A 1,074,824-nucleotide genomic window follows, 5' to 3' on the forward strand; every position below is an offset into this window, starting at 1 on the left:
ACGGAGACAGGAGGTGGTATGACGGATAGACAGAGCCAGCCATGGAAAAGGATAGGTATAGAAAACATGGGATTCAAGATGAAACAAAGAAAAAGAGAGACCGAGAAATCAAAAAAATGAAAACAGGAAGACAGAAACAGAGACAGAGGTAGAAATTGGCTGAGGGAATTGATTCAGCTTTCTCCGGGCAGACTTCATTTCGGGGGTAACCTGACCAGCCAGGGAGACCATATGGCCTGCTGGGCTGGCTTTGCCCTAAACTGCAAGGAAGTTCATCCTCTGTCTAACCTTAGGCCTTTGTGCTTATGGGAAGATGGCTTTTGGGGACAAGGACATGGGAATTCCCGTACCCACACAAGTCGACCTGTGAGGGTAGGGGCCTAGATGAAGTCCCCAGAGACTGGGGTGTTGGGAGGGGCCTAAGGGAGGCAGCGCCCGCTCCCTCTGAACCTGGAACTAAGTCCATCTGCACCCAAGCCAGCGTCCGCCAAGGTTGGGGGCCCTCGTGTGGCACCCTGGGGAATAGCAGCCACGGAGCCCCTGACTGCGGGCTCCACCCAGGCCCAAGCTGATGGAACTGCCGGGGAGTGCTCAGGGAGGAGGTGGCAGCCTCGCTTCCCTAAAGTAGTGTGTAGATCATGCCATTATTTGCATGCGTGTGTATGGTATGCATGTCTAGAATAGGCATGTATTTGTCTCTGTATACGTGAGAGGCGGCCATTGTATTCGTTTGCATGTGTACACAGAAACGTGTGTGTGCTATTATGTGTCTGAGTCTCATTGGGTATACATGTATGCGTGTTTCTACGTGTGCGCCATTGCTTACATATCTCCTTGCCACAGCATTGCATGCTATTATGTGTATGTGAGGCTAAGACTAGAAGCGTTTAAATTACATGTATGTCACAGTACGTGTGTATGCACGCCGTTCTCTGACATTTCACAATATGTAATGACACATTCTCATTTCACGATATGTAATGACACACTCTCATGCACTCATGTAAATTGGTGTAATGACAATGACATGATTTTATTTGGATCTATGTATCTAGATAATATATGCCACCATGTATCTACTGTATATCTATAATCATGTATGAATGTGTCAGCCTATGTGTGTATGGAACCAATGTGTTTATTATGTGAATATCACTATGTGTGTATTTGTATGCTCTTCTACGTGTAGCACACATCGGATGTGTTTATGGTGTTACATGTGTGTATATTGCATATGTATGTGTCCTGAGTGTGTGTATATCTGTGTGTCATTATTTGACATGCCAAGCATGTCACATGTATATGTCGCTGTACACGTCTGTTGATAGCATATGTGCTGGGGGGGTCCTTGAGTGGAAATGCACATGCATAATGGTGTGTATGTATATTATATATTAGTATTTGTGCTCTTATTTATGTATGAGATGCTTCATGTGTGTGCCATAGTGTATTTATACCCGATTCTTACACTACCAAGGACCCATGGGACTTCCTTAGATAGAACTGGAGATTGGCCACTTTCAGTTTAGGGGTGTGGAAAGCAAGTGGAGGTCAGGGCAGGGCCACAGCTGGGGAAGAGGGTAGGAGGACCCCTCCTAGCCCTGCCCCTCCATGTCCCGCCCCTTTTCCTGGCTTTTCAGGGAGGTCTCAGCACCCTACCCCACCCCCCACCACCCATCCCCTCCTTCCTTCCCAGGCTGGCCAGGCCCAAAGCTCTCTGCAGGTCTCACAGGCAGAGTCAAACCCAGTTCTCTCAAGAGAGTGATTCTCCCTCCCGACCCCTTGGTGTGCCCACCCCACCCGTGTGCCCGCTAAGCCCATTCAGCACCCCCACCCCAGCAACAGAGTCTCAGACGAAACAGAAGCAGAGTCCATTCTTTATTAGTGTTGGGACCCCTGGCGCCCCCCATCCCCCTCCATCTACCCTCCTTTTCAGCCTCTTCCTCGTCCTGGCATCTGTCCGCTTGTGGCCAGGCCGCACGCTGGGGCCTCTGGGGCCTCTCCAAGGCTGGGGCAAGTCCAGCTGTACAGCCCTCCCAGGCCTCTGGGCGGCAGAGGAGCTCGTGCGGCCTTTCCCGGGCTGGCCAGAACCAGGAGGGACGACGCCTCGAGGGACAGTGGAGGCCTTTCAAGGGTCCGGGCGGGGTGGGGAGGGTGCCTGAGGGGCTCACCTGTCACACACGGTCCTGAGCGTGGAGGAAGATGGCGGCGGCGGCGCGGCGGTGTGGTCTCCGAAGCCCACAGTACACTCATCCATAAAGTAGGAAACACTACACCCTCCAGTGCTGTTAGTAGTGCTTTCTACTTTATGGGTGACTGCACTGTCTGTCTGTCCGTCTGTGAGTATTCTTGAGGCCGCCTGCTCCTCTTCCTGACTCCTGCTTTGAGAGCCCCCCCAGCCCTCCCGGGGGCTCCCTAAGACCCTGCCGCGCTGCCCCATGGTCCCCAGAGGGCCTGCACTGGGCCTGTGGGCGGTGACTCAGCATGGCGCCAGTCTTTGCCTCCCCTTCCTTCCTCCCCCCACTTCCTCTTTGGTTCCCTCTTCCCTTCCCCCTGCGGCTCCACCCCATCCCCCCACCTTTGGAAACACTCAGGTAGAGACCATCGCCACTCTGGTTCTGAACCGGGCGCTGACCCCCTGGGTGACCCCTTCCAACCACACTGCCTGCCCTCCAGAGTCCAACTGAGGCAGCCACAGCTTCCTCCCACCCAGGCCTCCATCCGCAGCCTCACCACCCACGGCCCTGACTCCCTCACCACCCAGCAGCTCCCCCGGCAGAAGCCCAAGGCCATCACAACAGAGATGGTGGCCGTGTTGGGTGGAGGGGCCGTTTAGTGCGTCTCGATGACACTGAGTCCCACTTTTCAGCCACCACCCACTCCCTGCCATCCCCACCCTACTTTCTGGCCTTTGTCCCTTGAAATCCAAGACCCCCGCTTTCTTCATCGGGGCCAGGAACCATTTTACCTTCCTTGTCTAGAGGGACGTCAAGGCCCAGGATTTTGAGTAGCTGTTCCGCCACAAAAGCCGAAAGTCGATAGATCTGAGGGTTATGGCACCTCTTTGCCTAGAGCTTTGCTAGTAAGCCTTGGCATCCAGACTCTCAAAGTTCCTCCCCAAAATATCTCCACCCATGCCTACAAGTCAAACCCAAAGCCAAGAGTTGAAGAGCCCTGGTTGGGGCTGAAGTGAAGGTCCAGATCCTTACCTGATGCTGCAAGGCCCAGAGGAGCAAGCCCCGTGCTCCAGGCTTCCAAGTGGGGTTCCCTTCAGGGCGGGCAGGGCTTATAACCCCGAGGCCACGTGGGCCAGATCTCAGGGCGCCCAACGGTCGTGGAGCCCGCCCCCACACCGCAGTGGAGATTAGCGCGCCCCTCCCCTCCCTGGGGAGGACAGACTGACAGGAAACCAGAGACAAGGCTGGGTATTGGCGGGAGGGGTGCTGAAGAGACCATCTCACACGCCCTGGGCAGGTGGCTTCCGGGACCCCAGGCTTGCCCTTCCCCCATGGCACCAAGTTGGGGGGACTGACTCGGGCCCTGAGGGTGACCCTAGGAGATAAGGGCTCCCTGTCAGGGCCTTCAGTGAGTGCCCAGAACACAGGGTCCCCGATGCAGCACAAGGAAAGCCCCACCCCCGAGAAAACTCTCTTCCTTTTGGGACAGCAGTGACATTCAGACCAAGCCATGTGTTGCCTAGAGAGACCACACATGTACAGATGCACGAAGGGAGGTCCAGGCCGGCATATCATGGTACCCTTCACATAGTTGGAGGCCTCAGCACCCCACAAAGCCATCCCAGCCCCCCACCCAGCCTGTGGAAGACCGGCCTGTGCCCGCAGCACAGTACGGAGGTCACGCTCGGGCCAGGTGGGCCTGTTAGCACTAGACTGGATGCTTATGCTTATGCTTCCTGTGAGGCCTGGAGGGCTAGGAGGGCAGGGCAGAGCAGTGGGGGGACCAGGGTCTAGGGAAGGACAGTGGTGCCATTAGGCTTGGAGGAGTGAAGGGGAAAAGACTCCAAGGGGAGGTTCTGGCAGCCACCGGATGTGGGCACGGGGCCCGCCCACCTGCGTGCCACCCCCGCTTTCCCCATGGGGAAGGCAGGAAGCTGCCCATCCCAGGGCCCCGTGCTGGGGGAGGGGAGCACGGTGTGGGGCTGGGTGGGGGCGGGGATGGGCTAGGTCTGGGCCACACATTTTCCCAAAAGTTCTCCAAGCCTCTCAGCGGGCTCATTTCTGGAACCAAGAGGAATAGTTCAGGGGGATGGGAGGGTGGTATGCATGGACCAGCATCACCCACTGGGACTCCTTCCCAGAAGGCCATGGGCCTCTTCTCTGGGTCCCCCATTCAGAGTCAGGCCCTCACAAAGTTCAGGGGACTCTCGGATTCAAGGTCCCAAAGAGGGTTGGCATGCAGTAGGGGCCAGTGGGGAGGGAGATCATCACATGTTCTTTCCTTCAGGAAAGGCGATCCTCAACCTGAGAATTATTGTCCAGGCCGGGTCCATAAATAGGATGGAGAAAAGGAGAACAAGGCCCTTCATCCACTAGGGTCTGAAGAGACAGCAGTGAGGAGGGCAAGCTGGCCAGAAATGGGACAGTGCTCCTTTAACAGACCACCGCTCTCCAGACCCTGGGTGGAGGGGAAGTGGCTGCCCTCCACGATAAGAGGATAAGAATATCAAAGTTGTGCAGTAACCTGAGTTCCTGGACCCCCACCCTTCGGGGCCCCTCCTCCTGGAGCATCTTGCCGTCCCACCACCAGCCTCGGCCTAGAGTGCTCTTGTAGCTATCACCTCAGAGATATTTTGTCCCAGCAAACAAGAGTCACAGACTGGGAGTCAGGGGCCTGGCTTCAGGGCCCAGCTCTACTATAGACTCTCTCCACATGTGACCTGTGGCAAGACAGAACTGAGTGTCCCTCCCAGGGACCCACAGGTCCCTCAACAGTCTCCAACTCAGCCCCATCGCTTCTCGGCCTTTTGGCTAAGATCAAGTGTAGTATCCAACTCAGCCCCTTTCCCGTCCTGGGCCAGGTGGAGGTGTCTCCGATACTGCTCCCTTGTGACCACAGAGGCTGCTTTCCTTTCATGTGTCCCCAGTGCCCATGGCCAAAGACCACCAGTGATGTTTGGTTGGTTGTTTGTTTTAAGAGAGAGACTAAGGCCCAGTCTCTCCACCCCAGAACTTTTGGAGTCAGGAGGTTTCTGGAGGGGCTGAGGCTTATACTGGTTGCCACTCTCAGGCTAGGGTTGAAGAGGGATGGAGCAGAGGTGAGGCCCAGTGTCCCTGGAGCCTGAACTTCTCCCCCCACCCAGCAATGGCTCCCAGCTCCAATGGCCTCAAACCAGGAGAAACAGGACAGGGCCAAAGACAAAATCAAGGACAAGGGGCATGGTCTGAAATAAGGACATAGAGATAATAAAAGTGCAACAGGTGCACTGGACTGGAAGCCCCACTCCAGGCTGGCATGATCCACATGTGTGTCCTGTATAACTGACCAACAGGTACCTGAGGGAGGATCAGTGGATGCCGATGGGTGCATGTACATACACACACACGCACACATGCACGCACATAAACACACACAAGGACACACATGGCCCAAAGGGCCCAAAAGATTCACAATCTTTCCAGAGAGACAGCAGACATGCCCAGAGCCATGCAGACAGGTGGTGGGTAACAGCCCAGCTCAGGCCTATAGACACACCTTAAGGAAGACCTGCTGCACACCCTGGACACATCTGCCTCCTTCCTGGAAACACCTGGGAAGGTTCACTTGGGAATTTGGAGCCAGCCCTGGGAGGGAACCAGGGAACCAGGGACGGCTTCAGAACACAAGCACCTCTGTACAAGAGGCGTGACTCCCACTCCTGCCCCCAAAGCCCTCTGTTGCCTCAGTTCCCCAGGAGAAATGATGGCTAGTGGCTGAGAATGGAGGCGGTTGAGGAAGGATGCTTCTCTTTGTGGAGGAGAGAGGAGTTCAAGTTGACTCCTCAAACTCCACCCCTTGGCAATAGGTCAGGGCTCCATCAGACACTGACTGGGAAGCCTTGCTCACTTGGACTCTGCTAGGAAGTGTCCTCCATGGTACTTCTAGTTCTGACACTCTTTGTCCAGGGATCATATTTCTGCTCAGAGGTAGCAAAAAGGGAGGAGGACTAGGGACCAGGATAAGAAGTAGTAGAGGCAGAGAAGCTGGCATCAGAAAGAAAGTGGGAAGAGCCCTTCGCCAGGTGACAGGGCTGAGGCCGCTGGGGTCTGGGATCCTGGAGGGCTCCAGGTTCTCAATCGCACACCTCTGCCCCAACCTGACAGCTATCTTTGGGTGCCAAGCTGAGACTGTGGGTCGGTAAAGGTGGGCCTGAGGAGAAAAGGACACAAGACCTGTCTTCAGGGACTCCCACTCTGATAGACAAGACAGATCTCCACACAGGGTGTGAAACTTTTGTGTGTCGGTGTGAGAACAGTTTGTACCAAAGTGGGCACAGAGCTTCAGGTCTGATGTGGACTCCTGGATCCTACTTGAGCAAACACTGAATCTGAGAGGTAAAGTAGAGCCCACATAAGGACCTCCACACATTCCTACATCCTACAAAATGACAGCGATGAGGGCAAATGAGTCCTGGGTGGGGTGGAGGGCCCCACAGGCCTGGAGTGACAGGTGCTACAGTGGCCACCTCAGAGGTACAGGGGGCCCCCAGCAGATAAGGCTTCCTGGAGAAGGCAAGCATGGATGGAAGGGGGTTTGGAAAGAGAGAGAACAGGGCAGGAGCTGGCTGGCAAGGGGGAGAAACAGGGAGAAGAGGCCTAACATTTGCAAAGGGGAGTGGGCGCAGAGAGTGAAGGAAGGGCAAGGGTGCTGTCTGCACACGGAGGCACAGGCCCTCCCTGCAGCTGCACGGGTCTGGGGCCTTTGCTAGGCAACAGACAGAGATGGCAGCCCAGATAACCTGCCTCGTGAGGAGACAACAAGACAGAAGCCACAGGACCTAACCACTCACAAACAGGAAGTCAGAAGGCAGAGGAGGCCCGCCCTCGGGGGAGCAAGGCCTGGGGAGCCCCCAGGCCCCCCCTCTGTGTGACTACAGAGGAGGGAAACTGAACCCCTAGCATCGCAGTATGGGGCTAAGGACAACTGAAGTCAAGAGTCTCAAATGCTGGAACCTTTGGTCACCCTCCCTGGAAGGGCTACTAAAGGAAGCAGGGTCTGAGAAAAGGAAGTGCCTCAAGAACCTAAGACAGTGCATGGCCCTTGCAGACCTGAACCGGGCACCTAAGCAGGTGCCCTGGCTCCTTTCAGAGCCTCGGGGAGCACCAGTGGTGCTGAGAGGCCTCCCGAGGAGCGGAGTTGGCACCTTCTCCCCTCTGCCCCGTCTGCACTGCCCAGGCATCCCACAGGTTCAACTTCACTGTCTCCTGCTCTCCTGGGCTCAGATGCCAGCTCTGCTGGTCTGGTTCAGCTCTCCAGACCACAGTATTCAAGGCCTTTTAAGCAGCAAGATCAGGGTGTAGTAACCTGGCCTGAGTTGGGAAACTGGCCTGCGAGCCCAGAGAGAGGCACAATGCAAGTGAAGGCCAACTTCGGAGTTTTGTCCATAGCATCTGGGAAGAGGCAGGATTGTCTGGCTAGGAAATGGGGTGTGGGTGTGAGGAAGAAAGTCACCCTGACGACTATTGTGGGAGTGAGCATGAAACCAGAAGGCCACTGGGATCTCCCAGGAACACAAGCAGAAAAGGCCCCCCGCCCCTGGCTCTCTCCAACAGAAGTGCTTGTATTAACTTGCTGCTTCTGCTCTAGCTTTAACGGCTATGAATGAACTCTGTGTTTATTGTATGTGCGTGTCCCAAGAGCTGGGACCAGGCAAGGCGTCCCTGCCTGGAACCCGCTATGCCTCTCATCAGTCTAACTCCCTTCCCCAACATCAGGACCACCAAACAGAAGGCAAAACAGGGAGACAGGAGACTAGGGGCCCAGCCCCCACACTGTGGCTTTTTACAGTATAACTTCAGACCGTTCAGAGAATCTGATCCCCAACCCGCAGCTTTTGTTTCTTCACCTATAAAACTGAGGAGGAGGTTGACCAAGGACCCGTTTGTTCTCTCGGAAGTTCCCAAGAGCAAGAGGGCCCAGGAACCTTGGAAGAGGAAGCAGCAAGGTCTGTTTTCCAAGACCTGCCCAGCCAGTAGGTAGCTGATGGATTTCCCCAGCAGGCTCAAGGGCAGGGCTCCCATTACTCAGAGAAGGCAGGTGGCTGGGAAAGGATCTAGAGCAGAATCCTCCCCTTATTTTGTCTGGGAAAACGGGGCGAAAGGCTGGGGGCACTCCTTGGTCTATCTCTCCCCTCCTGCCAGCATCCTGTCCCCCACTGGATTCCTCACATCCCAGGGGCTGCTGGAAGGGGCAGAGGGTGAGGTCTGCCCCATGAACTGCTCTGGGCTCTGTTGCCTCATTCACCCCCATGTTGAGCACACCTAGCTGGGGGGAAGAGCGGCAGCTGAGGCCACTAGAGAACTTTATAAAACACATTCAATCCGAATCTCATTTGATCAGCACGCTGAGCCACTGATGTAAATGACGGGATCCCCATTTCAGAGATGAAGAACTGGAACTCCACGAAGTTCAATTTCACCTTCCTGAAAACAAGCCAACAGTCTGCCTCCTGGTTCTGCCTCACTAAGGAACTCAGTTCAAAGTGCCCCCGAGAAGAACCAGCCCTCCGAGAGGTGACCCACCGGAGGGGGGAGTGGCGGCCTGTGTCTGCTGGCGTACCCAGCTGGGAAAGGGGATTGGAAAAGGCAGTGGGAGGAACTCGAGTGGGCCCCACTCCCCAGGCGTGTGGGGGAGGCAGAGAGCCCTAAAGGATAGCCGAGGGGTCTGCGGAATCTCTCCAGCAGCGATACCTACTCCCTGGCCCTCCCGCCCCTTCCCTCCGAGCCTGGCCGCAGTCAGAGGAGGGAGCCGGCCGCGAGGTCTGAGGGCCCCCAGCGGCCGCAGCAGCAGCTCACGGGTACTGGAGCCGTTAAAAAATGACTCAACCAGAAAGTGCGTTTGAAGCGACGCTTGCCAGGGCCCCAGAGCCAAACCTCAAAAAGACGAAGTGAGAGAGAGGAGGCTGCGGGGCCGGGCTGGGGGCGGAGGCCCGGGCTGGAGCCGGCCTGGCCAAATAAGGGCAAATGCTCCCAGGCTGACCAATGGCGCCCAGGCAGCCACGTCATGGGGCTGTGGCTGGGGGGCAGGGGAGAGGCCTGGGGCCAAATGGGAGCTGGGGACTGGGGCGGGGGGCCCAGGCTCTCCGGGAAGGGTCCAAGGGTGAGTGAGCAGCACGAGGTGTTGAGGCCCTCGTCCCCAAAGACCTTGGTACTGAAGGCAATAGACCCGTGCCCCTGAAAGCCCCACCTACAGGCTGGGGCTCAAGGGGGCAAAAGGAAGAGAAGGAGGGCCCCCTCACCCCGTCCCACTTATGGGCCCCAGATCCCCATCTGCCGTGACAGAAATTGAGGGAAGCCATAAGCTGATGCACCAGTGTAGTTTTGTCTGGCTACTGACTTTGGGTAAGTGGTATAACTGAGACTCAGTTTTCTCATCTGTGAAAGGTGAACAGTACCTCACAGATGGTACTGAGGATGAGATTCAGTGATTGAAAGGGGCCGGTTTTGAACCTGGTAATTGTCATACTGATACAGTAAATTATTAGAAGCCCAAGGACTGCTTCTCACTCATATTCTTGCCTCCCAATTGTTGTGAAAGATCCCTTTGCAAGGACACCATGTGGCTCTCAGTGGTGGGCCCTGTGCCTGTAGCACGGGGGGGAGAGGTGTGGAGGTCTGAGGGGTCCTTCTAATCGAAGCCTAGTCCCTCCTACCACAGAATAGACACACTTTCCTCAGTCTCAGTCACCAGAGATGTGACGTGGCCACCCTGATCACCTCCACCTCATCTTCCCACCGGGTCCTTCTGAGCTCCACACTCTGCCTCCACCTCCCTGCTCCCCTGGAGTGCAGGGCTGAAGAAGTGAGTCTATTCAGCTACCCAGAGACAGTGCCAGTGTCTCAGCTGCCAGCACAGGGTGGGGGCAGCAGCTGGCTTCTCCTAGGGGACCTCTGATCACTCCCTTGCCTCAGGCCTTCCCAGCCCCTGCTGGGACCATAGCCCAGGTGAAATGGCTGCCAGTCTCTTCCTCTCCAGTCCTTCTCTGTCCCAAGCACGGATTTGCATTTCCCCCCTGCCCTCTGCTACCCAAGCCCCCAGGGACAAGGTGACAGTTAAACCCCTTCCTCTGACTAGTGGCCCCAGAGCACTCACTTCCTACCAGGTATTTTTCAGGATGGGGGGAGGGGTTCATACAGTGGCAGTGGCTGGTTGTGGGGAAGAATGAGAGAAGCTGGGGTCCCTACACTCTAGTGTCTGAAGCTGTTGCTTACCGTCCCTCAAGTTCTCTCTGTAGCACAAGAACTCAGTGTGGAGGAAGGAGAATGCACAGGCAGGAAGCAGCACATAGGAGCTCTTAAAATGGGCCTGCCAGGCCTCTGACTTCTTACAGACTCAGGCTTCCATCTGTGGAATGGACTTTCAAGGAAAGCCCAGGGTTCAAGTCCTCTGTCCATGACCCCATAATGCCTGCCTTCCACTCTGGGGGAAGTGTTGAGAATCAGAGTGCCAGAGGTCCTCTGTCACATTTCATAGAGGATCTGGCATGTTGGCACCAGCAGCACAGTTTTCTCTGCCCTCAGTTCCTACTTTCTTAGGGTCTTAAGGCAAAGAGAGTCACAAGCATCTCTAGCAGAAGGCACCAGGCTAGGTAGGGTAGGACGTATAAAGTAGCAGTGGCCCCTTTGGGGTCAGGCTGACCACTGCCTCTGGTGCTGTCTTCTCACCCATAAAGTGGGGAGGTTGGCCTAGGTCATGACTCTCCCAGGCTTCACATTCTCTGTATGATCTGCTGTCACTCTAGAGCCCCAATGCTCTGGTGAAGGACTCTGCACCCCAAAGACCCAGGCAGGCAGCCATGTGCTTTCTTCCTCAGTCTACACCTTATTGGCCCACCCTATAGCACTCTTATAGCTCACCCTATGCTACTGGCTATCTGTTCTCCTGGCTCAAACAAGACTGGAAGGGGGACAGCCACACATGGGGAGAAGTGGCAGGCTAACATGAATCCAAGAGGTAGAAAAATAATCAGTCCCAGAACCATTTCACATGATACAAAAATGGAGGTGTATAACAATGACTTTGAGCCAAGTAAAGGTTAAATCATACCCAGAATTTTGTATCCAAAGAGCAAGGAAATATATGAAAACAAGAGAACAGAGAGATTAAAATAAAAAGCCATGGTACTTAAAAGGAAAATGTGTTGGTTGTGATATATTTATGTATGATGGATGTATTGGAACATCCATTGTCCAACAGTACTACAGGGAGGACATTCTAGCCACACTTACCTAGAACTTATCTAGAGCTGGACAACTTTGGATAAAGATGATTCCTTAGATACACTTAACAGTTTACAGCTCTCAGATTGCTTTTACATAAATTAATGTATATCTCACAACTATCCTAAGATAGGACTACTGTGTCTTTAAGTGTATTTTTAATTTGAAGTTAGCGTACAAACAGAAAAGTGAATTAATCATGAGTATATGGCTCAATACATTTTCAGAAAGTGACCTAATCTATACAACTAGCATCCAGATCAAGAAAGACTCAAGATCCCCTCATAACTCCTCTCACACCCCCACTTGTCATGGGTAACCACTATCCCACTGCTTAAAGCAGAGTTTTGTCAGCTGCATCGTATAGAGAGGAAACTTTTAGAGCAGTCAAGGGACTGGAGGCAGAAGCAATACCTCTAATTGGTTATGTGTGTGTATTTTCATCACAAGTCTCAGTGTTCCAGTGGAGTGTGAAGGTGCCATAATGGGGCTGCAGATGGAGGTGGTAAGTAGGAAAAAAGCAGAAGTTGGGGGTATGGAGCACAGATCAGCAGATACCTAAGAGCTGCTAGAGTAGAAGAGAAGATGCAGGCAGGTGGGAATTGGAGGAGGGCTAGACCTGTTTCCCAATGTCCTGCCTAGGGATCCTTGAGTAAATCCCAAGGATCACCTCCCTGGACCATTTCCCCACATTGCCTCCTCCTGAGGTCATTTTAGACTGAGAGACTAGAGACGTAAGTGGTAGGCGTAGGGTGTTCGGGGGACTCAATATATACAGACATATAACTTTCTATGATAAACCAATGCCTCATGCTGGTTCTGTGGAATACTCATGAAGGGAACAAGCCCACGGCATCCAGGGCAACCTATATGAGAAGAAGTTAACAGCCCTAAATTTGAGTTAAGGCTCTACTTCTTGATCATGGCCAAGTCACTTTAACTTTGACCTTTAGTCTCTTCATCACTATATAAAGATGTTAACGATGACACAGGGGTTTTGTGAGGATCAGGTAAGATAAAGGGACATGAAAGCCCTTTTGTCAACTGAAAATGCCACTTAAATGAAAGGCTTTACTGATAAACATGAACCAGACTTCCAAAGTAAGATACTAATCTGTTCTTCAACATTGCCTACCTCTTTTACACATGCTCACAGGATCAGGTGTCAGGGAGGGAACATGAGAATTGAATAGCGGGCTATGGACAGGCTTGGAGTAAGAAAGTAGTGGCCATGCCCAGAAATGGCCATGCCCAAAAATTAGGCCAAACCTAGAGCTCAGCCTGAGCTTAATCCTCCCCAGCTCATCCCCATTATTTCTCGGAAACAGCTTCCCTCCAAGACAAGAACATTCCTCCCTTCGTTCCATCAGCCATCAATTGCTGCCCAGGGCTGTAGTCTGCATTCAGCAATGAACTGCCACTGAGTATGTTCTTTAACCCCTCAGGCAGTAGTGGGTAGGAAGTAGAGAATGAGGAATAAGTAGATAAGGGGAAGGCAGCCCCATCACTACACTGACTCATGTCTGTCATTGCTGAACTAGGGAGGAGCCTCGCCTTTCTGAAGCAGAGAAACCAAATGACTGAGCAAAAGACCAAGACCCTGGATGGATACGGGACCTCAGTGGTCAGAACGGGACTGAAGCTCTGACAGGCACAGTGAGAAGAGCGCAGCCCTCATTGAGGGCAGCAGCGGGAGCAGCCGAGACCTCCTCTTCCACATAGCCCTGTCCCCTCCGAGGGAGCTGTGAAGAACCAGCAGTCCCTCTTTCAGTTTCTTTGGGCTCCCGGCAGTGGATAGACTCTAGCACCTTCTTGCCTGTCGGGCTGTTGAGCAGCTTCCAGGATCACAAAAAAGCAAGAAAGCGAATTGAGCAGCAGCTTCCAGGCAGAGCCCATTTGACACTAGGTCTGTGAAATCCGGTCCCCACGACTGGCCACCCCTCCCCCACAACCATCAGGCCTGTGTCTTTCGCTTCCTGCAAGGCTAACAGTTAGGGCCTCAGCCTGCTGTAGGGCTGAGGCAGGCAGGCTGAGTGTGGTTATTTGTGCACAGCTCCTCTTGCCTCCCCTCCCCACAACTGTTTCCATTCTCACCGAGCAGCCACGTCCGGGTCAGACACGCAGGACAGCAGCTGGGGATTTCCAAGGGACTTTTTTGAGAGAAGCCAGTGAAAGTTGGGTGTTGGCTGCACAGCCTAGGCACTCTTGCTGAAACCCACTTCTTCCCTCCAGAACATAAGGCTGGCCTGGTGGGGCTACTTCCCAAGGATCCTTTTAGATGGGAATTGAACAGAAACCACCACCCTTGAGCTCTTTCAGTTTGCTGGGCTGGAGAAATCCTTTAAAAATCCAGTTGAAATGGGGGTTAATGGACAATTCCCTCAGAGCTTGAAGGCATCAGCAGAAAACAGTTCTGGTCTGAGGAAGACCCATGAGTGACAGGAGCCGCCTGAGCCACTCCCAGCTTCCTTCCCATGGGCCTATGAGAGGACAAGGACAGGGGTGGGAGGAGGTTCACTGGACAATCAGCACCTCTCCCTCTTTTCCACACACTTCAGGGCCACAGGTAACAAGAGACACTGACTCACTAGCAACACCAGGTGGCTAGAGACACACAGCCTCTGTTCACAAGTCAAGAGCTCATTCTGCAGCCGTGATTCTAGACATTTCTCCCACTATTTGGCTGACTATGCACATACTGCACATATTTAAAAATAGCTAATAAAAAGAGTAAATGAATTTTACCTTTTATAAAACCTAAGTTCTAGAATGTTCACTTTGCTTCATTTTTATAATCATAATACTAAGGTAAACAGGCAGAGTGTTATCACTGTTCTACAGATGAAGAAACCTAGAGAATCAAAATGGGGATATGAAAAGGATTCCCTGTGGAAATTTAATAAGAATGTATGATATTTATCATTCCAAAACAGGTAACTCACCTTGGCCAATATCCTGATATCAAAACCTCCTACTAAGCCAGAAGGGAAAGGGAGGGGCCCAACATCTCCAGAGGCATAAACCAGACCAAGGCCCAGCAGCCACCCGAGGGGCTCCAATTAGAGGAATACATCAGAATATGTGTGGCAGAGGAGGGTCATGGGTACCACTGAGAGGCCTAAGGTATAGCAAAAGCAGTTAAGAAAAAAAAAAGGGGGGGGGGAGCAGGTGAGGGCATTAAACATGGTCAACAGGCAAAGAATACTGAGAAACCTCAGGCTTTCTTTCAAGGGACACTTGCGCCAGGTCTAAAGAGCAAAAGTCGGCAACCCTCACACACCAGGACTACCAGCTTGCCTAGACCCAGGACAGCAGACCTTCCAACAAGACCCAAGGAAGCACACTAGAAAGGCTGCAATCCCAGAAGGGTAAAAGACGGGTAATGGGAAGCAGGACTGCCTCTACTGCTCCGGCAAAGTGCTTACAGGGTTAAGTGAGTTCTTCCTGGGCCCATGTAAAAGAAGAGGGACACAAGGCATCTGTCATGGGCTTAAGAACTTTCCTTAAGAACGTTCACGTTTATTGGCATTTGACCCAGAGTCCTACCCATGGGTCAGGGCACAGACCTGGTCTCCTACCCCCCCATTCATTTCGGTCTCTGTCAGTACACAAGCCCAAACCACCCCACCCCCATCAGAAATCCAAAGGTAAAATGACCCAGGGACACGCTGTGCTCTCTCAACAGTCTGCTGAGTCTCAGAACTGGAGGGTGGGGAGTATCTGAAGTTCTGCTCCTTTAGTTCCAGAACAAAAAATAAGCAGATGCAAGAGGTGAGGAGCAAAGATGCTGGCGGCCACACATCTTGCTAGGTCTTTATAGCTGTGTCTCTGGATTTGTAGGCCACTCCTCGACTTTTCAGCTCTCGCACGATTCCTGCAGCAGGAAAAGAAACAGCTCTGTGAGGGGGGAAGATTCCAAAGGGCTAAGAAAGGTCCTTCTACTATCACTTTGGGTGGGGGAAGGGAGGAAGGAAGGAAGGTGCTCCTCAGCAAACTGGAGTCCTAGACAGCTCATCAACTGATGACTCAGGCACACGTTTGGCCATGACTTGGTAAGAATGAAAAGGAAAAGGGAGCCCCGTTGTAGTCACTGAAACCAAGGGTCCTAGACCCAAAATGCCTGGGTTCAAATTCTAGCTCCTCTCTTACTAGCAGGGTGACCCTGGGCAAGCTATTTAACCTCTGTGCCTCAGTTCTCTCACAGAGTTGGGAGGACTAGTGTGCAGTCACATAAAGGACTTCCAGGGAGCTTGGCGCAGTACGCGAACATCGGCTTGCTGTTCTGATAATTACCTTGGGGAAGGCGGCCAGTGACTGACACTGCATATACACCCGGCTTAAAGTTACCTAGGAGAGAAGAAAAGAGATGGCAGTGAGAGAGAATTAAGTCTAAAAACCAAATGGAGGTTTAAGCTAAAAAACGAAAGGAATGCTGCAACTCTTAAGAGAGGAGCAATCACGTCTTTGGGCTACAGTGTTAAATGACAGGGCACAGGACATTTTCTTCATGTTTCCTACAACCCATCTGTTTCATTTGGAGGCCACTTACCCGCTGATTTAAGACTGCCCCACTAGACCCAAGAGCAACAACACAGCTAGGCCAGGATAAGGAGAAAGGGAGACACTTACTGACTCGCTGCCACTTGGAGACCCAGCTGTCCTCTGGACTCATCATCGCAATGATTCTGGGAAGGGAAAAGAAGCACAGTCAGCTGAGCCTCCCCTACTGGAGAAGAGAGAGATGGAGGAAAATGCCCACTTTACTCTTCCAGCCAGCAAAATAGTTCTAGGAGAGGAAATGCAGGAAAAAGCCAAGTAGTGAGTCTCTACTAGAAAGCAGGGGAAACAGACTACTAAATGCTGGGAAGGGGCTGATCTAAAGTTAGTACTGATGAAGGTTCTTTGCCTGCGAAGCATAGATCAGTCACCATTCCCAAAGGACTAGCTCACCAGGCTCAAAAAACATCGGGAGCCCCAGCCCAGATTCTCTGGGAAACAGGACAGCTTTAAAAATACGTGACTAACTACAGCCAACAGGACCACTAGGGGGCTGGGCCCCAATGCAAACGGCGGGTAAAAGAAAACCATGGGTCCTCCTACCAGAAGTAAGTTAGACTTGGCCAAGCTCTGCCTCTGATGAGCTGTAGAGCCTAACACACATATGGAGACCACTCTCAGAATTTCATGGGATGAAACTCAAAGACTGAGCTAATACAGGAAAAACAGCTAGCACAGAGTAGGTGCTAAATTAGCATTAGCTCTCCTTACTATCCTAATTGTTCTTCCCAGGATAGCTCTGATCCTAGTGCACAAGCAACAGAAAAGCCACTTAAGGGCTAGAAGGCTGCCACTGGAGCTTGACAGGTAAGCATCAGGCACTTTCAGAAGCTACAGAGGTCATTTCTGTCATTCATTCATTCAATCAAATGCTTGCTGACTGCCTTCTGTGACAGGTATGCTCGATACATTTACCTTCTCGATAACCATTCTCTCCTCTCTTGGCAACAATCTTGGATTCTTATTTGGGGAGCCTCCCTCCCCATCCAAATCCTACATACTCAGCCATCTGCTGTGAGTGGAACTGATCCCACTCTCCAGGGTGGTGAAGTAGGGTAACACCTACCCTGGCCTGGCAGTTTAGTAAGTAGTGTGTTTAAGCCCAGTTTGTGTGTAAATCCTTTTTTAAAAAAAGATTTAAAGCACATATACAGGCTGCTCTCTGGACCAACAGTATGTTTTCTTCTGATCTTCATAAGCAACTTGTCTAGCCTTATAGTGCCTGTCACTCAACCTTATGATTTAACCTCAATAGCACCCCCACCATTCTCCAAACATACCCTGATTCTCCCACCCCATGATTTTGCTCAAGTCATTCCCTTCTTCAGTATGCTTTTTCTAAAATGTTCTCTTACCGCAATCTCCTCAGAGCTCCTGTACTTCTTAAAAGAGCCTGATTCACCTGGTATCTCCTCTGCTTCTAGCTGAGTTCATCTGGCCCTCCTCTGATCTCCTTTAGCCCCTGATATACCCATTTTCCAAAATCTAACTTGTGTCAGAATACACAAATAACTCAAATAACTCCTACAACTCAACAATAAAAAAGCCAAATAACCTACTTCCAAAGTGGGAAAAGCATTTGAACAGATATTTTTCTGAAGATATACAAATGGCCAATAAGCACATAAAAAAGATGCTTAACATCACTAATCATCAGGGGAAGGCAATCAAAACCTCAATAATACCACTCAAATCCAATAGGGTAGCTACTATCAAATCCTAAACAAAACACAAAACATAAGTAATAAATGTTGGCAAGGGTGTGGAAAAGCTGGAACCCCTGCACACTGCTGGTGGGAACATAAAGTGGTGCTGCTGCTGTGAAAAACACTATGGCAGTTCCTCTAAATGTTAAACATAGAACAACTCAGCAATTCCACTTCTGGATATATACCCTAAAGAAGTGAAAGCAGGGACTTGATCAGATATTTGTAAACCCATGTTCATAGCAGCATTATTCATGACAGCTACAAGACAGAAGCAACCCAAGTGTGTAACAACAGATGAATGAATAAAATGTGCTATATACATATAATGGGATCACTCAGCTTAAAAAGAAAAGTCGGATGCATGCTAGGATATGGATAAACCTTAAAGATGTGATGCTAAATGAAATAAGTCAAGTACAAAAGGACAAATATTGTATGATTCGACTTACATGAATTATCTACAATATACTTCAAATTCATACAGAAGGAGGGGCATCTGGGTGGCTCAGTTGGTTAATCATCTGTCTTTGACTTGGGTCATGATTCTGGGGTCCTGGGATCCAGTCCCGTGTTGGGCTCCCTGCTCAGTGGAGAGCCTGCTTCTCCCTCTCTCTGTGCTGCTCCCCCTGCTTGTGGTCTCTCACCTCTGTCAAATAAATAAAATCTTAAAAAAAAAAAAAATTCATACAGAGAGAAAGTAGAATGGTAGTTGGCAAGGGCTGTGGAGCAGGGAAAATTAGATGAAAAAAGTTCTGGAGACGGATGGTAGTGACAGGTGCACAATGTGAAGATATTTAATACCACTGAATTCTACACTTAAAAATGGAGTTGAACAAGGGGCTCAATTCCAGGACCCTGGGATCATGACCTGAGCTGAAGGCAGATGCTTAACTGACTGAACCTCTGAGGAGCCTCTCTTTATTCATTTGTTAGCAATTTTGTTACAGTGCTAACAAATCAATGAAGGGACTGGAGTGTCTAACTGTGCATATACATGTGTAGGAAGTAAGGTTCCATGACAACAGCGTTTTTGCCCAATCTTTCATTCTTCCTTAGAGGAAGTCAAAGAAGGAATGGGTGGAGTTGGCCTCACCTTGAAGGAAGTTTAGTAAGTACCGTGTTTGAGCCCAGTTTGTGTAAATCATTTTCTTAAAAAAAGATTTAGAGAGGAGAGAGCATGCAGGCAGTGGAGGGACAGAGGGGAAGGGAGAATCTCAAGCAGACTCCCTCCTCATGGAGCACGTAGCCCAATGTGGGGCTCAATCTCATTACCCTGAGATCATGACCTGAACTGAAATCCAGAAATGGACGCTTAACTGACTGAGCCACTCAGGCATCCCTATGTGTAAATCCTTAATTGGCCTAGAGGCCAAAAGACACTTTATAATATCTTCTTAACCCCCAAAGAATACTGCCTTCTGGCTCCTACCTTAGGGGTAAAATAACCTGCGACCTGGCCACTTATGTTAGACTCATTTCCCCTTTTCCCCATTGGACAATCTCACCAAGGAAAACTTCTTATGGGGGTCTCTTAGATACATCTAAAAGCATCAGCTTTCAGGTAATAATTTACCATTACTGTACCTTAGCTTACCTTCATTTTCAGGTAGTGTCATCATGCATTCAACAAACATTTATTAGCCCTCTGCCACCTTCCAGGCCCTGTGCCAGATCATTTTTTAAATTTTTTTAACTTATATACATATATTTTAGTTTATATACATAAAATATATCTAAACATGTATATATATATAAAGATTTTATTTATTTACTCATGAAAGACACACACGCAGAGAGAGAGAGAGAGAGAGAGAGAAAGAGGCAGAGACACAGGCAAAGGAAGAAGCAGGCTCCACGCAGGGAGCCCAGTGCAGGCGCTAAACCGCTGAGCCACCCAGGGATCCCCCATTTCTTTTTAAAAAGATTTTATTTGTGGGTTGCCTGGGTGGCTCAATGCTTGAGCATCTGCCTTTGGCTCAGGTTGTGATCCCAGGATCCTGGGATCAAGCCCCGCATCAGGTTCCCCACAGGGAGCCTGCTTTTCCCTCTGCCTGTGTCTCTACCTCTCTCTCTGTGTCTCTCATGAATAAATAAAAATATTTTTAAAAACAATAATAATAAAAAAGAAATTATTTTATACTCTTTCCCCTTGTTCTACATCTTGTCAATCTAGTATATATTTTACCGTTAGAGCATACTTGTTTGGACTAGCCACATCCTCAAAATAGCTTTGAGAACAACCAGGATTATAGTCTCAGTAGTCTGCTTCACATTTACTTGGTGGGGTGGGTATAGGAGTAACAAAGAAGCGAATGAAGGAATTTAAAGAAGCTTACCCATCAAAGGAAGAGCTGGTGCAGTCATATACCATCTCCCGGTTACCCTTCATCTGAAGGTATGCATCACAATTGTCACAACCGTCATATTCAAACTGGTCTATAGTCTGGGAGGGAGATAAAACGGGGTAGGGATGAACATAAACAAGGCCAAAAGAAGAAGTAGCTTTCTCCATACTTTTACCTGGTCAAGTAGAAGGCTCCCTATGTTGGTTGGCTCTGTCTCATCAGGTTCCCCACCTACCACTCCCACAGCCCCATTCCTAAAGTTCCACCCTCAAGTCTTCCCTCTCTTGTTCCTAACTGCGTTTTACCTATTCCTTTCCCTAGTCCCCTCAGGGTCAGGCATCCTCTCTGATTACTCTCCTCAGCTGCAGATCCCCACCCTCATCTGACTCCCAGTGGCCTTCGGTTTCAACAGATGTTCACCGAACGTCTGTTAAGGATCAGACCTGTGCTGAGGATTCAAAGGCATGTAAGACTCCCTGCGTTCCTACAGACTTAAACGATGGCCTCCAGCAGCTTCCCACACCCCCTGCCAAACCCGGGGTCCTGGACCTTACTTTTCGCTAACCCCCATCCCCCTTGCACCTTTTCCCCCAACCTGGATCCCCCATCGCCCCTACAACCAGCTCCCCGAAGGACACCTTGACCAGCGAACACAGCAAACAAGCCCGCAGATGCCGCAGGTCCTTCGGCACCGTCTCCAGCGCCATCCTCTCCGACAAAACAACCGCAAAGGACTGGGCCTCGGATTCCTCAGCCGCCGGAAGTAAACATCGAATTACCCAGAATGCCTTCCACTTCCGGTACATCGGACTTCCTCTTCCGGCGTGGGAAGCCGCAAGGCCCAGCCCTCCCCCCCGCCTAAGGAGATGGTTTCTCCCGCCTGGAGGCGGAGCCAGCCGGCAGTCACCTGGGCCGGCGCGCGCACCCGCCACCTGGGCCGGCGCGAGGGCGAGGCCCGCGCGGCCGTTGGGCCCGTGGGCAGGGCCGTGGGGGAGGGGCGGCGCGGCTGGCGCCTGCGCGGGAGCGTGCCGCGGCGCGAGCCGGAAGCCGGCGGCGCGGGCCGTTTGATCCTGGCGGCTGGCGGCTGGCGGCCGGCCGCCGCCGCCGCCCGCCGCTCCCCTTCGGAGGTTCCCGGATGCCAGCCGAGATTCCTTTTTGTCTTCCCGTTTTAAAAGCGTAGGACCGGAGAGTCCGCCGTCTCCCTCTGGGTTCTCTCTGCGGAGCGGGAAAGAAATCGGGGACAGCCCCTCTGCTTCCTGGGAGCAGTGCAGGGTTTCCGCTTGCCGTCGGCGGGAATGCTGGCCTGGGAGCCCAGGGCGCGCAACAGGCGTATTTAATTAATTATCGTTTAATTTTTTTTCGTTTAATTTTTTTAATGTATTTTCCTTGTTCCGGCTGATGATTTAGGCTTTGTGCAGCTTTTAGCATTGAGACAGTTCCTTCACTTGAGAACATCTGTGGGGGATAGCAGATCTTGTGTCTTTCTTTTTTTTTTTTTTTTTTTTTTCATCCTTTAGAAAGCAAGATACTTCTTTGCTCTCTGGTTCAAAGCTGGGCTACGGACAAGGACCGGCGCTGTGAAACCTTTCCAGAAGAAGGGGAAACGTGCTTTGTGAGGCCGGCCGGGAGCAAGGGCCGCCCAGGCTGTGTGGAATTCGTGGCAATTCAGCACCAGCCCTGGATCCTCACAGTCGCCCCACGAGAAGGCGGAGCACAGTGGTGTTTATCAGAGTTGGAGCTCCGGGATATAAATAGATGGTTTCAGACCCTGCTACTCTATCCTCCCAACCAGGCCTCCCAACCGAAACTGGCTTTTTCAAGGGGGCCTGCTGCTGTTCGTGCCCGGGCCGTGCTGTGTTCAGATGGGCTCTGTGATGGGTTAGGATGTCCTCCAGCCCTGGATACTTACTTCCCACCTCCAAACTTGCTTTCAGGCTGGTCTCAGGGGAGCCCTGCAACACCTCTGTGAAGCAGGCCAATTTTATGGGTGGGAAAAGCGAGGGTATTTGCCCAAGGTCACAAAGTCACAGGAGTGTGAAGTAAGAGGTACAATAATAATAATACCGATAATGACTGGACCACAGAATCTAGTCATGCTTCCCTCCACCCTTCCTTGATCTCCCTAACCCATGCTTTTAGGGGCTTACAAGCCAATTCTTGTTACCTAACCCACCACTCTGTTCTGTCCTGTCATAAAATCAGAGCCTGGCCTCAGATACCAGAAATCACGTATTTCTGTCAATGTAAACGATTGAAATTGTTACCCTAAGTGATAGTCATGACAACAAAACCACAAGACCAGACCACATTTATGGATAAATATATTAGCAAATAAATACATTTCTCAACATAGTGCCTGATTCAAGCGTCTTTCTGTCTGGTTCAGATATAAATACCCATGTGGGTGCCTAGGTGCTACTTCCCCCACTGACTTTGAGGGAAGAAGATTCCCAGGTAGGGTCCTGTGCCCACTTTGCTCCCACATTCACATTCCAAATGGGATAATGCCTGAGGAGCCAGCAATGGTCCAGCTGCCCTGGGGTGAATATCACCCTCAGGAGGCCCCTCAGCCCTTGTCCACAGGGTACCAGCTACCCACACCAGAGGTCTTGCATGTACAACCTCTTGCATGCACACCTTGCTGGGTGTCCCTGGCCTCTATGGCTTATAATGGGAAGCTGGGCCTTGGAGCCATCTAAACCCAAATGTCCCAGTTTGCTTTTTCTTTGTTTCCCCCTGTTCCTCATCCCAGCTCTGACAGAAAACTCCCAGAGAACAATCTGTTGTTGTCCTTGTTCAGCTGTAATTCTGTCTTTTCTACCTTCATTCTGTCCTCCCTCCCTCTTCTGGATGAAATCCAGCAGAAGTCCTATTCTTTCCACCTACTTTGGGACTTTGAGATAGGCAATCTCCAGGAAGGAATTATTCCCTCCCCACTACCTCTACTCCCAGCCCCCAGAGGAGCTGGAGCTGCTGGAGTGACAAGGGAGTTTGAGAGTCAGAGGTTTTTCATCCCTGGTTCTTCAAGGTGCTGCACCATTTCAGGGACAGGACTCCACACCCAGCTTCCCAGAGCCTCCCCTCAGACTTAATATAGGGGATCTGACAAAGACAAGAAGGGGAAACCATTCTCCCTGATGCACCAGGACAGGCATTGCCTGGAGAAGCTTCAGAGCCTCTCGTTTTAGGCTCAGGGCTCACCTATGTTCCTAATCCTTTTGCAAAGAAGGAAAATGATAAAAGCCACGGTTGCTGCTGATGCAGCAGCTTTACTGAGGAGTCAACACTGGTGTGCAGGACTCACCCAAGAAAGGAGGTAAGAAGGACCCAGTGGCAGGTATACACATGAAACTTGGGATGAGGAAGACCTGCTGGGCCTGGGGAAAGGAGCAGCACCTTTATAACACCTATCTACCCATACCTAGCTTCCTGCTCCTACAAAACAGCCTTTAAGGGAGCCAGCCCACATAGACAGTAGCTGGTTGCCTGGCTGGACACAGACTTGCTGCAAGGCAGATGTATTCTGCACACAAGGTCCAGAGCTGGGAGCAGGGCATGCCTCCTGCCACCCACCATCACCACTCCTCTTCCAGAGGTTCCAGGAAGTATGGCAAAAAAAAAAAAAAAAAAAGAGGGGGTGTTTTCTGAGGTCCTTTCTTCTCTCAGGAGCAGGACTCTGTGCCAGGTAGGGCCTGAGTCATCCGGAGCATACTCTTGGTTCAAGCTAGGTCTGAGCATCTCACACAGCCTGTTCACACAGCTAGCTCTTCAATCTCCTCCTCTGAGCCTGCATTTAGAGAGAGGGGAGGAAAATGGTAAGTGAGGGTCAGGCAGCCTCTTTCCTGTTCCACCTGCAAGTGAGTATGGCTGGGAGAGAACCATAGAGAGGGAGGAGCAAGGAATGTGTCCAGAAGGGGTAATTAGATTGAAAGCTGGGAGGGGCCCCAGTTGGGATACAGGGGAGGGAGGGAAGCTAAAGAAAGAGAAACATATATAGCAACCAACGTGTTGCAAATACTTACTATTTGCTCATTAATCCAATAAATACTTATTAAGCACTTGTGAATCTGACCTGTTACCATGTGCCACACTGAAGAATAAGCAGGGACTTGATGATCTTGTAGAAGAGAAGATGTGTATGCAAAGGGAAATTATGCAGTGTGACAGGACTGGATCATAAGACCTTTCCTGGGAAGGGGACAGATCATGTTCAAGTGGAGCAATCAGGAAGGGCTTCCTGAAAGTGAAAATAAATGGGCTGGTCCTGCAGAAATAGATAAGAATTGGATTTATGGGGGGTACCTGGGTGGCCCAGTGGTTGAGCATCTGCCTTTGGCTCAGGTCATGATCCAGGGGTCCTGGGATTGAGTCCCACAAGGGGCTCCCCGCAGGGAGCCAGCTTCTCCCTCTGCCTATGTCTCTGCCTTTCTCTCTGTGTCTCTCATGAATTTAAAAACAAAAACAAAAAGAATTGGATTTATGGGAATAGAGAGGCAGCAGAACATTCTGGGTTATAGGGACTACAAGAAGTACTTACTAGGTTTGGCTAAAGCATGGGGCTGGGGAAGAGTGAAAAGGTTGGGGAAGGAAGACGGGCTAGCTGGTGCTAGAGTCTTGAAGGCTAAACAGGCTCAGTTTTTCTTTACTGTGGACAAAATAGAACATTTGGAAATTTCTGGACAGTTTATTTGAGGAAGATGAGACTGGCAGCAGTAGGTGAGCAGGGTAGCTGTGCTGCATGACTCTACGGGACACAATGCTGTATGTGCAGTGCCTAGCCTTCATGGCCCTGTAAGAGGGGAGGGAGGAGCTAAGAGCTCCTGCCTTGATCTTTAGGCTGCATCTAAGACATGGGCAGGGGCCATGAATTCTGAAGGAGAAGGTAAAAAAAACTATCAGGGATAGAGTTAACAGAAACTGGCACTGACTGGATTTGAGGAACACGGAAGAGGGAGGCATTGAAACCAGTTCTAAGTATGGGAGAGAGAGGAGGCAGTGGTCAGGCACCAGCAGCCCTCAAAGCACACACATGATAGGGTCCAAATGGATCACCCACACATGGCCAAAGCTTGCTCTACATGGCTCTAAGGAAGTAATTATTTTCTCTGCTGTGACTGTGTACATGCCCGTGACCCCACAGACCTGTATCTCCTGGTTGACAAGTTCCATGTCCTCAGAGCCTAGCCTGGAACCTAGCACATAGCAAGCATACAATATAGGAAGGAAAAAGGAGGGAAGTAGTGAATGAATGAATGATAACAGCTGTTGGTCTTGACTGTAGGATTCTTAGATTGTGACGCCTTATATTTCAGGACCTCTGGGTTCCCTTTTGGGGTGCCCAGTGATAGCTGTAGGCAAAGAGCTGTGTCATCTACACCATGGGAGATGATGGGGAAAATGGGAAAGTGGAGGGGCTGCTCTGGAGGAGGAAGAGGAGGATTTGAGCAAGAGAAAACTGAGGATTTACATTATCACCATTGGTCATAATACAGTATCAGGGATGCACTTGAGGACCCAGGAAAATGAGGCTGGTCTTATTAACAAGGGTGCTTAGAAGGGAAGCCTTAGTTGTCCTTTACCCCAGGGGAAGAAGAGAAAACCTAAAGACCCACAGGGTTGCTGGGAGCCATCCATGATCTATCTTTCTTTTCTTTTCTTTTTTTCTTTCTTTCCTTTCCTTTCCTTTCCTTTCCTTTCCTTTCCTTTCCTTTCCTTTCCTTTCCTTTCCTTTCTTTCTTTCTTTCTTTCTTCTTTCTTTCTTTCTTTCTTTCTTTCTTTCTTTCTTTCTTTTCTTTCTTTCTTTCTTTCTTTCTTCTTCTCTCTCTTTCTCTTTCTCTCTTCTCTCTTCTTTCTTTCTTTCTTTCTTTCTTTCTTTCTTTCTTTCTTTCTTTCTTTCTTTCTTTCTTTCTTTCTTTCTTTCTTTCTTTCCCTTAATTACATAGCTCTTCTCATATGGCCTACTGTTATGGATATCTGCAGTTATTTCTCCTACAAGACTTCATATTGCCTAGGATTATGGCTATCAGTAATTATTTCTCCATGCTGTACTCAAGAGCAAGGAACACTTCTTGGCCTTCTTTGTAGTTAAAGCCAGAAAATTGGTGGCTCAGTCAGTTATGCATCTGACTCTTGGTTTCGACTTAGGTCATGATCTCAGGGTCATGGCGTGGAGCCCCCAGTTGGACTCTATTATTAGCAGGGAGTCTGCTTGAAGATTCTTTCTCTCTGCCCCTCCCTACTCTCTCATAAATCAATAAATCAATCAATCTTTAAAGCTGATCGTTGAAGTGTGTGCATTGGTACAGCTTTACTAATTATTAAAATATTGAAACACTTACATTTGAGCTGTTGCCCCAAACCCCCCCAAGTGCTTTCTGATATTTCATCTATACTGGCACTTCCCCCTGAGACCTCCCTATGGTCTGGCAACCACAGGAGTAACACCTGGCAGAGTCAGAGTACTTCAGCCAGTATCCTACACTATGCTTGTTGTTCAGTATTTTTAATGTTACCCCATTTGTACCCTTCTCAGCTTCTGTCAACCTGTTATTGGCTGACTTCACCCATTCTACAATAACCTCCAGTTATCCTCTCCCCACCACACCCTCTTCCCCTGAAAACTCACCAGGCTGGGCTGGCGGCACCTGGCAGTGTGGGTAAGGGCATGGCCTGCCCTCTGGGGTGCCAGAACTCCGTTCAGAAGGCCCCTCTCCTGGTGGGTGTGGACCCAGGGACTGGCGTGGAGTCAGACACAACCACACTGGCTGTGAACTTGAGTAACAAGGGCCTGAAGAATCTGGTAGCAGCCTCCTGTCGAGGCCTGGAGGTCCAAAGATCAGTGGGTGGGCCTCTGGGGACCAAGGGTATGCCAGGTTGGTACTGTAATGGGGAAAAATCTGGCAACCTGGGTGTGCAGTCAAGTCCTGGGGCTGAGAGGCTGGTGGGGGCTCTGAGAGGCCCCCCCGCCTTTTCCTCTGTGGGTGTCGAACAGGGAGGCTGGATTTCTGCAAATGTAAGAGGCTGCTGGGACTCGAGTTGGGGGCATCAGCTGGGCCTGGGGCTGCCTCCATGTGGGCCCTGGACCTTTGTGGGTTGGAGAGCTGCCCTGAAGGGGCAGTTGGGTGGGATCTGGCAGCTTGCTGATCAGGGGAAGGTGGCTCTGGCTGGGGCTGTGTCTGAGGAACGGGAGGCCTGGCCTGGGGGGCCCCAGTCTCTGGGCCAGGCTTCCGGCCATGCCATTGGAAGCGTTTTTTGTAGTGGTGATGCCGGTGGCGGTGGTAGTGGACATGGCTGGGAGCCTGGGCTTCCCCTGTGGGCACCACTGAGTCCAAAGAACGGGGCCGACAGGTCACACTAGGCTGAGTCTCCTCCTCCCGCAGCTCCCCCTCCGGGCTGCAGTATACCAAGGGGTCAAAGTCACTGCTCAGGGAGCTGCGGAAGGTAGAACTGCTGCCATGGATGCCCTGAAGACTGATGTCCGTGCAGTTTACCACTGAGTCACTTGAAGAGCCATGGCAGGGCCCTGAACTGGAGTCACTGGCTGGCCCATCTGCCAGGTAGCCACTGCGTTCTGTGCGGTAGCTTTCTCCAGAGCCGCTGCTGTCATGAGGCCTGGCCCGGCGTGGGGGTGCTGGGCAAGCAGAGGGATGCTGTGAGGTACATCGGAGGTGGTTCAGCCCCCAGCCTGGCGCATAGGGGTGCTGGGCCACTGCCAGGCGCTGCTGCTCACCCAGAGCCCTGGGATGTGCAGCTCTGGGGAGGCGATGGTGCCGGGGGGCCGTGCCTGGCTCCTGTGATGTTAGGAAGGGACCAGGTCGTGGGGGCCGAGACACTGTACTCCGGGAAGGGCCCAAGAGGTAGGCAGCAGGTAGGTGGTAGTGGGCATGGCCAGGATGCTGCCGAATGAGGTGGAGTCTGCGGCCTGGTTCCTGGTAAGATCGAGAGGGTCCCAGGGACTGAGAAAACGAATCTCCCTCTGGAAGAAAAAGAACCAAGAGCATAGGTGTTTGCCTCCACAAACCTATGGAGGGTGTATTCAGAAAAGTATGGCTGTAGCACACCTATTGGAGCCCACATAGCCTGTGTGTTCAGTCAGAGTTGGGGAACCAAGCACTTTCCTAATCTGCCTGTGGCCCGAGGCACCCTGGGCTCCTTCCAGACATCCCTCCTGGGGAGCTCCCCTGTGCATGTCCTTCCCTACTCTTCCCACCAGTCCATGTGGGGCTCTTTCACTCAGGGCCCCCACTAGCCCCTGGTGTACCTTTGGGTAAATTAGAAAAAGGCTCTCTCTCCTCAAGATACTTTACTTTCATCTTTTAGGAAATTTTCATAATATCCTGGTTTAGTTAGAATAAGATACTTTATTGCCAGAAAATCAAAATTATAAATATACAAACTACCCAGATTTAGAATCAACAAGGTTGTCATAAAAATACAATTTTGAAAGTAGTAAGTTTACAAGGTGAATGGTGTTCCCCGCCCCCCCCCCCCCCCCCCCCCCCCCGCCCGCCCTTCATCTTAGGTACTCTTGAGCAGTGCACAGCTTAAAGAATGATAAGGGCAGACCTGTTTTCTTCCCAGCCTCAAGGCAGAACCTCTCGTCAAAGGGCTGCCTTGTCCTAGAACCATTTGGCTGAACATACGGGAGTGTTTGGCCCCCCTCCTACCTATGATGTTGAACATGCAGAGAGGGCATGTCCGATGCTGATGTAGCCAGGGGTCCACACACACACGATGGAACTCATGGAGGCAGGAAATGATCCGTAGCTCCTGCAGAACACAAGGGGGTCCAAACCAAAGTTATCTGTCAACAGCAGCAACCAGGATTCCCCTGACTCCCTCTGGCTTCTCCTTCTTGTAAAATACCACATAACAGAATAGAAGCAGTAAGGGCTTTGGTATCAGGTAAACCTGGATTTTGCCACTTAGCTGAATGACCTTGGGCAAGTTCCTTAACAGATAATTTTCTGCTCTAAAAGGAAGATTAAAAAACCTAATCTACCCCCACCCTGCATTGTCATGAGGCTAAAATGAGGTAATGCATCTAAAGTGCCCACTGCAGAGCCTGGCACACATGGTACACACTCAACACACAATAGTTCTCTTTCCCTGGAAGACCAGAAAAATAACCGGACTTCAAGGCTATCCCCTATCTCTACTTCATGCAAGATATATAGGACACAGATGCAACCAGAGCACCCACATCAGCCTTAAGTGCCTCCTCCAGCCTCCTGTGCTACTGCTTCTCTCCCCAGCCTGGTCATAGAGGTCAACCACAAGCCCTGCCTTACCTGGCCCTCAGAGAACTCCTCCAGGCAAATGGCACACACGGGGGCAGAGTTACAGCTGCTACTCGAGTCTGGCCACTCAGCCCGAGCCCTCTTGCAGCTGGCCCGGTACCTCCTGGTGGCCAGCTGGCTGATGGCCCAGGCTGTTCGCTGTTGAAGGGGATCCTGGGAAGATGGGTGGGGTTCAGAAGAGGTAAGGGCTCCTTTTCCCTCACCATGGGATCTCGGGACTTTGGTGTATACTTGGTTCCCAGTCACACAGTTAGATCACATCGTCAATTGACAACCCCTAGGAGTCTGTCCCCTTCAAGCTCATACATGGCTCTGCCAAGTAGGCCAAGCCCTCCCACCCCACTCCCTCATTCTACTATCAAGCTTTCTTTTCCTCGATGACCCAGGAGAGAAATTTTTCATCCAACTGTCTGCTTGACATCTTAACTTAGATATCTAATAGGCCCATTAAACTTAATTCCTAATCCCATTAACTTCCCAACACCACACCCATCCTCTTCGCTTAAAACTTACTACTTCTGCTCAAAACCCTCCAGTAGCTTCCCTTTCACCCAGAGTGAAAAACACAGTCCTGCCCATGGCCTCAAAAGTCCAGTCAACTCCTGTCCTCACCTTCTTCTCTGCCCTCTCACTCACTCTCTTCTGGCCACAGGCCCCCTAGCTGTTCCTCAGACATACTGGGCACACTTCTGCCTCAAGGCCTCTGCCTCTACTGTGCTTCCTGTCTGATCACACTCTCCCCAGATTTCTGCACATACCACCCCCTTCACCCACTTAGGGTCTTTCCTGTAAATGTCATTCTCTCAGTGAAGCCTTCTCTGGCTTTGCTTTTAAAAAATAACCCTGTCCCTTTATATTCCCTCTTCCCTCTTCTATTTTATTTTTCTCCCTGGCACATACCACCATCCAAAATACTACATATTTTATTTATTTTGTTTATTGCTTGTCTTTTCCCAATAGAATTAAAGGTCCCTGAGGGAAGGGATTTTCTGTCTTTTTGTTCACTGTTCCAACACCTGGAACAGTGCCTGACCCATACGAGGAGCTGTCTATATTTGCCGAATAAATAAATGAATAGGTCAGCCTATGTGAAGAAGCTGCTGGAGATCAACAAGTTGGATGCCAGGGTGTTTAGACATAAACTGTTTCAAGAGCATAAGGTACCTTCTTTCTTCCCTTTCCCCTTCCTGCTCTTTATCCTCCCTCACACATGAACATGCCCACTTCCACCAGGGAACCCTCCCTGCTCACCGGCCTGCTGTGTTGAGGGCGGCACCGGATACGCAGCACTGAAGCCAGGATGACCACAAAGATGGTGCCCACCACTGTCAGGAGGATCCACACATCATAATCTGGCTAGGGGAGTGAGCAGAGATGGAAAGAATCATGCTTCTGGAAGGAGCCAATTTGGGAGAAACTCAGGTATCCAGGAGACAGACAGCTAGAGGTCCCCTCAAGTCTTCCAGCAGAGGGGATGAGGTGGGGAGGAGCCTGTAGGTGGGGTTAGGTGGTCCCTCTCTGTCCATGGGCACTCCTGGGAGAGGGTCCTCCAGATGTCAGCTGTGAGAGGTACTATGTGAAGACCTGTATGCTTGGGGGAAAGAGGAAAGGGACCCCTCTGCTTAGTGAGAGCCTCCCAGTGACAAGCTGGGTGAAATTTCTCGCCAGTGGAGAAACACCAGCCAGGTTATCAGACACTGGGGGCAGGACTTCTTTCTGGCTCTGCTACCCTGTGCCACGAAACCACAGAGCTGAAAACAACTTTAGAACTCAGCTGGCCTAACCTATTTGTTCTGCAGCTGAAGCCCAGAGGGAGAAGAAACTCATCCAGAAGTACACAGCTGGGGATGAAGTTGAACTATAGGGTTTCTAAATTCTCTTTAGCTCTAGGAGTCCAAGGACTTCCGATGGGAGTTGCCATGGAACAAGGAGGTAGTGAGAATGGGTGCTAGGGCAGGGTCTGGAGATCTGGCATGCTTACCCAGGTTGGGGATTCCTTCAGTTCAATCCTAACATGAGCCTTTCGGTTCTTGTACACAAACTCCATCAACTTCTCGGCATCGTTACCCCAGATCAATACCACTGGCCAAGTCAGCCCCAGGGGCTGCTGCAGCTGTGGGAAGCAAAGTGACCACAAGGGCTGTTGTGTCCTGACTCGTCTTTCCCCAGGTAACTTTATCTCCCTCCATCCAGCAACCTCTTCAAACATCCCAACGTCCCTGGGTACCTGCTCAGCAGCTGCTCGATCCTCAGTGATGTCAAAAAGGACAGCACTAGCTCCTCGCTCCCCTGCCATCCGGGCCTGCAGGGACACACAGCCAAGGTCCACGGGGGTCAGAGGAGGACACAGCCCATTCATGCACTGGCCTCACCCTCACATGTTCATCCCCTCCTAGGACCATGCACACATGGTATCCCAGCACATTCATATGCAACACATGCAAGGGGGCAGTGGGACTAGGATCCCTGTCCTGCCCTGACTCGCCCAGCTCCCACTGCCTTCAAGGACAGCATCTAATCCTTCCTTTTATAATAGAATAAACCCTTAACAAGTATTTAGTAGGTGCCAGCTAGTGGACTAGGCTCTAGAGCTAAGGACAAATAAGACCTCTCCCTACCCTCAAAGTACCACAAGTCTACCTTCACTAAGGAGTGTGAGAACAGAAAGCAGGGAATGACCAGCACCCCCGGGGAGCAGAGAAGGGTGACCAGTCCCCAGTAGAGAGAGGGAGAAGGGGAGAAAAGACAGGTGGGGAGCTCCTTCAGAATAGAGCTGGGCTTTCCAAGGTTCAACCCTGCCTGACGAGAGAAACCTGCAGGGCATCCCCCAGAGGCCGGGGACCCTGCTGCCCACCAGGGTTTCTCCATGGCAGAGCCCCAGACTCAGCCAATCTCTTGGTGTCTCTCTCTCCCTGACACACTCTAGTTTGCCAACACTTCCTGGCTCCAATTCAAGGCCTTAATGGAGTCCCTGACCAGTGTTTCATCCCTGCATCCCCTCCCTGAGGGTGGCACTGGAGACTCCATGGGGATAGACCTGGACCTGAGGGGCTGTTCGCACAGGGTGCAATTGCGCATGTGTGCGCATGCGTGCTTGCCAAGGCTCCAAGAGCAGACTTGGGGTAGCAGAATCTAGCCAAGCAGGCAGAGCAGAGCAGAGCCAAAAAGAGAGAGAGAGAAAAAAAAAAGCAGGAATCTGGAAGCCCTGGGTGTGGGGTGAGAGAAGGGAGATAGGAGCAGGGGGTGGGGTGGAGGTGCAAGGGCAAAGGAGCAAGATAGATACTGTCCTGCCTTGTGTCAGGCCTCCCTGCCCAGTGTAGCCACTCTCCAGCCTTTCTCCCCAAAGCAAAGGCTCAATTGTCCTGGTATCAGGCTGGGACTTCATGCCTCTGTGGGCCTGCTGAGTCTTTGGGGCTTTGCTGCAGGCAATGAAGGAGTTAACCCCTCTGCTAGCAGTGGTGGCAGGAAGAGGAGTCAGTGCTGGAGCTTACTCACACTCTTAGTGCTTTGATCTCTGCTTTCCTTCACGGGGAAAGCCTGTCTGGGCAGGTCTCCTGCCAAGCAGGCCAGGGGAGCGGCTCCTTGCTCCAGCTCCTCACTCCCCAGGAGGCAGCAGGGGCCAGGGGGCCCCTCACCAACAGTCAGCCTATTGCCTGGAGAGCCCTGGAAGGTGGTGGAGACACTCAAGTGGGGCCCTGTTTTGTCAGGAGGGTAACTTCTCCCCCTTCCTCCTTCCCTCCCTCCCTCTCTGAGTTACTGAGGAGTGGATTGGGCTCTCTACCAGCACCCAGGCCCAGCCCAGGCCCAGGCTCCCCAGCCCAATTGGCTGGAAATTCACAGGACTCCAGAATGGAATTGCTGAAGAAATTGAGAGATCACAGGCTTCCTTGTCCTCCTGCCCATTTACTGCCAGGAAGTCCACCCCAATTAGGTGACCCCAGGCAAAAAGAAGCTCTCCAACTTTCAGAATCCCCCAAGCCAGGGCATGGGAGCAGCCCCAGAGGACGAGGAGAGCGGCTCCTACTGCTAGCGTCACAGTTTAGGACTCGGTCAGGGCATGGGGAGGTCACCCCAGTAGTCAAAGAATTAAGACTGCTGGATCCTGCATGCTGCCAATGCCTCAGTTTTTTCATGCCCAGATTGAGACCCTACACCCAGCCCAGCTTGGAAGAGCATGAGGGAAGGGCACAGTCTTCCTTCTCCAGAGATTTTCTTACCCGCCCCCCCTTTGAAGGATTGGGATAGGAACAGTGGAAAGTAATTACCCTGATGTTCAAACACCCCAGCCCATTACAGCCCATAATTACAAAGTTGTAAAAGAGATCAAAGAAAGAGTACTGGCCAACAGGGGAAACAAACAGGACTTTCAGGCAGTGGGTACCTGTGTCCAGAGTTCTAGGAATCAAAAAAGCAAGACTTGGGGCCAGATGGCAGCCCATTCTGAGGCTGTCCATGCTTCCTTCCAGTCCACCTGCACCCAAGAAAGTGGGAAAGAGGGAGAAAAAGAAGCACTTCTTGGGAGACTGGAATCTGAAAGGCAGAGCGGGTGGGTAGGCCCTCTGCCTGGGAAGACTGGGCTCTAGAAAAACAACCCAGAGATCTCTTTGGGAGCTGCAAAGAGCCAGCCAGAGCCAGTCAGCCCCTTTGCTTGCTGCTCATGGCCTTCAGCAACCAGAACCAGTACCATGTAGGATTTGTACACTACCCTCTACACTTCTCTGGACTATAGGTTTCCTCTCTAGACATAGTAACAGTCTCTGTAACCTCTTCCTCATCAAAGACTGATTGAGTACTTACTGTGCCCAGGGCACCAAGCCAGGGAAGGCCAGGGCCTCTAGAACGACTCATCATCTAGTTATAGAGACAAAGTATGTACAAAAGATAATGCTGATAACATTCTAGATTACAAATTAATAAAATAGACCAGTAGTTCCCAAATCTTTTTTTCTTTTTTCACTGTGGAAAGCCCTTGCCTCCACTCTCCCCACTACACACATTCACACACACACACACACACACACACATACAATCTAACACAAATCTTCAATCACAAAACAGAGAAAAGTGCGCTGAGTTTGAGCTGAAGTTAAGAGCAAGCCTTGGTTTCCCCCTTCCCACAAAGCACCTCCATAAACCTGGTGTGTACAGCATGGATAGAGACCTTGAAAGCATCCCAGAAGAGCTGGATTCCTGCCCCTAATAGACTAGCTGGACTGAACCAGTCAGGAAAGATTCAATAGAAGAGGTGGAATTCATTTGGGCTTGAAAGCAAGGGTTGGAGGAAGTAGAAGAGATATAGCCTTTATTGAGACCTACTCAGCTCACATTGCTCAGGTTTGAGTCCTGGACTTGCTACCGAATATTAGCTGTGAGACTTTGAGCATGTCATGTAATTGCTTTCTTTTCTGTAAACTGGGGATAATAATAGGATCTACTTCACAGGGTTGTTTCGTGGACTGTATAAGTTAATCCATGTAAAGCCCTCTAATAGTACCTAGTACATACATACTCAGTGTCCCTTAAGCATTATTTATTGTCATATCAGCTATTACTACATGCTTTGGGTACCTAATTTCATTTACTCCTCACAACTCTATAAGAGTCATCCAGTTTTAAGTTGAGGAAACTGAGGCTCAGAGAGACGGAACAACTTGCCCAGTGTCACACAGCTAATAAGCAATGGAGGCAGGATTCCCACTCAGGATTTCAGTTTTCCAAGTGCATGGTTTCTAGGTAGTGGTCTCTATGGTAAGAGAGACAGGGGCTCATCTCCAGAGCCAGTTTATTTCACCCAGTAGAAGGCTACTGCTTTAGTCCAGGCATGAGGCAATCAGGACATGGATAATCACAAGGATGGCTGTGGAGTTGCTAATAGAGAAACAGAAACTGGGTGGCTCAGTCAGTTAGGGGCTGCCTTTGGTTCAGGTCATGATGCCCATGTCGGGCTCCCTGCTCATCAGGGAGTCTGCTTCTCCCTCTCCCTCTGCTGCTCCCCCTGCTTATACCCTCTCTTTCTCAAATAAATAAATAAAATCTAAAAAAAAAAAAAAAAGAAAGAAAGAAAGAAACCAATTTGGATGACTAGATAGCAGGAGGAGGTTGGTGGTGGTGACAAGAACAGAAGAGTCCAGAAAAAATTATGGTGAAGGTCTTAGAGAAGATAGAGAGAAGTGACAATGAAAGAAAAAAACCCCAATCTTGTTAACTATAAAAGCATAAGATGATGATGCCAATGATGACAACGGTGATAACTGTAATCATTTATTGAGTGATTCCTATGTGCTTAGCATGGGGCTAAGAGCTTCCATCTGTACTATTTCATTAAATACTTATAACTACTTTATGGTGTAAGTCCCATTATTATTCCCCTTTTACAGATGAGGAAACAAGAGGCCCAGAGAGGTGAGCTCAAATGTCCAGGTCACACTGAGGGGCAGTGGAGATGCCAGGCTTCAGACCCAGGGCTGTCTAACTCAAGAGCCCCAGCTCTGTTGATGGTAATGACACCACTAATGCTAATCGATATACCAGAGCAGAGCTGATTCAAGTTAGCAGTTTTCAAACTTATCATTAAAACCCACCTTTCCCCTATCGCTTCCCCTGAGGGGGAAGTATGTATTCCCCTACCAAAATATATGTATTTTTTATTTTTTAAGCTTTTAAAAAGATTTTATTTATTTGAGAGAGAGAGAGAGAGAGAGAGAGAGAGAAGGTGAGCATGAGCATGGGAGAGGGGCAGAGAGAGAGGGAGAAGCATCCCAGGATCATGACCTGAGCCAAAGGCAGATGTTTAACTGACAGAGCCACCTGGGTGCCCCAAGCCATATATTTTTTTTTATGTTTTTACCAAACTAACTGCATGTATTATGTACAATTCATTTTCCTATGAGAAAACTTGTAATTAAAAGCAACAAATAAATATCTAGTTAAGCTGCGGGACTTAGGAAATATTGGTAGTTCACAGACCTCCTTTGGGCTGGGGATCCCAGGTAGGAGCTGCTTGGTGAGGTCTAAGGATGAGACTTGAGGGAAGCCTTGGACCCCACCAGCTGGAGACCATGGGGCTAGGGCACTCCCACAGAGATGAGGGAGAAGCCTGGTTTGAAGAAGCTGAGGAGTGAGTGGGGGGTGGCGGGGAGGAAGCATGAGCAGTGACCGCAAAGGCTGTGGAAGAAAAACAGGTCCCCAGGCAGCAGCCAAGGTGCTTCTTCTAAACCCCTAAGGGTTTTTTTGTTTCTGTGTTTGTTTTAGCTCAGGCACTATTGGTACTTGACATACATCATTTTTATCCTCGCAGTGATCACTGGGGTAGAAAATAAAAGTCCCATTTTATGGTGGAGGAAACAAAGGCACAATAAGGTTAAGTACCTCAAAGAGCACCAACCACGTGCTCCTTGCTTCCTAGCGTTTGTGCACATGCCTCATTTATCCCCCAGGAGTGTGATTCTCCAGGGAAGAGAAGAAAACCTCCCGGGTGGATGGCGACCTCACAGGTGGCCCAGTGTTCACACGTATGTGACATCATACATTACACTGCTTTAGAAGAACAGTGGAGCTTCTCTGAGCCCCTCCTCCCCCATCTCCCTCTCCCCCCCAACCTCTGCATCTTACACACTCATACACACACACACACACACACACACACTCTGCACTCACATTCATACTACCAAGCACTAGGCACTCATCTACCAAATGAATAAATGAATGGCATTTGCCCCTATTCTGTAAGGCAAGGGAAATCTAATAGCCAAAAGCAGGGTAGCTTCAACCTAACAAAATTCTGTTGCCATTAAGGACCCACACAGTCTTTTTTCCTTTTCTTTTTTTAAAGATTCATTTATTTGGAGGGGGGGGAGGCAGAGAGAGAGAATCTTGACCCAGACTCCCCACTGAGCATAGAGTCTGATATGGGGCTCCATGCAGGGCTCCACACGGGGCTTGATCTCACCACCCTGAGATCATGACCTGAGCCAAAATCAAGAATCGGCCACTTAACCAACTGAGTCACCCAGGTGCCCAAGACCCACCCAGTCTTGTCTAGAAACCACACTCTCCGGCTCTTCCAAGTGTGTCCTGGCCCCTATTTCCCACATCTTCCCGTAGCTCCCTTCTGCATCAGTTATGGCCAGGCTGGGGAGAATATCTTCACCCACCTGTGGGTGCCACATTCACAATCCTGCCCACATTCCTGCCCCCTCCAGGGGTCAGGTAAGAACCCAGGTTGTTTCCTTGAGACTCCTGGCTCAGGAAACAGACCTCAGGAGGATCAGGAAATCCCTAGGGGGACCTAGGTACAAAGAGCAAATGCACTGGTTGGGACTGTCCGCTTCTTCCACCATGTGGGGAGCTGGACCCCTCCCCCCAAGTTGATTTGAGTATGCCACACAGAATCTGACTACACTCTGGCTTATGTCACCATGAGAATCTCCATATACATCCAGGGTTCCCAGCAAGAATGGGAGGCAACAGAGAAGAGAGTAACAGCTCAGGTTTGAGAACTAGACAAGGCTCAGTTCAAATTGTAGCTCCACCCCTTTCTAGCTATGTAACCCTGGCAAGGTCCTTAGTTTTCTTTTCTTTTTTTAAGTTCCTTTATTATTATTATTTTTTTTTTTAGTAATCTCTACACCCAATGTGGGGCTTGAACTCACAACCCTGAGATCAAGAGTCACATGTTGCTCCAACTGAGCCATTTGGGTGCCCCAGTTACTTAAGTTTTCTGGTCCTCACTTCCTCATATGTCAAATGGAGAATAAAAGTGTCTAGCTTTCCTGATTGCTGTGCAAAGTAAATGAGATAATATATAAAGAATCTGTCCCACCTGGCACATGGTCAGCACATGGAAAACAGTCACAAACATTAGAGCAGAGATCACAAATGCAAATGTTCACAGGGCCTTTGCAGTAGCAGGCCAGTGAGGAGCATGGCAAACCAGAGAGCCCAGGAAGCTGGAAAGGTGGTGACTCCCACCAGCTCCAGCCAATGGTGCTCCATAGAAACGTGGAGTCACTGGTTTGCAATCTTGGAGGAAGAATGTGAACTTTTTATGGATAGGGCGATGGCTTCTGTTTCTGCTATTCTTGCATATGTTCGGTTAATATTTCTGAGAGATGGAAAGTCCTTCAACTGGCTCCTCCTTGCTCTGATGCTGGGCAGGGCAAGGGGTTTAGGTACTTCCAGGTGATGTAGGAGGATATGGGTGGGGTGCATGCCCTGGATGACAGCCAGAGGTTCTGCTGGTAGATGATGTTTGGTGGGGAAAGGAGGCCTCAATTTCCACCCCTCTCAGACCAGTCATGAGTTAGGAAAACCTGAGTGAGTTGGGACATCACTCCTAGGCAACAAGGGAACAGAGAACAAAGGGGCCGGGTGAAGTTCAGAGTGTGTGTGGGGTCAAGTGTGAACCTACCTTGCTGGCCAGTGACAAGCAGGGGCGGGGGGCCCGTTGGGGACTCTCCAGCTTGACGATGCTGATGAATCCAGGCTCCAGATTGTCGTCGTCACTGGCATTGCACAGATACAGGGGGTGGGACTGCAGAGAGAGAGGGGGAGAGAGAAAAGGGGAGAGAGAGAGAGAGAGAGTTTAAGGAGGCTCTAGGGAATAGGAGTAAGCTGTAGGAGCGAAGCACTTCCCCACTGTTCCAGGCAGGGACAGGCAAGTTTCCCTGTGCTGTTAAAGAGTGGGTCTTCCTTATACATTACCTCAGAAGAAGTTTGTAATTTCAGGGGTGCCAGGGCCAAGAATATGTGGAGGTGAGGGGTAGGTAGGCATGAGAGGTGTCCTAAAGGGGGACGTCAATGAAGAGTCTGTAGCAAAGCCACTCCGACAACCCTCAAACTGCCCCAGCCTCTTTTACCTCCTACTTCTTCCACCTGCTACAAACACCCGGCTGAGAGCCATATCAGCATCTGCAGGATCTTGCCTTTCCCTCCATGCTCTCCCAGGGTGGTGCTGGGTACAACCAGTACCTGCTGCCTCCTCGGTATGTCCCCTGAGGTCCCCATCTCTCACGTCTTCTTGCTTGGTGCTGCCTTGTTCCTCCTGATATCCCCCTTTGCCCCTGCCTTGCACCCATCCTGAGATGAAGCAGGGCACTGGCAGGAAGAAGACACTTGGGAAGGAGGCTTAACTAATAGCCTTGAACCTCACACTTCCTAGGAGCTCGTCCTGGTCCCAGGGAGTATGCAGTGGAGATGAGCCAGTCCAGCCCATCTGCTCTGAGGGTATGGCAGGGCCAGGCCAAGACCCTAGGCCCCTAGCCCAGTGGGTGCAGAGCAGTGCCTCAGGGGTAAATGGGCCCAATGTGTGCTATCACACCAGAGGATCCCCTCAGCAGATATATACTCACTTGTCACTCAAGGGGAATCAAATGCCCACTTGAATCTAATTTTCCCGGAGTGCTGTGAGAACAAAGTATGATTTATTTGACCCTAGATAATCCTATGGGCTAGAAGTTCCTACGTGGTAGAAACGCAGTGTATCCCGTAAGACAGGGGATTTTGTATGAGGGAGGTGCCCATACTTCCCTCCCTACTGCTGCTGAAGGCAAAAGGACTTTGAGAAAGAACCATCAGAGAAACCAGACAGCATTCTGAATTTATGAAGATGCTTCCAAAGATGACAATGCTGATGATGGATTTAAGAGCACAGTTACTTCTTGAAAGCATTTTCTTTTTTTTTTTTAAAGATTTATTTATTTATTTATCATAGACATAGAGAGAGACAGAGAGAGAGAGAGAGAGAGAGAGGCAGAGACACAGGAGGAGGGAGAAGCAGGCTCCATGCCGGGAGCCCGACGTGGGACTCAATCACAGGACTCCAGGATTGCGTCCTAGGCCAAAGGCAGGCGCTAAACCGCTAAGCCACCCAGGGATCCCCTTGAAAGCATTTTCACATTATTATTTCTTCTCACTGTGTCACTGTAGTCCCTTAAACATAGGGACCACTTTGCTTTGAATTCTATCCTTTCTATCAATTCTATCAAATCTTTGGGCACCTCTATGCCCAGGCATGGAGGCATTGGCATGTGTCTGGAAGGGATTGCAGGCAGTTAGGTCTGGTGTAGAGGGGTGATGAGACTGGAAAAGTCAACAAGCATCAGACCAAGGACCAGAGACCACAGATTTGCGTTTGAGAAAGATCTTCCTGGTGATGACAGAAGACTGTCTGGTATGGTAAGGAGTCAGAAGTCAGCTGTTCCAACAGAACAAGAGATGGGAGATCCTCCTTCAGGAATAACAAATTGCAGCCATAGGAGTCTACTGCTTTGCTTGTTCCCCTACCATGACCCATGGTCAGCTTTCTTCATATAACTCCAACATGCCCCTTACTGACCAGAGGGTCAACTGAGGGGAAAAGTCACCTCAAAGAAGAGCTGTCTTTAGAGAAAGATTTACAAATATTTAACCACTGTTCTGTCCTCAAACCTCCATGAGGGAACCAGCATATACAAAGCAGTGCTATATTGTAGGATAACTCTGATGAGATTCAGGAGAAAAAACTCAGTATGTCAGATTCATAAGACTTCCCCTGTCTGAATGAAAAACTATGGAAGAGGGAAGGGGAGGAAATTAACTATTAGTAAATGCCTCTTGTATGCCAGGCCCTCTAGATGTCATCTCAGTATAAGGTATGTGTGATCATCCCCATCTAAAGAAGAGAATGAAGCTTGAGGCACAGGGAAGTTAAAGTCACACAAGATTAGAACTCAGCTCTATCTGACTCCAGCCTCTGGAGTCATGTAACTCTAAATGGACACATAGTCAACCCTCCATTGTCCACACTAATGATGATGACGATAATGCTAGAAACTATTGTCTCCATTTTATTTTATTTTTATTTTTTCAATCACATTCTTTAGTGTGTGGGTTTTTAAAAAAAAAAAATTTACTTGAAAGAGAGGAGAGAACACAAGCAGGGGGAGGGGCAGAGGCAGAGGGAGAAGCAGACCCCCGCTGAGCAGAGAGCCAGACGATGCAGAGCTTGATCCCAGGACCCCGAGATCACAACCCGAGCTGAAGACAGGTGCCTAACCAACTGAGCCACCCAGGTGCCCCTATTTGTCTCCACTTTATTTATCTTTTTAAAAAAGATTTTATTTATTTATTCATGATAGTCATACACACACAGAGAGAGGCAGAGACACAGGCAGAGGGAGAAGCAGGCTCCATGCAGGGAGCCCGACGCGGGATTCGATCCCGGGTCTCCAGGACCGTGCCCTGGGCCAAAGGCAGGCACTAAACCGCTGCGCCACCCAGGGATCCCTGTCTCCACTTTGAAGATGAGGAAACTGAGGCATTAAGCGGTTAAGTAACCAGCAAGGAAGAAGTCAAACTTTCATTATTTGCATATGACATGATACTATATATAGAAAACTTGAAAGATCACCAAAAAGCTGCTAGAACTGATATATGAATTCAGTAAAGTCATGGAAACAAAATCAATATACAGAAATCTATTCCATTTCTATACACCAATAATGAAGCAGCAGGAAAAAAAATTAAGAAATCAATCCCATCTGGGGTGCCTAGGTGGCTCAGTCATTTGGGTGTCTGCCTTTGTCTCAGGTCATGATCCCAGGGTCCTGGGATGGAGCCCCATGTTGAGCTCCCTCTTCACAAGGAGTCTGCTTCTCTTTCTGTCTCTACTCATGCTCACTCTCTTTCTCTCTCTCAAATAAATAAATCTTTAAAAATAAAAATAGAAATCAATCCCATTTACAATTGCACCAAAAACAATAAGATACCTAAGAATAAACCTAACTAAAGAGTGAAGACTTGTACTCTGAAAACTATAAAATGCTAATTAAGGGAATTGAAGATGATGCAAAGAGATGGAGAGACATTTGCTCATGAACTGGAAGAACAAATATTGCTACAATAGTCTATTACTACCCAAAGAAATCTACAGATTTAATGCAATCCCTATCAAAATACCACCAGCATTTCTCACAGAGCTAGAACAAACAATCCTAAAATTTGTGTGGAACCACAGGAGACCCTGAATAGCCAGAGCAACCTTGAAAAAGCAAAACAAAGCTGGATGCATCACAATTCTGGACTTCAAGTTGTATTACAAAGCTGTAGTCATCAAGATAGTATAGTACTGGCACAAAAACAGACACATAGATCAATGGATCAGAATAGGAAACCCAGAAATAAGCCCATAACTATATGGTCAATTAATCTTTGACAAAGCAGGAAAGAATATCCAATGTGAAAGAATGGCTCTCCAATAAACAGTGTCAGGAAAACTGGACAGCAACATGCAAAAGAGTGAAACTGGACCACTTTCTTACACCATACACAAAAATACATTCAAAATGGACTACAGACCTAAATGTGAGACCTGAAATTATAAAAATTCTAGAAGAGAGCACAGACAGTAACTTCTTTGACATCAGCCATAACAGCTTCTTTCTAGATATGTCTCCTGAGGTAAGGGAAACAAAATAAAAAATAAACTATTGGGACCACATAAAAAAAAAAATTCCACAGTGAAGGAAACAATCAACAAAAGTAAAAAAAGGAAAAAGTAAAAGGGAACTTACAGGATAGGAGAAGGTAATTGCAAATGACAAAGATGATAAAGAGCTAGTATCCAAAATATATGAAGAATTTATATGAGAGAGAGAAAAACCATAAGAGACTCTTAGAGAACTGAAGGTTGATGGAGAGAGGTGGATGGGGGTTGGGCTAGATGTGTGATGGGCATTAAGGAGAGCACTTGTTACGATGAGCGCTGGGTGTTGTGTGTAAGTAATGAATCACTGACAGAATTCTACTCCTGAACCCAATATTGCACCGTGTGTTAACAAACTAGAATTTAAATAAAAATTTGAAGGAAAAAAAGAATTTATACAACTCAACACCAAAAAAATGAATAATCCAATTAAAAAACAGAAGACATGAATAGACATTTTTCCAAAGAAGACATACAGATGGCCAATAGACAAATGAAAAGCTGCTTGTCATCTCTCATCATTGGAGAAATGCAAATCAAAACTATAATGAGATACCACCTCATACCTGTCAGAATGGCTGAAATGAACAACACGAGAAACAACAGGTGTTGGTGAAGATGTGAGGAAAGAGGAAACTTCTTACACTGTTGGTGAGAATGCAAATTGGTACAAGCACTGTGGAAAACAGTATGGAATTTCCTCAGAAAGTTAAAAATAGAACTACCCTACAATCAGCAATCGCACTATTGTATTTACCCAAAGAATACAAAAATATTAATTCAAAAGGATACATATATGCACCCTGATGTTTACAGCAGCATAATCTATAATAGTTAAAGAAACAGCCCAAGTGTCCATTGATTGATGAATGGATAAAGATGTGGTATATGAATAAAATGAGTATCACTCATAAAAAAGGATGAAATCTTGCCATTTGCAATAATGTGGGTGGAGCTAGAGAGTATTATATACTAAATGAAATAGGTCAGAGAAAGACAAATACTATATGATTTCACCCATATGTGGAATTTAAGAAACAAAACAAATGATCAAAGGGGGAAAAAGGAGAGAGAGAGACTCTTAACTATAGAGATGTGATGGTACCCAGGCGGAAGGTGGGTGGGTGGATGAGTTAAATAGGTGATGGGGATAAAGGAGGGCACCTGTTGTAATGAGCATGAGGTGTTGTATGGAGGTGTTGAATTACTAAATTCTACACCTGAAGTTAATATCACACTGTATGTTAACTAGAATTTTTTTAAAAACTTAAAAAAAAAGATTAAGTTACATGCTCAGAATTACATAGCTGAGATCAGAAGAAAAGTAGGATAATGTAAAATAATAGTAAATTAAGAATAATTTCCATTTAACTTTGAAAACCCGAGCCTTCCCCCAACTCATGGCCATTCAAATTTTACATTCCTAAAGAGTCCCTGAAATATTGGTGGTGACTTCTAGGATCCTGTCTTAGGCCTCCTCTCTTTTTACTCTCCATGCACCCCTGGGTAACTCCAGCCAGTGTTCGGCTTTGGTTCCCACACAGAGATCATTGATTACATATGTGTAGCCCAGACCTCTCTTGAGTTCCAGACCCAAAATGTCCAATACGTAGGGCTTGGATGTTTCTGCCTGAAGAACCTTAAGTGAGACATCTCAAACTCAGCATGTTCAAAATTGAACTAATCATTTTATCCCTCAAAACTTTTCCTCCAGTGTTCCCTATTTTAGGGATTGGAACCACTATCCACCTACTACCCAAGCCAGATGTTGTCCTCCTAACCTCCTCTCTCTCCTGCCCCCCTAACCCCACCAGCAACAGCCACCAATCACCAGATTCTAACAATTCTATCTTTCAAACATGTCTCTAATTTATCCTCTTCCCTCCATTCCCACTCTGGCTACTCTAATGCAGGCCACCATCACTGCTGTTCCAATTTACTGAAATATCCTCTTAACTGGGGTCATCTTACCCCTCTCACTGAAGCCAGAGTGATCTAAAATGCTAACTTGAGTGTGTTGCTCTTCCACTTTAAGCTCTCTCTTTTTTTTTTTTTTAAGATTTATTTATTCATGAGAGACACAGAGATATAGGCTGAGAGAGAAGCAGACTCCCTCTGGGGAGCCTGATGTGGGCCTCCGATCCCAGGTCCCCAGGATCAAGACCTGAGCCAAAGGCATTCAATCACTGAGTCATCCAGGTGCCCCCCACTTTAAGCTCTTAAAAGGCTTCTCACAGGGTTCGGGGATCGAGTCCCACATCGGGCTTCCCCGCATGACGCCTGCTTCTCCCTCTGCCTCTCTCCTTGTGTCTTTCATTAATATAAAACATAAAACCTTTTTAAAAAAAGGCTTCTCATAGCTCTTGGAATAAAGTCTGTATTTATAAACACAGCTTCAAAGCTCTGTCTGCTCTGGGCTTACCATTCCCTTCCCATATTTCTTTCCCCCTGGCAACTCGTGGTCCAGAAATAACGTGTTTCATGTCTCCAAACACTTTTGGCATTTGCTGCTCTGTCAGGAGAGGTCAGAAGCCTCTCATTCGGGCCCTCTTAGCTCCCTGAATTCCTCCATCACAGACTCATGCAGTGGTATTTCAGTTGTCGGCTCACTTACCCCTCCCCTCAAGCTATCACTGACCTCCACATCCCCTTCAGTGCTTGCCACACAAAAGATACTTGATCAATATTTTTTAAATCAAATATTAAAGGTCTACAGTCAGATCACTGACAGTCAAACATAAAGGCAATGCAATGCACACCAAAATTCTGATAATAGTGGCTTTGGGAGAGGATTTAGAGAGGAGACCGTGAAAACAGACTGTGTTTTGCTTCGAACATTTCAATCATAGGATGATTTACTGAGATATTAATTTGAATTTTACTATTTTGCTGCTGTGAAAGAACAGAAAAGAATGAGAACTCTTTATATTTTGTTCTCTGTCTTTTCTCTCCTGCCATTCCAAGAAGAGAGCCTCTCCTATTTCCCTGCCTCAGGGGCACTTGCCCAAAACAACTGTTGCTAAAGACCTATCTTCCTGGCTTCTATGAAAGATTGAACTCCTTGAGGAAAATGTGAGTCTCCTAAAGGCAGAAAGGAGTGTGTATGGGGGTGGGGGGAGGCATTAGAATCCCTGGAATCCTAGGGAATGGGAGGAGGAGCCTGGGAGATGCCAAGTTGAGGGAATCTGCAGACTGTGGCCTAGAAGAGGTAGATCCCAGAAGGCTGGACCCTGGCAAAGATGATGTGCCTACATGGATTTCAAGTGAACACTTGTGCTTGAACAATGGGCATATTTGTGGTGACCAGCGTGGACACATATCATCAGAGGGGTCTCTTAGATATGAGACTGTTTTAGCTGCTCTGTGAGGGGAAGCTCTCAAGAAAACATATTTCTTGTATCGTCATATTTGTGGTATGAAAACCATGCTCACTACACTTTTGTGTGGTTTGATTCTTCTACAGTAAGACGTTTTCACGTATTCTCAAATTTAAAATAAAACCAAAAAAGAAAGAGAGAGAGAGAGAGAGGGAGAGAGAAAGAAAGAAAGAAAGAAAGAAAGAAAGAAAGAAAGAAAGAAAGAAAGAAAGAGGAAAAGGAGAAAAAGAAAAAGAAAAAAAGAAAAAGAAAGTCATTCAACCAGGACACTGTTCATTACCTAGCAAAGCAGTTTTAGTCTTCCTTGGGTATAACAGGGGTTGTCTTTGCTCCCTCCTCCAGGGAATTTTCAGCTGGGAAGAGGGCCCCTGAGAAGAAAATAGATCCAAATATACCTGTCTCCTTAGGATACAAGGTCTCCTAATAAGGAGGTGTCACCTGTCCTCTCAGTGACACCAGGAGAGAGCCAAGAGAAATAGACTTGTAGGATTCAGGAAGGGTATGGCTGGGGAGGGCCCCCAAACACTTGATGGATTTAAGGATTGGCTGTGTCTTCCTAAAAGGTCAGACACGGGGACAACCTTGTCCCAGATGCTGCCATGAGGGGCAAATTAAGAGGAGCCTGAACCTGCTCTAAGGGTCCAGACCACTCTGGCCGAGATCTCAGCTTTGCACCTATATTTTATATGCGTATGTAGAGATGTGAATACTGTCCTTTAGTGGTATGTGTTGTATACTTCCTATTCTTGGATCTGTCTTCTTCCTCTATTTGTTCTGACTTTCCCCCTTCCTTCCAAAATAAACCTAATGCTCCAATTCTGACAGTGCGACTTAGCCTTTCTGAGCCTCACATTCTTCACCTACAGAATGGGATGATTATCATGAAGACTGGAGATAATGGATATAAGTGCCTAGCACAGAGCCTGACACTTAGTAGGTGCTCATTAAATGGTAGTTGTTTTATTATTGCATTTGCAACAATAAAATCCCTCCTCATTGCTGGAAGGGACAAAGACCTCTCTGAGTGCTACTGCCTTGGTGATTGTCAACAGTGCCTCTGAATGTCAGTGTTCTACAAGGCGCAGTCTGGGACAGCTCATTATCCATGGTCACTTCTCTCCTCTAAACCCCACTGAACAAGCTCTTCCAGTTCTCAGCCCGCCTCCTTCCCATGAAGGAGGCCATGTGATCTCATTACCTCCTCACAAAGGGCATTCCAGGGCTCAACCAAGCCCCAAACTTAATGCTGGTCTTTCTTTATCCACGGCATCTCCTCATCTTGGGGTGTGTGCTTTTGCAAGCAATTCTTTACTGTCTCTTGTTTCCAGCCACCTCCCTCCCCCTACCTCTGCTGCAATAATTTCTTAGTTCTCTAATTCCACATACAGACCTTTACCCAGGCCTTGGACAGGTAACTTTACTGCCTGCTACAATTTTGCCTTTGTAATCAGGAACATTGGCCAGGCATCAAAGGCACTTTTCTCCCCATTTCCTCTTTTCAGATTTTATAATCAATCTCTCCTGTGCAACCTCCATTACCTGTACTTAGAACTACCTGACTCTTATCTCCAGCAGTAGGACACACCAGCATCATAAAGTCAGGCTCCTGTAGCTCAGGAGTTGGGAAAAACAAATTGGCCTGAAGTTGCTTCTTCCTGCCTGCAACACCAGAATAGCCTCTGAAGCCCAGTTTGGTCATCTTGTCCTTTAGTGAAAGAGGTGAATGCTCATATCCACAGATTAGATCCTAATGGTAATTGATTAGGCTTGGATTTGGAAACCACTAGACCTCATTCTCTTCCTTACCTTAGCCTGCCACTATCTTTGGAATGGCTGAGTTTCCTACTGAATTAAGTTGAGAGACTGGGAGATTGTCAAAAGGAGTTTCCCTTTATCCTGTTAAACATTTTTTTTAAATAAGGAAATGTATTCCTGCTTAATTGTATAATTTTTTAAGGTAAAAAAGAAAATAATATTGGTGGGGCTAGAGAAGCACAACCTTGGGCTCCCTAGCAAGAGTGGACTGGCAGGGAGAGGATGGGTGATAGAGGCCTCCAGTGTTTCTCACTTGATCCAGAAAACCTCCTGGTGGACAGGTGTGTTGGTAAGTAAGAATGCTGACAAGAGAACGGAAATGATGTGCTGGCTTCCAATAAAAAGCAAGGAGACAAAGTCTGAGGGAAGAAATGAGCTCATCAGAAGTCCAGTCTGGGGCTTTGCATTTTGGAGGTCCTTAGTATTTGCTGAAAGAATAAAATTTCATTTGAATCCAGCTGCCATACAGTTTATAAGGAGATCTGAATTGCTAATAGCTGAGCCTGGTTCATGTCTCTAAAGGGCTCTTCAAAACTTCCTTTTTACAAATGAGGAATATGAGACTCAAGTCACAGACTGCCCATAGTTACACAGCTAATTAAAGGAGATGGAGGTCTTCAGAATTCAATCCTAGTACCCTTTCTATCCTGCCATGCCACCTCCAGCATAGGCTCCCAGAGGTATTCTGTGCGGTACAACAAACTTTAGCCAAGTATTGCAATGCATGGGTGGAAGGCAGGACCTCCATTTGTAGAATGTTCAAACTTGAATATTAGCAACAATATAAAGGCAGGGTCTGTTTGCTCATCTTCCCTCTGGCCTAGGCTCTTGCTGCCTAGCAGCCCCAGCTTCCTTTCTCTCTTCTAGGGCTTATCTCATCTCTTCTTCTAGCCACAACAAAGGCAGCCAGATCCAGACACTGCTCAGAGATGCTTTCCCAGTGAAAGCATGTTTGTTTAGGATGAGAAAGGTGTGTCCTGAAATTAGAGGTCACAGAAGCTCAGACCCAGATAATGGTCATTCAGCCAGACTACAGTTTCCCTCACTGTCTTGCTCCACATTAAAGACTTCATTTTAAAATTTATCTATCCTAGTCTCAGATCATGTCCAAGCTCCATGATGTAAATGGACCCCATGACCCTAAAATGTCCCTCATGCTGGGGTTTCCCTGACCCCATACTCTGCTTGGCATCTATGTATGGGTGGTTTACAGGGTCATAAGCAGAGTCATGAGAAGGAAGAAGAAAGGGAGGGGAAAGAAGAAGAGCTAAGTTGCTTTTGAAATAACGGTTATCAGAGAAGAAGCTTATTTGGCAATAATCAGACAGAGAGAAGGAGGAAAATCTCAGCCACCCAAGAGGTAGAGCTTCTGTCCATTCTATTCCCACACATAAAAGGGTTTGTCCTGACTCAGCCCAGAACAACTTCTGGTTACAGAGGCACCAGGAAGCTGCTCCTGAAGTTAGGAGCAAAGGAGAGAGAGCCCACCAAATAACATTTTAGTTACATCAATGTTCTTTAGAAGGAAAGCTATGAAATAGGATGCCAAGGTTCTGGGGCCTGCAAAGGTCAAGACCTTAGAAGACACCCCCAGTCACGCAGTTTGAACTGCTTTCCTCCACCAGGCGAGGATCTCGGGGATCAGACCTCCAAGAATCCTACATTAAGATGTCCTGAAATGTCAGTTGAGTTCTGTCACTCAATGACCACTGTCCCAGAGAGACCCTACCGCCTTCACTGATCTCTATCCTTCAAGAAGCACCACGTGAGGACCCTCATTTACCTATGTCTTGTTAAGAGAGGTCATCTGCAGAAGAGATGAGGTCTTGGCACAGGTATTGCTAGGGCAATACCTACCCTCCCACTTTCAAGATAAGGGTCTAAGGAGGCTTTGGTCAGGGCCCCTCCAGGGGATGGCCTTAACTCTTACTGCAATAAGGTAGTTAACGGCACTCCTACAAGTCCTCCAACCTGATCCAATGTTGACTTGCAGACAGCCCTGACACAGTCTGCTTTACGATTTTGCTCTTCTTGTTGCAGCCAAACTCATGCCCGAGATGGTAGGAATTTGGAAACCTGCTGGGACCTGTTGTAGGTTTAAGCAATTATTTATGTTAGTTAAGATTTTAATGCTGAAAAGGCCAAAGACTAAAACCAGACAGGCTTTGTGAAAAAAGACCAAAGAAATGAAACTTGAGGAAATCAGATTATTCACTTCAATATGCCAGATGCACATCAGGACTACCAGCAGAGCTACTCAAGCATTGCTAAGTTTGGTGAGTTTAACACAAGGGTGTGAAATAGCTAAATTAATCTGGTTATTCCACACATTCCATCTCTTTCAGGCCTAGTCTCCTGCTCAGAGGTTGTAGGGATTTCAAGTTGTCCTGCAGACTCTGTGCCAGTCTTCCACGATCTGCTTGTGGCAGTGCTTATAAGTCCTTTGAGGGCAGATATTATATCCAGATGGGCCAGCTCAACTAAGTCTATGTTCAAGTTTTAATTGTCACATTGTATGTGGGGATGGGAAGCTATGGGATTTGCTTGGCTGACCCCAGTCCCCAGTTCCTGGGCAATAACACACAAGATTGCATTTACATTGGAAAGTGGGGGGAGAAAATGGAGCACGGGCCTGTGCTTTGGTAAAGAAACAATCGAAGGGATATAAGGTAGTTGCACTAAGAAATTACGTTAGGAGAAGGACAAAATTATTCAAGCCACCAGCCAACTCAGATGCCCAGAGCCTCTCCTCAGAAGCCACTGGGGGTTGAGAACAGGCCAAGGAGGCTTCTGTTCCAAAGAGGCAACAGTCAGAAGAGGCTTGTGTTGGAGACAACCCAAAGGCTCCAGCCTGCCTGCTGACAGCCCTTTGACCACAACTCTGAATCCCTGTCCATGGGGTGGCCCTGGGGAAGAGGCCTGCTTTGGGGGGACTGTTTAATGATTTGCCAGTAAAGAACAAGGCAAACAGCCTGCTGGCAGCTGCCTGGATGCAACAGGAGAGTAGACTTTTATTCCCACCCACGGTGTAGCCTTCCAGGCAGGAGATAAAAGAAAAAGTGAAAGATGGTGTTTTGAGAGCCTGGAAGGGATTGCCATTTGGGATCAGCACCTCACTGGGTCTCTGTGGATAGTGCCTGGATATCTTGGCATTGGTGCCAGTTGGTATTTACTTCCTCTGAATATTTTAGTAATTTCTAATAACAGCATCTCTTGGGTTCCTAGGAACTAAAGACTAAGATCTATATGTGGCCTCTTCTGGCAGGATTCTAGGCATTAAAGAGAATGAAACCAGAAAAACACTGTCTTGGCTCTTAAGTAATCTTTTACCAAAAAAATATATGAGCTGGGAAAGTAGCTTTGTTCTCTGCTAAATTCCTTTTACTTTCTTCTCATGGGCCTTTCCCTATCTCCTTGGCTCTACAGAGGGGGGAAAAAAAAGGCACCTCCCGTTCCCCTCTGAGCCAAAGACTCCAAGGTCTAAGTCCTGCAGCTTTCTGCCTCTTTTTGCCCTCAATCTCTTAGCCCAGTCCTTCTATAATCTTCTGATCAGCCTTCAGTCCTCAGAATTAAACATTTTCTACCATTAATCCCTAAAGCGATAGATTCAGAATTCTTAAATGACACTTAGCTCTTACAGTTTATCCATACAGTGCCTAGTTCTTAGATTTCAATAAAATATTAGACCTTTCCTCCTTTCTCTAAAGTAGATCCTGAGCTATTTCAAGTCAGGAACTTGGCCTTATTCATCACTTAGTGTAATGCCAGGCACATAGTAGATGTGAAGAAAAAAAATGCATGCATGCAGAGTTATCTGTTTTAATAAACAGATGTGAGATCAAATACATTTGTGGTTTCTTTGTCATTTCATCAGTAGATGCTTATTTACAGATTTCTGCTTTCTCTTTAAAAACCTTCTGTATACTCCCTGTAAGTTTAGGTTTTAAAGTCAGCTTTACGGTATTTTGACCTCTTAGCAAGGGAGAGTTTGCTTCCTTCCTTTTTATATCATGCCTAAATCTCCTCCAAAACTAAACAAAATTCACTTCTTTCAGGAAAATCTTCCTGCTTAATAATCCATCCCCAGTTACTCTTTTATTGTCTTCCCTCAGTATTAATGTGCTGAGTTGAACAAAATCCCTATGGGAGAGAAACCATCTTCCTGCCAAAAAAGGGTATGGGCTCCTGCTTTCAAAAGACTAAGGCCTAACTATAAATCTATGGCCATGCATACACACAAGCACACACACAAGGGGCGCAAGGCCATTTGTCCAGCAATACACAGGGAATGCAAATTCATAGATCACAGCACATCCACACTGAGACAATGAAGAATGCATGGGCAGACTAACTTATTCTTGTGATATTATTTTGGAAATGGTCTCTTGTCCTTTTGGGCCCTTTTGCCTAATCTCCCAGATCCTTCAGGATAGGAACCAATTAGAGACAATTAAAAACAATTTTATTTATTTTTTTATCCCTACAGCATTGACTCAAACTCTTGCTCCCCCACTGGCCACAGGTCATAGTGTTGGCTGAGGGTCTCTGCTGCACTTTAGTTCCTACAATGACTTTATGAGGACTCAGACCAGTGATCAGCATGGAAAAGGTTGGGAAAAACTCAGAGTTGATTTACTCCCAACAGCACTCTATATTTTTTCTGAGTGGGTCAGATTAACATTAAATGAAATAACTTATTTAAATATCATTTTTCTTACCTTAAGCGGAATGAGAGATGAATTATACTTCTTTTTTCCATCCTTCTACTCTGAAAAGCTGATGTGTCTAAAGCCCAAGTTTTAAAGACTTCAGTTGAGGAGCTACTTGGTATCATTGCCTTTCCTATTTCAGCTTCCTTGCAGTCTGCTTAGCCCTCCATCCCACTCTGGGCCTGAGGATGTAAGCAGGCCATTTCATGCCAGAGGTGGTTGTATTTTCAAATGTTCCAAGCATTCCTTGACTCACTCTTTGTGAACTATGAGTTGTTATTTCCTAATTGCTCAAACCTCTTTATTTTTCTTGCTAAGCACAGATAGTAAGAGATATAAAAAGATAATCAAAGTGCTGATAAATAGAAGAGGAATCTTTTTGGTTATCAAGTTGGCTCTGCTGAACAGAAGTTCCCATTTGCATATGTTAGGACATTCAGAGAGGTGCCATTGCCAGACATAGTAGGTCAGGGAAGTACTTGGAGAGTTAGGAAAGAGCAGAGCCAAATTTCTGGGTTGAGAGTTCACAGGGCAATGAGGATCAATAGCAGCACTTCTGATTTGCACACTGTTATCAAGGTACAAAGCAACACTACCCTTTGTCCTTTTTATTTCTATCCTGCTAATGGAACCCTTCACCCTGAATTAAGACTATTACTTGGCTTTGATGTTGTGTTTTATATTAGCAAAGTACTTTACAATCCTTCATTAGCTATTTATTCTCCCTTAATTAGTACCACCCATTTTACAAATTAGGTTGAAGAGACAGCACAATGCATATTGGGCTTGCAACCAGGAATCCTGAAATCTGAGCATGGGCTTCATGTATTAAATATACGGAGAGGAGATGTGACCGACCATAGGAGGAGTCACAGAGTAAAAGAATAAAGGTGCCAAAATTCTAAAAGCCTTCTTGGGAACTAATACCTCCAATGATTTAGGGCAAGACCTGAAATTTTTACTTTATTTTGCCAGCAGCAAGATTGAGAGTTCTCACTAGCTTAAATTTAAAATGTGATCACCAAACACATCTGTAGTAGGAAAACAGTTCTCCTGGTTGACTAATTTCCTACATAACAGAGTTGAACGCAGAAGGGACAAAGGATGTATGGTACCAGTTGTTGCCTAAGAAAACGGACTGATGCTAAAGCAAAACAAACATCCCGAACCTACTTCTGACTTACTGAATATCTCTTAACACTCTCCCTACTTGCTGTTCTAGTTTTCCCATTGTTTTTTAAGATTTTATTCATTTATTCACGAGAGACAGAGACAGACAGACAGACAGAGACAGAGACACACAGGCAGAAGGCAGGTCTCATGCAAGGAGCCCGACATGGGACCCGATCCCAGGACTCCAGAATCATGCCCCCGGGCCGAAGGCAGGCACCAAACCGCCAAACTACCCAGGGACCCCCTAGTTTTCCCATTTCTGTGTCCCTCATCTGTTGCCTTTGCCTTCCTCTTCTCTGCTTCTGCCTCTCACTTAAATATAAGATTACCTTTCTTTTAAGGTTCTTACTCTAATATCTTCAATACAAATTCCAAAATTTGTCTCCTAACTCAAATTATCCTGCAGTACAAAATGCCTGTTACACATTATTTCTTTGAAGTCTTTCTGGTACCTCAAACTCAAATATACCAAATGTACAAATCATCTTCTTCCTGTATTTCACTCTAAACCAATAACTCCTCTTAACTCATCTGTTTTTGTTATTGGCACTGTCATTTGAGACCTGGGCTGAGCCTCTCAGAGTCATTATGATCCCTCTCTTCCTGCATCCAATCACTCAAACTCCTCTTTGGAAACCTACCTTATGTCCCTGGAGTCTGAACCATTAAAATAGGCCTCTATCTAGTCTCCAGTCTCTCACATTCTAAAGCTCTCTCTATATCTGCAAGAGCAATATTCCTAAATATAGCACCAATCATATCATTGTCCTGTTCAAATACCATCAATGACTCTCTACTGCCTTCTGAATTAAATTCAAACTCCTTAGCCTATCAGATCAAGGCTTCAGTACTCTCTGAACTGGCTTTGGAATGAGACAACCTGGTTTCACATTTCAGATCGGTCACTTGAAAGGTGTGTGTGTGTGTGTGTGTGTGTGAGAGAGAGAGAGAGAGAGAGAGAGAGAGAGAGAGACAGACTTTGGGAACCCTAACCTTGAGTCTTGGTTTATGGGTAAAAAAGTGCAGGTACCAGTAGCCACCCAAGAAGATTATTGCAGAGACTAAATAACATATTTAAAGTACCAGCATTTCCTGCACACAGTAGGCACTTAAAAAGTATCAATTCGGGCAGCCCTGGTGGCGCAGTGGTTTAGCACCGCCTGAAGCCTGGGTTGTGATCCTGGAGATCCAGGATCAAGTCCCACGTCAGGCTTCCTGCGTGGAGCCTGCTTCTCCCTCTGCCTGTGTCTCTGCCTCTCTCTCAATCTCTCTGAATGAATGAATGAATGAATGAATAAATAAATATTTTTTAAAGAAGTATTAATTCCTTTCTCTTCCTTTCTGCTTTTTCAGCTTTATTCCCATTTCTCTCCTAAAGGTATTATACTTGTCCAACTCAAACTGTCTTACTCTTCTCTCATATCCTCTTGGAATGCCTTTACTCCTATTCTGTCACTTTTTAAAATGCTACTTATCATTCAAGGGCATATTTATATACTATCTCTTTCATAAAGAATATCTTCTTCATCTGAAATGTCCCAAATCAACTTGTTTGTATTTATGGTGTGGCACTTTTCACCTTCTGCTTTATATTCTCATATACCAAATTGAGGGCAGGGTTTTCTTTATATCCCACAGAGCACAATGCCTTAATATAACAGGCAACCGATAAATGCATGCTGAATTAATACTGAAAGCTTGTGCTTTTGGTCTCCTGAGAATCCATTTGTTTGTGATTCATACTTCACACTGAGAACTCTTTAGAAACAATCTCTGGCGAGATATCAGAATTTCAAACAACTTTAGCAGAGAAGCTGAGTCAGTGTAGGATTAAGTTTAGTCCTAGTTCCGTCACCAGGAATTGTCTGGACCCTGTTCCTGATTGAGATGTTAGCCATGGAGCTCATTTGAAGAAATTCAGATGAGAACGTAACTGTTTTAGGAATAGGCAAGCAAAAATGCATGATACCTACAAAAAAATCAACCAAGAGGCTGACAATGAGAATGGCTTCACTGGTATAGGAAGAAGTCCCCAAAAGCCATCTGGTTCCATAGGCTCTGACTGTGGCTCAGCTACAAGGTAACTATACCTTACTCTGGCTTTCATCCAATCCATTTCCTCTTGGCCCAGTTAGCAAATGGGTAATTATATGACATCAGCCACCATGAGATGGCTAGAACACAAGGTGGCTTCATGGTGCCATATAATGTGGCACCAAATTTCTGAATCACCAACCACAGGTGCATCGACTATTCCCCACCACCACCACACTCCCACTCCATAAAAATGACCTTATCTGATATTGCTGTTGACACAGTGACTACATTTAGGTTCTGGGCACTTTCCTTTGCTTCTTCATAGTGTTTGCCTGGGTGGGTACTTCCATGTAGCCTATAAACAAGTATTCACAGCACAGGAATAATCACCCAGTCATGAGGCCATGCTTTTGCCTTTAGGTAGGCTTACTTCAGAAAGTAGCAACAAATCTAACTACTCAGTTCACACCTACCTGAAATACTGCAGAGGCTGAACTTCCTTTCTAGCCAAATACCTAACTAGCAGAGTTGCTGTCACTAAGTTTGATTCTTAGCCTGGACACTATCAGGCCTATTTCTGGAGCCATCTTTCTCCCTAAAAGAGCAGTTGCAACAATTTCTTCCCAAATTCTTTGTCACCGGGAAGATCAATAGCTCCCAAATGCACTTTGTCAAGATACAGGGAATCACGTGATGTTGCTATTAGAAGGATGCTGAATGGGTCCACATGAAGATATACCCCATGGGCATATCAGAATAGGCCTGAAATGTGGCCTCTTAGTTGGCAAATGTTTGATGAACATCTATCTTCTTCCCAAAATTATGTTAGACCCAGCCCAGGAGCTGTAGTTTTACTAGGGAGATAACATATGAACACAACTAAATGGTGACATAAAATGGTATACTATCAAGTGCCACATTGTGTCACAGCCAATAGATCCTGTGGGCTTTGTGGAGGAGACAAATTTTAAGCTATCCCCTAAAGAAGACTGAATTAAATAAGAGAAGAATAACCACATATGTAAAAGAAGGGCATACTGATCCACTGGATTTGTCAAATGGATTTGGGAACTTCCCAGCTACAGCCTTGAGAAAAAACATGGGGTCAAAGTGAGAGGGAAAAGGAAGGTTCTTGACCAGTTTCTCTCAAGTCTTCAAAGTACCAGAAGACTTATGTGGCTGGAAAATAGACCTGAAAAGATAGTTTAGATAGCTGAGGTAGGGTCAAGTTGTGAAAGTCACGGAATGCTGAGATAAGAGCTAGACCTTGCTGGCATAGAATAAAGAGGAATCACTCTAAATTCTTAAGCAAGGGGATCTCATGATCAAAACAGTATGTTAAGCACAATTGAGTATCAGAGTAAAAACTATAGTGGAATAAAAAGAAACTGGTGGTAGGAAAACCAGTTAGAGAGCTGTTTCAAAATCTAGCATGGCATCATGAAAGCTTGAACTCTGGTCATAACAGTTAAAAGGTAAAAGGATGAATCACAGAAATATGAAGGAAGTGTTGAAAGTACTTGCTGACAGACTGAACTATAAGAATAAAGGAGTTAAAAGTTCTACACCTGGAGAATTAGCGGGGGAGAGGGCAGGAGTTGCATCAACCCAAAGAATATGGGGAAAAAAGTTAATTTTGAACAGGGAAAATTAATTCATTCTTGGGAATGCAGAATTAGAGACAAATATTTAAATCCTATAGGCAATCTGAAATAAGAATCAGAGTTTGAGTTAAAGGACAGGACTGGAGATACAAATTTGCCAAATACTATTTATGTCTTTAGATATAGTACTGCTGCTATAACATTTTAAATATTAAGTTAGAAAAGGCTGAAATGGCTACATAAGTGAATCCAATTAAAAGCAGAGCTTGTGGTTGTTGGTTCACTCTAATTAGTCCCACTTCAATAAATCCAGAAGGGATGGTGCTGTGTAGCCTGCCTCGTGAGAGTGAAATTCCACTTACCTATAGGTTCTAAAAGCATCTCATGTACAACCTAAAAGATTCTGTGTCTCAGGGAAGTGGAGAGAAGAAAAATGGAGTTCTCATTTGCCTAAAGGCAAGGCAACCTTGGAATCTTCTCTTTGAGGAAAGATACAGAAGCTACTCAAAAGTGTTGGTTTCATTCTCCTTATGTCCTCTTGCTAGTTCTGTAGGCCAGATAGTAGTTTTTTCTAAAAGTTAAGCTCTGACAAGCTACCTGCTGCTTGAAAGAGTCAGTAAAGCTATTTGCCAGGTGCTGATAAATGATCTAGCCTTCAGGCCACTTAGTCTCTGCAAGTAGGACAAATTCTCTCATAACTAAGTGTTCACTTTCAGGTATTAAGGTCACAGTCACTTCAATGCAAGCTGGATGCTGTGGATATCTGTTAATGTCCTCACGGTTATAAAGGAGGCAGTAACCTAGAGCAGTGGGCTTCAAAATTTAGTCCCCAAGACCTAGAAGCATCAGTAACACCTAGGAATTTGTTAGATATGCAAATTTTCAGGCTGCACTTCAGGCATATGGAATCAGAAACTCTGGGGATAGGTCCCAGCAATCTGTGGCTTAATGAACCTTCTTCTTCTTTTTTTTTTTTTTAATGAACCTTCTAAAACTGATTCTGATATACCTTAAAATCTATGAAGCACTGATCTAGAGGGCCCAAAACAATTCTAGGCAGTCGCCCTACTATACACATAAGGAAAACAATGAAGATGAGAAGCCCAAATTCAAGAATAATCACTTCCCCCCAAAAAATAAACATTATATTCAGGTGGAAGAGCATGGACTTTCTCCATTATTTCCTCCTATTAAACCTGTAAATGACCTCAGAATTAACCAGGGCATTAAATTGGGTGGATCAGGTAGCAAGCCACAAAGCTTCCTTGTATAAAGTACCTTATAAATTTTGTATTTCTACAATTCTAGTGTATAAATGTGATTTAACATGTCTTTTCAAATAACCACTCTCTTGTTTACCATGAACAAATAAATAATAATGCTGAGAAAATGGTAAAGAAATGTTTTTTTTTTCTTTAGTGCTTGTTTTCTCCTAAAAGACTTGATTTCTTTTTTTGAGATTGAGTTTTTTTTTCCCTCTATGATTTAGGGGAAAGTATTAGTCATCCTAGAAAACAAGCACTCATCCTCACCAGAGTGGTAAAGCAGAAGCAGAATACAGGATAGAGAACAGGTTGCACATCCTCAAGCCATGCCTTCTCTTTTATTTTATCATATGCTCCCCTAAAGCTACATTAGAATCAGCATAGAAAACTTGGATAGTTAAGTCAGAAGCAGACCCACAAATATGTAAAAGGAATGAAAAAGTGATCCAGAAAGCTGAGCAAAATGGAAAACGAAACAAGGAAAATCAGAGGCACGAGATCAGAGCTTTCTATCTAATTAAGTCATGAGGGCTCCAGTTAAGTTGACCATATGATGCAGTTCCCCCACCACTCAGGCTTTACTCAGGAAGAATGTCTTATGGCTGTAACATTTTCCTTTGAAATAAATGAGGCAAGAGTTAAGATATTGTATTGTAGAGAAAAAGAATCTAGCTGCTTCACACTTGGGATTCTGGTGTAAGGAGCAAAACCTAGGGCTCTGATGCTCCCCTTGAATACAATAAGTATAGGATTTTATTTCTTTTGTTCATCTCAAACCTATGCCCTAATCTAAATTTTGCTCCTGTGCTATGCACAATAAATTGCTTCAGCAATGACAGCCTTAAAACCAATCTCAACATCTTTAAAAATATTTATCAGGAAAGAGTCTTCTGCAATTAAGATGCTTAGAATAAGTTGTGCTTGGTTTTCCTGCACCATCTTTTGGTACCAGAATACCCCACGGGAAGGCAGGTCTCATAACTCTACTTCTGCAAAATTCTATTCATCAGAAAAATTCTAAAAGGGGCTTAATGATACCATTTACTATATGCTTGGAACATTCAATATGTGGCTAGCAGAATTAGCTATTTAATGAAAAAGGCAAGAGAGAATTGATGGGAAATATAAAAGAAACTAGTAAAAAGAAAAGTACTGAAAAAAAAATCTCTCACAAAATTGAGAATTGATGGGAAATATAAAAGAAACTTGTAAAAAGAAAAGTACTGAAAAAAAATCTCTCACAAAATTGAGAAGGAGTTTCCCTAATCACGCTTGTCCATGTAGCTGTGAACTCCCACAGAAACTCACTGTGTGCCTCAGTTGGCACTTGTTATGAACTCTCATGGTGGTAGTTATCTCTAGTATATATCTAGTATTATCTTAAGATCTCAATTAGTAAGCACCTTGAGGGCAGCAGGTCTGTTATCTTATGCTCCTCTGAGCCCTCTCCAGGGCCCAGCATCGTGCCTTGTACTTAGAGCCCAGTAATATTAAAGCTAAGTAGGGACATGGGGTGTATTGAGGGCCAAAGTTGGATTCAACGTGGAGCGAAAGAGCAAAATAAAAACATCAACAATAAGGTTGTAAAGGTGTCAGAACACAAATGTGGGTAGGAAAATTGAGCTGAAAAATGAAATTTCCAATCCCATATGATAATTCTTTCCCCACTATTTATTCCTAGTCAAGGTTCTCTCTCTCTCTCTTCTTCTTCTTCTTTCTTCTTTCTTTTCTTCTTTCTTCTCCTTCTCCTTCTTCTTCTTCTTCTTTTTTTTCCTTCCAGCATCAGCCAGGTGCAGAACAAAAGGAAATTAATGATTTAGTTATTGCTCCAATGCTGAAAGTTTGGAAGTCAGTCAGTCAGAGCCGGCTCCATTGTGTGTCCCTGCATGTCTCAGGCCTTGGTGGCTCCGCACAGAGCACTGTGGTTCCAATCGCCACAGTGGGGGCCAGTGCTGGACGCCTGGCTTCTAAGCAAGAGAGATGAAAGGCTTCTTCTAATGTAATAACTGACGGCCTCTCAGTGCCGTTTGAACTGTTTACAGACTGAGTTAACGATTACAGGCTATGTGTATCTTGGCCAGGTGCCCGAAATTCTTACCCACCCGTCAGATATTATCAAAGAGCCCTTCCATGCCTGGCTGGAGTCCTTCCAAAGCACCTCACAGAGATGCCGACACAAAAGGAGGAGTGTTCAGAATGTGCTCTCTCTCCTGAGGCCCGGACAAGAAAGTTAGAGTATCAGGCATGAATTAGGTGCTGAGAGGACAGAGTTTCCAGGACTGCTCAGGGAAAAGGTCAAGGTCAGCACTGAGGCCAGATTCTGAGGAACCAGATTCCTCTCTAAGCAGTTTAGGAGATATAGGTAAGTAAGAGTCTTCACTGTGGGCAGCTAGAGATGTTTATGAGAGTAGGGAAACGAGAACCTTGAAATGAAGCAGAAATCTGCACTACACATGAAACAGAAGCCCTGAAGACATTAGAGCTGCAAGGCTGGATTTATTATGGGGCAGCATATAGAGGATGGAGGGAAGTATATTGCTTTTTCTGAAAGCAATATACAAGTTGAAAAAGAACATCATCTCAAGACTAAGAAAGAATAAGAGACTTCAAAAATGATAGTAAATAAAGTTAAGAGAAGCAAAGAAGACACCTCTTAATTGAGGTGAGTCTCAAGAGACCAAATGACATCTATTTGGGCATTATCAAAATATTTTTCACACAAATACATGCAATTATTAACCATGAGATATAATGGAAATCTGGCTAGCTTGTAACTAAAATATAGACTTAACACCAAGAATACCAGAAATGTGTTCTGGGGGCAGCATATATTAAAGAGCACTCAAGCCAAGGAACACCACATCTAGTTATTATTTAACTATATGCTAACTTGTGGACTCCAAAGGAAGATAGTAGGGAATTTCTATTATTTCATTATTAAGTATTATTGGCCCCTGAATACATTTGAAAGTGGAATAAATGGCAGCCCCCACAACTAAGCCTTATAAATCTAAAGTCAATATATAAGACAGCTGGAGGGTATTATGCTGGGTGAAGTAAGTCAGTCGGAGAAGGACAAACATTATATGTTCTCATTCATTTGGGGAATATAAATAATAGTGAAAGGGAATATAAGGGAAGGGAGAAGAAATGTGTGGGAAATATCAGAAAGGGAGACAGAACGTAAAGACTGCTAACTCTGGGAAACGAACTAGGGGTGGTAGAAGGGGAGGAGGGCGGGGGGGTGGGAGTGAATGGGTGACGGGCACTGGGGGTTATTCTGTATGTTAGTAAATTGAACACCAATAAAAAATTAAAAAATATATATATATATAAGACAGCTGTTCATTCATTCCAGAACTATTATCATTACTACCCTCAAATGTGAATACCTGTCTCCAAAGGCTAAAGAAGGGTTATATGGCTTTTTTATTTCCATACATGTCCTGATGAATGAATAGACATTATATAATTTATCACTAAATGCTCTCACAGGAAAATTTGGGGGCAATGCATGCAACTCATATTCTTTTATCCATATATGAATATAATCCTTATTACATTGTTTCCTTGAATTTTCTTTGCAGCCGCAACTGGATATGGTTGTTTTATTCTCCTGTCCTAACTTACTGAGCAATGTTGCCATTATGGAGCAGCTGGTGACCTACCCTGTGTAGTGGGGGATAGGCCATCATGTTAGGAGATAATTCTTCTATCTACCTTGAAGGGGAGGTGAACTTGACATTACCATTTTGATTGCAGTATAGATTAGGAATGTATAATCTGATTTTTGAGACACATTGTACTGTTTATATTTTCTACATCAGACCATAACCCATGTGTATTTACTTGCACAAGGCTTGAATAGAAATAATTATATATTGTTGAGTTGCTTCAAAAAAGCACTTCCAACATTCTCTAATCTATTCTCTATATGGTGACACTCTTCTCTCTTAGAGTAAGATTAGACAGAGTTCAGTTTGATTTTTAGAATACAAAAAGAAAAATAATACAAATCAAAATCTTCTTTGCACTGAAATTGTAGAAAGGATATGACTCAGTGGTAAGCTTGAGAGGTAAAATTACAAAAGTAAATCCTATCAGTTGATGTTGAAATTTATGAAGAAATTCTAGATAATCCCATGAATCTGGCCCTATACTCTTCTAGAAAATAGCCTCAAAGAAGGAAGAGAACGTGCATCTAATTTCTCTATATAAGTGGTTATCAATGACTTGATATCAGATAGAATGAAAAAAGTAATGCATTGGATATTGTACAAATGAAAATAATTCAGAAAATCATTAGGGAAACAAGAAGTGTACAAGAACTCAGAGGATGATGCTATTGTAGTTTTTTGTTTTCTTTTAAAGATATTTATTTAGAGCACAATCAAGTGAGGGGAGGAGCAAAGGGAGAGGGGGAGAGAGCGAGAATCCTTAAGCAGAGTCCTCACTGCACAGGGAGCCCAACTTGGAGCTCGATCCCATGACCCGGAGATCAGGACTTGAGCTGAAATCAAGAGTCAGATGCTTAACTGAATGAACCACTCCAGCACCCTTGTTTTGTTTTGTTTTGTTTTGTTTTGTTTTTTATGCAGAAACAAGATAGTTCAACAATCCTCCTCACCTTGGGGGGTTGAGAGTACACCTGCAGTACTTACTATCCACTGCTTACAGCCCTTCCTTTGTAAAAGAGATTAATACACAATAAGTTCAAAGCAGGCCAACAAAAGGACAGAAGGACTTAGGAGATGATTCCCAGGGAAGGGCAAGGGCCACGAAATGAATACGTAAGAGGATACCAAGAAGGCTATAGTGTTATCTCTCTAGTAATTGGACTGCTCCAGATGCATGGATTCCACTGGAACACCAGCTTTGAAGTGTCTTTGAACTTTAGGAGTCTTGGGGGCAAGGATGGTCCTCTTTCATCCTCCCAACTCCTCTAACCTTCAGGGTTGTGAAAATCTATGGAAGCACAATGGTTCAGCTATTTTACAGATATTCCACCTTATCTAGAGAGCTGAAACTCTACCACAGGGTTCTCCAACGTGGGGCATGGTGCTGGGCAGGCAAGTATATCAAGAAGAAAACAAAGTTCCTTATCAGTTTTCCACATAATAGGTTTGCTCTGACAGATTGACAATATATGGAAAATAGATAAGAAATACTGATTTCCTTCTTCACAAGATTACTACTACAGCCTCTCTGCCTTCACTACTTAGTAAAACTGGCAAATATTAAACAGGATCTGAAATTCCTTTGGGGAAAAATATACGGTAATGGCTTTAAGGCAGCCAAATGGTCTGTCATAGCATGATCAACCCATCCAAAGATTATGGAAAGAATATTATCGATATGAGGTGACATAATGTGTTAGTAAGTTCCTTCATTTTAAACATACGCATGACTCAATTATTTCTGATTAGAATCCTGGATCCATGGTAAGATGCATCCAAACCTACTATCATAGCAAGACCATAAAGTTATTCCTTCTTTATGAAAAACAGTTTATTATTGTACACACTTAAACTCCTAGAGGTATTCAGTTCCCTGACAATTACATCTATGATGGCAATGAAATCAGAAAGCCATAAAACACAAAAATCTGAGAAACATTCTTTTGGAAGAAAGATCATGTAACTTAGTCCCTCACCATAAAGATCAAGTATTAAACAAACTAAAAAAAAAAAAAAAATTAGACCGGTTCTGCCGCTTGAGAAAGAAAAGAAATGTGGTTTCTCCAGCTAAAAGTTTTCTAGATGATGCAGGAACTGCTGCTTAGAAACTACTTTCTAAACAAACTGCAAAGGGATGACTATAAACATTTCATCAACATATTATAATAAAATTCTCTAGGAAGCTGCTTTACCATTAATGATAGAGAAAACTAGAGATGCTGTGATTTCAGTTCATCTCTTTCATTTGCTATATTTTGCAATTTTCTCTAAAATCTAAGCTTTCATTTGATAGGGAGGAAAAAAGGATCTTTTTTCTGATGGGAAGATACAGCTGTCAGCATGTAACCTGACGTGCAGTTGCCTGTTCATGCAGCCTGCAGAATACTGTCTCCAGATGAAAATAGCAGCAACACACCAACTTATTCAACACAGTTATGAGTGAACATATACAATGAATCTGGTGCACTATGACATACCAAGGAACAGGCCAGGTCATCAAATCCCAACCTAAATTAGACCAACATAATGTGGAGGGATACAAAAGTGATAGTAAATTTTCATAGTGAGAGGAGACATTTGATTTGACAGCGGGCACATATATTTTTTTAATGACCCCAAAATGAAAATGAGAGAAAAGAAATAGAAGGACCATTATGTAGGTTAAAAAAAAAAAATTAAGTGGTGGGGAGGAGCAGAGGAAGAGGGAGAGAGTGAGAATCTTAAGCAACTACAACCCGAGATCACAACCTGAGCCAAAATCAAGAGTCAGACACTTAACTGACTGAGCTGCCATGGTAAAAATTCTTACGGAGATATCAGTCCACACAACTAGGAAGAGATGAGAAAGTAGAAATTAACAAGAAAGAGAAGAAAGCCAGGTCCAACACAGTGAATCTGAAACAGAGCAAAAGACAACAGTTTGAGGTTAGAATTGATCGCTTTCTGCTAAGTAAGTTTAACTGAAATTATGGGTGGAAGAGCAGGTGTCAGGGAAAAGAACACAGGGAGAATGTACCAAAGTTATTCATTTTGCCTGTGACCATCCTTTCTCTCAATAGGCAAAATTTCAAAAGCTAAATAAGTAATTTGGCTTTAGGTTCGCCAAAGGCAACTATTTTCAGAGTCTGGTCCAAGGTTTGCATAGAGGAAGTAGCTTCCCCTAAAGATGAAAAATAAGTATTTAGAATATGTACATATAGTCTATATTCCACATATATTTCTATATGTAGAATATGAGTTATATATAAAATTTATTTATAAGTATAGCTAATACATATCCATTCTAATCTAAACACTCATTTTCTTTTTTTTTTTAATTTTTTATTTTATTTTATTTGTGATAGGCACACAGTGAGAGAGAGAGAGAGAGAGGCAGAGACACAGGCAGAGGGAGAAGCAGGCTCCATGCACTGGGAGCCCGACGTGGGATTCGATCCTGGGTCTCCAGGATCGCGCCCTGGGCCAAAGGCAGGCGCTAAACCACTGCGCCACCCAGGGATCCCTAAACACTCATTTTCAATCCTTCCTGTGTATATACACACAAACACATATGTTATCATTATCAGTAGTTTCAGGGTGGTTGCTTTTGCATAAAGCTAAACATGATGTTAATTTCAAATAATTTTCTATTAGTGGTTGACATAATGTATACCATCCTCCTATCTAATTTCCTATAAAATCTTTGGAGTTTCCTTTGGTTCTGATGAATATTTTCAATTTATTTTTCTACTTTACATTTTTTTGGTCAAAGCTAAGCTTAGAAGCACAAAAATCTGTGTGCGTAGAAATGCAGAAATTGATGTAGAGATTAAAAAAATAAACTCCACTGAAAAGCTAGTGGGGGAAAATATATGTGTGTATATATAAGCAAACTTTATTGTAGAATAACCATTTAAAATCCAGAACAAATAAACAAGTCATTACCTAGGGTTACCTTTTCTTTTTTTTAATGAAATATATAGCAACCCCACAAACTCAAAATGATGGACCAACAGCATTAAAACAAAATTGAGCACTAATTCTACTTGATTCTTAAATATAGCTGCCAGTCAGGGAAGAGAATATTCTGATTAGCACAAGTCCTTGAATACAGAAGGCACAAAATAAAAGTTTGTGATTTATTTAGCTTGCTAAGGACCAGAAGGAAGTCTTTTAAAATTTAATCTGTACCATAGAAACCCTTTCTAAAATGTATTGGTATACTTCCCTGCCTAAAATACATTACACTGAACATATTTAGACTTTATTTGGTATCTTCGGTATCTTCCAACACTATAAAGATATCATTATGATCATTTTTAGCATGAAATAATTTACATTCTGAAGCATAGGAGGTTGGCTGAACTTATTACGGTGCCCCTAGGAAGTTCTTATATTATTTGTTTTTTAGATCCTTTATATCTGCTTCTTCCTTTTAATTTACCTCTAATTCATAAACACAATACAGATGGATATCCCAGTTTATTTGGTATTTATTCTAGTTGGTAAAAATTTTCGTATGAAACTCTAGTTCTATTGGAAGCTACAGAGTTGAAAATAAAAATTCAAATGATCAGATATTAAATTAAGTTTGTTTAGGGGCGCCTGGGTGGCTCAGCAGTTAGGCATCTGCCTTTGGCTCTGGGTGTGATCCTGGAGTCCCAGGATCAAGTCCGCTTCAGGCTTCCTGCATGGAGCCTGCTTCTCCCTCTGCCTGTTCTCTGCCTCTCTCTCTCTCTCTCTCTCTCTCTCTCTCTGTCTCTGTCTCATGAATAAATAAAGTCTTTAAAAAAAAAAAAAAAGTTTGCCACCAAGATTACCAAACTTGAACAACGGTATCCAAAGACAGAAACCTGAACTATTCACTTTATTTTTAAAAGATTTTTATTTATTTATTTGAGAGAGAGAGCGCGCCTGCGAGAGAGAGCATGAGCAGGAGGAGGGGGGAGGGGCAGAGGGAGAAGCAGACTCTCCACCAAGCCGGAAGCCCAATGCTGGGCTCCAGACCAGAGCCCTGAAATCATGACCCCAGGGAAAGGCAGACATTTAACCAACTGAGCCACACAGGCGCCCCTAAACTATTTAAACACATTTTCAGACATACCCCCCATAGTAATGGAGATTAGCAGTCATTCATTCTTAACACCCTATTACTTAGGATCTCAAGACTTTGTCCACAGTGTCAATAAACGTATAAAGATATCAAGAGGTAAAGGTCAAAAAAGAAATCCTGAACATAAAAAAGGCCGCTGGAAGTGACCCAAAACATCACATGCTGGGCTTTCCTTTTTAATGATAGTGACAATGATATTGAGTGTTTATCCATGCCTTTATTTCAAAGAACTTCAAATACTTTGCAGACATCTCTCACTAATCTTCATTAGGCCTTGGGAAGAAAACAGATTTCCCCAAGAAGTACCTTTAGAGAAGAAGGATGCTTCCCAAAACCAATACAAGGAAAAACATTTGCCCCCTCCATCTTCCCCATACATACTTGTCTCCTGACTCCTACTATGTCACACTGTGGTTGAAATGGATTATAAGACCATGCAAATGTTGAAAGGGTAAAAATGGTAATTCAGTTTTTTTCTAAGAGAGTTATAAACTACGTGTGTTTAATCACAACAAGGAACAGATAAGTAGGAAAGATGAGAAAACCCATAATTACCTTTATCCCATTATTTACTGTTTTGGGGAGAGACTTCAAATTGGTGAAGTTACAGTATGAAATACAGATTTTCCAAACTGCAGAATACGAGTCTCTGAGATGCCTCAAAGGTAATCTTTACCTAAAAATTATTTCTGGGCCACAAATATTGGATAGGTGCTATAACTGAAACTGCTTATTCTCATTTTGATCTAATACTTCTCAGATAGGTAACTGGGAGTCTTGTGGACCTGTGGGGTAATTTCCAAGCAGCCTACAGAAACTTATCTGCTGAGCTTCAAAGAACAACATGTTGAGACCAGAACAGTACAAGCATAATGAACTGGGTAAATTAGTTCCCTTCACAGTCCTGAATGCCTCTCCTTCTGTCCCTTAGAATACAGCTGCAAAGCTACACAGGAAGCTAAGAGCTTCAGCATTCTGAGCAAATGTTTCAGGGCAGCAGCAATTAAAAGAATACTCAAAAATTTCAAAAAGGGAAAATGTAAGAGTGATATGTAATATGCTTCTAGGATCCCTCTAATCTGAGAAGTAAAAACTTAGAAAGTAGCTGTTCTGTGTTGTGTCAGTAATCACCTCATTGATCCTAGAAGGAAGCTCAACAATATAGAACAGCTACATGTACAAAGGTCCAGGACAGGCAAGTGATTCACCATGGCAGAAGCAGGGCAGCAATAGAACTTAAGTTCCTAACCTAGGACCCATATGCCATTAGTCATTCTCTAAGCCATGAAGGCTACCTGTTACTATATCATGGTAACATTTCATCAGCCTTTAGGCCCACAAATGTTTGAATCTAAAGCATTATATTTTTAGCTACATAAAAAATAGAAATAAAAAAATAGAAATAGTCTTATTCTTAGTTATTTTAGGATAATGCCAAATTGAATTCAAATAGGCTAACTGAACTTAAATCAATAACGCTTAATAATATTTCTTAACAGTAATTAGGTGAATGAGAAAGAGTTTAAGTCCAATTACTATTAATACCTTACATTTGCAATTTTCAAAGACAATTCTCATTTCATTTCAGGTTGGAAGACAATTACTATTATCCTTATTTAATTTTAAGTACTTTTATTTTTTTAATATTTATTTATTTGTATCTGGAGTGAAGGGTGAGCCTTAAGAGTGTCCAGTTCAGGGATCCCTGGGTGGCGCAGCGGTTTGGCGCCTGCCTTTGGCCTAGGGCGCGATCCTGGAGACCCAGGATCGATTCCCACATCGGGCTCCCGGTGCATGGAGCCTGCTTCTCTCTGCCTGTGTCTCTGCCTCTCTTTCTCTTTCTGTGACTATCATAAATAAGTAAAAATTTAAAAAAATATTTTTAAAAATATTTATTTATTTATTTGAGAGAGAGCAAGTGTGAGTAGGGGGAGGGACAGAAGGAGAAGGAAAAAGAAAAGGACACAAGTAAGCTCCACACTGAGTGTGGAGGGAAAGAGAAAAGGAGAGAAGTAAGCTCCACACTGAGTATGGTCAATCTCAAGACCCTGAGATCTTGACCTGAGCAGAAACCAAGAGTTGGACACTTAACTGAGCCACCCAGGCATGTATTATCCCTATTTTATTCATGAGGACAGAGACTCAAAGAACTTAAGCAATTTTCCTTAAGGATTAGAGCTGAGATTAAAACACAAGACTACTAGGGTACCTGGATGGCTTAGTTGGTCAAGCTGGACTCTTGGTTTTCAGCTCAGGTGGTAATCTCAGGGTCATGAGATCGAGCCCCACACTAGGCCCACACTGGGAGCTACATTGGGCTCCACACTCAGTGTGGAGCCTCCTTAAGTTTCTCTCTCCCTCTCCCCCTCTGCACCCCATTCTGTGCCCTCCCTAAAATAAATAAATATATATTTACAAAAACCATAACAAAACACGAGTCTACTGATAGCTCTGTTCACTGTAGGATGTTGTCACTCATTTTATTTTATTTTATTTTTTTTGTCACTCATTTTAGAGCACCCTTTATGTCTTATTACTATATCATTATATTTGAATACTGTGCAAAAAGCACTATTTTGTGGGCATATTCCTTTTTTTTTTAAGATTTTATTTATTTATTCATGAGAGACAGAGAAAGGCAGAGACACAGGCAGAGGGAGAAGCAGGCTCCTCGCAGGGAGCCTAATGTGGGACTCTATCATGCCCTGAGCCAAAGGCAAGATGCTCAACCACTGAGCCACCCAGATGCCCCAGTGGGCATATTATTTTCATTCATCTGATTGGTGGCAGAAATTATGTTCTTAGGCCAGAAGGCCTCCAGTTACACATAAAGTTAGAGCACAGTGAAGTAACTACCTTAAGGGAACCCAAGATACACTCTGATAATTCAAAAGGAAAATGTCCTAATCCAGGAAGTTAGTTGGCCTCCAAAACAATTGCCTCATCAAGACAGCATTCAACTGGTGACCCATAGGGTAACTTACATTTCTGGAAATGGAAAAAGAAGCAAGGACAAATGGTTAGCTTCTCCTAGAAAACTACATGGTGTTCTGACTTTGGACATAATGTTCCTGATCTCTTTTAAGTAGATCATATTCTCCTTCATCCTTAGCAGAGGCATAATTGCAGAAGGCAATTTCTAAATAATAAATTACCAAACTGATCCATCATCATTGGTAGATCCTGACAAAAATCTCGAAACCAGTGAACCAGAAAGTTACATTGCTTCCATTTGATAAATAGTAAAATAATCATTGAATATGATGTAAAAGACTATCTCAGAAGTCAACAGAGAACTAGTATGAGTCCTCCTGAAATTAGGACATCCATGTTTTTGGGTGTATGCACCTACTGTTTAGGTGCCAAATACTATAATTTCTGGGTAGAGTTTGGCTACAGGAGAAAATCAGATCTTCTGGCAGCACTTACAAGGCAGGTGCAGTCATAAAGAACTTGACTTTTGATTCCATTGTCTCTGCCAGGACAGGTGGTTTGGTAGAAGTATGGAATCCTGCCAGACAGGCTCCAATTCAAACTTCCCCTTAGAAAACAAAACAATAAAAATGGAAACAAAATGCCAAATCCTGTTCCATACTTTTAAGACTGACATTGGTGGAAAAACTAGGGCATTTCATATAATGTTATTAATTTGGTTCAAGTACACATCAACTCAGGAGAAATAAGATTACAGTAATGAAAGGTTGCAGGTTCAGCTCTTCCCTTTACAGTTCAATTCCCTATTCCCCCTTACAAACGTTTAAAAAGGGATTCTTAAATTTCAGTGAATTTTACCCATACATTCTTAGTGTAAAAAAAAAAACAACAACCCAAACTGTAATTGAATACCTACACAGGAGTAACACGGGCAAGTTAGTTTAACACTGCTGAGTGGAATAAAAACCTCTGGCAAATCTTGCCTATCCCATACATCCTGACTTACCTTCCTAGTACAAACTAATGCACTTAAAATTTTGTGAGAATGAAGTGGATGATACACTGTCTTTCTCTAAAAACCTAGAGCATATTAGTTTAGAACAGAGTAAAAATATAAAGGATTGTTTTTCGTGTCAAAGAAAGACAATTGACATTTTTACCAGGTTTGTCTTCAGGACAAGCCTTTGTGATTGACGATGTAGGTTCCTAACCACAAAGACATAAGAAGGCTCTGAGGAAGAGTGCTCAAAGAATCCTTGTGGCGGGACTAGAGCTGCCACTATTGGAAACTGTGAGCATTTTTGGTGTTCCTGGAATTCTATTTCCAACCACTACTTTGTGGTTGCAATGAAGGGACAGAAGAGATTGGAAGTCTCCTAGACCAAATACTCTCTTCTGTTCATAACCACAGAGCCAAGATTAAAATAACAAGAATGTACTTTGCCCAGGATACAACTCTGCCTAAATCTGTCCTGTCACTTTATTTTTTCTAATTCTTGTTTTTGTTGTTGTTAATCTACTCTAGGAAGCAAAGTCAGATAATCTATAAATGGATTCCAGAAAAGCCTGGAAAAATTCATGGATTCAGAAGATATTTAAAAAGGAGCATAATCTCTTAGAACAACAGCCTTTAAATGTCCTGACTGCAAGAACCAAAATATTAAATTAATCATTGTTCTGATCCAGAAAATAATTTCTTGAAGTTACAATGTTAATTCTCCCTAAACAATAAATGATCTATTCAGGTTCCAGAGATGAGGCTGTGAAGCTAGTACATAACATGGTTGTGCGTCTTTATGCCTGAGTCAATCAAACAGTTTAAATCCAGAAGTAAGTTCCTCCTTCATTTACCTGCCAAGACCTGAGTTCAGGCCCTCAGGGTGCTGAGGTTTTCCTTTGTGAGAGAAATGACATCATCAACACCTCAGAGACAGCAGGGAATGCAGGGAATGTGGCTCCTGACATTGGTGATATCATCAACGACCCTGGGAGAAACCCCAAATTCCCAAAAGTTGAAATACTGAAGGTTAAAAAAGATTTTTTTTTTTTTTTTATCATTTCAAGTTTACCAATAGATCTTCATGTTTCCCAATACCAGGTTTTAAAAGGGCAGGTAGAGTAACGGTAAATTCCAGTAAGAACCTCAAGAACCAAACATACAGGAATTAAGTCCAGATAGAGCTATTCATTTCATTTGTATCTTACTGGAGTACAACCAATCAAGGAGGAGTATACACTCAGTTATATTAGGCTCTCTCTGAGATAAGTATATTCTTTGGGGGACTTGCTAATGTTGCAAGTTTGCATTCAGAATAAATTCTAGGCACTCACATAATCCCCCAGTCTCCTCCAAACTTTCTTTGATGTCCAACAACCAAGGACAAGGATCTTTGATTATAGAACAATTTCTTTGGTTGGAAGAAAATTCTTTGCAGGGCGTGAACAGCAGGAGAAAGAAAAGATTTTTCTGAAGTGCAAACTAGTTGGAAACCCCCTGGGGAAAGAATCAGATTCCCAGTCTTTGAGAGGATGGGGCCTGCCTGTACAGGCTGCCTCTGCTGCAGGCCTGTAAGAAGGAGCTTTTGTGTCTACTGTATGGCCCTCAGCAACAGCATGGCAGCCCCCCCTCCCTTTTTTTTTTGCCAGCGGAAGTTTTCCAGCTCTGGGGGATATTCAATGCAGAAAGTCACGGTTTAAATAACAAGGCATAGTTATTAATCAGATGGCCCCATTTCCACTCTTCCCAGATGCCTCCAGATGCTTACAGACTAGAGCTCTATAACCCAGCCCCATACACAAACACCTATCAGTTGCTCTGAAATCCTAAAGTATAATTATTCAGCTTATCCCTGATAATTCAACTTCACAAAGTATTTTAGAATCAGACACATCATCCTTTTACTACTATGGCCCCGATTGGCTCTAGGTTATCAGTGGCTTTTCCAAGCCTTTTCAAAGGTTCAGATTCACTTAGATGGAGGCTCACGATTGAAATCAGTGTGGTTTGGTCACTGTGATCCTTTGATGAAGAATTTAGAATAAGGGTCCCCAATTCACTACAGATATTTTAAAATATAAATCTACAGAGGAAAACTCATTTTTGCATGAGTTTATTTTGTGAACAAAATATATTCATGAGGGATCCCTGGGTGGCGCAGTGGTTTGGCGCCTGCCTTTGGCCCAGGGCGCGATCCTGGAGACCCGGGATCGAATCCCACATCGGGCTCCCGGTGCATGGAGCCTGCTTCTCCCTCTGACTGTGTCTCTGCCTCTCTCTCTCTCTGTGACTATTATAAATAAATAAAAATTAAAAAAAAAATATATATATATATATTCATGAACCATAACGATAGGACCAGAGGACTGGGAGTGCACCTGAGTCTGATGCTTCATTTTGCTGCCAACTTATTGTGTGGCTTTAAGGAATTTAGTCAGATTTTTTGTACCACCCACCAAATAAATTTTATCTCAGGGGAAAGAAATAAATAAGCAAGTTACATGTCCCCCTAATATAATAAGTCTATTTCTAGGGTAAACATAAACTCCCAATGTTTAGAGTTAGAAAGGATCTTAAAGATTATTTGGTTACCTTATCAACCATACCCCAACAGATAATAGGTTATGTGACTTGCTTTTTATTTTTATTTTTTTTAAAGATTGTATTTATTTATTCATGAGAGACACAGAGAGAGAGAAAGAAAAAAAGGCAGAGACACAGGCAGAGGGAGAAGCAGACTCCATGCAGGGAGCCTGATGTGGGCTCGATCCCAGGTCTCCAGGATCACACCCTGGGCTGAAGGCAGCGCTAAACCGGTGAGCCACCCAGGCTGCCCGTGACTTACTTTTTAAATGGTCATAAGTCACCTATGGACTTTTCATATATCCACAAGAGATAACTAAATTCTACATAATCTCTAATGGTGATAAAATACATGATGCGAAAAACCATACAGTTTACTAACTTCAGAGCTGTTGTTGTCATAGCAGACACATACATTCTTCTAGATTTAGTGTTTATATGCCTCATATTAAAGTCACAACACAATTTAAAGAATTGAAATAACAGATACTGGTGACCACAAACATTTTTTAAAACCTCAGTATTAGAAATAAATTTTGCTAAACAGAGGTTATCTTCAAATACTATTCTCCTTCTACATAGTATTTATTTCTTCTTTTATACAGTCTGTAAACTAAAACTGAGCTAGTGAGATTCTCAATTCAAACAGAACGACTAATATGTTGAATTCTGTTTAAAGTTAAATTTTCTTTTAATTTTACCACAACTAAACAGGAATTTCTCGTACATTTTAGAAAGTTTGTAATTTGAGAAGAAAACCATAATGTTTATTTGAAATTCTAAGGAAAACACTACAGATGAATATTATACATACAGGAATATTTATATAGGCAATATTATAACCTATATTTAACTGATAACAGTGGAAATTAGAAGGTATGACTGTTTGGCTTATAGTTGTCCTCCAGCTTTAAGCTACTTGAAGGTGCCTGGGTTAAAATCTTATGTTTTTTGTTTGTTTTTTCTTCAGTCCTAGAGGACTGTGAAACAGAACTACCACAGTCATTTGAAAGACTCCCAAGAGAATAAAAATTGGTATTCTAAAGCATCCATGCCTGCATTTCTCCTTGGCATTTATCTTATACTGTCTTCTGTTGTTTTCCTCAGTAGGATTAGGGTAGGGTGCTGTTCTTTATATTCCTACAGGACTGCCACAGTGTAGGAGGTCCATCTTATAAGACATTGAGATAATCTAGTGCAGTCCCCAGTCTCAGTAAGGTTCTTGGCCAGATTTCATAAAAATTCTCTACTGCTTTGAGGAAACAATACAGGTCGTCAGGCCATCTGGTGTACAGTGATTCTACAGCAGAATAAATGACATACCCATCATGTAAAATAATGCTAAGTTGTGGTAAGGTATTTGTTCACTTATTATAAAGTATGCCTTCTGGTTGACTAGGATCAAAGAGGAAAGAGAACCTATGGCAGTCTATAATAATATCTTCTTAATGGAATGCTCAGGGGAAAGTCTCTGCCAATATCTGCTTTTAATCGCCCTGCAATGACCCCCCAAAAAAGTTTAAAATAAATAAATAAGGCTTGGTAAAAATGCTGGCTAGTAAGATAAGGCAATAGATTGGCAGCTCTTTGGCAAACTACTAATCTCCCTATTTCTTCATCTGTAAAATGAAATGATTGGATTAGGTGTTTTTTCTAGTTTAAAATTTGATGATTATGTTTTACAAATGGAATAGCCTGCCCTGTATTTTACCCTAGGTAAGGAAAACTGAATAGGATTTAATTCTAGTATAAGACCAATAAAGTCCTCCACAAAGTTTTATAAAAACTTGGCCACAGAATTGTAAAGTCAGATACCAATATGGTTCTAAGCAGAAGATACAAAAATGAAAGAACCTGAAACCTGAATCACATAAAAGATTTCTTTTTTCCTTTTCTCTCTCTCTCTCTCTCTCTCTCTCTTTTTTGAGTGGGTAATTAACAAGACTGTACAAAATGGTTTACAGAAAAAAGAATGGGAATCCATAATCTGTTTTTAGGAAATAACAAGATCAATAGGCATAAAACACAAAGCCTGCAGTCTCATCCAGATTATTCTACAGAAATAACAACAGCAATAGTATTTCCCAATTATCATATATTATATATACATAATAGTACCCTTTTGATATATAAGCATGCATAAAATTGGTAGGCACATGATAACTAAATATGCTACCTAAATTACAGTTGTATTATGGCTGCTTTCCATCATAACAGAAGTATCCTAAACTTTTAAAAAATGAATGGTGGTCTTGAAAATAATTACATTGCCGTCTTAAACAATTACTACTGCCTCAGATTCCAGAGACCAGAATTTCTAAATAATCTAATTTCCTATCTCCAAGAAAAATGTGAGACTGTGTTTATAATTCTCAAAAAAACTCTCTAACTTAAATCACTTTATTTTGGTGTTTCCAAATTTGCATATTAAACACAAATTCTAATATATTAAAAGTATCAAACAAAACAAAACAAAATATATTCATGAACTATAATGTTTAGAACCCAGATAAAAATTAGAGTAGGTAAAGTAGCTTATCTGCTATTTTTAAAAATAAATGAGCAAGCAACAATAAACTTTTTTAAAAAGATAAAAAGTTTTCCATTATAGCAAACAGAAATTTAAGTGCCCAAGGAATTCTATCCCAGGGAAAGCAACAGAGCTCAAAGGATTGAAACCAAAAAAATAGAAAGTAACTAAAGTTAGTTTTATAGCCTATGTTTTTTGAATTTAGTAATCAAACAGACACATATACCCACAAACATTTGGAAAGCACAATTCCTCTACTAAGAAAACATAAGTAGATCCTTGTCATATCAATTTTTACATCTGAGGTCATCTTAGGTCAGGCCATCCATCTTATAACTATATCATAATATAGTTGTCTGTTTGACTTCAAGTAATATATTCACTTTTGCTTTAAAATTTTGTTTATTTTAGAGAGAGAGCGAGCATGTGAAAATGGGGGGGAGGGGCAGGGAGAGGGACAAGCAGACTCTATGCTGAGCACAGAGCCTGACAGGGGCCCAGTCCCACAACTCCAAGACCATGATCTAAAATCAAATCAAGAGTTGGCCACCCAACTGACTGAGCCATCAAGGTACCCCTATACAAATACTTTTTAAATTAAGTAAACTGAGGGTAAATCGGTTTTGCGAATTTGGTATTATTTAAATAATTGGGATTAGTCTAGAATAACAGTCATTGATCTGGAATCCTTAGATCCCTATATCTTTCAATTCACTGAGGTTTTATGAAAAATTATATGTTAAGTACATGTGGTCAGCAACTTTTCTCAAATCCTCAAAGGTGTCTGTGACACCAAAAAAGGATTAAAAATCACTGTGTTAGGGTATCTCAAAACCAGAATTGGGAGCCAAAAGCTTACGACCAAGAAAGTGAAATCCTTTGGATATATGCCAATATTTTATAATTACAGATTTAAAGTCAGCACCCCAATAAATATTTCTTAGAAAATTAGAATTTCTGGGACACCTGGGTGGCTCAGTGGTTGTTCCACTGCCTTCAGCTCAGGTCATGATCTGGAGTCCTGGGATCGAGTCCTGCATCAGGCTCCCTGCAGGGAGCCTGCTTCTCCCTCTACCTGTGTCTCTCATGAATAAACAAATTTTAAAAATCGAAAAAAAATTAAAAAATAAAAAATTAGAATTTCCTAAAAAGCAGAAGTTGGTCTATTAAACCAAATAAATGCTGTGTAAAAACACTGTGGAAAGGAGCACCTCAAACATATTGATTATAGCTATGTTTACAATTTGGAAGCAGCAATCAAGGAGATACTAAGCTGTCTGTAAGTCAGAGGAGTAAAGGAATAAAGCGTGTTATATCAAACCCAAAGCACTCAAAATAATTGGCCTCGTAGTATACTTAGAAATGTGATGACATAAATAAGTCTGCTTCATCCTAAAGTTATCTCCCAGCTACTAGAGTTACTCAGCACCACCATCTTGTTCCTTATATTTATTCAATAAATAATTATTGAGTAACTATTATGTCTAAGGCACTAAGTATATTAAGGCACTACTTTCCAAGAATACAGCTCTGAACTAAGGAGACAAAAGTCCCTACTTCCATAGAACTCATATTCCAATGAGGGGACAGAGACAAGTACAAAAGTAAAATATTATAGTATGTCACATGGCCAAAGCTTATAAAGAAAAACAAAGCAGGGAAGAATATGAGCTCAGGAGGAATGAGGCCTTCCTAGACTTCAGCAATGCTGAAAAAAACAATGAATGCAGATCAGAGCATGGGCTCATTGTTTTTTTTTGAGACATAAAGTTGGCAAACCGTTTCACCCATAGTTTTTTGACTGAGTTATCACACTGAACAGCATAGGCCCAAATAGAGTAGATATCTCAGACTTTGACAATATTTTAGCTTTTTAGAATTCCCATTCCAGAGAACTGATCCCAGAGAAACCCACATCCTTGGATACCTTAAAAATTGGACTATTCATCTATCTCCTGCAAAGAAGACTGGGTCTATCCCTGTGCAGCTTTGTTCTTGGATAATTTATTTGCTTTCTCTCTCCCATTATGTTTCCTTTTCTGTAAAATGGAGTAAATATCACTTGTTCCTATTTGGCTTGCAGGTATTTGTAAATCATTTTAAACTTCTTGGAAGAAAACATAGAAAATCAATGGAACATCATTACCACACTCTTCTCTAACAATACCCTCCCTGCACTACCAATTCTGGTTCCTAACAGGACATTTATAATAGTATAGTGTTCATTTATAACACTTTTTTCCTCAACTGTACTTAGCAATTTGAAGGAAATAAGAGAAAAAAAAGGGCACAAAAAAGTTCCAACACTTTCCAGTGAGTAAAATGCAAAAGCCCATCTATTAAAAACAAAAACAAAAACAGGGGTGCTTGGGTGGCTCAGTCAGTTAAGCATCTGACTCTTGATATCTGCCCAGGTCTTGATCTCAGAGTTGTTGAGTTCAAGCCCTGTGTTGGGCTCCTAGCATGGAGCTACTTAAAAAACAACAAAAACAACAAAAACCAAGAGCCCCAGAAACGTCTTTAATACTATATAAAAAGTAAACTATGGCTGGGGTGCCTGCGTGGTACACTTGGTTAAGCATCTCACTCTTGGTTTCAGCTCAGCTCACAATCTCAGGGTTGTGAGATTAAGCCCTGCGTAGAGCCCCACATCAGGCTCCATGCTGAGCACAGAGTCTGCTTAGGACTCTCCCTTTCCCACTCTACCTACCCCACACTCTCTCTCAAATAAATAAATAATCTTTTTTTTTTTAAGTAAACTATGGCCAATTTTTACATAAAGAAAAAAATTACAGCACACATGCAAACACTTTACTGCAAAAAACAAGGAAATGTCTACCCCCAGAATCAGCTAAACACTAAATAGCCTGATAGGTGTAATAGCCAAAGGTACAGCTCATTTATTGATTCCTATTAACCACAGAGACTTATGAATTTGAATTTACAAAATATTTGCTGGATTTCCACATGAAATAAAGAACTATTATGTATACAAATCTGCTTTATGGGTGCTTATAAAAGAGATACCTTAACTTGAAAAATTATCATTAAAAATATTCTGTAGCTTTCTTCTCTCCTCTGGGTGCCAGGCTTCTAACAACAAAGCCAAATCAAGAGAGGCTCTGAGCTAGGACCGTAGAAGGCAAGTATCTAAGATTGTTAGTAGTGCACACAGCGGAACTGTATCTGATGGGTGTACTTCTGACTCTGTTCCAAAGTCAATTATAAATTAATTGGTTTTTCTGTACCTCCATTAATATAAATAACTGAGAGTTGACTGTGCCTTGAATATTTACTCTTCTTTTAAAGGCTGGTCTCAAAACAAAATCCCAAAACTTTGAAATCTCTACTTCCAAGGGGCTCCAACTTGTGCACTCAGTGCATATGCTATTTTAAAATTTATGATGCCAGGTTCCTGTATTAGATGGTTTACCATGGTCTGTTATAAAATGAAGAGAAAGCTAATGAAAGCTGTTACATGAAAAGGTAGATACTGATTAAATAAACAATCTGATTTACAAATATCTTTGCAAATGAAACACAAATGAGAGAAAGGGAAGGAACAGAGATTATTAGAAATTAGCAGGATATTGGGTATTCTGGGTCAACCTCAGAAACCAGTACTCATCATTTTCATTCCTTTCTAGTCTGGAAATAAATGAATCATTTATATATATAGCCCACACTGGTATTCTGTTCATTTGTAGCATTCTTTGATGCCCAGAATTTTAGAGCTGAAAAACCTTGGGCTCTGGGGTTCACGCTCCCAAGTATGCCACCTACTAGCCACATGACCTTGGCAGATAATAACACTTTGAGTCTCAGTTTCCTTATCTGTCAAATGTGAAGAATAAAAGTTTTGTACTTCTCTCACGAAGTTATTATGAGGATGCAATGAGCTAATAATACATGTAAAATGACTACCACAAGTTTGCAATGCACTATTATATTTGAGTCTCTCATTTTTACAGATGGGGAATCTATAGCCTAGAAAGGTAAAAACCATTTTGTCCCAAAACACCCAACTACTTAGTGACAGAGTCAGAGCTAAAAGTCATGTCCCTTGAGTCACAGTGTAGTCATTTTGTCAACTATAGTTACCTAAAGCATTGTCTCTCTGGCTTTGGCCAGAGCCTTAATCATAAAGATTTCTCTCCCTCCTCAAATTATTCATTTCAGGTTCTGACTACAAATAAAGCAAAAATGCAAAGATAGGATAGCTACATGTTGACTAAAAGGTAAATTAAGGGGCAAGCAGAGACAATGCACAAGGGGGAATTTGTCCAGGAGGTGTTCGCTGCTTGTGGCCAAAAGCTAACCACCACAGTTCCCACTGTAAGTCTGAAGCCTCAGGACAGTACATTCTAATCTTGATCATAACTTTATCCTTGAGTCTAAGAAAATCCAGGACAACCCGCTGAGCAGGAAGAGTATGACAATCAAAGAACGTTGACCTCTCATGCTATGCTAATAGGAATCTCGCTCTTTTGCTTCGAGGAAAAAGATCGATTTTGAGTTGTCCCTCTGTGTGACATTTATAAGTAAGGAGTAAGAATCGAAAAAGAAAATAGGACTATAATCATTTATAGAAGTGGTAGCAACCATGTTACTAGAAATATAGAAACAAATCTTGACAAGAGTAAATAAACCAGAAAACTGGACAGTTAGACAATGCATAAGATCTACCACATTTTCCATCTACAGTGGTATAAACCAGGAAAAAATATATATATATTCAAATGAAAAATAAAAACAGTAAAAAGTTATACTCACCATCATTTAGTCCTTTTTATCAGACACAGACAAGGAATTAGGAGATCTGGAAAGTTTCCCTGACAGGGATTAATTGAACAAAATATAAAGAAATGTCAGGTTTTCTGAAACTCTCTGGGAATTCCAGAAACCACAACAAGGGTACTGTTTTTTTAAATCACAGTTCTTGTATCTTTACATTTCCCAATGCATAGCACCCCCAATTTAACAAGGCCTGACTACATCTTTAGAGACAATCAACCTTAATAGGCACCTAGAATAATTCATAGGCAGAGGATACATAAAATTATCTAAAATTCATAAAAGCCAACAGAGAAGACTGCCTTCAGATTTGTGACACAGGGTACAGCTATCTATCAAGCAAGCTGAAGTGCAGCAAAGCACAGCTCTGAGAGATGCAAACTTCAGTTAAATGGGAGGCTTGGTTAACCACAGTTGAGTAAACCTGAGCTGCAGTGTAATCTGATAAGGAACAAACAGCATGGATTCTACAAGTGTAAACCATGTGTCCCTAACACACTAGAGTTCTTTGAAAGAATTAATCAAATGGCAGGTAAAGAAGAACGGATGCATATCATTCAAAAGGTTTTTGTATTTTTAAAATAAAGTCTCTCAAAAGAGGCTATTAGGAAAACTTAGTAACTATTGTGGATTAAAAATTGACTCAGAGACAATAAACCAGGACCAATATTGATAGTATCCAGTGATTAATATTAGCCTAGTATACAAACTTATTAATGACCTAAAAAAGAGGTTTATGTGAACAGAAAAAGTGAAGAAAGACTAAAAATTGCCAACTATGCAAAACCACCCTCTAATAAAGCATGTAAGGCCTTGCTAAATAATAGATACAATGAAATTCCCCCTTCACTAAGTAAAGAAACAACATTTAAAGTATACTGATATGTTCAAAATTAACAGCTAAAAAAAAGAAAAAATCAGCAGGATTTACCAGAATGAGAAGAAAGGTAGAATAGGAGAAGATGTGATAAAGATTGGTAAAATAATGAATGGTAGAGAGAATCCCAGCTAGTCTCTGTTATACACCTTTTCCTTTATAAATACACAGAGCTTTATAACAGAAGACAACACATTTAAAATAAAAGAGACACTATTTTATGTATCATAATTTTTTTTAAGATTTTTTAAAGATTTTATTTATTTATTCATGAGAGACACAGAAAGAGAGAGAGGCAGAGACATGGGCAGAGGGGGAAACAGGCTCCACGCAGGAAGCCTGATGTGGGACCTGATCCGGGACTCCAGGATCATGCCCTGGGCCAAAAGCAGGCGCTAAACCGCTGAGCCACCCAGGGATCCCCTGCATCATATAATTAACCCATGAACATGCCGCCACAGGACATTAATAAGACACATGGCTTAGTATGGCTCCCAAAGACCTCAGATATATCAAAATATGGTTCTATAGTAAAATTAGAGATAAAAATGAAAATGAGGCACATACGTTATGCTTCAGGATATTAACTAGACAAAGTCAGGAAGAAAATTTCCTTTCCAATTATATTCAAAATGATTTGTAATTTCAATCTGTAAGTATTCCTTTTTTAAAAAAATATTTTATTTATTTATTCATGAGAGAGACAGAGAGGTAGAGACATAAGCAGAGGGAGAAGCAGACTCCCCACAGGGAGCCAGACAGGGGACTCAATTCCAGGACCCCAGGATCATGCTCTGAGGACCTGAGCCGAAGGCAGCCGCCCAACCGCTGAGGTACCCAGACGTCCCTCAACCTATAAATATTCCTAATTCCATCCTAGAGTTTAAATGAATAAATAGGCTCTTGTCCAAAAATTCTTTTGCCATTTTTTCCAGATACATTCTTTATTCTATTTTTCCATTTCATCTAATCCTTCCACTTCATTTATCCCAGTGTCAAAATATTGCCTAAAAAGTGATCTTAAAGAACCACAAAATCATATAATGTAAAATCCCATGTTTGGAAAAGAGAGTTCTATAATTTGTTAAATTTTCTCACCTTCTTTAAGTAGACAACAATTTAAATGCAAACAATACTTTGGTTCTGTTCATATCACAAAATTAAAATCTGAGGCTGGATATTGAAATAAATCATATTTAATAACATTTTAACCTATGTCCAAGAGCTATAGCAAGAGCCGCCCTTTTATAAAATGAATATTAAGCAATAATATTTCATAGTTCTATGGAATAAGACACTAGAATGCCACAGTAAAAAAGTACAGCCCTTTAGGCTCTCTCTTCACCATGGGGAATGAGCAATTAACCTATGAAAATCTATGGCCCCAGTCAGTTCATAAATTTGATACATAAAGAATAGGCTATGAATGAATTATAGGCAAAATTCACAGTGTAAAAGCCTAAGAAACTGTGTCTGAAAAGCTTGGTGGGTGAATAAAGAACAAATGTTGAATTAAAAAGTTTTCAAAATAAAATTATGTGTAGACAAGACCAAAGGAGGCAATTTTACACCTTGTGTCCATTTTGTAACATAGTCCTCTCCATTTTGGGGTTAGCAATAGAGTGCTACACGTGGTATAAAGCCAGCCGTAACATTCAAGCTTGATTGAATTTTAAAAGTGATATGATGATCAAATATGTTCCAAAGACATTCTAGAATCTCAGGGTGCTGCTGACCATTGTAACCTCCTTAAAATTGTATGGCAACAGATGGTAACTAGACTTATTGTGGTGATCACTTTGTAATGTATACAATATCAAATTATTATGTTGTACAGTTGAAATTAATGTTATATACCAATTTTACCTCAATAAAAAAAAATCAACCTCCTCAGTGTTCACTTCAAATTTAAACAGGATATGAAGTCCGATCCTTGGGTCAATTAAATATAAGTCTATATATTTAATCTATCAAAAAATGGGCCCCAGAATACATCACTTGCAAAGAATGGCCTTATTACATGAATCTAAAAAGACAATGTAATATCAGCATTAAAAATAAGCAGATGATCTTCTAAAACATGGAATTTTATATGTTTCTTCTTTAGTATAAATTAAGAATTTGTTTTAGAAGGCCAATAAGGCAATACCCTTAAAAGATAAACAAAACTAAACAGCAGAAGCTCTTGTATTTGATTTGAGAGACAAAAAAGAAGAAAGGCATATTTTGGACAGATGGAAAGTGAAATATAATAAATTATCCTTACCTGCATTAATTTTCCTTCTGCGGGAGTTATTTCAGCAACACCAGCAAAAACACCTTCCAAAGTGAGATTCAGTTTTCCTGTGGGGTCCATTTTCAAGGGGATCACTCTGATAATAGCTTTCTGCTCTGCTGATCTTTCAGACTCCACCGCTGCTGCCAATACCAGTCCTGTGCGTCCAAAGCCTGCCTGCAGGGTAGCCATCAGCAGCCAGGGCCAGAGGGCAGCCAGCTGCAGCTGGTGGCTACCACTCATGCTACCAGCTGCAGCAATGCACTTCGGCCATACATACTGCTTCCACTAGCTAATACCAAATGCAGGTTCTCAGATCCAGACAAATGGGAGGAAAAGACAATTTATGCTTTGGTTTCTGAAAGCCAAGTCGTAGTTTTGGCTCTTCCTTTTTCTAAAATAAATTCCCAAGAACAGGTGGCATTCCTGATCTGTCAGGGAAGAAGAGGGTGTTTTCAGCCCACTTCTGCTGCAGATATGTCATTTTCTCCCATCTTCACTATGATTTGTAAAGATATCACCACTTCTCTTTGGAATTTCCAACTTTGCTTGAAGTTGAATGTCACATCCTGAATTATTATTATGTCAATTCACTTGGTGCTGGTCTTCCATATGCATCAAGTTGCTGAACCGCTAAACCCAATGTTAATGAACAAAACAAGGCAAAGTAAACAACTAAAGCCAAGCATTGCAGAGGAGAATGAAAAAAGCCAGCTTGGAAAATGAAGAGATGGTCCTTCCTAAGCCACAAAATTGTCAATGGTAAAGGAGAGATTTTTTTTTTTTAATGGAGGAGAGGGTACGATACTTCAGGCCACACTTCGAGAGATGTCCAAAGATGCTATGACATGTATTCAAAAGTTTTCACATTAAACTTTTTTTAGTGTAGCCAGAGTTCTAGGCCCATTGAATTTATACTTTTCATGAAGTTAAATATACTATCATTTTAATGTTCTACCTAAATTTGTCTATAAATTAGATGCCAATTTATATGTCTTCACATATTACAGGATAATCCTGAGTATCATTGCCTTTTCCAACTTTCAAAATCATAAGAGTATTTGAAAAAGTTAGCTTTCCAATTATTTTTCCAGTTAAAATTGATATTTCTATCTTTATTTTCCGTTCTATCTTAGGGATTCCAGCTTTTACTCTCCTGCTTGAGAATGCCAAGCACTTTGATTTCCCATGAGATGCTTTTGGAAACTACTTTATTATCCAGATCTTGTAATCTGTAATTTTCTACGTTCTTAGGTAAAACAAAGGACTATTCCTAACACGTTTTCAAATTCTTTGAGGGGGTGGGGAATAAAAGATAGGGGGAGTAGGGAGGTGATTAGTCTACAGGCTCTAAGTAGAACATCCTGAAAAAGTAAAAATAAGCCTGAGTAGAGCAGATCTGTGCTATTTCTAGGCACACTTGAGAATTTAGGTCTTTGTACAAACAAAATCTTAGTTCTAAGATATTAAAATGTGTACCCTTCAGGAAATAAAAATGCACTTCAACCACAAAGCCCACTGTGTTCAGAGGTCAAGTTAAAAAAAAAACAAAAAACTTATAAAGTCTTCGGAATAAGTGGTGAAAAGCCAAGCAATTGAACATGAACCTGTTATATAGATCCTTCTCTTTTGCTGAGGCAGAGGGAGAAAAATAAGAATTTCAAAAGAAATCTGCAAACCTGTTGTGCTGTCGGGCCCACCGGAATCCACGGGGGTGAAACAAATTCAATTATGCTTTTATAGGTCCTGCTCAAAAAAGGTTTCAACTGCTTAACCAAGTACAGCTCATTCTTCCACCTTCTTACTCTGCAACCAGATCAAGGGCCCCACACTGCAGGTAGGTGCCGAGAAATTCCGCAGCCTGAAAAAATAATCCATGCAGGTCAAAGGCAAACATTTACTCCAGGCTTAGAGCTACTGTTCCCAAGAACTCTAAAAGCACTTATAAAGGATCCAAAATCATTTTTGAAATCTCCTTTCTAACAAAAGTTCTTTTTCTCCCCGAACAGCATATAAAATGATCAAATCCTGAGAGAGAAAAGAAGCAAAGTAGCAAATACATCAGCAACAATTCACTACCAGGAACACAGAAAATCCCAGAGGGAGAAAGCAGTGTCTCTGAATCATGGATGGGCTTGGAAAGTTCGGAAAGATTCGAGTGCTTCCCTTCCAGAAAGACAATTCTGGATCAACTCCCTAGAGGAGGAAGCCTGTGGTTTGTAATTGGTGTTCTAGCTCGACTCCCTCCCCTGGGACTGCAATCACGCTCTCTACCTGCTGACACAAAGTGAGGGTGGAGCAGCTAGAGGCAACCACCCGCTCCTCTCCCCAGCCCGCCCCTCCTCCTGGCTGGCTAAGGCGAGGGCTTGAGTGCACGCACACTTACAGAGCCAGACACGTTCTTTTCCTCTCCGCTCTCTCAGCTCCCCTACTCCCTCTATTGAGCCACAGTCAAACTGCATCCAATTCAATGCTCAATCATTTTCTCTGGGTAAGCAAGCTGTTTGATACATGTCAAACAGGTATCTAGGCAGTAGAACACACCCAAGAGAACATAAACGGTGGTATAATGAAATAAAGGGAATGAAATAATAAAAACCCAGAACATGAAAGAGTGGACTCAAGATTTTGCAAATATGAGTTCAGAGGGATTTCTGCTCTTTTTGGATTTTAGCGTCTATGAATGGCACAAAGCTAGAATAAAGTGATCCAGTGCTATAGTACTTATTGCTGTCTCATGTATGCTACCCCGGCAAGAACCCTGTCCATTTTGTACATAGTTTTTCTTCAGCTTTTACTTATTTAAATTCAGGAGCTCTTTTCTAAACTGTGCCTGTATAGAGCAGGTTGATATCAGAGGTCTAGAACCTGTTATTTTCTTCTCATGCCTTTGGAAAGTGAAATAATACTATAGATCACACCTATGTGTGTGATCTTTTAGAGCTTTTAGAGCAGGTTGATATCAGAGGTCTAGAACCTGTTATTTTCTTCTCATGCCTGAAAGTGAAATAATACTATAGATCACACCTATGCCCTCAATGTAAGATTGCAAGTAAGTCTATGTCATTAATACAAGCAAAGGTATAAAATATATATGCTTAATGGGAAGCATGTAGGCAAAAAGGAAACCAATTTTTGGCTAACTACCACAATCATGAACTATAACCCTTTTAGTTACTTTGTCATTAGAATGCAACAGTTTCTAATATATGTTTCTAAAATTTGAATTTTCAAATTTACCAGATTATATTTGACTGTCCATTTCATTTCTGACCTATTGACATCTCTCCAAACTGTACAAATGCACGACAGTGTGAATGTGGTTAACACTACTGAACTGTATACTTAAACTGTTTTTACACTTAAATTTTTAAAATTGTGGTAAGAAGCATGTAAGATTAAAAAATGTTTTATTTATACAAGTGAAAATACACAAACTGATCATCTGTAAAATGTGGATAGCAATAATTGCATTGTAGGTTGGAAACTAAAACTTAACTGACATAATGCCTCCAAAAGCAAAAAAGTATGAGTGCTTTCTTCACCTTGAGCATAAGAAGATATATGGCAATAGTTTTGGCATTTTAGGCCTAATAACTGATATAGAGCAGAAAAATATGCTCTAAAACAAATCTTTAATTTAGCACTTAATTTAGCACTTTCTCTTTACTGGTTGGACCTTAAGAACACGATACAAGTATAGACATTTACAGCTCTTTTCTTTTTTTTTACAGCCCTTTTCAAAAGAATTTTTCTAAATCTTCTATGGTTTTATATTTCTTATTGTATGTATACTGTATAATAGTATAGCATAAATAATGCAAAATATACATTGCCATATATTTGATATATGCAAAAACATTTTTAAACAAAAAGTGACTAAGGGACTTTGCCTCACCTACTCCTGCTTGAAACTTTCAAAGGAGTTGAAAGACCTAAACCTAAGAGTTAATACACACATTCAGTTAGAAGGAAGAAAATGCAGATGCGGTTGCCCTTTCTTGAGGAAACTCCCAAGATCTAGGAATGATGGTAATATGTATCATGAACCTGGGTATCCCGTGAGATCCTCAAGATCAAACCAAACAGCCCTGTGAGGTTTATTTTATTGATATACTGTGCTTACTAGGTCACCAGAATTGACAAGCAAGAGAAATTATTCTCTGGCTTATCCCTCAGGAGTTGATATACCACAGCTTCCACAGAGGTGTCATAAAGATGTCATTACTATGGTAATGAAATGCCCATCTCATTGACATCTACTATCTAATCTTACCCATGAGAAAGATCATCCTTCAAGATCTATTTCCACATCTGATTGACTAAAGTTACTGAAGACTACTCATCCTTTTCCTTAAAAAACAAAAAAACAAAACAAAACAAAAAAACAGGTTTCTATAAACATTGTCCAAGAATTGTCCTTATCCCTAACAGCATTTTAAAGATTCAATCTCTATTCAATTGCCAATGGGAAAAAAAAAGCCAGGACTAACTTTTTTTAAGTTAGATTCTTTGAAAAACAATACATTCTCTTTTAAATTTTGCTATTGGGGATCCCTGGGTGGCTCAGCAGTTTAGCGCCTGCCTTTGGCCCAGGGCGTGATCCTGTAGTCCCGGGATCAAGTCCCAAGTCCCGGGATCAAGTCCCACGTCGGGATCAAGTCCCACGTCAGGCTCCCAGCATGGAGCCTGCTTCTCCCTCTGCCTGTGTCTCTGCCTCTCTCTCTCTCTCTCTCTATGTCTACCATGAATAAATAAATAAAATCTTTAAAAAATAAATTTTGCTATTATTAATAATAGTCATGATGACTGAGGTTTCTATTGATCACCAATAAAACAGTAAAAACAAGCAAGACAAGTTGTTGAAACACTCACTTTATTGTTGACTGATTGAAATTTATCATACTTAAGGTGCTGAAATACTGAGGTGCTAGTCAGAAACCTTGTTAGTAGATGTCAGACCCTACTGGCTAATTCACACAAAGAATTTATTCGATCTTTTGCCATTTTTCCCAAGTCAGTGATGATAGCTTTAGTTGATAGGTAGCAGGCATGTGAGTATAGCAGGAGATCCAGCTCCTTGGTCTGTTGTGTTCATATATAAAAAAGTTTGGAAAGCTGATAAAGGTATTTCATTCATTAAGCCTTAAAACCACTGAAACCAAATCCATGTCAAGGTTTCTGTTTGACACACATTCCTCAAAAGATATTATCTCTTTCAAAATATACAAAGCCAAAAGGCATATTAAGGGAAGGAATGTCACCTACACAGTTTATCAGCTTTGCGACATGACAGAAAAAAGGCGCAATTCCTTCATTTGGAAATTGGGTCTCCTCTTCACATACTCTGTCAAAATACATAGTGTGGCTAAAAGATGGAAGAGTCTTAATAATTTGTTTATCTTTTAAACCTTGCTAATAAAGATGAATAAATGCCCATCACATGGACATCAACTAGTCTAATCAGATGGACCAAACAGGTCACTTTTCAGAACCTATTTTCATATCTGAACTGAGTCACTGTAGACCAATACAGAACTCATTCTTTTCCAAAAAACTACTATCTCTGTAAAACTTCTACAGTTTGACATCATTGGGAAGGCACAATGCAATTTAAGAAATGAATTGTTACACTCACAAAGAGTAGCATAGTATTTATGTCATATCACTAAGTGCCTTTTCTTTTTAGTTTCATATTCCTAGGCTTTCCTTTTGTTTCTGCAATTCTTATTAGAATAATTGAAACAGAATCCAATAAGAAAGTTCTAGCCAGTTTAAAAGACTTTAAAATCATAAAGTTTCTTGCTGTCATTGGATGGGCAAGTAAGGGATCAACCACATAAAGTGGACACCCCAGATACCTCTCCTAAAAACCGGTCCCACAATACTATTTAATTCAGAATCCTATAGAGGGGATAAAATTAAAATGTTATGGTCTATCCCACTATCCAAAATTCTCTCAGAAGCTTAAACCAGACATAAACTATTAAAAATGCCAGAGGTACAGCTTCTGGTAAATGACTACTAATCAGTTTTTCCCAAAATTTGCACACAATATCTCATATAGATGAGAATTTATATGTATTGAATATAAAAATCTAAAGTAAGAAAACAGTGTTAAATCGCTAAATGTTTTTGTTCACACATTTTCCCCTTCAAAATAAGTATTTTACACATGCATCCTTTATCCTTCTATCCTTCAGTATTAATAAAAATATAAAGTTTTAAACCTTTTAAATCTACCAGCATTTATAAATATAATGAACAAATTAAATACTTTTCTTTAGAAGACATTTAAATAAGTGATATATAACAAAACCTTCTTACCATTTATGATAATGTATCATTAAAATTAAAGAAAGATACGAAAATAGAAGAATGCTCCCATTAATATAAAAGAATCAGGGGCTGTTAAGTGTGATGGATGGTCCAAGTCTGGATGCCTTGCTTTTGAAACAGAATGCTGGGTTAGGAAGTAAGAGCATTTCCTGGTTAATCACTTAGAAAATTAGCTCTTTCTGAAGAGTTTCTTCCCTGGAATTCCTGACCCATTTAGATCTGTGATCTTGGTGACCTCACATGCCTTTGTTTCTCACACAATCTTCTCTACAAGGATCACACTGTGACTTGAACCAGAGAGACTGAACTCCCCCTGGAGTTGTGCTGATTACAGTTTGAGAGTGGCAAAATGGCAAATCAGCACACACATACAGATTATTCTTCAGTACCATAGATGCAGCAGTTTTTTTAGATGCTTCTTGACTGTAACAGAAGGCCAGGACTTTTCATTTGAAAGGGATCTGGGCAGCAAAAAAAAAAAAAAAAAAAAAAAGACTGCTAGATGTTTAGTAGTTTGTCAAGGTAAATAATCTGAACTGAACAGCTGCAGCAAATAAAAAAGTCCCAATTCTCAATTAACAAAATTCTCAATTAACAAAACAAAAATACTTTTCCTTAACAGAACTGAAAAAATCCCAACAGTGTGTCATGTGCAAGGCTAATCTGCTTCCAGCTACAGCTAGTGCACAATGTCACATTTGTCATCCATTCCTCACTCTTTTAATTCTTCCTCCTTTGGAAAGTGCTCCTGCTTGCAGGCCACGTCCACCAGCAGATGGAGATCTAAAATGAAAGAAGGTTTGTTTACTCACTCTTAGCCTCTAGGACTATAGAATTCAATAGATAAGTCTTCAGACAAGAAGAACAAGTTGCTCATGTTTAAATGTAGAATTGGTTCTCAAACTATATTATCTCATCAGAGTCTCAGTTTTCGGTCATCCCTGTAACTCTAAAGCACACAGATGCAGGCCAATTGTTAACCGAGTAAGACCAACAAAGTATACAGTTTCTTTCTTTTCAGTGATGTGTCTGAGCCTCTTTTCATTTCAACTACCTTTTATTTTAAATGAAAAATTAAGAAGTGTCAAAGGGATCAAAGTGAAATATACACACATAAATCAAAATTCATTCCTTTGATACTATAAGGATGAGTAGGGTGGGTGGCTTGTGGGAATTGAAAAAGTGGTGCCTTCAGAAATACAATGTTAGGGCAGGACCGGTGGCTCAACGGTTTAGCGCCGCCTTCAGCCCAGGACCTGAGTCTGGAGACCCGGGATCGAGTCCCACATCGGGCTCCTTGCATGGAGCCTGCTTCTCTCTCTGCCTGTGTCTCTGCCTCTCTCTGTGTGTCTCTCATGAATAAATAAATAAAATCTTAAAAAAAAAAAAGAAATACAACATTAAAATGAGTAATCACTATTTTTCCAAAGTTGATTTACTCCATAAAATTTCCACTTACTGAAAACACAGCTGATCTCTTGTAGAAACACCTATCTGAACTGTCTGTAGAAAAGAAACACCCTTCATTGTAGTCAAGAGACAGAGGGTTCACTAAAAATGGAAAGAACTAGGGATGCCTAGGTGGTGTACTTGATTAAGTGTCAGACTCTTGGTTTCAGCTCAGGTTGTGATCTCAGGATCATGACCTCAGGGCTCTACCTCAGGCTCTGAGCTCAGTGCAGTCTGCTTGGGTTTCTCTCTCCCCCTCCCGTTGCCCCTCCCCACCCCAAATAAAAACATAAATCTTAAAAAAAAAAAAAACCCATAAATCTTAGAAAAAAAGAAAAGAATGGAAAGAACTAAAAAGTGAACTCTCAGCTCAGGTACTAGATTTTGCAATACAAAAAACTAAGACCATGTATAGAAGTAGAGCTACGGGGCCTTAGTAACACTGGCAGAAGTAAAAAGATCCTAATGTGGCTTCTAGACTCGAGCTAATTAATTAGTTTTCAACTTCTAGAGCAACATACGTACTTCTAGTTTATAACTTCTAGACCACGGAACCCTTTTCAGTTTGTTTTGCAGTTTACAATTTTGCTGTAGAACCATTTGGGAATTAAACTAAACTATATAGCATGACTCCTTTATTTAATTCTAGTCACAAGACTAGAATCATTACATTTATTTATTTATTTATCATTACATTTCTAGAACACAGCTTCTGTGGGACTGACCCACAGAGTGGGCAAGAGAGCTGATTCAATAAAATAATTCTACCACCACATTTGAGAAAATCCAGAAAGCATACAGAATAATAACTAATTTTTGCATAACTTGTAAGAGGCAGACCAGTCATTAGGGGCAGGTGAACTCATCTGGTGAACTGCACTACAATCTATCCATAAAGAACAAGCAATTTGGATGGCTGGGTGGCTCAGTCAGTTAAGCGCTTATCTGCCTTTGGCTCAAGTCATGATCCCAAGGTCTTGGGACTGAGCCCCACATTGAGCTCCCTATTCAGAGGGGAGCATGCTTCTCCCTGTCCCCCGCACCTCCTGCTCATGCTCTTGCTCTCAAATTAAAAAAAAAAAATCTTAAAAAAAAAAAGAGGGGGGATCTCTGGGTGGCGCAGCGGTTTGGCGCCTGCCTTTGGCCCAGGGCGTGATCCTGGAGACCCGGGATCGAATCCCACGTCGGGCTCCCGGTGCGTGGAGCCTGCTTCTCCCTCTGCCTGTGTCTCTGCCTCTCTCTCTCTCTCTCTCTGTGTGTGACTATCATGAATTTAAAAAAAAAAATAAAAATAAAAAGAGGGGATCCCTGGGTGGTTCAGTGGTTTAGTGCCTGCCTTTGGCCCAGGGCGTGATCCTGGAGTCCCGGGATTGAGTCCAATCCCTGCATGGAGCCTGCTTCTCCCTCTGCCTATGTCTCTGCTTTTCTCTCTCTGTATCTCTAATGAATAAATAAATAAAATCTTCTTAAAAAAGAATAAACAATTTATCCAGATGAGCCTCTTATAGAGGGAAAACATACCATCAATTTATCACTTAAGATTCATTTCTTGTACATCCATGATCATGGCAGCATTATTCACAATGGCCAAAAGATGTAAGCAGTCCAAGTATCCAAGGGCAGATGAATGGATTTAAAAATGTGGTATATACATACACTGAGATATTAGCCTTAAAAAATTACAAAATTAAAAAAAATTACAAAATTTTGACACATGCTACAACATGGTTGAGCCTTGAAGATATGCTAATTGAAATGAGTCAGTCACAAAAAAATAAATACTGTATAATTCCACTTATACAAGTACTTAGAGCAGTCAGATTTATAGAGACAGAAAGTGGGCATAGTGGTTGCCACAGGCTGCAGGCTATTATGGGAATTATTGTATAATGGACACAGTTTCAGTTTAGGAAGATGAGAAAAGTTCTGGAGATGGATGGTGGTGATAATAGTGCAACAATGTGAATGTATTTAATGCCACTGAACTGTACAAAATGGTTAATGTGGTAAATTTTATTATGCATATTTTACCACAAAAGTGCTACTTTATAGTCTATATAATAACAAAATACAGTACTGTCTTATATTTATATAACATTTTTTTCAAGTAAAGTGTATTATTATAAAGTCATTTAATTAATCCTTAGGGATAAAATGATACCAGGAGCAAGAAGCTCTCCTCTAAGCTATATGGTTAATAAGTAAAGCCAGTGGTTTCTAAACCTTGTTGCACACTGGAATCACTGGGGATCTTTTAAAAAATACTGATGCCTAAGGCTCTTACCCTCCAACATTCTGATTTAATTGGTGTGAAGTGCTACCTAGGCATTAGGATCTCTAAAAGCTGACCGAAAGATGTAGGAGAAACACCTAATTATGAACATTCTTCAAATACCTCAGCTCCATATGAGAAGGAAGCACAGGCCATACGGTAATGGAACATGTGAAAGGTAAAGGCTAGTAAAGCCACTACAAATTTCACAAAGGGAGGCAGACTGAAGAATAGTAGCAATGAACTCTCTTTTTTCGGTGAATAAATGTCATTCATCATGCTTATTACGACTTTATCACATCGATATGTTCAAATCACGGACAAGAACACATCACAGACAGGAATGTTTAAAATAGCAATACCCTGCATGGCTCTATAACACCCTCAGAATGAGCTATGTAAAGTAATGTGAGCAACAAACCCTCTTAACCTTAATAGCTGGGCTTTAAATAGCATTTGGCACACAGCTTCTAATAATGAGCATCTAAACATAGTAATTTTATTAAAATGAGCTTCCTTCATTAACAAAGTTGCCAGTTGAGAAGAGTATAGTGACTAGGTGTGTCTGGGTGGCTCAGTTGGTTAAGCACCTGCCTTTGGCTCAGGTCATGATCCCCATCAAGCCCCATGTCAGGCTCTCTGCTGAGGGGGGTGGGGCCTGCTTCTCCCTCTCCCTCTGCCTCTGCCTGCTGCTCAACCTGCTTATGCTCTGTCAAATAAATAAACAAAATCTTTTTAAAAGTGTGGGGGCATAGAGACCAATTAGAATATGCAAAAATATAAACTAGCCTGGTGCTACTAGAGGTTTAGATGACTTCCTTTAGAAGAGAAGCTTGCATACTCATCAGAGAAGGTAAGTATTTGCGGATGACAGATGACGGACGGTAGCTCAGTTGGTTTGAGAGCTGAAAGGCCTTGAGGCCCTTTGCATTGCATCTACTTGTTGGGGAAAGTTCATTCCTATTGAGAGCACCCTCTAGGGCTTCAGAGTGATTATCTTAATGAAATCTCATCCAAAATCCAATAGCTACAAAGTGGGAAGATCGTTCTTTAGGAATGACAACAACTTTGCTTATAAACATTCCATTTCCTTCAACCAGAAAGTAAATATCCCATCAAAACAAGAATATAGATTCACCCTAAGATTAATACTTAAGTAAATGCAGTTTAGGGTGGTATTACAGAAATTGGAGGAGCATAAGTGAATCTAGTTTTCTTTACTTCTTGGTATTTTTGATCTAAACCATATTTCTTTAAGTTAACATGTGCTCAAAAAGCCTACGAACAGCATGGTAGTGACTGTAATTGACAATTTCCTTCTAACTAAATACAATCTATTGAAATCAAAACAGTCTGGATACTTAACTTGAAGTCTCTTATTTGAAAAAAATTCAAAGAGGGATCCCTGGGTGGCGCAGCGGTTTGGCGCCTGCCTTTGGCCCAGGGCGCGATCCTGGAGACCCGGGATCGAATCCCACGTCAGGCTCCCGGTGCATGGAGCCTGCTTCTCCCTCTGCCTGTGTCTCTGCCTCTCTCTCTCTCTCTGTGACTATCATAAATAAATAAAATTAAAAAAAAAAAAAAAAAAAAATTCAAAGAAAGGTTAAAGTGTGAGAAGATGCTCCTACTTAAACAGGGCAGATACATTTTCTTTTTTTTTTCTTTTTTTTCTTTTTTTTTGGGGGGGGCAGATACATTTTCAAAATAATTCAGTTATAGAAGGGCACTGAGAAGTTCTAGAATACAGGATGCCTCTGTTCAACGGGATATTAAACAACATAATGACATTCCAACAGTTAACGTTAGAATCATAGTGTTTTAGATTTTGGAACCAAAGGAGTCTTCAGAGGTGATTTCATGAAATTTCTTTATTTTCTATCATAAATAATGTATTGTAAGAGTTGAAACCTTATTGAGGGGAGATAATCCTAATGATAGTGACATTTGAAATGTAAGGGATACTTTAGGAAGTTTACATTTGGTTCCTATCATTACTACTTCAATCTTGGAGTTCAATATCAAAATAAAAAACATTTGGTCATCTAAACTGAACACTAGTTGATTTTGAGCCCTCCTCACAAGTACCTCCTTACTCTCTTAAAGGTTTCTCTGGTCATCAAGGATCAGAAGCAAAGAACAAGGACTTCCTAACACAGGTGCAATAATAGACTGAATGCTTATCTCCCCGAAGTTCATATGTTGAGACCTAACCCCAGTGTGACGATGTTAGAAAGCAGGAACTTTGGGAGGTCATTAGGTCATGAGAGTGGAACTTTATGAATGATATTAATGTCTTTGTAAAAGAGACCCCAGATGGCTCCCTCATCCATCTGCCATATGAGAGACAGCAAGAAGATGGCCCCCTATGATCAAGAACACAGGCTCTCACCAGACACTGAATTTATTATGCCTTAATCTTGGGCTTCCCAGCCTCCAGAACTGAGAAATAAGTTTCTGTTGTTTATAATAAGCTAGCTGCTCTATAGGATTTGTGGTATAGCAACCTAAACAGAATAAGATACACAGTAGGCAAAATTTTTCTGTAAAGTGCCAGGTAGTAAATATCTTGGGCTTTGTGGTCCATATGGCCTTAACTGCTCAACTTTGCTGTCATAGTGTGAAAGCAGTCACAGACAATATGTCAATGAACGGGTGTGGCTGTGTGTTCCAATTAAAATTTATTATAGACACTGAAATTGGAATTTCATATCATTTTTATGTGTCTGAACTATTCTTCTTTTGATTCCCCACCTCCTACCCCCAGCCATTCAAAATGTAAAAACCACGCTTAGCTTGCAGGCCATATAAAAACAGGAGTGTGCTAGATTGGTTCACAGGCCATAGTTTACTAAGTTGTAGCACTCACTAGGGCTATAATCCAGAGAGATTTAACTAAATTGGAAGATTTCATCAAATAGAATACTGCTATAATAGTTGTAAAAAAATGATCTTTCTCCAAAGAAGATATACAAATGGCCAAGAAGCATATGAAGAGATGTTCAACATCACTAATCATTAGAGAAATGCAATCAAAACAAAAATGAGATACCACTTCATACCTACTAGGATGGCTCTAACAATAATAAAAAGTGAAAAACAACAAGTGCTAATGAGGATATGGAAAAATGGGAACCCTATACATTGCTGTAGGGAATGTAAAATGCTGCAGCTATTATGGAAAATAATTTGGTCAATAGTTAGAATTACCATGTGACCCAGCAACTCCACTCCTAAGTATACACCCAAAAGACTTGTAAACAGATACTCAAATACATGTACACATATGTTCATAGCACTATTCTCAATAACCAAAAGGTAGAAACAGCCCAAACGTCCATCAGCTGATGAATGGATAAATGAAATGTGAAATATATATATGATGTAATATTACTTCACCATAAAAAGAAAACTGATTCAAATTCTACAATGTGGATGAACCTTGAAAAGATTATGCTAAGTGAAATAAGCCAGACACAAAAGGTGATATACTGCATGATTTCATTTCTATGAAATATCCCAGAAGAGGTAAATCCATAGAGATAGAACACAGATTGGTGGCTGCCAAGGGCTTGGGGGAGGAAGCAATAGGAGTAACTGCTTAGTGAATATGGGGTTTTCTTTTAGAGTGATGAAAAATGTTTGGGAACTAGAAAGAGGTAGAGGTTGCACATCACTGTCAATATACTAAAGCCACTGAACTTTGCGCTTTAAAATGGTTAATTTTATGTTTTGTGAATTTTATCTAAAAATGTATATTTTCCTATTAATTTAAAATAATCAGACAAAAAGACAGGGAAAGCAGAAAATGGCTACAAAAAATAAAATTCATAATCAAACATATCTCAGTTTGATTGAATTAAAATATTGTATTTATTTATTCATGAGAGACACAGAGAGAGAGGCAGAGACACAGGCAGAGGGAGAAGCAGGCTCCCTACAGGGAGCCTGATATGGAACTCAATCCCAGGACCCCAGGATCACAACCTGAGCTGAAGGCAGATGCTCAACCACTGAGCCACCCAGGTGCCCCTATATCTCAATTTTAAATGTCAGAGCATAATAACAAGATATGAAATGACATCTTAGCAAGACACACAATTCTAGGTTCCAGAAGAAAAGAACTATAGAAGACACTATTTGTATGTCCCTAGTGTACCCAGCATGGTACCAAGCCCATGGCAGTTGTTCAAATAAGTACTTGTTAAAAGAAACCTGAGGTGTGGTTTGACTCCTCATGTGTTCAAAACTTATCTTTTGGTGGTTAATTAAAAGATTGCTCAGAGAGACAGAAAGTAAAATAGTAGTTTCTAGTGGTGGGATGGGGGGATACGGAGTTATTGTTTAATGAGTACAGAGTTTCAGTTTTGCAAAATGAAAAGAGTTTTGGAGATGAATGGTGGTGATGGGAGCAGCACAATGTGAATGCCAGGGAACAATACACTTAAAAAATGGTAAAGATGGTAAACTGAAGGGCTATGTATATTTTACCATAATTTTTAATTGCTTTTTTCCAAGGATTTTTTTAAAAAGTAGATCAGTAAAAGTGGGGAAAAAGTGATTCATTCACTTAACAAACATTGAAGGCCACAGCTAACCTCTTGGTGTTGAGCTAGTCCTTGCCCTCATCAAGAGACAAGAAAAATAATAAATAGAAAATGCAAACTAGTGATAAGCACTATAAAAGAAAAACAAAAAGAGATAAAGAATAGAGATTGAAGGAGGGTAGGACATGGGGAATAGTGCTATTCAAGATAGCACGGTCAGGAAGATTTCTATGTTGAGCTGGCATCTGAGAAGAGAACTGAATGAAATAAAGGAACAAGCCATGTAAATATCTGGGTGAAGCATATTTCAGGCACAGAGAACAGCAAGTGTGAAGGCGAGAATGTGTTTGGTGTGTTCAAAGACTAGTGAAGAGACTTCTGGGGCTTGAATAGATGAGGAGGACACAAGGTGGTAGATGAGGTCAGAGCAGTTGCCAGGAGCCATATCATTGAGCATCTTGCAGACCACTATAAGGATTTTTAGATTTTATTCTAAATAAGATATAAAACCACTGGAAAAATTTAAACAGGGAAATAATTAATGTTTTAAAAGGATGACTGCTGTGAGAGGAAAAGGCTTTAGGGGCCAACAGTGGAGCAGGAAAACTGGTTAAGAAGCTACTGTAGTCATCTAGGTAAGAGATGGCAGTGCTCAGACCATGGTGATAGAATCCAAGGGTGTTAAGAAATGGTCAGATTCTAGACCTATACTGATTCTAAGCTGATAGAATTTGTTGATGGGGGTTGAATGTGAGAGAACAGAGTCAAGATTTTTGGCTGACTGGAGACTAGAAGTGCTATTTCCTAAAATAAGTAAAATTAGGGAAAGGGTGGAATATACTAAGTTTGGAACATATGGGACATGTCCTATGGAACATCTAAACAAAGATGTAGTATAGGCAATAAGGTATGCAAATCTGGAATTCAGAGAAAATTGAGATTTAAGATATAAATTTAGGAGTCATCACTACACAGATGATAATAAAAGCAATGAGACTGGTTGGGATTACCTAGGAACTGATAGAGAAGAAAAGAGGTACAAGAATGGAGTTCTGGGACTCATCAATAATTAGAAGTCAGGAAAGACAAAAAAAAAAAAGATTAAGTAAAAGAAACTATGGAGTGGCCAGTGAAAGTGAAGGAAAACCAGGAATGGGTGATATTGCAGAAGCCAAGTGAAGAAAGTAGTTCAGGAAAGGTGAAGTGGTCTGTTCAAATGCCACTGAGGTACAGCAAAGTGGGGACTGAGAACCTGGCAATGTGGCAGTCAGTGGAAACCTTGATATGAGTAGTATCAGCTGAGTAACAGGAATGAAAAGTCGAATGAGGAAAGGATATGCTTTCAAGGAGCTTTCCTCTAAAAGAAACACAAAAAATGGAGTAATAGCAGGATGGAGATATGAATGAAGGAAAGGCGAAAGAAATTTCTTTTATCATAGAACCTAAGACGGCATGTTTGTGTGGTGATGGGAATTATCTTACATAAAAGGTAAAAAGCGATTATTGAAGAGTAAAGGGGGATAACTGTAAGTGCTAAGTCCATTAAGTACACAGAAGTAGATGGGATTCTGTACACGAATGGAAGGATGGGCCTTTTTTCATTGTAATAGGAGGAAAGGCAGAGTGTGAGGTTATAACTGGAGATAGAGTGATAGATTTGTTGGTAGGAAAATATGAAAATTCTCTTCTAGTTGCTTCTATGTTCTCAATAAGAAACAAGGTCACAGCTGAGAATGAAAAGAGCAGGGTGTTAGAAGGAGCAGAGAAGATACGGTAGAATGGCTTTGGAAAATGGAGAATATCCTAAGGAAATATAGGATGCTGGTAACACCAGGAACCCACATGAATTTAAAGTGATACCAGTCATCTGAAAAGCATTTAACAGTAATAAACATAATAAGTATTATGAAAATAATTATTGCTAAAATTCCATTGTTACCATGTACTGATTAATTACTATGTACCAGGCACTATACTAGGCTGGTTATAGGTTTTATATCATCATTATCTTCATTTTATAGATGAAGAAACTGAGGCCCAGTAAAGCAAATATATCCAAAATTACCATGGTAAATGCTTCTAGATTTTAATTTAGAACTTTTATTTAATTTAGGTTTTAATTTTAATGTAGCGGGTTTTTTATTACCAAAAGCTTTCTTCCTATCAACTATGCCATATTGCCTATAGTAGATAGTATAAAAATCGTAACACTGACTTTGGTTAAGGTCTTCTAATCCCACAGAACCTTATATACAGCCATGTTTTCACAGACTGTTAGGTTAAGTTCTAACAAGGTAGAATAAATGTATACTTCATGAATTGTATTTCTGCTTACATTCTCATTACAAAAGCTAACTTTTTAGCAAAGAGGTTCTAGCTTAAGCATAAGTCATTTCCTCCTTGCCCTTAATAAAATGGAAATGTGATTAGATGTTCTAATACTGTCAATATGTCACAACTCTTCTATTTCACAGCAGGAAGGCAAGGTCAATTAAGACTTAGCTATCAACACCACTGACCAAAGGATAAGATTTTACTTAGGGGAAAAAAACAACAACATAAAGAATCAAAAAAGATAATTAATATGTTAATTATTTTATCAGTTACATCTTATAACCATAATAGTAAAAGAGATGAAAATATTATTTTAACAGCAGGTACCAGAGTTCCTCTTGAGAAGGTAACTGTATTTGCAGATACTATATCCTTTTTTTTTTTTTCCCAGATACTGTATCTTAACAGGTTGTTTTGGTTGGGGAAGATAAAGCCTCAAAGACATTAGTAAAGAGAAGAAATACCTAACTTCTCTCCTTAAGTAAGAAAAAAAAGACCAGAGAAGAGAGGGTATAGTGCTAGTACAAGGAAAGATGACAACATGGTGAAGGCCATAGTGATTAGTGACACGGAAAGGTGAGAAAGTGGTAAAGTAACTGAAGGCCTTTTAAAAAGAAAGATGGCGAGGTACTGGGTGGCTCAGTCAGTTAAGCATCTGACTCTTGATTTCAGCCCACGTCATGATCTCAGGGTCATGAGACTGAGCTCCACGTTGGACTCTGAACTCAGGGTGGAGTCTGCTTGTCCTTCTCCCTCTGCTCTTTACCGACTTGTGCATGCACATGCGTGCTCTCTCTCTCTCTCAAATAAATAAAATCTTTTTTAAAAAAAGATGGATAACATTCCATTTAAAATTATTTGCAGTATTCTAAATGCAAACCTTCCTACTTCTCCTAATCTTCAGAAAAGTACTGAACACATACAAATGCCTAATGTAAATGCTCAGGGGAGGGTAGAAATCAAAGGAGGAGGGCTAAGTTCTACATCTGGTACAGGATGGAGCAGACAAGAGAGAAGAGCTGTAAAAGGTGAGAAATGGGTTAATTTGGAATTAAACAGAAACTTTAAAACTAAAAGCCACTATAAGCTCTAAAAATTCTATAAAATCTTGGAAAAGCATTTTAGGTGTGAAATAAGGTCAGCTTGAGTCAATCATATATAAACCTCAAAAGTCAAGTTAATAAGTGAGATACAGGGACACGTGGTAGTACAGTAAGTGTAGCATCCGACTCTTGGTTTCAGCTCAGGTCCTGATCTCGAGGTCATGAAATCGAGCCCTACATCAAGCTCCATGCTCAGTGTAGAGTTTGTATAAGTTTCTCTCTCCCTCTGCCCCTCCCCACTGCATGTTCTCACTCTCTCTCAAATAAATAAATCTTTTTAAAAAATAAGTGGGATATAAATATTTTTCCAAAATATTATTTAAGGGGATCCCTGGATGGCTCAGCAGTTTAGCACCTGCCTTCAGCCCAGGGCGTGATCTTGGAGACCCGAGATCAAGTCCCACATCAGGCTCCCTGCATGGAGCCCGCTTCTCCCTCTGCCTGTGTCTCTGCCCCAATCTCTCTCTTTCTGTGTCTCTCATGAATAAATAAAATCTTTAAAAAAATTCTTTAAATTTCCCATTCCTATTATTTTGATGCTTATATACTTATACTACAGGAACACTTTAAAATATTTAAACAATTTTAAATATTTTTAATTATTTTTCAATTTTAAAAATCTAGAAAAAACAAAAAAAGGAGTGAAAATTTCCCATTATCCCACCATTGTGTATATCCATGTGTATGGCAAAATACTTCCTCTCTACACCTCCAATTCTACTTTCCCAGAGGTAATCACTGTTACATGAATCAGTTTCATCATATACTTCCATATTTTTTCTATAATTACATAGTATATACTTTTTTCTTTCTAGAAAGGAAGTTGTCTCAGACATACTGTGCTGCAACTTGTTTCATCAACTTAACATATTATGAACACTTACTATATTTCCAGGTAACAATATATCAAGCTACTTTATACTCTTAAATGGTTGCATAGTATTTAATTTTTTCATAATTTATCTAGGTTCCTCTTGTCAGGCATTTATGCTTTTTCCAAATTTTTGCTATCGTAAATGACACAATAGTGAATTCCGTAAGAGACATTCCTAAGAGTGGAATTCCTAAATTCCCACCTGGGCTGCCCCTCGTTATAGTTTTAATCTAACTTCCCTGATGATTAAATATGTTATATTTCTTCATGTGCTTATTGCCCACTTGTATATCTTTTGTGAAACGTCTTTCATATATTCCTCCCATTTTTTAATTACTTTATAAGAGTTCTTTTTACACTCTAAACATGTCCTTTGTTTTGACATATGTGTTATCAATCTTTTTTATTAGACTATGGCTTGCCTTTTCATTTTCTTAATGGTGTCTTTCAAAGAGCAAAAGTCTTATATTCTGATGAAATCCAATTTATCAATTTTTTCTTTATTAATCATGCTTTTTGTGTTCTAAGACATCTTTGTCCACTCCAAAATAGTAAAACTTTTTTTCTTATTTTTTTCAAGAAGTTTTTTTGGGATGCCTGGGTGGCTTAGCAGTTGAGTGCCTGCCTTTGGCCCAAGGCGTGATCCTGGAGTCCTGGGATTGAGTCTCACTTCGGGCTTCCTGCAGGGAGCCTGCTTCTCTCTTTGCCTGTGCCTCTGGCTCTCTCTTTCTCTCATGAATAAATAAATAAAATCTTAACAATAAAAAAAAGTTTTATATGTTTGGGTTTTATATTTAGGTCTATAATTCATTTTAAGTTAATTTTTATTTATGGAGGTATGGATCAATGCTAATTTTTGTTGTAAAGACTTTCTTTCTCCACTGTGTTGCCTTGGCATCATAGTTGAAAATCAGTTGACCTCATATGTACAGATCTATTTCTGGACTATTTTGTATCATTCATCTATACGTCTATCTTTTCACCAATGTCAAACTATTTTAATTATTGTAGCTTTATGGTAAGTCTTGAAATCAGATAAAATCTCTTCTAACCTTCTGTTTTTGAAAATTGCCTTGGTAACTCTGACTTTTGCATTTTCTTTTAAATCTTAGAATCCGCTTGTAATTTAAAAAAAAAAAAAAGAGTCTACTAGAAGTCTGATTGAGATTGCACTGAGTTTATAGATCAACTTGGAAAAACTGTCACTCTAAAAAATTGGATCTTTTTATCTATGAATATGGCATATCTTTCCTTTTATGTCTTCTTTAATTTCTTTCAGCAAAATTTATAGTTATCAATGTAGAGGTCTTAGATATCTTTTGTTCAACTTATTCTTAGGTAACTTATGATTTTGGTCTTATTGTGTTTGTTTTTTTCTTAATTTCATTTTCCAATTGTGTGCTGCTAGTTTAGAAAAATACAATTGATTTTTGCATATATCAATCTTATGTCTACAACCTTGCTAAATTCATTTATTTGTTCCAGCAGTTGCTTTGTAGATTCCCTAGATCTTTTTACATAAGTTATCATATCATCTACAAATACTTTTACTTCTTCCTTTTCAATCTTTATGACTTTTATTTTTCTTGCTATTACAAAGCCCACCAGTATAATACTGAATACAAGTGGTAAAAGTGGGTATCCTTGCATTGTTCCCAGTCTCTGACACATATAGTCTTTCACCATTAAGTATGATCTTTGTTATATATATTTTAGAGGTGCTATTTATCAGTTTGAGAAATTTTCTACTATTCCTACTTTGTTTGGAGTTTTTACTATGAATAAGTGCTGAATTTTGTCAAGTGCCTTCTCTGTATCTATTTAAGTCATCATGAGGATTCTTAATTTTAAGGAAAGTCTTTGATAACCAATTCAACTTCCTTAATAGATGTAGGACTATTATTCATCTGGCTATTGTATGAATTTTAGTAAGTAGTATTTTTCAAAATATATGTTTATTCCATTTAAGTCGTGTTCATTGATGTAAGACTATTCCCCAGTATTGTTATCCTTTTAATATCCATAAATTCTGAGGTGGTAATCCCTTTTTCATTCTTGATAGTTATGATTTGGGTTCTCTTCTTTTCTTGATCAGTCTAGCTAGAGGTTTCTCAATTTTGTTGATCTTTTCAAAGAGCCAGTTTTATATTTGTTCATTTTCTCAACTGTTTTCTATTTAATTGATTTCTACTCTTATTTTTATCATTTCCTCCCTCATGTTTATTTTGGGTTTACTTTCCTCTTTTTTTTCTAGTTTCTTTTTTTTTTTTAAGATTTTATTTATTTGAGAGAGAGAACATGAGCATGGGAGAGGTAGACTCACTGCAGATCAGGAAGCTTGACGCAAGGACTAGATCCTTAGGACCCTAGGACCACAACCTGGGCTGAAGGCAGACACTTAACCAAGCCACCAGGCGCTCCTTTTTCTAGTTTCCTATAGTGAAACTTCAGGTCACTGATTTTAGGTCTTAGTTCTTTTATAATACTAGCATTTAAAGCTATACATTTTGGGGCACCTGGGTGGATCAGTCAGTTAAGCATCTGGCTCTTTGTTTTGGCTCAGGTCATGATCTCATGGGTTATGATCTCATAGGTCGTGATACTGAGGCCCCACATCTGGCTCCATGCTCAGTAGGGAGTCTGCTTGAAGATTCTCTCCTTCTGCCCCTACCCCCACTCATATACATGTGTGCTCTGTCTTTCTAAAATAAATGAATCTTTAAAAAATAAAAATATGGATGCCTGGGTGGCTTAGTTAAGTGTCTGCCTTTAGCTCAGGTCATAATCCTGGAGCCTAAGATCAGTCCTGCATCAGGCTCCCTGCTCAGCAGGAAGTCTGCTTGTCCCTTGCCCATGCCTGTGCTCTCTCTCAAATTAATAAGATCTTTTAAAAATAATAATAATAAATAAAGTTACACATTTCATGCTAACATTGTTTTAGATGCATCTCACAAACTAACGTATTTTCATTGTCACTCAGTTCCAAATATTTTCTAATTTTTCTTGAGATTTTGTCTTTGAGTTACAAATTATTTAGAAGTATGTCTGTCACTATATTTCCAGATGTTAGAGGTTTTTCTAGCTACTTTATTGCCACTATAAATCTTTTTTTCAATATTTATTTATTCATCTTAGAGCGAGGAAGAGAGCATGAGCAAGAAAGGGAGAGGAGAGACAGAATCTCAAACAGACTCCATGCTAAGTACAGAACCCAACACAGGGCTCAATCTCATGACCCAAAGATCACAACCTGAGCTAAAACCAAGAATCAGATGTTTAACTGACTATGTCACCCAGGCATTCAATTGTTACTGATTGCTAATTTAATTGTTGTATTCAGAGAATACACTTTGTATAATTTTAATGCTTATGAATTTATTGATACTCGTTTTATGGCCCAGTATATGACCTATCTTGGTGAATGTACTACATGCACTTGAAAATAATGCATATTCTCAAATTGTTGGATACAATGTTCTATAAATGCCAATTAGATCAAGGTGGCTGATTATGTTGCTCAGATCTTCTATGTCTTTACTAATATTTTGTGTAGTTACTCTATCAATTACTTAGATAGTATGTTAAAATATTCTACTATAGGGAAACCTGGGTGGCTCAGTTGGTTGAGCTTGGTTTTCGCTCAGGTCACAATCTCATGGGTCATCAGACCAGGCTCCACACTCAGTGGGGAGTCTGCTTGAAGATTCTCTCCTTGTGCTCACTTTGGCAGCACATACACTAAAACTGGAAGATTATCTGCTTTTGCCTCTCCCCCCAAATACACAAGATCCAAAATAAATAAATCTTTTAAAAAATATCCTACTATATTGAGGAATTGTCTGTTTCTCCTTTTGTCAATTCTTGCTTCATATATTTTGAAGCTTTTATTACACAAAAACACATCTATAATAGATACGCTTCCGTCATGAACTGTTCATCATTATGATACAGACCCTCTTAATAATACTGTCTTAAAATCTGTTTTATCTATTTAAAAACAACCATACCAGCCTTCTCATACTTCCTGTTTGCATGTTGTATCTTTTTCCACCCATTTACTTTCAACCTACATAGCCAGCCTATTATAGGAGTTTGCTTTTTCATCCATTCTAGCAATTTCTGCCTTTGAATTAAAGTTTTAAGACCATTTACATATAATCATTGTACTGGCTGAATCTGGATCCACCATTTTTTGTTTTCTCTTTGTGTTCTTTATTTTCCTATCTTTCTTCCTCCTTTCCTGCCTTCTTTTGGATTATTTCTATTGTGTTGGTGATTTCCCTAGAAACTACAGTATGTACTCTTGATTCATCAAAGCCCATATTAATCAATACCTTTACCATAGTTTCCTTCTACCCAAAGAACACCCTGTGCAATTTCCTTTAGTGCTGACCTGCTGTGGCACATCTCTCAATTTTGTGTTTATCTAAAAGTGTTTTCATCACCTTGCCTTCATTCTTTTTTTTTTTAAGATTTTATTTATTTATTCATAGAGACACAGCTAGAGAGAGAGAGGCAGAGACACAGGCAGAGGGAGAAGCAGGCACCATGCAGGGAGCTGATGTGGGACTCGATCCCGGGTCTCCAGGATCACACCCTGGGCTGCAGGCGGCGCTAAACCACTGCGCCACTGGGGCTGCCCATCATTCTTGAAGGATCTTCTTGCTAGGTAGACACTTCTAGGATTGCAGTTTTCTTTCAATATATTAAAAATGTGGGATCCCTGGGTGGTGCAGCGGGTTGGCGCCTGCCCTTGGACCAGGTTGGCGCCTGCCTTTGTGATCCTGGAGACCCGGGATCGAATCCCACGTCGGGCTCCCGGTGTATGGAGCCTGCTTCTTCCTCTGCCTATGTCTCTGCCTCTCTCTCTCTGTGACTATCATAAATAAATAAAAATGTAAAAAAAAGAAGTTTAAAAAAAAATACATTAAAAATGTGATTCTACCCTTTTCTTGTTTCCATTGTTACTGTTCAGAAAAAAAAGCTGTTAGTTTAATTCAGGTGGTGGTAAACTGACCTCTGGGTTAAATTGGGCCCAGCACCTATTTTTTTTTTCCTAGCACCTATTTTTGTAAATAGAGCTTTACTGGAATATCACCACAACCATTCACCTATGTATTCTCTGTTCTACTATAGGGACACCTGTGCATCCAACTCTTGGTTTTGGCTCAGATCACAATCTCATGGGTCATCAGACCAGGCTCCACAACCCAGGCTGGTTTTGTGCGACAAGGCCAGAATTGAGAGGTTAAACAGATCATATGGTACTAGCATACACACAAATAGACCAATGGTCTAGAACAGGGAGACCAGAAGCAAATGCTCACTTATATGGTCCAGATGATCTTCCACTAAGATGCTAACGCCACTCAATGGGGAAAAGACAATCTCTTCAACAAATGGTACTAGGAAAACTGTATATCCACATGCAAAAAAATGAAGTTGGACCCTATCTTACATCATATACAAAAATTAACTCAAAAGGGACTAATGGCCTAGATGTAAGACCTAAACTATAAAACTCCTAGAAGAAAACATAGAGAAAAACTTTGTGACATTGGACTTGGCAATGATTTCTTGGAGAGTACACCAAAAGCACAGGCAACAAAAGCAAAACAAAACAAAACAAAAAAACCTGAAATAACAAAAAACAAAACTACCCAATAAACAAATAAATACATACATACATAAATAAATAAATAAATAAATAAGAAAGACTACGTGAAACTTAAAAGTTTTGTGTATCCAATAATACAATCAACAGAATAACTGTGAGTAGGATACTAAGTACGTTAATTAACGTGTGACCTTATATTTGTGAACAACTTACTTATCCTCTCCCAGCCTAAGTTTCCCAATCTTTAAAGTGATGACAATACCACTTTCCTTGTTTATGGCATAAAAATGGGTATGCATTAAGTATTTAGTTACTGTCCTTTTATAAACCACCTTCAAATTCTATGCCATTGTTTTAAACATTTTCAGTGGTGAGAAATCTTAATCTTTCATCATGATTGGACCATCTATTCAACTAAAAGTGACAGTACAAGATAAGTTTAATAAATGAGTGAGCAAGATAGTTCATCTAAAAGGTGTTTTGCAGCAAGAATCCTATGAGTCTAAGCAAGATCTTGATATCACTATTAGTTTACTTTTTGGAGAAATTCTCACAGAATTTCTCAATATTTTTCCATTTTTTATAATCTAAAATGATTGTCTGACCTGATTAATTCTATCTGGATTGCATGCTTCTGACACATATATAATTTGAGATTATTAAAGTTGGCCACTGTAGACTTTGATGACTTGTTTTTGGATCACATAAAGAAACATGTTTTATTAGATGTTACTATTTTCTTTGAAAATGGTTTTGTCCAATTGCCTTAGAAACAGTAGTACAGGGGCACTTGGGTAGTTCAGTCACCCAAGTGACTGAGTTAAGCATCTGACTCTTGCTTTCAGCTCAGGTCATGGTCTCAGGATCATGAGACTGAAGCCCTGAGCAGGGTTCATGCTGAGTATAGAGCTTACTTAAGATTCTCTCCCTCTGGCATAGTCTATTAAATGTCCGACTCCTGGATTTGGCTCAGGTCGTGATCTAGCGGTGGTGAGGTAGAGCCCCGCATTGGGTTCTGCTTTCAGCATGGAGTCTGTTTAAGATTCTTTCTCCCTCTGGCCCTCCTGCTCATGTGCATGTGCTCTCTCTCTCTCTCTCTCAAATAAATAAATCTTTTAAAAAAAATGTTTTTCTTCCTTTGTCCCTCTCCTCTCCATTTGAGTACACTCCCTCTACTGCCTAAAAAAATTAAAATAAATGAATGAATGAAACAGTAGAACCAACTCTATGTGCTTAAAGCAATCATTAATTCTGGGTTCCCACAAACCACAAGAAAAATGATCCCACTGATACAAAGTCACACTTTATACTATCTTTATAATGTGCTTAGGATAATGTGATTAATGACCATCTAATTCTTTTCTGCCACAATTTAAGCACATTCTCTCTTGCCCTACAGTCTGTTAATAAGAGAACAGGTACATCAATAATTACAAAGTCTTTGGCATCTGAAGCACTTATTAAATCACCCTTAATCCTTGCCTTCTCCAAGTTAAACAACCCAAATTCCTTTGCGTTTACTTAATATGTTTTGTCTCTTTGAAAACTCAAATTTTTACGTGTAATGTTAGGAAAATAACTTTCATATACCTTATAAAGACAACGAAGAAAACATATAGAATTAAAATTACAGTTATGTAAAAAAGCAATGTGATAAGTATAGTACAATTGTGAATAAAAAATGAAGACTCAGAAAAAAACTGTCATTCATTTATTAATTCTACACCATGGTTCTAATTCTAGTATTCTAGAGCACAATAATCCTTACCAGGGGACTTTCCTTGCTGTGAGTTGCTTCTTCGCTCTCTGTATCTGGCTGGAGTGGATAAACCTGCTTCTTTACTAGGCTTGCTAGCAGGCCCCATTTCTGAAATAAGGAATCCCATCTGTTCTGAAGGCAAGATATTCTCAGGTGGATTGGTCTGGCATTTTATACTGGCATCCACCTAAAATATTAAACCCATTCATTATTCTGAATTTACCCCAATATCTACTAAAAGTTATATTTTATCAGAGGAGATCTAGTACAGAAACATGATCCAACAAATATACCTGTAAAAGGCTTTTCATTCTTATGAGTGATACTACCTTTGATTTTGTTGAACTAATCTGAATATTCAGTAGTAAAATATATATTTCCCCATGCATAAACCATTAAAATGTATATGGAGTTAAACATTTACTTATGACCAGAGGAAGATTAACCATGAAGCTTATTATTATTTTTTGTAACATGCACACACACAATTGGTTAAGAACACTATCTTTTTCCACTCTGGTATCCCTTCCATCAGATTTCCAACTTGTTGGTAATATTGAAGTGGTCATTGGCATAATCCTGTTGGGTGAGGTCAGTGGAGCTCAGGACACTTAATTTTACTCATTTTGTATTCTTTGTCTTAAAGAGGCCTTCAAAATTATAGAAGCTTCAGCCTCTATAAAATCTAGGTCTGTTCTGCTTATGAGATAGGAGTTTCTTTCTTGGAGTTCCTAAGTTTTCTTTGGAATGCAAATCCCTTCATCAAGGTGACCAACTTCTGAAACACTCTTATTTCTTTGAATTCATTTTAAATAAAACTATATAATGAAATAAAGCTAAAAGTTAAAAACATGGTTTTAAAAAGCTCTGATGTTGGGACGCCTGGGTGGCTCAGCGGTTTAGTGCCTGCCTTCAGCCCAGGGCGTGATCCTGGGGTCCTGGGATCAAGTCCCGCATTGGGCTCCTTGCATGGAGCCTGCTTCTTCCTCTGCCTGTATCTCTGCCTTTCTCTCTCCTTGTCTCATGAATAAATAAATAAAATCTTAATAAAATAAAATAAAATAAAATAAAATAAAATAAAAAGCTCTGATGTTCAGGGGCACCTAGGGGGCTCAGTAGATTAAGCATCTGCCTTCAGCTCAGGTCATGATCCCAGGGTCCTGGGATTAAGCCCCACATTGGGCTCCCTGCTCAGTTTCTCCCTCTAAGTCCCTCCACAGCCCCCACCTCCACTCCTGCTCGCTCTTGCTCACTCTTTCCAACAAATAAAATCTTTTTAAAAGACTTAAAAAATAAAAGCTCTGATGTTCAAATATATTTTTTAAAGATCTTGAAAGTAATTATGTGAATGCAATTTTAAGGTATGAAATCAAGTATTTTGGATGTGACTATGAAGGAACAAAGACAAATTTTATGTTCTTTTCACAATCATATCTGAAACACAATGGGCCTATCTTTGGTCTGAATTTATAGTATTTATAATATTATTTTAATCATGATATACTAGGTCTTAACAGTTGGTCTTGAAAAAGGATAATGGGTTGATTGATACCCTTAAGACACTTGGATCTAAAATTAGAGCTAAAAAAGAATGCATTAAAAAAACACAACTGTCAGAAAGTTATCTTGGGAATCTAACAGTGATATTTTCAGTTCCATTAGAGTAAAAAACCCCAAAATTAAAAAAAAATATATATATACACACACACATACATATAGAAGCCTAAGATCAAGAAAAAAATAAAAATAGGAAAATCTAACTTAATTCACAAAAAGTGATCTTAATTTAGATGTACTTTTTATTTAGAATCAAACTTTATCCATTTTCTGGTCATAAACCAGCAGCAATAAAGGAATTTGCGTCTACCTTCAGAATATATCTCTCAAACTAGAGTCTGAATTCTGCTTTAAGAATGTAGAGAACAACAAAAATAATGTAGATATTAGTAGTGAAATTCAAACACAGTATGCTCATAAGTCAAAAGAGAATTCAAATAATGCTGTAAGAAAGTATAAAAAGACCTCTAACCATCTCCTTACCTCCAAGCTAGAAATGGCTAGGAAAGTCCTGATATTATTTGCCAGATAAACCATCCTTTCTGAGTAGTGGATTTTTTTTTTAAGATTTTATTTATTTATTCATGAGAGACATAGAAAGAGAGAGGCAGAGACGCAGGCAGAGGGAGAAGCAGGCTCCACGCAGGGAGCCCGACGTGGGACTCGATCCCAGGTCTCCAGGATCATGCCCTGGGCCGAAGGCAGGCACCAAACCGCTGAGCCACCCAGGCTGCCCTGAGTAGTGGATTTTTAATCAGCTAGGCACACCTAGTCCATCCATATTGAGAAAGGAAACAAAACTCGAGGGATGCATTTAACATGAATAAGTTTTATATCAAAATGCTCAGACTGCCTGTCTAGAGGTTGACTTCAGACTGTAACATAGTAAGAAGATGTCTGGGGCTTACGGTTACCTCTTTCTGAATTTTTTGTGCAGAATCACTGGGACATGATCCTTCTAGAAAGCAAAATGGGAGCACCTGGGTAGCTCAGTCAGTTAAGCATCTGACTTTGGCTTAAGGTCATGATGGCAGGGTCCCGGAATCGAGCCCCACGTCAGCTCCATGCTCAGCGTCCCTCTGCGCCCCACCCCACCCCCACCTCGTGCTCATGCTCTCTCTCAAGTAAATAAAGCTTAAAAAAAAAAAGCATAATGAACTGTTAATAAATCCAAATAAAATGTGGACAAACTCTTCACTAAAATGGTCTTTAGCAAGAAGCAGTAGGTACTTTGAGCTTTTAGGACTTTTTCTTTGACTTACCTGATGTGTGCTGAATGGTAGCCCTTCCTGCACAAACACTACTGAAGATGGAGATGGATTATGACTTAGCTGCTCCTTCAGTTTGACATGAGCTTGTTGGATGGCTGCAGATTCCTGCATTGTAGTATTTTCAACAGGCTGAGCTGTGTGGATGGTATAGATGTACTCAGGTGACTGTGGTAGAGAGCAGTTAATTGCTTGTTCTGTTCCGACTACAAAAGATGTAATATCTGAGCCTACAGGAGTAAGTTGCTCCAGCTGGCTAGCCTGACTTGTGGAAGATGCACTGCTGTTGTTTGAATTAGCTAGGATATGTTGGCCTCTGTTAGACTGAGATGTTGGGCACTGATTCTCAACAGGCTCCACCTTCACCATCTCCAATTTAGGGGAGGAATGCAATTCATCTACTATCTGAAAAACAGCCTCTAGGTTTACTTCTGTCTTTTTATTTTCATCAGTAGCACTGCAAGGCCAATTAGAAGGCAGAAATTCAACTGGATAGGAGGATTGCATTGGAGGATTCTGGGAAAAGAGAAAATAGGACTGTTTGGATAGAAAATTGAATATGAGATTAAGGAGGAAAGCAACAAGGTTTAGGCTGACAAATGTTAAACAAATAGATTAAATTTTAACTACAGCTAAGAAAACTTGAACACCAATCAACTATTCAGCAATGGTAGCTTCAATTCTATTGTTAACATTTACTTAGCAACTAATATATGTCAACTACTATCCTAAATTTAATACTGGAAAGGACCAATAATTCTCAGGCTTAAAGTATACAAAATCAAAACACTATAGTACCGAAATGCCTATTTGCTGATGTCTATATACCTAATTCTCCCATAAAAGTTGACAAACAAAAACATCACTTATATCTATCATATGCTATTTTAGGAATGTAGTAAGGAAATTTCAAACACAGGATGCTCACAAGTCCACCAATGCTTCTACAGATTCAGGGGGAGGTACTGATATTCTGTTCCAAATGATCTGGGGAAAAATGGATGGAATATCGAATGTCCTTTGGTTCCTGAGATTGTTTATTTTTAATAATAAAACAACAGATTTTTTAAAAGCTGTCACTTTTAGATGTATTCTTTATATCTTTAAGATGTATTATACATAGTTCTTTGCACAGAGTAGGCATTCAATTACATGTTTGGTGATAATCTCAAGCAATGAACATAAAATACTGAAGAGTAATAATTAAATAAAGCATGTAATGGGTTGATGCTGCCAAATACACTACAAAGAATGTGTCAATTATTTGAAGCACATTATGCCAAATAATGTAAATTTAAATAGTTTAAGCATCAAGCCACTTTACTATAGCCAATAGCACCATTTATTGAGTTCTTACTAAATGCCAAGTACATGCAAAGTACTTTATATATATTATTCCATTTGATCCTCTCAAGAGGTTTATAATGTGATCATCTCCATTTCCAAATGATGAAATTGAAGTTCAGAGAAACTCTGTAATTTACCAAAGTCACAATGAAATAACTGACAGACCCAGGTTTTAAGCACAGGTTGCCTGATTGAAGAGCTCTTGCTCTTAACCATTACACTATAATGATCATTCATGCACACTCTCACCAGTATCTATGATCCAACTAAACCAATTGCATTTATTTCCAGAATGACACCTAAAATATGTTCTATTTTTTTCATTTTAAAAATGCTATGTCTACCTATCTCTATTTTCCTGTAAGAAACATGTATTGTCCTAAATAAGAAAAGGTTCTTTAAAGATATGTTAAATAATTTATTTAAAACATAATCAAGACATAAGCACGTCAGAGTATCTCCAGTATGATCCAAGGAATAGAGTATCTGGATCCCCAAACAAGAGCTTCTAATTTGTGGGACAGATACATCCCTATGGTGAAGATGAACAGATTGGACTATCATGCTTGATGGCACCTGCTATTAAAAATGTCCAACTAAGTCCCTTTGATCTGATTCTACACTCTTCAAACACCAGTTGGATTATAATTTGACTTCCCATGTAATTTTCTCAAAAAAAAAAAAAGGAATATTCCTTTCAGTACTGGAATGCCACTAGTAAGATATTCTCTTAGAAATAGAAGCTATTGGGACACCTGGGTGGCTCAGCGGTTTAGTGCCTGCCTTTGGCCCAGGGCATGATCCTAGAGTCCTGGGATCAAGTCCCACATCAGGCTCCATGCAGGGAGCCACCCAGGGATCCCCCAAAGCATGGAATTTAATCTTATCCTAGAAGTAGCAGTCCAAAACATTTAAATCAACCCACTCACTTCCCAATGAGAAAATAACTGAAGTATAGTATTTACAATATGGGGGCAAAAAGGAATCACCACTTAAATGTCTCATTTTTTATTTCATTTTTTCCTTTCATTAAAAAAAGTAATTATCTGTATCATCTTAGAAGAAACTGTCATTTGGTAACTTATATACTTTTAAAGTTTATCTGATATTCATTTTACCATAGAAGAGCCTAGACCAGCAATGCTCAAACTAACTTTCAGATATGATGAAAATGCTATCTGTGCTGGACAAATTGGTAGCCACTAGCCTGATGAGACTTTGAGCACTCAAATGAATTTTATATCTTATTTTATTTTAACTAATTTAAATAGCCACATGTAGCTAGTGCCTACTGTTTTGGACAGTGCAGGCCTAGAATATTCAGATATAACAACTCCCCCCGCCAAAATTTTTTTTTTTTTTTTAGAACTCAGAAAACTGAAGCCATAATCCACAGCTTACCTCTGGCTACTCATTAAGATAAAATTACACTTTAAAACTGTGCAAGGTCGATAATATTCCACGTGAAGTACAGAGAATGTGTCCATTGTTCCAAGAATCTTACCTGGAAGTAGTTGCAGTGTGCATAGGAAGAGGCAGTGGGAGTGACACAACTACTTAGAGCATCCATGTGGGTAGAAGGAGAACAGCACTGTAGCACAGCTGGGACAAATTCAAACAGAGAAAAATCATCAATCAAAATTAACCTCTAGTAGCATTTAAGGCACTCCCCTCTTTCAACTTGGAAAAATTCCAAAAGTTTTCCTTTGTGGATGCAACAAAATTATATTTAGTACAATTAGTGCTATTATTTGTTGAAAACAACATGGTAATAAACTAATATAAAAATCATTTTAAAGGGTCATGTCTACTTTTCTAAATGATTTCCTTAGCACTAAACATTTTGTTACCTTTTCTAACCATTTATTCTTATTGAAATTTCATTTTTACTGAAAATATCAGAACATATTTGGAATCCCAAAATAACTGTTTCAATTAATTTAATAATAAACATTTGGAGGAGGGTGTGTTTTAAGGATAAGTGAAATACTCTACAAATAGTCCTACCATTATACAATGCATCTAGTAAAAATCCAGACAAAAATGCTTTAACTATCTAAACAAATGGTTAAGAATTTGAATCCAAGAGCCAGACTGTTTGGCTTTGGAGCCCAGCTCCAAAATTTTAATAGCCATACAAACTTGAGCAAGGTTAATCTCTTTGGGCATCAGTTTCTGCATCTTAAAAAAATAGGGGTAATAATAGTACGTGCCCTACTATGTTTGTTGTGAGGAATGAATGAGTTAATATGCATAAAGCACTTAGAATAGTACTGGCATAGAGTAGGCAATCAAAAAACGAATAGCTAATGCTGGTATTATTTTAACTAAAGAAGTTAGTTTCCAAGCTTTCTCTTTATAGTTAGGATACCATGAAAAGATTAACTCTTTGTACTGGGATAGTTATACTTACAGATGCAGTCTTAATAATAGGTTGAGTCTCCTCTTTTCCAGAGAGAGACTCTCCAGAACGAATGAGAATCAGTTATAACACATCACACCTTTGGATTAAACAGAGGATGACATTTATTGAGCACCTACCAGGCACAGTACTAGGTGCTTTACATATATTGCTTCATTTAATCCAAACAACAATTGAATGAGGTATTAACATTACTTTACAAAAATAAGGAAACTAAAGCTCAGAGATGTTAAATAATTTGCTAAAAGTCAAAAAGCTAATAGTGACAGTGACAGCAATCAAACTTTAAAGCACATGCTCTTTAATGTACAATACTTCCCTAACCATCCCTTTTCCTAAAATGTAACATTTTAATTTTACTGGAACACCACTTGATTAATATTTTTAAGTTGTCTTTATCATAAGGTGACAACTTTCTATATCCACATTTTTCATATTTTGTGTATGCTAATAAAATTACTAAACAATCTTAATCTGTAATCTTTGAAAGTAAATTAGCCTAAGAACTGTAAAAATTTATTGCAATGTTTGTCTATTGACTACTGATTTTTAAAATGTCAGTTCACAAAGGTATACTAGAAATAATTTTTTCTAATATGTGCAATTTAAGCCATTAAATTTTGCATATGGAAGTAAAAATTTGAAATAATGGACAGAATTCTACTGTAGATACACATGTAAGGATTGATATTTTCTGACTTACATCATTTTAACAATTCCAGTGATTTAAAAAGCCAGACATTACTAAGACGGCCACAAAGGCTCTTACTACTTCCAAAATAGGTTAGGGTAATAAGCAAGTTTTTACACTTTAGCCTCTGGAGATTTATCCATTCATCTTTCGATGGACACCGAGGCTCCTTCCACAGTTTGGCTATTGTGGACATTGCTGCTATAAACATCGGGGTGCAGGTGTCCCGGTGTTTCATTGTATCTGTATCTTTGGGGTAAATCCCCAACAGTGCAATTGCTGGGTCGTAGGGCAGGTCTATTTTTAACTCTTTGAGTTAAAATTTTCCAGAGTGGCTGCACCAGTTCACATTCCCACCAACAGTGTAAGAGGGTTCCCTTTTCTCTGCATCCTCTCCAACATTTGTGGTTTCCTGCCTTGTTAATTCTCCCCATTCTCACTGGTGTGAGGTGGTATCTCATTGTGGTTTTGATTTGTATTTCCCTGATGGCAAGTGATGCGCAGCATTTTTTCATGTGCGTGTTGGCCATGTCTATGTCTTCCTCTGTGAGATTTCTGTTCATGTCTTTTGCCCATTTCATGATTGGATTGTTTCTTTGGTGTTGAGGTTAATAAGTTCTTTATAGATCTTGGAAACTAGCCCTTTATCTGATACGTCATTTGCAAATATCTTCTCCCATTCTGTAGGTTGTCTTTTAGTTTTGTTGACTGTATCCTTTGCTGTGCAAAAGCTTCTTATCTTGATGAAGTCCCAATAGTTCATTTTTGCTTTTGTTTCTTTTGCCTTCATGGATGTATCTTGCAAGAAGTTACTGTGGCCGAGTTCAAAAAGGGTGTTTGTTGCCTGTGTTCTCCTCTAGGATTTTGATGGAATCTTGTCTCACATTTAGATATTTCATCCATTTTGAGTTTATCTTTGTGTATGGTGAAAGAGAGTGGTCTAGTTTCATTCTTCTGCATGTGGATGTCCAATTTTCCCAGCACCATTTATTGAAGAGACTGTCTTCTAACGGATAGTCTTTCCTCCTTTATCGAATATTAGTTGACCATAAAGTTCAGGGTCCACTTCTGGGTTCTCTATTCTGTTCCATTGATCTATGTGTCTGTTTTCGTGCCAGTACCACACTGTCTTGATGACCACAGCTTTGTAGTACAACCTGAAATCTGGCATTGTGATGCCCCAGATGTGGAAGGAGCCTCGGTGTCCATCGAAAGATGAATGGATAAAGAAGACGTGGTTTATGTATACAATGGAATATTACTCAGCCATTAGAAATGACAAATACCCACCATTTGCTTCAACGTGGATGGAACTGGAGGGTATTATGCTGAGTGAAGTAAGTCAATCGGAGAAGAACAAACATTATACGTTCTCATTCATTTGGGGAATATAAATAATAGTGAAAGGGAATAGAAGGGAAGGAAGAAGAAATGTGTGGGAAATATCAGAAAGGAAGACAGAACATAAAGACTCCTAACTCTGGGAAACGAACTAGGGGTGGTGGAAGGGGAGGAGGGCGGGAGGTGGGGGCGAATGGGTGATGGGCACTAAGGGGGGCACTTGACTGGGATGAGCACTGGGTGTTATTCTGTATGTTGGTAAATTGAACACCAATAAAAAATAAATTTATTAAAAAAAAACCTCTGGAGATTATTCAGATATACAATTTCAGTGTTTTGGATTTGAATTTGATCTCCCAGAATATTTGAAAGCATAAATATCCCGGAAAGAACTTAAACCCAAAAAGGAAAACATCAAGGAGGGGTCTGCTGTGTATGCTCAAACTGAAAAAAAACAGGACATTTTTCTAGTTTTAACAGCTAAGGAAAACCTAGCCCCCTAGTGGCAGGAAAAGATTTCAGTCAGGAGGTGTAGGTTTTCACTCCTCAGGGTACCATGAAATAGTATTTCATTACAAATAAATCAACAAAAAGTGCTAGGTTTATTTTTCTTAATATTGTTCTGATTCCATTGCTTACACATTTTAAATACCTGTAAAAGTGTACTTTAAAGTAAATTTCTTGGATAAAGTAAAATATGCAACAGAGAGTATATTAATATAGCTGACCATACTGGTATCTAAAGAAATAGCAAAATGTGAATATCCTTTTAAGTGTCCAGTAACAAATGGAAAGTGGAATGCTACCTGCAAAGGGGGACATGAATAGATAATCCAAAAAGATTCTTCAATGGCTATTTCCTCACCAGTGCAGCCCTACTTTGTATAGTCAACAAAATAGAACAAAGTAAGATACTAGTAAGTTTGCTAAATATGAAAAACAACTCTAGAAATGCAACTCTGTGCTTTAATACATGACAAAGTATGTATGTGACTATCATAAATAAATACATTTTTTAAAAAAGATTTATTTATTTATTCATGAGAGGCAGAGAGAGAGAGAAGAGAGAGAGAGAGAGGCAAAGACACAGGCAGAGGAAGAAGCAGGCTCCATGCAGGGAGCCCAATGTGGGACTCGATCCTGGGACTCCAGAATCACACCCTGGGCTGAAGGCAGGCGCTGAGCCACCCAGGGATTCCCCTATGTAGGGGAATTCCCCGCTGAGCCACCCAGGGATTCCCCTATGTAGGTCCAATTTAAAGACAGCTTTTTTTTTTTTTAAGGTTTTATTTATTTATTTAGGAGAGCGAGAGAGAGAGAGAGAGAGAGAGAGAGAGAGACGCAGGGACACAGGCAGAGGGAGAAGCAGGCTCCATGCCAGGAGCCCGACGCGGGACTTGATCCCGGGACTTGATCCTGGGACTCCAGGATCATGCCCTGGGCCAAAGGCAGGCGCCAAACCGCTGAGCCACCCAGGGATCCCCTAAAGACAGCTTTTAAAATACTTTATCCTTTCCATGTAAATAGTGTTTTCAATTTTATAAAGCCTATTCACAAACATTAAATTCACTGAATCTCTGACTTGAACTACTATTGCCACTTTATAGGAAGGGAAATTGAGGGGGGAGTGTCATGAAATAATCCACTGAAGAGCACATTGAATGATTAACTAACTACAAAGTGGAGACTAGAATTATTTCATTCCGTTCAATAGACTACTTACTAGGGAATCATTACAGCTGAGCACTACACTAGGTAGAGGGTTATACAGAAATAGAGGCAGCCCCACTCCTCAGAGGCCCAAACCAGACTTCCCACTCTAGCCATGAGAGTACATTCTCACTGCTTGGGTAGGGTGAGTCAACAATCCAGGGTAATCCCACTGCCACCAGTAGAAGGGTGGGTCTCGCAGTCATTTTCTGTTATCTATCCTATCTGGGAGTAACTTACCCTAGGAAGAGACATACCAGGAAAGAGTACCTCAAAAGATAAAACAAAGAGCCCTCTCTGTTATAAGAGGCAGGCAGGTAGCAGAGCACAATGGCCAAAAGAATGGACTCTTCAGTCAATTTGCCTGGGTTCATTCCTCAGCTTTCCTCTGACTAGTCATGTTTCAATTCCCTAATCTATAAAATGAGGATAATTACATTTCTAATCTTGGAAGGTTGTTGTGAGAATTAAATGAATTGATACTTGAGAATTCTCAGAACAATGCTTGGCCATAATGACTGCTACATAATTAACATCAGAGAGGGGAAAAATGAACCCAAGATAAAGCAAGACTAAAAAGAGTCAATCAATACTGGATCTAAAACATGCTGTCTTTAAAGGAGTGGTAAGAGTGGAAAACACGTAGTGTGCTAGGCAAAGAAAATATGCGCTTCAAGAGAGGAATGACAAATGTAAGCAAGGATTCAGAGGAGTCATTTTATGAGTCAATCTCACAACAATTTTCCAGTCTCAATCTTTGGCTTTACTAGAGAAATTAATTTATAAAATATTACATAACATTCAAAATTTACTGGTTAGACTATCTGAAGACCAGATCCAAATTTGCTATCAATATAATTTTTAAATGAAGTCAAGTGCTGCTGTTTACTAGAATTTGATCCAAACCTCCAATTCTCCAAAAGGATTAGATGACCATTATTCCAAAATTAGTTACTTCAATATTACTTTAAAAGCTGGATTTGGGAGTGATTATTATCCTGCCCCTGGGAGTGATACTCCATTTAGCTTTGGAAAAGTCATTTGTAATGTGCTTCATAAACAGATACTTGCTAAATATTGGTTAAATTGCTCATTTTTTGCTTCCTTCACCTAAAATTTGGAACAATCAAATACTTCTACAGTATTTTTATGCCACTTTCTTTTCCAAAGCAAGTCTTTTGTATTTAACAACACAACCTTTTACTTATATAGTACTTCAGAATGTTCAAAGAAGTTTTGGTTATTACAGAATATCATAGACCCACTCTATGTATTTGATAATCATCATGAGATCATGACATTTCTTATTCTTACAACCTCAGAAGTGTTATAGTCATTTCAATTATCTCTATTAAAGACGAAAAAACAAAAATAAAGATAAACATGATTCTATATCACATGCCCTGTAAGCTTTCAAAAGTGTTATAGTCATTTCAATTATCTCTATTAAAGACGAAAAAACAAAAATAAAGATAAACATGATTCTATATCACATGCCCTGTAAGCTTTCAAAACATCAGCAGTACTTATTTGTTCTTTGAATATCTCTTTGCTAGTCCTTACCTTGAACTCTTGGAAACACTTTTTAATTTATAATTTTACATCCAAGCTAACATAAAATATTTTAAAAGTAACATACCCTAAATCATAATAATTAAACAAGTAGTATTTCTATAAATACTACTTGTAGTATTTTCTGGTATGTAATACATAAGTGCTTCTCATAAAATTTAGAACCAAGTGTTTCTAAGAGGATTATCTGGGACTTGAAATACATTTTCCCATAGAAACAACATTACAGAGCAGCCCAGGATGTGGTTCTGGAGACCCAGGATCAAGTCCTGCACTGCGCTCCCTGCATGGAGCTTGCTTCTCCCTCTGCCTGTGTCTGTGCCTCTCTCTCTCTCTCTGTGTGTGCGTGTCTCTCATGAATAAATAAATAAATAAATAAATAAATAAATAAATAAATAAATCTTTAAAAAAAAAAAAACATCATATAGGTTAATTTGGCTCCTAAATCAGATTACAGCTACCTGTACAGCAATAAGTGTACAACTAATACTAATACAGAACCTAACCACCATATTTAATATGTCCGTAGGAAAATGCCTCCAAAATTACAAACTAGAAGGTCAAGCACATTTCTACAACCCTCTTGCTGCAGTCGTTCCAAATTTAAACTCCCCAGAAGCTAAACAAACAAACAAACAAACTCCCCAGAAGCTTGAGTCTAGTTGTTTGAGGAGGGGGTTTTGGAGGAAGTTTAGAAAAGAGAAACACTTACTGGTTAAAGGAAGGGAGATAGGGGTATTATCTTGATGGGCTACAGAATGTAAAGCAAGTATAAGGAAGACACAGACTCTCTCTCTATATGTGTATATACATTCTATGCGTACCTAGAATATAGCTGAAATTATAATCTAGATATTAATGTCTAACCTGTTTATTATAATGTTGAATTAAACTATTCATTAATAAAAATCTGACCTTATTTGTCACTATACATAAGATCTAAAACTTTTTAAAGATTTTATTTATTTATTCATGAGAGACACAGAAAGAGAAAGGCAGACACAGGCAGAGGGAGAAGCAGGCTCCACGCAGGGAGCCCGATGTGAGACTTGATCCTGGGACCCCAGAATCACACCCTGAGCTGAAGGCAGAGGCTTAACCGCTGAGCCACCCAGGCATCCCAAGATCTAAAACTTCTAACATGGGATCCCGGGGTAGCTCAGCGGTTTAGCGCCTGCCTTTGGCCCGGGGCATGATCCTGGAGACCTGGGATCGATCGAGTCCCACGTCGGGCTCCCAGGATGGAGCCTGCTTCTCCCTCTGCCTGTGTCTGTGACTGACTCTCTCTCTCTCTCTCAAGAATAAATAAATAAAAATCTTAAAAAAAAAACTCTTATTATTTTAATATTAAATATTTTGGGAAAATAAAGCAATCCCTTTTACTGCTATATTTAGGTAGAATGCAGTAAGTCAATAAGAGAATACAGTTGGATATTACAGCTAGAAAATAGTGAGTCCTTTTACAAACAAGTTACCAGATTTATAACTTGTAAAAGTCAACACGTTATTTTATTCCCTTATTGAATTTACATTCCTTCCACTTATTTTAGCTTTTAATTTCCTCCTGCCAGGGAGAAATGGTCTAACAAAATACCATTAGAGATAGCTTCCAGATCTACATATTTGAGAAAATTAATATTCCTAGCGTCTTTTTTTTAAGATTTTATTTATTTATTCCTGAGAGACAAACAGAGAGAGAGAGAGAGAGAGGCAGAGACACAGGCAGAAGGAGAAACAGGTTCTATGCAGGGAGCCTGATGTGGGACTTAACCCCTGGTCTCCAGGATCATGCCCTGGGCCAAAGGCAGGCTCTAAACCGCTGAGCCACCCAGGGATCCCCTATTCCTAGGGTCTTAACACAGGAATGCCCTCTTTCTTCTCTCTCTGGTCTTTTCTGAAAGCCTTGACCCTTGTCTTATTTCCATTGCCCCATTTTGTCACTCAGTATTAAAGCACTCTGCATGATGAAACACACCATGACTATATGGTGCTCCTGCAAAATTGAAAATAACATTTGAATGGAAAGCTAAGGCTATTATCTTGCAAAACTGCACCCCTCCCAAAAGACACTCTCTTCCCCCAAGAAGCTAAACAGAGGGTCACTATCATAAGGATTTCTGATCAGTGGCTTGAGATTTACAGTATATCTCCAATGCCCCTTGGCTGAGGTCTAGGTCAATTGTCATGGTCAGGTTCTCTCTGCTACTCCGCAGTTCTGTTGGCTGGGATTAACACTGCAGGGACTGCACTGTCAAAACATACCATCGAGTTTTTACTAAAAGAATATAAATTTTTTAAAGATTTTATTTATTTATTCATAGAGGGGGGTAGGCAGAGACACAAGCAGAGGGAGAAGCAGGCCCAACACGGGACTCGATTCTGGTTCTCCAGGATCATACCCCGGGCTGCAGGCAGTGCTAAACCGCTGCACCACCAGGGCTACCCAAAGAATATAATTTAGTTTTAACAGATATTATGCTTTTTAATTAAACTTCATTACTGGAACACCTCAGTAGCTCAGCGGTTGAGTGTCTGCCTTTGGCTCAGGGCGTAATCCCCGGCCCGGAAATTGAGTCCTACATCGGGCTCCCTGTGAAGAGCCTGCTTCTCCTGCCTATGTCTCTGCCTCTCTGTCTTTCTCTCTGTGTGTCTCTCATGAATAAATAAAATCTTTAAAAAACAAAAAACAAAACAAAAAAAAACTTCATTACTGAGATACTAAAATTTCATTATGATATAATCTCACCTATAACATTAAAAAATACAGTATATACAGTTGACCTTGGAACAACATGAGTTTGAACTATGTGGGTCCACGTTGTTTTGATACAGTACAGTATTATAAATGTATTCTCTCTTTTTTTAAGATTTTATTTATTTATTCATGAGAGACACAGAGAGAGGCAGAGATATAGGCAGAGGGAGAAGCACGCTCCCTCCTGGGAGCCTGATGTGGGACTCAATCTGAGGACCCCGGGATCATGACCTGAGCCAAAGGCAGGTGCTCCACCACTGAGCCACCCAGGCATCCCATAAATGTATTTTCTATTATGATTTTCTTAAAAATCATAATAGAAATCAAAAAAATTTTCTTTTTTCTAGCTTATTGTAAAAATACAGTACTTAATACATATAACATACAAAATATGTGCTAGTCAACTCTTTGTTATCGGAGGTAAGGATTCCAGTCAAGAACAGGCAATTAGTAGTTAAGTTTAGGTGAAAGTCAAAAGTTATACACGGATTTGCAACTGCATGGGGGGTCAGTTCCCCAATTCCACATTGTTCAAGGGTCAACTGTAACATATATATAATTTTTTGTTAAAAGAAATAAAATGCTGCACCAACAGCAAAGTTAAAAACAAGGTCCCAAAGTACTATGTTCTAATTTCATTACTAGGACACATTTCGAAGATACCAAAGTTTCACTAGAAACCATATACTTTTACGTACTCAACAGAATTTTTATAATCCTTAAGAACACAATGAAATTTTATATATCGCTTAAAAATATGCCCTGATGAGAATTCTTTGACCTTTCTTAGGTGAGTATTCCTATTTTTAAGCATGCAGAAATGCATTAAAAATATAAATGTTGGGATCCCTGGGTGGCGCAGCGGTTTGGCGCCTGCCTTTGGCCCAGGGCGCGATCCTGGAGACCCGGGATCGAATCCCACGTCAGGCTCCCGGTGCATGGAGCCTGCTTCTCCCTCTGCCTGTGTCTCTGCCTCTCTCTCTCTCTGTGACTATCATAAATAAATAAAAATTTAAAAAAAAAAAAAAAAAAAAAAAAAAATATAAATGTTTATAATAAAGTACTTTAAGAGAAGCTATTGAACTTGAATTTTTCATACCTGTTGGATAGTAAGCTTGGGAGTACTGCGCTGAGGGTGTGTAGTTATTATATTTTTGGGAGGAGCTGACCATTGTTTGAGGACCTTGCTGAACGTGTACAGATGTGGCACTTGGCTGCAGGGTATAGGTAACCTCAGTTGGAAACCTCTGCAGTACAGGAAATGGAACCCCTTTATCTGAAAAAGTGGGAGACGTTTCCACTTGTCCTGGGTGCATTCCAAGGGAGTTCTGCCATGTTCTAGGAGGAATCGGAGTCCGATCTAAACCTTTCAGAGGGAAAGTACTGTGGTTGTGGGATGAAGTCGATACATAGGAGTAAGGAGACAAACTATCTCTCCGGAATGACCGGTGGAATTGTCCAACAGCCACTGGTCCTGCATAAAAAAAGGAAGAGCATATTTACTAATTTTACATTAGACCACTGAATTAGTAAACCAAAAGTCACAAAATAAGAATATTTTGAATTCTCAGCCATTTTTAACACAACAGAAATTTAGTTCTGGTAAAAACAAGCTGAGAATCCAGAATACAACATTGCACACATACTGCTTTAAAAAGTAATCAAATAAACTTTGGCTTGTTTCTCAGTATTATTGTCATAAGAGACAAAGTAGCCAAACCCTAATACTAAATCAAATGTTAAGTCAAATTCAATATTCAAAGCCTTTTATAGATGATTCAGTCATATTACCTTTTTACCTCAAGTGATTGACCCAGATTTTTCCAACCTGTAAACTACTTCATAGAAGTTTTAGATATTCCAATCTTTCAAATCATTTAGAAATCTTAATAATAGGCACGAAAGTAGACACTCAACAATATACATTCAAGAAATAAGTATCGATCAAATAAGAACTATAATGCAAACCAAAAAGAAAGTTAATGTTCTTTACTCCCTTTAGAATTTTTTTTTTTATGATAATCTTTGCCGAAAAGTCAGGCTTGAAAACTTTGACTCAGTTCTTTTCTTCCTTTCCTAAACTAATCAAAATTTTCCATGGTCTTTTTTTCTTCAGAGTATCTCTAGTAGAGTCCCTTCCTATATATCAGTGACTCTCAAAGATGGACTTACATCTGAAATCACCTGGAGAGTTTGTTAAAAATCCACATACCCAGTCCTAGGGATTCTGATACTTGCTTTCTCTCACCTAGTAAAGTAGAAAGGAATTAAAAAGTGAAGGTGATGAAGAGAGAGAAAGGGCAATTCTATATAATGAGGAAAAAGAAAATATACACGTGGCAAACTGAACTTATTTTTCAGACTGTAATTCTTGAACATAAAGCTAAGCTAATTTATTCCCAGGAAGGGTGTTGTGTATTAAATTATGTGGTTCACAAATTCCTTTCAATTTATTTCATTAAATCAATCTATAAAACAGGGAAAGTCTAATTTATGTACTGCTCATCTGTTAAACTACATGGTAAAAGATGACACTCAAAGACCTACTTTACCAAATATTTAAATTGTAAGCCCATTCAATGTATTATGCATCTTTCATTCTATTTCTATGGTGTTTAATTTCCTCTAAAGAATAACGCAAGAGGTGGTATCTGTGTGGCTCAGTTGGTTAAGCATTTGACTCTTGATTCTGGCTCAGGTCATGATCTCAAGGTCATGAGATCAAGCCCCACCTCGGGCTCTGCACTGGGTGTGGAGCCTCCTTAAGCTTCTCTCTCCCTCTGCCCCTTAGGCTCTCTGTCTCTCTCTCTCTCTTTCTCGAAAAGAAAGGAAAGGAAAGGAAAGGAAAGGAAAGGAAAGGAAAGGAAAGGAAAGGAAAGGAAAGGAAAGGAAAGGAAGAAGGAAAGAAAAGAAAAAGAAACAAGAAAAAAAAATAAAGCATTAGGAGCACTCTTAACCACTTCTGGTTTGGCACTGTTTGAGTCAAGTCAATTTTCATAAAACACACTCTTAGAAATGATAAAATTTTTTAAAGGAATAAATTCTGGTTTGGCACTGTTTGAGTCAAGTCAATTTTCATAAAACACACTCTTAGAAATGATAAAATTTTTTAAAGGAATAAAGCAGGGCAGCTCTGGTGGCTCAGCGGTTTAGCGCCGCCTTCAGCCCAGGGTGTGATCCTGGAGACCCAGGATTGAGTCCCATGTCGGGCTCCCTGCATGGAGCCTGCTTCCCTCTCTGCCTGTGTCTCTGCCTCTCTCTCTCCCCGTGTCTCTCATGAATAAATAAATTAAATATTTTTTAAAAATAAAAAATAAAATAAAGGAATAAAGCATTAATGTCAAAAACAAGACAAATACATATATATATACAAACAAATCTAAAGCCCTGGAAATCAAGAGGTCTAAATCTAATGGAGAAAAACAATCTTAGTTCAGAAGACTGTATTCAAATCATATATACTCCCTAAAAACTGCGTTTCTTCTTTTCCTCTGAAGTACAAAAGATAGTTTTTATAGTATTTGACTAGCAATTCCATACATATACACACTTTGAACTACCAGTGCAATCTTTTAAGACCTAAAGAAATATTTTCTGCTCTTTAAAACAGATATTTCTGAAGTCTAAAACTACCCACCACTTGATTCTTCCTTGGATCCTTCACATGTTAAAACTACATACTGGTACACTGTGTAATAGCTAACCCTTCTTCTACCTTCTTTAGAGTTAAGCTATTAATGAATCTGCAGACTGTCAATAATTTAAGCAGCTACTTAAAGAATTCTCTTTGAATTCTCAAATTAAAATATAAATTCAACTTCTGTCACAATCTCTGAGTGACAGCCAAATATTTATAGATTTTTAGATGCTGCTAACATAAGAACACTGATAGCATTACAAGGGTATTCCTTTACATTTGTTTTTTAAAATTAAGAACTAGGGATCCCTGGGTGGCTCAGCGGTTTAGCACCTGCCTTTGGCCCAGGGCATGATCCTGAAGTCCCGGGATCAAGTCCTGCATCAGGCTCCCTGCATGGAGCCTGCTTCTCCTTCTGCCTGTGTCTCTGCCTCTCTCTGTGTCTCTCATGAATTAATAAATAAAATCTTTTTAAAAAATAAAATAAAGAACTAAAACATTTTCAGCTCTTATTGTTAAGGGTTATCTCATAGGGCTCTATTCTGATCAACTTCACAGACTATCACCTATATGTTTTCACAACATCTTTAGGATATATTTGGCAAAGTTTAAATCCATAATTGCAAGGCACAATGGATTTGTTTTTAAAAATCCTATTCCTTCTATATAAATCAATCTGAGGGGCGCCTGGGTGGCTCAGCGGTTGAGCGTCTGCCTTTGGCTCAGGTTGTGATCCAGGGTCCTAGGATCGATCGAGTTCCCCATCAAGCTTCCCAAGGGAGCCTACTTCTCCCTCAGCTTCTCCATCAGGTTTTCCAAGGGAGCCTACTTCTCCCTATGTCTCTGCTTTCTCTGTGTATCTCATGAAATAAAATCTTTAGAATGAATGAATGAATGAATGAATCTGAGCTAATCAATTCCCAGGAAAAAACCTGCATCTTGCCCAAAACTTGACTCTTGAGAGCTTGTTATCCCCAGGCTAAAACAGATTATGTACTATTGCTCAGACTTGTTACTTAGTTTAGAAAGTTTCAACAAATATTGTAAAATAAATTGCCACTTAAGAACAAAATAACAAAAGTGGACTTAAAAAAAAGGGAAAAACATGTGATCTTCATATTTCTTATCAAGTACATTCCTGAAAGGTGAACAAGACAGCTAGTTCAATGGATCTAGATAAGAGAAGTAGGTACTAAAACAAAGGATTCTATTATTAAAAAAAAAAAAGTATTCAAACCATAAGCTGAAGTAGAACACAGTAAACACAAGTGGAAACTAAGAAGCAGCAGTATAATCAGGTTTACTAATGAAAGATTCAAGTAGAATAAAAATTATATAAAGAGAAATAAAGAGCCAAGGGCTTAGAACATAGAATTAAAGCAAAGCTGGCCCAGTATTCTTGAACATAGAATTATATCCTGCCCACACCAGTAAGACAATTCCCTAGTGAACCAAGCCTATGGTGTAGACAATCCATAAATGACATACCTTCTGCACTAACTGACAGAACAGAAAAGAAAAGAAAAAAGTAAATACATGAAAACTACAATAATCTAGCTATATGTGGATTGGTGTATTACCAATACTGCAAAAGTATGAATTAAATTTACGTTATTCAACAAATAATCTTTAAAATGCTGACCAAATGAACTATAAGTGAAGAAAATCAGACCATAGGCAGCCCCTGTATTTCTTTAATTAAAATGGACTCTATGGGAGGTGCCTGTGTAGCTCAGTCTGCCTTCAGCTCTGGCCAGGATCTCTGGGGCCTGGGAGCTGCCAGCTGTCAGCTCAGCAGGGAATCTGCTTCTTCCTCTTCCTCTGCCACTCCCCCTGCTTGTGCTCTCTCTCAAATAAATAAAAATCTTTTAAATAAATAAAAATAAAATAGACTCTATCCTTAGAATACAACTCGGTTTAACATAGGTGAGGAGAAAGAAAGTCGGAGAAATGAAAAAAGTGAGCAAGACCTTATTTTTATGTATTCACATATATATGTTTCTCTGAAGTGGTTATCCTATTTCTCCCAAGAACACACTTCCCAGTCTTTTCTCCTTATGCCCACCAGATACACAACCTGAAAAACAAATATCCATGTCAGAGATTCTGCCAAATGGATGCCATGTTATTATCTCCATTGCCTTTCCCCATTTAATTCCCCACCAAAATCAATGGCCATCACATGGAAGTAGCTTAATATTCCTTTAGAATTCCTTTAGAACATTCCTATGCCACTGCTATTTTTCCAAGTTGTTGCTAGAACTCTAACCTAATCCCTTATCTTCTAAACTCCACAGACACACAAGCTTATGATCTCTTATCTTCTAAATTCCAAATGAACAAAATGCTTCCTCATTCATAACCCTGGGCCTCGGTTAAACTGAACAAAGCGTTACTTTTATTTGTATATTTTTAAAGTTTCCCATATCTGAAAAATAATCCTTACATATTATGTTAAATCCAAATTAACATGGTGAAAATGTTTCTACTGAAGGCAAAGAATGAATTCTCATTATTATATCCAGTTGCTGTCTTGGAATACTGCCTCATATCATGGGCTCTAAACAGAGGGAAGGAATGTGGCCACCCTCACCTTCCTGGAAGAGTTCGGGGAAGAGCATCAGTAATCAAGTTTGTAAAACAATTTTCTATCACAGAGAATTTTTGAGCTTTTAGTAAATACGCATTCATACAAAGTTATTTCAATACTGAAAAGTGTAGAGTGAAAGATTCAAAGACTGCAAATGTGAACTTTCTACAATTCTCTTAAACTACACTTGACAGTAATGAGAACCATTTTTGCCTAGTGTTTGCCTAACCATAACACCTTAGGTAAACATCGGCTCTAATTAGTTACAATGAAAGAAACGTTTAGCCAGTTCATTGTAAGCACGAACGATATCTTATAAACAATTAAATATATTACTATGTTTTCACTCTTAGGATACGTAAACAATGTCGGCCTTTCCATACATTCCTTGGAACCTACCAGTACTGTCAAGGACATCTCTAATAAGATTTCTCGGATGTGTCAGTGAGTCATGTGTCAGGAGGATGGCCTGTCTCTTCAAGGACATGCTTCCACTCAAGGTGGTTGGTAGACACGTCCTAAGTTTTCCTGGCCGTGACTTGGTTCCTTCCCACCTTGGCCGTCATACTCTTACCCTCTACTGTAACTCTGCTTCATTTCCCATTAGTGCAAAGGAGACCCTTTTTCCCAACCTAATGCTTCGACAAAGGGCTACTTATTCATTCTAGATGTTCAAGGTAAGGCCGGGGTCTCGGGAAAGTAAGTGGTTATGGAGGCTTGGAGTTCAGGAGGGGCCGGGAACAGCAGAAAGCCTTCAGCAGAGGTCCCTTCGGCCACCAGCGGACAAGTAACCAGAAGGGGCCGGAAGCCCACGGCCTCTTTCCCGGGGCGGTAGTGGCGGGAAGCGGGGTGCTGGAAACCGCGGAGGTGCCGTGGCCTACCTCTCGGGAAGCACGGCAGCAAGGGGCTGGCTGTGCGAGATGCCCTCCGAGGTGGCGGTTGCTCCCTGACGCCCCATGTGCCCCTGCCACAGGTAAGGAGGACTCACCGTGCGGCTCGGGCCGGGGCCCCGCGGGCGGCGGTGGCTCCTGGTGCTGCAGCGGGGAGGTGGAGGCGGAGGCGGAGGCGGAGGCCGAGGCCGAGGCCGACGTGATGAGGAGCCTCTGGAAGCGGTTGGGCGGCCGGCAGGGCACCTCCAGGCCGGCCGCCAGCTTGGCCTTGTTGGCGCTGGTGAGCCTCTTGAGGTGTACGAGCAGCTGTGGCTGGTCGCGGCGGAAGTGCGGGCTGTGGAAGTGGTGGAGCGGCCCGTCGCCAGCCGGCCCACCGCCCCCTGGTCCCGGCCCGGGCCCCGCCGCGCCCGGCCCGCCCAGCACCACCTTGCGGAAGCCGTAGAGGTTGAGCTGGCGGATGAAGCTGGTGAAGTTGGTGGTCTTGAAGAGCTCGGGCTCGGCCCCGGCCCCGGCACCCCCAACGCCGCCCCCGCCGCCGCCGCCGCCCCCGCCGCCGCCGCCCCCCGCCCCTGCCCCGGGCGGGCTGAGCAGCTCGGCCTCGAAGAGCGGCTGGTCGATGAGCAGCCCCTCGCCACGACCGTCCCAGCGGATCGAGCGGTACCGGGGACTGTTCACCAACCGCCACAGCTTGGCGGGGAAGTTGTTGGGATTGATGGGGGTGGAGAGCAGCGCCTCCTCCATCGCCCCCACCCGGGCTCTGGGCCTCGCCCCGCCAAGCCTGGCTCTCCCACCCCGTTCTCGATCCCCCCCTCCCCCTTCGCCAGGCCTTCGCTGCGCCCTGCCCCCTCCGGCCTGTGCCCGGCCGCCGCGGACCCTGGGACCGTTGGCGCACGAGCGCCCCGCCGCGCCTTGCAGCGCGGCCAATGGGGCCTCGAGTTCTCGCCGCGCGGCCGGACGCGGCACGAGCCGGCCCGCCCCCTGGACGCCGCGCCGCAGGGCACGCCCGACGCCGCGTCGAGCCCCGCCGCGTGCAGCAGCGTGAGGCGCTGCCGCGGCCGCTCGCCTTCCCTCGCCGCCGTCCCCAAACCGCCGGGCTTGGGAGGAGCCGCTGCCCTCCACGTCGCGTTCAGTCCTGCGAAGAGATAAGCCCGATTATCCGGCCAGGAATACCAAGACTCCTGTTTATCACTTCAGCCAGCGTGTGGGGGATTTAGAATTCCCAAAGTGTGCACTTCGCGATTCAAAGTTGGCCATTCTGGAGAACAAAGGGCCCAACTCTCTAATCTGAGTAGCTATAAACTAAGTGTAAACTAACAGTTAAACTGTTTGTTTCTCCAAAATAAAAATGGCGATGGGGCTATGGTATCCTCCGGAAACAAATTCACCTTTTACATAGTAACATTTTATGTGTTTTTAAATAGACCCTCTTAGGGCAATAATTTGGCTCAGTACAGGTTTACTCGAGGCAGGATGAGAACGGAGAGGCCTATGAGGAGGGAATCCGAAGACTGAATACAATCCTGTGTGCCTGGTCAACCAGCTGGTGCCACCTTAGACATTAAACAGAAACAAACCTCACATGAGATGGGACAGAATTCTATAGTATCCATAAGGATAAACCCCTGTCCGATCAATAAATAATGTAGCAGGAGCTGTTAAAAATGAAAGAGGGGCAGCCCCAGTGGCTCAGCGGTTTAACGCTGCCTTTGGCCCAGGGCCTGATCCTGGAGACCTGGGATCGAGTCCCACGTCGGGTTCCCTGCATGGAGCCTGCTTCTCCCTCTGCCTGTGTCTCTGCTTCACTCTCTGTCTCTCATAAATAAAAAAATAATTTTTTAAAATGGAAAGGGCTGGGAGGAAGGAGTACGTTTTAATCAAAGAAAAATGATTAAGTTTTCTTAGAAATTAAAATGAATAAAAAGACCCAACAAAGCAGCACTAATATAGAGATTTTATTTAAATTGTATTGAGTTTTTACAGCACATTGCATGTTTGTCACAACGCAACTGCACAGTTTGGATTTTTGGCCACATCATGTCACTTACACCCACAAGAGCTCTGAAAGGAGTATTTGATGAATACCTCTGAGCCACGAGCCCAGAGTCTCTCTCCAAGGCCATGCAGTATGTTTACTGATGGGACAGTCCCTCAAAACAGCCACACAAAGTAGACAAGATACAGTCTCCTCAAATGTTACCAATCCTACTCCCCCTGAAAATGGGCAGAGTGAGGTGCAATGAAAGTCAAGTTAATTAAAAAGCCACTCGAAACTGGCAGTAAATTTTAATGATTGAGAAAATGCTTAGGAGAATTTTATGTATCAGAGACAAGGAATAGTTTGTTACTTTTTCAATGATCTCAGGAATTTCCCAGACACAAATCTCCATTATTCAACTCCATTTAAACAAAAAAAAAAAAAAAAAAGTTCTGCTAGGCTGACCTAAATACGCCAAAACTTTTTAGGTTACATCCATGACAAGTATAAAAGCACAGATGCTTCTCTGTAGGACTGAAGGAAAGGTCAGGACAAGTAACAATTCTTGTTCTAAATGCAGATCCTCTTTATTTTCAAATGAATTTTTTTTTTCTAGGAAGCAACATTAAAGTAGCAGTTAGACAGACAGCTACCATAGTTTTAAAACAGGATAAGCCTAAGTGTAATTTACCTTTTATACACCAATGGATTAAGGAAAATGTATAAAGGAAATACTAGTGGTTTCATTACAGGTCAAGGAGACTATATCTGTCCCAACCACAGTACATGGCTATATCACTGTATCTTTTGGTTAAGTGCCACTGGTACATATTAAGATGAAACAAAACAAAGAAAAACAATGTTTGGTCCAAATGGACACATCTTCTCCCCCAATTTTGGTATCAAGGCTTTATTCTCTTCTGTTTGGGTTCCATTGTTAAGTGCACAGAAATAGACAGCAGCATTTGTACTGAAACCCTCACATACCAAACAGCATATTCTAGGAGGTAAAAACCAAATGCTAAATTCTACCCTTGAGGTGTCAAGTGTTCAGGATAAGAAGCAGTGTGACCCAGAGGAGGCAGCAGCCAAGGGAAAGACAACATGAGGGAAGTGGGCCGTGGAACAATAACAACAAAAAAACCATTGTTTTATTTTCATGCCAGGAGAGGATCAAGGTGTAACTCCTGTGTTAGCACCAGGACAACTAGGAAAAGTCAGGCGCAAAGAGCAGGGCACAATCAGAAAATATTTGACAAGGATCATTTCTGCTTTTCCCTTCTCATTTCTCACAGTGCATACCTCAAGAGCTGCCACTGAGTAACCACGACTACTGCCTTCACAGCTCAAAATAACTGATTTTTGCCCGGACTGAACATAAGCAGAGTTTTCCTCTGCTCCCAAAAGTGTCTCACTCCTTAGGAACTGTCCCTCTAAACTGAATATTCACTGATGCTGGCTAATGAGCCAAGTGAAAAATACAGCAAAACCTCCACTTACTGAACCAATCTTTAACCCAAACTCCACAGAAAGACAGAACTACTGCAACTAGAGGGAGTGCCTCTAAAGACTGAGCCTTCATGCACAGATACAGAGCACAGAGGAACAGGATATAGTTCATTTCAAATAGGATAGGAATTCCTATCTTATATACTAGAATCTGCTTTTTTTCAAGGTGGAAGAGAGATGGATCTGTTTATCACTTGGAGTTTGGTTATACATATGCCTTTCTATTGCTGTTTGGGGCACACATCATCAGGCAGTATTTATGAAATCATCATCTTGTGACACACATACCCCCCACCCCATCCCCCCCCCAGGAGAAAAGCGGGAGTCACCAACTCAAATGAAGCTTCCAGACTCTGGGTCTGGATCCAGGACCATTACCCCAAGGTGAGGGTCTCACCAGTTAAGACCTCCTGCCAAATTGGAATTCCTCTGCTCCAGTCTCATGGTACCAAGGAGGATTTCTCAAGACGGTATCTTTGAGCTCTGTGATTTCATGAGCCACCACACCAAGGAACCTTCAAAACTACACCTGAAGCAGATCCTCCCTTCAAACCTGCTAAAATTGGACAGGTCATCTCCTCTGGCATTCAGCTGGAAGCTGTAGCAATGGGTTTCTTCAGATGTTGGCTCATGAGTTCCCTGGCACGAGATACTTGGATGTGTTCGTAACATGAGTTACAGACGAGAACTGGGTCATAGAGTTGTTGATCAGGAATGGGCAACTTCAGGTGGCAGCAGCCAGCACAAAACACATTCCCACAATTTCTGCCAAAGCACAAAGAAGAGTTCATCAGAAATGCCTGTGTACTGAGAAGAAATAACACTTGCAAAGGCCTTACATGAATAATAAAGAGAAAAGTTGGACGAAAACAAAAAAATTATCCTGATAAAGATATATCCGTTTTCAGATTAACTCAGTTTAGCTTACATACGTGTATGTCACTGCTTTATGAGCCATACAGAATCATACAGAACATCTTACCTGCAGTGGTGTCTTCGTTTGGCCAACCAGAATTCACAGTCACAGTTATAGCAATGTGATGCCATATGGTCTGGAACCCAGCGAGTCACCTAACAGAAGGCACAAGGAAAAATTCCAGGTCCTTGTCAACCAAGTGGAAGCGCAACACTGCAGCAAGGAAAGCATCCCAGGAGACATCAACAAGATCTGTCTTTCTACTTGGCCACTACTTGTCTAAAAAGACATTCATCTAGGAGAGAGCTTCATCTATAGCGTGCCACTCGTCTCTGAGAAATATGAGGACTCGATGCTTCATGTAAGTATGCATTCGCCTGCACATACCTCAGTCTCTTTCTTATCAACAGGTTCCCAGCTTGCTTCAGAAAGGCAGTCCTCACTGTGATCAGAGCCAAAATCTTCAATATCACTGCCATCTGACTCCTTCAAACATGTCTGAAGAAAAGGCAAAGATCTCAGCACCATCTTCACCATCACTAACATTTACTGTTTACTGTGCATCAGGTACTATTCTAAGTACATTACATGCATGAACTTTAATTCGTCCCAAGAATCTTATGATGTGTACTATTATTATCATCCCTATTTTACAAATAAGGAAACTAAGCCCTGAGAAAGTCAAGAGATAGTAATAAGCCTGAAATTTAAACCTAGTACAGTTGATCCTTGAACAACACAGGTTTGAATTGCATGGGTCCACTTGGGTGCAGATACTTTTCAAGAAATACAGTACATTACTATGGATTTTTTTCTTTCTTATAATTTTCTTAATAACATTTTCTTTTTTCCAGCTTACTTTACTATAAGAATACTGCATACAATATATCTAACATACAAAATATATGTTAATTGACTGTATTATCAGTAATGCTTCTGGTCAACAGTAGGCTACCTGTGGTTAAGTTAAAGTTATATGTGGATTTTTGACTACACAAGAGGTCAGCACCTTAACCCCTGAGTTGTTCAAGGGTCGACTTGAACTTTGCCTTCAGATCCATGCTCTTAACCAATATACTTTATCACAGTGTGGCGATATTTCTCATTACATTCTAAACCAGGGTTCACAAACTATGGCCCACAGGCCAAATCTAGCCCACTGCCTTTTTTGTAATCAAGGTATATTGGAAGACAACCACACTTATTTACTGATGTATGTTTTTGGCTACTTTTATACTGTAACAGCAGAGTCAAACAGGTGGGACAGAGACTGTATGTCCAACAAAGTCTAAAGTATTTAATATATGGCCCCTTATCAAAGAGAGTTCACTGACTCCTGTTTTAAACCATTACCCCTGAATAGTAAGTTGTTAGCCCTGACCATCTCATCCCAGCAAGTGAGCGGCAGGCAAGTGGGAATGTCTTAACAGGAGGAAGGGAAGTATCTGTGTTGATGATAGGATATTGTGGCCAAGAAGGTGACTCCTAGAAGCTCCCCAAGAATTCTGTGCCCAAACTGTAGGGCTCCCAACACAGTGAAGCCTAGACAGTCCTCATCATTTCTCACTTGGATTATTCCAAAACATTTTAACCAGCCTCCCAACCTAGGTTTCAACTGCCTTATCCACTTGACACATTATTGCTAGGGGAGTATTATTAAAATACAATTCTGATCATGATAGTGGCCAAAAATTCTGCTGCCTTGAGGGTAGAACAAGAAGGGATCTCAAGCTGACCTTTCCAATCCCTGTCTACTTCTCCAATATAAGCTCCTGCCTCACTACCCAACTCCCTCCCTAATGGTCCCAGCACATCTGTACATGCACGTGTACACACACACACACACACACACACACACACACACACACAAACCCCTACCCCTTCGTCCAAGCCATCCCATTGGAGTACTTATTGCCTCCATGCTTTTGAGAATCGTATTTCCTTTTCACTGTCTACCTAGTGAAAAATAACAAATTCTTCAGCACTCAACTCAAACTTTTCTTCTCAGGAAAGCCTTCACTCCACCCCAGCCCCCAATACCTGATACTTACTTCCATGGTAACACCTAAGAACATCATTCTAGTTGTCTGCTTATCTCTCCCAATACACTGTGAGCTCCTTGAAAGCAGAGACTATGTCCTTCATCCTATAGCCCGACCACCTAACACAGTGCCACATAGCAAGTACCCAATGAATAAATGTTGAGTGGATGGAAGGCTGGATAAATAAACAAATGGATGGACAGCAGTAGTGAATACTTACAAAATCATCCTCATAGTCCATAGGGGGCTCTGCTGGAGGGGCACAGCAGTGACGGATATCCAGCCTCATCTGAAGCTCACGCACTTGTCGACGTAGCTGCTCCACCTCTTGCTTGTACCCTGCTTCAATTTGCCGTAATCTATGCTGGATCACATCCGTGGGAAAGGGGAGTCCATCATCATCCAGGTAAAGAGGAGGCACTGGAGAAGGGCAGCTCAGTGGAACAGGCTTTGTGCCGGAGACCTGCTTTGGATGACTGGAAAACCACATCCGGTTGTTTTTTCCTCCTGGACCAGTACAGTGTCCATTGGAATGACTAGAACAGACTGGTGACTTCACCCCTTCTCTCTGAGCCCACTGGCCCCCAAAGCAGGGCCCTGTTGCCCGCACTTGCTTGTTGTTTGACCTCTTGCTACAACAGCCATAGGAAAGCAGCCGCCGAGGAGTGGTCTCCCCACTTGGGAATGAAGTCACCATCCCTTGGAAGCTGTCCCAGTTGGATCCTAAAAAAGAGAACTCACTGATCTGGCTCTGAGAAATTGGCTTTCGGGTCAATTCCAATGGCACTTTGCCAAAGCGAGGATTTTCCAATAACTGCCCATTCCTATTATTCCCTCTTTTGCCAGTGTATTCCTCCCTATGAATCAGCTCTGGCACAGAACTAGGCTGTTCCTGGTGGGAGATACTTGCCACAGACCCTGGGGGATCCTGGCTGAGGAAGTCAGTGCTTGGCTCTGGAGGAGTTTGGCAGGTAGCACTCAGTGGGCTGCAAAGGGTGCCCAGACTGTGATCTGGAACGCATCTGAAGGGCACACCTAGCATGGAATCTAGCAAGGCCCGCTGGGGGGCACCAGTAAGGGAGTCCTGGGAAGACTCGGGAAAATCACAAACTCCATTACATTTGTTGGAAACAACTTCAGAGAGTGTACTGACAGCTTCTTTTTCAGGACAATGTTCAGGTGGCTCCTCCGTGCCATCTAAAGTCCTACTCAGCTCATTGGAGGCAGGAGGGTCTGGAGCTGGTTCCTTAGTCTCTTCTAGGACTTTGATCTCAGGATCAGAGACGTTACTCTTCATTCCCTGGGGCACTGCAGTACTAAGCAGTTTGTAACTTGGAGAACAGCTTCCATGACTCTTGAAAGGTTTATTGCTCAAGTAGTCTTTCTGGCTGCTGGGCAGAGAGGAAGGAAGACCTATTTCTCCTACGGTCTGCTGAGGACCTCCTATCCCAGATTCCACAAAGGTCTCTGATCCCTCAGGATTGCTATGCCAGGGCTCCAGGCCTACTCTGGTCTCCTGACAGTGGTTATTGAGGTTAGGGTCACTGGACGTGCGGGTCAGGGGGCTGCTTGTGTCACAGGCAGAAAGCAGATCATCCATAGATCTGGTTTTAGGTAATCTGGAATGACAAACACAACATCTCCAGGTCAGTAAATGGGAGCCATCTCCAATATATAGAATCAGACCACCAAAGCAACATCAAAGCCAGAGTTCATAAGAAATCACATTTTAGATTACAAAGAACCAATGTTCACTGCAACAAGTTTACTGTGCAAAAAGCGAAGGACATGAGCTCTGTCCTCCAGAACCCAGGATCCATCCCCAGCTTTTATCAGTCCTCACCCTACACAATCTCCCTGGACAATCTCAACCACTCCCATTATTTCAATGCCCTCTATATCTGCAATACCAACCAGGACTACACCTGAATCATAAATCTCACAACCAACTGCCTCTGTCACACACAGTAGGAAGGAAAAGTTTTGGAGCTAGATGATATTGGTTCTGATACTGATTAGCCGTACAGCTACAGGTAAATTATTTAACCTTCTAGACGTGATTTCCTCCCCTATAAAATGATTATCATAAATTATACCTTATAGAGATGCTATGAGGATTCAAACTACAGGCGGCCTACAACCAACTTACTAAGACTACACTCACAACTTGTCATTTTTACTCCTTTCTTTATTATAAATGATCCCTTCCTCACAGTAGTAACCAAGACAGCCTTTTACAACCAACTTAGCAGCAGTGTATGTTTGGAGTCCTAAGTCACCATGGAAACTTCCCCTAGGATAAAGCACTCAGGAGTTCTAGAGGCATTCATGCACACCAAACGGGTAACAGACATTTTCAAGAATGTCTGATTTTTAACACATTTCAAAAGTCCTTAGAACAATGAATGCTTCAGGGAAACTTGCCAGGTAACAGTGGAGACTTAACTAGACTCCTATTTCCAGATGCTTTGGTCAGTTCCACCCATACAGAAAAATCCCTCAAAGTTTGAGTTAAAATACAGCTGATTTTTTAAGTGTTTGGCTTTTGAAACTTAATATGTTTTTTAAATATTTTTATGAGTGATTTTACTTTTGGGATCAATTTTGATTATTTATTTGTTTGTTTGTTTTGTATGAAATTCCAGGAAGGCAATAGCAATGGTGCTGATTATAGTCTCTGGAGTCCCATAGCCCGGGCTCAAATCCCAGCCTGGCAAATTTTTAACTATGCAACCTTAACTTCTCTAAGCCTAGTTCCCTCAGGTAATGGTACCTACCTCTTAAAGCCATCGTGAAGATTAAACAAAATAATCCACTGCAAAGCACATTGCTCAGTACTTCCCATATTGTTGTACTTCCTGTTTACTTGTTTATCTCCTGCTATGAAAGTGCCTTGAGGGCAGCTCTGTCTCTGATTTGAATCCCTAGCACCAATCAAACAATTTTTTTTTAAAGATTTTATTTATTTATTCATGAGAGACACAGGCAGAGGGAGAAGCAGGCTCCATGCAGGGAGCCCAATGTGGGACTTGATCCTGGGACTCCAGGATCATGCCCTGGGCCGAAGACAGGCACTAAACTGCTGAGCCACCCAGGGATCCCCCCAAACAATTTGAGAAATGAATAAACGAGCTTAAAATCTAACATCAAGTGTCCACTGCTAGGTATCAACTGAATGAAACAGATCAGTAGGGTTCAATGTTTGGTATACATTAGGGGCTCCTATAAGTCTTCTAGATCTACAAACAATCAGGCCCATCTAAGACCTGTGAATAAGAATGGTGAAGAGTGAGAACCAGATATCTGTATATTTAAAAAGTACCCACAGCTAACTTGGGTTTTTGTTTTACTTTTTTATTATGGAAACTTTCAGACATACAAAAGTAGAAAAATATAAAGACTTCCCATGTATTCTTGACCCAAATTCAACAATATCAACAACCTGCCATCCTCCACAGCTGATTCCTACCTGCACAAAAAAATTAATCAATAATTCTGGCAGAGGGGCACTTGGGTGGCTCAGTTGGTTAAGCAACTGACTCTTGGTTTAGGTTTAGGTCACGATCCCAGGGTCATGGGTTGGAGCCCTCTGTTGGGCTCCACAATAAGTGCAGAGTCGGCCTGAGATTCTCTCTCTCCCTCTGCCCATCCCTCTGCTCACATATGTTCTCTCTCCCTCTCTCTAAAATAAATAAATAAAATCTTTTAAAATAATAATAATAATAATAATGCTGGTAGAGAAAATAATGCCTGAGGAGATTAGAACAAAGACAACCCATCCAGCTAGGATGGTCAGGGAAGGCTACATAGAGAGAGTAGGATTTGAGCTGAGGATAGCAGACTGTGTTGGGACTTCTTTTTGTGTGTGTGTGTGTGTGTGTGTGTGTGTTGGGACTTCAATGGAAAAATTAAAAAGGGCAGGACATTTTTGATCTAGGGAAAGAGAGAACCAAAGGTTAAGTCAGGTGAGCTGTTAAAGCTTTTTTTTATTTTGCATACTACTTGGTCCCCCAAATCTATCTCCATCCAACTCTCCAAAGGCCTATAGCCTTTGATAATATATCAATCGCAACCTGCCTGTATCTTCTCCTCCTGCCCAAACTGACTTGTCTTCTCAACTTCCCAATGTCTTTCAGTTGGTACTAATATCCACCTAGTTTCTAAACTCAGAGACTTAGGACCTGTCTTTGACAGGCACCCTCTACTCTACACTTCTACACTCCTCCCACATTCAGTCACTCCTAATCTGCTAATGCCTTCTCTATAAAGTCTCCGATTTTAATCCTTTCTCTTTTCCAAACTCTTCTATCTAAATTACAACAGTGTTGGCTGATCTCTGTGCTTCCAACTACCCATCTCACTGACTCATTCTCCAGAAATCCCATTGTCACCAGGTCACAATGACTTCCTACAGTGCATTACTATTGACAAGTGAATCAAAATAAACTCAGGGTAATATTTAAGCCTTCAATGAACTATCCTGTATTCATTTCTATTCCTCAAAATGGCCCCTTTCTAGTCCCTCCCAGCTCTGGAGAGGTACTTTTGCTCTTAAAACTATCTTTCGGGATCCCCGGGTGGCGCAGCGGTTTGGCGCCTGCCTTTGGCCCAGGGCGCGATCCCGGAGGCCCGGGATCGAGTCCCACAGCGGGCTCCCAGTGCATGGAGCCTGCTTCTCCCTCTGCCTGTGTCTCTGTCTCTCTCTCTCTCTCTCTGTGACTATCATAAATAAGTAAAAATTAAAAAAAAAAACTATCTTTCATGCAACCAATTGTTTTGTTTTGTTTTAAAGATTTTTTAATTTATTTTGAGAGAGAAAGAGAGTGCACGAGTGGGGGGCAGAAGGAAAGGGAGAAGCAGACTCCCCGCGGAGCAGGAAGTCTGATGTGGGGCTCCATCCCAGGATCAAGACTTGAGCTGAAGGCAGATGGTTAATTGACTGAGCCACCAGGTGCCCCTATCAAATTCCTTTGGACCCCTCTCCACTACCTTGTTACCAAGCTCACAACTCCCTTCATTCCATTCGTTTGTTCATTTAAGCATTTATTTACTAAAGCACCTATTATGTGCCAGGCCCTGAGCCAGATGCTAAAGACACAAGTAGCCAAGGCTCCTGCCAGGTCTTCCATGAAAACTTCTCTAAGTGGGCAGCTCGGGTGGCTCAGCGGTTTAGCGCCACCTTCAGCCCAAGGTGTGATCCTGGAGACCTGGGATCGAGTCCCACATGAGGTTCCCTGCATGGAGACTCCTTCTCCCTCTGCCTTGTGTCTCTGCCTCTCTTTCTGTGTGTGTGTGTGTCATGAATAAATAAATAAAATCTTAAAAAAAAAAAGAAAGAAAGAAAGAAAACTTCTCTAAGTAAACAGTCACCAAATGACCTCCTTCTAAATTCTCATTTCTCCCAATAGCTTTGAACTACACATATTCTTATTTGCTTAGATGCTTAGAACTGATCTCTAGTTGTCCTATATCTGTCTTATTACAGCTTTTTAAAAGTATCCTATATAGGGCAGCCCGGGTGGCTCTGCGGCTTAGCACCGCCTTTGGCCCAGGGTGTGACCCTGGAGACCCGGGGTAGAGTCCCACGTCGGGCTCTACAGCCCTCTGCCTGTGTCTCCACCTCTCTCTCTCTCTGTGTCTCTCATGAATAAATAAAATCTTAAAAAAAAAAAGTATCCTAAATAGGATCAATATCTTCTATTTCTTTGGTATCGCCCACAAACTTGTACAGTATTAGGCAACTAATAGGTATTAAAGAAACATTTACTGAATTGAAATATTAGATATTAGGGGCACCTGGGTGGCTCAGTCGGTTAAGTATCTGACTTCAGCTTGACTGTGGTCCTAGGATCAAGTCCCACATTGGACTCCCTGCTGTGCTGTGCTTCTCCCTCTCCCAATGCCCCTTGCCTGGCTCATGCTCTCTCTCTCCCTCTTAAATAAATAAATAAAATATTTTTTTTAAATGGGAAAAATTAGATACTAATTTAAGGGAGTGATTTTTAAATACGTGATAGAATGTACTGAGAATTTGATAAGTTCTGGACCCTCTCCCTGGAAAAGTAAACTTACGAACCTGTACCCAAATTCTGCATAGTTTAGGAAAGAAGAAAATCACAGAATTCCTGAAGCCTATCCGTGAGCCCTTGACCATGGACTCAACATTCTAAAACCAATAATTTAGAGGGGTGGGTTTTTGTTATCCTTTATAATATTTAACCAACAAATTTTGTTTAAGATTTATTTATTTATTTATTCGTCATAGACACACACAGAGAGAGAGGCAGAGACACAGGAGGAGGGAGAAGCAGGCTCCATGCCGGGAGCCCGATGCGGGACTCGATCCCGGGACTCCAGGATCGCACTCTGGGCCAAAGGCAGGCACTAAACCACTGAGCCACCCAGGGATCCCCTTAACTAACAATTTAAGTTATATTTTAACTTTAAGAATCTTCCACCAATAAACAAAGATCGAAATTTGAAATGTACCTATCCCTTTAACTTTCATTTCTAGGAATTTATCTGGCAAAAGTATTAACACAGGGATCCCTGGGTGGCGCAGCGGTTTGGCTCCCGGTGCATGGAGCCTGCTTCTCCCTCTGCCTGTGTTTCTGCCTCTCTCTCTCTCTGTGACTATCATAAGTAAATAAAAATTAAAAAAAAAAAAAGTATTAACACAAATGCAAAGATACACATATAAGGTAATACTAGTGAACTATATACTTAAAAATGGTTCAGATAGTAAATATTATATGTATTTTACCACAATTGTTTTTAAGAACATACATATAATTAAGGATGTTAATTATAGCATTCCCAATAATGATATTTGTAAAAAGCCAGAAATCACCTAAATTAGCAATAGGAAACTGGTTACATAAATTATGCTACACTCTGATTTTAGACTGTTAAATGCAGCCACTAAAGCAATAAAACAGGTTTATATGTGCTTTAGGGGGTGACAGCCTATTACAACATGGGAAAAACAACTTGCAGAACAGTATGCAAAATATGATTGTTTTTGTATCTTACAAATGTTTCTTTTTTTAAGATTTATCTATTTATTTGAGAGAGAGAGAGAATGAGCAAGCATGGAGGGAAGGGGCAGAAGGAGAGAGAAAGAGAATCTCAAGCAGACTTCCTACTGAATACAGAGCCCAATGCAGGGCTCGACCCCATGACCCTGAGATTATGACCTGAGCTGAAATCAAGAGTCGGAAGTTCAACCAACAGAGCCACCCAGATGCCCCAAAAATGCTTCTACACGAGAGTGTGACAGTGTGGCTATATCTATGTAGCGATAAACATCTAGAAGGACAGGCACCAAAATGTTAGCAATGGATGCCTATGGGGACAAGGATTTGAGAGGGAGGGCTTTCATTTTCTTTGGTTTTGTGGGTTTTTTTTTTTTTTAAGATTTTATTTATTTATTCATGAGAGATACAGAGAAAGAGGCAGAGACATAGGTAGAGGGAGCAGCAGGCTCCCTACAGGGAGCCTGATATGGGACTCAATCTCAGGACCTCAGGACCTGAGCCAAAGGCATATGCTCAACCACTCAGCCACCCAAGCACCCCAGACTTTCATTTTCTACTTTTACATTGTTCAGCCTTTTTAAAAATAGGAACATGCATTACTCTTTAACCAATACTCATTCTAATACCCCCAAATATTAGTCAGAAGATTAATTTTTATGTCTGCCTTTCAATTCTGGTGTTTTTCTGAGGGAGAATATGAAGGCCACCCCCTTCTGGGAACCCACTTCCCTGAGAATCAGATGCTTCTGGAAGCTATTGGTGCACATAGCAAAGGTCACTACTAAGATAGTCAAGTACCCCAATGTCTTCTATCAGTATACCTAAATCAAACCTTCCCACAAACCTTCCTGAAATAGTCCTTTCTATTTTGTTCTCCTCTCCCCTGCTGGCTATGACACATAGGATAGCAGCTCCAGAAAAGAAGGTAACCAATCTTATCTTAAGAGAGGACCTTGAAAACACACAGAGTGCACAAGTCCTGAGCCAAGTTTCTCCTTCAACTGAGGCAAGAAGTTGCTTTTAAATATCTGATAAAAGGGGATCCCTGGGTGGCTCAGCAGTTCAGCACCTGCTGCCTTTGGCTCAGGACATGATCCTGGAGTCCCGGGATCGAATCCCGTGTCGGGCTCCCGGCATGGAGCCTGCTTCTCCCTCTGCCTGTGTCTCTGCCTCTCTCTCTCTCCCTCTCTCCCTCTCTCTCTCTCTCTCTCTCTCTATATATATATATATATATCTGTCATGAATAAATAAACAAAATCTAAAAAAAAAAAAAGTCTTTAAATATCTCATAAAAGATGGAGAATATTAGGTTAGGCACAAAGCAACCATTGCCTTCCTGGTGGAGAGGAGGAGAGAGCAAGAAGGACTCTTCTTACCTGTCCAGAGAGCGACCAGAAAACTCCTGGCTCTGAGCCACCGGGGAAAGGTAAAGATCCATGGTCTCCTCCCCAAGTGTACATGGAGATGATGCTGGCAAATAAACAGCTGTCCAGAGGTGCAGGGCCCGGACGTGACACACAGGATGCAGGACCTAGGGAAGCAGCCCCGTGCTAGTGTCTTGTGAGCTGTTCCAGGTCCCTCTTCCTTCTCTAAGCCTGCCTTCTCTCCCACTGATTCAGCCCATTCTCCCTGCAGGTCTCCAAGCAGCACCTACAGGACAAGACTTACCATGTCTGAGCCTGGTGTGTAGAGGAAGTTATGAAAGTTCTTATTGCCAGCTCGCAGGAGAGCCCACACAGAGCAGGTCCGCTTATAGATGTTGCGCTTCTCTCGTTCACAGGGGTTGTTGGCCAAGAATGTGCCATAGAGGCAGGAGTATGTGTGCTGCACCAGTTTTACCTAGAGGGCCAAGACAGTTTGCACCTGGGAGCCTGGGCCGCCTTCCTCCGCCCCCACCCCGACCCTGGTCACAGGCTTCAGAACTCACCAGGAATGCTTCATTAAACTCAAACAGGCAGGGAAACTGCTTGAGCAACTGATGAACAGAATCAAGCCACTGCAAGAACACAGGGCATTGCTCATTTTGGTCCTCTGCATTCTCCTGGTGGCCGCAGCGATCTCCAAACTTGTGACCAAAATCCAGCCAGTCAGACTCTACTAAAACTTGGAAGCCCTGCAGAAAAGGGGATAAGTATAGGGCCTTTCTGGAAAGGCTAGCGTGCTACTCCCTAGGGGATGCCCAAAGCAGAGAGCTGGTAGCTTCAGAGGAGGGCAGAACTGATGCTAGAAGACTCAAAGCCACCAATGTCCCCTACTGAAAGATCCCCAAGACCGATTCTGAGGGCCCAACACCTTCCCCACCTCCTTTCCCTCTGTTCTTTCCCACCCAACTCCATTCAATACCTCCAGCGTCCTGTAGTATGGGTCCAGCAATATTTTGGCCAGGGCAACGATTTGTGGCGTCCGGTCCCAGCCGTCAGAGCAGTGCACGAGCACAGGCCGGCCTTCCCGGTCTACGGTATTAGCCACAAGCACAGCTGCCTTGAGCATCACCGACAAGTGCTGCAGCCATTTGGTGCTCTCCAGGGCCGACAACCAGCTACACGAGAGCAGAAATTGAGTCTGTCCCCAAGGGCGCTAAGGCTCCAATGGTCTCTCTACCACCCACAGCCAGCCTCTCCTAATGATGTCCCTAGTGAGGGCTGAAGCCAGGAGGTCCAGCCATGGCCTTTCTGCCAGGAGATATCTGGCAGGAAGGTAAAGAAGACAAGACCTGAGGCACTCAAGAGACTGAGGACTGAGCGAGGAATGGGAAGCATCGCATGTACATTGAGCCATCCTTTCTTTCCCCAGTTCTCTGTGTTCTTTAGGTAGGACAAACCAAAGAAACTCAGTGTACTGTGGCTATTCCAAAGTGCTGGCTGAGAAGCAGAAGAAGTGCTCTTAGAACTGGCCCACTGCAACAGGCCCTCAGGTCTCCTGTACCTCCACACTTCCCATCTCCCTATCTCCTCTTGTAAGAACTAGAAGAACTGCGTGAAGACAAGACGAGTGAAGATGGAACTGGGGGCAGGTAGGGACCACCTTACTTGCTGGGATCAGGCATCTGGCTACACACAGCCCGGAGGTACTGGAAGCTGTTCCGGATGGCATGGATGTTGGCCATTCCCATGAACACGACCTCACAATTCGGGTAGTATTCTGTAGACATACAGAGGAGGGTACAGCGTAAGAACATGTCCTAGAAACAAGCATCCAGGACAAGAGTGGTCCCTGTGAGCCAGGCTTCCCAAGCAGGGCAGACCACTTTGCTCTGGATGCTCAGGTGCCATACACTAACAATAATAAGGATATTACTGACAAATGATAGTCACGGTACTACCAGTAATGAGGACATATAGTAAGCTCTCAATATATAGTAGCTGCGCTATGCCCATAATTTTTATTATCATCCCCATTCTACAGATAAGACAATAATATTTGGACAGATCAAGCAAAGGAGTCATCAATAGTTAAGTGGCAGAGTCCTGATTCTAAGCCAAGTTTGTTTGGCTCTTTCCACTATGCAAATTGCCCCCGGGCCCTTCCTCACTCAAGCTACCGAGAGCACAGACAGGTTACAGACACTGGGCTAATGGCGATACCTTCGCACTCACAGCCTCCACCCTTGGCCCGGTTGGCCACTGCCGCTGTGTAGGATCGAGCATCCAGGATCAGCAACTTCTGGGTGGCTGCTGTGCTATCCACTCCAGAACATGCAGTCAAGGAGGAATCTAAACACACAGCAGGGAATAGACCCTGGGTCAGCCAGCCCAGCCTCACCCTGCCCTGGAACATTCTCTTTCTAAAGAAAAGAACTTACAACTGGAGATCCTCGTCCCCCCACAGCCTCCCAAAGGGCAGAGACACTGGCACCCTAAGTCATCTTCTTCCCATCCTCTCACTGGGGGCTCTCTGAAAGCCAATGAGGCCAAGGAGGGAACCTGCTCTCCAGGGGGCCCGCACCACCCTCAATACCTTACCGAAGTCAGTGTCACATGCCTCACTGGCATCACTATTCCCAGTGCTGAGGGGGCCCCCAGTGGCCCTTGTCCCCGGGTCCAGAGCACAGGCTTTAGCGATGGACGTGACCAGGTACTCATCATCAGCATTGCGCCAGCCCCACCAGCTGATCTCAGGTTGGCTGCAGCGGGCGATTGCAGCTCCATTGCGTAGGTGTCTGACAAAATGGAAGAAACCATCATGCCCTCGCCATTTGCAGCCCCCTCCACCCCACCCCACCCCCGCCCCAGGCCTACTACCAAGGCCTCAGGAGGCCAGACCAAGATCTCCAGAGCCAACAGGGGCTACCAGCTCACCCAGGTCACAATAATAACAACCAAAAGCCCTTGACATATCTAGAGGGCTTTATAGTTTACAAAGTTCTGTCTTTGTAAACAAAGTTTACAAAGTTTATAGTTTACACATTTCTCAAATGATCTCTGTGTTGCCAAGGTGACCCTGACTTCTTAAATCTGCACAACACCTGCTCCAGGTACAGACACCCAGCAGGAGAACAAGCCTTAGCCCAGGGCAGAACAGCTCCAAACCCCGTAGCTACTGTCTGTCTCACACTATTTTAGCTACAATGTTCTAGTGCAGGGGATTGGCAAGCTTTTTCAGTAAAGAAACAAACAATTAATGTTCAGCTTCACATGTCACTGTCACACATTCTTCTTTCTTCTTGGTTTAAAAACAAAAACCAAAAAACTAACCCTTTAAAAATGTAAAAACCAGGCAGCCCGGGTGGCTCAGTGGTTTAGTGCCACCTTCAGCCCAGGGCCTAATCCTGGAGACCCAGGATCGAGTCCCGTGTCAGGCTCCCTGCATGGAGCCTGCTTCTCCCTCTCTGCCTGTATCTCTGCCTCTCTCTCTCTCTCATGAATAAATAAAAATCTTTAAAAAAAATTAATTAATTAAATTAATTAAATTTTTTAAAATGTAAAAACCATTCATAGCACTAGGCGCTGTACATAAAACAGGCTGGATTTGGTTCACAGGCAATCGTTTGCCAATCCTTGCTCTAATGCAACAATTTACACACACAACATTGTACACACGTTAATGCAACATTTTACACACACACACACACACACACATTCTCCAAAAAAAAGTAAAGTGATCTCCCAAAGCCTCATCTTTAAAAGAAAAAAGCTGTGGCAGTTTTTGATTTGAAATTATTTCATTTCCTGCAGGATGTCAATTCCCAGTCAACCAGGCAAAATCTCCACTTCTGACTATTATTGCATAAAAAGTGTCCTCCCTACTTCCTATCCCCTACCCCTCACCTATACACAACCACAGGGATCCGCTTCCAGGAGCGGAAGGTAGCTACGTTCTCCAGCTCTTTGTCTGTGATCCACACAGGAACCAGCAGCTTCTGGGGGTAACTGGGGCACAATCTGCGGAGAAACCAGATGGGGTCACCAAGTGTGATCCAAGACTTGTAATAACAAGATCCCCAGGGATGGCTTTGTGGGAAGAGAGACCAGGAATCCTATCTTACAGAACCAGGGCCTATGCCCCGCAAGGTCTAAGTCTGGATTGGTATTTTGGTTCTCCACCCCCTGCCCTCTCACTTGTAGTTGCTGTTGATGTGGGAGACTCTCCAGACATTCTGCAGATCAAAGCCCATCCTCGTGAGCTCAGCCTCCTGCCGACATCGTATGTGCTCTCCTGCAACACAGTCCCCATGCCTGCCTGTCAGCATCCAAGTGCACCATGTCCATGGGTGGAAGAGGGTTAAGAACCAAGAGAGATGAAGTCTCCCAAATAAAACAGCCTGGCCTTACCTGGCTGACACAGGTGGGTATGCTGGTCCTCCTCAGTCAGGCCCAGGCACCAGGCATGGTAGGCGAAGGCAAAGAGGTCTTCAGGCTTGGCAGGTCTTGCCGTGGCCCGGCTTAGCCGTGAGAGCCACTCTTGGCACTGCTTGAAGGTAGAGAAGTGGCACCTGCCAGGCAAGAAGCCACAGAGTGAGACAAGAGGCAGGTTTCCATTGGGGCCATGAGGGTCAAAAACAAGGCCACAAGAAGGCTGCGGGGAGAGGCTTGCTTTAAAACAGGAGGTAAGAAAAAATAATAATAAAAAATAAATAAATAAAACAGGAGGTAAGGCATGGAGTCCCTGGGGAGGGCCAGGGACACTGGCCAACACCCAAGAGAACTTACCTTTGGACAACTGTTTTCCCAAGAACTCTAGTCCTTGGGACATACTTGTCCCTTCTAAAGGGGCACTACCATTTCTTATATCAGATCTAAACTCTGCTACACATCCCTGAATGTCTGCTACTCCATGTTTTCTCATGACTCCTGCTTCAGGCAGGAAGTCCTTTTCACACCATTCCGGACTCCCTATTTTTTCACTCCACTTGATAACGCCTCCTCTGGGCCAAACCACATCCTACTGATACTCTGAACCGCCTCTTCCTTGAAGCCTTCCCAGCCCACTCCATTTTACAGACCCCTTCCTCCCTGATTCTTAATATGCTTAGAGCATTAAACTAAGTTTTTCCATAGCAAATTGTCACTGTTGAATCTTCCTTTAGCAACCAGACCTCAACCTCCTTGAAGGGAAGACCAGTGCGATTCTCCTTCTGAATCCCTACAGACCCAAGTACATGACAGACTCTAAGGTGGACACTCTTTTAATGTTCTTTGGAGTCATTCCAGACTCTTCTTTCTCTCATATCCAATCTGTCAGCAAATCCTGTCATCTCTACCTTCAAAAATCTAAACACTTCCACCAATCTGAACCCTAGCCAGGCCACCGTGTTCTCTCACTTGGCTAACTACAATAGCTTCTTAACTATTCCTTCTGCTTTTGCCCTTGTCTTTGCGCCTGAACCCCTTGTATCTATTCTCAATATAGCAGCCAGAGGGATTCTATAAAACATTAATCAGATCATATCTCTCCTTTGCTGAAAACCCTGCAGTGGTTTCTCATTTCCCTCAAAGTAAAATCCTGTCATTATGACACCCTGACATCCCCCTTACCTCTCAGATCTTATAACCTACCTGCACTCCACTCCAGCTACACTAGCCACTTTGCTATTCTTCTAATACACTAGGCATAACACCTACCTCAGGGCCTTTGCACTCACTATTCTTTCTGTCTGGCACCCTCTTCACTCAAATACCACATGGTCACTTCAGGTCTTTTTTTTTTTTTTTTTTTTTTTTAAATTTTTTTTTTAATTTTTTTTTTTTATTTATTTATGATAGTCACAGAGAGAGAGAGAGAGAGAGGCAGAGACACAGGCAGAGGGAGAAGCAGGCTCCATGCACCGGGAGCCTGATGTGGGATTCGATCCTGGGTCTCCAGGATCGCGCCCTGGGCCAAAGGCAGGCGCTAAACCGCTGCGCCACCCAGGGATCCCTCACTTCAGGTCTTGACTCAAATGTCAGTGCAATCTTCTCTGATACTATTGTTTAGAGCTACAACCTTTACCCCCATAGCACTCCATATCCCCCTTCCTGCTTTATTTTTCACCTTTACACTTACTATCATTTAACATATTTTACTCATTATTTACTGCTGCCATCTACCCATTGGAATATAAGCTCCATGAAGACAGGAAATTTTTCTATTAGTTCTTGCTGTATCCCCAGTGCCTATAACAGTCTGCCATAGAGTAGACTGCTCAATAAATGTTAAGTGAATTAATAAATGAACCAACAATAATGTGAGTGCTCTATGCCAATCCTAGGTGCATTCACATTCATTATCCAATTTAAGCCCTATGATAACTCCACGAGCTCTGCTTTATCCGCATTTACTCAGGTCAAGATACTGTGGGTTAGTAAAATTGACCTCCCAACCTAGACAGGGCTTCTATATTTTCTCCCAAATTGGGAAAGGGAAGCAGTATTTTTTCTTCTTGCTCCAGAAAAACCCTATATCAGAGAGGTCCGGGTAAGACTAGGGCCAGAGGATGTGAGTCCATCCACACTATTCTCACCTCACCACTTTGGAGTCCTTGCAGGCAATGTGCAACTGGAACATATCACGGCTCTCGACGCTGTCAATCATCCGGAGGGGGACCTTCAGAGGAAAGGCAAACTAAAGCTCAGATCCCCACTCTCATCACTCATGCCCACCTCAGCCTAGATGCTGATGCAGCAATATGAGGAAGGAAACCAACATTTACTGAGGGCCAGTTAAGCGCCTGATAACTGTGCTGGGTCCTCTACATATGCGACCTTAAATAATAATCATGAGAAACCTGCAGAGCAGATATTTTCACACCAAATTATGAGGGAGGAAATAGAGCCTCAGTTGGGTGACCGAACCAAGGTCACACAGTTGGGAACTGGCACTCTTCCAACAATGCCGCTATACCCCTTACAAGGGTGAGCAACAGAGTGAGGGAAAGAGAGAAGAGGAGAAGGAAGAATAAGAGAGGCAGAAAGACCTATAGCTAGGAGAAGGAAGCAGGAAAATGAAAAGTTATTGAAAAGAAGGGCACCCCAACTTTTTGGAGACATGATCAAGTCCAGCACTGGAGCACTCACACTTGTGAACCAGGCAGGGATTCTGCCTTGGGTGTGGGAGAACAAGACGGGAACTCACGTTGATGACAGAATCTTTGAACTTGATATGCAGCCGGTAGTTGGAGATGGCAATTAGGGCATCGGCTGCCCGGCCCAGGAACTCCACTCCCTCACCCTGCAGCACTGCAAAGGGCACCTGTCGAGGGGCAGAGGGACCTTCAGTCCAGAAGTAAGTCACCCCTCCATCCCCCTCCCCAACCTTGACCTGTGGGATGCCCACTGGAAAAGTTGGGCCAAGGAAAAACAGAAGAGTCCTCTCCACGGTAGCGGCACCAGGCAACAGCCGTACAGGAAAGCTGCCTTTCCTTCCCTGGGGCCAAAGGCTCCATAATGCACATACACAGATTCCCCTCCCTCTAGAGACCCGGAAACAGGAAGCCAAAGCCCCAGTACTAGATCCCTTGGAGATGTTGTTTGAAGGGAGGGAGGGAAAGGTGTTTTTAACTGAGCAGAGAGCTCCACCCACCCTGGGCCCCCAACTCCTCCTTACCTGCAGATTCTCCTCCTCTTTCACTAGTTCCTTGGGGGGGAACAGATCCTTGGCTTGGATGTACTCCAGGCTGGGGGGCCCCTCCTCACCCTGTGGGGAAGGCTTCAGGCCTAAGTCATCAGGCTCCACTTGGCCCATTAGACCTCATTCTGCTCCCCTCCCCTCAATAAACCTACATACACACCACACACACTTATAAAGGTTTGGTCACCAAAGGATGGACAAGAGGCCAGGCTTGGTAGGAGGGTGAGGTGGAGGGGGTACTGAAGCCTATTAAGCCAAAGAGGAACTGGGAATCTGTATTCGTCAAACAGCAGCAGAACTAAATAGACCCAAAATTTCCCAAATGGAGGAAGAGAGAAAACTAAGAAAAAGAAAAAAAAAAAAAAAAGTGAGGGTAAGACAGAAGTGGGAATAGGAAGTGCTGCCCTGAGAAAAAGGAACCAGGTATAGATGTTGCTTATAGACAGGAGGGAAAGCAGGCACCGAAGGCCACAGACACTCCAATCGGATAGGTGAAGGAGACAAAGAGGAGTGGGTTGGGGGATTCAGTCCCATGCCTCTAGAGGGCCTTCATGGATGCTTTCAAAAGGAGGATGTGTTTTGGAACCCGAGCTTATCCTCCAGTTAGGTTCACACTGCTAAAGAGCCCCTATCACCTGCCAAGCAACCTGCCCTGCCTGCTGATGAGAGGGGAATTCCTAAGGAATACCCATAGCAAGCAGAAGTAACTCCTCTCCCAACCACCAGGAAGGGGTGAAGAGGGGATCTACGGGCCTGGGAGAAGCCAGGAGACCCAAGGAAGGCCAGGGGAGAGAGAGGAGGCCTGGCAGCCAGCTACGGGGGTGGTGAGGGTGGGGTAAGGAGGGAGGGGTGGGAACAGGAGAGGACAGATGGGGGAAGCTGGGAAGGAGCACGAAGCCAGAGGGGGGAGGAGGGGAGGGCTGGGAATGATGCAGAGGTACGGAGCCCTGCAGAGGCAGGGAAGATGGAGAAGAGAGGCTGTCTGGGGGACAGTCAAGGAGAAAAGACTGGCGTGTCAGGTGAGGTATGGAGTGCTGGAAGGGGGAGGGGACTGGAGCCAGGGAAACAGCTCAGACATCCCGTGCTAGCCAGCTGGCCCCCTAACATCCCTGAGCAGCCACATCCCACATCCCCCAGCAAGGATGCGGCGGGTGGGACCAAGATGGAGAGGCGGAGGGAAAGGGATGTACCCCTGCAGGGCGGGGCCTGGAGATCTGCAGTCAAGGGCAGCGGCGGCGGGGCCAAGATGGGTCACAGAATTTCCACCCCGGGCTTTCCATCATCCCCGGCACCCGAAGATGAAAGCAAGTTCAAGAAAGAAAAGGGAATTCCCCCTCGGCTGCCTGGCAGGGGCAATGGGAAGGGGGATGGGCTAAAATTCGGAATCGCAAGGGCTGGCCCTGGGCGGGGCTGCGGGTGCAGCAAGCACTGGGACCCCCCGGGGCCCCCGCCGGCCAGGCCAACACTTACGAAGCAGCTGAGCATGGAGCAGGAGACGCGGGCGGTCAGGCTCATGGTCGCGGGCGGTCTGGGCCAGCGCACATGTCCCCGGAGCCGCTGCGCTGCCGGCCAGTGCCGGGCGCCCGCCGCATCCCGGCTGCGGGGCCCGCCAGGTGCAGCCGCGGCGGCCAGGAGTCGAGATCCCTGGCTGCGGGGCCTCGGCGCGACTCCCGCGCGCCTCTCCCCTCCTCTCCACAATGGAGCGAGCCCGGCTCCGCCCTCAGGCACGAGCGCGGAAGGGAGGGGAGCCAGGCGAGGGGAGCGCCCCAGGCCGCACGGGGAGGGCGGGGGTGTGGGGCGGATCTCGCGGCCCCGCCCACGGCTCCAGACTCCTCCCTCCTCGCGGCCCCTCCACCCGGTGCGAGGGCGTCCTCCGGGGACGCTGTGGGACTGCCCCCAGACCGCGTGAGAGGGTAAGGCAAGACCTCCTACATCTTTTCATTTCCCATATTTCCCGGGTGAGCCATCCCACAACTCCCTTTTCACACCCTGTCCCCATGCCCTCCCCACTCTGAGTTCCCCCAGTACCTGTTCCGAATTCCCAAGGTAAAGCTCACCTACAGTTTCAAGGCTTCCTCCCTTCCCTACAAAACCACCACCCACCATACCCCTGTCCATCAGTGTCCTTATCCTCCAACCCCTTGACGTCACTAAATTCACTCCTTTTTTTGCCCCGTAGATCGGACACTGGTCTTTGCCAGCTTGGTCGCTCCACACTCCTGAAAGGGGAGTTCTCTGAGTGTTTTTATTCCAAGGCCCCCACCCAACCCTACTCCGTCAGCTCCATCTTCCCCTTGTTTCACATCCTCTGATGTCTGGGTAAGAACATCTTTCTTGGAGAATAATTTTTTTAGGCTGAGAAAGAGAAAACTAAAACTATGGAGCTATGCAAAAACAAAACCCGAAACCCAAGAGTAGGGTATAGAGGGGGTACGGTAGAGGGCCAAGGAATAAGGAGCAGTGAGGCTCAAAGTGTCACCAAGAGTCACAGAAGGAACTGGTTGGAACCCCATGCTTCGTATGCCTGGAAACTTTCAGAAACCAGGGCTTTGGGGGACAAGGGGATATAGGAGAAAACCTGACTTTGTATTAAGCATCTACTATGAGCCAGACATGTTTCAAACATTACATCACTAAAATCTTTCAACTCCCCAAGAATTAAGCTTTATCCTTTTTTGCTGGTGAAAGGTCAGGCACAGAAAGAAAATATACAATTTACCTAAGCTATTTAAGCGGTGATGCGAGGATTCAAAATTAGAGTAGGCTAACAAGGAAGCCCATGGTCTTTTTGGAGTGTCGCAGAGGAGAAAAAGGAAAGCGGCCACCAGTTGGTGGGGACCAAGACCAGGAGGCTTTCTAGGACAAGACCAGAACCACATCCCCACATGCCTATGGAAGGAAGGAGAGAGTCCTCTCACCAACTGAATTCCTTAACCTGCACAAGCGACACATGAAGAAACGGAAAAGATACAGCCAGAGCAAGGGCCTGGTATGGGCCAGGGCCTGCAACTCTCCACTCTCTTTTTCTCTCACTGCTTCCTCCTCCTAGTTCTCGGGGGTTAAGTAAGGAGTTCCCTGAATTCACCTGAGGTGACAGAATGGTATTTCAGAAGGTGGACAGAATCATTATCCCCCTCATTCCCATCCCCTGTACCAACCCAGTTGATATTCTGGGCACCTTGAGGCTGCTATCCTGCTATATATCCAGTGAGGTATTGAGTGCAGTAGCTTAAAAGAAGCGGTATCTTAGAGCTGGAGAAGCCTCACTGTTTTGGTGGAGTCACTCCTGATACAGCACCAACAACATTCAAGAAGCCCACTGGGAAGTAGGAAAATCTTGAGATAAAGGAGGCCTGGTTTTCCAGACCAGAGCAGAGAGCTTCCACCAGGGACCCCCCAAAAAAAGCAAGAGAAGGGCCATTATGAAAGGTTAAGAGAGCCAGTGGGAGTATCAGGAAGGTATGGCATACATAGCACGTGCAAGAAAAGACTTCCAGAGGCTTCCTGTCCCAATGCTGTATACTGGTTGGTGTTTTGCAATCTAAAGAAACCCTAATTTATTTCCAGGACAGATGAACTTATTTAGAGGCTGAACAGAGTAGCATGGAGCTCAAGGTCCAGGAGGGGCAGGGCAGCTTCACAGAGAAAGAAAGATTACAGAAATCACAAGGGTCTGAAGAAAGAGAATACTCACCATTCTACTGTGGTGAGGGTCCTGGCTGCCTGCTTCTTACTATAAGAAAACAGAGAAACATAAGATTAAAGAGCACCATTAACATTACCTTAGAATCAGCAAAGGACACACATCTACTCCTAACCTCTACAGAGAATTTCACAGAGAATCCAGCCTCTCCACAAGTCCCCATGCCAGACAGAGGCAATGTGAGCTACATGGGAAGAAGGCAACAAGTAATTCTGCAGGGCATGGAGTCGGCCACAAAGTTCTGGGGCAGGAATGAGTGTCATCCAAGATTATTCAGAACTCAAAGAGTCCTGATTTCCAGACCAGAAAGAGAAGAACACTCCAAACACTGTTTTTTTGGGGAAAGCAAGACTGCCAACTCTGAAAAGAGAGGCTGCCCAACCAGGACTTACTTCTGGCCTTGGAGGGACATGAATCCACAGGAATGCTCTGCCAGCCTCTAAGTCTGGGAGTAGCACCCACCTGACCTGTTTACTGGGGGCAGAGTCCAGAGCAGAGGACAAGAGGGAGGGAACCACAACCTGTGAGCAGAATGCCTTTGGGCAGCAGGACTGAATAGGTCCTGTTGAACGTATATGACACCAAGTGGGAAGCAGGTATGTGGGAGGAGGCCACACTACAGTGACAGTATCAGGCCAGCCCAGGCCTCAGAACAATACCTGTCAGTTGGGCCCAAGCAACAGAAATTCAGGATAGGCCTCCTTGGCCCACTTAGGAAGCCAGGCCCAGGTTTTACTGACACTTTCCCTCATGCCCGCTATCCGAGCTCAGGAACGGTCCAGCAGCGCCCTGCAGAAGGCTGCGGGGATAAAAGCTTCCATCTGTGGTCCTGCCGGCCTTCCTGCCTTCCTGATCACAGCCCACCCTTCCTCGCGGGGGAGCCAGCAAAAAGCAGACCAAAGGTGCTACCTCACCGCCCACTGGCACGCAGCCTCAGGGAAATGGAAAGAGGGAAGGAGGGACAAGGACCAGGCCTGGGATGCCCAGGGCTCCCGGACCAAGGGGATCTGGTCCCGGGGGGCGGGCCAGGCTGGCAGGAGAGCCCAGGTGTCCAGGTTCTAGAGGCGGAGCCTAAAGATTCGGAGGCGGGGCCCCGAATGACAGAGGGCGGGGCCCATGTAAGCCGGAGGGGCTGAGGAGGGGCGGGGCAAGATGCGGTCGTTGCGGTTCCCAGACTGGCAGTGCACGGGGCACGGTGACTCACCCAGGCGGCGTCCGCCCGACCCTCCGAGGCCGCGCTCTCACCACTTCCGTCTCCCCAGCTGCCGAGGCCGCGCAGCTTCGACCCCACCACAGTGCCTCTTTCCCCAACCAATCGTATCTCTGGTCTGTGCCCGCCCTGGCCAATAGCCACACCAAGTCCCTCCCTGCCCCCGCCACGCAGCCGCCGCCCTCACTCTTCACTCCGCTCATTGGTCCAGTTGGGCAGACGCCCTCCCAGCCTTTAGCCTATCGGGTGACGGAAGACAAGACAGTACCTGGAAGGAGGAGGCACGGCCCGGAGAGGAGGCTCGACCAATGGGAAATCACAGCGCGTCCCTGCGGCAGCCAATGAGAGAGCAGCAAAAGGGGGGTTGCTGGATGAAGTTCCAGGGGCCGGAAGTGGGGGTGGCTGTCGCCTACTGGTAGCGCAGTTAGAGGCGGGGCCTTGCAGGGGCACAGGCCTCACAGCCACTTCCGGCGACGACCACGCCTGGGGTGTAGTTCTCAAAAAGGTCCCCGGTGGCACCTGTTTATCCATTTCCAGTTTTGGTTTCGCTGCGACCATCTCGTCCCAAACCCGGAGAGAAAGGACCCCGCAGGCTGAGAAGGAGGGAGGCCTGGGCGCGAGGCTGTGTCTTCGGTCTTCGATCTTCGACTGGAGACGGGAGGGCGTCCTCTCTTCTGCGTCGTGACGGGTTCTTCCAACCCTTACTTCGCATCAGCGAACCGACCCTGCTGTCCTTCAGGACCTGCGTGGTGCCGTCAGCCCTAATCTGGGCCTCAGATTACCACTAGCCAGCTGCCACCTCTTAGTCGGTAAAGAGAGTGGGAACAGGACTCCGCTCTTCGCTCCTCCCTTCCTCTCTCCCCTCTGGGGAACCAGAGCGGGCAGCATGGCGGACGGTGGCCGCTGGAGGTCGCCGTGGCCTTGCGATACCACCAACGCGGCAGCAATGGAGAACCGTTGAATCGCTAGCGTGGAACAGCTAGCTTCACTTGGGGAGCTGGCCTGAAGGCTTTGAATACCAAGCCCCGGGGCCAGGATGTCTTCACGTGTCTGTTTACTGAACATTGGAACTTTTACTACAGCTGGGAAATTCCAGCAAAACAGGAACTTTGCCCGTGTTCACAGCTTTGACTCCAGCAACCTCGCAGATGCTTTATATTTGTTACAGGAATATTGAGCTCTTCCAGGCAGCGATTGTACTTTGCTCATTTCCAACACTTACTATAGTGTTGGATGATCACAAAGGTTTCACTATTTGTTCAGGGCTCTCTATTACAGGCTTCCTAGAATGCAGAGCTTAATTCTGTATATACCCTTCCCCAAATCAGGGGAAATAGGAAGTCAGGAAGCTGCATGTAGGTAATACCATGTTTTACCAAGAGCAGATATTAGATCCAAAGCTTCTATAGAATTGAAAATTCTGTATATGGAAAAGATGGGAGAGAGGATCGGGCCCCAGATAAGAGGGGCAGGATAGATGTGGTCAGTACCATGGAGAGGCCAGGTTGGATCCTAGGCAGAGACTGAACCCTGGCATAGAAGAGGAAAAGTTTCCCCTTTTCCCCCTTTCCTACTTAAAAGCCAGACACCAGCACCCTCCTTCAGCACCCTTTCAAAAGTGGGTCCTAGGATATTCTTGGTCCCCAGGAGGTGGTAAAGATACAGTGACACCAGAAGGCAGCTATAGATTTCTTAAACTTTATTTCCTCTGAGTCTCTGGGGAGGCAGCAGGGATGTAAGGCGAAGTGGCAGTAGCTGCAGGGGACTGAGCAGAGCTGGTGCTGGGAGGGGCCGGCATTGGGCAGGACAAAGAGGAGATTTAAATATCCAGGATTGAAAACTAATGGGTCTCCTTCATCTGTCTTTGGATTTTGTGCAGCATCTCCTGCATCCGCCGCAGCTGGAACAGGCACACATAGCAAAATGGGGCCTTTTAGAGAGTCCTACAGTGTTAGGGGAGTGCCCCCAAACTCTTATCCCTTAGCCTGGGCATGGGCATGGTAGTCCAGATATGTGATGGAGACCCAGGTAGAACAATCAATCCACCAATCCAGGACCCAGGAAGGTACCAGGGCCAGGGATCTTCCTATTCCCAAACCAAGAAATACTGAACGTTTATAATTAAGCAGGGACCCTCCATACTGTCAATCCCTACCACCCCATACTGCTCTCACCTCCTCATCTTTCTCTCGGATCAGCCTCTCTGTTTCTGGATCTGTCCCTGGTGGGACAGCAGGGATGGGGAAGTCAGTACCACTCTCTCGAGTCAGTTTGCTAAAGGGAATGGGAAAGGGGGCTTGGTAAGGCTAGGGGGACCCTGGCACCTGCTTGGATTGAGTCCAGGGCCTGTAGAAGAACAAAGGAAGGGCTTTCTCTCATCCAAGGCTGTGCTTGGGACCCCCTCCCGGCCAGCTCTGTCCTGGCTGCTAGCCATACTTGCGATTCCTTTCTTTCACCACCAGGCGAGTCATGCTCTGGATGCACTGTGCCCGATAGTTCTCATAATGTGTCTCCCGCGTCACATCCTTCAGGTCCTGCATATGAGTACGCACCAGCATTGTCCTCAGCTTCACAAAGTCGCAGTGTCCTGGGTTTTCCACTGCATGGCAAGGCTAGGGGTCAGCCAGAAGCATGGGGAGAGCCACTGAGGGCAAGGAGACTCCCTGGTCGCAAGCTCAGTGCTTTACCTTCCACGATGCCCCAGGGGTAGAGCCGGCCCCGAACACGCCGCCCTCTGGCCTCTACCACAGTGTTGCTGCCAATTACAGCAAATGGGATGCTTTCCTGGAAGAAGTGGGGGGAGGGCCTGTCAGTACCCCCCATTCTTACCTGTTCCTTTCCATCTTTATTTTCTCTGCTTCACTCTAGGAAACCAGGTTCCTCTCCCACCCCTTAAATCGAATTCGACTTCCCTCTTCTGCCCAGAAGAAACAAAATGGAAAAGGGATGCCCTGGGCTGGCCCCACCTTTAGGGCTTGGTCCTGTAATTTGAAGTCCTCATCCTCATCAGAGTCACAGTCGGGGAACTGATAGACCTTGATTCCAAACCGCTCAATCTCCTCTCGGATCTGACAAACACATGAGGGGCCCACAGTTTTGGCGACCCCATCCTTTCCAGAAGCCCACCTGCTCCCCTCCCCCCACCAGCTTCCCTCACTTTGCGTTTCTTGCGCTCTACTTCAGGAGGTGTCAGTGTGTCCGCCTTAGCCAAGATAGGCACGATGTTAACCCGCTGATGCAGGGCCTTCATGAATTCAACATCCAGTGGCCGGAGCCTGGGGAACAGGAATCTGTGACCACCTGCTGGTGGCAGCCCTGCCCTGGTGCTCTCAGCCTGTTCCCTTTGCAGCACCTGGTGGTGTCAGGAGCCTCAGGCTCGGACCATACCCGTGGCCGAAGGGTGAGATGAAGTACAGGCAGCAGTGCACCCTGTTGTCTTGGATGTTCTTGCGGTTCAGGCCACTCTCGTCTCGGAAATACTGCTCAAACTGCTGGTCGATGTATTCTGCCACAGGCTTCCAGCTGCGGCAGGGACAGAAAAGCAGAGAAACTGTGGGAGTGGGGGCTGCCTCATGAGCTCTGGGGCTACAGAGTAGCCCACGCCCTAAGCAGTGTTCCCAAGACTTTGTTATTCCCTGGCTTGCTTTACTACATCTGCAGGGTGGTACCTGGGTGGGACGGGTGTATCTCACTTGCCCCACTAGAAAATCAGACTGAGCACAAAGTTCAATAAATACTAGTTTGATGAGAGGAAAAGGCCTAGGTGACCAAACAAACCAATAAGAATAAGGTACCTGCAAGTGAACACCAACTGGAAGCCAGGGCAGCCCTTAGTCAGGTTCATAGTCCAGCCTCAGAACCTTTGTTCATGGGTCCTACCCTCTGCTCCACCCCTCTGAACCACCCTATCCTCCTCAAGGCCATATCTAAGAACTATCTCTTCACTCCTTCCAGTGTACATCAATATACACTGACTGCTCTCCCCTTCTCTCCACCACACAGTCAAATCGTGTACATATATATTCAAGAACTCCCAATTTTCAAGTCTTTTTGCTTTTCTGTTACTTAGTTTCATCCTCACTGATAGGTGCCCTGATAGGTGGACACATAAGCATCATCACTTTCACTTCATACACGAAGGAACTAAATCTATAGCATCTAGGAGACAATCCATATCATTTTAGCGAGCTAATTCTCCCCACTCAAGCCCTTGGCCTCTGACTCTTCAACATGCTTGCTGCTACATTACCTGACCTATTTACTAACTTAAGTTGATTGACCCACATGTAAGAGAACTGCTGCCCCCACTCCTCCTACCCCTACTACTAGACCATAAGCCTCTCAGTGACAAGGATGATTCATACTTATTCTGTGTCCCTTAAAATGCCCAGCACTGGCTGGACACCTAGTATATGCTCAATAAACTCCTACTGGTTACTAAATAAGCATATGTAGAGGTGCACTGTGTACTGTGAAATGCCAAGCAAATATTATTATTAGGGAAGGGAAGAGGAGGTAAGTAGATTGACTGAAGGAGGGGATGATACTTGCTACAGTAGAAACCAGGTGTTGGTTGGGGTAGAGTTTCATGGCAAGCCCAGGGTGCTGAGACATACTTAGCAATGATGACACAGAGGCCACCTCAATCCACCAGGAATATTTCCATCAGGAGACCACCATGTGGGAAATATCAGTGAGGGTGACAGAACATGAGAGACACCTAACTCTGGGAAACGAACAAGGGGTGGTGGAAAGGGAGGTGGGCGGGGGGTGGGGGTGACTGGGTGACGGGCACTGAGGGAGGCACTTGATGGAATAAGCACTGGGTATAATGCTATATGTTGGCAAATCAAACTCCAATAAAAAAATATACAAAAAAAAAAAAAAAAAAAGGAGACCACCATGTGCCAGAACAGTGCCAGGGCAATAATATAAGAAGAAATGGCGCTCCACTCAAGGCTAAGACCCTGATGTTGAAGATGAATCCATGTGCTAGGCCAATAAAACAAACAAACACACATACAGAAAGGTCTGTAAGAGTCTAATGCATCTGTGAGGCAATTACCCAAGGGTCAGCTTTCTGGGCGTGCCACATGCAGTCAGCATGGGGCCCTGATCTCAAAAGGGCCCATGCTTGGTTTGCTTCTCTTCTGTGGCCATCTTGAAATTCATAACTTTCAACAAGGGGTCCCACACTGGTGCTGCAATTATAATCTTAAAACCCATTAGTGTAACGTAAACAGCTCTTTACTTTCATTTTTAATGCACATTCTCATGCACCATTTGGGGTGATTTTCAGATCACCTGGGCAAGGTGATATGACCGGTATGTTCCAGCTAAAGAAACAGTAATGCAGTCATTTGCTCAAGTCCACACAGTTACTAAATGCTGAATCAAGATCTGAATTCAGTCTAGTGGTCTTAGCACCCCTTGCCTAACTTCATCAAAGGCACCACCTTTTCTCCTGTCTTTATCACTCATTCTCCTTCTCATCTACTCACTTAGGTCTGACAATTATCTAAGCATCCCTCCAGTTCCTGAAAAAAAAAAAAAAAAAAGCCAAGAATGATGGTGTACGGATAAAGCTGCCTTTTCTAGCAGTTAGCCTAGAGGGTGCCTGGAGTTTAAACCAAGCTCAACCCATTTGTTTCCCCTTTGCTTCTTCTTTCCCCTCCTCAGCCCTCCCTCAATGCACTCTCATCCCTTTAAAAAAAAAAAAAAAAAAGAAAAAGTTTGTGGCACCTAAAGTGTTGCTGGTAAAAGAAAAGGAAGGAGGGTAGGTGATATTTATTGAGCACCTACTGGATGTCAGGCCTTGTGCTACGTGTTTTCATGTGTTTGTTTTTCTGAGGCTCTTCTTTCTTATCTTGTACCTTCACCCCATTATAGAATTGGGGTCAGAGTCAGAAAGGACATCAAAGAACATCTAATCCAACTCCTTCCCTCTCACTTTCCAGAGGAGACAGCTACCCACTAAGGGCACAAACTTTCTTCTTATCTTGTACCTTCACCCCATTATAGAATTGGGGTCAGAGTCAGAAAGGACATCAAAGAACATCTAATCCAACTCCTTCCCTCTCACTTTCCAGAGGAGACAGCTACCCACTAAGGGCACAAACTTTCTTCCTGACAATTCTGGTTATGTCTGTGCCTATGTGTCCACTCGTGTGTGTGTGTGTGTGTGTGTGTGAGAGAGAGAGAGAGAGAGAGAGAGAGAGTGTAATGGAAGGGGGCAGCTGGGGCTGTGCTTGGTCAGACATACCACTCTGTGTTGTTGACTGCATCCCCAAAACCCGGTGTGTCCACAATGGTGAGCCGCAGCCTCACACCCTTCTCTTCTATGTCCACTGCATGTTTAGTGATCTCCACAGTTTGCATGATCCGCTCTGGAGAAGGGGGAAACTGAGGCCAGGGCAAGGGCAAGGACCTGCCCAGTCAGGACAAACAGCCCACCCCAACCAGCTCTGCTGCCCAGACTGCCTCATCCACACTGCCCCCCTTCCCACCCCAGGCTGCCTGGGGGCCTGTTCTCTGGGAACCAGCAAGGAGCACATTTCCCAACACAGGAAATGCCGGTGGCTGTTGGCTCTGGCCCCAGCCTCTTCTCTGCTGCAGGCTCTTTTCTTGGATTCCTGGAATCCTTTGGGGGTCAGAGACTCACTCAGAGAGGAGGATTCTGGTCCCTGCCCTACTCCAGCACCCAAATCTTTAGGGAGCTGGCTGGTGGGCTGCCAGGCTAGATAGGCCTATGGAGAGATGCCGCCAATCCCTCTAGAAAGCCACGGTTTCCCATCTGCTGGGGAAGGCCCCAGCCCCCAGGCTCTGGCACGAGTCTTGATTTCCAGTGCCTCTCTTCAAGCCCTGCTTCTTTCCTCACCTTCTGCACTGAGAAGTTTCCGGTCCCGATACAGATCAGTGAGGAAGAGGCTATTGACAAGAGTGGATTTCCCCAGGCCAGACTCTCCTGATGGGGGAGAGAGAGCAGAAGATACGGGCTTTAGCCAAGAGGCAACCCCACTAGAACAAGGTGTGGTGGGAGCTGCTTTCTTATCTAACTGGGAAGAGACAAGTGAACCACAGCATTCTAGAGCTGGAAGGAAGCAGAGAGAACAGCTTGTTCAGCCTTCTTATTTGAATGAGGCCCAGCGAGGGAAAGAGATTGCCCAAGGTCACATAGAAAAAGGCAAATATTAGAAAACTGTTGGTTAAGTGTTCTTTATACCATTTCAACACTCCCCACCCCCTACATATACACGTTTGGCCACTCATGGTTCATGGCTATTTTGCAAAAAGATACCGCCACTGGCTGCTTTTCCCTTCCTAACCCACCCCACCCCTCCCCATATATATACCATCCCTACTGGAGACACCACCTCCCCAGCCCAGCCCTTCCCCTGCTCTACCTGCCACCATGAGGGTAAAGTCAAAGCCCTTCTTCACGGACTTTCGGTGAACTTGATTGGGGAGGGTCGCAAAGCCCACATACTCCTTGTCATCCTAATGGACAGGAAGACAGAGTGCATTAGCGAGAGGCTGGAGGGGCCCCAGGACCTAACACCAGCCTTCTGTCTCCCTCCTAGGTCTTTGCCCCAGCCCTAGAGGAACGTTGGCAGACTCCTCAGAGGACCCATCCGGGGCCACCAGCTAGGCTCCTGATCCTAATAGTTTCCAATGCACATGGGGGTCAACACCATAGAGCTGGGGCTGACACAAGACAGAGAGGCTCCAGCTCAACATGCATGCATGCGTGTACACTCACCTATACACACACACAGGACATACATGCACATACACTCAGGATCTCTCTGCTCCCTCCCTGGGTCTTCCTGCACCAGCCCACTGAAAGGCAAAGGCAGGGCTGGAGGCTCTACCTCAGAGGAGTCATAGGGATCAAGCTTGCCCCACGGGCTGCGGGGCCGGGCTGAGGGGCTGAGAGGGGCCGAGGCAGAGAAGTACTGCTGGCTGTCAGAGGGCTGGGGCCATGAGGGGGGTCTGAACTCCAGGTCATCCTGGCAGAGGTCCGAGGCCTGGGGCTTTGGCTCCAGGACTTGGGGCCTGGACACCCAGGTCTTGGCCTCTGGTTGGTGGCAGCTCTCGCTTCCTGGGAAATCCTTCACAAACTTGTTCAGTTCTGCATCATCCGTGTCCTCCAGAAAGCGCTTGATCTGAGGGTCGGAGGGTGGGGTGGGGCAGGTAGGTAGGTGCCATGAAGGGAAGAATGAAGGAGGAAGACCAAAGAAGGCAAAAGGGAGAGAGAGGAAAGCACTTGTGGTTAGAAGGGAAAGAAACTGCAGTAGCAGCCAAGCCTGAGGAAGTGCTCACCATCCCTCCCTCACCTGCGCCTGTGCCTCCCCAGCTGAGATGCCAGGAAAGACCCCAGGATCCAGGAGCAGCCCTGGGCAGCCCCCAGAGTCCTTGCAACTGCTGTTGGGATCTGAGTAGCTCCAGTCCTGATGCTCCCTCTCAACAAGGTGCTCACCGCCCTGCCCTTCCTGGGGGTCTGGCCAAGTCAGGGGCCAGGGACTGCTCAAAAGGCCAGGAAGTCAGACTAAATAAGGGGGAGCAATAGAGGCGTTAGAGCTGAGAGGAGGACGTGGTCCAGGATTCAAGGGGAGTGCAGACAGTCAAGTCAGAATGGGGCAGGGGCAGGAGGGAAGAAGGGAGGGTTGAAGGGAGCTGCTAGCCCAGGTAAATCAAAAGCCAGCAGGGGGCTCTGTGCCCGCTGTCACTGCAGGTCTGTGAGCTCTAGGACCAAGGTACAGACTCTACTGGAGGTGCTCCCTTCCCAGGGCTCACTGCAAAGAGCTCAGTACAGCTGATCTGACACCCCCCTTATTCCAGACACTGTGCCACATCAGAATCTGTGCTGCGGCCTGAGGACAGAAGGGCAAACCTGACAGTGGAGGCTGAGTGCAAGGTGGAAGGGAGCCAGGAGGGACCCAGTGAGGGAGGACAGGAGGACACTAGGCTGCTGGCAGCCCCTAACTGTGAGGGAGAGATAAGAGGAAGCACCCATCAGTTGTCTCTTGCCACCTCTGCCTGGAGTAAGCTTCAGCCAGCAGTGCCAGGGGGAATGTGGACTAAACCGAGAACCACAGGGGTTGGTGGGCAAAGAATGGCTGGCTGCTCTGTAGACACCTGTCCCCGCTCCCCCATCTCCAACTTGGAAGAGAGGCTGCTTCCCCTCACTCCTGCCATCAACTCTAGACCCTAAAACTTTCCCTCTCCTTTAGGAGCCAGCTTCCTTTGTGGAGTGCCTGGCACTGCTGGGCTCAGCTCTGCCTCACAATACCCACATGCCACCTCCAGACAATGGACAAGGGCCGGCTTCAGAGGCTGACTCACTCTCTGGGGATTGGCCAAGCCAGTGGGGGCTATCCCAGACCACTGTGGAGTCCCGGCGAGGGCCAGGAGAGAGAAGATGGCCACAGTCTTCTGCAGGTCCCCATTTTACAAAGGGAAGAATTGAGGGAGGCAGACATGCCCATTGCCAGGTTTATGCCAGAGGGAAGGGACTGAGATAGAGAGGCTGTGGGGAAGTCTCTTAAGAACTACCTCCAGGCTGTCACCTCAAAGTCCCCACACCTGCTTGTAGCCATAGTCTCCAGGGCCCACCTGGACAGAGGGAAGGAGAGAAGCCCTTTAGCCTGAAACTAGAACCAGCATGTGGAAGTTTAGGGACCAAGCCTAACAGGCTTTTCTCATCCATAATATTTGGGGGGGGTCCAGTACAGTAACTATACATCTTAGTTTGTTGTCCTAGCATAACGATTAGTTGTGCCCCTTCCTTTTCACTCTCAAAAGTGTCCCAGCTTGGACAATTAACTGTATGGCAACAGAGAAGAGATGGGGCTGGGCGGGGGGGGGGGGGGGGGGGGGGGGGGGGGGGTGCCGCAGGTCTTGTTTTCTGGCAGCTAAAGTCTGGGGAATTCCAGGAAATCCTGCCTCTCTGAATAACCCCACAGTGACCCAGCACTTGGTCTTGGTGAAAGAGGGAAGACGACTGTGCTCCACCTGGTTTCCCCAAGGGCACTGAGCACAGGGGCAACAGTTAAAGGAGGAAGGAAGGCATTGATGGGGACCCTACCATCCCCAGTCTGCCAATAGTCACCAGGAACCCAGCATTCCTGGGTTCCCTGCCAGTCCTGGCTGCTCATCAGCAGAAAGGAGCCCACAGGGGCTCTAGACAAGGAGTCAGGACACTAGGGTCTTCACCTTCTATCTGTCCCTCCCCACCCTCAGCTCTGACACTGACCAAATTATTTTTTGACTTTGAGCCCCAATCCCAGTCAAGGAAGGAGGAAGACAGGTCAGGTCCCCCCATCTCCCAGAGTAGTACCTTACCCCAGCTTCATTCCTGTCCTCAGGGACAGAACTGCCTTGCCATCCCAGTGAACGGTCCATGTCCCACGCTTCGGACACCCTGGCGGCAAGCTCTAGGTCTAATTTTATCTCCCAGGCAAAGTTCCTCACACACAGAAACAGCCTGGTCTCGATGTTCTTGTAATCCAGCTTCCCGGCTTGCTCCTTTCCCTTTCTCTTTGACCCCCCCCCCCCTCTCTGTCAGGGGCCAAAAAAGCCTGTGGAATGTCATTCCCCACCCCCTCCTCCTCCCTTTCCCTTGGCTCCCACCCTCCAAGGACAGCTCAGCTGCAGCAGGATCACTCTGTTTCTCTGCAGTCCCCTCCTACTCTGATTGGCTATCCCATGACGCCTGCCCGCTGCCTACCCCGGTGGGCACAGCACCAGCCTCCCAAGTCTGTCTGCAGCACAGGCTCTTAATCAACCTGGCCTCTCCTATGAACCCCCAAGGACACCGAGGCCTGCCAGAGGGTCATGAGCTGTCCCCAAGGTGACCTGGCCCATCAGTACCTGGGAACACCCACCCATGAGACTCCACACCCAAAGGAATCCAATCTCTTTCACCTTAACTAAAGTTAAGCAGTGCTGAAGTAGGGTAGGAGGTCTTATAATCCCCTGGAAATATGTTCTCATGGGAACAGCCCTGCTTTTCTTCCCTTGTCCTTTTGTGTTTTCCCAGCAGAGAACCTTACTGTCTTCAGAAATCTGCCCCTATATTCCCTTGCACAGTCCCAACCACAGAGGGACTCCTCCCACCATAGGATACCTGACCTCTGACTCATGGGGACCTATATCACTTCCATCACCCCACTGCTTCCAGAGAATCAGTGGAGGAGCTATTAGCACTTGGTCTCTGAGGGGCAGGAGTTCCGGCCAAAGGGAGGCTGGCATCCCAGAGGTTTCAGAAGTGCCAATTAGGTGGGAGACAAGCACAAGCTGAGGGATCTGGCTGGGAGTATGCACATGGAGTCAGAAGGCCAGTATTTCTGGTTTGGTGAGAAACATCCTCTGTGATTTTGAATATTGTCTTAATTTTAGGGCCTCAATGTCCAATTGTGAATGGCCCTGCCTTGCCTCCCAGGAAGGCTGGGGAGAGATACCTCAAGCTGTTTTGAACCTGAGGAGAGAAGGTACATTTCAAGTCACAGGACTATTATTAATGTTGACCTGTTATTCCTTTCCCATGTAAACCCCACTGTGCTCCTGGGCTGGGGAGCCCTCCCCACTGTACCCACCGACCTCCAAAGTAGCTGGGACACTGATCTCTTTTCAGAAAGAGACCCCTTCTAGAGGAGTCTGGCTGGACATGAACCAGTCAGCCTAAGAACTAGGCCTAAAGGGCCTACAGCTAAGGACTCTAGCAATAGTGGGGTGTCTTTAATTAGAAGGGAACAGGGTGGCTTCAGCCAAGTTGAAAGCACCATGACCTCAGCTGAACTGAACTTAGTGTGTGGCAGAAAAAGCCCCTCTTGGTCCCTGCTGGGCTTGGCACTATGCTCCTTCAGGCTTCTATCACTGGAACAATCAGTGTATCCATACCCATGTGGGGAGAAGCAGGGCAGGGATAAAGACAAGCACCACTTGGCCTCTCCCAGGAACCCCCCTCTGGAGAAGGTCACAAGGTCACCAAGACTTCCTAGCCAAGGCTTGGGCCTCATCCTGGACACAGCTTGAAAGACAAAAGCCCAAAAGGTTGGCCTTTCCAGACCTGGAAGCTTCTGATTCCAGTGGGCCCAGGGAGTTTCCTTCTGGAGGCTGCCCACAGCCAATATCCTGCCCCACAGGATGGTCATGGATTTTCTCCTTCTGTAAACAGCCTGTGCCTCCCAATGTGAAGGGCAAGGGTTGGGGGGCTTCCAAACTGGGAGGAGAGGCTGGCATGGCGCCTGGAGGCCCTGACATCCAGCATAATGTGTTTGTGGCAGGCTCTGGCAAGGATGGCAGGAGAAGAGCTGGAACCCTTACAGTCAGACATCAAAACTTCCTACCTGGGGGCCTCCGGAGGCTGGCTGGGGTTACTATTTCTCCTCCAGACAGGTGGCAGGGATGAGTTCCCCCACCCCCCACTACTGCAGAGGAACCTGGTTTGGGAGCAGGGTAGTGTAGGATGCAGCAGAAGGAAGCTTCCCCATGGTTCCTGTCTCAGAGGCAGAGGGATATACCTGATCCCACGGGTAGGATGGTGAACTGGGCTGCCCTCTCAGGGGTCCCCAAGCAGAGGGCACAGTGGGAAGAGCCTAGGAACTGCTCTTTGCCAGGCTGCAGGAAGGAGGGCCCAAGCGTCTCACCATCCCTCTTGGGGAAAAAGGCAGTGTTTGCAGGCCTTCTCTGCGTTTTCCAAAGGAGTTGATACTGGCCCCTGAACCCAGGGTAGGTGGGTGAGGAGGGGTCATCCAGGTAACAGCTGACCCAGGTAAGGGTGGGGGAACCTCACCTCCGCCTGTCGCTGACGCGCCCTCCCCAGCCCAACATGCGCGTCTCTGCTGGCCGGGGTGGGGCGGGGGGGTGGCCCCCCTCCGCTCACCAACCCACCCCTCCGTCCAAGAACACCCGCAGCACCCCGGGGCCCGGGCCCGCTTAGTCGCTGCTCGGATCAGAGGGAGAAACTTGGAAGCGGCGACGCGGCGCCGTCCGTCAGCAGTGCCCGCCTGTACCCGCAGCCGGAGAAAGCGCCTCCCGCCCCGCACAGCCCGGGCCGCGGCGCCGCCGGTCCCCGCGGAGCCGCCGGGAGCAGCGGGCCCTGCGCGCCCCGGCCCTGCCCCGCGCCCGCCTGCCCCGCGCCCCGCGCCCGCCCCGCGCCCCGCGCCCCCGCGCCTTACCATGGCTGCAGCCCGGGCCGGGCCAGCTCCTCCTGGACAGCGCCCGAGCGACCCGCGGCGGGAGCTGCGAGCCGACCTCGCCGGACCGCCGGCCCCCGCCCGCCGCCCAGAGTGCGGACCGGCCGGGGGCGGGGCCTGGCGGCGGGGGCGGGACGAGTCGGCCCTGGGGCGGGGCCTGCCCTCAGATCGCTGGCGCCTGCTGGGGTGCGGGCGGCCCGCGGTGGGTGGTGGGTGGTGGGTGGCGGGTCCGGGTGGATCTAGCGGCCCGAGACTCCGGGAAGCGCAGGGTGTGCAGAGGCGCTGAGGACAGCGCCAGTCACCTGGCTCTTCCTTACTCAGCCCCTAAGAGTGGTCTCTTCAGGCAGTACATCACAGTGGGTGTTTGAGCAAATTCCCAAAAAGGAAAGGCCCACCTGGCATCCCTAGGAGAAAATGTCTTTGGAAGGAGAGGGGGTTTGCCCCACGAGTTGGGAGAGAAACCCTTAGTTACCCAAGGTTTTCCAGAAATGACCCGAGCTGATGTCCAAGTTAACGGACTGTCCCTCCCCACTCCACACCTCCTAAGGTAGAACGTCAGATGTTCTCTACCTTTACCCAAGCTATGAAGATGAGACAAGAGGTTCCCTTCCTGCTGCACCCTAGATTAAAGATTAAAGAGGATTTGCTGCATAAATTATCCAGGGATCATCAGCTGGAAGGGTAGAAGGAAAGAGGCCTAGTGGCCTTTATGGAGCTAAGAAAAGTGGGGGGGGGGGGGGGGGGGCCTCTGGAGAGGCCAGCCCAAGCCTGAGCCAGTCTATGCTGGACAAGCAGGTGAGATGCTGTGGGGACAGATGCTCCAGCAGCTTTAGAGGCATTAGAGGCTCAGGAGTGTCATCAGCAGTGAGGGAGAAGTAGATGCTTAGAGAGTTGGTAGGGATTTCCTGAGCTAATACTGGTCTGAGCTGGTCAAGTTTCTGCGGACATTTCCAGAAGCATACCTCTCCCTGACTCCCAAGAGCCTTCCCCCAGGGCAGGCTGACTGGGCTGAATGCACTTTAGACAAAACTGAGGCCCACAACATAACCCTCTCCTCTTGGTAGAAGAGCCAGAAGGCTGCCTATCCTATTTCAGTCTGATCTGTGACTAATGGTTATGGTTGGGATCAAGTTAGAACTTAGCAGAGGGAGGGAAAGTGGCCTAGGTATGCAGATGAAAACAGGCTCAGAAAACATGGCATGGCTATTGGAGATGTTCTTGAATATCTGGCACTGGTGGACTGAAGGATGGAAGGCGGGGTACAATTGCTTAAAGAAATCAAGGGAATTCATAAGCTAGCACGTTGAAGAGAAACCCTCCTAGCTGGGTGAGCTTGGACAGCTCATTTTACCACTCTAAACCTCAGTTCCCACACCAGAAAATGAGCAGATTAAACTAGGATAGGAGCCAGCAGCTTGGCTCAGACAAGAGAAAACCTCTGAAGGTATAAAGAGGTTCCTAGAAAAGGCCTGGGCTAGACCAAGAGATCTGAAACTATACTCAGGAAAAGAAAGACATGAGTTTCTTAAGAGAAAAACCAATGGCACTGGAAGGCTGCAGAAGTAGCAGCAGATGCTGCCATCAGATCCAAACATCAAACAAAGCCCCACTGTTGAGAACTAGCTGTAGGCTACTAGTACTCATGTATGCACTCATAAGACTGCCTCCTGGGTGCTTCCACTGGCATTCTACATGGCTTGGGCTGGGGGTGCTGGGCCAAGGGAAGAAAGCCTGTCAAGGAAGACAGGCCCCATCACAAAGCCTTGTTTTCCATAATTGTAACCACCTCCTCTCCCTACCCCCCTAGTCCTGGCTGTAGTCCAAGTGTGGACACAGACACATCTCAGAAAGCAACTCGGCTAGCTCATCCTCAGCTGCAGTTGGAATCCCAGCTCTGCTCTGGCACCTGCTGCCCAGGCCCCAGTGAGCCCTGTGTGCCGTGAGGCATGCTGGTGCCAGTTTATTTGAGGGAAGTGAGCCCCTATGAGAGGCCCGGGACCATGGAACTTATCTCTAAACCCCAGACTCTTAGGGTCTTGATGCTCACAGTACCTTTGTAATCACTGCATCAGGCCCAGCAGAAGCCATGCTGGGCAAAATAAAAGCTAAAGGCAGACTTTGAGGGATCCCTGGGTGGCGCAGCGGTTTGGCGCCTGCCTTTGGCCCAGGGCGCGATCCTGGAGACCCGGGATCGAATCCCACATCGGGCTCTCGGTACATGGAGCCTGCTTCTCCCTCTGCCTATGTCTCTGCCTCTCCCTCTTTCTCTCTCTGTGACTATCATAAATAAATTTTAAAAAATTAAAAAAAAAAAAAAAGGCAGACTTTGAGTCTTTACACCTGCACAAACCTCCCATGCTAACCCTGCCACACTCTGGATTTATGAGAGAACTTGGCCTACGCTTAGGACCCCATGCCAGCTTTGGTGATTATCTCACTCCTGAATATCCCTTCCCCTCCCTGGGTCTCTGCTTCCCCCATTGAAAGATAGGACTGGACTCCTCACCACTCCAGTTCTTGTGATCTGTGTCTGTGCAAAGAGAGTCTGACACCTACTCAGAAGCAGGGGCAAGATATGGCAGCCCTTGTGTGAGTCACAGACCACTGAGTGCTCCTCCCCAACTCCAGTTAGCACGTGGCCTGGCCAACCTTTCCTGAGTGTCCCTGCAGCTCTTGGAACTCTGGACTCTTCCTTAGAAATCACAACCCCACTGGAAATTGACATCTTTGACTAGAGTACAATTTCCCAGGCACTCCGAGAGTAGGGTATTCAGGCCAAGAGTCTGGGGAGTAGACACTTGGTTTGGCACAAAACAGGACTCTTCTGAGACACTCAGATGAGCACACACCTCCAGCCTGCTACCCAAGTCTCCCTCTGCTTAAGTCAGGCCAACATGGTCTGTGTGAAAAAACTCCTGGTCCTCTCCATTGGATCTTTCCTGCCATGAGTAAAGGTTGTGTGGCACCAAACTAAACCAGGATGCTGCACTTGGGCCAAGCCAAGCCCAGGTACAAAAGCCAAGAATAAATAGTGATTACCACAGGAAATCAGGATTTCAGTCTGTATGACTAGCAAAGGCCACTTTTGCCTCTCAGTAGCAGACTTTCTCTTAAGTGGTACAAGAACTAATTGTACCTCCTTCCTCCAGAGGTGATAAGTCACTGATGATATAGTCAGAGGGCCCTAGTGGGGTCAAAGGGCTAGCACTGGGTTGTGTTTGTCAAGGAAACTTAGCCAGTGTCCAGAAAGGTCTGTGGCAAGAAACCAAAATATCCTAAGCCCCTCCCCTGCCCATAATCCTAGGGCAGGCATGAAACATGGGCGGCAAGGCCAGAGAGCACTGTGTTTCCTGCACCTGCTATATGGCTGTGGCGAGGGGCAGCAGCAAAGTGCTAGAAGCCAGCCAGAGGGCCTTTCCAACACCTTTTCTGCAGTAGGGCAGGGCGTGGGAGAGATGGAAGGGACTTACACATGCACTGGAGTATGACTCCCCCTTCAAGAGCCCCCACCTTACCTCCCGCTTCTTCTTAAATACTTCCCATGGCTAAAAACTCACTGACTCAACTCCACTGCCCTTCAATCTTTGGGTAGTAAGTTATCAAAGGTCTTAATTATTCAGAGTCAAAATTTGTGTCTCCCTGGACTTCACTCTCCAGGTGTTTCCATGCTAGAAGCTTTGCTAATTCATTTCACTGGACTTTATTTTGTTCTTTGATGTCCACACCCTTTCAAGTGACATGCCTGTATACTTTTCTCTCCCAAACTAACCACAGGCCCCTCAAAGACAGGGAGTATGTCTTCTATTTTAATTTCTACTCGTTTTAATTCAGTGAACATGTGACATAATGTCCTCCTGGATGACCAGGCCTTTGCCCCCAGGAGGTGTCTGATCAATATTAATTGACTGAAAGGATTCATTGATTAGTTTTCCATTCTGATTTTGGAGCACAGACAAGCCTTGAGGCTCTGGGCTTCACTGACCCATAATTTGCCCTTCATTCTGGCTGCTTACCAGCTCATACTCACCCCCCAGCCTCATAGTTCACATGCAAAGACACAAATGTCCTTCCCTTTATAATTTGTGATATCCGAAGGTACTGCTCAAATATTTAGAAGTTACTTTCCAGGAAGATGTGGCTATGGAAAAAGGGTTTCTACACCATGTGTGAATCCCTGGGGCAGGATGCTCCCTAAAGTGCTCTCAGTTTTGAGAAGCCAGTTCTGAGCCTCAGTTTCTTCATCTGTGAAATAGGGAGGAAAAATCCACCTCATATAAGGTTGCTATAAAGATTCACTACAGTAACATACTTACAATGGTGTAGCCACTAAAATGAGTGCCAGGTATTATTTTGGCTAATGAGAAAATTATCAACACCAAATCAATATTGTCAACTGTGATAATTTCAAATGCTTTCCCTCCCCCCCAAAAAAAAAATTAGGAATGTGCATGTGCATGGGTGTAGAGGTATGGGAAAAGAGCCTTAGACTAAAGTGACACTGGAACGACCATGCTGCCACCAACTGTAGAGTCACCTTCTCTAGCTAAACAGCACTCCACCTCTAGAAAACAGGTCTTGATTTCAGATTTACTGAGCCAAATTCCCAAAAAAACAGCCATTTTGGAGATTACTCAAGTTAAATGACTTTGCCTGTAGTGGATGTGTCAAGGAAGTGACTTTGGCCAGCCTTGTCCTCCCACCTTCAGTGTCAGAGCCTGAACTTCTCTCAGGAACCGCCTCACATTCTGTCCCCTTCCTTCAGCCGTTCATTCAGCCCCTAAGATGCAGCTGTCTCTTGCCTCTCCCCTCATGGCAGCTGGGCCAAAGGCAGCTGAGCAGAGAAGGGTAAAGGGACATGGTCATTTCTGTCACTCAGGATAACCTTCCTGTGGCTGAGCAGCTGTCAGGGTGGCTTCTGTTTTAGATTTTCTTCTTCACCCAAGTATGCTCCCTGCCCTCTGAAGTCAAGCTCCCTAATCTACCCAGACCTACTATTTCTTCTCTTACTTGAAAAACCCACCATCTCAAACACCACCAAACTACTCTGACAGCAAGATACAATGTGGGAGATGGGTTCCAGGCAGGAAACCAAGGAGCTTCTGGAAATACACGCGAGTCCAAAATAAATGTGGCAGATTCTTCCATATGTAGGATCATTCTGAGAAGAACAAAAAACCAAGGGATTCTGGCCTCTGTTCTGCCACCAAGCCCAAGGGAGAGACATAGGAGTTTTTGTCCCCATTTCATAGGCAGAGAGAGCAATCTGCTCAGGGCTCACAGTGAAGGCAGGATATCATTCCCCTGCCCTATGCTTCCAGTGGCTCTTGCTGAGGTAGTCTGCACCATAGCCTGTCCTAGGGTCAGGTCACCCTTTGTTCTAGTTTCCCCAGATCTGGTAGGGGTCCCAGGACACAGGATGCTAAAACCAGGAACATCCCAGGCAAACCCTGATGAGTTAGTTGGTCAACCTAGCCTGTCCCCAAAATAGCAATTGTGGGTCAGAAGTTACCAGCCTCCCATCCAGCTCTGGACTTCACTGCCCATGGTAGCTGAAAATGAACAAGGCACCATCTGACAAGAAAAGAAGCTGGGTGGCAGGGGTCGGGCTGCTATGAAAAGCCTCCCGAGGTGCCCTGTCCCATTTTCAGCAGCTCTGCTGCATTCTTTCAATTCCCCTCTCTTTTCAATTATAAGCCTCTGTACAAAGCAAGAGAAAATGAGGGGAGTGGGAAAGATGGTTCTAGGATTCCTTTCAAACAGCCCATTTTCTGTTAACATTCCCATGAATGCAGAGCACTCCTGAATAGCTCCTAGACTCTGGATTTTTCTCTGTCAAGGAAGTCTACTGGAGCACAACTTCCCCAAGGCTCAAGAGCCAATAGGAAGCTGGCCATACTATCCTCAGAGGCTAAATGACATGTCACTTTAGACACCGAAGTCTGCCTTAGGTATCACTGAGCTGACCTCTCTTAGTTCCTGGCCTGTTTTTCAGAGTTGGTTTCTTGCATAATTGATAGAGATAGAAGGGAGTAAACCACCTTGTCTGCTGACAGCCCAAGAAGTCATTTTCAAGGGCAAGTAGGTCAGGTGCCTTAAGGACAAGGATCTCAGGGCCAAGGCAGTCCCATCCATCAGGGGCGTTGTAGCCCTTCCCATCAAGAGCTGCTTTATTCCAAGGAATTCCCCAGGGCCGTGTGAGAAGACAGCCCGAGTTGACACCATAGGGCAGGACTTTCCTGTTGAGCTTCTGCTAGTTCTGATATCAAAAACAAAACCATTAGGAATGCATCCCTCAGCCCAGCATAACCTTCTCTGGGGAGATTCCAGCCCCTAATGTACCCATCCAAGGATGAGAAGCATCTGTAAGCCCTGTCCCTTAGACAAAAGGGCCTTGAGGAGCCACTTGGGAGGAGACTGACACTTAAGAGAGAAATGGTTGAATCAGGCTCTGTCCCCAGCTGTGGACCCAAAGGGGCTTGTGAAGCTCAACAAGAAACATGCTGCCATCCATGAGCCAGGAGCTGTGGCTGGCCACCAGAGAATTCCTGCCAGGAATGGAATCTGGTACAGACTCTGCAGTCAACCATTCCCAGATCAGAGGAACCAGAGGCCTTCAACACCAGCACCACAGATTCTCAATTGTGGGATGGCTGTGGGCCATGCAGCCTGGAAGACAGGCTGGGGAAGGCCTAGCACTATCATGCTTTGTGAGGAGTCCCTGGCTCTCCTCCATGCTATCCCACTTCCAAAGAGCCAGAGAAGACCAACAGCCCCAGCTAGTCCCTCCTCAGTTCCTCTTCCCAGCTTCTGAGGAGCAGCCCTGCTGCTGAACAGGGCTGGAGAGCTGCAATTATCGAGACAGGATAAGAGCTATTTTGGGGAAGGAGCTGTCCTGCTGCCAAGGCTTTTGACTTCCTAAACTAAAACAAGATGCACCAAGAAAGGGGGTGAAGGTGGGGGAGAACAGGGAGCAACTCACTCAGTCAAAATCATCAGATCCTGAATGAGGGAACACACTAACCCCTTCCCAAAGGTATATATGTGTATCAAAGGAGTGAGCAAGGGGCTAGCTGTTAAGATACTCCTGGCTTTGAGAAGGAGGGGGTAACTTGGCCACCCCCCCACACACACATCCCCTGATGACTCCCTCTCCTAAGATCCTGCAAGAGCACATATTCAGTATGCTGTATTTATTTGGACATTTGAGCACAAACTATTTCATGTTGTTGTTTAAATGTTTCCTGTCCATGTCTTATCTTCCCAACCAGATGGTAAGTTTCTCATGGCCAAAGAATGTGTATGCTCTGAGGTTTCAATGCTTTCCCCAGTAGTGCCTAGCAGAGTGCTAGCCATCTGAATGAAATTTTTTATGGAAGTAAGGGATAGAGGGAGGAAGGAAGGGAGGAAGGGAAGAGGGAGAAAAGGTTTACAGTCTTGCATGGAGGTAATCTCCAGAAGTAGTTGTTCCCACCCACAGTTGAGCTCAAGGCACAGGACTAAATTAGAAGCCCAAGGCAGAGGGGGTGACAGCCACATTTCTGGCACCTCTCCTTCAGCTGTTTCGTTATCTGAGCTCAGACTGTGCTGCCCCCACCTCCCTTCTTTGTTTTCTATCTGTAATTAACTGTCCATCCTGGGCTAGCCCATGGAAGGGACCCATTAGAAGCCATTCTAGGCTTTGGGTAAGGAAGAGATAGGGTGAAAGAAAGAATAGAGTCAGGAAAAGCTCAGACTATCTTACGAAACATGGGCCAAGAAGAACGAAAGAACTTATAGGAACAATGCACTGTGAAATCAGGACACTCTGCCAAATTCAGGACACAGGGCTGCCGAAAGCAGAGTTTACCTTGTGCCTTTCCAAGTTGAGGACTCAAAAAGTGTGTAACCCAGAAAAGTGTTCCTTTTCTGGAGTGCCCTAGGGTGGAGAGAGGAAAGCCAAGTAGAGACTGATCCAATGTATGGCTTCCCAGACAGCCTTCTCACAGAGCACTTGGCAGGATTTATCATCTCTCCAGGGCTGCAACTAGCTAATATAGTGCCTTCGTGCAAATCTTGCTCTGTGGAGATGCAGCTGCACAGGTGCATAGTGTGGCAAGAGGAACACAGGCTAGATTTTAGCCCCCACGTGCCCTCTCTGTTAGGTCCCTTGTGCAGTGAACAACTTGCCCAACCATAGGAAGCAGTTCTGTCTGTCTCCCTCCATTCCTACTTCCATGAGAGTTTAAGAGAGGGACTTGGATAAGGGACTTGGAGCACGGGAATAATGGAAGTAAATTCCCAGGGGTGTTCTTACCTCTTCATCTGTCATAATGGAGATGTAGTAGTCAGGCATTCCCAGGGAGCAGCAAATGGAATTCAGAGAGTACCAACAGGAGGGGAAGAGAATTTTACTAAAGATGTTCAGTGGACTTTGGCATAACCTAGCCCAACATCCTTCCTAGTGCAAGTGGTAGCAAAAGCTATCATTTACTGAGGGCTCACTCAGTACCCCTAAGAGGTAGCCACTGATCTCATTAACAGGGAAACTAATTATTGGAAAGATAAAATAACTTAACCAAGGTCACTGTGAGAAAATAGTACAGGGCTCAAACCCAATACCGTTAACTCCAGAGTCCATATTCTATTAAACCCCAACTTTATAGAGCTTTGCTCCCTCTGAGGGGCAGGGATGCCCTTCTCTGCTCTTTGATGCCCGTCACTCAAAAGGGCTTATGCTGGTTGGGACTGGATTGCATTTTCAGGGCTCTCTCCTCCCCAGGAACTTCCTAATCCAGAACCCTGGCCCCTCTCACGCTCATAGACTAAAGCATATTTGGGGCTACAACATTCAAAGCAGGAACTCTTTGATACTAAGATTCACTAAACTGAAAGGCATGGGCTTAAATTGTTCTCCATTCCAGAAGTGACTACTTCCCATTGAAAGAAGACTCTTGAAAATGAGGAAGGTTCCAAATCCCAAAGGAATGACTCTAATGGTGGAATTATTGGCCAGGTAAGAAGTACCTCTGCTCCTTCAAGTCAAACCCCCAGTATAGACGGTCCTGATAGTCCTAGCTCTATAGATACAAAGAAGTCACCTTCCCACCTGTCCTCCTGCCTCCCAAAACCTCCTGCCTCCCAAAACAATGGACCCATAGGAGGGAAGAGCACAGACCTTTTAGCCACCAGATGACACGATTGTACATTTCCTCAGAGACATCTGAAAGTAAGAGATTGTTCCTTTTTGTCACTCTGTGGGATGTATATCCCTCCCCCCATGACTTAACCTCTCCTTTTCTAGCTCCACATTTCTCCCCCAGGACGTGCCCTCAGCCCCTGACCCTCTCCAAGAAGCCCCTGCAGTCTAGGACTAACCTCCTCCCTCCCTTTTCTCCACCCTCTTTGTGCCACTATTAATGCATTTCCCCTCTTCAAAGTCTGGATCCTAGCGTATCTATGCCCACCGTCTCTCCACTTTGTCATCAAAATATTTACTTGAAAATTTTCTTTTCTTTACTTGTCCTTACCAGCCCTCACCCCAGCTCAGTTCTTCATCTCCATTCTTGGGAAGCACTTCCCACCCTGCAAACCACTCTCTACTACCTTCCATTGAAAGGTTAAGCAGCGTTGCCTGAAGAGTCAATGCCTGATGCTGGCCCAAGCATCGTCACCGATGTCATTAGCTTGGAGCTCAGAGAAGCTGGCAGGGAAGGAATGACCAATGGGCTCAGGGATGGGACTAGCTTTAGCACTGGCAGGAGGGCAGCTCTGAGGCCCGGAATGAAGAAGGGGCCTTTTCTGCCCACCCCAATGTCCCACCTCACTTTAAATTGGGACTGCACCTGGGCAGTCTGCTTCTTCACATACCCAAGAAGAAAGCACTAAACCTTTGAATGGGTTGTTTGGAGGTGCACTTGAGGGCCTGTGGTGCTTCCCTCAATGGGGCCCTGTTTGGAGACTCCTTTGGCGATGACCGTGGTGGCGGTGTTGCTGGTGCTAGTGGTGGTGATGGACTTGCTTTCTCTCTCTGGAACATCATTTCCTCACAGAAAGGACTCAAGTCCATTTCAAAACAGGACAATAAAGGATCTGAGGGAGGAGGAGACTTAGACTCAAAATCAGGTGTTGTTGGCCGGCTTTGGGGTGTTTCAACTTCAGGATTGAGTAAGGTCCACCATGAGGAATCAGGCCCATACCTAGGTAAGGACCGAGGGGGTAAGGGCCGAGGGGTCAGTTCCAATTCTGCATGGACAGAAGGCTTTTGGGAGGGTTCTGGATACCTGAGTGCAGGTCCTGGGGACATGGAGACACATTCTGAAGGCTTTTGGGGGTGCTGCTTATAGCTGTGCTCTGGAGTGACAAATATAGATTTTTGGGGGCTCTCAGACGCTGTTCGAGATGTCACATGGGAAGCTGAGTGTATTAACTGTCCCTCTGGGGAGATGGTGACCCTACGGCCAACCTCGCTGTCTCCTCGGGTTGAGGACTTCATGTTGGACTCTACTTCTGATGATATTAAGATCTTTGGGGAGGGCTTGGTGTCAGTGTAGACAGAATGCTTGTGGATAGATTCAGGATCTGGATGCAGAGAAACTCGGTGTCCACCATCTAAATCCTTAAGGACAGAGAGTCTGAGGGATGATTCCAAGTTCATATTCCTATGCAAAGCCTTGGGTTCTGTATAGATTGAGCTGAGACGATTCATTTCATACTCTTGGCCAGGGATCCTTCTCTGGGCTGTCCGAGAGTCTGCTCTGACACGGCCACTGCTATGCTCTGGGCTAGAGGGTCTCTTTGGAGATCTGATCTCGGTAGCAGTCAAAATCTTTCGGATGGGCTCAGTTTGGACTGCTTGATCCTTTGGGCAAGCCAAAGTCCTACGGGGAACTCTGACTCCTTGTGGGTACTGGACCTTGGAGGGTGGGTCTTCTTCTTGTAAGATTTGTAAGTTATCCTTCTGGTCTACAAAACTCAACCGGCGAGAGGATTTGGCATCTGGGGTCAATGAATAGCGATTACTGATGTCACGCCCTGGCTTGCTCTCACCCCCTTTTCGTGTTGATTCCTCTCTGCATGGACTAATGTTCCTTTGCATCTGGACAGTATGGTAAGCTGATGTCTGAGTTTGCTGGGTCTTTCGATGAGGAGAGGGATGGCGGTATGTTTCTAATTTTGATCGAGTCTCACTTCCTCGAGGGATGGATGTTCCAGCAAGACCAGGCCCTGACTGGGGGGAGACAGATCGAGGATAGTCTGATGTTGGATAGAAAGTGGTGAGATGCCCAGCTTCTGATCTTCGATGTGGTGGAGGGCTTACCGGGGCTGCAGCACTTCGTGAGCTCGAGGCAAGAAAGTACTCTTGTCCCTGCTGATGAGTTGTGTTAGTATCTTCAGACCCTTTTGGTGCTGAAACTGCTATGTTGGACCCAGTTTTATTAGTCCTGACCGTCCGATACACTGAGCTTCTCTGGGTAGATCCCATGATTTACTGGCTGGCTATATTGAGAGTCCTAATGAAGTCTGAATATTTACGCTCAGTTTTAAAAGCTGCTGTTCTTATACTCCCACGAAAGTGACTGTTAATCTAAGAGTGTCTCAAATAGTCCCCTTAGCTACCTGCCTTGTGATGTCATAGAGGAAGGAGCTTCCTACTAAATATCCTGGCATACAGTCACAATTTTTTAAGTAGGCTCCATGCCCAGTGTGGGGCTTAAAATCACAACCTTGAGATCAAGAGTTGCATGCTCTACTGACTGAGCCTACCAGTCACCCCTTCAGCCACAAGTCTTCAGAGAAACTCAAGCAGTAACTGCAAGGAAACTGAGGATTTGTCTTTGGAGTTGATACCACCAAGTCTTGGACCAAGTTCTTAGCAAAACCAGATTTTCCTAGATGGAGAAGGCTCCAGACTTTCCCTTATTCTCCCCAGATTCTAGGAATTCCCAGATTCATCCAGAGGAGGAATCAGCCTGAATATCCTACTAAGGCATGGCTACTCAACTCAATCACTCTGTTAGTTCCAGTTTTAATAAAAAGTACAAAGTTGCCCCCAAGTTAGTTTGGAACTGCACCTGGAAACACTTCCAGGTTTCAGAGGTGGTTTGGTTGACTCTGAGGTAAAAAAATCCAGATTGCTCAAATAATAAATTTTTACATTCTTGGCCCACGAGTGAGTGTAGGATTGTAGGAAGGATTTGGAGTTAGTCACTGGTTTCGGTCATAAATGACTAGTTGTACACCTTAAACAAGTTACTTGATTTTTCTGAGCTTTGGTTTCTTCATCTGAAAACCAAGTCTGGTAGGTATAACAAATGTTAATGTCCTTTCTCATAATCCTCTCCTCTCAGCTATTCTAATTAGATGGACTCTGGTTCTTTCTTGATTTGAAGGTGCCTTTGCATCTTGGATGACCATTTTGGATGAGAGACACTATCATCTTTCTCTCTCTTTCACAGGTTTCTCTCCACCGTATCCACATCCCACTATTGACTCTGAAGGGTCATCGTGGTTATATGATGGTCAGATTCATTGTTTCTGAATCTTTAAATTCATCTTGATTAAAAAGACAACGTTTAAACCAAAACCAATACATTTTTAGGTAACAAGAATCTTAATAGACTGAGAAACCTCAAGCTACTGACATAAGTTTTAGATTGTAAAACACTTGGCTAGCCGTTGTATCTTGTTTTACAGAAAAAGATAAAAGTAGAAGAATATTACATGTCAAACATCTTGAAGGTAAACCAGATTGAAGTGAAGAGGTTTCCTATTTACACTTAGTTGATATCTTATTGTTATAAAATTGAGACTGGCTGACTTGGATAAAGCTTTCCTATGAGATTCTACTTTCTTTTGTTTTTTTAGACAGGGAGGGAGGGCCAGAGAGATGCTTAAGCAGGCTCCAATTCCAGTGTGGAGCCTGATGGAGCCTGACACAGAGCCTGATGGGAGTGCTTGATTTCACAACCCTGAGATCATGACCTGATCCAAAATCAGGAGCTGAGATATTTAACCAACTGAGCCATTCAGGCACCTCTGAGTTTCTACTTTCAATACAATAACTTATTGATATATAATCTTTAACCATGAGACTTATAATGCTTATTTGTTTGTCTGGGAAGATTATATTTCTTTTTATAAATTTCGGAGAGCGAATTTTAATTTCCCCATTAATATGTAACATTAAGTCTGTTTATCACTTTTTTGATCTTATTAAAATCAGCCTAGTTGTTTGAATAATTGTATTCTCTTAATATTGGGGAAAATATACATTTTCCTTTCAGTCTTCAGTTTCAGAAAAAGCAAGCACAGAAGGATAATTTTTTGCAAAAAAAACACAATCTTGATATTTTCCTCATCATAAATAGTCTAACTTGAAACAGTCTATGCCTGAGTCTAACTTGAAACAATCTATGCCTGAGTCACAGGTGGGTTCTTTGAGGATGATCTTCCCTCAATTCTCTTGCTTTTCCTACAGGCAGGTGTATGATGAAGACAAAATGTGATGACAGGTGTAAAAGCGATATGAAACTGTTTTATTTTGAATGGAAGGCATATAGCAAGGGACAGGATTGCCAGAGATGGTCCCTTGGTTGATGGGCTCTGTGGTAGTCTGTCTCCAAGATGACCCCCAATGATTCTCACCTCCTAGTAGTCATATCTTTGTGTAGTCCCCTCTCCTTCTGAGTCAGGGCTTGCCCTCTGTAACCAACAGAATATAGCAAAAATGATGGTATGTGATTTTTTTTTAAAAGATTTATCTATTTAGGGGTGCCTGGGTGGCTCAGCCAGTTGAGCATCCGACTTTTGTCTTCAGCTAGGGTCATGATTTGGGGGTCCTGGGATTGAGCCCTGCATTGGCTCTGTGCTCAGCAGGGAGTCTGCTTGAGGATTCTCTCCCTGCCAGCTAGCACTCCTCTCTCTCTCTCTCTCTCTCTCTCTCAAATAGCACAAGCAGGAGGGACAAAGGGAGAGGGAGGGAGAATCCCAAGCAAACTCTGCACCAAGTGCTGAGCCCAATGCAGGGCTCGGTCTCAAGACACTGAGATCACAACCTGAGCCCAAACAAAGAGTAGGACACTTAACCGACTGTGTCACCCAAGTGCCCCAACGGTATGTGACTTTTGAAGCTAGATCATAATGACATTGTACCTTTTGCCTTGGTCTCTTGAATTGCTCACTCTGGAGAAAACCAGCTGCCATGTAGTGAGGACACACAATGGGAGACCCAGGTAGAAAGGAACTGAGGTCTTTAGTCAACAGCCAAGACCAATTTGCCAGTAATGTGAGTGAGCCAAATTGGAAATGCATCAAACTGCAACCTCAGAAGAGACCCTCAGCAACAACTGCCCAGTCGAGCCACTTCTGAATTCCTGACATATAGAAAACCGTTAAAGGGATGCCTGGGTGGCTCAGTGGTTGAGCGTCTGCCTTCGGCTTAGGGCGTGATCCCCAGATCAAGTGCCATATCGGGCTCCCCGCAGGAAGCCTGCTTCTCCCTCTGCCTATGTCTCTGCCATTCTCTCTGTGTTTCTCATGAATAAATAAAATCTCTAAAAAGTAATAAAAATAAAAATAAACTGTTAGAGGCAATAATTCGTTATTGCTGAGGCACCTGGGTGGGTCAGTCGTTAAGCATCTGCCTTCAGTTCATGTCGTGATCCTGGGGTTCTGGGATTGAGCCCTGAGTAGGGCTCCCCGCTTAGCAGAGAGTCTGCTTCTCCTTCTGCCACTCCTGCTCATGTTTGCTCCCTCTCACTCTCATTCAATAAATAAAATAAAATAGTTACTGCTCTTTCAAGTCACTAAGTTTTGGAGGTGACTTTTTATGTAGCAATAGATTATGTAGAATCAATCTTTCTAATGTTGACTCTCAATCAACTGTTGAGCTGATTGGAAAGCCAGGTCATTCTCTCCCTATATATAGACAGATCAACTTCAAGAGGAGGAAAAGTTGCTTAGTGAACATGGAATTGGATCAAGAAGTTAGTATTATGATCCACAAGAGGGCAACACCTGTCACAAGCACTAGACATACCTGGTGCACCCCTCATACAGCCACCCACAATGCTTTAGCTGAGCATCCAACCCGTGTCTGGCTTCTAAAACTTCATTTTCCTATGCTTTACACTAACCACTCCTTTCTGTTAAGCAGTTTTTCTTCAAGTAAGTCCTAATAAAATTGACTACATTTATGATTACTTAAGTATAAAGACATTACAGTCTTGCCTCCAACTAACTTAAGTATTCCTACACCCTTCTATTCTCCAAACTGAAAATAGCTTAAATTATAAAAAGTTGAAATCACCTGAAATGACCATTTTACTACTTTCATAAGCATCTTTCTAGATATGTATGCATTTATCACATATAGACATTTATTAATATAATTTTCATGGGGTCGTAATGTACCTACTAGCATAAGTCAATAATATGTCATGGACACATTTCTGTATCAGTAAGACTGTATGACACAATTTCTAATTAGCCCACTTAGTTTGTTCCATAATTTATAAAAATTGTTATGTTACATAACATTTACCATCTTAACTATTCTGAAGTGTATAGTTAGTTCAGTGGTATTAAATACATTCACACCATTATGCAAACATCATCACCATCTATCCCCCCTTTTCATCTTGTAAATTTACCATTTTAGCCATTTTTAAATGTACAATGCATTGGCATTAAGTACATTAACGATGTTGTGGAACCAACACCACTATCCATTTCCAGAACCTTTTCATCATCCCAAATACTCTATACCTGTTAAATAGTAACTCCCTATTCTCCCCTCACCCTAGCCCTGACAACCACCACTACTATACTTTGTCTTTAGCATTTGGACTAAGTAACTCATATAAGTGGAATCATATGGTATTTTCTTTTTGTGATTGGCTTATTTCACTTAGCATAATGTCCTCAAGGTTCACCTATGTTATACATATTACAGAATTTCTTTCCTTTTTAAAGCTGAACAATATTCCATTGTACTTACATTTTGCTTACCCCTTCATCCTTTTATGGAACCTGTTGGTTCCACATTTTAGCTATAATGCTGCTTTGAACATTTGTGTAGGAAGATCTGCTGAGAGACTCTTCTTTCAATTGTTTTGGGTACATACTCAGAAGTGGAATATATTGCTGGATCATATGGTAATTCTATTTTTAATTTTTTGAGGAACCACCATACGGCTTTACACAATAACTATACCATCTTACATTCCCATCAATAGTGCCACAGGGGTTCTAATTTGAAAACATTCCAGCCAATACTTGTTTTCTGTTTTTTCCATAATAGCCATCTTAAAGAACATGAGGTGGTATCTCATTGTAGTTTCCCTAATAATAAGTGATGTTGAGCATCTTTTCAGGTGTTTATTGACTATTCACATATCTTCTTTGGAGAAATGTCTAATCAAGTCCTTTGTCCAATTTTGAATTGGATTATTTTTTGTTGTTGCATTTTAGTTATATCTATATATTCTGGATATAAATTCTTATCAGATATGTGATTTACTTCTTCCATTCTAAGGGTTGCCTTTTTACTCTGTGGATAGTGAAATTTTAAATTTTCATTAAGTCCAACATGTCTACTTTTTATATTGTTGCCTGTACCTTTGATGTCATATCTAAGAAATCATTGCCAAATCAAATGCTATAAAATTTTTGTCCTATATTTTCTTCTAAGAGTTTTGTTTTCGGCCTTAGGTTTAGGTCTTTGATCTATTTTAAGTTAAATTCTTTATATGGTGTTAGATAAATGTTAGATAAGAATCTCATTCTTTTGCATGTATATATGCAATTTTCCCAAACATCATTTCTTTAAAGAGACTATCCTTTCTCCATGGTCTTGGCATTCTTGTCAAAAATCATTTGACCATATGTGCAAAGTTTTACTTATGGGCTCTCTCTTCTAGTCCATTGATCTATATGTTTGTCTTTACACTAGTACCACAGTGTTTTGGTTACTGTAGCTTTCTAAGTTTTTAAATCAGGAAGTGCGAGTCCTCTAATTTTGTTGTTCTTTTGCAGGATTGCTTTGGCTATTTAGGGTCCACTGAGATTTCATATGAATTTCAGGATGGGTTTTCCTATTTCTGCAAAAAATAAGTCATTGGGATTTTGAAAAGAGATTGCACTGGATCTATAGATTGCTTTTGGTATTTTTGACATCTTAACAATATAAAGTCTTCCATGACATGAACATGGGGTGTGTTTCTATTTATGTCTTCTTTTATTTCTTTCAGCAATGTTTTATAGTTTTCATAGTACAAGTGTTTCACCTCCTGGTTAATTCCTAAGTATTAAAAAAATAATAATTCCTAAGTATTTTACTGTTTTTGATGCTACTGTAAATTAAATGTTTTTGTATTTCCCTTTCAGATTTTTCCTTGTTCATGTATGGAAATGCAATGGAATCTTGTACATTGCCTCGGTATCCTGCCACTTTGCTGAATTCATTTATTCTAACAGTTTTTTGGTGAAATCTTTAAGGTTTTCTACATAATAAATTCATATCATCTGCATTTGCATCATACTGTATTTACTTTTTTCTTTACAATTAGGATACTTTTTATTTCTTTTTCTTGCCTAAATGCTCTGGCTAGAACTTCCCAGTACTGTTAAGTAGAAGTGGTGAAAGCAGGCATCCTCTCTAGTTTCTGATTTTGGAGGAAAAACTTTCAGGCTTTTAATACCACTGAGTATATTTGCCATAGGTTTTTTACACGTGGCTTTAATCATGAGATTGTTTCCTTTTCTTTCCTAGTTTGTAGAGTGTTTTTGTCACAAAAGGGTGATTTTGTCATGTTTTTTCTGCATCAAATTAAAATGATGATACTTTCCTCCCTCTTCATTCTATTGATGTGGCATGTCACATATTACATTGTAGCATATCAAAACAGGACATATTAGGATTTTCATACTTTGAGCCATCCTTCCATTCCAGAAAAAATCCCACTTGGATATGATGTATATTCTTTTCACTATGCTGCTGAATTCTGTTTGCTAGCATTTTGTTGAGAATCTTTGTATCAATGTTCCTTTTTTTTTTTTTTATTTATGATAGTCACAGAGAGAGAGAGAGAGAGAGAGAGAGAGAGGGGGGCAGAGACACAGGCAGAGGGAGAAGCAGGCTCCATGCACCGGGAGCCTGACGTGGGATTCGATCCCGGGTCTCCAGGATCGCGCCCTGGGCCAAAGGCAGGCGCCAAACCACTGCGCCACCCAGGGATCCCTGTATCAATGTTCCTAAGGGAAACTGATCTGTAGTTTTCTTGTGATTGTCTTTGTCTGGTATCAGAGTAATGCCAGTCTCAGAATGAGTTAGAAAGTGTTTCTTGGGATCCCTGGGTGGCGCAGCGGTTTGGCGCCTGCCTTTGGCCCAGGGCGCGATCCTGGAGAACCGGGATCGAGTCCCACATCGGGCTCCCGGTGCATGGAGCCTGCTTCTCCCTCTGCTTGTGTCTCTGCCTCTCTCTCTCTCTCTCTCTCTCTGTGACTATCATAAATAAATAAATAAAGAAGAAAGAAAGAAAGAAAGAAAGAAAGAAAGAAAGAAAGAAAGAAAGAAAGAAAGAAAGAAAGAAAGAAAGAAAGAAAGGTAAGTTTCTTTGGGCAGCCCCGGTGGCGCAGCAGTTTAGCGCCGCTTGCAGCCTGGGGTTTGATCCTGGGGACTCTGGATCGAGTCCCACGTCCGGCTCCCTGCATGGAGCCTGCTTCTCCCTCTGCCTGTGCCTCTGCCTTTCTCTCTCTCTCTCTCTCTGTGTGTCCCTATGAATAAATAAATAAAATCTTAAAAAAAAAAAAGTGTTTCTTTGGGGCACCTTGGTGGCTCAGTCAGTTAAATGTCTGTCTTTGGCTCAGGTCATGATCCCATGGTCCTGAGATCAAGCCCTGCATTGGGCTCCCTGTTCAGTGAGGAGCCTGCTTCTCCCTCTCCCACTCACCCTGCTTTTACTCTCTTTCTCTCCCTGTCAAATTAAATATTTTAGGTGTTTCTTTTTCAATTTTTTGGAAAAGTTTCAGAAGGATTGGTATTAGTTCCTCTTGAGATGTTTGGTAGAACTCAGCAGTGAAGCCATCAGGCCCAGGCTTTTCTTTCTTGAGAGATTTTTTATTACTGATTCAATTTCCTTACTAATTAAAGGTCTATTCAGATTTTTTCTTCATGTTAAGTCTTGCAGGTTTTGTGTTTCTAGGAACTTGTACATTTCATCCAATGTTATCCAATATATTAGCATACAATTGTTGAGAGCACTCCCTTACAATCCTTTTTCTGTAGAATCAGTATACTTTTTAATTTTTTTAAAGATTTTATTTATTCATCAGAGACAGATAGGCAAACACACACACAGGCAGAGGCAGAAGTAGGCTCCCTGTGGAGCCTGATATGGGACTCGATCCCAGGACCCTGGGATCACGACCTGAGCTAAAGGCAGATGTTCAACCACTGAGCCACCCAGGCATCCCAGAATCAGTATTAATATCTCCATTTTCTTTTTTTTTTAAGATTTTAGAGAGAAGGTGTGTAGTGGGGAGGGCCAGAAAAAGAAGGAGAATCTCAAGCAGACTCTGTGCTAAGCGTGGAGCCAATGTGGGGCTCAATCTCACAACCCTGAGATCATCACACCTGAGCTGAAACCAAGAGTTAGACACTTAACCAACTATGCCACCCAGGCATCCCCCTCTACTTTATTTTCTGATTTTAGTAATTTGAGTATTCCCCTTTTCTTTAGCCTATCTAGCTACTGGTTTGTCAGTTTTGGTGATCTTTCTGAAGAATTAATTTTTTGTTTCATTGATTTTCTCTATTTTTATAAACTCTATTTCATTTAACTCTGCTCTAATCTTTATTATTTCCTTCCTCTGCTAGCTTTGGGCTTAGTTTGGTTTTTATTTATTATTATTTTTTTTAGTTCCCTAAGGTGTAAAGTTAAGTTATTTGAGATCTTTATTTTTTAATGTGTTTATACTTATAAATTTCCCTCTTAGCACAGCTTTAACTGCATCCCTAAGTTTTGGTACATTGTGTTTTTGTCTTCATTCATCTCTAAGTATTTTCTAATTTTCTTGTGATTTTTCTTAGCCCTTGGTTGTTTTAAAAGTGTGTCATTTAGGGGCACATGCATGGCTCAGTTGGTTAAGTGTTCAACTCTTGGTTTTGGTTCAGGTCATGATCTATGGGTCTTGGGATTGAGCCCCACATCTGGCTCCACATTCAGCAGGGAATGTGCTTAAAGATTTTCTCCCTCTGACCTTCCCCTTACTAACGTTTTCTCTCTTGTTCTCTCTCAAATAAATAGATAAATCTTTAAAGCACCCTGGAGTAAAATAATTATCTTCCTTTAAAAAAAAAAAAAAAAAAAGGGCAGCCTGGGTGGCTCAGCAGTTTAGCACTGCCTTCAGCCCAGGGCCTGATCCTGGAGACCTTGGATCGAGTCCCACATCAGGCTCCCTGCATAGAGCCTGCTTCTCCCTTTGCCTGTGTCTCTGCCTCTCTCTCTCTCATGAATAAATAAATATATATTTTAAAAAGCATGGGAGTGCCTGGGTGGTTCAGTTGGTTCAGATCAAGCATCTGACTCTTGATTTTCACTCAGGTCATGATCTCAGGGTCGTGGCATCCAGCCTCATATTGGGCTCTGTGCTTAGCATGGAGTCTGCTTGTCCCTCTTCTTCTGCTCTTCCCCTCCTGCACTCACTGACTCCATCTCTCTCTAAAATAATCTTTCTTTTTAAGTGTGTTAATTTCCATAATTTTACAATTTTTCTAGTTTTCCATTTATTGTTAATTTCTAACTTCATCCTGTTGTGGTCAAAGAAGATACCCTGTTATGATATCTATTTTTTGAAATCTATTGAGACTCAAATGGCCTAAGATACAGTCTATCCTAAAAAATATCCCATGTATACCTTGAGAAGAATATGTATTCTGTTGCTGTTGAGTACAGAGTTTGTGTATGTCTGTAAGATCTAGTTGGTTTGTGTTAACTCCTCTATTTCCTTAATTCTCTTCTGTCTGGTTGTTCTACCAATTATTTTAAGTGGATTTTTGAAGTCTCCAATTGTTATTACAAAATTGCCTATTTCTCCCTTCAAATTTGCCCATTTTTGCTTCCTATATTTTAGTGGTCTGTCATTAAGTACATACATATAATTGTTATATATTCTTTCCTTATTGAACCTTTTATTAATATATAATCCTTACCTCTTATAACCTTTTTTGATTTAAAGTCTACTTTGATACTAGTATAGCCACTCTTGCTCTCTTTTAGATACTAGTTGCATGGAATATCTTTGTCCATCCTTTCACTTTGAATCTGTGCCTTTGGATCTCAAGTGAGTCTCTCATAGACAGCATATAATTATATTATGTCTTTTTATCCATTCTGCCAATCTCTGTCTTTGGATTGGAGAATTTGATTCATTTATGCTTAAACTAATTACTGATAAGAAGGCCTTACCTTCTTTCATTATCCTATTTGGTTTTTTTTTTTTAATTTTTATTTATTTATGATAGTCACAGAGAGAGAGAGAGAGAGAGAGAGAGGCAGAGACACAGGCAGAGGGAGAAGCAGGCTCCATGCAGGGAGCCCGATGCGGGACTCGATACCAGAAATCCAGGATCATGCCCTGAACCGACGGCAGACGCTCAACTGCTGAGCCACCCAGGCATCCCACCACAAACATAATAATTCTTTAACATCAGAAACTTTGAAGGCCAGAAGACAGTGGGCCAATATATTCAAAGTGCTAAAAGAGAAAAACTTCATCAACCAAGAATCCTATATCCAGCAAAGCTGTCCTTCAAATGGGAGGAATAAGTTAAGAGAGTCCCAGATAAACAAAAGCTGAAGGAGTTTGTGACCCCTAGGATCTACTCTGAAAGAAATGCTCAAGGGGGAAAAAAAAAAAAAAAAGAAATGCTCAAGAGTCTTGCAAGTTGAAATAAAAGGACACCAGACAATAACTCAAAGCTATATGGAAAAATAAGGATCTTAATAAAGAGATTTTGGTACATGGACAATTTTGGTTACAACAGTTACAATGGTTTTTAACTATACTTTTTGCTTTCTATATGATTTAAGAGATGAATACATTTAAAGAAAGCAAATAGTTATTAGTATAAAAGCTAGTGTTACTGTAACTTTGGTTTGTAACTCCAAATTTTGGTGTTTTTTTAACATAATTTAAGAGACTAATACATTTAAAAAATTATTAGTTTATGTTTTGGGTCACATTTTTATAACAATGCAATTTCATAATATTGGCAACAAAAAGGGATGGGGATGGAGCTATAAAGGAACAGGTTTCCATTTTTTTTTTTTTAAGATTTTATTTATTTATTCATGAGAGTACACAGAGAGAGAGAGAGGCGGAGACACAGGCAGAGGGAGAAGCAGGCTCCATGCAGGGAGCCTGATGTGGGACTCGATCCTGGGACTCCAGGATCGCGCCCCAGGCCGAAGACAGGCGCTAAACCACTGAGCCACCCAGGGATCCCCCAGGTTTCCATTTTGATGTGAATACCATATTCTGTTAATTATTGCAGCTTTATACTATGCCTTTGTATCTGGTAGGATACACCCTCCTCCTTACTGTACTTTTTCAGGTTATTTCCACATATCTGTTAGGTCACACATTTTTAGAAGGTCCTTTAATTTTACTCCACTATATAATTAATCATATTCAGTAGGAGAGTGAATTTTACTTATATAACTACCAGAAGACCAACGTATTTCTAAGCTCATGGGAGACACCTCACTAAAATCCACTTCTCTTATTTATTTTTATTTTTTTAAAGATTTTATTAATTTATTCATGAGAGACACAGAGAGGCAGAGACATAGGCAGAGGGAGAAGCAGGCTCCATGCAGGGAGCCCGACGCGGGACTCAATCCCGGGACTCTAAGATCACACCCTGGGCCCAAAGGCAGGCACTAAACCGCTGAGCCACCCAAGCATCCCCCACTTCTTCTTTTAAAGTTTATTTATGGGGATCCCTGGGTGGCGCAGCGGTTTAGCGCCTGCCTTTGGCCCAGGGCGCGATCCTGGAGACCCGGGATCGAATCTCACGTCGGGCTCCCGGTGCATGGAGCCTGCTTCTCCCTCTGCCTGTGTCTCTGCCTCTCTCTCTCTGTGTGTGTGTGACTATAATAAATAAATAAAAATTAAAAAAAATAAAAAATAAAGTTTATTTATGTAAGTAATCTCAGCACCCAATGTGGGGCTCAAACTCAGGACCCTGAGTTCAAGAGTTGTGTTCTCTTCTGACTGATCCAGCCTGGTGCCACTGAAACCCACTTCTAATAGCAACACATACAACAGTACAATTAGCATTCATAAAAAGGCCAAAGGTAGTGTACTTGAAAAAAAACTGAAATATGATCTAGAAATTTCTAATAATCCAATTTTCCAAGGTAACATTTCACTCAATAGTGAACCAACATTAACCATCTACTATGTGTCTGGAACTGTTTACATATTTATTCTCTGCTTCTGCATACTGAGGAAAAGTAAAGGACTCAGTATACTCCAAAAACTCAGCACCAAACCCAAAGAACAGATGTGAGGATGGGAACTAAGTTCATAAAGGATATATGACCATCAGTTTTAACCTAAAGTTAGCTCTTGGTGGGACACCTGGGTGGCTCGGTGGTTGAGCATCTGCCTTTGGCTTGAGGCATGATCCTGGGGTCCTTGGATCGAGTCCCGCATCAGGCTCCCCACAGGAAGCCTGCTTCTCCCTCTGCCTGTGTTTCTGCCTCTCTTTGTCTCTCATGAATAAATAAATATTTAAAAATCTAAAAAATAAAGTTAGCTCTTGGCTCACCTCCACAATCCTTATACTTTGCTCAGGGCACTCTTTAACTACAATCTCAGGGAAAGCTATGTTTTACTGTAAGTATACAAATATGTTTGCTCCAGTATGATCTTGGGTAGGTCATGGAACCCTGGCACCTAACCGTTGCTAGTTGTAAACATTATCTACCAACATTATTATTGTTAATGTTGGCCAGTATTACAGTCACTGGCCAGCTATTAGAGTCTATTCTACTAGCATTGTAGACAAAATATTACAAATCATATCAGTGGGAGTTTATGTAGGGTTGTAGCCTTTATGAATACTAACAGATAATGCTGTAATATCACAACTCACTATTTATCATGATATGTCTGCTATCAGTCCTTATATTTTTATGTATATTGGCTTTGTCTCACCAATTAAAGGTTTTTGAGAGGAGGGACTAAATATATCATAAGTCTCTGTATTCTCCAAGTTTCTTAAAGTTTTATTTATAAAGTAATTTGGTTTTCCTCTGGTTACAGTGACAAGCAACTGTTTTTTGCTTCAAAATGGTCAAATAGATTTGTACCTTCCTACTTTATTTGTATGGGGTAAAATTCTGTGGTGCTATTAAGAATAGTATGAATATGACCATCCTCAACAGGAATGATTCAGTTTTCACAAACAAAAGACCTATTATTTATTCGCTAAGAATAAAATGTTAACTGGCTCGTACTGCACAAGAGCACACAGCTTCCAAGAATAGGTTTTTATTCATATGTGAAGGCTCAAATTTGAGAGCGATGAAGGTATCAATCCTCTAAAAACCAGGCTAGACACCTGGTTCTATGCATTGTACCTGGTGTATGCATCTGGCCAGTAGTCAGTAGAGGCTAAATTAGAAAAAAAGGTTGTGATCTTCATCTTATCACAATTTCATTCCTCTAACGCACTAATGATGTGAGATATACAACGTGAAATATACAGAAATGATGTTCACCCTAAAGAGTTTAAAATATCTTGGGCTTTTATTCCTGCCTATATTATCATTATGTAAGTTAATTCTCGCTGGAATGGGAATATGGCAATCCTGGTCCAGAGGAGGTCAGTATTTCTGTTGTAAAATACAAATGAATGGTGCCGGTTTATATTAGAGGTGGTAGCAGCAGCTGCTTATTTGTCAAACTTTAAACAGAAATTGAAGCCCCTAGAGGTGGCAGTTCCTTTCCCAATAACTGAAACACAGAAATATCTCTTACACAGCTAAAACCTAAATGGTATTAAAAGTAAACATTTTATTATATAACAAGAGTTAAAGTTTTCAAAAATCTGAATCAACAAAACCAAAAGCCATTCTGGAAACATTGAGAAAGTTTACAACAAAAGCTACCTTTCACTTTTCAGAAATCTGAACTAAAAACAAATTGTTAAATGTGCTACAAACAGGACCAGTGGTTCTGTCTATTGTGGCAGCTGAACAAAGCATGAGCTACAGAATCACTGCCCTGATGGTGACTGAAGTAGATGAGGAGAGACAGGAGCTCACAAGCAGGATGCTCAAACTCTGGCCAGGAGTCCACCTATGATCCAATTCCCATCAATCTGACAAGTCACTCTGATCCAGCACGATTATCCTGTGTGTGTATATTTAAACAACAACAAAAAAAGGAGTACATGTTGGTGTACATGTTTTTTAAAGATAACAAACAGCAGTTTCTTTATATTCAACTGAATTCAAGGGAAAGGGATTTTGATCTTTATAGTCAAAGGAGATAATAGTGTATCACAGAAACGCACAGTGACTGCAAAAAAATTGATAGGAGCATCTTGTCCTCCCTCTGTCTAAAACTGCTCTTGTGCTAACTCTATTGACTACTTCATCAAAATTAGAATGAATTTCACCTTATATTTTAAATAACTTTAAACATTAACATAAAAAATTGAGTCATCATTTCAATAACTTTATCAATAACTTTATCATTACTGTTTGTTTAGATGCTGGTAAATGTTTAAAGCCTGTTCATGTGGTCTACTGACAGTGAACTCTGACCTACAAGCATACGCCAACTCATTACCTGGATGGTTCAGACCAACCCAGTCGCTTCCAAAAACAGGGTTTTAGTTCCTCTTGATGAAATATAGAAAGAAGAAAACACAACTGGATTACTTTCTGGGTAAAAGGGTACCAGTATTTAGAAGTCACATTAGTGATCTCTCTCTAGTTTAGGATAGACTGTTTTACCAACAGTTTTCTTATACAGAGAGAGACTCTTTCTAAAATCACATTTAATAGGCTTCCCCTCCTAACATTCTACAGCTCCCAGTCACAGCAATGGACACTAATGATGCTAATTCACAAAGTCCCTGCATTATGTTCTCAGTGAATTCAACACTAGCTAAATGTTCACACATTCTGGGCCCTGTGCCAATCAGGGTCCCAGAAGAAATCAAATGCACTTCCCTTTAACACAGTGGCTACTTACATAGGTATAGTTAAGGGAGTTAAGGAAGCCAACAAAGGATGGCAAGGCATCAAGTGACTAGCAGCAGTGGGAAGCCATTATCACTCCTAAGTCTAAAGGGACTGGGGTGGCAGTAGCGTAGAACAGTTACTGGAACCCAGTAAGAGCTGTGCTTCTGGAGGTATACCACTACTATGCAGAGATGAGGTGTTGAAGCATGCAGGCAGGGGAAATATTACTCCAACTACTCTTCTGCCTTCTTTTCACTGACAAATGGAAAGACTGCCGGCCAGGAAGCCCAAGAGATACAGTCCACAAAGCATAATACAGGGCAAAGAAAATAGCAGAATGAGAATGAACCAGGGAAGAAATGCAAGGGATACCAGATATTCTGAAAGAGCTAATATTTCTAACTTTCTAAGTAGGGGGAATTTAAATATAGGGGGTATCTTTTGTGAATGATGCCTAAAGCTCTGTCGAAATAGTTTTGAAATAAGATTACACCTTTCACATTACTTGTAGACTCTACTTAAATTCCAAAGTTTAGGATTTCTTATCAGATTCTACAGCCTCTGTGTGAGCTAAATTTGGAACTCTTTTGAAGACACTAGACAATTAGAAGCAAAATATCTTTCCAGACAGTGTGCAAGATGATGAAGCTGGCCAAAGGCTTGCTTTGCAAATAGAACTGGATGTTTTTACAGGGTTTTTTTTTAAGATTTTATTTATTCAGGAGAGACACAGAGAGAGAGGCAGAGGGAGAAGCAGGCTCCATGTAGGGAGCCCAACGTGGGACTCGATCCTGGGTCTCCAGGATCAGGCCCTGGGCTGAAGGCAGCGCTAAACCGCTGAGCCACTCAGGCGTCCCTTTTTTTTTTTTTTTTAAATATTTTATTTATTTATTCATGAGAGAGAGAGAGAGAGAGAGAGAGAAGCAGAGACACAGGCAGAGGGAGAAGCAGGCTCCATGCAGGGAGCCCGACATGGGACTTGATCCCAGGTCTCCAGGATCAGGCCCTGGGCCGAAGGCAGGGGCTAAACCGCTGAGCCACCCAGGCTGCCCTTTTTACAGTTTTGTGATGAAGACATGATTGGCAATTAACAGAAAACCTGGACTGAGCTACAGGAGAAAAGCATAGAAGGATTATGTATGGTATCTGGGAAATAATTCTAAATAACTCTGATGCTCATCACAGTCCAAGGACTCCAGGCTACATTATAAACAATCATTCATTCATACCTTCTTCAGAAGTTCCTAAAAAGCTGTCTGACTTCCCTCTCTCTGATTTGATCTTTTCTTCCCCTTTTCTCTTCTTTTCACCAGCTTCTTGATCCTTGATATTTGCCTCCCTTCAATGAAAATGATTTTGAGCAAATCAAACCATATGCGCAATGGCCAGGAGAACAGGACTGCTCCAAAAGAATCATAATAGGTAGCACTAATAGCCAGGCATTGGCTTGTGTGCTACAATGTGCATTAACTCATTTAATCCTTATTACAACCATATGAGGTAGTTACCTTTACCATTACCATCCCCACTAAGTGATAAGGAAACTGAAGCACAGAGAGGTTAAGTTATAGGCCTTGTAAATCCTAGAATTGGGATCTGACCCAAGCAGTCTGTCTCAGACTCTGCTCTCAACCTTCAGGCTATATTATCCACCCTTGCCAACAAAGCATTTCACTTATGTTCTAATTGGTGTCCTTTTTATAACCACCACTTATTTTATTACCTTATTTTATTTCCTGAAACTCTCTCTGAAGTACCTCTAATTGAAGTATCTAATGATTTAAGACCATGTTTGCCAAACTGGTAAGCAGAAAGCATCTCCCCCACTAAACTGTAAGCTCCTTAAGGGAAGAAACATCCTATCCCTTGTTTTTCCAGCATAGCACTTGGCTCACGGTCAGCGCTCAACAGATTCTGGCTCAACCAATTTGACACTGTTTAGAGATTTTTCTTGTTTTCATTTGCTAAATATTCAAAACAAAATATGTAAAACAAGAGAGAAAATAAAGCCAGCTAGAGCAAAAACAACTTTTTTCCTCCTAACCTCTCATCATTAATAGAATCATAGGCTCTAGAATTAAAGGAAGCCTTCAGGGTCTCTTCCACCTCCAACCAAATGCCCAGGCCCAGTGATGTCTAGCCTGTGCTTGAGTGGGAGGAATTATTAGTCAAGTAAGCATAAAGACAGCTATTTTCTCTATCAGATAGCTATGGCTCTTAGAAAGCATGTGCTTTACTGAATAAAAATACCTAGCTCTATGGTTTCTAGTTACCCGCTTTGTTCTTTGGGGCAGAAGAAAGTAAGCAGACTCTCTTCACTTTACAATATATCAGGTATTTGAATGCAGCTATCAAATTCTCCACCCCATCTGTGCTTTTCGGGCTGAGCCTCTCCAGCTCTTTCAGCTGTTCTCATAAGACAGGGTTTCCAGACCTCTGATTGTTCTATGGCCACCCTCTTCTGTTTGTCAACACCTCTTTAAAAATATGGCACCCATTAAGACACCTCACACTGTCCTAGGAGTCCTCTCTCTAGTGTGAGACTCACCTTGCCCTGAACAATACGTCTCTGTTCAGCATTAATGCTGCATTGACCTTTTTATTAGCAACTGCATCAGACTGAGACCTCATGGAGTTGCTATTTATGCCCTCTTCAAGAAAAATTTCTTAAATTCTTAGCATGCCTCAAAATGCATACTAAATGCTAAGCATCTAAGAATAAGACATACTTCCTCCCTTCAACAAAACTACAGTAAGGAGGAGCTTCCAATCAAAAATTCTCCATTAGGTCAGATCCCTCCCATTCTACACATCTAAATGTTTACTTTCATCTTTTAGAGGACTCTAACATTTCTACCTGTCAAGACCATTTGAATCCACAGTCTATCACCTATCACATTAGCATTCATTCTTAGATTTGTGTTATCTAAAAATTTGATAAGCATGCCTTTCCTGATTTAGTTCTAATGGCTAATGAAAATGTTGAAGGTGACAGGGCCAAGGTACAGCAATCTTAGAGGCCTCTCTGTATACTGATATCAATCTGCTAATCAATATCTTGACCACTGTTGGTGGTTGGAGAAGAGAGGCAGACAGAAGTTAAGGCTGGCTTAACAACAGCAATTAAATGACATCACCAGACACTCATTCTTCAAGAAGTTGAGGTGTTTTTTAAATCTGAAATCTAGCCCTCCCTCCTGAAAAAGAAGAAAATGATCCCCCGATGGGAGAACAATAACCTTGTAGAGCCTGTGGGGAGATCTTGTAGCTCCTTGCTGTCCTCAGGTGGCTGTAGCCATCTTTCTAGGTCCTCATCGAGAGTAGAGTGAGCTCTGTCCAAGGGCAAGCAAAGAGAATTGAGACAATTTTTGTCCCATGACAAGAAGGCACAGTATTTGGAGTCAGAAAGGCCCTTCAAACTCGTGCTTTCACTATACACATGAGAAAATGAGAGCTCGGTGAGATCATATCTAGAGTAGCAGAGGTCACCTAGATCTGATTTAAATGCACATCAAAACTCTTCTTTAGCTCCTTGACAAGAAGCCTCAGCACCCATGAGAATAGCTACCTCCCAAAATTCAATGCTAGACTCCATCTCAATTCTAGGTCATTAAGTCAATTTCCAACTGAGGCTAGAACTATACACTCATTCCTTCAACTTTTTTGGATGAAGAACTGCCTCTGAGGCTAAGGGATGCAGAGAATGTTTTTAGAAAGCCTGAAAAGTCTCACTGTGGGCATCTATCTGTGCCCCTCACAGCCAGCCCTTTTGGAAAACAGTAATAATAGCTCACTTTTGATCACAAACAAAGTACTTTATACACCCAAATTCAACTTGGCCTCCTTGAGCTAAGCTTCTTTTGCTTGAATAATGGTGTACATTTTTCCTGAAGGTGTTTTGGGGAAATGGAAGGGCTGGAGTTACATCATACATTATAGAAAAAAGATTTCTAAAACTTTAAAAAGTAGTTATCTTCCTCTCCCTTTGCCTCTTTGTCTTTTCTGTCTCCCCAGGACCTTCCTTGCAGGTCCCAGGGCCCCAGTCTCCTCATCCCCTTCCCAAACCTTCCTTTCCAGGTCTCTTTCTTTTCCTTCTTCATAGAAAATAATTTAGCACTTGAAGAGTGTGACAGAAAGTGGATTCACTACCTAAAAGTTATGCATAGCACTCTTCTCCCTTGCCCTCCTCTTCTACAGCAGGTAAAAACCTACAAACTCAACTTCTGGTCTCCCTTGCAACTGAGGGTGGTCATGCATCACATTTGGCCAGTGAGATATAAGTGGGAATTGGTGGGGAAATTTCTGGGAAAGTTTCTGCTTTCCAGATAAAAAGGGGCAGAGTCCGAATACTCCTTTGCCCCACCCTTTTATTTCTGCCTGGTGTGTGGATAGCAAGCCATCTTGCAACCAGGAGCTGATAATTCTGGAAATAAAGGCCAACATATTAAATAAGGTGGCAAAGTAGGAATATCCAAAGAGTCTAAGTCCCTGGTCGCATCACTGAGTTGCTACACCAGGCATGCCCTGCCAACCAGTGGACTGCCTCTTGATGTGTGAGACAAATTCATCTAAGTACAATAGGGGAGTTTTCTATCGTTATGCAGCTGAAAGAATTCTGCAGGCTACCCTAAGGATCCACAGGACTGGGATTAGGATAAAGTAAGTGGTACAAGGGCAGATGCAGGTCCTCTTTCTCCTCAAAATTTAGAGATTTTGTTCATTGTGGATTTTTTGGCATCAATTTTCATTTTTTAAAATATTGCATTAAAATAATTTATCTTAGGATGCCTGAGTGGCTCAGTGGTTGAGCATCTGCCTTTGGCTCAGGGTGTGATCCCGGAGTCCCGGGATCGAGTCCTGCATCGGGCTTCCTGCATGGAGCCTGCTTCTCCTTCTGCCTATGTCTCTGCCTCTCTGTCTCTCTCATGAATAAATAAATAAAATCTTTACCAAAAAAATTTATCTTGACTCCTGTGTTTTTTGGTGCCTCCTTCAATTTTGTGCCCAAGGAGTGTGTGCATCTCATTCACCTCATACCAGTCCTGGCCCCGAATGACAGTTAGGACAAGGCAAGAGAAGTCAGAAGATACAGGAGGTGAGCTGAAGTGGTTTATCTTATAGCACAAGTCAAAGGAGAGTTCTGAGTCAGGAAGAGAATTGGGTTTCTTGAGGCAAACTTGCATTTTTAGACTCAACTGTCTGGATGATTGCCCCCATTTTTTTAAATTTGGCTACAAATATCTAAAAATTCTCTTCCAAGGCCTTTAATTGAAACATTTTTAAAAGAAGCTGAAACCTATGTTTGCCTCACAAAATGAAGTAAAAACAAACAAAAACAAAAAACTTAGGAAAAATATCCTATTAAAAATGGGCAAAGGACTTGAATAGTTATTTCTCTAAAGAAAATATACAAACGGCCATAGACATATGAAAAGGCGCTCAACATCACTTATCACTGGGGAAATGCAAGTTAAAACCTCAATGAGATATTACCTCATATTCATTCTTTTAGAGTGGCTACTATAAAAAAAAAAAAAAAAAAAAAAAACAGAAAATACCAAGTATTGGCAAGGATATAAAGAAACTGGAGCCTGTGTGCACTGTTGGTAGGAATGTAAAATGGTGCAGCTGCTGTGGAAAACAGTATGGTATTTCCTCAAAAAATTAAAAATAGATTTACCATGTGATCCAGCAATACCACTTCAGGGTACATATCCAAAATAATTTAAAGCAAGATGTCCAGAAGAGATATTTGTATAGAAGCATTATTCACAATAGGAAAAAGGTGGAGTCAACTTAGTGTCTACCACAAAATGAATGAATTGATAAACAAAATGTCACACACACAGGCATGAGCTGGAATTCAGTCTTAAAAAAGAAGGAAATTCTGACATGTTCCATGGATGAACCTCAAGGATATTATGCTAAGTGAAATAAACCAATTACAAAAAGAAAAATACTGTATGACTTCACTTATATGAGGTAACAAGAGGAGTCAAACTCATAGAAACAGAAAGTAGAATAGTGGTTGCTAGGAACTGAGGAAAGGGGGGAATGGGCAGTTGGGGTTTTTCTAATTTTTTTTAAAGATTTTATTTATTTATTAATGAGAGAGAGAGAGAGAGAGAGAGCGTGGCAGAGGGAGAAGCAGGCTCCATGCAGGGAGCCTGACGTGAGACTCTTATCTTGGGTCTCCAGGATCAGGCCCTGGGCTGAAGGCAGCACTAAACCGCTGAGCCACCTGGGCTGCCCATGGGCAGTTGGTTTTTAATGAATATAGAACTTCAGTTTTGTAAGATGAAAAAGTCAGGAGATTGATTGTACAATAATTGAATATACTTAACACTACGGAACTGTACACTGGAAAATTTTATGTTATTATGTATCTTATCACAATTACAATTAAAAAATCTTTTAGGAATAGGGGCTGTTAGGATAATATGAAGAGAGACCTTTTTCCCATCTATTTTGTCAATATCAGAAGAGAAACTAATACAAACTAATACAGTATATTAAATACTTTTAGAAGTCTAGCTTTTTTTTTTTTTTTTTTTTTTTTTTTTGAAGTCTAGCTTTTTTATGTTACCTTTCTGTGTCCTCTCCTAGATCCTGAGTTTCTCTGGTCCAAAGCATACTACTATCTTCTTTTTTACTGTTAGCTTCTTGGTCTTCTAAATGCCTTTCATCTAAAAACAGTTGAAAGCCTTAACTTTATTAGAACAACATCAAAAAACAATTGAGAAAGCCTGCCTTAAAATGGAGTGCAAAAATTAACACTAATCAGTAGTCCCTGAAGTATGCATTGTACTACTTCTTCCCAGGAGAGCCAGGGATCAGGTGGCAGTCTCAGGGTTCTTGCATTCACAGCAGCTGCTTGTGGGGTCTTGGGAGCTCTCTGGTGCCAGGTGACAGGAAACCTGACCTGTGCCAAGACTCAAGAGAGACAGAGGAAGCAAAGGAAAGAAAGGGCACATAAAAGAGAAAGCAGGAGACCCTTGAAACAAATTGTACAGGTTTACTTTGGGGGATTACCCTGTTCTCACTTGTTAGAATTTCTAGGTTGGAGCCCCAAGGAAGGAATTTGGGTGGGGAAGGGTAGTACCCTTTAATGTATACCAGGCATTTCATAATGCTATCTCATTTCATCCTGCCAGCAGTCCTATGAAGGGAAGGTCTATTCAATATCTTACAATGTACCAGGCACTGTACACAGAGCTACTGCATACATCAGGAGTTAGGAATTATCCCCATTTTACAGATGAGGATGACTGAGGCTCAGAGACATTAAACAATACAAAAGTGGCAACTGAGGTGGAATTGGGCCTGACTTTAAGGTCCATAGTCCCCTAAATATACCAATGTGCTGCCAAGGACAGTGTTACAGCAAGGACCTGATGAAAAAGATCTGGGTAGTTGGCTTACCATTTGCAGTGATGCCCAGATGACTTGCTGTGTTCTCCCCCAACATTGTGGATGTGGCCTGCTGCTTCAAGTGCTCTGTCACAATAACACAAAAGCAAAAGGCAACTTACTCTTCCTTTACATGTCACACCATTCTCTAGGGCAGTGGTTCTCAAAGAGTAGCCCTTGGATCAGCAACCTCAGTATACTCAGTTATACTCAGATATGCAAATTCTCAGGCCTCATCCCAGACTTATTGAGTCAGAAACTCTGGGGGGAGGGTCCAGCACTCATATTTTACAAGCTCTCCAGGTGACTCTGACAGCTGATAAAGTTTTGAGAACCCTTGGTCCTATGGCGCCAATTCAATCCCCTCCAACTCTAAAAATAAAAATAAAAATGATAACAATGATAGGTCACATTTGCAGAGCCCTAAGTGGCAGGTACTGTTTTTAACTTACACACATTCATTCAAGATTCATGTTTGCAATCTTCACAACAACCTTATAAGATTGATCATATGATTGCCTTTCCTGTTTAGCAGATGAAGAAATGAAGGTAAAGAAAGGTTGAGGACCTTGCCTGGAATCCCACAGAGTCAGATGCAGAACTGGGATTTGAACTCGGGTGGTCCAGCTCTAAGATCTATGCTCTTCCTCTTTATTTTATACTCTCTCAAAAAGTGTGGAATAACATCAAAACAACCTCCAATTTTCCCCATCTCTGTGGTCCATATTTCGTATTTTTTTACCTAGTTTATAAAAAGGCAGAAGCCAAAGAATATCTATAATTTCCAGGTCTTAAAGAATTGACCAAGGGACTAAGACAAGCATCTGCTAAAACCCGCATACTGCTTTGCATTTGTTAGCTGCACAGTATGCTTCAAGTGCTCCCCACAGCAGAGCAGGGAGACAACTGGAAGGCAACGCACACAGGGACCCAGGGTTCCTTGGTGCAGTCCTGCTGTGCACAGGCACAGGGCTCCCTCCTCCTGCAGGCCAGGAAGCAAGCCCTTCCTAGTAGCTCCTGGGCATCATGAGGCCCTATATATTTCAAATAATTTGAAATTTAAAAATCCATTTTTATCCTTGTTAAAAGTAGTCCCTTGTTGATCTCAAAGTATCACCTATATCCTAGGGTTCTAAAGAATCTTTCCCTTTAGGCCCTTTTCAGAAGCCTAGACCTTTGGATGTGGGCCCTCCAAAACAGTAGGTGTCAGCACCAGGTCACTCCCTAAAACTCTCTTGAGGTAGAACAACAGAATGACAACATACAGGAATTATGTGGCAGTGCCCATTATTAGGAGAAACTACCCAAGTGCCATCTCACTTTTGTCTTTCTAGGAAACTACTGACCCATGTCAAAGTACAGACATCACCTAGAAACTTGGTCCAGATAATTCCCATAAGTAAAATGAGGGAGGGTTTCTGCAGTGTGCTGGGATACAGCTGTGCCAGGAGGCTGGAGCCCAGGAGGAAGACTGCTAACAAATGGGGGATCCATATGGTGACAGAGAGACAAGACAGCAGGATCTGGAGGAAGTGTATCACTAAGGTCAAACTTCAAAGGAGCCTACAAATACTGCCTTACATCATGACCAAGGAACAAATGACCCTAAGAATTTACCTGAGCTGGATATGTGTGGGTGACCTCTACTCTCATAAGCAGCAGTTCTCTTGCCGATACTAAGAAGTGCAACTGGAGAGGAGGAATTTGTAAAGACTCCCTGGGGAGTTTTAGAGAAGGAGAGCCAGTTTCAGGATGGGAGCCCTAAGAGTTTAAACCAACAACCCTGTGCCACTGGGGGAGAGGTGTGATGAGGTAAAAAGGACCTATGAGTAAAGAAAAAGAAACTAGGAAGGTTCTGGCAGCTCTGACTGGCTCCACCCTAGTCCTTCAGTCCAACATACAGGGGCTCAGGGTTGTAATAGCTCCATTGAGTCAGATCACATAAATCTTCATTTACCTCCCTCTTCCTGAGGAGACATTAAACGTCAGAGACCCTGAAAACCAGTTGGTGCGTCTCAGGAAATTCTCTAGAGGCCCATACCAAGAACTGATGGAATGATCTGATAAGATGCGTCCTCTCAGGGTAAGGGACTGGTCAGCAGAGAAGAAGAGAACAAGAAGTACAATCAGGTCTTTCCTGGATAAGGGAAACTACCTGGCCCAATGCTTCCATTTACTTCCAGCATTGGCTCTGCTGGGCAGGGCCAGCCAATGCAGCTACAACTAAAACTGAGCTGGTATAGCTGGGTCTCTGCCTGAAATAGAAAATTCTGGTCTCATTAGGTCATGTGCCACTGACATCTCTGCCCCTGGGAAAGTGATTTGTCCATGACGCCAACACCTTTAAAACGTCCTGCTAATGGCTAAAGTGAAACTACAGGATGTCTTGACCTCAGAAGCCAGACTTTAGGCCCCCAAGATGTGGCTGGTTTGGTTCAAAAAGGAAGTGAAATTTTCCTTTAATAAAAAAATTTCATCATAATAAACCACTCAAATGTTGTTATTTATCTTAGAATCATTACCATAGACCCTTTAAGTAACAAAACGACAACAGGGCAGCCCGGGTGGCTCAGCGGTTGAGCGTCTGCCTTCAGCCCAGGGCCTGATCCTGTAGACCCGGGATTGAGTCCCGCATTGGGCTCCCTGCATGGAGCCTGCTTCTCCCTCTGCCTGTGTCTCTGCCTCTCTCTCTGTGTCTCTCATGAATAAATAAATTCTTAAAAAAAAAAAAAAAGACAACAGACATAAGCTTATTATCCTGGCCAGGTTTCAGTAATAGCATGAGGCCCATTTTATTAGAAAGCTGCTCCTTCCTGATTATGTACATTCATTCAGACCTTCTGAGGGCCTTCTGTACTAGCGCTTACACCTGAGACAAAGAACCATACTGTGGTCAGTAACCATAACTATCAAGGCCATGGAGTGCATTCAGTGTTGAACATCCCTTACCAATCTCGTCAAGCAGCTCCTGAGATGGTGGTGGTAGCTCATCAATGTGACGCTGTGAAATGGCTTCTACTAGTGCTTAAAAAAGATAAAGGGGGAAATGACTTAACACCTTACTGGCCCTGAAATGGATTTTTGCGGCTTCCACATGGGACTTGACTTGGGACTTCTCAACAATAAAACAAACTAAGGCAGGGAGACAGCCTCTCACATTAGCAGTCCTAGTTGAGACGTCCTAACATGTGAATGGTTTTACTCCCCGTTTTACTCTGAACCCTTTGCTACTTTGCCCCTTACCTCAGTGCTGCTTGATCCGTGTCCCTCCCTCCCCAAGAAGATTGGGGTAGGTGAGGTACAAATTCTTACTAAGAGGCTGGGAGCCCAATCTGGACCCGGGCTCCTGGAGGGATACAGAGGCTCCGAACCAGTCAAAATGAAAACAAACAAACCATAAAGTGGAAGGTCTTTCTCTATATAGATTCTCAGGCCAGGGAAATCCAGAAGCAACCATTCTTTGGACCTTCCCCTAAGTGCTCAGTTATAACACCAACCAAAACCCCTCAGCATAATTCATAAAATCTAAGAACTGCACCAAAACATAAGGCATTAAGATTAATATAGCAAAGGCAATATGCCTCAAGAGCTGTTAATATTCTCACACCCTTTGATTTGAAAACCATCTCCTAAGAATCTATCCTAAGAAAGGGATCAGAGCTACAGATAAAGATTCTTATACCAAAAAAAAAAAAAATTCTTATACCAAGAGCAAAAATTAGAAAACAATATAAATTTTCAACATAAGCAACATGGTTAAGCAACATATGTAGAATGGAGTATTATGAAGCCATTACATCTATTTACAATAACTTCCACTAAGAAGAAATCCTCAAAATATAGCATCAAAGAAAAAAAAAAAAGGCCAGAGCTGACACACAGTTATGATCTCAACTATGTTAAAAATATATACATTTTTGTATATTTCTAGAAATATGAAAGAGAGAGGTGCCTGGCTGGTTTAGTCGGTAGAGCATGCAACTCTTAATCTCAGGGTCATGAGTCTGAGCTCCACATTGGGCAGAGTTTACTTTAAAAAAATGAAAAAGATACATACCAAAATAGTACAAGAAGTTAAAAACTGGTGGTGGAATTAAAGGGTAGTTTTTTAAAAAGCTCTTTTTAATTTTCCAAGTTTAATGAGTATGTTTCACTTTTATAATTAGAGGGAAAACAGCATTTTTGTTTGAATCTAATGTAGCATCAAACTTGGCTATTATTTTTTTTTAAGATTTTATTTATTTACTTGAGAGAGAATGAGGGGGTGGGGGTGGTGGGCAAAGGAAGAGACAGAGAGAGAACCAGACTACCTGCTGAGCAGGAAACCCTATGCAGAACTCCATCCCGGACTCCAAGATCATGACCTGAGTCAAAGGCAGACACTTAACCGACTGAGCCACCCAGGCACCCCAGCTTACTATTATTTTGTATTTTGGTTGTATTTTGATATTAGACACAGAGTACCTTTAGGCAAGCTCCTCTGGGTGGCATGGGATGATGTGTCAGGTAACTTAGCAATGCTGGAGGAACTGGCCCCAGTAAATGCAGACCATCTTTTCTACAAGTAATACATAAACATGGTAATTAACACATGTTTTGAGCTCAAAAAGCCCATGCAGTTCAATCATTTCCAAGAGTAAGCCTGTATTTCACTTATGGAAGAGGCCACTTGTTTTGTTGATTGAGGTAAACTCATTCAAATGTCCTCTCCTCTGCAATCCCTTCTCACTCCTCTGCCTCTGCAGTCCCCAGTACTTACTTCTGTGTTGGATCACACCAGCCTCTCTCACTAGATGGGTAGATCCTCTGGGGCAGGGTCTAGGTCTATGTTATTCCTATTTGGATGCCTGGAAGAGGGCCTAGCAGGCTACCTGGCACTTAGAACCTGCCCAATTAACAGATGGTTGAATAAAGCATCTTTATCTCCCTACTTCAAGTAGACCTTCTATAAGTCATATGCCCAAGGAAGATGACAGTTGATTTTTAAGTGAGGGCCAAAGCAAGTAATCAATTTGCCTATAAAATGGTCAACATATTTTTTTTTTGAAAGGTCAACAGATTTTTAATGAGGAGTGTCAAGTAAGCAATTTGTAGTTTTCTTGAAGAGACTATACTATATGAAATATGAGGGAGAGAGGAGAGAAAAAAAGGAGGACAGCAGGGGGAGAAAAAAGAGGAGAGGAGAAGGTAATATGCAAATATGTGTTTTTATCATAGACTATTAGTTCAGGAGTTCAGAGAAGGTGGAGATCCATCAAAACTCTCATGGATTGAAGCAGAGGAGGCATCAAAAAGGAAGCAGAACTCAAGCCTCCTCTAGTAAGCAAATTATGTGTAGACTAAAAGTACAGTGCAGGCGAAGGTAGCATTATAAGCTGTGGTAGTTTGGCTCTTTAAAGAAACTGCCAGACATTGATTGGGTGGGGGGGAGCAGGCATAAAAACCCAAGATCTATCCTACAATATACAGACTCATAGAGACACACCAGGGAGGCCTAGGGAAGATCTAACTTATTTTTTGCTTTCTTTAGAAAATGGATTTGGAGAAATCTTGGCACTTGGGATCCCCAAGGTTTTGGGGCTGACTCCAATAGTATGGAAAGCGGGGTTGATATACTTACAAGACTGGTCAATTTTGAAGGGATAGTTTCAGAGGAAGTAAGAAAGGAATCTAGGCTCTTTGCTTTCTCTCGAACAGTTGTAAATCTATCAGACGAAGTTTGAACAGATTCCTGACTGTTCCAGCATGAGGTAGACCCTGTTTTAATCTGAAATGTGATATTTTCAAGGCAGTCTTTATACCCACTGGCAGGTGAAGAACTTGACCCTGTTGCAGAAAAGAGGGCAATTAGTGTCCAAATTCTTTACGTTATTTAAAAACAAAAACACAGAACTCTGTCTATACCAAGAATTCTCCAAATTGTTAATAACCAAAATAACCGCTGATATGAGACATAGCTCCTCAATATAAAAAAAATGATAGTCTCTAAACTTGGCCATCAAAATAAAAGGAAATTATTTGAACCACAAATATACGAGAACTAAGGACACCAGAGAGAGGCTATTTGATGCTGGCTGTTGGGGTTGCAGGACTGAAAACTATGTATCCTTAAGCACAATAGGTTTTAAGTTACAAACTAGAAAATCCAACATATTTGCACTAAATTCAGTAGCGCTAGAGTATAAAGTAGTTTGTATTTGTGTGTCTCTACCACCAAAGTCAAAAATCTACCTATAGCTGCTTAATAACCACCACCACCAACAACCCCTACTTGGCCCCTCATGGGATTATCTTCATCAGCTCTGGTGCTAAAGAGACAACTCTGTACTATGAAGAAACACCTGCCAGTCTGTTCTCACGGTCTGATTTCCCAAAAGTCAATGGGATAGGAACTGTTCTCTCCAAACACTCCTCCCTGTAGTGATTACCTGGGCTGAGCGGAGTGCTGACACTGGTAGGTGCATGGTTTACTTTGGGTGTTTTACATGAGACTTTCTTAAAAGAACTATCTTGTTCACAGGAGATACTAGACAGGTCTTGAATGTCTGTCAGTGATCTAAGAAATTAAAAACACAAAGTAATTAGGAGATGTCTAGAAAAATCAAACAATATATTCCTGATGGGTGCTTTTAAAGGATGTTCTTGACAACAATCTTTATTTGGCAGTAGGCCAGAATTAAAGACTATCTTAGAATATTTTACGTATCTTAAAGAGAATATTAGAGAATATCCTAAAAAAAGAGATACTAACTTGAAACACAGCAGCTAAAAATAACTATTTCCATGGATGAAAGTATATTTATGTGGAAAACAGATCTCATCTACTTCAAGTTTACACTTATTAATATCATCATCATTACCACTATATTTCCTTGATTACAAGATGCTATTAATTTAGATCACATCATCATAACAGCTTTTTGGTGAAAGAAGAAACAGGCTCACTTTAAATGTATACATAAAAATGGGAAGAAATTATTCTCTTACAAATAAGGAAATACTATTCTCCTAAAACCAAGACTTTACACAACATCCTCAGGCAACCCTTTGGTGGCCCTACATGTCTTTGTCTTTCAGCTCCTTTGGTGATTCCTTTAATGTCTCCTCTTGTTCACCTTCAGTACTGTAAGAGAGAAAGTGAAAAAATTACATGAATCCCCTGTTAGCAGAGTGCACTAATCTAGTACAAGAGACCGGGTAATCAGCCCAGTGTGAGAAGCAGCAGGAAGGGTACTTCCTGAAGCTCAGAAATGTAAAGTAAGGGGATGCTTGGGTGGCTCAGTGGCTAAGCATCTGCCTTTGGCTCAGATCATGATCCCTGGGATTCAGTCCTACATTGGGCTCCCTGCGGAGAGCCTGCTTCTCCCTCTGCCTGTTTCTACCTTGCTCTCTGTGTCTCTCATGAATAATTTATTTTTTTTTAAGATTTTTATTTATTCATGAGAGACTCAGAGAGAGAGGCAGAGACACAGGCAGAGGGAGAAGCAGGCTCCATGCAGGAAGCCCGATGTGGGACTCGATCCCAGGTCTCCAGGATCATACCCTGGGCTGAAGGCAGCACTAAACCACTGGGCCACCAGGGCTGCCCTCTCATGAATAATTTTTTTAAAAAATGGAGAGTAGGGATCCCTGGGTGGCGCAGCGGTTTGGCGCCTGCCTTTGGCCCAGGGCGCGATCCTGGAGACCCGGGATCGAATCCCACGTCGGGCTCCCGGTGCATGGAGCCTGCTTCTCCCTCTGCCTGTGTCTCTGCCCCTCTCTCTCTCTCTGTGTGACTATCATAAATAAATGAAAAAAAAAATTAAAAAAAAAAAATGGAGAGTAGGTTCTGGTCCTGGCTCTGCTAATGACTAGCCACGTATTCTCAGGCATGTCTGGGCCTGGCTCTGGGCCTCAGATTCTTTTCCAGAGATTGAATAAATACCCTCTAAGGGTCAGCCCATCTGAAATCAGCCGGTGATACTATATGACAGTGAGCAAGTTCCTGAGGAAATCAACAGAGCACAGGAAATCTGCCGGAGATGGAGGCTGGGGCAAAGGGCAGAGCCATGGGGCTTTACTACCTGTGAGACAGCTTCCTGCATGGATAATCAGGCAAGGCCAAGAGAGACTTATGCCAAAAAATGAGCAGAAAAGAATACTGAAAACAAACTTGACCTGTTTATATTCTAACCACTATCTAGGATTCAATTTCAATATCTGTTAAATACAAACTACAAGCCAGATCCTATGCTAAATTCTTCCATATGTTTTCATGTTTTTAAGCTTTACAACAATCCTATGAGACCAACGGTACAAAAGGAAGAGCATGGATTTTAGATAGAGTTGTAACTTTATTAATTCTGTTCACTAGAGTATTTGTTTCTCTTCTAAGCATACAGTAGGAGAGCATTTTTTTTTTGGCTCTCCTGGTTTATATAAATGGTTGCATGACTTGTTTTAACTAGTGAAATATAAATGAAAGTGATGTGAGTCACTTTTGGGCAGAAACCTTAAGGACAGTCCACAATTCATGCTCCCTTTTTCCTGCCTCAGCAACCAAGTACAAGGATGGAGTCTCCCTCAGCCTGGCTCTTGGACAGAAGGTAATATAGCACAGAACACTTCTAGCGAACCAACGATGGACATGGAGTCTGAGCAAAAAAAATAATAAATTTTTGCTGTTTTAAGCCACTAAAATCTGGAAGTTGTTATACAGCATAGCCTAGGCTATCCTGACTGACACAGCCACTTACTAACTGCAGCCTTAGAAAAAAATGCTTAACAAAAACAGACACATAGATCAATGGAACAGAATAGAGAACCCAGAAGTGGACCCTGAACTTTATGGTCAACTAATATTCGATAAAGGAGGAAAGACTATCCCCTGGAAGAAAGACAGTCTCTTCTATAAATGGTGCTGGGAAAATTGGACATCCACATGCAGAAGAATGAAACTAGACCACTCTCTTTCACCATATACAAAGATAAACTCAAAATGGATGAAAGATCTAAATGTGAGACAAGATTCCATCAAATTCTAGAGGAGAACACAGGCAACACCCTTTTTGAACTCGGCTACAGTAACTTCTTGCAAGATACATCCACGAAGGCAAAAGAAACAAAAGCAAAAATGAACCATTGGGACTTCATCAAGATAAGAAGCTTTTGCACAGCAAAGGATACAGTCAACAAAACTAAAAGACAACCTACAGAATGGGAGAAGATATTTGCAAATGACGTATCAGATAAAGGGCTAGTTTCCAAGATCTATAAAGAACTTATTAACCTCAACACCAAAGAAACAAACAATCCAATCATGAAATGGGCAAAAGACATGAAGAGAAATCTCACAGAGGAAGACATAGACATGGCCAACACGCACATGAAAAAATGCTGCGCATCACTTGCCATCAGGGAAATACAAATCAAAACCACAATGAGATACCACCTCACACCAGTGAGAATGGGGAGAATTAACAAGGCAGGAAACCACAAATGTTGGAGAGGATGCAGAGAAAAGGGAACCCTCTTACACTGTTGGTGGGAATGTGAACTGGTGCAGCCACTCTGGAGGCTCCACCTCTGTGTGGAGGTTCCTCAAAGAGTTGAAAATAGACCTGCCCTACCACCCAGCAATTGCACTGTTGGGGATTTACCCCAAAGATACAGAGGCAATGAAACGCCAGGACACCTGCACCCCAATGTTTATAGCAGCAATGTCCACAATAGCCAAACTGTGGAAGGAGCCTTGGTGTCCATTGAAAGATGAATGGATAAAGAAGATGTGGTTTATGTATACAATGGAATATTACTCAGCCATTAGAAACGACAAATACCCACCATTTGCTTCAACGTGGATGGAACTGGAGGGTATTATGCTGAATGAAGTAAGTCAATCGGAGAAGGACAAACATTATATGTTCTCATTCATTTGGGGAATATAAATAATAGTGAAAGGGAATATAAGGGAAGGGAGAAGAAATGTGTGGGAAATATCAGAAAGGGAGACAGAACATAAAGACTCCTAACTCTGGGAAACGAACTAGGGGTGGTAGAAGGGGAGGAGGGCGGGGGGGTGGGGGTGAATGGGTGACGGGCATTGAGGGGGGCACTTGACGGGATGAGCACTGGGTGTTATTCTGTATGTTGGTAAATTGAACACCAATAAAAAATAAATTTATTTAAAAAAATGCTTAAACTGTCTGAACTTCACTTGCCTTATTCGCAAGATGGAGATAACAGTATATACCTCAGAGGACTGTTACGTGAATTAAATCTGAGAAAACTGAGTACCTGGTATATGGTAGCTGTTCAGGAAATAGTAGCTATAATTATTATAGATAAAGAAGCTGAGGCCTAGAAAGAGGGAAAGTAAATTGAATGTTATTGTACCAGGCACTTTACATTATAGGGTTTTTTTTAAAGATTGATTGATTGATTTGAGAGAAAGGGAGAGAGAGTGCAAGCAAGTACACAGAGGAAGAGGGAAAAGGAGAAACACTCCCCTCTGATCTTGGGGCCCAAAGAAGCAGGGCTCAATTCCAGGACCCTGAGATCATGACCTGACCCGAAGGCAGACTCTTAACCAAGTGAGCCACCCAGGCACCCCTACTACTAGTTTTTTAAATCAGACTTTTTATTTTGAAGTCACTGCATATTCACATCAAGTTTAAAGAAACATACTTTACCCATGTTTCTCTGAATGGTAACATCTTACAAATCTTTTTTTTTTTTTTAAGATTTTATTTATTTATTCTTGAGAGACAGAGAGAGAGGCAGAGACACAGGCAGAGAAAGAAGCAGGCTCCATGCGGGGAGCCTGATGTGGGACTTGATCCCGGGACTCTAGGATCACGCCCTGGGCTGAAGGCAGGCACTCAACCGCTAAATCACCCAGGCGTCCCACATCTTGCAAATCTATAGAACAATATCACAACCAAGATATCAACATTGATACAGTCAAGATACAAAACATTTCCACCACCACAGGGATCCCTCATGCTGCCCTTTTATAGGCATATCTACTTCTCTCCTACTGCGTACCTCTTCCTTATCCCCTGGAAATCACTCATTTGTTCTTAATTTCTATAATTTCATAATTTTAAGAATGTTATATAAATGAAATCATATAGTAAATAACTGGGGGATTGCTCATTCCACCCAGCACAATTCTCTGGAGATTTATCCAGGTTGTTGCATGTATCAATAATAGTGCATTCTTTTTCATTGCTGAGAAGTATTGCACAGTATGGATGTACCAGTCTGTTAAATCACTGACTCGTTTGATGACATTTGGGTTTCCAATTTCTGGTTATTACAAATAAAGTTGCAAAACTAAAATAAATAAATAAAGTTGCTATAAACATTCATGTATTTGGGTTTTTTTTTTTTTTAAAGATTTATTTATTTATTTATTTGAGAGAGAGTGAGAGAAAGCTTGAGCACAAGCAGGAGAGGCAAAGGGACAGGGAGAGAGAATTCCCAGCAGACTCCAAGCTGAGCGTGGAGCCTGACCAGGGACTCGATCTCAAGATCCTCACAACCTGAGTGGAAAGCAAGAGTCAGATGCTCAATCAACTGCACCACCTAGGTGCCCCTATATATGTGGTTTATATGAACATTTCTCTGCATTAAATGCCAGGAGTTATGTTATTACTTTCAATTTCTATGTCAGCACTCTCTGTAAGTATTCTTGTTCCTGGAATCTTACAAATGGAGAAACAGAAGAGAGGGGTTGAGAAACCTGACCAAGGTTACAGAGATGGAAAGGCAGAGTCAAGATCTGAATACAGATAATGACTCCTTTTCACAATCCTTCACAATCTTGCTGAACAAATCCTAAGAAAGCTATGCTGCCCAAAGCTCATTTTTATGACATGGTAGCTAAGACATTTGAGGACAAGCAATATATAAATATAGGATATTATCATCATTTAACATTACTTCTGTGAGGCTGAAACTACAAATAAAATACTAGCACATACCTTTGTATAGGTTGGAATTGAGACCTAGTCAAAATCTCAGCATTCCTTCCAAGGTTTTTTCTCATTTGGAAATTTTCTTCACCTTAAACAATAAAGTAAATACATTTTTTAACTGAATTTTTGCCAACCCAGATTATTACTTTCATTTCCTAGAATTTCCCTTGGTCTGGTCCAGAATAAGAAATAATCTAGATAAACAAAGTACTTCCTAATTAGGTTTGGATTGAGTGCTGAAGGAGATTGCTCTGAAAGTTTATTTTCCTTGCTCAGAAGGGGTAACTATATTCTGACTCTCAGAATACAATCAAGCCATTTACTGGCTTTTCAGTCATAACCACTCGGTTATTTCTGGAGACAAATGTTGTTTTGTCTTTTCAGGAAGGCAAACTGACCTGGTTCCTGTCAACAGACACCAGGGGGCGTTGAAACCAAGAACTGTTTGTTCATTAAAGATCCAAATAGAAAAGACCATTAGCTGGGCATTCCCAGGATGTTAACTGTGCCTCTTGGCTAACAGACTCCACTTAAGGGGGGCGGGGGGGGGGGCTATTTCAACTATGCTCTGTTTCCCCTGACATCAAGTGTCTGAAGATATTCCCCACCAGTTCTCAGTAAGATACTTTGCAGACCTTCGGGCAGACAGAGCCACTATCCATTTTCCTTCCCACCACTATACTGCTCTGGTTTATAGAGAAGGGGACAGATAGAGCAGCCTGGCTTCTTGGCAAATGCACATGATCCCTCTGCCATTCCTTAGGAACACATAGTCTGGTGGGCAAAGGGGAGGCCCACCAAAGCAATGTCATCTTTAGCAGGTACCAAGAACATCTGAAACCCCAACAGTAGAGAAAAATTGGGGTTCTTCTTTTCATGACTTTCTTTCAAATATCTAGAAAGCATAAAGGAATTCCTAATAAGCACAATTAGAGCTGGAGGAAAACTTAGAGATTTTAGAGTCTCTCTCCTTTATTTTATACAAAGGAAGAGCAGGGCTCTGGGGTGAAATGACTTGCCCAAGGTAATGCAAGGGAGGTGCGGGAAATCAGTGGCAGAACTGGGTTTGAACCCAGCATGGGTCCAATTGGTACCTGTGGCAACACCTGGTATTGAAGGAGTATATGTTAGAGCCCTAATGGAAAAGGGGGAAAAAGGCTCAAAGCAGGAAATGAGTAAATCAGAGGCTTCTTCATGTATTTCGGATATCTGTATCAAACTTAGCCCTAGGTTTTTTACCTATCTGCCCCATAACTTCTCTATCCTACTCTACCCTCTTCCAAACAGAAGTGAAATGGCTATACATAGGCCAGGTTCACACAGAAAATGATCATGGGCAGAGGTTCCACAGAAGGAAGTGGATAACCTAAGACCCAGGTCTGGGGACTTTTAATACATGTTGTCCTGAGAATTTAACTGTTCATCTAAAAGCTTATTGCTTCTTAAAATGCTCTTGACTGTGACAGGGGCATGAATCAAGTTAGAGGTGGAAGACAGAGCATCCAGCAGGAGGAAGGGAATAAAGTTCAGAACTCAAGCCCACTATGCCTGGGTTCAGAATGCTGAGACATGAAAACAGACAGCTACATGGCTCAATAAGTGGGTAACTCTGGCTTTAAAATAGATGGTTGTATACCTTAAAAGAGTAAAAGTGTACAATTTTTAAAATGTCTATATCAGAACCAGTGGTTCACTTCTATCTTATCTTATGCCACACCCGGGCTATTGATCCAAAGTTAATTTCTGGGCAGCCCTGGTGGCGCAGCAGTTTGGCGCTGCCTGCAGCCTGGGGTGTGATCCTGGAGACCTGGGATCGAGTCCCACGTCGGGTTCCCTGCATGGAGCCTGCTTCTCCCTCTGCCTGTGTCTCTGCCTCTCTCTCTGTGTGTGTGTGTGTGTGTGTGTGTGTGTGTGTGTGTCTCTCATGAATAAATAAATAAAATATTTTTAAAAAAAGTTAATTTCTCATGTAACAGAAAGCAGCTGCTGTGTTATATAGAACCCAAGACCTCCCAAGGGAAGGATGTTATGTTGACTATGCTCTATCGGCTGTTATTAACTCTTTGACAAGATGCTAAGCAAGCAAAGGAAAATGCCTTTTGGAGTAGAAAAGGACATGAAGAGCAAGTTCCAGTTTTTGTTGTGCCAATAACCAGTCGTATGGCCTGAGCAAATCCTTCAATTCAGCTCAGTGAAGATAACCAAGCATCTGCTATGTGCCACAAAGGGGTGAGAAATCTAACGAAAGACTAGAGGGAAGAGCAGCCTGGGTGGCTCAGAGGTTCAGCACCACCTTCAGCCCAGGGCCTGATCTGGAGACCCGGGATCAAGTCCCACATCGGGCTCTCTGCAAGGAGCCTGCTTCTCCCTCTGCCTGTGTCTCTGCCTCTCTCTGTGTGTGTCTCTCATGAATAAATAAATAAAATATTTTTTAAAAAGACTAGAGGGGGGAAAAAAAAGAGGAGGAGAGAAAGAAGTGGGAGAGGAGGAGCAGCAGCAGCAACCACTAAACATATGCTCTAAGAATGCAAGGCAAGGGCAGCCTGGGTGGTTCAGCGGTTTTGCGCTGCTTTTAGCCTGGGGCGTGATCTTGGAGACCCGGGATCGAGTCCCACGTCGGGCTCCCTGCATGGAGCCTGTTTCTGTCTCTGCCTCTGTGTGTGTGTGTGTCTCATGAATAAATAAATAAAATCTTAAAAAAAAAAAAAAAAGAATGCAAGGCAAGTACAGATAACATGATATGTGGATGTCAGGAGGCTGGTGAGGGGCAGGAGATTCATTCTAATGAGGGGAAATCCCTGAGCCCTCATCTGTAAAAATCAAAGCCCTGGAGGAGGTTATCTCTAAGGACTGTTCCAGCTCTAAAGATCTGTCATCCAATAGAAAGTGAAAGCAAGTAAAAAGGAATCTGCCTTAAGAGTTTATTACCAGGGCAGCCCGGGTGGCTCGGTGGTTTAGTGCCGGCTTCGGCCCAGGGCGTGATCCTGGAGACCCAGGATCGAGTCCCATGTCAGACTCCCTGCATGGAGCCTGCTTCTCCCTCTGCCTGTGTCTCTGCCCCTCTCTCTCTGTGTCTCTCATGAATAAATAAAAGAAAAAAGCTTGAATTATCTTAAAAAAAAAAAAAAGAAAGAGCTTATTACCAGAGCCTGGAGGTTGGGCAAATACATCTTGTATTCCTTCAAAGTCCTCTTCTATGGGACTGGAGGTCTACATAAGAATAAAAGAGCAAAGAAAGCAGGGTCACTGGAGGCTGACATATAATCAGAAGGTAGAAGGAGAATCTCTTGATGTTCTTAAACCTTGAAAATCCTTGTAAGGTTCTTGCATCTTTTATAGAAAAAGAATAAACCTGTTTCAAAGACACTAAGTACTCATTTGTACTTTATGTTCCTCCTCAACATGGCTTCCCCTGCCTCCCACTGTGAGGAGGAACTATGTGACTTTTCCCTCCTTTATTTCATTATCCCTTCCTCTCCAACCTTCCAACAAAGATGTTTTGATTCCTAGGACCTTCATCAGAAAAGCAAAAAAAGGTTGGGGGGCACTTTGATGGCTCAGTTGTTTACATCTGCCTTCAGCTCAGGTCATGGTCTCAGTGTCCTAGAATCCAGCCCCACATGGAGCTCCCTACTCAGCGGTGAGTCTGCTTCTCCCTCTCCCTTTGCCCCTCCCCCTCTGTGCTCTCCCTTCCTCTCGCTCAAATAAATGAATAAAATCATTAAATAAATTAATTAATTAAATAAGGGGAAAAAAAGAAAAAGAAAAGCCAAAGAAGTTTGGAAAAATGGCCCAGACTGCAAAGTTACTTTCTGGGGTGAGAATTCAAAACACTGGTTCATTTGAGAGGGTGCAGTGACTGGGAGGAGGAGGCCTAGGAGGTCTTCTGGAGGACAGATGACATTCTGCTTCTTGATCTTGGTGCTAGTTACATGAACATGTTCAATCTGTGCAAGTCCATGAGCTGCACACTTAAGAGCTGTGTACTTTTCTCTATGTTACATTTTATATATGTATATATATACATATACATATGTACATAGTATGTGTGTGTATGTGTGTGTGTATATATATATATATACATATACTTTTATCTTTTTATTAAAGATTTTCTTAACATTCCAGTCTGCTCACAGTAAAATCAAGAATAGTTGAAAGATTAATAATGAAAAACTGCTCTGAGTTATCAGAAGTACAGAATAGTGGAAATGATGCTTCTGTTGTATCACTGAATTCTTGTCAGTCAAATGTTGTGTTTGAGACATATAACCCTCCTCCCTTTCCTCCACCCCATCTTCCGTATTGGTAAAAGGTCCAAAAAAGGTGGCAGGTTAGCAGGAAGGTGAGGTAGAAATTCTATAAATAAGGAAATCCAAGCAGCTTCATTTTATAACTGAAAATACTCTGTACAAATAGGTGATTGTCAAAGCTAGGCCAGTTCCTGAGAAAGCCCCATGCACTGCTCAACCTCACAATCATGCTGAGCCCTGGCCTCTGATGCTGGCTCTCCTGCTATTGACGCTTGGCAGGCCAGGGCTAATTCCCTACCACTTCTTCACACAGAGGAATAACAGCAGGCCTTCTTCTCTTCTCCAAAGGAACGATATGTGAATTAGGTAGCATGAAGAAAAGTGTTTTGAAAAAAAGTACAAAGTCCTGTACAAATGCAGGAACCGCAGTGTTGGGAGAAACTGCATATGACCTTCCATTTTCAAAACTCTTTATTTTTCAGATGTCTTTTCAAAACACATGAAAACACTGCTAAGTCAATATTATACACTTAAGCTATTTTAAAAGGAGTAAGGCAATAGAGAAAGCTGAAAAATACTTTACCCTACACTGTGGTTTTTACCTCTAGAGCTAAGTTTTCTTCAGCAGTCGAGGAATAAAAATATTCATGTTCTGGAGTTAAAAATTCATCTGTTATGTCCTCAGAAGACTCTGGTGAACAAGTTGATCGCATGGACTGATCCTATTAACAATGCAGGAAATCACTTTTAGGTTGGTGTTCATTGTAAACAAATCCCTTTATAGTTGGATACAGTGTTAATAATGGGGTTATCTAAAATTACCCAGTAGTAAGAGTGATACTCTCTGAGCTGGCCCTTCTTGCCTGCTCAAACATTTGCCTCTGACTTCCTTCCCCAGTGAGCTGTGAAACCTCTGCAGCAAGTGAGGCAAATGACAGTCCTGGGACTCATCATCTTCATCTGCACAGTGGAGGGGGAGGGAGTTGGGTGACCTTTCTGTTCCGAAATACTAAGAAAGGCCCTAGACAACTCAAGCTGGGATGGAGCTTGAACACCCACAGATGCTTTGTCCTCCAGATGAGGAAGCTGAGATCTCTAGCAACTGAAGAGTTCCCTGGGTGCTATAGTTTAAAAGCAAGCGAAGGAACATGATGTTAAAAATAGCAACACAAGGCGCCTGGGTGGCTCAGTCAGTTAGGTATCTGCCTTCAGCTTGGGTCATGATCCCAAGTCCCTGAGATGGAGCTTGCTTCTTCAGGATCTGAGCTCACTGTGGGTATCTGCTAGAGGATTCTCTCTCTCCTTCTCCCCCCCAGCTCATGTCTGCACTCTCCCTCTCTCTCAAGTAAATTTAAAAAAAAGCTTTAAAATAAAAATAACAATGCAATCTCAATAATAAAAATAAAATTTGAAAATTCAAAAGTACCAATTATTTCTTCAACATCTCTGTTCCACCTCTTCCTTTTCTGCTGATTTTTCCACATGCAGGCACTGATTACCACATGGGCAGGCAACTAACTCCTCTTTATACCTTCAGTCATCTCTTTGCAGAGGTTTCGTGATTTATTTCCTTGGATGCTGCTTTTGCAACAAGCCTCCTCTTCCTATGCACTTGGCAGCTGCTCCCTTTTACCTCTCATATCAAATTGAAACTTCTCAGGTAAGCCTGGCCTCACATACTCTCCCCACTCTCCTGACAGACTTGCTTCTCCAGTCAAGCCAGTATACTTAACATGGCCTATCCTTCCAGGTCTCATGTGAGAAAAAGAAAAATGTTACTACAATTGTATTTTTATATTATTTCATTTTCAGTTGCTGTTTATATTCTTTAAGTGACTGTGTCCTCATATCATAATATTGAAAAATTCTGGTCCCTCAGCCTGGCTGGACTGTAGCCCAACTGCATGCTTTAAGGACATGTTAAATCCCTAAAACAGGGCAGCCCTGGTGGCCCAGTGGTTTAGCGCTGCCTTCGGCCCAGGGTGTGATCCTGGGGACCCAGGATCCAGTCCTGAGTCGGGCTCCCCTCATGGAGCCTTCTTCTCCCTCTGCCTGTGTCTCTGCCTCTCTCTGTGTGTCTCTCATGAATAAATAAATAAAATCTTAAAAAAAAAAAAAACCCTAAAACAGGGTTAGAACCTCAATACACTGATCCTGCTGAGGTGCAGTCATCAGGCATGAACACATTCTTTCTGCTGAGAGCTGAATTTGGGTCTTAGAGGACATTCTAGGCAAAGGCACTCTCATCACAACCCTGGCCTTGTTCTTCCTACTCCAATCAAACCTCAGTCACCTGTTGGGCTACAAGCTTTGATACTTGACCTCACACTGGGCTTCCAGAGTTGGTCTCATCTATCCAACCAGACAGGAAGCTCAAGGGCTTCCTGAATCTGACACTTGTCTGTGTTCTGCACAAGCTCCAAGATACACAATGCTCTAAGTTGAATTGACTCAAAAAGTATTTAGGCGGGGAAGAAAAACTTCCTCATTTGTGTCAGACACGTGAGAACACATACTCCCAACAAAAAAGAACTACTATAGACAATATTTCACTGTCGTAGTATATAACAACTCAGTTCTACTTTGTCAGATTCAACCTGGCTCTGCAGGCCATATTACTTACACTGTAAGATTTCTCAATGACCACAGACGCATCAGAACTTGCTTGAAAGACTTCACTATGCTCTGGCTGCTCATTTTTTCTGAGAGACAGGTGCCTGTTACCTAATGATTTTAACACAACCAGGGCCGTAGTCATTCAGTGATATTTAGATGGCATGGAAGGAGAGAAGAGTGGTGTGAGAGAAGAGATGTGGGAATATTCTGCCAAGGGTGGCCATGTCCCATCTGTCAAGTTCAGTCCAGAAAGTGATTTGGCCTGGCCCCAATACATAGTCTTGTATCATCAATCCTTTTGCCCACACATTCTAAAGCAATGCTTAATAAGGAACAGATTCTAAATACTGAAAGAGCCCAAGCCACTAGATTGTCTACCTAAGTGATAATTTTAGATGCATCTTTCTTTGACTGGTAAACAACTATGAAATAATATTCCATGCCCTACTTTCAAACAAATAAACAGGTGGAACCACATGGCTTTCAGTTTAAACCTATAAATTCTATAAAGTGATGACAGTCAATGCCTTTTGTCTCTAGGTTCTTCTGGCATAGAATCTCTGGGAGCCAGTGGAGTTTTTCTGGCTTAAAATGCAATGCAAGGAAATGGGCAGTAGGGAATGGCCATCTATCTACCACTGCACTCAAGTAAGAAAGATTCATTTCCCTGCCAGGTCAGATCCAGGGACAGGATCATTGTATAGAGATTATTCTGCTTCCTTTGAGCAAACAGATCTGCTCCAGTAACAGAAAAACTCACAAATCTTTGGATTTCTTTACCTTCTGGAAGGACAGTAGAATCAAAAGGGTACGCTGCTTTCCCAGGTAATTCAGGGTTCCCAGAGAAAAGGAGAAAAGACCAAGCAAAGGAAATATGCCAGGAGGCTTACTAACAACTTGATAGAGTTCACCTATCCCAATGCCTCCAACTGAACTTACTGATGTAGCTTTGAGGCCCAGGCTGTCTGCCATGCTGATCCCTGTCACAGTCACCGTTGTCCATTTTGTCACATTTGCCATTTCCTCCTGGCTCATCATTTTTCCTGGGATACTCTACAGTGCACTGCCAGCCCAATTTCTCAGGGTCCCTCATCGGGAGCTGTAGCAGGGAATCAGGCTCATTTTTAGCCTCACCCTCTAGAGTCATACTACTCTGAGGATGCCATGGTGGTACCATCAGCTGCCCAGTAGCTGCTCTCTCTGCCATTTCTTTCACCTCCACTGGAGAGAAGAGAAAGCAGCATTTAACATAGAACTGTGAGCACTGGAAACAAAAGCTTTTGCTTCCTAAAGAGCTGCCTTATACTTTTATATTTTATAGCTCATATTGTAAAAAGAATTGCCTTTTTAGAATTGCATCAACCTTAGCTTGGCCCTGTTTGGCTTGAAGGGGAGAAGAGAATTGGTAACAGAGGGAAGGAAAGAATTTCAGTTCATTTCTGAATTCTGGTAATGGAAAGTAGCAGAAAACTTGTAGATAGACATTCTTGCTGTGAAAATTTTATAATAAAATAACATCTATAGCCCCCAGTCTGTAGAGACTAGTGGAAAGGATTCTCTCTGAGTTTGTCTAGCCTCTCTAGACTACAAAGAGCTCATATTTTGGGAGTGTGTGTGTGTATGTGTGTATATGTGTGTGTGTATTTTTTTAATGTGTGTCTGCATGAGCACATCTTCATTCCAAATGTTCTAAACTTTTGTTATTGTTATTTAACACATTAGTATTAAAAAACACAGATACCATATCCTTTTAAACTTATAAGATAAAACTGTTACAAAAGGAAATGCCCACAGGATATGCAAAAGTGACACTGCATGCTCTCTACTTTCATAATGAATGTTACACATTAAATTTCTATACTGTGTATTGTTTTGCTACACTTGTTATATAATATGCATCAACACATATATAATGGAAATGTTTCCTATAAAGTCCAAAAATGAAAAAAGTTTTTCCCAGAAAAATAAATCACTAAACAGAACAGTATACATAGTGGTGGGCTTGACAATCTCTTTTCTTTAGGCTAATAACACAAAACGTATTCATTTAAACAATGTTTAAAAAACTCATCTTAATAAAAGCTTATTTTTCCTGACTAGGTGGTAAACAAAAAAGGAGGAGGAGGAGGAGGAGGAGGAGGAGCAAGAAAAAAGCACTTCCTTTCTGCAATTTATAATCAAAAAGGCCTTGCTTTTAAACTAAAATGATCCAATAGAAGAAAAGAAATGTGGGAGGCTGGTGCAATACGAGCTGTGTACTTAGAGATAAAAACCAGATTAGAAATATACTTTAAATTTCATTGGCCCAACAAAATCTATGACTTTTTACTCACTTTTCCATTTTAAGTGTACATTTCCATCATCTTCATTATTTCTTAACCTCACATTACAGATTTCAGAAGATACAGATTCCAGACTCATCCTAAATTGGGGGAAGGGTGGACACAAATATGCCAGTTTGCTCAAGTTTCTGACACAACCCTGAACCCACAAGCCCACCCAGAGGACAGTCCCCCTACTCTCAGAGCCATTCCTGAAGCTGAATGACTACCACCAGAGAGCGCCAGACTCAATGTTCAGATCACAAAACTCCTTACCTCATAGAGCCCTGGTCAGGGATAGCCAACAGGAGAGGTCCCTTGGGGTGGCTTGACACAGTGACAAGTGCGCTATTAAACTGAGTCAGCCTGGTTCGGGCACTGGACTCTTTAGGCCTTCCATGGCTAAGAAATGAAAGGACTAGGTTAGAAGATCTCTGAAGATTTTTTTCAGTTTCCAAGTTCAGATTTCATGATTCTAAAAGCACTCCTGAGAAATTTTCAGAGGGAGAAGAAATCCACAATTGAAACCCAGTTTCACCAGACAGACTTCTGAGCCCTAGCAGAGCCCCCTAACAATGCCACAGAACACAGGTGATGATACAATTAACTGTTCCTTACCCTTCCATCAGAATCTCCAGTAACAAGCCCACCTGCGTATCAGTGAGAGCACAATAATTAACATTTGCAAAAATGGCCACAAGGCACCAAGGAGTCTAAAGAACATTCAGAGATCTTCAGCCTACTCTCACTAAGTTCAAGACACTACCTGCCACTCACCAGATGCCTGCCTGTGGCATACTTTAACCTTTCAGGACCAAGGTTTCCTCATCTGAAAATTAAGGGAATCTTTCTTCCTCTACATATCCATGATTACATATACATCTCATCGCCTACCAAAGTAACTCCTTGAAAATATGTGACCTGTGGCATATGTATGAATTCCTTGTCATCGTGAATGCCCTACTTCCCTGCTGGATCAGGGAAGACACAGAGACACTGCTGAACTGGAAAGGGCAGATCTGGCTGGCTCCTTTAAAGAGCAATTTGGCAGCAGCTATCAAGAATCTTTAAAATGTTTAAATCCTTTGACCTAGTAACTCTACTTCCATCAATCCATCAAGGACATAACCCAAAGTGTAGAAAAAGCTGCACTACAAGTCACTGCAGCCCTATTCAAAATGGATAAAAGCATGAAACATGCTATAATTCAACAATGGGGGGGGGGATCCAACAAGTTTGAATTTATAGGATGTTTTCTTTTTTTAATCTTTATTTACTTAAGTAAACCCTATATCCAACATGGGGCTCAAATTCACAGAATTTAGGTTGATGAGAGAGATCAAGAGTTGCACACTCTTCCAACTGAGCCAGTCAGGCACCCCCAGCATGTTTTTTAATAATGTGGGATAATGCTCTTGTTCTAATGTTCTAATGTTAAGATGAAAAATCAGGATATGAAAGTACCTATATGGGGGGATCTGGGTGGCCCAATTGGTTAAGCATCTGACTCTTGATCTCAGCTCAGGTCTTTATATCAGGGTTGTGGTTCAAGCCCTGCATTGGGCTCCACACTGGGTGTGGAGCTTACTTAAAAATGAATGAATGAGTGAATAAATAAATAAATGTAACTGTATATAATTACAATTTAAACTTTTAGGGCAGCCCTGGTGGCGCAGCGGTTTAGCGCTGCCTGAAGCCCAGGGTGTGATCCTGGAGACCCTGGATCGAGTCCCACGTCAGGCTCTCTGCATGGAGCCTGCTTCTCCCTCTGCCTGTGTCTCTGCCTCTCATTCTCTCTGTGTTTCTATGAATAAATAAATAAATAAATCTTAAAAAAAAAAAGATTAAACTTTTAAAAGCATACAAAAAAACTAGGTGAATTGGTAGCAAAATGTCAAACTTTCTTTTGTCTGTTTTTTGTTCTTTTGGGGGAACAGGGTGAATGGAGGTAGGGGAGGCCACAACTATGGCTTTGCTTTGTCATCTAATGGCCATACTGTCACCACACCTGCTTCTCTCAATGATGTGAGCTCTAACCCCTTTGAGGCCAGTTAGTTGGTTCTACAGTAATTCCCTTTGTAAAGGTAAAGTACATTGAACTAAAATTTCTGGGCATTTTCCTTGATTCTCCTTTAGTGGGCACATTTACCAATGTGAAGGGAACAGAAAACTCTTGTCATTAGTCTCAGTTACCACTGGGAGAGAAACAAAAAGTTACTTTTTTCCAGGAGAACTGACTTCAAAGCCATGGATTAAAGCTACCATTTAACAACAGAAAAAGGAAAACTAAAATTGATAGACAGTCTTTCTTGAAACACATTTACTGGCCCTTTAATAATTGCCCCTATGCAAAATAAAATTTGTTTTACCTAAATTCTGAAAAACTCAGGGTACACATATGCTCTCCTTCCTAGAATTTGTACTGAAGCTGACTGATTTCATTGATTTGGCTGAAAATCAAAGGCTGCATGGTAACAGTTATACTGGTCAACCCCTCCTCTGGAGTCAGGGATGCTTATTTTGAACAACCCCAGTTTCCAAATAGTTTGGTCTCTGGGGCACTGACAGCTGGAATATTTGGCATTTCTTTTAATAAGAAAAATAATCTGGGAAGCTTTGGAAAGGAAAGGTGCTTTGCTTTTTGACAAATGATGATTTCTGCCTGATTAGCCTGCCAGTTCCTTTACCTTGGATGTTTTCTCCTACAGGTTTCCATTATATGGCTCATCCTACCCACTTGAAATAGAAAACCTGCCAAGATCTATTTCTGTTAGTATTCTTCATCACCCAATCTCTTTGTCACAAGACACATGAAGATCATTTAGTGGTTTTGGGACCACATGGGTGTCTAAAGGCCTGGTGACACAAAGAATAAAATGTTACCCCACCTGCTGGTATTTGGGCTCCTGTTTCTTTCCAAACTGTGCTTGGCTCCTTGAGTGGGCTGTGATTGTTCACAAGGGCTCTGTTTTCCAGGTCCACAAAAAGTTGGCAGCTTAAAAAGTAGTAAATGTGTTTCAGTACTTTGATAAAAGAAATTCCTCTTCACTCTCACATTCTATTTTTCAAGTCATTCTTGCTAAATATACAAAAATAACCAGACTTACGAAGATTATTTCCCTTTGCATGTTTCATATCTAGTAACTCATCTTTTGGCTGGAGGTCCTTATACAGAAATGCTGGCCCCCAGGAAGCCAGTCCAGACTGGGAGCAAGTGAAGAATGAGCAGATAAAACAGACTTCAAAAATCGAGTAACTTTCCCTTATACTATTACTAAGTCAGCAAGCTTTGTGGCAGGAGCTTTGGGTCCTGGGTTCTAGTCTAATCCTTCCTCAGAATAATCTAAGAGAGTCTTCTGCTTCAGCTTTGTCATCAATATAATACAGAAAGTAGTAACCTGAATTCACCAGTTGGGGATGCTATGAAAATAGGACACAGTAAAATAAAAGCTACAATACTTTGGAAATAGAAGTAAATTAAAGCCTGTATATTTTATCCCAAAGAGAAAATTCTGGATCTGCTTATTACAATTTTCACAAACTTAGTTCATCATATTTTCTAACCTGAAGCAAGTTAAGGTAGCAAATGTGGTGCACTGGGATAGCAGCATGATGTCCAAAGGTGAGAGGATGCATAAAAATGGTCATAAGCTCCCTGAAGTATGAGCTCCAGAGGATTTTGCATGGGGGCAAAGATTCCTTAGCAGGAGCTGAAGGCAACAACTTTATCATGGAGCAACAAATAACACATGTCCTAAAAAATGTCAGTCACCAAAGAAAGATTAGAAAATATTGAGAATATATTCAGAATAGGATTTAGGATAACAGGAAGTTTGTAATGTTTCATTTGGCATGATTAAATATTTAATAACTGAGAAATTAAAGGAATGAATTTCAATTATCTGAAAAATCCATTTAGTTGGAAATGCCATATTCCTTTATTATAGTAGAAAGGGCAGACTTTTTAAAGAAAAACTCAATGTGGTATAATTGTTTTATATATAATCAGATGTACTAGTAGATAGTTTTCAATGACACCTGCCATCAATTCCTTCCCTTCTTGTCCACACTGCCACAAAATAGCTGGAATCGACTTCCCTCCCCTTGAATCTGAGTTAGCTTTGTGACTTTGACCTACGGAAAAAAGCAGAAGTGATATTGTCCCCAGGGCTGGGACTAGTTTTTAAGAGGTTTGGCAGCTTCTGCTTTCACTTGGGAAGCCAGCTGTCATGCTATAGAGAAGATGGGGTGAGACTATTTATTGAATGATGAGAAAGTCAAGTGCAGAGAGATGCCACTAGGAGGAGCCCAGTACACTAGGCATATAAATGAGGCCTTGGACCTTCTTGCCCAGCCCAGCCTCCAGCTGAATACAGTCAAGAGAGTGATCCTAGCCGAAGCTACATGGCGTAAAAGAATCACCTGGGTTAGCCCCAACATGGAATTCTGAAAAATAATAAATCAGTTATTTTAAGTCACTAAGTTTCGTTTTTGGTTGTTGTTGTTACTATACAGCAAGAGATAACCAAAACATAATATACAAGAAAAGTTATTTCCAACAATTTTCTAGCAAATCTGAATTTTCAACAGAAATAGAAGTATTAGAGTCTAAGTAAATTCTTTCTGCCTTCTCTTTACACAAAAAACAAATGCCAATGCTTTTCCAAACGTTTTAAGTGAGGACTGGAGTCTCACTGAAATTCAGCAGGGTACAGTGAAAGAACACCAGACTAGGAGTAAAGAAACCAGCCCCTAATCCCCTGTGGGCCTTGGCAGTGGTGCAGTAGGAGGGTGGGGTGAGGGTGGGGGCCATTTGCCTGGTGCAGGGAATAAAGGGATGCACTATAGGTGGAGAATTTTCAAAGTATAATAAAACCCACTAAAAGCTGACCAGCCTTTTATCTCTATAGACCAGCAATTATAAAAAACTTTAGTAATAAAATCCTTCTTCCAATGGGGATGACTTCTCCTACCCCAACACCATCTCTATAACACCTGGACTTTATGAAGTTTAAGTCACTGATCTTGAGCTTCACACTCTCTAAAATGATATGGCTAACCCATCTCTAAAATTCTGATTCCAGGCGTGCCTGGGTGGCTCAGTTGATTAAACATCTGTCTTTGGCTCAGGTCATGATTTCAGGTCCTAGGATCAAGCTTGCGGGCTCCCTGCTGAGCAGGGAGCCTGCTTCTCCCTCTCCCTTTGCCATTCTGCTTGCTTGTGTACTTGCTCTCTCTCTGTGTGTATCAGATAAATAAAATATTTCAAAAATTAATAAAATAAAATTGTGATTCAAGAGGCAGACAGCTTTCTATGTGTGAACTTATTCAAATTAATTCATTTATTCATTCCCTCAATGACCATCTATCAAGTACCTTCTACATGCCAAGTACCCTTGCTAGGGCACAGAATGAGTAAGACCCAGGCTCTGCCCTTAAGGAGTTCATGGAGGAGCCACTCGGCAACCTCACTAAGCCTCAAGATACATCTCCTAGGCCAGTCCCCATGGTGTTTTCTCAGCTCCTTTAAGCTGTCTTCTTTGATGACCAGGCCCCTCTGTCCCACACTGGAACTACTCCTAAGCAGAGCCTGTGGTTCAATCATCATCATATCCCAGGGTCTAATGTACAGCCTCTAGCTCTATAAATGTTTACTGAATGAATGAGTGAATGAATAAACAATTTAGAATGGGGATTAATACCTGACCAAGATACCATATTTAGTAACTCAATCATGTAAAATTGTCAATACTTGAATATTTTGACCTATAGAACATGCTGCCCTATCTCCCACTTCTTAGCTGTACCTGATGGCTCTTCTCTGACTGATCCCCAGTGCTTTCTTCAGAGACTTGGGTGACAGGTTTCCAGCCACAGTCACTTTTTTTCCTGGACTTTTTGCCAAAATGTCCCCCTTGGAAGTCTCTCACTATAGAAGGCCTTGTCAGTGTTAGGCAATTGCCACTGGTGCCCAGCCACTGGCCTCCTGACAGCTGCATGACAGGAGGTACATAGCTGGATGCTGGGGGGCCCACAGCTGAAGGAAAGTCATAGATGTTTGCAAACTCTCTTGAAGAAGCCCACAAAGACCTGCACTCCTCCTGCTCCTTCTGTATCATCTCAAGCTTATCGATTTTCTGTTGGATATTCCTGAGCAAATGGGCATTCTGATGCATTACTGTTTGTGAAATCTTTAGGTTCAGCACACACTTACTGATGTACTCCTCAGTCAAGCGCCTATTGCCCACACTGCCTGTGGCTGCCTCAAGCAGGCTGGGTGAGCTAAGGGAATCATTTTGCCAATCCCAGTCCTCAAAGGAGAGCTCTGTGCCAGCTTCTGAAGAGCTCTCATCCTCATCACAGAAGCAGCATGCCTCTCTCTCCATCTTTTCCAACTCTTCTTCCATGGACTTCAGTTCATCTGCCTGGCTTGGTCCAGCATCCTCAAAAGATGAACCATCTCCTGGGGGTTCCTCCTCTTTGTCATTCCCCCTGTCCAGGCAGCCTGAGTAGATTTCATTGATTTCAAAGCTACAGAGGCTGGTCTGCCCTGGGCTGGGGCTCCTAGCTTCTTCCACCACAGAGCAGGCAGGAGAAGCAGTGTCTTGGTTCTGAGTCTCCTTAGCCATCATACTTGGACCTAGGACCCGAGGATCTGGTGCTGCTTTCCCAGTGGGAGAAGAAGGACCCCTGGGTGACTGAAGCCGACTGCCTGTTGGAAAGAATGGCAACAAGCAACTAATTAAAGTGATCACATGCCGCTAAGTGGCCTTGCCATGCAGCTCGAATGGTGTGAGAATAGAGAAAGCAGCTTTTTATTTTCCCATTCCCTTCATAGGTGTGGAAGACTATCAGATACCCTCACAAAGGGTGAGAGGGTATTTCTAACAAATGAAAATTTCCATTTAGACGTGAGTTGAGTAGAAAATTGGGGAGAGATCAAACCCTGGGGAAAATGTTCTAAGCTTACATCATAGTGTATTTAAAATACACATAACTAAAAAAAAAATACACATAACTGTCAGGACTAGCAGATTACAGACCCCTGAATCCTAAGGACTAAATTCATAGCTTTTTCTTATACACACAGGAGTCTGAATATTCATGTCGGTTAAAGTTATGCTCTTGGTGAGCATCTGATAAAAGTACCAAAACACTGCCGAGAAGACCCTGCATCATGGGAAGGATCAATTCAAAAAATAACACCAGAACTGACCACCCATCACCCCGGTTGATGGTGTACAGCTTGCAGAGAAGAGGATGAAGGAGCTAAAGTAATGAGCTTGGGGGGTCATTCTGGAGGCTTCCAACCCTGTCCAAAGAGAGGCAGAGATAATGGTCATTTGGCCTGGATTCCAGCTCTATTATAAGCCCTGGAGTCCTAAGCAAGCCACAACTTCTCTAGCCCTTAGCTTTTTCATCTGGAATATAAGGATACTAAGCTGGATAGATTGCAAGGTCCTTTTCAGCTCTGAATTCTAAGATTTCTAAATGTTCTAAAAAGCTGTAAGGCTACAGGAAAAGGATGGAGGAAAATATCAAAATATTAATAAATTATTTCTAAGTAGCAGAATTACAATGGTAAGTAACTTTCTTCTCTGTATGATTTCAAGTTTTCTGTAATGAACAGATAATAGTATTGAATTTAAAAACCATTTTTATTTGTGAATTAAATAAATTCCTAAGAATAATCATGCCAGAAATAAACTGGTTGTTACTGCTTAGTGCTGGATCCAGCCAAAGTGTTTATGAAGCCAAAAAAATTTAGCTTAGTAATTTCAAGCATCTTGATTTTTCCCTAAGGCATCACCTTTTCCCAGTGTACAGTTTGGAGGAGTTGATTAGTTGTAGCCAGCAACTCTCATAATACATTCGTATCAAATAATACTTATGTGGGTTAAGGCCATACCCATTTCCTTCAGCTCTTTTATTTCCAAGTTAGGGGTCTCTTTCAGATGTTCTGATGTCAGTCCTAGATAGACATTGACATCAGGATGGAGTTCATATCTCTGCACTTTGGGGCTCTCAGTTGGCTGAGTTCTTTGTGTTCCAAGAAAATCCTATAACAAGAGAAATATCATCAAGGACACATCTATAATCATCTCAATGTCACCGGTTTCTTTTTAAGTTTTATTTCTTTAAGTAATCTCTATACTCAATGTGGTGCTCAAACTCACAATCCTGAGATCAAGAACCTCACACTCTTCCAACTGAGCCAGCCAGGCGTTCCTTCACTAGTGGTTCTGAAACAGATCTAGGTATCAAATAAACTCCCTCAAAAAAAAAACAAAAAAAAAAAAACAAAAAAAAAACTCCCCTACCTCCTGTCAGACTATAATCCAAATTAGCTAATTCATTGTTATTACTAGTATTTTTTAAATAATAACAATAGTTCCCAGTCACTGAATCGCATTATGTGCCGAGCTTCCCCAGCCTCCCTCATCAATTCCCTGCTGCCCTCACCAAGTGAAGCAGCAGTAGCTCCTTTTCTTGGGAGCCCAGAAAAGGTGTGATGAGATCCAAAGCTTCTTACAACTTGATCTCTAGCTTCTTCCTGGTCTCTAACCCCCTACACTGCTGTAATTAGTAAGCAGAAATAAACTAACAGCTTCAGAGCTTACCTTTAAGTCATTCTTCAGAATGTACCGGATATCTTGAAGGTTCATAGTTCGGTCTTTCTGCTTGACCTGGATGCCTGACTTAACGATATCATAGTAAGGTTTTGGAAGCCTGACATCGGCTTCTAAATATTTTCCCAAGACTATGGCTTCTTTAATAACTGAGCCATCTAAGCCATTCCAGGGTATGTTATCTGTTAAGGAAAAAGCCATAGGAATGAGTAGCATTTAAAAATCATGTTTAGGGATCCCTGGGTGGCGCAGCGGTTTGGCGCCTGCCTTTGGCCCAGGGCGCGATCCTGGAGACCCGGGATCGAATCCCACGTCGGGTTCCCGGTGCATGGAGCCTGCTTCTCCCTCTGCCTGTGTCTCTGCCTCTCTCTCTCTCTCTGTGACTATCATAAATAAATAAAAATTTAAAAAAAAAAAATAAATAAAAATAAAAATAAAAATCATGTTTAAAAAAAAAAAAAAAAGAGGAGGGGCACCTAGGTGGCTCAGTTAGTTAAGAGTCTGGCTTCTGTTCAGGTACGTGATCCTGGGGTTCTGGGATCAAGCTCTGCATTGGGCTCTCTGCTCAGGGGGGAGCCTACTTCTCCATCTCCATCTGCCTACCATTCTGCCTAGTTTGTGTGCGCGCTCTCTCTCTCTCTCACATAAATAAAATCCTAAAAAAAAAAAGAAATCAGGTAAAATTGGGTAATGTTAGTCAAGTCACTCATCCCCTTTAAACATTCATTTCTGGGGTGCTTGGGTGGTTCAGTGGTTGGCTGAGTGTCTACTTTTGGCTCAGGTCATGATCTCAAGGTTCTGGGATGGAGTCCCAATCAGGCTCCCCCCCAAGAAGCCTGCGTCTCCCTCTGCCTATGTCCCTGCTTCTCTCTGTGTGTCTCTCATGAATAAATAAATAAAATCTTTAAAAATAAACATTAATTTATCTTTATAGAAAAAACTACCAATCATAAACAAAACACTGCTTTACCCATTTACCAGAGAAATTCCTGCTACAGAGACAGAAAAAAGTAGTGATGGAATCATGTGCATGTGGGCTCCCTGCTTGCAGGCCTAGACACCACAGGGAATGTTTCATGGCATCAGGATGGGTAGCCCAATGCATTCCTCTCATGGAAGGTGTGGTTTTGCCTCTTAGAAGGTAAACACTGCTAAATAGGAGGGGACTCTCACCCCTCCACTGAATGTGGTTTTACTGTATGTGTGTTCCCCTCTCCTGAAAGATTCCTGTGTCTTCAGATATGTGATCACTTCTTTCACATTAGGGTCTTGCAAGTTTGGAAAAGCTTCCATGTCTTTCACTGAACCCTAGGTGTGTTTGATTTCATAGTTTACTTCTCCAAAGCCAGCCTTTTCCCCTCATTTACAAGTTCTTTTTTTTTTTTTAATTTTTGAAGATTTTGAGAGTGAGTTTTATAAAATTTGAGATTTTATTTGAGTGCGCCCACACACACACACAAGCAGGGGGTGGGGCAGCGAGAGAGGAAAAGGTAGAAGCAGATGCCCCGCTGAACAGGGAGTCTGTTGATTTAGGGCTTGATCCCAGGACTCCAGGATCATGACCTAAGCTGAACCAACTGAGCCACCCAAGCACCCCTCATTTACAAGTTCTTTTTTTTTTTTTTTAATTTACAAGTTCTTAAGGGGCATCTCATAGAGACCCCTAAGCATTGACAGCAATATTCAGTTTAAAAACTTTGTTTAGGTTAAATGCATTACCACTAATAGGATGATAGGTGGGCTTTGCTGAGTCTCAAAGAACAGGTCAAAAGAGAAAGATTTCTGGGAAATCATTTCATATCTTTCATAAGCACAAAGAAGTCTCCTTGAAGAAATTTCTTTTTCTATGTCCTGCATTTTCATAAAACCAACTCCTGGGGGAGCAGAAATCCAATTAGAGACTCTGGTCACAATGAGCTATTAGATCTACCTGTTAAAATCTCCTGTATGATCATAGAAAAGCTGTAAATGTCTGACTTCGCTGTAGCTGCCTTCTGTAAGATCACCTCTGGGGCAGCCCAGTTGTACAGCTGGATCGGGAGGGGCACTCGAGTCAGGTCCCTGTGTATACGTCCATCCTGGCTACAGAAGGAAACACAAGGTCAGGTTCATATCTTAAAAGATCATCATGAGGGGATCCCTGGGTGGCTCAGCGGTTTAGCGCCTGCCTTTGGCCCAGGGCGTGATCTTGGAGTCCCAGGATCGAGTCCCATGTCAGGTTCCCTGTATGAAGCCTGCTTCTCCCTCTGCTGTGTCTCTGCCTCTACCTCCCTCTCTCTGTGTATCTCATGAATAAATAAATAAAATCTAAAAAAATAAAAAATAAAAGATCATCATGACTGTCATATGGTACATTTGTGAAACATCTGCCTCTAAAGATCGGCAACTCCTTGAGTTTCTAGAAACCCAGCTAGATCCTGAGAGCTAACCCTCTCTGCCTGCTGTTCTCATCTACCTGACTGTGCCCTGCCCACCCTCCTACTGCATCTGACTGTTCTCTCTTGTTCATTCACTCAAGTCATGGGTGGCTCTCTTTGAGTTTCTCCAGTACATCACCTCTTCAGGTCTTTGTAATGCAAACTGGCTTCTTCTGCCTGCTATGCTCTACCCAGAGATCCCAATGTGACTGGATGCTTTTTGTAACAAAGGTATTAGCTCAAAAATTACCTCCTCAGAGAGGCTTTTCCTGACCACCTACAGCCCTATTTCACTGGCTTCAGAGCACTTATTAACTGCTTATTATTATTTCATTGGCTTCAGAACACTTATTTACTGCTTATTATCTTCTCCCCTCTTCTAGAGTCTGCTCCATGAGAAGAGACACCTATTTTTTATAGCATATATATCTAAATTTACACAAGGGCCTCAAAGCCTACTTTTGAATACATGAATCTAAGACTCCTTCAAGATCCCCCTCAAGCCCCATCTGCTTTATCAAAGCCTTGTGGTACTCCTCCAACTCCTTGTGATTGCTTCTCTTCTGAACTCTGGCCTCTTGGGAACAAGTCCTCTCAGTTCAGCACTCAAAGGTTCACTGGCTTAAAAAACTCAACTTCCCAACTAGACTCTTTGAGAACGAAGTCAAAGCATCTTAAATGTCTCGAGTTAACAAGAATCCTCAGGGTGAGGTCAGCACTGACTTTTGTCTACAGCTGTCATGAGCATTTAGTGAAAACTTGCGTGTGGTAACACTCTGAGCTATAACCCACTATACAAGTAACTTATTAATATGAATGTTATGTTAGACATTTGATAAAGACTGAATGCTAGTAGATAATTAATTTTAATTTTTTAAAGATTTATTTTGGAGAGAAAGCACATGCATGGCGGGGAAGGGGGGGGGTGCAGAGGGAAAGGGAGAGAGAATCCCAAGCAGACTCCCTGCTAAGTGTGGAGCCTGACATGGGGTGCGATCTCATGACCATGAGATCATAACTTGAGCTGAAATCGTATGTCAGACACTTAACCGACTGAGCCACCCTGGCACACCAATAACTAAGTTTTTAAAAAGCAAGTAACCAGAAATTCTTTGCTGATCTGGCAAAACATAGATTTGAGGATGGGATGGGCTTTTCAGACTTTGAGCAAACTTCCCTAAATAATACCTCTTCCAGTAGAGTTTTGGGAAGATGGCAATGAGTTCAGGAAGCCATCAAGTTAGAAAAGTCAGTATTGATTTTGTGGTTGTATTGCTGAATAGTTAGGTGTGGTCTGGTATAGTATGAACAGCATAGAGGTATACCAAAATCATATTAGTATCACAGGAAAAGCAATGGAGTGTTTTACCATCAGCGATATACTCTGAGGACCTAGCATGCTTGGCTCTTCACTTTATGGGGTGATTCTTCAAGGGAAACACTCACCTACCTTCTCAGGCCTCTCAGGCTTATCTAAGGCCCTGGTAAGGGACAGGTCACCTACAAATAGCATTTACTTCCACTCACCTTCTTCTTTCACAATCCCCCTTCCTTCTCTATTAAAACTAGCTGTGGGAAGCTTCTTTTCTGGCTGTCATTCTGGGGCAGTTATTTTTCTAGGCTTCAGTTCTGACATTATTAAAATTACATTTGGCTACAGCTATGCAATACCAGTTGCAAAGTCAATTCCAGTTCTAAAGATTCCATTAATAAGGATTTGAAGAATAAGAAAAATGGCTATATCATTTTTATACCACGAGATGGGAGTGTTACCCTTGGCAATAACATTCAACAAACAAACTAGCTCAAATAGGGTGTTACCAAAAATAAATGTGGAATTGAAAGTTAGTCTGGATTCTTAGATCTCAGCTCATGTTATCAGTTTCCAAAGAAGGTATGCTAGGGGATCCCAGGGTGGCTCAGTGGTTTAACGTCTGCCTTTGTCCCAGGGCGTGATCCTGGAGACCTGGGATCGAATCCTACATCAGGCTCCCTGCATGGAGCCTGCTTCTCCCTCTGCCTGTGTCTCTGCCTCTCTCTCTCTCTCTGTCTTTCATGAATAAATAAATAAAATCCTTTAAACACACACACACACACACACACACACACACACACACACACAGAAGGTATGCTGTTGTGGCTGTAATTGCTTGCTGACTGACATTTCTGCCTGAAGTTCCATTCTGAGGTCAACAAACCCAAAAGAAAACACACACCACCTTACCTTCCTACTCAGTTACCTCCCAGCCCCTCACTTGACCAATCTGTGGATCCCAGTTCCTCAATGCATCTCACATTTTTCACTTCTATTCTAATTCCTTGGTCACCATCAGGCCCCACACTGTGGCCTCCTGCCTGGGCTTCCTATCTTCAACCTCCAATCCATTCTGCTCCCAGAGCCAGGGAACATTCTCCTACCACTTGGTTCTAGCCACAGCCAGGTAACTTGAGACCATCTTTTCCCCGCTCTGGGCCTGTTTCCTCACCTGTAAAAGATAAGGCTGGGCTAAGCCATCTCCAAAGTTCTTCTTCACTCTAGGATTCATATTTCTCTTGGAGAGCTCAGGAAGAAGAAACGGTCATGCCTCCATGTCAACAACAGATGGCACTCTATACCCAGCAAATACCTTGGACTCTGCCACAGTTTTCCTGAAAAGCCTGTCTGCTGTTACCAAAGGCAAAAATGCCCAAATTCTTTAGTTTCTCCTGCTTCTGCACACAGCCCAAGTGGTCAATCCCATTCTGAACCATTTTAAGTTTTCCCATCATCTGGACTCGTCTGTTCACTTAATCGACATTCAAACATCTAGACTCTGTTCCCTCATCTGCTCACATTCAATCGAGCACTTACTATGTGGCAGGTCCTGAGCTGAAAATGAACATGCACGGACCCTGCCCTCTCAGAGGTCACCATCTGGTGGGGCAGACACACTAGGCTGCGGAGGAATGTAATACACAAAGTGCTCAGGGACCAGGGCTTCATTATAGGCTTCATGAGTGTGGTGGGACTGTACCTGAGTTTAAGAGGATAAACAGATGAGTACCAACTATTCTAGGTATGGGGAGCAGCACCCAGAAACAGCTTAGACTGAAAGCAGTTTCAGATGCCAGGTAGGGAGCGGGAAGCAATGAGGCTGGCACTGGAGGGGGGGCCCAACCTTAAAGGCTTCCACACCCTGCCAGGTGTCTGGACTTAGTCTTCTAGGTACTGGGGAGACACTGGAAGGTTCAAACTGGAACTGAGAATGGACCAGATCCCAGGCTGAACAGCTTGCCTGGAGACAGTTGTCTGGCCTCTACCAGTACTCACAGGGAAAACTGCTGCCGTCACACCCTAACTGCTCCTCTACCCCTCTCATCCCCTTCTTCACATGTAGAAGCCAGAGTGACCTTTTTAGCCTACCAATCATCCACAACACCATTTTGCTTATTAAAAAAGAAAGAAAGAAAGAAGAGAAAAAGCCCTTCATTACACCCTGGTGTTCTTAGGATAAGAATAATTCAAACTCTTCATGAAGGCCCTTGGAGCCAAATGAGCCAAGCCCCCGACTCTCCTCTGCAGGAAGAAAGGCTAGGGGCACCCATGGTCTGGGAAGTAAGTCTTTCTGTTTCATTCATTTGAAAACATATGCTGAGTACCTACCATGTGAAGGCCTGTTCTATGCATTTGAGATACAGCAGTGGATAAAACAGAAATCCCTGCCCTCACAGAGCTTTTCACATCATGAGAAAAACCTATTACAGAGTATGTGAGAAGCAATGACCAGAGAGACTCTGAAACAAAGCCTCAGTAACCGGACAGTAGGTGGGGACAAAGATTTAACCAAGGTAGGCAGGACTGAGCAAGGCTGAAGCTTCACAGCAGAGCAGAACCAACAATGGGCTGAAGGCTCAGAGCTACGGAAGGCAGCAAGAAGTGCAGGGATCCTCTGCCTAGGGACAAGAGATGGCACATATCCCCCAACTCTCAGGACTTTGACTCCTGCCAAATGGGAAATAAAGCACACCCACCATCCCTTGAATGAGGAGGTTGTTTTTGTCTCTGTCCCCTCACTTCACTGAGCCCCTCAGAGGCAGGGAATGCCCTTAGTGCCCACCTAGCCAAGCACCTGGCCCAGAAGTAGTGCATGTGACCCACTGTGATGCTCATCAGCACCCATCACCTTCTCTCTCCTTCCAGGATTCACAGCTCTGACACTTCCCAGCCTCCCTGCAGCAAGGAAGGAACCACGAAGCAGAAAGCAATGACACAGCCACTTCAGGCTGCCCCCTAAATACCATTTGCCCCTCTATGCCCTCTCTTCACTGATCAGCAATGCAGAGAACAAAGTGGGAGATTGAGGCCTGGGGACAGCAGAACTACAGATGGGAGGAACTTGGAACACAGTGGGTGCTCCCCCTTCAACATACACACTAGGCTGTAATGTACACATCTCGATTGTGTTAAGCCACTGAAAATTTTGAAGTGGATAGTTAGAGCATTTACATATATTGGCTAATATGGGCCCTTGTTTGTTAAATGTTTATTAAAATGAGAATGTCCTGAACAGAAGTAAGTAACCTGAAGTCCCACTAACCTTGGCAGACAGGGCAAGGCATTTAGGAAACCGCTTTCCCCAATGATGAACAGTTTGGCCCACCAACGAGGAAGAGGCCCACCCAGATCAGGCTCTTTCTCTACAGCACCCACCTTTCCATCATGTACTCCAGGTTGGTTAGCCTTGCTTCCCCTGTGGAGATGATGTGGATGGCGTAGGAGCTGAGGGAGCGGTGGATGAAGCCTCGGGAGTGCAAGTATCTCAGGGCATCAGAGATCTGGAGCAGTAGGTGCACAATCACCTCCATGTGCAGCACGGGGAACTGGGACCGCTGGAATTAAGGGATAAAATGGCCAGGAACAAGAGGGACTGGGCTCTAGATGCTGCAGAATGCTTTGCAGTTTCTAAAGTTTTTTCAATTGATCCTCACAGCTACCTAGAGTCCCCATTTTACAAAAGGGGAACCTAAAGCTCAGGGAAATTAGGTGACTGGCCTAAAGTCCCACTGACCTAGTACCCCCTTCCAATCCACCTGGCTCCAAAGATTGACTTTTCCCTAAACGGAGCTGCTTCACACCACAAAAAAACCAAAATGTTCTCAAAGCCTGGTATTCGGGGTGGGCTCACCACCACCACACCACTACCAACAGAGCCAGTCCTGCATCCCCTCACCTAAGCCTGTATTGCTGGAAGAACCCAGATGCTTAAAGGACAGGCCCACCCCTGCCCCAGTCAGATGACTGATCCTAAGAGGAAAGGAATTCATTCACACTAATGTCCCTAGCTGACTAAAGTCTCTCCTCAGAGAAATGGCATTCTTTAAAAAAAAAAAAAATTATTATTGAAGTATGATTGACATACAATGTTGTATTAGTGTCAGATATACAACACAGTAATTCAGTAATTCTATACATTACACAATACCACGATAAGTGTAGTCATCACCTGTCACCACACTTTATTACAGTATTATTTTTTTAATATAACTCTTTTTTTTAAGATTTTATTTATTTATTCATGAGAGACACGGGGAGAGAGAGAGGCAGAGACACAGGCAGAGAGAGAGAGAGGCAGACACCTCTGTGTCTTTCATGAATAAATAAATGAAATCTTTAAAAAAAAGAGAAAAAAGAAACCTCTCTACTATTTTCTGCAATGGATGCACCAATTTATATGCTCATCAACAATGCACAAGGGTTCCTTCTCCACAGTCTCGCCAATATTTGTTTTTTCTTGTCTTTCTAAGTCTAGCCATTCTGACTGGTGTTTTGATTTGCATTTCCCTAATGATGAGTGATGCTGAATATCTTCTCATATGTCTGTTTGCCATCTGCAGGTCTTCTTTGGAAAAATGTTTATCTAGGTCCTCTGCCCATTTTAATGGGATTATTTGGCTTTGTGTGTGTGTGTGTGTGTGTGTGTGTGTGTGTGTGGTTGTAGTCAGTTGAATAACTTCTTTATGTATTTTGGATATCATCTTCCATTTAGTCGGATGCCTTTTTGTTTTTTGTTTTTTTGTTTTTTTTTTTTTTGCCTTTTTGTTTTGTTGATGGTTTTTGCTGTTTGTGCAAAAGCTTTTAATTTTGGTGTAGTTCCAATTGTTTACTCTTGCTTTTGCTTCCCTTGCCTGAGGAAACATATTCTTAAATATGTCTTTAAGGTCCATTTCCAAGAGATTACTATGATTTGTTTCAGCAGTTTGTTTGAGGGCTCACATTTAGATCTGTAATCCATTTTATTTTTGTGTATGGTGTAACAAAGTGGTCCAGTTTCATTCTGCTTGTAGCTACCCAGTTTTCCTGAAAACATTTGATAAAGAGATTGTCTTTTCCCCATTATATGTTCTTGCCTCCTTTGCTGCATGTTACCTAACCACATAAGTGTGGGTTTATTTCTGGGCTCTCTATCCTGTTCCCCAGAGAAATGGCATTTTAAGGTAATGCCTTCATCAGATGACAGAAGAGGAAAGGGGAGGGGAAGAGAAATAACACTAATAGGAAGTCCTCAGGCAGGAGGAATGGCTAGCCATTTTGGGGAAGGGCCCTTCCTGGAGGGTCTCTTCTCATTCCTGCCCAGGGTCTTTAGAACAAAGTCATGGAGAAAGAAAAGCAAATGCTTCAGGACCTCTCTAAAGCCACATCTTAGCCCAAAGCACACTTTCTAGGGAGTCTGTGGGCCCTGGAAGATGTTCCCACAAGGAAATTTGCAAAGTGAGAGGGAGTGGTGATACAGGTCTGTATGTAAACAAACCTCTTTCTACAGCAAAGGCCCTGAAAGGCACAAGTGAAAATACAGGTAATTAAAGCCAAGGGCTGTTTGATTATAGTTAGCTAGAAATGCATCTGTGTGTTTCCTGGGTCTGTTGAACTTAGAGGTCTGATGAAGAAACAGGACAACCAGCAATAAAATCACACTAGTTCCAACCAGGTGCGTTATTAGCCTTAAATGGTGCATATATAGTTATAGAAAGTAAAGAATTAGGAGGTTTATCTTCCCCACATACACAGATGGGAACTTCACTGCTGGGGTAGGGAGAAGAGGGCAGTGGGGAGGGCAGCAAGACAAAATATACAGAAACAGCCATTTACCCGTTCATGGAGGACACTGAACAGTGTACCGACAGTGATGCGCTCATACACAAGACGGGTCTTCTCTAGGTCCTGGGATAGGCACACAGCCATCAGCTGCAGCAGGTGGGGGTGCCGGAGCTTGCTACAAAACAAAAGAAGCTTCAAATGAGGAAGAAGGAAGGAAGACGTGAGGAAAAAACTGGGTGCTTTCCTTCCTTCTAGGCCCCTTGAACATACTCTAAACAAATACCATCTGTACACAATGTCTTTCTAAGAAAACAGGATAGGTGGAGAGATAGGAGTATGGGAATCTACGGCCTCTCACTGAAGCCTGAGAGCTTAGAGTCATTAGTAACAACAATTACAATGTCACCAAGAGCTACTGATAAAGACATTTTGTATAAGTCATCTACATCCTAACAACCACTTATAAGAAATATATCATTATACTCATTTTCAAGATAAGGAAACCAAGGTCTGGGAGATGTCAGGAACCTGCCCAAGGTCACACACTCTCAGTCTCATGTCAAAGTCCACACTGTGTATATGCATCCTTCCAGCCTCCTTGGATCCCCTTAGGCTGACTTCCCCAGAAGGAAGAGTCTGGCCTCTGACATAACTCTTGCAGGGGTTGAGTGGCCTGAGTAGAAACCTGATCCATTCACTCAGCACTCCTAGAGTAAAATTCTGAACTAAGATCCTGTCTCAGCAAGACCTGAAGGACTAACCCTGAAAACCTAAGGTATTAAGGTACACTCATGGGCATGTCCTCACAGAGACTCAGCTCCTCAGTTGTGTGAATCTCATGCACAGCCATGAAGATAGGACTATGCATGGCTGTCTTGATGGGCATAAGGCCAAAAAGGGGGAGGCTTCAGGGAAATGGCTGGACTGGAGGCTGGAACACCAGAAACAAGAGTAATGGGAAGTCAATCAGCTAACAGAATTAAGCCCCTCACCACCACCATTCCCACCACTCAGGCTATCCATTAATCCCTCCTTCTCTCTCGGTAGCCCTTGGAAGTCAAATGAACCCACTTCAACAGTCAGGAAATGCTGAGGTTGAGGGGAGCTTGTCTCCACACCCCAGAGACAGCACTGTTTAGCTCTGAACCTGGGTCTATAAAGAGATCTGGACTATAAGATACCAGGCCACTGGACTTCCTTCTTACCTGCTGTGCTCCTGCTCTGCAATTAACAAATCAGCCAGCCTAAGCCTGCTGCAGTGAGGGTGGGTGGGGAGATTCAGCTCCTTCACTGTGACCCTGCTCCCGTTCCACACCAGGCTACAAGGGCAGGAAAAAGTGTCAGCAGCAGGGAATGAGCAGCTCTCCCAGCCAAAGACTAGAGAAGTAACATTACACAGAATCTACAAAGAGCCCCCAACCCTGCACCCTTGAGTCCTCCCTCTTCCTCTTCTTCCCTTCTCCTTCCTCCTCTTCCTCCCTCTATCCCCATATCCTAAAGCACCCTAGGGAACTTTTTTTTCCCCTACGGAACTTATTATAGGTGGCAAGAAGTCACTGAAGTATTCAAGGGAGGGAGTGACTCGATCAGGCACTGATCGCCACCCAGCAGGGACGCCTGGGTGGCTCAGTGGTTGAGCGTCTGCCTTTGGTTCAGGGCATGATTCCAGAGTCCCAGGATCAAGTCCCACATCGGGCTCCCTGCATGGAGCCTGCTTCTCCTTCTGCCTAGGTCTCTGCCTCTCTCTCTCTCTCTATCTCTCATGAATAAATTAATAAAATCTTTAAAAAAAAAAAAGTAGAAAGGCAACAGCATCAGTAGTGTGGGCACTGGTAGGGAGGGGGGTGTCAGGAAAATATAGTCAGAGAATGGGAGGTCGGATAGGAGGCCAGGCTGGGTGAAAGGTACTGATGACTTGGATAAAGACCACAAATCTGTGGCATAGGCAGGAAACAGGGGGTATATCTGTAGGGGACAGAAGGCCTCAGGAGGCTGGTAGAGGCCTTTTTGGAAGGGTGTTTCTAGGCAGGGAAGAAGCATTCAGGTTCAAGAAGAGTAAGAGACCGTGGCCAGGACAATTCTCAGGACCCTGCAGGGGTCAGGTCCCTGGGGACTGAGAACACCCCAGGGACTTCTGTCATAGCCAAATCCCGTTACTGCCACCCCTGCTGAGAGCTGTAGCTGATACTTGTTCTGGTTTCCACTGAGGCCCCAGTCAATACCCTCTGGACTCTCTCAGAAGCCAGACAGTAAGTTGCCTCAAACTCTCCAGAAAACAGAGAAGTTAGAACACCATCATGAGTAATCTTTTAGAGGAGTTGTTCTCAATGGGGTGGGGGAGGAGGGGCTGGAATCTGGCAATGTCTGTAGACACTCTGGTTGTCACAGTCATAACTGTGGGGGAAGGAGGGGAACAGAAACTCTACTGGAATCTAGTGAGTAGTAACCAGAGATGTTCTTAAAATCCTACAATACACAGGACAGCCCCCAACAACAAAGGATACCAGCCCAAATCAACAATGGTGTCCAGGCTGAGAAACTGATTTAGACATATGTTCTTCAGCGTTTCCCTATGTTTGAAGAGAAAGCCTCCACACATAAGGGAGTCACATGAAGCCCACCCTTCCTGCAAGACTACATCAGACCTCCCACAGGCCAGCTTCTACTTACTTGGTCATGACCATGTAGGGGCCACTGAAGAAAGAGAAAGTAGGCTCATCATCAGCTTGAATCACTTCCTTTTCTCCAATTACTGGGAGAGATCCTAGATAGGCCAGCTGCGCTCCCCCCATCAGATAAAACTGAAAGGAGAGCACAGCTTCAAATCAAGGGGAGAAAAGAGGAAAAGTAAAATGCCCCAAGAATCCTGTCAGCGAGCTAAAATAACGATAGCTATACTAACTTGCTGAGCTTGCCTATGCTCTGGACATTTTTAATTTGTATGATTTTTAATCTGCCTAGAAACCCTGCAAGGTTGTAATACTCTTTCCCTTCCAAGCTCATGAAAAGCTCATGAAAAGAGGTCAGATGCCTGCCTGAAGTACCAGGCTCATGAAAAGAGGTCAGATGCCTGCCTGAAGTACCAGGCTGTGGCTCAGAGGCCTCTTATGGCACCCACAGAACCCAGACCCACATGTGGCCAGAGCTGACATTCCTGACCACCCCTCCTCCACAAGGCTGCCTCAGCACAACCAACATACTGCAGGCCTGGAGTCTAAACTATCAGCAAGCAGCAACCAGACACCCAGCTACATTCCCAAATGTCCCTCTTTGATGGGCAGAACCAAGAACCCGAAAGATACTATTTTACCTCAAAATGTTTCTCATTTCAAAATCTCAATTCCTTAAAGGCATTTCAACAAAAATTTATAGAGGGCAAGTCAATCGCAAGTAAGACCCAAGGAAGTGTGGGCGGCCTGGAAGGCTCAGTCAGAGGAGCCTATGACTCTTCATGTCAGGATCCTGAATTCAAGCCCCTGGGTGTAGAGACTACTTAAATAAATACATAAATAAACTTCAAACACACACACACACACACACACACACACACACACACACACACACGACTCCAGGGGTCAGTGTAGCTCTGCTTCTCTTCAAGGAGACAAGTCTGGGACCCTCACAGGGAATTAATTAAAGGATCATTTTCTAAACTCCCCAAACGTAGCCCAAGGTCATTCAAGGAAACCTTCCAGGGCTTTATCCATTTTTCAGTAAGGACAGGAGCACTGAGGGGTCTCTGTCTGGCAGAAGTAGTAAAAGAAGAGAACTACTTCTCTGGAGACGACAAGGAAGAATTGGATAAAGTTGGGGGTAGGAGGCCAGAGTCAGGGCCAGGTGGCTCTCCAGTTGGCCCTGAAAAATGCATGGTGTCAGCAACAACCTCTTACCTTCCCAAAGCCAAAGCTGTAGATATTTTGTGCAGAAATGACTCCAGCTTTAAGCAGTCGGTTAGGAGAGCCATTAGGGTTTCTAGAAATATTTTTAAAAGGGAGAAAAGTAAGAATTAACCACCCATATCCAAAGGAACAATGCTGAGCCAAGCTATGAGAATGTGTAGTTCATTTTGTCATTACTACTTGACTTCTTATCATAGAACTACAGATGACATAATTGGCAGCCTATGAGAGGGCCCTATGATTTCTACCTCCTGGTAATAATCCTGCCTTTGTGAAACCCCTAACAGGTCACAGGGCAGACTTGTTAGCCCAACTGGACACTGAAGCAATGGAGTGGCTGAATTCCAAGGCTAGATCCACCAGGGCTTCCGTTCTGATAACGCTCTGATTACTTGCTTTGAAGGAGGCCAGCTGCCATGTTGTGAGAACACTCTAGTAGCCCTACGGAGAGGCCTAACACCTTGTTCCAAGATGTGAGTATGCCATCTTGGAACTGGATCCTCCAGTCCCAGTCAAACCTTCAGATGATAAAGCCCCACCTGACATCTTGACTACACCTTCATAAGAAACCCTGAACCAGGTCCATACAGCTAAGCCTTTCCCTGAGTCTTGACCCACAGAAATCGTGTGAGACACAAATGTTTATTGCTATTTGAAAGTGCTAAGGTTGGGGGGCTGGGGGTTGGTGTGGATTCATTACGCAGCAATAAATAATGAATTCAAATGGGTCAAAGTTGGAAAGAATCAAAACATATCTTATTCAACTTTTATTTTTATAGATGGGACAAATGAAGCCCAGAGACGAGAAACCTGCTGGCCTAGGGTCATAGAGCAGCAGGAGGGACCAGACCCTGATGCTGCTCATTCCACCACTGCTTTCCCTACATATCCACCCAAACCACCACCTGCACACTGAGACCCTCATTAACAGCAGGTATCTTGAAAGGAGCGGTTTATATTTCTTTCGGTCCCAGAGGCTGACACAGTGCCATGCATACAGGAGGTACTCGGTTAATGCTTTCTGATTGAGTAGTTTAGGCTCAAATTGAAAGACAAAACATTCTGCTACTGCTGGAGCCCTGTTCCCTTCCTTAGCAAGTGGCAAAGGAGTGGCAGGTGTCAGCATGTACTCATCCTCACCTCATGTCAGCTCTGTGAGTCTCTGTATGCTCACTTTTCATGAACAGAGGTAAATTCTTTACTTCTGCTTCTGGAAGTACTTTTAGGCTCTATCTCCTTGGCAACTCAGACCAGGCCGTCCCTTCCTCTCTTTAAGCTTTAAACAGGGGACAGCAACTGTTTCCTGGGTAAGGGAACAGATTTTGAAGTGGCAGCAATGGCAGGCTTCCCCACTGACTCCACTGATAAGGCTCCCCCTTCCCATCTGGGGCCTTCTGGCTGTGTGAGTGGCTCTTCAGAGGATAGAGCTGTTTCAGCAGCAGAACTAGCGGTTCTCCAGCAGGGACCTGGGCAACAATTGCAATAAGACCAACACTTCTTGCTCTTTTACCTCAATTTCTCAGGCCATGTCTATGTAAGTAAACTTAGCTGGGTGGAAGGAAGAAAATGGACTCCAGCTATCTACAACCATAAAGCCATATGTTCTTCTCAATTCAGTGCTTTTATTTTCTTCCCCCCAACCAGGATCTGTGTAAATATGTATCTATGAGGAATCTTATCTGAACATGGCCCCATTCACAGATCTGAGAAGCCAATTCTTATCTCAAGGGTCCATGTGGTTTCTTTCTATTAAAAAAAGGGGATATGTGTACTTCCACTGTACTTCCCATTAAGCACTCTGTGGCCCAACCCATAAAAAAATAATGTTTCATCTAACTATAAAATAAATGCTACATCTAGATTAGTAACTGACTTTTTTAAAGTTTCTCAACACTTCACTTTGATTTTCCTTGAGGCTGGCCCATGTAGCTCCTCACCTTGAACTCAGCCCTACTGCACGACAAACTGTGAAGGGCTGGCAATAAGTGAGACAGTCACAGGCCCTGCCCTCTTGGCACTGTGGAATTATATAAAATTTCTGGACATGAGCAGCCCTGGTGGCTCAGCGGTTTGGAGCTGCCTTCAGCCCAGGGTGTGATCCTGGACACCCCGGATTGAGTCCCACATCGGGCTCCCTGAATGGAGCCTGCTTCTCCCTCTGCCTGTGTCTCTGCCTCTCTCTCTCTGTGTGTCTCTCATGAATAAATAAAATTTTTTAAAAAAATTTCTGGATGTGAGAGATTCCATTTTGAAGCTCCATCTTCCTTTCTAACTAATAAACTCCTGAACTGGGCCTGAAGCAGCAACAGTTTTCCATGTAGTTGCCCATAAAATTCAACAGAACACATGGCATTCACACCATAAAACTTGGTAGGAACGTTAAGACAGAAAAGTTAACTAATGCCTACCAAGAATAGTTTCATTTGATAGCACCAATGTAATAGAGAGTAACCAAAACAACTCAAGCAGTTAACACCAGTTAGCAGAGGTTTTTTTCCCTCTTTTCTTTTTTATCTAAGTTATATAATTACCTCCTCCTTCTTTCTCATAAAAAAAGGCTCACTTTCTCCACTTTTCTGCTTGCTACCAGATTCTGTGCTCTCTGAGTTGCAATTCTGAGACCTCAAAAAAGGCTTTTTTGTCTCTTGTTCAATTTTGCCTCCTTTTCTCAGTTGGCAGTGTTTGGTCTTATTAGAAACAGGCAAGAACACATATAAATATAATCACTACAAACTGGGGCAAGTCTCTCCAAACTCTGAATGAGGGAGCTCCACACAAGGGGAGCTGCAGGGGGAAGCAAGGAGGTGGCGGAGTTGAGCCCAGCAGGGCCTCCAACATGAGATGAGGGATTTGGAAGTTTGTTCTGATAGCTATGGGAAATGCCCTAAAGGGTTTTTAGCAGAGAGTGGCACAACTTGATTTCCATTTTTAAATGGTTGTTCTTTTTTTTTTAATATTTTATTTATTATTCATGAGCGAGACAGACAGAGAGACAGAGACACAGGCAGAAGCAGGCCCCATGCAGGGAGTCTGATGTGGGACTTGATCCCTGGTCTCCAGGATCAGGCCCTGGGCTGAAGGCGGCGCTAAACCGCTGAGCCACCCGGGCTGCCCTAAAAGATTGTTCTAAGGGCCCTCAGTTGGTTAAGCATCTGCCTTCCGCTCTGGTCATGAGCTCAGGGTCCTGGGATGGAGCCCTGAGTCTATGGCTCCCTGCTCAGCGAGGAGCCTGCTTCTTCCCCTCCCTCTGCCTGCCATTCTCCCTGCTTGTGTGCACTCTCTTTCTCTGTCAAATAAATATATAAAATCTTTTAAAAAAATAAATAAAAGGTTGCTTTAGATGCTGACTGGCAAGAGTGGCAGCAGCGGGGGTGGCAGTTAGGAGTAACTAGTCTTCAAGGGAATTAACTCATCTTTCCTGAGAAGCTAGTAGTATCCAGCTTATCAGAAGAGAACCAGGACTTGCTCAGGGAAGGACTGGAAGAGGGAGCCTATGAGAGTGTGACAAGTCTATCAACCCTGATTACAGAAAGTGACACCATCACCATCAGCAGAAAGGATTCTCTGCGTACAAACCCTAAGTCAATAAAGCCCTAAGAGCTAGGTAGTTGAGCATGAAAAGAAGCCTAAGGCCCACCTCCCACAGCTGTGATGGGGTTGCGGAAGGTGGGGGTGGGGGAGCTGCCCACCTAGCTAGCAGCAGATCTCTCACACTAAGTTAAAACAGCTTGAGAAAGTTAACTTAAGCATTTGTGTTCTTTTGCAATCCTAGGAATAAAAGAAGATTCTTTCCATAGTTTGGGAGATGAAAAAAAAAAAGCCAGCTAGCTGTTCTGCTGAGGACTTTTCTGCTGGGCTCCTCAGACCTGAAAAGTTCGTTCTTTGTCAACCACAGGGTGGCTCCCACTAGAGCCCGGAACTTATTTCTCTTGTGTGTTCCTGTATGCAGGGTGGCCAAAGGTGCTCCTCTGGCCACTTCTGCAGCAGTCACATCCTGTCAGCATTCACCAACTTAGAGTAGGCCAGATGCTGGACAGGACCAATGTGGAGGGAACCTTGGTGGACCACACTGTAGGGCTCATACAAGGAAGGCTGGAGTGACACCAAATATCACATTCTACCCAAGGCAGCACTCACCCCTGTATGAGACCGCCAAACCGGGGTAGGCTGCAGATGAGCCGCTGAGGGGAATCAATCTTCTTCAGGAGGTCATACGAGAAACCCTGTATGATGGCCTGCATGTGTGAGGCACAGCGCTGCATGAACTCCACCATCTGCAACACATGGTAAGAAGCGTTCAGTGCTGGGGTGAACTAAGGGCTATGCTGGCCTCCAGCCCAACTGCAACAGCTTGACACGAATGATCTGAGGAGCCAGGAAGCCCTGACAGGGAAATCTCTGGAAAGGGTAGGGCCCAGGTGATTTTTTACAGGTATGGAATGTTTCTAGGGAGATGATTTGGCAATAATTTCCTCCAACTTCCTGATTCCTCAGAAAGTTGAAAATAGAGCTACGACCCAACTATTGCACTACTGGGTATTTACCCCAAAGACATAAAGGTAGTGATCCAAAGGGGCACCTCCATCCCAATGTTTATAGCAGCAATGTCACAATAGCCAAGCTATGGAAAGAGTCCAGATGTCCACTGACAGATGAATGGATGAAGAAAATGCAGTACACACACACACACACACACACACACACACACACACACACAGTGGAATACTATTCAGCCATCAAAAATAATGAAATCTTGCCATTTGCAACAATGTAGATGGAACTAGAGGGTATTATGCTAAGCGAAATAAGTCAATCAGAGAAAGAGTTATCATAAGATTTCACTCATATGTGGAATTTAAGAAACAAAACAGAGAAGGATCATAGGGGAAGGGAGGGAAAAATAAAACAAGACAAAATCAGAGAGGGAGACAATAGGATAACCACAGGATACAAACTGAGGATTGCTAAAAGGGAGGGGGTAGCAGGATGAGGTGACTGGGTAATGGGCATTAAGGAGGGCATGTGATGTAATGAGCACTGAGTATTGGACACAACTGATGAATCACTAAATTGTACCCCTGAAACTAATAATACACTATATGTTAATTGAATTCAAATAATTTTTTTAAAAAGAAAAAAAATTTCCTCCAACTCTCTCCTTCAGCAGATGAGGAAATTAAGGCAGAAGGAGCAAAATTAGTTGTCCAAGACCAACAGCTAAAGAGGTGGGGAACCAGAGGGAGGGAACAGAACACTCTGCCCACTTCCCTTTTTCCTACATGTGCCCAGTATTGTGCCTGCATGATATTTGTTATGTTATTTAGACCTCATTCAAACAGGTCACATCTGCCAGTGTACAGCCTCAGCAAGTTATAAAATGTCAATTGGCCTCAGTTTCTGCATCTGTAAAATGAGGACAATTATCAGTACCTATATGATAGAGTTGTGAAGATTACATAACTTAACATTTAATGAATTTAATTCAGAACATCTGATGCATAGTAAGTGCTAGTTAATGGTCAAAGTGGCAACTGTTCTCCCTCCTCACTGAATAGATGATCAGAAAGGTTCACCAGACTTGCCTCAAGTTTAATAGCTGGTTAACTTGCTTCAACTCAGGCCTGTGTGTCCAGGGCCAATGTCAAGGCCACTGCAAGCCCTGTGCTGTGCCCAGGATCAGCCCCTACCCCCTGGCTCCTGACTTTCAGCTCAGTGCTCTTGCTTTGGCTGTGGCTACAGAGTGGGCCCACCTTACCGCAGTGCTGTGTTCCTTCCCTGCTGTCAGGGCCCAGGTCTGCGGATTTCGACCCCTCTCGTCATGCAGTCGAAGGTCACCCCCTGCATCCAGCAGTTTGCTGAGAATCCACTGATTGCCTGAAAATGCTGCTGCATGAACAGGAGTGCTTCCATCAAAGCAGCGGCTGGAGGGGGAGGTGTTAGTATCAGTGTCCATAACACTCTTCCCTTCCACAGAGTGAGGTGGGGGGATTCAATGGGTGACATAAGGCTCCCTTTCTACAAAGGCAACCTTTGAGAGGAGGATTATAATACCATTTGTGAGGCTGTGCCAACAGAAGCCTTTTTTTTTTTTTTTTTTTAAGATTTTATCTACTTATTCATGAGAGACACATAGAGAGAGGGAGAAACATAGGCAGAGGGAGAAGCAGGCTCTTCACGGGGAGCCTGAGGCGGGACTCAGTCCCAGGATGGCAGGTTCACACCCTGAGCCGAAGGCAGACACTCAACTGCTGAGCCACCCAGGTGTCCCCCAACAGAAGCTTTATACACATCCTCTTTTTCCACCTGTACTTCCCACCCTTCAAGATGGTATCATGTTCAATTTATCGATGAGGAAACAAAAGGGCAAAGCTGAGATTCAGAGCCAGGTATGAGTCTAGTTCCAAATCTCTGCTCCTTTTCCCATTGTCCCCGGATAGTGGCTGTTTTAAAATAATTTCTTCATGTCTGTAGTGTCCTGGGGTCAGGGTGGTGAAGCACAGCCTAACTAGAGACCATCTCTATCATGTGAGAATATCTTTATCTCCCAAATCCTACAATAGAGACCTGCAAAACCTTGGCATCAGCATCTACAAGTCAGGGGCTCAGAGAGTTAAGCAGCTGCCTTCAGCTCAGGTCATGATCCCAGGGTCCTGAGATGGAGCCCTGAGTCAGGCTCCCCGCCGAGAGGTTCTCCCTCTGCCCCTTCCTCGGCTCATGCATGCTCACTCACTCTCTCTCTTTCTCTCACTCTTAAACAAACAAACAAACAAACAAACAAACAAACAAACAAATGAAATCTTAAAAGAGAAAAAAGAAGAATCTACAACTCAGGGAGGCCTGGCTGGCTCAGATAATAGAGCATGTGACTCTTGATCTCCAAGTTGTGAGCCGAGCCCCAAGTTGAAATGTAGAGATTACTTAAAAAATAAAGCTTTGGGATCCCTGGGTGGATCAGTGGTTTAGTGCCTGCCTTTGGCCCAGGGCGCGATCCTGGAGACCCGGGATCGAATCCCACGTCGGGCTCCCAGTGCCTGGAGCCTGCTTCTCCCTCTGCCTATGTCTCTGCCTCTCTCTCTGTGTGACTATCATAAATAAATAAAAATTAAAAAAAAAAATAAATAAAATAAAATCTTTTAAGAAAAGTCTCCCAGGGATGCTTGGGTGGCTCGGTGGTTGAGCCTTTGGCTCAGGGAGTGATCCTGGAGTCCTGGGATTGAGTCCCATACATTGGGCTCCCCGCATGAAGCCTGCGTCTCCCTCTGCCTATGTCTCTCTGCCTCTGTCTCTCATAAATTAATTAATTAATTAATTGATTTTTTAAAAAGTCTCCCAGTTCCAGACCCCCGGTTCTCTTGGTCAAAGGCAACTACTGTTACATATTTTTGTACGCTTTCAGAAATGTTCTCTGTGTATACGTGTAGGAATAAGAATATGCTATATAGGGACAGCTGGGTGGCTCAGCGGTTGAGCGTCTGCCTTCAGCTCAGGGTGTGATCCTAGAGTCCCAGGATCGAGTCCCACATCAGGCTCCCTGCATGGAGTCTGCTTCTCCCTCTATGTCTCTGCCCCAACATCCCATCTCTCATGAATAAATAAAAATCTTCTTAAAAAAAGAGAGAATATGCTATATAAATTTTTCTGCATTTACATTTTTCCACTTAGTATATCTTGGAGAAATTTCCACAAGACAACATATAAGCCATCGCCATTGTTTTTAACAGCTGTATAGTATTCAAATGTATGTACCATAATTTAGCTAATGAGCCACTGGAATATTTGTCAAAAATACAGACTGTAAGAGTATACCCCAGACTAAATAGAATTGCAAGCATGAGGCCCAGGAATGCGTGCTTTTTACAAGTTCTCCAGGTAATGCCAACAAGGCTGGCCTACACCCTCTTGACATCTCATTGTGAGCTCTGTCCTATTGCTAGGTCAGTCTCCTATCACACACTGCACTATATGAGCCAAAATATCCTCCTAGAAGTTAAAACTAGAGGCCTGCAGAGTGCTTTGGCAACCCAGAGACATGTTTCATTTGGTCTACACAGTGTTTTAAAAAGGAATTTAAAATAATGGACATGAAGCACCTGCATGGCTCAATAGGTTAAGCGTCCAACTCTTGATCTCAGCTTAGATCTTGATCTCAGGGTTGTGAGTTCAAGCCCTGTGTTGGGTTCCATGCTAGATGTGGAGCCTACTTAAAAATAAATAAACAATAAATTAATAACGGATAATATTTAACATTTGGAAGGTTTCACATTAAAAATTGGGATTTTCAGCCTCTTGGAAATTTAGAAGACCTAGCCTTACTGGCTCCCTTTCCTACCCAAGAGCGACAGCCTAACCCTTCTTAGAGCCTGTGCCCATTGACTCCACTTGGTCCTGCAGGCATCTGACTTTGTGAGTTCAACAGGTCCCTGCTGTCACAGAATCTCCTCTGAGCACTTAGTAATACAACCTCCCCCCAGAAATTTCCCTTCATCTTGATCAGAAGATATTTTTTAAGTCACATGAAAATGGTCATTTCACAAAATACAAAACCAAGGGGTTTGCCTTCCTCCCTTTGACAATATCCTTTCATACCACCCCCTGGCATCATTAGGACTTCTAAAAAAAGGTAAATCAAACTGAGTTCTTAAGGCCTGGCTCCTGGTCTCAGCTCTAATCAGTAACGCACCATTATAGACCAGTCACTTAAATTTTCTGGGCCTCGGCTCCCTAACCTGGAATATTAAATGTTTGAATGATTTGACCTTTAAAGAATCCAGCTCTAAGCCTCTACAAAATAGACCTAATTGCAAATGACTAGAAAATACTGTATTTTTTTAAGATTTTATTTATTCATAGAGACACAGAGAGAGAGAGGGGTGGGGGGCAGAGGCACAGGCAGAGGCAGAAGCAGGCTCCACGCAGGGAGCCCGATGTGGGACTCGATCCAGGGTCCCCAGGATCAAACCCCGGGCTGCAGGTGGCGCTAAACCGCTGCGCCACCAGGGCTGCCCGAAAATACTGTATTTTTGCTGAGAATTCCAGGGATTCCCAATGTGGCCTCCTACAACACTGTTACCTACAAACAAGGGTGAGACAACCCTTTCTTTCTGAGCTTTGAAATTAAACATTAATACAGGACAGGAGAGTGTGAGTCTAGAATAAAACAGCAAAATGTTCACTGCATTAATTTATGTCTGGGTTACAGAATTCTAATACCATTTGGTGTTTTTTCTTTATACTTTTGCGAGCTTAAATGTTTCTTCCACTAAGCAAACAACCTTAAAAAAAAAAAACCTCCAAAATCTTCTGACATTAATACTTTTTCTTTTTTAATTTTCTTTTTTAATTTTTATTTATTTGACAGGGAGAGAGAGAGTACACAAGTAAGCAGAGTGGCAGGCAAAGGGAGGAGAAGCAGGCTCCCTGCTGAGCAGAAAGCCCTGGATCCCAGGATCCTGTTGAAGGCAGATGCTTAGCCAACTGAGCCACCCAGGCACCCCAATACCTTTTCTTTTTAAAGTACATTAACAGGGCCTCCTCATGTAAGATGAGAATGCTATTTTATGATTGTATTCTGGAATTCCTGTGAAAATCAGCTAGAATCATGTAAATGTTCAAAACCTATTTCTGGCTCTGTCCAATAGGAACTGTAAAAATATCTGCTCTCCCCTCCTCCAGGAGGTGCTTTTGAGGATCAAGTGAGCTGGTGCCTGGAAAAGCCCTAGGAAAAGCAAAAGTGTTACAGTGTTCCATACTAAAAGTTGGGCCAACTGTTAAACAGATTCTTTTGGACCACAATTACAAGAGCAAGGCAAGTCATCCTCTTTTTTTTTTTTTTTTTAAGATTTTATTTATTTATTTGAGAGTGAGACAGAGAATGAGAGGGCACAATCAGGGGGAGTGGCAGGGGGAGGGGAGAAGCAAGCTCCCTACTGAGCAGGGAGCCCTCCCCCCAATCTCAGGATTATGATCTGAGCCAAAGGCTTAATTTAACGGATTGAGCCACACACAGACCCCAAAGAAAGTCATCCTGAAAAAGTGATGCCCAGTATATTAATGAACTTGGTTGGTGGTTATGTTAAACTGCTTAAGTGAACATGCAAATCATAACTTGGCGTGGAAATATGCAAACTGTACTATTTAAAAAGTAACCAATTAATTAAGCTCCACTTATTACCACTGGGCCTAGTAAAACTCCTCAGAAAACTTTATTAGCAGTTAAAAGTACGTTTCAACATAGCTATGCAACTAGTATTTCATTAAAATAAGTTAGTAAAGGCTCTTTTAATATCTTCTCAAATTATTTTCCAAATGACCCAACTCATTTTAAAAGCAGCATTCTCTAGATACCGATATTATACTTACTGATTTGGATCTGATCCATAATCCACCAGAACATCAACTAATTTCGAAAGGCCTAATAATGCTGCAACAAAAAGTGCAGTCTGGCCCAGGGAATTAACCGCATCAACATAGATTCCTGCAAAACAAATGCAAGAATCAATACGAATATCAAAAGACTTACTGAAAACTAGATAAATTCATATCATAATACAAACTAAAATTCCTACATGCTTAGTACTATAAGCTTTTCCTAAAGGCCTAAAGAACACCTTAGTTAACCCCCAAAAGCATAAACAAGCTGCCGTACAAGCGGGACACAATAACCAACCTTAGTATCTTAAAATGCGAGTACGTTAACCCACCAACAATCCCACCGCACGTCCTGAGAAATTTAAAATACCTCCTCTCCCCTTCAAACTGTTTTTGGGAACGAAGAAAAAGAAGAAACCACTCAGACTGCGTTCTCTCCCTCTTACTCCTCCAATGGAAGAGAAGAACGATCATCAATTGCAATTGGCAGTTGCATAAGCAACACCAAAAGCAGGCTTCACGCTCAGAAGAGAACACTGCGCCTCCTCCTCGTGGTTTCGGGTACCCTACACGTTCAGAGAAACTTCTCTAGTAACAAACTATAGAAATGATCCCTGAAAGTATAGTCTTAACCACACACGCCCCGACTTTCCGAAGTGGAAGAAACTCACACACATTATACTAATGGTGATTTTTCCTAACATCACTAACTTCCCTAAATGTAAATTAGCAAGTGTTTTCCAAAAAAATTGTTCCGTTACCAAAGTTGGACAAAGCGTTTTTTAATATGCTGCGTTTCAAAAGACATTTCAAGTTATCACTTTAATTAACATACTCCTGATAAGCCGCCAATCGCAGGGCATTTTCCCACTCACCCCTCCCACCCTGTTGCCGGGTAGTTCCGCCTCCTCAGGTTTACGTAGACCCTGACGACTACAAAACGCGCCGGAACTTCAGCACAAGCCTCAGTTTAGACCGACGGTGAAAGTGAGGAGTCCTTTCGCGGAAGAAACGTAAGTGGATGATGAAACCGATGACCCAAAGCCAAAGACTTAGATTCACAAAGCACTCCTGGTTTTTAAACTTAATCCCGTGATCTAAATACCAGATTTTTTTAACAAATCAAAGAATTATTTAATAAGTATGTTTAAATAAGCAGAATACATAATTCTGCTTAAAGCTTCAGGAGCCCTCAGCTCTTGGGATAAAGACAAAACTCCCTGTTGGGCTGGCTGAGAGACAGGGGCCCCCAAAATGGCGGACGTCTCAAATTGGGTCAAGATGGCTGACCTTCCCGCCAAAGCAGCCATGACCAGCACGTCATCTCCAGTAAATCGAAGCCTAGATGGGAAACCGAAACTTTCCATCTGGGACTTTCCAGCCAGGGACCACCCCCATCGTCTCGGCCACCTCTCCGAGTCACCTCCGAGTCACGAGTCACGTAACCTCGCCCGGGAGCGCTCCCCATTAAAGCACTCTCGGGCCTACTGCCTGGCCCTGCCGTTTTTATCATCTCTCCCCCGTTCATTTGGGAAAAAAACCTAACACTCCCCATAGCTTACCGGGACGTCCATGGTGTGACCCACACACCTGATAGCTCTCCAGCCTTCTTTTGCACCAAATTCCCTCTCACTTCAGCCATACTGAACTTCCAGCCCTTTTACTCACCACATTCCCTTCTGTCTCAGAGCCTTTGCACAAGCTGTTCCCTTGGCCAGGAATTCTCTCTCAATCCCTTCTCCAACTTAACTTCCACTTCATCATTTTGACATTTGTCCAAGTGTCATTGTCTCAGAGAACCCTTCTCTTACCTTAACCAGATACTCTTCTCTGTGATTATTTGATTAATGCCTGCTCTTTGCATGAGACTAAATCTCGGAAGGGCAGAGACTATGAAATTACCTTGTATACCCACAATATCCCAAACACGTGGTACTAAATGAATGAATCTCCTGTCTTCTGCCTGCCTCCATACACCTGAAGCAAGCTAATTTGTAAAATCGCAGATTATTCATTCTTGACATGAACACCATTTAGGGAAGTTGACTGGTTAATCCCTGGGGCTCACAAAGTAAAAAATTAAGGACTTCCCAAGGCTTAAGGAAACACTTAGGGGGGCAATAAGCAGTAATTTAGAAGATACAGATGGCTGCAGAGAAATTGGTTGAAAAACCCTGTCCCCACAATTTACATAACAGCCTTTCGGTGATTTCCTAGTAGAAAACATTTATTCATTAATTTACTCATTCAAAAAATACTTATTTCAGGGCAGCCCATGGTAGTCATATTGTGACTGATATAAAGGTTATCAATATAAGTCCCCCAAGAAGTGACATAGTACAAAAACTGACTTAAACATAAAGAGGGGATCCCTGGGTGGCTCAGCGGTTTAGCACCTGACTTTGATGCAGAGCGTGGTCCTGGAGTCCTGGGATCAAGTCTCACATCGGGCTCCCTGCATGGAGCCTGCTTCTCCCTCTGCCTGTGTCTCTGCCTATCTCATGAATAAATAAAATCTTAAAAAAAAAAAAAAAAAGTAAAGAGATCAGGGTTCAAGTGTGGAAGTCCTAATAATAACCCTTTTTAGCCTGGAGCCTTCAGATGAGTCAATCACCTAATCTCTAGGTCTCTTAGGAAGCAAGACCTGGTATCGATAATGACGTGTGCCAGGCACTGTTCTAACTTAATCCTCACAACAGTATAGTACAATAGGAGGAAGATACTATTATCACTGTTTTATGGATAGAAAAACCAAGGTGTAGAGAGGATAAGCAATTTGCCAGAGATCACACAACAATCTGGCTCCAGAGTCCCTGCACTACAACAGACTGTCACTGTCTCCCTCTAATACTAATTCCTCAGTCTTGCTGCTCAGAATTGCAGAAGGCTTTAGTAATTAAATAATGCTGTCCACAGCATTAAACACAAAGGGGAGATAAAGTATTAATTTCTGAGAGCAGGAAACCTAGATAGCTGTGGAAGTGGAATGATGGGATGTAAAGGGAATGAGAGGGTAAAACAAATAATGTGTGTTTAGGAAGGATGGGTATTTCACCCTACTCTGCAATATTCAATAAACCAACATAAAATAGTGCCTAAGTTGAAATTGTGGAAAAACATAAACTTGCTTTGAAGCTTGAAAAACAATAAAAAATGAGAAAACACTCAGAGCTGGAGAAGAGGTGGAAAAACAGACACTTTCCTAAATGCAGTTAGGACTGTGAAGTGTTATAATGCTTTTGGAAAGCGATATGGCAATATCTATGAAAAGCTGGACCCAGAAACCCTACTTTGAATATTAAAAACCCATTATGTAGGGGCACCTGGGTGGCTCAGTTGGTTAAGCATCTGTCTCTAGCTCAGGTCATGATCTCAGGTTCCTGGGATCGAGCTCGGCATGGGGCTCCCTGTTCATCGGGAATTGGACTAGAGATGAATAGGATGCACTGTTAAAAAGGAAAAGTAAGAATGTATATAGTAAAGCAGATTTTGTAAAGATAGATTAGTTGTATCTATCCATCTATTTATCTTTGATTCCTCTGGTTAAAATAACCTCATATTACTTTTGTAATAAAACATTTTTAAGTGAGGGATGCAGTCAGCTAAGCAATGACTCTTGGTTTTGGCTCAAGTCGTGGTCTCAGGGTCATGAGATCAGCAGGGAATTTGCTTAAGATTCTCTCTCCGCCCCTCCCCTTCTCTAAAAATAAATATTTTTTTAAAAACACATTTAAAAAATAAAAAAATTTTAAGGGAAAAAATATATTTTAAAGGTCACTCAAAGGAAGCATGTTCTACACATTTCCTGAGACAAAAGGAGTTTCCAGTGTCTTCTAAAAGTCCTGAACTCAGGTGGAACAGTGAGACTAGAAAAGTGATAATCCGGGGCACCTGGATGGCTCAGCTAAGTGTCTGCTTCAGCTCAGGTCATGATCCCAGGATCCTGGGATGGAGCCCTATGTTGGGCTCCCTGCTCAGTGGGGAATCTGTCCCTTTCCCTCTGCCCCTTCCCCTGTTTTGTGCTCTTGCTCTCCCTCTCAAATAAATAAAATAGATTTTTAAAGATTTTATTTATTCATGAGACAGAGAGACAGAGACACAGGCAGAGGGAGAAACAGGCTCCATGCAGGCAGCCCGATGTGAGACTCGATCCCGGAACTTCAGGATCACACCCTGAGCCAAAGGCAGACGCTCAACCGCTGAGCCACCCAGGTGTCCCTCAAATAAATAAAATCTTAAGAAAAAAAGGGTTATAATGCAAATTTTAAGAACAGAGCTGGGCTACTGACAAGTGAAACTGAAAAGAGAAAACAGTGGTTTTACTCGCTGGCATCAGAACTGATGTACAGAATATAATGAAGCAGCAGCATTATACACTAATAATGAAACTAGCCACATCTGTCAGAATGGCTAAAATCAACACAAGAAACAACAGGTGTTGGCAAAGGATGTGGAGAAGGAACCCTTCTGCACTGTTGGTGTTAATGCAAACTGGTGCAGCCACTCTGGAAAATAGTACGGAAGTTCCTCAAAAAGTTTATAAAGGAGCTACTCTACAACCCAGCAATCCCACAACTGGGTATCTACCTAAAGAATACAAAAACATGGGCAGCCTGGGTGGCTCAGCGATTTAGCGCCGCCTTCAGCCCAGAGGATTGAGTCCCATGTCAGGCTCCCTGCATGGAGCCTGCTTCTCCCTCAGCCTGTGTCTTGTCTCTCTCTCTGTGGCTCATGAATGAATAAATAAATACTTAAAAAAAAAAGAATACAAAAACACTAATTAAAAGGGATACATGCACCCCTGTTTATTGCAGCATTAGTTACAATAGCCAAGACATGGAAGCAGCCCAGGTATCCAATGATTGATGAATGGATAAAGAAGATGTGGGGTGTGTGCATATATATATATATGAAATATTATTCATTCATAAAGAAGAATGAAATCTAGAATGCCTGTGGCTGTCGATTAAGTGTCTGCCTTTGGCTCTGGTCATAATCCCAGGGTCCTAGGATCAAGTCCGGAGTCAGGCTCCCTGCTCAGTGGGGAGTCTGCTTTTCCCTTTGCCCCTCCCCCCTGGTTGTGACGTCTCTCTCAAATAAGTAAATAAAATATTTAATTAAAAAAAAAAGGAAATCTTGCCATTTACAACAACTTGGAGTATAATGTTAAGCTAAATAAGCCAGTCAGAAAAATACTAATACCCTATGATTTCACTCACATGCAGGTCCTAGGAAACAAAACAAGTTGGGACCCTGGGCGGCTCAGTAGTTGAGCGTCTGCCTTCAGCTCAGGTCGTGATCCAGGGGTCCTGGGATTGAGTCCTGCATCAGATTCCCCACAGGGAGCCTGCTTCTCCCTCTGCCTCTATGTCTCTACCTCTCTCTCTTTCATGAATAAATAAAAAAACTACAAAGGGGAAAAAAAAAGAGACAAAGAAACAGACTCTTAACTATAGAGAACACACTGATGATCACCAGAAGGGAGGTGGAGGGGGGAATGGTGAAATAGGAGATGGGGATTAAAGAGTGCACTTGTGATGAGCACAGGAGTGAATGGAGTTCTCCGTATCAGTACTGTACTGTACTACTGAAACTAATATGACAATGTATGCTAACTGGAATTAAAATAAATACATTTAAAAAGATATCCTAATTCAGTGCTTAAAGTGAGGAAGCTTACAAGGTAGTAACATGAGAATTTTTTTTCCCATGAAACAAAGAGTGGTGCAAAGCAATAAGCAATAAAATGATCAGTTAAACTATAGAATACACTGCCTAAAGTTTTGGCAATAAAAAAAATTTTATGAAATTTTCAAGGACTTAGAAACATGAGTGTCCTGGTATGCCTGGGTGGCTCAGTGGTTGAGCGTCTTCTGGCTTTGGCTCAGGTCATGAGATTGAGTCCTGCATCAGGGTCCCCACAGGGAGCCTGCTTCTCTCTCTGCCTATGTCTCTGCCTCTCTCTATGTCTCTCATGAATAGATAAATCTTTAAAAAAAACAGCATGAGTGTCCAAGTTCAAAGACCCCACTAGTACACATCACAATAGAGGTAAACAGATTTATGCTGAAGTAATCCCGTGACATTTCAGAAGACCAGGGATAAAGAGAAGAACATTAAATTCTCCAGAGTGAGAAGAAGACCACTTCACATAGAAAAATCAACAATCCTAATAGCATCAGGGTTCTCAATAACAAGATTAAAGCTAAAATACAACAATGATAGGATAGCTTCAAATCCTGGGGGAAATTTATTTCATTTTTTTTTTAATTTTTATTTATTTATGATAGTCACACAGAGAGAGAGAGAGAGAGGCGCAGAGACACAGGCAGAGGGAGAAGCAGGCTCCATGCAACGGGAGCCCGACGTGGGATTCGATCCTGGGTCTTCAGGATCGCGCCCTGGGCCAAAGGCAGGCGCCAAACCGCTGCGCCACCCAGGGATCCCGGGAAAATTTATTTCAACCTAGAATTTTGTGCCTTCCAAATTACCAAGCAGGTATGAGGATGGGGGGGAAAACACTTCAGATTTTCATTTTTTTTTTCATATTTCAAAGTAATTACCTTCAGTGCACCCTTTTTCTTTGTTTCAGTAAAATGTAAGAATGGACTAAGAGGAGTGGAATCTAGAAAAGACGAGTTGCAACCCAAGCTAAGGGAATTCCCAAAATGGTGGCTAAGAGAAAATCATGAGCTCAAGTTGTTTTGGAAAGAGAGGTTCAGCTTGGAGCAGAAGAGTAGAGAAATGGCTTCAATAAAATATCAAAACAAAGAGATTATAAATTTGATACTAAAAAAATGAAAGTGTTCTAAAGAATTATTAGAATGGCAAGAGTTCATTGATTTACATAAAACTAAAAAAGTGTCCATTTTATTTTTTTAGGATATTTTATTTATTTTAAGATTTTATTTATTTATTCATTAGAGACACAGAGAGAGAGAGACAGAGACACAGGCAGAGGGAGAAGCAGGCTCCATGCAGGAAGCCCCACGTGGGACTCGATTCCAGGTCTCCAGGATCACACCCTGGGCTGAAGGCGGCACTAAACCGCTGAGCCACCTGGGCTGCCCAAGGTGTCCATTTTAACTCCAGGTAGTCTGAAACTAGATTTGCCAACTTTGCAGCTCCTGCCAGAAGTCTGTTTCTTAAAGGAGAGATTTTTCAGACTTTGAGCCCAAGACTTTGAGCTCCCAGGGACTGTGGATACCTTTTTCATCTCTAAAGGCAGTAGGTACTCCTGGGTCCTTTCATAGCTGTTAACAGTGGAGGTGCTGCACCAAAGCTTTCAGCTCTCTCCCATAGGGTCTGTAAGCATGAGAACCCTGGATCTGTGGACAAAGTCCAGTGCAATAATGCTGAGATTGGTTGTAAATCATTTTACCTGGAAATAACCAAATTACTTAAGTGGGTATGTGATTATACTCAGATTCATCTGGGCATTCTGTGGAAAGTATAAAAATAAAGATGGAAAAGGAATGGAAATACTGTCAGGAGGAAGACATCTTTAATTCTCATCCCTCCCTTCTTTCATTCATTCAATAACAGAAAAACAACAATGCTGGGAGCACCTGGGTGGCTTATATGGTTAAGGGTCTGCCTTCTGCACAGGTGATGATCTCCAGGTCCTGGGATCCAGCCTAGCAGGGAGCCTGCTTCTCCATCTCCCTCATTCTCTCCCCCTGCTTGTGCTCTCTCAAATGAATAAAAACAAAACAAAACTCTGGGGTGCCTGAGGCCCAGTTGGTTAAGCAAACCAACCCTTGATTTCAGCTCAGGTCTTGAGATAGAGCCCCTCATGTGGAGTCCACTTAAGATTCTCTCCCTACCCTCCTTTAAAAAAAAAAAAAAAAAAAAAAAAAAGCAACTCAAGATTATATCCCATTGCTCAAGATAAACTGAAGAAGGCCCAAACAAGGGCAGTCCCGGTGGCACGGCGGTTTGGTGCCACCTGCAGCCTGGAGTGTGATCCTGGAGACCCTGGATCGAGTCCCACATCAGGCTCTCTGCATGGCGCCTTTTCCCTCTGCCTGTGTCTCTGCCCCTCTCTCTGTGCCAATAAATAAATAAAATCTTAAAAAAAAAAAAAAAAAAAAGGCCCAAACAAGACACAGGGAGTTCCTTGAAGAAAAGAAGAGGGACACCCTGGGTGGCTCAGTGGTTGAGCATCCACCTTTGGCTCAGGTTGTGATCCCGGGGTTCCGGGATCGTGTCCGGCATCCAGCTCCCCACAGGGAGCCTGCTTGTGTCTCTGCCTCTTTCTATCTGTGTGTCTCACGAATAAATAAATGAAATCTTGAAAAGAAAAGAAAAAAGAAAAGAAAAAGCTTCACATGCCAAAAGAAAAAAGGAACAACTATTTTTTAAAAATATTTTTTATTTATTCATAGAGACAGAGAGAGAGGCAGAGACACAGGCAGAAGGAGAAGCAGGCATCATACAGAGAGCCTGATGTGGGACTCGATCCAGGGTCTCCAGGATCACGCCCTGGGCTGCAGGCAGCGCTAAACCACTGCACCACCGGGGCTGCCCAGGAACAACTATTTTTAAAAAGATGTTATTTATTCATGAGAGACACAGAGAGAAAGAGGCAGGCAGAGCTACTTACAGAGCAAGGTTAATAAAATGCCTTCAATTAAACCAAGGGAAAACACAAGCCCCTCAGACAGTGTGTCTCTCTTGTCCCTTAATCCCCCAAAGAGGAAAAGAACTCTCATCAAGGGGAAATGAGCAGCTAGCTTCTCTTCCTCATGGTTTTGGGTACTCAACACATTCAGAGATACTTCTCTAGTAATAAACTATATAGACATGATCCCTGAAAGTATAGTCTACTTTGAACTTGCAGCTTCCGTTGGCAGCCAGAGTCTTTACTAATGAATGGCAAGATAGTTGCCCTATTTCTGATTCTACTGGAAAAAGAGAGAGGTTTTATAATACAATCTTTCAAATACTATCACTTAAAAACACATTATAGTGTTTTAAGTGGAAATTCAAGATTTTAAAAAAATTTATAGTCATGCTCAATTAACATAATACTGAATGACAGCCAATCATAGCCTACATCTTTATTTTTTTTTAATCTCATTAGATTTATTTTTTCAAACAATACTGAATGTAATTTATTTTTTTTTAATTTATTTTTTATTGGTGTTCAATTTACTAACATACAGAATAACCCCCAGTGCCCGTCACCCATTCACCCCCACCCCCCGCCCTCCTCCCCTTCCACCACCCCTAGTTCGTTTCCCAGAGTTAGCAGTCTTTACGTTCTGTCTCCCTTTCTGATATTTCCCACACATTTCTTCTCCCTTCCCTTATATTCCCTTTCACTATTATTTATATTCCCCAAATGAATGAGAACATATAATGTTTGTCCTTCTCCGACTGACTTACTTCACTCAGCAGCCTACATCTTTAAAGTCTAGGAGACATTCCCTCCACAGTTCTAGTAAAGCAGCCTCACCCCTGAAAGCAAAAGGAAGTGACAGGCCTTGGCCTTTGCTAGTGAGAAGCAAGCTGATTCAAGTGATTAATAAACATTAGCAGTTGTGTGAAATGGCTGTCCTAAGAGTTTGGCTTTCAAATGCTGGTAGGGACAGGGCATCATGACTATGGCAGGGAGAGGATCTGGGTGGCTGAGAACCAATGCCTGAAAACAAAGCCTTTGGGATTCTTACCATACTTTTGCAATACCTGTTCACATTTTTTTGAGTAGGTATGTATGTGTGTGTGTGTGTGTGTGTGTGTGTGTATTTTTGAAAGCTCTATGGCCAATGTGGGGCTTGAAACTTGCAACCCTGAGATTAAGAGTTGCATGCTTTACAGACTGAGCCAGCCAGGTACCTCACCTTTCAAGTTTTTTTTTTTTTTTTAAGACTTTATTTATTTATTCATTCATAGAGATGCAGAGAGAGAGAGTAGCAGAGACACAGGCAGAGGGAGAAGCAGGCTCCACGCAGAGAGCCCGACGCGGGACTCGATCCAGGGTCTCCAGGATCACGCCCCGGGCTGCAGGCGGCGCTAAACCACTGCGCCACAGGGGCTGCCCATCTTTCAAGTTTTTAAAATAAAACTAGTTGTTCGGTGAAGTTGACATTATTTTGAAAGAGGATTTTGCCTGCCTCCATTTTGACCTCAAACTTTTTTTTTCTAAGATTTTAAAGATTTTAAGTAATCTCTCCACCCAATATGAGGCTCAAACTTACAACCTAGAGATCAAGAATCACATGCTCTGACTGAGCCAGCCACGCACCCATGACCTCAAAGTTCTTTTTTTTTTTTTTTTTTTTAATTTTTATTTATTTATGATAGAGAGGGAGAGAGAGGCAGAGACACAGGCAGAGGGAGAAGCAGGCTCCATGCACGGGAGCCCGACGTGGGATTCGATCCCGGGTCTCCAGGATCACGCCCTGGGCCAAAGGCAGGCGCCAAACCGCTGCGCCACCCAGGGATCCCTCTTTTTTTTTTTTTTTGTAGATTTTATTTATTTATTCATGAGAGACAGAGAGAGAGGCAGAGACACAGGCAAAGGGAAAAAAGCAGGCTCCCTGTGAGGAGCCCGATGGCGAGACTCGATCCCAGGACCCCAGGATCACAACCAGAGCCAAAGGCAGACGCTCAACCACTGAGCCACCCAGGCACCGTGACCTGAAACTTTTTAATTAGGTTTTTTGTTTCGGTTTATCTCTTAACTCAGGCAAAAGACCCTGCAGAAAAACATATACCCTGTTGGGAATCAAAACTACTTCCTCAAGCAACAAGGATTGCCCTGAGCCAGTAAGACCCCACCCAGGATTGATTCCACAACAATAATCCATTTAACCTTCACTGCCTACCTGCATGTACCCACCCACCTTTGCCCTCCATTTTCCTTATATAAACCTGGAAGTATTGGGGGCATTTTGGAGATCTTAGACAAGTCTTAGACACTAGTTTGCTGTCTTCCCAGTGTTGGCCTCACTTAAATTCCTTTCTTGTTCTACTACCACTTGTTTCTCTGCCTTTGGGTTTTGTCAGTGACAAGTGGCTGAACCAGGGTCTGTTTGGGACCCCTCACAGCCAGATGTTCTTGCACCCCTCATATCCCTGTGTACTAACTACAACTTGAGTGCCAACTCAACAATATTTACTATTTATTGAGGGCTTGCCAGGTACCAGGTGTTATTCTAAATGTTATTCTAAATTAGATAAGTGCAATTGTTAATCATCCCAGTTTTATGGATGGAGAAACTAAGAGACAGAAAGATTAGGTAACTTGCCAAAGGTCATAAAGCTGTTAGATTGGGACGCCTGGGTGGCTCAGTGGTTGGGCATCTGCCTTTGGCTCAGGGCATGATCCCAGAGTCCTGGGATCGAGTCCCACATCAGGCTTCCTGCATGGAGCTTGCTTCTCCCTCTGCCTATGTCTCTGCCTCTCTCTGTGTGTGTCTCTCATGAATAAACAAATAAAATCTTAAAAAAAAAAAAAAGTTAGATAGCAGAGCTGGTTGGTTACTTAACCATTATCCTACTTCATCCCACTTTGCTATGTTTGCTATTATCCCACTTTGCTATGTACTAGGTACTGGGCATACAGAGGTATGAGGTGAGTAAAGGTCCCCACTCTCACACTGAGCTTACATTCTAGTGAGGGAGAAATATGACAGCAACAAATACTTAAGAGCCAGATAATGAGGCATGCCAAGGACATGTTGAAACAGAGTGAGATTGATGGCTACTTTAGATTTGGGTGGTCAAAGAAGGCCTCTCTTTTGAGATTACATTTTACACAGAGAAAGCTAATGCAAGGGCAGCCCCAGTGGTGCAGTGGTTTAGCGCCGCCTGCAGCCCAGGGTGTGATCCTGGAGACCCGGGATCGAGTCCCACGTCCGGCTCCCTGCTTGGAGCCTGCTACTCCCTCTGCCTGTGTCTCTGCCTCTGTCTCTATGAATAAATTAAAAATCTAAAAAAAAAAAAAAAAACCTAATGCAAATACTTAAAGCAGGGAACAAAGTAGTATGTTCTGGCAACTTGGAGATAGCTGGAGAGTATAAGGGTCTGAGGAAGAAGGGAGGTATAGACAGGGGCCAGATATCTGCGAGTTTTCTAAGCAAGGATGAGGGCAAAGGAGTCTGGATTTTAAGTGTGAAGGGAAGCCACTGAGAGGTTTAAAGCTATGGAAACCAGTTTTGAGGCCACTGCCTTAGGTGTCTGTGGGAGAGATTATGGTGGCTTGCATTGGGTATATGTAGCAAGGAAGAAGGAGAAATTGGGTTATTCTGGAAGTCGAGTCAATAGGTCACACTGATGGACTTGCTGAGGGTGGGTGACGGAAAGAGGTTTCAAAGGTGTTAAGTTGGTTTGTGCCTGGAACAACTCGGTGGACAGTGCTGCTAACAGAAGACTGAAGAAGAAACAGGGATTTCACATCTAAGGGAAGGGCTTTTTCAGAATAGGGAAAGGGAGCATTCAACCACTCTTCTTGTTTTATCTAATTTAACCCTTGCAATAATCCCATGTGTTGATGCTATTCTTTTTTTTTTTAAAGATTTATTTATTATTTATGATAGACATGGAGGGGGGGCAGAGACAGGAGGAGGGAGAAGCAGGCTCCATGCCGGGAGCCTGAGGTGGGACTCGATCCCGGGACTCCAGGATTGTGCCCTGGGCCAAAGGCAGGCGCTAAACCGCTGAGCCACCCAGGGATCCCTGTTGATGTTATTCTTACTACATCTACCTATGTTAGAGGGACAGACTTAGTTAAGAAATGTCCCCAGAACCCACAGCTAGTAAATAGCAAACCAATGAGTCAACTCCAGAGCATACACTTACCTTACAGCCCCCAACCTTTAAAGATGACCAAAAACTAATTTAGGTCTCAAAGTGAAAACCTGGGCAATGTAGATCCAAAAGGAGAAAATCAAGGAAGAAATACATGGTACGTGGTAGCTAGAGTAGAAGAAAGAGAAATTAACTGTGATCTGGGGAGGTACTTCCAAGACCAGGAAGTAATCTCAAGGCTTCAACAGCAGGAAAGGAAAAGAGGGCACACTTTCAAGGGGTGACTTTCTTCTTTCCTTCTCAATTTATTTTCTTTTAGCTTTTATTTATTTAAGCAATCTCTACATCCACTGTGGGCATTCAACTCACAATCCCAAGATCAAGAGCCACATGCTTTTCCGACTGAGCCAGCCAGGCACCCTTTTTAAAATTATTTTTAAATAATCTCTAGACTCACAACCTTGAGATTGACGGACGTATGCTCTACCAACTTAGCCATAGTGGCACCGCTCTTTCCTTCTTTATTCTCATCTCTCCTACCTTTCCTCACCAGCCTCCGTCAGCAATGATTTTGCCTCACACTTGGCACAGAACTAGAAGCTATCAGTTGAAAAACCCTCACTATGGTCTCATTACATGGATGAACTGTCTGCATCTGCACTCTACATCAACTCTGGCAGACTCAAAGACCTGCCCCTGGTGCTGCTCTCTGCTAAATCCCAATTTCCTCTGCTCTACCCAGTCCTTCCATCTGCACTCAGACTTGTTCTCCTATCTTTAATTCTCCCATCTTCCTATCTACATCCCACACCCTCACTCCCTCCCCCAACTCCTCAAATGAATATCTGACTCTATTGTTCATGACAGCTTGATCTTCTGGGAGCTCTTTCCACCCAGTGGCAAGCCCTCATATCCTTTCATTGATCAGCCCAACCCAAACCAGTTTCTGTCTCTACCACAAGACCAATAAAGTTGGGGCTGCGTGGGTGGCTGCATCGGTTGGGCGTTTGCCTTTGGCTCGGGTTGTGGTCCCAGGGTCCCGGGGGGCCTGGGATGAGGCCCCACATTGGGCTCCCTGCTCGGTGGGGAGCCTGATTCTCCTTGTCCCTCTGCAACTCCCCCTTCTTGTGCTCACTCGTTCTCTCAAATAAATAAATAAAATAAAAATTTTAAAAAGACCAATAGGGATCCCTGGGTGGCGCAGTGGTTTGGCGCCTGCCTTTGGCCCAGGGCGCGATCCTGGAGACCCGGGATCGAATCCCACATCAGGCTCCTGGTGCATGGAGCCTGCTTCTCCCTCTGCCTGTGTCTCTGCCTCTCTCTCTCTCTCTGTGACTATCATAAATAAATAAAAAAAAAAAGGAGAATTATTTAAAAAAAAAAAAAAAAGACCAATAAAGTCATCACTAAATGCTGTGGATACCTATCTGCATCTTAATCTCTCATATGCTTTTTATACATCTCTCCGTCCCACTTTCCTTCCTTGGCTTTGATCAAGCACATTCCTCTGGTTTCCCTCGTACCTGTCTGGCTGCTGCTTCTCAGTCTGCTTTGGGAATTGCAACTCCTTTTGCCATTCATCCATTAAAGTTCTGAAATCTTTCCTAAATCTGCCCTAAACTGAACTCTACCATCACTTCCCACCCTATTGCCCTACCTAATTCAGTTACTCCTCCATTCTCCCCATTTTAACAAAGGGAACCATTTGCTCAAGTCATAAAATCTGACAATTAGCCTTCAGATAGCCGCTCTCACTCATACCTGTATTGAATCAATCCCCCAAGTCCTGCCAATATTATCTTTCAGATCTAATCAACTTCTCTTTCTCCATCATCACCACCACCTTCCTCCTACCTAGATTAAAGCAGTTGGTGCCTAACCAGGCCTCACATTTTGACACTTCAACCCCTGACCCAATCTAATTGCCACCACAGAGCACATCAAGCCATTCTTTTAGTAATTAGCTTTAGAGTAACAAAAACAAAACACAACACCTATCTCCAGTTCTCTATCCGAGTGTTATGACTTCCAGTTATTTAACATTCTATAAAACTAAATGTAAAGTGTGCTATATTCCCTTCCCTGAGTTAAATACAGAGAAGAAAATCTATAAAATAAAGTGGCTTACGTGTATTGGGGGAAAAAAATGACAAAACTTTAAAGGCGCCCAAACAGACCAAACACTTCCGCATTGAACTGAAATATTTCTCCCCAACCCAAATGAATAGACCGCCGATACAGATCTGCTTTTATACACCGTCAAAGACCCGACAAAATAAGAACACTGGGGATCCCTGGGTGGCGCAGCGGTTTGGCGCCTGCCTTTGACCCAGGGCGCGATCCTGGAGACCGGGAATCGAATCCCGCGTCGGGCTCCCGGTGCAAAGAAAAAGGTTAAAGAAAAAAAAAGTAAGAGCACTAAAATAGCAGCCAAAACTTCTTTTAAAAAGGTGTAGTAGGGTAGGCCCTGTGGGGCAGTGGTTTAGCGCCGCCTGCAGCCCAGGATTGAGTCCCTATGTCAGATTTTCCGCATGGAATCAGTTCCTCCCTATACCTGTATTATCTCTACCAACAAGTAAATACAGAGCTTTAAAAATATTTTTTAAAAAAGCATAGTAAATAAAGACCCACACAACACAGTAATAATCCCCACAGCAATCTATCTTTAGGAACGTAGACATATAGAAGCCACTCAGATGGCATCCCTTCCTTCTTGTTCCTCCAAAGGAGAAAAAAGAACGATCATCAAGGACAAAAGGCAGACACCAAAGTGACGCCCAAAGCCAGTTTCACGCTCAGGAAGGAACGCTGCACCTCGTCCTCGTGGTTTCTGGTACCCTACACGTTCAGAGAAACTTCTCTAGTAGCAAACTATAGAAATGATCCCTGAAAGTATAGTCTTGACCTCGATTTTCGAGCCTCCGTTAGGCCTGTAGCAGCCACACACTTTTTGCTAGTGGCGACATCCCCCCCCCATGTTCTTCCCCTTTCAGAAATGTCACATAAACATATTTTCAAAGTGCTATTTTATACACCACCTTTTAAAACATTATGGGTACTCTTAAGAGTCTTTGTCTTTTAGAAATTAAGTCTTCTAGTTCTTAATTAGCCTGTTAAGGACCGACAGCCAATCAGAAGCTCTTGTCGTTCTAACACTTCCGGACTAGTGTAACGGTGTAACGGTGCGCAGAGGGGCGCCAACTAGTGCCCGCATCTCTTGTATTATACGCCCCATCTAAGGGTGGAGTTTTTTTTTTTTTTTTTTTTAGTTTTTTTTTTGAGGTTTTTTTTTAAACCTCTAAGATTCTGAATTTCGAAAGCTAATTTAACACTTACTTTGAGACCGGCTGCTGGTTACTTACTTGTGTGGGAACCTAAGGGACACATATTGGATTCACCTGGGTGGCTTTTCAAAACAATGTATCCAGGCCAGTCTTTTTTTTTTTTTTTTTAAGATTTTATTTATTTACTCCTGAGAGACACAGAGAGGCAGAGAGACCGGCAGAAGGAGAAGCAGGCTCTTCGCAGGGAGCCCGATGCCGTACTCGATCCCGAGAACCTCAATCAGGCCCTGAGCCAAAGGCAGATGCTCAACCTCTGAGCCACCCAGGAATCCCATCCAGGCCAGTCTTAAACGGGGAAATGTGGACGTTTTATTTTGAAAAACGATTTTTGGGGCGCCTGGGTGGCTCAGTTGTTTAGGGGTCTGTGTTTGGCTTAGGTCATGATCCCGCACTTCCAGGATCCAGTCCCACATCTGGCTCCCTGCTCCACCAGGCGTCTGCTTCTCTCTGTCCTCCACTCATGCTCTCAGCTTTCCCAAATTAATAAGATAAAAAAAAAAAAAAGAAAAACGATTTTCCCCTGCATTTTTTAAAAAGGATTTTATTTGAAGCGTGCACACAAGCAGGGGGAGGAGCAGAGGGAGAGGTAGAAGCAGACTCCCCATTGAGCAGGGAACCCCAAGACCCTTAGATCATGACTCCCCCTGAAGGCAGATGCTTAACTACTGAGCCACTAAGGCACCCCCACTTACTCTTTTTAATTGGAAAAAGTAACAACTGTAGGGTTGGGGGGGTCTGCTTTAATAGGTAATCATGTATATTTTCGTATTGTTTGTAATTTTTAAATCTTAAATTGTATCACCTTTATATTATTATTTTTTTAAAGATTTATTTATTTATTCATGAGAAACACACACACACTCAGAGGCAGAGACACAGGCAGAGGGAGAAGCAGGCTCCATGCAAGGAGCCGGATGTGGGACCTGATCCCAGGTCTCCAGGATCACATCCTGGGCTGCAGGTGGCATTAAACCGCTACACCACCGGGGCTGCCCATCACCTTTATTTTAAATATCATGAGGCCTATCTAGACAAAGATCAGGATTTTTTTAGTTTTCTTCTCAGTGCTGCTCTGTATTAAATAAAATTCAATCTAAATAAGTCTTATATTATTATTTTTTTTAATAACTTGCCAGGTGAGTCTGACCAGCTGTGCACTTCTACCCTAACCCCCCAAAATACTCGGGACTTAAATGTGATTTCTCTTGTTCATTAAAAGAGAGGCAAAACAAAAAAACAGAAATAAAACCAAAATCCCTATTATTTCTCCAGTACTTTAATATGTTCCAGGCCTTCTACTAAACCCTTTACATAGATCATCCCATTTAATCTTGGAACTAACTAACCCTAAGAGTTTAAGGAAATGAAAACTCAGAATGTTAAGTAGCTCACTCCACAAGGCCACAAGGCCACAAGGCCACAAGGCTGTGTCCTGCCATCTTGAGCACTGACATTACACCTTTCTGTATCTTCTAAGTCCTTATCTCCTTCCATGTAACCTACAGAAAAGGCTCTTTGTGTTTTGCCTAAGTCTAGAACTAGGTAAAACTTAATAAACTGACCTGACTAAAGTAAACCCATAAGGAAAGAAATAGGCAGTAGATGTACTGGTGGCGGCTGGTGGGGGGGAGGGAGAGTGGTGCAGAAGTTGCAAAGGGAGAAAAGGGAATCTGAAGTGTATGGACTGAGGAGCCAAGAGACATCATTTAGGCATTTCTTACAAAGGCTAAGGCGTCAAATCATAGGGCTGCCATTCCTGAGAAAAGATGGCTGGTGATGAACTACTTATTGTTTTGAGTCGGCTTAGCAATCAGAGGTGCTATGAAGAGGAAAAGGCTAAGAATATAGCCTGTATCCTGACTGGAAAGCCCTCTGGCCATTTCTTGACAGACAACAGCCATGTATTTGCCCAATGAACAGCATTCAGCAGACCAAAAAGAAAATCAAAACTCCTGTCCTCAAGATTACTAAAGGAAAAAAAAAACAAACAAACAAACAAAAAAAAAAGATTACTAAAGGAGCAAGTCACCAACTGGGTATTAAGTGACAAGCTAGGCCTCCCTGAAGGAACCTGAGACTTCGCCCTGCATATCTCACACCCATGTGATGTACACACACATAGAAACACCCTACTTCTGATCAGCAAAAAGAGAATGGGGTAAGGGGGAGGGGAGAGAAACATGATCCTTAATTATAAAATACTGAAATAAGGAATTGGACTAAATAATCTGCTTTGAAAGTCCCTTCTAGGGACGCCTGAGTGGCTCAGCGGTTAAGCATCTGCCTTCAGCCCAGGGCGTGATCCTGGAGTCCTGGATGGAATCCCACATCTGGCTCCTGGCATGGAACCTGCTTCTCCCTCTGCCTGTGTCTCTGCCTCTCAATCTCTGTGTCTCTCATGAATAAATAAATAAAATCTTTTTTTAAAAAAAGTCCCTTCTAGTTTGGATATCTCAAATGACCTTATTCAATATTCATAACACTTCTATGAGGGAGGTTATTATTATTCCTGTTTTACAAAGAAATGGAGGCATAGAGAACTTACACTTCTTTGATCAGAGACAATGCCAAACCAGGTTTCAATCCAATGTCTGATGCTAGCTTGCAGCACATAACAGATGCCAGACCTCAGCTACAAATATGCCTACCTTACATCTAGTTGACTGGTATCTTTTTTTTTTTTTTTTTTTTTAAGATTTATTTATTTATGAGAGAGAGAGGCAGAGACACAGGCAGAGGAAGGAACAGGATCCATGCAGGGAGCCCGACATGGGACTCGATCCGGGGTCTCCAGGATCACGCCCCGGGCCAAAGGCTGGTGCTAAACCGCTGAGCCACACAGGCTGCCCCTAGTTGACTGGTATCTTGAATTGAATATCTCAAAACCACTTTAACTCAACATGTCCAAGCTACTCTTGCCTGCTCCCTAAAACTAGGCTTCTCCCGGTTTCCTACCTCAGTGATGGTACCACTGTCCACCTGTCCAGGAGCACAAACCAGAAAACAAGGGTCATCTCTGACACCTTCCTTCACACCAACCTGTCATAAGTCTGATGATTTATCTCCCACACACCTCTCAAATTCCTCCACCTTCACCTCTACTATCTTCCTGGCTGGTCAAGTGATCATCTTTCAGCTGGACAGAACTTAGCCTTCACTCACCAATGCCCTTCTCCAATTCATTTCCCAAGCTGTAGCCAGGTTCCCTCTCAAACTTTTTTTTTTTTAGATTTTATTTAAGTAATCTAAAAAAAAAAAAAAAAAAGTAATCTCTATACTCACACGGGGCTCAAACTCACAATCAAGAGTTGCCTACTCCTCCAGCTGACCAGCCAGGTGTCCCAGGAAGGGTTCTTTCCTGGTAATTTTTTTAAAAGTAATTTCCACACCCAACATGGGGCTCAAACTCATGACCCTGAGATTGTAAGTCATATGCTCTTCTGACTGAGCCAGCTAGGTACCCTCCACCCTTTCAAACTTTAAATAATTCAATCCATGTCATTTTTGAGAGGCAATTCTCCATAGATCTCACATTTCTGCACATCAGCCCAGAGCATCTTTTCAAGCATGTTTGTATCATAAACAGACTTGAGAGCTAGAGACAGTGTCTCCCTCCAGAGCAAAGAGCAGGTTTGTTTTCTATTCAATATAATAAAGAATATGTCTCCCTCTCGGGAAAATGTCAGGCAGGTGTATGCCCATTAAAAAAGACACAGTTTCCCTGCACTTGGGTTTCTGAAGCCCCTCTTCTGTCACGCAGCGCACTTGTATGCAGGCATCACTCGGCTTTCTTTGCATCACCATCTGGGAACTGGGGCTCCAGTGCAAAAATTACAATACTTTAGCTACTGCTATTGCTGGGAATAATAAACTGTCCTTTATCTCTGACCCAGGAATCTATAATCTTGTGCCAGCATCCACAAAACAGTGAGAGGCTAACTCGGCTTAGGACTGGAGCAATGGCACTCTGGTCTCACACCCCAGCAAAAAATCAAGAGTCCTGTGCTTAACCGACTGAATGTTAATTGTACTTTTTTTTTTTTTAAGATTTATTTATTTATTTATGCTAGGCAGAGAGAGAGAGAGAGAGAGAGAGAGGCAGAGACACAGGCAGAGGGAGAAGCAGGCTCCATGCAACGGGAGCCTGATGTGGGATTCGATCCCGGATCTCCAGGATCACGCCCTGGGCCAAAGGCGCCGACCGCTACACCTCCCAGGGATCCCTAATTTTTCTTTTTGAAGATTTATTTATTCATTCATGTCGAGCCACCCAGAGATTTCAACCAATTACCTCATGGCAGGTGAAAGCTACTAGAGAAACTTCCAAAAATAAAGGTGTAAGAGAAAACACTACCTCCCCAGGGAAAGAAATAAGAGACGCATGAGCCTAACTAACACGTCTAATCTTAACTCAGATCACTCAAGAAACCACTCAGACGGTATCCCTTCCCTCTAATTCCCCCCGAAGGAGAAAAAAGAACGATCATCAAGAACAATGGGCAACAACAAAGTGATGCCCAAAGCCAGTTTCACGCTCAGGAAGGGATACTACACCTCCTCCTCGTGGTTTCGGGTACCCTACACATTCAGAGAAACTTCTCTAGTAACAAACTATAGAAATGATCCCTGAAAGTATAGTCTTAATCTCGTCCTTGATACCTCTGAAAGGTCTAGGGCAGCCATACACTTTGTACTCATGGCGAAATTTTTATCAATTCATCTGCCTATTCATATACATTTTATTTTATATTTCACAACAATTCGGTCAAATGGCAAAATTTAAAACATTTTTCGCCTGTAACTCTTCCAGCGATACATAAATCATGAACAAGCATTATTAACATGCGGCTTCCTAGCAGCCAATCACACGCTGCATGCCTGACTCCAACTCGAAGGGACCTGTATTGCCCCGCCCACCGCAGCAGGCAACACTTGGGTCCCGGTGGGGTTGCGCCGCCCCACTACAGGCTAAGAAAACGCTGTTCACGCCACTGGTCAGCGTTGGACTGCTTCTGGCTTGCTACAGAAGTCCGCTGACTTGAAGAGACCAAGTTTCCTTTGTCTTAAAAGAGAGGCGGGAGGTGGAGGCAGAGAAGAGACAGATAGGTAACAAGTGGTATTCTTCTAATACCACATAACAATCATCATAGCCGTGATGATTTATTGAATATGCACTTGATGGCAGGCATTTTACTCCGTTTCATTTAATCCTCTAAGCAACTGAAGAAGGGTATCATTACTTCCTCATTCTCACAGATGCAGGCTATAACATCACACAGCTGGGGAAACCACTGTTGGAACCTAGGTATGCCTGGTACTAAATCAAGTCCAGATTCTTTTTTTTTTTTTAAGATTATTTATTTATTTATTCATGAGAGACACACAGAGAGGCAGAGACACAGGCAGAGGGAGAAGCAGGCTCCCTGCAGGGAGCCCGATGTGGGACTCAATCCCCCCAGGCCCTGGGATCACACCCTGAGCAGAAGGTAGATGCTCAACTGCTGAGCCACCCAGACATCCCAAGTCCAAATTCTTTTTGGTAAGCCAAAGTGTCAGGAGGTCTAGTCTCCAAATTAAGTTCTCTAATAAAGCACTAAATAAATATATCATCACTCAAAGTTCAGTCCTGAATGTTTCACCTTCCTGGCTTGTACATCTCAGAAGCAGTCTACTTATTTACCTGTAGCAAAGTTAATCCCGGTTTCTCCTTAAAGAAACATGCATGTGGTTTTCTGAATCAAACACATTTTTCAGTGTTAATACAACCATCAGGTTCATCTCATCTAACCACTTCTAATGCAATCTCCTCAGAGACAGTCAAATGTTCTGTACTTAAATTCCATCAGAAAGGGACAGCGTTTGGGGAGCTTTGGTGGCTCAGTTGGTTAAGCGTCTGCCTTCAGCTCATGTCATTAACGCAGGGTCCTGGGATTCAGGTCAGGTCATTAACCCAGGTTACTGGGATCCAGCCCTGCATCAGGCTACCTGCTCAGCGAGGAGCCTGCTTCTCCCTCTCCTGCCCTCCCCTCCCCCCGCCGCTTGTGTTTTCTGTGAAATAAATAAAATCTTAAGAGGAAAAAAAAAAAGGAAGAAAGAAAAAGAGACAGTGTTTGGGCAATCTGCCCAGGTCTGAGACACATCCCCTGGTGTCAGAGCAGCTCCTAATATCTTGAAGTTATAAAGTGCCTTCCAGGGCAGCCCCGGTGGCACAGCGGTTTAGCGCCGCCTGGAGACCCGGGATCCAGTCCCAACGTTGGGCTCCCTGCATGGAGCCTGCTTCTCCCTCTGCCTGTGTCTCTGCCTCTCTCTCTCTCTCTCTCTGAATAAATAAATAAGTAAATCTTTAAAAAATTAAAAAAAATAATAAAGTGCCTTCCAATCACTTTTACCCAAGAGCCTGGCTGTGGTCTGGATTCTTAACACTTTTCCATTCTCCATTCCTCCAACGTTTCTAGGAACTCCTCAATATCCATGCCATACTGTGCATGTAGACAGACTCTCCAAATGCATGTAATTCTATCACTCCAGCACATCCTGTTTTTGTTTTTTCAATATTTTATTAAGTAATCTCTACACCCAATGTGGGGCTCAAACTCACAACCCTGAGTCACATGCTACACCGAGTAAATCAGCCAGGCGCCCCCAACTCAACTTTTTCTTTGTTAAGGTCCTGACCTAAATATACCTTCCTCTAACAGGTTTCCCTTGATTACTCCCCAGACAAGGAGGCTGAGATGTACCTGCTGTACTTCTTTGCCTCCCACCCTTCTCAGTACTTTAATTACTAACTCATGTCTGCTGCTTCTGCTGGATTACTCTCCTGGAAGGCAAGGACACATCTGTTCTTGGTGTCCCAACCCCAAGACTCAATTAATATATATGTAATAAAAAAATGAATAAAGTCTGGGTTGAGGCTCTGGAACTCAGGAACCCACCTTTAGTTTTAGAATTCATATAATTTATATAACTGGTCTTCTGAATGGGCTGAACCAAGTAGATACAATCAAGAAACATTTCTTCCCTTTTTACTGCCCTCAAGTACACTCTTTTGATTACCTTACCTTTTCCCTCCCTGGAGAGGCATCTCAGGCAGATTCCATAGTATTTAAGTCATTTTGAGGCCCTCAAGCACAGTCATTTCAGGTAATAAATTGTCCAGTCCTGTTAAATCAAAACCTCTCTCTGCTCTTCCAGTTCCCTGACTTCAAGGTTGTTTCTGACAACTCCAGAGCTGGAGGGGAAGGACCAATGAGATAAACAAGGGGCAAGGCCTTCAAACTTAGCTGATCCTCTTTGTAGCTTTTGGCCTCTTCCTAATGTCTGCTCTTCTGTAGGAGAGGTTAGTGGGTCCTTCAGGTATCTCCACTCCATTTCACAGCACTCTAATGCAGGCCAGTGCCCTCTCCTTCTGACCTCTTGCTGTATCTCTAGCCTCTCTGTTGGGATTCTTCCTGCCTTCATAGGTGAGATCCTTTAGATGGCTCAGCTACCTTCTACAGACTCTACCTACCCCAATAACTGGTGGGGGTGTAGCTAATCCAACTGCTGGTCTCTCACATTTACCAAGTCATCAAGAGCTGCTCTAGGAAGGAGGCAGACAGCACTCTTTCCAACCTCTAAATTCCAGGTAACATCCCAGGTTATCTTCACACCACACTGGTGGCAGCTGGTGTAGGCTGACATTTCTACTATTTGGCAGACTGAGACATAGGCTCCCAACTATCCTGATTGCAAATGCTACAATTATCTCCGTGGGTTCACCTGAAGGACCTCTTATTTGGCTTTAAGATGGGAATGTCCTATGAATGTCTTTTAAAGAATCTTTTCCAGGGCTCCTGGGTGGCTCAGTTGGTTAAGTGTGCCCTCAGCTCAGGTTGTGATCCCAGGGTCCTAGGATCAAGTCCCTCCTGCTCAGGAGGGAGTCTGCTTCTCCCTCTCCCTCTGTGTGCTCTCTCAAATAAATAAATCTTTGGGATGTCTGGGTGGCTCAGTGGTTGAGCGTCTGCCTTTGGCTCAGAGCATGACCTCAGGTCTGGGGATCGATTCCTGCATTAGGCTCCCTGCAAGGAGCCTGCTTCTCCCTCTGTCTGTGTCTCTGTCTCTGTATGTCTCTCATGAATAAATAAATAAAATCTTTAAAATAAATAAATCTTTAAAAAAATAATCTTTCCACTGACACCCTCACCACTACTCCACTGCCTTCTCCTAGATAGGCTTGAGGTGGGTGATGGACTTGAAGGTCCAAGGACCATTTTAGCCATCTCCTACTAAGCCCTGCTTTAGACTGTGGGGAAACTTGTCACCCCTTGTTCTCCACTCTGAGGCTTTTGATGAAATTCCCAGACACGGACAAAATCCTGCTTTGAGATCTAGTTACACCTGTCAAGCTCTTCCCTGCTCTAGCTTAGTAGACAGAATTTGAAGATGCAGAACATTCAGATCTCTAAGATATAATAAATATTTGAATACTCTGCTTTTCACACTGGAGAGTTTGAATAGACAGACACTAGAAGTTGTAGCATACCTACTGTAAACATCCATTTTTATGTTAACCCACATATGAATGTGTTATGGAATAAAATGCAAAGTTTTGAGGGTGAAAAAAACCAACAGGATCTTTCAAATAAACTATTGAACTCACTGTCAACTACTTCATCTATAGACTCTAGGAGTAGTACATGGAAACACTTGAGAACTTTCTGAATGAATTATTTTGTGGGATAGTTGGATCCTGCAAAATTGGAATTACCTTTCTGAAGCAAATGGAGAAACACTGCAGATAAATTAGGTCACCCTGACTGTTTCACAAACAGCTGAGAAAAGTTTCATAAACCTCTCCCTCTATACTAAGAAGGGAGAGGGGAAATTCAGCAGGACTTCCAGTTATTCTAAAAAAAAAAAAAAAAAAAAAAAAAAAAAAAAAGCAGGTATGGATCTGCACATCAAGGGTTAAATACCAGCAGAGGTTTTGTCCATGTATGGTTTAGTGTTTGTTCTTTTGAAGATTGCCTAAGCTACATTTGCTATTTCCATCTGCCTTGTAGGCTGAGCTGCCTGTAACATCCAGCAAAAAAAACCCTGGAAACAAAAGCACCAAGTCCCTGGGAGGAGCAAAGGGGAAAGCCATGAAAGCTGGTCTCCTCAATCCACCACAGGCTTCAGAAGACTCAGCAGATGGTGTAGATTAAAGGAGAAACAGGAATCAGGCAGAATTAAGTGGGTGGCTGGGGCCTGTGGAGAAATTTTAGGCGCCTAACAGTTGGAAGACCTTATGGTTCCCTAGCACAAAACAAAACAGTCTCCAAACAACAATTTAAGCCTTTAATGAGCAATGACTGCATTGGTAGGGAACATCTCATCTCTAAATTTAACTTTTAATTTCCCCAAGAACTCATACCTTTATGATGTACCTGATTTTCCTTCCAACACTATTCAGAAATGCAAACCAAGTCACATCTGCAATTTTTAAGTGTTTACCTTTCTTGAGAATCTTCTTCACTTTCACATAGTTCCCTTGTTTGACATATTCATGAAGCTGAGCTTCCAAGGAGTCATTTCTTAAGGAACCAAGCTGAACAGGACACGGGACTGGAAGATGAACAGCCCGAGACATCCTGTTTCAAAAGAAAGCAACATTCTTATTTTAACTCAATCAGAAATGCTATGAAGCAACTTAGATTCTTTCATATTTCTTTCTCTTCCTGTCCACTTTTATTTCTAATGAACAGGATTAGGGGAATAATTACTGAAACTCTACAAGATTAATTTTTGGTTTATTTTTAATATTACTGGTGAAATTGAAAAACTAATAGCATTAATTCTCAGGACTAAAAAGTTATGGCTCCTGGGAAGTAAAATTAGAAATATACATATTAGTTGTATCATTAGGATAACTAGGTACCTATTAGTTTTGAAAGGTTAGTACATAAATGTAGTTACTACATGGTGATATAGACAGTATAGCATAATGGGTGAGGTTCAGTTTAGACTCTGGTCCTGGCCCTATCACCTCTGTAACTGTGACCTTGGAGAAATTTTTTAACCTTGATAGGCCTCAATTTCTTCATCTGTAAATGGAGATAACAATAACCAATAATGAGAGGCTTGAATGAGCTAGTATGTGTAAAGTGCTTAGAACTGTGCCCAGCACCAAGCCAGCTCTGTTAGTATGCACAATCAAATCCATGCAGAGAAATTTTAACTTTTCACATGTGGCATTCATACGTGACCATCACAGAGTCAAGTCAAATGTTTGTGGTATACCTACCATGTGTCCTCAAATGTGACAGGTATTGTTTAAGACACCTAAAATTGGATCCCCGCCATCACAATGGTTGGTCTAGCAGGACAGACAAGAGGTACCATGCCAGTGCTCCACAGACAGGTGATAAGAGAGGGAAGCCCCATCCACATGAATCAACAAACATACAGATCAGGGACATAACTGTTACATGGAGAGAAGAGTGTGAAAAGGGGTGAAGCAAAAGAAAAAGGCAAGAAGGTTAACACATTTAGTAAGTCTTCACCAGCCAGGAAGCTTATGTCAGAATTTCTTTCCTTTTTAAGGATGAGTAATATTTCATTTAAGGTATATACATTTTGCTTATCTATTCATCAATGGACACTTGGGTGGATTCTACCTTTGACTGTTGTAAATAATGCTGCTATGGACATTTTGGTGTACAGTCTCTTCAAATACCTGTTTTCAATTCTTTTGGCTATATACCCAAGAAGCAGGATTCCTGGATCACATGGTAATTCTTTTTTCTTTCTGTTTTTGACAGGGAAGGGCAGAGGGAGAGAGGGAGGGAGAATCCCAAGCAGGCTCCACTCTCTTTGTGGAGCCTGATGCAGGACTTGATCCCACAACCCTGAGATCATGACCTGAGCTGAAACCAAGGTTTGGGTGCTTAACCAACTGAGCTACCCAGGCACCCCTCACATGATAATTCTGTTTAATTTTTTGAGGAATTGCCATACTGTTTTCTGTACTGGCTATACCATTTTGCATTCCCACCACAAGTACACAAGAGTTCCAGTTTTTCCAGATCCTCACCAACACTCATTATTTCCTGTGTTTTTTTGTTTTGTTTTGTTTTTAAGATTTGTTTGAGAGAGAGAGAGAGAGCACCAGTGGGAGGGGTAGAGGGAGAGAGAGAGAGAATCTCAAGGCTCAATCCTGCGACCTGAGATCATGACCTGAGCTGAAACCAAGAGTGGACACTCAACCAACTGCACCACCCAGGTACCCCTGTTTTTTCCCTTAATAATATAGCCTTCTTAATGATTCTTGATCTCTTTATTTTTACTTAATTGTATTTACACAGGGAGACCTGGGTGGCTCAGTGATTGAGCATCTGCCTTCTGCTCAGGTCGTGATCCTGGGGTCCTGGGATCAAGTCCTGAATCAGGCTCCCCGCCAGGAGTGTGCTTCTCCCTCTGCCTATGTCTCTGCTTCTCTCTGTGTGTCTCTCATAAATAAATGAATGAATGAATGAATGAAATCTTAAAAAAAAAAAAAGTTCAAATAAAGCCAATAAAACCCTGAGACCCACTTAGTGTTTACATGATTACTTTTTCCTAAAGCTCCAGAATACACACATCTCTTGAGGATTGAAGCATAGCTTGTGTTCATTATTTACACATTAATATTCACTCCCTTAGTATTTCTAGTTGTCCTTCTTTTTTCTCAATAATCATCAGAACTTAATTCTTTTTGTTTGTTTAAGATGTTATTTATTCATTTGAGAGATAGAGCATGAGCAGGAGAGGGAGAGGGAGAAACAGATTCCCCTGCTGAGCAGGGAGCCCAATGATGGGCTCCATCCCTACCCGGAGACCATGACCTGAACAGAAAGCAGACACATAATCGCTTAATGGACTAAGCCATCCAGGTGCCCCAATTCTAAGAAACTAATCTTTAAGGAGTAGTGGGCCTCAAAATGTTATCCAGGGTTCACAATCAACACTGCAGAGCAGGGTAAAACAGTTTTTTGTTTTGTTTTGTTTTTAAGATTTTATTTATTTGAGAGAGGGAAGGAGAGAACAGGAGGGCGCACAAGGAGGGGGAGAGGAAGAGGGAGGACCAGTGGACTCCAGTGAGCCAGGAACGGGGGTGGGGTGGGGTGGAGGGGTTGGATGTTGCAGCTAGATCCCAGGACCAGGAGATTATGATCATAGCCAAAGTAGTCTACACTACTGAGCCACCCAGGTGCCCTTAGGTAAAAATATTTAAAACAATCCTTGAGCAGGATCCCTGGGTGGCTCAGCGGTTTAGTGCCTGCCTTCAGCCCAGGGCGTGATCCAGGAGTTCCACATCTGGCTCCCTGCATGGAGCCTACTTCTCTCTCTGCACCCCACCTGACCTCCCTCCCTCCCTCCCTCCCTCCCTCCCTCATAAATAAACAAAACGTTAAAAAAATCTTTGACTTTGCAGCCTCTCTGGAAAATTCTAAATACAAACACATTTCACTAACTTACATGCAGTCCTTTACTCCTCAGTAGAACATTAGTGCCCCAAAAACTAAAAGCTCAATTATCACTCAATTACTTTTACTTTATTAAAAGTTATTTATTTATTCATGAGAGACAGAAAAAAGAGACACAGGCAAGGGAGAAGCAAGCTCCGCATAGGAAGCCCGATGTGGGACACAATCCCTCGACCCTGGGATCAAAGACAGACGTATGATAAGGTGAATATAAGAACACAAAGTAAAACCACAGAAACTACCGCAGAAAAGAACAAGAGACAGCTCTGCCTTTTAGCACAATTAACAGGGGAAAGCGCGAACGCAGTCCCCCACTACCACAAATTATGCAGTCGAGTTTCCCACATTTGGGGAAATCGCAGGGGTCAGCACATCCGGAGTGCAATGGATGAGCCTCGCCCTGGGAAAACCACCTTCGTGATCATGGTATCTCCCCTGCCAGGTAAGTATGAGTTGGGAAGCTTGCCTGGTACTTCACCCTCATCTTCAACACACTATACAGTAACGGTCAATTATATTCCTGAGTCCTTTAGGCCTTTGGTTCCAAACTGCAAGGTTATTCAGATGACACTGACCAGGGCACACCAGTGGATATGTAGAGGAAATTCTGCCTCATGAAAAATGAACTCGAACACGCAGTCACCGCGCCCTTCATCTCCATATGCCCGCCCCTTGTCACTCGTCATCATTCTTGACGTCACTTTGTTGGAGAAGGATAAATTCGTTCTAGCTATGCCTCGCAACGATTCAAAAGATGATGCCGGGGGGAAAAAAAAAAAAGATGATGCCGAACAAGTGTAGCTGGGGAGTTTTTTTAATTCTTTGCTTACCCCAGCGTGGGCAAGTTTGCATTATACAAGTCTGGGAGGCAGTGGCCTGCGGCCAGCGGAGGACGACTACACAGCCTCCATTCCCCTAAATTGTAAAGAAACAATATTGTTTGCCTACCTCACAAGGCTTCTGTGAGGACGGAATAAGAGAATGCAGGTGAAATGCAGGCTCGAGCCCCTCCACTCACAGCCCGGCCACGCTCCAGGACAGGAGTGAGTCTGCAGTTTTTGGCACAAAGGGAAATGGCCTGGATTTGATTACAAACTGAGTGCCCCTCCCTTTTTTTTGGACAACAAAACCAGAGGACACTATTTTCCTTTCTGCCCCTTGCTGGCCAGGTGCTCTAGGCAAAACGACTGTGTGTGCAGCAACTGTAGTATCAAAGGTTTTGATGGTGTAGAGGCAAAATTTTACCTCTGCCCTGTTAGCATCTCTGGCTGGACCTAAGAATTAATTTGGCATCGACAGTGTAGCAGTCTAAAAGGATTAAAAAAAACTTTTTTTTAACAGAAATTTACCTAACACAGAAGCTCTTGAAATGAAGACCTAAAGAAATGGCAAAACTTATGAAAAGCTTTTGTATTAGGTTGAACAAAGAGAGGCAATCGTGTTTTCTTTTTTGTTTTTTGAGGAAATTGTGGAAAAGTAACATATATAATTCATAGACATGAATTCTTTTTAAAAAGGTATGTACAGAATTCTCTCAGGTTTGAATCCCCTTCTCTGTGAACATTTCTTTTCCCCTGTTATAAGGAGGACATCTTCTACATGGGAGTTTTATCTCTTGATCTCAGGAAGAAGAGGGGAGGTCAGAACCTACCCTTATATCTGCTGTTTTTCAAGTGATTTTAGCTCAAAAGAATCCTTATGTCAAAGTGGCCTATTTTGGGGTGGCATATTCTGCTACCCTTCATTGGTATTTCCCTCAGTAATTAGTATATGTGATTTTTTTTTCTTTAGGTCATCTCTGTGCACAACATGGGACTTGAACTCATATCCTCAAAACCACAGTTGCATGATCTACCTACCAACTGAGCCAGCCAGGTACCCAGCACATGTGATTAAAAAAAACAAACTTTGCTTTATTTAAATTTTTGAGGATATTTTAAATTACAATATTAATATTGTATATTACAATATTACAATAGTGATAAATGTCCCTTGCAGATAATTTGGAAAAGGCAGAAAAATATTTTTTTTTGAAAATATTTTTAAAACATTAAACCACAATCCTCTACAAAATTACCACTCCACTGTTAATACTTTGATATTCAACATGGTAATTTCAATATGAATATATATTTTAATAGGATTAAACCTCACACTATGTTTTCTATTCCTTTTGGTATATACATTGGATCACAGATAACTATAATCAATATTATATTGCTTCTATTTTATTGCCACTGTTCATATATATGAACAACCTTGTTGATTTATCTTTGTAAGTAACTGATGATTTCTTGGGGTTACTTTTATTTATTTAAATTTTTTTTAATGTGTGGGTTTTTTTTTTTTTTTAAGATTTGATTTATTTACTCATGAGAGACATAGAGAAAGAGAGGCAGAGACACAGACACAGGCAGAGCGAGAAGCAGTTTCCAGTGGGGAGTCCGATGAGAGAATCTATCCTGACTGTGGCATCATGGAAGGCAGACACTCAACCACTGAGCCACCAAGGCATCCCTAAAAAAAAAACGTGGTTTTATTTTTAAAGATTTTATTTATTTATTACTGAGAGACACAGAGAGAGAGGCAGAGACACAGGCAGAGGGAGAAGCAGGCTCCATGCAGGGAGCCTGATGCGGGCCTTGATCCAGGAACCCTGGGATCATACCCTGAGCTGAAGGGAGATGCTCAACTGCTGAACCACCCAGGCATCCCTAAAAAAATGTTTTTAAGTAAACTGTACACCAATATGGAGCTCCAGCTCACAACCCCGAGGATCAAGAATTGCATGCTCTAATGACTGAGTCTGCTAGGCATCCCTCTTGGGTAATTTCTAGTAATTTTTTCCCTATAATTTTACAATCATCTTAAGAAGTGCCTTAAGTTATTATGTGTGAGTGGGGGCAGAGTAGAGGTGACATATGATACATATTTTCAAATTATTTAAAAACAATTTTTCCCTGATTTATCTTTCAACATCTAGATCTCTAATTTTAGGGTTCATAGTTAATTATAAAAGTAACTTCAAGTTTGTTAAGAATGAGAGGGAAGCCTAAATTGTATAATGTACCATGCCATAAAACCAGCATACAAACTTGAATATATAGTATGATTAAAACTATTTCTGGGACACCTGGTTGGCTCAGTGGTTGAGCGCCTGCCTTTGACTTAGGGTGTGATCCCAGGGCTCCAGGATGGAGGCCTGCATCAGGCTCCCTGCATGGAGCCTGCTTCTCCGTCTGCCTGTGTGTCTCTGCCTCTCTGTGTCTCTCATGAATAAATAAAATCTTAAAAAATAATAATAAAAATTGCGTGACTACATTGATAAGATGAATACATTATTATATGACATTTTCTTTTTTAAAAAAGCAAACTCTGGGACGCCTGAGTGGCTCAGCAGTTAAGCATCTGCCTTTGGCCCAGGGTGTGATCCCGGGATCCAGGATGGAGTCCCACATCAGGTTCCTTTCAGGGAGCCTGCTTCTCCTTCAGCCTGTGTCTCTCTGCCTCTTTCGCGCGCTGTGTCTCTCATGAATAAATAAAAATCTTTAAAAATAAATAAAAATAAAAAGCAGACTCTGCTCCCAACATGGGGCTCTGAACTCTTGAACCCAAGACCCAAAGCTGCATATACTTTGAGCCAGCCAAGCACCCCCTAAGTGACATTTTCTTCCACCTAAAAATTCACTTTTTCTTTGATTTTAAAAATGTTTTAGGTGCCCTACCTACAGTACCTACATGTTTAAGTCAATCCTGAATTCATTGGTAGTTTGCGACACCAGGTGGCTTCACAAAAGAAAATTAAATGTTGAAGTATGCACTCTCCAACTCGGTGAAGAAAAAGCAGTCATTGCAGAAGAATGAGCATGTGAGTTTATGTACGTTAACACAGCAAGGTCTTCGAGGAGCTTAAAAGAACAGGAGAAGCTGGGCAGCCTGGGTGGCTCAGCGGTTTGGCACTGCCTTCGGCCCAGGGTGTGATCCTAGAGACCCAGGATTGAGTCCCACGTCGGGCTCTCTGCATGAAGCCTGCTTCTCCCTCTGCCTGTGTCTCTGCCTCTCTCTCTCTGTCTCTCTCATGAATAAATAAATGAAATCTTAAAAAAGAAAAAGAAAAAAAAGAAAAAAAAGAACAAGAGCAGCTTTCCAAAAAATCAAAGCGACGGACACCTGGGTAGAGGCGACTGGGTGGCTCAGTGGTTGAGCAGACTTCTGCCTTCATTCAGCTCAGGGCATGATCCCAGGGTCCTGGGATCAAGTCCCCACACTGGGCTCCCTGCAGGAAGCTTGCTTCTTCCTCTGCCTATGTCTCTGCGTCTTTCTTTCTGTGTCTCTCAAGAATAAATAAAATCTTTAAAAAATAAAAAACAGGGGATCCCTGGGTGGCTCAGCGGTTTGGCGCCTGCCTCTGGCCCAGAGCGTGATGCTTGAGTCCCAGGATCGAGTCCCACGTCGGGCTCCCTGCATGGAGCCTACTTCTCCATCTGCCGGGGTCTCTGCCTCTCTCTCTCACTCTCGCTCATAAATAAATAAATAAACAAACTTAAAAAAATAAAAAATAAAAAACATAAAGCGAATAAAGTTAGAAAGTGACAAAATGAGATACAAGACAATTTTGGTAACAAGATCTACTTATCCCAAGATGTGCTCTATGTATACAATGGCATATTACTCAGCCATTAGAAATGACAAATATCCACCATTTGCTTCAACGTGGATGGAACTGGAGGGTATTATGCTGAGTGAAGTAAGTCAATCAGAGAAGGACAAACACTATGTGGTCTCATTCATTTGGGGAATATAAAAAATAGTGGAAGGGAATAAAGGGGAAAGAAGAGAAAATGAGTGAAAACATCAGTGAGGGTGACAGAACATGAGAGACTCCTAATTGGGAAACGAACAAGGGGTGGTGGAAGGGGAGGTGGGCAAGGGGTTGGGGTGACTGGGTGATGGGCACTGAGGGGGGGCACTTGACGGGATGAGCACTGGGTGTTATACTATATATGTTGGCAAATTGAACTCCAATAAAAAAAAAAGAAAGGGGGGATCCCTGGGTGGCGCAGCGGTTTGGCGCCTGCCTTTGGCCCAGGGCGCGATCCTGGAGACCCGGGATCGAATCCCACCATCGGGCTCCCGGTGCATGGAGCCTGCTTCTCCCTCTGCCTGTGTCTCTGCCTCTCTCTCTCTCTGTGACTATCATGAATGAATAAATAAATAAATAAATAAATAAATAAATAAATAAATAAATAAAATCTTAAAAAAAAAAAAGAAAGGGAAGGAAGGAGAGAGGGAAAGAAGGAAGGAAGGAGGGAAGGAAGGTAGGTTCAAATGACTTACAAAAGAATGGGCTGAATATGTCGTATTCGAGTATAGAATGTTGAAAATGACTACAAAGATGTAAAATATGAGGACGCCTGGGTGGCTCAGTGGTTGAGCGCCTGCCTTCGACTGAGGGCATAATCCTGGAGCCCCTGGATAGGATCGAGTCCCACATCGGGCTCCCCACGGTGAGCCTGCTTCTCTCTGTCTCTCTCATAAATAAAATCTTAAAAAAAAAAAATCTACTTATCCCCAAACAACCAAAGTATTAACAAATCATAACCTGGTGGAGGGGGGGAGTCAGAGCCTGCTTGAGGGCAGCCCAGGTGGCTCAGCAGCTTAGCGCTGCCTTCAGCCCAGAGCCTGATCCTGGAGACCTTTGGATTGAGTCCCAATGCCGGGCTCCCTGCACGGAGCCTGCTTCTCCCTCTGCCTGTGTCTCTGCGTCTATGAATAAATGAATAAAATCTTTATTTTATTTATTTATTTTTCTTTTTTAGTTATTTACGATAGTCAGAAAAAGAGAGAGAGAGAGAGAGAGAGGGAGGCAGGCAGGCAGAGACACAGGCAGAAGGAGAAGCAGGCTCCGTGCACCGGGAGCCCAATGTGGGATTCGATCCTAGGTCTCCAGGATCGCGCCCTGGGCCAAAGGCAGGTGGCCAAACCGCTATGCCACCCAGAGATCCCTGAATAAAATTTCTAGCTTAAAAAAAAATAAAACAGATGCTGCGTCATACAATCCCTTATCTACTCCGAAAAAACAAATTACCAAATTTCTGCTGGTTCAACAACTTATACAGGGGAGAGCGCGAACGCAGTCCCCACTACCACAAATTATGCAGTCGAGTTTCCCACATTTGGGGAAATCGCAGGGGTCAGCACATCCGGAGTGCAATGGATGAGCCTCGCCCTGGGAAAACCACCTTCGTGATCATGGTATCTCCCCTGCCAGGTAAGTATGAGGTGAGAAAGAACACAGCAATACCCGCTCCTGCGCACACCACTCTAAGGTTGGGGTCACTCCCGAAACGACTTTAATTGGCCTTTATCTACAAGTACTGACATGAAAAACGAGATTTTTGTACTATATATCTTACTATTGGTAACAGCAGATAATCATACACATTTTTCCAGTAAACACGACCTCAAAGGCTCCTTGTCTTAAATCTGCATACTCCACCTCCCGGCATTACATCACGTGCGCTCGACCCGGCAGAGCCGGCAGCTGCTCTCTTTTTTGAGGCTGCCTTCGCAGACCAGTTCCTTCCCTTTGCCCCAACCTAATTTTCCTGACGGAAATCCATCCCTCTCCCAACTTTTGGCGTAGCTGAAAGTTTTCAGATCTCCCTGCCTGAAGTACTCTTTGGCAAACGGACACGAATAGCTTCCAACCGCAAGCCAGCTTAGCTTCAGGCTTTCCAGAAATACCAATGCTCCACACCAAACCGGCACCATTTTCTCCTATTGCAGCAGGTGGAGGAGGAAGAGCGTGGAGGAGCAAATGTGGCTACGTGTTAACAGGGTATATTGCAGAGTAAGGCTTTGGGAATTCAAGATTTCTTTCTTTTTTTTTTTAAGGATTTTATTTATTTATTCATGAAAGACGCACACACAGAGAGGCAGAGGCACAGGCAGAGGGAGAAGCAGGCTCCATGCAGGGAGCCCGATGTGGGACTTGATCCCAGGTCTCCAGGATCACACCCTGGTTCGAAGGCAACGCTAAACCGCTGAGCCACCCAGGCTGCCCCATATATGATTCCATTTTATATGAAATTTCTAGACAGGGCAAATCTATAAGAGATAGAAAGATCAGTTGTTGCCTATGGCTAGGGTTGAGGCATGGGAACCAGGAATAACTGCAAATGGGCACAAGAGAATTTGGGGGGGTTTCATAAAAATGTTTTAAAACTGGATTGTGGTATTGGATGGGCAACTATATAAAATACTAATCATTAAACCAAGTAATGAGTGACTGTTATCTGTATATTACACTTCAATAAAGTGGCTAATAATGTCAAGAAAAAGAGCCATTATCTTTAGAGATACATACTGAAATAATCATGGCTGAAATACAAGGATATATGGGATTTACTTCAAAAGAGGTTTGGGGGTTTAGGATGTGAAGGTATAGATGAATCAAGATTGGCCTTGCATCGATCATTGCTGAAGCCTAGTATGGTATGGCTAGCTGGGAGAATACTATGTTTATCTCTTTTAGTTTACATGAGAAGTTTTTCATAATAAAAAAAAATACATTTTTCATAATATAAAGAAGGAAACCATCTTTTCCCTCATGATTTTGAGTACCTTGAGATGTTAATACCCTAGCCTTCCCATCTGTGAATAACAATGGATGGAGAAAAGGAGGAGGTACAGCCTCCTGGATTCTACATTTAATAGGTAAAAAAAAAAAAAAAAGAAGGTACAGGTCAGATCTAGAGGTCATGTTTTTCTCCTTTCTTTCCCCTTATATCACACATTCAATCCACAGTAAGTCTTTATCATTTTTCTTAAGAAATAAGAATCTGATCGGGATCCCTGGGTGGCGCAGCGGTTTAGTGCCTGCCTTTGGCCCAGGGCGCGATCCTGGAGACCTGGGATCGAATCCCACGTCGGGCTCCCGGTGCATGGAGCCTGCTTCTCCCTCTGCCTGTGTCTCTGCCTCTCTCTCTCTGAGTGTGTGACTATCATAAATAAATAAAAATTAAATTAAAAAAAGAAATAAGAATCTGATCCCTTCTCACTATTTCTAGTGCTACCACTTTGGTACAAGCCATTTCAATTGTATTTCTATGTACCAGCAATGAACACTTAGAAAACGAGAATTTTAAGTTAGGTAAAGAAAGACAAATCCTGTGTGACTTCACTTATATGTAGAATCTACAAGACAAAACTTAGATTCACCAATAGAGAAAAGAGATGGATGGTTGATTTTCAGAGGGTACGGGGGGTAGGGGGCATACTGGATGAAGGAAATTAAGAAGTACAAACTTCTAGCTATAAAATAAATAAGTCATGGGGATGTAACGTTCAGTATGGGGAATTTGGCCAATAATATTGTATTAACTTTGTAAAGCGAGAGATTGTAACTAGACCTATTGGTGACTTTTTCACAATGTATACAAATGTCCAATCCCTATGTTGTACACCTGAAATATAACATTGTATGTCAATTATACCTGAATAAATAAAATAAAAAGAAAATGAAATTTTCTTCAGTGCCAGATACTTCATATTTTCCTACCACTTACATTTCCTCCTGCCTTTTCTTCTATTACTCTACATAGTCTACAATAATATGATTAATAAATTATTTCTTTTTATGATTGGAAGAGGCAAATCATAACATTTTCCTTTTTATTTTAGGTTTTTAAAAAAATTTTATTTATTTATTCATGAGAGATACAGAGAGAGGAGCAGAGACATAGGTAGAGGAAGAAGCAGGCTCCCCACAGGGAACCTGATGCAGAACTTGATCCCAGAACCCTGGCATCATGAGCCGGGGTTCTGGGATCGTGAGCCACCCAGGTGCCCCATTTTTTAATTTATTTTTTTATTTTATTTTATTTTATTTATTTATTTATTTTTTTAAATTTTTATTTATTTATGATAGTCACACATACATTGAGAGAGAGAGAGAGAGGCAGAGACACAGGCAGAGGGAGAAGCAGGCTCCACGCACCGGGAGCCCGATGTGGGATTCGATCCCGGGTCTCCAGGATCGCGCCCTGGGCCAAAGGCAGGCGCCAAACCGCTGCGCCACCCAGGATCCCTAATTTATTTTTTTAAAGACTATTTATTTATTGTGTGTGTGAGAGAGAGAGAGATCATAAGCAGGGGGAGGGGCAGAGGGAGAAGACAACTGCACTGAGCAGGGAGCCTCATATGGGGATCGATCAACCCCTGAACCCTGGGATCATGACCTGAGCTGAAGGCAGAGGCTCAACTGACTGAGGCACTCAAGTGTCCTCATAACATTTTCTTTTAAAACCCCAAAGCCAGGACTCCTGGGTGGCTCAATGGTTGAGCATCTGCCTTGGCTCAGGGCGTGATCCTGGATCCGGGGATCGAGTCCCATATCGGGCTCCTCACAGGAAGCCTGCTTCTCCCTCTGCCTATGTCTCTGCCTCTCTGTGTCTCTCATGAATAAATTAAAATCTTTTTTTAAAAAAAACAACCTCAACCCAAACCCTTGCTAATATCCTTATCTTTCCAAGTGAGGAGTTAACAAGTAATAAAGAGATGTGATTTAAAATTACCAAGGGGGGCAGCCCTGGTGGCTCAGCAGTTTAGCGTCGCCTTCAGCCCAGGGCCTGATCCTGGAGACCCAGGACAGAGTCTCACATCAGGCTCCCTGTATGGAGCCTGCTTCTCCCTCTGCCTGTGTCTCTGCCTCTCTCTCTCTCTCTCTGTGTCTCTCATGAATAAATAAGTAAAATCTTAAAAAAAAAAAAAATTACCAAGGGGGCACCTGGATGGCTCAGTTGGTTAAACATCCAACTCTTGGTTTCCGTTCAGGTCATGATCTTGGCTTGAGATCATGGGATTGAGCCCTGTGTTGAGTTCCCCAATCAGCAGGGAGTCTGCTCGAGTTACTTTCCCTCTGCCCCTACTCATGCTCGCTCTCTTTTTCTATCTCTATAATAAATAAATAAATCTGTAAATAAAATAAAATTACCAAGGGAACTGACTGAAGAACTGAAAATTGTTCCCTAAATAAAAGGACAGAGGAAGGAGGGTACTGTTTGGGGGGGGGAATATCAGCCAAATCCTCAGTATAAACAGCAGCACAAACATTATTTACTGAGGTAACCATGATGGAACAGCTATACAAGTTTTACAAGTAGTAGGTCTCCTGGCTGGCTCAGTAGGTAAAGCATGCTAGTCTTCATCTGGACTTGTGAGGTCAAGCCCCATGTTGGGCTTAGAGCTTACTTTAAAAAAAAGAAAGAAAAGAAAAAGAAAAAGCAGTGCTCTGGGGGAGGAATGGATGTGAGAAAGGGTGGATCAGGGGAGTGTTACTCAGGTTGAATCTTTCTGTATGATGCTTTCACATGCATAATGTTATTTTAATAAAATTGGGGGTAAAAATCAAGATCCAGGAGAAAATATAAAACACTTTCACGGGATCCCTGGGTGGCGCAGCGGTTTGGCGCCTGCCTTTGGCCCAGGGCGCGATCCTGGAGACCTGGGATCGAATCCCACATCGGGCTCCAGGTGCATGGAGCCTGCTTCTCCCTCTGCCTATGTCTCTGCCTCTCTCTCTCTCTGTGTGACTATCATAAATAAATAAAAAAATTAAAAAAAAAATAAAACACTTTCACTAGCAGAGATTGTACTGTAGTCTAGTTTTTCATTTTCGGGAAAATCTAACAATACAGCTCATGAGACATACCTGAAAAGGAGTGAACCCTTAGGCAGCCCGGGGGGCTCAGCGGTTTAGCGCCGCCTTCAGCCCAGGGCGTGATTCTGGAGACCCAGGATGGAGTCCCATGTTGGGCTCCCTGCATGGAGCCTGCTGCTCCCTCTGCCTGTGCCTCTGCCTTCCCCCCGCCCCCCTCTCTCTCTGTGTGTGTCTCTCATGAATAAATAAATAAAAATCTTAAAAATAAAAATCCTTAAAAAAAAAGGAGTGAACCCCCCCCCCCAATTTTAACTACTCATTTAAGTGGTAAATAAACACCCAGGCTTCTTCAAAGTAATCTATCATTTCACACTCTTAATTAACAAAGTGAAGACAATCCCTTATTTACTCCCTTTATCCTCCTCCCTTGGTGCATTTCTAGGTGCTTAGTCACCCAGACACTTCCTTCTATTCTTTTATTGTACACTGCTAAGGAACAACCAAGTGGAAAAACAGCTGCAGATAGCTTAAGGTAGTGAGAAGTGAGCCCTCTAGTGGTTAGCAGAAGAGTACACTCCATTCGGCAAGGAACTGGTACCAAGCGAACGGCCGCGCAAGCAATAATGGCCGCACACATCGGTATACTAACGTAGATAATAGAATTACAAACAGCCACATTGAGGAACTAAAACCCAAGCAGCAAGCCAATCATATGTTTTTTCAAAGTGCAAGTTACTAGTGGCGAGTACAGATGCAGTCCCCCTCTACCAAAAATCATGCCCTCCAGTTTTCCATATTTGAGGAAATTACCGGTCAGCACACCCAAAGTGCAATGACAGACAAATGTATGTACAATGTAAACAGATCAGCAGATACTGCTCATTTACATAGCCTTAGCACCTTTTGGTGACACTGCTCTATTACTACTGGTTTCCTTGATGTGGGAGGCTAAATAATAGCCCACCAAAAATGTCCACCTTAATCCCAAGAACCTGTGAAAGTATGCCTTTAATTTGCATGATTACACAGGTGTGACCAATGATTCTAGGATGGGAAAAACAACTTACAATTATTCTTGTATGTCTAATATGTATATATTAGATCTTATTTATTCATGAGAGACATACAGAGAGGCAGACACAGGTGTCCCTTTTATGCCTAACAACAAAAGGGTTACAGAAAATCAGGAAGGTAGAAAAGGGGCGGCGCCTGGGTAGCTCGGTGGTTGAGCATCTGCCTTTGGCTCAGGTCTCAAGTCCAACCATCTAGGTCCCCTTCAGGGAGCCTGCTTCTCTTCTCCCTCAGCTTCTCTCTCATGAATAAGTAAAACCTTAGCTAAAAAGAAAAAAAAAAAGTAGTAAAAATACATGAAGTTTAAACCCTTGAAGTCCTATTATAAGTGGATATCGGGCAGCCCCGGTGGCGCAGCTGTTTAGCGCCGCCTGCAGCCCGGGGTGTGATCCTAGAAACCTAGGATCGAGTCCCGCGTCGGGCTTCCTGCATGGAGCCTGCTTCTCTCTCGCTCTCTGAATGAATAAATAAATCTTAAAAAAAAAAAAAAACTGGCTATCACCGAGGAACGTGTAGCTCCTCATAACCACAAATAACTTGAAAATTAAGCAAGCTGTACTTACTTAAAATACAGCCTGCCTCTAGCCTTCCAAAGCCACTAATCACATAAAAGCCAATCCTTTTCTTGAACGACAAAACCAGGGGAAAGCGCGAACGCAGTCCCCCACTACCACAAATTATGCAGTCGAGTTTCCCACATTTGGGGAAATCGCAGGGGTCAGCACATCCGGAGTGCAATGGATAAGCCTCGCCCTGGGAAAACCACCTTCGTGATCATGGTATCTCCCCTGCCAGGTAAGTATGAGTTGCTGTACTTGCCCGGCACCTCACGCTCAGATGGAAGTCACTCTAAACATAGGATTACTTTTCTCATGCATTCTATCGACGCCATTGCTCTGAAATAAAGAGTCTTCAAACTATAGTTACTATGCAGCAATATTTTATATATCTGGATATTGCCAAAAATCTTGGAACTATAAGCCCAGTGTAAGCATGACCAGCAGTCATTGCGCTTATCTACATATTCCACACCCCTTTTGCTGATCTCATTTAGCGTATCGTATATTCCTAGCTACTGGTGCTGTTCAAATACAACTCAAAGGTAAAGATGCTCTACAGATTTAAAGATAAATGACATAAATTAGTTCCTTCTTTCAAGGTTTGGGAGCTAATGATGTCACTGATGTCTGGCGCAGATCAGCAAGCCCCTAGCCACGTAATTGAAAGACCAAGACTAAAAAGATTAAATTTGGGAAAACTACATATGAAAATCCAATTCGGGGATCCCTGGGTGGCTCAGCGGTTTAGCGCCTGCCTTTGGCCCAGGGCGCGATCCTGGAGTCCCGGGATCGAGTCCCGCGATCGAGTCCCGCGTCGGGCTCCCGGCATGGAGCCTGCTTCTCCCCCATCCTGTGTCTCTGCCTCTCTCTCTCTCTCTCTCTCTCTCTCTCTCTGTGTCTATCATAAACAAATAAACAAACTTTAAAAAAGACAAAGAAAATCCAATTCGTGTATTGCTAAAAATAGGTTGTTCAAGGCTTCAAGCACAAGCACAAAATATGCTCTCTTTCAAATACACAGCAAATGATCACCCTTACTTGAAAAAGCAGTTGTATAAACACTAGTTCTAATTCTGAGGCAAGCTAACTAGGGAAAAGCTCACAGCACCCCCTTCCTATACACACATTTGGGGAAGTCCCAGGGGTGTGCAGAGCTGGAGTGTGATGATGGATTGTGATGATGGTCCACACCATTGGAAGCCCCCTGTCTGACCAGAATGTCTCCCTTCCCAAGCATCAATAAATTGTGTTTCTAAGTATCCTTAGCCCTGCCGGGTGCCAACTCCTCTGTGTTCTATTATACAAGCTGTCATCCGTCATCATTTTCTTTTTCATGGGTGTCTCCGAAATCCAGAACAAGACTACTGAAGACTCCATCCCAGAAGAAACTGCCCAGCCCTCCTTGATTCTTATTAAGATTTTATTTTATTTATTCATGAGAGAAACAGAGAGGCAGAGATACAGGCAGAGGGAGAAGCAGGCTCCCTGTGAGGATCCCAATGTGGAACTCGATCCCAGGACCCTAGAATCATGCCCTGAGCCAAAGGCAGATGCTCAACCACTGAGCCACCCAGGTGCCCTCCTTGACTCATATTAGACTCTTCAATAAGAGCAAATCCTATCTCAGGTAATGGTTAATAATTCCAATACCATATCCACATATAAATATTATTAGTCTTAATCCTATCCTTCCTCCTTCACTGTAAATTAAAATTGGAGTTTCCAAGTTCCAACTGTTCAATTGTCTCTCCATGATCACACCAGAATCAATTTTACAGGACTCCTCTGGTGTTCTCTGCCAAAATGAATTTTTTTTCAAAGATTTTATTTATTAATTCATTAGAGACACACATAGAGAGATAGGCAGAGACACAGGCAGAGGGGGAAGGAGGCTCCATGCAGGGAGCCCCACATGGGACCTGATCCTGGGAGTCCAGGACCACGCCCTGGGCTGAAGGCAGGCACTAAACCGCTGAGCCACCCAGGGATCCCTCAAAATGAATTTTTATTTTTTTTTCAGAGTTTTACATCTTTAGAACTGGAAGAAATAACGCTGATTTTAAACAATCTTATTAAAGTACAGATGGAGAGAGAATAAATATTGGGGCAGAGTGGAGGCAGAGACTCTGATGGGAGCTGCAACTATTCCTCAAATCTGACCTTTTGACTCTTTATTTCAAAAAAATCACCAGTTTGATTTTTATAGATTTTCTCCCCCCAAAGAACTATATAATATATATGCATATATATCCATAGACACATATACATAAACATATATATATGCATATACAACCTAATCTACAAATAAAATATCTATGTTTTGTGAAATTAAAGTTAAGAGATCTTGAAATCTGGCAGGAACCACTCATGTAAGGGAAAAAGGTGGTATCTATGAACTAGACTACTGTTACCACTAAACAACTCTTAAATTCAAACTGCCATTTTCAGGGATGCCTAGGTGGCTCAGTGGTTGAGTGTCTACCTTTGGCTCAGGTCATGATCCTGGGGTCCTGGGATCAAGTCCCATCGGACTCCCTGAGGGAGCCTGCTTCTCCCTCTGCCTATGTCTCTACCTCTCTCTCTGTGCCTCTCACGAATTAATAAATAACATCTTTAAAAAAAAAAAAGAAAAAAAAGTTTTTTTAAAAAACTGCCATTTTTATTTTTTTTTATTTATTTATTTTTATTTTTTATTTATTTATGATAGTCACAGAGAGAGAGAGAGAGGCAGAGACACAGGCAGAGGGAGAAGCAGGCTCCATGCACCGGGAGCCTGATGTGGGATTCCATCCCGGGTCTCCAGGATCGCGCCCTGGGCCAAAGGCAGGCGCCAAACCGCTGCGCCACCCAGGGATCCCAAAAAACTGCCATTTTTAGATGTGTGACTAGCAGTGCTTTTTTTCTTCTTTTTTAAAAAGATTTTATTTATTTGAGAGACAAAGTGAGAAAGCACAAATAGGGGGTTGGAACAGAGGGAGAAGCAGAATTCCTGCTGAGCATGGAGCCCCAGGTGGGGCTTGCTCTGTGGCAGAGCTGACTGAGCCACCCACACCTCCCAGCAGTGCTTTCTTAAACAAGTAACACACAGCTCTTAAACAGCCCCTACTCTTCACAAGGCTAGTTTCAATATTTCACAAGAACTTCATTGTTATTGCCTTACTTATCAAAACATTCATCTGAGACAGTATGCCTTAGGGCAAAAAGGTGACTTTCCCTCACTTTCTTGTAGCTCAAGCAGGTTAAGAAAGACATTAGAGCTATAATCCTCACAGAAGCCCTGCAAACCTTAGTACCTTGAGGAGAGCCACATTTCTTTGATTGGAAAAATACACGGACATACATGTGTTTGTTAAATAATAACAAGTTAACACAGAAAAAAGTAAAGTTTTTTAGTTCCTTTTACAAAGCTTGAAAAACTATTGCCAAAGCCAAAGTAGATGTAATAATCTCACAGATTAATCTCACAAACAAAAAGACAAACTGTTAGCTAAATCTTTTTTTTTTTAAGATTTTATTTATTTATTCATAGAGATAGAGAGAGAGGCAGAGACACAGGCAGAGGGAGAAGCAGGCATCATACAGAGAGCATGACGTGGGACTCGATCCAGGGTCTCCAGGATCACGCCCTGGGCTGCAGGCAGTGCTAAACCGCTGTACCACCAGGGCTGCCCTGTTAGCTAAATCTATAACAGCTTTACGAACTGGATCTAATAGGGTACTAAAATAACATACACAATAACTAAATAGGTTTTATGACAGGAATATAGGACCTAAGTACATAAGAGTATATGATAGAAATAGCATGTCCTATAGGTGAGGACAAAAATTAATTACCTCCTAAAGAGTGCTTAGAAAATTGGTTCACCACTGAAAAAAAATTACTTTCTATTTTATATTTTATTTTATTTTATTTTTTTTTTAAATTTTTATTTATTTATGATAGTCACAGAGAGAGAGAGAGAGAGGCAGAGACACAGGCAGAGGGAGAAGCAGGCTCCATGCACCGGGAGCCCGACGTGGGATTCGATCCTGGGTCTCCAGGATCGCGCCCTGGGCCAAAGGCAGGCACCAAACCACTGCACCACCCAGGGATCCCCTCTATTTTATATTTTAAAAATCAATAGGTTAAAATGTCCAAATTAAGTCATAAACCTCATGTAGAAAAATACAGGTATTTTTATGATTTTGAAGAAAAGTATTTAAAATGTTTTTTCTTGTTTATTTAAGTAAGTGATTTCTGCACCCAAAAAGGGGCTCAAACTCATGATCCTGGGATCAAGAGTCACATGCTCTTCTAATTGAGAGCCTGCCAGTTGGAAAAGACTTTCTAATTTCTAAGCATGTTACCAAAGTCAGAATTAAATACAAACTTCAACTAAATCTGCATACAACAAAAGTCAACAAAGTAAAAAATATCCAATTTTAAATACAAATGACAAAGTGGGAAGATATTTGCAATATACAGATTAGGCAAACAGCCTATATAATATGCGTATCAGAGAGGATAAGCAGCATATGGAATAAAAGCATGGGTTTTGATGTCAAAGCTGAGCAGAATATGTGGCCTATAGTAAGCACAATAAATATTAGTTGTTTCTGATAATAAAAAAATAGACATGTTACAAATATATATTTTAAATTAAAATATGTCAGTTATAAAGTGGGAAAGAATGTACTGATGTTCATAGCACCATTATTCACAATAGCCAAGAGTGCAAGAAACCCCCATGTCTATCCACAGATGAATGGATAAACAAAATGTGATATAAAAGTAAAATCATATATTACTCAGACTTCAAAGGGAAGGAAACTCTGACATATGCTACAATATGGATAAACTTTCAGGACATTATGTTAATGTTATGGTTATGAAATAAACCAGTCACAAAAAGACAAATACTACACGATTCCACTTCTGTAAAGTATTAAGAGTATTAATTAATTAATAAGTATTAATTAATAGAAACAAAGTAGAATGGTGGTAGCCAGTGGCTGAGGGAAGGGGGAATGAGAAGCTGTTGTTTAATGGGTATACAGTTTCAAGTCCGCAAGATAAAAAAGCTCTGGAGATCAGTTTCACAACATTGTGAAGATAATTAACACTATTGAACTGTACATTTAAAAATGATTAAGATGATAAATTTTATGTTATCTTACCATTTTACAAATTAAAAGTGGGCAAGGGATATAAATGAGTTATAATAAGATATATTTGCCCAATAAAACCATATAAAATTTTTAACTTAATAATAAAAGATAATAACCAGTTAAAATCAATTATACCTCAATAACAAAGGAAAAAATTAATTATTTATTTATTTATTTATTTATTTATTTATTTATTTATTTCCCAAAGGAAAAAATATTTAAAGACTCAAAGGCCAGTGTTCGGGTGGAGGTAGGAAAATTAGCCCTCAAATGCTGTTAGTAGGAGTGTAAGTGGTACAAACATTTGGCAATATGATTCAAAATGAAAATGTGCGTACTCTCTGACCCAAGAATTCTACTTCTAGAAAATACTGAGAGAGAGAGAAAGAGAGAGAGAGACTATGCTATTTTATCATAGCAAATAAACGTAATAATTAAACTGTATAGTGATAGGCCACTTATTAGAAACATGGGCCTCAGGAACGTATGCAACCCTTAAGTTTAATTTTCAAATAATTTGTAATTACATGGGAGAAAGCTTCTGACAAAATACTAAGTGAAAAAATATATACACGTTTATTTACAATTTGACCATAAATATGTAAAATAAATACATTATATGAACTTGTAGAAAGATTAAAATAACCCAAAATGTTAACATTACCTATGAGTTAAATAGAAAATGTGAGTTTTAGTTTCTTCTTTATATTTTCTAGATCTTGTCTTCTACAAGTATATGCTTACTACAAATTTATATTTTTCACCATATTTATGTTTTTTAAGATTTCTTCCATTTATCTGAGAGAACATAAGAGAGAGATATCACAAGCAGGGGCAGGAGCAGAGGGAGAAGAGACTCCTTGCTGAGCAGGGAACCCAACCAGGCACTACCACCATATTTAAAGTACAAATAGAAAAATATAGGGAGAGGGACACCTGAGTGGCTCAGTGGTTGGGCATCTGCCTTTGGCTCAGGTCATGATCCTGGAGTCCTGGGATCGAGTCCAGAATCGGGCTCCCTGCGGGAAGTCTGCTTCTCCCTCTGCCTGTCTCTCTCTTTCTCAGATCTCTTATGAATAAATAAATAAAATCTTTTTAAAAAAGAAAAATATATGGAGAAAGGTACAGATCAATCATCTAACCATCCTTTTTTTTTTTTTTTTTTTTTTTAAACACATATCTACTTAGCACCTACTAAAACCATACACTGGGTTAGGGGCTCTAGGAAAACAATAGGAAGTAAAATCCACATGGTCTCACTCTACTTAAGTTTTCAATCTAGTTAGGGAGACAGACATGTTAAGTAAATGATGACACAGAGGCACTTGGTACCGTGAGAATCTTAAAAGGGAGATTTGAGTCTTACTAAGAAATTTGGTCTGTATCCTAGGAGCAAAATAGGAAGTGACATGAGCTGAAATGTAGAACTGTACTGTAGAAAGAACATTCTGGTTGCAGTATTAGAGAACAGACGGGGGGAGGAGATGACAAGATGTACAGAGACTAGCTAGGATCTTGAGTACCTATAAGCAAAATGATGGGAGCTTGGCCTGGAGGAAGAGGCATGAACAGAATCAAGATATGTTAAAGAGAGGGATCCCTGGGTGGCGCAGCGGTTTGGCGCCTGCCTTTGGCCCGGGGCACGATCCTGGAGACCCAGGATCGAATCCCACGTCGGGCTCCCGGTGCCTGGAGCCTGCTTCTCCCTCTGCCTGTGTCTCTGCCTCTCTGTCTCTCTCTGTGTGACTATCATGAATAAATAAATAAAATCTTTAAAAAAAAAAAAAAAAAAAAAAAAAAAAAAAAAAAAAAAAAAAAAAAAAAAAAAAAAAAAGATATGTTAAAGAGAAACTTAATAGAATCTGTATAATGCATTGAACTGGGGAATGAAAGGGAAGGAGGTGTTGAGAATATTTCTAGGTTTCTAGTATGTACACATGGAAGGATGGATATTCAATTCATGGAGGTAGGGAATGCAGCAAGAGACAGGTTTTGGCAGTGGGCTGAGGAAGATAATGAGATAGGTTTAAGATGGCCTGAGTTGGGACCCCTGGGTGGGTCAGCGGTTTGGCGCCTGCCTTTGGCCCAGGGCGCAATCCTGGAGTCCCAGATCGAGTCCCGCGTCCGGCTCCTGGCATGGCGTCTGCTTATGCTTCTGCCTGTGTCTCTGCCTCTCTCTCTCTCTCTCTCTATCATAAAAAAAAAAAAAAGAAAAAAAAAAAGAAAAAAAAGACGGCCTGAGTTAGAGGGGCACGTGAATGGCTCAGTTGGTTAAGAGTTTGCTTTCAACTCAGGTTGTGATGCTAGAGTCCTGGAATCAAGTGCAAGTCTGGCAATTGTGGGGAGTCTGTTTCCCCCTCTACTATTACCCCACACTCATATGCATGCTAATAAAATCTAAAAAAAAAAAAAAAAGCTGAGTCGAAGACCTTTGCACTGTCCAGTAGGCAATCAGATACTTGCATGTGGAGGTGAGAAAACAGGGCAGGGCTAGAAATATAAATTTTTTAAGAATTGGGGTGCCTAGGTGGCTCAGTGAGTTAAATGTATGACTTCTGCTGAAGTCATAATCTCTCATGATCTCAGGGTCCTGGGATCATACCCTGCATTGAGGTCTTGCCCTGCATTGGGCTTTACTCTAAGTGAGGAATCTGCTTGTCCCTCTCCCTCTCCTTCTGCCCCTCTCCCCAGTGGGGCACGTGCTTTCTCTCTCTCTCAAATAAATAAATAAATAAATAAATAAACAAACAAACAAACAAATAAAATATTTTTTAAAATTTATTTTTAAAGATTTTATTTATTCATGAGAGACAGAGAGAGAGAGAGGGAGGGAGAGAGAGGCGCAGAGACAGGCAGAGGGAGAAGCAGCAGACTCCATGCAGGGAGCCCAATAAGGGACTTGATCCCGGGACTCCAGGATCCCTCCCTGGGCTGAAGGCAGGTGCTAAACCGCTGAGCCACCCAGGGATCCCAGATAAATAAAATCTTTAAAAAAGAATTATTGGCATATAGTCATTGAACTGTCAATGTGAATAAGATAGAGAATTCGAATGAGAGCGAGAGCAGAACAGAATAGTCAGCAAAAGGTCTGCTATAGGTCTTAAAAGACCTGTCACATTTCAGGGCCAGATTATGGAAGATGAGCTTCCAAGGGAGACAGAAAAGCCAGATAGATAAGGAAGAAAATCTGAAGTGTGGCATCACAAATGAGGTTTCAAGAGTTTGTGGACAACAAACAAATATTGAGCTCCTACTATGTATAAGGCTTTGTATAATTGATATTGATACTCCAAATATATGTGTCTGAGGCTTTAAGTTTTATCATAACCACCTTTAAAGCTAAGCCTTAATTCAAAGTTTTTCTCGGTCAGAACAGCATTCATTTCTCTTTCCATTCCCAAATCCACTTGAACATTCAAGGTCACCATTTTTAGAAGTTCTGTATTTTTAAAGAAAATAAATCTCTCCTGAGCTATAAAACAAAAATTCAGATTGCTCCTCTACTATATGTCTAGAAAATAGCCCAGTTAGCATGAAAATATCTCACCTGAATACTTAGATTAACTATAGATATTGGCAATAATAGGTCATTCCCACCCTTAGTATCCTATCTAGATAACAATGAAAGCCAGAAATACTCAATAATGATCCTGACTGATGATATGCTCAAGAGCAGAAATTGTCACTTGCCATATCTCCATGCACATATTAGCACTTTATAAATATTTAATCTTGCTTAAATGAGCCAATCTTCTAATTTTAAATAGTAATCCAAGTAAACTGTTCACAAGATAATTGAAAGCATCAAGTTAAATAAAATGTGTAAAAGAACTTTTCTTTGGTACTTTATAACTATAGGCACTTGGGATCCCTGGGTGGCGCAGCGGTTTGGCGCCTGCCTTTGGCCCAGGGCGCGATCCTGGAGACCCGGGATCGAATCCCACGTCGGGCTCCCGGTGCATGGAGCCTGCTTCTCCCTCTGCCTGTGTCTCTGCCTCTCTCTCTCTCTGTGACTATCATAAATAAATAAAAATTAAAAAAAAAAACAAAACTATAGGCACTTAAAAAATGTCTCAGGATTAGCACTCTGCTGAGCTAGGTGTTTATTTATTTATTTTATTTTATTTTATTTATTTATTTATTTATTTATGATAGTCACAGAGAGAGAGAGAGAGAGAGAGAGGCAGAGACACAGGCAGAGGGAGAAGCAGGCTCCATGCACTGGGAGCCCGATGTGGGATTCAATCCCTAGTTTCCAGGATCACGCCCTGGGCCAAAGGCAGGCGCTAAACCGCTGTGCCACCCAGGGATCCCCAAGCTGGTGTTTAATAAAGCTTTAATCAACTGAAGAAAGATGTACAGTATTTTAAAATGGAGAAAGAAACTAAAATTTATTACGGACCTTTTCTGTGCTAAACATTTTATATTTGTTAATGTGATCTTTCCAATAATCCCACTAATTATTACCTTTTACTTGCATGTGAGGAAACTGATAACTTGCTGCAAGGCTCACAGTTGGTAATTTCAGAGATGTGTTACAAATCCAAATTCGTATGACTCCAAGGTTCATGCTCATTTGTGCACAGCAGTGCCTCTCAAACTTTCTCATCAAGTAATGCCAAATTGCAATGGAAAAAAAGACATATGACATATTCCTAGGAGGCTTTGGGAGACTACTGAGGTATCTAGTTTTTTTTTTTTTTTTTTTTTTAAGATTTTATTTATTCATGAGAGACACACACAGAGAGGCAGAGACAGGCAGAGACACAGAGGGAGAGAAGCAGACCCCATGCAGGGAGCCCGGGTCTCCAGGATCACGCCCTGGGCTGAAGGCGGCACTAAACCGCTGGGCCACCCGGGCTGCCCAGGTATCCAGTTTAAACTGGATCTTCCAAGTTTTATGTTTATTCAAAAATTTATTTTATGTTTACATTTTACTTTACAATACATTAAAATTTATTTAATATAAAATATTTTAAAGGGCTTACCAGTTAAAATTCAATTCTTCTCTCTCTTAAAAAAAAAATTGAGAGAATCTGACACCACAGGAGTATTTTCCATAAAAATCCCATAGCTTTGTTTAGTTCCCGGTACCTGGCCTCATAAACCTGAATCCTAGTTTGAAAGCCTTACTAGAGCAAAATGCATTAAAGAACTGTGAAGAATGATGCGAAAACAATAATTATTGGCAACTCAAGGCTCAGAATAAGATATTAATAACACATAACTATATGACTACAGATAGAGTCGACTACTTTAACTCGCCACTGCCAGTGAAACAAAGTCCTAAACATGACTGATTCCACTCAGTTTGCGCAAACTTAACTGAAGCACTATCCTTAAATAGGTTAACACCATCTCTTCACCCAAGACCCTGGTAGCTTTACATGCATGAATTCTCCTCGCGAACATTTACGTAATGTCCACGGTGTGCGCAGGTGGGACTCATACCAGTAGTTAAGCACAGCACCAAGTGACAATCCACATTTTGACCAGTTCTACCAGATTTTCCCTGTCTTCCCAAATGGGGGACAGACACTTCTCGAATTCTACCCACAAAGCCCCCACCCTAAAGCAGCTCACAATTTGGAGGTAGGTCAGGGTAGAAGAAAGGGTACTAGGTTTTTTATTTTGGCTTGAAGAAAACTATGCTCTAAGCTTCTGTGTCCTTGTTTTCCTCATGGTTACGGTTGTGAGCATTTGAAATGTGTGGGATTTGCTAAAGTGCTCAACATATGTTTCCTTCCTTAGATCTTACGTACTTAAAGGACTCTGATTTGCAATACTTAGGGAGTTCCTTTAAGCTGGGGAAAAAATTTTTAAAAAAACAATCTTACATATGTAGTGAACGACTTACTCCCCTAAAGAAATCACATTCACTTACGCAAAGAGAGACTTCGTAAACCACCTTCCAAACCGCCTCAATTCCCTCAAAGTTCTCTATTTTAGAAGGGGATCCCTTCTCAACTCTGTACCAGAGCAGGAGCTCCTGCGTAGCCCAATTACTCCCTCTCAGGAAAGAGGAGCCCATGCCCACCCCGCTACTGAGACATTACTTGCTTACTTTTCCAGCTACTTCTTAAGCTAGGCAGGCCGTGAACCAACGGTCTCAGAAACCACCATGCTTCAGACCAGACTCGCGGGGAAGGCGTCAGTGGGTGCGGGGATTGGACGCCTAGGGCTCCTCGTGGCGTGGCGGTGGGGGGCTGGCCCACAATCCCTCGCGCGGGCGAGGGCGAGGGCGAGGGCGAGGGCGGGAACGGCGAAGGGGGAAGGCAAGGGGGAGACCCGACGTGAGAAGACATGAAACTGGAACCGTGTAATGGAGACGCCGATTAATCCTTATGTGGCCATTTCACATCCCAAACCGGTAACTGGCCAGTGTGTGCGTTATCCCCATTCGGTCACATCATTCCTATTAATAACCTTGAGGTTCCACCCAACGGCCCGGGGCTGAGTGCTGGAAATGAGGTGTGTAGGGCCTGGTTCTCCATCTTGCGGTCTCCACCCATCTTTTTACTGTCAGGATGTATGTTTGATGGGGAAACTGTAAATGGGATTTGTAAGAATCACGACAGAAACAGTGCGCCTACGAGAAAATACAGCACTCTTCTCAGAGCGGACAAGCCTAAGGCCGCCTGCAGTCAGGCCCAAGACCCCGCCCTTTCCGCCTTACGTCTGACGTCACGTGGCGCGCGCGCGGGCGTGCGGAGTGGAGGCTGCAGTTTAGCAACCGTGGGTGCGCGCGGATTGCGCGCGTAGGCGCCGGGTTTTGAAATGCAGCGGGATTTAGTGAGTTTCCCGCTGTCCCCAGCGGTGCGGGTGAAGCTGGTGTCCGCAGGTTTCCAAACTGCTGAGGAACTCCTAGAGGTGAAACCATGTGAACTCAGCAAAGGTAACGACTTCCGACGGCAAGCTCAGGCACACGGCACCTGACACGGTCGGTGTCGCCTCCATCGCGGTTCTTCCGCCTTCAGGCTTCCGCCCAGTCTCCGCCAGATTCCTCCTCCTAAGGCTGCGTTTGCAAGGTGAAACCTCGCCTTGACTCCAGTTAAACATGGTGTAAATGGGTTAGAGATATGGTCTTAAAAACATTTACTAATTGTTTTCTCTACCTGTGCCTGCCGAATCCTGAGGATTATCTAATTGATTACTCAAAGGACCCTGTTAACGTGGATTATTATGTCCAATATACTGATGAAGGAACAGATGCTTGGGGAGGTTAAGTAACTTTTCATGATGCCTAGGATAGGAAATTGTCGGGCCAGAATTGGTCCCCAGACAGCTTGTCTAGTTTCAGCTGTTCCAAAGTCCGAGGGGCAAGGGATTATATTTAAGAAATGAAAGATTTGCGATAGGACTGGAGACACTAAGCGAGAAAGGGAGCAGAATCCCCAGCAGCTGGAGAAAGCAATGGAAAAAAGACATTGCTTCTCTTTTGTAATTCACTAGAAAAACAAAACCAGGGATCCCTGGGTGGCGCAGCGGTTTGGCGCCTGCCTTTGGCCCAGGGCGCGATCCTGGAGACTGAGGATCGAATCCCACGTCGGGCTCCCGGTGCATGGAGCCTGCTTCTCGCTCTGCCTGTGTCTCTGCCTCTCTCTCTCTCTCTGTGACTATCATAAATAAATAAAAAATTAAAAAAAAAAAAAAAAGAAAAACAAAACCAGAAACCCCAAACCTCTCATTCCAGAACACTGTAGATTATACATTGGAGGGAACCACCGTATCATGAGGTAAACAAAAATGACGCTGTATTGCCCTCATTCTCACTGTACATGTTACACTAAGGTGTGCTCAGAACTGCTCTTAAGATAGAACAAAATTTTAAGCCCTTGCCCTTATTAATAGAACATACGGAGGTTTTAACTCGCTACTCAAGAATCAATGTTGTAGACTCAATGTTAGCGATTTGTTTTAAAGCTTATACTGCACAGTTTCCCAAAGTTTGATGGGCTCTTTCACTTTTTTTTCCCAAAAAGTTGGTTATACAGAAAAAAAAAAAAAAGAATCTGCATGATAATGATAGCAAACAATTATGGAGCTTTCTGGATGGCCTCGGTATTCTAACGAGCTTTTCTTTCTTTCTTTTTTTTTTTTTTTTTTTAAAGATTTTATTTATTTATTCATGGGAGACAAAGAGGGAGGGAGCCAGAGAAATAGGCAGAGAGAGAAGCAGGCTCCCTGCAGGGAGCCGGATGTGGGACTTCATCCCAGGACCCCGGGATTACGCCCTGAGCCAAAAGGCAGACACTCAACCCCTGAGCCACCCAGGGATCCCTCTACTGAGCTTTTCAACATGTATTATCTTCAGTTTTACAGTAGAAAAGAATCTGAGGCAAAAAAAGTTAACTTGTCCATACTAAGTACCTACATAGTAAGTGGTTCGTTCAGTCAGGGTTTACAAGCCCAAGAAACTGACTCCAGAGTTGAGGATTTTATTTTATTATTATTATTTTTAAATTCATTTATTTATTCATGAGAGACACACACACAGAGAGAGAGAGAGAGGTAGAGACACAGGCAGAGAGAGAAGCAGGCTCCATGCAGGGTGCCTGACATGGGACATGATCGGGTCTCTTATCTGATTCCATGTACATCAATTATCAACCAGTTGATAAATTGGATCCCAGTTACTTTAGTTTCAGCCATATCAATGCAAATGTCCGGTCTCAATGGAAGTCAATGGTTCTCATTGTAAATTTGTATGTTATTGTGATTTTTATATATCAGTTTCTTTTTTAAAAAAATATTTTATTTATTTATTCGTGAGAGACATACAGAGAGAGAGAGAGAGGCAGGCAGAGACACAGGCAGAGGGAGAAGTAGGCTCCATGCAGGGAGCCCGACACGGACTTGGTCCCAGGTCTCCAGGATCACGCCCTGGGCCAAAGGCGGAGCTGAACCGTGGAGCCACCCAGGCTGCCCCCAGAATTGAGGATTTTAATTGGATAGGTTTTCATTTCCGTATCACCTTTATTGTCCTTTATTAGCACCAAATTTATGTTCAAATCCCAACCAAATCAGGCACTGACCTATCAAACTCATAAGTGATGTCATCTTAACCATAATTTCTTTCATTAGCAGTTTGTTTTGTAACTGCCATTTTCTTTTTCAAGCCATATTGTCTGATAGGAATGAAATTGTATAGTTGAGGAAGCATAAATGCATTGTTTAAAGTATTGTTCATCAAATAATTGTTCTCATTAAATAAGTTGGACTGGTATGGGAATATTTCATGGCAATGTTTCCATGAAAAGTTTTTATTATGAATGATACATGCACATGTACTTCTTAAAGTTAAATCTTGTTTTAGGCAGTTAGAGACCATTTTCATTCTCTTCTGAAAAATAAATACCTTATTAGATTAAGATAACTGTGACTTCATAAGACCAAAGGGATAATAATTATTATTATTTTTAAAGATTTTATTTATTTATTCATGAGACACACACACACACACACACACACAGAGAGAGAGAGGAACAGACACAGGCTGAGGGAGAAGCAGGCTCCATGCTGGAGCCCGACATGGGACTTGATCCTGCGTCTCCAGGATCACGCCCTGGGTTGAAGGCGGTACCAAACTGCTGAGCCACCTGGGCTGCCCCAAAAGGGATAATTAAATTTTTTTTTTTCCAAAGGGGATAATTAAAGGACAGACTGCCAGTACATTTTTATTGATAGTCTTGTAGGTACTCAAATGCTTTAGAGGTTTAGGTTTCTGAATTCTGTTTTTGAGGTAATAAATCTTTTAAGTGTGTAGAGACTAAGAAAATATAGATGAATGCCTTTATTAGCTTGATAAATTCAATAGTTAATGGAATGTTTCATTTTTATGTTTCTTTACTCTTGGCATCACTCTTACTATCTAAAAATTAAAATTAATGAAGACAACCCCATAGTTAAGACTTCAATTTCTAAAATCAGGGTTTAGATTTTTCTTTTTTTCTTTTACTTTCAGAAGTTGGGATATCTAAAGAGGAAGCCTTAGAAACTCTGCAAATTATAAGAAGAGAATGTCTCACAAATAAACCAAGATATGCTGCTACAGCTGAGTCAGGCAAGAAGTGTACAGCACTGGAACTTCTTGAGCAGGAGCATACCCAGAGCTTCATAATTACCTTCTGTTCAGCACTAGATAATATTCTTGGGGGTGGAATACCCTTAACCAAAACAACAGAAATTTGTGGTGTACCGGGTGTTGGAAAAACACAGTTATGGTAAAGTAAAATGTTCCCCTCTTAAGGGTAGGCTTAATAGCATTTTATGTAAGTAATAGAATATGGTGCTCTGGGTCTACATTCAGGAGACCAAAAAAGGCATGTATCTGCTCTTGATTTTTTTGTAGGGTGTATGTGTGCATATGAAACAAAAATCAGTTTACCATTTGTGTTATTTCAGTACCCCATCTTGATAAACTGATGTAATTATTTTGGTATCCAAAAATGTTTCTTTTGCAACATTGTAAAGTGATTTTAGGGTAAACCAGTAGTCTTCTATTTTATTATATAGTTAATTCCTGGGAATATATTCAGAGATAGATTTAGTATAAGAAGGGATTTTATCTCTTGAGGCCTAAAAACCACTAAGAAGTCCTTAATCATGGCTTTATGGGTAAGCCTTCCCCTAATCCACATATCAGTTGGTTCACATATATTTGGAGCAGAAAGTTAGCCATCTCTGTTGCCTAATGGTGTTACCTAGTGGGTGGTGATGTAAAGTTTGAAAAACACGGCCTTAGATGATTATGATAATGAATTTGGTCATTCAACTTTCTCTTGACAGTATGCAGTTGGCAGTAGATGTGCAGATACCAGAATGTTTTGGAGGAGTGGAGGGCGAAGCAGTTTTTATTGATACTGAAGGAAGTTTTATGGTTGATAGAGTTGTAGACCTTGCTACTGCCTGCATTCAACACCTTCACCTTATTGCAGGAAGACATATGGGAGAGGGTAAGTTATCAAGTGATCTGTTTTCTTTTTTTCTGTATGATAAAAGTAATTTGCATTTGTACCTCTCAAGCCTCAGCAAGAGACCATTTGGAACATGAAGCTTAAATGACTTGACAGTGTCCTATTGTTATAGACTTAGAAATGCCACAGCCTAGACTGGCCTTTTATTCTTTTATGGTCCTCAGTTCTTTTTTTTTTTTTTTTTTTTAAAGATTTTATCTATTTGAGATAGAACTGAGAGAGAGTGAGCATGAGTGGGGGGAGGGGCAAAGGGAGAGGGAGAAGCAGACTCTTAGCTGAGCAGGAGCCTAGATGTGTGGGGCCTTGATCTCTGGACCCTGGGATCATGACCTGAGCTGAAGGCAGATGCCCAACTGACTGAGCCACCTAGGTGCCCTACCCTCACTTCTTAATGCAGAAGCTCTGGGCCAAAACTTGTGTGTATATTTCACTGTATCACTTCAGATCATCATGCTCTGACCTGCCAGGTGTAAACTGATATTAGACAACTTAATGTAAGTAAATGTTGTTTCAATGCATTCAGTGATTCATTGCATTTAGTTTATATTGACTTCCATACTGGTTTTTCAAAGAACCAAAGGTAGCTTTTTTTTTTTAAAGATTTTATGTATTTTTTATGTATTTATTTGAGAGAGAGGGAAGGGGCAAAGGGAAAAGCAGAATCCTCGCTGAGCAAGGAGCCCCACTTGGGACTCGATCCCAGGACCCTAATATGACCTGAGCTGAAAGCAGCCACTTAACCATCTGAGCCACCCAGGCACCCCACCAAAGTTAGCTCTGAAAAACCATGTTAGAAATGTTTGGAACATTACTGAATGACCTTATGGGACTCTGAGTAGAATGTAATGGACTTCATGACTGTGTTAATTGTATTAAAGTGTTTGGGAAGTTTTTTTGATCTTGTCATGTAGAAATATTATTTGATTTTTTTAAGAAAACATATGGGTAATTTTTTTCTTTTTGGGGGGTAATTTTAATTTAAATGATTTAAATACTTAAAGGTATTCAAGTTCTTGTCATTTTAATTACTTAGGAAATTAACTGGTTTCTGCTTTGACTGTTCTAGTTTATTTTTTGGATGTGCAGTCCTCATTCTTTAATAATTTTAAAAAACAATACTTTTCATAGGATTCTTGTATTCCCTTTAAATGAGTGTAATAGCTGGCTATTTTAATTTTCATATGCGTACTAGGTGTCTTTTTTAACTAATGACCAATATGTCTACTGAAAGTCCTTAAAGCTACCCATGACACAATGTGTATTTGTAATAGTGCCTTTTTTCTTTAAGATTTTATTTATTTATTCATGAGAGACACAGAAAGAGACAGAGACATAGGGAGAGGGAGAAGCAGGCTCCTTGTGGGGAGTCCAATGCAAGGCTCAATCCCAGGACCCCAGGATCACTACGGGCAGACGTTCAACTACTGAGCCACCCAGGTGCCCCTGAAATAGTGTCTTAAAATCTTATTGTAGGGGCACCTGGGTGGCTCATTCAGTTAAACATCTGCCTTTGGCTCAGGTCAAGATCCCAGGGTCCTGGGATTAGGCTCCCTTCTCTGTAAGGAGCCTGCTTCTCACTCTCCCTCTGCCTACCGCTCCCCTGCTTGCACTTACGGACATGCTGTCTCTCTGTCAAATAAATTATTTAAAAAGAAACCACAACCTTACTGTAGATATTATAGGTATAGCATTGGGATATAAAGTTTTTAATGATTGCTATGTGATTAAGCTGTTATTTTTTTTGGTTAGAGGTGAACTTTTATATTTGCAAAAGTCACTGCTTTCTGAAATTTAATTTCATGTGTATTTTTTCAATGTTAAAACAAGTATGAAACAAGTTAAAACAAGTATGAAAAAAAGGTGAAGTATGTTTTAAAGTACAGTAATTTTTAACTGGTTTATCTCAGAAATATGTATAAAACCAAACCGTTGTTTGTTTTTTGTTTTATTTTGTTTTTAAAGATTTTATTTATTTTTTCATGAGAGACACACAGAGAGAGAAAGAGAGGCAGAGACACAGGCAGAGGGAGAAGCAGGCTCCATGCAGGTAGCCTGACGTGGGACTTGGTCCCGTATCGCCAGGATCAGGCCCTGGGCTGAAGGTGGTGCTAAACCGCTGAGCCACCTGGGCTGCCTCTGTTTTTTGTTTTTTTTTTTTAAGATTTATTTATTTGAAAGTGCATAAGCAGGGGGGAGGGGCAGTGGGAGAGAATCTCAAGCAGATGTCCTGCTAAGTGCAGAGCTGGATGCAGGACTCAGTCTTACCATCCTGAGATCAAGACCTGAGCTTAACCAACTGAGCCACCCAGGTACCCTCCTAAAACTGCTTTTTATTTTTATTTTTTTTAAGATTTTATTTATTTATTCATGAGAGAGAGAGAGAGAGAGAGGCAGAGACACAGGCAGAGGGAGAAGCAGGCTCCATGCAGGGAGCCTGACATGGGACTTGATCCTGGTTCTCCAGGATCAGGCCCTGGGCTGAAGGCAGCACTAAACCGCTAAGCCACCCGGGCTGCCCCCTAAAACTGCTTTTTTAAAAAAATATATAATCTAAGAAGAATTTTATATTGTTTCTACTTAAATATAAAAGTATGCTAAAGAAATAATGGAAAAAAGTTACCAAAAGGGAAAAAGATGCTTCTTTTTTTATTGTTTTTTTTTTTTTAATTTTTATTTATTTATGATAGTCACAGAGAGAGAGAGAGAGAGAGAGAGAGAGAGGCAGAGACGCAGGCAGAGGGAGAAGCAGGCTCCATGCTCCGGGAGCCCGACGTGGGATTTGATCCCGGGTCTCCAGGATCGCGCCCTGGGCCAAAGGCAGGCGCCAAACCGCTGCGCCACCCAGGGATCCCTCTTTTTTTTATTGTTAACCTAATTTGCATCCTATGAAAAAAAACAAGAAAGGAGAAATTCCATTATGTTACTTCTATTCAGTGGAAACCAATAATAGAAATATGAAAAGTCAGGTATTAAACCTCTAATTGTATATGTGTATAAAGAATTTCTAGATAGTTTAGTGTTTAAGGAACTAGTGGAAAAGGTGAAAATAAGAGGTCAGGAATTATGCAATGGTAGTTTATAGCAAATTTGTTATAATTTTGTTATCTTTCAATTAAAGTGAAGAGTTGTATTCACAGTGAAGCATTTTATTATTAAAAGGTATTTTCTTCCTATAATATATACTCAAAACAAGTAAAACTAAATTAAGATTGTTTTGTTTATTTTAGAGCACTCAAAAGCTTTGGAGGATTTCACTCTTGAAAATATTCTTTCCCATATTTACTATTTTCGTTGTCGTGACTACACAGAACTATTGGCACAAGTTTATCTCCTGCCAGACTTTCTTTCGGAACATTCAAAGGTATGGCTCAAACGATTGAAATACAGCTAACCTTTGGAATATCTTTGGAGGTGTTTGATTAGCATGAAAAATAAGTAAATTGTATAGTGGCATAAGCCTGTTCAAAAATCTCTTCCTTCCTTGTCCTACAATTTATTTATACTTACAGATATTTAACATATATGCATATATATTTTATGCCCAAAGTATGAAATTGAAATAATATAGGAAGAGGTTCTTCCTCCAGTAATAGTGGAATAGCTTCTAACAAACAAATTCTATAGAAGGTTATATGTGAAAAATAAAACTTCCGTTCTACTGCATCCTAGTACCTCTCCCTAAAGTTGACTACTATTGTTTCTTGTGTGTCTTCTCAAAAAAATTTTTATGCATGTTGCAATATCTGTCTACCCATTTTTTTCTTTTTTTTTTAATTCATGAAAGATGCAGAGACAGGCAGAGGGAGAAGTAGGCTCCCTGGTGGAGAGCCCAATGCGGACTCAATCTGAGGACCCCCAGGATCACACGCTGAGCCAAAGGCAGACACTAAACCACTGAGCCACCCAGGTGGTCCTGTCTACCCATTTTTAATATTTTTAGTGGGGTAATACTGTAACATGATTCTGATTTTTTTTTTTGCTTGGTGTTTTGCGTATCTTTCTATATCACCACATGTGGATAAACCTTTTTATTCAGCTGCATATTATTTCATTTTAAGAAGGTGTTTTTACTGTTGGTATGAATGTAAAATGGTACAGTTGCCTCAGAAAACAGTATGGCGCTCCTCGAAAAATTGAAAATAGAATTATCATATGACCCAGCAATTCCACTTTTGTGTATATTACCAGAAGAATTGAAAGCAGGATTTTGAAGAGATATTTGTAAGCCTGTGTTCATAACAGCATTATTTGTATTACCTAAAACATGGAAGCAACATTCATTGATGAATGAATAAATAAGCAAAATGTGGTATACACATACAATGTAATATTATTCATACTTAGAAAGGAAAGAAATTCTGACATATGCTACAACTTGGATGAATCTTGAGGACATTATGTTAAGTGGAATAAACCAGTCAAAAAAAGACATGCTGTATGATTCCACTTATATGAGATGTGAAGAGTAGTCAGACTCAGAGACATAAAGTAGAATAGTGGTTATGAGGGCTTGTGGGGAAAGGGGAAAATGGGAAATTATTGTTTAATGGGAATAGAATTTCATTTTACAAGATGAATGTTCTGCGTATTCTACTACATAAAAAAAAATTGGGAAAACTGCCTCAATTTATTTAACCAATCCTCTTATTGGTGGTCTTTTAGATGGTATTATTAACAATGGTTTGAGGATAATCCTTACATATATCATCTTAGGGTAAATTTCAAGTATGTTTCTGGGTAAATTTTTTTTTTAAGATTTTATTTATTTATTTGAGAGAGAGAGAAAGAAAGCATGAGCTGGAGATGGGGTAGAGGGAGAAGGAAAAGTGGGCTCCCCACTGAGTTCAGAGCCCCAGGACCTAAGATCATGACCTTAGTCAGATGCTTAACCAGCTGAGCCACCCAGGTACCCCTGTTTATGGAATAAATTCTAAGTATTAGAATTATGTTAAAGAATATGTACATTTTTTTTTAAAGATTTTATTTATTCATTCATGAGAGACACACACAAAGGGAGAGAGAGAGAGAGAGAGAGAGGCAGAGACACAGGCAAAGGGAGAGGCAGGCTCCATGCAGGGAGCCCGATGTGGGACTCAATCCCAGGACTCCAGGATCACGCCCTGGGCCAAAGACAGGCGCCAAACCACTGAGCCACCCACGGATCCCCAAATATGGACATTTTAAATTTTGATAAATATTACACATGACAGAGACTCTTTGATCAAACTTTACTCAGCCTCCTCTGAGCCTTTTTGAATTGGCCTCAACCTTCACCCACATCCAGTCTTTGGCCTTTCATACTGTAAGTAATGCTGCTGTGAACACAGGGGTACAATAGTATCCTGTAAATTAGTTTAGAAAGAATCTCCCACCCTTAAAATCTGATCACCCTTGACATCTCAAGTTCCTTATTCCCCACTTTAAATGTTATGTCATTGACCTGCCTGTAGCAAGAATTCTGCTAGGTCATGTTAGCAAGAATCCTACCCTTGATGTCTTCTCCTAATAATTTTTCTTTTTTTCTTTTTTTTTCTTTTTCTTTCTTTATTTTTTCTCCTAATAATTTTTCATTCACTGACACCCTGCTTCTTGGGTATAAATCCCCATGTGTCCTTGTATTTGGGGTTAAGACCAATCTCTTTCCCTATTGCAAAACCCTTATTGCTATCTTCTTGAATAAAGTCTTCCTTACTATTTTAACGGGTGTCAGAATAACTTTTTTTTTAAAGATTTCATTCATTCATTCATTCATTCATTCATTCAACAGAGAGCACAAGCAGGGAGAGTGGCAGGCAGAGGGAATGGGAGAAGCAGGCTCCCCACTCAGCAAGGAGCCCAGTGTGGGCCTTGATCCCAGGTCCCTGGGATCATGACCTGAGCCAAAGATTAATCAACTGAGCCACCCAGGTGTCCTTTTTTTAAATATATATAAGAGAGAGTGAGCGTCATGAGTGCAAAGGGACAAAGGGAGAAAGAAAATCTTAAACAGGCTCCACGGCCAGTGCTCAGAACGTAATTCTGCTGTTTTTGGATGAAGTAGTCTATAGATACCCATTATATCTAGTTGATTGATGGTGTTATTGAGTTCATCTCTGTTCTTAATGGTTTTGTCTACTGGATCTGTTCATTTTTATTAGCTGCTAAAGACTCCAAATATAGTGAAGTCATCTATTTCTCCTTGCAGTTTTGCCTCATATAGTTAGATGCTCTTTTGTCAGGACATACATGTTAGGAACTATTATGTCTTTTTGGGGAACTGACCTTTTAATCATTATGTAATGTCCCTCTTTATCCCTGATAATTTCCTTAGTCTGACATCTGCTTTCTAAAATAAATATAGCTATTCTTGGTTTCTTTTGGTTAGTGTTACCATGGTATAGCATGGTAGATACTTCTCTAATCATTTACTTTTAGTCTACAGGTATCTATATATCTAAAGTGGGTTTTTTTTTTTTTAAGATCTTTTTTTTTTTTCAGATCTTATTTTTTTAAAGTAGTCTTTAAGACTACTTTAAAGTAGTCTTAAAGACTTAGGCTTAAGTAGACTTAAAGACTACACCTAAAAAAAAAAAAGACTATACCTAAGTAGCTCATTTAGTTGAGTGTCTGATTCTTGATTTTGAATCAGATCATAATCTCAGGGTTGTGAGATTGAGCCCCATGTCTGGTTCTGCACTGGGCATGGAGCCTGCTTAAGATTCTCTCTTTCCGGGGATCCCTGGGTGGCTCAGTGGTTTAGCACCTGCCTTCTGCCCAGGGCGTGATCCTGGAGTCCTGGGATCGAGTCCCGCATCGGGCTCCCTGCATGGAGCCTGCTTCTCCCTCTGCCTGTGTCTCTCATGAATAAATAAATAAAATCCTTAAAAATAAAATAAAATAATAAAATAAAATAAAACTGCATGAAAAAAAAAAAAGATTCTCTCTTTCCCTCTCTGACCCTCTCCTGCTTGCACATGTGCTCTCTTTAAAAACAACAACAGCAAAAAAAACCACACATTGCCAAATCCAAGATCATGAAAATTTATTTTTAAGAGTTTGTAGGAGAGGAAAAAGTTTTCTTCAGCCCTATTAGGATCCCAAGCTGGGACTGAAAATTAAACTAACAAAGGCAGAATAACAGGAGAAAAGCACACACATTTTACTGCATTTTTATGTGTACATGGAAGCCTTCTATAAGACAATAAAACCCACAAGGCCCAGAACAGGAAACTTTTATGCCTTTTAGCCAAAAACAGTAAATTTGTGAAGAATTGATGAGACAAAGGGGTTTGGGCTAGAGGTGGAAAATTACGAAGTAATTTGGAAGATAAGAATTAGTTTAACAAGGTTTGTTTATATGCCTTCTCAGTCCTAAATTCCCTGTCTCTGGTGATAAGAGTGTCTCATTTTATCCTGATACAGGGAGGGTACCTTTCACCCAGGAGATTTCTCTTCTTTCCAGGAAGAAGAGAGAGAATAAGAGATGAAAGTTGCTTCTCTGCTTCTGTTGTTTTCTGACTTCTGCTTAAGATATACGGTATGCTAAAGGCATCTGGGTGGCTCAGTTGATTAGGCGTCCAACTCTTGATTTTGGGTTATGGTCTCAGGGTTGTAGGATGGAGCCCTGTGTCCAGTCCCTTGTCAGGCTCCATGTTCATTGGGGAATCTGCCTGCTTTTCTCTCTCTTCCTCTGCTCCTTTCCCCATGCAAAAAAATAAATAGATTTTTTTCTCTCTCAAATAAATACATATTATTTATTTATTTATTCATGAGAGGCAGAGAGAGAAAGAGTGAGAGAGAGAGAGGCAGAGACACAGGAATAAATATTTTTTAAAAAAGATATTCAGTATGCCAGGGTGCCAGATTTGGAGTAGCATGTCCTGAACTCCACCCAGTTTAATAGCTTTAGTTTTTTTATTTGGGACTTTTATCCATTTTGAGTTAATTTTTTTATACATAGTCTGGAGTAAGTGTCCAACTTCATTTTGTATGCAGACATCTAGTTATTGCAGCACCATTTGTTGAAAAGACTTTTTTCCCCATTGAACGGGCTTGGCATCCTTGTTGAAAATCAGTTCACCAGGGCAGCCCCGGTGGCTCAGTGGTTTAGTGCTGCCTTCAGCCCAGGGTGTGATCCTGGGGTCCCGGGATCGAATCCCATGTCTGGCTCCCTGCATGGAGCCTGCTTCTCCCTCTGCCTGTGTGTCTGCCTCTCTCTCTCTCTCTCTCTCTCTCTCTCTCTCTGTGTGTCTCTCATGAGTAAATAAATAAAATCTTTAAAAAAAAAATCAGTTGATCATAGATGTACGGGTTAATTTTCTGGACTCTATTTTATTGATGTGTGTGTTGTTTGTACTAATCAAAACCAGTACCACATGGTTTTGATTAGTGGCTTCATAGTATGTTTTGAAATTGGGACATGTGAGTCCTCCACTTTTTTATTTTCAAGATTGTTTTGGCTATTCAGGGCCCTTGCAATTCCATATGATTTTGATCCACGTGAATAGAGTCTTGTTTATTTCTGCAGAAATGCAGTTGGAATTTTAATACAGATTATATTGAATCTGTGTATTGAATATATTGCCATCTTTTTTTTTTTCTTTAAGTAAATGTTACCTGTAATGTGGGGCTCAAACTTGCTATTCTAAGATCAAGAATTTCATGCTCCACCAACTGAGCCAGCCAGGCACCCCAAAGTATATTGTTATCTAAACAGTATTAAATCTTCTAATCCACGAGCACAGTATATCTTTCTACCTATTTAGGTCTTTTTTAACTTCAACAATGTTTTGTAGGTTTTAGTGTGCAAATATTCCTCATCTTTTATTCTTTTTTGATGTTCTATCCCACCACCCCAAAATCATGACCTGAGCCAAAACCAAGAGTTGGCTGCTCAACTGACTATGCCACCCAGGTGCTCTGCGAATGGAAATTTTATATCTTCCTTTCCAGTTTGCCTGCCTTTTATTTCTTATGTAATTGTTCTTGGTAGAACTCTTGGTACAGTGTTGAATAACTGATAAAAGTGGGCATTTTTGTCTTACTAAGATCAGGGAGAAAGCTTTCAGTCTATCACCTGTAAGTACAGTTGATCCGCATTATTTGCAGGTTCTCTAGCTGCAAATTTACGACTTGCTAAAATTTTTGGTAATCCCAAAATCTATGCTTTTGTAATCATTTGTGAATATATTATGCTGAATAATATAAACTGGTTGTCTTTAAGAAATTTATTTTTTCACTATTCTAGAGGCTGGAAGTCTTGAGATTAAGGTTCCAGTTGATTCTGTGTCTGGCAAGTGCTCTCTTCCTGACATACAGAAGGCTGCCTTCTTATAGTGTCCTCACATAGCAGAGCAACAGAGAATGAGCTCTTTGATTACTCTTCTTTTAAGGACACTAATCCTGTCAGATCAGGGCCCCACCATTATGATCTCATTTAATCTTTATTACTTCCCTAGAGGCCCTATATCAAAATATAATTATATTGGCGGTTAGGGCATAGTAGTATAGTGGACAAATGTAAGTGGCCAAAAACTTGAGTCTCCCAACACATTTGTTCCCAGGTGAGGTTGAACAAGGTATTCTCTGCCTTCTTATTTCAGCTTTCATATTGTTTTTTTTTTTTTAATTTTTTTAAATTTATTTATGATAGTCACACAGAGAGAGAGAGAGAGAGGCAGAGACATAGACAGAGGGAGAAGCAGGCTCCATGCACCAGGAGCCCGACGTGGGATTCGATCCCGGGTCTCCAGGATCGCGCCCTGGGCCAAAGGCAGGCACTAAACTGCTGCGCCACCCAGGGATCCCCCTCAGCTTTCATATTGTTAACAAGTATCCTCTTCATGGTTTATTTAATGCCATGTTTTTGCTGAGGATTTTTGCATCTGTAATGTCTGTGGTTTTCTTTACTGGGGATGTTTTTTTTATTTATTTATTTATTTATTTATTATTTATTTATTATTTATTTATTTATTTTATGATAGGCACACAGAGAGAGAGGAGAGAGGCAGAGACACAGGCAGAGGGAGAAGCAGGCTCCATGCACCGGGAGCCTGATGTGGGATTCGATCCCGGGTCTCCAGGATCGCGCCCTGGGCCAAAGGCAGGCGCCAAACCGCTGCGCCACCCAGGGATCCCCCTACTGGGGATGTTTTTATCTGGCTTTGGTATCAGTATGATACTGGCTTCGTAGAATGAATGAGGAAGTGTTCCCTCTATTTTTGGGAAAAGTTTGAGAAGGATTGGTGTAAATTATTTATTTTTTTTTAAGATTTTATTTATATGAGAGAGATTGAGCAAGAGAGAGCACAAGCAAGGTATGTGGAGGGTGAGAGTGAGAAGCAGACTCCCTGTGGAGCAAGGGGGCTCAATCCCAGAATCCCAAGGTCATGATCTGAGCTGAAGGCAGATGCATAACCGACTGCCATCCAGGCGTCCCAGTGTAAATTCTTTAACCATTTTATAAAATTCACCAGTGAAGCATCTGGCTGGCTCTGTCAGTATGGCATGTGACTCTTGATCTCAGGGTCATGAGTTTGGGCCCCACACTGGGGATATAGTTTACTTAAAAAAAAAATTCACTAGTGAAGTTCTTTGGTCCTGGTCTTTTTTTGTTATTGAAGGCTTTTGATCACTGATTCAATCTTTCAGATTTTCTGTTTCTTCTTCTTCTTTTTTTTTTTAAAAGATTTTATTTATTTATTCATGAGAGACAGAGAGAGAGAGAAGCAGAGACATAGGCAGAGGGAGAAGCAGGCTCCATGCAGGGAGCCTGATGTGGGTACTCCATCCTGGGTCTCCAGGATCACGGCCTGGGCTGAAGGCTGCGCTAAACCGCTGAGCCACCCAGGCTGCCCTCTATTTCTTCTTAAGTCAGTTTAAAAAAAAAAAAAATTTTTTTTTAAAGATTTTATTTATTTATTCATGAGAGATGGAGAGAGAGAGAGAGGCAGAGACATAGGCAGAGGGAGAAACAGGCTCCCTGTGGGGAGCCCGATGGGGGGGCCTCAATCCCAGGATTCTGGGATCACGCCCTGAGACAAAGGTAGGTACTTAACCACTGAGCAACCCAGGTGCCCTTCATCTAATTTTTATTACTTCTTTTGTTTTGCCTTCTTTGGGTTTAGTTTGTTCTTTTTTCTAGTTTCCTAAGGTATAAGTTTTTTTTTTTTTTCCCTAAGGTATAAGTTTTGATTATTGATTTGAGATCTTTTCTTCCTTTATTTTTTTTAAAAGATAGTTGTTTAGAGCTCTACATTTACTATGGAGCACTACTTTCACTGTATCTTTTAACTTGGTATATTGTGGAACACCAGGGTGGCTCAGTGGTTGAGCATCTGTCTGCCTTTGGCTCAGGGCATGATCCCAGGATCTGGGATCGAGTCCCACATCTGGCTCCTTGCCGGGAGCCTGCTTCTCCTCCCCCTGCCTGTGTCTCTGACTCTCTCTCTGTGTCTCATGAATAAATAAATCTTTAAAAAAATAATAATAACTTGGTATACTGTGCTTTTATATTCATTCATCTTTAAGTATTTCCCTTTTAATGCCTTCTTTAACTCATTCCTTATTTAAGAGTGTATTGCTTAGGGTTGCCTGACTAACTCAGTTGATAGAACATGTGACTCTTAATCTCAGGGTTGTGAGTTTTTTGTTATTGTTGTTTTGGGTTTGTTTTTTTAAGTTTATTTAAATAATCTCTATATCCAACATGGTACTTGAACTCATGACCCCGAGATCAAAAGTTTCATGCATCTCCATCTGAGCCACCAGGCACCCATGGGGGTCATGAGTTTGAGCCCCATATTGGGTATAGAGATTACTTTAAAAAAAAAAAAAAAGAGGTGTTGTTTAATTTGTGAGTTTTCCAAATTTCCTTCTGATGCTGGCTTCTAATTCCATTCCATTCTGGTCAGAGAAGATACTTTATATATGATCCATCCCATCTTTATACATTTATTTTGTGACTTATTTTGTGACCCAACCTCTAGATCTATCCAGGAGAATGTTCTCTGTGCACTTGAGAAGAATATGTATTCTGCTCTTGAGTGGAGCATTTTATATCTATTTATGTATCTGTTTCTGGCTTTTTCTTTTTAATAGGTCAGCCTTTATTGGTGAGCAGGCAATTGAATTGCTGTCCAATTCAAAAGAAGTTGCTTACCTCATGATGAACAAGTACATTTTAACATGAATGCTGGTTGATAGTTTTGTTTATGTCAACAAGTGTGATGAAAGTGAAACAACGGGTATTTTTTTAAATTGAATTATAATTGATGTACTATATCCTGTTAGTTTCAGGTGTACATCATAGTGATTTGATATTTTTATACATTATGAAACCTCACAATATGTCCAGTTACAGTGTATCACCATACACAAAAATATGTGTATATGTCCTTTATGTGGGCTGTCTTTCCCTCCTATAGGTTTTTATTGAGGACTCAGATCTATTGCCTCCCTTTTCATTGACACCTTCCTTTACATCTAGTCTAAGTTAGCCTCCCTCTACTTTATCACCTACTTATTCATCATTATTTCACCCAGTTTAGTTTTTTCATAACTCCATCATTATCAGAAATTACTCATGTATTTTTTTGCATGTTAATTGCCCTTTACTCCACTAGAACATAAACTCCATAAATTCTTGTTCCTGGAACAAGTACTGCCTGGAACAGTTACTAACATAGTAGGTGCTGAATGAAGGAATGAATACTCTAGAAGATTCACAAATGGATTACTTAGACATGGCGTCATCAAATCCTCTTCTTTAGTCTAAACCTTACAAGAAAAATATATAATCTTAACGGGATTTTTAAATTTGGATTCATTTCCAGATTCTGTTTGTTCTTAGATATGAGGTTCATATATTACTCTGACTTCACTGAAGGAGGCATTATTTGGATTATATTAGAAATGCAATTGTCATGAAAATGTTTATCATCTATAAGTGAGCCTTCTTCATTAGAATTCAAGACAAACCTGCCTCATGCTGAATTCTCCATTATAACAGATACTGCAATGATTAGCTGCCTTATAGTATATTTAAAATTAAGGAGGAAAAGTATACCAAGAATTAAGTTTTTGTTTTTAATTTTTATTTATTTTTTTTAAGATTTTATTTTTATTTATTCATGATAGACATAGGGGGAGAAAGAGGAAGAGACACAGGCAGAGGGAGAAACAGGCTCCATGCAGGGAGCCTGACGTGGGACTTGATCCTGGGACTCCAGGATCGTACCCTGGGCCAAAGGCAGGCGCTAAACCACTGAGCCACCCAGGGATCCCCAAGAATTAAGTTTTTGAAGAAGGTATAATAATTTACTAATTGAAGAGTTTTTTTTAAACATAAAAAATCTTGAAGGTAATTTGAAATATTGAAGAATTTATTTTACTAAGATGTCAGAAGTGCTTTTTTATCAGTGTAAAATGCCTCTGTAAAGATTGTGTAAAGTATACGAAAATTGTAATTGCTTTTTTTATGTTGAATTACTTTTTCAAGTTGATAAATTATCAAACCAGAGTATATTTTAATTTTTGTTGAAAACATTGGGTGAATGGATTTATCTTGGAGAGTTAGAAATAGAACTCTGGATTTTAAGGATTTTTTTTACCTGCAGTGAACATGCTTTTGGGATGCCATTTTTAAAATTTTATTTTATTTTAATTTTAAAATTTTTATTTATTTATGATTGTCACACAGAGAGAGAGAGAGAGAGAGGCAGAGACATAGGCAGAGGGAGAAGCAGACTCCATGCCCCGGGAGCGCGACGTGGGATTCGATCTCGGGTCTCCAGGATCACGCCCTGGGCCAAATGCAGGCACTAAACTGCTGCGCCACCCAGGGATCCCTAAAATTTTATTTTTAAACTTTTTTATTATTATTTTTTTTTAACTTTTATTTATTTATGATAGTCACACAGAGAGAGAGGCAGAGACACAGGCAGAGGGAGAAGCAGGCTCCATGCACCGGGAGCCTGACGTGGGATTCGATCCCGGGTCTCTAGGATCGTGCCCTGGGCCAAAGGCAGGCACCAAACTGCTGCGCCACCCAGGGATCCCCTAAAATTTTATTTTTAATACCAAACCTAATATCATGATCTCTTCTGTGTTTAGGTTCGATTAGTGATAGTGGATGGTATTGCTTTTCCTTTTCGTCATGACCTAGATGATCTATCCCTTCGGACTCGATTACTAAATGGCCTAGCCCAGCAAATGATCAGCCTTGCAAATAACCACAGATTAGCTGTAAGTATTATTAGCCAAGAGAATTTTATCATAAAGTCAAGCTAAAATATTAATGTCTAGAAATAGCTAAATAGAATTTGACTCAAACACATAATAGAGACACAGTTTTAAATGTAGTTTTTGTTTAATTTGTAGAAAAAATTAATTCTAGTCTTGCGTTGTATATCAGTTTTCCTAGAAAATAACAAGCATAATCAAGATGCCATATTTTAAAATGGACTTGTTTGATAAAGAAATGCTGCCTTTGGTAATTGCAACCTTGGGGTTTTTTTGTCTAAATATACTTGATGTTTTTCAGGTAAACTCTTCTAATATCCCCATTTTTCTTTTACTCTGAGTCTTTTATTATTACATGTTGTATAATTACAGATTCAGATAGGAAAATTACTTAGTGTGGACAACCTAGATGTTTGGAGGTAGAGCTAACTCTTCTAGATTTGAAATGTGAAGTTAGATATAAAGATCGGAAGTGACAAGACAGAAAGGAGTGAGGTAACAACTTTTTTTTTTAACTGTCTAATTGCCATCAGTTTCCATACTGCCACCTGTCACACCAATACACACACTTGTCCAGGAGGGAGATGGGAAAAGGTCAAGTCACTTAACTTGATATTCTTGTATTTACCCTGATTGGAGATTTTTTAGCACATATCTATAATATAGCATAAGTAGGTAAAGAACTTCTTGATAAAATCATTTCAAAACCAACCTTCCTTCCTTCCTTCCTTCCTTCCTTCCTTCCTTCCTTCCTTCCTTCCTTCCTTCCTTCCTTCCTTCCTTTCTTTTTGATTTTATTTTTTCATGAGAGACACAGAGACAGAGGCAGAGACAAAGGCAGAGGGAAAAGCAGGCTCCACGCAGGAAGCCTGACCTGGGACTTGATCCCGGGTCTCCAGGACCATGCCTTGGGCTAAAGGCAGCGCCAAACTACTGAGCCACATGGGCTGCCCTCAAAACACACTTTTCTTTTGAGTTTTTAGATTTTTTTTTTTTTTTTTTGGCCATATACTGAAAAGTCTGGTATCCTGTGTTTGAATTATTTCTTGTATTAATTTGTAATTTAGCATTCTATTAATCAGTGAAGATCCCCCAGTAGGGGGCACTCAAGACTAATGGGTTGTATAGTTCCTTAGGTTTTGTTTTGTTTGTTGAACAGAAATAGCTTTATTGGGGATCCCTGGGTGGCCCAGGGCGTGATCCTGGAGTCTCAGGATCGAGTCCCACATCAGGCTCCCTGCATGGAGCCTGCTTCTCCCTCTGCCTGTGTCTCTGCTCCTCTCTCTCTCTCTCTCTCTTTCTCTGTGTGTGTGTGTGTCTCTCTCAAGAATAAATAAAAATCTTAAAAAAAAAAAAAAAGAAATAGCTTTATTTTTTCCAATTAAAAAAGTAATCTAAACAGTAACATGGAATACTATGCAGTGTTTAAGAAGAGTAATGTAAATATATACATACTAACACACAGCAAGATGTATCCAGACATATAATTAAGTGAAAAGATTAGTCACATGACTTTATGTTATGTGGGGCACTTGGGTGGCTCAGTCAGTTAAGCATCTGCCTTCAGCTCAGGTCATGATCCAAGGTCTTGGAATTGAGCCCCACTTCAGGCTCTCTGCTCAGCAGGGAACCTGCTTCTCTCTCTCCCTCTGCTTGCTGCTTCACCTACCTGTGCACTCCCTCTCTCTCTGTCAAATAAATAAATAAAATCTTTAAAAAACTTAACAACATGGCAGCCTGGGTGGCTCAGCGGTTTAGCACTGCCTTCAGCCCAGGGCATGACCCCGGGGTCCTGGGATCAAGTCCCACATCGGGCTCCCGGTGCATGCAGCCTGCTTCTCCCTCTGCCTGTGTCTCTGCCTCTCTCTCTCTCTCTCTCTCTCTCTTTGTGACTATCATAAATAAATAAATTAATTAATTTAAAAAAAAATCATGTACCCATTAGTCATCATTCCTCATTGCACCCTCTTGTCAGTCCCTAAGAACTATTAGTCTGCTTTCTATTTGTATGTATCTTGTCTTTTCTGGGTACTTTATATAAATAAAATAATTCAGTATATGAACTTTTATTTCTGGCTTCTTTCACTTAGCATATTTGCAAGATTCATCCATGTTGTAGCATGTATCAGTATCCTTTTAATGACTGATTAACTTTGCATTTTCTTAGTATATCACATTTTGTTTATTCATCAATTGAAGGACATTTGGGTAACAAGTATTTTTAAAGCAGCGAACTTCATAATTCAAAGTGATTGCTGCTGCGCTATTTTAAAGATTCATTCTTTAGTATCATGGTAAACCCAACATTTTTTTCAGAGGTTATGTAATTCTTTTATAAGTAATTGCTAAAGGTGCAAATTCTGATTTTGGGTTGTTTAACAGTTGGCAAGCCAGTGCATCTATTTACATTTTCCTCAAGAGATGTAGTGGGTAAATTAAATCCAGGTTTCCCTCACTATCCAAAAGTAGAGCATTCTAATAAAAACCTTTGGTAAGCCAAAAGGTATAAAGCAAAGAAGCAGTTAGTTAATCAGTAATTTATATGGAAAATTGTTTTAGCATTCCCAGACTCAAAAAATAATTTTTCTGATACCTTAGGACAGATGTTGCTAATGAATACACAAAGTAAATCAAGATAAAGCACAGATGCTCACCCACATAGTTCAAAGCTATGGCAGCTTGATGCTAAGATGCTGAGTATCATTCCTTGGGGAAGGAGCTTGGTGATGGTGCTTTCCCTGCCTGGGTGCACTCTGCTTTTATAAGAGTTTTTTTTTCAAATGCTGAATACTATATTTGCTTTTCACTTTTTTTTCTTTTATTTTTTGTAAAAGTGAAAATCCTCTTTGGATTCTTTTGGTTAGCAAAAACAGGTACTAATATAGGTCTTTCATAAAAGTGAAGTGGCATAACAGGAGCTTTTGAAAAGCAGGGGATACCTGTACTCTATAAACCAGTGCTGTCTGAGAGGACTTTTTGGGAAGATGAAAATGCTTAGTCTAATACAGCAGTTGCATGGCTATTGAACACTTGAAAATGGTTAGTGTTACTGGTTAACTGAATGTCTAATTTTAATTTAATTTTAAAGAGCTATATGTGTGCCTAATGGCTGCAGGATTGGATAGTACACCTGTAATCAAAAAGTGTTGGTATAAATAAATATCCCAGTTGCTAGAGCTTAAACACTTGGTAGTCTGTAAAGGGAATTATTCTGCATGTTGGAGATGTCAGTCACCAATTTAAATTGCTGCTTAGCTTTTTCTAAGACACCTGATGTGAGGTAATACATGAGGAAGCTTCTGTGACACTTAAGGAACGAGAAACTAGAAGTCGTGTTATCCAGGTGGTGCCTAATTGAAATCTAGTGGAACACAGATTTCTCCCTTATAGACAAACAAAAATTTTAGGGTGTTAACCAGTACAGTGAGAATAGCCAAATGCCTTTTATTTCTCGGTTTTCTTATGGAACTGATGACTTTTTCAAAGTAGGTACCTTTTCTCATTGCTTTTCATAGAAGTTCTTAACACTGTCAGCTTTCAGTAGTATCTGTCATATTTCTAGAGGGAAAATCTGTATTGGAAGAATATTTAACTCTTTCTGGAGAAGTTGGAGCTGGGAGATGCCAATCTTTTACTGTATTCAGTCAGTCTTTTTTTTTTTTTTAAGATTTTATTTATTCATTCATGAGAGACACAGAGAGAGGCAGAGACACAGGCAAAGGGAGAAGCAGGCTCCATGCAGGGAACCTGACGTGGGACTCAATCCCGGGTCTCCAGGATCATGCCTTGGGCTGAAGGCTGCGCTAAATCTCTGAGCCATGGGTCTGCCCGTATTCAGTCAGTCTTAAACACCCTTTTTCTCTACTTTAAAATTACTGTTCTTCATTTTGAGGCAAGAGAAACAAAAGCAAAAATAAATTATTGGGACTACATCCAAATAAAAAGCTTCTGCATAACAAAGGAAACAGTCAACAAAACTAAAAGACAACCTACTGAATGGGGAAAGATACTTGTAAATGATGATATAAGATAAGTGGTTAGTATCCAAAATGTATAAAGAATTTATACGGGGATCCCTGGGTGGCGCAGCGGTTTAGCGCCTGCCTTTGGCCCAGGGCGCGATCCTGGAGACCCGGGATCGAATCCCACGTCGGGCTCTCGGTGCATGGAGCCTGCTTCTCCCTCTGCCTATGTCTCTGCCTCTCTCTCTCTCTCTGTGACTATCATAAATAAATAAAAATTAAAAAAAAAAAAAAGAATTTATACAACGCAGTATTTACAGGGCAGAATAAATGTCTTGGCTTTAGAGCAGTATAAAAAAAAACCCCAAATTTACACAGCTCAGTACCCAAAAAACAAATAATCTAACTAAAAATAGCCAGAAGACATGAACACACATTTCTCCAAAGAAGATGTGCATATGGCCAACAGACACATGAAAAGATGCTCAGCATCACTCATCATCAGGGAAACCAAATCAAAACCACAGTGAGATATCACCTTACACCTGTCAGAATGGCTAAAATATAAAACACAAGAAATACACATGGTGGTGAGTATGTGGAGAAAAAGGAACCCTCATGCACCGTTGGTGGGCATGCAAACTGTTGTGGCCAGTGTGGAAAACAGTATAGAGGTTCCTCAAAAAAACTAAAAATAGAAATAGCATATGATCTAGTAATCACACTACTGGGTGTTTGCCCAAAGAATAAGAAAACACTAATTTAAAAGAATATACGAAAAAAATTAAAAAATAAATAAAAATATAAATAAATAAATAAATAAATAAATAAATAAATAAAGAAAGAAAGAAAGAAAGAAAGAAAGAAAGAAAGAAAGAAAGAAAGAAAGAAAATAAATATGTACCCCCATGTTTATGGCAGATTATAATAGCTAAGATATGGAAGCAGCCCAAGTGTCCATTGACAGATGAATGGATGGAGAAGATGTGATATACACACATGCACACTGGAATATTATTGAGCCATAAACAAATGAAATTTTGGCATTTGCAACAACATGGATGAATCTAGAGAGTACAGTGCTAAGCAAAATAAGCCAGTCAGAAAAAGACAAATACCGTATGATTCGTTCATATGTGGAATTCACGAAAAATGAATAAAGGAAGAATAAAGAGACAAACCAGGGGCTCCTGGTTGGTTCAGGAGGTTGAGCAGCCAATTCTTGGTTTTGGCTTGGGTCATGATCTTAGGGTCTTGGAATTGAGTCCCATATCAGCTTCCACCTTCAATGGGGAGTCTGCTTGAGATTCTCTCTTTCGCTTTGCCTCTGCCCCTCACCCCACACTTGTGCATTCTCTCTCCCCCTCAAATAAATAAATCTTAAAAAAAAAAAAAAAAAAGAACAGAGACAAACCAAAAATCAGACTGCTGGGCATGGAGCCCAACACGGGCTTGAATTCATGACCCTGATATAAAGACCTAATCTGAGGGAATCCCTGGGTGGCTCAGCGGTTTGGTGCCTGCCTTTGGCCCAGGGCGCGATCCTGGAGTCCCGGGATCGAGTCCCGCATTGGGCTCCCGGCATGGAGCCTGCTTCTCCCTCTGCCTGTGTCTCTGCCTCTCTCTCTCTCTATGATCAATCAATCAATCAATCAATCTTTAAAAAAAGAAAAAAAGACCTAATCTGAGACAAGAGTTTTTCACTTAACCAACTAAGCCACTAGGCACCCCCAGATTCTTAACTATAGAAAACAAACAGATGGTTGCCAGAGAGGAGGTGGGTGGGGAAATGGGCGAAATAAGCAAAAGGATTAAGAGTACACTTATCTTGGGGCACCTGGGTGGCTCAGTAGGTTCTGTGTCCAACTCTTGGTTTCAGCTCAGGTCTCAGGGTCTTCGGGTGGAGCTGCACATCAGGTTCTGAGCTCAGTGGGGAGTCTGCTCAAGGATTCTCCTCACTTTCTGCCCTCCCCCCGCCCTTGTTCACTCTTTCTCTAAAATAAATCTTTAGAGAGTACAGTTAATGCTTACAGAGATCTTGAGTCACTATATTGTTATACCTGAAACTAATATAATACTTTGTTAACTGAACTGGAATTAAAATTTAAAAATAAAAAAAAATACTGTTTTTAAAACATGGACTCTTTTCTATAGGTCATTATTTAGCCCAAAAGAATTATTATTTTTAGCTGTGAGGGCCGTTTATGAGTAAAGCAACAGCTATATCTATTATCAGCAGACTAGTATAGTTATAATTTGGAGTCATTTGACCTGAACACCTATTTTTTGCCACTTCTTCTATATTTTCTTTATGATTTTAAGTCTTTTCTCATAATTTTTGCCTCAATTTCTTTTTTTCCCCCTGTAAAACCAGAAATGGTAGTAGTGTATTTGTCTCTTTTGTAAAGATATAAACAGTGAGTTATTTATGAAGTATCTCACACTCTTTTAATTAAATATATTCTGGAAAGGCAACAGTGATAACAAAACAAAAAACAAAAAACAAAAAAAAAAGCCAGACTCAATCTTTTTTTTTTTTTTTTTTTAGACTCAATCTTTCTAAGCTTCTGATTTCTCGTGTGTTAAACTGAAATAATATCAAAAACTAATAATACCTCATTCATGGAGTAGTTGTGAAGGCTAGATAAGGTAATGAAGGTAAAGCACTTAGCATAGTTTCTGGCATGTTTTAAGTACTCAGTAAATGTTTATTACCACTACTGAGATTGCTGCTATTGGTCTGGTGGTTTCTATTGGCTTATCCAAAACTTAAATTTTAAAAGTGAGGTTTTTCCGATAACTCCCAGTTATGAACTTTTTTTTTTAAGATTTTATTTATTTATTTATGAGAGACACAGAGAGGCAGAGACACAGGCAGAGGGAGAAGCAGGCTTCTTGCAGGGAGCCTGACATGTGACTCGATCCCAGGCCTCTGGGATCACACTCTAAGCCGAAGGCAGATGCTCAACCTCTGAACCACCCAGGTGTCCCAGTTATGAACTTTTTATATGTAGTCTCTTTACACTTTTATGTATTAGCTGTTATATTTTTATTCTTCCATTTTCACAATTGTTCTTATCTATTAAAATGTTTATGTTCAATAGAATCATGTTTTCAGATAATTTTTATGGGCAAATTTTAAAAATTTATCAGAAAAGTTCTCATTACCGAAATATATTTTTCTTCAAATTGTATTCAGAATACTAAAATTACAGAACTACTTCCTTGATAATTTTGAGGAGAGATTCACCTAATTTTCTCACTTTTTTTTAGGTACTTTTAACAAATCAGATGACAACAAAGATTGATAGAAATCAGGCCTTGCTGGTTCCTGCATTGGGTGGGTAATTAATCATATAAGCATTTTTTTAAAGTTTTGTATTTATTTAAGTAATCTCTATAACCATCATAGGGCTTGAACTCACAACCTCAAGGTTAAGGGTCACATGTTCTTCTGAGAGCCAACCAGGTGCCCCCAGATAAGCATTTTAAATTTAACACATTTTTTTTCTCCCCCTTTCATGTGATGCTTATTGAGTACTATCAGCTCCACAAAAGCAGAGAATGTATCAGTCTTATTCACTAATAAGTCTCAGTGTGGGGAAGCCCGGGTGGCTCAGCGGTTTAGTGCCGCCTTCAGCCCAGGGTGTGATCCTGGAGACCTGGGATCAGGTCCCACATCAGGTTCCCTGCATGGCGCCTGCTTCTCCCTCTGCTTATGTCTCTCATGAATAAATAAAATCTTAAAAGAAAAAGAAATGCTTTCTAAAAAATAAAGAAAAAGTAAGTATTAGTGTGGAGCACAATACCTTTAGATATTGACTCATTGTTTTAGTTATTTAATAAACATTTATTGAGCATTTACTGTTTGGCAACTATTGTGTTAGATACTGAGCATATAAATATTCATAAGATGACTCTTGCCTTTAGAAAGTCTTAGACAGGAGGAATGGTGAATTCATTAAAATTCACATACAGTGAATAGACTTATGGCTCTTCCTAACCTCAGTCATGGTTTTGTTAGGATACAGTCCTTCGAGATTTTTCTTTTACTAAATTCTTTAAGAATATTTTGTCAGAGTTTTGCTTTCCTTCCAGTAGCCAGAAATATGTTGTTAGTAGTTCTGATAATGGAAGATTGACAAAATGTTGACTCAAACTATAAAGTTTTCTGAAAGCAAAAACAAAGGATAATGATCTATTTCTAAAGATAGGTAAAAATTTATTAATCTCAGGATGTTACCCATGTGTACAGGGGTTTTAAAAGTATAAGTATATTCTTGTGTTAAATTAGGTAAAGTAAAACTGTTTTGGTCAGAGGCATTCTGAGAGACTTACAGCCTTGTCAGTAAGGCAGTTTACAGTTGTTTTGTTCTTGTTCCCACCAGGGGAAAGTTGGGGACATGCTGCTACAATACGGCTAATTTTTCACTGGGACCAAAAGCAAAGGTCAGTATAGAAACAGGTTAATAATTCTGAATATTGGGTTAATTACACTGAACAGTTATATTTTCTTAGATCTACAACAGTGGATGACATCTATAGTGCCTCATGAATGAGAGTTTTTGTTGCCTTGTCCTTCATAACCTAGAGAAAATATAGAAACATGTTGTTAAACTGCACATTGAGCTAACAGGAAGTTCTTTGGAATATTTAAATGATGGGGCGCACCTGAAATGAGTAGGTGGCCAAAGAATGCTACCTTCTATAGCTCTTTGAAATCAAGTACCATTTATTAGCCTTGCAAAAGGAGGTAGGTACTCTATGTTCCTAGAAAGGATTGAAAAAAGAATAAAATCAGGACAAAAGGAAAACTTTTGAGGTTAGCTTTTGGACTAATTTATGTGGAAAATAGGATGGTTTTTCCTAGTTGCTTAATATATTTCTTGTATGAAATTGTGTCTATTTTTGTTTTCTTTTGTATTTTGCTATCCTACTTCTGTTACCCAGTTACTTACCTGCCTTTCACAAGTATTGTTCTTTAAAATAAAACTATGACAGCATGAAACCTTTGTATTTGTTTTTAAAGCTGCTGAGCAAGTGAACAAACCAGCTTTCATTTTCTTTAAAATAGGCAAATGAAAGCTGTGGAGTTTTTTTATTCTACACTTCTAGAAATGTTAGATTTATGCCACCCCCTGTGCTTTGAGGTTAATTTGTATAATTGAAAGAACTTGGTTTGGAAATACTGTTGATGAAAGGAAGAAATTGAGAAAGCATGTGGACAAAGATGGAAAAAAGGGTTGCTTAAATATATATCAGGTCTGGTCAGTGATACTGTCTTAGTTCTTTACCAATATTTCTTTGTTCTTTTCCTAACTAAAAAAAATCATGCCTGACCAAATTAGGTCTTACTTACTCTGAGTTCATAGCAGAATATATTACACTTACGTACATGTTTTGAAACTAATGCATGTGGTTTGTGTCTCTTTTAAAAATGTCATTTCCAAAAAAATAAAAATAAAAATGTCATTTCCTGGGGGTTCCCTGGGTGGCTCAGTGGTTTACTGCCTGCCTTCACACCCAGGGCGTGATCTTGGAGACCCGGGATCAAGTCCCACATTGGGCTTCCTACATGGAGTCTGCCTGTCTCTTTCTGTGTCTCTCATGAATAAATAAATAAAATAAAAAATAAAAATGTCATTTCCAAAGAGCTCAGGTACCTCGTCCCCCCCCCCCCCCCCCCCCGCCCATAAAACATAATGCTTTACAATTGACTTCTATCCCCCAGTTCTGTAAATAAGGCATTGTATTCTGGATCACAAAAGGAATTCTTTCCTCAACAACAAACCCTATTGTAAATATTTGGCAACAGTTCTCCAGAACATATTGAACATACTGCTTATACTTTCCCAGATTCAGGTTTTCTTTCTTTTCTTTTCTTTTCTTTTTTTTTAATCATTTGTTTGTTTGTTTGTTTGTTTATTCGTGAGAGACAGAGGCAGAAACACAGGCAGAGGGAGAAGCACGCTCCATGCAGGGAGCCCAATGTGGGACTTGATCTCGGGACTCCAGGATCAGACCCTGGGCCCAAGGCAGGCACCCAACCACTGAGCCACCCAGGGTTCCCCTCTTTCTTTTTTTTAATATTTTTTTATTTATTTTTGAGAGAGAGAGTGAGTGCATGAGCAAAAAAGAGTGTGTGTACATATACTCATGAGCACGGGGAGGGACAGAGGGAAAAGCAAATTCTCCACTGAGCAGGGAGTCCAGTGCAGGACTATATTCCAGGCCCTGGGATCATGACCTGAGCTGAAGGCAGATGTTTAACTGACTGAGCAACCAGGCTCCCCAGATTGAGGTTTTCTGTAAAGTGCATCCCACTGTTCAAATGTTTTTAGGAATTCTCCTTGAACTAGTATATAGTGGTGGTCGTCTACTCTTATTCTACTATTAAATATTCACTAATAGAATACATCTAAAAAATAAAAATAATATAAGCAAAGCAAGATTGTTTAATCTTTTAATGCACTCATCAGAAGATGTTTGCCTTCTTTGTCAAATTCTAGAAGTTAGCATTGGTTGGGTATCCATGAGATCAGAAAATTATGCTTACTCTTTAAGAGTTAGCCATTTTGTGACTTTCAGCTTCTCACTCATCCTTTCCAAGAAATTGGAGAATGGTGTTGAAGACTGACATTGAATTATATAGATGTAGGGGAAATCTGTTCCATAAGTTTTTTCTATATCCCAGACTATGATTTTAGTGACTGCTTGCTTATGCTAGGTACTTAACTGGGCAGTTAATATACATTTCATAAATTCCCTTCAATAACTCTGAAGGATCTATATGTACATAGAGGTGAGAAGACCAAGGCTGCCCAGACAGATTAACTAAGAGTAATTAATAACCACCATTGTTTTGAATATTTATTAACTGTCCTTTATTGTGCTAAAAAGCATTATATATGTGTGTGTGCATATATATATATAGTATTTCATTTTATTTTCCAAATAACTATGAAATTAGTAGTAGTATCCACGTTTTATAGCTGACTATATAATAGAGTCTGTTTCTTTTCCTAAAACTGCTGTTTCTACAATGTAATTAAAGTATTGTGTTGATTGCCAGCAAATCTGAAAGTATAGCTCTTATTCTCATTTTTAGATAAAATCCCTTTTCTCCAAACTGTTTCCCGCCCCCCGCCCCCCCCCCCCCCCCCCGGCTGGGGATATATGATAAGTAATGTGCATACTTTATTATAATTAAAATAAGTTGACCTCATTTATTAGAATTAAAATAGTTTTGTTCTTGTTTGAAACCAGTCATCTTAAAAAAAAGAGACAGACCAGTTATTATTAAGTCATTAAAGTTGCATGAAATCTTGTATGTATTTTAAAATTTAGTTTATCTTGAAAGGACAAAAATAGAAATTCACACTGGGAAAATAGTTATAAAAATGAACACTTCCAGTTTAAGCAGAAAACTAAAAACCTTAAGTAGCCAAATTTATATTGAGAGTTGAACCTTAGTGTCCCATTTATGTTCCAGTCCCCCTCTTTCACTGGAAACACCTGAGTTTTACCTTTTGACTAACAATGAAATGACACTCCAACGGTTATTCAAATAAGTACTTTTGTCTCTGTCCTGTATATTGTGTGGGGTTTTCCTCCAATTTGCATATTCATGATAACATGAGACTGAGATTGTTCAAAATTATATCACTTTTTGCCAAGAAGATCTGGTGGTAGAATGGAGTAATATATCAACACCCCCACACAGTGTTTCATATGTGTGCTCAGCTTTAGAGCACAAATTGTGCTTCTGTCTTATTTCTTCCTGACCCAAACTGTAGTTCAGCCATATGTTAGTAAGCTTCATCTCAGCTGAGGCCATGAGCCAAGTGATTCTTTGGTTCAATTTGTTTAAAAAGATCTCTTGAAATGCAGATATGAAATATAAAATCTTATTTTTACCTAGGAATTTGAGGAAGTTTTTCACCCTGAATATTTAGTGCCCACTTGACTTTAGGATTTTTAATAAATATGTAAAAGCTTCTTAAAAGCTTATTTACTTTTTAAATAATTTTCTCAGAAAATTCAGATGTGAGACACCGGGTGGCTCAGTTGGTTAAGCGTCTGCCTTTGGCTCAGGTCATGATATCCGAGTCCTGGGATTGAGCCCCACATTGGGCTTTCCGCTCAGCAAGAAGCCTACTTATCCCTCTCCCTCTGCCTACTGCTGCTCCTGCTTTTTCTCTCTCTCTGTCAGATAAAAGAAAATTCAAATGTATTGTATCTTTTTTGGACATATGGTAATATGAGGTGATTTAGATACTAATTTTTCAGAATAAGTTTAGCTAATTTTTGTTTTATTCAATCAAAATGATTTTTTAAATAAGGCATATTAAAATACACCATGTCTCTGTTTTTCTTATATATATGCATATATATATATATAACTTTTACTTATTTATTTTTAATTTTTTAAAGTAATCTCTGTGCCCAAACTGGGGTTGCAGCTTACAACTTGGAGGTCAAGAGTCACATGCTCTACCAACTGAGCCAGCCAGGCACCCTAATTTTTCTGTTATATTTTGTATTAAAGTTAGAATTATCAACCCAGGGGCACCTGGGTGGGTCATAAGTTGAGCGTCTGCCCTTGGCTCAGGTCATGATCCTGGGGTCCTGGGATTGAGTCCTGTAGCAGGCTCCTCACAAGGAGCCTGTCTCTGCCTCTCTCTGTGTGTCTCTCGTAAATAAATAAATAAAATCTTAAAAAAAACCCAAAACTGGGGCAGCCCGGGTGGCTCAGCGGTTTAGCGCTGCCTTCGGCCCAGGGCCTGATCCTGGAGACCCAGGATCGAGTCCCATGTCAGGCTCCCTGCATGGAGCCTGCTTCTCCCTCTGCCACCACCCCCTCTCTGTCTCTGTCTCTCATGAATAAATAAATAAAATCTTAAAAAAAATGTTTAAAAAACAAAACAAAACAGCAAGACAGATGAGAGAAACCAATTGTTTACTATCCAAGCCACACTCAAGCCTTCTTGGTAGCCTATAACCAAGTGCCTTGAACCAAGTAAAAATTAAACACCAAGCAGCCAGTAAAAAAGGAAGTCAATATTATATGTAAATAAATGACCCTTTTAACTCTGAGAGTTTATGATTTTTCTCTAAGGTAGAATCTGCATTTTGTGCAGTTATATCAGTTTTTTAAAACTGGTAAATTGTGGGGCACCTGGCTGGCGCAGTTGGTAGATTATGCAACTTTTGATCTTGGGGTTGTGAGTTCAAGCCCCATGTTGGGTAGTGGGCCACTTAAAAATTTATTTTTTTAATTAAATTGTGGTAAATTGTATATATCATAAAATGTATCAGTTTAATCGTTTAAGTGTACAGTTTAGTGGCATGAAGTACATTCACATTATTGTGCAGTCATGACCACCATCCATCTCCAGAACGTTTTCATCTTCCCCAACTGAAACTGTTCCCATGTAACACGAGCTCCCTATTCTCCCCTCCCCCAGCCTGTAGCAACAGTATTCTACCTTCTGTCTATGAATTTCACTACCGTGGGCACCTCATTTAAGTGGAATGATACAATATTTGTCCTATTGTGTCTGGCCTTTTTTTCACTTAGCATAGTTTTCAATATTCATTGTTACATGTGACAAGAATTTCTTTCCTTTTCAAGACTAATTAATATGCCATTATATGTATAAACTACATTATTAAAAAAGATTTTATTTATTCATGAGAGAGAGAGAGAGAGGCAGAGACACAGGCAGATGGAGAAGCAGGCTCCATGCAGGGAGCCCGATGTGGGACTCGATCCTGGGTCTCCAGCATCACACCCCAGGCTGAAGGTGGCACTAAGCCACCGGGGCTGCCCTATAAACTACATTTAATTTATTGATCCATCTGTCAGACACTTGGGTTGCTTCTATCTTTGCCTATTATGAATAAATTATATCAGTTTTAAAGTAATTTTTTAAAAGGTTTTATTTATTCATGAGAGAGAGAGAGAGAGAGAGAGGCAGAGACATAGGCAGAGGGAGAAGCAGGCTTCATGCAGGGAGCCTGATATGGGGCTTGATCCTGGGACTCCAGGATCATACCCTGAGCCAAAAGCAGACGCTCAACCACTGAGCCACTCAGGCATCCCAGTTTTAAAGTTATTTTGAAAGATAGTTTAAAAGTTTTTGTTTAGGAGGCACCTGAATGGCTCAATTGATGAAGCATCCAACTCTTGGTTAATCTCAGGGTTGTGAGATTGAGCCCCATGTCTGGCTCTGTGCTTAGTGTGGAGTTTCTTAAGATTCTCTCCTTCTCCTTCTACCCTCCTCCCCACTCTCTCTTTCTCAAATAAGATAATATTAATAATAAGATAATATTAATAAATAAAATATTAAAGAAAAATTTGGAGTGGCTCAGTCACATCTGGGTGGCTCAGTCACATCTGCCTTTGGCTCAGGTCATGATCCTGGAGTCCCAGGATCAAGCCCCACATTGGGCTCCCTGCTCAGTGGGGAGTCTGCCTCTCCCTCTGCCCATCACTCCGCTCCTGCTCTCTCTTTCTTGCTTTCTTTCTCAAATAAATAAATAAATAAAATCTTTAAAAAAACGTTTTTGCTTAGGCCACCTTGCTAGCTCAGTCTGTAGAGTATGTGCCTCTTGATCTTGGGGTCAGAAGTTCAAGCCCCACATTGGGCATAGAGATTACTCAATTAAAAATTTGTTTTAATAATTTAATAAAAGTTTTTGCTTTATTTATTTATTTATTTTTAAAAGATTCATTCATTTATTCATGAAAGACACAGACTGAGATAGAGAAACAGAGACATAGGCAGAGGGAGAAGCAGGCTCTTCGCAGGGAGCTCGATGCAGGACTCAATCCTGGATCCCAGGATAACGATCTGAGCCAAAGGCAGGCACCCAATCACTGAGCCACCCAGGCGTCCCACTTATATTTATTATTACAATATTTGAGCAAAGTTCATAAGAGCTCAGAATTTTATTTTTATTTTTTTAAAGATTTTATTTATTTACTCATGAGAGAGAGAGGCAGAGATACAGGCAGAGGGAGAAGGAGGCTCCGATGTGGGACTCAATCCCGGGTCTCCAGGATCACACCTTGAGCCAAAGGCAGATGCTCAACTGCTGGGCCATCTAGGCGTCCCAGAGTTTAGAATTTTAAATCTGGGAAGCCCGGTGGCTCAGTGGTTTAGCACCACCTTCAGCCCAGGATATGACCCTGGAGACCCGGGATCGAGTCCCACGTCAGGCTCCCTGCATGGAGCCTGCTTCTCCCTCTGCCTGTGTCTCTGCCTCTCTCTTTCTCTCTGTGTCTCTCATGAATAAATAAATAAAATATTAAAAAAAAAAGAATTTAAAATCTAAGTACTTTCAGCTTTCAGTTTTATATTACTTTGTGGACTATATAATAAGAATATACCTAAACAGACTTTGTTCTGTCATGACAGAATCTGACAGTGATTCTTTTGGACATAATAATTTTTAAGAATATATCTTCTTGATTATGATATGAGTATGTGTTCTTCATTTATATCCCAAGGAATTGTCTTAATACTTGTATCATAACACACAAAAAGTACACAGTTACTGCAGAAAGTTGGAAAAACAAACAAAAAAGCAACCTTTATCTTGTAATAACAACTTAACTTTTTTTTTTTTAATTTATTTATGATAGTCACACAGAGAGAGAGAGAGAGAGGCAGAGACACAGGCAGAGGGAGGAGCAGGCTCCATGCACCGGGAGCCCGACGTGGGATTCGATCCCGCGTCTCCAGGATTGTGCCCTGGGCCAAAGGCAGGCGCCAAACCTCTGCGCCACCCAGGGATCCCACAACTTAACTTTTTAATTGTAGTCTTTTCGTTTGTTTAATTTAAAGATTTTATGACATGGCAGAGGGAGAGGCAGGCTTCCCACTGGGAGCCTGATGTGGGACTCAATCCCGGAACTCCAGGATCACGACCTAAGCCAAAAGCAGACACTCAACCACTGAGCCACCCAGGCATCCCTTGATTGTAGTCTTGTAGTATTTTTTCTATACATGTTTACTCATAAATGTGGGCTCATACAGCGTAACTTTTACTTAAAATATATTAATATATACTTACTTAATATATTAATATAAATATAATATAGAAATTTATTTGAATTGGTTATTGGACAGTTAGGTTGCTTTATTTATTTTTTATTTTTTGTTTGTTTTTTTGGCTGCTTTAAAATTCCATTTATGTAGGGATGCCTGGATACCTCAGTCAGTAAACTGTCTTTGGCTCACATTTTCAATTTCTCAAGGTCCTAGGATTGATCCCTGCATCAGGCTCTCTGCTCACCTGGGAGTCTGCTTCTCCCTTCCCTCTGTATGCGCTTGCTCTCTCTCTCAAAATAAAAATAAAATCTTTTAAAAAGTAAAATAAAATTCCACTTATGTAAACAACTTTGTTATTATATGTAATACTTATACACACACATTACAGCTATTGATTAAAGGAGTCTTTTAGATATTTCTTCGCTTTCTGTGTCCTTCGGGAACAAAACAATAGAATTGTAGTGAAAAAAACTATAAATTTAAATTATTAAATCAGTCATCTGAACTAATTAAGATCATGTGTTTGTGTATATTTATTTTTTTTCTCTAAGCAGGTTGGCAACATTGTACAAATCACCAAGCCAGAAGGAATCTACAGTACTGTTTCAAATCACAGTCAGTATTATTTGATTAGAGTGGGATTTTGGTGTTGGTGGGCAGTAATTATCTGAAGAGAGTATTTACAAATTGCTTCTGTTAACTTCTGTAGGCAGCAAGCATATTTGAGGACAGCTTTTGATGCTTAGAACATTATCCCCAAAATAGTATATATACAGAATATTCTAGTCACAACTGGACTGAAATTTATTCTTAAGAACAGAGGAAATACTTATTTGTAGGCTAGTGTGTTCCATGCCATATGCAATGTCAGGATATTAAAAATTTTTAAAGTGAACGTTGTTAAAGATTTTCCAAGAAAAAAATACTAACATTACTCTTAAGTAATTTTAGTCTGTAGATATTATAGATCTATCATAGCCACCAAATATATCCTGCCATAAAATGTTAATTTCCCTATAATTTAAAATCATAGAACACACTCTTTTGGCTGAAAAATGCATATTTATCAGTAGTGTTGAGTCATAAGTCATAAGTCTTGGCATCTTATTTTTTAAGGACAAAAACAGAAATAGAAAGATTCTCAAACTGAATTATCAACTTAGTCTTTGTACTGCTTAGGTGCATTTAAAGTATCCTAATGGGAAAGCTTTAGAGTATTTAATTGTGAAAATAAAGTTGTAAAGCACCTAAGTAATTAGTACATGTTACCTCTTTTTACATCTTCAGTAGAGCCACCATAAAGTTTGTCAAGATTTTTGGGGCATGTGCATGGCTCAGTTGGTTAAGTGTCTGCGTTCGGCTCAAGTCATGATCCTGGGTTTGAGTCCCACATTGGGCCGGAGATCCCTGCTTGGCGGAGAGCCTGCTTCTCCAGCCATTGCCCCTCCCCCCATGCATGCATAGGTTCTCCCTCTCTCAAATAAATAAAATCTTAAAAAACTATTTTCTTTTAGAGTACACTTTTATAATGCACTGTTATTTCTCTGTGTGTATGTGTAAGTAAATATACAAGTAAATAAATATACAGATACAAGATACTCTAGATATAAAATACACTAGTTACAGTGCTGGCTTGGACACCTATTTCTGAGGTTTAACCTGTTCATTCACAGTAGTTAATAACTTCTGTCTCAAAAATAAAGTAGCTCTTTTATCAGTTACTTAAAAATATTTGGAAAACCAATTGTTATTTATTTATTTTTAAAGATTTTATTCATTTATTCATGAGAGACACAGAGAGAGAGAGAGGCAGAGACCTAGGCAGAGGGAGAAGCAGGCTCCCTATGAGGAGCCTGATGCAGGACTCCATCCCAGGACCCCAGTATCATACCCTGAGCTGAAGGCAGACACTCAACCAGTGAGCCCCCCAGGTGTCTTCCAATTGTTATTTTAGATGTTCTTAAATCATACTTACATATTTTTTTTTATCTTCCAGCCTCAAGGATTTAGAGATGCTGTTGTTGTTACTGCATGTTCTTTGCAAACAGAAGGTTCATTGAATTCCCGGAAACGGTCGCGAGAATCAGAGGAAGAACAGGAATCCAAAGACTAGTCTTAAAGTATACATATGTGTTGATTCTGTGAGATGTAATATATACAAGTAGTAGATTCTTTACTTTGAAATAAAAACACACAGTATGGCTTATATGAATCAAGAGCATATGAAGTGAGTGTGAAAAACAATGAGTATAATTTTCTAAATTTTTCTAAAGCAGTTCTCCAATTATATTTTGCCTGGTTTTCATTTTAGTAGCAGTCAGCAGAGATGATACAGGTATTGTGTTTTTGCAAATGTGGAAAGCTGATCTCATGTCACCAATCTGAAGTTATCATTAGGACTGTTTTTTCCTCTTTTCTCTGTTAATTACCTAGAAAATCCTAAAAAGAAAAATTTATTTTCACATTCCTGATGTGTTCTCCTCCTTAAATATAGTTTTGATAATTCTTTTTTTTTTAAAGATTTTATTTATTTATTCATGAGAGATACACAGAGAGAGAGAGTGAGAGAGGCAGAGACACGGGCAGAGGGAGAAGCAGGCTTCATGCAGGGAGCCTGACATGGGACTCGATCCCAGGTCTCCAGGATCACGCCCTGGGCTGCAGGTGGCGCTAAACCTCTGCCACCAGGGCTGCCCAGTTTTGATAATTCTTTTTTTTTTTTTTTTATGACAGTCACACAGAGAGAGAGAGAGAGAGACAGAGACACAGGCAGAGGGAGAAGCAGGCTCCATGCACCGGGAGTCCGACGTGGGATTCGATCCCGGGTCTCTAGGATCGTGCCCTGGGCTAAAGGCAGGCGCCAAACCGCTGCGCCACCCAGGGATCCCAGTTTTGATAATTCTTAAAAATGCCCTGTTTTTGAGCTGTCTCTTCCTTCGTATCATGGCTCCCTGCAGACCTCTGGTGAAGGCCAAGACCCTTAAAAAGAGGACCAAGAAGTTCATCCAGCATTGGTCAGGCCAATATGTCAAAATTAAGCACAACTGGCAGAAACCCAGAGGCGTTGACAGTAGAGTGCACAGAAGATTCAAGGGCCAGATCTTGATGCCCAGCATTGGTTACAGGAGCAGCAAAAGAATAGAACACATGCTGCCTAGTGCATTTTGGAAGTTCCTAGTCCAAAACGTCAGGGAATGAAGTGCTGCTGATGTGCAACATATCTTACTGTGCAGAGATTGCTCACAACATCTCCAAGAATCACACAGCCACTGTAGAAAGAGCAGACCAGCTGGCTATCACAGTCACCAATCCCAATGCCAGGCTGCACAGCAAAGAAAATGAATAGACAGCTTATGTGCACATCATATTTATGTTAATAAAACCATAAAACTATAAAAAAAGAAAAAGGCTTGTTTTTATTATTATAAAGAGAAGCCAGCACGTGAGTCAGCATATTGTATTCGTTTTTAATGGTAGGATACAAATTTTAGATGACCAATCTGATTTTTTTTTTTAAGATTTTATTTATTTACTCATGAGAGACAGACAGAGGCAGAGGGAGAAGCAGGCTCCATGCAGGGAGTCTGACGCAGGGACCCGATCCCGGGTCTCCAGGATCACGCCCTGGGCTGAAGGCAACGCTAAACCGCTGAGCCACTGAGGCTGCCCGACCAATCTGATTTTAGTGACTCCAGTCTAAAAATCAAAGTTATTTGTTTAATTTTTATGTTACTTTAAAGGAAGGACTTTGGAACTGTTACCCTATCTGGAAATTGTCTAGAACATTCATCTTCCAGAATAGTCAAGTTGATAAACTGACATTTATTTCAACATTTTTGAAACATGGTGTGATCCATTCTAGAATTCTAGATGTATTGACATTTTCTTTTGAATAATCTTAACACTGTTTGAATAAATTAAAATTTTGAATTCTTGAGTGCTTTTAAAATCATCTAAACATGTTTTGGCACCTGATTCTTCTTAGTACTTCTCAATTCATTCACAAAATTTACTTTGGTTTCCAGTATTTAAATAATTGAATGTTATATACTGTGACAACCATATTCTCCAGATATTAGTGACAATTGGTTATTTCCTGTCCCAGATGGAACACTAAATTTATGAAATTTTAAAAATACAATTATTCTTGGGCACCTGGGTGCTCAGTCAGGTCAGTTAAGCATTTACCTTTGGCTTAGGTTATGATCCCGGGATCCTGGGATGGAGCCCTGCATCCGGTTCTCTGCTCAGCAGGGAGTCTGGTTCTCCCTCTCTCTCTCTCTCTGTACACCCTCCCCCCACCACCACCAAGCTCATGCTTGCTCTCTCTTACTCTATCTCAAATAAATGAAATCTTTAGAAACACCTGGGTGGCTTAGTGGTTGAGCATCTGCCTTCAGCCCAGGGTGTGATCCTAGAGACCTGGGACCAAGTCCCACGTCGGGCTCCCTGCATGGAGCCTGCTTCTCCCTCTGCCTGTGTCTCTGCCTCTTCCTCTCTCTGTGGTCTCTCACGAATAAATAAATAAAATCTTTAAAAAGAACTTTAAAAAATTATTCTGTAATTGGTTATATATAGAATAACCATAGTTTGCCAGGACTTTTTTTTTTTTTTTAAGATTTTATTTATTCATTCGTGAGAGACCCACAGAGAGAGAGAGAGGCAGAGACACAGGCAGAGGGAGAAGCAGGCTCCATGCAGGGAGCCCGACGTGGGACTTGGTCCCAGGTCTCCAGGATCACACCCTGGGCTGAAGGTGGCACTAAACCACTGAGCCACCGGGGCTGCCCATTGCCAGGACTTTTTTTTTTTTTTTAATTTATTTATGATAGTCACACAGAGAGAGAGAGAGGCAGAGACATAGGCAGAGGGAGAAGCAGGCTCCATGCACGGGGAGCCCGACGTAGGATTCGATCGCGGGTCTCCAGGATCGTGCCCTGGGCCAAAGGCAGGTGCTAAACCGCTGCGCCACCCAGGGATCCCGCCAGGACTTTTTTGAGAGTAAAAGTAGACACTGCTAACAATTAACACCACGACAGTGGATGTAAATCAGGACCATCCCAGGCAAATGAGGCATATGGCCATCCAATTATATGAGACTAATTTTAAATGACTAGGATGGTTGATTGTAATTATTTTTGAGGTCCTTAGGCATATATTTTTATTAATGCAGTCATAAAAAAATTAACCATTTTGTATTTTCTCTGCTCAAATCATAAGATCAAGAGAGTGAGGGGGTTATAAGTGATAAATATCAGTGTTACTAGGCATCAGAACTGTAGGAATCTTATAAAAGCATCATAACAGTATACTTTAAAGAACTATAGGACCTGGAATATAGATAAAGCTAAGTGTATTTCTTTTTTTTTTTTTTTTAAGATTTTATTTATTTATTCATGAGAGACACAGAGGCAGGCTCCATGCAGGGAGCCTGATGTGGGACTCAATCCCAGGACTCCAGGATCATGCCGAGCTGAAGGAAGATGCTCAACTGCTGAGCCACAAGACGTCCCAAGTGTATTTCTTTTTGTTTGCAACTCTTTAGATAAACTTTATGTAAAATAGCCTTTCAAAATTGTTGCTATTGCTAAAAAGATAATTATTTTCCTAGTTATAATATACACTTAAATCTTCATCTGCTTGGCCTGGAATAACAAAATACCATAAACTTAACAGAATTTTCTCACAGTATTAGAGACTAGAAGTCAAAGATCAGTGTGCCTGCATGGTGTAGTTCTGGTGAAATTTGTAGACAGCTACCTACTTAACTGAGTGCTCACAAGGCCCTTCCTTGAACATGCATGAAGAGATATATCTTTCTTCATCTTACAAAGCCACCAGTCCTATCAGATTAGGACTTCACCTTTATTACCTCATTTAGCATTATTTACCCTCCAAAAACTTTATCTCCAAATATAAACACACTGGAGTTTAGGGCTTCAACATGAATTTTAGAAAGAATTCAGTTTGTAGAAATATGGAAATTTAAAATAACAGCAGGGCAGCCCCGGTGGCTCAGCGGTTTAGCCCCACCTTCAGCCCAGGGTGTGATCCTGGAGACCTGGGATCAAGTCCCACGTCGGGCTCCCTGCATGGGCCTGCTTCTCCCTCTGCCCATGTCTCTGCTTCTCTCTCTGTCTCTCATGAATAAATAAAATCTTTAAAAAAATAAAAAAACATAGAAAATAAAATACATAAAAAATTTCAAAATTATATGGTTACCTGTTTAAAGAGCCTACTGTATCCTCTTGTGCTCCATATAATTTTTCTGTGATAGTTTTTAATGGTTGTGCATAATTTTAAACTTTTTTGGAGTTTTAGTTATTACTGTATTTTTAGTGTTATAAACAATGCTGCTAATAAGCATACAAATTCTTTTTTTAAGGAAATTCAAATTATGATTTGTATTGCTGTAAAAAATTACCACAGATTTAGCAGCTTAAAAGAATACAGACTTATTATCTTACATTTCTGGAGTCTGAAATCAGTTTTGTAGGGCTAAAAACAAGGTGTCAGCAAGCCTGTATTCCTTTTGGAGAGTGCAGGGAAAATCCATTTTCTGGCCTTTTCTAGCTTCTAGAGGCTGCCTGCATTCTTTGGCTCATAGCCCATCTTCAGAGACAGCAGTGTAGCATCTTCCAATCTCTCTCTCCAGTTTTTTTCAATTGCCATTTTCCAACTGTCTCCTACCTTCCTTTTATAGGACTCTTGTGATTACACTTAGGGCTCAGATAACCCAGGATAATATTTCTATCTCAAGGCCCTTATTCATATCTGCAAAGTGCCTTTGGCGTGTAAATTAACATTCACAAATTCCAGAATTAGGTTGTAAATGTTTTGGGGGAGCCCTAATTCAGCCCCTTCAATTTATATGGTAACATGATTTAAGAAATAATGATCCTTAGGTGATAAATATACACATTAAAGTTTGGAAAGCACTGGGACAGACATGTTGCCATTTTTAACCGTATTCATAGATGGTCATTCCCATTTATGAGAGTGAAAGGGTAAAAGATACAAAAAGAAATGATAGTTCCTTAGTTTTTTGAAAGTTTTATTTTTCAAGGACTATTATTCTTTCTTAATTATAAAATGTATGTAAGTATAAATTTTTCCCCAGTCTCTTCTGTTTTAACTTACACTGTGATGGAATATCCATCATTACAGGATTTATACATTTGCCACCTACTACAACCAGTAAGTCAGTTAAAGGCCTCACCTCCTGGTTAACCAATGATTGCATCCATTTTTCATTTTGTGGTTGGGCAGTGTGGTAAATCCAAAAGATGTATATTGGCTTTTACTCCTTTTCATGCCACTGCTATCATCCTTTCTGGTAATTCATTTATACACATAGATGTATTTGCACACACAAAAAAACCATTTATTTCCACCATATTATATCAATTCCATGTTTTGCAATGCCCTGGCCACAATTAGTACAACACAGGCACAGGCCATTAATAGTCTACTTTAAAAACTACTCGGGATCCCTGGGTGGCGCAGCGGTTTGGCGCCTGCCTTTGGCCCAGGGCGCGATCCTGGAAACCCGGGATCGAATCCCACGTCGGGCTCCCGGTGCATGGAGCCTGCTTCTCCCTCTGCCTGTGTCTCTGCCTCTCTCTCTCTCTCTCTCTCTGTGACTATCATAAATAAATAAAAAAAATTAAAAAAAAAAACTACTCATTCTTGGGACACCTAGGTAGCTCAGCAGTTGAACATCTGCCTTCCACTCAGGGCGAGGTCCTGGAGTCCCCGGATCGAGTACCAGCATCTGGCTCCCTGTGAGGAGCCTGCTTCTCCTTCTGCCTGTGTCTCTGAGTCTCTTGTGAATAAATAAAATCTTAAAAAAAATTTTTTTATTCATTTGACAGCACAAGCAAGGGGAGCAACAAGCAGAGGAAGAGGGAGAAGCAGGCTCTCAACCCAGCAGAGAGCCTGATGTGGGGCTCGATCCCAGGACCCAGGACCCTGGGATCATGACTTGAGCCTAAGGCGGATGCTTAACCGACTGAACCAACCAGGCACCCCTCATTTTGGGAAGAGTAAACAAAAACTAGCAATTCAGAATTGCTCTGCTTTGGGAAGCCTTTTCCACATTAATGCACTTGGAAAATAAAGTTTGAGAGCAGCCCGCGTGGCTCAGCGGTGTAGCACCGCCTTCAGCCCAGGGCGTGATGCTGAAGATCTGGGATCAAGTCCCATTTCAGGCTCCATGCGTGGAGCCTGCTTCTCCCTCTGCCTGTGTCTCTGCCTCTCTTTCTCTCTGTGTCTCTCATGAATAAATAAATAAAATCTTAAAAAGAAAGTTTGATTTCAAAAAAGTTATTAAAGGTATAAAATATAATAAGGTATAGAATTAAAAGCTCCGACAACTTAACTCAGGAATTTGTTTTTTTGTTTTATTTTTCAGGATAGAAGCTTAATACTTCAAAGCAATGATTATAGATTTTTATTGCTAGAGGAAACCTTAGAGATAATTCCACCACTATCTTTAATGCATAAATCTATAATTTTTCAAACACATGGGTAGTCTTTATTAACTAATTCTCTCCTGGTTTTACAAACAATTTACCCTTTTTAAAAGTATTTTTCCTCCCAGAGCATTATAACTTTAGCTTGAATTTGGGGGGGGGGGATATGTAACAAAGTATATAATGCCTTATGATTTTCAAACACTTTTACATTATTTAATTTGATCCTTCTGTAAGGTAGATGGGATAGGCTGGTCTGTCTATATTCATTCCTTCTATCCATCTATCCATCTAAAGCCTAACATACAAACATTTAATAACTACTTGTTGAATGAATGTTTCAAATAAGATTTAGAATAAATTCTGTTTCTCCAAAGGTCAGATAAGAATACAACTTGTCATGCATAGGTTAATGTTTCTGAGGATTTTTTATTTATTTTTATTTTTTATTTTTTAATTTTAATTTTAATTTTTATTAATTTTTATTTATTTATTCATGAGAGACACAGAGAGAGAGAGAGGAGCAGAGACATAGGCAGAGAGAGAGAGAAACAGGCTCCATGCAGGGAGCCCGATGTGGGATTTGATCTGGGATTCCAGGATCATGCCCTGTGCTGAAGGCAGGCACTCAACCGCTGAGCCACCCAGGCATCCCTATTTAAGAATATAACTTAATAGTGGTATTGAAATTTTTGTTTGACTTTTTTATTGCTATTATTATTTTTTTTTAAAATAAGCCCTGGGCAGCCCCGGTGGTGCAGCAGTTTAGCGCCGCCTGCAGCCCAGGGCGTGATCTGGAGACCCTGGATCTAGTCCCATGTCAGGCTCTCTGCATGGAGCCTGCTCCCTCTGCCTGTGTCTCTGCCTCTCTCTCTCTCTCTCTCTCTCTCTCTGCATCTCTATGAATAAATAAATAAAATCTTAAAAAAATAAAAATAAAAGAATAAATAAAAAATAAGCCCTATGCCCAATGTGAGGCTTGAACTCATGTCCCTGAGACATGTGCTCTGCTGACTGAGCCAGCCAGGTGCCCCAAAATATTTTTTTAACTTTTTAAAATTGTGATAAAATATATATAAAATTTGCTATTTTAACCTTTTTTAAGTGTGCGATTCAGTGGCATTAACTACATGCACAGTGTTGTATATTTATCACCAGTTTCTAAAACTTTCATCACCCAAACAAATTCTGTACACTTGAAGCAAAATTTTCCATTCTGTGCATTGCTCCCCCCACAAGCTCCTGGTAATCTCTGATCTACTCTCTATGAAATTGCCTACTGTATGTATTTTATATAAGTGGAATCATGCAATATTTTTCCTTTTGTGCCTGGTTTATTTTACTTAGCATGCTTTCAAGGTTCATCCATGGTGTAGCATGTATAAGAACTTCATTTTTTATGGCTGAACAGTATTCTATTACAAGTATATTCCACATTTAAAAAATTCACTTAAAATGTTTAACTTCTTGAACATTTGGCGTTTTGGTGGTTTTTTTTTTTTTTTTTATTTGAAAAAGAGAGAGAAAGAGGGCACGCAAGGGGAGGGGCAGAGGAAGAGAAGCATACTCCACTGAGTTCAATTCCATGACCTGAGCCGAAATTAAGAGTTGGATGCTCAACTGAGCCACCCAGGTGCCCCTCATTTTGGGTTGTTTCCAATATTATTTTGCTTATAAATTCATATGAGCAACAGTTTGGTTTCTGAAACTTTTATTGACTTTTATTGCTTATCAAGTTTGGGACAGTTGATTTGACTTTGAAATATTTTCTAACTATTCCTACTAGCTTAAATTTTAACCCTAATAAATTTACTTTCATTTCTTATATCCGCTATTTTTATTTTCTAAACTTTTTTTGATGTTGTTAATAATGTTCCTAGTAAAAAGTTTACATCTAGTTATCACCTTATAATGTGGTAGAAAAAACATACGACTAGAGCCAGAAGACCTGCATTCTAATTTCAGCTGAGACATTAGTAAGCCATGTCAATTTTGGCACCCTTATTTTCCCATGACCTTTTCTTATTTATAAAACAATATAGGACTAAATGATTGCTAAATTCACTGTTGGATATTTTGTGGTTTCTCTTACTGTAAAGGCATTATTAAATATTCAGTTTAAATGAGCAATACTAAAAAATGTGGAAAAGTGACATTTACATTTTTTAATTTTCAAAATCAATAATACTAGTGGTTTTATTCCAATACATTACATTTCAGTTTTGAGACATAATGTCGAAATGTTCTATTGCTTTTAAAAAAACCATTGAGTTACAGAAGAGAGGCTGGCTGTTCATAATATGTATTTTTAGTTAACGTCAGTGCCTAAATTTACTGTTACTGTTAAAAATTTACAGAACATTTTGCTCCCTCAGAACTGATTTTGGCATAAAACATGTTGACAAGATTCCGTGTATATTCAACCACAGTTAATCCTTTGTCTGTTTTCAGATTTAGTTCATCATTGACATTGGCCTTTCTGTGCTTCAACTATCCATTTGAATCTCACTACCCATTTGGCTTTCCTTATGTGCAGTAAGTGTGAATTTTTAAATACACCATTACTCTGAGAATAATTTTATGTGTAGCCTGTTTTATGAGAACATAAAAGTTGGGTTCTCAGACCGGCTTGAGAATTCATGAAAACATGTTTTACCTATTTCAAAATTTAAAGATTAATACAGATAAAAGACCAAAGCAGGGCAGCCGGGGTGGCTCAGCGGTTTAGCGCCGCCTTCAGCCCAGGGAGTGATCCTAGAGACCTGGGATGGAGTCCCATGTCTGGCTCCCTGCATGGAGCCTGCTTTTCCCTCTGTGTCTTTGCCTCTCTCTGTCTCTGTCCCTCATGAGTAAATAAATAAAATCTTAAAAAAAGACAAAAGCAAAGCAGCATATAGAATTCATGTTAAGAGGTCATGTAGGGATGCTTGGGTGGCTCAGCGGTTGAACGTTGCCTTTGGCTCAGGGCATGATCCTGGGGTCTGGGATCGAGTTCCGCCTCAGGCTCCTTGCAGGGAGCCTGCTTCTCCCTCTGCTTGTATCTCTGCCTTTGTGTCTGTGTGTCTCTCATGAATAAATAAATAAAATCTTTAAAGAAAAAAAAGAAGTCATATAAACCGGGGCACCTGGCAGGCACAGTTGGCTAAGCATCTGACTTCAGCTTAGGTCATGATCTCAGGGTCCTGGGATTGAGACCCACATTGGCCTTCCTGCTCAGTTGGAAGTCAGCTTCTCCTTCTCTGTCTGCTTCCCCCCCTCTGCTCATGCTTTGTCCCTCAGTTTTCTCTCTCAAATAAATTTAAAAAATTTGTGTTTTTATTTTTAAAAAGTCATATAAACCAAGGTGAGGAGGAAGGCATAATTGGTTATGTTACTTTTGGTCTAATGGTAAGTATACCAGTTTTTCAAGAGAAAAAACATTTTTCTGGTCTTTTTTATTTTTTTTTTTCTGGGTAGCCCGGGTGGCTCAGCGGTTTAAGCTCTGCCTTCAGTCCAGGGCATGATCATGGAGACCCGGGATCGAGTCCCATGTTGGGCTCCCTGCATGGAGCCTGCTTCTCCCTCTGCCTGTGTCTCTGCCTCTCTCTCTGTGTCTCTCATGAATAAATAATCTTTTTAAAAAATTTTAAAAAAATTTTCTGATTGCATTTTTAAAAAAGATTTTATTCATTTATTTGAGAGAGAGCAAACGAGAGAAAACACAAGTGAGGGGGGAGGGGCAGAAGGAGAGGAAGGAGCTGACGACTCTACGCTTAGCAGGGAACCCAATGTGGGGCTCCTGGGGCTCCATCCCAGAACCCTGGGATCATGACCTGAGCTGAAGGCAGATGCTTAACCGACTGAGTCACCCAGGCACCCCTGTTTTTCAATTAATTTTTTATTTTTTAAATTTTATTTATTTATTTTTTAAAGATTTTATTTATTCATGAGAGACACAGAGAGAGAGAGAGAGAGAGAGAGAGAAAGGCAGAGACACAGAGAGATGGAGAAGCAGGCTCCATGGAGGGAGCCTGACATGGAACTCGATCCTGGATCTCCAAGATCAGGCCCTGGGCTGAAAGTGTCACTAAACTGCTGAGCCACTCCAGCTGCCCCAATTAATTTTTTTAAAGTAATATTTGCACTAGCTTTTTTTTTTTTTTTTTTAAGATTTTGTTTATTTGGGCAGCCAATTGGCTTTCAAATATTTAATGAAAATGGAAGTCCAACATTTACAGATTTGGCCGGTCTTTTTCTTTTTCCTTTTCTTTCTTTTCTTTTCTTTTTTTCTTTTCTTTTCTTTTCTTTTCTTTTCTTTTCTTTTTTCTTTTCTTTTCTTTCTTTTCTTTTCTTCTTTTCTTTTCTTTTTCCTTTCTTTCTTTCTTTCTTTCTTTCTTTCTTTCTTTCTTTCTTTCTTTCTTTTCTTTCTTTCTTTCATTTATTCATTCATGAGAGACATAGAGAAAGAGAGGCAGAGACACAGGCAGAGGGAGAAGCAGGCTTTCTGCAAGGAGCCCGATGTGGGATTCAATCCCAGATCCCGGATCATGCCTTGAGCTGAAGGCAGATGCCCAACTGCTGAGCCACCCAGGTTCCCTTGGCTATGCTTTCAAGGCTGCCTTGAGTTGCTCAATTTAGATAAAGTACACTGATACTATGGAGGAAGAAGCACTTTATGAACTTACTAAAAACTGGACCTCTCATCATTCCTTTCTTTTTCTAACTTGGCTTTTATATTTGCTTGTTCACTATTCTACCAAAATTGTATTCTCCAAAGTTCAATAAAAAAATGTTAAGGTTTTTAGTTATTTGAGAGGGAGAGATAGAAAGCAAGCACAAGCAGGGGGAGAGGCAGGACCCTGGGATCATGACCTGAGCTGAAGGCAGATGCTTAACTGATCCAGCCATGCAGGCGCCCCATAAAGTTCAATAAAATTGATGGAGTTGCAGGCCTCTTCCCCTTAGAATTCTCATCCTTGAAGCAACATTTGGCACTTTGAAACTCTGTCCCCTTGGGAACTTTGATATAAGACCATCTTGCTCTTTTGCCTGAATTGGAGACCCCTTTAATGTACATGCATAGGGTGTTTTTTGATAATCAACATACATGTCCCCTTCTTAATATATGTGCTGCTGAAGCAAGCACATATCTCCTTTTTTCTTTTTAAAAAATATTTATTTATTTATTCATGAGAGACACAGAGAGAAAGAGAGGCAGAGACACAGGCAGAGGGAGAAGCAGGCTCCATGCAGGGAGCCCGACATGGGAGTCGATCCCGAGTCTCCAGGTTCATGCCCTGGGCTGAAGGCGGCGCTAAACCGCTGAGCCACCTGGGCTGCCCCACATGTCCTCTTCTTAATAGCTCCCTGTTTTCCTTTTGTAAGTTGTGTTTCCCATTCTTTAATTTATAAAGTCTTAGTGGGACTGTAATTTCTGGTGTCTTGCCCCCTCATTAGTGAGGGGTAGGCCAGGAGCTCAGGCAGAGTCAATGATGCTCCTGCCCCTACACTTGAAACTTGAGTGGAAGACCCAGGACTGGAGAAAAGTGATTGAAATATATTTATTTCAGCAGCAATGACTGGATAAGATAGTTGAAGTGACTCTATTTCTCCTACTTTATTCTTTCCCATAAATGGTTTCTTTGTTAAATCAGCACCAATTGGCTTCTGTTTATAATGAAAGAATACCTTAAGATGTCCACTTTCTCTCCAGCCTTGGAAGAATTACCTTAGTTTCTTATTTCAGTTGTCATGTTAATCCTTTTTTGTGTCCCAAATCAAGTCTTAATCACCCATGCTCCAAACCCTTGCAGTCCATCTTCTGTGAACAATGTCATAATTCTATCAAATATTTAACGAATATAAAACCAACCCTGGGCGCCTGGCGACTCAGTCAGTGGAGCATTCGACTCTTGATCTCAGGGTTGTAAGTTTGAGCCTCACACTGGGTGTAGAGGTTACTGAAAAAAAAAATCTTAGAAAAAAACAACAATGCTATTTCAATCCCCAAACTGGTTTTCTTTTTTCTACTTCATTTCTCTTTTTAAAAAATTTCATCTCATTTTAGGGGGCCTGGGTAGCTCAGTTAGTTAAGCTTCTAACTTTGGCTTAGGTCATAATCTTGGGGTCCTGGGATCAAGACCCACAGTGGCTCTGTGCTCAGTGGGGTGTCTGACTGTTCCTCTCCCTTCACCCCTCTCCCCATTTGTGCTTGCTCTCTCTCTAGCAAATAAACAAAATCTTTAAATTTTTAAAATTTCATTTTAATTCTAGTATAGTTAATATACAGTGTTATATTACTTTCATATATATAATATGGTGATTCAACAATTGCATATATCATCCAGTGCTCATCAGACAAGTGCACTCCTTAATCCCCATCACCTATTTCACCCATCCATCACCCACCTCCCCTCTGGAAACCACCAGCTTGTTCTGTATTTCACTTTTCTTAATATTGGAATCTTTCTCAAGACTTACTCTCATAATGACTACATGTCTTATCTGCTGCCAAATTATTAATTCTATAATTAATTCTATACACTCAAGTGTCAGCAAGTCCCACTAAGACTCTAAGAATTTACAATTTAGAGAAATAACTTTGCTCTCAGAATTAAACTATGAAATCTTCAAGACTCTTACTAATAGTAGCTAACATTTATTGTCTGATTGCCACACGTCAGGGACTATGCTAAGTACTTTACATGTATTATTGTAAAATAGCCCATTCAGTAACTTTGTTAAGGGTAGGTATTTTTATCCTCAGATAAGTTGCATCTATTAGGATTCTTCAATTGTAAATAATGGAAACTTACTGGAAATTTAAGGCAAAAGAACTTATTGGAAAGACATAAAAAAAACTTACAGAAATGATAGGAAGGCAGAAGAAACCAGCTCAGAAATGCATGACCTAGTTAATTTCAGAGCACTAGACAACAAGGACCATGAGATTGGTCTCATGGTAGGAACCCACTGATGAATGAACTATCACCCTTCTTCTTATCGCTCTCTCTTTTTAAAAAAGATTTATTTATCTATGAGAGACACAGAAGAGAGAGAGGCAGACAGGCAGAGGGAGAAGCAGGTTTCTCACAGGGAGCTCGATGCGGAACTCGATTCCAGATCCTGGGATCTCAACCTGAGCTGAAGGCAGGCGCCCAACCGCTAAGCCACCCAGGCATCCCCTATCTATACTTCTTGCTCAACATTCAAAGTCTGGGGAGAGAGTATTCTGTTGACCTTAGATCAGTGTCTGACCCCAGAATGTGATAGAATCTGGGAGAAATCACTAGAATTATCTTTGGTTTATGTAAGAGGAGGCCAGGAATACTATCCAAATTACATAAAATGGAGGAGAGATAACTCCCTCAAAGAGAGTGAGATACTGCTAGGAAAGTGGTATAGCTGCTGGGTAACCAAAAAAAGGAATGTACATTGTAAATTATAACTTGCTCAAGGTCATACCATTGGGAAATAGCCTATCAGAAATTCAAAAGAAGTCTAACTTCTTGCTCTTAATTATATTAATGAAGTGGTACTCGAGGTGGGATGATTTTTGTCTCCCAGGGGACATTTGGCAGTGTGGAGATATTCTGGTCATCACAACTGTAGGGATAGGTGCCATTGGCATTTGGTGGGTAAAGGTCAGGTATGCTGCTAAACATCATAAAATATACATTATAGTCTTCCAACAAAGAATTATTTGGCCCAAAACATCAATAATGCTGAGGTTGGAAACTCTAAGTTGAGAAAATATGGCATGGGGGAATATTCTTAAAAATGTGTCAATCAAAAGGTGGCTTGGTAAATACAATATGGTAGAAAAGGGAGGGTCGAAATGGAGCAAGCTTTTACATAACTACCCAAGCCCTGTTCAAAGGGTTGAGGGTCCTTGTGAGATTGGTCTTGATACCTGATCCTTATTTTAAAAATGATTGCATCAGGCTATCTCAGTTTGATGCTATTAAATATTTGAGTCATAGTGAACTCTTATCTGATTCCATGTACATCAATTATCAACCTGTTGATAAATTGGATCCCAGTTACTTTAGTTTCAGCCATATCAATGCAAATGTCCGGTCTCAATGGAAGTTAATGGTTCTCATTGTAAATTTGTATGTTATTGTGATTTTTATATATCAGTTTCTTTTTTTAAAAAATATTTTATTTATTTATTCGTGAGAGACATACAGAGAGAGAGAGAGAGAGAGAGAGAGAGGCAGAGACACAGACACAGGGAGAGGGAGAAGCAGGCTCCATGCAGGGAGCCTGACACGGGACTTGGTCCCAGGTCTCCAGGATCACGCCCTGGGCCAAAGGCGGTGCTAAACTGCTGAGCCACCCAGGCTGCCCAGTTTCTTTTGAGATTTGTTAGTTAACATCCTTCTGTGTAATTAAGGTTGGAACAATCACACTTCTGAACCTCCAAGTTCAAGTGGCTATACTTTGTCATAAATTCATGCAGGTAATTGTCACTATGGTAGTTTTAGAATATTCTTTGATACTCTTCTCATCAGGAGGTGGGATATATTTTGTCCCTTTGTCTTGAATCTGAATGGGCCTATTACTGCTTTGACCAATAGTGTACCACTGAAGTGATGTTATTAACTTATGACACCAGGTTATAAAAGTCTATGCACTTTCTGTCATGTTTACTGAATACTCACTCTTGGAACACTGAGCCACCATGTAAGAAATTTGACTACTCTAAGGCTATCATGTTGGAGATGTTATGTGCAGGCATTAAAATTGATAGGCCCAGCTGAAGACCCAGTTTATAGCCAGCTTCAACTCTTGGTTTGGCAACACAGTCAAATGAGTATCTAGAAAACAATGTACATATTAGCCATTTTTCACTCAGTTTTTTCAATATAATGAAAAAAGTAAAATCTAAGCGAGTTCTCTTGGACATCTAGCTCATTTGAATCTTCAGATGACTTTATCTCCTATTAACTTCTATCTGATTGGAACCTCATGAGACCTACAGATGAGAACCACCTGGCTGACCCAGTCAACTTACAAATACTGTGAAATACTATAAAATGGTTTTTGTTTTAGCCACTAAGTTTTGAGGTAGTTATGCAGCAACAGACATCCAGAACAGCTTCTTGAGAGCCTCCCTGGGTAGGTTATGTCTTCAGGTGAAACCGTAGAATTTCAGATTTTCCTGTACAGTGTCTTTTAGCTTCTCTTTATTTTCATTTTCATTCCCAATGAATCATTCTCTTCTGTGTTCTCATTCTCTCCCACTGCCCAACTGATCTTTCAGCCTTCAGTGTCTCTTCTTCAATCTACCCTGCACTCATCTGAAAGAATGTTTATATATCAAATTTTCTTAGAACAATTTTTATCATGTTTCTTTCAAATTCAGTATTTTTGTCAAACCTGGGAGCAATTACAATTACTGTAATTCCATCTCCCAGTACACCTTAGTTGACCTTTTGCCTATCCCATAGGTTTTATACCAATAATTTCATGTATTGGCATATATTTCCAGAGATACAAAATTCCAAAATTTTATATGATAATTTAAAAAGATATTTGAAAAATAATTTTATACATGAAGGACCCAAATTTATTTTGCTAAATATTTTGATTAGCTGCCTTTGTTCAAATAACTGCAATGTATTGTACTGTTATTTAGGTATATGGAGGTTTATCAAATCTTAATTGTCCTCAACTTGCAGGATTAACTAGAAACCACGTGTGCTACATTGGTGCCAGATATGTCATTTATAGATCACTCTTTCATAAGGCAACAAACGGCTTCATATGCCCAAAATCATTTCCTTTTTGGAGAAGATACATTGTGTCAGCATGGTTGCCATGTGTGGTAATTGATAATGTCTGTGCCACATGGCTTACCTCTACCCTTGTCCAACACAGCTATTCTACCTCCTATGATTACCATATGTTACAGCACTCTAGGTTAATGGAATCATTTCCATCTTCCCTTCTAGTCACAAATGTCATTGTGGCTCAATTCCATTAGATTCACACTCAATAAAGAATAAGGTGTTAAGAACTCTCAGAGCATAGAAGACACCTTTATGAAGTTTTCATATTTAGTTGCCTATTTCATTTTTATTTTAAAAAGCAGTTGGATTTTTTGATGAATGCTCCAGAGTGGTAATGGGCATTTGGTGATTAAAATAGAACATGACCAATATCAGTCTCAATTCTTGCAGTGTAATTACTGTAAGTAAATATATACAGGGAAATGATTATATAGATTTTTACCACCATAAAGCACTTTTTAGTTTCTATAAAGTGGAAACCAGTAGCAAAATATTGAAGTACATTTTTTAATAGAGTCAATTCATTTTAGAAGAACCATTAATTACAGAAGGCATATACCACATATTAGCCGTTTATAGTGCCTTCATCAGAAATTACCACGGACCCCTGCCCGCTTCCTCTTTCATAAGCATGTTGTAATAAGTTCACAATTTTGGTTCCTCAAAGAACTATGCTAGATAAAAACAAAGATTGTTATCAGTAGTGATTAAAACAGTAAGAAAAAAGAGGCTGTTTGGGGGACTTCTTTGCTTGTTAAAACCAATGAAATAGTGCATGTAGGCCTGTTATTGCCTGACATGAATTTTAATTTTGACAGCTTTGGACTGTTGCTGCAATATGACCAATTAGCTAGCAATAGAAAGGGAATAAAAATTAATATAGCAGTCATATTTTTGGCAGCAAATGGAGATTATTTTAAAGTTATTGATTTAGAATGGAAAATATGTAGCTAGGGTATATTGAGGAGAAAGGAGGAAGAAATTCTTATTTGAAAACACTTCTATGTGCTCAGTTTTTTCAGTTGTCAAGTATTCTATTGCTCCCTACTGGTCAGTTTGACAACACAACTGATTTAATATTTTTTTTTTTTTTTAAGATTTTTATTTATGTATTCTTGAGAGACAGAGAGAGAGAGAGAGAGGGGCAGGCAGAGACACAGGCAGAGGGAGAAGCAGGCTTCACGTGGGGAGCCTGATGCGGGCCTTGATTCTAGGACCCCGGGTATCATGCCCTGAGCCAAAGGCAGATGCCCAGCCACTGAGCCACCCAGGTGTCCCCTGATTTAATATCTTAATAAGTACTTACACATTAGTCATCCTTCCATTCAATTTTTAAAATATGAGTGAAAAATTACACATCCTTATATTTACATTTTAACATTCATCATTAGGCCTGGCCTTAAACATTTTCCTAGGCACTAGACCTAAGATTATATATTTTATTATTACTACACTTTTTCAAAAATATAAAAACATTTGTTTTGTCATTTGAGATATGGCATCAATTTCAAGTTGATAGCTTTTTATAATTGGCAATAATAAAATTGAGGGTTTTTTGGAAATAGTATTTCTATTTTTTATAAAGAGATAAGGCATATTTTAGAATAGTGTACAAAAGAGTGAAGATAAACTAAGAAATAGATTTTTCTTAGTTACAAGTACCAGTTATTTACCACGTGTCAAATATTTTACCTTTTTAAAATTAATAGACTTTATTTTTTGGAGCAGTTTTAGATTTACCAAAAAAGGAGGAGAAAGGATGGAGAGTTCTCATATATATGTCTTCTCTCCCATTCCCAGTTTCCCCAGTTATTTAACATCTTACATTAGTTAGGTACATTTGTTATAATTGAGCCAATAATTGAATCAATTCATTATTAACTAAAGTACACAGTTCACATTTGGGTTCACTATGTTATATATCCTGTGGGCCTTCGTAAATGTCTAATGATATGTGTCCACCATTATAGTATCATACAGAATAGTTTTTGCTGCCCTGAAAATCCTGTGTGCTATCTATTCATCCTTTCCCACTTCCCTTGAACCACTGGCAACCTATCATAAGTTTTAATTCTAGGAAATCATTTACTGCTAACTTCAAGTAAGCTCAATGTTTCAGAAGCAACTTTGAAGATCTAAACTTGCTTTAATGTCTGCTTAATCCCTTTGTACTTATTTTATATATATATAATCCATTTTATGGTTCTTTAAAGTTGTATTTGTTATTGCATCAGTTGAGATCCAGTTAAGAAATCAAGGAATAGAATACAGGAAATTTGTTATACAAGTGATAGAAGAGCTGAAAAGTCAAAAGGGAAGGTGAGACAGTCTTGTTTGGGCAGCTATAACAAAAATATCATAAGCTGGGTGGCTTATAATCAACAAACATGTATTTCTCATGGTTCTGGAGGCTGGAAGGTCTAAGATCAGGGTTCTGGCAGATTTAGTGTCTGGTTACAGAAAGCCATCTTTTTACTCTGTCTTCATGTGGTAGAAAGGGAGAAGGGTCTTTCTTGAGCCTCTTTTTTAAGAACACTAATCCTATGACCAAACCTTCATGACCTAATTACCTTCCAAAGGCTCCACCTACTAATACTGTCACCTTGGGTGTTAGGATTTCAACATAAGAATTTTGGGAGAACACAAATATTGAGTCCATAGCAGGCAAGATTAGGAAGCTAGAAGCCACTATCATCTGTAGGCTGATGGACAAATGGAAGAAGATGTTTCTGGAATTCAGAGACTGGTATCGTAGGCAAAAGCTGGAATTTCAATAGACATGTTCAGGAGGAGCAAAGTTACCAAGGAGATGCAGCAGGCATTAGAACTGAGATAGGGGACAGGGAATAAATATCCTGGTTTTCACCTTTCCTGCCACCTTCCAATTTCCTGCCAATGCAAATTTCAGCTGGAAGTCAACTGTCAAGGAACCTTGTGACTATAGCCTGAAAGTTTCAGCCTCCCTACAATACAGAGCAAAGGGGGAGAAGGAATGGATATAAGAGCAAAAAGGACAAGGACTAACACATTAATCAATTCTGTTTAACTTTTAAAATCAACTTTTTAAAAAATATTTTATTTATTTATTCATGAGAGACACGGAGTGAGAGAGAGAGAGAGAGAGAGGCTGAAACAGAGGCAGAGGGCAGAGCAGGCTGCATGCAGGGAACCTGACACGGGACTCAACCCCAGGTCTCCAGGATCATGCCCTGGATTGAAGGTGGCACCAAACCGCTGAGCCACCGGGGCTGCCCTAAAATCAACTTTATTGAGGTATAATTTACTTACAATACTGTTACATAAAAATGTACATTTTAATGTATATTTATTTTATTTTATTAAAAATTTTTTTTATTAAGTAGGCCCCAGGCTAGGCTTGAACTCATGACCCTGAGATTAAGACTTGAACTGAGATCAAGAGTCAGACACTTGGGGTGGCTAAATCAGTTAAGCCTCTGACTCTTTTTTTTTTTTTTTTTTTAGCCTCTGACTCTTGATTTCAGCTCAGGTCATGATCTTAGGGCCCTGGGATCAAGCCCTGCATCAGGCTCCAGTGCTCAGTGGGGAGTTTGCTTAAAGATTCTCTCTCTCCCTCTGCAACCCCCTCAACTCAAGTGCTCTCTCTCTTAAATACATACATAAATAAATAAATAAATAAATAAATAAATAAATAAATAAAAAATATTTTTTTAAAAAAGAGATGCTGAGCCACCCAGATGCCCCACTTTAATTATTTTGACAAATGAATATATATATGTGACCAGTCAAGATATAGAATATTTTATTTTATTTTTATTTATTTTTTTAAAGATATAGAATATTTTAATCTCCCACCCCCTCCAATATCTTCTTACTCCTTTCTCATCAATCTCCCACCCCACCTCAGTTGCAGGCAACCACCATAGATTAGTTTTGCCCGTTCTGTCACCATAGATTACTATGGTGCCTGTTCTAGAATTTCATGTAGGTTTTTTTTTTTTTTGGCTTTTTTGTTTTTTCTTTTTTTAAAAAATATTTTATTTATTTATATATGAGAGAGACACAGAGAGAGAGAGGCAGAGACACAGGCAGAGGGAGAAGCAGGCTCCATGCAGAGAGCCTGATGTGGGACTCGATCCCAGGACTCCAGGATCACGCCTTGGGCCGAAGGCAGGCGCTAAACCGCTGAGCCACCCAAGGATCCCTGTCTGTTTTTTTCACAGAGAGAGCACAAGCAGGGAGAACAGCAGAGGGATAGGGACAAGCAGGTTCCGGGCACCGCAGGGACTCGATTCCAGCACTTCAGAATCACGACCTGAGCTGAAGGCAGATGCTTAACCGACTGAGCCACCCAGGTGCTCCTACAATTTCATGTAAATGGAATCAGATAGTATGTACTCTTTTGTGCCTGGATTTTTTTTTCACTCAGCATGTTTTTGGGATTCATCTACATTGTGTTTCTCAGTAATTTCGTTTTACCACTGAGTAGTAGACTATTGTATGAATACACCACAATTTGTTTATTCACTCACCTATTAATGAATATCTGGGTTATTTCCAAGTTTGAGCTATTTAAATAAAACTATTGTGAACAGTTTTTACAAGTTTTTTTTTTTGTGTGTGTGTATGTGGTGTGTACGTGTATTTGGTGAACATGTTTTCATTTCTTGTGGGTAAATATCTGGGAGAGGAATCGCTGGGTTATCTGATAAGAAACTGCCAAACTCAACAATTCTTTTTAATTTTATAGATATCATCATTACTCTGAATGTCCATGAAAGGACATTGTGCATTTCCTCTAAAGAGCTAAGGGTTAGAAGGAGAGCAAATCTTAGGAAGACCAAAACAAAACAAAACACCCTCAAAAAATTTAAATACCCTCGATACACGTGGTTTTATAGCTCAATATTTTAGATAGTAAGAAAGGGGATTAGGAAAGTGTAGGAGGGGGATCCCTGGGTGGCGCAGTGGTTTGGCGCCTGCCTTTGGCCCAGGTCGCGGTCCTGGAGACCTGGGATCGAATCCCACATCGGGCTCCCGGTGCATGGAGCCTGCTTCTCCCTCTGCCTGTGTCTCTGCCCCCCCCCCCTCTCTATCATAAATAAATTAAAAAAAATTTAAAAAAATTGCTTTAAAAAAAAAAAAAGGAAAGTGTAGGAGAAGAGGAACTGAAAAGGAAAGTAAAGCAATGGAAAATAATGACTAAAAAGATTTCTTGACAATGGCAAAATCATCCTACACAGCTGCTCTGAGATCCCAGCACTGCTGTCAGCAGCCTTCTGGTAAAGGTACTCTGTCAAATGAATGCAATAGGATCCATATTTGTGAAGAAATATCTTTATTAATATAAGCAAACACACCTCTCATTTATAGCAATATAGAGGTGCGGGCTTTTCTTTTACTTTTAGTAGTAATGTTTCCCAACATATAACACTTCCCTTTGATATGTGAGTTGAGTCATAAATTAATGTCACAAATAAATGTCATCTAGATGAGGGAGGTAACTACATTACAAAGTAGGAAGGTGTAGTTTGGTATAAATTGTTATAGTTGACAGCTATGCCACTTGAACTAAATGACATGTCAAATTCTGAGATTTTAAACAGTTATGTTGTTGGAAGGTAAAGCTGTGGACATTTAGGTTTGAGTCTTAAAAGTTTTGTCAATCTTTTCTAGACACACTGAAATGTAAATTAACAGGTGGATTGAAAACAGACAAATGAGAAGTTTAAAGGCTTTCTTGGCATCTCAGAAAAGTTCTAAACTGGCGATTTTTTAAACAAAATATGTATAAATATATTTAGCTTGTCTGGAAACAGATTTATTTATTGGGTCTTTCTATTTACCTTTGAGACAAAAATAAATAGTTATAGAGGACTCATGCATTACTCACTATACACTTTCTATCATGTATTATTTAATCTCGAACTAGGAGAAAGAATGGATGTCTATTTTACATGATGCCATAATGTACATTAGTGAGCTCAACCCACTTAATCTTAAAATAACAGTATCAGGTCAGGGATTTAGAATACAGTATTATATGAAAACAGTTGGCACAGAGACTCCTTCTTCCATTAATAACCAACTAGAAACAGTATTTCAGACCCTACATCTAACTGAAACAATAAATGGAGAGGATGGGGTGGATAATTTGTGAACATGTTTTTCCAAGTAGAGAAAGAATCACTATGTTTTTGCTGAATTATATGTTGCCATGGACATGGCAGTATGCAGTAATGATGCTATCATCTATACAGCTGTATAACAACACAGCTTCTCCCTCTCCCACCCCCCTCAGTAAGGCTTGAAAATAATAGGTTTGTGTGTAGTTTGGTAAGAAAATTAGGATCATTTAAAGTTGTTTCAGTTTCAACCTAAGAAAGAAAGAAAAGAAGCTCGAGGGATGGGGAAGAAGAGCAAAGAAAATGTACAAACAGGACATATTATGTATAAGGTATAATATGTATTATGCAGAGACTACGGAGGGGTGTCTTGGAATGCTAGAAAACGAATGGCTTTGCAGTAAAAAGACTTGAATTTTAGTCTTTGTTGCATCATTTGTGTGTGACCTTGAGCAAAGTCACCATGTCTTTATGGCACAGTTTTCACATCTATAAAATGGAATCATAATGATAATGATGTCTTCTACCTTGAGGTGTTATTGTAAGAATTAAAGGTATAAAAACAACTTGTAAACTATAAAGCCCTAAAAACAAGTCTTTATAGACATATTGCAGTGTTGAGTCTCGAGAAACAACGAAGAGTAAAGGAAAAAGGTTCTAGAATGCTTTGAAGGCTGACAATCTGGGTTCTAATTACCATGACACAGCTAGTAGCTTTGAAACCTTGAAGTAGGTAAAGTACTTAATATTAATTTTGTTTCCTATTTTTGAAAAATGAGGATAGGGATGCCTGGGTGGCTCAACGGTTGAGTGTCTGCCTTCTGCCCAGGGCGTGATCCTGGGGCCCCGGGATCGAGTCCCGCGTGGGGCTCCCTGCATGGAACCTGCTTCTCCCTCTGCCTGTGTCTCTGACTCTCTCTCTCTCTCTCTATCTCTCATGAATAAATAAATAAAATCTTAAAAAAAAAAGAAAAATAAGGATAACAGCACTTTCTTCATTTTATCAAATGAGAGAATATATGCAAAGGAACCTACTACTTGACAGGTGTTTGATGTCCCCTTTCCCCCAAACTACTTATTAGAGTCATCAACAACAAAAGGTGTTTGAACAGATACCTACGCAAAGGCAAGGCAGGGATAGATAAGGAAAACTGAGGTAAATCCAATCCAAATGAGAACCAACAGCTAGACTTGGAGATGTCTTAGTTCACTCTTACCCACTTGAGGCTAGGGTATCCATACAAAAAAGATATGCAGAGTTGGAGAGCGGGCGAGTCGAGTGTCCTTTCGACTCCGCGGGCTCGACGGGAGGGACCCTGAAATTCTTAATTAGAGCCGGTTGCCATGGCGACAGTCTCTAGGCAGCGTGGGCTGAGCTCTGCGGAGGGCTGGCGGGTGGGCCGCCGCTGGACCCTGCGCGCGCGCCCGCCACCAACTTTCCCTCCAGACCAGAGGGGGGCGGCGCGCTCCGCCCCCGCCCCCGGGCCGCGCACGTCCGCGCTCGGCGGCGCGCACGCCTGCGGGAGCCCTCTCCAGGCAACCTAGTGCTGATCGCTCGTGCCGGTGCGGCCGTTCACAGCCTTTGCGGGAGCTCGAGGCTCGAGAGCAGCCCCCTCCCCTTCCTGGACTTCCCCCCCACCCACTTCCCGGTCGGCCCTGGGGCATGAGCAACGATGGCCGGCTGCAGCCCTGAGGAGAAAACTTACCGGCGCTTTCTGGAGCTATTTCTGGGCGAGTTTCGCGGACCGTGCGGTGGCGGCGAGCCCGAGCCGGAACCCGAACCCGAGTCGGAGCCCGAGCCCGAACTGGTCGCGGCTGAGGCGGCCGAGGCTTCGGTCGAGGACCCCGGGGAGGAGGCGGCCACCGTAGCCGCGACAGAGGAGGGGGAGCAAGAGCACGAACAAGACCCCGAGCCCGAGGAGGAGGCGGTGGAGGAAGAGGCGGCGGCGGCGGCGGAGGGCGAGGAGGAGGAGGAGGCGGCGGCAGCCCGGGGTCAGTCGGCCGTGCCGCCGGCGCCGCCGCAGCCCCAGCTGCCGCCGCTGCCCCCGCTCCCGCGGCCGCTGTCGGAGCGCATCACCCGCGAGGAGGTGGAGGGCGAGAGCCTGGACCTGTGCCTGCAGCAGCTCTACAAATAGTTAAGTAGCGGGGCTTGGCTGGGGGTGGGCCCGCGGCTCTCTCGGCCCCTCAACCGCTCTCTTTCCCTCTCTTCACCCCCTCACCCGCGCCTCGCGCCTTCGGAAGCGCCCCAGCTGCTCCGACTCCGGCGGTCGCTGCGAGCAGCCCACGCCCGCCTCGGCCCCCGCGCCTCCTGCCTGACCGGGGAGCCGCCCCCGGCGCCCTCCCGCCGGCCCGGCCCCTTCGTGCCGCTGCACCTCCGTCACCCACTTCTTGCCTCACTTGACAAATACCCTTTTCCCTTCGTGCTTCGGAAGGTCCTTTCTTCCAGTCTTACGGGCTCGCTCTTCTTGCCAGCTCCTTTCTTTCTCTTGGAGGTTTTCCTCCCACCCGGGTCTGTCTTTTCCCAGCCTGAGTCCCCTGTTGTCTAGCGGCGGAGGGACGCGGCTCCTTTCTAGGCTGAGCTGCGAGGTGCCTCCTGCGTAACCGCAACCACAGTGATGGTAATACCGGCCTAATAGCCACAGGAGGAGACACAGGAGTAGATTTTCCTTCAGCTTATCCATGGATGGCTTAATCCACGGAAGCCGAGTATCTTAAAGACATTTGATAACTCATAATTGAGGGAGGTCGGAAGGAATTGAGAAGGAAGGGTAATAAGCACATTTTTTACGAGCGAGTCTTCAGGTGAAAGACAGTCCTAATTCGTTAAAGTGGAAAAGTCAGGCTGGTTTGATAAAATTGCAATTAGGTGCAGTATTTTCAGTCCATTAAGTAGATGGGGTAGGGGAGAGAAAGCAGATGGCTTAGCTACACAGATGAAAGTCTAAAATAGAAAGGTCAAGGCTTTGCCTTTCATTCCAGTTCGGGTTTTTATGGGCTTGAAATAGAAACGGTTTACAATTGCTTTTCTTTCTAAATGGAATTGTTCTGAAATGACAGGAGAATACTGACAAGTCTCTCAAAACATTGGTAAACCTGAGTCTCCTGACATTTTGCTAGTAGTTGCATTGAAAGATGTTACTCTGGCCCCCTCGCACCCCAAAAGTTTACTGCTGCAAGACTCACTGCAATTAAGTTCAAAGTCTAAAACTTAAAAGAAGGGCCTAGAAAGTAAATGTCAGGTCTTCATCCAACCTAACAGGCACCTGATCAAATCATTCTTCCTGTTAAAGCAGAAGCTTATCAATAGGGGAAAGGCATTTGACCTAACTGCTGGAGAGGTGGATTGTGTTGATGTTGTACACTTTATAAGCTATTTAAAATTTAATTTTGAAATATTATCCGATTACCAAAGTAATAATGCTTTCTGGGAAATACAAAATAAATAAAATGGCGTGTAATACCACCACCAGGGATAAACAGTATTAACATTTTCAAGTTATTTCTTCCTGGTGTTTGTAAACTGTCAGAGAAAAGGGCATATGAAACGTCATTTTTAAACACTAAATAAAGACACTTAAAACTTCCTGCTTAAAATAAATTGGAAATACTTGCCAAAGTGGAGGAATTTATCTCAGCCTCAGACTAATTCTATTTTGGCAGTTCTTACCTTTACAAATGCAGTGTCAGTATTAAAGAAATACATTTAAACATTAGAGAAGGTCCCTCAAAAAGAGAGTCATTAGATTAGAACAGCAACGGTCATTTGCCATTCAAGCAGTTTTTTTTTTTTTAATGAAATCTATATGAAGATGATAAGATGGTAAGTAGATATGTTTTTCCATATGGAAAGAAAGCAAGATTAATTTCAGTATGCATAAAATTAGAAAAATTATTCAAATGATAAAATGGCCATTTGAGAACAGAAGTTTGGATTTGAAGTAAAACTAGCAAAGTTAGAAAATATTATTTCACCATAAATCAGAGATTTCATCATTTTTACTGTGTTTTGTGCAAAAAGCTATTAACCTATTTTTATTCAGATATAAAATGGCTGGCTTGTTTATATAAAGTATCTTCAAGATCCTTTACAGATTAAGAAAAGCAAAAAAAGCCCCTCATTGTGTAAAAGATATACTTTTAAATTAACAATTATTTTTTATTTATAAAAGAAAATCATATCAGTCACAGTCCATATTGGAAGACACTGTAGAGGTAGATCAGTTTTCTGTCTAAGCACTTTATTTTACAGATGATAAAAGTGGTTCTAAATTTAGAAATGACAATTTTTATACAAGTAATTCTGACATTTCTCAAAATAATCTCTGAACTGCAAACCCCTATATATTTGAAATTGTGGTTCCTCAAATTTCTTAGGAAATATTTTGAAGTAATTCTGATTAGATATATGTTGAAATTGCTTGTTTGGGGAAAGTGATTTTTTTTTTCCCAAAATATTTTCTCAAATACCAATCATTATTTTGGGAATTTGTAATATACTTTGAAAGCTCTGTCATGCTTGTCAAATGTTGCTGAAATTCTTAAATAGAGCTACCTGAACTATATATTCACCAATTTGGTAGTTGGGATTAGGATAAGAAGAAAATAAGACTGCATTTAATACCAGTTTTATAAGTCTCTAGTGTGTGTTTTCTGTCAGGATTTTAGAAATATATTTAGCTGCTAAACAGACTGAGATTCTCTGAAGTAAAGAAATAAAGGTGCTTATCTTCTCATTGTTTTATGTATACACTGAAAATTAAAACATAGTGAATGGTTTTCTCAATATGTTGCTTCTCAAGAATTTTAGAATAGGAACAGCAGATGTATTTAACATTCTTCATTTTGGTAAACTCAAAGTTGAGACTAACTTGGGATAAGCAATTACTTAAGTAAAGGATCAAGGTTTCAGTAGACAAAATATAGTTATAATTAGCAACTTAACAATTTTTCAGAGTAGTAATTGGGATAAAATTTTTGCCTTCAAAATGGGGAATACTTAGATATTTCTCTACCAGATAAAAGCAACATGTAACATTTTGAAAGAATAAGAACAACAATTTGAAAATAGCAAAAATCTCATTAGTTGAGAAGGACTTCAGTTATGGGTTATAAATACCTTCTTAAGGATCATTAAAATTTTTTTTTCAGTTTATCGAACCCTAAGAATCAATAATAAACACATATAATATTTTAGAACTGTTTTTACTGGTCTGTTGTCAATTAAAAAGTCCAATGGTTTAGAACCTTTAGCTGCTAGTATAAAAGTATCTGTTTTACTTTATGCTTAAATGTCCCCCAAGAGATTAAAATAAATATTTTCTAGTGACATAGTATTAGGATTTCTGAGGTTAATAAGAGAATGTCTTTGAAAAGGTGGAAATGAGATATTTTATAGCTTTGAAATAATTTGCAAATAAAAGCTTCTAACTGATCTTATAGCAGATGTGACTTTTAGGCTACATGGCATAGGTTACATGGGTCAATACTGTGTATTTTGTCTACACTATATTGGGGATAAATCTACTTGTTTTAATCCAGAAGAAACACATACTTTTTCTTTACTAGTCTTTACTAGAGCTATATGTCATTACATTTTTAGAATAATTGTTTCCTCAGTTATTCATTTAGTCTTGGTTGGACTTCTTTTTTTTTTTTAAGATTTATTTATTCATGAGAGACAGACTGAGAGAGAGGCAGAGACAGGCAGAGGGAGAAAGAGGCTCCTCTCAGGGAGCCTGATGCGGGACTTGATCTTGGATCCTGGGATTACAGCCTGAGCCGAAGGCAGGCACCCAACCGCTGAGCCACCCAGGAGTCCCTTGGTTGGACTTGTTGATGGGGAGCCAGATATTCCAGCAGCCTGGTGAAGTTAAATAGTTCCAGATAATAATGAGGGGTGGGAGGCACTTTTAAAATATCTTGGAAAAGAAAATCTTTAGTTTTAGACACTAATAATTCAGTTATATTGAATTACGTGAATCATAAATTTGAGATAGGCCAGAAAAGAATTACAACTTTATCTCATTTTTACATATATAAATAGAAAAATAAATGGATGCAAGTTTTATATAAAACTACACCTTTTTTCTTGTTAAGAAGTAGTGTTCACTATAAGAAGTGGAGAAAGTTTTCATGAGCAAAAAGAAAAATTTCAAGCATTCATTGTTAACCATAGTTTTCAGGTTTTATTCCTGTCTCTCAGGCTGCTGCTTTTCTGTGAGTTCTGACTATACTTTAATATTGTTGTTTGGTCCTTAGCCTTTTCAACTCTGGTGACTTGCTTGTAGTCAATATCAATTTCTCCTATGAGTTTGGTTATTTGTTATAATGCTAATGGTTCCCACTGCTGTCTCTGTCTCAGGTTTGACTGCTAGTGGAACAGTTCTACCTAAATATCTAAAAGGCTTCTCAAACTGTTCAATACCTAATTCAATCCTCTGTCTCCCCCAAAATAAAACTAAAACCTGATTCTTTTTCTGGTGGATCCATTCCTGATTTCTCTTTGTCTCACCCCTCATGTTCTATCAATTTTGCCTTGTAATTATCTCATAGATAGCTCTCTCTCAATTCCTGCTGTCATTGTCATCTTTTGCCAGTCTTACTCTTCTCCAATATATTCTTCCCAGTATAGCCAAAGTGATTCCTCCAGAATCTAGATTATGTGGATTGTCTAATTGTCACCTACTGCTTAAACATTTTTACTCTTTTCCCAAAGTTAGCCAAACTGCGAGGCTAAAGGCACAGTCCTGCAGACTACCAAGTCTGTCCAAGACTTCTGATCCCAGCTGCAAGGAGTTAGGGTCCAACTACAAAGAGGGAAGAGTCCACACAAGACCACCCTCACTTCTGACATCAACTGTAAGTTTAGGAGTATCTCAAAACCACCCTCAGATTTGATAATTCACTAGAAAGACTCACAGAAATCCCTGAAGACTTCTACTAATGGATATTGTTCATTATAGGGAAAAGATACAAATTTGAACCAGCCAAAAAGATGACCTGCATGGGCACAGTTTAGGGAGTTCAAATGTTCTTTCATTGTCTTCAGCATTGAAGATGATACTCTCCTCCCCAGGATTGATGTGTGGTAATACACATAGAGTATTCCAGCGCAAGAAGCTCACCTGAGCTTCAGTGTCCAGAGTTTTTATTGAGACTTATTGATTGATTGGCTGAACTGGAGGTCAGGCTGATACCATGTGGTCCAAGGGGCTCACTATAAATAACAATGACATACCTATCACTCCAGAAATTCCAGGGTTTAGAGGTTACCTCCCAGAAGCCAAGAACAAAGACCAGACTTTTCTTTGAGCAAGGCCAAATTCTTTATTATATACCTTCATTTCTTACTCTCCATTGCCCTTCAGATAAAATCCAAAGAAGGCTTTATAATCTTACCCGTCCATCATCTCTGAATCACTGAGTACCTATTTCTTTTTTCTTTTCTTTTCTTTTCTTTTTTTTCCTTTCTTTTCTTTTCTTTTCTTTTCTTTTGTTTCTTTTCTTTCTTTCCTTTTTACTGAGCACCTATTTCATTCTACCTCTATAGCTCTAGAAACTACACTTTAGCTATTTTAGATTGCTAATATACTAGTTTGAATGTGCTGTTTGATTTTACCTCTGCATCTTTGCATATGACAACAGTATTCCTTCTGCTTAGAATACCATGCTCCCTTACCCTAGTGTGCTTGATCTAGTCCCTTACCCATTCTTTAGGTCTTCATTTAACAACACTTTGTTCACCATACCCGCAGTCATGAGTTAAATCTTTCTTCCATTTGCCTCTCTAGAATACCCAGTGATTATTCTTTTTGTAGCATGTCTTTTACTAGAGCAGTGGTCTTCAAAATGAGGTATACCCAAAATAATCCATTGGAGAGAAAGAATAAAATATTAAATCTATTTGCATACAAAATATATATAATATGAAATTGTATACAGATTATGAAATTAAGTGTTATTAGTGTATGTTGTATTGATTGAGGTTGGCAGTTCTGTGTGACAACTGATTTCATGTCAAGCATGGTAAATGAGGTATACTGATGAAATATAAGTTTCACAGGTTAGAAGAGTCAACAGTGTGCCCTCCCTCCAATTTTCAGAACATTATGATGTATTGCAGTTTACCTGCACTGATTATACGGACTTCTTGATTATATTTCCTGGTTTTAATAAGATGGGTATTTGGCTTTAAAAATTCTTGCAAAGAAATCTTGGGTTGACTATAATACTTAGAAGCATAAGAAACAGCAACACTTGAGAGCCTATGTTTGTCCCATACTTAGTTACATTAAATTTTTTTATTTTTTATTTTTTGTTTTTTCCCCACCTCTACATTAGACTTAAAAAAAATTTATTTATTCATGAGAGACACAGAGAGAGAGGCAGAGACACAGGCAGAGGGAGAAGCAGGCTCCATGCAGGGAGCCCCACACGGGACTCGATCCCGGGTCCCCAGCATCACACCCCAGGCTGAAGGTGGCGCTAAACCACTGAGCCACCGGGCTGCCCCTACATTAGACTTTTTAAAAAAGATAATACAATTCTATCTGATTAGAAATCAACAAAAATGGGTTTATTAAGTAGACTATGTGAAATAGTGAAATGCAGATTACTCAAAGAAATACCAAAATATTACTGATGAGGGGTGCCTGGCTGGCTCAGTCAGTAGAGCATGCGACTCTTAATCTCAGGGTCATGAATCTCAGGGTCATGAGTTCAAGTCCTATGTTGGACATGGAGCTTATTTTTTAAAAAAAGAAAATAGAAAAAAAAAGAAAGATTACTTCTGAGAGTTGAGTGTGTGCAAATGTGCAGATATGTATGCATGAGTGTGTACGTATGTAATTTATCTGTGTGCATATACATACATACATGCATGTGTATGTGTGTGTATATATGCATGCCTGGTGCTCCAAATATTTTGGTAGGGTGCCTGAGCAAGTGTTTGGAGGCAGTTGGGTTATTAGCTACATGTTAGATTATTAGCTACATGTTTGCCATCATATTCCTAAGTTGATAATGAGAGGTACCATATATGACACAAAGAGTATTTGCTGATCCAATGAATGAGCTGAGATTTTAAAAAAGATGGTTCTAAAAATAAATACATATATAAATATAGTTCTTAGTATTTTAAACTGCTTTTAAAAAGTTAGCAAAAATTTTTTTTAAACTTAGTGAATTTTACTATGTTAAAACTTTTTATTATAGAGAAAACTTTTTAAAAAGATTTTATTTATTTGACACAGAGAGTGCACAAGGTGGGTGGGGGGAGCTGTAGGCAGAGGGAGAGGGAGAAGTAGGCTTGATCCCACTACTTTGGGATCATAACCTGAGCTGAAGGCAGAGATGCTTAACTCACTGAACCACCCAGGCACCCTATTACAGAAAAGTTAAAGTATATAAAAAAATAAAATAGTCCACTTATCATCCAGCCTTAGCAATGATCAATGTGTGGCCATCTTGTTTCATCCTTACCTCCAGACATCTCACCCTACCTCCCATTATATCCTATGTAATTTAAAAATGAATACTCAGTAATTTAATCACAATTCTGTTGGACATTCTAGGTGTTACCAGTTTTGGGTTACTCTAAGAATAGTGTGATGTTGATAATTTGAGCATACCTTTATTTTCCTTAGAGTATGTATTTCTGGTGTTGGGACTATGTTAAAAGATATTTAAGTATTTAAGGCTTTTGATACATAATTTTAAAATGTCCTCTAACAAGTTAATTTACCCTCTAAGCAGATGTATACATAAAAAAGATTTTTGGGGACAGCCCGGGTGGCTCAGTGCCGCCTTCAGCCCAGGGTGTGATCCTGGAGACTTGGGATCAAGTCACATGTTGGGCTCCCTGCATGGAGCCTGCTTCTCCCTCTGCCTGTATCTTTCTCTCTCTCTCTCTCTCTCTCTCTCTGTCTCTCATGAATAAATAAATAAAAATCTTTAAAAAAAAGATTTTTGGTATTATGAAATAATTTAAACATTTACAAAATAAAATAATAAAGCAAAATATCCATATACTCATTATCCAGTTTCTTTTTTTAATTTTTAAAATTTTATTTATTTCATTATCCAGTTTCAACAAATTATGGTTATTAGGAATATTTTAAGGAAATAAAAAATTTTGTATGGAATTGAAAACTTTGTTTTCGCTCTCTTCTCTGAACCCATTCCCTTTTTCTTCCGTCTGGGAATTCTTGGAATGTATCCTCTGTTCTGTATTTTTGTATTTTTGCTCCATGCATTTGTATGTCTGAATATATGGTGGGCTTTTTAACTTGTTTTTGGTTTTGTAACTAGCTATCTTGAAAATTTTCATGTTGATACAGAGATCTAGTTTTTTTTTTCTTTTTTTTCATTTTAGGTACTATGTAGCATTCCATTGTCCGATTGTACTATGACTTATTTATCCAATCTATTGACAGACGTGGGTTATTTCTAATATTTGTGTATTATACACTATATTAGTTTAATGCTGGCTGCTCAAATGGGTAAATCCTGAAATCTCAAAGCTTCACACGGTGTTAATTTCTTGCTCACAGAGTAACTTTCAGTGGAGAAGAAAGGACTGCGTTCTAGAGTGATTAAGGGACCCCGGCTAATAGAGGGTATGTCACCTTCAACCTGTGGTTTCCAAGGTTGCTTTATGCATCAACATCCATCCAGCAAAAGAGTGGAGAATGGTATTGGAGTTTTTTAGGAGCCAGTCTTGAGAAGGGGCAAATATAATTCTTTTCACTTTCCATTCACTAGAGTGTAACTCACGTTGGCACCATCTCAGGTCCACATTTCACAGCAAACAGGACCGAGAACAACTCTATACTTATGGAAAAAAGAACACAAAACTTTGGTGGAGAAGCTGGCATTGTCTGCCCTTCAAATAATTCTATAATTTGGATATGTCTCCTTGTGCATATTCATAGAATTCTTGGGTACATACCTAAAAGGGGAATTGTCAGATTGAAATTACATACACTTTTACTTTGTTAGATATTGCCAAATTACTTTGTCCAACTGCTTTGTATGAGATGTTTGGTTTGTCCGTATTTTCACTCTTTGAACAGCCATAGTAGTCATCTGTGTGCCATTAATGTCACTGAAGTATGATAGAAAGATACTACTTATAGTTGATTGGGATCTTGATATAGGGCATTTTGGAAGAGGACACCTGCCTAAAAGTCTAGACCAATGCTTTCCAGTAATAACTGAACCACATATATAATTGAAAATTTTCTGTTAAACACATGTTAAAAATTGAAGAGATAGGTGAATTTAGTTTGAGTAATTTATTTAACCCGATATATCCAAATATTATATATTGAAATATATTACTATTTAAACATGTAATCAATATTAAAATATTATTGAGTTATTTTAATTTTTTATACCAAGTTTTCAAAATCTTATGTATCTTTTATACTTATAGTACATCTCACTATGGAATATCACACTTCAAATACTTTAGTGGCCACGTGAGTCTCGTGGCCACTATATTGAATGGTGCACATTTGGATGTAATAACAAAAACTAATTCTTGGGATGCCTAGGTGGCTCAGTGGTTGAGCATCTGCCTTTGGCTCAGGGTGTGATCCCAAGGTCTGGGGATCAAGTCTCACTTCAGGCTCCCTGCGTGGAGCCTGCTTCTCCCTCTGCCTATGTCTCTGCCTCTCTCTCTCTGTGTCTCTCATGAATAAATAAATAAAATCTTTAAAAAACAAAAACTAATTCTATTACATGTATCTGACATTGAATTTCAAAGTCATATTTAAATGGGTTCTCTAATCATCAAACACATCTTTATTTAGTCTTTGGAAGAATAACAAGCTGAACTTATTTTTCCTGCATTTCTTTCTATGACGAGAATAATTTGGTTTAGATTTAAATTATCAAATTGTTAAGTTGTCACAGAGTATACAGGGTAATAGTTTTCTATTAGTTTTCTGTTGTTGTGTAATGTGTTACCAAAACTCAGTGGTTTAAAACCACTATAGTGGTTTAAAACACCTATTATTATCTTAACAGTTCTGTAGATCATAAGTCCAGGAATATTCAGCTAGGTTCTCTGCTTAAGGTCTCAAGTCAAGACCAAAGTGTTGGCCAGACTGCAATTATCTGGAGGCTCAGGGGAGACTCCACTTCCCAAGACTGTATAGATTGTTAACAGAATCTAGATCCTCATAAAACATCTGAGGTTCTTATGTCCTTGCTGGGTGTCAGGTGATTACTATTACTATTATTACATAATCAGCTGTCAGGGCTGATTATTATTCTTAGAAGCCATCCATATTCCTTCTCACATGGCCCTCTTCATCTTCAAACCACTAATGGCATATCAAGTCCTTCTTATGCTTCAAACTTCCCTGGCTTCTCTTGCTGCCAGCCAGAGAAAATTCTCTGCTTTTTAGGATCAGGTCCACTGAAATAATCTCCCCCCTTTTTTTTTAAATAAGATTTTATTTATTTATTCGTGAGAGACAGAGAGAGAGGCAGAGACATAGGCAGAGGGAGGAAACAGGCTCCCCGCAAGGAGCCTGATGTGGGACTTGATCCTGGGACTCTGGGATCACACCAAGTCGACCACACTCAACCGCTGATCCACCCAGGCGTCCCAGTCTCCCTATTTTAAGATCAACTTGTCGTATAACACAATCACAGCAGTGATATTTCATTAGTATCCACAGATTTTAACAGTTAGAGTGGGGCATCTTGGGTATCTTTGGGGGACTGTTTTAGATGGGGGACTGCATTTTAATTATTTCATTTAATGGCCTTTTAAATCTTCTAAATGAAAGCAAAATACTTGACCAATTTCTTTTTGTCTCCATTTGGACAGGCCTGGTTAAGTTTTCATCAGCTCTTCCTTAGCTGGCTGGAGCATTACTCTAAACTGCTATTTCTCCTTCCACATTTCCCTCCTCCCTCTGATAGTTTTCCATACAGCAATTGTCTGGCCTCATCTTGACTCACATCTGCTTGTACTCAGTTATTATGTTTCAATCACAGTGGTCTTAATTTAGTTCCAGAATCTGCCATACTCTGTCTTAAGGACCTTTGTACTTTTGGTTTTTTGCCCAGGAAACTTTTCTCCTTCTCTCCCAACTATCCAACTCAACCAGTAGGCTTAAAGTATCTCTTCCTCATAGAGCTGTTTCCTTACCTGTGGTCTAAATTAAGTCTTACTTTTGGTTTTCATAACATCCTTTACTTTTTCTTCATATCTGTTTACTACTACAATTTAATCCCATATGTATGCATGCATTAGTTATTTAATGTGTCTTCTCCAGACTGAGGGCAACAGATAAAGAATGTTTTATTGCTCTTTGTGTATTCAGCATCTAGTGCAAGTCTTGGCCCATGGTAGGCAGTTATTTGTTGAATAAATAAATGAATGGTCAACGTTTTCTCTGCTTAATCTACCAGATCATTTCCTTTCCAGATTTGTATAGTCCTATTCTCATTCCCTTCTTTCTCTTTGCTATTATTTTCTTTGTCTCTCCTTTGAATTACAGAAGAGTTTGGCTTCATAATTTGTTATTTTTGGTATATTTGTTAACATTTTCAACTAGCTGCAGAAATATATTTACAGTTCTCATTAACATTCCACAACTTTGTAAATGAGTGTTTTCAGGGACTAGGGGTACCTGGGTGGCTAAATTGGTTAAGTGTCTGCCTTGGGTTCAGGTCATAATCCTGGAATCCTGGGATCTATCCCCACATTGGGCTCCCTGCTCAGCAGGGCGTCTGCTTTTCCCTCTGCCCCTCACCCATTCAGGTTCTTTCTCTCTCTCTCTCTCTCTCTCTCTCTCTCTCAGATAAATAAAATCTTTAAAAAAATTCAGGGATTTAAAGGAGTTTTCACATCAGTTATTTGAGAATATTGTAAACAATGACAAGTTTGAAGAAGAATACTGTATAGAGAGTAATGAGCCAGTTAAAAGATTGATAGTATTCTTAATTCCTTGTGTATATCTTCACTGAAGACTTAACCTTCTGGTATATAGGTCTGAGGAAGACCAGGCCCATTACTTCTTATCTTCATTTAAGTCATCAAAGAAAAAGAAAGACCAATCTGCTGGTTAGAAAATATCAAACATAATTTTTTTCCTGGTGACTTGATGCCATAATGATGTATAAAATTCCCAGAGAAATATATTTTTTTTTAATTTTTTATTTATTTATGATAGTCACAGAGAGAGAGAGAGAGAGAGGCAGAGACACAGGCAGAGGGAGAAGCAGGCTCCATGCACCGGGAGCCTGACGTGGGATTCGATCCTGGGTCTCCAGGATCGCGCCCTGGGCCAAAGGCAGGCGCTAAACCACTGCGCCACCCAGGGATCCCATAATTCCCAGAGAAATATTATAGTTCTTGTCTGGTATGGATTTGAAGTATTTGTGTATTATATATATATATATATATATATATATATATGTAGTTTTTATAAAATTGTGTTTGAAGTATGTAATACATAAAATTATTTCTTAGGCCAAATTTCTAGAGGACAAGAATCATGTGAACATATTCTTATTGAACCTAGCAAGTTATTACATAAATATGGAGGGACAGTTGTTCAATCAGGCTATTACTGATTTTGCAATAGAAATGACTTCTGAAGGTTTTAGATTTGATTTCTGGCAATTGTGAATATTTATCAGTTCATAGAGCCTTTGGTTAAGGCAGCTTATAAATATAGTCTTATCTATTACTTGCATTTGTCATATTCACAATCTTCATATATACAATTAGAAGAATAAAAATATCTTCCAACTTCTCAAGGTCATGGAAAGTTAACTGTGCATTTAGAAACAATTTTCAGTGTTTTAAAAAAGATAAATGTGAATTTGCATTTAAATGCTCTTTATCAGGATATTTTCTAATCTTGGGTTGATAAATCTAAATATCTTTCTATAAGACTTATCTAATAATGTAAAACTGCAGAGAATCACCATTGCCTGCACTTGAAATAATTGTGAAACTAGTAGCAGTTATAAGCTGCTCCTGTTTATTTTGTTGCTACTACATTTTATTGAGAGCTTGTCCAAACAGTTTTATTTGATATTAGGTTCTGTTCCACCATTAGGATTATCACTAGGACATGAATCAGACTGACATGAGAGGTTAAAGCTTTGAAGTTCATTTTATGATTTTCATGCTCATTCTATAGGGAAGAATTTTAATGAAGATACACAATACAGTTGCTTGAATTTTGACCACTGCTGTTGCTTAGTTCAGGCTTTTCTTTTCTTTTCTTTTTTTTTCTTTTCTTCCCCCTTTTTTTTTTTTGTGGGTTACTCATGTGCTATACATTTCTTTTTTTTTTTTTTTTTTTTTTTTATTGGTGTTCAATTTACTAACATACAGAATAACACCCAGTGCCCTTTTTTAAAGAGAGAACAAGAGCCTAGGGATATGGAGAGGAGGATGGGTGAAGAGAGGATTTTAAGCAGGCCTCATGCTCAGTGCAGAGCCTGAAGTGGGCTTGATCTCACAACCTCAAGATCATGACCTGAGCTGAAATCAGGAGTCCAATGCTTAAGTGATTGAGCCACCTAGGCACATCTTAGTTCAGGCTCTTATCACTTCTTGCCTTGATTACTATAGTGGCATCCCGTCTCTTCCCTCTAGCCTTACTGGGTTTTCTAGCATAAGTGAATTCACTGCATTTCTCTAAAGATATCGTGTTATTTCTTGCCTGTCTGTGTTGCAGGTGCTGTTTATCCTTCACAGGACATCTACTTTCCTAGCTAACTATAACCTCCCTTTTGAAGGAGAGGGGGTAGTTAGATTTTTATTTATTATACCTGAAAAGTCCATCTTGCTAAGATTTTACCTATAAATAGAGGGCTGTCTAAATCTTTGCATTTAATATTTTCCTGAACTCTTACTTCTAATGAAAGAAAAGACTGGGATCCCTGGGTGGCGCAGCGGTTTGGCGCCTGCCTTTGGCCCAGGGCGCGATCCTGGAGACCCGGGATCGAATCCCACATCAGGCTCCCGGTGCATGGAGCCTGCTTCTCCCTCTGCCTGTGTCTCTGCCTCTCTCTCTCTCTCTCTCTCTGTGACTATCATAAATAAATTTAAAAAAATTAAAAAAAAAGTATTTAAAAAAAAAGAAAGAAAAGACTAACAATTAGTGGTGCTTATTAAAAATATAGCTTAGTGTATAGTATAATAATGGCAAACAGACATATCACTATTCACTCACTAAGAAGCCTAGAGTTATTTTTTTCCATTTTGTCCTTGACTAATCCTGCAATCTTTTCAGATCTTTTAACTTCAATATTAATTATTGAAGTAGCTAAAGGCACCTATTTTCTATACAGTTTTGATGCCTAATGTAGGAGTCATCCACTCAATGTAGTATTTCTTTTGGAAAGAAATCTTTAAAAAAAGTTTTTTTTTCATTAAGAAGAAATGCTTTTGGTCAGTTTGAAGACTGTATTAATGTCTTATTCAGTACATGATCTTGTGGCAGCCAGTGAACTATATAGTAATCATTAATAAGTAGTGGATTATAAACTAACAGCAATGATCACTTGTATTCTAGAAGTGTCATGGATTACAGTTCCATGGATCCATATGCTGTAACATGGTTTTAGAATCATTATCATTGTAATCATTATTCTTTTGCATAATGCATTTAAAAATGGCTCAAAGTAAAGCTCGTCCTTCAGAATCAGAACACCATGTTATATATTAAAATATCAGCTTATATTCATATAATACTAAAGTAAAATTATCCTTGACCATCAAGGAAAGGAGAAGGAAGTAGGACAAGTGATACCAGCTTCTAGTATAGTTCTGTAAAAATGTATTGAAGTTAAAATATATTAGAGATCAAAAATAAAAGAATTTTCTCAGAAGGAGGCCTCATAAATACTCTTATTAAAACCAACTAATTAAACATTAGATGGAAAAGTCCATCTTTTAACTCCAGTTAATATTACATTAACTAATTAGTATATTTTTATATCCTTACATAGGTTAAAATTACCAAACCATGAAACTGAGTTTCTTTTCATTTCCCTAAGGGAGATTTTAATTAAGCTTTGCTATGTTAAGAATTTCCTTGGTTTTAAAAAGCTATTTATTTTACTATAACTTAAGTGACTATCTGAATGAAGATAGCCTTACGTGTGGCTTGGTAATTTTGTGCTTAATATATGCCAAAAAGGTATAGGTATTTAGTTCCTGAGGCATATATGACCAGCAATATTCAAGCAAGATATTGAATCACTTGGTAGTTTATGATATAAATAAGTAACAGTAAATCTTAAAAACAATATGATTAGAATTAAAGACAATATCCTTTTTTGAAACTGATATTAATGGAGTTTATTTTCTTATTCACTTGTTTTCCACCTCATTACAGAAGGGATTTCAAGTGGCAAATTAATTTTACTAAAATGAGAGTAATATTTATTTAGTCATCAAAAACATTAAGTACCTACCATATGCCAAGCACTGTGCTAAATGCTGCTTATACAGAAATAAAATATATGTTCCTTTCCGCAAGAAGTGTGTGGTTTAGAGGAAAGTCAAGCAAGTACAATACAATGTAAGTATCATAAAAATTGTTAATTCTGTATGTATGAGGTGATATACATAGCACATTATATGCTATTTTCTATTTTTAAAACAAAAAATTAATGTTTAGATAACTCCTCCAACATCACATAGTAAGTGGTAGAATCAGAATTCGAGGTCAGGGGGATCCCTGGGTGGCGCAGCGGTTTGGCACCTGCCTTTGGCCCAGGGCGCGATCCTGGAGACCTGGGATCGAATCCCACGTCGGGCTCCTGGTGCATGGAGCCTGCTTCTCCCTCTGCCTGTGTCTCTGCCTCTCTCTCTCTCTCTGTGTGACTATCATAAATAAATAAAAATTAAAAAAAAAAAAAAGAATTCGAGGTCAGGTATGTTTGACTCCAAAGCTTGTTATTTTGCTGCTTCTGTATACTGATAAGAGTTAAGACACAATGATGCAGAGGATTTTATGGGGACACTGAGGCATGTGTGCTAATGTAGGACATTAGATTGTGGAAGGGGATGTTCACATTTTTAGAATTTAGAAGACTAAATAGGAATTAACCAGGAGGAGGAGGGAGCTGAAAAGCATTCCAACAGAGAGATTACATGTACAAAGACATGGAGATGAGAAAGCATAGCCCATTTGGGACTTGTCTGGCTGACTCTTATTTCTGTGAATCGAGAAAGGTAAACTTGAAGAAAGAGCAGAGAAATAACCCAAAAGTCATTCACTCATTCATTTATTCAGTCAATATTGGGCGCTGTAGACTCTATCACTGCATCTTTGGGAAGATACTGGAATTATTAAAACTACAAGTCATAGAAATGCCACTAATGTTAAAGAAATGTCCCATAATCAGGTAACAGAAGAGCCTTATGCTCTTTCTTCTGCCCTGTAATTTGTTTTATTTGGCTTTTAGAACAATGGCTTCTAAATTGTAAAATCTCTCTCTCTCTTTCTTTCTTTCTTTCTTTTTTGTTTTTGTTTTTGTTTCTGATCATATCCTCTCGTCGTGCTACCTGATGCCAACCTGTGTGGAGATTTTAGAACTGAAGACTGCCTAAAGTGTTCTCATTTCAACCATGCTTAAACTCTATTTTCTTCCTAAAGATTTATGAAAGGATAAGTATGTTTCTCTGTATCAGTATCTACTGTGTAAACTTAATCGTTCAGAGGATAAATAAATACTAAAAGTACTCAAACAGATCCTATCAGAGACATGTTTAGAGAGATAGAAACACATCAAGCTGCTGGATGGATATACAGGACAACACAAGACCATAACCCAGATTAGAAATATAAAATTTAGGAAGTAGGGAATGGTTTTTCTGATTCAGAAGGAATGATGTTTATTATTAGACGTGTTTATCATTCAGTGAGAGAATTATCAATTTTTGTCTTTACAGTCTAAAGACATAGCTAGCCTTCAACACCGATTTCAAATTCAATGTTATCTCCAACTAGGATTTCCCAGAGGTCAGGTGGGAGTAATTATTCCCTTCCCTGAATTCCCCAGTTTTTTATCTGTTATCTTTTTAGAAGACATTCAATAATTCCTTCCTTTTATATGTCATTTATATGCATGTCTTATCTCCTTTGTTAAACTATATATACCTTCCTTAAAGCAAGATTCATGTTTGATCCATAGCACTAAGCTTTGTACATATAAGGGACTGAACCAATATTTAATGGATTAAAGCACAGCATCCATATCATAAATGAAACTATTGGAGCAGTGTTTCTTATAGTGTTGGACATGAATTACCTACTTCAGAATCATCTGGAATGTTTTAAAGATGCAGGTCTTGTGCTCCTGCTCACACCCATTGAATGAAAATTTCTTTGGGTTCTAGAAGTCTTGTTTTCAATAAAAACCTTAGATAATTATGATGTACATCAAAGTTTGAGAATCTACTACATTAGGGAGAATGTAAAAATCCAAATTAAAATCAAGGTTACATGAGGGGCACCTGGCTTGCTCAGTTGGTAGAGCATGTGACTCTTGATCTCAGGGTCATGAGTTCAAGCCCCACATTGGGTGTGGAGCCTACTTAAAAAATAAATAAGAATAGAATAAAATTGAGGTTACATTAAAATGCAAATATGCCAAATGTTAAAAATAATAAACATTTCACACAAAGCAGAGCATTAAATATAAGAAGAAAAAAAATGGACAGGAAGATATTTTCAATTCAGTTTTTCTGTGTCAGTAAAGATCAGTGTTCTGTTTTAGAACTTTGTTTTAAAAATGCATATTTAGATGTGAATAATTTTGAATAATAATGACCATGTTTTGTGAATACATTTGAAGTAAAGCACCATGGTTTTATAACTAAAGACTAAGAAAAGATGCATTGAATTTTGTAATCTGCACATTCTTGTGTTGCTGTATACATAGAAGTTTGTAGGGTATGACTTCATATAGTTTGGGACTAATAGTTTTATTGTAAGAAATAGTGTGGTTTAGATAGACTTTAACAATATATACCTTTTCTTTCTTTAACAACACATTGTGTTTTAGATTTACTTGTCAGTGAATGTTTTTATCAGTGGTTTTTAAAAATCTGGAATTGTTGATTGAATGCCAGTTATCTTGGCATATGCATTGTTGAAGTTGATAAAGTCTGGGACAAGTTGTAGGATGGAAGTTTAATACACATTTTTATCCAAGTAGTTATTTTCTTTCTATTGTGATGTACAATAGTTTTATAAACTTAAGCCATTTCTATAATAGTAGTAAAGATAAAGATACTTAAGTAATGCTTGCAATGTAGAACACTGGTCCAGGTATTTTGTATTTAATAATTCACTTAATTCTCACAACAACCAAATGGAAGTAGGCACTGTTATCAACCACACATTCATTACAGGTAAGGTAACTGAGGCACTGAGTAAGAAACTTGTCCAAGTTCACACATCTGGTAAGTGGCTAAAATATGAATCCATATGGTGTAGCTTCATAGTTAACACCCAACCACTTTTACAATAATGTTATTTTTTTAAACTAACTAGTCAAATTAATTTGACTTTGTCTTAGTCATTATCAGGAGCATTTTATAGAAATAAGATGACAAATATTTCCAAGCAAAAATTTTAAACAAATTTAGCCTATATATAACATTATCTTTTAAAAATTGTCTTAATGCTATTCTTGTTTTTACTTGGTTAAATGTAGTAGCACTGAGGTTTCTTTATTTAAAGTTAGTTGGATGTCAAAAGTTTCTTTTAGCTTGTCATTTTGGTGTTTGTGATTATAGTAGATCATTTGTAGATATAAAAAAAAATTAGTGTGTGGGAATACTTAATTTCAGCACTGATTGACCCAAATTAAAGTCTAGTAATCTTAATTTTTGGAAGCTATTGGAACACTTAACAGATTTTTATGAAATAAAAAAGCTAGATAAATTTGTGTAGTGATGATTTAAAATTTATATATGAAAGATGTTTAATATACTTTCTGATAAAGGTTTCTATAAAGTTTTTCTCTACAAAAAGTGCACTTTTATTGATGTTTCTGTGGTACACATGAATAAAATATTTATTCTTGATCTGTGTGATTTCCTTATTTTTAATTGTATAAATTGGTCATCTCAGGTGTCTTTAATTGCTTTGTTTCAATAAATGCTGAGGGTGATTTAACCAACTTATAAAAGTAACTTATGAATGCTATATATTAGGCTGTGTTTTAACATGTTAATTTGTGTTTAAAAAACACTAACTTGTATAGAAGGTTAAAGTGAATACCACCAACCTCTGTTAAAATCAGGACAGCTCAAAAGAAGAGGAGACCTAAATTAGAGTGAAACACAGAATGGAAAAATAAAGATGTTTTTTACCCTTAAGAATAAAGGCTTCTAAAAAGAGGAGGTGGGCTATAGGAATCTTGAATAAGAAGATCATGGGGTATGCTCGATTACATGGCTCTTAATAATATAATTAAGATATTTTTTCAGTGTAAGTTTTTATTTTTATTTTTTTAAAGACTTTATTTATTGAGACAGAGAGAGTGAGAGAGAGGCAGAAACATAGGCAGAGGGAGAAGCAGGCTCCATGCAGAGAACCCTACGTGGGACCCAATCCCGGATCTCCAGGATCACACCCCGGGCTGCAGGCGGCGCTAAACCGCTGAGCCACCGGGGCTGCCCCAGTGTAAAATTTTAATCTAGTTAGTTGAAAAGCAGTACGAACTTTGAATTATCTGTGGAACTCTTAAAGGAAGGGTCACTAATTTTACATGGGAAAATATGTACTCTCATCTTTTGATCTATATTTTGTTATTAGTGGAGAAAGAACGGACTTTTTTTAATGAACAAGATGTTTTTCTTGTCTCAATTTGACACGATTATGAAACTTACACGATTATGAAGCTTATTCTAAATATATATATTTTTAATAGTTTTTTTTTTTTTTTTAATTTGGGCGAGAGCACAAGCAACGAACTGGGGGAGGAAGGGAGAGGCTGGGGGTGGGGAGGAAGGACAGGCAGACTCACCCCTGGCAGGGAGCCCAAAGCAGGGCTTAATCCCAGGGTCCCAGGATCATGACCTGAGCTAATAATGACCGATGTGTAACTGAGCCACCCTGGTGCCCCAATATTTAAGTCTTTTTAAAAAGATTTTATTTATTCATGAGAGACACAGAAGCAGAGTTATAGGCACAGGAAGAAGCAGGCACCCTGTGGGGAACCCGATCTGGGACTTGATCCCAGAGCCCAGGGACCATACCCTGAGCTGAAGGCAGACACTCAACCACTGGGCCACCCAGGCGTCCTCCAATATTTAAGTTTTTAAAAAAAAAGTAAATCAGAGATTTTATTGTGCTACTAGAGTACCATTTTACTTGATGGCTAGGGAGGAGCTAAGCAAGTTAAGAGGAGTGCCTAATAAGTACTTTTAGAAGAATACATAAGAGATTTAATAACTGTTGAAAGAATGATAATGTCCTATTTCTCAAGTAGAATTTTAATATACAAGGAAGTTAATTCTATATATACTTACTCTGTATAGAGTTCCCTACTGGTATATAAGCTCCATGGAGGTACAGACTTTGTTTTGTTCACTATCCTATCCTTAATACCTAGAATACTGAATTCTTAGTACATGGTAGATTTTCCATAAGTACTTGATGAATAAATGAATGTATGCTTACACATTTTAAGTATTGTGGTAAAACATATAACAATATGTTTTGAAAAGCGTTTTTTTCTGGTTAGATAAGACACATGCTTATGTAAGAATTTTTGAAATGGTATAAAAAAACTAGAAAATTACTTATATTTTGCCACTTAAAATAGGCATCTATTTTTTAAAAATATTTTATTTATTCATGAGATGCACACAGAGAGAGAGAGACAGAGGCAGAGACACAGGCAGAGGGAGAAGCAGGCTCCATGCAGGGAACCTGATGTGGGACTCGATCCTGGGTCTCCAGGATCATGCTCTGGGCTGAAGGCGGTGCTAAACCGCTGAGCCACCCAGGCTGCCTAAAATAGCCATTTTTTAAAAAAAGATTTATTTGAGAGAAAGAGAGCAAGAGCACAAGCAGGCGGAGGGGCAGAGGGAGAGGGAGAAAGAGACTCACTGCTAAGCAGGGTGCCAGATGCAGGGCTCAATCCCAGGACCCTGGGATCATGACCTGAGTCAAAGTCAGACACTCAGCCCACTGAGCCACCTAGGTGCCCTAAAATAGCCATTCTTTAAGAATATATTTCTCTATTCCTTTTTAATGTAAATATATTTATAACTAACTTGAGATCATATGTACATGGTATATATGGTTTTGTGCCTTTTTTCTTTTAACACTTTCAAGTGAGCATTTTCATTAAATGTTCCTTTAAAACAATCTTAAAAGATTACTGAGGGTCTAAGTGTTTTGCTCAAAACTCCACAGTAGTAAATACATTTGCCTTGTGATTAAATCTATACTGGGATGCATGGGTGACTCAATGGTTGAGCGTCTGCCTTTGGCTCAGGTCATGGTCCTGGGACTGAGTCCCACATCAGGCTCCCCATGAGTAGCCTGCTTCTCCCTGTGCCTATGTCTCTGCCTCTCTGTGTCTCTCATGAATAAATACATAAAATCTCAAAAAAAGACTGTACATAAACATTTTATTGTATTAAAATTGTAAAGCAGCAGTTACTAATGCTATGCATTCTGATTTTTTGTATTTTATTTTTTGAAATATACTTGTCACATTCTTCCCACATTCTTCCCTCCTGATTTTTGCCTTTCAGTAATGAGGTGCAGCCTGGAGTTGGAAAAGTACTGTTCTTTTATATGAATATTCTGTAATTTAGTAATGCCCCTTTTATTTTGACAAATTTTGTTTTCTCCAATTTTTGGCCAGTTAGGTATAAGTATTTAAAAGTGTGTGAGAACATATTTACCAAGTAATTCACGCTGGTTGTGATAAATTATTACTAAAGTGATACAATATAAAAGTCTTCTTTATTGGGATGCCTGGGTGGCTCAGCAATTAAAGCGTCTGCCTTTGGCTCAGTTCATGATCCCTGAGTCCCGGGATTGAGTCCTGCATTGGGTTCCCTGTATGGAGCCTACTTCTCCCTCTGCCTATGTCTCTGCCTCTCTTTCTCTGTCTTTCTCATGAATAAATGGGTAAAATCTTAAAAAGTTTTCTTGATCGGTTTGATATATATCCTTTCAGATTTTCTTCTCCATGCAAAGATGAGATACATTTTTAAATTATTGCAGTTATTTTTATGGACACTACTAAGTTTAATAACTTTTCTTACATTGGTCCTGGACATTTTGTGTTTTTGTTAATATTTCCCCCAGCTTTACTGAGATATAACTGACACAATATTGTATAAGTTTTGGGTGTACAACATGTTGATTTGGTACGTTTATATGTTGCAAAATGACTTTAAAATTTTTATGTGTGCATTCATTCATGATCACATAGTAAGTCTGGTTACCCTCTGGTACCACACAAAATCAGTACAATATTATTGACTATATTCCCCATGCTGTGCATAACATATCCATGCAGTGGCCATTCTTCTACCTATATCTTTGTGCACATCTGTATATATTGTAGAATAAATTCCTGGAATTAAGATTGTTGGAATATGGGGTATGCACATTTAAAACGTCATTTAATTCTTCAAATTACCCTTCAGAAAGTTTATTTCAGTTTGTACTACCTCTAATAGTAGATGAGGGAAAAGATTTCTCCATGCTGTTAACACTGGATGTTTTCTTTTTCATTTAAGTAGCATAGTTGACATACAATATTATATTCATTTCAGGTGTATAACATAGTGATTTGCCATTTATATACATTGCAAAATGATTACTACATTAAGTCTAGTTACCATTTGCCACATGCATAGTTATTACAATATCATTGATATACCTCCTATACTCTATATCCCTAGGATTTACTTATTTTATAACTGAAAGTTTTGCCTCTTAATCCCCTTCACTTGTTTCATCCATTGTCCCACCCCTTCCCTCTGGCATCCTCCTGTTCTCTGTATTTACAAATCTCTTTTCTCTTTGTTCATTTCACATGTAAGTGAGATCATTTGACATTTTTTTTTCTTTGACTTACTTTACTTAGCATAGTATCTTCTAGGTCTATCCATGGTATGAATGGTAAGATTTCATTTTTTGTGGCTGAATAATATTCCATTGTGTATATACATACATATATGTGTGTGTATCTTTATCCATTCATTTATCTATGGACGCTTAGATTGCTTCCATTTTTTTGGCTATTGTAAATAATTCTGCAGTGAACATAGGGATGCATATATCTTTTCAAATAGTGGTTTTTGTGTGTGTGTGGGGGGTAAATACTCAGGTGGAATTCCTGGATCATATGGTAGTTGTATTTTTACTTTTTTGAGGATCCCCTATTTTCTATAGTTGCTGCACCAGTTTACATTCTCACTAACAGTGTATGAGGGTTCCCTTTTCTCCAATATCCTTGTCAATACTTGTGATTTTTTTTCTCTTTTAGCCATTCTGACAGATAGGAGGTGATATCTCATCGTGGTTTTGATTTGCGTTTCCCTGATGATTAGTGATGTTAAGCATCTTTTCATGTTTCTGTAGGCCATATGTATGTCTTCTTTGGAAAATGTCAGTTCATTTCCTCTGCCCATTTTTAAATTGGCTTATGTTTTTTTTTCCTTTTACTTTTTGGTATTAAGTTGTAGGAGTTCTTTATATATTTTGAATATTAACCCCTTACTAACATCATTTACAAATATCTCCTCCCATTCACTAGGTTGCCTATTAATTTTGTTGTTGGTAACATGGATATTTTCAACCTCAGTTCTTGCCAGTCTGATGATGAAAACATATCTGTTCAATTTGAATGTATGGGTTTGGCATCTTTTCATATGCTTATTGGTGATTTGTATTTCTTCTATGAATGCTATTTATATCCTTTTGCATTTTTGTATTTATCTTTATTATTGATTTGTAGGAAATCTTTATGTATAATGGATATTAGTCTCTTGAGTGTTATGTGTTGCAAATGGCTTCTCCCAGTCTATAAATTATCTTTTGAGGCTTTATTCTTATTTTTATTTATTTTTTAAGATTTTATTTGACAGAAAAGAGAGAGAGAGCACAAGCAGGGAGAGTGGCAGGCAGAGCGAGAGAGAAGAGCTGATCAAGGAGCCCTTGTTGGTTCAAACCCAGGATCTTGGGGTCATGACCTGAGCTGAAGACAGACACTTAACTGCTGAGCCACCCAGGTGCCCTGAAACTTAATTTTTTAAAAAAAATTTGAGAGCACATGTGTGCTGGGGGGAGGGGCAGAAGAATAGGGAGAGAGTCTTAACCAGCCTCTACACTGAGCAGAGTCTGAGGCTTGATCTCATGACCCAGAGATCTCGATGACCTGAGCCGAAACCAATAGTTGGACACTTAACCAGCTTATGGAATCCTTTTCTGCGTAGAAGTTTACGGTTTTGTACTTGATCAAATCACCCTTTTTTTTTTCTTTATAGGATCTGGGATTTGAGTCATGTTTAAAAGGGTATAATTAACCTTGCCCACCTATCTTCTTAGGTTTTCCTCAGAATATAACTTTTTATGTTTATTCTTTGAGAATTTTTGTATTGGATATATTCCATTTGCTACTTAAAATTGATATACTTAATCATACTTCTGATAACTAAGCAACTCATAATTAGCAAGATTAGTGGGTTTCTGATGGGATTCTAATTTTTAAAATGCTTGCATTGATGGTAAATATAGTTGGCTATAGCCTGGCCATAAGATTCTATAAGTTGGAGTAAAGGTAGATGTAGTTGGCTATAGCATGGCCATAAAATTCTATAAGTTCGAGTAAAGGTAGATGTTTTTTGGGTGGGAAAACATTTAAACAAAAGTGAAGATTTCTCAGAAGACTTCATGGCCAACCCACTTCATTTGAAACATAGTAGTAGGTTTTGACAAATTCTTGCCTTGTTGACATTTTCTCTTTTAGAATGTAAGGGGGAAATATATATGTGTTTGAGGAAAAAATCTTGAAGAATATACATTGAATTACTAGCAGTGCTTTTCTTTGGATGCTGAGATTTCAGATAGATTTAAAATTTTTTCTATTTATAGTGTTTAGTTTATTTTTATTTTTAAAGATTTTATTTGAGAGGCAGGGAGAGAGAGAGCACAAGCCGTGGGGAGGGAGAAGCAGATTCCCTGCTGAGTAGGGAGCCCAATGTGGGATTTGATCCTAGGACCTGGGGTCATGACCTCAGCTGAAAGCAGACACTTAACTGACTGAGCCACCCAGGGGCCCAATGTTTTAATTTCTTTTTAATAAAAAAATATTTGCTTAGTAAAAATAACTTAGGGGGAGGTAAAGGATACAATGAAGGATACTGCTGCCCTGCACCTATTTATAGCCTATGAGGAAGAATTGCTTGGTGGGTAGAATGAAAGAAACTTTTGGGGACAAAGGGACTCTATCATTATGGAGTTTGTTATAGGTAGGGTGGAGAATTCTAGAATTAGCCACATATCTACATAATCTAGATTGTAGGAAGAAGACTTTTTAAAAGGTGAACAAGGGATTCCTGGGGACTCAGCAGTTGAGCATCTGCCTTCGGTTCAGGGTGTGATCCCAGTTTGGGGATCGAGTCCTGCATCAGGCTCCCTGCAAGGAGCCTGCTTCTCCCTCTTTATGTCTCTGCCTTTCTTTCTCTCTCTCTCTCATGAATAAATAACAAATCTTAACCAAAAAAAAAAAGGTGAACAAAAAGTAATCATGATGTTATGACCCAAGACTAGACCACTGAGGAACACTCAATTGTGAAGTTATACAATTACAGATTTTAGTAATGAATTTTTTAAAAAAGATTTTATTTATTCATGAGAGACACACAGAGAGGCAGAGACATAGGCAGAGGGGGAAGCAGGCTCCATGCAAGGAGCCCAATGTGGGACTCCATCCCAGACCCCAGGATCACATCCTGAGCTGAGGGCAGATGTTCAACTGTTGAGCCACCCACGGGTTCCAGTAATGAATTTTTAAAAAGGCAAAAGCTACTAAAACTCCTTTGACTCCACTTGGAGGGATCTTTATTCAGGTTTTTTTTTTTTTTATGTAAGCTTTTTTTTTTTTTTTTAAAGATTTTATTTATTCATGAGAGACACAGAGAGAGAGAGAGAGAGGCAGAGACACAGGCAGAGGGAGAAGCAGGTTCCATGCAGGGAGCCTGACGTGGGACTTGATCCTGGGTCTCCAGGATCAGGCCCTGGGCTAAAGGCGGCGCTAAACCGCTGAGCCACCGGGCTGCCCTTTATTCAGGTTTTAAAGGATATTTATAGAAGATGGATATACATAAGTGACATAAACATTTAAGTGTCAGAACAGCTAAAATTCAGAATTTACAGCTATGAAGAATAAAGATAATCGCAAGGTATTACAATTCTATTCAGAAACAAGAGTACGGAAGATAGATGCCTACTTAATATTAACAACTCCCACTTTGTTTCCATATTTTCTGCCAAGGAGAACACTATGCTGTAATAAATAACTTTGTAAAGGAGAACTCCGCATAGATGAAATTAAGAAAGCATCTAATTGTTCAATATGACTTTGTTTCTTAACCTGAATTAATTATATCTGAGGATTTGGTGAGAATTTGTAGGTGAGAAAGCTAAACTTTGAGGAGTTATTGAGATTACAAAGAATGGAAGTGGGCAGTAAGGACATTGAAAACATATTAATCAAATTCAGAAATGACACAAAGCTTGATTTTTATGCAAGCAGTGAATATAATCTGGAAGTCTGTAGCAGCAGGGACTTAATAGATTGGTTTAGATAAGAAAATTAGTATAACTTGGGATGCCTGGGTGGCTTAGCGGTTGAGCGTCTGCCTTCAGCTCAGGGCGTGATCCTGGTGTCCCAGGATTGAGTCCCACATCAAGCTCTTTGCATGGAGCCTTCTTCCTTTGCCTGTATCTCTGCCTCCTCTCTCTCTATGTCTCTCATGAATAAATAAATAAAATATTTAATAAAAAAGAAATTTAGCATAACTAAATATATAATCCTGCATCTGGGTTGATAGAGTTTTATGCAAGCATTGGATATAATTTGAGACCTGTAGCAGCAAGGATTTAATAGATTGGTTTAGATAAGAAATTTAGTATAAATATATAAGCCTACATTTGGGTTGAAAAATCAGTTGAAAAAACTGATGAAACAATCTAATGGGAACATTTATGACAGAGAGAATGTTACTGTTGGTAAACTTAATCTGAATCAAAAGCATGATTTCCCTGCCAAAATTTGATTATCACAGTTTTTTTTAAAACAGCAAAGGTTTGTTAGGGCACGCCTGGCCTGTATCCAGATTTAGGTACCCCATTGGGGAAATTGGCATATGTCTGAATGACAGTGGTACCAGCTTTTTGTCACATAGTAAAAGGATTAGACTTAATCTGAGCCATAAAGTAGCTCTGGGACCAAAGATTATAGATGGAAGGATGAATTTTCTAGTGTCTACCAAATAACAGGCTGCCCCCAGAGGCAGTAGTTTGTGTGTGTAGTATTCGAACAAAGCTAATTTACCGCCTTGGTATGGAGGCTATAGAGAGGTTTGTTTTTTTTTTTTAAGATTTTTTTAAAATTTTTATTTATTTATGACGGTCACACACAGAGAGAGAGAGAGGCAGAGACACAGGCAGAGGGAGAAGCAGGCTCAATGCACCGGGAGCCCGACGTGGGATTCGATCCCGGGTCTCCAGGATCGCGCCCTGGGCCAAAGACAGGCGCTAAACCGCTGCGCCACCCAGGGATCCCTAAGATTTTATTTATATATTTAGAATACAGGAGCAGGGAGAGGGGCAGAAGGAGAGGAAGAGAGAGAATCTCAAGCCGAATTGGCACTGAACATAGATCCTGATGCAGGCTCAGCCTTGTGACCTTGAGATCCTGATGTGAGCTGAAATCAAGAATGGGACACTTAACTGACTGAGCCACCCAGCTGCCCCACTACTGAGAGTTTTTAGTTCAAATCAGTTCTGAATGTTTTGGGTTTTTCATCTTTCCATATATTTATTGGCCATTTATATATCTTCATTGGAGAAGTAGTTATTCAAATCCTTTATCATGTTTTACTTGGGTCAGTTGTCTTTTATTATTGAGTTGTAAGAAATCTTTATTTTGGACACAAATATGTTTTTTTTTTAAGTTTGTTTATTTATAATTTTTTTTTTCAGTAATCTCTGCACCCAACATGGGGCTAAAACACATGACTCTGAGATAAAGGCTCATGCTCTTCCGAGTGCCCCTGGATACAAATCTCTTAATCAGATGACCTGCAAATATTTTCTCCTATTCTGTGGGTTGTTTCCACTTTATTCATGGTATGACTGCAGCATAAAAGTTTTAAATGTTTATATAGTCCAATTGATATATTTTTTTCTTTTCTTACTTGTGGTTTTGATATTGTCTAACTCAGGGTCATGAGGATTTACTCCTATGTTTTCTCCTAAGGGTTTTATAGTTTTAGCCCTTGTATTTAGGTAGTCCTATAGTCCATTCTGAGTTAATTTTCATGTATGATGGGACAAGGGTCCAACTTTATTCTTTCACATGTGGCTATTCGGTTGTCCTAGCACCATTTATTGAAAAAGATAGTATAATGTATATTTTTAAGAAAAAATGTAAAATCTATGGAAAATGGAGAAAGTAATGCATAATTCTCCCATTCTTATACAACTTCACTAAATTATATATTCCCTTTTAGTCACCCTTCCATAAAATGCAAATTTTGTAGAATTACACTCATAGTATACTAATTATTTTATCTTTTTCACTTAATATATGAGCATATGATATATACTTTCCATATTGCTATGTAGATTATAGATTTCCAAATTATTATTTTTTAAAGATTTTATTTATTTTGGAGAGAAGAGGTGTGTAGTGAGGAGCAGAGGGAAAGGGATAAGTAGACTTCTTGCTGAGTGTGGAGCCCAGCCCAGCCTCAATCCTAGGAGGCTGAGATCATGCCCTGAGCCAAAATCAAGTCAGATGCTTACTGAACTGAGTTACCCAGGCTCAAATTATTATTTTTTTTTAAGATTTATTTATTTGAGAGAGAGTGCACAAGAGAGCACAAGTAAGAGAGAGAATCTCAAGCAGATTCCTTGCCCAGTGTGGTGCCTGACACAGGGCTCTATCTCATGAACCTGAGATCACGACTTGAGCCAAAACCAGGAATTGGACACTCAACTGACGGCACCCCCAGGTACCCCTTCAAAATTATTTTTTTGATGTTTCTTAATGTTCTGTCTATAGGCTGTATTTAATCAGTCCCTTATTTTGAATATTTTGGTTTACCCTATTTAAGTAGCACCACATTTATAATCTTTGTACATAAAACTATTAGCCTTTTGTTGGCTAGTCTCCTTAGATAAATTTCTGGAAAGGTTCTTCATATACTGAAAATCAACTTTAGAGATTAGTTATATAATTTTGATTTGGGGAATTCTGGTGTGTGTGTGGGGGGGTGTTGCTGTTGGCACATTGAATATAACAATACACCTCTGACTGTGGGTCAGGAAATATGCCAAATAATTTGTGTGCATAGTTGTATTTAATTCTACAAATTCTATTACATAAGAGATTCAAGGCTCCAAAAAGTTTGGTAACTTGCCTAAAGTCATATAACTAATAAATGACAGAGAGGGCATATACGGTTGTGGCTCCCAGATTAGGCATAAGCAATTATAATGGGAAAATTTCTTCAGTAGTAAACTGTATTAGGTTAGGTGTTTTGTGCAGACGTTCTCTGAATACATGAGTTGTTAAGTCCAAATGCACTTTTGGCCCAAAATATGTTTTTTAAAAAACAGAAATCTAAAGACTGGAGTTTTCCCTGCAGATTTAATAATTATCCTTGGAACCCTTGAACTAATCATTTTATATTATTTTGTGTAGCTTTGCTATTCCTAAGTATTTAGAGAGCATTCATAATCGATACAGAAATTGTTTCGCTCAGACACCTGGGTGGCTTAGTTGGTTAATCATCCGGCTCTTGATTATGGCTCAGGTCATGACATCAGGGTCCTGAGATTGAGCCCCGTCTGTGCTCGGCAGGGAGTCTGCTTCTATCTCTAGACCCCTCTCCCTCTGCCCCTGCCCCCACTTGGGTGCACGCGCGTGTTCTCTCTCACTCTCTCAATATAAATCCTTTTTTTTTTTTAAGATTTTATTTATTTATTCATGAGAGACATAGGCAGAGGGAGGCTCTATGCAGGAAGCCCTATGTGGGACTTGATCCCCCAACCGGGATCACATCCTGAGCCAAAAGGCAGATGCTCAACCACTGAACCACCCAGGCGTCCCTCTAAATATAAATCTTTAAAAAAAAAATTGTCGAACAAATGCTCAATGAACAAGTGCTTTAATAAGAAAGAAAATGGAAAATGAATTAGAAATCTTTAATATTTAAATGTAAACCAAAGTTTCTTGATATTATAAAGATAAATTTTAGTATTTTGGGGAGAATATATGGAGTAGCATTTCTGATCAAGACAGCAAAGTCCTGCATAATATATATTAAATAGTGTTTAGCTGTTACAGTTATTTCACTTGTAGAATCATGAAATGTGTTTAGTATTTGAAATAATTATCCACAACTCCTAAATATTGCTATAGCCTAAAATATAGAGGAAAATCACAATTATAAGAATAAAATGATACCTAAAAAGAAACAGTAATTTTGAAATGCTACTAGTCTGAAAAAAAAATGGCTTCTGTCACATTCAGAGATAGCGGTTTTCTTTAAAGCATGAAAATGCCAGTTCTTTATACAAACTCATTCCTGGTTTCTATTTTTGCAGTCTTTCAGCACATCACTGCATAAAGTCTTTCTTTCCTTGATTTTCATCCAAAGAGATTATTTTCTCAAGATTAACAAGGCAACTAGAGCTACTTGTATGCCCTAGACAGAAGAATGAGCCTCTTCAATCTGGTAGAATAGTATTCTTTCATCAAGGTGTAGCTTCAAGAGGAATTTATATGTAATTGTGAAGGAATATGGTACATTTACTTAGCAGAAGCGGTCCATTTCACCAAACACCAATTCCCTTAATTGCATCTTCTTAACTAGAGTTAGTTGATCAGTTTTCAGGTTCTTCATTACATTTAAAAGAATCTTCAATTTGTTTTTACTCTAGTTCTTTGCTAGTGTTGAATATTTTTATATTCAAGAATATAACTGCAACAAATGCATTATCAGGGAGACTTTGAAACCTTAAGTCTGATTCTTCCCTTCTCTGCCTCTCAGTATCTGGTGACAGTAGTGGGGAATTAGGGAAAGCAAATTGAACATTCCTTTATATACTACTATGAAGGCAAATGTTATCAACTAAAGAGTTAAGTGAATTCAGCCAATTGACCTTTAGATAAAATTATTTTTGGTAAATTTACTCATGCCCCATGACCCAGAGCTCACCCAACCAGCCAGATTAGTTGAATTAATCCTAACAATGAGGTGGCAGATGCTTTAGTTATGTTGCTTTTGTATCCTCATTGGGATTTTCTTGACAACAGACCACAAAATGGACTGTCAAACCTATCATATAAAATGTACCTCTGTTTTGGGCTGAAAGATTGCCTGGTAAAAGCAGTTAAATGGCTTTCTATCTCTTATGACTATAGACTTTTACATTTCTAACCTCATATTCTCACTAGAGCTCAAGCCTATTATTTCTACAAGAATATAGGAGACATACTCGCTTTTCATTTCAGTTTATCCAAATCAAGATTCTGTCTCTTTCCTCATCAAATAGCACCCCTTTAGAATTTCTCATAATTCTTTCATTCTTTTCCATCCTCACTTCTATTCAATTATTCCCCACTTTCATTCTGTCACTTTTTGAAATAGATTCTTTCCATTCTTATTGCAACCACCTTAGTTCAGTTCTTTACTCTGCCTTCTGGTTGTTTTCTTACATTCTTCTCAATAGTTTAAATTTACACTGCTTTCACCATGTATTTCTCTGAGGTAATCCTAGGAACTCTGCAAAATTCTCTAGCTAACCTCTGTCTCACTGTATGATGTATCAAAAAAGAATCAGCTATGATCCTATAGTGTCTCCCTAGCCTCACCTCTGGAAACCACTAGTCTGTTCTCTGTCTTTTTGATTTTTTTCAGATTATATATATAAGTGAGATCACACAGTATTTGTCTTTATCTGGCTTATTTTACTTAACACAGTGACCTTTGTGGACTCGATCCCGGGTCTCCAGGATAACACCCTGGGCTGCAGGCGGCGCTAAACCGCTGTGCCACTGGGGCTGCCCTAAATAAAAAAAATTTTAAAGACAAGTAACAAGGGTTGGTAAGGATGTGGAGAAAAAAGTAACTTTTGTGCACTTTACATTCTCAGTGGGAATGGAAATCGGTGCAACCACTACAAAAAACAGGTTGAAGTTTCCTCAAAATATTAAAACTACCATCTGACCCAGCAATTGCACTTCTGGGTATTTATCCTAAGGAAACAAAAACACTAACTTAAAAAGATATCTGCACCCCCATGTTCTTTGCAGCATGATTTACTGATTATGATAGCCAGAACACTGCAGCAACGTAAGTACCCACTGATAGATGAACAGATAAAGAAAATATGGTGTGTGTACACACACACACCAGAATATTATTCAGCCATAAAACAGAAATCTTGCCATTTGCAGTAATATGGGTAGATGGCTCAGTGGTTTAGCGCCACCTCCAGCCCAGGGCGTGATCCTTGAGACCCGGATCAAGTCCCATGTCAGGCTCCCTGCATGGAGCCTGCTTCTCCCTCTGCCTGTGTCTCTGCCTCTCTCTCTCGCTCTCTCTGAATGAATAAATAAATAAATCTTTAAACAAATATTTTTTTTATTTAAATTCAATTAACATATAATGTGTTACTGGTTTCAGAGATAGAGGTCAGTGATTGATCAGTTTTACATGATACCAAAGTGCTCATTATATCACATGCCCTCCTTAATGTTCATCACCCAGTTACCTTTTCCCCATCCAGTGACCCTCAGTTTGTTTCCTGTTTCTTATAGTTTGTCTCCCTCTCTGATTTAATCTTGTTTTATTTTTTTTCCTCTCTTCCCCTATAATCCTGTTTTGTTTCTTAAATTCTACATATGAGTGAGATCATATGATAATTGTTTTTCTCTGATTGACTTATTTCACTTAGCATAATACCCTGTAGTTCCATTTGTGTCATTGCAAAAGGCAAGATTTTGTTCTTTTTTTTTATTTTGTTCTTTTTAATGGCTGAATAGTATTCCGCTGTGTGTGTGTGTACACACACCACATCTTCTTTATCCGTTCATTTGTCAATGGACATCTGGGTTCTTTCCATAGTTTGGCTATTTTTAAAATTTTTATTATTTTTCATAGTTTGACTACTGTGGACATTGCTGCTATAAACATTGGGGTGCAGGTGTCCCTTCGGATCACTACCTTTGTATCTTTGGGGTAAATACCCAGTAGTGCAATTGCTGAGTCATAGAGTAGCTCTCTTTTTAACTTTTTTTTTTCTTTTTAACTTTTTGAGGAACCTCCATACTGTTTTCCAGAGTGACTGCACCAACTTGCATTCCCACCTACAGTGTACAAGGGTTCCCCTTTCTCTGCATCCTCATCTACATCTGTCATTTCCCAACTTGTTAATTTTTGCCATTCTGACTGGTGTGAGGTGGTATCTCATTGTGGTTTTGATACGTATTTCCCTGATGCTGAGTGATGTAGAGCATTTTTTTCATGTGTCTGTTGGCCATTTGTATGTCTACTTTGGAGAAATATCTGTTCATGTCTTCTGCCCATTTCTTGATTGGATTATTCTTTGGGTGTTGAGTTTGATGAGTTCTTTATAGATTTTTGGTTACTGGCCCTTTATCTGATGTGTCATTTGCAAATATCTTCTCCCATTCTGTAGGTTGCCTTTTGGTTTTGTGGACTGTTTCCTTTGCTGTGCAAATGCTTTTTATCTTGAAGTCCCAACAGTTCATTTTTGCCTTTGTTTTCCCTTGCCTTTGGAGGCGTGTCTAGCAAGAAGTTGCTGTGGCCAAGGTCAAAGAGGTTGAGGTTGCTGCCTGTGTTCTCCTCCTAGCATTTTGATGGATTCCTGTCTCACAGTTAGGTCTTTCATCCATTTTGAGTCTATTTTTGTGTATGGTGTGAGGAAGTTCATTTTCATTCTTCTGCTTGTGGCTGTCCCAATTTTCCCGACACCATTTGTTGAAGAGACTGTCTTTTTCCCTTTGGATATTCTTTCCTGCTTTGTTGAAGATTAGTTGACCATAGAATTGAGGGTCCATTTATGGGTTCTCTATTCTGTTCTACTGCTCTGTGTGTCTGTTTTTGTGCCAGTACCATACTGTTATGATAATTGTTACTTGTCTTTTTGATAATAGCCTTTCTAGCAAATGTGAAGTGATATCTTGGCACAAGGTTTGATGTACCTGTTGGCCATCTATGTCTTCTTTGGAAATATGTCTGTTCAGATCCTCTACTCATTTTTACTATTTTATTTTATTTATTTTATTTTTTATTTTATTTATTTTATTTTATTTTATTTTATATTTTATTTTATTTTATTTATTTTATTTTATTTATTTTATTTTAAGGATTTTATTTATTTCTGAGAAAGTGTGAGCACAAGCAGGGGAGGGGCAGAGGAAGCGGGAGAAGCAGACTCCCTAGTGAGCAGGGAGCCTGATGCAGGGCTTGATCTCAGGCCCTGGGATCATGACTTGAGCTAAGACCAAGAGTTGAATACTTAACCAACTGAGCTACCAAGCATCCCAAAGACAGTCTTTTTTTTTTTCTTCCTTAAGCAAGCTTCACACCCAGCATGGAGCCCATCATAGGACTTGAACTCATAACTCTGAGACCAAGACCTGAGCTGAGAACAGGAGTTGAATGCTTAGCTGACTGAATTAGCTAGGCATCCCTCTCTGCCCATTTTTTATTTGGATTTTTTTTTTTTTTTTTTTTTTTTTTTTTTTTTTTTTTTGCTGATGGGTTGTAAGAGTTCTTTATATACTTTGGGTTAGTTGTAAGAGTTCTTTATATACTTGGGGTATTAACCCCTTACTAGATATATGATTTGCAAATATTTTCTCTTATTCTGAAAGGTTGCCTTTTTGTTGATGGTTTCCTTTGTAATGCAGAAGCTTTTTAGTTTGATGTAGCCTTACTTGTTTATTTTTGCTTTTCTTGCTTTCGTCAAATCCAGAATATTATCTTCAAGACCTATGTCAAGGAGCTAACCACCTGTGTTTTCTTCTAGGCGTTTTGTGGTTTCAGGTCTTCCATTCAAGTCCAACCTGTTTTAAGCTAACTTTTGTTTGTGGTAAGATAGTGGTCTAGTTTTGCATGTTTGTTTGTTTTTAAGATTTTATTTATTCATGAGAGACACACAGAGAGAGGCAGAGACATAGGAAAAGGGAGTAGAAGCAGGCTCCATGCAGAGACCCTGATGAGGAACTGGATCCTGGGACTCTAGGATCACGCCCTGAGCCAAAGGCAGATGCTGAGCCACCCAGGCATCCCTGTTTGTTTTGTTTTTGCTACCAGAAAGTAAATTTCTTAATGGTGGGCACTACAGAATTTTCATTCTAGTATAATGTATGGTGGTTCTTGGGTACTTGTAAATTTTTATTGAAGAAATGAAATACTCAGCAAACACTTACTGAGAGTTTACTATGTGCCATACACAGTGTTGAAAAAGGCAGATAGGCTTCCTGCTTTAAAAGAGGTCGGAAAGGCAGATACTAAACGGTCAATTATGGTAGTCTATGGTAGACACCACCAATTCCTTCCAAGGTAGAGTCTAATTCTCTTTTTGAATCTGTGCTGTCCTTAATACCTTGACCAAAAGAATGTGGCAGAAGTGATGCTTTGGAACTTTTGAGGCCAAATCTTTTTTTTTTAAATTTTTATTTATTTATGATAGTCACACACACAGAGAGAGAGGCAGAGACATAGGCAGAAGGAGAAGCAGGCTCCATGTACCGGGAGCCCGATGTGGGATTCGATCCCGGGTCTCCAGGATCGCACCCCGGGCCAAAGGCAGGCGCCAAACTGCTGTGCCACCCAGGGATCCCGAGGCCAAATCTTAAGAAGCTCTACAGCTTTCACTTGTATCTTAGAATATTTACTCTTGGAATGATCCCTCTCAAAACCCAACCACTATATTTGGAGAAACTTAAGCCATATGGAGATGTCTTGTTGAGGTACTGCATAGCCCCAGCTGAGTTTTGATAGCATCAACTGGCCTTGTGAGTGAGACATTTTGAACATCCAGGCCAGTTGAGCCTTTTGATAACTTCATCCTCCAGTACCATCTGACTGCAAGCACATGTGAGAAGATAAAGTAAGAACTATACAGCTGGCTATTGCCAACCCAAGTGGGGGTGGAGAGAGAGAGAGAAAATATGAATTGGTTTAAGCTGCTACATTTAGGAGTGGGTTAGTAGATAGAACAGAAAGTATCACAGATTATCAGATTATGATAAATGCTATGAACATGAATAGGAATGAAGGGAAAACCTAATTTAGGTGATCAGAGAAGCCAGCTTATAATTGTTTAATAATGTTTTGTCTTTCCTGCTCAACTATACATTTCATGAAGGCAGAGACTCTGCCGTGTTCTTAGCTATTTATTTCCCGTACATGGTGTATGTGCTTTGTATCTGCTGCAGTCAGGATGAATAATTTTTATTAGATTCTTGAAGACGTTTTTAACTCATAAAGGTTAACAATTAGTAGCAGAAAAACATTCCACCTTATATAGGAATATTTCATTCTGTTTAAGCACAAAATTCCAGATTTTCTGAGTTGGTGTAATATGTACACTCAGTACCTATGTGAATGGGGCAGCATTTTCTTTCCAGAGGTCACAGGTAAGCACTAAGCCTTTGAGTTTGGGAACTTAATCATAATGGGCCACATCACATACATAAAGGTTAGGCAGGTGATGAGAGGGACTGATGCTAAGGAACGCAGAGGTGGGCCTATTCACTGAAAGAAAACTACAGCTCATATGAAATCTGTTGTCAATATCCTTTGTCATCCTTACCCATTTTATTTTCCTTTACTCCCCACGTGAATTTTCTGCCTACTTTCATTTTAATGTAGTCCAGGAAATAATTCTCTACTCTGGTCATACCTAACAGTTTTCTTTTTTTGCCTGCTTCTTCCCCACACATCATTTTTATCTATTTTTTTGCATGTGCCTTTCCCTTTTCCTTACGTTAGCCTTCCCTCTCCTTTCTACATGGGTTTTTTTTTGGGGGGGGGGCCATCTTAAGACCAATCCCTCTCTGAAATGTTCTGGAAGATTCCAATTTATGTATCTTTCTCTCCTTGAGCTTATATTTTGCTTTTTTCATTTGAGGACATGACACTATATCCTACTTTATACCACAATTGATTGTTTACAATTTTTCAAGCCTTTCGTATGTATTAGAGTTATAAATACCTTCAGCAGGGATCATTTTACTGTACATGAATTTTACTACCTTTTTAGTGGCTGTTTACTAATTATAGTGGCTTTGCAGATACTCTTTGTTCTTTTTTTTATTATTCCATTTGAACTTGGTTCTCTTATTTCTTCTGCTTGTACTTTCCTGATTTAATTCCCTATTCTTACTATTCTCTCCTTATTTGCTGATTCCTATGATTGATTTCTCTTAATAGGTAGATAGAGATATAAATATAGTAGGTACATATGTGTATACCATTGCATATAATACACTAACATCTCTTATTTTTTTTAACATCTCACATTTTTAAATGTATTTTATTTTTTTATTATTTAATTTATTTAAAAAAATGTTACCTATCCATTCATGAGAGACACAGAGAGAGAGAGGCAGAGACATAGGCAGAGGGAGAAGCAAGCTCCATACAGGAAGCCCAATGTGGGACTCGATTCCGGGACTCCAGGATTATGCCCCGAGCCGAAGGCAGGTTCTCAACCACTGAGCCACCCAGACGTCCCTTAAAATGTATTTTAAATACTTTGGTGAGATACAGTGTTTAATTTTCTAGAATAATAAAGTTAAGCAAACTACACCTGAGATCTGGAGTATAAATTTTATGTCAAATACATTACAGTATTATTTGCTTATATATGTACAGTTCTACAATTACAAGGTCTCAGTATCCATTTTGTCCACATAAACTATATACTACATTTTAAATGTAAACAAGGTTTTTTGTCTTGTTATAATACCTTGGATTATCACAGTTGAAATATGAACTATTATCACTTGGGTTGATAATAAAATGTTATTTTTTCTTTTTTTTTTTCTTTTTTAGAGAGAGCGAGCAAGCATGTGAGTTGGGGAGGGGCAGAGGGAGAGTGAGAGAAAATCTTAATCAGATTCCATGCTCCCTAACTCAGGGCTCAGTCTCATGACCCTAAGATCATGACTTGAGCTGAAATCAAGAGTCAGATGCTTAACTGACAGAGCAACTCAGAGGCCCCCAAAATGTTATTTTTCAACATGGTTATTCTTGAGTTTGGTATTCTATATTTATGGTATAAATACTTTTTACAAATGTCACTGAAGGCTGAAGTCTAGATCAGTTTTAAATTGGGCAGATATAGTCATTTAGCTGTGTTAAAGTTTGGAATATTTAAAATGTTCAAGGATTGAATATTTTTCAGTAGCTTACATTTTGAGTTTTTGTAGTATGTAAATTTGACATTGACTTTATCTTTTGATTCAATATTGTTTTTTTTCCTACAACATATATACAATTTTCCAAAAAGAGTCAAAGGAATTGAACAGTGAACACTCACAACTGATTTCTACAATTAATGTTTTACTGTATTTGCTTTTTCACATGTTTTATCCATTTATGATCTTTCTATTCATTGTATTTTGATTGCATTTTGTTTATACATTTTTAAAGACTTTATGTATTAGAGCAAGCACGAACGGGGGGTGGGGGGACAAGCAAAAGCAAACTCACATCTGAGTGGGGCTCAATACCAGGACCCTGAGATCATGATCTGAGCTGAAGTCAGATGCTTAACTGACTGAGCCACCCAGGCATCTCTTGATTGCATTTTAAAGTAAGTTGCAGATCTTGACCCTAAATATATAAGCAAATAATTTACTACAGTTCAGTATTTTTTGTAAAGTAAAATTTACATACAATGTAATGTGTAAATCTTAATTGTACCATTTGATGATTTTTGCAAATTCGTATACTTGGTGACTCAAAACCCCTATCAGGATTAGAACATTACTGATTCTAGATTTCCTCATGTCTTTTCTCAGTCAGTCCCCACCCACATCTTTCAGAGGAACCACTGTGTTTTCCTGCACAGATTTAATTTTGCCTGTTCTAAAATATCATGTAAAAGGAACCATACAGGGATGCCTGGGTGGCTCAGCGGTTGAGTCTCTGCCTTCAGCTCGGGGCATGATCCTGGGTTCCTAGGATTGAGTTTTGCATCAGGCTTCCCATGGGAGCCTGTTTCTCCCTCTGCCTGTGTCTCTGCCTCCCTCTCTGTATCTCTCATGAATAAATAAATAAAATCTTTAAAAAAGAAAAAAGGAGCCATACAATACATACTTTTTTGAGAGCACCTGGCTGGCTCAGTTGCAACTCTTGATCTTGGTGGTGTGAGTTTGATCCCCACATTGGGAGAGATTACTTAAAAAAAAAAAAAAATCTTTTGTGTAATGTTTTTTCAGTCAGCATGTTACTGAGATTCACCCATTTTGTTAAGTAATAATAGTTTCTTTTTATTACTGAGTGGTATTCCATTCCATGAAAGTACCACATTTTTTCATTTATTCTCTTGTTGATGCGACATCTGAGCTATTTCCAGTTTTTGGCTATTATGCATAAAGCTACTATGACCATTCTTGTAGAAGACTTTTTGGAGATATATGGTACAGAAAGCATTTATTTCTCTTCGGTAAATCCCCAGGAATAGAAATGCTGAGTCATTAGGTAGGTTTACATTTAGTTTTTAAGAAACTGCCTGATGTTTTCCCAAGTTGTCATACAATTTTATATGGCCACCAAAAATATGAGTTCCAGTTGCTCCATCTCTTCACTAACATTTGAAGTTATGTTTGAAATGAAATAGACAAATTCCTTGAAAAAAACATTTGATGTTGTCAGTCTTTAATTTTGGCTATTTTATTCATGTGTAATAGTATCTTGTGGTTTTAATTGCATTTTTCTGATGACTTACAATATTGAGGATCTTTTCATGTGCTTATTAGTCATTAATATTTCTTTTGTGAAGTACCCATTCAACTAGTTTGCCTATTTTAAAATTGTATTGTCTGTTTTTTTTGTTATTGAGTTGTGTGAATTCTTTATTATGGACCAGTATTTGTTGGGTATGTGTTTTGCAAATATTTTCTTCTGTTGTTTGAATTGTCTTTTTTATTTATTTATTTTTTAAGATTTATTTTTATTTATTTATGATAGAGAGAGAGAGAGAGAGAGGCAGGAGGAGGGAGAAGCAGGCTCCATGCCGGGAGCCTGATGTGGGACTCAATCCCGGGACTCCAGGATCGCGCCCTGGGCCAAAGGCAGGCGCTAAACCGCTGAGCCACCCAGGGATCCCCTGAATTGTCTTTTTTAAATGGCATTCTGAATGAACGGAATTTAAAAGATTTGATGTCAGCTTCTTGTTATTGCTTTCCTGCTATAAGAAATCTTTGCCTATCCCTATGTTGCAATGATATTCCCTGTGTTTTCTTTTTTCTTTTTCTTTTTTTAAAAAAATATTTATTTGACAGAGAGTGAGAGAGAGTACAAGCAGGAGGAGCAGCAGAGGGAGAGGGAGAAGCAGACTCTCCACTGAGCAGAGAGCCCAATTCAAGGCTCCATCCCAGGACCCTGGGATCATGACCTGAGCAGAAGGCAGACCTTAAATGACTGAGCCACCCAGGTGCTCCTAAACTTTTAAAGTAGATTCCACACTCAGCTTGGGCCTGAACTCGTAATCCCTAAGGTTGAGTCACATGCTCTACTGACTGAGACAGCCAGGTTTTTTTTGATAAAAAATCCAATTTCTTTAATAGATATAGGGCTATCAGATTTTCTTTTTCATCTTATGTAAGTTCTGATGAGTGGTTTTTTTCAAGGAATTTGTCTATTTCATCTATATTGTCAAATTTATTGGCATAAAATTATAACATTCCTTTAGTGTCCTTTTTTTTTTAATGTCTGTAGGATTTAGGGTGGTATCCTCTTTTATTTTACATACTTGTGTTCTCTATTTTCTTGATGGTCCATCTAGGATCTTACAGATTTTGTTGATTTTTATCGATTTTGTCGATCTTTTCAAAGAACCAATTTTTATTTTTTCTGTTTACCTAATTTCCACTAGATTGATTGCAGTTATTTCTTTGCTTGTATTTATTCTGAATGTACTCTGCTTTTCTTTTTCTAGATTTTTAAGGTTCAACCTTAGGCTATTAATTTTATTGTTTTTTAATATAGGCATTTATTTTTATTTAATATTTTATTTATTTATTCACGAGAGACACAGAGAGGCAGAGACACAGGCAGAGTGAGAAGCAGGCTCCATGTGGGGAGCCTAATGTGGGACTTGATCCCAGGACTCTGGGATCATGCCCTGAGCCAAAAGCAGAGGCTCAATTGCTGAGCCACTCAGGAATCCCAATATAGGCATTTATTTATTTATTTATTTTCCAATATAGGCATTTAAAGCTCTAAATTGTCTTCTTAAATACTGCCTTACCTACATCAATTTTGATATGTTGTATTTTCATTACCATTTAGTTTATAATTATTTCTCTTCATCTTTTTTTTTTTTTTTTTACCTGTGGGTTATTTAAAAAAATGTTTAGTTTCCAAATAATTAAGAATTGTTTTTGTTTATCTTACTGATTTCTAATTTAATTCCATCATGGTCAGAAAGCATACCCTGTATGATTTTAATCCTTGTATTTTAAATCACTGTAGAAAATTGTTTAGAGGTTCCTCTAAAATTAGAAGTACCATATGATCTGGTAATTCCACTACTAGATATTTACCTAAAGACAATGAAAACACTAATTTGAAAGGATATTTTGAACCCATATATTTATTGCAGCATTGTTTAAAATAACCAACATACAGAAGCAACCTGAGTATCCATTGATAGATGAATGGATAAAGAAGATGTGTATATAATGTGATATTACTTAGCCATAAGAAAGAATGAGATTTTGCCATTTGCAACAATATGGATGGACCTAGAGGGTATTAAGTGAAGTAAGTCAAAGACAAACAACATATGATTTCACTTACATGTAGAATCTAAAAAGTAAATGGACACACAATAGAAACGGAATCATAAATACAAAGAACAAACTAGTGTTGCCAGAGGAGAGATAGTTGGGGGATGGGCAAAAAAGGTGAAGGGAGTAAAGAGGTAGAAGCTTCCAGTTATAAAAGAAATAGGGGTGCCTGGGTGGCTCAGTTGGTTAAGGTTAGCTCTTGATTTTGGCTCAGGTCATAATCTCAGGGTCCTGGGATCGAGCACTTCTTTGGGATCCACGCTCAGCAGAGAATTTGGGGATTCTCTCTCTCCCTTTTTCTTTGCTGCTCTCCCTGCTCTTGTGCTCACATGCTCTCCCTCTCTCCCAAATAAATAAATAAATCTTTAAAAAATAAATAAAATTAAAAAATAAAGTAAGTCAACGGGGGTGAAAAGTATAGTATGGCAAATATAGTCAATATTGTAATAAATAATATTATTGTATAGTGACAGATGGTAGCTACACTTATTCTGGTGAGTATAGCTTAATGTTTAGAATTTTTGAATCAGGGATCCCTGGGTGGCGCAGCGGTTTGGCGCCTGCCTTTGGCCCAGGGCGCGATCCTGGAGACCCCGGATCGAATCCCACGTCAGGCTCCCGGTGCATGGAGCCTGCTTCTCCCTCTGCCTGTGTCTCTGCCTCTCTCTCTCTCTCTATGTGACTATCATAAATAAATAAAATTAAAAAAAAAAAAAAAAAAAAAAAAAAAAAAAAAAAAAGAATTTTTGAATCACTGTTTGATACCTGAAACTAATATAATATTGTATGTCAATTGTGCTTCAATTAAAAAAAACCCTATTTTATATCATATTGTATGGTATGTCTTGATAAATATGCTATGTACACTTGATAAGAATGTGTATTCTGTACCTTTGGATATAATGATCTATATATGTCAGGTCAAGGTGGTTGATAGTGTTTTTCTGATCTTATATGTTTTTATTGAAACTTTGCAAAGTGAGAAAAAGGTGTTAAAATTGCCACCTATTGTCATGATTTTTGTATATTTCTCCCTTTAATTCTGCAGATTTGCTTCATGTATCTTGAAGCTCCTTATTAGATACCTACACATTTATGATTTTTGCTTGTTCCTTATGAATTGCTTATTTTATCTTTGAGATGTCATTAAAAAAAAAATCTCTGGTAAGAGGTTGCCTGGGTGGTTGCCTGGGTGGCTCAGTTGGTTAAGTGTCTGTCTGCAGCTTAGGTCATGATCCCAGGGGCCTGGGATTGAGCCTTTCATAAGGCTCCCTGCAGAGAGTTTCTCTCTCCCTCTGCCTCTCCCCCTACTTGTGCTTGGCACTCACTCTCTCAAATAAATAAAATATTTTTAAAAAATAAAATAAATCTCTGGTAATATTCTGGCTTCAGGACTATTTTATTTAGTGTTAGTATAGCCACTCTTGTTTTTTTATACTTGACAATATTTTCCATCCATTTATCTGTGTTTGTGTCTTTAAATTATGTCTCTTATAGACAGCATGTGGTTATCTTCTGCTTTTTAAAGATATATTCTGATATTGGTGGCCTTTTTATTTGGTGTAGTCAACTTACATTTAATTATTTAAATGGGTGGGTTTAGTTCTTCTATTTTACTTTTTCTTCTTCGTGTTTCCTCTGCTCATTGTTCCTTATTTCCTGCCTTCCTTTGTATTAATGGAATATTTATTTTTAGAATTCCATTTTAATTTATGTATTAGCTTTTAAATCTGTATCTATTTGCATTATTTATTTAGTATTGGATCAGTGGATTACAACTATATCCCTAATTTTTCATAGTTTACTTAAAGCTAATATTCTATTACATTGTGTTAAATATAAGAACTTAGCAATATAAGGTCCATTTACCCCTACTATCTTTTTTTTTTTTTTTTTTTTTTTTTAAGTGAACTCTACCTCCAACATGGGGCATGAACTCACCTCCCTGATAATCAAGAGTAGCGTGCTCTACTGACTGAGCCAGCCAGGCACCTCCCTCATTGTCCTTTATGATCTAGTCCTGTGTATTATATTTCATGCATATTATGAACTACTGTAAAATTTGCTTTCAGCAGTGATTTGTATCTAAAGAAATTAAAATTTTTATTATTATTATTTGAGAGAGAGAGAGAGAGAGAGAGATAGCAAGAGTGGGGAGGACAGAAAGAAGCAGGCTCCTTGCTCAGCAGGCAGGCTCCTGGGGTTCTATCCCAGGACCTGGGGATCATGAGCTGAGCTGAAGGCAGACGCTTAACTGACTGAGCCACCCAGGAGTGCCCTAAAGAAACTTTTTTTTTTTTTTTTCAAAGGAAAAAGGTTTAAATTTTTTTTTTAAGGTATTTATTTATTTATTTGTGATAGTCACAGAGAGAGAGAGAGGCAGAGACACAGGCAGAGGGAGAAGCAGGCTCCATGCACCGGGAGCCCGACGTGGGATTTGATCCCGGGTCTCCAGGATCGCGCCCTGGGCCAAAGGCAGGCGCCAAACCGCTGCGCCATCCAGGGATCCCGGAAAAAGGTTTAATATACAGAATGAAGATTCACATCATGATAAAGGATATAAAGTTGAATACCTTCTTGTAATAAAAGTTCAACTTTTGCATCTTTTCCTACTATATTGTTTCTTTTTTTCCTGTGCTTTTCTATTGCTTTCACCCCACCTCTTCCTGTTAAAGAAACTTTATACTTGGGCTCCCTGGGTGGCTCAGCGGTTTAGCACCTGCCTTAGGCCCAGGGCTTGATCCTGGAGACCCGGAATCAAGTCCCACATCAGGCTCCCTCCATGGAGCCTGCTTCTCCCTCTGCCTGTGTCTCTGCCTATCTCTCTCTCTCTCTCTCTCTCTCTCTCTCTCTCTCTCTCTTTCTCTCTCATGAATAAATAAATAAAATTTTTATTAAAAAAAAGAAACTTTATATTTAAGCAATAGTTATCATTCTAATGCTCATGATTTCTTCCAGAAGTTCCAAAGTTTCTTTTTCCTTTAGCCTGGAGGACTACCTTTCGCAGTTCTTATAATGCTACAGCAACAAATTCTCTTAATTTTGATTTATTTAAATTTTCTTTTTTTTTTAAAAAAGATTTTATTTATTCATGAGAGACACACAGAAGCAGAGACATAGGCAGAGGGAAAAGCAGGCTTCCTGAGAGGAGTCTGATATTGGACTACCTCCCAGGACCCTGGGATCATGACCTGAGCCAAAGGCAGATGCTCAACCACTGAGCCACCCAGGTGCCCCTTTTTATTTAAAATTTCTCTAGTTCTTTTGTCATTCTTGAGAGATATTTCCCCTGGATATTAATTATGGATTAATAGGGTTGTTTTTTTTTCCTCTTTAAAGATATCGTTTCATTGACTTCCTTTGTTTTCGATAAGTCATCGATCACCTGGATTGTGTAATTTTTTTTTTTTCTGGAAGGTTTTAAGAGTTTCTCATTATACTTGATTTTCATCAGTTTGACTATGATATGCCAAGATATGGTTATCTATGTTATTTCTCCTGCTTGGGATTTATAAAGTTTTTGAATCTGAAATTATGTCTATCACCAATTTGGGGGAATTTTTAGACATTATTTCTTTAAATATTTATTTGCCCCATCTTTCTGCTCCTCCTTTTGGTTCACTAATTAGGTAGTTTTATACCTTTTGCTGTTAGCCCACCAGTCACAGAGGATATGCCCTCTGCCTTCCTGTTTTATTTTTCTTCTTACCAAAACTTTTATCTCTAGGTTTAATTGTCAACTAAACAAGTTTTAGTGAATTATATGTATAGTTTCTCAATAGTAAGAGAAGGAGGAGGGCATTTCAAGTGCATAAAAGTAAGTTTTGACTTTATAAGTTGTGATTCACTTAAGTTTCATTAGTATTATAATTAATTTGATCTTTTGAAGCTAGCCTATCTACATTTTACATTTTACAAATATCAGGGATAATAATTCTATGATACTCAAAAATTCATTGAGAAAATATTAAAATACACTCTGTTATGGATTCTTCTTGTCATTGCTCTAGAATGGTGCCATCCATAAATACACAGATCTAGTTGTATTAATACAGTTTTGTTCCAGATATTTTGTGATAATATGTGACTTTATCAAAAATACCTCTGAAAGGAAGGAAGGAAAGTTAATTTACTAGTAGCATTATAGATAATGGAAAACAATGTACAGTCACGTTTTCTGATCCTTGGGGATCTGGAAATATTTTTTTCTTTTAATATAAAGAAAGCAAATATTCAGGATGCCTGGGTGGCTCAGCAGTTGAGCCTTAGACTCAGGGCGTGATCCTGGGATCTGGGATTGAGTCCCATCCTGGGCTCCCTGTGGGGAGCCTGCTTCTTCCTCTGCCTATGTCTCTGTCTCTCTGTGTGTCTCTCATGAATAAATAAGTAAATCTTTAAAAAAAAAGCAAATATCCTTGTGTTTATGTGAAATCATTGCACTTATATTTAAGAATAGGTAACCTAGGGACACTTGGGTGGCTCAGTCAGTTAAGCATCTGCCTTTGGCTCAGGTCATGATCCCAGAGTCCCAAGATGTCAGGCTTCCTGCTTGGTGGGAAGCCTGCTTCTCCCTCTCTCTCTGCTCTTCCCCCCAACTCAGACTCACTCTCTCTTAAATAAAATCTAAAAAAAAAAAAAAAATAGAAACCTAAAGAAATATGACTTATTTAAATATGTGTCCAAACCAGTTCAGGTAACTTTTTAGGATGAGACTCAGATTCACCTTAATTGTCTTCTCAAATAAATTAACATATTGATCTTGACCATAGTCATCTTGTAAAAACAAGTTCAAATTGTCAAATGAGAGGTGTGCAACTCATATATCATTTATTAAAGAAGTATGCCACAGCTATGAGACTGACTAAACATTAAAAAGATTGATTTTTCTTTTCAATATCATAGTACCTAGATTTCTACATAATAATGCATGATTTGGACTCTGCAAATGCAAAAGCATAGGTATGAAGAGTCATTTTATACAGCAGTCCCCCCTATTTGCAGTTTTGCTTTCCATGCTTTCAGTTACCAGCAGTCAACCACAGTCCAGAAGCAGGTGATCTTCCTCCTGATGTATTGTCAGGTCGGTTGTAGCCTAATGATATATCAAAGTGCCTGTGGTCATTCACCTCATGACCTCTTATCACATAGGCATTTTTCATCTCACATCCTCATGTAAATTAGGGTGAGTACGGTACAATAAATTATTTAGAGAGAGATTACATTCACATAAATTTGTTACAGTATATTATTCTACTTTATTATTGTTACTTACTGTGCCTGATTTACAAATTAAAATTTATTATAGGTATATATGATTAGGAAAAACATATATAAGATTCAGTAGTATCCACAGTTTGAGGTATCCACTTGGGGGCTTGTAATATATCCCTCAGAATAAGGGAGGAACTACTGCAGTTTATTAGGATGGGAACTGGTAATTGATTCTTTAAATATATTACCTATGATTTTCAAAGAATGAATTGAATTCAGATACTTAGTACTTATACTTTTACATTTCTTTCTTTGTTAACTTATTTCATTCTAGCTTGTCTTCCCATCTATGAAAAATACAACAGGACCAAAATCATGGTTTCAAGAAGGAAAATGCTAAATAAAAGTATAATATGAGCAAAATACATGTCATTATTAGTGTTAAGTCCCCTTTTCTGGCAGGTATGTAAAGAAAAAGCTATACAAAATGTACAATTTTATATGTATTTCTTCATTCATTTGTGGATGGACGGTTGGGTTGCTTCCATATCTTGGCTATTATAAATAATGCTGCAAGAAACATAAGGGTCCATATGTCTTTTCAAATTAGTGGGTTTTTTTCTTTTTTCTTTTTTTTTTCTTCAAATTAGTGTTTTCAGTTTTCTTTGGTTAAATACCCACTAGTGGAATGACTGGATCATATGATATTTCTATTCTGTTCCATTAATCAATGTGTCTATTTTTGTGCTAGTATCATACTATTTTGATTACTGTAGCTTTGTGTAGTATATCTTGACATCTGGGATTATGATACCTCCAGTTTTGTTGTTCTTCCTCAAGATTGCATTGGCTATTCAGGATCCTTTGTGATTTCATACAAATTTTAGTAGTTATGTGTCCTAGTTCTGTGAAAAAAAAAATGTAGGGTGAGGGGAAGGAGAGGCAGAGGGAGAGAGAGAATCTTAAGCAGTCTCCATACCCATTGCAGAGCCCAATGCAAGGCTTTGTCTCACAACCTTGAGATCTGAGCCAAAATCAAGAGTTGGATGCTTAATTGACTGAACCACCCAGGTGCCCCTGTATTTGGTGTTTTTATGGGGATTGCATTAAATCTGTAGATTGCTTTTGGTAGTATAGATATTTAATAATATTGCTTCTTCTAGTCCATGAGCATGGAATATCTTTCCATTTTTGTCATCTTGAATTTCTTTCATCAGTGATGATCAGTTTTCTAGAGTGACTGTACCAGCTTGCATTCCCATCAACAGTGTAGGAGGATTCCCCTTTCTCTGCATCCTCACCAACATATGTCATTTCCTGACTTGTTTATTTTAGCCATTCCAACTGGTGTGAGATGGTATCTCATTCAGTTTTAATTTGAATTTCCCTGATGCTGAGTGATGTTGAGCATTATTTTCAAGCGTCTTTTGGCCATGTGCATGTTGTCTTTGGAGAAATGTCTGTTTATGTGTATATGGCAAAGCTTTAAAAATTTTTTTCTATAGTCCTATCTTTTTTAAAAAAAGGTTTTTATTCATTTATTTGAGAGAGAGAGTGAGCATGAGAGAGTGTGAGCAGGGGGAAGAGCAGAGGGAAACAAAGAAGTAGACTCCCTCCTGAGCAGGGAGCCTGACTCCTAGGACTCCGGGATCATGATCTGAGCCAAAGGCAGACCCTTAACCTACTGAGCTACCCAGGTATCGACACAGTTTTTAAAATAGGTTGAATTTTGCTTTATGGCCTACTATATGGTTGTCTTTCAAAAACATTTCACATGTGCTTGAACAGCACACCAGTTGTTGGGTGCATGCTCTAAATAATGATCATAAAATAAAAATTATATTCAGGTTTAAAATTTTTAATCTCTTTATTGCTATGTCTATTAGTTACTGAGAAAGAGGAATTAATTTCTTCCATTATGATAGTGGATTCATTGATTTATTCCCTTAATTCTATTGATATATGCTTTATTCTGGAGTTCTGCTATTAGGTACATACAAGTTCAAAATTTTTATGTCTTCCTGGTGAACTGAACCTTTCATCATTATGTAGTGATCATTATGTATTTCATCATTATGTATTTACCTTAGTAAGACTTTTACATAAAAGTTTATCTTGTTAATATTTCTAACTAGTTCTTTTAGTTAGTTTTATCTGATACAACTTTTCTCTCTCCCTCCTTCCCTCCCTTCTTCAATTTTATCTTTAAGCAGTCTCTACACCCATAGTGGGACTCAGACTCATGACCCTGAGATCAAGAGCTGCATGCTCTACCAACTGAGCTAGCCATGTGTCCCTGTCTGGTATAGATTTACTCATCTTTTTGTTCTCAATCTTTTTTCTTATAATTTAGATAAGTCTTTTGGGAACACATACAGTTGGATTTTAGTTTTAAAACATCTGGACTGATAAACTTTTTAGTTGTAGATAATTTATAGTTTGTTACTACTGATATAGCAGGTATATTTTTATCTTTTACGTTTTTCATTGTCATACTTACTCTGCTTGTTGTTATACTTGTATTTTCTGTGGTTCTTTTCCTGTTCTACCTTTTCCTCCCTCCTTCATTTTCTTTTTCTTGTCCTTTGGAAGTTACACACTCTGCTTTTTTTTATTGATTATTCTAAAAATGTTAACATGCATATTTAACCTAAAATCCAAAGTTAATTAATAATATTTATCCAACTAATTTATGTAAGGACTTTTTTTTAAGTTTATGTATTTATTTTTAGTGATCTCTACATCCAGTGTAGGGCTCAAACTCCTGATCCTGAGATCAAAAGTTGCATGCTCTCCTGACTGAGCCAGCCAGGTGCCCCTGAGAAGGACTTCTAAATGTTTAAACTTGGATGATCTTCTTTTAGGTTGAGTGTTTGTAGTCTGATATTTTACTTCTGTTTTTAATTTAGTTCCACAAATTAGATATCATTGTTATCATTTTATATGACTAATGTTTGTTTAGGTTTATTCATGTTTATATATATATATTTTTTATGATAGTCACACAGAGAGAGAGAGAGAGAGAGGCAGAGGGAGAAGCAGGCTCCATGCACCGAGAGCTGGATGTGGGATTCGAACCAGGGTCTCCAGGATCGCGCCCTGGGCCAAAGGCAGGTGCTAAACCGCTGCGCCACCCAGGGTTCCCATGTTTATATTTTTTTAAAAGGATTCCAGCATCTCAAGATAGATCTTCTAAGTTTCCTTCTTTCCTGAAGTACATACTTACTTATTTTTTTAAAAGATTTTATTTATTTGATAGAGGGAGAGAGAGGGAGAGAGAGAGAGAATAAGCAGGGGGAGTAGCAGGCAGAGGGATAGGAAAAAGCAGGCTCCCTGTGGAGTAGGGGGCCTGAAGCAGGGCTGGATCCCAGGACCCTGGGATCATGACCTGAGTCTGAGGCATACGCTTAATCAACTGAGCCACCCAGGAGCCCCTGAAGTACATACTTTAGAAGTATATTTATTTCTATTTATTTTTTAATATTTTATTTATTTATTCATGAGAGACAGAGAGAGGCAGAGACACAGGAGGAGGGAGAAGCAGGCTCCCAGCATGGAGCCGGATGCGGGACTCCAGGATCGCGCCCTGGGCCGCAGGCGCTAAACCGCTGAGCCACCCCAGGGTTCCCCTCCAGGAGTATATTTAAACGACTTTTCTTAGTAATTAATATCAGTTTTTGTTTGTTTATTATTTTTATTAATTTACGACAGTCACACACACACACACACACACAGAGAGAGAGAGGTAGAGACATAGGCAGAGGGAGAAACAGGCTCCATGCAGCGGGAGCCGCGGGAGCCCGATGTGGGATTTGATCCTGGGTCTCCAGGATCGCGCCCTGAGCCAAAGGCAGGCGCCAAACCGCTGCGCCACCCAGGGATCCCAAGTTTTTGTTTGTTTAAACATGTCATTACTTGCTCTTGCACATATTAAGATAATTTTCCTATGTATTGCAACTCTAGGTTGATTATTTTTAGCTTTTTAAAAATTATTCTTCTGTCTTCTGAGTTTTATCGTTGCTATTGAGGAATCAGTTGTCAGTCTTTTTATCAGGTATCTGCCTTTTTGCTCTTGTGAACTCTAAAATATGTTCTGTGTCTTTGGGGTTTTCTAGTTTCACTGTAATCTATATAGGGTAGTCTTTTTTGTCATGCTTCTGATTTGTTAGGGTACCTGCATCTGAGAAACGATGGTTTTCATCAATCTTGAAAAAATTTTAGCCATTATTTATTCAAATACTGCTCCATTCTGTTTTATTTTTCTGGAATTCTTTTTTTTTTTTTTTAAAGATTTTATTTATTTATTCATGAGACACACAGAGACATAGGCTGAGGCAAAAGCAGGCTCCTCTTAGGGAGCCTGATGTGGGACTCAATCCCAGGACCCCGGAAAATGCCCTGAGGAGACGCTCAACCACTGAGCCACCCAGGCATCCCTATTTTTCTGGAATTCTAATTAGATGTGTTAGGCATTATTACTCTTTTTTCCTTGTGTCTTAATTTCACTTTTGTTTATGTCTCCATTTTGTATTTGAGTAAATTCTTTACATTTCTCTTCCAGTTCAAACTGTAAATTCTTACTTCAGGTTCAGCTACCCTGCTGTTTAACCTGTCTGCCAGGTTTCTTAACTTTAATTATTATATGTTTAATTTCTAGAAATTCTATTTTGTTTCCTTTCAAATCTACTCATTTAATAGGGTCTTGTTCCTTAGTCATATTTTTATATCCTTTCTTGTTTCATTAAATGTTACTCTGTAACCAGTAATTCCACTGTCTTTGTGGGTTAGAGTATCAAGTATCACATTTATCATTTCTGCTGACCTCTGTTTTTTTTTTTTTTTTTTTCCAGGGTAGTGTTCTATTTGCCTGAAGTGGAAGGTTGGAAGTTTATTAGCTAATCAATTGGGGAAAAAAATAGGAAAAATAATGTATCTATAGCAACATAAATTAGGACTTTGCCTTTTGAAATAGAAATTTTAGAATTTATTCTTTGCATTGTCATGTCAAAAGTGAATCTCCATGGCAATCAAATAGCTTTACATCTTCAAAATCTGTTATTGCTTTTTATACATTGTTCAATCAGAGTACAATTAATAGGAAAAAATGGAGACTTTTTTTAAACTATGGGCATCTGTGAAGTGTCCCTTCTGTAAATGAGGTGTGTTTGTAAGATATTACTTTATTGATTAGCCAGTATATGGTGAATGGATTTATGCTGTTTCTGTTATGGTATAATTTTGTTTTTGTGGTTCATGTCATTAGCTGGAAAAGAAGAAAAATAAGGTCTTACTAATTAACATTAACTTATTTTGTCATTAAAAGTTGAGGAACTAAAGATAAAAGGCAGGACAGATGTTACAGAAATCCATTTTATTTTTTTAATGTCTAAATTCCCCAAGAATGAGAATTTCTAATATTGTCTGTTTAGTGTGTTTATGATGCTGAATTCCTAGCAAAAGATACATTCCGTATTAGTTTTACATTTTGTTGTAAGAAATGGTAGAAGATTGAAGTTTCATTGTTTTTGTCTGCATGTAATATGCTAATCTCAGGTGATTTATTTTCTTTCCTCCGTGTTTGAGGGATAAATAGCACATATTGTTTTACTCTGAAGGTTTCCTCAATTCACCAAAAACAAAAAATAATCTCTCTTTATTCCCTTCAATTTCTGTGGCTCAATCTTAAGGACTAAATAATGTTGCCTTTTTTTTTAGGGTAGTAGTTATAATAATTTGTGATGTAGCAGTGAGATGAAATAAATACTTTGAATCACTACCTGTAAGCTACAATGTTCATTAGTATTCTTGTTATTTCCTGTGTTTATTTTTTCCTTCCCCAAAGGAAACTCAAGCTTTTTATAGCAGAGACTGTCTTCTATTTTGTTTATATCCATCAGTCCTCTTTTTGTCAGACTTCAGGTCTATATAAATCTCCAGCTTATTTGAAATACTTTTGTCTTTGCTAGCTTGTAAATGGGATCGTTTTAGCCCATTTCTCATTAAGACTTCATACCTTGGCATTCTCTTTATCATAGAAAAATTGTGTACACGATAGAGAAAAGCTTGTAAATGGGATCGTTTTAGCCCATTTCTCATTAAGACTTCATACCTTGGCATTCTCTTTATCATAGAAAAATTGTGTACACGATTGAGAAAAGTCAATTTAACTTGACTTATTGAAACCTCCATATTTGTGGAAAAACCCTAAGATGTCTTTCAGGACTGTTTACTTTTTGATAAATCCATGTTGTTCCTTATTCCAATGAAAACTGATATAGACTATATTGTAATTAGCTAATCCTATCATTCTTGCCAGCATAGTAGGGACTGTTCATTGTGAACACATTCTGCTGCCAGCAGCTGAGTTGGAACATTGTGTTTATTTGTGAGAGGATTTGAGCAGTTTGGTCTAATGATTAAATGAGGGAATGATTCTGTTGACAAACCTGATGAAATCATTAATCTTAATAAATTATAGGGAGGAATTCACATTTAAAGTATTGAATATCATACTGAACATTGTAACAATTTGAAAATACTGTATTTCATTTGCAAGAATTTTCTAGCTTTCCTCTTGCTTTTTTTGAGCAGTGGACAGATATACTAGAGGCAACCTAGTTTGGTGTGATAAGCAACAGATTGGAACATAGATCAGACTAGGTGAACAAGGTCATGGAGTCCAATGTATATTCACCATGTACAAAGAACTTTGATAGACACTCTATGTAGGACGGGAGATCGAGGTGGATATAAGAATGACTAAATAATCATTGTCTTAAAGATTTATTTATTTTAGAGCAGGGGGAAGGAGTTGAGGGAGAGAGTCTCCGTGCTGGATGCCGAGCCTGATGCAGAGCTCAATTTCATGACCTTGAGATCATGACCTGAGCTGAAACCAAGAGTCAGAACACTTAACCGACTGCACTGTCCAGGTGCCCCAAGATCATTTCTTAAAACATGTAAAATCCAGAAGGAGAAATAGATCAGTGAGTAATTGAAAGTAGAATGAAACAAATGTTAAAGTGTTTGCAAGTAACATGTGATAGGTTAATGTAGGAAAGAGCAGTGAAGATTGATTAGAGACTCAGAGAAAGTGTCCCTAAGAATGTGACATTTAAGTTGATTCTAGACAAAGAGTAGTATTTAGACAGATGGAGTATGTTGAGAATAGGAATGTGAGGATCACATTTTGAGAGATTGGTAATTATGGAGGCATGCATGGCTAAAACCCTAGTTTTGTGGAAGGTTAAAGGAGAATATAAGGCCAAACTCAATGAGGGTTTAATTTTGACTCTAATAATATTAATAACAACTAATATTTTTATGCACTTCTCTGAAACTTAACAATAACAGCTGTAGGAGGTATTACTAATATTCCCATGTGTATATGGTCTTGTGTGACTTACTGGGAGGACCTTGATCTGAAAGTTGACTTTGTCACTTAAGAGCTGTATGACCTTAGATATATACTTGGTGTCACTGAGTATTAGTTTTCTCATCTATCAAATATGAATAGTTTCTTCAGTAACTTGTTTCAGGGCTGTTGCATTGGCTATGCATTTGTACACTACATGCATTTGTACACTATACTACACTAACTGCACTACATTATTCCAGGGGTGGCATTTGTACAGGCCAAGGACTTTTTTAAAAAGATTTTATTTATTAGAGAAAGCATGAAAGCAAGCGGGAGGAGGGTGGGGGACAAGCTGACTTGATGCTGAGCGCAGAGCCTAATGAGGACTCCCATCTCCCAACCCTTAGATTATGACATGAACTGAAATCAAGACTCAGATGCTCAACGAACTGATCCCACCCAGCAGCCCCTAGTGATATTTTTTTGTAGAGGGCCAGATGGTAAAATTTTAGGCTTTGCAGGTCATAAGGTATGTCATAACCTCCCAACCCTGTTGTTATAATAAACAGCTATAGACAATATGTAAACAAATGGGTGTGACTATATTCTAATAAAATTTCTTTCTTTTTTTTTTTTAAATAAAATTTCACTTACAAAAAAAAAAAATGTTGGACCAGACTTGATTCCACAGACCAAAATTTGCTTACCTCTGACATAGACCGGGATGTGAATGGTATACTCTTGAGTTGTGTAATTATGTGGCATAGGTATTTTAAATAATAAATTACATGAACTATAAGAAATATTTATTTGAAAAAAAAAAGAAATATTTATTTGTAGGTAGGTGCAGAAATATTTTTAGCTTAGTGCATATGGATGCTCAATGATAAAAGTCCATTCCTTTTCCTCTCTTCCTATCTATATATCTATTTATTTATTTAAAGATCTCTACACTGAGCATGGACCTTGAACTCACAACAGTCCTATGTTCTACCAGCTGAGACAGCTCTCCCCTTTTAAAGTTCTTACCATTGATTGATTGGATAAACCACTTAAACCTTTGCCCTCAACTTCAGAATTTTCAGTAGGAAAATAAAAACCCTTCTACCAAATCTATAATTAGGTCTGTGAGTTAGAGTGAAAATCTATATTGTTTTGAATTCTTTAAAATCAGTATTAACTCGAAATTATGGCTGAGACATTGTTTTAACTGAGCATCACTGTATTCAGGGGTCTTAAACACAATGTCATAGGGGCTTGACTCTGGAAAATAGTGTGGAGGTTCCTCAAGATGTTAAAAATAGAATTACCCCATGACCCAGCAATTGCACTACTAGGTATTTACCCAAAGAATACAAAAATACTGATTTGGAGAGACACTTGTACCCCAATATTTGTAGCAGCATTATCAACAATAGCCAAGTTATGGAAAGAACCCAAATGTCTATCAACTGATAAATGGATAAAGAAGATGTGGGATATATACACTGGAATATTACTCAGCCATCAAAAGAATTAACTCTTGTTATTTGCAATGATATGGATAGAGCTAGAACGTATTATGCTAAGCTAAACAAGTCAGAGAAAGACAAATACCATTTGATATCACTCATGTAGAATTTAAGAAAAAAAAAACATATGAACATAGGGGAAGGGGGAAAAAAGAGGGAGGCAAACCATAAGAGACTTAACTATAGAGAACAGAGTTGATAGGAGAAGAGGTGAATGGGAATGGGCTAAATGGTAATGGGTATTGAGGAGGTGTTATATGTATGTGATGAATCACTAAATTCTACTCCTGAAACCGATATTATACTATATGTCAACTAACTGGAATTTAAATAAGAACTTGGAAAAAAAAAAAAAAGATAGGGGGCTTGAAGCCTAAATTGATGGTCCTGATTCAGCATCTTATGTGATTTGTGTTCTTTTCTATAAACTAGAATTTTTACCTGGAGAATATATACTGCTTTAACTTATAGAAATAGTACTGTCCTGATTTTGGTCCTCATCACATAGGTTTTGTCAGACTGCCAGTATATCATTCCTTTTTATCTTTAAGATTTTATTTGAGAGAGAGAGAGAAAACATTAGTGGAGGGAGGGTCAGAAGGAGAAGACGACTCCCCTCTGAGCAGGGAACCCAACAAGGGGCTTGATCCCAGGACCCTGAGATCATAACCTGAGCTGAAGTCAGACGCTTAACTGACTGAGCCACCCAGGGCCCCTGCCAGTGTATCATTCCTGAAGTAAAGTTAATAGTTGAGAACAACCATATGTTCTTCTAGAGATACCTGGGAGCAGGAAAGTACGGGTTTTCTCTTGCTCTTACTTAATTGTAGCTTTGTTAATGTTATTATCAAAGTATTTTTTGAGGGTTTTTTTTTCTTAGTGCTTTGAAGAGTTTTTTTTTATCAGATTATGTAAATCAAATGTTGATTATCTACTAGGGCTGATTTTGACATTGCATTTGGGTCTCAGTTTAAGGATAACAAGTGTATTGTATATTAATCATTGTTGCAAGAAGATAATGATGTTGAATTGCCATACATAACTTTGTTCTCCCATTCTCAATGTTAAAAAACATTTTTGGGAGGCACCAGGGTGGCTCAGTCAGTTAAGTGTCTGCCTTTGGTTCAGTTCATGATTCCTGGGGTCCTGGGATCAAGCCTTGAGTCCAGCTCCCTGCTGGGCAGGGAGACTGTGTCTCCCTCTCCCTCTGCTGCTCCCCCTGCTTGTGCACGCACTCTCTCCTCAAATAAATGAAATCTTTTATTTACTTATTATTTGTTTTTATTTTTATTTATTCATGAGAGACACAGAGAGAGTGGCAGAGACAGAGGGAGAAGCAGGCTCCCCATGGGGAGCCTGATTTGGGACTCGATCACAAGACCCCAGGATCACAACCTGAGCCAAGGGCAGATGCTCAACCACTGAGCCACCCAGGTGCCCCTAAATAAAATCTTAAAAAAAAAAAAAAGATCTTTCTTATAGTTATTATTTTAACTACGGAATAAACCATTTTCTATTTCTACATTTGAAAATATTTCCTTCTCAAAAAAAAAAGAAAAAGTATTTCCTTCTCTTTACTCTTTTTTTTTTTTAAAGATTTATTTTTATTTATTTATGATAGACATAGAGAGAGAGAGAGAGAGAGGCAGAGACACAGGCAGAGGGAGAAGCAGGCTCCATGCCAGGAGCCTGACGTGGGACTCGATCCCAGGACTCCAGGATTGCGCCCTGGGCCAAAGGCAGGAGCAAAACCGCTGAGCCACCCAGGGATCCCCGTCTTTACTCTTTATAATAATATTATATACATTCTAGCTGCATTATTTTTTAACTTTTTTATATGACATAACATTTATCATTTTAATTATTTTTAAGTGTATAATTCAGTGGCATGAAATACATTTATAATGTTGTATAACTATCACCTATCTCTGGAACTTCTTTACCATCCGAAACAGAAACTCCATACCCATTGAACAATAACTATCCATTTCCCCTCTTTCACCCTGCCCCTTGTAACTTCTGTTGTGCTTTCCATGTTTCTGAATTTGCCTGTTCTGGGTACCAACTTCATATAAGTGGAATCACACAATATGTGTTTTTGTGTCTGTTTTATTTCACTTAATGTTTTGAATTATTCATGCTCTTCTGGGGTATCACTCTCATTTAAAAAAAAGATTTAATTAATTTATTTGGCAGAGAGTGTGCACTCACAAGCAGGGGGACACCAGGCAGAGGGAGAGGGAAAAGCAGGCTCCCTGCTGAGCTAGGAGCCTGGTGTGTGGCTTGATCCAGGACCCTGGGATCATGACCTGAGCAGAAGGCAGACACTTAACCGACTGAGCCACCCAGGCACCCCTGGACTCTCCTTTTTTAATGGCTGAAATACTCCATTGTATATATATGTGTCACATTTTATTTATCCATTCATCTGTTAATGGACACTTGCACTGTTTCCACCTTTTGCTGCTATGAACCTTGGTGTACAAATTATTTCTTTGAGTCTCTGCTTTCAGTCCTTCAGGATGTACACCTAGGATTGGAATTGCTGGATCATATGGTTATTCTGTGTTTAATTTTGTGAGGAACCACCAGACTTTTTCACAGTGACATACCACGTATTCTGCTTTAACAGATAGTTTTGGAAGGCTTTTTATTACCTTATTTTGAAAATGCTTATTATTTTCATTTTAACATATGAAAGTTCCTTGGAATTTTACAAGTGTATTATCATTTGGGGGCAATTACATTTGTAGACTTTCCTATTTAGTATTTTTCTCTTTTTTATTTTTCTAAATTTGAAGTATTAAATACTGATTTCTTTGTCCTACATTCACTGAGAAGCTAGAAAGTTTCTTACATTCAAGCAAGCAAAACATGCTATAAATAAATCATGCCACATCTCAAACTGGTTAATAACACTAAGGATTCCCAAGCACTCTAAAACTTGTATGATAATAAAACACTCTATTTTATTTATCTCTTAGAAAATACTTGAGTTTCCTAAGAAGAATAAGCTCTATTCTTTTTCTAAAATAGGGACGCCTGGGTGACTCAGCAGTTGAGCGTCTGCCTTTGGCTCAGGACATGATCCTGGAGTTCCTGGATTGAGTCCTGCATCAGGCTCCTACATGGAGTCTGCTTCTCCTCCCTCTGCCTGTGTCTCTGCCTCTCTCTGTATCTCTCATGAATAAATAAATAAATAAATAAATTTTAAAAATATCTATTCATTTATTTATTCAGAGAGAGCGAGAGAGAGGCAGAGACACAGGCAGAGGGAGAAGCAGGCTCCATGCAGGAAGCCTGATGCGGGACTCGATCCTGGGACTCCAGGATCACACCCTGGGCTTCAGGCAGCGCCAAACCGCTGCGCCACCGGGGCTGCCCTAAATAAATAAAATTAAAAAAATAAAGTTAAATTGGTACTGGATCTAGTCTATTATCAGTACCTTACTTAAAAAGTAAATAATATTAAACAGGAAAAAAAACCTTAACACTTGAGATTTTTCTTTAAAGATTTTATTTATTCATGAGAGACTTCCATGCAGGAAGCCCAATGTGGAACTCGATCCTGGGACCCCGGGATCATGCCCAAGCCAAAGGCAGACGCTCAACCACTGAGGCACCCAGGCGTCCCATTGAGTTTTATTAAGAACCTGAACACATTCTCTAACCCTCACAACAACTGTATGGGGTATAGGAATTCTTATTATTTTTATTTTTCAGATGAGAAGCTTGAGGTACATAGAGAGGTTATAAAAATTGCCTAAAGTCACACAGGTAACAAGTACTATATTCATAATTAATTCAGAACATCTTTACCTAAAAGCATATATATTTTTTAAGATTTTATTTATTTATTCATGATAGTCACACAGAGAGAGACAGAGAGGCAGAGACACAGGCAGAGGGAGAAGCAGGCTCCATGCACCGGGAGCCCGACGTGGGACTCGATAGAGCGCCAAACCGCTGCGCCACCCAGGGATCCCTAAAAGCATATTTTATTTTATTTTTTTTTTTAAATTGTAATTTTTTTATTGGAAAACAAATATACAACTTGGAATGGATTTGAGGCAAATTGTGCCATAAGCAGATTTTCTTTAAGTGGCTAAAACAAAGTTTAAAAAGCAAGTAACAATAAAAGAAAATGTTTCTGGTACAGGACCAGCAGTACAAAAAAATAGTGTACGAGTACCTGGATAATACACCCGTTTTGCAGTAGTGCAACTTTTAAGTACATATTGTTGACTGTCCATAGTCCACGCAGAGTTACAACTCCACACTTCAACAACAACATGCTGACAGTTCCTAAAGAAAACTACTTAAAAAAAAGGCATAACCCAGATGTTCCCTCATTTGACCAACTCCATCTAAGTTTAGATGTGCAGAAGGGCTTAGATATATCCAGAGTAAGCCACATGCAACATGTTACCTGATCAATTTTCTAAAATAAGGTTTCAGGACAATGACAGTAAGATAAGGGAAGAAAACATGGAGGAATGAAGTCCTAATTACTATACATGCATATTTTTTGACAGCAGGGGGAAACCTTTTACAGATAAGTTACAAACAAAGAAAAGGCAAATAAACAATTTTGTACAAGAAATTTAACACATTCTGTACAATGTCTTCACTTTGCTGTCATCATTTGTACAAACTCTTCATAGTTTACTTGACCATCACCATCAATATCTGGTTCCCTGATCATTTCATCAACCTCTTCATCTGTTAACTTCTCTCCCAGGTTTGTCATCACATGGCGAAGCTCTGCTGCACTAATATAGCCATTGCCATCCTTATCAAACACACGGAATGCTTCTCTAATTTCTTCTTCACTGTCTGTGTCTTTCATTTTTCTTGCCATCATTGTCAGAAATTCCGGGAAGTCAATTGTGCCATTTCCATCAGCATCTACTTCATTAATCATGTCCTGTAACTTTGCTTCTGTGGGATTCTGCCCAAGAGACCTCATTACAGTTCCCAATTCCTTTGTTGTTATAGTTCCATCACCATCCTTGTCAAATAGTGAAAAGGCTTCTTTGAATTCTGCAATCTGCTCCTCAGTCAGTTGGTCAGCCATGCTGCAAGCGCTACCGGTCTCCGAGAAGCGGCCACACAACCCTAAAAGCATATTTTAATGACTACTTGTTGGTGCTGAGAAAGATAATAAATACATCTTCATTTCTGTCTTACAGAGTTTATTAAAAACGATGAGCCCAAACCACTTAACGTAGTAGGGATGCAGAGGAAAAAGATAATTGGATTTTAATTACAGAAATTTAAAGGCTACCTATTTCCATATACAGTCTTTAATTAGTGTAAGCTTTTAATATAGTCCCCAAGTTCACTATTTTCTTGCTGTTTCATGCACTGGCAACCCACATATGAATTCATAATTAGGCCACCTAGATCCTAGGTAGAATTTATACTGATGGTTACCATCTCCATTTTGCACTTTGTCATTTTGTAGTGGCTTTCTTCTACTTCCCTTGAAACTTTCTTTCTTCCTGGAAAGACCTCTTATCTAACTAAGCACTGTAAGGACAGGAATCTTTGAGCATTGCCTTATACATAAATGTTCATTAAATCTTTGGTAAATAAATATGTAAAAATCTGTTTTCTTTATAAATCCTTATCAAATAAGGTGGTAGAATCTTATAACAATTGTTATGGTTACTGATCTTTGCCCCCCAATTTTCCATAGCCATTCTTACATACTTCTGTTTTTTTCTGGAATATGTGAGACACAATATAACACAGTGATAAAGGGCATGAATTTTGGTATCAGACTTGGAATTAATTCTGGCTCCACTTAGTAGTTATGTGAACTTGAGTAAATTCCTTAACCTCTCAAACCTCAAGTTTCTCATCAGGAAAATGGGGTTTAGATAATAGTGCCTACACCACAGGATTGCTGGGAGGGTTAAAGAAGATAGTACATGTGATGTGCTAAACTAAGCACAGGACCTGTTTTAACATAGGCTAAGTGTTCTTTTTCTGTGTCCTATTACTTGGGATTCAACAGTACAAGACATGATCAGTATCCTAAAGGAATGTACCTATTAGGCTACAATAGGAAATATGTATATACATGACTCTAAAATACTGACAAAATACCTGAAGTCAGAATGAGTAAAATAGAGACTACACATTCGTGACTTTAAAAAAACTATTTTGACAAATAAAAATTGTATATATTTAAAGTATACATCATGTTTTGATATATGTATACATTGTAAAATAATTACTATGATCAAGCTAGTTAACAAATCTATCACCTCCCATATTTATGACTTTTGTGTATAGTGAGAACACTGGAGATTTACTGTCATCAAATTACAGGCATACAATACATTATCATTAACAGTAGTCAGTCTGCTGTACAGTAGGTCTCCAGAATTTATTCTTCTTATAACTGAAAGCTTGGACCTTTTGATCAGTGTCTTCCCCTTGCCCCTACCCCCAGCCTCTGGTAACTACCATTCTACTCTCTGTTACTCTGACATCAACTTTTTTTCCTTATATTTTACTTAGTGTAATCTCCTCCAAGTTCATCTATGTTGTTACAAATGGCAAGAATTCCTGCTTTTTAGAGGCAGAATAATATTCCGTGTGTGTGTACATTTTCTTTATCCATTCATCTATCCATGGATGCTTAGATTGTTTGAATATTTTTGCTGCCATGAATAATGCTACAGTGAGCATGGGAGTGCAGATAACTATTCAGGATAGTGATTTTATTTCCTTTGGATGTATCCCCAGAAGTAAGACTGCTGGATGATATGGTAGTTCTTTGTTGGGGAGGTTGGGGGTGGGGAGAGAGAGAGAGAGAGAGAGAGAGAGAGAGAGAGAGAGAATATCTTTTTTTTTTTTTTAAAATTTTTATTTATTTATGATAGTCACAGAGAGAGAAAGAGAGAGAGGCAGAGACATAGGCAGAGGGAGAAGCAGGCTCCATGCACCGGAAGCCCGATGTGGGATTCGATCCCAGGTCTCCAGGATCGCGCCCTGGGCCAAAGGCAGGCGCTAAACCACTGCGCCACCCAGGGATCCCCAAGAGAGAGAATATCTTAAGCAGCCTCCATGCCCAGTGCAGAGTCTGATGTGGGATCTCACAATCCTGAGATCATGACCTCAGTCAAAATCAAGAGTCAGACACTTAGCTGAGCGAGCCACCCAGGTGCCCCTGGTAGTTTTATTTTAAATTTAAAAAAAATTTAAATTGAGGTATAATTGCCATATAACATGTTGGTTTTAGGTGGACAGTGTAGTGATTCAGTATTCATATGTATTGTAGTGATTTTTTAATTTTTTTAAGATTTTATTTATTCATAGAGATGCAGAGAGAGAGAGAGAGAGAGAGAGAGAGGGAGGCAGAGACACAGGCAGAGGGAGAAGCAGGCTCCATGCAGAGAGCCCGACGTGGGACTCCATCCCGGTACTCCAGGATCATGCCCTGGGCTGCAGGCGGCGCTAAACCGCTGCGCCACCGGGGCTGCCCCGTTGTAGTGATTCAATATTCATATGCATAACAAGAATAAATCTGGTTATCATCTGTCATCATACGAAGTTAGCTTTTAGAATTTACTTTCTTGGCAACTTTCAAGTATGCTTTACAATATTATTGGCTAGAGTCACCAGCTGTACTTTACATACCTATGATTTATTTTATAGCTGGAAATTTGTACTCCTTGACATCCTTCCCCTGTTTTGCCCACTTTCCAGTCCTCTTCTCCTCTGGCAACCACCATTCTGTTCTCTGTTTTTAATTTTTCAATTTAATTTTTAATATATATATATATATATATATTTAAGATTTATTTATTTATTCGTGAGAGAGACAGAGAGGCACACATAGGTAGAAGAAGAAGCAGGCTCCCAATAGGGAGCCTGATGTGGGACTCGATCCCAGAATGCTGGGATCATGGTCTGAGCCGAAGGCAGATGCTCAACCACTGAGCCACCCAGGCATCCCCATCATTCAGCTCTCTATAACGATGATTTTTTGTTTTCTTCATTTGTTTTTTAGATTCCATATATAAGTGAAATCATAGATATTTGTCTTTCTCTGAATGACTTTTTTTTTTCTGAATGACTTTTTGCTTAGCATAATTCCCTTGAGATCTATCCATGTTGTTACAAAATGGCAAGATTTTATTCTTTTTTATGGCTGAGTAGCCATACACATGCATATGTACACCATGCTTTTATTCATTCATTGTTGGACACTTAGGTTGTTTCCATATCTTGGCTATTGTGAATAATGCTTTGATGAACATAAGGGTGCATATCTTTTCATTTTCTTCAGGTAAATACCCAGAAGTGGAATTGGTAGATTATATGGTAGTTCCATTTTTAATATTTTGAGGAACCTCCATATTGTATTCCATAGCAGCTGTACCAATTTACAATCCTACCAACAGTGCATAGTGGTCTACTTTTCTCTACATCCTTGCCAGCACTTGTTTTTCTTGTCTTTTTGATACTAAGCCATTCTGACTGGTATGAGGCCGTAATCTCATTGTAGTTTTGATTTACATTTCTCTGATGATTAGTGATGTTGAACATCTTTTCATGTGCCTATCGATCACCTATTTGTTTTCTTTGGAAAAATGTCTATTCAGATCCTCTGCCCATTTAAAAAAATATTTTATTTATTTGACAGAACACAGGCAAAGGGAGAGGGAGAAACAGACTCCCTGCTGAGCAAGGAGTCTGATGCAGGGCTTGGTCCCAGGACCCTGGGATCATGACCCGAGCCAAAGGTGGACGCATAACTCACTGAGCCATCCAGCTCCTCCTCCCATTTTCTAATTGCACTGTTTGTTTTTTTGCTGTTGAGTTATATAATATTAATATATTTTGGATATTAAGCCCTTACTGGATAGATGATTTGCAAATATTGTTTCCCACGTATTATCTTTTCATTTTGTTGATAGTTTCCTTTGCTATACAAAAGCTTTTTAGTTTGATAAAGTCCCACTTGTTTCTTCTTTCTTATTTTAAAAGACTTTATTTATTTATTCATTTTAGAGAGAAAGCACGTATGAGCAAGGGGTGGGGGTAGAGAGGGAAGGAAAGGGAGAGAATCTCAAGAAGACTCCCTGCTGCACAGGGAGCCCATTGCAGGGTTCCATATCTTGTGCCTGAGATCATGATCTGAGCTGAAACCAAGAGTTGGATGTTTAATGGGTTGAGCCAGCCAGATGCCCCTAGTCCCCCCTTTTTTTTGTTTTGCTTTTGCTGCCTTTGCTTTTGGAGTCAGATCCAAAAATGAATTTTATTTATTCATGAGAGACACACAGAGAGAGAGGCAGGCTCCATGCAGGAAGCCTGATGTGGGACTCAATTCCGGGATTCCAGGATCATGCCTTGGGCCAAAGGCAGATGCTCAACCACTGAGCCACCCAGTATCTCTCCCCATATGTATTTTTAATCCTCTTGATTTATTGTATTTTGTAACTGGAAGTTTATACCTCTTAATCTCCTTCACCTATCTCCTCTCCCCTCCTCTCTGGTAAATACCAGTTTGTTTTCTGTATTAGTCTGTTTTTGTTTTTTGTGTGTTTTGTTTTTTAGATTCCACATGTAAGTGAAATATGGTATTATTCTTTTTTTTCTTTTTTAAGATTTTATTTATTTAAGAGAGAAAGCACGAGTGGGAGGGGCAGAGGGAGAGAGAGAGAATCCCAACCAGACTCCATGCTGCGGTCTCGATCTCATGACCCTGATATCTAGAGCCTGGGCTGAAACCAAGAATAGGATGCTCAACCAACTGCACCACCCAGATGCCCTGATATTAGTCTTTCTTTGACTTAATTTCACTTAGTGTTATAACTTCTAGGTTCGTCTCATGTTATCATGAATGGCAAGATTTCTTTTTTGGGAGTGGGGACTGAGTAATCAGATCCTGTTCAGGATGTCTACCCAGTTTTTAATTAAATTATTTGGGTTTTGTTATTTTTGAGTGGTGTTGAGTTGTAGGAGTTCTTTATGTTTTGGATATCTATCTCTTATCATATATATCATTTGCAAATATCTTCTCCTATTTACTAGGTTGCCTTTTCATTTTGTTGATGGTTTCTTTCACTATGCAAAGCTTGGTAGTCTGATGTAGTCCCAGTAATTTCATTTTGCTTCTGTTTTCCTTGCCTGATGAAACAGATCCAGAAAAATATTGCTAAGGCCATTGTCTAAGAGATTACTGCCTGTGTTTTCTTTCTTTTTTTTTTTTTTCTTAATGATAGGCACGCAGTGAGAGAGAGAGAGAGAGGCAGAGACACAGGCAGAGGGAGAAGCAGGCTCCATGCACCGGGAGCCTGACGTGGGATTCGATCCCGGGTCTCCAGGATCGCGCCCTGGGCCAAAAGCAGGCGCCAAACTGCTGCGCCACCCAGGGATCCCTGCCTGTGTTTTCTTTAAGATATGTTATGGTTTCAGGTCTTACATTTAGGTCTTTAATACATTTTGAGTTTATATTTGTGCATAGTATAAGAAAATGGTCCAGTTTCATTGTTTTGCATGTAGCCGTCTAGTTTTCTCAGCACCATTTATTGAAGAGATTTCCTTTCCTCATTGTATATTTTTCATTTTTGTAGATTAATTGACCGTATATGTGTGGGTTTATTTCTGTTCCATTGATCTATGTGTCTGTATTTTTGTCAGTACCACACTATTTTGATTACTATGACTTTTAGTATAGTTTGAAATCTGGGATTGTGATACCTCCAGTTTTGTTCTTTCTCAAGATTGCTTTGGCTATTCAGGGTCTTTTGTTTCATACAAATTTTATTATTATTTGTTCTAGTTTTGTGAAAAATATTATTGGTATTTTGATAGGGATCTGCATTAAAGCTGTAGATTGCTTTGAGTAACATGGCCATTTTAGCAATATTAATTATTTCAATCCATGAGTATTGTATATCTTTCCATTTATTTGTATTGTATTCAACTTATTTCATCAATGTCTTACAGTTTTCATAGTATAGCTCTTTTACCACCTTGATTAAATTTATTCCTATGTATTTTACTTTTTGTTACAATTGTAAATGGGATTATTTTCTTAATTTTTCTTTCTGCTAGCTCACTGTTACTGTATAGAAACACAACAGATTTCTGTATGTTGACTTTGTATCCTACAACTTTACTGAATTCATTTATCAGCTCTAATAAATTTTTTGGTCGAGTCTTAGGGTTTTCTGTATATAGAATCATGTCATATGCACTTAGTGATAGTTTTACTTTTTCCTTACCAATTTGGTAACTTTTTATACCTTTTTCTTATTTTTTTTAAAGATTTTATTCACTCATGACAGACAGAGAGGCAGAGACACAGAGAGAGAAGCAGGCTTCATGCACGGAGCCCAATGTGGGACTCGATCCTGGGACTCCAGGATCATGCCCTGGGCCGAAGGCAGGTGCTAAACCACTGAGCCACCCAGGGATCCCCATACCTTTTTCTTACAGTTAGGACTTCTACTACTACTACCTATAACTACTTTAACAGGATGAACGTTGAATAGAAGTGATGAGAGTGAAATCCTTGTCTTGTTCCTTATTTTAAAGAAGAAATGTTCAGCTTTTTACCATTGAATATGATGTTAGCCATGGGCTTGTCATTTATGGCCTTTCTTATGCTGAGGTATGTTCTCTCTATACACACTTAGTTGAGTTTTTATCATGAATGGATATGTATTTTGTCAGATGCCTTTTCTGTATCTATTGAGATGATCGTAGGATTTTTATCCTTCATTTTTTAATATGGTATATTACATTGATTTACAGATAGTGAACCATTCTTGCATCCCTGAAATAAATCCCACTTGATTGTGGTGAATGATCTTTTTAATATGTTGTTGAATTTGGTTTGCTAATATTTTGTTGAGGATTTTTGCTTCTTGGTTCGGCATGGATATTGGCCTTTAATTTTCTTTTTCTTTTTCTTTTTTTTTTTTTATGGTCCTGTCGATTTTTCATACAAGCCTGGTGCTGGCCTCTTAAAATGAGTTGGAAGTGTTCCATCTTCTTCCATTTTTTTTTTTCCAGGAAAGTTTGAGAAGGATTGATTTTATATATTCTTTGAATATTAGTAGAATTCACTTAGTGAAGCTATTTGGTCCTGAACTTTGTTCGTTAGGAGGTTTTTGATTATTGAGACTTTGTTCGTTAGGAGGTTTTTGATTATTGATTCAATTTCCTTACTAGTAATCTACTTAGATTTTCTATTTCTGTTTCAGTCTTGGAAGGACCATATGATTCTAAGAATTTATCCATCTCTTCTAGTTTGTCCAGCTTGTTGGCATGTAATTGTTCATATGATATGTCTCTTATGATCATTTGTATTTCTGTAATACCAATTGTAACTTCTCTTTTATTTATGATTTTATTTATTTGAGCCCCCCTCTATTTTTTGGTTATTCTAGCCAAAAGTTGTCAGTCTTGTTTATTTTTTCAAAGAACCAGCTCTTACTTTCATTGATTTTTTTTGTTTGTTTCTAACTCAGTTATTCCCTCTTTAATCTTTATTATTTTTTCTTTCACTATGGGCTTCCTTTATTCTATTTCTAGTTTCTTTAGGTGTAAAGTTAGATAATTTATTTGAGGTTTTTCTCACTTCTTGAGGTAGGCCTATATTGCTATGAACCTCCCTCTTAGAACTGGTTTTGTTGCATCCAGTCGGTTTTGATATGTCATATTTACATTTTTATTTGTCTGTGGGTGTTTTATTTCTCCTTTGATTTTCTTTTTGTTGTTGACCCAGTGGTTCAGTTCTGTTGTTTAATCTTCATATATTTGGAGTTTTTGTCCAGTTTTCTTCTGGAAAGAAAGATATCTTTCTTTCTGTTTTTTTTTTTTAGAGAGAAAGAGAGAGCTAGCGGTGGGGGGTTGAGGAGGAGGAGAGGGAAAGAGGGAAAGAGAAAAATATTAAGCAGGCTCCACACCCAGTGGAGCCTCTCACAATGCTGAGATCATGACCTGAGCTGGAATCAAGAGTCTAATGCTTAACCAACTGAGCCACTCAGGCACCCCACTTCTTGATTTCTATTTTCATACTGTTGTGATTAGGAAGGATGTTTGATATAGATTCAGTCTTAAATGTATTCAGACTTGTTTTATGGCCTAACATGTGATCTGTCCTGGAAAATATTCCATGTGCACTTGAGAAGAATGTGCATCCTGCTACTTTTGGGTGGAATGTTCTGTATATACCTATATATCCATTTGGTCTAATGTATTGTTTAAGGCCAATATTTCCTTATTGATTTTCTGTCTGGTTAACTTATCTATTGATGTTAAAATTTCCTTACTATTATTGTATTGCTGTCCATTTCTCCCTTAAGTTTGCTAATATTTGCTTCATATATTTTGGTACTCCTATGTTTGCTGTGTATAAATTTACAAATATTATAACATCTTGTTGAGTTGACTTCTTTATAATTATGTAATGCCCTTCTTTGTCTTTTATTACAGTCTCTTTTTAAAAGATCTTATTTATTTGTTTGAGAGAGAGAGCATGACCAGCAGGGAGGAGCACAGAAAGAAGAGGGAAAGAGAAACTCTGTCAAGCAGACTCCCCACTGAAGGCAGAGCCAGATGCAGGGTCAATCTCACAACCCTGAGATCATGATCAAGCTAAAACCAAGAGTTAGATGCTCAACTGCCACCTACAGTCTTTGTTTTAAAGTTTATTTTGTCTGATAGGAATATAGTTACACCAACTTTCTTTTCATTTCTATTTGCATGAAATATCTTTTTGCATCCCTCACTTTCAGTCTGTGGGTCCTTAACGTCTGAAGCAAGTCTCTCTTTTTTTTTAATAATAAATTTATTTTTTATCGGTGTTCAATTTACCAACATACAGAATAACACCCAGTGCTCATCCCGCCAAGTGCCCCCCTCAGTGCCCGTCACCCATTCACCCCCACCCCCCACCCTCCCCCCCTTCCACCACCCCTAGTTCGTTTCCCAGAGTTAGGAGTCTTTATGTTCTGTCTCCCTTTCTGATATTTCCCACACATTTCTTCTCCCTTCCCTTATATTCCCTTTCACTATTATTTATATTCCCCAAATGAATGAGAACATATAATGTTTGTCCTTCTCCCATTGACTTACTTTACTCAGCGTAATACCCTCCAGTTCCATCCACGTTGAAGCAAATGGTGGGTATTTGTCGTTTCTAATGGCTGAGTAATATTCCATTGTATACATAAACCACATCTTCTTTATCCATTCATCTTTCGATGGACACCGAGGCTCCTTCCACAGTTTGACTATTGTGGACATTGCTGCTATAAACATCGGGGTGCAGGTGTCCCGGCATTTCATTGCATCTGCATCTTTGGGGTAAATCCCCAACAGTGCAATTGCTGGGTCGTAGGGCAGGTCTATTTTTAACTCTTTGAGGAACCTCCACACAGTTTTCCAGAGTGGCTGCACCAGTTCACATTCCCACCAACAGTGTAAGAGGGTTCCCTTTTCTCCACATCCTCTCCAACATTTGTTGTTTCCTGCCTTGTTAATTTGCCCCATTCTCACTGGTGTGAGGTAGTATCTCATTGTGGTTTTGATTTGTATTTCCCTGATGGCAAGTGATGCAGAGCATTTTCTCATATGCATGTTGGCCACGTCTATGTCTTCCTCTGTGAGATTTCTGTTCATGTCTCTTGCCCATTTCATGATTGGATTGTTTGTTTCTTTGGTGTTGAGTTTAATAAGTTCCTTATAGATCTTGGAAACTAGCCCTTTATCTGATATGTCATTTGCAAATATCTTCTCCCATTCTGTAGGTTGTCTTTTAGTTGTTTTTTTTTTTTTTTTTTGTCTTTTAGTTTTGTTGACTGTATCCTTTGCTGTGCAAAAGCTTCTTATCTTGATGAAGTCCCAATAGTTCATTTTTGCTTTTGTTTCTTTTGCCTTCATGGATGTATCTTGCAAGAAGTTACTGTGGCCGAGTTCAAAAAGGGTGTTGCCTGTGTTCTTCTCTAGGATTTTGATGGAATCTTGTCTCACATTTAGATCTTTCATCCATTTTGAGTTTATCTTTGTGTATGGTGAAAGAGAGTGGACTAGTTTCATTCTTCTGCATGTGGATGTCCAATTTTCCCAGCACCATTTATTGAAGAGACTGTCTTTCTTCCAATGGATAGTCTTTCCTCCTTTATCGAATATTAGTTGACCATAAAGTTCAGGGTCCACTTCTGGGTTCTCTATTCTGTTCCACTGATCTATGTGTCTGTTTTCGTGCCAGTACCACACTGTCTTGATGACCACAGCTTTGTAGTACAACCTGAAATCTGGCATTGTGATGCCCCCAGATATGGTTTTCTTTTTTAAAATTCCTCTGGCTGGGATCCCTGGGTGGCGCAGCAGTTTGGCGCCTGCCTTTGGCCCAGGGCGCGATCCTGGAGACCCAGGATCGAATCCCACGTCGGGCTCCCAGTGCATGGAGCCTGCTTCTCCCTCTGCCTGTGTCTCTGCCTCTCTCTCTCTCTCTCTGTGACTATCATAAATAAATAAAAATTAAAAAAAATTTTAAAAAAAGTTGTTTAAAATTCCTCTGGCTATTCGGGGTCTTTTCTGATTCCACACAAATCTTAAAATAATTTGTTCTAACTCTGAAGAAAGTCCATGGTATTTTGATAGGGATTGCATTAAACGTGTATATTGCCCTGGGTAACATTGACATTTTCACAATATTAATTCTGCCAATCCATGAGCATGGAATATTTTTCCATCTCTTTGTGTCTTCCTCAATTTCTTTCAGAAGTGTTCTATAGTTTTGAGGGTATAGATCCTTTACATCTTTGGTTAGGTTTATTCCTAGGTATCTTATGCTTTTGGGTGCAATTGTAAATGGGATTGACTCCTTAATTTCTCTTTCTTCAGTCTCATTGTTAGTGTATAGAAATGCCACTGATTTCTGGGCATTGATTTTGTATCCTGCCACGCTACCAAATTGCTGTATGAGTTCTAGCAATCTTGGGGTGGAGACTTTTGGGTTTTCTATGTAGAGTATCATGTCATCAGCGAAGAGGGAGAATTTGACTTCTTCTTTGCCAATTTGAATGCCTTTAATGTCTTTTTGTTGTCTGATTGCTGAGGCTAGGACTTCCAGTACTATGTTGAATAGCAGTGGTGAGAGTGGACATCCCTGTCTTGTTCCTGATCTTAGGAGAAAGGCTCCCAGTGCTTTCCCATTGAGAATGATATTTGCTGTGGGGTTTTCATAGATGGCTTTTAAGATGTCGAGGAATGTTCCCTCTATCCCTACACTCTGAAGAGTTTTGATCAGAAATGGATGCTGTATTTTGTCAAATGCTTTCTCTGCATCTAATGAGAGGATCATATGGTTCTTGGTTTTTCTTTTGCTGATATGATGAATCACATTGATTGTTTTACGGGTGTTGAACCAGCCTTGTGTCCCAGGGATAAATCCTACTTGGTCATGGTGAATAATTTTCTTAATGTACTGTTGGATCCTATTGGCCAGTATCTTGTTGAGAATTTTTGCATCCATGTTCATCAGGGATATTGGTCTGTAATTCTCCTTTTTGGTGGGGTCTTTGTCTGGTTTTGGAATTAAGGTGATGCTGGCCTCATAGAACGAATTTGGAAGTACTCCATCTCTTTCTATCTTTCCAAACAGCTTTAGGAGAATAGGTATGGTTTCTTCTTTAAACGTTTGATAAAATTCCCCTGGGAAGCCATCTGGCCCTGGACTCTTGTGTCTTGGGAGGTTTTTGATGACTGCTTCAATTTCCTCCCTGGTTGTTGGCCTGTTCAGGTTTTCTATTTCTTCCTGTTCCAGTTTTGGTAGTTTGTGGCTTTCCAGGAATGTGTCCATTTCTTCTAGATTGCCTAATTTATTGGCGTATAGCTGTTCATAATATGTTTTTAAAATCGTTTGTATTTCCTTGGTGTTGGTAGTGATCTCTCCTTTCTCATTCATGATTTTATTAATTTGAGTCTTCTCTCTCTTCTTTTTAATAAGGCTGGCTAATGGTTTATCTATCTTATTAATTCTTTCAAAGAACCAACTCCTGGTTCTGTTGATCTGTTCCACAGTTCTTCTGGTCTCGATTTCGTTGAGTTCTGCTCGAATCTTTATTAACTCCCTTCTTCTCTTGGGTGTAGGATCTATCTGCTGTTTTTTCTCTAGCTCCTTTATGTGTAAGGTTAGCTTTTGTATTTGAGTTCTTTCCAGTTTTTGAATGGATGCTTGTATTGCGATGTATTTCCCCCTTAGGACTGCTTTTGCTGCATCCCAAAGATTTTGGATGGTTGTATCTTCATTCTCATTTAGTTTCCATGAATCTTTTTAATTCTTCCTTAATTTCCTGGTTGACCCTTTCATCTTTTAGCAGGATGGTCCTTAACCTCCACGTGTTTGAGGTCCTTCCAAACTTCTTGTTGTGATTTAGTTCTAATTTCAAGGCATTATGATCTGAGAATATGCAGGGGACGATCCCAATCTTTTGGTATCGGTTCAGACCCGATTTGTGACCCAATATGTGGTCTATTCTGGAGAAAGTTCCATGTGCACTTGAGAAGAATGTGTATTCAGTTGAGTTTGGATGTAAAGTTCTGTAGATATCTGTGAAATCCATCTGGTCCAGTGTATCATTTAAAGCTCTCGTTTCTTTGGAGATGTTGTGCTTAGAAGACCTATCGAGTATAGAAAGAGCTAGATTGAAGTCACCAAGTATAAGTGTATTATTATCTAAGTATTTCTTCACTTTGGTTAATAATTGATTGATATATTTGGCAGCTCCCACATTCGGGGCATATATATTGAGGATTGTTAAGTCCTCTTGTTGAATAGATCCTTTAAGTATGATATAGTGTCCCTTTTCATCTCTCACTACAGTCTTTGGGGTAAATTTTAGTTTATCTGATATAAGGATGGCTACCCCTGCTTTCTTTTGAGGACCATTCGAATGGTAAATGGTTCTCCAACCTTTTATTTTCAGGCTGTAGGTGTCCTTCTGTCTAAAATGAGTCTCTTGTAGACAGCAAATAGATGGGTCCTGCTTTTTTATCCAGTCTGAAACCCTGCGCCTTTTGATGGGGTCATTAAGCCCGTTCACATTCAGAGTTACTATTGAGAGATATGAATTTAGTGTCATCATGATAACTATTCAGTCCTTGTTTTTGTGGAATGTTCCACTGAACCTCTTCTTAAAGGGGAATTTTAAGAGTCCCCCTTTAAATTTCTTGCAGAGCTGGTTTGGAGGTCACATATTCTTTCAGTTCCTGCCTGTCTTGGAAGCTCTTTATCTCTCCTTCCATTTTGAATGAGAGCCTTGCTGGATAAAGTATTCTTGGTTGCATGTTCTTCTCATTTAGGACCCTGACTATATCCTGCCAGCCCTTTCTGGCCTGCCAGGTCTCTGTGGAGAGGTCTGCTGTTACCCTAATACTCCTCCCCATAAAAGTCAGGGATTTCTTGTCTCTTGCTGCTTTAAGGATCTTCTCTTTATCTTTGGAATTTGCAAGCTTCACTGTTAAATGTCGAGGTGTTGAACTGTTTTTATTGATTTTAGGGGGGGATTTCTCTATTTCCTGGATCTGAATGCCTGTTTCCCTTCCCAGATTAGGAAAGTTTTCAGCTATGATTTGTTCAAATACATATTCTGGCCCTCTGGCCCTTTCGGCACCCTCGGGAACACCAATTAAACGTAGGTTTTTCTTCCTCAGGTTGTCGTTTATTTCCCTTAATCTATCTTCATGGTCTTTTAATTGTTTGTCTCTTTTTTCCTCAGTTTCCCTCTTTGCTATCAACTTGTCTTCTATGTCACTCACTCGTTCTTCCACCTCGTTAACCCTCGTCGTTAGGACTTCTAGTTTGGATTGCATCTCATTCAATTGATTTTTAATTTCTGCCTGATTAGCTCTAAATTCTGCAGTCATGAAGTCTCTTGAGTCCTTTACGCTTTTTTCTAGAGCCACCAGTAGCTGTATAATAGTGCTTCTGAATTGGCTTTCTGACATTGAATTGTAATCCAGATTTTGTAACTCTGTGGGAGAGAGGACTGTTTCTGATTCTTTCTTTTGAGGTGAGGTTTTCCTTCTAGTCATTTTGCTCAGTGCAGAGTGGCCAAAAGCAAGTTGTATTGGGAAAAGGAGAAAAAGAGAGGAGAGAAAGAAGGAAAGAAAAGAGAAAGAAAAAAAAGGAAGAAAAAAAAAACGAAAAAAAAAAAAAGAAGAAAAATAGAAAAAGAAAGAAAGGAGAAAAAAGGGGGGTGGGGAAAGGAAACAAATCAAAAAGCAAAACAAAACAAAAACAAAAAAACAAAAAAACAAAAAAAGAACCACGGGGGAGTATCTTCTGATTCTGTGTACTTTAATTCCCTTGGCTCCCCCTGGAAGTTGTCAGTCAGTCTAGCTGGTCTTCTGGGGGAGGGGCCTGCTGTGCTGATTTTCAGGTGTTAGCAGTTGGGGGAGCTGCTGTGCCCCTGCCTGGTGCATGGCTCAGTGGGGGTTGTTTACCCCATGAGGCCCCAGGAGCAACAGCCCCAGTGGCGGGGCCAGCTCTAGAGCCCTGGATTCAGCCCCCGCAGTACCTCCGGAGCTCTCCGTCTGCAGGGCCTGGAGGCTCCGGGGCGGGGCCGCTGATCTGCTCAGCTCGGGGCAGGAGTGTCCTTGCTGTCCTGGGCCCTCCCGGCCTCTGCCTGTCCCGGGGGAGGCGGGATCCTGGGCTGTGTCCCGGCGCCCTGTGCTCTGGAGCCTGCGCTGTTGGATTCGCGCTCCCGGACCAAGCAACCCCCTCCGCGGAGCCGCCGCCGGAGCCCCCCCGAGCTGCTCCTGGAACCGCGCAGCCCCCTCCGCACGGAGCCTCTTCCTCTGCCCGAGCCCCTCTGAGCTGCTCCCGGGGCCATGCAGCCCCCTTCGCGGAGCCGCCGCCCGAGCCCCTCCGAGCTGCTCCGGGTCCCGCCGTGCGCGCTGCAGCCCTTAGGGAGCTCGGCGCACTCTCCCGGGGCGCAGGTGTCTGTTACTGTTCCAGGGAACCCGAGGGCATCCCCGCCCTCCTGGGTCCTGCTCCAACTCCCTGCGAGCCCCTTTCCCCCGGGAAGGTCGGTGCAGCTCCTGCTTCTCCGGGACGGGGCTCTCCTGTCCTGGGGACACTCGCCCCGGCCTCAGCCCGGCTCCTCGCGGGGCCCCTCCCCCTTGGACGCCTTTCGTTTCTTTATTTCTTTTTCCCCGTCTTCCTACCTTGATAGAAGCGCGAACTCTTCTCACTGTGGCATTCCAGCTGTTCTCTCTTTAATTCTCAGGCCGAATTCATAGATTTTCAGGATAATTTGAAGGTTTTCTAGGTAACTTGGTGGAGACAGGTGATTTGGAGACCCTACTCTTCCGCCATCTTGCCCCTCCTCCAATGCCTCTGTTTTTGAAGAGAGTGCCATTTGTCCCCTGCCCTTCTAGGAGATGTGTTAAGATTAGCAAATGAGGGATGCCTGGCTGGCTCAGTCCGTAGAGCATGTGAATCTTGATCTCAGGGTTGTAAGTTTGAGCCCCACATTGGATGTAAAGATTACTTAAAAATAAAATCTCATGAATAAATAAATAAATAGGGACGCCTGGGTGGCTCACCGGTTGAGCATCTGCCTTTGGCTCAGGGCAGTGATCCCGGTGTCCTGGGTTCGAGTCCCATATCAGGCTTCCCACATGAAGCCTGCTTCTCCCTCTGCCTATGTCTCTGCCTCTCTCTCTTTGTGTCTCTCATGAATAAAATAAATAAAATCTTTTTAAAAGAATTTTAAAAATTAGCAAATTAATCTCCTTCACATATAGTGTAGGTGCTTTTCAAACTGCTGCTTTTGTGCTGGGTGCTGGAGTGAGTACAGTCACAAAGGAGCCCTTTAAAAAGAGAATCTCAGTTCCCTACAGCTCTTTGGGTTCCTTAGATGTAAGCCCAGTTGATTTTCTAAGCTAGACATTTTTGGGGCTTGTCTCTTGCAGGTCCCAAGAGTTAGAGTATCTGATGTGAGGTACACATTTCTTGCCCCTCTTGGAGAAGCTGCAGACTTCTGAAATGCCACCCTATTGTAGGTTATCTGGTAGGATTTTTGGTGAGATTGTGTCTCTGCCTCTCCTACCTGTCATCGTCGCTGTTGTCTTCTTCTTTTTAAAGATTTATTTATTTGAGAGAGAGAGGGTGAGCATGAGCAAGGGGAGGGGGTGAGGGAGAGAAAGAATCTTAAGCAGACTCCCTGCTGAGTCTGCTATCCCCACACTGCTTGATCCCAGGACCCAAGCCAAAATCTAGAGTCAGAGGCTCAACTGACTGAGTTACCCAGATGGCCCTGCCTCTTGTATCTGTCTTGATGTGATTCTTTTATCCTTTGTTGTGGTAGAGCAGCTTGGCTAGTTTTCAGTTCTTTTTGAGAGAGAATTATCCCATAGATAGCTGTAGATTTGTAGATGTGCCCATGGGAGGAGGGCCCAACACAGGGCCTGAACTCATAACCCTGAGATCATGACCTAAGCCAAAATTAAAATTGCACACTTAACCACCTGAGCCATTCAGGTGCTCCCATGTTCTGCTAATTTTAGATAAACAGATTATGGTGCTGTGCAAACAACAAGCTATGAAGACTGAATAGATACCAAATTTGGTTATAATAAAATAAAGCATAACTTACTCTGAAACATTTAACATTGCTTAATTCTAATTGTAAGGCATGATGTTTAAAGTATAAATGTTAAGCAATTCATATAAATGATTAGATTATATAATTAATGTTAGGGTCCTTTAGCTAAATTTTGTATTTTTATGCTCAGGAATAAGGAGTTCATTAGAACAAGAAGCTGTTAAATTTATGTTTTTTTAATTGAAGAATAATTGATATACAATATTATTTTTGTTTTGGGTATACAGTGTAGTGATTCCATGTTCAAAATGGTCACTACAAGAGTCTAGTTACTATCTGTTACCACACAAACTTGTTACGGTATTATTGACTATATTCCCTATGCTGTATGTTATATCTCCCTGTCTTATTTATTTTGTAACTGGAAGATTGCACCTCTTAATACTTTTCACCTATTTTATCCATCTTCCTACCCCACTCCCCCTCTGACAAACATTAGTTCTCTGCATTTGAATCTATTTCTATCTTGTTTAGTTTGTTTTTTCAGATTTCACATTTAAGTAAGAAAGAACACAGTATTTGTCTTTCTGTATCTAATTCCTACATTTAAATCACACCTAACTCTGGGAAACAAACAAGGGGTAGTGGAAAGGGAGGTGGGCAGGGGGTTGGAGTGACTGGGTGACAGGCAGAGGGTGGGGGGGACTTGATGGGATGAGCACTGGGTGATATGCTATATGTTGGCAAATTGAACTCCGATAAAAAATAATTAATTAAAAAAATCCCTTCTGAAACCTCTATTCAAGACTTAGGTACCTTTTACTATGAACTAGCATTTCTAATAACTACCTGAAATGCATCAAGGTAATGAGATTTTGAAAGGAGGTTAAGGGAAAAGTAAGAATTTTAAAGCATTTAATACAGCATAAGTTGTTGATGAAGGCAAGGAAGGCTTTAAGGGAGAGTTGAAATTGGCAGTGTTAGGGAGAGTCCGGCAGGCAGAAGACAAAGCCCAAATAGAGATGAGGGTTACTAAAAAGAGAGATGGAAAGAAAAATATAATAATGGAAATGAATCAGTAACAACAGCAAAAGAAAGTGAAAAACTGATCGAAGAAAGGAGACACTGAAACATGGCACTGAATAAGATAAATAAGTACGTGAATATGAGCAAGCATTATAAAACATGAGCAGTGGTGTGGATTGTTTAGTTAGAAGTATAATTTCTAAATCTGATTTTTTTGGAAAGAGTCCCAAATCTACCTATCTGTCTGTCTCTCTCTCTCTTCAAAGCAAGGGAGACTATGAGCCTACTTCTTATTTTGTTATGGGTTTAGCTGATAATTATGGTTAGAACAACTTATAGGTGGGACGCCTGGGTGGTTCGGTGGTTGAGCATCTGCCTTCGGCTCATCTGCCTTCGGCTCATCTGCCTTTGGCTCAGAGCAGAATCCCAGCAAGAGTCCTGGGATTGAGTCCCACATCGGGTTCCCCACAGGGAGCCTCCTTCTCCTCTGCTATATCTCTGCCTCTCTCTCGAATAAATAATAAAATCTTTAAAAAAAAAGAAAGAAAAAAGAACAACTTATAGGTATTTGCTGTATTGTTAGCAGGTAGGAAGAATATCAAAGTTGGAGCCTGTTTTCTATTCCCCAAAGACTGTGTGTTCATGTTCCTAAAGATGTAGCCCATAGCCATTTGTAAAATTAATTTTTGATTAAGATAATTCATATTTTAGCACTGGTCATGAATAGAAAGTATGATAATTTGGATCTAACCCTAACCCGAACCCAATAAATTGGTTCTTTTCTGGAGTATAGTGTGCTTTTTTTCTGTAGGGAAATTCTATCAAGCATAAGTTTAAGCCTCTGGTTGATAATCAAAACTATACTAGGTAGACCTGCCATAGTACCAGGACTTGCTGTTGGAAAATATAGATTGTAATTGATTGTGTTGTTCAGAGTCTGTAACAACTGCAGGCTGTCAAAGTCAGTTGCCCTACTGTTTCCTCTTTGTCACTTACAAAATGCTGAGTCATCAGAGTGTTGTGAAAAAGGTATGTTAGGAAAGCTGAGTTCTGATTATTCTTGCTCTTCTTTCTGACGTAGGGCAAACCCTTCTAGCCGATTTTTTTCTGATTTTCAAATTGAGAATGATTCTTTTACCTATGTTAAAACATTTGTGCATCAGATAATGTGTATGTGAGCTTTATTTATTTATTTATTTAGATTTTATTTATTCATTCATGAGACAGAGAGAGAGTGGCAGAGACACAGGCAGAAGGAGAAGCAGGCTCCATGCAGGGAGCCCGACATGGGACTCGATTCCGGGTCTCCAGGATCAGGCCTTGGGCTGAAGGCGGCGCTAAACCGCTGAGCCACCCGGGCTGCCCAGCATTTTTTAAACTATAGGGCAAAACATAAAAATAAAGTCATCCTCATTTCTGTTACCCAAGGAGAATTATTTATGATGGAAGACAAACTGAAATGGGCATATTCCTGCCCCATAAGCACTTCTGATAAATTGTTCAAGAAATGGAATGAGCAGGAAAGGAACTATGAAAGTAATGAGAAAATAATCATGAGAGTACTTGCAAAAGAAGGCAGTCTTACAAGTTCTAGGCACAAGAATGGTTTTTTAGGACTGCGATTATGCTATTCTCTGAATGATTTAGATGAAAGGGAGAATACCTCATTTAATAATTATATGTACCTTATAACAAAATACAACCATAATGAATATAGGAGAATGATTCTTTTTTTTTTTTTTTAAGATTTTATTTATTTATTCATGAGAGACACAGAGACACAGGCAGGGGGAGAAGCTCCCTGCAGGAGCCCGATATGGGATTCCATCCATTCTAGGATCATACCCCAGGCCGAAGGCAGGTGCTAAACTGCTAAGCCACCCAGGGATCCCAGAAGAATGGTTCTTATGTGTTCGTAGTTATCTTTTGAAATTTGGAAATAATATTGCCACTACTATTTGGATTGCCTGTTGTTTGGGTCTTGATTTTTTTTCCCCTTAGGAAATTAGATTTTGCGTGTTGTTTCAAATGACTATGAAACAAATTATTGTACAATTAAACATAGACTAGACTAAATAAAGACAAGATATGAAATTTAATTTTCATACAAATTAATAGACTATCCCAAAATGCACTGGTGCATAAGATACACATATATGCTTTTAAAACATATGAAATATAGTTGGGGAAAGAGGTTTGAAAGAGGATGAGCAACTAGATGAAAAATCTCAATCTAGGGAAGAAAATGTTTGTAACAGTTCAATAAATTTATTTACACATAATTTAAAACTTCTTTCATGTATATAAAAACTATAGGTTGTTCTAAATATAGCAATCTTAATCTTGAGTGATCTGTTGAGCCAACACTTTCTGAGACTCTAATATGGGTACAGATCCTACCTAAGAGGCTTCTAGTCAACTGCTACATGCTGCAGAATAAACTTTTTATTTTTAAATCCTCAAAAACTTGGGACACTTGGGTGGCTCAGCAGTTGAGCATCTGCCTTTAGCTCAGGATGTGATCCTGGGGTCTGGGGTCAAGTTCCACGTCGGGCTCCTTGCAGGGAGCCTGCTTCTCCCTCTTCCTGTGTCTCTGCCCCTCTCTCTGTGTCTCCCATAAATAAATAAATAAAATCTTTAGAAAAAAATAAATCCTCAAAAACTCATACCAGTCAAGACAGGCATTTCTCCAGTCTAATTATTATTAGTCATTTTAATAGAACAAATACATTAACTTAAAAAAAGAAAGGATTCTGTTGTAAAATAATTGTTCTACTTTTAATGAATTTAGGTTTTCTTAGCTGCTGATAAATGCTAGTGTTTACTTTTTTGTGTATTGTTTGTATTTTTAATTATAGAGAGAAGAAATGTATTTTAAAATAAGCATATTTTAATTTAGAAAATGGTTGACAAAAAAAAAAGAAAATGACAGTTTAGAAAGCTTTGTGTTGACATTGGTATGACATTTCCTGACATTCTTCAGGAAAGAATGGAATGAAAATGCAATAATTTTCCTTCTTGACTTACTCTATATAATTTATAGTAAATTTCTATATTTAAAGTATAAAAATGTTTTACTTTTAATGGTCCTGACATTTTTCTTAAGTTTATTCAGAGCAAGTGAAAACTGCTTTAGTGTCTTATAAAATAAATTTAGCTGGACAGATACAGCTGTTGCGTTTATAAATAGCTACAGATGTCTGCAGCAATAAAGGGTTTACTCAGGTTGTTATGGCAACTAAAATGCAGCAGAACCTCAAAGATAGCTATTTTGAAGGAGGGGAATACATTAAAGGTACATTTAATCCAATTATATGATAAAAATTATTGCTTACTGTCTATCGTTTTAGATTACAAGAGAGAAATTAGTTTCAGTTTGTCAGTGTAACTTTCTTTAATGTACAAAGATTCTGTTACTATTGTCTATTTTATATACTTTTAAGGAGATTCTCTTGTAGTAGTGACGGTTTGTGCTGACCCATTTAAATTCTCTGTCTTGGTGCTCTTTTGATAAGTTGAATGTTTATTTAATCCTGCAGGCTAGGATTTGAGGGTACATTTTTGAGTCCACAGAATGTAGCAAAGCCTGCATTGGGCTTCAAGTCCATGATTTTAAATTAATGCTTTATTCTCCTCTGAAATAACCAGTTTAAATCTTTTAAGACCACTGAAATAAATAGATCTTTTCAGAGATTGTTACACAGTAAGTCTTGGGGTAGAACATGAGAATCTGTAGATTTTTAAAATGTTTATTTTTGTTCAGTGTAGTACATAGACAAACATGTTTTGGGTGAGGTGAAGTAGAATACTATTTTATATATAAAGCTTATAATAAAAAGAACCATCTCTTATCCTATTCTCTATACCCAAATCCTCCTCGAAACAATTATTTTTAGTCATTGCTTCTGGAATTTCCCTGTCTAAAGAATAGCTCTATTGCTGTTTCTTGCTTTTTTCAGTTTTAGGCATTAACTCTGTTTTCTACTCTAGAAAGTGAAGATTTAATAACTTCATATAATTACTGTTACCACTTACCTCCTCTCCCTTGATTCCCAATACAATTGTGCCACAACTTTAGGTTATAGGTTGAGGGTTAAATCTACTATGCAAATAAAGAAAATACAATTCTTTAAAACTTTTATTTTCAAGTGCCTGGGTCACTTAGTTGGTTAAGTATCCAACTCTTGATTTTGGCTCAGCTCATGATCTCAGGATTGTAAGATCCAGTTTCATATAAGGCTCTGTGCTGGGCATTGAGCATGCTTAAGATTTTCTCTCCCCCTCTGCCCCTCCTTTACATGTGCACATCTGTATGTATGCTCTTTCTCTCAAGAAAAGAATAAAATAAAACATTTTATTTTGAAATAATTTTAGACTCACATAGAAGTTGCAAAAATAGGGGCACCTGGATGGCACATTTTGGTGAGCATCCAACTCTTGGTTTCTGCTGGAGTTATGATCTCAAAGGTTGTGGGATCTAGCCCCACGTCAGGCTCCATGCTTAGTGCAGAGTTTGCGTAAGACTCTCTCTCTCCCTTTGCCCCTCCCCCATGTGCTCTCTCATTCTCTAAAATAAATAAATAAAAATTTGTAAAAATAGTACAGAGAATTCACAGGTACTCTTTATCTACCTTCCTCTAATGACAACAGATTAGATGTCATCAGTACAGGTGTGGAAAAAAGGCAAGTTTTCTGCTAAGCCTACATTTGAACAAAGAAATGCAAATAAGGGAATAAAAAGTCCAAAGTCAAATTCATAGGAGTGCAAATGGATGCAAATTTATTATTACCTGCATCTGTGTTTATACATTTTGTTAAGATACTGAAAGAGAAAACTATGGGCTAAATAAACTGTAACCATAGTATAATTACCAGAATAAAAACCAGTATAAAACCCAGAAAACAGACATTGGCACAACGCTATGAACTAAACTTATTAACTAAACTATAGACTTTATTTGGATTTCATTAAATTTTACACATATTCTCTTTTTTTTTTTTTTTGAGAGGAGGAGAGAGTGTGCCTAGTGCAGAGCCTGATGCAGGCTTGATTTCATGACCCTGAGATAATGATTTGAGCCGAAACCAAGAGTTGGACACTTAACCAACTGAGCCACCCAGGTGCTCCATTACATATACTCCTTTAAAAAATTTTTTTCCTGCTGTATAGTTCTATGAAATTTTATCATATGTATAAATTCATATAACCAACATAACAATTAGCTTACAGAAATTCCCAAAGAAACTTCCACGTTCTGTCCCTTTATAGGCATATCCCAGTTATAACCCCTGACAACCACTCTTCTCTGTTTTCTATCATTTTAAGACTGTTGTATAAATGGGATCATGTAGTATGTGACCTTTGGGATTGTTGTTTTGTTTTGTTTAGTTTTAGTTTCAGGGGTAGAAGTTAGTGATTTATCAGTTGCATATAACACCCAGTGCTCATTACATCTAGTGCCCTTCTTAATGCCCATCACCCAGTTATGCCTCCCCCACCAACCACCTCCCCTCCAGCAACCCTGTTTGTCCTAGAGTTCAGCATCTCTTACGGTTTGCCTCTCACTTTCATCTTATTTCATTTTTCCTTCCCTCTCCCTATGTTCATCTGTTTTGTTTCTTAAATTCCACATATGAGTGAAATCATATGGTATTTGTTTTAGGATTTTTTTTTTAAAATAAGAATGAGCCCTTAAGGTCCTGCTATACTGTTAATGTGTACCAATAGTTCATTTATTTTTATTGCTGTATAGTATTCCATTGTAGGAATTTACCATAGCTTGTTAATCCATTCATCCTCTGAAGGTTATTTGGGTTGTTTCCAACTTTTGACTATTACAAATAAAGCTGCTACGAAAATTCATGTACAGGTTTCTGTGTGAGCATAAGTTCTTAATTCTGTAGGGTAAATATCCAGAAGTGTAGTTGCTGAGTTGTGTCATATTTGTTTAACTTGATGAAAAACTGCCAAACAATTTTTAAGAGTGATGGTACCATTTTACATTCCCACAAGTAATTCCCACAAGTAATGCATGAAAGATCCTATTGCTCCATGTCTTTATTTTTTATCAATTTTTAAAAAGATGTTATTATTTATTTGAGAGAGAAAGAGAGAATGCATAAGTGGGAGGGGAGGAGAGGGGCAGAGGGAAAGGGAGAAGCAGGGAATGATGCAGGGCTCAATCCAAGGATCCTGAGATCATGACCTAAATTGAAGGCAGACATTTAAGGGACTGAGCCACCCAAGCTCCCCTTGTTCCATATTTCTAACTGGTATTTAGTATTTGTATTTGTTTCATAGGGCTGCCATAACAAATTACTACAAACTGGGTGCTAATTTTTTTCCCCATAGTTACGTAGGCTAGAAATAAGAATTTAAGAGATTGATGAGGCCATGCTCTGAGGAAGAAACCATCCCATGATTTGTTCTAGCTTCTGGTAGTTGTTGGAAATGCTTGGTATTCCTTGTGTTGTGGTAGCCTAACTCCAATCTCTGCCTCTGTTTTCATATGCCCATCTTCCTTTGTGTGTGTCTGCTCTGTGTTTCTATGTGTTCATATGATCTTATACGGACACCAATTATTGTATTTAGGGCCCACTGTAATCCACTATAGCCTCATCTTAATTATTTACATCTGCAAAGATTCTCTAAATATGATCACATTTTAAGGTTCCAGATAGACATGAATTTTCAGAGGACACAACTGAACCCAGTACAGTATTGTCTGCATTTTTTATTCTAGCTGTTCTAATAGGTATATAGTGGTATCTCATGGTGGCTTAAATTTGCATTTCTTTGATAGCTAATGTTCTTGAATATCTTTTCATGTGCCTATTTGCCATGCATGTATTGTTGGTATAGCTTTTGCCTATTTTCTAATTGGGTTGTTTATTTACTGTTGAATGTATAGAGTTCTTAAATGTTGTGAATGTAAATACTTTGTCAAACATGTAATTTGCAAATATTTCCTCCTGTCATGGTATCTTTCAGAGAGCAAAAATGTTTAATCTTCATGAAGTCCTTTTTTTCTCTTATGGATTCTACTTTTGGTGTCATGTATAAGAACTTCTTACTTAAACTTAGGTCATGAAGAGTTTCTCCTGTATTTTCTTCTAGAAGTTTCGTAGTGTTTAGATCAAAGATCCTTTTTCAGTTAATTTTTGTATAAATTGTGAGCTTTAGATCAAGGTTCAGTTTATTGTCTGTAAATGACTAATTATCCTAACACCATTACAGAATACTTCATTCAGTTGCCTTTATGCTTTCGTCAAAAATGAGTCTATTTCTGGATTCTTTATTCTGTTTTATTGATTTCTATGTCTATCTATCTTCCAATACTATTGTCTTCCATTATTTAATATATGTAGTCTTTTTTTTAACAAATATTTTATTTATTTATTTATGACAGACACGGGGGGGGGTGGGCAGACACACAGGCAGAGGGAGAAGCAGGCTCCATGCAGGGAGCCTGACGTGGGACTCAATCCCAGGTCTCCAGGATCACACCCCGGGCTGAGGGCAGTGCTAAACCACTGGGCCACCGGGGCTGCTCAACTTCAGGTTCTTGTATAATTTTTAGCACATGGAAATACACAAATTTGAAATTACAGTTAAGTATGTTAAGAACTACACTAGTAGATTTGTTTTAGAAAACTACTCCCTTCCATGGAAACTAATGAGAATGAAGATACAACCATTCAAAATCTTTGATATACAGCAAAAGCAGTCCTGAGAGGGAAATACATCACAATACAAGCGTCTCTCAAAAAACTGGAAAAAAGTCAAATACACAAGCTAACCTTGAACCTAAAGGAACTGGAGAAAGAACAGCAAATATAAAACCTACACCCAGCAGAAGAAGAGAGTTAATAAAGATTCGACCAGAACTCAATGAAATAGAGACTAGAACTGTAGAACAGATCAACAAAATCAGGAGTTGGTTCTTTGAAAGAATTAATAAGATAGATAAACCATTAGCCAGCCTTATTAAAAATAAGAGAAAAATTCTAATTAATAAAATCATGAATGAAAAAGGAGAGATCACAACCAATACCAAGGAAATACAAACAATTTTAAAAACATATGAGCAGCTATACGCCAATAAATTAGGCAATCTAGAAGAAATGGATGCATTTCTGGAAAACCACAAACTACCAAAACTGGAACAGGAAGAAATAGAAAACCTGAACAGGCTGATAACCAGGGAAGGAAATTGAAGCAGTCATCAAAAACCTCCCACGACACAAAAGTCCAGGGCCAGATGGCTTCCCAGGGGAATTCTATCAAACGTTTAAAGAAAAAACAATACCTGTTCTTCTAAAGCTGTTCCGAAAGATAGAAAGGGATGGAATACTTCCAAACTCGTTCTATGAGGCCAGCATCACCTTAATTCCAAAACCAGACAAAGACACCACCAAAAAGGAGAATTATGGACCAATATTCCAGATGAACACAGTTGCAAAAATTCTCAACAAGATACTAGCCAATAGGATCCAACAGTACATTAATAAGATTATTCATCATGACCAAGTGGGATTTATCCCCAGGATGCAAGGCTGGTTCAACACTCATAAAGCAATCAACATGATAGATCATATCAACAAGAGAAAAAACAAGAACCATGTGATCCTCTCAATAGATGCAGAGAAAGCATTTGACAAATACAGCATCCATTCCTGTTCAAAACTTTTCAGAGTGTAGGGATAGAGGGAACATTCCTCAGCATCTTAAAAGCCATTTACGAAAAGCCCACAGCAAATATCATTCTCAATGGGGAAACCCTGGGAGCCTTTCCCCTAAGATCAGGAACACGACAGGGATGTCCACTCACCACTGCTATTTAACATAGTACTAGGAGTCCTAGCCACAGCAATCAGGCAACAAAAAGAAATAAAAGGCATTCATATTGGCAAAGAAGAAGTCAAACTCTCCCTCTTTGCAGATGACATGATACTGTACATAGAGAACCCAAAAGACTTCACCTCAAGATTGCTAGAACTCATACAGCAATTCGGCAGTGTGGCAGGATACAAAATCAATGCCCAGAAATCAGTGGCATTTCTATACACTAACAATGAGACTGAAGAAAGAAATTAAGGAGTCGATCTCATTTACAATTGCACCCAAAAGCATAAGATACCTAGGAATAAACCTAACCAAAGAGGTAAAGGATCTATACCCTATAAACTACAGAATACTTCTGAAAGAAATTGAGGAAAAATATTCCATGCTCATGGATTGGAAGAAATAATATTGTGAAAATGTCAATGCTACCCAGGACAATTTACACGTTTAATGCAATCCCTATCAAAATACCATAGACTTTCTTCAGAGAGTTGGAACAAATCATCTTAAGATTTGTGTGGAATCAGAAAAGATCCCAAATAGCCAGGGGAATATTAAAAAAGAAAACCAGAGCCGGGGGCATCACAATGCCAGATTTCAGGTTGTACTACAAAGCTGTGATCGTCAAGACAGTGTGGTACTGGCACAAAAACAGACACATAGATCAATGGAACAGAATAGAGAATCCAGAAATTGGCCCTCAACTCTATGGTCAACTAATATTCGACAAAGCAGGAAAGACTATCCACTGGAAAAAGGGCAGTCTTCAATAAATGGTGTTGGGAAAATTGGACAGCCACGTGCAGAAAAATGAAACTAGACCATTCTCCTACACCATACACAAAGATAAACTCAAAATGGATGAAAGATCTAATTTTAGTATATGTGCTGCCGAAGCGAGCACTGGATGAAAAATCTAAATGTGAGACAAGAATCCATCATAAATCCTAGAGAAGAACACAGGCAACACCCTTTTTGAACTTGGCCACAGCAACTTTTTACAAGATACATCTATGAAGGCAAGGAAAACAAAAGCAAAAATGAATTATTGGGACTTAATCAGGATAAAAAACTTCTGCACAGCAAAAGAAACAGTCAACAAAACTAAAAGACAACCTGCAGAATGGGAGAAGATAGTTGCAAATGACCTATCAGATAAAGGGCTAGTATCCAAGATCTATAAAGAACCTATTAAACTCAACAGCAAAACAACAAGCAATCCAATCATGAAATGGGCAAAAGACATGAACAGAAAATTCACAGAGGAAGACATAGACATGGCCAACAAGCACATGAGGAAATGCTCCGCATCACTTGCCATCAGGGAAATACAAATCAAAACCACAATGAGATACCACCTCACACCAGTGAGAATGGGGAAAATTAACAAGACGGGAAACAACAACTGTTGGAGAGGATGTGGAGAAAGGGCAACCCTCTTGCACTGTTGGTGGGAATGTGAACTCGTACAGCCACTCTTGAAAAATGTGTGGAGGTTCCTCAGAGTTAAAAATAGAGCTGCCCTACAACCCAGCAATTGCACTGCTGGGGATTTACCCCAAAGATACAGATGCAGTGAAATGACAGGACACCCATGCCCCAATGTTTATAGCAGCAATGTCCACAATAGCCAAACTGTGTAAGAAGCCTTGGTGTCCATCGAAAGATGAATGGATAAAGAAGATGTGGTCTATGTATACAATGTAATATTACTCAGCCATTAGAAACGACAAATACCCAACATTTGCTTCAATGTGGATGGAACTGGAGGGTATTATGCTGAGTGAAGTAAGTCAATTGGAGAAGGACAAACATTATATGGTCTCATTCATTCGGGGAATATAAAAGATAGTGAAAAAGAATAAAGGGGAAAGGAGAGAAAATGAATGGGAAATATCAGTGAGGGTGGCAGAACATGGGAGACACCTAACTCTGGGAAACTAGCAAGGGGTAATGGAAGGGGAGGTGGGTGGAGGGATGGGGTGTTGGGTGACGGGCACTGAGGGTGGCACTTGGCGGGATGAGCACTGGGTATTATGCTATATGTTGGCAAATTGAACTCCAATAAAAAAGATTAAAAAAAAAAAAAAAGGAAAAAGAAAACTACTCCCTGGTAAAGACAGATGCTTTCAGTGGAAGGCACTTCTTACACAATTCCTCCATTGTCTATAATGTTTTGTTTTCTAAAATTTTTCAACATTATTTTTTATTGTTCATCAACAAATTTAGTCAGTTCCTAAGTTGAAATATTCATCACTAAAGTGTAATAGCTATATACTAGCTAGTCTGTATTATAAATTAGTGAAAGTTAGATGAATTTGATAGTGATGGAACCATAATCCATATATTTTTTTACTTTAAATATCATCAAATCAATCATATCCCTTAGTCGCCTGAGTACTCAATAATTCACTGGGGCTTTTAGGTTTTTACATTTATCATTTTAGGAAAAACTGGTCTTGGAGGTTACTAGACAAATGATTAGAAATTCCATTACCAGTATAACCCCAAGAGCTTTGGATAAGGGGTTGTGTGACCATTATTCAGTTTCTAGAATAGTGTCTGCATTTAGTGCACGGCATAAACCAAACAAGAAGCTTGGAGTATTCTTGCATTAGGAAGCTGGACAGGGCAGCCCGGGGGCTCAGCGGTTTAACGCCGCCTTCAGCCTGGGGCACGATCCTGGAGACCCAGGATGGAGTCCCACATCGGGCTCCCTGCATGGAGCCTGCTGCTCCCTCTGCCTGTGTCTCTGTCTCTGTCTCTCATGAATAAATAAAATCGTTAAAAAAACCCTCTCATATAATAGTGGTATCTCAAAATATTCTTTAAAAAATCTTTAACATTTTAATATATAGTTTAACAAACACTCTACATTGTCATATGTATATCTTGTAGTATGCTTATCTGTTTAATTTAAAAGTAGAAGTGTGGGGCAGCCCCAGTGGCGCAGCGGTTTAGTGCCGCCTGCAGCCCAGGGTGTGATCCTGGAGACTCGGGATCGAGTCCCATGTCGGGCTCCCTGCATGGAGCCTGCTTCTCCCTCTGCCTGTGTCTCTGCCTCTCTCTCTCTCTCTCTCTCTGTGTGTCTCTCATGAATAAATGAAATCTTTAAAAAATAAAAAAATAAATAAAAGTAGAAGTGTTAGAGATAGCTTCCAAAGTATTGCAAAGTTGTGAGAAAGTGCTGACCTTATCTGAACTCATGTTTGAACTAAAACATATAATTCTCATTCCTCATGATAAAGACAGTAGGGAGACCCAGTCTTGGTGGCCACAAGATTCCCTCACAATCACTTGCTTTCAGCTCATACTTCCCATCTAATATGCTCATACATTCTGACCCTACTTAGTCTCAAAAGAAATTAAAAACATTTCAGTGATTTTTTTTTCCCTCTAGCTCCTCATGAATGTTGCAATTACTTCAAATTTAGGCAACCTGTAGCTCTAAGCTCTAACTCTTCAACCACCTTTCTGGGAAATGAACTATTTTTTCTTGCTTTAAACACACAGAATCCAAAAACAGGTACCAACTGCATAAAGGCAATATAAAGGAATGGCATATCATTTCTTAAATGTTTTGATATTTACTTGAACAGCTTGTTTTAACATCCTGTTGATAGGCAAGCACTTTTATATAAAATGCTCTTTTCCTGGGTTGTTATATAATATCTGTATAGATTTTAGAAAATGTCTCCAAATACTTCACTAAACATAAATAAATAATCTTTATAGTAAGTTGCTCCAGTGGGATTTAAATTGCTCTTAATATCCTGCTGATGACTGTAGTAGCATCCTTTAATTCTATTAAAAGAGTGACTTGCAGATGATTTACCACACCTGAAATACGGGATTTTTTTTTTTTTTTTTTTTTTTTTTTTTTTGTGAAGACATAAAATCCAATGCCTAGAACTTAGACATTCAAAAAACATTTGACTTGTTGTTTGGCATTACTTTAATTCCACCTTACTTCTTTAGTTTATTTGTTCTAAAAATATTCCTTACATACCTGATATATGTCATGTCTTGTTAGGCACTGGTGATAGAAGAGTAAACAAGGCAGACATAATCCCTACCCTCAGAAAACTTCTAGTGGGAGAGGCAGACAATAGACAAAATAGATAATTATAGCTGATGATAAGTATTTTTTCAAAGATTTTATTATTTATTCATGAAAGACACAGAAAGAGGCAGAGACCTAGGCAGAGGGGGAAGCAGGCTCCCTGCAGGGGGCCTCATGTGGGACTCGATTTTAGGACTCCGGGATCAAGACCTGAGCTAAAGGCAGATGCTCAGCCACTGAGCCACCCAGGTGCGCCCTGATGATAAGTATTTTGAGCAAAAGCAAAAGTAATAGTCACTGGGGGTAGAGCTACTTTAACTTGAGTAACAGGAAAGGTGTTTCTATGGAGATGGCATTTAAGAAGGAGTCAGCTATGTAAATATTGGGGGAAAGAGCATTCTAAGCTGAAGGAACTAAAGTGCAAAGGGAATAAGCTAGGTGAATTCAAGAGGCAGAAATAAGATTTGTATGACTGGAGCTTAGCAAATGAAGGGGAGAGTGGTAGGAGAGGGGCAGATAAATTAACAGTTGTACATCATGGGAAGACAGTTTCTACAGAAGTCCAGACAACAGTAATAACCACAGGAGGAAAAAATAAGAGTTCAAAATTTATAATTGTCACAAAATAGTACTTAAAATGTCTAGTTTGGGGGGCATCTGGGTGGCTCAGTTGGTTAAGTGTCTGCCTTCAGCTCAGGTCACCAATCAATAGAAATGAACTCAGATGTTGTATTTTAGTAGATAAAGATTTTAAAACCACTATTATAAATATACCCAAATAATTAAATCATTAAACAAATAGAAAGTAACTAAAAGAATCAAATGGACATTCTGGATTTGAAGATTACAGTAACTGAAATGAGTTCAGTAGATAGGCTAAGAGAGCATTTGAGATTGCAGAATGAATTGGTGAATTGAAATAAAGATCAAGACAAATTATCTAGTCCACTGAACAGAGAACAAAAGACTGAAGAACAATGAACAGTCTTAGCAACCTGTGAGACAATATCAAGTGTATGCCCATACAAGTGTAATAGTCCCATAAGGAGAGAAGAACAAGTGTTTAAAGACATAATAGCTGAACACTTCTTAAATATGAGGAAAAACATTAGTCTGCAAATCTAAGGAACTCAGTAAACCCCCAAGCCCCAGATAAGATAAACAGAGAAATCCATAACTAGATGCTTCATAGTCAAACTACTAAGAGACAAAGACAAAATCTTGAAAGCAACACGAGAAAAATGACTCCTAGACAAAGGAACAACAAAATATATAATAGCTGACTTCTCAGAAATGGTAGAGGTCAGAATGGCATAAAGAAGGGGCACCTGGGTGGCTCAGTCGTTTAAGTGTCTACCTTCAGCTCAGGTCATGATCTCAGGGTTCTGAATAAAGCCTTGTGTCAGGTTCCCTGCTCTGCGGGGAAATTTGCTTCTCTCTCTCTTTCTCTCTCTCTCTCTCTCTCTCTCTCTGAAATAAATAAATAAAATCTTGAAAAGAAGAAGAAGAAAATACTCAAAATTATAGTTTAAAAATCTGATAAAATGGTATATTAAACTAACATAAGAGAAGGTGGCAACAGAGGGACAGAATTAAAAAGCTGTAAGACATTTAGAAAACAGATAGCAAACGTAAATCCAGCCATTTCAGTAATTACATTAAATGTGAATAGACCAAACTCTGAAATTTAGAAGGTAGATGTTTTTTGTTTTTGTTTTTGTTTTTAAATAAAAGTCATTCAAATACCCTGGAATAGGTATTCCTGGATTACAGTCCTTTAAATATTAACTGCCCTTAGAGCATGAATCCATGTTTCTCATAATAGGGAATGAGGAGAATGTGCTATATAGGTATATGAATAGAACAGTTCATTAGGCAGTACTGTCTTGTAAGTTATAGGATTTTAGCATCCCTGAATTCTGCCTATAAATACCAGTGACACCCCACCCCCACCCCAGCTGGATTTTAGTAACAAAAAGTACCCCTCCACATAGACATTTTCAAATGCCACTTGTGGGAGCATACCACCACCCCTGTTACCATCCAGTTTAACACCCAGCCTTATTGAAAAGCAACAGAGCAGATTTAAATAAACCATCTTACTGTACACTGAAGTATTTTTTTTAATATTTAACTTATTTATTCATGAGAGACACAGAAGGAGAGAGGCAGAGACTTAGGCAGAAGGAGAAGCAGGCTCCAAGCACGAGCCGGATGTAGGACTCGATCTGGAACTCCAGGATTGTGCCCTGAGCCAAAGGCAGATTCTCAGCTGCTGAGCCACTCAGGCATCCCACACTAAAGTGTTTTATTTTATTTTTTAAGATTTTATTTATTTATTCATGAGATACAGAGAGGCAGAGACACAGGCAGAGAGAGAAGCAGGCTCCATTCAGGGAGCCTGACGCAGAACTCGATCCAGGGACTCTGGGATCACACCCTGGGCGGAAGGCAGACACTCAACCGCTGAACTACCCAGGCGTCCCCACACTAAAGTATTTTAAAGTAAATTATAGACAGTAAAACAAGGGGAAAAGAACATATGTAAAGGTCCTTAGAACAAAATAACTTGTCAGGTTTGAGGACCTGAAAGGGGACTGATAGGACTAGGATATTAGCGGGTTAAGACGAAGGTAACACGTGGTAAGACTGAAGAGAGAGGGAGAGTTCAGACTATATAGGACCTTTCTGCCCATGATAAGGTTAGATTTTATTTTATTACTATTATTATCATTTGGGGGGCTGGGTACAGTATACTTTATTAATGGTACATCACAAGGTAGGGCTCCCCAAGCCCCTCCCCTTCTTCAGGGGGTCTGAGATGGAAATAGGAAGTTGGGAGATTCTCAGGGGATAAGTTGGGGCAGGGACTCCCCAGCAGCTGCCTCTCTCTTCCTCTTGCTCTATCTGGGGCTGGTGGTTCAGGGGGCTCTTATTGGAGGCCATGTGGACCATAAGGTCTACCACCCGGTTGCTGTACCCAAATTCATTGTCATACCAGGAAATGGGCTTGACAAAGTGGTCATTGAGAGCAATGCCAGTCCCAGCATCAAAAGTGAAAGAGTAGGAGACACTGTTAAAGTTGCAGGAGACAAAAGAGTCTTCAGTGTACCCCAAGATACCATTGAGGGGGCTCTCTGATGCCTGTTTCACCACCTTCTTGACGTTGTCATATTTAGCAATTTTTTTCAGGCAGCAGATAAGATCCAAGACTGACATGTTGGGAGGAGGCCATGCTGGTGAGCTTCTTGTTCATCTCAGCAATGACCTTGCCTACAGCCTTGGTGGTGCCAGTGGAAGCAGGGACTGGAAGCAGGGATGATGTTCTGGGCAGCCCCTAGACTGTCATGCCACAGCTTCCCAGAGTGGCTGTCCACAGTCTTCTAGGTGGCAGTGATGGCATGGACAGTGCTCATGAGTCCCTCCATGATGCCAAAGTTGTTGTAGATGACCTTGGTCAGAGGAGCCAAGCAGTTGGTGATACAGGAGTCATTGCTGACAATCTTGAGGGAGTTGTCATATTTTTCATGGTTCACACCTATCACAAACATGGGGGCATTAGCAGGAGCAGAGATGATGCCCCTCTTGGCCCCACCCTTCAAGTGAGCCCCAGCCTTCTCCATGGTGGTGAAGACCCCAGTGGACTCCACAACATACTTAGCACCAGCATCACTCCATTTGATGTTGGCGGATCTCACTCCTGGAAGATGGAGATGGACTTTCCATTGATGGCAAGTTTCCCGTTCTCAGCCTTGCCCATGCCATGGAATTTGCCATGGATAGAATTATACTGGAACACGTACACCATGTATTTGAAGTCAATGAAGGGATCATTGATGGCAACAATATCCATTTTGCCAGAGTTAAAAGCAGCCCTCGTGACCAGGTGCCCGATATGGCCAAATACATTCACTCCGACATTCACCATCATGTCTCGGGGCACTGCACCAGAGGATGTGGCTGTCTGTGAAACAGGGAGGAGCAGAGAGCCAGGTTAGATTTTAAGTGGATTCGGAAGTCACAAGGATTTTAGGTGTGTGGGTGACATGATTTAATTATTGCTTACGTAGACATATATAGCAACGGCTTTTAATATATTTTTTGAACTTTAATCCACAGTAAGTGATATAGTATGGCTTAGTACATACACATGTATGTATGCATGCACACACACAAATACAATGGAAATCAAAGTTTTATGAACCTGGGACACCTGGGTGGCCCAGTGGTTGAGCGTCTGTCTGCCTTTGGCTCAGGGCATGATTCCAGGGTGCCAGGTTCGAGTCCTACATCAGGCTCCACTCAGGGAGCCTGCTTCTCCTTCTGCCTATCTCTCTATGTCTCTCATGAATAAATAAATAAAATCTTTAAAAAAAAACCCCAAGGGATCCCTGGGTGGCACAGCGGTTTGGCGCCTGCCTTTGGCCCAGGGCACGATCCTGGAGACCCGGGATCGAATCCCACGTCGGGCTCCCGGTGCATGGAGCCTGCTTCTCCCTCTGCCTGTGTCTCTGCCTCTCTCTCTCTCTCTTTGTGACTATCATGAATAAATAAAAGTTAAAAAAAAAAAAAAAAAAAAAAAAAAAAAAACCCAAAACCAAAGTTTTATGAAACTTAATATATGTGATGACCTTTGACATTAATTTTTTAAAAACATTGTTCACATAAGCACCAGTGTTTTATAGAAGTATTGAATCTCTATATTGTACACCTAAAATGTTACAATGTATGTTAACTAATTGGAGTAAAAAAAACTTAAAGTAAGGTGGACCTAATTGTGGGGACCCCCAAGACCAGACTAGAAATGACTAATAATAAAGCAGAGGAGTCTGCTGTCAAGCAGAAAACAAAATGAAACTTTGTGGAGAACCTGAGTCCTCTGCCATCTAAAGAGAAGGCAGAGCACGGCACTGCTGTCAGTGAAACAGGAAGGAGAGGGAGGAACGCATTCCTGGGGCTCAGCCATGTCCTTGAAGATGATGACCCCAGAGTCACAGCAGTGTGTTGGGAGAAGTACCAGATAAACTGCCAATACCAATGCAATCAACACTGAAATAAAACATCAATTAAAGAGGGAAATTTGAGTGGTTGCCTGGGTGGCAAAGTGGGGTAGGCATCCAACTCTTGATTTTGGCTTGGGTCATGATCTCAGGGTGGTGAGATCCAGCCCCACCATACGCTCTGTGCCGGGACATGGAGCCTACTTAAAATTCTCCTTCTCTCTTTCAAAAAAATTTTTAAAAAAGAAAAGAAATTTGACATTTTGGACAAAAATATGAAAGAGTCATCAAATTGCTCGAAGGAGTACAAGGACTCCCGGATTGTGGGAAAAAATTATCCTATTGGATGCTTGGGTGGCTCAGTGGCTGAGTGTCTGCCTTTGGCTCAGGGCATGATCCCAGGGTCCAGGGATCAAGTCCCCACACTGGGCTCCCTGCAGGAAGCTTGCTTCTTCCTCTGCCTATGTCTCTGCGTCTTTCTTTCTGTGTCTCTCAAGAATAAATAAAATCTTTAAAAAATAAAAAACAGGGGATCCCTGGGTGGCTCAGCGGTTTGGCGCCTGCCTTTGGCTCAGGGCCTGATCTTGGAGACCCGGGATCGAGTCCCATGTTGGGCTCCCTGCATGGAGCCTGCTTCTCTCTCTGCCTGTGTCTCTGCCTCTCTCTCTGTGTCTCTCATGAATAAATAAAAATAAAATCTTAAAAAAATTATCGTATATGCCATGAAGGAAGCAGCAAGTTTTAAAAGATAAGACCTAACAAGACACCTTGAAAGGGTACTAGAAAAACTAGAATCTGACCACTTTCTCAACAAAGATAGTCACGCTGCCAATTTATAATCCCATTATTGAAATGATAAATGAAAAACCAGAACCAATTTGCTGTCCTATAATGCAACCAGATAATGTTGATGCCTCTTAGCATGTGTTAGTTAATAAAATTGTCTTCTTTTTTTTTTAATTTTTATTTATTTATGATAGTCACAGAGAGAGAGAGAGAGGCAGAGACATAGGCAGAGGGAGAAGCAGGCTCCATGCACCGGGAGCCCGACGTGGGATTCGATCCCTGGTCTCCAGGATCGCGCCCTGGGCCAAAGGCAGGCGCCAAACCGCTGAGCCACCCAGGGATCCCTAAAATTGTCTTCTTTTTTTTGAGAGAGAGAGAATGTGGAGGGGAGGGGCACAGGGAGAGGGAAAGAGAAGAGAGAGAATCATAAGGCAGATGCCTTTGGCTCAGATCGTGATCCTGAGGTCCTGAGATTGAGTCCTGCTTACCCTTGTGGAGGGCCTGCTTCTCCCTCTGCCTATGTCTCTGCCTCTCTCTGTGTGTCTCTCATGAATAAATAACACCTTTTTTAAAAAAGTGCAACAGATTTCTGTACCTTGATTTTATATCCTACAACTTTGCTGAATTCATTTATATTCTAGTAGTTTTTTGGTGGGCTCTTTTGGATTTTCTATATATAGCTTCATGTCATCCACAAATAGTGAAAGTTTTACTTCTTCCTTGCTGATTTGGACCCTTTTCTTTCTCTTTATTGTTTGATTGCTGGGGCTAGGACTATGTTGAATAAAGTGGTGAGAGTGGACATTCTTGTCTTATTCCTGACCTTAGGGAAAACTCTCTTATGTTTTCCCCCATTGAGTATGATGTTCACTGTCGACTTTTCATATAAAGCCTTTATTATGTTGAAGTGTGTTGTGGGAGAGCAGAACCTCAGTGGGTAAAAGAAACAACAGGGACACACATAAATGGCAACAGCTCTATGCATGTGGCAAAAGCCAATTATTCTGCCATTGGTCTGTACTGAAAATAGTACATGCTGAAAATAGCAATGATGGTGGATAAGATAGCCAGGCCATAATATCTTTCTGTGTTGGATAAGATAGTCAGTTCTCCTATCCCCCATAGCCCCTTAGTTAATGCTCCTCTGAGACCCGTGCAAAGTTTTGTATGCAGTTCCCGGCTGCCCCTCACATGATTGGTTTCTTGAGTTGTTTTTCCTTGTTTTCACACACTTTACATTCTACGATAATAAAATTGAGAGCCAGCTTGGACTTGGGACTCAGTACCTGCCCTTCTTGGCAGTGCCTGGCAGTGCAGCCCCTTTGGGCCTCTCCTTGTTCCGAGATGTCAGACTCTGAATAATCATTTCGTCTCTCATTGGACCATGCCACATGGCAGTATGTTCCCTCTAAACATACTGAGGGAATGGTTTATGTTGTATGTTATAGGTTACTGTTTTTGAGGATCTTCATCATGAATAGATACTGTACTTAGTCAAGTGCTTTTTCTGCATGTATTGAAGTGATTATATGTTTTTTTTAATCCTTTTTCTTATTGATGGATATATCAATGTTGATTGATTTGCAAATTCTGAATCACTCTTACAACCCAGGAAAAAATCCCACTTCATCATGATTGTAAAGTGATTTTCTTAATGTATTGCTGGATTCAATTTGCTAGTATTTTGTTGAAGATTTTTGCGTCTGTGTTCATCAGAATTATTGCCCTATAGTCTTTCTTTCTGGTGTCTTTATCTTGTTTTGGTATTAGGGTAATTCTGGTTTCATAGAATAAATTTGAAAGTTTTCTTTCCTCTTCCATTTTTTGGGATAGTCTGAGAAGACTAGGTATTAACTCTTTTTTAAATGTTTTGTAGAATTTGCCTGTGAAGCCATCTGGTCCTGGACTTTTTTTTGTTGGGATATTTTTTATTTTATTGCTGGTAATCAGTCTGTTCAAATTTTCTGTTTCTTCCTATTTCAGTTTTAGTAAGTTATATGTTTCTGGAAATTTATCCATTTCTTCCAGGTTACCCAATTTGTTGGTATATAATTTTTCATAATATTCTCTTAAAATTGTATTCCTGTGGTGTTGGTTGTTATTACTTCTCTTTCATTTGTGATTTTGTTTGAGTCATCTCTGTGTGTGTGTCCTGTCTGTTTTGATGAGTCCTGCTAAAGGTTTATCAATTTTATCTTTTTCAAAGAACCAGCTCCTAGTTTCATTGATCTGTTCTATTGTTTTTTTACTTTCTATACATTTCCTTCTTAAAAAAAAAAAAGATTTTATATATTCATGGGAGACACACAGAGTGAGGCAGAGACATAGACAGAGGGAGAAGCAGGCTCCCTGCAGGGAACCTGATATGAGACTTGATCCTAAGACCCTGGGATCACACCCTGAGCCAAATGCTGACACTCAACCACTGAGCCACTGAGGCGCCCTATACATTTATTTCTGCTCTAATTTTTATTATTTCCTTCCTATTACTGGTTTTAGGTTTTGTTTGTTCCTTTTCTATCTCCTTTAGGTGTAAGGTTAGGTGGTTTGAGATTTTCATTGCTTCTTGAGATAGGCCTGTATTGTTATAAATTTCCTTCTTAGAACTGCTTTTATTATATCCCAAAGATTTTGGAATGTTGTGTTTTCATTTTTATTTGTTTCCATGTAATTTTTTATTTCTTCTCTGATTTCTTGATTGATCCTTCATTGTTTTGTAGTGTGTTATTTAACTTCCATGTATTTGTGTTTTTTCCAGATTTTTTTCATGTAGCTGATTTCTAGTCTCATAACATTGTGCCCAGAAAAGATGCTTGGTATGACTTTGATATTCTTGAATCTGTTGAGATTTGTTTTGTGGCCCAATGTGTGAACTATTCTGGAGAATATTCCATGTGCACTTGAAAAGTGTGTGTCCTGATATTTTAGGATGGAATGTTCTGAATATATCTGTTAAAATCCATCTGGTAAAGTGTCATTCAAAGCCACTGTTTCCTGCTTGATTTCCTGTTTGGATGATTTGTCCCTTGATGAAGTGGGGTGTTAAAATCCCCTACTGTTACTGTATGCCTATTGATTAGATACTTTATGTTTGTTATTAACTATTTTATGTATTTGAGTGCTCCCATATTGGGTGCATATATACTTAAAATTGTTATATCTTCTTGTTGAATCGTCCCCTTTATTATTATATAGTATCCTTTTCGTCTCTTGTTACAGTCTTTGTTTTAAACTCCATTTTGTCCAATGTAAGTATTGCTACCCTGGCTTTCATTTGATATTCATTTGTGTGAGAACTGCTTCTCCATCCCCTCACTTTTAATCTGTAGATGTCTTTAGGTCTGAAATGCATCTTTTGTAGGCAGCATATAGATGGATCTTGTTTTTTCATTAAACACTTTTTAAATTTAAGTATTGGTAGGATATAATATTCTTTCTGAGTATCAGTTTCTATAACTGTGACTACCAAAGAACTGATTCTTCTCACACAACTGTATATTAAATATTTAGGATTAGACCTAAAGGAGTTCAGAAGGATCTGGCCACATGAAATGTGGGGTCCAGATAGAAGGGTAAAAAGCTCTGAGGTAATAGAGAAGTGATACAGTGGTTGAAGCTTTGTAGGTAAGGAAGAGGAGAACCAGATACAAAGCTGGAGAAGTTAGGCAGGGGTCAAGTCAGACCGTCATAGGGCCTTTGTGATTACTATAAGGAATTTGAGATTTTTTTTAAAGCAAGGAAGTAACATGATCTGATTTACAATATAAGAGGACAACTCTGGCTGCTATATGAAGAAAGAACTATAATTCTAGCAACAAGTTATAAGAACTGCTTATAAATTAGGACCTTCAAATTCAAATTGTAAACTATACAGGTGAATAGCTGGCTTCTACTCTGAAGCTCTTTAGTAAAATTCCCTCAAATAGTACATAGTAGATGTTTTCAAAAAAAGATAAATAAAAATTTAAAATAATGTCAGCACATCATTCAATTCTCTGGCCACTTGTGGTTTAAAAATCAATTTATAAAACTTCAGTTATTTTAATAATTTCTGGAAGCTCCACTATCATAGCAAATAATTTATGGTAAGACTTCATCAGATGTGTTTAGTATAAATGCTATTTTCTACGTATTATATTTTGTACCTCTAACAAATATTTTGAAATTGTTTTCATTCTTTCCTCAGGTATATAGATAATGTCACACAAAAAAATTGAGAACATTTTGTCATTTTAAAAAATGTCCTTAAGAGCCTTCATTATTACTAAATCCAAAAGATGTGATTGGGAATTTTATGCTCTAAATTCCTCTTCTTAACCTTTCTTATAAAACCATTATTTTTTTTTACATTAATTATGCCATTGTAGAAGTAAACCCACATTTTATCCAAAACAATTGCAATTTGTTACAGATACATTTCCATAACTCTTTATAGGTTGGTCTGCTTTCTCTTCAGTATCAACAAAATTTAACAATCACTTTCTGCATTTTCTGCAGATATATTTGTAGATTGAGCACAGATATTTTACTGCACTATTTAGTTCTAATTTATATCATTAGTATCACTCTTTTTCTAAAATATAGTATAGTCTTTTCTTTGGTTGTTGTTTTCACAGTTCCAAAGAAACTATCCCAATTTGAGGATAGAAATAAATATTAAACATTAAAGGAGAATACAAAAATTGTCTTCCAGATGATGGAAAACATTTATCTATCAAAAGCAGTAAATTGGTATTGGTATACTGACTGACAAACAGAACAATAACTAAGGTAGAAACAGCTAGACTGAGGTGTGACTTGTTTGGCTTAGAATAAAATGCTCATAGTGTTAGTTTTTTGTTTGTTTTTGCACAATTTTTACACTACCATGGAAATAAAAATCACCCAAAATGAGAACAGACAGGCTATGTATTCAGAGTTTGCAAAAACAAGAAAGTCAGTTGCTGTTATTCATTGTATTTGGCAGATTCAGAGGGGATTGGGAAAGTTTTATGGTGAAAAAGGGAGACTGATTGGAGATTGTAGGCAGAGAAAGTTAAATAGCATGGACTAAGTAGAAGCCAGGCATCTTACATGATTGGTTTGGGGAACATATTTGTCTTTCACTGGTTGGTCCCCAAGTTGAAATCATGTGGGGTTGATGTGTGGGCTGAAGACAAAAAGAAAGAGAAAAAAGAAAGAAAGAAAAAGAAAAAAAAGAGTGGGGTAAGGGTTGCTGGCAGTCCTTAACAAAATCCTAACTGTTCTAGGCTGATTACCGCAGAAGTTGTGATTGGTTTTTCAGCCTGGTTGTTGAAAAGATTGTGGGACAGAGTTCCGTGATTATATATGGTCTGGTCATTGTCCATTTGTTTTTTGTTTGTTTTTTTAAAGAATTTTATTTTTTTATTTTTTTATTTATGATAGTCACACAGAGAGAGAGAGAGAGAGAGGCAGCGACACAGGCAGAGGGAGAAGCAGGCTCCATGCACCGGGAGCCCGACGAGGGATTCGATCCTGGGTCTCCGGGATCGCGCCCTGGGCCAAAGGCAGGTGCTAAACTGCTGCGCCACCCAGGGATCCCTCATTGTCCATTTGTATACTTAGTCTCTCATTACTGAAGAACAAATTTATGTTTTATAATTTTATGGCTGAATATATAGCTTTGAGAGTTCTATTAAGATTCTAATAGTTCTAGAAATCTTCCCAGATAAAAATAATAATGTCTGAGAGTTTAAGATGAATTATGCCAAAGTGTTCATCTGGAAGACATTTATATGAAGATGTCATTATATAGGTAGAAGTGGATTCTGGACCTCAGAGATACCAGTTACAATAATATATCTTTTGAAAAATTAGAACCTGATTTGTACTACCTGAAAGAATCTTGGGACATTTTCTTAGTGACTTACTGCATAATTGGGATTTTTAAAAATGTAGAGGAAAAAATAACTGGCCTTTCACTATTGGAAACTCTGTACATTGTGATTTTTTATACAGTCTACGTAGAGGAGATTAGATGGCTATGATAAGGAATATATTTTGAGTTCCTACTTTTTAAAAAAATATTTATTTTATTATTTTTTTTAAAGATTTTATTTATTTATTCATAAGAGACACACACACAGAGAGAGAGACAGAGACACAGGCAGAGGGAGAAGTAGGCTCCATGTAGGGAGCCTGACGTGGGACTTGATTCCAGGTCTCCAGGATCACACCCTGGGCTGGAGGCAGCACTAAACCGCTGCGCCACTGGGGCTGCCCAGATTTATTTATTTTAGAGAGAAAAAGAGAAAGAGAGAGCCTGCATGGTGGGGAGGGACAAAGGAAGAAGCCAGGAGAGAATCTCAAGCAGACTCCTCACTGAGTGCAGAGCCCAACACTGGGCTTGATCTCACAATCCTGAGATCATGACCTGAGCCAAAATCAAGAGTTGGATGCTTAACCGACTGAGCCACCCAGGCACACACCCCCAACATCTTTTTAAATTAAATTTTTATTTTGGGACATTTCAGATTTTAAGTTTTTTATGGGGCACCAGGAAAGACTGCTCTGTAGATTTTTTTAGATTAGTAAATTAACATAGCGAGATGAATTTGAGAAACAACATTTTTCACCAAGTAGCTCAATAACTGCATAGCCTTATTGTGTTAAATGACATATGTTCTTGGGGCACCTCGATAGCTCAGTTGGTTAAGTGTCCTACTTTTGATTTTGGCTCAGGTCATGATCTTAGGGTTATGAAATTGAGCCCCACATTGGGCTCTTTGCTCATCAGGGAGTCTGCTTGAGATTCTCTCTCTCTCTCTCTCTCCCCCTCTTCCTCTAAAATAAATAAATGAATCTTGAAAAATAATATATGCTCTTTGTATCAATATTAATTTGTCTAATTAGCAGCAGGCAACTTTAAAAAGTTGGGGAAAAGAACCTATGTAAGAAAGTAGGCTTTAGTTCTACACAGCAAAGGAAACAATCAACAAAACTAAAAGGCAGCCTACAAAACACAAGATATTTGCAAATGACATATCTGATAAAGATTTAGTATCCCAATATATAAAGAATTTATAATACTCAATGCCCAAAAAACCAAATCATCCAATTAAAAAATGAGCATAAGACATGAACACACATTTCTCCAAAGAAGATATCCAGATGGACAATAAACACATGAAAGGATCCTCAACATTACTCATCATCAGGGAAATGCAGATCAAAAACACAGTGAGGAAAAAAAAAACACACAATAAGATATCACCTCATAAATCAAAAACATAAGAAACAAGTGTTGGCAAGGATGTGGAGAAAAAAAGCCCTCTTGTATTGTTGGTGGGAATGCAAACTGGTACAGCCACTCTGGAAAACAGTCTGGACTTTCCTCAGAAAGTTAAAAATAGAATTACCATATGATCCAGTAATCACATTACTGGGTATTTACCTCTCAAAATACAAAAACACCAATTCAAAGGGATACATGCAGCTCAGTGCTTATAGCAGCATTATTTACAATAGCCAAATTATGGAAGCAGCCCATATGTCCATTGATACATGAATTGATAAAGAAGATGTGGTGTATATATACAATGAAATCTTGTCATTTGCAGTGACATGGATGGAGCTAGAGTATAATGCTAACTGAAGTCACTCAGTGAAAGACAAATACCATATGATTTCACTCAAATGTGGAATTTAAGAAAACAAAGGGAAAAAACAGAGAGGTAAACCAAGAAACTCACAACTATGGAGAACAAACTGATGGTTACTAGAATGGAGATAAGTGGGGGAATGGGTGAAATAGGTGATGGGAATTAAGGAACACATTTTGATAAGCACTGGGTGATACATGGAATTGTTGAATCACTATATTATATGCCTGAAACTAATGTTAACACTGTATTTTGACTCTAATGGAATTAAAATTTAAAAAAGAAAATAAGCTTTAAGTTGACCAAGTAGCCCAGTAACTAAAGAGCAATATCTCAATAGCTAAATACACATTGAGAGGGTTTTCCTCTCCTACTCTTGGCTGAACCTATAGTTACATCTCACAAGTTTACTTTGATCTTGCTTTCTTCCCTTCTAATAGAAGCAGTTATTTTTCATTGTTTCAAAAGGAACAGGTACTGTGTAACTATACTTGTTAATCACAGTGTTTCAGGTATTGCCATTTTGAGACCCAGGTGGAAGAAGAGAGTTCATTTTGCTAAAATTATAATCAATTTTCTAAATATAAATTGTCTTATAAATACAAATATATATATATAAAAGCTTAGGTCCTAGAATGTAATTTAATAGAATCCTCTGCATCTTGTTTTAAACACTCTTGTGATTTTCATGGACGATCACAGTTGACTGAACAAGAACTATATTTAGGACCTTATTTGAAAGTTACTGTAATTAAGTCTTTTTTAGTTCTAATCATTACTAACACCATGGATAGTACAAGGAGGAAGGAAAATGCGGCTCATCAAAGAAGAGACCCATGAGATAAGATACAGCTAGATGAATCCTAATGAAAATTCCAAGGATGTCAGACATCTGCACTGTCATTAATGAGAGCTGTTGTACAAAGGCCTTATCTGAAGAGAGTGACTCCATGGAGTACCCAGGACTTTACATCTCTTCAAAGAGTGAAAAGAATTGATATTTTTCAGTTGTTGAGATGTTATATCTTGTTAAACTGACTGCATAATGAGCACCATAGTTTGTGACTTAAATGTGTTACTGCCTTTCTGCACTACCCAGAGAGGAGTCCACATAGTGTTGTTCTGGGTTCTATGCATGACTTCAAGGGAAGCTTTCACAATGTTTGGCGCCTTTGATGTCCTGCAAGTGAAGGAAAATATTCTCAAATTCCTTTCAGCAGGAACCCACTTAGGTGGCACAAACCTCCACTTCAAAATGGAACAATTTTTTTTTTTAAGATTTTATTTATTTAGGGGCTGAAGGGGAGGAAGAGGGGGGCAGGGAAGAATCTCAAGCTTACTTTGAGTGGAATCTGATACAGGAATCAGTCCCATGACCCTGAGATCATGAGCTGAGCCAAAAGCAAGAGTTGATTGTTAAACTGTCTGAGCCACTCACATGCCTCCCTTTTTGCTCATTGTTAATGAAAAAGATGAGATTTTCCTAAAGAAAAAGAAAAATAGAAAATCAAGATATTGCTTTTAAATTCTCTTGTTTAATTTATGTTTTTACAAAGAATATCTAGTTCATACATTACATTTCTAAACTTATCACTTCCCCACCAAAGAGATAAATATATCTTCACAATGCTTTATAGACTACTAGGAGTCTCTCATCTACATTATAGGAAAACTTCAATTTTGAACAAATTATATTTTAAAAGTTTGTTTTGAAATTTATTTTAGGATTTTCAATGCACTTTTTCCTAGAAAGTGTAAGTAGTAGCATTTCTGGATACAGTGAAAAGAACTTTAGAAACTCATTATTTCTAATTTTTTTGTCAAAACTCCCAATTTTCTTTGCTAATACAAGTTCTATTCTTAGGGATAAAGGTTTACAAACAGAACAGTGGAGGGAGATTTCGTTTTTAGGAGTTAGGTGATAGTTGAAAGATTATGGTAAGTAGATCCATAAAATGAGATATGTGAATTATATCTTAGTGAAGCTGTTACTAGTAACTTTACACTCAATGTGGGGCTCGAACACACAACTCTGAGATCAAGAGTTGTGCACTCTACTGGCTGAGCCAGCCAGGTGCCCCTGTGAAGCTGTTATCAAAAAAAGTAAAATAAGAAATCAAAGTTTGAAAGGGGAATCACTTCTTGTGGCCAATTTCTAAATAAGGAAAGAATGATTACTTAGTGGTTTCTACTTGTTATGATAGATATGCCAAGCAAACCATCAATTTACTAAAATTCAGTAAAAGACCTTAATCTGCTACTTAGGGAAAAAAAGACCCAAATGGCAAATACAGAATAGGCAATTATTTATTTATTTTTTTTTTTATTTTTTTTTTAAATTTATTTATGATAGTCACAGAGAGAGAGAGAGAGAGAGACAGAGACATAGGCAGAGGGAGAAGCAGGCTCCATGCACTGGGAGCCCGACGTGGGATTCGATCCCGGGTCTCCAGGATCGTGCCCTGGGCCAAAGGCAGGTGCCAAACTGCTGCGCCACCCACGGATCCCAATAGGCAATTATTTAGAAGCTAAGAATATTTTATGAGTTTATTTTTTTAAAGACTTTACTTATTTATTCATGAGAGACACAGAAGCAGAGACAGATGCAGAGGGAGAAGCAGGCTTCCTGCAGGAAGCCTGATGCAAGACTCAATCCAAGGACCCTGGGATCACAACCTGAGCCAAAGGCAGACGCTCAACCACTGAGCCACCCAGGTGCCCCTGTGAGTTTAAAGATTAGTTTAGAGAGTCATAAAGTATAGCTTAGAAAATATTTATGAAAACTGACTTTTGCTATTCAAATTTGGGGAACAAAGTAATAGACAATATTTGATTCATTTCTTCTTTTTAGTAATTCAGTTGAATATTTTTACTAGATATTAAGAATCAGTTGTCCAAAAAAAGGTGCCAAAGTAGAATGATTTTACTTTCTTAATCTTTCAACATCTTTTTTCCTTTAAGACTCTTGCTAGAGTGACAGCAGAATGTTCCTGCAATAATCCAGACTCTGGAATTTGGCAGCTAAGTGCTAAAATGCCTTTTTTTTTTTTAAAGATTTATTTATTTATGATAGACATAGAGAAGGAGAGAGAGGCAGAGACACAGGAGGAGGGAGAAGCAGGCTCCATGCCAGGAGCCTGACGCAGGACTCGATCCCGGGGCTCCAGGATCACGCCCTGGGCCAAAGGCAGGCGCTAAACCGCTGAGCCACCCAGGGATCCCCTAAAATGCCTTTTGATTACTCTTTGTACTAATAGATTTTTTAGTGGGATATCTTAAATTGAGTATTCTATTTATATGCAAAATGTGCATCCAAGGATTTGCTCACAGAATTAGAAACACACTTTGAAAATATATTTTTTAAGATTTTATTTATTTAGGATAAGGGGTCACAAGTTGGGGGCAGGGCAGAGGAAGAGGGAGAGAAAGAATCTCAAGCAAACTGCCAAGAGCTGCCCAGGTGCCCCCACACTTTTAAAATATTTTAAATGTACTTATTTTTAATCTTTGAAAAAAATGCTACTTGTAATGCTTTGCTGTTACCTCTAATTTTTGACCATTTGGTTAAAATCCAAAATTAGGAAAATTATTTAGGAAAACAAGGTTAAGTACTAAAATAAACTTTTTAAAAGATGTGGGCTTCAACTTTATCCCTTCACACATTTTCTATACTCTTGGACTTAAATGGAAGGTTACTGTTTTCTTAATTAACAGGATCAGGAATATGAAGGTTCCTGCAGAATATTAGACCAAAGAAATGTAAACATAAGAACTTTGCCAGAATGAGAGTCTGTGATAATCTTTTTTTTAAGATTATCTATCTATCTATCTATCTATCTATCTATCTATCTATCTATCTATCTATCTATCATCTACCTCTAGTCACTGGTTTATAAGAGAGAAAGTGTGCACACGTGAGCAGGGGGAAGTTTATATTAGTTTCAAGTGTACAAATGTAATATATGAAGACATTTTCATTGTAAAAAGAATTTTAGGAAAAAAGAATTTTAGGGGTGCCTGGGTGGCTCAGTCAGTTAAGCTTTTGCCTTTGGATCAGATCATGATCCCAGGGTCCTGGGATCAAGCCCCACATCAGGCTCCCTGCTCAGTGGGAAGCCTACATTTCCCTCTCCTCCCCACTTGTACTCTATCTCTGTCTCTCAAATAAATAAAATCTTTAAAAAAAATTTTTAATGGAAATATATCCAATAAAAAGCACAATGTTCCCTTTCCTTTTTCCCCTGAACTCACTCCCCTACCTAGAAATCACCATTTTGGTATGTTTCATTCCAAACCTTTTAGATAGATAGATAGATGATAGATAGATAGATAGATAGATAGATAGATAGATAGATATAGATATAGATATAGATATAGATATAGATATGGAGGATTTTAAGATTATATTTTTAAGTAATCTCTATACCTACTGTGGAATTCAAATCCCACAACCCAAAGATTAAGAGTCACATGCTCCACCAACTGAGCCAGCCAGATGTCCTACGTACTGTTTTATATATAGAAGCTTATGGTAGGTATGTATTCCGCCCCCCCCCCCCCCATTTTATATAAATGGGGTCATACTGACTGGTTTTTAGCAGCTTACATTATTTTTCAATTAATGATTCATTATGGAGCTCTTTCCAGAGTAGTACTACCATAACCATTTCATATTGTTCCTTAGAGGTTTAACAATACTATATTGATTGGACATTCAGGGATTTTGTTTGTCAACAAAATTTTCAGATTTTTAAAAAGATTTTATCTATCTATCTATCTATCTATTTATTTATTTATTTATTTATTTATTTATTTATTTATGAGAGACACAGAGAAGGAGGCAGAGACATACAGAGAAGGAGAAGCAGGCCCCCAGAAGGGAGCTCAATGCAGAACTTGATCCCTGAACCAGGATCACACCCTGAGCTGAAGGCAGACACTCAACTGCTGAGCCACCCAGGTGTCCCAAATTTTCAGATTTTTATTTCCGTCTATTTTCTTTCTCTTCTTTTCTCTCAGCTAAGGTTGAGAATTTCTTCAACTTTACCCCCCTATTAGATTCTAAATTTTGCTCTAACATTTTTAATTTATAAGAGTGTTTTTTGTATTTCTTTTTTATTATTGAGATTCAATTGACATATGGCATTATATTAGTTAAGAAACAAAACAGGTGAACATACAGGAAGGAGTGGAAAGGAGAGAGGGAAACAATCCATAAGAGACTCTTAGTGATAGAGAACAAACTGAGTGTTGATGAAGGAAAGTGGGTAAGGGATGGGCTAAATGAGTGATGGGTATTAAGTTGGGCACTTATTATGATGAGCACTGGGTGTTATTATGTAAGTGAAGATCATTAAATTCTACTCTGAAACCAATATTACATTATATGTTAACTAACTAGAATTTAAATAAAAATTTGAAAAAAAAACAAAATATCATATTAGTTTTAAGTGTAGAACATAATAATTTGGTATTTGTATATTTTCAAAATGATCACCACAATAAACCTAGCTAATATCCATTACCATACATAGTTACAAATTTCTTTTCTTGTGATGAGAACCTTTTTTTTTTAAGATTTTATTTATTTATTCGTGGGAGACACAGAGAGAGAGGGGTAGAGACACAGGCAGAGGGAGAAGCAGGCTCCATGCAGGGAGCCTGACATGGGACTCGATCCCAGGTCTCCAGGATCATGCCCTGGGCTGAAGGCAGGCGCCAAACCGCTGAGCCACCCAGGGATCCTCAGTGATGAGAACTTTTAATTAAGATTTATTCTCCTGGCAACTTTTAAATATGTAATACAGTATTATTAACTATAGTCACCATACTATACATTACATTGCCACAACTTACTTGTTTTATAACTAGATGTTTGTACCTTCTGACCATCTTCATTCATTATGCTCACCCCCTGCCTCTGGCAACCACTGATCTGTTCTCTGTATCTTTGAGTTAGGATTTTTGGGGAGTACAGGGGTAGCTAGATACCACATATAAGTGAGATTATATGGTATTTGTTTTTCTCTAACTTATGTGACTTATGCACAATACCCTGAAAGTCCATCTGTGTTGTTGCAATAAAGATTTCCTTGGGTTTTTTTTTTTTTGGTTGAATAATATTTCACTCTGTGTATGTGTATCTGTGTGTATCACATCTTTATTCATTGATCCATCAGTGCACACTTAAGTTGCTTCGATGTCTTGACTATTATAAATAATGCTGCAATGCATATGGGGGTGCACATATCTTTTTTGAGTTAGTGTTTTTGTTTCCTTTGGATAAATACCCAGAAGTGTAATTGCTGGATAATATGGTAGTTCTATTTTTAATATTTTGGAGAACCTCCATACTGTTTTCTGTAGTGATTGCACCAATTTTCATTCCCACCAATAATGCACAAAGGTTCCCTTTTCTCAACATCCTTGTGAATATTTGTTATTTCTTGTCGTTTTAATAATAGTCATTCTGACAGCTGTGAGATTATATTTCATTGTGGTTTTAATTTGCATTTCCCTGATGATTAGTGATGTTGAGCACCTTTTTGTTTACCTATTTGACATCTGTATGTGTTCCTTGGAAAAATATCTATTCAAAACCTTGTCTCATTCTTAAAATTGGATTTATTTTTATTTATTTTTTTGCTGTTGTATATATGAGTTCTTTTTTTTTTTTTTAAGATTTTATTTATCCATTCATGAGACACACAGAGAGAGGCAGAGACACAGGCTGAGAGAGAAGAAGGCTCCATGCAGGGAGCCCAATGTGGGACTTGATCCTGGGACTCCAGGATCACGTCCTGAGCCAAAGGCGGGTGCCCAACCGCTGAGCCACCCAGACACCCCTATACGAATTCTTTATATTGGGTATCAACCCCTTATCAGATATATGATTTGCAAATATTTTCTTCTATTCAATAGGTTGCCTTTTCTTTTTGTTGATGATTTCCCTTATAAGGAACTCCTTATAGTGCAGAAGCTTTTTAGTTTGATGTAGTCCAACTTGTTTGTTTTTGCTTTTGTTGCCTTTGTTTTTGGTATCAAATCCAAAAAATTATCACTAAGACTGATGTCAAAGAACTTACTGCCTATATTTTCTTCTAGGAATTTTATGGTTTTAGGTCTTACATTCAAGTCTTTAATCCATTTTTAGTTAGTTTTATGTATGGTGTAAGATGGTATCCAGTTTCATTCTTTTGCATGTGGCTGTCCAATTGTCTCAACACCATTTATTGAAGAGACAGTTCTTTCTCTATTGTATATTCTTGGCTTCTTTGTTGTAAATTAATTGGCCAATACGTGTGGGCTTATTTCTGGTCTATCTGGTTTTATTGATCTCTGTCTGTTTTTATGTCAGTACCATACTGTTTTGATTACGATAATGCTGTGTTATAGTTTGATATCAGAGCACATGATGCCTTCAGCTTTGTTCTTCTTTATCAAGCTTGCTGTGGCTATTTGGGCTCTTTCATGGTTCCATACAAATGTTGTAATTATTCTATTTCTGTGAAAAATGTCATTGGAATTTTGATAAGGATTGCATTGAATCTATAGATTGCTTTGAGTAGTATGGACATTTTAACAATATTAATCCAGTCCATGAGGGTGGAAATTTTTCCACTTATTTGTGTTTTCTTTAACATCTTTCATCAGTATCTTATAGTTTTTAGTGTACAGGTTTTTCATCTCCTTGGTTAAATTTATTTCTGTGTATTTTATTCTTTTTGATCCTCGTGTAAAAGGTTTCTCTGATAGTTCATTGTTAGTATATAAAAAATCAATAGATTTTTGTGTATTGATTTTGTACTTTGCAACTTTACTGAATTCATTATTAGGTCTAACGTTTTTTTGTTTTTGTTTTTGTTTTTTTGTTTGTTTGTTTGTTTTTATGATAGGCACACAGTGAGAGAGAGAGAGGCAGAGACATAGGCAGAGGGAGAAGCAGGCTCCGTGCACCGGGAGCCCGACGTGGGATTCGATCCCAGGTCTCCAGGATCACGCCCTGGGCCAAAGGCAGGCGCCAAACTGCTGCGCCACCCAGGGATCCCCCGTTTTTGTTTTTTTTTTAATGGAATCTTTAAGGTTTCCTACATATAAGATCATATCATCTGCAAACAAATTATTTTTTTTTAATTTGGGTACTTTTTCTTTTTCTTTTTTTCTTAACTGCTCTGACTCAAACTCAGTATTATGATGAATAAAAAACAGGGCACCTGACTGGCTCAGTTGGTGGAGGGTACAACTCTTGATCTCAGCGTTGTGGGTTCAAGGCCCATGTTGGTGTAGCAATTACTTTTAAAAAAATCCTTAAAAAAAATGGTGAAGAGACTGAGGCCTGGAAAGAATTAGTGAGTTAAATTAATGCATCAGGACCAGGATCCTAAATGAGGTTGGTTGACCCTAAGTCCCATGCTGTTTCTGCTACTGCATGCTACTAAAGGGCCCCTTATAAGGATTGCAAAGCCCTTGATGTACATGACCTCTACCAGGGTCAGGTAGGAAGATGGTGCACTTAGTCAACCTTTATACCATATCATGCATAGTACTTTTGCCTACTTTATGTTATTAGAGCCTGCAGGTAACCCCTCACTTGTGAAAGCTGGCATACTTTTCTTCCTGATCTTAACAGAAAAGTTTGCACTAGTCTTTCACTGCTGAGTATAATGTTAATTGTGGGCTTGTCATATATGGCCTTCATTATGTTTAGTATGTTCCTTCTATATCCACTTTATTGAGAAGTTTTATCATAAATGGATGTTGAATTTTGTCAGATGCTTTTTCTGCATCTATTGAGATGATCATATAATTTTTTTAAAAGATTTATTTATTTTTTCAGAGAGAGAGAGAGAGAGAGAGAGGCAGAGACATAGGCAGAAGAAGAAGCAGGCTCCATGCAGGAAGCCCGACGTGGGACTCCATCCCAGGTCTCCAGGATCACACCCTGGGCTGCAGGTGGCGCTAAACTGCTGCGCCACCGGGGCTGCCCTGATCATATAATTTTTATCCTTTATTTTGTTAATATGGTGTATCATATTGATTGATTTGCAAATGTTGAATCATCCCTCCATCCCTGGAATAAATCCCACTTGATCATGGTGTATGAATCTTTAATGTATTGTTGAATTTGGTTTGCCAATACTGTGTTTAAAATTTTTTTTTTTTTATTTTATTTACTCATTCATGAAAGACACACAGAGAGAGGCAGAGACAGAGGCAGAGGGAGAAGCAGGCTTTATGCAGGGAGCCCACTGTGGAACTCCGCCCGGAACTGAGAGACCATGACCCGAGCTGAAGGCAGACACTCAACCAGTGAGCCACCCAGCCATCCTTTTTTTTTTTTTTTTTTTTTGCCAATATTGTGTTGAGGACTTTTGCATCTATGTTCTTCAGGGATATTGGCCTGTAGTTTTCTTTTCTTGTGGTTTCATTGTCTGGTTTTGGTATCAAGATAACACTAACCTTGTAAAATGAGTTTAGAAGTGTTCCTTTCTCTTTTTATGTTTCCTTTTTTTTTTATTTTTAAAAGATTCTGTTTATTCAGAAGAGACACACAAAGGTAGAGACATAGGCAGAGGGAGAAGCAGGCTTCCTTTGGGGAGCCTCATGCGGGACTCAATCCCAGGACCCTGGGATCACGACCCAAACCATCGGCAGATGCTCAACCACTGAGCCACCCAGGCGTCCGTTTTTTTATGTTTCTCTTAAAATTTTATTTAAGTATCTCTTGGAAATATTTTTTTCTTTAAGTTTTCTTTACATGGTTTCTTTCTACCAGACTGCTTTGTATTCTTTTGGTCTCTGTCTTCCACATACATGTTTCTTTTTGGTATCTGATCGTTTTAGCTGTTTGTTTTGAGGTGTCTAAAAGCTGACTGCAAAGCCTAAGCACATAAATAGGACTTGTCAAATCTGAGTTTTATTGTAGGATAATTTGGTTGGGCCATTTAAAATTTTTTTTAATTTTAATTTTTTAAAGATTTTATTTATTATTCATGAGAGAGACAGAGAGAGAGAGGCAGAGACATAGGCAGAGGGGGAAGCAGACTTACCGCAGGGAGCATGATGCAGTACTCAATCCCAGGACCCAGTATCATGACCTCAGCTGAAGGCAGATGCTCAACCACTGAGCCATCTAGGCGCTCTGATGATTCCATTTATTTTCAATTAAAAACTTTAATTTATGTTTATGGCTTTTTAAAATTTAAATTCAATTGATTAACATATAATGTATTACTGGTTTCAGAGATAGAGGTCAGTGATTCATCAGTCTTTTTTATTTTTTTTTTTTGATTCATCAGTCTTACATAATACCCAAGTGCTCATTATATTACATTCCCTCTTCAATGTTCACCACCCAGTTACCACCCTTTCTCCATCCAGTGACCCTCAGTTTGTTTTCTATGGTTAAGAATCTATTATAGTTTGTCTCCCTCTCTGATTTCATCTTATTTTTTCCTCTCTTCCCCTATGATCCTCTGTTTTGTTTCTTAAATTCCACATATGAGTGAGATCATATGATAATTGTCTTTCTCTGTCTGGCTTATTTTACTTAGCATAATACCCTGTAGTTCCATTCATGTCATTGCAAATGGCAAGATTTTGTTCTTTTTGACAGCTGAATAGTATTCCATTTGTGTGTGTGTGTATGTGTGTGTGTGTGTTTGTATATACCACATCTTTATCCATTCATCTGTCAATGGACATCTGGGTTCTTTCCATAGTTTGGCTATTGTGGACATTGCTGCTATAAACATTGGGGTGCAGGTGCCCCTTCAGATCACTACCTTTGTATCTTTGGAGTAAATACCCAGTAGTGCAGTTGTTGAGTCATAGGGTAGCTCTCTTTTTAACTTTTTGAGGAACCTCCATACTGTTTTCCAGAGTGGCTGCACCAACTTGCATTCCCACCAACAGGGAATGTACAAGGGTTCCCCTTTCTCTGCATCCTCATCCACATTTGTCGTTTCCCGACTTGTTAATTTTTGCCATTCTGACTGGTATGAGGTTGTATATCATTGTGGTTTTCATATGTATTTCCCTGATGCTGAGGGATGTTGAGCATTTTTTCATGTGTCTGTTGGCCATTTGTATGTCTACTTTGGAGAAATATCTGTTCATGTCTTCTGCCCATTTCTTGATTGGATTATTTATTCTTTGGGTGTTGAGTTTGATAAGTTCTTTATAGATTTTGGATACTGGCCCTTTATCTGATGTGTCATTGCAAATATCTTCTCCCATTCTGTAGGTTGCCTTTTTTTAAAAATATTTTTAAAAAGATTTATTTATTTATTTAAAATTAATTAATTAATTAATTAATTAATTCATTTATTTATTTATGATAGACATATGTATATATAGAGAGAGGCAGAGACACAGGAGGAGGGAGAAGCGATCCCGGGACTCCAGGCTCGTGCCCCAGGCCAAAGGCAGGTCCAAACCGCTGAGCCACCCAGGGATCCCCTGCCTTTTGGTTTTGTTGACTGTTTCCTTTGCTGTGCAGATGCTTTTTATCTTGATGAAGTCCCAACAGTTCATTTTTGCCTTTGTTTTCCCTTGTCTTTGGAGGTGTGTCTAGCAAGAAGTTGCTGTGGCCAAGGTCAAAGAGGTTGAGGTTGCTGCCTGTGTTCTCCTCCTAGCATTTTGATGGATTCCTGTCTCACAGTTAGGTCTTTCATCCATTTTGAGTCTATTTTTGTGTATGGTGTGAGGAAGTTCATTTTCATTCTTCTGCTTGTGGCTGTCCCAATTTTCCCGACACCATTTGTTGAAGAGACTGTCTTTTTCCCTTTGGATATTCTTTCCTGCTTTGTTGAAGATTAGTTGACCATAGAATTGAGGGTCCATTTATGGGTTCTCTATTCTGTTCTACTGCTCTGTGTGTCTGTTTTTGTGCCAGTACCATACTGTTATGATAATTGTTAATTGTCTTTTTGTTAATAGCCTTTCTAGCAAATGTGAAGTGATATCTTGGCACAAGGTTTGATGTACCTGTTGGCCATCTATGTCTTCTTTGGAAATATGTCTGTTCAGATCCTCTACTCATTTTTACTTTTTTATTTTATTTTAAGGATTTTATTTATTTCTGAGAAAGAGTGAGCACAAGCAGGGGAGGGGCAGAGGAAGCGGGAGAAGCAGACTCCCTAGTGAGCAGGGAGCCTGATGCAGGGCTTGATCTCAGGCCCTGGGATCATGACTTGAGCTAAGATCAAGAGTTGAATACTTAACCAACTGAGCTACCAAGCATCCCAAAAGACAGTCTTTTTTTTTTCTTCCTTAAGCAAGCTTCACACCCAGCATGGAGTCCATCATAGGACTTGAACTCATAACCCTGAGACCAAGACCTGAGCTGAGAACAGGAGTTGAATGCTTAGCTGACTGAATTAGCTACTGAATTGAGGGTTCATTTATGGGTTCTGTATTTTGTTCTACTGTTCTCTGTGTCTGTTTTTTGTGCCAGTACCATACTGTCTTGATGATTACTGCTCTGTAATAGAGCTTAAAGTCCAGGATTGAGATGCTGCCAGTTTTGGTTTTATTTTTTAACATTTCTTTGGCTGTTTGGGGTCTTTTTTTGTTCCATACAAATGTTAGGATTATTTGTTTCAACTCTATGAAATAAGTTGATGGTATGTTGATAGGGATTGCAATGAATGTATAGATTGCTCTAGGTAGCATAGACATTTTAATAATATTTGTTCTTCCAATCCATGAGAATGAAACATATTTCCATTTCTTTGTGTCTTCCTCAATTTGTTTCATGAGTGTTCTATAGTTTTCTGAGTACAGATCCTTTGCCTCTTTGTTTAGGCTTATTCCTAGGTATCTTACAGTTTGGGTGCAACTGTAAATGAGATTGACTCCTTAATTTTTCTTTCTTCTGTGTCACTGTTAGTGTATAGAAATGCAGCTGATTTCTGTGCATTGATTTTATATCTTGCCACTTTGCTGAATTCCTGTATGAGTTCTAGAAATCTTTTGGTGGAGTCTTTTGGGTTTTCCATATAGAGTATTATATCATTTGCAAAGAGAGAGAGTTTGACGACTTCTTTGCCATTTCAGATGTCTTTTATTTCTTTTTCTTCTCTGATTGCTGAGGCTGGGACTTCTAGTAGTATGCTAAAGAGCAGTGGTCATAGTGGACATCCCTGTCATGTTCCTGAACTTAGAGGAAAAACTCTCAGTTTTTCCCCCATTGAGAAGGATATTCACTATTGGCTTTTCATATATGGCTTTTATGATATTGAGGTATATTCCCTCTATCCCTACACTGTGAGGAGTTTTAATCAAGAAAGGAGGCTGTACTTTGTCAAATGCTTTTTCTCCATCTATTGAGAGGATTATATGATTCTTGTTCTTTCTTTTATTAATGCAGTGTACCACATTGCCTGATTTGTGGATGTTGAGCCACCCTTGCAGCCCAGAAATAAATCCAGTTTAATTGTGGTGAATGAATAATCCTTTTAATGTACTGTTGGATCCTATTGGCTAGTATTTTGGTGAGAATTTTTGCATTCGTGTTCATCAGGGATATTGATCTGTGATTCTCCTTTTTGGTGGGGTCTTTGTCTGATTTTGGGATCAAGGTAATGCTGGCTTCATTGAATTAGTTTGGTAGTTTTCCTTCCATTTCTATTTTTTGGAATAGTTTCAGAAGAATAGGTATTAATTCTTCTTTAAATGTTTGGTAGAATTGCCCCTGGGAAGCCATTGGACCTGGGCTCCTATTTGTTGGGAGATTTTTTTATTACTGCTTCAGTTTCCTTGGTGGCTGTGTTTCTGTTCAGGTTTTCTCTTTCTTCCTGTTTCAGTTTTGGTAGTTTATACATCTCTAGGAATGCATCCATTTCTTCCAGATTGCCTAATTTGTTGGCATATAGTTTGCTCATAATATCTTCTTAGAATTGTATTTCTTTGGTGTTAGTTGTGATCTCTCCTTTTTCATTCGTGATTTCATTTATTTGGGTCCTTTCTCTTTTGTTTTTGATAAGTCTGACCAGGAGTTTGCCAATTTTATTAATTTCAAAGAACCAGCTCTTAGTTTCATTAATCAGTTATATTCTTTTTGGTTCTATTTCATTGATTTCTGCTCCAATCCTTATTAATTCTCTTCTTCTGCTGGGTTTAGGCTTTATTTGCTGTTCTTTCTCCAGCACCTGCAGAAAGGTAGGTTGTTTATTTGAGACCTTTCTTGTTTCTTGAGAAAGGTTTGTACTGCTATACACTTCTCTCTTAGGACCACCTTTGCTGCATCCTGAAGATTTTGAACAGCTCTGTTTTAATTTTCATTTATTTCCATAAATTTAAAAAAAAATTTTAAGATTATATTTATTTACTCATAAGAGAGAGAGAGAGAGGCAGAGACATAGGCAGAGAGAGAAGCAGACTCCATGCAAGGGAGCCTGATGTGGGACTCGATCCTAGGACTCTAGGATCATGCCCTGGGCCGCAGGCAGGTACTTAACCGCTAAGCCATCCAGCCATCCCATTTTTTCTAATTCTTTAGTTTCCTGTTGACCCATTCATTCTTAGTAGGTTGCTCTTTAGCCTCCATGTATTTGAGTTCTTTCTAAATTTCTTCTTATGATTCAATTCCAGTTTCAAAGCATTGTGGTCCAAAAATATGGGGAATGATCCCAGTCTTTTGGTACCAATTGAGACCTGATTTGTGACCCAGTATGTGATGTATTCTGGAGAATGTTCCATGTGCACTTGAGAAGAATGTGTATTCTATTCCTTTAGGATGGAATGTTCTAAATATATCTGTGAAGTCCATCTGGTCCAGTGTGTCACTCAAAGCCCTAGTTTCCTTGTTGATCTGCTTAGATGGTCTGTCCATTGTATGAGTGGGGTGTTAAAGTCCCCTGATATACTGTATTATCAATGTGTTTCTTTAATTTTGTTATTAATTGGCTTATATAATTGACTACTCCCATGTTAGGGGTGTACATATTTACAATTGTTAGATCTTGTTGGATAGACCCTTTAATTATGATATACTGTCCTTCCTCAACTTTTATTACGGTCTTAGGTTTAAAATCTAATTTGTCTGATATAAGGATTGCCACCCCAGCTTTCTTTTGATGTCCATTAGCATGATAGTTTTCCACCACCTCACTTTAAATCTGGAGGTGTCTGGATCTAACATAAGTCTCTTATGAAGAGAATGAGTTTTGCTTTTTTATCCTATCTGATACCCTATGTCTTTTGATTGGGGTAGTTAGCCCATTTACATTCAGAGTAACTATTGAAAGATATGAATTTAGTGCCATTGTATTACCTGTAAAGTCACTGTTTCTGTATGTTGTCTCTGTTCCTTTCTGGTCTATGTTATTTTTGGGCTCTTTCTTTGCTTAAAGGATCCCTTTTAATATTTTTTTGTAGGGCTGGTTTGGTGATCATAAGTTCTTTTAGTTTGTTTGTCCTGGAAACTCTTTGTCTGTACTTCTATTTTGAATGACATTCTAGCTGGATGAAGTATTCTTGGCTGCATATTTTTCTCATTTAGCACCCTGAATGTATCATGCCAGTCCTTTCTTGCAGGTCTCTGCTAGTCTAATAGGTTGGCTGCTAATCTAATGTTTCTACCCTTGTAGGTTACAGACTTCTTGTCCTGAGCTGCTTTCGGCATTTTCTCTTTGTGTCTAAAATTTGCAAGTCTCACTATTATATGTCAGGATGTTGACCTATTTTTATTGATTTTTGAGGAATGTTCTCTATACATCCTGAATTTAAATGCCCATTTGCTTCCCTGGATTAGGGCAGTTCTCCACTATAATTTGCTCCAATATACCTTCTGCCCCCACCTCTTTCTCTTCTTATTCTGGGATCCCAATATAATGTTAGAATATTCTAACATTGTTTTGCTTTATGGTATCACTTATCTCTTGAATTCTCTCCTGTGAACAGTAGTTGTTTCTCTTTTTCTCTATTCTCCATCATTTTGTCTTCTTTTTTTTAATTTCCCTTTTTAAAAATTTTTATTTATCTATTCGGGGGGGGGGGGGCAAAGACAGGCAGAGGGTGAAGCAGGCTTCATGCAGGGAGCCTGATGTGGGACTCCATCCTGGGACTCCAGGATCATGCCCTGGGTCGAAGGCAGGTGATAAACTGCTGAGCCACTTAGGGATCCCCATTTTGTCTTCTATATCACTAATTCTTTCCTGCTTTATTTATCCTAGCAATTAGAGCTTCCTTTTTTTTTTTTTTTTTTCTTTTTGCATCTCAGTAATAGCCTTTTTTTATTTTGAGTTGATTAGATTTTAATTCTTTTATTTCTCCTGAAAGGAATTCTTTAGTGCCTTTTACGGTTTTTTCAAGCCCAGCTAGTATCATTATAATTGTTATTCTGAACTCTAGTTCCAAGGTCTTTATGTCTGTACTGAATAGGTCCCTGGCAGTCAGTACTGCCTCTTGTTCTCTTTTTTGAGGTGAGTTTTTCCATCTTGTCATTCTGTCCAGATAAGAACAGATGAATGAGAGAACAAAATACTAAAATGGCAAAATGGGGATCCCTGGGTGGCTCAGCAGTTTGGCACCTGCCTTTGGCCCAGGGCGTGATCCTGGAGTCCTGGGATTGAGTCCCATATCCGGCTTCCTTCATGGAGCCTGCTTCTCCCTCTGCCTGTGTCTCTGCCTCTCTCTCTCTCTCTCTCTCTGTCTCTCATGAATAAATAAAATCTTAAAAATAAAATAAAATAAAATGGCAAAATGGCCTAAGAAATATACACTAAACAAATCAGAAGAGCTCCCTCCCCCCAACAAAAAAAAGAATAAGACAGTTGAACAGAATAGAGGTATACACTGGATCCTATGTGTATTTTGGTCCTTTTGGTAGAAAACTAGATCCCAAAATTGTAACAAAAGAAAGATTTATATATGTACAAAAAATTAAATGAAAGGACAAAATATAACTATAAAAATGAAAATTAAAAGACACCCTCCCCCCAAAAAAGAAGGAATATAAACAGGTGAACAAACAGAACAATACACTATATCCTGAGTGTATTTTGGCCAGTTTGTTAGAAGAAACTAAATTTAAAAATTATAAAGAAAGAAAAATGTATATACACAAAAATAAAATTAAATATATTGACAGGACAGAATGTAGTTGTAAAGATGAAAATTCTAAAAAGACCAACAAAACCAAAGAAACAAAAATAAAAGAAAGAAAAAGAAAAAAGAAAAAAAGCCAATATGATCAGACAGGTAAAGAGAACAGAGCCATACACTAGATTATTTTTTTTTAGATTATTTATTTACTTATTCATGAGAGACATAGAGATGCAGAGACATAGGCAAAGGGAGAAGCAGGTTCCCTGGAGGGAGCCCAGTGTGGAACTGGATCTCAGAACCTCCAGATCACACTCTGAGTGGACGGCAAATGCTTAACCGCTGAGCACTCACTCAGGCATCCCCATACACTAGAGCCTGAGTGTATTTTGGTCTGGTAGAAGAAACTGCATCCTAAAAGTGTAAAAAGAAGTAAAAACTATATATATTATATATATCATATATATACAAAAATAAAATTAAATACAATGAAAGGATAACAAGTAACCATAAAATGAAAATTAAAGATTTTTAATGGGACGCCTGGGTGGCTCAGTGGTTGAACGTCTGCCTTTGGCTCAGGGCGTGATCCTGGAGTCCTGGGATCGAGTCCGCATCTGGCTTACCGCAGGAAGCCTGCTTCTCCATGTCTCTGCCTCTGTGTGTGTGTGTGTCTGTCATGAATAAAGAAATAAAATCTTTGAAAATAAAATAAAAAATATTTTTAAAAAAGAGTTGATAAAATAATAAATTGGTTGAAAAGGGAAAGAAAAAAATTAAAATGGCAAGACTAAAGAATCATGGAGGGGGGGTATCCCATGAATTCTATATGCTATATTCCCCTAGCGCTGGAGTTTTGTAGATCTCAGTGATGGGTAAACTTGGCTTTGGCTGGATGTTCTTGCTGTTTTTCTGGGGGAGGGGCTCATTGCATTGATTCTCAATGTCTCTGCCTCTGGCAGAATTGCACTGCCCTTACCAGGTGACCAGGCTAAGTAATCTGCTTCATTGCTCTAGATGGCTTTTGTTTCCTGAAGGTACCCTCAGGGAAAAGCAGTCAATCACTCTGGTCTCCCTGGTCTCCCTCCGCACTCCGTGCTCACCCAGCCTATGACTGAGCATTTCTATTTCAGGCCTGCAACTGTGTCTCATAACCCTGCAGACTCCTCCACGGCTCCTCCTGGGGGAGGAAGGGAAGTTTTGCCAGTTCTGCCGTTTGTTGGACCCCTGCTCGGAGAGCAGTCATGCTGACCTGGCGCAGTTTGTGGTTTGGGGAACCTGGAGCTGAGAGCCCACTCCTGGGCTTGCTGATTGTAGCTGGCTTCCCTGCTCCAATGCGTGGGAACTCTGCTGTATACTCAGGCACTCAGTCTTCCTGTGACCTTGAGACAGACCACACTGTCTCACCTAGAATTCCACCCCTGCTTCGCTGCCTTGGTGCTTTTCAGGCAAGGATATCTCTCACCGGAGCAGACTTCTAAAAGTTCTGATTCTGGGCAGCCCTAGTGGTGCAGCGGTTTAGCGCCACCTGCAGCCTAGGGCGTGATCCTGGAGACCCTGTATCGAGTCCCACGTCGGGCTCCCAGCATGGAGCCTGCTTCTCCCTCTGCCTATGTCTCTGCCTGCCTCTCTCTCTCTCTCTCTCTCTCTCTCTCTCTGTCTCTGTCTCTATGAATAAATAAAAAATCTTTAAAAAATAAAAAAAGTTTGGATTCTGCACTCTGCTGCTACATCACTCTGGTGCGGGCTTACAGAGGATCCCATCCCCCCAAGGTTTATTTTCCCATACATCAACTGGGATTTACTTCTTCGCACTTCCTACCTTGTAGAAAGTGGTCGATTTCTATTTGTAGAGTTGCAGCTGCTATTTTCTTAGATCTCAGCTGCATTCCTGGGACCACACGAAACTAAGGTCTCCTACTCCTCCTCCATCTTGGACTCTCCTCTGGTTGGGCCATTTGTTAGGGAAACTTCTGATTCATAAATGAAGAGTTTTCTAATCTGTCTGGTTCAACAAAATGGGGGAAGAGACCTGCTTTTATATAGATATATAGTGCGAGTAGGGGGAGGCACAGAGGAAGAGAGAGAATCTCCAGCCGACTCTGCTGATCAATCTCATGACCCTGAGATCACAACCGGAGTCGAGATCAAGTCAGTCGTTTAACCAACTGAGTCACACAGGTACCCAAGACTTGCTAATATTTGAATTCAGCATTCACCTATGCATAAAATCACATAATCCCCTTGTTTTTTTTACCGTGGTATTTATGCCTTCAACAGTGCCTGGTGTCTTCTAATCAAGAGACCCCTGTTTTAACCTCTCTAGGGAATAAAGTGTAGGCTTCTGCCATAATTGGGAAGTTAGGGAAAGGTAGCCGCCTCAGGATGTGAAATGGAGGGAGGGGATCTAGGGATCCATCAGCTTCTTAAATAGCTTTCACCCAGTTTTTCTTATCTCATCCATCTCATCTGCTATTCACCCCCAGTTCTACAGGTACTAACTAGTGTTGCAAGTTTTTGTTCATTTAAAAATTTTTTTGGTATATATTGGATTTGTTCTCAGGTTTCCTCACTGTCAGTTTAGGACTTGGCTTTCTCTGTCCTGCTAAGTCACTTGCCACTCCATCATCTATTTTGGTTGCTGTTTTTCTTCCTGTCTTTCAGTTATGTATTTTTTTAAATTCCCTTTACCATTGTTAGTGGGGTTTCTAGAAGGAGCAGATTGTGTTCAATTTATTTCTTATTTCATATTTTTTTCTTAGGCAGTAGTATGTAGTTAGGTATATGAGTTATGCCACCAGACTGTTTGGGTTTGAACTTTGGGACTGCCACTTATTAAATGATCTATATTCCTAATTTTCCTCATCTTTAGAATAGAGATAAAAAATTTAATATTTATTTATTTATTTATTTATTTATTTATTTATTTATTTATTTATGATAGAGAGAGAGGCAGAGACATAGTCTGAGGGAGAAGCAGACTTCCTGCAAGAAGCCTGATGTGGGACTTGATTCTGGATCCCAGGATCCATACCTGGGTGGCTCAGGCGCTCAACCGCTGAGCCATCCAGGCATCTCTAATATAGAGATAATAATAATAATACCTATGCCATACAATGACTAGATAGTTAATTAAAATTATTTAAAGCACTTAAAGCAGTGCCTACCACAAATAGCATGCCCTTAAAAAGTATTTGCTGTTACTATTTTCTTTCCTTTTTTCTGGCCTCTTTTCCTGCAACTCCTGTTGGTCAAAAGTTAATCTCACTTGACTGATACTTGAACTATCTTACCTTTTCTTTCATATTTTCCATTTCATGTTTCCTGGGGATTTTTTTCAGCCATCATTTTATTTATTTATTTATTTATTTTTATTTATTTTTTTAAAGATTTTATTTATTCAGAGAGAGAGAGAGAGAGGCAGAGACACAGGCAGAGGGAGAAGCAGGCTCCATGCAGAGAGCCCAACGTGGGACTCCATCCCGGGTCTCCAGGATCACACCCCAGGCTGCAGGTGGCGCTAAACCGCTGCGCCACCGGGGCTGCCCTCAGCCATCATTTTATTTTATTTTATTTTATTTTAATTTATTTTTTTATTTTTTATTTATGATAGGCACACAGAGAGAGAGAGAGAGAGAGGCAGAGACACAGGCAGAGGGAGAAGCAGGCTCCATGCACCGGGAGCCCGACGTGGGATTCGATCCTGGGTCTCCAGGATCGCGCCCTGGGCCAAAGGCAGGCGCTAAACCGCTGCGCCACCCAGGGATCCCATCAGCCATCATTTTAAATACCAAATAGCTCTTTTAATATGTGCTTTTGGGACACCTTGGTGGCTTAGTGGTTGAGCATCTACCTTCAGCTCAGGGTGTGATCCTGGGTTCCTGGGATGGAGTCCCACATCAGGCTCCCTGCAGGGAGCCTGCTTTTCCCTCTGCCTATGTCTCTGCCTTTCTCTGTGTGTCTCTCATGAATGAATAAATAAAATCTTTTTAAAAAATCTGCCTTTAATCTTTCATGATTTCCTCAGATGTCAATGGCCCTTGGTGGTCTATGTAGATTTTAAACTGATTAAAAGCTCTTTAGAAATAAGAAGGCTTATTTTAGGTAAGGCTTGCTTTTGGATGTTAGGATAGAGACATGGTTAGGTGTCACTACGAGGAGGACTTCTCTCTGGGATTGTTAATTTCCTCCAAAAAAGACCTTTCCAATGTTTTCCTGGGCAGTTAAATGCAAGTGTTCTCAGGTGGTATTTGAGTAGAGTAATGGTTAGAGGAATTAAAATCCTGTCCTTTGGTGTTTCAATAAATGCCTTTCTTTTCAGTTCATATCACTTCTAATTTCTGTGCTGCCTAGTGTCTCCAAGTCTTTAGAATTTGTTTTTTCAAGGTCTCTAGAGGATAAATCTCCATTTTCCCACCAGGGCTGGAGTCTGTGCACTTAGCAACTGGCATTCTATGTGCAGGACTGGGAAGGGCAATCAACAGTTCACATACATAGACTTTTCATCCTATTGTTTCACTTTGTGCTTCCCCTCCACTCATTTAGTACTTCCAAAATGTGAGCCTTTCCCAGGTTCTCTGTGGGTAAAATTGACTCTTGTCTCAGTATCCCACCGAGGTTATAGCTTCTTTCACCCTGATAAATCAAGCACCACTCCTCTATTTGCTCTCCCTTTTCTATAAATGTGTTAAAATATTTTATCCATTGTTGCCTTCTCTTCTGTTTGCTTTTTCCTTGTAGATTTAAACCTTTTATTTTGCTGTCATTTCATAAAGGAAGAAGTAAATGCTTATATCTAATCTGCATTTTTTAAATTAGAAATAATCAGATGAATGTTATTTTTAAAATATTTTATAGTTGCTTTTAGCTTAATTATATAATGTATCAATAACCTCTAACCCATCTTGGGAACAAGAAGACCAGTTTTCCTTAAATGTAGGCTGCTATAGACCATACTCTCTTCTTTATAAGCAAGTGGTAGTGAACAAACTCAGGCTATAGGATCTAGTGGAAAGAGTTTGAATTCCCACAGCCAGGGCAAGTTTTTTTTTTACCTATGATAATTCACTGGTGCTTGACTTTTCCATTTCTGTTAGGAAAGATTTTACTGAACTACAATTCTTTTTCCTTTTATTCTCCTCTTCCTCTTACCAGCTCTAATTACTGACATTTATTGAGGACTCTCTTCTGATGCAAGAAAGCCAGGGTCTTACCTGGGTACACTCTAAAAAATAGGTGGTATATCCATGTAATGGAATACTGTTTTGCCGTAATATAGAAAATGGTATGTTCGTACAATAGAATACTATCCAGTGATAAAAAAGGAACAAACTATTTATACATGCTTCAAACATGGAACATCTTCAAAAACATTATACCAGGTGAAAGAAGCTGGATGCAAAAGGTTAGTTATATAGTTGTGATTCTATTTATATTTAATATCCAGAAAAGGCAAATCTATAAGGAAAGTTAGTCATTTTCTGGGTTGAGAATGGCTGATAGTGGGGGAGGCTGTGCATACATAGTAGCAAAGGGTATAGGGAGCTTTTATACTTTCCATTCAGTTTTTTTTTTTTAAGATTTTATTTATTTATTCATGTGAGACACAGAGAGAGAGAGAGAGAGAGATTGAGAGAGAGAGAGAGAGAGAGAGAGGCAGAGACAGACAGAGGGAGAAGCAGGCTCCACACAGGGAGCCCGATGTGGGACTCCATCCCAGGTCTCCAGGATCACGCCCTGGGCCGAAGGCAGATGCCCAACCGCTGAGCCACCCAGGCGTCCCTCCACTCAGTTTTTGTTGTTATCTTTTGTTCAAGATTGACTGATTGATGGATTGATTGACTGGAGAGAGAGAGAACTAGCAGGGGAAGGGGTACAGGGAGAGGGAGAAGCAGGCTTTCACTGAGCAGGCAGCCCAATGTGGGTTCCCATCCCAGGACCCTGAGCCAAACTAAGAGTCCAGTGGTTAACCAATTGAGCCACTCAGGTGCCCACTTGCCACTCAGTTTTGCTGTGAACCTAAAAGTGCTCTAAAAAGTTATCTGTTAATGGGATGCCTGGGTGGCTCAGCGGTTGGGCATCTGCCTTCAGCCCAAGGCGTGATCCTGGAGTCCCGGGATCAAGTCCCACATCAGGCTCCCTGCATGGAGCCTGTTTCTCTCTCTGTGTCTCTGCCTCTCTCTCTGTGTCTCTCATAAATAAATAAATAAAATCTAAAAAAAAAAAGAATCTCTTAAAAAAATTTGTCTATTAAAAATGTAAATAAAAAAGGCCTTAAAAGAGGAATTACTCTTTAAATCATAGAAATATAACCATCATATGTAAAGCTCTTTGTATACTAGTGAGCAAAATTTTTTTTATTCAAGTATAAAGTACAGTGTTATATTAGTTTCAGGTGTACAATATAATGACTAACTCTATACATTCTTCAGTGCTTGTCAAGATGAGTGTACTGTTTATCTCTTTTATCTGTTTCACCCATCCTCCTATATAGCTCACCTCTGAAAAACTCCAGTTTGTCTATTTTTTCCTGTTTTTTTTGTTTCTTAAATTTCATATATGAGTGAAATCATATGGTATTTGTCTTTCTCTGACTTATTTCACTTAGCATAATACCCTCCATGTCCATCCATGTTATCACAAATGGTACAAATTCATCCTTTTTTATGGCTGTGGTAATATTCCTGTGTGTGTTTGTGTGTGTGTGTGTGTGTGTGTGTACATTTATCTTACTTATCCTTTCCTTATTTATTTGTCTATTGATGGACACTTTGTTGCTTCCATATGTTGGCTATTGTAAATATTTGCTACAATAAACATAGGGGTGCATATATCCTTCTCAATTAGTGTTTTCATTTTCTTTGGGTAAATACCCAGTAGTGGATTACTGGATCATATGGTAAATCTAGTTTTAATTTCTTGGGGGAACCTCCATACTATTTTCTACAGGGGCTGTACCAATTTGCATTCCCACCAACAGTGGTTTCCTTTTTTCCACAACCTTGCTAATGCTTGTTATTTCTTGGGTTTTTTATTTTAGCCATTCTGACAGGTATGAGGTGATATCTCATTGTGGTTTGATTTGCATTTCCCTGATGAAGAGTGATATTGGACATCTTTTTTTAGAATTTTTATTTATTTATGATAGTCACAGAGAGAGAGAGAGAGAGAGAGAGAGAGAGGCAGAGACACAGGCAGAGGGAGAAGCAGGCTTCATGCACTGGGAGCCCGATGTGGGATTCGATCTCGGGTCTCCAGGATCACACCCTGGGCCAAAGGCAGGCACCAAACCGCTGCGCCACCCAGGGATCCCTGAACATCTTTTTAAGTGTGTTTTAGCCATCTGTATATCTTCTTTGGTGAATTGTCTATTTGGTCTTAGGTCCATTTGTTAGTTGGGTTATTACTTTTTTTTTTTTTTTCAGTGTTGAGTGTAGAAGTTCTTTATATAGCTTGGATATTAACCCCTTATTGGCTATATAATTTACAAATATCTTCTCTCATTCAGTAGGTTGCCTTTTCATTTTGCTGATGGTTTCCTTCATTGTGCAAAAGCTTTTTATTTTGGGCACGTTGGTAGCTCAGTGGTTGAGCATCTGCCTTTGGTTCAGGTTGTGATCCCTAGGTCCTGGGATCGAATCCCAAATTGGGCTCCCTGCGAGGAGCCTGCTTCTCCCTCTGCCTAAGTCTCTGCCTTTCTCTGTGTCTCTCATGAATAAATAAATAAAATCTTTAAAAAAAAAAAGCTTTTTATTTTGGTATAGGCCAAATAATTTATTTTTGCTTTTGTTTCCCATGTCTGCAGAGATATATCTAGAAAAATGTTTCTACAACTGATGTCAAAGAAATTACTGCCTATGTTTTCTTCTAGGAATTTTATGGTTTCAGGTCTCACATTTAGGTCTTTAATCCATTTTAGTTTATTTTTGTGTATGGTGTAAGAAAGTGGTCCAGTTTCATTCTTTTGCATGTAGCTGTTCAGTTTTCCCATCACCCATTTGTTGAAGAAACTGTCTCTTTTCCATTGTATATTCTTGCCTTCTTTCTTATGGAATAATTGTCCATATAAGTCTGGGTTTATATATGGACTTTCTTCTATTCTGTTGACTTATGTGTCTGTTTTTGTGCTAGTGCCAAAGTGGCTGCCATACTAGGTAGCAAATTTAGGTATAATTATTACAGCATTAAATTATCAGTTTTTAGATTAACATGCAGGGTTTCAGATTTATTGATTGACCTTTAAGTGAGACCTTTTAAAATAATTATTTGGATTCATTTCACTCACTCATTAATTCATCAAATGTTTACTGAGTACCTTTTCTGTGCCAGGTAACTATTCTAAATCCTAAGGATACAGTAGTAAACAAAAAGAAGACCTCTTCTTTCAAATAAATTAAATTCATTTTTTTTTTTAAATTTTAGAGAGAGCAAGAGAGAGCACATGGGAGCATGGGGAGAGGCAGAGGGAGAGAAGCAGACTCCCTGCTGAGCATGAAGCCCAGCACAGGCCTTCATCCCCCAACTCTGAGATCATGACCTGAGCCAAAATCAAGAATTGGACGCTTAACCAACTGATCCACCCAGGCGCCCTGGAAATTAAGTTCATTCTTACAGGTGAAGACAGAAAATAAACACTAAATCTATTAGTCAGTGGCTTTGATAACTGTTGTGAAAAAAAATAAAGCAGAATAAGGGACTAGAAAATGATGAGGTAAGAATGCAAAAGGAGTTTGCTGTTTTTTATGAGGTGATCAGGGAAGGCATCTCTGATAAGGTTAAATAGAAATCTGAAATAAGTAAAGGAGTGAATGATATACCTGGGTAAAAAGCTTTCTATTTCTAGCCAGAGGAATTAAAAAGTACAGAGATGGGGGCATTTGGGTAGCTTAATCAGTTGAGCATCTGACTCTTGATCTTAGATCAGGTCTTGATCTTAGAGTCATGAGTTCAAGGCCCATGTTGGCTCCACACGTGGGGCCTAGTTAAAAAATAAATAAATAAATAAAGATGGTGAGGTGAGAGAAATAGAGAGATTTGTGTGACATAGAGTAAGGTGAAAGAAGGAAAGTATAAGAAGACAGAGTCAGAGAGGTGGCAGAGAATTAAATCAAATAGGGATTTATAAGTGATGGTCAGGATTTTGACTTTGTCCCTGAATGAGAGGGGAATGTAACAGAGGGTTATGAACAGAGGAAGGACCTGATCTGATTCACATTTTTAACAGATCACTCCAGGTGCTATGTAGAAACTAGAGTATGTAGAAAAAAGGAAAGCAGTTAATAGACTAATGCGATTGTCCAAGTGAGAAATAATGCTGGCTTAGACCAAGGAGGTAATCTTGGAAGCAGTAAGAAGTGGTTAGGTTCCAGATATACTTCAAAGGAAGAAACAATAGGATTTTTAAAATGTGGTTTATGAGAAAGAAAAAGAGTCAAGGATAAATCCAAGATTTGTGGCTTAAGCAGTTAGAAGAATGGAATTGTCATTGACTAAGTGGAGAAGGCTTGGGGAAGCTTAAAGGGAAAATCAAGAAGTTGGTTTTGGACAAATTAAGATGATGGCACTTATTGAAGTGGAAATACTGAGTATATGTGGTTGGATATAAGAACCTGAAGCTAGCTCAGCTCAGGGGGTGCCTGGGTGGTACAGTCAGTTAAGTGACCAACTTTGGTTTCATCTCAGGTCATGATCTTACAGTCCTGAGATTGAGCTCTGTGTCAGGTTCCAAGCTCAGTAGGAGTCTGCTTGAGTTTCTCTCTCTCTCTTTCTGCCTCCCTCACTCCCCCCACCCAACACAAACTTTCCCTTTCTCTTAAATAAATAAATAAATATTTAGAAAATAATCTGAAGTTTGGAAGCGTGGTATGACTGAAGATACAAATTTCAACATTACCTATAAATAAATGACATCAATGGAATTGGCTTTGTAATTATATACTATCTGTATATGCAATGAAAACTTAAACAATGATTTTCATCCTCATTCCTTTCCTCTGTTTTTTATTAGAATTTGAAATGATAAGAAGACTTTTATCTATTAGCATTGTCAGTCTCAACAGCTTCTGAAAACTATCTTCCCAAACTACAAATGGATATTTAAGATGCGCAATATGTAACTCTTTTGTTAGACCACTAAGTATAATTTAAGAGGTGCAGGCCATTCAGTGAAGATGGAAAAGGTGACATTATGAACTTAAAGCATAACATTTTAGACAGATAAGGATTTATGGTATCATTCTTAGTCATGACTTTAGTATCTTTATGTTCTTTTAGGTACTTTTTAGTTTTTCATTTTCTCTATTCTAGTGAAAGGAAATGTAAAATTTTGGAGTTATATTCTTCAAAAGTTATTGGAATCATTATTAAAGGAAATTATAATCTTAAAAAAATCTTGGGATGCCTGGGTGGCTCAGTCAGTTTGGTGTCTGACTCTTGATTTTGGCTCAGGTCATGATCTCAGGGTCGTGGGATTGAGCCACATGTAGGGTTCCTCACTCAGAGGGGAGTTTGCTGGAGATTCTCTCCCTCGCCCTCTGCCTCACTCTCTTTCCCTTTCAAATAAATCTTTTCTAAAAAGTCTTTATAAACTACTAAGTACTATACTTTGCTTAAGATTAACTTTATAGCAACATGACTGCTTAGGGATATTACTTGCTTCCCCCAATCCCTGCCCCTGGCTCACTAAAATGAGCTAATCTGTGTGCACAATCTTCCATGTTTTTTGCTCATTGGAATCATGTTAATTTGGGAGATTAACAGTTCAATTCTATTAACTGAGAAAACCTTTAAAAATTATTTTTGAGTTTTTTCTTCTGCACACTTTCCATCATACTGCTTTTGCGATTATCCATAATAATGCCTTGTAGAAATAACTACATCAGTAAAATTATGCCACATCTGCTTCTGTAAATCTCTACTCCATCTCTTAAGTGGTTACAAGTATATTAGCTATCTGAAGTGAGGTCTTTTTTGCCTTACTAGAAACCTCAAAATACTTCATAATACCATGCTATTTAAAGTCTTTAAAGACTGTAAGTATGCATAATAAGCTATCAGTTATCTTCATTACAGTTGATTATTCATTACTTATTCAAGACAAGGTACTATGCTGTATATAATCAAAATACTCGTGGTTCCTATAAATAAATCTTATTCAAAGGAACATTTTGTTAACTAGTGAATACACACACATATGCACACACAGTTGAATCAAACACAGTTGATTCTCATTCACAGTGGTTATGTTCCATAAAGTCATCATAAACTTTGAATTAATGAGTACTGAACTATTTTTCCTAGGGGAAATACAGAGTTAGATTCCTGTGAGTCTTTGGTTACAAAATTTTTGTTAATCAGTGAGTACAACCTTGTTATTTATATGTGTTTCTGCTTAAAGGTCCTTATTTGATATATAGTTAATTCATTTTTTAAAAAGATTTTATTTATTTATTCATGGGAGACACATAGAGAGAGAGAGGCAGAGACACAGGCAGAGGGAGAAGCAAGGAGCCTGATGTGGGACTTGATTCTGGGACTCCAGGATCACGCCCTGAGGCAAAGGCAGACAGACGCTCAACTGCTGAGCCACCCAGGCGTCCTTGTAGCTAATTCATTAACATTGAATGCACAACACTATATAACTCATGCCTGAATGAAGGGTATTAAATGCATGTATTTTCTCCATAAGGTACACCACAGCCTTCATGTGCTTAGGAACACTAGATAGCACTATTTTTAGGGACCATTTTAAACAGCAAAATCAGCCACAAAAAGCACAAAAAAATGAGAAAAATGTAGCACTAAATAGACTGAAAAGTGCTAAATAGATGGCACTAAATAGATTGCAAACATTTCATAATGTTTACATTATGAAAGCTCAAACAAGAAGGCAGAGTGAGTGTTACCTTATTTGACCTCAGCTGGGAACATGTGCTTCAGGTAACTTTTTTTTTTTTTTTTAAAGATTTTTATTTTACTTATTCATAGAGACAGAGAGACAGGCAGAGACACAGGCAGAGGGAGAAGCAGGCATCATATAGAAAGCCTAACATGGGACTCAATCCAGGGTCTCCAGGATCACGCCCTGGGCTGCAGGCAGCACTAAACCGCTGCGCCACCAGGGCTGCCCATGCTTCAGGTAACTTAAATTGTTCATCATTCTGTGTATGTCCATGAATGACTGCTAAAAGACTGACTTTAGGGTTAACAAGTAAATTTTAGTGAGTAGGTGGTTTACCCATACAGACTCAGTGAATAATGAGGAGACCAACTGTCTACATATTTTTTAATTCCTGCCTGAAACACATTTTCTTCTATCTATTGACCTCAAATGTTACCGTATCTCTGAAATCTTTCCCAGCAATCTTAAACAGAATTAGCATTCTCTCCAGTACTCACTGAGTGATCTCATATCACTTTGTATATTCCTTTTTTATAGCATGTATCACATTTTATGTCAGTTCTTTGTTGGGATTCTTTAGACTGTGAGCTTTTTAAGAACAAGGTCCTTTTTTCATCCATTTCTGTATCCTTAATACTTAACACATGGTCCGTCATTGACTGAGACACCCAGGCATCCCACATAGTTAAATTTAAATAAATTTTAAATGAATGAATCAATTAGCCTCCCTGCAAATGGATTTATGTGTATTATCTTAATGAATCTGTCTTAATTAAAAATTGTAGGGGCGCCTGGGTGGCTTAGTCAGTTAAGCATCTGCCTTCGGCTCAGGTCATGATCCCAGGGTCCTGGGATAGAGTCTCCCCTTTCCTGCAGGGCTGCTCAGCAAGGAGCCTGCTTGTTCCTTCTCTTCTGCCCCCCACGCGCCCTGCTCGTGCTCTCTAATGAATCTTTAAAAAAATAAATAAAAATTGTGAGGCTATATGAAGTGGAAATAGTACACATTTTATACCAGTGAACATCTCTTGCTATCTCTATTTTTGTTGATTCTTTTTTCATTTGGATGAAGCTGCTTTATATGGAAAGGAATGAATGAAGAACCAGATAATTTTTCCATTACCTTTAAAATTTCCTATGCAAAGACTTACTGAGCACAGTAGTGCACTAGACTCTGTATCAAGTTATCCTGATTCTAAACTGCAGAGGAAAAAATTTATATTCAGGTAAAAATTAGGATACATGTTTATACTAGATTTTGATTTTGAAATATTCCAAAAATATAGACTGGTATTGAAGAAATAACAAAGCAAACACTCAAATATCCATGACCCTATTTGTCATATTTAATGTTTGGCCAAATTTATTTAAAGATTAAAAAAAGCAAAACAGCATTCTTGATCCAAGCTGAAGCCCCTCCCCTCACATACCTTTCGTTAATCTTGTGTCTACCTGTTCCCTTCCATTGTAGCCACTTCCCTGAATTTGGTATTTATCTTTCCCAGATAAGCCTTAAATATGGGCGGATTTAAGGATGCTGGGAATCCTTCAGTGGTTTGTTTGTTTTAATAAAATACCATTCATTTAGCTTAGCATGTGGGATGTGAAGTGTTTCTGAAAGGAGTCATCAGTCTCTGTCTATGTCTAGGTCTTTCTAGGGAACACTTAATAAGATTGCTTTTCTCTCCCACTCCTTCAGATGTTTTGTTTGCAGTCCCTGAATCCAAATTGTACATTTATCTTTCAATATTTCAATATCTTTCAATATTTTACTTCTTATGATGATGAACTTCTAATTGACAACCACAGTCAGTTCTGCCCGTAAAGCCATCATTGTTTTGCTTCCAAAGAAAAACTTTATATTTCAAAATGTAACCAATTCAATCATTCTGCTATAGGGGTTATGAAGTACAAAGAATAATGAACAATGAAAAATATATATTGAAATATATTAGAAACATACAGATCCATATTGTATTTAGTTGAATAACATACTATAAATTCATATATGCAAGGAATATATAATGATTTTATTTCTCATAAATTAAATTTGACTTTGAATTGCCCAAACTGGTAGGATGGAGATTCATATCAGTCATTTTGAGAGCACATAGAGAAGAATGATGTTTCTTTCCTTTATTTCTCCTGCCCAATTCAAGAATTTGAGTCTGTCAAAAGAAAAACAAAGTGTGGGGTGGGCCTACTTCTCTGCAGTTTATCATGGTCATGACTAATATCTGTATTAAATAAACCCATGTGGGCAGCCCGGGAGGCTCAGTGGTTTAGCACCACCTTCAGCCCAGGGTGTGATCCTGGGGACCCGGGATGGAGTCCTGTGTTGGGCTCCCTGCATGGAACCTGCTTCTCCCTCTGCCTGTGTCTCTGCCTCTCTCTCTGTGTCTCTCATGAAATAAATAAATGAAATATTTTAAATAAATAAATAAAATAAATAAGCCCACGTGTTCCTTATAATAAGATGATGTAACTTATTTTTGGCCAAGCTTGTTCACAAGAGTCTTTGAGACTTTGAGCCCCAGAACCTAGCTAGCATATAACCTCCCAAGGTACTCCATGTAGCCATTTTTCTCTGTGGTCTTATCATTTCCTTGAAGCACAACCCAGATATAGAATTCAGATCTCTGCTGTTCCTAATACTGCTGAATTTTTTCTGTCCTTTGAGTTTAGGAATCTCTTTCCCACTCTCTGACAGCCCTTAAAGACTTTGCCTTTAACTCAAACTTCAAAAAAAAAAATTTAGAAGGCAGATTATTCATGAGTAACTTTTGCTTTCCACTCAGTAGCTCAGATCTTCCATAAATAATGGAGCCCAAAGACTAGGTTACCTCTTTAGAATGGGGGAAGGGAAAAAAGAGTGGAGAATAAAATGCAAATTAAAATCTTAATAAATCACCCTGCAACTCTTCCATGTATATCCATAGACATACACATGCTACTCCATATTTATGCCTAGGGCTACCTGTAAGTTGTTCAGTTTTATTGAGCACTAGTAGGAAGAGGCTCAAGATTATAATAGATGGATCTATATTTATGAATAATTGAAATATGAAAATATGACTAATAAAATGAGCAACTTGGATATTTATCTCTTATTTGCTAAAAATCAGAATAAAGCATCCTGTTGCATAGATGCTTTTTCCCCTCAATTACTTAAAGGTAATCATATCTCCCAAATAAAATATATCATTATTATGTATTTTCAAGAGACATTAAGGAATAGCAAAGTACTAAAGACCTATAATGACTCCTAAGAACCAGATCTGATAGTATTAGGATGATTTTTACTTGAATTTAAATCATTTCAAGTACATATAACAATAATCATTATTGAGATCCATACTACTCTGAGAGCTGAGATAGAGAATAAAATTGAATATGCTATATCTTTACCCTCAAGAATCTTGAAGAGTAATGGAAAATATATGAGTAAATCAATAATTATGGTATAATAAATGAAAAAGATGCTATGAAAGTATGCAAATGGAAGGAAAGAAGTCAAAGAAGTCTTCTTGAAGGTAATGAAATTTTAAATGAGATTTTAGAGCCCACAAAGGGTTGTTGACTAAATAAAGAAGAAAAGAAGAGTAATTCAAGGTGAGGAAATGGCCATCTGTGAATTAGTGTTAGTCTAAAACAATAGAACACATCATTATGTGTATACCTCTACTATGTAAGTGGTTCCATATGGCTGGAGCAATGGGTGCATGAGAGGAATTGGTTGAAGGCAGAAAGACAGCATGGGCCAGATATGCTAACTTAAGGTAATTGGGGCCTTTTGCCTTCTGCTCCAATAATTTTACCACCAAAGACCTCCTTAGAGAAATAAAAGCTGGGAGAAATTTATTATAATGCCTTCCTTTACTATTTTGTTAAATTTACCTTGACTCTTAAATAGCTAATTGTAGGTTCCTTATAGTGTTATCACATGGTGGAATTATTTCTTAGCACCATAGTGACTCAAGAGCCACCTTGATATTTTATTTCCTTGTTGCTAATTTAACTATTACTTTTTATTATACATAATTTTATCAAACTACTGACAAGTGTGTTATAAAGTAAAGTCATGGTGTTGTTAGTCAATAAATGGAATACATTGAGAGGAAAAAAGTGAAGAAAAGCAGTTAAAAGGATGATTTTTTTTATTAAATAGATCATTTATAAACTATACTATGAGACTACACTACAAAATTTATGTGAATACTTGAAAGTTATTTTGAATAATCAATCTTTCTACTTAAGCATTTGTTCACCATTCATATGTTAGATAATGTAGCATTCTACAACTAAACAAATGCCAAAAATAACTTGGGTGCTGTAGAATATTTGAAACAACATGTAAATATATATATAGAGATGATTTCTTGATACTCAGGAGCAATTTTTTAAACAAAATCTCAAGATAGCAGAAATGATTTTATATTAGATTTTTTCAGTAAGTTTCTGTGAGAACTGAAAAATAGACTTTTTTCATAGTCGATGGTGTTAATAAAAAGATATCAGATTATTTTAGCTTTCCAGATTGAGTACCAAGCAGAGAGAAATCAATAATGTTCTCTTGACTTTCTTGAAGTGCTTTCAGATAGTTGTTAATCAACAGAGAAGCTTATTATAAGAATAGTAGAATATACCTTTTGCTTTCCACTCCAGCAAAAATAGCAGTAGCACAGAAAACCTTAAACAGAGGAAAATGAACACAAAGGGAATCCTTTACCATCTATCTCAGTGAGTTAGGAGAAATTGTGTGTAAAAAAAAAGAAAGAAAAAAGAAATTGTGTAGATAATATATCTCTAATGTTTTGAAACTGCACATGCTTCTATCCTACCTCCTGCTGATGTCTGCTCTTTTGTTTTCTTCTAAATATTATGCACATTTCCCCCAGACTTGATTATTTTAAAGATAGCCACCCTAGCATCCAGGTACAGTCAAATGTCATATGATAAAAGTCAGTTACAACTAGGAAGTACTTTAGAACTTAAGCCACTGGAAAAGCTGGTATAATTTTGTCTACCAAGAAGGCTGATAATTAGCCTTTGTTCTTGTCCAAAACAAGCAGGGTTAATGTCTTTACCTTAGTTAACTAACAAATAGTGTGCCTACTCTTCTCACTGTAGTTAGTGGGAAGGTCAGGGAGACCATAGCTATGATGCTTAAACTAGATAAAATGATAAACAATTCAGATACAGTGAGAAACTATTAAAATCACTAGGAACAGAGTAAAAATTGATAGCTCAACTAAATTTCAAAAAAATTATGTTGATTTTACATTTTGTATGTCTTATCTATGTGATTTTATGTTAGAACAACAGCTAGAGTTTTATTCTTACACTTATGATTTTTATAATGAGCATATTAATGCTGTTATAACCAAAACAATGAAGATGGCAGTTTAAAACTGACATAAAACCTTTTTCTTCTTTTCAGTTCCATATATAAACCAAAACTTTAAAATTGTTGAAGTACAGTAAGATAATTTGAGATTGAGACATTTCTCACTTGTTCAGCAAGTAGATATAAAATTTGCACTGCCAAAAATCCTAGCGCCTCTTCTTTGAAATGGTACTGGTTGTGATGAATTGTTAGCCAGCAAACACCTTTTGCCACATGTTAAGGAGCAAATAGTAATGATCACTTAAACTTTTACAGTGCTTGTGGTACATCAAGTATAACTTAGTTTGTTTTTATTATTACATATATCAAACTGGAAGGGATGATTATCAACTTTTAATTATTATACTCTGAGGAAAAATGTTATGCAGGTAACTTTAGTTCTTATATAATGGGATGACTTTATTCCTACCCCCCTTTTTAAAATATTTTATTTTTTTTAAGATTTTATTTATTTATTCATGAGAGAGAGAGGGAGGGAGTGAGAGGGAGGGGCAGACACAGGCAGAGCTCCATGCAGGGAGCCCGACGTGGGATTCGATCCCGGGTCTCCAGGACCAGGCCCTGGGTCGAAGGCGGCGCTAAACCGCTGAGCCACCTGGGCTGCCCTAAAAGATTTTATTTCTAAATAATCTCTATACCCTATGTGGGGCTCAAAATCACAACCTTGAGATCAAGAGTCACATGCTCCACTGACTGAGCCAGCCAGGCTCCACTCTTTCCCCTTTTTGCATCATCTACTATTATATCATTTGCATGGTATTAACTGGTCTGATATATATTTATAGATCAATTTGAATTTGCTTCTGTTGGAAGGTAATTCCTTAACAATCCTTAACATATGAATTTGCCTTCTATTACTCGCATGAAAAATAGCAGTTTAGCTGTTATTGAGCAAAGATCATCTTAGCTTCAGTTCTTACCATTTTCCATCTCTCAGCTGTCAGAGTATTACCTCTGCCCCCAAATCTTGTCATTACCAGTAATTGTCCTGCCTCCAAAATTACTAATTCATACATCTCATTCATTAGCCACACCCTTCCATTCTCCAAATACATTTGTTCAGGTACACTATTGCAGTCATTCTTTGATTTCATTAATACCTGCATTCTGTTGATTTTCTTTTACTTTTACTTACAAATTTATGCAACCTAGATTTTACCATTCTTCCTTACAGTCATGCTCTTGTAAATACCATCAGGTCATTTGCCCTTCTCTCTATACCATCTGCTTAGCAAAACCCTAGGCCCCTCACTTTCTCAGGGACCACATACAAACAATTGAGCATCACTAAAAAAAATCCCATAACAGGTTTGTAGAATCACTATAAAATCATGATAAACAACCTCAAATGAGTAGTCACTAACATTTTCTTTAGTAAGTTCACTCTCCTTCATTCCATGATTTCAACTTTATTTGCTCAGACCTTCTGATGTTCTCTCCTCCTTCCTTACTGCAGCTTGCTTTATAGTTCATAGAGAATATAAGGAGCTATCAAATGAAAATTTCTTCTTTTATAAGCTCACCTGATCTGCATCCATCTTCTACTGTTCTCTCAAAGACTGGCCCCCCTACATATGACCTAAATTTCAACATTTTCTGCTTTCTTTTTTTTTTTTCTTTTTTCTTTCTTTCTTTCTTTTTTTTTTTTTTTCATTTTCTGCTTTCTTAGAGAACTAATTCTTTTGGTTAGTGTCTCTTCCGCATCTTTACTTTTTCTTCATCTTTTTTTTTTTTTTTTTACTGAATCTTTACTGTCAGCATTAAAAGTATCTCTCTAGTGTCTCCCATCTTAAAAATACTATCTCTCTAGTGTCTCCCATCTCTCCCAAATAGTATCCATCACACATTATTCTCCTTTATAGGCAAACTTCTAAAATATTTAACAAAGATGTGTCTCCAAATCTTCATTTCTGTCTCTTTAATTTTTAAAAAATAATTTTGAGAGTTTTATCTTGGGGGTGCTTGGGTATCGCAGTTGGTTGAGTATCCAACTCTTGGTTTCAGCTCAGGTCATAATCTCAGGGTCATGATATCCAGCCCCAAGAGTCAGGTTCCACTCTCAGCAAGTAGTCTGCTTGAGATTCTCTCCCTCTCCCTCTCTGCACCACCCCCACCAGTGCTCATGCACACTCTCTCTCAAATAAATAAATAAAATCTTTTTTTAAAAAAAGTTTTATTTTGATGAACAAAAATTTTTAGCTTTGATAGAGTCAAATGTGTCAATAGTTTCCTTGAAGGTTAGAGGTTTTTTTTTTTTTTTTTTTTAAGATTGTATTTATTCAGGAGAGACACACAGAGGGAGAGAGAGAGGCAGAGACACAGGCAGAGGGAGAAGCAGGCTCTATGCAGCGAGCCTGACATGGGACTCGATCCTGGGTCTCCAGGATCAGGCCCTGGGCTAAAGTCGGTGATAAACCGGCCTGCCCGAAGGTTAGAGTTTTGCGTCCTGTTTAGGAAAATTTTGCTACTCCAGGGTCATGAAAATTGATTTTCTAATTTAATTTTTTTTTATTTTTAAAAAAGATTTATTTATTTTAGAGAGAGAGGTAAAGAGTACTCAAGTGTGGGGGAGGACCAGAGGGAGATGAAAGGGGAAGCCGACTCTGGGCTGAGCATGGAGTCCAACACCAAGCCGGATCTCATGACCCTGATATCATGACCTGATCCAAAACCAAGAGTCAGACACTTAACCAGCTGAGCTACCCAAGCACTCTGATTTTCCAAATTTAAATTAATAATTGTGTCTTGGAATAATTTTAACTTAGTTGTGGTGTATCATTTAGTTTGCTAATATTGTCTTTTGGGTTTTTATATCTATGTTAATTAGTGAGGAAAGCTTGTATTTTCTTTTAATGTCTTAATTTTGTTGCATTTTGGTTTCTAAGTTATGCTTTATAAAGGGAATTGAGACCTATTTCCTCTTTTTTCTATTCTCTAAAAAGTTTGTATAAGATTGGTGTTCTTTTTTTCTTAAATATTACTTAATTGTTAAAGCCACCTGGCCTGGCCTTTTTTTTGTAGGAAGACATTTAGTTATGGATTCAATTTCTATTTTTCTATTTTTTTTAAAGATTTTATTTACTCATGAGAGAGAGAGGGAGAAAGAGAGAGAGAGAGAGAGAGGCAGGCAGAGACAGAGGCAGAGGGAGAAGCAGGCTCCCTGTGGGGAACCTGATGCAGAACTTGATCCCAGGACCCCGGGATCATGCCCTGAGCAGAAGGCAGATGCTCAACTGCTGAGCTACCCAGGCGTCCCTATTTTTCTATCTTTTTAAAAATTTTATTTACTTATTTTAAAAGTGAACTCTAGGGATGCCTGGGGGGCTCAGCGGTTGAATGTCTGCCTTTGGCTCAGGGTGTGATCCCAGAGTCCTGGAATCGAGTGCCACATTGGGCTTCCTGCATGGAGTCTGCTTCTCCCTCTGCCTCTGTCTCTGCCTCTCTCTCTCTCTCTCTCTCTCTGTGTGTCTCTCATGAATAAATAAAATCTTTAAATAAATAAATACATACATTCGTACTCTACCACCAACATGGGGCCTGACCTTATGACTTCAAGATCAAGACATGCTCTATGGACTGAGCCAGTCAGGCACCCTATGGATTCTATTTCTTTAACAAATAAGGTCTTACTCAGAATTTCTTTTTTTTTTTTTTTAAGATTTATTTATTTATTCATGAGAGACACAGAGAGAGAGAAGCAGAGACACAGGCAGAGGGAAAAGCAGTCTCCTTGCAGGGAGCCTGACATTGGACTCGATCCTGGATCCTGGGATCACACCCTGAGCCAAAGGCAGACGCTCAACCACTGAGCACCCAGGCGTCCATTACTCAGAATTTCTATTCTATATCTTCTTATAGACAATTTGATATATTTTTCTAACAGTATGTTATCAATTTTTATTTTTTTAAAAAGATTTTTATTTTTTTATTCATGAGAGATACAGAGAAAGAGGAGGAGAGACACAGGCAGAGGAAGAAGCAGGCTCCATGCAAGGAGCCCGATGTGGGACTCGATCCCGGGACCCCAGGATCATGCCCTGGGCTGAAGGCAGGCACTAAACCGTTGAGCCACCCAGGGATCCCCTGTTATCAATTTTTAAAGTTATTGGCAAAGGTTTTTCTTAGAATCCTGTTGGATATTTTTGAATCGATATGATTTGTAATGCTGTACCATTTTTTATTCCTGATATTGATGATTTATGCTTTCTCTTTTTTCCACACCAGAGTTCGTAAAACTTATTAGTCTTTATTAGTCTATTCATAGTCTGTTGATCTTTTTTGTTGTATATTTAGTTTTTTAAATTTTTCTTTATTATTTCCTTCTACCTTTTTAGGTTTAATTTTCTGTTCTTTATCTTCTTTTTTAAAAATTTTATCTATTTGTATGACAGAGGGAGAGTGAGAGAGACCACAAGCAGGAGGAGCAGTAGGCAGAGGGAGAGGGAGAAGTAGGCTCCCCGCTGAGCAGGGAGCCCTATGCGGGACTCGATCCCAGGACCCTGGGATCACAACCTGAGCCAAAAGCAGATGCTTAACCGACTGAGCTACCCAGGCACCCTTATTCTTTATCTTCTTGAGATAAATGCTTAGAACATTGATTTTTTTTTAGCCTTTCTTCTTTTCCAATATATTTAGAACTATGTATTTCTTTTAGTATGTTAATTAATATAGCTTTTTTTTTTTTCTTAAATAATCTCTACATCCAACATGGGGGCTCAGTTTTACAGCACTGGGATCAGGAGTTGCTGCTCTATGGGCTGAGACCACCAGGTGCCCAGTATGTACTGTTTTAGTTATCATTAGTCAAAACTATTTTCTATTTTCTGCTATAATTACATTTTGAGCCATGGGTCATTTGGAAGCAAATTATATAATTTTCAAACAAATGGTGATTTTCTAGTTATCTCCTAAATATTGATTTTTGGCATAAGTTCATACTGTGGTATGAGAACATACTCTGTGTGATTTCCAACAGTTGAAGCATGATTGAGGTAAGAATATCCATATGAGGGGCAGTTTGATGCCGGGTATTGAGGGTATCTGCATTGACAAGTATCCATGTAGAAAGGTGACCCAAATAGAGTAAGGAGAACATCTGTGTAGAACGGTAGCCTGAGGGGCACCTGGGTGGCTCAGTTGGTTAAGCGTCTGCCTTTGGCCCAGGTCATGATCCCAGGGTCCTGGGCTGGAGCCCCAATTTGGGCTCCCTGCTCAGCAGGGAGTCTGTTTCTCCGTCTTCCTCTACTTCTCCCCCTGCTTGTACTCTGCTCCCCCTGCTTATATTTTCTCATGCTCTCAGTCGCTCAAATTAATAAATAAAATCTTTAAAAAAAATGGAAAAGAAGAGTAGCCTGGCATGGGGGAAAGATACTTGTGTAAGATCATAGAAGCAATAGCTCTATTTTGTTGTGGGATGTCAGAGCCCCAACAGGGAGAGAGGTGTCCACATGGGGAACATCTTGGCATAGGTTGTGAGGGAGGGCATTCTGTCATTGATTGTCAGAGCCTGAGTAGAGTAAGGAGGGTGTCTAAAGGTGGCAGGGTCTGGTGGGGAACCTGAGTGTGGTGAGGAGGGAATCCATGTGGGAAGGTGGTAGTATTGTCACATTATAGATGTTAGAGGCTAAACTAGGGTAGGGAGAGTATTATAGAGGGTGGAAGCTGTACTGGTCAAGTGAGGTATATTAGGGTCTAATCAGGGTGAGAAGAGTACTGGTGCAGAGTGGGGTGGGATGATGGTTTTGGGGTATTCATTATGTATAGGAGGATTGTTCAAATAGGTAAATATTAAGGATAACAGGAGCCAGGCTTCTTAACTTTTGGAATAAAAGATAAGGAAAGGAAGAAACCTAGAATGGCTTTCTAGTTACTGGGATGAGAGATATCAGTGTGAACACATAGTTTTCTATATCTAAAGAAATACAGGGGTACCTGAGTGGCTCAATGGCTGAGTGTCTGCCTTTGGCTCAGGTAATAATCCCTGGGTCCTGGGATCAAGTCTCACATCAGGCTCCTTGCAGGGAGGAGTCTCTCTCTCTGCCTCTCATGAATAAATAAATAAAATCTTTTTATTTATTTTTATATTTTTTAAAGATTTTGAGTTTGCTTCTATTGGGTATTCTAGTGATATTACCAGTCTAGGACAACTTTCAACTAAATTCTTTTTTTTTCCAATTATTTTATTTATTTATTAGAGAAAGAGAGCACAAGCAGGGAGAGTGGCAATCAGAGGGAGAGGGAGAAGCAGGCTCCCTGCCAAGCAAGGAGCCCCATGCAGGGCTTGATCCCAAGACTTTAGGACCGAGACCTGAGCCAAAGGCAGATGCTTAACCAACTGAGCCATCCAGGCGCTCCTCAGTTAAACTCTTAGCATAAAGTTTTTCAGACTACAGATGATATGAATTGCAATCCATTGTATAAGCCACATTGAGATTATGAATCCACAGTGGGATTTTTATTTTTTGAAATTTAACATGACACATATTAGAAATATATTAGGGTACAGGACACCTAAGTGCTTTAGTTCGTTGAGTGACCAACTCTTATTTTGGCTCATGTCATGGCCTCAGAGTCATGGGATCAAAGCCTGCATTGCGTTCCACACTCAGCATGGAGTCTACGTGAGATTCTTTCGTTCCCTCTCCTTCTGTTCCTTCCCTAATGCTCACTTGCTCACTCTCAAATACATATTTTTAAAAAGAAATAAGAGTGTGTGTATCTTTTAGAATTAGTGTTTTTGTATCCATTGGGTAAACACCCAGTAGTGGAATTACTGGTTCATATGGTAATTCTACTTTTAATATTTTGAGGAACCTTCATACTGTTTTTCCACAGTGACTGCACCAGGGTCTTCACATGAGCAGTGCCCAAGGGTTCCTTTTTCTCCACATCCTCACCAGCACATGTTTCTTGTGTTTTTGATATTAACCATTCTGACAGGTTTGAGGTGATAGCTCATTGTGGCTTTTTTTTTTTTTCATTGTGGCTTTTGATTTGTATTTCCCTGATGATGATATTGAGCATCTCTTCAATGTGTCTGTTGTTGGCCATCTAGATATCGTCTTTGAAAAAATGTGTGTTCATGTCTTCTGCCTATTTTTAATTAGATTATTTGTTTTTTGTTATATGTTGAGTTGTATAAGTTCTTTATATATTTTGGATACTAACCTCTTATTGGATATATCATTTGCAAATATCTTTTCCCATTCAGAGTAAGTTGTCTTTTTAAAATTTATTTTATTTTGATGTAGTCCCAGTAGTTTATTTTTGCTTTTGTTTCCCTTGCTTTAGGAGGCAGATCTAGAAAAATGTTGCTGCTGCTGTCAGAGAAATTACTGCCAGTGCACTCTTTTAGGATTTTTTCAAATGCCCAATTTTAAATCATGTGATCTTTTGGCAAGTTACTTATATTTTCTGTGCTTCAGTTTCCTCAACTGTAGTAGTATCTATCTCATAGAATTGTTTTGAAGATTATATGAGTCATAAAATGTGAAGCACTAAAAATGGTGTCAACTGTTAGTTGAACATTTACTAGAATATTGTAAAAGTTTAATGAATGTTAGTTGGCTTTTTTTTTTTTTGCCCTGAAGGGAAAGAGAAAGCTGAACTGAAGAAGCAAAGCAAAACATATTTTAAAGAGCTAATAGATATCACCTCTTAGAGGAAACTTTCTTTCTTTCTTTTTTTTTTTTTTTTTTAGAGGAAACTTTCTTAGCTATCTTTGGTATTTCTATTATACCCAGCATATGTCTATCTTACATTTTATCTGTTTAACTAGTGTATCCTCCTCAAGAGACTAACATTCTCAAGAGGTGAAACCTTATTTATATATAGTATATATATATTATTATATGATGTGTAGGGAGCCTGTCATAAGGCTTGATCCCAGGATCTGGGGATCACAGCCTGGCTGAAGGCAGATGCTTAATCAACAGAGCCACCTAGGTGCCCCATACAATATTATATTAGTGTCAGATGTATAACATATTGACTCAACGGTTCTGTACATTACTCAGTACTCACCACAAATAGCGTAGTTGCCATCTGTCACCATACAGCATTATTATAATATTATCAACTATATTCCTTATGCTGAACTTTTCATCTTTGTGACTTTTTTTATAACTAGAAGCCAATGCTTTTACATTTTTATTTTTTATTTTTTTAAAGATTTTATTTATTTGTGTAAGACACATAGAGAGGCAAAGACATGGGCAGAGGGAGAAGCAGGCTCCCTGCAGGGAGCCCAGTGTGGGATTTGATCTCAGGACTCTGGGATCACGACCCAAGCCAAAGGCAGACTCTCAACCACTGAGCCACCCAGACATCCCAGAAGCCAATGCTTTTAATCATGATATAAGAGCTGGTAAATTCTCCTAGACAAGCAGCTGATTTGGGAGAAAGTTGGTAGTATGGCTATGAGAGAAATCTTTTGGATTTGGGGCAGAACTAAGTCTGTTGAAGATTAAGCCTATAAAGCAAATTCAAAGTGCAAAAATACGAGCCAGTGGAGACAAAAGTTACTGGTCTTGCTAGGAGTAATTTCTCCCTCCTCCAATTTCCTATAGATTAGAACTCTACTGTTCTGCCACTTGCTCTGTATAATTGAGCAAGATTCTCAGCCTCTTTCAACTAAAAATTTCTTTAAAAAAAAAGATTTTATTTATTTATTCATGAGAGACAGAGAGAGAGGCAGAGAGACATAGGCAGAGGGAAAAGCAGGCTCCATGCAGGAAGCCTGATGTGGGACTTGATCCCTGGACCAGGATCATGCCCTGAGCCAAAGGCAGACACACTCAACCACTGAGCCACCCAGGAGTCCCTCAACTAAAAATTTCTTATCTAGTAAATAGAGATAGTAACACCTGCCAAACCTGATCAAGCAAAATACTATATATAACTTGAAAATCGGAGTAGTGTTTTTTTTTTTTAATTTTTTTTTCATTTATTTATGATAGTCACACAGAGAGTGAGAGGCAGAGACACAGGCAGAGGGAGAAGCAGGCTCCATGCACCGGGAGCCCGATGTGGGATTCGACCCCGGGTCTCCAGGATCGCGCCCTGGGCCAAAGGCAGGCGCCAAACCGCTGCGCCACCCAGGGATCCCCGGAGTAGTGTTTTAATTATTTAATGGACATACTACTTGAGGGTGGCCACTGGGTTATATATCTTTCTGTGCCCCACAATACAAAAAGGGATCATCCTGTGGTGTGTGTTTGCAGGCCCTTAGTAAATATTAGTTGAGTAAATGAATGACATTTATCAGGCTTTTTAGCTATTATAATGACCTGCAGCAGGGAATGCCTGGGTGGCTCAGTGGTTGAGCATCTGCCTTTGGCTCTGAGCGTGATCCTGGGGTCCTGGAATTGAGTCCCACATCGGGCCCCCTGCAGAAGGCCTGCTTCTTTCTGCCTCCCTCTCTGTGTCTTTCATGAATGAATGAATGAATGAATAAAACTTAAAAAAAAAAAAAAACCTGCCGCAAGAACATATAAATTGGCACAGCTCTGTTAGTAATTCCAGTTATCTTGATAGTTTTTAGTTCACCTGAGCTGTACTGTGTATCTTGGATTTCAGTTGTAATAAAATCATTTTTTGCTTCTGAGAACCCATTTTATTTCATTTTTAGCAACTTGTCTGGTGCTTAAAAGAGTTTGATAGTGAGTGGGAATGTGATATATTGGAAGCATTTGGCTTGCTGAAGCAAGAATACTTTGAGTTTGTGATGCTTAGCTGTAGGTAAAGATGAGATACCATGCCAGATGCTGTACAGTATTTCTTAGAATTCCTAGATTTTAGTATGACCATCAGAATTAAAAACTAGCTTTTAGGCTTTGGTCTTCCAAGTTAAAATCTAAAATTAAAGAATATGTTTTGGCACCATTATTGTTTGAGTAACATATGCTACTGAACCTGAGAAATTAGTTTTAGATATAGAACTCTCCATATTTAAAAATATCACTGTTTTAAAGTTGTTTGTTTGAGAGTGTCATCTCTATAATTCACATATCTAAAAAAGAAGCTTTACTATCCTGCTTTGGCCCTGATCATATAAACTTTTTCTACATTTCTTCCCTCTATTTTCATTGAAACACAGGAATTAGGGGATAATCTTTAACTACCTTCCTGGGTACTATAGAATAGTGTAGGCCTTACTAAAGAATGGAGTGGGCATTAGGACCAGATGGAATAATAATCCACACATGATTTCAAGGGGTGGTTTGAGGGCTGTTCTGTTGTATTTTTAAGTACTTCTATTAGTTAATAATGCTATTTAAAATTACAACCCCAGAGGTTCATTCTTTTGGTTTAAAGTTTTGTTCTTTTTTTTTTTTTTTTTAAGATTTTATTTATTTATTCATGAGAGACAGAGAGAGAGAGAGAGGCAGAAACACAGGCAGAGGGAGAAGCGGGCGCCATACAGGGAGCCTGACATGGGACTTGATCCCGGGTCTCCAGGATCAGGCCCTGTGCTGAAGGCGGCGCTAAACCGCTGAGCCACCTGGGCTGCCCTAAGGTTTTGTTCTTGTTAAGCTGCAGACATCCCTGAAGGATTTTATTTTATTTTATCTTAGTTTTTGTTTTATTTTATTTTATTTTATTTTATTTTATTTTATTTTATTTGAGAGAGAGAATGAGAGCATGAGCAGGGAGGGGTAGGGGAAGAAGGAGTGAGAGAAGCAGACTCCCCACTGAGCAGGGAGCCAAACATGGAGCTCCATCCCGCAGGACCCAGGACCTGAGCCAAAGGCACACACTTAACTGACTGAGCCACCTAGGTGCCCCTGAAGGATTTTAAAAATCTGTTTTTAATATGAAGTCATCCATTCATTTAACAAATACTTACTGAGTGCCTGCTGTATACCAGGTGCTGTTCTAGGTGTGGAGATAAAGCAGTGAACAAAATTGTACCTCTGTGGAGGACAAGAGGGAGATACACAGTATATTCACAAATAAGTTATAAGAAAGATGATGAGCAGCTATTTTTATACAGAGTGGGTAAGAAAATTCTAATAATACATTTGGCAGAGACTTGAAAGAAGTGGGTATGAGCCAAAGGGTCTGATGTGATGGCATGATTGGTGTGTTTGAGGACTTAACAAGGAGGCCAGTATGGCTGGAGTGGATTGAAGAAATGTAGAATTGTAGCAGCTGGTCAGTAAGGTAATGAATAGCCTTGAGCAGATTTTTAAAAAATATATATTCCTTTGTTTTGAATAATTTTTGATACACAGGAAGCTGCTAAGATAATGTTCCCATCTACCTCTTTCCCAGTTTCCCCTAATATTAACATCACCATGATAAAAACTAAGAAACCAGCTTTAATTACTGTTTATTAAATTACTGTTAATTAAACTTCAGACTTAATTTGGATTTCATAGTTTTCTCACTGATGTCTTTTTCCTGTTGCAGGATGGCATACTATATTTAATGATATGTCTCCTTAGTCTATTTTTGGTTTGTGACAGTTGCTTACTCTTTCATTGTTTCCTATGACTTTGACGGCCTTAAGGAGCTCTGGTTAGGTGTTTTATAGAATGTTCTCCAAATGACTACACTGGGCCTATAAGTTTTTAAAATACCCTGAAGTTCAGTGCTCTCTTCCAGGAGATGAAGTGAACTCCATCTTTGTCTTGAAGGCTGACTCACTTCCAAATTAAAGAGTATAGAGAAACCTGGCAAATGTTGTTTTAACCCGGTGTTAAGATTAATATTACCAGTGGTAAGCTATGTTGATATGATGTGATGAGTTGAGCAGATTTTGATATAGAGATATGTGAGCAAGATGTGATTTTTGTAAAAGCTTTGTCCACTATGATTTTCCATAGACTATACTTACTAATAAGTATACATAATCTGTGGTAAAGTTCATTTAAATTTAGATTTTTCACATTTTTCCTTATCTTCCACAGTTATTCACTGGCGTCAAAGATTTGTCTGCTTATGCCTGTTTTTGTAGAAACCCTTAAGTATGTCAGTAGTTGGAATGACCAAACACTACATAGATTCATGTAGGTCAGTAGTTTGTTTATTTGTAAAAGTTCTGAATTCCATATTTTTTTAAACTCTCATTCAACTCAGAGTTGGCTGTATTAAACACTATTATTATATCCCAAATAGTTTTATTTTTGTTGCAAATTTAAGGGACTTTAAAAATATTTCTTTTAAAATGCATTGTAGCTTACCTACTTTGCATTGTGGAATGGAATTATTATTTTTTCTTTGAATAAATAATTTTCACTCCTTTATTTAGGTGTGGTAAACCCCAAAAAATAAATGTTGGACTTTATTTTTTAATTTTTTTAATAATAAATTTATTTTTTATTGGTATTCAATTTGCCAACATACAGCATAACACCCAGTGCTCATCCCGTCAAGTGCCCCCCTCAGTGCCCATCACCCATTCAACCCCCCTCCCACCCTCCTCCCCTTCCACCACCCCTAGTTCGTTTCCCAGACTTAGGAGTCTTCCATGTTCTGTCTCCCTTTCTGATATTTCCCACACATTTCTTCTCCCTTCCCTTCTATTCCCTTTCACTATTATTTATATTGCCCAAATGAATGAGACCATATAATGTTTGTCCTTCTCCAATTGACTTATTTCAATTGACTTATGGGTATTTGTCATCTCTAATGGCTGAGTAATATTCCATTGTATACATAAACCACATCCTCTTTATCCATTCATCTTTCGATGGACACCGAGGCTCCTTCCACAGTTTGGCTATTGTGGACATTGCTGCTATAAACATCTGGGTGCAGGTGTCCCGGCGTTTCATTGCATCTGCATCTTTGGGGTAAATCCCCAACAGTGCAATTGCTGGGTCATAGGGCAGGTCTATTTTTAACTCTTTGAGGAACCTCCACACAGTTTTCCAGAGTGGCTGCACCAGTTCACATTCCCACCAACAGTGTAAGAGGGTTCCCTTTTCTCCGCATCCTCTCCAACATTTGTGGTTTCCTGCCTTGTTAATTTTCCCCATTCTCACTAGTGTGAGGTAGTATCTCATTGTGGTTTTGATTTGTATTTCCCTGATGGCAAGTGATGCAGAGCATTTTCTCATATGCATGTTGGCCATGTCTATGTCTTCCTCTGTGAGATTTCTGTTCATGTCTTTTGCCCATTTCATGATTGGATTGTTTGTTTCTTTGGTGTTGAGTTTAATAAGTTCCTTATAGATCTTGGAAACTAGCCCTTTGTCTGATACGTCACTTGCAAATATCTTCTCCCATTCTGTAGGTTGTCTTTTAGTTTTGTTGACTGTATCCTTTGCTGTGCAAAAACTTCTTATCTTGATGAAGTCCCAATAGTTCATTTTTGCTTTTGTTTCTTTTGCCTTTGTGGATGTATCTTGCAAGAAGTTACTGTGGCCGAGTTCAAAAAGGGTGTTGCCTGTGTTCTCTAGGATTTTGATGGAATCTTGTCTCACATTTAGATCTTTCATCCATTTTGAGTTTATCTTTGTGTATGGTGAAAGAGAGTGGACTAGTTTCATTCTTCTGCATGTGGATGTCCAATTTTCCCAGCACCATTTACTGAAGAGACTGTCTTTCTTCCAGTGGATAGTCTTTCCTCCTTTATCAAATATTAGTTGACCATAAAGTTGAGGGTCCACTTCTGGATTCTCTATTCTGTTCCATTGATTTATGTGTCTATTTTTGTGCCTGCCGGTACCACACTGTCTTGATGACCACAGCTTTGTGTAGTACAACCTAAAATCTGGCATTGTGATGCCCCCAGCTATGGTTTTCTTTTTTAAAATTCCCCTGGCTATTCGGGGTCTTTTCTGATTCCACACAAATCTTAAAATAATTTGTTCTAACTGGAATGGAATTAATTTTGGATGAAAAGACTGAAGGTGTGTGTTCTTAGTCCTGCCCCATTACTTCCCAAGTAGGACTAGTTGATTTAACTCATTTTTCACATTTATAGAATGAGAATAATCATATCTTTAGCCATGTCTTCTACTTAACATGGACTCTCAGAGGTGCTTCATATAAATAAAATTTAAAGGTCATTAAATAATTTGAGAAAAGTTTTAAGTAAAATATTCCAATTAAGCATCTGGCGCAACTTAGTTTAACATTGTTTTAAGGATTAAATGAGATCATGTACATAAAGACAGTACCTGACACATATTAAATTCTCAATAAACAGGGCAGCCTGGATGGCTCAGCAGTTTAGCGCCGCCTTCAGCCCAGGGCCTGATCCTGGAGACCCAGGATCGAGTCCCACGTCGAGTTCCCTGCATGGAGCCTGCTTCTCCCTCTGCTTGTATCTCTGCCTCTCTCTCTCTCTCTCTCTCTCTCTTTCTCTTTTTCTCTCTAACCCCAACCTTCTTGTGAATAAGTAAAGAAATCTTAAAAAAAATAAATTCTCAATAAACAAAATAGCTGATAGAGGTAAAATTTTCTATTGCTCCATTTTCCTGATCTTATTTAAGAAAACACTCAATTTTGTTTATTCTTCATAAGCCTTTGATAATTTTCTATTGCTAAAGAAATTATAACAGAAGCTAACTAATCAGATGTCAGGGATACTATAGAGAGAATCCCTACCTGCAAACTGAAGTGTTGACTAGGTGAATTCTGTAGTTCCTTTCAATTCTATGATTTCTTTTTAATTAATCTCTGTGCCTAATGGGGGGCTCAAACTCATAACCCTGAGATCAGGAGTTGAATGCTCTACCAACTGAGCCAGCCAGGTGCCCCTATGATTTTATGTTTTAAAATCTATTATACTTATCTCACAGGGTTTGATAAGGGTAACCAAAATAAAATATGTGAAAACCCTCTGTAAACATAAAGTACTGTACAAATACGTAATATTTATATGCTACTAATTAGCTAGTTAACAGAGATTCATTCAGTAACTATAAGAACTGTATTCACTGGAAATTATTATTTATTTTATTTATTCTTTTTTTATTCACTGGAAATTAAAAGGTACACCTGATGTGTTGAAATTTTTTTGCTGATAAGACACCTAGAGTTTACTATTATTATAATTATTACTATTGTTGCATCTATTTGTTTGTTTGTTTTCCTAGCTGGACAATTATAGTACTTTTTTATTTAGCATCCCTTCTCCTATTTCTTTCAGTCCATTTACTTCTTGACAGTTTTTCCTAAGGCGATGCCCAGAGATTTTGCTATGGTTAAGGATATAATTCAGCAGTTCCATGAAGGAGATGCCTTTCCAAAAACCATTTAAAAATAGACAGTAGCTCTCTGCAATCAGATTCACTCAGCTTGATGCTACTACTCTTGGTTTAACTTCAGCAGCAGAACCAATTTTATGGTGACTTTAAAAGAGAAGCTAGAGCTGGAAAGTAAAATTATTTTGAAACCTGCTATAGTGTCTACTGTCAATTATTTTTTCTCATTATGAGAATAATACATTCTTTATACTATTCTGCTGCAAAAATGTTTTAACACTCATCTTTTTGTTTTGTTTGCTTTACATTTTTTTCAGTTTCATTTACTGATCCCTACCAGATCATTTCAAAGTCAAATTGTAATTTTATTTTCTGGTTCCCTAAGGGGTAGCATTTAAAGAAAATTGCAGCAAATTACTCTATCCATAATCTGAGTTTCATTTTACCACTATGAACAAAGCATTTTCCTGGATATTTTTCATATAACTCCTAAAAATAGTTTCTCAGCTCTTTCCCAGTATCAAAAGCCAGGCTGAGAGTCTCATTTTGTCCCTGGTTGCTGTATTTTGTTAGTTACCCTGACAAGCAATCCTCTTTCTTTTCTTTCTTTTTTTCCTTTTTCCCTAGTTTATTTCCTGAATATAACAGTGGGGAATCCATTTGACTGTGCACACAGCAGGTAATAAGTACTATGGTAGTCACTGGATTGGTTTCTTTGGATGTTAGTTAAAAGAATGAGAGGATAATTAAGTTTTTCTGGAGCTGCCAACTGTATTGGGGGTTTAGTGCATTTTTAAGGCTTATTTAAAAATAGTTTCTTCAGAAATTGAACTATTTAACCAGTAGAATTCCTGAGGGCATATTCCTTTATCTGATAGAGATTCCTTAGATGACTGGGATTTGTATCAAGTAAAAGAAAACCCTTTTTTATGTAAGGCTAGAATTAATATTATATTATCTCATTCTGAATTACAATATTAAATTCATGTTTTTTTTTTAGTGGAGTGTTTTTTTTATTCCCTAAAAAATACATACTTTAAAAAAATACAGGCTTCTAAAAAAAATGAAGAAATATTTATTCAGATATTTTTAAATATTCAGATTCAACCATGATCTTTGCTTCTTGAACCCCAAATCTAAATCTAGATAAAATATAAAAAAGACATTGTTTTTATGAGCTATAGTTATGATGTCTAAAATTTATCTAAGTAAACTGGGATATTGTTATCTCTAAGACCTAAGCCTTCTAACTGAACCATAAAGGAGAGACAGCAGAGCTATAACCACTTCTAGTCAACATAATACTGACATTCTAGTCACAACAGTTAACTGAACAGATGAAATGAGTTTATATTTAGAAAACCCTAAAGATCCCACAAAAAAACTGTTAGAACTAATACATGAGTTCCACAAAGTAGCGGGATACAAAGTGAACACACAAAAATCAGTTGCATTATTATATACAAACATTGAACAATATGAAAGGGAAATTACAAAAATTATTCTACTTGTAATAACATCAAAAGGAATAAAATATTTAGGAATTAACCAAGAGGTGAAAGACTTGTATAATGAAAGAAATTAAAGATATTAAATTAAAGACATTAAATGGGAAGACATCCCATGTTCATGGATTGGAATACATAATATGGTCAAGATATCAATACTACCTAAGGTGAAGTACATATTCAGTGCAATCCCTATCAGAATCCCGATGATGTTTTTGCAGAAATAGAAAAATCGGGATCCCTGGGTGGCGCAGCGGTTTGGCGCCTGCCTTTGGCCCGGGGCACGATCCTGGGGACCCGGGATCGAATCCCACGTCGGGCTCCCGGTGCATGGAGCCTGCTTCTCCCTCTGCCTGTGTCTCTGCCTCTCTCTCTCTCTCCCTGTGACTATCATAAATAAATAAAAATTAAAAAAAATAAATAAATAAAAAAAAGAAATAGAAAAATCTATCATAGGGCAGCCTGGATGGCTCAGCGGTTTAGTGCCACCTCCAGCCCAGGGCCTGATCCTGGAGACCCGGGATCGAGTCCCGCATCGGGCTTCCTGCATGGAGCCTGCTTCTCCCTCTCCCTGTGTCTCTGCCTCTCTCTCTCTCTCTCTCTCTCTCTCTCTCTGTATGTCTCTCACGAATAAATAAATAAAATCTTAAAAAAAAAGAAAAACCTATCATAAAATCAATAAGGAATTTCAGGGACCCCAAATAGCCAAAACAATCTCAAAAAAGAAGAACAAAAGTAGAAGACTTGCACTTCCTGATTTAAAAGCTTACCATAGTGCTACAGTAATCAAAACAGTGTGTTACTGGCATAAAGACAGATATATAGGGGTGCCTGGGTGTCTCAGTTGATTAAGCATCTGCCTTTAGCTCAGGTCTCTGGGGTCCTGGGATGGAGCCCTGCATTGGGTTCCCTAGTCAGTGGGACTCAGTGGGAAGCCTGGTTTTCCCTCTCCCTCTGCCTGCCACACCCCCCTGCTTGTGTGTTCTCTCTCCCTCTTACAAATAAATAAATAAATCCTTAAAAAAAAAAAAAAAGATATATAGACTAGGGAATAGAGAGCTCAGAAGTAAACCCTTGTATGTATGGTCAAATTATTTTTTACAAGGTTGCCAAGACCATTCAATAGGCAAAGGACAGTCTGCTGGGAAAACTGGATATCCATATACAAAAGAATGAAGTTGGACCCATACCTAACAGCATATATAAAAGTTCATTCAAAGTGGATCAAAGACCTAAATGTAAGACCTACGACAGTAAAAGTTCTAAAAAAAAAAAAAAAAACCCAAAAAACAAAAAACCTAGGGCAAAAGCGTCATGACATTGGGTTTTACAGTGATTTCTTAGGTATGACACCAACAACATAGGCAAGAAAAGGAAAAATAGACAAATTGGACTTCGTGACAATGAAAAACTTTGTGCATCAAAATACACTAGTAGGGACGCCTGGGTGGCTCACTAGTTGAGTGTCTACCTTTGGCTCAGGGTGTGATCCTGGGGTCCTGGGATCGAGTCCTGCATTGGGCTCCCTGCAGGGGGCCTGCTTCTCCCTCTGCCTGTGTCTCTGCCTCTCTCTGTGCCTCTCATGAATAAATAAATAAAATCTTAAAAAAATATATATACTAGTAACAGATTAAAACCTAACCCACAGAATGGAAGGATTTGTAAATCCTATATCTCATAAGGGATTAATATCTAGAATATATTTGAGAACCCCTAAAATTCAACAAAAATCATACAGTTCAAAAATAGGCAAAGACTTGAATAAGTGTTTCTTCAAAGAAGATATTACAAATGGTGAATGAGCACATGAAAAGATGCTCAACATCATCAGGGAAATACAAATCAAAACCACAATGAGATACTACCTCACACTGGTCAAAATAGCTAAAATTAATTCAGGAAACAACAGATGTTGGTGAGGATATGGAGAACCCCTTACGCTGTTGGTAGGAATGTAAACTGGAATAGAGTGCAGACACTCTGAAAAATCATATGGAGGTTCCTCAAAAAGTTAAATATAGAACTACTGGGTTGCCTGGGTGGCTCAGCAGTTGAGTATCTGCCTTCAGTTCAGGGTGTGATCCTGGAGTCCTGGGATTGAGTCCCGCATCAGGCTCCCTGCATGGAGCCTGCTTCTCCCTCTGCCTATGTCTCTGCCTCTCTCTGTCTCTCTGTGTGTTTCTTATGAATAAATAAATAAAATCTTAAAATAAATAAATATAGAACTACCCTACAACTAGCAATTTATTTATCCAAAGCATACAAACATAGTGATTCAAAGGGGCACATGCACCCCAGTGTTTATAGCAGCAATGTCCACAATTAGCCAAACTATGAAAAGAGTCCAAATGTCCATCAACAGATGAATGGATAAAGAGGGCATGGTATATATATGCAATGGAATGTTACTCAGCCATCAAATCTTACCATTTGCAACAACATGAATGGAACTAGAAGGTATTATGCTAAGTGAAATAAGTCAATCAGATAATGACAGATAACATGATTTTGCTCATATCTGGAATTTAAGAAACATAGGTGAACATAGGGAAAGGGAAGGAGAAATAAAATAAGATGAAAACAGAGAGGAAGGCAAAGTATAAGAGACAACTCTAGGAAACAAACTGAAGGTTGCTGGAGGGGAGGTAGGTGGGGGAATGGTTTAATTAGGTGATGGGCATTAAGGAGGGCACTTGTTAACACTGGGTATTATATCAATGATGAATCACTGAATTCTTTCCCTGAAACGTATAACACAGAATATATTAACTAGATTGAATTTAAATTAAAAAATTTAAAATATTCAGCATCATTAGTCATTAGGGAAATGTAAATAATAACTACATAAGATACCACTTCACATTCATTCTACTGCCAAAAAAGAAACAGAAAATAACAAGTATTGGTTGAGGATATAGAGAAATTGGAAACCTATGCCTTGTTTATGGGAATGCAATATGGTACGCTTGTTGAAAACAGTGTAGCAAAAAAACAAACAAACAAACAAACAAAAAACAGTGTAGCATTTCCTCAAAAGAATTAAAAATAGAATTACCAATATGAACCAGCAATTCCACCTCTGGGTATATACCCAAAATAATTAAAAGCAAAATCTCAAAAGAGATATTTGTACACCTATGTTCCATTTTTCATGTGGAAGTAACCCAAGTGTCCATTGACAAATGAATGGATAAGCAAAATGTGGTATATTCATACACTGGAACATTGCTCAACCTTAAAAATGAATGAAAAAAAAATGAATGAAATTCTGACACATGCTACAACATTTGTGAACCTTGAGGAAATCATGCTAAGTGAAATAAGCTAGTTGCAAAGAGACAAATACTGTATGACTTCTCTTATATGAGAAGACAGGAAGTAGAATGGTGGTTGCCAAGGACTAGGGGAGAAGGAAGTTATTGTTTAATGTTTAATGAGTACAGAGTTTCAGTTTTACAAGGTGAGGAGAATCCTGGAGATGGATGGTGGTGATGTATTTAACACCACTGGTTTACTTAAATGAGTAAGATGGTAAATTTTATGTTGTGTGTTTTTACCATGATAAAAAAAATATTTTTTAAAGAGACAGTGGGAGTAGTGAAAATAGAGGCTCCAAGAACATTGCTCTTTAAGTTTGGTTGTAATCAACAGCAGAGAAATGGGATGTTGGCTGGGGAGGTGAGATGTTGGTCAAGAAACTTATATTTTAACATTGGATAATTTTATACTGTTGGGAATGACTCAAAGTGGGAAAGTTGATAATGTGAGAGAGAAGACAATTTCAAGAGTAATATCCTTGGTTGTTAATAGGGGGTACAATCTAACTAGGTAAGTGGAAGAAATGGGCTTAGGAGCATGGACAGTTTTTACCATTGTAATGGAAGAGTTTATGGCTACAGGTACACATGGTTTAGCATATTTGGTGGTGGGAGCTTATTTGAGTTCTAATCATTTGTTTTCTCAAAAATGAGAGGGAAGGAGGAAAGAGGGATTGATTAAGAAAAAAAATATGGTAGGATGTCTGGGTGGCTCAGTGGTTGAGCATCTGCCTTCAGCCCAGGGCGTGATCCTGGAGTCCCAGGATTGAGTTCCACATCGAGCTCCCTGCATGGAGCCTGCTTCTCTCTCTGTCCATGTCTGCCATTCTCTCTCTGTGTCTCTCATGAATAAATAAATACAATCATATATATATATTTATTTATATTTATATATAAATATATAGTATATTTATAAATATAAGTACTAATATATATTTATATATACTAACATAAATATAGTATATTTATATATAAATATGCTATATATATATTTATATATATATATAAATAGTAAGTTGTTAACACTAAGGCCCTCTTAAAGTTAGTGGTCATGAATTAAAGGCAGACAAGTCAGTACGTTTGAATTATATTTTGGTCATGTTCAGCTGTTTGGATGATGGCTGCAGTAATGAGAGTATTGGAGTTAACCAGGATTTTACAAAGTAAGTTTGGCAGAAGAATAAGAGATTTGAGAGTTTGATTATAATGATGGGCCAGGGGAAAGTAGTGGAGAGTGTAGGGAAAATGGATTGAAGGTCCTGGTGGAGTTAAGATTGTTGAAGTCCATGTCCTATATGGAGTGATTTGGAAAGATAGGAAGTGGTAGGTAGAGAGTAAGATGATTGAAATGGATATTATAAAGGTTTAGTTATTAGTAATGACATGGCCTAGGAGATGGTCATGGGACTGAGTTGAAGACAAGGACAAGATCATTGGTGGTGAGGAGGTCAAGAAACTGTGATGTCTAAGTGTTGGAAGGATCATCTGTGTTTATATTGAAATCACTAAAAATGTATAAGCATTGTGGCGGAAAGAGTGACAGTAAGATATGTGCTAAAATATTCAAATAATGAGGCCATGTGATGGAGAGGTCTACTGAAAACTAATGGTAGTGGCTAGTGAATGAAATAGCCTGATAACGTAAATAATAAAGGGTTTTTAGGGAGAAGGTAGGTGGCAATAAGGAACAAAGAAGACAACCTGTTTCTTTTTTTTTTTTTTTAAGATTTTATTTATTTATTCATGAGAGACACAAAGAGGGAGAGACACAGGCAGAAGGAGAAGTAGGCTCCCTGCGGAGAGAACCTGATGCAGGATTCGATCCCAGGACCCTGGGATCATGACCTGAGCCGAAGGCAGATGCTCAACCACTGAGCCACCCAGGTGTCCCTTAACCTATTTCAAGGCCAGATTATTTGAGGGATTGAAGAAAAAACTGGCACTGCCTAAGAGGGCTCCAGGGAAAACAATATCTTCAAGGGAGTCAGGTTTGGGTTAGTGTAAAAAGGTGAAAAGAACAGAATGCTCAGGGAAGAGACTGAAGATAGGACATTTGTTGATGACATACCTTGAGTTCCAAAGAGTACAGTGGAAGGCTGGGGAAATTGAAGAGGGAGGGATGTGAGTCTGGTTCATTTTAAGGGACTCTAGAGTTTAATGGAGATGAGAGATTGTGATACAAGGGATTATATGAGAAATGTTGGCTTGTGGTGACTGAGCTATAGGATATGATTGGATTGATTCTTTTTTTTCAAGATTTTATTTTTATTTTATATTTATTTTGAGAGAGAGAGAGAGTACACTTTTGTGGGCGCAACCAGCGGGAGGAGCAGAAGCAGAGGGAGAGAGAGAATCTCATCTAGACTCCATGCTGAGTGAGGAGCCTGAAGTGGCACTTGATCTCACCACCCAAGACCACAACCTGATCTGAAATCCAAAATACGTTCAACCAGCTGAGCCACTCAGGTGCCCTGATTGGATTGATTCTTAAAGCAGATGATTCTTAACCCTAGCCACATGGTTATCTAGAATTTCTAAATAGCTCCTATAATAAAAGCTGTCAGGTTTCCGGGTTATGCCATTGATTGATTTTATTTATAAAAGTAATACTATGTTATAATTAAAAATCAAACTATAGAGAACGTGAAAAGTGTAAAGTCCCCTAAATTTTCATTCCTGCTAACCAAAAGTAATGGTCCACTTACTTAGAACTATGTGTGGAAAAAAAAAAAAAAAAAAAAGAACCGTGTGTGTGTGTGTGTGTGTGTGTGTGTGTGTGTTAACATCTAGATCCCTTTTTAAAATTCTAATACCAGGGGCAGCCTGGGTGGCTCAGCAGTTTAGCGCCACCTTCGGCCCAGGGTGTGATCCTGGAGACCTGGGATTGAGTCCCACATCGGGCTCCCTGCATGGAGCCTGCTTCTCCCTCTGCCTGTCTCTGCCTGTCTCCCTCCCTCCCTCTCTCTCTCTCTCTGTCTCTGTCTCTCATGAATAAATAAATAAAATCTTTAAAAAAAAAAAATTCTAATACCAGGGGCGCCTGGGTGGCTCAGAGGTTGAGCGTTTGCCTTTGGCTCAGGTTGTGATCCTAGGGTCTGTTACTGTTTACATATCATTTGGAAATTGGATTGTCTTCAATACAACATGACACAAACAAAATAGAGAAAAACAACTAGATGTTAAGGCTGATAAAGACTGCAATACTACCTACAACTTCAGATCTAAAGTGTTTACCCTTAATTAAAACAACCTCATTTTCTAGTACAATTGACTTTATAATATATAAATGTTATCAACTCAAATGTATAAAATGTACATACTTTTTTTTAAAAGACTTTATTTATTTATTCATAGAGACCCACAGAGAGAGAGAGAGAGAGACAGAGAGACAGAGACACAGGCAGAGGGAGAAACAGGTACCATGCAGAGCCTGACGTGGGACTTGATCCAGGGTCTCCAGGATCACGCCCTGGGCTGCAGGCGGCGCTAAACCACTGCACCACTGGGGCTGCCCTAAAATGTATATATTTAAAAGCAAGTTATTTTACTTATAACATGAATAAGAAACTCTTGATTTTAAAAATGTTGATTAAGGGATCCCTGGGTGGCGCAGCGGTTTGGCGCCTGCCTTTGGCCCAGGGCGCGATCCTGGAGACCCGGGATCGAATCCCACGTCGGGCTCCCGGTGCATGGAGCCTGCTTCTCCCTCTGCCTGTGTCTCTGCCTCTCTCTCTCTCTGTGACTATCATAAATAAATAAAAATTAAAAAATAAAAAATAAAAAAAATAAAAATGTTGATTAACATTGAATTCGATTTTTGTGCTTTCTTTTTGAGGTCTTAAGTCACAATTTAGTTTTCTTTGTTGTTTGTTTTTTAAAGATTTTATTTATTCATGAGAGAGAGAGAGAGAGAGGCAGAGACACACAGGCAGAGGGAGAAGCAGGCTCCATGCAGGGAGCCCAACGTGGGACTTGGTCCTGGGACTTCAGGATCACGCCCTGGGCTGAAGGCAGGTGCCAAACCCCTGAGCCACCTAGGCGTCCCCACAATTTAGTTTTTTTAACCTGATCTAGATTTGTCAGAATTTATGGACTTGTAATAAATAGCTTTGCTTTCAAATATATTTATTTTTATACTATAGAGATGTTTTACTTGCTTTTAAACCAGCTATACAGTATTTTCAGTCTTTTGGCCTCCTGTAGCTACTTTACAAAAATAGTTAAGTAATGGAGTCTACGGTGAAGTTTTTGAATTGCGGTTTCTTCACTGTTCTTAGTTTCCCAGAATAGATAAATCAAGTGCCTTTGTTACTATAACATTGCCACCTCAAGTAAATTCATTTACTTCTTGGCTTAACATTGAATAATACTTTTTTCTCTATCTTTAGAAGTCTTTCATGTATCTCATTTATCAAAGTTATATTTTGAAGGATCATTTTATAGGTGGATGATAAATAGCTAAGGCTAAAAGTATAGAACAGAGATATATAGATGCTAGAAAGGAATGGTAAGGGTACCATAATTCCATACTTCATTGGATGTATAAGTGAAGTACAGTATGATTAAAAGACCTGTTCTCTTGAGTCATAGGTCACTATTCTTTCTAATCTGAATAATTCCTACTTTCATATTGCTTTCTTGCTAGAGCTGCCATTTAAATTAGCAAAGGCCAGGATCTTAAATTAATCTGAAACTAAAAGAAAAAAGTGCGATAAATACAGATTTTAATATGAAAATATTTACACCATTAGTGTTTTACTGTATTTAGTTTTCCAAGGCTACTATAACCAAGTATCACAGATTTGGTGGGTCAATTAATGGAAATTTATTTTCTCATAGTTCTGTAGGCTAGAAGTCCAAGATGTCAGCAGAATTGGTTTTTATGAGACCTTCCTCCTTGGTTTGTATAGGTGGCCATCATCTCTCTGTGTCTTCTCATTGTGTTCTCTCTGTACCTGTATGTATCCAAATGTCCTTTCTTATAAGGACACAAGCCATAATGGATCAGGTCCACTTTAAGTTAAAGGGAAGTCATTACCTTTTTTTTTTTTTTCTTAAAGATTTTATTTATTCATGAGAGACACACAGAGAGAGTCCGAGACTTAGGCAGAGAGAGAAGTAGGCTCCCCATGGGGACTCTATCCCATGACCCCAGGATCACAACCTGAGCTAAAGGCAGATGTTCAAATACTGAACCACTCAGGTGCCCTAAGTCATTACCTCCTTAAAGACCCTATTGCCAAATACAGTCACATTATAAGCTACTGGCAGTTAGGATTTTAATATACAAATTTTGGGGCAACGCAGTTCAGGCCATAACATGTACTACTACTGATACTAATTTTTTTTTTTTTAAAGATTTTATTCATCCATTCATGAAAGACACAGAGAGAGAGGCAGAGTCACAGGCAGAGGGAGAAGCAGGCTCCATGCAGGGAGCCTGATGTGGGGCTCGACCCGGGTCTCCCGGATCATGCCCCGTTCCGAAGGCAGGTGCTAAACCGCTGAGCCACCTGGGTTGCCCGATACTAATTCTTTAATTAGGTAAAATTTGGAGACCCACATTTTTCTTTGTTTTATTTTTAAGCTATTATGTAGTCCTTGCTGTGCTCAGGGAACTAAAAGTGTAAATTTCTAAGGGTGTATTGGGGCTGTTTGCATTGATTTACCATGAATACAACCTTGTAGAAAATGTTTTAAAGAATAGCCTGTGTTTGTTAAAAATAAAAAAGATTATCTTTTACTAGAAGGTCATATAAAGTATGCTGTCTTTGTAAAGCTATGGTGATAAAAATATTACATCTTTTTGGTGGAAACAGTTTTAGGTATTTACACTTTTTAAGTTCACTTACCTTTATAACTTTTCCTTTACTACATCTTTAGTCTGATAATGAATTTACTAATTCAGTAGTTTATATAGATTGCAATTCTATAACATTTCTTGACACATACTGCTGTTGCTAAGTTCCATGATCAAACACTTTCCTTGTTTATGTCATATTTTCCCCTCATATGACCACCTCAAGCATTTTGTTTTCATGAAATGATATCCTCTATTCTCTTTTCTGTTTTCTATCCTTAGCATCTATTCATGACTTAAATGACTGTTTAATCCTGAGATTATTAGGGTATTGAGTGTCAATGTATTATCAGGGTTATCAGATATTAATTACTTAATGTGTGACATTTGTTTTTCTGCTTACTTGGAAATATTAAATTTGTAGGACCATGTCCATTAATATAGGTGTAATAAAAGATTGTCCATTAACTATGTTTTTGCTTTTTAAAGTAGAATTGCAGGGATCCCTGGGTGGCTCAGTGGTTTAGGCGCCTGCCTTCAGGCCAGGGCGTGATCCTGAAGCCCCGGGATCGAGTCCCACATTGGGCTCTCTGCATGGAGCCTGCTTCTCCCTCTGCCTGTGTCTCTGCCTCTCTATGTGTGTGTCTCTCATGAATAAATAAATAAAATCTTTTAAAAATAAATAAAGTAGAACAGCTTTAGGGTGCCTGGGTGGCTTGATTGGTTAAGCGTTGCCTTCGGCTCAGGTCATGAGCCCAGGGTCCTGGGATGGAGCCCCGTGTTGGGCTCCCTGCTCAGTGGGGAGTCTGTTTCTCCCTCCTGCCCCCACCCCCTAGCTTGTGTGCTCTCTCTCTCAAATAAATAAAATCCTTAAGAAAAAAAGTAAGATAGGGGATCCCTGGGTGGCTCAGCGGTTTGGAGCCTGCCTTTGGCCCAGGGCGCAATCCTGGAGTCCCGGGATCGAGTCCCATGTCGGGCTCCCGGCATGGAGCCTGCTTCTCCCTCCTCCTGTGTCTCTGCCTCTCTCTTTCTCTCTGTGTCTATCATAAATAAAAATAAATAAATAAATCTTAAAAAAAAAGGTAAGATAGAATTGCTTTGCTTGGCAAAAACAAACATAATAATAATAAATATAATTTCTCTCAAATGTCACAAAGTCCTGATAAGAGTATCAGAATGCTGATTATGTATTATTATTTATTATATTAAGTCTTAAAAAAGGATTTGATTGCAAAGTAAAATCTAAAGATACCACTACATAGGCATCAGAATTACTAAAATTAAAAGAACTGACAACACTAAATGTTGATGAAGATGTGGAACAACTAGAACTCTATACATTGTCAGTGGGCATATAAAAATGGTACAATCACTTTGGGAAAAGGTCTATAGTTCTTATAAAACTAAACATACACCTACCCTATGACCTAGCAATTCCACTTCTTTTTAGGTGTTTACCAAGAGAAGTGAAAACATATGTCTACAAAATGACTCACACAAGAATGTTTATAGCAGCTTTATTCATCATAGCCCAAAACTGGATACAGCCCATATGTCCAGCAACAGGAGAATAAATAAACTGTAGTATATTAACACAATGGAAAGCACTCAGTAATAAAAAAGGAATGGATTCTTGATGTACAGGAATATGGCTGAATTGCAAAAACATTTTGCTGAGTGAAAGAGCCTTTGAAGAGGGGTGCCTGGGTGGCTTAGTGATTGTCAGCCTTTGGTTCAGGTCGTGTTACCTGGGGTCCTGGGATCAAGTCCCATGGGGAGCCTGCTTCTCCCTCTGCCTATGTCTCTGCCTCTCTCTATGTGTCTCTCATGAATAAGTAAATAATTTTTTAAAAGCCTTAGAAGAGCATATGCTATATGAATCTGTTTATATGATGTTCAAGAAGAAGTACAACTAATCTATGGTAGAAAAAGGTAAGAACAAAAAAAAAAAAAAGGTAAGAACAGTGGAAGGCTAGGAGTGCTAATTGACTAGAAAGGAATGAAGGAACTATCTTGGTGATAAAGGATGGTATCCTTTATCTTGATAGGGTCTTGTCAAAATTCAGTGCAAGTGGGACGCCTGGGTGGCTCAGTGGTTGAGCATCTTCCTTTGGAGTTCCGGGATTGAGTCCCACATCCGGCTCCCTGCAAGAAGCCTGCTTCTCCCTCTGCCTATGTCTCTGCCTTCTCTCTGTGTCTCTCATGAATAAATAATTAAAATCTTTAAAAAAAGAAATTCAGTGAAAGTACATATAAGATTTGTATATGTTATTACATGTGAATTTTACTAAAACTTGTAAATATTGAATTCTAGTTAATTATATGCATACTGAAGTGTTTATTTTTTTTTAATTTTTATTTATTTATGATAGTCACAGAGAGAGAGAGAGGCAGAGACATAGGCAGAGGGAGAAGCAGGCTCCATGCACCGGGAGCCCGATGTGGGATTCGATCCCGGGCCTCCAGGATCGCGCCCTGGGCCAAAGGCAGGCGCCAAACCGCTGTGCCACCCAGGGATCCCTGAAGTGTTTAAAGGGAAGTATACTGATATCTGTATGTTGCTTTATTTTATTATTATTTTTTTAAGATTTTATTCATGAGAGACACAGAGAGAGAGAGAGAGAGAGGCAGAGACACAGGCAGAGGGAGAAGCAGGCTCCATGCAGGGAGCCTGATGTGGGACTAGATCCCAGGACTCCAGGATCCCACCCTGAGCTGAAGGCAGATGCTTAATTGCTGAGCCACCCAGGCATCCCTGTCATTATTTTCAATATCATTTTTCCTTCTATTTGTGTCCTGAGAATTTACTTGAGGTTTTATCACAGTTTATAAAAAACAAGTATCATTTGTCAGAATTTCTATATAATCATCACGTATGATTAAAGTAGGAGAGGGGTGCCTGGCTGGTTCAGTTGGTAGAGCGCTCAGCTCTTAATCTTGGGGTCATGAGTACCCACCCCACTTTGGGTGTATAGATTACATTAAAAAAATAATAAAGTAGGAAAATAAATCACAAATTTTTCTTCTCAGCAACTTATTTACATTTTGGCAAATGCAGTTGGTTTTGCACATACGTTACGTTTATAGACTAGAAAGGGCTCTACAACCTGCTGTATATTTTGCATGGCTTAAATTTTCCTTAGGCTTATTGGAATAATTTGGAGGCTGGGGAGGTGAACTATACACACTTCATAAATTTTTGGTTGAATTGATATTAACTCAAAATTACTTAGTTGTTATAAATGTAAATAGGATTTCTAAATTCTACCCAAAATACAATGCTACAAAGATTTTAAGTTTACAGAGAACAATCTGAGGGCAAAATGCCTAATACAGGGTCATAGTATAAATAGCATAGAATCTGAGTTTAGAATGGATTTCTCACACATCAGTTTTTCTGCTGGAATCACTTTTTTCCTTAATTTATTATGCTTCATAGTTGAATGTATTTGATTCAGCTCATTGAATATGCACTCCTTCAACAAAGTATCATTTTATCTTGTTTACTCAAGAATTAAGAGAGGGTTAATGCATGTGTCTCTGTATTAGGAGAGTAATTGTCATGCTTTCTGAAAAGCAGTGCAATCCCTATTAAAAAAAAATAAGGGCTCACTAAAGAGTTTTAAATAGTAGAATAATGACATTGTCTACTTCTCTCAAAAATCACCAGGGGAAAAAAGGAGGATGAAGATAGAATAATGCAAACTCCATCTTAGTAAGAGTAGGAAATATTTCTAACACCAAATCATAAAACTGAGTAAGAGCTGTCAAATGTGACAAAGGCCAAATGAGTTTGAGAAAATGATGAAATAGGTTGCCTAAATTTATTTGCAGATCTCCATAAAAGCCAAAAGAATATATGTTCCAAAGAAAGTAGTGTGCCCTAAGGAGCAAAAATAAACAATTTTGGAAAAATTCATAGGCTGCCAGCAGGAAGTTCTCAATACCTAGTTTGGTACCACAAAAAGAGGAGAGGAGAAACTGAGTGAGGAATTGGAAATATACTGTTTTTTTAAATGTGAAGAAAAAGCAATGTGAGGAAAGAGACCCTGCATTATTAGCAACTTGTGGTTGCGAATCTGTTGGCTGGGGGAAGACGTTAAGAATAAAATACAGGCATACCATAGAGAAATTGTGGGTTTGGATCCACACCACCACAATAAAGCATGAATCACAATAAAGTAAAAATTTTTTTGATTCCCAGTGCATATAAAATTATGTTTACAATAAATATACTGTACTCTGTTAAGTGTGTAATAGCATTATGTCTAAAAGACCACCTAGGTATATACCCTAATAAAAATACTTTATTGCTAAAAATACTAACCATCATCTGAATTTTCAGCAAGTTGTCATCTTTTTGCTGGTGGAAGGTCTTGCCTTGATGTTGATGTCTGTTGACTGATTAGGGTGTGGTTGTTGAGGGTTGGAGTGGCTGTGGAAATTTCTTAAAATAAGACAACAATGAAGTTTGCCATATTAGTTGACTCTTCCTTTCACAAATGACTTCTTTATAGCATGTGATACTGTTTAATAGCATTTTACCCACAGTATACTGGAAACAGCAAAAAGTAGAATATACACTTCTGGAAAACATAGTAAGATCCGATCTGGAATTGTGATGCTTCCAGCTTTGCTTTTGTTTTTCAAGATTGCTCTGGCTATTCGGGGTCTTTTGTGGTTCCAAATTTTAGTATTGTTTGTTCTAGCTCTGTGAAAAATGCTGGTGGTATTTTGATAGGGATCGTATTGAATGTGTAGTTTGCTTTGGGTAGTATAGATATTTTAACAATATTTATTCTTCCAATCCATGAGCATGGAATGTTTTTCCATTTCTTTGTGTCTTCTTCAATTTCTTACATAAGTGTTCTACAGTTGTCAGAGTACAGATCTTTCACCTCTTTGATTAGGTTCATTCCAAAGTATCTTAGGTTTTTGGTTCAATTGTAAATGGGATAGATGCCTTAATTTCTCTTTTTGTTGCTTCATTATTGGTATATAGAAATGCAACCGATTTCTGTATATTGATTTTATATCCTGTCACTTTGCTGAATTCATGAATCAGTTCTAGCATTTTTTGGTGGAGCTTTTGTGTTTTCTACACAGAGTATCATGTTGTCTGTGAAGAGTTAATGTTTGACTTCTTCCTTGCTGATTTGGATGCCTTTTATTTCTTTTTGTTGTTTGCTGAGGCTAGGACTTCCAGTACTGTGTTGAAAAACAGTGGTGACAGTGGACATCCCTGTCATGTTCCTGACTTAGAAGAAAAGCTCTCAGTTTTTCCTCATTGAGGACAATATTAGCTGTGGGTCTTTCATATATGGCCTTTATGATGTTGAGGTATGTTCCTTCTAGCCCTACTTCCTTGAGGGTTGTTTTTTTTTTTTTTTTAATCAAGAAAGGATGTTGTATTTGTCACATGCTTTTTCTGCATCTATTGAGAAGATCATACGGTTCTTATCCTTTTTAAAAAATTATTAACGTGGTTGATTGGCAAATAATGAATCACCCACCCCTGCAGTCCAGGAATAAATCCTACTGTTAATACTGAATAATCCTTTAATGTACTGTTGGATTCGGTTAGCTAGTATTTTGTGGCAAATTTTTGCATTGATGTTCACCAGGAATATTGGTCTATAATTCTCCTTTTTAGTGGGGTCTTTGTCTGGTTTTGGAATCATAGAATGAGTTTGGAAGTTTTTCTTCCATTTCTATTTTTTGGAACAGCTTCAGAAGAATAGGTATTCATTATTTAAATGTTTGGTAGAGGGATGCCTGGGTGGCTCAGTGGTTGAGCGTCTGCCTTTGGCTCAGTACTGGGATCAAGTCCCACATTGGGTTTCCTGCACGGAGCCTGCTTCTCCCTCAGCCTGTGTCTCTGCCTCTCTTTCTGTCTTTCATCAATCAATAAATAAAATCTTAAAAAAAAAAAGAGATTTAAATATTTGGTTGAATTATCCTGGGAAGCCATCCAGCCCTGGACTCTTGTTTGTTGGGAGATTTTTGATTACTGATTCAATTTCTTTGCTGGTTATCTGTCTGTTCAGATTTTCTATTTCTTCCTGTTTCAGTTTCAGTAGTTTATATGTTTCTAGAAATGTATCTATTTCTTCCAAATTGCCCAGTTTTTAAGCATATAATTGCTCATAGTATTCTTTTAATTGTTTGTATTTCTGCTGTGTTGGTTGTGATCTTTCTTCTTTCATAAGTCTGACTTATCAGAGATTTATCAGTTTTGTTAATTCTTTCAAAGAACCAGCTCCTAGTTTCATTGATCTTTTCTACTGTTTTTTGATTTCTATATGATTTATTTCTGCTCTAATCTTAATTATTTTCCTTCTTCTGCTGGTTGTAGGCTTTACTTCCTTTCTTTTTTCAGCTTGTTTAGGTGTAAGGGTAGGTTGTGTATTTGCGACTTTTCTTGCTTCTTAAGTTAGGCCTATATTGCTATGACTTCCCTCTTGTGACCACCTTTGCTGTATGCCAAAGGTTTTAGACTGTCATGTTTTCATTTTCATTTGCTCCCATGTATGTTTTAATTTCTTCTTTAATTTCCTGGTTAACCCATTCATTCTTTAGTAGGATGTTCTGTAACCTCCATGTATTTATGGTCTTTCCAAATTTTTTTTTTTTTGTGGTTGACTTCAAGTTTCATAATGTTGTGGTCTGAAAATATGCATGGAATATGATCTTTCTGTAGTGATTGAGACCTGATTTATGACACAGTATGTAATCTATTCTGGAGAATGTTCTGGGTGCACTCAGAATATACACTCTGCTTTAGGATGAAGTGGATTATGATCAGTGAGTTTTTTAAGTTTGTTATTAATTGATTTATATATTTGGCTGCTCCCAAGTTGAGCACATAAATATTTATAACTGTTAGATCTTGTTAGATAGACTCCTTTATTATGATACAGTGCCCTTCTTCATCTCTTATTATGGTCTTTGGTTTAAAATCTAGTTTGTCTTGGGGTACTTGAGTGGCTCAGTTGGTTAAGCATCTACTTTTGGCTCAGGCTGTGATCCTGGGGTCCTGGGATCGAGTTTGGTGTCAGGCTCCCTGCTCAGTGGGGAGTCTGCTTCTCCTTCTCCTTCTGTCCCTCCCCCTGCTCATTCTCTCTCTCTCTCTCTCTTTCTCATATGCATTCTCTCTCAAACAAATAAATAAAATCCTTAAAATAAATAAAATCTAGTTTGTCTGGTATAAGTATGGCTACTTCAGCTTGCTTTTGATGTTCACTAGCATAATAGATAGTTCTCCACCCCTCATTTTTAATCTGGAAATGTCTTTAGGTCTAAAATGAGTTTCTTGTTTTTGTTTTTTAAGATTTTATTTATTTATTTGACAGAGAACATGGGTAGGTGGAGTGGAATGGCAGAGGGAGAAGGAGAAGCAGCCTCCCTGCTGAGCAGAGAACCCAACATGGGGCTGGATTCCAAGCTGGGATTGTGACCTGAGCTGAAGGCAGATGCTTAACCGACCCAGCCACCCGGGTGCCCCTAAAATGAGTCTCTTGTAAGCAGCATATCAGTGGGTTTGTTTTGTTTTGTTTTTTAATCCATCCTGTTACCTGATGCCTTTTGATTGGAACATTTAGTCCATTTACATTCAGAGCAATTATTTGATAAATATGAATTTAGTGCCATTGTATTATCTGTAAAGTTGCTGTTCCTGCAGATTGTCTCTGTTCCTTTCTAGTCTTTGTTACTTTTGGATTCTCACCCACTAAAAGGGTCCTCTTTAACATTTCTTGTAGAGGTGGTTTAGTGTTCACAAACTCCTTTAGTTTTGGCTTGTCTTGGAAACTCTATCTCTCTTTCTATTCTGAATGACAGCCTTGCTGGGTAGAGTATTCTTGGCTGCATATTTTTGCATGTTGAATGTATCATGCCATTCTCTTCTGGCCTGCCAAGTTTCTGTGGACAGATCTGCTGCTGACTGTATGTGTCTGCCCTTGTAGGTTAAGGATCTTTTGTCCCTAGCTACTTTGAGAATTCTCTCTTTACCTTTGTATTTTGCAAGTTTCACTGTGGTATGTCTGGGTGTTAATGTGTTTTGTGTTGATTTTAAGGGGGAGTTCTCTGTGCCTGTTGGACTTGAATGCCTGTTTCCTTCCCCAGATAAGGGAAGTTCTCAGCCAAAATTTGTTCAAATAAACCTTCTCCTTCTTGTTCCTGCTCTTCTTCTAGGACTCCTGTGATATGGGTTTTATTGCACTTTGTAGAATTGCTGAGTTCCCTAAGTCTATATCCACGATCTAAGAGGTTTTTTTTTGTGTCTTCTTTTCAGCTTCATTATTTTCCATAATTTTATCTTCTATTATCACCTATTTGATTCTCTGCTTCTTCCACCCTTGTGATTATATCCATTTGGCTTTGCATTTCAATTTAATATCATTTTTTATTTTGGCCTGACTAGTTTTTAGGTCTTTTATCTCTGCAGCCAGAGTTTCTCTGGTGTCTTCTTTGCTTCCTTCAAACCCAACTAATATTTTTATGACTGTTGTTCTAAAATCTTGTTCAGATATATTGTTTTTATCTGTTTTGAGCAAATCTCTGGGTTTGATTTCTATTTGATCTTCTTTTGGGGAAAATTCCTCCATCTTGCCATTATGTCTAGGTTTCTGTCTTTTGCTTTTATGAAAGCTTGTTATGTTTCCTGCTCCTGAGAGTAATACTATATTAGGGAGGGGTCATACACTCTCCAGGGCCTGGCACTTTTTTTTTTTTTTTTTTTAGATTTATTTATTTATGATAGACCTAGAGAGAAAGAGAGGCAGAGACACAGGAGGAGGGAGAAGCAGGCTCCAAGCCAGGAGCCCGACACGGGACTCGGTCCCGGGATCCCAGGATCGCAAGCTGGGCCAAAGGCAGGTACTAAACCGCTGAGCCACCCAGGGATCCCCGGGCCTGGCACTTCTGGAAGTGTTTCTGGTGTATGCTCTCTGCACTCTGCTGTTGTGTTTTGGTTGCCCTTTACCACAGGTCAGTCCTCTACAGAGTTCTTCCTTGCTTGCAGTGGGAGGGTTTGGACCTTTTACCAGGTGCACTTTGATGGATTTGTTAAGCCTGATTTAAAAAAAAGAAAAAAAGCAGAAAAGAAACAAAGCCTGATCCAGTAAAAAAGAAAAAGGAACAAAAAAGCAAACAAACAAAAAACTATAAGCCTAATTCCAAAGAAAAAGAAAGAAGGAAAAAAGAAAAGAAGAAGGAAAAAAAGAAGCCTGATCCAAAAAATGAGAAAAGGAACAAACCAAAAAATGAACAAAAAACTATAAGCCTGATTCCAAATTAAAGGGAAAAAAATACAAATACACACACACACACACACACACACACACAAAGTAAAAAAATAAAAATAAAAAATAAAAAAAGAAAGCCTGGTCTTATTTCCACCAGAACTGGAGCTGACACTTTTGGAGCACTCTATGATCAGTAGACTTGGTACATTCAGGGGCCTGTGTTGGTTTTCTGAGGGAAAGGCCTGCTATGGTGGCTCACAGTCAGAACTGCACTAGTAAAGCGGCCTTGCTTCGCACTGGGGGCGGGTGGTGTTTGGTGTAAATGACTCCAGCATTTACTGAAGGCGCTGTGTTTCTCTCTGAAGTCTGATCCATACTGAGGGGGCAGGGAAGTGGAAGGTGGTGTCACCTTGCCTTCTCGTCCTGGTCAGGGGAACTTGGGGCCCTCAAGAAAAGCAAACAGTCTCCCCTCCTCTGGCCCAGGCTTCCATCAGATCCTGCCCCCAACCTGTCTGTGCTCAGCCATGGGCATGCCCGGCACCACAGTTCTGTGTTTTATCTCTGGCTGTGGGCTGGGATTCAAAACTCTAAATCCGGACAGCCCTGGTGGCATAGCGGTTTGGTACCGCCTGCAGCTCAGGGTGTGATCCTGGAGACCGGGGATTGAGTCCCACATCGGGCTCCCTGCATGGGGCCTGCTTCTCCCTCTGCCTGTGCTCTGCTTCTCTCTCTCGCATGAATAAATTTAAATTTTTTAAAAAAAATCTAAAAAACAAACAAACAAAAAAACCCTCTAAATCTTATTAAAGGGCCTGGCAAGGTGTGTACCTGCCCCCATCCCCCAGGCGAGACCCCTGCAGTGCTGCACCTGGCTCTGTTTTGTCCCAGAAAATTGGATGGCACGTGCATGGTGGCTGGAGTCTATGATGAAGCGCAGAGAAAGCTGTTACTTGCCCTGTGTGCTCACCTCTATCTCTTGCTGTTGAACAGCTGTTCAGTGATGCCCAGTGTGCCTTTTGTCCATGGAGAGGCAAAATACCCTCTTCCAAATGTACTGCAGGAAGGAGTGCATTCTCTCCCAGTGCGACCCAGGACATTCCCCCCACCACAGCGTTTTATGCACTATTATCTCCCACTCTCTCCCTGACTTCTCTCTAGGAAAAGGGCTTCCTCCTCTCTGCAGCACTGGCACCATGTCTTTTCTCTCCCCCAATTTATGCCTCCCAACCTCACATCTACCACATTCTTTTCCTCCAAATATGCAGGTTGTTTTCTTAATCCTCAGATCAATTTCCCAGTTCAGAATGACTTGATGTTGATCTGTGTTTGAGGGACAAGGCAAGCCCAGAGTCCCCCTGGTATTCCCAGCTTTCCTAAGACTGGTCAGTTTCAAACTATTAAATTCCTATTAAAAAGCCATACATACTTCTGAGGGATGCCTGGGTGGCTCAGCCATTGAGCATCTGCCTTTGGCTCAGGGCCTGACCCCAGTCAGGGGATCGAGTCCCACATCAGGCTCCCTGCAAGGGCCTACTACTCCCTCTGCCTCTTTCTCTGTGTCTCTCATAAATAAGTAAAATCTTAAGAAAAAAAAAAAGCCATATATAATTTTCTTTTGTTTTTAAAGATTTTATTTATTCATGAGAGACATAGGCAGAGACATACACAGAGGGAGAAGAACTTTTGAAATTTAAATACATTATCTCTTAGTGAGAGGGACAAAAGTCTAATGTAAGTGAGGTGTCCGCATAAACCATTTGAGTTGACAACAAAAGTGTAAACATAACCGTGATTTCTTTTGCCAATGGTTATCACCTGTTTACTGATACTAGGCCATTTTATAGTCTACATGTAAGACCTCATTGTTTTTTTATTTTTTTTTTAATTTTATTTATTTATTCACGAGATACACAGAGAGGGAGAGAGAGGCAGAGACAAAGGCAGAGGGAGAAGCAGGCTCCATGCAGGGAGTCCGACGTGGGACTCGATCCCTGGACTCCAGGATCACGCCCTGGGCCGGAGGCAGGCGCCAAACCACTGAGCCACCCAGGGATCCCCAGACCTCAACATTGTTATGTGGAATACTCTTTCATAAATCTATTGACTTTTTACTATTAAGGAACATTCTTTTTTTTTTTTTTAAGATTTCATTTATTTGTTCACGAGAGACACAGACAGAGGCAGAGATAGAGGCAGAAGGAGAAGCAGGCTCCCTGCAAGGAGCCTGATACAGGACTGGATCCTGGATCCCGTGATCACACCCTGAGCTGAAGGCAGATGCTCAACCACTGAGCCACCCAGGTGTCCCAAGGAACATTCATTTTAAGGAGTTAGGGAATGGTTTAAAGATATAGACATCAGAAAAACAGAAATTTATTCATTCAGCAAATATTGATCACTGTGTGCCAGGCACTGTTCTGGGCATGAGACATCAATCACCATGGGAAAAGGAATGGAGACACGAACATGTAGTGTACTAGAAAAGTATAAAGTCTATGCAAAAAGGAAAATATTTACAATAGTGAGAGGAATTACAAGTGCAGGAAGGAGAGGAAGAGAGTGTAATGATCTAGAAGCCTAGAGAAGAATGTGTGTTAAAGTGGAGAATGATGAATGGTCAGCAGCAGTCACTTAGGTCCTAAATGAGTCAGATCCAAGAGGAGACTAGGTTTTAGCAACAGGAAGGTCACATTGGAGATACAAATTTTAGTAAATTTGTGCTGCTTAATTCCTTTTGGTCATGCAGGAAGGATGACAAGAAAGATAGTTATGCTAAACTCTCTTCTTTTTGTGGTCTTGTGGCCCTAGTAGTATTTTGACCTTAGGTAAGTGTGTTGCCTCTAGACTGCTAGTCACAGAAAACTTAGGATACTATTGTTTTTGCTTGAATGTTAACCAATGGTGTGAACCAACTGGTTATGAAGATTACACTGAGAGCGGTGATAGGGAATGAGATTTCTGTTGTCAGAACCACAAACTCAGTACTGTAGGAACTAGTCATTTGATAGGTAACATTATTCAGATTCAGAAGAGCTAACTAACAAAATCTGTGATGTGTGGGCATTAAAATCTGATGACTCCAGGTGGCATCCCTAGAGGTTGCTATAGAAAGAAAATAGCTTAAAGCAGAAAATATGTAGCCCTGATTTTTTAAAAAAGGTTTTATTTACTTGAGAGAGAGAGAGATCATGCTCCAGAGAGCACAAGTAGGGGGAGCAGCAGAGGGAGAGGGTGAGGAGCTCCATGTGGGGCTTGATTCCAGAACCCTGGGATCATGACCTGAACCAAGGCAGATACTCCACCAACTGAGCCACCGAGGCGCCCTCTAGCTCTGATTTTAACTCTGTTTAGTCTACTGAGAAAAAGTATATCAAGTCAGGTGGAGACTTTGCCTTTTTCATTTTTAGTTTAATGTGTTATTCTAGGTTTAAAATACATATGATTAACTTCTTGTGGGGGGATTGGTGATCAGAAATTCAACACTTAAGTGGCTGTCACCCTAGCAAGGGTGTACTAAGTAGACAGAATCATCATAACGTGGGCTGAGATGAGGTTGCTATAGACGAATCTCTCAAAGTTAATTGATAGAAACTTCCCACCTTTAAAAATTTTTATTACCTCAGCAGTGCTCTGCCAAGACTGCTGAAACACAGCTGTGGATGCTTTGCCAACGCCCACATTGCCAGTGTCAGGAAGGATGTACTTTTAAACCTCTAATTTATCTAATAATGTCTTTAGTGATTTGTGTAGGTTTGGCATTGTGATGAAAATGCTTCCTAGCCTGGTTTATAATGAGAATTCAGTTTGCCGCCTTAAAATGTATATTGTCTTAATATGCATGTGGAAGATACTAACAGGTCAGCTTAGAAAAAGATGACTATCTAAAGTATTATGTCCATCTAACAGGACTTACCTGATATTTATGACATTTGAAAATGAATGCAAAGTAAATGTTTTTATGCCAGAATAATTTATTGTGGTTTCTGTTCTATATCAAGATGGCAATCTACAGTACTAGAAGAAAGCTGCCTTTCAGATTCAATTCCAATCTGACTCCTTTTCTCTATTGGAAACTGTAGACTGGACTCTTATCAACCTATAGAATGGAGTTATAATAATAACCTCTTGTAAATACTTTTTAAGAGGTAGGAGATAGTGTTCTCTTGTTTGAAATATTAAGCTTTGGGGCAACCCGGGTGGCTCAGCGGTTTAGCACCACCTTCAGCCCAGGGCGTGATCCTGGGGACCTGGGATCGAGTCCCACATCAGGCTCCGCATGGAGCCTGCTTCTCCCTCTGCCTCTGTCTGTGCCTCTCTCTCTCTCTGTTTCTCTCATGAATAAATAAATAAAAATTCTAAAAAATGAAATATTAAGCTTCATAACCAGTTGGTGACAATGTTATGTTTATGGTATAGGTGTATCTCTCTAAGAAAACAAGCTATACCAAATCTGAAGGATTCTTTCCTAGCTAGTGGATTCACTACAAGGATTCAATTTATGAAGCTTGATTGAGTACAGATTTCTGCTCTACAATATATAACATTGAGAAAGTCCGTATACACAGAAGTTCAAGTATGCATCCATTAACAAATAACTTTAATGAAGTGGCATGATTCAATTATGTGACTAAACTTAAAATTAAAACTAAATGGCTCCCTAATTAACGATAGTTCAACATTGTATAAAGGCTATGCATATAGTTTATATATGGCTTAGATACAAACTAGACAAAGATTTATTTTTATCTATGAATATATAAAGTCTGTACTTTGATGCCTAAACAAACAAGAAAGTAATAAATTGGCATGTATGAAAATACATTTCCTTTTGTTCTCAGGATGTGAATTGCTTGAAGATAGGAATGGTAAGCACTTCAGAAATATCTGTTAATATATATAAATAGCAAAGGATCTTTCTTGGACTATATCTGAGGGCCCTGACATGATTAATTTGACTTTATTTATTTATTTTTAATTTTTTTTAATTGGAGTTCAATTTGCCAACATATAGCATAACACCCAGTGCTCATCCCACCAAGTGCCCCCCTCAGTGCCCATCACCCAGTCACCCCAACCCCCCACCCACTTCCCCTTCCACTACCCCTTGTTCATTTCCCAGAGTTAGGTGTCTCTCACGTTGTCACCCTCACTGATATTTTCACTCCTTTTCTCTCCTTTCCTTTTATTCCCTTTCACTAATTTTTATATTCCCCAAATGAATGAGACCATATAATGTTTGTCCTTTTCAGATTGACTTATTTCACTCAGCATAATACCCTCCAGGTCCCTCCATGTCAAAGCAAATAGTGGGTATTTGTCGTTTCTTATGGCTGAGTAATATTCCATTTATACATATACCACATCTTTATCCATTCATCTTTTGGTGGACACTGAGACTCCTTCCACAGTTTGGCTATTGTGGACATTGCTGCTATAAACATTGGGGTACAGGTGTCTCGGCGTTTCACCTCATCTGTATCATTGGGGTAAATCCCCAGCAGTGCAATTGCTCGGTCGTAGGGCAGATCTATTTTTAACTCTCTGAGGAACCTCCACACAGTTTTCCAGAGTGGCTGCACCAGTTCACATTCCCACCAACAGTGTAAGAGGGTTCCCCTTTCTCCACATTCTCTCCAACATTTGTTGTTTCCTATATTGTTAATTTTCCCCATTCTCACTGGTGTGAGGTGGTATCTCACTGTGGTTTTGATTTGTATTTCCCTGATGGCAAGTGATGTGGAGCATTTTCTCATGTGCTTTTTGGCCATGTCTATGTCTTCTGTGAAATTTCTTTTCATGTCTTTTGCCCATTTCATGATTGGGATTAATTTGACTTTAAAAGATCCAGTCTCCCAAAATGATACACTCTGCAAAAGTTTAAAAATTCGGAATCCCACTCTACTTCAGCAGTGTTCTCAAGATAATAACATTTGTAACCTCGATCTCCAAACTGCCATGAGTTTTTGGCCATCCTCTGTTATTTGCTCTGCAGTACATCTGCCAAACTTCTGGACTTTCTATATCAGCACTGTAAATACTTCTGTCCAGGGTTGTATGAGAAATGATGACGGAAAGCAGTTTGGTATGTTGTTATCATGTTAATCATCCCTGGTAATTCTCTTAAAAATGACAAGCTCTAATGATAAGCTTTTATTTGACTTGTATCAAATATTCTCTGATGTGACTATGTTTTAAAATATATTTGCAATTCTGATTTTTCAGAAATGATCATTTTACTTTCAGAGTCAAAATTATAAGAACTAATTCATGCTAAGTGTTGTAGCTTTCTGACAGGTAGAGATAGCTCATGTGGGTGAAACGTCTAGCTTGATGTTTTATATCTAGCTATTAGTCAGCTAATCCTCCTCCCTACTTCACTGAAAATATTTTCATTCTGTCTGACAAAAAGTAAAAAATTACATTAACTGTGACTAAAAATGTATCACAGATGACACACTAATTAGATTAATGGTTCTTGCCTTATTCTCTGAAGTTTTCATGTTCTTACCTTTCGTGAGCCATTAGATCCTAGATATTTTAATAATCACACTAAAGATATCTTTTTTCTTGGTGGGTAGAGGAATTCTAGGGAATAAGCTTACAATAAAGGGTTTAGGTAATTTTAATATAAATTTTGAAACAGGGGCAGCCCAGGTGGCCCAGTGGTTTAGCGCCTGCCTTTGGCCTGGGGCATGATCCTGGAGACCCGGGATCGAGTCCCATGTCGGGCTCCCTGCATGGAGCCTGCTTCTCCCTCTGCCTGTGTCTCTGCCTCTCTCTCTCTGTGTCTCTCATGAATGGATAAATAAAATCTTTAAAAAAATAATAAATTTTGAAACAAAGAACCAAGTAAATTTTGTAATTATATACTAAAAGTCCACTTATGCAAAATATTTGGATATGTCCTGCTAGCCAAAGTAAAACATGATAGAAAGGTAAAGACAAGCAATGTTGACAAAGAGTTTATTTAGGTATATGATGAAAAATTTTGACTTTTCAGGAAAAACTCCGTTAACTTAGCATGAAAAGAGAAATGGTAATATTGCTTATAAAGCATTTGGATTTCAAGGGATGCTGTCAGTTTATTTCAAAATTGTTAAATGGCAGTGGCTTTCAAAATTTTTTCTATCACAATCAGGATTCAGTATATATATACTTATGTGTGTATTCAGAATACTTAGCCTTCAGGAGAAATAGAAACTAAAAGAATTTGTGATAACCACACCAGCCCTACAAGAAATATTAAAAGGGATCCTTTAAGTGAAGAGAGAGCCCAAAAGTAACATAGACCAAAAGGAACAGAGACAATATACAGAAACAGAGACTTTACAGGTAATACGACGGCACTGAATTCATATCTTTCAGTAGTTACTCTGAATGTAAATGGGCTAACTGCCCCAATCAGAAGACACAGGGTGTCAGATTGGATAAAAAAGTAAGACCCATCAATATGCTGTCTGCAAGAGCCTCATTTCAGACCTAAAGGCACCTCTAGATTTAAAGTGAGGTGGTGGAAAAGTATCGTGCTAATGGACATCAAAAGAAAGCTGGGGTGGGATGCCTGGGTGGCTTCGTGGTTGAGCATCTGCCTTCAGCTCAGGGCATGATCCTGGGGTCCTGGGATCAAGTCCCTCATTGGGCTCCCCAGAGGGAGGCTGCTTCTCCCTCTGCCTATGTCTCTGTCTCTCCCTCTGTGTTTCTGATGAATAAAAAAATAAAATCTTTAAAAAAAATTTTTTTTAAGTGATGGGGTGGAAAACCATTTATCATGCTAATGGACATCAAAAGAAAGCTGGGGGTGGAGATCCTTATATTCAACAAATTCGATTTTATTTATTTTTTAAAGATTTTATTTATTTATTCATGAGAGACACAGAGAAGGAGAAGCAGAGGGAGAGGGAGAGGGAAAAGCAGGCTCCATGCAGAGAGCCTGATGCGGGACTCAATCCTAGGACCCAGGGATCACAACCTGAGCTGAAGGCAGACACTCAACCACTGAGCCACCCAGGAGTCCCTCTGAGCCACCCAAGTGTCCCGACAAATTAAATTTTAGACCAAAGACACTAATAAGAGCTGAGGAAGGACACTATATAATAATTTAAGGGTCCATCCAACAGAATACTTAGCCTTACTACATGTACCTTATTTCCTTTTTAGTTATTTTTTATTTTTATTTTTTTAAATATTTTATTTATTCAGGAGAGACACAGAGAGAGAGAGAGCGAGAGGGAGGCAGAGACACAGGCAGAAGGGGAAGCAGGCTCCATGCAGGGAGCCTAACGTGGGACTGATCCCAGGTCTCTAGGATCACACCCTGGGCTGAAGGCGGGGCTAAACCGCTGAGCCACCCAGGCTGCCCCTTATTTCCTTTTTTAAAAAATGCTGGTCAGGGACTCTCTGGTGGCTCAGCTGATTAAGCATCTGCCTTCAGGTCAGGTCATGATTCTGGGGTCCTGGGATCGAGCCCTGCATCGGGCTCCCTGCTCAGTGGGGAGCCAGCTTCTCCCTCTCTTTTTACCCCTCTCCCTCCTCACTTGGGCTCACTTTCTCAAGTAAGTAAATCTCTAAAAAAGAATGCTGGTCACAATTCATATATTCATTAAACTATAATGGATCATAACCTACAAATACTGATGAATGATAATAAAGATAATTTTCTTTTTTTTTCTCTTGAGGACCTCGAATGTAAACATTGCTATTTTATGTTTCTAAACCACTAAACTACTCACTTTCTTGGTCTCACCTAAACCTTATCACAGATACTGCACTGGCTCTAAAATCTTATATACAAGCATCCTGTTCTCAGACTACAATATTTTGTCCTAGTTTATGTGACCAAGTACTCCTACTACAGTTCTTTAATTACATTTAGACCACACTGATTTACCATTCATGCCTATTCTTTCTTAGCCAATGTAAAGTCCATGGTCTAACATTGTAATCAGATTCTTAAAAAGATATTAAATTTAGATGTCTCTTCTTCACTTAATGTTCACCTTGTAAAATCCCAAATCTTGATGAACTAGACAATTCTTTTTACTACAGATGAACATAGATGCATGGATGCACATGAACACAGATGGAGAAAATCGTACAACCAGAAAGACTGGTTTTATTTAAAAATTTTCTCAAATTTCCAACAATCTCTTAGGACTGACAGTCCTACTCTCTGATATGACTATTTCATACTTACTTTCTCTTCATCCCTCCTGCCCAACATACTTTCTACCCTCAACACCCAGTTGATAACCTAACCCAATGGCTTTCAAAGTGTGGTCCCTAGATCAGCAGCATGAACCTCATCTGGGAACTTGTTAGAAATGAAAATTCTCAAGTCCTACTTCAGACCTACTGAGTCAAAAACTCTGGAGATGGAACCCAGCAATGTGTGTTTTAATAAGCCTTGAAAAGCGATTCTGATGCCTGCAAAAGTTTAAGAACTACTGATCTAGGGATGCCGGGGTGGCTCAGCAGTTTGGTGCCTGCCTTCAGCCTAGGGCATGATCCTGGGGTTCCGGGATAGAGTCCTGCATCAGGCTCCCTGCATGGAGCCTGCTTCTCCCTCTGCCTGTGTCTCTGCCTCTCTCTCTGTCTCTCATGAATAAATTAAAAAAAAAAAAAAAACTACTGATCTAACCCCATACTTCACTGAGAAGCCATTCTCTAGAATGTAAGCTCCAGAGACAGAGGTTATTTTTGTTTTTGCTTTAAGTATAGTTGACATACCATGTTAGTTTCAGATAAATCACACAGTGAGTCAACAATTATACATTATGAAATGCTCACTATATATATATATAGTAACCATCTGTCACTTTACAAATTTATTACAGTATTATTGATTGTATTCCCTATGCTGTACTTTTTCATTCCCATGGCTTATTTTATAACTGGGAGTTTGTACCTCTTAATCACCTTCACCTATTTTCCCCACCTCCCTCTCCACTGGCAACTACTAGTTTCTTTGTATTTATGAGTCTATTTCTGTTGTTTGTTCATTTGTTTTTGGATTCCACGTATAAGTGAAATCATGTGGTCCTTTTTCTGACTTACTTGACATAGGTCCATCCAAGTTATCATGAATGGCAAGATTTCATTCTTTTTTAAAGCTAATATTCCATTGTATATAAACCACATCTTTATCCATTCATCTGTGGATGGACATTAGATTGTTTCCTTATCTTGGCTGTCATAAACAGTGCTGCAACAAACATAAAGGTGCACATATCCTTTTGAATTAGTGTTTTTGTTTTCTTTGGGTAAATACCCAGAGGTGAAATTACTAGGTTGTATGCTATCTCTATTTTAATTTTTTGAGGAACCTCCATGCTGTATTCTGTAGTGGCTGCACCAATTTACATTCTCATCAACAGTGTATGAGGGTTCCAAAGGCAGGAGTTTTTGTCTTTTTTGGTCATTTATATCCTAAGTACCAGAACAAGGCCTGGAACACTGTAACTCAATAGGTTATTGTTGACTCAAAACTTTAGATGGGAACTCTCTTACTTTCCTACTAGGAAATCTAGAAATCTATTTGCATCTGTACCTATTTTCTTCCTTTCCCAACTGGTGAAATGTGCCTCATGCTATCAAAGGTCAGCAGTTTCCACATATGGATTGGATCTCATCTCTTGCCTTCTCAGGAACTTTTCTCCTTTGGTCATCCCGTCTCCTGCATTATCTATCAATCTTTCTCTACTAGATTATTTCATTTAATATACAGTCAGATTCTACACCATTCTAAAATAAGAACTGTCCCTGTCCTCAAATGCCCTTTCAGTTACTGCCCATTTCTGTGTCTGCCACACCCTCTTGCCTCCCACTTACCCATTCTAATCTTACTTTCATCTCCTCTATTCAATGGTTTAAACATCTTTATTGAGATATAATTCACATAGCATAAAAGTTACTCCTTTAAAAGTGTACAATTTGTTGCTTTTAGTACATTTATAATTGTTTAACCATCACTGCAATCCAAGATTTAGGTTTTCATCACTCCAAAAAGCAGCCTCCTACCCATCAACAGTTACTCTCTATTCACCTCACCCCTCTGCCTAGGCTACTGCTGCTGTACTCTCGGTTTCTGAGATTTGCCTATTCTGGACTTTTATATAAATGGAATCAAAAAGTATGTGGTCTTTTGTAACTGACTTCTATATCACCATAATGTTTTCAAGATTTATCCATATTGTAGCATATATCAATACTTTACTCCTTTTATGGCTGAATAATATTCCATTGCATGAATACATTGCCTTTTATTTATCCATAATCAGTTTATGGACAGTTGGTTGTTTCTACTTTTTGGCTATTATGAATAATGCTTCTATGAACATTCATGTACACATTTTTGCGTCGATGTATGCTTTTAATTTCTCTTGGATATATACCTATAAGTGGAATTGCTGGGCTATAGAATAACTTCACCATTTTACGGAACTGCCAAAGCAGCTATACCAGCTACCAGAAATATTGTTGTGGTCTGTTTTAGAAAAACAACCTGCCATGTCTGTTCTGGCCCCACAGGTCACATCCTTCACACGTGCAAAATATACTCACTCCCCCACCCCACCCCATAAAGTTTCCCAAAGTTCCATCCCTTAATGGCATCAGGCTCAGGTCATAGCTTTAGGAACTCAGTGAGGTCAGGTGCAGGTGAGATTCCTTGGGTACAATTTCTTGATGAAAGCTGCTTGATGTAAAACATGGTGACTAAAGAAGCAAACTATCTACACCTTTCCCATAACTCCTCAACATGCAATGGTGAGGCATGAGATAACTTTCCTATTTTGAAAGGGTTTGGAAAATATGAGGCAATTCTCTTTTTATAATTTCTTCCTATGTATTCTTTTTTCCATAGTTTTAAATATCATCCATACATTAATGACTTCCAAATTTTCTAACCTCTCTGAGCTCCACAGTAGAGTATCTAATAACTTTCACTTCATTTGATACCTTCACTAGGATATCTCACAGATACTTCCAATTTAATATGCTAAAATTAATTCTTGTTTTCTTTTTTACCCTTTGCTTCCACAAACTTGTCCTTTTCTTGGTTTCTCAATCTAGGTGAATGATGCCACCATTCACCTAGTTGCTCAAAGCAAAACTCAGCCTTAACTCGCTTCTCTCATCTCTATATAATAATAATCAGTAAGTTCTGTATTTTCTTTCTCTAGAACATTCTTACTTTTTCTTCAGTCTCACCTGGTTTACAACAAACTCTTTATTGACCACCCTCCTTCATTCTTGCTCTTTTCTGATTTCCTTTGGCACAGCAAAGTCATATTTTAATTCATATGTCTGGTTATGGCATGCTCTTGCTCAGAATATATATATATACACATATATATAATATATATATAATATATATACATATACATACATATATATATTTATATATTTGAGGTAGAGCTAGAAAGAGGGAACATGAGTGGGAGGAGGGGCAGAAGGAGAGGGAGAAGCAGACTCCCCACTGAGAAGAGAGCCTGACACAGGGCTCCATCCCAGGGCCCTGGGATCATGACCTGAGCCACCCATGCGCCCCTCTTGCTCAGAATCGTCAATGACTTCCCACTGCACTTTGTGTTAGATCCAAATTCCCTTCTGTGATCTAAAAGGTACATATAACTGACTATTGCCTGTCCCTCTGACCTTATTCTCTGCCATCTTTCTTCGTTATCCACTATACTTCATCTTTTCTGAGCTTTTTTCAGTTCCTCACACATACCAAGCTCTCAGAAAGGATCTTTACACATGCTGTTTTCTCTGTCTGGAATACTGTCTCCCAACTTCCCACCCCCACAGAACCAAATCTTCTTATCCTTCAAGATATGGATTCCTGACCCTTCTAAGTAGGTACCCCCCTCTGTTATTCTTTCATTTTATCCTGTTTGTTTCTTTTATAAAACTTATCCCAATTTTAAATAGTATCCTGTTTACTTATTTATTGTCTTTCTCCTTAGCTAGATTATAAGCCTTATTGGGTCAGAAGCCATGTTTGTGTTATTCCTCAGTGTGAACCCAGTCACAAGGCAGAGTGCATAGCATATACTATGCACTCAATAAATATGTGTTGAATAGTGTTTAAAAACTTTTTTTTTGGAGACAGATATGTTAATAATTAGTAATGTTAAATTTATCACTTCCTAATTCTTACTGAAGTAGCCCTTTTTCTTTCAGTAATTGCCCTTCCTTTCTGGCTGCTGCTTTAGCCAGAGCCACATCAGATGAAGTCCTTCAGAGTGATCTTTCTGCACATTATATCCCAAAGGAAACAGATGGCACAGAAGGGACTGTGGGTGAGTACCTTTCTACATTATTTGTTTAAAAATATTAAAATCTTCTCATGTGTAGTAATCCACAGAAAGTGTATACGCAATATAAAGCCTAATTATGTTTACCCACTTACTGATTTTGTAGTGGTAGTAAGAGAAAAAATGCAAAAAAAAAAAAAGTATATATATGTATATTTCAAACTATCAATAAAAGGAGGGATAAAGGAAAAAATACAGGTATATTTTAAAAACGTGATAATAACTGGAGCAAGAGATTATCATAACAGAATATTACCATAGATAATGCCTAGATAAGTGGAAAGAGTAAAGTGAGAAGTGTGGAGACACAACAGAAAAGATGAGTGAGGGAAGAGTTTGAGCAAGGCCTATTTAAAATATTTAGCTTACCTATAAGAATCCAAGTAAAAAAAAAAAAGAATCCAAGTAAAAAATGATATAAAAATTCAAGAAATCAGTTGTAACAAAACTTCTCATTAATTATATTAAATTTTATTCTACCAATATATAAGTAGAGTTCTCCATAACAACTATGTAAATGTGATTTAATTGCATGATCACTGTGTATCTTTTTTCTAGGCAAATTATTTATTAATGAAGGCATATTGATTAACATATTAGGCTTATAAAAACATATTAGGCTTATACATATTTGACAGGCTCTGAAGAAATACCAATTTTTGTAAAAATTAGGAATTACAATTCAAAATTATTAAGGAATTTTAATATTTCACTTTGTTCTATTTTAAGCATTTGCCTTTAAACACAGTGCATAAAGAACAAAGCCTATATTAATGAATCAGAGTAGCTAGATCCCAGAGAACTTGAAGCAGATATAAAAGTAAACATTTCTGTTATTCCTTTATCTCTCTAGATCATTTCTGACAGAAAATTGGCAAGAAAGGAATTCCTCCTTTTGTTTTTACTGAGAGTAATTGATTCACTTGGAACCAAATTGTTCCAGAGTCAACTTGGATGGAATTCCTGCTACACAGCACTGGTCTTTCCTCTGGTACTGATGCATGAAGTCAAAGCCTTGTAACGAAAAGATGAGGGATATTGAATTCTGCTTCATTGCAGCCTGGGTGGCGGCTGACTCAGCTCCAGCTCAGTACAGTGACATTAACGACTAATGAGTAATTTACAGCTGCGAGGGGGCGGATTGCTACTTGGGACAATTTTCTCTTTTTCACACCGTTTTTATTTTATTTTTCCATTTCAAGCAGCAATTATTTATATACTGATGTTCTACACTCCCTGCAGAAGGAGAATACTTAACGTAGCAAGACTGAAGTGTTGCCCTGCATGCCTGTTTTGGAAGCATTTTCTGAACCCCCATAAGATAGCAGACTGAAATGAAGGGGTCTTTGTCTTTTGGTGGTATCACTGGTCATTCTGATTTTGTATTTTTTCAAGAGATTACCTAGTAGTGTCTCCTTGCTAAGGCTGTGATTCAGAAAGATCTATTGTAATTCTAACTATTTGCAAGTCCTTAATCTATTTAACCCAAGTCACTCAGTATGAATTGCCGTGAGGAGAATCTCTACAGGGTATATTGTGTTTATCCATACATCAGAGTGTAAAATGAGCTTACAGAATAAGGCCTGCTGTCACTGGCTTAAAGGCACTTAGATCCCCACTGAAATGCCTTTGTGTCTCCTCTTAGTTGTTTCCAAAAACAGACTAAAAAAAAAAAAATCATTAACCTAAAGCTCTTTCCATGTTTCTGTCATCTCTACCAGAATGTTTGCTAAACGACCTTGTGTATCTGTTGTTACACATTTAGTTTGGCAGATATAACTCCTGTCCAGACAACCTAAAATAAATTTGAAATATCCCAGTGTAAAAATTAAAAAGAAGGGGAAAATTAACACTAACACTGAAGAAATTATGAAAGCTTTGTGTATACAAATGAATCTGAAAACCTGGGTGTTTTCTAGCAAAATACAAATTAATAAGCTTTACCTAAGAAGAAGAGATTAAGATTGTCAAGGAGCTATTTTCTAAAAAGAACAAAAAATAGGTGATTCTACAGGGGGACATTTTCAAATGAGCAAAGACAGACAATTCCAATGTTTTGTAAAATGAAATCTCCAATAGCATAAGGAAGGACATTTGCAAAGCATAACACTGATACCAAAACCTGCCTGAAACAAAAGTAAAAAAGGAAATGAGATATCAGTTTTAGTAGTCAATGTAAAAAAAATCTTAAGTAAAATATTTGTATATTGAGTACAACAGTTCATTCATTCATTCATTCAATGTAAAAAAATCTTAAGTAAAATATTTGTATATTGAGTACAACAGTTCATTCATTCATTCAGTTCATTTATGAACAAACAAAAATTATAGGAAGTCTATTAGCATATTTTATATATTAATAGGTCAAAAGAAAAACACCAGAATCTCAAAAGATGCCCAAAGAAGCATCTGATAAAATTCAATTATCCATTCCTAACTTTATTTAAGAAATTTTTTTTTAAAGATTTCATCTATCTATTAGAGAGAGCACGCACAAGCAGAGGGAGTGACAGGCAGAGGGGAGAGGGAGAAGCAGGCTCCCTTCTGAGATGTAGGGCTCAATTCTAGGACCCTGAGATCATGATCTGAGCTTAAGGTAGACGCTTAACTGACTGAGCCACCCAGGCACCCCTCCATTCATAATTTAAAAATAAACTTAATAAAGTAGAACTGTATGATACATCATGGACTTTGTAGGACAAAATTTGGCTCAGACCAAAATCTAGCATTTACGCATAATATATACTTAAGAATTTTTTTTGGTTACAAGTGACCACGAACACAACTCAAACTGCTTCAGCAAAACAGAATAGATTGGCTACGCTTCAACATATGAGCTACACAGCTAGATTCAAGGCTTCATATGATTCTTCCCAACCTGGCATTTCTCCAAATCTCAGCTGTATTCTTCTTCTTTTCTTTTCTCTTTTTTCTTTCCTTCTTTCCTTCCTTCCTTCCCTCCCTCCTTCCTTCCTCCTTTCCTTTTTTTTCCCTTTCCTTTCCTTTTTTCTTTTTCTTTCTCTTCTTTCTTTCATAGGCTCCACATCCAATATGGGGCTTGGACCCATGATGCTCTACCAACTGAGCCAGCCAGGCACCCCACTTTAATTTTTATTTTATTCTCAGGCTCCATGTGGTGGCAAGATGATTGCTAGAAGCACAAGGTCTTTCATCTGCCCAGGTTCATTCAAATCAAGCAGGAAAGTAGCAGTAACTTTACTCAGTTGCTCTTACATAAATTACAGGATTCACTCTAACCAGCCCAACTTGGGTTATTTCCAATTCCTGAGCCAATCACTATGGCCAGAAGAATGTGTATCTAATCAGCTGGAAATGAATGTTTCTCTACTCTCAGTTCATGTGCATCTAGGGGTGAAACCTGGATGCAAATGAACTAAGAGCAGAGAAGGAAATGTCTCTGGGAGAAAGAGGAATGTTTGTGAAGTAGCCAATAACACAGTAAAACAAAGTTCTGACTCAAAATAGGAAATAAAGTAAAATAACTGAAATAAATTTTTTAAGAAATATGAAGATCTTGGGGCACCTGGCTGACTCAGTTGTAGGAGCCTGTAACTCTTTATCTCTGGGTTGTGATTTAGAGCCAGCCCCACATTGGGAGTAGAGATTACTTAAAAAAAAGAAAAGATTGTAGATCCCATATTAAAACCTTGTTGAGTAACATAAAGAGGATTTCAATTAATGAAACAATACAGCCAAAAAAAAAAAAAAACAAAAAAACAATACAGCCTATTCCCGGATAAGACTTGCTATGCAAAAGACATCAATTTTTTTTGCAAATTACCCTATAAATTCAGGGTGACCCCAAACGCAGTGGCAACAGATTTCTCCCCTCAAACTTGGCAAAATAATTAGAAAATTCATTGAGAATAATAAACATGTCAAACTACCAAATGACATCTTTTAAAAGTTATATTAGGTAGGATAACTAATCCTCCTGATACAAAAACATGTTATAAAGTTATAGTAATTCTAAAATAATGGCACCACTGTAGAAATAGATGGAGAGATCAGTAAAGCAGAATAGACATTCAAAAAACATAATTTTTTAGTAACTTAATATAACCTTGCATATTCATTTATTTAATAAACATCTAATGAGTCCCTGTTATCTGCTAGGTACTGTACTATGACTAATCAAGTACAAATAAGACACAATCTGCATCTGCAGTATTATTTGGGAAATGTAGATCATGGATGTCAGAGTCAGATAGACCTGTGATAGAAAATGGTTTTACTTGTTTGTGTAATGTTCCAGAAACAGAGGATATAACCAACACTTAAGAATATTGTTACAAAATGTAGCAAGAGCTATAGTAAATGGTGTAATGGGAACATCAGGGAAGAAGGAACTGGGAGAGGATAGGAACAGATCTACTGGTTTACTAATTAGAGGAAGCTGGTATTGCCCACCTCCCCTAAACAATGTAATCTAACCAGTGCTGCCCAATAGCATGATGATGGAAATGTTTTTTAATTGCATTGTCCAGTGTAGTAGCCAGTGGCTAAATGTACTTACTGGGCATTTGAAATATAGCCAATGTGACCCAAAAACTGACTTTTAGTTAAATGGCCATATTTAATTAGTAAGCAGCCTTACTGGATGGTGCAAATCTATATAATAAGAATAATATACAAGCCAAAGAATGATATAATGGTTTCTATTATTTGGGAACCTGGGAACTATCCTGATAGTATGTTATTTGTTTCATCCCACTCCATGTTTCCAAATTCACTTACTGTTTTGCAATCCACTGTTGTGAGTCAAACTCACACCTATGCTGCTGCAAAGACCAGATGTGTTGGAGTGATACAAATAGGTAATTGCTGGCAGAAAGAGATAGTCTCTGGCAACTGGTACTTAAAAAAAAAAATTGGAGTTTGTCAAAACACTGGCTAGTCTATCAGCTTCAGTTCCTCTCTAAGCCATACAGCCATATCAGGCTGTACTTGTTCTCTGAATTTCCTTTCTCTTTCAAACATACCCTTATTTTCAGTTATATAAAAACATCAAGGGGCGACATAGTCAAAAAACATTGTTTACCACCCTGTACTATGTTAATGAGGGGGAAAAAGGCAATGCAAATCTTGAGATAAGCTTTCTGAATATAGTCATTGTTGAAAGGATTTTGAATAAGAAAAACAGGTAAATGTACTTGCAGATTAAAGTAAGGCAGGGAAAGGAATAGAAAAATGGAGCCTGAGTTCCTAGGCCATGCTAGAACACAGTCTCTCTCCTGTGGGATCTGTGTTCTAGATCAGAGGAGTCACGTGCAACCATTGCCCATCTGGTACACATTTTCTCAGGCTGTCAAGCTATATCTGATTTAGTAAAGTAAAAAATAATTTTTGGAGAATTCTAAATGTTTTTACCTAAGATGTAGGAATCTCTAAAATACTGGCTTGAGGAAACTTAATTTCCCCTTAGTTATTTAATAACTGCAGCATGAATAGAGGACAACTGGAGCTGGGATGATGTGAGATACAATCTCTTCAGTACTATTCTATATTGCCTAAAATGTTTACACATCTATCTGTCCATTGAGGGATGCAAATCAGCCTCCAAAGTGAGGTTATCTACTCCACTTGACAGGTCAAGTAATAGACTTAACAGTCTAGTGTGAAGAATCCTCAGGTTGCTATCTCTGCTATGGGTTATATACACGGAGTTTAAAAACTTTTTTCCTTATAGACTTTTTTTAAAGAATTTATTTATTTATTCATGAGACACAGAGAGAGAGATTGAGGCAGAGACACAGGCAGAGGGAGAAGCAGGCTCCATGCAGGGAATCTGATGTGGGACTCCATCCTGGGAGTCCAGGATCAGGCTCTGGGCGGAAGGCAGGCGCTAAACCGCTGAATCACTCGGGGATCCCCCTCCTTATAGACTTTTAAAACTTCTACCTCATTTAATTTTTTAGCTAAACTATTTAAGCTATTGCCAAAAACTTTAATTAAAAAATTCATCAGATAAGAAAAATGTGTAATTTAGTTCCAAATTATGATCAGTTATAGGAGAGAAGTTAAGGAACTGGAGGGAGGTAAAAGGAAGAGGTCAGGAAAAAAAGACAAAGACAAATAAATGGTAATCAAAGTAAACTCTCATTCCTGTGGTTGGTAAATAGATGATGTTTTCATGGGCATTTCATATTCCAATCAGCTGGATAACTACTGTTCATATTTCAGTCATTCTTCTAAGCATGGGGAGCTTGGCTCTCCAGATAATAACTGTGGCAACCAACCAAAAGGGAACGAACCAGTGCTCTGAACTTGATAGCAGTGGCCAGAGCACTTTGAGGGTTGGAAGAAATCCAGTCTAGGAATAGATCCAATCTTGATCAGAGGTTTTCTCATAAGAATTTCATAGTGGCAGCTGCTGGCTGATGATTTTCTACTAGATTGGTTGTCATTTTTTCTCTTCAGAAGCAACATTTCATTTTTCTTGAGGAATTTCTTCTATTAAGGAAGAGCCTGACGAAGGTGACCTACTTCTGTCTTTACCAAGTGGGCAAGTGAAAAGCAGCTTTACAAGGCTCTTCATTGGGAGTGTCTGTGTTTCTTTCAGAGATTGAGACAATGAAATTGGCCCGTTCGGTCTTCAGCAAACTACACGAGATTTGCTGCAGCTGGGTGAAAGACTTCCCTCTCCGCAGGAGACCCCAGCTTTATTATGAGACATCAATCCATGCCATCAAAAACATGCGCAGGAAAATGGAAGACAAACATGTCTGCATTCCTGACTTTAATATGCTCTTCAATCTTGAGGTAAAGGGCCCTTCTCAACAATCAATGAAATTTTAAAAACAAAACAAACACCTTCATGGTCCTATTTTTCTAAAAGGAGAACTGCTAATATACTGATAGTATCTCTGATGGGTCGGAGTAGGATGAAAGGCAGAATGGCACAAATTTGCTTGTATTAGACAGCAGAAACAAAACTGTTTTATGTTATTTTGGTTTATTTTTAAGTAAGCTTTATGTTCAATGTGGGGCTTGAACTCATACCCCAAAATGAAGAGTCACATGCTCTACCAACTGAGCCAGCGAGGCACCCAATTTTATATTATTTGAATAGGTAATGCATTCACATGGTTCAGAATTCAAAAACAAAAATCTCTCTCTTGTCTCTCAGATGCTCAATTCCCCTCCATGAAGGCAAGGGAAGTTACCAATTTTTTGGTGGGATAAACTTCCAGAGCTATTCTATAAACATACAAATGTGAAAGAAAACTGCCATATCTCAATAAAGCTGTTTAAAAGGAAACTACAGTAAAATCAGATGATGTTTATTAAGTTCCCACATTACTATGTTGATGAAGCAACATAAAAGGGTGAATTTGAAACCGAGACTGTTTTCTGATTTCCTGTGATTTCCTTTTCTAAATCTTGGTTTCTGAGATGGGAAAGTAGATGGGAATTACATTTCATGAATCTCTGTGACTGACAAATTGGATCATATGAGCTTTGTCAGCTTAATAACCATTTTCTTGTTATCTTCCTCTTCTTTTCCTATTAAATATGTTAGTGCCAATAGAGGTAAGTTTCCTCTGCCTGTCACTTGCCTCTTTTCTTCACTCAAGTTCGTAACTTAAAAATTACCATGTAGTAATTTATACAAAGCACAATATTTCCTTTATTTAGCCGCTAAATTTAAATTTTAGCTGACTGTCAAGGTCTGATGAGCAGTGATAGTAGGTTGGTAATTGGTGCTTATGTTACAAAGATAGATCAGCTTTGTTTCCAGATATCTTTAGAATATTTGAATATCCTTGTTTCCAAATGTTACCATGCCCATGCAAATGTAACCTTAAATATTTACTTTTTAAAAAGATTTTATTTATTTATTCATGAGACACCCAGAGAGAGAGGCAGAGACACAGGCAGAGAGAGAAGCAGGCTCCCTGTGGGGAACCTGATGCAGGACTAGATCCGAGGACCCTGGGATCACGCCCTGAGCTGAAGGCAGACACCCAACCACTGAGCCACCCAGGGGTTCCTTAAATATTAACTTTAATGTGATAAATGATCCTTCTATCATTACACCCACTTGAAGATTATACCCAGGTCTGACGGCATTGTTGCTATTTGTTGACCTGGTTGGTTTTCAATTTTGCCTCAAAATCAGCCCAAAAGCCTACCTCAGAAAGGAACACTTTGCTATAGAGAAATGTTTTTTTTTTTTTTTAATAAAGATTTTATTTATTCATGAGAGACACAGAGAGAGAGGGGCAGAGACCAGGCAGAGAGAGCAGCAGGCTCCATGCAGGGAGCTGATGTGGGACTTGATCCCAGGACTCCAGGACCACGTCCTGGGCCAAAGGCAGATGCTCAACCGCTGAGCCATCCAGGGACCCCCTAGAGAAATGTTTTTGAAGGCAGTTTGGCAACACATGCTTAGAACCTTGTATATTTTCACTATCTTTGATCTGGTAATTTCACTTTTAATTTTATAAGGACACAAATACAGGAAATTCTTACATTAATGTTTTGTTTGACATAAATGTCTTACACATAACATTTTCAGTAATAAACTAGAAATGATCAAGGTCATATATAGGGAGTAACTATGATATGCTCATGAGATGTATAGCACATATCCATTTCAAGTGTCTTTCATTAATACTTAATGACAGGGGAAATACTAATCTTATTGTCATATGATAAATGACAAAAAGCAGGATATAAAATTTTATGTATAGTATCCTAATTGTATCCAAAAAATTTATATAGAAGAAAGACTGGTTATCTGTGAATGGTGGGATAATATAGATTTCTTTCTTTATACTTCTTTATTAGTCCAAATAAATACTACATCATCTTTATAACAGGGAAAAAATATTTTTTGAAAAATAGTTTTTAAATTTAAAATGGTATACTAATTTTAAGAGATCCAGTTGGGTCTCTTCTATTTCTTTAGATGCTATATTGTTTAAGAATCTCCTGCCAATCTCACATTGTTTAAAGATATACTCTAATGGCCTCAAAAAGGCTATTGTCCCCTCCCTCTTTGTGATGATGATCCCACATCAGCTCACTCATCATTTAACGACTGCTTGGATATGCTATTTCTTCAATTTTACTCTTATCTTCCCAACTGAGTTGTTTAAAAATGAGTACTGCTTTAGTATGGGTAGAAAGTCTATAGTCTGGACATTTTTTTTCAAGATAGTTCTGTTTAATCAGTTAATTTTCAGTGGCATTATAGATGGTATTATTAAATTAACTAGTTGTAATGTCTGTATTAGGTATTGATTTCATAATATTTGTGTGTTTTTACTCTATGGACATTTAAGTTTGGTACTTTTGTAAATGTAGTATGCCCTTTAAAAATAATTTTCTTCTTTCTTTTAAACATTTTATTTGAGAGAGAGAGGAATAGAGGAAGAAGGACAAGCAGACACTGTGCGGAGTGCAGAGCCTAACACAGAACTCAATCTCAAGACCCTGAGATCATGACCTGAGCTGAATCAATAGTCAGACACTTAACCAACTGAGCCACCCAGGTTCCCCTAAAAAGAATTTTTTCAAAACACCTGTGATATACCTGTGGTTTTAATAGTTCTTCCAAATCCCCATGAAATAGCAACTCATCTCTACCTAACAGATGAGAAAATAAGCACGAGAAAATGATATGATTTACTTTGTATGTTAGATTTCCTTTAAATGAAGGGGGTTGGACTCATCTGAGTTCCTAGAGCCTAAAAGATTAAGTCAAAGCTTGCACATGAAAATGATTATTACTGTCTAAGCGGAGCCAAAGAGGACTCAAGTGAGAGTTCAGTCAGTTCAGCTCTCTACTAAGAGAGCTAGATCTGAGATGTAAACACTGGAGTTGAAGATAAAGAAGCAAACTACTTATTGGCTTAAATGTAGTATTATGATTATAGGTTTCCTTTGTTAAGAAAAAGCATTGGTTTAGATGAAGTTCCTCTGGCAGTTGCCTTAGTGCCTCAAGCAGTGGATGGGCCAGGAAGGGTGAAGCTAAATCTTGGTTAGGGGACAAGGCAAAAATGGTTACAGGGCATTTGGACATCTGATGTGGTTTAAGTCTGGCTAACCAGTCTTAGAGACTCTTGTTATTTATGGGAAGTATTCAATAGGACTATGATTTATGAAGATGTTGTAGTTTATTTTTTTAATATTTTACTTATTCGAGAGAGAGAGAGAGAGAGAGAGAGAGAGAGAGAGGTAGAGACACACCCAGAAGGAGAAGCAGGCTCCATGCAGGGAGCCTGATGTGGGACTCAAACCTGGGACTCCAGGATCACACCCTGGGCCGAAGGCAGGCGTCAAACCGCTGAGCCACCCAGGGATCCCCTGATATTATAGAAGTATATGTATGCTTTCATTATCTCTGTATTTTAAACAACCTAATTGGCCTTGTGCTTGCTGAAAGCCAATTATTTCCTATTGTTCTCAATTTCCAATTATATTAGGATACTTTCATTTTGAAAAAAAAAAAAAAAAAAAAAAAAACTCAATCCAGAACAGCTTTTGCTCAGTTCCTCCTTATACTTTCTCTTTCCTCCTCCTTCCCACAACTTGTAACAGCAGTTTTGAAGCAACTGCATGTGGGCGGTTTCCATGGTATAAGACAACAACTTTCACTGAGAGGGCATTTCAGCCTGAGCTTATTGGCCAGCATGTGTTCCAGCGTTCTGTGTGTAAATACAGATGCCCTAATAGTGCAGGTATTTTAGCAGTCGATCAGGCATATCAAAAAGAGAAACATTTAGTCTTACTGTCTAGGTGACAAATGCTGCAGAGGAGAATGGGTTTGTTGATTTGAGTCATGCTGTACCTAACTTCCCTGTGTCTGTTCTTCTACTGACAGGACCAAGAAGAACAAGCTTACTTTGCAGTGTTTGATGGCCATGGGGGAGTGGATGCTGCTATTTATGCCTCCATTCACCTGCATGTTAATTTAGTACGCCAGGAGATGTTCCCCCATGATCCTGCTGAGGCTCTGTGCCGAGCTTTTCGGGTCACTGATGAACGGTTTGTGCAGAAAGCAGCCAGGGAGGTATGCCATTTTCTCTTAATTCCAGCCTTGAATGCACTAGCTGAGCTCAACTAGGCCTGCAGTTCAAGGGCTATTTTGGGTTTTTTCTTTTGGGGCAGGCATTAAAGTTCTTTCCACCTGTATTTTTGACCCACATTATTGGATTCTGCTGTAGTTCTAATTCTCTCATTGGGGTTGTAATAGGGTGATATGATGTACTATAGAGAAACTCCTAAGCTATAATTTTCTAGAAAGCTGGATTTAGCAGGTGAGTTTCATCTGTTATTTACCAGTGCCTGTCAGCTTCACACTAGGACCAAGCAGACTTTTGCTGACAAGATCTGGATACCGTAATTAAAACAATGGACGAAAAAGGAAACAGAAGCTGGATTACTCCCATACATTTGGTTCTAAATGGGTTGGCAGTGCTTTACTGTGTAATGCTTGAGGGAAAATTTACTTGGAGAGAGCAAATCCTTAGATGATTCTTGAACGGATTTTCTCTTACAGGAAAAAAAATCAGAGCTCATGTCCTAATTTCTTAAGGTTAAACAGACCTAAGGTTTTTCCTCCAAATGAATGATAGGGGCTCTATATTAAGATCTAAAAGTTAAAATTAAAAAATAAATGTAAAAATTTTAATCTAATTATCATTCTGGGTATTGGTATATGAATACAGTACTCTATATTCATTTCTAACTGGGGGCCAACAGTAAGATAATAGTTTTTAATTTTTAAAAGTAATTACAGAATTACTATACATATAAAAAATAAGACTCCTGCCCTATGAATGAAACATTAACTGTTTTTAGAAAAGGACTTGGAAAGAGTAGGGTCATCATTTACTCCATTTCTTTGATCTCACTGTTACGCTACACATCAATAGTGGTATTTGGATCAATGAAACAATAATTCAGAACTATTTGGTATTAAACAAGGAAAACGTTCTGTATTTCCCAACCTATACCCCAAGTTTAGATTACTATGTGAATCCAACAACAGTGACCACTAGGGTCTACATATAGAGGTGGGGCTAGAAAACAAAATACAGTTGTCAACATCAGAACATCCCAGAGTCTCAAAGGCTGGCACTGCTCAGGTCTGCCTACCTTGGAGCTACTGGCTGTCATCACCTTGGCTGAGGACAAGACCTGGCCCCTGAGAGGTGATCTGTAATTGCCAAGGTGAAACTAAGAGAATCACTTTGTTCTCTTTTTCTGTTCTGTCCTTTTTCCTCTGTGTCCTCAAAATTGTTTTTTTTTTCCTTCTGACCCTGTTCACCTCATTTGCTTTGCCAGTGATCCTAGTGTCTCTCAGTCTTGCCAGTAGTTCTTTTGAATAATTTAGGTTTGTCTCAGCAGTTACTTTTCTCCTTCTCCTGCTTCCTTCCATGTGCTGCTAACTGCTGGAAAGAAAGTAGCTATTCCTGTTGCTGAAGCAGCCCTACCTCCTGTTCTCTCCAGGGCATATGCACTGAAGTGTCTTTATCATGTGTTCCAGGGGGCTGAGTCTTTGAACATTCTGTGTGGGAAGACATTTTATTGGTGGGTGAGGATTTGTAACAAACTTTCCCTATATAGGGAAAATGAGAAGTTGTTTTTCTCATTGGATACAAGGGGCCTTTTACCACCCTTGACGCATTGGTTCTAATTTAGGCCAAGTCCTTGGTAACAGAAAGTCATGCTTATTTAGTGGTGACTCATGTCAAATGGAGATGTCATTTTCATGTAGTAGTATCAGGAGCATTAAGTACAATGGTACTGAGCTATTGCAGTGAAATTTCAAGCTCTTCTTTATGCAGTGTTCCAAAAGCAGAGGCCCCTAAAATGATTGCAGGTTTGTTTGTTGTTTTTTTAAAGTATAAGCAACTTAGCATGCCAGGGAATATATGTTATCTCTTGGTTCCTATCTTAATATTTAGAGTATGGGAGCATTTGTACCAATCAGATACTTTGTTGGGACCCTCCCCCTGCACATACTGTATAGGTCAATAACAAAACAGAAACCAGCATATGGAAACCTTTAAGGGTTGCTGTAGTGGATTGAGCCCTGGACTGGGAGGAAGAAGAATTTCAGTTGTTTTGTGTACTAATGAGTTACCCACTCTTGAAAAGGTCACATAACCTGCCATAGTTTTCGTACCTGTACATAAAATGAAATGAAAAATCATCCTGCCTTGCATATCGTAGATAAAATCAATGTGTGCACATACATTCATGCCTATAAAAATGCACTGAGAAACAGGAATTGCTGTTTATTGTGAAATCAAGTTATTAATAGTCTAGCCCCCAACTAAAAGTTTGTGTTAACTATATAAATTGCTTCTCAATGAGAATCTGAAGTCTATTTATTTTTACTGACTCTAGTTTTATTTAAATTACTTTCAGAGTTTAAGATGTGGGACTACAGGAGTGGTGACTTTCATCAGAGGGAACATGCTTCATGTGGCCTGGGTTGGGGATTCCCAGGTCATGCTTGTGAGAAAAGGTCAAGCTGTTGAGCTAATGAAGCCGCACAAACCGGACAGGGAGGTAAGTGTGCTCTGTTCTGGGAGGGCACATGCCAGAGGCAGGTTTCTAGCTTAATTAAGATTTACTTGCTTATTATGACTACCACCATTATCGGAGCAACCATGCCCATCTTACATAGGAGTAATAAAGAGAACCTTTCCAGGAAGCTGATGAGTATTATATCTGTTGTTTACTGTTAAGGTAGATAAGTACATCCTGAATCCAATATTTGCTTCTTTCTATTGCATTGCTCTTTAGGATGAAAAGCAGCGAATTGAGGCTCTTGGAGGTTGTGTAGTCTGGTTTGGTGCCTGGAGGGTGAATGGAAGTCTGTCGGTCTCCAGAGCTATTGGTAGGAAAAACCGATTCCTTTTTGTTTCTCCAAACTGTCCTCTTCTAGCTCATTGTCTCATATTAATTCTGCTACAATAAGGGAACCTGAAACGGTGATTTATATTATCAGAGTGATTATTATTGTTTAAAGTAACAATTAGATAATGCCTTTTAATTAATTATCCTATTCATTTATATACTTAAATTCCATTACTGAAAGGGAACTATATTAAGAAATGTAGAACTTAGTATAGTTTTTTGTTTGTTTGTTTGTTTGTTTTTTTTGATGGAAGCCTTTGGTCTTTGGGACAGAAATCTGCTTAAAACTACAGTGATCCTCATTTCATTACAATTTGGGTCATATTTAGCTTAACTCAGTATCTCCAAGAGAATGGATGGCTTCCCTCCCTATATTTTTACCTTGCTTATATCTTATTTTCACTGAATTATAAAAGGACATAAACATTGTACTTTTTAGATGAAAACAATTTTTTTGTGTGTGGAATATAGTGATTTGCCAGATAACCCTAGGGCTTCAAAGAATCTGTCTCCCTGGGAACCTTAATTCTTCAAGAGAAGGAAAGTCACTGAAACGGTCTAAAACTTAGAGAGTAAACAGCTAAAACTGATTGGACAAAATGCAAGGATGTAAGTTCAAAGACAGTCCTGTTGCTATTTTTGTTTCATTTTGGCGCCTGGGTTTATTATATTTTAGGCTTCATGGTGTAGCTTTTTAAGAAGAATACATCAGTATCTGTGTGTCTTTATGGGTGATAGGCATGGATACTGCAGTTCTTCATTCCTGCCTCCTAAAGAAATTAAATGAGGTAGTTTAACATAGGGATAATATGGATAAATGGAATTCACATGTAATCCGCCAATTTTGCTTATCATTACCAAAACATTCCAGAACATTGACAAAATCTCAAAGGACTGATTCAGTTTCACCAGTGATATATGAGTTCCTCCCACTCTTTGGGAAGGTGCTGGCAAGCTGTGAAGTGGCCTAAATGTGAGCAGCAGAAGGCTGAGAGAGAAAGCAAAAGCTGAAAGATCCTGCAAGTACTTCTGAAAAAATGAGGGTTAGTTTTTATCTCAGATTGAGAGAGTTATTAGGAACTCTGAAATAAGACCCCAGAGGGGAAATTTCTCATTTCTGAAACACATCCCCATGTAGAATTATTTCTGACAATTCCCCTTGATCTTATGGTCTTTGTCAGAGTATTGAAAGGTATCTTTAATGCTTGTCATAGAACCAACTTTACTAGAGAATACCTGTCTTCTCTTGCTACTAAAAATATAATAGAAGGGGAAACTAAAAGCAAAGGAAGAATGTCCTTGAATAAGAGACGGTCTGAGAGAAGAAGGCAGACTCCATTAGAGGAAGTGACTTTTAAGTTAGATGTGGAGGACAGTGTGTAGGGAAGGAAATTCCAGGGGGAGGGGAGTAAGAAATACAGGAGCATCTGAAAGAGCCTGCCATGTTTTAGGAACAGCAGTATGTACAAGAGGCTAAGACAGAGGGTAGGAATGAGATAAAAATAAGTGTTGGTGCCAGATTGTGAAGGGGCGGGCGTATATGCCAGGCTAAGTAATCTAGACTCTTACCAGGTGAATAAGCAGAGAGGCCACATGATCAGGCTTATAAGGTATTTGTGATGACGGTATGGAAGACAGACTAGAGCGCCTAGATGAGATCATTCAGGGGCTGTTGGTTCAGTTTGTTACAGAGATGAGGGCAGCTCAAAAGGGGTAACAGGAGGTAGAAATTGGACATAAGTGACAGCTTGTGGGGGTGGAGGAAAGCTAACTTCCAGGTTTTTGACTTGTGTGACTGAGATGATAAAGCATTTGTAAAAGAAAAAAGAAAAAAACAAAGCAGCAGCAGTTTGTGGGGTGGGGAGGAGGGCAGATAATTAGTTCATTTTGGACATATTCTATATTCTAGATACCTATGTGATATTTTAGGAGAAAGAATTGATAGTCAGAAATGCAGATCTGGAGCTGAGTTCCAGATAGAGATGCAGGAACTCATCTCATTTTGGAAATAATATTAGCAATCTGTTAAGTAATATTTTTTATGTTAGTTGAAACTATAGGCATGGATGGCATTGCCTGCCCAGGAAGAACTGGTAGAGATGAGAGACCAAGGATAAAGACTTCTTACTTAAGGTAGACTAACACAATGAAGTCATGCTCTCTAGGCTTGTATCTTCACTCTGTCACTTTACAAACTGTGGGCCTTGGGAAGTTAACTTTTGTGTTTATTTATTCCTGGGTAAAAGTAGGAATAGTAACAGTAAATGGCTCACGGAGTTTTTGTATTAAATGATATAATAAATGCACCATACATAGAGCCCTGCCTGGCACAGTTTTAGCACCAAATGATTAGTGCTATTATTAAGGAGCTGCTGAAGAAAATCAAGAAGGGATCAGGGATATACAAGTGAGCTAGCTATGACAGATACTAGAAGGGGATTTCTAGGAATAAGTAGTCACAGGGTCAAGTGCTACAGAAGTCAAATGAGAATGTGGATTAAAAAAAACATGGGGCTCCTGGTTGGCTTAGTGGTTGAGTTATTGCCTTTGGCTCAGGTTGTGATCCTGGGGTCCTGGGATCGAGTCCCATTATCAGGCTCCCCATGGGGAGCCTACTTCTCCCTCTGCCTATGTCTTTGCCCCTCTCTCTGTCTCTCTCATGAATAAATAAAATCTTAAAAAAAAAACCAAACATGGAATTTTGAAAATAGGAACTAATTGCTACCATATGAGAGCAATGTTTTGGATTAGTAGATGGAAAAAAAACTAGAAAATCAGGTGAGGGGAAAATGAGCAATAACAAAAAGAACATGTGTAGATTTAGTTTCTTGGGCAATTTAGTGATAAAGGAAATAGTGTGGTGGCTTGAGGGAAAACTGATCTGGGAAAGAGTTGCTTTTATTGTTTTTGTTTTTAGGAAAAGGAGTTTAGATCAGAGTATGTTTGTAGGTTAAAAGATGAAAGCAAGTAGAAGAGAAATTGAAAATGAGAGTGAGAGAAGCCAGAGTCTTAAGAGAGTTAGATCCCAGAGCATAGGTTAGCTTTGAGAAGGAAGTGGAGCCCTCTTCTCCTGGCACAATGGTGTAGCTGGTGCAGTCGGTGAGTCTCTCTAGATTAAAACAAAAGGGCGGAGGGTAGGAATTGAGGGAATTCAGGCTTGATAAACTTAATTTTCTTTGAAGTAGGAAACTAGGCCATCTACCAAAAATCCAGTAGCTTAACTGGAAGAGAGAGGTGAAGAATGTGAGAATAAAATCAGGGGCTAAGCAGGGACAAGAAAAAGGACTCCTAAGCAGAGTTCAACTCTACTTAGAAAATAAGTGACACTTAAAGCTTTAAAAATGAAAAGCTTAAAAAAAAAAAAAAAAAAAGAAAAAAAAGAAAAGCTTTTCAACTGTTTCTCTTCGTGAACCCTTCAGATTTATGATCCAGAGTTGACAGAGGCATGATATGTTTCTCCTAGCATATGGAGAGAGGAGGTTGAAGATAAAAGGATGTTGCCATTTCTACCATGAAATGGATAATAATCATGCCCTCCTACCAAATTTGGGGGCAAAATGTCATGAATTTGACATCCAACAGTAGAGCAGGTGAAAAGCCAGAATTTTGGCAGCATCTTCCCTGTGCAAATCTTTGTATGTTCTGTTCCAAACTAACAGTTGCAGTAGCCTTTTAATTGAAGCACTAAAACAAGATTTTTGGGAACAGTATGACTCAGATCACATTTATTTTTAGAGCTGGAATTCAGAAAATAATAATGATGATAATAATAATCAGGTGGAGTAGGGGACAGGGAAATTTAGTAAAGTGGATTGATTGGTGAAGAACACTAAATCCCATGATTGGAAGTTTTGATTAGCTCTCACAGGCTACAGGGAGACATCATATAGTATAAAAGTGAAATTGATGGAGTCAAAACCATGTTTGAGGGAAGATAGTTCTGGCAACTGTATGAAAAAGACTAGTTTCTTATCTAGTAGTATCTGTTGTTCAGGGTGCCCCAATCATTAAACCTGCTGGATAGGGAACGTGGCCCATACTGGTTCTAGCAGTTATCTCTAGGGTTCCTATTGAGCTTTCTGGGCCTATTTGAGGATTAAACAGGGATGTGAAATGTTGGAGAGAATCTTATTTGGATAGGAGAGAACCTAGAACAGATACCAGAAACAGTGATTATATGGCCAGATAACTTATATGTAATTATCTTCATTTTTTAGTTCCATAGAAAGGACAGTAACTGATGTGGGTGTGCAAGTAACAAATGCTAGGATCTGGATTCAGGTATCTGACTCCAGGGCTGGCATCCTTAACCACTAAGCTACATGCTGTTACTTTACAAATGACAAAACATTTTATACATTTTAACTACTGTTTCCAAAAAAAAAAAAAATAATAATAATAATAACTACTGTTTCCCAAGTATGAGATCCTAATCTAGGAATTATTGCTAAATACACTATTTTCTATGTAAAGAAGTAATAAACGAGTTGTACTAATAAACTATGGTGACTTAATAGGTTAAGTACCCTCTGGCAAGGCTCTCTACAAATACACAGAGGAAAACAATGAATGTAGAATGAATGGATCTGGAAGTGTTCTAGATCTGAAAGATCCAGAATGGACTGCATATGATTTCCTCGGTAGTCTGGTGATAGATACCCTGGAGACCTTGGGCCTACATTAGGCTAGGTTTCTGTCTCCACTCCCAAGCACCCCATATGTAAACAGTTGCCTCTGTGTCTTTGCTTATGCTATTCCTTCAACTGAGAGCCCTTCTCTACCTGGTGATAACTAACTTAACCTTCAAGGCCCAGCTCAAATGTCATTCTGTAAGTGGATGAAATAAACAGAAGAGGGATCCCTGGGTGGCGCAGCGGTTTGGCGCCTGCCTTTGGCCCAGGGCGCGATCCTGGAGACCCGGGATCGAATCCCACATCGGGCTCCCGGTGCATGGAGCCTGCTTCTCCCTCTGCCTGTGTCTCTGCCTCTCTCTCTCTCTGTGACTATCATTAAAAAAATAAAAAATAAAAATAAACAGAAGAGAAACAATGCCCCAGTAGGGCTTTGGGGGTTCTCACCATTGTTCGTAAGTGAAGAATGAACAACAGCAATAAAGACGGCGGGGGAAGCAGAGGTTGGATCAGAGACAAATGAAGAAGGCAAGAATATGGTAGTCCCTGAAGGTGAGAGAAATGTGGTCATACATTTTCCAGTTGTTCTCTAGAAGTTACAAGTAAAGCAGCATTAAAAAGTAGAAAGCAAACTGGACTGGGAACCAAGAGACTTACATTCTAGTTCTCGTTTGAATCTTGGGATGACTTTTGTTGGACTTGATTTTTTAAAATCCCTTGTAACTCAAACCTTTCTCTGTGCTAGCAGCATAAAGCTACTAATTTGAAAACAAGGACAGAAAAGTAAGTATTTAATGAAAAGAATGACCACAACTTGGGTTTTTTTTTTCAATGTGGACTTGTTCTCAAATCTCAATTAAATCAAACTTAACTACTAATAAAAAAGTATACCTGTTAATCAGACATTTCCCATATAACACTGAATTTTTCAATGCAGCAAAAAATTTAGATTCGACATTTGCTGCCATGCTTAGCTAAACCTAAATCATAGCTAGAGGCACAAGATTCAGAGTGTAAGCAATTACTTAGTTGAGAGTAAGGCGTGAGCAGCAGGTGAATAACAAAGAATTCAAGTATTTTACCTGACACTAGTTTATAAATTCTTTCGATAAATTCAGATCACAACCCAGTAAATTGTGATCAAAGCACTGGCCATAAACATTCTTTCGTGCAAGGTAAACCAAAATCTGACCTACTTTCTAATTCCCACAGGAGACGCTGAACATAAGCCATATATCTGTGGGGATGCAGATTCTGCCTCTACTGTTTTGGATGGAACTGAAGACTACCTCATTCTGGCCTGTGATGGCTTCTATGACACCGTGAACCCTGATGAGGCAGTGAAAGTTGTGTCTGACCATCTGAAGGAGAATAATGGAGACAGTAGCATGGTTGCCCACAAATTAGTTGCATCAGCTCGTGATGCTGGGTCAAGTGATAACATCACTGTTATTGTGGTATTCCTGAGGGACATGAACAAAGCTGTAAATGTTAGTGAGGAATCAGATTGGACAGAGAACTCTTTTCAAGGAGGGCAAGAAGATGGTGGGGATGATAAGGAGAATCATGGAGAGTGCAAACGCCCTTGGCCTCAGCACCAGTGCTCAGCACCAGCCGATCTAGGCTATGATGGGCGCGTGGATTCATTCACTGATAGAACTAGCCTGAGCCCAGGGTCCCAAATCAACGTGCTGGAAGACCCGGGCTACCTAGATCTCACACAAATAGAAGCAAGCAAACCTCACAGTGCCCAGTTTTTGTCACCAATTGAGATGTTTGGTCCTGGTGCACCAAAGAAAGCAAATCCTATTAATGAGCTAATAATGGAGAAAAAATCAGTTCAATCATCATTGCCTGAACAGAGTGGTGGTGCTGGAGAGTTTCCCTCTTTTAATTTGGGTTCAACAGGGCAGCAGATGTACAGAATGGAGAGCTTGTCTCCTGTCTGTCCTAGGTTGGAAGATGAACAGTTCAAATTCCTGGGAAAGAGAGTTTCCAGATTGTCTCATTTACGCTATCATTATTCAAAGAGATGGCATGGATTCAGGTTTAATCCAAAGCTGTATTCATTTATGTCTGGTCAAGAGCCTTCCCACAAAATAGGCACTAGTCTGTCCTCACTTATTCGGAGTGGGAAGAGAAACAGAATGTTCAGAAGTTTTCTGCCATGGAGGCAAAATATTTGGAAAGGATACAGTACAAACATGATGAGGAAGCTCAGAAAGAGTAATGACATTCCAGACCCAGGTCTCCCCTGGAGCTATAAAATATAATACTTCCTCTTTAAAGTAGGCTAGCTAGCTCTCCCCAATAAAGATACCACTATCAGAGTAGGAACAAGGTAGATGTTTCTGAAACATACGTGCTTCATTATGAAACCATGGGTGGCTCAATTCTTAAATGTAAATAGATCTCTAGAAAACTCAAAGTAGTGTTTTCAATCAAAAAAAAAAAAGTATTGGCGGTTTCACTAGCGAAATTATACAACTGGTCCCTGTGATGTGTCTCCACACCTACATATGACCCCCAGTTTATTATCCCTTCACATCACTAGTGGAAGTTTGTGAATTAGTTGTTTTAGTCAGGATATCTAGTGTTGAAATCTCAATGCAGGTGAAATCTGGTTCGATGTGCCTACTGTATCTATGGAAAACTTAATACAGAATCAGATTTAGTTGGGGGATGTTCCCCAAAAGCCTGGGGGAATATGTGGGAAACCCTCCCCTCTTTTTTTGGTTGATAAGACTAAAAGCCATATGGGTTTTAATTAGTTATGATGAAAGTGGAAAACTAGTATAATAAGCGTGTCATTATTTTCTGACTTGTGAGGTGGTACATAGTCAAAAAGATTTACGGATTTTTTTTCCTGTAACAAAAACGATTATGAAAATTTTCTGAATTAAAAAGTACTTCCTAGGGCTGTGTAGCTATTTGGGAGTTTCATAACCTGTTATGGTGCTTTTAGCGGGATTTTTTATTATTTGTCATTTTAGAAGACCGCTGTCAACTGGTTTTAACCTATGATGCTATGATATTTTTCAGTGTACCTTCATCTCAGGAATAAACTGGTTTAATGGAGATGATGTTAGGTACAAATATACTAGAATCAAGTTGCCATTTAAAAAAGAATATTTCTATTTTTTCTGCCTTTTTTTCTGTAAGTTCACAGCAAAGGCATATACTACTACAAAATAAAAAGTGGCTTTGGAGAATGAGAATGAAAAATACTGGTTTAAACTTCCCTAAAATTGTTTCCCCTAAGGGAATGAACCAGTGTGAAAGAGATTGAAAGTACTGCCTAAAGCGAGCCCAGAGGCCAAGTGCAAAGGAGAAGGCAGGTAAAGGGAGAGTGAGGTCTATTTAATTATGAATGGAGAACACTCCTGAGTCCTGCTACATGTAACTTCAGACTGCAAAGAGGACATCTTTCTCATTTTAAGACTTATAATTTGAAATTGTCTGCTTTTTGCCATTTCTGTAGTTTTAAGCTAGAAACGTATCTTCAACTAAAGACAGCAAATAAACTAATAATCAGATTCATTCAATGAAGCAGCCTCTGATTCTCTTAAGAATCATGAATATCACCACATGACCTTTTTACCATCCCCTAGTCAACTGTGGACCAGCCATGCCAAGAACTAGGAGCTGCCCACTCATCCCACCGGGAGGCACCAAAAGCTCTTGCTAAAAAATGTCCACAGCTTATGTTTTTACATAATACAATTATGTTCCCCAGACCCATAGTGAAAACTCAAATTCGTAGATTTTAAAAACAAGGGACTGTAGCATATTTTGGGTGCCAGTATAGCTGTATCAAATACATAGAAACTTCACTTTAGCAATGATCAGATTGTTCATCTATAGATTTTATTTTTTAAGAATTTGGATGCAGTAGAGATTATCAGTATTTCTCTTCATTTTGAAGAAATTTATTTTTTCTCGTCTTGTGACACATGGCTGAGAAGGAGGGAGTAAACATGGCTCCAGCTATAGTACCAGAATCTTTTCACCAACCTGATGTTTGACCCCATTACACGGACCTCACTCACATCTGTCATTTTCTGAAGCCTAGATCTTGTTAACAACCCATCAGGTCAGTATCAGTTTCAAATCAAATTATCTAAGGAAACAAGAAAAGAGGCAGCAGAATATTGGTACACATTATAATCCAAAGCACTTACCTAAATTAAAATTTTCTAAGATTTTCTATAGTTGTCCATTGCTACTATTTTGGATCAAAATTAAGAAGGTGAAAGGAAAGAAGATATAAATGAAAGGTTTTTTTTAGTGGGGAAAAATGGTTGGATGAAACTCAGATGAACACAGACCACATCCTTAAGGGTCTGAATTTTGTAGATCTAACTATATAAGCAGTGTTAATTCCATTTTTCATACCAGTAGCCCTCTAGAAAATAAAGTAGTTCTAGTGTGGTCAAGTTATAAACCAATATTGTGAAAAATAGCAACTATTCATTTGTTCACAACATGCATATTTAGAGTAGTTAGGTACCATTTGTAAGGTAAGTCCTTTACAATTCTGTAATATTAAAGTAGTGGTTATTGGTATGATATATGCTGCTCTTGGTTCTATAAACTAGGTAAAAAGCAGTGCTTTGTGAAATACAGTGTTATATCTTAATGCCACTGGTGATAGAAAGTAGTTCCCCCTCAGTTCAAATCCTGTGCCCTTATTTGCTGCTTGCTAATGTAAGCAATAAGTACCCCTCTAACTAATGGTATCTACACATTCTGTAACTTGTATTTAATGATGGTGTATCTGGTGATTGTAAAAATATTAGACAGTATAAAAGTATATATTATATATATTAACTGTTAATGCTGAGGTAATAGTCTGTGAATTATGTGTTTTGTACTTTTACTAACTGTGTAATTTAGTGGTGGTGAAAATTCTACACTCAATCCTTAAGAGTGACGGTATCCCTTTTCCAATTTAACATGATCTGCATCAATTTGTTTGCCTGCTAAAGTGTTAGAATAGGAAATAGTAAAACAAATATAAACAAGAAAGTGTAGTACTCCTTAGGGAAACAGACTTCAAGTTACCAAATGAAGTCATTACAAACTCCTTGTACATTCACTGTGAGTTTCAAAGGGAATCAGTCCCTAACTTAACGGTTTCCTTTGTTCACTTTCTAGATGTGTACTTTTGAGGGTTATCTGAGGTTTAGCAACATTACAGCACCAAACTCTGGGGCCATTAATCCCACTTAAATCTGTGCTAAAGATGGTGGAAACATATATGTATATATATACCTTTTCTTTACCTAGAAGTGCCATCCACTGTCCTTGAATTAGTAAGATTATAAAGTTTCTGTTGCATTTAACTAGGAGGATCCTTGAAAGTAACACCTTTTCCAAGGACAGTGTCAACAATGTCAATGTCAACACTGAGTCTGATTCTGACCACATTTACAGTGGTATATAGTGTCACGCCACATCTTTATGACAACCATACTCCATTGTTGGAACACTGTGCCAGTAAGAAGTGCAACATCCAATGGGCAGATAAAAATGATGCATAAAGAAATTCAGTGTTTACAGATAAAACCACTGTAGTTCAAGTATTTCCTTCCCCCATCAAAGGCTTGCCAAGGCTGTGAGAAAGTGGTTTGTAAATTACTTAAGTGTTTAAACATAATTTATTCACTTGATGACCATTCTCGCCTATGTAAGGCCATAAAGGGGGATACTATAGCTTTGGTCACATAATTTTGGACAGTTTTTCTTTGAGTCACAAATTAGCAAAAAGAACACTTTTTTCACCTTTTAAAATCATGTCATATTAAAGGACAAATTACCCACTCTTCTGTTCTAACCTGTGAATAGCTTAAATGTTTTTCTTCAAAGTAAGATACCACCAGTATTATCACATGACTATTTTCCAGACAAATGGTACTGTGTTGAAAAATAATTGTTATTTCATCTAACAGCATTTTATCTTCTATTTTGAAAACTATTTATTGTACTAATTAGAAAAAAGGAAATAACACAGGGAACTCCAGAGTGACACAGCAGTTGTTCTGGAAAAGGAAATACTCTAATAAACTCTGATGTATTAGATAATCCACAGATACATCATTGTTAACTCTAACTCTAGGTGCTCTTTGGTGAGAGAAGGCTTTGTTCCCTTGTTCATGACATTTCTTTGCAAAGAATTCTCTATGGAGTGAAGCGAATGAAGTGAATCATTTCTTACTAAGTAAATGTATCAATTTACAAACCTGCTCTACAGCTCACTTTTGAGTTCAGTTGTAATCATGAGTGATCCTTCATATTTTATTTATTAAAACTGTTCATTCAGGTAAGATGTATGTTGAAATTTTGCCAATACCTTAATAAAATCCAGCAATTTAAAACCACTAGTCATTTGTCTTTTTATTCAAAGGAAAGAGAATTTGGTGCTAAGGTTAATCATAGCAATGATGAACCTCAAACCAAGCACAACACCTGAGATTAATTCAGACTCTGCAATACAAGTCTGAATTAAGAAAAAGGAAACAAGGAGAAAAAGCCTGCCCATTTTCAGGTGTAAAAACAATTCACCAAATGATCCACTGCTCTACATAAGATGTGTCACTTTCAACAAAATATACAGAGCCATATGAAAACAAACAATGTGTTCTGGAGTGAAGAAATCATCAGAACCAGACTCCGACCCTTAATAACCAAAGCAATCTTAAGAAAGAACAAGGCTGGAAGTATCATGATCCCAAATTTCAAAATATTCTCTAAAGCTGTAGTAATCAAAACAATATGGTACTGGCACAAAAGCAGACCTAGTGATCCAGTGGAACAGAACAGAGAGAGCCCAGAAACCCAAGGTCAATCTAGGGTAAAGGAGGTATAAATACACAAGAGGGAGAAGTCAGTCTCTTCAATAAATGGTGGTAGGAAAAGAAAAGTTGGATCACAATCTTTACATGATACACAGAAATATACTCAAAGTGGATGAAATACCCAAATGTGAGACCTGAAACCAAAAATTATATATGGAATCTAAACAAAAAGAAACCCAAAATACAGAGAACTGTTGCCAGAGGAGAGGTAGTGGGCATGGATGAAGGGGAATGGGAGATACCAGCTTCTAGTTAAGGAGTAAGTCACAGGGATAAAAGGTACAGCATAAGGAATACAATCAGATTGTAATAGTGTTTTATGGTGATAGACAGTAGCTGTCATTTGTGAGCACAGCATAATGTATACAGATGTTCAATCACTATGTTGTATAGCAACTATAAATAAAAAAGTACACAACTCTGGAAAAAACAACAAAAGAACCAGACTCTGTTACAACAAAGATCTGAGGACCAAAAATTTAAAATAACTATGGTTAATATGTTATGGAAATGGTGGACAACATATGCAAGATCTTATGGGTGACTTCAGTAAAGTGACAGAAACTATAAATAGGAATGCCAGAAATGAAAAGTAACAGATGATGAATGCTTTGGATTCGCTAATCACTGAACTGCACATCGCTGAGGAGAGAACTGGTAAACTTAGACATAAATCAACAGAAATTACCCTAAATGAAAAACACGGGTATGCGCGCATGTATGCGCGCGCACACAGACGCATGGAGTGAAAGGAAAACGAAAACATAATCAACTCAGAACAGAACATGTAAGAGCTGTGGGACAGTATCAGTCTAATATATGCATAATTGGAATCCTAGAAGCAGAAGAGAAAGGTAACAGGCAGGTGACATATCTGAATGGCTGAGAATTTCTGAAAATTTAATGATTACTACAGATCTAGGAACCTCAGATAATACCAAGCAGAAGTACCAAAAACACACACTTAGGAAAAAAGAAATCTCTTCCAGAAGGTTTCTCCAGTAAATGCTACCAAATATTTAAAGAATAAATAACACCGATTCTATACATTCTCTTCAGAAAAGATTTTGTAAGGTCAGCATTACTCTGATACTAAATCAGGTGAAGTTAGAAAAACTACAGATCAATAACCCTCATGAATACAGATGAAGAAATCCTCAGCAAAATATTGGCAAAACCAGTATCGCTTATTAGAATGACTAAAATAGAAGTGTTGACAGTACCAAGTCTATAGGATGCAACTAGAACCCTCATATGTTGCTCTTGGTAACATAAAATGACAGTGCCACTTCTGAAAAGTTCAGCAGTTTCTTATACAGTTAAGCAGTACTTACCACACAACTCACTGAGATGTGTTCTAACATCAACTACCTGGAGTTAAGGCCACATTTCGGTTAAAGGGTAAAGTCATCATCTCGCTTCAAACACCAGCTGCCAAGTTTGGAGGTTCTCACCATCCCTCCATTGGTTTGAAAATTTGCTGAAACAACTCACAGAACTCAGGAAAATACTTTACTTACAATTACAGTTTTATTATACAAAAGGACACACATCAAAACCATGCAAAAGATAAAACAGAGTGTGGTCTAGGAGAGTACCCGTGCAAAGGTTCCTTGTGATCAGAGCATTTTATTCTCCGGAAACCTCAATGGATGGTAATACAGGATACTGCCTACCAGGGAAGCTCATCTGGGCTTCATTATCTAGAGGCTTTAGTGGAGTTTCACAAGGTAAGCGTGACTGACTCCCTGGCAATGAGGCTGAACTATTCAGGCTGATGTGAAGTGACTGTAGCCCCAATCCTCTAATCGCATGATTACTCTTTCTAGCATGCCAGCCCTGGCCATAGGCCTGAGTTATATCTCATTAGCATAAACTTTCAGGACCCACCATAATAACAAAGACACTTCTATCATTCCAGAAATTCCAAGGACTAAGAGGCTATATCCCAGGAACCAGAGACAAAGGCTGGCCAGATTCTTTATTACACACCCAGCAATCTCATTCCAAGGCATACATTCCTCTAGAGAATGAAAACTCATGTTCACACAAAAATCTAGACACAAATGCTTAGAAGATTCATAATCACCCTAAACTAGAAATAACCCAAATGTCTTTCAAAGGGTATACTGTGGTACACCCATAGAGTAAAATAATCCTCAGCAATAAAATAGTGAAGTACTGATTCACACAAGATGGATGAAATTTGCATGTTAAGTGAAAGGTTACGTACAGATTCTATTCACAGGACACTCTGGAAAAAGGAAAACTAAAAGGACAGAGAACAGATCTTGGTTGCCAGCAGTTATGGGGGACACTGGAAGGTATTCACCTAGCATGAGGTAATTTTGAGGGTGACTGAATTATTCTATGTAGTATTGTGGTGGTAGATACACGACTCTATTTGGCAAAACCCACAGAAACTGCATTATACTTCAAAGACTGAATTTTAATGTATGTAAATTTAAAGATCAACCAGGATATGTGGGGAGGACAAAATGCAGATTGTAACAGATGAATCTTACTTTTTTACAAATGAATCATACAATGACACTGAAGAGGATGGTGCAGAAAGAACTAATGGAATTCTGAATCCTAGGACCTAGCTAACTTTAGGGAAGTATTTGACATGATACTGAAGGCAAAAAAAAAAAAAAAAAAAAAAAGACAAAAAAACCCCCAAAACCAAACCCCAAAAAACTATACCAACACTGTGTTGTAGTTGGTAGATTTGTTCCTTACAAGGGTATATAGGTCAACAGTTCTGAAACTCCTTGGTTTGTATATTACAGTTGAACAAGTAAGAGAGCCTACGAGCCAGGCTGTTAGATTAAGATATAATAAAGGGGAAGGCTTAAAATGAATGCTGTGAAAATGAACTACTGGGACTTTATCAAGATAAGAAGCTTTTGCACAGCAAAGGATACAGTCAACAAAACTAAAAGACAACCTACAGAATGGGAGAAGATATTTGCAAATGACGTTATCAGATAAAGGGCTAGTTTCCAAGATCTATAAAGAACTTATTAAACTCAACACCAAAGAAACAAACAATCCAATCATGAAATGGGCAAAAGACATGAACAGAAATCTCACAGAGGAAGACATAGACATGGCCAACACGCACATGAGAAAATGCTGCACATCACTTGCCATCAGGGAAATACAAATCAAAACCACAATGAGATACCACCTCACACCAGTGAGAATGGGGAAAATTAACAAGGCAGGAAACCACAAATGTTGGAGAGGATGCGGAGAAAGGGGAACCCTCTTGCACTGTTGGTGGGAATGTGAACTGGTGCAGCCACTCTGGAAAACCGTGTGGAGGTTCCTCAAAGAGTTAAAAATAGATCTGCCTTATGACCCAGCAATTGCACTGCTGGGGATTTACCCCAAAGATACAGATGCAATGAAACGCCGGGACACCTGCACCCCGATGTTTATAGCAGCGATGTCCACAATAGCCAAACTGTGGAAGGAGCCTCGGTGTCCATCGAAAGATGAGTGGATAAAGAAGATGTGGTCTATGTATACAACGGACTATTACTCAGCCACTAGAATCGACAAATACCCACCATTTGCTTCGACGTGGATGGAACTGGAGGGTATTATGCTGAGTGAAATAAGTCAATCAGAGAAGGACAAACATTATATGGCCTCATTCATTTGGGGAATATAAATAGTGAAAGGGAATAGAGGGGAAGGGAGAAGAAATTGGTAGGAAATATCAGAAAGGGAGACAGAACATGGAAGACTCCTAACTCTGGGAAACGAACTAGAGGTGGTGGAAGGGGAGGAGGGCGGGGGGTGGGGGTGACTGGGTGGCAGGCATTGAGTGGGGGCACTTGACGGGATGAGCACTGGGTGTTATTCTGTATGTTGGCAAATTGAACACCAATAAAAAATTTATTATTAAAAAAAATGAATGCTGTGGAGTTGGGACTGGTATTGTAGGCATCAATATATAGATTCATGGTTTGTCTCCTTTAAACATATTTACATATACATACATACAAAGATATACAGAGAAGTGTTTGCATGAGTAAGTATGTGGTTTTCGATTCTATCCATGGAGAGGGGCTAAGAAGCAGTGACACTCTAGCAACAATATGCCCACCTTTACACTCCAATCCTTTCTAAATACCACTGTCCCCAAAAAAGGGTGAGAGAAAAGACAAGGTAAGCCTGGAATACCTGATGAGGGGATAGGAAGGAAAGAAGGAGGGAGAGTAGAGAGAAGAATGGAACATACCAGAAAGAAACAAAAGCTGACCTGAAAAAATTTCCTATAGCCAACACTCGAACAAACTGAATGTAAAATAATACTGGATCATAAAGAATAAAAAATAAATATCTACAAGTCCACACTGATATAAATTAGTTGAATAAAGAACTAAGTGGGGGAAGAAGGGACTTTTCCTTATAGAATTCTAATAACATGTAAAAGAAACTAGGGAAATAGAAAACCTTAAGAACACTGCAGTAATAACTGTCATGGGCGAGATCCACGAGTGGGTGCTAAAGTTAGTAAGAGATAAAGGAGGAACAGAGTATTTGCATAATCTCAAAGTATTAGCTCAGAATATTTAGTAACTACAAAGGGAAAAATCATAAATAGTGGGAACCCTGGCAGATATCACCTTGACCAACTAATCAAGATTAACATTATCAATAATAAATATCTGCATTATATAGCCCCTGATAAAATTAAATGCACTGAGAAGGGCATATCTATCTCTGTGGTGGCCTCTCCAATAATGCTTAATCTTAGTTAAATATGAGAAAATATCAAATCCAAATAGGGCAACATTCTATAAAATTAGTCCTCTTTAAAAATGTTAAGGTTGGGCACCCAGGGGGCTCAACTCAACCACCTGCCTTTGGTTCAGATCATGATCTCAGGGTCCTGGGATTGAGCCCCACATGGGGCTCTCTGCTCAGCAGGGAGTCAGCTTCTTCCTCTCCCCTCCCTCCCTGCTGATGCTGTCACACATGCATGCTCTCTCTCTCAAATGAATAATTACAATCTTAAATAAACAAAAAAATAAAAATAAAAGCAAAAACGTCAAGGTCATGAAAGACAAGGAATGACTTGAGGAACTGTAACTGATGGGAGGATACTAGGGAAACGTGACAACCAAATGCATTGTGGGATGCTAGACTAGACCCTGGATCAGAAAAAGGACATTAATGAAATAGCTGGTAAAATCTGTAAACAAGAGTAATTTCCTCGTTTTGATTACTGTTCTACAGTTACACAAAGCATTAACAAAAGCAGAAGCTGAGTAAGCTGGGTAATGGGTATACAGGATCTCAAGATTTTTGTCTCTCTCGTAACTCTAAAATTATCTCAAAATTAAAGTTAAAAAAAATAGGACAATCTTTAGCTTTTTAATTATTAGGTATTAAAAATGCTGGGTCTGGTTCAAATGTGATGAATTGAAAGAAGTACTAAACCAGCAATTCATCCCATCCTTTCCAGTGGTGTTAAACCTTGAGAAAATCACCTACCCTCCTTGAACTGCATGTTTCTCTGCCGAATGGGTACAACACATCATAGACCTCAAAATTTACTTACGGATTCAATGACAAAGATGTCCAGAAACAATGTTTGTGCACAATATAAGCATTAACTACTATATCCTTAGGTCTAAGAGAATACCTTAAGAAGAAATTTTCCAGGGGTGCCTGAGTGGCTCAGTCAGTTAAGCGTCTATCTTTAACTCAGGTCATGATCTCTGGGTCCTGGAATGGAGCCCCAGAGTCCCACACTGGGCTCTCTGCTCAGTGGGGAGTCTGCCCCTCCCCACCCCTTGTGCTCTGCCTTGCTCTCTCTGAAATAAAATCTTAAAAAAGAAATTTTCCAGGAACAAATGTGAGATAAAACTACTAATACTGGGGGCACCTGGCTGGCTCAGTCAGTAGGTCATGTGACTCCTGATCTCAAGGTCATGAGTTCAAACCTATGTTGGTGGCTGAGTTTATTTAAAGAAACAAAAACTGAATACTGAAACAAGGTAATGGTGGAAGAAAAGACTGACAACTACTATGCTCTTCAGCAAAAAGGGGGAAAGAAAAAAAAAAGATGGGGACTGTACACAAAGTGCTAGAAAGTAGGACAAGCAGAATAGAGGAACTCATGACTTGCAGAGACTGCAGGTGATGACAGAACCGGGAGGGTGAGGGGGATCGAAATCTCTTGTAGACCAGATCATGAACCAGCAATGGGGAGAGGAAAAAGGAATTGGTACCTTCTCTTATGCCTTGTTCCCTCACTCATAGCTGCCGAAAATCTAGCATAGCCAAAGCAGGCACACCAAATCAAGAAAGAGGAAAACATGAGGCTTCCTGGCACCAAATGAGGAATTTGGTACAGACTTTATATTTAACATGGCTAGAAACTGGGAAAGGAATTCTATTTTTCAAAGATCCCGCTCCTAAAACCTAACAGATCCTTTATTTTTGAAGAAAACTTTTGGTCTTTCAGGCTTCTTATGATTCTATAACGGGACAGCAGCTGCTCATCACCCCATACAATAAAACTAAGCACAAAAGAACTAATCAAATGTTTTATCTTTTTGTTAAAAATCATGCTTTTTAAAGCCTAAACTTTCTACACTAAAAACACACAAAGTTTCCATTAATATCAATAGGGAAGAAGCCAGCAAAATTTTATCTGTAAAGAGTGTGAGAGAAATATTTCAGGCTCTGGGGCCAATAGATTTCCTTAGCCCTATTTGTAGGGCACAAGCAACAAGAGAATGGATGTTAACTGTGCTTCAATACTACTTTGTTTGGGATCCCTGGGTGGCTCGGCGGTTTGGCGCCTGCCTTCGGCCCAGGGTGTGGTCCTGGAGTCCCCAGATCCAGTCCCACATCGGGCTCCCTGCATGGAGCCTGCTTCTCCCTCTGACTGTATCTCTCCCTCTCCCTCTCTCTGTGTCTCTCATGAATGAGTAGATTTAAAAACAAAACAAAACAAAACTACTTTGTTTACAAAACTATAAGAGCCGCAGGGATTTGGCTCAAGGACAGTAGTTTGTCTTCCTAGTGAGAATGCCAGGCACTTGTTAATTGAATCCCAAAGGTCTTCCTCAATGGATTGTGAGAATTTATATTTCTTTTTTTAAAAATTTTATTTATTCATGAGAGACACAGAGAGGGACAGAGACACACATGAGAGACACAGAGAGGGACAGAGACACAGGCAGAGGGAGAAGTAGGCTCCATGCAGGAAGAACGATGTGGGACTTGATCCCGGGATTCCAGGATCACATCCTGGGCCGAAGGCAGATGCTTTAACTGCTGAGCCACCCAGGCATCCCACAATTTATATTTCTTACTATTTTATAATTTTCAAACCTTACTTGCAGTGAGCTGGTGCCCAGCAAAATAGATACGATTTTCTTCACAGAGTAGAACTGTTTCTGAGTATTCATTCTGTCCCTTTAGCTACCTACCAGTTTTTGATTTTTGGTAAAATCTGTTGTCACTTTTAATTACAAAATAGAGGATTTTATACCAGTAGGGCAGGTTCACTATCATTTCTTTAGAACCTTGCATTTTTTTGCTTTTCAAGAGATAGACTTTATTCTTAAATCTGGAATGAGAATATGGTAGACAGGTTACATTTCTAATACACAAGAATATACCAATTAAGCTCAAATTATTTTCCCTCCAAAGTTTTTGTGCAAGTATAAAGAACTAAATCCCTTCAAATTTTCCTATAGCTGTAACAACCAAAAATAGTCTTGCTGACATAGTGAATTCAAATTCTACCAAATTAAAAGAGTCTCAACCAGTTCTCAATTCATCTAAAAATAAGGGGAGCACACTGATTGTTTTTATATATAACCTGAAAGCATAAGAAAAGCCAGAAAAACACTCAAGATCCAAATGTACCACAATCTAAGTATCACCATGCCATTCTAGGGAATCCACTGACTAAAAAAACCTCAAGATCATAAAAATTAAGAGCAAAGGTTAAGAACATTCGTGCTTTTAGAAAGTATACCTCCTCCTAAAAAAGGGCAAAGGGATACCTCAAAATGCTACTATGTATGTAGATTAATGACCCAAGAGACTCATGATTAAATCACCCATGCTAAAAGCCTTTACAAGTAAATTTCCCCAAATGAATAGTCTTTTCTCAGGCTTTTCTTAGTTTTCCATACTTTAAAGATAAACAATTATAAAGATACACAGGGAACCAGTGAGTTCTGTTGGGCTAAGAGACAGGGGCACCCAAAATGGCGGACATCTCAAATTGGGTCAAAATGGCTGATCTTCCCGCCAAAGCAGCCATGACCACCACATCATCTCCAGTAAATCAAAGCCTAGACAGGAAACCGAAACTTTCCATCCAGGGACCACCCCCATCGTCTGTACTATCCCCACCCCCAGCCAATCACCTAGGGACACGGGACCCACCCAGATCCAATAAGGCTTAAAAACCCCCACACTCCCCAACCCCGGCGCGACTTCCCTGGCGCCCCTGGCGTGACTTCCCTGACTCGGGCCACCTCTCCGAGTCACGGAATCTCGCCTGGGAGTGCTCCCCATTAAAAGCACTCTCGAACCTACTGCCTGGCTCTGTTTTTTTTTTTTTTGTTTTTGTTTTTTTTTCATTTCTCCCCGTTCACTTTGGAAAAAACCTAACAAGTTCTATATCAAATACAAGTTAAAGAGCTGGCAATAGTGAGAGATTCAAAGTAGTCAATCATATTTGTGTTTGTGGATTCCAAATGAGGAGTCTTATTAAAAAAACAAAAAACAAGACAAACTACCAACCAATCCTTAAAATGGTTTGCCCTCAACACTAAAGGTGTAAAATTCTTATGTTGTATCTTCATCTATTAACAACGGAGTATAGAGGTAAGAGAAAGTGGGACTAAAAAAACATGATCTCAACAAAACACAATGAACAGAAATAAATACATTTCCATCTAACAGACATGGAAATGTGTTAAAGAACATATTAGTAATGCCTTAGAGTACTGCATGATAAACGACCTGTAACTACACAAAAGCATGCCAACACTTACCATGTTAGTAAGCGAATGCTAAATTTTTACTTCTCATGTGATTACATGGCTTAAGTATTTCCAACTAACTTTTAAGGAGAAAAAGTAACCATAGATACCAAGACTATAAGTAAGTCTCTTAATTTCCCCATGCATTACTAATAGTATACATACCTTAACAGCCTCTATCATACACAGGAAATGTGAATAGAAAAAAAAAAACCCTTGGGGCTTCCTGTCCCACTTTTAATAAATTGCAGAGGCATAATATTTTCTCAAGTTCATTTTATTAACAAAGAGTGCGAACTGTTTTGAACAAAAGGAAACCATGAATCATAGCATTTGGCAAGACATCAGACATGGAAAATAAGTAAAATAGAAGTAGATGAGGCGCCTCTCATGTATTATATTCTTGCTTCTTCAATAGTTTTATCAACTTTCAGTGTAATTTTCAGAAGAGTATAGCAGCTCAAACACAAATGCAGGAGCACAGTGGAAAGTCTGGCAATTATTTTGGGCCAATTGAGTATGAAAGTAAATATACCACAGTTTCATGTTAACCACTGTGCAATATGTATGAATCTTTAAATGTACAGACACTGAAACCAATGTCCAACTAATGAAAATAAAGGAGAAAAGAGGGCTTTAAAACACTTGTTGCACTACAGATGTTTAGTAAAAGGCAGGGAAAAAAATAACTTTAAATTATCTTCCATGTGTTCATATGACTGGGAACATAACCAATTCACATGAATGTCATTCGTTTAAAATTCTATTTGTAAAAGTCATTACATCAGAGAGATTATGTGCCATTAACCAGTGTGCCTGCACTTGAACAAACAAGAAAAGGTAAATAAATGAACTTTAGTCAGCCAACATACTCCAGAGAGATTCAGTCTAGTTTTGCTTTAGTTTTTCATATAAAGTATCTACAGGGCAGAATCTAAACATAAGTAATTTTTCTGTTCTCTTAATTTACAGGCATTAATGAAGCTATAAACTATGACCAAAACCTGAAATATAAAGTTGGTCATATAAACACAACTGAGCGTCTAGCCACAGACAGAAGGACACCAACACCGAGGCTGAGTAGGTTGCCAAGTGCATGCATGGTCTCTAATGAACTGTGTGGCAGTTAATCACCTTTTTATTGTAGTAGACAAACTGCCTTTTATAAATATACTAATTTGCTGAATTGAGGACTACATTGTTAATTCATTACATTACACAGAATTCTTCCCATGCTGTTTTTTCCTGTATACTAATGTCATATACTACAGTTGTGCTTTCTAAAGTTTCAGAATTTCTATTTTGGGTAGAGATGATTAAAAAAAAAAAAAAAAAACAAATCTGATTATCTGACTGATGACAAATTTGAGCACCAACTACAGCAAATCTCAGGGTCAGAGTCAAGGTAGCTTGCAAGTCAGTTCTCTTGATTTGAAAATTACCTTCCGCTGTTTCCATCAGTATTAAAGCTGAGGTCTTCAGGGTCTATTTGTTCACCATCAGGAAAACTGGAATGCGTATCTAAGACAAAAATTTAAAAGCAGATAACAGTTTTTAAAGACCAGTATTTTCTTTTCTTTGTCTGTAAATGATCTTACCAAGCATATTACTTAACTGGTAAAGATGTACTAGGTTATAGAAAAACCTGTCTTCACGGAATTTGTGATCTGATTCAAGTATAAGCAAGCACAAAGGAAAAATGAGAAAAAGTAAAATGTGAAATATCCACAATTAGAAGAGGAAAGACACTGCCTAACTTTGTCCTCCTGGGGACACTGTGGGAGCAGCTGAAGAAGGGAAGAGGAAATGAGGCTGTATATACTCTGTGAAGACTAACTCTATAAACATAAAATGTGTTTTAAAGCAAATTAAACTGCACATGCAAATATCACTACAAACCCATCAGCACTCAAAATAACTTGCCCCAAATTTGGCTGCTTCTAACAGAGAGAAAATTACTAAAAGTGTCATATACTTAAAAATCGTCCAATGCTTAGCTCTATTTTGAAAAAGACACTAAAGCATCAGGGAAATCTGTAAATTATATAGCTGACAACTAGCATAAGCCTGACAATGTTATCATTCCAGAAAATCTTGCAGAGGAATGCTTAGACTGATCATTAAAGTCTCTGGATAAAATACTGATAATGGGTGATGGAAGTTAGCTAAACTTCTTGTGCTAATCATTTCACAATGTATACATAATATCAAATCATCATGTTGTACTCCAAAAACAAAGCAAAACTATTAACAATGACTTTCTTTCAGTGAGTTTTATTCCTAAAACTATTTTGGGAGGAAAAAGAAACTTAAAAAAACAATGCTTCCATAAACTAAATGTATTTCTAAGAAATCAGGAATAATCTTTTTAAAAGTTACCTTATCAGCTAGGCTAATAACATCTAAACCCTCCCCAGGGGTTGGCAACCATTTTCTATACAAGGGCACATAGTAAATATTTAGGCATTATAGGCCACAAATTGCCTCTGCCGAAAAGCCTTCTCAGTTTTGTTTTTGTTCTAAACAACTGTACAACCTAAAAGCTATTCTCCAGTCACAGGCTGTACTAAAGCAGGTTGCTAACCTCTGCTCCACCAAGTAGCATCCAGCAGGTGTCTGACCAGCCAAAGAGTACTCAGCAAATTCTTTCAGTACTCACCATTTAGTTTACCCCATAGAATGTTGTCTCACAAATGATAGGAATTAAAAAAGAAAAAGAAGCAGAAACAGCAGAGAAGAAGCAGAAGCAGAAGCAAAAGAAGCAGTAGCAGCAACAGCAGCAGCAGCAGCAGAGCTAATTTTATGAATCTCTGTAAAAGAGCACCATGTGCTGCACCTTCGTCTGGGGGCTGCGCCATGAAAGAGTCATCAAATCCTCCCATGCTGGTGTGCTCTTCCTGCTCCTCATTCTCAGTGTCACATTCAATATCACTGTCACTACTCATTCCTGGCAGGAAAGAAGGGGAGAACATGTTTTTGACAAGAAACCATTGCAAGTGATAGGAAAAAGAAATCTCATGTACTAACCTGAGATTCCTAGTGAATTTTACACTGGATCTCAGGACAATATAAGACACCAAACAAAGAAATAACCACACAAACCTCAGTTCTCTTTAGTTATTTAGAGCAGTGGTTTTATTTTTGTTCTCAAAGATTAAAACTGCCCTTTCCAAAATATCTACAAGTAGTAATTTGAGAGACCAGTATTAATTTCATTATACAGAGAATATTTTTTCCAAAGCATACAGTTTTTTTCTAGAGACTTTTAATCCTGATTCAATATAAATGTAATTGTTCCTAGCCTAAAACATATATAAACAAGTCACATAAATACACACTTACATGTATGTGTGTGTATAAAAAATTCCAGTAATTCTAGCAATAAATGAGGTACTATCCCATTTGGGCCACCAATTTTGTTCTCATGTCTATCAGTTGATTTTTAAAAGAAAAAAATCTATAGAAGTACTTCTGTTTCAACAAGACAGTGATCAAGAAATTCTGAAAATCTTTTTGCTACAAACCCTTTTAAATGCTAGAGAAAGTATTAACTTAAAATATTAATTTAACGAAGAGACACATTTAAAGAAAACAAGAAAAAACACAGGTGCCAAAACAAAGATAAGGAAAACCAATGAATCAGATGCTACAGTAGCCCTGGAGAATTTGATGTATCTTTAATATTCCCTTGGACCCTCACAGAAAGGGAGTTGAGTGACTAAATCTTTACCCCCTGCATAAAGATAAAATTTTTATTGAAAAACCATACTAGGGGATCCCTGGGTGGCTCAGCGGTTTCGCGCCTGCCTTGGGTCCGGGGCGTGATCCTGGAGTCCCGGGATCGAGTCCCGTGTCGGGCTCCCGGCATGGAGCGTGCTTCTCCCTCTGCCTGTGTCTCTGCCTCTCTCTCTCTCTATGTCTATCATAGATAAATAAATAAATCTTCAAAAAAAAAGAAAAGAAAAGAAAAGAAAAGAAAAGAAAAGAAAAGAAAAGAAAAGAAAAGAAAAGAAAAGAAAAACCATACTAGAAAGAGTTTGCCTGCTGAGTATAGTCTCTTGTCTGTTTCTGCTGGGCTCAGCTCATCTCAGAATTCAAACTAAGGCCTCTGAGCCTAATTTAGATTTAGGCTTCAAAGTTGAGGTTCAAATCTCAGGAAATGATCATAAAAATTAGTCAGGAGCTAGCATTATTTAAATAAAGCAAATGTAAAATCCCCTGGAGGGAACATTCTGGGCAAGATGGAATAAGCACATTCCATCCCATCTTTCCCACTGAACAAAGCTATGAAACCTGGATAGAATGCATGAAGTAGCTATTTAATTTTAATGTCTTTTTTTTTTAAGGTTTGAGAGAGCAAGCACGTGCACACTCAAACATCAAGTAGGGGGAGAGGCAGAGGAAGAGACTCCTCAAGCAGGCTTCACGCCCAGTACAGAGCCCCACACAGAGGCTTGATTGCATGACCTCAAGATATGACCTAAGCTGAAATTAAGACTCAGATGCTTAACCAACCAAGCCACCCAGGTACTCCATGAAGCAGTTATTTAAGGACTCTGAAAAGTAAACAGGAACAGGAATATTTGGTGTAGACCAGAACTTGAAGTACCACCAAACTGACAGATTTAAATAAAACCCAGAGTCTCATAATATCATATTAAAAATATTCAGGATACAATCCCAAATTACTTCAGCATATGAAGACCCAGGAAAAGACAATCAACAAATGTCAACCGGTGAACACTCTTGAAGCATATTAAAAAAACCAAACACCTCCTCTCTGGAAGGAAGCTTCCACAATCCTTATGGTAACTCATAAGAATTATCACCGGGGGCGGGGGGAGGATTTTTTTAGGGGTGGGGGTAGGTGGGACAGAAAAAAAAATCTCAGAAAGGTGTGTTCCAATCAAAATTTACAAAAAACAAACAAGGTGGATAATCTACCTGAAATAAGAGTCAAACAGATACACAAATAGAAGTATAACATCATGAATTTTTCACAAATTGAGTAACTTGTTTAATGTGAAAAAGGGAAGGATAAAATTTTTAAAAATTACCACAGACTTTTTAGAAATGAAAGACATAGTCATTAAAATTATAGTATTAATAGATGGATTTAAGCACAGTTGAAAAAGAAGCTAACAAATTTAAATACAGAACCAAGGATATTAAACAGAATATTAAAGAAATAGGAGATGAAAATCCTAAGAAAGCAGTGAAAATATAAAGGGATAAATGGTAATAGTTCCAATTGTGTCAACAGACTGCCACAGAGACAGTAAAAATAACAAAGACGAGACAATACATTAAGAGAAAATGGTTGAGAATTTTCCAGAATTTATGAAACATACTCTGAATTGAATAAAAATATAACATCAAAATTTGGAAGATGTGACTATATAGTTCTTAAAAATAAATTTATTAAATGCTTACATTAGAAAAATAAGTCTCAATGATCTAAGCATCTACTTTAAGAAACTAGAAAAGGGCAAGTAAACTCAAAGCAAATAAAAGGAATAAAGAACAAATAAAGTCAGCAGGAAAACAACACAAAAAGAATCACGGACACAAGAAGGTAGTTCTTTAAAAAGATAAACAAAATTGAAAAACTTCTAGGGAGACTAAGGAAAAAGAGATCAAAATTACTAATATCATGAATGAAAGAGGGGACATCATAACAGATTCTACAGACATTTAAATGATAAGGGAACAGTATAAACAACTTTATGCTCATAAAATCAAGAACATAGATGAGATGAACAAGTTCTCTGATAGATACAAACAACTAAAGGTCACTCAGGTAAAAATAGATGTGAATAGGTATTTTAACTACTAAAGAAGTAGAACCTGTAGTTAAAAGAACTTCTAACAAAGAAAACTGTAGCCCCAGATGGTTTTTTGGACGAATTCTTCCTCTTCTGTTTTCAAGAAGTGTTTGTGTAGTACTAATTCTCCCTTAAATATTTAATAGAGGCTGAAACCTCCTTGTTTGTTCACCCACGCACCCAACCACCAACCAAACTCCCCCCACTTTCCTGCTGTCAAAAGCTAAATGTGGTACTTCTAGTTTAGAGTACACCAGCTACTTCTGTGAAGCACCATCTCCACCTTGTGGTCTGTCATGGAACTGTTGCTAAAAATACAAAAATCCACTTGAACTGAAATTTCTAGGAACAGGCTGCAGTGCTTCTGAATTCCTGACACATTCACAAACAAAGAAATGGAATTCTCTGGATGCTCAAAAACTCCCAAAATCTTAAGTTATTCTTTAAATTCACTTACAAACTCTTTACTCATTATAGGTCTTTAAAAACTTATTTAATTTCTAGTATTTAAAAGAACTGCAGCCTGCAGTGAATATTCAAACACTAGAAAATGCTGTGAACATTACTGGGTGGTATTCAAATAACGTAGTATTAAGAACTCTTAGCAAGGTTTATAGCACTACATACAATCACATGTTGAAAATGTCAATTTAGGGGCAGCCCGGGTGGCTCAGCGGTTTAGCGCTGCCTTCAGCCCAGGGCGTGATCCTGGAGACCTGGGATCGAGTCCCACATCCGGCTCCCTGCATGGAGCCTGCTTCTCCCTCTGGCTGTGTCTCTGCCTCTCTGTGTGTGTGTGTGTGTCTCTCATGAATAAATAAAATCTTAAAAAAAAAAAAAAGAAAGAAAAGAAAATGTCAATTTCGGAATTATTTTGCTTCCCAAACCTATTTCTTAGAATGCCACTCATATACTATAAACTGATTTACACAGTAGCAGAAAGGGCCATGAACACATATTTAGAGAAGTTCCCTAGCATTGTGAATGTAATGAGAAAGAAAAATTAGTCTCCTCAGCTCTACCTTAATACCAACTATTAGTTGGCCTACTGAGTCAACAGGTTCTGCACAACCCACTGCCTTCATTAAGTGAGAGGAAGCAAATACAGCATAAGTATCTGAAATGAAACTAGTCGATGTAAATCAACAGACCACAGTAATTTGCTGTGCCTTACTCCATATATTGCAATGTCTCCTCACTACATTAACTGATACCTAAAACAAACTAGTGATATTTTACCAACTCCAAGAAGCCTGAATATAGGATCTTAATCTCACCAGAGGGTGTCAGTAGGTTTTCATATAACTGGCTATCATTGATAAAAATTATAAGATATTATTAAATATAAGATTCCACAGAGATGTTAATGTGGAAAACAAATCTGCACCATACAGCAAAAGTTGAACTAGGGTATTTCTACATCAATCATCTACCACATTTTTTGAGCATCCACTATATGCTAGGTACTGTTAATACTGTACTTATTTCTAATTCCCTTATTCACAAGTGCTCAGATTTCAGATGCTTGGGAAATACATGAACCACTGGTGCAGCAGACACTACTATTTCACCTGCATTACTCCTTTATAATATGGAAACTCAATACTCTTCAACTATGTCCCCTTTTCCATGTGGCCATGTGAAATGGGTCAAGGAGTGGAACCAAAAGTTTAGACTGCCAAGTTTCCTTTTTTTTTTTTTTTTTGCCAGTGATTAATGAGATACTAAGAGGATGTTAGAAGTTGTTAAGGTGCTCTGATAAAATGGTTTTCCTTGTTGACAGAAGATATATAGAATAAAATAATCCTCTTGTATTCCCAGAATTTTATTTTGACTCTATATGAAGTTTGAAATTGCAGCAACCATCTTGCCAGTTCACTGAGAATGGCAGTGTGAAAGATGGGGGGGAAGGAGGAGTTCTTGAGGACATTAAGCAGCTGTTTTCCAACCCCGAAAGTACCCTATAAGAGTTATGTGAGACTTCATGTTAATACAAGAGTGTAAATTATCTTTTTTGGTTAAGCCAGCTGATTTCAGTTTTTGTAACTTACATTAAAATCTTTCTTTTTTTTGGAGGAGGGAGAGAGACAGACACATACATCCACTAGCATCCCTGAGAACTACACCTTGTACCCATGTGAAACTGTGATCTACCCTGGAAAGTGATTCTTAGAGAATGCTCATCCCTGGTTGAGTCATTCATCTCAACCAGTGGTTCTCAATTGGGGATGATTTTGCCTCCCAGGGGACATTTTTGGTTACCGTAACTCAGAGGAAGTACTGTTGGCACCTAGTGGTTAAAAGCCAAGGATGCTGCTAAACATCTTACAATGCACAGGGCAGCCCTCTACCACAAAGAAATCATCTGGCCCAAAATGTCAATGGTGCTAGTTAAAGAAATCCTGAAGTAAACAATAAGCTCAGGAATTACTTTTTAATCAGCATCAAGTACAATGACAGGGAAATTAGAAGCATTTCCTAAATGCGTGAATTTTTTATATGCTATAAAATTTAAGCCACTACAATTTATAATCAATATATACAAATAAATCAAAACTAGCTAATCAATCCCTACAGGTCATTTCCTTAGAGATTTTTTTTCTTTAAAGATTCTTAATCAAAATATTTAATTTTTAATAAAAAATATTAGTGTTTTAACAATTGACACTTCACTTTAAAAATCCTTTTCATTTAATCTCTTCTACTGAAGTAATGCTAGCTGCCACAGGCACACCTACATAGAGGGAGTGTTTAGTATTCTTTAACTGAAAAACCTGAAAATGCTACCACCCACATACTCTCTTACAGGGCAGCCAGAGGTAGATGGTGGCACCTGCATATTTGCTTTGAACTACAATTCATCAATCACTGAAATTCAAATGAGTGCAGAGGTGGAAGGCTGCAGTTTCAGAGAAATGGGGAAAAAATTTCAATGCCAAATATCATTAACAAAGTTGACTTCCTTTTCTGCTAACATATAAATGACACAACAGTGGCAAAACACATAGCCTTATTTCAAAACACCTTCTGGGACACCTGAGTGGCTCAGTTGGTTAAGCATCTGACTCTTGATTTCGGCTCAGGTCATGATCTCAGGGTCCTGAGATTGAGATTGAGCCCTGTGTTAAGGCCCTGCACTCAGCACTGAGTTGGCTTGTCTCTCTTCCCTCTGTTCCCTCTTGCTCCCCGCTCTCACAAACATGCGCTCTCTCAAAAAACAACAACAACAACAAAACAACCAACATCTTCTGTTACTCAAAATTACAAAATGTCTTCTGGAAGAACACATGGACGAATACTGGAAATGTAATGGAGAATGAACTGGTAGAGTTGAAGTCAGTTACCATAAAGGCTTTTTAATTTATTTTTTAAGATTTTACTTATTTGCCTGAGAGAGAGAGAGAGAGAGAGAGGGAGGGAGAGAAAGGCAAAGAGCCCAACGTAGGACTGGATCCTAGGACCCTCGGACCATGACCTGAGCCACCCAGGCATCCCATAAGGGATTTTTTTTAAATGATTAAAGTTTGGAATACTTCCATATGAATGAAGCAATTTACAAACATTAATCAAGACTGACTTTAGGGTGCCTGGGTGGTTCAGTCAGTAAAACATCTGACTTCGGCTCAGATCATGATCTCAGGGTGCTAGGATCGAGCTCAGTGGGGAGTCTACTTGTCCCTCTCCCTCTGTCCCCCCCATGCTCTCTCTCTCTCTCAAATAAATAAATAAATAAATCTTTAAAAAAAGGCAACTGACTTTAAAAGACACAGTACTAAACACTTAAAAGTCTATGAACGTATCTAATCTTATCTTTGCATACCTAACAAAATTCAATACCTATCATACAGGTGACAACACATTTACTGAATGAGTAGATGAACTATCTGTGGATTACTCCCAACCCCTGTAAACCTCCCTTCTAAGCAAGACATGTCCTTTTATGTAGTCAATTATCCATTTTGCTTTCCTTTGTGCTCAATGTCTTAAGTAACTCCAGTGGCACAATAAATGCTATATTCTGATCAAGAATGTTGGACAGTAATGTCTCAATTACTTTTTTAACTACTCCCAACACCAACACAAAAAGATCATTATTCCCACTTCCCACCAAATTATGACTTTATCATTCCATACCTTCCTCAGGAGCAGCTGAAGCTCCTTCAGGTAGCACAGGCTGTAATTCCCCAGTTTCAGAATTATTTTCCAAATCAGTCCTTTGCATTCCTTCCAGACGGCCTCCTTTAGCATTAGCCCTCAAAGAAGGGAGAAAACACCTGATATTTTTGTATAACTAGTCAGTGATACAATAATCCATATTTTCTTCTTGTCCTGAAACTGAGGTTGAAACCAAATAGGGTATATGGCATTGATGTTTAATACTAAATTTCAAGTACTTTTTTTTAACTTCACTACAAGAGACTAACAATAAAAGGTTAGAAAATGATGGACTGTATCAATGTCAATATCCTGGCTACAATATTGTTATCAGTTTTGCAAAATGTCATCATTAGGAGAAACTGGATAAGGTGCAAAAGATCTCTCTGTATTATTTCTTAGAACTGCACGTGAACATGTAATTATTGCAATAAAAATTCTGATTAAAAGACAAAAATAGAAGTCCTAAATAATTAATGTTCTCATTAATATGGAAAGACTTCAGGGATATTACTGAGAAAACAGGGTGTACTTTTTGTATTAAAAAAGCTATATAGTCAGTTGCCTAAATATGCATAAAAACTGAGATGACATAACATATATAAAAAATTAAACAGCAGAAATGTGTGTGGCAGGAAGTTGGAAAATTAAGCAGATGGGAGACAAAACTGGGGAAATTTTACTTAATATTATTTTTTTACTTCCATTTTTGAGCCTCTTATTATTAGTACTTAAAGTTTTTGCTTACAAACTACTTTAAATCAGGCAAGGAAAAAAAGACACAAGTTAGAAAACACCACATAAGCCAGGCTGGCAATACAATTAACTGTAAAATGAAGGTTATCGCTAAGAGCTGCAGATTTTTACAGAGGATTTTACAGTCTAGAAAAAATAGTCTGTTCATATACATTTAATTGTTATGACTGAAGACAGATATAAATATATCCATAAAGAAAATGTAAAAGCTAGTTGTAGTTTCAACCTAAGAGGAATATGTATAAAATTAGGGTTGGTTATGGGAAGGGTAAGACAATTTCTAATGATTCTAACACCTTTCCACCGCTTAAACTAGAGCTAAAACAGAAAACTAAGCCATACCAGCTTAAAAATTGTATAAAATTGTATTAAATTAGGTAAACTTAAGGGATGTTAATCTCTAAATTTAATTCAAAGTTCTTTCCAAAGTCTCCAAGGTAGAACTATGCCGTTGTTGAAATTTAGAAATGTATCTAATATCCATAAAATAGATCAGCACATTCACAGACAACATATTCCATAATCATTCTTTTTAATGAATGGCAGTTTAATGGACTTTGACGGTATCTGAGTTTTTGTTTCCTGGGCGAAAGATAGAGGCATTGACTACCATATAGTAGAAGTCTTTTGAGAAATTGAGTTTTGAAGACATTTGCATATGGAGGAAAAAAGTGAGATAAAAGTACAACAGCAGTGTTAAAATGGCCAGAAGTGCTTTGTTCCATACAAAATATGTGTAAAAGACCTATGATATGACATAATATAGCCCAGCACAAAGGTCTCTGAAAAAATGTGGAGGAAATTAAAAAAAAAAAAAAAGTTGACACATACATCAAAAACTCACAAGGCAGAATTCACACAAGGTTACACACACTTCAGTAAAAATGATCTCTAACATAATAACTTCTCTCATTTCATTTCATTAAGAAAAAAAAGGTCTCTGATACTTTAGTTAAATTTTAATACAACAAATACTTTGCTAAAAAACGAACAATGTGGAAATTTATTCATTACGATGTAGAATTTAAAAAGCTCAAACAAGGGCAGCCCTGGTGGCTCAGCGGTTTAGTGCCGCCTTCAGCCCAGGGCGTGATCCTGGAGACCTGGGATCGAGTCTCACGTCAGGCTCCCTGCATGGAGCCTGCTTCTCCCTCTGCCTGGGTCTCTGCCCCTCTCTCTCTCTCTCTCTCTGTCTCTCTGTCTCTCATCAGTAAATAAATAAAATCTAAAAAAAAAAAAAAAAAATTCAAACAAAGCTATTAGCTATTATTCCATTATATAAACAAAAGGACTTACCCCAAGGTGACCATTTTCCTCCTTTTCTCAACAGCAGGTAAACCACTGAAAACAGCAACGACAACAGCATCTGAATCCAAAGCTTGACACTGCCGGTCTTCGGATTTTGGCAGAATATCACTGATACTTCCATGTGATAAGGCTCTGGGAGAACTGTGCCTGCTCCCAGACTGGGAGCTTCCTGAGGAGCCTATAGAAAAGAAAGGGGGGATATTCAGAAAGAAGGCAAACAAAAGCTCTCTAGTCTCCACTTTAGAGTATCTCCTACATACACATTTTTAAACTGCAGGAAAACTCAGAACCAATTTAAAAATATATACTAAGTTTTTTCATGCCAAATACGAATCCAGAATATGCAGTCTAATGGCTGCATTTTCTTACTGATGGGCCTCTTCTCTTGTGAGATCAAGGAACTTTCAAATCAAGTTTCAGCATTTTGGTGTCTTTAAAGATCTAAATCTATGTGCACCCTAAGATCAATTTTAAATAACAGACATCTACCCACCAAAATTAAATTCTAAACTCTCCAAATTTACCTTCAGATGGAGTTTGACAGTCTCCCTTTGAACGGCTATTTTCCCCAGAGTCTATTGCTCTTCGAAGTGAGAGACTACCTGCTATACTGGACCGAGGAGGCTTAGGCGAATTACTCTTCTTATTTGTGGCTGCAAAGACATTTAAAAATATTTCTGAATAAGATAAAATAGCATAAAACTCACTACACATAGGTAGTCAGAAGGAGGCTAATCTTACAGAATGTTTTCTATCTATTGCATCCAAAAAACCCAAGACACTCTGGTCCCAAATGGTTTATTTGGGGTTTTATGTGAAAAGTATTCCTACTTTGCTACTTGTGGAACAGTCTTAACCTGAAAAATATCAGTAAACTCCAAAAGAAAAATCCTACCAGATATGAACTCCAATTTCAATGCCAAAGTATTAACAAACACTCGAAAATGATAAATTATTGGATTATCAAGAAAATCACTGAATTAGAAACAAATCACAAATATAATGCTTCAAGATATTTAGAGCTAAAACAATAATTGGGAAAAAGATGTATAGCCTTATAATGAATTAGAAAAAATATGAAGTGGGCTAATGCATGCACAGACTTAAGGAGCTAGAAAAAGAATAAAGAGAAAGCAGAAGACATGCATTTAAATATAACAAACAGGATTAGGAGGTAGGACACTAGACCAAGAACTGATTTTATATACATACATATATACATATATATATATTTTTTTCTTTTAATTTTTATTTATTTATTCATGAGAGAGAGGCAGAGGGAGAAGCAGGCTTTCTGCGGGGAGCCTGATGTGGCACTCAATCCCAGGACCCTGGGATCATGAACTGAGCCAAAGGTAGAGGCTCAATGACTGAGCCACCCATCCGTCCACTGATTATCTTTTTATAGACCAGCAAAGCACAATCAAAAAATGAAATTAAGTAAAAAATGCCATTTACAAAAGCATCAAATAGAATAAAATACTTAAAAAAATTTAAGACTTAACATTGAAAACTATCACACACTGCTGAAATAAAGAAATTTTTTAATCCTTCCAATAAATGCTTAATAAAAAATAAATGAGAAAAATACTGTGTTTACTGATCAGAAGGCCTGATATTGTTAACATGGCGATACTCCCAAAATTTATCTACAAGTTCAAAACAATCCATATAAAAAGTCCAACTATCTTTTAAATTTTATTAACTTTTTTAAAGAGATAAAGAAAGCAAGAGAGGCAGGGCAGAGGGAGAAGGAAAGAGACTCTTCCAGGAGACTCCCAGATGAGTGAGTGAGGAGCCCAGTGTGGGGCTCATCTCCATGACCCTGAGATCATGACCCTGAACCAAAATCAAGAAGTCAGATGCTTTACTGACTGAACCACCCAAAACCCCAATGGTCTTTATAATTGCAGAAAGTGATATGCTGATTCTAAAATTCATATGAAAAGATCCAGATACCCAAAAACATCTTCCAATGGAAGACTCACACTTCTGATTTTAAAAACTTGCTGTAAAACTATTAGCCAAGATTGTATGGCATACTAGTGTAAAGACAAAAATATAGATCAATGGAACAGAATTGAGTGAGAGTCCAGAAACAAACCCTTACATTTATGGTCAATTAATTTTTGACAAGGAGGCCAAGACAATTCAATGGACAAAGGAAAAAAAAAAGATGGACAAGTGTTGGCAAAGATATGGAGAAACTGGAACCCTCAACTGGGTTCTAATTAGGAATTGGATGGGAAAGCAAAATGTTACAGCTCTACTGGAAATAGTTATGGATGGCCATACCTCAAGAAGTTCTCCTATAACCTCGCAACTCTTCTTCTAAGCATATGCCCAAGATAAATACAGAAACATGTACATGAATGTTCATAGCAGCATTGTCCATAATAGCCAAAAAGCAAAAAAAAACACTACATAATGCCTACCAAATGATGTGTAGGTCAACAGAACGTGGTACACATATACAATGAAGTAATGATTCAGCCATAAAAAGGAATGAAATAATACATGCTACAACCTGAATGACCCTTGAAAATGTTATGCTAAATGAAAGAAGCCAGACATAAAGGCCTCATAGTACATGATTCTACTTACATGAGACATGCAGAAGTAGTAAAACCATACAGAGAAAATAGACTAGAGGTGACCAGGAGCTAGGGAGGAGGGAAAAATGGAGAGTGACTGTTCATGGGTATGGAGTTTTTGGATAGAAGATGATGAAAATGTTCTAGACAGTGTTCTATTCTAGATAATGGTGATCATCACACTACTTTGTGAACATATTAATAACTGCTGAACTGTACACTTGAAAAAAAAAGATGTGAGAAAAAATTAAGAGCAATTTTTCCACTGCAACATATATATAAATAATATGGTCATTCACCAATAATACATTCTGCTAATATATCATTAAATTAAAATAGAAACAAAGGCAGAATTTAATGTAATAAAAAGAAGAGAGTAGATAAAATAAATCCAAGAAATAGGTCTTTGAAGAGATGAATTAAATGGACAAGTCTCCAGCAAGTCAAATTAAAGGACAAAACAAGAAACCACTTATAAGCAAAATAAGAGAAAAATTAATAGCCCATATTCAGAGGCCTTTTTTTTTAATTTTAAGATTTTATTTATTTATTCGTAAGAGACAGAGAGAGAAGTAGAGACATAGGCAGAGGGAGAAGCAGGCTCCCTATGGACAGCCTGATGTAGGACTTGATCTCAGAACCTGGGATCACGAACTGAGCCAAAGGCAGATGCTCAACCAACCAGTGAACCACCCAGGTGCTCCTCAGAGGACTTTTTAAAATTTAAGAAACCAGAATAAATGGCTTTATATCAATACATTTAAATATCTAATAAAACGAGTAATTTTCAAGGAAAATTAATTATGGCAATTGGTTTAAGGGGAAATCTGAGACCAAGAAACACAAAGAAATTAAACAGTTTGTTAAAGTTCTGTCCCTGAAAGAACTACTAAATGGCTTTATGAATGAGTTTCATTAAACTTTAAATTTTTTTTTAAATTTTTATTTATGTATGATAGTCACACAGAGAGAGAGAGAGAGAGAGAGAGAGAGAGAGAGAGAGGCAGAGACATAGGCAGAGGGAGAAGCATGCTCCATGCACCGGGAGCCCGACGTGGGATTCGATCCCGGGTCTCCAGGATCGCGCCCTGGGCCAAAGGCAGGCGCCAAACTGCTGCGCCACCCAGGGATCCCCGAGTTTCATTAAACTTTAAAGGAACAGATGGAATCCCTGGGTGGCTCAGAGGTTTAGCACCTGTCTTCGGCCCAGGGCGTGATCCTGGAGTCCTGAGATTGAGTCCCATGTCAGGTTCCCTGCATGGAGCCTGCTTCTCCCTCGCCTGTGTCTCTGTCTCTGCCTCTCTTTCTCTCTGTCTCTCATGAATAAATAAACATTTTAAATATATATATATATATATACACACATAAATAAAGGAACAGATAAGATTTTAAATAATTTCACATCACAGAATAGGATAAAAGCTTCTGAATTTATTCCATAAGGCTGGCATAAAATTGGAATTCAAATAGATTAAGGATAACGTAACAAAAATATGTTTCAATTTTACTTATGACTACAACAGTCAAGAATACTAAGTAAAATGTTAGCAACCCGAATATGGCAATATATTAAAAAAAATTACACTTCTACTCTCAAATAAATAAATTTTTAAAAATTTTTAAAGGGGGGTGCTGGGTGGCTCAGTCAGTTAAGTGCCTGACTTTGGCTCATGTTATGATCCTAGGGTCCTGGGATCAAGCCCTGTACTGGGCTCCCTGCTCAGTGGGGAGTCCTGCTTGTTCCTCTCCCTGGGCCTCTCTCTCTGCTGGTGCTTGGTTGTTCTCTCCTGTTTACTCTCCCCAGCCCTCAAACAAATAAATGAAAAAAAAATTTTTTTAAATTACAAATTACCAAAACCAAATAGAATTCATTCTATTTTGAAAATGGTCAACATTAAAAAATATAATTCTCGGGCAGCCTGGGTGGCTCAGCAGTTTAGTGCTGCCTTCAGCCCAGGGTGTGATCCTGGAGACCTGGGATTAAGTTCCATGTCAGATTCCCAGGATGCAGCCTGCTTCTCCCTCTGCCTGTGTCTCTGCCTCTCTCGAATAAATAAATTTAAGAATATATATATATATATATATATATATATATATATATATATATATATATATATATATATATAAAATTCTCTAAGTTAAAATAATCAGACAAAATAATGATCATTTTGATAGATGCCAAAAAGCACAATTCTGTACAACTTTTTTTTTCTGAAGATTTTATTTATTTATTTGACAGCACACAAGCAGGGAGAGCAGCAAAGGGAGAGGGAGAGGGAGAAGAAACAGGCTCTCTGCTGAGCAGGAAGCCCAACATGGGGCTCGATCCCAGGACCCTGGAATCATGACCTGAGCTAAAGGCAGATGCTTAAACCAACTGAGCCACCCAGGTGCCCCAATTCTGCACAACTTCTTCAAAAAACAAACAACAACCTCTTAGTAAGTAGAAAGAGGTAGTTTGGTATGATGGTGAAAGCCACAGGCTCTGTGGTTCAAGGTCTTGGCTCTGTCAACTACCACGGTGAAACTCTGAGAATGCTGTTTAATGCTCTGTGCCTCCATTTACCTATCTATAAACTGGGGATAAAAACTTGTCTCAGAGTTGCTGGGAGTAAGTGAGTTAATGCACTGTGACTTAGAAAGATATCCCACACAAAGTAAACAGTAGCAATTGTTGCACACAGTAATTATTAGCAATAGAAGGATATATCTTTTAACTATCTACATATAGCAGGGGCGCCTAGGTGGTACAGTTGGTTGTGTGTCCAACTCGGTTTCGGCTCAAGTCGAGATTTCAGGATCATGAGATGGAGCCCCACCTCAGGCTTTTGCGCTCTGCACAATGTCTGGTTTGAGATTCTTTCTCTGTTTCCTCCTTCTGCACCTCCTGCTCATAAGCTCACACTCCCTTCTCTCTCTCTAAAATAAATAAATAAATCTTGAAAAAATATATAGCAAATTTTGTACTTGAGAAAAAAAACTGAAAGAACCCCTAAACAATGAAAAATGAAAAGTAAATAAGAAAGGAAACAACAAACCATGATTATTTGCTGATTGATCATCTACTTAAAAATTCAAGATAATTAACTGAAAAATAGAATTTAGAAATTTCACCGAATGGGCTGAACACAAGACAAACATGTAAAAACCAACAGTCTTCCACTAGTGACAAATAATTAGAAAATATTATGGGGGTGGGGGAAGAAATCCCATTCACAATAGCAACCTAAGTTATAATCTATCCAGAAATGAATATAACAAGACATATACAGAACTTTTATGAAGATAACTAAAACTGTGAAGTATAAATGAGAGGAGCAGGAAAAAAAAAAAAAAGCAAGTGACAACAGAAGGGAGGTACCTGCAAAAATAGGTAACAAAAGCTTTTTGCAAAAGTCCATCCAAAGAGCAATATTTTTTTTGTTTTAGATTGTCATTTCCTTGATAACTAGATGAAGTTGAGTAACCTTTGAGATGTATACTGTTCATTTGTATTTCCTCTTACATTGATTACCTAATCATAACCTTTACTCCATTTTCTACTGAACTGTCAGGCTTATTTTAGAACTCTATGTATTTGGCAATCATCCCCTCCTCCATTCATCTCTACTGGATTACTACACCAGTATCAAGCATTAATATATCCAATGCTAATAAACACACACGGTTCAGAAATAAATGTTTACCTATATGTTCAAATTATTTCTTTTTTTTTTTTTTAAAGTAATCTCTATCTCCAACATGGGGCTCGAATTCACAACCCTCAGATTGAAGAGTCACACACTCTACTGACTGAGCCAGCCAGGAATCCCTTTAATGATTTTTAACAAGGGTATCAAGTTCATTCAATGATGAGAGGAAAAATCTTCTCAACAAATGGTGCCAGGAAAGCTGATATCCACAAAGAAATGAAGTTGGGCCTAACACAATATACAAAATTAACTAAAAACAGATCCAGGACATTTATAAATACATGAATCTAAAGCTATAAAACTCTTGGGACGCCTGGGTGGTGAAGTTGGTTAAGCATCAGACTCTTGATTTTGGCTCAGGTCATGATCTCATGGTCATGAGATCAAGCCCTGCACTGTGAGATTGAGCCCTGTATAGGGCTCTTGGCTCAGTGGGGAGACTGCTTGAGATTCTCTTTCTCTCCTTCTCCCTTTTGCCCCTTCCACCACATGTATGTGTGCGCACTCTCTCTCCTTCAAATAAATATATCCTTAAAAAAAATCCCTTATCAAATATATGATTTGCAAATACTTTTTCCTATTCTGTGGGTTGCCTTTTCACTCTGTTGATGCTATCTTTTGATGGTAAAAGTTTCTGTTTGATTTCAGGGTTGTAAGTTAAAGCCCCACATTTAAAAAAATAAAATCTCGGGGGGGGGCACCCCATTTCAAAAATGGGCAAAGGACCTGAATGGACATTTCTCCAATGAAATGGAAATATATACGAATGTCTGATGAACACTATAAAATGTTCAACATCACTGATAAATGTGAATCAAAAGCACAATAAGATAGTTAAGATACCACTTCACACTCGTTGGTATGGCTTTTATCAAAAACAAAACCAGGGATCCCTGGGTGGCACAGCGGTTTGGCACCTGCCTTTGGCCCAGGGCGCGATCCTGGAGACCCGGGATCGAATCCCACATCGGGCTCCTGGTGCATGGAGCCTGCTTCTCCCTCGGCCTGTGTCTCTGTCTCTCTCTCTCTCTCTCTCTCTCTGTGACTATCATAAATAAATAAAAAAAATTGAAAAAAAATACTTTAAAAAAAATAAAAAAAAAACAAAAACAAAACCAAACCGTAAAATTGTAAGTGATGAGGAAGATGTGGACAAACTGGAACCCTTGTGCACTATTAGGTAGGAATGTAAAATGGTGCAATCTCTATAGAAAACAGTATGGCAGTTCCTAAAAAACTTAAAAAATGAATTAACATATGATCCAGCAACTCTTTTACGTATGTCCAGAAAAATGGAAAGCAAGGTCTTGAAGAGATGAACACCCATCTTCACAGCTGCATTATTCACAACAGCCAAAAAGTGGTGACAATCTAGTGTCCATCAAAGGATGAATGGATAAACAGAAAGTGGTATATATACCAACACACTACGGAGTACTATCTAGCCACAAAAAGGAAGAGAATTCTGACACATGCTACAACATGGATGAACCCTGAGGACATTACAGTAAGTGAAATAAGCCAGACACAAAAGTGTGTTTCCACTTATACAGGGTACCTAGAGTAATAAAATTTAGAGACAAGAAGTAAATAGTGGCTCCCAGGCCTGGAAGGAGGAACAGTAGAGAGTTAGTTATTGTTTAACAGATACAGAGAGTCAGTTGTGCAAGATAAAAAGAGTTCAGCAGATGGTAGTGATGGCAGCACAATGTGCATATATACTCAATGCCACTGAACAGTACTACTTAAAGAGGTTAAGACAGTAGATTTTGTTTAACAGATTGTGGTAAATTTTCTTTTAAAAATTGAACACAGAGTGGTGCCTGGGTGTCTCAGTCAGTTAAGTGTCTGACTTTGGGGTCCTGGGATTGAGCCCCATGTCAGGCTCCCTGCCAAGCTTCTCCCTCTCCCTTCCACTCTCCTTCTGTGTCAGATAAATCAATAAAATCTTAAAAAAAAAATTGAGGATAGAATTATCCTATGATTCAGCAATACCATTTTGGGTATATACCCAAAAGAACTGAAAGTAGAGACTCTCACAGGTATTCATAACAGCATTAGTCACAATAGCCAAAAGATGGAACCAACCCAAATGTCCATCAATGTATGAATGGATAGATGAAATGTGGTATATACATGCAATGGAGCCTTAAAAAGAAATGAATTTCTGACACATAATACAATATGGATAAACCTTGAAAACATTATGTGAAAAAAAATAAGCCAGACACTAAAAGACAAATACTGTATGGTTCCACTTATGTGAGATATCTAGAAGTCAAGTTCATAGAAACAGAATGTGGAACAGTGGTTGACAGGGGTGGGGGTGGAATTATTACTTAAAGCGTACAGAATATCAGTTTTACAAGATGAAAAAAGTTCTGTGAATGGACAGTGGCTACTGAATTTAAAAATATCTAAAATTCTTAAAGGAGCCACCTACACTTCAACTTGACACCTCTCAATGGCATGACCACTGTTCCTTTCTGGAGATATTGTCCCTTATAGTTTTTTCTAATTAATTAGTGGTTTTTTTTTTTTTAAGATTTTACTTATTTATTCATGAGAAACACAGAGAAAGAGAGGCAGAGACACAGCAGAAGGAATAGCAGGCTCCATGCAGGGGAGCCCAACGCGGGACTCGATCCCAGGTCTCCAGGATCAGGCCCTGGGTTGAAGGTGGCACTAAACCGCTGAGCCACCCGGGCTGCCCCAGTCCCTGATTTTAAACAGCATCTGATACTGTTGATTTCCATCCATCCATCCATCTATCTATCTATCTATCTATCAATCAAGATTTTATTTATTCGAGAGAGAGAGAGGCAGAGACACAGGCAGAGGGAGAAGCAGGGTCCATGCAGGGAGCCCGACATGGGACTTGATCCCAGTCTCTAGGATCATACCCTGGGCTGAAGGCAGCGCTAAACCGCTGAGCCACCCAGGCTGCCCCCACTATTTATATCCAGCTGTGACCTCCTAAGGTTCAGATTTATGTACCATTCACCTGCCTAGAAGATATTTTTACCAGAATAACTAGGAGACATCTTAAACCTAATAACCTAAGATATTTCAACAAGAAATCCTAATTTCTTGCCCCCACCCCTCCCAAACCCCACACTAGCCTTTTCCTTATTTGATTTGCATCCAAATTAATGATAGTACCAGTCACTAAGTTGCTGGAACAAAAACTTAAACATCAGTCTTATTTTTTTTCTTGCCCTACACAACACTATCTAGCCTTTCTTGCCAGGGTTGTGGGAAAGAACTGAACCCTCTTGGTCTAAAATATTGGTTTTGAGTAATGAACCAACTTCTCTCCCATGTATCTAAAATAGTAATAGTTATATACCATCCTTGAGGGAATTAACAAAGATGGGAACCTCAGTCAAGAAGGGCTGCTAGACTATGAGCAAGTCTATCTACTCACTGTAGTAACTCTAGAATAGGGCACCATATTTCACACACGCTATTGTTATAGGCTGTTTTACAACTCCTCCTCAACCCCTTTCAGACCCTTCTCCATATAACAAGTAATCTTTGTAAACGGTAAATCAAATCATAAATGCCCCCTACCCTCATTTTCATTCTCTAGAGACTTCATCCTAAAATCAGAATAAAACTCAAACTCCTTATCTAGGTCTTACAAGTCCATACCTGATAGAGACTCTGCCTCCTCTATGACTTATCTCCTAGCAGTCTCCCCTCTGTGATTCAGTCAGTTTTGAGTGGGAGAAAAGGCTGTATATATTTGTAGTCTTAATTTGTTGTATGAAAGACAAATAATATTATTCCAAAAATAACCCATTCTCTAGCTTCCTAAATGACACAGGGAAAATGACACTAATAATAGGATCTTTACCACTTACAGTTTCGTAAGTAACAACCAGCAACTGATGACTTTGCCAAGAGCTCCATTCCCAAATCCTGTAATCTGCTGGAGTTTTCGGTTCCACATGCAGCTAGAGCTGCCTGGTCAGCAGAAAAAAGGCCTGCTTGCATGTCTCCAGAAGCAGCATTGCTTTTGATTTCTGAAAGTGTATTCTTTACATCAGTTTTCACACATCGAACTTCAGCCATTTGAGTTTTGAGTCTTTTCAGCATCTTTAAATCAGAGGGAACTCTCCACATTGCCTGCTGTTTCCTTTGGTCTTTATCTTTTCGAGAATATGATGCTTTAGAGACAAAGTTACAAGTTATGTTAATACAGGCTTAAAAAAATTTTTTTTAAAAATACAGCCTTTAACATTCATGAAATCATTCTATACTGTCAATATATACAAATGATGTGTAAAAAAAACTAAGGTATTGGGCAGCCCCGGTGGCACAGCAGTTTAGCGCCGCCTGCAGCCCGGGCTGTGATCCTGGAGACCCGGGATCGAGTCCCACGTCGGGCTCCCTGCACGGAGCCTGCTTCTCCCTCTGCCTGTGTCTCTGCCTCTCTCTCTCTCTCTCTCTGAATAAATAAATCTTAAAAAAAAAAAAAAACTAAGGTATTAATAATAAAAGCATACATTAAATTCCATTAATGAAAATAAAGATTTAAGTATCCTAACTATTCAGATCTTCAAAGTTAGAATCTGGGTCACATTATAACCACTCAAATCTGAGTTATTTAATTATAAAAGTCTAAAAAAGCTGCCCTACTGCCTGTGCTTTCTTCTTTATACTTCTCCATTTTTCTCAAATTCCTACACTGAGCTTTCATCTTCATAATTGAAAAAATGAAGAAAAAAAAAAAAACCCTAGAAGCCAAACAGTCAAATCTGCTATACATAGTATATACAAATACATACATTCCAACTAACTTTAAAAAGTTGTGAAATGTAGTTACTATTAAGTGCCATGGAACATCATGAAGGAATAGTTCCTTGTCACTGAGTCTCTGTAGTCTCTTCCCAGAGAAAGATTTTTCAACTCACCCACCCACCCTGCAAACATTAAAAGGAGAGGCAGATTTTGAAAATCAAAGAACGTTATGATGGACTCAAAGCAAAAAGAAACCAAGCACTATCCCCCAAAAAACAAAAAACGGGGAACTAATACGCATTAATTAGACAAAGAACAAGTCCTCATTAGCAGGAATGACACCTAAACCTGCCTACACATTGCAGCAACCTTCTACCACAGAAGAGGAAGTAGAGGAAAAAGTAGACCTTGTCTACAGCCATCTCCCAACTTCTGCCTTTTCAAAAGGACTCAGACTGTGTTTGGGTATCAGGCGGTCAGGTGCTCAAGTAGGTGAGCTCCCTCCTTTGGCCCCAGGGCATATGGGTTCAGGAATGGTTTAGTAAGTTCATTCCTCTGACAGTGTTTAATTTTTTTTTTTAAAGACTTTATTTATTCATAGAGACACACAGAAAAAGAGAGGCAGAGACACAGGCAGAGGGGGCAGAGGGAGCAGCAGGCACCATGCAGGGAGCCTGACGTGGGACTTGATCTAGGGTCTCCAGGATCACGACCTGGGCTGTGGGCAGCGCTAAACCACTGCGCCACCGGGTCTGACAGTGTTTAAAGTGGATTCATGACTCACTTTCAGCCAAAAGTCTTCTGGGCAAGATTCTTCTATCTTGATAGGAAGATTTTACTGCCTTTGTTTATTTAAGAAACATCCAGAACTTACTGAATGTCAGATTATCTCATTTAATTCTCTCATATTAGTTCTCTGAGATAACTAAATTCTATTTTTATCTTCATTTCATTTTATTTATTCTGTGGTAGGGGAGAGGCAGAGGGAGAATCTTAAGCAGGCTCCACACTCAGCACGCAGCCCAACATGGGGCCTGATCCCACAACCCTGAGATCATGACCTGAGCCAAAATTAAGAGTTGGATGCTTAAACAGCCATGCACCCAGACACCCCTAGAAAGAATTTTTATAAATGAAGTAAGGAGAGATTTTAGAAACCCAGGATTTGGTCTCAGATCTACCATTTTGTTGCTGTAACTTTATAGAAACCTGCCAACTTCTGAGTCCATTATTTATTTGGAAAATGGAGATAATAATATATACCTAACAGGGCTGTCATGAGGCTCATAAACATTGAGAAGACTCAATGTTTATGAAAAGCATTCTGGGACGCCTAGGTGCCTCAGCAGCTGAGTGCCTCCCTTTGGCCAGGGTGTGATCCTGGAGTCCCAGGATCAAGTCCCACATTGGGCTCCCTGCCTCTCTCTGTCTCTCATGAATTAAAAAATAAATTAAAAAAAAGCATTCTGTGGTATAGTCCCCATCCAAACTCTTTCCACCAAGATGTCAGAAATTGTTTTCTAAAACACTAATCAGATATTACTTTCCTGCTTACAATCATTCGTGAGAGCACCAGCCTCGCATCTGAGGCCCATTATCTCATTTTTAGTGGCTTTATCTTCTGCCTCTACCCCAAACATATCCCAATGTTTTGATATTACTTGAAACTCTGTAATCCACAGGCAATGCTATATCCCACTTCTATACTTTACACATGTCTTATTTCCTTTGCTTTCTCTGTTAACCCACACTCATCAGAGGACATCTGAAATGTCTACTCCTTTAGGCACTTAAACCACCAACTGCCTTCTCTTCTTTCAAATCAATTCTTACCTAATTTTCTATAGTACTTGGAATATACTTCCATTGCAGCACTTGTCACCTTACAGTAAGAAAGACAAACATACAGACTGTGAACAACTTAAGGGTGCCGATTACATCTTAGTGATCTTTGTATTCCAGGCTAACCTATGGCATAAAATATTCAAAATGTTTCGCTAAATAAAGTCTTTACTGATTAAATCTTGCACCCCACATCTACATGGACTTAAATCTGTATTAAGTCACATGGTTCAGTTTATTACTAGAAACTGACAAGGATTTTAAAAAGTGAAAATCCCAAATGGGAAAATACAAAAAAAAAAAATTTTTAGACAAACCTCCTTCATTTGATAATCAGACAACCAAGCCTGTTTCAAATGTTAGGCACTGTGCTGGTCAGGGAATACGACAGTGAACAAGATGAAACCTCAGTCTTTGTCCTCACAAAGCTCACAATCCAACTGGAAAAATGAAAAATAATTTCAGTACCATACGATAACTGCCAAGACAGGAAAGCGTAATGGGATCTTCTACCACAGGAACTTGACAATTTAAAGAAACTGAAAATACAAAACCTTCCTGAATGTGACAGGTTATGAAGTTAATTAGAATTGCCTGGGTGGCTCAGTTGGTTGAGCATCTGCCTTTGGCTCAGGTCATGGTCCCAGGGTCCTGGGATTGAGCTCTGCATCAGGCTCCCTGCTCAGCAGGGAGATTGCTTCTCCCTCTGCCCCTAATGCTCACTCTCTTGCTCTCTCCCTCTCTCTCAAAAGAAAAAAAAGGAGTGAGTTTCATCTGTAATAATTCTTTCCTGTCATTCAGTTATAGCCTTCAAGACTGACAATTCTCTAAAACTTCTCCTCTAGACTTCAATATCTATCAATGCTACTACCATCCTGGTCACCTAAACTTCTTCAGAGTCCTCTATACCATATTCTACCTGGTTGCCAAACCCTATAACTCCAACTTCACGAGATTCCACATATTACTATTGCCATGCTACAATTAAAATCTTAATTATATATAAAGCAGATTAGTGTATACCTTAGAGGTTAAGTAGAACTTTTATAATGTCAGATGAGGGGATCCCTGGGTGGCTCGGCAGTTTGGCGCCGGCCTTTGGCCCAGGGCGCGATCCTGGAGTCTCAGGATCGAGTCCCGCGTCGGGCTCCCGGCATGGAGCCTGCTTCTCCCTCTGCCTGTGTCTCTGCCTCTCTCTCTCTCTCTCTATGTCTATCATGAATAAATAAATCGTATAATGTCAGATGATTCTGAAGACCTTACCTCAAAATCCATATATTTTTAGAGCATATAATGATTGAGAAAATAGCCAGAAATGTATTAATTTGCCCTCTCATAGTAGGAACCACTGAAATAAATTTCTACAATAGTACTACCCTTATTTAACTTCCATTTCTGATAGTTTTCTGGGCACTGGCAGCATTCTAAAAGCATCCTGAATCAAACTACTCCTAAACTGCAACAATGATTCCCCAATGCCCACTATGCATCATTTCTTAGGCTAGCATGCAACACCTTTCACAAAATAACCCCACCTAACTTTCTATTTACCATTACATGTACCATAAAACTTGATTCAATTATATTATCTATCATTCATACCCCAATGCCTCTTAAAATGCTCCTTTTATAGTATAGTGGTTAAGAACATGAACTTGCAGTGAGTCTGATACATAATAGGTTCACTCAATACGTACTAAAAGAAAGAATAAGAAAATAAAGGGAACTATGAACAACTCTAGGCCAATAAATTTTTGACAACCTAGATGTAATGGACCAATACCTTGAAAGACAATCTACCTGGAAAGAACAGAAAACCCAGAAATGGACCCTCAACTCAATGGTGAACTAATTTTTGACAAAACAGGAAGAATATCCAATGGAAAAAAAGACAGTCTCTTCAACCAATGGGAAAATTGGACAACCACGTAGAGAAGAATGAAACGGGACAATTTCTTCACTCCATATACAAAAATAGACTCAAAATGGATGAAAGACCTAACTATCAGACAGGAATCCATCAAAATCCTAGAGAACCCGGGGCAGCAACCTCTGTGACCCCGACTGCAGCAACTTCTTGCTACACACATCTCCAAAGGCAATAGTAACAAAGGCAAAAATGAACTACTGGGACTTCTTCAAGATAGAAAGCTTTAGCACAGCAAAGGAAACAGTCAACAAAAGCAAAAGACAACATACAGAATGGGAGAAGATAAAGGACTAGTATCTAAAATCTATACTTATCAAAGAACTTATCAAACTCAACACCCAAAGAAAAAAAATCCAGTCAAGAAATGGGCAGATGACATGAACAGACGTTTCTCCAAAGATGATATACAAATGGCCGACACATGAAAAAATACTCAACATCACTCAGCATCAGAGAAATATATATCAAAACCACAATGATTTAATATTGGACCCTCACACCACCTCACACCATCAGAATGGTTAAAATTAACAAGTTAGGAAACAACAAATGTTGGTAGGGATGCAGAGAAAGGGGGAACCTTTGTATATTTAGTGGGAATGCAAGCTGGTACAGCCACTCTGGAAAACAGTATGGAGGTTCCTCAAAAAGTTGAAAACAGAGCTATCCTATGACTCAGCAACTGAACTACCAGGGATTTACCCCAAAGATACAACAGTAGTGGTCCAAAGGGACATCTGCATCCCAATGTTTATAGCAGCAATTCCTACAATAGTCAAACTATGGAAAGAGCCCAGATGTCCAGTGACAGATGAATGGATAGAGAAGATGTGGGGTGTGTGTGTGTGTGTGTGTATACACACATTGGAAATCTTGCTATTTGCAATGACGTAGATGGAACTAGAGGGTACTATGCTAAGTGAACTAAGCCAATCAGAGAAAGACAATTATCGTATGATTTCACCCATATGTGGAATTTAAGAAACAAAACAGAGGAGCAGAGTGGAAAGGAGGGAAAAATAAAACAAGATGAAATAAGAGGGGGAGACAAACCATAAGAGACTCTTAATCATAGGAAACAAACTGAGGGTTGCTGGAGGGCAAGGAGTGATGAGGTCATTGGGTAATGAACATTAAGGAGGGCATGTGACATAATGAGCACTTGGGTATTATGAAAGACTGATGAATCACTGACCTCTACCTCTGAAGCCAAAAATATATCATATGTTAATTAACTGAATATAAATTTTAAAAAATTAAAAAAATAAGAAGTCAATCTGCCAAAAATCGAAGAAATAGACAATATGAAGAGGTCTATATCTACTTTCCATTATCACCAAGAACAGAAGTAGAAGGAATACTTCAAACTCAATCTATGAGATACTGCTGTCATATCAAAACCAAAGACAACACAAGAAAACTACAGACCACTATCTCTCCTGAACAGAAATACAAGAACCTCCCACAAAATATTAGCAAATTGAATGTAACAGTGTATAAAAAGAATTATAAACCACGACTAAGTGGGATTTATCCCAGGTATGCAAGGCTGGTTTGACATTTGAAAATCAATAAATATAATCCTCACATGGTATCAACAGATGCAGAAAAAGCATTTGACAAAATCCAATATCTATTCATGAATTAAAAAACAAACAAAACAAACAGCTCTTAGTAAACTAGGAATAGAGGAAAACATCCTCAACTTGATCGAGAATAGCTTTGAAAAACCTACAGGTAACATCATACTTAATGGTGAAAAGCCTGAAACTTTCCCACCAAGATCAGAAAAGGCAAATATGTCCCCTTTCACCAATCCTTCTCAACACTGTACTGGAAGTCTTAGCTAATGCAGTAAGATAAGAAAAAGAGCATGCAGTAAGAAAGAAAAAAAGAGAATTTCTTTCTCAATACAGATTGAGAAGAATAAGCAAAGAACCAAAATGAACATTGAAATCCAAGTAAATATTTTAATAAAAAGGCTGGATCTTTCTGCAACATTAGCTTCTAATATCCTCTGGTTATCTTCAACTGGTTTTCATGACTCCATTTCCTTGGTTTCTCTCCCTTCCAAAGGCTCTTTGATCTTGTTCATCTTCTACACACACAATAAAAAGATGTTCACCAAAATCATATCCCTAGCCCTTTTCTTGTTAAAATTTTCTTAAAACTCTCTTTTGCCTCACTCCCTAGGCAAATAATTGCCTATATTCCAGTTTTTAATTTTTAGCTGTCTATTAAGCATCTCTTCTTTGATATCCCACTGGCATGTCAAACTCAAGATGTTTATAAAGTCTTGCTCTTCCTCTCTACTACCCTCTTCCTTGTGTTCAGCATTCTGAACACTTGAATTTGAAACTCAGGTCACTTCATTTATATTAATTTTACACAGAAAACTAATTTTTAGATAACTGAGATCTTATTCTGTAAACAGTTTGCATTTATTTTTCTAATGACATTGAATATTTTTCAAAAACATGATTTTGCCTGTCTATAAAAATATACATGGCTAAACTAGAATTTTTCAAACTTAAGCGTATTGTTGGATATTTTCAAACAACTCTGTTTTCTCTTTGGGATACAGTCCTAGAAGTGAAGTTATAGGATTAAAGGATAGAGATGTTTTAAACCTAATGCAAAAATTTCCTTTGGGGCGCTTCAGTAGCTCCGTTGGTTAAGTGTTGACTTTTTTTTTTTGAAAGATTTTATTTATTTATTCATGAGAGACACATTGAGAAAGAAGAGAGAGAGAGAGAGAGAGAGAGAGAGAGAGACAGGCAGAGACACAAGCAGAGGGAGAAGCAGGTTCCATGCAGGGAGCCTGACGTGGGACTCGATCCCGGATCTCCAGGATCAGGCCCTGGGCTGAAGCGCTAAACCGCTGAGCCACCTGGGCTGCCCTGATTTTTATTTTCTTTGTAATTTTCTTTACTTTCCAATTTTTATAATAAAAATACCACAGAAAAATAATATAAAATTATATACAGTGTGATAAATTTTTACAAAAGCACAATATAAAATGTACTTGGATCACAGAGAAAAGGCAAGTATTTCATAACATGATTGAAGACAGTATTTCAAATTAAAGACTCAGACTTCCAGGAAGTATACGTTAGAAAGAAGCCTAAATAGTTCAGGCTCTAAGATAACCCCCAACCCCAACTAGAGCAGCTCTGTTTTCTACACTGAAGCTCTGTCTCAGACTTTGAAAACTGAGTTTTGCTGGTTTTTTTTTTTTTTTGAGTTTTGCTGCTTTAAAGCAGCATCAAGATCACTGTATTAAATCACTGATATCTGATTTGTGTAACACTATTGTTTAAGAGAGTAGGAAAATATGGAGTATATTTTAGAAAGCTTAAAAAATGGTTTTTAAAATGTGGCATTTAAAGATAAATTCTTAGCTGTTCAAAATGACTATGCCTAAGAGTTTCAAAAAAGTCCAGGTTTGACTAAACATCGTGTGTGTGTGTGCATCACATTACAGTGACACAGATGTAATTTCTCTTTAATAACCTTTGCAGATACAACACTGATGCTAACTGGTATACATTTTTAGGCTACGGAACATCAAAGCATGAAATCATATTTTTTTATATTCAGTTTAGACACAGTTCCACTTAGAAGTCAGGGTATTCATGAGTCCTGCAAAACTTCACAAAGAGGGCAACAGTACTTTATATAAATCAAACTGTCAATCAGGTACAATCTCAATGCCAAATCATATACAAACATTCTAATAGGCATTATGACATTATTGTACCAAACGTCATTTAACAATAGCAACCAAAAAATTAATTTGATTGATATATCATTTTTATGACATATAATGAAAAATCATTTTACTATAGAAAGATACTGTGTTCCAAGACTTAAATGAGACACTTGGATTAAAATCAAGAGTTTTTTTCAAGAATCACAGAAAAAGGAGAAATTATTGTTAATACTTTACCTGTGGGCTGCAAAAGTGAAGCAGGTGGGCGACGCTGTAAGCCCCACAAATTCTCCATACTACTTCGGTCCTTAAGGTCCAACAAATGTATTAAAATTAATGGATCAATGTCTAATAAACTACTGGTAGCAGCAGAACATAAATGTGCTCTTCTTGACATTCTGCTACTGGCACCCACATAGCCATGATTACTACCTGCAAAAGAAACAGAGATGTAGAAAAATGCATGCAATGAATTTGCACAAATTTAGTTATACTTAAGGGAAAAGTAAATCAATTAGTGTGTTTGAATACTTGTCTATGGACCTATCTTTTAGGAGTTGGTGTAACAACATGATGAGATGCGGAAAGGAGAAGCCAGATTGCCAGAGAGGTGAACATAAGCACAGTGACTAAGCACTGGACTCATTACTATCCAGAATTTAGGAAGAACCTTCAATCCCATCCTCAGCCCTAGAAATAGAAAGGTGGTAGCATATACAATATGTATAATCAGGGGGATGAGGGTGAAGGAAAGAGAGTATGTCCTATAATCCGGTGGTCTTAAAAGACATATATCTCCACAGTATCACAGATTCCAAGGAACTAGACACCAAAACAGTAATCTTCTCAAGTTTTCAGACTGATGCACAGTATTGACACCTGTGAGCAGTGTCCTATCTCCATCACCTATATTGCACTAAGCTCCTTAAGCTAAAGAAGCCACTTGATTTTTCTCTAGTGCCTAATACAATAACTAGCAAATATTAGGTATGGAAATGGTGGTTAAACTGACCTCCTTCAAGAAAACTATTTAAATGTATTCTAAAGAAACTCAAAATTTTAAAATATTACATGTAACGTCTTAAAATAAGTAATATAAAAATAACACAAAATAATCAGGTCCTAACTATTCATGAGTATTTCTCCGAGAGATCTGGAACGAAGTAACTCAGGAGAAAAATTCCAATCATTCCGAAGCTTCAAGCCAATTATTTATTTCTATGTGTTTCATCGATATTCACATCCTCACCTTTTCCAACTTCCTCTTCTGAGGATATCATCCCACTGCAAATTTTTCTTCCCAGACTTGGTACCCCCTGAAAGTCCTATTAAAATATAGCAGAAAACTCCTCTTTCCCTCAACCTCTACAAAGGTGCTCAGTGCATCCAAGAAAGGCCACACTGGAGTGAGGCTCTCACTTCATCTGGGGACTAGCACCACGTCTGACAGTGCCACTCAGCATTCACGTGCACCACAGCCTCCAACCCAGGAGCTCACCAGCACCTTGGCCCTCATTCTGCAACAATGATGAAGTGACATCCATGGAGGATAAGATCAATGTCCTCATTAAAGGATCTGGTATGGGAATCCCTGTGTGGCTCAGCGGTTTAGCGCCTGCTTCGGCCCAGGGCGTGATCCTGGATTCCTGGGATCGAGTCCCATGTCGGGCTCCCTGCATGGAGCCCGCTTCTCCCTCTGCCACTCTCTCTCTTTCTCTCTCTCTCTCTCTCATGAATAAATAAATAAAATCTTTAAAATAAATAAATACAAAAAATAAAGGATCTGGTATAAACGTTGAACCTTTCTGGCCAGTGTTGTTTGCAAAGGCCCTGGCCTATGTCAACATCAGGAGCCTCTTTTGAAATGCAGAGGCTGGTGGATACTAGGACACCAGGAGGTCGTGGCCCCTCTATTACTGCTGCCCTGGCTGAGGAAAAGAAAGTGGAAGCAAGGAACTGGAACAAGCGCGCACGCGCGCGCGCACACACACACATACACACACACACACCCCTATTCACAACAGGAATAAAATATAATTGTGGACAGAAGGCGAAAAAAGAAAGTGGAAGCAAAGAAAGAAGAATCAGATGAATCTGATGATGACATGCGCTTTGGTCTTTTTTGATTACCTTTGTAATGTGCTCAAGAAAAAGCTGAACTCTTTAAAAAAAAAAAAAAAAAGAACACTATCCCCTCTCCACCTTGAAACTGTATCTTAACCCTTTTCCTTTACTAGGAAGTTTCCAAATCAAACTGCATTTGGGAGGAGTTTTTAAAATTACAGACTGCTAGCTCCACCACAAATGTCTGAGAAATATGCTGGAGTGGGATTGAGAATTTTTTTCTAAAAAGCTGCCCAGGCGGTTCCGACTGGATAATAGTTATTCAGTGGCCCTGTGTATTGTAGCTACTGCCCTGGTATCTGGTTCTTCTTTAAAAATTAAAAGTTGCTCATTTTTCCACATTACATGGACCCATTTAACACTAGCACATTCCTGTTTCTCAATACTCTTCCAAGGCCTTCATCAATGATCAAAAACTCCTTTCTTTCGTGGTTTATGCCCTTTGGCTATTCCCTCCATCCCATCTTCCCATCCTTTCTACTCACTATCCACAGGCATCAAAGACTTGAGCATCTATTTCAGTTTCCCTTTCTCAGAGCTGATACTGCCATCGTTCTGGATGTTGTATATATAGGTCTGTCTCAATACAAAGTATACAGCCTAATAAATGTTCACAAAGTACCAGTGACCCCCAAATCCCATGTCTCCTAAAATTGCTAACTTTCCTCTCCAAAGGTAACCATCCTGAATTAAATACCATAGAAAAATTTTGCCTGGTTTTGAACTTTATATAAATGAAATGATAGTATGTACTCTAATATCCTGCTTGTTTGTTCAACATTATATTCATGAGATTCATCTATACTGCTGTATGTAGCAGTTTATTCATTTACATTATTGCTGGGTGGCATCCCATATATTAATATATCCCAATTTCCTTCTTTATTCTATATGTGAAGAATCTGGGTTGCTTCCAGTCTTTGGCTGCTAAGAATAAAGCTACTGAATTTCTCAGTAGATAAACTGCTCTTGAAGGTCACATGAAAAAAATATAAAACTCATAAAAAAGTAAATGTATCAATGACAGGTCCCCCACCTCTTGAGCTATGCCCTTGCTAAAATGTCACACTGATCTACTGAAGTTCCTCATTTTATCATAGTGCCTGTGTGCAGGAGCATGACATTCAAGGTCCTACACAGTCTAGTTCTAAACCAGCTTTCTCACATCCTTTACTTGGTTATAAACTGCATTTCTTTTTCTTTTTTAAAGATTTTATTTATTTATTCATGAGAGACAGAGGCAGAGACACAGGCAGAGTGAGAAGGCTCCCCACAAGAAGCCCAATGCAGGACCCAATCCCAGACCCCAGGATCATACCTGGAGCCAAAGGCAGACACTCAACCGCTGAGCTACCCAGGCATCCCTATATTTATTTTTCTTAAGTTAAAAAACATACACATAGAGACACAATGACAATACCTAAAAAAGAATGATGCTGCCCTAAATACTCTTATAAAAAATCTACTCACTAGCCTTGGCTCACACAAAGGTATGTGTATGTTCATCTTAAACACATATTGCCCAACAGTTTTCCAAAGTTGTGGTATCAATTTTCATTCCTACTGGCAAGATATGAGAGTTTTCGTCTCTCTACATGTTTTCAACATTTAGTATTGCCAGTTTAAAAAATATTTTTATATATTAGCTGCTACAGTGTGTGTGCAATGGTATCTTATTGGGCTTTTATTTGGCACTTACCAAAAAAAATAAAGAAAAATGAAGAGTCTCCGAGATCTGTGGGATCTCATCAAATGTACCAACATATATATAATGGGAGTCACAGAAGAGCAAAGAGAAAGAACATGAATGAAAGAAAAATGATTGAAAATTTCCACCATATGATGAGAAAAATATTAATCTAACACATCCAAGAAGCTTAGCTCAACAAACTCTATTTAAGATAAATAAACTTGAGAGGTCCACAGTGGGACACATCATCAATTTGTATTTCTCTGATGAAAGAGGCTAAGTACTTTTTAAAATGTGCACTGGCCATGTGGACAGCCTCCTCAATGAAGTGTTTATTCCAGTCTTTTGTCCTTTTTTTCCTAGAAGGTAGTCTTATCTTTTTCCTGTTGATTTACAGAAGTTCTTTATATACTACAGAAAGTCTTTTGTGAATTTTTTATTTATTCTGATTAATAAGACATGTTGTTTGGAAAAAAAAAATCAATGTATCTTTCTAGACCAGACTACATACCTGAGATCTTCTAATTAGTCCTACAGGTTTCTTGCAATCAACACAGATCAAACTGAATAAATTATGTTCTGTTCCTGGACTATCTTCTGTAAGAGCCCAGCCTAACCCAGAAGCCTTAAGGAATCATCCCCACACACCCACCAAATCCATCCCATCCAGTCAGACTCCTAAGTCCTACAAATTCTACTATTTAATATCTTTGACGTTCTGCTACTGGCACCCACATACCCATGGTTACTACCTGCAAAAGAAATCGAAATGTAGAAAAATGCATCCTATAAATTTGCACAAATTTAATTATACTTAAAGGAAAAGTTAATCAGTTAGTGTTGTTTGAATACTAGCTAATGTTATAGATTAAGAATGATATTTTTAGAATACTTTTTATTCAGAATGATACTTTTTCAACACATGATTTTAAGTGTTCTCTTGTAACTAAATGAAAATAACTCAATAAACTAAAAGCAATTCTTGAAGAGGCACCTGAGTCATTAAATAATTACTTCAAGCTATATAGCCTTATTTAATATAACCTATATATTGAAATTAAATAAATATTACTTTACTGCAGGGACACCTGGGTAGTCAGTGGTTGAGCATCTGCCTTCACTTCGGCTAGGTCGTGATCCTGGGGTCCTGGGATCGAGTCCCACATCAGGCTCCCTGCAGGGAACCTGCTTTTCCCTCCGCCTATGTCTCTGTCTCTCTCTCTCATGAATAAATAAAATCTTAAAAATATATGTATTATTTTACTTCATACCTAGCTTCTGTATAAGAGAAATTTTCTACATAATGGACAACTAAATATCTTCATTGACATAATTCTTTAGATGATAGTGTGGTTGTGAAATATAAACCACAACAGGCTTGAAATGGACCCTCTCTAATTTACATGTAATAATTCATTCCACACTCAGCCCAACTTCACCCTTAATTTAGCTTTTATCATCTTTTTTATATATTAAAACTTTTCATTTTATAGTAGTTTTAGGTTTCTACAAAAGGTGCAAAGATAATCCAGAGCATGCCTGTAAATTCCACGACACACTTTCTGCACAGTCAACAGCTTTCATCACTATGGTACATTTATCATAACTAATGAACTAATACTGATATATTAACTAATAAATTCTGTACTTAATTCAGATTTCATTCATCTTTCCCTAATGTATTTCTTATGTCCCAGGGTGGCATCCAGAACATCAAATTATATCTAGATGATCATTTCTCTTTAGGTTCGTCTGGTCTGGGGCAGTTCCTCAGAATTCTCTTGCTTGTAATGATACTGACAGTTTTAAAAAGTATTAGTGACATATTTTGTAAAATGTCCTACAACTAGGGTTCACGTGGTGTTTTTCTCATGGTTAGACTGTGTTTATGGGTTTTGGGGAGGACAACATCACAGGTGTAAAGTACCATCCTCAACAAATCATAACAAGGGTACATGCTATCAACATGACAACATGGATGATGTTAAATATGACAACAATGGCTAAAATAAAGTTTGCCAGATTTCTCTGGTATAAAGTTACTTTTTCCCTTTCTGGACTATTATCATGAAAGCAAGTCACTAAGCACAGCCCACATTTAAGGGTAGGGAGTTATGTTCCACCTCCTGAAGAGGCAGTATCTAAAGAAATTTGCAATTCTTTTGTATGTGTACTGTCTTACACCTTTTAGCAATGTGTTCGTGTATTTATTCACGGGTAGATTATAAATTACTTAAGTCTTTTTCATTGTATTTTCCAGAAATCTTGATATAGGGAAGGCATTCAAGAAATGTCTACCAAATATTTAAAATTCCCAAAAGCACAAAATAAAAATTAACTGGGTATATTTCACTATTATATCCTCAGCACCCACAACTTAGCATCTGGATTATAACAGGTCTTTAAAACTATTTATTGGATTAATAATTTCAGAATTGCAGAACATAAGTGTAACAGAGATGTCTTCCAGATAGTAAAACAGGACACAGTTCCAGGTAAGTATCCAATAAATGTCTGGTGGATGAATGAATAAATTAAAATATAAACTTTTATTTACCCATTACCCAGTATGTGTAAAAATGTTTCAAATTTCCCTATAATATGGTTTGAGAGGAAATGATAGATTTAACTAAGAAAAAACACCCTGCAAGGTTGAAAAATATTCAGTAACCTTGACTCAGTCCACCCATCTTCATTTTATACCAAGAGAGCTTCTGAATTTTTCTATACATTTCAAACTTTGAAAATTACACTTAGCACTTAGTAAAACAAAGTGTATTCACTCAATATTTATCTGAAAAATATTAAATGATCCGTTACCATATTGTGTTAAATGTCAGGATACAAAATTAAGATGTACATTATTTCTTGGCCCAGAGCTTCATGAAGCTCAGAGATAAAGGGGAAAATAGGTAGCTAAATAAGCAATTATAATATTGTTTAATATTTATTCTAATAGGTTAATTTGAGAGAGCAGAAAAAGAGAGCAAGGACACACAGCTGAGGAGGGCTTCCAGGAATAAATGCAAGCTAAAATGAAAAAGGAATAGGAGTTGACTATGCCTGGTATGAGAAGATAGAAGGAACATGTTGGGAAGCACATTTGAGAAGATTAAAGAAGTTCCTTTGGGCTGAAAAGTGATACAGGAAAGTATGAGAGAGGTAAGGCTAAAGAAGTGAGTAGGAGCCATCATATGAAAGGCCTTCTGTACCATTAGCAAACTTGGCTTTATCCTGTAAGTTAATGGAATCCAATAAAGGGTTTTAAAGTAGAGAAGTGACATGATCAGATATAAATTTGAAGGGAAAAAACAACTCATTCTGAACTCATGCTATGGGAAAACAGAATGGAAAGGAACAATACAAGGAACCCAGAGGGGAGGCTGTTTTGAAAGAAAGTGGCCTAGAGTAGGAACAGCAAAGGAATGGGAAGTAATAAACGAATTCATGTACTGTTGAGGAGGCAGGATCAACAGATCTGGGTAATGTATTAAAGGCAGAGTTTGAGCTAGAGGAAAATATGAAGAATAATTAACATGATCAATCACTAAGATGATGAGCTATTACTGACAGGCAGGCAGACAGATAAAAAGATAATGATTTCTGTTTGCAAGATGCTGAGTCTGGTAACATCAAAACCAGACTGGTACATGGGTCTGGAAGTCATGTGAAAAATAAAGGCTAGAGATAGAACTTGAAGAGTAATCAGTATATAGACAGAACTGAAATACAGGTATAAGTGAGATCACCTAGAATAAAGTGAGAAGTAGGAAGAATAAAAAGCATGGGTGGAAGTTGAAATGCTGAGGCCTTCAGTGATCCAAACATGTTATAAATATGCCAGTGTTTGTACCAAGGGCAACATCAATAAAGCAGAAGCAGTACAAAGCATCTTATATTCTTCTACTCAAGATTTGCACGCTTAATTAAACAGGTCTAAGAACACACACAAAAAAAACAAGCAGTATTTGAGTCACTTCATCCCAAGAGGAGCAGTGTGGACTAGCAAAAAATGGAGTCCAAGAAAAAGATGATGTGAAGTTCTAGTCTGGTTCTACCAACAACTATTTATATGATCTAGGCAATTAAACCCCAAGTTTTTCCATGAATAAGATGAGCTCTCAAAAGGTCCTTTGTGAGGTGCCTGGGTGATTTAGTTAAGTGTCTGAAACATGGTTTAGGCTTAGGATCATGATCTCAGGATCATGGTATCGAGCCCTATGTCAGTCTCGGTGCTTGGTGGAGAGTCCGCTTGGGATTCTCTCCCTCTAACTACCCCTTCCCCCGTGTGTGTGTGTGTGCACACACTGTCAAATAAATAAATAAATCTTAAAAAAAAAAAAAAGGTCCTTTGTAAGCCACATTCCATGAATCTATTCATATTATTCTACAGTCAAATTAGATATACAAACAGGACTTATACATCATAAAAGGGATAGTATATCATTGTAGAGAAAACCATGAGCCTTGGATTCAGACAAACCCAAAACACTAATACCTCTTTTTGATTTACTAAATTGTGAATGACAGCAAATTGCTTAAATTTCTCTACATATCAGTTTGTATAGCTATAAAAAGCAGAAAATATTAAAATCTATCTCACAGAATGTTTTAAGTTAATGAGATAAGGTATACATGAAGTGTTCTTGCACAATGCCTGGTACATAAGAACACTTACCAAATGTTTGCTGTTATTACAGGTTTCAAATATACTCTAACATATATATATTTATAATATAGCACTTCCAATACCACTAGCCATGTAGACCAGTGGCTGACATATATTAAAATATGAGACAATCAGAGAAGAAAAAAGAGAAGACAGAACAGCTTGTGCATCTTCCTTGGCCTCTGTACCTGATGGTCCTGCAGCAGCTGCATCTTCCATAAGTTCTCCCTCTTCTAATTCCATGTTGTTGTATTCCACATCATTTTCTCCAGACCTAAGAATATACAAAATTCATTATTCCTACAGAGTAGGGACAATTAACATTATTTGTCACACCTGAACGAATGTCATAACAGTAGTGCATAGCTTTCTTTCTCCTGTAAACTAGGATATAATTCTCAATACAAAAATGAGGAAAGAGGCTTTTGTCATTATCATACGTATTGGTAGTGTTAATGTTCAGACTACTTTTTAAAAATACCAAGACGCGTTGGCAACATTTAATTTTTAAAATAGAAAATCTGAGAATCATTGTTAGCAGAAGAAACTATAGCTTCAAAGAACTATAGCTTCAAACTATTAATACAAATCTAAGTCGTAAGAAATTGGGCTTAAAATGACATTTTAAGGTTCAAAAAGAAAAGATGATCAAATTATTATATACGATTAAATACTATTTTCTTGGGGCACCTGGGAAGCTCAGTTAGTTAAGTGTCTGCCTTGGACTCAAGTCATGATCTCAGGGTCCCAGGATGGAGCAAGTTAGGATCGCTGCCCAGCAGGGAGTCTTCTTCCTCTCTCTCTGACCACCCCTGCTTGCACTCACTTTATTGCAAATGAATAAATAAAACCTTAAAAAAAAAGACCCTACTATTATCTTAAAATGTTATTTCAGAAAGAGGGTGTTGCTTCCTACCAAAGTCTTCACAAAGTCTCTCCTATCAAAAAACACTATTACCTTCTTTAATTTTTAATTTAAAAAGTTTTTATTTACTTATTTATTTAAAGTAAGTTCTACGCCCATTGTGGAGCTTGAACTCACAACCCCAAGATCAAGAGTCACATGCTCTACCAACTGACCCAGTCAGACATCCACTATTACCTTATTGTAATGACAAAGTACTATTATGGAAGAGCTCTAATGAGTGCTAGTTTGGGGTATATAAAGAAGTCACAAGATCAACTCCCAGCTTAATGAGCTCTGCAGACCTGCTCCACTGACATTGGTAAAAGTTATTTTTACAACAATCATCTACAGACTCTGGAAATGGTTCTAAGAGCACATAGAAAATGAAAAAACTCATCAAGAAAATGTGTTAAAATCTGGTAAAAAAAAAAAAAAGTTGAGTTTGAGGTACTTAACAAAAGGACCACTTGCTCCTTCCCCTCTCAATTCTGTATCCAATTTCTGGATATAGAAATTCTACTCCAGACTAGTGCAGCCAAGAACACAGGCCTTCCAATAGAAGGCTACATTCCCAGGAGGGGTAAAACACAAGCATTTCTCATCCTCCCCCTCGCTAACAGTTGCTGAGACTAAAGTGGATAAATGTGGTCAAGTATGGGGATACTTTTCTTCCAATCAGATCCAAGGCCCCACCTTGAGCGCAGCATAATAAGAATAGTGGGGCCTGAATCATTATGTCCCAAGTCATTCATAAACAGAGGTTCTAGGTATGAGAAGACAAGCTAAAAAGATCTCAGGGTATATCCCTAACTCGTCCACCCCTACTGGTTCTCTACTAAAACAGGAGAAATCATCACACTTTTGTCCTCACTCTAGGTTTAGAGCTCTGAGATATTTCCCTGGGGGAGGAAAAAGGCTGAAAAATAGCCACAGAGAAATATACAGCATAAAAAAAAAAATACTTTCAAACAAAATCCAGAAAAAAGATAAAAAGAATTACACATCATTGCAGAATGGGATTTACTTCAGGAATGCAAAGTTGGATTAAAATCCAAAAATCAGTTAAATATCATACTAACAGAATAAAAAAAAATTATAATCATCTGAATAGATAACACAAAAAGAATTTGACAAAATCTAACAAATCACCATAAAAGCATTCAACAAACAAGGAATAGAAGGGAACTCCTCAACCAGATGAAGAGCATCTATAAAAAACTCACATCTAACAGCATACTTAATGGTGTAGTTTCCCTCTAAGATCAGGAATAAGATAAGGATGTCCACTCTCACTAGTTCTATTCAACATTCTATTGGACACTCCAGCCAGTGAACTTAGACAAGATATATAAAGCACCCAGTAAGGGGTGCTTAATGGCTCAGTTCGTTAAGCATCCGAATCTTCATTTCAGCTCAGGTCATGATCTCTCTGATCATAGGAAACAGAATCAAGAGACAGAGCTCCAGGTTGACTCATTGAGTCCTATATCTGGCTCCATGATGGGTGTACAGCTTGCTTAAGATTCTCTCTCTCTGCTCCCTCACCCTGTCTCGCTCTTTCTTAAAACAAAACAAAGACTGTCAAAAAGACAAAGAAGAACAGTTATAGTAATAAAAGGGACAAGCCAACGAGCAAAGAACTATTAATGAATATTTGTGCACCCAACATAAGAGCACCTAAACATATGAAACAGTTAATAAACAGAAATAAAGGAACTAATCGATAATAATACCAGAACAGTAGAGGACTTTAACATCCCACTTACATCAATGGAAAAATCATCCAAACAGAATATCAACAAGGAAACAATGGCCTTGAATGACACACTGGATGAGAGGAATTTAACAGATATATTCAGAACATTCCATCCTAAAACAGAATACACATTCTTTTTAAGTCCACATTCTCCAGAATAGATCACATACTAGACTACAAAACAAGCCTCAACAAATTCCAAAAGATCAGTCACAGCAAGCATCTTTTCTGACCAAAACACTATGAAACTTGAAGTCAACCCCCCCAAAAAATCTGGAAAGAGCACAAATACATGGAGGTTAAATAACATGCTACTAAACAATGAATGGATCAACCAGGAAATAAGAGAAGAAATTATAGAAACAAATGAACATGAAAACACAATAGTTCAAAACTTCTGGGACATAGCAAAAGCAGTTCTAAGAAGGAAGTTTATAGCACTTCAGATCTACCTCAAAAGCAAGGAAAATCTTTTTTTTTTTTAATTTTTTTATTTATTTATGATAGTCACACAGAGAGAGAAAGAGAGGCAGAGACATAGGCAGAGGGAGAAGCAGGCTCCATGCACCGGGAGCCCTATGTGGGATTCGATCCCGGGTCTCCAGGATCGCGCCCTGGGCCAAAGGCAGGCGCCAAACCGCTGCGCCACCCAGGGATCCCAAAAGCAAGGAAAATCTTAAATGAACAACCTAACCTTACACCTAAAGGGGTCAGAAAAAGAACAACAAACAAAACTTAAACCAGCAGAGGAAAGGAAATAATAAAAACTAAGAGCAGAAATAAATTATGTAGAAACTAAAAATTAATAGAACAGAGCAATGAAATGAGGAGCGGATTCTCTGAAAAAAAAAAAAATCAGTAAAACTGATAAACCTATAGTCAGATTTATCAAGAAAATAAGAGAAAATATCCCAAATAAAATCACAAAGGCCACCTGGCTGGCTGAGTCAGTAGTGAATGCGACTATTGAGCCCATGCAAGGGTTGTGAGTTCAAGTCCCAGCTTGGGTGTAGAACCAACTTAAAATAAATACATACATAAAATAAAATCAGAAATGAGAGAAGAGAAATAACAATAAAGGTGACATAAATACAATTTTTGGAGAGTATTATAAAAAAAATCACATGTCAACAAATTGAGCAACCAAGAAGAAATGGATAAATTCCTAGAAACATATAACCTTCCAAAATTGAAACAAGAAGAAACAGAAAATTTGAACAGACTGATTACCGGGCAAAGAAATTGAATCCATAATCAAAAAACTCCTAACCAGGATGCCTGGGTGGCTCAACAGTTAAGCGTCTGCCTTTGGCTCAGGGTATGATCTCAAATTCCTGGGATCGAGTCCTACATTGGGCTTCCTGCATGGAGCCTGCTTCTCCCTCTGCCTGTGTCTCTGCCTCTCTGTCTCTCATGAATAAATAAATAAATATTTTTATAAAACCAAAAACACAAAACTCCCAACAAACAAAAGTGCAGGACCAAATGGCTTCACAACTGAATTATACCACCTTTTTTTAATACTAAACACTTAAGAAAGAGTTAATACATCTATTCTTCTCAAACTATTCCAAAAACAGAAAGGAAGAAAACTTCCAAATTCATTAGGAAGCTATGATTACCCTGATATCAAAACCAGATGAAGACACCACAAAAAAAAAAAAAAAAAAAAAAAGAACCACATGGGCTGTCTGGGTGGCTCATTCAGTTAAGCGTGTAACTGTAATGGTTTCAACTCCAACCATGATCTCAGGGGTCCTACGATGGAGCTCCTTGTTGGGCTCTGCACTCAGGAAGTCTGCTTAAAAATTCTCTCCCTCTGTCCCTCTTCCCCCACTGCACTCTCTCTAAAATAAAAGAAATAAATCTTAAAAGAGAGAGAGAGAACCACAGGCTAGTATTTATAATGAACATAGATGTAAAAATCCTCAACAAAATACTAGCAAACTGAACCCAACAATACATTAAAAAATCATTTACCACAATCACGTGGGATTTTTCCCCCCACTGGGCTGTTAGGGTGTTTCAATATTCCCAAGTCAATCAACATGATACATCATATCAATAAGAAAAAGGATAAAAACACAATCATTTCAACAGACAGAAAAAAACACTGGACAAGTACAACATGGTAAAAAAATCCCTCAAGTTATATTCAAAGTTCAAGTTATATTACAAAGCTATAGTAATAAAGAGTATGGTACTTGCATAAAAATAGACACACAGATCAATGTAATAGAATAGAAAATCCAGAAATAAACCCACAATTATATGGTCAATTAATCTGCAACAAAGCAGGAAAGAATATCCCAACAGGAAAAAGTCTATTCAACAAATGGTGCTGTTAGGAAAACTGGATAGCAACATTCAAAAGAATGAAATTGGACCACTTTCTTATACCATACACAAAAAACTAAATTCAAAATGGATTAAAGCCCTAAATGTGAGACCTGAAACCATGAGAATCCTAGAAGAGAACACAGTAACTTCTTTGACATCAGCCATAGCAACTTTTTTCTAGATATATCTCCTGAGGCAAGAGAAACAAAAGCAAAGATAAACTACTGGGACTATTGCAAAATAAAAAGCTTCTGGAAGAAACAGCAAAGCAAACAACAAAACTAAAAGAAAACTGATGGAATGGGAGAAGATATTTGCAAATGATATATCTGATAAAGGGCTAGTACCCAGAATCCATAGAGAACTCATCAAAATTAACACCCAAAAGATAAATAATCCCATTAAAAAAACAAGCAGAAGACATGAACACATATTTCTCCAAGAAGACATACACATGGCCAAGAGACACATGGAAAGATACTCAACATCACTCATCAGGGAAATGGAAATCAAAACCACAATGAGAGATCACATCACTTCACACCTGTCAGAATGGCTAAAATCAAAACCCAAGAAACAGCAGATACTGGTGAGGATGTAAGGAAAGGGGAATCCTCATACATTGTTGGTAGGAATGCAAACTGGTGCAGCCACTGTGGAAAACAGTATGGAGGTTCTTCAAAAAGTTATTAGTAGAACTACCCTATGATCCAGCAGCAACTGCGCTACTGGGTATTTACCCAAAGAATACAAAAATTCGAAAGGATACATGCATCCCTATGTTTATAGCAGCATTATTTATAATAGCCAAGATATGGAAGCAGCCCAAGTGCCCACTGATTGATGAACAGATAAAGATGATGTGGTGTGTGTGTATGTATATATTACGTATACAATGGATATTATTAAGTCATTAAAAAATAATGAAATTTTGTAATTTTGAACAACATGGTTGGAGGTAGAGAGAACAATGCTAAGTCCGTCAGAAAGACAAATATATGATTTCACTCATATATTGAATTTAAGAAACAAAACAAATGAGCAAAGGGAAAAAGTGAAAAAGACAACCCAAGAAACAGACTCTTAACTACAAAGAACTGATGGTTACCAGAAAGGGTTCAGGTGGGGGGAATTGGGGGATGGGTGAAATAGGTGATGGGAGGGAGATATTTACAGTCTCAAAATAAGTTCCCACAAGATATTTGTTAATTACAAAGGCAAAAATTAGTAATTTTAGAGTGGAAAAAACCTGGTAGATATCAGCTTAATTATAATGGGACAGATAAAAGACGTGTCTTTCCACCATTTCCTCTATGATACTCTAAAAAGGCTCTAACATCACTTCTCTACTACTCCTGCCTAAAGTGCATAATTCAGTTTCATTGTGAGGAAACATACAGAGGACTCCCAAATTGAGGGACTTGCTACAACATTAACTGCTCTTTCTCAGAAATGTCAAAGTCATATGGGACACCTGGGTTGAGTGTCTGCCTTCAGCTCAGGGCGTGATCCTGGGATCCGGGACCAAGTCCCATACTGGGCTCCTTGCAGGAAGCCTAGCTTCTCCCTCTGTGTCTCTGCCACTCTCTCTCTCTCTCGGTCTCTCATGAAAAAATAAATAAAAATCTTCAAAAAAGAAATGTAAAAGTCATAAACAAAAAATTAAAGAAAGATTAAGTGGCCCAGATTAAAGACTAAAGAAACTTAACTAAAAGCAACATACGATACCAGATTGGATCCTAGACTAGACAAAGGACATCAATGGCAGATGTTTAAATGGTCACAGATTATAGTATTACATCAATGTTAATCCTGATTTTGGATTACTGCAGTTACATAAGAAACCCAGTTGTTTTTAGGAAGCATAATGAAAAATATATTCACCTAATCTTGAAAATCACACCAAAAAAAAAAAAAAAGAAAAAACAACAGAATAGAGGAACACAGCAAAATATTAACATTGGGGAATTAATTTGGGAAAAGGGAACAAGGGAACTGTCATTTAATATTTTTGTGACTTTTCTTAAATATGAAAAAGTTACAAAATCAAAAATAAAATGAAAAATTAAATCTCATTTTGGAACCCAGAGATGAGAGGGAGGAAACTGATTATCTTTCCTTCAAGCTCCTTCTTTATCTAAGATACTCTATAGTATGTAAAAATGTTGTATATTCCCACTTTTAGGCCTAAATTAGTTAACATGTTTCTAAGAGTTACCACTTAGATGCTTTATTGGTAGTTAATGTGAGAGACTCACATAGTTTCTTCATCAATATCATTTTCTTCTGTGTTACTTGTTGCTGTGGAACTGGCAGAGGAACTGCTGCCATCAAGGTGATTCACTTCATCTTCCCCAACAAGATCCAGATCCAGATCTCCATCAGAAAGTTCATGCTAGATCAAGACAAAGAAATAAGACTTCTATTTCAAATGTTTTTACTCAGTTGATCATCTGATCCAGCCAACTGACCAAGCACCAAAGAAGAATGCATCATCAGAATTCTCTGCTTCTGTGCAGAGGCAGCTGAGCCCTTTATAGAAAAACTGCACAACCACATTATCTGGTTCCACTAATAACTTATTGCCACCATTTTCAGCTAGACCTTCAATGCCTCTGGAAATGCTTCATATACTTCATGTCAACTGCCAGTAAAGCTCTTTACAGGGTAACATTTCAAATCATCACTTCTCTAGTTTTACCTAACCTCTGATATCAAGGGCTTCATAAAACCATCACCTATCTGCACCAAAAAATACACTGGTCATTAAGTGTAAATATCCCCAAATTTAAACTGCCCAACCTGCAAATCCCACCATTTCCTTAACCTCATCCTATCAAAAGTTAACTGCTTCATTTGAGTGCTACACTCCACTCTTATGTCCTTAAATAGTTTGTCTTGTCAGTACCTTAACCTTACCTCTTTTACCACTGGCTCCTTCATTTTAACACATATTTGAAGTCTCCCATCTTAAAAATAACAGTTACAAAAAAACCCCAAAAAACCTTGTCTCTGCATCACTGTCTCACTTTAAACAGTAACAATTACTATTTAAATTCTTATTCTGATTGTGGTTTAGCTGGGATAAAACCTGGCTATCTCCCAAAACATAAATCATTCTACCTACATATGCAAAAATAAGGTACTTTACTAGTTTTAGTGAGTGAAAATAGAATGCATTTTTTATTTCCACAATTTATAGTTTCTAGTGCATTAGTTTGTTTTGTAAAATGTACAGTTTTCTACAATAAATTTTAGAACTTTGCAACATTTTGATTCAACAACTTCTGACTTATTAATATTTACAGATGGGCATACACTAGTAATGAAAATAAATAGACAAGACTTTTATATAGATTCTCTATATTGGAAACCATAATCTTATTTCTCTTATAAAACACAAAATGAATCTAAAACAAGTCTAATTCTTACATGATAATCTTTTTTAAAACTTAAGAGTTTATCTATTTTTACAGAGAGACAGAGAGCATGGGGGGGGTGTGTGTGTAATAAATATCAAGCAGACTCCCTGCTGAGCACAGACCTGGCCATGGGGCTCTACCTCATGCCCTGAGATCATGACCTGAGCCCAAATCAAGAGTTAGACACTTAGCCAACTGAGACATCCAGGTGCCCCTTACATGATAATCTTCATTCTGAATCTTCTCCTCTTCTTCTTCATCCTCTTTGACCTCTCTTACTGAAGCCGTAGTAGAACCATCCTGGAGAAGCATATCGGTGCATGATACAGACTTCTTAGCACGTATCTCAGAAGTGTCATCATTTTGGGGGCTAAGATGATTATCTGGTGGTGACAAATCTCTTGATTTCTGAGTTCTAGATAACTCAATAGTAAGTCTCTTTTAAAACAATAATAGCACAAATAAACATGAGTCACAACCAGTACTTCACTGGTACAGCAAAAAAAAATTTATCCAAATGTTCTAAAACCATTTTTTTGAACCATCTCTCTCTCTCTCTCTCCCTCTCTCTCTCCCCTGTTTTTGCTTATAGAAAAATCCATGGCAAAAAAACCCCTCCTGCCCTCTTTAGTCTCATTCTTCTCATATCCAACCCAAGTTACATAAATAATTAGCAAACTGTATAGTAAATACAAATGGTTTTTTAAAATTATTTTTATTTTTTAAAGATTTATTTATTTATTCATGAGAAACACACACAGAGAGACAGAGACACAGGCAAAGGGAGAAGCAGGCTCCTCACAGGGAGCCAATGTGGGACTTGATCCCGGATCCCAGGATCACAAGCTGAGCCAAAAGCAGGCGCTCAACCGCTGAGCTACCCAGGCATCCCAATACAAGTGGGTTTTTTTTTTTTTTTAAAGATTTATTTATTTATGATAGACAGAGAGAGAGAGAGAGAGAGAGAGAGAGAGAGGGGCAGAGACACAGGCAGTGGGAGAAGCAGGCTCCATGCCGGGAGCCCAACGCGGGACTCGATCCCGGGACTCCAGGATCACTCCCTGGGCCAAAGGCAGGCGCTAAACCGCTAAGCCACCCAGGGATCCCCAATACAAGTGGTTTTAAATAGTACACTTAACATGAAAGTCTCTCCACATATGTATTCATTCATACTTTCCTCCCTCATCTATTAACCATTCTCAGCACTTCAATCCTTTCACCCCATCTCAACTTCCACTGGCTGAAAGAAACATTCCTCATACAATTTAGTTTATACCACTATAAAATAAAAATTCCTTAAATGATCCTTCCCACGGCTCAATTCAGAAATAGTGAAAATTCAAGATGGGGCAATTTTCAATTATTCTATAGCTTAGAATACTTAGAATTCTATAGCTTAGTACTTAGTATACTGAGAGTACTCAGCAATAGTGAAAATTCAAGATGGGCAATTTTCAATTATTCTATAGCTACTCTATAGCTTGAATACTTAAATTCAAGATAGCACGGAAAAGAAAAAGAACTCACTAAGAGAAACACAAAAAGTTTACCTCAAATGAGAGCAGCACTGTCCAATACAGTTTTATATAATAAAAATGTTCTATATCAGCAATGTCCAATACAAGTACTTGAAATATGGCTAATGCAAATGAAGAACTAAATTTTTAATTTTAATGAAGTTCACACAGCCGTATGTTGCTAGTGGCTAACGAACTAAGAGGCAAAATTTGAGACTCAAAGGTGTTAAGTAGATGGAGGATAAGAATATTGGACTTTTCTATAAAATTACAAAAGAGCAATATACAAAATCTAATTGCAAATGTAACAGGCCAGTAAAACTATGAATATGAAACACTAAACCCAAAATATGTTTTTTTCTTACCTCTTTAAGGTTATTTATTTGTTGGATATAGCTAGTTTGTGCAGCTTCCAATTGAGTAATATACCAATGCTGGTCCCGGCATTTTTGAAAGAAAGTTGGTGAACGAACCTGAAACCTTAAAAGAAGAGCTGCTCATGAAACAGGATCCAAATAGTAAAATATTATCAACCAAGCCTTGAATTTGTAACTATAAATTCTATAATTTAAGATTATTTGATTACATTTCTAGGTAAAATTCAAAATGAATTCAAGAGGTGCTGGCATTAACCATTTATATGTGTAGTTTACAAATTATAATGACATAACATTCTGAAAATTTATCTTCACGTCAGTTGTCTAAACTCAAACTATACTTTTCTAAAGCAATTACATTATGCATCAAGGTTAAGCTCCCAAACTACTAAAGTATATTTATTATAATAATCTAGATCAAATACAATGCTGATCACGAGTTGGGAAGAAGACCATGCAATGCAGGAAAAGCGGAAGCTAATGCTTTCTTCTCTTCCCTTTCTTGCTTAGGTCAGACCTTATAAAAACAAGCAAAGCTTGTTTTAGACACTGCCCTTTTTCTTTCTCCTTTTCATCTCATGTTCTTGTATTTCTTACTCCTCAGTAAAAAATTCCCTTAAAGGGTCAACTACTTGGGACTGCTTTACTGTCCCCAAAGAACTGCATGCTCTAAGTAACCAATATTCCTAACTCCTCCAGAGAGCTGCTTAAAACCAACTCCATATATCACAATATGGCATATTTCAGGTAAGGTTAGGAAAAAAAACAAGTATATTAAAGGATTTTAATGGATAAATTACAGGATCTCAATCTACTCAGTTAACTATACTTTTAAAACGCTAATACTTACTAATGCAAAAAACCTCTACTATACCAAGTAAGTGAACCTGAACCTATTTATGGTGAAAAAAAACCTATAGCAATATGTAAAGAGTGGAAGAGTCCCAAGAGGCAAGACTAACTTGGGAGCCTTTAAATCACCCTTCCAGTCTTGATACCCTTATGTTAAATACTATTCCATTTTTCGTAGGATTTTACAGCTAGTATAGGAATCCACTGACCATCTAAGAGTTATCTGCAGCAGGTAATGGTTTTCAGGCAGCATGCTCATGCTTTAGAGGATAGAGATTTATTCACTCAATCATTATCCTAAATGGACACTGCCCAGTCAGTATACCTTGGTAAGACTTTCAAAAGGGTACTATCATCTTTGAAGTACTAATAAACTATACTCAATCCTGAATGTTATCAGGTGGTATGTCATTAAGCAGCAGGTAAAATTCTTTAAGTTTCTCAATTAACAAAAGGAGAATAAAATACATACTTATTCATATGTAGTTATAGAAAAACTTTAAATAACTTTTTTTAAAGTAGGCTCCACACCCAGTGTGGAGCCCAACTCAAGGGTTGAACTTCTGATCTTAGGATGGAGACTTGAGCTGAAATCAAGAATCTGACACTTAACTGACTGAGACACCAAGGTGCCCCTTAACTAACTTTCTAATGAGTACATATAAAATTCCATCAGAATCTTGAACTGAGGCTTACATTTTCAGCAATCTCTCATTAAGTAAATATTATGAGTAATAAGATAATTCAAAGCCTACTCCCCACAATTCCTACGGCAATCTGTTTTATACTGCTATTATAGCACTATCTTATAGAATAAACTGCTTTTATCTGTCCATTTCACCTTGAATTTCAAGAACAAAATCCATGTCTTATTCTTCTTAATATTATTAACCAGGCACAGACTCAGTAAATGTTGCTGAATAAATGATACAAAATATCAAAACAGAAATCTGAGAAAAAGTTTACATGAATGGCTTAAATAAAGACTAAAAGTTGGGCTACAATACATTAAAAAAAGGAAACTCTATCACACAGATTACCACCAGAAGATTCAACATTACTATGACTCTAATAAGGAGAGGAAAAAGGCTTTTGTAGGTTGGTCAAATTGATGGTTGAGTAATTTTGCAATCCTCTGTATGGCTAAAGTGTGGAATAACAACAAATTAGTTCTTTTGGCAAATAATTTTTAAAAATACAAAACCCCTGAAAGGTTATAAAATGGAGTTAAAATAATTTCCCCAAAAGATGACAAAAACAGTAATCTTTTTTCCTATGCTGAAAATCCAATAACCCCTTTTCACTACTTCATTCTCCCAAGAACGTTATGAAGAACACATACTAGTAAAGGTTAATAGAACATCAAATCACATAGCATCCTCTAGAACAAAAAGCTCAGAGTAAGAGAAATTTAAGAGTCTACCAAATCACTTCCAAGAATAGCTTTGAAAATTGTTTTAATGGAACCTTCTTAAACTGTTAGACACTGTTCAAACCATTAATTGAATCTACTTTTTTAATACTCAAGTTCTAATTTTCATCATCAAATTAAAACATCATGTAATGACGCTCCAAAATGTTGACTTGTAAAGCATACCCCAACATTAAATAAGGCCACCACTGTGGTTTTATAGTGTTTACACTGTCCTTTCTTGCAAATAACACACCAATTACTTAGTTTTCATCAATTTTCATCTCTATTCCCTTACTTTTAATTTGCTATTGTCAAGAAGAAACTGAAAATTATTTTGTGAATTTAAGCTTGTAAAATCAGTCACCCAAATGTAAGTGAACAAAATAAGCAGTTGATCTGTCACTATTTTTGTATTTTTCTTTTTTTTTTTATAAATTTTAAAAAAAATTTTATTTATTTATTCATGAAAGACATAGAGAGGCAGAGGGAGAAGCAGTCTCCCTGCAGGGAGCCCGACACAGGACCCGATCCCGAACTCCCAGGATCATGCCTTGAGCCAAAGGCAGACCCTCAACCATTGAGCCACCCAGGGGTCCCTATTTTTGTATTTCCAAATGGTGAGGTTGCAAAAAGTTCCCTAGGTAAATAAATGTTTCATTATTTATTGGAAGTAGTAGTTTTCTTTTTAGGGAATTGCTAACTAGATCTCAAAACATTTTTTTTTTTTAAGATTTACTTATTCATGAGAGAGGCAGAGACACAGGAAGAGGGAGAAGCAGGCTCCATGCGGGAGCCTGATGCCTGGAACTCCAGGATCACGACCCGAGCCAAAGGCAGACGCTCAACTGCTGAGCCACCCAGTCGTCCCTCAAACACATTTCTAAGTTACATTACTCACTACACAGGACTTTTGGAATAAAACAGTTAAAAACATAAGATCATAGTATGAATTTCAATATTCATCTTTGTTAAATGAATAAACTTTTTTTTTTGAAAGATTGTGGACACATATGCAAGTGGTGGGGGAGGGGCAGAAGAGGGAGAAAATCCTAAACAGGCTCCACGTTGTGCAAGCTTGATCTCACGACCCTGAGATTATGACCTGAGCCAAAAATCAAGAGTTGGACGCTTAACCGAGCCCTAAGTAAATGAACTCTAAAATAAAGGCACCCCAAATAAATGAACTCTAAAATAAAGTTCTGATAACATTATTCCCTCATGATAAAAACAACAATATTAAAATGTTTCCTATTACCTTAAAATCACTGTATCATTTTGTCGATTCAAGTATCCTTCATTTGCAAGTAAATCCAAACGGAAAAATCTATTATAACCCCAGCATTCTCCAACTTCAAAGTCAGATGCAAATTCTCGAATGATATTCTTGGTAGGATCATTGCAGGACTGATGAACCATCTCTACACGATACTCATATCTAAAATTGAAGAGCAAACTATTAATACAGAGTTAATAAACAAGAAGAGAAGACAGACATATCAAAACATTAAGTAGGTCATGAAGTTATTACCTGTGAAGAAACTGGCATGTATAGTTACATTTCTTTCAGAAATGACTGCATCATTTATAAAGGCCCTAGTTTTGGGAATGGGCTACCACAACATGATTGGCACTATGTTCTTTTTACCTCTTAAAAATGTTTACCAATATAGCAGGTATAAAATAGCATCAGAAAACAAATTCTGCATAAAACAGTACTTTCAAAGTTACTTTTGTTTTAGCAAAGCTATATATTTTTCCATATACTCATTACTTATATTTCTTCACATATAAAGATTCTGCCATTTCCACTGAGGTTCATAACCATTAAATTATAAATAATAAATTTTTAAATACTGTATTTTTCCAATTCAAGTTTGAATAAATTGTGTATTCAGAAATTCAAGCCTACAAAATTTTCTGAAAATAAGTATACATTAAAAAATCTAATACACTCAGACTTCCATAACTTATACTAAACGCCAAAGTCTTCAAACTCATTTTTACTAGAAAAATACTGTTTTTTAAAGACAGAAAAGTGAAAAAATAAAGATAACCAGAAGGAACACTCAACAGTAGCCATAAAGTTTCCCTTCCTGGTGGAGATACATTTTAAAAAGAAAAACAGAATTGCTTACAACCTGCTATTTTTGCTGGCAAAAGCAAGGGGAAAAGATTGTAGCTCTTTACCTACAAATATCAGATGTAAAAATTTAAGAATTGTTAAATGGTTTTTATATTCGTATCATTCAAAATACATTATGAATATTGGTGGTACAAAGAACTAATCAATATGTAAGCTGTGATATTTTGTCCACTTCGATTTTAAGTAATGAAGCCAAGCTGTATAGTATAAAAGATACCATTAAATGTCCAGAAATAAACCCAAATATCCATGCACATTTTTCTAACAAGGGTCCCAAGATCATTCAATGGGGAAGACAAAGTCTCTTCAACAAAAATGGTGCTGAGAAAAGTGAATAGATACCTGCAAAAGAGTGAAGCTGGACCTTTAACTAATTCCATATATAAAAATTAACTCAAAATGGAGCAATGACCTAAATATAAGGGCTTAAAACTATAAAACTCTTAAAAGAAAACACAGGGATAAATCTTCATGAATCGACTAAATTTAGCAATACATTCTTAGATTTGATTTTAAAAGTATGAGCAACAAAAGGAAAAACAGTTAACTTGAACTTCACAAAATTTAAAATGTTGTACATCAAAAGACATCATCAAGAAAGCAGAAGTGTTAGAGATCAATTGGACACTTAGGTAGTCAGGGCTAGGGTCCTCAAAAACCAAAACAAACAAACAAACAAAAACAGGAAGCCAGGACTGCTAAGAGAAAACCGCACTAGCATCCTGTTTTATGGCTTAGACAAGGCCATAATAGAATCCTGTCTTGCAGCCTCTGTAGAAGTGATTTTTGCAAAACATCCTGAAACAAAAACAATTAACCATAAAACACTGGTCTCCATCACAAGTTGAGGCAGTTAGTCTTCAGATGTCAGCCCAAATACCCAACCACTACACATGAACAGTAACCTGATAGGTAGACAGGTGCATGATGCAAGCCCTGACTGGCACCCCTTAGTGGCCAATCTACAGGGGCCCACACTCAAAAGTGTTCCTCAAAAGAGCTTATAAAAACCCCTAAATTTGAATGCCAAAATGGCAACCCTCTTGGGTTTCCTTCCTCTCTGGGAACTTTGTACTATCACTCAATAAACTTGCTTTGCTGCCCATCACTCTTCATCTGGCCTACCTCTTCATTCTTCGAAAAGGCAGGACCAAGAGCCAAGGGCCAAGGGCACACCAATCATGTAACAAAAGGACAAACCTACAGAACGGGAGAAACTGCTGTCAAATCATGCAAATAATCTGATAAGGGGCATTCAAAATATATAAAGAATTCCTATAACTCAACAACAAAAAGCAAGCACCCCATTTAATAATAGGCAAGGTGGAGGGGCGCCTGGGTGGCTCAGTTGGTTCAGTGTCTGCCTTCAAGCTGGGTCATGAAAAAAAAAAAAAAAAAAAAGCTGGGTCATGATCCCAGGGGGCTCAGGATAGTCTGCTTCTCTCTGTCCCTCCGTCCCACTTATGGCATGTGCTCACTCGCTCTTTCAAATAAATAAATAAATAAAATCTTTAAAAAAATAAAAATAGGCAATGGACTTGAATAGACATTTCTCCAGACATACATAATGGTCAACAAGCACATGAAAAGATGTTCAACTTCACTGGTCATTAAGGAAATGCAAATCAAAATCACAATGAGATAGTACTTCATACTCACTGGGATGTCTCTAAAACATAATTAAAAATGGAAAATTATTTGGGACGCTTGGGTGGCTCGCAGTTGGGCATCTGCCTTTGGCTCAGGGTGTGATCCCAGGATCCAGGATCAAGTCCCACATGGGGCTCCCTACAGGGAGCCTGCTTCTCCCTCTGCCTATGTCTCTGCCTCTCTCTCTCTGTGCCTCTCATAAATAAATAAATAAATCTTTTAAAAAATGGAAAATTATTAAGAGTTGATGAGGATGTGAAGATATATGAACTCTCGTGCAGCCACTATGGAAGAGCTTGGCAATTCCCCAAAAATATTATAAACACAGAATTACCATTTACCTCAGCAATTCCACAAATAGGTATCTATTCAAAAGTAACAATATTATGTCCCATATGAAACCTGTACACGAATATCTCAACAGGATTATTCATAATAACCAAAAGTTGGATACAACCCAAATAAATGTCCATCTACAGATGAATGGGTAAACATATTGAAGTGTGTGTGTGTGTGTGTGTGTGTGTAAATAAAATGGGATAAATAAATAAAATGGGATAATATTTAGTCATATAAAGGAATGAAGTTCTGATATGCTTCAACATGGGAGAACCTTGAAAACACCAAACACAAAAGTATAGAAGCCAAACATAAAAGTCCCATTAAGGATCTTTTATATGAAAAATCTAGAACAGGCAAATACACAGAGAAAAAGAAGAGTTGTAGTTATCCACAAACAGAGGAAGAAAGGAATAGGGAGCATTTACTTAATGGGTATGGTGTGTTCTGGGGTGATGAAAACATTCTGAAATTAGAGGTGGTGATGGCTGTGCATGTAATGAAAATGTACTAAATTCCACTGAACTATATATTTTATTTTTAAAAAGATTTTGAGACATACACGTGTGTGTGTATATATATTATGTATATATACATATATACTTATATATGTGTGTACACACACACACACACACACACACAAAACACAAGCGGGTTTGGAGGGAGGGCAGAGGGAGCAGGCTCTCCACTGAATAAGTAGCCTGATGGAGGGTTCGATCCCAGGACCCTGGGATCATGACCTGAGCCCAAGGCAGAACACTTAACTGACTGAGCCACACAGGTGCCCCTGAACTGTTATGTTTTAAAATGGTTAGCTATGTATTACATGAATTTCACCTCTAAAAAAATGAAATTTCTACTTCTATTTTTAAAATTAGTGAAACACACAGAGAAACAATCAAGGATATTGAAAATCTGGGAGTGGCAGGGGAACATTAATGCAGATGGTCAAATGTATCCAGGATCAAAATAGATTAAAGTTTAAAATCAATATAAAAAAGTGAAAACTCTGTATGAAAAACCATATGTTTGAAAAAAAATCTTTCTTTTACTAGCATGACTTTTTTAGAATCATGGGATACAGATCTGTGTTTTTAATAAATGTGGGAATTAATCCAAGTTAAATTACTTACAAAGCATCTCAACCTTAAATTTGAATATTTTAACAAATTCTTTCCTTCTATCAAACTGAAGATCCAAATAAGTATGACAGCTGCTAACTTAAAAATTTTAGTATTACTACATTTACTCTCCCAGGGAAAATTCAACTCTTTTCTTAAGCAACTCAAAGAAATTCCTTTCTCTAAAACAAGGCACTATATTAAAAGTCAATTCCAGGATGTCATTCATATGCAAATCTCTCCAAAAGCCTATACTTGTGTATGTTTAACACACATCTGTAGAGAGATTCTTAAACATAATGAAATTATGAAAGTATCTCTGCAGTGTCCCAGGTGATACTAAAATCTACTAGATAATGATACAATGATTTAAGATCTTAGTCTGTATTTTGGCAGTTAAACTACTGTTCAACTCTGAATTCCATAATTGAATGATATCTTAATATTAATGATAAGTATTCAAAACACTTGTCTAGGCTTACTGAAGTGTTAAGAGAATCAACAGGTAATAAGATATCATTTTATCAGAATAGAAAGGTCTCACTGAAGTATTTAGATAATCTCTAACAGCTATAGAAATCCTAATCTTTTTTCAACCTTAGTATCCAGAGTAATATTTCATTTTCACTGATAACACTATGCTGTTTGTAACATAATGTGAACTTTAAATTCCTTAAGTGTATATGGTCAACAATAAAAGCACAGAGATGAAATCAGTACCACAGGCAATAGAAATGTCACAAAATCTACCTATCAGTGAGAGAAAAAGGAGAAACTTCTCAAGTCAAGAAACAGAGGTAGATCAAGAAATACCTTACTCAAGAGACAAAGAGAGGCCCAAGATTTCATGGTATGAGCTGCTTATGATTCTGCCCACAATTAACCACGTTCCCACCAAAATGGCTGATTTCAGAGAATCAAACAGAACCTGGTAGTTAAGAACAAACCAGAGACAACCCCCCCCCCCGAATAAAAGTCTGTTTTAAAACAGATTGCTGTTAAACAATGCTGATCTTGAGTGAATAATTTACCTAAGCCATCACTGTATTACCAACTGCGAAATAGGACTAATAATATAACCTACAGTTCATAAGATGGTAGTAAAGCAAATGGGTTATGTAAAGCACAGTGCTTGGCGCAAAGTATATATTTAGGAGTTAGCTGTTCTAGTAACAATACAGGTGAGTCCATGGTTTCAGATCACACAGGACATTTGGAGCTGAGCTGTAACTAAAACATACTTACAATTCAAAGACCAGAATCCTTTCCATATTACTAACATTATTCATAGTTTAACTCACCAGTAGTAACAAGAATATTCTGCATTAAGGTCAGTCTGTGTCGTCCTTGTTAAAGTATAGTCTGTGTGTCCCTGGGGGTCAGTCCCCATATGATTCTTTTAGGGATCCAAAATGTCAAAACTATTATCATAATATTGTTTGCCTCTTTCAAGTGGACACATGCACTAATGGTACAGAAGAATGGTAGTTAAAAATATACCAGTAGTCATTATATTACTTGGTGCCACACACTTTCAGACAGGGAAAAAAAAATACCAGTATCTCTTAGGAACTCTGATGAAGTAGTAAAATTGTTAACTGTTATTAAACCTTAACTCTTGTTAACACAATATGGGAAACACATACATAATGTACTTGTGCTGCAAAGTGATGTACAATAGTTGTCTTGGAAAAATAACTTTAACTGAGTTGCAAGTTCATTAGCCACATTTTTCGGTCAAACATCAAATGAAAAAACAACAAACAATGATTAATCAGTTGTAGATACCCGGCAGACATTTTCTGAACCAAGTCAACTAAGGAAAAAATTGCCAGGATTGGTTGCCAATGACAAAACACAAGGATTCAAATAAAAATAAGTAAGTAAGTAAGTAAGTAAGTAAGTAAGTAAGGGATGCCAGGGTGGTTCAGGTGGTAGAAGCATCTGCCTTTGGCTCAGGATCTCGGAGTCCTCAGATTGACTACCACATCAGGCTCCCTGCAGGGAGTCTGCTTTTCCCTCTGCCTGTCTCTGCTTCTCTGTGTCTCTCATGAATAAATAAAATCTTTTAAAATAATAATAATAAAGTTCTGGAAAATCTGTATGTGCTATGTGAGCTTAAAAGCTTTCTGATAGGGCAGCCCCGGTGGCGCAGCAGTTTAGCGCTGCCTGCAGCCCAGGGCTTGATCCTGGAGACCCCGGATCGAGTCCCACGTCGGGCTCTCTGCATGGAGCCTGCTTCTCCCTCTGCCTGTGTCTCTGCCTCTCTCTCTCTCTGCATCTCTATGAATAAATAAATAAAATCTTAAAAAAAAAAAAGCTTTCTGATACTTCAAGACTCTCTTGATGAAAATGGTAGTATATCTGCATTGTTACTACAGATTAGTCTGCATTTTTCTAGAGTTTTACCTAGGTGGACTCATATACATAGCTCTTTTTCTGTCTATTCTTTCATGAATAATCAATTTAAAAGGCATTCATGTTGCTGCAGGTATCAACAGTCCATTGGTTTTTATTGCTGAGTCGTATTCCACTATATGGACACACCAAAATGTATTTATTCATTCACCTGTTGATGAAATTAGGTTGATTCTATTTGGCTATTACAAACAAAGATGCTATGAATATTTGTGTAAAAGTCTTTGTATGGACATATAGTTCCTTTTCTCTTGGGTAAATGTCTAGGAGTAGTTTAGCTGAGTCATATAGTAAGCTTATGTTTAACTTGTTAACAAATCACTAAATTTTACAAAAGTGGTTTTTATCATTTTACATTTCCAGGAGGAATGCACAAGAACTCAAATTTGTATATATTCTTATCAAAACTTGGTAGGAGCTTTTAATTTTAGCCATTCCAATGGGATATAGAGGTATCTATATTATGTTTCCAGTTCCCTAATAAAAAATGCAAGAGGATATACTGATATCAGATTGCTTGTAAATTTCCATTTCCCTAATGACTAATGCTATTAATCATCCTAAATAGGCTTATTTTGCTATCAATATATCTTACTTAGTGAGGTATATAACAAATGTTTTGACCACATGAGGAAGGGAGCTTGTTTATTTTTATTGTTGAGTTTTGAGAGTTCCTTATATATTCTGGCTAAAAGTCTGTGCAATTTGAAGAGAACTTCATGGTTTTCATGAAGTCTAATAAATGTGTTCTTTTATAGATTGTGCTTTTGGTTTATAACTAAAATATCATTGCCTAACCCAAAGTCACAGATGTTCTCCTATAAGTTTTATTGTTTTAGAATTTAAATCTAGGATTGTAGTCAATTTTCAGTTAGTTTATGTATGTAGTATGAGGTATGGATACAAGTTTATGTTTTTTGCATAGAGATATCCAAGCATCAGATTATGCACCCTCCAGAGCATAGCCTTTGCATCTTTATCAAAAACCTGCTCTTATGAATGTAGGTTTATTTCTGGACTCGAAGTATATTCCACTGATTAATTTTTCTATCCTTATGCTGATACTATGCTATATTAAGTTAGTAATGTAGCTTTATTATAAGTCTTACAATGATATAAGTTTAGTCATCAAATTTAGATTTTTTTTTTAAGATTTTATTTATTTATTCATGATAGGCAGAGAGAGAGTGAGCAAGCAGGGGGTGGGGGCAGAAACACATGCAGAGGGAGAAGCAGGTTCCCTGTAGGGAGCCCGTCGTGAGACTCGATCCCAGGTCTCCAGGATTATGCCGTGGGCTGAAGGTAGCGCTAAACCACTGAACCACCCAGACTGCCCTTTTGTTTTGATTTCAGTGATTTTCTCTATTGCTCTTTCAATTTTTATTTCATTGCTTTGTTCTTTATTATTTCTTTTTTCCAGCTTACTTTCCATTTAACTTGTTTTCTCTAGTTTTTTTTTTTTTTTTAAGAGGAAGGTAGAAAATCTTAAGCAGACTCCATACCCAGAGCACAAGCCCGAAGTGAGCCTTGATCTTACAACCCTGAAATTATGACCTGAGCTTAAATCAAGTTGGACACCTAACTGACTGAGGCACCCAAGCACCTCTTTTCTTTAATTTTTTAAGGTAGATCACTGATTTGAGACCTTTCTGTTTCTCATTTAACAGCTGATCCTCGAACAGTACAGGGGTTAGGGACACTGTTCCCCACATAGTCAAAACTGTTTAATGCAGGCAATAGTAGGTGAACTATGACTTCTGATTCCCTGAAAACGTAATAGACCATCGTCGATGAGAGGTCTTACCAATAACATTAAGTTGATTTACATGTATTTGGTATGTTAACTACTATAGTCTTACAATAAATAGAGAAAAAAATGGTAAAATCATAAGGAAAAGAAAATACATTTATAGTAATATACTGTATTTATAAAAAAAATCTGCATATAAATGAACCTGCACTTCAAATCCATGTTGTGCAAGGGTCACAGTATATTGGCATATATTGCTATAAGTTTCCCTCTACTTATTGCTTTAGCAGCATACTACATATTCTAATGTTTTCATTTTCATTCAGTTCAAAATATCTTTTAAAAATCCCTTATGATTTTTCTTTTTTTTTTAAAAGAGTTTATTTATCTATTCATGAGAGACACAGAGAGAGGCAGAGACACAGGCAGAGGGAGAAGCAGGCTCCCTGCAGGGAGCCTGATGAGGGGCTCAATCCCAGGACCCTGGGATCATGCCCTGAGCCAAAGGCAGATGCTCAACCCGTAAGCCATCCAGGCATCCCTTGTTGATTGCCTCTTTGATCTAGTTATTTAGAAATGTTTTACTTAACTTCCACATATTTCAGATTTTCAAAATATGTTAATATCTAAATTGATTCCACAATGGCAAGAGAACATAATTTGAATGTGTTGAATCCTTTTGAATTTACAGAGATACGTTTTATATCTCAGAATATGGTCTATCTTGATAAATAATCTGTGTGCACTTCTGCTACTGTTTGGACAGTCTATAATTGTCAAACAGGACAGGGTGGGTGATACTGTTCACATGCACATTCCTGATGATTTTCTGCCCACTTATAATACTGAATAAGAGAAAAGCTTTTGTCTATTTCCCCTTGTATTTTTTAAATTTTTTTAAAATTTATTTATTTTATTTTAAATATTAATTTATTTTAAAATTTATTATCCCACCCAGGGATCCCTCCCCTTGTATTTCTATTAGGTTTTGCTCCATGTATTTTGAAGATCTGTTTCTGGGGCATAATTACATAAGTAAATGTTAAGAATTTTTATATGTCTTCTTCATTAACTGAACTTTATATCACTATGAAATAAACCTCCTTATCTCTGGTAATATTTGCTTTGAAATCTAATCTATGTTTGACTAGTACTAGTACGATATATCTTTATATTTAAAGTGTGTTTCTTGTGGGTAACATAAACTTGAGTTTTGCTTTTTTAGCCTATAGGAGAATCTCTACCTTTTAACTGGGTGTTTAGACCATTTACATGAATACATTTTGGTATTCGCCCCATCTGTTCTTTTATTACCTATTAACTTTTTCTGTCTTCTTTAAGTATTTGTTTATAATTCCATTTTATCCTCTTTGTTGCTTTATTAGTTATATGTCTTTGCATTTTAGTAGTGACTTTACAGTTTATAGTTGTGGTAGGCTGAATATTAACCTCCACCCCAAGACAGTCACATCCTAATCACTGGAATGTGCTGTTGTTACCTTTTATAACAAAAAAAAAAAAGGGGAGCATGAAGCTGTGATTAAGCTAAGGATCTGCAGGTAACGGAACTACTCTAGATAATCCATATGGACTCTATATGTAATCATGAGTGTCATCTTAAAAGGAAAGCAGAGAAAGACCTGAGAGAAAAAAAAAAAAAAAAAAGAAAGGAGAAAGAGAGGGAGAAGGGAGAGAGAAAGACAGGGAGAGAGGGAGAGAGAGAAGGCATTGTGATCAAATGCAAAAATGGAAGTGATATGGTCACAAGCCAAAGAATGCTGGCAACCCCAGAAACTAAGTCAAGGAATGGATTTTCCCCTCATGTCTCTGGAACTACTACAACAGTACTGAAAACCTGATTTGGAGCTAACAATAGGTTTTAGATTTCTGGCCTCCAGAAGAATGATGGAAAACAATGTCTATTATTTTAAGTTGCCATGTTTGTGCTAATTTATTGCACAACAGTATATATCTTTGGGACACCTGGGTGGCTCAGTAGTTGAGCATTTGCCTTTGGCTGTCGTGATCTCAGAGACCTGGGATCAAGTCCTGAACTGGGCTCTCCATGGGGAGCCTGCTTCATCCTCTGCCTGTATCTCTGCCTCTCTCATAAATAAATAAAATCTTAAAAAAAAAATAGTATATATCTTTAAAATAATCAGAATCTAGATTTGTTACTGTATCACTTCACATAGAATGTCAGAAACTTCTATTTCCATTCTCTATTCTTTTGGCCTTTATACTTCTGTTATGTACTTCTACATATGTTATAGATTTCAAAATACAATGTTATCCATGTTTAAACAGCCAATTGTCATTTAAAGTTATTTTCATAATGGACATATTTTAATTTACCCATGCAATTTCCAATTCTGGTAGTCTTTATTCCTTTGTTTAGATTCAGAAGTCCCAACTGGTATTATTTTTACTTCTATCTAAAGCATGTGCTTTAATATTTCATATAGTCTAGGGTAGCCTGGGTGGCCCAGCGGTTTAGCGCCACCTTTGGCCCAGGGCCTGATCCTGGAGACCTGGGATTGAGTTCCGCGTCGGGCTCCCTGCATGGAGCCTACTTCTCCCTCTGCCTGTGTCTCTGCCTCTCTCTCTTTCTGTCGCTCATGAATAAAAAATATATACAAAAAATATTTCATATAGTCTAGGCATGAAAATGCCTTTATTTCACCTTTATTTTTAAAAAGATATTTTTGCTGAATACAGAATTCTAGGTTGAGATTTTTCCTTTAACTCTTTCAAGATGTTGCTCTATCATTTCACTTGTATTCTTTCCAGTGACAAATCGAATTTCATCCTTATCTTTGTACCTCTATATATTTTTTTCACTATCAGTTTAAGATTCTTTGTTTATCTTTGGTTTTGAGCAGTTTGAATATGATGTGCTTTGGTGTTTTCTTCATGTTTCATGTACTTGTAGTTGACTGAGCTTCCTGAGCATGTTCAAGTATTCATGAAGTTTGGGAAACTAGGATGCCTGGGTGGCTCAGCAGTTAGTCTGCCTTTGGCTCAAGGCATGATCCCAGGATCTGGGATTGAGTCCCACATCGGGCTCCCCGTGGGGAGCTTGCTTCTCCCTCTGCCTGCCTCTGTGTCTCATGAATAAATAAATCTTAAAAAAGAATAAAAGTTTGGGAAACTTTCACCATTGTTTTCTTCCCATCCCCTTGTTTGAGGACTTTTCATTATCTACACATTAAGCTGCTTTAAGATGTTCTATTGTTTTAAAATTCATTTCGGACAGTTTCTACTGCTGTGCCTTCAAGCTCATTAATCTTTTCTTTTGCAATACGTAATTTATGGTTCATGTTACCCAGTGTTCTTTTTATCTCAGATATTTTCAAGAAGTTCAATCTGAATCTTTTACATCTTTCTTTTTTTTAAGATTTATTTATTTATTCAGAGAGAGAGAGAGAGAGAGAAAGAGAGCGCGAGAGGTAGAGACACAGGCAGAGGGAGAAGCAGGCTCCATGCAGGGAGCCCGACGTGGAACTCGATCCTGGGTCTCCAGGATTAGGCCCTGGGCTGAAGGCGGTGCTAAACCGCTGAGCCACTGGGGCTGCCCTCTTTTACATCTTTCATATCTCTACTCAACTTTTGAAAAAATGGAAAAATTATAAAAATTGTCTTAAATGGTTTTTCTCCTAAGAATATAATTGTCTTTTTTAAGACCTACAGACTTCAAAAAATGCAAAACAGGGATCCCTGGGTGGCACAGTGGTTTAGCGCCTGCCTTTGGCCCAGGGCGCGATTCTGGAGAGCCGGGATCGAATCCCACGTTGGGCTCCCGGTGCATGGAGCCTGCTTCTCCCTCTGCCTGTCTCTGCCTCTCTCTCTCTCTCTGTGACTATCATTAAAAAAAAAAAAAAAAAAAAAAAAAGCAAAACAATACAAGTTTTCTCATCAATTATTTTGCTTTAGAATAAAATATATTAAAAGGTTTATTTTTAAGGGAACTAATAAAAATTAATTTGCTTTAATTTCTAATTCATAAAACATCAATAGAAATAACCCAAATGAAGAAAAATAGTTCTTGCTCAATTTTGAATAATTATTCTCCCCATTATTATTATGTTTTCCTGTCTCTTTACATGTCCATTAATCCTTGACTGAAAAGGTATTGTAAATCTGATTTTGATGGATGCAGGATAAATTTTGACCTTATAAATTTTCTTGAGCTTTGCTCTGGGATGCAGATTCGTTACCTGGAAACAATCTGATCCTTTCAGGTCCTTCTTTTATTCTTTTATCTGTTAATGGGTTGGGAGCACTGCTCAGTCTAGGACTAATTGTTCTCCACTACTGAAGCAAAAATTTCCTGAATACTTTACTTAGTGCCCCATGAATTATAAGTTTCTCCACTACAGTAGTGAGAACAACATAGTTATTGCCCTTTATGAGCACCAGGCACCACTCCCTTTAATCTTTCAGATGGTTCTTTCCCCAACCTCAGGGAGTTTCCTCACACATATGCTCTGATCAGTACTCTGTGAATACTTAAGGGAATCCTCCACACATCTCTGGAGTTCTCTGTGCAGATCTCTTTCTGGAATTCTATCCAATACATTCTAGTTGCACTAGTATTCCTGGACACTCAGCACTACCTCCTCAAACTCAGGGAATCTGTCGGAATCTACCTCAGTTCTCCCTCCCTATGTTATGGCCTAATAAAAACTCTTTCAAGGTGGTAAGCTGAGGCAATCACACAGCTTATTTGTCTATTTCTTATCGCTAAGTAACTTTCATCTGTTGCCTAACGTCCATTATCTAGAAAATGTTGCTTTTCTTCTTTATTTGGTTGTTGCAGCAGAAAGGGTTATCTTTCATTACACTCTATTATAGCTAGAAACAGACATCTCATACCAAACCAACACATTTTAGTGCAATAGAGTAAAATAAAATTCACTGACATGACTCTAGATTCCACATTACAAATTACACTTAATGAATACAATTTGTTCAACTTCTGTGTAATATCAAAAATAATTCACAATTATCTAAAACTGCTTTTCTAAATGTTCCTTTAGCAAAAAGTAGATTATAAAGGTTTCCAAGAACTGGGGAGAAGGGGAAATGGGATGTGACGGCTAATGGGTCTCTTCATGGAGTGATGAAAATGTTCTGAAATTAAGTATCAGTGTTAGTTATAGCACTCACTGGATATACTAAAATCTACTGAATTATGCACTTTTTTGTTTTTTTTCTTTAAAGATTTTATTTATTTATTCATAGAGATGCAGAGAGAGAGAGAGAGAGAGAGAGGGACAGAGACACAGGCAGAGGGAGAAGCAGGCTCCACGCAGAGAGCCCGACGTGGGACCCGATCCAGGGTCTCCAGGATCACGCCCTTGGCTGCAGGTGGCGCTAAACTGCTGCGCCACCAGGGCTGCTCTATGCACTTATTTGTAAGGTTAATATTATAGTATATGAATTGTACCTCATCAAAAAACCGCTTTTCCCAACTAACTACCCATGATATTCAAAATCTGTGAGGCTAGATTTTAAACATTTGCTGCAACCAAAATAACTTATTGCAACAAAAATGAATAGAAGCCAATGTGAGGATCCAGTTGTCTTTCTTAATGCCATACATTTTCTTGCCAAGTATTATTTTGCTTTAGAAAAATAGGTATCTTTCACAAGAATGTTATTTATGTTAGTATGCAATAGGTTATTATTTTTAAGTGAACATATAAAATTTTTTAAAGTCAAAAAAATTTTTAAGTTTTCTCAGTTTGAATCTCTAACTCAGAAAATATCAACAGATAGAATCTGTTAAAACATGCACACATGCACGCGCGCGCGCGCGCACACACACACACACACACACACACACCCCTCTTTGGGGTTTACATTAAAATTTAAGAGTATCAAGAGTCCTTAAAGGCATAGAGTTTGAGAACTGCCAGGGGTTCAATATCAGTACACATCTTAACAGACATACAATAATTAACAATAGTTAATAAAAAATCCTAAGAGGAATGTATGTAAAGACACACTTAAGACTGTTATTTATTACATGTCTTACTTGGAAGTTTCAGGTAAGCCAGCTGACAGTTCCAGAAACACAGACAAGTAGTAACCACGAACAACTCCATTTCCATCCTTAAAAAAAGGAAAGAGTCAACTATACTTCAATAAATAAAAAAAGAGAGAGATGTTACACAGATACAAATTCTAGATCAACTTAAACGTAAAAAACTAAGCCACAATGAAACAAACACAGATTAATATCTCATATTTGGACTGGGAAATACTTCTAAGCTTAAAAGCAGTGACAGAGATAATAAAAAAACAAAACAGATTTGAGTCTATAACAATTTAAATATTTTCAACATTAAAAAACCCACAAAAATATTAGGGCATTTCAAAGGAAACTGTCAACAACTATGATAAGAGTTAAGAGTTCTAACATACGGGCAGCCCTGGTGGCTCAGCAGTTTAGCGCCACCTTCAGCCCAGGGCCTGAGCCTGGAGACCCAGGATCAAGTCCCACATCAGGCTCCCTGCATGGAGCCTGCTTCTCCCTCTGCCTGTGTCTCTGCCTCTCTCTCTGTGTGTCTCTCATGAATAAATAAATAAAATCTTAAAAAAAAAAAAAAGAGTTCTAACATATACAAAACTCTTCAATACAGCCTCCAAGAAAAGTGAAACACCAAAGAAAAATACGGAAAAAAAAACCCCTACGAGGTAGGAGACAAAAAACAATATTTAAGATAAAAAATGAGTAAAACAGAAGAAAGGTAACACTTGATGTTGAAAGTAATCTAATTTCTATATAACGTCTCTATGTTAGGATTCCATATAAAAAGTCTGTATGAAGATTAAGTTGTGTAAATTTATATTACAGAGATGTTTAGAAAGACACTAACTCCCTTCTCTGTTTCTCCAGTACTTTGCCCACTTCTACCTTTTTTAATGACTATCATCATTGTAACTACATATATAAACATTTGTTTCACCAACCAGACTGTAAGGACTGAGGAAAGGATTCTTATTATTTATCTCCAGTATCTCTTGGGATATGACTTATTAACCCCTTCATTTCTAGGCTACTTTGCTCCAAAAAGTCTTGAGGAAGCTTTCAGGGTTAGACAAGGTAATTCTTCAATACTAAAAAATAAATGAATCATCAAATGACATAAAAAATTACACATTGCACACAATGACCCCATTATATGTTCTGGAAAAGCAAAACTATACTGACAGAGGGGCTAGGAAGAGAGAAAGAAGGGATTAGTTTAAAAGACAAATCAGATAACATTTGGGAGTAATAAAAACCTGACTGTGGTAATCATCATATGACTGTTTGTCAAAACTTGCTAAAATTAGTAAATTTTATGGAATATAATTTATATCACAAATTATGCTCATTTTAAAAATCAGTAAAAAAAAAAGTTGTTATAATTTGGGGTGCCTGGGTGGCTCAGTTCAGCATCTGAAGTTCAGATTTGTAAGTTCAAGTCCATGCTGGGTGTGGAGCCTACTTATAAATAAATAAATAAATAAATAAATAAATAAATAAATAAATAAATAAATAAATAAAAATTGATATCCTTGTTCTAATGACTGAACTTTTTTCTTCTAAATTATATTACTAGAACAATTCCCCTGGAATAAAGAAAAAGGAATAAACATTTTTACTCCTTATCTTTATCAGCTCATATTAGAAATTTCTTTTTTATTGATCATAATTTTAAGGAAAATGTTTTACTATCTTATGTACATGCCAGCTCCAACAACAAAAAACTAGCTTTAAGATTTTTCATAAGGCAGAGGATTTAAAAAATATTGCAGCAATGGCAACATAGTTTACATAACTCTCTAAATCCAAACAGAAAACACAAAAACAAAAGTAATTGGACAGAAAACCCAAAAGCTCACCAAGAACATTTATAACAAACCAGATGATAGATTATCTCTACAATTCCCAAAATACAAGCAGATAAAGATACATCAATTACAATCATTAAGACTAGTATGATATAAACATCTGCATGGGAGAAAGGACCTCTCCTTTCTTAATGCTACGGTGCATTTAATGAACCAGATAACAGGAAAACCACAAAATGGCAGTTAGCCACCGAAAGCCTCCCAAACCAAATACAATAGCTGAAAATGGAATGGGCTGCTCAATGGATTACCGATGGGAGTACAAGGAGGCCTTACATTAAAAACTCTGAGAATTAAATGCAGTCAGGTCACTCTAAACTCTTGTAAATGAATACACAAGCACCTTTAAAGACAGGTCTCAAATTATGAATAAAGTGCTAAAAGTGAAATAAAAAGTAAATAGCAGAGAAATAATAAAAGCAAAGAAGGGCAAAGCTAGGACATCTCTCAGAAAATAAGGCACAGTAGTTATTTTTGATTGCCTTATCACACTGGATAGATAGCTCCATGCAAACGAAATTGGGTCCCTAGTTCATGTACAAAATTAACTCAAAATGGATCAAAGATCTAAATGTAAGTCCTAAAACTATAAAGCTTTTAAAAGAAAACAGAAACTTTAGGACATTAAATTTGATAAGGAGGGGATGCCTGGGTGGCTCAGCAGTTGAGCGTCTGCCTTTGGCTCAGGGTGTGATCCCAGATTCTTGGGATTGAGTCCCGCATCGGGCTCCTTGCATCGGGATCCTGCTTCTCCTCCCTCTGCCCGTGTCTCTGCCTCTCTTTCTATGTCTCTCATGAATAAACAAAATCTTAATTAGATAAGGATTTCCTGGCTATGAAGCCAAAACCAGACAAATTGAACTACATCAAAATTTAAAACTTCTGTGCATCAAATGTCAAAAGGAACCTACGAAATGGGAGAAAATATATGTAACTCATGTATCTAATAAGGGGTCAATATTCAGAATATATAAAGAACTTCCACAACTCAACAACAACTAAATTTTCAAATGGGCAAAGGACTGGAGTATACATTTCTCCAAACAGGATATACAAATGGTCAACAAGCATATGAAAAGATGCTCAATATTACTAATCAATAGGGAAGCATAAATCAAAACCAAATTATCATCTCATGCCCATCAGAATGACTACTATCAAAGAAACAGAGAACAGGAACGCCTGGGAAGCTCAGCAGTTGAGGTCTGCCTTTGGCTCAGGGCGTGATCCCGGAGTCCCAGGATCGAATCCCACATCAGGCTCCCTGCATGGAGCCTGCTTCTCTCACTGTCTGTTCACAGCAGCACTATTCACTATGGCTAAGAGGTAGAAGCAACACAAGTGTCAATCAACAGATGAAGGGATAAACAAAGTGTAGTATATGATCAAACTGACAGTAGAATTAAGAGTTCCTATCCTGAGATATTTGTGTCTGTCAGGTAAAATAAAGCAAATGAGTAACTGATATGAGCGGATATGAGATATTCTAATTCTGTAACTTCCAAAAGATTAAAGAAGTAGGATTTCTAGAGTGGAAGGAAACACAGGTGTAATAGGAGATTAGGTAAAAAAAAAACCAAAAAACTATAATCCTGAATTTTTTTTTTGTTTTTGTTTTTTTAAAGATTTATTTATTTATTCATGAGAGACAGAGATTGAGAGAGAGAGAGGGAGAGGCAGAGACATAGGCAGAAGGAGAAGCAGGCTCCATGCAAGGAGCCCAAGGTGGGACTCAATCCTGGGTCTCCAGGACCACGCCCTGGGCTGAAGGTGGCGTTAAACTGCTGAGCCACGGGGGCTGCCTTTATCACTCAATTTGATGTTTAACTTAAAACTGCTCTAAGAAATAAAAGTATATTAAATAAATTTAAGATAAATAAATGCAGATATCCCTGTTTACAAATACTCACATATATTTATCTATGTATTTCCTACCTCTGTCCACTAAGGAGGCCTAGAAACTGTCACCAACTTGGTATAAATAAGCATCCCTCGTAGTTTGGTTTTGAAATACCATTTCCCCACTGAAAGGAATCAGGACTCTTTGAATAAAATGGCCAATTCCAGATATGGAGTAGGAAATGTATGAGATGAGCCTAGAGCATCTTGCCATGTTAGAGTAAAAGGAAACTACTAGAGTCACCATTAGGGACTTTAAGGGTCAGAGCAAAGTAACAAAGTAGTCAACTTAAAGAGCTTATATATGTATAAATCTCTGAGTTCATAATGACATTTTTAAAAAAAACCCAGTTGATCACTTCCAGAAAATAATAAGGAAAATTGGTAAATAACAGGAACAAATCCTGTTTCTTCTTTATGAACTATAATAGTAGGTAACCAAATAATAGATAATGGGAAGCTTCTCCTAGAAAAATATCTTTAGGGATCCCTGGGTGGCGCAGCGGTTTGGCGCCTGCCTTTGGCCCAGGGTGCGATTCTGGAGACCCGGGATCGAGTCCCACATCGGGCTCCCGGTGCATGGAGCCTGCTTCTCCCTCTGCCTATGTCTCTGCCTCTCTTTCTCTCTCTCTATCATTAATAAATAAAAATTAAAAAAAAAAGAAAAATATCTTTATAAAAGTATTACAATAAATGAAAAACAATAAAATGGGAATATCTCTATTTTACAACACATGTAGGCAATGAGCATTGATAATGGCCAGTATCACAAAAAAAGAGAAGGAACTAGACATGATGGGTTAAAAATACTCTTGTCATCAGAATCAATTATACATCTCATCATGCCACTGCATCTAGCTCCTACTTTACAGAAAATACCTAGGTCAAAGAAACATAATGAAATGCACCGTAAGTATGCAATGCACAACATGTATTTTTTCATAGCTTTCTGTATCTATATTTTTATTTTAAAAAAAGATTTTTAAAATAAGTATTTTAAACATCTTCTAAAGAGAAGTATCTTCCTAGAAGCAAGAAATAGAACTCAGTAAGTTCAAGATTCATACTGTTCACATTTAACTCATTTTTTTGGTTACCCTTAGTAATTAATAAATATGTCTTAAAAAAAAATAATGTCATTAACTTCCGTTACTCCACTAAAAAAGTGAACCAAGAAGCATCTCTCTTCTGCTATATGGAATACTGCCTAATTCATGAATTGCTTAAAAAAAACCACATAGATGTTCAAATTAAAAAAAAAAAAGTGGGGGCTCCAGCGTGGCTCATTCAGTTAAGCATTCAACTCTTGATTTTGGCTCAGGTCATGAGACCAAGCCCTACGTTGGGCTCTGAGGTGGGTGTGGAGCCTGCTTGAGATTCTTTCTCTCCCTCTGCCCCTCAACCCTTGCTTGCTCTCTCTCTCAAAAAAAAAAAAAAAGGGGGGGGGGGAACCAGCATGCTACAGAACTCTGAAAGACCTTGGTTTCAAAATTTATTAGAAATATGAAAAACTTACTGGGTAAACTTTTAACCTCCAACAAAGTCCTGAAACTTGAAGAGGTGGACTGTAAACAGGGTCTGCTCTCTGACGCAAAGTGCTGAAGTAAAAGAAAACCAACCAAATCCCAAGATCAAAACGGTTGTGAAAAAACAGCAGGCAAAACCAAACTCCAAGCACATTTTTTAACTTATTTGTAGCCTTAAACAAGTAAATGAAGGTCAATGAACAAATCGAGATTCTGCCGTATAAATTTATATATACTTACATTCTGAAACAAAAGAAAATGTAATGATACTGAAATATTCAGCAGTATCTTCAGTTTCAGGTTTAAAAAAAATTCTCAAAACTGTAACATTCAAGGGGCACCTAGGTGGCTCAGTTAGTTAAGTGTCTGACTTCAGCTCAGGTCATGATCTCAGGGTTCTGGATAAAGACTTGTGTCAGGTTCCCTGCTCTGTGGAGAAATTTGCTTCTCTCTCTCTCTCTCTTTGAGATCGAGTCCCACTTTGGGCTTCATGCTCAGCAGGGAGTGTGCTTGTCCCTTTCCCTCTCCCTTTGCACCTTCCAGTTTGTGTGCACTCTCTAACAAAATCCTTAAAAAAAATAAATAAATAAAACTGCGGCATTCAAAGGAAAAGGAGAATATAAAAATAAAACCAAGTGTCCTGAATTTAATTACCACCTCAACAAGCAATCTTTCACCATTAAAGAAAAGAAAAAAACATGTCTCTTCTTCATATCCCTATAGTACAATTATCCTTTTCTTATATGGAAAAACTTAAGAAATGTGCTAACTCTTAATATATGTGGAGATATCCTCAGAAAGTTTATATATTTTAGTCACAAAATTATCCCATAAGACAAATGGGAAGTGGTAATAGTCTCACAGTTTGGCCTTATATTGATGGTTATCATCATCTGGAATTTCTCTCCCCAAGGAAAAGTGTTTTATTTCTTGGTTCTCCATTTCCATGCAAGGAGCCCAAGGTGGGACTCAAAGCGGTCTTTGAAGATAGGTCCCTTAAGATCTTTGTGTTCTAAGATCCTTGCTTCTAATCTTAGAGAAAATGCAGTAAACGCTAACAAAATAACTTGCAAGTTACAATGCCTACAAATTTCTTACAACAATGTCCTCTCATCCATAATATCTCACTTTCAGCTAAGATAAATGGGCTCCTTCCCACCCCTCTTATTTCTGAGGATGGGTGGTAGGGCTCAACGACTTTAATAATCCCTTTTGCCCCACCTTAGCAAAGGCTAAGTGGATCCTCAGCTTTAAAGAAATGGTTCCTTTTCCCAGACCAGAGAAGCAATATGTCCTGAAGGTATAATACAATTCAGACAAATGACCTATATGTTTCTAACATGAAACTTTTTCTTCTAAGATTACATATGGAGTGACACAGTTCATTAGGTTTGCATCCTACCCGGGAATGATACCCTTCCTGTATAAAACTTGAGTTGTCAAAAAAACTCTTACCTGAAATTTTCTAGAACAAAAGTTGCTGAATCATAAGATGGTACTAATTCACTAAAAAGCAAAAAGGAAAAAAATTATTTGGCTTATTAAGTTTAAAGTTTTACTTAGTTAAAAACCAAAGTTAAGTCCCTTGGTAAGATCTTTATAATGGTGTTAAACTAAGTCCCTAAGAAACAGTGTTAAATCCTTAAACCATTAAATCAGTGGAATTCATAAACCATCAAAAGCTGACATCAAAAGTTCACAATTAGAGACTCAACAAATACTTTATAAAATAGTTGGTTTTTTTTAGAAACAATATATGACTAAATATTAAAAAAGCATATGAAGCTTTCAAAAGTATTCAAGGAAACAGGGAAAGGAAAAAATGAGTGCCTAGGCTGGAAACCTAAAATATGAAACAGATATAAACAGGTTTAAAAAAAGTCAAAAGAAACACAATAAATCTGAAAACTTCCTTCTCTAGAACAAATTATGAGGAATATTGACATTCTTAAATATTTTAAGTCCTTACTATATTAAAAATATTTACTAGCAAATAAATCTATACGATTTTGTAGAGTAAGAATACATAATCACATGGGGGCAAACAGAGTGGATAAGCACATTAACAGTTTCTTGACACGGCAAGATTACCGCAGGCAACTTTAAGCTCCATACAGTCTTCTCCGAAGAGAACTGAGCTACACAAAACCACAGGATATACCCTTAGATCATGTGAATAGTTTTTTCTCAAATTGTCATTTGAACACCTCAAAAGTTAGAGTCAGTAAAACATTTATGATAAAAACACTATTGTAGATAATATACATAGTATTATATATTTAGTAAATAGAATTATAAATTTACCAAAAAGATCTACTGTAAGCCATCTCACTACATCTTCAGATATATCTTCTAAAGTTTAATTCATGAAAATTTATTACCAAAATAAGATATAACATCTATAGCATTTTCATACTGTGACAGTGCCTAAAAAAAAAATCAGTGATTTGCCAGAAAAACACAGCACAGATTTAAAAATATATTACTTGTGGGGGAGGGAGGGCACTGCCTAAGTGGCTCAGTCGGTTGAGCGTCCACCTCTTATTTTCAGCCCAAGTCATGATCTCAAGGCCATGTGAAGTTGTCTCTCTCTCCCTTTGTCCCTACCCCTGGTCCTGGTCCTATAAGCGTGCTTCTCTCTCTCTCACAAAGAAATAAAATTTTTAAAAATACATAATGTTTATTTCATGGTAAGTATGTACAGATAAATAGCTTGTATCTTTTTCATAGTAAGTAGATGAAGTTTATCCTGCAAGAGTTAACTATATAGCTACTATCCTACTGTCAAGCACCTCTTGGGGATCCCTGGGTGGCTCAGCGGTTTAGCACCTGCCTTCAGCCCAGGGCATGATCCTGGAGTTCCAGGATCCAGTCCCAGGAGCATTAAACAGGATGCATTATACAGCTGACCCTTGAACAACGTAAGTTTGAATTGTATAGGCTCACTCATAATCAGATATTTTTCAATATAACATGGTACAGCAAATGTATTTTCTCTTATGATTTTCTTTTCTCTAGCTTACTTTATAGTAAGAATATAGTATATAATACATACACCATGCAAAATATGTCTTAATCAACTTTATGTTATCGATAAGGCTTCTGGTCAGCAGTAAGCTATCAGCAGTTAATTTTTTGGAGAATCAAAAGTATGTGTTGGGATGCCTGGGTGGCTCAGTTGTTGGGCATATGCCTTCAGTTCAGGGCGTGATTCTGGAGTCCTGGGATCACGTCCCACATCGGGCTCCCTACATGGAGCCTGCTTTTCCGCCTTCTGCCTATGTCTCTGCCTGTTTCTCTCTTGCGAATAAATAAATAAAATCGTTAAAAAAAAAAGTTGTATGTGGATTTTTGTATGCTCAGGAACCAGCATTCCTACATTGTTCAAAGGTCAACTGTAATCGATTAACAAATATTGGATTTTTAAATACAACTCTCCACTATTTAATATGTTATGAATTTAATTACATATTAATATGTAATGTATATGCAGTAAGATTATTAGTTCTTCCTCTGTGTCCCCTGTGTAGCACCTACAACAGTGCTGAACATGTAGATGGTCTTAAGTAAATAACAGTGTACTTGTTCAGTGACTTTTATTCTCCATAATGGAACTTAAGGGAATCCAGGACCACAAACCTTAGGAACATTCACCACTGCCTTTGCACAACTAATATTTGATCCGTAAATTAATGTCAATAAATGTTGGCCTTTCTTATTTGGATCTCTACTATGCTGATACAAGGCATCAACAGATGAACACCTGCTTCCTGTATTTTGCAATCCATAAACTGAGTTTCTTTAACAACTACAGTTAAGTTACAAGCCAAACTCTCCAGTAAGGCAGTAATAAGCATTACTGGGGAGAGAGAGAGTCTTAAGGTGAACTTTATCCATGAAAAGCTCCTTAATTGTCATACATTTTTGTTTTTTAAATTTTTGGTGGGGGATCCCTGGGTGGCGCACTGGTTTAGCGCCTGCCTTTGGCCCAGGGCGCGATCCTGGAGACCCGGGATCGAATCCCACGTCAGGCTCCCGGTGCATGGAGCCTGCTTCTCCCTCTGCCTGTGTCTCTGCCTCTCTCTCTCTCTCTCTCTCTCTCTGTGACTATCATAAATAAATAAAAATTAAAAAAAAAAATTTAAATTTTTGGTGGTTTCCTCTTTATTGATGTTCCTCCTACTTTCCTCCCTTGCTCCCTGCCTCCCCAATTTCAGTCCATTCCATCTACACCCAAAAAAGAAGGTAATGAAAAGGAAGGGACTTGCTGGGGTTCTGAGCCACGTGGGCAGTTAGGAACAGAAAGCAAAACAATTAGAGGATATAAGAGTGATTGACAAGAAGTCTAATGCAGAAGTGCCTGCCTAATGAGCTGCTGCAAGCAGCATCAGCATAGGAGTTTATCTCTATCTACAGTTCCCGAACTTTAGCACAGAATTACTCAGGATGCCCAAGATTCATTTTTCAGACATCATCATCAAAGATGATCAAGGAAGAGGCCTACGAATTTGTATTTCGACAAACACCACGGGTGGTTCTGAAATAAGTGATCTATGCACCATACTTTGATATGAAAAACATTTATCTTTATGTATGGTATTTATGTCAAAACTTATATTTCATTCCACTAGTGATGGAATGGTTGAGAAAAGGTATTTTTTAAAACTGAAATGACTGACCGTGTTATCAAAGAGGCAGCCTTGAGATACTGGTGAACATCCTTAGTTCACCCAAATCTACTTAACAATAGTAAATACCAAGTCCTTTTAATAACATTTAGTACTTGATTAAAATAGGAGTATTATACCTGGTTTGTTAATTCAGAGAGAAATGAAGACTTACTGGTCAGTGAGAACTACCTGAGTTCTGGTTGTCAAAAGAAATTTCCCTTCTGCTTATAGGACTGTGGGTGGTCCAGTTACATCAGTGATTCTAAACCAGGGGCAGTTTTGCTCCTAGGAAGCATTTGGCAATGTCTGGAACTATTTTTGTCACAACTGTAAAGGAAAAGGTGCTACTGGGATACTGATAAACACCCTACAAGAAACAACAAAGTTTCCTCAACCCCACAAAGAATTATCCTGATCAACAATGCCAAGGTTGAAGAACCCTGGTTTGCACTATACCGTCTAGTAACATCAATGCCCATCGGAGGAGATCACATATTAAAGAAAAAAGAAAAAGCAGTTAAACACATATACCTTTTTAAAACAAAGGCTATTTCCTAAAGGTAACACAGCTCTCAACATGCTAGAAAGACGTGGCAATATTCCATAAACCATCTTTAAAGTCTAAGATGGACTAAAATCTGTTGTACTGATTTCTTCTGAGACAGTGGTTTATTAACCTTTCATCTTAGGAAATATGGAGATTTTAAAAAGAACAAAATACAAATGCCTTACTGTACCAAATGTTATGGACTGAATTTTGTCCCCCAAAATTTGTGTATTAAGGCTCTAACCCCCAACATATTTGGAGACAGGACTTTTAGGGCGGCAATTAAAGTTAACGGAAGTTATAAGGGTGGGAGGGAGCCTAACTCAATAAAGTTCATGTCCTTAGAAGAGGAAAAGACACCAGACACTAATCTCTGTGCTTGAAAGAAAAGGTCTTATGAGGATGCAGGGAGAAGGTGGCTGTCTGCAAGCCAGCAAGAGGCCTCATCAGAAATCTAATTTCTGAGCACCTTCATCTTGGGACTTCTTGCCTCCAGAATTGTGAGAGAATAAACTTATGCAGTAGAAACCATCCAGTCTGTGGTATTTTTGTTATGGCAGTCCAAACAGATTAATCCATCCAGGGATTTTATTTCAAGCAACCTGAGAGGTATGAGCTAGCACTTAAAATTTTCAAAAGAATCCAACTTAATCTAACATACTACATCTAATGTGAGGAACAACTGCTCTAACACCACATGCTTGAAAGAATGTGCTGTTCAAGAGAATTCTAAGACTGCTCAAAATAAAAACTAAAACTATGCATAGGATGCAACCAAGTATTTCCTCCCACTACCTTTTATGATCTGAAGGTAACATCATGTCCCCTTCAGAATCTTTTGGCATTTCATCCATTTTCTGAGTTTTGTTTCTGGCAACATACATGTAAAACAAGGTGTTACAGAGACAGAAGTAATCTCAAGAGGTAAATAAAAGAATGAACATACTACATCACGGATGGGCCTTGAGAGTACTATGCTAAGTAAAATAAGTAAGAGAAAGACAAATACCATATGATCTCACTTATATGTGTTATCTAAAAAAGGGGACAGGAGGTATAAACTTCCAGTTATTCTATAAATCACAGGAACACAGTGTACAGCATGGTGACTATAGTAAATAACACTGTACTGCATATCCAAAAGTTGCTAAGAAAAAAAAAAAAAAACCCCACAAAGGTTGCTAAGAGAGTACATCTTAAAAGTTCTCATTCCAAAAAAAAATTTTATAACTGTTTATAGTGAGAGATGTTATCTAGACTTAATGTCGTGATCATTTTGCAATATTTACAAAGATCAAATCATTATGTTGTACACTTGGAACTAATATGAGGTTACTGCCAATTTTATCTCAATTTAAAAGAATGAACAGATACTGATAAAACTGAATTGGGATCAATTACTTTTTCTATAGAAGGTGACACTCTGGGAAGAACGAACTCCTAATTCAAGATCTGCTCTTTGTAATCAAAAGCTAAGTCCACCAGAATTATTTTTAACCAGATTTACATGCATAACTAAAGTTCACCAGATGACATCATTTTAAGTAACACCCTGAAAACCATGGAGTTAAGAAAAATAATATTGTTTTGAAACAAGTATATGTATTTGCACATGAACTTCAAATGAAATAACTGTCATACCTGGTAAAGTCTGGTGGAACAGGAGTGGTAACAAAGGAAGCCATGGGCTTTCGATGAACTTGCTGAAACATCATGAGGATCTCTGAGCTCTTAGATATCAACTCACTCTTACTACAAGACCGCAGCTGTGTGAGAAAAAAAACTGAATAAACAAAATTAATATTTAATGGCATCTCAAATCCTTAATAAAGAATAAAAACAAATTATTTTGGTTAGTAGGGACTGAGTGGCTCTGCTGGTTAGGCAGCTGACTCTCGATTTTGACTCAGGTCATAATCTCAAGGTCTTGGGATGGAGCCTTGAATCAGTCAGCAGAGAGTGCTTTGTGCTCAGCAGAGAGTCTGCTTGAGGACTCTCTCCCCCTCTCCCTCTGTCTCTCCTCCTCTCACATGTGCTCTTTCTCTCTCTAAAATAAAATGAATCTTGGGATGCCTGGGTGGCTCAGCGGTTTAATGCCTGCCTTCAGCCCAGCAAGGATCCTGGAGTCCTGGGATCGAGTCCCACATCAGGTTCCCTGCGTGGAGCCTGCTTCTCCCTCTGCCTGCGTCTCTGCCTCTCTCTCCGTGTCTCTCTCATAAATAAATAAATAAAATCTTTAAAAATAATAAATCTTAAAAAATTATTTGGTCTATATATTGAAAAAATGAGATAAAGAAAAACAGAATGACTTTCAAAGTGGTTTTGAGAGTTAAGAATCTACACAGAATCTAGGTTATTTCCATTCTAATAATAAAGTCATTGAACAAGCATATTTGATTTTAATGCATTTTTTTCTCCTTACATATTAGCATAAATCCAACTTTCAGCAACCACAAATATATTTTAGCCTGGCATAGTAAAGCTATTATATATATTAATGAGAAAACCTCTATAAGTCAAGAGCCCTCAAACAAGGATTTCTCAAACTGCATTCCAGGAGAGAAAGAGATGTTAAGATGTCCCACAGATGTGGGACGCCCAGGTGGCTCAGCGGTTAAGCATCTGACTTTGGCTAAGGTCGTGATCCTGGAGTTCCAGGATCAAGTCCCACATTGGGCTCCTTACAGGGAGCCTGCTTCTCCCTCTGCCTGTATCTCTGCCTCTCTCTCTGTGTGTCTCATGAATAAATAATTTTTTTTTTTTAAAGTAACAGACACAAAGAAGTCTTAACCCATATCAATTTGGAAAACACTACTTTATCTAGTGCCAAACATAAAAACTGAGAAATTCAATTTTAGTAAAATAAACATGGTCGCTAAAAAGACTTTCAATTCAAGACAATCAATTTGAAGTCCTAATTCTGCCAAGCACTCATTATACGACTTTCAGAGTCTGTTTATCTGTAAAACTGGAATAGTATCTACTGCTGCTTGCTTCACTGGGATTGTTATAACAATCACAAAGACATTTGTGAGAAAGCTTTATGAACTGTTAAAGATTAAACTGTGTCTCCATCAAACTCCTATGTTAGGTCCTAACCCCTAATAGCTCAGAGTGTAACTATTTTTGGAGATAAGGTCTTCAGAGAAGGACAGAGAAAATAGCCATCTGCAAGAGACATCGCAGGGTAAAGCAAACCTGATGTCACTGATCTTGGACTTCCAGCCTCCAGAACCGTAAGAAAATAAATCTGTTGTTTAAGCCTCCTAGTCTGTGGTATTTTGTTATGGATGCCCTACCAAATTAATACACTATCAAATCTCATATAGATGATATTCATCCCACGACACTATAACTAGGCTTATATCTTTAAAATGATAGTTGCATATAGCTCATGAAGAATGATATGACCAGTATATTAAAAATATCAAAACTTATAGCTTTTGTTCAAATATTTATTGAATGCATATTATGAATATCCTTCCTTGATCCCACTTTCTCCAAAGGTAATTCATTCAACTGAAGTTAATTATTGCTATTCACGTGTTTCCACATGTATTGTTTAGCGATGTTCTGAATGTTTCTAAACTTTACATAAATACTATCAAGATATGTTAGTACGTAGCCTACATCTTCTATTTACTAGTGTTTCTGGGATTTGTTTATTGATATTTAAGCAGTTTTAACTCATTTCAGCAGTTTTAAAGAACATCATTGCATGAATATAGTATAAGTTATTTTTCTCTATCAACGGACATATGGGTTGCTTCCCATTCTTCACTATTAAAAGTAACTCTGGGGACACCTGGGTGGGTCAGCAGTTGAGCACCTGCCTTCGGCCCAGGGCGTAATCCTGAAATCCCAGGACTGAGTCTCATATTGGGCTCCCTGCATGGAGCCTGCTTCTCTCTCTGCTTATGTCTCTGCCTCTCTGTCTCTCATGAATAAATAAATAAAATATTTAATAATAAATAAATATATGTATGTATGGGTATATATATATATGTATGTAACTCTGGAGCGAAGACCCTTGTGCATAGTTCCTTGTACACATATGCAACTTTCTCACATTATGTCTTGATATAGGACAAGAAACACAACTTTTTTTTTTTTTTAATTCAGGAGTATGTTGGCTATTTGGGGGCCCTTTGCTCTTTTCATTTTATTTTATTTATTTATTTTTTTTAGTTTTTATCTATTTATGATAGTCACACAGAGAGAGAGAGAGAGAGAGAGAGAGAAAGGCAGAGACACAGGCAGAGGGAGAAGCAGGCTCCATGCACCGGGAGCCCGACGTGGGACTCGATCCCGGGTCTCCAGGATCGCGCCCTGGGCCAAAGGCAGGCGCCAAACCGCTGTGCCACCCAGGGATCCCTGCTCTTTTCATTTTAATATGGGAATTTTACCAAATTCTGAGAAAATTCATGTTGAAATAAAGACTGAACTGCACTTATAAGATTCAAGAGTCTAGTACATTTGTAATACTGAATTTTCCTCTAGATGAATATATTGTAGTCCATAAAATATAACAGACCATAGATCATTAAACATAACTGTTTGATATGCCTGCCATTAAGGAAAAAAAAAGTCAATTATGGCTGTGCTGTATCTACTGTTAAAACACATCTCATTTCAGAGATAGTATAACATACAACTGAGAACCAATGAAATATAGAATATTTCTTCACTCAATTCTTTCTTGTTTTATAATAGTGTCTACAAAGGTCTTCAACATCTTTTATTAAACTTATTCAAAATTCTTAGTTTTTGTTACTATGAGAGAGATTTTTTTTTTGAAAGATTTTTTTCAATTTTCTGATTATTCCTGATATACAAAAACACTACTGATTTTTATGTCTTAAATATACATCCAGCAACCAAGATAAACTCACTAAAAAGGTGTAAGTTATATACTTTCTACATAGATAACCACATCCTCTGCAAATAACAAATTTTATCTCTTCCTTTCAATATATTTATACTCCACTTACACTACATTTATACTTAATACAGAGGACCAGAGCCTGGGTGGCTCAGTCAGTTAAACGTCCGACTCATTGTTTGGGCTCAGGTCATGATCTCAGGGTCATGGGATTGAGCCCATGTCAGGCTCCGAGCTCAGTGAGTAGTCTGCTTGAGATTCTCTCTCTAAAGTAAGTAAATAAATCTTAAAAAAAAAAAAAAAAATACACAGGACCAGCACACTCAGAAGTGAAGCAACGAAAAGGAGACAAACCTGGATTCTATATCAGAGAGCTTCTCATATTTTACACCATTTAGATTATTTCCTATAGACCTTTAAAATAAAGTTAATGTAGTTCCCTTTTATTCCTAGTTTGCTAAGTAATTTGGCCATGAATGAGGGTCAAATATAATAATGTTGCTTTAAAAATTAATATTATCCCCCCAAAATTTAATATTACCCTATTCATTTCTACCCATATACTCATATATATATATATAAAGGTTTTGCCCTTTATTTATTTATTTTTTTTAAGATTTTATTTATTTATGGGGGGGGGGCAGAGGGAGAAGCAGGCTCCATGCAGGGACCCTGACATGGGACTTGATCTCGAGCCTCCAGGTCAGGCCCTGGGCTAAGGTGGCGCTAAGCCACTGAGCCACCCGGGCTGCCCCGGTTTTACCCTTTAAATTTTTATTTATTTATGATAGTCACACAGAGAGAGAGAGAGAGGCAGAGACACAGGCAGAGGGAGAAGCAGGCTCCATGCACCGGGAGCCTGACGCGGGACTTGATCCTGGGTCTCCAGGATCGCGCCCTGGGCCAAAGGCAGGCGCTAAACCGCTGTGCCACCCAGGGATCCCCTGGTTTTTCCCTTTAATCTCAAGTTATAATCAGGAAGATTTTTCTGATAATGAAACATTCCTTTGATTAACCCTGCCTGGTCTTGCTTTTTTTTTTTTTTTTTTTTTAAGATTTTATTTTTAAGTAATCTTTATACCTAACATAGGACTTGAACTCACAACCCTAAGATTAAGAGTCACTTCACCAACTGAACCAGCCAGGCACCCTGTTCTTGCTTGTTTTCATAAATAGTCTACTGATTTGTCTGATAGTATATATTTAAGATTTTGGCATTTATGTTTACAATAAAATTGAGCTTCAATTTCCTTATATTGTTCTTATAACAACTGATTTTTTTTTAAAGATTTTATTTATTTATTCATGGAAGACACAGAGAGAGAGAGAGAGAGAGAGAGAGAGGCAGAGACACAGGCAGAGGGAGAAGCAGGCTCCCTGAAAGGAGCCTGACGTGGGACTCGATCCTGGGTCTCCAGGATCACATCCTGGGCTGAAGGCAGCGCTAAACTGCTGAGCCACCCAGGCTGCCCATAACAACTGATTATTAATGTTACATCATCTCAAAGAATGATAGGTAGTACTTCTGTGTTTGCTAAAAAAAAAAAAATTACTTAAGGCAGGAGACTGATATTTAAAGATCTGATAAAAAAATTTTACCTTAGTCTGAATTTAATGCCTTTTGAAGAAGACTTATTACCAATAAAATTTACTTCATGTTTCTTGTTTAAATTATATACTTTCTATGGGTGCCTGTGTAGCTCATTCAGTTAAGTGTCTCTCAATCTCAGCTCAGGTTTTGACATCAGGGCCATTAGTTCAAGTCCTGTATTAGGCTTCACACAGGGCATGGAGCCAAATAAATAAATAAATATTTTTTCCTTAAAATTATCCTCTTCATATAGATTCTACTTCAATAAAGTTGCTCATATTTGTGTTTTACATATATATATATATAAACACAATGTAAACATTTACTTTTAAAAATTAAATTTCAAAAAAAATTTAAATTTCTACTATATTGGACACCTGGGTGGCTCAACAGTTGAGTGCCTCCCTTCAGCCCAGGATGTGATCCTAGAGTCCCGGGATCAAGTCCCACATTGGGCTCCCTGCATGGAGCCTACTTCTCTCTCTGCCTGTGTCTCTGTCTCTGTCTCTCTCATGAATAAATAAAAATCTTTTTAAAAATAAAAAATAAAAATAAGAAAAATAAATTTCTTCTGTATTTATACTCCAATTCTTCCTCCCAATATTAGACACTTACTTCATTTTTCTTGATAACCTTGCTAGAATATCATCTATTTATGTTTTTCAAAGATCCAATATTGGGTATACTGATACTTCCAACTATTTCATGGCACTCTCTTTTGTGAATTTCATCAGTATCTTCACAATTTCTTTTCCATTTTATGCCTCTACACTATTGTTCTTTTATAAAGGCTTCTTTAGTTGAATACTTAACCTCATTTATTCATAATTTTCTTAAACTGAATTTTAGTCTAAAATTCTCCTCCTAAATATCCCTTAGCTATGACTGGTATTTTTATAATTTATCATTTCAATTGCAATGTCCTCCTTAGTTCGGTAACTATGTGTATATTTAACTGAGTGCATACTTACATAAATTTTTTTTTTGTTTTTTTTTCCCCACATAAAATTTTTTAAATAATGTTTTCATTTTTGATGTCTACCTTAACTATATTGTGGTCACAGAACATGTTCTTTATACAAATTTGTGAAATTTCTTCAGATTTCTTTTTTTTTTAAGATTTATTTATTTATTTATGATAGAGAAAGAGAGAGAGAGAGAGAGAGAGAGGCAGAGACACAGGCAGAGGAACAAGCAGGCTCCATGCCAGGAGCCCGACGTGGGACTCGATCCCGGGACTCCAGGATCGCGCCCTGGGCCAAAGGCAGGCGCCAAACCGCTGAGCCACCCAGGGATCCCAATTTCTTCAGATTTCTAAATACCTTAGTACACAATCAAGTGTTGAAATGGTTTCATATGAACTGAAAAAGAATATGTATTCTCCATTCCAGGTTTCAGAGTTCCACACATAACTTTTAGATAAAACATCTTAATTTTTTTTCAAATATCCTCTATTCTTACATCTTGTTAGTTGGTGCGATCATTTTGTTAAATATTTAATCACTAGAGTGATTTTATCAGAACCTTATAATTCTGTCAGCATCTGCTTTTGGTATTCTGATTTTATCCTAGAATAGAAAATCATAACTGTCCTATCTTCTTTTTTTTTTTTTAAAGATTTTATTTATTTATTCATAGAGATGCAGAGAAAGAGAGAGGCAGAGACACAGGCAGAGGGAGAAGCAGGCTCCATGCAGAGAGCCTGACATGGGACTTGATCCAGGGTCTCCAGATCACGCCCTGGGCTGCAGGTGGCGCTAAACTGCTGCGCCACCGGGGCTGCCCCTGTCCTATCTTCTTAATCTTAAGGTAGACTGTTCCCTTTTTGTCAGTGTTCCTTTTCATCACTAGTAATGTTTTTCCCCCCACTTTAAATTCCTCATCATTCTCTAGATCTATGTATTATCAAGTAGATCACTGTGGGGTATCTTTATAAGTTCAAATTAATCTGCTTATTATTGATAGCAGTGTCATTCATTGACAATAATACTCAAAATTAAAAAAAAATACTCAATTCAAAAATAACCAGAACAGTAACAAGAAACTGATGGGACAAAGAGAATACAAACAGCAAGATGTTAGACTCAAACTTCACTATATCAGTAAATACAACGCATTTACAAGTAAAATATTGTCCAACCAGATTTGAAAGACCAGATCCAATTATATGCTATCTACAAGACACAGATTTTGAATATTTAGAAACAAATGCATTAAAAATAAAATAACAAAATAAGATATGTCACAGTAACACTAGTTAAAGATGAAGTGGCTCTGTGAAACCAAATAAATTTCAAAACAAAAAATGTTATAAGGATAAAGAAGGTCTTTTCACAGTGAACAGTAAATCAAGAGAACACAATTCTAGATGTTTAGGACCCAAACAGTATGACTTCAAAATACATGAAGCAAAAACTGATAGAACTGACAAAAGAAAAGACAATTATGTTGAAAATGTCAACAGCCCTCTCTCAATAATAAAACAGGTAGACAGAAAATTTACAACGTAGTAGACCTATACAGCATTACCACAAAACTGGACTTCATATTACATATTATTAGAAAAACTTCCTATCATGCAGAAACTAGGTAACATTTCTGAAGGACTCATGTTGAAAGGATATCACAAAGGAAAAAAAGCACTTTGAACACAATTTCTCAAATCAATAATGCCAGCTTCTGTGTTAAGATTTTAGAAAAAGAAGAGCAAAATAAATTCAAACTTAAGCAAAACAATGAGATCGAAACAAAAATCAATGAAATAAAAAAACAAAAACAACTGAGAAAAGCCAAAAGCTAAGTCTTTGAAAACATCAACAAAAATAGATATCCTCTAGCCAACTGATCAGGAGAAAAAGACACAAATTATCAATATAGGAAAGAAAGAGATGATAACACTGCATTCTACAAATTTTGAAAGAGTAGGAAGAGAATATCATAAATTTTGCACCAATATTTTTGTCAAATTCAAATGAAATGAAAAAATTCCCTGGAAGACACCAACTACCAAAGCTCACCCAGTTAAGCAATCAACCCTTGATTTTTGGCTCAGGTCATGATCTCAGAGTTGTGAGACTGAGCCCTGCATTGGGCTCCACACCAGATATGGAACCTGTTTAGGATTCTCTCTTCCTCTCCCTATGCCCCTACCCATGGCACTTGCTCACTCTAAAAAAATTAAATGAAATAAAAAATAAGAATATATCAATTAGGGGATCCCTGGGTGGCTCAGCGGTTTGGCGCCTGCCTTTGGCCCAGGGCGCGATCCTGGAGTCCCAAGATCGAGTCTCGCGTCCGGCTCCTGGCATGGAGCCTGCTTTTCCCTCCTCCTGTGTCTCTGCCTCGCTCTCTCTCTGTGTCTATCGTAAACAAACAAATAAATCTTAAAAAAAAAAAAAAAAAAAAGAATATATCAATTAAAGAAATTGAATTTGTAGTTGAAAATCATTCCACAAAGAAAACAAGGCCCCAATGTCTTCACTGGTAAATTCTATCAAACATCTAAAGAAATAATATCAATCCTACTCAACTTCTTCCAGAAAACTGAAGAGGGCATACTTTACAATTCTTTGAGGCCATCATTATTCTAATAACAAAGCCAGACAAAGATACTTCGAGAAAAATAAACTACCATCTAATATACCTCAGGTACAAAAATGCAAAAAGTCTAAACAAAATCTGATTTAATCAAATCCAATAATGCGTTAAAAGGACAATACATTGACCAAACCACTGTTTTTATCCCAGAAGTACAAAGTTGGTATAATATTTTTAAAAAAAGTTAATTCATTTAAAGAATGAAAAAAGAAAGCCATACGATAATCTCAAAACTTGCAGAAAAAAAAATGACAATATCCAACACTTCTTCCTGATGAAAAATCCCATTATATGGGAATAAAATTTCTAAACCTGATGAAGAATATCTATAAGAGAGCCGGCCTGGGTTGCTCAGTCAGTTGAACAACTCTTGATCTCAGCTCAGGTCTCAATCTCACAGTAGTGGCTTTGAGCCCCACCACAGGCTCCATGCTGGGCATGGAGCCTACTTAAAAAAAAAGAAAGAGAGAGAGAGAGAGAGAGAATATCTACAATAAACCCACTGCTATCATCATAAATTGACATTATACTAGAAGTTCTGGTCAGCAAAACCTGACAGGAAACTAAATAAAAAGCAAAAAGAAAACTGTCTGTATTCAAAGATAGCATGACTATCTGCAGGCAATTCCAGAAATCTACAAAATAGCTACTAGAACTAATAAATTTAGCAAGATTGAAGGATACAAGATCAAAATACAAAAATTAATTATAGGAGCACCTGGTAGCTCAGTGCTTGAGCATCTGCCTTTGACTCAGGTTGTGATCACAGGTCTGGGAAGTAAGTCCCACATCCAGCTCCCTGCAGGGAGCCTGCTTCTCCCTCTGCCTATGTCTCTGCCTCACTCTCTCTCTATCATAAATAAATAAAAATTAAAATAATAAATAAATAAATAAATAAATAAATAAATAAATAATAAATAAATAAATAATAAATAAATACACCAAAGGAATACTACCCACAAGTAAAACAATTGATATATGAAGGAGTTGCAAAAAATTTTTGCTGGAAGAAGCCCAACATAAATTAAGTACATAATATATATAATTCCAATTAAATACAATTCTAGAAAATGCAAATTTATCTATGATAGAAAGCAGATGAGGGGGTTGCCTGGGGAAGGAACTGTGGGGAAAAGCAGGAGAAAAACTTACAAAGAGGCACAAAGAAATTTCGAGGGATGATGAATATGCTTACTATCTTGATTACAGTGACAGTTTTATAGCTATATACTTTATCAAAATTTGTCAAGTTATATATTTTAAATACATGCCAATTATTTTTGTCAATTATTCTTCCATAAAGCTGTTAAAATAAAAGCACATAGATCCCCAGATCTCTGCCCCCACTCTACCACAGATGATTTAAATTTGTTCCAACACTTAGCAGAAACGTGCTAGTTTATTCTCTGGAGGGGAAAAAAATAGTCTCTGGACTAGAGACACACGCACAATTAAGAATGGGAATACTAAAGAGAAAAACAAGAGTCTTTCAATAAATATTTATGTACCAAATTTTATTAAACTGTCAATCAAGTATAAAAACTGAATAAAAAAAACTGAATAAAAATACTTTCAGACATCCAGTCTTAAAAAATTTATTCTGAAGGGCCACCTGGGTGGCTCCATCAGTGAAACATCTGACTCTTGATTTCGGCTCAGGTCAGGAACTCAGGGTTGTGAGTCTGAGCCCAGCATCAGAATCACTGTTAGGCAGGAGCCTGCTTAGGATTGTCTTGTTCCCTCTGCTCCCTCCTCCCCATGCTCCTCATTTGTGCTGTCTCTCTGTCGAGTGGCTCAGTGGTTTAGCACTGCCTTCGGTCCAGGGCCTGGTCCTGGAGACCCGGGATCGAGTCCGATATCAGGCTCCGTGCATGCAGCCTGCTTCTCCCTCTGCCTCTGTCTCTGACTTTCTCTCTCTCTGCCTCTCATGAATAAATAAAATCTTAAAAAAAAAAAAAAAGAAAAAAAAGGAAAGGGAAAGGGAGAGGGAGTGGCAAAGGCAAAGATTGATCAATCCTAATTAACCTTTCAGGAAAGCTAAGGATGATATGTGATACTAAAACAAGTAAAGCAAGAGAGTAGAAGCCATGGAAATCAGGAAATATGGACTTTAACCCAAGAAAGAAGTAAAAAGGGGTGTCCAGGTGGCTTAGCCAGTTAAGCATCTACCTTTGGCTCGGGTCATGATCTCAGGGTCCTGGAATTGGCCCTCGGTCAGGCTCCCTGCTCAGTGGGGAGTCTGCTTCTCCCTCTGCTCCCTCCTCCTCCCCATATCATGCTAATAAAGAAATAAAATCTTTTTTAAAAAATGCAAAGTAGTAAATGGAATCCCCAGGATGATAATTAAGAGAATAATCTGAGGAAACATCTATGTATCAGGCACTCAGAGGAATTCAAGAATTCCAAAACCGAATATAACACAGACTAATATATCAAATATGTAACACTATGCACTTTATTCATTCATCTTCAACATTTTTGCCATTTTGTCCACTGCTATGTTCTGAACATCTTTAAAAAATGCCTGTTACCTATTTGATACTTAATAAAAATTTCCTTAACAGGGAGGCCTGGGTGGCTTAGTGGTTGAACATCTGCCTTTGGCTCAGGTTGTGATCCAGGGGTTCTGGGATTGAGTTCTGCATTAGGGGAGCCTGCTTGTCCCTTTGCTTATGTCTCTGCCTTTCTATCTCTCATGAATAAATAAATAAAATCTTTTAAAAAAATTTCGTTAATAAATAAAAATGTTAATTTTACCATAAGAATTACTACATATAATTGGCAACATTTTATCTCAAAATCACCACTTAAGTCACAATGTCAGAAGATTTTCATCTTTTATAGATTCACAGATTTCTACAGGCTATTCCCTACAAAAATAATAGCGTTCTTACAAAACAGAATAAATCTTATTAAATAAATTTATTAAGTTTATTAAATAAATAACATAATATAATTTATAATATAGTTTATGTTACATATATTATATATATTATAAAATATAATAATAAATAAATAAATCCCAAACACGATGGAGAAACTTGAGAAGAATCTGCTGATTCCTAATTCATAAAAATGCCTAATATAGAACATAGATCTCCCAATCTTTTGGTCTCACACAATCCTGCCCCTCCCCAAATTTTTTTAAGCCTGTTGATAAACTTTTATTTCATTACATTTATTATTTCATTACCTGGTGCTCTACCTCCTGAAGTAAGGATTCCAAGAGCTCTGTTTCCTGTGTTAGAGATGTCTTCTGACCTATTTAAAAGACAGCAAAACACCAACACTCAGCCTCATTACTGGTTTAAAAATGAAATTAACTTTCACTGAACATAGTCAATAACAAGGAATTGATTTCAAGTAAATAAAAGGTCACTAAAGCTACCCTAAAAAATTTCCCCAGAGCTTTAAAAGGCCTAATCTAATATTGCAGTAGCTTTGACAAGGGGATTTCAGAATCAACCTTAACTACAGTTTTAGACAAATTGCAATTCAGATCTATTAAGTTCATCTAGGAATACACAATGACAATATATTCTCTAAGGAAACTGTTACTGCTTTTTCTAAAAGAATACAAACATATATAAAAGAGTACATTTTTTACTCAAATCAACTCTTCTGAAGTACTTCTTTCCCAGAATTTAAATGTGGCTTAAAAAGAAATACAGTAAGTTGGCCAAATGTTACACTACATGTCAACAAATGGTATGTTCTTTAAACATAAGAATCTGTATAAAAAAAAAAAAAGGCAAAGACAAAAACAAAACAAAAAGCCCAAACAGGAATAGTCTCAAGAAACTAGAAACACACAAGAATAAAGAACATAATAATAATTTATTATTACTATAGAGAATTCTGTATTACTAGTAATTCTGTATTACTGTACAGAATTACTATAGAGAAGGAAGAAACTGCTTTAGATGTTGGGAGAAAAAAAAAAAAAAAAAGATGATGACAAGGAAGCCATGGCTGCTGAACCAGGCCATTTTCATTGTAAATCACTAGCCTAAAGAACTAGAAGCATACATATCCATGGGGTTAATGGGAGTTATATTAATTATGTGTAACGTTATTTGATTCAGAGGGACATTTAACAGGTGGAACTTTTACTTTCAAAGGCCATCTTTTCCTAGCCTATAACAACTCACCAACCTTTACCCTTTCAAGATGGAACTTCAAGGAGGCTCAAAGCACCACATATTACAACAGCATAGAAAAACACTCACCCATTAGTGTTATGAGCTTATTCTTTAGCTGTGTGTCTAATCGTGCAATCATCATCTCCACTGCATTCCTAATTTCCCGAACACGCTCATCTTTTGCATTTCTAACAGCTTCTACATTTCGTTCCTAGAAGATAAACAGGTAAAAAAAAAATTGAATTTTTAAAACAGAAGCAGACATAACACAATCACTGCAATTATTCTTAAAGTAAGCTGATTTCCTCTTTAAAAATTGTAATACAATCATACTTTTAAATTGTTTATATATCATAGGCAACTCACTGCTTTAAAAAATCGTGCACTGAAATGAAGCAGGAACAAAATTCTTAAAAGTAAACAAAACAATAAAGTACAGGCTCTTTTAACAGTGAAAGATATGTAATTACAAAATTCTGGTTCAAATACCATATACAAAACAAATACTCAAAGCCCCAATCATATCTGATAAAAAAACCACTATTCAAAAAGAAAAAAGTATACTGATGCCAGGTTCACATCATGTAAAACTAAAACAAATGAAAAATTTCAAACACTGTATGTACTCTAGTTTACAAAGTTTAAAACATTTTTTAGAACAGAGAAAGAAAAAAAAAAAAAAAACCAGGATTTTCAAAGATTACAGAACACATTGCAGACTCTTAAAGCATACCACTAAAAATAAAAAGTAATCTTTCCTATGCTTATTAGAAATATAAGCAGTGAGAATTTCAAAGTTAGGACATGCTCCCTAAAGATCAAATTAAGTTGCCAAGAGAAAATAACAGTAAAAAAAGAGGAGTTAGATGAAGTCCAAAGAGAAGACATTCAAGTTATTTATATTCCAAGATTACTTTGTAGGTAGCATATATGCAACTCAGAAACTTTTTGTATAAAAAAAAATGTTATAAAATAATGCTTTGAATCTTGATTCCTGAAAGGGTTAAGTAAAGATATCTTAAATCAGAAAAGGCCCCAAACCTCACTAGCTACAACTGGCATTCCAGCAATTCCAAAAGTATATTCAGGGGACGCCTGGGTGGCTCAGTGGCTGAGCATCTGCCTTCGACTCAGGGCATGATCCCCCATCCAGCGATCTAGTCCTGCCTTGGGCTCCATGTAGGGAACCTGCTACGCCCTTTGCCTATGTCTCTGCCTCTCTGTCTCTCATGAATAAATGAATAAAATCTTAAAAGAAAGAAAAAAAAAAGTATATTCAGTACTTAAATGTTTGAAACTTGTGTCACATTTCCCCATATAAATAATAAGTGGTAAATAACTCAACCAAATCTGTTTGACCTATAAAGTATCTGAAGAGTAGTGTTAAATATCACTCTTGCAATTCTGTAGAGTTCTAATTCAAGACATCAGAAATAGTTCATTCATTGGTAGCAGAAACTCTCCCAAAAGCTGAGGGTCCAAAGAATGACTCAATGACTTTGTAAAAGTCAATACTATTTACAAGTCGATTATGGACTATATCAAACAGGCTTATTTAACTCATTCACAGATTTTCTGTTTCTGCATAAGAAAAGGCAATTATCTGGTTCCAAATGTGGAACAGGCCAGGGGTTTGGATGCAAATTCCTCAGCTAGTTTGAAGTTGGTGAAACTGACTATAAATATATCTTCTCAAATTTTTAAATCTCGATAATCTCGATTATCGATCGAGATTAATCTCGATTAATTTATTGTATTGTAAAAATACATATATTACATAAGATAGACTATACAATGGATAATGATCTTTCAGTCGTAGTCTTACCACTTCTTGAACTAAGCTGATCAGTTCCATGAGACGCCGACGAAGTTTAGCCACTTCTTCATTCACTTTAGTAACATGCTGTTCATAAATTTCTGCCAAAGGTTTAAAGGTATGTCCACCATGCTATTTAAATTAAGAATAGTTTTAGAACATTTTTTTTTACCTCAACCACTCATACTTCTTTATTAACACTTCGTGGATACTAAGAAACTAGTAAATATTTTCAAATGAATTTTTTTTTGGCTGTCTACTTTGTTAAAATCCACAAGAGCTTTCTCAAGATCACTTGGCCCATATAGGAAATCCTTAATGATTACAGATAAAGAATTTCAGGAAAACATTTACACTCATCTAGAAATCTGTATTCCTTAGAAAGAACCAAAATCTTTAACCATGGCTCAAACCATCTGACACAACTTTATTTGCCACTCTCTTCTTGGTCAGCACTAACTACCCTTTTTCATGTTTTCAAATTTCTTTTCACTAGGCCTTTGCAAAATTAACTCCTTCTGTCTAGGTAGCTCAGTTGTTTGAGTGTCCAACTCTTGATTTCTGCACAGATCATGATCTTGGGGTCACGAGATTGAGCCCCACACTGGGTTCTGTGCTCAGCGTGGGGTCTGCCTGGGATTGTCTCTCCCACTCCCTCTGCCCTTCCCACTTGTGCCCACTCTCTCTAAAATGAATAAAGCCTAAAACAAAAAAAACCACAACACCTTACTATTAACAGGTAAGTTCTTAGCATTGTCTTGTTTAACAAAAGCACCCAACCATGGTCTCTAAAATAAAAAAGATGTAGATTTTTGTATGTCCACTTAACATATAGAAAAGAATGTTCCCATTGCTTCTTACTAAATCCACATATTTAATTAAGTACTAAATTGTAAGAATTCAGTTTTTTCTACTCAGAACATTAGTACTCAAATCCTAGCAGAAAACTCTCTAAAATGAGCTCTACTGAACCATGTTGCCTGTCATTCTCTCCCTGAAATATGCTGATACCCAAAAAATGATCAATTCTTTTCTTTTTTTAAGTAGGTTCCAACTCAGTCTGAACTCATGACCTGAGCTAAGATCAGAAATCTGACACTTAACCAACTGAGCCACCCAGGTACCCCAAGAATGATCAATTCTTATTGCTAACAGCTATGTCTAGTTGTCTAGCAACTTCTGCTCCCACTACAACTAACTCTCCCCACCAAAAACCTATTGGGTTTGTTCTCAAGCCTATTTACATGAATTGCACCTAGTACATAGGTATACAATTTAAATATTAATTAAACAGTGAAACTGTGAAACAAAGGCTGTTTACAGGAAAACTGACTTGAGTGTTTTAGACTTGATAAAAGGTACAATGCCTTAAAAACTACTTTTGAATTAAACTGGAAAAAAGAAAAAAAAAACCCATAAGATCAAGATGTTTGCGTTCATATTGTTTCACAAATATCTAAAATTGTTTCATTTGAAACTGAATCTGGAAATTGTGGCCAGGACATCAGATCAACTGTCCTTTAATCAGAAATAAGACTTTGATCCTACAATAAAAGATTTACAAATATACATTTTCTATTTTTCCAACTAAAATAATGTATTTATGTAAGCAATGCACATTCCAAATCTATATCTCCCACAAAAGAAGTTTATGGTGTATGTGATACCTTCTGCTACAAATCAGATGCATTTAAATTTCAATCTATAAGCAGAGTAAAATAATATTTTCTATCTAAATCTAACAAGTATTTTGGTGCTTTCCAGTCTCTAGCTAAAAGTAATATGCTAAATTTTTTCTGCTCACCATTCCTCCCCAAAGTGCACACTGATGGCAGATACACTTCTTACAAGTCCAGCAAAATACACTAAGCTTTTCATGGTGATTTTCACATCTATATATTATGAAAAGAAAATATAGCTTAAATTAATTAAAATTATATGATAATTACTGAATAAATTCCTAAGTTTAGAAAACAAGTTAATTTTAAACAGATTATAACTCAGGAAACAATATAAAATGCATTCCATGCTTCTATAAGCTAAAAAAAATCATATGTGAACACAAAATCTTTTAAACTATTGTTTTCATTAATTTATAAAGACTCTATACAATTGTGACAAATGCAGATTAATTTTTTTTATTTTTTAAAATATTTATTCATGACAGATACAGAGAGAGAGAGAGAGAGAGAGGCAGAGACACAGGCAGAGGGAGAAGCAGGTTCCATGCAGGGAGGCCAACGTGGGACTCGATCCCAGGTCTCCAGGATCACACCTCGGGCCAAAGGCGGTGCTAAACCGCTGGGCCACTGGGGCTGCCCAGATTAATTTCTAAATAAAGTGTAAATATAGCATCATTTCCTAGCATCACTGTAAGTTCTATCTTATAAACAAATCACGAGTCCATACCTACATGAACACATATACATATAAAAATATTTGTCCCACATGTGGCCAATGCTAACAATCAAGACACACACATAATATCATACTCCCATGAGAAATGAGCACTTCAATTTTAAAAAATGAATTTCCCCTTAAAATGGATATCCACGTGTAAAACATTAATTTGGACCTGGTTATAAACTGAATTGCATCCTCTCCAAATTCCTATGTTGAAGCCCAATATAAATGTACTTGGAGAAAAAAAAAAAAAAAATGTACTTGGAGATAGGGTCTTTAAGGAGGTAAAGAAGGTTAAATGAGGTCCTAAAGGTGGAATCCTAACCGAACAAAACTGGTATCAGTCCGAGAAGAGGAAGATACCAGAAGTTTCACACACAGAGAAGAGGCCCTGTGAAGACACAGCAAGGAGGAACCCCACAATGTCAAAGAAAAAGGCCTCACCAGAAACCAAGTCGTTAATACCTTGACCTTAAACTTCCAGGCCCAATATTATGAGAAAATAAATGTATTCTGTAAGCCACCCAGTCTGTGATATTGTTATGGCAGCCCTAGCAGACAAAAACCATTAGCTTTTAACATGCAATATTTAACTTAAAATAGATAAAAGACCTAAAACTATGTAGCTCTTAGAAGAAAACATAGAGGAAAAGCTTTATGATACTGAATTTCAAAATTACTTCTTACTGACACCAAAAGCACCTGCAAGAGAGACAAAAATAAATAAAGTGAACTACATCAAAATTTAAAACTGAGGGTGCCTGGGTGGCACGGTCAGTTAAGCATCCAACTCTTGGTTTCAGCTCAGTTTGGGATCTCATTGTCATGAGATCCAGCACAATGCTGGAGTGTGAAGTCTGTATAAGAGTGAGTCTGTCTGTCTGTCTCATCTGCCTCCCCTCACTTGTGCACTCTCTCTAAAATACAGATCTTTTTACAAAATTAAAACTTCTGAGGGGATCCCTGGGTGGCTCAGCGGTTTAGCGCCTGCCTTTGGCCCAGGGCATGATCCTGGAGTCCTGGGATCGAGTCCTGCATCAGGCTCCCTGCATGGAGCCTGCTTCCCCTTCTGCCTGTCTCTGCCTTTCTGTGTGTCTCTCATGAATAAATAAATAAAATCTTAAAAAAAAATTAAAACTTCTGTACATCAAAGGACACAATAAACAGATTGGAAGGGCAATCTATGGAATAAGACTGTATTTGCAAAAAAAAAAAAAAAAAAGACTTATTTGCAAAGCATGTATCGATAAAGAGTTAATATCCAAAATAAAGAACTCTTACAACTCAACAAAAGAAAAAAAAAACTTGATTAAAATACAGGCAAATTGGGATGCCTGGATGGCTCAGTGGTTGAGCGTGGACTTCAGCTCAGGGCGCGATCCCAGTCTGGGGATAGAGTCTTGCATTGGGCTCCCTGCGAGGAACCTACTTCTCCCTCTATGTCTCTGCTTATCTGTGTCTCTCATGAATAAGTAAATAAAATCTTTTAAAAAATATATGGGCAAATGACTTAACATTTTTCCCCAAAGATGTGCATATAATCAATAAGCATTACAAAGAGATGTTCAACATCCTAATCATCAGATAAATGTAAATCAAAACCACAAGATATTTCCTCATACTCATTAGGATGGCTACCTAGGGCAAAGATGGAGAAATTGGAATCCTGTACACTGTTGGTGGGAATGTAACATGATGCAGTTGCCATGGAAAACAGTATGGAAGTTCTTCAAAATATTAAAAACAGAATTCCATATAATTCAGCAATATCACTGCTGGTTGTATTTCCAAAAAAATGGATGCCTGGCTGGCTTAACCAATAGAGCAGAGCGTACAAGTCTTGATCTTGAGCCCCATGTTGTGGTGTAGAGATCACTTAAAAATCTTAAAAAGAAAAAATTGAAGGCAAGGTCTAGAAAAGATGAATACCTATGGTCACAGTAGCATTATTTACAATAGCCCAAAAGTGGAAGCAATCCAAATGTCCATGAATAGATGAACAGATAAACAAAATGTGATACACATACACAATGGAATATTAATTATCCTTTAAAAGGAATAAAATTCTAATATAAACTACATTATGCAAAATCAAGGAATAGTAGCAAAAAGACAAACACTGTACGATTTCACTTGTATGAGTAATCTAGAGCAGTCAAACTTCTAGAAGAAGCAGGAAATAAAATGGTGGCTGCCAAGGTTGGTAGAAGGAGAAATGGGTAATTATTTTTTTTTTTAATTTTTATTTATTTATGATAGTCACAGAGAGAGAGAGAGAGGCAGAGACACAGGCAGAGGGAGAAGCAGGCTCCATGCACCGGGAGCCCGACGTGGGATTCGATCCCGGGTCTTCAGGATCGCGCCCTGGGCCAAAGGCAGGCGCCAAACCGCTGCGCCACCCAGGGATCCCGAGAAATGGGTAATTATTGTTTAATGGGTAGAGAGTTTCAGATTTGCAAGATGAAAAAGTTCTGGAGATTGGTATACAATATGAATATATTTAACACTACTAAAGTGTATCCTTACAAATGGTTAAGAAGTAAATTTTATATAAAGCGTATTTTACTATAGTTAAAAATTTTTTAAGTTTTTGGTTGCCTATTAAAGAGACACACTGTTGCATTTCTTTAAAAAATATATATTTGATTTACTTACTCATGAGAGACACAGAGAGAGACAGAGACACAAGCAAAGGGTGAAGCAGGCTCCCTAGGGAGCCTGATGTGGGACTTGATCCCGGGATCACGCCCTGAGCCAAAGGCAGACACTAAACCACTGAGCCACGCAGGCTTCCCCATAGTTGCATTTCCTAAAAAGCTTTTCACTAGGGGCACCTCTGGCTCAGTTGGTTGAGCATCTGACTCTTGATTTTGGCTCAGGTCATGATCTCAGGGGTGAGAGATTGAGCCCCATGTCAGGCTCCACACTTATCAGGGAGTCTGCTTCTCTGTTTTTCCCTCTCCCTCTGCTGTTCCTCCTGCATGCTCCCTCTATCCCAAATAAATAATCATAAAACAAAAGCTTCTCACTAATAAAGTACCCTGAACTTAAATGCATCAATAGGTCTACATTTTATATTTTTCATTTGCAAGTAATCTGAATACCAAATGGAAATAAAAGTGTAAAAAAATCAGCATGTTAGATACTATCTGGAAGCTCAATTAGCATGATTCCACACTACCAAATTTAGAACACCCCTTTTATAATATAGGAAATTTATCGGAACAATTCTTTATCAATGGCATATATGCACCTTCAGCAAACCAAGGAAAAAGGGACCAAGAGGTAACAAGACAAAGAGAGGGACGCCTGGGTGGCTCAGCAGTTGAGCTTCTACTAGGATCAAGTCCCACATCGGGCTCCCTACTGGGAGCCTGCTTCTCCCTCTGCCTATGTCCCTGCCTATGTCTCTTATGAATAATAAAATTCTTAAAAAAAAAAAAAAAAAAAAAGAGCAAAGAGAGATTAGCAAACATTAGCAGTTTCACTCCTTTTATGAGAGGCTCTCATAAAAGCAGCCAATCAAGAATTAGAAGCGTCTTTCAAAACAGTGATACCCATACCATGCCAGAAGAAAAATACTTAAATGTTCATCTATAAACTGAAAAAGAAACTTTCAATAGTATCATTAAAGTAACATATGGCAATATCTATGAAATATTTGAACAAAAAAACTGAGGGCATACTTGTCCTTTTCATTTTCTTCATGTTTGGTGAGACTGCAGAGTTGAAGAGTATCAAGTTGCTGTGTTACTTCTTCTGCCCAACGACAGTTCACTAGTTCTCTTAGCTGGAGTGGAGCACTGGAGAAAAAATATGTATATATATTCTAATTCAGAAATTTAAGACTATTTTTTAACATAAACATATTCCAAAGGTAATCATGTGAGATGATGAATGTGTTAATTAACTCAATGGAATCTTTTCACAATACATACATATGTCTATCATCACACTGTACACTTCAAGTATCTTACAATTTTATTTGCCAACTATACCCCAAAATATTAAAAACACAATTACCATATAATCCAACAATATCATTTCCAAGGTATATATTCAAAAAAACTGAAGGCAGGTCTAGAAGAGATGCACACCCATGATCATAGAAACATTATGCATAGTAAGCCCCAAAGTGGAAGCAATCCAAATGTCCATCAACAGATGTACAAATAAACAAAATGTGATACATATACGTGATGGAATATAAATCAGCTTTAAGAAGGAATTAAACTCTGACATATGCTACAACATGCATAAAACTTGAGGACACTATAGAGTGAAGGAAGATAGTTGCAAAAAAAAAAGAAATTATCAAATAAACACATTCCTCAAAACCGAGCTCACAATCATATTCATATCATATTACTATTAAAATAATAAGTCAATGAAAAGTATGGTTTGCAATTTATTCTTACCTTAATGTCATTACAAAAAGAATTCACATTATAGACTGAATTCTCAATTCCTCAGTCTAAAGTTACACTGTCCAAAATGATAGCCACCAGTCACATGTGACTATGTAAAATTCGAATTAAAATTAAATAAGAAAATTTCATTACATAGTCACTAGACAAATTTCAAGTGCTCAACTGCCACATACCTAGTGGAACTAGATAGCAAAGCTATGGAATATCTCATCAATACAGAAAGTTCTATGTGATAGTGGTTTTCTTAAAAGTTAATTAAAAAAAATAATACAAAGTGAAAATGGACAATCAAATAAGATGAAGAGGTAGTGTGAACAAAAGTGAAATATAAGTAGCTAAATATGTTTCAAAAGATGCTCAGTTTCAATTATTTATTTATTTATTTATTTATTATTTATTTATTTATTTATTTATTTATTTATTTATTCAGAGAGAGCAAGAGAGAGGCAGAGACACAGGCAGAGGGAGAAGCAGGCTCCATGCAGAAAGCCCGATGCGGGACTCGATCCCAGGTCTCCAGGATCACACCCCGGGCTGCAGGCGGCGCCAAACCGGCGCCAAACCGCTGAGCCACAGAGGCTGCCCTCAATCATTTTTTCAAAAGTGTATTAAAGGGATGCCTGGGTGGCTCAGCCGTTAAGCGCTTGCCTTTGGCCCTGGGCGTGATTTTGGAGTCCAGGGATCAAGTCCCACATCGGGCTCCGTGCATGAAGCCTGCTTCTCTCTTTGCCTGTGTCTGCCTCTCTCTCTCTCTCTCTCTCTCTCTTCTGTGTGTCTCTCATGAATGAATAAAATCTTAAAAAAAAAAGTGTATTAAAAACAAGATGTTTTTCATTTAATGGAATGACAAACAATAGATTGGTAATAATCAGTATTGGCAAGACTTTTGTATCTATTATTAGGAAGGTAAAATGGTAAAAATCTTTCTTTCAATGTAATCTGGCATCATTCTATGAAAAAACCAAAACTGGAAACAACCTAAATGTCTGAATATAAGCATAAATAAATCAACATATAGTCACACAATGGATTATTATTCATACTCTTTAAAAAATGACATATATGTTCACATTATCAAGGAAGGTCCTACCATATTTTATATTAAAAAAACCAAAATAGTATATCATTGGTTATATTTCTAGAAAAAAACTGTATGTATCAGTATACTCCTAGAAAAATGTCTAGAAAAATAGATATGAAATCTAAACATTTCTTTTGAAAGTGTTATTTAATGAAAAGATCAGACATGAAGTATCTGAAATAGAAGGTCTTTTCATTTTATCTGTATTAATTAGAAAACTTTTCAATTTTAGGGGTGACTGGGTGGCTCAGTTGGTTAAGCGTCCAACTCTTGATGTTGGTTAAGGTCATGATATCAGGATCATGGTTTGAGCCCCATGTTGGGCTCACACTGGGCTTGAAGCCTGCTTAAGATTCTCTCTGCCTCTCCCTGTGCCCCTCCCCACCCACGCAGGTTCAGGCTCTTTCAAATAAATCTTTAAAAAAAAAAAAAAAAAAAGATTCTCTCTCCCTCTCCTCTTGCTCATCCTCTTCCCTCTCTCTTAAAAAAACAAAAACCAAATCAAAAAAAAAAAAAAAACCATTTTAAACTCTAAAAAGTTACAGAATGAGTCTCTAAAAGAAGGTAAACAAAGTATCTTATAAAATTCTGAGTCAGATAAATTAGTTTGCATTTCTTTATCTGGACAGATTGCTTACTGTATTCACAAAGAGAAGAAATGTACCAGTTTGCAGAAAAACTGATTATTAGGGCATACTCTAACCCTATCGCTTTACTATTTTCCAGTCACAAATAATCATAGCAAAACCCTTACCGGCAATGAGGACATTGAGCTCTCTGCTCCGTCAGCCAGCGCTAAGGAGGCAAAAAATTAGATTTTGATTTTAGAAACATCATTACTTTAATTTGTACATACTGAATACTTACATACCAAATTTAATGAGTGTAACTCTCTAGTGCCTGTATTAATTATAAGGAACTTATAGAAATAGCAGGCAATCAATCTACTATCTCCTTCTCATTATCATCATGACGGGGACAAATTTTCAAAGGGACAGAACTCATTCCAAAGTTAAGAAGCTATTCTCCATAGGAAAGAAGTGATTCTAAGGCTATCTGGATCTCACAAGGAAGATGTTGATAATCTTGACAAAAACAATGATACAGTGACCATCACTGTAAAACCGGTTTTCTAAAAACAAACCAGTGATGATATACTAACCTCTCATAAAATATCTGAAAAAGTCTAAGGTACTATTAAATTCCTTTCTGAAAAGTGAACTTATTTTGAAGAATATAATATGGATATATAAATTAGACCTAAAATATGAATAAGAATACAAAGCTTTATATCTTAAAAGTTTTATAGTTCAGTAGTGGAATATTTGCATTGTTTGGTTTCTTTACAATTATAAAATGCTTTTATAAGAACAATATTTCTACAAAACTTCAAATTTTATTAATTTAATCCCTTTATTACTAGATAGGGAACAGCTGTAGATCATATAAAAAGGAGATGCTAAGGTTTTCTGAATACCCTTCCAAAAACAATAGCTTCACAGTTAAATATTAAATGTTTTAATTGAGCAGTAAACGTTTCAAGGCAAGTAACTATAATCCCATACCTATGTACTCCCTATAGCTGTTATTTCTATTTCTACAAAAGAAGATAAGCTTTAAAAGTCAAATAATTGACTCAGAAATGAAACTTCCAAGGAAACCTTAAAGATTAACAAAAGATAAAATAAGGAAAAGGGTACCTCACAGCAAAAAATATAAAGCTGGAAGAAAAAAGAGACACAAAAGGATTCCTCTGTTCTTAATAACCTTGAAGATCATTTCTTTGGTCCCTCTGCAAATGTAAGATTTGGGTCAGTATTCTTCCTCTCCAACAATGCTCTGCTAAATTCATAGCACTCTTGTAGGGCTGCCTTTAGCCCACATCTCTCTAGTCTCATTTTCTATGTCACTCTAAGGAACCCAACAAGGTTAAATCTTTAGGCATATTTCCTCTTTGCCCAGGATATTCTTTTAGAGAGAGAGAGAGAGAAACAAGTGGGGGGGGGGGGGCAAGAGAGAGGGAGCAACAGACTCCCCACTGAGCAGTGAGTCTTGATCAATTTGGGTCTTGCTTTCAAGACTCTAGATCATGACCTGAAGCTTAACCCACTGAGTCACCCAAGGTACCCCAAACCCAGGATATTCTTCAACTATATTATTCCTACTCATCCTTTAGATTTGTTTATATGTCACTTCCTCCTGAAAGCTTACCCTGATTCTCTACAGACTACCATAGGAACCTGTACTTCTACTTCATTGTGCCTGTAATACTTTATTTCACTGACTTAGTTGTTGGTGTTCTCTGCCCTGCTAGACTATAAGCACTATATGAAACAAGACACATGGGTGGCTGCAGGTTAGGGATCCAACTCTTGATTTCAGCTCAGGTTATGATCTCAAGGTTGTGAAATGGAGCCCCATGTCAGGTTCTGCGCTCAGCATGGAGTCTGCTTGAGTTTCTGCCCTCCTCATCCCTCCTCCTTGCTTATTTGTGAACTCTCTAAAATAAATAAAAACCTTACCAAAAAAAAAAAAAAGAGACAATGGCAGATACTGAACTGCAAAGCCACCCTGGCATCACTGAATTCAAGAGTATATTAAAAAGACTAGGGACGCCTAGGTGGCTCAGCGGTTTGGCACCTGCCTTCAGCCCACAGCAGTGATCCTGGAGACCCAGGATCGAATCCCACATCAGGTTCCCTGCATGGAGCCTGCTTCTCTCTCTGAGCCTCTCTCTCTGCCTATGTCTCTGCCTCTATCTCTCATGAATGAATAAATAAAATCTTAAGAAAAAAAAAGACTAGGCAGGGACGCCAGAGTGGCACAGCAGTTCAGCATCTCTCTTGGACTCAGGGCACATGATCCCAGAGTCCCGGGATCAAGTCCCACATTGGGCTCCTCATGGAGAGCCTGCTTCTCCCTCTGCCTATGTCCCTGCCCCTCTGTGTCTCTCACGAATAAAGAAATAAAATCTTTAAAAAAAAAAAAAAAAAAAAGGACTAGACAGCATGACCAAGTGAGAGTTACTTCTGGAATACAAGGAAAGTTAACATAAAAAATCATTCAATACAATACATCACATTCTTAAAATGAGGGAAGAAACCCACACGATCATCTCAACTGATACAAAAAAAGACCTGACAAAATCCAATATCCTTTCATGATAAAAACACTCAAAACATGAAAAAGAGAATTTCCTCACTTAAGTCCATACATAAAAAAAAATCCAGAGTGAATATCATACTCAGTGGTGAATAATAACTTTTTTCTTAAGATCAGGAAAAAGACAAGGATGCTCATTTCACCACTTCTTTCTAACATAGTACTGAAAATTTCACAAGTGCGATTAAGCCATTAGAAGAAATGGAAAGCATCCCAACTAGAAAAGTAAGTCTTTGCTTGCAATGAATGACATAATCTTGTCAGTAGAAAACTCTAAAGATTCCACCAAAAACTGTTAAACCTAATAAGCAGATTCTCTAAAACTGCAGAACACAATTCTTAAAAACACTTACATTTCTATATGTTAGCAATGAAGAATTCAAATAATTAAGAAAATATATCTGTAACATTAAAAAAAAAAAAAAAGGTAAAATACCTAGGAACAAATTTAACCAAAGAGCTGGAAAATTTATATATGGAAAACACCAACAAAAGAAATGAAAGCAGCCCTAAATAAATGGAAAGACATCCCATGTTCATGGATTGAAGATATACTATTACTAAAATGACAATATCATCCAAAGCAAACTATAAGGGCATCTGGGTAGCTTAATCGTTGAGCATCTGCCTTTGCCTCAGGTCACGATCCTGGGGTCCTGGGATCGAGTCCTGCATCAGGCTCCCCACAGGGAGCCTGCTTCTCCCTCTGCCTATGTCTCTGCCTTTGTGTGTCTTTCATGAATAAATAAAATCTTAAAAAGAAAAAAAGCAATTTACAGAATCAATAGATGTCTTATCAAAATCCCAATGGTGGGGATCCCTGGGTGGCGCAGTGATTTGGCGCCTGCCTTTGGCCCAGGGCGTGATCCTGGAGACCCGGGATTGAATCCCACGTCGGGCTCCCGGTGCATGGAGCCTGCTTCTCCCTCTGCCTGTGTCTCTGCCTCTCTCTCTCTCTCTCTCTCTCTCTGTGACTATCATAAATAAATAAAAATTAAAAAAAAAATGGTGCTTTTTACAGAAGAAGAGAAACCCATTCTAAAATTCAAAAAGAAACTTAAGGGACCCCCAAATAGCCAAAACTATCCCAAAAAAGTTCATGTACACTTAAAACATGTTTTATGTCAGTTATATCTCAATTTAAAAAAAGGACTCATTTCCTACTTTGAAAATTTATTACAAAGCTACAGTAATCAAAATAGTTTGTTACTGGGGTGCTTGAGTGGCTCAGTCAATTGAGCATCTGACTCTTTCCAGATCATGATTTTGGGTCATGAGATCCAACCCCACATCACACTCCATGCTCAGCAGGAAGTATGTTTGAGATTCTGTTTCTCCTTCTCCCTTTCACCCCACTCACTCACACACCCTCTATTAAAAGTCAATTTAAAAAAAAGTTCATAGCACTTTTCTATATAAATAACAAAAATTATCAGCAACCCCTATATCCACCAACAGGTGACTGGATAAACAAATTATGGCATACACATACAATGGGATACTACTACTCAGCAACAAGAAGGAATACTATTGATCCACACAACATACATATATTTCTAAATAATTTTGCTGAGTGAAAAAAGCCAGACATGAGAGAACATAACATTCCATTTGTATAAGAGTCCAAAAAAATGCAAACTTATCTACAGTGACAGCAGTTTAGTGGTTTCCTGGGAACAAGACAAGTGGAGGGAGGGAATGAATACCAAGAGGCACAAAGAAACATTGGGGGATTGTAGATATGTTCACCACCTTGATTGTAGTGATGGTTTCTCAAGTATATACATTTGTCAAAATTTACCAAACTGTACACTTTAAATATGTGCAGTTTACTACATGTTAATTTTACCTAATTTTTAAAAACTGCAAAGTTAAAAAAAAAAACAAGAATCAGTAATTATAGGCAATCATAAAATGCTACCGATGCTGAAAATCAAGAGTCAAAACAACAACAACAACAAATACTGGGTAAGAAAAATGGAAGCAAAAAAATGGGAGAAAATACAAAAATAAGAACAAATAATGACAGAATCAACTGAGAGTAGCTGCAAGAATGAAGGAGACCTAGCCTGAAAATACAGCCAATGTTCCCATCATTTGGTTCCCATCATTGTGTACGGAGGCACTAGACAGTCATGGGTAGAGCAATGGCCTGGGAGTGAGTCCAGTCTTGGTATGTCAACAGCTACCATGGGACTTTGGACAAGTCTATTCATGGGTTTACACCACTTTGTTTTATCCAATGACACAAGTATCTGGCCTGTCACAGACAGTTAAATTTCCATAGTCAACAGAAATGGGATGGAAGAGAAAGAAAAGGCATACAATAAACAATATTACCATTTGGTTGGGGGAGTGCCCAATCACAAGAACTTTGCTCCTGTTTATTACCACCCCCCTCTTCCCACTCATCTCTCCAGCATCCTTGTTTTCTCTTTACTGGTTCAATCCCAATGAGACATAAACCTTCTCAACCCACCGCCTTTTTTTTCCCTTTACAACAAAATTCTGAGAATTTTTATACTTGCTGTCTCATTTGCCTCCATTCACTACCATCAAGTTTTTGTCTGCATTGTTCCACTGAAACTACTCAAGATTACCAATGACCTACACATTCTCAAATACAAGAGTCAATTCCCAGGCCAGAACCACAAGATACAGTTAACCTACTCCTCTCTGAAACATGATTTTCGCTTGAACTCTACGATGCCTCTCTTGTGGCTCCTTTTTGTTATTCATTGCTGAATCCTCCTCCTCCTCCTGATCTCTAAATGTTGACTGCCCCAGAGTTCAGACCTAAAAAATCTTCACCCATGAGGTAATCTGGTGATCTCATCAAGTGCCTTAAATACAGGCAGCCCAGGTGGCTCAGCGGTTTAGCACCACCTTCAGCCCAGGGCCTGATCCTGGAGACCTGGGATCAAGTCCCAAATTGGGCTCCCTGCATGGAGTCTGCTTCTCCCTCTGCCTGTGTCTCTGCCTCTCTCTCTCTCTCTCTCTCTCATGAATAAATAAATAAATAGTCTTTAAAAAAAAAGTGTCTTAAATACTATCTACATGCTGGGTACCTGGGTGGCACAGTGGGTGAGTGTCTGCCTTTGGCTCAGGGTGTGATCCCAGGATCCTAGGATCGAGTCCCACATCAGGCTCCCTATGGGGACCCTGCCTCTCCCTCTGCCTATGTCTCTGCCTCTGTGTGTGTCTCCCATGAATAAATACAATCTTAAAAAAAAAAAAAAACTATCTACATACTAGTAATTGTCTCTAAATCCCCTTTCTCCACTCCAGATTCATATTTCCAACTGCCTACATCTCCAGTTAGATGTATAATAAAAATCTAAAAACACAAAAACAAAAAACAACCCTCAAACCTGACATAACTTGGGAGTGACTGGTGGTTCAGTTGTTAAGTATGTAACCTTCAGCTCAGGTCATGATCCTAGGGTCCTGTGATCCAGCCCCATGTCAGGCTTCCTGCTGAGCAGGGAGTCTGCTTCTTCTCCCTCTGCCCTTCCCCTCTGCACATACTTTCTTCTCCTTCAAATAAAATCTTAAAAAAAAAAAAAAAATTGTACATCTATAGCCTACCCAACTTGTTCTTCCCCAAATTTCTTCTATCTCAGAATATTAGAAAACCATTAATTCATCCAAATGCCGTATAAAGGGGATCCCTGGGTGGCTCAGCGGTTTAGCACCTGCCTTTGGCCCAGGGCGCGATCCTGGAGTCCCAGGATCAAGTCCCACATCGGGCTCCCGGCATGGAGCCTGCTTCTCCCTCCTCCTGTGTCTCTGCCTCTTTCTCTCTCTCTCTCTGTCTATCATAAATAAATAAATAAATCTTAAAAAAAAAAATAAAGTCCTAAAGCCTATAATTAAAACAAAAACAAAACAAACAAAAATGCCATATAAAACTTTCCTCACATCCCTTCAATAAGCAAATCCACTGCCTCTACCTTCAAAACATATCCAGAATAGCTCTATTTTTCACCACCTCCACTGTTACACTCTAGTCTAAACCACCATTCACATCCCAACTGGTCTCCTCACTTCCTCTCCCACCTGCCTACAGTCCAGTTTCTACATAGCAAAGTAATAAACAAAATCTTAAAAAAAAAAAAAAAAAAAAAAAAAAGGAACCTCTTTATTTATGAGAGAGACAGAGAGAGACAGGCAGAAGAAGCAGACTCCCCAGAGCAGGGAGTCAGATGCAGTACTCAATCCCAGAACTCAGGGATCGCGACCTGAGCTGAAGGCAGATGTTTAACCAAATGGATCACCCAGGCACCCCAAGTGATAGTTTTTAAACATTAATTACTTCATATCATTCCAAAGCTTTCAATGGTTACCATCACAGTTAAAATTCAAAGTCTTTACCAAGGCTCCACATTATATCTCCAAACTTATCTCCTTTCCCTCTCTCCCTTTGTCCACTCTGCTCCAGCCACGTTGGCTTCTTTGCTATTTCTCACAGGGACTTTGCCCCTTCTGATTTCTCTGCCTGGGACTTTCTTCCCCTAGATATTCACATCATCCCCACATTTTATTCTGGTCTCTGCTCAAATGTCATCTCTTCAGAGATCTTTCCAAGACCATTCATCTAAAATAACTAACAACCTGCCCGTACCCTCCTCCAAGTCCCCAGGCTATACCTTACTCAGTTGCATTTTTCTTCACAGCACTTACTGGTATCTAACATATGTCTATTTACCTTTTTTGTCTATAAACCAATTATTAAATAAGTCAACTCCCTGGGAAGTCAACACTTAACTCCAAGTAGGCATGTACTTAGTATCTGTTGAATGAACAAACACGTGAGTGAACATTCAGGAACCAAGACAGCTTTAGAAAGAAAGATTAGAACCAGATTGTCCAATTTATTAGCATAAAGCTAATATTCTAAGGGATTAAGGCAATGAATCTGAGGCTTCTGAGAAGGAAAAAAAAAAAAATTACTGAAAAACACCAATATGGCAGCAGGATATAAAATGAAGCAAAGAAAAGACTCAACATAGATCAGTTAAAAGATAACTAATTATCTAAGCATGAGATAATAGATGTCTATATTTCTCTCCTAAGATGGCAATTACAGAAATAGGTAGGACAGACAGAAGTGACAGCAGGAGACAGTAACTGAAAACACTTAAAAATCATTGGTGTAAAAGGTTTCATTCAAGTTTGGCAAAACAGAAGAAAAAGAAGTCAAAAAGCCCATTTGAAAAACTAAAATCTGATCTGGAACAACATTCAAGATGCTAAGTCAATGCTGAAAGAATAGATTTAAAAGCCATATACACAGAGATCATAGTTAAATCTGCAAGAGTAAACCAAATTTCCCAAAGTAGATGAAATTTTCCCAAACATTTCTAACTATAGGATGCTAGCAGCAATATATTTTAAATGTATTGCTTTAAGGAGCAGGAGGAAGTAACAGTGGAGAAATAAAGGCTCAACAAGATTTAAAGAAATCCCACAGGTCATCTGTATGCTGGACCTTCACCACTGAGTTCAGACACAGACTCTACCACTTAATTAACTACAGTGATAGAAGACAATTACCTAATTTCTCTAGCTTCAGTTTCCCGGTCTATGAAACATAGTTAATTAGCTGCTATTTTAACAGTAAAATATTAATACAAGTGGATAGTACTCTGCAGTTTCTAAATCACCTTTTAACTTATCTCACTTAAAGCCACCATCATCCTATCCTGTAAGGCAAATCTTGCTATCTCATTCTATGGCTGGAGAAACAAAACTATCAAATAAAGACTGAGTTTCTCAGTTTATGAGTGGAAGAACTAGGATGATATGTAAACCTAGGTCGTCTGCACATGTGTAGTGTCAAAGACAAGCTTCAAAGCCAGACTTCCTGGATTCAAATCCAGCTCTATTATTTGCTAGCTGTGTGATTAGAAGCAAATGATTTAAGTGTTCCAGATATTACTCCCAAAAAGGGATATTTATTTTCCTTAGGCAGGAATGAAGAACCACAGAAAAATTTTTAGGTGAAAATCATGTTGGATGGCTTTGATTTTCTTGTAAAGGATATAATCTACTAGGACTAATGTGAGCAGGGCAATTTTCAACTATGATCTGGCAGATGCTGCTACTGAATCACCACACACACACCAAAATAAATTCTTCTGTTTCACATCTTAGGCTTCCTCACAACTTTGAGGGGCTCACCTACATTCAAGTTTTAAAGCCAATGGATCATATTACTCTCTCAAATCTCTTGTACATGTAAGATTATATGATTTTAATCTTAGCCTCTGGGGGCACCTGGGTGGTTCAGGGGTTTAGCATCTGCCTTTGGCTCAGGTCATAGCCCCAAGGTCCTGGGATCCAGTCCCATATAGGGCTCCCCCATGGGGAGCCTGCCTCTCCCTCTGCCTATGTCTCCGCCTCTCTTTCATGAATAAATGAATCTTAAAATAATAATAATAATCTTAGCCTCTGAACCTATTACTAGCTTTTTCTCATCCAACAGTAATAAGCTCTCCCTCGAGTCTCACAGCACTGTTACTGCCTCTTCATGACACTATACATTCTTCTATATAAACAGAGTCCATTCTCTCAGCATGCACTCCTTCAGGGCAAGCACTTCACCATTTATCTTAGAATTCCTCAAGCCTAAACACTATGCAGGCAGCCACTTTATAAGTATTAGTTAAATGATTTAATAACATAAATAAACTAAAATTATAGCGGGTTTTGATTTCTAGACATCTCCTGGCAGTTATCACTGGACTATTCACCTCCATAGTACTAAGCAGTATACTGATGAATGGTCTATTAAGGAACGTTTTACACAAAATATAGAATTTTTTAAAAAATAGTTAATTTTAGGGATGCCTGGGTGGCTCAGCGGTTGAGTGTCTGCCTTCGGCCCAGGGCGTGATCCTGGAGTCCTGGGATCGAGTCCCACCTCAGGCTCCCCGCATGGGGCCTGCTTCTCCCTCTGCCTAGGTCTCTGCCTGCATCTCTCTGTCTCTCTCATGAATAAATAAATAAAATCTTAAAAAAAATAAAAATAAAAATAAAAAATAGTTAATTTTTACAACATCTCCTATATCCACTAAGAGCATGTAAAAAGAAATACAACTTACTCTGATACAGCTGAAACAACAAAGCTTAGAGCAATGAGGACACAGGCGTGCATCCCGCAATTTCTCCATACAAATGAAACATCGGAAAACTTCGGCAATGCTCTGAAAAATAAAAGATCTTGTAAGGTCCACCAGGATTAGACTACTGAATCAAAAGTAAAAAGCATATTTAAAGTAATTCACTCAACATTTACATTTATTTTGAAATGATATGTTTTAATAAATTTCACATCAGTACTGGTTGGTCAAGGTCCAGTGTGCCTCAGAACATCTGGAAAAAGTGCATTTTTTCTAAGCTTCACAATGGTTCTATTCTAAGGAAAGGACACGAAATGCAAACACAGACTTATGCATGAATATTTTTACTAAAACATAAATTATAATGGCAAGAATGTTTCAATTATAAAAGTTGTAACAGCTGACAAAAAAAATTATGACGACACAGATTATGAGTCCCTAGAAATACTTCTTGAATTATGAAATTGAAAAATGCTTATGATGTATAACATTAAGAAAAAAACGCAGACTGTATGACAGAGAATAAAAACTTTTCCTGCTATTTCCACAACGGGGGCGGGGGTAGTTGGATTGCTTTACAATAAAAAAAAAAAAAATTAGAAAAGATATATATCCTAATGGCAGTATACTCTGACCAAAAAAGAAACTAAAACAGATTCCAGAGATCCAAGTTTCTGCCCTGATGCTCCAACCAATTAGCTTGAGCCTGAGCTGCTCCTACTGAGAATTTTAATGTTAGCTCCATGAAGGCTTTGCAAAAAAAGAAAAAATTAGATAAATACAAAAAACAGTGTTCTTTGCAAGCCCCAGGTGAATCGATTTAGGAAATAACTGACAAGAAAACAGAATTAAACGCAGGTTGTTGTATATTTCAAGTTTATTTTTACAGTACTCACATTTATTTATACTGCCTCCCAAGAGAATTAAACGCTCCTAAACCAAGAAAACGTTACAAAACCTTGTAACACTTTCGCATGGGGAATTAAGGAGAAAATTGTTCTTGAGTCTAATCATGACTCTGCAGAACAAGAACGAACCTGTGACATGCAGACGCCGGCCGGGAATGGACATTAAGACCACTGGGTGAACTACTTTCAAGTGAAGCGCCCAGTAATAGAGTTGCCGCTTACTAAGAAGAATTTAGTATTAAGATTCAAAATTTGACAACTACTAAATAATTATGTTCAATAAGCCATCTTTTTTTTTTCCTGGCCTTTACGTAAATATCCCAAACATCTGAAATCAGAACTCACAAGAGCAGATGTAAAATAATAGGTTGTTCTGGAAAATCACAAATAAAATCATAAAAGCCTATCTTCCTTCTATTTAGTAAGGGCAGAAGTCTTCAAAACGTACCGGTGGGAGGGAATGATTCCATTTGGAGGGAGTTTGGGATCCGCGCATGAACTCGCAAGAACTGGTAGCGAGTGCACGGCATGTCTAATGAATTTGCAGTTTTGCTCTACCCAGTTTGCAAAAACCCTCTGGGAAATAAGTACCGGTGCCAACACATCCAGAAAACGTCAGGATACGCACCACCTGACTTCGGGAACGGTCAGAACACAAGGCACCTGGAGGGCTGCAGACCGAGCACGACGTGCTTCGCATCGGGCCAGCCTTCACCACAGCGGCAGCGTCCGGGTGGGGGTGCCCTACTAAGAGGGAGGACTGGAGCAGGGCGCCCCAAATAAAGAACGCTCAGCGGGTGGCGGGGGGAAACTAACCACCACCCTGCTCAACCCCCTCACCTCCACGCTCTGTTCATCCATTGCCTCCGGTTCTCGGCGGGGCCCTCGGCGACCCGCGGAGTCCGTGGTCTGACCTACTGGGCGCCGGCCCGAGGTCGCCAGGTCAAGTCGCCGACGAGAACAGCCCGGCGTCCAAGTCAGGGAGCTCTGACGGCCGCCCCACCTGCGCGCCCCATCGCGTCGGGTTCGGCGCCAGCTACCCCCACTTCGCCATATTTATCCGCGCACCCGCCCTAGAGCGCAGTGGGAGGGCGAGCGGTGACCGCAGCTCCTTCCTCACGGCTCAGCCGCCCGCCAGCAACCGCGAGGCAGCCACGCGCCACGTGATGCGAGCGCGCGCGTACGGAACTGCTGCTAGAGCCCGGCGGCGCCGGTCTCCAGCTCAGAAGGTGCCGCAGGGAATTCGCAAACACTAACGGTAACCAGGGCAGCCGAAGGCGCGGCGGTGAGGGAAGGCGCGCTGCGCATGCGCGCAGGACGCTGCGTTAGGGGAGCGGAGTGGAGAGGCGGGCGACTAAGTTCCCGCGGTGCGGGGGCGCACACGAGATTTGGCTGCTAGCGAGCGCAGCGCTGCGTGCCTTTGGCGCCGGCCTAACGCAGGCGGCTGAGAACTTGGCGCTTGTTTCTGCGCAGCCTCTTCAGCCCCGCTGCCCGGGAAGAGCGGCGCTCCACCGGTCTCAAACGTTAGCGCGCCAAAGACCGGAACCACCTGGAGTGCTGTGGGAAACTTACTCCGAAGCCACACCCCTAGGTATTCAGACTGTGATTCTCGGGTGCGGCTCCACGAAATCAACGTCCTCGACAGCCGCGGTCGCTGATTTGGCTGCAGGTGGCCTGTGTGGCCCGCACCTTTGAGAAACCATGATGTATAGGATTCGTGGCTAGTAGTTCTTGCCCCGGAAAGAAGGCCAGAGTCTCGGGTATTGAGACTTCCGCCCCGGCTACTCCAGCAAAGCTCCAGATTTTGAAGCCTAGGGTTAGGAGAATGGGACCAGACTGTAGAGATCAGATCCACACCACTCCACACTGCATCTCTTGCCGCCTGAGGTGAGCTGTCGCACTGGGACTACGGAAAATGCAAGTGTCGCCTCTGTTCAGCTTTCCTATGTTTCTTCATGCAATTTTCTGCCAATGTAGGTCTAAGATTGCAGGAATTGAAGGTGTGAGACAAAGGGCTTACATCAAATTCTTAATTTGAATTTAAATTTTCCTCTGAAATACTGCGAACTATTTACACTTATCCCAATCTAGAGTGCACATGTAAAGAATCAGCAATATTCTTGAAAGAAGTTCTTAAGTATCAAGAGATTTGGACGATCTTGTAATGGGCAACAATTTTTTTTAAAAAGATTTTATTTATTTATTCATGAGAGACACAGAGAGAGAGAGGCAGAGACACAGGCAGAGGGAGAAGCAGGCTCCATGCAGGGAGCGATGCGGGACTCCATCTGGGGACTCCAGGATCACGCCCTGGGCCAAAGGCAGGGCCAAACCACTGAGCCACCCAGGGATCCCCAACGATTTCCTTTTTACTAGGTAAGCCATGGACAGGGATATAATTTAGTAGGATTAATTTGTGACTGAAAAGTTCTTTAGAAATTTTTTATGGTTGTGGTGTTTGCACATCACCATTTGTACTAAAATACCCTCAATTGTACACTTTAATAATGGTTTTACTTAATTTTGGTACGTGAATTTCACCTCAATTAAATTATTTGTGGAACACAGTATTGTACTTGGGATTCAAAGAGTAATGAGAAGTGAAAAAAATAAGACAAATTACTACATATAAATATTAAATTCTTGTACTAACATATATTTGCCCAAGAATCCAAAAATGTTTAAAGATTTATTGGAGTAGTTCGTTAATAGTGAAAAATTGGAAAACCTATACAATTAGTTAGGGGTCATTAGTTGCAACCACAAAGTCAGATTCTGGCTAACTTAAGCAAAAAAGTAGTTGGCAAGATGCTAAGCTACGGCATGGGAGTTGGGAAATCTGTGATATGCCTCCTTCGAATCCCTCTTAAAGGCCAGGATGCCTGGGTGACTGAGTGATTAAGGGTCTGCCTTTGGCTCAGGCCCTGATCCCTGGGTCCTGGGATTGAGTCCAGCCTGGGGCTCCCTGCTCAGCAACAGTGTGCCTCCCCATCTGCCTCTTTCCCCCTGCTTGAGCTCATTCTCTCAAACGAATAACTAAAATCTTAAAAAAAAAAAAAAAAAAAATTCCTTCAGGGCAGAACTTGGCTGCCTTTCCCCAACCCCGCAAATCTAACCTCTCTATTATAGTCTTATCAATGCGCATCAATAAGGAACTGGAAGAATCCTGATATATCCATATATTACAGCTGTTCAAAAGAATAGATGCGTGGCATGAAAATATCCACAATATATTTACAATGAAAAAAAAACTGCAGCTAGAGTAGGTATAGTATCATCTTATTTTTGTAAAAAAATTATTTTTAATTTTCATATATGTAGAAACATCTGAAGAGATTGCAGATCAATTCTGGAGAGTAGGAGTACTTATATTTTTAACTACCTAACATTAAATTTGTATTAAGGTATAAATTAAAATTAATTTGTATTACTTATAACTTAAGACGTAAAAACACTATAGTCCCATAGAAAATAATTACGATGAGAAGTAAAGGATCTAAGGGTAGTAAGAGTGAAGATAAAGTGGAGGTTGGATACTATGAATATTTCAGAAAGATTTTATTAGCTAAAGATCTAGGGATGCAAACTTTTTTTTTAATAAATTAATTTTTTATTGGTGTTCAATTTACCAACATACAGAATAACACCCAGTGCTCATCCTGTCAAGTGTCCCCCTCAGTGCCCGTCACCCATTCACCCCCACCCTCTCCTCTCCTTCCACCACCCCTAGTTCGTTTCCCAGAGTGAGGAGTCTATGTTCTGTCTCCCTTTCTGATATTTCCCACACATTTCTTCTCCCTTCTCTTATATTCCCTTTCACTATTATTTATATTCCCCAAATGAATGAGAACATACACTGTTTGTCCTTCTCCGATTGACTTACTTCACTCAGCATAATACCCTCCAGTTCCATCCACGTTGAAGCAAATTGTGGGTATTTGTCGTTTCTAATGGCTGAGGAATATTCCATTGTATACATAAACCACATCTTCTCTATCCATTCATCTTTCGATGGACACCGAGGCTCCTTCCACAGTTTGGCTATTGTGGATGCAAACTTTTAATTCCAGTAACAGAACAGTGGTCATTGACAAAATATATCAGTAAGTACTCTGGACATGATCAGTGTGAATATTCTAAATCTAATGGAAGAAGTTATATTTGGGAATTTGACAGAATCAATAAACGAAGCTTGGGAAACAAAAGAATATATAGAGAAGTGCACAGATAACAATTTTAAAGGGGCTGAGGGAAAGAACCAACATTTAGAAGATACCTGTATAGGAAGTTACAGAGGAAAAATTCCAGAAACTGGTTGTGACTTCTTTATGATGCTACATTTTTCAATTCTACCAATCAATATCACATCCCAGAGCCATTCCATGACAAAAACTTCCCCTTAATATTAACTGAGTACTGAAGAAAATGTTATTGAAGTATGACTTATTTCTAATTTTAAAAAGAGGGTTTTCTGTTCTTCAAATATTCAAACTACACCGCACAATTTTAACTGAAGCTACTCTCCCAGCCACTTGTCATGTATTACAGATTTGTTAATGGAAAGTAAGATGTTCATAACAAATTTTTAATTATATGAAAATATAATTCTATAACCTGCAGAACTAATATTTGATGCATTTTTCCTAGTCTTTTCAATGCTTCATTTTTACTATACACAGAAATATTCACTGAAGGATAACTAATTATCAAACTCAAACACTTTACCATCTCATTGTGCTTCCAGCCATCGTGACACCCAGAAGTTAAGTGATTTGCTCAGGATCACATAGCTAGAATTTAAAAACTGCTATTTACATCTCAGACTCCAAAGCCCAATCTTTTTTTTTTTTTTAAGATTGTATTTATTTATTCATGAGAGACACAGAGAAAGAGGCAGAGACATAGGTAAAGGGAGAAGCAGGCTCACCACTAGGAGCCCAATGTGTGACTCGATCCCAAACCTTAGGATCATGCCCTGAGCCAAAGGCAGACACTCACTGCTGAGCCACTAGCACAATCTTAATTATAAAACTGCAATCTCTGCTTTCCCCTCCCCCATTTAATATAGCTTCAGCATTTCCCAGAACATTAATAGTAATAAGTTACTGGGGCAGCTTGACTTCTTAATATATGGATACACCATGATTTATTTTCCTGTTTACCTACCATTAGCCAGGTATGTGTGTGTATTGCTAGTATAAATAATCCTGTGATTGACATCTTTGTATCCAGATCTATCCCTATGATGACCTTAATACCAATAGTTATTTAAAAATAGAGAAATTTAAAAACAAAAAACAAAAAACAAACAAAAAAAAAAATAGAGAAATTTGGGATCCCTGGGTGGCGCAGCAGTTTAGCGCCTGCCTTTGGCCCAGGGAGCGATCCTGGAGACCCGGGATCGAATCCCACGTCAGGCTCCCGGTGCATGGAGCCTGCTTCTCCCTCTGCCTATGTCTCTGCCTCTCTCTCTCTCTCTCTCTCTCTCTGTGTGTGACTATCATAAATAAATTTAAAAAAAAAATAGAGAAATTCACACACAAACACATATATACACAAACTGGCAAGTAGTAGTTGCCAGTGATCCTCTGATTTCAGTTTCTTAGCTTTCATACAGAATGAACAATTACAGTTAATACAGGCTGAAGGAGAACAAAGGTACTTTGATACACAACAGGGACAATCTCAAACAACATTTGAAAGCAGAGTTCACATTGCTTAACATTAGCAGGCAGAAGGAATAGGGAAAAAAAAAGTGAGGATGTCACAGAAAATCCAATTTATTATTACTAAAGTTAGCTTTTGTGGAGGTCTAGAGATCACATATTAGCAGTCTCATCAATAAAGTGACTATTATCTATAATCAGAATTTTCAAATATAAAATCATACACATAATGTAATACAAATATTTTTTCTATCCTTTAATTTCCAAAGCATGCTAATTCACATCTGACTGACTGATGGTACATAAATATCCTTTCATGATAGGCCAGGACATCAGTGTTATCCCAATTACACAAAAACAGATGCAAAACAGTGTTATGTGACTTCCTTGCCTGAAATTATAAGACTAAGTTTGTGTGCATATATATTTTTAAATCCCTTTATTCCTATTCCATCCTTTTGGCTGAACTTTATTCATATATTATCTGCCCTTGTGATAGTCCCTCTCTTACGAAAGGCATCATTATCCAATCACCCCAGACAAATCTTCTTCACCATCCCCCAATCAAGTGCTAACAAGACATCTTCTTAAATCTTTCTGGAATTAATCTCTTCTCCATTGGAATTCCCATTTGAAGTCAATTTCTTCATAAGTCTGACATGAAAGATTTTAATTGCTCTGTTGCAGTTTTTTCTTCTTTAGTCAGTGGTGACAGCTAGAAAACAAATGACAAAAATCTTTATTTCAAAATCTCTAAAATCTGTTTCATTTAATTAACTTCTTTTTTAGGTTTCCATAAACTCATACTATGCCTACGATCACAAATTTAGGAAGGCAGGAAAAAGATAAATTTTTGGCTGTCTATACATACTGGGTATTTTTAACGTTTGAGCTTTCAAAGAACTTGGAATTAAGTTGAAGAAACACGACCAATAAATCAAACAGTTTAAGGACTGTAATTTAACAAAACTAAAGAAGTCACGTTTGAATGCCATATTCTAAAAGCATTTTGAAAAAAATATGAACAAAATAGTCTGGAAGATTCCTCAGAAGTAGAGATGTGACTAAATTTTGAAGGATAATTGAGATGTTTTTAGCTGCAAGTAACAGGAACACATTTCAAAATGGATAAATAACAAAACATTATCATTGCACATTAAATACAAAAAAAGGGCAGACAGACTTCAGGTCTGGTTTATTCAGCTCAACGTAAGATTTGGTTTCTTTCACCTTCTCTAATAACCCTGCTGGTGGCTTTATCCTCAGAATGATAGGAAAAAATGGCCTGAGCAGTACTAGGCATCACATCTATACACAATGTTTAGGAGAAGTTTTCTCTTCCCAGGAGTCTCTCAGCAGTGAAAAAACTCAATTTCCTACTTCCAAACGTTTCCTCCTCACATGTCATATGGGTTACAAACCCATTCCTGAACTAATGTTAGTTAAAGGAAAATCCATTCCACTTGCCAATCAGATACAACCCCAGTAAGCTGAGGAAAGCACCAACTTTGCCTCAGGCACAAGTGAGGGATGGAACATGTCTCAAGAAAATCAGTATTCTATTAGGCAGCAAGGGAGAGAACAGAAGCTGAGAAAACCACCCAGCAAACAGTATCCACCAAGAGCAGGTAGGAACAAAAGCAAAGGGATGAAGAAAAGACAAAGGGAAGTTTATAAAGGACTTCCACAGAGTACTAACCAACAGGCTAGCTAAAACAAAGGATTAATGGGGAAATTATAGGAGGTACAGCATGAAGAATCAAATAGTTCTAACTATATAGGTCATCTCTAGAGACTACCAAATCTGGAAAACACCATACCTACAGAATAATCTCTAGGGCAGTGCTGTCTGATAGAACTTTCTGTGGTGCTGAAAATATCCTATATCTGTGCTATCCAATCAATCAGTAGATGAAAAACTGAATTTTTAAATTTAATTTCTTTACATTTTAATTTACATAGCCACATGTGGGGATTGGGCTACCTAGTTGGTTTGGCTGATCAACATTTACCAAAAATATTCACATGGCCTAAAAAGAAAAACAATCATATGCCTTAGTTCAATCCAAATAATTACAGAATTTTCTTCTTCTATCTCAAAAATAGAAATGGTTCTGGAGAGACTTTTTTCTCTGTGAGTCCATGTTTCTCTTTGTGATAACTATTCAAGAGATTTCAGACCACCTATTTCATAAACTTTCAAATAATTTGTCCAGGAATTAACCAATCCAAAACTCGTAGACAATTTTGTTCCTTAACACAAATGTTTCAGTAAAATACCACACACTCTGGGTTTTTAGGTTTTGTGTTTTTCTTTTTTTTTTTTTTTTAGAGAGTGTGTACAAAAGAGCAAGGTGGGCAGAAGGAGAGAGAGAGAGAATCTTAAGCAGGCCTCAGGCCTAATGCAGAGCCCAATGTGAGGGAGGGGGCTCAATCTCATGACCCCGAGATTACAACCTGAGCCTAAGCTAAGAGCTGGACACTAAACTGACTACACCACCCAGGTGCTCCATTCTATTTTTAATACCTTTTGAATTATATTTGTTTTGGGGGTTTGTTTTGCTAATTTTTATTTTGGAATAAATCTAGTCTTTTTTTTTTTTTTTTTGGATCTTTTGGTGGTCACCTTTATAATTAAGTGTATTTAAATCTTAATATCTTGGGGCACCTGCTTGGCTCAGTCAGTTAAGCATCCAACTCTTGGTTTTGACTCAGGTCATGATCTGTAGGTGGGGAGACAGGGCCCTACTTGGGTCTCCCCACTCAGCAGGGAATCGGCTTTCTCTCTGCTTCTCTCCCTGCTCACCTACTTTCTTTCTAAAATAAATAATCTTTTAAAAAAAAAAAAAAACCTTTAACATCTTCATATTAACTAAACAGATGAAGAAATTTATATATTCCCTTCCTTTCACCTCATTTTCTGTCCTCACTTCCCTATTTGTTTTTTAGTATTATCAATCCATGTGCTTTTTTTTTTAGTATTATCAATTCAAATATATTTTCTGTCCTTGCAAATGAAAAACTATGCATCTTGATAGATTATAGCAAAATAATATATGAACAGTTTTACTATCTGTTTTCTGTTGTCTATACATAAACAGAGCACTATTTGCCCTAAGTAGGCTTATCCCTTTCTTGTTTTTCATGTTCCCAAAATAATTTTAAAGGCCCTTTCGGTGATTTTAGAATATTTCAGAAGCCTGGACTTAATTTGACTTTCTTAAGTATCCTCACAGTACTGTCCCTATGAGTGATATGCTCCCCCCCTTTTAAATATTTTATTTCTTTGAGACAGAGAGAGAGTGCATGCTCATGCATGGACACACAAGTAGGGTGGTGTCAAAGAGAGAGGGAGAAGCAGGCTCCCTGCTCAGCGATGCAGGGCTTGATCCCAGGACCCGAAGATAATGAACTAAGCCAAAGGCAGATACTTAACTGACTGAGCCACCCAGGCACCCCTGATATACCTCTTTTAATATTTCCTTTATGAGGTCTACCTTACATGTCCTTTAAACGCTGGGCTCATAGAACTATTTCTGGTTTTATAACTCTCTACAGATGTCATCCTTTTCTTCACATTTTGATCATGAAAATTTTCTCTAAACTTTCTACTATCTCATTTTTAAAGTAGTAGATACAAGATCCACTATATCCAACATATTGCAATATGGCCATCATTGAATCTAAAATATGATCTCTTTTTTTCAAGGTTTATAACCAACCTTTCAGTCATTTCTCCTTATTTGTAATTATATGATTCAAAGTAAAAGCTCCCTATGCTAAGGTAGAAAGCTATCTACCTTCAATATAATTATTGTTCATTGCAGATACTACTTTTAACTGAATGAAGACCGTTATAGATGTTTAGATGATTAAAAATCATTATAACTATTTTCTGCACCATTTTTAAATCTCAGTCAGAAATATAGCAACTATTTATTGTATCCAATGGGGAAAATTTTTAGTTAATATCCAAAATATCACTTTTCTGGGACGCCTGGGTGGCTCAGCAGTTAGGTGTCTGCCTTCAGCTCAGGGCATGATCCTGGAGTCCTGGGATCGAGTCCCACATTGGGCTCCCTGCATGGAGTCTGCTTCTCTCTGCCTATGGCTCTGCCTCTCTCTGTGTCTCTCATGAATAAATAAAATCTTTTAAAAAACAAAACAAAATATCACTTTTCTCTTTTTTTCACTCACCTAAATTTATCCTGTGCTTCAATAAATTTATGGATTTCTATACTTATATGTTGATACGTACATCCAGAACTATATATACCTAATCTCTTCTCAAGATTTGTTTCCTTAGAACAAGTTTATGTGCCTCTATTTTCAAGTCCTTTTTTATTTTTTTCTAATAAAGATCTTATTTATTTATTCATTCATGAGAGAAACAGAAAGAGAGAAAGAGAGAGAGAGAGGCAGAGAAACAGGCAGAAGGAGAAGCAGGCTCCATGCAGGGAGCCTGACATGGGACTCGATCCCAGGTCTCCAGGATCACACCCTGGGCTGAAGGCGGCACTAAACCGCTGAGCCATCTGCGCTGCCCTATTTTCAAGTTCTGATTGCATACTATGAAGAGTATGCAACTTGAGTCATATTTATAACAGTTATATACATATTTTTTTGCATTATTAGTATATGTCACCACCTTTAATGTTTTAAGTTTCCTACTTCCTATTCCCTGTGCCCTTTTTAATTGCTCTTTCCTCCTCTACTATTCATCTCCCAATGATGTAATATATGAAGCATATAACATCTGAGATACATCTAAGATCATTTTATAATTTTAATCAAGTATTGTTCTCTTTTCTGCCATTTGTAATATTAAAGAATTATTGACCAAATTAACCTCGGTAATCAACCTTTGAGATTTCTCTCACTACAAGCCCATAATTCAAATATCTTAAACCAAATATAGCTCATGGTTGGCAAAACAAACAAACAAACATGTATGCTGCCCCTAGCTGCATGCCCACAGCAGATAGCTTTTGTGCAATGCCCAGACACAGTTCCTCAATTCAGCCCTCTAAATAGCTATTACCAGTTAATGATTACAGTTGAGGGCAGCCTGGGTGGCTCAGCGCTTTAGCGCCGCCTTCAGCCCAGGGTGCGATCCTGGAGATGGAGGATCGAGTCCCATGTCGGGCTCTCTGCATGGAGCCTGCTTCTCCCTAGGGCTGTGTCTATGCCTCTCTCTCTCTCTCTCTGTGTCTCTCATGAATAAATAAATAAAATCTTTAAAAAAAATGATTACAGTTGACACCAGATATAAAAATCTGTTGGCCATCTTTTGTCCATATCATTAAGTTCTGCTTTATGATTCCAACTACATACAGGCTATCTTTTCTTTTGAAAGCCCTCAACTTTGCCTTAATAATAAATGAAAATTTACAAATCCTTCAGTCAGCTATTTGAGATATAGTGCCTATGTCAGCAGCTCATATTGTTTTTTTTTTTACTCCATTATATCTGAAGAGTTTTACACAATCAGTGATAGAAGTTGATAATTTCAAGGATATTCACATGAAATCAGAAGAGTATAGGGAATGAAGGGAGAGAATGAAGGTCCATCTTACTAAGCTCACCAACCCAATTTAAGAAAAGGAGAATTTGAAAAGTCACTGGTATAGATGCTTTCCACATTTCTCAGTTTCACTAGTTCTTACAGGAACTACAAAATTGGTAGATTTAATAAGTATTAGCAAGTTTTCTCTTCTAACATGGCTATATAATTCAAGATAGCACACTTCTTTATTAACCACGTCAAGTCCATGTGCTTATTTTTTTATTTTTTAAGATTTTATTTATTTATTCATGAGAGATAGAGAGAGAGAGGCAGAGACATAGGCAGAGGGAGAAGCAGGCTCCCTGCACAGAGCCTGATGCAGGACTCAAGCCCGGACCCTGGGATCACGCCCTGAGTCAAAGGCAGACACTCAACCACTGAGCCAGCCAGTCATCCCTGCTTATTTTTTTTAAATCTTTTAAAAAAGATTTTATTTATTTATTAAAGAGAGCACGAGCAGGCTCCCTGCTCAGCAGGGCTCTCTACAGGGTTCGATCCCAGGACCCTGAGATCATGACCTGAGCAGATGCTTAACAGACTAAGCCACTCAGGTGCCCAGACATGCTTATTTTAAAACAAAAGAGCTATTTTATACTTCAGGAATCAAAAAAATCTCATTTTTATCAACAGTTAAACTAAGACTCCAGAATCTCAAAATGAAAGTTAACAGGGATTTATCTTTCAAAAAGACACTCAGAATTAAAAGTCTACAAATCCAACTTGTCAATTGAAAGCATTACCTCCAGGTCTGTTTGCTTTTGTAGTTCTTGTATCATGATCATAGTCTTATTGACAGTAGCACAAATGCGGTTCTTAGTTTCTTTCTGCTCTGCAGCTATTGGTTTAAAGCGTGCATGCAAAGTTTGATATCGAGACTTTACTGCTGACAATTCCTTTAAGAGTGTAACTGGATTTTTCTACATCAGGAAGAAAGTAATATATATATTAAATCATGAAAAGGAAAAATTAAGCTTCTTTTAAGGATTAAAATATATACAACACCATCCATTTAATTCTACCATCAATTTAATTGAACAGTATATAATTAATTATGTAACTATGTAACAAAGGATGGGAGGAGGGGAAAAAAAAAGCATAAGACCTAGATCCTATTCTCAAGGAAATTAAAGCTTAGGTACAGAAATAACCTACACATGCACACAAAATAGGAATATTAAAATAAGCAAATAAGTGACATTAAAAAAAAACTCCCATAAGATATATAACATTTAATACATATTTCACGATAATTACATGGTATTTTAACAATACAATAATAAATACTATTCAGAAGGTGACTAAAGGAACTATTTTGATTTGTTCTTAAACAATAAGAGAATTTAAAAATAAAACCACTTATAAAATTCTTAAACATCTATCATGGGGTTAAAGTATGTATTAAGTAACAACTGACCTCACCATACAAAATCATGCCAACTCAAGCAATTATATTTATAGGTTACATTGGTTTTTCAAATTCATTTTAGAATGTAAACACCATTCCATAAAAGACCTTTGTAAAAGGTCCTTTCCACCACTTGGTAATTTTCATTCCCTGATGGTTCCTTAGCAAGCCCTATAATATTCACTATTCTAAACTTTCTCCACTTCCTCCAATTCCCATGCACTCCCTTCTTGGCACATGACCTCACCAACTACTACACCAAGAAAACAGAAAACATTAGTAGAAGTTCCATCTTCCAAAAAAAAAAAAGAAGTTCCATCTTCCTGCCTTTTCATCCAAAAAGGAAAACATAAGGGGAATCCCTGGGTGGCTCAGTGGTTTAGCGCCTGCCTTCGGCCCAGGGCGTGATCCTGGCATCCCGGGATCGAGTCCCGTATCAGGCTCCTGCATGGAGCTGGCTTCTCCCTCTGCTTGTGTCTCTGCCTCTCTCTCTGTGTGTGTCGCTCATGAATAAATAAATGAAATCTTTAAAAAAAAAGGAAAACATCTATGGACATTCTCATCCCTGCTCAGCCTGTCACACTGCCAGTATTACTGTTGTTTGCTACCCAAATCCTCCAGAGCCTTTAATTTCCTATATTTCTATGACTTATCAATATCTCTCTACTTTTTGTTTTGTTTTGAAGTTTTTGTTTATTTATTTATTTTTTTAGTAATCCCTACATCTGGGATGTCTGGGTGGCTCAGCAGCTGAGCATCTGCCTTTGGCTCAGAGTATGATCCCGGTCCCGGGATCGAGTCTCACATCGGGCTTCCTGCAAGGAGCCTGCTTCTCCCTCTGTCTATGTCTCTGCCTCTCTCTGTGTCTCATGAATAAATAAATAAAATCTTTGAAAGAAAAAAAAAAAATCCCTACATTCAATGTGGGGCTCAAACTCACAACTGACTCATGTGCTCCTCTGACTGAGCCAGCCAGGTGCCCCGCATTATCTCCCTTTGTACACACTCCAAGTATGTATAGATCTTCCCTATTCTAAAACGAAATTCAGGGCAGCCCCGGTGGCGCGGCGGTTTAGCGCCACCTGCAGCCTGGGGTGTGATCCTGGTGACCCGGGATCGAGTCCCACCTCAGGTTTCCTGTAGGGGACCTGCTTCTCCTTCTGCGTGTGTCTTTGCCTCTCTCTCTCTCTCTCTGTGTCTCTATGAATAAATAAAATTAAAAAATAAGTAAATAAAACAAAATTCACTCCTTCTCTTGACTCTATTGTTGCTTCAAAACCAGTTTCAGAGACGCCTGGGTGGTTCAGCAGTTGAGTGTCTGCCTTAGGCTCAAGGCATTATCTTGGGGTCCCAGGATCAAGTCCCACATTGGGCTACTTGCATGGAGCCGGCTTCTCTCTCTGCCTCTCTCTGTCTCTGTGTCTCTCATGAATAAATAAATATAATATTTAAAAAAAAAAACTAATCTGATTCTTCTCATTCCGTTTCCACCAATCTTGTAGGTCTAATACACTTCCCCAATTTAACATCCCATAGACTAGTATCCTTTGCCAAATTATTGTAAACAATCAAAAGTTAGGTTTGCCCAATATCATATAATTTTGATACCCTTTCTTAGGCCTTATTTCCTTCTTGTTCCTACCTTAAAATGAAGTCTTGATTTTTATAAAACTATACTACCTTTGTTAGTTTCCTACTCTACAGATATTTCCTTCAGGGACCCTATCTCATGGCTATGGCAGAGACTCATTTTATGGCCCTGTATTCTCTATTTCCTTAGAGATGTTTCTGTTTTTAATGATGGAAATAGTAAATAAAGATGATTCTCATAGGAAGGGAAAAGAAGAGAAAATCTAACTTAAAGACTATTAAAATATTTCTGCAAGGACGCCTGGTGGCTCAGTGGTTGAGCGTCTGCCTTCTGCTCAGGGCGTGATCCCGGGATCCGGGATCAAGTCCCACATGGGGCTCTTTGAGGAGAGCCTGCTTCTCCCTCTGCCTATGTCTCTGCCTCTATGTGTCTCTCATAAATAAATAAATAAAATATTTTTAAAAGATTTTAAAATAAAATATTTCTGCAAGGAGTGATCAAGACCTATGGTATAAGAAATAGAAATAGGAAACGGACAACATAGAGACCTCATGAAAACATTTAAGAGATCTTAGTGGTATGTTTGTTAGGAACAAAGGAATAATAGATGACATCAAATGCATCATCTGGTATATAAAGGAATGTGTATATTAAGATGCCTTTTTGGGAATCTACTCAGTGTATACCCCAATAATATTGAGATCTGTCCTCTGACCCTCAGAGGTATTATTTCCCATCATGTTTCTAGATGGTAGAGACTGCAGTGGATCAAAGAAATACAGTAGAAAAACTGGAAAATACAGTTCAAAAAACTACTAAAAGATAGGAAAGAAACAATTAGAAAAATGGAGAATAGATCCAGGATGTTCAGTAAATCACTGATGGGATAAAGCATAAAAGAGGTTTTTCTGTGAAGTCTTTTCTTATGAATACAATAGCTAAGTAAAGTTATGAGATTTCAAATGCATGTGTTTTTACATGTAAAGGGCCCCACCAAATGATAGCACAATTAATGAGAAGGCCTATCCATAACCATAAAATGACCAAAAAAATTTTTAGAGTATGGATAAAATATTCTGAAAGTTCCAAGAGAAAAGGGTTAAGGAAGGGGGAGGGTAAAAAAAGGAGGAAGACACAATTAGTATGGCATGAGTTTCTCAGCAACAACACTGGAAGCTAAAATAACACAATTATGTTAAGAGAAAATAATCTCCAGTCTAGTATTTCCTATTCAACCAACTATCCATCATCTAAAGGATTAAATAAAGATTAAATAAAGACATTTCCAAACAGTCAACTTCTCGGAAAGTTGGCCTTTTATGTACTCTTCCTCAGGAAACTTCTAAAGGATATGCTTCACCTGATCAAGGAAATGAACCAAGAAAGAATGAGATGTATAATTCAAACCAGAAATAAAGCAAAAAGAATTACTGAAATGATGGTAAAGAAATCCCAGAAACAGGGATGCCTGGGTGGCTCAGTGATTGGGTGCCTGCCTTTGGCTAGGGGCATGATCCCGGAGCCCTGGGATCAAGTCCCACATTGGGCTCCCTGCATGGAGCCTGCTTCTCCCTCTGCCTGTGTCTCTGCCTCTCTCTTTGTGTCTCTCATGAATAAATAAATAGAAATAAAATCTTTTTAAAAATTTTTTAAAAAATAAATAAAAGAAGTCCCAGAAACAGGTACACAGGAGGTCTATACAGCAGGAGGATAGATAGCACTGGGAGGGATGTGGAAAAAAATGAAACTTAGGAATCATGTGATGTGTCTGACAATGTCAACAAGAGTTTTACCGTTCTGATAGAACCATCTGAGGCTAGGGTGCCTGGATGGCTCAGTCAGTTAAGTGTCCAACTCTTTTGACTTTGGCTCAGGTAATGATCTCAAGGTCATGAGATTAAGCCCCGAGGCAGGCTCACAGAGCCTGCTTGAGATTCTCCCTTTCTCCCTCTGCCCCACCCCTGGCTAGCTCGCTCTTTCTTCAATAAATAAATCTGGGATGACTGAGTGGCTCAGCTCAGGGCATGATCCTGGGTCCAGGGATCGAGTACTGCATCAGGCTCTCTATGAGGAGCCTGCTTCTCCCTCTGTCTATGTCTCTACCTCTCTCTCTGTGTGTGCCTCATGAATAAATAAAATCTTTTAAATAAATAAATAAATCTTTAAAAAGTCTGACTGAAATAATGATACATGCATAGAAAAATTAGGTAAATTGAAGGGAAAAAAGAAAATTATTAGCTCCAGAAAAAAAAAAAAACAACTAAAAAAAGCTCCAGGAAAAGCAGACATAGTATATTACATGACTGATAAAAGCAGTATTTGCAGAGTCCTAATGGCTATGGTCTGAATGTCTCTCCAAAATTCACTTGTTTATTTCTTTTGTTTTAGGGTTTTTTTTTGTGGTTGGTTGTTTGTTTTTTAGTAATCTCTATACCCAACATGGGGCTTAAATTCAAGACATTGAGATCAAGAGTCATATGCTCTTCTGACTGAGCCAACCAAGTACCCCTCAAAATTCATTCAAGTACCTAACCCCCAAGGTGATGTAATTTGGAGGTGAGTTATTTGGGAGGTGATAACTTCATGAGAGGAGAGCCACCATAAATGAGATTAGTACTCTGATGGAAGAGGCCCCAAGAGATCATCCCCTCTGCTCTGAGCATACAACCAAAAGTCTGTGACCCAAAAGAGGGCCCTAACTTATCTATGCTGGCACCTTGATCACAGACTTCCACCTCCAGAACTGTGAAACTAACTTTCTGTTGTATATAAGGTCCTAAGTCTGTGGTATTTTGTTGCAGCAGCCCAAGTGGAAGTGAATATGGATAGAGCAAGAAATTATAAAGTATTTAATCTTTATCTTCCATAACAAGAAGTTATTATTAATAACAGCAGCTAAGATATAGTGCATACTCTGGACTAAACTGTTCTAAATACATTATATATATTACTTATTTTATCCTCTCTCAACCTATGAGCAGATAGTAATATCCCCATTTTATAGACAAGGTAAGTAAGTTCACAGAAGTTAACTGATTTGCATAAATCACAGTACAGATCTTGGATTTTAACAAGAATAGCCTATATCCAGGAAATCAATTTCAGATTGGGGGAAAAAAATGGCAACACAAGCATATTATTTAGAAATAAGGAGGTAGGGACACCTGGGTGGCTCAGGGGTTGAGCGTCTATCTGCCTTTGGCTCAGGGTGTGATCCTGGAGTACCAGGATCGAGTCCTATATTGGATTCCCTGCATTGAGCCTGCTTCTCCTCCCTCTGCCTATGTCTCTGCTTCTCTCTGTGTGTTTCTTATGAATAAATAAATAAAATTAAAAAAAAGAGAGAAAGAAAAAGGTAAATACAAGAAGATGCTGAAATAAAGTGGTGACATGCTTGAGGGTGGTAAAGTATGAAACAAGGAATTACTGTTTGTACTTATATGCTTTGTGCTTCTGTGACTTTTCAAATTATTTACAAAACCTAATTTGATAAGAATAAAAGTTTAAAGTTAGGAGAAAAATTGGTATGAGGGTAGAGGAGATCAAATGTGAGATGATAGTGGATTATATAAATATGAATGATCTTTAGGTAACTAGAAATGGAGCTCAGTTGTGAATTTCCCAGAGACCTGTTCATATAAATCAGAAGAATGATAAATTCTCCAAACATAAATTCACGGAAAAAAGAAATGTGACAAGAACTAAACTCATAGAGGGAAAAATGTGGCCAGTATACTAATCCTTGATGACCCACCAATCCAGGTAAAGAATTGGTGAACAAGGCATCAAGATACGTAGATTTTTAAAACTTAGCACCATACAACAGAGGAAAAAAAGTATTGTGCACATAGCCTATTTTGTTGGAGTGATTAGCTTCTTGGGAGCCACTGTGTTCTTCTTTAGTGTTTATAAACTAGTTGCACTTTATTTAATTTTGTGCCTGTAACACTTCAATTCCTTTGGGCTCTTGTTTATTTTAAGTGGGTGATCATTTATGACAGGTCATAGAAGTATACAAGATGTGCTCAGGGGTACCTAGATGGCTCAGTCAGTTAAGTGTCTGCCTTTGGCTCAAGTCATAGTCCCAGGGTACTGGGATCAAGCCCCACATTCAGATCTCTGCTCAGCGAGGAGCCTGCTTTTCCCTCTCCCAGCCCCCTGCTCTAGCTCTCTCTTGCTCTCTCTCTCTCTCAAATAAATCCTTAAAAAACAAAAAAACCAAAAACAAGATGTGCTAGGTAATGATCCTGCTAGTGACGAGGGAAAAGAAAATCCAATAAGCAAAAAGCTCAACACATTAAGTCTTTTAAAAGAATCGAAAGGAAATACGCCATTAGTTGTATTACAAATTTAAAAGACTTACAGGTAAAATGCTCATAAAAGAAAACAAAATTACCTTTCTTGAACAAATACAGGTTAAAAACATTATAATAGAAGCTTGTAGTTTATTGTATCTTTATATCTAAGTAGATTCTGTTTAAAAATGTTGACTTTAAAAAAAAAAAAATGTTGACTTTGGGACACCTGGGGGGCTCAGCTGTTGAGCGTCTCCAGCTCAGGTCATGATCCCAGAGTTCTGTGATTAAGTCCCACATCAGGCTCCATGCAGGGAGCCGGCTTCTCCCTCTGTCTATGTCTCTGCTTCTCTCTCTGCGTCTCTCATGAATAAATAAATAAATAAATAAAATCTTTTAAATAAATATGTTGACTTTTATGCAGAATTATTAAGACTCCAAATCATAGTAGAATAGAATAAAGATAAAGCATCTAAACAAAATTTTATGTATGTATGTGAGTATGAACATACACAAACAGACACATCATAGTGGTTGGTACATAGTAATGTTCAATGAAAATGTATTGCCTCTATCACAATGTAGAGCTATTAGAAGTTAGTGTAACTGGTTCTTTATTTTCCTGTTCCTTGGTATATATATAATCATTAGAACTAATGTCAGTGAAATCTATGAACATTAAGATCATAGTTTTCTTCCCAAATGTAACACAAAAAAGGGTGAGTTAGGGCGCCTGGGTGGCTCAGGTGGTTAAGCATCTGCCTTCGGCTCAGGTCATGATCCCAGGGTCCTGGGATCAAGCCCCGCATCAGCTCCCTGCTCAGAGGGGAGTCTGCTTCTCCCTCTCCCTCTGCCCATCCCCCCCACCACCTTGTTCATGCTTGCTCTGTCACTCTCTCAAATAAATAAATAAAATCTTTTTAAAAAAAAGGGGGAGGTGGAGTTACTGGATAAATATGATAAGTGTTTGAAGTTATAGTTCCTCAAAACTTGGCAGAGAATTACCATATGATCAGCAATTCCACCGTTAGGGGGGTGTGTGCGCGTGTGTGTGGACAAAAGAGTTAAAAACAAGGACTCAAAAAGATATATGTATACCCAGATACATAGCAGCATAATACCCAAAAGATGAAAGCAATCCAGTGTTCAATGACAAATAAATGGATTTTTTAAATGACGTATATAGGAACACCTGAGTGGCTCTGTGGTTAGTGTCTGCCTTCAGCTTGTGCCGTGATCCTGGAGTCCCGGGACCAAGTCCCGCATCTGGCTCCCTGCATGGACCCTGCTTCTCCCTCTGCCTATGTCTCTGCCTCTCTCTCTCTCTCTCTGTGTCTCTCATGAATAAATAAATAATAAAATCTTTAAAAATAAATAAATAAATATGAGGTGTATATATATATATATGTGTGTGTATATATATATATATATTATGGAATATTAGTCAGCCTTAAAAAGGAAAATATTATACATGCTACACTGTGGATGAACACTGACATTACACTAAGTGAGATAATAAATAACCTAGCCACGAAAGCATAGATATATGGCTCCACTTACATGAAGTACCTACCTAGACTTAAATTCATAGAAAAGAGAGTAGAATGATGGTTGCCAGGGATTGAAAGAAGTTGGGAATGGAAGGCTATTGTTTAATAGGTACAGAATTTCAGTTTGGACAGATGATGACATCTTCAGTTCTGGAGATGGTGATGATGGTTGCATAACAATGCAAATGTAATTAATTGAACTGAACTGTACACTCAAAAATGGTTACAATGATAAATTTTATGTTACATGTATTTTACCACAATGAAAAAAAAACTAAGAATGTAATATGGAAAAAAAAAAGAATGTAAAATGGTACAACTGCTTTGGAAAACAATTAGGCAGTTTCTTAAAATATTAAACATAGAGTTACTATATGGCCACCAATTCCGCTCTTAGGTATAAACCCAAGAGAAATGAAAGGAAATGTCCACACAGAAACTTGTACATGAATGTTTATAGTAGCATTATCAAAATAGCCAAAGGAAAAAACAACCAAACTATTAACTGATGAATGAATAAGAAAATGTGATACAGCCATACAATATTTTTCAGCTCTACAAAGGAATGAAGTAGGGTGCCTGAGTGGCTCAGTTAGTTAAGTGTCTGACTCTTGATCTCAGCTCAGGTGTTGATCTGAGGGTCATGAATTCAGGCCCCGTGTTGGGCTCCACACTGGGCATGTATCTACTCTAAAAAAAAAAAAAAAAAAGGAATGAAGTACTGATTCATGCTAGAACATGAGTAAACCTTTAAAACATTCTAAGTAAGTAAGTAAGTAAATAAATAAATAAATAAATAAAACATTCTAAGTGAAAAAACCAAGACATAAAAGGCCACATATTGTGATTCCATTTATATGACACGTTCAGACAGCCAATCCATTGAGACTATACAGACAGAAAGTAGATTATCATTATAGCTGCAAAACTCTGAATCTAAAAACCACTGAACTGTACATTTTTAAAGGGTGAATTTTATGGTATGTGAATTATAGCTCAAGAAAGCAGCTTTTTAAGAAAATATTAATGAGGGTAGCCCCGGTGGCGCAGCACGGTTAAGCGCTGCCTGCAGCCCAAGGTGTGATCCTGGAGACTGGGATCGAGTCCCACATCAGGCTCCCTGCATGGAGCCTGCTTCTCTCTCTGCCTGTGTCTCTGCCTGCCTCTCTCTCTCTCTCTCTCTCTCTCTCTGAATAAATAAGTAAAATCTTAAAAAAAAAAAAAACATTAATGAAAGAAATTGAAGATAACACAAAGAAATGTGAATATATTCCATGCTCATGGATTGGAAGAATTAATATTGTTAAAATGTCCATACTACCCAAAGCAATCTATAGATTCAATGCAATCCCTATCAAAATGCCATTTTCACAGAACTAGAACAAAATAATCCTAAAATTTGTATGGAACCACAAAGACTCCAAATAGCCAAAGCAATCTTGAGAAAGAACAAAGCTGAAGGAATCATGACTCCAGATTTCAAGATATACTACAAAGCTTTAGTAAAACAGTATGGTACTGGCACAAAAATAAACATACAGATAAATAGTAAAAAAATAGGGAAGCCCAGGTGGCTCAATGGTTTGGCACTGCCTTCAGCCCAGGGCCTGATCCTGGAGACCCGGGATCGAGTCCCACATCAGGCTCCCTGCATGGAGCCTGCTTCTCCCTCTGCCTGTGTCTCTGACTCTCTCTCTCTCTCTCTGTGTCTCTCGTGAATAAATAAATAAATAATCTTTTTAAAAAATAGCCCAGAAATAAATCCATACTTATATGGTCAGTTAATCCAAGACAGAGGACTCAAGAATATACAATGGGGAAAAGACAGTGTCTTCAATAAATGGTGCCAGGAAAACTGAACAGCCACATACAAACGAATGAAAGTGGACCACTTTTTTATACCATAGACAAAAATGAACTCAAAATGGGTTAAAGACCTAAATGTGAACCCCAAAACCATAAAACTCCTAGAAGAAAGTATAGGCTGTAATTTCTTTGACACTGACTGTAGAAATATTTTTCTTGTGATGTCTCCTCAGACAGGGAAGCTAAAGTAAAAATAAACTACTGGGACTACACCCAATTGCATGGTGAAGGAAACTGTCAACAAAATGAAAAGGCAATCTACTCAATGGGAGAAGATATTTGCATAGGATACATCCAATAAGGGGTTAATACCCAAAATATAAAAAGAACTCATACAACTCCACACCAAAAAACCCCCACAAATAATCCAATTTTAAAATGGGCAATGAACCTAAATAGACAGTTTTCCAAAGAAGACATACAAATGGCCAATAGACACATGAAAAGATGCTCAATATCACTAATCATCAGGGAAATGCAAATCAAAACTGCAACAAGACAACACCTTATACCTGTCAAATTGGCTAGTATCAAAAAGACAAGAGGGGCACTGGGTGGCTCAGTTGGTTAAGTGTCTGGTTTTAGCTCAAGTCATGATCCCAGAGTCCTAGGATTGAGCCGCACATCAGACTCCCTGCTCAGTGGGGAGCCTGCTTCTTCCTCTCCTGCCCCTCCTCCCACCTGTGCTCACTCTCTCTCTAATAAATAAATAAGATCTTAAAAAAAAGGAAAAAAAAACCCAGACAGGTAACAAGTATTGGTGAGGAAGTAGAGAAAAAGGAACCTTCATGCATTATTGGTAGAAATGTAAATTGGTGCGGCCACTATGGAAAACAGTATGGAGATTCCTCAAAAAATTGAAAATCGGGATCCCTGGGTGGCGCAGCGGTTTGGCGCCTGCCTTTGGCCCAGGGCACGATCCTGGAGACCCAGGATCGAATCCCATGTCGGGCTCCCGGTGCATGGAGCCTGCTTCTCCCTCTGCCTGTGTCTCTGCCTCTCTCTCTCTGTGTGACTATCATAAATAAAAATAAAAATTTAAAAAAAAAAAAAATTGAAAATAGAGGGCAGCCCGCATGGCTCAGTGGTTTAGTGCTGCCTTGGCCCGAGGCGTGATCCTAGAGTCCCAAGATGGAGTCCCATGTCGGGCTCCCTGCATGGGGCCTGCTTCTCCCTCTGCCAGTGTCTCTGCCTCTCTCTCTCAATCTCCCTCTCTCTGTGTGTGTCTCATGAATAAATAAATAAAGTCTAAAAAAAACTGAAAATAGAAATGCCATTATGATCCAGTAATTTCACTACTACTGTGCATTGACCCAAAGAAAACAAACACATACACATACAAAAGAAAACACTCTTTGAAAAGGTATATGCATACCTATGCTTATTACAGCATTACTTACATTATTATAGCCATGATATAGAAGCAAACTAAATGTCCATTGATAAATGAATGGATAAAGAAAATGTGATATATATGTACAATGGAATGTTACTCAATCAAAAAAAAGAATGAAATCTTGTCATTTGGAACAACATGGATAGACCTAGAGAGTAACTAAGTCAGACACACAAAGACAAAGTCAGACACATGGTTTTGCTCAGACGTAGAACCTAAAAAACAAAACAAATGAACAAACAAAGCAGAAACAGAATGAGAACAAACTGGTAGTTGCCAGAGAGCAGGGGTATGAGGGGATGAGCAAAATGGATGAGGGGGTACATGGTATAGGCTTCTATTTATGGAATGAAAATATCATGGGATGAAATGTACAGCATAGGGAATACAGTCAATTGTATTGTTATAGTGTTTTAGGGTGAGAGATGGTAGTAGCTATTGCTGTAGTGAGCATAGCATAATGTATAGAGTTGTCCAATCACTATGTTGTATACCTGAAACTAATATAACAGTGTGTATCAACTATACTTCAATTAAAAGAGGATGTTCTCTTCAATTAAAAGAGGATGGGGATGTGAGGGGGGGGGGAACATTATTTTAATTTGTACTTCTACCAATCCAAAATAATTCTTAATTATATGAAAATTTTTTCAAACTATATGGTATTTCTTATCTGCTAGCAAATGCTGTCAAAAATAAACATTAATGACATTAAGTAGTCAATTAATGTTAACAGACAATGCTTAAAAATTGTTTGCTTAAAAAAATTGTTGGGGAGCCTGGGTGGCTCAGTCAGTTAAGCACCTGACTCTTGATTTTGGTTAGTCATGTTCTTGGGGTCATGAGATCAAGCCCCATGTGGGACTCTGTGCTCAGCAAGGAGTCTGCATATGGTTCTCTCTCCTCTCCCTCTCCCTCTCCCCCTTCCCCAGCTCTCTCTCTCTCTCTCAAATAAACAAAGAAATCGGTAAAAAAAAAAATTGTCTTTACCTCCATGGGCATCTGTACATGTAGTTATAATTTTATGGAATATAAATGGAGTTAATATTTCTAATCAATCTAAAGTTAGAAAAACTAAGTATATAATTTTATACAAAAATCACAGTTCATATAACAAATTTATAGTATATCATCATCTTCCTCAGAGAGTATCATGACTGCCATGGTTTCTCCCTCCTTATTTAACAACTGCTCTACAGTTATCTATATTCTCATTCAGAATTTCAGAGTTTTCCAGTGATTTGTACCTTTGGGTTCAATAATTCCTGATTAAGTGTTAAAAAAAAAGGTGGTCACAAATTTCCTTGACTATGGGTATAATCTCTCTAGCATGCTGTGACCAAGCTTCCAAACAAAAAGATTTTAAGATTCCATAATTTAGTACTTAATAATTTAACTCATAATATACTATTAGAAATACTATCAGAAAATCTTTTAATAAAATAATTTGTTAAAAATATATTTCTTTTGCAGATTACCTTGCTTGCTGTATCAGGATGATTAGTCTTGATTTCATATTCCAGCCTGTATTGAATGTAATCCAGATCAGAGTCAGCTTTCTGGAACTAAAGATCAGCACAAATAACATTTTGTGAACAAAAGATATATTAATAAACATGATGTACTGTTAATTATTCTTTCTTTTCTCCTTATATTTTTTAGTATTTTGATCACATGAAGTACACAAATTTTGGAAATATGGAAATAGAAAAGCATATAAAACCTCCATCATCTATAATACCCATGCTCTATTAAAAATTTAAAAACTAGTTAACATTTTAAAAGTTGTTTCTCTATACATCTCTCTTAGATTTAGAGCCAAAATTAAGAGTTCTACTTTGTGGGATGCCTGGGTGGCTCAGCAGTTTAGCGCCTGCCTTTCACCCAGGGTGTGATCCTGGAATCCCCCCATCTGGCTCCCTGCATGGAGCCTGCTTCTACCTCTGCCTGTGTCTCTGCCTCTCTCTCTGTGTGTCTCTCATGAATAAATAAATAAAATCGTTTTTTAAAAAAAGTACTTAAAAACAAAATAAAACAAAAAATGGCACTTAAAATGTCTTTCAGAAAGGGGCACCTGAGTGGCTCAGTTAGTTGAGCATTTGACTCCTGGTTTTGGCACAGATCATGATCTCAGGGAATCCAGCCCTGCATGGGGCTCTCCGAATTTGGCATTTATTTTCTCCCTCTCCCTCTGCTCCTCTCCTTCCCAATAAAATAAATAAATAAAATCTTTTTAAAAAAATGTTTTTCAAAAATGAAGTCTTTATATTTACTTATATAATTGTTAGATTAAATGCTATGATTAAATTATCCAATAATCAGACTTTGTTAAGCAGACTAATAATTACTACACATGTATATGTACGTATATAAAGAAAATTCCTGGGGTACCTGGCTGGCTCAGTCAATAGAGCATGCCACTCTTGATCTCAGGATTCATGCCACATTGGGCACGAATTAAAAAAAAATTTTTTTTAATTAAAAAAAAAGAAAGAAAAAATTCCTATTGGCTTAATTTCCCATATTGGAATATGCTCAGGGACAACATTTCTTTTACATTAAAAAAAACGTACTAACCTATATAACATTTGGATGGAGAGTATGAGGAAAGGGACAAGGGAGAGGGCAAACCAAATTAAACAAATTAAACAAAGACTACACATTCAAGACCTAATTTGTTTAATTATTGAAAAAGACTACAGTTCCACAGCTTTATATATAATTGATGATATTACTTAACAATCTAAGCATAATTTTTTTTTTAATTTTTTATTTACTTATGATAGTCACACAGAGAGAGAGAGAGAGAGAGAGGCAGAGACATAGGCAGAGGGAGAAGCAGGCTCCATGCACCGGGAGCCCGACGTGGGATTCGATCCCGGGTCTCCAGGATCACGCCCCGGGCCAAAGGCAGGCACTAAACCGCTGCGCCACCCAGGGATCCCCTAAGCATAATTTTTTAAGTAACTTCTATTATAATAAGATACCAAAGAGTGTGCTCTCAATCAATGATATGATGGAGTCAGCTAAATTTTCAAAAACGTTTGTAAACCAGTTGTTAAACACAGGCATAACTAAAAATTAAATTATAGGGATTTAATTTAATGGGTCCAGAGTTTGAGTTTGGAAAGATGAAGAAGTTCTGGAAATGGGTGGTGGTTGTAGTTGTACAACAATGTGAATGTACTTAATACCTCTAAACTATAAACTTAAAATGGTAAATTTTGTTAAATATATTTTACCACAATTAAAAATTTTAAAAAACAATGTGAGAAAAACAGCTTGGAAGTAGAATGTAATCCTGTGAAGAACTGAACAGAACATTTCATGATAAATACAAAGGGAAGTTTTTACTTATTAGTGAAGTCAATGGGCTAGGGAATAAGCAGGGGGGAAAAAGATAAAAGGATACAAATGTGATGCTGAAAATTAGAAAAACAAGATTTTCTGCTTTGAACCCTTCATTTTCATATAAACAAAGAAACTAAGTGATTTGCCTCTAGTTCTATTTTCATTACTATGTTTTTTATGCAGTTAGACCAAAGTCTATACACAATATACATGACATTAAAGCCAGTAAGAGTCTCAGAGATGGGGAAGGGGGGCAGTGTTAAGACTTTACCAAAGGTTTTTTTGTTTTTAAGTTTCAAACCTAATATCACAAGTTAGTCCTTTAAAAAATTCCCTCTGAGCATAACCTGGTAATATAGTCCAGAAAAAAGAAAGTAAAAGAACTGAGATATAATATATGGTAGAAGTTCTAGCCCTGGTATCACTAACAAGCTATGTGGCCTTAGGTTAGTCTTCCATCTCTCTGGGTCTCTTCTATTAAATAAAAGAGTTGGAAATCTAAGGTCCCTTCCAACACTAATATTCTTTTATTTCATAATACTAAAAATAAATCCAAGTTTAATTTATCAAAATATTAGAATTTAGAAAAGACGAATTTCCTTCTTCTAAGATATTAAAACTTGACATTTGAGTTTCAGATTTTAATGTTTATAGTTAAGATTTAGCTTCTACTATCTGTTTTCTTCCAAAACAAAGTTGACTGTCATTTCAGTTTCAACTATATAATTTCTGCAACCTGCCCATCGTTCTTCCCAAACACCAAAACCCTATAAGCAATATTGCACTACTCAGAGCTATTTACACAGCAGAGACAATATCGATAGGGTTCTAGGATCTGGTCATAAACAGAAAATTTTTTAGTCACATGGTAGGAAATTTGCTGACCAAATATTATTAGTCTCCAAAATTCATTAGTGGTCTAAGGGAACAAACTAATGCTGATAAACATTATTCACAGCCCTCCTCAGTTATAAATTAGCCTCTTTACGCCTTGTTAACAGTGAGGTTGCTCTTTAATTAACTTTAGCTACCTATCTTATTTTTAGTATTAGAATACTTAAAATTAGTGAAATTGGGGGGCAGAAATGCTGAGGGAGAGGGAGAGAAAGAATCTTAAGTAGGTTCCACGCACAGTGTGGAACCCAACATGGCTCTTGATCTCACAACTCTGAGATCAAGATCTGAGCCAACATTAAGAATCAGATGCTTAACCAGCTGAGTCACCCAGGCACCCCCAAAATTGGTGAATTTTTTAAAACCCAAGACATTCATATTTCAGAAACCAGTTTTCTTCTAAATCAGTAATAAAAATAAATGGAAACTTTTATACCCATCTTATGAGTGATAAATTAAATATGCAATTTAGCTGGGTGAAGTCCATTGAAATCAACATTAAAGCCCCCAAAACAGCCAAATTACATTCTGCCAATTGAACACTCCCCCTCCTTTTTAAGGATTTTATTTATTTATTTGACAGAGAAAGAAAGTGAGAGAGCACAAGCCAGGGGAGAGGCAGAGGGAGAAGCAGACTCCCCACTGAGCAGGGAGCCCAATGCAAGTCTCAATCCCAGGACCCTGGGAACATGACCTGAGCCTAAAGCAGATGCTTAACTGACTTAGCAACCCAGGTGCCCGCCAATTGGACATCACTGGAAACAGACTGGGACTGTAAGGAAGATACTATATAAACAGGAAAAGGGGGATCCCTGGGTGGTGCAGTGGTTTGGCGCCTGCCTTTGGCCCAGGGCGCGATCCTGAAGACCCGGGATCGAATCCCACATCAGGCTCCCGGTGCATGGAGCCTGCTTCTCCCTCTGCCTGAGTCTCTGCCTCTCTCTCTCTCTCTGTGACTATCATAAATAAATAAAAAAATTAAAAAAAAAAACAGGAAAAGGAATAGTTTAGGTAATAATTTTGAGTTTTAGAATATGCTACATATTTTCAAAACATATACTAGAATTATATAATTAGCTTAACACTTTAAGTAAATGGCAAAAGATATTAAACTCCATTCAAGGGGCACCTAGGTGACTCAGTGGTTGAACATCTGCCTTTGTTTGGCTCAGGGCGTGATCCTGGAGTCCAGGGATTGAGTCTGGCATCAGGCTTCTCGCATAGAGCCTGCTTCTCTGCCTATGTCTCTGCCTCCCTCTGTGGCTCTCATTAATAAATAAATAAAATCTTTTAAAAAATTTTTTAAAATTAAAAAGTTTATAAAAAAATAATAAACTCCACTCAACTATTTGGCAGCAAGGAGAAAAGAACTCCAGACCAATTTAAAACATGAGATGAGAGAAGTTGGTAGAGGTACATTCTAGACTCAGTAATTAGGCTTAGAAATACATTTTCCATAGAAACATCATTCTAAGAGAGAATTAGGCATTTTAATACTTCCAGATCTAGGTTAGCAGTAGTATCAAACAAAGAAACTAGTATTTAATAAACACACTCCTTTCTTTTCATTCCCCTCTCTCCAGTGCAGATTTTTTTTTCCCAGTGCAGATTTTAAAACACCTTTATCTCTTTCTCTAAAATAAGTAAATAAATCTTTTTTTTTTTAAAGATTTATTCATAGAAACACAGAGAGAGAATGAGAGGCAGAGACATAGGCAGAGGGAGAAGCAGGCTCCATGCAGAGAGCCCGACATGGAACTCGATCCAGAGTCTCCAGGATCACACCCTGGGCTGCAGGCGGCGCTAAACTGCTGCGCCACCGGGGCTGCCCTAGTAAATAAATCTTTAAAAAAAAAGTTAAATACATACCTGCAAAAAAATAAAAAATCTACAACATAGGCTTAATACTCATAAAATTGTAGGGTTTTATTTCATTTTGCCTGTCTTCTAATTAAATTACAATGAATATGCATTACATGTATAACTATTTAAAGTACATTTTTTAAGCATAAGTACATTCTATATACTAAGTCACTCTTAAAGATCATTGAGGTTTGGGCACCTGGCTGGCTCAGTCAGCGGGATATGTGTCTTTTGATCTCCGGGCTATAGTTTCAGGACTCATGCTGGTTATAGCGTACTTAAAAATAAAATCTTTATTAAAAAAAATTTTTTAAAGATCACTGGGGTTCCCCAATACCTATAGAATTAATTCCAACTCTTAGTATAATTCTTCACAAGATGACATTAACATACTCCCCACCAAGCTTCACATTTTATACCTCAGCCAGTGAATTTCACTGTTCCAAATATGCGAGGCTAATTTTTAAAATCACTGATCTCTGATAGTGCCTAGCAAACAGCACAGTTCAAATACTATATCGTGTAATACAGAGAATATTGTGAAATCGATAATATTTATAATGTGTGTATAAAATACTCATGATAAATCATCTTAAAATTATAAAGTTAGAATATGTCATCAATATGACAACACAGGTACATTCCCAAACTATAGAACACAAATAGTGGACATACTTGAAACAAAAACTTAGTATAAACTTGAGGGAGTACATGTTTGGCAGCAATTCTTACTTATGTATATATACTGAAAAAGAAGTATTAATTTCAAATACTTTCAACCTCTAAATAGCGAATATTCTTTCTTTTTTCTTTTTAAGATTTATTTTAGAGAGAGAGAGAGAGAGAGAGAGCACGAGTGGAAGGAGCAGAGGGAGAGAAAACTCAAGCAAGCTTCAGGCCAAGTAGGGACCCCAACACAGGGTTCAAGCGTAGGACCCTGAGATGGAACCAACAGTTGAATGCTTAACCAACTGTGTGACCCAGGTGCCCCTGGATAGCATAGTCTTAAGGGGCCTCTGATCCCATGGGGGCAAAGGTATACAAATCCCTGCTTACTAGTTAGCAAGCTAATGTATCTCTGTAAATTTTTCTGGTGAGGTGGAGGTCCACTAAGGATCTATGGCACAAAGGAAAAAAAAAAAAAAAGATTAAAAACCATCACTTTAAGAGAAATGTAGCTTCTGTCTTAGTGTCAATGACAAGCTAATGAACATTGGCAAATGAAATGAATGTCTGTACTCCTAGATGGAGCAGGGGGAAAAAAATGGAAAGTACAATAAGTACCAAGAGACAGTCTGATTTTTTTGTCATCCAAAAAAAAAAGTGTGATTGATTTGAAACCCAAATGCTAAGCATATCGCTAGGTACAAAAAAGGCAGACACTGTTATTATTTATTTATTTATTTATTTATTTTTATTTATTTATTTATCCTCTAGTGCCAGCCTGCTCTAGTAACACTGAAAGTTTGAAGTGCTGTCATTTACAATTAGGCAGATTGAATGGGGAAAGGAAGAATTTATAAAGTTACACATTTCCTAAGAAAAATAAATTGTTCTATAAAGTTAAATGTATTTTACAATCACTGTCACTACATGAAAATCTTAGTCAAAACTTAGATTTCCTCAATTATAAAATGAGAACAAAAACACTGAATCAAAGAATCAAGGATGGACTTTCTCAAACTTTTAAAATGTTATATATTGAGATAAAATAGAAGTAAAACCTGTTAAAGTCTGAGAATAGATTTTATCAGAGATATTCCTGGGGCCCCTTAGTGGCTCAGTCAGTTAAGCATCTGCCTTCAGCTGGGGTCATGATCCCAAGGTCCCTGAGTGGGCTTCTGCCTCTCTCCCTGCCCCTCTCCCCTACTCATGCTTTTGTGCTCTTTCTCTCTCTCTCTCTCTCAAATAAATAAATAAAATATTTTAAAAATAAGAGGGATTCTTAATATTGAAACTTTGTACTATATATTTATATATTTTTTAAAGATTTTATTTATTCATGAGAGACACAGAGAGAGGCAGAGACACAGGCAGAGGGAAAAGCAGGCTCCATGCGGGGAGCCTGATGCGGGGACTCAATCCGGGGACTCCAGGATCACACCCTCGGCTGAAGGCAGGTGCTAAGCCAGTGAGCCACCTACCTGGGTGTCCCTACTTTGTACTATATTTGCGTAACAAAGGAAAGATATTTTTTGTTTCAAAACCTAAAATTTCCCAATTGACTTTAAATGAATTCAAATGTATGGTCTTTCATGTACTATTATTGAAATTGAAGATGTGTTCATATCAAAATACAGTTCAAGGCAGAAGAAACCTTCCTTCTCCTCACCATCTGGTACATTTTTTTTTTTATTCTTATTCTACTAATATATAATCTTTTACCCAGAAAACTTAATGGTTGTAAAGCTCTGGATAGAAAGAAGACTCAAGGGGATCCCTGGGTGGCGCAGCAGTTTGGCGCCTGCCTTTGGCCCAGGGCGTGATCCTGGAGACCCGGGATCAAATCCCACGTCGGGCTCCCTGTGCATGGAGCCTGATTCTCCCTCTGCCTCTGTCTCTGCCTCTCTCTCTCTCTCTGTATGACTATCATAAATAAGTAAAAAAATTAAAAAAAAAAAAAAAAAGAAAGAAGACTCAAGTGATATATCTAAAAAGAAATGCATTACATTGTTAACAATTCACCTTTTTTTTTTAAGTGACTCCATGCCCAATGTGGGGCTTGAACTCAGGACCTAAGATCAAAAGTCTCATGCTGGGGCAGCCTGGGCCTGATCCTGGAGACCCACCCACTCCCTGCATGGGGCCTGCTTCTCCCTCTGCCTGTGTCTCTGCCTCTCTATATGGGTCTCTCACGAATAAATAAATAAATCTTAAAAAAAAAAAAAAAAAAAAAAGTTGCATGCTATACTGACTAAGCCAGCCAGGTGCCCCTCAATTCACTTCTTTAAAGAAATGAGGTCCTCAAATTAAGCAGTTTTCTTCCCTCAGTCCCTCACCATGTAATATCCTATATTATTAAAAAACACAAAATTCTACCCAAGTGCTTAAATAGCCCAAGAGAGAATGGTAGGAAATTAAAAGTCAAAGAGGAAAACAGCCACATTTAAGCTAAGAGAGATAACTCAGAATGTCTTTATATATAAAATTTGGGAACAAAATGGTTTTCTCCCAAGCAGTCATGTTCTTCATTCCCTACCAAATGATGTCCTTGAGTCCATGCCTAATATCTCAGATCCTTTTTTCCTTCTGGTATCCATTCTCCTGGCTTTTAAGGACATTTGCTTAACAAATAGCTTACTTTTTTTTAAATTTCTGTAATTTATTTAGAATATAACAGTTCTTGCTCTACTGTTAAGATATAGAGCAGAAATAGAAATCACACTAAGCAGGTTATGAAAAATTTATAAACAAGACCTATACACTAAAAACTACAAAACACTATTGAAAGGAACTTTAAAAGACCTAACAAATCGGGATCCCTGGGTGGTGCAGCGGTTTGACGCCTGCCTTTGGCCCAGGGCGCGATCCTGGAGACCCGGGATCGAATCCCACGTCGGGCTCCCGGTGCATGGAGCCTGCTTCTCCCTCTGCCTGTGTCTCTGCCTCTCTCTCTCTCACTGTGTGCCTATCATAAAAAAAAAAAAAAAAAAAAAGACCTAACAAATGGAGAGATAACGTTCAAGCATTAGAAAACTCATTATTATTAAACTATCAATTCCCCAAATTATTCTCTAGATTCAACATCAATCCCACCCAAAATCTCAAAAGGCTTTTTTTTTTTTTTTTGGTAGAAATTGACCAAAACCAAAACCAAAACCTTATTTGGAAATGCAAAATGTTAAAAAAAATAAAATAAAATAAAAAATAATAAAAAATAAATAAAATTAAAAAATTAAAAAAATTTAAAAAGGAAATGCAAAATAATTTAAAAGTTTCAGAAAACAAGGGCAAAGTTTGAGGCCTTACACTAGATGATTTCAAGACTTACCATACAAAGACAAACCATAAGAGACTCTTAACTTTAGTAAACAGATTCAGGGTTGCTGGAGGGGATGGATATCCAGTTATCATCCGTAATTGGATGATGGGCATTAAGAAGGGCACTTAGTAAAATGAACACTGAGTGTTATATGCAACTGATGAATCAGTTCTACCTCTGAAGCCAATAATTAAAAAAAAAAAAAAAAAAAAAGACTTACTCTAAAGCAACAGCAACCATGACAGTGTATATGACATAATGGAATAAAACTGAGCTCAGGGATCCCTGGGTGGCGCAGCGGTTTGGCGCCTGCCTTTGGCCCAGGGCGCGATCCTGGAGACCCGGGATCGAATCCCACATCAGGCTCCCGGTGCATGGAGCCTGCTTCTCCCTCTGCCTGTGTCTCTGCCTCCCTCTCTCTCTCTGTGTGACTATCATAAATAAATAAAAATTTAAAAAAATAAAAAAATAAAAAAAAATAAAACTGAGCTCAAAACTCAGTAGAGCATGTGACTTTTGATCTCAGGGTCCTGATTCAAGCCCCACATGGGGCATGGAGTCACTTAAAAAAAGGGTTAATTGTTAACAATGTAATGCATTTCTTCTTATTTATTTTTATTTATTTTATTTTTTTAAGGGGGCTGTAAGAAATAATCACTTTATTCAATATTATAGTTGTGGAAATGGGAGTATATTTTCTTTAAGAAATGAAAAACTAAGAAGAAAATGCCACTAAACATCATTGGTGTGTCAGTACAGGCCAGCAGGAGAAATACTGTGAGAAGTTTGTCTCTTTGATACCAAGAAGACATTCTAGTTCAAGCTTTAATATGATTCCTATTTCTCACGAGATGCTTCTTTTCTGCTGCTTCACTCTTTTTCCATATTTCACATCAGAGGATTGGTACAGCCTTTAAAACTTCATTAACAGGAGCAAATCCAATATCCACAGATTTCTTGTCAAAAGGCATTTTTTAACCCATCAGGTAGCCCGGCAGTTTCATTCTCATGAATACTCTAGCCATGAAAAAACTCAATAGGACACAGACGAATCCAATGAATAGAAGAAGAAATCTATTGAGTTTTGGAATATTTGGTGCATTCGATCGGTCCAGGATTATGAAACCTAAACCTCCCATTGTAAACAGGAAGCTGGATGCAAGTCCTTCCATAATATATTGTCCATTTACTCTGGAGGCCAAGAAAGCTACTGGTCTCTGATGTCCATGTTCATCAGTCATAGTACCAACACTTGGAGGTTCAACAATAACATCATAAATTATTCCTCCGGTGATGAGGAAGTAAGACACCACCACCACAGCATACACCGTCATGGCCGACCGCATGTGCACCCAGGGCGGCTTCTTCAGCTTCAGGTTGGGGCATTCGAGCACTAGGAACGCAACGCGGTACAAGATCTCCATGTTGGTGGCGGCAGGGCTGCATTTCTTTTTAGATATATCATTGAGTTTTCTTTCAATCCAGAGCTTTACAACCATTAAGTTTTCTGGGTAAAAGATTATGCATTAGTAGAATAAGAATAAAAAAATGTATCAGATGGTGAGGAGAAGGAAGGGTGTCTGGGTGGCTCGGCTGGTTCTTGATTTCAGGTCAGATCACAATCTCAGGGTTGTCAGCACAGTCTGCTTGAGGTTCTTTCTCCCTCTTTCTCTACCTACCCCTCCCCCCACACACATTTTCATGCTCCCTCTTTCTCTCTTTTTCAAATAAATAAAATCTTTAAACAAACAAACCACCCCATACATACATGTTCAAATGATTTGTTACAAAGGAACTAAGGGGGTATGCCTGGGTGGCTCAGCAGCTGAGTGCCTGCCTTCCGCCCAAGGGCATGATCCTGGAGTCCCAGGATTAAGTCCCACATCTGGCTCCCTGCATGGAGCCTGCTTCTCTGCCTGTGTCTCTGCCTCTCTCTCGGTCTCTCATGAATATATAAATAAAATCTTAAAAGAAGAAAAAAAGGAGTTAAGGGTAATTCAACAGGAAAATGATAGTCTTTTCAACAAATGGTACCAGAAAAAAGGAATATCCATATGCAAAACAAATAAATAAATAAAAAGACTTTCTACCCTCACTTATACCACATACAAAAATTACCTCTAAATGGACAGAGATAGGGCATCTGGGGAGGCTCAGTGCTTGAGCGTCTGCCTTCAGACTCGGGTCATGATCCCAGGGTCCAGTTCCACACTGAGATCCTCATAGGGAGCCACTGCCTATGTCTCTGCCTCTCTCTCTGTGTCTCTCATGAATAAATAAAATCTTTAAATAAATGAATAGAGATATAAATGTAAAAAATAGGGTGTGTGGTGGCTGAGTTGGTTAGATGCCCAACTCTTGGAGTCAGCTCAGGCCAGAATCTTGGGGTCCTGGGATTAAGCTCCATGTTAGGTTCCACACTCAGCAGGGAGTCTTCTTCTCCTGTCCCTCTCCCTCACACTGCTCATCCAATCTCTCTCTAAAATAAATAAATAATTTTTTATAATAAATGTAAAAACTAAAACTATAAACCTTCTAGAAGAAAACATTTGTGGACCTTGAGTTAGGCAAAGATTTCTGAGATAAAACACAAAAAGCATAATCCATAGCAGAATAGATGTATAAATTAGACTTCATCCAAATTTTTTATGTGAGAGGGCAAATAACAGAAAAAATTAAAAGACTTTTGTAATAGTTAAAAAGACAAACATTTCAATTTAAAAATAGGCAAAAGATTTCAACAGATATCTTACTAAAGAAGATATTCCAACAGCAAATAAGCACATGAAAAGATATTCAATATCATTAACCACTAAAGAAATGCAAATTCAAACTATAAGGAGATATCACTATACAACTATTAGAATAGTTAAAATGAAGTCTGACGTGACTGAGTGACTCTTGATTTGGCTCAAGTCATGATCTCATGAGTCATGGGATCAAATCCCACATTGGGCTTTATACTTGCTGTGGAGTCTGCTTGGGATTCTCTGTCTCTCCCTCTCCCTCTGCCCATCCCACTGGTGCTCAATCTCCCTAAGATAAATTAATTTAAAAAAAAAAAAAAAAAAAGGGATGCCTGGGTTGCTCAACAGTTTGGCGCCTGCCTTCAGCCCAGGGCGTGATCCTGGAGTCCTGGGATCAAGTCCCACATCTAGCTTCCTGTATGGGGCGTGCTTCTCCTTCTGCCTGTGTCTCTGCCTCTCTCTCTCTCTCTTTATGTCTCTCATGAATAAATAGACAAAATCTTAAAAAAAAAAAAAAAAGACTGACAATACTAAGATACAGAATGTTGGTAAGAATGTGGAGAAACTGGAACTCTAAATCATAGCTTTGGTAAAGATTTTAGTGATTTTTTATGAGATGAAACACGTATTTTTATCACACTAACCAAGAGAAACAAAAACATTATGTCCAAACAAACAGAATACAATGTTTATAACAACTTTATTCATACTAGGTAAAACCTGGAAACAACCCAAAGTCCATAATCTGGTAAATAGATAGTTTGTAATAGTCTATACCAATGAAATACCACTCAGCAATACAAATGGTCCAACTAGTAATATGCACAACAATGTGGGTGAATCTCAGAAGCCCTGTACTAAGTGCAGGAAGCCAGGCATAAAAAACTGTAAGCCATAAATGAACCCATTTACCTTAACTTCTAGAAATGGCAAAACTAGAGATCAATGACTGTTAGGGAGTTTGGGAAAAGGAGGTTGACTACAAAGGGGTACAGGGGACTTTAGGTGATAGAAATGTTCTATCATTGGTGGTTACATCACTGCCCACATTTGTCAAAATTCATCAAATCGTGCAACTAAAATTGTTGTAATTTTATTTTAAGTAATTGTAAGTTTATTGTATGTAAATTATATCTCAAAACTGATTACAAAAAAAGTAACGGATTCACATTTTATTCTGTTTCATTATTACAAAAAAAGAACTTTAAAACAAACATTCTTAGTTTGAAATTCAAGGATGAACTATATTGTACACAAAATTAACACCAATTAGGATTTGGAGCAATTTATCTTATGAAATATACAGCAGAGATTGTTTTCATTACTTACTAATTCATCTTAAAACTCAAAAAAAACTCAAGATTTGCCAGAATCTATCCAGATCTATTACAGAAAGAAGAAAAATACAACTACTCATTTAAACAAGGCATAACAACTTCAACTATAAAAATTGTTATTTTAATGCATTTCAGCATTAATTACGATAGTGAGTTTTTAACTAGTTAAAAGAAAAAAAAAGGTTTTGTTTTTGTTTTTGTTTTTAAATTAGGACTTCCTAAAACATATACTTTGGGTAATAAAATTATATACTTTTCAGCAACAAGGATTATCATAAATTACTCACAGATACTGAAGAAAGATGTAAAGCAAGAATCAAAATTCTGGTGTGCATTCTGCTTTCAGATGCTTTGACAATACTATTGCACTGCTAGCTGTAAAGTACAGTAGTGCAATAAAGTCAGAGCATTCGTTAGCAGAAATTGGTAGGAAAGGAACACAAAAGCATCTTGCATCAGTTGAAGCTTCAATGTGAAAAGAATTTAAAGAAGGGTTGCCATTTTGGACAGAAGACATCCAAAACCTAAGAACATGTATATCAATGTTAAAAAGAAAGAACTGAACTTAAATATCAAAATAATAGTTTTCTGATGACTAACTTATGATTAATATTCAACAGAAACATAGAGAAAGGAATTTTGTAAATACGTCCTAAGCTTTGGAAGTTATTAACATGGGTATTGTTACTACCTTAAGACTAGTATTAACAAAACCGGTTATAATTACTACTAAGGCAAAGTCGTGAAAACTACGTTTTGCTGAAATGTGTTGTTCAGCTCCCCCATTGAAACTGACTGATTAAGTAAGCATATCAGAGAAAACAAATGAAAAGCAAAATAAGTTTCCTCAATCTCTAAATAATCTATCTTTCTGGAATCTAAACTACAATAAACTAAAAAGCTCTTAACCATCTTATGGCTTCTTACCTCAAAAGTTTACAGACTCCCAGGAAATTAATGTCCTAAATAAGACGCTACCTAAGGGAATACTATGGAAGGGGATTTTAAGATTTCAATTAACCCCTAAAGATCTGAAATATAGGAAGAAATCATCTCTATTTCCTCATATGTACAAAAATCACGGAAGAAATAATAATGGTACAGAGGGAGGTTCTGAGATTTATGAATAAGGTTTTCTTGGATTCAAGCCAACTATCATTATCCTAACCTTTTAACTGGTAAGAAACCATTTAAATGTCAGATATAAACCCAGAAATAGAAATAGTATCACAGTATCCCACTGTACTTTTGTGCACTATCACTAGTGGTACCTTAAAAGAACACTAGGCAAATACCACTTGAACCAGTAAGTGAACGGAAAAAAAGACAACAAAGATTACACTAAAATGAGCTTATTCCTCCCTTAATAATGTTGATTGATGCAAAAATACTCTCCATTACTTTCACTAAACTAAATAGTCTAGTTCAGCTACTTAGATTCAACCCCCTAAAAAATAAACTCAAATTAAGGATAGCTGGAACATGAGTAAGTGACTTGACCTCAAATCCTAGGCCACATAACTCAGGTATTAGAATAGTTCAATTCTACTAGCCAAGGATCAGGTTTTAAAGACAAGTGCTTCAGAGACAAATGTTTAATTTTCTGGACTAGAAGTTAATTCAAACAAGAAAAATATGAAATATTTTAAAAATGAGAACCAGGCTGACTACAAAATTAGAATAAGTACTTTCTTTTCAAAGTTAAATAGTATCCACTCTCTTTCATTTATTAAACTTTTAACATTAGTTCTTCAACAAATCCTTTATTCGAGTAATGTAGAACCAAAACTCAGTGAAGTGTATAGTAAATCATTTCTTTCCAATCTTACAAACTAAACCATAAACCAGTTCATAGATAAGACATTTTAAAGCACATGGCAAATCTGAAGATGAGACATACCATCTTTTACTATCCAGTCAAGAGAAAGCAGTAACAACAAACTATAATAGTTCAAATACATTTTTTAAACTCCGATGATTATGGAAACAAACTAATAACTTTAAGGGGGGGGGGGAAGGCTACCATTAGGTTACCTGCAAATAATTTAAGACTTGCTTTCTTCTCATCTCTTAAAAAGAATTTTTAAAACTACCCCATTATTCAAACACCTAAAAGCTTAAGAATCTGGCTATCTTATAATTTTCTAGAACTTTTTTTCAGGATGTACACTCAATCATTTTCTTCTTAAATTAAAATGTGTTCAATCTAAAAAAAAAAAAAAAAAGTACCGTGAGAATACTGACTTTCATGCAAAGTCCAAAAAACTCTTAATTGGTACCTCAAAAATAAACAGCCAACTTGAAGGGGGGCGAAAAACTGTAACTGAATTACTACCATTTACCATCTTACAATTAGGCAGAAATATCCATCCAAAGGGAGGAATTCAGAATGGGGAAAGGAGCAAGACACTTAAACATTTATGCCTGTTGACAGAATCAAACTAGGATACTTGACATGTTTTTGGTTCTTTTGTTTCTTTGTTTAAAGACAGTTAATTATAAAAAATAATAATAATAATAACAAAACTTTAAGCTAAAAGTTCATTATTACAGGTTTGGAAAAGGGCAAAAAATTCTTCCTTCTTCACTGCCATCCCCGCCTCCATGCCATCCCCCACAGACTCTCACAAAGAAAATTAAAACTCAAAATTGTTATAATCAACCGAAAGCCTTCAAATCAAATTTATATATGATAGGCACTACAATTCATGAATACATCAGAAGAAAATAACATATATATCAAGCTCTCACATTTTCTAGAGGTGGGAATGGGGGTGAGTGTGATACTCAATTTCTTCCAGGATCACAAGTGTGGAGGTTAAAGTGACCCAAGGTTCAGCCTGGAGAGAACAGCACTGGCCACAAATGATACCTAAGCTGTAATGCCAGGGGGTAGGTAGGGGGGTAGCGGATTACGATGGAGGAGAAAGATTTGGGCTTTTTTTACTTAACTTTGTTATTTTTAACAACAACAAAACAAAACAAAACAAAACAAAACAAAAAACCCCGACAGGTGTTCAATGATGGGCGCGTCCTCCAAATTCCACATTTTAAAGAAAGCCAGCCCAATCCAAACGTAATGCAAGGGGCAAAGGGCTGAAGATAGAACAAGGGGAACTAAGAAGAAAAAAAGCGCGGGCGATCAAGCTGGTAGTCTAAGAATGGGAGGAAGGGAATAAAGAGGACAAGTAACGGAAGGATCCATAGAAGAAAACTAGGACAGCCTTCAGCTTGGCGCCCCCAAGCAGGCCTAGAAGCAGCGGGAGTCCTTTCCAATTATTCGCCTCCGCCCCCTACTTTCATAAATGAATGAAATTCGACAACTCAAAGGTAGGATGCCTTCCATGTCCCAATTCCTCCCATGCTTCAAGAAAGGAGCCTGAGGTTCATTCAGGTCCCCGTCGCTCACATCTCTCCCCCACCCAAGGAATGCCACCTTCAAGCCGAACAGAAATTGGTCTTGGGGCTTCTTTGGCCGCTAGGAAGTTATGCACTCAAGTCTAGAACCTTTCTCAGACTTTCTCAGCCCGCCTTGGAGAACGTGAACCGCTCTGCCCTAATGGGATTTCTCTCCGCCCCCCTCCGTTGATTCCCCACCCCACCCTCCATCCCCCTTCCTCGGAGTGTGAACCTCTCCCCTTCTAGGAGCGCACGGGGATCATTCCAGTCACGTCTTTTTTGGGGGGGAGGGGGGAATGCATAGAACACTGCCTGCACGAGCCACAGCTCCTTGACGCGCGGAAAGGTAAGAACAAGGAACAAGGAATTCCAAAGGCCCGGCTACCTCAGCATCTCCCGCCATTTCCCTCACGAGTTTCCCGGATGTAACCCCTTCCCCCGCGGCGGTTAAAAGAGACCGAGCAACGGTGACTCCCTTTGATACAGGAGGAAAGAACTTGAATATGGTCCAGCTTCTGCAGCCCACGGTTTCCGGCGACGCAAAATTGCCTCCCACCTTGGAGGCCATCGGGAGAAATAAACTACCCAGTAGATCTCCTTCACTTTCCACTCACCATCAGTTCCAGCTTATCGACCTCCGCCTCCATGTTGAATAGTTGACATTCCTCAGACCGCGGCGGTGCTTAAGCCGCAAACCGTACTAGCACTGAGGGTCCCTATTGGACAGCTGTCACTCAACGTCTCGCACTCATTGGTTCCTCTGCTTCACTGGCGCCCGCCCATTGGCGACTGGGTAACGCCCCTCCACATGAAACACCTTCTCCAGTTGGGCAGAGACACAAAACGCTGCAGGAGGATTGGCTGCTGTATACTTTTTCTTTTCCATTGGCTGCACCCTCATCTCCACTTTCAATTTCATAGTTAGGGCTCCGCAGAGAAGAGCTTCCGATTGGTACAACCGGAAGAAGAGCCAACCAATGACACAGAAGCTTCCACAGGCAGCATAGGGGACGTGACACACCTTCTTAGGTCTCCTGCTTCCCCTCCCCTTCGCTCCCGCCTTCCACTTATTCATACAAGAAGCGCCTCAGCTTTCATTGGCCAGTGCCCGGTGACCTCTTAGCCAATCAGAAACCAGGCTGTGCCCCTACTCTACCCAGAGAGCGAATCGTGGAGAGACGTCTGCTACCATTGGTCCCTCCGTGATAAGGTTTTAATTTTGAATCTTTCTTTACGGCGAAGGAGAGGCCACTACCCGGACTCCATCTAATCCCGGGCTCTTAGACTTGTAAGTGCAGGGAGATCTCCCTTTGTTATCTGGACTCGCATCTTCAGTAGCTCGGCCTGTTGCTGCTTGTGTTCTTAACATTTAACGGAGGTGGGGGCTTTGGCTGGACTCGGCAAGATAGAATTGGGAAGAGGAGGCTTGAGGTTGGGTAAGAAGTGCTCGGCCTGCCTCCACCCTAACCATACTTGTATTTAATTAACACTCTGCAAAATATGTTCTGGAGTGAAGCATCTAACTTCTTTTGCACATTCCTTTTTATCTTTGCTATTCGGCGTTGTCCGGGGACCAGCAGCATCTGCATCACTTGGGCACTTATTAACGATGCAAATTATCGGGCTCCACCCAGACCCACTGAATCATAATATAAATTTTAACAAGAGCCCCCACCCCCATAATTCTTATGCACGCTAAAGTTTGCGAATATACGTTTCTTGACATGCAATATTATTATATTCCTTGATATGCTTTTAATATCGGCTGACGTTTTACAAGAGTGTCAAATAGTGTGCCCTGTTTACTTATGCCTAATACTGTGCTGGACTACGTTTTAGGGAGCTGCAATCTATTTAGAGAATAAGACAGGAACTAAAAAAGCAATGTTGCACAGCGTAGAACAAAAGCAAATATAATCAATTTCCAGAAATAGTCTATGAATGTTCAAGAGTAATGAATTGAACTAGTAATGGAAATTGATTAATTGACTGGAAGCTGTTTATGGGAAAGTGTAAGAAACCTACATAAAAATGTGTTTTACAAGAGGGTAATGAAATGCAATTGTCATTTTCATTGCTGTCACGGTTTTGAAAATATTCCCTGACCAAAAGCACTTTTATCACAGAGAGGAGTTTTAATAGAAGCAGCAGTGCCAACTCCTGCAGAAGACTGTAATTATTATTACTCTATTATTTATTGCATTTTCCTAGAGGACATAGTTTTGGAGCCATCCTTTAACCATGTGAAGGTGCAGTATGATTTGAAGAACTAAAAACCTCCCTCACTAAGAGATTTTTCCAAAATGTACTTGTAGTAAAGCATATTCCTTAGGAGACCACTTGCTAGCTAACACTTAGCAAGAATGATTTTTTCATTAATTTATTGAAAGAAATTTATTTAGTGCCTGCTACACTCTTGGCCCCAAGGAAACAAAGATGAATAAAATTTATCCTAATCTTGAAAAGTCCCCAGTCCAGCTGGGTGACAAACATGCAAAAAAAATTGCAATGCAATGCAATAAATGTTATAATTAGAGTATGTATAAAGTGCTATAGAGGCCTAATCTTGAAAAGCCCCCAGTCCAGCTGGGTGACAAACATGCAAAAAATTGCAATGCAATGCAATAAATGTTATAATTAGAGTATGTATAAAGTGCTATAGAGGCACAAAAGGAATGACATTTTCAACCAGTATAAATTCCATAAGAACAGAGACTATGTTGGCCTTGTTTAGAATTGTATTCCAAAACCTATCACCTCTACCTATCATGGTGGATGATCAGCCCTCAACAAATACCTGTGAGAAAAAGTAACAGCATCTTGGAGCTATATAAGTTGACCTGAACGAGGATACCCCAAGCAGAGGGAAAGGCTGATAGATAACTATACAAGAGAATGTTTTTGGTGGGGGCGCCTGGGTGGCTTAGCCAGGTAGGTGTCTGCCTTTGGCTGGGGTATATCAAGCTCCACATTGGGCTCCCTGCTCAGCAGGGAGCTGGCTTCTCCCTCTCTGCTTGTGCTCTCTCTGTCAAAGAAATAAATAAAATCTGAAAGACAGAAAGAGAAAGAAATAATTAATTTGGTGTTTGGTATATCTCAAGTATAAACCGCAATCGCTAGAAAGGATGAAACTGCAAAGAGCCATCAGACTAAATTGTGACAATCTATGAAATGTATGGTAAGGAATTTAGTTTATCCAGGGCATAAAAAGGAATCTTCAAATATTATTAAGCAAGGGAATATCAGGATCTTTTTCTTTTTTTTAACTAACAGCTGTGTAGAAAATGACTGGCAAGGAGAAAGACTGAAGGCAAGAGGATCATTAGAGGAATATTCAGAAAAACACAAACTAAGGAACATTTTCCAAAACAACTGGTCTGGAGTTTTCAAAAATATAAATAGGAAGGAAGGCAGATACTTACATGAAGAGACTAGGGAACTGTTGTGAATTAAAGGAGAACAAAAAGACACAACAGTTAAATGCTGTGTGGAAAGGGAAAGGGAGTAGCTGTAAAAGATATTATTGAGATTATTGAGGTAATTATGGACTGCTTATTAGACAATATCAAGGTTAAATTTCCTGACTGTGATTGTGGCTTTGTAGGAGAATGTCCATGTCCATATCCATCTTAGGAAACTTAAGTATCTAGACGTGAAGTATGATGTCTGCAACTAACTCTGCTCAGACAAAAACTAAAAACTATTATCATGTATGTGTATATATGTATGTTATATATATAAATGCATGTATATCTATCATATTTTTTTATTCTGAAGAATTTCAAACTTTGTGAAAATTTACAAAAATAGTGTAACTGATACTCCTATTATTTACCTAGATTCATCAATTGCTGTCTTTCTATTCAGGGGTGTGTATGCGTGTGTAATATATAATATATGTATAATATATAAAATTATATAAAATATTAGTTTATATATTACATATACTTATACAGATAACATATAGTGTATAATACATATACACTCCTCCCTGGGAGGAGCCTGATGCGGGACTCAATCCTAGGACTCTGCGATCACAACCTGAGCCAAAGGCAGATGCTCAATCACTGAGCCACCAGGCCCCCTATTTGTTTTTTCTTGAAGTATAGTTGGCACACAATGCTACATTTGTTTCAGATGCTGATATATGAGTGTTAATTATACTAATATAAATTTTCTCAAAGTTTGAAATTTTTAAAAATTGGGACGCCTGGGTGGTTCAGGGTCTGATCCCCAGATTGAGTTCCCACATCAGGCTCTCTGCAGGGAGCCTGCTTCTCCCTCTGCCTATGTCTCTGCCTCTCTCTTTCTCTGTCTCTCATGAATAAATAAATAAATCTTTAAAAAAAAAACAAAAAACAATGGGATAAATAGACTATAGCAAAACTAAAAAGGGGGAAAGATGGCAAAGGCAACTGAATTTAGGAGAGAAAGGGGAGGGATGGTGAGAAGAGATAGGGTGAATTAATCAGATAAATATTTCTAATTCATGTATATGAATATATATATATATAAGTGGAATATATATAATATATATTTTATATTCTATAATGGAGTATCCTAATTTCCTCACCTACCTTTTTTTGGGTGTGGTAGTACAGATCGTTTTTAATTGGCTTTAAATTCCTTTCAAAACAAGGCAGGTACAAAGGAAGGAAAAGTACTTTTCAATTAAAAAAAAAGGAAAAATGCTTTGAGTAATCATGAAAGAAAAGGGGCACCTACGTGGCTCAGTTGGTTGAGCATTGACTCTTGTATTTGATTCAGGTTCTGATCTCATGGCTTATGGGATGGAGCCCCGCATCTGGCTCAGTGCTCAGCTGGAGTCTGCTTGGATATTCTCTCCTTCTGCCCTGACCCCTCTCGTGCCTTCTCTCTCTCTCTCTTTTTCAAATAAATTAATTAATCTTTAAATTAAAAAAAGAAAACATGAAAAAAAGAGCTTCTATCTAGTGCTAATAGTAGGAATCCCACCTAGCCCAGCAAAAAGAATGTGTATGTCTCATTACTCTTACGGAAAGGGGACAAGGATATGTGTTTTAACCTTGAGGAAGACTGCTATATATCCTTTCAGAGAATCATCCTCTGTGTAATATTTAATGATTTTAATAAAACAGTGATAATAGGGCAGCCCGGGTGGCTCAGCGGTTTAGCACTGCCTTCAGCCTGATGCTGGAGACCCAGGACCAAGTCCCGCGTCAGGCTCCCTGCATGGAGCCTGCTTCTCCCTCTGCCTGTGTTTCTGCCTCTCTCTCTCTCTGTGTCTCTCATGAATAAATAAATAAAATCTTAAAATAAAACCCAACAGTGATAATAAAACAGACTTTAGCTTGTTGAGTGGAACACTAATCTAAGAATTATCTCAGGTTGCACCTTTTTACCCTTATAGATTTGACATGTTCTATCAATTCTCTGCCTGTGCCAATTACTGTATTTAATTAGAAGTTTAGTAGAGTAACAATGACCCAGAGTCAAGGACACACACACACATTTACACACGGAGAGAAGAGAAATGAAAAAATATGATTTAGTTCTTTTTTTTCATTGAAAAATAATCTCCAAAATGACATACATCAACTTGTGTGTAGGACTCTTTAGAAATTCGAATGCATGGGCATGTCCAGGAAAGGGATAGAAAGAGAAGGCCCAGTTTCAGAATGACAGTATTCTGTTTTTCTAGCTAATAATATATACCAGAGTTTATATATATATATATAAAGAAAAATATATATATAAATATATATATATAAAGAAAAAAATATATATATATATAATTGGTGGCCTGTGTTCTGGGACTGAGCTGAGGAAAGGGATTGAGAAGTCTTACTTTTCAGTTCAGGATCATCCCCTATCTTCCGAATGATGATACAAATATGACCCTGCTATTGCTATGCCTGATGGCCTACAATTCAGCACCTCTATGGTTTGACTTATCCATCTTTACTGGAGAAGACATGATTGCCAGGAGCTGCCTGGCTAAGGACTGGAAGACAGACTCAAGAGGCCTATCTAATCCTTATAACGATTTAATTAGGGGCAGCCCGGGTGGCTCAGCGGTTTAGCACCGCCTTCAGTCCAGGGCGATGCTGGAGACCTGAGATTGAGTCCCGCCTCGGGCTCCCTGCATGGAGCCTGCTTCTCCCTCTGCCTGTGTCTCTGCCTCTGTGTGTGTGTGTGTCTCATGAATAAATAAATAAAATCTTAAAATAAGATTTAATTAATCCTATTTTTACCCCACCCCAAACTTTGAAAGGTACTAAGTGCTTTCAAGTCCAGAATCTTAAGATTCTAAAAATTGTCTTGCTTCCAGTTGATTGCCTATAGGCAGTCAAACCTCTGCTTTCTTCTTCTCTGCCAAGTCATTTACTACTCATCCACGTTCCATTTTCCATAACTTATTCTAAATTCATCATCTCCTATGTCTACTCCCGTTCTTTGTTTTATGGGTTTATGATTTTTTTATTCCTTTACTGACCTACCTTTCTTTCCTTCTTTCTGCCTTCCCTTCTTCCTTCCTTTCTTCTTTCTTCCTTTTTTTCCTTCCTTCCTTCCTTTACTTCTTTCTCTCTTTCTTTCTTTCTTCCTTCCTTCTTTTGTAGGCTCCATGTTCAGCAAGGAGTCCAGTGCAGGGCTTGAATTGAACCTGGGGTTAAGAGTTAGATACTTAACCAACTGAGCCACACAGGCGCCCCCACCTTTTTAAATTTAATTGAAGTGGAGCTGACACACAAAGTTACCTTAGCTTCAGGTATACTACATAGTGATTCAACAACTCTATACATTATGCTATATTCACCACTCCTTGGGACACCTGGCTGGCTCAGTCAGTAGAGTGTATGACACTTGATCTTGGGGTTATAAATTCAGGCCCAACTTGGGTGTAGAGATTACTTTAAAAAAAGTAAAAACTGGGGATCCCTGGGTGGCGCAGCGGTTTAGCGCCTGCCTTTGGCCCAGGGCGCGATCCTGGAGACCCGGTATCGAATCCCACATCAGGCTCCCGGTGCATGGAGCCTGCTTCTCCCTCTGCCTTTGTTTCTGGCTCTCTCTGTCTCTCAGTCTTTCATGAATAAATAAATAAATAAAATCTTAAAAAAAAAAAAAGTAAAAACTGGGCAGCCCGGGTGGCTCGGCGGTTTAGCGCCGCCTTCGGCCCGGGATCCTGGAGACCCGGAATCGAGTCCCACAGTCGGGCTCCCTGCATGGAGCCTGCTTCTCCCTCTGCCTGTGTCTCTGCCTCTCTCTCTCTGTGTGTCTCTCATGAATAAATAAATAAAATCTTAACAAAAAAAAAGTAAAACTGTTTAAAAATAAAGAAAAATATACTCACCACTCCTTGACTGTCTTTTTTTTTTTTAAGATTTTTATTTTTTTAAATTGGAGTTCAATTTGCCAACATATAACATAACACCCAGTGCTCATCCCACCAAGTGCCCCCCTCAGTGCCTATCACACTGTTGACTGTCTTTTTTTGTGATGTTCCAGAAGGGATTGGACTAATATGTGCTAATAAATGTTTAGTAGATATATATGCATAATTTTATTATAAATTAACTGCTATCTAGTAATGATACATTTATTATAAACAATAATAAAATATATACTGTTTTTTTTTTAAGACTTTATTCATGAGAGACACGGGGTGGGGGGGGGGGTGCGATGGGGGGGCGGCAGAGACACAGGGAGAGGGAGAAGCAGGTTCCATGCAGGGAGCCTGACGGGGACTCGATCCTGGGACTCCAGGATCACGCCTTGGGCCAAAGGCAGGAGCTAAACCACTGAACCACCCAGGGATCCCCTATACTGTTCTTTTTTATTAAGTAAGTTCTATACCCAACGTGGGATTTGAACTCACAATCCTGAGATCAAGCATCACATGCTCTACCGACTGAGCCAGCCAGGCACTCCTATAATGTTCTTTCTTATAAATTTCATAAACAGTTGATTCTTAAAGAGTACTATTGTTGATTTTTACAGACTTCTCGTATCTGTAGCCAAGCTACGGTTCCATTTTTTTTTTTTTTAAGATTCTATTTATTTATTTTAAAGAAAGAGAGCAAGTAAGGGGAGGAGCAGAGAAAAAGGGAGAGAATCTCAAGCAAACTCAGAGCTGGGCATGGAACCCACTTGGGGCTTGATCTCAGAACCCAGAGATAATGACCTAAGCTGAAACCAAGAATTGTACGCTTAATCGACTGAACCACCCAGATGCCCTGCTATGGTTCCAATTTATAAATAAGTATAGTTCTAATAGGAATGTCAGTTGATCTTTTCATTTACTCTATGGAATAAGATAAAGTGAAAAATTCCAATAAAGATTTTTATTGGAACTTCAGTTATGTAAGAATAAGCAACTTCTTTGGTGAATAAAACAATTGTTTTCAAATACTGGAATAGTGGGACACCTGGGTGGCTCAGTGATTGAGCGTCTGCCTTCAGCTCAGAAGCTGGGATGGAATCCCACATCGGACTTCCCTGTGAGGAGACTGCTCCCTCTACCTATGTCTCTGCCCCTCTCTCTCTGTGTCTCTCATGAGTAAATAAATAAATCTTAAAAAAAAAAATACTGGAATAGTTCTCAATTTTTTTATGCTTTCACAATGTAACAACTACAAACAAGATACTTTTTTAAAAGATTTTATTTATTTGTTTGAGAGAGATCCTGTGCACAAGCAAGGGGGAGGGGCAGAGGGAGAGGGAGAAGCATACTCCCTCCTTAGCAGGGAGCAGGTCTTGGGGATTGATCCCAGTACCCTAGGATCAAGACCTGAGCCGAAGGCTGATGCTTAACTGACTGGGCCACCCAAAATATGCTTTTTAATCTGCATCATTAACATTTTTTTTATCAGTCACTCAACAATCAACAATGTAATGAATCAAGCTCTGATTTGTAGTGTGTTGTAATATCCAAGGTGTAAATACTCCCATCATAGACAATTTCAAGTTTTTAATGTGAAGTCACTGAATGTGGAATTGGAAAAAAATGAGCATTTTATAGCATTTTCACTATATAGATACAATAAGATAACCTCAAGAGCATAGATAATAGTAAAATAATTAGGAAGTGATGAGTTTTGTATCATATTTATTACCACTTTAAATATAAATTATCTAATTATAAGTTTACATAATTTAATGGTGGATGTGTTTAACAACTTAACTCACAGACTTCCTGAAAATGTAACAGTTGGTGCCAACCCCAATACACCATTGGAGTAGAGACAAAGGTATAGCCAAACTACCAAGTGCCAACCCCAATACACCATTGGAGTAGAGACAAAAGTATAGCCAATCTACCAAGTTTAAACTGGAATGTCCAGCTCTTTTCTAAAATCTATTTTTATAACTGAAGGGTTGGTGAATATAAAGAAAAAAGCAGGAGGCCAGTTCTCTGTGTCAGTTTGATGTCTAACAAAAGATATCAAAAGGGAAAGAGGGAACAGAAGTGGGGAGGGCTGCAGAGGGGCAGATGGAAGACAAGGAAAAGGAGGTTACCATGGAAGTCTCAAATTCTGGGGATTTCAGCCAGTGAACTCTGGACCCTGGATAGAGGTTCTTAATGATATTTCTCCATAGAAAGTCATTGGCATGGATGTGGTGAGGTTTAATCATGTTTTAGGCAATGACAGGATTGCTGTCTTCCTCTGAGGTTTTCCTAAACATCTTCATTCAGAGTTTTTTTTTAAAGAAATGTCTTTTTTTTTTTTTAAGATTTTATTTATTTATTCATGAGAGACACAGAGAGAGGCGGAGACACAAGCAGAGAGAGAAGCAGACTCCATGCAGGGAGCCTGATGTGTAGGACTAGATCCCCAGGACTCCAGGATCTCACCCTGGGTGGAAGGGAGGCGCTCAACCACTGAGCCACCCAGGCTTCCCAAGAGTATTATTGTTTTGTGTTAAGTTTGTTTAAAAAAAAAAAAAATCAATCCTTTAGACATCCTTTGTATTTAATAATCCCTGCTTAGCCTTCTTTCATTATTTCATCAGGAAAGACAAGTGATATAATAAAAGTGAAGTCTGCTCCAAGTCTCTAAGAACAATTAAGAAAAACATTGTTAGTTTGAGACTTGGCATCAGTTCAATAAGATGCTATCAAGAACCTCTCCTTCTAGAAGGGCTGTTAATATATGCACTGTCACCCATTGCCATTAGGGGTGCCCTCTGCAAGACCAAAAGTCTTGGAACCACAGGCACTTCTGAATTTTTACAACCACAGTGAGTAAAAGGAGGTTCTTCAGCCAGTACCATCTGAGAGCTGAGCAAGCATAGAGCTGCATACCAAGTATTGAAAGGTTACTGGGTGAACAAAAATGGAATGAGTGTGAATTTTAAAGGCCAATTGTTCCTATTCAAATCAAAGTTTGAAGTGAAGGAGGCCCAGCCCTTGAGACCATTTTTAGTTCTGCTACTTGAATAACATCTTTGTTGCTCAGGTAGCAACAGCTGAGACCAGCAAAGCCCTTCTGTATATCAAACTAGCTCTGACTTAATTTTCTTCAGAAAAAGATCTACACTAAACTCTAAATACACTAGACAGGGTTTTTAAAAGCTTTAAAACTAATGTTTTGAAACATCCATGTCTTAGATTTGGGGTAACTGTTATTACCTTGTATATCACCTATTTAATTAACTGTTGCACCACAGAGTGTTAGAAAGAACTGGTCTTTGAAGACTTATTTATTTACTGAATTACATTGGGCAAACCATACTCTTTCTATGTCCCAGTTTATGCTTATGTAAAAATGGAAATAAAAATCCTCTTCTTCAGGGATAAAATCTTGCAAGGTGGTGAGGATTCACTGAGAAAATGTATTTGAAATTGCCTAAAAGCAAATGGACATTTAGTGGTTAAATTTGTTTCTTCCACTACCGACTCCACCTATCACAGTGGGTGCCCAGTAAATGTTACTGAAAAAAAATTTTTTTTTTAATTTCTTTTAATAACTAACCATAACCCAACTATAGCCATTTTTTCTGTTAGAAAAAAGGGAAATACACTTGACTTAATGAAGAAAAGCAAGACAAAAAGCAAAACAAAATTAGAGATAATGTAATGCCAAAGCAAGTCTCTCTAAAGATACTTTAAATCTGGGTTTAGGGGGAATCACTGGGTGGCACAGCAGTTTGGCGCCTGCCTTTGGCCCAGGGCGCAATTATGGAGTCCTGGGATCGAGTCCCACGTCAGGCTCCCGGCATGGAGCCTGCTTCTCCCTCTGCCTGCGTCTCTGCCTCTCTCTCTTTCTCTATGTCTGTCATGAATAAATAAATAAATAAATCTTTAAAAAAATAATACAAATAAAAATAAAAAATAAATCTGGGTTTAGGGATCCCTGGGTGGCGCAGCGGGTTAGCGCCTGCCTTTGGCCCAGGGCGCGATCCTGGATACCCCGGATCGAATCCCACGTCGGGCTCCCGGTGCATGGAGCCTGCTTCTCCCTCTGCCTCTCTCTTTCTCACTCTGTGTGTGACTATCATTAAATAAATAAATAAATAAATAAAAATCTGGGTTTAAATTTTTCTTTACTTAAGGGTACTTCTGGGATGCTGGCAGCAACCTATTTCCTAACCAAAGCAGTAGGTATAAGGGTGTGCTCACTTTGTGATGATTCATTGAACTGTATAGTTAAGATTTTTGCATTTTCTATATGTACATATTATTCTAAAATAAAAATGTAAAAAAAAGTTTTTTCTACAGAAATCATGCCCAAGTTCAAGCAACGGAGAAGAAAGCTAAAAGCCAAAGCAAAAAGATTATTCAAAAAAAAAGAAGCCTCTAACTCTCAGCCCAAGCTAATTATACCTCCTCCTCCACCACCCTCACCAGAAAGGTAAGGTGAAAGTGTGGAAAGACAAAATATTGAAAATCTGATCCATTAAGGATAGGGTTACCAGATTTCGCAAATAAAAATACAGAATGCCCAATTAAATTTAAATTTCAGATTTAAAAAATGAACATTTTTTTAATTGTAACATTTATAATATACTAAAAATTATTCATCCTTCATCAGAAATTAAATTTTGACTGGGCATTCTAAATTTTATGTAGTGACCATAGTTCAAGAGTTTAAATGAAGTAAAAATCACAAGAAATTGTACTGGAGATGCACAGTAATTATTTTCTCCTTCCCTAGTCAATTTAATTGTATAAATCTGGGAACTAAGTGATGAAAGAAGGGCATAGGATTGGAATTTCAGTTTTAGTTTTGGTAAGTTTGGTCAGTTATTCTCTGGGATGCAGGTTTAAACAAGTTACTGAAAGAGACTCTAAGTTATAGGAATCCCTAGGATACTGGTTCACGATGACATACTTTATACTTTTTGTAATTATAGCTCTCTTTACAGAAAAAAAATTTAAAATAAACAGGGCCTCAAAAAGCATTAACCATGATATTATCCTTAATGCTTCTCTGTCTTGAATATTGGAAATGGCCCCTGACTGGTCTTCCTTCTTCTGCTTTTGCCAACCTCTGCAGTGTATTTCAGTGCAATAGTCAGAGTGAGCCAGCTAAAAATCATGTCATATTGCCCCTCTGTTTAAAACTTTCCAATGTCTTTTCTAGGGTACCTGACTGGCTCAGCTGGAAGAGTGTGTGACTCTTGATCTCAGGGTCGTGAGTTTGAACTCCATGTTGGGTGAAGAGATTATATAAAAATAAATAAAAACTCTCCATGGCATCCTCTCTCAGAGTCAAAATTAAAATCCTTTGTACAACCCCACAGTCTGACTTGACATTATCTCATAATCCTCTATCCTTCAGTTTCTCCACCCTAATCATCCTGGCCCCCTTGCTATTCCCTAGACACTTCAGACAAGCTGCTATCTCAGGGCCTTTGCACTTACTATTACTGTTGCCTGAAATGCTCTTCTCCCAGATATTTGTATTGCTGGCTTCTTCACTTTTTATCTTTTTTTTTTTAAGTAGGTTCCACACCCAACCAGGGGCTTGAATTCATGACTGTTGATCAAGAGTCACATGTTCTACTGACTGAGCCAGCCAGGCATCCCTGTATTGCTAGCTTCTTTACTTTGTTTCGGTTTCTTTTCTCAAAAGTTGCCTTCTCAGTGAGACTTCCCTAGCTACTCTACCTAAAATTTCACCTCCACCCAACATTTCTTTCCTGCTGTATCCTTTTCCTCATAGTATTTATTCACTATCTAACAATCCATATATGTTACTTATTTGCTTACTTTTACCTTTCTCCCAAGACATGTAAGTTCAATGAGGGCAGGGTTTTTCTGTATTTTGTTCATTACTGAATCCCTGATGCCTCTTTATATTCCAATTTACTTACTCTAAAAAAAATAAACTGTTGCATAAGTACATCACGGAACTCTAGAATTTAATGAAGAATTTGGCATTATGTAGTCTCTGCTCCTGAGTCATACTATAAAACTAGCTTGTTTTTTTTTTTTTTTTTTTTTTTAAGATTTATTTATTTGAGAGAGAGACAGAGCGAGGAGAGGGGCAGAGGGAGAAAAAGAATCCAAAGCAGACTGCTGCCGAGCATGGAGCCTGACTCAGTACTCATTCTCATGACCCTGAGATCATGAGTTGATGCTCAACCAACTGAGCAACCCAGGCACCCCACAACTAGCTTGTTTTTAAATACAGGCTATTATTCCAACTCAGGAGTTTTTTATTTGTTTGGTTTTGTTTTTCCTACAGAGTGATTATTCTTTCAGCAGATACAGCCCTTAGCAGAAGCTTGCTTAGATCATCCTGGAATTTCAGATTTCCCAATATCAAAGATACAGTAAAACTTTGGACAAATAGAGTGTGGTCTATATACAAGTGGTGCCAGAACTGTATGGCCCAGGTATGTGTTTTACATACTGGCATGTGTTTGACATACTTGTTTTCAGCAATATGGTTTATCTACATACTTGGTATGTATGTTCACGTGTGTGTGCTCAGGTCAGCAGAACACTCAGGCTAAGCTCAGGTAAGAAGAAATTATGGAGTTATGTATGCCTTTGCTTCTGTAAAACATACATCAAATCACTTTCTTCTCTCTTTTTTCCTTGTCCTTATTGTGTTGCTTATAGAATTAAGGCTTGTTTATTTTTGAATTTCAGAGTTTAGAAGTATTGAAAGATACCATCTTTCCATCCCATTTCTGCCACCGAGAACTTCACAATCTAAGACAACAGTTTTGCATTTTGGAAAGTGAATTACACAAGCTCCAAGAAACAATGAAGGTTAGTATTGTTAAATAAAAAAAGAAATCCAGAATTAGGGAAGGAGAGGTACAGGCCAAGTGCTAGTCTGGGGCCTGTTTGCCCTCAGATCTGTTCCTTTGGCTTCAAGGCTCTGCTCTGTACTGTACTGGGGCTAACCCATGAAGGCTGTATGTCCCAAGCTCCATATCACCTGGTTCTGGTTGTACTTGGTTAATGGGAGTTGCTGATGAGAGACTGTCAGGGGTGTGGAGGGAGTGTGTTTTTCCTCTTTGTTCTCTCCATTGAGCAATTTCTCCAGGATGGTTGTTGTCTCCCTCACTCCAGCTCCCTCCAAGTAAATCTACCATTTTTCTTGATTCTCTGAGTTAACCCACCTCTAGAGATCTGGTTTACTGCTCTTCCCTTTTCCTTCCAGCCTCAAGGTATTCATGGCTTTCTGCAGTTGCTAATCTCTGGGCTCCTTCAATGTCCCCTGTGTCCTTTTCAGCTCTTTCATCATTAAAGTAACCAACTCCCTACGTTACATTCCACCTCTTTTAAATACTCAAGATGATTTCTATTTTTTTGGCCTGATAGAGGGAGAAAAAAGCTATAAATATCAACTCTTTCTAAACTCCCATAAGCGGGATGCCTGGGTGGCTCAGCAGGTGAGCATCTGCCTTCAGCTCTGGGTGTGATCCCAGGATCTGGCTTCGAGTCCCACATTGGGCTTCTCCCAGGGAGCCTCCTTCTCCCTCTGCCTGTGTCTCTGCCTCTCTCTCTGTGTCTCTCATGAATAAATAAATAAAATCTTTTAATAAATAAATAAATCTCAAAAAATAAACATTGTAGTGAAGCTTTTGGTATTACAACCCTTTTCCCAGAATTTGTACCTCAAGGTGAATTAGATGGGAAGAAAGGCAAATCACCTAATTCGTTAGGTCTGAGTTTCCACATCTAAAAATGAGGATGATACCATCTGTGGTGAGCTGAATCAGTTGCCTCCAAAAGATATCTCCAAGTCCTAATCCCTAGAACCTGTAAATATTATTTAATATTATTATTAAAGTGGGGATCCCTGGGTGGCGCAGCGGTTTGGCGCCTGCCTTTGGCCCAGGGCACGATCCTGGAGACCCGGGATTGAATCCCACGTCGGGCTCCCGGTGCATGGAGCCTGCTTCTCCCTCTGCCTGTGTCTCTGCCTCTCTCTCTGTGTGTGTGACCATCATAAATAAATAAAAAATTTTTAAAAATATGTTATTATTAAAGTAATCTCTACACCCAAAATGGGGCTTAAACTTACTACCCCAAGATCAAGTATTGTATACTCTACTAACTGAGCCAGCCAGGCCCCCCTTAAGTTAAGGATTTTAAGATGAGGAGATAATACTCTATTATCTGGGTGAACCCTAAATCCAATGACAAATGTCCTTATAAAAGAGATACAGAGGGATGCCTGGGTGGCTCAGCAGTTGAGCTCCTGCCTTTAGCCAGGGCGTGATCCTGAAATCCTGGGATTGAGTCCCACATTGGGCTCCCTGCATGGAGCCTGCTTCTCTCTCTGCCTATGTCTCTGCCTCTCTCTGTGTGTCTCTCATGAATAATAAAAAATAAAATAAATAAAATAAATAAAATAAATAAAATAAAATAAAATAAAATAAAATAAAATAAAATAAAATAAAATAAAAATAGGGCAGCCTCGGTGGCACAGCGGTTTAGCGCCACCTGTAGCCTGGGGTGTGATCCTGGAGACCGGGGATCAAGTCCCAAGTCAGGCTTCCTGTATGGAGCCTGCTTCTCCCTCTGCCTGTGTCTCTGCCTCTCTCTCTGTGTCTCTATGAATAAATAAAATCTTAAAAAAAAAAAAATGTCAGATCTATGAGAAAAAAACAATGCAGAAAAAAATAAAATACATAAATAAAATAAAATAAAATAAAATAAAATAAAATAAAATAAAATAAAATAAAAAAATAAAAGAGATACAGAGCAGAGCGCCTGGATGACTCAGTGGTTAAGCATCTGCCTTAGGCTTGGTAACAATCCCAGGGTCCTGGGATCGAGTCCCCCATTGGGCTCCCTGCTCAGTCTGCTTCTCCCTCTGCCCCTCCCCCCTGCTTATGCATACATTCTCTCTCTCATAAATAATCTTTAAAAAAAAAAGAGAGAGAGAAAAAGAGAGATACAGAGCAGAACATGAACAGAGGAAAAGAGGAGCAGTGGAACTACAGGCAGAGACTGGAGTGACGGAGCCTCAAACCTAGGAATGCCCTAGCTATCAAAAAGGAAAAGGCAAGGGTTAGAGCATTGGAAGGTAACTGTCAACGTGATTTTAGACTTCTAGCCTCCAGCACTGTGAAAAAATGAATTTCAATTGTTTTAAACCATCAAATTTGTGATAATTCGAGACTGCAGCCATAGGAAACGAATACACTACCTTACTTCATAGGGTTATTTTTCATTTCCTAGGGCTGCCATCATGAAGTAGCATGGACTGGATGGTTTATATAACAGAAATTTATTTCCCACAGTTCTAGAGACTAGAAGACTAAGATCAAGGTGTTGGCAGAATTAGTTTCTTCTTAGGCCTATCTCCTTTGGCTTGTCTTCTCACTGTGTTCTCAAACGGTCTTTTCTCTGTGCATACACATCCCTGATGTTCCTCCTGTAGGTTCAAATTCCTTCTTTTTATAGGAATTGTGGGGGAGGGTTTGAGGGGGGACACAATTAAACCCATAACATTTCTTATTCCTTTTTATCAGTACTTGAATATACTACTACATTCTTGGCTGCATTAAATTTTTTTCCTCTGTCAGGAACTTTCTTTCCCTATACCTTATCTCCCTTTCTCTCTTGAGATCTGATCAGTTGCAATTCATCTTTGAGATTATGGCTAAGTATCACTCCCCAGGGCATCTGGACAGCTCAGGCAGTTAAGAGTCTGGCTTCAGCTTAGGTCATGATCTCCAGATTCTGGGAACAAGCCCCACATCGGGCTCCCTGCTCAGCAAGGAATCTGCTTCTCTCTCTCTTTCTCCTGCTGCCCTCCCCACCACTCATTTTCTCTCTCTCTCTCAAATAAACAAATAAAATCTTTAATAAATAAATAAATATCACCCTCCAGTTTTCTCACTATTCATGCTCACAGCACACTTTATCATTTTCACTGAAGCATTTTTTTGTTTTGTTCTGCATGTGTGTGTATGTGTGTGTGTTTAATGTCTGTCTGCCTTCCTTACCAGACTGATGTAATAGACAAGGTTCACATTGTACCTATAGTGCTGGCATATTGCACACACAAAACAAATATATGAATGAATGAACTAACTTGTGATAAATGAGAAAATATTATAAAATGCATTGTATACTGAGAAAGCATTCAATACATGGTAGCTATTATCTTGATGACTCTGAGCCACAAGAACCAAATTAATCTGTTATTCATTTGCTAAATGTAATGTTTTCTTACAGGCTGTCTTAGAAAATTCTTCCTGCCCAAGCTGTGGTCAAATGTGTCACATAAGTGGTAAACTTACAAATGTGCCTGCCTGTGTTCTGACCACCCCTGGAGAATCTCAAGCTGTACTTCCTCCCTCGCTGCCACAGTCAGCCACCCATCTTCCTCCTCTTCCACCTCCGCCTCCACCCCCTCCACCTCCTCCTCTGCCTCCACCTCCACTACCTAGGGCACCTTTGCTGCTCAGAAAATTCGATCACACTAAAGCACTTCAGGTAGGAAAAAAATCTAGTAATGATGTGTTTTGGTCAGTGTATAATGGCATAGTAAAGTAAGGTGGCCTTTTAAGACTAGGCTAAGGGCTTTGAGAGGAAAGCTGCATTTTTTTCTGATTCCATATCTTAATTATGTCAATTTTTATGTTTTTAAAACTCAAGCTTTAGGAACTCACAAAAACTGGATTTAGAAATAAAAGTGATTTTTTTTTTTTTTTTTTTTTTTTTTTTTTTTTTTATGGGCAGCCCGGTGGCGCAGCGGTTTAGCGCCGCCTGCAGCCCAGGGCGTGAACCTGGAGACCGTGGATCGAGTCCCACGTCAGGCTCTCTGCATGGAGCCTGCTTCTACCTCTGCCTGTGTCTCTGCCTCTCTCTCTGTGTCTCTATGAATAAATAAAATCTTTTTAAAAATACTTTAAAAAAAGAAATAAAAGTGATTTTTTAAAAGGATAAATGAATGAAAGCCAGTAGATTGGAATATTCTTAATGGCTTCCCAGTATATCTTTTACCAAAAGAAAAGCCTCCCTGGGAAACCAAATTAAGAACAGAAGATGGCTTAGTGAGTAAAGTCAAAATAAAAAGAGTTGGGATGCCTGGGTGGCTTAGCAGTTGAGCTCCTGCCTTTGACCCAGGATGTGATCCTGGAGTCCCAGGATCAGAGTCCCACATTGGGCTCCCTGCAGGGAGCCTGCTTCTCTCTCTGCCTATGTCTCTGCCTCTCTCTCTCTGTCAATCATGAATAAATAAATAAAATCTTTAAAAAAAAAAAGAAAAAAAGAGTTGGTGGATACTAAAGTATAATGTCATTAAGCTAGAGGACCACTCTCTATTAATTCCTTATCTACCAAGGAGATCAGAATGTTTGTGAATCACTAAGGTAAGCATGACTCTCTTTAAAAATCTGCTGAATTTTCACTCCAGATACATTTGGTTTAAAATGACTGAATTAATTCCAGAATCTATTATGTTTGCCATAATGCATACTTCTCTGGCTATACATTCTTGTTGTACGGGAACTGAGGCAATTTTTAGGTTAATTGAAGCAAAAGTTCACCTTGATTTGAGGAACTCCTTCAACTTTTGTCTTATTATAATGACTCCTTAGGAAAATGCATAGTTGCAGGGAACTAGCCTATCTCACATTTACTTTCAAAGCCTTACATTTTGATGAATACTTTGCAATAGCATTAGCATCCATGGGTACTGAAAACAGAATCATTCTTGGTTAAATGAAAAGGATTTGACAGGTTCCCAGGGTAAATAAGAGTTAGTTTTTAAGTGAGTCTTTAAAAACTATATCTGGATTTGCATTTGACTAGATATCCTGGTTACAATTTGAATTCTAACCTCTCCATGTATTTTAAGGCTGGATCATTAAAAAAAGATGGACCCATGCAGATAACAGTTGAAGATCTACTCACTGTGAAATTAAAGAAGACACAGTGTTTTGACGAAAAGAAGAAGGTAAGATGTTACCGACCCTACACATGGTCTTTCAGCTTTTAACCTGGTCGTCCCTTCCTGGAAAACAAGCATGAGTCTTATGTACAGAAGCCATACTGAAGTATTTGATGTTTTATTTGTGTAGTTTTGGATCTCCTCAACAAAATATGTAGATCCCAAAATTATTTAATTAGGCAATTGTATCCACCAACCATTAGTCTAAAGAGGTAGAGACATACTTTGAAGCTCTGGAATAAAACTTGAGTAGTGGATATATCTTATACTTTAAAATACTCATTGTTTCAGCATGTTTACATTTTGAGTGATATTTTTAAGTGTGTCTTTTGATACTTTCTCATTTTGTGATTAAAGTTTGCGCCATCACCAAAAGCACGGTATCCACTAGTTACTGTCTCTGACCTCCAGCGCGTCACCCTGAAGCCCAACTCCAAAATGCTATCAACTCGAGTTACAAATGTCTTAATGTAAGGGACTGCACCGTATTATGCTCTACTGTTACTTAAAAGAATTTTTTTTTTGATTATCTCTAACTTTGAAAGTTATATATGCTCATTGTAGAAAACTGGAAATCCACAGAAAAATTTAAAGAAAACAGGGGCACGTGGGTGGCACAGTCAGTTAAGCATCTGACTTGGCTCAGGTCATGATCTTGGGGTCCTGGGATTGAGCCCCATGTCTGGCTCCTCACTCAGCAGGGAGTCTGCTTGTCCCTCTGTCCCTCCTCTCGGTGTTTCTCGTGAATAAATAAAATAAAATATTAAAAAAATTTTTTTTTAAAACCTAACATATCTTGGAATTGATGAAATTTGTGTGTGTATAGCATGTGTGTGCATGTATACATGTTTGTGTACCTGTATATGATCATATTGTACACATACATAGTTAAGGCTTTTCCAATTTAATGTGTCAAGACCTTTCCCCATCTTATCAAAAATCAGTGTAAAGCATCATTTTGACTTCTTCAGTATATACAGTTCATTACACGTAAACTTCATAAACTCCTGTTTTGAGACATTTAGGTTGTTTATGATCTTTTATTTCTAACTCTTCAGTGCACACCCTTGTCCATCATCTATGTGCATACTGAGTTTTTGTGCATAAGATGAATTCTTATATGGATAATTACTGAGTCAAGAAGTATTACTTATTAGGATGATTATATCACCTTATGCTCCTATCCGGATCTACTGCTTTTTTTTTTATTTTAAGTACGCTCCACACAAAAGTGGGGCTTGAACTCATGATCCTGAGATCAAGAGTCATATCTCTACTGACTGAGCCAGCCAGGCACCCCTCTGCTGCTATTTTTTAATGTAACAAATAGAACTAATTTCAAGGGCATTGCCTTTAGAAATGACTACTTTGCTTGGGGAAAAATGATAAAATCTGGCAAGTTCTAACTTTTATATCTTTATTTCATCAGTACCCCTGGTAAAAGCCAGATAGATCTGCGGAAACTACTTAGAAAAGTTGATGTAGAGAGGTAATACACTTTATCTCTATGCTTTCTAAATCCATTTGAAAAGTTGGCATAAAACACAGCTTCTGATATTGCCAATACCTTTGTAGGAGCCCAGGTGGAACCCCCCTCACCAATAAAGAAAATATGGAAACAGGAACTGGGCTGACTCCAGTAATGACCCGGGCCTTGAGAAGAAAGTTTCAGGTAAGCTTGGGAGGGGGAGGGGAGAGGTAGGTTCTTTTTCTTCAAAATCATTTATTTAGATGATTTTTTTTTTTAAGATTTTATTTATTTACTTACTTACTTATTTTAGAGAGAGTGTACAAGCAGGGACAGAAGGAGGTTGAGGGACAGAAGGAAAGGGAGAGGGAGAAGCAGACTCCCTGCTCAGCAGGGAGTCTAACCCAGGGCTTGATCCCAGGACCTGGAGATCATGATCTGAGCTGAAGGCAGATGCTTAACTGCCTAAGCCACCCTCTTATAATAAATGGTACCTTATGCTTTATAAAACACTTTCATATTTAGGCTTTATAAAATTCTGTGACATAGCTAGCATTATCATCTCTAACTATGAATGTCTAGTTTTATTAATTCCTTTAGTAAGTATTTATTAAGCATTTCCTAAATGCCAGGCACTGTGCTGGAGTACCAGGGATATGGTGGTAAGCAAAAACAGACCTAGCTTTATTGTCATAGAGCTTTCAGCCTAGTGGGAAAAATAGACATTAGTCAAATAATCACATATTGGTATTCTACACTGAGGTAAGTACTATAAAGGAAAGGGACAGAGTCTGTGGGAACCCACAGAGGAACTTCATCTAGCCTGGGTGATTTAGGAAGGATTCCCTTAGGAAGTAATGAAGTGAGACTTGAAGAATGAATAGGCATTAACTGGGAAGCATACCTGTGGGATAAGGGGGTGGACCCACCATGGCTGTCAGGGCAGAAAGAGCTCCAGGCAAAAAAAAAAAAAAAGAGTATATGCAAGGGTCTTGTGATGTAGGGATCAGATCATGCACACTTGATAGGAAAAGGTCCTGGCAGCTTTCTTCTTTGTCACCTGCATGTAGGATCCATACACCAAAATCTTGTTTATCAGTGGGGCCTGATGTGATTTCTTCCAAACTCTGTCATCATCTCCCTATTCACCTCTATTACTGAATCTGTGGGGAGTAGCGATCCTTCTGCCACTCCTACTAGAGTGCTGGGACGCAAGGCTCCTGGACTCTTCTCCATCTCCCTCTGGCAGTAGAGACACACCAGAGACTTCACTGCTGACACTTTGCCACCCCAACACGGTCCTCCATTTGTTTGCTCATTAAGAATCAGTACCTTTTACAGACAGCTTGGTATCCCTCTTGCCAATCAACTTGGTCCTCCTGGACATTATACCACCTTCTTTGGAAGTATGGCCACATTCCTCTTTCCTCCTTTTGGAACATCCAGTAGGAGTCTACCCCTAGATCACATTCTTTGGTCATATCACAAATTATGAAGGTCAAGGACAGAAGGCCGAGGCCTCACTAAAGGACTAAGCCCCTTCCTTTCTTTGCTCAGCTCTGGGATTCTTTTTTGTTCCTGTCCTACCCCATAATTACTGTAATGAGTTGAGTAACATGGAAATAAATGAAAATATGATCAATAATAAGCAGACATATTGAGCTACAACATCAAAAATCACAGAAAAGATCTCTGTCATATGAGGTATTTGCCAAAATCCACTTAGTAGGAGGAAGTTTTTTATTTTTATTTATTTATTTTTTTAAGATTTTATTTATTTATTCATGAGAGACACACAGAGAAAAAGAGAGGCAGAGACACAGGCAGAGGGAGAAGCAGGCTCCATGCAAGGAGCCCGATGTGGGACTCGATCCAGGGTCTCCAGGATCACACCCTGAGCTGTAGGTGGCGCAAAACCGCTGCGCCACCTGGGCTGCCTGAGGAAGTTTTTTAAAAACTGTTGTTAGGATAGCCTGGGTGGCGGCTCAGCAGTTTTGCACGCCTTCAGCTCAGGTTGTGATCCTGGAGTCCCCCGGGATTGGGATCGAATCCCACATCAGGCTCCCTGTGGGGAGCCTGCTTCTCCCTCTGCCTATGTCTCTGCCAGTTTCTCTGTGTCTTTCATGAATTAATAAACAAAAATTAAAAAAAAAAAAAAAACTGTCGTTAGACATAGAATGACCCTTCCTACTTAGCCCTTAGGTTTCCTTTTTCCTTTAAGTCTGAAACAATTGTATTAGTTAGGTTTTGCATTTGGTAACAAAATTTGGTTTTGCATTAGGTAATAAAAATCTGACCACCATGGCTTAACCAAGTAGGGGCTTACTTTTCTTACCTGCATATTCCCTTGGGAAGTAGGTAGGCCATAACTGGTATAGCAGCTTCATCAAGTCCTCAGTGTTCTTTCATCCTTAATGTGTGGCTTTTATCTTCCTGGTAAAGAATGCCTACACCTCCTAAAGCCTGGTGTCCACATTCTAGGCAAGATAAGGAAAAAGGCAAAGTGCAAAAGGATATCATAGCTAAGCTACCCCTCATCTCTTAAAACAGGTACTATCTAGGAACTTCTGATTATATCAGAGAAACTGGGAAAGTGGTTTTTAGTGGTCTGGCTGCATTACTGCCCTACACAAAATATGGATTCTGTTAGTGAGGAAGGAGATCTGTGTTGGCCATAGGAACATAATTCATATTATAACTGGGACCCTTTTTTTTTTTTCATAGATGGCTCACCCTAGAAGCCCAACTCAAACTCTGCCACTTTCTACAAGTAGCTTTGATGAACAAAACTGATGCCAAGCTTGCCTGACTCCATGTGATGATCCATAAAATATACAGATAAAACCACCCCAACCCTTTTTTAATATAGTAGGGTATGTATAAATAATTATGCTAATATATATAATTTCATTTGAAGAATTAAAGTATTGCAACCCCCCATACATACTGTGATATAAAGTGGGTATTGGGTATTTTTTAGTTGGCATGATCAATAAGAAAACAGATGGGAAAATGCAATCCCCAGAGTGATGTTTATCCTGGAATTACCCAATTTAGGTTCGAAAGCTTGTTCAAATTTAACTAGATAACAAATTTGTATTCAATAGGTACACTTAAGATATTAAGAAAATAACCTGATTTCCTTAAAAGTAAAATAAAATAAAATAACCTGATTTCCATTCTTGCATATTCTCAGGTAATTAAAAAGAAAAGTATTTCAGCCTGTCAAGCTAATACATTCACTAAGTACTGTAGACTTGGGATGCCTGGGTGACTTAGCGGTTGAGCATCTGCCTTTGGCTCAGGGCGTGATCCCCGGTGCGGGGATCAAGTCCCGCAGTGGGCTCCTCATAGATAGCCTGCTTCTCCCTCTGCCTATGTCTCTGCCTCTCTATGTCTATCATGAATAAATAAATGAAATCTTACAAAAAAAAAAAAGTACTGTAGATTTGATCAGTAAAAATGGTCCTCTAGATTTGATTTGTTTACTGTAAACAGTTAAAAGATAAGACCCTCCCCCATCCCAACCCAATTATTTTCCAGATGGATTTGAAGTAAAATATCCAATTTAACCATAAAAATTAGAATGTATCATGTCTAGCAGCTAGAAATGATATCCAGGTAGTCATATCTGGCTCTCTGAAGTCTGATATATTTTTTTCTTTGATATTTGCTGTCCACATTTGTGCAGCTAACTATGAATTTTATGGAATCTCAACATGAAGCTTGAATTCCCACAGTGGTCTGCCAGGTATTCAGATAATTCTGAAGTCCATAGCAAATCCTCTATGAGACCTAATTCCTATCCTCAACAGCCTGTAGCTTCAATCACTGTAATAATGCATACCTCACTGAATTTTTGTTCTTTGTTCTTTCCTGCCAGTCCAGACTTGCCAGATTTAGCAATTATAAACATATGATGATCAAATTTGAATTTCAGATAAAAAACAAATAACTTTTAAATATAAATATGTCCTATTAAACAACAGATAAAAAAAAAAAAACAGATAGGGTTTTTTTAGTATAAGTATGTCCCAAATATTGCATGGGAGTTATATATTTATACTAAAAAATTATTTATCTAAAATTCAAATTTAACAGGACATCCTATATTTTGGCTGGTTACCCTATCAGTCAGTCCTCTACAAAGTTGCCAAGTATTTATGGGAACTCCCAGCTTGTCAGACATGTCTACTTAGTGGTAGACACAATTATAGCTTCAGTCAGGATCTCCATTACTAATGTGTTAAGTATCATAGAGGAAGGGGAACTCTGATTAGGGTGAGTTCCTGTAACTGGAGGTGCAGTATTAGCTTTGATTCCCTGCAGTTCCAAGAATAAGGATCACAGATGCACATAGATAGGAAATAAGGTGTTTCAGATTGTCACTGAACTTCCTAGCCTGATAGGAAGCAGCTACACAGATGACATCCTTGAAATAGCATCATTTTAGCATAAGCTAAAAAAGATATTTTAGTAATTTCCCAGAAGTGCCTATATCTCCACAGATACATATTGCTTTGAGATGCCAAATAGAGTGTTGTGGAAAGTGAGCAGACTGGAAAGCAGACCTGGGGACCATGTTTTGTTTTATGAGACCCACATTTATATTTATAGACACATTTATGCATGCAAATTATAGGTAATAAAGTTAAGAAACATACCTGCTTCTAGTTAAAAAAAAAAAAAAAAAAAACCTTCCTAGCTACATTTATATTATATAAGGATAAAGAAGAAAAAAAAAAAAAAAGAATAAAGGGAATGATCACTGAAAATAAAACATTTGAGTATTTGTAACAATGTTTTATGGGACATTTATAATGCTTATTATATTAATAAACCACCATGTATTGTCTCAATTTAAATGATTTGATGATTTGATCATTGAAAAGTTCATTAAAAAATGCTCTAGAAATCCTATATATAAACATTTATAAAGCTGCTATTGCCATTGTACCAGTATTAAAATGTTTTTTATCTTGTGTCTTTTACTAATTTTTATGACAGGTTTTATACTGTACCCATTTGAGAATCCTGTAAATGTTATGGCTTCATTTAACTGTTGTTAATTATAAACTTCCAATGTTTATTTTCAGACTGAATAACAACCAGGCAATATAAACACCAAAGTACATCTGGTTATGTTTTTAAATAAAGCAATAAAAAACCTTTGATTTTTCCTCATTTAATTTTTTTCTAGAAACGTAACACAGAAAAGTACATAATACATAAATTAATAAATCATAAAGCAAATGCTTATGTAACCACCAAGAAAGAAAGAGACATTATAAATGTCTTTAGAAGCCCTATCTCCCTAACTATCTAACACGAGTAACTACTGATTTGCTTGTTATAGTAAATATTTCCTTGCTTTTATTCTCTAAGTATACATCCCTAAATGCTATGGCTTATTTTGCTTGCTTTTGACCTATATAAATAGAATCATATATTATATACCTTACTTCTGCCTTCTTTCAATCAACATTTATTTTTAAGATTTAACCATGTTATTGTGTAGCGCCACAGATCACTTACTTTTTATTGGATGAATATAGTTACCATTCATTCCATTGTTAATGGAACTTAGGGTTGTTTATAGTTTTTGGCTTTTATAAATCATGCATGCCATTATGAACACTCTAGATACTATTTTCTAGAAACTGTCAAACTGGTTTTCCAAGTAGTTATACCAATCCGTAGTCCCTTCAACAAAGTATGAGAGTTCTTGTTGCTCCTGTTTTCTTCAAGAGAGTCTTTTCTATTTGATTTTTCAACATTTTATTTGGGAAATCTGTACAATGTTTATCGTTAATATACACTTTTTTGCCTGGATTTATAAATCAAAGAATTGTTAAGATGATTTTATATCGGCAAAGTCACATACTAAACATAGCAAATTGGGGCACCTGGGTGGTTCAGGGGTTGAGCATCTGCCTTCAGCTCAGGGCGTGATCCTGGTGTCCAGGATCGAGTCCTGCATTGGGCTTCCCACAGGGAGCCTACTTCTCCTTTTGCCTATGTCTCTGCCTCTCTCTGTGTCTCTCATGAATAAATAAAAAAATCTTTTTAAAAAATTAAAAATAAAAATAAACATATCAAATAGTATACATGGTGAGGATCACAATATAATTTATATTGATAAACATGTAGAATTTCTCATTTTATTTTTTTTAATATTTAATTTATTTATTCATGAGAGACACAGGCTGAGAGAGGCAGAGACATGGGCAGAGGGAGAAGCAGGCTCCTTGCAGGGAGCCCAATACGGGACTGGATTTCGGATTCTGGGATTACGACCTGAGCTGAAGGCAGGCGCTCAACTGCTGAGCCACCTAGGCATCCCAAGAATTCCTCATTTAAGTTGGATTTTCAAAAAAAAACTAGGATCTGAACACATAAAGCAGAGAAGGGAACAAGTAAAAAGCAAATAGACAAAATTTTTTAAAATATGTTTAAAAACCTATTGCAACTCCTTTCTGAATTCTTGTTAGTAACTAAGAGTTGGTTGAGAAGCCAAATATAGCTTAATTTATTAAAAATATCACCACCATGACTTAGGGCTCCATCCTTCCTTTGAGAATTATATGAAATGACTCTTTCCCCCCTACATTTTTATTGAGACATAATTAACATATAACATTGTATTGGTTTAAGGCAAACATAATGATTTGATAAATGTATATGCTGAAAAACTATTTCTACAATAAATTTAGTTAATATCCATTATCGTGTATAGTTATAATTTTTTGTGATGAGAACTTTTTTTTAAGTAAACTCTACCCCAAATGTGGTGCTCAAATTCACCATCCTTTTTTTTTTTTTTTAAGATTTTATTTATTCATGAGAGACAGAGAGAGAGGCAGAGACATAGGCAGACAGAGAAGCAGGCTCCCCACAGGTAGCCTGATGCAGGACTTGATCCCAGGACCCCAGGATCACAACCTGAGCCAAAGGCAGACAACCACTGGGCCTCCTACGTGTTCCTCAAACTCACCATCCTGAGATCAAGAGTGCCATGCTCTACCATCTGAGCCAGCCACGTGCCCCGATGAGAACTTTTAAGATGTATTCTCTTAGCAACTATTTTTTCTGAGGAGGGGCAGAGAGAGACTTAAGCAGGCTCCATGCCCAGCAAAGAGCCCAATGTGGGGCTCAGTCTCACAACCCTGAGATCATGACCTAAGCCAAAATCAAGAGTCCATCACTCAACTGAGCCACCCAGGCGCCTCTCTTAGCAACTTTGAAATATACAAGACAGTATTAATATGTATAGTCACCATGCTATACCTGAATACTGGAACTTAATACTGGAAATATGGACCTTTTGACCACCTTCACCCATATCTGTACCTCTACCCCCTGGCCCAGCAACCACCACCAGGCTTTTCTCCATTTCTATGACCTAGGTTCTTTTAGATACCACATATAAGTAAGATCATACCTAAATGAGACAATTCTTGATACGGATTTAACACAGAGCCAAACTTACAAAGTAAATTATCTGTATTTATTATTATTTTGTCATTATTTGATATCCCAAGTAAGAACTCATTAAAAATAAATTATCTAATTCCATTTCTATCTTAAAAAAAAATTTTTTTAAATTTTTATTTATTTATGATAGTCACACACACAGAGAGAGAGAGAGAGGCAGAGACGTAGGCAGAGGGAGAAGCAGGCTCCATGCACCGGGAGCCCAACGTGGGATTCGATCCCGGGTCTCCAGGATCGCTCCCTGGGCCAAAGGCAGGCGCTAAACCGCTGCGCCACCCAGGGATCCCCGAAAAAAAAAAAAGATTTTATTTATTTATTCCTGAGAAACAGAGAGAGAGGCAGACATAGGCAGACAGAGAAGCAGCCTCCTTGCCAGGAGCCCAATGTGGGACTCGATCCCAGGACCCCAGGATCGTGACCTGAACCAAAAGCAGACGCTCAACCACTGAGCCACCCAGGCACCCCTACTCCATTTCTATCTTAAAGCCAAAAGTATTTAAAAATAAAATCTAACCATTCAAAACTCCAATCAACTAAACCAAATATTGAGTTAAGGCTTTCCACATTTCAAGAAAGAATTGTTCAATATTAGAAATTGGAGAAAGTGTTCATTGCAGAAAAATTAGAAAATAGATGAAAATAAAAGATATTGAAAAGTACAGCATAGGAAAGACAATCAATAATGTTGTAATAGGGACACCTGAGTGGCTCAGTGGTTGAAGTAGTGATCCCGAGGTCCTAAGATAGAGTCTCACATCGGGCTCCTGGAGGAGAGCCTGCCTCTCTCTCTTCCTGTATCTCTGTCTCTCTGTGTCTCTCATGAATAAATAAATATAATCTTTAAAAAAATAATAATGTTGGGGATCCCTGGGTGGCTCAGCGGTTTGGCACCTGCCTTCAGCCGAGGATCAAGTCCCACATCAGGCTCCCTGCATGGAGCCTGCTTCTCCTCTGTCTGTGTCTCTGCCTCTCTATCTGTGTCTCCCATGAATAAATAAATAAAATAAAATTTAAAAATAATGTAATAACTATGGTGACAGATGGTAACTAGTTATTATGGTGAGCATTTCATAAAGTATACAATTTTTTAATCACTATGGTGGACACCTGAAACTAATGTAATGTTGTATGTCAACTCTATTTCAATAAAATAAATTTTAAAAAATAATAAAGAGGGATGTCTGGGTGGCTCAGCGGTTGAGGGTCCGCCTTCAGCTCAGGGTGTGATCCCGGGGCCCTGGATAGAGTCCCACATTGGGCTCCATGCGTGAAGCCTGCTTCTCCCACTGCCTGTGTCTCTGCCTCTCTCTCTCTGTCATGAATAAATAAAATCTTTAAAAATAATAATAAAAAAGAGGACATCTACCACAAAACCTGCATACAGATGTTTGTAGCAGCTTTATTAATAATTTCCAATACTTGAAAGCAACTAAGATGTATTCTAGTAGGCAAATGGGTAAATAAACCATGGTGCATCTAGATAACAGAATATTCTTCAACACTAAAAAGAAATGAGCTATCAAAGCATGAAAAGATAGATAAAACTTAAATGCATATTACTAAGTGAAGAAGCCAACCTGAAAAAGCTATGTACTGTATGAGTCCAACCATAGGATAGTGTGGAAAAGGCAAAAATATGGAGATAGTAAAAAGATGGGTGGTTGCAGGAGGTTGGAGATAATGATGTATTAATGTAGGTTCATAGATTGCAACAAATATACCATTCTACTACAGGATATAGCGATGGGGGGCGGGGAGAATGTGCTCGTGTGTGGAGCAGAGGTTACCGTGGAACTTTCTGCACAACTAAACCTAAAACTTTTTAACCTAAAATAAACCTAAAACTTTAAAAATAAAAGTCTACTGAAATAGAAAACGAAAAAAAAAAAAAAAAAAAGAGGAAAAAGAAATAAAAGTGAATAAATTCTAAAACGTTTTAAACATTGTAATATATATTTTAACATTTTGGTATATAGTCTTCCGAGACTGAGAAATTATGTTTTTAAAGCTTGTACTCCATAAACTTTCCAAAACCACTGGCTTGCTTTCCCACTGATGTGAGTGAATGAAATCTTTTATGGAAAGTACACAAGAAAGGAAATCCGTTCGCCTACCTTGCTTTGCCAGATTATCTCTTGAGCTGTGTTTCTCAAACTGAACTGTGTACATTAGGATTTAGTTGAAATGCAGGCAGTGATTCAGTAGGTGTAGGTTAGGGCCCGAGATCCTGCATTTCTAAGTAGCTCCCACGTGGACCTGCAGACTACACATTCTGTAGCGAGGTTCCAGAGTTTAAACTGAACCACTATTCTGTTTTTCCAAGAGTTTGACCAGCTTCCTTTGCAGTGTTTTTGCATTCCTTGAACTGCAAACTAGCTGTTTCCAATTGTCTCTTTGATCTCTCAATTCCTACAGTCACCGGCTAAGGAGAAACCTAAACAAGGGGCGGTATCGCCGTAGGGAACCCGCGGAAAATTAGGAGGAGCGGGAGGCGGAACCTAAAGTGAAAGCAACCAGGAACTGAAGAAGCGGAGGAGGGATTTCGAAATTGGACGAAAGCCGGTTGGGTTTTCTGGGCGGACCGGAAAGAGTCTAGAGAAGTCTCTGCACCATGGCGGGTCCTGTCAGCTTGCGAGAGCTTCTAATGGGAGCTTCATCCTGGACCGGCTCTGAAAGTCCGGAGGGAACCCCTACAGAGGGCGGAGGGAGCGTGGCTGGCGGACCGGAGCCTCCTTGGCGAGAGGATGAGATCTGCGTGGTGGGAATCTTCGGCAAGACCGCCCTGCGCCTGAATTCCGAGAAGTTCTCACTAGTGAACACGGTTTGCGACCGACAGGTCTTTCCCCTCTTTCGCCACCAAGATCCTGGGGACACAGGGCCTGGAATCAAGACCGAGGCTGGAGCCGTGGGGGAGGCTGGTGGAGCCGGAGACGCTGGGGCGGGGACCGGGGAGTCGGTTCGGGGAGCTGTAGCGGGCGCTGAAGGTAACCGAACTGAGCCGGGCTCCCAGGACTACAGCCTTCTGCAGGCCTATTACAATCAGGAAAGCAAAGTTCTTTATCTTCTTCTCACTTCCATCTGTGACAATTCGCAGCTTCTGCGGGCTTGTCGTGCCCTTCAGAGCGGGGAAGCTGGAGGTGGCCTCTCGTTACCTCATGCAGAAGCCCACGAGTTCTGGAAGCATCAGGAAAAACTGCAGTGTCTCAGTCTCCTTTACCTTTTCTCCGTCTGCCACATCCTGCTTCTGGTCCATCCCACTTGTTCCTTTGACATCACTTATGATCGAGTATTCAGAGCCCTGGATGGACTGAGACAGAAAGTACTGCCCCTCCTGAAAACGGCCATTAAGGATTGCCCAGTTGGCAAAGACTGGAAGCTAAATTGCCGACCTTGCCCACCTAGACTCCTTTTCCTTTTTCAACTCAATGGAGCCCTCAAGGTGGAACCCCCTCGGAGCCAAGACCCAGCTCATCCAGACAAGCCCAAGAAGCATTCTCCTAAAAGGAGACTGCAGCATGCCCTGGAGGACCAGATCTATAGAATCTTTAGGAAGAGTCGTGTCTTGACTAATCAGAGTATCAATTGCCTCTTTACTGTGCCTGCCAACCAGGCTTTTGTGTACATAGTTCCGGGAAGCCAAGAGGAGGACCCAGTAGGCATGTTGCTGGACCAACTTAGGAGTCATTGTACTGTCAAGGACCCAGAATCTTTGCTGGTGCCTGCACCCCTTTCTGGGCCCAGGCGATACCAGGTGATGAGGCAACATAGCCGACAACAGCTTTCTTTCCACATTGACAGCAGCAGTTCCAGTTCTTCCGGGCAGCTAGTGGATTTCACTCTTCGGGAATTTCTGTGGCAGCATGTGGAGCTAGTCCTAAGCAAGAAAGGTTTTGATGACAGTGTGGGCAGGAACCCACAGCCTTCCCATTTTGAACTTCCCACTTATCAGAAGTGGATCTCAGCAGCTTCAAAACTGTATGAAGTAGCTATTGATGGGAAAGAGGAAGACCCAGGGTCTCCCACTGGGGAGCTAACATCTAAGATTTTAAGCAGTATTAAAGTCTTGGAAGGGTTTTTGGATATTGACACCAAATTCTCAGAAAACCGGTGCCAAAAAGCTTTACCCATGGCCCATAGTGCCTATCAGTCAAATTTGCCTCATAATTACACAATGACTGTCCATAAGAATCAGCTTGCTCAGGCTCTTCGAGTGTACAGTCAACATGCTAGGGGTCCAGCCTTTCACAAATATGCCATGCAGTTACATGAGGACTGCTACAAGTTTTGGAGCAATGGCCATCAGCTCTGTGAGGAGAGGAGTTTAACTGATCAGCACTGTGTACATAAATTTCACTCCTTACCTAAATCAGGTAGCTAAAATTTTCTCAGCATTTTGAAATCAGAATTAAGCTGTGTTTCTATTCTTGTGGGTTTTTTAAATTATTATTTTTGAGTAATCTCTTTGCCCAAAAAGGCACTCAAACTCATAACCCTGAGATCAAGAGTTGCATACATCACTGGTTGAGCCAGCCAGGCAACCCTTTATTTTTGTTTTAAGAGAGGCTGTTCACTATGTATTGATATTTTTTAAAGAGCCCTACAGAAATTCAGTTGCATCAAATTTAAGTTTTCTCTCTTGCTGTAAAAAGAAAATAACAGCTATGACTACTAATTATTTTCTTGTATTTAAAGGATGAACCATAGGAAATTGGTAAGTGAAAACTGTTAACATAAAGTTCAGAAATTACATATTCACATTTTTACCTTGGAGTTTTTGTTGAACTAAAAAGAAAATACAATGAAATGCAAGGTCACCATAATGAAAATAAAATTTACTTAGAAAGCCTAAGACTTTAGGTTGAAAATATATATCATTTTATGTATTTTCAGTTGCTTCTTGTGTGTGTGTATTTAGGCAAGGTTTTGTGTTTTTTTTTTTTTTTTTTATTATGGTTTTGTGTTTTTGATGGGTTTTTTTTTCCCTTTTCCCTTCCAAAGAACTGTTTGGAAAATTTGGGGGGTTAGATGTATAGAATGTAAAATAAATTTGACTCTGTGTTGTGTGTATGAAATTGTATTTTCCAGGAGAAAAACCAGAGGCCGATAGAAATCCTCCGGTGTTGTATCACAATAGCCGAGCTCGATCTACTGGTGCTTGTAACTGTGGAAGGAAACAAGCACCTCGAGATGATCCCTTTGATATCAAGGCAGCTAACTATGACTTCTATCAGGTAGTCTCTACATTTTTTTCTTCCTCTTTTTCCTCCTCCCACCCCCCCCCCTTTTTTTTTTGTTAACTACAATTTAAGTAAAAATACATATTTTCAGATGCAAAATATGTAGAAAAGTAAATGAGACTGGAATGTGATATATAGATAAGGGAAGGTTCTTTATATATATTTACTTACCCATTCATTGTTAACCTTGCTTTTTAGAGTGAAGAGTGTGTTATTTTAAATGAAAAGTTCACAAGTTTGTTTACTTTGTTTTTTTCCTGTATAGCTTCTGGAAGAAAAATGTTGTGGAAAACTGGATCATATCAATTTCCCAGTATTTGAACCAAGTACTCCAGATCCTGCTCCTGCCAAAAATGAATCTTCTCCTGCCCCTCCAGATGCAGATGCTGATAAACTTAAAGAAAAAGAACCTCAAACCCAAGGAGAGAGCACAAGTCTGAGTTTAGCTTTGAGTTTAGGCCAATCCACAGATAGTTTAGGTACCTATCCAGCTGATCCACAAGCAGGAGGAGATAATCCAGAAGTTCATGGTCAAGGAGAAGTAAAAACTGAGAAGAGACCAAATTTGGTTGATAGACAGGCATCTACAGTTGAGTATCTCCCAGGCATGCTGCATTCAAATTGCCCTAAAGGTCTCCTACCCAAATTCTCCAGCTGGTCATTGGTTAAATTAGGCCCTGCTAAGTCTTATAACTTTCATACAGGTTTAGACCAACAGGGCTTCATTCCAGGAACAAATTATCTTATGCCTTGGGACATTGTCATCAGGACTAGAGCCGAAGATGAAGGAGACTTAGACACAAATTCTTGGCCTGCTCCAAATAAAGCTATTCCTGGAAAGAGAAGTGCAGTTGTAACAGGAAGAGGAAGACGGAGAGATGACATAGCTCGAGCATTTGTGGGCTTTGAATATGAGGACTCTAGAGGTCGAAGGTTTATGTGCTCAGGGCCTGACAAAGTAATGAAAGTAATGGGAAGTGGGCCAAAGGAGTCTGCTTTGAAAGCCCTGAATAGTGATATGCCCTTATATATTCTGTCATCATCTCAGGGTAGAGGGCTAAAACCACATTATGCTCAACTTATGAGGCTTTTTGTTGTAGTTCCCGATGCTCCTTTGCAGATAATACTAATGCCTCAGGTAAGAAATACAGCCTTTTCCATCCTTAAACAAAAATGCTGATGCTTGTTTTGATTGTTTTTTAAAAGTACAATATAATATCAAAATAATTATTTCATTAAACAGGCCTAAAATTTAAATATCTTGTATGTCTAATATTCTAGTTCTTTGAAAATAAATCATGTGTTTACTAGTTTACACCATCAATTCATGTTGTTTAGTTCAAAGGCAGAATTTGAAGTTAAAAATCTGTAGAAAAGCAGGATACTGTTTGAGGCTACATAATGTAATACTGAGTATTCATTAGAGTTAAGAGTATACATTACCTTCTTAATCTTATATGGTCTTTGAACCTATTGCTTGTTTAGGCATTTATCTTTTAGGTGTTTCTTACTGAAAAATGTAAAAATAAGTACATTATCTTTATTTTTCAGGTTCAACCAGGCCCACCACCTTGTCCAGTATTCTACCCAGAAAAACAAGAAATCACTCTTCCACCGGATGGCCTCTGGGTTTTGAGATTTCCTTATGCATATGTAACTGAGAGAGGACCTTGTTTCCCTCCTAAGGAAAACGTGCAGTTAATGAGTTACAAGGTGCTCCGTGGAGTTCTTAAAGCAGTAACCCAATGAGTGTTTTACAGCCAGTTCAATCTTAAAGCTGGTGTTTGGTTTTGGTGTGTATGGGTTTGTTTTTGTTTTGGTATATGTATGCTGTGTTTTCTTGAATCCAAAATGTGTTTTGGTTACAGGAGTTCAGTATTAGGACAGTAGTTGTTCCATTATTTCATGATATTATTGATATTTATTGTAAATGGGCCTACAGTTTGCTAATAAACATTGGTTCTTCTAGAAAAGGACATAAAATGCCTGGTTGATACCTGTATTTTGTTTCTGTTTCACTGTCCATGATAAAACATGTTTCTATCATAACTGAATGTTCCATAATCATGTTGAGCCAAAACTTTGTTTTGGTTAAAATGATATTTTAGCTGGGATTTTCCTTAAGATGCCACTTCTGAAATTATCTTCAAAATAAGATCATCCAGTGGATTATCTGGTAATGGTATGAGGATGTAATTGCAAAAAAAACCCTATTGTTTGGCTCACAATTCTGGTACCTAAGTTAGACTGTTTTGTTCTTACTATTTTATTCCTGGACTGATGAGATATCATGTTTTATTTTTTTAATTTAATTTTATTTCATTTTTTAAATTTGAGAGATACCATATTTTGAATGAATGCTATCTGAACTAAAACTTTTTAAAAAATTTTTTTTTAAGATTTTTTTTTTTTAAGATTTTATTTATTGATTCATGAGAGATACAGAGAGAGAGGCAGAGACATAGGCAGAGGGAGAAGCAGGTTCCCTACAGGGAGCCTGATGTGGGACTCGATCCCAGGACCCTGGGATCATGACCTGAGCCATAGGCAGATGCTCAACCCCTGAGCCACCTGGGTGCCCCTATTTTTAAGTAATCTCTATACCCAACGTGGGACTCCAATTCTGGAAATTAACCTATGTTCTTGCATCCCATCCTTATTTTTCATCCTTTTTAATTTTTCATTCCTTGTATATCATTTTTTAACAATCACAGTTAACTTTTTGTACTAAGCATGGTTCTTAGTTTGTTTTATCAAGTATTGCACTGCATTTGGAAAATACAACTAGATTGCTCTGTAGGACATATATTAATAGTTGATTGTTCTTTTCCTTTTAAAGACTAACTTATTTATTTTAGGGAGGTGGTAGGGGCAGAGGGAGCCTGAGAAGGAGAGCAGACTGTTTAGGGTTTTTAAAAAAGATTTATTTATTTATTTTAGGGAGAGGAGGAAGGGGCAGAGGGAGTCAGAGAGGAAGACAAGCTGACTCCTTGCTGAGCCCAGAGCTTGATTTGGGGCTTGATCTTATGACCCTGAGATTGTGTTCTGAGCTGAAACTAAGAGTCGACCACTGGCCACTTAACTGGCTGAGATACTTAGGTACCCTTGTTTTGCTTTGTTAATAGCCTATAAGACTTGAATAAGGGTTGGGTAAACCCTTATTACAACCCTTGTTACAAGTTAAAGGAACTGTAACAAAGTAGTTTGTAAGAACAGATAAGGTGTTGAAAGAGAAAACTTGTGACTTTTTTTTGTTTCTTTTTTGATGTCATTCTTACATGGAACAATTTTACATTCCTGCTAAAATGAGAATGTGATTTTCCTTCATTACTTTTATTGACAGAAGCCATCCTAATTTGAACTTCTGTAGTTTTCAAATACAAAGTTTTACGCTATTTGTATTTATAGCCTGCTTAAAAGACAATTGCAGAACTTCATGTTTTTATTCATAAATTGGTTTATAGAGTGTTGCATTGGAGAAATATGGACTATACAATTTGTATTGCTTACTGCCTTTCACATCAGTAATATAAACCTTATTCAGCCAATTTCAAAAGTGATTTTATTAAAGAAGTTATATTTGTTCTGTAGCAGCACTTGCATTGCCTTTGCTTAGCAGATGCTTCTCTTTTTGTTGAGATATAGGCAGATGATTCAAAATGATTTTTTTTAAAGAATCACTAGGTCAGAAGGGACTTCACAGCATATCCTTTAGTCTGTTGGTAAGTCTGTTGTAACTATGAAAAGTTGTATAGAATTTTAGGAAGTGAATTATATCTTATTCAAGGAGTGCTTATTATTTAAAGGACTAATATGATAAATCTTTCTGTCATGTAAATTACATTATTCTGATTTTTTAAAATGGCTTCACATGTTGGTTTAAAATCATGTTGCCCTATACTACTTAAACAGGGAATCTGTATCTTAGTAGAAAAACAAACAAACAAAATCTTCCAAGAAACAGTTAAACAAAGAAAGTAGGAAAATGGGGCTGGGAAATACTGATTCACAAAAATAATAGCTACCCTTTATTGAATAGCATAGGATAATAATAGCTATTTCATGAATGTCCACTTGTTATGTACTTTACTAAACATTTTGGATACATTGCCTCAAATCTTCAAAACATTTCAAGATAAATCTATTTTGTAGATCAAGAAATTAAAGTTTCAAGTGGTTAAATCATTTGTCCAAGGCTGCATAGAGAGGGAATAGCAAAGTCGTAATTTAAATTGAGTACTCTGATTTTATTTTATTTTTTTAAAGATTTATTTATTTATTTATGATAGACATAGAGAGAGAGAGAGAGGCAGAGACACAGGGGGGAGGGAGAAGCAAGCTCCATGCCGGGAGCCCGACGCTGGACTCAATCCCGGGACTCGATCCCGGGACTCCAGGATCAAGCCCTGGGCCAAAGGCAGGCGCCAAACCGCTGAGCCACCCAGGGATCCCCTAGTACTCTGATTTTAAAGCTGTACTCTTCCTATGTCCTGCCTTCTTAAAAAATATAAAATTGAAAATTGCATGTCAGTTCCTTCAACTGCGTATTTGACTCTGATCTAAAACATGTGAATGGGTGAGTTTTTAATGTCAGAAAAATTGGGCATGATACCCCAAAAAGTATTAGTTTCTTTTAAGTCTTAGTTTCTTAATTGTCTCCAAACTGTATTGAATCTTTATATTATACCATCTCTCATTCCAGATTTTCTCCGGTGTAAAATAATACTATCATAGATTGAAGCCAAAAAAAAAAAAAAAAAAGATTCTATTTGCTTAAGAAACCTGGACAAGTCAGCAAGTCAGGTGGCTCAGTCCGTTGAGCATACAAACTCTTGGTTTTGGCTCAGGTCATGAACTGATGGGTTGTTAGGATCCAGCCCCAGGTCAGGCTCTATGGTTGTCAGGGAGAGTTGGCTTGAGGATTTTTCCTCTGTCCATACCCTCTCCTACTCACTGTCTCTCTCAAATAAATAAATCTTTTTAAAAAAGAAAAAGAAACCTGGATAATTTACTTAATTCTTGAATATTATTTTCTCTAAAATGGCAATGGTTAAGTAAATGAATGAATAAATTAATAAAATAGTAATGATAATCGCTATTTATCACAAAGGGTGTTTGTAAGGAGTAAAGGAGTATATATATAGGGGCACCTGGGTGGCTCAGTTAGTTAAGCATTTGCCTTTGGCTCAGGTCATGATCCCAGGGTTCTAGGATGGAGCCCCATGTTGGGCTCCCTGCTTAGCAGAGAGCCTGCTTTTCCCTCTCCCTCCAACCTGCTGCTCCCTCCTGCTTGTGCTCTCTCTCTCACTATCAAATAATTAAAATCTTTTTTAAAAAGTATATATATAAAGCTCCTAACAGACACATAAATAAGTTATTGAGAATAATTACAATTTATCTTGAATTTTCTTATTTATTTTACCTTTAAGGTATCCCATAAGTCTAATAGTTTTGGAGATGGTGAATAAATTTTGGTTTTAGTCCTATCTTTTATAATCAGGTAAACAGTACCTAGTATATGCAAAATCCTGTGGTAAATAAAACACCATGACATGTAGCTGTTTTATAGACTTGAATTTGTACCTTTACTCTTGTATCTTTGGTCTTTTAAACCTGATTTAATTTTTGTTAGTTTGTTTATGATTCAGATATGATAGCCTCTTAAATCCTTTGGCCATTTCTGTCTCCTTTCTGTCTCCTACAAGTTTGTGCCTGTCCTAAGATGCAGCAAACAGAATTGTACTCAGTTTTTGGAATGCTGCACAGTTGTGCACAGAGGCCAGCTAGTAGTTTATGTTTAATTTTCAATACTCTGAATTATTTTTATTGGCCTAAGTTGGCACAGCAGCTCACTGGTTTAGTGTTTTAAGGAACCAATTTACTGCATTTCCAAATATTGGATACCATCTAAAGCTTTAGTTTATTGGTCTTGTAAAATGAGGATAATAACTCTCTTATCTACCTCAAAAGATAACCTTGGTTCAAACTCTTAGTCTTGTTAATTGAAGTCCTTTACAAACTCTTATAAATAGAAGGGATACTTATTATTCTTTGTCTGTTTGTAACAGAACTTAGATCCTATCATATTCTAAATACAATGTAACTATTTTCCCCAAATCTTTCTATGCTAAAAATAGTCCTGCCCGTAGATATAGCAATAGAAATAATTTTTCTTTCTTTCTTTCTTTCTTTCTTTCTTTCTTTCTTTCTTTCTTTCTTTCTTTCTTTCTTTCTTTTTCTCTTTCTTTCCTTCCTTCCTTCCTTCCTCCCTCCCTCCCTCCCTTCCTTCCTTCCTTCCCTCCTTCTTGCTTTCTTGCTTTCTTGCTTTCTTTAGATTTATTTATTTATTTGAGAGAGAGTACATGTGTGGCAGGTGGGGTAGAGGGAGAGAATCTTCAAGCAGACTCTTCACTGAGTGCGGAGCCTGTTTCTGTGCAGGACTTGATTCCACAACCCATGAGATCATGACTTGAGCCAAAACCAAGAGTTGGAAGCTCAACCAACTAAGCCACCCAGGTGCCCCTAGAAATCATTTTCTATTTGAATAGAAATAAGACAAATTTCTAAAGTATAAATTATATATTGTGGTTCCCTTTTATTACACTCTTCTTAGAGGACTGTCTTATAACAGTTGATTATTACTTCCTTTCTCCTACTGAGTTATATGTACTTGAATTTCCAGTGATTTTTATTTTTGATTTTATCCTAGGTGTTTTCTCAATATAAATATGAGTACCCAGTTTAGAATCCCACTTAAAATCCCATTGTTTTTGTTTTTGAACATACCTGTGTTGTTTTTGTAAAACCAGTGTGTAGTCACTATATCTGTTATTAAGAATTTGTTTTAGTGGAGGGGTGCCTTGGTAGTACAGTCTGTCAAGCGGCTGACTTGGTTTCAGTTCAGGTTGTGATTTCAGGGTCCTGGGATCTAGCCCTGAGTAGTGTTCTGCACTCAGGCAGAGTGCTTAGGTTTCTCTCTTTTCCCCCTCCCTCTGACCCTACCCTTGTTCACTTGCATCCAAGCACTTTCTCAAATAAATTAATCTTAAAAACTTTTTTAAGATAAATTACCTGATAATCCACTGCTTTCCCAATACTCTGCTTGCAACATTTTAGTGAATATCCTTCTAGACATCTCTATGCATATATACACATGAAGATATGTTCTCAATTTTACATAATTGCAATCATAGAATACAAGAATATGAAAATACACTTGTTTTATACTGTACTTTTTTTTCCCTCAACATGTAGTAGACATTTTTCCTGTCAGTAAACAGAAGTCTGTTATTAATGGCTGCATCATTTTCCCGTATGATTTACACAGTCTTTGTTTGATATTTAGGTTCTTTCCAATTTAGGGCTCCTACAATGATGAAACACCATGATATATACATATGTCTTTTTTTTTAAGAATTTTTTAAAAGATTTAAAAAATTTATCTGAGACAGCGAACACAAGCAGGGGTAGGGGCCAAGGGAAAGGGACAGATAGACTCCGTACTGAGTGCGAAGCCCTATATGGGGCTTGATCCCATGACCCTGAGATCATGACCTGAGCCCAAGTCAGACGTTTAGCCAACTGAGACATCTAGGTTCCGCACATACATATATGTCTTTTATTAATACTTATGAAGTTTTCTTTGCAGGATAAACTGTTAGACTTTGGATTGACAGGACAAGGGATATATGCATTTTGTGTTTTGATACATATTGCTAAATTGCCCTACAGAAAGTTGAACCATGCTCTAGCCTAGTATCAGATTCCCATTATCATAGTTGGGAATCCTGATGGCAGTCCAATCCAATCAGCACTAGTTTTCTTATTTCGAATAGTATCTCAATTTAATTTGTGAGTTCCTTCAGAACTCTTGGGTAAATATTTTCTGATCCCAATGATATATGTTCCTAGGCAATTGCATCTGTTATTAGAGCACCTATGATTTGGGCAATGCAATTGTGGATGGGATTTAAATGACAGCCTAAGGAATCATTAATCTTTTATTTTTTAGAAGATCAATACTATCTTCTCCAACCAACACCTTGAACTGAATTGAGATTGGTGACTTGGTTATAACATCAGCTACTAGCTTAGTGGTCTTGGGTAAACTACTTAACTTCTACAGACATCAGTTTTTTTTTTTAATTTTTTTTAATTTTTTATTTATTTATGATAGTCACAGAGAGAGAGAGAGAGAGAGAGAGGCAGAGACACAGGCAGAGGGAGAAGCAGGCTCCATGCACCGGGAGCCCGATGTAGGACTCGATCCCGGGTCTCCGGGATCACGCCCTGGGCCAAAGGCAGGCGCCAAACCGCTGCGCCACCCAGGGATCCCCAGTTTTTTTTCTTTACAGTGAAACAAGCCAGTGATTTCTGATCCACTTTCTTTTTAACATTTTTCCCCTATGATACTTGATTGTACTAAGTTCCATTCTTGGTTTAAATAATGTCTTATTGGGATCCCTGGGTGGCGCAGCGGTTTGGCGCCTGCCTTTGGCCCAGGGCGCGATCCTGGAGACCTGGGATCGAATCCCACGTCGGGCTCCCGGTGCATGGAGCCTGCTTCTCCCTCTGCCTATGTCTCTGCCTCTCTCTCTCTCTCTCTCTCTCTCTGTGACTATCATAAATAAATAAAAAATTAAAAAAATATATTAAATAAAATAAAATAAATAAATAATGTCTTATTAACTTTGGTGACTCTTGTAAATTTGACTCCATCCTGGAAGACATCTCTGGTCATATTGGTATAATTTTTAAAAAAAACTACTTTTCTATTATCATTGCTTGCCTATTCTTTCATTAGTTTTAATTTTCTTGGGCCTCCAATAAGGTATATGTGGTCCTGCTTGGTTATTTGTATTCATAATTATGTATACTTTTCCCAAATTTGTTGCTGATATTTTAGAGAAAAAAATTTTTTAAAGATTTATTTATTGAGAGACACAAAGAGAGAGAGGCAGAGACATAGGCCAAGGGAGAAACAGGCTCCCTGCTGAGTAGGGAGCCCAATGTGGAACTTGATCTGGATCCCAGAGTTCTGGGATCACACCCTGAGTTAAAGGCAAATGCTCAACCACTGAGCCACCCAGGTGGCCTAAGAAAAATATTTTAACTTCTGACAAAATGCTTTACTTATATAGGATATTTTTAATGCTTTCATTTTACTTCATTAGATCCTCAAAATGCCCCATGAAATTAGTTACTATTATCTTCATTTTATAGAATGTAGAAACTGAGGCTTAAACTAAATAATATGCCCAGTCACTTAGGTTGTAAATGGCCTATGTCTATGGGTTCGAAGTTCAGAACTCTATCTACTAAACCAGATACCTCTATATAGGAGGGTTAAATATTCTTAGTTACATAGATTCCGCCCCCCCAGGTGATATTTAGCATATGCATGTGTGTATTCCAATCATAAATAGTAGTCATTGAATTTAGAGAAAAGTTGCTATCAGGTTAGATTTTGGTAAAGGGAAGCAGAATCATGCATATCAGCTGATCTATAGGATATGATCTGACAGCCCTAAACAGATACTTTCCTTAGTTCCTAATAAGGCAATATTCTTCAACTTATGAGTTGCTTTAAAATGTTTTGATTAGGGCAGCCTGGGTGGCTCAGCGGTTTAGTGCCACCTTCATCCCAGGGTGTGATCCTGGAGATCCAGGATCGAGTCCTACATCAGGCTCCTTGCATGCAGCCTGCTTCTCCCTCTGCCTGTGTCTCTGCCTCTCTCTCTCTCTCTCTCATAAATAAATAAATAAAATCTTTTAAAAAATGTTTTGGTTAAGGGACGCCTGAATGGCACAGTGGTTGAGCATCTGCCTTTGGCTCACATCGTGAACCCAGGGTCCTAGGATCGAGTCCCCCATCAGGGTCCTCACAGGGAGCCTGCTCCTCCCTCTGCCTCTTTCTCTGTGTCTCTAATGAATAAATAAAAATTTAAAAATATTTTAGTTTAATAAATGTCATATTTGGAATTTTTATTCTTAGAGCTTTTTTCTATAAAGGATTTACCATTTCTTTGGGTATTTTGATACTAGATCAAGAAATAGACTTACTATGGTGGTAAATTGATGCAAAAGTCTTTTTCGGCTACCTTTTATTTTAAAGATTTTATTTGTTTTTATTTTAGAGAGACAGCACACAAGCAGGGGGAGGAGCAGAAGGAGAGACAAGAGGGGAAAGAATCCCAAGTGCTGGGCTCTGTTCCACTCCCCTGAGATCATGACCTGAGCTAAAACTAAGAGTCTGACATTCAGTGGACCCAGGAGCCCCTTTTACAGCTACTTTTTAAATTTTAATGTAGGCCACTGTTTTCTAGAATCTTCTAAATTTGCAAGGACTTCAACTATCTCTATTTTTGACCTCAAACTTTCTAATTAAGTCCTTCTTCCAGCTTATCTCTTAACTCAGGCAAAGGATCCTGCAGGCAAAGCATAACCCAATGGGAACTGAAACTACTCCCTCAAGCAATAAGGACTGCCCTGAGCCAGCAATGCCCCACCCATGATTTACTCTAAGATAGTGATCAGCTTGACTTTCACTGCCCTCCTCCTAAATGTAGCCACCTTTGTCCCATATTTTCTTTTTATAAACCTGGAAGTATGGATGAAAGGAAAACTAGTTGGGTCTTCTGGGATTCAGTTTCCTATCTAAGACTTTTCAGTAATAACCTATAACCTTGCGAATGTTTTCTTATTTTAAGTAGACTTGCAAGTCAACAAATATATCTTGACTGCCTATCCTGTATAAAGCGTGGGGATTGCATTATCACAGTGGAATGAGAGAAGAATGCCTCAAATTTTGGCTGATAAATTAGGACCCCTTATGGTATGTGTAATGATAGGGAAAACTCCATTTTCATCAAATGGATGAGTTTACTATTTGTTTTAGCAAGCTTTAACTACTCCATTAGTAACAGTTCTTTGCAACTTGCTAGAGTCAGGGCTAAGATGTGCCCTGGAATCTTTTTTTTTTTTTTTTTTTTTTTTAAGATTTTATTTATTCATGAAAGAGAGGCAGAGACCAAGGCAGAGGGAGAGGCAGGCTCTCTGCAGGGAGCCTCATGCGGACTGGATCCTAGGGGCCCTGGGATCCCGACCTGAGCCAAAGGCAGACCATCAACCACTGAGCCACTCAGGGACCCTGGAATCTCCATTTTTGATGAGGATTTTCTAATTGTCAGGCCTTCCCTGAAGGCTATCTTGGAGCAGCCTTTTCTGCCTGAGTGATGGCGAAAACACTGGCAGGTTTCCAAGCTTTCGCCTGTTTGGAGATTTTCAGAGAAGCTGCGGGTTCTACCCCAGAGCTAGATGACAAATGCTCACTACCGGACCTCTGCAGGTTCCTACCCAGCAGCCAGAGCGCGCCTGCGTACCGCAGCTCCTTTGTTGCTCAGACGCCTGGGGTCTGCTGCGCCTGCGTGGAGGGCTGGCGCCGACAAGTGCGCTGCACCGCTGGCACCGGCTGGGGGCGAGCAGACCTCGAGCAGCTGCAGCTGCCGCCGCCGCCGCCGCCGCCGCCGCCGCAGCCGCCGCAGCCGTTGCGACCGCCGCAGCGGAGTTCAGAGGGCCCGGAGGTGGGAGACTTCCCACACGGTGGCTGAGATGTCGTCCACCGCGGCTTTTTACCTTCTCTCCACCCTGGGAGGGTACTTGGTGACTTCATTCTTGTTGCTCAAATACCCAACCTTGTTGCACCCGAGAAAGAAGCAGCGATTCCTCAGTAAACACATCTCTCACCGCGGAGGTGAGAGGGGGGTCCCCAGATCTCGTTGGCGGAGGTGGGGGAGGCTTCCCCCTCCAACTAGAGCTGAGCGCCCTTTAGAGCTCCGCAAAAGGCTGGCGGGTGGAAATGCTTGAGAGTTTGAGGAAGAATGGGGTGTGCGAAAGAGGGCTCCCTGGAGGTGAAGGCGATGTGAAGGGGAGGTCTCTTGAAGGGAGGAGGTAAGGGATCTTGAGACCGAGCCATGGTGGGGGGAATCTCTCAAGTGCAGCGGTGTCAGAGGTTCTCTGAAGGAGGGTGTGAGAATTAAGGGTAGATGGAGCGTTTCTCGGCAGATGGAAGGATGATTGCAAGGGGGGTGGGGGGGGAGCGCCGAGCAGAGCCAGGGTACCCCGCCGGGGAACCGGAACCGACTGTCCGGAGTGGAGCCGGTGGCTGAGCTTGTAGGAAGATCTGGGGCGACGAGCTTCGAGGGTTGAGGAACTGCGTGAACCTGGAGCGTGATGCAGCCTGGTTGTCTGCAGTCCCTGGGGGCTGGCGCCCCACCCCCAGCCTCCCCTTCTGAGCACTGATGATTAAGAGGAGATGGAAACCTAGTCCCTGACTTGGGGACACTTCCCAAGGTCACAATTAGAGCTTAGGTGGGACTGGGACAGAAATTAGAGCGTTCTCGTTCCCAAGGGAGCAAACCTTACACCTGCTTTGGTTTTTTTTTTTTTTTAGCCCCACCCAGCACCTGAGCAATGACACCTGGATTTCCTAAAGACAAAAAGATGATGTAGTTTATGACAGGACTATATTGTTTAAAGAAAACAAAGAAGGTGTTTCTTGGGAAAGTATCTTACTAAAAGGAGCCTAGATAGTCCATCCTGTAATTTCCCAAACAGCAGACCAAATCTTTGCCTCTTCATATCGCAAAATAATGAGTCTTTATTTCAAGTATGATGTGTAAAATGTTGTGAAATCTGATTTAGTCGATCAATTTTAACTGTTCTTTAGAGGTGAATGTTAAATTAGGTTAAAACTGCTTGGAATTTACAGGCCAATCCTTGAAATGGATTTAGTACTGTATTTTCTAACAAGAATTGGCCAGGAATACAGTTTTAAATATGACAGAAATACTTTGGCATTCTTCTGTATAACCTGTACAATTTTATGTTAAGCATAGTTCTGAAGAGTGACTTCAATAGTTATGCTAGTCCCTCTACTCATGAAAAGCATCAAGGGGTCACCAGCTAAATGCCCTGTTATTGCTTATTTGGTTTAATTAGATACATAGTTAAAGCGTAGGATGACATGACTGCTAATATGCCTTCAACTATTAAAACCCCAATCCAACTTTTAGTGTTTAAATTGTTGCTGTAGAAGCAATTTTCGATGGTAGTAGTCCTGTTATTCTGGAGATAGGCAGTATACATACTACAGTTGTGTTTACCTACTTTATTTTTTTAAAGACTTACTTGTTGTTGTTGTTGTTGTTTATGTAAGTAACTTCTACACCCAGTGGGGTCTGAACTCACAACCCTGAAATCAAGAGTTGCACATTCTTCTGACTGAGCAGCCAGGTGCTCTGTGTTTAATGATTAAACAAAAAAAAAGAAAAGAAAAATGTTCTTACTAAAAACCCAAACCAAAACAAAACTAGATTCTCTAAAAAGCTATCTAAACTGTCATTGTAGATAATCTAAATTTTATTTTAGAAAAAATGCATGTTAATTTTTTGAATTTTTGCGATGCACTACAGGTGAAAAAACAGAACTCCATAGAGGTTAGAAAAATATGTGCTAGATCAATTTAGTCAGTATTAAAACCAGGATAAGCTAGATCTACAATTCTTATTTACTATTGGAAATACTTTAAAAATATTTTTCCCTAGATATAAAGTCATTTTCAGTTGTTTCAGTTTCACCCCTTACATAAAAATTTCCATTCATTATTTGCAAATATGGGATCAGTATTTGTATATTCAAAGATATATAACTGAAACTGTCATGATAATCTTGTTAAATATCTGCAGATTTGAATCTATTTACTTATATGATGGTCCTAATGCACTGTAGTAAGTCCCTATGTTGTTAGTGCTTAATATGCTTTTGTTGAGTATGTGCTCCAAATAATACAATTGAATCCAGAGTGATAGAGGAGCTATTTACTAAAAAAAATACTTTGTAACTCAAGATACCAAGTTTCTGGAAAATAATAGTTGAGGAAGGAGTCACTTCCTTGCTACTTTTTATTTTTGTCTTGGACACTGCCAACAACAATCACTAGTCTCTCTGTGCTTATTACTAACATTTGGGCTGATTCTCTATTGCCCAAACTTCAAATACCTGCTATTTCATGTAAATTCAGATCTATGACCGTTCCAAGACTGAAACATTGATCAATATATCTTATAAAGTATATACCAGAATCGCTATAACTCGAAACCCTTAATGTGTACTATATTGTGTCTGTATTATCACCCGGGTCAGATTCTAGACCACTAGTTAGCCTTGGGAAGAAGACTTAGTTTCCTTATTTGTAAATGGGGACTCTTTGCCTTGTTTCTCTTTGGGTTGAGAGGATTAGGTATATAAAATGGACTTTGAAGACTGTAAAATTGTTTTTGAAATATAAGCATGGATATAGGGATCCATATATGTATTATGTATTAGAACTTTGAATTGAATGAGAAAGAATAAGATCAACCTATACTTATGTTTTCAAAATTTTAATGAACATATTGCCTTTTACTGAGATTATCCTTGAAAGAGGAAATTAATGTTTAAAAAATTATTATTATTAATTTTTAAAGATTTTATCTATTTATTTATTCATGAGAGGCACAGAGAGAAGGCAGAGACATAGGCAGAGGTAGAAGCAGGCTCCATGCAGAGAGCCCGATGTGGAACTTGATTCCAGAACTCCAGGATCACGCCCTGAGCTGAAGGCAGATGCTCAACCTCTGAGCCACCCAGGCATCCTAATGTTTCAAAAATTAAATTCTGTAGGTTTATTTTGTTCTTGCCTCTTTAGAGCATATACATTGTATTACATTATATTGTAATGGGCTATGTTAATACATCTGCCTCCCTTACTAGACTGTGAGTTCCTCAAGGGCAGGTTTCAGCTTTTATTAATGCTTCTGTCTCTAGCTTCTAGTGCAGATCCTAATATAATTAAAATAATAAATTATTATTACTACTATTTTAGATTTTATTTATTTGACACAGAGAGAGGGAGCACACAAGCAAGGGGAATAGGAAAGGGAGAAGCAAGTTCCCCATTGAGCATGGAGTCCGATGTGGGGCTTGATCCCAGGACCCTGGGATCGTGACCTGAGCCAAAGGCAGATGCTTAACCTGGGCCACCCAGGTGCCCTTAAAATAATAAATTATTGTCTTCTAATTATCTACTGCATGCTAGATCCCTCCTATGTGTCTCCTAAATTTATTTGACCAAAGAACACCTTTTATGACTACAGTGTACTGATGAAACACCAATAAGATCAAAGATACACCTTTTAGGGATCCCTGGGTGGCGCAGCGGTTTGGCGCCTGCCTTTGGCCCGGGGCGTGATCCTGGAGACCCGGGATCGAATCCCACGTCAGGCTCCCTGCATGGAGCCTGCTTCTCCCTCTACCTGTGTCTCTGCCTCTCTGTCTCTCTCTGTGTGACTATCATGAATAAATAAATAAAATCTTTAAAAAAAAAAAAAAAAAAAAAAAAAGATCAAAGATACACCTTTTGGATCAACTGGAGAGCAAGCAATACTCTCAAAGCCTATTTTCTTAATTTCTCTATGAAAGTATATCCATATATAATCCCTATTAACATTTTGAAGTATATCCTTTAAATACATATTTTCTGATACTTGTAATCATACTGTATATACATTTTTTTTTTCAGATTCCAATTGAGCTGGTTAGAGGTATGATTGCAGGGAGATAGGGAAATAACTTAGTCTAAGATTCCTCTATCTATCTCTATAAGCCAGTTGAATTAAGCAACAGACTTTTTTTTTTTTTTAAGATTTTATTTAGTTATTCATGAGAGACACAGAGAGAGAGGCAGAGATATAGGCAGAGGGAGAAGCAGGCTCCATGCAGGGAGCCCGATATGGGACTCGATCCAGGGATCACGCCCTGAGCCAAAGGCAGAGGCTCAACCAGTGAGCCACCAGGCATCTGCCAGGTGTCCGGCAACAGGCTTTTTTTTTTTTTTAAGTCTATGTATTAAGGGTTCAGTGGCCAAAGAATTAAAAAAAAAAAATCACCTTCCCTCTTAATCTTTTACCCTTGATCTTGAGAAAGAGTATTGTCACAATCTGGGTATCCTGCCACAGAATGATTTGGCCAGTGATAAGTTTGAGGGTAAGTTTACTATTGGACGCTGGCTGCTTCTGGGTTCCAAACTTTAATTGGACTTCCAAGGAAGAAATTGAAAAATCAATTTGAGTCTCAAAAGTATCACTGGAAGTGGTATTCTGTAGTTGCATCCTGAAACACATCCCATGTAGGGTATCAATTCTTTCTCTTCTTGTTCCCTCATTTCTATTTTCAGGGAACTCTTACTCACTTTTCAATGAGGACTTTTTTTTTTTCCTTTTATTTTTTAGTAATCCCTGCACCCAACATGAGGCTCAAACTCACAACCCTGAGATCAAGAGTCGCATGCTCTTCCAGCTGAGCCAGCCAAGTGCCCTTTCAACAAGGACTTTTCCTCATTCATTTCCTCAACTGGCTCACTCCTACTGATACCTTATTAGCAATGAAGTTGTTTATCATTTATTTAATGATAAGTTAATATCATTTCCTGCTCAAGAAAGCAAACTAAAATGTACTTATTTTCAGGAATGGCTGAAATATATATGTCTTAAATTGTATATAAATTTAGAAAAATTAAATATAAAAATATCATTATAGAAAATACTGAAATGACAATTTTTATAGAGAAATTATTGAAATAATTACAGGATACATAACAAAAACCACTTATCACTGAAGAGAGCATACATGTGGTAGTTGGTAAATGCTGCCTGTGTATCAATATAAAGTTTGAGTATCAGTATACAGTTTGCATATTCTTCTGTACTATTGATGTGTTTAGTTTATTTATACCTATAAATACAGATTTCACCAGTTTTTTGGTTTTTTTCCCCTTGACATAGAGAAACAAGTCTGCAGTGTTCCAGGGAACCCATATTGAGAAATGCTCTTAGAGCAGCCTGGGTGGCTCAGCGGTTTAGCGCTGCCTTCAGCCCAGGATGTGATCCTGGAGACTCGGGATCGAGTCCCAAGTCAGGTTCCCTGCATGGAGCCTGCTTCTCCCTCTGCCTGTGTCTCTGCCTCTCTCTGTGTCTCTCATGAATAAATAAGTAAAATCTTTAAAAAAAAAAATAAATAAATAAATAATTTAAAAAACTAAAAAAAGAGAAATGCTCTTAGTATACACCATCTTTACTCCTTACAAGCTCTTTATTCTCTTAGGTAAATCATATATACTATTTCCAAGGCATGCTATAAATATTGAACGAACAAATGAATTTAGAAATGAAGAAGGGATGCACTTGAGTGTCTCAGTTGGTTAAATGCCTGACTCTCTTGATTTCAGCTCGGGTCATTATCTCAGGGTCATGAGATCAAGCCCCATGTAGGGCCTCATGCTGGCTTGGAGCCTGCTTAAGATTCTCTCTCCCTCTCCCACTGTGCCCCCCAACCCCCGCTTTCATGCTCCCACTCTCACACAAAAGAAAGAAAGGAAAGGAAAAAAATGAAGAAGGAACTTAACTTTTTTGCTTGACTTATTGAATAATTTCATTTTGAGTTGAGATAGGATCATGTCTCAAACATTAGGATATGTTTCATTTATACTAAGCTATCTTTTCCAATATCAGAAAATATTTCATTTTGGAGGGCTTTTTGTTGTTTTTTATGTGTGTCTGATGCACATGGTTATATTTGTCATTGCTTTTGCAAACATCACACACACATATAATGTATACAAAGATGTTAATAATAGTGGTTGGAAATAACTAAAACAACTCTACAATGTTTATTGGTTTATAAAACATTTAGAGGTAAAAAGAAAACTGAACAGTTATTTCTTTACTTCACAGCATCTAAATCTAATTAAAGATACAGAAGAGAATGTTTCCTTTACTTTATCTGTCCTATCAGAAATTAACTGATCACGGGGTACCTGGGTGACACAGTTGGTTAAGTATCTGGTTCTTGGTTTCAGCTCAGGTTGTGATCTCAGAGTCGTGTGATTGAGCACCCTGTCAGGCTCTGTGCTCAGCACAGTGTCTGCTTGAAACTCTCCCTTTGCCACCCCCCCCCCCGCTCTCTCTCTAAAATAAATAAATAAATCTTAAAAAAAGAAAGAATTAACTGATCACAAAGTAATTATGAAGCACTATATATAAGAGGCTCAATGGTGAGCGTCTGCTTTTGGCTCAGGGCGTGATCCTGGAGTCCTGGGATCGAGTCCCATGTTGGGCTCATTGCATGGAGCCTGCTTCTCCCTCTGCCTGTGTCTCTGCCTCTCTCTCTCTCTCTCTCTCTCTCTCTCTCTCTGTGTGTGACTATCATAAAAAAAAAAAAAAGAAAACTTGGGAAGTATATAGTGAAGCTATGAATAAAGTGAATTGGGACTTTTCAGAGAAGATTTTCTCAATGAAGTGAAAAATGTGAACTGGTAGAGGGAGGCAGTATGATGTAAGCAGAAGAATTATAAACATATTAGGGCACCATGTAAAATCTGTGACATTCATTCTCTTCCCCATTTCATAATTTAATAACTAATTAAAATTTAAACATTTGTTTATATATATCAGATGGTGATTTGCAAAGCCAGGCATTCTTTAAACTGATTATTGAAGGAAAAGAAAAATTGGTGGCAAGTGTGCTTCTATAAGTGATATGATAACTGGAAAAAAAAGGAATTCAATAGGTCATGATCCTGGGGTCCTGGAATTGAGTCCCCTTGGGGAGCCTGCTCCTCCTTTGGCCTATGTCTCTGCCTCTCTGTGTCTCTCATGAATAAATAAATAAGTAATCTTAAAAACAAAAAAAGAAAAGGTATTCAAATAATTTCGTGAGACAAGAGCTACATACCAATAAATAATTCCTTGGAGAGGAATGGCATACTTTTTAATTAGTCCCTTAGTTACTCTCCAGGCTTTCACCATATGTATCTAACAAGTAATTTATATTATCATTATGGACTTTATCTTCAAGCTTTAGAAACAAATAGAAGAATATGGGAATAGGGACCAATATGTATAGATATAAAACTGAAATAAAGGCATTCCATGAGTGACAGCATAAAAGCTGCTACATAGTGATGGAAAAGATGGGATCTGAAATCATATAGCTTATTCGTGAATCATAGTTCCCCTTGTTAGCTATGTGGCTGTACCCATTTTTTTTTTCTGATTGTGAGTCTTTCTTTCTTCTTTCTTTCTTTCTTTCTTTCTTTCTTTCTTTCTTTCTTTCTTTCTTTCTTTCTTTCTTTCTTGTTCATGAGAGACACAGAGAAAGAGGCAGAGACATAGGCGGAGGGAGAAGCAGGCTCCCCATGAGGAGCCTGATGTGGGACTCAATCTCAGGACCCCAGGATCACAAGCTGAGTGAAAGGCAGATGCTCAACCACTGAGCCACCCAGGTGCCCCTGGTTATGGGAGTTTTAATAAAATGATATGTAAATTACTAAGTACAGTGTATAGCTTCTATTAATTTTTTAATATTTCAATTATCTTTTCATTGTTTTATTTAATACTATTAATTTCATAAACTTATAAAATCAAAGATCTTAAGTAATAATGTTTTCATGCTTAAGTTGTTAGGCTTAAAGATTATTTATATATTTATTTATTTATTTGAGAGAGAGAGAGATAGCACAAATGGGAGGGGCAAAAGGAGAAGTAGAGAATGTCAAGCGGACTCCATGCTGAGCATGGAGCTTGATGTGGTGCTTGATCCCAGGACCCTGAGATCATGACTTGAGCAAAAACCAAGTCAGATGCTTAACTGACTGCGCCACTCAGGTGCCCCAAGCTGTTAGGTTTAAATGAATAATAATTAAAATCAATATGGAAAGCAGACATAAAAAACAGATATGCACACTTGGAATGTAAATATTAGTGAAAATTGTATTAACTATGGGAGTTTATTTCAGAGTACTGAATCTCTGTCCTATTTTTGCCTAACTCAATTTCCCCAAGCCAAAAGATCATTTCAATTCAAATATATGCAAAAGTATTAAGACTCCATGAACCCATCACCTGGATACAAACATTGACCATCATGCACTCACAGTTTTTTTTTAAAAGGCAGTTTCACTTAAGAATATATTTGATGTATTAATAAAAATTATTTAATTTCAACCCTTGAGTACACATAACTTTTTTTTTAAGTAGATGTCTTTTTAAAATTTTTATTTTAAATAAGCTTTATTCCCATCATGGGGCTTGAACTCATGGTCCTGAGATCAAGAGTTACATACTCTACAAACTGAGCCAGCCAGGCACCCTGAGTACACATACCTTTTAATATTTTGTGTGACAAAATTGGAAGTGCATACAAAATATTTTTGTTGCATATCAGAGTACAATGGTGGTTGTCTTGAGGAAAAGCACTTGTGCAATCATTTGAATGGTGAGCTGAATTAGCCTTTATTTTTTTTTCTCACTGAACACCATTTTTACTTAAAAAAAAAAAATCTAGACTATTCAGCAGATATATTCTTGAAAATTATGTCTGTCATTAGAAGAAAAATAAGGTAGCTGCCTTCTATTAAGGCAGTACCAATGGTTACATTTGAATTTTCAAGCAAAAATTAGAAATTTGGAAAACTTATATCCTCCACTGTGAGCTTGATAGCTTTCTAAAGATTTTCCTGATGAGGTAAGGTATTAACAAATGTGACTTTATTTTGTTGTTGTTGTTGTTTGTAAAGATTTTATTTATTTATTCATGAGAGATACAGAGAGAGAGAGGCAGAGACACAGGCAGAGGGAGAAGCAGGCTCCATGGAGGAAGCCCGATGTGGGACTCAATCCCGGGACTCCAGGATCACGCCCTGAGCCAAAGACAGACGTTCAACCACTGAGCCACCCAGACATTCCCATATATGACTTTAAAAAATATTGTATAATGAGGGACACCTGAGTGGCTCAGTGGTTGAATGTCCGCCTTTGGCTCAGGGTGTGGTCCCAGGGTCCTGGGATCAAATCCCGCATCAGGCTTCCTGTGAGGAGGGAGCCTGCTTCTCCCTTTGCCTGTGTCTCTGCCTCTCTCTTTGTGCCTTTCATGAATAAATAAATAAAATATTTTTTAAAAAATTAAATAAAAAATATTTTATAATGAAATGTGTCAACATTTAGAAGATCCACATGATTCAGTGAATTAGTATTTTCTAAAAGAACAATGCGTGGTATAAAACCATGTATGACTGAAAGATCCATTCAAAGTTTAAGATGGACTTAGGGGTGCCTTGGTGGCTCAGTCGGTTGAGAACTGGACTCTTGATTTCAGGGTTGTGAGTTCAAGTCCTGTTGGGCATGGAGCCTGCTTAAACAAACAAACTACATTCAAGATGATTTTCATGTAATAGAGTATGAAAAAGTCATTCGTATGATTCAGATTCTACAGCGAAACTAACTTTTAAGAAACTACTACTTGTTAAAATTTGGTGCAGTATCAAAAAAGAATCTTTCTTTTCCAACTACCTATCTGAGGGTTGATATACATGTATGAAGCAGATATAAGAATCTAGCTACCTTCTATAAAGCAGTAAAGTGACTTGCAAAATGTAAAATAATGCCACTTTTTATTAAATAGTTTGGGAAGATAGTTAATTATTTTCATAAAATGATATGTTAACAAAAGTTATGTTAACATGTAATGGGTTTATTACTGCTATTTCAAATAAATAAATTAAAAATTTTGGGGATGCCTGGATGGCTCAGTGGTTGAGTATCTGCCTTTGGCTCAGGTCCTGATCCCAGAATCCGGGATCAAGTCCCACATGGGATCCTTGCAGGGGAACCTGCTTCTCCCTCTGCCTATGTCTCTGCCTCTCTCTGTTTCTGTCTCTCGTGAATAAAATATAAAATCTTTTATAAATAAATAAATACGTAAACAAACAAACATTTTTAATATTGGGGGTCCCTGGCTGGCTCAGTCAGTGGAACATACAACTCTTTTTTTTTTTTTTAATTTTTATTTATTCATGATAGGCACACAGTGAGAGAGAGAGAGGCAGAGACACAGGCAGAGGGAGAGGCAGGCTCCATGCACCGGGAGCCTGACGTGGGATTCGATCCCGGATCTCCAGGATCGCGCCCTGGGCCAAAGGCAGGCGCCAAACCGCTGCGCCACCCAGGGATCCCTGGAACATACAACTCTTGTTCTCAGGGTTATGAATTTGAGTTCCATGTTGGGCCTAGAGATTACTTAAAATTAAAAAAAAAATTTTTTTTAAATATTGAATTTTTTAAAAGATTTTATTTATTCATGAGAGACATAGAGAGAGAGACAGACATAGGCAGAGGGAGAAGTAGGCTCCCTGTGGGGAGCCCAATGAGGGACTCAATCCCAGGACCCCAGGATCATGATCTGAGCCAAAGACAGATGCTGAACCACTGAGCCACCCAGGTTCCCCAATATTCAATATGTAATTATTAATGATATAACCCACATAATCAAGGGGATCCTGGGTGACTCAGTCAGTTAAGCATCTTGATTTCAGCTCAGGTCATAATCTCAGGGTGTGCCCCACTTTCTGCTCCATGCTCATCGTGGAGTCCACTTGTCTTTCTCCCTCTGCTCCTCCCCCTGCTCATGCACATGTGCTCTCTCAAATAAATAAATAAATAAATCTTTAACCCACATCAAAAGCTCTTTGAGTACTCAGAAAAAGAATCCTGAGACCAAAATGGCTGGGAACTGGGGCACCTGGGTAGCTCAGTCAGTTAAGTGTCTGCCTTCCTCTTGGGTCATGATCCCAAGGTCTTGAGATCAAGCCCTGCATCAGTTTCCTTGCTCAACGGGAGCCTGCTTTTCCCCATCCCTCTGCCTGCCATTCCCCCTCCTTGTACTCTGTCAAACAAATAAATAAAATCTTTAAATAAAATAGTTGGGAACTAAAGTTTAAAGCATTGACTGTGAAAAGAATTGTAATCTAAAGTGATAAGAAAGTATTTCATGGAGGAGATGAGAATTGAATTCATTCTGGTGTTAAGATTAAAAAATATTGGGAGGCTGTGGTGAAGAGAACGTTGCAGGCATATGCCATGTTTTGATTTTGATTCTCCTCTCTATCTTAAAAATAGTGCATATTTATTGTAGAGGGTTTGTAAGATATAGAAGAATGCGTATTAGAAATAATTTGTATTTCAGCCACCTGGAGATAACTGCTATTTATTTGACTTATTAAGTTAAACTACTGACTGCTTTATTATGTCAAAAAAGCAAAGAAAATGGAAAGACACAAAAGTCAGCTTGAAGGAGCTATGATATTTATTGACTTTGGTCTCTTGGTGAAGGTGGAAGGTAGTATCTGCCAGGCTTTTTTATTTTGAAGCTACTTTTTTTTTTTTTTTAAGATTTATTTATTCATGAGAGACACACAGAGAGTCAGAGACACAGTCAGAGGGAGAAGCAGCCTCCTCCTTGATCCCGGATTCCAGGATCACGCCCTGAGCCAAAGGCAGATGCTCAACCGCTGAGCCACCCAGGCATCCCTGAAGCTACTCTTTACTTTGTAATGAATAATTACTTTTTTTTTTTTTTGAATAATTACTTTTGTAAGGAGGTGTTTGGGGCTTTTTTTTTTTTAAAGATTTATTTATTTATTCATGAGAGACACAGAGAGGCAGAGACATAGGCAGAGGGAGAAGCAGGCTCCCCATGGAGAGCCTGATATGGGACTCAATCCCAGGACCCCGAGATCAGGACCCAGGTGCCCTGTAGGGAGGTTTTTTGAAACTACATAAATATCCCATTCCTCATCAATCTTTCAGTCCATTTATTAAAATGGACTCAATATTTTCTTTCTTTTTGGGAGCAGGGGAGTCAACATTTTCTGTTTTATTTGAAAATGGTAAAAAAAAAGAAAAAAAAAAGAAAAATGGTTTAAAATCTATTACTGTTGGGGCGCCTGGGTAACTCAGTCAGTTAAGTGTCTGCCTTCAGCTCAGGTCATGATCTTGGGGTCCTGGGATCTAGCCACATTGGGCTCCCTGCTCAGTGGGGAGTCTGCTTATGCCTCTCCCTCTGCCCCTTCCCCCCCCCCCCGAACTTGTGCATGCTCTCTCTCTCTCAAATAAATAAATAAAATCTTCTTTTTTTTTTTTTTTTTAAGTGGATAAGCCAGGCAGCGCAGATGGCTCAGCGGTTTAGCACCACCTTTAGCCCAGGGCTTGATCCTGGAGACCCAGGATGAGTCCTACATCAGGCTTCCCTGCAGGGAGCCTGCTTCTCTCTCTGCCTGTCTCTGTCTCTTTCTCTCTGTGTGTCTCTCATGAATAAATAAAATCTTTTTTTTAAAACAGTGGATAAGCCAAACTAAAAAACAATCCGTTACTGTTATTATTTTGATGCTAACATTTTCCCAGGTTTGGCCAGTGAGAGCTTATTTAAAATGGCTTCTGTATCCTTTTGATTTCCTTGCTTTTTGGCACAACAGTCAGTAGCTTAACTTATTTAACCTGCTAATAACCATTTTTGTAGCACTCTTGTCTTTTTTGGTCATATTCCAGAGTGTTTTGTTCTTGAATATTGATTATTTGAATATAACATGTTTCTATAGTTTTTGACTAAAACAAATACCAACTAGATTTTTTATTATTATTATTATTATTTAGAGAGGGAGAAAGAGAGAGAGAAGGAAAGAGAGAGGAGGGGCAGAAGGAGAGGGAGAGAGACTCTTAAGCAGGCTCCATGCCCAGGGTGGAGCCCAACATGGGACTTGATCTCACCACCCTGAGATCATGACCTGAGCCAAAGTCAAAGGTTTAACCAACTGAGCCTCCCAGGGGCCCCAACACCAACTAGCTTTTTAAAAGTCATTTAACATATAAAAAAATTATTTAACCTCAAAGGAGCACTTACTTTTGACAAAAACTATAGTCTTCATATTTACTTCATCTGATTTCTATTGGGCATCAACTCTAGTAACTAAAGTAAACCTAAAATCAAAGTAGCCTTTTTCACATGGGTATTCCACTCTCTCTGCTAAACTATGGAACTCTAGAACATTCAGTTAATATATTCATTTCTTTATGCTTTGTGTTTTTTTTTTTTTTTTAAGATTTTATTTATTTACTCGTGAGAGAGACACAGAGAGAGAGGCAGAGACACAGGCAGAGGGAGAAGCAGGCTCCATGCAGGGAGCCTGTTGTGGGGCTTGATCCCAGGACTCCAGGATCACGCCATGGGCCGAAGGCAGGCACTAAACCACTGAGCCACCCAGGGATCCCCATGTTTTGTGTTTCTATTGATTATTAAGTTGCCATAAAAGCACAATCTAACAATATAAAAGAAGAAGAAAATTTTAATACCCTCACAAATATGTCAAGATGGTATTGTATGTGAAACATTTTAATGCTAATACTTGAACAGTACCACAAACTTGAAGTGTTTCTTTTTCTTAAAAGAAATTGGCTATTTTTCTGAAGTATTTGGAATAATATTTCCTAAGTGTTTTTCCTGTGCCTTCCATTAATTTTTGTAATACTGAAATCTTTCAGTTTTAAAATATTTTAAAACTTATAGCTAGCATGTTATGTTAATTGATTCAACCAGTGTATATAATATTTTTTAAAAGATTTTATTTATTTATTCATGACAGACACAGAGAGAGAGAGAGAGAGAGGCAGAGGCACAAGCAGAGGGAGAAGCAGGCTCCATGAAGGAGCCTGACTTGGGACTCAATCTGGGACTCCAGGATCACGCCCTGGGCTGAAGGCAGGCGTTACACTGCTGAGCCACATAGGCATCCCTATATAATATTAGATACTTTTTATCTGTGTCATTTTTGTCATTGCAGTATTATTCTATTACTCATTCATCAGTCAGTGGACTGTCACCAAGCACCAGTTACCATAATAGTGGCAATATGATAATAATAGCAATAATCCTTTACTTTTACTGAATATTCATTATTTCATTGAATTTAATGCTGTAGTTATAAAATGCACATTTTTTTCTTTTTTGCGGTGGGGAAGGGATAGAAGGAGAGAGAATTTTAAGCAGACTCCATGCTCAGTGTAGAACCCAATGCAAGGCTCAATCTCGGGCCTCAATCTCATGACCTTGAGATCATGATCAGGGCCAAAAGCAAAGAGTTAGATGTTTAACTGACTAAGCCACCCAGGCACCACTAAAATGCACATATTTAATATGCTGATAAGAGAGAGCACATCTTGCCCAAATAAACTATTACACACCATCTGTTGTAAAATGCACACTAACTTATAAGATGTTAAAAAGGGAAAAACTATCATTTTTTGAATTGATGACATAAGGCACCTGACATGTGAATCCATTTAATTACATCAGTCCTGTGAGATAGGTGTTATCATCATCCTCATTCTTTTTTTTTCTTTTTAAAGATTTTATTTGGGGGGTGGGGGAGTACCTGGCTGACTCGGTCAGTAGAACATGTCGCTCTTGATCTCAGGGTCATGAGTTTGAGCCCCACGTTGGGGGTAAAGTTTACTTAACAACAATAAAAAATTTTTAAAGATTTTATTTATTCATGAAAGAGAAAGAGAGAGAGAGAGAGAGGCAGAGACATAAGGCAGAGGGAGAAGCAGGATCGATGCAGGAAGCCTGATGTGGGACTCAATCCTGGGACTCTGAGATCATGCCCTGGGCCAAAGGCAGACGCTCAACCACTGAGCCACCCAGGCACCCCCCCCCAATTAAAAAAATAATAATCTCTATCTCCCCCCCCAATCCGCCCCCCCCCCACCTCCCCCACCACCAGTGTGGGCCTGGAACTCACAACCCGGAGATCTAGAGTCTCACGCTCCATTGACTGAGCCAGCCAGGTATCTCTCATTCTTATAGATAAGGAAGCTCAGTCCCAGAGAGGTTATGTAACTTTCCTTAAGGTCATGCAAGTATCAGATAGATTTGAGAGCAAAGATCCTAACTCCACCTTCAACTACTACACTATACTGCCTTCGGCCAAGGTGATTAAAGGATTCACTTTTTTTTTAGTAATTTATAGGAAAAGGAGGAGTCAGTTTAATAACTTATGATATGATAAATGCCTTATTAGAGAGATGTATAAGAGAGTATGGGGATGTAGAGGAGATGGTTTAACAGTTTCTGAGAAGGTGTGTATGTACCAAGTCCTCTTCTTTCTTTCCTATGACAGGCTGATATTGTAGCTTTTCTTTTTTTATTTTTAAGATTTTATTTCTTTATTCATGGGAGACACAGAGAGGCAGAGACATAGGCAGAGGGAGAAGCAGCTCCCTGTGGTAAGCCCGACTGGGGACTGGATCCCAGGACCCCAGGATCACGACCTGAACCAAAGGCAGATGCTCAACCATTGAGCCACCTAGGTACCTCCCTGCTATTGTAGCTTTATTTATTTATTTTTAAAGATTTTATTTATTTATTCATGAGAGACACAGAGAGAGGTAGAGACACAGAGGGAGAAGCAGACTCCCTGCGAGGAACCCGATATGAGACTCCATCTCGGGCCTGGGATCATGCCCTGAGCCGAAGGCAGACATTCAACTGCTGAGGTACCCAGGCGTCCCAATATTGTAGCTTTATAGAAATGTTTAGGTTCTAACCTTTCTGTGTTGCTGTGGCTTTGTTGTCATCTTTAATTCTTACTGGTGCAGCCAAAAAGCAATTCAAAATACCATTACATTCTTTAAAACACTTGTAATGTCTACATGCCATATAAACATCAAGATTCACTAGATATATCTTTTTTTTTTTTAAGATTTATTTATTTATTCATGAGAGACACAGCGACAGAGAGAGAGAGGCAGAGACACAGGCAGACAGAGAAGCAAGCTCCATACAGGTAGCCCGACGTGGGATTCGATTCCGGGACTCCAGGATCATGCCCTGGGCCGAAGGCAGGTGCTAAACCACTGAGCCACCCAGGGATTCCCACTAGATGTATCTGATTAAAGTGAATTTCTGGAAAAATTAAAAAATTCACATTAGGGGTGCCTGGGTGGCTAAGTCAGGTAAGCTTCTCTGCCTTTGGTTCAGATCATGATCCCTGGGGTCCTGAGATCGAGCCCTGCTCAGCGGGAAGCCTGCTTCTCCCTCTCCCTCTGCCCCCGTCCCCCTGCTTGTGCTTACACACTCTTTAAAATAAATTTTAAAAAAATTTTTTTAAGATTTTATTTATTTATTCATGAGAGACACAGAGAGAGGCAGAGACACAGGTAGAGGGAGAAACAGTCTCCCTGCAGGGAGCCTGACTCGGGACTGGAACCCAGGTCTCCAGGATCATGCCCTGGTCCCAAGGCAGGTGCCAAACCGCTAAGCCACCCAAGTGTACTTAAAATAAATAAAATATTTAAACAAAATTAAAAATTTAAGAAGTTCAAATTAGCCAAGTAAATGAAGTTTAAATTTAATGTTTTCACAGGTGCTGGAGAAAATTTGGAGAATACAATGGCAGCCTTTAAACAGTAAGTATACAAAAAGGTATTCTTTATAGTTTATCTATGATGTGATGATGATTCACAAAGTGAGGATAGCATACGTGTCACATCCACTTGTGATAATTGTTTCTATTTTATTAAAATCACTTTTTTTATTTTTTATTTTTTAGCTAGTCTGAAGTGTTACAAAGACTGGCTTCTGCATAACTGAAAAACTAGATCAGAGTTGTGGGTAATCAAAAGATACTATAGTTCTAAAGCTGAAAGAAGGCATTTGTAACAAGGAACACACTGTGTGTAATGCTAATTAGTCTTGGAGAGAAAGAGAAAAGGAGAAAATGAAACAACTGTTAACATTGGTTGCTGTTTATGAATAGGATTATGTGTCTGCCCTGTAATTCTTCTACAGACCTGAAACTGTGATCTGGTCTTTCTTGTTTGAAGCCTTATGAGTATTAATCTTTTTTTTTTTTTTTGAATAAGGTAAATTAGATTTTCTCTAATGTTTCAATTATTCACATTTCATATAGATCTCTATTAGAATACCTCACAGAAAAGCAGCAGGAGAGACAGAAATGAAAGCTGACTGATACTTTGTTCTCTGTCTTAGAGTAAATGATCATCATTAGTCTGTGGTAATGGTGAGAACACTGTTTTCTTTTCCCTGAAAAATAAAGCAGAGAATATGAAAAGTTAAACCCCATGGAAGACCTTACCTTTCCATATTTAGTAAGAAAGGTATTTTCTTATATATTTGTTGAGCCATTTTTATGCATACAATTGGGGCTGAGAAATCAGAAGTTGGCTTGAGTTTTTGTTCTGTTTCTCATCATTCAAAGACACCTTAAAATTTAGGGGGCACCTGGCTGGTTCAGTTGGTAGAGCATGTGACCCTTGATCTTGGGGTTATTTTTTTTTTTAATTTTTATTTATTTATGATAGTCACACACAGAGAGAGAGAGGTAGAGACACAGGCAGAGGGAGAAGCAGGCTCCATGCACCAGGAGCCCGACGTGGGATTCGATCCTGAGTCTCCAGGATCGCACCCTGGGCCAAAGGCAGGCGCCAAACCGCTGCACCACCCAGGGATCCCTGATCTTGGGGTTATAAGATCGAGCCCCATGTTGGGCATGGAGAGTACTTAAAAATAACAAAGACACCTGAGAGTTTATTTTTCCTGTTATCGGGTCCAAATGTACTGTTTCTCCATATTCTAGTTTCATCTAAATCCTATTCTACTGTGCTCATCATTGCTCACTCTTCCTGTTCTATAATACAATGCCTTTGAGGCGCCTGGATGGCTCAGTCGGTTAAACGCCTGCCTTTGGATCAGGTCATGATCCCAGGGTCCTGGCATCAAGCCCTGCATGGGGCTCCCCACTGAGCAGGGAGCCTGCTTCTCCCTCTCCTGCTCTCCCTGCTTGTGCCCTTTCTCAAATAAATAAATAAAATCTTTAAAAAAAAAATGTCTTTGACTATAATATCCAAATTCTCTTATAGCCCTAAAAATGCAAAACTTTCCTCCTGTCTGTGGAAAGAACTTTACAGATTCTGAAACAAAATATTTTAAATTAAGTCAAAATAAGATAAAGTACGTTACTTTAAATTATCTTCTCTGGGTAGCCCTGGTGGCTCAGTGGTTTGGCACCGCCTTCAGCCCAGGGCTTGATCCTGGAGACCCAGGATCGAGTCCCACGTCAGGCTCCCTGCATGGAGCCTGCTTCTCCCTCTGCCTGTGTCTCTGCCTCTCTGTGTGTGTGTGTCTCTCATGAATAAATAAATAAAATCTTTAAAAAATATATAAATAAATAAATAATCTTCTCTGAGATCATATATATAACATTTCTTTCTCTCTCTATATATATTATATATTACATAAAGTATAAACCTAGATAATATAACTAGATATATATAACATACATAATGCATATATATAAAATTTATTTGTACAGTTTACACTGAGACACACACATACACATATGTCACCTACTACCACTGCCATATACTAGATTTATCAAATATTTGTTGCCTGGGATATAGTGATATATATTACCTGGGAAAAAATGCATATAATTTTGATTTTAGCATTCTTTATACTTAAGATCTATTATTTTGTAAGTTTTTCCCCATATTTTTTGTTAAATTTTTATCAACCACCTTTATTTATGAAATTAAAATACACGATTATATAATAAACTGTTTCTAAGGATGGTACATTTGTATAATAAATTATTTCTAAGGATGGTATGTAAATATTTTTATCTTTATTTTTTTTAAGAGATGGCATATACGTCGCCCTGTAAAGCTCTTGTTTTTCTTTAAAGATTTATTTATTTATTCATGAGAGACAGAGAGAGGCAGAGAGATGCAGGCAGAGGGAGAAACAGGATCCCTGCAGGAGCCTCATGCAGGAATCAATTCTGGAGCTCCAGGATCACATCCTGAGCTGAAGGCAGACACTCAACTGCTTAGCCACCCAGGCATCCCAATATTTTTATCTTTATAAAGTTTTCATTTATTTATTTGAGAGGAAGAGAGAGAAGGAGCAGGGGGAGGAACAGATGGAGAAGCAGACTCCCCACTGAGCAGGGAGCTCAATGTGGGGCTCTATCCCAGGACTCTGGGATCATGACCTGAGCCAAAGGCAGATGCTTAACTGACAGATACTGTGCTTAAGTATGATGTATCTTTGATAGGAAGAGTAGATGAGGGAGAGATAGTAAAAATATAATGAGCAGCTAAAAACTTAGATCTTATTTATGTGCATGTGTAGAGATATACTTCACAAAGCATACATATTATGAAATGGGGGTGAAGACAAGAGGATATTAGAAAATGCATAAATAGGTGGTGGCAGAAGCCTGGTTAAGATTAACCAGAAAATTGAAAAGCTACCAGGACTAGAAGAGTTATCATTTGGTATGGAGGAAGAAGCTATTTTTATTTTTATTTTAAAAATTATTTTAAGATTTCATTTATTTATTTGAGAGAGAAAAAGAAAGAGTGAACATAAGTTGGGGGAAGAGGTAGAGGGAAAGAGAGAAACAGACTCAATTCCGCGTCTCCAGGATCACACCCTGGGCCGAAGGCAGCGCTATAGGCAGAGCAGGGAGCCTGCAGCAGGGCTATATCCCAGAGCCTCCAGATCCTGACCCAAGCCAAAGGCTGATGCATAATGACTGGGCCATCTAGGCACACCAAGAAACTATTTTTAAAATGTGAAATGTTTGAGGTGCCTGGCTGGTTCAGTCTGCATAGCATGCAATTCTTGATCTTGGGGTTGTGAGTTCAATCACTATGTTGGGTGTAGAGATTACTAAAAAAAAAAAAAAAAGGAAAAGAACATGAAATGTCTGAGATTAAGATGTAAGGGTATGTAGATGAGATATGTCTAGGAAACTGAAAGGACTTTAGGAATGTGTGGAAAATTAATTCATTATGGCAGGGCTAAAGAACTAATTAGGAGTGACAAAAAATAATTGTATATCACAATTTCTTCCTTTTATTCTCTCTCTTCTTTCTTCTTTCTTTCTTTCTGTGATTCCTCTGAGAGTAAGAATCCTTCCATATTGGTCTCTCAATCCCTAATACCTAGCTCTGATGCTAATAGACTCTCACTAGTTACTTATGGAAGGAGAAATGGAATGGGCACTCAAGAACAAAGCAGGGGCACCTGGGTGGCTCAGCGGTTGAGCGTCTGCCTTCGGCTCAGGGCATAATCCTGGGGTCCTGGGATCGAGTCCCATATCCAGCTCCTTGTGGGGAGCCTGCTTCTCCCTCTGCCCGTGTCTCTGCCTCTCTCTCTGTGTCTCTATGAGTAAATAAATAAAATCTTTTTTTTTAAAAAAAAGAACAAATCAGAATATCAACAGAAAACAAATGGAGGAGACCGAACTCCATCCATAAAAAGCATAGAACCAAAGACTAAGGAATTGAACTACACACACACACACACACACACACACACACACACACAGAGTCCCTAAGCCCTTGAGTATGTAAAATCTGGCTCTTAAGAGCTAATAAAACTAGGTTATTAAACCAGGCCGCCTTTGTAAATACCCACAGGACAATTTGATCCCCGTGGTATTAATATGAATGGTAAAAGAAACAAATTGTTTTAGCAATAGCTGGAAGTATAAGTTGGCAGACAGTCAAAGTAATTAATCAGTGACCTGGTTCTCATGATACATTTTTCAGAATATCTAATTAATAGAATACTAATTTCTCATCTATGAAATGGGACTAATAATAAACCCAAGTAATGCAAGGAATAAGTGAGATTCAAATAAATTCCTTAATATAGGGTATGATATTTATTTATTTTTGGACTTACTATTTTTATTTTATTTTTTCCAAATTTTTATTTAAATTCTAGTTAGTTAACATATAGTGTATAGAGTCTCTTTAAAATTATTATATATTGTTTCTGTGGAATTCAAGTAATTTCACATCTTTTAGAGCTAGAGTTTTTATTTCTTCTTCTGGTAATATCAAAGCTTTGGTTCCTTTTTTCTGTTTGTAATCAACTTGTCAGAAAGTCAGCTATATTGGGGCATGTGAGTGGCTCAGTTGGTTAAGGCTGAGACTCTTGATTTCTACTCAGGTCATGATCTCAGGGTTATGAGATAGAGGCCAGCAGGCTCTGTACTCAGCAATCTGCTTGAGATTCTCTCTCTCTCTCTCTTTCCCTCCTCTAACCTCCCCCCACATGTACTGTGCTTGCTCCTTCTCTCTAAAATAAATAAATAGGGATACCTGGGTGGCTCAGCGGTTAAGCATCTGCCTTCGGCTCAGGGCGTGATCACAGGGTCCTGGGATTGAGTCACACATGGGGCTCCCTGCGGGGAGGCTGCTTCTCCCTCTGCCTGTGTGTCTCTGTCTCTCATGAATAAATAAATAAAATCTTTTTAAAAAATCTTTAAAAATTCAGCTATATTAAAAAAATTCAGCTATAAAATATCTGGTGCTTCAATTGAATTAGATGCATATTGTTATTTATGGAAAATTTTGAAAGCCAAAGTGATTTTAAAAATTCCCTTTTTCTAGCTATTTGTGTATCAAATTTGGGATAATTTTACTGGGATAATTTACAAATTGTCCTGGATGTACTTACCCTTGCTTTAATTTTTTATTAGCTTGATAAGAGATACACAATAAATAGAAAGTATTTTTTATATAGTTACTAAACATTTCTAAAAATAGCCAACATTTCAGCTGAGGCAAACTTCAAACTTAGATTTCTTAGGTAAAATGTATAATTTTTTATTTTTTTAAATTGATTAAAAAAATTTTTAAAGATTTTATTTATTCATGAGAGACACACACAGAAAGAGAGGCAGAGACACAAGGCAGAGGGAGAAGCAGGCTTCATGCAGGGAGCCCGACGCGGGACTCGATTCCGCGTCTCCAGGATCACACCCTGGGCCGCAGGCAGCGCTAAACCACTGAGCCACCTGGGCTGACCTATTTGTTTATTATTTTGGGTAGGCTCCATGCCCAATGTGGAACCCAAAGCAGAATTTTTTTAAAGATTTTATTTATTTATTCATGAGAGATACACAGAGAGATGCAGAGACATAGGAAGAGGGAGGAGAAGCAGGCTCCATGCAGGAAGCCCAATGCGGGACTTGATCTTGAGACTCTGGGATCACGCCCTGAGCCAAAAGTAGACCTCAACCGCTGAGCCACCCAGGTGTCCCAGAGTTGTGGGTTTTTTTGTTTTTTTTTAATACAGGACAATATAGATAACCCTTACTCTTACCTTCCATTCATATACTTATGTAAAAAAAAAAAACAAAAGAAAAAGAAAGTAAAATATGCACATGACCAAAAATCAGTATTACTGGGGTGCCTAGGTGGCTGAGCCCTGTATCAGGTTCCCTGCTTAGCCAGAAGTCTGCTTCTTCCTTTCCCTCTGCTGCTCTTCTTGCTTGTACTCTCTCACTCTGTCAAGTAAATAAATAAAATCATTTAAAAAAAAGAAAAGAAATCAGTAGTACCAAATTTTTTTTTAGCTATATGAAGGATTTTAGGATTTTATTTCAAAACTGTTTACTGGCTACATATATTGCTTACAGTTTCTACATTTCTTCTTTTTTAAAAAATTGAACACAATACTGTTTTCAACAACAATATTTACAGAAATTTAAAAATATGGAAAATATGGAAATATGGAAAAGTAATTCTACTAACCTAAAAACTTTTTATTTGCTTCTTGTTTTTTAAGATTTTATTTATGTGAGAGAGAGAGCAAGTGAGAGAGAAGAGAGAGAGAGGATGCTAGAACAGACTCCCCACTGAGATTGGAGCTAGACATAGCCAGATCCCAGGACCCTGAGATCATGACCCGAGCTGAAACTAAGAGCTGGCCACTTAACTAACTGAGCCACCCAGGCACCCACCAAATTAAAATTATATTTAAACTTTATTTTACATCAGTGGGATCATACCACACCTACTTTTTTCATTTAGATATACTTCAAAAATGTCATTCCATGTGACTATTTTATTATTGTAAGTATAGTACTTACTATGCCTGTAGATCATCATTTATGATCATTTAGGTGCTAGCTGGATAATAATTAAAATTTAAAATGTGAATAGAAAAAAAATAAAATGTGAATAGATATCTAATAGATAAGTAAAACATGGCTTCATTCCAGTCATTTAGAAATGTTTGATACCTACAATATGCCCAACATTATGAACATTAGAAAGCATGGAGCAGACATAGGCCTTTCTTCTCTAGGAATTTAATATCTAGTTATAGAGACCTGACTTGATAAAAAAAAAAACCACTGGTAAACAATTTAAGTGCATGGGAATATATTGCACAAACATAATTTATCTACTTTTGTATCGTCTCATCCTACTCGGCTCAACACAGCTCTTACTCTTTCCATTCTTGAATTTTAAAAAGAAAAAATATTTCTTTGTAAAACTTTCTCCCTGCTTCATCCATGTTTACTTTTTCTTCATCTTGAAATGTAACCATGGTGATTAGTGCATAAAGTGCTATGTGGGCATTTTACATATACAGAGTTTTTTTTAAAACAAATACTTAATGGAGTACCAGCTGTTCAAGGTCCTATGCCTAGGCACTAGAAATACAACAATAAACAAGACATAGTCCACAAAACTTTTACTCAAAGAGCTACTGTCTCATTTGGGCAGGGAGGAGATAAATGGATAAATTCAAAACAGTGTTAGTAAATACTATGACAGTAAACCTGAGGTGCTTCAGGAAATCCTGGCAATTTAACAGTATATAAACTGGTGACCTAATCTAATCTGTGGGGATTGGGTTTCTTCAGAAACCACCCGAAATTGTGGTTTCTAAGCTCAGAACTGAAGGGTGACTAAGAGTTAGCAGATAAGGAGAAAAATAAAAACTTAATAAAATATGTATATAATATACATTCCATAAAATGCACAAAGTGTATAGCTCAGTGAATTTTAACATATATATGTGTGTGTGTATTTATATATATACACATATATACCTTTGTAACCACCATCCAGTTAAAGATATAGAACATTTCTAGCACCCTTGAAGCTGTCCTTGCCACCTTTCCCAGCCCAGACCTTTCCCTGTCCACACTACTTGTCCCTAGATAGCCATTATTCTAATTTCTATTATAAATTGATTTTGCTTATTCCCAATAACATAAATGTAATCGTACAGTATTTACACTTTGTTTTTGGCTTTTCTTTCTTCGGTTTATATCTGTAAGATTCATCCATGATGTGTGAAATAACGTTATCTGTTTTTTAATAGCCAAATGCATTCATCCCTCTCTGATAGATACTTAGCAGAAATGGAATTGCAGAATCATAGAGTAGGTCTACATTTATACCTTCCAAAGTGATTATACCAATTGACACTCAAACCAGCAATGTAGAGTTCCAATGCTCCACTGTCTTGCTAATTTGTTGTCAGTCCTTTTAATTTAGCCAGTATAATGGATATGTAGTGCTATCTCATTATGGTTTTAACTTACATTTCCCTGTTGAATTTTTATGTTAAACATCTATCCATACACTTTTTTTTAAAGATTTTATTTATTTATTCATGAGAGACACAGAGAGAGAGAGAGGCAGAGACACAGGCAGAAGGAGAAGCAGGCTCCATGCAGGGAGACTGACGTGGGACTGGATCCCAGGACTCCAGGATCACGCCCCAGGCCAAAGGCAGGCGTTAAACTGCTGTGCCACCCAGGGATCCCTCTATCCATACACTTATTGGTCTTCTGGAAATCTTTTTTTTTTTAATATTTTATTTATTTATTCATGAGAGACACAACAGAGAGAGGCAGAGACATAGGAAGAGGGAGGAGAAGCAGGCTCCATTTCAGAGAGCCCAATGTGGGACTCGATCCTGGGACCACAGGATCACGCCCTGAGCCAAAGGCAGATGCTCAACCACCAGCTACCCAGGCGTCCCTGGTCTTTTGGAACTCTTCATCTAAAAAAAAAAAAAAAGGAACTCTTCATCTGTGATGTGCCTGTTCAAATTTGTGTTTATTATTTTATTGTATATTGTTTTTCTGCGAAAGACATTTAAGGCTAAGAGAGTATTGAAAGACCGTGGAGCTATTTGGAGTGTAAGGTGCAAGGTGGAGAGGAGGTATAGAGAGCTAATATTATCATCACTGCTTTGCAAATAAGGAAACTGAAGCATAAAGAAGCTAAATAATTTGCCCAAGTAAGTAATCTATGCTTTTTCCCTCAACTTTATTGAGGTGTAATTGGCAAATTATATTTCAACTTTACACTGTGATGATTTGATATATGTATACATTGTGAAAGGATTCTTACCATCAAGTTAATTAACACATCCATCACCTCATGTTTACCTTTTTTTTTTTAGCAGTGTTTGTGCTCCTAACCTCTGTGATATTCCCTTTGTAAAAGTCATAGGTTCTTGAATGTGAAAGGAACCTTAGAGATTGTCTCATCGATCTAATCCTTTCAATTTTTCCTTTTTTTAATTTAAAAACATTTATTTTATCATGGTAAAATACACATAACATTAAAGTTAACATTTTAACTATTTTTTTTTTTTTTACACTTTAACTATTTTTAAGTGCGCAGTTCAGTGTCATTAAATATATTCATATTGCTATGCAACTATCACCACTATTCGTCGCCAGAACTTTTTCATCTTTCTGTACCAAAACTCTGGATCTATTCCCTAACCACTTCTCCCCAGACCACCATTCTACTTTCTATTTCTATTAATTTGACTATTTTAGGTACCTTTATATAAGTAGAATCATTAAATGTTTGTATTTTTGTTTTCGCCTCTTTTCATCTTGCATAATATCTTAAAGATTCATTCATTTATGTTATGGCATATATCAAAATTCCCTTCCTTTTTTTTAAAGATTTTATTTATTTATTTGAGAGAGAGAGTCAGAGAGCCAGAGCACAAATGGGAAAGGGAAAAAGCAAGGGAGCCCGATGCAGGGCCCGATACCAGGATCCTGGGATCATGACCTGAGCTGAAGGCAGACACTTAACTGACTGAGCCCCCGGGGTGCCTCAAGATTTTTTTATTTTTAAGTAATCTCTCCACCGAACGTAGACCTCGAACTTACAGCCCTGAGATCAAGAGTCACATACTCTTACCAACTGAGCCATGTAGGCTCCCCAGAATTCCCTTCCTTTTTAAGACTGAATAATATTTGTAGGTATATGCCACATTTTATTTATCCATTCATTAATTGATAGGCAATTAAGTTGCTTCTACTTTTGACTGTTATAAATAATGCTTCTATGAACATTCTTGTGTACATGTTTCTTTAAGTCTCTGCATTCGGATCTTTTCTGTGTGTACCCAGAAATGGAATTGCTGGGTCATATGGTAAATCTATGTTTAATTTTATTTTTATTTTTTTAAGGTTTTATTTATTTATTCATGAGAGAGAGACACACACACACACACAGAGGCAGAGACACAGGCAGAGGGAGAAACAGGCTCCACGCAGAGAGCCCGACATGGGACTTGATCCCGGGTCTCCAGGATCACACACCCTGAGCTGAAGGCGGCACTAAACCGCTGAGCCACCCGGGCTGCCCTCTTTTTTTTTTTTTTTTTTTTAAGATTATATTTATTTATTCATGAGAGACACACACAGAGGCAGAGACATAGGCAGAGACGTAGGCAGACTCCTCAGGGAGCCTGATATAGGACTCCATCCCAGGCCCCTGGGATCACACCCTGAGCCAAAGGCAGATGCTCAACCACTGAGCCACCCAGGTGCCCCATATATTTAATTTTCTTGAGGAACTGCCATTTTATATTCCTGCCAACAATACACAAGTGTTCCAGTATCTCCACATTCTGGCCAATACTTTTTCTTTTTCTCTTTTCTTTCCTTCTTCTTCTTCTTCTTTTTGTTTTTTTTAGAATAATCACCCCAATGAGTATGAAATAGTGTCTTCTGTGGTTTTCTTTGTTTGTTTACTTATTTATTTTTATTTGTTTAAGATGTATATATTTATTTATTTATAAAGATTTTATTTATTCATTCATGAAAGACATACAGAGGGAGAGAGAGGCAGACACACAGGCAGAGGGAGGAGCAGGCTCCATGCAGGGAGCCCAACGTGGGACCTGATCCCGGGTCTCCAGGATCATGCCCTGGACCGAAGGTGGCACTAAACCGCTGAGCCACCAGGGCTGCCCAGATTTTTATTTATTTATTCATGAGAGACAGAGAGAGAGAGAGAGAGAGAGAGAGAGGCAGAGGGAGAAGTAGACTCCATGCAGGGAGCCTGATGTGAGACTCGATCCCAGGTCTCCAGGATCAGGCCCTGGGCTGAAGGCAGCGCCAAACCACTGAGCCACCCGGGCTGCCATTTGTTTGTTTGTTTGTTTGTTTGTTTGTTTATTTATTTATTTATTTATTGTAGTCTCTATATCCAGTGTAGGGCTCAGACTCACAACCCCAAGATCAAGAGTCACACACATCTCTTCCAGCTGAGCAGTCAGGTGCCCCTCTTACTGTGTTTGACTGGATTTCCCTAATGATTAGTGATATTGATCATCTTTCCATGTGCTTCTTGTCATGTCTTCTTCGGAGAAACATCTATTCAAGTCCTTTCCTTATTTTGTTGTTTGTTTCCTTATTTTGTTGTCAGATTATTTTGTTGTTAAGTTTTAGGGGTTCTTTATATACTGTGGATATTAATCCTTTATCACATGATGATTTGCATGTATTTTCTCCCGTTCTGTGGATTGCCTTTTTACTTTGTTAATGTCCCTTGATGCACAAAAGCTTTTAATTTTGATGAAATACAATTTGTCTTTTTTTTCTTTTGTTGCCTGTGTTTTTGGTGTCATAGCCAAGAAATAATTGCCAAATCCAGTGTGATGAAGCTTCTCTCATATGTTGCCTTCTAAGAGTTTTTTTTCAGTTTAGATGTTATGGTTAGGTCTTTGATCAATTTTTAGTTTATTTTTTGATATGGTGTTAGGTAAGAATCCAACTTAATTCGTCTACATCTGGATATCTGGTTTCCTCAGCACCATTTGTTGAAAAGATTGTCCTTTCCCCATTGAATGGTTGAAAATCATTTGACATAGTATATGAGAGGGTTTATTTCTGGATTCTCTATTCTATTTCATTGATTTATATTCTATTTCATTGATTTATATTCTATTTCATTGATTTATATGTCTGTCTTTATGCCAACACCATATTTCTTTGATTGTGGTAGCTTTATAGTAAGTATTGAAATTAGGAAGTATGAATCTTCCTACTTAGTTGTTCTTTTTCAAGATTGTTTTGACTCTTCGGGTTTCCTTAAGATTTCACATACATTTTATAGTTTTTTTTTTTTTTTTAGTAATCTCTATACCCAATATGGGGCTCAAACTCACAAACCCAAATTCAAGTCACATGGTCTTCTGAATGAGCCAGCCAACTGCCCTTCAGGCATTTTAGGATGGAATTTTCTTTTTCTTTTCTTATTTAGTTATTTATTTATTTTTAAAGATTTTATTTATTTATTCATGAGAGACACAGAGAGGGAGAGAGAGAGAGGCAGAGACACAGGCAGAGGGAGAAGCAGGCTCCTCACAGGGAGCCCAATGTGGGACTCGATCCCAGGACCCTGGGATCACACCCTGAGCCAAAGGCAGATGCTCAACCGCTGAGCCACCCAGACATTCCTAGGATGGAATTTTCTATTTTTGTAAAAAACATTTTGCAAAATCATTGGGATTTTGATAAGAATTGCATTGAATGTGTAGATCAGTGTAGCTTAATAATATTAAGTGTTGTAAGCCATGAACATGGGACCATTTATGTATGTCTCCTTTAATTTCTTTCATCAATGTTCTATAGTTTTCATTGTACAGGTTTGTTACTTCCTTGGCTAAGTTAATTCCTAAGTTATTTTGTTTTTGTTTTTGTTTTTGTTTTAGGGAGGGGAGGGGCAGAGGAAGCTTGATCTCACCACCCTGGGATCATGACCTGAACCAAAATCAAAAGTCAGACACTTGACTGACTGAACCATACAGGCACCCAATTTTTTATTCTTTTTGATGCTATTATAAGTGGATTGTTTTATGATTTTATTATTTCCCTTTTTACATCATTCATTGGTAATATATAGAATTGTAACTGATTTATGTGTGTTGACTTTTTTAAGATTTTATTTGAGAAAGAAAGAGCACAAGCAGGGTAGAGAGACAGGGAGAAGCAGACTCCCCACTGAACAGGTAGTCCAATTCAGGGCTTGAACCCAGGACCCCGAAACCATGAACCCAGCTCAGCCAACTGAGCCATCCAGGTGCCCCTCTGTGTTGATTTTTTATATTCTGCTGCTTTAGTGAGTTTATTAGTTCTTGCAGGTTTTTTTTTTATTTTTATTTATTTATGATAGTCACACAGAGAGAGAGAGGCAGAGACACAGGCAGAGGGAGAAGCAGGCTCCATGCACCGGGAGCCTGACGTGGGACTTGATCCCGGGTCTCCAGGATCGCGCCCTGAGCCAAAGGCAGGCGCCAAACCGCTGAGCCACCCAGGGATCCCAGTTCTTGCAGTTTTATTTGTGGGTAGAGTCTTTAAGATTTCTACATACAAGATCATGTCATCTGTGAACAGAGATAATTTTACTTCTTCTTTTCCAATTTGGATTCCCAGCTCCCTTTTTTTCTTGCTTAACTGCTCTGGCTGGAATTTCTAATCCTATGTTGAATTAAAGTGACAAAGATTGGCACCATTTTCTTGTTCTTTAATCCTACCATTTTTTAGATGTGAAAATGTGGGCCTAGAGAAAGACATTTACTTGCCCATAGTTACACAGTAAGTTCATAGCAAAGTGGGAATTGGTATCCAGACCTTTTTTAAATTCTGATCCAGTATTTTTTCTATTATATTGGGTTGACAGAAATATGGATAGCTGGTTATGGAAAGGGGCAACATGATTCTCTTATTCTGTTTAGAATATTTTCACATCAATATATTATAATAGATGACAGTATAGAGAAGTATCAGTGTTATGAGATTTTTTGCTATTTGTAACTCCTGATTTTTACATTTAACGCATATAATGTAAATTAAGTTTACTTAACTTTCAGAATGTCATTATTCTTCTTGCATTTCTTCAGTGCAGTTACAATTGGAACTGATATGCTGGAACTGGACTGCCATATCACAAAAGATGAACAAGTTGTAGTGTCACATGATGAGAATCTAAAGAGATCAACTGGGGTCAATGTAAACATCTCTGATCTAAAGTACTGTGTAAGTAAAAATGTATAATAAACTAATATCTAGTACATATTTGGGCCTATAAGATTTTTAAAAATAATGAATGCCAAAGAAAATTTTAAAAACTATTCTAACTTTCAGTGAGGATTTATACTCACTACAGAAATCTGTGGATACATCTTTGGAGACTTACTTTTATAAATATTTTAACAAAATTACCAAAGTCTTCAAATATAAAATGACTGGAGTTCAACTTGCTTCCTGTTTGATGTATGCTACAATTTATTTGATTCAGATTAAATATATGAATTAATTTTAGTCTTTAAGTATAGGAAACCTGATTTTAGTAGTTTACATGCCATTATAGTAAAGACTGGTAAATGGATGGAAAATAATGCTTTACTTTACCACCTAAAGAAAAGCTATGTTAACAGAATTCTATCTTTATGTGTACCCTGTATGTTTTTTGCATAGTTGTGATCCTACTCGATATTATATATATATTGTTTTTGAACACTTTAACATTATGGCATGATACACATTTTTCCATGCTTTTTTTTTTTTTAAAGATTTATTTATTTTTGAGAGAGACAGTGAGAGAGAGCATACAAGAGAGAGAGCATGCAAGAGACAGTGAGAGAGCAGAAAGGGAGAGAGAGAGAAAATCCTCAAGGAGACTCCCTGTAGAGCCCAATGTGGGGCTTGATCCCAGGACCCTGAGATCATGACCTGTGCTGAAACCATGCATCAGACCCTTGACCAACTGAGCCACCCAGGTGCCCCTGCTTTTAATTTTTTTAATAGACTTCAACTTTTAGAGTGGTTACTAGGTCATAGCAAAGTTGAGCAGAAAGTATAGAGTTCCACATAGCTTCTGACCCTCCACAGGTACAGCCGCCCCCTCCCCCACCAACATCCTGCACCTGAGGGGTGCATTTGATAAAATCTGTGAACCTATATTGACACATCATTATCACCTCAAAATCCATAGCTGATATTAGAATTTATTCTTAATGTTGTACATTCTATGGGCTTGAACATATAATGGCATGTTGTTTTTAATGTATAATGATGAAAAAAAATGTATAATGAGGTATCAGCTGTCATAGTGTTGTGCATAATAGGTTCACTGCCTAAAAACCCTCCGTGTTCTGCCTTTTCATCCTTGCTGCCCTCCAGCCCCTGGCAACCACTGATCTTTTTATTTTCTCCACGCTTTTACTTTTTCCAGAATGTCTATAGTTGGAATTGTATGAGATTTAGCCTTTTCAGATTCCATGCTTATTTTTCTTTTCTTTTCTTTTTTAAAGATTTTATTTATTTATTCACGAGAAACACACAAGAGAGAGAGGCAGAGACACAGGCAGACGGAGAAGCAGGCTCCATGCAGGAAGCCAGATGGGGTACTCGATCCCGGGACTCCAGGATCACGCCCTGGGCCAAAGGCAGGCGCTAAACCGCGGAGCCACCCAGGGATCCCCCCCAGGCATTGCCCCCCTGGCATCCCCACCCCCGGGCATCCCTTATATAGAGTTTTTAAAAGATATAAGCATATGGATCCCTGGGTGGCGCAGCGGTTTGGCGCCTGCCTTTGGCCCAGGGCGCGATCCTGGAGACCCGGGATCAAATCCCACGTCGGGCTCCCGGTGCATGGAGCCTGCTTCTCCCTCTGCCTGTGTCTCTGCCTCTCTCTCTCACTGTGTGCCTATCATAAATAAAAAAAAAGATATAAGCATATATTTATGAAGACACGCATATAAATATATTTATTAAAAGTATCTAATAAGGTTATCTCATAGTTTAGTATATATATGTAACCAAAGCAAGCAAGTTATCTCTGTTTTTAAAATTATTTCCCTAAGTAAACCCCCATCAGGGAAATTATTTGGTAAAAGATTAGGAGTATGATAGCATCTTAATATACATTGAAAGTTGTAATTGCCAGCTTGCTTTCTAAAAGTGTTTAAGAGTTCTAAAACTCTGGGGCATCTGGCTGGCTCAGTAGGTAGAACATGTGACTCTTTTCATTTTTTTATTTTATTTTATTTTATTTTTTTTAGCATGTGACTCTTGATCTCAGGGTTATGAGTTCAAGCCCCATGTTGCTCACAGAGATTATTAAAAAATAAAATATAGTAAAATTTTTTTTAATTCTAAAATGTGATATTTGAGGAATTCCCATTTTGCCATACCCTTACCATTATTGGGTATTAAAACAAAAATTCCCTAAATTTAAATTTTAGTTAGCATTTATTTGATTATTTGTGAGTTTAAAGATTTTTTTCTGGATGATTGTTAGTCATTTTTAGAAATTGTCTATTCTTGATGCTTGTCTATGGAAGTATTTATATATTATTATTAGAAAGGTCCATATTAGTGCAAATTTTTTTTTCTTGTAAGATGTGAAAGTAGTTATATAATTAATTTGCTGTTTGGGATGTTCTGCCAAAGAGTGCCCTATGCAAACATAGGTAATCATAGTTAATGTTTTTATTCTTTTGTTTTTTGAAGAAGCATATCTTTGTCTTACTGTAAGACACTAAAATGCTTTTAAATTTTGGGGAGTTAACTTTTTTCAATCATATCTTTTAAAGGAACTTCCACCTTACCTTGGCAAACTGGATGTCACATTTCAAAGAGGTAATATTTCCCATTTGCAGCTTATACATTTACATTAAAGTGTATTCATTTACACTGAGAATTAGATATACATGTGTGTTTTTATGTGATAGGAAGTTCCAGCTAAAAGTACTGCCCTCAATACTTACTCTCGCAGACCTACAAATCTGAAATCTTGACCCTGAGATGAAGGCTAGAGATTTAACTGGCTCATTCTATTTAAATTTATGTACAGTTAATTTAAGCCTAAATACTAATTACAAGAAACCTAGACATTATTGGGGCTACTTTGCATTTCTAAAGCTTCAAATTCTAGAAGATTACTATAACTTGTAGTAAAATCCATCATAAGTAAAATAAATGAAAAGACATTAGAAGGACACCTTTCAGATCCTTACTGATTCTATAACACGTGAGTTTATATCATTTCACTGTTCCCTATCTTAAATTATTAGAGAGAATTCTGTTACTCAGATGAACCACCCATTTCCTGGTCATTGTCACTTTTTAATCACTAGCATAGCAGTTTTCTCCCTTTTGAGGGAATATTTCTCACAAAGGAACGTGTTCCTTGGCCCCATTTGTTAGCTTTGTTACAATGGAACATGGTGATAAAGGTTGCTGAGCCAGTATAGGGTCCCACAATCACAATTCAGCCTCATGTTTTGAATCATCCAAACGTAGCCCAGTAGAACTACAAGATGCTACATGGTGTGGTCCTTGATGTGGTATGGTTTGCATATAGTTAAAACCTTAGTTAAATGTCAAGGATCTAAAGAACTGTAACTGCTCTGTGAACTAGACTTAAAATCGGCCAATATAATTTCTCCTTGACTGGAAGACTTAAGAAAGCCAAATAAAAATCAGAAAATTGTTTAAATTAGCTATTTCTAAAGGATGTTTAGATCTGAAGTTTTCTTGATTTTACTTTCCAGGTAAGTATCATTAAGCTGTATTGGTTTGCAGAAACATTTTTTTCATTTTTTATGATTAACAGGATTATATTTGCCAAGCTATTATAATATTTGTGTCAATTGCAGATTTGTGAAGATTAAAAATATTTCATTTCATAAGTGAAGGGTTTTTTGTTGTTGTTGTTCTTTGGGGGTTTTATTTTTTTGTTGTTGTTCTTGTTTAATTTTTCCTCTTGTAGAGCAAAGCCAAAGCCTCACAAAAAAATAAAAGATCCTTGGAGGAATAAAATGTTTTCATTTTTTTCTAAGGTTTATACCTTCCTTTCTTTTTTAAAAATTTATTTAATTTCTTTTATTTTTATTTATTTATTCATGAGAGACACAGACTGAGAGAGAGGCAGAGACATAGGCAGAGGGAGAAGCAGGCTCCTCACAGGGAGTTCGATGCGGGACTTGATCCCAGATCCTGGGATCAAGACCTGAGCCGAAGGCAGACACCCAACCACTGAGCCACCCAGGGGTCACCCTTTTTTTTTTTTTTTTTAAGTTTTTATTTATATACCTTTGTCATAAAGCCATAAAACTTTTGAATAGGCAGTGACCTTTGAGGCCATGTAATTCCATATCTCCTTGTGTTTTAGATAAGGAAACTGAGGCCTAGGGATGTAAATTAACTTTCTTTTAAAAAGATTTTATTTATTTATTTGAGAGAGAGAAATAGAGTGTATACACAAGACAGAGCACAAGCAGTGGGGAAGGGCAGAGGGAAGGAAGAAGCAGATTCCCTGCTGTGCAGGGAGCCCAACACAGGGCTTGATCCCAAGACCCTCAGATTGTGACCTAAGCTGAAGGCAGACACTAACCCACTGAACCACCCATTTTACACCCAGATGTAAATTAACTTGATTAAGGTCATACAACAAATAAATGACAGAGCTAGGACTTGAAACTAGGTCTCCTTCTAACCAGGCCAATGTTCAGCTGTACCTTACTGCCTCTCCATCTAAAGAGTCTCTCTCTCTTTTTTTTAATTAAGTAGGATCCATGCCCAACATGGGACTAGAAGTCATGACCCTGGGATCAAGAGTCTCATGCTCTCCCGACTGAGCTATCCAGGCACCCCTAACAAGCCTCTCCAAATGCCTTAACAGCAATGCCATGTACTCTCAAGTTTCAGACACCTAGAAAAATAATTTTTGTTCATATTGCATTCAGGTTTTTTTTTTAATATTTTATTTATTTATTCATGAGAGACAGAGAGAGAGAGGCAGAGACACAGGCAGAGGAAGAAGCAGGCTCCATGCAGGGAACCTTATGTGGGACTTGATCCGGGGTCTCCAGGATCGCACCCTGGGCTGCAGGCGGCGCTAAACCGCTGCACCACAGGGGCTGCCCATAGGTGTTTTTTGTTTGTTTGTTTGTTTTTTAAGATTTTATTTATTTATTCAGGAGAGACACAGAGGGAAAGGCAGAGACATAGGCAGAGGGAGAAGCAGACTTCTATAGGGAGCCTGATGCAGGACTCCATACCAGGACAGCGAGATTACAACCAGAGCCAAAGGCAGACGGTCAACCACTGAGCCACCTAGGTGCCACTGTGTTCAGTTTATATCACAATTAACTTGAGACTCTGCCTCAAATGTGAAGTTTACCTTAAATGTGAAGTTTATAGGCTAATATATAGTACTATAAAAACTTGACTCAGATTAGGCCCATAGTTGTTCCTTTCTTTTTTTTTGGGGGGGGGGTGTCCAATTCCCCTGCTCAGAACTCATGCTTACTTTTCTTTAAATGCTAGAGAAAGACAGACTACCAACTTTCAGGGGAATACAGATTTTAGCCCTCTTGCTTTTTATTTATTCATGAGAGACACACACACACAGAGAGGCAGAGACACAGGCAGAGGGAGAAGCAGGCTCCATGCTGGGAACCCAATGTGGGACTCAGTCCCAGGACTCCAGGATCATACCCTGGGCTGAAGGCTGCGCTAAACCGCTGAGCCACCGGGGCTGCCCCTTCTTGCTTTATGGTTCATAATTTTACTGAAATAATTGTTTTTTTTTAAGGTGCTTTGATGTGCCACAAGCTACATTAAAAAATAAATATAAAGAAATAATATAAAAATTTATTAACCAAAGGGTTATTATCTATCCTGCTTACTTAAAAGTAGCCTTTAAATGGAAAATACATAATCTGATAATCTAAAGTTGATCAGAATGATCAGTTTTCAAGTTCTAGCACATTTATAGAGGTAACTTCACTCATTCTATTACCTAACACATCCTCTGGCATACTCCTTGCCTGTCACTCTTGTTTTCCTATTTCCGTTTTTGTAGTATTTCACAGGTGGTTAACTTCTGCCCAGAACAATACTGGGGACAAACTTCTTTCCTCAACTGATTTTCTATATTCTATGCTGGCTGAGGCATCTAATGTAAATATCTTCACATTACTTTAGCATGCTTTTTTTCTTAGTTATTAGTATAACTTTAATTTCCTTGTTTGTCCCACTATTAGATGCAGTATTATCCTTATTGTATAATGCTCCAAAGTTAGTTTTATCTGTTTGACTTTTTTCTAAGTTGATTTTTGCAAACATTTTACCTGAGTGTGAGTAATTCTTTGTCTGTAGCAATTCTTTTGACTGCCAAATTATTTTTTCCACACTTAACAAGCTAACAATTTTTTTTACTTAACTAAAATAGCACTGTTTAAATGAAGTGTAGTGCTAGAAATGTTCTGTATTTGCACTGTCAGTTACAATAGCCAATAACCACATGTGACTGTTGAACACTTAGAAAATGTGCCTCGTCCAACTCAGGGACTGAATTTTTAGTCTTATTTAATTTGAATTTTAATAGCTCTATGTGGCTAGTGGCTACCATATTAAACTGTGCAGAACTAGAATATCATGTTCAGACTTTTTAGATTGTAACAGAAACTAGTTTATACTAGCTTAAGAGGAAAAAAAACCACAACAGATTTATTTTATCATGAACTGTCTATAATAGTGGTGGATCTGTGGTTAAACATTATTAGATCCAGGGGCACAAAAGGGACTCTTTTTTATTCATTCCATAGTTCTGCTTCTTTTGGGTCTTACCCTCTTCCAGTGTAGATGGATTTTGTCCTTATGGCAGGGAACATGATCACTGACAACTCATTCATATCCTGCCTGCACATTGACCCAAAGGTAAAAAAAAAGAAAAAAAAAAAAAAAAAAAAGCAATCTTCCCTTTAAGCTTCAAGGGAAAGTTCTAGATAAAGACACTGATTGGCCCAGCATGGGTCATGTGTCCATCCTTGAGCTATTCCCTGTGGACAAAGAGATGGGCTATTATAATGGGCCAGACCTAGGGCATATACCTCCCCATGAGAATAAAGGGGAAATGGGTCCTGTTTTTGAGAACCCAGTCAGAACAATGTAAAATAAGGGAGATGCAGTCTTCCAAGGGAAGAAAGAGTGCTGGATGGGTAAAAACAAGTTAAATTTTTAGATATTTACATAATTTTTACTGTTCAATTCAGTAGTCTACAATAAGTCTAAACTCAGTTATAAGTGCTAGAAATCCATCTCAAGATAGTTAAAAAAATTTTTTTAGATACTTTGGTTCTTAAAAAAAAAAAAAGAATTTGGTTCTTCTAACAAAAAAGTCTAGAGATTCTAGGTCTTCAGACATGACTAATTTCAGTTGCTTACACCGTAATTAGTCTCTATCTCTTTTTCTTGGTCCAGTTTCATTTATGTTAGCTCTGTTCTCAGACACACCTTCTACACATAAACAACATCTGACAACATCAAAGTACACCATCCATTCAGCTGAAGATTTCAGGAGACCTCTCCTCATGTTCACAGTGTTATGGTCCATGTGCTGTGGCCAAGGAGACAGAGCCAAATGATTGAGAGTCAGTCAAAATGATCCAGAGCTCCATCCGAGTTACAAGAAGCAGTAAAAAGGCAATAGGAATGGAACACAGAACAGACAAAACAGTAATACTTTTTTCCTTTTTTTTTCTTTTCTCATTTATATGCTGTCTTTACATATAAGTCTGTATTATAAATATTTTTTAACATGGCTTTAATTTACTGTGTTGATACACTTTGTATAATAAAGATGAAATAAGGGATCTTTTACTATTTTTTATTCACATAGTAGTGGGATTGAAGTTTCAGATGGGAGAGAGAATTTTATGATACTTATGCAGTGTGTACAGCATACTATGTAAATGATTCAAGGCAAAAGAGATTAGGAAAAATAAAAAATTAACCCTCAGGAAAGGTAAAAAATGATGAAAAGTCCTCATCTAATTTTTTTATGACTCTAATTTCTACTAAATTTTGCCTAGGAAAAGAATAAAAAAAGTTTTCTTTGAGTAGCTGTATTGATACAATTCTTTAACACACTCCTGAATTAGCATGTATTTCCCTTGCCTGAACATATATATTCTCAATCTCCAAAAATTTCAATGGTGATATCATAGCAAAACTTTCCAAACAACCAGTATCAACTAGTAGAGTATAGGGTTATTGTTTTTTTCCTTCTACCTCCTGGTTCTCAGGAAGGATCTGTAACAAAAGAGAGACTACCAAGAGAAAAACAAACAGAAGTTTATTAATTTATATGTGTCATTGGAGAAACTCAAGGATGAGTAACTCAAAGGCTGGTGAGAACTTGAGTTTATCTAGCATCTTAACAAACAAAGAAAATCCAATACATTTTCAGAGAAGTAACAAGACAAATAAAAAGGATTTTGAGGGGGTGGGGCAAAAAAAAGGATTTTGAGTTTCTAGGGTGGCAAATTGTGGGAACTTAAGTAGATGGGTGAATAATGGAAAATAAAGGCTAGTCAGTACTTTGTTGTGCAGAGTTCTGTGGTACTATCTGTAGATCTAAATTGTCAGTGATACGTTTCGTATGAATTTAAGTCTTGTTTCTAGGCAGATGGAAAAGGACAGAACACTTTTCTTATATCTGCCTCATCTCAGTTGCCTTCAGTTCAAAATAATCCTTATGCCAAAGTGGCATACTGTGGAATGGCAAACTCTGTTACCTTTCGGGGGAATGGTTAAATTAAAATAATGAAGTTGTTGCATAGCTACTCAATGGAGCATTTTAAAACCATTTAAAATAATAATTATATAATAAGTTTTTTTTAAAGATTTTATTTGTTTATTCATGAGAGACACACACACACAGAGAGAGAGAGAGAGAGAGAGAGAGAGAGAGAGAGGGAGGCAGAGACCTAGGCAGAGGGAGAAGCAGGCTCCATGCAGGAAGCTCGAAGTGGGACTCAATCCCAGGACTCTGGGATCATGCCCTGCACCAAAGGCAGACGCTCAACCACTGAGCCACCCAGGCATCCCCATAATTCTAAATTCTAAGTGTTTTAACATGCAACATTTATTTTTTACTTATGTAAAAAGATCAGGTTAAGGTCTGTAGGTACACTATATTCTAACTACTAAATTATGCCTAGGAAAAGAGTAGAGCAAGTATACTAAATGGTCACAATGGTTAAATCTAAGTTGTTGGATTTTAGATGAATTTCCTTTTCTTTATACTTTTCTTAATTTTGCTAATGTCCTATATGAATACATACTATTGTGAAAACAATAACTTTATCAATTTTTTTCTCCCTGATCATCAAAAAAGTAAAAGTTATCTTTTAAAAATACCTTCAAAAATCTTGCTTCCTCAGCATGCCAGTGTGAAGGAAAAGATAACCGAATTCCATTACTGAAGGAAGTTTTCGAGGCCTTTCCTAACACTCCTATTAACATCGATATCAAGGTCAACAACAACGTGCTGATAAAGAAGGTAGGCAGGCAGTGCCTCTTCTGGGTGTGCTGTGTCAGATTTCACAAACTAAATAAGGCCAGAGTAGGTGACTTCATAGATTGATAATGTTCAAGGAAATGTGATACTCTAAGGATCAGTATTGTCTTAAATAATGCCCTGGTAGAAGAGATCACTCTACTTACAGAAAAGCCTATTTTCAGAGTAAGTTGTCTTGTCTCAATCGTGGATAGAAAGTGAGCTCCTGTGAACCAATTGTTATGGCATCGATACAATTAGCCTCTTCAAATTCACTTGTTTCATTTGTAGTTAGCTTACATCAAGTGACTGGGCAGTCATATTCTATTAGATAAATCATAGAATGGCAAAATATAAGTAATTGCTTATGTTTTATAACTAATCTGAATTCACATATTGGTTCTTCCCAAAGTTTATACTATTTACTGGCAGAAAGTCAGTGGTAATCCATTTTTAAACTGAAGTAATGTAAGTGGATTTACAAATGTGCACATACATAAACTTTTGCATTTTCACACGTAGGTTTCAGAGTTGGTGAAGCAGTACAGACGAGAACACATAACGGTTTGGGGTAATGCCAGTTATGAAATTGTAGAAAAGTGCTACAGAGAGGTAAGCTTCAGAAATGACACAGAATGATCTTTCTTGCTGTTGTGTATCTATAAATGTTATCACAGTAATAACTTTTAAAAATTCTTATTTCAAAGCCTTGATACAAAGACAGATGGTAGAAGCACCTAACCAGAGGTTTACTGATAGAGGTAATGGATTTAATAGAAATAATATACTTGGGCTGGCTCATAGAATTCTTATTTTTACATGCTAATGTTAGTTGTTTGCCAACATTTTATTATGTACATTATGAAACAAAATATGATTCTTGTCTTTTTATATCTGTTCTTTTTGTTAGGTTATTGAAATTATTTGTGTAATTTTGAATTGAGGAAAGTATTCAGTCCTTCACTTCTTTAGTTGAAGCTTCTTGGTTCCCTACCTCCCAGGAAGAACTAATCAAATTAATCCGGGATCCTAATTATCAGGTGGTATATAAAAGTATGGCCATCTGAAATTTTTCTGTTTGAAGAAAATATATCTATAAAAAGTTAATTTGATATATTTTGACATGCTATGCTATACCTCTATAAGCAAGTTTTGCTATATACTATAGGTATTCTAAATATAGCATCTATACTTATATACTATAGCAGATATAGCTAGGAGAATATGAAATTTAAAATGTTAAAAAACCTTAAGCATTGAAGACGCTTTCAGAATACAAGTGATAGTGCAGAATAAATACTGCAACACAAGTAGCAATTCAAAATACAAGATTTCTTTTGGGAAGGTCTACCTTTCCTATCAAAGAAGGCAAAAACATAGATCTAGAATTGGCACCATTATAATTAAAAGTAGAGTTGTACATTAACTAGTACATCAAAGTACCTTAAAGCAAGTAAGTTTTGGGCATCCCTGGGTGGCTTAGCGGTTTGGCGCCTGCCTTTGGCCCAGGGCGTGATCCTGGAGTCCTGGGATCAGGTCTCGCATCGGGCTCCCTGCATGGAGCCTGCTTTTCCCTCTGCCTGTGTCTCTGCCTCTCTCTCTGTCATGAATAAATAAATAAAATCTTAAAAAAAAAAAAAAAGCAAGTAAGTTTTATTTATATGCCACAGGCTCTTTGAGATTCCAAGGTAGCTTGTGTACCAAAGGAGAAAACAGTAATCATTGGGATGAATGGCTTCAGATTGCTAAGAATTTAGGGCTGACTTTTCTAAAACTAATCATAGTTGTCTAATGGTATTTTCACATGTCATTAAAAGTGACTGTAATAGGATGCCTCACAACCTGCTAGCGGTTTTGGGTTTTTGTTTTTGTTTTTGTTTTTTTACATCATTCAAATACTTTTAAAAGTTAAAAAAAAAAAATAGCTGGCGCCTGGGTGGCTCAGTGGTTGAGCATCTGCTTTGGCTCCAGGGTCCTAGGATTGAGTCCCTCATCAGGCTCCCTGTAGAGAACCTGCTTCTCCCTCTGCCTATGTCTCTGTCTCTCTCTGTGTGTCTCTCATGAATAAATAAAATATTTTTTAAACTAAAATAAAAAATAGTGATAACAGTAAATACTGGAGAAGCTAGATCTCTCCTATATAGCAGGTGGGAATGTAAAGTAGTACAGCCACTCTCTTCATTAGTTGGTTAGTTTCTTATCAAGCTAAACATACACTTACCATATTAACCAGCAATCTTGCTCTTGGGCATTTATCTTAGAAAAATGAATTATGTTCATAAAATGAAACGAACTTATGCTCATAAAAACCTGTGTATTAATATTTATAGCAGCTTTATTTATAATAGCAAAATACTGGAAACCAACCAAAATGCCCTTCAGTGGGTAGATGACTGAATAAACTGATACATCCACATGATATAATACTATTCAGCCATGAAAGGAAATGAACTACTGATACTGTCCTCATCCTCAAAGACATTTTGCTTAGTGAAAAAAATTAACCGCAAAAGGTTACATCCTGGAATCACTATATTGTATCCCTGAAACTAATATAATACTGTATGTTAATTAACTGAATTTAAAAGAAACTTAAAGGAACCAAAAATAAAACAAAACAAATAGATTACATACTGTATGATTCCATTTATGTAATGTTCTCAAATTCTATTCTTCTATAGACATGAAGAGTAGGTAAGTGGCTGCCAGGGGACAGAGAGGGGGGTGGGGTAGAGTGCAGGAAAATACAAAGATTTAACAGGAAAGAGTTATGTGTGCTGGAACTGTCCTGTAGCTTGATGGTGGTGGAGGTTACATGAACTGATACATTGTTAAAACTGCACTAAACCAAACACATGCACAAATGAATACAGATTTTAAAAGTGATGACAACTGAATAAGGTGATAACAGTGATATACCGGCCCAGGAGGGAGGGAGGGAGGGAGGGAGGGAGGGAAGGAGGAAGGGAGGGAGGGAGGGAGGGAGGGAAGGAGGAAGGGAGGGAGGGAGGGAGGGAGGGAGAGAGGGAGGGAGGGAGGGAAGGAAGGAAGGAAGGAAGGAAGGAAGGAAGGAAGGAAGGAAGGAAGGAAGGAAGGAAGGAAGGAAGGAAGGAAGGAATATACCAGTATCAAGTCTTGGTTTTTATATTGTTCTAGAGTTACATAAAATATTACTATTTGGGGAAGCTAAATTAAGGGTACATGGGACTCTGTTTTTACAACTTTTTGTGAATCTAATTGTTTCAAAATAAAAGGTCCACTTTTGACCCAGAATTGCAGAACTTTTCCCTTGATTCACATATTTTTCTAGAAGCCTCTGGCTTTCTGTTATTTTAGAACTTAAAAGGTCCAAAACTTCCAGCAGTCATTTTCAAACATCATAGTAAAAATGTCTCAATAATAATTGTTGGTCATAGGGCAACCCCGGTGGTGGAGTGGTTTGGCACCGCCTGCAGCCTGGGGTGTGATCCTGGAGACCTGGAGCCTGCTTCTCCCTCTCCCTCTGCCTGTGTCTCTGCCTCTCTCTCTCTGTGTCTATGAATAAATAAATAAAATCTTTTAAAAAAATAATTGTTGGTCATATAATGAACATGTCATATAATTAAGTCAAGTATCTTTTATTCTTCAAATATGATTTATGAGAATTCTACATTAGCCCTTTAATTCTCAAATGCTAGAAACTAAGAATATAAAAGAAAAATGGGGCACACAGTGTAGAGGGGCAAACATGGCACTTATTCCCACTGAATGACTTTTAATTCATTCTTACTGCAGTGGTTCTTAAACTTGGCTGTATGTTGAAATTACCTGAAAAGTCTCAAAAAAACACTAATGCCTGGATCCCATTCCATAAATTCTATTTATTTTACTCAAGTATAATTGAACACAATGTTTTTTTTTAAAATTTTTATTTATTTATGATAGTCACACAGAGAGAGAGAGAGAGGCGGAGACATAGGCAGAGAGAGAAGCAGGCTCCATGCACCAGGAGCCCGATATGGGATTCGATCCTGGGTCTCCAGGATCGCTCCCTGGGCCAAAGGCAGGCGCTAAACCGCTGCGCCACCCAGGGATTCCTTGAACACAATGTTATATTAGTGACTCCACAAATCTGTACATTGTGCTATGCTCAGCACAAGTGTAGCTACCGTCTGTCAACCATACAACAGCATTACAATACTATTGACTATATTCCCTATGCTGTGCCTTTTATCCCCATGACCTATTCATTCCATAACTGGAAGCCTGTGTCTCTCCCTCCCCTCCTCTCTGGTAACCATCATTCTTTGTATTTATGGGTCTGTTTCTGCTTTTTGTTTATTCATTTTGTTTTTAAATTCCACATATAAGAGAAATCATATGGTCTTTGTCTTTCTCTGTCTGACTAATTTCCTTAGCATAACACCCTCTCAGTCCAACCATGTTGCAGATGGCAAGATTTCCAGATGTTCTAATTTAGAAGATACAGAGTGGCACCAGCCAGTCTGTAGGTCAGTGGTGTGCCAATATACCAAACTTTGCCCTCCCACCAGGGGCAGCCTTGCATGGTTTTCCAGAAGAACCAGTTATTGTTTTTAGTTCTCTGGGTCTAAAGTTGTGTGAGTTTTGAGGTTCAGTCCCAAGCCTATTTTTCCCATAAGCTCTATTATTCTTAGTGTATGAATTTGCAGAAATTAAATTTTTCAGGGGCTTGTACACTGTGTTATAGCTGAAACACTTGTATATGAATAAGCCTAAAATATTACAAAGTGGCATGTGAACATAGGGTCAAGAGAAATCCTCAAACTTATTTACTCAATTTTTTTTAGATAAAGAAGTGGGTAATTTAGACATGCTATTTAAAATAAATTACTTTTTGGCATGAAATTTTTATCTTTATTTTATTATTTTTTAAAGATTTTATTTATTTATTCATGAGAGACACAGAGAGAGAAAGAGAGGCAGAGACATAGGCAGAGGGAGAAGCAGGGTCCATGCAGGGAACCCGATGTAGGACTCGATCCTGGGACTCCAGGATCACACCCTGGGCCAAAGACAGGTGCTGAACTGCTGAGCACCCAGGGATCCCATTAATTTTTAAATATATTATAATTTTTAATATATTATTTTAAATATATAATATAATTCTTTAATTATATTATATATTTTTAATATTTTGTATGGAAAAAATCAAATTTACTGTAATTTCTGTTTATTTTAAAGACAAATATAGGAGGAACTAGGGAGATGGGGATATGAGGGGCTGTTTACTGAGCATAGAATTTCAGTTTTACAAAATGAAAAGAGTTCATATATATATATATATATATATATATATATATGAAGCTTGCATTTTAAGGGTTTTGGGATCTTGAACACATTTTCCAATAGAAACCCAAAATGGTGGCTAGATCCTTCGACTAGCTTATGAAATCCTATTTATATTTGATGCATAACATATCTGACAGGTGACATATTTGCAACAGTGTTTATATTTCATCTATAGTTGTATCAATATTACATTCTGTGTAACTATATATAGATAGGAACACATATATCTATATATGGATATATATGAATATATATTGATCTTTAGTTATATATTTTTAAGTGGGTATAAGGTTACTGAATATTTCATATCTTTATTTTTTTATCTTGTTCCATCAGGTTTAGTATTTTTAATCTCTAGTGATAAACACTATTACCAACAGACAGAAATGATATTGTAAAAGCAGAGAGTAAGAAATAGAGAAAGTTAAATATCATCAATTAACAGCTTAGGGCTCCATGATGGAACCTGACCCATTTGGCAAGGACTAGCCATTTTTAAGTGTGGTGTGTTTGGGGATAGATATTGATAATTCAGTACTTTTAACAAATGTCCACATACAGTCTTGGAAATTTTGAGGATGTGAAATAATCCTCATTATTTGACCAGTTGTAAAGTAATATAATATTGCTTGTGTCTTTTAGAATTCAGATATTCCTATACTCTTCAGTCTGCAACGTGTTCTGCTCATTCTTGGCCTTTTCTTCACTGGCCTCTTGCCCTTTGTGCCTATTCGAGAACAGTTTTTTGAAATCCCAATGCCTTCTATCATATTGAAGTAAGTGGTTGCTCTGTTTTCATCAGTTATCATTATAGGGGGACCAAGATCAAGGCTCCTTAATATCAATACCAATAATAAAGAATAGATTGCTATAGAGGCGGCTGGCTGGCTTGGTTGGTAGAGCATGTGACTCTTGATCTCAGGGTTGTAAGTTTGAGCCCCACATTGGGTATAGAGATTACTTAAAAAAAAATCTTAAAAAAAAATAGACTGTTGAAGTTATTTACATGTTGGATTAACTACCTATATTAATAATGCTTTTTGATATAATTAAGACATATTTTTCTAAAATGAATAATATAGGATTATAAATATTTCATCTTGACCCATTTCAGGTAACAGTGACTTTCTGTGCCCGTGTACTCAGAAGTCAGGTACAAAGAATTGAGCTTACTGTTGAAGCTTAATAATTCTTTTATTCTAACATGTAATAGCAATTGCTTTCCAACTTCCTTAACTTATTTATACTTCAATCACAATATGCAGCTGAAATTCCATTAAACTCCAAATTCATGGAGCACCTGGCTGGCTCAGTCAGAAAAGCATATGACTTGATCTGGGTAGGGGGGCTATTTTGAGTTTGAGCCCCATGTTGGGTATAGAGATTACTTAAAACAAAACAAAACAAAACAAACAACAACAACAACAAAAAACCACCTCCAAATTCACCAAAAGTAGTAATACATTGAGGAAGAAAAACAACTACTACCACCATAACAACAACCAGAAAAAAGCTTTGGGAGAATAGGAAAAAGAAAGGGATATTGTTAGTTTATTTAAATAAGATACTTCTATATTGATGTAACTTCTCTCCGGAGTACAAAGCCTTGCTTTTCACACACTACTTTACTACAAACATAAAAATATAAAACACTTACCACTGCCTGGCAGATAATAGGCAGTTAATAAATGAGAGCTTTTATTGTTCAATTATCTTTATCATCATTATTAGAAAAAGTTTCATCTCACAATCCTGCACTCTTAGAATGTGATTTCTAGCTGTGAACTTCTAATAATCGGTCATGACAAAGGAATTTGGAACTCCAAGGGAGATCATTTATTATTTTCCTTTATTTAAAAGATTTTATTTATTAATGAGAGAGAGAGAGACAGAGACAGAGACAGAGAGAGAGAGGAAGAGACACAGGCAGAGGGAGAAGCAGGCTCCATGCAGGGATCCCGATGTGGGACTCTATCCCAGATCTCCAGGATCACACCCTGGGCTGAAGGCGGCGCTAAACCGCTCAGCCACTTGGGCTGCCCAAGGGAGATCATTTAAATGTGATTTCACCTAGGGGCACCTGGCTAGCTCAGTTGGTAGAGCATGCAATTCTTGATCTCAGGGTTGCGATTTCGAGCCCTACATTGGGTGTAGAGATTGTAGAGATTATGTTAAAAAAATTAAATGGGATCTCACCTACATAGAAACTTTTTTCATCCCAAAACAGAACTTTATTTTTTTTTAAAGATTTTATTTATTCATGCTAGTCACACAGAGAGAAAGAGGCAGAGACACAGGCAGAGGGAGAAGCAGGCTCCATGCAGGGAGCCCGACGTGGGATTCGATCCCAGGTCTCCAGGATCGCGCCCTGGGCCAAAGGCAGGTGCTGAACCGCTGCGCCACCCAGGGATCCCCCAAAACAGAACTTTAAAAGATCAAGCTGAACATTAGAAGTAATTAGGAAATATTGGTAAGAAAAACAATTTGGTCGGTACCCTAGTATTCAGCATTTATGTTTCATGCTTGTTTTCCAATTTGAGTTTCTTTGTGATGAACATGTTTATTTTAACTATTCCCAATTATATTTATGGATAGTCTTTGTAGCTATTTCTTAGACAAAACAGAAATTACTTCTTGCCTATGAAGAAACTATTTATTCATGAGAGACAGAGAGCGGGGAGGGGGGGAAGGGGCAGAGACACAGGCAGAGGGAGAAGCAGGCTCCATGCAGGGAGCCTGAAGTGGGACTTGATCCCAGGTCTCCAGGATCATGCCCTGGGCTGAAGGCGGCGCTAAACTGCTGAGCCACCCAGGCTGCCCACTGATAGCATTTTTCACAGAGCTAGAACAAACAATCTTAAATTTTGTGTGGAACCACAAAGACCCCAAATAGCCAAAGCAATCTTGAAAAAAAAAAAAAAAAGAAAGAAAGAAAAACCCACAGCTGGAGGCATCACAATTCTGGACTTCAAGTTCAAGTTATATTATAAATCTGTAGTCATCAAAACAGCGTGGTACTGGCACAAAAATAGACACAGAGATTAATGGCACAGAATAGAAAATCCAGAAGTGAACCAACAGCTATATAGTCAACTAATCTTTGACAAAGTAGGAAAGAATATCCAATGGGAAAAAGAATGTCTCTTCAACAAATGGTGTTGGAAGAATTGGACAGCAACATGCAAAAGAATGAAATTGGACCACTTTCTAACACCATACACAGAAATAGATTCAAAATGGATTAAGGGGCAGCCCTGGTGGCTCAGTGGTTTAGCGCCACCTTCAGTCCAGGGCGTGATCCTGGGGACCAGGGATTGAGTCCCATGGCGGGCTTCCCGCATGGAGCCTGCTTCTCCCTCTGCCTGTGTCTCTGCCTCTCTCTCTCTCTCTCTCTCTGTGTCTCATGAATAAATAAATAAAATATTTTTTTAAAAAATGGATTAAGGACCTAAATGTGAGACCTGAAACCATAAAAATGCTTAAAGAGAACACAAGCAATAACTTCTTTGACATCAGCCTCAGCAACTTCTTTCTAGATATGTCTTCTGAGGCAAGGGGAACAAAATACAAAATAAACTATTGGGACTACATCAAAATAAAAACTTCCTCACAGGGCAGCCTGGGTGGCTCAGCGGTTTAGCGCTGCCTTCACCCCAGGGCCTGATCCTGGAGACCCGGGATCCAGTCCCATGTCAGGCTCCCTGCATGGAGTCTGCCACTGTCTCTCTCTGTATCTCTCAGGAATAAATAAATAAAATCTTAAAAAAAAAACACACAACAACAACAACAAAACTTCCTCACAGTAAAGGAAACAATCAGCAAAACTAAAAGGCAACCTGTAAAATGGGAGATGATAGTTGCAAATGACATACATATCTGTTAAAGGATTAATATCCAAAAAATATAAAGAACCTATAAAACTCAATACCCCCAACATGAATAATCTTTTTTTCACATAAAAACGTGATGTTTTGCCATTTGCAATGACATGGATGAGCTAGAGAGTACTATGCTAAGCAAAATAAGCCAAAGAAAGACATACTGCATGATTTCACTCATATGTGGAATTCCAGAAAGAAAACAAATGAGCAAAGGACAAAAAGGAGAGGCAAACCAAGAAACACACTCAACTATAGAGAGCAAACTGTTGATTACCAGGGAGGAAGAAGGTAGGGGGGATGGGAGAGAGAGGAGATGGGGATTAAGGAGTACACTTGCTTGATGAGCACTGGGTAATGTATGGAAGTGTTGAATCACTATATTGTACACCTGAAACTAATATTACACTGTATATTAACTAACTGGAATTTAAATAAAAACTAAAAAAAAAAAAAAAAGAAGAAGAAAGAATAGGGTCCACATCTTGAAATATTGAAAGGGGAAGAAAAAACACATGCTTTTAGCTTTTTTTTTTTAAGGGTTTTTTAAGTCACATTTTTACCCCATATATCTTTTAATTTGTAGTAAAATTTGGTTGTGTTTAAATGTACTGTATACCAGTGTTCACTTCAGCAGCACATATACTAAGTCTACTATATACTAAGTTATAGCAGACAAAGCAAGAGAAAGAGGCTTCCCCCCAGAAAAAGAGACATGAGCCCCAGTCACCCAGGGTCTGGAAAGATAACTTTCATTATTTTTTTTTTTTACCTTTCAGTAGTGGTAGCAAAAGGTTAGCTCAAAATCAATAGAAACAGAGAACCCAAATGGGCTTTATTTTAATTTGCTTTTGTGTTTTTTTACAAATATTTTGAGCACATACTAAGTGCAAAGAAACTGTTTTTGGTTTGAGGTTCATTTTATTTTATCACACTGATAATTTCCTGTGTTTCTAATTTATGATTCAAATTTTATTTTGCCTCAGGCTAAAAGAACCACACACTATGTCCAGAAGCCAAAAGTTTCTCATCTGGCTTTCTGATACGTAAGAATTTTAGTTTTTTTTTATATATGAGTTATTATTTTACCTGTATCTATTAAGTACTATGTTTATAATTTAGAGCAAGCTTCCTATATGTGATTTGTAACAAGGACATGTTGAGCACCTACTATGTTGGTAGTTGTATATGAATCATTTAGAACTACTTTAATTACTAGTCACAAACCTGAAGAGGAATCTTGAGAGATAATCTCATCCAGCTTCAGGATAAAACTGAGTGCCCTCCTACCTAAAGGTAAATGATTGACTTAGGGTTATCTAGCTAGTTAATAGCTGAGGTGGTATATAAAACCATTCCCTTCTACCTATTTGCTGTTTTCATGATGGAAAGAAGTGTGTATGGCATATAGCATATGTAAAAGTGTGTATTGACTAGCAGCACATTTCTCTGAAAAATCTGCACCAAAAAAAAAAAAAAAAAAAAAATCTGCACCAAGACTTAATAGCAGACAGGAAGCCCCACCTTTAGGATGGGCATCTACTTTAAAGAAAATACTTTAATTTGAGTTTAATTTTAGGTAAATACTACAATGTTACTGTGCTATATTTTGCTTTAAAATGGAACCCGGAATGCTTACATGATAGTCTTAATTACAACCTTTTAAGTTACTTAGCTCCTCTTTCAAAGAGTTGGAAAACTAGTTTTATCTTTTCTCTGTGCCACAGGGTTTATTCTTTTTTGTTTTATTCCTGATTTAATTTCTAGTTTCCAGGGATACTTTTTTTTGGTGTTACATGCATATGATTTTTAGTTTCTATTAATCATTTTAATAGACATAAACAAAATAGAAATAATATGTATAACTTTCCAGTACAGTTCATTCCCATTGTGCTCAAATGATTTGTATTCTAAGAGTTCACTTTTAGGTCAATTATTTAGAACTTTTAAAAATGCAGTTTTCCTATTTATAGTGTAGTTAAAGGACATTAGGTTTCTAAGACAGCACATGAAAGACTAACACATTAGGTAAATGAACTATGATATTATAGAACTTGACCCAAGTCCACTACCTTATTTTAACTTGGAAAGTTAGAGACAGGCTTCTCAGCTCTCTCTCACTTGTCAGAGTGTCAACAGGGAAAGTGAGGAAGCCTCTTGTCATCCATCAAGTGGCTTCAGTAAGAATGGGTCTCTTGAGGACCTCGTTACAGAAGGAATAGAAAAGAGGTGCTGGTCTTCCAGCAAGCAGCCAGCAGTGAAAGGAGAACCCAGCACTCAGAACATGAATGCATCCATAGCAGTCATTCCTTGAAGTCATTGTTTTATTGCTAAGGCATTAGGATTAAATTCAACTAGGAATAATAAACTCTAAATGGGCTAAATTAGGACTAAGGACTAACTTTAGTCCCTCGTTAGAGCCAAGAAGTATCTAAATTTGTTCTTCTCTTTTTCTAGCTTACTAATGAGAAAAGCCTTGTTTGACCACCTCACTGCCAGAGGCATTCAGGTAAGTTTCTGGAATGATGCATTTTGGGAACAGTATAGCTCACCAGTTTAACACTAGTATAAAGGGCAGGAACTTAATTTGGTCCCAGTTCTGATGCTGCTGCTTTACTGGTTCACAAATGAAGATATTAAGTTTTGCCTTACATTTAACAAGAAAGCATTGGCATTTTAGTAACTGGAGTCCACTTGTGTAGGTGAGAGTACCTAAAGCCAGAGAGTGGGACAGTGTATATTTAATGAATAAACTAAAATCTCTTTAAAGGGTTCAGTGATTTCTTAACATTACAGGTTTAAAAGGCTGTTTCTAGGTATGCTGAGATTGTAGTATATAAACGCTATTATAAAAATTATTTTCGCCAGCCCGGGTGGCACAGCGGTTTAGCGCCATCTGCAGCCCAGGGCGTGATCCTGGAGACCCTGGATCAAGTCCCACATCAGGCTCTCTGCATGATGCCTGTTTCTCCCTCTGCCTGTGTCTCTGCCTCCCTCTCTCTCTGTGTGTCTCTATGAATAAATAAATAAAGTATTTTAAAAAATTATTTTCTATTTTAACATTTCTTCTTATATTTCTAATGCTTCTAATTTTCAGGTGTATATTTGGGTATTGAATGAAGAACAAGAATACAAACGAGCTTTTGATTTGGGAGCAACTGGGGTGATGACAGACTATCCAACAAAGCTTAAGGATTTTTTACATAATTTTTCAGCATAGAAAAGGAGATACTCAGAAGCACTCAAAGAAAACATGAAAAGACCTAAGGAAAAAAAAAAACCACAACAAGTTTGCCATCATTTTCCTAAGCCATTTCCAGAATGGTAAAGGTTTAATCATTTAAGTTTTTATTACCTCATTTTTAAGCTTGTCTGAGAATGTAGAGACTATATATTGTATATTTATTTTAAACAATATTGCATATTTTACATTTCTAAATAGTTTGTTTAGAAAGATAACTGGTTATGAGAAGTAGATTATTGATCAAGAGTTCTGTATATGATGCAGTATTCTAAGTAATTGTAAAATCAAAGACTCTTGGATAAATTTGACATTTGCCTTCACTAGAATAAGATCAACTAATTAGTAAAGCAAAATTGTTGAAGGCCACTACAGCTATTCTGAGTTGCCTTGTTATTTCAGTACATGTTAGTTTAAAAGGAAATAAAATACAGTGAGAGGAGATCTTAGAAATCAGTGATATAGTTATCTGACAAGCTGTACCTTGTTAACAGAAGGGAAGACTCAAAAAAACTGAAACTTTATTACTTGATCAGAAATTAAAACTGTAGACATTTAGATTTCTTGGTTGCTGTTGTTAATGGGGACATTCTATTTGGAATCTTCTTCAGGTGTAACAGTGTTACCATGTCCTTTCTTTTTCATAAACATTAAAATTGGAACTATTAAATGTGAATTAAGACAAGATCCAAATAGTCATATATTTGTTTCCTCTAAAGACATGTAAATTTTCCACTTTTGGCAATGAATAACTGGGCCTATAACTAGATTTTAAATAACGTCTTGAATCCTAGTAATCATATGAAACTGACGAAAGTACATATCATTGTTTCTAATACTCACACTATAAACCGCCTGTTCCTGACCTGTAAGGATTAATTCTTCTGAATATTAAGTGGAAGCAGAATTGCTCAAAGCATTAGGTATCACTTTCTCAGCTTTTCTGATGTGACTCCCTGTAAATCTGTTTCTAATCTTTTTCACTAATTTTCATTATCTCTTTGGGAAGTCAATCTACTCTGGAACAAGGCTCTCTTACCTAGATTACATCTCTCACTTGGAATTTGCCAGCTAGCAACTATGAAGGATGATCATACTCCCACCTGTCCCTTGACGACATAAATAACATTTGCTTTTTTGTTTCAATTGAAATAAAGTTTTACAAGAACAAAATAAGTGTTCTTCATTGCTTTTTTGCAATTGTAATTCCAGAAATGCTTTATAGATTTTGGGGGGTGAAGAATTTAATGAGGTGATAAATTGATAACAGGAGTAAGCACACCTGAGATTTTTCTCTCGAGTAAGGAAAACAAAAAAATGTGAAACACTCTTATGGTAACAGAAGTTGCTTCTTGGCATTTGAACAAATAACTTGGGCAGGTAACCCATTAAATCAGTCATTTTTAATTTCACTTACTAAAATTTATTATACCGTTGCTATGGATTATTTTGATCACTTTGATATGACTCTTTTATTTTTTCTTTTTGACTTTTATTTTGTTATTATTCAGAGCAGCTCATATTACAGGGTCAGCATATTTTTTCTGTCAGTCAGTAGAAGATAAAGTGACCAATATGGTAAAGATGTTTAGAAAGTCATGTTTTAAAAGTTTGCTAATTTTGGGGTGCCTAGCTGGCTTAGTTGGAAAAGCATAGAATTCCTGATGTCAGGGTCATTAATTTGAGCCCCATGCTGGGAATAGTTTACTTAAAAAAAAAAAAAAAAAAAAAAAGATTTGTCAATTTTATATAGTCAAAGTAACTTTAATTCACTTAATATAAATATATAGTATTTTCAATAGGAGAGTTGATATTCATGATCAGATAACATCTCAATACTGGTTTTCTGATTGGAGCATCACATTTTTTCTATTTATTTAAAGTAATCTCTATGCCCAATGTGGGGCTCCAACTCCAAGATCCCAAGATCAAGAGTCACATACTCTACCGAGTCAGCCAGGTGCCGCCAGAACATCATTTTTTTTAAAAGATTTTATTTATGAAAGAGAGTGTGCACGTGCACACAGGAGCGGGACAGGGCAGAGCAGGAGGGAGAAGCTGACTCCCTGCTGAGCAGGGAGCCCAATGTGGGACTTAATCCCAGGACCCTGGGATCATGACCTGGGACAAAGGCAGATGTTTAACTGACTGAGCCATCCAGGCACCCCTGGAGCATCACATTTAAAAGAGCTTAAATACTTTTTCATTTTGAGATAGCTATTGCTAGGCATAGTGAACAGCATGGTGGGAAAGGTAGAGAAGTGGTCACAAGATGTGATTAGACCCTTATACTGGGTGAGGCTGGCGCTAAATGTGACAGGCCCAGCTATAAGTCTAATCCAGCATGCCAATAGTGGCCCAAGTGTATGGCAATAGGCAACAGTTGCCAGGCATTTTAGTAAGCAATTGGCATGAGGGAGGTTTTTTTTTTATTATTATTCATGAGAGACACAGAGAGGAGCAGAGACACAGGCAGAGAGAGAAGCAGGCTCCTCATGGGGAACCTGACGTGGGATGTGGGACTCAATCCCAGGACTCCAGGATCATGCCCTGGGCCGAAGGCAGGCACTCAACCGTAGGGCCGCCCAGGCATTCCTGAAGGAGTTTTAATATTGAAAGGGAAGTGAGAGCTTCCCTGTTGGACTAAAGTCCTGGACATGTAATAGAACTGAAGAGCGGAGTGATAACACTGGACTAATTAATTATAGGAGTAAGTTGGCACTGAGTTTCAGAACTATTAACCCTCTCATTTCTGGCCAGAACTAGTTCTAGAAATGGAAGTGGGGTCCTGACAACAGGTGAGCATCCAGAAGCCACAGCTGTGAAGAAAGAATGGCTACAATGGGTTGGGGGAAAACATAAAACTTAAATTGTGGTAGGTTGTAGTATGGGAAACCATTAACTTAGAATGATTCATAACAAATGATTCTGCTTAGAGTTGTGCTAAAAAGGTGCATTTAAAAATATATAGTGAATTTGCTGTAGATAAAAGCTCCAATTGAGGGCACCTGGGTGGCTTAGTCAGTTAAAGCATCTGCCTTTGGCTCAGGTCATGATCCCAGAGTCCTGGGATTGAGCCCCATATCAGGCTCAGCCAGCGACTAGAGCTTAAAAGGAGAAGGGAAAGTCGGCACTCATCTCAAAGCTGCAAGAAATGGGGAACTTGAAGAGGGGAAACCGTTTGGTGATAAAAATGATGACTGTGTTGTGCTCTTTAAAATGACAGAAGATTTGAAATAACAGATATTTGAGTGGCTGTGCTTTAAGTATGTTACTAGCCCTTGGAGGAAAGGATAGTTGGAGAAATAGATTTAGGAGTTTTATATGCTTAATAGGTATGATTTTGCAAAGCTAGTACTTTAGAGGCGGTGTTAGTTCCTTCTCAGTATTCTGCTTGCAATTTGAATAGGTTGCTCTGCCACCAAGTGCCTATGAGTAGCCATACGTTGGTCTTGCTTGTCCAGTAGTTTTAAAAAATTTAGATTTTATTATAAGATAACAGGATGGGGCCTGGACAGCTTCCGCTGGGTGAATGGGGATGATTATGCTAAGAGGAAGCTGAGCAGGTATAGCTTTGTATTACCCATTCCCAATTTGACCAGAACGGCTTTACTTTTTTATTTCACATGGGAATTCCACATAAGATTTGATTTAAAATAGGAGTTTCCTGCGAAAACAAAATTGGCCTTTATAATCTTTGATCTAAGATCTTTTTCCCTTTCAGGCTTGAGTAGAACCTCTTTCCTTCTTCCCTCCCTCCCTTACTTCCTAAATCACTCTAAGTCTTTTTCATTGAAAAAAAATTTTATATATATATATAAATATATATATTTATATATATATATTATATATTTTTATATATATATTATATATATTTATATATATATATATATAATATTTATTTGAGGGTCACCTGGTTGGCTCAGCAGTTGAGCAGATGTCTGCCTTGGGCTCAGGGTGTGATTCCAGGTCTAGGGATTGAGTCCCACATCAGGCTCCCTGTGAGGAACCTGCTTCTCCCTCTGCCTATATCTCTGCCTCTCTTTCTCTGTCTCTCATGAATGAGTAAATTTTTAAAAACTCTTTTTTAAAAAAGGATTTTAGGGCAGCCCGGGTGGCTCAGCGGTTTAGCGCCGCCTTCAGCCCAGGGCGTGATCCTGGAGACCCGGGGTCGAGTCCCACGTCGGGCTCCCTGCACGGAGCCTGCTTCTCTCTCTGCCTCTCTATCTCTCTCTCTCTCTCTCTCCCTCCCTCCCTCCCTCTCTCTGTCTCTCATGAATAAATAAATAAAATCTCAAAAAAAAAAAAAGATTTTATTTGAGAAAGAGAGAATATGTGTAAGGACAGGGTGGGGGGGCAGGGGAAGCAGGGCAGAGGGAGAGAATCTTCAAGTAGGCTCCACACTAAGCCGAAATCTGTTTGTTTGTTTTTTTTTAAGATTTTATTTGAGAGAATGTGAATATGGGCACAGGAGCAAGGGGTTAGGGGTGAAGGTGGGAGGGGAAGGGCAGAAGGAAAGGGAGAAGCAGACTCCCCACTGAGCAGGGAGCCCTACTTGGGGCTCAATTTCAGGACCTGAGATCATGACCTGAGCCGAAGGCAGACGCTTAATGGACCGAGCCACCCAGGTGCTGCAATGGTCCTTCTTCCTGGTCAAAAACTTCTCAAGGAAAATCAATGGGTGGGGGAGAAGCACAGGGCATGAACAGGTAACCCACAAATGTAAACAGTCAACAAACAAAAAATGTCTAATCTCCCTAGTCGTCAAGAACTATCAATTAAAACAACATTGAGTGAAATACCAATTCCCAACTCTTAGATGGGCAAGAGTGAAAGGCATGGAGAAACAGGCACTCATGAGTTGTTGGTGGGAATATAAATTGACAGAACACTTTGATTGACTTGACACTATCATTAAATACATCCTTTCATTCAGAAATTCCAGTGCTAGGATTAACATCCTAAGAAAATAATAGGATAGGGATGCCTGGGTGGCTCAGCGGTGAAGCGCTTGCCTTTGGCCCAGGGCGTGATCCTGGAGTCCCGGGATCGAGTCCCTAATCGGGCTTCCTGCGTGGAGCCTGCTTCTCACTCTGCCTGTGTCTCTGCCTCTCTCTATCTGTGTCTCTCATGAATAAATAAATAAAATATTTAAAAAAAGAAAATAATAAGATAAATGCTCCAAAGGTAACTATGCAGAGTAAAAAACTGGAAACAATCTAAATATGCAACATTAAGGAACTAGTTAAATTATAGATGCATACAATGATCTCATATTACTTTCATTACAGTAATATGAGATATTAATAAAAGATATTAAGTGAAAAGACTAAGTCATAAAGCTATATACTATGTGCACAAAAATATATACATTCATTTTAAAACAAATGATATCAAGTTTTCAGTTGTGGTTTTTATGATGATTGGATTATGAGTGACTTATTTTTACTTGTCTACAATGAATAGACATCAATTTTAATTAATCAAAATTAATGAAAAATCACTTAAAAATAAACACCTGGGGACACCTGGGTGGCTCAATGGTTGGGTGTCTGCCTTCAGCTTAAGGTGTGATCTCAGGATCCAGTATCGTGTCCCACATCGGGCTCCCTGTGGAGAATCTACTTCTCCTTCTGCCTGTGTCTCTTCCTCTCTCTCTGTGTGTCTCTCATGGATAAATAAATAAGTCTTTAAAAATAAATAAACAAATTAAATAAATAAATAAATAAATAAATAAATAAATAAATAAATAAACACCTGTCCAGCTACTATAGAATTGTGTGTGTCCAGGGTCTTAGCAGGTGACTCTTCTCCAAATCTGGGGTTCTTTCTTAAGGAAAGAAACCTTTGAGCAGACAGCCTGTCTACTGCCCTGCCCACCACTCCCTCATGATAAATTCAATAAACTTCTATCTCCTTTGGAAAAAAGAAAAAAGAAACTAGCCTTTAACTGCCAACTTGGAGTTAATCGAAGAATCCAGGTTTCCTGTTTAGTCAGCAAAGCAGGAAAGAGGAATTATGGCTTTTCTTTGGATGTGATCCAGAGATTGGAAATTCATAATTCCACAACTCAAAGAGATTTACTTGTTATTAATTTTTTGCTCTATTCCATTATTTTTCATAGTATATGGTTTTTGAGGTTTTAACATGGTTATGACATTATATAAATACTTTCACATCATGTTTTTTCCCATTTAACATGAACAGTTTCCCATTTTTAAAAAAGATTTTATTTATTTATTTTTGAGAGACATACAGAGAGAGGCAGAGACATAGGCAGAGTGAGAAGCAGGCTCCTTCTGGGGATCCTGACGCGGGACTCAATCCCGGATCCTGGGATCACACCCTGGGCCAAAGGCAGACGCTCAACCGCTGAGCCACCCAGGCGTCTCCCATCTTATATTCTTTTAAAAATATGGAATGCTGGAGGTGTCTGAGTGGCTCAGCTGGTTGGGCATCTGACTTTTTTTTTTTTTAATATTTTATTTATTTATTTATGAGAGACCGAGAGAGAAAGGCAGAGACATAGGCAGAGAGAGAAGCAAGCTCCCTGCAGGGAACCAGACGCAGGACTAGATCCCAGGAACCCAGGATCACGACCTGAGTCAAAGGTAGATGCTCAGCCACTGAGCCACCCAGGTGTCCCTGATAGCTGACTCTTGATTTAGGCTCAGGTCGTGATCTCATGGGTCGTGGGATGGAGCCTTCAGTCTAGTTGGGCTCTGAGCTCAGTGGGGAGTCTGTTTGAAGATTCTCTTCCTCTGCCCTTCCCCACACACTGTGCCTCAGGCACAAGAGTGCATGCTCTCTCTGTAAAATGAATAAATCTTTTAAAAAATATGGAATACTATTTAATCAAGTAGATGTGCCATGATTTACTTATTACCCTGTCATTAAAAATTTAAGTTGTTTCTAATTGTTTATTAGTATAAATAATGCTGTGATGGACATTCTTAGGTACACCTTATTCCCTCACACCAAATCATGAAATCCTAGATATTGAATATATTTACTTCTTTCCAACCCCACTCCTACCATCCTAGTACAAGCCACCATCATCTCTAGACTGAAACAGTACAACTGCTTTCTTCTTTCTAATTTTAATGTAATTTATTTTTGAAAAAGTAATATAGTTACTGGTTCATAGAGTACAAAAAGGGTAGACAGTGACATCTTTCTTTCTTTCTATCCTCCAATCACTGAATTCCCTCTCTGGAGGAAATAGGAAATCGATGTTATCATTCATTTATTCAGTCAATATTTATTGAGCACCTCCTGTAAATTAGTCACTTATTAGATCTGGAGGTATGGTATAATGGTAAGCAAGAGAGACATGGTATATAAGCTCTTGGATCTTACATTCCATTTGAGAATACAAACAAAAAGAATTGACAAATATGATAACTTCAAGTTGAAGCAAATATTCTGAAGGACATAAATAGGGGATTGAGAGAAAAAATAATAAAGTTAAGCTTATTTCAGGTAAATAGTCAAGGTAGGCCTGTTTGAGGAGGTGGCATTTACACAGATCTAAAGCAAGAGGAAAGAAACATGCAAAGAAAATGAGGAAACGTGCTTTAAGCCTCTGGAAGAGCTTGTGCAAAGGCCCTAAGGCAGGAAAGAGCTTGGAAGATACTAAGACTAAAACAAAGAGGAGAGAGAGAACACAAGTGGAGATATTTGCTTTCCATGGAAGAAGGACTTTTCCTCTATTGTAAATGAAAAGAATCAAGGTACAAATAAAAGCAGGGCTTATGGGTCTGCCTTCATCTGCCTTTAGCTCAGGTCATGACCCTAGATTCCTGGGATGGAGCCCTGCATCAGACTTCCTGTTCAATGAGGAGCCTGCTTCTCCCTATCCCTCTGCCTGCCACTCCTCCTGCTGTGCTCTCTCTGTGTGTCAAATAAATATATAAAATTGTTTTTAAAAATTCATTTGAATGATATTTAGAGTGCACCTATTTTGTGTCAGTCATGGGATAAGCACAAGAGATGGAAAGTTTTCATTTCTGTCTTTTTTTTAAAAAGTAAACTCTGCACTCAACATGGGGCTTGACCTCATGACCCTGAGATCAAGAGTCATGCTCTACCCACTGCTCCCCTCATTTCTGATTTCTGTTTTTAAAAACTTTATAATGATTTCAGTAGAAGGATAGTTCTATAAATAAGGAAGAGCAGTAACATAGTAGAGCTGCCTCCACAAATAGCCATGAAAGGAGGAAGTAAAAAAAAAAAAAAAAAAGGACAGAAGAGCTAAAGGTGGTATAGTGGTATATTAGTCTTCTCAGGCTTCCATGACAAAAATACCAGAGACTGCGTGGTTTAATAGCAGGGATTTATTTTCTAAGTTCTGGATGCTGGAAGTCTGAGATCAAGATGTCAGCAGGATGGGTGTCTGATGAGATCTCTCTTCCTGGCTTGCAGATGGCACCTTCTTGCTGTATCCTCACACTTACTGTATCCTCACATGGCCTTTTCTCTGTAGGCATGCACAGAGAGGGTTTTGTTTTGTTTTGTTTTTATAAGTAGGCTCCACACCCAACACAGGGTTTGAACTCTCGACCCTGAGATCAAGAGGATCAAGAGTCAGATGCTTAACTGAGTGAGCCCCCCAGGTGCCCTAAGAAAGGTCTCTTATTAAAAGGACATCAGTCCTATCAGAGTAGGGCCCTAACTTTAGGGCCCCATTTAACCTTAATTATTTCCTTACAGGCTCTACTGCCAAGTATAGTCACACTGAGGATTAGGGCTTCAACATATGAATATTGGAGGTACATTTCAGTCCCCCTAAAATTCAGAGGAGTCCATAACGTGGGGATGGGGAAAAGTGAAAGAGCTGGAGATTGATTATGTGTGGGACAAAGTAGAGATGAGAAGGATAAATGGAGGAAATCTGAGAGGTTTAGAGAAGGAAACACTATGGCCACCCATGGTGGGGCTAGGTTAGACAGAAAATCTAGTATGGCCCGGAATTATCAGAAAGAAGCTGACGTTAGGACACCTGGGTGGCTCAGCAGTTGAGCGTCTGCTTTGGCTCAGGGTGTGATCCTGTGGTCCTGAGATGGGAGTCCCACATTGAGCTCTCTTCGTGGAGCCTGCTTCTCCCTCTGCCTACATCTCTGCCTCTCTCTGTGTCTCTCATGAATAAATAAATAAAATTAAAAAAAAAAAGAAGCTGACATTTATTTATTTTTTTTAAATTTTTTTTAGAAGCTGACATTTTAAAAAAAAATGGTGTTATTGTTTTCTCTAGCAGTCTATGGGCTTGTTTGGTATCAGCTGTTTGTAAATCTCCAACTAGTTATCCTAGAAAACTAAGAAATAAACATCAGCTTGCTTTCTTTCTTTCTTTCTTTCTTTCTTTCTCTTTCTTTCTTTTTCTTTTCCTTCCTTCCTTCCTTCCTTCCTTCCTTCCTTCCTTCCTTCCTTCCTTCCTTCCTTCCTTTCTTTCTTTCTTTCTTTCTTTCTTTCTTTCTTTCTTTCTTTCTTTCTTTCTTTCTTCTTTCTCCTTCTTTCTTTCCCCTAAGTTTGAAAGTTTGGGTATTGCTGAATAATAGCAATAAATTACATTTATATAAGAATTTAGATTTTGTTCATTTTTACATATGTTCTCATGTATTTTTTACAACGACCTGTAGAGTAGGTTGATAACAACATTCTAATTTTTTAGATGAAACTGAGATTAGGGAATTGACATGGTCACCTGGCTAGAACTGGTATGGCTGGGTCTTCTTACCTTCCCACTCACTCTGTTATTTCTAATTTGTCTTCAACTCACCATTCAATACTATGAAAAATGAACTTTCTAAATAAAAGCTACAAAGGAGAAAATCTCCACATGTCAAATGCATTACTATTCTCTGACATGGCTTCAACAATATCGGTAGCACCATGGAGATGGAAATTAATGGTTGATATTCCCATCAGTAACTAAAACTATCGACAGTGAGAACAGGTGGAAAACATAACACTGCTTTGTTGGGAATGAAGGAATCTCAGATAAAAATGAAAAGTAAATTAAACATTTCTAAGTCTACCATCCAGAACTGACAACTATTAATATATTATTATATGATCCTTGGTTTTTTTCTCTTTAAGATTTTATTTTTACTTTTTAAATTAAAAAAAAGCTTTTATTTATTATTAGAGAGAGTGAGAGAGAGAGCATGAACTTGGGGGGGAGGGGTAATGGGAGAGAAAGAGGTAGACTCCCTGCCGAGCAGGGAGCCTGATATGGGGCTTGATTCCAGGACCCTGGGATCATGACCTGAACCCAAGGCAGACACTCAACTGACTGAGCCACCCAGGTGCCCCAAGATTTTATTTAAGTAATCTCTACACCCAGCCTGGGGCTCCAACTTATAACCCTAAGATCAAGAGTCACATATTCCACCAATGAAACCAGCCAGGCACCCTGAGCCTTTGTTTTCTCTAATGGAAAAAACTAAAATCCTACAGACAAATGTTATCTAAGTCCTATCACCAGTCCTATTCTCCTTCCAGTTTGGCTAATGGGGACCCTAGTATGAGATCAGAAAGAGGGAGAAGAGCGAGATTGGTATTGATTCTCTCTATAAAACTAAGTTCCAACTTAGTTCCAACTAAGTTCCTTGATTGAAAGGCAAGCTTATTTCAAGTTGGCTGTATTTCCAGGACTCTCTTTTAGGTTCCAGTAACAGCTCCCAGTCTTTCTACATTTTGTGAGTTGAAGAGTTGAAGAGTCTTGGCCATTTTACTATCCTTGTTTCCTCATACCTTTATAAATAATCTCTTATTAAGCAATATTCAAATTATTCTAATTTGAGTGTGCATCTGTTTCCTGCTTGTTCCTTGACCGATTCACATAGGAAGCTAGCCAAAATACAAATTTTTATTTTTTTTTAATTTTTATTTATTTATGATAGTCACAGAGAGAGAAAGAGAGAGAGGCAGAGACACAGGCAGAGGGAGAAGCAGGCTCCATGTACCAGGAGCCCGACGTGGGATTAGATCCCGGGTCTTCAGGATCGTGCCCTGGGCCAAAGACAGGCGCTAAACCGCTGCGCCACCCAGGGATCCCTTTTTTTTTTTTTTAATTTATCAAAATACAAATTTTTAAACCTTTTTTTCCCCAAATTAATTCACTTAATTATTCATTCATTCATTTAACAAATATTTCAAAAAAACCCATAAGTATTTGAATGCCCCAAGTGCCAGGCACTGGGCAAGGTGCTATGGTGGCTAAGTCAGTTGAGTGACTGACTCTTGATTTCTGCTGAGGTCATGATCTCAGGGTCCTGGGATCAAGCCCTGTGTTGGGATCTGTGCTCAGCAGGGAGCCTGCTTGAGATTCTCTCTCTCTCCCTCTGCACACTCATGCTTTCTCTCTCTCTCTCTCTCTGAAAGAAAGAAAGAAAGAAAGAAAGAAAGAAAGAAAGAAAGAAAGAAAGAAAGAAAGAAAGAAAAAGAAAAAGAAAAAGATAGATACAGTTCCTGTGTTTGGAAGAAGACTTACAATAAAAAAGCAACTTACATATGGCTAGTTATGATATAATAGAGGGTTAAGGGGGCAGCAGCAATTTTAGATTAAGTGGCCAGGGAAGGCCTCTCTGAGGTGATATTTCAGCCTAAAGTATGAGATAAAACATGAGGGAAGAGTGATTAAGGCAGAAGAAGTGCAATCAGTGGGAAAGTGCTTGATGTTTTCAAGGAGCGGAAGGGAAACCAGAGCAAAGTGAGCTGGGGATGCAGTGTAAGACTAGAGACCTAGGTAGGAATGAGATGTGTAGGGCTTTCCCCATAGGTCCTGGTAAAAAAATTTGCATTTTATTCTAAATGCAATCAGGAGCCACTGAAGGATTTTAAGCAGAGGAGTGATGTAGTACATTTGTAAAGATTATTCTTACTTCTGAGTAGAAATATACTGGAAAAGAAGCAGAAATACAGCAGTGGGAGTGGAGATGGTGAGATGTGGCTGGATTTCAGATCTATTTTGGAGGTAGAACCAATAGCGGAGAAAAGGGAAAAACTCTAGGTTGATTGGTAAGCTTTGCTTATATAACTGGAATAGTTGGATGGCAGAGCTGTTTACTAAAATGGGAAAGAAACATATTTCTGGAGGGAATATGAAAAGTTCTGTGACTTTTTGAAGTAAAAAGTAAATGACTTTGAAAAACACTATCCAAAGCCCAGGTATGGCACCCTTTAAGTTATACAACATAGCTAGACACCTCTGACCCCCCTTTGGAAAAAGGAATGAAGTGAACATTTATCCAGTATATTTCACACCTATCATCTTATTTATTCTTTACCACAGTCCTGTGAAGTAAGTGATACCATTTTTGATTTATAAATGAGGAAATTGAACCTCTGATGGGTTGAGTGGCTCACATAAGATTGCACAGCTAGTGAAGTGAAAGAACAAATCTGATATGCAAACCTAGTTCTTAAGAGACGAGGTTCAAAGCTCTTCAGAGGCTGGCTCTTTCTCCCTAACCATAAGTCACTGAATTTCTTAAATATGACCATAGGAAGAGTGTGGTAAAATGAACCTAATTAGGGGCACTTGGCTGGCTCATTCAGTAGAGCATGTAATTCTTGATCTCAGAGTTGTAAGTCTGAGCCCTATGTTGCATGTGGAGCCTACTTAAAAACAAAAACAAAACCAAAAAAAATCAAATTGGCTCTCATGTAACTGCTTTCCTTTATCTTCCAAGCAGAGGTTTGATTAAACAAATTAATATACGTCAGTGCTGGGCCTCTCCCAACTGTTGCATAGTGTTACACAGAGGGTATTTTTTCAATAGCTCATTCTTTTATTATTTTTCCTAGAGAGCACACATGCTTGTGGGCAGGGTGGGGAAGGACAGAGGGTAAGAGAGAATTTTTTTAAAAGATTTATTTATGTATTTATTCAGAGAGAGAGAGAGGCAGAGACACAGGCAGAGGGAAAAGCAGGCTCCATGCAAGGAGCCCGACGTGGGACTCCATCCCAGGTCTCCAGGATCACACCGGATCACACCCGGGGCTGCCCGGTGAGAGAGAATCTTAAGCAGGCTCCACACCCAGTGTGGAACCCAACACTGGGCTCCACCCAGGGCTCAATCTCACGACCCTGAGATCATGACCTGAGCAGAAATCAAGAGTCAGATGCTTAACCAATGGCACTACCCAGGTGCTCCAGGAATTTGTTTTAAGAAATCCAGGAGCTTCTGGGATCCCTGGGTGGCGGAGGAGGGATCCCTGGGTGGCGCAGCGGTTTGGCGCCTGCCTTTGGCCCAGGGCGCGATCCTGGAGACCCGGGATCGAATCCCACGTCGGGCTCCCGGTGCATGGAGCCTGCTTCTCCCTCTGCCTGTGTCTCTGCCTCTCTCTCTCTCTCTGTGACTATCATAAAAAATAAAAAATAAATAAATAAAAAAGAAATCCAGGAACTTCACCTTTCCTGTCCTCTTTGGTCTCTGAGCTCAAATATTAAAATGATAAAGCTATAATTTTGTGTATTTAAGTAAAATTCAGATGAACTATATAACACTTCACAAGTTCTTTCCTAGCCAATCCCTTCTCTGTGACTGATTCATTTCCTTTTTTCTTGGGTATATTCCTAAAGTCATCATTTTTAGGTCATGTGATTATGAAATAAGAAACATGTAGGCGGCTTTGCAAAATGAAACAGGATACACCTGGCCCTATTAATCACTTAGTGCAATCCGAATTTAACTTATCCAAAACTAGATAAATGATATCATCTTGGAAGAAAAATACCTCTTGGCTCAAGTGGGAAAGAAAGCTGAGAAGAAATACAGCAACATTTTTTCTTAGGAAAAAAGAGGTCTTTTTCCAAAGTCATTGGTTTTTGGAATAACTTCTCCCAAATAATTTGTTTTTAAAAGTTATAAGAACAGGGGCACTTGGGTGGCTCAGTCGGTTAAGCATCTGCCTTTGGCTCAGGTCATGATCCCAGAGTCCTGGGATCAAGTTCCGCACCTGGTTCCCTGCAGGGAGCCTGCTTCCCCCTCTGCCTATGTCTCTGCCTTTCTCTGTGTGTCTCTCATGAATAAGTAAATACAATATTTTTAAAAATTGAAGCAGGTTTTAAAGCAACATGTACACAATCTCATTTTGGTAAAAATGTATATATCTATATATCTCACCAAAGAAAAATATCTCAAAGGAATATACAGTAAGATAATCTTTGGTTATATTGGTATGTTTCTATATTTTCTAATTTTCTACAATGTCCACAAACTGGTTTTGTAATACGAAAGCTATTATTTTGTTTAGAAATAAAAACTAATTTCTAGAAAAATACAAATTTGAATTAAGCTCATTAAAAAAATGGTATTTCGGGCATCCCGGGTGGCTCAGTGGTTTAGCACCGTCCTCAGCCCAGGGCCTGACCCTGGAGACCTGGGATCGAGTCCCATGTCGGGCTCCCTGCATGGAGCCTGCTTCTCCCTCTGCCTGTGTCTCTGCCTCTCTCTCTCTGTGTGTCTCTCATGAATACATAAATAAAATCTTAAAAAAAAAAAAAAAGATGGTATTTCAAACCAATTAGAAAATGGGATCATGAGACGACTAGGTGGCTCAGTGGTTGAGTGTCTGCCTTTGGTTCAGGTCGTGATCCCAGGGTCCTGGGATCGACTGCCGCATCAGGTTCCCCGCAGGGAGCCTGCTTCTCCCTCTGCCTGTGTCTCTGCTTCTCTCTGTGTTGTTTATGAATAAATAAATAAAAATCTTTTAAATAAAGGAAAATGGGATTATGCATATGGTATTGTGATATCTGCTAATTATCTATGAAATAAAAAATAAGAAAGAATCCCACATACCTTTTTACAGAATAAATTCAAAGTGAAGTAAAGATTTAAATGTAAAAAAATGAAACCATAAATTTTTTTTTTGTAAAAATAGGTTAAATTGGGGCACCTAGGTGGCTGAGTTAAACATCTGCCTTGATGAAGCAGTTGAGCATCTGCTTTAGGCTCAGGGTGCGATCCCAGAGTCCCACAACAGGCTCCTCATGGGGAGCCTGCATCTTCTTCTGCCTGTGTCTCTGCCTCTCTCTCTGTGTCTCTCATGAATAAATAATATCTTTAAAAAACAACAATAACAGAAAACATTTGCCTTCAACTCAGCTCATGATTCATGTTCTCCCTCTCCCTTTGCCCCTTTCCTCTACCCCACCACTTGTGCTCTCTCAAATAAGTAAAATTTTTGGGAAAAAAAAAAAAGGCTAAATTAATGTTACATTGTAAAAGCCTTTCTTCTTCTTCTTTTCTAGATTTATTTATTTCTGACAGACACGGAGAGAGAAGCAGAGACACAGGCAGAGGGAGAAGCAGGCTCCATGCACCGGGAGCCTGATGTGGGACTCGATCCCGGGTCTACAGGATCGCGCCCTGGGCCAAAGGCAGGCGCTAAACCACTGCGCCACCCAGGGATCCCTAGCTGATGTTTCTATAGTAAAATATTCCTTCAATCAAAATTAAGCATCTTCTATGTACCAGGCACTGTCCTAGATGTTGCAGGTTTAATAAGGAATAAGATACAGTCCCTACTCTCAAGAGATCGATGGGAATATAACTGAGGCGCAAGGGTGTAAGAAAGAGCACCTGGCTCCTGGGATCCCAAACAGATCAGGTGTGGCCACTTGCTACGGATAAAATCCAAAAGCAAAGAAACAAGTGGTAGTGAAACAAGAAAGGAATTTATTTCTGTGAGGGCAACACTGGGAAGACAGCAGACAAGGGTCTCAAGGACTGTCTCCAAAGTGCCCTGCTTATATGAGGAAAATGTGGGACCAAAGGCCAGCGGGTACGAGCAGGTGGGCATTAAAGGTCAGGTCATCGCTGTCTTGGGATCAGTCACATGAGATCTTGGTGTTTCGGGGCAGTCTTTATTGCTTGAGGGGTAGATTCAGTTTCAATCATGGGATGCTTTGCCCCCAAGGGCAAAGAGATAAGAGATAAACTGGAAAGGAGAACTTAATTAGAAAGTATAGATTGAGGTCAAAATGGAGGTAGTTGAAGTCCTCTTTTAGGAACTTCTAACTTATAAGGCATTATTATTATTATTTTTTTAAATTTTTTATTTATTTATGATAGTCACACAGAGAGAGAGAGAGAGAGAGAGAGAGGCAGAGACATAGGCAGAAGGAGAAGCAGGCTCCATGCACCGGGAGCCCGACGTGGGATTCGATCCCGGGTCTCCAGGATCGCGCCCTGGGCCAAAGGCAGGCGCCAAACCGCTGCGCCACCCAGGGATCCCGAAGGCATTTTTATATATATTTCCTTCCTTGATTTTTATAAAAGTTCTGTGAAGTAGTCATGAAGAAACAGAAGCTCAGTGAGTTCTAAGAATTGCCCAAGGTTGACGATCAAGTAAATCAGAGTATCCAAACAGGTTTTCTCATGGAAGAGTTCATGATATATACAAGGATTAATATTTAGTATCTGAATTTGGAGAAAACCTAGAGATCTGACTTAATTCTCTGTATTTTCTTTCTTTTTTCTGGTAGGCAAAAGGAAATTTTCATTCTTAGCCAATGAACACATTTGTACTTAATATTTTAGAGAACCATTCATGTTCTGGCTATTTATCTCTTGAGACTACTTAAGCAATAATCTTTAAAAGATCTTAAATGATAGTGTGGAGGCCGAGGAAAATTAAGGCCATCCCACCTAAAGTTTAGCATTAGCACAAGTACAACCATCTTAGGCCCCTGTGAATAAGAGCTGAACTTTACCGGGGAAAACTGCAGAATGTCCTCAATGTCCTTGGCAGGGAATCCCATATCAGAAAGACAACAGAGCCCATGCCCCTGGTAGAAATTCCCATATTAGAATGAGAACTGAGCTCAATACCCTTGAAAGCCCCATATCAGAATGTAAACAGAACTTGAGAAATTCCCTCCACCCCTTCTGAAAATCCCCTAGACCAGCCTATAAAAAACCCAGCTGTAACCCACTTCGGGGTCCAAGTTCCTGCTCCACTGTGTCGGGTATACTTGGACCCAAGCTCGAGTTTGCAAATAAACCCTCGTGTGCTTGCATTGGTGTCGGCTCCTTGGTGGTTTCTCGGATTCGCAGTCTTGGGCATAACAATAGATAACAACTCCAAAGTGCTCTTGTAGGAATTTTTGTTTTTGTCATAAAATTAAATTTCCAGTAGAGCAGAGATTTCTTATATTTTTCTTTTTGTCTGCAATGTGTACTGTAGTTAAGTTTCACTTTCCCTTCGGGTGTTACAGTCATGTATAAAAAGCTTTTATTACATTTAGATTCTGTTGTGTAGGAAGCTCATTTTATTCACCTCTGCTCTTACCCCCTTTCCCATCTTGGCAAAATGCATATGAGGTACATGATAGATCTTCATTAAAACTTCAAGTTGAAAAGAGCAAGAAAAGACAAACTGAATTATGAAAATTCTTTTTGTATGGATTGCAACATTCTTCAGGGTTCATATTTTAGATATTGCAATATTGCAATTCATATTTGCAATTAGAAAAACCAGCTAAGGGACCTATGTACTTTTTTCAGTATTTAGCGAATGAAGATAACATAGCTTTCTTTGTGTAAAAGCATTCTGGTTTAGCTTTTGTTTTGTTTGGGTCAGCATTTTCTTCTCATGTAATCAGTAGCCTGAAAAACACTTGAAGGAGAAAAAAAGTTTTGACTGCAGGAAGAGGTGATCTGGACATTGAGCAAGATTGTAAACATTGGCTCTGCTTTTACTGTCTGATGTTGGCCAACCTGAGAGAGGACTTCAACCGCCTCCATTTTGACCTCAAACTCTCCAACTGATTAAAATTTTCCTTCCTATGTATCTCTTATTTTAGGCAAAAGACCCTGCAGGCCAAGCATCTTTTACCCCCCTCAAGCTGCCCTGAGCCAGCAAGATCTCCCCCATGATTGAGCTCATGATAATGATGACCTGACCTTTACTGCCCACCTGGATGTACCCACCGACCTTTGTCTCACATTTTCCTTATATAAACCTGGGAGTATTTTTGGCACTTTAGAGACAGTCTTTGAGATGCTAGTTCTCTGTCTTCCCGGTATGGGCCGCATTGAAATAAATCCCTTTCTTGTTTCCCTATAACCTGTCTCATGGCCTTTGGATTTTGTCAGTGGTAAGTGGTCACACCTAGTCTGTTTGGGATCCCAGGAGCCAGATACTCTTGCATCCCCATGCCCTGGCTACAATACCACAAAATCCTGTTCAATACCACAGCTTAAAGAAAATATGAGATACAGTAGCCAATTTTGTTCCTAAGTGTGTGTAGAGAGTTTATTATGATGTATTCATTCAACAAATATTTGAGCAGACTGTGGAGACTACAAGGACACAGTAGAGAAAAACGCATGCAGGTCTCTGTTCTGAAAATCCATTCTGAAAGGTTTAATCCAAATGCTTGTGGGTTGACTGAATCACCATTGTGTACTATCTGATTTTAAGCAGACTTTTCTCTCTTCCTAACTCTCCATGGAATAGAACAATCTATATGCAGGAAACATGAATAGCATCTGGTTCTAGCTGATTAAAGGGATTAGTATCCCTTTCCTTTCATGGAAAATCGTTATTCTTCCTACTGCCTGGAAAAAAGGAACACCAAATACTGCGGGTAAAGGCGATATATAATCAACATTAACCAGTTTTGTTTCTGTGCTTTGCCATCTCCAAGATGTGTCCTCAATTGCATTTTGGAAATATAAGTTCCTTCAACTGTTATTTCTATCTTTTACACTTCTATGTGATATCAAGCAGGGAGTTGAAAACATTGGGAAGGAATAGACAGTAAATATTTTAGGCTTTTCAGACTATGGGGTCTCTGTCACAACTACTCACGTCAGCTGTTAGAATGCAAAAGCAATCATAGATTCTACCTAAATTGTTTAAGTGGAACTATGTTCCAATAAAAATTTATTTATGGACACTGAAATTTGCATTTCACATAATTTTCACATATCACAATATGTTCTTCTTCATCTCCTTTTTTCCCCCAACCATCTAAAAATGTAAAAAGATTCTTAGCTTGTGGGCCATAAAGAAGTGAGATTTGGCCCATGAATCATAGTTGGCCAATCCTTCATATGAAGGACTGGTTAGTGCAGTTAATTAGGACCTGGTGATGCGGCCAGGTTGTAGATTTAATTTTCACATGAATAATTACATCAGTTTTGCATTAATGAACCTGTTTCAATTTTAACGTCCACCTTTAGTCCTGGCCAGTAGCTGAAGATGTGGGCCATTAGGAGAAACCAGTTGAAAAACATTACTTCCTTATGCTTTCGTTTCTAGCATAGATTATTCACGCTTTTTCTGTCACTTGAAAGTTTCTGAATTCCACTTTTTCAAAGTAAGGTGACACAAATTGTTGTGTGTTCTTCCTCTCTAAATAAGGCAGAAAAGGCAGAAATCTATCTTGTTTTCATGTAGAAAAACTGACTTGTTGGCTAATTCTCTGAGAAAGCAAAAAACAGTTGTGTTGAGTATATTTAATATTAATGTTGGGGATCCCTGGGTGGCTCAGCGGTTTAGCACCTGCCTTTGGCCCAGGGCGCAATCCTGGAGTCCCAGGATTGGACTCCAGGCTCCCGGCATGGACCCTGCTTCTCACTCCTCCTGTGTCTCTGCCTCTCTCTCTCTCTCTGTCTATGATAAATAAATAAATAAATCTTTAAAAAAATATTAATCTTGAACTTTTTATTGACCAGGATCATTTCATTCTGTGAATGAAGCAACACCCTTAGGAATTCCCTAAGCCATTCTGCTTTTGTATTGGGAAATAAGAGTATTTTGGGGCACCTGGGAGGCTCAGTCAGTTAAGCGTCTGCATTTGGCTCAGGTCATGATCCCAGGGTCCTGGAATTGAGCCCCAGTCGGGCTCCCTGCTCAGCAGGGAGTCTGCTTTTCCCTCTCCCTTTTCCGTTCCCCTTGCTTATACTCTCCTGTTCTCTCTCTCAAATAAATAAATAAAATCTTTTTTAAAAAAGTATTCTTGCTTCATGCTTAGGTCATTTCTAACACTTTTGCAAGACCTAGAGCTCTGTTGACCTTAACTAAGCATTCCAGATAGCTTTGTGCTATTTTCTTATGAGAAGACATTAGTTTTCCTAACCTAGATTCTCTTGCCTCTTTCACATCTCTTAATTCTCTGCTTTTAAAATGGCTTTGTTTTTGAGGTGAAGCAACTGGCCATGGTGCATTTGCAAAGTGTGTAGAGCCCTTGGAGGAAATTTATAAACGAAGCCAATCTTTGTCAGTTAAAATTATAAACTGGCTTAAATTCTTTCAGTAAGAATGATTTCTTGATTACAATATAACTAGGTTCAAGGCTATTCTAGCAAAGCTTTGTCACGTGGACTACTTCTTAAACCTGATATTACATTGAGGTTTGAAGGAGTGATTCCTGCTGGATTCTCTGTGTGATCAATCATACCAAAAACTTTGTACAAAAGACCTGGGTTCTGGATGCCTGGGTGGCTCAGTCGGTTAAGCTTGCCTTTGGCTCAGGTCATGATTGTGGGGTCCTAGGATGGAGCCCCACGTCAGGCTCTCTATTCAGCAGGGAGCCTGGTTCTCCCTCTCCCTCTATCTGCCACTCTGCCTAATTGTACTCTCTCTCTCTCTCATTCTCTATCAGATAAAGTCTTAAAAAAAAAAAAAAGGAACTGGGTTCAATCCCATCTTCATTAAGTCTGAAAACCTGGAATCATGCTTGATACTCTCTTTCTTGTATCCCAATCCCATCCAAGAACCCTATCATGTCTAATTCAAAACATATCCAGGATTGAATTCCTTCTTATTTCTTCCTACGATGCTACAACCCTGACCCAAGCCCAAACCATCTAGCTCCTGGATTACTGCAAAAGCTCTCCCTGCTTCTCCCTGTTTGCTTCTTCCCTTGCTCTTCCTCAGTCTATTCTTAACAAAGCAGCCAAAGTGGTCCAGTTAAAAACTTAAGTTAGATGACATCTGTCCTCTTCTTAAAACCCTCCAATGATTTCTTCTCTATTGCTTCATAAATCCAAAGGCCTTAAGATGGCTTACTTTATCCCCCCCAGTCCCCATATCTCTTACCTATTGTGTTATCTCTTATCTATTATCTCCTATTACTCTATCCATTGCTTACTCAGTACCAGCACTCCCCTCTTTACTTCCCAGACAACACACTTCTGCCTTGAATCCTTTGTACTGCTCTTCCAGAGGCGAAATATTCCAAGCAGAGCATACTTGTTCAGGTCTGTGCTTAAAATCACTAAACAAGCACAAAAAATGGATAAGATGAAAAAGACTGACGCAGTTAAGTGTTAGCAGGGCTGTAGAGGAGTTTGAACGCCCATACTTTGCTGGCAGGAGTGTAAAATGGTTCCATCACTGTTCATCATTAATTACTAAAGCTAAACATATACCTACTACATGACTCAGCAATTCTACTCCTAGGCAGATACTCAAGAGAAACGAGTGCATACCTATCAGAAGACATATACAAGAATATTCTGTTGTGCCCAAGATTGCGAATCCGAGAAACCACCAAGGAGCCGACACCAATGCAAGCGCACAAGGGTTTCTTAGCAAGCTCGCTTGGGTCCAAGTATGCCCGACACAGCAGAGCAGGGACTTGGACCCCGAAGTGGGTTACAGCTGGGTTTTTTACAGGCTGGTCTAGAGGATTTTCAGAAGGTGTGGAGGAATTTCTCAAGTTCTGTTTACAATCTGATACGAGGCTTAAGGGCATTGAGCTCTGTTCTCGTCCTTGAGAACAGCGTGTGGATCAGCTGGTCGGACGTGGGTGTAGTGGACCCAGGGGGTAATCCTGCCGACCTTGAGAGCAGTGGGAGCGGTCAGGATCATGGCTGGTCCTCCCCTGCCAACAGGATATCAAATGAGGGTCCTCATTTGGTGTTGGGCTTCATGCACAGCGGGGAGTCCGCTTCTCCCTCTCTGCCCCTCCCCCTGTTTGTGTGGTCTCTCCCTCTCTCTTTCTCTCTCTCTCTCAAATAAACAAATAAGTCTTTTTTAAAAAGAGGACAATGGTTAAATTGTGATATAATCTATGAAATGGAATACTACATAGCAATAAAGAGGATAGCTACTTTTATATGTAACAATATGGATTAATCTTACAGACATTATGTTGAGTGGAAGAAGCCAGATACAAATGGATACATACCTTAGGATCCCATTTATTTGAAGTTTAAGAACAGGTAAAACTCATCAATGGTGACAGAAGTTAGAACAGTAGTTTGCTCTTGGTGGACATTGACTGGGAAGGGGCACAAGGGAACCTTCTGGGATACTGTAAATGCTGTGTTTCTCAACCTGGGCAGTGGTTATATGAATGTGTGTAAAAATTCATCAAGTTGTGCACAGGTGTGTGGTTTACATGCTTTAGAGTATGTTTATTAGATAGTTAAAAAAAGAAAAAGCAAATTCACCTATCTCAAACAGCCTTTTCTACCTTCTCATCACTTCTCACTCTTATTCTATTTTTATATACAGCACATATCACCAGCTGATATATTTTGTATAATTAATATATTGGCTTATTTATTATCTTTCTCCCCCACCAGGATGTAAGCTCCACGAGAGGGAGAAGAGGGTTTCATTTACTGCTGTCTCTTAGAGCTTAGAACAATGCTTGGAACATAGGAGATCTCAGTAAAGATCTGTTAAATAAATGAATTGCTGTATTTTAGCTTTAGCTCTAGATGTACTTACAAATCAATTTTTCCCTGGAGCATGAGATACTCTTCTTTCCCTATAATCAGCACAATGACTCATTTACAAACTGCTTACAGATTGTGAAATGGACTTGGGGACGATGACGTCAATCTTTGGGCTGAGTTGCAGGTTTTTTTTTTGACAAAGATGTAAGTCGATTGACTTCTGGGCCCAAAGCTAAGAAGGCAAAAGAGTGGGGGATATCGGTTCATATTTCTCACTCTCCCAAGATTATTGACTTGCTCGGTATTATTTTCTCAGAAGCCAGAAAAGGAAAATAAATAAGCCATTGTCTCCCTAAGAAAATTGCTTGTGGGCATAGTCAAGATTTTTGACCCTGGAATCAGGTAGGAAAAATTAGCCAAGCAAATCTTAAGAAATGTAATACAGTGAAAATGGTCAGGGTGGTGGAGCTAGTCCCTCCAGATCTGGAATGCTCTTGTTGATTTGAAATGTAAAATTCAGGGAGAGGATGAGGAACATATAACAAAAAGATATTTGTTTTAGGGTAGAAGTGCAAGAATGTAGATATGAGAAATGAAATGAGTAGAGGATTTTGAGAAGTACAGGAGCATGGAAATAGTAATAAATGTGCAAACTTTTCAACTATAAGCTTAATCATAAAGGTAGAAACTGGCATGGTTAGAAATACATTTATTGAATATTTATAATGTGTTTAACATTTAATAGGTTTTTTTCACTTAGTCCTCACAACAGGTATTTAGGTAGATCTTTTTAGCTTTGTTATTTTATTAGAGGTCAGGAAATTGAGGTTCAAAGAGCTACAGAATTTGTTCACAGATGATGAGTGAAGGAACTCTGACTTCTGACACAAGATCATTTTCTTATGTGGTGATAATTCCCTCCTCTACCCACAATTATTACTATCTGTGCCATTCATCATCATAGCATATTTTACCACTTTATTATTTATTTGATCTCATAATTCCATTGCTAACAGGTTCAGCTACCTATGGCTTGTAACACCCTTCACAATCTGACTCCCCACTGTCTTTCCTGTCTTCTTTCTTCCCATTCCAAGCCATCCTTGGTGACAGAATAATTTTTGGTGAAAGCTATTTCTGATCAAAACTCCTTCAAGGGACACCTGGGTGGCTCAGTGGTTGAGCATCTGCCTTCAGCCTAGGGCATGATCCCAGAGTGCCGGGATTGAGTCCCATATCGGGCTCCTTGCTTGGAGCTTGCTTCTGTCTCTGCCTCTCTCTCTCTCTCTCTCTCTCCTTCTGTGTCTTTCATGAATAAATAACTAAAATCTTAAAAAAAAAAAAAAAACTCCTTCAAAACCTTTCTTACCCTGTTACTTTTCTGATAAAGTTCAAACTCCTTAACATATTTTCTTGCTTGCCTGCTTTTGTTTTTATTATTAAGATTTTACTTATTTATTCATGAGAGATGCAGAGACATCGGCAGAGGAAGCAGCGAGACTTGATCTCAGAACCTGAGCCAAAGGCAGACATCAACCACTGAGCTACCCAGCTGCCCCACATAGTATGTTTCTACCTACCATTCCAGAATCCACCCCCATTCCAAATAGCCAAAACTTCAGCTACACCAAACAAATGCACTGTTCTCCGTGCAAGCAGCAGTATTCAGCACCTCCCCAGCAATACCCATTTGCCTTCCCTCAACCCTTCCCCAGCAATCCCATTTCCCATACCTTTACACAAGTTCTTTCTGCTCCTTAGAATCCACTTTCTCCTTTCTTTGCCTGGTGAACTTTGTTTACACGGCATCAATTTTTGTTTACACGGCATCAATATTTGTTTACACAGCATGACAAATATTACCTCCTTGATGGAGCTTTCCCTGAGGTGTTATACTGCTTTGCTTTATATTTTTTGACCATCTATTTATTTTCCCAAGAGTCTTTCAGCTTCCCAAGGAAACACATAATTCATCCATATCTTCAGAGCCTGGCATAAGCATATGCTCAATAGATGTTGTGATGGGTGAAATTAACAATTCTTCCACAAGACTAGTACATCTCTCTACTAGATAACATGCTTTGTGCTTACTAAGAATAAATGGAGACGGATGCCTGGGTGGCGCAGCGGTTTGGCGCCTGCCTTTGGCCCAGGGCGCGATCCTGGGGACCCGGGATCGAATCCCACGTCGGGCTCCCGGTGCATGGAGCCTGCTTCTCCCTCTGCCTGTGTCTCTGCCTCTCTCTCTCTCTCTCTCTCTGTGACTATCATAAATAAATAAAAATTAAAAAAAAAGAATAAGTGGAGAAATAAACCATATATTTCCAAAGGAGAATACTAATTAGTATAAAGATATTATATCATCAAATAAATTCTTTTTTTTTCATCAAATAAATTCTTAGTGTGGACTAGTTTCCATCAAATCCTCAAAAGTTTTTTTTTTAATTTGTTTTTGTTTTTATTTGAGTTTTGAGACCAATTTTTGAAAAGTTCATCTGGAGGGGTTCCTGTCTGGCTCAGTTGGTGGAGCATACAACTCTCGCTCTTCGGGATCAGGAGTTTGAGCCCCATATTGGGTGTAGAACTTACTTCTTAAAAAGAAAAGTTTATGTGGAGTGTTTATTGTACAATTATTTAAACTTTTCTTTATATTCATAAATTTTCATAATTGTAGGGAAAAAAGAGTTTATTTGGGAGGATGAGCAGGCCTACCAGCAAGGAAGTGTTACAGAAGAATTGTGGATGTGGGTAAACGAGGTGCCTGGCTGGCTCAGTTGCTAGAGCATGCAGCTCTTGGTCTCAAGGTCTTGAGTTCAAGCCCCACGTTGGGCATAGAGATTACTTAAAAATAAATAAATAAAATAAAATGCTTTGCCAATAATCAAAATTAGAATGGAAACAAAGACAAATCAATGGAATACAAACAGATATCCTTGAAACAGATCTTAGGATAGATAACTCTATGACACTTTCATTGTATTTATTAAACAAACATTTATACAAAGCTTACTATGTGCCAAGCACTGTTCTAGATTCTTTACAAATATTGACTTATTTATACTTTAACTAAGAATGAGTCTCTGGAGCCATACTACCTATGTTCAGAGTCTATCTCTGCCATTCACTAGCTGTGTGACCTTAGAAAGATTACTAAAGTTCTCTGTGTCTGTTTCCTTAGTTATAAAATGTGGATAATAAGTTATTTATAAAGTTTTTAAGAGATTAAATGAGTTACTATTTTATAAAGGGTGCATCACAACAGATAAGAAATAATATCATCGGGGATCCCTGGGTGGCTTAGCGGTTTAGCACCTTCCTTCAGCCCAGGGCGTGATCCTGGAGTCCCAGGATCGAGTCCCACATCAGGCTTCTGCATGGAGCTGGCTTCTCCCTCTGCCTGTGTCTCTGCTTCTCTCTGTGTCTCTTATGAATAAATAAAAATCTTTAAAAAAAGAAATAATATCAATAATCTGAAGAAACTGGATATAAATATCTAGTTGGAGTTTTGCCTCAGACCATATATTGAAAATAAATTCCAGAATTTAAAGAAGTATATCTAAAAAAATGAAAATTGATGACTTTCTAAATATAAAGGGGAAAAGAAACAATAAACTTTAATATATCAATAAAAATTAAAAGTTAAAAAAGATAAGTTAACAAAAGAAAAAGATTTAGAAATAGATAATTGGGATAGATGACAGGTGAATACACTTTTGTATCAACTTTTATGAATCAGTAAAGTATTATAGAAAAAAGGAAAATTACATAAGCAATTTACAGAAGAAAAATACAAATAGCCTAAGAAGAAAAATACAAATAGAGAGGTATAAGCATGTGGAAAAAATGTTCAATCTCACAAATGCAGGTCGTTTAAACCAATGATGTATCATTTTAAACAAATGAATTGGTTAGGATTTTAAACAGAATGCTTAATGCTGATAAATGAATCATAAGATAGGCTCTCCTATAAATAATAAATTTGGTATGATCTTTTGAAGAGCATTTTTGTTTATTTATTACTTTAAAATTTTATTTATTTGACAGAGAGAGAGAGAGAGAGAGAAAGAAAGAGACAGAGCACAAGCAGGGGGAGCGGCAGGCAGAGAGCCCCGAGCGGGACTCAACTCCAGGACCCTGGGATCATGACCTTAACCAAAGGCAGATGCCTAACCAACTAAGCCAGATGGGCAACCATATTTTATTTATTTATTTATTTATTTATTTATTTATTTACTTATTTATTTATTTATTTGTTTGTTTGTTTTTAAGATTATTTGTTTATATGAGAGAGAGAGAGAATGGCTGGGGGTGGTGAAGGGAGAATCTCAAGCAGACATCCTGCTTAGCAGAGAGCCTGATGTGGGCTCCATGTGGGGCTGGATCTCATGACCCTGAGATCATGACCTGAGTCAAAATCCAGAGTTAGATGTTTAACTGACTGAGCCACCCAGATGCCCCTTGAAGAGCATTTTAGAAAAATGTACTGAGTTTGAAACTGTTTATATATGTTGATCTTGTGATCTATTTTTTTTTTAAGATTTTATTTATTTATTCATGAGTGACACAAGAGAGAGTGGCAGAGACACAGGCAGAGGGAGAAGCAGGCTCCATGCAAGGAGCATGATGGGGACTTGATCCCAGGACTCTGGAATCAGGCCCTGAGCTGAAGGCACGCTCAACCACTGAGCCACTACTTTGCAGTAGTTTGTTATGGCAGCCCTAGGAAAGTAATACGCTCTTTTGGGGGAATAATTAATATGAAAAAAATAAATGTTCAAGGATACTTATTGAATTATTTTTTAAATTTTATTTTATTTAAATTCAATTAATTAACATATAGTGTATTATTAGTTTCAGTAGAGTTCAGTGATTCATCAGCTGCAAATAACACACAGTGCTCCTTACATCCAAGTGCCCTTCTTAATGGCTGCCATCCAGTTATTCCATCCTGTCACTCACCTCCTTTTGATTTTAATTATGAAAATTTAGAAGTGACCACAATGTATAAACAATAGTGGAATCATTAAATGAAATATATTTATAAGGTGCCAATAAAAATAATATTTTTGAAAATCTAGGTAAATATTACACAATATAATAGAAAAGGCAGGAAATAACACTGTATATTCCATGATTCAAATTTCATTTTAAAAATAATAAATTACATATCTATAGAAAAAACTGGTGGCAAACACTCTAAAAGGCTAATAGCGGTTAGATTATTTTCCTATAATTTTCTACAGTTATAGCAAAGTATAGATGTTAGAAATGTCAGAAAAAAGAGATAGCATATATAAATTTGATGGTCTCAAGGACAGACAACAAAGACAAAAAGAAAAGAAAGAAGCTGCACCTATCCAATTTATACTATTTCATTATTACGTGTATCCAATTTATACTAGTCATTTCTCCACACAGCTGGGACTTGTTTTACTCTGGAAATACAGACTACTAGCATAGAAGGTGGCAAAGACTTTCAGGCCCAAGCCTTTGTTTCTTAATGCAGAACCAAAAGTAGAGGCTATCAATTTGACTCTTACGTTTTATTTTCTTTGTATTCTAGTTTACGCAACTGACGAGAAAGCACTTAGAAGATTCTAATGAGGGGCACCTGGCTGGCTCAATCAGTTAAGCTTCTGCCTTTGGCTTGGGTCATGATCTTAGTGTCCTGGGATTGAGCCCTGCCTTCCTCTTGTTCCTCTACCTGCAGTTCCCCCCCGCTTGTGTTCTTTCTCTCTGTCAAATAAATAGATAGATGGATAGATAGATAGATAGATAGATAGATAGATAGATAGATAGATAGATAGATAGATGATAGATACATAAATAAATTCTTTAAAAATTTTTTATATTGGAGTTCAATTTGCTAACATATAGCATAACACCCAGTACTCATCCTGCCAAGTGCCCCCCTCATTGCCCATCACCCAGTCACCCCAACCCCCTGCCCATTTCCCCTTCCACTACCCCTTGTTCATTTCCCAGAGTTAGGTGTCTCTCATGTTGTCACCCTCACTGATATTTTCACTCATTTTCTCTCCTTTCCCTTTATTCCCTTTCACTAATTTTTATATTACCCAAATGAATGAGACCATATAATGTTTGTCCTTTTCCGATTGACTTATTTCACTCAGCATAATACCCTCCAGGTACCTCCAGGTCAAAGCAAATAGTGGGTATTTGTCGTTTCTAATGGCTGAGTAATATTCCATTGTATACATAGACCACATCTTCTTTATCCATTCATCTTTCTTTTTTTTTAATTTTTATTTATTTATGATAGTCAGAGAGAGAGAGAGAGAGAGAGGCAGAGACACAGGCAGAGGGAGAAGCAGGCTCCATGCACCGGGAGCCCGACGTGGGATTTGATCCGGGGTCTCCAGGATCACGCCCTGGGCCAAAGGCAGGCGCTAAACCGCTGCGCCACTCAGGGATCCCCCATTCATCTTTCGATGGACACCGAGGCTCCTTCCACAGTTTGGCTATTGTGGACATCGCTGCTATAAATATTGGGGCGCAGGTGTCTCGGCGTTTCACTGCATCTGTTTCTTTGGGGTAAATCCCCAGCAGGGCAATTGCTGGGTCGTAGGGCAGATCAATTTTTAACTATTTGAGGAACCTCCTCACAGTTTTCCAGAGTGGCTGCACCAGTTCCCATTCCCACGAACAGTGCAAGAGGGTTCCCCTTTCTCCACATCCTCTCCAACAGTTGTTGTTTCCCGTGTGTGATGGTTTCCTGGTGTGAGGTGGTATCTCATTGTGGTTTTGATTTGTATTTCCCTGATGGCCAGTGATGCGGAGCATTTTCTCATGTGCTTGTTGGCCATGTCTATGTCTTCCTCTGTGAAATTTCATGTCTTTTGCCCATTTCATGATTGGATTGTTTGTTTCTTTGCTGTTGAGTTTACTGAGTTCTTTATAGATCTTGGATACTAGCCCTTTATCTGATAACGTCATTTGCAAATATCTTCTCCCATTCTGTAGGTTGTCTTTTAGTTTTGTTGACTGTTTCTTTTGCTGTGCAGAAGCTTCTTATCTTGAAGTCCCAATAATTCATTTTTGCTTTTGTTTCTCTTGCCTTCATGGATGTATCTTGCAAGAAGTTGCTGTGGCCAAGTTCAAAAAGGGTGTTGCCTGTGTTCTCCTCCAGGATTTTGATGGAATCTTGTCTCACATTTAGTTCTTTCATCCATTTTGAGTTAGATAAATACATAAATAAATTCTTAAAAAAAAAAAAAGGTACATTCCTTCACTGCGACTTCTCTGAGGAGTGATGAAATCCAAGGCCTTTCTCGCTTTCTTCCCTATACACACTTTTTCCTGGTTAAAGTGATCCCAAAACATTCTTTACCTATAGATTTACATTTTTAGGAAGATAATTTACCATGAAAGCGACATAACCTAATAGAAACTTATTCCTGGGGCACTTGGGTGGCTCAGTGGGTTAAGCATTTGACTATCGATTGCAGCTGAGGTCATGATCTCAGGGTGGAGAGATGAAGCCCTGCTTGGGCTCCACGTTCAATGGAAAGTCTTTCCGTTTGCCCCTCCCCTGACTCACACATGCTTTCTCTCTCTCCCTAGAATAAATACATAAATCTTTACAAAAAATGAAAATAAAAAGTTATTTCTAGTAATTAGGCTAACCTTAAAATGACTTGGGGAGTTGTAGTAAATGGTCACTTTTTTTAATGGTCATGTTTTGTATTGCCTGTGGTATTGGAAACTGGTAGTCTTTTAGAAAAACAACATGACAATAAATTTTTTTATGACAATAAATATTAAGAGCCTTAAGGAAAACAGAAAAAAGAAACAGAATAACAACAGTAATTTCTCTATTTACCATGATCTATACAATGTATTTGGCATACACAATTTCGTTTCATCATTATTACCACAGTCTCCAGAGGATCAGAGAGCTTAAGTAAATCATTCAAGTCACATAGGTGGTAATGGACAGAACTGAGTTTGGAACCCAGGCTGCTTAATTCCAAATTCTGTGTTCTTACCCATTCTGTGTTGCCATATACTGTTTACATTTTTTTACCCTGAGAATTGGACTCCTAGAAAGATATCTTTAAGAAATACTTTAAAGAAAAACACTATTGCAATGTTAGAAAAGAGAATGATTTGAAACAATATAATTGTCTAACAATAGAAGAATGACTATAGAATATTTTTCCTTCAAAATGGATTATCAGACTTTAGAAAAGCTAATGGAGACTCTAAGGATATGAAAAAATATTTCAGATACAATATTCAGTAAAAAAGTGGAATATGATAAGTTATATTTATTGTGCAAACATGAAAAAATATATATGTACAGGAGGGCAATTGAAAGTAGTAGATTGTGGTTGTAATAGACTGGATGTAATTTTTTCCCTCAAAATCTAGTTTATTTGTTATTATTTATTTATTTATTTATTATTTTGAGAGAGAGAGAAATCGCATGTGTGTGCAGGCAGAGGGGAGGGGCTGAGAGAGAAACTTTAGCAGACTCCATACTAAGTATGGAGCCCAAAGCAGGGCTTAGTCTCACAATCCTGAGATCAAGACCTGAGCAGAAACCAAGAGTCGGATATGCCACCCAGGTGCCCCCAAAATTTAGTTTTTAAAAAATTATATGAAATGAAGAGTTTTATCACATAATCATCTCAAATCTGGCCCCAGGCCAGTTTCTTTCTCCACTATACTTCTGCTCAGAACAGCATTTATCGTTTGTTTCTGTTCAGTTCCACAGCATGAGCTCTTGCCACTCGTATTCATGTGAACAAGGTTGACCCAAATAGAAATTGCACGTTCTCAGAAGTCACTTGTGACAGTGTTAAGCTGCACATTTTATTGGAGAATCTGTTTTCATAAAACAGGGTCTCCCCCCACCCCATTATAACATACTCCTTTGAACACAGCTACAACCTTATACACCTGTACACTCCCCTAACCACAGGGCTTCTCGACCTCAGCATCCTTGGCTTCTTATTACTAGTTGTCAGTAGCATCTCCTCCAAAAAGTGTGACAACTAAAGACATCTCCAGGTATTGTCAAATGCTCCCAAGGGCTGGGGTGGGGCGGGTGGCGAGGGAGTGGGCAAAATTCTGGTTGAGAAACACTGAATTGAAAGAATGTCAGTGGTCTAAGGTGAGAAATGTGTAGTTGGCCAGCTATGTCCTTGATTAACCACGAGAGGTCTCCCTAGACCTCATTATTGTTTTATTTATTTATTTATTTATTTATTTATTTTAAAACTAGGATTTTTTAAAAGTTTTTATTTATTTATGATAGTCACACACACACACACACACACACACACAGAGGTAGAGACATAGGCAGAGGGAGAAGCAGGCTCCATGCACCGGGAGTCCGACGTGGGATTTGATCCCAGGTCTCCAGGATCGTGCCCTGGGCCAAAGGCAGGTGCCAAACCACTGCGCCACCCAGGAATCCCCTCATTATTGTTTTAATCTGGAAAATATGGGGCTATGGCCACCACCAAATAATTAATTGTCTTGATTAGGTGGTAACAGCAAAAGATTTACAAAGAAGAGATCAATCTCCCATGCAGAATAATTCTACATAAATTATGTAGATATTCCATTCTATAGAGCAGGTGTGTAAATTCCAAAATTGTGCTGTATGCAGTGACTTCCCGCCAAAGAATGCAGTATGAAAGGGGAGTGGGAGTAACAATAGTGGAGAAACCTGACAAACAGGACCTCAGCCAGGTGTTCAAGGTCAACATCAACATTGATAAATCATATTAATAGATATGCCCTTGATATGATGTGATAAAAATGACACTTTACCTCCATGATCCTCCCCAAACTCCATGCTCTCAGTCTGATTATGAAAAAAATATCAGACAAATTCCAGTTCAGGGGCATCCTACAAATACCTGACCAGAACTCAAAGCTGTCAAGGTCATTAAAATAAGGAAAGTCTGCTCCACATTGGGCTCCCTGTATGGAGCCTGCTTCTCCATCTGCCTGTGTCTCTGCCTCTCTCTGTGTCTCTCATGAATAAATAAATAAAATCTTAAAAGAAAAGAAAAGAAAAAGGACATCAGGTAAATATTAAGGAAATCTGAATAACTATGAACTTAAATTAATCAAAAACATCAATACTGGCTCATTAAATTATAACAATATACCACACTAATATGAAATATTAATAAAGGGAAACTGTACAGGGGCAGGGTTATATGAGAACTCTGTACTCAGCTTAATTCTTCCATAAATCTAACACTGCTCAAAATTAAGTCTTTCATTTTTTCTTTTCTAAAGTTTACATTAATTTTTTCTTTAATTCTAATTCAATTTGCCAACATACAGTATAGCATCCAGTGCTCATCACATCACATGCCCTGCTTAATGCCCGTCACCCTGTTACACCCCCTCCACCTCTCCTTCAATAATCCCCAGTTTGTTTCCCAGAGGTTTTCTTTTCTTTCTTTTTTTTTTTTTTTTTTAAGATATTCATGAGAGGTATATATAGAGAGAGGCAGAGACAGAGACAGAGGGAGAAGCAAGCTCCATGCAGGAAGCCCGATGTGGGACTTGATCCCGGGACTCCAGGATCACACTCTGAGCCAAAGGCAGATGCTCAACCACTGAGCCACCCAGGCATCCCTGTTTCCCAGAGTTAAGAGTCTCCCATGGTTTGTCTTCCCCTCTAATTTTTCCTCATTCAGTTTCCCCTCTTTCCCTTATGGTCCCTTTCAATATTTCCTGTATTCCACATATGAGTGACCGCATATGATAATTGTCTTTCAAAAAAAAAAAAATTGTCTTTCTCCGATTGACTTCTTTCACTCAGCATAATACCCTCCAGTTCCATCTATGTTGATGTAAATGGTAGGTATTCATCTTTTCAGATGGCTGAGTAATATTCCATTGTGTGTGTGTATATATATATACATATATATATATATATATATATATATATATATATATATCCATTCATCTGTTGAAGGACATCGTGGTTCCTTCCACAGTTTGGCTATTGTGGATATTGCTGTTATAGACATTGGAGTATTGGAGTGCAGGTGTCCCATCGTTTCACTACATCTGTAACTTTGGGATAAATATCCAGTATTTCAATTGCTGGGTCACAGGATCGCTCTCTTTCCTTCATTCTATAAGAATGAAGGAGACCCAAATTCCTGTTTCTGTTGTTAATCTGCATCATATTAGAAAGAAGGAACTTCTTTTTTTTTAATATTTTATTTATTTATTCATGAGAGACAGAGAGAGGCAGAGACACAGGCAGAGGGAGAAGCAGGCTCCATGCAGGGAGCCCGATGTGGGACTCAATCCCAGGTCTCCAGGATCACACCCTGGGCTGAAGGCAGAGCTCAACCACTCAGCCACCCAGGCGTCCCTCTATTTTTACTTCTTAAGGAACCTCCATATTGTTTTTCAGAGTGGCTGTACCAGCTTGCATTCCCACCAACAGTATAAGAGGGTTCTCCTTTCTCTGCATCCTCGTCAACATTTTTTGTTTCCTGTCTTGTTAATGTTAGTTGTTCTTGATGGTGTAAAATAGTATCTCATGGTGGGTTTGATTTCTATTTCCTTGATGACAAGAGATGCGGAACATTTTTTCATGTGCCTATTGGCCATGTGTAGGTCTCTGTTCAAGTCTACTGCCCATTTCTTGACTGGGTTGGTTTTTTTGGGGGGGGTGTTGAGTTTGATAAGTTATTTTTTTTTAAGATTTTATTTATTTATTCATGAGAGACAGAAAGAGAGAGAGAAGCAGAGACACAGGGAGAGGGAGAAGCAGGCTCCATGCAGGGAGCCCGACGTGGGACTGGATCCCGGGTCTCCATGATCACGCCCTGGGCTGGAAGCGACGCTAAACCACTGAGCCACCCGGGCTCCCCCGATAAGTTCTTTATAGATCTTGTATACTAGCCATTTATCTGATATATTATTTGCAAATATCTTTTCCCATCCTGTAGATTGCCTTTTAGTTTTGTGGACTGTTTTATTTGCTGTGCAGAAGCTTCTTATCTTGATGAAGTCTCAATAGTTCATTTTTGCTTTTGTTTCCTTTGCCTTTAGAGACATGTCTTGAAGAAGTTGCTGCAGCCAAGGTCAAAAAGGTTGCTACCTGTGTTAAAATTAAGTCTTTTAATTAAAATTTTTTTAAGATTAAAAAAATTTATTTATTCATAAGAGACACAGAGAGAGGCACAGACATAAGCAGAGGGAGGAGAAGCAGGCTCCATGCAGAAGCCTGATGTGGAACTCGATCCCGGAACTCCAGGATCACATCCAGAGCCGAAGGCAGACGCCCAACCCCTGAACCACCCAGGTATCCCAAGTCTTTTTATTTTTTAAAAAGCATCTGATCAAGCATTGTCTTGGAAAAATAAATGAAAAAGTTTTGAAAATGGTGGATTTGCTAGGATTATGATTTCTGACCTAAAAGGAATCATTTGGTGACTATAATTAGAAATGTCACCATCATGAACCAGTCAAACCCCTCACTTTATGCAGTGTTAGGTAAGAAAAGCAAAAATTGATCCTGAAGACAATTTAATAGAATAAAGGAGCCCAAGTACTTAAAAAAAATCTTTGGAGATTATTTCTATACTAACAAACAAGTAAATGTGGCACAATCATCTAATCAGAATATCAACTATTATATCTCACTGATACCCCCTTAAGTTGGTACTATATTCCAGTACTATATTCAGATGAGAAAGATTGTCTCAGAGATTATATATTTAAGATCATGAAGCTAGTACGTAGCAAAACTAAAATTCAGATTTTTACATCTGACTTTAAAGTCTTTGCTTTTGACTCCTGTGTATTATTTTCTGGCTATATTTGGCAGCCAAGGTTATTAACCTCCACTGTAGGGGTAAGTATTGCATAATTAAAAGAGTGCTGAGCAAAAAACAGAAGTCTGGAACCTTAGTCAGCTCAGGATGTTAATTTCCTTACCAGAAAATTGTGGATAATAATACCTGTCCTGCTTACCTCATTGGGTTATTTTAGGAGTCAAATGAAAGAATATGTGAGAAAATGTCTTGCAACCTGTTAAGTGTGGCATTGTATCATTAACACGTTTTTACTTTAGCAGCTTTTTGCAAACATGTCTGTGAGCTAATTGCAAAATGGAATGTGAGCGGATGATTGAGGGGAACTTCAGAGCAGAAGGCTTACAAGAGAATTGTGTCAGCTTCAAATCCTTCTTTTGAATGTAAGATCTCAAGTCTGTGGTCTTCATCACTGACTGCACTTATCACCTGGGGAGCTTTCAAAGGCATCCATGCCTAGGTTGCTCAACCCCAGGCCAATTAAATTACAATTGCTAGGAGTAGGGCATGGTCAGCACTCTGTTAAAAAGGCTCTCCCGGTGATTCTAATATGCAACGAAGGCTGAGAACTTCCATCTTAATTGATCTAACGTCAGCCCAATTCCATGGGACCCACAAGACCCTTCTTGCATAGGCTGCTCCTCACTCCTGGAAATCGCTGGAATCGGAATATTAGCATGAGGCAATGAGGCTAAAATAAAAGTCTGGTCAGCCAAGCTGCTAGGACAGCTGATGATACTGTCATTTGACTAAAGGAAATGGATCATTTCAGTTTCATTCAAAGAAGGAAGAGTCCAGTCATGGGAGGGAGAATGCTACAGCGGCCAGCTATACAATTATTTAGCACTCTGCCACAATCACCAGCGAGGCTAGCAGAGAGGTTGCCCCAGGTCTTTGTAAACTTGGTTCTGCAGGTAAGTTTATCTTGTCTATCATGCTTTCTGAAGAGTCTTTGTTGGGATCCTTGGCCTTGGTGCCTGACAGACCAAAGCAGCAATCAGCTTATAAATTAGTGAATTAATACTGTTCAAAGCCTGGGGCCATAGAAGAAAAAGCTGTTGAGCAAGAATAACTTTAGGTGTGCTACAGAATTCATGTAACGCAGAGCTAGAAACCCCCTTCTTTTAGAAACAGGCCCAGTTTCCTAACTGTATTGTTCTTCAGGATTTTTTGGTGAAAGAATTTAGGTTACTGGCAACCACTGCCAAGAAAGAGTAACGAGATGGAGAGGTCATCTGGAGGAACTGAGGGTCACCATTGTGAGGGTCTCGGTATCACCTTGACAAACCCAGGAACTTATTATGTCATAACACTTAGAGGTGAGCAGTCTTTTGGGGATAAACCCACATTAACCAAGCTCACGAGAAGTCCAAAACTGAATTACACAATGACCAGACAGTAATACCAGATGGTACATCCTCTACTTGTAAGAAAGACAACATTGGGAGCCACATTTGAGCCATAAATTATAATTGAAAATCAAGGATATGATTGAGAAATTAGTTGGGTGATCACAAAAGATGGTACCATCAAGTTATAGTAGCGGGATTCATTCAGTCTCTCTCTGTAAGAGTGACCAGTTAAGTAAAATGAAATACCCCAGACTCTGGCTGAAGCACCTTCTGTCTGGATCATGTTGAAGAGTCACTGATGAATTCTTGCTCTACAGTGGTCATTTTTTCTTTCTTTTTAAAAAAATATTATTTATTTATTTATTTGAGAGAGAGTGAGAGAGAAAGAGAGCACGAACAAGGTGAGGGGCAGAGAGAGAAGCAGACTCCCCACTGATCAGAAAGCCCAATGAGGGGCTTGATCCCAGGACTGGATCATGACCTGAGCCGAAGGCAGAAGCTTAACCGACTGAGCCACCCAGATGCCCCAGGGGTCACTTTTTTGAACCAGAGAGCTCCAAACTTCTTTTCTGATTGTGTGTTCCTAACAGGAAAAAAAAAATGTAAGCCATTTTTCAAATAATTTGTAGATAATTTTAATTTTTTGGTATCATCTTCTTGTCAGAGCTGACAAGAAGAATATTAGCTGACAGCTAATATTAAAGGTAAGAGAAATGTCAGCCCTACCATTTTATTGTTTGCTTGTGCTGTAATTATTAGTATTATATTTAATTTGTGGTTTCTTTGCAGAAATTTTGTTAAGCCTTTGTCCATTTTGTGAGAGCCAATTAAGTGAAAACTGAATACTATAACATTATATAATCTGCAAATCTGTTGAACGGGGCTTGGTAAACTGCAAGGTGCCACAAGCTGTGCTGACAGGCAAGCACTGAGTAAGGTCGCCATTGTCAACCCTCCCGTTGTGGAATTCCCATTCTGGGATACATCAGTAATGAAGAAGGCTATTCTTCAGATGATTATAATACACTGCATTCACTCAGAGCCTAGAATATTTTATAGGTTTAGATACAATAGCAATATACTGTAGTTCTTAGAACAATACTTTTAACAATAGTTCTAGAAATTATGCCCTAATCCTGAATTGGATATGGCCACTCTTATTTTTTTTAATATTTTATTTATTTATTCATGAGAGAGAGAGAGGCAGAGACACAGGCAGAGGGAGAAGCAGGCTCCCTGTAGGGAACCTGATGAGGGACTCAATCCTAGAACCCCCAAGATCACGACCTGAGCCAAAGGCAGATGCTCAACCACTGAGCCACCCAGGTGCCCTGTACACAGTTTTATTTAAACTAGGAAGCAAAACAGGTGAACAGAGAGTTAATTTGGTTGAAAGAATCAGGATGAACTAGTTTTGCACCTCTCTCTTCAGAGACTTCACCTACAGGGCTTCCCAGGAACGGGAAGCCCTCTACAGAGTTTGAAAATTATAGCTCTAGAACATTAAAAAATTGGTTGAGATGGAATTTTGCTATAACTAGTGCTGTGTTATAATTAAGTCTTCAGGAACTAGAGACAAAGGAGATTCCATGTACAATTTGCATTGAATTAAGAACAACAGAATTCTGATCCATGTTTTATCCTAAAGTTATCATAGTACAGAGTTTTAGAATTTGGACTCTATAGTCAGACAGCATTGGGTTGTTCTTTTAATTTCCTCCACAGAGAATTAATTAATTAATTAATTAATTTATTTATTTACTTTTTCCTTTTTTTTTTTTTTTTAACACAGGTCTCATGGCCCTGAGATCAAGAGTTGGATGCTTAACCAACTGAGCCACCCAGGCACCCCCTCCACAGAGAATTTTATTTTATTTTTTAGTAGGTAATGCATACATATGATACAAAATGGTAAGATTCCCTCTCCTTCCTCAGCTCCCCTCCCTTAGTTCTTCTCCCTAGAAGCAACCAGAGTTACAAACTTCCTGTGTATTTTCCTAAAGGTAGTAAAGGCATATCAAAGCATACCTGTATATATATATATATATATACATATATACACTCTTTTAAAATATGTATTTACGTTTTATGTATATATATATATTTAAAAGTGTTTATATATACAGGTATATATATATTATATATTTAAAAGTGTTTATATATATATATAAAACGTAAATACATATTTTAAAACAAACAGTGGCAAAATTTATACCATTGTTTTGCACCATGCTTTTTTAAAAAACTGAATTCTTGGAATTTGTTCATTCTTTTTTCACTATATATTTATGGAGCACTGTGATAGATTGTAATATTGTTCTCTACTTCTCATGATAGGGTTATACATCTTACTTTGACTTTGGAGACTCTTCTAGTTAAGGAAGGTATAATATACTTTTCTCTCTTGTCTTTGGGTTTGGTAATATTTTCTTTGGCCAATGGATTGTGGGTAGAAGTGACAGTGTGAAATTCTAAGTAGAAGCTCTAAGGGCCATCCTATGTTTTCATGTACTTTTTGTACATCAGTGGTCCCTAAATGAGAAGATACTAGAAGCCAGTCTAAACCTAACCTGTGACCCTCAGCCTAGAGCAGTGCTCTACATGTCAATTAGGGAAAAAAATGTTTTGGGGTCACTTGTTACCACAGCCAGAAGTAAATTAATGCTACTATGTGCTCAGACACTTTTCTAGGTATTTAAGTTCATTAGGGAACCAAAGATCCTCACCCTCATAGAGTATCTACATATAGACCTGCCTCTTTTTTAATGGCTACATAGTATTCCTTTGTATAGAGGCATTGTGATGTATTTAATCTTTTATTGATGGATTTAGATTATCTCAAAGCATCAATCTCAAAAGATGAAAAGCATATTTCTAATATCAATGCATAGAAAGCACATATTCAAGTTTTATTTAACTTACAATGAATAACCCACCAGGATGACAAAGTTGGTTTAAAGGAGAATGTGTGGGGTTCCTGAATGGTTCAGTCAGTTCAGAGTCAGACTCTTGATTTTGGCTCAAGTCATGATCTCAGGGTTGAGAGATTGAGCCCTTAGTCGGGCTCATGCTGGGCATGATGGAACCTGCTGAAGATTCTCTCCCACTAGCCTCTGCCCGATCCCTCACATGTACTCTCTCTTTCAAAAAAAAAAAAAAAGAAAGAAAGAAAAAAGAAAAAGAAAAGAGAGGCTGAAAATTGAAAATTATAGTCAGAGGATAAAAATAAATTCTGAAAACAATTGTTAATTTTTTAAAAATATTTTATTTGACACACACACAGAGAGAGCACAAGCAGGGGGAGTGGCAGGCAAAGGTGGAGAGAGAAGCAGGCTCCCTGCTCAGCAGGGAGCCCAATACAGGCCTCCATCCCAGGACTCTGAGATCATGACCTGAGCTGAAGGCAGACACTTAACCAACTAAGCTACCCAGGTGCCTCTAAAATTGTTAATTTTTTAAAAAAGATTTATTTTATTTTAGAGAGAAAGAGAGAGAGAGCAAGCAGAGGGAGGGCATAGGGAGAGAATCCTTGAACAGACTCTTCATTGAGTAGGAAGCCCAAAGTGGGGCTTCATCCCACTGAGATCATGACCTGAGCTGAAATCAAGAGTCAGATGCTTAACAGAACAACTCAGATGCCCCTAAAATTGTTAATTTTGATACAAAATTGGATAATGGACTACAGGGTAAAAATAATTTTTGAGGTTTCCTTCTATGGTACAAAAGAAATAATCATCCCCCATTATCAGTTTTAGAGAGTTGTAAAATATCTGGGCTTTCATCAACTGCAAAGTTACATTCCCCAAAGAGAGTTTTGGCTAACACTAACCATGCTACAAAAACCTTTTATATTCATTTTTTTGTGCACATGTGTGAGTGTATCTTAAGAATAAGTTCCTCGAAGTGAAATTTCTGAGTATATTAATTTCTACTTTTGAGAGTTTACCAATTGCCCTTCATTGAAATCATACCAATTTACCTCACTGTGAACAACATACGAATGGCTGTTTCTTCATATCTTCTTCAACACAATGTTATCAAACGTTTTACTAACTCACAATCTGATAGGATAAAAATAACACCTCATCATAATTTAGATTTAAATGTATTCTTGTTATTTTATGATTGATTGAATATATTCTTTATATCTTTACAAGTTATTTCTTTTTCCTCTATCATGAATTGTTACTTCATATCTTTGACTTCAGAAAATGAGCCTTTACCTATCATATGTGTTCCAAATTTTGTTTTCATAGTTTTAGAAAGATTTTTAATCCTAGTTCTGATTACTAGCTGCATGACCTTGGGCAAATTAATTAACATCTCTGAGCTTAAGTTTATTCATCTGTTACATAGGGATAATAACATAGTCCTCAATCCCATATTTGAAACCCTGAGATAGAGATGTTTTAAATTCTAGGACTTTCAGTGCATATACTGTATATCACATAAAACGCTAGGGAGCGTGAGCTCTTTAAGCATTAGTATTCTCATGAGAAACATATGAATATACTAGATGGGATTAATAAAGCCAACGAATGACCTCATGTCAGTTGAAGTTTGCCATCAAATGAGCTGCATCAATTTTTTCTTGGAAGGTGGAGCATGGGAAAGTCTTCCATGGTTTATTATATTAGTTCGTTGAAAGTTAAAAATTGTGCAGAAGAGAGACATCCTCAATAACATTGCAACAGATTGGGAGATATAACCTATTGATTAGACAAATATTGAGATTAGCTCACGTGGGAAGGACTGGGAATGAAAAAGAGCTCCGTGAGAGTGCGATTAGTAGCTTGTGAAAATAAAGGAAGAAAAATACAATTGCTTGTATCCTGTCACGTTTTTTTACGCTACAGATTTTACATATTGAATACTACCGCTCTTTTATTGTTCCATATGAGCTGTGTCAAACTCACTTTTGATTTTCAGAGCTTTTTGGATTTTGAACTGTGCTTAGGGGACGTAGAACTATGGTATCTTTTGGGCACGTGGGTGGCTGTTAGTTAAGCATCTGCCTTTAGCTCAGATCAGGATTTCGGGGTCCTGGGATGGCGCCCCACGTCAGACTCTCTGCTCAGCCAGGAGTCTGCTTCTCCCTCTCCTTCAGTGCCTGCTCTCTCTCAAATCAATATCCCCCCCACCCCCGCGCCAAAGGGCAGCCCCGGGGGGGGGGGGGGGGGGCGCTTAGCGGTTTAGCGCCGCCTTCAGCCCAGGCTGTGATCTTGGAGACGCAGGATCGCAGGATCGCAGGATCTCAGGATCGAGTCCCACCATCAGGCTCCCTGCATGGAGCCTGCCTGTATCTCTGCCTCTCTCTCCTCTCTGTGTTTCTCATGAATAAATAAATAAAATCTTAAAAAAAAAAAAAAAAAAAAGACCTGTAGCATCTTTCTCCATAAGGTTCTTGTGAAGATTAGATTAAATGAAACAATGCATGCAAAGTGTCTATACCAGGTCCTAGAACATAGGAGGAGCAAGATAAATATTATTGTTATTTTCAAGGTTGGAAGTGTTAAGCCCTTACAACTCTTGTTTCCAGACCCTTTAGCTTGACATAGAGTTTGGCTTCGTGTGGTAATTTGATGTTCAGATGCCTTTCCTTGTAAAGGTGACTGAAATATTTGAAGAGAACAGGAGAGAAGCATTTTTATTCTTTGGTAGCATAGAAGAAAGAAAGTGAATGGACTTTGAAGCCATATAGATCAGGGTTCAAATTTCAAATTCTATAAGATCAGCTTTTTAAGAAAAAAAAAAAAGAGAAAATTACCTATCTTCCAGGTTGCTTTGCGGATTAAATATAACTAGATATAATATAAACTGCTCTGTGCACAATATGTACACAATAAATGATGGTGGCTGTTTTGTTGAGAGTATGTTTAGAAAGGCTTAGGTGCAACACTTACCCATTTACAGTCTGAAAAGCATATAATCAGCCACTTTCATGACTGAAAATGAGGGACTTGGACAAGGATCAGAGAAGGCATTTATTGTACATAAAGAAACAAAGCACTGTTACCATGATCTGTCCAGGGGAAGATGGCACCAGGCCCTCTTCCGTGATGTAATGTCATGGGACTTCACTTGTTGGGGGAGGAGGGGGAAAATTAAGCCTGGGAGGAGCAATTTCCCCTCCCCACACAGGCAGAAGGGAATATTTTCCCAGGTGATGATAGTGGCCTTTAGCCTCCAGGAACTTTCTATTGTACTGTGATTTTAAAATGGAGGTTTTATTATAGAATGTCCTTGAAGTTTCAGGTTTAAAGTTGTCATACTACAAAGTAAGATTGCTATCTTGATCAGTATACTCTGAGGACAGGCCCTATCCATTCTTACTTGGATCCCTACTGGATTCAATTCAGATATAAACCTTGAGAGAGGGCCTACCATGTGTCAGTGCTGAAAACACAAAGAACATCTGATAAGGTCCTAGCCTAGGAGGGACTGGCAGAAGGATGGATAACTGACAACTCCTGACGGGGAGTGCAGAGTGTGGAGTGAAATAACAGTGCTATGAATAAAGGGCTATGAGGGTACTGAGGAGAAAAATTAATTTTTCTAGGGAGATTAAGGGGAACTCCTCTGGAGAAGTGACATTTGATCTCATCTTTGGCCTGAGTCATTAAGCAAAAGGCTTTGAGATGAGAGGGAAAAAAGTAGAGGGAGGAGGAGAGGGGTGAAGGAGAGAATAACATTCCAACTGAAGGAAACTGTGGGTCAAGGTTGTGAGGCAGTGGGCATATTCATTCATTTGTTCACTCATTTATTGAACAAACAAACATTGGTTGAGGGGCAGATACTCTTCTTAGCATGAGGAAAACAATAGGAAGAAAGACAGACAAGGTCCTTGGTTCTTTTATGGAGTTGACACTTTAGAGAGTTGGATGGGGCAGACACAGAAAACAAGTAAATACGTGAACAAGGTAATTTCAGAGAGTGATATGTGGTATGAAGAATATGAGGTGAGAGAAGATATGACAGAGGGTACACTGGCAGGGAGGCATGAAGATTGGGTGGTCAGGGAGGCTTCTCGCAAGGAGGCATTTGACTTGGAGACCAAGTGGCAAGGAGGCAGCCTTCTGGGGCAAAGTGTTTCAGGTGGAGGGAACAGCAAATAAAAATACTATAACAGTCTAGGTAGGCCTGGTGCATTTGAGGAAAATAAAGGCAGCCAGCTTGACTGGAGCAGCACGAGCAAAGCGGCGATAGGCGAAGACCAGAGAGGTTGGCAAACTTGGTTAACAGTGCCTTATGGGCCATTGTAAGGAGTTTGTTTTGAAAAAGTACCATTTGGTGTGATGAGCACTGGGTATTATACTATATATTCGCAAATTCAATTTAAATAAGAAAAGAAAAAGAAAGAGTATCATTTGGTGTCGTGTAGAGAACAGATTGGAAGCCATAAGATCAGTTGGGAGGCCATGCTTCCTCTAGGCAAGAGATGTTGGTGGCTCCAATTAGCAGACAGACGTGTCTGGAACAAATATACAAATATACATTTTTGAAGTAGACCTGACATGACCTGCTGATGGATTAGTGTGGGGGTGAGGGAAAGGAAGGTGTAAACATATCAAATGTGGATGTAGCAACAGTGGGAACATGGGATCAGAGAAAAGATGCTGGGAGAGAATGGCTGTTAAGGCTTTGGAAATGAATGTTTGGCCTCACAGACAGACAATGGTACCAGGCCATTAACAAAGCCAAGCTGATGACCTGTGAGGCCAGGAACCTCTCAAACTTTTACTGCCAAGCCTCTTACTTTTACTGGCAGTAAGTGTTGTTTTTTAGAACTCTTTGGCTAAACTTGAACAAATTTGTGTCTTTCCCTACATTCTCTCCATCTCATTTTTTGCCCTACAGGATAAATATCTATTCTTATACACTCTCTATTGGTCCCAGTTTCTCTCGTCTGTAGATTCTTCAGAATAGTATCATCCGAGTCAAGCAGGAAGCTCTGTTCGTAATAGGGACTGAGTTTATATGTACCTAGGGGCAATGAGAGGTGCTTGCTTTCAGAGAGGGACAGAAGTTGCTTCTACTACTTTGTTCCACTTTTACCTTCACGCTTAGCAACTCACCATAGTTGGCGCTTTTGACTGGAGGAGGCATAATCAGTCTTAATAAATATTTTTTTGTTGTCCTTTGGCTGGCTGGTTGGTTCTATTGTCTCCTGGTCCTACCGACCTGTTCCCTTCTCCTGTCCCCGGCATACACACTGCAGGCCTGCAGGGGTCCTCAGATCTCCCTCTGAGCCACTGCACCAGGCTTGTCCTCCTTAGCTAACGTTATCTCTTATTTAAACAGAAACAGTAGCCACCAATCTTGTTACATAACATCCAAGTATCCTAGGTGTTAAACTAATGCAGCATCTACTGTCAGGGAATGTTGATCTGGCAACACAAATATTCACCGGGAGAATATTGCTGAAACGTTGTAGCAAGTTTGATTTCCTGGCCTTACTTAGAATTTTGGAGGCGAAGGGACTTTAGAAATCATGCTATCTCAATCTTCTTTGTTTTCCACTGTGAAATTTGCCCAGAAGGCACATCAGGGTTAGAAATCAGCCTCATGGTAATCTAAAGAGCCCATCACATTTTAGATAAAGGATTGTTAAACCTTTCTTGTTCATGATTCTTTCTTATCTGAAGAGCTTCCCCGCCCCCCCCCCCCCAGCTTTAGACTTTCCAAGTTTGTCAAATGTGAACAGTGACAGTGACATGGTGCTCCTGCTTACACCCAAACTGCAAATTTGAGATTGATATGTATGTATGATACTCATGATTTTTTGTTGTTTTTACGAACATTTTACTGACATTAGGACTGGATTCACATCCAACCATGCAACGTCTATCAACTGAACACAACATGAATGCGATGTATAGTAACTGTATAAGATCTATTTAAAGACAGCTGGATAGACTTGCAGGTGAAGTTAGAGTCACCTGGGGATCTACTACCCCAGTAACAATTCTCAGCTTCTGTGCAAACCAGTATATGGAAGGAGGTGGAGTCAGCTGCACCTCCAGGTGCATCTCACATCCTGAGAGCTGCTCAATAAAACATGGGGTTTCCTACAGCTCTCTGAGGAACTGCAGAACCTTGGTGGTGATGTGAAAAGGCCGGGCCCCTCTCTTCCCCTCACCCCTGCGGGCATTCTTTCTCATCTCAAACTGACCTGTTTTACTACAGGGACACTGCCCACTCCACCCACCTGGTGCCTTCCTGGATTTCCTGACTACCTGGGCTTATTTTTTAACCTTCTCTTTCTTGAAAAGCACTGATCCAGAACGTGGGCTTCTCCCTTCTGGTCACTGACCATCCTACTTTTGTAGGCTAACCATCCACATTTCCCTTCAGAAAACTTGGAAAACCAGCAGCAATAGGAGGCTGGGCGCCTTCCAGTTCCCCTACTACATCTTTCCTACTTTTAACTGGTTGGAATTACTGGCAGAACAGAGGGAAGTGGAGATATGCCTTGCTTCTGACTAGGGCCTGGGCTCGTTCGGCATTATCTTGCTAAATTCAACTGGCCCGGGTCCTGGGGACCTCTTCAGGTAACTTAGGCTCTGAGTCAGGAATGGCTAAGGTGCAAGGAGGCAGTTACTGTCCTGGCCCTACAAGTACTAGGCAGTCTCCCCACTCCTAACCCTAGGTTCTAGGAATCCCGGCCTTGACCTGGGGACAAAACCCAAGCGCAAATAAACGGTCTCCTTCCAGGCACTGAAAGCCAACCGTCCCCATCCGTCTCTCTGCTCCTCGGCCAGTGGCCCAGCTTAGCCTGGCACGGCAGGAGGAGCACGAGCCGCGGCGGGCCAGACCCGGCGCTCGCCGCACTCCCCGCACCCCAGCCGGGCCGGGGCAGAGGGGTGGGGGGTGGGAGGCTGGGGAAGCGGGGGGCGGAGTTCCGTCCTTCGCTGATTGGCTCGGGGCGGATGGGCTGCGGCCGTGCCGAGCCAACCCGCGACGTGTTGCTAGGTGCCGAGGCGAGGGGATAGGCGCGGGGGCGCGTCCGTCACCTGGCAGCCCCCGGCCCCGACCCGGAGGGATGCGGAGTGGCGGCGGCGGCCGCGGCGGAGACTGTGGCTTTAAGAGCGCGCCCGGAGCCCGGGAGCCAGCCGGGCGGTCCGCTGCTGCTGCGCACCCCGGCGGAGCCGAGCCCTGCACTGGCCGGACGGGGCCGCCTGCGGCCGGGTAAGCGAACCCGGAGCGCGGCGCGGGCCGGGCGCGCGTGGGCGTGGGGCGCGCTGTCAGCGCGGGCGCCGGGCACGGGTCCCGGAGTCGCCCCGGCCCGGCGCCCGCGGAGCCCGCGGAGCCCGCGGAGCGCGCGGAGCGCGCGGCGCCCTGTGCCCTGCGCGGCCGAGGCGGGGCCCGGCGCGGGGTCCCCGCGGGGGCTGCGGGCGCTAGGGGGCGGGCGGCGGGCCGCGGAGCCACGTGACCGGTTTGTTTACAAACACTGCCGGGCCCGGCGGCTCCTGCAAAAAACACCCGGGGTGCTGTGGGTCCCCGGGTCGCGGCCCGGGCGAGTCTAGGGCGCGTGGCTTGGCGGATGGGACTCGGACACCCGGTGGCTGTGGCTCCTCAGCATAGTTTCTGCGGGTTCGGGCTCCGTCGGGGCCCGGGGGCGGGGGGGGCGGGGGGGCGGCGGCGGAGTTGCTTCGGACGCTCTCTGTCCTCGGTGACGCTGGGTCCCGGGGCGCCGCCCTCGGGGCCCCCGCCTGTGGAGGGGGGGTGCTGGCAGCCCTCGAAACTCCCAGCGGCGGTTGGCCGGCCCAGGGCCGAGGTAACCGCAGCCGAGTTCCTGCCTGGCCGCTTCCCGGAGCCTCCGGCTGTCCTTGCCAAGGGGGTGGGCGCCGACTCTCTCCTGCCCGACGGGACCGAGGGGCCTCCCCAGCGGGCACCTCCCAGGACCTGGCGCCAAGGGGCAGCCCCGACCTCCCACTGCTTCAAGTCCACCCTCCTTGGCCGCTGACCTCCTGGGTGTCTTGACTCAAGTGGTGGCTCTTCCCCCGTTGGGGTAACCACCTGTTCTTTTGGACGAAGCCCAGGAGACTGCCACTTCTGACTTCACTCTCAGCTTACAACCGCCTAAAAAGCCAAGTGAGTGAGTGTCCTCCGTTTTTCTCTGCTGCATGTAGCAGACCCTCCCACAGCCCCACCGGTGTGAATGGCACACAAAACTGCTCCTAGCTTTGCTGGAGGTTTTGCTTTCTGGCCGCCTTGTCAATTTGCTGTCTTGGGGTCCTGAGGATCTTTTAAGCGAGTCCTTGCTTCTGGTGAATCTAAAGGCTAATGAGACCTCTAGCTATTTATCTTTTCTTTGCCCTTCCTCTCTTGTTCCTCTCTTCTGGTCCAGTAAGGTGGGCTCCTCTGTCCTAGCGCATTGGGCAATCAGGGTAATTGCTTCCCTGTATCTCATTCAGTAACAGAACATGGGGAGAGCAAGGAGTTAGGAAGTTTAGAAGTTAAGTGACTTGCCCAAGGTAACTCCTGTCACTGGCTCTGGGGAGGGAGATGACCTCACATGTTTGTTCTTCAGTACTCTCCTGGTTATGAAAACTCCAGGCCTTGTAGTCAGTAGGGTCAGATGACCACTCCCTGGCTTTGCTTTGACTTTGTCATTGCCACAGGATGCAAAGGTGGGCCGAATCTTGAGTTCTGTTTCTCTCCTCATTTCCTTAGCACTTATGCTAAGGCTAAATCTTGTCCCTGATGTGGAACATTTTAATTCCTCTGGGCTGTGATATGAATGGCTATAAGTTCTTTACTGAGAAACTGGTCTGGCCTGAGGAGAGTTGTGCAAACTTCCTTTTGGCACCATCCCTTATTCCCAGCTCCATGGTAAGGGTCTCAGGCAAGAGTGGGGGCCTTGGGCTCCTACCCCTCGAGTTATTTGCGTTATTGGTTTAGGATTTGGTAATAGAATTTCTGGGACCTGTCTTGGTATCTGGTCTTGAATTAAAATAAAACTTGCTGTTAGGGATGGAAAATGGAAAATAAACATCATGCACAAGAGTACTGTTTTCCTTCTTCCCTCTAGGAGAGTGGTTTTCAAACTTTGAGTGGGATCCAAAGTAAGGAATACCTTTTATATCACTGCACTGAGGTTCACAACTGTGATAAGTTCCAGGAAACAATTACCCTTGTTACCTGCTGTGTGCTCTCTAGTTTTTTCTTAATTAAAACAACAACAACAAACCAACTGCTGGTCATGGGCTGCTAATTTGATTTATTGACCAAATGGGTGAATGGGTGATGGCCCACAGTTCAAGAAACGTTGCTCTAGGGCAGAGGTCCTCAAACTTAAATGTGTACAAAGATGACCTGAATAGTGTTGAGAATTGCGGTCTGTCAGTCCACTCTGGAGATGTTTATTCTCAATGGGGTGCATTTTTAATAAGTGGACTATGAGGTTGTGATGCAGGTGGTCAATAAGAAACCCTGGTCTAATGGGAATTTGGACAATGAACAATGAAAGGCATTAACTGGATATGAAGCATGCAAAGCCTTAGTCATGTATGTGACCCACTCTATGCAAATCCAAGATCATTCATCTGCTAGTCACACTAGCCTAGACTTTGATAGGTCTAAGGGTATAGCATTGTTTGCTTTCAGCTGCTGTGAAGCGTTGGCTTATAAGACCCCCATCCCTCCCATACCACCGTGCCCAATCCATTTGAGGGCTGCTGTTCAGTGTTCTGTATGGCTGGATGTTTTTAGGTGCGTGGGGTTGGGGTTGTGAGTAGTGTTGATGAGTCTGCTGTACTATTCATAGATTATGTGAATTTTCATGGTTTTAATGAATTTAATAGTTTTGAGGCAGTGACATAGTTATTATGCCTGGGGTATTAACAGTTGGTCAGCAGAAAATGTTGATGTTGTTGAATAGCTGAGTATTCCAAGCCATGTGGCCTGGGGGAAGGGCAGGCAAGCTGGTGATTTTTCTTGGAGGATGGGGGAGTCAGGGTTTGTCAACAGTTTAGTAAGAAGAGGCACAAGCTCACCTGACCTTGCCTACCTCAGGCCTGGTTCTTATGATACCATGGCTCCTGTGTGCAGGTGAATCTTGTAAGTTACCTCTATCTTTACCTTCAAGTACAAACATACAACACCTGATGCATCCACATGTTAGATGTTTCCCTCTCACTGTGTCTAAACATGTTGGTAGAAGAAATTTCCTTATTAATCAAAACTGCATTTAGCTTCAAATAGAACTCTATCCAAATTCAAATTAAACTATGGTCCTTCCTGCCAAAAGTATGCTTTATATGGGAACACTAACTGTAGGATTGTTTAATGTTCAGTTTGGTCAGCTGCTTACATTTAGGATGTTTAGTGTTTTGAGCCTACAATAAAAAAGAAAGCAACAAATGGATGGCAAAGGATAGGATATCCTAGTATAGAAAAGCAGAGGGAAGAGATGTCTAGATGGGACTGAAATGGAGGATCAGGATCAGTTTCCTTGGTAAATTATCTTGGCATTTCTCTAGGGTCCATCAACAAACCAGTAGGTGAGGGATTCCTAGGTTGAGCAGCGGTTTGGCGCCTGCCTTTGGCCCAGGGCGCGCGATCCTGGAGACCAGGGATCAAATCCCACGTTGGGCTCCCGGTGCATGGAGCCCGCTTTCTCCCTCTGCCTGTGTCTCTGCCTCTCTCTCTCTCTCTCTCTCTCTCTCTCTGTGTGTGTGTGTGTGACTATCATAAAAAAAAAAAAAAAAAAAAAAAAAAAAAAGGATTATTTAAAAAAAAAAAAAAAAACAAACAGGGATCCCTGGGTGGCGCAGCGGTTTGGCGCCTGCCTTTGGCCCAGGGCGCGATCCTGGAGACCCGGGATCGAATCCCACGTCGGGCTCCCGGTGCATGGAGCCTGCTTCTCCCTCTGCCTGTGTCTCTGCCTCTCTCTCTCTCTCTCTCTCTCTCTGTGTGACTATCATAAATTAAAAATAATAAATAAATAAATAATAAATAAATAAATAAATAAACAAACAAACAGTAGGTGCCCTGACAATTGCATTCCCTTAGCATGAAGGGGTATAAAGTTCTGGAAAGGGAATCATCTTATAAAATTGTAGCCTCCCATTATGGAAAGCCAGAGCCTGCAGGCTGAAGGTATTTTGTTAGAGTAGATAGTTTTCAGTGATCTATTCCTTAACAAGAGATGTGACTTGTATCTTTTAAGGACCACACCTATTTGAATTTCCCTGGGATTTGTGAATATAGCCCCGAGTTTTTAAAATAAATCGGATTATGCTACTCCCCTGTTTAAAGTTTTCCTGTGGCTTCCTATTGCCCTTTAGACATAATCCACCTTGGTTCCCTGTAGGCACTGCACAGCCTATCCCTTTCCCCCAACTTCTCTTGCCCGGTTTCCTACAGGTCCTTACCTGGTCCATTTTGCTTCAGTCTGCTCTACCTGCACCAGCTTTCCTCAGGTTTCTATAACGTTGAAGGTTTGTGTTTGTTTTTGTCATTGAGCCTTTCTATTGGTAGTTACCCTTTGCAGAATGCCATTCTCCAGACGTTTACATGATGGCATCTCACTTGGGTCTCAGAGAGCCCCTCTGGAACAAGTCTTCCCTTCTCTGCCCCTCAGCCTCTCTTAATCCCTTCAAGTCACGTTAATACCATCTGGAAATACATTGTCTATTCGATGGCCCATGGAAGCTTGGGAGCTTCTGTCTCGCTCACTGCTGACAGTCCCTGGCACGGGTAGCACTGGATAAATATCTACCCGTTGGTGGAATGAATGAATGACTAGAGAGCCAAGATTTTGAGTCTCTAAGAGTAGGAAATAATAACTTTTATTTTCAGGAAGAGAAGAGGAAAAGAATTTTACTCTCCCTTTTCCTGGAGTGTGACAGAGTTCCCTTGGAATTTATTTCAGGATTTCTGCTTTTCACAATATTTTTCACCCTTTCATACTTTTTTTAAAGATTTTATTTATTTTTTCATGAGAGGCACAGAGAAGGCAAAGACATAGGCAGAGGGAGAAACAGGCTCCTCACAGGGAGTCTGATGTGGAACTCGATCCCAGAATTCCGGGATCACCCCTGAGCCAAAGGCAGATGCTCAACCACTGAGCCACCCAGGTGCCTCAGCCTTTTATACTTTTTAATAGATTTCTAAAAGCTCCTTTGTCATTTTGTTATGGTTGTCAGTAAACAACTCTCGCAATCCCAGTAGCTTTATTTTGTTTTCACTGTTCTGACAAGCATTTCTATCAGTAATCACATTTTTTTAAAAGATTTTATTTGTTTATTCACAAGAGACAGAGAGAGAGAGGGGAGAGAGAGAGAGGCAGGCTCCATGCAGGGAGCCTGATGTGGGACTTGATCCTGGGACTCCAGGATCACGCCCTGGGCCGAAGGCAGGCTAAACCGCTGAGCCACCCAGGGATCCCTCACACTATAAGTAAAGGCTGAGAGCCTGGGCTAGGAACCAGAAAGGTCTGGATAGTTAGCTCTGTGACCTTGGCAATTTGCTAAAATTTTCTCTAATCTCTGTTCCTTATTTGTAAAATAGGGCTAATAGTTACTATCACACAGAATTGATGGGAAGAGTAAATGACAGGATGTATAGGAATGCAAGCACAGAGCCTGACACAAGTACTTGCTGTTAGCTTTTATTTGTTTTATTTTTAAAAGATTTTATTTGTTTATTTACTTACTTGAGAGAGAGAGGGCGCGCGCGCGAGCTGGGATGGGGGGGGCAGAGGGAGAGAATCTCAAGGACACTTGGCCAAGGGGCTGAGGCTTAGCCTGACATGGGGCTCGATCTCCCAATCCTGAGATCATGACCTGAGCGGAAACCAAGAGTCCCATACTTAACAGATTGAGCCCCCCAGGCTCCCTGCTGTTAGCTTTTAATAACAACAACACTCATAGTAATAGATTTCCCTCCTCTCTTTGGCAGGAATTCCCGATCTGTTGATTTGGGAGTGTGTGGTAAGAGGAAGATCTTAAATCAGTGCCAGTAAATGAAGACCAAACATGTCACTTATATCTATCAGAACTAGAAAGGAAGTTAGAAATCATCAAATCAGGGGCGCCTGGGTGGCTCAGTGGGTTAAGCCTCTGACTCTTGATTTAATCTCAGGTCATGATCTCAAAGTCGTGAGATCTAGCCTAACATGTGGCTCCATGCTCAGCATAGAATCTGCTTGAGATTCTCTCCCTCTCCCTCTCCCCCTCTCTCCTCCTCCTCTGCCTTTCCCCCATACTTTCTGTCTCTCTAAAATAAATAAATAAAAAACCCCAGAAATCATCTAATCACAAATTGATGCCTAACTTTTACTAACACCTCTGTGGAAGAAGTCATGGAAATTTTTGGAAGGATATGTTGTCTGGCTGTTCCTCAGGCCATTCTTAGTTTTATCCTTGGATTAAGCTGGGCTGACTGGAAGCTGCATCTTTGGGCCATATTACCTCAGCCCCTCCAGGATTATTTTCACTGAGATGAACTTTGGTGTCCTGCCCTTTGCTTTCATGGAGGGGCACAGTCTGAAACAGCTTTAAAACTCTACTACATTTCTCATAAGGGTTGATGATGTTGAGGCCTTAAGCTACAATTTCACTTAGTGTCCCCTTTAAGTGGTTAATAGGAGAAATTGCTTTCAGGAGCGAATGCCAGAAAAAGCTTTGCCTCTCTGAGGAACCAGTATGATATTTCTTTGTAGACAATTGGAAATGGATAACTGATCATGTTTCTCTTTGCTTTGCATGCCAGGAAGCACAGAGCCAAATCCCTCATCCTCATTTTTTTCCTTGTAATTTCTATTTTTTTCTAATTTCAGGTTAATGATTTATAATTCTTTTAAAATTAGGTATATGCTTATTTGGGTATTAAACTCATTTCAGATTTTACATTTTGGAGATACAAACACTGAGTCTTGAATAGGCAAAAAGGACCTGCTTAAGACAGCTAATTAAGTCAAAACAGAGACTATAAACCATACCTTTTGTTTCCAGGCTCTCTGGAAGTAGGAGTACAAAGTCAATATTCTGGAAGAATGTCGACTCATGAATAAAACCCCAAATAACCTGTAATGTCTTGATCCTAGGCAAAGCCTGCCTCCTCTGTGATGAGGCACAGGAACATTCTGCCAGTGAGGTAAACACTGCCACTCGCATTCCTGGTTGGGTCAGCAGCACTATGCTCTCCTGTTTCCTGAGCTATGGCTTTCTCCTGTGGTCTTGAGAATGTGGTATGTCCAGATTTAGTGGTTTTGATCTGAAACTAGATTGCCAGCTCAGAATGAAATTAGTCTCTGTTGTTGGAGTTCTCTTGTCTATATTTCTTGTTAGAAGGGGAAGGTTTGGTATCCAGATGGCAGATAGGTGCTACTGAGGCTCAAACAAGGTCTTCTGGCTGGGTGTGAACAGTAGCTCAGTTTGGTTCTACTGAAGAAAATGGCATCATTTTATCTGATAAGAAATTTAATCATAGGAAATATTGACTTTCCTAATGATTTGTTTTGTTTTCCCATGCTGTTTTGGTTGTGAGTACCTGGGGCAAGAGAGGATAGACTTGGATGGAGCACATCCTGCCTGAGTCAGTAAAATTTTGATTCCTATTTTGAGCTACAGAAGAGGAACCTCTGCCCTACGGCTGAAAATGAACCTTTGGTTTTGCTTTATTTTCCTGGCTAATAATAATTCAACAGATAATATATAAGACCTTTGGGAGATAAAGATGGATTAAGATAGGGCCCCTGCCCCTATGCATATACTCAAATAAGAGTGATTAAGGCATATGTGTCAATAACCAGAGCATAAGGTACAAAGAGTTTATAGTCCTTATGGAGATACAGAAAGAAGGGTAGGCATTTTGGAGATGTGGCTGTGAAGAATGATGAGGATTTAAACATGCAGAAATGCTCCAGGGGGAACAGTGTGTGCAAGGGCTGAAAGTGTGAACCTAAGTGGTACTGTATGGGGAATGTTCAGTAGGCACGTGAGATATTGGAAGAGAACATTGGGATTTTGCTTGGGCTACTATTGCTACAATTATTTTTTTCCAAAACTTTGTTTTTTAAACAATCTCTACATCCAACATAGGGCTTGTACTCATGACCCCAGGATCAAGAGTTGCATGCTCTTTTGAGCCAGCCAGGCACCCCACTATTGCTACAGTTTAGAGTAATTCCATGGAAATGTACTGTTGCTTCCATTCACAGAACTCTGAAACAGATAATAGGCAGTCTCAAACCTGGCTCCTATGCATAAGAACTTCTAGTCCAGCCAAAGGCCTACAATATCAGAATGTTCAGGATAGGGAATCTAATAAAAGAAAGCAAATAATAATCCCCCCTCCCCCCAAAAAAATTCCCAAGTTTTTCTGATGTAGCCCACCCATACATGTCTGAGGTCTGGAAATCCCTGAGGTTGATCGCCTTAGCAGAAACCAACTACTAAGCATCTTTGACCTTTGGCCTCCTTTCCCTCACTGTATTTTTGCCACTTCCTTTTCTTCTCTTGTTTGTATCGCTCCTGCATATGTCATCCATTATATTTGCCTCCTGTTTATCTCTTCTTTTGCTACTTTGGCCTTTTGTCCGTTGGGGGTCCCTCCCTAAATTCTAAATTGATTCTTGGCCAAATGGACCATAAAGTAGAAATGAATTCTTTCAGTATTTGTTGTATTAATGGTATAAACATGTTTATTATTTATAAATGCAAATTAAATAGGGCTTTTGGTTAGTTTTACTTATGGCTTAGTTTGTTTCCTGTAGAATTTGAGGGAAAAATTAATATGACTGCAGCCTTAAAGCTAAAAACCTCTTAGCAGGAAGATGCGACAGGAACTGAAAACTAGCTTTTTCTTGTGCCAAATGTGTTGTCCTATCTTCTGGTTGAGGTTATTCCCTTCTTTCATTTTTGTTTTCTCGTGTTTCTATAATTAAAAGTTGAAGTAGTGAACTTACCCTGAGAGTTTGTGAAGATGTTTTATGAGAATTTGACACTTTTGTTTGTTGACTTAGTCTTCCTCTGGAAGATAATCTGCTTGTTGCTTTAAAGGGCTCAAGGACCAAGGATGCCCATCTTCAGACTCTTCTCAGGCTCATCTGGGTTGAGGGATCCATGGTGGGTAGAAGGTTGTCCCAGGATTCAAATGCTGGTTCGGGTACTTTCTAGCGGAGTGATCTTGGGCAAATTGTTTAGCTTCTTGTGCTTTCTCCTCATCTTTCAAATAAGGGTAATCATAATAATGCCTGCCTCCCTGGGTTGTTATGAGGATTAATTGAGATAATGCGTGTCAAGTACTTGGTCCCTCATGGGACCATAATAGGAAATTAATAAACTGTAGAGTTCTGAAGGCTTACTGACAGTTTGCTGCAGGGCCTCAGATGACTCCTCCCTACCTCCTTCCCCCACCTTCTGCATTTCTTCAACCAACCTTCCTGAGCTCTTACAGCAAGCTGGGCTTTGCCCTGGGTATGAAGGATGATTAACCAGATGTGGTCTTTGGTCAAGAATGGCTTACAATCTAGTGGGAAGACTGACCCATAAACAACTAGCTTTGTGGATGTTTCTTAAATTATATGAAAAAGCTGCACTGGCAACGTGCATGATGCCCCTTGATGTGTGTGCCATGCCTAAAAGGAATAGAAGCTATAATTTTCACTAAAATCCCATAGCAGGAGAAGTCCAGAAATCTGCTCTAGAACCAGTCTTTCTCTCCCACCCTACTCCTTTTCTTCTTAATGAGATGGCAATACTAGGTGATAGTTTAATAATTGTCAGGACAAAATACATCCATCTTCGAGCTGGTTGGGACTTGGGACTTTAGACATGCAGGCATCCTTTTGAAAGAGCTTCTGCCCTTTTTTTTCTCTTCAGTTTTAAGTTCAATTTCCAACTTCCAATTGTGAAAAGGTGGGGAGCCCAGCCACAGATGTCAGAGTCTAGAGTTTTGGATTTATTTGAATCAGGAGATTAAAGTGAGGATGCCAAAGGCATGCTGACAGCTGAACAACAGAATTGTATTGGCAGATTTGGGATGGATGGTTTGTAACTAATTGGGACCCCAGCTGTGCCCTGAGGGAGCAGCAGTTAAAGAGAAATCAAGGTCACACAATGCCCAGGGTCCAAAGACATTAGTTTATTCAGTAAATAATATTTGATCTTTGAGAGAGTGTGAGATACAGATGACAATCAAATAATCTCAGCAAAAGTACAATTGCAGCTGTGAAGAATGCTCTGCATGCCTGTGGAAGAGGAACCATTGGTGGAGGCTAAGGGGAGGGTTCCCTGGTGAAGTAACTTCTAAAGATGGGCTGCATTGCTTACCCTACTTTCCAAAATGTTGTTTTCTTGATAGATCTTCTAAATGACTGTTTTACATTGTAGTTCAAGAGTAGCCCGGTCTGGGGGACAGACAAATGGAGCAAGTCCCTCTTTGGATTCCAGATCATGAGAAAAATGTATTTGTTTGGTTTTAACCAGGATTATCTTCTCTGAGCATGGCCAAACACAAAACAAAGTACTGATCCTGAGGGCGGCAGCTCTGGGGGCTGGAGGAAAAGAGCAAATGTGGCTTTTTACATGTGGAATAGAGAGGCAGCATCGAGGCACCCCTTTCCTTGCTGGCCGGAACCAAATCTGACACTTCATTTTTCTCATACTCAGACTGCCCTGGGGGTCTGAGGGCAGGGTCCCACCCTGGGAGAAAGAAGCTTCCTGGGTTGGAAGTCTGAGGGTTTCTCCAGGAGTCAGAAGTCAGTGCCAGTCTGGGGTCTCGTGGGAGGAGGCTACCCTGGGTGGCACACAGATGGTGTGAAGGGCAGGGGAGGTGGAATGGGAAATGTCTCTGCCATCAGACAGCACCCAAGTAAAAACCACCAGAGGATCTTGTTGTGTGTCTTCTCAGAGCTTTGGCTCTACGGTACCGAGTGAGTACTGTGCTCCATTTGCCAGCCCAAGCGAGTTAACGTCACAAGAGTTTGCTGGCTTTTTAACTTTGTGGAGCATTAATGGTGTGTGAGTCCCACATAGTCGCCAGAATTAGATATTTTAAATGTACTGGATAGTGTTTAAGATTAAAAATATCAGCTTTATAGGGTGCACAGTTTCACTGAAGGTCACTCATTTTACTCAGTTAATTACCATTTATCAAGACTCTGGAGGGATTTAAAAAAAAAAAAAAAAGACTGATGTGCCCAAGACTGGGAGTGCTGGGGAAGCCAAGGAGTGTTAAAGACTGGACTTGAGCTGCAGGAAGCTCCCAGTGTGGGAGACAGATGTGTGAACAATGTGATGGAGCACCATTCAGGAGAAAATAATTTCTTGCATGCTGGAAAAAGGGGGCTCCCACCTCTTCTTAGGGTCTTATTTGGTTATTAAGGGATGAGCAGGCATTTACCAGGCAGTGAAGATAGGTTAAGGCTTTGCAGGAGGCTGAACCAACTTGGGAAAAGGTAGTGAGTGAACGAGGTCGGTCTACTGGGGAAACAGGTTTAGAGTGAGCTGGGAAGGTGATGGTGAAGATAAGGAGAATCAGCCCCGTTTCTTGGTGCCATCTGAGGGGTTGGACCTTTTCCTATAGGCTGCTAAGAAACCACTAGAGGGGGAACCCTGGGTGGTGCGGCGGTTTAGCGCCTGCCTTTGGCCCAGGGCGCGATCCTGCAGACCTGGGATCAAATCCCACGTGGGGGCTCCCGGTGCATGGACCCTGCTCCCTCTGCCTGTGTCTCTGCCTCTCTCTCTCTGTGTGACTATCATAAAATGAATAAAAAAAAAAAAAATTAAAAAAAAAAAAGAAACCACTAGAGGTTTTGAAACATGAGAGATGTGATCAGAGTATTGTATAAATAGAATTCTAGAATGGGCTGGAGAGGTAAAAGCTGAGTCAGGGAGACCAGTTTAGGAAGTTGTCAAGTGAATTCAGGATGAGGGAGGGTAGGGCTTACACACATCCAGGTGTGAAGATGGATATGGGAGACTGGATTACAGAGCCAGAACCAACCGTCTAGGGCACTGATGCAGTGTGACATAGAAGGGAGAGAGAATAAAGGGTCGTTCCTGCTTTGGCAACTGGGCCTTTAGGAGAAAGGAACAGAATTAGAGTATAGGTGGTAGGAGCCAGGGGAAGGGGAAAGATGGTGCTGGCTTTGGATGCATTTGGTGTGAAGTGCCTTCCTAGAAGCCAGTTAGAGACATCTTTTAGAAAGGGATCCAGGTTTCAGGAGCAGGAGGCAGAGGTTTAGAAGACTTGGGTGTGGATGGGAATGTGCTCATCATGGGGAACAGGCGGTCAGGCACATGGTAGAAGCACTTCAAAGGAGAGGGAGGAAGGAAGAGCAGCCAGGGAGATTGAGGCTCAGAGAGAGAGAAGAGGCAGGAGAGGCTTGAAGAGGCAGAAGGGGAGTGTTTAACAGAAAAAGCAGGCTGAAGCAGCCACAAGAGAGCTAACTGAATACAACACCAAGGCCAAATTCAAAAGTATTAGTATTGGGACTTGGCATGTTGGAGGCTGCCCATGTTTTTGTAACTTAAAAGCCTGGTTGTGATAAATGATATTCGTGGAGCTTTGCCAGAAGGTTCTGTAGCTCTTCCATTCCTCTGGAGAATCTATATCACTGGATAAAGCCAGATCATCAGAAAGTCATGGTCTTGGGTTGCCTTGATTTGATTCCCATGTAGAATCCCTTTTACTGAATTGCCCTTTGGTGTTAACTGTTATGCCGTGCATTTTCATGGAGGGATCTCTAAGAAACAGACTTGTAAGAGTTTTATGGTAGGAATTATTGGTGTGTGCTGAAGGTCTTGTCTATTGGGTTCACTGCTCATCATCTCCTCTGCAATCATGCATAGGAGAAATGTATTAGAAAATCTGTAGCTTGAATAACCAAGATTTATAGGAATTATGAACCTTATAACTACTGATATTTTCTTTTCTGCTTTGCTTACTGGGGAGCTCAAAGCCAAAGATGCAATAGAAATTCGATTAATATTTCGCAACTTAAAGCATGCATTTCTCTGTCCTGACTCTCTTTGTGTTCTTACATTTTTCTTACCCTAATTTCTTTATTTTAAGGTATCATTTATGTTTTTGTAAGTTGCCTTAAGTTCTCTTTGGAGTTGGGAGTTGTATCAAAAACAGAAGGAAGTCATTGATGAACTTTAGCCAAGCGTCCTTGGTAATGAATCTTCAGACAGATCATTTGTGCTTTTTACCTGTTTTTTTTATGGAAATGTAGAAACAACCCAAAGTAATATCTGATCTCTACAGAGCCAGCTAGTAACAGTTACGTCTGATATCTAGTGAATTACATGCAAGTGTCAGGATGTTAAGGGGAAGAACCTCTTCTATGCAGATGTTCTAACAGATGCAGTCCTCATGTGGGACCTCCCCAGGCAGAGTGCTGAACTAAGGTCCATGTGGTAATCTATTGCTCTGCTAACAGATGTTGCAAAGGCACCGTCCAGCAGCCATTTCTGAGTGGACTCTGCACGACTGACATGTTCTGTGACCTCGCTGAAACCAAGGTCTTACCACAATGAAGGATGTTGGATGGATACTGTACTCTGGGGCAGGATTCGGCTGGCAGAGACATCATTACAACATGGAATCAGGATTTTAAGGTCCGAAGGAATCCTAGCGATCATGTAGGATTATCATCTGATAGATAATCCCTGTGAAATCAAGACTAGGCCCTGTGTCCAGGGTAGAGATGAATGGTTGGCTTTGTTTATGAAAGACCGTGGTTCCTTGAATATCCAAGCTGGCTTTTATTATCTGGATGAATTTGAAGTACCACCTGGGTCCGGTGCTATACACAGTAGGTAACTATGAAATGATGACCCTGATCTTGTGTGTCTTGATGGTCAGCTCCAGAGTAGTTATTTCAGTTATTTCAGGGGTATTTCAGTGAAGTTTTAGTGGTGGCCCCATACTGGGAGGAGTTGAGTCAGTGTGGGCTGCAGAGGTAACTTTTCTACTGTGTTACATGATGGCGTGGTTCATTGTTTGGAATGATATAGCAATAATTTCAGATCCCCAGCTAAGCTTAAACCAGTGTACCTTTAAGTGGATCACTGTAGGCCCTAACCACCATGAGTCAACGAGGGAGATAGGAACACTGCTCTTTTGAGTCCTGTGAATAGGAACAGTTCCCGTGCTTTTTTTCCCTTGCTGGTAAGGACAATTATAGCTAATCAAGGTTCTTGAATGTTAACTCAGGTGCCAGGTGCTATGCTGAATGCTTCACTTGCAGTATCTCATTTGAGTCCTTTATCTCCTCCATGAGGTAGGCACTATTGTTATTCCTTTTCGGGTAACTTGCCCAGTGGTGATGCAGCCAGTGAGAGAAAACGAGACTAGATCCAAGTCCATTGGCCTCTAAACCCTATAATCGCTCAGCAGTGGACTACACTTCCAGCCACTTATTTGATGGTCCAGGGAAACTGGGTTTCTCCACTCTTGGGTCTGGGTTCAGGATTCTGGTGAGATTAGGAGTTGGGAAGGAGGACCTTCCTTCTGGGATAGAAGCCTTCTATCCCACAGTTTATTTTTTCTGTTTCCCAGTCCTAGAAATGGCGCACCTGGTCCTTTTCCACTGCCACCTTTTATTGCCTCCAACTAGAACTTCTGTCTTTCTCGATACATGTATATATTTAACCTAGCCTCCCCACAAAGGCAAAGAATGGACCTGGAGGTCAATGACAGGCCTCTGATTAATACCCAGGACTTAGAAATCTCCTATAGCCCAGAAGAACCATAGTTCTTAGCATCTCTGCACAGGATCTAAATGGGGGCTGTCAGAGAATAATATTTCATGGGCCCTGGGGACCCAGAGTAACTTTGTTTCCTACCTCATTACTTGGAGGGGGAAGGGAAGGTCTTCAGTCACGTCTGCTACCACATGGGTTGGTGAACTGGTCTAGTCAGCAGCCTGACGGGAGGCAGAGGGAGGCAGTAATGGCTGCTACTGTGTGTTCTGTGCTGCTGAGTCCAGGCAGTACAAGAATGTGGTCCCTACTCTTGGAGCTTACCTCCAGTAGAGGATCCAGAGTCAGAAAAGGATAATTTTAGTTTCGATAGGATAAGTGTTAAGATAGTGAGCCCAGGGGAAGGACTAGTAAGCCCCATGTTAAAGGGCATTTGAGTGGAGCCTTTTTTTCTTTTTTTAAAAGATTTTATTTCTTTACTTGACAGAGAGAACAAGCTGGGGAAGTGACAGGAAGAGGGAGAGGGAGAAGCAGGCTCCTGGCTGAGTAGGGAGCCCGATGTGCGGCTCTATCCAAGGACCTGATCAAAGGCAGATGCCACCCAGGCATCCCTGAGCTAATGGGCAAGTTTAAGGGCCTAGTGAGGACAGGTAGGAAGAATGCATCAGGCCGAGGGAATGATATCAACAAAACTGTGGAAGGGTGAAATATAAGCATGGTCTTTTAGGGGATACTAAAGGAGTTTGGTTGCCAAATCTGAGCGCTTAGAGTCCCTGACACAAGGTAGACCCTTTAGTGTCAGTTTAAAAGATAGGAGTATAGAGAATGAAGTGGTAAAGATGAGTCTGAAGCAATTCGTGAGTGTCAGTGGTAGATGGTTGTCAGTGGTAGTACACACCTGGAACTTACTGTGTACTTACTATATGCAGGTGCACATGTGGGTATTAGCTTAGCTAATCCTCACAGAGCCTTATGAGGTTGATATTATTATTTTCTAATGAGGAAATCATGGTCCAGAGAGGTTAAGTAAACTTGCCTGTGGTCACACAGCTTGTATAGGATAAAACTGACATTTGAAACCCTTGAATAAGATTCTAGAACCCATCTTCTAAACCACTACCCACTATTGTCTTTCTGAAGGCCATCAGAGTGGTCATGGTTAAATCTGCTTTTTTAATAGGTAACTGGTTGAACTGCAGAGGGTGGATTTAAGGGGGGAAAGAGGCTCAGAAGAAGCCTGATAGGGCTGTGTAAATCAGAGATGTGTTCTTTGTACTTCTTTAGGGCCTGTAGGGAGTATGGCCACTGAGGAAGCCACCTCTTAGAAGGACCTCAATAGCAATTATGGAAACACTCCTATGGTTCCTCCAGTGTCATCATCTCTTTGTCTCATCTTGAGATGAGAAGTCTAGGTTTGGAGAGCCCTCACCCCAATAGTACCATCTCCTTTGGTGCCCGAGGACAAGCTAGAGTGTCCTCATGGAAGTGACAATGTAACTCAGGCCTCCTCTTCTTTTTTTAAGCAGCAGCATCTTTTTTTTTTTTTTAATTGATCACTAAGAGTAATAATAACTATAATTCTCATGTGTGTTGCATGCCAGCATGTATGTACTCTGACATAATCTCATTTGCTGTTTATAACCCTGTGTGTGTTGGTATCAGTTGGGGGAGCTGAGGGTCCAGTGGTTGAGCAACTTGCCAGAGGTCACTGAGCTAGAATGGAGTCGAGGTGGTTTGTGATTCCATGGGCCACTTCTTTTCCAAGCAGTCTTGGCCCATCCTCTACCAAAACACCTGATAAAAACAACAATGGGATGGTCCCCTCCTGTGGCTGGAGGTGTTACTTCCTCTAGTGAGTTCCCCTTCTGAGTTCTACCTTCCCTCATTCATTGAGTCCCTTCATGGCTTACCTGGAGAATCTGTACCTCCTAACCCTCCATCCTGGGGACACTCAGAACTTTCTCTTTTAAATTTCAGCTGCCTTTACAGCTCTTTGTGGAAAAGGTCCATCAGGTGGGACAGCCAGGTTTGCTGTGTGCTTCCTATGCCTTTGGCTCTCAAAGTAAGATATCTGAGGCCTTTGTTTTTAATCATAATAGTTCACATCTTTTCTTTCAATGTTGATCAGCAGGAGCCAGCTGGGGGTGGTAGCAAATCTTCCTTTAATTTCCACTGATGGATTATTGCTTCACTTAAAATGGTGTTTAATTTGTACGTATGCCCCGAGGCTTTCTAAATATCAAGTTTGTTTGATTATTGTTGGAAATCAATTTGGACTCCACAGTTTGTTGGACTCTATGGGTTGTACTTATGAAGCCCCATGGAGCTATGGCCCTATTATAAGTACCAAGGTCCAAAAATCAAAATGTGGTGAGTTCTGCAGCCCCATACCCTTAATTTTTTCTTTTAAAGAAAATTCAGGGCACCTGAGTGGCTCAGTCGGTTAAGCATCTGACTTCTTCAGCTCAGGTCTTCATTTCAGGGTCTGCTCAGCAGGGAGTCTGCTTGTCCCTCTCCCCCTGCTTCTCCCCCTGCTTCTCCCCCTGCTCATGAGCTTCCTCTCTCAAATCTTTAAAAAAATTTAGAAAGAAAGAAAAGAAAGAAAGAAAGAAACCATCGATTTTTACCCTCTTTCTGAGAATTGACCCAAAGAAGCAGCTTTTAAAATTTTCCCTCAGGAGGGAAGAAGACAATAATAGGTGATTATATTTCAGATCTAGCTGTTACCTCTTTTCTGTGACAACCTACTCTCTCTCTCTCAGGCACAAGGGCCCTCTCTTGATTCTGCTTCAGCGTGCTTTCTATTTACTCCTCTCACTGCTTCCAGCTTGCCCTGTAGCAGTTGGATGAGATGCATATTTCAACAAGCCACTTGTTCTTTCCTTGCTTTTTTGGAAAAGAGTCACCTTTTGGATGCCTGTAAATTCCTGTTAAAGAGGGAGAAGAGCAGAGTGATCCTGAAACAGCAAAGTCTTATGCGGCTCCTTAGGCACTATGAGGTTTCTCTAGTACCAAGGAGCCTGGGACATTGCTTATGGGGTCAATTTTTCTCTTGTCTAAAGTTCAGACCTATGGTGTGTGATAAATGTGTACATGGGTACGTATTTGTGTGTGACATGTTCACATTTAGTACAGACTATAAATGCTTATTCCTCAGAAGGTAGCTTTGAACAAGTTTTGGAATTTGGATTTGAAGCTGAGCATAACCAGAAACCCCTGCCAGCCTGCAAACTTCTTTTTCCCGCCCCTACAGAAGAGAAGTGAGAGAAGAAATAATTCTACTCTGGGGAAATGCATAATTTAGAAGCTGTCTGCATGTATAAGAAAACAGACTCTGTGGCTATTCTGTAAACCCAGACTGGCAGCCAGGGCTCGTTGTTTCCTTTTCTTTCTTCAGTGTTTGTATAAGACTGATGGGACCCGTGCTCTGAGTGCTCCCCACTGGGCAGCTAAAGCTGTGTGGACTTCAGAAGCTGGCCTGAGGCAAGCCTCCAGCTCATTTTGCTGCCTGTCTTTCCTAGTCCTTACCCTGACCTACCACCCCTTCCTTTCCTGGAGATATTGCCCTTCCTGAGAGCAAAACAGGGGTATTGGAAAGTTCAAGGGTATTTCAGGAAACCTCAAGCAGGATACTTGGCTCTTTCTACCACCTTAACACCTCAACACCCTGAACACCCAACACCATTGATTGACCATGGGTTTTTGTTTTGACCGCATTCATCTTACCTACTATCAGAGGATGTCCAGGGTGAGAAGGAGGGGCTCTGGATCTAAGGGGTCATGTGTCTTCCTTCCTCATCTCCTGTTATGGTCAGGCCTAACTCCCAGGAAAAGCTGGGGAAACTAATTCTCACCTCCATATTCTTCCAAGTACTTCTGTAATGTTCAGTTTCACCTGATTTCACATCTTTAAAAATAGTGGTGGGTGGATCAAGTAGGGAAGACACTGTGCCTGGGCTCTTGTCTGAATCCCTTTAGCAGTTGGACATCTTATGTGTAATTGGTCACCCTGAGTGTGGAGTGCTCTGTGGCTCAGGACTGCACAGAGGGACATGCAGTGTAAGAGTAGTGTGACCACTGTTGTCCTTCAGTCTAGAGCTGGCCAGTGCTGTTGGCAACTCAGGAAGATGTACAGAGACCCAGGGATACAGTACTTTCAGTGACTGCTATGGTGGGAAAGATGTCAGCATCCGTTTGGGAAAATTTGGTTAGTAAGGTTTAGAGGAAAAAGAGAACTATGATTTGCAGCTTTCTCTAACCATCCAGATGGATCCCAGACATAATCCAGCAAGGAAGATCTGATTTTGTTGGTCTTCCTCCCCCATCTCTCTAAATAATTTTATCTTCAAAGCATGATGCAGGCATTAATTAACAGTGTGACTCTCCTGGGAGGTAGGCAAGTGGGAACACCATCCCTATTAGTGAAGCCCAGGGAATAGGCAGGCCCAGAAGCTTCAGGCAGGGGAGCCAGAGAAGCAGAGTGTGTACTGGACCTTGGGGCTTTGCCCTCAGACCTTTATTTGGACATAGTCTGGAAACCACCCACTTTCTCAGTGCCCTGGTGCCCAATAGAATAAAATTACTGAGGCAATGGCAGGAGAGCTGTTTGGTGCTATGGGATGACTAATGGAAACTTTGAGGATTGAGGAGAAATTCTGGTAAAATTCACTGTCCTTGTGAATTTTGGTTGCAGAAGTCTGAGTATGCCATTTGTTTCATTCATTTGCTTGCTTTCTTTTTTTTTTTTTTTTTTTTTTTTTTATTTTTTTTATTTTTATTTTTTTTAAGGTTTGAAATAATACTTTTATTTTTTTTTTTATTGGTGTTCAATTTACTAACATACAGAATAACACCCAGTGCCCGTCACCCATTCACTCCCACCCCCCGCCCTCCTCCCCTTCTACTACCCCTAGTTCGTTTCCCAGAGTTAGCAGTCTTTACGTTCTGTCTCCCTTTCTGATATTTCCCACACATTTCTTCTCCCTTCCCTTATTTTCCCTTTCACTATTATTTATATTCCCCAAATGAATGAGAACATATAATGTTTGTCCTTCTCCGACTGACTTACTTCACTCAGCATAATACCCTCCAGTTCCATCCACGTTGAAGCAAATGGTGGGTATTTGTCATTTCTAATGGCTGAGTAATATTCCATTGTATACATAAACCACATCTTCTTTATCCATTCATCTTTCGTTGGACACCGAGGCTCCTTCCACAGTTTGGCTATAGTGGCCATTGCTGCTAGAAACATCGGGGTGCAGGTGTCCCGGCGTTTCATTGCATTTGTATCTTTGGGGTAAATCCCCAACAGTGCAATTGCTGGGTCGTAGGGCAGGTATATTTTTAACTGTTTGAGGAACCTCCACACAGTTTTCCAGAGTGGCTGCACCAGTTCACATTCCCACCAACAGTGTAAGAGGGTTCCCTTTTCTCCGCATCCTCTCCAACATTTGTTGTTTCCTGCCTTGTTAATTTTCCCCATTCTCACTGGTGTGAGGTGGTATCTCATTGTAGTTTTGATTTGTATTTCCCTGATGGCAAGTGATGCAGAGCATTTTCTCATGTGCATGTTGGCCATGTCTATGTCTTCCTCTGTGAGATTTCTGTTCATGTCTTTTGCCCATTTCATGATTGGATTGTTTGTTTCTTTGGTGTTGAGTTTAAGAAGTTCTTTATAGATCTTGGAAACTAGCCCTTTATCTGATATGTCATTTGCAAATATCTTCTCCCATTCTGTAGGTTGTCTTTGAGTTTTGTTGACTGTATCCTTTGCTGTGCAAAAGCTTCTTATCTTGATGAAGTCCCAATAGTTCATTTTTGCTTTTGTTTCTTTTGCCTTCGTGGATGTATCTTGCAAGAAGTTACTATGGCCGAGTTCAAAAAGGGTGTTGCCTGTGTTCTTCTCTAGGATTTTGATGGAATCTTGTCTCACATTTAGATCTTTCATCCATTTTGAGTTTATCTTTGTGTATGGTGAAAGAGAGTGGTCTAGTTTCATTCTTCTGCATGTGGATGTCCAATTTTCCCAGCACCATTTATTGAAGAGACTGTCTTTCTTCCAATGGATAGTCTTTCCTCCTTTATCGAATATTAGTTGCCCATAAAGTTCAGGGTCCACTTCTGGATTCTCTATTCTGTTCCACTGATCTATGTGTCTGTTTTTGTGCCAGTACCACACTGTCTTGATGACCACAGCTTTGTAGTACAACCTGAAATCTGGCATTGTGATGCCCCCAGATATGGTTTTCTTTTTTAAAATTCCCCTGGCTATTCGGGGTCTTTTCTGACTCCACACAAATCTTAAAATAATTTGTTCTAACTCTCTGAAGAAAGTCCATGGTATTTTGATAGGGATTGCATTACATGTGTAAATTGCCCTGGGTAACATTGACATTTTCAAAATATTAATTCTGCCAATCCATGAGCATGGAATATTTTTCCATCTCTTTGTGTCTTCCTCAATTTCTTTCAGAAGTGTTCTATAGTTTTGAGGGTATAGATCCTTTACATCTTTGGTGAGGTTTATTCCTAGGTATCTTATGCTTTTGGGTGCAATTGTAAATGGGATTGACTCCTTAATTTCTCTTTCTTCAGTCTCATTGTTAGTGTATAGAAATGCCACTGACTTCTGGGCATTGATTTTGTATCCTGCCACGCTACCGAATTGCTGTATGAGTTCTAGCAATCTTGGGGTGGAGACTCTTGGGTTTTCTAGGTAGAGTATCATGTCATCGGCGAAGAGGGAGAGTTTGACTTCTTCTTTGCCAATTTGAATGCCTTTAATGTCTTTTTGTTGTCTGATTGCTGAGGCTAGGACTTCCAGTACTACATTTGCTTGCTTTCTTTTCAAACAAAAAAGTACTAAGCATCTATTTCTGGGCAAGGTATGGCAAAGGAAATAATGAGCTTAAAAGAGCTTGCTAGCTGTGAGGGTCCTTGCTGGTTGGGAACCTTTGTATCATGCTTAGTCTCAAGCAAAGGGTAGTGTGAGGTTTGTGGCCTCTGTAGGTGGTGGTTTTAAGTGTTGGAAGACTCCTGGCATCTGGAGATTGATTAGAAATACATGCCTGTTGATATAATGATTTTGTAGAGGCTAAACTTTTCCTTTTCATTTAGTCCCTTTTCTTGGTTGGCTCAGAAGAAGAGGCTTCTTAGGAATCTTCTCTCTGGGGCTACAGGTGGCATATCCTTAATCCTGGCCTTTTCTAGGGTTCCCTAAGAATAGTGATCATGCCAGTTTCGAAATGTTGGTTGAGGGTACCTAGGGTAACTGCTGAGAACCTTGGGTTGATATTGAACCTCCAACTCTAGAAAAGCAGCAACACTGGGATCTTCAGTAGTTTCATTCTCATAATTGGACATCTTGGCAATGATGGTAAGAAACAGAGAAGGAGTCATTTCTTCCTGTAAATGTTGCCGTCTCTGTTGAGTGGTAGTTGGACTCTACTTGCTTTGCAGGAAGTCCTGTTCCATCAACTAATGATATTCCCCTTATCTTGGTACTGCAGGCTGCTGAGAACCAGCCCTAGACCTCTGCTTGAGGGTCCTTCCTCTGAAGACATCACCAGTGTGTGGAGCCTGCCCCACACCTACCCCCTGCCAAACCACGGCCTTTACCTGTGTCTTTCGGTGTTTCCCCTGCGATCCATCCTGTGGGAGTGCCTCGTGGGCCACTCCAGAGTTCACCCCACGATCAGCGGCGCCAATGGTGAAGATGACAAGATCCAAGACTTTCCAGGCATATCTGCCCTCCTGCCACCGGACCTACAGCTGCATTCACTGCAGAGCCCACTTGGCCAATCATGATGAGCTCATTTCTAAGGTATATGTTCTCTGTAGGCCTTCCTTGCCCTCCTCTAGGGTGGGGGGACACTTCTGGTTCATAAGGTTGTACAGGTTTATAGTTCTCCCAAAGAACCTGGGATATTTGTATTCTGGTTTTTTTTTTTTTGGTACAGGGAGGGCTAACCTGCATGGCTTTCTCACTCAACTGAGAGATAACTAAGTTGGAGGGATGATGTACTAGTTTAAAATTACAAACTAGTACTAGTTTGTAATTTTGGAAATTAGATGTCATCCCTTTTGGAGGCTGGGGGGCTGGTGGCTCATAGGCTGGAGGGGAGAGGGACTGAGGAGTGATTGGAACCTCTCACTTGGCTGGCTTAGCTAAGTTTGCAGCTAAATGCTATGTAGAGTGCTGCCTGCCTGGAAAATGAACTCTAAGAAAGGTGGTAGGGGCAGGGTATCTTGTAGGAGGGGCTTTTTTAGCTGAGATGAGAGGATTGCCTTCCAAGCTCCCTGGGAAGGTTATAAGACGGTTAGTTGAATTACTAAAATGAGTGGCCTTTGGGGAGGACCAAAAGTGGCTTGGTAAAGAGCTGACCCATTGACCTCAGGGATCTTTAGGGGTTCTACACTGTATTTTACCTCATGTAACACTTGGTCATAATCAGAAGAATAGAACCCTATCTTCCTGGAAAAGCTTTAGCGACTGTTTCCTACAATTGGGTTGGGGGGATTATGAATCAATAAACCCAACATCCCGGTGGGCAGTCCAGGAAGTGGCTCCTTCAAGGCAGTATTTTCAAGGGAACTCCCTCCTGGCCCTAAATTCCCATGGGAGGAGAAGTGGGTTTTACTAGGCTGCACAAAAAAGAGAAAGATTATGAGGACCTTTTCTCTTTAAAAAGCATCCTTCCTTAGAACTTGGGACTTCATAACATAAAAAAAACAAAACAAAACAAAAAACAACTTTATACATACCTAGACTAAATAAAAAATCGTGTTCTTGATCTGCTTTCAAGAGCTGTTAGAAAAGGTGGCATCATTTTCTCAGCCTCTGGCTTGGTACTACCAGCCAGAGAGGTATGAAAGATCAGTAGTTCTAGAACAGTCCTATCCGGCTGGCTGATTTGATAGGAAGTAAAGGAGGCTGTTTGAATAACTATGTCTGTGGTTGTGGGGCTTCTCAAATCAGAACTGAGGACAGAAGTCCTCCTCTTATGTCCATTCCAAGATCCAGGGTTACCACAGAGCTTGAACCCTAGAGCCCTCAGAATCTTAGCCTCTGGACCACTTTCACTTCTCTAGGTTTCTGCTAATTACTCTCTTTTATGCCATTTATGTTCCAGCCACCCTATAGCTTCCTTCTCTGTCGGCCTCATCTTGTCTCAGGTTCTTCTTGAATCTTTTGGGAGCGCCTTAAGTCTGGAATTTGTTGTTGTTTTTTTTTTTAATTTTTATTTATGATAGTCACAGAGAGAGAGAGAGAGAGAGAGGCAGAGACACAGGCAGAGGAAGAAGCAGGCTCCATGCACCGGGAGCCCGACATGGGATTCGATCCCGGGTCTCCAGGATCGCGCCCTGGGCCAAAGGCAGGCGCCAAACCGCTGCACCACCCAGGGATCCCAAGTCTGGAATTTGGATGTGGGGAGGCTGTGTCAGTGAGGGAAGAGAAGAGTCAGTCCCCCTTGCCTTGGAAGGGGGCCGGCAAGCTTGCAGGGAAAATGTAAGCTGTCCTATTTCTGGAACTCTCCAGAGAAAATAGAAGCCAAGACATCTTTTTAATACCAGGAGAAAGTGCTATGTATCATAAGAAACTGAGGTAACAATAAAATAAATGTATTTTAGCACCTTCTATGTACTAAAAACTGCTAGTTGACACTTTAAACTGTTATCTCACTTAACCCTCATAAGAAAACTTTAAGGGAGGTGATGTTAATCTTATTTTACGGATGGAGAAGTTGAGACTCCTACAGGCTGTCCAAGAATGCAAATTAGAGGCCCAAAGAAGAGAGAGCAGTTACTTTGAGCACTTCAGGAAGGATTTCTGGAAAAGGTGGTGTTTAAGCTGGGCCTTGTTAGATGGACAGAACATGTGGAGATGGTAGTGGCCTTCTACACTGAGATTTGAGATTTGAAGCTGGTATTCCGGGCCTCGGACAATCTGGCCTTTTTTGAATGAAGTTTCTTGCCAGTTCCTTGCTTTATGTTCCAACCACTTGGAACTAAACAACGTCCCTGAATATGCAGATGGAGGTATTTTAGGCCTCTGCACTTCAGCCAACAGCAGCCAGTTTTCCTTCACCTCTTTCCTCTCTCCCAGGAGCCTTTGTATGTTCTCTCTCACCTGGGACCTTGTCTACTAGTTTTGCATCTCTGGGTCAGAACCTGACCCATGGCAAGAGCTCAGGAAATTATCAAATAAACAGATGGGTGGAGCTTGAGCCTTGGGAGAAGACAAGTGATGAGCAAAAAAAGTCTTTGTTGGCCTCATGTCCTCCTTCCTGCCCCTTCTGGGGCAGAAAGGCTCATTCACAAGTCCAAGCCAAAGTCAGCACAGGCTTCAGTTTCATTGGCTACAACCGGCACACAGATGGGGTGCATTAGAGCTTGATGATTTAAAGAGTTGGGTTAAATGCCTGGCTGTGGGGAGGGAATGAGAGAACTGTGGCTGGCATCGCACAAAGATTCCTTTATTTCACTCCACAGCCACCCCCAGCGTTAAATAATCTATAGATTCTTATGCAGGTCCCCTTAACGGAAAGATTGTTGCCCCAGCCCCCTCCTTGAAAAATAGGCCTTTCTTTTCATTTTGTTTCTCTCTCCCATTTAAGAAAGTTCAGGGATAGAATGTTTCTCCTGTTCTCCCCTCCTGACACAATCTCCTATGCGGTTTTAGAATCTGCCCAGTGGGAGTTAGAAGCTGGAAAGCAGATAACTGGAGCAGCAGTGTAATTAAATGATACTTTGTACTTGTAACAGAGCCTTTCATCTGGAAGCTTGACATTCCGTTGTTTGGTTTAAAAAAAAAAAAAAAAAAAAAAGTGTGTCTGACTTCATTATGGAGATGGCAACACAAAGGTCCAGAGAGCTAAAACTCTATTCGGCTAGTAGAGAACTGGGAACAAAATCAGGACTTTGGGCTCCCATGGAAATGTGTGATTGTAATGTTTTGAACTATTAGGATCTATCCTAATAGGGTGCAAAGAATCCTCCACTAGTTTTTCTGCCTTCCCAGCTTGCTATAAGCCCCAGAGGCCTCATTGCTTGGAATCAACTGTCCAACCTCAAGTCTCAGTTTCTCACTAAAAAAATGAGTGAAGTAATATTTGCTGCTGTATGTAATGCCTAGTAGCTAGCACTCACTGTGTGCTTACTATGTGCCATCTCCATAACAGTCCTATGAGGTAGGCATACCTTATTTGAAGGTAGAGTGAGGAGGTTTACCTCACTGGGTTTTTATGAGACTGGATGAGATCATGGGTGTGTGGGTGGTTGGCAAATCACAAAGCTCCTATGCAGATAGAAAGTAGTCCCTTTGCTTGTCTTGGTTTGCTGTCCAAAGGAGGTTTGGAGGGGGTGGAGGGGATTGTTCTTGCCTGACACCAAGCAAATTTGGTCTAGCCAAGATAGTTTCACTTTAGAATGTAGAGCCCAGGAGTTGGATTTCTCAAAAGGCCATAGAAGCAAAGTTGTATGTGTCTGCAAAAAGGTAACAGAGCATTTTCTCTGTAGGATGGGGATAGGGGGCCTTTTTGAGTTGATGATGGAACTATCTAGGGAATGTGCTGAGACATCCTACATTTTCTTTCTTAGGGGGGTGTTGTGGTCTAAATACTGGAGTGTTTGCAGGCAGAGGTATTTTAAGTTGGCATGAGGAATTGCTCATATTGTTTTTTCTCACTTAATGGTGCAAGCCCCATTATGAAAATATACTTGGGTTATAAAATAATAATAGTTTCAGTTGGACCAGCTAGTTGCCCCAAGCAAGAAAAATCTAATGTTCATTTCAGTGGGAACTGGCTGTTAAAGAAAGCTGGATCGTCATAAGCTTTTCTGTGAAAATTTTCTGTCTGTGATCCTTCCTTTGCTTCCCTCCTGCTGACCCCATCACCCTTTGATGGCTTTGTGAAATAGGCTATTTGGGAATGGTGAATTGGATTAATCTCTCACAAACTCACTTTGGGAATGGTGGCTTCATTCCAAGACACAGTTTGCTCTAGTGTTCTAGGTGCAGTGGTGTCCAGTCCAGAGGTGAGGCAGAAATCTCTTCACCATCCAAAGCTATATAAATTACTATATCAAATATTCAAGTCAGATTATCGCCTGGTGACAAGTACAGAATTCCCAGAACTATGGGTCATCTAGTCTAGCCTCTTTTCCTGAGGAAAGAGGCCACAGACAATTCAGTGACTGGCCTGAGGTTCCACAGCCTTAATGCCAGACATCTCTATCTCACACCCCCTCAGCTGTGCTCTGTGTGAGGAGCACTGGCTGTTTTTCAAGCCCTGGGCCTCCCTCTGAGGTTGGGCACTTTTAGGAGGACAGTTCTTTTTGTTTCCTCTTGGGTTCCATCGGGTTTACAGTAGTAGCATTTTGGATTTACCTGCCTGCCTAGATGTAAGATGCAGCATTGCTTTGAGAAAAGTGGCAGAGAGGAAGATGTTCTGAAGCCATGTATTGGTCTTCTGGCTACCGAGAAGTCCACCCTGCCTGCTGTTTCCTACCTCTGCTTCTGAGACCTAGTGTTCCACACCAGTGATTCTCAAGAAGACCTATACCCCTAACACAGTGGCCTAGAGGTATTAGACTTGGAGGGGTGCTGGTATGGAGGTACAGAGATCTGTTCCATCCTTTCCGTTCTACTTATCGGGGATTTGTTTCTCTTAATTTACACTGTCCACCAGCTTGTCTTTAATGTCTAATAAATATCCTAGAAAATTGATGTAAAGAATACATACAAGAATAGGATTTCTAAAAATCCACTAATTTCTTTTAAGTGTCTTGAAAAATTATAGTGAACTTTGGATTGTATGTAGTAGTGTTGATGGCTGCTGTGTCACATCAAGTAGCATAATTCATGAAGAATATGTACAATAAGATATGTCTCTTGAAGATAATTCTGAGCTTTTCTAACTTGCAAAAAATATATGAATTCTAATTTTATTAATTGAAAGATTTTTGGTATCTAGTAGATATGTGAGAATGCCTTTTACAAAAACTATAATTCAATAAAATTAGTATTTCTATTCCAGCAGGAGGAAAAAACCTTAGATTGTATATAAACATATAAATGTCCATATCATAGAAAGTGAAAATTTTGTTTCTACAATACTGGGATCTATAATTGTACCAGAGTGACTGATTTAAGAAAAATGAGGTTGAGAAAAACCATGTTGGTAGGACCTACACCATAGTGGGTACCTTTACTTCCTTTGTAATGTTGATAAAACATCATTGAACATTTGTTGATTTCCTAAAGACCATTTCTGAGGTACAGCAAAGGCAGAAATGATAAATTATGAGAAGAGTTCCAGAGTAAGCCAATAAGCTCTGTTTAAAAACACATTCAATTAGTAGGCTCCATGCCCAGTGTGGAGCCCAATGTGGGGCTTGAACTCAGGACCCTGAGATCATGAGATCAAGAGTCGGACATTTAACCTACAGAACCATCCAGGCACCCCCACTTTCAATTTAGCTTTTGTAAAGAAAATTACGTATTTAATCTAAAGTTACTGACTTCTTTTCCCCAACTATCTGACATTTAAAGCCCTAATCTTCTAATGAAGTATTATTTCTGGAGGAGGGCAAAAATCTGTTGATCCCTCAGGAAGGGGTGACAGGTAAACCAAGTCTATACAGAAAATCTCCAAAGGGATATAGTTAAATGACAGTGTTCCTTGGTGAAAAGAAACCATTTGGAGCTTGTAAGATGTAATATTTTATGCTATCTTCTCTCCATAGGGAGGGAGATTGAATTACTTCAGGTGAGATAAAACATAAATTAGTCTGGGATAATTTGTTTGTATAGCATGATTGCTCAAATAGGGAACCACCTTACCTGGATCCAGAAGCCTCTGACATATGTGGGTAATGGCAGTGGGGACTGTGCCTATACTTGCTGTTTTGTCTCATTGGTTCTGTTCTGTCATTACACATTCACTAAATCTGTACTATGTGTGTATGTAGCACTCTAGTAGTATTAGAATATTACCCTCAGGGGTTTTATCTTCAAGGAACTTGGACTCTAGTTAAGAGATAATAGGTTCATAAGTTATTCTTTTTTGAAGTTTGTATTTCATCTTATGTTTATCTTAGAGCAGTTATCACAGTGTAACAGTGCATGTCTCCATTAGCTTGTGAACTGCTTGAGGAGATAATTGTGATACCATCTTTGTTTCTCTAGCACTCCACACAGCTCCTAAAGACTGGTAGATTTTCAGTAAATATACGAATGAATGACTGTCAGTACTCTGAAATAGAGACAGACATAGATGATCTTAACTTGGGATCCATGGACTGGCTTTAAGGGATCCCTGAAATTGTATGTTTAATTCTGTGTGCATGTCTGTTTTTCAAGGGAGGGTTCCATAGCTTTCTTCAGGTTCTCAAAAGGTTGTTGACAAAACAAAAACAAAAACAAAAAAACCCCTTAAGGTCCATCTGTCTAGAAATTGAAGTTCTGGGAAGACTTGGTAGAAGAAATGACATTGAGATGTGCTTTGAAGCAAGAATGTAGACACTTGGAAATGGGTGGGGAGGGGCCAGTAAAAAGAGCAGCATGAACAAAGAAGTGGAGGCAGGAAGCATGTGGGGAGCTTTAGGTCAGATACTGAAGAGCTATGAAAAGAGATCCAAGGAGTAGGTTGAAGCCAGATTGTTGGAAGAATAGAAGTCCTGATTTTATACTGCTGGCGTTTGGGTGCCATTGAAACTTTTGAGCAAGTAGTGACACGACCAGAGCTTTGCAGATGTTGTGGTGTGGTAGGTGAACTGCTAAAGAGGAGTTTGGAGATGGAGGAACTAGTGTGTATGCATTGCAGTGGTCTCTGGCTGTTTGGGGCACATGATAGTTATTCAGTGAAGATTTGTTGAGCATTGCTTGAGAAAGAAATACAAGCGTTCTAGGATTTTAAAAAACCTGCCATTTATAGTCACAAATAAGAGGGATTAAGTTCAGGAAGTCACACTCTTTGGATGGGAGGCAGACCTGTCCCATCGTCATGTCTGCTCCCTCTGAAAATGATATAGACACAAGTAGAATTGCTTACCGATTTATTATCAAAGGAGCTGCTAGGGACTAAGTCTGGTGAATCATCTGTGTTTTTTGCTGCGGACTGCAGGCAGCTGGAACATGAATCTGCTCAGATGTGATCCTTTCTATGTGGTTGCTTTAAATACCAAAAGGAAATGTTGACTTGAGCTATGAGGCGTACCCTGAAAACTCTGTGGTTTGCAAATGCCTGTAAGGTTCCAATCCTAAGATTGGTTTGTACATTAATGCCTTGGCATTCAGTAAGGATGCCGATGATTGCAAGCTTGTGTACTTAGTCAAAATCCAAAGAAACTCTTTTCAACAGAATGCCTTCTCTGGGAAACAAGAAGTAGGTGCAGGACCCTACCCCTATGTTTTTATTTGAATGCTGGCACTCGGTCTGTCTCTGGAATAGTAAAGCTGCACCATTGCTGGTTCTGCTGTTTTCTTTTTGGGGCCTGAACAGAATCCACCGTCATATTCTGATTGTTCAGTTTTTATTTCAAACAACATGCCAGGCTTTATGCTGGGTATTGGGGATAGGGATGAAGTCAGTGTGATTCCTGTACTTAGCCTATTATCTTTAGGGTACAAAGGAATGTGAGGCTCACTGTGGAGGGCAGAAGAATGTTTACATATGTGGTTGTGTTGTTGCCCTAAAAAACACAGGATGAAAAATGTACATTGCTGCTTAACTACTATTTATTGAACATATACTATGTTCCAGGGACTCCTTTAGACATTTTTCTTATTACTCCATCCCTTACTTTACAACAGCCCTTCACGGTGGGAATTAGGTGACTTGCCTAAGGACATAGGTTACCAAGAAGCTGTGTGTTGTGAGATCTAGATAGGTCTGTGCCCTCTTTACCATAGCTTGATAGTCATGGCCTTGGGTAGCTTTTTGGCATCAATTATTTTTCTTCTTTTTTTTTTTTTTCTTCTTCTTCTTCTTCTTCTTTTTTTTTTCTTCTTCTTTTTCTTCTTCTTCTTCCTCCTCCTCCTCCTCCTCTTCCCCCTCCCCCTCCTTTTTTTTGTTTTTTTGTTTTTAGGATTTATTTATTTGAGAAAGGGAGAGAGCACTCGTGCGTGCACACCCAGAGTGGGGAGGGGCAGAGGGAGAGGGAGAGAGAATCCAAGCAGACTTTGTGCTCAGCACAGAACCTGATACAAAACTTGATCTCAGGAGCATGAGATCATGACCTGAGTAGAAACCAAGAGTTGGACACTTAACTGACTGCACTACCCAGGTGCCTCAACATCACCTATTTTCTGGTCTCTCAGTAGTGTTGGTGGTAAACCCTACTCTACTGTGTTTCCCCTCCTGCCATTTCCCTTGCCTGAAGAGTCCTTCCTTCTCCCTCTTTCTTTTTTTTCTCTCTCTCTCATTCCTTCCTTCCTTCTCTTCTTTCCCTTCCTTCCCTTCCTTTTTCACTTTCTACCCATTCCTGAAGACTAGTTTAAGTATTTTCTAGGATGTCTTGCTGGACTAGAGGATCCTTTCCCTATGTTGAACTCCTAAGTTCACTGCAATTAATAATGACTGTCTTATAATAATATGGTCTGTGTTATTGTGGTTATATGCACTTTTTACATATAATTGTCTTCCTAATAAGACTCTAAATGACCTAGAGTCAAAGGCTCTTCAGAACGTTAGAGCTAGAGAGGCCTTTGAACCTGGATTTTTTATTTCAGCTCCTCATTTTATAGATTAGGAAACCAAAGCCCAGAGAAACTGAGTACTTCTTGACTTTGTACTTTGCCACCTCCTCTCTGCCACACCACCTACAGCCATGTACATAACTGGTGCTTGTAAATGCTAGAGGAAGGCCTGGAGGAGAAGGCTGACAGGGGCAAAGCAAAAGTATCAAGCTGTATGATCTTGGGCAAGACTGTTCCCTTTGGCCTTCTATTTTCTTCAGTCATCCAAATGAGGCATTAGATGAGACTGTCATTAAAGTGTCCCTCCCCTCCTCCCCCCATCTTCTGATTCTAATATATAGCAGCAACAGATGATACAAGGCAACGTAACTTAGTGGTTAACAATATTAATCTCTGAGCCAGACTGCCTGGGTTCAAAGCCTGACTTCACATAGTAGTTATGCAAAGCAAGTCACCTCTTTGTGTCTTAATGCTGTCATTGGGAAAATGAGAATAATATTAATATTAGATACCTAAAATATTTCTTTTTTTAAAAGATTTTATTTATTTATTCATGAGACACACACACACAGGCAGAGACACAGGCAGAGGGAGAAGCAGGCTCCATGCAGGGAGCCCGACGTGGGACTCGATCCCGGGTCTCCAGGATCATACTCCAGGCTGAAGGCGGTGCCAAACCTCTGGGCCATCAGGGCTGCCCTAGATACCTAAGATATTTCTGAGGAAATTAGGGGAGGTCATCAATATAAAGTATTTCTCACAGTGCTTGACATAATAGGAAATGCTCCATAAAGATTGGTAGTTGTTACCTTTGTATATTCACTAAGTAAAACTAAAGTGGCAAACATAACCAGATGCTGGCACCCCTAACTGTCCTGGTATATTGGCCCTTACTTCTTTCTGAGTCTCAGCTATTACCTATTGGCTATACCCTTGCCAGTGGTCTTCTGAGACCTCTATAATCGCCGAATTTCTTGTTCCTTGTAATTCCGAAGGGATGAGCAGGTCTCTGAAGATAAATAACAGCAGCAGCCTCTACTCTCTGACAGCGGTGGGGTTTGGCTTCCCTGCAGGCAGCCATGAGGGCACTCTAGAATTTAAATGGAAAAAACTGCCCCTGCCCCTTTCCCTTCTAGTCTGTCAGGTGGTGATTTTTCCTCCGACTCACACTGCAACCAATCTGAGACCTTAAACTGCTCTAACAGCAGCCTGGATTTGACTTCATAGCCAAGAATTGCTTGTCAGTTTGGTTCACCCTGTGATGCTTCCTGGTATGGATGGAGTAAGGTTCTTTGAAAGAAGCCATTTTCATTATTTTTAAAAAACAAGGCCCTAAAAGAATCTCTGATATCTTTGTTTCCAAAGCAGTGGGCCAGCTCCTGAGGGGAGGGTTTGACCTGGTGACCCAGAGTATTGTCTCTGGGGTCAGGGCTGCCAAGCCAAGGAGAGCTTTAGCTCTCTGCTTCCCTCCCCTCCCTTGCCTGTTGCTAGTGTCTGGACTGTGACTCAGGGGCAGAAGGGGGAGGAGTGGAAGAGAGGAGGAGACAGCTCCACCAGCTGCTGCTAAAAACAACAACATCTAATCAGTCCATGAACTCCCTCCCCTCCAGACCACAGTGATGTCAAGAGGCGGAACAGATGGCACTGGCTCTCCCCTCCTCAACACCTTTGGGCCTTTGAAAGGACAACTTACATTGTCAAAACGAAAATAATTTAGTCTGGGGGACCAGGAGACTCCTTTTCCTCCCTGTTAGGGCTGGTCCCACCAATAGCATTTGCTTTAACTTTAACTCTCCAACAGATTGATGAGGGGATAGAAAAATTTTTCCTTGCCAAAACAAAAGATCCCAGAATGAAACTCCCTGCACTAAATCCTACCATTTATTCCTCTCTCTTTCTCTCTCTGTCTCTTTCTTTTCATGTATTCAACATTTAGTAAACTCCTCTTACATGTTAGATATTGGGAATATAGTTGCAAACAGATGTATGCTTTGTCCTCACCCAGCTTGTGCCCAGTACCTTTTGGTCACTGGAAAGCCCATCATCTGCAGAAGCAGCTGGTGGCAGAAGTAGGGATTCCCATCCTGAACTTGGTACCCAGGGTTGTCTGGGGCAGCTGAGAAACCAGCATTTCCATATTGCTTTCCATCCAATTTGCCTGATTTCATGAGGATGCCCACCTACGCACGGCTCTTTCCCTGACTGTCCCAGTCCTCCATTGCAGTGTCAGCCTCGGCTCTCCCAGCCCAGTAAAAACTGCCAGCTAGGCTCTTGAAGTTTGAGGTGGCCAGTGGATTAGACCCCCTGTTCTCTGATGTGGCTTTGGAGGAATGTCTGTTCTCAGGAACAGGCCTTCAACCATTGGGTGGTAGTTGTTTTGTTTACTTCTGAAAACTGTACAGTTCTACCCTAAGTCCCTCCCCCTTTAGATGCAGAATGTTCCAAATGACAGGTAGAGCTCTGGAGAGCCCTTTAAAGTTTTCCCTAGACAAATTTACCCAGGTAACCAAAGGAGAGAGGAAGCAGGAGAAACCAGACTTACTGGAGCTTGTTAAGCTCCAAGTCCCCATATTTCTTGATCCTCACTTCAGCAGGAGAAAGAAAAGGCAAAGTATATTTGTGGGGGAGGAAAGCTCCTCCCTGTCTGTCTCCTTCTCTGTAAAAACAACAGGCCAGTCTGCCCTGGGCACTGTGGGGGCAGGTGCTGGGTAAATACACAAGGAAGGAAAGCCGATAAGATAAGGTCTGACAAATCTAGGTCACCAGGCTGCTGCCAGGCACCTGTGTGACTGGTCACCTTGAAGCTGACAGGAGGGAGGATGGACTTTTGTTCGGGGCACAGGCTGACTTCCCATGCCTTTGTTTGTTTATTTAATAAACATTTGTTGAACACCATTATATGCCAGGCTATATGCTAAGTATTTCAGGCCCCTGTATGTCTCTGTCAGGCAAAATCTCCTTCTGGATCCCAGGCCTGTAAACAGTGCTAAAAAAAAAGAAATGACATCATGCAAAATCCAGTCGGTCCACTAACTTCCAGGGTGGGGGCAACTAGTCTCTTGGTAGAAGGGAGGGCTCTTTGGAGTCCTTATTCCGTCTTTCTTCAGCTAAACCAAGGGTCAGGCAAAATTTTCTGTGAAGGCTGGATAGTAAATATTTTAGGCTTTGCCGGCCATGTGGTCTCAACTGCCCAACTCTGCAGCCATAGAGAATATATAAACAAATGAGAAGGGCTGTGTTCCAGTTAAATACTTATGAAGCAGGTGAGAGGCTCAATTTGTCCCTTGTGCATCATTAGCTGATTCCTAGGCTATAAAACAAGAATTAGTGTTGTGAAGCGAATGTTGGAGAAATGGGTTTATGTGATTTCAGGAGGACTCTAAAACCAACATGGTGGTTACATTTGGTACGGATAATGTAGGAGCTGATGCAGTGTGCTCATTGACTAGTCCTGTTTGATATTCTGTGGTGTCAGCTACACAGGCCAAACTTTAGCCTCAGCCATCAAGCACCCCCAGATTTCCACTGAAGGTTACAGAGTGACTAAGCCAGACAGTGCACAAAGTTTTACACAATCTCATCACTCTCATGGGAAAACAATGTGGGGCCCTGCAGACACAGAGTCCGTGGCATCATTTTAAAAGCCCTGAATGCAGGGTTAAGATGCCTCTGCTCTAGACCTGGCTTTGCCACTAACCAGTGTGACACTGAGTAAATCATGTAACCTCTCTGACCATTCAGCATATATCGAATACTACTGTATGAGGCATTGGGGAAACAGCAGTGGACACATGAAAATGTTTGCCCTTAAATAACTTATGGTCTAGTGGGGAAGACAAATGGATAAATTATTATGAGATGTAGTGAAACACAGTCTTTGAGGAGGTGATTGTTCAGGATGCTATAGGGGCAAAGAGCAGGATGAGTTTTTTCTAAGAGAATGGGAAAGGGAGAGAGGTTCATTCTGAGCAGAGGCAGAGAAATGCCCTAGAGGAGATCATGCCTAAGGAATCACAGAAAGAGATGGAGAGGGTGAGAGGGGGAAGCAGGAGGTCAAAAAGAGTGCATTGCACTAGGTCCAGAAGGCTCAGCTAAGAAATTTAGATTCAGTTTTGTATGCTCTGGGAAGCCATGAAGAACACTTTAAGCAAGAGATGTTAATGTTTGATTGAGATTAGAATATTATACCATGGCCTATTTCACAAAATCAACGTATCCAGCTTCTAAAAACTGTATATCCATGAACTTTGTGTGGACAGGGATGTTGATATTGTATAAAGTTAATCAACACCGATAATTAAGCCAGTGCTATAATTCTCTGGTAATGCCTTCAGCTAAACAGCAGCCAGGTCAATCATCAGCAAACACCAAGCACCCATAACTTGGATGGGTTTTCAGAGGAAGGCCTTTCAGAGTTCCCTGCTTTGCTGGGCCAGGTATTCCCTTTTGCTTGGCCCTCTTGGCTGGCTTCTTGAAGCTCACTTAGTCATCATTAGGTGGCAATTGCAACCCCACGTTTATGAGTTTTTCTATTACATTAAAGTGAGAACTGAGTTGCAGAATTCACATGGCTTTTGGTGTAGTCATGGGGCTTGGGACAGTGAAAAGTGAAGGGAAGAAGTAGATGGCTTCTGCACTCTTCCCAAGAGTTCCCACTCTTCCCACTACTATGTCTGAACGTAGTGGAAGCCAGCCTTAGAAAATGGGGATTCTTGGCAGAGATTCTCAAATCTACAACACATCAGAATAATCTGAGACAAAAAAGCCTATCTTCAGGACCTACCTCCATAAATTCCTATTCTGTAGCTCTAAATGTGACTGGGAATGAAAGCCGTGCCAGGGGAAGGAAATAAGTCACTTTAGCCGCAGGATTTAAGGAGGCATCCACTCTTAGGGCTGTACAGGTGCAGGGGCAGCACCTCCTAGCGAGGCCCTCCTTAAATGCCATGTGCTAGCTTCCTGGCTTGCCTCACCCAAGTCCCAGCTTCCTCAGCACTTTGAAAGTAGCCAGGGCTTGCTGGCCCTACTGTTCCCTGTATGCCTTCTAGCCTTTTCCACTCCCTGAAGGTACAAAAGGGTTTTTTTGTTGTTGTTGTTGTCATTGTTTTAGATTTATTTATTTGAAAGATAGCACAAGTGAGATGGGGTAGGAGAGACCAGAGAGAGTGAGTCTCAAGCAGATTCCCTGCCAAGTCCTGAACCATACACCCTAATTGGGCCACCGAGCTACCTAGGCACCCCACAAAGGGTGGTTTTGACTAACATTTGTTTGAGAAAAGAAAGAGTTCTTTGGAGACCTTCTTCTAATAATGATGATAATAGTCCTCATTTTACTGAGTGCTAACTATATACCAGCACAAGTGCTGGGCACTATTTGTGTGACTCACATCTTTTGTCCTACCGACCAAGGGAGAGATGTACTACCATTGTTATCAGTTGGGGATGAAGAAAACGAGGCTTAGCCAAATTGAATTGGCCAAAGGGACTCAGTTAGGAAATGGTAGAACCAGAATTGGAATTCAGTTTGTGACCTCCAGTTCATACCCCTAAATGCTATGCCACTCTATTTCTTGTTTTTTTTTTTTTTTTTTTTTTTAAGGATGTTATTTATTTATTCATGAGAGACACAGAGAGAGGCAGAGACATAGGCAGAGAGAGAAGTAGGCTCCCTGCAGCAGCCCAATGTAGGACTCAATCCCAGGACCCTGAGCAGATGCTCAACCACTGAGCCACCCAGGTGCTCCTCTTGTTCTAAATTAGTAGGCTGGGCTGGGTTTCTCTGCTGTCTTAGCGCTTCCCAGGCTGTCTGCCTGGCTCTGAAATCTTTAGGTAACCCCCTGGGGTCTTGAACTTGCACCAAACATGGTACCCTATGGTCTATGTTTTCTTGTTTTTTAAAAAATAGGGTTTTTTGACCCATAGAGCCTTGGCAGACAGGGGAAGGGTTGAAGGAAGAGCATAGGTGATTCTCAGCAGAGGCAGAATAAGTTATTCTTAAGCTGTTTACTAATTAGCTCCTTTTGCTCCTGAAACCAGAAAGAAGAGGAACTCAAGAGTCAGCAGGGCTCGGAAGCCCTAATTAATTTGTGGTCCAACTGGGTCAGGGAGAGTGACCCTATGCAGTGGCTTTTTTTTTTTTTTTTTAATTCCCCTCAGGGACATGTGTGCCTCAGCTCACTAGAGCAGAGTTCCACAGCACTGAGGGGAGGGATTCCACTCTGGGAGTTAGATCTCCTGTGAAACACATGTCTGCCTATTCAGTCCCTTCCTCCCTAACCTTCTGGCTGGGTTCCTGCTGGTGTTAAATTGCCCCAAATACTCAGTCTCTTATTTCACATCGTCAGGCAAAGATCCCACAGCCAAGGTGCCCTTTCAGCTTAGCTTTCCCATTGGCTGCTGCTCTCTGACAGATAAGCTTCTCAGAGAGGGAGGAGGGAAGATGGAGAGGTGGGTAAAAACTGGAGCAGACCCCTTTGTCCCTTTGTCATGCGGTGCAATGGGTCCTGCAGCTCCCCAGGATTGTATTTGACGGGGCAGGCTCTGGGGTGGTGGCTAAACTTCCAGCCCTTCTTTTATTGACAGATGGAACCTCACTTGGCTGAGGCACTATTATACATATGTTTAGACTTTACCTTAGGGTCGAAATTGGAGGCTGAAAAATTTTAACTGTCAAGAGACAAGGAAACTTTGTTCAATGTGTGGGCTGGGAAGAATGCAGGGGCTCCTGAGCCAGGCTCTGTTTCTGCATAATCTGCTATGGCTGTGCCTGACTCCCTGTCTGTTCAAACCTTGAAATGTTTCATTCCTTGGGCTGGGTGGAATGGAGACATGAATGCTACTGCTAGTCAGGAGGGGGAAGAAGCCAGTGGACAAAATGTTCCTGTGCCTGGATGACCAGCCACAGCACAGGCTGAGTCCCTAGGAATTGAGATGAAACCTTGCCTCTTTCTTTAGCCAACCCATATCTTGAGTAACAGATGAGTTACTGCCAGATGAACTGGTTTTAATTTACCTTTTTGAAGAGATAGATACACTTAAAAATGAGCATGGGGTTTGCAGGGTTAGCTTGCCTGTCTCACTGCTGTGTGGAATGAACATGTACTCCTGGATTTACACATCTTCTCTCTTCCCTGTCATTTGCAACCAAAACAAGTCCCTGGAATCTAGTTATAGAAATTATCATGTTATGTGGAGTTAGTTGATATTTCAGTCAGGAAATTTCCTCAAGACAAGGTTCTCAACCATGGCCTCTAAACACAACCTTGAAGGTAGGTGATATCATGATAGAACCCAAGAACTGGGCATGTATGTATAAGTTGATCTTGAGTATCCAGAGACCATTTTAAATGTGTACAGAAAGGTAGCAATTAAATGTTTGTCTTGGAATAAGCCTGGCCTCTGCATTCTCCCAGGAGCCCTCTCCTAGGGAAGATGATTAAAAATAGATCTGAGTAGCACTTCCTGCTTGGCAGATGGCTGATAGCAAATGCTAGGGCTTGCAGCTGACCTTTCCTTTCTGAAATCTGCTCTATGTTTCCATGATGCTAATTGAGTCCCTCTCCAGACCTAATCAAAGAGCTGGCTGCAAAAAAAACAAGGTTTGCTGTCCTGGCTGGGCTCAGTTCATGGAGCAACTTGAAAGTGCTGGAATTTGCATGGAAACACCCACTCTGTGGTCCAACTGGCTGGTCCTTGTTTAAAAACTAACAAGTTCTGCTTTCAGATTTGCTGCCTGGTGCTGTTAAGGATTCCACACCCTCTCCACCCCCATCAATAAGAAAAAAATTAGTGGAAAGAGGAGTGGTAAGAATTCCCTGTGTTAGATGTGTACACAATAGACAATGCTTACACTCATCCAAAAAAGAGGCAGAGATTTCTTGAGATTTGGCTTCCAGGAGTGGTTCTGTCCCTATCAGCTGTTGTATTTCCTCACTTATAAAACACTGATAATACTTGAGACAATGCCCTGAGGTGGTATCCAAATACGGAAAACACAAGATATGGTTGCAAGCATCTGTGGATCGCTGCTGAGTTCTCATGGAGTTATTCACCTCTCCTGGAAGGGAGATGGGGAGGTAGATGGGTCTTGCTGAGACTGTGCTAAGTGCTCTTGTGTCTTCAGTGGCAAAGCACCCCCACTGTATCCACCCTTTGAGAATGTTCTCATCCTCTTCAGTTCCATTCTCAAAAACTCTTAATGTTCATAATGTGTCACAATGATATACATTGTTTGGTACACATTTTTTGTATTTTTGTCCTGTTTTCTAGTTAGCTAGAGATTACAAGCACCTTCAGAACAGAGCTGACTTTCTGTATTGTTCTTGATGCCTGGCAAGGTCTGGGACATAGCTCCTCATTAGATACTTGTTGATTTATAATTATGGAGGTACGGTATTCCTCATTATGATATATCACAAGATTTTAAGTAGACCCTTATTACTTACTATTAATATTTAGATTTCTCCCCAGTTTTTTAAATCATAGACTATATTCATGTGACACAAAACTGTTTTCCTTGGGAAATGATTTTCCAATGCCTGATATTTCACAATGTGCCTGGGGCTTTTGTGTTGGCCAGGGAAGAATGTTGAGCACCAGAATATGTGAAAAGAGTTTAAGTCTCTGTCTTGAGGATGAGAGCCCTAAAATAGGAATTGTTGGATAAGATAGGCCAGCTGATGAACAGAAAAGGCTTTTTATGCAGATAAACAGGAAGTTTAAAAACATGAGAGAAGAGGTCTAACTCTGAGTCAGAAATGCTCATCTAATGTGTGAGACGTTTACTCTCTTGAGAACGTGGACTCACAGAATGTTTACCCTCGGAAGAGACCTTACTCAACCCCCTCATTTCACAGATGATGCAACTCCCAGTTCAGAGGATCAGGATCTTGCCCAAGGACATCATGCAATTGGAAGCAGGCGATCTAGCCTTGCCTGGCAGGGGTGGGAGTGAGTTGGCTGGTTGTTCTGACCCAGTCATGTTCTGTTTCTAGAAGGAGTACCCTGAATCACCGGTGCCCAGCTTTTACACTTTGGCAAGCACCTTATCCTCATTTATAAGAACCCTTGGGCTGTGATTTCATCAGGCCCCACCAGGGCACTTTTAATTAAATAACATTGGCTCTTCCTTCATAACTATTTCTTATAACTCTATCCCTTAATCCAGTCCTTTGGGTTGTGGAGGTATATGAATCTAGGGGTTAAATGTAGATGTATACTACTATGTTCACTGGAAACATCAGGAAAACCTGATGCTTGACAGCTGCCACAGTGGCGGGGAACGCATTAGTCAACCTACTGTAGCGTGTGCAACCTGAAGTCCAATTGTTAAGGCCCTGTGCTATGATTAGCATTTCCAGGAGAGCAAAGTGTTGAAGGTGTTAGGGAACACCAAATAAGAAATGAAAAATGAGGTTTAGAAGATAGTGGTAAACTTGGTAAGGGTAAAACCATGCTATATACAGAAATTTGAAGGAACTGGTGGAAGGAAGGGTGCTGCCATTAAAAAAATTTTTATTGTTTATTTGACAGAGCGTGTGCGTAAGCACACAATTAGGGAAAGCTGCAGAGGGAGAGGGAGAAGCGGGCTCCCCGCTGAGCAGGGATTCTGACTTGGGGCTTGATCCCAGGATCCTGGGATCATGACCTGAGCCAACGGCAGATGCCCAACCAGCTGAGCCACCTCAACACCCTAAGTCCTGGCATTTATGAAAGGCTGTTATATGCCAGTGACTTTACTTTCTGCGAGGTGGGTATTGTCATCCTATTTGGCAGATGAGGAACTTGAAACCAGAAAGGTGAACATATCCAAGAACACATGGTAGAGAAAGTGCCACAACTGGGAATTGAATCTAGTTCATACAACTATATAATTCTTCCACTATACCAAGCTACTAAACCGGGAGAAATTCACCCAGTACAAGGAAACCTTGATGTGAGCAACATAACAGCTTGAAAGCTATCACTCGGAGTTTTATTTGGCACCAGAGAAAATAATGATGGGGCATCCAGGAAGCTCTCAGGAGGCGGAGTTCAGCCTATATGAGGAATTTGGTAGCATTGGAGTGACCAGCAGTAGAATGGGCCTCCTGCGGAGGTAGTGAGTTCCCTCTCCCTTAGAAGAGGTTTGGTAGGAATGTGGATAAAAGCCATGTATCAGATGATCTTTGGAGATCCTTCAAATCCCGGTGGCTTATGAAATTAAAACTGGACAAAGTCATATGCATATTGTTCTGAGATCCTCTACTATAACCAAACTATAGTCTACTGCATGAGATTCCTGCAGACTGCAATTAGTTAAGTCTTTCTTTTCTTTTCTTTTCTTTTTTTTTAGCTATCTCCCCAAACATTTTTCTGGGTTCTCTGCTCATTCTTTGCCATGGTGCCCAGGTGCCAAAGAAGAGATTTTAAGTGATTTCTTTTAATTTTTTTCCGCTTGTTGTGAAATGAGAATCATTCATTCAGTTGTGAACTGGGAAGGCTGTTTTCAGGCTGGGTTGCAGAGAACATTCCTACGGTGGTCCTCAATCAGCCTTAAACATTGTAGGCTTACAAATTTAATTTTACCTATTCACTCAAGAGTGGCCAAACTCTGGTGAAACAATTCACCTAGCACAGCTCACAGGAATCTAATTGATAAACCAGGTTTCTAATTCATTAATTTATAGTGGAACAGGTAATCCTGAAAGCTCAGACTGTGTGTTGCCTTCCTTGAAAGTAAACCCACTTGAGTGAGAAAATTAAATTTAGGCAGTTGCTAAATAAATATGGAATCAGAGCAGAGGAAGCTGAATAGCCTAAGAGATTTTCATCAATGCTGACAGCTTGATCCATCCTTCTTCATCAAAGAGACAGAATTTCCAGGTGAACACTCTCTAGAAAAATCTTGGGACTTTGAATCAAAAGCCAAGGATTTGTGTTCTGACCTTGACTTATAAACTATATGAAACTGGGAAAGTCACTGGAACAGCTCTGGGTTTCAGTTTCCTCTGCTGTGTAGAGAATGAATCATTTAATGTATGTGCAAGTGTTTTGTATAGTCTGATGTCCTGTATACATGTCAGTATTAGTCTAATTGTGTTAGGCTCCTTTTAGGGAGTCACTTGGGACAACACCATTGTTTTCCATCTTTATTCTCCCTTAGACTTTGGAGCCTACTGCCTGAGTTGTTGTCATCTGTTTGTTGTTTGACCATGGGCATAACCTTAAGACCCTGGTTTTAATCTCTCTCTGCCTTAATTTTCTCATCTTAATGGGAACAATGATCGTCCTACTTCATCAGATTGTTAGAGGATTAAATTACTTGGTTTATATAAAACAATTTGAATCTTGCCTGGCATATAGTAAGCAATATTTACATGGTAAGCACTATATACAACTGTACTGTTGTTATCTCAGTTTCCAGTTTAATGAGCCAACTTAATCTCATCTGTAAACTCTCCGATTTCACTATAGTGATTGGTTGTTAAAAATATTTTAAAGGGCACCTGGGTGGCTCAGTCAGTTAAGTGTCCCAACTCTTCATTTCAGCTTAGGTCATGATCTTGGGGTTGTGAGATGGACCCCTGCTTCAGGCTTCGTGCTGGGCATAGAGCCTCTTAAGACTCTTCTCTCTCCCTCTGCACCACCTACCCCCCAAATATTTTATTTTTTAAGAGATTTATTTATTTATTCATGAGAGAGAGGCAGAGACATAGGCAGAGAGAGAAGCAGGCTCCCTACAGGGAGCCTGATGTGGGACTCAATCCCCAGACCCAGGATCACACCCTGAGCCAAAGGGAGATGGCTCAACCGCTGAGCCACCCAGGCATCCTCCCCCCTGCCACCAAATATTTTAAAAGCAACCTCCTCTATAGTGCATGGTTTCAGTTTGGAAGCCTTTTCTGGCCTTTTTTTCTTTTTTTCTTTTTTTTTTTTTTTTGGCCTAGATTGGTTGCAGGGGAAGATTTACCTTGAGAGTCTGTAGGTTTTGCCCCCTGACATCAGATATCTTTTGTAGTGTAAAGATGTTTTATCTGCCAGTGTTGAGTTGGCTTTGGAAACAGAACTATAGATTAAAACAGAAATCCATGAAATTGTTATTTGTTCTTTCGTATATTAACTTGTGTTATCTTTTTACTTTTAGCAGTTTGTAGTGAATTATTTTAAAGGCCCGATGGTTTTGAGAGAAATTTGAGTTCCATTATTTCAGCTCCCTTAAAGTTTTAGTTTTATATTTGAACTGCAAAGGGCCCCAGTATTAATCACTGCCTGCCATTACATTCTGATTCTACTACCTCTGCTCTCTTTACTTAGAAGCCAGTCTCCCTGAACAGACCTAGATAGGGTGATCTGTGCAGCTTTCTTATGTAGAGGTTGGGCCTTGTCTGATTATGGGAATCCTCCACCCCTTTTCTTCCTGAAAAATGCCTATTTTCTGTGCCTTTTCAATGGAGAGCAAGGAGTGAATGCAGGATGTTGAGAGCTGGCAGCATTTGTTTTCCCACTGGCTGCATGTTTACATTGGCATCTACTGTCCTAACCCTTTGCCATCAACTAGGGTGTCTTATCTGCTCATGATTCAACAGAGAACAAACCCACGGCCCCAAACCACATCTGAGGCCCTTAGAACAGCTGGGAGAGGTGTGGGAGAGGAGTTGTGGGGATCTGTGGCAGGAGATTTGGAAGAGAGTCTGGGGAAGCTCTGGTAAGACAGTCCAGAGTAGTCTCACAACTCCCATTTTAAATCCGGAAGGACCGTGGTGGTGAAAGGAAACAGACATTTACTAAGTGTTGTTTCATGAGCCAGGACACTGTGCTTTATGTACGGGCATTTGTTTAAACAACATCCCTTTAGAATAGGGCTTTATGGAATAGGTGTTATGTTTCTCTCTTTTGTAGATGGGGCCCTGCGGCTCAGAAGGATGCAGTGACTTGCTTAAGGTGACACAGCTTGTTCCAAAACCTGCATCCTTTACACTGAACATCCAGCAGACATGGTAGTGAGAGGGAACAGACTCTCCAGCCTCTTTCTCTACTCCATCTTCCAGTTTCCTTTCCGTGTCTCTAGTTTAGGTTCATTCCTAAAAGCAGCCTGTTTCATGTAGGTCTACAGGAAGGTGAATTTGAATGGTCTGATCTTTAAGTGACTTAGATCCCAGAATATCCCCTTTAAGCAATAAAATGTGGCACCCAGATTGCTCAGCACCTTTTGTTTTTGCCATTCATTCCTTGCATCATTTGCATCATGTATGCTCCCATGCCCTTGGAATTTTATGACTCCACACAGCAGATATTTCCTCCTTGAGCCAGTCCCTTCCCAACCCCTCCCTTCATCTGGTTAGGGAATATGAGGGTGAACTGGAACCTTCCAAAGCTCAAAGCCAGGGGAGGAGGGCTCTGAGAGGCTATGCTTTTGTCCCAGGCAGCACACGTGGCTTCCTACCCCATCTCAAAGTTTCTAGACAGATAATGTGAAAGCTTTTTGTAAACCATAAACAAGTGTAAAAGACTTTGTTCTTTCCTCATCTTTCTTAGTGACCCATGTCCTCGTGTGGAAGTCCTACAGAGTCAGGAAATCCTTCCCTTATAATTAACCCAGGTCTCTCTTATTTCCATTTATGTCCATTTCCTCCTCCTCCTATTGCAGAGAAAATGGAAGAAATCTCCTTTAATCTTCTTTTCCTCTTAGCTAAAGACTCACTGTCCCTTTAAGTTGCACTTGGGTTCTAATTCTGGAAGTTTTTCATCATTTTCATTGTTCTGTATTATCACCCTTCCCACTTTTTTTTTTAAAGATTTTATTTATTCATTAGAGACACACACACAGAGAGAGAGAGAGAGAGAGAGAGAGAGAGAGAGAGAGAGGCAGAGACACAGGCTGAGGGAGAAACAGGCTCCATGCAGAGAGTCTGATATGGGACTCAACAAGATCAGGCTGTGAGCTGGAGGCAGGCGCTAAACTGCTGAGCCACCCAGGCATCCCCTTCCCACTTTCTCCATATGCTTCCTCAAGGGTGAAATCCAAACAGAATCCAGTATTACTTTGCATGGGTTTCAGCCCTTTGGAATGGAGCCTGTGGCTTACCCTGACCCTAAATGGGAAACTCTACTGGGCCTGACCATGGATGGAGAAAAGAATGAGAAAGGAAAAAAGACTGGGCCCTCCCCAGCAGAATGTCAGACCTGCTGAGGCAGGATGTTTAGCCAGCACTCCAAGGACAAGGGTTTTGCTAATCTTCCTTTATATATCTTACTAATACTCCTACTGTCTTCTTGCTGAAATGATGTATAGCATGGTATATGGTGCCTTCAGCAAACACCTGGAGACAGTAGATTTGTGGATGCCAGGAGCTGCAGCAGGGGACATGGAAGGTGACAGTGGCATGAGATTTTGGAGAGTGGAAGTGAATTGGTGATGATGATTGCACAACCTTATGAATATATCAAGAGCCACTGAATTGTATACTTTAAGAGGATGACTTTTATGGTAAAATGTATTACATTTCAGTTAAAAAGAACTCAACTTTACATTTGTACTAAGTTCTTCTATAGCTATCTAATAAGAAATTGTAACAATGATAGAAATATATAAAGCCTTGAAGTGTATGAAGTGCCTTCTTGCATACACAATATCTCATTTATTTCTCATAGAAAGCTGGTATGAGTGTGAGTACTGTTTTACTGTACCCATTTTGCAGATTAGGAAATCAAGTCTGAGAGTAGTTAATTGGCTTGCTCAAGTTAGTAGCATAGCTGGTACATAGCAAAGCCACAACTCAAACTCTGGCAGTTTGCCTCTTTGAAGCCCATGTAATTCACACTGCCTGTGGATGGTAGGTCAGAGAAGCAAGCACTGAGTGCTTTAAAGGATTCACGGTATATGACTGGAAAGGATCATGGGGAGTGTCAGTCTCCTGTCCATTTTTATGGAGACCTTGAGTTGCAAAGAGTAGAACACTTGCCCTTTGTGGTAATAGTAGAGAAAAGGGAAGATCAAAGTCACTAAAGAAAAGGATTTTGAAAATCCAAGTAGATTAGAATCAGCCTTTTCATCTCTTTCTTTTCTAGGCTCCTGAAAAGGTCAAAGAGGAAAGAAGGAACTGACCTTCCTTTTACTCTGGACTTCATTTACCTTGTTTTACTTATTATCTTTAAAACCCCTATAAAATAGGTGTGGTTTCCATCTACAGATGTAAAAGATGTCAAAGCTGAGAGAGGCTGAATATTTTCTCCAAGGTCAAGGAGCTAATAAGTTGTAAACCATGATTTCATCCTGATTTTCTGATACCAAGGCTAGATCATCTTAGTGTATGCAGATAGGCACTGAGCTCCCAGATACTGCAGCCAGATAGGCAGGTGACATCTGTTTTCCTTCTCTCTCTGTTCACCTCTTGAGGCACATGCTTCATTAAAAATGGTTGACCTTTGTTAGGGTGTCTGAGGGACTCAGTCAATTAAGTGTCAGACTCTTGGTTTCAGCTCAGGTCATGATCTTGGGGTTGTGAGATTGAGCCCTGCTTTAGGTTCTGTGCTGAGTGTGGAGCCTGGTTGGGATTCTCTCCCTTGCCCTCTGTCTGCCCCCCCCCCAACCCCCAATCCTTCTGCCTCACCTAAAAAAAAGAAAAAGAAAATGGTTAACCTTCCCAGTGAGAAGAGAGAGTGCAAGTTGGAGAGGTTCTGCTTCATGCTATGCTAGGAGGACTTCTTGCCTGACTCAGCTCAAGGGTGAGGACCTGTACCTTATAACCAGGGGAAGGAACCCATATGTTTGCTCTTGCCACCTCCCCCCAAAAAAGTATTCATTTTCCAGGGTCCTCCTACTTTTTTTTTTAAACATTTTTATTTATTTATGATAGTCACAGAGAGAGAGAGAGAAAGAGGCAGGGACATAGGCAGAGGGAGAAGCAGGCTCCATGCACCGAGAGCCCGACGTGGGATTCGATCCCGGGTCTCCAGGATCGCGCCCTGGGCCAAAGGCAGGCGCCAAACCGCTGCGCCACCCAGGGATCCCCTCCTCCTACTTTTAAACAGAATTGCTGCCTTCAGACTTTCAAAGGGGCCAGAAATCAGTGGTTTTGGATACTAAACAGGAAACTCAAAGCCTTTTCCGTTCCTTTGAGCTGGCTGGAAGGGCTGGGCCTGGAACTATTACTTTCCTTTAAAGGACAGAAGAAAAATATTGTGTAATTTAAAAAAAAAAAAAACAACAAAAAAAATAAACCCTTTCCTGGAGTCCTGAACACCAGCCTTGGTTGATACACAACATGGAAAAGAGCTGTCTTGTTGCCTGGCAGTAATGACAGCAAACAAATGTGTCTGACAGTCTGTTTGGGATCTCCTGGTCTGAAATTCTGTTTGCTTCATTCTAATTGCTTCCTTAACTTCCTTTCAGTCTCCCCACCTTTGGTACCACCCTCACTCAAGGGAGTGCCAGGCTGTGCCTGGTTATGCCAGGCTGGGCTGGGCCCCACAGGATACAGTGACCCAGCCGGGGCTATTCTTGTCTGTGTCTATTTGCAAGATGCCTGTTGTTTTCAGTGGCTGTTTTTCCCATCATAAATGTTGACTTGGCGGAGGCCCAGAGTGGAAGCCATGGTGGAAGAGCTTTCAGAGTTCTTCCCAGGAAATTCAGCTGGTCCTGAGTGCCAGGCTGAGCAGACAGTTTCATGGTCACCCAGGAGGGTACCTCAGTGGATACTGCCTCCAACACACCCCTTTGCAGAGTGTGGGTATTGGCCAGGGCACTTTTGTAGAACAGGCCTGGAAGAACCATAGTGGCCCTGGGCAGCACCTCTGGGCCTGGCTGGCATTTCTCTTCTCTGCCATGTGTCCTCCCCATCCCCTACTCTCTAGGAATCCTAGGCTATGCCAGACTAGAGGAAATTACTTGTAGGCCCTGTCCTGAAGCAGACAGAAACCCCCAGAGTGGTCTCCAAACCTAAAATCGCATATGCCTATTAGTAAAAAGTTCGAGTATATACTCCTAATATATGGATACTTATATGTGGTATGCACATACTGCTATGTAATATATACATTATAAACATATATTCAAAGAAATTCTTCATTATTTAAAAGGAAGAAAAAAGTTATAAATTGGTTTTCAAATCTTATTGAAGGTATGTGATTTAATATGTTCTTTTAAAAAATTATTGGTCTATCACTTTCTGATATAGTAATTCTAAGGTATGTCCTAATGAGGGTATATTTCAGTACTTTGACAATTTCCCTTGCTGAAAAGCTCTTACAAAGAGAGGTAGGTTCAAATGCAACGTTGGCATGTTTGTACTTATGAAAATCATGATCCCCACGATCTAACCCATTTACCCAGTTACACAAAGGTTTCTGCAGAAATTTGCAGTTGCTCTTTGTTTGTTTTTAAGATTGATTGATTGATTGATTTGACAGAGAGAGAACTCAAGCAGAGAGGAGTGGAAGAGGAAGAGAAGCAGACACCCGCCACCCCCTGGCCCCCTGCTGAGCAGGGAGCCTGACATGGGCTGGATCCAGAACTCTGGGATCATGACCTGGGCTGAAGGCAGAGACTTAACCAACTGAGCCACCCAGGCGCCCCTACAGTTGCTCTTTGTTTGGAATACTTTTAAGTAGATTATGAAATTGTTTCCTAATTGTCCAAATACAGCGTACAGATGGGAGGTTGTAGAGATGGCTTATTTTAAACATTTTTATTGGATTTAAAATTTTTTGATTTTATAAAGTAACATTCACTCTTTGATATACAACCCTATGAGTTTTGATAAATACTTGGTTTTATAACTACTGCCATAATGAAAATAACAATTCTGTCTCCCCTGTTATGCCTTGTGGTCAAACTCTCCCCTTAGCAATGACCTTTGTTACCTACTTATCTTAGCCTGATGCATTTCAGATTCATCCATGATGGTATGTGTATCAACAGGTTGTTCCTTTTTTTATTACAGAGTACTGTAATATGTGAGGTATCAGTTTATCTACTCACCAACTGAGAGACATTTAGGCTGTGTCCAGTTTTGGACAATTATGAATAAAGCCGCTCTAAAACCATTGTCCTGCAGGTTTTTACATGAACATAAGTTTTCTTTTAACTTCGATAAATGAAACCATCAACTCTTGTCCAAAGTGGCTGTGCTATTTTGCAATGTATGAGAGAGTTCCAGTTGCTACACATTCTTGACAGCACTTGGTTTTGTCAGCATACAAAAATTCAACCATTTAACCACAACCATAGGTGTGTAGTGGTATCTCACTGTAGTTTCTGTTTGTTTGTTTATTTGTTTGTTTGTTTTACTTATGATGACCCTTTTATTACAAAGGATACAACTCAAACAGGCAAAGGGTAGAGATACATAGAGCAAAGGATGAGAGTAGAGGGGATGGTGGAGATTTCATGCCCTTTCAGGATACATCACTCACTGAACACTTTGAATTTTTAAAAAGTATTTACTTATTTATTTTTAAGATTTTATTTATTTATTCATGAGAGACACATACAGAGAGAGGCAGAGACGCAGGCAGAGGGACAAGCAGGCTCCCCCCAAGTAGCCCAATGTGGGACTCGATCCTAGATCCCAGCATCACGCCCGAGCCAGAGGCAGATGCTCAACCGTTGAGCCACTCAAGCGCCCCTTAAAGCTTTTATTTATTCATTTGATAAAGAGAGAGAGCACAAGCAAGGGGGGTGGCAGAGGAAGAGGGAGAAGCAGGCTCCCCACTGAGCATGGAGCCTGATGTGGGGCTTGATCTTGGCCCCCAGGATCATGAGCTGAAGACAGATACCTAATTGACTGAGCCACCCAGATGCCCTACTCACTGAGCACTTTGATGTGTTCACCAACCTGGAAGTTCTTAGAATGTGATTGTTCCAGATTTTTTAAAACATTTTTATTTAAAGTCAATTAAACATTTGGTGTATGATTAGCTTCAGAGGTAGACTTCAGTGATTCATCAGTCTTATATAAAATTACATCACATGCCCTCCTTAATGTCCATCACCCAGTTACCCCATCCCTCAAGCCCCCTCCCCTCCTGCAACCCTCAGTTTTTTTCCTATGATTAAGAGTATCTTGTGGTTTGTCTCCTTCTCTGAGTTCATCTTCGTTTTATTTTTCCCTCCCTTCCCCTATGATCCTCTGTTTTGTTTCTTAAACTACACATATGAATGAGATTGTATGATTGTTGTCTTTCTCTGATTAATTTCTCTTGGCATAATACCCTCTAGTTCCATCCATGTTGTTGCAAATGGCAAGATTTCATTGTCTTTGATGGCTGAGTAGTATTCCATTGTATATAGATATACCACATCTTCTTTATCCACTCATCTGTCGATGGACATCTGGGCTCTTTGTGGACATTGCTGTCATAAACATTGGGGTGCAGGTGCCCATTTGGGTCACTACACTTGTATCTTTGGGGTACATACCTAGTAGTGCAATTGCTAGTTCATAGGGTAGCTCTATTTTCAACTTTCTGAGGAACGTCCATATTGTTTTCCAGAGTGGCTGCACCAGTTTACACCTGCACCTACTAACAGTGTAAGAGGGTTCTCCTTTCTCCCCATCCATCATTTCCTGACTTGTTAATCTGAGCCTTTCTGACCAGCATGAGGTAGTATCTTATTGTGGTTTTGATATCATTGTGTTTTTAATTTGCATTTACCCCAGTGACTAGTGATGCTGAACATCTTTTCATGTGACTGTTTACCATCTGTTTATCTTTGGTGAAGTCTGTTCAGATCTTTTGCTTATTTTATTTTTTATTTAAACATTTTTTAAGGTTTTTTTTTGGCTGGGTACAGTACATTTTATGATACATGATAAGGTAGGGCTCCCTGAACCCCTCCTCTTCTTTAGGGGGTCTAGGATTGAAACTGTCTGGAGGTCAGGGGATTCTCAGTGTATTGAGGGATGCGTTGGGGCAAAGACTCCTCAGCAATTGAGGGCATCTCTCTTCCTCTTGCTCTCCCTGTTGCTGGTGGTCCAGGGGTCTCCTACTCCTTGAAAGCCATAAGATCACCACCTGGTTGCTGTAACCAAATTCATTGTCATAACAGGAAATAAGTTTGACACAGTGGTCATTGAGGGCAATGCCAGCCCCAGCATCAAAGGTGTAAGAGTGAGTATTACTGTTAAAGTTACAGGAGACAGCTTGGTTCTAACTGTATCCCAGAATGTCCTTGAGGGGGCCCTCTGATGGCTGCTTCATCATCTTCTTAATGTCATCGTTTTTGGCAGCTTTCTCCAGGCAGCAGGTCACATCCATGACTGACGTGTTGCAAGGTGGGGACAGGAAGTCCGTGCCAATGAGTTGCCCATTCAGCTCAGGAATGACCTTGTCTATAGCCTTGATGGTGCCAGTAGAAGCAGGAGTGATATTCTGGGAAGCCCCTTAGCCCTCACACCACAGCTTCCCAGAGAGGTCATCCACAGTCTTTGAGTGGCAGTGATAGCATGGACTGTGGTCATGAGTCCCTCCACAATGCCACGTTATCATGGATGACCTTGACCAGAGGGGCCAAGCAGTTGGTAGTGCAAGAGCCATTGCTGACAATCTTGAGGGGGTTGTCATACTTCTCATTGTTCATGCCCATCAGAAACATGAGGCATCCTTAGAAAGGAGCAGAGATAATGGCCCTCTTGGCCCCAGCCTTCAAATGAGCTCCAGCCTTCTTGATGGTAGCAAGGACCCCAGTGGACTCCACCACATACTCAACACTAGCATCACTCCATTTGATGTTGGTGGGATCTTGTTCTTAGAAGATTGAGATGAGCTTTCAATTCATGACAAGTTTCCTATTCTGAGCCTTGAATGTACTATTGAATTTGTCATGGGTGGAATGATACTGGAACATGTAGACCAAGTAGTTGAGTTCAGTGAAGGGGTCAATGATGGTGACAGTATCTACTTTGCCAGAGTTGAAAGCAGCCCTGGTGATTAGGTGCTCAGTACAGCCAAATCTATTTACTCTGACCTTCACCATCGTGTCTCGGGATGTGGCTGGCATTATACCAGAAGATGTGGCTGTCTGTCAAATGGGGAGGAACAGAGAGCCTCTTTGCTCATTTTAAAATTGGAGTTTTTGTTCCTTGTTGTTTGAGTTTTGACAGTTCTGTATGTATTTCAGGTACAAGTGCTTTGTTATATATGTGATTTCCAGATATTTTCTCCCAGTCTCTGGCTTACCTTTTCTCTTTGTTTTTTCAGAGAAAAATCTTGAAATTTTGATTAAGTTCACGTTAGCAGTCTTTTTCTTTTATAAATTGTTTCTGGGACAGGATCTAAGAAATCTTTTCTAACAGATTTCCACCTGCATTTTCTTCTCTCATTCATCTTAAGTCATTTTTTTATACAGTCCTATCCATTCCAAACTACAAAGATCATATAAAATGAACACATTGCTAGATACCAGTTCTCTCCATAGCCCAAGTTCCTTTTGAAAAAAAGTTATATTCTCATTCCCTGTTAAAACGTCACCTTTACTTTGAAGGGAGATTTAGTGGGCTTATTCTTTGGAAAATATTGCAGAATAAGAGTACCATACTACTGTCAGCTCCCTTTTACAGCAAAGGCCAAATACTTTGGAATGCTCATCTTTTTGCAAAAGAAAAAATTTAACTTCTGTACATTTTTAAGTACTTTGATGTAAATGAACTTCTTTGTGGTGTGCTATCCTATACAAAAAATTGCAAGGATCCTACTGTTTGAATATCCTGTTTTTTAATAATTTATTCATTTGAGAGAGAGAGAGGGAGGGAGAGAAAGAGAATGAGCAAGGGGAGAGGGAGAAGGAGAGGGAGAGAGGAAAGGAGAGAAAGGGAGAGAATCCTCAAGCAGACTCCCAGCTGAGCACAAAGCCCAGTGCAGAGACCAATGCAGGACTCAATCTCATGACCCAAAGATCATGATCTGAGTTGAAACCAAGAGTCGGAAGCTTAACTGATTGCCACTCAGGCACCTCAGGGAATGAGCTTTTGATAAAATACAAAATTCATCTGTGTTGAATCTTGAAAGAATTATGCCATGTGAGAGAAGCCAGACAAAAAGCACTACATACTGTGTGATTTCATTTATTAAAAAGCAGAAAATACAAGTGATAGTGACAGCAGTGGCTGCCTTTGGGTGAGTGGAAAGGAAATGAGGGAAGGCTATAAGATGGAGGAGGGACAGGAGGAGACTTTCAGGGGTGATAATCATGATTGTGGTGATGTTTTCATAGGTAGATACAAATAATGCACTTCAAATATGTAGAGTTTATTACATCAGTTATACACCAGTAAAGCCACTTAAAGAAAGAAAAAGAAATAAGAGGCAGTTCACCTCTGGAATAAATATTTACTAAATGCCTACAGATGCCAGATTCATGGGCTCTGTGCGAGGGGGTCAGAGAGAGTGAGGACTTGGCCCACACTTTCTGGGAGCTCACCATTGAGTAAGGGAGTTAGAAAATAAACCTATAACTTAGATCCAGTATGTGTTAAGTGCTAAGAAAGAAGAACAAATGGGGAACAGGAGGAGTCGAGAACATGAGTGCCAGTGGGTGCCTTTTCTGGGGGAGGTCAAGGAAGACCTAGGAAAGAGGAAGCTGAGCCGAGGCCTAGCATTGGTCAGGTGGATGAGCCTCCCCATCTGGGGGAACATCAGTGGCAAATTGGTGAAATGCAAGTTCCAGGAATTGCATGTGGTTTGTCCTGATTAGAGCAAAGGACACTATAGCAAGAGAAGAGATGGCAGAGGTTGGGGCCAGACCATGGAGCTTTTGCTTTCATGGCAGTGCCTGGGTGCATTTGTGCTCCAGGCTTGAACTAACAGGTTGTCCAGATCTCTGGTCTGTATCACAGGGACACTGTCTCTGCCAAACACTTGGCACAGACCTCCAGGCTTTTGAGGCTGGGACACTCATATTCATGCTTAGCTCTAGTCTGAGAGGTCTTATGTTCCTCAGGAATGTTTCAAAAGCCAAAGGAAACAAGCTGGTTTAGGTCTGAGCAGCAGCTGGGGAACATCTGCTTGCTTCTTACAGCTATACCTGGGAGCAAAGGTCTTTGGTGCATTTGTATGTTGGAGGTAACCAACAATCCAGCTGCCCCAAAAGCAGTTTTTCCACAAGTCAAGAATTTTGCCTTTCTTTCTGGCTGGCAGCACTGATCCCTAAAGTCCTGTATTTCTGACAATGGCTGTCTGGGGTGCAGTGATCTGTGTCCTGTTTGGTTCTCTCCTACCCTCTGGTCATCTGTTAACCAGTCACCACTGGATTTCTCCAGCCACTGAATAATAGAGGTCATGAGAGAGTCCCTAATTTATTTGTTTATTTTTAGAGTGGGTTTTTAGAGGAGACTAGGATGTTTGATTCAGAGTATGATTGTGATTGTCAGACCACATTAAAAATTCAGGCAGCAGTACAGAACATGGATAGCTCATGTCAGCCAGACATTTCAGTGTAACCAGAGGAGGAAAACACAGCGAGGGCCCATGTTAATGGAAGTAGATGCCAAACTGCATGGCAAGCACTGGCTCACCTTTCTCCTGTTACCTGCCACCCTTCAGCCGGAAGAAAGCAGCTCATATTTAAGCTAGAATTTAAAATGGGATTGCTGCTTAATGAGCATTCCTGTGATCTCAAGATCAAGTTGCTTATGCTTCAAAAGGAGAGCTCCTGTCCTTCCATTTAGGATTGTTACTGATATGGCAGTTAGGATCTACAAGAAGCGAGAAGCATAGGTGTGGTGGTTTATCTTTTTTCCTTGGGGAATTTGTGCCATCTTCTGCAGGGTTGGACCAAGAGGACGAGCAAAGGTGCTCACACTGATTTCCCTAACCAACTCGAGGAAAGCTGTGGCCACACAGATGCCTGAGATCAAGTGGGTCCAGCAAAGGCCAATGTGGATGATCTTGGGTGGATTAGTAAAACAGATGGTGTCAGGAGGGGAGAAGTTTTCAATGATATTGTGGACTTTGGTTTTTGTATCTTCTCACCTGGGCTGGAGAAAACAGTCCACATGTGGGCTGGCCTAAACTCTTTAACTCTGTTTATCCTGCCCTCCTGTCCTCTCCCATGCTATCTACCATCTGGACTGTTAAATGGCTGAGTCCCTTTTTTTTTTTTTTTTTTACTGTGTCAATCCTGGAAGGTCATGATTGTTGTGATTTGGGGCTGGTTTCTTGAATGGGTGGGTGAAATGGATATCTAACTATTGATTTGTTTTCTTGCATTTCAGTCGTTCCAAGGAAGTCAAGGACGAGCATACCTCTTTAACTCAGTGTGAGTATCTCTGAATGGTACACCCATGATTTGGTGCAAGTCTTGTCAAGTGGGGGGAAAAGCAGCAGTCAGTGATAATTAAACAATGGACCCTGTCCCCTCGGCGCCAATAAAAACCCTGCAAAGCATTGCTCTCCACGGTAGGTAGTCGATTATCTTTAGGGATTTTTTTTTTTTTTTTTTTTGCTGAATCTTTGGCTAAAAATAATACATTTACTACCCACAGTAGGGACATCAGAGGGCTATAGACTCATAGGGAAGAAGTTGAAGTGCTTCTGAGAGCCTCATCAGGAGGCTTCAGAACCAGGTATGAGATGAGTCATCAGGGAATAGAGGAGGTCAAACCAAAGACCTGGAGCTCTGCTGCAGGAGCGGAGACTGGAGGAAAGTCCTGGTTAGTGAGAAGCCTCCCCTCCCCCACTGCAGTTGTAGCCCGATAGGGCTCTGCATCACTGCTGGGAGCATCCCTGGGTGCCTGTAACCTGGAAAAGGAAGGTGAAGTTCACACAAGTATGATGAACTGTGAGAGTGGCAATCTAGCATGTTCAGCTTGATACGATACAGGGCTTGTTCATCCTTGTAATTAGGGCACGCCTGTGCCAATGTCATGTTTGACATCTTCAGCTGCATCCAGTCCTCAGTAAGCTCATGGTTGTGGTCTTCACAGTGTAGCCATCACTTAGTCCCCTTAGCTCACAAGATGAGGAGCATCAATCAGAAACATTCCAAGGAAAATTTCAAACCATAAAGACTGTATCAGTAGACTCACTGAATCAGAATTTGCAGATCTCAAATGCATTTCAATGGAGATGTTTCCATGTAGCTGCCTTTTTTAGGGGCTGTTAACACTTTTGGTCATAAACAACGCCCTTCTCAGTGTTGGCTTCCCTTGTGGCATCCATGCTCAGTTATTTTCTCACTGCAAGCTCAGCTTGAAAGACCAATGATGAGTGTGTGACTAACTACCCGTTCTCTCTGTCCCTTGGCACAGAGTTAATGTGGGCTGCGGGCCTGCAGAAGAGCGAGTGTTGCTAACAGGACTCCATGCAGTTGCAGACATTTACTGTGAAAACTGCAAAACCACTCTGGGCTGGAAATATGTGAGTACTAAGGAGTCTGGTTGGTGGCAAGAGGGCTGTGAAGGCAGTAGTTGAGAGAGCCTTCTGCTAGAGGATTGCTTTCTTCCACTGGCTTCTTCTGGCCCTGTGCGATTATCTTAGTTCAAGAACAGGCAGTTGAACCCAAAGAGCACTTCCTGGCACACTCCTGACTGCCATACTCATTCTTCCTTTTTCTCCTACTCATTCCTTCAGAGTTGCCCCTGAAACAGACAGATACACACATCTGCTTTTCAGCTTAATTAATAACAATAATAGCACATAATATTTCCTGATAGCCTACTGTGTTCCAGGCATATATTATCTTATTTACTCTTCACAGGGTCCCTAAGAGGTTAGGTCATATTTTAATCCCTATTTTATGGATGAGGAAACTGAGGCTAAGTGGGGTTAATCGTATTTCCAATCTTATCTAGCTGTTGTCTGGCCAAACCAGGACAGAGACGTCCAGGAGCCTAACTGCAGAGCCCATGCTCTTTGCTCCAGTAAATGTCCCCGGAACATCTCTCAGGTCCTAGGTCCTGTGCTAGGCATCATCAAACATATTAATGTCCACTGTTAGATACAGTCATGGCTGGACTCTCCGTATTGGATGTTCATTCCTTTGCTCTTTAACTCAACAAATAATTTTAACCTCTTCTTGACACCTGGAGTGAGCAGTTCTTTGCTAGGGTGAGATGAGGTATGGATGTTCAGTGAAAACAAACTTTTGTTGTTGTTATTGGCAGATATATTTATGACGGGCAGATATTTTCACGGGCTTTATCCTGCCCGTCATTGTGAGAATAATGGAAAATGAGTCTTCCGGTCTCTGGGAGGACAATTTCTTCCATGTAAATGCCACAAATTCCATGTCCTGTCAGTTGTACAGGGTGAGTGTGGGGCTGGCTCATATGACCTGTGGTTAGTTAGCTGTTAGTTAGCTTCGGAAGAGCCTGGAGGAGTAGTCAAAACTGCCTGCCGAGTGATAATGATGTGTCAGTGTAAGCTTGTTGATTGTGACAAACACACCACTCTGCAGAACTCCGGTAATGGGGGAGGCTGTGCGTTATGTGGGAGCAGGGAGTACAGGGGAAACCTTGCCTTCTGCTCTTTTTTTTCTGTGAACCTAAAACTGCTCTAAAAATATGAAGTCTATTTCAATAAAAATGATGCTGAATAAAAAAGCCCAGCATAAAAACATGATTCCGTTTAACCAAAGTTAAAAACATGCAAAACATAACTACCATAGGTGGAGTCTGCAATGGAGCAGCATTGCCTTTAGATTCCATCTTTCACATCTACTTTGAGATATTCATCTACCTAGATGGCATGTTTCATGATGCCAAGATGGTCACAGATCCCTATGGATGCCTTGATTGCTTCTAGTGGGAAAAACTATCCTTGGATATTCTGTTTCCTCTGTATGGCCAGTGCCCCCCGACCCCAGGTGATCTGGGGGCCACAGTTCTGGGTTTGATTATTCAGAAATGTTCTCCTCCTGTTCTTCCAACTTCTTGGTCATCTTGTTCCAATGAAGATGTACAGGATTACAGATAGAAGATAAATGTGAATTTATTGGTTTTGCTCCTTGAGGTAAAAATGAATCACTCCTTTGACTCAGGTTTATTAAAAGCCTTTGTGTTGGATACAAAAGTAAATGAGATCTAATACTTGCCCTTAGTTGGGTGTTTACAGTCATGTTATCAGGGAGGAAAGCTACAGGTAAACAGATAAAACAGCTTGACAAGCATACTGATATGTACACGACAGTAGAGAAACATCCATCTCCCCAAATATTTATTGATTACCTCTCATGTCCCAGGTCAGGACTCCAATCCTTCATTCCATTATTTCTTCAGACCTTCACAGTAATCCTGTGAAGTACTTTTAATTATCCCAGTTTTGTAAATGGAAAGTTGCAATTGTAAACAAAAGTGGTTAAGTGATGCTTCTGGTGCCAGGAAGCAAAAGCAGGCTTCAGTCTGGGGTGTTTCTGTAGACTCTAGATCTAGTGTTCTGTCCACTAGAGTCCAGTTAATGACATTTTTCAAGTGGCTTGGGGGCTGTTGAATTTTTTTTTTCTTTTGGCTTTTTTGCTTGTTTAATACAGATATACTCTTACTTTCCTAGTTTTCTTTTTATTTACCTCCCCCCCATCCTGAGCACACTGCCACAGAACAATAGGTCTTATTCTCGAACCACATTCCTTTGTTGTGTACACATCACACAACACACACACACACACACACACACACACACTGAGCTGAGGAATAATGAAGTGTCAGGGAAATTACTGCTGAGTCCACAGCTCTTGTGTGTGTGTGTGATGTGTTTGCACATTCTCTCTCAGTGCCCTTCCCCTCGCCTCTCCCCTTTCCCCTCTCCGCTTTGTGGAATGATTTGTCTCTCAACACAAGACTCAACTCTGAACTCTTGTCCCGAGACCCAAACCTCTGGAGCTTGGGAACAGAAGATACAGTTCATACAAATGCCTCCCAGAACCTATGGCCAGTAGGGTTGAGTTACTAAGTTGGAAGACTCCGAAAAAGAGTTGTTGTCCACTGCTTCTGCACATTGGACTCAGCCATCTAATGACTGTGATAACACATGTTTGTTTGTGTGTGTGTTTTAAGATTTTATTTCTTTACTCGTGAGAGACAGAGAGAGGGAGGCAGAGACCTAGGCAGAGGGAGATGCAGGCTTCCTATAGGGAGCCCAATGCAGGACCCATCCCAGGACCCCAGGATCATGCCCTGAGCTGAAGGCAGACGCTGAACCACTGAGCCACCCAGGTGCCCCTGACCTGTGTTTTTCATATAATACACCAGATGTTTTTATACCTCTATGCCTGGGAATACAATATCCGTTTGAGCCTATACCTATGCAGGGCTCTTTTTCTATGGGGCTTCTTAGCCTGCAAGCCCACACACAGCGTTATAAATTTAGGATGGTAATCTATCAGGTGATTTATATTGAGTTTTCTCTCTGGAGGCCTGGCAGCTGGGTGGGGCTTGAGGGCTGCCAGGTTCTTCAGCCTGGAGTTCACGTAGCTCTGATCTCCCTGGAGAAAGGCAGTGAAGGAAAAACAGACTTAATACACTTGACATAGAAATAGCAAGATAAATAAAAAAGAGACCTATTTGGCCTCACAATACTTTCTCTCCCTGAGTGTTTTTTCTCTAGGTGTAATAAAGTACAGTTGAGGATTATGACATAGAAACTTCATGGATACATCCACAGAGCACATTTCTGGTCAACGTCAGAAACCAAGTTCCCCTGATTTTACATGTGCATGTGCATGTGCCCACCCGCACACAGACACACATTCACTTATCAGTTATTTATTGAAGACCTATTAAGTGGCAGGCAGTCCTCTATGAAGTGAACAAAATGAATGGAAACTTCTGCCTGTCATGAAATTTGTCTTAGTAGTGAAAGACGATATGTAGAACAGATATGCAGCTTGTACTGTGTATTTGAAAATAAATGCTGTGGAGAAGAATGAAGCAGGTAGAGAGGGGAAAGGGAGTTCTGGGGTGGAAGTCATGCTATTTAAAGTAGAATAGGAAAGACCTTACTAAGATGGTGACATTTGGGCAAAGACTTAAAAGCAGAGATCCTGAAGAAATTCTGTTGTAAATATTGAGAAAATTTTTAGAATATTTAAATTGCAAAGTGTTTAAACTCTGTTGTAAATATTGAGAAAGTCTTGGTGCTGCCTCAGCACTGGAGCTCAGTGAAGAGGACGTAGCATGTTCGAGTGGTAGGAATTCTCTCAGGCTGGGCAAAGCTGGTCCTGATCCCTATCATTGGCCTGCCTTTGCTCCTGTGCTACAGAAGTCACCTATTTGTCTTTGGTCATTTGGTGTCTTTTCCTTTCTGTCTCCTAGGAACATGCCTTTGAAAGCAGCCAGAAGTATAAAGAAGGCAAATACATCATTGAACTAGCACACATGATCAAGGACAATGGCTGGGACTGATCGGAGGGTATCCACCTAACCCAGTGTCTACATGAACACCATCCAACCGAACATTCTACCCAAGCGTGAGAGAGTGACTGAACACTTGGTTCCATCCATTTAGGGGCCTTGCCATCTGGGGCATTCTCCCACCCTGACGCCGCCTTTCTGGTGACCGGCCTCTAAATTGCTGTCTCTCTGTCTCTTTGCTTTGTATCTGTTTGTGAGTTGATCCTGGCTTCTCTCTCTGTTCTCGTGTTGGCTGAAAACAAAACAACAAAAGGAACAGATGCTTGACCTCATGGCAGCAGCCCACCTTGATAAGGGCCCTAGGGCCCATGTAAGCGCTGCCCGATGGCCTCTTGTCAGGAGAGCAGTGGCACAGCACAGGGGTGTGCGGAAGAGGGAAAGGGGGAGCCTTTGAGGATCCCGGGGGTGGGCAGGGGATGGGACGTGAGAGGTAGGAACAAAATTGTGCTGCTCCTGGAGTCCTGGTAACTTAGGCTTGAAATAATCGACTTGTCTCAAAGGACAAAGAGAAAAAAAAATACCTCATGACTGCATTTCTCTCTGATCGGAAGTTTCTGTTCCTGACACCAACTGTGCCAGGTTAGCATGTGAGCGCAAGAACTGGTCCTAACTCTAGTGGGGGCAGGGGACTGGTTCTCCTGGGTTGAGTTGGGAGTGTCCTGAAAAGAGAGAATGAAAAGCCCAGGTGGTTTTGATAACTCTGATGCCTCACTGCTCCTTCTGGTCATCTTCACCTCTTCAGCCACTGTAGGTGAGAGGAGGGGGGTATTTGTAATGGGTGCAAGATCCAAACATCCCAAAGACCTTGGCCACCAACCAATTAAAATCAGTAATTGAGGACGACAGGGAACAAAGGGGACTGTAGTTTGGGAGCTCCTGTAGAGATGGCTCAGATATTGGGCCAGAAAAAATAAAAAGTAGAACCAGCTAGCAATTCTGATTGTCTAACCTTTTTTTTCCTGACCCCTAATAAGAGCATTATGGCAAAGAAGGGGGCGGGGTGGGACAATGCTGGGAATAGTTTAGAGTTGAACCGTTACAGGTTAGTGCATCTTCCCCTTTGGTATGCAATGGCTTCAGAGAGATCAGCAATTCTTTGTACATAGTTTTGGGTGTTTTTCTCCAGTTCTATCATTGTAGAGTGTGGAAAACAAAGTCCCAAGGCTTTGAGCTTAGAAGTAACCTGGCCAGTAGATTCCTCATACCCCTAGCTATTCTTGGATTTGAATGCGTTGTGTGGAGAGAAATTGTCAGAGTGGTCCAGCAGTAGGGAGGGCTTAGATATGATTGTCAAACATCAAGTTAAAAATTCCAATATTAGCCCCTGCCTCCCATCTCCCAAAACAAACCGAAGTTCATTATATTAGGGAAGCGGAGAACAAATCCTTAATAAAGCTCATGAGAGAGAAGAGTTTGTTACAGTTAACCAACAATGTGAAGTGTATTATACCAACAGTTCAGCCAGTCCACGGTGCATAACCGAAACTCATTTAACTGAGTTAATTTTATGGCTTAGACCGAAAATGTAATTATTAAGGTATGTGCAGGTTATATTAGGTAATTCTCAGCATCTCCTTCTCTAAGTAGGCTGATTCTGTAGGAAAATTCACTGTAAAGTCACAAAAGAGTGAGTTTGTAGAAGCAACAATCTGTAAAATTGAATCAAGATTTAAGCAGCCAACCCGGGACATTTCCAGAATTTGAATTTTCATAGGGAGTAGATCATGGTAGAAATGCCTTTTCATGTCTCTGTGCACTGATTGCATAAAGGGGACCTGAGCTAGGTGTGGTCCTGCCCTGGAGGTGATGGACAGCAGGACTGACAGGAAGCCAGGTGGCTCTAGGTTTAGCAATAGACCGCTTCTTTAACACAAAAGGATTCTTAGAAATTGAATCTTATTCCCAAAGGCTTTTTACCCACATCTTCTGGTACTTCAGCAACCCTGGAAGATTAAGTTCTCCCCACATTACTAAAAATCAGACTGAGGTTCAGAAGAAGCTTTTCATTTCTGCTCCCAGAGAAAGAGTTCTTCTGGCTTCCAGGGCCAAGATCTCAATAAAAAAGCATTTTCAACTTTCACATTCCTAAGCTGGCTTGCTGGCACAAAAATCATAGATCCCCCTTTCTGTCTGCCCCGAAGTAGTGGCTGTCACTTAGAGATTTTGATTAGCACCTTAGCTCAGGGAATGTCCTGGCTGTTGATGCTCCTTTCCATAGAAAGAAAATGGGGGTTAAACACAGGTAGGTGTTTTGTCTTTGAGACTAAAAATTGAGTGTGGTGACAGAGAAACCAGACACGGGGTGCCCTAAAATTTTCGAGGGGCAGAGGAGACCAATGTGCCACTGTTCTTCCTTGGGGATGAGGCCTCTGACTGCCGCATGGATCAGAACAGGCTTCAGTTAGACCCAGGTTCTAGTTTTTGGTTTGTGTTTTTTTTTTTGTTTTTTGTTTTTTTTTCCAGTTAACCGATTGAGCATCCAATGGGTGCGTGGCACCATACTTGGTGCAAAAGATCTGAGTAGAATGTTGGTTTTTCCACAACTACAGGGGAAAAAGAAAACAACTCATTAGGCTTTCCCTTTGTGTCAATGAAACCAAAAGTGCTTCTTATAACTTTAGCTCCATTCATGGCTTGTCTACCTAACGTCTAGCAGTATTGGATTGACCGCAGCTGAGTGATGAAGACACATCAACTCATGGCCTCAGTCAGTTCATTCTTTAATTTCTTCACCAAATTATTGACTCAGAGTATAACCAAAGACCTCATCTATTCACCCCTGACAGGTTCAGGGAATTGGAGTTGGATGGTAAAACCTAGGCAGGATGCAGGGAGGAGGGCAGGGGGAAAAGGAGAAGCAAGAAAGGGAAAGGCATGACGTTCTATACCTCAACCAGCAGCTGCCTTCATGTGCAACTGAAGTCCGGCTGGCAGACTCTCTAGGTCCATCTTCCCTGTGCTGTCTTAGGTCATGTGGCCTCAGTGGCCCTGGATTACACCCAGATCCCCGAATGCTAACCTTAGGCTGCTGATGGGTTGATTTGACATGAATCAAATACAGCCAGACTTGATGCCCACAGAATGTCAACTGGGCCTGATAGAATGCTGCCCCCACTCCAATGACAGCAAGACCATGGAGATAGGATGAGCAAATCTTTACTGGTGGGTCAGTGTGTGAAAAAGAGGTGTCCCCTTTATAAAAATATCTTCAAGTGGATATATATATATATATATATATATATTAAAAAAGTTGCTTGTGAAATATTCTTTTGTAAATAATATTTAATTTTTTAAATAATATATTTGGTGCTGTTTTCTCAGATCCCCTGAGAGCACTTTTTATTTTCATTTTTAAATTCTATGGTTTATTCTGCATTTCTTGAAGTATATTTTAAGGGAAACAGTGATCACCAATATAGTCTTCCTTAAAAAAAAAAAAATCTGTATCCCTTTAGTTTGGACAGAGGCAATAAGGCAATGCCTCTCTGCATTTTTTTTTCCCTGATGGAACAGACTCTGCAGTGCATTACCAGGTTGAGAACTGAAATATTTTCTTGCACCAATATTGACTAGAAAATAAAATAAATAAAATCAGATTTAGTAACAAATTAGCGATTCCTCTTGTTGGAAGAATTTCCAACAATTTGGAATCTTGTTTTTAATTTTTGTGCGTACGTGTGTGTGTAAAGCACTTTGTGTTGTGCCTCCTGTTTTCTTCTTTACTGAGGACACTATACAGTTTACACCTTGGGCACATAAGGCTTTCTTCTCTTTCTCTCGGCTGGTCTTGTTTCGAGTGGACCAATAGCACAAACCATGAGGATTTTGTTTTTCTGAGCATGGAGCTATTGCCAGTTTGCTCCTTTTTCTTTGTGTGCTCAACTTTCACAGATCGTAAAGGAAATCTGTTTGTGAAGATTAAGCAGAGTCAAATCTGTGTATTTCTGAGATGTGAGTGTACTCCTTACATACCCCAGGTTTCCACTTGTGGAAGCCACATCATTAACTGGTTTGGGTTGAAAGGACATCAGTAAAATAATTCACATACCTTGTAGGTAAAACAGTTTTATTTTAAGTTCAGATTGCCTCAGGTTCAGGAAGAGGCTGGGAAATCAAATCTTGAATGCAATCAAGTTACATATTTTAACAGAGTCTGCCTCGAATGAGAAAACACGCTAGTGGTCAAGGTAGAGGAAAGAGATGTTTAATTTTCTTAAGCAAAATACGGTCATGAAATCTGCCAGCAGTGAAAGGTAAAGCCAAGAAGAAACAAGCTATTCCCATTACCAAATTTAATCTGCCTGTATATTTTTATGTAACATTTTGGTGAAAGTGAGAGTCGGTTCCCTTTTCCAACCTGCAGAGACGATCTTTCAATACAGAATCTGTCTATGCTTGTGTTTACAAACTGTATTTGTTGGGTTTGGGTTTTATTATATTCCCTATTTTTTTTTTGTGGCATTTTTCAGGTCACTTTGCTTCAATAACAAAGATAATTATTTTCAAATAATTTGTCTTCACCTTTTCCTGTATTTGTACATAGTGATTCAGTATTAGAGAAAAGTGCATTGTTTCTGTCATATTTCCAATCTGTGTTGGTGCTCATTTGAGAAAATAAAGTTTTCAAATATTCTTTGGAGGGCTCATCTGTCTTAATTGACCCAGCATGTTTTATCTTGACTTTAACGTTTAAAGTAACCGAAAAGCCTGTAGGAGGTCATCTGTCTAACCCCATTCACCAAGCTGTCAACTGAGACCCTGCAGGATTGTTTTCTCCAAGGACAGTTGGCCAATTAATGAATAAAAATCAGGTCTCCTGCTTATCTGCAAATGCTTCTCTTATCTTTAGATATCAGAAATGCATGAGTGACCTTTAGGATTTTGGTCTACTAAACCCCATATTTTTAAACTGCAAACTTTTCTGTTTACACCAGTTGCTTTGGGGAAAATTGGATTGCATTAGGCAGAGAAATAAAAGAATCATAAAATAACAAAATTCAGTCACAAAGAGGCAGCATTATCTCTGAGTAATTAGCTAACGAAGGGAAAGAAGTATTCACAGTTATAGTATATGGAAAATCAGGTCTTCTCACTCACTAAACAAATATTTATTAAACAACTGTTAGGTTCTAGGCTCTGGGTGAGGCAGTTCGACCATTCTAATAAATCAGCTGTTTTTCCTCCAGTATCCTCCATATGCATAGCCTTGCATACATAGTTTTGTATTCTGGTGCCTTCATTTAACAGACTAAATATTTTTGCCTAGACATCAATTTATACCATAACTTTTTCAAAAGCTTGCCCCCACAACTTACAGGGTTCTCACCTTGTATAGGCAACTTTAGTGAAGACAGAGGATATTAAAACTGCACAAATGCGTGTGTGTATGTGTGTGTTTTCACACTGGTTAAAGTATTTTTAAAAGCCTGTTCTCTATAAAACAAATACCTTATCTTCTTCCCATGAATTTTCACCTATCCATTCTGGGCTGCAGTTGACTTTTATTTGTCCTTGAGCATATTATCTTATTCCTGTGACCTGTTTTGCTTCAGTGGATGTGTCTGTTATCATTTCCCTCTTGTTTGCCTTTGGCATACCAGGGGGAGAGAAAAGATAATATGTGCGGGAGACAACCAGTTCCAATCCAGCAATCCTTGGGTCCTCCTTTCCAAGCTCTTACAGCCTACTGGCTGTCCAGGAGATCAGGCCAGATCCTGGGTAGGGTCCGTTGCCTACGTGACCCCTCTTAAGATCCTGGCAATGAGGCATTATCTCACGTCATCCCAGGAGTCCTCACCACCCCAAGGGAAAGCGATGACAGATGCCGATTATACCCATTTTGTAGATGATGAGGTCAGGAAGGTTTCATGGGGATGACAGGGTCAGGAATCCTAGCCTGACTTTGCAGCCGTGTTTCCCTGCACTGTGTCCCAGATGTCAGCCTCTCTCTTCCTCTAGCCTTCTTAATTCTTCTGTGGCTTCATAGGACACTTTCTCAGTCTTCCCATCATGACTGCTTAAAAAGTAAGGATTCGGGATGTGAATCAGCAAATTATTGTAGGCAGAGCCACAAAGGTCACTGCTACCTGAAAAGTATTATGTATTTCATAGTTGAATGTAAGCAAGGCTTTGTTGGTTTTTAATACTTTGTAGTAGATCACATGTGTAATCCTTGGCCCCTTCGTTAATAGTAGGTACCTAACAACTGCTTGGTCAACATTGAATTGATGTGGATAGTGGAGAACTAACTGCTTTTCAAAATCCGTTTAATATGTTAGTATCCCTAAGAGGAGAAGAGAGGAGAATTAATCCGTTTAATATGTTAGTATCCCTAAGAGGAAACATTGAATGTTTCCTGCACAAGATAAATGGTTACATCAGGAACAGTTTACTATTTGCATTTATTTATTTGACAAGTGTGTATATATATATAAAATATGTAAGTATATATAATTATATATAATATGTACATATATAATTATGTAAGTGTATATATACTGTATATATTATATATACAGTATATATATACAGTATATACTATATTATATATACTATATATAATATATACTATATAATTATAATTATATACATAACTATATAACTATATATGTATATTTTTTGAACATCTATTATGTGCCTAGTCTAGTCAGGAAACTAACCCCAGGGAGCAGAAAATCAGTGGTACTAATTGTGCAGAGTGAGAGAACAAAGGCTTATGCATGATCCTCCCTAGTTGGCCAAATATCCCCCCACATCAGCCACCACCCTCACTGGCAGCTGTTTCCTGCAGAAGCAATTGCTCATAAATCCTTTAATCTGAACCGAGAGCAGGGCACAGGGCAATCTCTGGAGTTAGTGCACCTGCTTTCAAATTCTGGTTTCACTTAGTAAGAAGGTGATCTATGGAAACGGCTCAGCTCAGTGCCTGGCACGTAGTAAGGAGTCAGTGATAAAATAGTGGTGATGATTACCAAGTGTCATATTGAAGTGGGAGTGGGATGAAGAGGACTATTATATTTGATCTTTATGTACATTATTTGCTTAATTTAGCAACAACTCTATGAAGCAAATACTCCAATTTTCAGAAGACAGAACTGAAGTGCAGAGTGTAAATTATATGCTCGTGGAAAAGCTGGGATTTTTAAACTCTTGTTCTGATTTGAAGCCAGACCCCCTGCCCCAATCTGTGGCCCCAGCCTGCCATTCAGGAAGCAGGAATAACCACCAAACAGGAAACTTTCTGGCAGATCAGACCAAGAGTATAACCAAACTGTCATGGCTGTTTTGTTATCTCCTATTTTACTTTTTTTTTTTTCCATGAAATAGAAATTCTGCTTTTTCCATTGGAAGCCCAGAGCTCAGAACTGAGGAAGAGTTTGAGTTGTATCATTATTTTATATGGTTTCAGGCATGTTGATTGCAGGGCTATGATTTTAAGGAGGAAAAGTGTTGTTTCAATTGTTCAGACTGATAGAAAAGATGAAAATGCAAATCATGCCCATGTGGAAGTATCCTAACATACACCTCCATCTCTGTGGGGACCTTTTGAGGGTAACTCTCCAGGCCAGCTTGGAACAAGCCAAATATTAAAAGTTCATGTGGCATGACGGTACTTCTAATCACTGCCTTTCCCCGCCCAGGTGATAATGGGATCATTTTAATGACAGGATACCTGGGAAAGCTGAATTTACAAGATGTTAGCAAATCATTTGAAAACAATGACAGAACTATTGGGTTATATTTATTTTAAATTAAGATCATGCTAATGGTTTATTCCAAGCTCAGAAATCAGCAGGGTCAAATAGAAAGAATGTTGGCTTTGGAGTTGGACAGGTGGGGATTTGAAGCCTGACTGCTTATCTTTTGATCACTTTGAAGAAGTCACTGCAGTTCTCAGGACTAGTTTCTGTCTTCTGTAAAGCAGGGACCAGCAACCACACTCAAGTTAGTGTCAGCATCAGATAACAGCCATGAAGTGCCCAGCACATAGCCTTGATCACATAGGCCTTAGCACGTGTCACTCCCCGCTCCCCCCCGCTCCCCCCCCCACACACACACACAGAGCACTGCTCTCACATAGGATAGTTAGGATCCAAAATTCATCCTCCTAACACACCTCTACAAAGGAGGAGAGGAGGTTAGGTCATTAACCCCTGGTCATGGGCCTCAGAAGTAGCAGACAGACATTAGAACCCGGCACCCAGCTGGTGGCCCCTGCACCATGCTACTTGGTTTTAGTTCTAGGGTGTGTACATTTATGGGAAGAAAAAAGGACAGACAGAAAAACATCCCTGAATTTTGGAATCTTGCTTTAGAATTTTTTTTTAAGATTTATTTATTTATTTATGATAGAGAGAGGCAGAGACACAGGAGGAATGAGAAGCAGGCTCCATGCCAGAAGCCCAATGCAGGACCCAATCCCGGGACTCCAGGATCGCGCCCTGGGCCAAAGGCAGGCGCCAAACCGCTGAGCCACCCAGGGATCCCCCTAGTATTTTTATAATAACCATTTTTGGTGATCTTCAGTAAAGTATAATTTGCTCTTGATTGTTCCCCCCTAGTCTGATAGGCAACATGCAGAGGAAGCAGAAATCTTCATTCACCTCCCCAGCCTCCCTTGGACTGTCTGCCTCTAATTCTAGTTCTCCAGAGCAAGGCCATACAAGCACAGCAACCAAGCCTGGATGTTTTGTTTATGGCTTTAATAATGGAGTCTCTTGGGAAAATTTTGGTTTCCCATTCCCAGAAGCAAAAACTCATCCACAGAATGTTCTTAACGTTTATTACCATTTATGTTTTTCTCCTACCATGTTCTTTGAGCCACCTTAACAGACTTTAAAATGTCCCTTCAGGGCAGCCCCGGTGGCACAGCGGTTTAGCGCTCCCTGCAGCCCAGGGCGTGATCTGGAGACCCTGGATCGAGTCCCATGTCAGGCTCTCTGCATGGAGCCTGCTTCTCCCTCTGCCTGTGTCTCTGCCTCTCTCTCTCTCTCTGCATCTCTATGAATAAATAAATGAAATAAAAAAAATAATAAAATAAAATGTCCCTTCAAAAAAAGTAGTATAATTTGAGCTGCCGTTCATTTGCCTGGTATGTTCTGTACTAAACCAGCACAGTGTCAAAAAATTTAGAATATAGGTTGATAATGCCGCCGCTGCTGACATCATCCTTCGTTGAACATGCTGTGTATTACCAAAACTGCCACCGACCCAGCAGGAGCTTGTTTTAGCTTCGTCCAGTTCCCTGGACTGATTGCCACTGCCATTGGAAGAACAGCACCCACTTCTTCTGAAGGCACTCAGGCTTGAAGTTGTTTCCATGGTGATGAGACAGACCCAAGACCCGGGTTTCATTTCATTTTATATCTCAATGATATAAAGAAATAGCACCAGCAAGAATACCAGCCATCTGAGGGAGGAGGATGGAGGAAAGGAAGAGCCACTGACCTTCTGGGACCCTACCTATCAGAAGGACCCGTGGGAGTTTCTATTAGCAAGGGGGAGTGGGTAGTCATCTGGCAAAGGAGAAGTCAGAGTTACCACAGACCTAACTGGTTTGGACCTGTTGTGTCCAATGCATCAGGTGTTTCATCTTGCTTTGAGTAGACCTAGGTTTAGCTGGAGGGAGATTTGCCCAAAAAGGCTGTGCCATAAGGTAGGCAGAACTCAACAGAATGCCTGTAAAGATCCTTTCTGCCTATGGGCAGGACACTTAACTGGCATGTGGGCACCAAAAAGCAGGTTTTCAGGCTCCATTTAGCTCTGTGACCTTGGATAGGTTGGTTATCTTTTGAGGCTCCACTGACTCGTCCGTAAAAGAAAGTTTTGGTGGGGCGCCTGGGTGGCTCAATTGGCTAAGCATCTGTCATCAGCTCAGGTCATGATCTCAGGGTCCTGGGATCAAGCCCCACGTTGGGTTCCCTGCTCATCAGAGAGTCGGCTTCTCCCTCTGCCCCTTCCCCCACCCATTCCTTCTCTCTCTTAAATAAAATCTTAAATAATAATAAAATTTAAAAGTTAAAAAAAATAAAGTTGTGATAAGAACTAAGTGTGATAATGTACATCAAGTGCTGAGGGTGCCTGGCACCCTGGAGCTTAAGAAATGTCAGTTATTGTTGCGATAGTAGTGGTGAGGCAAGGCAGGGATGTGTGTTTTTCAAAGTGGAAAAATGCATGTGAATCACCAAATGGGAAGAATCATAGTAGGATGGTTTATAACTATCCTTTTTCTTTGCATGCATTTAACAAGGGGGAGTGGGTAGTTGCCCATTGAAGAAAAGTCAGAACCAACACTGTAGTTACTGGTTTTGACTGTAAAGCATAACTGTAGAAAGGTTTCCCACAGGCCCTTTGCTGCCTGCCTTCCACTGGGTCCCTCCAGCTCTTGATCTAGGCCTGTACTATGGTCCTTAACAAATTATATTACCTGTCTCCTTCCCTAGGATTCCTTCCAGGGTAGGAACCCAGACTTTTTACAGTTGACCGCACTTGCAGCTCAGTGAATGTTTGATGAACAAACATTCGTGTGGATATAAGGATGGTCATCAAACAAAAGAATTATTCCTTTCAACCCCAACCCAAGAGGAAATAGTAAAATTTATTGACTGTTGTGGGGGCGGGGGAAGGAAAGATTGTTTTAGCTTTCATCTTCATTCCATTGGAAACAATAAGGTAAATGAGAGAGAAGCTTAGAAGATAGGAAAGGTCACTAAAGCAGACCTGTGTTTCACATCTCATGGTGGGAGTGAAGGTTCTCAAATGGTTTCATCCACTTCAACCTAAGTACAAGGGGTGGGCAGCATGGGATGGTTGGTGGTCATTCATGTAATAGCAAGGGAAATGGGGTATGTTGGACACACCTGAGCAAAGTTTGGGGGGCACAAACATGAGTCATTTTAGCCGGCTGGTCAGAGAGTGATGTACTATCTGCTGCTCAAGGAAAGTCCTCAACAGTCTGGCCTGGTAAGACCATGTAATGGGCTCATTCAGTTATGGGTTGGGCAGTCAGTGAACATGGACTCTAATTCTTTCCATGGGGTCTTTCTAGCTTTAATCTTCTTGTCTCCAGACCTAATTAATCTCTCTGATCTCTTTCCCTCTTTCATCCCTATCTCTTTAAAGTCTAGGGAATCCCCTCCCCTTTTTTAAAGATTTTATTTATTCATGAGAGACACAGACTGAGGCAGAGACATAGGCCCAGGAAGAAGCAGGCTCCCTGTGGGGAGCCCGATGCAGGACTCAATCTCAGGACCCCGGGATCACAATCAGAGCCAAAGGCAGATGCTCAATCACTGAGCTACCCAGGAGCCCCTAAGGAATCCCTTTCAAGTAAGAGATAGAGGTGAGGAAATCTTGCTTTCTTTTACAGTAGTTTCTCCCAAATGCTTTGTTCTTGATTAGAATCTTTTTTTAATCTTTGATATCTTAGGATTTTTTTAAAAGAGTTTATTTATTTATTTATTTATTTATTTATTTATTTATTTATTCATGTCTCTGCCTCTCTCTCTCTCTCTCTCTCTCTCTCTCCCTCTCTCTCTCTCTCTCCTGAACAGAGAGTACCCCACATGGTACTCAATCCGGGGTCTCCAAGATCAGGCCCTCGGCTGAAGGTGGCGCTAAACCGCTGAGCCACCCGTGCTGCCTGGCTTAGAATTTTGAAACTCAAAAGCCCCCAAAATACAAAGTTTTTCAAGTCAGATATAGCTTACGGATTGCAAAATTCACCCTATTGAAGTGTATAGTTGAGTTTTAACCGATGTATAGTCATGTAACAACCATCACAGTTAAGATATAGAATATTTAAATCACCTCAAAAAGTTCCTTTATGTCCCTTTTATAATGTGACCCCTCCTATTTCCAGCCCCCAACAGCCACTGATCTATCTTCTGTTAATGTAGTTTTGCTTCTCCCAGAATGCCATATAACATGTAGCCCATTCAATCTGTCTTCTTTTATAATGCTTTAACATATACTTTGAGATTCATCCATGTTATTGCATGAATCAGTAGGTCATTCCTTTTTGTTGCTGAATAGTATTCCATTGTTTGGATATACCGCAGTATGTTTATCAGTGATGGACTATTTGTGTTGTTTCCAGTTTCTGGCTATTAGGAAAAAGCTGCTACAAATGTGTGGACAGTTTGTAGCATATTGTGTATATATTTTTACTTCTCTTGGGAAAATCCTTCAAAGTTAGATTGCTGGATTATATGGCAAGTGGTTGTTTAAATTTAGAAGGAACTAACAAACTTTTTCCAAAAAGGTTGTGCCATTTTGCATTTCTACCATCAATCCATGAAAATTCTGTTTGTTTATGTTTCAATTTAGCATTCTGATAGATGTGGATACTCTTTCTCTTTTTTCCCTGGTTTCTTTTGCCACATTCCTCCCATGTAATAAATGTACAAAAATTCCTATCTGACCAAACAAGGAAGAGAGTGCAGAAGAAATTTAAAAGTGACTTTACATAATAAGCAAAAATATCTCTTTTGCTTCATAAGAAAACAAAGACAAGAATGAAAAAATGGAGCCAGAAAGCAGGTGTTGGAAAGAGGGACCCAGGTATAGGATCTCATAAGCTCTCCAAAAGAGCTTTTTGTCATTCATCTAAGTAGGAAACAGTTTGTCCAAATTTTCTGATTTATCCATTTAGAAAAATCTGCTTCTGCTCTGGGCATAGATTATAAAACCAACTCCTTCTATTAACTCTTGTGTTCTAACCTAGTCTCCTTTAAACCAGAAATGGGAGCTTTTGCAGAAAGATGGCTGTGGTGACAGCATTGCTAAAACAGCCACACATAAAATAATTATGACGGATTGCACATTCAAAGGAAACCTCACCTTGATCCCAAATTATGTTATTAGTTCTTTAGAAAGTGATTTGCCACGAAGGCTTGAAATCTTTTGAGGAATCATCTTGTTCTTTTCCTCGTTACTCCTCATTCACTTCATTGGCACACACATTTACTACAAGAGAATCTTGCAATTTATAATCTTGGCCATTTAGTTCAGGGCCCTAGTGAAACTCTTACAACCTCTAAAAGAGGATGCTAAAATCAGCTTCTAGAACACTCAGACCAGAAATAGAGACTACAACCCCTTCCTTATACATGGGAATTGAAAGAAGGCATTTCTTCCAGATGTGTATGGAATACACACTGGGAGACCTGTTCCCAGAAGTTGTTTCTTGTACTTCTCTGTGGCCAACAGGAGGAACAAAATACCCCATAGTCTACCCTGAGAGTCTCTACGTCTTCTGCTTTTCCTCCTTCCTTCTTTTGCTATTCATAGTCAGAACTGCCTCTACCAATCACCTCTTTTTCCAAATTCAAGAGAGCAAGAAGCGAGACGGGTGGGAATTTTGAAGAACTGAGGTAATTTGCTGACTGGTTGGCAATGCTTACTTTTGGTTTCTAGGCAATAAATCATGACTTACAAGCAAAAGGCCACTCCTGGTTTCAGCTACCATCTGGATCCATATTCCCCAAGGCCCTGTATCCAGGGTGACCCAATACTTTGGTAAATGCAAAACCTGCTGAAATCGAGTGTCCATGTTTGAGAACCAGACTCTAGACATTTGGTTCAAAGAGTGATGGTGACACAATGGGGTCAAGTGAAGCTGTCAGGAAAAGAGCTACTAATAATAGCTCATATGTATTGAGCACTAGCTCTGTACCAGTCATCAAATGCTCCACATATTTTTTTCATTAACCCTCACTAACCCTATAATGTAGGTTCTATTATTAACTCAAAAAAACAAAAACAAAAACAAAAACAAAAACCCCTGAGATACCTGGCTGGCTCAGTCAGTGGAGAATGTGACTCAATCTCGGGGTTGAGTTTGAGCCCCACATTGGGCATAGAGATTACTGAAAAACTGAAAAAAAAAAAAACTTTAAAAATAAATAATAATAAGTTAAAGAACCCTGAGGCTTAGTGAGATAGTGATGGGCCCCTGGCTAGTAGATGATAGATCTGAGTGAAACCTAGGCAATGTGACTCCAGAATCTAAATTCTTAACCATTCTATATTATAACTACTATTAAAGCCCCATCGCAGTAAAAATCCCCAGGTAGATCAGTCTGACAACAGAAAAGTGTGAGAACAAGATGTTTCCCAGATTTTGAAATCTACTTTGAAAATCAATTCAACAGGTCGTACATTTATTTAACAATAATTTTTGAACATGTACGGATGCTGGGGATACAACACAGGGTGACTATGGTTCCTGCCCTCATGGACCTCAAACAATCATAAAAGAGAGTTTGTGAAGAGAAAATTGCAATTTAAAAAATGATGAGTTTAATCAGAGGTATGAAGAGGTAATGCCAAAGAAGAGAAAGAGGTACCTAAATCTGGCTGTGAGAGAAAGAAAATGTTTCGTAGAGGAGGCATGTAGGGAGCCGGGTCTCAAAGAATAAAGAGGAATCACGAATAGACAAGGTATGCGCACATACGTGCACGTATATAAGGGAGGGCTAGTGTTGCACCCAGGAGAGGAGGAGGAAGCATTGTGGGTAGAGAGGGCAGTCCAGCCTCACTATTCCAACCTGAAAGAGCATGTTTGGTGATGCCTGCCACACCGAGTTCAAGGTAAACAGCAGGAGAGGAGGAAGAGGCTACATAAGATGGGTGGGGCCAGGTCTTGAAGGGTCTTATATGAGTTTGGATTTTAACTCCGGCAGCAAGAAGCCATTCAAGGATTTTGAACAGACACATGACATAACCAGGTGGGCATCAGATTACAACTTGGTCAGTTCCAGAAGGAAGGCATGAGACAGAGAGAGGTGAGATGGGAACAGGGAGATAATTTAGAAGGATGCAGTATTATTGCAGATGAGAAAAGATGCAAAACCTTGCCAAGGGCAGTAACCGTGGGGATAGAGAGGAAAAGATGAATGAGGCTATGACTAAGAAGGCCAACTCCACAGGACTTGAGGATTGTTCAGTGAGGTAGCATAGGGGTTAACCGCCCAGACTGTGATTTCAGACTGCATTGATTCCACATACTTCCTAGCAGTGTGACTTGGCCAAGTTATTCAAGCCATCTGCCTCAGCCTCCTCATTTATAAAATGAGGATAATAATAATATTTACAGCATAGGGTTATGGTAAAGATCAAATGAAATCCATGTGCCTAGAACATGTGTCTGGCATAGTAAGTACTCAACAAATTTTCTCTTTTCATTATTTTAGTGATAGAAAGAGAGGGATCTGGGCTGGGTCCCAGGTTTCTAACCTGGGTCACTATACCAACACCAACTAAATGTAGGTTACTCTCTTTGAGAGAGCTGTAGTTTAATAGAGCACCTATTAGAAACACTGTGGAACTGATCCTAATAGACTACAACTTAAGTTTGCTGTACTTGTTTAGCCATGGAAGTAAAAAGTGACACTGCTGAGTAGTTCCAGGTTCTGGGCTGCCTGACCTGACTCACAGCAATATTTTCTGATTAAGTTTCAAGTTTTTTAAACATCAAAAACATTTCATGTGATCCTAATTTTCTAAAAGTCATCTCAGATCCCTGAAAAAAGTATTAGAAAAATGCTTCCTGAAAAGATAATTTCTTCAAATTTATGTATATGTATATATATGTATATATATATATATATATAATATATACATATTTTAACAAAGCTTTCTAGGACTTTCTATATGTTTTTCCTCTAGACACTGTCGTATAAATAATTTTCATTCAATAAGTATATTGCCCTTCCATCCATTCTTTGACCCACCTATCCACCCACCCAACCCTTCATCTACTCACCCATCCATCTACCCATCCACTATGTGGTGTAGTGATGAAAAGCATGGAATTTTGAGCCAGACACACCACTATTAAGCTTTACTACTTAGTAACAGTGAGACCTTGAGGCTATCCTGTCACCTCTCTGAACTAGTTCCTTGTTTGTAACATGAGGATTCAAACAAGTATCTCCTGGGGCGCCCTGGCACCAGTCGGTAGAGCATATGACTCTTGATCTTAGGGTCCTGAGTTCAGGCCCCATGTTGGGCTTGGAGCCTACTTAAATAAATAAATAAATAAATAAGCAAACCACCAAGTATCTCCTCACAGTTCTCCTGTGAGTATTAAATGAGACAATGAATATAAAGTATGGAGCACAGCATAGTGTATATACTAACACTTGATTACTGGTAGCTGCTTCTATTATTCTGCAAGCCAAGCATCATTCCAGACACTGAGCATACAGCAGTGAACAAGAGTTAGGGGCCCTGCCCCCATGGAACTTTCAGTCTAGAGGAGGAGAAAGGTATGGATAAGTGATTTATCCCACCAAACAATCCCATCTCATTATACAGCACTACTATCCTCCCAATTTTTTAGTTTCATAATTGAGGAGTCATCTTTGATTCCTCTCTTTTCTATCAACTCCCACCCCCACATGTAACCCATAGGAAAGTCTTTTTAGCTCTACCCCTAAAATATATCTCAAATCTGGCCAGTTTTCACCATCTCCAATGCTACCTGGTCCAAGCATTCATCTACCTTTCTGTGGTCTCCTGCAACAACTTCCTTAACTGGTCCCCTTACTTTCACTCATGCCCCTTATAGCACATTTCCAAAAATAGCCAAAAGGATCCTTTAAATCAGACTTTGCTGGTCCTCTGCCTAAATGCTGTAATTAGAATCAAATTCAACATTCAAGGCCCTACATACTCTGGCTCCTGCAGCTTCACTACCCACAACCATGTGGAAATTCTTTCTGTACCTTGAATGCATCAAGCTTGCACTGAGGTCTCCGCTGCTTAGGATACTCTTCTCCACATCCTCCCATGTCTGACTCCTTCTCACCCATCATTTCTCTGATCAGATGTCAGCTCAGAGGTCTCCTCTGGCAATCCTGTCTCATTACCCTTGCCCCCCACCACTCTATTCTCTTACCTTGTTTTATTTTCTTCATATCATTTCTCTCTCTGCCCTCCCTCCCTCCCTCTCACTCTTCCTTCCTCCCCGCTCCCTTTCTCGCTATTTTTCTTTCTTTCTTTTTTTTTCAATCTCTACACATAGCTGGTCTCATGAGGGGCGGAACTTTGTCTTCTCGCCTCCATATGCATGTGCCTTGGATAGTATTCAACACATAGTAGGTGCTCCGTAAATATTTTTTAAATTAATGATTGAATGAGTGAAGTAGTTCCAGTAAAATGTGTGTGATCACAAGAACAATACTGCTGGGGCAGCATGGTGACAGCTGCTCAACGATGTATTGGAAAAGATTTCCATCTGTCTGAGAGTTAAATTCAGTCCTGCCTGATAGCAAGAACTTGGACCAGAATTTTCTCAGGATTTCTTCCAATCTGAGATTCTGGGATCCATGCCCTTCATCATGTCCTGAAGTGTCCTTTTACCTGGTTCTTAGCAACACACAGATTAAAAAGCTATTGTGGCCAAGTGTTTGGTGAAATGAAGACCTGGCCACCATTCTTAACCAAGCAATCAATTCCCTTCCTAAAACATGCACTGCCGAAATTCTACACAGGTTATTTTATAGCTGACATAATAACAAAGACTCCTACTTGTAGTGCACCTAATATATTCCATTCATCTTATATATTCTTTTTTTTAATGGATATATTTTTTAAAGGTTTGATTTATTTATTCATGAGACACACACACACACACACAGAGAGAGAGAGAGAGAGGCAGAGACACAGGCAGAGGGAGAAGCAGGCTCCATGCAGGGAGCCTGATGTGGGACTCCATCCCAGGTCTCCAGGATCACACTCTGGGCTGAAGGCGGCGCTAAACCGCTGAGCCACGTGGGCTGCCCAATCTTATATAATCAACTAATTCTTTTATCAGTTCTGCAGAGTGTATTAGCCTCCTTCTGATCTTGAATATGTGGAACCTGCAGCCAGGAGAGAGATCCTTACTTATCTAAAGTCACAAAGTTGGTAAAAGGGGGAGCTGGGGTTCAAACCCAGGTATATCTGGCTCTAATGTCTAGGCTGGTTCTGTAACAGTCTAGGGGGCCAGTTCCTTAAAGTGAGGAATAGATGGTATGGATATCGCTAATGCTAATTTAGAAGAACAATCCTGAGATAAAGAGTCATAGAAAGAAGTCTCTGTAATTAGCCTGCTGGCCCAGCAGGAATGGCGAGTTTAATCTCCTATAGGTCAGAGCTATTGGGCATCTGGGTATTCAAGGGCAGGACTGTAGGGACCATGGAGAAAAGTGTTTTCAAAGACAAGAGGGGCTTCTCTTGCCTGTGTCAGGGAGGGCAGTATGCTCAGAGTGACAAAAACATGCTGGGGGACAGTAACACAGAAGAGGTTATAGGGAAGCAAAAGGTTTACAAAAAGGCCCTGGACAGAAGGCAGATGGGGGTGGGGGTGAGCTGGAGTAGAAAAGGAAGAGAAGTAAGTGCATCCACAGCAAGAGACTTGGAAGGATTTTGTAGCCCCTGCCCTTCTCCCAGAATATTCGTCATTGCATTTCTGGCTGAGATACACTTTCACTCTCATTAGAGCCTTTCACTAAGAGGCAAGGAAACTCTGCGGAGTGAGGGAAGACCTTCATGGGCAACTACCACCAAAATCCCAAGTCCTTAAATGTCACCACCTCAGAGATCCTTCCTTCACCTAAATGAGACACACACACACCCCATTCTCTATTACTGCACCTGATACTTCTCTCAATAGCATTTCTCACAGTTTATAATCATATTTATTCATTTTCATAGTCACTGTTCCCCTAGGGCAGAGACCGTCTTTGTTTTATTCACCAGTGTGTGTATTCAGAACCTAGAATGGTGTGAGGGAAATGTTCAAAAACGATTTGTTGAGCGTCTGAAGGAGTGAATGTTGTCCATGCAGCTGATCCTTAAATTGGGTGGTCTTCATGGCCTGTGAATAAATTACAGGGTTCTCATCCCCCTTAACATGTGCGTATTGATAAAATCAGGTTAGAGTTAATACCAAGGATAGGTTCAAAGGGTAATTAAGGATCACTATCCAAGAGGTCTCAGAGAAGTCTTGCTTCTTTGCCTACCTTGAGGTGAAGCGATTTCTGGGCTGCCTTTATGGAAATGAGCCTAAGTCATTTTAGCCCCAGCTCTCTCCCCCACACCCATCCCCAATCAGTGCCCAGTTGGGGGCAGATCACGGTGGGGCAGGTCATGCTAGGGCTTGCCCCACTTTGTGCTGCCAGAAGCTCTGGCTGGCTCCCATCAGGTATATGCCGGCTGTTGGCAAGAAGGAAGGAAGCAAGCTGTAGCAGGAATAAAGTCCACCACCCCTCAGACTCAAAGCCGTTGTTGGCTGAGGGAAGCCAGCTGGTACCAGGTTAAAGAGACCATTATTTGCCATCTAATAAGCAAGTATTTGGTGGGGGTGGGGGGTGCAGATTATTTCTCAGCAAGTTGGAAAACAGGGCATACATGATATTTTGTTTCTCCTTTGGCTTTGCTGATAGTAGAGTTCACTCTTGAGGTTTGGTTGACCTGGTTCTTTTCAGGGAGACCTTGAAATATAGATAAGCACACGATAGTGGAACAGACATATGCCTTCCCTACTTGTCACCTACTCATTCTTCCTGATGCCACCCTTTGTTCATGAACTATGATCATGGTTACTAGGGAAGAGAAATGGAGCCAGGAGAGTCCTCACTGTGGCCTTGGCAAGATAAAGAGCGCCGGAGGCCAGATAGGGCCTCAGTTTGGGACTTCTAAGTGGTATGAATCTAGAGAATGAAACAAAGTTCTACTTGTTCCTGTGAGCCTTCATATCTGAGATGTTTACGTCATGAGTCTACAGTTAGAGATGCTGTCTTTTTTGTTCACTAGTAAGTATGAGAGGCTTGGAAGGCCTTGGTTTGCCCCATTTCCTGCCTTTTATTTTTCTGGAAAGAAAATTAGGAGTTTATTAATCACCTACTGTATCCCAGGTATGGTACTAGGCATATTTTTCAAAGTTGTCTCATTTCACTTGTATTATAATCATTTATGGAGAGGGCAGCCCCGGTGGCCCAGAGGTTTGGCGCTGCCTTCAGCCTGGGGTGTGATCCTGGAGACCTGGGATCGAGTCCCACATCAGGCTCCCTGCATGGAGGCTGCTTCTCTCCCTCTCCCTCTGCTTGTATCTCTGCCTCTCTCTCTCTCTCTCTCTCTCTGTCTGCATGAATAAATAAATAAAATATTAAAAAAATCATTTTGGGAGAGATTATTGTTCTCTTTATACACATGAGAAGATGGAGGTTTAGAAAAGTGGAATAAATTTACTAAGCCCTCTCAGCCAAGAGGCTGAGTCATAATTTGAACCCAGGGCATCTCACTCCTAAACTCGTATGTTTTTCTCATCCAGGGTTCACAAAGAACAAAAATGCTGGAACACAATACATGGCGGCCTAACTACGTTGCTTAACAATATGAATCTACACTAAACATTGCTTAGCACATTTGCTTTTACTGGGGAGAGACAGAGGAGGGAGAGACAGGTGTCCTGAAAGCAATTTTTTTGCTGGGGTTCAGTCTGCTCTCAGCACCTTGTCTCATCCAGACAATCAGAGCCTCTCTAAATAAGCCACCATGTTATTACAGCGTCAGATTACAGCATCGGAGAAAAAGCGACCTCGGTAGCTTGGATCAAACCCCAGCTTGGACCAGAACTTCCGTCCAGGGGAGCTGACTACTCTTATTGCAGAAGAGCCACAGTTTTGCAGCTCTGTCCAGGAATATCTGTGGGAATAAAGGCTCCAATAAAATGAAAGCTATCCTGCATGCTTGTCTCCTACCCTAAATCGGAGGCAGCCCAGCGAAACAGAAATCCCAAAGCAGTGACTTGTCCTGGAGGCCCAACCTGTATCCAGCTGTTCTTTTTGCAGAAAACAAGCCCCCAGCTCCGCCTTCCGGGACCGAGTGTGAGCTCTACACCCCACCTCCAGGAAGTTTGCTGCTTCCTTATTTGAGATGTATTATTAAACTGTAATCATACTGTGAGTGGAGCCAGCCAAAGCAGTGGCTATTAATAGGGAGGTGAAGAAAGCTGACTCAGGAGGAGGCTGACTTAGGCTGGAGGAGAGAGCCTGGCCACCTTGGCCTACAATCCTCAGCGAGAGGTCAGACAGAGAGACAGAGAGAGAGACCTGAGCTCATTTCGCTCCCAGGCCGGAGTCAGCACTCTCTCAATTTCTCAACTTTGGAAATAGAAGCCTGAAGCTGTCCTGAGCCAAGCTCTATGCAGCCATTTCCCCCAGGTCCTTGGGGAGCCTCAGAGTCCTGAACACAAATAGTTTGAATAGCTCTGCTGCAGCAGAGTTGTAACTCTTCCCTCACAACGTGACCTGGACTGGGCTGTGGGGGCTTTACCTCCTGCTGCTCCCCTCAACCCCGAAACCGTCTTCACCCAGCCCTGAGCTGGCCAGAGCTCCCCACTGGCAGAGATGTCAGAGTAGGGAGATTCTATTTCTGGCTTCTTGATGAGGCTTGGGGAAGTGGATATTTGGAGAGGTGGAAGCAAAGAAGTGAAGGTCCACGGCGAAGAAAGGGCATGGTGCAGAGAGGCTTGACATGTGGCAGGTCATTTTCAGTAATTTCTGTAAATGCAGTGCATTTCTCAGGGAGCTAAGACTCCAGCCATTTGGTAGATTCGCCATCACCTAGCAGCTGGGAGCAGGATAGACTCCAAAATCTGGCCCATGCTATGCCACAAGAAAAAAATAGAACTGCTCCCAGACACTGGGTTCATAGTATCCCTTACCACGTACCAGGCACGAACACATGCTCTATATGCTGCTTCACTGTGTTCTCACCAGCCCCAATAGGTATCATCACCCTCTTCTCAGAGGGAAAAAGTGAGATTCAAAAAGGTAAAGAGACAGTCACAGAGCTAGAAGGTGACAGAGAAGGGACGAAAACCTAGGTCAGCCTGAGGAAAAGTCAGGCTGCCGCAAGCGACCTTTGTGCCCAAGGCACTTCCCCATCTCTTGGGCTTCTTCTACATGGACCCAGTTGTCCCTCTGCTGCTACCCTGGTGCTCACACTGAGTCAAGGTGATGGCACTCTGTGTGTGTGTTGCTGGGAGGTGCTGTGATCTCCTCACTGTTCTTTTAGTTGGTTAGGCATGCCTACGTACATCTCCTCAACGTGAAAGATTCTGGATCTCTGAGGAAAGAGGGTCAGATGGAGATAGGACATGAAAGATTTTTTTCCTGTCCCTCCTAAAAACATTTACTAAGCACCTATTAGACTCAGCTCTGGGTGGCTTGGGCACATTCAGACTATGGAACAATTTAATGACACTATCGATCTGGTCTTTTTCTCCACTATTTTTCATATATCCTAGGAACTATCCGCTGGAGTTTATCTCTTCAGTTACACAGGTGTCGTAATAGACACCTTAGTCACTCAGAGGTATCTACCAAATACTTTGCCATGGAAAAGTGGGCTTTCCTTCCACTGATTGTCATATGGGTCACTTCCTAAACCTGAGAAAGATCCCCAGGACCCTGGACCACAGCTCCCAAGCTCTAGCAAGTTCATAAGGGAAGAATTTCAGCTCCCAGTTGTCAGGGAGCCCAGACACAGAAGTGGACCAGATCAAGCTCATGGGGATTTGTTGATCATTTTATAGCCATGGTATAGCCCATCCTGAGAGGGTTGGAGAGTAATCTTCATGCCCTCAGCAGTAGATAATCAAAGGTATTGGTTTTGGGTCTTATGAACTCTTATGGCCAATTCTTTTTTCTTCCTTTTTTGAAAGACAAAACTGTTAGATAACCTAACAGTAATAATGGTCAACAGGGTGGTGGCAGCATCCAGGTTCAGACAGCTGCCTCCTTTCACTATAGTCAAAGTTAATTAATTCCCATTGTACCTTGAACTAGGTCACCTGCAGGTCTGTGCTGAGTCCTGACCTGGCTGTCAGGGGAAGGCATTTCTAGTCTGGCTTTTGATGTGCTGTCTTGGGCAGACGGGTGGAAAAGGGGGTATTTTTCACCTTTGCGTGGGATTGTCTCTCCTCTTCTCCCGGGAGGTGACCATTTTCAGATCTGTGGGTGGGGAGGAAAATCTTCTCTTCCAAAAATAATCTCTTTCTGCAGTGGGGTTTGAAGCTGGACCAAGCTGCTAATGCTATTTTTACCCAGCTTGCAATTCAGGGTGTAAATAGCAACTCTGGCTGTTTTTTCCCACAGCTGACAACAGAGTCAACCTCTTCAAGGCAAAGGCATCCTGGCATTTTGCACAAAGGAAACAGAACAAAGTTAGCTCTCAGGCCTAGGGAGTGATCCTTGACCATTAGGTCGGTATACAAACAGGGGTGGCATCTCCATGGTTGTGTTATCTCAGTCACTGCTGTAAACACCAGGCCTCTTGATAGCTCCTCGGCCGAGACCAGTTTAAAGAAACTCCATGTGGAATCACGAGGGAAAGGCAGGCCCATAAATCTCGCCTGAGCATGCTGAGGGTTCCAGGAGCTTGAGCAGCTCTAGGCTCCAGCTGGCTGTCTCCCTTGCCCTCTCTCTCACATTAGCAAGCATTTCTTCCAAGGTTGCTGTCCCTGGAGGGTTTCTTGCCCCAAACTTACCAGATGTAGGAGCTGAATAAAGACAGAAAAAACACCTACTCGAGGCTATCCAGACAACAGGATGTCTCTAAAAATATATGCCTCCTGTCTCTCAAGTGATAAGAGACCCCACCATCTTCAGTATTAGAAATATCATTTAGAGGTCATGGTAAGAGGACTGGCTGCCTCCATGCTGCGTATGAGCAGAAGCTGCGAGAAGCTAACCAGAGCCCTGGAGTGTGTCTCCAACTGGCTTGGGTGAGGCAGGAAAGTTTAGTGTCACAGAGGACCCTTTATTGGGACTGTCCATGAGCGGGGTGAACCAGCAAAGACCGGAGTGAGTTCACGCCCCTTCCAGGCCAACTCTCTTACCCAAATCTTTCCCTGGGGCCCTTGGATTGAAATTAGAAAGGAGCTGTGAGTCAGCAGGAATGCCCTTCATTCTGAATTACACAGCAACTCTTCATGGAACCGCCCATTCCCTTCCTCTAGGTACACATTAGTCAATCATCAATAAGAGAATTTCTCAAATAACTCCTGCATCCTCCTAACTGGGCATTTAGGCACATGCTTCAAGTTTCAGGTTCTCCCAGCAGATGATGTGTGAGGTAAGAAAGGGATTGGAGGGCAGGTTAAGCAGTGGAGTAACCCCCAAATTTGCTTTTTTTGGAAGCGGTTTCTGTGCAGCTCCTCAGAATTGATTCTGGGCAGCTGTTAAATTGCAAAACTCGCTGCCAATTATCAATGGCTAAAGTGGCAGTGGAAAGCTCCCAATAGTTAAGAATAGGGGCAGGTAACAGATGAGAAAAGAGCTTTGCATTTGAAAAGAGAAGATGGGGACAGATTGTCTCACTCTGCCATGTTGTGGGTTTCCACTGATAGCTTGGGTTCCCGCCCAGAACTGGCCAGCAAAATCTACTTAGTGACCTCCAGCAAAAAGTCCACCAGGGAGTTGGGCAGGATGAGTTCAAAGCTTTGTCTTAAGCAGCCGGAGGAGGCCAGTGCTGGGTTCAGGGTATCCTGGTTCTCACTATGCTCAGTCACATGAAACAGCCAACACTACAGGTTCCAGTAAAACTTGTTGAATTTTAAATATACCCTGATGTACCAAATGTACCACCTGCCAAATGTCTAGTTGATCTGGTCTGGTAGTTCATTCGTCCGCCAAACTTCAAATTTACAAACAATGGTTTTTGGGGGAAATCCTCTTGGAGCCTTGATGGTAGATGTTTACCTTAAAGAACAAAAACCAAAAAAACAAAAAACGGAAGGAGGAAAAAGTGCCCTGGTGAGTGAAACTAAAAGCATGTGGCAGACAGTCATATTTGCTAGACTGACCGTTTGTTTTGAAAAGTGTTCCCAGCCCCAGCCTTGACACTGAGGAGATTTGGAACATGGTAGCAGACTTCCTGTCTAGTATTTCCCTAGATTTCCTGGAATCCAATTTGAAGTACCATTTCCCCTGTGTCACCAAGGAGTTAAACTTTGGCTCTGCTCTCCTGGTGACTAATAGGCACCGTGTGGCTCTGAGATCAGCGAGAAACTGACAGTCCGTGTGGGAAGCGTGTGAGGTTTCTGTGCTCCTCAAATGCCTTTGATGGGCATGGTGAGCAAGTACAAGGATGGTTGCCACTTAGTGCCCCTGATTGTGTAATCTCAACGTGAATTCTTATTTCTTCCTATGAATTTTTCATGATTTAATTTAATTTAGTTTTTTAAAGGTTTTATTTATTTATTCAGGAGAGGCACAGAGAGAAAGGCAGAGACACAGCAGAGGGAGAAGCAGGCTCCCTGTGGGGAGCCTGATGCAGGACTTGATTCCAGGACCCCAAGATCACAACCTGAGCCAAAGGCAGATGCTCAACCACTGAGCCACCCAGGTGCTCCAAATTTTTCATGATTTTAAATGAGAATCTTTAACTCCTTCTGGAGCTTGATATTACCGTGGCGTGTGGTTATTCCACAGAGAATGATACTTTAGACAGCTAATTTCTCTACTTTGAAAAATAATCTGTTTTGACTGAAACGAGGCAGAATCAACTGACGTGTTAGGAAGACTTGGTCTTTCTCCTCTTGCTGTTTTCACCCTTGTGAAAGGAGCGCAATGAGCCTTCTTCACCTCCTCATTCTTCCCTGGAAGGAGGAGTGGTGTCATATGACTGGTGAGTTTGCAAGGAGAAGCTGTGTCTTATACTTTTCTCTTCCTTTCTTCTTGGAGGTCAACACTGCTCCTCCAGGGTGGGAAGGGAAAGCCCTCCTGGTCCGGCTGCCTATTACTGAGTGGCCAAATCTGTCTAATTCTGAGGTTGAGTATTAGGAAGCTCATTTGTCTGACAGTATCAGCCACATTCTCTCTAATATGAGCTTTATTAGTAATAAAGTTTATTTTTGCTCCTCATCTAGCTTACGACAGTTCTCTACTTCAGTTCAAAACTCGCAGATAAGTGGGGGGACTGCTGTGTTGGGACCTCTACAAAGACCCCAACATATTTACTGGGAGACTTCCTGGTGGCTAGGAAAAGCCTTGTTTTGAAGTGAGATCCTGGTTTCTAGATCCAGGTCACTACTTTCCTGTAGAACACCAGGTTCTTTAGTAGTCAAGTAACTAAAAGGGGTTTATAGAAGGTGTTCCTCCAAGCTGGAATGTATCCATTCAAAACTTATTTATTGAATGCCTATTATGTGCCAGGGGTATAATGATCAAGATAGATACGGTCTCTGCTGTCGCGCAGTTTATTATCTAACTAGGGTATATCAATTAGAAAGTTTAACATTCCAAGTGAAATAAAACAACCTCAAACAGGCTTAAGCAATAAAGAGAATTTATTGGCTCTCGGGAATCCAGGCACAATTTGATCCAGGTTTCAAACAACAGGGATCCATTTCTTGGTTCTGCTTCCTCTGGGCAGTTTCATTCTTTTGTTACCACATGATGCAACCCCTCCTCTCTCCTGCCAGCTTTAAGCTTTTCACTATGGCTGCAGCAGAAATAAGCCATGCCATTAACAGGCTAAAAAGAGTCCAAGTCCCAACATTCTCTCCCAAAGTCCACTCTGATTACACTATTTTAGGTTACAGGCCATCCTTAAAGCCACAACTGGGCTCAGTGTGAGAGGATGCATGGATGAGCTTATAGCCAAAGGAACTCATCCCTAGATGAAAGAAAGTTGGGCCCTTCGCACGTGGCTCAGAAACTTGGAGACATATTAAGAAAAGAGAAGGTGCAGCAACCAATAGTTGTCCATGACAGAAGGAAAAGAAAATAAATAAAATAATTCTGCTCTGAGGGAACAATTCAATCTGCAGAAAACGTAGACATTTATTATTACCTGGTGAGTCAAGCACAATTCTGGGAATCCAGAGATTTGGGTTCCAGATTCTCTGCAGGATCCCTATATAGGACAGACCTGTAGAAAAGTTCTGGAGATTAAGTAGCCTTTGCTTCTTTTTTTTTTTATTTATTTATGATAGTCACACAGAGAGAGGGAGAGGCAGAGACACAGGCAGAGGGAGAAGCAGGCTCCATGCACCGGGAGCCCGACGTGGGATTCGATCCCGGGTCTCCAGGATCACACCCTGGGTCAAAGGCAGGCGCCAAACCACTGCGCCACCCAGGGATCCCGAGCCACCCAGGGATCCCAGCCTTTGCTTCTTGATCAGTCCCCTCAGGAACTGCGGTTGGGTTGGATTCTCCTATTCTGATTCCTTTTCTCTTTTTGGAAAGGAGGATGACACGTGTCTGAGAGGAATGCAAAAAGGATAATTGAGGTGCTTTCCACAAAGCACCTGTCACTAAATAAACCCAAGCTATCTATTAGCATGTGCTTGTTATTCTTTTAGTCTTAAGGATATTCAACCTGTGGTTTAGAGGCCAAACATTAACCACACTGGGGCAGATCAGCACTAAGGGAGCTATAAGCCATGAAGATGCACAGGCCTTCAGTGTTCTAAGTTCGAAAGATCTATGTGAAACAAGATACAATCCAAGTGAATTGAAAATGGACAGAAACGCAGTCAGACATGCAGGATAGAGAGGGTGTTTCAACTTACTACCAGAGCTAGTTCTCAAGAGATATGAGTGTTTGCCACGCAACTCAAAAGTACCAGCTGGCCTAGGCAATCCTTTAGATCTTCATTCAGCAAACATTTAGGTACCATCTATACAAGAAGCTAAAGTAGGAACCCATAAGCAGTTATGAGGTTGCCAAACATATCCTTTTTAGAAAAAAGAAGGGACCTCCATTTATAAATAGGTAAATTATTATGAGTCCAGATTATTATATGCAATATTATATATGTTATATGAACTAAAGGTCTATTACACCAGAGCCAGAAGGTAATTTTAGGGTCATTTTGGAGTGGAAGTTGAAGAAGGAGTGAGCCATGAGTGAATCCTATATTAAGACATAAACAAATATATAGGATTAAATTGAAAGATTACAATCAATTATACTTTTTTTTGTCTCCCAAATAAATATGACTCAGTACCCTGAGCACCCTATGGCAGCAGTTTACTTGTACCTTACTGCTCTTATTCTGACTCCTATCATAGTCACTTATTTATTCATTCAATTATTCAGTCATTCATTGAATATTTAAGACAAGCTTGACATGCACCAAGTACCGTGGCAAAGGCCAAGATACAAAACAGAGTGACACATGGTCGCTGTATTCTAGGAGTTCAATCCAAGAGAAGAGGAGGCATATAAAAGATAATTATAATATGACATGAGAAGTGCTCATAGAAGCAAGCACTGAGTGCCTTAAGGTGAAGTCTTCACAAAGGAGATGATATTTGAATTGACCTAAAGATAACAGGAGTTTTCTAGGCTGAAATTTTAGAGCATCTGGAAAGTCCCTGCATGGTGTGCTGAGAAAATGGTAAATGAGTTTGGTCTGAAAGGGTCTTAAGGTATGTAGGGAGAGTGTCAGAAGGGAAGTGGGGTTAAAGGTAAGTCACGTAGAACTTTGTAGCTCTCAATGTGGGCTTTGGACTTTATTTTATAGATAAAAGGGATTTGTTGAAGGACTCAGTAAAGGAAGGGCAATATTAGACTTGGGCTTTAGAAAGACATTCTAATAGCAGTCTGCAGGAAGGGTTATCCTGGGGAAGGACTGGAAGAATCAAAAGCAACAAAAAGGATATTTCAATAATCTAAATGAGAAGTGATAATGTCCTGATGGTTGAAAAAGAGGGAACAGAATGGGTTTAAGGAAGACTTAAGAGGTTGAACCAATAAGACTTGGTAATTGATTGATGGGAGATGATGTCGGAAAGGAAAAAGTTAAGAATGACTTAGGAATCAATAGCCTGGGTAGATAAGGAAATGAGGGTTCCATTAACCTGACTGTCGAGTAGAAGAAGAACAGGTTTGTGAGGAAAGATAAGGGCATACTGTGTTTAAGGTGGGTGCATGACATTCACTTGGGCAAGCTCCACTTGCTGTTAGAAACATCTCTCTAGAGTTGACGGGAGAGATAGAGGCTAGAGATTGACCAGGGCCTAGGTGGGTACTGAGACCATGAAATTAAATAGCATGGACCAGGCCACTAAAGGGCAAAGATTTTGAGGGCAGTAGGAATTTGATAATCCCCATAGCCCCTGGCATAGTACTTTGCATAAAGCAAGCAGAAACTATGTAAAAATCTACAGATACATACATAAATAAGCCAATTTGGAGGTTGCTAGTAACACCCAGATGCCCTGAGACCTCCAATTTGGAGCCTCTGCAATTTTATAGATTTATTTTAGGGTCAAACTGGCCATAAGAAAAATGCAACTAGCATACTAATATTCAAAGAGATTCTAGCCTTCCACTAAATTCCATTAAAAAACTACTAGTATCACCTTGTGTATTTCTTTGCATTTCATCTTCCAGAAAAGATACCATAAAATGAGGAAGCTGGAGTAATACAGCTTATAAGAATTAGGGGAGTTTAGTTGCAGTTGCTGGAACACAGAAATTGGTGTCAATGTGTTTGATCTTTAGAAAAGTCATTCTGAGGGCAGCTTCATGGTGTTTTAGGAACTAAGTGATGTCTTCTTCAAATGTCACTCAATGTCACAGTTCTTTTGCATTTGCTCATTCTTTCAACAAACATTGTTTGAGCACTTCCTATGTTCTAGACATTGTGCTAGGGACGAAAGACATCTTCCTACCTTTCAAAGAACTCAAGAGTCCAACAGTTAAAATATACTGGAAAGTATTATGATAGAGGTAAGCACTGTGTGCAGATGAAGGTAGAGAAAGACAACCCAACACAGAGTGGAGGAAATGAGGGTGGCAACATGGTTAGTGAAGTCTTTCAGAAAAGACAACATCTGAGCCAGATGATATGAGAGGGGTAAGGGTTCCAGATCAGGAACAGAGCAACTGTAAAGGCAAGGAAGAATAGAATTTATTCTCGTTGAACACGGAGGGGATTGGCAAGACATGAACTAGGAGTGGGGGGAGGGACCTCATCAGGCCCTGATAAGCCCCTCTATGGAGTCTGAACTTTTAGCTTGAAAACAATGGACAGTCACTGATGGATTCTTATGGAGGACTTCAGAACTCTTTGATTTTTAGTTTTTGTCTGATTTCCTATTCTCCCTCTGTCTGTCTGTTTTGACAGCTTATCTTCCTTCCTCCTTCCTTCCTTCCTTCCTTTCTTCCTTCTTCCTTCTCCCCTGTAAGCATGATTTTGGAAATTGCAGCTGCTCTGGCCAATGCCTAAAGTGTGAGTGATTTATTTATGTCTTGTCCATGCTTGGATTGAGGAAAAAGGAGTTGTAGATCCCTGAGACCTGAATTTTGATGGTAGTAAGAAGCAAAGTGAGAGGATCCCAGAAATAATTAATATCACCCAGAGAGTCTCCTTTTACTCAAACCTGGAGATACCTATATTCAGGTTTGAGGAAGGCAGGAGAAGTGATAGGTGTAGACAGGAATCTTCTTTTTTTTTTTTTTTAAGATTTTATTTATTTATTTATGAGAGACAGAGAGAGAAAGAGAAAGGCAGAGACACAGGCAGAGGGAGAAGTAGGCTCCATGCAGGGAGCCCAAGGTGGGACTCAATCCTGGGTCTCCAGGACCAGGCCCTGGATCAAAGGCAGCACTAAACCGCTGAGCCAAGTGTTTTTTTTTTTTTTTAAGGTTTTATTTATTTTTTAAAAAGATTTTATTTATTTATTCATAGAGACACACACAGAGAGAAGCAGAGACACAGGCAGAGAGAGAAGCAGGCTCCATGCAGAGAGCCTGACGTGGGACTCCATCCAGGGTCTCCAGGATCACACCCTGGGCTGAAGGCAGCGTTAAACCACTGAGCCACCCAGGTACCCTTTTTTTTTTTTTTTTTAAGATTTTATTTATTTATTCATGAGAGACAGACAGAGAGAGAGAGAGAGAGAGAGAGGCAGAGAGACACAGGCAGAGAGACACAGGCAGAGGGAGAAGCAGGCTCCATGCAGGGAGCCTGACGGGAATCTTCTCATGAGAGATTTACACTCTCGATACTTAAAATTGGGCCCCTGGACCAGAGAATCAGCAGTGACACCTGGAGATGTTTAGACAAGTGGAATTTCAAGCTTCAAGCCCAAGCCTACTAAATCAGAGTGTGCATTTTTTTTAACACCTAGGTGATTCTCACACACATGGAAGTTTGAAAAACCCTGATCTACAGGATAGGAAAACTGCATAGCTGGTAAATCTTATGTCACCATGTTGCAATCTTGTTGTTTTGCATGGCTGATTGATATGTAATCAGTTTGTCAACCTCTATGATTATAAATTTATGTCCTAAAGTAAACTTAATCAGGAGTTAAACCACTTGTACTCCACTGAACATTTCCAAGAAATCTCCTTGGAACCAGTGATGTTGAGATTCCTTTAAATAAAGGGTTTGCTGAATGATGGATAAAAGATTCATTTTCCCCCCTTATTGTGACAAAATATACATTAACATAAATTTACCATTTTAACTATTTTTAAGTGTACAGTTCAGTAATAGTAAGTTTATTCACACTGTTGCGCAACCATCACCACCATCCATCTCCAGAACTTTCTTATCTTCTTAAACTGAAACTCTCTGCCCATTAAATAGTAACTACCATTGCCCTCTCACCCCAGGCCCTGGAAACCACCATTCTACTTTCTGTCTTTAGGAACTCTACTCTAGGTGTTTCATATAAATGGAATCATACAGTATTTGTCCTATTCGTATCTGGTTTATTTCACTTAGCATAATATCTTCAAGGTACATCAATATTGTGGCTTGTATCAGAATTTCCTTCAGGAAAAGACTGAATCACATTCCACTATATGTATCTGCCACATTTTTTTTTTCACCATTCATCCATCAATGGACACAGGAGTTACTTATGTTTTAGCAATTGTGCATAATGCTCCTGTGAACATGGGTGTAGAGAGATTCATTCCTATCATCAGCATTCATACCAGGCATGCAGCTCCTCTTCCTGGCATCTCCACATTATTTCTAGAGGTGTGACACAATAAACATAAAATTCACAGTTAATGGATGTTCTCAATGAATTTTCTTTAACATATCTAGTCTCTAGTTGACTCCTCATTAAGAAAAGGGAATTTGCTATTGCTTGGAATGAAATGTCTGTTCCGTTTAGTGTCTCTGTCTGAGAGCAATGGCCTCCTGAATATAAACTCAGAGCCAGAGCCAAGACATTAATCTGTGAAGCTTAAGTATTGATTTGGTGACGCCATTCTCTTCCCCTGATGCTATTCCTATCAACTCAAATTATCTCTGTGAATGTAGGAACCATTTTTTTCTGGGTGCACTGGGCAGCTGGTGACAAGCTGTTTGCTGATGAGCTGTGACAGAGATGAGCAGTCAGCTGCTCCTGGGCATTAGACGTCCTCCCTCCCAGTGCTACTGGTCAAAGGAATTTGCAGCCCTGAAGCCAAGGGGCAAACACCCACTTGGGCAGACTCAGGGCTCCAGCCTGATTTCAGAAACCCCAATAGCTCTCAGAGAAAGGGGAAGAGTCCCTGATCTTGGTGAAATTATTCTAAGGAATTATATAAAGGGTATTATTTCCTCATATTGATCATATTTCTTTTGTGGACTCTCCAGTTTAGGTGTGCTGCTTCAGGGAGCTGGTGGGACTGCTTACCCTCAGGCATCCAGTGGGGGCGCTCTTCCACTTTCCATTTCATGCCTACTGTTTCACCCCTGGGTCAACTCTTTGGGTTATCAGATGTGTGTGTGAAGAAGAGAGGGTTACAATCACACCAGCTCATTTGGAAAATAAACACTGAAACTCTGGATTTCATTTTCTGTGCAATCACTTTTGCTTTGAAACTAAATCTAGACCTAAAGACAGGAACAACACAAGTTTCCAATTTTCATGTTAATTCCTGGCCCTCAAGGATGATTAACTTTATCTAGAAACTGAAAACACATTTGGGCTAATCTTTTATGAGATCTGATTAAGAGCTTTACAGCAAAGATTTGCACCACATTAGAAAGGCTCAAGCAATTTAGGAGAGTGCACATGTAAGGAATTTTCCTTTTACCCGATTATAAAAGAAGAGCTAGAAATCACAGCCAACTGCACAAGAAGGGAAAAGGTAAGGACCGGCCTGTTTGAATCCAAAGGAAAAAAGTTTGCATGTTGGTGAGCACATTTGAAGACTTTCCATGAGAACCACTGACAAAACCAAAAGGCATAACATGTGATGAGGTTATATGCATGCAGAGTCACAGGAGCATGTAATGTGCTATAAGGATTCAAGGAAAGTCTGGGGACATGCATAAGATAATAAAATATCTGTAGGCCACTGTCTAGAATTTATACTTTGCCTCTTCTGGGGTTTTATCCTGATCTCTCCACATCATATGCCTTCCCCTGTCTTTTGCCCTCCCCATTAATACATGCTTATCAAAATCTCACCACCAGACACCTCACAGATTGACACCTCTTAGCCATAATCGTTCTTTTGCGTCCTGTCAAAATGTGTTGTATATGCTAGGGCAGCCTATCTGGCATTAATGACACATTTCTTAGTGGTCACTTTCAAGACATTTTTTCACATGGGTGGTTTGTGCTCCTAAACCAGTCTGTAAGTTCTTTGAAGTAAGCACTATTTGAGGGTGTATTTATTAGAGTGTCCTAAAGCAGTGCTCCCTAAACTTTAATATTCATGGGCATCAATAGGGGATCTTACTAAAATGAAAATGTTAATTCAGCAGGAGTAGGTTGGGCCTGAGATTCTGCATTTCTAACCAGTTTCTAGGTATTGGTGCTGGTTGGAAGACCACTTTTTGAGTAGCAAGGCCCTAAAACACCCAGGATGGTGCCTCAACTAAACAAGTAATGCTTTATATTGGTAGTAGTTCCCAAATTCCTCTTGTGAGGCCAGATCCATTCAAGTAAGTGCTACCTCATGATCAAAGGGTAAGTCCTCTTCCTTTCGATCATGAGACTGCCCTCTAAATTAATTGAAACCTGAGGACGTAATTTTGTTATAATGCAATTGTTTGAATTTGTGTTTAAATTTGAGGAGTATGAGTGGTTTTACTAATGTAATTTGAGAGGACTGATGAATTATTTGGCTGTGCGTGGCCCAGCCCTGATGCTAGGCCACTCTTGATAAGAGCCACAATTATACTAGCTGATCCCAGAAACAAGAGCACCCACTAGCCTGCATAGTGTTGAGAGTTGTAACTCCCCTTCTGGACAAAGGGCCCTCACTTTTCTCCAGATGGGTTAAGTAGGTGGAGGCAGAAACAAAGCTTACTTTTGTTGACCGGGGTCCAGTCTATAGTCTCTGTTTCCTATAAGAAGTCCTGCTCTGTCAGAGACAAAGAACTCCATCTTAGTTTCACCTTCAAAACAAGGAAAATCGGTCTTCACTTTTTTTAAAAAAGACAATTTTTTTTAAGTTTTAAAGATTTTTATCTATTTATTTGAGACAGAGAGCATGAGAGAGAGATCATAAGCAGGGGAGGAGTATAGGGAGAAGCAGACTCTCCCACTGAACAGGGAGCCCGATGCTGGACTCAATCCCAGGACCTGAGCTGAAGGCAGATGCTTAACTGACTGAGCCACCCGGGCACCCATAACTAGTCTAACTATACAAAGCAGACTTCAATAAATGCTTTTTAACTAGGAGGGATAGACCAGAAGGGCTGGCAGCACAAGTGAAGCTGTGGAAATGTCTGACTGGTCTCATGGCCTAGTACCAATAGGTGGACAGGCCAGCCTCTCAGGACCTGGCTTTATTTGTCAGTAAAACCAAGGTGTGGGAGTGGAAGATGTTTACCAGCACCAAGAATCTGTGATTCTGATCATCATATCAGGGAAAGGCACAGAAGGAGACAAGAACTCCACACTTGGCTATTCGACAGCACAGTGGGACTGGGAGCCTCTTGGCATGTGCCTATCCTCTTTCTGGTCTCAGCCCCAGTGCTGGTCCTGACAAGACACTAAGTTGTCCTCTCCTAGATAATTCGGTGCCTCCCATCTGCCAGCCTGGTATAGAAAGACTTGAAAAGATATGCCCTGTGCTGCCACCTAATGGCTCTGATTCTATCAAGGTGATTCGTCAGCACCATTCGGCTATTACAGAATCTCTAGGCCCTTTATAAAACGTAATCCACCAGCTATGAGAACCTAGCAGGAAAGAATAAACATAGGGGATTTCCAGGTGCCATTGCATCCCCAGAATCAGGAACCATGATTGTTAAGGACCATAATTTGTTTTTTGAACTTTGTGATTTCCTCCTTGTCATTTCCTGTTTCCCTGTAATGATTAACAGTAAAACTCTAAAAACAGAAAGAGCCCGAGGAAGCAGGGGACTGGGGGGACAGCAGTCCAGGGGTTGGGGTAAACAACTCTAGGGGATGGAGTGGGTGGCAGGAGCTGAATAGCTGGAAGGAAAGTAGGTTGAGTCCTCAGGCTTGTTTGAAAATGGAAGGAGGGGGTGGAATAAAGTTGTGTTCTAGTGGGAATGAAGGTAACAGTCTTAAAAGCATTGTCATTCTTTCCTGTTTTGCCTTTAGATGTACCAGTCTCTTTTTCCATACAAGATGAAGCAATAGTAGTAGTCCACTAGTGTTATAGTTCAGGGGCCTTTGTAGGAAATGATTGTCTTAGAGTGAAGATCTTAAATACAAGTATCCACAAAAGGGCCAAGCAGATAAGGCTGGGGTCAGCCTTGGGTAAGTCTATAGTGAGTGGGGGACTGTGGTGGGCTGGACAGGACTTACCTATCCTGAGAGGCAACAGCTGCCCAGCCCTTGGTGGTCATGGCCCTAACCAAATTGTGTGCTCACATTGCTTGATCTTTCTAATTTTCGAGAGAAGCTGGAAATTTACATTAATATGTGAAGTCTCTTTAATTTTAAATGTTGGCAGCTAATGCTCCTTTGAAAACAAACAACAGCAACCTCATATGGGCCAAATAAAGCATGTCAATGAGATATTTTTAGCCCAAAGGCCAACTTTTTGAAAACTTAGACCTAGCAGTTTGCATTCTGGAATCTCAAAGCATTAATATGCTTTTTGTGAGGCATATGATCTGTCAACAATAGCAAACTACTATCAAACAAGCAAATATTGGATAAATCATATCTGAAGGGTTTGAGTATATTCATTCAATAAATCAAGAAGCATTGATTGAGTGCCTAATATATGCTAAGTAATGATAAATGAAACTTTTTCTATAACAGGCCATATAGCAAATACTTTAGGCTTTGAGGGTCAAATAGTCTCTATCATGACTACTCCGCTCTGCCAGTTATAATTACAAAGTAGCCTTAGACAATACATAAACAAATGGGTGTAGCTGTGTTCCAATAAAACTTTATTTACAACAGGCAGCAGTTCAGATTTGGCCCATTGGCTATAACATGCCTATCTCTGATCTAAAAAATCTCAAGCCAATTTGAAGTCTAATGCAGCAGCTTTCTTTAAGGAAATCTACATGTTTATGCTTGGCCTATTCAGACAAGGAATTAGGGTGGTATCACTAATATTTTTAAGTTATAGGGCAGCCCGGTAGCTCAGCGGTTTAGTGCCGCCTTCAGCCCAGGGCCTGATCCTAGAGACCGGGATCGAGTCCCACATCAGGCTCCCTGCATGGAGCCTGCTTCTCCCTCTGCCTGTGTCTCTGCCTCTCTCTCTCTCTCTCTGTGTGTGTGTCTCTCATGAATAAATAAATAAAATCTTAAAAAAAAAAAAGTAAGGGGTAAGTAGTTTACCCCAAATAGATCTCTGTTACCATTTAGTATAATGCAAGGTATCATAATTATTCTATAAACATAAACAAGTTACCATAAACGTTGGAAACAATGCTGGTCCAACTAAGCCACTGAAGTTAATTTGGCAAGACTGAATACGAATTTAATTTAGGATAATTTTTCAAAAAGGGAACCATTTATGTGAGAACATTGAACAGTTGACTGAGCTAGTTATCTTAATGGAGTAATTCAATTCCTTTTTTTTTTTTTTAATTTATTCATGACAGAGAGAGAGAGAGAGAGAGGCAGAGGAAGAAGCAAGCTCCGTGTAGGGAGCCGACATGGAACTCAATCCGGGGTCTCCAGGATCACACCTCCGGGCTGAAGGCGGAGCTAAACCGCTGCGCCACCAGGGCTGCCCCAATTCCTGTTTTGATTGCATTTGAAACTGTTGTGAAGAAGCAACGTAAAGCTGAGCACACCTACTTGTCCCCTGAGTCCTAGGACTCCCTTACTACTTGGAACTTTCTTTAAAAAAAAAAAAAAAAAAGGAAGAAGAAGAAGAAGAAGAAGAAGAAGAAGAAGAAGAAGAAGAAGAAGAAGAAGAAGAAGAAGAAGAAGAATAAAGAAGAAGAAGAAGAAAGAAGAAGAAGAAGAAGAAGAAGAAGAAAGAAGAATAAGAAGAAGAAGAAGAAAGAAGAATAAATAAGAAGAAGAAGGAAGAAGAATAAAGAAGAAGAAGAAGGAAGAAGAAAAAGAAGAAGAAGAAGGAAGAAGAAAAAAGAGAAGAAGAAGAAGAAGAAGAAGAAGAAGAAGAAGAAGAAGAAGAGAAGGAAGAAGAAAAAAGAAGAAGAAGAAGAAGAAGGAAGAAGAAAAAGAGAAGAAGAAGAAGAAGGAAGAAGAAAGAAGAAGAAGAAGAAAGAAGAAGAAGAAAAAAGAAGAAGAAAGAAGAAGAAGAAGAAGAAGAAGAAGAAGAAGAAGAAGAAGAAGAAGAAAAGAAGAAGGAGAAGAAGGAGAAGACTTCATTTATTTATTTGACAGATCACAAGCACCAGGAAGGGGGAGAGGGAGAAGCAGACTCCCCAGTGAGCAGGGGCCCTAATGTGAGGCTTGATCCCAGTACCCTGAGTTTATGACCTGAGCTGAAGGCAGATGCTTAACTGAGCCACCCAGGCACCCCCTACTTGGAACTTTCAAAAAGATGTTATGAAGAGAACAAATGAAGCAATGTATCACATCTATCTTTATATTCTCAGCAAAGTATTAATAGGTAGAAGATTCTCAAAAATTTTTGCTTTATGAATGGAAGGCAACAGACTCTGGCCATGTTAGCTTCTTTAGATGTCACTTTTATGAAATATTAACTAAAGATACCTAGCTATTTACATGCCTGTAGAGACTGTGTATTGGGTGCCAAAAGCTATTCGTAGCTCTCTTCTCTTTCACTTTCTTCTACCATAGACTGCCTTGCAGGGAAGGGGACCATGTGTTCCAATTCTGGCCAACAAGATATAAACACAAGTATCTGCTTGGGGCTTCTGAGAACATTTCCTGAGAGGGACTGATTCAGTTTGGCCTCTTATCCCTTCCTTTTTCTTCCTGACCTAGAACACAGATACAATACCTTAGAAGTTCAGTAGCCATCTTGTAACATTGGCAAAAGTGACACACTAAGAATGGTGGAGTAGAAAGAAAGAGGAAACCTTGACAATGTCATTGAGCACTTCATTAGCCCTGAACTGACCACATTTGGGTTTATTAAATGAGAAGAAATACAGTCCCCATAGGGTAAAGCCATTGTCTGGCTTTCTGTTACTTACAACCCAACCCAATACTATCTATTTGGGGGTTACTTAGAGTTTTCTTCTATTCTTATACTCCATCAACATTGCTCAGGATATGAAATTTCCAGCATCCAAAGCAGTTGTATTAATTTTCTGCCTCTTCCCATGCCACTTTGAAAAATTGGGTTAAAGACATTTAAAATCTTGTTGTAAACTCAAATAATATATAAAGATCAAAATTCATTGGTATTCTCAGGAAGAAGTCTTGTTATAATACATCAAGTTCAAAGAAAACATTCTACAACATAGCTTCTAAGAATATCAAAGATATTGTCAACAGATTCCTTCTGAACTTGTTTTACGAAGCAAATATATTATGCCAACAAACTGTCCAAAAAATATTTAATAAAAACTTTTAACAAAAGTATTTTTAATATTTAAAAGTATTAAAAGTATTTAATAATAATGAATATGGTCTACTTTTAAGAGTTTCATGGCCCCCAAACCATTGTATTTTGTGACATATACATTAGCTTATTATAAAGACCTTTCAAATCTTGGGTTTTAGGAGCACCCAGTTGCCAAATTTTGGGCAATTTGGCCATCAAAAAAATTAATGATGGTAATGGATTATAACATATTAAATGAAATGTAAAAAAAAAAAAATCTATGAGTTCACAGTGATTCAGAAGCATGCCAGCTAGTAAATGTAGATGAATAATGGAGTTTGTAAATAGTAATTGCTTTGGATACCATTATTAACAGACGCTAAAACTATTGAGTGAAGGATGTTAGGGAACGAGATAATCACATGGCTTCAAAGTAGCATCTCAGAAATCAGCTAATAATTCCAAAAGGAAAATGTGTCTTTACTTTGGTGAGACCTGGTAGACATGGTCTTAACCAATCAAACTTTGGCATCACCAATGATAAGACAGTGGGCAGTCTTCTGATTTTATGCCCTAAGAGGTACACAGTACCCTTTATGCAGAATTCTTGCCTGAATCTAAACAAGGAAATAGGCAATCCAGAATTTGAAAAAAAAAAACTGTAAGACAACTAGCTTATATTCTTAAAAAAGTTCAATGTCATGGAAACCACCAAAAGGCAGAGATTTTTCTTGACTAAGAGGGTGTAAGCAACCAAATGCAATGTGTAAATCTTCATAAGACTGCACAATAGAGGAGGAAAAAGTCTGCTTATAAAAGACATTTTTTAAGATCATTGGAGAAATTTGAATATAGAGAGTATATTATATTCAATTGTATTATTGAATTAATGTTAATTTTCTTAGGTGTGATAGTAGTGGTATTGTGGTTATTTATTAGAATGTCTTTTCGAGAAGATCAATATATTAGGCATTTAGGGGTGAAGTGTCATGATGACTGCATCCTGCTTTTTTTTTTTTAAAGACTTCATTTTTAAGTAATCTCTATACCCAAAATGGAGCTCAAACTTACAACCCTGAGATCAAGACTTGTATGCTCTGGGGCACCCAGGTGTTAGACTCTTGGTTTTGGCTCAGGTCATGATCTTGCAGTGGTGGGATGGATGGGATTGAGCTCCCCCACCCCAGGCTCCATGCTGAGCAGAGCCTGCTTCAGATTCTTTCTCCCTCTCCATCCCTTCATCCCTCTATCCTCCCTCTCCCTGCCCCTTCTCCCATGTGGGTGCACTCAGTCTCGTGCTCTCTCTCTCTCTCAAATAAATAAATAAATAAATAAATAAATAAATAAATAAAATCTTTAAAAAATAAAAAGTGTTGTGTGCCCTACCGACTGAACCAGCCAGGCAGTCCTGAATCCTACTTTTTTTTTTTTTTTTTTAAAGTATGGTGTATGTTTGTGTATGTGTAGAGGCAAGTGCGGCAAAATTAAAAATTAAAAATTGGTAAATCTATATAAAGGATTTAGGATGTTTACTCAGCTATTCTTTTAACTTCTTTGGAGGTTTAAAACTTTTCCAAAAAAAGAGAGAGAAAAAGTCTTGGACTTCATACTGTATCTAGGAATTTTTAGAATACTGTGAACAATTGTCATAATCACCTCCTGGTAGATACTAAGATATGCTAGCTAGACATCCTGATGCAAGGTCTAGGTGTCGCATAAGGATTATCAGTAAAAAAAAAAAAAAGAAAATAGTGTTACTACAAGCCAGACACTATTTCAGGCAGCTGGGATACCTGAATGAACACAACAGCAATCTGTCCTGTGGGGAGACATGGCATTGGGAAGCAGGCAGGTAGAAACAGTAAACATAATAAGTAAGTAAATTGTGCAGTGCTATGGAAAAAAATAGTAGAGAAGGGGTTGGGGAACATATATATTTTTTAATTTTTAAGCTGGGCAATATTAGAGACTTAGATCCGTAAATGAAAGGAACATAAGGATTGATTTAAGGGATATACAGATAATGTTCAAATTTTCTATACTATTCTAGAATATGCTGGTTTGTTTTCACATGAAGAATCCTGCACTCTTATGTCACATAAAACCATTTCAGTTGTATCACCCACCTAGGGTGATCACCAGTCCTGGTCACTTTTTATCACCAGGACCAAGGGATTTCCCAAGAACAGGACATTCAGTGCTAGAATTGGTACTGTCCTGGGCGAACTGGAATGTTTGGTCACCCTAATATTGCTACTTACCACTGGTGTGACCTCGAGCAAATCGCTTAGCTTCCCAGAGTCTGTTTTTGTTTCCTCATCTATAAAAAGGAGATGATATATGTGCTACAAAATGGATGAACCTTGAAAATATTGTGCTAAGTGAAAGAAGCCAGACACAAACATCACATATTTATTATATGATGATTCCATTTATTTATTTATGTATTTGTTTATTTTTTTAAGATTTTATTTATTCATGAGAGACATACAGAGAGAGAGAGAGGCAGAGACATAGGCAGAGGGAGAAGCAGGTTCCCTGCAAGGAACCAGATGCGGGACTCGGGACCCGATCGCAGACCCGGGATCACAACCTGAGCCAAAGGCAAGCACTCAACCACTGAGTCACCCAGGTGCCTTGATGATTCCATTTATATGAAATTTTCAGAATAGGCCAATCTGTAGAGACAGAGGGCAGATTAGTGGCTGCCAGGGCCTGGAGGGAGGGAGAAGTAGGGCATAACTGACTGCTCAGGGGTATGAGATTTCTTTTGAGGGTAATGAAAATGTTCTAGAATTAGATAGTAGCAATTGTACAGCTCTGTGAATATACCAAAAACCACTGAATTGTACATTTCAAGATATTATGATATATGAATTATATCTCAATAAAGCTGTTATTTTAAAAATTTTAGTAAAACAGTATTACCATATAACCAACAATTCCACTCTTAAGAATAGGCAAATCTCTAGAGACAGAATCAAAATTAGTTGTTACCTCAGGCTGGGAGGAGTGAAGGAAAATGAGGAGTGATTGCTACTGGGAATGAGGTTTCTTTTTGGAGGGATGAAAATGTTCTAAAATTGATTGTGGTAATGGTTACATATCTCTGTCAGTATACTAAAAATAATTGAATGGTACACTTTATTTTCAATTTTTAAAAAAGACTTTATTTATTTATTCATAAGAGACACACAGAGAGAGGTAGAGACATAGGCAGAGGAAGAAGCAGACTCCCTACAGGGAGCCTGATGCAGGACTGGATCCCAGACCCCAAGATCACAACCTGAGCCAAAGGCAAATGCTCAACCACTGAGCCACCCAGGTGCCCTGAATGGTACACTTTAAATGGGTGAATTGACTTGCATGGCATGTGAATTATACCTTAATAAAGCCATGAAACAGGTAATATAGTAAAAGTATTTTAGGTTGAAAAAAGGAGATGATAATACCTTTATCATCTAACTCTAAATGAGTTTTTGCTCTCATAACACTCACACTCCCTCCCCAACATACACTATTTATCACACCAAATCATCATTGCGTATGCTTTTTTCTTGCCCAGTGAGCTGAGAATGCTTTGATGACAGAAACCTTCTAATTCCCTGAGGGCCAGTTTCCTGGGCACATAACCTACACGGTCATACAAGACCCCATACTCAGAAGAGCCTCACATTTGGTTTAACGCTCTGCTGTCACTGTTTGAAATTCTTACTTTCTGAGCCAGGTGCAGGTGCCCCTCATTTCCATTTTGCACTGGGCCCTGCAAATCTTGCAGCTGTACTGAATCCAACTTTGTAGCCCAGCATTTAGCATAGTATTGATGCTCATTGGGTGTTTTCTTTCCCAATCCCGGAACCCTGAGGACAGCGCATTGACCTTCAACACAGATTTATGGAGAGTCTCCTATGTGTGCCAGGGAGTGTGTCAACAGCTGGGGACACAGTGGGGGGTTGGGGGGGCGGCCAAAGCAGGCAGCAGGCAGCAGCAGGGGAACTGCTCAGAAGGAGGCTATTCACGCAGGTAAATGTGCCCACCTAACCACTTGTCTCAAATGGCAATGACAATGTTTGACTCATTTGTACTTTTAGTTCGAGAAAAACACATCACCTGGAGATCCAATTTTGTGAGTTCTGCTTTATTACAGGAAATAGAGGACTCTGATGAATGAGGATGGGACTTTAGTTCTTTTCCACAGTGTGAATAAAAAGTCAACGCTGCCTTTTTTGGTCTATCACTTTGTCATCTATTATTAAAGAGATCTGTCAGCACCTTTTAATCCAATTTAGTTTCTATGTACAAAACACTGTGCTAGGCACTGCTGCTCATGGGAAGATTGTAGTTGGATCTTTTTAAGCTTGTCACACAAGCTCTTTGGGTAATGATTACGGTGGGCTGCAACGTCGTGGAAAGTCTCAGTCAAAACTCTGAAATTCCTGATAGACCTGGCTTCTACCTGCTAGATCTTCTTTATTATGGCAAATTCCAAGGATGACTCCTTAATCTCTCTACATTTCAGTTTTCTAATTGGTTCATACAACCCTGGTGTCAAAGGGCTATGGTAAAGATTAAATGAGGTAGTGCAACACATAACTTTTGGCACAGTGGCACTTAATAAGAAAGCCACAGTAAAAACAAAACCTGAAACATCCTGTAAAACTGTGTTGCTCTACATCTTAATGTAGCCATCTTAATGGCTAACTAGGACTGTTCCTGGCATACAGCCATACGTCATAAACTACATCTGTCTGCAGCCACTGTTCTACTAGCTAGAGGTGAAGGCAGATGATTCTAACCAGTATCTACCTATTTTTTTTTAAGATTTTATTTCTTTATTCATGAGAGACACACACACACAGAGGCAGAGACACAGGCAGAGGGAGAAGCAGGCTCCATGCAGGAAGCCCGACATGGGACTCGATCCCAGGTCTTCTCCAGGATCACGTCCTGGGCTGAAGGTGGGCACTAAACCGCTGAGCCACCCAGGCATCCCTCTACCTAACTCTTTAAAGTCAGTAAGGTCCTCTTCCTCTCAGCCTTGTGTTGACCCCACACCTGGGTCCCATGCTCCTGGGCACAGTGTCTATTTGGAGGAAGGCTAAGTGATGGGGCTGGAATGCCTGCAACAGCTGGTGGGGCCACCGAGGGGTCAGTTTGGCCTGTCCTGGCATCTTTAGCTTCTTTAGAACCTGGAGCCCACACCTAGACTAGCACAATCTACTCACTGGGCACCTAAACACTTGGGTTCTCTCCCACCACCACCCCTCACTGGCCAGTCATCAGAAGTGGCTGCCACCAGCAAGAGGGGCAGGACCCCGCGACAAGGCAGCTTCTGCTGAGGAAAGGCAAGTCTTGGAAAGATGTTCCTCTGCGAGCTGTCAGCCGACTCTCCCAGCAGGCAGAAGGATGACTGCCACAGTTCTGAAGCAGGGAATTCTAGGAAGGCAGCACACCACAGAGTCCATAACAATAACTAAATGGTAAGAATTTCTGTTGTATATACCAATCATTTCTAGGATTTCCGGAATGAGGATAGGTTGAGGGGATGATAGAGAATCATGAGATATGCCATCAAACTTCACAATTATCTGGGAAAACTCACTGAAAACTATATATATTAGAGTTATGTGTACTTTACCAATCTTAGCATTGATCCAAGCAAAAAATTTCTAAACAGATCTACAAAAAGTACAAAGAAGTCTTTACCACAAAATATCCACCATTTACAAGATTGTGGTTGCTTTCTTTAAAAATCTTTATTGTTTACAGGCATAACATTTACATAATCAAAAAAACAGCAACAAAAGGACTTGGTTTCTGGAAATTGACAGGACTGTGTTTGATCCCAGCTCTATAATTTATTCTCTGAGTCACTTCTATTTAGTGACCAATGTAGTGAAAATAATATTACCGACCACACCGTATTAATGAGATAATGTACCTGGTGGACCCAGCACATTCAAATTTCTTAATCTTTCTTCTTCTTGTCCTCCTCTTTCTCGTTATTATTATTTATTCTGCATTTCTCTGTCTGAGCACAGGAAAAAATACTGGGTTCTTACTCTCTAATTACTATTCCAATAATCCACATGTGTAGTCTATGTTCTAGTACATTGATGTTGTTTTGTTTAGTATTTAATGAAATTCTTACCCTATATCCATTTTATGATGTTCCCATCTCTTAACCTAATTAGACAATGAAGTGAGGCCTCTTTGTTGACAAATTTTAGTGTCACTTGAAAAATATGTTCACTGGGAAATATCTGTAACTGAACTCGATTCCATGGGCTATTGTATCTCTTAACACTGAGTAAACAGTGGGGAGATTTAAACCACTTGGACCACTCACCAGGAAATTATTTTCAGAGATCGTCTTCATTTCATTTCCCCAGTAAGTCAAAACTATGTCGGGTGAAGATCATAGCCCTATTTGGGAATGTCCTTGAGATCTTATATATGGCAGGATTAACCCTAAAGGCAACATTCACTGAGAGGCACTCTGCAATATAAACAAATCAAACATAAATCTTATCTTCAAGGAGTTGGAAATTTTATAGAGATAAGACATGTATATACAGAAATTAATACAGTATAAAAAGCAGTAAATATCTATTATGGACTGAATGTGTTGCCCCAAAATTCCTATGTTGAAATCCTAACCCCCAAAGTGATGTTATTAGGAAGTGGACTTTTGGGAGTTGATTCAGCCCTTGTGAATGGGATTAGTTCCTAAAAAATAGTTCCTTATATATTAGTTCCCCAAAGAGCTCTCCCACCCCTTTTGCCATTTGAGAACACAGCAAGAAGGTGGCCATCTATGAACTAGGAAGCGGCCTCACCAGACCCTGAAGCTGTTGGCAGCTTGATCTTGAACTTCCCACCCTCCAGAACCATGAGAAATAAAGTTCTGTTGTTTAAGTCACCCCACCTATAGTATTTTTGTTATACCAACCTGAATGGACTAAGACAGTGTCATAAGACAAATACAGAAAAAAACACAGTAGAAATTCAGGAAAAGATTTATTTCTGACTGAGAAAGTTAGGAAAGGCCTTGAGGAAAAGAAACCTTCATACTGATCCTCATACTTGGGCCTGGAGAGATGGGAAAAAATTGGACATGCGAAATAAGAGTGTCATGGAAAGGGAAAATTACTATCAGTATTAAAAAAAAATGATGATGGCCACCTGGGTGGCTCAGCTGGTTAAGCGTCCAACTCTTGGTTTCAGCCCAGGTCATGATCTTGTGGTTATGGGATGGAGCCCCGCATCGGGTGGGCTCTGCACTCAGTGCAGCCTGCTTGAGATTCTCTTTTCCTCTCCCTCTGCCCCTTCCCATTCGCAGGCTCTCTTTCTCTTTCTCTCTATCAAATAAATAAATAAAATCTTTAAAGAAAAAAGTGCCAGTAACAGTTTCCACATCACAGGAAATGTTGCGATTTCCTCTTTATTTTAGGAAAAACAACTGATGGACCTTTTGGTTACTAAAAGCAAGGTCTAGGACGAAGAGGAAAAGTAGAAGTCAAGAAGCAGCTGAACTGCCCTGAAGAATCCAATAAACTAGTGTCTCCCTTGAGATACAGAGATTGTTCCAGAGTAAAATGATATTGACTTTCTTTTGAGAAGCCCCAGGGCAGGCCCCAGGGGCTTAGAACTTCAAGTAAGGAGGCAAGGAGATTGTATGAAAAGAGTGTAGTTAGCAATAGGGCCGCAGGTTGTGGGTCATAAGAAATGGCCAGTAACTAAATTCTCCATGGCTGGAAGGGCCAGTCAACTCCAGCATCAGCAGGACCTATTAAACACCTCCATTTTTCCCAAAACTTCAGTGGAGGTTATTGATTATTCAACTGTCTATTGTAAACAAAACCAATCAGGCTCTCATGGGCTTGCGATCTACTGGCAGACACAGATAATGAATAAATCATAAGAGAGCAACAATTGCTTCATACAGCTTTAACGTAGGTTGATATGATAGAATGTGTTGATAGATACTTAACACAAGTTAGCCAGAGAAGGTCTGTCTAAGGACATGATTTTATGCTGAGGTCCAAAGGACAGGCAGGAGCCAGTCAAGTGACAATAGGAGGAAAGAGCATTCTAGGGAGACAGCTCAGCTGGTGCAAAGGCCTTGAGGCTGAAACAGGTTTGGCTTGCTCAAGGAATCGAATGGCCAAGTGGCTGGAGCATTAGTGAGGAAGAGGCTGAGGAGCAGGCAATATAATCGGAGGTTGGTTTACCATAAAACCAATGGAACGGCATTTTGCAACATTTCCATAAACAAGTGAGAAGTTATAGATTCCTGATTTGGATGTTAGGGCACCTTCTCTTGAAATCTGTACATTTATTGATTAAGCAAATAAAGATTCAGATTAAAATTTAGTAGAATATAAAACAAAGTGAAAGATGAGCGATTAAGGCAATAGTAAATACTCTGACATTGTAAAGTGAATTCAACAACAAAAACTTCAAATCCTATGGAAAATACTAGTGTTAACAGAAGACACAAAACTTAAATAGAAGTAATAAACTTTTAGATTGTTTGATGATCCAGTTAATAAAGATGAAAGAATCATGGGTACTTAACAGCAAAAGATTTTGAGTTCTTGCTGATTTGACACAAACTATTGATGTCATGAAAGTAACATAATCCTCAGGATTTACCACTCAAAAAGGACTCAGACAACAAACCAGTTAGGTGGTTATTGCCAAAGAATATTTACGATGAACTTTTAATAAGAAAAAACAAAATGCCTTGAAATAATACAGCTCATCTGTGATAGAAACTTGATAGGTTTCACCAAATCTGACAACAGTCCTAAAATTTTACTGAAGAAACTCTGCTTCATAAAAACCAAATTCTTAACAACAATGTTGGAGGAAAGATGATCTTTCTTTCCTCTCCTTAGAAAATAAAATGATACTAAAAATTGTCACATAAGGAGACAAAGTATTTGCAGCCAGAAAAATGTAAGAAAAAGTATTATAGTTGTGAGCAGTTAATTCATAGAAATATGATACTCTGCTATTTTTCTGAATTTGATATTTGTAATATTTGTCAACTTTTGTAAATAGGAAATTTTGTGGTTGCTTCTCAGATTCAAAATAAATATTCATTTTCAATTTCTTTTTTAGAAATAAAAAAAGGACTTTTTTAAAAAAAGATTTTTATTTGAGAGAGATGAGCAGAGGGGAGGGGCGGAGGGAGAAGGAGGAGCAGACTCCCCGCTGAGCAGGGAGCCCGATATGGGGCTCTATCACAGGACCCTGAGATCAAGACCTGAGGTGAAGGCAGACACTTAACCGACTGAGCCACCCAGGTGCCCCTAGAAATACATTTTTTAAAATTTTTTTATTTTTAAAATTTTTATTTATTTATGATAGTCACAGAGAGAGAGAGGGAGGCAGAGACACAGGCAGAGGGAGAAGCAGGCTCCATGCACCGGGAACCCAATGTGGGATTCGATCCCGGGTCTCCGGAATCGCGCCCTGGGCCAAAGGCAGGCGCCAAACCGCTGCGCCACCCAGGGATCCCTCCTAGAAATACATTTAAAAAATAATTCAGAGTTAGGAGGTGAAAAGCCCCAACTGAGAGAATTCACCCAGAAAAGCTTTGGGTGAATTCAGAAATTTTGAGGAAGGGTTTGAATTTCCTCTAGGACCCGGGGGTGGGGGTGGGGCTCTAGTTAAGGGAACTATGCTCTGTGAGGGACATGGGGAGTTCATGACTGGCAGGAAGAATGAACACACTGAGGGAGCAAAACACAGGACACACCATGGTAGAGGGACAAGTGAGAAATTGGTTGGACTGAAACAAAGGTTAATAATAATAAAAAATAAATAATAATAATAATAAAAGGTAACACACCCAGAGTGCTCATTGTAGAGGAAGCACTGTTCTGGGCATATATGAACCCATTCATTTTAGAAAGATGGGCTGCAGTGAGAACATGGTACACTCTGTATGCCAGGCTAAGGAATGTAGACATATTTTACTGACAGTGGGGAGCCACTAAAGGTTTTTGCACAGCTGTTGTTATGACACAAAAGAGAGGAATCAGAATTGCTTTGATAGGAGAGCCTGAAGACCCCCACCCCCGAAATTTTGAGTAACTACTTGTGTGAATAGCCGTGTGTTTCTTTTCTGGGGAGAACCGATAACTTCCGTCCAATCTTAAAGGTGTCTGAGACTTCAAAAAAGGGCTAAGAATCACTGACTTAGCAATTTCAAGCCTCGATGACCAGCAGCATAATAGTAGCATTGAAGAAAAAAAAAGGGGTCCCAGGGAAAAGAGTAAAGGAGGTGAGGTTGGCTGGAAGAGTAGACAGGATCACTTCCCCCTGCAATTTCTTGCTTTTATGACACTGTAGGTGGATCTTCCGGTGGGCACCAGACATGGAGAACCCAGCCTTCTAGAAACTGTAAGCTGCAGCTGCAGGCTGGCACCTGACCTCCATCACAAGCTAGATGTTGAATGACGTTGTCAAGGAACACAGAGAAGAAGGCCAAGGACAGATCTTTGAATATATTTAATCTGTCTGCTGGGCTTTTTCCTAAGTGCTTTCTGACAGATTATTTTTCTCTACCCAGGAAATTCACATTTTGAACTTTAGTTCCTAAAATACATTAAATCACAATGTGGAGGGGCAGGAGGGTATGCACATAATGACTACTTATGTGGTTCACTTCTCATCTGAGGAAACATGATCAGGTGCTCCTGACCCTGTTAGAAAAAGTGTGGGTACTTTTGAGCTAAGTTAGGAAGTGTGTGGGATAATTGTTATCACTCAGATGATCTACTTCTAGCCCAGTGTTGGAATCTCAGAAACCCACAAAATTTCTCCTCTCCCTAGAGAGGAAGAAAAAGATACCTGTTACTCTTTTCCTGTTTATGCCACGAAAGCTACTTAAAATGTTTGAGCCGATCCAAATTGATAGCTTCTGTCCTCAATCAATGTCCCAACCCAGTTATTCTACCGTGTAGAAATACCTCGAAGAATAGCCAGCATTTTCCTATGAGTTTGTGGAATTTTGTGTGGGTATGTAATTTCAAGAAGAAAGGGGCAGCAGTTCTAATCTGTCATACCCAGAAACTACTTAGTTGTCAACATCATGGAACTTTGTAGAGGCAGTAAAATGTCTGTAAGTGGCCATCATAGTCACCACAGGTAATGTATACTGAAAGCTTACTTTTGACCAGACACTGAGGTAAGGCCATATATTCATTATTCATTTAATCACCACCAGATTCCCATAAGATCACTTCTGTTTATGGGTCTGATTTTATGGATGCAGAAATTGAGGCTTAGTGAGCAAAATTCATGTTCCTAACCACTCCTAGACTATTCCTGCTTTACTCTGGGGTAGGAGCCATCTGCAGACCTTCACATGGCCTTAATCCAGTCTGTGGGCCTGGGCCCATCCATTCAAGGGGGGCAGCAATAAGCACCCTAGATCTACTGAGGTACACTCTAACTCTGCTTACCTAGGCATCCTTCTACCTGGCTCTGAACTTTGCCTGTCTGGATGTAAATGTCCTCACTTCCATGAACTTCACACATTGCTGACATCCCTTATAAGGCAGCTAGGTTTGGCCCCACTACCTACAGAAGCTGGGGACACAGCTAAAGAAACAGGGACCTGGATTAAACACAACCCCTGAAGTGAGGCCAATTCTAAGAAAACACTCAGCTTTTGCTGGCAGACAGACAGTAAAAAATACCGGCAGATTAGAGATATAGAGGTGTTTACCCAGGGGTGAGAGGGAGCTAGATCACTGAAGGGGAGCATGTTGCTGGGCAAAACTGTTGTAGGGCTAAAGGCACAACCCAGAATATCAGAGCCTCGCTGAAAGGAAGGTAGTCAAATGGTGAGAACTTCCAGAAGGATCGATATTTAAGAACCAAGACAGGTGTCATGGGATGGACTTTCCCCACCTGCACCCCCTATTATGGGTTGAATTGTATCTTTTCAAAATTCATATATTGAAGTCCTAAGCTCTAGTACCTTAGAATGTGATCTTACTGCGAAACAGGATGCTTATAGATATAATTAGCAAAAATGTGGTCATTAGGCAAGGCGGGGGGTGGCTAATCCAGTATGACTGGTGTCCTTACAAAAAGGGATAAGTTGACATAGATGCACACACACACACACACAAAATGTCATGTCAAAGTGAAGGTAGAGACCAGAGTGATGCTTCTATAAGCCAAGGAATGCCAAAACAGGCCAGGAAACTCCAGAAACTAGGAGAGAGGCACTGCTGCCGACACCTGGGTCTCAGACTTCTAGTTTCAGGAACTGTGAGAAGATAAATTTCTGTTGTTGAAGCCACCCAATTTGTGGTACTTTGTAAGAGCAGCCCTAAAAAACAAATAAAAACGAATACATTCCCTTTCTCTAAAATTGTAGCTCTGTTCCATTCTGCTTCTGGCCAATCTAGTCCTGATTTCCCGAACTGAGTCCTCAGAGGAAACTGATTGAGGCAGAGGGCGTTTGGATCAAAATGGCTCCTGCAGAGTTTGCAAGGTAAGCAGAGCTCAGTGGAGGTCAGCAGGCAGAGTGCCGTGGGTACCTTCCACCCTGCCTTACACCGTGAGGAGCACTGTGGCTTAAGGGAGGGGTCCCCAGTGTGGGGCTGGGTGCTAACACTCCTAGGGATCAAAATATTCAACCCCAGGTCAGGAGCATGGGTTTTGCTTCACCTGGCTCTTAAAAGTCTTTGTTCTCAGTCTTTCTCCCCTTCATGTCATCAGGCTGTTAACCAATTTGCCTTTAGTCACCTGATGAAGGCAGCAGGTTTCCATGGTTACCTACAAGCAGGCAGCAAGGTGCCATTCCCAGGAGGTCGCAGGATAAAGCAAATAACAGGGTCCCTGGCACAAGAAAAATGACCTGGATCCGACGATCAAAATGGGATAGTGGGGACAACTGGGTCTCAGAAGCAAGTCAGAAGCCCAGGAATGAGAGCTGGGCATGAAGGCTGAGGCGGAACAGCAATCCTGTAGTACTACCGTCTGCCGGATATGGAACCTTTATCATGACCCAGGTGCTACACTATATATTTCATGTACGTTTTTTCCTTCTGGTCCTTGGTTACTAAAGTCTTCTGTTTTATCAAAGAAGAAACTGGGTTTCTGTGATCATGCAGCTGGTAGGGCAGAGAAAGGATTTGAACCCAGGTGCTGAGTATCTTCCATCTATCCCTCTAGATCTGCTTTCTGGTCTTCTCCATCCCACAGGTGACGTGCATGGGCTCCATCAACAGCCTCCCTTGCCCCTTGCACTACAGCTCTCTTTTGTCTATATTTTTCATATTGCATGGACACTCATCCCTTTATTTTTTAGGTTCATTTTTGTTTTTATACACGTGATACATGTATATAATAGTATTAAAGTTGTGTAAAGATTTCCAATAAAAAATCAGTCCCCTATATACCTCCCAGTTCTACTCCCCAGAGGCAATCACTTCAACTCTTTTAGCTGTTTTTTCTCTAATATTTATTACTTTTTTCTAAATAGTATATTTTATTTAACTTCTTAACTGACTGATTTTAGATATAGTCTACTGACCTTCCTTCCACCGTGGTAAATGAGGATTTTGTTTCTCCATACCACCTTTCCCATTTCCCTTTTTCCTATGTTCCCTGCAGAAGCACATCAACCCTTTTGTTATACCAAAGACAGTGTTTACATTAGTATGGCCAAGAAATGCTATTGACAGACAAGCCAAGCTGCCTTCTCAACCACACCTCCTTTCTTCAACAATTTTCATTTATCCTATGTTAAAAATTGCCTTGCATTTTCCTTTGATATTTGTCCATGAATCCATCCAATTTTCCCCAAGCATTTCAATACCCTGTCATCTACATACCAACCAACAATATTCACATATGTCACTTCCACAGTTTTCCCAGAGCTCTCTCAGAATCTTCCTTTGTGCTCCTATATAGACAGAATGTTCTCTGAAGCTGTACACACAGCTGCCAATTTGGAAATTCCTAGCCTTTTATTTTTATGTGTCGTTAAAGTGTAAAACAAAATACAAAAAAACCCAGACATGTCTTTTTCATAATAAATCCCTATTTAAATTTTAAATAGTAATCTAATAACCCACTGTTTTGAAAACTGGAAAATAAAGGAAATGAATGAAGCATTTATCATGCCATTCTGCTTTTTCTATTCTAACCATATCCTTGGATAACCACATGGTAGGTAAAGGGAAATTTCTCTTTGTGGAATTTCCACAAAGAGAACTTCCATAACAAATGATAAAAGCATCTTTGAAATAAAATACCACCATTTTGTAATTTCTCTCTCTCTCTCTCTCTGTCTCTCTCTCTCTCTCTCTTTTTAATGTAGACTCCACACCCAGCATGGAGCTCCAGCATGGGGCTTGAACTCATGGTCTTGAGATTGAGACCTGAACTGAGATCAAGAGTAGATACTTATGGACAGCCTGGGTGGCTCAGTGGACAGCCCGGGTGGCTCAGCGGTTTAGTGCTGTCTTTGGCCCAGGGTGTGATCCTGGAGACCCAGGATCGAGTCCCATGTCAGGCTCCCTGCATGGAGCCTACTTCTCCCTCTGCCTGTGTCTCTGTCTCTCATAAATAAATAAGTAAAATCTTGAAAAAAGGAAAAGAGTGAACCACCCAGGTGTCCCACCATTTTGTAATTCTTTCTAAGGTATTTATTTATTTATTTATTTATTTATTTATTTATTTATTTATTTGAGACAGAAAGAGTGTGCACAAGAGAGATTGAGAGCAAGTGAGAGAGAGAGAGAGTGAGCATGTATGTGCGAATGTGCAGGGCGAAGAGGGTAGGGAGAGGGAAAGGGAGAGAATCTCAAGCAGACTCCATGCTAAACTGGGAGCCCCATGCAGGTCTCACTCTCGCAAGCCAAGATCATGATCTGAGCTGAAACCAAGAGTGGGTCGTTCAACTGACTGAGCCACTCAGGTGCCCCCAATTTTGTAATTCTTAACAAATTAATGGATCTTTCATTGAGCATCGATTTCTGTTGATGTCACAAAAGGATGACCAGATATTATGTGCCTCCCAGTGAAAGAACTCAATATCACCTATACAGTAGTGTTAATTAAAATAAAAAATCAAACTTGAATCTGATTGAGCATTGATATCTAATTACCAATATATAGGAAATACAGATTTAAAAAAAAAAAAAGAAAACAAGTAAAATTACACCTCAGGGTGCAGGCAGTAAAATCCAGGTTATGTGAAATTTTAGGACAAATAACCTGGCTTATTCAACTAATAAATTGCAAGGAATGGAAAAATGGGAAGGCAAGGGAATTTAAAATTTAAAGAGATTTATAAGACATAATGGCACATTGCAATGTGTGGTTCTTATTTTGATCCCAATTCAAACACATTAAATATAATTATGACATTGGAAATTTAAATGCTAAATATTTGATTATATTGAGATCATTGTTAATAATTTGGATTGATCCGACTGCTTAAAAAAATTCTTATCTTGGGGATCCCTGGGTGGCTCAGTGGTTTAACACCTGCCTTCCGCCCAGGGCATGGTCCTGGAGTCCTGGGATAGAGTCTCACGTTGGGCTCCCTGCATGGAGCCTGCTTCTCCTTCTGCTTGTGTCTCTGCCTCTCCCTCTCTTTGTGTGTCTCTCATGGATAAATAAATAAATAAATAAATAAATAAATAAATAAAATATTAAAAAAAAATCTTATCTTTGGGGCACATGGGTGGTTCAGTCATTAAGTATCTGACTCTTGGTTTCAGCTTGGGTCCTGGTTTTTGGGTTGTGGAACCGCCAGGAGTTGGACTCCATGCTTAGCGGGGAGTCTGCCTGAGATTCTTTCTCTCCCTCTGCCCCTCCCCTTGCTCACACATGCACATTCTCTTTTGTTCAAATTTTAAAAATTCTTACCTTTTTTGAGACATATGAAAATAATTACCTAGAAGCTCTCTGAACCCTTTATTATTGGGGATTTTTGTGGAGGCTTCATCACAAAGACATGATGGATCTTCTTTGGATTGGAAAATGGGGAGAGAGAAAGGGCTAACATTTCCAAGACTCTAATCATGGCTTGGTCTTTCTGGGATCATCCAGGAACCTAACCAAAATCACCTCATTAGAACAAAAGATATTCCTATCACCAACAAAATGACAAAGATCTTTGGAGCTCTATGTCAGGAACCAAGGTCAAAGATACGTTAGAACAGAAAATTCTTCTACTACTCCCTATTTACAAGAATTTTAGGAGTTCTGTGCCAGGAACCAGAGACCAATATATATATTTCTTATTATTTCATGGTAGATTATTTCCATAAGATAGTATCTTACTTTTACCATTGTGATGCAGTCTCCAAGATTTTGTCATGATGATACCTTAATTAAACATAACAGCATCAGTGATCACAATAGTTAACATTTATGGAGTCCCAGGCACTGTGTTAAAAGCTTTCTATGCATTATCTCGTTCAGTGCTCACCACAACTTTATGAGGTTGATATTATTATTGGCTCTATTTCATAAATGAGGGAGCTAAGACCTTATTTCAAGTCAGTGGAAAGTCCCGGACTCCCACCCAAGGATATTTAAGTGCAGAGCCTGTGCTTTTAACCTCTAACCTCTCTTTCCTCTAAATTAGGAAATTAAGTTTAAGCAAGATCATTTATTTGTTTATACCCTTGCCTTGTTCCAGAAAGGATTTCAGGCATCTGGTTAAGTAACTTGTCCAAGATCACCCAGACAATAAGTGGCAGAGCCAGGAATCCAATCTCTTTCTCTCATGAACTGTATAAACTAAGTGAGATAATACAGATGTAGCTCACATCATATATTTCCTCATAAACATGAGAAGGGGAAATGGGGACATTTTCTTTGGCTGGTTTTCATTTTCATTCTGGTTAGACATGTTCTCAGCATTAGAGTTCCTTGCTTTATCTTTAGAGAAAGAATGAATAGGGCAAGAGGGATTCCAGAATAACAGGACTGGGCAGTTCTGACACGGGCTGCTCATGACAGGTAGATGGAAGGAAAAAGCTTGAGACTATGGTTATAAATATGCTTGGTACATGGCAGGCAACCTGTAAACATGGCTTAGTAATACAGATCTTCAGGAGGAAGGAAGAGAGAACAAAGAGAGGGTAAAACAAGGAAACAAAGGAGAGGAGCCATGTGTTGGGGGCCGTAGGGGGAAGGCAAAGTGGTGGTGGTAGGAGACACTTATACTTGTTCAAGTGTGAGAATAAAAATAATAACTGAATTTGCTTGTGCAGGGTTTCAGAGAAAAAAATGTAAAATGTAAACACCACCAAAACAGCCATTAAAAAAACACATATATCCTAAAAATCACTTATCTCAACTCAGGGAAAGTCCCTACAAGTCTGAGCAATTCAGAGTTTTGTCAATCCCTCTGGGTCCTTTCTTCTTGAGTCTGTAGCATTGTCCTTTTTAAGGCAAATACTTAATCCATTTTTTTACCCTAAGATTCAGTCCACATGGAGTTGTATAAAGAACTGTCTTTTCTTGGCATAACTCGAAAAATAAATAGAATGAAATATATACTCATTCATTTTTATATGCCTAAAAAGTAGAGCATTCATTTGCTTTCCGTTTGAATTATTATAAAAACATCACAGAACTTGTTCTTAATCTTTTTTTCCCTTTCTTTCTTTCCTTCTTAATTTCTTTCTTTCTTTTTTCTTCTTATTTTTTTTTTTTTTAATTTTTTTACGAAGGAGCTTGTCTCAACTTAGTACCCTTAACCAAACATGCTTTAGTGTCAGGGCAAGAACTGGCTATAAAGAAAATACAATTCTTTTAATAGCAGCTCTTTTGCCCTGGCTGTTCACTGAACGCTAACTATGGAGGCAAGATGCATTTGAAACTACTCATTAAGAACCATGATGTTTCACTTAAGTTGGACTGTGCCACTTGGATAATGTGAAACAGAAGTCACTTATTGAGAGGCAGGGACAGGAAGAGGAAATGGCTGACCTATAACTAGAGTTCTCCAAAGGTGGTAGGTACATTTATTAATCTCTTGGGACCTATATTCAGTCAGCAACTTGAGCTGACTAGCATGTGTGTTGAGTAATGTTTAAATCATTAGAGTGCACATATAGGAATTTAACATCAGACATTTATTATATTTCCCCATCCTTCCTTTCTAGACATTTCCTTTTTTACCTAAACTATGCTATTCAAAAAAAGCAACTCAATTCAGGCTTGTTGGACAGAATCTTGTGGAATATTGATCATTAGAATTTCTCTTTTGCCACCAGACATGGACAAAGAGTCCTCTGTTCTAAATAAATTAATCTAGGGCAAAGAAAGTTCCACATCTCTTGCATTTAATTTGGAATTATTCCTTCTTTTTCCAAAGGTGGTATAATGTATATATTTATTTTTAAATGTACGTATTATATTTTTTAAATGTAAGCAATTTAATCTTGTTTTAAGGATAAAAAACAAAACAAAACACTTCCCTCAGGTAATTGAAGGAGTTGCATATTCTACAAAGTAAATAACAAAACCATGATGTTCTAGAAATACATGCAAATAGTAGAAAATGTATCATTATGATAACCGATGGCTAAAAAGTCTGACCTAAATTAAATTTAATCCCTCACTGACTCAGGTCCAATGCAAATAACAGCCTTGACACAAATGCAACAGAGTCACAAATGTATTAGACCTAAATACCCAATAAAATGATTTGAGACCTAGAAGATAGGTGCCCTGATACTATTTTTAAAAAATTATGATTGATAAGACATTCTCAGCTCTGAGAAGCCTTGAAAGAAAAATGACTCACTCCATAGAGGCATTTTTATAAGGGAAGTGGATTTAGAATATAATGGTGACATTTAGTCATTATAAAGAAGATAACTTCATGGAGAGTAATTTGATATTTATAACAACATCATTGTCAATTAAATTTTGTAAAGAGTAAAAGTGAATCAAAAGGTCCTTGGTGAGCAAAGAAAGATGAAGTGGAAGCTCTATAATGGGGTAGTTAGTGGTTAGAAGAGAAGAAAAACAGAGGAAAGATTGTACTAATTGATTCAGGTTTTCATTTTTAATTCTACTGGTGTTTAGGTGGCATCGTGGCATCATAGCAGAATATATTAGTGTATATAAATCCAGGTTTCTTATGGCCAAATCTTCTTGTGGATTTCATTGTCTCCTTTATTTTTCTCTTTGAATTACTCATCTAACATACAATAGTTTTTCTTCTGCAAAGCTTCCTTAAGATTTTGTTTTGTTACAATTTTTGGTTGGTGACCCCCTCCTGAGAGACGGTTGTTTACTACATTCTAAAAAAGCCATAGGCGAGGAGTGTCTCCATTGTTCTTTGGTTACACATTCCAATCTATTCAAATTGTGAACCAACTTGTTTTTCTATTGTCTGCAGTCAATAGCTTCATATATTCCTTATTACCTTCTGAAGACAATACAGGTATTGTAAATGTCAGAAACATACGTAAGTAATCAAACTCCATTGTATAGTATATTGTGCCAAGAATGTATTTTTCACACATGGTGTGTTAGTGAAGAAATAAAACCTTAAAAGTAAAGTATTTACTATGAGGCTACTTAATACAGAAATGGTGGGCACCCTGGGGCAAAAATTAATTAATGTTTAGGAATAACTTAGTGACTTTTAATTGAAACCTCGCTTATTTTACAAGTGCAAATCTGGGAGCTAAATCACATTTTGAGTCTATGGATTTATGACTGGAATAAGTTTCTGCTGAATTAGGTCTTATAAAATGTGCCTTCTTAGAAAAGTAGCCCTAGCTCCAAAATACATGCTCTTTTGGTTGCTTTATTGCACCCAAAGCAAAATTCCTGAAATTTGACAATCACATAAAACATTTACCTTAATTAATAATAGCACATGTTTGAGAATAACACCTGTTCAATAATTGTTTCCTAAGATCACAGAATCTGGAAATGCGTTCACAACTTCACCTGCCCAGCAAACAACTATTTCATTTTTAGGATAGAAAAGATGAAGCTTTATCCCTTCATTTTGAAGGCTATGTTTAACTGAAATTACTTAGTGTCCCCCCCCCCCCCCCCCCCCCCCGCCCATATTGATGGTTTTGCTTTCTGCCATTTCAGTTTCCTGCAGTCAGCGGCAGGCAGGAAGCAAATGATTTTTCTGATAGATTCTCAGAAAGTCCATAGCAGCCTAATGCTATGTCGTTGCAATATCTATGTCATTCATCTCTCTTTGTCTCATCATGTAGGCATCTTATTTTACATTATCAGGAGAAGAAGGGTAAGTACAGTACAATATTTTGAGAGAGAGAGAGAAATCACATTCACATAACTTTTATTATAGTATAGTGTTACAATTGTCCTGTTTTATTTTTTGTTTTTGTTGTTAACCTTACTGTGCCTCATTTATAAATTAAACTGTATCCTAGGTGTGTGTGTAGGCAAGGTATCATAAACATACCTTGTTTTTACTGCACTTCACTTTATTACACTTCACAAATACAGTGTTTTTTTTACAAATTGAAAGTTTGTGGTAACCCTGTGGAGAACAAGTCTGTTGGCTCCATTTTTCCAATAGCATTTGCTCATTTTTTGTCTCTGTGTCACATTTTGGTAATTATCACAATATGCCAAGCTTTTTCATTATTATTATATTTGTTATAGTGATCTGTGATCAGCGATTACCTCACTGAAAGCTCAGATGATGGCTAGCTTTTTTAGCAATATTTTAAAATTAAAGTGTATATACATTGGGGAGGCCCTGGGTGGCTCAGTTGGTTAAGGGGCTGCCTTCAGTGCAGGTCATGATACTTAGGGTCCTGGGATGGAGCTTTGAGTCAAGTCAGGCTCTCTGCTCAGTCTGCATATCCCTCTCTCTGCATATACTCACACACACTCTCTCTCTCAAATAAATAAAATATTTAAAAGAAATAAAATATATATGTTGGTTTTTTTAGATATAATGCTATTGTACAGTTAATAGACTATAGTGTAAACATAATTTTTATATGCACTGGGAAACCAAAAATTCATCTGACTTGCTTTATTGTGATATTCCCTTTATTGTGGTGTTCTGAAACCGACCTCACAATATCTCCAAGGTACAGGAAAAAACAGTATATATAGGGTTCAGTACTATCTGCGGTTTCAGGCATCCACTAGGGGTCTTGGAACATAATCCCATGGGTAAAGGGGGTGAAGGGAAGACTACTGCAGTATATTGTTGTAAGGCCTATTTTCTTTGTGAGCATCTGCTTTGTATTTTCATTCATTCCTTGGGGTTTGTAGCTTGGTAAAACACAAATCGCAAATGTATTTATCTAAAAAGTTTAAAAAAAAATTTCATGACTCTTCTAACTCCCAACTGGAATTTTAGAAAATCAAAAGGAAAGTGATAAATGCTAAATTTTTAAAGGATAAAAGAACAGAATGCCTGGCTCATTTACTTCTAATTAAGACCTGCATGAAACCAGGGATCCCTGGGTGGATGGCTCAGGGTGGCTCAGTGGTTTAGTGCCTGCCTTTGGCCCAGGGCGTGATCCTGGAGTCCCGGGATCAAGTCCCACGTCAGTCTCCCTGCATAGAGCCTGCTTCTCCCTCCTCCTGTGTCTCTGCCTCTCTCTCTCTCTATGTCTATCATAAATAAATAAATCTTAAAAAAAAAAAGACCTGCATGAAACCATAAAAATGGAAATGTGTTTATGTAACCCATTTAAAATCTTACCAATCCAGAGAAAATATTAGCCTTCACTGGATATGTCAATACAGAGTTTTGCAATATAAGAAAAGAAAAAGAGATCAAAAGTATAAGATCCAGTGGTAATTTCCTTTTCTTAAAATAGTTTTTCTCTACCACATACAGCTCAGAAACCTTTGCTTAAACACCCAAATGAATTAAGTTAATATCCACAGATGATGGTTTGCCTTTTGATATTAAGGAAAAACATTGGTGAACATATTGCACAGAGACATTCATTTGTTTGTTCACCCACAAAGCTATTCAGCAGCTAGTGTGTGCCAAGCACTGTGCTGGGTTTATCCAAGTGCCAAATGCCTAACCAAGTAGGGTGGATTATCAAGACTCTCTGCAGTGAAATTTAAGTGTATCTGTAGGTTGTCTTTCATTTTCAACTCATTGTTTCATTGAAATTCATATTCTTTTAAACATTTTCTCTCATATTAATGGCTAAGTACAATTTTTTAGAAAAAATTTATTTTATTTATTTTTTAAAGGTTTTACTTATTTATTCATGAGAGACACAGAGAGAGGGAGGCAGAGACACAGGAAGAGGGAGAAGCAGGCTCCATGCAGGGAGCCCGATGTGGAACTCCATCCTGGATCCTGGGATCATGCCCTGAGCTGAAGGCATCCCAAATAAAGTTAATTTTAGATCTTCCATGGTATAGATTCAGTCTGAAAAATATTGTCTCTCACATTGTCTCAAGTGAATTACTCCATGTTTTAAGGTCTGTGTTCTGGGACGCCTGGGTGGCTCAGCGGTTGAGCGTCTGCCTTCCACTTGGAGCGTGATCCCAGGGTCCTGGGGTCGAGTCCCACATCGGGCTCCCTGCACGGAGCCTGCTTCTCCCTCTGCCTATGTCTCTGCCTGTGTGTGTGTCTCTCATGAATAAATAAATAAAATCTTAAAAAAAAAAAAAAAGACTTTAAGATCTGTTGAGGCTGTCAGGCCTCAATCAAAGCCTTGGCTAAACCACTGTTGTTGAAAAGCTTAGTAAGATAGCTGTGAATGTTAAGATCATTCAGGTCAGTGTGTTACTTTGATCAGAGATTTTTGCCCAACCAAGAGGACTGAATTTGACATCTATTCAAAATGATGGATCAGTTGGTGGCAATATATACTCTTCTTTCTAGGTTATCTGCTTATGTACCTGTCACTGCTAATCTCTCCTTTTGGCCTAAAAAAAATTGACTTCGTGGCATCCCCCTCGATCCTTCCCCTATTGCCTGTAATAGTCTCTGCTTGTTAGTATTCAGATAAGACTTTCTAGATTTGTTATTTTTTTTAGTTTAGAGTTAGAACCTCATTTTAGCTCCTTGATTTGAATTCTCTAATTCTGGTGAAATAGGATTCTCCAGTATTAAATCAAGATGTCTCCAGGGTAACAGAGCAGAGAAGTGGTAGGATATGCTAAATAAAGCTCTGAGCCATTTCAAACATTATGTGGAAAGCAACCAGAAATAATCAAAGGCACCACAGAATTTCAAAGAAGGGTACTCCTTGAATGAACATATATTGAAGAAATAAAAATGCATGTAGAACAGAGCCAGGCATATTATCTTTTGTGAAACAAAAACAGAGGAACTAAAAAATATACTCATATTTGATTATATTTGCATGAAAAAACACTGGAAGAACAAACCAAAAAGAATAAAAATTGTTATCCATTAAGTAAAAGAGCTGGAGGGGGCAAGTGAAGCAGTTGAATCTATTCATGTATACCATCTTATTTAGTTTTGACTTTTGAATCATGAAATACAAAATTAAGTTGAAATTAAAAAACACTTGGAAGATGGGGATCCTCAGTCAGTAGATCAAGATCTATAAAGTTATCTTTAGGCCTTTCCAGGGGCTCCTCAGGCCAATTGCTTCCACCAGGCCCATGAGTCTCCAACCTAGTCCCCAATCTTGCTCAAGTACTAAAGTTTCTGCAGCCTCTATTTGTTTGTATTCGATGCAGATGTCAGAAAACGCAACCCAAACTAATGTAAGCAAAATAATAAAAAATAAATAAATAAATAAATAAATAAATAAATAAATAAATAAATAAATAAATAAATAAGTAATTGAGTGAGGTAAGCCAAAAAGTCCAGGCATAGCTTTTCAGACACAGCTTAATTCAGGCATTAAACTATAGAACACTAGGATCCAGTCACCAGCACTACTTCCTGAGTTAGTTCCATTCTGTAGTTGCTAGTAGTCTCTGGCAGCTACAGGCAATCAATGCCACAACAACCAATTACAGAAGAAAGACCACCATGTCCTCTAGTAGCTCCAGTAAAAGTCCCAGAATTGAGTCTTAGGGGTTTTTATTGGTCTATTTCGAATCACGTGCTCATCTCCCAACACATCACTGTAACCAAAGAGTTAGCATTGTCTTAGTCGAGGTCATGTGCTTCTCTGTGAGCACAGGAGTGAAGTGTGCTTCCTATGAAGTGTGTTGATAGAGAGGAAAGACATAATCCCCCCAAGTGAAACAGGGGTATGTTGTCAGCCAGGGATGTTAGATGCTGGGTGGTGAGAACACTGAATGTCTACCAACCCACCGTCTCAGAAAGACTCCTTTATTCTTTAGGGACTTTACTCAGAGTGCTCCCTCACACCAGACATCTCAAGTTTTGTGGGGAGACAACCAAAAGTAGCTTTTTAAAAAGAGATGTGAGACTCCTGAGCTAAAATGAGTTTCTCACCCTACAACAAGCTATTCAGAGAATGTTTTAGTTTTGAAAGCAGGTCAGAAAAATTGCTGTTTTCATCAAGAAAGAGCAGAAGTTCAATACAAATTTTTTAAATCCCAAAGACTGAAATTTATGAAACAGTTAATGATGAGCAGTTTAATAGAACTGGTTTTCCTGAGTGAGACTAGACAATAAACTATTTTTGTGTTATTCTTTTGTTACAAAAGCTGGATAATTATTTGAGCCTTTAAACTCTCTTTGTATTTCTGAATGATGACCATAGCCAGGCTTTAAATAAATAAATATTCTCTTTGTATTTCTGAATGATGACCATAGCCAGGCTTTAAATAAATAAATATTCCACAAGGAAAAGACTGAAAGGAGACATTCTTTCCAGGGGAGTTTCTACTCTATTATTCCATGACTGGTCTCAATTAGCTTTCTGCCGCCGCCACGCATTAGTGAAAATGGCAATGGGCGTAAAGAACATGCCCATAGGTCTGTGGAAGATTTCCATTTTCTCTTCATTTCTGGCACCACTGTAACACTTCAGTCCAGCACACATAATCAGTTGGAGTGCATGAATAAAACTCTACTATATATAGTATGAGTGAATTCCAGGATGCAAACTATATATAGTTGAGCTAAATAACAAGTTCGGTCTCATGTTACTCAGCTTGTCAATGTTTAAAACATTCAACAGTTCTTTCCAGTCACTCCTTGTTGAATGCTGGTCCTTACTGGTGTCTCCTTTGTGCACTACTGCTTTCAGTGAGGCTGTTTTTACATCTGTTTCTGGACTTTTGCCAAGTAGTGGTTGTTTCTGTCTGACTCTCGTGGACAGAAATGGGCAGCCATGTGGTTGGGGAATTGCCTGAAATCTTTTTGGAGGCCACTTGGAGGATGCTGATGGAAACGGCAGATAGAGGGCTAAAGAACTCACCCAAAGCTATCTTTTTGTGCTACCACTCCCCATACACATCTTTTTGTTTTCTCGTGGAAATTGCTCGTTCTGGTAGGCACTTACCCAGCCAATTAAGTAAAGCTCATCTAACAGAAAAATCTCTTTTTTTTTTCTCTGAACTGCCAATTTCCATTAGCAGGGCATTGAGGGATCCTATGAACATTTATTTGGATGTTGGGGATGCCGACATGAACTAGATGGTTCCTTTCAAATTGTTCATGGTCTAAACTGGAGTGGAGGTAAAGGGACACACCAAAGCAAAAATAAAATATATACAATGACTGGTACTTTAATAGTGCTTAGTAAAAGTTAAATTGTGGGCACAAGGGAAGGTTCCATTTACTTCATATCTTAATCCCTATTTAAATATCCTCTCGTCTAGAGCAGCTCACACTTAGTATTTCTTCCATATTCAACTCATTTAACAAATATTTATTGCATATTGACTCTGTGCTCATTGCTGGGGCTGCAGCTGTGTTGGGCTTTTTTTCTAGTTTGGGAATAAGATAATAATAAAAAAAACCAAGATATTATATAGTGCTAAGACAGGCTAAGGGAGGGGCACCTGGGTAGCTCAGTGGTTGAGCAACTGCCTTTGGCTCAGGTCATGATCCCAGGGTCCTGAGATTGAGTCCCACATCAGGTTCCCCGCAGGGAGCCTGCCTCTCCCTCTGCCTATGTCTCTGCTTCGCTCTATTGCATCTTTCATGAATAAATAAATAAAATATTAAAACAAACAAACAACAGGCTAAGGGATAGATAAGGACAAGGGAGAAGGTATGTAAAGAGGGAAAGTTTGCAACCATAGCTGCAGAGATCACAGAAGATCCATGTGGAGAGGTAACATTTAGCTGAGACATGATTGGTAAGAAGTAATCAGCACATAGGGAAATCTGAGGAAAAGCCTTGCTCTCGGGTAAAACCGGAAGGGCAAAGACTATAGGAAGGAAAAAGTTTGGTGTTTCGGAAGTGGAAAGAAGGCCAGTGTGACTAGAGCCTAGAGTGACAGGGGGCATTGATGAGACTTGAGGTCAGAGAAATCAGTAGTGGCCAGATCCAGAGGTCTGGGAGATGTTGGTAGGGTATTTGAATTTTATCTTCAGTGCAATTTGAAGAAGAGGATATACTTTTCCAGTTATCAGGTATATGTGTTTCTCATCCAAGGTATCTGCTTCAGCATCTAAAAGAAACAGAATTAATAATTATAATATTGGCTGCTTGCTGAGCACAGAATTAGAGCAAAGGTAGATGAAAGGTGTTGAGGGATATTTTACATAGGCTACCGATAGGTCCATACCAGTGGGGATTTCCCCTTTTGGATGTCTGGACATTTGTGAGCACCAGATATATATACTCAATTCTCTTGAACAGATTTTCATTCTCCAAGTCTTCTTGTTTTTTAGGGTTGACAGGAATCTCTGTCCATTTGTCTCTCTCTATTTTTTTTTTATCACATTGTCACCTTTCCTTGCTTTCACAACTTTCAATACCTTGAGTATCCTCAGTTTATAAATAATAGTCTCCTCAAAAATCTAATCCAAAGCCTATTATATAATGGATCTTCATAGGAAATATATAGCTATATAATATCCCATCATGGTTAGTAAATGATTGTTAGAATTAGTCCTAGAGAGTGATACTTCCTGACTTGGTCTTTTGGTTTGGGGGTGAGTCTTCCTTTCAGACTTGTCACCCTATAATGACTGACCATACTATGAATGTGATTTTTACAATTAAAAAAAAAGATTTAATTCCAGTATAGTTAATATACAATGCTATATTTGTTTCAGGTATACAATATCGTGATTCAACAATTCTATACACTATTCAGTGCTCATCACGATAAGTATGCTCTTAATCCCCTTCACCTAGGCTTACCCATTCCCTGGTCCACCTCCCCTATGGTAGCCATCAGTTTGTTCTTAAGAGTTAAGAGTCTGATTTTGGTTTGTCTCTTTTTACCTTGTTTATTTTATTTTTAAAATTTCACATATGAGTGAAATCATATGTTATTTGTCTTTCTCTGAGTTATTTCACTTAGCATGATACCCTCTAGGTCCAACTATGTTGTTCCCAATGGCAAGATCTCATTCTTTTTTATGGCTGAGTAATATTCCATTGTATATGTATACCACTTCTCCTCCTCCTCTTGCTGCTGCTGCTTCTTTTATATACCACATCTTCTTTATCCATTCATCTACCCATGGACCTTTGGGTTGCTTCCAAATCTTGGCTATTGTAAATCAAACTGCAATAAATAGAGGGGTGCATATATCTTTTCAAATTAGTGTTTCCATTTTCTCTGGGTAAATACCCAGTGGTGGAATTACTAGATCATATGGTAATTCTATTTTTAACTTTCCTAAAGGGTTTTTTTTTAAGATTTTATTTATTTATTCATTAGACAGAGAGAGAGAGAGGCAGAGACACAGGCAGAGGGAGAAGCAGGCTCCATGCAGGGAGCCCGACGTGGGACTCGATCCCCGGTCTCCAGGGTCACACCCTGGGCCAAAGGCAAGTGCTTAACCCCTGAGCCACCCGGGCTGCCCTATTTTTAACTTTCTTGAGGAGACTCCATATTGTCTTCCACAGTGGCTGCACCAGTTTGTACTCCCACCAACAGTGCACAAGGGTTCCTTTCTCTACATCCTTGCCAATACTTGTAGTTAATATAAATATGTTTTGATGTGAAACAGAATCTTTACACAAAGGATCTGTCCACCTAGCAACTTTAAAAATCATATAAAATAAGTAGAGTAGTGATTCTTCTTTTGGGAGCTTGTCTGCTCATTCATTCAAGTACATGGAGCCCCAGGCAGTGAAGTGGGCACAAGGGATAGAACAGATGCATGATGTACACTTAGCCTCTGGGTCTGATAAAGCTTTTATGTGTATCTCTGGTCCTTAAAATGAACAAATTGTCCATTTACAAACTGTATAGTTATAACTGCCTGGGTTTAGACGGTGTGTTCTCCATGTAGCTTACAAATATCTGTCTTTAATGATCTTCCTAAGACTAACAGCCATCACAGCTCCTGCTTTCTTCTCTTCCCTCTCTCTTCTTCCTTCCTACCTCCAGAGTGGTTGCTGCTGTTGCCATGACAACCAGAATGAAAAGCCTTGGAACTGTATCTTTTACTATAGGTGCATGCCTCCCCATAAGGACATTATTGTACATCAGCCAAACTGGACTCTGGGGGCTCTTCTTTAAATATACCATTAAGTCATGTTGAAATTGGAACTCCAGAGGCGAGATTATGATGATATTTAATTAGGGACTTAGGAATTATCAAATCTTATTTTCAACTAGCCATCTCTTTCTTTGAGGACTTCAAAGAAAATATGAACAGTAATGACAAAGCAAGATATAGCATGCTTTTTGCTAACTGGGGCTTTATGTCTAAACCCCAGTTGGCTTTCTCGTGAGTACATTCAGGTCTAGTGGAGATGGCTTTTGGCCTAAGCCAGGTTGGCCTGAGCAACCTGTTTGACTAAGAAGCAACTCAGATCTGTCCTTTGAGCCCCAGGCTCTGATAGCCATCTGCCTGTTTAATATTTCCCCCTGGGTGACCCTTAGAAATCTTCACCTGATCAATCTTTCCATCCCTACTCTTCCCCAACCTGCCTCCTCTCAATAAACAGCTCCACCATTCGGCCAGTGGCCCAAGCCAGAAACCCAGGCGTCATCATTGAGTCTTCCCTTTCCCTGGCCTTGCCCCATACCTGATCCCTATCAAGTCCTGTCAGCTGTATCTCCAACACGAAACTCAAAGAGGTCTGCTTCTCTAATTTCCACTCCTACCTCTTTAGAACAAAATGTAGTCTGCCTGCATTGCAATAGCATTCTGACTCTTCTCTCTGATTCCACTTGTTTTTTTCTGAAGCTCTTCCCTTCCATACAGCAGCTAACCTGAGCTTTGAAGAAGGTAGATCAGACTGTATCACTTTGTGCTTTGAAACTCTCCATGGCTTCCCATTATACTTGGAATAAAATCCGTATTCTTCACACTGACCTAAAGGGCCCTGCCCTGAGCTCTCTGAGCAACCTGTTAAGCCTCATTTTGTGTCACTCTCCACCTGGCCTCTACTCCAGTCACACTTTTCTTCCTTCAACTCCTCATGTGGCTTGCAAGTATCTGTATTTAATTTACTTTGAAGTCAAATCGCTGCCACATGTCCTGGTTTTCCCACCATGCTCCTTTTCCCACTCTAAGCCTTTACACTTCCAGTCCTCTTGCTGGAACACGTCTACATCACCCTTTGCCAGCTCTTTTCTCAGTGGCTGCTTCCTCCTCAACCTTGAGGTCTCAATTAAATTTTACTTTCTCCATGAGCTCTTCCCTGACCACCCTATCAAAAATTGCCTTTACCCACCAATGATCCTCTACAGAATATTCTGTTTATTTCCTACCTAATGCTTCCCAGAACATATAACCATTTTGTTTACTTGTTTGTGTATTTACTAAGTTTGCCTTCCCAACTAAGAATGTCAATTCCTTGGAGGCAGGAACTAGATCTGTTTTATTCATAATAAATGGCATATAGGAAGGGCATAATTAGTATCTGTTAGATACATGAATGATTCTGTCTGAAATTCTAGCAGCAACTTGTGCAGCCAGTAAAGAAATAAGAAACTCATTTTCTTATTCTGAATTCTGAATTTTCTTATTCTGAAATAAGAAACTCTTTTTCTTATTCTTATTCATTATTAAATGAGACATGGGCAGGGTTATGAGAACCCAACACAGGATGTTGAGACACTGAAGACTAGCAAGAACATTGAGTGATTATACGCTCCAAAGGGGGTGTAGGGGGAGTGAACAAATGGTGTTCTCAGAGCCCAGTAAGAGCTGGAACTATGGAGGAGGGATCACCCAGCTAGAAATGTAGTCTGGAGAGACACCGCCACTATCAGAGTGGCAGCAGCCTAGCAGGACAGTAATAGAGGAAATACCCAGACAAATACCAATCCTCTAATTAATGATCCACACCCTTCTTTGGTTGAAGCCAACTGAAAAATAGCAGGCAAGGAAACGCTGGTGAATTAATCCATTTGTAGCTCAGCTTTTCAAAGCACAGAGTAGGTGATAAATGGAGCATAATAAGCAGAGGCGTTAACCCCTAGCAACTGGAACTCAGGCTGGTCTTGCTCCTATGACTTAGAGGTCAATCAAATTTGAGGTTTATGCTTGGAATTTAACTACCATTTATAACATTATGCCCAAGGAAAAACTATTTGGATTTCTAAACAACCAACTTACTAATAAACTTGGAAACGGGGATCCCTGGGTGGTGCAGCGGTTTGGCGCCTGCCTTTGGCTCAGGGCGCGATCCTGGAGACCCCGGATCGAGTCCCACGTCGGGCTCCCGGTGCATGGAGCCGGCTTCTCCCTCTGCCTGTGTCTCTGCCTCTCTCTCTCTCTCTCTCTCTCTCTGTGACTATCATAAATAAATAAAAATTAAAAAAACAAAACAAAAACAAAACTTGGGAACGGGGCAGCCTGGGTGGCTCAGTGCGGCTTAGCACCGCTTTTAGCCCAGGGTGTGATCCTGGAGACCCAGGATCGAGTCCCACGTCAGGCTCCCTGCATGGAGCCTGCTTCTCTCTCTGCCTGTGTCTCTGCCTCTCTCTCTCTCTTTCTCTGAGTCTCTCATGAATAAATAAATAAAATCTTTAAGAAAAGAGAAAAAGAAAACTCTTATCTTATTTGGCCACCTCATAAATCAAATTATGGAGCATTTTGACGATATGCATTGGATCCTTACAAAATACATGGGATCAGTATTTGGCAAATTAGATTTCTAGGTCCTGTCAAACAAGTTACAGAAAAAAATATGACTAGAATTTTTTTTTTCTGAGTCAGAAATCCTTAAAGTCTTTGAGTTCCAGTTTTCATCCTGCTCTAAACAGTTGCTATGCGAGAACATCCATTTCTGGCTTGTTTTGGTCTACAAATATGGAATTGTACCCTGTTGATTTTAGGGATATTGGTTATCTTGGAGTTTTCACAAGATCTTACCCACTATGCTGGGGGTGGGAAATAAGAAGTGAAATGCAAGCCTTCTGAAAAGCTGACAATGCAGCTTTGGGGAAAATGTTTCATCTTTGTAACTTCAGGCACTGGGAGTTGCGGCTGGCTTGCATAGCTGGTGGAATCACAATGTCAATATACAATTCCTCTCTAAAAAATCTTTATTTTAGAATATGACTTGAATGCTCAGCAGATATATTGAATATCTCAATAGGAGTGCCGGGTCCTTAGGACAAAGAGGCAGCTGCCCAATATAATGTATCTTTGTTAATTAAATGCGAGATCTGTGAATGGAGCTCCATAGCAGCAAACAGCAACCTCATTTCCAACTCATTTCTCTCTTTGCTTAAAATGTTCTAAATATTGGAAACAAGAACTACCAATATTTAATAAGAATGTCCTCCCACTTTGTCTCTCCTCTGCACTGTATAGCAAGAGAGCATGCAATATATTTATTGTGTTTATTGATTTCTTTACATTTACAAAATAATAGACTGCCAGTTTTTAGAGAGGCTTGATTGTATCTTTCCACAGTGTAGAAAAGAGGCAATTTATTCTAGGCTTTTAAATGTTTGAAACACAGAGGCTTGTAAGGAAAATTCAAATCTGCCTGTGATTTCCTTCTGTTCTGAGATTCCATAGACAGAAAATCCTCTCCTAAAAAAAACTACATACTACATGGCACAGATCCCGAGGGAAGCAAAGCAGGGTAGATGACAAAGAGAAACATAAACCCAGTGGGAAAAATACTTGGAAGGCCACTCTTCAACAATAAATATCTTAATTAAATCGCCCAGGACCTTATTCTATAATGCTATGCACCAGGTGTTTCTGCCTCCATTTCGATGCTTGGCATTATTCCCTTTTTGGAAATGGCACATACTGTTGGGGTGTATCCAGCTGAAACACACACAACATAATGTGCAATACTATTCAAATGTGGATCTTTTTCAGTGTAGATATTAAAATGGCCTCATTTCTTTCATTCTGTGGACTGACCTTAATGGGTCACCCAGGATAAGAGATGAAGTAGAAATAAGGCATTTTCACATTTATTGACACAAAAATACAATAATTGTAGGCTTATGGAAACTAAGCTTAAGAGATACAAAGCATTTACTGGTTTCTTTCAGAAACCTCTCAGATGTGGGAGAAATATGTGTGAGATTTGGGTTTTCATTTATCCAAATATGAGGATTTTTGTCTGCTAGAGTCAACCGACTGATAGTAGATAGAAAGGATTAGTGTGGATCTTATTTGGCAGGCTTCACGGTAGAAACCCATATGCTCTCTGACATTGATTATAATTATTTTTCTGTCATTCCCAGGTTAAGTTCTTAGCAGGAATGTGAGCCAGCTCTCTCCCTACGATGCCTCCTGCTGTGAAACCATCTTTGGCAGTGAATCTTTAACAAAAGATCAGGAACTTGACATTTCTTCTTAAGCATAAGAAGAAAACGTGTCCAATGCTGGAAGCAAAAATAGGGATAGAGCTTCTAAATGGTTGCAGGATGGAGCAATGAAACAGGAAGAAACATTACATGATATGCCAGTGGTTTTTTTTTGTGTGTGTGTGAAATAGCAACTGATGAATACATATGGAATATGTAGATTATATAATGTTATGCTTTAATATCTTTTTAAAGTAGAAGGGGATTAGGGGTGCCTGGGTGGCTCAGTTGGTCAGTTGGTCTCAGGTCATGATCCCAGAGTCCTGGGAGAGAGCCCTGCATTGGGCTCTCTGCTCAGGGGGCTCTCTGCTTCTCCCTCTTCCTCTTCCTCTGTGTGCTCTCTTTCAAATAAATAAAATCCTAAAAGAAAATAAAGAAGAGGGTGGTGGTCAATATGTTTAATTATTATTTTGGACCAGGTGTATCTTTATGATTTTATTTTTTTATTTTTTTATGATTTCATATTCTTTTTTTAAATTTTTATTTATTTATGATAGTCACACACAGAGAGAGAGAGAGGCAGAGACATAGGCAGAGGGAGAAGCAGGCTCCATGCACCGGCTGCCCGATGTGGGATTCGATCCCAGGTCTCCAGGATCGCGCCCTGGGCCAAAGGCAGGCGCCAAACCGCTGTGCCACCCAGGGATCCCTGATTTCATATTCAACTGATCTTCAAGGAGATTGTTAGGATAGTAATTGAAACAGAAATTTAGGATGATATTATGAGAAACAGAAAAGGTAACCATTGTTGTTCTAAATGACTAGACCCGCAAAGAGTTAAAAAAATTTTTTTCCAGAAAGAGCATGTACATTCAAATTTGTGAATTTATTAAACAGAGTTGCAAAGTCAGTTACTGGTGGGAAAGTTAAATAAAGTACTGAGGATACTTCCATGGGGTGAGAAATTTCCATCCTCACACTGTTCACCTACAGTAAGGAAATTGCTTCAAAATTACGTTAAATAGCAACAGATGGGAAAAGTGGTGGGGTGGTCAAAAATGAACAAATTAGGGGCACCTGGGTGGCTCAGTGGTTGAGCATCTGCCTTTGGCTCAGCTTGTGATCCTGGGGTCCAGAGATTGAGTCCCGCATTGGGCTCCCTGCATGGAGCTGGCTTCTCCCTCTGCTGATGTCTCTGCCTCTCTCTCTGTCTCTCATGAATAAATAAATAAATAATATCTCTCTCTATATATTTTAAATTACCAAATTAAACATAAAAGTGTCAGCTTCTCTTCTAAAGGATGGCTATTTCCACCTCATGGCTTAATGCACTGTAATGATTGGTTTCCCCATTAAAATCAAATGAAGAATATAATTAAGTAAATCCTTCAGGTTACATGTCTTTTAAAATTCCACTAGCTGAAGGGCTTACCAGAGGAAGTCATAAGTACTTTAATATATGCCTTCTACCATAAATTTAGTTCAGATGTGACTTAAAGTCAGCTCAAACCTCATCATAGGCACTTTTAGCCACTGGACTGATAAATATTTTTTTTGCCTAACCATTTGGACAAAGTTCCTATTGGTATTTCTCTTCCTACCTTTGTGAAAACTTTAGCCAAAATAAATATGTACATGTTTATGCAGGAGAATGAGATTAAATGAAAAGTTTTGATTTAAAAAGGACACCACAGATGATTGAAAATGGTAATGGACTTGTGCATACTACATCAAAATTCATCGCAGGAGGATACATTACTCACCCTTGTAGTTTTTAGATATGGAAAATGTTTATTGTCCTTCATGTTTTAACGTGGAGATTTACATTCAGTTACAAAATCACTATTCAGGGGGATCCCTGGATGGCTCAGCGGTTCGGCGCCTGCCTTTGGCCCAGGGCGTGATCCTGGAGACCCGGGATCGAGTCCCACGTTGGGCTTCCGGCATGGAGCCTGCTTCTCCCTCTGCCTGTGTCTCTGCCTCTCTCTGTGTGTCTCTCATTAATAAATAAATAAAGTCTTTAAAAAAAAAAAACAAAATCACAATTCAATTTCTATCTCAAATCTTGATTGTCATTATTATATCAATAAAAAAATCATATCTCTAGAAATAATTATAATTACTTGTCCTTGGGGGTCCATTTTTACCTCCCTGGTTTGGCATAACCAATACTTATTTTCTTACTGCAGGTGAAGATGCTCATCATACTTGGGAAAAAAAGCTAATAACAATTCTCCACTGCTAGGCAAATGAACATATCCTCCAGGATGGTCTGCCTTATCTCTTCCATTAGCATAACTGCTAACACTTATCAAATGTGCAAGTCTGTCTGCTAAACATTTTACATGCATTCTCTTATTTAATTCTCATAAAATCTTAAATACTATTATTTAAGCCCCCACCACCACCACCACCACCCAGTGAGAGAGGTGATACCTTCATGTGTACTGAGGAAACTGAAACTTAGAGAGATTGTCTTGCACAAAGTCATGCAGGGAGGAAGCCATCTCTTGTGACCCTCTGTGTCAGTTGTGTCTTCCAGGAAGCAGACATTGAGATGGAGTTAAGCAGGGTACCTGGGTAGCTCAGTCGGTTGAGCATCTGCCTTCGGCTGGGGTCATGATCTCCAGGTCTTGGGATTGAGCCCCATGTCAGACTCCCTGATCGGGGAGAAGTCTGCTTCTCTTTCTTTTTTAAGATTTTATTTATTTATTCATGAGAGACACAGAGAGAGAGGCAGAGACACAGGCAGAGAGAGAAGCAGGCTCCATGCAGGGGGCCTGATGTGGGACTCGATCCTGAGTCTCCAGGATCACACCCTGGGCTGAAGGTGGCGCTAAACCGCTGAGCTGCTGAGCCACCGGGGCTGCCCTCTGCTTCTCTTTCTTTCTCCCTCTGTTCCTCCCCACTGCTCATTCTCTCTCTCTCTCAAATAAATAAATTAAATCTTTAAAAAAGAGAAAGAGAGAGAGATGGAGTTAAGAGTCTAAGGATTGATTTTGGTGAAATAGTTATAATAAAAAAAGGGGGGGGAGGAGGTATGATGGGACAGGGAAAGCCTCTGGACTCTGGTGTGAATCTGCCACTTGTGAAAGAAAAGTAGGGAGGAAACAGGATTGAACAAGGAGACACTTGGTACACAAGTTTTGGTCAACTCACATGGAAGCTCTGGAGCAAAGGTTGACAATGAGAGGAGATCCGTGCTGGCTAGAAAGAGTCAGGCCCTAGTACTTCCACCATGTTCAATTATTGTCTAGGGGCTATTCAGGAAGAGCATGACCTCAGCTCAAAAACTGAGGTAGAGTCTGAATATGGTGCTGCTGGAGATCATTGGCTAATTCCTCTCCTTGCCACTAGGTGGAAGTTCTTTCTTGAAGGGAGATCCAAGTAATGCATCTTCCTGACTGCCACAGTCTACCCTTTCACCATCCAGATCCACTACTTCATTTACATTTAGGGATCAGCTCCTCCAGGCTTCCAGTGGGTCTTTCTTCTTGCAGATAAACTTAGAAGAGGAAGATTAGTAAGATGAACTATAGTCCTTGTCAGTGCAGTTTTGTGGCCACAGGTGGTACTCATCCTCTCCCTCCTCCACTACCCACTCTAAATTGACTTGCACTTAGCTATCACCTCTATAGGCTTCAGTGACTTACTTGGTGGTGAAACACAACCTTCATTTTTAAGGGGTCTGAGCCACTGGTGACCATAACTTTCTCAGGCTTTGGTTGCTGCACTTGTCCATATACATTCTTAGTTGGGCAAGGGAATACCATAAAGCACCCAAGTGGATTGCCCAACTTCCATATATACTCCTCCTTGCCCCCATTTTTAAAAAAGATTTATTTGACATAGAGAGAAAGTATAAGTAGGCAGAGGGAGAAGTAGACCCTTCACTGAGCAACAGACTGATGTGGGTCTCAATCCCAGGACCTGGGATCATGACCTGAGCCAAAGGTGGATGCTTAACCAACTGAGCCACCCAGGTGCCCTGCCCTGCCCCCATTTTGTAACAACAGCCAATTACTTTTGCCAAGATGATGAGTCTTCTTGCTTGCTCATCATGGACACAGGGATTAAAAGTACCCAGACAGGAGCCATAGCTTGTAGTTCAAGCAGAGCTCTTGCTGGTTCCCCAATCCTGAATTTTTATTGGGGCAACTGCTCTCAGCCTCCTGCTCTCCATCCTTGCTTTCTTTGGATGATGTATGTTAAGCAATACTCATTTTGGCTGCCTATCTATTTTGTCCCTTGGTATATCATATTCTATTCACCATTTCTGCAACTCTCTTTAAGCAAGCCTCCTTGACTGTCATTTCATTTTGCTGGTCATTACAATAATTGTGGGATTCCCCCACTCACCCCCAGCCTCAGCTTATGGTAGTTAAGTGCTGCCGTCTCGTCTCTATTGCTTCAGGGCCCTATCAGGCTCATTTCTGTCAGTGAGCTAAGCCCTGTCACAGTCTCTTCTCCTACTAGTGGCCCTAGCCATCACTGAAATTCTTACTGATGCTGGTGTTTCTCTCACTAGCACGTTCCTTTTTTTTTTTTTTTTAAGATGTTATTCATTTGAAAGAGAGAGCATAAACAGGGGCAGAGGGAGAAGGAGAAGCAGATTCCCTTGTTGAGCAGGGCGCTCGACACAGAGTTCCATCCCAGGACCCTGGGATCATGATCTGAGCCAAAGGCTTAACCAACTGAACCACCCATGCGACCCTCACTAGCATATTCCTGATAGCTCTGACAAATGAAGAAGCATACTCTGGGTGTATGTACTATACATATATGTAATATAATTCTTCAATAGGTCATCTGGCCTGACAAAATATCTATTCCAATATGTCTACTTCCTTCACTTTCTTGATCCTTTACCATCTATCAGGGCAATTCAGACATTTTGACTTCATTCAGAGTGGACCATCACTTTCTTCATGCTTCTAAGAGTTGCACCATCCCCTTGGGCTCTTGCTAGATGTTAAATCCTGTATCCTGGGAGAGTAGAGATATGAGATTTTAATAAACTATCTTTTATCCAGTTTTAGGTTCTGGCCCCTTTGATCAAGCACCCTCGAAATCCCATCTCGCGAGTACTCTCAGGCTCCTGCTAGGACATGCTGGCTCATTCTTACAGTTCCATTGGGAGAATACTCTCTTTCTTCCTTTATCAAACCCAGCTGAATCATGCTGCAACTTAATGCAGTTGTTGACCTAACACCCAGGAGAGGAGCTTAGGCAGATGTTGAGGAGGATCCCTGTTGTTTTCTGAAGCTGAATATTCTCCAGTGTCCTTTCATACCCAGAGTGCTACCTCTTAATACAGATGGGACACCTCTGCAATCAGGAGCATGTGCCAGATGGCCCCATCCCATATGTCATGGTCCCAGGTTTCACACACCTGACAATGCCCTAATTATAGCATGACGGACAGACTCCTCTGAGCATTCAATCATATTTGAAGCTCTGCAATACTACTAATGTTTAAATTTGTAGTCTGTATTGATAGTTCCATCCTCAGCTCTAGGAGGGGCCACATGACTGGCACCTCATTAACCAGAGTGTTGCATTCTCAGCCACAGTGAAGGGTTTAGGGGGGACATGTGAGCAATCTGAGCCAGTGCATCTCAGGACTTTAGACTGATGGGAATGAGAAGGTTTTTTTTGTGCTTTGAGTGATAAGGACATTAGCCTGCAACTACTGGTCACCACCTTCCTACCATGAAATGAACATATGTCTGGAAATAAGGGACATCAAGATAGCTGTGGTCCTAATACCATCATTTGAATTCCTGACTCCAGGGATGCCTGGGTGGCTCAGCAGCTAAGCATCTGCTTCAGCTCAGGGCGTGGTCCCAGAGTCCCGGGATCGAGTTCCACATCGGGCTCCCCTTGAGGAGCCTGCTTCTTTCTCTGTCTGTGTCTCTACCTCTCTCTCTGTGCCTCTCATGAATAAATAAAATCTTTAAAAAAAAAAAAAAAAAGAAACCCTGACTCCAGATGTGCCTGAAATCAATATATTCCTGGACTTTTTAGTTACTTAGGCCAATACATTCTTTTTCTTTTAGATCATTTGAGCTTGGTTTTTCATCATTGAAAGTAGCTACCTCCGGATAGTCATTCACCTAATCAGTCAATATTACCTTCAGTGTGCCAGACATTGTTCCAGTGTAGGAATACAGCAGAGAACAAAATAGGCAGCTCCTTGTTGGCCTACGACTTATATTTGGAACTCATATTTTAGGAGAGAGAAAAGAAGAAGGAAAAAGGAAAATATTCAAACATTGTATATCAATTGATGACTAGTTTTGTGGGGGGTGGGGGGAATAAAGCTGGGTAAGAGGAAGGACATGTTGTAGGGTACTCAGGGAAGGACTCACTGATACAGTGATTTTGAGTAGAGACCTAAGGTATGTAAGGGGAATGAGCCATGAGATGATCAGTAGGAGAGTTCCAGGAAGAAGGAACTGCAAGCTCAAAGGTCTTGAGGTGGACATATGCTTCCAGAGCAATGAGGCCAAAGTGTTGGGAGTGTGATAATCAAGAAGGTGAAAATAGAATATGATATCAGACAATTAACAGGTGCAAACCATCCAAGCCCTTGATGGCCACTAGAGATTTGTCGTTTTACCTAATGTGGGATGGGAATCCAATGTTGGGTTTTAAGAAAAAGAATGACATAGACTAACTTTTATTTTAAAAGAATGAATTTGGTTGTTGAATAGAAGCAGGGAATCCAGTTAGGAAACTGCAATAATCCAGATGTGAGATGATGTGGCCAGGACAGGGTGGTCCAGTGGAAGTGGTGAGAAGTGGACTGATATGGGTATATTCTGGAGGTAGAATAGACAAAATTTGCTCATTAATTGGACCTGGGGATAGGAGAAAGGGAAGAGTCAAGGGTGACTCCAAGGTCTGTGGCCTGAGCAACTGGAAGTTTAGGATAAAATTATGGTCCTTTTTTTGTCAAGTCTGAGATCCCTAATAGATATCCAAGATCTGACATTCACATGTTTAGGGGAGCAGTCTAAGATAGAGATATATATCAGGGAGTCGTTAGTGCATAGATGATATTTAAAGCTGTGAGACAGAATGAAACATGAATACAGACAAAGGAAAGATGTGAGGGCTGAACGCTGCAACACTTCCATATATAGAGGTCAGAGAAATGAAGAGGAATGAGTAAAGAACACCAAGAAAGAACAGCCAGTAAGGTAGCTGATTTTGTACATTGTGAAGAAAATTATTCAAGGAGGAAGTGATCAGCCATGTAAAAAGTACAAATGGTGCTGCTTTCTGGGTCAAGAAAAATGAGGGCAGGAATTTTATTGCTGGGCAATGTGGAGCTATTTCAGCACTCACTGCTATGTTACTAACAATTGACTTTTATTTCATTTCACTCTCCTATTTAGATATAAGCTCTGCATCATTCTGTTTTGTTCACTAATGCATTCCTAGTGTCTAGGATAGTGTCTGGCATATGGTAAATGGTCAATAAATATTTCTCAATAAATATTTCTTGAATGTAAAAATTGTAAAAAATAAGTGAGTTTTTTCTCAAAATTTTTTGTGCAAAATATCTTGCATTTTATGTTTTGGTAGAGGAAGTAATTGCATAGCACCAGATTTTGAAATACACTGAAAACTTGACAAGAGATTTACCCTCACTAAGGTTTTGTTTCCTTATCCATAAAGTACGCTGAACAAAAATAAGGTATGTTTGTGAACATGCCCAGAACATAGTAGGTACTAATAAATGCTTTATAAATCTGGAGAAGATGGCCAGATCACACAGTGGCATACAAATATACTCCAGATAAAGAAGTCATTTGACATGGGAGATTTCATTTATTTGAGAATCAAAAAAATGTTGCTAGTAAGTTGCATTTCTAACTAAAAGTACTTGAGTGCATTTCAAAGTGGGGTAAGGGCCATGATACATTCAGATTCCTGTGGCTCTTATGGTTGTTTCACAGTAAGATGTAATAGTTTTGAGGTGTGTGTGTGTGTGTGTGTGTGTGTGTGTGTGTGTGTGCTCATCAAGCTAAGTGTATTTTAATCCCATCTTCCCACCCACCTCCCCTCTGGCAACCACCATTTTTGTTCTCTGTATTTAAGTCTGTCTCTGGGAAACAAACTAAGGGTTGCCGAAGGGGAGGTGGGTAGTGAGATGGGGTAACTGGGTGGTGGGCATTAAGGAGGGCACTTAATGTGATGAGCACTGGGTATTGCATGCAACTGATGAATCACTGAATTCTACCCCTGAAACTAAAAATTTTAAAAAGAGAGTCTCTTTATCTTTGTTCATTTGATTTGTTTCTTAAATTCCATATAAAAATGAAATCATGTTATTTGTCTTTCTCTGACTGACCTATTTCATTTAGCATGATACCCTCTAGGTCCAACATGCTGTTCCCAGTGGCAAGATCTCATTCTTTTTAATGACTGAGTAATATTCCTATTCCATTGTATATGTATACCACATCTTTTTTGCTTGTTTGTTTACCATCTTTTCTTTATCCATTCATCCAATGTTAAAAATTGAGTTGCTTCTATATCTTGGCTATTTAAATAATGCTGCAATAAAATGAGGGGTGCATATAGCTTTTCAAATTAGTGTTTTCATTTTTCCTTGAGAAAATACCCAGTGATCAAACTACTAGATAATATGATAATTCTATTTTTTACTTTTTTGAGGAGCCCCCATACGGTCTTCCATAGTGGCTATACCAGTTTGCATTCCCACCAACAGTTCACAGGGGTTCCTTTTTTCCCCACATCCTTGCCAATACTTGTTATTTCTTGTATTTTTTATTTTAACCATTCTGACAGGTGTAAGGTGATATCTCACTGTGGTTTTGATCTGAGTCTCCCTGATGATTAGTGATGTTGAGCATCTTTTATGTGTATGTTGGCCTTCTGCATATCTTCTTTGGAAAAGTATCTATTCAGCTTCTTTGCCCATTTTTAATTGGATTATTTGTTTTTTGGGTGTTGAGTTGTATAAATTTTTTGTGTATTTTGCATATTAATCCTTTATTGGATATATCATTTGTAAATATCTTCTCCCGTTCAGTAAACTGTCTTTTGTTTTGTTGATGATTTCCTTCACTGTGTAAAGGGCTTTCCTCTGCTGCTGCTGCTTCTACTGCTGCTTCTTCTTCTTTCTTCTTCTTTTTCATCTTCTTCTTCTTCTTTAGTACCTTGTGTCTTATTGTTGATTCTGTAGTTCAAGTCTCATTACATTATAGATCTAAAGTGGGTAGACTTTTAAAAAGTTTTTTTGGAGGGGGCCCTTGGATGGCTTAATTTGTTAAGCATCCAACTCTTGATTTCGGCTCAGGTCATGATCTCAGGGTCACGAGATCAAACCTCACTGCAGGCTCTGTACTGGGCCTGCAGCCTGCTTAAAATTCTCTCTCCTTCTCTTCCTGACCCCTCCCCCCAAATGAAATAAGTGGGGTTTTTTTGTTTGAGTGCCATTGACACACAATGTTACACTAGTTTCAGATGTGCAACATAGTGATTCAACAGCTCCATACATTGTTTACAAGCCAGATTACGGAAGCAGCCCAAGTGTCCATGGAGGTTTAGATGAATGGATAAAGAAGATGTGCTGTATATACACAATGGAATATTACTCAGCCATCAAAAAGAATGAAATCTTGTCAATTGCAATGACATGGATGGAGCTAGAGTGTATTATGCTAGGTGGAATAAGTCAGTCAAAGAAAGACAGTTACCATATGATTTTACTTGTATGTGGAATTTAAGAAACAAAATAGATGAGCAAAAGAAGAAAAGAGAGAGACAGACAGAGAAACCAAGAAATAGACTCTTGGCTCTAGAGAACAAACTGATGGTTATGAGAGGGAAGGTGGGTAGGAGATGGATGAACTAGGTGATGGGAATCAGATAGTGCACTTGTCATAATGAGCACTTGCTGATGCATAGAATTGTTGAACCAGTACATTGTATACTTGAAACTAATATGACACTGTATGTTAACTATGCTGGAATTAAAAAAAAAAAAACAACTCTATACATTATGCTCTGCTCACCACAAGTACAGCTAGCTACCATCTGTCATCATGCAGCATTACTATAATACCAGTGACTATATTCTCTATCCTATACCTTCTATTCCTGTGACTTATTCATTCTGTAGCGCAAGCCTGTATCTTTCATTCCCTTTTACCCATTTTGCCAATATCCTCACCTCCCTTCCCTCTGGCAACAGTCAGTTTGTTCTCTGTATTTATAGGTCTGATTCTGCTTTTTGTTTGGCTGCTTATTCATTTGTTTTGTTTTGTAGATTCCATATATAAATGAAATCATATGATATTCATCTTTTTCAGTCTGACTCATTTCACTTAGCATAATATTCTCTAAGATCTAGGATGGGTAGACTTTGGTGAGACCACTTTCCCTAGACCTATACCTTCCCCTAGATCACCCTGATCTGACTCTTAGAGAAGGCTCCAGAGTTCAGTGGAGCAGATCCCAGGCTTGGAAAAACTGCAGATTTGTTAGGATCAAAGTGTTAACCTCAAAATGTTAACTAGGAAGATCCTCAAGGATCTTGTAGGTTTAAAGTGGGTAAAGATTATATTTTAAAGAAGATTGGCCTTCAGTGGGAGAAAAATGTGCTGAATGAGAAGGTTTAAAAGGGGATGGGATAACTAGTTAGAGTGGAGAATTATTCTAGATTATTATTTAAGCACCCTGGGCTTGCAGCCAAATCTCGTGGGTTAATATTTTTTCTCCTTTTTTTCCAGGAGTAGGCAACAGTGTAGCCTTCTGTCATTTTGCTTTCTTTGTCCATTAAACAATCAATGGGTGATTACCCTCTGTCTCTTTGGACCTAGAATATTTGGCTATCCTCTTACCCTTAGTTATACCCATTATCAATGACGTTTTGGTATTGATATACTGGACATCTTGGGGATGCCTTGATGGTGATTGAAGTGCTGATCCTTTGGAAATCAGTGCTCATGGCCAGGTACTAAACATTACAAGATGCTAAGAACTTGAAAGTCGTATATTTAGAGAGACCCTCCAAGGACAGACTTCCAAATAGGGACAAATTTTATATTTAGTATGCCGCTCCTCTAGTTCTCTTGATGATATTATCTTTTGCCATGAAATATGGGTTATGGGGTGCCTGGGTGGCTCAGTCTGTAAATCGTCTGCCTTTGGATCAAGTCATGATCCCCTGGAGTCTGGGGATCGGGCTCTGCACTCATCAGGGAGCCTGCTTCTCCCTCTCCCTCTGCCCCCCACTCCCTGCCCCGCCATGCACACACACCCACTCTCTCTCTCAGATAAATAAATAAAATCTTTTAAAAAGAAATGTGGATTATTATAGTAATAGGGAAAGAGAGGCTGAATCAGAAAAGATTTTGAAACGTGACTACTGGAGGAGGGATTTTTAAGTCTTAAAGTATACCTTTCAAGGGAATGGCTCAAAGCATCACACTGCAGATTCCTATTTTGTACTAGGACGTTACTGGGGCAATAACATCTCCCAAGTTACTAAATCTGATTGATCTTTGTTCTTACTATCTCTTTTATTTAGCACTTCCTTAATATTAGATATTGTGCTTTGTGTTACATATATTATCCCATTTACTTCTCACAGAAATACCTATGAGATAGGCACTGTTAACATTCTCACTTCATTCAGAGAAAACTGAGGCATAATGTCAGCATCAGTAAGCCCTTGGTGGTGTGTAGCATCTGGATAGTGGGAATTAAGTGACTGGTGAGGACCTAAGAACAAACACCATTAAGAGTGACTTAACAAAGGCTAAAGCTTAATTACTGTGGAATAAGAGGATGCAGAATTCAGGAAAGTGCTTTCCTAATGTTTTTTAGGACTCTTATAAGAAATAGATTAGGGGATCCCTGGATGGCTTAGCAGTTTAGCACCTGCCTTCAGCCCAGGGCGTGATCCTGGATCCCACGATTTAGAGATCATGACCTGAGAAAAATCAAGAGTCACTCAGGTGTGCAGGAACTTCCTGTATTAATTCGAAGGAATATTACATACTCAGATGTCCTCTGCTCCATGTAAACTACTACCTTCTCTCCTTTTATTCCTAGTTCAGGCAACTCTCCTCTGGTCTTCCATAATATATGTGTTAGCACATATTGCATAAGCATATTACATTTATTATTGCATATTATATGCTCATTTGTCTGCATCCTTCACCTCATTGTGGATTATCTGAAGGCAAGGAATGTGATTTGTTGCTTTGTCTTCATAGGAATGAATAAATGTACATAATAAGTCCTTAGTGTTTTTTGAGTGAAAGAAAAAGGATTGAGAAAGAGAGGGAGAGAATACTACATTTATTCTTTGAAATCACATATATTATTATCAGGACTTCTGACTACTCTGAATTGAATTCAAGAATAAATGCCTTGTCTCAACAACTTAGAAGCCAGTGTCTGATGTGTTTTATTTTTATTTTTTTATGTGTTTTAAAAGCATAAAAATATGATCCTCTGCTTGTGTGAAATTAGTTCAGTAATTTAATAGCTGCAGTTGGTATACAGCACATTTAAGCTACATGGCTCAGTGAGAATATATACTGTTATCATGTCTGTTTTAAAGGAGAGAAAGACAAAAAATAATATTTATTTCTAGAAGCTTAACTCATTTAAGCTTTTGTTTCATTAAGAACAATTTTCAGGGCAGCCCGGGTGGCTCAGGGGTTTAGCACCACCTTTGGTCCAGGGCGGGATCCTGGAGACCCGGGATCGAGTCCCACCTTGGGCTCCCTGCATGGAGCCTGCTTCTCCCTCTGCCTGTGTCTCTGCCTCTCTCTCTCTCTCTCTGTGTCTCTAATAAATAAATAAAATCTTAAAAAAAAGAACAATTTTCACTTGAAACTCGTTAGATTTATATGTAAAATATACAAAAATCTAGAATCAAAAGATATTACTTTTTATTTTGTTTTGATATATAATCAATTCTCTCATTTTATTTTCAAAGATTTATTTGTTTATTTCAGAAAAAGAGAGAGCGTGGTGGGAAGGGGTGGCGGGCCAACTCCCCATTGAGCGCAGAGCCCAATGCAGGGGCTCACCCTGAGATATGACCTGAGCTGAAATCAAAAGTCAGACCCTCAACCAACTGAACCACCCAGATGCCCCAATTCTCTCATTTTAGATAGGAAGCATTTAAAAATATTTTCCACTTCATCATTTGGTTTACCTCTGATTTTGTAGTCTGACCCAATATCCCATGACTATTACATCAAGACAATGAAATGTTGCAAAACAATCCTTTTATAAAACAATTAAGTTTCTAGAAAAGTAACCCATGTTTTCCTTTTGTTTTGTACTTCGATTTTCATTGTTGAAAACTTTCTAATTGCTTTCTAATTGCTTTAACATTTACAGATTTATTATTTTAAAATAATTTAATCTAAAAATTATTCTACAATTATTACTTTAAAATAAAGCCTTGGATTAAAAACTTATTTGGACATTTATGACAACTAAAGCAGAAAATGTCAGATTTTAGAAAAAATACTCTTTGGAAAAGTAATATCTTGCTAAACGTGGACATATGTGTTCTTTATGAGAACACTTTATATTAGAATTTGTTATTTATGCAAATTTTAATTGAGTGGAGAATTGCATGTCCAGTGAGTTGTTGTTGTTGTTGTTGTTGTTGTTGTTGTTTGAGGATTTTATTTATTTGACACACAGAGAGAGAGAACACACAAGTAGGCAGAATGGCAGGCAGAGAAAGGAAAAAGCAGGGAGCCCTACTCCGGGCTTGATGCCAGGACCCTGGGATCATGACCCAAATTGAAGGCAGATGCTTAGCCAACTGAGCCACCCAGCTGCCCCTGTCCAGTGAGGTTTTGTGAAAAGATTAATTCATTTTAGGAAAAGAAGTAAAATTATTAAACAGAAAAAATAATAATTTAGAAAAAAATTAGTATGTAACTCCATTAGCAATTTGGATTCAGGCAACTTATCTAAGGAAGCAGTTATTTGTATTTGTGAAATTGGGGCAGAATGTGAGCAGGCTTCATTTTATCTTGTTAGGTCATCTTAGAATGATGAATGGTTGAAGTAAAACAGGAAAATCTCAAACATCATCCGGGTGAGGAGTGCTCGACTCTCATTGTGCATTGGAATTACCTGAGCAGCTTTCAAAAAATGCCCTTCCTCAGGTCCAGCCCTTTGCCCCCAGCCCCTCTCAGTCTGACTCAATTGGTCTGGTGAGGGGCCCAGCGTCAGTATTTGTGTGCATGTGTGTTAAAACACAAAGCTCACCACCTTTCTTTCTTTTAAGGATTTTATTTATTTATTCATGAGAGACACACAGAGAGGGAGAGGCAGAAACACAGGCAGAGGGAGAAGCAGGCTCCATGCAGGGAGCCCGACGTGGGACTCGGTCCCGGGTCCCCAGGATCACGCCCTGGGCTGAAGGCGGCGCTAAACCGCTGAGCCACCCGGGCTGCCCAGAGCTCACCATCTTTAAGTGTACAGCTCGGTAGCTTTAAGTACATTCATAGTGTCATGCAGCAATCACCACCATCTACCTCGAGAAACTCTTCATCTTCCCAAACAGAAACTGTACCTATTAAAACGTAACTCCTGGGGCGCCTGGGTGGCTCAGTTGATTAAGCATCTGCCTTTTTTTCAGGTCATGATCCCAGGATCCTGGGATCGAGCCCCACATTGGGCTCCCTGCTCAGCGGGGAGCTTGCTTCTCCCTCTCCCTCCACTGCTCTCCTTGCTTCTGTTCTCTGGCTCTGTCAAATAAGTAAATAAAATCTTTAAAAACAAACAACAGCAACAAAAAACCGCCCATAAGTCCCCATTCCCTCCTTCTCCCCGCTCTTGGTAATCCCTGCTATTTTCTGTCTTTGTGTTTGACTATGCTAAGTACTTCATGCAAGTGGAATCATACAATATTAGTGGGGTTTTTTGTGTGTGTGACTGGCTACTTTCACTTAGCATAACATCTTCAAGGTTCATCCGTGTTGTAGCATGTGTCAGAATTCATTCCTCTTTAGGGCTGCCAGTATCAGCAGTTTTAAAAGCTCTACACGTGATTTTAATGTGCAACTGGAGTTGAGACTGACTCACCTTGTCCATATCCCTCCTTATTCCAATGAGAAAATTGAAGTTCAGAGAGAGGAAGTGACATTCACTTGCCATCCACTTATTCATTACATATTTACTGTCCACCTACTATGTTCCAGGCATTGTGCTGGGTACGGTTAGGCTCACAAATGGCCAAGTAAATCTGAACTCAGATCTCCTGATTTGAACACTTTGGACAACTTCATAGGTTCTCCTGCTATAAGACACCCTTTCTCCTATGTTTAAAAAAACTACAAATTTCAGTAGCAGTAAGATATATTATTTTCCACTTTGGGGCTATTTCAGGAACCAATTTTTAATATGCTTTTATATAGACTTCTATTTACAATCACTTTATTTTCTCTAATTATAATCAAAGTAAAATATAGTAATCATGAATCAAGCCAAACTATTAATTTAGTTGGGAGTAGCTCACTTACAGTATCTTTAAGTTTACCCTCTATGCCAAGAACTACCTGGTAAATAAAAACATAGTATAAAATCCTTAAAATGCTATTTCTCTAAAAGATGGGTGGGAAACCTCTAGCTTTCAATTTTATTTCATCTGGCCATGGCACACACCCAAAGAATTTATGCTTAAGGCCGTGAAATTATAACCTTATTTTAAAATATATAATAGCAATATCCTAAAAATGTTTTCTTTGTGTAATAAAAATCAGCTAATAACGTCCAAAGAACAATTTTAAAAAGCACACAAAAGGAACGTTTCATATTTCTTTAGAGATAAAGTCATGAAATCATTTTACTTATATAAATTTTACATGGTAATAAAATATACATGACATAAAATTTACCATTTTAACCATTTTTAAGTGTATAATTCAGTAGCAGTATATACATCACCATGTTGTATAACTAGCACCAATATCTATTTTCAGAACTTTTTCATCATCCCAAACCAAATTCTGCACCCAGTAAATTATAACTCTCCATTCTCCACTCCTCCCTAATCCCTGGTAACCCACTTCATACTTTCTGTCTATGAATTTGTCTATTCTAGGTCCCTCCTATAAATGGAATTATACAATATTTGTCTTTGTGTCTGTCTTATTGGGCTTAGCATAAAGCCCTCAACGTTCATCCATGTTGTGGCATGTGTCAGGATTTCCTTCCTTTTTAAGGCTGAATAATATTCCATGATAGGCATATACCATATCCACTCATTTGTGGATGGACATTGGGGTTATTTCTACTTTTTGGCTATTACAAATAATGCTGCTACGAATGAGGATGTGCAAATGTCTGCTCCAGTCCCTGCTTTTGATTCTTTTGTGTATATACCTAAGTGAAATTGCTGGATCACATGGTAATTCTATGTTTAATTTTTTGAGGCACTGTCATACTGTTTTTGCATAGGAGCTAAGCCATTTTACATTCCTGCCAGCGATGCACTAGGGTTCCAGGTTCTCAATATCCTTCCCACCTTTAGTAAAATTTCAACCTTTTATGTAATTCTTGATATCAAAATGTTTAACCCCTTCATCTTTAATAAGTCTGCATTTCTCAGTTGCATGGTCCTTTCTCAGTCTAACATAAATGTTTAAATTCTTATTCTCTGTCTTAAACGTATACCTTCTCTGGTTATAAAACATGTTCTCACTGAAAACCTACAACTCATGTGGTCCATATTTCTCCAGGTTTCACCAAGCTGAGAATACTGTTAGGGTCACATCAATAGTAATATCTGAAATTCTCCTGCCTCTTGCTCTGGGCAAATCCTCCCTCTTCCTCTTCTGCCTTGCTTGAGGTTCTCTGGAAATCCTCAGGAAGCCTCCCTAGGAGCTTGGACACAGTCACTGGTGTAATTACTGGGAAAGCCGCTGGAGGGCAGCAGCTCCCTTTCACCCTTGACCCCAGTCCTGGAGAGGATGCCGCCATCAGGGCCGTAGCATTTCTAAACCAGAAAACTCTCCAAGTGTGGATGGCAACTCTATCGAAACATGGGGTGGTCGTCTTCCATACTTTTGGTCACACTGTCACCTAGGCTTCATAGAGTCCTGTGTGGAAAAAGGAGCACAAGTCTGAATCCAAGATTAATAACTGAGAAAAGAGGACAGAAAAAAAGTCCCTGACAGCCTGTAGCTAGCAGCTAATAGCTGCCCATAGTGTCCCTCCACTGAAGATAAACAGTTTTCACAGAGTAACAATTATTAGACAAGGTCACTCGGTGACTACGGTGGAACAAGACAATAACATGACCACACCATAATCAGATCTTGCCATGGACAGAATGAGGACATTAGGCAACCATGAAAATAAGCAAATACTCTCCTGGTCTAGCGATGTGAGTGACTCCGGCCTTCTAAGTAAAATTTAGAAACCCAGTCATGGAATTGTCCCAGCTTCTTGACAGAATGCAATCTAGAACAAGACTTGCTTTCCCAAAATCAACCAGCACAAACTCAAATTCTAACAAGACCTTCCCTACTGTTTCTTAACCTAGACACTCCCAGGTGTTTAAGATTGCTTTCTCCCTTGTTGCAACAAGTTTATAAACCTACACTGATTTGACAATGGTTGTATTACCTGTGGCTTTTGGCCTGCAGGCCATTGTGACCACTCTGTTTTGTATTGCCTTCATCCTCCCTCCTCTTCATTCTCATGAAAACTGATGCCTGTAAAATGGCTGGGTTAAATTTTTTTTTCTGTATTTTCTGAAAATTTTGCAATGAACATGGAATACTTTTATAGTAAAAGAAAGAATTACACCTTTAAAATAATAGGACTCGTTTTGCTCACGGCTCCATTGGTAGGGAAACTTTGAAGACCCCTATAATTTTCTCCTTGACTTACACATCAAAATTATGTACTGTACCCTTTCTCTTGTTGTCAGTTTTCTCTTTGCATTTCTCTTTACTTTTTTATCCTTTAAACGTTTTTCTTGGTTCACGCACATATTTTCACTCTTATTCCATTCTTCCTTCTGTAAGCTGTAATATAAGGATCTGTGAACTTTCAAAGGGATAGCAGCTTCTGGAAGAGATGGCACCACTTTCTCCTGCCCACTTGGAAAAATCACTACTTGACTACGACTTTCCTTCCCATTGGCCGTGAATGGGGCTTCAAAATGCTACTCTACACTCCAGGTAGCTACAACTGGCATCCAGGAGCTGACTTTCTAGATGAAAATGGTTTGTCATCTCCTGACATAGGTAATAGTCTTGAAAACTAAATCCCCCTCTTTCAAAATTTATGATCACCTCACCTAGGCTGGGGTAACACTCTTGAACAATCCTTAAAGAAAATTATATTGGAAGGATGATATTTAAACTACTTAGATTAAGGGGATGCCTGGGTGGCACAGTTGGTTAAGAGTCAGACTCTTGTTTGGGCTCAGGTTATTATCCCAGGGTTGTGAGATCAAGCCTTGCGTCAGGCTCCGTATTCAGTGTGGAGTCTGCTTGAGACTCTTTGTCCCTCTCCCTTTTCCTCTGCCCCTCCCTCCTTAAATAAATAAATAAATCTTTAAAAAAAAATCTACTTAGAAGAACAAATGTGTTCACTTTTCTTGTTCTCTAAATTACTCATAATTAGGAACATATGAGAAATGCTTCTAATTATGAATAGATCTATCTTATCCACTATAATGAGACTTTTATATAATAATAAACTGTTTTCCTTTATTAAACTTTTAATTATTAAATTTTTAATGAGTAAATTTTCCTTATTGCATACCCCCCCAATTAATTTCAACCAGTGATATTTTTAGAGTTTCTACAACTATGTTTAATATTTCAGAGTAATGCATATCCTTTTTTATGTTTCCCTAAATAAGTCGAAGTTAAAGATTTTGTAACTTGTCAAAGTTTTAGTCTTGGAAAATACATTTTCCAGACTAGCTCAAAGGAATGCATAGGAACCATTTTAGTTTTAGCACAGAGCTCCATACAATATGACCATTAGAGACAGTTTCATTTTTCATATCTTCATGTTCCTACTGGCATTAGATTTTTTTTTTTTAAACCACTGAAAAGCTTACCACTTCTCTCAGTGTTGGGGCCCAGATGAAAATCTTTGCAAGTTCAGAGAAAGCGAAATTATTATAAATAAAAACCTTTGGATACAAATGGAAAAATATTAATAAGATCAATATTCCCTCCATATTGTTGCATTCCTGAGGCATATCTTTGACAATCTAAAAATTTTTAAGAGGTACAGAAAGAGAAACAAGCAAATAAACCAGTTTTGCCTTTTCTTTTTACTTAATTGATAATATTCCATTGATACTTAATTTTGTATATAATCAAAGTAAACATTGTGTCACACCCTCTTTTCAGAGTGTATTAACTTGCTAATTCTGTAGACAATCCTGAGAGATTAATACTATTCTTTTTTTTTTTTTTAATTTTTATGATAGTCACAGAGAGAGAGAGAGAGAGGCAGAGACACAGGCAGAGGGAGAAGCAGACTCCATGCACTGGGAGCCCGACGTGGGATTCGATCCCAGGTCTCCAGGATCGCACCCTGGGCCAAAGGCAGGCGCCAAACCGCTGCGCCACCCAGGGATCCCGATTAATACTATTCTTATCCCTATTTTAAGAATGTGCAAACTGAGCCATAGACAAAATTAATAATTTACCAATGTTGCCCAGCTAAGTACAAGGTAAACTAATATGGAACTCCAGAAATCAGGCTATCATAGCAATAATCTCTCCTTTACTGGATATAATCTCCTCAGATAGCAAGTAACCCTCCAACCTTTTCCTGGATCTAAGGTGGGCCAACCAGTGCACATAGGAGGGGTGGGGAGAGAGAGAATCTTAAGTAGGCTCCATGTCCAGCCAGAGCCCCACTTTAGGACTGATCCCACGAAATCCAGTCAGATGCTTAACTGACTGAGCCACTCAGGTGCCCCCTGTAATTCCTGTGTTAAGCCATGGGACAGGGCTGTAAACATTTGGAGTCTGTGTATCCCAAGAGAGAGGATATCCTGACCATACCACCTGAGCCACAAGCTTTTCCTATAGTTCTTGCCTTTAACCCTCAAGACCTGCCTTGTTTCCAGTTGAATCCAAACCTGCTTTTCCAGCCTTCCTATAAGTTCTGTAAGCTTCTCACATTAACTTACAATAAACGCTCTTCTGTGTGAGTTGCCAGAATTAGTTTCTGTTTCTTGGACCAAAGAATGCTAATATTGTTGGAAGTTAGGGAAGATGTCTGTTGTTTCTTTCAATTCTCTCCAACACTAGTGTATACACAAAGGAGATACTTAGTCCCTGAGAGCACTGGCTCTGGAGCTCAGCTGTTTGACTCTGATCCCAGCTCTACCGGTTACTAGTTTCCTATCTAAAAAATGGAGATAATAATAGTACCTTCCTCAAAGGGTTGTTGTGAAGATTAAATGAGAGAAACATAAAATGCTTCAAAGGGCATCTGTCACATAGTAAGCACCCAGTGAATGTTACTTTGTTTCATTGTCATCATTCTGATTTCTGGTCTAATAAAATTATTCCAATTATGATGCAACATACAGTAATAATTTTAATCCACCATTAAAATTTAATTCTTTGCATTTTTAAGTAAGGTGTTTTTAAATTTAATGTAAAACTCTCCAGAGAGAAAATTTCTGAATAAACTTATATTTATGAAAAGATGCACTTTGGGTTCTGCAACAGCCTGTCATTTTAATACATATTATAAGTAGCAAAATAGTTCTTCTTATTTTAACCCCTTTCTGAGAGACAATGCTGCGAATATATTAATTTTTCATATAAGCTGGTATCTAATAATGAAGCATTGTAATAAATCTTCATTCATGGTGAAACAATAATCTTGAAATCTGTATAGATAAAGCCACTTCATTTTCGTTTACGTAATTAACGAAGTTTTAAAATATGAATCTTGAGTAAAATTAATAGGTTATTTTTTTTTCTCTGAGAAGAAGGTTGAATTCACTCTGGACTTTTTCGGTATAGCTATAGTAGATAAGTGATTATCAAATTTGTGAATTAGGCAAGTGAGAAACATACATTTAATTATTTTTTTCTATTGACCTGAATTATCTTCATTGGCTCCACTGAACTCGTTAGATAAATATTCAGCCCTCAAATTGTCTTTCCTGTTTAGAAGATCAAAGCATGCACAGAGATTGGTTCCTGTTAAAAATGCAGTTCCACCTAAAATAAAGGCAAGTATCTGTTAAATATCATACCATCAAAGTTAAGCCATCACTGCATATCATTGCTTTTAAAATTAAATTTTCAATTATGAAATTATTATGAATAGGTGAGAAAGTTCTCATCATGGAAAATAGAGACAAAAACAAATAGGACAGAGAAATTTAGAGGTGTAGAGATAATGCAAGAAACAAAAGAAAACATCAAAAATAAAACTATTGAGATGCCTGGGTGGCTCAAGTTTGAGCATCTGCCTTTGGCTCTCAGTGTGATCCTAGGGTCCTGGGATCAAGTCCTGCATCGGGCTCCCCACAGGGAGGCTACTTCTCCCTCTGCCTATGTCTCTGCCTCTCTCTGCCTCTCTCTGCCTCTCTTGAATAAATAAATAAAATCTTTATTTTTTTTAATTTTTTTTAAAATCTTTAAAAAACAAAACAAAAATAAATAAAACTATTAAAAACATTCTCAGAGAGATATGGGAGGATATGCACTCATGAAATAAATAGCATCCTGGGAAATTGAAAATATTATAGCAGAAATAAAAACTGTAATAAATTATATGGAAGGTAAAGGTGAGGAAAGAAAAGGGGGAACCCAAAAGATGGAAATTGGAGGGTGGGGGGGAAGTATAGAATCACTACAAAACGTTTAATTTCTTTCTTTTAAAAAAAGATTTATTTACTAGGTGCCTGGATGGCTCAGTTGGTTAAGTTTCCAACTCCTGGTTTTCACTCAGGTCATGATCTCATGGTCTTGGGATAAAGCTCTTTTTTTTTTTTAATTTTAGAGAGAGAGCACTCATGAATGAGGGAGGGACAGAGGAAGAGGGAGGTAGAGAATCTCAAGCAGACTTCATGCTAAGCAGAGAGCCTGACATGGGGCTCCAACTGACGACCCTGAGATCTTGACCTAAGCCAAAACCAAGAGTCAAAATCAACAGAGCCACCCAAGTGCCCCTGTCCAATTTCTACTTAAAATGTGAACACCTCCAGGGCAAGGATTTTGTAAGTTTCCTCCAGTATCTAAAACAAAGCCAGACACATACTAGGTCCTCAATAAGTATTTTTTAATGTAAGGGGTTGGAGAAATAGAAAGCAGGGAAAACAGAAAGGAGCAAATTAGGAAACTACAAGGACATTCTCAGTGTAGTAAGAAATCAATTTCCAGAGTGAAAAGATCCACTTAGCACAAGAATGCGGAAAGACCCACATCAAGATACATGATTGTGAAACTTTAGAATGCCAGAGAGAAACTTTTCAGAGACGAGGGAAAAAATCCATGTAAAAGATCAAGAATCAGAGCAGCTTTGAGCTTCCCAAAGTTGGAACTATGTTAGACACTAGTTAGAAGTTCTCATCATGTGATTTTTATACACTCTTTCAAATGCCCAATGATACAAAGAAACTTACGTCATTGATGCCCAGTGACAGATGGTAATCTACTTTAATATCATGCAAGATTAGTCCTAAAAAATGTTTTTAAATACAAATTAAAAAAAAGATTAGTCTTTATTTGCAAGCATCTACACAAGCTAAATTCTTTCAAAATATTGTCATCAAAGATGATCAGAGGGATGCCTGGGTGGATGCTTACATCTGCCTTTGGCTGAGGTCATGATCCCAGGGTCCTGGAATCAAGCCCTATGTCGGGTTCCCTGCTCAGTGGGGAGCCTGCTTCTCCCTCTGCCTCTCCCCCTTGCTTGTGCTTTCCATCTCTTTTTCTCAAATAAATTTTAAAAATCTTTAAAAAAAAGATTAGATGGGATATAAGGTTAATGGATGACAAAAGGAGCTATCAGAAATAAAAGAAATGAAATCACAGTTAGAGCACCAAAAAATGGAATGGGAACGAGAACTCTGCAGTTTGAGCATCTACCAGAGTTATTACTGACTAAACCTTACTAAGTGACATAATGCTTTCTCATTGCCTCTTTTCAACTATATTTGGAAGAGATTGAAGTGAGAAACAAAAAAAGATTAGAAAAACAAATTCATGTACTAAAAGTTTGTGGCTTGATTTTAATTCCCTGGTGCTAAATTAAAATTAAACACATTAACTATTCAATCTATTTTATATGCCCTCATAGCATGAAATTGCAACATGTAGACAATGGAGGCAAAAAGTGAAAATTAAATGACACAAAATTGATTCTCAACTGTCCCTCCAATGAAGTAGAAACAAATAATGCTTACCTCTGGTCAGTATTCATGTGGCAACCATTGTTAGCAATAGTGCCACAAGATTCCATGTTGTTGGATTGTTGTTTTTTTTTATGTTTTTGTTTTAATTTTTGGTTTTGGTTTTTTATTTTTTTTTGAGAGAGACTGTGAGCAAGCAGGGGTTGACGGGCAGAGGGAGAGAGAGGATCTCAAGCAGACTCCCTGCTAATCATGGAGCCCAATGCAGGACTCCATGTAAGGCTCAATCCCACAACCCTGAGATCATGACCCAAGCCAAAATCAAGAGTCAGACACTTAACCAACTGAACCACCAGGGGGCCCCGGGATTATTTTTGAATATCTGGAGCCTTAAAATTGTGACAAAAACTCCACTTAGTCTAATTTAAGCAACAAAGAGAATGCATAGGATCCCAGAAATAGGAAGTCAAAGGAATAGGATCTGCTTTGAGCATAATGGTTCTAGAAGGCAAATAATGTTTATTCTGTGCCTGAATCCCTGACTTAGAAACCAGCTAAGAACCACAATGTCTCTGGACCTGAAGGCCCTACCTTTGTTCTTATTATACCAGGGACTGAAGGTATGCACTCTAACCTCAGTCTGAATACTTGGAAATCTACCTGGAGAAACATCCAACATCTACCATCTGAGATCTTCCAACTTCTTTGTATTGAACCCATACTTTCTTGGATTGTAGCTTGCTGTCTTTTACTATACCTTCTGGAGGTAAACTTAGTACCAGCAATGGGAGCTCTATTTGTCCCTTTCAATGCTTTTTTTTTTTTTTTTTTTTTTAAAGTAGGGTCCATGCCCAGCATAGAGCCCAATATGGGGCTTGAACTCATGACTCTGAGATCAAGACCTGAGGTGAAATCAAGAGTCAGACACTTAACAGACTGAGCCACCCCAACACCCTTCAATGACTTTTTACTTCAGTGGGGGAACTCACTTCCAGTTCTTACCCTTCTTTACATCTCTGTGGAGAACAGGATTATTTCCTGTCCTGCTGCATTTTCTCAATATCCTGAGTTTTATTTCATGAGAAAATTGCTCTTTGAGAAGAGTAATTTAATCAAGTTCTGGGAGAGGAAGGTCATGCTGGATTGTAGCAATTTTTACACTTCTTTTGTGCTGCTCTTGTAAAAATAATTTATTCTTAATTTTCCTTACAGTTCTGAGTGTTGTCATTTTTTAAAAATTTATTTATTCATAGATACAGAGAGAGAGAGGCAGAAACACAGGCAGAGGGAGAAGCAGGCTCCATGCAGGGAGCCCGATATGGGACTCGATCCCGGGTCTCCAGGATCACACCCCAGGCTGTAGGCGGTGCCAAACCGCTGCGCCACCGGGGCTACCCTGTCATTTTTTTGTTTCTCCAGTATCCTTGGTGTTGGGAGAATTAACTCATTCTAGTTCATAGGACTTTGAATCACAATACTCTCCGATAGACTTGACCTCAATGGGTAGGACTATGACTAGGATCTGGCAAATTCGAGTCCCTCAGAATGATTGGTTCAGAAGTTAGGACTGACCAAGGATGGCCAACCAGATACTTTCCCTAGAATTTGATACATTCAAGTTTGGAGAGCAAAGTAACATAGTCATGCTGTGATGTAGGCCTGGACTACTGTGGCTATTCCCTATATCCTGATGAAAAGGTGAAGACATCAAGAATGAAGATATGAAGCCAAGATATGAAGTGAGAGAATGAAGACAAGCCAAATAGAGATGAGAAATGAGAGGCAGAAACTTGATTTAACACATTCTTCTGTTCTTCCCAATATGTGAGCCAATAAACCACTTTTTTTTTTTTTTTGCTTAAGCTAGTTTGAGTTGAATTTTGTATTTGTAATTAAGAGTCTGAACTAATAGAACTCTACTTCAAGATATTCACATGCCTAACAAAATCCACCTGCTGGAGGTCTGAGGCTGATTTCTCCCATATCTTTCTCTTCAAATTTCAATCCATTAGAAAACAGATCTTGGGAGGATTTCCTTGTAAACTGTGTAGGGATAATGTGGCTTTAGCCTGAGTCTAAATTAATGTCTCTCTCAATTCCCCTCTTATCTAGGCCTTCCAAATTATCTCTAGAGAGCGGAATCTGCAAGGAGGATACTTCCTCAGTCAGCAGTGCATAAGGTCATGACCTGTCTCATAAACTCTGTCACCAGCAGAGTGTATCACCCATAGTTGATGGTATAAGACTCTGGACCCCTTTTTTCAGTGCATTGTTCCTGCTTCCAATAGCTTGTCCTGATGTCACTAATCACAGAAGTCACTCTTACCTGATGGTGTAGAAAAAGATGGTACCTTCAGAGAACCTCAGGAAATCAATTTCTGCAAGTTTTTTTCTCCCTTCGCTCTTAGCACCTCACCCCAGTTCCTCCCATATTAATCACAGTATCTTACTCACAGGATTTACGGCTCAGAATGAACCAATCAGAGCCCATCTCTCAATTTTCTGAATTGAATTCCAATCTCTTCCTCAGGTACAATAGTCCCTTATTATCCTCAGTTATACTTTCCACAATTCCGGTTACCCACAGTCAACTGAGGCTCAGAAATAGATGATCCTCTTTCTGATGGGTAACCAGAAGGTCCATAGTAGCCTAAAGTTACATCACAATGCTTACATCATTCTGTAGGCATGTTATCATCTCACATTGTCACAAGAAGAAGAGTGGATATGGTACAATATTTTGAGAAAGACCACATTCACATAACTTTTATTATATTGTTATTATTCTATTTTATTATTAGTTATTGTGAATCTCTTACTGTGCCTCATTTATAAATGTATCATAGGTATGTATATGCAGGGGAAAAAAACATAGTATATATAGGGTTCAGTACTATCTGCCATTTCAGGCATCCACCGGGGGTCTTGGAAGGTATCCCCCACAGATAAGGAGTTATTGTAATGCAAACTTCAAAATCATTTTCCTTTCTCAAGGCCTTTATATAAGCTCTTCTCTTTAATGAAATTGCTTCTCCCAGTCATCTCACTTGACTAGTTTTTTGTCTTCCATTAGACCTCAAATGTGATTTCCTCAACTTAAATATTAGCTCCTCCTAGAAGTTTTCCTGCCAAGTCTATTCAAACTAGGATTGGCAGTGTGATCTCCATATCATCAATCTTTTGTTTCACAACAAAAAGGAAAAACCACTGCTCAACAAGCCTAGCATAAATGTACTCAGGTTTAACTGTTTCTTAGGGTCATTCCATATGAAGGATCCCATGTCACATAAAACTTATATGAAATGAACTCTGTGTCTGTGTCAGTTTAATTTTCAGATGTAGGCAGGGGCCCTAAGAGGGTTGGGGAAAACTTTTTTCTCCCTTATACTTGTATAAAATAAATATGAAAGAAAGGAGTCCCTTTTGCTCTCTCTAACCTGTAACATGAATGTACCTGACATTCTTTGGCCCTCTCTGACCACAGGGGCCATTGTCAAATGTCATCTCACCCAAACAACAGAAATCTTACTGTAGGGGTGCCTGGGTGGCTCAGTCAGTTAAGCATCTGCCTCCGGCTCAGGTCATGATCCCACGGTCCTCGGATTGAGCTCCGCATTGGGCTCCTTGCTCAGTTGGGAGTCAGTCGACTTTTCCCTCTCCTTCTGCCCCCTCCTGCCCCACCCCCAGCTTGTGCTCTCTCTCTCAAATAAATAAATAGAAGTCTTTTTTTAAAAAGGAAATCTTACTGTAAAAATATTGGTGAGTAATAATTTTTTACTGAAGGTTTCAAGGGAGACAGGGAAGTGGTTATAACAATACACCACTTGCAGCATGTTTTAAATATTTTCTTGAACATTTTTCTCTCCCTAAAGTTACTCAAACATCAGTCTCATATATTTCTCTTTCTCAAATCTATTCAACTTCCCACCCTGTCTTTGATACTCTCACTTCTCCTCCTCCTCTTTCTCTCCCAAGATCTTCCTCTTTGGGCCTCTTCACCTTCCTAAAGTAGAACAAGTGGTGTTCTTCTGGTTTCTTCAGTTTAGAACCTCACCTCCTTAGTAGGTACTCTGAAGAAAGAAAGGCTTTACCCATGATACACCAATAATAGACTATGGGAAAGAAAAGGGGATTCAATCATTTTTCTTTCTTTTTTCTTTTCATTATTATTTCTATTTGAAATTGCACAAGGGAGGAAATTTTTTGAGTGTGCAATACAGTAGAGAATATACCAAAATACGAAGCCTTCAAGGACAATCCTTTGCACCTAGACAGAGTGTCTGTTAGGGCACTAAAGGATTAAATTATTTGCCTTGGCTTTTGTACTTCCTTAGTGCCAAATGGCTAGTTTTAAATCATTTACAGCTCAACTTGTTAAGGCTTCTCTGTATACATCCTAAAAGAATGTATTGCAAATACTTTCTGTATGATTTTTAACCCACTCATGCTCTCTCACTTAAGGTGTCTTTTATGTCTTCCAGATACAGCCCATTTCTGATTAAAAAAAAAATGTGTTGCTGAATCTTTCTTTGAATGAGTAAGAGCTCAAGATGCAATAGGCTTCCTGCTAGGCTTCCTTCCTTTCGCCAGTGTGGGCTGTTAACTATATGAATGTAGGTCTAAGGAAACTGGAGAAATTTTCAGCATTACACCATTCAAACAAATGTTCAATGTCCAACCAAATAGCTAATTCTACATGAGACAAAAATAGATGAAAATGTGTTATTTGTGATTCAGCTTGACTTGCTTTTTTGACTTAGCAAAGAACCGATTTCATTTTTATATCCTGCTCTGTTCTCTACAGTGCCTTAAAAACATAGTATAGAAACTTAAATATATATATATATATTTATATAACAGATATATATCTGTTATTCCCAGTGGCCCAAAATGGATATTTTTAAGTCTAAAAGCAAAAATAGAATGGAATTCACTGTAGTGCTGCTTTCAGTGTAATTTAGGTCTTTTGAGGGGGGCAGGTGTGTTAAAGAATCATACTGTGTTTTCACTGGTTATAAAAGCAATATGTTTGTGGTGAGGACAACATAATGTATAGAGAAGTTGAATCACTATGTTGTACACCTGAGGTTAATGTAACATTACATGTCAACTATACTCAAATTGAAAAAAATGTTAAAGGTACTATTAGATAAAAATGTAATTCTTAAAAATTTTAATTCCAGTGTAATTAGCATACAGTATTATATTAGTTTCAGGTGTACAATATAGTGATTCAATAATTCTATAGGTTACTCAGTGCTCATCATGAGAAGTGTACTCTTCATCCCCTTCACCTAATCAGATCATTAATGAACAAATAAGCAACAAGCTAATAGATTTCAAATATAATGCAACATCTCAAATGAATCTCTATATAAAATGTTGGAAACTCTTGAAATTCTATGTATATGGAATAAAACTCAATTTATGACTATTTTCATAACACTATCCACTATATATTCTTGTCACCATAAGTCTAATTTTATCTTTTTTAACTCCACAACTAGGCAATTATGGCAGATTGTTACATTAGCAACCTCAGAAACTATATATTTTGGTATAGGCATCCTTATAGTCTACTGTCATCAGCTCAGTTTGGCCATGTGACTTAGTTTGATTAATGTGGCACGGGGAAGCATGTACCAAGAGAGGCTTGGTAACTGCTTACACTTTGAGACTTTTCCTCTGAATGCTGTTTTAGGGCTCTGAACCACTATGTACCTGAACCAGATGTCCAGCAACTCTGTTGTAGCATCCACATGAAAAAACGAGGATGCTCAATTAGCCCTCAGATGTCCCAGCCATCTCAGGTGAGGCTCCACATATGAAAGAAGGAACCATCTTGAACATTTCAATCCTATCAGACACCATAGAGAACAGAAGAACAGCCATCTGTGCCCAGATCTAATTGTAAAATAATTCAAAAAAAATTTGTTATTTTGCTTAAGTCTTTAAGTTTTGGGGCAATCCCATGCAGCAATAGACAACCAAACCAGCAATATAATTATTTTATAAGCAAATAGTTGTTTATGTGCATTTACATTTATACTAATTTATTTTATCACCCTTAAAGAGTAAATATAATCCTTTATTATAGGATAATTTTTCTTCTTCATGAAATAAATCCATTTGAATATTAAAAATATATATGTTTATTGTGAAAAATTATAAAAGACATGAAATAAAAATCATCAGTAAAAAAAATCATTAGTAATCCCCAAACCCAAAGATAATCACTATTAATATTTTGGGATATTTTCTTTCAGTATTTTTTCTATAGACATGGCTAGTTTTAAGGGCATGGAACCTTGTGCAGTCACATAGGACTCGTGTTCAAAAGGCCCTACATTTGGTTTAAGGCTCTACTAATGCTATCTTGGAATTATTAATAATTTTTGAACAAGAGATCCTATGTTTTCATTTTGGTTTAAGGCTCTACTAATGCTATCCTGGAATTATTAATTTTTGAACAAAAGATCCTATGTTTTCATTTTACACTGGACCCTTATGTAGCTAGTTCTGTCTACACACATTCATGTACAGACATATACAGATTTTATACACATATATTACATAGATATATAATGTATTCATAATCTATGTTGTTAAAACCCCAAAATTGGGGCACCTGGGTGGCTCAGTGATTGAGCATCTGCCTTTGGCTCAGGTTGTGACCCTGGAGTCCTGGGATCAAGACCCACATCAGGCTCCCCTCAGGGAGCCTGCTCCCTCTGCCTGTGTAAATGTTATTTTTATTTATTAATGTTTTATTTATTATTTTTATTTATTTTTTAATATTTTATTTATTTATTCATGAGAGACACAGAGAGAGAGAGAGGCTGAGACAAGAGACATAGGCAGAGGGAGAAGCAGGCGCCATGCAGGGAGCCTGATGTGGGACTCGATCCTGGGAATTCCAGGATCATGCCCTGAGCAGAAGGCAGATGCTTAACCTCTGAGCCACCCAGGTGTCCCTGTAAATGTTATTTTTAATACTTGCATAATATTTCATCATATGAAAACAATCATGTATTTAAATATTTTTCTATTTTGACACCTAAATTAGTCACAGAGAGAGAGAGAGAGAGAGAGAGGCAGAGACACAGACAGAGGGAGAAGCAGGCTCCATGCACTGGGAGCCTGATGTGGGATTCGATCCCGGGTCTCCAGGATCGCGCCCTGGGCCAAAGGCAGGCGCCAAACCGCTGCGCCACCCAGGGATCCCCATAAGGAACTTTTAAAATATTGTTTTAAAAATGTATTTCGGGCAGCCTCGGTGGCGCAGCGGTTTAGCGCCGCCTGCAGCCCACGGCGTGATCCTGGAGACTCAGGATCGAGTCCCACATTGGGCTCCCTGCATGGAGACTGCTTCTCCCTCTGCCTGTGTGTCTCTGCCTCTCTCTCTCTCGCTATGTATCTCTAATGAGTAAATAAAATAAAATCTAAAAAAAAAACTGTATTTCTAGGAGCACCTGGGTGGCTCAATTGGTTAAGTGTCTGCCTTTGGCTCGGGTCATGATCTCAAGGACCTGGGATGGAGAGCCATGTCTGGCTCCCTGCTCAGTAGGGAGTCTGCTTCTTCCTCTGCGCTGCCACACCCGCCCCCCCAACCCCCCCACTGCTCATGCTCTCTCTCTCTCTGAAATAAATAAATAAAATATTTAAAAAGTATTTCTAATTATTTCCTTAAAATAACATCTCAGAAGTAAAACTAAAGGGATAAAGGGACTTGAACATTTTTTGGAACTTTGTCTTTAAATTGCCAAATAGCTTTTCAGAAAGATTACTATTACCAGCAGTGTAAGAAATTCTCTTCATATCCTCAGCAGCAGAGAATATTATAATTAAAAAGTACTTGGTAATTGAGTAAGTTAAAATATTATCCAGTTAATTTCCATTTCTTTAACTACTAGTAAAGGAAGCTTTTAAAAAATATATTCATTAGTCATTTTTATTTCTTCTTGAAATTGCCCAAGAGTGCAAATTTCTCTACATGGTTTTTAAGGTCTTTTGTGTCCTACCACTCCAGCTTTATCTTCCCCAGGCCCCTCCTTCTCAACACCCCCAACTCTATTCTAATTTCCAACCATACTGAATTTTATTCAGTTCCTAGAATTTGTCATGCATTTTCTTGCTTCTGGCCCTTTAAATATCCTACATACTCTTCTGGACATCTCTTCCAATATCTGTGTCTGGTTAATTTCTATTTGTCCTTCAGTTCTCAGCTTACACATTTCTTTCTTTGAAAGCCTTCCCTGAACCCTAAATTAAGCTGGGTGTTCCCAAATCACCTTGGTCTTCTTTTTCTCCTCCTCCTTTTTTTAGTAAAATTTTTATTTTGCGATAATTTTAGATTTACAGAAGAGCTGCAAAGATGGTATAGAACACCCATATATACCTTTCACCCAGCTTCCCTTAATGTTAACATGTTCACAGCTGTGACACATTTGTCAAAACTAAAACTGAACATAAATGCTATTACCTAGACTTTATTTGGCTTTCACTAACTCTTCTGCTCCTGTTTCAGGATCCAGTCTAGATACTGTATTGCTTTAGTCCTGTCTCTTCAGTTCTCCTGTACTTCTTATGTTATAGTACTTCATTCTAGTTGCTTCCCCTTGTAGAATACAAACTTTGTGACAGCAAGGACTAATACTTTTTACCATTGTCTCCCTAGTTCTTATAGTATCCATAGTAGCAGGTGCTGTATATGACTGCATATAAGGTAAGATTTTAAAAAAGAATATCTTGGGGTACCTGAGTGGCTCAATTGGTTAAGCATCTGAGTCTGAGTCTTGATCTCAGTTCAGGTCTTGATCTCAGGGTTTTGAGTTCAAGATTGGCATTGGGTTCTATGCCCAGTGGAGATTTTCTCTCTTTTTTTGAGAGATTAAAAAAACAAAACAAAATAAAACAAAAACCTCTCAAAAAAATCACATTCCATTTAAGTTTTTACAAAATCTGGAGATGCCTGGCTGGCTCAGTGGTTAAGCATCTGCCTTTGGCCCAGGGCATGATCCTGGAGACCTGGGATCGAGTCCCATGTCAGGCTCCCTGCATGGAGCCTGCTTCTCCCTCTGCCTATGTCTCTGCCTCTCTCTGTGTGTGTCTCTCATGAATAAATAAAATCTTTAAAAAATAAGTTTTTACAAAATCTCTTGTATTATGGTACATTTTCTTATTTTATTTAGAACAATAAAATAACATTCAAGGCTAAAATGACCTCATTGAGAGCCTGGATGTTTGTAGAGATCATCTGTTGGAATGAGTAAAAATGGAGGCAAAGACATTGAAAAACATTTAGTTATCTGCATTTTTAGTATTTTAGGGGTTTGACCTCACAGTTATAAGGACGGGATGTCCTTATAAACAAGGGTTTTAAAAAACAGGGAATGGAGACAGAAGGAGAAAGCCTTTTTATAAAGTTCACTTAATGTTTTTAATTTAAATTTTGTTAGTTGCCATATAGTGCGATATTGGTTTCTGCAGTAGAATTCAGTGATTTAACATTTACACACAACACCCAATGCTCATCACAACCAGTGCCCTCCTTAATATCCATCACCCATCTGGCCCATCCCCACCCACCTCTCTCCATCAACCCTGAGTTTTTTCTCTCTAAGAGTCACTTTTGGCTTCTTTCCCCTCTGCTTTTTCTTCTTTTCCCCCTTCCCATATGTTCATCTGTTTTCTTTCTTAAATTCCACGTATAAGTGAGATCAATGGTAATTGTCTTTCTCTCTGACTTATTTCACTTAGGATAATACACTCTAGCTCCATCCATGTCATTGCAAGGGGCAAGACTTCATTCTTTTTGATGACTGAATAATATTCCATTGTATATGTATACCATGTTTCTTCTTTACCTATTCATTAGTCAAGGGACATTTGGGCTCTCTCCATAGTTTGGCTATTGTTAATAATGCTGCTATAAACATCAAGGTGGATGTACCTCTTTGAAACTGTATTTTTGTATCCTTTGGGTAAATACTTACTAGTGTAATTGCTGGATTGTAGGATGGTTCTATTTTTAACTTTTTGAGGAATGCCCAAACTGTTCGTTCTCCAGAGTGGCTGCATCAGTTTGCATTTCCACCAATACTGCAAAAGGACTCCTTTTTCTCCACATCCTTGCCAACATTTGATGTTTCTTGTGTTGTTAATTTTAAGCATTATTACAGGTGTGAGATAGTATCTCATCATGGTTTTGATTTCTATTTCCCTGATGATGAACATCTTTTCATGTGTCTGTTAGCCTTCTGGATGTTTTCTTTGGAAAAGTGTCTATTCATGTCTTCTGCCCATTTCTTACCTGGATTATTTGCTTTTTGGGTGTTGAACTTGGTAAATTCTTTATAGATTTTGGATACTAACCTTTTATCTGATACATCGTTTACAATATCTTCTCCCATTCCATAGGCTGCCTTTTAGTTTTGTTGATTGTTTCTATTGCTGTGCAGAAGTTTTTTTTCTTGATGAAGTCCCAGTAGTTCATTTTTGCTTTTGTTTCTCTGGCCTCTGGCAATGTGTCTAATAGGAAGTTCCTATGACAGAGGTCAAAGAGGTTTCTGCCTTTGTTCTCTTCTAGGATTCTTTTTAAATATTATTTATTTATTTATTTATTTGAGAGAGAGTGAGAAGAAGAGCAGAGGGAGAAGGACAAGCAGGCTCTGCACTAGCACCCAGGGTGAAGCAGGGTTTCATCTTAGGACCCTGAGACCATGATCTGAGCCAAAATCAAGAGTAGGAGACTTAACCCTCTGGACCCCCAGGCACTCCTCTCCTCTAGGATTTTGATGGTTTTGTGTTTCACATTTAGGTCTTTCATCCATTTTTAATTTATTTTTGTTTATGGTATAAGAAAGCGGTCCAGTTTTATTGTTCTGCATGTTGCCATCCAGTTTTCTCAGCACCATTTCTTGAAAAGACTGTCTTCTTTCCTGCTTTGTTGAAGGTTAGTTGACCATAGAGTTGTGGGTTCATTTCTAGATTCCCTATTCTGTTCCATTGATGTGTGTGTCTGTTTTTGTACAGTACCGTACTGTCTTGATGACTACAGCTTTGTAATATAGCTTGAAGTCTGGAATCGTGATGCCTCCAACTTTGTTTTTCTTTTTTCAGAATTGTTTTGGCTATTTGGGGTCTTTTGTGGTTCTATACAAATTTTAGAATTGTTTATTCTAGCTCCGTGAGAAATGCTGTTGGTGTTTTGATAGGGATTGCATTAAATGTGTAGATTGCTTTGGGTAGTGTAGCTATTTTAACAATGTTCTTCCAATCCATGAGCATGAAAAAGAAAAAAAAATGCAGCTATTCAGGGGAGAAAGTGGAGTACTTCTTTAGTCAGATCTACCGCATATTACCTGGAATTGCTACAATACCTTCCTTTTTTTTAAGATTTTATTTATTTATTCATGAGAAACACACAGAGAGAGATGTATAGACACAGGCAGAGGGAGAAGCAGGCTCCATTCAGGGAGTCCGACGTGGGACTCGATCCCGAGACTCGATCCCGAGACTCGATCCCGAGACTCGATCCTGAGACTCGATGATCACACTCCGGGCTGCAGGCGGCGCTAAACCGCTGCGCCACCGGGGCTGCCCCTACAATACCTTCCTAAACGTATCTCTGAACCCTCTCTCATCCATCTACAATCTGCTCTCCATCAATGTCTAGAGTGATCGTTTCAAAATTCAAGTCTCTCACTTAAAAAATTATAATAGCGGCTTCCTGCTTGGCTTAGTCAGTAAAGCATGCAACTCTAGGGTCATGAGTTCCAGCTCCACGTTGGGAATAGAGTTTACTTAAACAGACAAAAAATGCAATGGTTTTCCAACTGGTCTTCAAAAAAAAAATAAAAATAAAAATCCTTAACAACCTACAAAGTCTTGAGTGCTCACTATCCTGCTTACACTTTCAACCCACCAACCTACAAATCTCAGTCCAAGCCTCACTTCTCTGACCATGTCTATCTTCCAGATACAGACTTTCAGCATTTTATTGAGCTTTTTAAAATAGCCCTTGTTAGAGTTATGGTTGTAATTATAAACTCTATGAGGTCAAGACCCAGGTCAATTTTTGCTCACTTTTGTATCTCCAACATCTAGCAAAGTACCTGGCACAGGTAGTTTGTAAGTACCTGCAATTAGCTGAAAAACATGAATGAGACCTTTCAGCAAGAGTAAATTATCTACGTAATGGTCTAATGGGGTAACCTTTAATATTTGTACTGTTTGGTTTCTGGGCATCCAAACATTACTCTAAGTCCTGATATCATGAAACTTGACCATCTAACCTGATTAAGACCATTCAACTCTGCAATTCTGACATCAAATACATGTCTAGCTTAAGTGAAGTTTTTTTTTTAAGATTTTATTTATTTATTCATGAGACACACACACACACACACACACACACACACACAGAGGCAGAGACAGAGGCAGAGGCAGAGGGAGAAGCAGGCTCCATGCAGGGAGCCTGATGTGGTACTCAATCCCCAGTCTCCAGGATCACACCCCAGACTGAAGGCGGCACTAAACCCCTGGGCCACCAGGGCTGCCCTTAAGTGAAGTTTTATTTGGAGATCCTCATTTTAAATATCAAACTAGTAATCAATAACTGACATCTGCTGTCTGATTCTCTGAAAAGTCATTTCCATTTAATTTCAACCTAATAATTATTACACAGGAGTTATTCCCCAAGTTTTCTTGGCTGAGGTCCTTCTTCAGACTTTCCAAGGTCCTCCCTTGTTAAGGACCTTTCAGGGATCCCATTTGAAAATGAGGGCTCACATTCCAGTATTTGTATCTGACATAGAGAAGGAACATAAAACTCCATGCAGCATGTACTTCATAAAATCTCCGTGAAGAATGAAGTTTCTCTTCTCTGTATCTTATTCAGTTCTGTAGCTGGTATACCTTTTATAAGCATGAAGAGTAATTAGGAGTTACAGGGAACTGTATCTGGTTATATAGAAGGCATTGCCAGATTACAGTTCTGTGTACTTCATATAATCTGTGGAGTAAGGCTGAGTTAACAGCAATTGTATCTCCCCTGGATACAGTGCTCTGTGCAATGTGTCCTGCTTATAATTTGCATGGATAAAGTTATTACAAGAAGTTGTGTTTTGTAGTTCTCAAGGGGGAGGAGTAGATGAAACAGGTGAAAGAGATTAAGAGGTACAAACTTCCAGGTATGAAATAAATAAGTCACAGGGATGAAAAGTACAATATAGGAAGTATATCAATAACATTGTAATTGGGCAGCCTGGGTGGTTCAGCAGTTTAGCACCTATCTTCAGCCGAGGGCGTGATCCCAGAGACCCAAGATCGAGTCCCACATCGGGCTCCCTTCATGGAGCCTGCTTCTCTGTCTGTGTCTCTACCTCTCTCTGTCTCTCATGAATAAATAAAACAAAACAAAACAAAACAAAACAAAACAAAACATTGTAATCACTTTGCATGTTGATAGATGTAACTACACTTATCATGGCAGATAATGTATGGAATTGTCAAATCAGTATGTTATACACCAGAAACTAACATAACATTGTATGTCAAATACACTTCAATTAAAAAATTAAATTAAATTAAAATGATGCATCAAAATATTAAAGAAAAATAAAGGTGTTTTACACAGAGAAGCCATGATGCTCTACATTCCCCAGGCTACTTCCTTACTCTCTGCCTATAGGCCTAATCCAGAGTTCCAATCCCACAGAACTCTGTTCCTGAAATGCTCCATTCACATCTTCTTTCTCTTTTTCCCTTATTGTCTTTTCAAATGATCATTGAATTAAAAAGAAAGCCTTCCTACTTTATTTTTCCATAACGTTTATCATCATCCAACATGATAAATATTTTATTTTATTTAAGATTTTATTTATTTATTTGAGACGGAGTACAAGCAGAGTAGCAGGCAAAGGAATAGGGAGAAGCAGGCTCCCTGTTAAGCAAGAAACCTGACTCGGGCTCAATCCCATGACCTGGGGATCATGACCTTGAGCCAAAGGCAGATAGTAAACCAATTGAGCCACTCAGGCATCCCCCATAATAAATATTTTATTTGTTCCCATGATTTATTGTCTGTTTCTCTTCCTCTCACTAAAATGTATGCTGCATGATGCAGGAATCTTTGACTATTTTATTTACTGTTGATGGTCCTCATGCTTAAAACACTGCTTAACGCATTGTAGGTGATTAACAAAGATCTGCTGATGGAATTAATGATGCCTAATCTACAGAATAAAGAACATTCTAGGGATGCCTGGGTGGCTCAGGGGTAGAGCGTCTGCCTTTGGCTCAAGGCATGATCCAGGAGTCCCCGCATGGAGCCTGCTTCTCCCTCTGCCTGTTTCTGCCTCTGTGTGTGTGTGTCTATCATGAATAAATAAATACAATCTTAAAAAAAAAAAAAAGAACATTCAAGACTAACTATATTATACATAGGGTTAAAAGTTCTTCATTTCAGTTGCTGAGCAAAATTCTCAAAGTTAAGGAAAAAAAAACCCTACTACTTTGGAAGAGAATGTAGACATGTGGAAGAAATGAGGTGCAGAATTAGGGAATTTAGACTGGAAATAACACCAAGGAGTGAGCACTTGGAGACAGACTAGATATAGCTCTATATAACACACGCGGCTGGAGCCTTGGTTGCTAGAAATAACTGCCCTGAATAATTCCTGGGAGTTTATATCATCACGGCTCTGCATGGCTCCACCTGCCCTCAGGTCTTGACCACTTAACTTGCTTTCTTGCCAGACAGGTGTAAAGAGATGAAAGCAGAGTCAAGGACTTTATAGTCATGGGAACAGGGTAAGGCAAATTACTGGGGGTGAGGACTAGGCTTCTACAGCAGTTAAAGGAACCTGGTCCACCTGACCAGACCCATACAGGCTCTGACTTTCCCAGGGCCTCCTTGGAGAAGCCAGTTAGCACAACTCAGAACGAAATTTTTTCTCTTCTTTCCTGCATTCCAACAGATTGTACAGAGATCCATACAGCCTCTCCAGAGATGTCTCATATGATCAAGCAACCAGCTGTGTCTCTTCAAGAAGCTGTACCCCTTTTTTCCTTATTCTTCCTTCTCTGAAATTATAGTCATCACCCCTCTTCACCCATCCCCAATACACAATAAAAATTAGCTCTCTAAACTTTGTCTTTAGGGTTTTGTTTTGTTTTTTGTTTTTTGTTTTTTTCTAGAAAACTGGGGCTAAGACATAGAGGAGTTATCACAATTCAGAAAAATTGTGCAAAACATAGACATATTTTTTTAAGATTTAATTTATTTATTCATGAGAGACACACAGAGACAAGCAGAGACATAGGCAGAGGGAGAAGCAGGCTCCCTGTGGGGAGCCCAATGTGGGACTCAGTCTCAAGACCCCGGAATCATGACCTGAGCCACCCAGGTGTCCCATAGACATATTTTTGAGCTTAATTTCTTGTGTGCCTTACTGCAAAAAAGTATGTTTCTACATCAAAATAGTTATAATATTAATATCTAGCAAAGTTCAAATAACCGTAAAGTGAAAGATTGGTAGAATTTCAAGTGAAGACCACAAGACATGGAGATGAGGTATTGTAGTCAGAATGACCTGTCTAAAATTCCTTTTCATTCATTCATTTATTCATTCAATCAACAAAGAATATGAATATAGGTGCTAGAGACAGGACAGTGAACAAGACACATGAGCCCCTCCCCAAGGATCTTAAATATTCCCAGAGGAGGTAAATGATAAACAAATGTTTATCATAATATCAGATGGCAATAATTGATATGAAGAAAAACAAAGAGAAGAGGATAAAGAGTGATGAAATATTTTTTAGATAGGATGGTCAGGAAAGGCCTCTATGGGGAAAACCGAAGCAGATACCTGAGTGAAGTGAGAGAGGTATTCAAGTAAACACCTAAGGATTAGCACCCAACTATGCACACATATAAATTGTTAGATTAGGGATCCCTGGGTGGTGCGGCGGTTTGGCGCCTGCCTTTGGCCCAGGGCGCGATCCTGGAGACCCGGGATCGAATCCCACGTCGGGCTCCCGGTGCATGGAGCCTGCTTCTCCCTCTGCCTGTGTCTCTGCCTCTCTCTCTCTCTCTCTCTCTGTGTGTGACTATCATAAATAAATAAAAATAAAAAAAAAATGTTTAAAAAAATTGTTAGATTAGCTTCGAACTAAGAATAAATAAATAGAATGAGGCAAAGAGAAAAGTGTTTGCTTTCTTTTTTTATCTCAAAATCATCTAAGCCTGAAGCTCTCCTAAATTCCTCTTGGTGACTGGTTATATTTTTAAAATTAATCAACATAGCAGAAATTGAAGATACTTCTTTCTTCCTCAGTGTGAGGTTATTTCTTATCTTATGTTAGCTCCATGCTTTGCCTGGTATTATCACTGTTTATTCATGCATCTCATATCAATGTAGTATGCTATGTACTTTGAATGCAAAGTCTATATATTTTCAGCATTACATTTCCTGAAATATCCACCACAGTGTCTGTCATAGAGTAAGCAAATAATTATTTGCTGAATTAAAATTGTTAATTCTACTATATAGTAATTACTACGATTACTATAGGTAATTTTTGGATTAAATCATCTGACTCCTCAAAAGTCCTAAATTACAAATAAATGTTTAGTTTTAGTCTCTTTGAAACTATGTTTATGCATGCACTGATTTTTTTTTTTCTTTAGAGAGAGAGAGAGTGTGTGTGCACATGTATCCTGTGCGGGCAGTGTAGGGAGCCAGGAGACAGAGGGAGAGGCAGAGAGAGAATCTTTTTTTTTTAAAGATTTTATTTACTCATTCATGAGAGACCCAGAGAGAGAGAGAGAGAGAGAGGGATCACGCCCAGGACCCCAGGATCACGCCCTGGGCCGAAGGCAGGTGCCAAACCGCTGAGCCACCCAGGAATCCCTGAGAGAGAGAATCTTAAGCAGGCTCCAGGCCCAGCACAGAACCCATGGGGCTCAATCTTACAATTGAGATCATGTCCTAAGCCAATATCAAGAGTTGGATGCTTAACCAACTGAGCCACCCAGATGTCCCTGCATGCACTGATTTTTAAAAAAATAAAATATCTTGCCTTGGACAAGTTTACCTAACTTCTCTGAGCCTTAGTGTAGAGCCAATAGGAATAACAGTTCTTATTTGATAGTACTTGTTGGTGCAAGAATTTTAAGAAGGACATAGTATATAGGGCCAGACACATGGTAGTATTTAATAAATTGTTGGTCATTCAATCAAGAAATTAGGAATTTTCAGGACATCTGGGTGCTCAGTGGTTGAGCATCTGCCTTTGGCTCAGGGCGTGATCCCAGGGTCTAGGATCGAGTCCTGTATTGGGCTCCCCGCAGGGAGCCTACTTCTCCCTCTGCCTATGTCTCTGCCTCTCTCTCTCTCTGTGTCTCTCATGAATAAATACAATCTTTAAAACAAAAACAAAATTAGGAATTTTCAAGGTTGATGTAAAACTAGGTTATTTGATCATATGCGCTAGTTATTTGTTAACAGCATGTGTCATTAGTTATTTCCTATGAAGATACCATGATATTATCACAAAATACTTTCTTTAATCAGTCTTATTGAGATTATTTACATGCAACAAAATTAATCAATTATCAGTCTATAATCTTTGATGAATGCATACAGTTGTATAATTAACTCTACAATCTGTAGAATATTAATATTGCTGTAAAAAGTGTCCTTACATTCACTTTGCAGATAGTTCCATCCTTCCACCCCCAGACCTAGCAATCACTGATTTGTTTTTGCAAAAGATATTTTTTATTTACTAAGCAAATATTTATGAAAGCCTTCTATTTGGAAGTCCTTGAGTTAAGATACTTCATAGAATACAAAAATAAGTAAGACACAGTTTGTGTCCTTAAATAGCTTAAAATCTAGCATAGTTTTATATAATTCTGAGATTACTCGTCTACAAATAAAATGGGACTAAATTTCAACATGAACTATGCCTACGAACAAGGAACAAGAAGAAAAAGTATTGCAAATGATCACTAACTTTTAGAACACTGAACAAAATAATGTACCTTCATGATGCCACTAATTATGATTTCTTTTAAAAGGCACAAATTTATGATTGCATGATGTTCTGGATAATTATTAAAAAGTAAACTATTTTTAAAATCAAGTGACATACATACAGAAAAAAAGTACAGAAATCCTAAGTGCACAGCTTGATCTTTCCAGGATATTTAATGTCAACTTAGACCAGCTTTCTGACCAATACAGTAAAAAGACAACATCCTAAAGCTTTTTGGTTTAGATAGAATAACTGCATCATTGGAAGAAAGAAAGAGATAACAGAATGATGCCCTGTAAAGGCTCACATAGAATTGTGGGGATAAATAGTGAGAAAATGGATGGTACATTAAAATTCATGAGGAGATGCCATTTAAGTTCCATGAATAACAAAGTGATTATTATTCAGGATCAAGTTTTTCTTTCATCATTACAGAAAGACACAAAATCATTATCGTGATCTGCCATGTGTTTTTCCTTTGTTATTGGATGCTGGGACAAGCCTATTAAATGTTTTGTGTTACCCAGGGGAATGGTCACAGTGGTGAGTAATGGTGGTCTCAGGGCACATGGCCTTCTACGGTTCTCATTCTATGTATATTTAGACCAGAGGAAAGGAACAAGTTAAAAAGATGGGCAGAATGGCTAGGTGGGCATTTTCTTGTGGTTATAAAGAACTGAGTCTATTCTTAACCTTATTGCCTCTTGCTGCATGCTTTACTCTTTCCAATTCGAGAATAGACGAAGCTGGTATTTGCATTTGGAGCCTCTTTAGTCAATACAACGGGACTACAGTTCTTTTGAAAAGGGGTAATGTATGTGAATTGAGAAAGGGTAATAACATCAGGAGAAGAAACAATCTGGAAAGATACTCCTATAAACATTCATATAGGTGGGTCAAAAATTTACCTACATTATAATTCCATAAACAAAGAATATATTGCTCTTTATTTTCTTCAGTGAACATAATTTTCCTTGCAAACTTCCATAGTGGGAGCAAACGAACAAACAAACACCCCCTAAACTTTAAGCTTGTCAATTCAAGGTAACAATCTTTCCTGTTTAAGTAATCACTACTGAATAATATATTTTCTTTTGGATAGGTGCAAAATCTTCCATGTTACTTCCTCCTTACCCTTGCTTCTTTTCAAAATAGTGTCCGGCTGTAGTAAAGGATTTGTGATCTCATGGTGTCAGGGAGAGAAGAGGCCTCAGGCCAAAAATACATCCTTGTGGCAGAATGGCATCCCTGGACTGGTGGCCATTGAGGGCCCCTTTGAGATGTGGCAGGTTTTACCCTGCCTTTAGGTAGTGTGCTGGTGTCATCCCCTGGGTTGGTGGTTCAAGCCGTTCTCTCTAAATACTGTAGCCTCTTAGTTTCTGCAAGACTCTCCCCAATTTCTGTGCTTTCTCACCAGCATGCTCTGTAGGCCACATAGGAGCCTTGACCACTGCTTCCAGCCAATCCATCCATGCACTTCTCTCTGTCCCTACTGAACAATCACTAGACTCGATGTTGCACCAAGTCAAATAGAAACAGGGCATGATTTATTTTTTCCCTTTGACTTTCTCTTCATGCTATTTAACTTAACTCCCTTCCCTAGAAAGTTGCCCGTTGGAAGAAATTAAGTCACAGGGATCTAACTCCTCTTTCCCCTTTCAGAGTCTCCCTCTACCCTTTACTTCCTCTTTCTTTCTTTTAAGATTTTATTCATGAGAGACAGAGAGAGAGAGAGAGAGAGAGAGGCAGAGACACAAGCAGGCCCCATGCAGGGAGCCCGACATGGGACTCAATCCCAGGTCCCCAGGATCACACCTCGGGCGGAAGGCTGCGCTAAACCGCTGGGCCACCGGGGCTGCCCTTCCTCTTTCTTTCTGAAAAGGCTTTCCCCATATCCTCCGCTTCACTAGAAGGGGGTGGGCACTGTATGGCTCCATATTAATGGCAGATGGCATCTTTTCTATGGCACTTATGAAAGACATCATTAAGAGTGGATCCTGATAGAATAGGGTAAGTTGTCTTTGCCTGAAAGACAACTGGGAACTGGGGTTTAGAAAATACTGTTCTGGCTTCCTTTTTTTTTTTTTTTTTTTTTTTTTTAAGATTTTATTTATTTTTTTCATGAGACAGAGAGAGAGAGAGAGAGAGAGAGAGAGAGAGAGAGAGAGAGAGAGACAAAGACACAGGCCAAGGGAGAAGCAGGCTCCATGAAGGGGGCCTGACGCGGGACTCCATCCCAGGTCTCCAGGATCACATCCTGGGCTGAAGGCGGCGCTAAACCGCTGAGCCACCCCCCCCCCCCGCCCCCCGCCGCCCAGGGCTGCCCTCTAGCTTCTTTTTGAGGGAGCATTAATTAAATGTTCCCTAATTATATTGCTATGGTGTGTTCAAAAAATCGTGACCATCAAGGAGAGAAAGATGAAATTTATGGTTTCATATTTTAGGCTGCTCATTATTTAGGCCTTTTTATGAAAACAATTTCAAAATTACTTTCTTTTTTTTTTAAAATTTATCTATGATAGTCACACACACACACACACAGAGAGAGAGAGAGAGAGGCAGAGACACAGGGAGAGGGAGAAGCAGGCTCCATGCACTGGGAGCCCAATGTGGGATTCGATCCCAAGTCTCCAGGATCGCGCCCTGGGCCAAAGGCAGGCGCTAAACCGCTGCGCCACCCAGGGATCCCTCAAAATTACTTTCAAAAAAATTAGTATTTGAAGCTTGAGATGGGTTACATTGAAGACAAGTGCGTTCCAATTCTTATTTGGAGGACTTTGATCCCATTTCTTTTTTATTTGGCTTGTCTTTTCTTCTCTGTCTTCTGAAGCATCAGAGAAAGATTAATATTCCCAACGACAAAAGACACATGAATGTGTTTGAGCGACGGTTTGAAATATAGACTTATTATTTTCTGTTAACAATATGGTGATGCCTACTATTCTCTTTTTTCTGCTCGATGTTTATCGATGAGAAATCTGCTGATAATGATAATGATAATAATAAAAATAATATTGTTGTTCCTTTGTAGGAAATCTTTTTTATCTTGTTGCTTTTAAGATTTTCTTTCTTTCCGTTGTGTTCTGTGTTTTACTTTGTTTAGGTGTATATGATTTTTTATTTTTTCTTTCATGGCAATATTACTTTTTTCCTACTCTGTCTATTCCATCACTCTGGAACTCCATTTAAATGTATCATGGACCTTTTTATTCTATTCTCTATATCTCCTATTTTTTCATATTTCCCATGTCTTCATAGTTAAGTGCTACATTCTAAGTGATTTCCTCAGCTTTGTCTTCTACTTCATCATTTTGCCTTCATTTGTTTAAACTCTATTGAGTGTTTAATTTCAACAAATATTTTTTTGAATGTTTAATACTATTATTTTTTCAAATATGCCTGTATGTTCTTTTATTTCATTATGGTTTCTATTCTTTTACCTTTTTAATATTTTAAAACACTTATTTTATAATCTCTTCAGGATTATCTTATTATTTCTAGTTCTTGGGGTTCCGTTTTCCTGTTTGCTGGGTTCCTGATATCTCTAACGATGGTTCATTTCTTCATGTGCTGTGCATTTTTGTTGTTGTGAACTCATCTTACTCTACAGAAATTATATTGCACTTTGAAAATATCCTTGCAGGAGACTGTCCCCATATAATAGTTTTTAATTTTCCTATAGATTTGCATTTCCTATCTGTTTCTGGTATCTAGTGATTTCTTTTTCTTAGATTTCTTTACATGTTTTGTTGCATAAGGCAAGACTAGACCATTCAGATTTAATTCACCAGCTTGCCCATGTAGTGTAAAAGATTAATTTTCTGTCTAATTTACAGTTGAATGAAGAAACATAGCTAATTTAATGTGAAATAAAAGTTATGTATAAGTGTAAAATCCTAGAATTATCAACTAAAATTTCAGTATTTTGGTAATCCTTAGATTAATAAATTAGATTTGTTTCCTTTGTCTAGATTATGTTTCCTTTGTGTGTGTATTTACTTTGTGATGAGATTTGTAAAACCCGTGGATTGGATAAAGCTTGGCAGTATTTTGTAAGGATTGGGTTTAATTTTGTATAGTCAAATTTTATGTACTAGATTGAAAAGCACTGAAAATGAAATTTTTTTAAAGATTTTTTATTTATTTATTCATGAAACACAGAGAGAAAGAGAGAGAGGCAGAAACACAGACAGAGACAGAAGTAGACTCCAAGCAGGGAGTCTGATATGGGACTTGATCCCAGGACTCCAGGATCATGCCCTGGGCCAAAGGCAGGTGCTTAACCACTAAGCCACTCAGGCATCCCCAAAAATGAAATCTTAGATAAAAGCCTACTGTTGCAGCAGATATTCACATTTAATAAGAGGAAATGAAGCTAGTGACACATTTAATAGGGGATCACACACAGTTGGCAGAAAGAACAATGGCCTGGAGATTTGGAAAACTGTACCTTGGGCTTTGCTCTGCCTCTTTCCAGTTATATGATCTTGGGCAACTCACTGAAGATCTTTGCGCCTCAGTTTCCTCATCTCTAAAAAAGGGGGGCTGGAGTTTAAAATCTCATAATTCTAGACAGTGCAGAGATAGTATCATTTGAAAATGCTTTGAGTAAAAAAAATGAAAATGCTTTGAAATCTTAACATTGCCAAGTAAAATAAAATAAGAGGTAGAGAAATCCTGACACAAATTGCTCTTTTTAAAATAGTGTGCAAAAATAAATAAAATAAAATAGGGTGTAATATTTAGAAAATAAAGTGAAAAAAAATCTAAGAACTAGATTTGAAAAAACTCTCCAACAAGATTATCTCAGATTTTAACCTCATAATTTAAAAATGTAAGTCCTGGGACACCTGGGTGACTCAGTGGTTTAGTGCTGCCTTCAGCCCAGGGCGGGATCCTGGAGACCCAGGATTGAGTCCCACTTCGGGGCTCCCTGCATGTAGCCTGCTTCTCCCTCTGCCTGTGTCTCTGCCTCTCTCTCTCTCTCTCTCTTTCTCTGTGTCTCTGATGAATAAATAAATAAAATCTTTTAAAAAACAATGTAAATCCTGTTCTTTGCTAATTTTTTCTGGTATAAAGAAATGGCGCTTGAACAATTGCACAACCATGTGAAAAAATAGAACCTTGACCCATACACAAAGTCAACTCAAAATGGCTTAAAACCTAAATGTCAAACCCAAAACTATAAAAACTCTAAAAGGAAACATATGAGAAAAATCTTTGTGACCTTGGATCAGGTAGATTTCTTAGATATGACCAAAAGCACAATCAAAAGAGAAAACATTGATATATTGGACTCCATCAAAATTAAGAACTTCTCTTTGGATGACACAATTAAGAAAATTAAAAGACAAGCCTTAGACTAGGTCAAAATATTTGAAAGCAAATATATCTGATACAGGACTTGAATCTAGACTATAAGTAACTCTTAAAAGTAAATAATGAGAGGCGCCTCGGTGGTGCAGTTGGTTAGGTATCTGCCTTGGGCTCAGGTCATGATCTCAGCGTTCTGAGATTGAATTCCGCATGGGGCTCCCTACTCAGTGGGAGCCTGATTTTTCCTCTGCCCCTCCCCCACTCGTTCTCCCTCTCTCTCTCAAATAAATAAAATCTTTAAAAGCAAAAAACTAAATAACAAGAAAATAAGCAACTCTTCTTTTACACAAGTTGACAAAGGATTTGAATAGACACTTCCTCAGAGATGCATGGACTACAAAGTAAATACAGAAAAAGATGTTCAACATCATTGCCATGGAGGTATGCAGATTAAAACAGTAATGAGGGATCCTTGGGCGCCGCAGCGGTTTAGCGCCTGCCTTTGGCCCAGGGCGCGATCCTGGAGACCTGGGATTGAATCCCACGTTGGGCTCCCGGTGCATGGAGCCTGCTTCTCCCTCTGCCTATGTCTCTGCCTCTCTCTCTGTGACTATCATAAATAAATAAAAATTTTTAAAAAAATAATAATTAAAACCATAATGACATACTACTGTTACCTGTTTGAATGGGAAAAACAAAACAAAAAAACCTGATATACCAAGTCCTAGGAAAGGTGCAGGGCAACTGGAATTCTTATACATGCTGGTAAAAGTGCAAAACGCTCCAGTCTTTTTGGAAAAACAGTTTTGAACTTTCTTATAGACATACATTTATCATTTAACCCAGCAATTCCACTTCTAGGTACATACCAAAGAGAAATGACAATATACAGTCATTCACAAATCTGTATGTCAATGTTTATAGTGACTTTTTGCATGATCACCAAAAACCAGAATCCACATAAATGTCCAACTAGTGAATTGAAAAACAAATTATGGAATACTACTCAGTAATAAAAAGGATTGAATTATTGATGTACATTACAACTATAATCAACTCTAGATGAAACTAAAGGTCATTATGCTCAGTGAAACAAAAAACCAGACTTAAAAGTTCATTCATCTGACATTTTGGAAGAAGCAAAACTCTAGAGGCAGAAAACAAATCAGTGGTTGCCAGGGCTTAGAGGTGAAGAAAGAGTTTGACCACAATGGGGCACAAGGAAATTTGTTAAAATGATGAAGTGCTTTGTGTCTTTATGATAGCAGTGGTTACAAACCACATGCACTTGTCAAAATTCATAA

General features: G+C 39.8%; 17 protein-coding genes, 8 long non-coding RNA genes, 6 other non-coding genes and 1 pseudogene across 100 annotated transcripts; 13 read left to right on the forward strand and 19 right to left on the reverse strand.

Annotated features, from left to right (window-relative positions):
- The first annotated feature begins 5,405 nt into the window (after positions 1-5,405).
- Positions 5,406-14,184, forward strand: LOC118355678 (uncharacterized). The gene is made up of 3 exons (XR_004818614.2): positions 5,406-8,161; positions 8,599-8,729; positions 12,977-14,184. It is a non-coding gene; the product is annotated as an uncharacterized LOC118355678 (long non-coding RNA).
- Positions 14,185-14,917: 733 nt separating this feature from the next.
- Positions 14,918-20,877, reverse strand: SUPT4H1 (SPT4 homolog, DSIF elongation factor subunit). The gene is made up of 5 exons (XM_025439744.3): positions 20,685-20,877; positions 20,038-20,144; positions 16,065-16,120; positions 15,729-15,782; positions 14,918-15,309 (listed from the first exon to the last, which is right to left on the reverse strand). Exons 1-5 carry the CDS (start codon positions 20,850-20,852, stop codon positions 15,242-15,244), a joined length of 453 nt encoding a protein of 150 aa, XP_025295529.1. The 5' UTR covers positions 20,853-20,877; the 3' UTR covers positions 14,918-15,241.
- Positions 20,878-21,502: 625 nt separating this feature from the next.
- On the reverse strand, positions 21,503-86,364 carry RNF43 (ring finger protein 43). Of its 8 annotated transcripts, XM_025439741.3 has the most exons (11): positions 84,538-84,677; positions 72,342-72,475; positions 70,986-71,097; positions 38,755-38,877; positions 31,573-31,647; positions 31,327-31,458; positions 30,597-30,701; positions 29,337-29,498; positions 28,713-28,815; positions 26,672-28,021; positions 21,503-23,833 (listed from the first exon to the last, which is right to left on the reverse strand). In XM_025439741.3, exons 5-11 carry the CDS (start codon positions 31,639-31,641, stop codon positions 23,799-23,801), a joined length of 1,956 nt encoding a protein of 651 aa, XP_025295526.1. In that variant the 5' UTR covers positions 31,642-31,647; positions 38,755-38,877; positions 70,986-71,097; positions 72,342-72,475; positions 84,538-84,677; the 3' UTR covers positions 21,503-23,798. The 8 variants fall into 8 exon arrangements, with proteins under 8 accessions (XP_025295526.1, XP_025295524.1, XP_025295527.1 ...); XM_025439739.3 differs by lacking the exons at positions 70,986-71,097; positions 72,342-72,475 and adding an exon at positions 86,226-86,364 and having other exon boundaries at positions 84,538-85,179; XM_025439742.3 differs by lacking the exon at positions 70,986-71,097.
- LOC112655028 (uncharacterized) lies at positions 83,993-87,269 on the forward strand. Its single transcript, XR_003133518.3, has 4 exons — positions 83,993-84,043; positions 85,683-85,800; positions 86,290-86,383; positions 86,556-87,269. It is a non-coding gene; the product is annotated as an uncharacterized LOC112655028 (long non-coding RNA).
- Positions 87,270-89,405: 2,136 nt separating this feature from the next.
- On the reverse strand, positions 89,406-133,418 carry HSF5 (heat shock transcription factor 5). The gene is made up of 6 exons (XM_025440323.3): positions 132,716-133,418; positions 126,600-126,974; positions 116,514-116,611; positions 113,657-114,178; positions 110,847-111,024; positions 89,406-91,668 (listed from the first exon to the last, which is right to left on the reverse strand). The coding sequence occupies exons 1-6, from the start codon at positions 133,356-133,358 to the stop codon at positions 91,598-91,600; spliced, it is 1,887 nt and encodes a 628-aa protein (XP_025296108.3). The 5' UTR covers positions 133,359-133,418; the 3' UTR covers positions 89,406-91,597.
- A 1,136-nt stretch (positions 133,419-134,554) lies between these two features.
- MTMR4 (myotubularin related protein 4) lies at positions 134,555-160,603 on the reverse strand. 4 transcript variants are annotated; one of them, XM_025440611.3, is made up of 19 exons: positions 160,323-160,603; positions 158,836-158,874; positions 155,118-155,207; positions 154,647-154,763; positions 154,036-154,118; positions 151,868-152,028; positions 151,655-151,751; positions 151,364-151,477; positions 150,059-150,255; positions 149,681-149,809; positions 149,126-149,237; positions 148,440-148,635; positions 148,024-148,209; positions 147,765-147,935; positions 147,473-147,627; positions 139,280-140,678; positions 137,405-137,515; positions 137,084-137,172; positions 134,555-136,866 (listed from the first exon to the last, which is right to left on the reverse strand). In XM_025440611.3, the coding sequence occupies exons 2-19, from the start codon at positions 158,836-158,838 to the stop codon at positions 136,689-136,691; spliced, it is 3,588 nt and encodes a 1,195-aa protein (XP_025296396.1). In that variant the 5' UTR covers positions 158,839-158,874; positions 160,323-160,603; the 3' UTR covers positions 134,555-136,688. The 4 variants fall into 4 exon arrangements, with proteins under 4 accessions (XP_025296396.1, XP_025296395.1, XP_025296397.1 ...); XM_025440610.3 differs by lacking the exon at positions 160,323-160,603 and adding an exon at positions 160,049-160,167; XM_025440612.3 differs by lacking the exon at positions 160,323-160,603 and adding an exon at positions 159,237-159,255.
- On the forward strand, positions 137,444-151,796 carry LOC112655487 (uncharacterized). Of its 3 annotated transcripts, none has more exons than XR_004818617.2 (5): positions 137,444-137,584; positions 139,296-139,465; positions 147,732-147,840; positions 148,890-149,109; positions 151,661-151,796. It is a non-coding gene; the product is annotated as an uncharacterized LOC112655487 (long non-coding RNA). The 3 variants fall into 3 exon arrangements; XR_007412970.1 differs by lacking the exon at positions 151,661-151,796 and adding an exon at positions 149,695-150,327; XR_007412969.1 differs by lacking the exon at positions 151,661-151,796 and having other exon boundaries at positions 148,890-150,327.
- LOC125755747 (uncharacterized) lies at positions 154,677-165,517 on the forward strand. 2 transcript variants are annotated; one of them, XR_007412972.1, is made up of 4 exons: positions 154,677-154,796; positions 157,321-157,460; positions 159,616-159,746; positions 160,592-165,517. It is a non-coding gene; the product is annotated as an uncharacterized LOC125755747 (long non-coding RNA). The 2 variants fall into 2 exon arrangements; XR_007412971.1 differs by having other exon boundaries at positions 157,321-159,746.
- On the reverse strand, positions 161,739-173,569 carry SEPTIN4 (septin 4). Of its 9 annotated transcripts, none has more exons than XM_049114142.1 (12): positions 173,236-173,569; positions 167,926-168,219; positions 167,458-167,551; positions 166,932-167,018; positions 166,317-166,440; positions 163,442-163,576; positions 163,212-163,329; positions 163,021-163,122; positions 162,742-162,838; positions 162,491-162,653; positions 162,229-162,328; positions 161,739-161,984 (listed from the first exon to the last, which is right to left on the reverse strand). In XM_049114142.1, exons 1-12 carry the CDS (start codon positions 173,236-173,238, stop codon positions 161,895-161,897), a joined length of 1,407 nt encoding a protein of 468 aa, XP_048970099.1. In that variant the 5' UTR covers positions 173,239-173,569; the 3' UTR covers positions 161,739-161,894. The 9 variants fall into 9 exon arrangements, with proteins under 9 accessions (XP_048970099.1, XP_025296409.1, XP_048970095.1 ...); XM_025440624.3 differs by having other exon boundaries at positions 161,739-161,954; positions 173,236-173,395; XM_049114138.1 differs by lacking the exon at positions 173,236-173,569 and adding an exon at positions 170,399-170,601.
- Positions 173,570-181,593: 8,024 nt separating this feature from the next.
- Positions 181,594-185,769, reverse strand: LOC125752126 (serine/arginine repetitive matrix protein 1-like). Of its 2 annotated transcripts, none has more exons than XM_025440620.3 (2): positions 183,100-185,769; positions 181,594-182,452 (listed from the first exon to the last, which is right to left on the reverse strand). In XM_025440620.3, the coding sequence occupies exons 1-2, from the start codon at positions 184,712-184,714 to the stop codon at positions 182,310-182,312; spliced, it is 1,758 nt and encodes a 585-aa protein (XP_025296405.2). In that variant the 5' UTR covers positions 184,715-185,769; the 3' UTR covers positions 181,594-182,309. The 2 variants fall into 2 exon arrangements, with proteins under 2 accessions (XP_025296405.2, XP_048970094.1); XM_049114137.1 differs by having other exon boundaries at positions 182,323-182,452; positions 183,120-185,765.
- Positions 185,770-198,298: 12,529 nt separating this feature from the next.
- Positions 198,299-312,692, reverse strand: TEX14 (testis expressed 14, intercellular bridge forming factor). Of its 18 annotated transcripts, XM_025440749.3 has the most exons (33): positions 312,537-312,692; positions 286,020-286,156; positions 260,434-260,548; positions 255,830-255,995; positions 254,212-254,348; positions 250,066-250,147; positions 248,846-248,976; positions 247,381-247,494; positions 246,227-246,350; positions 243,791-243,969; positions 238,614-238,765; positions 236,675-236,865; positions 235,963-236,113; positions 233,861-234,765; positions 230,942-231,048; positions 228,330-228,455; positions 228,066-228,154; positions 226,672-226,953; positions 225,740-225,840; positions 223,719-223,838; positions 222,010-222,076; positions 218,873-218,954; positions 213,967-214,029; positions 213,335-213,462; positions 212,527-212,732; positions 211,371-211,464; positions 209,856-209,930; positions 206,919-206,993; positions 206,083-206,182; positions 202,736-202,828; positions 200,726-200,835; positions 199,099-199,150; positions 198,299-198,657 (listed from the first exon to the last, which is right to left on the reverse strand). In XM_025440749.3, exons 2-33 carry the CDS (start codon positions 286,153-286,155, stop codon positions 198,621-198,623), a joined length of 4,590 nt encoding a protein of 1,529 aa, XP_025296534.1. In that variant the 5' UTR covers position 286,156; positions 312,537-312,692; the 3' UTR covers positions 198,299-198,620. The 18 variants fall into 18 exon arrangements, 16 of the variants coding, with proteins under 16 accessions (XP_025296534.1, XP_048970100.1, XP_025296533.1 ...); XM_049114143.1 differs by lacking the exons at positions 286,020-286,156; positions 312,537-312,692 and adding an exon at positions 260,787-261,095; XM_025440748.3 differs by lacking the exons at positions 286,020-286,156; positions 312,537-312,692 and adding an exon at positions 260,775-261,095.
- On the forward strand, positions 226,292-230,943 carry LOC125755748 (uncharacterized). Its single transcript, XR_007412973.1, has 2 exons — positions 226,292-226,557; positions 230,762-230,943. It is a non-coding gene; the product is annotated as an uncharacterized LOC125755748 (long non-coding RNA).
- LOC112655705 (small nucleolar RNA U3) lies at positions 260,859-261,072 on the reverse strand. Its single transcript, XR_003133842.1, has one exon. It is a non-coding gene; the product is annotated as a small nucleolar RNA U3 (small nucleolar RNA).
- Positions 261,333-293,930, forward strand: LOC112655589 (uncharacterized). Of its 2 annotated transcripts, XR_007412974.1 has the most exons (4): positions 261,333-261,455; positions 287,646-287,787; positions 290,822-290,905; positions 292,747-293,930. It is a non-coding gene; the product is annotated as an uncharacterized LOC112655589 (long non-coding RNA). The 2 variants fall into 2 exon arrangements; XR_003133801.3 differs by lacking the exon at positions 287,646-287,787.
- Positions 269,096-269,270, reverse strand: LOC112655709 (small nucleolar RNA U3; annotated as a pseudogene).
- On the reverse strand, positions 275,886-276,100 carry LOC112655706 (small nucleolar RNA U3). The gene has a single exon (XR_003133843.1). It is a non-coding gene; the product is annotated as a small nucleolar RNA U3 (small nucleolar RNA).
- Positions 280,970-281,184, reverse strand: LOC112655707 (small nucleolar RNA U3). Its single transcript, XR_003133844.1, has one exon. It is a non-coding gene; the product is annotated as a small nucleolar RNA U3 (small nucleolar RNA).
- On the reverse strand, positions 289,317-289,480 carry LOC112655719 (U1 spliceosomal RNA). The gene has a single exon (XR_003133849.1). It is a non-coding gene; the product is annotated as a U1 spliceosomal RNA (small nuclear RNA).
- LOC112655687 (U1 spliceosomal RNA) lies at positions 295,148-295,309 on the reverse strand. The gene has a single exon (XR_003133825.1). It is a non-coding gene; the product is annotated as a U1 spliceosomal RNA (small nuclear RNA).
- On the reverse strand, positions 301,404-301,567 carry LOC112655731 (U1 spliceosomal RNA). Its single transcript, XR_003133859.1, has one exon. It is a non-coding gene; the product is annotated as a U1 spliceosomal RNA (small nuclear RNA).
- Positions 312,693-313,151: 459 nt separating the features above from the next.
- Positions 313,152-370,515, forward strand: RAD51C (RAD51 paralog C). Of its 6 annotated transcripts, XR_003133800.3 has the most exons (11): positions 313,156-313,367; positions 316,437-316,695; positions 317,261-317,427; positions 320,676-320,809; positions 331,540-331,671; positions 338,904-338,970; positions 340,019-340,079; positions 348,244-348,304; positions 349,686-349,809; positions 358,615-358,698; positions 370,142-370,515. XR_003133800.3 is itself a non-coding variant. In XM_025440763.3 (10 exons), the coding sequence occupies exons 1-9, from the start codon at positions 313,250-313,252 to the stop codon at positions 349,800-349,802; spliced, it is 1,116 nt and encodes a 371-aa protein (XP_025296548.1). In that variant the 5' UTR covers positions 313,156-313,249; the 3' UTR covers positions 349,803-349,809; positions 370,142-370,515. The 6 variants fall into 6 exon arrangements, 5 of the variants coding, with proteins under 5 accessions (XP_025296549.1, XP_025296548.1, XP_048970107.1 ...); XM_025440763.3 differs by lacking the exon at positions 358,615-358,698; XM_049114150.1 differs by lacking the exons at positions 358,615-358,698; positions 370,142-370,515 and adding an exon at positions 355,564-357,635.
- A 3,008-nt stretch (positions 370,516-373,523) lies between these two features.
- On the forward strand, positions 373,524-586,988 carry PPM1E (protein phosphatase, Mg2+/Mn2+ dependent 1E). The gene is made up of 7 exons (XM_025440887.3): positions 373,524-374,177; positions 561,942-562,060; positions 568,659-568,858; positions 572,928-573,116; positions 575,483-575,626; positions 575,864-575,957; positions 581,821-586,988. The coding sequence occupies exons 1-7, from the start codon at positions 373,717-373,719 to the stop codon at positions 582,879-582,881; spliced, it is 2,268 nt and encodes a 755-aa protein (XP_025296672.1). The 5' UTR covers positions 373,524-373,716; the 3' UTR covers positions 582,882-586,988.
- LOC112655674 (calmodulin-1-like) lies at positions 434,444-435,585 on the reverse strand. The gene has a single exon (XM_025440890.3). The coding sequence runs from the start codon at positions 435,573-435,575 to the stop codon at positions 435,075-435,077; it is 501 nt and encodes a 166-aa protein (XP_025296675.2). The 5' UTR covers positions 435,576-435,585; the 3' UTR covers positions 434,444-435,074.
- Positions 469,884-710,516, reverse strand: TRIM37 (tripartite motif containing 37). Of its 13 annotated transcripts, none has more exons than XM_025440881.3 (26): positions 710,073-710,500; positions 708,307-708,408; positions 698,793-698,833; positions 696,214-696,330; positions 691,929-692,016; positions 690,134-690,256; positions 688,396-688,519; positions 687,360-687,427; positions 675,738-675,862; positions 670,335-670,385; positions 668,870-668,951; positions 663,590-663,666; positions 651,397-651,471; positions 649,384-649,563; positions 645,851-645,965; positions 644,188-644,406; positions 642,805-642,941; positions 635,732-635,817; positions 627,298-627,492; positions 618,697-619,002; positions 609,069-609,197; positions 608,533-608,722; positions 606,460-606,599; positions 599,337-599,447; positions 597,943-598,021; positions 469,884-469,935 (listed from the first exon to the last, which is right to left on the reverse strand). In XM_025440881.3, the coding sequence occupies exons 1-26, from the start codon at positions 710,091-710,093 to the stop codon at positions 469,899-469,901; spliced, it is 3,018 nt and encodes a 1,005-aa protein (XP_025296666.1). In that variant the 5' UTR covers positions 710,094-710,500; the 3' UTR covers positions 469,884-469,898. The 13 variants fall into 13 exon arrangements, with proteins under 13 accessions (XP_025296666.1, XP_025296663.2, XP_025296662.2 ...); XM_025440878.3 differs by having other exon boundaries at positions 606,460-606,578; positions 709,861-710,500; XM_025440877.3 differs by having other exon boundaries at positions 709,861-710,500.
- A 56-nt stretch (positions 710,517-710,572) lies between these two features.
- Positions 710,573-734,198, forward strand: LOC112655676 (uncharacterized). Its single transcript, XR_003133819.3, has 2 exons — positions 710,573-711,119; positions 734,041-734,198. It is a non-coding gene; the product is annotated as an uncharacterized LOC112655676 (long non-coding RNA).
- SKA2 (spindle and kinetochore associated complex subunit 2) lies at positions 714,997-750,910 on the reverse strand. 3 transcript variants are annotated; one of them, XM_035720384.2, is made up of 5 exons: positions 750,755-750,842; positions 748,776-748,947; positions 734,046-734,132; positions 721,205-721,381; positions 714,997-715,613 (listed from the first exon to the last, which is right to left on the reverse strand). In XM_035720384.2, exons 2-5 carry the CDS (start codon positions 748,806-748,808, stop codon positions 715,545-715,547), a joined length of 366 nt encoding a protein of 121 aa, XP_035576277.1. In that variant the 5' UTR covers positions 748,809-748,947; positions 750,755-750,842; the 3' UTR covers positions 714,997-715,544. The 3 variants fall into 3 exon arrangements, with proteins under 3 accessions (XP_035576277.1, XP_025296677.1, XP_025296676.1); XM_025440892.3 differs by lacking the exon at positions 748,776-748,947 and having other exon boundaries at positions 750,755-750,910; XM_025440891.3 differs by lacking the exons at positions 748,776-748,947; positions 750,755-750,842 and adding an exon at positions 747,029-747,091.
- On the reverse strand, positions 729,743-744,769 carry LOC118355641 (oligosaccharyltransferase complex subunit OSTC-like). The gene is made up of 3 exons (XM_049114153.1): positions 742,141-744,769; positions 734,046-734,132; positions 729,743-729,995 (listed from the first exon to the last, which is right to left on the reverse strand). The coding sequence occupies exon 1, from the start codon at positions 744,154-744,156 to the stop codon at positions 743,632-743,634; it is 525 nt and encodes a 174-aa protein (XP_048970110.1). The 5' UTR covers positions 744,157-744,769; the 3' UTR covers positions 729,743-729,995; positions 734,046-734,132; positions 742,141-743,631.
- Positions 750,911-750,958: 48 nt separating the features above from the next.
- PRR11 (proline rich 11) lies at positions 750,959-776,132 on the forward strand. 2 transcript variants are annotated; one of them, XM_025440888.3, is made up of 10 exons: positions 750,959-751,428; positions 761,827-761,971; positions 763,811-763,961; positions 764,221-764,343; positions 767,773-768,033; positions 769,400-769,498; positions 769,850-769,962; positions 770,922-770,981; positions 771,068-771,164; positions 773,685-776,132. In XM_025440888.3, the coding sequence occupies exons 2-10, from the start codon at positions 761,844-761,846 to the stop codon at positions 773,751-773,753; spliced, it is 1,101 nt and encodes a 366-aa protein (XP_025296673.2). In that variant the 5' UTR covers positions 750,959-751,428; positions 761,827-761,843; the 3' UTR covers positions 773,754-776,132. The 2 variants fall into 2 exon arrangements, with proteins under 2 accessions (XP_025296673.2, XP_025296674.2); XM_025440889.3 differs by having other exon boundaries at positions 761,839-761,971.
- A 4,768-nt stretch (positions 776,133-780,900) lies between these two features.
- Positions 780,901-785,674, forward strand: SMG8 (SMG8 nonsense mediated mRNA decay factor). The gene is made up of 4 exons (XM_025440886.3): positions 780,901-782,824; positions 783,540-783,685; positions 783,957-784,829; positions 785,243-785,674. The coding sequence occupies exons 1-4, from the start codon at positions 781,066-781,068 to the stop codon at positions 785,438-785,440; spliced, it is 2,976 nt and encodes a 991-aa protein (XP_025296671.1). The 5' UTR covers positions 780,901-781,065; the 3' UTR covers positions 785,441-785,674.
- A 9,501-nt stretch (positions 785,675-795,175) lies between these two features.
- On the forward strand, positions 795,176-848,736 carry GDPD1 (glycerophosphodiester phosphodiesterase domain containing 1). Of its 4 annotated transcripts, XR_003133590.3 has the most exons (11): positions 795,181-795,443; positions 812,040-812,082; positions 825,680-825,815; positions 828,377-828,422; positions 835,016-835,134; positions 835,654-835,743; positions 841,084-841,217; positions 845,306-845,365; positions 846,777-846,828; positions 847,417-847,643; positions 848,570-848,736. XR_003133590.3 is itself a non-coding variant. In XM_049114154.1 (10 exons), the coding sequence occupies exons 1-10, from the start codon at positions 795,302-795,304 to the stop codon at positions 847,335-847,337; spliced, it is 972 nt and encodes a 323-aa protein (XP_048970111.1). In that variant the 5' UTR covers positions 795,176-795,301; the 3' UTR covers positions 847,338-847,352. The 4 variants fall into 4 exon arrangements, 3 of the variants coding, with proteins under 3 accessions (XP_048970111.1, XP_025295984.1, XP_048970112.1); XM_049114154.1 differs by lacking the exons at positions 847,417-847,643; positions 848,570-848,736 and adding an exon at positions 847,188-847,352 and having other exon boundaries at positions 795,176-795,443; XM_025440199.3 differs by having other exon boundaries at positions 847,417-848,736.
- Positions 848,737-894,403: 45,667 nt separating this feature from the next.
- YPEL2 (yippee like 2) lies at positions 894,404-959,709 on the forward strand. Of its 5 annotated transcripts, none has more exons than XM_025439666.3 (6): positions 894,404-894,576; positions 907,787-907,964; positions 916,562-916,875; positions 949,944-949,987; positions 950,979-951,087; positions 954,978-959,709. In XM_025439666.3, the coding sequence occupies exons 3-6, from the start codon at positions 916,759-916,761 to the stop codon at positions 955,065-955,067; spliced, it is 360 nt and encodes a 119-aa protein (XP_025295451.1). In that variant the 5' UTR covers positions 894,404-894,576; positions 907,787-907,964; positions 916,562-916,758; the 3' UTR covers positions 955,068-959,709. The 5 variants fall into 5 exon arrangements, with proteins under 5 accessions (XP_025295451.1, XP_025295448.1, XP_025295452.1 ...); XM_025439667.3 differs by lacking the exon at positions 894,404-894,576 and adding an exon at positions 895,083-895,482; XM_025439663.3 differs by lacking the exon at positions 907,787-907,964 and having other exon boundaries at positions 894,422-894,576.
- Positions 959,710-1,041,110: 81,401 nt separating this feature from the next.
- LOC112655452 (uncharacterized) lies at positions 1,041,111-1,052,811 on the reverse strand. Of its 3 annotated transcripts, XR_004818470.2 has the most exons (4): positions 1,052,611-1,052,811; positions 1,047,896-1,048,018; positions 1,044,718-1,044,832; positions 1,041,111-1,043,899 (listed from the first exon to the last, which is right to left on the reverse strand). It is a non-coding gene; the product is annotated as an uncharacterized LOC112655452 (long non-coding RNA). The 3 variants fall into 3 exon arrangements; XR_003133680.3 differs by lacking the exon at positions 1,044,718-1,044,832; XR_003133679.3 differs by lacking the exon at positions 1,044,718-1,044,832 and having other exon boundaries at positions 1,052,483-1,052,811.
- Between the last annotated feature and the right edge of the window lie 22,013 nt (positions 1,052,812-1,074,824).

Source organism: Canis lupus, chromosome 9, assembly GCF_003254725.2.
Source record: "Canis lupus dingo isolate Sandy chromosome 9, ASM325472v2, whole genome shotgun sequence".
In the NCBI taxonomy this organism is placed as follows: Eukaryota; Metazoa; Chordata; class Mammalia; order Carnivora; family Canidae; genus Canis; species Canis lupus.

What these genes read in the sequence shown, in the direction of transcription:
- SMG8 (XM_025440886.3), top strand. Translation starts at nt 781,066, where the DNA reads ATGGCGGGTCCTGTCAGCTTGCGAGAGCTTCTAATGGGAGCTTCATCC. An exon ending in CTAACTATGACTTCTATCAG is followed by an intron (nt 783,686 to 783,956) that starts GTAGTCTCTACA and finishes TTTCCTGTATAG; the next exon opens with CTTCTGGAAGAAAAATGTTG. An exon ending in AGATAATACTAATGCCTCAG is followed by an intron (nt 784,830 to 785,242) that starts GTAAGAAATACA and finishes TTTATTTTTCAG; the next exon opens with GTTCAACCAGGCCCACCACC.
- TRIM37 (XM_025440877.3), bottom strand. Translation starts at nt 709,932, where the DNA reads ATGCGAAGCACGTCGTGCTCGGTCTGCAGCCCTCCAGGTGCCTTGTGT. An exon ending in CTGTCAAACTCCATCTGAAG is followed by an intron (nt 608,723 to 609,068) that starts GTAAATTTGGAG and finishes TCTTTTCTATAG; the next exon opens with GCTCCTCAGGAAGCTCCCAG. An exon ending in AGGAAAATGGTCACCTTGGG is followed by an intron (nt 606,600 to 608,532) that starts GTAAGTCCTTTT and finishes CAAAAATATCAG; the next exon opens with GTGTTTTCTCCCTTCTTTGA.
- SEPTIN4 (XM_049114138.1), bottom strand. Translation starts at nt 170,458, where the DNA reads ATGGACCGTTCACTGGGATGGCAAGGCAGTTCTGTCCCTGAGGACAGG. An exon ending in GCAGTCAACAACACAGAGTG is followed by an intron (nt 163,577 to 166,316) that starts GTATGTCTGACC and finishes TCCCTGCCGCAG; the next exon opens with CTGGAAGCCTGTGGCAGAAT. An exon ending in ATCTCACCCTTCGGCCACGG is followed by an intron (nt 163,330 to 163,441) that starts GTATGGTCCGAG and finishes CCTGTTCCCCAG; the next exon opens with GCTCCGGCCACTGGATGTTG.
- MTMR4 (XM_025440609.3), bottom strand. Translation starts at nt 156,656, where the DNA reads ATGAGCCTGACCGCCCGCGTCTCCTGCTCCATGCTCAGCTGCTTC. An exon ending in AGTTTAATGAAGCATTCCTG is followed by an intron (nt 147,936 to 148,023) that starts GTGAGTTCTGAA and finishes TTGGCCCTCTAG; the next exon opens with GTAAAACTGGTGCAGCACAC. An exon ending in TGGACTATGAGGATGATTTT is followed by an intron (nt 137,516 to 139,279) that starts GTAAGTATTCAC and finishes CCTTTTCTTCAG; the next exon opens with ACATGTTTGAAGGAGTCAGA.
- GDPD1 (XM_049114154.1), top strand. Translation starts at nt 795,302, where the DNA reads ATGTCGTCCACCGCGGCTTTTTACCTTCTCTCCACCCTGGGAGGGTAC. An exon ending in ACAACGTGCTGATAAAGAAG is followed by an intron (nt 835,135 to 835,653) that starts GTAGGCAGGCAG and finishes TTTCACACGTAG; the next exon opens with GTTTCAGAGTTGGTGAAGCA. An exon ending in TAGAAAAGTGCTACAGAGAG is followed by an intron (nt 835,744 to 841,083) that starts GTAAGCTTCAGA and finishes TGTGTCTTTTAG; the next exon opens with AATTCAGATATTCCTATACT.
- RNF43 (XM_025439739.3), bottom strand. Translation starts at nt 84,789, where the DNA reads ATGAGTGGTAGCCACCAGCTGCAGCTGGCTGCCCTCTGGCCCTGGCTG. An exon ending in CAGAAGGAAAATTAATGCAG is followed by an intron (nt 38,878 to 84,537) that starts GTAAGGATAATT and finishes CTCTCTCTGCAG; the next exon opens with TCCCACCCCCTGTATCTGTG. An exon ending in GGTGCCGCCAGCCCAGCCTG is followed by an intron (nt 23,834 to 26,671) that starts GTGAGTTTTCAG and finishes CTCTAAATGCAG; the next exon opens with GCTCAGAGGAGGAGATTGAA.
- HSF5 (XM_025440323.3), bottom strand. Translation starts at nt 133,358, where the DNA reads ATGGAGGAGGCGCTGCTCTCCACCCCCATCAATCCCAACAACTTCCCC. An exon ending in CACACTGCAACTACTTCCAG is followed by an intron (nt 114,179 to 116,513) that starts GTAAGATTCTTG and finishes CTCTTTTCCCAG; the next exon opens with AATCCTCCAATGCAATCCTC. An exon ending in ACAGCAAGGAAAGTCCCCTG is followed by an intron (nt 91,669 to 110,846) that starts GTAAGGATTATT and finishes CTTTCATTTTAG; the next exon opens with ATCTCCATCTGCTGGTGGAC.
- LOC112655674 (XM_025440890.3), bottom strand. Translation starts at nt 435,575, where the DNA reads ATGCTTTTAGGGTTGTGTGGCCGCTTCTCGGAGACCGGTAGCGCTTGC.
- LOC125752126 (XM_025440620.3), bottom strand. Translation starts at nt 184,714, where the DNA reads ATGGGATCTACCCAGAGAAGCTCAGTGTATCGGACGGTCAGGACTAAT. An exon ending in GTTTAGTGCTTTCTTCTTGG is followed by an intron (nt 182,453 to 183,099) that starts GTATGTGAAGAA and finishes TCTTACTTTCAG; the next exon opens with ATGTCTCTGAGGAAATGTAC.
- PRR11 (XM_025440888.3), top strand. Translation starts at nt 761,844, where the DNA reads ATGCCCAAGTTCAAGCAACGGAGAAGAAAGCTAAAAGCCAAAGCAAAA. An exon ending in CCACCACCCTCACCAGAAAG is followed by an intron (nt 761,972 to 763,810) that starts GTAAGGTGAAAG and finishes TTTTTCCTACAG; the next exon opens with AGTGATTATTCTTTCAGCAG. An exon ending in AGCTCCAAGAAACAATGAAG is followed by an intron (nt 764,344 to 767,772) that starts GTTAGTATTGTT and finishes GTTTTCTTACAG; the next exon opens with GCTGTCTTAGAAAATTCTTC.
- SUPT4H1 (XM_025439744.3), bottom strand. Translation starts at nt 20,852, where the DNA reads ATGTACCGGAAGTGGAAGGCATTCTGGGTAATTCGATGTTTACTTCCG. An exon ending in TGCTGTGTTCGCTGGTCAAG is followed by an intron (nt 20,145 to 20,684) that starts GTGTCCTTCGGG and finishes TCTCCCTCCCAG; the next exon opens with ACTATAGACCAGTTTGAATA. An exon ending in CTCCAAGTGGCAGCGAGTCA is followed by an intron (nt 15,783 to 16,064) that starts GTAAGTGTCTCC and finishes CTTCTCTCCTAG; the next exon opens with GTAACTTTAAGCCGGGTGTA.
- YPEL2 (XM_025439666.3), top strand. Translation starts at nt 916,759, where the DNA reads ATGGTGAAGATGACAAGATCCAAGACTTTCCAGGCATATCTGCCCTCC. An exon ending in GCATACCTCTTTAACTCAGT is followed by an intron (nt 949,988 to 950,978) that starts GTGAGTATCTCT and finishes CCCTTGGCACAG; the next exon opens with AGTTAATGTGGGCTGCGGGC. An exon ending in CCACTCTGGGCTGGAAATAT is followed by an intron (nt 951,088 to 954,977) that starts GTGAGTACTAAG and finishes TCTGTCTCCTAG; the next exon opens with GAACATGCCTTTGAAAGCAG.
- PPM1E (XM_025440887.3), top strand. Translation starts at nt 373,717, where the DNA reads ATGGCCGGCTGCAGCCCTGAGGAGAAAACTTACCGGCGCTTTCTGGAG. An exon ending in ATATGCTCTTCAATCTTGAG is followed by an intron (nt 568,859 to 572,927) that starts GTAAAGGGCCCT and finishes TTCTACTGACAG; the next exon opens with GACCAAGAAGAACAAGCTTA. An exon ending in TGCAGAAAGCAGCCAGGGAG is followed by an intron (nt 573,117 to 575,482) that starts GTATGCCATTTT and finishes AATTACTTTCAG; the next exon opens with AGTTTAAGATGTGGGACTAC.
- SKA2 (XM_025440891.3), bottom strand. Translation starts at nt 747,076, where the DNA reads ATGCACACCAGAATTTTGATTCTTGCTTTACATCTTTCTTCAGTATCT. An exon ending in TACATCTTTCTTCAGTATCT is followed by an intron (nt 734,133 to 747,028) that starts GTGAGTAATTTA and finishes GCTGATCTTTAG; the next exon opens with TTCCAGAAAGCTGACTCTGA. An exon ending in AAAAGCAAACAGACCTGGAG is followed by an intron (nt 715,614 to 721,204) that starts GTAATGCTTTCA and finishes TTTGTTTTCTAG; the next exon opens with CTGTCACCACTGACTAAAGA.
- LOC118355641 (XM_049114153.1), bottom strand. Translation starts at nt 744,156, where the DNA reads ATGGTTGTAAAGCTCTGGATTGAAAGAAAACTCAATGATATATCTAAA.
- TEX14 (XM_025440748.3), bottom strand. Translation starts at nt 260,916, where the DNA reads ATGATCGTTCTTCTCTTCCATTGGAGGAGTAAGAGGGAGAGAACGCAG. An exon ending in TGGGCCTCAAAGCTACATCA is followed by an intron (nt 225,841 to 226,671) that starts GTAAGTTCAGTT and finishes TAAAATCATTAG; the next exon opens with GTAACAGGCACCTGTCTCTC. An exon ending in TCTGGGCATCACTGCAAATG is followed by an intron (nt 206,183 to 206,918) that starts GTAAGCCAACTA and finishes AACTGTTTTTAG; the next exon opens with ATGAAAGGCATTTAGAAGAC.
- RAD51C (XM_025440763.3), top strand. Translation starts at nt 313,250, where the DNA reads ATGCAGCGGGATTTAGTGAGTTTCCCGCTGTCCCCAGCGGTGCGGGTG. An exon ending in GTTGGAAAAACACAGTTATG is followed by an intron (nt 316,696 to 317,260) that starts GTAAAGTAAAAT and finishes TTCTCTTGACAG; the next exon opens with TATGCAGTTGGCAGTAGATG. An exon ending in CAGTACTGTTTCAAATCACA is followed by an intron (nt 348,305 to 349,685) that starts GTCAGTATTATT and finishes TTTATCTTCCAG; the next exon opens with CCTCAAGGATTTAGAGATGC.